This window comes from Nyctereutes procyonoides, unplaced genomic scaffold, assembly GCF_905146905.1.
Source record: "Nyctereutes procyonoides isolate TBG_1078 unplaced genomic scaffold, NYPRO_anot_genome, whole genome shotgun sequence".
NCBI classification, from domain to species: domain Eukaryota; kingdom Metazoa; phylum Chordata; class Mammalia; order Carnivora; family Canidae; genus Nyctereutes; species Nyctereutes procyonoides.
The window spans coordinates 25,606,177-26,727,145 of NW_026575041.1; the positions used below are offsets into that span (position 1 = coordinate 25,606,177).

The 1,120,969-nt window shown below is 36.4% G+C and overlaps 2 protein-coding genes, 1 non-coding gene and 4 pseudogenes across 7 annotated transcripts; 4 read left to right on the top strand and 3 right to left on the bottom strand.

Moving 5' to 3' along the window:
* Positions 1-24,985: 24,985 nt before the first annotated feature.
* Positions 24,986-513,745, top strand: CNTN5 (contactin 5). The gene is made up of 24 exons (XM_055320376.1): positions 24,986-25,047; positions 26,585-26,670; positions 30,104-30,325; positions 47,552-47,675; positions 47,804-47,979; positions 128,572-128,667; positions 176,258-176,461; positions 207,846-207,948; positions 240,754-240,935; positions 251,258-251,394; positions 253,189-253,318; positions 256,037-256,187; positions 381,207-381,334; positions 383,437-383,612; positions 417,713-417,833; positions 445,471-445,629; positions 461,031-461,180; positions 473,363-473,433; positions 475,894-476,128; positions 485,342-485,451; positions 500,216-500,402; positions 500,841-500,953; positions 509,356-509,524; positions 513,642-513,745. Exons 1-24 carry the CDS (start codon positions 24,986-24,988, stop codon positions 513,743-513,745), a joined length of 3,396 nt encoding a protein of 1,131 aa, XP_055176351.1.
* On the bottom strand, positions 162,510-167,085 carry LOC129506570 (V-type proton ATPase subunit D-like; annotated as a pseudogene).
* Positions 217,795-217,901, bottom strand: LOC129506833 (U6 spliceosomal RNA). Its single transcript, XR_008663867.1, has one exon. It is a non-coding gene; the product is annotated as a U6 spliceosomal RNA (small nuclear RNA).
* Positions 243,152-246,222, top strand: LOC129506571 (ADP-ribosylation factor-like protein 2-binding protein; annotated as a pseudogene).
* Positions 513,746-531,672: 17,927 nt separating the features above from the next.
* LOC129506548 (U1 small nuclear ribonucleoprotein C-like) lies at positions 531,673-532,150 on the bottom strand (annotated as a pseudogene).
* Positions 532,151-596,640: 64,490 nt separating this feature from the next.
* LOC129506617 (glyceraldehyde-3-phosphate dehydrogenase-like) lies at positions 596,641-597,641 on the top strand (annotated as a pseudogene).
* Positions 597,642-769,292: 171,651 nt separating this feature from the next.
* ARHGAP42 (Rho GTPase activating protein 42) lies at positions 769,293-1,078,520 on the top strand. 5 transcript variants are annotated; one of them, XM_055320459.1, is made up of 24 exons: positions 769,293-769,506; positions 836,243-836,338; positions 863,125-863,186; positions 923,834-923,905; positions 960,429-960,530; positions 980,817-980,927; positions 993,016-993,120; positions 995,365-995,494; positions 1,002,517-1,002,617; positions 1,004,483-1,004,592; positions 1,006,909-1,006,987; positions 1,008,736-1,008,775; positions 1,034,811-1,034,873; positions 1,035,801-1,035,875; positions 1,036,579-1,036,663; positions 1,037,236-1,037,294; positions 1,041,451-1,041,556; positions 1,047,085-1,047,244; positions 1,048,394-1,048,538; positions 1,049,922-1,050,302; positions 1,050,667-1,050,823; positions 1,052,854-1,052,916; positions 1,072,690-1,072,769; positions 1,073,190-1,078,520. In XM_055320459.1, exons 1-24 carry the CDS (start codon positions 769,353-769,355, stop codon positions 1,073,276-1,073,278), a joined length of 2,625 nt encoding a protein of 874 aa, XP_055176434.1. In that variant the 5' UTR covers positions 769,293-769,352; the 3' UTR covers positions 1,073,279-1,078,520. The 5 variants fall into 5 exon arrangements, with proteins under 5 accessions (XP_055176434.1, XP_055176435.1, XP_055176437.1 ...); XM_055320460.1 differs by having other exon boundaries at positions 1,048,394-1,048,505; XM_055320462.1 differs by lacking the exon at positions 993,016-993,120.
* The last annotated feature ends 42,449 nt before the right edge of the window (positions 1,078,521-1,120,969 follow it).

The following is a 1,120,969-nucleotide window of genomic DNA, read 5'->3' on the forward strand; positions in this document are numbered from 1 at the left end:
TATGTTTGAAGGAGTTAATGAAAATACTTCTATAAGATCTGAAAAACTATAAAGTTTAAATACCCTAACAATGGGTGACAATGCTGAAATTTACCTAAGCTGCTGTGTAGATGTTCAAAAGTTTTAACCACAGCAAGTCTGGTGAACAGACCATTCTTTTTGTGTTTATTTAGTGGGACAACTCAAATCTTAGAAGACAGAAATATCTTCAGCTCAGTCATTGTGCTTCGATTTGTGACAAGATGCAATCTATTTTCCCTTAAGCTTCTTCTTACTTTAATAGCCTTTGGTATTTGTATTGGTAGGAAAATAATAGAAAAATTGCCAGTGAAAAGGCTAATGCTAATCCATGCAAATAATACAAAATCGATGTGTCTATATATGTGGTCATCAATCACACACTGAGAAGGACCTATAAAAAAGTGTAGATAGAGATCTTACTTAGAAAATAACAGTTGAATATAATCATTCTACTGATCTCTATTTCACAAGTTATCTTTAAAAGTCCCATTCTGCAGTTCTCAAGGAGAGCCAACACTTCCTTACTGAGAAAAACAGTAAAGAAACTCAATAAGATAGTTTGATTTTATTCATGGTATTCTTGTCCCTCACATTTTAATAATGACAACCTGAAAAATAAACAAACTCTGAAACCGTTTAGTGCAGACTGTTCCTGTTAACCAACTTTTCTACCCTATAGTTAGTTGCATGCTAGGATCTAGTAAAGTGTTAATAAAAGAGAGAGATGTCATGGTTTTCATACTACAAAACAAAATCTTAAAAAAACTCAAGAGGCTATTGAATTATATGTCCATGAGCTTCTGGCTTTTATTTGTATTATTACACTTTGTGGTAAGTTGTAATGTCAAAATGTCACTTAAAAAAGTAAACAAGGGATCCCTGGGTGGCAGCGGTTTAGCGCCTGCCTTTGGCCCAGGGCGCGATCCTGGAGACCCGGGATCGAATCCCACATCGGGCTCCCGGTGCATGGAGCCTGCTTCTCCCTCTGCCTGTGTCTCTGCCTCTCTCTCTCTCTGTGTGTGACTGTCATAAAAAATAAATAAATAAATAAACATATGTACTAGTAAAGAAAAAAAAAGAACTCTTAATTTCAATAATAAGGAAAAAAATTAAAAATGGGCAAAAGACATGAAAGATACCTCATCATAGAAAATAAAAAGATGACGGGGAGCCCGGGTGGCTCAATGGTTTAGCCCCACCTTCAGCCCAGGGCATGATGCTGGAGACTTGGATGGAGTCCCACATCCAGTTCCCTGCATGGAGCCTGCTTCTCCCTCTGCCTGTGTCTCTGCCTCTCTCTCTGTGTCTCTCATGAATAAATAAGTAAAATCTTAAAAAAAACAAAAAAGAGGAAGAAGAAGATAAAAAGATGGCAAATAAGTATATGAAAACATGGTAAATTAAAGCAAAAAATGAGATATCACCATACAACTTTCAGAATGGTAAAAACCCAAAGCACTTAACCACCATAGTCTGGCTGGGATATAAAGCACCATGGCACCTAATTTATTGCTGCTGGGAACACAAAATACAGTCACTTTGGAAGACAGTTTTGCAGTTTCTCACAAAACTAAACATGTTCCTACCATACAACCCAGCAATTGTAACCCATGCTATTTACCCAAATGAATTGAAAAGGTATATCCATACAAAAGCCTGTCTATGAATGTGTACAGAAGCTTTATTCCTAAGCAACACAACTTTGAAACAACCAAGATGTCCTTCAGGAAGCAAAAAGAGGCAACTTAATTTCAAGCAAGTCTTCAGAAAGAAAAACTAATGCCCATATGGTATTTACCGTGGTGTTAAGTATTACAAGATTAGTAAATTCATGTACAATGTAAGTAATAACATTTATTTTTTCTAAACCATACGTATTTTATAAAATTTAGTGATTAAATTAGTACTGTCCAAGTTTGATATTCAAATAATTATAATTCAGTAATTATATTTCTCTGGAAAGCCTTCTTTCTATTACCATTCATTACTTGTAATTTTAAGTTTATAAGCAAACAAAACAAAAACAAGATCAGGGAATACACAGTTTAATATTTACAAGTCCTTGTAGTCTCTGGATAATCATGTTTTTATTTGTTTCTAATGACCTGAATCAAAGTAGTCACTAGCCTTTCCATTTTTATCTTGCTGAGAAGGGAAATGGCATCATAGCAATTAAAATCTACATGACTTTTTATTAAGCACTGTTGGCATTTCCACTTTATAACAAATAACATCAAATCAATGATTTTGTTTCAACAGAATAGTTTTTTCTATTTTTATTTTTTTCATTATTTTTTCATTATTCAATAATGAATAATTATTCATTATTTTTATTTTTTTTCATTATTTCATTTTTCATATTTTGAACTTACAAAAAAGATGAACACTAATATAAAAACTCCCTTAGGGATCCTTGGGTGGCTCAGCGGTTTAGCGCCTGCCTTTGGCCCAGGGCGCGATCCTGGAGACCCAGGATCGAATCCCACATCGAGCTCCCGGTGCATGGAGCCTGCTTCTCCCTCTGCTTGTGTCTCTGCCTCTCTCTCTCTCTCTGTGTGTGACTATCATAAAAAAAAAAAAAAAAAAAAAAAACCTCCCTTAGATCAGGAGTCTACAGTTCCAGGGGCAATTTAAAGTTGTTAACTGGGATCCCTGGGTGGCGCAGCGGTTTAGCGCCTGCCTTTGGCCCAGGGCGCGATCCTGGAGACTAGGGATCGAATCCCACATCGGGCTCCCGGTGCACGGAGCCTGCTTCTCCCACTGCCTGTGTCTCTGCCCCTCTCTCTATCATAAATAAATAAAAATGTAAAAAAAAAACAAAATAAAGTTGTTAACTGTTTTTAAAAATGAAGTTTTATTGGAACAAAACAATGCATATTTTTTATGTGTTGTGTATGGCTTTTGCACTACAAATATAGTCTTGAGAAGCTGTAGCAGAGACTATATGGGAACAAAGCCTAAAATATATACTATCTGGCCCTTTAGAGAAAAAGCTTGTCAACCTCTGATTTATATGCACTGGTTAGTAACATTTTGCTACATTTGCTGTATTTCTATATCTATAATTTATTTATATTTACTTATGCAGATAAATATAAACATATATACACACATACATACATACATGCATATATACATCTATACTTTTCTCTGAATCATTTGAAAATAAGTGGCTAACGTGACACTTAAGATCAAGGACATTATAATACATAAATATTTAGTAATGGTATAATTATATTACCTAACATACAATTCATATGCAAATATCTTCAACTGTCCCAATTCAGGATTCAGTCAAAGGTTATGTAGTGTTATTTGGTGTCAGATCTCTTGAAACTCCATTCAGCTATAATGCCCCTTGATTTATCTTTCATGGAATTTACATTTTCACAAAATCCAGGAAAACTGCCTTGTGTTTTACAATTTGGGTTTGTATAATGGCTTCCTATTGAATATATTAAATATGCATGACATTATACGGACAATGATGCATTGTCCCATTTCATCATATGAAAGGCTTTATGATGTCAGTTTGTTCTAGGATTGGTGGGTTTGCATTACTTGAGTAAGATGAGATTTTCTCCATTCTAAAGGTATAATTGATAAGTGATGTATGAAATGACATCTTGAAATTGTGTGAATGTACTGATCCACCACAATTTTACATAATAATTTTAGCATACATTGGTGAGCTTGGCTTTAATGAATTATTACATTAGAAAACATGAAGTGAAAATTTTCTAATTTTCAAATTCTATTTTTCCTTCTACATATATGCCCTAGCATTCTTCTGTAAAAGGAGATGTGCATTCCTTTTTACACATTTTTCTTTCTTAAATGTTTTATACATGTATTATATATCTCTATAGAGATATAGAAATATATATAATAGAGTCATGGATTTTTATTCAATATGAAGTAATACTTATAATATATTTTTTGATACTTAAATTATGTCAAATTGTTATTGGAAGCCTCTTCCACAGGCACTTTTGTCCTTTTGTCTCCTCTATTAATTTATTATTTCCTTGAATTCTGAGACAACAGAATATTCTGGCTCAAATTTTCATTAGATTATAATTTACCATTTTGTCTTTCTTTTGGAAAAAATATGGATGCATCTGTGTATTTTCTTTCTCTTATAAAATCAGCATATCATAAATATACTTTCTCTTCTTGCTTTTATCACTTAACACTACATCCTAGAAATAGCTCCATATTAGTTCATAGAAATTTTTTTTTCCAATTGCATAAATCTCTAAAAATGGGTGGACCATAGTCTCTTCAATGAGTTTCCTATGAACCTATATTGAGGTCCTTTCCAATATTTGTTGTTATAGATATTAGTGCAATAATACATTAGTGTGATTCTTTGTCAGATTTATGGAGTTACGTACTTAGGATGAATTCCTAGAAGGAAGTCTACACAGTCAAAAGATAAATGTTTCGTTAGACTTTTGCCAAATTTCCTTCTATATTGTTTAATCATTTCAAAACCTCACATTAATTTATGAAAATACCTATTTCCTCACAACTTCATTATGTTGCTAAATTATTTAATTATTTCTATCTTATAGGTAAGAAATGGCATCTTAGTCTAATAAGTAAACTTTAGCATCTTTTCATATGCTAAAAAACAGTTTTAAAGTTTCTTTTGATAAACAGCATATATATATATATACATATATATGTATCCATGTGATAAGGTGCAAGAATCTCAACTGCACAATTTATTGTATACTAGCATTGTATTTGACAAGCTTGCCAAATTTATTTATTAATTATAATAATTATTTTATATGGTTTAACATTTTCCATAAATCCTAAAATCTGCATAATGAAAGTTTTACTTCTTCACTTACAACTTTTATCATTTTTCGTTGCCCTATGCTGAATAGAGATGGAATGAACAACATGAGATCAGGAAAGAAAAACATTCAGTATTCAGAATTATGTATGATATTAGGATGTAGTAGGGTGTGGTCCATTTTGTTTAACTTTTTTTTTAAATTTAGACTTGCATACTTTGTGACTTAGTTCAAGTGACTTATTTGTTTACATTTAATGAAATGATTAATTCTATCTTGCTATGTTTTCCTTTATTCCTACTTTCCCTCATTGTTTTTGATTAGTCAAATTTTATGTTAGTATCATTCATGGCATTCATTGCACTGATGGAAAAACAACAAGGTATTTAAGGAGCTTTAGACGGTTAGTTTTGAAAAACTTCAGGCTATTTTCTGGTGCTAAAACTAAATATGATTGCTCTTAAAAATGTACTGAATCTGATTTTCCTCCCTTTGTTTCTAAAGGTTTCTATATTTCATGAAATTTTAGAGTTAAAAGATATATATATATATATTTATATATAAAAGATATATATATATATATATATTAGTGATCCTGGCCAAAACCTTCAGCAAATTCTCAGAAGAAGAAATGTATTCTATGTTATAGAAATTAGTTAGAAACAGAATACTTTGTATTCCTCCATGAGAGCTATGAAGGTTTAATTTTCTCCCTAACTAACCCAAAAGGAGCCTGTGGTAGGCAAGTGATCATCTTTTCTGTCCTCTTGCTCCCTGCGTTTAGTTCATTGTTCCGCTCCTCCCTATAACTCTACGTCTTTTGCAATGCCATTTATCTCTATTTGAGGATGTTTCTCAATATAAAAAAAAAACCAACAACTTTATTTTAAAAAATACCAATAAACCAAGTATCTATTTCTTGGTGATTGGCTGCACTTTTAAGAAATTTTATTTGGGGAATATATTTTACAATCACTTGAAAGTTTCACTTTAGCTTGAATCATGTCTATAGACCTGAAATCATGTCTATAGACTATGCTTTGGCACAGTCATCAGAAGGGAATTTTACCAATCTCCTAAATCTTTGCAGATGCTCTGTAGCTAAGTCATTCCAAACTGATGGTTATTATGGCCACACTGAGGGGTTTTACTGTGCCATTGTCATAATGTTTGGCTGTAAAAAGACTTGCCCTTGAATGATAACATTTTGTATTTTCTACTAACATAGTTTCTTATTTCCAATGACATTTGGAAGTAAAATATCTTGTTTTTTTGTAATGTCATATATATATATATATATATATATATATATATATATATATATAGTCTTTTAACAATGAAAAGCCATGGAGAATGATATAAAACTTCTGAGATACAGATTTCCTGGGTCTGGCTAGGTTGGATTATAATTTGTCAGACTATTCAGGATGACTCTTCATGTCATTTTGGAAATGAAGATTAGTATCTAATCTATTTAAAGGAATATAAACATACATAGTGATATAGTGATTAATGTTTTATCTACCTAAGAGTTTTTATCCAACAAAAACAACTTTAAAACACAGATTTAATCTTGAGAGAAAGAAACAAAATAATTATCTTAAAAATAATTTTAAGAATTTTTTAAATTGTCATATTTGATGTACTCATATTTAATAGTAGTTTCCTTTGGGCATATGCATAACTATTATATATGTTGATACATATAGGCATAGATAAACAGATCTGTCAATATGTATGTATATACATAATATTGTATATTCTAAAAGCAGAATATGTATATTCTAAAAGTAGAACATTGAATTTTTGCTTTGAATTATGGTAATTAATAATATTCAGCATTAATGTTTTGAAATGAAGTGTTCATTAAAGGAATATTCTTAATTTTACTAGAGGGATGCCATTTTTTTCATATTCTCTTTTTTTTAATGTCAGGAAGAAAAGGAACAATTCCTTTAAATACTAAATAAAGACAAAATAATCAAGAGTTATCAGAGTATGTGTTGATAATGAATCATACATACTCTCTATGCTAAGGTTAATTTGGAGAAAATTCAAAGGTTCCATCAGTCATTATCTTCATAGAACTTTTATTTTTATCAATACTTTTATGTTCTCGGTAAAAATGTTCTCTTTTCTTAAAATAGCATTTATTTTTGTTAAGCACTGGTTATTTATTCAATACCTATTGTGCAGACGCTCTGTCCAAGCACTGGCCCAATAATGAAGTCTCTCACCGCATAACGGCCACATTCACTGGAGCCCCAGAGCATGCACATAACTGTTAAGAGCAAAAGTAGCCACACCTAAGCATCCTGTGGGTGCACAGAGGAAGAGGAAACTAACTCTCCTATGAGACCCGGAAATGTCAGGGAAAGCTTCATTAGATACAAATATTTAAGGGTTTAAAGTATTAAGTTTAAAAACAAATATCTGCTTTTTACAAGCCATTTAATAGATTTTTAAAAATCTCTCTGAATGTATTTTTCCTTTGTAGTTGTCACATATGTTTTCATTTTCTCAGGTCATTTTTTTTAAAGAAAATAAAGTGACTAGTAATGATTTCTATACAATTTTATACGGAGATTAAAATATATGGTAATATTGTTTTTTAGAAGTAAAATATTATTCTCAGTGTCTTTTCCCTTCCTCTCTCCCCTATTTCTTCTATGACTCTAGTTCTTTTGTTATGATATTCAATAAAGCTTTTGTTCTGCTAACTTTTATTGTTCAAGTTTTGAGAGCCAAGTGGGGCTTGGATAAATATACAGCAGTGCCCTCTACTGGAGAGAAGTCCTTCAACACATGCAGAAATGAGTATAAGGAAGGAAGTGTTATCTTATAGGAAACTCAATGACCAATAAAAAAAATAAAATAAAACAAAAACTGGCTGCTAAAAATAGTAATCATATTATTTTAACTAGATAGACTTGTAGCAAAACTTCTCTGACCTTTTTCCAATGACCAGTAAAGCTCAGGTACTGAACACAGCTGTTTGATAGCTCCAGTATGATGATGAGGTATAAACAGACTTTCTGCTTTCTTCAGGAACTCTGTTTTGGAAATGAGTCTCTCTTTTACTTCTAACTAAAATATCATGTTGAGTTTTTCATTTTGTTTACTTTTTTTAATGTTCTTCTTCATCAGGACAATTACCCTTCTACTTCCCAGGTAGCCAAGTTTTGATGATTATTATTACAACTTTGAAAGTGTTAAATTGAGCAGATTTTTACCACAGTGTTGCATTCACTGTACTATTTATGCTTTTTGACAGTTTTATATTCAAGAAAAGTAAGGTTTATAGTAAGGCAAGAATATATTTTGAAGTTCATCATGTCCTTTAAATAGCACATTTACATACTGCCCATGGATATTTAAATTTTTGCCCATGGTTAGAAATGTTCTGTATCTCTTCTTCACAGACATAAAACCTCTGTTCTCTCATTCAGTTTTTTGCTTTTTTTAGCCGATAGCTGTGAAATTTAATACTAAATGTTTAAGTCTAACAAAATAAATTATGAATATACAAATGCATAATTGAGGAAATAGATGATGCCACAATAAGGTCTCAGCTTCAAAAATGACATATTTGGAATATATAGTGTGCCCCTGATTTTTTCTAGTACTGAACACTGTTTCTTAGAGACTTGATGGCAATTTTTTGCAAGTTCAATAAACAATTGTTAATCCTCAAGAGAAAACACACACAAAAAATGTTCTTGACAGTTTTGTTTTATTAGAGTCGCAAATGTGTGGTTGCCAAGGGTATGTTTCTAAATTGAGAACTTTAAATGCCTCTTTAAATACTGAGGAAACATCAAGAGTAGCAAAGTTGGTTTTTACTGCCAAAACATTTCAAATTGAGTAAGAATAATAGTGTCAATTATACCGTCTCACATCTCTATGACATGATTTTAAAATCTTAAAAAAAAGAAATCAAAGGTGAGAAGTTTTATCAGTGATGAATTTTCAGGAACAGTCTTTGGATATGTCTTGAGTGAATGCACTAAACAAGTTTTTAGATTTTTTTAGCTGAGTCTATTCAACACTAAGAAATATTATCATCCTGATCAACTTGAGCAATGATTAAGTCTATGATTTGAGCAATGATTAGGTCTACAACTGTCGTATTCTAAAACAATAGTTAATTAAGATTTAATTAAACTATTTTATTATTCTGTATACTTTTAAAAAATTTATATTTCTTAGTGTCTAATAGGGTCTCTTTTAAAAACTATTATACATTGGATTAGATGGATAAAAATTTGTATATCTGTGTTCTTGGAATGGCTTGATCTTATTATCCTTCTTCATTTAATTGTGGAGAAAAATAATAGCTCTGTTGAATGCTATATAAATAAATTGGTCTCCTCTTCATATCCCTAGTTACTGTGATTATATGTCAGAGAGAGGCAGCCAAACTAAAGTTCATGACAGGTTAAGAGCATAATTGAGAAAGTAACCTGTTGTTTTATTACATGACCTGAGAACTTCTCCAAGGGCAGATAATAAATTTTAAAAAACAATTAGATTTATTACTATTAGTATTATTACTTTGGTATGGAGTTGAAGAATGATGAGTTCAAAAGCAACTAAAATGATAAAAGTTTCACTATTTTTGAACATCATTGAAATTCATATGAATGGTTTTCTCTGATTAATTTATAAAAGGGTTTGGAAATTATTTTTATTACTTCCTTTTAGCTGAATCTCAAAACATTCTGAATAGGCAGATATGTCATTTTTCTCAATATCCAGATAAACAGAAAAGACTATAAATGGTTTTAAAGATTATTTATTTAATTGAGAGAGAAAGAGAGAGCAGAGGTGAGGAGGGGCAGAGAAAGAGAGAGGAAGAGAGAGTCCTAAGGAGACTTCCCACACTGAATGTGGAGCCAGATTCAGGCAGGGCTCAGTCTCATGACCCTGAGATCACCACTAAGGCCAAAAACAAGACTTAGCCTCTTAACAGGCTGTGCCCTCAGGCTCCCCTATAAATGCGTTTTTTTAAAAAAACAAAGCAAAACTACCATTTCATGCTTCATGACAAAAAGAAAAAAAAAAAAGAAAGAAAATATCCATTGCCTTCCAATCATCTAATCCAACTTCTTTAAGCATTTCATTAATCCATAGTTATTTTAATATTGAATAGTGAATAATCTATAAAAATACACACATTAAGAAAAAAGCTTTTTTATTAATTATTTTTGTATTTTTTAAACTGTAGACTTTAGGCTGACAGAAGAAATGAAATAATTGAGTGTATCACTCTGAGCAAGGTATTCATTTTCTCCATTCAGACTGATTTGGATGTGAGAAACAGAATTTTGGATTGATTTCAGTTGGAATAGTTGTAAGCTAAACTGTTTCATGAATACAACATTAGGACTTCCAAATTCTCCTCCTTGTGGAGCCAAATATACTGGTGATCATTCTTTGACCATATTTACTTAAAATCTGTGTTTCAAAATTTGATTCAGTGTTAACTTTCTAGTAGCCAGGTAAATTCCCAGTTTGCTTTAGAATACTTATGGTAATAGTGGAGATTTATTTCTGGTTCAAGTACTTTACATGTATTATATCTTCAGATTCTTGTAAAGAATAGCATTATAATTCCTACTGTAAGAATGATGAAACTGAGGCATAGAAAGGATAAGTAATTTATCAGAAATCTTACAGCTATGTGTAAACTTTGTCTACTTCACAAAGGAAGATCTTATTACATCAATATGCAGGCAAGAACAAAATCCCTGCACATGGCCATAAAAGCAAAGTATAATCTCTCAGAGGCCATGCAACCCACCATAACTCTTTTTTCTATTGCTCTGTTGATACAGCGGGCACCTCAGCTGTCACTCTTCCTTATCATCAGGACCCCTCACTATATCCTGGAACATGCTTTCATGGCACATGAACCTTATCCTCCTTACAATTAAATTGCTCATAGTTTCTTGAAATATATGTGTGAGAAGGGACAGAGTGTTGGTTGAAGACAGGAGTCTTGACACGGATATTATAGGCACTGCCATGATCCTTAAAAATATTTTGTCAAACATTTCTTCTTTTCCTTGCAGATAAATTACTAATACTTTCTTTTACCATTGTCTTCAAGTCATTTTATTTATATCTTTGATTCCATTTTCAAAGTGATTAATTGTATTTTATATATGCAGTCTCCTTTTCTCTCAACAGAATATATATTAACACTTTCTATATTAGTAAGCATATGAGCAGATGTGTGAAACTGTATGTTATTTTTTAATGCTGAAGAAGTTTAAGGCAGGAGATGAATGTGACTAATAATAAAAGATTTAAAGTGAGTATGATTAGAATTGGACTTAGAGAAGAATGTTGGATTTAGCTGGGTAAAAAGAAAATGCATTGCAAAGGCATTTTATATTATTTTTATAAAGATTTATTTATTTGTTTTAAAGAAAGAGAAATTGGAAGAGCATGGGGTAAGGGGCAGAGGGAGAAGGAAAGAATCTCAAACCCACTGCCTGCTGACCACAGAGCCCAAAGTGGGTCCCCATCTCACAACACTGAGATCATGACCTGAGCCAAAATCAGGAGTCAGACACTTAACTAAGCCACCCAGCACCCTAGCCATGCAGAGATATTTTATTTTATTTTTTTAAAAAAAATATTTATTTATTTATTTTAGATAGAGAGAGCCTGAGTGCAGGGGGGAGGGGCAGAGGGTGAGGGATATAATATCATCAAATATAATCAAATTGCTAAAAATACAAGTTTAACATTATACCTTATAGTGACATTTGTAGACAAATTTGTCTTACATGGCAAAATAAATATAATAGCATAAGTTACAAACTCTTGAACTGATTTTAATTTCATGATTACCATCCTAAAGGAATAAACAATCTCTGATTTTTATTTGATGTAACACAGTCTCTCTTCTTTTGTAAGTGCATTTATAATTGTTCTTCACTCTATGTCTCATTATTTTTCTATATTTCTTCCCTGGCTACAATCATTATCCTTTTAAAATCAATATTCATATGGGTTTTTTAGAGGCAAATGAAAAACTGCTATCATTCCATGACATTTAAAATATATGTGTGAACATATTTGACAATACTACCAAATCAACAGGCACATATTCTTCCATAGACATGTTTTCTGAGAAGAAAGTTATTTAAAAACTGATTTGCCTATCAATTAATATGCAGATTGTTTCTAAATTTTCCAGCATTCTGTATGCAAGTTCTTAACCTGGATCTATCCATAACTTTCAGGGAGAGAACCCTGAGAGCTTTCTAAAATCATCTGTAAATATTATGCATTACATGTATTTGAGGAGAGATGAAACTAGTAGGGCACATAGTAGCTTTTATTAGGGTTATGTTTTATTTTGTTTTGTTAAGTTTTTACTTAAATTCCAGTTAGCATGCAGTATAATATTTTTTCTTTTTTTATTTAAATTCAATTAATCAAGATTTAGTACACAATTAGTTTCAGATGTAGAGTTCAATAATTCATCAGTTGCATATCATACAATATATTAGTTACACGTGCATAATATAGTGATTCAAAACTTCCATTCAACAAATTTTTATATAAGCCAAGGACACACTAACACAGGTATTTAGTATTTTCAGTTGTGTATAGATATGTCATGTTTTTGAATGCTGAAAGTATGCTGATTAGTGGAAACCCATGAAAGTTTATTGTGCATCTCCTGGGTGCCATCTATGAGCTCCGTTCAGTGCTTCAAGTCAATGTGCTTGCAGGATAATGCAAATGGGGACAGAAGAGGGTTAACATGTATATATATTCACTATAATATAAGACAGTGCAAAATACATATATTAAGGACTTGTATAATGACAAGGGGTTAAAGAAGATATTCATAAAGACTGATGCTGACTTCAATAGTGTCACTTGGTATGGGAGGAGATTTTTTTCATTTCTCCTTCTTAAAAAGCTTTTTATTAAGGTACAAATATTACAATTACATCTTAAAACAAATGGTGCATTATGTCAAATATGCAAAAAACTTATGGAAATAATAGTTATTTAAAAAATTTTAAATGCCATCTATTTTTTTAACTTTAATGCCTAGATACATATCTTAAAGCAAAAACCCATTAAAAAGATATAGCTATTGAGCACCAAATCTATGTGAAATCTTGCCCTGAAGACAGTGAAAAGAGATGGCCTCAGGCAATTTACAATCTATTTTATTCCTGAATAATATTTGACAGTTAAACACATTATATAAACTAAAATATCTTCTCAGGAAGAGACAATTATTTCAGGCAAAGATATTTATCTAAGACAAAATTTTGAATTTGCACCTGAAAAAAAAAAAAAGACCACATTATGGCATAGAGTCAACTCTTCTAATTCAGGAATTGTAATTAGTACCAAGCTAAAGGAAAAAAAAGGACGTTTGACAATAATTTGCAATTCCACTTTCTTATGAAGAAGAAAATACATTACCAAGTATAAGTCAAGATAGTGCAGAAATACAAATACATGATTTGTCTCCCACTAACTTTGACCAGAGCCAAGACACAAAACAAAACAAAACAAAACAAAACAAACAAAACAAAACAACAAAAAAGCCAACAACAGATCAGATATGTGGCATATTCAAAGGAATTTCTCCCCAATCTTTGGCCATAATGTGGAGGTAACTAGACCGTATGCAGATCCAATTCCAAGTACTATTTACTTCATACGAATATGATTTCTTGATTATAATGCTGGGGCAGTGAGGTATGGGTGTCTAAATTATACAGCCTTTACCAATATCTTAACTTGGTTAAACTCCTTCTGTGTTCCCAGCTCCTCTCACTTCCATGATCAGAATCTTCCTTAACTCCGTCTTGTTTTCTCTCCCAGGGTCTCTTTTCCAGTTCCTCCAGGCTGTCTTCTATAGCTCTATGATATAGAAGGTTTATATAGTTTCCCCTGGTATAATTTATTTTCAGTTCTCCTAACCTCAGTATATTTCTCTTTGACTTTCTTCTTTAATGAATAATCTCTATCCATCTAGTTTCATTGCATTTTATTATCATAAATAAAGCTTCTTTTAATAACACATAGACATAAATTCATAAGGCTATGGAGGCCATTTCAAAATAGATGTTTAAAAACTGTTTCTGGCAATAAAAGCCAGTAACATTAAGAGAAGTGAACACTTTAAAAGATGTGACTTGCTTGGATATATAAATTCTGGTACAGCTGTAGGAATATTTCTTTAATTTATTGTATAACTCATAGCAGATTATTATTTATATTATTCTCTTTTGTAATGAGAAATTATAGAAAATATCATTCTTTTAACTTTTAGGTTTTCTATTCAACAATACTTATTCACTACTGACCATATACAAGGCATCATAGTAAACCCTGTGGGGGAATAATTCAACTTTTTACATTACTTTAGTACATGAGAAGTCTACCATTTATGCAGATTCTGCTAAGGACTCCTATGAGAAAATGCATATAACTATCACTACAAAACACAGTTATTAAAAATTTTATTCAACCACTTCTTGGCTAGATTAAATTTCTCCTCAATAGGGACAGAAAATAATTTCAATTCTGGCATGTGTATTTTTTTCATCTTTCAGTTCTAAAAAACCTATTCTTTCAGGTGGGGGAACAGTTTTATTAAGGGAACTCATTTCAGATTTATCACTGGAGATCTTTGAATGATATAAATATTAGGTCACTTATTGACCAAAAGATTCAATGTAAAGCTGCCCCCGCCCCCCAATCTAGTGGCTTAATGTTTTCTTCCTGAACCTTTTCTTTAACATTATGATATAAAATCTAACATCTCCCTGAAATAAAGCTAGTTAACCTGAGACTATATCATCCTAAGAAAGCAAAAATATAGGACAAAAATATCAAAAATAATTCCACATTTCTTTGGAAAAACTGTAGATGCATATCACTTTGATTTAATTCCAAGCTGTTATAGTACTATTGGGTTTAATAACAATAGGAAGAATAATGATCATGATACAATTTGTAACTTCCTGTTTTGTAAGGAAGTAAAAATAATGCTTATGAAATAACTTGTAGATTTCCTATTTTGTACAATGTTCTTGACAATTCATACATATCTCAATCTTCAGAGTAGCCATTGTGAAGTCATTAATATTATCCTGATTTAACAGAGGATTAGATTCAGTAATTTACACAATGTCAGGCAGGTAATGAATGACAGGATTTAAACTTCAGGAAAACAGCTTTGGGGAGTTGGAAATTAAGTCATTAAGAAAATTTTTTGATGCAGTAGTGTAAATCAAAAATATAGCACACTGAAAAATGGACTGTCAATAAAGTACGAAGTAATGGGCAATTAGATAATCAATACTTACCATCCTTTGTTTCCAAAAACTTCCAGATTTGAAAAAGTTCTTATCATTTTACTTCATGTTGTATTTTTTTCAGAATTTGAAATATCAAATATTTTTTGAATTGTTATTTTTTAATCTATTGTCTTCCACCTACTAGGTCCAATCATGAGAGTTTCTCAATTACACTGTAGCATGTTTCCTGATCAAATGAGAAACTGAGTAAACTCTTAGCTGGGATTTGAAATCTTTATATTTCAATACAAAAATTTCATAATAGTACACAAGAGAAAACATTTGACTAAAAAAAATAACCAGAAATGCCCCCAAACTATACTGGTCTTTAAAAATGCATTTTATATTTTTAAATGATTTTATTTATTTATTCATGAGAGACACACAGGGAGAGGCAGAGACATAGGCAGAGGGAGAAGCAGGCTCCATGCAGGGAGCCTGATGTAGGACTTGATCCCAGGACTGTAGGATCACGACCTGGGCTGAGGCACATGCTCAACCACTGAGTCACCCAGGTATTCCTAAAAACGCATTTTAAACTCCAAATTCAAACCTACCAAAGCAATTCTCCCAGTTCAATGCTTCATCCAAACACTTATATTACATTAAGACACTTATATTTTCAAGGTGACAATATACTCCTAACAAAGTACACATTTTGATACCTTGATAGATTTAATTTTATGTTTACTTTGGAAAAACTATACCCAAAGTTTTTTTTAAGAGAATAAAGTTCTTTACATCAACACTACAATGGTTATCTAATATATATAAAATCTCCTAATGGAAGATTATTTAATATATTTTAAAAATCATGGGAGCCCTGGGTGGCGCAGAGGTTTGGCGCCTGCCTTTGGCCCAGGGCGCGATCCTGGAGACCCGGGATCGAATCCCACATCGGGCTCCCGGTGCATGGAGCCTGCTTCTCCCTCTGCCTGTGTCTTTGCCTCTCTCTCTCTCTCTCTCTCTCTCTTTCTGTGACTATCATAAATAAATAAAAAAAATCATAATAAAAATAAATTTATATATTAAATGTTTGATTTATATCTTTGAATTGGAATTTTTATAAATTAAGATTAAATGGTTTATAAATCTTTAGTTCTATTAATAGAAGTAATTACTTATATATAAATGGAACACCCCCCACATTACATTTTCATAAAATATTCACTGCTTTCTAATTAACACATAACAAGATTACGGAAATAGTAAGAACTGAAAGGCTGAAAAGGAAATACGGACTGATCGAATTGAGAAACTGTCACTATTCATTATTAATTGCTTAAAATTTAGAGAAAAAAAGATAGGAAGAAGACATTAAATTCATACAAATAGGTAAGAATGGCCTTGTCCCTCAGAAGAAAAGTTTGTTTGACCATAAAGTTTGAAAGGAATGATTGAAGTATTTTGGGCGGACATGTACCATAATCAGATTTCTATGCTATAAATATTACTTTCTTGAAATTGTGGATCATGAACTGGAAGGATCTGGAGAGAATTTAGAAGAGAGAGTTAACTAGGCCAGCGCTTCTGGGTATGGTGAAAGTAGAACTTGGAAAGTATGGGAGGCTGCAAATTTTACCTGTTGGAAAGTCCAAGAGGTGATTTCACCCTGGCAATCAGATGTAAAGACCTGAAGATACTAGGAAAGATCAGAAAGCTGAAACAATCTATAACAAGTCTGTGAATCCCTTAGTTGTACAGAGAAAAACAAATCATAGCTATTGTTTGGCATCATGAAGACAAACCAACTTGTTAATTGAATGGATTTTCATTTTTTGGCTACTTGTTTTGGCAGCCTGTAGACACAGGCTTACAATCACTGCTCATTAGGATATTGGAACTACAGCTACCCACTCTCCAGGGAAGTAGTGTGATTTCATAAACCATAGTAACTGAAAAATGAACACTCTCAATATGATATAATTAAACATTATGGGAAGGAATGGATTTGGGTTCTTTCTGACATTTGGCTAAACGTGCTAGATAGCAAAAATACACAAATGAAGGTCACATTTGCAATTATTATAAAAGTGTCTACATTTTAATTAGGTAGCTGATAAATGTCATTAAGCCTTAGCCGCTGACCAACTGTCATTTAAAAAAAGGAAGAAAAATGTTACCTAAAAAGTCAGAATTTTTTGCATTGTCATGAAATTAAAACTCGTAGCCACAATAAAGTGTGTTCAGCAATAAGATGTTAAATGGGCTTACTGACAATCTCAAATAAAATTTACAAAAGAAATATTTTGACAACCTATGATGTCACTAACAATACAGATTCCCAAGCATTGTTTTAAAAAGCAGATCTGCCTTTACCATTGAACAAATGGAGCCACATTAGTCTTAAAAGGCTCTTTTTAGCAGAAGTTTAGTAGCATTTACTGGTCTGTGGGTTTGGCTTACATGCATTTTTTATTAATTTAGATTAAATATTTACTGACTTTCTCCCTTCCATAGCTAATCATTCCTCTAAACCTTAGGCAATTTTGCACCTAAGAACAAAAGAAACTGGTATAACCTTTTAGATATTCTAAGAATATTTTGAATTTTAAATAGTATTCAAAAAATTTTCCCTTCCTCTGAAAAAATAATAAATAAAATTTACATCAATAAGAGTAATATGACTTTCCATTTAAATTGGAATAATTAAAGTAATTATACATTAAAAAAAGTTCATTGGATACATTAAAAAGAAGTTCATTGGACACATTAAAAGAAGTTCATTGGATACATTAAAAAAGTTCATTGGATACATTAAAAAAAAGTTCATTGGATACATTAAAAAAAAGAAGTTCATTGGATACATAATAAACCACATCTTCTTTATCCAACGAACTTTTTTTTAATTTACTTATAATTACTTTAAGATTCTAGATTTAGAAATATTAGTCATATTCAACCTAAAATAATACATATTTCTATTTTTCTCTGTTGCCACTTTCAAATGCTAATTTAAATGGAAAGTCATATTACTCTTATTGATGTAAATTTTATTTATTATTTTTTCAGAGGAAGGGAAAATTTTTTGATACTATTTAAACTCCTAACTCTGGGAAACGAACTAGGGGTGGTGGGAAGGGAGGAGGGCGTGGGGTGGGGGTGAATGGGTGATGGGCACTGAGGGGGGCACTTGACGGGATGAGCACTGGGTGTTATTCTGTATGTTGGCAAATTGAACACCAATAAAAAATAAATTTATTATTAAAAAAAAAGAAGTTCAAAAATCAATGTAAATAAATAAGAAAGAAAATGATCAATAAATTTACCTACATAAAAACATAAATCTTCTTTCTATAGTATACTATCATCAAATTAAAATCAGCATTGCAGGAAATACAATCATTAATGGTCATACCAAATGATTTTAAGAACCAAGGAACAGAAATCACAATTGAATAGGGAAAAAAAGAAAAACTATTTTATATGTAATTCAATGAGGAAATATGTATATAGAAAATGTATCTGACTAATAATCAAAATGCAAACCTAAGCAATGATGAATTAGGGTTTTGTTATACTTTTAGGATAATTCACATTAGCAACCATCTAATAAAATGGTATACAAGATGTCATGATGAAATGTTAAAAAATTATTGATCCCTTATGATGCTAACAAGAGTATAATTAAATCAAAATTCTTAGAAAAAAATCTATCAAAAGCTACTTTCAGATTTAGAAATTCCACCCCTATGACGCTCATTGAAGGGAATTATTAGCTATAAATACAAAAATTTATGTACAAGGATACTCCTGCATCATCATATACAACATAAAAATTAATCTGATCACAGGAACATGGTTAAATGAATTACAAAACACATCACTGGAATGTTATGTAGCCAATAAAATATATTTGAATAACATTTGGGAAAGGATTAAATAATCACAACATAATATTAAATAAAAATGAGAAAATTGCATCTATAAAGTGGTTCCAGTTTCCTTCAAACAAAACAATAAATCTACATATGTCTCTGTTGGTATATCTGTCTACATATGAAATAGAAAATATCAGAGATTGTTTTATAAAGGTGCTATCTCTGGATTTTAAGTTTAGAGATTATTTTGATTCTAATGTGAGGATATATTAGTTTTATAATCAGAAGGTTTAAAATTAGAATTTATGGGAAATTTAAGGTATCACAATTCCTTTTGAATCTGAACCCCATATTTTACTTCATAAGGGAAAAGATTAAGAGAAAGATCTCTCTGACTCTGAAGAAAAGAACAACATGAATAAAAGGCAGCTGAGCTAAAACACTCCCACAGATTTAGCAAAGTACCAGATGTCTATTCCCTTGAAACTTACATACATAAGTAAGTCTTTGAGTTGGAAACTAGAATTTGTGATCTGTAAGTATCTGAAAAATAACACATTCACAGTTGGGAGTTGCTTTCTGGAAATTGAGTTTGTTAGATATTAAGTACCACAGATGAGGCAGATGTGGAGGCCCTGAGGGTGAGAATGACATTCTAAATCAGGATGCAACATTTTAGCCTGCTTGATGTCTTTATCTTTATTTAGCTAACTAACTGGGCCAAATTAGGTGTCAGTTTAGGCTAGAATACTACAACCACAGTAGATGAGAAAATTTAAATTATTTGCAGGTATTTCTTCTGTTAAATGAGAAATCACCTAACTTTGCTAAAATGTCATTGAAAAAATTATTTTTGATATCTTCTTTGAAGAAATTGCTGTTAGTTGCATAGTTTCTGATTTTTTCTAGTATGTGCCTCGCTAGCATCTAGTTACTTAAGTCAAAGTCATAGGACTGCCTTTGAAGAAAAGTTGCCATTTGAAGAAAACTTTGTCATTTGAGGACTCCAAAAACTAACACTCATTGAACTAATTCTTAAGCAACTTTATGTGCTAAAGTAGCAAAATAAAAAGTCATAAACACATTTTAAATGTTTATTTTTCGTTTCTGAAATATGAACAAAGCTCAATTCAAATTTCATGTCCAATGTTATGTTCTATTTGATTGCTCTCAATCGTTTCTTTCTAGATATTCCCCAGCAAGTTAGAATGTACAATAATTACATTATGCTCCTACTTCATACTCTCTTTGAATAGTGTGGTTTGTGGCCTGGCCATCCCAAAGAGACGTGAATACTGGAACAACCAACAACTAAAGAAAATGAGTGTAGAGATTTCTTTAATGGTGAAATATACAGAAATTGACTTGCTGAGAGCAGCCACACAAAGCAAGAGCCAATACACCCACCCAAGCGAGAAGGTGCCAGGTTGCTTGGAACCTACCACCTTCCTTATAGACACACATCTGCCTAAGATAGTGCCCATGTGGAGTGAGGATTCCAATAGGCCTGAGAGAAACACTTATTTTCTTAATGGGGGGTGGGGGGGGTGGCGGCATTGTACCCTCTTACCTATGCAAGTGTGAAAATAACTTCTCACATATCCCCTATTTGAAAAAAATGCTAAAGGCAGTGAAGATCATTTCTTTAAAACTGTCACTATATATCTTTATTTGAGAGGCTAGCAGTATCAGATTGAGCTGTCTTCAAATTCTATGACTATAAAGTGATTTCCCTGAAGTTAACATTATTCTTTTCTTAGTTTCTAAGTATGTTTTAAGGCAAAAATTTTTGTTTTATTCCTTTTTTGTATTTCCTTGGTTAACTTTCCATTTGGGATACATAATAATTGATCATTTTCTGTATATTGAATGAATGTTAAATCCTGTATTCTTTTATGTATGTCTATGTAGCCCACACACATCAAGATAATTCTTAGATATCTAAAACTTCATTAATGCAATTGGCCATCTTGAATTTTATTTCTAAATTCACAATTGCCTGAGTACGTCTACATTCTACAGATTTATAGATTCTAGTATAGACACTACAGTACTGGAAGCACTGGGCATAATGAAAAAAAATCTGCTTTTTATCTACATATAAGGAAAACATAACTTTCCCAAAAAATATTTCCTATAATTGGGGGGAGAGGGAATGCATTTTATTTAATTATTTTTAATCAAAACCTTTATTGCTAAATAATGTTAACTTTATTTGATTTATTATCAAATACTATCTAATCTGTCTTAAACGCACAGAGACTAAGAAGATAAAAGTTAATATGATCATTGCAGACTTAAAACTTCACTGAAAACTTTAATTATCCAAAACAAGAGGGAATTTTTTAATCACTAAATTAATTTGGTTATATTTCACAACTAGCTCCTGCCCTTACTAATTTCCTCAGTGATTAGAAAACAACAGGCATATTATGAAGGAAATATAAATTTAATGCAGTTGCATTTTAGGTTTTTGATAGTTTAAAGAGATAATATCTAAATATTATAGATTTTTTTAACTTGCAACAATAGTAAAAAGCAACAAATCAGAAAAAAATGTGAGATCTGTCTCTTCTCATTTAATAAAAGCATATAATAATATCCAGACTAAGATGTAGAAACTTTCATGATCTATGTATGCATACAACTAAGCATCTATGATTGAGAAAAGATAAAGTTTTCCAAATCTTAAATCATTATGACTTAAAATATAAATACTGTATCTTAATAGGAGTGGTAGAAATAATTTAGAGCTATGTTTCTTTTTACTCTATGTCTATTTATCAACCTTATACAAAGAACACTAGAAATGCAATGCTGTTATTTTTTTTTTCCTTGTAAGTACTACAGTTTAGATGACTGACTTTGGCATTTTGAAAATGATGAATTTAATCTCCTGAATATCTTTTCTCACTTCTCCAACTAAAACACTATAAAGTTTACACATAATACAGTCCTTGAAGAAAGTGCTGAGCTGTGACATAGAGTAAATCTGACTCGGGCTGTCCCAAACTCTCCTCTGCCATAGGTGCACACTACCAAATTTAAATGAAGCACATTATTTATAAATTATTAACCATTTCTAAATATGCTTCACATGACTGGCTTCACTGAGGTGTTACATCCATCCTTGCAAGCTTCATCAGACAGTAGCAGGCTGAAGTTGCACAGTAAATGCTAATTCTCAACCCGGGAGAGGATGGCCTTAGCAATTACCCTGAAAAAGGTCAGATATCAAATTTCTTTATGCTGACTTTGATGCCAAATTAAGTCACACTGCAGGATTGGATATTGTATGATTCCTGTCTTTTCTGGACATTGGGGCATCAATATATGGTGTCACTATTTTCTCCACTGATGCATGATTAAGCTTTATATTCTTCAGAGCATCACATATCATTTGATTCAAAGTTTATTTATTTATTATTATATGATCTTAAATAAATGTCTAAAATCAAATGAACTATTGGAAAGAAACAATTTCTTCAAAAACTTGTCATTTCATGATTTTTTGGTATGGCTTAGACTTATTTGGCTGTAAATATTAATGCCATTGTGTGGGAATTGACAGGAATGGATTTAAATACAGAATACAATAGTGATGTTTTAATTTATCATCAATATTTTAAGAGCTTTAAAGTTCATTATAAACATGTTTTTCACACTTGGGACAGAGATACAATTCTGAAGTTGACTGACTTGGTATCAGAAAACTCAGGAAATTTCAAATATACTAAGGGATTCTACATTTTAAAATGTATCCTTTCTCATATTGACATTTTTATCCTACTTATTCATAAACATGGTCATAAAAATTCTAGTTTTACCAATTCTAATCCATTATCTCATGAATATTATTTACATTCAATGGCAATAATATCTATAACGTGACTTTTAGGTAATAGGGAAACAATGCTATTAATTCCAAGACTGCAAATGGTGGCAATGTCGTTCTGACTTAATAGACTACAATTTTATTAAATAATATAGGTTCAGTGGTCCCAGGGTCATTTGATTAGGAAATATTTAATGAAGGCATTAATATTTACTCCTACCCAACTTCCAGCTGGAATTTCATGGTGTGAGAGTACCGGGTTAATTGAGTTCTATAACCAGATCTCCAGACCACTTTAGAAATAACTGTAATGCATATTCCCTAAGGTCTGATCTATGAACAGTGAGAAAATAGAAGGAAAAATGATTAACGTATAACTAGATACTGCTGACATCTTCAGCATAAATATTCATTAAAAGTTTGAGCAAGGGGTAGCCCCGGTGGCGCAGCGGTTTAGCGCCGCCTGCAGCCCAGGGCATGATCCTGGAGACCCTGGATCGAGTCCCACGTCAGGCTCCCTGCATGGAGCCTGCTTCTCCCTCTGCCTGTGTCTCTGCCTCTCTCTCTCTCTGTCTCTATGAATAAATAAATAAAATCTTAAAAAAAAAGTTTGAGCAAGTAATGAAGATTTCTCTAACAAAGAATTATGAGTCACTTTTCCTTCCAAACCCTGGACAGGAAGATGGAGACAAGATGCATAGGTCTTGTGTTAGTCGATAGAAATACAACAATATATAGACAACAAATTTTCTATAGATTCATAATTCCTATTAGTGGCTAAAATTTCTTTCTTAAGAATTTACTCATGGGAATACCTCTGTCTGGAAAATAAAATCATAATTATCCCTCTTCCATTTGCCTCTCTTTAAATTCCACAAAGTAAAATGAATATTAAAATTTGGCATTTATATCCCAATCAAATCTGGAAGGCATAAGCCCAATATATTCAATTATGACCACCGGAGGTAATAAGTGCAGATAATAAAAATAATATAGTTATCATTTATTGAGTTTTTACTATGAACCAGCAAATTTCTAACAGCTTTGTGTGTACTACTTTATTTGATCACTACAACAACCTACAAGGCAAATGACACTGTTATCTCCATTCTAAAGACAAGGAACGTGAGGCATAGAGTGATTCATATTTTGTTCAAAGCCACAGATCTGCTCTGAGGTAGAGTACAGATTTAAATACACACAATCTAACTTTGGAGGCTATTTTGCAAACAGGTTTACTGACAAAGCTGCTCTTATCCAAAATTCTCAATTAAATGAGTGGCCAAGATGTAGGAGGAAGATGTACACACCAGAGCCAAGAGAAAACATTTCATTGCCAGGACCTGAGTCATGATGGCAAAAGTAAGAAAGATAGATGTTGGCAGGAATCCCCTCAAGGCACTCTGTTTTTTTTTTCTTTTTTTTTCCTTTTCTTCATTATATATTTATTATATATAATTATATATAATAACTTATTTTATATAGTTTTAGAATAATTTTATTTAATGTTCCTTTGCTAATATTTTACCAATTTATAATCCTCTACTAATGCTCATATTTACTCACATCTGTATCCCCAGTTCCTAGCACATGGTAGAATTTCAATGAAGAGTTGTTGAAAAAAATCAATGAATGTTGAATGAGAAAGGAGAGAATTAGGGAGAAAATGAGGTGTATGTTTAAGTTAGCTGAAAGACACTAAGGGCTTCTGTGTAGTAGGAAGCCAGTTTAGAGCCCCATAGAGTGTCACTTAGTGTTTACATTTCACTGAACCCCTTTAAAATCTGAGGCCCGACCTATGCTCTTATTTCTCCCTTTCTTCTCTTTTTTTATGATCCTACTTCTTAAATGACAGTTCTTGAAGTGATGACTAAAAACTGGTTCTGAATCCTGAATAAGATTTACCAAATTATCTCAGAAGATGCTTTTCATTGACAGAGGTCAAGAAATGTTTAGGAGCTGAGGCAGAAGCACAGAGAGTAAAGAGCTGTTGACTGCAAGTAGAAGTTATAATTAGCATAAGAAAGCACTGGAATATCAAAGACTTGAATCTGGGTCCAAGTAACTGAGACCAGAACAAGGTGGAATTTGTCTGGGATGGAGTCAATGTTCATGAATAAGATCACTAATATAGTTGTGAGTTAACCATAGATGGTTCCTGGCTTCATGGAATTTAGTCTGGGAGTATTGGTAGAGGATTACAAAATGGTGAGGTATTAGGAGAGGAACACTAAATAAACAAAATTATTCTAAAAATTTATAAAACTAAGAACTATGATGCATATAATGAAGAAAAAGGAGAAAAGAGAGTGAGAGAGAGAGAGAGAGAAACCTAGAGTTTCTTGAAAGGAAAATTAAAAGGAAAGGTAAAGAAACTTAAAAAAAAAAAAAACAACTGTTGCCATCACGAGTCAGTTTAAATGGAGAATATATTTTTTTCTAGAATACATCAATATTTAGAAGCTGAAAAGACAAAAAAGAACTAGCAAAAGAGATAAGGAGTAGCTAGTGAAATAGGAATAAAACATGAAATTGTAGTATACTGGAATCACATGAGGAAAATGCTTGAATAAAAAGAATGGTTAATCACATTGAATGCTGCTCATAGGTGAAAACCTACCTTTAGATTTAGCAATGGCCTGGTCATTGTTCACCTGGAAGAGAGTCATTATTGCAGAGTATTATAAGGAAGACTGCTAGCAATAGGCTTAAGGGAGAAGAGGAAATGAACACAGTGACCACTGACAGCTCTCTTTAAATGTCTGGCTAGAAGGGAAAATCAGTGGAAGGACTGGTAAGTTTAAATTGCCTTTTTTTAGAAGGTTAGGTCAATTTTTTTATGGGAATAAAAATGGGAATAATTGAATAGGGACACAAAAATTGGTGCTGAAGGAGAGACAGAGGGAGTTTTCTAGAAAGACATCCCTGAGCCATCAAAATGGGATAGAATGAAAGTCAGTGCACACAAGTAAAGGAGTTGGCTTTTAAGAGATGCACAGACAATTTATTCGCAGCAACTCAGTAAAAGCAAGGTAGAATATATGAATGTAATACAGGTGGGAGTGCATGTGAGGGACCTACTCTTATGATTGCTTGTATATTCTCAATTAAATATGAACACGATAATTAGAAAGGCCAAGAAGGTGTGGAGCTAGGGGACAAAGGATAAGATGTAAATTATTCCATCCAGTGGGATGGAATATTAAACGGACTAGGGAAATGTGGTAGTATTGCTGGGAAATTGAAAAACTCACTCGTAATTAATATCATGAACTGTGACCTTTAGGCATGACTTTGTCCCTCTTCCGGCTGCGCTCATGAACACAGCATGTTGATGGTGGATTTGAAGTAAACAGAGAGTTTAGTCTGTGAAAATGAGAGAAGGTAAGGGTCAGTGTGAGTGAAGGTACAGTGAAGGAAGTAACTAAAGTAACAACTGTAAACTCTAAACTGGATAGGGAGGTGGGAGGTGATTGAGGAGACAAGAGGACTGTAGGGTGGTGAAAGGGTATTAAATCCGTAGTTTGTAAATCTCGAAGAGGTTGAGATCCGAGAAAGAGGTAAACAATAAGATGTGAAGGACAGAAATGCAAATACCTAAATTTAAACTGAGGAAGGTGATGCAGTATTTTTCACCCTCGCCCTGTGTGTGTTAAACCAATTCCTTCCCCCAAAGTTGGAGGTTAAGCAAAGTCTTAGGATGTAAACCTCATTTTCCCATTTATATATAGAAGTGTATCTATTTTCCAGAGCTGAGGATCCCCAGAACTGTGGGCTGAAGACTGGAGAAATTAGAGACGTCAGAAAAGGAGGTGGAACAGCTAGGAGGGCACCAGGTAGAAGAGTTAGAAATGCCCCCAAGAGAAGGAGACTTCACTGAATTGATGGTTATTTACACTCAGACCAAGAGACTATTGTAGGTCACAGGCTAAGGCCACGGTCTATATGTCTAATACAATGGAATTGGCAACGGAGGGGTTCTAGACTCTCTTGCAGAGCTCGGAAGGTTCTCTTCACCTCCTAGATCTGACCACACCTTCACATTCACTGTGCATTGTATGTAGAGCAGTAAGGCAGCCTCGCTGCTATGGGGCACCCCTTCTTGGCTGGGCCAGCCTTCCCATACTGATCTTCAACACTGTCAACTGCTCTTTCATAGACAATGAAAGACTCTTTCCTTCTTTTAGTAACTTCACACTTTCCTGCTTTTCCCCATCGTTTATAGGTTCCACTACCTTGCTGTTCTCTGAAATGCCAGTGCTTCTCAGGGTTCCATTTTCAACACCCTACTTGTATTTCCTTGGCAAGCTAATCTATTCTCAAAGTTTAATAACCATCTATTTGGTTACCATTTAATAATATCTCATTAGCCTGTATCTCCCTTATGATTACAAAATTTTCTAATCAAAATTAATGCCCTAAGAAGTACTTTTCCACTTGCCCCAAACTGAATTCATGAGCTTTCACTTTAAGAACATGCCTTTCCCTGCATCTTTATCCATTGTCTAGTAGCACAGAGTCTCCCTAAATTCTCATTTTCCCTTTCTAGCCTCCAATTTAATCAATCAGTAATCTTAATGAATTTATCCCTACCCATGTTATATCACCTCTTCATTCCTGACTAATCTTTGCCTTTATTACAGCTTTAGGATCATGATATGTCTTTTTTTCCCTTTTGTTTTATTCCAAATGACACTGCAGACAGAGAGATCTTCCTAAAATTTATATTGCTTTCCTTTCAGAATCCTATCATTTTAGTATGGCATACTAGGCATTTCATCATCAGTCTTGCCTTATCTATCCAGCCTTACTTGTCCTCTCACTTCTCTCCCTCACACTCTCGTCTCCTGATTATTTTAATCTAAGAAGCACACCCTGCTGCCTCTCTTTTCTAAGTATTCATATATTGTCTTTCCTTTGTCTAGGGTTTCTTTCCTTCCCTACTTAGAGCTTTGCTAAACTAATCTCTAATGGTCTTTCAGGATTCAGATTAGATAGAATTCATCTTGAAAACATTTTCTGATGGCTTTAGACTAGATGAGAAGAGTCCTTACCCTTCAGAGGAAGCCTCTAATTTCTTGCATTTACTTTTATATTACATTGGATTAAAGTTCTCTTATAGTTCCATCTTTGTCACTGTATCACAAGCTCCTTGACACCTGGTGCAATATCTTGTTCACCTTTGTATCCAGCATTTAGCCCCTACTGAGTTCTCATTGCATGTTTGCTGAATACATGAATGAATGAATAAATTGTCAAATTTCTAGTAATAGCTTTGAGTTCACTTTAATTGCTGAAAAAGGAATCTCCACTGCAACAGATGTAACTGATTATATAACAAATGAAGCCCTGGTATGGAGCACACAGCCAAATTAGCATTTGTCTCATCTCTATTGATATGGAGTGCTATAAACCAGTTACTGTAGCACTTAGTATGTATTTTGTTAATATATATTAGAAAATTATATATATGTAATATACATATGTGATTCACAACCTCAATGATGATCCTGTTTTTTTAAGCCTTATTATGGCCCTTCTAGTTTTCCACTGATCATCCTTTTCTAGCTTTAAAAACCATAAACCACATTCTCATACTCCATTTTAATTTTTAACACTAGCATGGTATTTTTTTTTCTTTCTATATATGAGCAGGGTAGGCAGCTAAAACACAGAGCAACAGATCACACTAAGAAACAAATAGGTTCAGAGATCACAACTACAAATAACCTTAAAAGAAAATTCCTTAAAATTTCAATTCCTTACAATTCTAGTGCCAAAACTTGCATTTAAAGGAGGTTTTAAAGGAGGTTTTATATCTACTCATAATCTGTTCTCATATAGTTTGCCCAGGAGAGGTTAGCTATTTTCAGTTAAAATTGATCCACCTTCACTATACTTGTAGTTGAACACAAGGACTAAAGGACGTGAATCTCTTATCAGCTCCTGACAGGCTTGGATTACACATATTATACTCAATTTAAATGTGGAGAACATTGAAATTGAACATCTAAAAACATACTTTTTCAAGTTTCAGAGAAATCATATTTACAGTTTCACAAAACAGAAAGTGTTATACTTAATTCAATGTTTAACACCTACTAAAGTGTTATTTTCAAATCACAGAAATGATTCTTGCATTCAAAAATATTTCTAAGAGGCAGTATAATGATTCTAAATAATATTAATTATTAGAAAGCTTACTCACAAAGATAAATTATCTTTTGTCAAGTTAGGTTAATATCCATTAAGTTCAAATGCCATATACCCTGAACAAAAATGTGTGATTTAAAAAAATATTTCCAAGCTCAATAAATCATCAAATTCAATTGATATTTGACATAGAAAAGATTTCAATTCCTAGAATTCCTCATAATTAGTTTGTACTTTTGAAAATTTGATCTATACACTAACCTGACCCTCTCCTGAGGACAGAAAAGAGTTCATGTATTCTCCTTTGGGTTTTTATGCATTTTTCCTAATGAAAAACTTCCTATAGAGGAATTAAAAAACAATATGGTCAAGACATTCCTCTATAATAAATGGATGCATAAATTTCATAACAGTGCCACCCTTGACAATATCAAGTTATATAAAAAATATCAAGTTATATAACAAAATCTACAAAACTAATTTTATCCAAAATTGTTTATTTTCCATTGTGAATTTGACTGCTTTTCAAAAACGTGGGAATAACTTACAGTCTAGTCAAAATACATGCTGCATTACTTACATTTCCTACTAAGTAATACATTTTAGTCACGAAGATTCAATCTATAATAAAAAGATGTATTTGAGAATACGAGTATTTTTTTTTTCCTTTTTCCCATTTTTTTAGTAATAAATAAGAAACCAATCTAACGTATGTAAATGGATATTTTAATAAGACAAAAATGTTAATTCCCAAATATTCCTGACAAAGGAAATAAAGATTTTAAATTTGGGGTATCTTTCTTCCTTTTTCCCTTTTTTTGTCTTCCTTTCTCTTTTCTGTTCCTTTCCTTTCTTTTTCTTCTCTTTTTTCTTTCATGACTTTTCTTCTCTTTCTCTTTTCCAGAAACCCAACATTGAAACTAGCAAAATTTCCAGAAAATATTTTTAAGATATAAAAGTAATGTGTTTTATTTTCTTTTATTTTACCACTCTAGTTTGCATTTGGTAGCAACTTTAAGGAAAGTCTTTAATAAATCTTCAGAAAAAATATTTTTTAAAGGAAAAAAAGAAAAGTCTCCTCAGAATTCATTTTTTATTATTGTTTTTCTTTTACAGAATATTCTGGAGCTCTTCCTAATTTCTCTACTTCATTTGCTGCTTTGCTAAGAATTAAAAAGAGTTCATCTTCATCCCTCTTTGGTTCAAAGAACAGACCACGATATAGCAATCCTTCCTTAGGAACACTAAGTGTTTCTTCACCAAGCTGGCGAGGTGCAGCTCAACATTATTATTCCCCTATCAATCTTTATCATTCCTCAGATGCCTTCAAACAAGATGGTAAGTGGCAAAGGAAAACTGAATCTGTTGCACTTTTTTTTAAGACTATTGTAATTGGGGTCAAGACTATTGCAACAGAGGAGAGAAGTTAAAGTCAACTCCCTTAAAACAGCAAATGGCAGAGTTTTTAAAATCTAGAAAAGTGGAGGACATTAAAGGAGAGGTTGGTGAATGTGATGAAGGGATGTAGGGGTGGAAAATTTTTTCCTTTGTTTCCTTCAGATTCTTTGGCTGGCCTAATAATTAAATTGACATAAACACAGATTATCAGGTGAAAAACAATTTCATACATACAGGAAGTGACCAAAGCAGGCAGCTTTTATATCTTTTAGAAAGCAATAAATTTATGAAGAATTAACAATATAAAGGAGTTTGGGCTTGAGGTAGGTAGTAAATTAGTGAAGACATAACATGTTTTGTTTATACAATCTTCTTGGCCTTAAATTCCTTATTTCTGGTGGTAAGTGTGTCTTCTACTCCCCTGGTATGGGATGATGCTTTTTACATGGGAGATTGGTTTCCTGCTTTCAGGAGGACAAAAGAGGGTTGGAGTGTCCTTCTTGCATCAGCTGCTTTTTAAATAACTTTATTTCAAAATCATCAATATATCAAAGTGGCATACCTTTAGGTGGTATGTTCTGCTTTCCTTTAGCCATGTGCATGTATTAATTGATGCTTACTTAAATTAGTCTCTTATCCTCCTATAGAGACTGGGAGATAGGGAGCCTTTCTATCTTAATAATTGCATTTCAAAGGAATGGCTGCCAGGTCCTTGGGAAAGTGTACATTCAGCATTATTTCTGAGTGGAAAATAAATAATGTAAATTTCCAATACTAAGATATCAGTTAAATTAAGGACTACTGAATAGCTATTAATATTTAGGTTTGAACATTTTCTAGATGTTAACTCTCTTCTTGAGTTCATCAACAAAATAATACAAGGTTAGTTAACAGTCAGAGAAAAGCACTAACAACTGATTATCACCAGTATGTCTGTGCCAGGCTCTTTTGTAGAGCTTACCTCAATAATTCTCTCAACAAATATGTGAAAAGGATTCTTACTGTCTTCTCTGTAAATGGAAACTCAGAAGGAGATAAACATCTTTAACAAGGTCATGCTGCTAATAAGCAGGCAATTTTTTTATTCATATATCTACTGATTTTAAGTCCAATACACTGGGCTACATTTTAATTATGATTGATGAAGGATTAAACATTCAAAGTAACATTTTGCAAGAACTAAACTATTTGCAAATATCCCAGAAATGTCATATTATGAGGTTGTTGTGCCAAGCACAGGCAAACTTGTGTCTCCTGATTACACCAGTTGTTGCATTGTGAACATTATCTCATAGAGTTGGTATTTAAATTTTATTTAAGCATAGTATTAGCTCCTTAAAAATGTTTTATTTTTTCGAATGCTTAGTGTAATTTAAAAATTCCCATAATATGTTCTGTGAAAATCATTATCAAGAGAACTGGGGAAAAAGATTTGCTAAAGACACATCTGATAAAGGACTGCTATCAAAATATACAAGGAACTCTTAAAACTTAACACAAGAAAACAAACAACCTAATTTTAAAAATGAGTCAAAGTCCTTAACAGACACTTCACCAAAGAAGATACACACATGACAAATAATCATATGAAAAGATGGACTACATCGGGAAATGAAAATCAAAACAAGATACCAGTACATACCTTTTATAATGGCCAAAATACAGAACACCATCAATACCAAATGCTGGAGAGAATGTGGAACAAGAATGCTCATTGATTGCTGGTAGGAATACAAAATTTTATAGCCACTTTGAAAGGCAGTTTGGTGGTTTCTTACAAAACGAGGCCTACTCTTACCATATGATTCAACTTCAATTGTACTTCTTGGTATTTATCTAAAGGAACTGAAAATGTATGCCTACATAAAAGCCTGCACATAGATGTTTATAGCAGTATTATTCATAATTCCTGAATCTTGGGCATAATCAAGATGTCCTTCAGGAGGTGAATGGACTAAAAAACAAAAATACAAAAAACTATGATATATCCAGACAACATATATTATTCAGCACTAAAAAGAACTGAGTGATTAAGCTATGAAAAGATATCAAAAAACCTTAAATGGGGGATCCCTGGGTGGCGCAGGGGTTTGGCGCCTGCCTTTGGCCCAGGGCGTGATCCTGGAGACCCGGGATCGAATCCCACATCGGGCTCCCGGTGCATGGAGCCTGCTTCTCCCTCTGCCTGTGTCTCTGCCTCTCTCTCTCTCTCTCTCTCTGTGACTATCATAATAAATAAATAAATAAATAAATAAAATTAAACAAAAAAAAAAAAGAAAAACCTTAAATGTTTATTACCACGTGAAAGAAGCCAATCTGAAAAGACACATATTGTATGATCCCAATTATTTAACATTCTGGAAAAAAAATGATGAAGACAGTAAAAAGATCAGGGCCAGTGATGAGGGTTGAGGAAGAGAAGAATAGACAAAGCAGAGAGGATTTTTAGGGCCATGAAAATACATGGAATATCATAATGATGGATATAAGTCATTATACATTTGTTTAAGCCCACAAAATGTATAACACCAAAAGTGGACTCTAATGTAAATAATGGATTTTGAGTATATATGACAAATTATATTTATCTTTAGTTATAAAAAAGTTACCATCCTGGTGAGTGATGTTGCTAATCGGGCAAAATATGCATGTGTGGGGTGAAGTTTTATGAAAAGTCTCTACCTTTCTCTCGATTTTGCTGTAAGTATAAAACTGCTCCTAAAAAAAAAAAAAAAAAAAGCCTTGGGGCACCTGGCTGGCTCAATGAGAAGGGGATTTTACTTTTGATCTTGGGGTCATGAGTGTGAGCCCCACACTGGATGTAGAGATTACTAAATAAAGTTTTTTAAAAATTCCTATTATATTAACTTCAATGGCACAATCATTAGGCAGAGATATATTGGGATTTGCATTCTTTAGGCATCACTATTTATGGGACAACAACTAAGTAGAATATACTGAGTGGTCAGAACTATAGGATACTCTTACATTTTCTATAATTTGGTAACAACTAGTGTTCTACTCCTTTGTTCTTTTGTTTCAAGTATAAATTAACATAACTCACAATACATAAAATACAAATATAAAATATGAATTAAAGCACACAGAAATGATAAAAACATCAAAAATTGTAACATAAAATGAAGCCAGGCTTGAGACTAATTCAAAGTATCTACTGTAAGTGCCTACATACTTGCTGAAAACTAGTCTCCATTTTGGGTAACTGATATCCAAGGAAAAATAAATTCTGGTCAATTACATATTTTCCAGTGTTTCAAAGATTAAAGTGAAATAATTATTCAGTAGAAGCATAGCTATTTCTGACACTAAGATCAGACAAATTTTTTTGGAGGTTCCTCATTAAGAGTTTGTTATTTGATGTAATGGCCGGTGACCTGAACATTATTCTTACTGTATACATCACAAAGTGTTTTATTAGCTCTAATATAGGCAGATGAAACCCAAATATCAACCACAAAATGAGAAGTAATTATCTAAAGCTGTGCTGCCTAGTCTTTAACATACATACAATCACTTGGGAACCTTGTTAAATAGATACCCTTTCAATAAATCAGGAGTAAAGCCAGATAATCTGCATTTTAAAAGCTCCCAGGTGATGTTGATACTGCTGGTTGGTGAACCATACTTTGAGTAGAAATTCTCCAGGCTGGGGGCTGGTTTGATATAATTTAAATCTTTCATTGCTCTAGTTTAATCCATATTTAGAGTATCAGGAAAAATAGAGAATCTGAGTATTTCCCAAGCAATCCTCCATAATTATTGTTTTCTCATCCTAGGATTTAATAGATCTTGGCTAAATGTGGCTTTGACTGTGTTCTCTCTGACAATACCCTGACATATGGCTTTTGTCAGGTAATTCCCTTTAGCCTTAATAGAGAGTAAAGTTGACATTGACATGCTCCTGTGAAAAATGAGAAAACTAACAGAAACTGAATAGAAAGTCATCACACTCCTCCTCAGTGATATCCCAGAAGTACCCCAAGATAGAACCAAGATTTTTCTGAAAAATGTAAAAATCTGATCTGCAGAGAAATTTGGGAAAGCAATTCTATTCTTGTATATACCAGGATAACTCCCCCACATATACACAAGAAAATATAAAAGTATGTTCATTACATTTATATGTGTAATAGCAAAAAATTGGAGGCAATTCAGATATTCTCAGAAGGGAAATGGATACATAAATTGTGATTTTTCATTTATTGAAAAATTAAAATGGTTAAAGTGAGTAAACTATATAATCAAGAAACAAAATGGACATACCTCAAAAGATAATGCTTCACGAACAAGGAAAGTTATAAAACACTGCATATATCACACATGTAAAAATTAAAAAAAATATATACTATCTATGGATATATATACAGTATAATTTATAGTATATATATGTATATATATAGTATATATTGTATAATTTTAAAACCATGAATGTGAGGTATCAAGTTGACTATAATGTTTACCTCTAAGGACAAAGAGAGAATGAGAGCAAAGAAATGGCACCAGGATAGGGAAAGTAGATGACTGCAACTGTGTGATATTTTATTTCTTAAAATAAAAAATCTGAAACTAATATGATGAAGCTTGTAGTAGGTAAAATCTAAAATCATAATGATTCCTGCCTCCTGGTATTTACAGTGCAATCCTTTCTCTTCAACTATGAACCAAAGCTAGTAATCTGCGTCTGGAGAATAGATTATGGCAAAAGTAATGGAATATGGCTTCCAACATTAGGTTTTGAAAAATTCTGGCTTCCATCTAACTCCCATTTCAAAGAAGAATACATAATCAGGATTTGAATAAACAAAGTTTGATGGACTATAGGGATTAGGTGCCCAGAGAAGAATACCATCTGGTAGAGATGAACAGAAGATAACACAGAAAATTAAAATAGATGAATTTTAGGAAGACAATCTTGAAAGTATGATACTGTGCGATTAATACTCTGTAGAAAATGTAGAAGTATGATGAGGACATCAACAAAATGAACAAAGGTTATGTTTGTTATCTTACAGTTTCTGTGAGATAGGAACCCAGATAGAGCTTAAGTGGATTCTGTGTCTTTCACAAAGTGGCACTGTAGTTTCATCCCAACACTCAAATGGTATGGATCCACTTGTAAGCTCACGTATATGTTGCTGGTAGAATTTAATTCCTGAGAATTGTTGGACTGAGTGCTTTAATAATTCATGGACTTTGGGTCAGAGGCCATTCTCAGTGAAACCCTCATAAAGTGGCTCACATCATAGTAACCGACTTTCAACAGCAGGAGCAAGCCAGAGAAAGAAAAGGCAAACAAAAATACTTCAAGAAGAGAATAGTAGTTGGTCACTAACACTGTGACCTTGTAGAAAGGTGAGGAAGTGGAGATAGTTAATGAAATAAAAACTTTTGAAATAAATTCCTGAAACCAAAAAGAGAAATGTAGCTGTACCTGGAAGGGAGAATGTTGCTCATTGTAGTCAAGTGAAGTCCTCAGAAACTATTTTGCTTTCGATTTGATACTATTATTTTGGGTAATGATTATCGTCATTTGAAATTTAATAAGTGCAAATTTTCTACCTAATAAGAGGCATTATCTAGTTTTAAAAGGAACTGAGTTTTGGGGATGCCTGAGCGGCTCAGCGGTTTAGCCCTGCCTTCGGCCCAGGGTGTGATCCTGGAGTCCCGGGATGGAGTCCCACATCGGGCTCCCTGCATGGAGCCTGCTTTTCCCTCCTCCTGTGTCTCTGCCTCTCTCTCTTTCTCTGTCTCTCATGAATAAATAAATAAGATATTTTTTTAAAAAACTGAGTTATTAATTCTTAAATATTAGAGTAATTAATAATTACTCTAAAGTAGTTGTTTAATTGATTTAAAAATTGACTAAGGTTTAAATTGGAAATTCTCATGGTAATATAGTTTAATTGAAAGCCCTTATGAAACAGACCCTCAAACATCTGTAGGATATGCACTGTTTTGGATTTGTGATATGGACAAGGATTATTAACTATTGCTAACACTACATTGTTTCTCTCCTTATAAGTGAACAGCCAATAAATTGGTCTTTGACTTCATTTCTTTGTGTTGTTGTGGCTTTAGTAGAAGTAAACTTAAGTATAGAGAGATTTCATTCTTCTGTTTGTGATTAAAATATTTAGGTTAAAATATTTTATTTTTCTTGAACAGAGAGGCAGTCTGGATTGGGAGTAATGCCTAATGCCCACAAGAAAGTTCAGACTTTTACTAGGGAATCCCACTCCTGAGATAAAGAGACTACAAATGTTATATAAGGTGGAAAAATGCTGATTCTAACAAGCAGCTGAAGTGGATTATTTTTTACTAAGATTAAGCGTATAATTTTGGATGTTTTACATTTTCCCGGTGATATAAACAACCTGTAATTTACATAACACTCTGAGTCTACCCAGACTTTGGAGTTTCTGCTACTAGCTTCTGACATGTGAAAGATTCCTGCAACTTACCAAATTTGTTGCCTCAAATCCTCAGTACCTTGGGCTGAATTTCACTGTTTACATGGATTATTTCAAGATTTGACTTGGCACATGGGCAATGGCATCATAACTCAAAGTAATCTTTGTGTTAACAATTTTCTGTTGTTCCTTCAAAACAACTTTTGCTGATAAATTGTGTTGGAGGACCAGATACAAAATTTGAATGATCTTTTATGAGAATAAGAATCCCGTCTGGAAGGAGAAAAGGTATTTCAGTTGGAAGACATACTTCTGTATAAAATCAGATCACTCCAGTGTCTCTCAGTGTAAAAATAGACAAATATGCCCTAATAAAACCTTATAATTTTATGATCATTCACTGAAACTTTATGACCATATTCTTTATTGTATTGTTAATTTTAGAGCTGCTGTTATTGTTTTACACTAATATGCTATTTTCTCCAATTTAACTATATGTCATTTGAGCAAAGGGCATCTTAAATACTCACTCTTCTTTACCCACTCTCAGCACTAAAAGTAGTACCAACTTTCTAGGAGCTTAACAAATACTGTTGAATAAAGAGGCAGATGAGGAACTTAAAACCTGAATTTAGGTTGAGTTTATATACCATGATAGAATATTTGCCTGAATGTTGTTTATATAAACTTTGTATTCTGGATTACAAATGAAGAGGTAGAAAAGCAATGTTCTTCTTTTGACATGGTAGCCTAGTGGTTTGGTACCTTTGGAAAGTTAAATGGGGTTGGTACACTTGATCGTTTTCACAAGTGATACTATCTCTGAATCATCTGACCTTTCTTTTATAGCTACATTAGAAAATGACAAAAACGTCTATTAGACTCTCAATTTATATTATGTGCACAGCATGATGCCACTTACTCATGAAACATTCATCACAATGCCTTTTAATAAATAATGCTATACAATTCTTAGAAATCCTTGAAACTTTATAATGACAGTTTATACTTGTTTAACTTTTATAAAGAAACAATTTTAAGTTGAAAAGAAATTTAAAGTTAAAGGAAGGTTTGGATATTTTCTTAAGGATTCATTTCAGATGTTCACATCATGTGAAAAATTCTTCTCACATTGTAACTGTGGATGTCATCATAAAATGTAATTTCTAGGGGACACCTGGGGGACTCAGTGGTTGGGTGTCTGCCTCCAGCTCAGGTTGTGATCCCGGGATCCATGATTGAGTCCCACATTGGGCTCCCTGCAGGGAGACTGCTTCTCCCTCTGCCTATGTCTCTGTCTCTCTCTCTCTGTGTATCTCTCATGAATAAATAAATAATATCTTTAAAAAAATGTAATTTCTAATAAAACAATTCAAATTTCTGGAAATTCAGATTTCAACTTCTGGAAATTATCATATAACATTTATGATGATTATTATTTTTTATATTTATGATTATTAAAAGTGAATTTTTCTAATTGTGTTTGATATCATAGGCTGATGTTTCTTCTAGATTATATTACTGATACACTTAGGTCACATTACATGAATAAACTAGACAAGGCCATAAGTTTATGGAGCTAACCAGAAGGTAAAGAGGGTTGAAGTCTGGCATTGGACCTAATCTTTGAGAAAAATGGAACACAGAAACAACTTTCTTTTTTTTATTTTTTTTTAAATTTATTTATGATAGTCACAGAGAGAGAGAGAGAGGCAGAGACACAGGCAGAGGGAGAAGCAGGCTCCATGCACCGGGAGCCCAATGCGGGACTCCATCCCTGGTCTCCAGGATCCCGCCCTGGGCCAAAGGCAGGTGCCAAACCGCTGCGCCACCCAGGGATCCCCAGAAGAAACTTTTTAAAAGAGGATTTCAATCTAAAGGGCAAGTTTAGAATCTAGGGAGACATTATAATGTCCGGTCATGATCCAAGAAACAACTGGAAATCTAATGATCCAACACCAAGAAGCAAGGCTTCCCTAGGAAAACTAGCCATAGAAGTTTCAGATTAGGTGACACTTAACACATCTTGGCAGGAATGAAGTTAGTATCTGTGTGGCCTATCGGTACATAATAGAAGGAGTTAAGACTAGATACCAGCTTGATCCTAAGGCAGAACTCTATAGAGGAAGCCACTGTCTCAATAAACAAAATAACATGCAAATGCTTCAAGAAACTCCACTGGAAGGAAGGCAAATAGACAAAAAAGACATCATTTTGCAGTTGAGTTTTATCTTCCTATTCAGGTATCTTTTGTGGAAGACTACTGCCAACACCATGCTAATCATAGGCAGCCACTCTTTCTAGTCTAATGATTCTAAAACGAGGTGGGAAGAAGTGGGGTAGTTTTGGTTGTCTCAGTAGTTCAATGACTATCCATTAATTAAAGAATTATAAAAAGTGAATCATAAAATATTTGCTATTAAAATAATTTGAAAGCTTGCCTAGAAATGGAAGTATAGCACATTTCCCTCAATTCTGTATACTTTTTTGGGATTGCTGAGACCAGGGTTGATGGGATTGTTACTAAGGCTAAAATATAACAAAAGAGAAAAGGAGAAAGAGGAATATATGTGTATGTGTGTGCGTGCGTGTGTGTGTGTGTGTGTGTATATATATATATATATATATATAATTTTATAATTTACAAATATAATTTAAACTTCTCCTATATGATTGCCACCAAACCTAGACCAGGCTTACCTCCATGTTGGACCCATTATGACCAAACAATTTGGATAATCCAACAGCATATCTAATTTCCCTGAGATAAACTAAGAGAAAGCTATCTAGAGAAATTCAAGAGTTACCTTTTCACATGTATACCTTCTACATTTTAGTTCAGGGTTTGAAGACCTATTGCTTCCATGGGTGCAAATCCATTTGGAGGAATATATGTTCTCCTTACAGAAAACTCCTCAACCAAATGACTGATCCCTAACTTGCTATGTGGTTGCCCTGTAGAGCATAAGATCAATACCCCAACAACCCAAAATTGGTTCAGATGTAGACTGATGATGCTACACACATATCAGAAGGGCAGGGAAAGATTTAACATTCATGTCATGAGACTTGTTGATAAGAACAGAATAGGGTGTCAGGAAATGACTTGAAAAAGGAACAAAAGGGTGGTTTTGGGTTTACTGTGGTGGGGGGTTCTGGTGAAGGTTCCTATGTGGTTTTGTATTGTATAAACTTTCTCATATAAGTCAAGGAAGGCATGCTTTTCAGCTATTCAGTCTGGCTTATCAGCTTTCCCTAAAAAGAGAAATGTTACTGGTGGAGCTTGAAAGCAATGAGTGGTCAAAGATCAGAAATGGAGTTAGATTCTTGATTATATGACTATACAGTAAAAATGAAAATACAAAATAAGAAACACAGCAACCATAAAATAAAAATGTCTGTATCATAGCATTGGACCTTCTAGAAGATTAACAAAATTGGGTTTAGCAATAAAGACATAGGATGAAAATCTGTTTTCAGAATTTGGGTATATGAAAATGGACTAGACCTCAAGGATTAATTAGAAAGCAGTTGTAAAATTTGGAGCACTATAACTGATAAAGCTATATATAAGGTTGACTTATTGAATAGCTCCTGTCTTATGTGCTAGGCTTGGGAATATACTTTAAGTAGGTATTAATCAAGAGGCCTGAACTCGGGAAGAGGAATGCAAGTAGGACCCTGTAACCTAATGATGATATGTAGTTCAGTGAACATCACTTCCTAATCAAACTATAGCCTCTTTAAAAGCTTGAAAATTATTTTTGGTTTTAAATATAATGTTAATCAAGGTAAGTTCTGAATGCTATACCAATTTCTTAACATAATTAATATTTCTTCCTCATTCATATCATATTCCACTGGATTGTTCAATGAATCACTTTCTATATGAAGAGTTTGGGTACCAGATTTGCTCCATCTAATATCTTTGATATTGGGGCCTCACTGGCATCTACTGCTCCTTTACTTCAGCTAGTTGATAGAGAATCAAAAGAATGGTGCATAACGTTTTATGACTAGTCCTGGATTTCACATACATAATTTTAGTCCAGAGGCCCCAAAGAATCATAAGTCTAAAAAAGTCTCCAATGTTCCTAGGAAAAGGAAATGGGATTAGTGAGCATGCAGCCAGTCCCTGTCCATACGAATAAGCAAAATATTACTAAATATATCTTTGCACTAAAAATAGCAAAAAAGTTTCACCAAAGCTGAAGTATAAGAAGGCTCTTAAGACATAAAGCATAAGAAGGCTCTTAAGATATACTTCTTCATTTATTAATTGATAATGGCTAAAATAGTTCAAGGCCAGTTCTATTGGTTATATAAAAACAGCTTAGTTTTAATAAATTAAAGTTGAAAATTAGAAAAAATAATTTTTGGTTAAGTTAATTTCTTATTGTCTACAGTACTGTATCAGGAACATAGATATTTTAATGGAGCTTCATATTCTAATTTTTTTAAAGATTTCATTTATTTATTTGAGAGAGCAAAGAAGATGGGAGAGGGAGAAGCAGGCTTCTCCTTGAGCAGGGAGCCCTATGTGGGGTCTATTCTAATTTTAATGGAAATTTCTGTTAACTAAGAAAGTTATTGATGTGCTAATCAATTCAAGTATAGCAAAATCTCGAGTAAAATATACATATTCTAGAACACAAATCAGTAAGAAGTTATCCTCATCTGGGACACAAACTTACCTTTTATGTCAATATGAACTTTATTTTGAGATAATTACAATAATAAAACAGTAATTTTTAAAGACTTCATTCATTGCTGGAAGTTATAGCAAGCTAAGACTAGATAAATATCCCAGAGATTTTTAGAAAGAATATTTGAAATGAATAGAAAATTACTTTAATTCTAAAAGTGTATAGCTCCAGGATAGCATCCCCCCAAAATTTAAAAAGAATTTTTTTTTTTATTTTCCCAAGAATCATTATTTGTAAATGATACTTTTACCCTGTATTTTTCCTGGAAAGTTCACAGTTCTTATAGTTACTGTTTTTCTTAAATACATTTTCTAGTAAGTAATAGAGGAAGAGAAAAAATAGTTTCTTAATTATCTATTCCTGTGTAAAATATATCTCAAAACTTAGCAACTTAAAATACTTTTTTATTTTCTCACAGAAACTGTGGGTCTGGAAACTGGAAGTGTCTTAGCTAGGTATAAAACTTTCTGGCATAAATTTCAACCAAGCTGTTATTGTAGCTTCATTCTTATTTGAAATCCTGACTGAGGGAATATCTACTTAAAAATTCACTCATAAATATGTTTCATAAACCTCAGTGTCATGTTAGCTGTTGGTCTAACAAGAGACTTCAGTTCCTCAAATGTGAGCCTCACCATAGCCTGAAAAATTTTCAGGGGCAACTGTCTTCCCCCGAAGGGAACGAACTGACAATAACAGTGCTAAGAATAGTTTAAAGAAGAAATAGGCGAAATAAACCTTAAAATGATGACAGAATTTGTTAAGAAGTTACTTTCAGGGCTCAGGAAACAAAAGGAGAGGAAAGTAAAACCATTAAGGAATTAAAAATTTCATTAATGGTAATATAGAGGAAACTGAAAAGATAGGAATGTAGCTATCATATTTGAAAAAGTCAAATGAGAAAAGAATAAATATATAAAAATTGTTACACAGATAAAAATGAAAGCTTTTTAAAAAGCAAAGCTATGCCTAATTGGTATGAGGAGAATTGAGCAAATAAAAGAGGTTTGGGGTCCCTGGGTAGCTCAGTCAGTTTAGCATCTGACTCTTGATTTTGACTCAGGTCATCATCTGAGGGTCATGAGATCAAACCCTCTGAGAGGCTCCACACTTAGTGGAGAGTCTGCTTGAAGTTCTATCTCTCTCTTTGTCCCTCTCACCCTCCCCCCCTAATTCTCTCTAAAATAAATAAATAAACCTAAAGAAAAAAAATGTCTTGAATGTACCAGTTATACAAAATGCTTGACACCAAAACCTATCCAGAAAAGTTCCTGAAATTCAGAATGAGGAAAGAGCTTTATGGACATCCAGGTATAAAATCCAGTCATTTAGGAACAAGGGAAGTCAGGCTGGACTCAGACTTAACCATGGTAATGTTAAATGTGATCAAAGAATGTAAAAATATCTATAGTCCTTAATGAAATCAATACTAATTAATTTGATACCCAGCCAAGTTGTCTTTCAATTGTAAAGACAACAAACAAATATCCTTAACCATGAATCAAAACAGAAAATTTATGGAGTAAACTTGGGGGAAGTGAGAGAAAGTATGTTAATTTCATTATTCTTTGTAGGACAGAATCAACAGATCACTTTTAAATTGAAAAAATTCTTGGGGTGTCCGGGTGGCACAAATGGTTAAGCATCTGCCTTCAGCTCAGGTCATGATCCTAGGGCCCTAGGATTGAGCACTGCATTGGGTTCCCTGCTCAGCGAGGAGTCTACTTATCCCTCTGCCCTTCACTTCACTCATGCTCTTTCTCTCTCTCTCTCTCAAATAATAAATAAATAAATAAACAAATAAATAAATAAATAAATAAATAAATAACTTTAAAAAATAAATAAATTGAAATACTTCTCTTCTGAGGAAGGACTTTCTGGAGGTATGAATCTGATATTTCACAGACAATAACCCCTAGCATTATAGGTTTAGCCAACTACAGATACGCTGTAGTCTATTCATAAAAGAGTCTGATTTTAAGAAAGAAAATCACTCAAAACATTACTTCTGTGAGAAATTAACATTGTGAGTGATGGCATCTGTCTTTCACACAAATATCTCAAAGATTTCTACTTGTTAAATAAAGATTTTGATTTACTGGTTTTAAGATCTTTGTGATGATCATCTTATTTGTTCTGAAGTCCATCTCCACAAGTTATGGATTCCATCAAGCTAAAAATTGCAAAATATAAGGACACTGCTTAAAGTAATTATTCGTCTTCACCAACAGAAGTAGTGCACTACTGCAGGAGAGTGAAGCAAATAATCTGAGTTTACCTATAATAATACATTCTTGGTATGGAACCTTAAAAAACAAATCTATTTAGAGATAGACATCATTGATTATCCTTTGCTTGGGACTGGGAAGCTCTACATACACACATGCTCTATAATCCCTTACAATGAACTTTTTTTATAAGACAAAAATGAGAGAGAGAAAGAGAGAGATATAGATAGATAGAGAGAGAGAGAGAGAGAGAGAGAGAGAGAGAACAATTGCTTCCTAAAATGCTTTTGGAAGTACCAAGTGAACAGAGAGATATCTAACAGAGAGTGAGTAGTCACAACAGAATACATGTTGTTCAGGTCTGTATCTTATTTTTCTCAGTGTATAATTTAGCAAATCTTACCCCTCAGATTTTCCCTAGCCTGACAACCTTTCTTTCCCTTGTCTTATTCTGACGATGTTCAGAACAAAAGATTTAGAACCACAGATCCTTAGTTAAAATGAACTGTTTACTATGTTGCCAATTTTGCAAAAGTCTCCTCTCAGAAACTCAGAGCTTTCATCTTTGAATAAGAAATAATTATAATGCTCAGCTCAGAGAATTAAATAATAATGTGTCAAAGTGCTTTATAAATGTTATGACAATATAATAATAGTAATAGTAGAGGTGGTGGTAATCAGATTCTAGATTCCAACAGCCCTGGATTTGCATCCCAGCTTTGCCATGTATTTGCTATGTACATTTAGTTCATTAATTTCAGCCTGAGTTTTGTCATATAAACATTGGGGGGGATTATTTCTAGTCATATGGATGTACAATGTACATGATACATTGTATATAAATAATTCAGTATAATGTCTACACTGTACTAAATATACTGTAAGTAAATGTTAGCTATTATGTTGTTGTTATTAGTTATAATTTATTGAATACTTGTGATATACTAAGTATTTACAAATGTTGATGTTAATCAATCCTCATAATAATATGGTCAGGAGACACTGTCATACACAGTTAATAAATGAAGTAGCAGAGGATAAAAGTAAAAGTAAAAAAAAGTATAAAAAATAAAACAGCTAGAAAATGATGGTACTAGGATTTGAATCTATATCTGACTCTAAAGCTCAAGTGTTTTGAAATCAATAAAAATATAAAATACGTTTATTAAATGTTAATGTTATACATCATATGTATTTATAATAATGATTTAAATGATCACATTTATAATATGTAAAGACCAGAAGAAAGGTACTTTCATGACTTTGTCATGTAGTTTAAGTGTAACTGAGAATTTGAGGAGGTTTCATGTGCTCTTCCAAATTTACATAAATACATCATGATACAACAACAAATAGAATATTTTGACAATTTTTCTCTAGTATTTTTATTATATTACTTGTTTCACCTTCGTAAAAGTTTTAAGTGATAGCAATGTCATTTGGTTTACAGAAACATACTCTGGTCTCCTTTTTTCCAGTTATTTTCATGTAATGTTTTATTATTTTTAACTTGAAAAGAACCTCAGCTAGATTATCTAGGACTCAAAGAAAATATTTATTAGTGTTCACTCGTGGTGAGTGCTCAGTTTTTTGGATGAATGTTTGGAGTTCCATTAACACTTTTGTTTTTCTTTGCCCAAAAAGGAATAGATATATAACATATTTAAAGAAAACAAATAACTATTCTGAACCCATTATTCTAAATATGGAGGTATTTATCTTTTTCAGTAATACTTTTTAAAGCTTGAGTTTCCTGGGGCATTCATTCTTATATTTCTTTCATAATATTTTCTTGTGGTTATCCACAAAGAATATGAATCTGCAACTGTTTAGTAGAGGCATTGAAAATATGTCTTTCCTAAAATCTTCCCTCTTCGTTTTTCTAAGCAGTGGTTATAAATGAGGACAGTTTTGACCCAGGGGACATTTAAAAATCTCTGGAGACATATTTAATTATATACATTGGGAAGGTGTGCTGCTGACATCTACTCTAGTAGGGGCCACGGATGGCTATAAATATTTTACAGTGTACAGGGCAGTCCTCACTGCAAAGAAAATCGCAAAATATATTGATGCCGGTTGAGAATCTTGATCTGTTACTATGTGACTAAATTCACAATTCAAGATGCTAAGGATCCTACATACACAAATAATTCTGTGAATTCTTGTACTACTACAAACTAATAAGACTAATATTCCCCAAGCATGGGCAGCCCCGGTGGCGCAGCGGTGTAGCGCCGCCTGCAGCCTGGGGTGTGATCCTGGGGACCCGGGATCGAGTCCCACGTCAGGCTTCCTGCCTGGAGCCTGCTTCTCCCTCTTCCTGTGTCTCTGCCTCTCTCTGTCTCTATGAATAAACAAAATTAAAAAAAAAAAAGTCAGACTTAAAAAAAAAACAACAAAAACTCCCCAAGCATATTTACTCATCATTTCTCCAGCAAAAACTATCCTAAAACTCTTCAAGCCCAAGCTGTCATCTGAGGCCAAATTATATTTCTACTTTCTATGAAATTTTCATTAGTTTAAAATTACCTTTATCATGGGATTTCTCTGAATATTAACTAATTAAAAGAGATAAAATCTAGTATCATATAGCAGATACTTAATAGATTTAAATGTTCTTCACTCTTGCCCTCATTTTTATACCTTTTCTTTTCTGGTCTGCTTTTTTTACATTGTTTACCTGCTGATGAATATCTAATTGCATGCATTTGTGATATTTTTATTCAGTTACTTGACTTTTTTTGAGGACATGTCTCATTTATTCTATGAGAATATATTTATTTGCATTACATAATTTATTCTTTATACTCTAGTATTAATAATACTTTCACAGCAGCGTGGCAGGACTGGGCGTGTGTTCGGGGGCTAGGGCCAGGGGGACAGCCCTCTTCCCTCTCTCTTGGGGTCCTCCCCTTTGCCAGGGGCACCTGCCCGCTTGCTTGGATGTGCTGGGAGTCTGCGTGACGTCCTGGCCTAATAAGCCGCTTGCACTTCCGAGGGCAGAGCCCCGGGTCCCCGGAGGGCCACGGAGAAGCCCTGGGCCATGGGCAGGGCAGGTTCACGGTGTCACTCAAAAAAAAAAAAAAGAAAAAGAAAAAGAAAAAGAAAAAAAAAGTCCTAATAGGACTAAATAGTGCTTGATTAAATGAGTGAAGAAATGAATGGAGAGAGGTTATATGAGGACCAATGTTTTCTTATCTGTAGTTCCCAAGTAGTAGCACAATATTAATTCATGACTTTTTGTTTGTGTATTGTTTCTAACATTTTAAAGTTTCAAAAACTTAGCTTTTTAAAAATGTTTTTGTTTAGCATTATTTTCTTTAGCTCTGCTTTTGATACAAAGATATGTATTTAAACATTACAACACAATGTTTGAGACTTTTTAAAATTATATATAGCATATTTTAAAAAGAAATCTTACTCCGGTATCCCGGGTGGCTCAGCAGTTTAGCGCCGCCTTCAGCCCAGGGCATGAACCTGGAGACCCGGGATCGAGTCCCACATCAGGTTCCCTGCATGGAGCCTGCTTCTCCCTCTGCCTGTGTCTCTGCCTCTCTCTCTCTCTCTCTCTCTCTCTCTCTCTCTCTGCCTCTCATAAATAAATAAATATTTTAAAAAATCTTAGTCAATTAGAAAAAATTCTAGTTAAGTCTCTAATTTACTAAAATAACATGACTTTCTTTTGGTAATATGCCCTTTGAGTACAAGAAAAAGCAAAAGTTTTAAATATGAAAATAATGGTGAAAAAGTCTCAGTATTTTTAGAATTTTTACAGTGTGTTCTTTTTGGTCCTTACAGAAAGTGTGGACTATGGACCAGTGTTTGTACAAGAACCAGACGATATAATTTTTCCGACTGATTCTGAAGAAAAGAAAGTAGCACTGAACTGTGAAGCTCATAGCAATCCAGTTCCCAATTACAGGTAGAAGTTCACTATTAATCATTTTTCTTAGGTCTTAAAATCTTCCTTCCATGAGATTCTGGTAGTCCCAGGGTGTATTATAATATCTCAAGTAATTTTTACATATTTGTCTTCTGATATTTCCTAAGATGGCTTCGGAATGGAACAGAAATAGATTTGGAAAGTGATTATCGCTACAGCTTGATAGATGGGACCTTCATTATAAGCAATCCAAGTGAAGCAAAGGATTCTGGTCATTACCAGTGTTTAGCAGTCAACACTCTTGGAAGTATTCTTAGTAGAGAAGCCATACTTCAATTTGCCTGTGAGTAAAGTATATGCTTTTCTTATGTATTTGTATATAGTGTGTATACATGTAATTTTAAAGTTTGCTAGGCAAAAGCTTAATTAAGACTTCAGAATTTAAAATAGTGGTAAAACCCTGGTAAAGATAAAATTATGTAAACAGTGTGTTTCTTTCTAAGATATTTTGAAACTCTCTGAAACATTTGCCCTCTTGAAATAAACCCAACACACTAGTCTGGGAGATTGAAAATACTATTCATGAATTCTTTCCTCTGCCTGTTTTTATTCTTCTACTGTTTATTATAGTCACTATTTACTATAGATTCTTTTGGATGGAAGATCACATAATCTAAAAATTCTGCTTAGGCAATCAAAGAAATGCCTCTGAAATGCTAATGTTTCAAATTCCAACTATAATTTCTCACTCAGATGGCTCAATTTTTGATTAGAAAAAAGACACCACTACATATAATCATATATATGTACTAGAGTATAGACATTTTCTAAGATACATCATTTATCTAATTAACAAGTGTATTGAGGTCTTAAAACTCATGAAATTATTTAACATATGATGAAGGCTTATACCAAATTGAGGATAGGCTACTGAGCAAAAAACAAAACAAAACAACTATCATTTCTTAGTAAATAATCGTACATGAATATAAATTCTTGAGGATTATAATATCTAAAAATAGCGGAGAAATCTTTGTGTTAATAATTTATATATAACTTATATTGGCTATGTAATTTATCACCAGGTGATTTTTAATTTAAAATTACGCCCTGAAGAATGGAATAATTGACTTTTATCTATATAATCTTCCTCACATATTACTTCTAATTAACCCAGAATCCAGATATCCTCTTATAGGAGTATGAAGGAGAAAAGTAAGAATAAAGGAATGATAATGGATTCAGTTTAGAAAACATTGAGCTAAGTCCTAGAAAAATTTATTAAATATTTTTTATTTATTTATTTTTATTTATTTATAACAATCACACAGATAGAGAGAGAGAGGCAGAGACACAGGCAGAGGGAGAAGCAGGCTCCATGCACCGGGAGCCCGACGTGGGACTCGATCCCGGGTCTCCAGGACCGCGCCCTGGGCCAAAGGCAGGCGCCAAACCGCTGCGCCACCCAGGGATCCCGAAAAATTTAAATATAATCTTTTAAAATAAATTTAGCTAAGGAGTTCAGATAGGACTTTACATACACCAAATATACCAAGATAGTAGCCGGAATATACTTTTTTTTAATATACTCTTATTTTAGAAAATATTATATGGTTTAACACAGCCTAATACTTTCCAGCATGCACATTAAAAGAGTAACCTGATAAACAAATAGTTCTTCTTAATTACTCCTCTGTAAATAATCTTTTCAAGACAGATACAGCAAATCCAGATGTGGATTCATACATGATGTATGAATACTGTATTCCTTTCTTTTTTTGTCTATACTGACACAAGTACACCAATTCATAAGAGCTTATATATCAATTGCTCTTCCCCAAATCAACAGTGGAGGCAAAATATGCAAAGTTTTCTGTGTGCTTCAGAGCAGAAATCTACTTACTGGAAAATCCAAGGTGTCTGGATGACTATGACATCCTAGAATTTCTGTGAAGACCAGTCATAGCTATCAGATACTCACCCCTACCTTCAGTGAGCACATCTGCACCACCATTTACAGTTCAATGAGCAGGCAAGAAAAGCCCTATCTATCTTAGTTATTCAGCATCAAGCTGTCCTGAACTTAGTTTAGAGCAATATTTGCTTTACTTTTAACTTAACATATGGGTTAATATACATATGCATTCATTGGTAGCATCTCATGACCCTACATTTCCCCATTCCCACCCCACCTGACTCAACTGTCTTCTGAAGACTGTATGTATACATCAGGGCTCATAATGTGCCTGGTTGAAGCAGTCACATACATAGGGAAGGCCACTTCTACCTCAAAATTACTCCTTCACCTACATGCCATTATATCCATCTGATAATATAAAAAATTAGATCCTTTAGCTTTAGCTCGATCTTTTTTTTTTTTCCAGAAGATCTTTGTAGGGAAAATACAAATATAGGTGGTAGAAAGGAGAATGAAGACACCATCAACTTGCTTTCTAGTATACCTGTATAGAAGCATGAATGTTATGGAATTCTAGGAGTCAAGGTACTTTGTGATTGGGGGAAAATTGAGGTAGGAACTTGGAAAGAAAAAAGAACCTTCTGAAAGGAGTGAAAGGATACATGGGTCAAATAAGATTAAAAACTTGGCGACAACTTTCCTTTACATCATGATTTTCTATGTCTGGCCTCATAGCTAGATAATGTATTCACTACTTATTGTTGATAGAATGTTTAATGTTTAAAGTGTTTTTACAAGTAAAGGAATGTTAATCACTCTTTACACATAAAGCTGGAATCATTAATCATTTATATCTATTACCAATTATTTATGTAAAAATTTAAATATACAACTAGCATGTTAAAAATAATATATTTAGTAAATTTAAATAATTACCAAAAACTATTTAATCAAGTTAAATATTCAAAACTAATACAGGAATCTGTTAAACATTTTAAATGTCATGAAATTAGGCAGAATTTACAAATTATGAAATTGATTACAAAACCTCTTATTAATACTTATAAGTAAACTCTGTCTTGTACTTATTCTTCAGGCACATTTTTATGCTTTACTCACTTTTAAATATTTTTATTATAGAAATACTTTTAACTTTTATACATCAATTTCATCATACATATATAACCCATAATTTCATCAGATATGTTTTCTACACTGTGTAGTGCTATTGTGATCTAAAATACTCCTTTCTAAGGAGCATCATATTACTCAATCTGGAGTTTGTTTCTGAATTATAGTTCAATTGAATTTTGGTTGCTTATTTAAAACGTGAGACCTGCTTAATAGATGTGGCCTCTTATAATTTGAACATTATTTTTGTTATATCAATGACACTTTCACATAGGCTTTACCTTTTGAAATATGACATATTTGCTTATAATGATGTGATTCTAAGACTTACTGAAGAGTGTTAAATAAATACCCCTAATTATATCCATAGAAAAAAATTCTAATCTATATTTTATAAATAGATACATATTTATTTAACCAAAGACTCAAGATATCCATATAGTAACAATCCTATATTCAATAAAGAAAATAAAATTTAAACATCCTATTAGCATCACTTTCCTTTTTGTTTGGAAATTACATATGTATATTATACACATATGCATAATATCAACCTTTCTGATTCTCCGTATTATTAGAATCATATGAGATTTTGCAGATTCAACTTATTTATATACATATACAAACTGTCACAATTTGGCTATTTGGACTCACTTAATGCTAGCTTCTTTGTCCTCTTATTAACCAGAAATATATATATATATATTTATTTATTATTTATATATTTATTTATATTTTATATTATATTATTATTATATTTATATATTATTTATTATAATAAATATAATATATAATATATAATAATAAATAATATATAATATTATAATATATAATATATAATATATAATTTATAATAATAATATAATATATTATAATATGATAATATAATTATGATATAATAATAAATAATATATAATATTTATTATAATAAATAATAATAAATTATTATTATATTTATATATTATTTATATATTTATTTATTTATTATAGATTTATTTATGTATATTTATTAATTATATATATATGTATTTATTTATTTTAGAGAGAGTGTATGATCCAGGGGAGGGGCAAAGGGACAGGGAAAGAAAGAATCCTCAGAAAGACTCCCTGCTGAGCACGGAGCCTGACACAGGGCTTGATCCTAAGACCTTAAGACCTGAGCTGAAATCAAGAGTCAGAAGCTCAACTAATAAGCCACCCAAAGTGCCCCTAACCAGAAATGCACTTTAAAATATTCTAGCTTTCCACTAATAATACTTTGATTCCATACCCACAGGCCAAGTCAATTATAATTTCAGCTAGTTTTCATTGACCATAATGAGTAATGTTATGGGAGACTAAAATCTATATGCTAGAGATACACATAGGACTGTTCCAAACAAGTTCTGATACTGAGTAAGAAGATATTATTACTAAACCAGTTTGGTAAAACAGACTCTTAAAAGAACATCTTTTTCTTATGGCCTCAAGTAACTCAAATTCATTGAACATTTTTCTGTAGCTCCAAGTGTTTTAGAATATATTAACTCATTTCATCCTCATAACCAACATAGGAATGGTTAGGTTATAAAACATAAAGCCAGGGGCGCCTGTGGCTAAACTGGTTATGCATCTGACTCAATTTCAGCTCAGGTCATGATCTCAGGATCCTGGGATGGAATCCTCCATCCAGCAAACCATCCCAGCAAGGCTTCTTGCTCAGTGGGGAGTCTGCTTATCTTCCTCTCCCTCTGTCCCTCCCTCTGCTTGCTCTCTTTCTCTCTCTCTCTCAAATAAATAAATAAAGTATAAATACATTTTAAATGAGATCGGGCACGGTCAGGGTGGTATGGCCATAGACTGTAAATCCATTTTATAGATGATACTTCTTATTTAACTCTAATGGCACTCAATCTTTATTCTAAGATAAATATGTATGGTATTCACTTTGAAAATATTTGATTTTCAATTTCTCTCTCAAACTCATATTGTAATTTCTCAAAAGTCTTTATATCTTGGCTTCATCAACCTCCATTTTATAATCACTTTATTAACAGCTATATGACATAACAAAGATAAATATTAGCAACAAAAATAAGTATATGATCATTCTGCATTTTTTCTCATTGTTTAAATTTAATTAATCAGTCACTTGCTTAATTTTTTTTTCTTACGGAAGTTTAAGAATTACTAGGTCTCTTTCTAGAACTGAAATTTTAGGATGTATACTAGTTTTTTATGTAATTATTTATTTTCATATTAGCTCTTTTGATTAACTTTTTTCCTCTTACTTATCTTTATTTAGTGGATAATCTATGGTTAGTGCCTGGAAAGCTAAATATTTTAAATGAACTTGAGACAGTACAAGTAACAATGGCTAATCAGTATTGATCATGTCCTTTTGAAGGGAATAGTGACAAGGAAGTTGGTATTGACAGCATTACCTGATGTAGCAATTTGTAGAAAAATTAAATGTAAAATAAATTTGGCTTCTTTTAAAGTTTTGTTCCCACTTGTCATCTAAAATATTAAAAATATTAAATAAAAATGTATATTTATATAAAAATTATTTTATTTTGCTAATTTATTTTATCTCAATCTCATTCCAAAGGTCATTTATTTGATTTGCTATATAAAATTACGTACCGGGGGAGGGGCAAGATGGCAAAAGAGTAGGGTCCCCAAGTCACCTGTCCCCACCAACTTATCTAGATAACTTTCAAATCATTCTGAAAACCTATGAATTTGGCCTGAGATTTAAAGACAGAACAGCTAGAATGCTTCCGAGAGAAGAGTTTGCACTTTTAACAGGTTGGAAGATGGAAAAAAATAAATAAAAAAGAATCCAGTGGGGGAGGGGCCCAGTGAGGAGCCAGGCTAAGGCCGGGCAGCAAGAGCCTCCAGGACAGGAAAGCCCAGTCCCAGAAATGCAGGAACTTTAAAAATTTTTCCCAGACGGAAAGGCGCTCCCAGGGAACTCAGGCAGGATCCCAGGAGGGGCAGTGGAGCCCCCAGTTCCGGGGTCACTAACAGAGGAAGTGCACCCCAGGGGAGGGCACACCACACACCAAAGACCGAGCCGGGTAAAGGGCTGGAGCCCGCCCAGCGGGACCTCGGGAGCATCTCAAGCCTCAGCTCCCCGCAGAAGGGGCTGCGTGTTCCCAGGTGTGTAATTCCAGCCGCGCAGGCCCCGGATTTCAGGGTGCCGGGGAACATGGACCAGGATCCTGTGCTCCCCCAGGGACAGGCAAAGGCAGGGAGGGCACAGGACAGTGAGGACACTCCTGCCACCAGGCGCCACTGAGCTGTGCAGATCAGTGCCGCCGCCCCCGAAGCATCCAGGCCACTGTGGACTGGGAGCTGCAGTAGTTACTGCGGGAGCTGACTCCAGGGCTGGAAGGCTGGCCTCTGCCAGTGTGGTTGTTCCTGGTGTCACCCTGTGCCTTGGAGGGTCGGGGCTGCCAGGGAACAGGGGTCTCACAGGATAAACAGCTCCCACTGAGCCATGCACCTGGCAGGGGGGCGGGGCAGCTACCCCAGGTGCACATACCTGAGAATCAGCATAGCAGGCCCCTCCCCCAGAAGACCAGCTGGAAAGACAGGGGAAGAGCAAGTTCTTGACCGAGCAGTGCTGGAAAGTTCCAAGGGAAGTCAAGGGAATTACAGTATATAGAACCAGAGGATACCCCTCCTTGTTTTTTTTTTTTTTTGTTTGTTTGTTTGGTTTTGGTTTTTGTTCTTTGGATTTTTCCCCCTATTTTCTCTTTTTTTTTTTTTTTCCTTCCTTTTTCCAGTACAACTTGTTTTTAGCCACTCTGCCCTGAGCAAAATGACTAGAAAGAAGAACTCACCACAAAAGAAACAATCAGAAATAGTACTCTGCAACAGAGTTACAGAATTTGGATTACAATTCAATGTCAGAAAGCCAATTCAGAAACACAATTGTAAAGCTACTGATGACTGGAAAAAAGCATAAAGGATTCAAGAGACTTCATGACTGCAGATTTATACTAATCAGGCCAAAATTAAAAATCAATTAAATGTGATGCAATCCAAACTGGAGGTCCTAACAGCGAGGGTTAATGAGGTAGAAGAACGAGTGAGTGACATAGAAGACAAATTGATGGCCAGGAAGGAAGCTGAGGAAAAAAGAGAAAAACAAAGGATAACAAGGAAAGATTAAGGGAAATAAATGACAGCTTCAGAAGGAAAAATCTACGTTTAATTGGGCTTCCAGAGGGCGCTGAAATGGACAGAGGACCAGAAAGTGTATTTGAACAAATCATACCTGAGAACTTCCCTACTGTGGGAAGGGAAACAGGCATTCAGAGCCAGGAGATAGGGAGATCCCCCACTAAAATCAATAAAAACTATTCAACACCCCAACATTTATAGTGAAACTTGAAAATTCCAAAGAGAAAGAGAAGATCCTTAAAGCAGCAAGTTACAAGAGATCCCTAACTTTTATGGGGATAAATACTACATTCACAGCAGACCTCTCCACAGAGACCTGGAAGATCAGAAGGGCTGGCAGGATATATTCAGGATCCTAAATGAGAAGAACATGCGGCCAAGAATACTCTATCGAGCAAGGCTCTCATTCAGAATAGAAGGAGAGATAAAGAGATTCCAAGATAGGCAGAAACTGAAAGGATATATGACCACCAAACCAGCTCTGCAAAAATATTAAGAAGGACTCTGTAAAAAAAAAAAAAAAAAAAAAAGAGGAAGTCCAAAGAAACAACCCACAAAGACAGAGACTGAATAGGTGTTATGATGACACTAAATTCATCTCTTTGAATAGTAACTCTGAATGTGAATGGGCTTAATGATCCCATCAAAAGATGCAGGGTTTCAGACTGGATAAAAAAGCAAGACCCATCTATTTGCTGTCTACAAGAGACTCATTTTAGACCTAAGGACACCTGCAGCCTGAAAATAAAAGGTTGGAGAACCGTTTACCATTCAAATGGTCCTCAAAAGAAGGAAGGAGTAGCAATCCTCATATCAGATAAATTACAGTCTACCCCAAAGACTGTAGTAAGAGATGAAGAGGGACCTAACAATCATGAATATTTATGCCCCTAATGTGGGAGATGCCAAGGATATGAATCAATTAATAACCAAAGTAAAGACATACTTAGATAATAATACACTTATACTTTAACACAGCACTTTCTGAAAATGACAGATATTCTAAGCACAACATCTCCAAAGAAACAAGAGCTTTAAATGATACACTGGACCAGATGGATTTCACAGATATTTACAGAACTTTACATCCAAATGCAACTGAATACACATTCTTCTCAAGTGCACATGTAACTTTCTCCAGAATAGACCACATACTGGGTCACAAATCAGGTCTTAACCGATACCAAAAGACCGGGATTGTCCCCTGCATATTCTCAGACCATAATGCTTTGAAACTAGACCTCAATCACAAGAAGAAATTTGGAAGAAACTCAAACACGTGGAGGATAAAGAGCATCCTGCTAAAAGATGAAAGGGTCAACCAGGAAATTAGAGAAGAATTAAAAAGATTCATGGAAACTAATGAGAATGAAGACACAACAGTTCAAAATCTTTGGGATACAGCAAAAGCAGTCCTGGGGGGAAATACATCGCAATACAAGCATCCCTCAAAAAAACTGGAAAAAACTCAAATACAAAAGCTAACCTTGCACCTAAAGGAACTGGAGAAAGAACAGCAAATAAAACCTACACCCAGCAGAAGAAGAGAGTTAATAAAGATTTGAGCAGAACTCAATGAAATAAAGACCAGAAGACCTGTGGAACAGATCAACAAAACCAGGAGTTGGTTCTTTGAAAGAATCAATAAGATAGATAAACCATTAGCCAGTCTTACTAAAAACAAAAGAGAAAAGACTCGAATTAATAAATTCAAGAATGAAAAAGGAGAGATCACCACCAATACCAAGGAAATGCAAACGACTTTAAAAGCATATTATGGGCAGCTATATGCCAATAAATTAGGCAATCTAGAAGAAAGGGAGACATTTCTGGAAAACCACAAACCACCAAACCTGGAACAGGAAGAAATAGAAAACCAGAACAGGCCAACAACCAGGGAGGAAATTGAAGCAGTCATCAAAAACCTCCCAAGACACACAAGTCCAGGGCCAGGTGGCTTCCCAGGGGAATTCTATCAAACGTTTAAAGAAGAAACCATACCTATTCTACTAAAGCTGTTCGGAAAGATAGAAAGAGATGGAGTACTTCCAAGTTCGTTCTATGAGGCCAACATCACCTTTATTCCAAAACCAGACAAAGATCCCACCAAAAAGGAGAATTATAGACCAATATCCCTGAAGGACACAGATGCAAAAATTCTCAACAAGACACTAGCCAATAGGATCCAACAGTACATTAGGAAGACTATTTACCATGACCAAGTGGGATTTATCCCCGGGATGCAATGGTGGTTCAACAGTCATAAAGCAATCAATGTGATAGGTCATATCAACAAGAGAAAAAACAAGAACAATAGGATCCTCACAATAGATGCAGAGAAAGGACTTGACAAGATACAGTATCCATTCCTCATCAAAACTCTTCAGAGTGTAGGGATAGAGGGAACATTCCTCGGCATCTTAAAAGCCATCTATGAAAAGCCCACAGCAAATATCATTCTCAATGGGAAAACACTGAGAGCCTTTCTCCAAAGATCAGGAACATGACAGGGATGTCCACTCTCACCACTGCTATTCAACATAGTACTAGAAGTCCTAGCCTCAGCAATCAGGCAACAAAAAGAAATAAAAGGCATTCAAATTGGCAAAGAAGAAGTCAAACCCTCCCTCTTCGCAGATGACATATAAAACCCAAAAGACTCCAGCCCAAGATTGCTAGAACTCATACAGCAATTCGGCAGTGTGGCAGGACACAAAATCAATGCCCAGAATGTGGTGGCATTTCTATACACTAACAATGAAACTGAAAAAAAAAAAAAAAGAGAAATAATGGAATCAATCCCACTTAAAATTGCACCCAAAAGCATAAGATACCTAGGAATACACCTCACCAAAGAGGGTAAGGATCTATACCCTAAAAAACTACAGAACACTTCTGAAAGAAATTGAGGAAGACACAAAGAGATGGAAAAATATTCCATGCTCATGGATTGGCAGAATTAATATTGTGAAAATGTCAATGTTACCCAGGGCAATTTACACGTTTAATGCAATCCCTATCAAAATACCATGGACTTTCTTCAGAGAGTTGAAACAAATCATCTTAAGATTTGTGTGGAATCAGAAAAGACCCCGAATAGCCAGGGGAATATTGAAAAAGAAAACCAGAGTCGGGGGCATCACAATGCCAGATTTCAGATTGTACTACAAAGCTGTGATCATCAAGAGAGGGCGGTACTGGCACAAAAACAGACACATAGATCAATGGAACAGAATACAGAATCCAGAAATGGGTCCTCAACTCTATGGTCAACTAATATTTGACAAACCAGGAAAGACTATCCACTGGAAAAGACAGTCTCTTCAATAAATGTTGCTGAGAAAATTGGACATCCACGTGCAGAAGAAGGAAACTAGACCAGTCTCTTGCACCAGACACAAAGATAAACTCAAAATGGATGAAAGATCTAAATGTGAGACAAGAATCCATCAAATCGTAGAGGAGAACACAGGAAAACACCCTTTTTGAACTTGGCCACAGCAACTTTTTGCAAGATATATCTATGAAGGGAAGGGAAACAAAAGTAAAAATGAATTATTGGGACTTAATCAAGATAAAAAGCTTCTGCACAGCAAAAGAAATAGTCAACAAAACTAAGACAACCTAGAGAATGGGAGAGGATATTTGCAAATGACCTATCAGATAAGGAGCTAGTTTTCAAGATCTCTAAAGAACTTATTCGAATCAGCAAAGAAACAATCCAATCATGAAATGGGCAAAAGACATGAACAGAAATCTCACAGAGGAAGACATAGACATGGCCAACAAGCACATGAGAAAATGCTCCACATCACTTGCCATCAGGGAAGTATAAATCAAAATCACAGTGAGATACCACTTCACATCAGTGAGGATGGGGAAAATTAACAAGAGAGGAAACCACAAATGTTGGAGAGGATGTGGAGAAGGGGGAACCCCCTTGCACTCTTGGGGGGAATGTGAACTGCTCCAGCCAATCTGGAAAACTGTGTGGAGGTTCCTCAACAATATTACATATAGACATTATGGTCGACACTATCTTTACATTGACAGAGTTAGGTCTGGGAAATGAACAAGGGGTGGTGGAAGGGGAGGTGGTTGGGGAATTGGGGTGACTGGATGATGGGTACTGAGGGGGCACTTGACATGATGAGCACTGGGTGATATGCTTGCTATATGTTGGTAAGTTGAACTCCAACTAAAAAAATAATTAAAAAATAAAATGAAATAGAATAAAAAATAAGTAAATAAAATTATGTACCATAAAAGGTAAATATGTAAATAATTAAATACAGCACCAGGTAAAAATACATTTCATAATAAGAGGTAAAGATAGTGCCAACCATAATGTCTATATATAATATTGTTGTCAAGATAGAAATATTTCCTTGGCACTCCCAGAAGTCATAGCAAAAGGAAAAATACAGACATTTAAAGGACTCTAATTTCTCCTGAATTCCTTGAAAGAAGAAACTTTTCTTGACATTTAATTCTCATTGAAATTTCTCATGAGTCTTTATATAGAGATCTTAACAACATCCCTACATCAGTTCAATAATAGCAAGTTTAATCAGCTTGACATAAATCCAAACCAATTCTTTAAGTGTAACTGGAATTTAATCATGAAGCTATTCACTTCATTCATTTTTATTATTTTATTTAATTTTGATTTGAGCAGCTAATATATTTGAGAAGCTGCTGCAGTCATGCTCATTTTCCTTTTTTAGCTTATCCCTTACATGTCTACTTTGAGGATCTTTTAAGTTCTCCCTAAATGAATATTTATAAATGTGGTTCAAAATAGTAATGTTGATAATATGCTTTAGCATTAATAAATATATACCTCAAAAGGGTATAGTAAAAATTAAGATGTAGAGAAGTCATGTCTGTGAATTGTTTTTTAACTTCAGAAAAACATAAAGACAAATTTGGCTAACTATTGCTAGTACTGATTGTTACTGGTTATCAATAACATTGATAATGATTATTTTTGACTAAGTATACTTTATTCCTGTAACTTATGTTCATCATGAGGATTATTTCCTCACTCAGTGTAGTGATTTCTCTTCAGTGACAAACAAGAATATACCATATAAAAAGTTGGTAACTCTATTAGCTTATTGCCATGCGGATGAGAATTTAGAATTGATAAGGTGACACTACACACTTCGCAAACACCCTTCGGATAACCAAAGCTCATAGCAATCTCTCCGAAATTTGGATTTTTAGAAATAATTCATCCTAGTAAGTCAGACATAAAATGAATCAAGAATAAATAGTAGGTCAAACATAAAACGAATCAAGAATAAATAGTAAGTATAAAATGAATAAAAAAAATCTCATGCTATCTCTGCTTCAAAATATCTTCATATGCCATCTCTGGGAAGTTGATAGTTCAGATCTAAATTCAAACATATTGCTTTTCAGGGCATTTAGATGATTTAGATGCAGAATATTCCATTAGTTTTCCTTGAAGCAGCTGATTAAAATAACCTCCTTAGCTCTTTGAAAGATTATATGATTTTTGTAGACATTGTATTTAAGCCCTTTAATTTAACCTTTCATTTATATATAAAACTGAAAAATTACTTCTCTAGCTTTTCCAAAACTTCTTCACTTAAAGTGAAATTGACCTTAGACTTTAAAACCACATTTAACCAGCATTTGATACCTAATGAAATTATTTGAATAATTGCTAACTCCACAGTATATCCAAAGCTTTATTTTATTAATCTATGAGATTTTGTCCATAATCAAACTTCATTAAATCATTTGACTATCAACCTGAGTGAGTCACATTGACATGGATAATTTTAGTAGTTGTAAAATTATCTCATTTTATTACAAAATAAGTCGATATTACCTTGTAATTTTGTTTTCTATAAACAAAACAACTGTTTTTCTTTTATAAAATCATAACTCAAAGAATATGATTTAAATCTTTTAAAAGTACAAGTCTTTTGATGATCAAAAATTATAGTTATAGTTATAATAGTTATAATAATTGTGGGTGTATGACTCCTTGATAAAGTATGGATTTTTTGAGAACATGGGAAATATTTTTAATTAAAAATTAAGTTTATGCTTTAAAAGAAAATTATAATGAGCAAATCAAAGTTGAAATCTGGGGCAGATTGTCCTCAAATACTTAATTCTGTGATATAACACTTTTATATTTTATTTATTAAAAGTTATCCAAACACATATTTTCATTATTAATGGAAATTATGAGTAACTCTGTCCATACATGACAGATGTCTTCCAGAAAAAAAAAAAAAAAGCTTTGCTTTATCTTTGATCTTACTGCTCTTCTTCTTGTGTTTAAAAATGCAAAAAAAGCAGTTTTTCACTTATATTATGTAAGGCAACCCCCAAAGACCCAGATCAGGAATGTACAAATATTCTGACCCTTGCTGTTCAAGCCTATTTACCTAATCCATTGTTCTCTAATCCTTAGCAGAGTGTCCTTAGAGACTTTTTACCCACACAAAACATTCTAAGATATAAAAGTACAATAAAGTTTTAAATCTCACTTGATTAAATAGCAGCTCCATTTCATGATAATTTATAAAGACACAAATATACAACAAAAAAGTATAAAGGGGAAGATATTGAATATGTTTAATTTCTAAAATTATTTTATTCCACAAAACCCTTTGACAAGTTAGCACAGAACATATATTACCTATCCTAGAGTCCTTCACTTTGATTTCATTTCCATATCAAGTGTTAAATACTGCTACTCTTCATGTGGATAGATAGATGGGTGGATAGATAAATATGAATGTATGGATGTGTATATGTATATGTGTATAGAAATAGATGTGTATATACATATATGTATGTATGTTCATAAATTTAACAATAACAAGAATAAGCAGCAACAGTTACTGAACACTTAGTCAAAAAACTGTTAAGTATATTTAATGCATCATTACCCTCTTTAGTCTTCACATCAGCCTTATTAAGGGAGTTGTAGTATTGATTTAATTTACAAATGAAAAAAAAACAGTAGTCAAGCTCAGAAATGTCAGTTATTTTTCCTAAAGTCACATAGCTAGAAAATAGCATCTCCAACTCAAAACTGATTTTAAACTGCGTTCTTAAAATCTGCCCTTTTCTATCCTATACCATACTTAATCATGTGTTGCATTTTTGTTTTTTTTAGCATCTGTATTTATTTTATTCATAGAATATTTATTCAGTATCTTTTCTCTCTTGGACATTGTTCTAGATTTACAGGGAGCCTATAATAAACAATGCATATTCTCAAAGACCTTAAGGCTAGCAAAATCAGTACAAATCTCTCTTTTCCATATGTATTTCCTGAGTAGATACACTCAATTATCTCCTTTGAACCACCAGAAAAATCGCCTGCCTATATACATTTTCTACCCCTTATCATCTCTTTTCATCCTACCCCACCGCAATAAAATCTTTTCTCTACTGTTTTTTTAAATGATCTATGTAAAATACAATTCTTTTTTTTTAAATTTATTTATGATAGTCACAGAGAGAGAGAGAGAGGCAGAGACACAGGCAGAGGGAGAAGCAGGCTCCATGCACCGGGAGCCCGATGTGGGATTCGATTCCGGGTCTCCAGGATCGCGCCTTGGGCCAAAGGCAGGTGCTAAACTGCTGCGCCACCCAGGGATCCCGTAAAATACAATTCTGACCATGCATAAATCTCTGATGGTTTACCATAATTACAAAGAAATTTGTAATTCACTCTATACACTTATAGAGTGGGTAGAGATAATCAAAGTGCTGCTCGATGAAAATGTATCCAAGTCTATAGTGAAAGTCAAGTTAGAAGGTCATTTCACTAATCTAGGTAAAAGGATTCAAATTCCTGATGTATTGACCATAATAGAATAGGTGTCTGTGGGAGACTCTGAAATAAATAGAATATGCAAATTATTGAATGGGGGGTAGAAACATAATAAATATTGAAAAGTTGGAATGATAGCAAGATTCTGAGCTTTGATCGATTCAACTAAACATAAGACTGTAACATAATAAAGTGATAAAGAGAAGTGGAGATAATTTTATTTCAACTTTCAGGAGAAAATACACAATATCTTAAAATATTGGTTGGTGCTCAGGAAATGCAGCTCCCAAAGGTAGGAACTGGCCACAAAACACAATGACAGACTCAATGAAATCATAAGGATGTTTCACCAAGAGAAATTGTACTAGAAAGAAAAGAAGACTAAGGACCTAACCTTCAGGAATATACACATTTCTCTGGTGGAAAGACAGCGAAAGGTAAAGAAAGGAGTTAGTAAAGGAGACAATAATGGAATAAGCCAAGAGATGCAGAAGAAAGCTAATAAAATAGAGAAATTAAGTACAAATGACATTCAGGTTTTTTTAAAAAAGATTTTATTTATTTATTCATGAGAGGGAGGGGAGAGAGAGAGAGAGAAAGAGAGAGAGAGAGAGAGAGAGAGAGAGAGGGAGAGGCAGGCTGCGTGCAGGGAGCACGATATGGGACTCGATCCTGGGTCTCTAGGGTCAGGCCCTGGGCTGAAGGTGGCGCTAAACTACTGGGCCACCGGGGTTACCCCAGTTTTATATTTTTTAAGTGACATTCAGTTTTAAGATGGGAACTGTCACCCTTGTCGAATACTACAAGTAACACCCCCCAAATTTTTGGACTTTGAGACCTTTAAAAACCAATTTTAGTAATGATAGAGAATTCAGAAACCAAAGCATTTAAGTATATTATAGTGATATTCCGCGGTAGATAGTAGGGAGTCTGTGTAGAAGATTCTAAAAATCAAAAAAAGAGTCTAATTAGTGAAATAAATTTCTCCTTTCCAAGTAAGCTGTAGGTATTCTCTAGATTTTGACCCCGTTCCAGGGAAATATTCTGCTGTGCAGAAGATACTAAGTGCTGTACGATACTATATGAACTAAGATAAAATTTAGAGTTTCAACTCTCACATCTTAACCTTCAAACTTCAATTACGTAAAGGATCACCTTAAAACCATTTGGGGAGCTACACAATTTCCGAAAATATTTTCCCGTTCCTTTCAGCATGAATTTTCATTCCATATCCTCTACAGTCCTGATTTTTTTCAATAAAATACATCTATTATATATATATTAAAGATTTGTTTACTTATTCGTGAGAGACACACAGAGAGAGAGAGGCAGAGACAGAAGGAAAAGGAGAAGCAGGCTCCATGCAGGGATCCCAATGCGGGACTGATCCCGGATCCCAGGATCACCTGAGCCGAAGGCAGGGATGCAACCACTGAGCCACCCAGGTGCCCCAATGCGACAATTATCTTAAGAGGAGTAGAAACCACTTTACTCTCACCATAATTTTATAACACGTCGTGGAAGAATCACATGGTGATTAGGTTTAGCTGATGTTGATGGTAGAGTCACTGTCTCACTCTAAAGAATGGAAAGGAGGGATCCCTGGGTGGCGCAGCGGTTTAGCGCCTGCCTTTGGCCCAGGGCGCGATCCTGGAGACCCGGGATCGAATCCCACGTCGGGCTCCTGGTGCATGGAGCCTGCTTCTCCCTCTGCCTGTGTCTCTGCCTCTCTCTCTCTCTGTGTGTGACTATCATAAAAATTAAAAAAAAAAAAAACTTTAAAGAATGGAAAGGAGAGAAACTAAGAAGATAATCTCTAGTCAAGACCAACTAATTAACTGTACATAGCTCAGAAGGGCCTCAGCACCTGTGAATTCATGGTCCCAGTTTCTACATGAGCTTTCTCCATTTTTTTCATTAAATGAAATAAAGAAAACGTTTTTATTTTTTGTCTTTATTTTGAGTCAGATTTAATACTTTAGGCAAATTCTGGTAGTGCACATGGGGGTTTTCATTATAAATCCTAATAAGTCTACTTATGTATCTGAAATAGGAGCTTTTTAATAAAAGTTCTCTTCAATTTATGGCAATGGAGCCTCGTTCAAACTGTAAATGATGCTGCTTGAGTCTGTGTAGGAGGTTCAGATTAAGATACCCTTATCTCAGTGGATGCGGAGGGATCATTTAATCTCCTTTTCCTCCTACCCAAGAAACACTAATCTGATCAGCCTGTCCTTAAAACATTGAAAGTCTTCAATTCCATTCTAGAATAAAGGGCAAACTTCCACAAATGGCCTCAAGGCGATTTATTATTTAAATTCTGTCTGCTTTTCCAGCTTTCTATTACTCAGGCTATAGTGAAGTATTTGCACTGTCCTAAGAGCAGTTCATTCTTGTCATACGTGACAGTCTACCTGCCTGCTGGGCTATCCTTCAACAACTAACCTCCCCCCAACCCTCTCTGTCTCCCTCCCCTATCTCTCTCTGTATGTATATGTGAGAATACATATTCTCACATATACTTTATATATTTTTTTTCTTGTTACATTGCATTGCAACTATTTATGACAACCACCTTGGCTCCCAAGAGGCATTCTGAACTTGAGCATACTACTGAGTCTATAAGACTGAATTCACTGAAGACAGGTTGTATGTCTCACTTACTTACTTTAGTTTAATAACCCAACTTCTAACATGCAAGTTCATAGCCAATACTCAGTGAAGGTTTGCAGAATGAGTAAGTGAATGAATGAATATCCTACAGCACCATAGTGGCCACTACCCTCAAAAAGAATCCCCTTCTGAGACTTATGAGAAGAATGATTCTTTAAGAGGTATATTCCTAGTCCTCTCTAACAAGTGCAACAGAAAATCAAAATAGGTAATACAATTTATGCGGAAACATTTTAGAAATTATAAAACTCCATACAGAGTAGTTATATAATTAGAAAATGGACATTAACACCTATGTTATATTAATGGATATAATTAATACTGATATCAAAGCAGGTATTAATATCCAGTTTAGAGTTAGTAATATCTTTATACATTATTTTGCATACTATTGGTAATATCTTCCATATTGTAATAGATGTCTGAAACAAACTAAAGGATTCTGAAGAAATATTTAAAAGTCACTTTTTTATAAAAGTAGTTTCAGATATGTCTCTGGCCACAGGTAGAAGAAAGCTCTCTAAATTTACTTTTTAAAAGTGATTCTAGAATTCTAGCAACATCTCTCTATTGATTCTATTAGCAATGCACGTTTCCTATTCATTTTGTAGCCTGGATTTCATTGATTGTAAACTTAGAGTTAGTACAGACATAGAATTTGTCAAACGAAGTGGCGAAACTTGCTCTTAAATTTTTTAAGAATGTATATGTAAATGTTATTGTATTTTAGTTGTCAACATTAGGGTATCCACTGCTACATGTCAAAAGATCCAGAAGTAACATTTGATATAATTAATATTTTTAAAATATTGAAAATTAAAAAGTATTTCCCAATTCTTAATAGGTAGATTAATTTAGAGAATTATCTTCTATAGTCGATCACAAGAAATTAGAGTTTTAAAAGGATCACATCTGTCATGACAAAATAACCAAAAACATGTCTATAAATTGTCAGCAAGAAGATCAAGTGAAGTGATTAATATTAATTCTGTTTTCATAAACATAGCAAATCATCCACCTAAGAAATCATAACTGTAGCAGACATTTAAATTACAGTTTATGGAATTTCATATGCAGTCATGAAATTCACACAGAAAAACAAATAATTGCTGAGATGGAACTAGCATGTTTATTTTAAAAAATTCTAAGTTCCTATGCACTAATATGCAAGCACATCCAGAAGGTTTATATTACAATTATTTTTTAATTCTATTATAAGACCACAAGAACTGAAAAAGTTATCAATGTTTTACTTGTTTTAAAAAAATATTGGCAGACAAAATAGGATTATATTTTTTCCTCTAGAGAACATTTTATGCCAGTTTTTTCTCAACTTGATAATTTTGTATTTTAGAGACTTTTTCTAGTTTTCTCTTAAAACATTATCTAAAAAAATAAAATATTATCTAAATGTTTTTTATGTTAATTGATTCACTTGCTATGAGATCAAAAACAAGACCCTTTGCTTTGAAATAATCATTATGAAAATATTTATAAATTTGCATAATTAATTTGAAACTGTTATTTACTTATATAGTATTTATATTTAATGATATAAGCATTAATAGTATATAATGAAAATGCTAACATTTGCTAAGATTTATTAGGTGATTATTATATGCCAAACACTGAGGTAAGCTTTTTGCATATAATTTTATATTCAATTACAAAGAAAAAATACTATAACTTATGCATTATCCACTCCACATTTAAACATACTGAAAATTAGGAAGCTGAGGGAGAGAGCTCATTTGTCTAATGTAACATAGTTAATAAAATGCAAAAGCGAAATTCAAGTCTTGTTCTATCTGATTCTAGATCCAGATCTCTTGATAAAATTTTTGCGGAGTTTCTGCTTATGATATCCCATTAGTTCACCCAAACAATCCTAAAGTGATACTGAGTGGTCTCAGACTCCCATTTTGAGTTCGGGAAATTGAAATGATGAAGGTCTTGTATTCTACTTGTGGCCACATAGCTTAAAGACTTGAACTTAATCTTTGTGGTATACCTGATACATACATTCTTATTCTTGCTTTTGATTTATACTTCAGTGTATTCACATATGATTACTCGTTGGTTTCTTTTATCCCAGGGGCTCATCTATTCAGATTGATTATGCCGGTACAATGCTACTCAGAGAGCACACATGCCAACTACTTTCACTCTGACGCTATTTTTTTTTTTCAAATAAAGCAAGTGGTGCATAGTTTCATATTATGTCAAGAAGTTCTTATTGGCTTTTAATATTGTGCATGTGGAACTCAAAATAGCCCAAATTATTGGAGGTAAAATAAATAGAATTCATGCAATTTGAGTGTCAATCCTAGGTCATAATGGGTTCAGGAGATACATGGAGACTGTGGTGGTCTCAGTAACGGTGTCTTTTTTTTTTTTTTTTTAATTTATGATAGTCACAGAGAGAGAGAGAGAGAGAGAGAGAGAGGCAGAGACACAGGCTGAGGGAGAAGCAGGCTCCATGCACCGGGAGCCCGACGTGGGATTCGATCCCGGGTCTCCAGGATCGTGCCCTGGGCCAAAGGCAGGCGCCAAACCACTGCGCCACCCAGGGATTCCCACGGTGTCTTTTTCAAAATAAGCTCCATTCAGTCTGTTGCAGTTGTACTTGCTTTAGAATAAGATCTAACCTTAGAAATTAAAGGTACCCAGATAGCCTACTTAATTATCTTCTCTCTCTTGGAAATTTTATTGGTCCTGGGGAAAGGAAGGCAGGCATCCTTACCTCCTGCCTCCTGCCACGGGTGCCACGATCTCTCCCTGCTCCCCTTGCTGCTGATAGAGATGGTTACGTGCTCCGGGGAGGTCGCTAAAGCCTTGAGCTTGGGCCGGGTGCCGAGGTGAGCCACTAGGTCAAGAGCAGGGGCAAGAAGGGCAGGTAGCCCGGGACCAGGATCTGGTGAACAGCAGCAAGTGCAGTAGGTTGTACTCTGTGGAGGAGGACTGACTCTGGGACATGAGGGTCTCAAAAGGCTTCAGGTGCCCAGGTAGTGCCTTCACATACTCAGATAAGAATAAGGTATTTGCCGCGGGGATCCTTGATGCTGCCGTTCGCCATACCCACCAGGGCCACCTCCCACTGGTCTTTTCCGAATAGCCCCAGGTAGAGGCCCCCCGTCGCAGGACAGCATTGCACTGGTGCAGGCTTAGGGTCTCCGCCCTGGAGCTTGGGAAGCTGCCCCTGCAGCCAGGGCCCCTCGGCCACCACCTGCTCCCTCCAGCTCGCCCTGGTCAGCCAGCGGCTCGTGCAGGGCCTCCCGGTCTCCTGGAACAGAAAAGTAGGCGATGCTGCAGGGCAGCGGCCGCGGCGGCCGGGTGGGGGGGGGGCTCCGAGCCCAGCTGGTTCCAGCTGTTTACTTGGTAGCTGCGCCTCCCATCGTGGGCCTGAACCCAAATCAGCTGAGTAGCTAGTGATGGTTTTCTGCTCTCGAAATTAATGGAAGTGAGCTTTAAGTATGGTCCACATTTCCCGCTTTGAGTCTCTATATTTTGGGGCTCTGTATTCAGCCCCACCTAAGGCCGCGGAGCGTAACGGAGCGTCCTCGGGTCGCCGCGCCCGGGGTCCGCAGAGCGCGCGGTGCCCCTGAAGACCCCGCGCCCTCGGGTGAGCAGCTGAGACCAAGAGCCTCTCGCTCACTTCCCTGCCACCCCGAGGCTCGGTGCGCGGGGAGCGCCGCGGCCCGACCCCGAGGGGCCCCGCGGGGACGCGGACGCCCCGGGCCTCGCTCCCCCGAGCCCCGAGGAAAGCCTCGGCCCACCTGGGCCCCGAGGAAAGCCTCGACCCACCTGGGTCCGGGGCAAGGCCCGGGGCGCGCCCCAGATGCTGCGCGTTCGGGCTGCGGCGCCGACGCGGGCGGCCTCGGTGCCTCGGAGGGCGCGTCCCTGACTCCCAGGAGGCCTCAGCTGCAGCAATTTTTTTTGGGGGGGGGATTTAGGGGACATTAGTCTGTCTCGGGATGGGCGGCACTCTTCGTGTGGTGCCCCTAACCCCAAGTCCTCCTCCCTTACTAAGCTCCCTGAGGGCAGCCCTGCCGCAGGGCCGGCCCCGGGCCCCCGGCGATACTCAGGACAGGAACGAGGGGGCGAAGCTGGGAGCAGGGCTGAGATCAGAGCAGGGCGGGCCCAGGTGGGGGCCCAGGTGGGGGCCCAGGTGGGGGCTGCAGGTGGGGCCAACAGCTAAGGCGAGCAGGACCGAGGGCGCCAGGGGGCCCAGGAACAACGCGCCGGCAGCGGGGGCGGGCAGCCGGGCCAGAGACTTAGCGCCACCTTCAGCCCAGGGTGATAGGAACCGTGTGCCTCTTAAATTTTTTTTTAAATTTTTTATTTATTTATGATAGTCACACACACACACAGAGAGAGAGGGAGGCAGAGACACAGGCAGAGGGAGAAGCAGGCTCCATGCACCGGGAGCCCGACGTGGGATTCGATCCCGGGTCTCCAGGATCGCGCCCTGGGCCAAAGGCAGGCGCCAAACCGCTGCGCCACCCAGGGATCCCCAACCGTGTGCCTCTTAACCTAATGATACTCAGTTTATTTTCTCCCGAACATGATCTGGATGGCGTGATAAATATGCATAAGGCTAAATGGTATTTATATATAAAACATAAAAATTAACTGTCAACATAACCTCGTTTACCTGTACAACTTTGGCACCTCTGTGTCATTTCAAATACGAGATTTTCTTGGATGTTGTCAAACACATTTCAGCATTACTAGTTAAGGAAAAATAAAATATTTTAATACATATATTTTACATTGTCTTTTTGAACTAGAAATATTTGTCTTGCTCAGGGTCTACTGAAACTCTTCTGCCACAAATTTTTAACCTTCATCTTTGCTTTAACAGATGTTATTTTCTCCCCCCGCCCCCCCGCGGCCTCTGCCATAGAGACAAATTATCATCTCCCTATAAAGCTATAAAACAGAATTGCTTTTCTTTATTCATAGATTATATAGGCTATCTCATTCTTAAAATTTATAACCTTGCACAGGATGGAAAAAAAGAACAAAAAAAACTCGTACATTTTAACATAATCCTGTGTTAAAATCTAGCTTTAATAATTACCTATTTCTTTCTCACTCATTTGGGGAATATGAATAATAGTGAAGGGGAATATAAGGGAAGGGAGAAGAAATGTGTGGGAGATATCAGAAAGGGACACAGAACATAAAGACTTCTAACTCTGGGAAATGAACTAGGGGTGGTGGAAGGGGAGGAGGGCGGGGGGTGGGGGTGAATGGGTGACGGGCACGGAGGGGGACACTTGACGGGATGAGCACTGGGTGTTATTCTGTATGTTGGTAAATTGAACACCAATAAAAATTAATTTATAAAAAAAAAAAGAAAGAAAAAAATCAGTACACTTCAAGGTAGTCACTAGAAGTTTCTCAAATTGAAATGGAAAGAGAAAGAAATTACCAACAAAAGAATAGGATATCCAAGGAGATCTAACTAAATGGAATACATTCCAAGTTCATGGACTGACAGACTCAATAGTATTAAGATGTCAATTCTTCTCAACTTGATCTATAGATTAAACACAATCCCAATCTTAGCAAACTATATTTTAAATATCAACAGACTGATTTTAAGCCTATCTGGAAAGGCAAGAGGCACAGAATAACCAACACAATTCTGAAGAAGAACAAAGGTGAAGGACACACATGACACTATTCCAAAAGTTATCACAATGCTACATTAATAAAGATAGTGTTAAATTGGAAAAAAATGGACATCTAGAAGAATGAATAGAAAAGAGAGAGCAGAAATATGTTCATGTAAACATAGTTAAGTAATCTTGGGCAAAGGTGCAAAGGCAATAAAATGAAAAAAAATATGGCCTTTCAACAGGCCACTGGAGCATTTGGATATCCATATGCAAAAAAAGAAGAAAGGAAGAAAAGAAAGAAAGAAGAAAGAAGAAAGAAAGAAAGAAAGAAAGAAAGAAAGAAAGAAGAAAGAAAGAAAGAAAGAAAGAAAGAAAGAAAGAAAGAAAGAAGAAAGAAAGAAAGAAAGAAAGAAAGAAAGAAAGAAAGAAAGAAAGACATAGACCCTACAACTTTTCCAAAAATTAACCCCAGTGGATCATAGACCTAAATATAAAACGTTTAGCTATAAAACATCTAGAAGAAAACCTAAGTGGCCTTGGGTTTGGTGATATTTATAAAACAAGAAAACATGATCCATGAAAGAAAAAAATTGATAAATTGGACTTTATCAAAATTAGAATCATCTGCTGTGTGAAATACAATGTTAAGAGAATGAAAAGATAAACCACCAACTGGAAGAAAAAATATTTTCACAACATCAATCTGATAAAGTACTTGTAGCCAAAATATGCAAAGAACTGTTAAAATCAACAATAAGAATATAAACAACCCAATTATAAAATGGACAAAAGATATAAACAGGCACCTCACCAAAAAAAAATATACAAGTGACAAGTATATTAGAGATGCTGTCATTTTTCATTAGGAAATGCAAATTAAAACAACAAACTTATTAGAATGGCTGTTTTTAAAAATAATAAAAATATCAATTTTGGCAAAAAAAAAAAAAAAAAAAAAAAAAAATAATTACCTATTTCTTTTAAAATGAATTTTAAAATATATTTCATTATTAAGTTTAGAACATAATTATTGATTAATTATTAATCATATATAACCTTTCAAATGGTGAATCACTGGTAAATGACAGTAATAGAAAAACACAAGGCCAGACAGATGATTCAAATGATTAGCTTTAAAAGGATCTTAGAGAAAAAAAAAAAAAAAAGAAAAAAAGGATCTTAGAGAACAGCAGCTCACCAGACGTTCTACTCTTCCACAAATATAATAATAGCTTGTTAGAGAAATTTCCACCTCCTAAGACCTAATTTAACAAATGAGCTGGCTTTTCTCAATTGCATACAAAAAGCATATAACCTGGTGATTCAATTTACATTAATGATGATAAATTCTAAAGGTTAATGTGCAGGTGTGTGTGTGTGTTTGGTTAAGTATTTTTCTTACACTAAAAAGACTGAATACTCAATCTAGGCTATAAGGTTCTACTACTTTATTATAAAATTTTAATTCAAATAAAGATTATAAATCAGCATTAGTGGGGACACTCAACAGTGGAGACTCTGCCTTCAGCTCAGGGTGTGATCCCAGGATCCGGGATGGAGTCCCACATCAGGCTCCTAGCAGGAAGCCTGCTTCTGCCTCTGCCTCTCTCTCTCTCTCTCTCTCTCTCTCTCTCTCTCTGTCTCTCATGAATAAATAAGTACAATATTTAAAAAAAAAACAGCATTAGCAAAAACAAAAACAAAACAGTATTAGCATAAGAAAGGAAACTGGAAGTTAGCTTAGCTTGTGTTTGAGGCAATACATCTATCTATGACCTCTCTGTCAGTGAAGGGTAAAGTAGGGAATAGGTTAGTTACTTTTTTTCCCATCAAAGAGTAGCTTAATACAATAAGAGATGAAATAACAGACATTTTTTTCCTTTATTTAGAAGGACTAAATCAATGAGAGCGGTTATAGACTGGGAGATAAAGAAACTGAGTGGTATAAATCATGGAAAACGATGAAGGAGATATTTTCCAGTACAAAGATTTGCCAACCACATCAAATTCAATCAATCTATTTATGGGTAATAAGGATAAAGAAACTGTATTTGTCAATAAAGAGAGCAGTGTTGAATATAATGACAGAATTTCCACTAGAAGAGTGTGGTAGAAGTTAGTATTCAGATATCAAGCATGTGGTAAAAAATTGGAGAAATAAAACATGCTTCTTTAGAAGTTATGCAGTGGATGGATAGTGGGATTTAAATAGTAAGTTAAGAACACCACGATAGTAAACACTGTATTCTATTGGAAAAATAATTTAAAGTTTTTTACTCTTCAACAGTAAAATGCATGGGTGTTCCAGTTTCATCTTCCTCCACATTTTACACTTGATTTTTAACGATATTGAGGTCTCCTGACCATACTTAAATTGAGCAGTTATTCCTGAAATAGTCTTTTAATGTCAGCATTATATAGAATATAGGTCCTTTCATTGAATTATACTCTCACGTAAATGGTAGAATTCACAAAAAAATCACCTTCATCACATTTGAAGTTTATAAGAATCTCTAACCACCCAAAATTGTGTCTTTGCCAAAAGCTACAATAAAAATGTTGGCTTTAATTTGATTTACCTACTGCCTGACAACATTGCCTATCACCCTATCCTGATATTTAATGTGATGCTCAGATATCTTAAAACTACTGATCTAGTAATCAGGATTTCACCTAAATAAGGTTCATCAGTTTAAGAGAATTTACTTTTATGTATCACATTCTTTTAATGTCTTTCCTCCCTGATACTCCACATAATATTTAGTATCTGTTTTGTTTCTGTTGTTAATCCTGTTTTTTACTGTGTATAGGCATTCCCAAGTTTTGGGCAACTTTCTGTCTATCTGTGTCTCTCTCACTCCATCCATCCCTCTCCTCCCCTTAACTCTCTCTCTCATGTCTATAAACTACCTCAGACACTGTCTCATTTTCAACTATTATCTTTATGTAGGATAAATTCATATCTCCTAAATCCATGTCGTTTCTGTCTTTTACTTTTAATAGCTAGTGCCATCCCGTTGAATGTCTCCTTTAGCACCACAATTTCAATTCATCTCCTTGCCATAAAAAATCTGCCAGGCTTCTGAATTTCTCTTTTGTAGGTTGTACTAATGATATCAGGCTAAAAAACTCAGGAACATCACTGATTGCCTGTCTTTGTTACCTCTTATTAGTCTGCCATATGAACCAATTTCCAAATAATTTTCACACATCCATCCTTTCCTTAGCAAAGTGCAACCACCCTAGTTGAAATCCTTAATGTAACTTCTACCTGGACTAATGGGAGAGTTTGATCATCACACCTTGAATGATTTGATCATCACACTTTGTTTTCCTGTACTTCAGTTCTTATCAAGACTTCCTTCTGCTTAAAAACAATCATGTTCCACTGAGTACTAATACAAGTTAAGGAACTGCACATCTGCACTCAACTAAACTTTCCAGCTATCATCTCCACTTTTGATGCACATTTATTATTTACTAGGTGATTTGTAATATCCCTTCTCCTCTTTGCCTCATACAGATATTCTGTCCTAGAGTGACTTCTTAGTTCTATAACTATTGTCATCTCACATCAGCTTTCAAGTTATAAACCACATGTCCTGTTTTCCATAAATTTTTTCTTCATTTTTCTCAGAACGTTGAGACCTTTTTTTGTAATGACAGATTTTTTAAGACTCTGTTTATGTGACTTAAAGCCCTGAAATCTGGGTTCAAATATAATCTCCCACTAGGAAAATTTAGGACAAGTTAAAGATTGCTTTCTCACCGGTGAAATAGGGATACTATTAATATCAATCTCATAATACTTATACAAGAAATACCTGGAGAAAGGTACGTAAGCCTGCTTCTTGACATCCATAAGATCAGGGATCATTATTTTGTTTACTAATATATTCCAAGTGCCTTAAATGGTGCTTGGCATATATTTTTAAGTGTTTAACCTGCAGAATAGTTTAAAAATGTTAATATTTTTAATTTAATATTATTAAGATTTAGGATACTATAGTTATTATATACTTTTGTATATAATGTTTGTTTCCTTTTCCAAAGAAATTTATCCTTCTACTAGATATTTACTGAACACCTACAATGAAATAGATATTATCCTGTCTCCATTATTATTCCTGCTTTTATGCCTTCTCTTCTGGCATAAAATTCTGCTGCTATCTTCCTTGGCAATTAGTACTCTATCTTTAGCCCTCTTCTGTCCTCATTCTGAGTGCTCTTTCTGAATGATATTATTACTCTTGGCTCCCATATGGTACAATGCATCAGCCCTACATTGCCTTTCATTGATGCCACAAAGTCATTTGCCCATAGGGTCTTATTGAGAGCCTAACCAATGGAAATTCTCATTCCCTGGCTCTAAATCTCCCTCTTTCTCTTCATCACACCTCAGTTCTGGTGTCATTTTCTTCAAAAAGACATACCCTAAACTCCCTAATTAATTTTACAATTAGTTATTTTCTTTTTTTAATTTTATTTATTTGACAGAGAGAGAGAGAGAGAGAGAGCACAAGCAGGGGGAGTAGCAGGCAGATGGAGAGGGAGAAGCAGGCTCCTCATGGAGTGGGGAGCCTGATGTGAGACTTGATCCCAGGACCTTGGGATCATGATCTGTCTGAGCTGAAGGCCTATGCTTAACTGACTGAGCCATCCAGGAGCACCCCCCCTTTTTTAAATTTTCTTTTAATGTGCATCATAATGAAACTCTTTGCCTCAGGGTTTTCAGGAATTGGATATCACATCAATATATTAGCAAACCAATGAAAAAGGCAATAGATTCTTTAGTATGTTTATGATATACTGATTCGCATGTAAACATATGAAACTGTATACTCTTTTCTTAAAGGAGTCATACACCACAATTATTGTTTGTCTCCACTAAGGGACATAAATGCTTTAAATATCATGATCATGTTTGTGAATCCTTAAAAATAAATACAATCATTGGCATATAATAAACGTACATTAATTTAATAAGTGAATATCAGTTACTGGAGGAGCAATCAGTTGCTTCTGTCTTAACAACATGAAAAAAAAACCTATTTTATGCCAGGTACTATACTAGGTGGCCTCCATCTCTGTGTGTCTTTGATATCTATGTGTCTTCCATCTCTATGTATTTTGCATCTCTGTGTGTCTAACATCTCCATGTGTCCTCCAACTCTGCACGTCCTCCATCTCTATGTGTCTTCCATCTCTATGTGTCTTTGATCTCTATGTGTCTTGAGAACTTTTATTCATCCATGGTTTGCTTCAAATGTCACTTTTTCTTCTCAATACCCTCTGTGTATCCTTCTCCTCTCCATATATCAGTAGCATATTATACATTGCTCTTTTGTTGCAGTTTTTATATAATCTAAACATTTTATATATCTTCAGTATAAATGCCTGAAAGGTTGGAACAAAATCTTTGAACCCCTAAATAAAGAACTCTCACTGGGACATCATCTATGCGTGTTGGATTAACAAAATAATGCCAGATAACAGGCATCTGAGAGGTGGCTCAGCTGGTTACATTTCTGACTCTTGATTTTGACCCAGATCATGATCTCAAGGTCATGAGATCGAGCCTCACACTGGGCTCCCTGCTGGGTATGGAACTTGCTTGGGATTCTCTCTCTCCCTTGTCTTCTGCCCCCCTTCTCAATGTGCAAATAGTCTCTCTCTCTCTGTCTCAAAGAAAAAAAAAAACAGCCAAATACCAGAAGAACTCAAATAACTTTTCTTTATGTATACATACTATGTATTGGACACACCTACTATGAAAACTATAATAACGTGGCTTCTAATCAAATTATTTCATTTTACCAGGAGAAAATATTTATAGAGAAAATATTTATGACTTATAAGTTTATAGTCTATTTATATATCAGGATGAATATAATCATAGAAAAACAATTTAGAAATAATTTATGAATATAATTTCATATAAGGAATTTAAAAAACATATTTTAAGTAATCTAAATAAGCATTTATAATGAAGCAGAAATAAATAGCACAATTTTTAGATGAAAGTAGCTAAGATAAATTATACTTATCTCATAATTACCAAAAACTTCTTTCTAAAATATAAAATAAAAATTATTTGCCCAAACCACCTGGAAGTCTTTTACAGACCATTAATTAATAGTTATGTGTGATTTGTTTAGTTTATTGCATTTTCCACAACCCATTAAATCTGGGCTTATATGTTGTTGTAGTCTGCTTTGGTTTCACTTGTTTTAATTACTTTTTGATAATTTAAGACAATAACCATATGGATTCAAGGTTTTTTTAAGATTTTATTTACTTATTTGATAGAGAGTGCACATGAGGGAGGTAGAGGGATAGAGGGAGAGTGAGAAGCAGACCTCTTGTGTGGAGTTCGATGTGGCACTCAATCCTGGGACCCTAAGATCATGACCTGAACCAAAGGCAGACACTTAACAGATTGAGCCACCCAGGAACCCTCAAGTTTGTTTTCTCTTTCCCTGCATCACAGCATAGTGGTACCTGTTGCTATTCCTATTTACATATACTTTATTTTTATTTATTTTATTTTTTTAAGATTATTTATTTATTTATTCATTAGAGACAGACAGAGAGAGAGGCAGAGACACAGGCAGAGGGAGAAGCAGGCTCCGTGCAGGGAGCCTGATGTGGGACTCGATCCAGCATCTCCAGAATCAGGCCCTGGGCTGAAGGCAGACGTTTACCTGCTGAGCCACCCAGGCGTCCCTACATATACTTTAAAATGCAACAATCCTTCTTGAGAATGCTACTAGTTTTTTATATTATACTGCCATAGTTTAGAGATTCCACAGGGATATATGAGGGTAGGTACTCTAGCTTCTAGAATATTCTGATAATGTAATTTGTACCAAGAAGTAATGGGATCTCATAGACTAGGTGGTTTCCAAGTGGCTTGTCAAGAGTGCCCTTGCTGTAAAGTGAACTTCTGAATATAGAAAACCAGTAAACAGTCCTTTCCACACACACTCAAAAATTTTAGGGAATGACACAGCTCAACAATTCCTTGGCACATATTATGAGTAGAGAAGTTCTGGTTCCTTATCCTACTTATTAGTATTTCCTTTATTTAAAATAAAAGCTTATCTTTTAATTCCCTATGTTATGCTTGGCATAGTATTAGGTGCTTAAAATAATGCAATTTAAATTCTCAGCCTGGTATTGCAGGAAAATCACATTTATTATAGTTTGCTACTGAAAAAACTGAGGCTCAAAGAAATTAAGATTCTTTCTCATGGTCTCTTTAAAATCTTCCCAAAACAGGATGCCTACCATCCCTGGTAGAGTTAAGTGTCCAAGAGGACACTTGGTACTGATGTATATATACATCTTGTGTCTCCCAGCCATTCAACACCACCATCAGAGCTAAGATTCAGGAACACATGCTAAAATGAGTTGAGTAAATTTCTGCTGTTATGTGAATCAGAGTCAGGACTATTAATTTACTGCTGTGGCCATTTGTGAAGGAAATCTCACAGGGAGCTGGAACCTGCTGGGTTCAGTCTATGAATGTTAATGCCAGGTTGTATTTCAGCTCATTGGGCTCCCATCTCCTGTGGAGATGTCCCTTTCTGAGAGGCACTCTGTAGTGCAGTATTTGTCAACCCCCATTACAACCTCCTGTATCATCTGTATAAAAGAATATGGTTGCTTGCAGAACAGAGATTTATAGGCCACTAGGAATCGTGGAGATATTTGGGGACTTTTATAATTTTGGTGAGCAGAAACTACTTGAATTAGCTGCCACATAGAATATATTAAAAAATGCTCCCATCCCAAAGGGGCATACAGATATTTAGAAGTAAACTTTAGATTCCAACACTGATGTTGGAGATTCTAAAGCTTGTGTCTTTCCAACCCATTCTCTCTTCAAAAGTGCAATAAACAAACATGTTACTTCTTGCAGTCAGGATCACTGTTTTCTACATCCAAGAGCTATAGAAAGAAACTGTCTTTATCACTTTTAATGCTCTTTTTTTGCATGACAAAGAAGCAGTATAACAGTGGTTTCTTAAATAAACATGCTTTTATTGATCAACTACTATGTGCCAGGATCATGCTGGTTGTTATGGTGAATAACTGGTGTATTATTTTTCTTTTGCTGCTGTGACAAATGGCCACACATTTTGTGGCTGAAGTAGTGTATGTTTATATCTTACAGTTCTATTAGATAGTTCAACATTGGTTTCAGTGAAGTAAAATCAAGGGTGAGCAGGGCTTCATTACTTTCTGGAAGTCCTAAGGAACAACCAGTTACCTTGTTTTTTCCAGTTTCTAGAGGCTGCCTGAATTTCTTGTCTTGTGACCCCTCTTTTCCATCTTCAGAGCCAGTAGTATAGTATCTCTCTGCTTCCATCAGCACATCTGATTCTCTTTTTCTGCCTCCCTCTTTTTTTAAGAAAGCTTTGGATTACATTGGGCCCACCTGGATAATCCAGGAAATTCTCCTTATATTATCAGCTCCTTAGCAGCCTTAATTACAGATACAACTTTAATTCCCTTTTTTTCATGTGACCTAACATATTCACAAATTCCAAGACTCAGATATGGACAATGTTGGGAGAATGTTATTCTTTCTATCACACAGAGGAGGAAATCACTCAAGATGTACCAGATGTAGCATACAGGAGATAGCACACAAAAAAATGTACCTGAAACAATCAGAGAACGAAGCATCATGTAGAAAAATATGTAATTATAACAATTATAACCAAAGTCAACATTTATTGAAAATTTATTATGTACCAGGGTATTTTTAATAAAATTATTGTCTAAATTTTCAAAACAACTTTTAAAGGTGAGAAGAACCAACCCTATTTTGATAAACAGGCTTAAGCTTGCCCAGGTTCTCCCAGCTAATAAGTATGGAAATGTCATTTAAACTTAGGTCTTTGATTTCAAAGTCTGTGCTCCAGTTTGTAGAATATTCACATAATGAAACAGAATTTAGAGCAAGATGATTTCAAGTCAGTGCACAGCCTTGGAGATTGCAATTAGTGTATAGTTTGCAGAAAAACAATAAGAAGGTACAAAGGGGATGAAGACAAACTGTTCATCATGGGAGCTGGCAAACAATATAGTGTGAGGCAGGGAAGATCAACTATAATGCAACATGTAAAGGTTTGTGTTGAGGAGGTAGGGAGATAAATATTTACAGTAAAAATGAAAGATTTTGGCTGGTTTATAATCTCTTGAGTCTGTGCTTGAATGGACCAACAGAGGGACACTTGTAGGTTTTTATTTATTTTTTATTTTTTTGTTTTGACCTGTAGGTTTTTAAATAAGTGAGAGAATTGATGAAATTATGTTTTAGAGACATTAGTCTAAGCAAAAGGAAGGGCAATTGGGAAAGAAGAATAGATTAAAACACACAAACAGGCAATTGCAGTCATTTTAACACCAATAAAGGGGAACTTTTACAGCATAAGTGACCAACAATTGACGCACAATATCCTCTTATTGAGCAAGACTTGTTCTGCTTATTTGTATGGCTTCTCAAAATTAATATTCTGAAGACTCCTTTTACCTCATAAAAATAAGTTTCAGGGCAATTTGAGAGGTTAATTTTCTCCATACTTTTTTCTAGGTTTAGGCCTTAAAATGTTAAGTAGTTGTACATACATTTGCAGATCTGGACCTGTACATTCAGTGAGGCATGGTTTTATACACATCACTGAGTGCAAATTGAAACTCTGAAAAAGGGTGATTGTCAAAATTCAGTGATGATTTCAAACCTGAACTTACTGCAAAGACCTTGCCTTTTTTTCCCCATAGATGTTGAAGAGTAGGTAACAATAAATAAAACTCAAAAATTTGTAACATATCTTACATGTAAAAGATCCTGAGTTTTATAACTTTCTTATGAAATTGGCATAATATTAAACTTTCTTTTTTTTTAAAAGATTTTTATTTATTTATTCATGAGAGACACAGAGAAAGAGAGAGAGGTGGAGACACAGGCAGAGGGAGAAGCAGGCTCCATGCAGGGAGCCCGATGGGGAACTTGATCCCTGGGCTAAAGGCGGCACTAAACTGCTGAGCCACCCGGGCTGCCCCAAACTTTAATTCTTTAAATAAGAATGCTAGCAAGCATAAAATTGACCTGTTCAACTATCTACTCCCTGGATCTTCTTTCCATCTGCCAAAATTGCTATCCTATTTCTTTTATAAGAAAAGAAATGGGCAGGCAAGGCAATGATGGAAGCACAAAGCACAAGGTGAATCTCTGACAGGGTGTTATCACCAAGGGAAACCCACAAGAGGGATGAGCTAAAGGAGAGTCCCCCACTTCTAACCTCATTGTTTCTGCCAGCATCAGGCATGAACTGCTAACCCGAGTCCAGCTAAAGTGGTACACGGTGGAAAAGCAGGTGTTTTATTTCAGCAAAGGAAAGCCTGCAAAAGCTTCCAGTCCTCCAGATAGTTCCTGCTACTGCCCTGGCCCAGGACCTCCCCTCGAGGTATTCTCCCTGTAAACTTTCTCCCTTTGGGCTTCTTGCACTACCAGCATCCATTTAATTTACGCACGCAAGTTCAGTCAGTCTTGGAATTTCCACTTCCTGGCCTGTCACTCTGCCCTGTGAACAAGTTCATACCAAAGCAGTGGCTTATGTGCCGAATAGCTGCGGGGGGGTGGGGGGGCGGAATCAGCCAAGTCCCTAGTGCCCACATGTCCTGTGATTCTCACTTCCAATCCAATCCATTTCTAAAATGTATATATATATATATATATATATATATATATATATATATAATATAAAAATATAAATATAAAAATATAAATATAAAAATATAATATAATTATAAATAAATATAAGATTTATTATAAATATAAAGCTGAAATCTACTCATTTCTTTAAACTACATACCAGGAAATAGGATCACCAGCTGCAAGTTTCTGACAAGGCAAAATGTGAAGAATTGATAATATGTAGCCAATTGATCTGGATAGAGCACGATGTAGTGTAGACAGGCTGATTTTCATAGACTTTGTGTATTCAGTTTGCTTCTGTATTCCAGGTATTAAATTTGGATCTACGTGGCAAAGATGATTAGAAAAGGGTAACTACGCCCTTAGGGATCTATTTTAAAATGTTACAATTAAAATTTTCCAGAAAATTTCAAGCAATTTTAGCCTCCTGGCTGATGCACAGTATTGAGCCACACTGTTAGCTTCAGGATGCTATCTGGAAATGAAAATGCTGATTTATCCTTGCCCCCTGCCATGCCCCCTAATTGGAAGGCTCCACTCTCAGCGGTAGATGCACTAATACATGATTTTGCTGGTGGAACTGGGAATAGCATAATAAATGGCTTTGTGATTAGGGATATATATGCTGTGCCTATATTTGGAAGGAGGAAAATGTTTAATTGCTCTCTGATAAATTTGATTGCACAAATGTAACAAGAAGTAGAGAGGTGGGATTTTTTTTTCAACTGATAGCAAAAAGTGTAAGCATTTAACTTCCAGATTTATAATTCACACATAAGAGGCAAACTTGTCCCAGGAAAAAAACAATGATTTTCAAACTACCATGATCACCTCACCCTTCCACTCCTTACCCTTCACCTCCAGCCAGAAACCTCCAATATGTATTTGACAATAATCATAAAATCTAAATAGCAAAGCATAAACTCTTTTATTAGAGGAAGCCAAATTTTGATATTATTAATGTAATAATAATGTAAATCTTAGACATAGTAAATATAGTAAAATATGGCTCATCTTATAAAAGAATAATAGAGGCACCTGGGTGAGCAGTCGGTTCAGTGTCTAACTTGATTTTGGCTCTGCTGGCAATGTCAGGGTCATGAGATTGAGCCCGGGTGGGGCTCTGCGCTCAGCACAGAGCCTGCTTGAGTTTCTCTCTTCCTCTCCCTCTGCCCCCTCCCCCTTGCACGTGTGCTGCTATCTCTCTCTCTCTCTCAAATAAATACATCTTTTAAAAAAAGAATAATATTTATATATAATGGCAAAATCAGAAATATTACTCTGTAAGCAAACTAAACTAATAATTTCAATCACTAAATTTAATCAGAAGTAAATATTAAACCATGAGGAATTAAAACATAGATCTTTGGGTTTGAAAATTGAACTTACATTTCAGATAAGATTTTTCCCCAGATTTTCTTCATAATTACAGACAAATTGAAATCTGCCTGTGGGAGAAAAATAAAAAGCAATGAATCCACCAAAACTCTCCTCATATTTTCCCTCCTTATTAGTATGGAAAGAGGAGCGGCTTATGTGTTAACCTCATATACCCTTAGAAGAAGAAATTCAATAACTCTATTATATTTGGCAATTTTTTATCTGGTTTCTCAAACTTTATACTGTCATAGCAATTATATATAAATTGGAAATTATTCACAATAAAAGCTTAGGTTCTTTATGGCCAGCTTCACTCTCTCTTTCAGGCCTGACCTAATTATAGTTAGAACCAGCTTGGATTGCCTTTAAAACATGGGAACAGAGTATAATATCTAATTTCCTTGTAAGTAGAAATTTACTAATAATAGTAGGATCAAGGCAATCTTAAAATTATTGAATTTAAGAAACAACTAAAGGATTTAACAATTATGTGCCACTAGTATTAAACACTTGAGAACAGGAATAAGGGAAATATACTCTGCAAAATAAATAAGATCAAGTTCTTTGAAGGAAATATGAATACAAAAGAGAATCATTTTCAGTTTATAGAATATTGTCAACCTATTGAATTTGTAATCAGTAGAAGATTTTAAATATCAGAATATTTTAAATATCATTGACAATAATCATGAAATCTAAATAGCAAAGCATAAACTCTTCTATTAGAAAAGTCTACAATTCCTTAATGAGATTGACTAAGGTACAGACCCTGGTTAATATAATCATTATTCAGAATATCTTACCACTAGTTACCTTGTATCTGGGTTACCTATGTTGCAATTAATTGCTGATCTTAATTGCTATTAATTTAGGGGAAAATTTTATTCTTTTTAAATTGATTATCAACTTGGTGCTAAGAGCTAGAATTTGGATCTTGATAACAAGAAATGCAGAAATGTTTCTCTACAGCTACTACTATCCAGCACTGAAAAACATGCTTTATAAGTATTTATGTCTAGAAAACAACAGAAGGAAATATACCTAAGTTGAAGTGAAAGGAAATATGACAAAGAATTTTGTAGATTCATTGCCCCCCCCCTTTTTTTCTGAGATGGCTTTTAATTTGTCCACAAATGTAAAAACAACATCAAAGCCAGAAAAAAAAAATCCAGCTGGAGTTGTTTTTCTCATCAAGAGGTTTATGTCTAAATACATGATGTTTAACTTCTCACTAAACCCAGTGGTTGAAATTATTAGTTTGGTTGGTTTACATAGCAAAAAAAAAAAAAAAGATATATTTATGATGTGGCCATAATGTATAAATACTATTCTTTTTATATTTAAATATAATGTTGCAAGAAAGATGACATATTAATATTACTAAATAATTATTTAATATGTTATTCAATTAACTAAAGAATGATTCATAGTAATTAGAGGCAAATAAAATTGAAACTATGGTTATACACAGTAAAGAAAGATAAAACAAATTTTAAGGGACATAGTCGTGAGTACTGTCTTCTTTTACTTCTCATTAGCCTATCACAAAGTTGCAATAGTTTTAAAATACACCAGAGTACTTTGTTATATCCAGAATCTCCACTCATCTTTATAGTAGTGATTTTAATATTTACTAATAAAACTTGATGATATACAAATATACTATGGAATGAAAACATAACTTAAAACAGCTTCATTTTTTGGATTTAATGCAAATATGTTCAGTGACTAAGTTCATCTATCTGAGTTATTTTTTATTTCCAATAAAATTACTGTAGTATGCATTTGATTTATAAATTTCCATTCTGATTCCAATGGCACAGCTTTTAATGAAAATATATAAAATAAATAGCCATGACCTGTGATATTAAAATGTTAAACACCTACTTGAAAGGAAATTTCTAAATTCATGCCCTAAAGACAGCTGAGTTTGGTAAATAAGTGTAAGTAAAATATATCACATTTCAAGATATTTTACAGAAAAAAATAGTCCTGCCCCTCAGTTCTCTGAAGATGGAATCTGTAAACTATTATCAGTATACATTTTATAGTAACATGTACCAGTTTCTAAAAACATTCAACTTAAAGATTTATCTTTACTTTTATGTCTGTCATTTGGCTCTTAACACTTTCCCCATTTAAAAATTATTGCATATTTGAAATTAAATACTTTCATAAAAATAAAAAAATGAGAGTAATTACTTGTAATAAATGATATACTAATTAAAAGTGTAGCCAAGGTTAAAAGCATATTTACATAATAGGCTATGCCAATTTCATGTTTTATTTTATGATTGAATTTGCAAGACAGACCCCAAAACAACAATATATAATAATCCATTATGATAAGTGAATATTTTTGTAACTATCATCCAGGACAAGAACTAGAACCTTGTCAGTTATTCCAGAAAGTGTGCCTCCTTGCAATTTCAAACCTCTCTCCACACATAAAAAAAAAACATTACCATGAACTTAAATAGTTAATTCCTTGAGTTAATTTAGCCACCCATGTGATCATCCCTATAGTTTGGTTTTGCACATCTTTAAAAAATATGTCTCTTAATTCTCCCTTTATCCCTTTCTTTTCCTTACAATTTATCTGTTGAGAAATCTATGTCATTTGAGCTGTACAGTCTACTACAGACTGGAATTTTCTGGTTGTACATACATGGTACAGTTCAACATGTTGCTGCATCTTCTATATTTTCACAAATTGCCAACTGGATCCAGAGACTGGAAGGTGGACAATGTTTAGTAGTCTTTCTTTTTGTGATGTTAGTAGCTATTGATGGATAATATCTATATCCATTAATATGATGGGTTTGCAAAATGAGAATATTCTAAATCTGTCATTTACATTTAATTTGTTCTTTGGAATGCTTTAATGGACACTGCCTCCTTTTCTGATATTTTCTAGTGGTAAAATTCATACAGAAAAAGCAGGATAAATGCTTCATTCTTTGTTTTTATTTACCAATTTCCAAGTTGACAAATTAGTTATCTTTCATTATTTGAATATAAACAGTTTTTTGATAACAAATGAAATCATGAATCCTAACATATTGGTAGAGTTCAGTCCATTGTCATTATTATCTTATTTGAAATTCAAATGTTCCTATCTTAGCTAGTGCAAGTCCCTTCAAGATGGTTTCTGATATCTTTCAGTATGATCCTATTGATGATCATCTGGTGCGACAGGTCCCAGACTTAGAGTTGATCATTTCTACTAGAACCTCTGATTTTTTTTAACTGGGAAGTGATATATCAAGAACATAGTCATGTTACTTGACTGTGTTCATTGCTACAGTATTTTTAAGAATAAAATAGCTCATGAGTAAATAATATTAAAACTTACAATCTGAATCCAGAAAAATAGTGCTTTTTACTTATCCTTTTGAGAAGAACAGCTATATCTCCTTTCTTCCCCATTAAGAATCCTGGCTCTTACTGCCAAGTATGAGAGAATTAGAATATTTCCTAATTATTCATTTACTTTCTCTCATATTATGTATATGATGCTTAGAATAACAATACTATGGCAAATCACAAATAAGACAATATTTTTTCTTTCCATATACTGGTTTGATTTTTGGTTTGGTTCATAGATTTGTTTGAATCTAGATTTATTCAGATACTGAATGTTGGTTATAAGGGAACTTTCTAAATATGAGTGGAAAAAAGTAGCAAACCATCAATTTTCTTCTATTTGATTATTTCTGAGTAATGGAAAAGTCATACATTTTCCCACAGTAATAAGGAATTAAAAACTAAAAAATGTGGCTAATGTTTGTGTGTTCCTAGTTTAATCTGCACTATATTTTTATAATATAGCTTCAGCCAAGCCTCAGCTTCCTCAGGTATATGTATTTCTCATATCAATCACATTATTTTAGACATTCTCACACTATATCTAGTACTCAACACATTTGTGATAATTCATTCCAAGTCACCACAGACATAGCTTTCCAGAGTACATATTCACTACACACCTGTTGAATGAGTGATTGACTGAATAAATCAAGCGGTTTCCTCATGTTTTAAGTAAATGCTAAAAATATTACTTTAGTTCTATATTTAACAAGCATCATTACACACTTTTGTATATTTCCATATTCAAATATGCAATATTTGTAAAGTGCTTTTTCACCTCAGAAAAACAAAGCACAAAGTGTAACATATTTTTATTTGATTTCAACTAATGTCACTCTGTTCCATTCCTCCAGGTTGGACATTAGTAATGTATCATCCTCACAAAATTATGAAAAGTGAAAGACTCCATATTATCCCTTACTGAAATACAGCTAAGAAGCTTTCACACCTTTCTCTGGTTTTAACATGCATAGTTGTTATTGTCTAGCCTATTTTTTTTCACTTTTTTTCTTTTTTTAGAGACAGTGTGTGCACATAGGTTGGAGGGGGATGCAGTGGGAAAGAGGCAGAGGGAAAGAGAGAGAGAGAGAATCTTAAGAAGGCTCTACACCCAGTGTGGAGCTGGAGGCAAGGCTGAATATCACAACCCTGAGATCATGACCCAAGGGAAATCAAGAGTCCAGCACTTAAACAACTGAGCCACCCAGGTGCTCCTAGCCAATCTTCTACCTCGCACTGAGCTGAACAACCCCTGTGCCATTCAGCCAATATACATAAAAAATCTCCTGGCCCATAAACTGTTCAGGGTCTGCATCAGAAGTCCATTGCATTGGCTTGTTGTGTGCAGGCTTTTCCAGACCTGTTATTGATACCTTCAATTCCTAGCCTCTCACTTATGATTATGTCTTTATACTGGTCTCTGACATCTGATGATTGATTTTGTTCTAATCCTGACTCTAGTCCTCCTCAGTGATTGTTCTTAGTTCACAGACTATGGTCTTCTCCTTCACTCCAATAAACTTGATCTTTATTCAGCTTCATCCTCAAGATCCAACCACATTGTTCTTTAGACTGGGAACCCAGGTGCATTAAGGAGTGTAATGAGGAAATGGTCTCAGTACATATACATTTACTTTGCACTCCACAATAAGCAAGAGATGTTCAAACTACCTTGATCTAGGTACAGATGAATAATTGATCCTCCTTGAAAGACCACAGTATAAGAGTTAAAAATGAAATATTTTATAACTGTAGCATTTTATAAGTTGGCAAACCCTATAATATATATTATTTCAGGGCCTCTGAACCTTGTAGCCCTGAACAAGGAAGATTATTAAGTAATATACAGAATTAATGAGGCTCAGAAACATTAGTAATTTTCCAAGATCACACAGAATTTAAGTGGGAATATAATTGAATCTCATCACCTTATTCCTACACCAAGTAATAAATATAATTATTTCATCACCAACTGTATAATAATGGCCAAACTTCCTAACTTTTACATACCTTAATTTCTTTTATCCTGTTAAATAACTTTCTCTGTCAAAGTGAGATAACTTTGCAAATTGCTTTGAACTCCTAGAGGAAAAAAAAAAACTGTAGGAGTGATAATTAGATGCCATGCTATTATAGAGTGGGAAGTTTCATGGAATAAAATTCTTTCCATATTTTCACTAATATGGATTCTTAATACCCTTTGGAAGTTAACCTAAAAGAGTTTTTCCCCTTTTTATAATGCAAAAGGAATTTTATTCTCATTGATTCTGAAATTATTTACAGCAGAAAATACTCAAATTTCATGAAACCCAAAAGATATACAATTGTTTATATAAATCAACACGCCAGTGGAAATGTCTATCTTTAATTGAACTTCTCCGCCAGACCACAGGAATAAAAATCTAGTGTTTCAAAGCCATTGGAAATTTTGTTTCTGAATTCAGGTCCACTGGATGAACAGACATGTATGTATTCAAGTGGAAACTAGTTCTGCTCATTTATTCTGCCTTTTGAATTTACCAAAACCAAGTTATCTTCTAAATGACACGTAAATTCCTTTCTGTGGATTTTGCAACATTAAAAAAATCTAAATACAAGGTAGTTTTATATTTGCATTTGTAATCAACCTTGCAGAATGAGTTAATTTCTTTTTTATCTTTTAATGATCTTTAATTATTTTTTAATGGGAGACAGCTTTGCTTTACCAACGTATAGATAAAGCATTTTTCACATGGCCAAGTCCTACTTAGCTGCTTAAAATTACATGCCATACTAGTGTACAACTCTGTGCAGCTTTATAATGCACAATATCTGTGTTTGCATTTTGGATTTCAATCCACCTATTTATTAAACTCATCTCAAGACTATATACTCTGTTCATATTGCCTATTGGCTTTATAAATAATGTCAGTATGATATGAATTTATTTCAGCATTTGTCATCAAGAATTTCTAGAATATTCACAAAATTCTTATCTTCCATTTTCTTACTTTGAAGGGTAGCATTCTGTGATACCACATGGTAATGAACTTCATATTGAGCAGTCTACTTCAAAGCAGGCTACCTTAATCATTACTTATTAAGAAATTTCACAGGTTCCACATCAGTAATTTTCTGTTAAATAAATACCATCCATTATATACTGCACCCAAATATGATGGCTTTAGAATTGTAGAGTAGAAAGAAACTTTGAGATGATTTCTTCTAACCTTATTTTTTAGAAGTAAGCAAACTTAGATCTACAAAATTAAGTCTTTTCTAAGATAACAAAGCTGACTGGTGAAACTCCTGAGATTAGAGTGATATCTCTTGGCTCCTATTCTGGTCTACTTTCTTTCTTTCTTTTTTCTTTTATACTGTCTCTCCTATGTGTTTTGTTGTAAAATATAAATGAGCTGATTTTCTTTAATTAAAAGAAAGTTCCAATGACATCGGGGAAAATAATCAAAGGCAGGGTGAATTATTACTACACAACTTGGAATTTTTCAAATTCTAAACAACAATACAGTCTAGTGATGTTTTGTATATAATAAGCAACAGTATGCGTTTAAAAGAACAAAGAAAAATGATTTTAAAAACTCCAACACACTCAAAGAAATACATGTCTGCCTTGAATCAATATTTTTGTTGGAATTATTAGAGAAAATAAATCCAGGAAGTACTGGAGATGATGATTTCCAATAAAACAGTGGGGAAAAAACAGGGCTCTTGCTAAATGAAAGAGCAAGGAAGTTTTCATAAGCAGAAAATTAAAAAAGAAAAGAAAAGAAAAGAACTTGTGTGAAAGCTCTTCTTCCCTGTCATTATGAAATTCAATTTTCCTTGGTACTGATGAAATATATCACCAGACCACATAGTACACATTGGTAGCTTTTAGCAGATGTTTGGAATTTTGGAATTGGACAGGGCAGATAAGTCTAGAGACTTAGATGTTGCAGATTTAAGAAACTTCTATCAGCATTATTTCAACACACAGAGTTGACAGAAACTACTTTTTACTTTTTTTTTTTTTTTAGAACTTGTGGCTCATATACTAAATTTTAAAAATACTACTAGATACCACTTATTGAGTTTATTTATGTGCTAGATATATGTTAAATTCTATGATCACACCATTCCATGTGATGCTCATGACATCTTTACATGAACTGGTAGAAATTGTATATTAGAGTGAATTATATGAATGAAAGAGGTTAAGTAACTAGCCTTTAGTAAGTCTAAGAACTCAGATTTGGTACTCAGTACACCTAGCAGAAGTCTGTGGTCTTATAGACACCACAGTGCTGCAGATGAGCAACAACTACTGGTGCACTTGCTTTCAGGAGAAGCAATATCCATTTGCTTAAATATTTGACTTCCTTAAAGATAAAAAGTAAAACCAAAACTAATTGCAGGATGTTAAAACTTCTCTCAGTATGATTTAGGTTCCCTATCGGCCAGCCACTTTCCCCTTCTTCTCATTATTCTTAAATTAAGTTCATGCACAGTTGAAGAAGTAAATTGTACTTAGTTATATATTACATTTCCCTGCATATGCAGAACATATATTTATTAATATCTCAACTATGATTAGTGAAGTCACTGAAAATATTTTTTCTTTTTTTTTTTTAAGATTTTATGTATTTATCCATGAGAGACAGAAAGAGAGAGAGAGGCAGAGACACAGGCAGAGGGAGAAGCAGGATCCATGCAGGATGTTAATGTGGGACTGCATCCCAGAATTCCAGAATCATGTCCTGGGCCGAAGGCAGATGCTCAACTGCTGAGCCACCCAGGAATCCCTGAAATTTTCAATCATGGAAAACTATTAAAATATAAATGGATGAGATACGGCATCGCTCTATTGGCTCTTTTCCTTCTAGAATAAGTTAGAAATATTTCCAGAAATATATAGCTAACAGTTATTTCTATAAGGCTACTCATGGAATGAGAAAATTAAATGTAAATACTAAGGTGAATCACTCTTTTCCACTTCATTCACATTCTTTTCACTCATAGCCAATAAAACAAAAAACAAAAACACAAGACTGGCACTATAGGTGACATAATATCCATTAAAATAAAGTTCAAAGTCTTTAAGAGTTATGGAATCCTTACTCCATGCCAGAAGCATGTCTGAAGACAAAATTTGAGCTGTTTGCTCAATTTTACAAAAATACTGAAATTGAGGACTTATAAAAATAAACAACATCTTGTATAATATTATGAATTGGTTCTGACCTTTGCAAAATTCTGTTCTCTAGTTCTGACAGATAATCATTTGTTTAAATCACCTTCTCAGTCAAGAATTCCAAGGACATTATTACACAATGTTAGGAATAATAGAATTGTCACTTCTGTTTAAGTACAGAAAATGTTATTTCAGATTGTAAAAAATTACATCTACCATTTCAACCATCTATTTATGAGGGAGTACAGGGAAACTTTATGACTTTCTTTAATATTAAAAGAGAAAAGAAAAAATAGAAAAAGTTTAAAAAATTAAAAAGTGTCACTCCTTGAAACAAAACTTATAAAGTACACTTAAAATTGTCATGCTTCATTAGAAGCTACTCAGTAAGAAAATTAAGGCCAACTATGAAGATATTAATTGATTTTAAGAGTTATAAGCTAGTTTTAAATAAAACCGGCAGTAATTATTTAGCACGCATCTGTGACTTAGCTGAAATTCTGACAGATTGTGCAACAGGATGAATATGGCCATGCCATATTCATGTCATTATGTTGTAGGTATGATGAGTGAGATCTCCTTTGTGCTGAAGGCAGTCCGCAAACAAAAGCTGCCAGAAGACCTGTATTTGACAAATATGCTACTGATGCAATAAAATAAGAGCCATAATACATGAAACTCTGTGTTCCAACAGTTATGATGATTACACAAAACACAATTCTTCCTCCAAATTATTAAAAAAATTATAGCCAGAAGGGAGAATGTTTCTAGGTCTTTATGAAATGATGCATGGGTGTTGCTTATGTTTCTACATGGGGGAAATGTTATTAGGAAAAAAAAAAAAAGAAAAGCTTGACTCCTCAGGTAGGGTACACCGATTACAATGTCATTATTTTTAAAAGAAAATAAAGGGGAAAGCTTGCTTGTTAAGTGGTGTGTATAAACTAAATCTTCCCTGAGGCAATGATTTTTTTACTGGTACAGATGCTGCTGGTGCTAGGTTTTGGGTCATTACTGTGATTTGTAGCAAAGGGAGATTCTCCTTCAGCCATGTGTTGCAAAGTCTGCCATTTATTCAACAGACTACTATCTAAGAGATGCACAGCATTGTCTTCTAACATTCCACAACTCCCCACTAAATCCCTCATATCTCGCATTGTTCATCACAGTAGATCATCATCCTAGGTATTACTGGTGTTTAAATATAGCACTGAATTTGTCACCACTCTGGTGAGCCTGAATAAGGACACATAATCTGACCCAGATAGCACAGTTTAAACCTGAAACTCTAGATGAGTATAGAGTCTGAAACAAGGCTATTAGGAATGGCTTAACCTAGTTTAGCAAAGATGATAGAGGGACTGTGAAACCCCTAAACAAAATGCTAATATTTGTCCATTGCTGAAGATAGTATTAACTGAAAAATGATTTCGTACATAGATCACGACCTTAATGCCCATAACTTATTCTTTAAATATGAATTTTCATCAGTAAGTACTCTAGATACTCCTGAGAAGCTCTCCAATTAAAAGACACTGTACTCTTCAAAAAATACAATTAATGCCGATCTTTCATGAAGTTGGACAAAGCTCTAAAAGTGCACTCTCCAAAGGCATCTCACTCCTCTACAAAAAAAGAAGAAACACTTTGCTAAAAACAAGTCTGTGAACAATGAGCACCCAATAAAAGGAGATCTGGCTTAATGATGAATGCTACCATTAGTAGTACGATCAGACCTCAATTATGACCCAGTAGCAAGACTTCCTGAATAAATCTGAAGACAGCTTTGAGAAAGAAAAACCTGTAGCATTTTTTTCTTGTATAAGGAGAACCTAAAAGGCAATGACTGATCCAGATCCAGCTTCCTTATAAACATGCTCATGGTGTTTACTACCAGAGAGCTAGTGGAGAGTCCCCATCAAACAAAACAAAACAGAAAAGCAAACCAAAAAAATTCCTCTAATCAGTCAGGGTATACCTGGTCTTTCTCGATAACTTATTATAAATAAATAGGAGCTTATGTATTTATCAAGTATACATGGAGATAAAAAGAGCCAATATTTTCTATCCGTGTTATTAAATATAAAACTGGGGAGTCCACAAAATGAATCAACTTCCTTGAAGAACAATGTTTTCACACAGTTTTCAGAGTCACTATCTGTAAATTATAAATCAAATATGTTATCGCAGAAAAAAAGATAATATGATTAAGAAACTATGTTCTGAGAGACTCATGTTTTTTTCAGGAAGAAATGCTAAGTCTCTTTAAGGCATTGCTTGTATCTTTCTAATCATTGCTAAAATTGATACTGGGTGAGATTTACAATCCAAGTGACTTTGCTTTGACCCTTTGTGTTAAAAATACTTAGAAGGGACTGAATTGGCCCTAAGACAGAGCTCCTACTAGTTTCAAACAGAAGCAAATAGAAATTCTCTCTAGAGGAGAGCATCCTGATTCAATCATAGAGGAAAATGTTACAGCAAGTAAAAAATCAAATAGGAAAAAAAATGAAATGTTTACCTTAAAACTTAATATAAGCTTCAGACACAGAATATGAAATAACTATGTATTAAAAGCTTAAAGAAAATTAAAGTGTAATAGAATTTAAACAAGAATCAAGGCACTGTCCAAATTGACCAAAGATTTGAAAAAAAATACTTTAAAAATGAAATATAGTAAGTGAATTGTTTAAAATGTACAATATTCATTTCTAAAACAGGGTAGAATAGAAATAATAATGAAAGAACAAATATTTGAAAATTCAATGGCTGAGAATTTCCAAAAACTCATTAAAATTATGATTTCACAAATACCAGAGTATCAAAGGTGTGATTTACACTGAGCAGCATGAGTAAGGGAGAAATCCACACCCAGACACAGTGCAGTGAAACTGCAGAACACACACTACAAAGATCTTAAAAACAGAAAGAAAAGACAAAGCACTTACAAAAGAATGACAACTAAATTCTTCAACAGCAACAATAGAAACCAGAAAATGGAAAGATAAAATTCTCAAAGTCTGACACAAAAAAATAGCTGTCAACCCAGAACTGTGTGCTCAGAAAAATGATCTGCCCAAAACAGGAATTTTTTTAAAAAAACTTTGCAACTAAACATAACTACCTACTATTTAAGGGTGGGCTGCACCTACTGACTTCCTTCCAAAAAGGACAGCATAGAAAGTGGAGGTAAAAGGAGTATCTTTACAGAGGAAAAACCTGACAAACTACCACGAGGTCAAAGTTGACAACAGTGAAAAGACTTGGTGTGCCGTGGTCAAATGGCAGTTAGATTTGTGATCTCCCTCCTCAAAACCCAAAACTCCAGTCTAATGATGAGAAAAACATCAAGTGCCAGTTGAGGGGCATTCTTAAAATACCTGACCTTTTATCTTTCAATGGACACCGAGGCTCCTTCCACAGTTTGGCTATTGTGGACATTGCTGCTATGAACATCGGGGTGCAGGTGTCCCTGCGTTACACTGCATCTGTATCTTTGGGGTAAATCCGCAGAAGTGCAAACTCTGGGAAACGAACTAGGGGTGGTAGAAAGGGAAGTGGTCGAGGGGGTGGGGGTGACTGGGTGACGGGCACTGAGGGGGGCACTTGATGGGATGAGCACTGGGTGTTATTCTATATGTTGGCAAATTGAACACCAATAAAAAATAAATTTATATAAAAAAATTAAAATACCTGACCAATGTTCCTCAAAATTGTCAAGGTCATCACATAATAAAGCAAGTCAGAAATTCTCAGAGCCAAGCAAATCATAAGGGGACAATAGCAACAATATCCTGGATGGAATCTTAGAACAGAAAAAAACACATTAAGTAAAAAACTAAGAAAATCTGAAAAATATGGATTTTACTTAATAATCATTTATAAATATTAGTTCACCAAGGATGAAAAGCATACCATAATAGAGATACTCATAATAGAGGAAACTAGGTATGGAAACTTTCTTTGTAAGCTTCTCAACTTTTCTGTAAATCTCAAAGTGTTCTAAAATAATTAAAAAATAGTTTATTTAAAAGATATGTAAGTGCTAAATACATGGTATGGGAATTAAGTGCTATGTTCAGAGGAGGACTAGTCTTTCCAGCTGGCAGTCCTGGCAAAATTTATTGTTGCGGACTGAGCTCAGCAATAGAAGTTGGAAGTTAACCACCTCACAGGGATTTCCATTGTAATTACTCTTTCATTTAATAACTCTTGACCATTGGAAGTCCATTAGGCACCACATTTTTATAGTGGCATCTCTAATAGGAGAAAGATGTTAAGGTGCCATTTTTCTATCCTAACTACTTATCAAGACACCCTTATGGCAAATAGAAGTCACTCTTACTTGGGATTACTATAATATGGCAACCTAATAAATAAATGCACAAATAAAATCTTCACTATTTGGACTACATCAAGAAAGATGCTGAAATTAGTTATTTCTCCTCTGACTGAACTTTTTTTTAAGATTTTTATTTATTCATTCATGAGAGAGAAAGAGAGAGAGAGAGGCAGAGACACAGGCAGAGGCAGAAGCAGGCTCCGTGCAGGGAGCCTGTCGTGGGACTTAATCCGGGGTCTCCAGGATCATGCCCTGGGCCGAAGGCAGCTCGACACCCGCTGAGCCACCCAGGCTGCCCTGACTGAACCTTGTTAAGAAAATTTAGCAACAATACTTTCTTCACTTATTGATAAAATCACACTAATATATTGCTTTATTCAACAAATGTTTATTGAGCACCCATACTATTCCTGAAAGGATATAGATGCAGTTAATACAATGATAACTAAGGGATCTCTCACATGCACGAGCTCCAGTATTGTCTACAGTGTGTTTCAGTAAGAATACAATGAGACGTTGACCAACACCCCAGATTATTTCTGGTTCATAATTAGTTTGAATCTGATGATTTGTCTCCACTAAAATGACAAATGCTAGTACTTGCTCTGATAATAAAATTAGCACCATTCTTTTCATTCTTTCATGTTAAGCTGCCCAATATCCCATTGTTTTTACATATCTCTCGGGTATACATTTATTTGTGTGTGGGCATATAAACATATGTATATGTAAAGATTTTCTAATTTAGTTAGCTAGAACAAATATTACATTTTTAGAAAATTATGTCGGGCTTTTACACGGTTTAAACATTTGAGGCCAGGGATCAAGAGACAGAAATACTTTTTTTTTCTCGTGTCTGTGCAGCTGTTGCTATTGCTTTGCCAGGGTTTTTTCTTCCAGCAGGATGCTGCTGGTATTTTTAATGCCAACCAGTAGCACTTTGTTATTAAGCAAGATTTAAACAAAATCTCCTCTTCTTGCTTCTGTTGCTTTAGTGACTGTTGTCCCTACCATTTTCTCCCATTGCCTATTGGGGAGGTTTTGCTAAAGTCTAGTTTTAGTCCTCCTGGTGGCTATTTCACATTTCAAACAGATGCTTCATTTGTCAGTAAACTTTCCAGTATTTACAAGGAAGGTGATATTGTTTATTCTCATTTTCAAAGAAACAAGGCTTTAGATTCAACAGCAAATCTCAGAGTTTAATTTCAATATTGTTAATTTCCATTTAATCTAGAAGCCTATAAAGGTACCAGAGTCATGAATATGATATGAATAGTCTTGGCTGTGTGAAACCTAAAGAAAAATGAAGGATTTTCAAATTTTATAGACCATTTTCTTCACAGTTTGTGTTTATGTGTGTGTGTGTGTGTGTGTATGTATGTGTGTTTACCACCTGAAAAATATATAACTAAAACTTAAGTGGAGAAGAATTCCCAGTATATTATGACAGGTACTGGCAGCAAGCAAAAAATGAATTTACAGCAGTTGGATCAATGATTCTTGAAAATTATACATTTATAAACATACACAGTAGTTGAAAAAGAGTGTATGCTAACTATTCTTTGAAAAGTCTTTTTCACCTTAGTAGTAAAATACCAATGATTATGCGGAAAATCACAATACTGGCTATATAGCTCTAACATCTTAAAAATCTGAAAACCTAATGTCAAAATGTAGAGAAAATTGTATGAAATATAAGCAACATGGGCTGGATTTAGGAACACCTAAATTTTCCCTTAATATAAAGAAGAGTAGTTTTGCTTATTGAAAACAAGAGAGGAAATTATAGTGTCCTTTTCCAAAGGCATAATATTACTATACCAGTATTGCTGTCCAAAATCTTTAGAGTATTTTTCTCTACTTAACCCAAGAGTTTGCAATAATTTGTAGACAGCATCTTCTGTAAAGCTATAGAGTAAAAAACAGAAGTAGGCCTAAAAGAGGCACATTGCTTCTAAATTTTACAATCCTAGTGGATAAAGTCATTATGGTAGAACAGACTAAAATGAACAAGTTTGACATTGGATATTAAGAAGTGTCATTTTTGCTGTTCCCAACCAGTTTATTGTCAGAACTAAGTAATCAAGATAAGAGATCTCACCTTACTTAGTCTAACAGAGCTACTCTAAATTAATGTCTGCCATATTTGGGAACTGGAAAAAATCTTATAAACATTGATTTGTCTTATAGTAAGTAACCTAAGAAGGAGACTCAATCTGCATAATAAGTGAAATGAAAAATTAATGTACCCTATATGCTGGCAAATACAAAGGTGGAGATCTCTCTTCAAGAAAGAAAAGAAAGAAAGAAAGAAAGAAAGAAAGAAAGAAAGAAAGAAAGAAAGAAAGAAAAGAAACATGCATTTAAAGATGAAGAGAAGAAATCAAAACTTAAAATTCAAAACAGTTGAAATTTTGTTCTAAGAAGCTTAATATTTCTTTCTAAAGCTAGTTAATCACAAAGCTTGCTTAAGGGAAGAACAATGTTAAAAAATGTTTAAAGGAGACATATCTAACATAAACCTATAATAACTTAATATTAAAAAATAATTTTGGCTTTAAACCAGATTGTATTAATAATGTTGAGAAGAGGAAATGAGTAGTGGTGATTTAAAAGTCTGCTGAGGCCTTTCTTTTGGATGGATAAGAGTTTAAAAAATTGTCACACCGTTCTTTATTAATAAAAATGTAATAAAATTTTCTTTTTGAAAAACGAGATTTTTAAAAGAAGATAGATAACAATAAAGAAAACTAGTCTGATATATACAAACATATGTATATGTATAAATTATTATATCAAAGTTAAGACAAAGTATTCTATATTAAAAAGAACAGAGAAAAGGAATCAGTATAAAAGCTTAAAATGACAAAAGAAAATCAAATACATCATCTGCGACAAGTGTAAATGCAGTAAATTATCCTATTAGAATTAAAAGAGGGATGCCTGGGTAGCTCAGTGGTTGAGCACCTTTGGCTCAGGGCGTGATCCTGGGATCTGGGATCAATCCCACAACAGGCTCCTTGCATGGAGCCTGCTTCTCCCTCTGCCTAGGTCTTTGCCTCTCTCTCTCTTTCTGTGTCTCTCATGAATACATACATACATACATACATACATACATAAATAAATAAATAAATAAATAAATAAATAAATAAAATCTTCTTAAAAATTAAAGTAATATCAGATTATTAAATTTTTCTATATATGTGAAGTTTAAATTTCCAGTTTATGCATATGCATACACACATATATATTAAAAGAATATCTATCTCATATATAAAAGAATAGGCAAGTGCCACCTGGGTGGTTCAGTTGGTTAAATGTCTGACTCTTGGTTTTGGCTCAGGTCATGATCTCAGGGTGGTGAGATCAAGCCCCACATCGGCTCCCCAGGGAGTCTCTTGAGCTTCTCTCCCTCTCCCTACCCTGCTGTTCCCCCTGCTTGTGCTTTCTATCTAAAATAAATAAAAAAATAAATTAATTAAAATAAAAAATAAAAAAATAATATAAATAAATAATAAATAAAATCCTTTCAAAAATTTTAAAAATAGAATAAAAGAATAAACAAAATATAGTCTAACAAAAATTAATGCAACAGAGATAGTTGAGGGCAGCCTGGGTGGCTCAGCAGTTTAGTGCTGCCTTCAGCCCAGGGCTTGAGTGATCCTGGAGACCCAGGATCAAGTTCCACGTCAGGCTTCCTGCATGGAGCCTGCTTATCCCTCTGCCTGTGTCTCTGCCTGTGTCTCTATGTCTGTCTCTGTCTCTCTGTGTTTCTCATAAATAAATAAATAAAATCTTTAAAAAAAAACAAAACAGAGATGGTTGATAATAGTGTTAGACCAAATACAATCAAAAGGATCAACATTATTCAGTGAGTTCTATGTGTCAAGTATTCTTTTTGATGCATGGGATATAGCACTAAATAACAGATTTGGTATTGCCCTTGTGAAGCTTCTTGAAGGAGTAAAGTATTAAGCAAAGAAAGAATTGTACAACATTGTGTCCATTTAAGACAAAGGAAAGAGTAATATTCAGGGTGTAAGCATGTAATATTGGGAGAGGCTTTGTGTAGAGTCATGGCTAAAGAAGTATTTAAATTAGCACCTAAATATTAAAACTTCAATTCACATATACTAGTATATGTATATGTGCTTGCTGATTTGTGAGTATGTAAGGATAGTTTGGTGAGAAATAGCAGCACTGCAGGCAGAGAAAATAAGAGCAAAGTCCCTAAGCAAGAAAGGGGATAGTAATTTTATATTGATAAAACATATTGTCCAATAATGGAAATATAAAACTTGTGAACTTTATGCATTAATGGTTCAATAAACAAAGTAAACAGTATTGGGAAATCAGTGAGGAATTGGCAAAAGATAGCAGAAGTAAACAAATTTTTCACAATTTCTTTTTATTTCTAGAAATCAAAAAATGACTTAATATTAGGAAGTTTACTTAGCATAGAAATGAATACAATAAAGTTTGATTTTATATAAGATATTGAAATATTAATTGATTAAACTAAATTCTATATTTTTTAAAAACAAGTGAAATATAAACTATTCATGAACTCTCAGTTTTATTTATTCTATCTAATTTAAAACAAATATCATATTTAATAGAGAAACACCTGAGGCATTTCCTTTAAAGAAGCAAAAATGATACAATTTCTCAAAATCTCATTGTGTATCTTAATTTTAATCTTGAAATTATAATCAATTTAGCAAAACAGGGGCACCTAGGGGGCTCAAGTGATTAAGCATCTGCCTTCAGCCCAGATCATGATCCCAGAGACCCAGGATGGAGGCCCGCATTGGACTCCCCAGTCAGTGGAGAGTCTGCTCCTCCTTCTGACTCTCCTCCACTTTCATGCGCCCTCTCTCTCTCTCTCAAGTAAATAAATAAAATCTTTAAAAAATTTAGCAAAACAAGTGACATATGATTGTTGAAAAGTGACAAAAGCAAGCACTATTTGGGAATGTTATGTTTTTATGTCTAGAATATTCATAATGATTAAAAGATAAAAACTTACAAGATTTCAGATGGTAGCTAGACAGAAATTATAAAAGAAAGAGAAATGATGGTATACAAAGAAATACATAAGTCCTAGAAATATTCTTTAAAAACACAATGAAACAAAACAAAATGAAACCAATGAATTTTATTTGAAGGTCAAATACAGTATTTCCATTACCATATATATATTTCAGTGCCTACAAATGCCTCGAATTAGTAGGCATTTAATTTATATTTGCTTACAGAAAATAAGTGAAAAGAATAAATAAGCCTCTTGAAACAGGGTCTGTGTATTATTAGTCTTACATTCTCAGCAAGCTAGTACAACTTAAACATAGTAGGAATTCAATTAAAGTTTATCAAAGTAACTAAAAATTAATTAATAATATAACAAATCAATCTTTAGGGATTTTTTAATATCTTATTACTCATTTTTTCATCACTCTGTTCTCCTGCTAGCCTCATTCATTCACCAATATTTTATGTTGATCATTTTAGGGTGCTCTATAGGATTAAGAACATGGGCTCTGGAAACCTGTTCTGCTTTGAATTTCATTTCCATTGCTTACTACTATATAATGTTGTAATTGTCCATAACTTCTCTGAGCCTCAATTCCTCATTACAAAATAAATAAACATAAATGTACAATAATGAGTACCTAATCAAAAAGATATTTTTGTGAGAACTAAATGAAGAAAATATATGTAAAGCCCTTGATAAGGTGATTGACAGATGTTGAGCAATCAATATATGTTATCTGTTATCATCATCATCATCATCTTACTTCCTTTCTCTGTATCTTTTAAAGATTTGCTCTGAGATTCTATTCGAACTATGAGCTGTGAAGATAATCACAATATTACTGAAAATCATTATTGGTCATATATTCTCTATTCACAAACATAAATGACTTGCTTTTTCCTAAATTTAAACTCAGCTCACCAACGTTTATCCATTAACAACATTTATTAAGTACCTAAAATGTGCCTTACACATAGTAGGCATGCAATGAGTATTTGTTTAATGAAGGAAAACATGAAAGGAATAAAAAAGAAAGAATGAAGGAAAGAAAGAAAAGAAGGAAGGAAAAGAAGAAGAAAGAAAAAAAGAAAGAAAAAGAAAGGAAAGAAAGAAAGAAAGAAAGAAAGAAAGAAAGAAAGATTATTTAGTAAACATGGTGCTAGATGCTAGATAGAAGGAGGCATATGCTCTCTCTTCCCACAAAATTATAACTAATATCCTTAGTGAATTCACTATAAGCTAAGGCCTATTGATGGATAAATAACAAGCATTGTCTCCTAGCAGTAATTTTGAAGTATTTCATTTCTATTATATAGGTAAGAAAGCTGAGGCTTAAGAAGCTTGTCCAAGGTTACATGGGAATAAGTGGAAGAGATAGAACTCAAATTCATGCCTTTCTAATACTAGAGGTTAAGCTCTTCTACTTCGCAAATATCCTACTCTTCTACAACGGCTAGAACAGGCTGAACAGAAAAGTCATTGGCTCTCTAGCAGTTAAATATTATCGATTAAGCCTTTGTATCCCTCGCATTCCAGTGAACTAAATCAGAGGTCGGCAAAATATAGGTCACAGGCTGATTCTGTGCTATTGTGTATAGCCCAGAAGGTAAAGATCTATTTTTACATTTTAAAATTGCTGAGATTCGGGGATCCCTAGGTGGCGCAGCGGTTTAGCGCCTGCCTTTGGCCCAGGGCGCGATCCTGGAGATCCGGGATCAAGTCCCATGTCGGGCTCCCGGTGCATGGAGCCTGCTTCTTCTTCTGCCTGTGTCTCTGCCTCTCTCTCTCTCTGTGTGTGACTATCATAAAAAAAAAATAAAAAATAAAAAAAATAAAAAAATAAAATTGCTGAGATTCAAAAGAAAATAGTGTGTAACATGAAAATCATATGACAGTACCTATATAATATCCTTGATTTTGTCTTTTGTCATGCGAAGCCTCAAATATTTATTATCTGGCCTTTTTCTGAAAATGTCTATCTAGCCTTAAAGTAAAAGATGGGGAATGCCCTCAGGAATGTGGGCATTGTATATACCAGCTGATTTATAAAAAAATGTACCATGAGTAAATAGACCCTCCAAATCGACCTTATGAAATCTCTGGGAACTGTTTTCTTGTACTTCAATGGAAAAGGGCTAGAACAGCTACAGAACAAAAAAAAAATTACAAATATACTGTCCTACAAATTACAGTATATTGAACTGATTCTTAGTGAGTCAATGGATTTCATTCTCTGAAGAATTTCTTCATTTAATTGATGGAAATTTCCACACGAAAGTAATGTGTTTTTAATAAATGATTTGAATGTGTCTTCTGCCATCCAAAACCCTTTTGTCTAGTTCCATAGTGAAAATTCACTTAGGAAGGGTGTTTGAGGTTTACAGAGGTAAGCTCTATAACAACTCCCTTTTTAAATGTGCACTGTCCATTCATTCATTCATTCAACCAATAGTAGGCTAACTAAGCATAAGTGATATGCTGTCAAAAACTTGGTTTCTGATCTGGAATGTCCTTTTTTCCTCGTTGACAAACTGTACAATATGTGAGTTGCTGTACACAATAAACTAACCTTCCCTAAAATTTGAGTATTACCCAAAGACCACTTTACATATTAGTTTATCCTAAATGAAGATCACAAATCAAAACTAGAAAATACTAGAAAAGAAAAAAAAATTGGTACAAGGGCAGAGAGGAGAGATTTACTTTAAAGCAAGACATGAGGTTTTTTAAGCCAAGATCTAGGATAGATTGAAAATTAATCACTAATCGGCTGAGTTATGAAATAAAGCAACTTCCTTAGATTTTTAAAAATTAAACAGGGTATAAATTATTCAGATAGAACTATTGAGGTTACATCTTGTAAAAGAAAAAAATGCAAATTTATGGCACTTGATTTAACTGTACAACAGCAAATGAGTTAAGGGAATCAAGAAAAGAAGCAATTTGCATCTTAAAGCATTGGATCAGAGGGCCAGTACTGTTCTAAGTGCTCTGCAAAATGCACAGCAGTTGAAAACAAATTTGGAAGAGTAACATTCAAAAACATATTAGTTAATTATCAAAAGTATTGATATAACCAAAGTAAAAATCAAAAGAAAATATACAAACATTCTCATGCAATTTGGGACTGGATTGAATTTGGGGGGAGAACCTATTATTTGCTAAAATATATAGTGCTCAGATTCAAAAGTATAATTTTAAATCCAGAGTCAAAGAAATTTCTTTAGAAATCTACTCACCAGTTAATTATATGTTTTTATTAGATATATGGAAAATAAATAATCGTTTTGTCCAGAGAAGCTGTTCTAAGTAGAAGCTAGTGGAGCTAAAGATTGCCTTGGAGGAATAGAAAGATATGCATAGAGGGAAGCTTCTCTAAAACCATGGTAATGTCCCAGAAATTCCAGGTATTAATAGAAATAAATTAGATTTTTAAAATTAGACAGAGCCACCATAAGTTCATGAAAAGTAGAAGAGTCTGTAAACTTAACTTCTGCTATAGTTGTTCAAATGACAAAGAACTATCTGGTGGCTTGGAGGTGTTATGGCATTCTAGTGTTTTCTACATTGTACAAATAAAAAGGAAAATCATTATCCGGTGGACAATCATTTCCCAAAAAGTGTAACCATGGCATAATATCACTTATTTTTATCTCCTACAGAGATCAAAGCTACATGATTATACATTAAAAGTACTATTTTAAAACACATTTTGTCTATTATGTGTTGGACAGTATATAAAAGGCTTTAAAATATAATTACTTGTGGGATGCCTGGTGACTCAGCAATTGAGTGCCTGCCTTTGGTTCAGGGCGTGATAGAGTTCCAGAACCAAGTCCCACATCAGGCTCCCTGCATGGAGCCTGCTTTTCCCTCTGCCTGTGTCTCTGTCTCTCTGTGTCTCTCATGAATAAATAAATAAAATATTTAAAGAATATATAATTCATTGTGACTTGAATATAAAGTATCCTAATGTATAATCAACACATTTTCTCAATTATAATCAGTCATTATTCATCTCAGCAACTTTTTTCCTATGTCCCTTTCCCTTAGATCGATCATCATAAAATGACAGAAAACTATAGCAGTGTAAATAAATCTCATACATTGTTCTGTTGATAACATTGTTTTCCTATTTCAGTTTATCAACTTAATTATCAAAACATAAATAAAAGCATAAAGTCTGTTTCCTTTGTCATTCGTCATTGTAATGGGTATTAGGAATATTTCACACATATTTTACTATGTATATTAATTTTATAATTATGCTTTGCAGATTGAAGTAAGTTCTGAATAATAGGTCATATATAATGACACATTAAAAATAGGTTCTGAATGATAGTGTGAAGTTAGAATCAGACAGTGAGTTAAAATCATCAAGTGTTTTGCATTTTAGAGATTCTTACAAAAACTTTATGAGACAGATTTTTTTTAAAGAATTTATTTATTTTTTTTTTAAAGAAGAAATGCTGAGAAATGCAGAGATGAAGAAACATGAGCAGAAGAAGTAGGCTCCGTGGGGAGCCTGATACAGGACTTGATCCTAGGACCCCAGGATCATGACCTGAGCCAAAGGCAGATGCTCAATCCACTGAGCTACGCAGGTGCCCCTGAGACAGATTTTTAAATCTTCATTTTACCAGTGAGGAAGCTGAGATGCAAGGAGTGAACTAGCTTGTCTGAACTCACCACTGTGCTGCCATTCCCTTCCCCCACCCCCAACATAAACTCAGACCCAACTGCTGAGAGCAGCTCACCCCAACACTGACTGCCAACTTGCTTACTCCAAGTTCCACATGTCCTTACTCTGGCATGACTGTCCTTTTTAGTCATGTCTCCCTCAGTCCTAATGCAATGAGCTACCCCCCACCCTGAAGACCAGCACAAACCATCCTGCATACTATGTCTGAATTTTGGAGCTTTAAACACCAACAGGCTTGGCTGGAATAGAGCCTGGAGTAACTGCACAGCTCCAGGTGAGAAGACAGGCAAACAACCCAGAGACAGACAGCAAATAAAGGGCAATCTAAAAATGCCTGAGATACATGGGGGAGATTATTTGATGTTCTACGAGTGCTTCCCTGAGAGCAACAAGTGCAAAAACCCATCACCAGGGACAAAGGAGCTGGCTGGTGTCATTTCCCTCCCTCACCCCTTAGCATAAACACAGAATCACCTTCAGCAAGCAGCACAGCACCAATACTGGCTACCCAAACTACTTACAATCCTACCACCCTGCCCTTTGCTGGTGCTGCCCTTCTCAGGCAAGTGTGCCTCAGTCCTAGCACAGCAGGCTCCTTACTCAGAAGACCAGCACAAACCCTCACCCACACCACATCTCCCAACCAGAGAGTTTTGAGAAGCTTCAGTTCTAGTGGAAGTAGCATCAGGTCTCATCTAACAAGCAGACTAGAGCACACGTAGTTAAAATTCGCCATGCTCTGGCCAAGATCCAAACACTGCCTACTGCAGGCAGAGAGCCTGTACAGACAATTGGCCTGAAGCAGAGCAGCCAAAACACAGTAGCAGAATGCATGCAGCACACACCAGAAAAACTCCATGAAGTACTAGGCCCTGAACGCTATATGACCTCTTCTTCATAAAACCATTACTCTTAGGAGCACGAAACATAACAGGCTTTTCTAAAATGTAGAAGAATAAAAATACTTATACAATCTGTTAAGACAGAGGAATTCATCACAAATGAAATAACAAGATAAAGTCATGCCAGAGATCTAAGTGAAATGGTCATAAGTAATATGCCTAATGTAGAATTTAAAATAACAATTATAAGGATACTTACTGGGCTTGAGAAAAGAATGGAAGACTTCAGGGAGGCTCCACTGAAGAGTAAAAGAGTTTAAAAAAATCAGAAATGAAAGATGTGATAACTGAGATTCAAAACAGACTGAGTATAATGATCACAGGGATGGAAGAAGCAGAGGAATGGGTAAGTGACATAGAAGATAAAATTATGGAGAAAAAAATGAAGCTGAACAAAAGAAAGAAACTAATTATAGAACATGAAAATAGATGCAGAGAACTCAATAAAACATAACAACATTTGTATCATAGGAGTCCCAGAAGAAAAAGAGAGAGAAAGGAGGCAGAAAATTTGTTTGAGGAAATCATAGCTAAAAACTTTCCTAACCTGGGGAAGGAAACAGACATCCAGAGCCAGGAGGTACAGAGAACTCCCATCAAAATCAACAAAAGTAGGTCAACACCAAGACATATTGTAATTAAATTTGCAAAATATGAGATAAAGAAAAATCCTAAAAGCAATAAGAGAAAAGAAGTCCTTAACTTACAAAGGAAACCCATAAGACTGACAGCTCTCTCCACAGAAACTTGATAAGCCAGAAGAGAGTGGCATAATATATTCAATATACTGAATGGGAAAAATCTGCAACCAAGAATACTCCATCCAGCAAGGATATAATTCAAAATAGAAGGAGTGATAGAGTTTCCCAGACAATCAAAAACTGGAGGAGTTCATGACCACTAACCAGTTCTGCAAGAAATATTAAAAGGCACTCTCTAAATATAAAAACCAAAAGAGATGAAAACAAGAAAGGAAGCAGGAAAATCTCAAGAAACAAAGACAGAACAAGTGACAAAATGGCACTTACATACATATTTATCATATTTATCAATAATTACTCTGAATGTAAATTCAGACTAAATGCTCCAACCAAAAGACAAAGGGTGTCAGAATGGAAAAAAAAAATCCTACAAGATCCATCTATCGGCTTGCCTATGAGACATTAATTCACATGAAGGTTGAAAATGAGAGATGAAGAAATATTTATCATGCAAATAGATGTCAAAATAAAGCCAAAATAGAAATACTTATGTCATACACACTAGATTTTACACCAAAGACCAATCAAGAGATGAAGAAGGGCACTATATCATAATAAAGGGGATCCTACAGCAAGATCAAGTAATTATAAATACATATGCCCCCAACATGGGAGAACTCAAATATATAAAACAATTAATGGAAAATATTTTTAAAAAATCACTGGCAATAATGTAATAATAGCAAGGGATTTTAACACCCCACTTATAGTGATGGACAGATAGATCAACTAAGCAGAAAATCAACAAGGAAGCAATGGCTTTGAATGACAAACTGGACCAGAATATATACGTAACATATATAATCAGAACATTGTATCCTAAAGCAACAGAATACATTCTTTGCCATTGTACATGTGACATTCTCCAGAACAGATTACATATTAGATCACAAATCAGGCCTCAACAAGTACAAAAAGACTAAGATCTTACCATGCATCTTTTCTGACCACAGTGCTATGAAACTTGGAGTCAACTACAAGAAAACCTTTGAAAAGACCATGAATATGTGGAGTTAAACACCATGTTACTAAAGAATGCATGGGTCACCGGGAAATAAAGGAAGAAATTTAAAACAAACAAACAAACAAAAAACATGGAAACAAAGGAAAATGAAAACATATTGGCCCAAAACCATTGAAATGCCTCAAAAATGGTCATAAGAGGAAAAAGTATAACAATAGAGGCCTACCCCAAGAAAGAAGAAAAATCTCCAATAAACGACTTAACTATACACCTAATGGAGCTAGAAAAAGAACAAGAAACAAAAGCTAAACCAGCAGAAGGAGGGAAATATAAAACCTAGAACAGAAATAAATGATGCAGAAACTAAAAAGGAAACCAGAACAGATCATTGAAACCAGAAGCTGGTTCTTTGAAAGAGTTAATAAAATTGATAAAAAGCTAGCCAGACTGATGTAAAAGAAAAGAAAAAGGACCCAAATAAATAAAAGCACAGTTAAGACAGGATAAATAACCAACACCACAGAAATACAAACAATTGTAAGAGAATATTATGAAAAATTATATGCAACAAATTGGACAACCTGGAAGAAACAGTTAAATTCCTAGAAACATATAAACTAGCAAAATTGAAATAGAAAGAAACAGAGAACTTGAACAGATTGATAACCAGCAGAAATTCAATGAGTGATACAAAAATCTCCCAACAAACAAAACTCCAGGGCCAGATGGCTTCACAGTGGAATTCTGTCAAACATTTAAAGAAGAGTTAATATCTATTCTCCTTAAACTATTCCAAAAAATATGAATGGAAGGAAAACTTCCAAACTAATTCTATGAGGCCAGCATTACCTTGATTTCAAAACCAGACAAAGACCTACTAAAAAAAGAGAACTGCAGGCCAATGTCTTTAATGAGTATGGATGCAAAAATTCTCAGTAAAATACTAGCAAATGAAATTCAATAGTACATTAAAATAATCATTCACCAGGATCAAGTGGGATTATTCCTGAGCCACAGGATGTTTCAATATTTGTAAATCAACATGGCACACTATATTAATAAAAGAAAGGATAAGAACCATATATATGATCCTCTCAATAGATGCAGAAAAAGCATTTGACAATGTAAAACATCCATTCATGATAAAAATCCTCAACAAAGTAGAGTTAAAGGGAACATACATTAACATGATAAAGGTCACATACAAAAAACTCACAGCTGGGATATCTGGGTGGCTCAGTGGTTGAGTGGCCTCCTTTGGCTCAGGTTGTGATCTTGGGGTCCTGGGACCCAGTCCTGCATCAGGCTCCCCACATGGATCCTACTTTTCCTCTGTCTATATCTCTGCCTCTCTCTGTGTGTCTCTCATGAATAAATAAATAAAATCTTTTAAAAAAGAAATTGAGGAGGACACAAAGAAATGGAAAAATATCCCATGCTCCTAGATTGGAAAAACAAATATTCTTAAAATGTGCATACAAACCAAAGCAATCTACACACTTAAAGCAATCTCTATCAAAATACCAACAGCATTTTCCACAGAGTAGAATGAACAATCCTCAAATTTGCATGGAAGCACAAAAGATAGCCAAAGCAACTTTGAAAAAAGAAGAGCAAAGCTGAAGGCATCACAGTTCAACTTTAAGTTATATTTCAAAGCTATAGTGATCAAGACAGTATGGTACTGGCACAGAAACATACACATATGTCAATAGAATAGAACAGGAAACCCAGAAATGGACCCACAACTATATGGCAAATTAATATTCTACAAATCAGGAAACGATACCCAGTGGAAAAAAGATAGTCTTTTACAAATGGTGTTGGAAAACTGAACAGAAACATGCAAAAGAATGAAATTAGACCATATTTTTACACTACACACAAAAATAAATTCAAAATGGATTGAAGACCTAAATGTAAGACAGAAAACCATTAAAATACTAGAGGAGAACATAGACAGTAACTTCTTTGATATTAGATTTAACATCACCTTACTAGATATGTCTCCTGAGGCAGAGAAAGAAAAGCAAAAATATACTATTGGGACTTCGTCAAGATAAAAAGCTTCTGCACAGGAAAGGAAACACTCAACAAAACTAAAAGGAAACTTTTGAAATGGGAGAAGATATTTGCAAATGGCATATCCAATAAAGGTTAATCAAAATATATAAAGAACTTATAAAACTCACACTCAAAAAAAAAACAAATAAGCCAGTTAAAAAATAGAAAGAAGACATAAATATACATTTTTCCAAAGAAGACATACAAATGGCTGATGACACATAAAATACACTCAACATCACTCATTATCAAGGAAATACAAATCAAAACTAGAGTGTGATATGACCTCACATCTGTCAGAATGGCTAAAATTAACAACACAAGAAAGAATAGGTGTTGGCAATAATATGGAGAAAGGAGAACACTTACGTTGTTGGGGGGAATGCAAATGGATACAACCATTCTAGAAAACAGTATAGAGGTTCCTCAAAAAGTTAAAAATAGAACTACTCTATGGTTTAGCAATTGCATCACTGTATATTTACCAAATGATACAAAAATACTAATTCAAAGGGATATGCACACTAATGATTATTGCAGTATTATCAACAATAGCCAAATTATGGAAAAAGCCCAAATGTCCATTGACTGATGAATGAATGGAGAAGTATATATTTGAATTTTATTCCATATGTAAAATGGAATATTACTAATCCATCAAAAATAATGAAATCTTTCCAATTTCAAGGACTTGGATTGAAAGTCCAAAGACTTGGAGCTAGAGAATATTATGCTAAGCAAAAAAAATGGAGAAAGATAAATACTATATGATTTAACTCATACGTGAAATTTAAGAAATAAAACAAGGGAACATGAAAGGGGGGGAAAGAGAGGAAACTAAGGAACAGACTCAACTCTAGAGAACAAACTGATAGCTACTGTAGGGAATGTGGGCAGGGAAATGGGTTATATAAGTGATGAGTATTAAGGAGGGCACTTGTGATGAGCACATCATTGGGGAGCAGGTGTCCTGCTGTTTCACTGCATCTGTATCTTTGGGGTAAATCCCCAGCAGTGCAATTTCTGGGTCCTAGGGCAGGTCTATTTTTAACTCTTTGAGGAACCTCCACACAGTTTGCCAGAGTGGCTGCACCAGTTCACATTCCCACCAACAGTGCAGGAGGGTTCCCCTTTCTCCTCCACATCCTCTCCAACATTTGTGGTTTCCTGCCTTGTTAATTTTCCCCATTCTCACTGGTGTGAGGTGGTATCTCACTGTGGTTTGGATTTGTATTTCCCTGATGGCAAGTGATGCGGAGCATTTTCTCATGTGTGTGTTGGCCATGTCTATGTCTTCCTCTGTGAGATTTCTGTTCATCTCTTGCCCATTTCATGATTGGATGGTTTGTTTCTTTGCTGTTGAGTTTAATAAGTTCTTGATAGATCTTGGATACCAGCCCTTTATCTGATACGTCATTTGCAAATATCATCTCCCATTCTGTAGGTTGTCTTTCAGTTTTGTGGACTATTTCTTTTGCTGGGCAGAAGCTTTTTATCCTAAGTCCCAATAGTTCATTTTGCTTTTGATTCCTTTGCCTTTATAGATGTATCTTGCAAGAAGTTGCTGCAGTCAAGTTCAAAAAGTGTGTTGTCTGTGTTCTTCTCTAGGATTTTGATGGATTCTTGTTGCACAATTAGATCTTTCATCCATTTTGAGTTTATCTTTGTGTATGGTGTAAGACAATGGTCTAGTTTCATTCTTCTGCATGTGGATGTCCAATTTTCTCAGCACCATTTATTGAAGAGACTGTCTTTCTTCCAGCGGATCATCTTTCCTGTTTTGTCAAATATTAGTCGACCATAGAGTTGAGGACCCATGTCTGGATTCTCTATTCTGTTCCATTGATCTATGTGTCTGTTTTTGTGCCAGTACCACACTGTCTTGATGACCAAAGCTTTGTAGTACACCCTGAAATCTGGCATTGTGCTGTCCCCAGCTCTGGTTTTCTTTTTCAATATTCCCCTGGCTATTTGAGGTCTTTTCTGATTCCACACAAATCTTAAGATGATTCCTTCCAACCCTCTGAAGAAAGTCCATGGTATTTTGATAGGGATTGCATTAAATGTGTAAACTGCCCTGGGTAACACTGACATTTTCACAATATCAATTCTTCCAATCCATAAGCATGGAATATTTTTCCATCTCTTTGTGTCTTCCTCAATTTCTTTCAGAAATGTTCTGTAGTTTTTGGAGTATAGATCCTTTACCTCTTTGGTTAGGTTTATTCCTAGGAATCTTATGCTTTTGGGTGCAATTGTAAATGGGATTGACTCCTTAATTTCTCTTTCTTCAGTTTCATTGTTAGTGTATACAAATGCCACCGATTTCTGGGCATTGATTTTGTGTCCTGCCACACTGCCAAATTGCTGTATGAGTTCTAGCAATCTTGGGGTGGAGTCTTGTGGGTTTTCTATATACAGTATCATGTCATCTGCAAAGAGGGTGAGTTTGACTTCTTCTTTGCCAATGTGAATGCTTTTTATTTCTTTTTGTTGTCTGATTGCTGAGGCTAGGACTTTTTTTTTTTTCTTATTGGAGTTCAATTAGCCAACATATAGCATAACACTCAAATGTGGAAGAAGAGAAATGAGATGGGGCCATTTGCCTTTTGCTTGGACCCCTGCCTTCAGGGAGCAATCCAGAAGCTAGGTGGCAGGCACAGGGAAGGACTCAGGCAGTAACATGATGCCTGTTCTGGCCACCTGTCTGCATGAAGGCTTGAAGATATGTTTCTCAGCTTCTTCCTCACCACCTACTCGCTAACGGTTGATTTAAGTCATGAAACCAGGCAGTAGTATTCTGCACTTGCCAACCCAGTTCCTTTTGCAAGTTTGTGTTGGCACTCAAGTTAAAAAGACATTCCCTTTTTCCCCCTCCCCTTCTCCCACCAAAAATAAATAAAAAGAGCCTGCAGAAGCATGGCAGGTTTGCTGACATGGAGCTCTGAGCTCTTACCACGAGAACACCAGACCCTAGAGTGGTATGAAGATTATTATTCTATAAATGGAAAATTCTACTCAGTTCGCACAGCCCTGTAGCTTGCATACTTTCAAAGTACCTAGACTTTTCAGCTCTGAGGAGTGGGAGCCACTGTTCTCAGAAAAACTTGTGTAAGGAAGGTTGAGGACTGCCAGCTGCTGTGCCGGCTTCCCCTTGGTCGGGCCAAAGAGAGCATGGCAAGTCAGTGAGACCTTTCCTCTCCCACATCATTTTTAGCCCTTGGGGGGTTTCTTATTTGTTTGGTTTGGTTTACAAGGTGGAATTAAAAAAAAAAGCACCAAGTACCATTTTTTAAAGATTTTATTTATTTATTCATGAGAGACAGAGAGAGAGAGAGAGAGAGAGAGAGAGAGAAAGGCAGAGACAGAGGCAGAGGGAGAAGCAGGCTCCATGCAGGGAGCCTGATGTAGGACTTGATCCCGGGTCTCCAGGATCATGCCCTGGGCTGAAGGTGGCACTAAACCACTGAGCCACTGGGGCTGCCCCAAGGCTAGGACTTCTAATACTATGTTGAATAGCAGTGGTGAGAGTGGAATTCTCTGTAGTGTTTTGATCTTAGAGGGAAAGGCTCCCAGTGCTTCCCCATTGAGAATGGTACTTGCTGTGGGCTTTTCGTTGATGGCTTTTAAGATACTGAGGAATGTGCCCTCTGTCCCTACATTCTGAAGAGTTTTGATCAGGAATGGATGCTGTATTTTGTCAAGTCTTTTCTCTGCATCTATTGAGAGGATCCTATGGTTCTTGTTTTTTCTCTTGTTGATATAACCTATCACATTGATTGCTTTATGAATGTTGAACCATCCTTGCATCCCTGGGATAAATCCCACTTGGTCATGGTAAATAATCTTCCTAAGGTACTGTTGGATCCTATTGGCTAGTAACTTGTTGAGAATTTTTGCATCTGTGTTCATCAGGGATATTGGTCTATAATTCTCCTTTTTGGTGGGGTCTTTAACTGGTTTTGGAATGAAGGTGATGCTGGCCTCATAGAACGAGTTTGGAAGTACTCCATCTCTTTCTATCTTTCCGAACAGCTTTAGTAGAATAGGTATGATTTCTTCTTTAAATGTTTGATAGAATTCCCCTGGGAAGCCACCTGGCCCTGGACTTGTGTGTCTTGGGAGGTTTTTGATGACTGCTTCAATTGCCTCCCTGGTTATTGGGCTGTTCAGGTTTTCTACTTTTTCCTGTTCCAGGTTTGGTGATTTGTGGTTTTCCAGAAATGTGTCCCTTTCTTCTAGATTGCCTAACTTATTTGTGTATAGCTGCCCATAATATGCTTTTAAAGTCATTTGCATTTCCTTGGTATTGGTGGTCATCATCCTGTTTCATTCTTGAATTTATTAAATTCTTTTCTCTTTTGTTTTTAATAAGGCTGGCGAATGGTTTATGTATCTTATTAATTCTTTCAAAGAACCAACTCCTGGTTTTGTTGATCTGTTCCACAGTTCTTCTGGTCTTTATTTCATTGAGTTCTGCTCAAATCTGTATTAACTCTCTTCTTCTGCTGGGTGTAGGTTTTATTTGCTGTTCTTTCTCCAGTTCCTTTAGATGCAAGGTTAGCTTTTGTATTTGAGTTTTTTCCAGTTTTTTGAGGGATGCTTGTATTGTGATGTATTTCCCCCCAGGACTGCTTTTGCTGTATCCCAAAGATTTTGAACTGTTGTGTCTTCATTCTCATTAGTTTCCATGAATCTTTTTAATTCTCTAATTTCCTAGTTGACCCTTTCATCTTTTAGCAGGATGCTCTTTAACCTCCACGTGTTTGAGTTTCTTCCAAATTTCTTCTTGTGTTTGAGGTCTAGTTTCAAAGCATTATGGTCTGAGAATATGCAGGGGACAATCCCGATCTTTTGGTATCGGTTAAGACCTGATTTGTGACCCAGTATGAGGTCTATTCTGGAGAAAGTTCCATGTGCACTTGGGAAGAATGTATATTCAGATCCGTTTAGATGTAAAGTTCTGTAAATATCTGTGAAATCTATCTGGTCCAGTGTATCATTTAAAGCTCTTGTTTCTTTGAAGATGTTGTGCTTAGAAGATCTGTCATTTACAGAAAGTGCTGTGTTAAAGTCTCCCAGGATAAGTGTATTATTATCTAAGTATGTCTTTACTTTGGTTATTTTTTTAATTAATTAATTTATTTATTTATGATAGAGAGAGAGAGAGAGAGGCAGAGACACAGGCAGAGGGAGAAGCAGGCTCCATGCACTGGGAGCCCGATGTGGGATTCGATCCCGGGTCTCCAGGATCGCACCCTGGGCCAAAGGCAGGCGCCAAACTGCTGTGCTACCCAGGGATCCCTACTTTGCTTATTAATCGATTGATACACTTGGCAGCACCCACATTAGGGGCATAAATATTCATGATTGTTAGGTCCCTCTTCATCTCTTACTACAGTCTTTGGGGTAGACTGTAATTTATCTGATATGAAGATGGCTACCCCTGCTTCTTTTGAGGACCATTTGAATGGTAAACTGTTCTCCAACCTTTTATTTTCAGGCTGCAGGTGTCCTTAGGTCTAAAATGAGTCTCTTGTAGACAGCAAATAGATGGGTCTTGCTTTTTTATCCAGTCTGAAACCCTGCATCTTTTGATGGGATCATTAAGCCCATTCACATTCAGAGTTACTATTCAAAGAGATGAATTTAGTGTCATCATAACACTTATTCAGTCCCTTTTTTCGGGGTTGTTTCTTTGGAATTCCTCTTTTTTTTTTTTTTTTTTTTTTTTACAGAGTCCCTCTTAATATTTTTTGCAGAGCCGGTTGGTGGTCACATATTCTTTCAGTTCCTGCCTATCTTGGAAGCTCTTTATCTCTCCTTCTATTCTGAATGAGAGCCTTGCTGGATAGAGTATTCTTGGCTGCATATTCTTCTCATTTAGATTCTGAATATATCCTGCCAGCCCTACTGGTCTGCCAGGTCTCTGTGGAGAGGTCTGCTGTGAATGTAGTATTTCTCCCCATAAAAGTTAGGGATCTCTTGTATCTTGCTGCTTTAAGGATCTTCTCTTTCTATTTGGAATTTTCAAGTTTCTCTATAAAATGTCGGGGTGTTGAATAGTTTTTATTGATTTTAGTGGTGGATCTCTCTATCTCCTGGCTCTGAATCCTTGTTTCCCTTCCCAAGTTAGGGAAGTTCTCTGATATGATTTGTTCACGTACACTTTCTGGTTCTCTGTCCATTTCAGCGCCCTCTGGAAGCCCAATTAAATGTAGATTTTTCCTTCTGAGGCTGTCATTTATTTCCCTTAATCTTTCCTTGTGATCCTTTGTTTTTCTCTTTTTTCCTCAGCTTCCTTCATCAATTTGTCTTCTATGTCACTCACTCATTCTTCTACCTCATTAACCCTCGTCGTTAGGATCTCCAGTTTGGATTGCATCGCATTTAATCGATTTTTAATTTTGACCTGATTAATCTAAATTCTGCAGTCATGAAGTCTCTTGAATCCTTTATGCTTTTTTCCAGAGCCATCAGTAGCTTTACAATTGTGCTTCTAAATTGGATTTCTGACATTGAATTGTAATCCAAATTCTGTAACTCTGTGGCAGAGAGTACTATTTCTGATGGTTTCTTTTGTGGTGAGTTCTTTCTAGTCATTTTGCTCAGTGCAGAGTGACTAAAAACAAAGTACTAGAAAAAGGAGGTAAAAAAAAAAAAAGAGAATAAAAATGGAAAAACAAAACCCAAAGAACAAAAAAACAAAAACAAAAAAATCACGGAGTGGTATCCTCTGGTTCTATATACTATAATTCCCTTGACTTCCCCTGGAGCTTTCCAGCACTGCTCGGTCAAGAACTTGCTCTTCCCATGTCTTTCCAGCTGTTCTTCTGGGGGAGGGGCTGCTGAGCTGATTCTCAGGTGTGTGCACCTGGGTTAGCTGTCCCGCCCCCTGCCAGGTGCATGGCTCAGTGGGAGCTGTTTATCCTGTGAGGCCCCTGTTCCCTGGCAGCCCCGACCCTCCCAGGCACAGGGTGACACCAGGCACAGGAACAACCACACTGGCAGAGGCTTCCAGCCCTGGAGTCAGCTCCCGCAGTAACTACTGCAGCTCCCAGTCCACACTGGCCTGGATGCTCCGGGGGCGGCAGCACTGATCTGCACAGCTCGGGGGTGCCCGGCGGCGGGAGTGTTCTTGCTACTCTGTGCCCTCCCTGCCTTTGCCTGTCCCTGGAAAGTGCAGAATCCTGGGCTGTATCCCCCATTGCCCTGGGATCTGGGGCCTGCGCCGCTGAATATGCACTCCCGGGAATGCACAGCCCCCTCTGCTCTGAGCCGCCGCTTGAGCTGCTCCCAAGGTCCCGCTGGGCTCCAGCCCTTTACCGCGAGCTTGGTCTGAAGTGTGTGGTGTGCCCTCCCCTGGGGTGCACTTCCTCTGTTAGTGACCCCGGAACTGGGGGCTCCACTGTCCCTCCTGGGATCCTGCCAGAGTTCCCTGGGAGCGCCTTTCCCTCCCGGATGATTTTTAAAGTTCCTGCATCTCTGGAACTGGGCTTTCCCGTTCTAGAGGCTCTAGCTGCCCGGCCTTAGCCTGGCTCCTTGCAGGGGCTCCTCCCCCATTGGATTATTTTTATTTTTTATTTTTTTTCCATCTTCCTACCTTGTTAGAAGGGCGAACTCTTCTCTCTGGAGCATTCCAGCTGTTCTCTCTTTAAATCTCAGGCCGAATTCATAGGTTTTCAGGATGATTTGAAAGTTATCTAGGTAAGTTGGTGGGGACAGGTGACTTGGGGACCCTACTCTTTCGACATCTTGCCCCTGATTCTGGTTTTAGTTTTTTAGAAATTCAAACTCAATTTTTAGAAGTTTAAAATTCATAATAAATTATCTGTATTCACAACACCTTTAATGTCATAGAATTAATTGAGAACGCCTACAGCATTAATAGTCTAAAATTTACTAACACTACCTACAGGATGAATTCATATGCAAGTGCAATTTATTTTATTTTATTATTTTATTTTATTTAAAGATTTATTTATTTGCTTGAGAGAGAGAAAGAGAGCTCGTGCAGGGGTTTGAGGGAGAGGGAGAGACAAACCAAGCAGAACCCAGGCCACGTGTGGAGCCGAATGCAGGGCATGATCCCATGACACTGAGATCATGACTGGAATCAAAATCAAGAGTCTGCTGTTCAATGAACTGAGCCACCTGGGCATTCCCTAACAAAGTACAATTTAATATAACTCTGATTCCCATTTCTTCTTCCAAACACACAACTCTCATATACTAAACATTGTCACTTACTCAGAAGAGATTTAAGACTAGGAAATTAAAACTCAGGAGACAGGTGAACTTCAACATTTTATCATAATTGTATAAGATTTATCCTGTTGAATGGTGTTGAGAAAATTGGACAGCCACATGTAGAAGAATGAAAGTAGATAATTTTCTTACACCATAGAAAAAAATAAACTCAAAATGGATAAAATACCTAAATGTGAGACAGGAATCCCACAAAATTCTAGAGGAGAACACAGGTAGCAACTTCTTCAATCTCAGCCACAACTACTTGCTAGACACATCTCTAAAGACAAAGGAAAAAAGGCAAAAATGAGCTATTAGGACTTCACCAAGATAAAAACCTGAACAGGAAGGGAAACTGTTGACAAAACCAAAGACAACCAACAGAATGGGAGAAGATATTTGCAAAAGACATATCAGATAAAGGGCTAGTATCCAAGATCTGTAAAGAGTTTTTAAACTCAACATCCAAAAAACAAATAATTCAGTCAAGAAATGGGCAGAAGACATAAACAAACATTTCTCCAAAGAAGACATACAAATGGCTAACAGACACATGAGAAAATGCACATCACTCATAATAAGGGAAATACAGATCACAACTACACTCAGATACCACCTCACACCAGTGAGAATGGAGAAAATTGACAATTCAGGAAACAACAAATCTTGGTAAGGATGTGGAGAAAAGGGAAGCCTCTTACACTGTTAGTGGGAATGCAAACTGGTGCAGCCACTCTGGAAAACAGTATAGATGTTCCTCAAAAAGTTAAAAATAGAGCTACCTTATGGCCCAGCAGTTGCACTACTGGGCATTTATACAAAGGACACAAACAGTGATCTGAAGGGGCACCTGCACCCCAATGTTTACAGCAGCAGTGTCCACAACAGCCAAACTATGGGAAGAGCCCCAGAAGTTCATCAATAGATGAATGGACAAAGAAGATGATAGAATATATAATAGAATATTACTCAGGAATCCAAAAAAGGAAATCTTACCATTTCCAATGATGTTGATGGAACTAGAGAGTATTATGCTAAGCGAAATAAGTTTATCAGAGAAAGATGCTTATCAATGATTTCACTCCTATGTGGAATTTAAGAAGCAAGACAATTGAACATAGGGGTAGGGAGGGAGTAATAATTTAAGACAAAATCAGAGAGGGAGATAAGCCATAAGAGATTCTTAACCATAAAAAACAAATTGAAGGTTGCTGGAGGGGATGTTGGTAGGGGATGGTATAAACAGGTGATGAGCATTAAGTAGGACACATGATGTAATGAGCACTGGGTGTTTTATGCAGCTGACGAATCACTGAACTCTATCTCTGAAACTAGTAATACACTGTATGTTAATTAATTTAACTTAAATAAAAATTTTAAAAGCATTTATCCTGTTACTTTGACCCTTTTCCCTTATTTCTCCCTGAAACCTAACCAATCTATTGTACTTAACATAAGATCATAAGATAAATGTCCTGAATCCCATAGGTGCTTTCTCTCTCCAACATTTTAAAAATTCACCTTTCTAGGCAATGATTTTTTTAAATGTTTTAGCCTGTGTGTATGTGTGCCCATGTACTATACCTACTTAAGGTGTCTTAGTGGGAGAAAAATCTTGCTAATTTGTTTGCAAATTTGTTCAACCCAACTGTAGCACCCAGTGTGATCTTTATGAAGTCTTTCAGAAGAAATCCCTTTATTTTTTTTTATATAAATTAATTTTTATTGGTGTTCAATTTACCAACATACAGAATAACACCCAGTGCTCATCTCGTCAAGTGTACCCCTCAGTGCCCGTCACCCATTCACCCCCACCCCCCCCTCCTCCCCCTCCACCACCCCTAGTTCATTTCCCAGAGTTAGAAGTCTTTATGTTCTGTCTCCCTTTCTGATATTTCTCACACATTTCTTCTCCCTTCCCTTATATTCCCTTTCGCTATTATTCATATTCCCCAAATGAATGAGAACATACACTGTTTGTCCTTCTCCGGTTACTGTGGCCAAGTTCAAAAAGGGTGTTGCCTGAGTTCTTCTCTGGGATTTTGATGGAATCTTGTCTCACATTTAGATCTTTCATCTATTTTGAGTTTATCTTTGTGTATGGTGCAAGAGAGTGGTCCAGTTTCATTCTTCTGCATGTGGATGTCCAATTTTCCCAGCACCATTTATTGAAGAGACTGTCTTTCTTCCAGTGGATCGTCTTTCCTCCTTTATCGTATATTAGTTGAGCATAAAGTTCAGGGTCCACTTCTGGGTTCTCTGTTCTGTTCCATTGATCTATGTGTCTGTTTTTGTGCCAGTACCACACTGTCTTGATGACCACAGCTTTGTAGTACAACCTGAAATCTGGCATTGTGATGCCCCCAGATATGGTTTTCTTTTTTTAAAATTCCCCTGGCTGTTTGGGGTCTTTTCTGATTCCACACAAATCTTAAAATAATTTGTTCTAAGTCTCTGAAGAAAGTCCATGGTATTTTGATAGGGATTGCATTATACGTGTAAATTGCCCTGGGTAACATTGACATTTTCACAATATTAATTCTGCCAATCCATGAGCATGGAATATTTTTCCATCTCTTTGTGTCTTCCTCAATTTCTTTCAGAAGTGTTCTGTAGTTTTTAGGGTATATTTTGAGAACCATTTGAATGGTAAATGGTTCTCCAACCTTTTATTTTCAGGTTGTAGGTGTCCTTCTGTCTAAAATGAGTCTCTTGTAGACAGCAAATAGATGGGTCCTGTTTTTTTATCCAGTCTGAAACCCTGCGCCTTTTGATGGGGTCATTAAGCCCATTCACGTTCAGAGTTACTTGAACTTCTTCTTAAAGGGGAGTTTTAAGAGTCCCCCTTAAAATTTCTTGCAGAGCTGGTTTGGAGGTCACATATTCTTTCAGTTCCTGCCTGTCTTGGAAGCTCTTTATCTCTCCTTCCATTTTGAATGAGAGCCTTGCTGGATAAAGTATTCTTGGTTGCATGTTCTTCTCATTTAGGACCCTGAATATATCCTGCCAGCCCTTTCTGGCCTGCCAGGTCTCTGTGGAGAGGTCTGCTGTTACCCTAATATTCCTCCCCATGAAAGTCAGGGACTTCTTGTCTCTTGCTGCTTTAAGGATCTTCTCTTTATCTTTGGAATTTGCAAGCTTCACTATTAGATGTCGAGGTGTTGAACGGTTTTTATTGATTTTAGGGGGGGATCTCTCTATTTCCTGGATCTGAATGCCTGTTTCCCTTCCCAGATTGGGAAAGTTTTCAGCTAGGATTTGTTCAAATACATATTCTGGCCCTCTGGCCCTTTCGGCGCCCTCGGGAACCCCAATTAAACGTAGGTTTTTCTTCCTTAGAGTGTCATTTATTTGCCTTAATCTGTCTTCATGGTTCTTTAATTGTTTATCTCTTTTTTCCTCAGTTTCCCTCTTTGCCATTAACTTGTCTTCTATGTCACTCACTCGTTCTTCCACGTCGTTAACCCTCGTCGTTAGGACTTCTAGTTTGGATTGCATCTCATTCAATTGATTTTTAATTTCTGCCTGATTGGATCTAAATTCTGCAGTCATGAAGTCTCGTGAGGCCTTAATGCTTTTTTCTAGAGCCATCAGTAGCTGTATAATAGTGCTTCTGAATTGGCTTTCTGACATTGAAGTGTAATCCAGATTTTGTAACTCTGTGGGAGCGAGGGCTGTTTCTGATTCTTTCTTTTGAGGTGAGGTTTTCCTTCTAGTCATTTTGCTCAGTGCAGAGTGGCCAAAAACAAGTTGTATTGGGAAAAGGAGAGAAAGAGAGAGAAGGAAAGAAAAGAGAAAGAGAAAAAAGAAAAAGAAAAAAAAAAGGAAAAAAGAGAAGAAAAAGAGAAAGAAAATGAAAGAAAGGTGAAAAAAAAAGGGGGGTGGGGGAAGCAATCAGAAATCAAAAAGAAAAGAAAAAAGAAAAACAAACAAAAAAAAAAAAACACGGGGGATTATCTTCTGAATCTGTAGACTTTAAGTCCCTTGACTTCCCCTGGAACTGGTCCGTCCAGCTGGTCTTCTGGGGGAGGGGCCTGCTGTGCTGATTTTCAGGTGTTAGCACCTGGGGGAGCCTCTCTGCCCCCTGCCTGGGCAGGGCTCAGCGGGGTTTGTTTACCCCGTGAGGCCCCAGGAGGAACAACCGCAGTGGCGGGGCCAGCTCTGCAGCCCTGGAGTCAGCTCCCGCAGTAACTCCGGGGCTTCTCCGTCTGCAGGGCCTGGAGGCTCCGGGGCGGGGCCGCTGATCTGCTCAGCTCGGGGCAGGAGCGTCCTCGCTGTCCTGGGCCCTCCCGGCCTCTGCCTGTCCTGGGGGAGGCCGGATCCTGGGCTGTGTCCCAGCGCCCTGTGCTCCGGGGCCTGCGCTGTGGGATTCGCGCTCCCGCCCCGCAGCCCCCTCCGCGGAGCCGCCGCCCGAGCCCCTCCGAGCTGCTCTGGCCCCGCCGTGCGCGCTGCAGCCCTTAGGGAGCTCGGCGCACTCTCCCGGGGCGCAGGTGTCTGTTAGTGTCCCCGGGAGCCCGAGGGCATCCCCGCCCTCCTGGGTCCTGCTCCACCTCCCTGCGAGCCCCTTTCCCCCGGGAAGGTTGGTGCAGCTCCTGCTCCTCCGGGACGGGGCTCTCCTGTCCTGGGGACACTCGCCCCGGCCTCAGCCCGGCTCCTCGCGGGGCCCCTCCCCCTCGGAGGCCTTTTGTTCCTTTATTTCTTTTTCCCCGTCTTCCTGCCTTGATAGAAGCGCGAACTCTTCTCACTGTAGCTGTTCCAGCTGGTCTCTCTTTACATCTCAGGCCGAATTCGTAGATTTTCAGGATGGTTTGAAGGTTATCTAGGTAATTTGGTGGGGACAGGTGATTTGGGGACCCTGCTCTTCCGCCATCTTGCCCCTCCCCCCCAGAAGAAATCCCTTTATAGACCTTACTAACTGTTAACATTCTTCACCTGAGTTACTGAAAAATTTTTATCTTGCCATAACCATGAATGCCAAGACTGAAGATACAGCCTTTTATTTTGGCCCTTTTAAGTGTAAAAGTAAAATTAATGGCCAACTTATAATAATTTATAAAAGTATATGACATATTCTTAAGTGTTAATCTTAAGCTATAGGATTGATACCATACCCATCTTATCTTCACCTGGAATCTGTCACTTGGAATCTTTTGTATTATATACATATAAAATATATATACATATAAAATATATCTTTTTTAAATTATTTTATTTTATTTTTTTAATAATAAATTTATTTTTTATTGGTGTTCAATTTGCCAACATACAGAATAACACCCAGTGCTCATCCCATCAAGTGTCCCCCTCAGTGCTCGTCACCCATTCACCCCCACTCCCCGCCCTCCTCCCCTTCCACCACCCCTAGTTCTTTTCCCAGAGTTAGGAGTCTTCATGTTCTGTCTCCCTTTCTGATATTTCCTACCCATTTCTTCTCCCTTCCCTTCTATTCCCTTTCACTATTTAAAATATATATGTATCTATCTATTATCTATTTATCATCTATCTATCTATCTATTTATCATCTATCTATCATCTATATCAAGCTGTTTCTAATGCAAGGAAGAAAAGGGAAGGGGAAAGTAGGCATACAGAGGAAGGAAGGAGAAAAGGAAGGAAAAAACCCAAAATATATGTGAGTGTGTGTATGTGTAGCGCACATTTAGGAGAATATCATAAAGAACTACATGGTAACTCATAAGTAGGGCTTATGACATAAGCTGAACAAGCTGAAGCTGCGATAATTTTTTGAGCTTATACACTTATTTGGTAGCACAGATTCCTCTCAGCTGGGTCTGTGTACAGTGGGCCCTAGTAGATATGATTAGTTCATATAGCTACATCCTTCCTTTTTTATCTCTTCTGTAACCCCAGGACCTAACATTGTGTTCAGTGTGTGTTTCTCACGGAAGAAATATTTATTAAATTCATGGATGAAATGGTTTGTTTATATCTTATGAATATGCCTTAAATCCTAGATCCTAAATCTATATTCTAACTGTTGTGTAAGCTTCTCAAACACATTATTTATTATATATCTGTTTTTCTTTGCATGGTTCATGTAAGATGAATAGGTGCAATAATTCTGTAAACTGCAATTCTAATTAAAGCTTTACTATCAAACTTTGCATGAGCTTCTGAACTTGGAAGAAGGGTTATAGAAAGGACAAGGCCTAGTGCCCTGTGATTCTTGATCACAGACTTTCCTCGCCAGCCATTACTTATCTATTTGTCTACGTGCTGTTTTATGGGTTCAGAAAGAGGTTTATTTCAGTTCATGACTTGAACTTGAAAGTCCTTATATTAAGACTTTAATTTTTACTCATTTTCCCCTTAAAATTAAAAAAGAATATATCAACATGTACTTTTTATTGTGCCAACAAAATAATCAAAGCTCCATCCATAAAAGTTCTTGTTTTTTTTTATCTTTGATAGATACAATGTGTAATCTATTAAAATAATGTAATAAGCACTCAGAGTATGTTCTCCAGTGAGTACTTCCAAAGAGACTAACTGCTTTTTATTCACAATGAGATAAAAACAACCAGCTGTATTGTCATTAAGATTATTTTGCACAGAGCAGCCCAGGTGGCTCAGTGGTTTAGCACCGCCTTCAGCCCAGGGTGTGATCCTGGAGACCTGGGATGGAGTCCCAGGTCCGGCTCCCTGCATGGAGCCTGCTTCTCCCTCTGCCTGTGTCTCTGCCTCTCTCTCTCTCTCTCTCTGTGTCTCTCATGAATAAATAAATAAAATCTTAAATTAAAAAAAGATTATTTTGCACAATTGCCATCTGCACTCCAACCAAGAATTGTTTTCACATAAATCATTCACATAAATCAAGAATTGTTTTCACATAAATTACAGATCAATCAGAATCTTGCCTGACACAAGGACCACTTTTACACTATAGGTAATTCACTATTTTTTTCCCTTGGAGGAAAGGCTTAAATGAGAAAAGTATACTCTCCATGAAAGGACAGTCTCCTTTTCAGTATATCTTTATATGTCTTATGAAAGAAAGAAATGATGTATTCACAATTGAAAAAAATCACTTATCTTTGTACTGCTGGTGCTATGCTTCCTAGTAAATAATGACACAGAAAGTTTCATGAGAAAATGGTGAATTGTACCTGTATTAACAACTGATACACAACAAAGCAATTACAACTTAGTGTTTTCTTTTAGGTCATTGTGATCTCAAAACACAGTTGGGTCATAATTATTCTATGATTTTCTTTTTTTTAAGATTTTATTTATTCATGAGAGAAGGGGGTGGGGGGAGGGCAGAGACACAGGCAGAGGGAGAAGCAGGTTCCATGCAGGGAGCCTGATGTGGGACTTGATACCGGGTCTCCAGGATCACGCCCTGGGCTGAAGGCGGCGTGAAACCCCTGAGCCACCTGTGTTGCCCCTATGATTTTCTTTCTTTTTCATGTCTAGGCCATGCCTATACTTCAGTTTCTCATATATAGAAATTAATTCAGGACCATTCTTTATTAAAATATTCTTTTTACTATAATAGGTTGATTTGAAATGTCATAATAAACATACCATAAACTTGTAGTAAATGGAATAGAAATTACATATATACTTTTCAGGAAGCATTTAGGAGATTCAGTTATAAACATTGATATCCAAATAGCCTTTCAGAGTTTATAAATTCAGTGAGGATGAGAAAAGGAAAGTGAAACCATAATCCCTGAAGAGATATTAATGCAACCACTGCCTCACCATGTGGCTTCTGCTTCTAGGAGGATAGTCAAAGGAAGTCAAATTAGACATCTTACAATGCTTGTTTTCATATTAAGATCTTTTATTGGATGGGGATCCCTGGGTGGCACAGCGATTTGGCACCTGCCTTTGGCCCAGGGCGCGATCCTGGAGACCCGGGATCGAATCCCACGTCGGGCTCCCAGTGCATGGAGCCTGCTTCTCCCTCTGCCTGTGTCTCTGCCTCTCTCTCTCTCTCTGTGACTATCATAAATAAATTAAAAAAATTAAAAAAAAGATCTTTTATTGGGAAAAAATAAGAGCTTTTATTGGGAAAAAAGGCAGCTTCTATCCCTAAGAATCAATACATAGGAATTTAAGCCATGAGTCACTCATATTTGAAAATGAGTAAACTTGATTTTTATCAGAAGTTAGTGTATATGTTCTTTTTTAATTTTTTTAATAAATTAATTTTTATTGGTGTTCAATTTACCAACATACAGAATAACACCCAGTGCTCATCCCGTCAAGTGTCCCCCCAGTGCCCCTCACCCAGTCACCCCCCCCCCGCCCTCCTCCCCCTCCACCACCCCTAGTTCATTTCCCAGAGTTAGGAGTCTTTATGTTCTGTCTCCCTTTCTGATATTTCCCACACATTTCTTCTCCCTTCCCTTATATTCCCTTTCACTATTATTCATATTCCCCAAATGAATGAGAACATACACTGTTTGTCCTCCGATTGACTTACTTCACTCAGCGTATATGTTCTTAAACTACCAAAAAGAAGAAAAGAAGTTGAAATAAGACAATTCTTTCTTATCTATCTAGCTTGTGAGATGTTTAACTATTTACAATGAAGCATAGAATTATATGTGAAAGTCTAAACACTTTCATCAATAGTGAACAGTTCTCTATTCATTTGACATTATGCTTTCACTTTTAGTAGTTCTTCATGATTTTGAATGTATTTAAGAGGATTTGATTGTACATTGCAGCAAATCAGTAAATTCTTGTGCACACCTCAAAAAAAAGTATAGAATCCCTCTCCAGATATTAAAGTTAGTGATTCATCTCCTTTATATAATTTCAATGTGCTTTCTTGACTGCTTACTCTCTTCATTTGTTAGATTACTAAACATTATATTTATGGTCTACATTGTATTACTGTGAAACAGACTATTTTAATGTGAAGTAATGAGAAGTTTCAAAAAAACCTCTTTTATAGTTGGTGAGTAATGGAGGGAAAGGCAGAGCGTTTTCAAGGTGTATTTTTCACCATGGGAACATGATTTCACAAACTAAGGATTATTTATAAAAATAGTGAACTTCTACGATTTCTAGGAAACTATTCTAAAAATCATATCTTTGATCAACTTAGCCCAAGAAGGGGGAAGGGCCATATATACTGAGCTGTGAATAGATTAATAAACATAATAGAAATACAAATAAAACACTTAGTTTTTTATGCAACTTTATTTTTAAGAATGTATTTTCTAATTGCGTAAATGCAACATTATTTAAGAGAAGACAGTTGAACCTCAATCAATGCTATGATCCTTCATCCATATAGTTGAGTATTTTGATCACTACAATATTCCCAGAGTAATCAAAATGGATGAGTAAATTGATTTGTACAAGCCATTCCAGGCTTCTATAAAATTAAAATAACATGATTTTTTGCTCACATTTATATAAAAAGAATACTTCATTTCCTCATTATATTCTACTAGAGCACACAAGTCTCTCTAATTTGGAAAATTCATGCTTGGTTTTACACACCATTCCTAGCATGACATAATGAGGCACTAGATTGGACACCAGGTGCCTCTAACCACTTTTATTTATCTTCTCACTATGCATGAATTTGTTTTATCAATAGTAAAAAAAAATCAGTATGTTGGAAATATTATAAAGAAATAAAAGGACAATTTAATGTATTATAAAAGTATTGTCTATTTTCTTCTTATACTGGCAACTTATATGAACTATAAATAGAAGCAAAGAGTGTGTAGTGCATGTAATTTGAAAACTGTGGTGTTTAAAATTATATGGTATGGATTTATTTTTGAGGCTCTCATGTCAATGCCTAATAAACTAAAACTTTTTCTGCATAATGAGATCAAAGTAGGTATAAGTTATAAAAGTATTAATTCTTTAAGCTTTTTTTTTTCTTCCCCTTGCATCTAAATGCTGTGTTGTATTGACAGATCTGGGAAATTTTAGTGGACGGACAAGAAGTGCAGTCTCTGTGAGGGAAGGCCAGGGGGTTGTTTTGATCTGCTCTCCTCCGCCTCATTCACCAGGTACAGTAGGATCCCGTTCTATATTGCTGCTGCTCTCTTTGTACTATATGCTCATTCTTTTAAACAGTGTATACATTCGAGGTGAAATATGCATGGGTTTTTGAAATGTGTCAGGGCACTAGTTGAGTAATTAAAGATCATCTATTCTAACTACCACTGGACAGAAGACTGCACTCCTGTGATAAGATCCTGGTATTGCCTTTCTAACTGTTGACTGTTGTGGTTATGTCTCTGCCTGCCACCAGTGAGGAATATGTTGCTCGGAGCGCAAGGAATGTGATAAATGAAAGACTAAAACTTCTCGAAATTTTTTGAAGTGTCAGAGTTGAGGTTACTGAATAACAAAGTGCATCTTGTTTCTGAAGATAAGCTTGAAACTGGGTTGTTTATGGTGTTGTTTCTCAGACTGGAACAAAATATACTAAGAAATAGTTTTTTTGAGTTTCAAACAAAAATATAATTTACTTATTACTTTTTTGGCCACTTGAGCTCTTATCTATAATAATCATAGTCATACTTCATGGATTTGGAGGAACAGAATAATAAGCTGTGCTCAGATTAATTATATTCCCTTTTCCCAACTCAGCTAATTATACTTCTTTTTTTTTTTAGTTCTATAATTTGAGATGAGTACCTCTTTGTATCATAGAATAGTTTTCCTATACTACAATTTAAGAAGGGCCAGTACCAGAGAGAGAGAGAGAGAGAGAGAGAGAGAGAGAGAGAGAGAGAATCAAATGTCTGAGAAATAACAAAGACCTCAGCATTAACAGGAAATAGAATTCAGGGTCTTGGCATCTCAATCAATTTTTCTTCTTTGTTTAGTGTGAGAATCATTTGTTTCTAGGTTATAATTATCAGTGTAGTAATGGGGCCCAATTTTGTTCTGCCATAGATAATTCTTATAAAAAATTATCATAGGACCTCAACCAATTTTTTAAAAATTTCTCAACTTTATCTGATTCCTTTCTAATTTTTTTTAACTGAAAGAAAAGTAAATTATGTTTCAACAAGAAAATATTTTTAAAAAACATTTTGCTTTGAAACTCAAATAATAATTACTATCAGTAATAATTCTGAGTTTTACTCACCTAACTTTTATATGTCAATTTAGTCATTCCAATCCTTTGTGAGTTGTTTGGGGACTTTAAAGTAAACATATTTAGTCTTACGTGCTTGTGGTTTTAGATTTAGATTATTTCAAGGCAACATGTGTTTTAACTTTTTATCGATGGATAAGACAAAACATTTTAGTAGGTTCGAGAGAATCCTGTAGCATCCGTAAATATTATGTCTGATGTTGGGTTATTATATTTGGTTTAAGGACTAATATTAGATGAATAATTGCTAGAGATTTAAAAAAAAAGAAGGAAGAGGAGGAGGCCAGAGGAACCTGCTCTACAAAGGATGAAAGTGTTCACCATCAGATTCAAAGTAGTTAACATGCAAGCAAAATTTTTTGAAACATAATCCATACTGAAAGGCAGTTAGGACATGTGTAGAAAAGGGAAATGTGATAGAATGATACAGGAAGCAAAACTAAAGATGACATAAAGACAAATCATCTGATTGCCAAAGAAAACTATAGAGAAGATTTCTTTTTTCTTTTTTTATAGAGAAGATTTCTAATGGGGAAGAATAGCATAATGAATTGCACACATGATAAGCAAGAAATAAGAATATGTATTAATAACTGATGAAATAAAAATACTATAAAATGTGAGATCAGTAAGAATAATGCCAGATAGTTGCTATTGTATATATGTTTTAAGAAATATTAGGCTGGGGCACTTGGCTGGCTCAGTTGGTGGAATGTGTGACTCTTAACCTTGGGATCTTGAGTTTGAGCCCCACAAACCTGGGTACAGAGATTACTTAAGAAATTTTTAAAAATTTAAAAAAGAAATATTAGAGTGATTGTAAAAGTTAATAGGAGAGGTTGTATACTACTAGGTACTCATTTCGGAGTTTTATATCAAATGATCCACTCAAACATCAGTGTTAGCCCCAGAGTTTTAAGGGATATGTACAGAGCCCAAAATAACAGAAGTAACTCAGCATTCAGACCAATGTCTAACACTTATCAGATGGATAGTTTTCTCCCTATCAGCCAAATCCTATGTATCTTTATGTCCTTTGTTGAACATCCTTTTCCTTTCTTGCTCCAACTGAAACTTGCATATCCCCTGAAGACATGGCTTCCCTGCAGCCCTTTAAAATTACGGCTATTTATTATCTCAAACTGTATGTGCCATTCAGATAACCTTGGAACAGATATCCCCCTTTCTCCACATTACCTATTCTCCCTTCTTTCTCCTCACAGTCCCTTAACCTGTTCACTATAGTTCATCCTTTTTTCTGTCTACTTTAAAAAATCACTAAAATGCATCTTCACCCAGAGATGGTTTGGTCTCTTTTTTGATCATCCCAATAGCATGCAACTATACTACCCTTTCCTTCACTTGAAAACAAAACAAACCAAAGCTCTTTTGACAATGTTGTCTTTCACCTGTTACCTCATTTTTCTGCTCCTTTTCATCACAAAACTCTTCAAAAGTTTTGCCTGTTACATTTTATCTAACTCCCGTATTTCAATTCTATGTCTCTCTGTCCCTCTTTCTCTGCCTCTATGTCTCCCTTTTTAAAAAGTAGATTGATTGAAGTACAATTTATATCCCAGGAAACTCACTCATTTCAAGTATAGTTTATTGAGTTTTAGTAAATTTATGACATTGTGCTACCATTACCAAAATCTAGTGCTAGAACAGTTCCATCATTTCACAAAGGTATTCGCACCCAATTTCCCCACAATTTACTTTTTTTAAAAAAATTTATTTTAATGGAATTGAATCATACAATGTTCAGTCTGTGTGTATATATATGTGGTAAGAGAGAGTGGGTGTGTGTTTGGTTTCTTTTACTTAGTTTAATGTTTCTAAGGTTCATTCATATTGTGGCATTTATCAGTCGTTTGTCACTTTATATTGCTGAATAGTATTCCATTGTATAGATAGAGATCCTTCTGTTTATTACTCAGTTGATGGCATTTGGATTATTTTTAGTCTTCATTCCATAAAATACTTAATTGCTTATCTTTTAAACACTTACAACTGCCAAACATATATTTCCAACCAGGACTCTGGCTTGTATATCTATCTGCCTGTTTGACATTTCCAATCAGAATGGCTAATAGGCATGTCAAGCCTAACCATGTCTAAAACTGGTTATATCTTCCCCAAACCTGCTCCACCTGCAGTCTTTCCAACTCAGACAAAGGCAATTCCATCTCTTACTATTCATTAGGCCTTATGGTCAGTTTTAACTTCTCACTTTCTGACATCCCACAGATAAACCATCAGCAATTTTATTGGTCCTACTCAAAACTTTATCCAAAATTTGATCATTTCTCACACCCTCTACTGTAGCTTTCTAGAATGAACTACTATCATCTCCTACTTGGATTATTCACAACAGTATCTTAACTATTATCCCTTATTTTTTATTTCATCTTTTTTCCAATCTATTCTTTTTTAATATTTTATTTATTTATTCATGAGACACACACAGAGAGAGAGAGAGAGAGAGAGAGAGAGAGAGAGAGGCAGCACAGGCAGAGGGAGAAGCAGGCCCCATGCAGGGAGGCCGACGTGGGACTCGATCCTGGGGCTCCAGGATCATGCCCTGGGCTGAAGGCAGGCGCTAAACCGCTGAGCCATCCAGGGATCCCCCAATCTATTCATAACATAATAGCTGGAGTGATTCTTTAAAATTATGTTGTATCATGTCACCCCTGCTTTGTGCAAAACACCCCAAAATTCCCCATCTACTAAGGACTGAATTGAGTTACACCAAAATGCATATGTTGTGTGATGGTATACTGATATGGGGACTTTGGAAGGTAATTAAAATTAGATAAGGTCATGAGGCTATGGCCTTCAGGATAGAATTAGTGTCCTTATAAGCAAAGACACTAGAACTTGCTCTATCTCTCCCTTGTATATGAATATAGTACAAAGGCAGTGTGTGCGAGTCAAAAAGAGATCTCACCAGAAACCAACAATGCTGGCATCCTGAACCCAGACTTCTAGCCTCCAGTACCATGGGGAAAATAAATTTCTATTGTTCAAGCCACCTATTCTATAGCATTTTGTTATGATACCCTAAGCAAACTATTACACTGTCTCATTCAGAATCAAAGCCAAAGTCCTCAATGTCTTGAAAAACCCTCACCATGTAGTAAGAGATCTTTTTTTACTATTTACTTTTTTTCATAATGCTATTGCAAATGAACATAATTATAAAATACATAAGTAAAATGTGATTCTCATACTAATAAAGAAAAAATATGATATTTTGTATTTTTGCCAAAGGAAAAGACTGAAAGTTAAAGGATTGGAATTATTCATTGAAAGCACAATGATACTGAGAAACAGTGATTTAATTCTAATGCCTTGGTTGGTCAATTAAAAGAACTCTGAAAATGTCTCAGGAAAGTAAAGTAAAAAAATATTGCTGAAGAGGAGAGGTAAAGTGTAGACAGAATAAGCCAGGGCCATTCAATGAAAGAGGCCTAGGGCTTGAGTCCTTGCTCTGATGCCTATTATGACCTCAACAACTGTCTTCTTTTTGGTGGAATGAGATCATATATTGTGAAATGAGTCTATAACCTGGTACATACCAGGACTCTCAGACCCAAATTTCTGTCTCATCCACACAGTCATTTGGACCATCATAGCATACCTATTTAACTGATAGTTAATTCTGGTTTGTTCCTTATTCTTGTTTTACTTTCTTCTTTCAAATTATAATTAACTTATTACTTTATCAGAATTTTATTTTTTTCAAGTTTTTATTTAAATTCCAGTTAGTTAACATATAGTGTAATATTAGTTTCAGGAACAGAATTTAGTGATTCATCACTTATATACAACACCCAGTGCTCATCACAACAAATGCCCTCCTTAATCCCTATCACCCATTTAACCTATCCTCCATGCACCTCCCCTCCAGCAACCCTGTTTGTTCTGTATAATTAAATAACATGGTTCTCTAAGACACCACAGAGAACATGGTTCACATTTCTTTTTTTCCTTTGTTCATCTATTTCATTTCTTAAATTCCATATGAGTGAAATCATATGTTGTTTGTCTTTCTCTGACTAACTTATTTTGCTTAGCATAGTACCTTCTAGCTTCATCCATGTTATTGCAAATGGAAGGATTTCATTCTTTTTTATGGCTGAGTAGTATTCCATTGTATTCCATTCCAATATATACACTTCTTTTTTTTAACTTTTATTTAAAATAAATTAATTAACATATAGTATATTATTAGTTTCAGAGGTAGAGTTTAGTGATTCATTAGTTGCATCTAACACTGAGTACTCATTACATCAAGTTCTCTCCTTAATTCCATCACCCACTTATCCCTTCCCCCACCACTCACCTCCCCTCTAGCAACCCTCAGTCTGTTTTCTATAGTTAAGAGTTTCTTGTGGTTTGTCTCCCTCTTATGGTTTGTCTCCCTCTCTCATTTCATCTTATTTTATTTGGGTGATCCTAAGTTTGGGCATAGATGTTTATAATTCTTAGGTCTTCTTTCATATAGACTCCTTTATTATGATATGATTATAATGACTAGGCATAAAGACTACAATGATGGAAGAAGCAGGGGAATAAATGAGTGTCAGAAGATAAAATTATGGGAAAAAATGATGCTGAAAGAAAAGGAAAAGAAACATATTGGATTACAAATGTAGACATATCATAATAAAGGCCCCATCTTCACCTCTTGTTATAGTCTTTGGTTTAAAAATCTAGTTTGTATAATCTAAGTATGGCTACTCTGGCCTTCCATTAGTATGATGAATGTTTTTCTATCCCCTCACTCTCAATCTGCAGGTGTCTTTGAGTCTAAAATGAGTCTCTTGTAAGCAACATATGGATAGGTCTTGGTATTTTTATCCATTCTGATACACAGTGTTTTTTGATTAGAGCATTTAGTCCATTTACACTCAGAATTATCCTTGATAGATATGAATTTAATGCCATTGTATTAGTTAAGTCATTGTTTTCTGTATTCCTTTATAGTCAGTCTTTTTCACATTTGATTTTCTATCCCAGAGTCCCCTTTATTTTTTTATATTATTTATTTATGATAGTCACAGAGAGAGAGAGAGAGAGAGAGAGAGAGGCAGAGACACAGGCAGAGGGAGAAGCAGGCTCCATGCACCAGGAGCCTGACGTGGGATTCGATCCCGGGTCTCCAGGATCGCGCCCTGGGCCAAAAGCAGGCGCCAAATCACTGCGCCACCCAGGGATCCCCCCAGAGTCCCCTTTAATATTTCTTGTAGGACTGGTTTAGTGGTCACAAACTGTTTTCTTTTTTGTTTGTCTGGGAAACTCTTTTATCTCTCTTTCTATTCTGAATGATAAGCTTGCTAGATAGAGTATTCTTGGCTGCAGGTTTTTCCCACTTAGCACGTTGAATACATCATGCCCCATTCTTCTGGCCTGTCTGGATTCTGTGAAGAGATCTGCAGCTAACTTTAAGTTAAGGACCTCTTTTCTCTTGCTACTTTTAGGATTTGTTTCCTTTATCTCTATGTTTGCAAATTTAACTAGAATATGTGTTGTGTTAGCCCGCTTTTGTTGATTTTGATGGGAGTTCTCTATGCTTCATGGATTTGGATGTCTGTTTCCTTCTCCAGATCAGGGGAAGCTTTGAGTTACAATTTCCTCCAATAAACCTCCTTCCCCCTTTTCTCTCTCTTCTTCTTCTGAGATTCCTATGATACAAATGCTATTATGCTTTATGGAGTTGCTGAGTTCCCTAAGTCTACATTTTTTATCCAGTATGTTTCTTTTCCTTTCCTTTCAGCTTCATTTTTCCCATAATTTTATCTTCTATGACACTCATTTATTCCTCTGCTTCTTCCATCATTGTAGTCATTATACCTAGTCAGTTTTACATCTTAGTTATAGCATTTAAATTTTTTTTTAGCATGACTAATTCCTAGGTTTTTATCCCTGTGGTAAGGGACTCCCTAGTGTCTGCTATGCTTTTCTCAAATCCAGTTAGTATCTTTATGATCGTTGCTTTAATTTCTGGATCAAGCATATTGCTTATATCTGTTTCTATTTGGTCCCTAGCTATGGTGTTTACTTGATCTTTCTTTTGGAATTAATTCTTCCATCTTTGAATTTTTGTCTAGGTTTCTCTCTTCTGTGTGGTAAGAAGCCTGTTATGTTTCATGCTCCAAAGATTAATGGCTTTATGAAGAAGAAGTGACAGACTGCCCAGGGTCTGGAACTTCATGGAGTATCTCTGGTATATGCTATGTGCACTCTGCTACTGTGTTTTGGCTACTCTTTCTCTTAGGTCAGGCCTCTGCAGAGTTTCTCTTTGCCTGCAGTGGGGAGTATTTGGACCTTGACCAGAGTGTGGTGAGTTCTAATCAGGTGTACTCTGGTCTGCTTGTTGAAAGAGACCCATCCAGTACTATTCCCACTAGAACTAAAACTGCAGAACTCTGTGGTCAGTCAGGTCTTCTGGAAGAAAGGCTTGCTTCTCTGGTTCTTCAGCACACCTGCCCTAGAAAAGCAGCACCTGCAGAGTGCAGGGGGTTGGGTCCTGGTGTAAGGGGTTTAGGCTGTCAGTATTCACACTATACTGCTCACTGAAGCCAGCTTATGCTGAGGGGTTGTAGAGACAACTGATACCAGCCCCTCTCTTATCCTAGAGAGAAAAGTTTGTAACCACTATGGCCTAGGAAGCCCTCCCAGAAAACTGGACAATCTTGTGTGTCCTGGGCTTCCTCAGATATCTGCCTTTACCCTGACTATATCTAGGCTATCTGACCACCTCGCTGTGCAGTGCAGGTTGGCTGAGTTTTTGAAACTCCAAACTTTAGGAACCTAGCATGGTGGGAACACATGCTGGTCCTCTGGGGTAGGGTCTTGCCATTTTGGAACAGATGCAAGCACAAAGAGATAGATTCTGGAGTACCACACAGCCCCCCTGCGGTTTTGTCCCTGGAAAGGCAATGCCACATCTCTTAGGTGCACTCCAAGGAGGAAGGAACCATTTCTCATAGTGTATCCCAGGGGATCCTCAGATCATTCCATCAGCTACTGAGCTATCTGTCCTCCTCCACAGGAGCACTGCAGCACCCCAGCTCCACACTGGCCATGACTCAGACCTCTAAAACTCTAGTGTACAGGCACTACTGTTCATAAAATATCACAAAAATCAACCCCTCTTGTTTTACTAGTCAATGTCTTTGGAGGAAATGTTTTCCTTGTGTGATCTCCCATGTGCTCCTTTCTTTTTCTTACTCCTCTCTGTGACCAACATTGCTTCCCCTCTGTAGCACCCACAATCATTTTCTCCCCTAAATCATGTTTCCACATTTCTTACCTTCCATGATGTGGTCTTGTCTCTCCCTCAAGTTGTGCATCTTGTTCTGTTAGTCCTCAGATAAATTTCTTGGGTATCCAGAATAGCTTGATAGTTATCCAGCTGTGTGTAAGGGATGAGACAAGCCCAGGGTCCTCCTACTAATCTGCCATCTTACCTCCCAAAAATTTTATCAGAATTTTATTATGTGAAATAAGTGTTGGAAGTAAAAGTTTACTAAGAATTTTCTCTAACCTAGTAGAGTCTATGTCCTTTAAAGGTACAAAATTTATTACACCTAACAGTATGTATATATTAAATTCATTCTAAATAACTGAATAAATGTGCTCATTCTATTAGTTGAGTTTTGTAGGGCTTTAGACAGTTCCTACCAACTTTCTGTTATTAGTTTATCATAACCTATATCTATTAAAGATATTTGGGTCATTCAATATCCCATTCAAATTCAAATATTACAAGACGCCTGGGTGGCTCAGTGGTTGAACACCTGCCTTCAGCCCAGGACATGATCCTAGAGTCTGGGGATCAAGTCCCACATCAGGACCCTGCATGGAGCCTGCTTCTCTCTCTGCCTGTGTTTCTGCCTCTCTCTCTCTGCCTGTGTTTCTGCCTCTCTCTCTGTGTCTCTCATGAATAAATAAATAAAATCTTTTTAAAAATACTCAAATTTACTATTTCAAAGTATAGCAGCTTCTATAATACAGTAGTACTACATAGAATTGTAAAAAGTTATATATCACAGAATATTAAATAATATTCAGAAATAGCACAAATATCCATTTTCTTACTACCTCAAATGGATGTACAGTGCATTTTTTTGTGAATAGAAGTAAAAGCTAGGATTGACTTTTTTCAAAATAGCATTGTTTAATTCCCAAGAGAACAATATTAACTACTGTCAGTAGCATCTGTGAATGAAAATATCTTGATTGGATACTGAAATAGTTCTTCATCTATGAGAAAACATATTTTTCTAGACTGTTATGCATATCTACTTAAAATTATGTTGGTTGCCAAAATTTAAAAAAAGACAGTAAAACCTTTGACACTCTAGTAATTTTGAAATTTAGGGTTATAATGTAAAATGAGTCTATCTAATGAAATAAGCCTCATAAAACCTAGAACCATACGTAGACATATTTTATGGTTTAGAAGTTATCATCATAGACACTTTTAAATAAGGAACACAGTAATTAGTGCTTTACTTTATATATGTTTTGTTCAGAGATGCCTGGGTGGCTCAGTGGTTCAGCATCTGCCTTTGGCTCAAGTCATGATCTTGGGGCCTAGGATTGAGTACCACAGGTCCCCACAGGGAGCATTTCTCCCTCTGCCTGTGTCTCTGCCTCTCTCTCTCTCTCTCTGTCTCTCATGAATAAAAAATAAAATCATAAATAAATAAATAAATACATACATTTTGTTCATATTATGTGCATTAAGTTATCTCAGAAGTTTACACTGAAATGGGACTTCTTGTATGAAGTATTAGGCTATCGTCAAAAATATATGAGTATACCACTCAGCAATACAATAACCATATTTTCATATTTACTGTAGTATGTAATCCCTGCAAAGTGTCTGATAGAGATTATTGTCATTCCTATTGTATTGATGTGGAATCTAAGCTTCAGAAAGATTAAGTGAAATACTTAAGCTCCTATACTTCATAAATGATGGAACCAGGATTTCAATCTTTGATACATTTTGTACCATATAATGTACATTTAGTTAAAGCTATACTAAAGCCTTCACAGCATGAACACAGACAAGACTTTTTTAACAATGGAATTATCAATGTCTCAAAAATAATCCTTATTATATCAAGATTGAATTTTTTTTCATTCAACACATATTTATTCAGCTTATTTATGCTTGTTTTTATCATCTTATTTTATACTGGTTACCCTGCCTTTTCTGTTTCATTTGCCCTATTTTTACCTTCACTGTCTTTTTATTTTAAAGACGTAGAGGAATTTGAAGAAGAAAATGAATTCAAGTTTATGGCTCTATAACTATTTCCTATCAACTAGAAAATAAAGTTGGTTTGATAGAATACGATTAGTTGAGTTCTGGATATATCAACTCTTAGTTACTTACAGGTACAACAGAAATGGGATATGAATCTGAAGTCTAGGAAAGAGATTTAAGCAGGAGACTATAATATTAATAATAACCAGTAGAGTTAACTCAGGAGTAATCAAAAGGTTGTTTGGGTTCTCTCAGGGAGAATGTTTACAATGTGAACATCATATATTACTCTTTCTGCTGAAAAGAGAAAACCTCTTGTTCTGCTTTTGTGGTACGAACCAGTTTAAATAGCCACCAATCATATTTATGTGTTATAGTTTAAGCAGCTTTTGGGTATACATTAAAATTATTAACATGTACAGTTAGTACATTTGTTTAGCTCCAACTATTTGTAAGGATTACGTTAACTGCTTAGATGCAAAAGAATCATTGACTATTTAAGGATTATATTGCTGTGGTTCTCAAACATACAAGACCTAGAAGGCCCAAAATTTAGTGCATATTCTAGATGCCCAGGAACACCAGGGGCTTTAGGGTTGTGAAATAGAGGAATTTATCCTCAAGAGAAGATAGGCAGAATCATTATTTGTCATCTCTATTATTTGCAGAGAATTCTAATAGGTCCTGAGACAGGTATAAAAAGAGCATAAAAGTTGCAAGCCTTGTTTCAATACCCTCCACGTTCAATAGGAGAAACACCATAGTACATAAAACCACTGATAGCCATAGATAAAGCAAAATATAAGAAGATAAAGCCAGAGATAAAGCGAAATACAAGAATCAAATTTTAAAAGCTTTGATCATTATTTCTATTATACTGCCTAGACCCTTAGCTTATTCTCTATTCTACTAGCTTAGTATCATGATATTTTGGTGATTTTGTTAAGTTATGTGGGACTGAGTCCCAGGCAAAACAAATCCTCAATATTTAATATATCTGGCTTTCTCAATATTCAAAACCATGGACACAGGTTCAGCTTTCTCAATGCCAACAAGTCCCTCTGCCATTACTCCTTCAATCATATGTTCCTCATGGGGAATACTAATGCTGAACTGAGTCTCAAAGTAAAGGAGAATAAAACTATAATAATTGATTATATAAGGAGTACCAAGGAAAGTGAATTAAGGTATTATGCAAAGACTTACAGATTAAAAGTATTTCGTTTCTGCGTACTCTGTGTTTTGAACCATCATAGAATATAGCTGAATTTAGAAAATAAATGAACTGTAGAAAAGCCTATGTCTGCGCATGCAGCAAACACAGGAGCATAATATCCTTGGTCATCACTTTCACATTTTCTGATTTTAAACTCTAGTAACATAATTTCTTCAATTTGGAAAAATACTCAAACATCAATGAACACTGAAGGATTCAGGGCCTTGGTCCTGTCCCAGATGCTAAGCCTTAGAAACCCCTCAATTCTCGTAGGCCTGAGACTCCTCCTCTGAGAACTATCCATAGGATAGAGCTAAGGAAGCCTTCTAATTTCCAGTCTAAGCTGCTAACATTTCAGGTGAGGCATTTTTCTATTACAGAAAAAATAAATAATGTTTGTTTTCTATAAGTTGGATATATTTTTACCTCACCCTCATTTAAAACAGGTAGACAAGTTTACAAGCCTCAAATCCATTATAGAATTAGATGTATGAATAATCAAATTTAAAGAATAAATAGATGTCCCCTTAAAGAGTGTGACGAAGGAATACTGGATAGCTTTTGCTTCCAAATAGTATACTAACCATAATATTTCAACTGGTATTTGAACAGCCAGGGATTCCCATCCTAGTTCTGATATTTACTATTACCTTTGTTTTTTTTTTTTTTTATGTATGATAGTCACAGAGAGAGAGAGAGAGGCAGAGACATAGGCAGAGGGAGAAGCAGTTTCCATGCACCGGGAGCCCGACGTGGGACTCGATCCTGGATCTCCAGGATCGCGCCCTGGGCCAAAGGCAGGCACTAAACCCGGTGTGCCACCCAGTGATCCCTTACCTTTGTTTTTTAAATGAAACCTTATCTTTTTAAATTAAAGATACTCATTCATTCATTCATTCATTCATTCATTCATTTTAGAGAGATTGAGAAAGAGCAGGGGAAAAGGCAGAGAAGGGGCAGATGGGGAGGGAGAGAGAATCTCAAGCAGACCATGCTGAGTATGGAGCCCAATGCAGGGCTTAATCTCATGACCCTCAGATCACAACCTGAGCTAAAACCAAGAGTTAGACTCTTAATCAACTGAGCCATCCAAATGTCCCAAATGAAGGCTTATTTTACTTGTAAAAAGGAATAATAAAAGCTACTTCACAGGATTGTTGAGAGAATTAAGAGATAGTTTATGTAAGGCAATTAACTCAATGGTTAGAGGATAATGAGCATTAAATTTAATTTTGTCTTGAAGACCTGTCTTAAAGAATACTCCTTAAAATGCAAATTATGTGAGAGAACTGACACCTTAAATCACTATCTGCTCACACTAATGTCCAGTTGGCAGGGATTTGCTGACATCAAACTGACAAAAGACAACTAACTGTAGAATGAGTGGCACTTGGAAATGTGAATCTGAGGTTTTGAAGTGGAGAAAATATCAACTAAAGGAAAAATGAACTCTGACAATAAAGTAAAAGGCTACCAGGAATCACTGCCATCTTCAGGTGATCTCTTAAGATTGTTGGTATCATAAATTATTCTCTATATAAAATGGGAACAAAAAATTAGCAAAGGTGAAACTAAAATATTTTGGTTGATATCTTTTCTTTAAAAATTATATTTTACATTATAAAATCTGTCTCATAACTTTGAGATTCTATAATAATGGCAGCCACTCAAGAAGTGTTTTGGAACTCTTTTTCCAAGATCACAAAAAGTAATTTTTAAAAGGATTGGCTCAGGAAGTAGGACATAAGATGGCAGAAAGGTAGGGGTCCTTGAATCATCTGGTCCCACAAACTTACCTAGGTAACTTTCAAAACATCCTGGACACCTACAACTTTGACCTAAGATGTAAAGAGAGAACAGCTGGAATGTTACAGAGAGAAAAGTGTTCACTTCTGACAAAGTAGGAAGGCAAAGGAAAAAAAAAAAAAAAACAGGAGGGAAACCAAACAAGCTGGGCAAAAGAAGAGCCACAACAAACCTGGCCTGAGAGCCCAGCTGCAGAAAGCCCCGGCTTGAAGGCCAAGCCCTGGACAAGTGGGAAATTTAAAAATCCTCACTTGAATCTTCCCTGACTAAAAAAGTGCACAGCAGGGAAATAGAGCAGAATCACAGGAGGAGCAGTGAAGCCTCGATATTTCCAGAGACACAGCAAGAGTAGAGGCACCTGGAGAGAGCTCACCACAAATCGTGGTCAGATGTTGGTAAAGGGCAAGAGTGCCACAGCCCTCTGGGGCATTTGGGAGAAGCCTGACAATTGTGCAAGCTGGGACTGGAGCTCCTTTTATCCTAGAGCATTGCAATGGATGGAGGTGGCTGTGCTCCATTCCCTTCAGGAGAAGTGGACCCCAGAAGGGCACAGGAAAGAAAGAATTCTCCTGACACTGGGAACCCTTCAATTTGTGCAGATCAGTGCACCTGCAACTGCCTCCAGGAGCATCTAGGCCAGTTTGGACTGGGAGTGCAGTGTGACTTGAGTGCAGTTCGGCACCCATGGGGAACTCTCAGCTCCAGAGCTGGAAATCTGACTAGTGTAATTTTTTTTTTCCACCTTTCACCTGGAAGAGGCAGGGCCTCTAGGAAACAAAGTCCTCACAGGATAAATGGTTCAAACTGAGCCAGACACCAGGCAAGGGGCAGGCACAGACACCTGAGAATCATTGCAGGAGACCCCTTCCCAAGAACTACTGGAAGAACAAGGGAAGAGCAACTTTACTAAACAAGCAGCACTGGAAAGTTCCAGGCCTGAGGGAAAATAGTACATAGAACTAGAGGGGGATTTTTTTTCATTACGATTTGTTTTTATTTCAGGTTAAAAATTGCCAATATTTTTTTCTCTTTTCCTGCCTTAACTACAATATTTTACCATCTATTCATTTTTAAGCTTTTTCCTTTTTGACTTTCATATTTCTATAATTACATCTTAGATATATTCCTTATTATTGGATTCCCTTCAACATATTCAATTTAATTTAGGTAGATATATGAGTTATGGGTTTTGTTGTTGTTGTTGTTCTTTTCTGTCCCATCTTGTTTTATAATGGTGGAAGTTAGTACCTTCTAACATAGGAACGAAAATACACCTTGAACTAAGTGGAACACCGTGTTGGTTCATTCTGTGAGATTACATTTTCTTTTCCTTCCCATTCTGCCCACCTCTTTTAACTTGTTTATGTTTCTGTGGTTGATATTGGGTCTCTCTATAAGTTTGGCTGGTTTATATACATTTGGAATAGAGAATCTTCTAACATACAGAACAAAATACGACCAGAACCAAGAGGATAACCCCTAGATTCCCTCAGGGAGACTATATTCTCTCTCCACCACCACTTCTTCACTAACCCCCCTTTTTTCCTTGTTTGTTTTTGTTTTTATATTTTTAAAATATGTTTTTCACCCTAGTGGTCCTTTTGTTTTATTTTGTTCTGCTCTTCTTTTTCTTTTATTTTCTGGTATCTGACTTCTTCAGAATCATCTAGGGTGTATTTTACTTAGGTTGTGGTTGATACCTTTAACTCACTTACTCATAGGTAAGGACACTGAATAGGTATTATAAGCCACTCTGCACTTAACAAAATGGCTAGAAGAAATAAATACTACAAAAGAAAGACTCAGAAGAGGGATCCCTGGGTGGTGCAGCGGTTTGGTGCCTGCCTTTGGCCCAGGGCGCGATCCTGGAGACCCGGGATCAAATCCCACGTCGGGCTCCCGGTGCATGGAGCCTGCTTCTCCCTCTGTGTCTCTGCCTCTCTCTCTCTCTCTCTCTCTCTCTCGCTCTCTGTGTGTGTGTGTGTGTGTGTGTGACTAAAATAAATAAATAAATGACTCAGAAGAAATACCTCTGCCACAGAATTGCTGAACATGGGTTTAAATACGATGTCAGAATTCAATTCAGAAGTACAATCATAAAATTACTGGTAGCACTGGAAAAAAGCAAAAAGGACCCTAGAGATTCTCTTACTGCAGAACTGAGATCTAACAAGCCTAAATTAAAAATACATTAACTGAGATGCAGTCTAAACTGGATGCTCTAACGCTAAGGTTAATGAGGTAGAAGAGAGAGTAAGCAACATAGAAGACAAGTTGATGGAATGGAAGGAACCTGAGGGAAAAAAAGAGAAAAACAATTAAGAACTCACAACGAAAGACTTAGGGAAATAAATGGTAGCTTGAGGAGGAAGAATATTTGCCTTATTGGGATTCCTGAAGAGGCTGAGAGAGAGAGAGGACCACAAAGTATATTTGAACAAGTCATATCTGAGAACTTCCCTAATCTGGGGAAGGAAACAGGCATTCAGATCCAAGAGATAGAGAGGTTCCCCACCCCCCAAATCAATAAATACTGTTCAACACCTCGACATTTAAGAGTGAAACTTGCAAATTCCAAAGAGAAAGAGAAAATCCTTAAAGCAGCAAGAGACAAGAGATTCTTAGCTTATATGGGGAGAAATATCAGATTAACAGCAGACCTCTCCACAGAGACCTGGCAGGCCAGAAAGGGCTGGCAGGATATATTCAGGGTCCTAAATGAGAAGAACATGCAGCCAAGAATACTCTATCCAGCAAGGCTCTCATTCAGAATAGAAGGAGAGATAAAGAGCTTCCAAGACAGGCAGGAACTGAAAGAATATGTGAGCACCAAACCAGCTCTGCAAGAAATATTATGAGGGGACCTGTAAAAGAAAGAGGAGCCCAAAGAAATAATACACAAAAACAAGGACTGAATAGATATTATAATGACACTAAATTCCTATCTTTCAATAGTTACTCTGAAATGGGCTAAATGATCCCATCAACAAAAATGCAAGATTTTGGACTGGATAAAGAAGCATGACTCATCTATTTGCTGTCTACAAGAGACTCATTTTAGACCTAAGGACACCTGCAGCCTGAAAATTTACTATTTACTATTTACTAAAATTTACCATTTACTATTCAAATGGTCCTCAAAAGAAGTTGGGGTAGTAATCCTCATATCAGATAAATTAAAGTTTATCCCAAAGACTGTAGTAAGAGATGAAGAGGGACACTATATCATACTTAAAGAGTCCATCCAACAAGAAGACCTAACATGAATATTTATGACCCTAATGTGGGAGCTGCCAAGTATATCAATTAATTAATAACCAAAGTAAAGAGATACATAGATAATATGCTAATAGTAGGAGACTTCAACGGCCTACTATTCAACATTGAACTATTCAACGGCCGTTCAACATGGCACTTTCAGCAAAAGACAGATCTTCTAAGCAAACATAACCAAAGATACAGGGCCTTGAATGATACACTGGACCAGATGGATTTCACAGATATATACAGAATTTTCCATCCTAATGCAACTGAATACACATTCTTAAAAGGTGCACCTGGAACTTCCTCCAGAAAAAAAAACACATACTGGGTCACAAATCAGGCCTTAACTCATATCAAAAAAACTGGGATTGTCTCCTGCATATTTTCAGACCACATTGCTTTGAAACTAGAACTCAATCACAAGAATATTTGAAAGAAATTCAAATACATTGGGATACAGCAAAAGTGGTCCTAAGAGGAAATACATCACAATACATCGCAATACAACCATCCCTTAAAAAATTGGAAAAAAACCTCAAATACACAAGCTAACCTCACACCTAAAAGAATTGGAGAAAGAAAGGCAAGTAAAACCTACACCCAGCAGAAGAGAGAAAATAAAAAACAGCAAATAGATCCTACACCCAGCAGAAGAAGAGAGTTAATAAAGATTTGAGCAGAACTCAATGAAGAGACCAGAAGAACTGTAGAACAGATCAATAAAACCAGGAGCTGGTTCTTTGAAAGAATTATTAAGATAGATAAACCATTAGCCAGCCTTATTTTAAAAAGACAATAAAATAATGAATGAAAGAGGGGAGATCACATCCAATACCAAGGAAATACAAACAATTTTAAAAACGTATTATGAGCAGCTATATGCCAACAAATTAGACAATCTAGAAGACATCAATGCATTTCTGGGAAAATCACAAATTACCAAAACTGAAACAGGAAGAAATAGAAAACCTGAACAAGCCAATAACCAGGGAGGAAATTGAAGCAAACACATAGATCAATGGAATAGAATAAAGAACCCAGAAATGGAGCCTCAACTCTATGGCCAACTAATATTTGACAAAGCAGGAAAGACTGGAAATGGAAAAATGACAGTCTCGTCAATAAATGGTGCTGGGAAAATTGGACATCCGCATGCAGAAGAATGAAACTGGACCATTCTCTTACACCATCACAAAGATAAACTCAAAATGGATGAAAGATCTAAATGTGAGACAAAAATCCATCAAAATCCTAGATGAGAACACAGACAACACCCTTTTTCAACTTGGCCAAAGTAACTTGCAAGATATATCTATGAAGGCAAAGGAAAATAAAAAAATCAAAAATGAACTATTGGGACTTCATCAAGATAAAAAGCTTCTGCACAGGAAAAGAAACAGTCAACAAATCTAAAAGCAACCTACAGAATGGGAGAAAATATTTGCAAATGACGTATCAGTTAAAGGGCTAGTACTCAAGATCTATAAAGAACTTATTAAACTCTTCTTGGATGTTATAAAAGAAACAATCCAATCATGAAATGGGCAAAAGACATGAACAGAAATTTCACCAAAGAAGACCTACACATGGCCAAAAAGCACATGAGAAATGCTCCACATCACTTGCCATCAGGGAAATACAAATCAAAACCACAATGGGATACCATTTTACACCAGTAAGAATGGCTAAAATGAACAAAACAGGAAACAACAAATATTGGAGAGGATGTGGAGAAAGGGGAATCCTCTTGCACTATTGGTGGAAATGTGAACTGGTACAGCCACTCTGGAAAACTGTGTGGAGGTTCCTCAAAGAGTTAAAAATAGACCTGCCCTACGACCCAGCAATTGCACTGCTGGGGATTTACCCCAAAGATTCAGATGCAGTGAAACAGTAGGACACCTGCACCTCCATGTTTCTAGCAGCAATGTCCACAATAGCCAAACTGTGGAAGGAGCCTTGGCGTCCATCGACAGATGAATGGATAAAGAAGATGTGGCCTATATATACAATGGAATATTACTCAGCCATCAGAAAGGATGAATACCTACCATTTGCTTCAACGTGGATGGAACTGGAGAGTATTATTTTGATTGAAGTAAGGTTTTCCTCATATGTAACTTTTTGTTTCTCTTTTGCTGCTTTTGAGATTCTTTCTTTCTTTATTTTTAATCTTTGAGATTTTAATTATGTGCTGCCATATGGACTTCCTTGGGTTCCTCTTGTTTAGAACTTTCTGCTCTTGGACATGGATGTCTATTTCCATTGTTAGGTTAGGGAAGTTTTCAGTTATTATTTCTTCAAATACATCAGCTACACCTTTCTCTCTCTTCATCTTCTTCTGGGACCTCAGCAATGCAAAAATTTGTTCATTTGATGTTGCCAAGAGATTGCTTAATCTATCTTCCTTTTTAAAACTTCTTTTCTCTTTTTGTTGTTCAGCTAGTGTGATTTCCATTAGATTGTCTTCCAGATCACTGATACATTCTTGTGCATCTCCTAATTTTCTGTTGGTTCCCTCTAGTGTATTTTTACTTCAGGATTATATTCTTCAGTTCTGATTGGTGCTTTTAAATACTTTCTATCTCTTCATTAAAAGTCTCTCTCAGTTCCTCCATTCTTTTCTCCATCCCAATGAATATCTTATGATCATGACTTTAAATTGTTTGTCAGCTATATTGTTTATCTCTGTTTCATTTAATTCATTCACTGTGTGTTTTTTCCTTGTCCTTTCTTTTGGAGCATATTCCTCTGTCTCTCCATTTTGCTCAATTTTCTGTGTTCATTAGGCAGAATGACTACTTCTAACATTGGAGTGGTCCTATGTATGGTGCCCCCTATGCAGTCTGTATGTGCTTGGTGACTTTTGCTGGCTGGTTAGAACAATGGCTCTATATGCTAGTATCTTTTAAACTGTGGCTTTTCACAGGCAGAATAAAAAAGATAATAATAATATAATAAACTAAAAAGAAGAAAAAAGGAGAAAACAGAAAAAAAGAGCAAGAAGGAAAATAAAACCAAAAAGAAAAAAAAACATTTTAAATCACAAATTTTACAAAGTAAAATGAATGAAGTAAAACAGTAAAAATTTTAAAAACAAACAACATAAAATGCTGGCTGGTTTTCCATGCCCCAGCACCATGGCTGGCTGCTGTGGGTCTGTGGACCCTGGCTTCTCTGAGGTCATAAGCTCCATGTGATGAACAGACCCACCAGTAATGGCATGGGGATCCTCCAAGGATGAAGTACAAACCTGCTCCATATGGCTGCCAGACCCTGCTCTAATCTGGGCTCATGAGATGGAGAGAGGGAGCACTCCTGCAGTTCCTTGGCCTTGTTAAACATGCCTTTTCATCTGTGCCCTGATGTTGGCTGGTGTTGGCTTTAGGACCCTGCTCTTGCTGAGGTCTCAATCTCTCCATAAGGAACAGACCCACTGGTTATGGACTCTGAACCTGTCCTATAAAGCCAGACTCTGCTGCCTTGACTTATGTCTTTGACATGGAATCTGGGCCCTTGACATGTAGTATGAGAAAGAATTCTGCAGTTCTCCAGCCCTGGCAAGCCATAGCTTTTTTCTTTGCCCTACTGTGGCAAAAGGTAGTGTGAACCTGTAGACCATAAATGTGCTGAAGTCACAAGAAGTCAAGAAGACCAGACCTGCCTGGCATGCTGTCTGGTTTCTGCTCTGGCCCAGGCTTCCAAGGCGGGGTGGGAATATAAACCATGTTACCCAAAAAGGAGAAAACCATGTTACCCAAGCTGTTCTCCAGTCCCTGTCACCTAGAGAGCTCTCCTGCAGCTCCTTCTATATTGACTCTGGAAGATATAGAATAATAAATCAATAACAGCCTTATAGTCTTTGGATTCTATAAAAAATATTACCTGGGCATAGTGTATTAAGGCTAGCCTTTTTCAATAAGAATTCTATACACAAATTAAGCCTTGTTTTCTCAGTTCTTTCAAGAATGATACATAGGTAACACTGTTCTAAATGAATAGAAAAGAGGTTAATTCATTATATACAACACATGCTTTATGGCATTAGGGATTAGATTTTTTTCAGTAAGAAATATACTGGAATCATTGCATGCCATAATTAAACTCCAATATTATTTTAATGATGGCATAGTATTCCAGAAAAGTAATATAATTTATTAACTTTGACCTTGATGTTGATATCTGAGTATTGAAGAGATTTATTGTTGTGAATAGTTTTGCAATGAACATTAACAGATATCTGTGTATATTCTAAATTATTTCTTTATTCTAAATTCCTGGAGGTGGAATTTCCTTGTAAAAGAATCAGCAGTCATGGCCTTGATAAGTATTGTCAAAATGCTCTCCAAAAAGAGTACAACAATGTAAGTCAGCCTCATCTAGTCATCCGTGCACTAGTTGTGAAGCTCTATTCTTAGTCCACTTGTGACCTGTTTGGTATTACCCTTAGCTGAACCTCTGAACTCCAAAATGGGGACCTTGTTTGTACTCTGTAGTGGAGGTTGTGTGTGGAGCAGGAAGAACAGTTGTATTCCCTGGCTCCTCTTTCATCCTACCTCCCTGCAATCCCTCACATTCATTCTGCCTGCTGTTCTCTAGGTTCGTTTTGTCCTTCCATCAAGAATTAAGATTCCTGTTCCTCTATCAAACCTACTTCAAGAAGATACTTTGCAAAGTAGAAGGGTTCAGCCTCTTTTCGGCATGCAGAAGGCTAGTCATTATTTTTGCCTCTTGCTGAAGACATAGGCAGAAGTGGAAGAAAATCTTTACCAAGGATGATAAAGAGCAGGGGATGCAGGAATAAACATCTGTCTCCCCATTGGCTGATTCACTAAAAATGCCAATCAGCATGTTACCCAAGCAAATATCCAGTGAGTTTTCTTTTAGATCTTTCAATTTAGTAAACTTCTAAAACTATATATAGTTTTTCTTTAGTTTTTTTCTTCAGAGAGTAGTAATAGGAACTACGATAGCATTATCCAATTAATCCTCTAAATGGCTGCACAGTTTTCTTTTCTGCAAAAGGACACTGCCTGCTGTTAAGTGTTTAGCTGCAAATAGCATTTTTGGACCAGATGAGAAGAAATCCAGACTCTCCCATAGAGTTATATGTGAACCTTATTAAAAAGCCCAAATAATATCAAATATCGTAGCCTTATCTCTCTCTAGCCTGCTAATCTATTGGCATCCCAGTGAAGGTCAAGGCACATGAAGGATAATAGTCTCTAGGGATCAAGTGGCCAGATGTGACTAAGAAAGTGGAAGAAAGTTAAATCTAAAGCACTACCATCATCTTTGTCTCACCATATAAATTAAAATAGCCTTGCAGAGAATGGAAGTCTGTTGTTTTAAGTGTGGGCTTCTCTTTAAACATAGCACTGGCGAAGAATGGAAATGTTATAGAAAATTAATCTTTCATCAATAAACAAACAATAGAAAACATGTATATGGGATCCCTGGGTGGCGCAGCGGTTTGGCGCTTGCCTTTGGCCCAGGGCGCGATCCTGGAGACCCGGGATCGAATCCCACGTCGGGCTCCCGGTGCATGGAGCCTGCTTCTCCCTCTGCCTGTGTCTCTGCCTCTCTCTCTCTCACTGTGTGACTATCATAAATAAATAAAAATTAAAAAAAAAAAAAAAAACCATAATCTCCTTTAAAAAAAAAAAAAAAAAAAAAAAAAAAAAAAAAAAAAAAAAGAAAACATGTATATAATGCTTATATAAGAAGCACAGGACTAAGATCAAGCATAGATTAATCAAGTTAATACAATACATATAAAATAAGTCTTCATATTATTTTTTATTTGTAGATGAAAACACTGAAGGAAAAGGGGAAAAAGATTCTTTACTTATTCTATGATCTTTCAAAGTTTGTGTATTTAGGAATGATCTTTCGATTTTTTTAACATCTTGTTAAGCAAAATTCCTTTAGACCCATAAAAATGTTATAAGCCATGTGAACCTAATTAGAATATGCCCATGTTTGATGAAGAGAAGACAAGTCAGCTGCTAGGCGCTGCAGGCCCAAGATTGCTCTGCAAAGCCAGTCTGGAGGTTAGTGATATAAATGCTTTTTCTCTTATGCTGTTCTTACATATTGCAAAGAGGCATTAAGCTAACAAGCATCGAAAACGAGTGCCCTTAGACATGGCAGATCATTCATTGGAACTGTGCTTCCCCTCAGGGAAAATGCAAGTCTGGAGAGACAGAACTGGCTGACCTCGTCCAATTAACACAGTAGCAATGCAGGCAAGAACGGCCAGCAGTGACAGGACTGAGCTTCAGGGATGTGCGCTCCCAGGCTGTGGTCCAGGTCACGTCAACAAGGATCATCTGGGTGCCATTTCAGCAGTTCTATATTGGACACAAGAGAAAGACAGAAGGGGAGAAGAGAAGGGAAAACTATAGACTATTTTTGTTAAATGTGCTTAAGAACTTTGCTTTTCCCCTAGGACATGAGCCCTTTCTGAGCCTGTGTGCTGCTGCATCCTGCAGCTCGCTGAACAGGTCAGGGAGATGGGAAAACACTGCCACAGCAGCCCTGCTTTCCCGAGGAAACTGACGCTCCTAAATGTTACAACACTTCAGTCTGAAATTTAACTAATGGAAAGGTTTTGATCTAGAAATTGAACCAGGCAGCAGAAAACTGTAGAAGGTTTCAACCTGCATTGAAAATTCACATCATTATATTTTGTACCTTCCCTCATGTTTAATAAAGAAAATGAAAATTTCCAAAAACTTATTGTTAAAGATGTAGTATCCTGCCTTCTGCTTTGGGATAATGTTTGTATCATGCAAGTGGGTTCTGAAGCTTTTTTTTTTTTCCTTTTTAAAGATTCCATCCATTTATTCATGAGAGACACACACACACAGAGGCAGAGACACAGGCAGAGGGAGAAGCAGGCTCCATGCAGGGAGCCCGATGCAGGACTCGATCCCTGGACTCCAGGATCACGCCCTGGGCTGAAGGCGGCGCTAAACCATTGAGCCACCCGGGCTGCCCCGTTCTGAAGCTTTTAAAATAAATATTGTCAAAAAATAAAATATAAAATAAAATAAAATAAAATAAATAAAATAAAATAAATAAAATAAAATAAAAATTGTCTTTTCTCTAAGAATGAGACCCAACAAAATAAATAAAGAACCCAAAACCATTTTGAATGGTTTTATGGAGAAGGTGGTGTGATACGTGCTGATACAGTTTCTGTGCTAATACTTAAGGATTTCCAAATCTACAGTTACATAGGTCAAGTAGCACCCTGAGTCAGGGAAGTATTCACAGTGGTAATTACTCCCTGAGATTCTGATTGCAATCAGAGAGGGACAGATATTCGTGTCCCTCTCTCTATCTTGTACAGAAAAAGTTCTACTTAATTTTAGCAATCCTTGGTTTTAATTCTGTGAAATTGAAATGACTACTAGTATTATTAGAAATAATAGAGAATGGTTAGCAAAACATCTGGCACATAGTGAGTGCTTACTATATTTAAAGGTACTAAAACACTATGTGATGTGTAAAAGAGAATTTCATTCTTTGGAACAATCAGATTTTACATCTCCTTTGGGAATCAAGGCATATGATAGGAAGTGAAAAAAACTAGTAGTAGCCCTGAATTATTTTAAGTCAAGTCAGATGGGAGAAAATGGTTATTAATTCAATGCCAATTGAGCTGGGATAACTTTGAATTTATATACTCATATATAGATTGGTCTTGCCTCAAAAATCTTTACCTAGAGATAATCTAAATTAATAACATAATTTCACATAATTTAATTTGGTGAATGCTTTCTAGGCATCAAGCATCAAGCCATGTACCTCACTTAAGTCATTTCTATTTAATCTTTATATAATATGAAGGAAAACCTATCTCCATTTTCAAACAATGCAACAAAGAATGAGGAACATTCAATACCTTGTTTAAGGTTACATAGAGAATAAGTGGTGAAGGCAAGGTTTAAAAAATTAACAACTAGAATTCTAGCTGAAAGAAATTATCTGCCTTGTATCTGAATTAATAAATATATGATCTGACCCATTTCTAGATTGTGAGTTCTTACTATTTACTACTTTGAATAAACACTAACATTTGTTTAGCTTTGCCCAACTAGAGTATATCTAATGAACTGATTTACCAATCATCTAGTCTAAAAAGCTGTAAAAAAAAATATAGTCTTGTAAGTCATGCTAGTAAAATGCTTTAAGACAGTGTTATAATAATCTGGAAATTTCTCTAACAATATAAGAAACCAATTTAGTTATCCTCTATTTAGCTCAGGTCTTATGTGCTTTAATATTTTCTAAAATTGTTTCCTACTCCTTTGTCAACAGTAAATTTGCGTTTTGCTCCTATTATTTTAATTTATAGGGACTTCATTTTTAATATAATTGAGTTCAGGAAATGCATATTTCATTATTTAAAAATAGGTGGGACCTTAAATGATTGAGTAAAGGAAGTAAATTAAATACATTGTTTCAGATTTCATACAGACCTTACAGGTCTACATGTTTGCAAGGTAAATTAATTATGCAGAATCAAACAACTGTAAAATTCATGTAACTGAAATTTTTTCTACTTCTACACCCATACACACTTTTATATGAAGAGAAAAATGACAATTTGATAGTGTCCATGTGGTGTCATTGTCTCAATATGTATTCAACCCAATATTTGACACATTTTTTATTTTGTCAGTTAATTTGGAAAATGGTCTGAAACATTATCAAAATATTAAGATGCATTTGATTCATTAAATCAAACTAAATAATGTTCCTTATAGTTCTGTGCTGATTATGTTCTAATTCTAATTCAATTCAGCAAAACTTACTGAATACCTCCTCTATACATGCATATTGTAGGACTAAAATCATGAAGGGGGTGTATTACTCTGGCCTTAAAAATAAAATGAAAACTGAAATTAAAGCAGTTAGTTTTCACCTACCTATCATCTATCTATCACCTACCTATCATATATTTATCTATCACCTATGCATCATCTACCTATCTATCTCTATCCATTTATCTATCATCTATCTATCTATCTATCTATCTATCTATCTATCTATCTATCATCATCTATCGTTTATGAAATAAATAGAAAGAAATACAGTAATCATCAAATAACTAAAAGTTATAACCAGGATATATCACTTCTAGATTTATCTAGACCAGTAAACCTCAAAGAGGAATGAGTCTTATCTTCAGGGAGCATTTGATAACATCTAAAGATATTTTTGATTATTACAACTGGTAAAGGGCAAGAAAGGGGTTACAGGATGTTATTGGTATGCACTAGGTAGAGAGGGTAGAGGCTAGGGATGCTGGTAAACACCCTACAATGTACAGTAACTGTCTTTCATAACAATTATCTGGCCCTAAATGTTAATAGTGCTGAAATTCAGAAACTGTCATCTTTTTTAAAAAAAGATTATATTTATTTATCTAAGACAGACACACAGAGAGAGGCAGAGAGATAGGCACAGGGAGCCCAATGTGGGACTTGATCCCAGGACCCTGGGATCAGTACCTGAGCCAAAGGCAGAAGCTCAACCACTGAGCCACCCAGGTGCCCCCAGAAACTGTGATCTAGATTAAAGGAAGCTTACTGCATTCAGATGATATTTTATATAAGCAATGATTTATATAATATGTACAGTTTAGTTATTTAGATCCTCAAAATATTAGTATTACTGGTGACTACTCTCAGAAATAAAGATACTGAAAAATTAATGTGCTACTATTTGACAAAAGTAAAATTGGAAAGGGAAGTTATAGGAGATGAGCAAAGAAGAGTATGCTCTTTTAAAGTCATTAAAATTGGAATGGCCCCATATGGGCCAACACCCTAGAGTTCTCATAAAGATACTACTTCACTAATCATAAGGTATTTATTTAGGCATAGTATTACGACAATGTCAACACTATTAAGATCTCCTTAGTCACCTTATATGCATATGCACTTTCATGTTTTCCCTGATGCAATCATTGGTAGAAATACTGGTGTAGGAGAATGGTTGCCCATTCATAAAGCACAGCTATCATATTGTGTTTTAAAAAAATAAAAAAAAATTTAAAATTGTAATCCTGGGATCCCTGGGTGGCGCAGCGGTTTGGCGCCTGCCTTTGGCCCAGGGCGTGATCCTGGAGACCCGGGATCGAATCCCACGTCGGGCTCCCGGTGCATGGAGCCTGGTTCTCCCTCTGCCTGTGTCTCTGCCTCTCTCTCCCTATGTGACTATCATAAAAAAAAAATAAAAAATAAAAAATAAAAATTTAAAATTGTAATCCTGGGATCCCTGGGTGGCGCAGCGGTTTGGCGCCTGCCTTTGGCCCAGGGCGTGATCCTGGAGACCCCGGATCAAATCCCACGTCGGGCTCCCGGTGCATGGAGCCTGCTTCTCCCTCTGCCTGTGTCTCTGCCTCTCTCTCCCTATGTGACTATCATAAATAAAAATTAAAAAAAAAATTGTAATCCTATCTGAAGACTTCGTTAGAGAGTTATTAAAATCGATGTGTTGTTGTCATTCTATAGTAAAGATCCACCACTGGAAAGTCTGTGCTCTTTTCCCCAGGTAGATTTAAGCATTCATTTTGACAGCATTTCTTATAATTAAAATAAAAGCTCAGGCTAAGTTATAAGGTAATAAAGCAACAACTGTATAAAGAGGCAAAACCCCAAAATGGTTGTCTGACAGCAAAAGAACTATAAATAAATAGATAACAAACAAACAAACAAACAAACAAGGATGATGTCTATTTATTAGCAAGACTTTACCACAAAATCTGAATCAATAGTCTGCAGTAAAATAAACAAAAAGAAAGAACTGTTTTTATAGGTTCTCCTAATTCTTCATTTAAAATAGTTTCATTCATTTCCTCTCCCACTTCCAACATTTTTGAAAGAAACTAATATTTATATTATTACTTCTATAAATTCTATTTACTTTATATCAATATAACTGGCTCTAATTGGTATTTGCTAAAGTATCATGATTTGTGACATTATCATCTATTTTTCTATTTATATATCTATCATCTATAATAAAAATGTATATATTCCCAAGTCTTCTGAAAAAAACTTCCTTATAAATCACTTGAATTATTTTATCTATTACCTTCTAAAGGGGAAAACTGTACCCAATAAATGAATTTACAAGAGATTTATGTTATGACACATAGTAGGAAACTTTCACTAATGCATTCATTCTCTTTTCACTCAACAATTAGTTAATTGTGTGCCAGTAACTTTGCACAATACTGAAGAGTATGGTGGTAAACAAAGTAGGTAAGGTCCCTTCCCTAAGTAAACTCACATTATGGTACAGAGACAACCAATAAGATATACAGTGGAGATAGAGAGAGAGGCAGAGAGAGAGAGAGAGAGAGAGAGAGAGAGAGAGAGAGAGAAATTATTTGATAAAGCTGGTTTAGGTAAGCTGGTCAGGGATGACTGCCCAAAGGGAGTTGTTATTTGGACAGGGACATGAAAGAAGTAATGATCCACACAAGTATCTGGGAAGAGTCTTTTAAACTAAAGTAAAAATTAATGCTCATGTCTTAAGTTGAAAATTGACATCAAGGCTCAGGTGGCTAGGAAGAGTAGATGAAAAGAAAGATGGTGCTAAGGTTGAAGAGACAGTAAGGTCATATGCATGTAGAGCCTTATAGAATTTATAAATCTCTGTTACCAAAGGTTGAAGAAATACTATAAGAAAATCTGATTTCACTAATGATGAAATAACAAAACACTGCATTCATCATCAGGAAGAGATTTATAAATTGCTTGCTGACACTAGTGAGTTGGAAACTGTTTTAGATGACTAGACCAATGATGTGTCATAATACTTTGGGGCAATATATTCCCAACTATCTTTAATGGAAATATGACACACTTCTTAAAGTTTCTAAATACAAATTAAGTTAAACATTTTTACTTCTATTTATTTATTTATTTATTTATTTATTTATTTATTTAATTTTATTTTTTTATTTTTACTTCTTAAATAGATACCATATTTGTACAATAATCATATGACATAGCCCCTGCTCTAGATGAATATATAATCTGGCAGGCAAGATGATATATACACAGAAAACAGAAAACAATGAGAGGACATCAGTCAGTACTGATACAGGGGGAATGTGTTGTGTGGATAATTAAAGAGTAGGGAGACCATATAATTTATTTAATAATCAAACTGGAACATTACTGTGAATGACAGAGGGAATAATTAATAATCTTGCTGGAGAAAATGGTACAAATTTCACTGTTCCAAGTAAATTAGGACACAAATTAGTGATATGTCCATAAAAATTTTAGAAAAGGAGAAGTAATTGTAAATTCAAATGGCTCCTGAAGTCTTCTTCAAGAAAAGACAACTGAACTTGGCTGTGTCTAGGCATGTAACTGGGGAGAAGGAAGTTGAAAATAAATTCTAGTCCAGGAAAATAACATTATAATCAATATATTGATTTAAGAATCACCCTAAGATGAAGTGGATGATTGTGAAGAGTTAAAGACAATGTTGGATGGTTAAGAAGCAGATGGGTTGAGGTATGAGTGGAACAGACTAATAGACTTGAAATCTCATGGAAAAAGTCTCATACAAGAGAGAGTCACTTATGATCTATTGGTAAGCATATGACATAAATAGAGTAAAACTCCTCCTAAACTTCAGTTTGATGTTAGATGGGATTATTGCAGAACAGCATAATGTATAAAATGTACAGATATTTTAACTTTGCTTTATATGTTGCATGATAGATTGGAAGAATAGTATATGGGTATATTACTGACATGCGAAGTCAAGCCCCACTTTTATGCAGAAGTATATTTTTAAGTAAGAGTAAATGTTTTATTAGATTTTTAGAGTGACTGCTATACTGATTCTGCAAAGGGGGAAATTATATATATGTATATGTATATATGGTAGCATTTTATATAATAATAACCACTTAGGAACTCTTCTTACATTCCTAAAATTATGTTAGCACTTTTTATGAAATTTCTTTCCACATTTTCTAAGCTAGGTGTTGCAATTGTTTTATAGATGAATAAACAGAACAGAAGTCAGGTAATTAGTGAAGGCTGCACAGCTGCTTCGGTGATGGTGAAAATATTCAAACACATTTTTGCATTGGTATGAAGTCCGTGGCTTTTCTGTGGTGCCACATTACCTTACATATGCCTACTGAATTAAGTCTCTTGTGGCTCGGTTCTTGCACAGAGGTCCCAGTTGAAATAGGAAGCTGGGTACTTACTAACGCATCTTATTTCATTCTACCATGATAATGACTGCTGTTAGTACCACAAATATTTTAAGCTTTTCCTTCCACTAAAAATAAGGAATGAGTACTAGAATTTTAAAAAATGTATCTTCCTTCTCTGCCCATTCTCTATTATGATTATCCTGATATTTATTTTTTAAGTTTTTATTTAAATTCCAGTTAACTAATGTACAGTGTAATATTAGTTTCAGATGTACGATATAGTGATTTAACACTTTCAGGATGCCTGGGTGGCTCAGTAGTTAAGCATCTGCCTTTGGCTCAGGGCATGATCCTGGAGTCCCAGGATCGAATCCCACATCAGGCCTGCTTCTCCTTCTGCCTCTCTCTGTGTCTTTCATGAATAAATAAATAAAATCTTAAACACACACACACACACACACACACACACACACACACACTTCCATGATGACCCAGTGGTCATCAGAGCAAGTGGACTTCTTAATTCCTATCACCTATTTTACCCGTCCCTCCAACCCCAATAACCATCAGTTTGTTCTCTGTAGTTTAAAGACTTTTTCTTGATTTATCTCTCTCTCTCTTTCTCCTTTGCTCATTTGTTTTGTTTCTTAAATTCCACATATGAGTGTAATCATTGCTATTTGTCTTTCTCTGACTTATTTTTCTTAGCATAATAGTCTCTAGCTCCATCCATGTCATTGCAAATGGCAATAGTTCATTCTTTTTAATGTGGCTGAGTAGTATTCCATTGCCTGTATGTGTGTGTGTGTGTGTGCGTGTGTGTGTGTGTGTATATGTATAAAACATTGGACTATCTGAAAGGAAAGCCTCCCCAAAGAGGTTCCATTAACTTGAGCCACAGTCAACAGCCAAATGAGACAACCAACTTTTAACACCATAGAAGGCTGATCATATCCTGTCTTTAACCAAATTCATTATTTAGACTGCCCCATGTATATGCTGGTCACTAAAACTGTAGAGATAGAACTTGCCCCTATTATCCCCGACCCCACTGTCATAGGCCAGTTTTATAAATATATGTCATGTTTTTGAGTGTATTTATTTATTTGACTCTAAAGAACTCTGCTAATTTGAATGTGTCTTTGTTCTATATGCAGAGCTGTGCAATCTGTGGGCAATCCTAACTCCTCTGGGGCTGGGGCTGGGTTTCAGGGGGAGCAGATATATATATATATATATAATATATAAAATATACACAGACACTACTTCTACTTTATCCATTCTTCAGTCATTTGAACCCCAATTGAGCAGTTTCCATAATTTGGCTATTGTAGATGCTACTGCTATAAACATCCAGATACATGTATCCCTTTGAATTAGTGGTTTCATATTCTTTGGGTAAATACTAAGTAGTGCAATCGCTGAATTATAGGTTAGTTCTATTTTTAACCTCTTAAATAACCTCTATACTGTTTTCCAGAGTGGCTACACCAGTTTGCATTCCCACCAACAGTGCAAGAGAGTTCCCCTTTCTCCACATCCTCACCAGCTCCTGTTGTTTCTTGTGTTTTTGATTCTAGCCGTTATTACAGGTGTGAGGTGATATCTCATTGTAGTTTTGGCTTGATATCCCCTGATGATGAATGATATTGAGTGTCTTTTCCTGCATCAGTTGGTCAGCTGTATATCTTTGGAAAAATGTCTATTCATGTCTTCTGCCCATTTTTTAGCTGGATTGTTTGGTTTTTGGGTGCTGAGTTTTATAAGTTCTTTATATATTTTGGATACTAACCTTTTATCAGATATGTCATTTATAAATATCTTCTCGCATTCCATAGGATGTCTTTTAGTTTTGTTGATTGTTTCCTTCACTGTGCAGAAGCTCTTTATCTTGCTGAAATTCCAATGGTTTATTTTTGCTTTTGTTTCCCTTGCCTCTCGAGACATATCTAGAAAAATATTGCTAAAGTCAATGTCAGAGAAATTACTACCTGTGTTCTCCTCCAGAATTTTATTGGTTTCCTGTCTCACACCATAGGTCTGCAAACCATTTTGAATTTATTTTTTTGTGTAGTTTAAAAACATGGTTGAGTTTCATTCTTTTGCGTGTTGTTGTCAAGTTTTCCCAGTGTCATTTGTTGAGGGGACTGTCTTTTCCCCATTGGATATTCTTTCCTGCTTTGTCAAACATTAATTGACCATAGAGTTGTGGGTCCATTGTGATGCTTCCAGCTTTGGTTTTATTTTCAAAATTGCTTTGGCTACTTGGGATCTTTTATGGTTCCATACAAATTTTAGGATTTTTTGTTCTACTTGTGTGAAAAATGCTGCTAGTATTTTTTAAAGATATTTATTTATTTATTTATTTATTTATTTATTTATTTATTTATTTTTGGCATGAAGAGAGAGAGAGAGCTCAAGCAGGGAGGAAGGGCAGAGGGAGAAACAGATGGCCTGCTGAGCAGGGAGCCTGATACAGGACTCAATCCCAGGACCCTGGGTTCATGACCTGAGCCAAAGGCACACACTTACTAACTGAGCCACCCAGATGTCCTACTGTTGATATTTTGATAGGGATTGCTTTAAATGTGTAGATACACATTTTAACAATATGTATTCTTACAATCCATGAGTGTAGGATGTTTTTCATTTCTTTGTATCCTCTTCAATTTCTTTCATAAGTATTTTCTAGGTTTCATAGTACAGATCTTTCAACTCTTTGGTTAGGGTTATTCTTAGGCATCTTATGGTTTTTGGTGTAGTTGTAAATGGGATTGATCCCTTGATTTCTTTCTGCTTCATTATTGGTGTATAGAAATGCAATAAGCTTCTGTACATGAGTTTGTATCCTGTGACCTTACTGAATTCATGTATCAGTTCTAGCAGTTTTTGGTAGACTCTTTGGGGTTTTCTACATAGAGCATCATATCATCTGAAAATAGTGAAAGCTTAACTTCTTCCTTGTCAATTTGGATGCCTTTTATATCTTTCTGTTATCTGATTGCTGGGACTAGGATTTCCAGTATGATGCTAAATAACAGTGGTGAGAGTGGATATTCCTCTCTTGTTCTCCATCATAGAGGAAAAGCTCACAGTTTGTCCCCATGGAGGATGATATTAGCTGTGAATTTTTCACCATTGACCTTTATTTTGTTGAGGAATATTCACTTTAAACTTACTTTGTTGAGGGTTTTCATCATGAGTGGATGTTGTACTTTGTCAAATGCTTTCTCTGCATCTATTGAGAAGGTCATATAGTTCTTATCCTTTCTTGATTAATGTGGAATATCATATTGATGAACTTGCGAATATTGAACCACCTTTACAACTCACAAATAAGTCTCACTTTATCATGGCAAATTATTTTTTAACGTACTGTTGGATTTGGTTTGATAGTATTTTATTGAAGATATTTCTTGAATTCCATTTAAGTAATTTGTGTGCAGCCACACATTTCTTCACGTGATCCCTAGAAATCAGACTCTCTTATTTTTACCTTTTACAGTAAATTCCTAAATCACATTAAAATTGGCAGATCTCCCATGACAGAAAGGACTGATATCCGTCATTCAAGGAAAACTAGGAAAGGTTTCATAGAGTTTGGGAGAAGTACTACGGTAACACAAGGATGGCTGCAGCAATCTCACATGACAGTGCCAATGTGTTGGAGCAGGTAGGAACAAATGGTGCTACAGGGGCAGTTGGCTTAAGACCACTGATGTTTCCTAAGAGGAATTTTCTAATATGCTTGGTAAGCAGATCACTTGTAACAGATGTAAATGGAGTAGGGTACCATTTCTGCAAGTTCCTGGGCAGGGTCTACAAATCTCATGTGATAAATGGTTACTGAATTATGATTTTGCAAAGACAATCCCATGACCAAGATCCAGGGAAATTCTACCACCAGTGAAATTCTTAGGCCAAAAATAAATAGTTACACATACAAAAACTACACATTGTGAATTAAAATGGTGTCATATTAGGGTTTATGAAAGAGCCAGACCAGAAAAGATTTTCAAACAGAAGATCCTCATCCTTCTCTTCAAACAAAAATTAGGATGTTCCATCACCTCTCCAGCTGCCTTGCATTTCTCCAAGTCCTTCTCAGAGTTTTCCTTGAAAATCTTCTCCAGTGCACTGGGTGGCTCAGTGGTTGAGCATTTGCGTTTGGTTCAGGTTGTGATCCCAGGGCCTGGGATTGAGTCCCACATCAGTCTCCCCACAGGGAGCCTGCTTCTCCCTCTGCCTATGTCTCTGCCTCTCTTTCACTGTGTCTTTCATGAATGAATAAATAGAATCTTAAAAAAAAAGAAAATCTTCTCATTCTCCTGTATTTTCTTTAACCAATAGAACTCTACTCACCCTCTCTCATCCAGCTCTGTGATGATATAAACAAGAATATGCTGAATCTCAGGAATGATGGCATATTCCACGTTACACAGCTATTGGTTATCTTAATAGCTTCATCCAAAGTAACAAAGGAAGTCTGAAGGGAAGCTAGTTCCACCAGGAATTCCACTGCTTTAACATAATTCCTGTTTAATTTATCCAATTGTTCCCCACTTCTGGCTAACCCAGTCAGTTCATAACTATCAGTTCCTTCATGGTAATGTTCAAACACTAGGAAAGTAACACCTGCTATATTATCTTTCTTAGCTAGAATCTTCACTGGAGCTTTATTTACATTTTGGGTAACTGTGGTGTTGAAGTTTCCTGCTGTGAACTTGGCCTCAGTAAGTGAAAAGGCAGCTTTTCTCATCACTTCACCCATCAGCACTCTAGTCTTGATTATCTTCTTTAGGATCTGTTGAAATTGAAGAGCTAAGGAATCAGATTTTTTCTTGAGGAGGCTTCAACCTGTCTGTACTCCTTTTAATAGACTTTCATGATGGTTTCATGCACGAGGGAAAAATTTTAATTTGGTCTTTGATCTAACATTCAGCCCGGGAAATGTGGCTGCAACCATCTCCAGCCACAGGGTCCTCCTCTATGCGGTCAGCTCGTTCTCAAGATTATAGTATTTTTATTTTAGCTATTATAGTTCCTCCTAATCCTATGATTTTGGAAAATATCACTGAGTCTATTACCAGAATTATTAATTAACCAACAAAGTAAAACAGGTTTAGAAGGGAAAAAGTATTATAGAGCCCACACTTGTGGAAAATGTAATCTATGTTAAACAAAGAAGTCTGAACAAGTGGTGTGTTAATAAGTAAATCCCTTCTATATCCAGGAACTAGAATTGTTATAGTTTAAGGTGGTGGGGCACTGACTGACCAAAGAATAGCTACTTTAGAAAACTGGTAAACTTTTGGACAAATAAGTAAATCAGAAAAGGGAAAATATGGAAAAGGAATTAAATCAGGGATAACCAATATATTTTTCCCATTCAATTTTTTTATGTCCAAAGCATATGCACACCATCTATCTCTGAATATCTAACATTTGTATCTAACATGCATATTAGGCTCATAATGATAACAATTTTTTTTCTTTTAAAGATTTTATTTACTTATCCATGAGAGACAGAGAGAGAGAGAGAGAGAGAGGCAGAGACACAGGCAGAGGGAGGAGCAGGCTCCATACTGGGAGCCCAATGTGGGACTCGATCTTGGGACCCCAGGATGATGCCCTGGGCTGAAGGCAGGCACTAAACCGCTGAGCCACCCAAGGATCCCCAATTAATTAGTTTAATAATATTAATTTTTAAAAGGCATATTCATTTCTTAAAATGTGTTCTTTGATTCTTCAAAACTCCCTGTTATTCAAACTGGACTTTAAAAAAATATTTTATTTCTTTATTCATGAGAGACACAGAGAGAGGCAGAGACACAGGCAGAGGGAGAAGCAGTCTCCATGCAGAGACCCCGATGTGGGACTCGATCCTGGGACTCCAGGACCACGCCCTGGGCCAAAGGCAGATGTTCAACTGCTGAGCCACCCAGGTGTCCCAAAACTGGACCTTATCATAACATCTAGTTCACAAGTAGACTTTGATGATAATTTGAAGAGATTAACTACTCTAAGGCTAATATTATATAAATATATACCAATATGTTTATGAAACTCAAAAACCACCTGATTATTGCAGAAAATCTCTTAAAGAATTAAAAAGACCATAAATGTTAAGTACTTCTTATACCATTTATATTAGTATAAATCATACCAACATTCCTATTTTTTCAAAGAAATCAACTAAAAAATGTCTAGCCAGAAGTTTCATGCTACATGAATTCACGCAAATAGAAATTTGAAGATTTATTACAGTGATTATATGTCAACAGAGATAAATATGTATTACATGATTAGGATTATTTTTTTCTCAAACAGGTGAGCCATAGAGACAAGCCTCCAGAGCAGAAAATAAACCATTTCAGTGCCTTTTGATAGACAATATCCACTATTTCTATATGGTGCAGGAGAATGTGACAAATAAACTACCTTCATTAAAGATTTGCATGAAGGATTAATGAGCATTAGTTAAGCCGTAGAAGCACAACGAAGGTTTATGAAAAATTACATTGAGTATAAGAGGTTTAGTGGGAGAGAATCTTATAATAGTTTATCTTACTTGAAGATTCTCTACTGTACCTATATGATAAATGTAACTCAAAAACAACCAAAGTTCCACATTTAACATGCAAAATTTTGGCAAATCACAACTCTAGAGAGGGTTTTGTCCTCTGTGATTTGCCTACTAAAAAGGGAGTAAATTATAAAACTCATATTTGTTTCTGTTAGTGTTTATCCTGCAATAAGTCTTCAAATTTGCACCATAAAATTTGCATAGCATGAAGTTGAAAGAAGTAAAGATATCTTAAAAATTCTCCATCAATAAAAAGTATTGAGTGTTTTGAATACCTATGAATTTTCTTTTGCTTTCAATACATAGACTAAATTAAAATTTATTTTAGTTGTATACAAATGACAAATAACTTTTGGATAGAAGATAACATTTCGCTGAATAACAGAAAAATGAGAAAACTTTTTTAAATTGTTTTTTTAAATCAAGGTTGCCATTTTTCTCCCTTTGGACTGTTACCCAAGATTAATGCTCTCTGCTCATCAGGCACTGCCATCTTGTGGACTCCTGTTAATTCTAGAAAATTCTGGTTAATATAAAAACCATAATGTATGGGACTTTGGGGAGGCTAAGTATTTGGAAGATTCTGTAAATCCTAATGTTAGAGGAGATCAGGAATAAATATCCATATTTGTAATCATGTAATGATATTGCTTTTACCCCATGGACATCTGCCTTTAAGGCACATTCTGATGCTATTTTATAGCAGATTTCTTTTTTTTAAATAAATTTATTTTTTACTGGTGTTCAATTTACCAACATACAGAATAACACCCAGTGCTCATCCCGTCAAGTGCCCCCCTCAGTGCCCATCACCCAGTCACCCCCACCCCCCGCCCTCCTCCCCTTCCACCACCCCTAGTTCGTTTCCCAGAGTTGAGTCTTCATGTTCTGTGTCCTTTTCTGATATCTCCCACACATTTCTTCTCCCTTCCCTTCTATTCCCTTTCACTATTATTTATATTCCCCAGATGAATGAGACCATATAATGCTTGTCCTTCTCTGATTGACTTACTTCACTCAGCATAATACCCTCCAGTTCCATCCACGTTGAAGCAAATGGTGGGTATTTGTCGTTTCTAATGGCTGAGTAATATTCCATTGTATACATAAACCACAGCTTCTTTATCCATTCATCTTTCGATGGACACCGAGGCTCCTTCCACAATTTGGCTATTGTGGCCATTGCTGCTATAAACATTGGGGTGCAGCAGATTTCTATGCTAGCAAGACACATCCCTACCATTTCACATAGTTAAGACTTCTGTTGCTCTCTGACAGTTTAATCAGATTGTGACTAAATGATTAATAGAAATATCCAGAAACCTGCTTTTATCTGGTGAGTGGAATTTAGACACTGCTCTGATTAGTTATTACAAAGCATCAAAGTTTCAATTGGAAAAATCAGGCCCCATATCATATATAACTCAACCTAATAAGTACCTGAAACCCCTATTAATGAGGTTTTCTTTTTTTTTTTAATTTTATTTTTATTTTATGATAGTCACAGAGAGAGAGAGAGAGAGGCAGAGACACAGGCAGAGGGAGAAGCAGGCTCCATGCACCGGGAGCCCGGGATTCGATCCCGGGTCTCCAGGATCGCGCCCTGGGCCAAAGGCAGGCGCCAAACCGCTGCGCCATCCAGGGATCCCTGGTTTTCTTTTTTTCAAATAAAACTTTCTACTCAATAAGAATTCTGGCCAGGTTTTGATTTCTGTACCTTAGTTTCCCCATCATAAGTTGAGTTACCTATCCTCATAAGGATTACATAAATTAATATATACATAGAACACACAGTGCCTGCTACATAGTGAGTGCTATACAAGCTTACTGGATGCTATAGGTGCCAACCCAGATCTCCTCTACCTGGTTCATGTGCCTATCTGTCAGCTGCTGCATCTCCAGAGAATTTCCCTCATCTATGTAATTGTGCTCCTTGCCCTCCTGGCACCTCATCTGTCCCAGCTAGCAGCCAATACCCAACTGATGTGGGAGAGGAGGATACAAAAGACTGACTCTCTTTACCTTCCACTGCCACACTCACCAATTCTGCAGTTGAATGCGTGTTCCAGAGTGACAAGTGGGATTAGTGTGAAACTAATCTCTGGCAGGAACCACGTCCTTGCTTGGCTTCTTTTTTTCCCCCCTTCTTACTGTTTCCTGCCTTTAAATTCCTTCTCCTGGGAACACCTCATCAATAAATCATATTCAAAGAATGTCCTTCTGAGATTCCTTTTCTACAAAAGTGACCTTCACTATTGTTTCTATTACTATTAAGCGATCTAAGGTTCTGATTTAATGATAAATGAATTTAAATTACCTTGGTTATGCCTCATAACCAAGGATGGCTCATGCAGTCTTCCTGTAATTCTTCATGCATGTCTTTTCTTTAAGGTAAACCTTTTATACTTTTGATAAGCGCATCAAGGTGGTCTTCCCTAACAAAATTCTAGAGTATGTATATCTTGTTGTTGATTAAGAGCTGTGATCACTGGGCTTTGACAATGAATTGTGGGAAGTCCAGGGTAAGTGCTTTTTAATGCAAAGTTCCAGGCCTAAGTTGAACTCCTGCCACTCACTAGCACACTGATGAGTAAATGCTCGTCCCTGACCTGATGGAGTTTACAATTCAATAAAAATAATTTAAAAACCCCTTAGCAAAGCAAGAGATTTTGGTTGCCTTTTGAAAAGAGTTAGCAATGACCTTTATATGTAGACAGGGCTCTTGGGATTTAAAAACAAAAAGTCATCTCTTGCGGGAAGCATTCCACACAGAAAGTAAAAATAGCTTACTATCACTAAGGTGAATCACTTGAACTCTATGACTTGGAATTCACTTATTCAGATTCATGTGAGTCATGGATCATGAGAATACCAGTTTACTACTGTTTCTATTGTAAATATTCTTTTATTTATCTTTTATTTTGCTAAAGGTGTTTTGAGTCATATGCATATAAAATTTTATTTTGTCTTGGTGATATAATTTTGAAGTAGAACTCTGCTGCTTCTGACTCTAAGATTATAAACTAATGAAAATATATGTCTCAAAAACTTTTCCTGAGAAAAGAGGAATTAGTACTTTGTTTTGTTCAAACAAGATAATTGAAATTTAAAGTAATAACACAGCCTAACTTTGTATTGAAGCAATTTCATTTTTTAAGCATGACAAATGTTCTCTCTTATATTCTTGACAACACTTTTTAAAACATCTTGATTCCTAAGGCACTAACCAAGTGTCAGTTAGATAGCTTTATTCTATTGTTGTTATCAGGATCCCTGCCTCTGGCTATGTTTTAAAGGTGCTACTCTTAACACTTGTAGAAATTAAATCAAAAGGTACAAGGTTAAAGGTGAATCTGCATTCTTTCACATCCTGTATTAAACTAGGTCATGTATACTGACCTAACAGCTATTCTTACTGAGTAATTATGTTGAATACTCTCATATAATCCTCAGCACAACATAATATACAAATTTTGCTATCCCGTTTTATGGATACTGAAACTGAGGTTCAGAAAGATTAGACTGTAACAATTTAAGCAGTATGATATAATGATAAGAAATAGGCTTGGAGTGAGTCAGACAAATTTGAATTTTCCCACTGATATGTAATTAGCTGTAATTTTCTACTGTTTTCTTTACCTGTTTGAGCTTCAGAATTATTTTAATGAAGATGATTATAACAACAATAATAACCAACTGAACCTAGTTCTGTAGAACTAACCTTTCTTGTACTATCTCATTTAACCTACAATCTCCTCCATTTTACAGATGAGAAGACTAAGACTTTAGTAAAATTAAATCAGCAGATCACACAGGCATCTCTGAAACTCTGATCTTTGTGATGGCAAAGCCCATGGTCTTATTCACTCATAATTCTGCCTTCTAACAGGGGGTGGGGGTAGGGTGATGGGATTGGAAAACTGTATAAAGTATGTGACTCATAATAAAATCTCAAGTTATTCCTTTCCTGGTCCCACTATATATCTCCATACTATCCTAAGTAGTGTTTTGCATATAATAATTTATCACTACTTAATTGTTGACACTTCCAGTTATCTTGATCTCAGTCCTCATCCTAGAGCTAGCAGCCAAAATAATTTTTTATATATGATCCATTTAATAACTTCAGCTGCTGCATCAGCTTCCTCAACAAAGTGTCAGTGAACATGTTCAAGCACAGGAAATATGACTGACTATCATGGAAGCTTTTACCTGATAGAAAGTTGGGCCACCTCAAAATTTAATGCAGCTTCAACTTTTGTCCCATTTACCTGGCAGAATAAATCATATAAACACTTCATAGTTACTTTGCTAACATGACCCTTTCTCTTTTGTTCACAGAGAGTACATTCCAGACTGTTAAAACTGCCTACATTATTTCCCAGGGTCTGTATTTAGCCCTGCTTCAAACACCATTTTTGACTCATATTCTCAAGGCCAAATTGGTTTATATAAAAAAGTCCTAGAGGACGCCTGGGTGGCTCAGCAGTTGGGCGTCTGCCTTAGGCTCAGAGTATGACCCCAGAGTCCTGGGATTGAGTCCTGCATCAGGCTCCTTGTGAGAAGCCTGTTTCTCCCTCTGCCTATGTCTCTGCCTCTTTCTCTCTCTGTCTCTCATGAATAAATTAAATAAAATCTTTAAAGATAAAAAGTCCTAGGAAGCTTCCTGTGACCTTTAAAATTGTAAAAAAAAAAAAATTAACTCTTGTTCCTAAAACTTAGAGACTTATAAAAATACGTAAATAGGTATTTTTTATCAAGACCATGTATTCATCAAATGTTATTAATTTTTTTTAAAGATTTTACTTATTTATTCATGAGAGACACACAGAGAGAGAGGCAGAGACACAGGCAGAGGGAGAAGCAGGCATGTCAGGCATCCTGTTGGGTTCTAACAATATAATGGTGAAAAAAGGAGATTAAGTCTCTGCCCTGCTAAGAGTAATTCATGTGGCAAATAGTAACATTTTCTATCACAATGAAGGCATAAATCAGCAATGTAAAAAAGATATTTCCTATTAATTTCAGGTTGTATCCCTTTATGCTTAGTAGTAGATAATTAATAGGACAATTCTCTACAATTTCCTTCACGCTGTCATTAATACCAAAAGCCAAAATGCTGCAAGCTCTCTATAAACAAAATCATTGAGGTGCCAATTTTTAAAGCCATATTGTTTTTGCCAGTAACTTACAAAGTTCTCCTATCCAAATATCTTCACATCAATTAATTCATAGAAAGAGAAAGAAAGAAGAGAAAGAAAGAAGAAAGAAAGAAAAGAAAGAAAGAAAGAAAAAAAGAGAAAGAAAGAAAGAAAGAAAGAAAGAAAGAAAGAAAGAAAGAAAGAAAGAAAGAAAGAAAGAAAGAAAGAAAGAAAGAAAGAAGAGGAGTCATCATAGTGGATGATGGCATTGTAAAAACAAAAATAATTACAAGGCAATTAGTAAAATTGCGTATGACACATACTCTACTAAGAATTATCCAGTAAAAATTAATGGAAAAATACTTTAAAGTACAAAACAATTTTTAAAAACTAAAAATTATAATTTTGTAATAAGAATGAATTATAATTATAGTTCTTTGACAGATATAACATTAAATCTCACATTACAGGAATAATTACAAAAGCGTAAGATTGGGGATTTTGGTAAATAGAGCCCATCACTTGGAAAATTTTATCTTAAATCATAAAACTGAATGTATCATAAAAATGAAACTTCTGATTTTTAGGTTTTCCTTTTTATAGTTGACAAGGATAAAATAAATAGGCTCCCTAGGAGAGTTGCTTTATTTAATTGAGTCAGTAAACTACTCAGATGCTATGTCAGTTGTGTTCTTTCCAAATCCTTTGACGTAGAGCTTCTGATGTGTACATACATATTAGGAAGAAGAATGGTTATTTTCTAACTTGTAGTTATATTAAAGAATATTGAAATGAATCATGTGTGATTACACATTGAAACTGTTTTCAAGGACTTTCAGAGTCCAGTATGCAATTTCATTCCCCTTTCTCACACTTTTTTCATTAATGGCACTGCATCTATGACAAATGAGCATTGTTGCTCATATGGGTACTCCCATATGTTTTAATACTCTGTATATGTGGAAATATATCATTTAACTAATTGTCAGAGGAGTAAAGACAAGATAGTCTGTTTTGTGACACTTAATCAGTTACAACAATTGTGTTGAAACTCTGCAAATCATAAAGCCATGAAACCTGGACTTTCAATTAGGACAACAGACAGATAAAGCCCACCTAGAAATTTTCCTAATACCAAAATTTTATAACTGATAAATAAAATAAAGGCAATTTCAATATGCAGTTAAGCTCCCAAGAAAGAAGTGGAAATCTCCATGTGTCAAAAAGAAATAAGAACTAAAACAGAGGGCTAAAATCCTGGCTAAAATCTACAAATACCGATAATCCTGAGGATATCTTGGAACCAAGGTGGATTCTTTGTGTCATGGACCCTAAAGTCTAGGAGCTTGAGGATAAACATTAATACTGGAATAGAATACAAGTTTTGGGGTCTGCTTGACAGGAGAAATTAGAATAACATCTGCACCAAGGCAGGCCTGCAATTGGCTTTGACTTCAGTGAACTAGAATCACTCTCTGACTCAGGGAGAAAAAAAAATCTTACATGAGAACCCAAACCCTCAAGCTGTCATAATACTTGCATTTGTAGACCAAATATATACTACCACATAGTATCAAAAATGCACTAGTTAAAATTAACATAAAAGGCAAACCCAAGTAGATATATCCCAAATGCAACTTTTGGTAGAAGCATCCTTGAGGGAGACTCTCACAAGCTAGTATGCACAAGATATCTGAAAAAGTAGTCATTGTTTATTAAAATACTGAAATATTCACTGAAGAATTATATGAAGAACTTCTAAAACATTTTCAGTTGTCTTAAACATATCATTAAAGAGAACCTTTTAAAAATGAGAAAATCACAATTGATCAGACTAGTATCAATATTCTGAAATGAACAATAATATTAAAATTTTAATAGTTAATAAATTGACTTGGATTAAATTTTTTTAAGGGCAAAGCACAGTTTCTATGAAATTAAGTGGTATATGAAACTAAAAACTATGACACCAAATCCAACTATGTTTTACTAGATTCCTGAATTTTGTAATCCTCAGGTTCTGATATCTTACTAGAAATATAATTAATGCTTATTTTTTAAGATAGTAAAGAGAAGTTTGAAAGAGATATTAAATAAATGCAAATATAGAATGAAACCTTATAGGAGAAAGTAAGTAGCCATATTAAAAGTTTTAACCTAGTTCAATATTTCCATTTTTGGCACAGTGCAATAATTCAATCCAAATTCAGACTGTCAACTTTTCTATTATATAACATTTCTACGTAATCCTTCTTGGAATTATGAAATGCTTTGCTATGCAAAATTGAAAAATATTTTAAAAACTAAATAAACATGTTAATCCACAATGCCCATTTATCTGTAATTTTGAGAAAATGTCAATTTTGTATACTTTCTTCCTTTTGTAAAAATATTTTATAAAACACTGGCTCAATAAGCCCTATAAGTATAACAGAAATAGTATTTCAAGGAATAATAGTTTTAAATTTTTCACTGCTTTCTTTTCCCCCAAATTTCAAGTAATATAAGCCAAAAATTGAGCTAACTCCAGTAAAATTTAATTTAAAATAAATTGCAAAAATATCAGAATATGTGAGTTATGTGTGAACAACAAATGAAACTCTTATTATAACAATTAGAAGAATTCATATGGTTAATGTGAAAAGTCCTTGAATTTAGAGTCTAGTTAAGAAGTGCAAGGACATAATGAAGTATTTCAAAAATACTCTGGATTTTCTTTGAATAAAGCCACATGGAAACCATTAATATTCTTAGTAAAATATCAACTGGACTAAAGACAATCAAGTGGGTAACTTTAGCTATAAAAAAAGAGTTTTTATTGTAAAACACTTGTTAAAATATCTGAAAGTTTTGATATTGCATATGTGTAGTATACATTAATGCATTATAACTTCAGAATTCTCAAGCATCTGTTACAACTGTATTGTATGCCTTAGAAGTAATAAATATTAGCTAAATCTTGCTTAGAATTAGCATCAAACATTATTGAAATTTTCTATGGAAAACAGACTAATATTTAAACACTGATAATTCCTTCAGTGTTATCTTAGATCCTCTTTGCTGTTTTCCTTATATTTAAGTTAAATACATAGAAAAAGCTCCTCACCTAATAATTTTTGAGGGAAGGAGATAATGGAAATGTTAATTTTCATATTTTATAAGTACTTATTGTGTATTAAGTTTTTGGTTAAATTATCTTATTTGAAAACTTATGAGGAAAGTAATACTATTCCCATTTTTTAATGAGAAAACTCAACCTCAGAGAGTTACTTGAATATTTGGTTAATTTAAACCATCTATAAACGGGGTGTCTGGGTGGCTCATTCTTTTAGACATCTACCTTTGGTTCAGATCATGATCCCAGAACCCTGCATCAGGCTCCTTGCTCAGCAGGGAGTCTGCTTCTCTATCTATCCTTCCACCTATTTATGCTGGCTTGCAAGCACACATGCTCTGTCCTCAAATAAATAAATAATATTTAAACCATCTGTAAATAGCCAACTCAGGACTTGGGCACATTGTCTCTGGAAGTTCTAATCAATTGAACTAAGTGAAGAAAATACACGGGAGGAGAGGAGAATTTAGAAGTAGAAGAAATACCACGTTTAATTTATCAGTTGTTTGTATAGAATACACCTGCCTAAGATGTTTATGAAATGTTTCTGACTTTTCACAGAAGCTAGTCTATGATACCACCTATCTTAACCATGTATTCACAAAAATTAATGATTTATCTTTACTGTACATTTTATACTGGTTCAGTTAAGATAAAAAAAAATAGTAATAAATTAGGAAGGTATTCAGAGCTAATTGATCAATGTATAAATTTGAAATTAGTTCCACTGACTTCCAGTATGGATGGGTAAGCTTCAAGTCTCTGCTTGAGTATCCCGGAAGACTGACTAAATGCCAGACTTTCCACTGGAAACTATATAGGGCCAGACCAATGAATTTACTTTCAACCACTCATGGCAGGTAGGTAAGAGAAAAGGCTCCTTGGAATCTGCTCTTTCAATGGTAACATAGGTAATTCTAACACTTATTGAGATTTGAATGCTACCGGCCCATATACAATGCCTCTAATTCCTCAATTGCAGTCTGATTTTGATCCCCACTCATTTATAGAAGTTGCCATTCAGTGATATCCCAAATGCCAATCTTAAGTAACATTTTCTTTATTTTATTGAGCCTTTTTTCCTTGTTTGATATTATTTAATCTTGTGGATTAAATGGCTAAATCTTGTGATTAAGTCATTGGCACCTATAACACTGCATTTTCTTTATTCCTTTTGAATCTTTTCGGCAGTTTCTTCTTTCTTACCTTTATTTAGATGTTTGTGTTTCCCAGAGTATCTTCTCACCATATCTGCTCTTCCTAATTTATCTCACCCATTTACTTGGATTCAATTATACCTGACAATTATACTGACAACTCTCAAATTTAACCTTCACCTCAGATTTCCTTTCCTGGACTTTGAACACCTACTTGCCAACTGCTAGAGCTCCTTACACAGATTTTCTTCACAGACTTCCAACTCAACATGTCCTGAAAATGAACCAATAATCTTTCTCCTTAAATTAGTTTGACTTGGTATATTTCCAATTTCTTTTACCATTTTCTTTCCAGTCACTCAAGAAAGACATGAGAGTATTCCTGGACTATTTGTCTCTTTCTTTTACTTACCTCTGGTATATTTCTTGGACCAACATCTTCTTGTTGTTATAATGATTCTGATTCAGACTTCCTCAGCCTTCACTTTTGGTATGTAATATTATCTTATTATCTTTCCTGCAATAAAATCCAACGTTTGCAGAATCACCAGAAAATCTACTAATGTATGTATCTATGTCAACCCTTCCTTGAAAAACATCCAGTGGTACCACATCCCATACAAGATTGAGCACAAGCTCTTTAATATAACATACATACACCATGTTAATCTTTGTTTAGTAGTTTGAATTTACCTGTACTCTCCAACCTCTTCTCTTACCACTCTCTTCCTCGAAATTTTCACTCCAATAACACAAAACTAGTTATTGTTGTAGTCCATTCACACCATCTAGTCCTTGTGTGAATGAACTTTCTCATTTGTCTCCTCTGACAGCATGCCATCCACTCTTCACCTGGCTAGCTCAGATTAATCTTTTAAGACTTCCAAATTTATAACACCAACACAAATTCCTCTCTTGGTTCCCTTATTCATGTTTGACTGCCTTACCATTTTCTCTAACTGGATACCAGGTGTATACAAAATTGACATTTTCTCAAATTTTACAGATAAATGGGCATTGTGGATTAACATGTTTATTTAGTTTTTAAAATAATTTTCAATTTTGCATAGCAAAGCATTTCATAATTCCAAGAAGGATAAAAAAAAATAGAACACTGCTTGGTCTATTGGACCCTCAAGCAATACTGGTTGAATAAATGAATAAATGAATGTAGCTTATGTGTTTTTTATCTCAGGAAGCTTTCCCTGATCAACATGATTGCTTAAGTACCCCTCTCTCATGCCTTCTTTGCAATAGAATATATATCTCCATTTCTTTATTCCATATTGATTAATAGGTTTGGGTAAATCTCTCATTAAATTGATCTTTGAGAATCGGAAACTGTTTCTCTCATCTTTTTAGTTTTAGTGCTATCAAAGTCCTAATCATCTAATTCACATTCAACACACACTGAAATGAATGGATGAATGAATGGATGATGGATGGATGGATGGGTGGATGGTTGGATAAATGCTAAGTATCCTTAAGAAATACTTCAGATCTTCCTGTAATCCTTAAGAACAAAAGTCCTTTGAACAAAAAATACTAAATCATATAGGTATCTGGATACTTACATACATACATACATACATACATACAAATATGTATGGCCTTGCAGTAGATCAAACACTTAGTAAAGGAGTTCTTGTTTGAGCTTTAACTGTTAGTAAAATAATCTTATCTTTCAAAAATCAAATTTTGTGTATTTACAGAGATCATCTATAGCTGGGTATTTAACGAGTTCCCTTCCTTTGTGGTGGAGGACAGCCGACGGTTCATTTCCCAGGAGACAGGCAACCTTTATATTTCTAAAGTCCAAACATCAGATGTTGGCAGCTATATTTGCCTGGTGAAAAACACAGTGACAAACGCTCGAGTACTTAGTCCTCCAACACCACTCACTCTACGCAATGATGGTAAGTTGCATGGTCTGGATTAAAATGGTCAGCCACCTCACCTGTGAAAAATAAGGATGTATTTCAAAACACATAAGCCTAATACAAATATTTTTTAATTTTCATATTTAGAAATTTTACACTTTTAGTCTGAATTATGCATACCCAAAATAAAAATTTTGGCATATGAAAGTGATGACCTTTGAATGAGATGTATTAACCATAATGCTATCCTAATGCCAAAGAGAGATAAAGCATCTGAAAAGATGAACTGTAAAAAAGACTACAGTTTTTTTCTTTGCTCTTTAGTGCCTTTATATAACATATGCGTATGAATTGCAAGCATTTTATAGGTTCACTTTTCATTACTTTTTTATTTTGCTACCTTCAATTGAATGTTCGGCTTTTAATACTTCATGGTATAGTTATAATTGTTATTATTACTTTTCCAATAATAGAACTTTGACTTTTAAGTGCAATTCAGGCAGAAATTATGATTCTGTAATTATAGGTATTTCCATCTATCTAAAGTATCTTCAAATTTAAACACCTCATTTGTAGTTATAGACATTTACAGTTAAGCATTGTATTAAAGGAGTCAAGTGCTGCATTACCAGTTGATATATGATATGTGGCTTGCTCTGTCATGCAATAAAAAATCCATGAAGGCATTATTAAGAAGTGAGCTTGAGAATCCTGATTGATTGTCAAGCTTAAAAAATAATCTATTTCAACATTACTCTTTTATATCCTTAGTTTTAGAATATATGCTGCTGCAGTGGAGGCCCAGAGTTTCATCAAAAGATTTTCACCTACTACTCATTTTCTCATTTTATGTATTTCACACACACACACACACACACACACACACACACACACTATCTGGTAGAGAGTACAAATACAATATCCAGGTTAGAGATGAAGAAGCCAATATTGGGGACATGAAGGGACTGCCAAAGGGCCAAAGATCACATAGCTAGGAAATGGCATGGAGGGATAGCTGGGAAAGAACAGAAGTTAGGAAACCAATTCGGACTAATGAAAATCACCAGCTGAGAGGTAATGAAAGACAGAATGAAAGCAGTGGTAATGGCATTGGAGAGCAGGAAATATGCAGGATATTAAATGGGTAGAATTACTAAGATTTAATAATAAATTAAATATGAGGCTCTAGAGTAAGAACACAGTTCATTGAATGTGTGACAATTCTCTTCAAAAGAAGAGATAACACAGATTGAGGAGTTTGTAAATATGAGGAATTCAGTTTTAATATAATGAGATGAAATATTCTTGGGAAATCCATATGCAGTAGGTATTTAGATATACATGCCTAATATGCATAAAAGAGGGCTAGGGTGGAGAAAGATATTTAAAATTCAGCATTGGGTATTCCCTCACTGTAGTTAAAGCTGTGATTGTGAATATATTGTGTCAACTTCAAGATTATATGAAAATAATCTTTATTGTTCTCTTAACTGTCCACAGGGTGAAAAGAAAAAAGAAATAAATATTATTTTAAAAATTTATTTAGTTAAAAGTTTAGAATTAAATGATTTTCTATACCTCATTTCCATGTTTCCAAGCATTTTCTCAACTCCTTAAGAATTTAAAACATCTTTGCCTGAAAATTGTAAAAATTTGCTGACTAGTCAATAAAGAGCTCCATTAAGGTTATTCATTTATGTAATACTAATATATACTTGGAGAGTGGCTGAGGTTGACAGTAGCTGTCTTATTTTTATATAATTGACCTAAATATTGCACTGACTGACCATCATGAGAGAAAGTAGCACATGTATAAATCAGAATCCAAAAACAGATACTGGTTTCACTAGTACAGAACCAATTTCACTATTTCAGTGCCCATGTTCAACAGTTGTTTGTATTCCTTTTATTATTTCATGGTACAGATATATCACTTAACTTGATCTTTTATCTGCCATGGTCAAACATTTCAAGAATAATTAAAATATTTTTTATTGCTATTTTAGCTCTCTTGCCCCTGTCTTCTATTGCTATTGCTTGGCAAAATCCCAAGTCCCAATGAATTCAACTTTGCTCTTAATCTGTGACTACCTTGAGAATCTGAAAACTGCTAGGAAATTACACCCGTCATTGATTCATGACAATATTGACTCAGGCCTTCGGGAGTGCTTCTCAATCCTACTAAATTTCTGTGGATGGCTAATTTTTAACTCTCCCACAGAATCTTCTCTGCTTTCTTTAAACTGCACTGCTTATCAGCACTTCACAAAAACAAGATGCTAATAAATTAATCTTCCTACTAATAAAATTAAATCTACTTCTCCATCCCTACTATTTAGCCCTTAATCTATTTCAATAGAATTCCTATACTGTTCCTCCTCCTATTAGCACCAATTCCCCCACTCTTAGCTGTTTTCTTGGCCTTTACAGAACAATACACTGATTCATATATAACCAGTACTATGCTATCAACAGTATAATAAAAAGGTACTACTAGTAGTACTTTACAGTACTAGTGGTACTATCAAAATAGTACTACCATGAAAACTAATATTTTTTTCATACTAACTGAATTTACTGATGCAGTTGATATTGTTGACTACTTTTTAAATGGATATTTGCATTTGAAAAATCATTTGAGCAGTACTATATAAAAGGCTTAACAAAGCCGATAAAAAGCAAAATGAACTGTTACATTAAGGTTAGTATTTAAATTAAAAAGAGACAGCTGCGCAGCCCTGGTGGCTCAGCGGTTTAGCACAGCCTACAGCCCAGGGTATGATCCTGGGGACTCTGGATCGAGTCGCACGTCGGGCTCCCTGCATGGAGCCTGCTTCTCCCTCTGCCTGGGTCTCTGCCTCTCTCTCTGTGTGTATCTCTCATGAATAAATAAATAAAATCCTTGAAAAAGAGAGAGAGAGAGACAGCTGAGGGACTCCTGGGTGGCTTGGTAGTTGAGCGTCTGTCTACCTTTGGCTCAGGGCATGATCCCGGAGTTCCGGAATTGAGTCCCACATCGGGCTTCCTGAATGGAATCTGCTTCTCCCTCTGCCTGTGTCTCCGCCTCTCTCTCTCTGCCACTCATGAATAAATAAATAAAATCTTAAAAAAAAAAAAAAACAGGTGGAAAATATTTTCAAAATTTATATCATTCAATGACAGTTTCATTTAAGATTTTATGAGTTCAAAAATGCATATTTCTTCTTTATATGAATTATCTAAGGTTGTTTCCTTAGTTGTCATTTATCTACTGTTTAATTTTTATTATAATAAAACACTTATATCAAATAAGTGTAGTGGTTTATAAGTGCTGATGGAGGGGAAGAAAACGCACACCACCTTCCCATCAATCCTACTTCTTAGAGCTAACTTTTTAAATTCTTTTTTCTTTCATGAAAAAATATATTTTCTAGCATTAAAAATTGTTTCTTATTTAGGCAATTTTAGACAGTAATTATTGACTCCCTTGTACATATCGGTATATATACATATATATCTTCTATTCTCCTTTAATTTATATTTATATAATAGTTTTCCATTGCTTACTTTTAAACTTTGATAATGTATTCAAATCTTTACTGTTCTCTTAACTCCTGAAAAATAATTCTTGACTTCTTATACATATCACAGAGATATTTTTATCTCTACTTTTTCCTTCAGCCTTCCTACACTACATTTATGTCCTTTTGTCTGCTGCTTTTACTGTTACACTTTTACAAGTGTTCTAAACTTCCCCATAGACTAACTGTAAAAGCTGAAAAGCAAATTTACAAATTATTACTATATAATTATCATTCAATATCAATATCAATATCATTGCAGGTTTTAAAGCTATTTTAGATGTGTACACTGTACTGAATATGTTTTTAATAAATGAAACTGAATATAACAAGGAAAGTAGGCTACTAACATTAATAAGATCTTGAAACACTTTGATGTAGTTTTCCTTTTTTATTAAAATTGAATGTAGTTTGTCTTAACATTCTAAAACACAATTAATTGTTTTAATAATAGTGTTGAAATATAAACATGAGTCATCAAGAAGGAACTGGTAAATGAAACCATTACTAAGGTTAAGAAAGTCCATGAAAGTAGTATGAAATGAAGAGATGTGAGTTTCGGACTAAGACTTGCATAATCCAAACTGCAAAGAGTAAAGAATAAAAATCCTACAAAAGATAATGGAAAGAAGTCAGAGAAGTAATAGGAAAAACAGAAGTGTAGTATCAAAAAATCCAATGGAAATGAGTATTTTTTAAAAGATTTTATTTATTTATTCATGTGAGACACACAGAGAGAGGCAGAGACACAGGCAGAGGGAGAAGCAGGCTCCATGAAGGGAGCCCAACGTGGGACTCAATCCTAGGACCCCAGGATCATGTTCTGGGCTGAAGGCAGATGTATAACCACTGAGCCACCCAGGCACCCCTGGAAATGAATATTTGAACAAGATGTGAGCATACAGCTCAGAATGGTGAACTAGGTGCACGTATTTGTTACCTGTCCCCTTTCTGACACCCTACAAGAAGAAATTCATATCATTAATAAGAATGCTGAAGGAGAGGAAGTATTTCATTAATCAGTGAGACATTTTGTTAGATTTCTGGGAGAATAAGGGAGGATGTGAATTAAAACCTAAATGGAGAAAACTAAAACCTAGAATAAAGTTTAAAGGATCTAATGAAGGGGCTAAGGACCATGTACCTTCTGGAAGCCTAGAGAAGCTTTGAAATCAGTTAGTTGTGAAAGGGGGCATAAGCCTGAACAAAGAGGGATTGAAGGTATGTTTGAACTGTTTCAGTGAAATATTGGAATCTCACTCCTTCTCTCTACCTACATGCAAAAAAGAGCAAAGGGCAGATCTCTTAATAATATAAATGAATTTTTCATGGAAGACTAAAGTACTTAATGTGATGGTAATGCACAATATAAAAGCTTCTCATTCTGATATTTGGGTGTCTGCAGCCTGAAAGCCAGTTTGTTTCAGAACTCACATCAAAGCAGAGCTGTCAATACACTTCACCTAGATAACCTCCACCCTTATCTCAGAAGGGAACCAATTCTATAGTCAACCCACACCAACTTCCAAACTTCTCAGACTTAACATCTATATGCAATCTAAGTGAACAGTTTTTATTAAAAATTACTGAACTTACTGGATGGTTATAAAATTCATGCCAGGATAATGTGTGAAAAACAGGAAACTTTTAATATTACCCAAGAAAAGCACAGATTTTTTAATTCAAAGCTTTCATTTCACTATTTGATCTCTCTTCAAAAAGAAAATAATTGAAAAGTTTATTCATAAGAAGGATATATTCCTGAATGTTTTCCCAAGTAGGTGGCATATATTAAACACTTAGTCTGAAAATAAAAATAGAATACAATTGTGGATGAATCCATTTATTGTAGCATGGTCAGCTGCAATTCCTGCTGGGTTTTACAAATCTCTCACGGCAGAGACAAGCATTGTAATGGATATTTCTGCAAACTTGGCAAACACCTTTGCAGCAGTTTGAATATAAAGCATGTTTAATCTGCTGTGACCATATACTTAGCTATGAAAATCACTTCAAGAACATTGCATCTTTACATTTCTCTGGAAAAAAAAAGTAGACCTTTCTAAAACTAATTGAAGCTATATACATATGCACATTATTTCCTTTCAAGTACAAACAAAATTTTACTTTATAAAATGTGTTACTGTAGAATGTATTGTCTTAGCTTGGGTTTTGCTAAAGCAAAGCTTGGAACAAAATTTGTTTGTAGGTAGTTAATTGGAATTTATCCCAGAGAGCTGGAATGAGGGATTGGGTGGATTGGAGGCATGAAACAGTGTAAAGGGAGGTTGCATTATGGAGATGACTGCTTCTACAGGCCACCGCAGCTTGATCCCACAGGAACAGAACTTTATGAAATGCACTCAGAGAAGTCTCCTTGGTAGACATATCACTGACTTTCCATCTCCCAATCCTTGAAGGTGGCACCATAAGCGGTTAACTCTGCACTTGCACTATGTCTCAAGGGGCAACTCGTTGCTCCTGCATAGACCTGGTTGCAGGGGCAGTTGAGGGAATAAAAAATCTGGCCAAGATTTGAACTGGCATGTAAGAGGTATCTAAAACATAGAAGGTGAAGCTTTAGAAGATCTGAATACATAAGTGACAAGATTAGATTTCCCCCGCTGACGGTGTGAAATTACCCTCACACATTCACAAATGTGTATCCCATACCTACTATATGTTAGATAGTCTGTGAAGTACTAAGGATATAATGCAGAACAAAACAAATAGTTACAACCATCTTCATATAGTTACAAGGGAGGATATTACCCTAAAGACTGAATATAACTTGCATCCTAGGATCTGCTTGTTCTCACTGAGTGTCCCATGAGGCCAATCTCACGTATCATCTCATTAAACCAAAACAAATAAATCCAGCCTTAAAAGCATTTATGAATAATACCGATTTTTGCTAATGGTTTAGAGGGTAATTAGTGAAGTTATGGCATTCCACATAACACAGTAAAATGTATTGAATGCTCCCCTTTAACCACATCTTTCTTTTGCCAGATTTTCATTCCCACATCTCTCCTTCAAAGCATTCCTACCTCTCCCATAGCACTCTTGTCGGTAGTCTCCCTTCAGGGTCTCACTGTCTCCCTTTTAATTATGGCAATTTCATACTTTTATTTCTCCTCTAATCTGTGTTCCCAGCCCAATTCTGAATATTGTTTTTAGCTAATTTTATTTTTGTGTAATCAATATTTATGTTTAATTACTACATGTACGGCATTGTTCTAAAAACTTTACAAGTGTTAAAATGAAAGAATGGAAAATATGTAAAAGCAAATATTAATTTAAAAAAAGAAGTTGAGGGATCCCTGGGTGGCGCAGCGGTTTGGCGCCTGCCTTTGGCCCAGGGCGCGATCCTGAAGACTCAGGATCGAATCCCACATCGGGCTCCCGGTGCATGGAGCCTGCTTCTCCCTCTGCCTGTGTCTCTGCCTCTCTCTCTCTCTCTGTGACTATCATAAATAAATAAAAATTAAAAAAAAAAAAAAGAAGTTGAACTAGTTCTATTGATAACATATTAAACACATTTCTAGGGATAAAGAGAATCACCATGTTCCAATAATAGATTTAAATCTTCAAGAAGATATAGCAAAGCATCTTTTTACATTCCACTATGTACAGGACTACTCATACTTCTTCCAGTCCAGATGGGATCTTTTCCTACAAGACTCCCCTCCTTCTTAAGGCAGCATAATCTCAGCCCCATTCCCTAGTGCTATAATAGCTCTCTGGTGGTACAGAGAGGATAGAAAGAAAGAAAGAAAGAAAGAAAGAAAGAAAGAAAGAAAGAAAGAAAGAAAGATGAAAGAAAGAAAGAAAGAAAGAAAGAAAGAAAGAAAGAAAAAAAAGAAAGAAAGAAAGAAAGAAAAGAAAGAAAGAAGAAAGACAAAAGAAAGAAAGAAAAAAGAAAAAGAAAGAAAGAAAGAAAGAAAGAAAGAAAGAAAGAAAGAAAGAAAGAAAGAAAGGAAAGAAAGAAAGAAGAAAGGGAGAAAGAAATTGGTCCATGGTCCTTTTCCCAACCTCAGAGTTGGAGAGTACAGTAAAGAGAATCATTGAAGAACTAAATTGAAAAAGTGAGTGGGAATAGATTGAGAATGCATGCAGAAATATTGTCCTTTGTTAGAGAATTCATCAGTTGTCACAGTGAGAAGAAAAGTAAAAAGATTGTAGATGCAGGTAACCTATTTGGTGGTGAAAAATCTGATGACATTTTTAATTGAAGTATAATTAATATATAGCATTCTAGGGGGATCCCTGGGGGGCTGAGCGGTTTGGCGCCTGCCTTTGGCCCAGGGCCTGATCCTGGAGTCCCTGGATTGAGTCCTGCGTCGGGCTCCCTGCATGGAGCCTGCTTCTCACTCCTCCTGTGTCTCTGCCTCTCTCTCTCTCTCTCTCTCTCTCTCTCTCTCTCTCTCTCTCTCATGAATAAATAAAAAAAACATATAGCATTCTATGTTTCAGGTTATAATATGATTAAACAATTCTAAACATTTCTCACTGTTCATCAAAATAAGTGTGTTCAATCTTTTTTTCACCTATTCCTACATTTTCTTTCTTTCTTTTTTTAAAAATGAGTCACAGGCAAAGTCATCAGCTGAGAATTTATGTGTGGACAACAGGTTTATTTTTTAAGACAAGAGTAGTGTCAACAAGGAAATTATACACGGCTCCATTAAAGACTTCTGAATAATTCAGATCCTATGAGCAATGGAAGGGTAAAAAAAAATGAAGACTCCAGTAGGCTGAATAATGGCCCCCAATTCCAATTCCTAGAAACTTTAAATGGTACTTTTATGGTAAAAGAACTTTGCAGATGTGACTAAATTAAGGATCTGATTTTGGAGACATTACCCTTGATTAACCTAGATTCCTCTAGACATATAGCGCTTGCCCTAAATGTAGTCACCAATGTCCTTGTAAAGAGAGAGGTAGGGGGAGATTTGAATACAGAGGAGGTAAAGGCAATGTGGTGATGGAAGCAGAGCTAGTGATGTGCTTTGAAGATCAGGAAAGGCCAGAAGCTATGCAAAGAATATTCCTCTAGAAGCTGGAAAAGGCAAAGAAATAGATTTTTTCTAGAATCTCCAGAGGGAATGTAGTCCTGCTTTCAAGGGAGGCTACCTTTATTTAGGCCAAAGGAAATTTTAATCATCAGGTTTTAAACGTCTTTCTTTCAGAATTTAAGAGAATAAATGTGCTAACTTTAAACTACCAAGTATTTTTTTTTGCAATGACCATAGAAAACTAATACAAAGACCAAACACAAATCTAGAGAAAAGTATTTTTACTTGTCCTGTGGAATATTTGTAGTTCTTGAAGTAGTGTGTGAGAGCTGTCTTGCTCCTGTTTGCCAGAGTTGATTGTGTACCTTTCTTCACTTCTTGGTAGCTTGATATTTTTGTTCAGGATTTTCAACTTATGGATGGTTCCTAGGGGACTTGGAAAGCTTGTGACAAGAACACTCCTACTCATGTATATTTATCTATGTAAAGGAAGCTGAATATATTAAGACTTTATGTCAAATTCTGCAGGAATATAGAAATTTATTTGGCTTTTATTAATCTTTTATTTATTTTGCTATGTGTCTCTTTGGAAAGATTATCATCTTGATATTATACAAATGAACTAAAAACTCAAGAAATCATTGGATAATTTCTGAATAAAAAGAATATATAAGGGCAGTCTGGGTGGCTCAGCAGTTTAACGCCCCCTTCAGCCCAGGGCGTGATCCTGGAGACCTGGGATGGAGTTCCACATCAGGTTCCCGGCGTGGAGCCTGCTTCTCCCTCTGCCTGTGTCTCTGCCTCTCTCTGTTTCTCATGAATAAATAAAGTCTTTAAAAAAAGAATATGTAGTTTGCTCAAATGTCCCTGACAATCAGTCATTGTACAATTCAATTTCTCCTTAAGCAGACTTATAAAAGCAATTTGAACTTTTACCTATAGAAATAGGATTTTTATCAAGAAAAACAATGTTTATCATTTCATTAACTCTCTTAATATATATAGACTTTGAAGAAATATTTAATAAGTACTGATAAAATTAGTACTTATATGATAAAATTAGATTATGTATCTAACAGGGTTTTTACTTATTTCCTTGTTATTGTAATTTAGGAAATCTCAAAAGTTGTAAACTTTTGATAGCTAGTATTGCAACAGTGAATATATCATTCATGATATAAGGAAAGAAGGTGGACTTTGAGTTATTTTTTGTAAGAATGGAAGATATACGTTCAGTTCATCCTATTGTCAGACTATTCTACAACGTCTCCATTGCTACACTATCTTTATTTATTTAATAACCTGAAATCTGGCATTGAGTCTCACCACATCACTCAACATGTTTTCTCACAACTGGTCATCTATATGTTAATCAAATATATTAGTGTTTTCTCAGCCTTTGTCTTTCTTGACCTCTTTGTGGTTTATGTTTAAACCTGAAAATATTTTCTTTTCTTGACTTACCTGGCAGTAGACCATCCCAAAGAGTTTCATCTGCACCTTTATTTTTTTTTAAAGATTTTATCTTTATTTCACACCCTGGGCCAAAGGCAGATGCTAAAACGCTGAGCCACCCATAGATCCCCTCAGCTGCACCTTTAATGGTCTCTTCTCTATCTACTCCCTAAATCAATCACTGCGTTTAACTCTATGTCTACCTATCTCCATTCACCCTTTTGTCTGCCTTCTTTACAGTTGGTGTTGTTTTAGAAGGGATTTAGGAGCATTAATTTGTAAATATAGATATTCTTCCAGGATTCTACTCTCAAGCTCCCTTTGTATTTCTACGGCGGTTTTTTTTTTTTTCTTTAATGAGCACTTCTTTTTCTCTCTTTTCAATTTAAAATCTACCCACAAACTAACTTCTTCAATTGTGTTGTTAGTAAGATCACCTTTCTCCTAAATATCTAATATAAACATATCTGGGTCAATTAAAATCTCCAAACCTCATGACCACATATATAAGTTCCATGGGTTTGGCAAGCTTGGTGTATTCTATACCTGTGATTTTTTTTTTCACCTATCTCTTTCTTTCAACTACTAATTATAATACTCTTTACTTCTTGCATAGATTAGTGGCTTTCAACCACCTTTCCCAGAATTCACATAAGATAAATAGTATTTCTATCCACAACTCAAAAGCATTGCCACAGTCTAGACTATAGAAGAAAAGAGAGGGTGCAGGTGCAATGCCAGTAAACTACCTGTTATACTACCTCCTTTATCATCAGTCAAAAAAGCTTATAGCAAGCAAGCTCATGAGAGTAGCATCATTTCAGAGATATAAACTGGAATCTGTTTTGATTAATTTTCTTTGAAGTAAATCAGTCAGCAAGTTGGTTTTCATTTACCACCTTATCCTTGGACACCTTATCCTTGGACAAGAGACTTAACCTGTCTGCACTTCTGTTTATTCTTCTAAACATGGGAATAGCATGAATACTTATCTCACAGGGTTATTGTCAGGACTAGTGCATTAATATGTGTGAAGCAAAAGCAATCAGAAAGGTGGCTGTTATTATTTTTGACAAAATATCCGCTGTATTTCACTAGTGCATGGGTCATTGCAGATAGACTCTCCTTCCCTAGTTCCCTTACTGTAGTGTTTGTTTCTGCTGTTGTCCTTTCCTGTGCTTATTGAGACTCCTCTGTGTAGAACTGATGTTTTAATAGAGCTTTTTGTGGGGGAGGGGGTAACATTGAGAAGAGTTTTATATTTTATTATTTGCTTTCAATTAGTTTTCATTTAAAATCTACTCCAGAATTTTCTGACTCCATCCCCTTTGTTCACTTTTTCTCTTCTTAAGATGCACTATATATACACAATGGAATATTACCCAGCCATAAAAAATAATGAAGCCTTGCCATTCACAACAACATGGTTGGATTTGGAGGGTATTATTGCTATGTAAAATTAGTCAGCCAGAGAAGGCCAAATACCATACACTTATATCTGGAATCTAAAAAATAAATAAAACAACAGAAGCAGATTCATAAATACAGAGAACAATCTGATGGTTGCCAGAGGGGAGGATAAGAAAAATAAGTGAAGGGATTAAGAGGTAAAACTTCTGATTATATAGTAAGTGTGTCACAAGGATGAAAAGTACAGTATAAGAAATATAGTTAATAATATTGCAATAACTTTGGCAACAAAGTTATTGTTGAATAGTAACTGTTGAATCACTATGTTGTAAAGCTGAAACTAACATAAATTTTGTGACAAGTATACATCAGTTAAAAATAAAATTAATAATAAAATAACATTCAATAATAAAACTTCTGAAGACCTTTTGGAAATCTATAAACTTGTATCTAATAGGCCAACATAGTGTGATCCACAAACACTTGCAAGAGAATATTCTAGGTCCTAGTAAAAAACTGAAATGTTAGGCATACCCAAGATCTATCCAATCAGAATTTCTGAAGTGGTCCTAGAAATCAATATTTTTATTTCCAGAGATACATGGTGAACAAATTACCAATAAACACTTCTTTGTTGAGACACAAGAAGTGTTTCTGCTCTTATTCCTCCCCAGATGATCCCAGCAGCCTTCTCCCAACTGCAAGCACTAAGAAGAATTAAACCCAAATGATCTTTCTCCCTGAACTGGAAGAGCACTGTTTTTTCAAGGTCCAGTGAGTTAGCTGACCCATCCCAAATCATATCAGCTAGCAGGCTATGCAGGCGCTTTAAAGATGTTTACTGGCCTCTAAAGGCTGATCCTTCAGGAATCTTTCAAAAAAATAAAATAAAATAAAGTCCTAGACCTACTCTTTACTGGCAGTTCTAAGGATAACCTAGGTCTTCAAATGCACCACTTGGATTCCACTAGTGGGAATCATTCTGTTCCAGGTATTCCTTCAAAAAAGATTGGAAGAAAGAGTTTAATATCTGTGTGCAAGTTTTCCTCACCCTGTAATTCCCAGGAATCTGCATTTTCTATAGCACTTCCCAGATATTCCATATTCTTGCAATTGGCAACCACTGCCCACTGCGCTAAATCATTACTTGCCAACCATTTTTTGAATTTTACATACTTCTTCATATTTTTAAAATTCTTTTTTATACTGGACAGAATTTCCAAACAAACCTGGATGAAAAAATACATAGAATCATGTCGGCAGAATTCTGCTAAAAATTCAGATTCCTGGGTCCTGCCCTTCGATGCTCTGATTTAGTAGGCCAGGAGTGAAAGCTAGAGATATTTAGTTTTGACTACATCACTAGGAATTTTTATGTTCAATTAGGTTAGAGAATGTCTGACATTTTATTCTATTTCAATAAGCTACTGTGACCTTAAAGTGATCATCAAACTGTCATAGTATTTTTTTGATTGGTTGATTGCCTCTGGAATATTTTTAAATGTATTTAATTAATAGTTGCAGATCATCTTTAAGATAATCATTGAAATTTAGATTAATATGATGTTTTTGTAGGAATGTTCTCATAATTTAGCTGCCATAGGTGCCATTGGTCTTTTCACTTTATTTAGACAATCTTTCTATTATTAAAAAGCTGCCCATTTTCCAATGGCTGCCAGTTTTCCTCATTTTGCTTGCACTACTATTCTTAATATAATCTATGTGGTTTTTCCTTGAGTATCCAATAAGTCATTTAAAAATAACCTTAAGTTTCTTTGTAAATCATTTTAAATTATGTCCTTCCATTTTTTTCTCCTGAATTAATTCTAACATTTTGTCTCAGTTACTTTGTCTAAAATTAAGTAATTCTACGGTAGATATTTTAAGGTTTCTCTTCTCCTGCAAGGATATTGAATATATATCCTTATTTATACCCTTCTTTATTGAATTATATTTTTATTTTGTGATCATTTTTATCATCCAGTGCTAGGAATCACACCCAGGATATTGAGGGTTGTAAAACTACTTCTGGAAAGCAATTAGTAATATTTAGCAGTGTTTCTTTCACAGCTCGCCCCAATGAGATATTTTGCAAATTTATCATAAAATATTAAGACTTTTTTTTAAACAAATGTACTGAAACTCATATATTCGAATGAATGCTGTGTTCTTCAACATAGAAATACTGGGAGGCAATTTATTTTTATCAATATAATCTCACCATTATTCAAAAGATTTTAAAACTCAGTGATTCATCTCACTATTTTATAACCCCTGTATTTCAGTGCTCTGAAGGGAAGATAGCAGCTGCATAAGTGGAAGGCTTGATAATGCTTAATGTTTTTCCTATGCACCAGGCAATCTATGCTGAAAGCTTTTCATACATTCTCTTATTGAGTCCTCACAACAAAACAGCATTTTGAGTTTATCTTTCTTTTATAGGTAAAGAATCTGCCATTTGGACAGGTAAGGGTCCTCTTACCTATGTTTGTATGACTCTAAAAAATATCCTGCTAAATTTTATGCTTTATTGCTCAGTTGCCAGCCAGTTAAGGGACTTGCTGAGGAGCTGGTGGGACATGTAGAACTAGACTAACTCACATTGTGTTTCTCTTGTATCATTATGCTTCACTTATGACATCATTGCCAAATTGGGGGCTTGAGTTACTTTATCAATATTACCTATCAAATTTAAAGGGTATGCTTAAAGATGGTTCTCAATATGGGAGGATTTTTTTTCTCAATTTAACAAGAAAGAGAATCTGTCAAATTTATTAGAGTATAATAAGTAACCCGTATAAGTAAAATTGGGGTTATGCTGATCTTTGGGTATGATACAATTCATCTATAGAGAATGTAAGGTTGACCACTATATAGTGTGTTAATTATCTTCCAAAATATCTGTCAAGAGAATACATAACCTAATTTTCTTAATAATTAGTAGGTTACTTAATATTATAGCACATTTTTTTCTTTAAATGTAGGTTTTCTTTCAAAATGTCAGAGTACTAAAATAATTAATTATGAAGAAGAGGAAATGAAGGATATGCCAAATTCAGAATCCTAAAGAATATTTCTATCACTCACTCATTTAACACATAAATTAAAGTTAACATAAAGAAATGTTTTGCTGTCATCCTGATATCTAGATGATCAAATACAAAATACACATGGTACAAATCTTACAGATACCCAACTTAGAAATGATTCATATGTATGAATAGCTATCCTGCCACAAGTTGGTCATTACCACAGGCCCTTCCAATTTTGCCTTTATTTGAACAAAAGATGCACCCCCAAGAAGCTTTTAGAGAATTTGAAAATCAGAAGTGAGTGAAAATAGAGAACAAGTTTTAAAAAGAAGAGACCAGGAGAACAATTTAGAGACTCTAACCACAGAAATGGGCTGTCAGGCAGATCTGGCTAAATGCAGTAGACCCACTATCTACAGCCTCTTCCTCCCCTATGGCATAATACTTAAATCACTCAGGCTCAAATTCCACCAACTAAATAGTCATTTAGATGAATAAGAATTACTCTTAAAAAAATAAAATTCCACAGAGACAATTAGAGATCAATAATTTTTACTTTAGAGCACATATGAGATAAATCTTATCTTTTTACTTTTAACAACTTATTGAGACAATATCCCAGAGGCAAAGGGATATATGGGTTACAACGGAAGAGAGTTGATAAGACTGTGAAGAATAATAAAAAGGAATTCAGTATCACCTTAAATATATAAATATAATCAGGTAGAGAGCTTTTGAGGCAGAGTTAATTATTTTGTAATCCCAGTACTACCTCATTTTAATTATGTGACCCACCCTTTCAAACCTTGGTTTCTTGATTCATATATCAGGGATTATAACTGCCTTAAGATTGTCGTAAAAATTAAAATAATTATTCATATAAAGAATCTGGCATAGTTTCAACAGGTTTTTTTTTTCTGTTCTTGGGATTCCAGATGAATAACACACCCTTTGATCCTCGAAGAACTCATCATTTAATAGGGAAGATAGACAAGGTAATAGCTCTGTTAAGTAACATCACAATGTGTGAAGAGTAAAACAAAGAGGTATCATATGTGGGAGGTGCAAAGAGGGTAGGAACCAGCTCATCATGAGCACTGGCAGAACAGAGTTGACATTTTAGTGCAGTGCTGAGAAAGAAAAGGAATTTGTCAGTTGCCCCAATTCTGAGCTGGCATTATAGACAGAGGGAAAAGCATATGCAAAGGATCTAGAGAAGAAAGGTAAATAAAAAATTGAATATGAAAAAAAACTTTGTATTTCAAGTGTTTGTCTGAGGACGGCTCCACCTTTGGGAAGGAAGCATATGTAGAGAGAAGTGATTTATTTTCTCTTCTCTCTTAACCATAAGAATCCTTGCGTCTAGGACCCAGAATCCAAAAAGCTATGTTTGTACTATACATCACTTATTATGAACTAAGCAGTATTTTGTAAGTTAAATAGCAACCAAACCATCACTTATAATTTTCTATGGAATGTTGTGTTGGCTCCAAAGCACCTATTTACCATAGAGCACATGGAATACAATTCATTCATTATATAGCATTGTGGAAAAGAGCATGGGCTCTGGAACCAGACTTCCTGAATTCAAATTCCCCCTCTCCAAGATTTTGGACAATTTTTAAAAAGATTTTATGTATTTATTTGACAGGGAGAGAGAAGGAGCACAGGCAGGGGGAGCAGCAGGCAGAGGGAGAGGGGGAAGTAGCCTTCTTGCTGAATGGGGAGCATGACTTGGGGCTGGGTATCTGGACCCTTGGGATCATGACCTGAGCTGAAGGCAGACCACCAATTGAGCCACCCAGGTGCACTGTGGACCATTTTTATCCTTTCCAATTTAGTTTCCTCAGAGGTGAAATTAGGAAATTACTTAACCAATTCAAAAAGTTGTAAGAAAAAAAAAGTTGTAAGAATTACAGTTGACATATCTAAAGGACTTGGAGAGGACCTGGTATATAGTAAACTCCATAGAGGAATTGAGTATTACTTTCATTACTGTATTATACTTATACATCTAACAGTGATTAGTGAATGAGCTGAAATATCAGTCAGTCTCTAATTGTATTTTAGATTTTAATTCATCTTTACAATTTTAGAAATCCTACAAAAAGGAAAATAAATAAAGGGGAGAGTAGGGTATAAACTACAAAAATTATTCACAAATCCAACTACAGTAACATAACCAAATCATAATATAACTAAAAGTAAGAAACAAGACCTTACAATGGTATTTGCATTCATTAAATAGCTTATTTCCCTGAATCATGATTTCACTAAACTGATTTAAGCCTGCAAAACAAGATTTGTTGAGCTAGAATGAGGTGATGTGTAATTTTTTAAAAAAGATTTTATTTATTTATCCATGAGAGACACACAGAGAGAGGCAGAAACATAGGCAGAGGGAGAAACAGGCCCCTGCAAGGACCTGGATGCAGGACTTGATCCCAGGATTCTGGGATCACATCCTGAGCCAAAGGCAGATGCTCAGCTACTGAGCCACGCAGGTGTTCCTATTTTTTTTAAGTATCCATCAATAGATGATTCGATAAAGAAGATGTGATATAGACCTATATAGATAGATCTATCTATATATCTATATCTATATCTATATCTATATAGATCTATAGGAATATTATTCAGCCATAAAAAAGAATGAATCTTGCCATTTGCCACAACATTAATAGAGGTAGAGAGTATAATGTTAAGCAAAATAAGTCAGAGAAAGATAAATACCATATAATCTCATTCATATGTGGAAGTTAAGAAACAAAACAAATGGAGTGCCTGAGTGGCTCAGTCAGTTAAGTGTCTAACTCTTGGTCTTGGCTCAGGTCATGATCTCGTGGGTCATGAGATCTAGTCTCTTATTAGGCTCTGCCTTCAGCAGGGAGTCTGCTTGAAGATTCTCTCCCTCTCTACTCCTCCTCCTACTCATGCTCTTTCTCTTTCTCATAAATAAATAAATAAATAAATAAATAAATAAATAAATAAATAAATAAATCTATCTTAAAACAAACAAACAAAAACTAAACAAAACAAATGAGCAAAGGAAAAAGAGAGAGAGAGACAAACCAAGGAACAGATTCTTAACTATAGAGAACAAACTGATGGTTTGATGTGTGTGGGGATATGGGTGAAATAAATGATGGGTGTTAAAGAGAACACTTACGATGAAAAATAAAATAAAATAAAGATATCACAGAAACATTTTTTAAAAACAGATTTCCAAAGGCTTTTCAGTGTTGGAAATTCAGCATTTGTATAGCTAACATGTTTGAAGTGAACACTTACTATTATAGCTCTGCTTCTGGTTCTCTTCAGAAAGTATTTACTCACACCCAAGCTGAACTAGGACAATTTGCAAAAGAGGGCACCTTTTCCATTATGAATTCTATTCTGACTTTCTTCTTTTTCAAAGAAAGGAAAAGTGTATCTTTTATAGTCATTTAAATACCAGTTCCTAGTTGCTGTTACCCTTTAATGTGAATAGTTATATTCAATATTTATTTTGTGGTTAAATTCTTATTATCCTTTATTTTGGCTTAATACTGGATAATAGGGATAATAGGGATGTCTGAGTGGCTCAGTGGTTGAGCATCTGCCTTCCACTCCGGTCGTGATCCTGGAGTCCTGGGATTGAGTCCTGCATTAGGCCTGCATGCAGTCCTCCTCCAGGGAGCCTGCTTCTCCATCTGCCTATGTCTCTGCCTCTCTCTCTGGGTCTCTCATGAGTAAATAAATAAAATCTTTTAAAATATACTGGATAATATATTCAACAAATAAAAATAATAAGGAAACTTACTAATATAGTCCTGATAGTCTATATTGCCAAGACAGTTTGTGTGTGTGTGTGTGTGTGTGTGTGTGTGTGTATAAAAAGAAAGACATGAAAACTAAAATACAATGTAGTTTATTCATCAGCATTAACAGGCTTAAGATAGAATCTCCATTTCATCAGTATTAATGCCCTAAGATAAATCTTTTTAATGACCAAGAATAGATGGTACTACAATATATTAATGGGTTAATAATTTTTTAAATATTAGATCTTTTTGTTGTATGCACATGTGTATATCTATATAGAATAAAACTGACAAATTCTTTTTCTTCTCCTCATATGATATTAAAATCTGAAATTACCTATAAGGATTTTGGGGAAAATTCTGGAAGCTTTATGGTGTTTTCCCAGTCCTGAGTAATGAAAAATTCTTAAATGAATTTGAAGATTAGTTGTTATTTCTATGTTGTGCATATAATCGGTACTCAATAGCTAGCCCTCATCATTTGGCTTGTACTAAATTAGGACTATCCATGTACATGAATCTACCATGATCGGATCCTCTATGAGCCAAAATTAAATGTAAGGTATGGCATGGCTCTAGCTACCAATAAATTACCTATCTCATTAGAAAAACAAGACATTTAAACACTAAATATTAAATAAAACATGACTAAATAGAGATGAGAAATGTAAATAGTAAGTGCTATAAGAATTTATAGGATGGATCCATCATTATGGGGTACTGTGGTTATAGAAAGTAGTCCTGAGGGGGAAGGTAAAAACAACTTAATCCGGCCTTCTTCCTAGAGAGTATTTGAATGGATATATAGGTTGAGATTTTTTTTTTAAGATTTTATTTATTTATTCATGAAAGACATAGGGTGGGGGGGCAGAGTAGGCAGAGACACAGGCAGAGGGAGAAACAGGCTTCATGCAGGGAGCCTGACATGGGACTTGATCCCGAGCCTCCAGGATCAAGCCCTGGGCTGAAGGCGGCGCTAAACCCCTGAGCCCCCCGGGCTGCCCGGATATATAGGTTGATAACTTCAATATAACACAGCAAAGAATAAGTGTGAGTTCATTATAATCAAGTGGAAACTAAATTTGAAAAATTAGATTTGGAGCAGATTTTTAAGACTTTACATGCCATCATAAGGAGAAATTGAGTTGTAACAATTAGGCGATGAGGAATCACTATTTTTTTGAGAAAGGAAAATAAATGATGATAATATTATTTTACAAAGATTAAGTTGAAGTCATGTACAGAATGCAGGGGCCAAGTATACCAGAAATTGAAGTCAAAGGTTTGAATTAAATTATGTCTGTGGAAAGAAATCAGAAAGGACATGTACAAGAAATCCTAGAAAGATTATAAGGAAATTCCTTGTATTGCTCCTGAAACACTCTCAAACTTCAGATGAAGAATAAAGAAAATGTTTGTAAGAACCACTCTAAGACAGGACTATGGGACTCAGGCTCACCCGAAGAGTGACATGTAGCCAGATGGAAGTCAATCAATTCATATATTGGCATGGCAGGTACAAAGAATAAGCTTTATTTCTTCATTGCTATAAACCACAATACAGTAAGTTATTTTTTTTAATTTTTATTTATTTATGATAGTCACATAGAATGAGAGAGAGAGAGGCAGAGACACAGGCAGAGGGAGAAGCAGGCTCCATGCACCGGGAGCCCGATGTGGGATTCGATCCCGGGTCTCCAGGATCGCGCCCTGGGCCAAAAGCAGGCGCCAAACCGCTGCGCCACCCAGGGATCCCCTAGTAAGTTATATAGAGAAGTAAACATCATTAAAATTCAATGAGATATTCACTAAAACAATGTCTTGAACTGTGCACTGTGAGAAAACAAGCAGAGTAAAATTAATTCTTCCAAAGAGTAGATAAAATTTGAGTATGATTTTAAAACCTGAATGCAAGTTTATCAACTAAAGGAAAAGGTTAAATGAATTACAGAGAAAGACAAAAGCATGTGGTTGTACAGTGGCATCATTACTTTGAAAAGTAGAGAAAAGTACAATTTGGCTACAGAGACAGATTTGTCGGAAGAGTCACTAAATATGAGAATAACCAGAGAGGAAAGGTCCAAATTGGGAAGATCTTTGAATGCAAATCTAGAGGGTTCTGATTTTATTTTAAATCACACTTGAGTAAGCAGGGAATTAGCATTATATATATTTTGGTTGTTGTTGTTATTTTTGTTTGTTCTTTGTTTATTTACTTGTTTTCAGGACAATAACTTTTGTAGTGTTAGTAGTAGGAAAGACAGACCAGTGAATTCAAATGTTGATCTGGAATTTTGAATGGCTTTTTGTAGAAAAGAAGGGATTGACAGGATATCACATCTCTATTCGATTAAGTAATGAAAGCCAAGTGAATGTTATATGGGAAAATTCAGGTCACTTTTTGATGAGCAGATAAAATAAGGTGTTAAAATAGTTGTACAAAAAGATAAGTTTGTATACAACAACCTGGGAGTTCAGAGGCAAAGTCACAAAGATAATTAGATATCAACCCGTAAGATAATTAGAATAGTGTATGTAAATAACTATAATGCAAGGTACAGCATAATTAGTATCAAAAGAAATAAGACACCATGGTAGTCCAGAAATAGGGAACAATATTTCTTGCTGGGAAAATTACAGAAATTTGTTTTTCACTAGGAGGGGGCATGTTTTTGTATGCTTTCTCTTTTTTCTCTTCTTCTCCTCCTCTTCCTTTGTCTTTTTTCTCTTTCTCCTCTCCCTTCTTCTCCACTTTTTCTTCCTCTTCCCCTTCCCCCTTTTCTTCTTCTTCATCATTGTTGCTGTCATTGTCATCTTCTGAGATGGAATGTGAAGTTTATTGATAACTAAACTTTAGTGTCCATGGGATGATATTAAGGTATTGTTAAATAAGGGAAATTATCATACGGTTTCACTTATATGTGGAATATAAGAAACAGTGCAGTGGGTCATAGGGTAAGGGGAGGAAAACTGAAAGGCAAGTCATCAGAGAGAGAGAAAAACCATGAGACACTCTTAACTATAGGAAATAAACTGAGGGTTAAAGGAGGGGAGGTCCGTGGGAGGATAGGGTAATTCGGTAATGCATTAAGGAGGGCACATGATGTGATGAACCCTGGGTGTTACATGCAACTGATGAATCATGGAACACTAAACCTGATATTGTTTGTACTTTATGTTGGTGAATTGCATTTAAATTAAAAAAATTAAGTACTTCAGAATTAAAAAAAAAAAAAGACAAATAGCATGTGGGAGGCTCATAACCAGTTAAGAATAAAGTATATTTTGAAAATAGAGGGTCATTTCGTCAGTTAAGTGTCTGTCTTCGGCTCAGGTCATGATCTCAGAGTCATGGGATGGAGCCCCATATCTGGCTCCCCGCTCAACAGGGAGTCTGCTTCCTCCTCTCCCTCTGCCTCTGCTCATGTGCTCTCTCTCTCTCTCTCTCTCAAATAAATAAAATCTTTAAAACAACTAGCAAGCATATCTGTTACATAGAATAGTGGATGCATGAAAAGGAAGAGTAAGAGGTAAATTTGAAAAGATAACTTAGGACTAGAACATTTGAGTGAGAAACTACAAATGAAAACATCAGTAAATAAAGAGAAGGGATCCATGTCATACTTTCAGCAGTCACAATCAACTCTATTGCAGTAATGTTTAATCCTCCTAGTTCAGTCTTCTTCATTTACAGATGTTACTCCGCCTGGGTAACAGTGATCCATTCAACATCCTGACCTCTGTTTTTTAACCTCCTCGCCTTCCTTAAACTTGCACTCCATCTCACCTTAGCCACCCAATGCAAACGTCATAGCCTGGATTTTGCCATTACCAATGATTTTGCCTTTATCAAAATCTCAACTTTTAGTTACAACTCTGCCCACAGCCTCTTTTCTGTCTGTTTAGCACTTTCTACTCAAATAAATCTTCAACCTCTCGGCTCTGCAATCCTTTGATCAATTCACTATATTTCCATCCATCATATCCTCATGTCCTCAAGCACCTTTCCTTTCTATCATCTGACATAGTCACTCATTATAAACACTTTTCCTTAAACACACTCCATTCTATGTACCTCCCCAATCTCTCCCTTATATTCCACTCACTTGACACATCTCTAACTCCAACTGCAGCCTTTGTCCCATTCACTTCATGGTTGTCAATGTGAAACTGACTGTGGATGTAAAAAGATACATAACTTTGAATACAGAATTTGTCTTAAATTTGTAATCTTATGTATTTTTCCAATAATAAACATAACATCTTGCCTGTATCTGTATCCATTCATGCTTACCCTACCTCTTAGTACAACTAATGAGCTGTTGTTGGCATTTCTGTGCACTGGATCCATACACTCTTACCTAGTTCAAGGAGTTTCTGCAGTTACCCCCTCTCTCTCCTGTAAGGATCATTTGTTTCATCCATATGGAATCATTCTTATCAGTAAACATAGTACTATCTTAAAAGAAAAATTTTCTTGGTTCAACACCCTCCACTCCAGCTCCCATCTTATTTTCTCTATTCTCCTTTATAGCAAGACTTCTTCCAAGAGTTGTCTAAACTCTGTCTCACATATCTTCTATTTTCTCTTATATATAATCCTGTGATGCCTTGACAACCAGTCATGCCACTAAGTATCTCCACATTGCCAGAGGGAATAAATTGGATGTAAGGGAATTCAAATTGAAGTAATGACAATCAAAATGGAAAGAAAGAAATTGATAGGAAATGTTATAGAAACTAAACTAATAGAACTTGGCAATTGATCATGGAGAAATGGAGAAACTATCATTTTATTCATTCACAAGATACTTTTTATTCTTCTATGAACATTCAATAATTTTTAAAAGTATAGATTTTATTATTCCAGATAAAAAATTACCTTGAATTTCCTTCAAAATGGAAAGATCATAAGCATTGAAATACCTAAAAATAAAATTTCTCAGGGCACCTGGGTGGCTTAGTTGGTTAAGCCTGACTCTTGGTTTTGGCCCAGGTCATGATCTCAGGGTCCTGTAAGGTTCTGCGCTCAGTGTAGAGTCTACTTGAGACTTTTTCTCTCTCCTCCTCTGCTCTTCTCTCTGCTCATGCACGTTCTCTCTCTCTCTTTCCCTCTTTTTCTCTCAAATACATAAATAAATAAAGTATAAAAAATAAAATAAATTAAAAAATATTCTCAGCTCTTATGGTACCTGTCATACATTTTCTACATAATTAATGAGAATTAGATTCTTTAATTGAGGTATTAAGTATTCTGGAGCACTGACTTTCTACCAGGCATTGTTTGAGGTTACAAAGGGACCAAACAAAGTGATCTCTGTCCTGTCTGATCTTATAGATTAGAAGAGAAACAGAAATTGAGCAAAGGAATACAAGTGCAATGAGATTGAACAATCAGTTATAATTGTGATTAGTTTTACAAAAAAGAAAGAGTATTATAATATATATTATACACACATACATAGAAACAGAGATTCATATATATATATATATAGAAACAGATTATATAGAAAAAACATATAGAAAAATTATAGTACCCTTTCTTTAATATATACCTATATATGTATATGTGTATATATATTTACATGTGTATGTGTGCATATAAATGTGTATATATATATATAAAGAGAGAGAGAGAGAGCGTGCGCAAGAGAGAAACGACAAAGAAAAGAGATTAACCTGTTTGGGTGGGGAGTGACAGGGGGTAGCGAGTCAGGAAAATACTTCTTTTTGAAGTAAAACTTAGTTGTCTACAAAACTGGAAATGACTAAATAATTCTACTTTGCAAACAGTGGGAACTTTTCCTGGGGAGGAACATAGAATATGAGAGGAAGACGGTTTTTGGAATTAATATAGTCCAAGATTTGAAGACCTTACTTGCCATTTAATAGCTCACTGATGTTGAGCAAGTTATTTAGCCTTTCAAATACTCACTTTCCTCTTAATTAAAATAGAGATAATCGTATCTACCTTGTGTTTAAAAGATTTAAATGACAATTTAGTTAGTTGCACTTACAGCACCAGGCTTATAGCAAGTGTTCAAAATGTTTATTCTCTCTTTACATCTAGACTTTTTAATGCATACAAAGCCCCGTGATGAGGTTGTGATAACTGACATTTCCCCTCTGGAAATATTTATCTTTTGAATGATATCATTCATAGATCTTTCAAAATCAGTAAGAGTTTATAAAATAAAATACGTGGTGAACTGTTTACAGAGTAAATCAGGGCCTGGTATGCTTAGTACCTCAAATCTGAGCGCTAACAGCAGGAATGCTGGCATTCTCAATAACAAGACTAAAGGGAGAAAACAATCTGTGCAGATTGAAGTGTAAAAATAAACTCTTAACAATAGTTAAAACAACCCATTTGTCACGTTTTCTCCCAGAGTTATGTAACCAGACAGTTGATCAAATGAGCTAACAGAACTAATTCCTCCAAGATATTTTAAGTCCCATGACTTCTTGGTGATTACTGTATGAATAAATAGACAGCTTTGGGTAAGAAACTTTTCTGGAAAGACCACTTTCTCTAAGAATGTTGAAAATCTAGAACTAAACGGTAATGTGGGTTTCTAGGTAGTTGCAAGTTACAGAAGTACACTTCAGTGAACTTAAGTAAGAGACTTGTGTTTTCAGAAAATACATAATATGAAAAGAGAAAAGATATTTTAAAAATCCAAGATTAGGGTCTGTAATATGACCTGACTTCATAGGAACTGAGACTGGAAGGTAGCTAAATCCAAATGGTCCTATAAATCTTAGTAACAGGAGTGTATGGTTATTTCCTTTATATCTTTCCCAATGATGCATTTCAGCTCTTATACATAACTTTTTTACTCTCCAATGGCTTATCTTAACTTCTGATTTGAATAGACCCTCCTTACCTTATAGAAGCGTGTCCAAACTGCTTCCACATAGCTTAGCCTTACCTTTATCTTTGTATCTTACTGCTTTTAGTTTCTTATAGAAAGGACTATGGATATAGCAATTTATGATTAACGTGCTTAATGCAGTGAATAAAGTCCACTATATTTCTGAGGCATTTCTTTATCTTTGTAAGGGAAAAAATATTCTGGTAAAAATAAATATTTTAATGAATCACACAGAAATTATAGTTTCTACTTAAAATCACAATGGAAAAGAACCAACTCTGATTAAGGTGGGAGACCTCCACAGAACTATTTAGAGATCTTCAAAGCATTTAATTATTGAATTGGATATTAATATGTCATTTGGAATCATTATATTTTTAGTTTTATTTAGTTTCCTTTCAAGTCAGCATAGTAGTTGCCCATTATTAATGGGACCAGTCAAACTAGCTTTCAGAAAAGGGTCCTTGGCTTTAGAATGAGGACCCAAGTTCATTCAAAAGCTAATATGTTATTATACTCATAGGTTTTGGTGGCATCTCATAAAAATCAAATTACCAACATTTTTAGCAGGTACCAAAATTTTTTCATATTTGAAACACAGACAGATATACAGACATATACACACAATGCATAAAGTCTTAGTAAGAAAACTTACTAAGAAAACTTAGTAAGAAAATCACCCATAAAAGTTTTAAATTATAGACTTATTACAAAACTATATATGCTTTTGGTTATGTCAATATAGAGAAGTTTCTGTAATTTATTTGTGAATAGAAATTTTCTTTTAAAAAGCAAACATATTTAATTTCTTAAAAATACAAACCTTTCTTTAAAAGAAGGAAAACCTGGGATCTCTGAGTGGCTCAGTGGTTTAGTGCCTGCCTTCGGCCCAGGGCATGATCCTGGGGTCCCAAGATTGAGTCCCGCATTGGGTTCCCTGAGTGGAGCCTGCTTCTCCCTCTGCCTGTGTCGCTGCCTCTCTCTCTCTCCTCTGCGTGTGTGTGTGTGTGTGTGTGTGTGTGTGTCCCTCATGAATAAATTTAAATAAATGAATAATAAGGAAAACTTTTTAACATAGTTCTCAAAGTGAATATTCAACCCTTTGTTAGATTTTTTGTATTTACTTTAATAGCTTATTGTTTTAATGCTAGAGAGCTTATAGTTTTGTTCAGAAAACAACATATAGCTGACTTTACTTTTATTTTTTCCAAGTTATTGAGGCACATGGGCTGAGCCTTCAGATTATGGTGGAGAGAGATGAATATATTTCCCTAAATCACAGTGTTAAGAACAGGAGAAGAAAATTGTCTTAAAATTCAGTAATCAGAAGAAAGTAATTACAGTCTAAGGCAGTGCCTTGATCAATTTTTTTCTTGATGTTTGGGAAAGGGGAAAAAATATTGGTTTCTCTGATTTTCAGAATATATATATTAGTGATGAAAAACATCTTTTAACAATAAACCCCTCTAGTTCTTCTCAACCTCCTTAGATAAATACTATTCATAAAGGTACATTTATCTGAAGATAACACAAGTTATTTATTTTTTCTTGTCAGGAGATCATTCAATTTCTTTATTTACATAACAATGACTCATCTTGAGAAACTATGAGTCAGAGTAATATACACCTTTTGAGGTGAGAAAACATGTAGTCTATCTGGACTTGTGAAATTGTTTCTTATCAGGTCCTTATTTTGGGATTGAAAAGAAGGCATCTGGACACTTTTCTAAATGATTAACATTTCCAAAGATCATAACTTGCAATTTATTTGTAAATAAGAAGAATATATTAATGTGCAATATTTAGATTTCTAAGCTCTCCATAATATATTAGCATTCTCATTGTACATGATAAAATGCATCCAGAGCAGTTCTGTGATTCCTTCACCGTTTCAATAGAGGCAGGGCTGGAGCTAGGATTTGCATCACTTATCTACAAATCACAAGTTGATATCCAATATGTCCCAAAAAGACAAGTGTAGTGATATATCTCACACATAGCACAATGTTAAGGGGCATAGTGTGAACTATTTATTCATTTACTTTCTTCCTTCTCTCATCTTTGTCATTATCGTTATTGTTGTTGTTATTACTGTTTATTATTGTTGTTGATGATGTTATTTATTTGGGCTTTTATTTCCTTAACAGAGGGCTTACATAGTGCAATGATTATATATTTATATTCAGATTGCTAAAGACAGTAAAAAATTAATTACAAATGAAACATCTATTAACACTCAAGTACCATTAAAATACAGACGGTGTAGATCCATCTTCAATGAGTATTTATCACTAGCCTCGAGTTGAATCCTGCAGACTGACATTTTTGTAAGTTTTCCAGATTTTTTGGATGTCATTGTCTCTCTATTCTGCAATCCACTTGGAGAAACAGATCTCTAAATTACATTCTACTTAGGAAAAAGCACCCTGTTTGTAAGTAATTTGAATAAATAAGAAAATCAATGACCATGAAGACATAGGAGGAGAATAATGTTCTTTCAGCTGGAGAACTTCTGTTTATTAGGAGTTAGGGTAATTTGGGGTCATCTTCTATTGGCATCCAATTCCAATATAGGGCAGCCTACTATCCCAGGAAAGACAGGTTTGGGGAAAGAGATGAAGACACAATGCAGTGTCTCCTGGGAGACAAAAATAAATAATTGAAATAAAAATGAACTATCTTCACTAAAGAGATAAGCCTCACAACTGTGTGCCTTATAAGACTGTTTCTCTTTCCTTTTATCATCAGACCCTACCCAATAAAAGAAATTACAAGCTTAGACACATGTAACTTGAACTATTAACGATTGCAGCTGAAATAAACCAAGTATTCATGGCAGACAGTCAGTGATTTTTGTAGTATGTGTGGAATACCTGGTCTGTTATACTCTATGATTGAAATTCCTCAAACAGAGTGAAGTCAAGAAAATAGCTGTTAGTGACCCAAGATCAGAAAATTCCTATTTTTGCCTCATTTCCACCAACAGCATTCCATAGGACCTTGTGCCAGTTTTGACTTTTAACTCTTTGACTTTTAACTCTCTCATCTTAAAAAGAAAAGGGGGGGGATTATATTACCTAAGGTGGACTTTAGTCAGAACGTAATTATCCCACAAAATATAGAGCAATGTAGATTGCTGACTATTTCAATTGTTAAGGAACAAGACATATCTAAAGAGCTTTCTCATCTGTTCGTAATGCATCACTATCAAGGTAAAATGTAAAAGAACCAATTATTTCTTACAATGCAGCTCAAATTAGATAATATCATTTGAAGCCTCTTACTCAAATATTTTAATTTTATTTTTAATATCTAGTTGAAATACTAGCAAACTGGTTGGGTCCTGGAGTAAGGCTTAACAATGTCTTTGGATGTATAGGAATAATTTGAGAAACACTAGAAGGCCCTACCTGGCCAAAATCACCTCCCAAATACTCCCAGGAATGCTTATCCTTTGAGTCATTGTTAAGTATGAAAACTGTAAAAGAACTAGTTTGCAGCTCACAAATACTATGTGAAAGAGAAGAGAGACAATACATGGGTTTAACTTTTCTTAGCCAATAATATCAGTAATACTTTGGTATTATTAAGAGACGGATCCAGATATTGAAGGGCTGTATTATTTTCCTTTAAAAAAATACATAAATGTTAGTATAAAAGTGGATTCTAAAGGAAATTTTCATTTATGAGATGAGAAGAAACTAAAACAGGTTATTGAAGCTTTGGAGATTCAGGTTGCTTTTTTTCTGAACTTTTTAAAACAATTTACTAAAATTACTATATAGAAATATTTTCTAAATTCAGCCTTAATTTTGCTGCCTCTACAACGTTCTACAGTGCTCAGCAATTTCTAGCACTCACAGGAAACTATGCTAGTAAGGGTTTTAAGTTTAATAAGGACCATGATAAATCATGTATTACTAAATCATCAGATTAACAGACATAGAATAAGAATAGTACTGAATCAATGTTAAGTGTGGATAGGGAGATCAACAAAGCTAAATTTAGGGACTTCTTCAGGTGGACAAATCAAAGGTAGACACTGAACAAGATGAGTCCTCATAAGAGGGCTTACAAGCAAGAAGTTTTTGAAGATAAACTTCTCATCTTTGAATACACTCAACCAGATATCACTAGCAGGCCAAATCCTGCTATTAGGGGAAAACACAGGAAAAAAAGAAAATGTGAGGAAATAAAAGAAGTTGGAAAGTATGAAGGACGATATAAAAGAAGTAGAAGAGGAAAATAGATTAGAAAAATGCAAAACAGAAGTCACTGACTTATCTGAAAAGAACAGTCTAAATCATTAGCAGAACCATGTCCAGAATCTCAATCTCTCTGATGCAAATATCAGCGATATTTTGTCTAGATTGTTTTGCAAAACAAAAACAAAAACAAAAACAAAAAAACAAATATAATCTTCCTGTTCTCCGTGAACTTAAACACTTTCCACCTAAAGTTGGCCACATTCATTCCTCAAGGCGCATATCAAATTAATAGTAGATAGGTAGGTGGGGAGGTAGGTAGGTAGATAGATAACAAATGAACACATAAAGGTTTTCTTTGCCAGAGGTCACCTTTCCTCCCTTTGAATATCCAGTGCATCTTTCCTTTACATCTTATATCATTTTACTAACTGTATCTAGATTTCTTCCCCTGCTCTCCTTTCTCATCTCACACACATATATAAGAAGGTCATATATGTGGATTACGCACAGACCTTATCTAAACATGCACATACGCCCATAAGCATAGACATCCCCAAACACACACAAGCTGCTCAGAGAAACATCTGTGCTAAATTACATCCGTGTCCTCTGTGGTACTTTATACACAGCAATCTCCTAACATTTAGGGGAGGAAATTAGCTCCTGGCAACCTAGTGAGGGAACTAGCATTGGAATTCACCAGGCCTCGGCTAAGTCTTTTGATAGGTGAAAGCCCTATCCAATCTCATAGCTTCAGCTGCCACCTCTAAATGAGGACACAGTCTATCAGCTGTGCAGAAAGCATTTAGAGCTTCATCATCTCATTGTGCTTTCTGGTCAGATTCTTTCTCTGGTTATCTTATAGATATCAAACTCAGTACTCCTAAAATGAAAGTCATCAGCTTTTCTACTGTAGATGTGTTCTTTTTCCCTTCGTTCACATCACCCAGCACCCAGAGCTAGAAACCTTCACATCATTATTGAAGAGGCCCATACCCTTGTCCCCAGAACCCCCCATTGTATGCCAATTTCAAATATTCCTTGTTTTCTTTTCCTTTTTTAAAAAATCTAGTACCTTTTCTTCTCTTTTACCACCATAATTCAAATCTGGGCTTTTATTCCTTCTACTTTGCATTATTGAAAAAATGTAATTGATTTACTGGTCTCTGCTTCAATTTCAATATATACATCTCAGGAAAATACTAGTCCCCTGTTCAAAACTTCAGTGTTCCAAATTATTTACAGATTAAAGTCTGAATGTCTTACTCTTATAATCAAGTCCCTCTGTTTTTTGTACGCCATTTATATTTCCAAACTTGCCTAGTATTATTTCTCTTCACATACCCATATGACAGAAAAGTTGATATTCCTATTTCTAATGGTTTCCTCTCATTTTGTCTTTATTCTTACAGCTTCATTTACTTTTTCTCTTTTTTTCCTCCTTATTCAAATCCTCACTATTTCTGTAAGTGCCTCAAATGTACAGAATACTTTAGGAATATCTTGTTCATGGCGCTCATCACTTCCTATCTTCATTTACAATTTTGAGCATATGTTGTTTCTTTCTCTAAGAACACATTTGCTGAGTGCTTGAGAGCACAGTTAATGGGTGATTTATCCTTATAACTCCCATAATGCCCAACAAAATGTTTGAATATTATAGATATTTAATAAATGTATCTTGACTTATGAATAAATATTAATTCATATGACAATGATACAGAAAGTTTTTACTTCTTTAGAAAGAAAACACAATTATTTACCATGGGAAATGTTCATATTTATTTGTTTCCCCTGGGATATAATCTGTAATGAAACTAGCAGTGTTGACTAACATTTTCAGTAATTATTATTTAAAATGGTACTGAACATACATGCAATCTAATCCTTAAAGGAAGGCTAGATTTCAGATTGAGTCTAAGTATACTTACTTTAGTGCATCAAAAACTTAGCAGTCATCAAATAGACATTAACTACCAAACCACAATGTGTCATTTCCAGGATTGGAAGAAAACCGTGACATTCATTCTATGCTTAAAGAATGTTCTTTATTTCCCAGGTGTGATGGGAGAGTATGAGCCGAAAATCGAGGTCCATTTTCCTTTCACGGTTACAGCTGCTAAGGGAACAACTGTTAAGATGGAATGCTTTGCACTTGGCAAGTAAGTGCATATTCTTCCATAATTAGATACAAATGTTTATTAAAATATGGCATATATTATTTTTGGATTACCTGCTTTGCTTGATTTCATTTTCCCTGAAGCTCCTTGGTGGCTATTCATTAAAAAACTAGAGGGTGGTCAAATGGGAACTGACGGAGTAACCAATTATAATAATCTTTGTAGTGATTTCTATGAATAATAATGTATATAGTTTTACCATTTTAACATAAAGGAAAGTTCTTTAAATAAGAGTTTTACATATTTGCCAACCTGTCTTAAATTTCCAATGTCATTATTACATTTCATTCAGCAATGATATAAATAAAAAGTGGATAAAAAGATAGGGTGCTAGCTGCTCCTCATGCAAAGCGTATAGATTCTGATAAGATATAGTGAGACAACAGTATTAAAATCATAAAGATAATAGTTGCAGTGAACCAACTGATTACTTTAAAATCCCCTAAAAGAATGCTAACATGATAGCACCAGCTGTCGATATGTACAGCATGTAATCATTCCCCAAATCAGAGAGATGATTTATATCACACTATAATGACTGCTATACTTAATGATTCTATTTCTGAGGGCTTAAATTCTATGATATATAATCACTTGTCAATGATGTTTATGAGTATTGAGTGTAGATGCAGGAGTGAGATTTTGATTATATTTGATTAGAGTATTATGATTTAAACAGGGTGTTGTTGTTTTGTTTTGAGGGTGATAAGACCTCAGGGTCCTTTCTAGACTCTATAATTATAATTTGCATAAATGCATCTCTATCAAAGTTACTAATCATTTAACTTCAGTTGTAGTGAGCTAGCTCCCACAACCTAGCTATAAAGCACTTGGAGATAAAACATGCTATATAAATATGCTTAAAGTAAGTTTCGCTTACAGGTAAGGAAAATATTAGTAAATATGAAAAATTCAGCAAGTAAGAATAGGCTTAGGGCATAAACATATTTAAACAGCATTTTTTTTTAAATCTCAAAACTGCTTGGAATAACATGCATGTGCAAATCTATTTAAACCTAAGTAAACGTGGAGTGCCTGGATTAAGCAGTGTTACTTCCAACTCTTGGTTTCTGCTTAGGTTGTGATCTCAGGGTAGTGAGATTGAGGCCTGCATTGGGCTTCACACTCAGCATGGAGTGTGCTTGAGATTGTCTCTCTCTCTGCCTCTCCTGCTCATGCTCTTTCTCTAAAATAAATAAATAAATCTTAAAAAGAACAATCTAAGTAGAAGCATGATCATAATAGACTAAAAACAAAATAGTCATGTAGTCCATTTTTAAGCAAAATATGCCTATAAGATATATATTTTAAGAACTTAAAATTCATCTAGGAGGTACTTGAGTTAATATTGAGGAAGCCTTCTAAACCCAAAGATATTAAGTGCACATGATTAAATCATAACTTAAAAGTCTTATTTTTCACCATTTTCCCATATTGTGGTGTCAAATATGTCTGAAAATGTCCTGAGTAATCAGCTAAAAGTTCTGATAAATACAAAAATAATGTGTTTTGGCTTGATGCCAAGGTCTTCTTCTATCCTGCAGTTAAATAATTCTTAAATGCCAGAATTTGCACTAACATGGAGAATGAGTTACTAGCAGAAGTAGTGGAGGCTCTTCCCCTATACTTATCTAAGGATATAATATCCAATAAGCTAGATGTAATGTGTCCTGAAAAGGGAGAAACGGTCCAGGTCAGGGTTGGAAATGAAAATTGTAGACATCCTCTTTTACTGACCATTCAACTACCTTCTCAGGATAAATATTAAGAGTAGAAGCTAGGCAGCCTTAAATAGCTTCCTTTTGTCAACTACATTATTATATAACATTTTAAAGTGGTATATGCAGGAAATAGAAATGAAGAGCCTTTTCTTTTCTTGTTCAGCATTCAGCCCAGAGACTTTAGTTAGGGGAGAAGAGATGTCTGATGTTTACCAGATCTGCTTTAAACACTGAACACAATACTCTTGAAAGAAAATGAGAGATAAGACTATCTGTCAAAGGGAAATTCAAGTAAGGGATCCCTTAGGGCCCTAGAAAATATTTCATTTCAAAGACCTTCTCTAAATGTAATTGAAAGTTGATAATATTTTCAACTGTTTGTGCTCAGTTCTTAAGTCCACTTTATTTAACTTATTAACTAGGTAATATGGAGTAAAATGAGAACTTTAAAGTTTGGAGAGTTAGTAACTTAGAAAGCAGCTATTATCTTTAGGGCTCTGGGGAAAAACAAGAAAAGCTGGAATTACTTAAAATTGGAAGCTCAGAGGTTCCCATCTGGTGTTCCTCATCAGCCCTTACAACACAAAACAGAGTAAGAAGGGTGGAACTGACACAGGTTCCACTTTACATTTTCCAACTTATGTCTACCTCTTTTTTTTTCAACACTTTTATTTATTTATTTAGAGGGAGAAAGAAAGAGAGAGGGAATGAGAAAGTATGAGTAAGGGAGGGGCAGAGGGTGAGGGAGAAGCAGACGCCCCGCTGAGCAGAGAGCTTGATGGGAGGTTTGATCCCAGTACTGGAAGATCGTAGCCTAAGCTAAAGGCAGACGCTTAACTGACTGAACCACCCAGGTGCCCCCAAACTTACCTCAATCTTTTAACCACACTTCTTTCTATACCTCATCCACAGGTATTTTTCTACTTCTCTGGCCCTGTGACTCAGTTCTGTCAGTCTAAAATATCCTGCCCTCACAATCCTAGTTAGTCTTCACATTTTAGGGCAAAAGCCACTTCTCTGCTAAGTCCTGCCTTCTCTACTTGAGATCTTTTACCTTTGGAACTATATGACCACTCATGTTTCACTGGTCAGAGTGCCCCCTTGGGTCAGCTGTGTATATCTGTCCTCTTTTACTTCTTTACAATTTTTTGATCCCTAGAGTATTTTTACATGCAGTAGGTGCTACTATATTTAATGAATTTAATTCAGGTATGAGAATGGCCAATCTTTTGTAATAGGAAGTATGTTACTGCCTTAATTTGGTAAGACAGAAGTCTCTAGACGCCTTTCACATGTCTTGGCCCTGAAAATTCTGACCATATCACATTAGCTATGGTTTTCTGACTGATTTCATTTTACCATGTGACCTTTTGCAGACCCCAAAAAGATCACTAGATATGTCACATGGCTACCAACAATAAAGGAGCAAAACTTGGTCATTGATGCTTAAATGACCCTGGGTACAACGGCAAACAGCGGTTATTCTGTAATGAAAAAGCCATATGCCATAAAGCAAATTTAGTTTATCTGCTATGACAATCCTACAAGCTAATAGTGTCATAGGCAGATATTTTAGTTTTTTTTACTTTACATGTTCCTTATCTTGCTTTTGTAGCCATTAACACACAATTAGATCAACTGTGCTCAAAACTGTGCCTTGAACCAGTTACTGTAATAATTACGTGGGTGACCTTTCCAAGCTCATCTGAAACCTGGTGCCGAAGTGGGAGGGAAGAATGCATTCAATTTCCCCATTCAGATAGCATTTACAAACGATCTTTTGTTACACTCCATCAAATATTTATTAAGAAACCAGAACATTAAGTAGTTTTTCTCTTTTTTGCATGTTTATTGCATTTAAGAAAGCACCAGTTATCAATCCATAAAGTTCTTTTTGCTGTAGTTTATGTTTCCTTTTTCTTAGTCATTAGCCAAGTTGTCTCAAATGGCTGCTCTTGTGTCCCACTGTAACTGTGAGAATCACAAATATTCCTCTGAGACTTCCCATGGTCTGCAACTGGTAAATGTTCCTGAAAGAATCTACTCTTCAGTTACAGGTTGATGATTTATTAATGCTGTTTATTTAGAACTGCCAGTCACTAGGGGGTTTAGGAATTAAAAATAAATTGGAGCTGTTGGTATTTGCCTATCAAACTCAAATCAAATTACTTAATCATTAGCTTAATAGAAAATCTAAGGATGAGAATTAGTCCTGGGTCTAGGAATCAATAAATATTTAGATATCACAGGGAAGTGGTACATTATGGGGTGAAGAAAATCACCTTTCTGAGCTATTGATTGCTTCCATATTGTTGAGACCAAGGATACATCCTCATTTCAGAAAGTACCCAAATGAATAGGTCATACAGCCCAATATGAATTTGTAAATGGAAAACTGAGACTCCACAGGAAAGGGCTTGACCAGCAAAGCCAAGCTAATGCTTTGTGCTTCTTCACTTGGTGCTCTTTTTTTTTTTAAATTTTTTTAAATTTATTTATGATAGTCACACACAGAGAGAGAGAGAGAGAGGCAGAGACATAGGCAGAGGGAGAAACAGGCTCCATGCACCGGGAGTCCGACGTGGGATTCGATCCCAGGTCTCCAGGATCGCGCCCTGGGCCAAAGGCAGGCGCCAAATCGCTGTGCCACCCAGGGATCCCTGGTGCTCTTCATATTTCCAATGCCCTTCCATAATGTCAACTATGTATTTTACTTACTTATTTGCTTACTTATTTGCTTTTGCATTCAAAGATGTCCACTAAACAGGACCAATAATTTGCAGAATTATTCACATTTGGAGTCAGAGTTAGGTAGCATCATAAGTTCTACCTTTTCCAGGAAGAAGGTAGGACCAATTTGCCTCACCAGAGAAAGCTACATATTTGTGCAGGGCCTCACATAGCAAGCAAGAGAGGCAGAACCAGCTTCTGAAACTAAATACTCTTCTAAATTTACCATGCCAATTTTCAGTTGGTATAAATAATTCTGGCGTTACCATAGCAAATTAAGTATTTCAATGCTCAAGAGTAAAGAACATTAGTATGCAGGACAAGCCACCAATGGCATAAAGCAGAAGACAATCCCAAAATGACTGAGATTTTTACTTGCATTAGTTTAGAGTTATCCAACAGCTTAATTTTGAGTGAATCTCCCTGGAGTTTTCATAGAATAACTTCTTCTACTGAATGTTGATTGTGGGATTAATAAACTGTTTGGATGATAACATTCATAAAGAGACTATAAAGAATTGGTATATCCATCAGAGGTTAGCAACTCCTATCCCACACCCCACAAAATTCACCAGATACATAATCTTGATATCTGAGAGAGCCTTTAGTGTAGCAAAAGCAGAAAAAAAAATTAAAAAGTTACCCCAAATCTCAGTATACTCAAAACTGACATTCTACCTCATACTAGATGATTTGATATCTCAGTTAAATTTTAACTACATCTCTGGCATGTCTCCTCAATGGATTAAAAACAGTAGTAAATTTAGGCAAATTCTTTATTCTTCTGACTTCAGTGTCCTTATTTTGAACTCATCTAGTGTGGATTTCTATAAATTTTATGTAATCAATCACCTACAAATTCCCACTGAATATTCTACTAGAAATTTAAATTTTTTGTCCAATGATTATCTCTTCAAATAATAATTTAACACCCATATTACTGATTTTAAAGTGTATTTATATAAGAGCAAATGTGCTGGAATCTCCTTTTTTGAGGTCTCATTCTGGTTGATATGTTTCATGAGAATCTTAATTTTTAAAGGTAGCCAATATATAGATTCTAAAAAAGGGGCATGTGTCTTACCTATTCATTGTACTATGTATGAACTAAGCCTATCTGGTATATGTTTATTCTTGCCATATTGGAATTGTTTGACCAAGAGCAGCATCAAAATTTGTCCAGTAGGTAAAGATGAATTTAGAATATAAAGATGTTTTCAAATGCAAAGCTCAGAATGATTTGATACTAAGTTGGAAATTCAGATACCAGGCATTGCTAAAAGCATGCCATTAGTATTTAAGTTTTTAAATTTTGCATTTTTCATTTCAGTAACTGAAAATTTGAATACATCATAAACATGTATTATTTTTCTAATATGATATTCCTTCCTTGACACTTTCCTCTCCCTAACATTAGTAGCCAAGTATTCCCCCTTAAGCATCATCATTGTCCTCTCTCAAACCTTCTATCCCAAACTCTCAGCCACTTAAAAATCTTTCAAGGGACACTGGGTGGCTCCATGGTTGAGCGTCTGCCTTCGGCTCAGGTTGTGATCCCGGGGTTCTGGGATGGAGTCCTGCATCAGGCTCCCTGCATGGAGCCTGCTTCTCCCTCTGCCTATGTCTCTGCCTCTCTCTGTGTGTCTGTCATGAATAAATAAAATCTTAAAAAAATAAAAAAACAAAATAAAAATCCCCCAAGTTCATTTCTTCCCTACAAATTAGACTAGAGATGTCCTTGAAAAAAATTACTGTATTGATGTTTCACCAGTCTTGAGAATTTCTCCAAGTTCTGCTTTTTATCAAGCTCTGATATAGGCATTTTATAATTCTGTTTCCTACAGTTCCCAGGACTTTACTCCTTAGTTTTCATATCACTCTCTATCTCATTCAGCCTAAAACTTCTTTTGGACTTTTATTTTGGTTCTTGATTCCAACTTCAACTCTTAGTTTATTCCATTTAAAGATTCTTCAGTCCCTTGTTCCACAATGTGTTGGTTCAGACCATGTTCCTAGAACCCCAACTCTTATACAGCTACCACACCCATCCCTCATCTACCTACATAAGTAGTTTTCATTGTCATTAGAGGTGACCTCTGAGGCAGTTACTCAAAGTATAAACTCTTAAATTTTCTTTAACTTTTTCTTCCTTTTCATCATCATATGTTAATCACAAATGTCTTAAATCCATTCCCATTTAGTTGGTACAAAGTGAACATTCATTGAATTAAATCATTCAGGAAGAGTAGGAGTCCTCAACTCACCTGCCCCCACCAACTTACCTAAATAACTTTCAAAACATCCTGAATCCCTACGAACAGTCGGAACACTACAGAGAGAAAAGTTTTTGCTTCTAGCAAGAATCATCTAGGGGGAAATTTACATAGGTCGTGGTTGATATTCTTTACTCAGCCTGCTCATACAGCCACTCTACACTGAACAAAATGACTAGAAGGAAGAACTCACCACAACAGAAAGAAGCAGAAACAGTACTCTCTGCCACAGGGTTACAGAATTTGGATTTCAATTCAATGTCAGAAATTCAATTCAGAAGCACAATTATAAAGCTACTGGTGGCTCTGGCAACAAGCATAAAGGACTCTAGAGACTTTGTTACTGCAGAATTTAGATCTAATCAGGCTGGAATTAAAAATCAATTAAATGAGATGCAATCCAAACTAGATGTCCTAACTGCTAGGGTTAATGAGGTGGAAGAAAGAGTGAGTGACATAGAAGACAAGTTGATGGCAAGGAATTAAATCATTCATCGATATAATAGGTATGCATATAAGCTCATGGGGAAGGAGAAATGAAGTAACATATTAAAGAATTCTGAGCCTGAGATCACTTATGCATAGGCACTTAGATTGTAAAACTAAAAACAAAAGTGGTCCTATTTAGCTGCACACCAGAGGATGACTTCACCTTGATGAAGTCTGATGCAGTAGTGTATGTTCCTCTATGTCCAAATTTCAGAAATACAATTTTTACATTTGATAAATGGGTCCTAGATGATTGGTTTCCCACCAAAGTCACTATGATAAATCAGAAAAGAAACTGTGATAATTAACTAGTAACCAGGTCTAGTTATTTATAGAAATAAACAATGCCCTCAATAGAAACATGACTACAAAGTTGATGGCCTCTAAGCAGAGTTAGAACAAAGAGAATGAACTTCTCAAAGGACCATAACTATTAAGCCACTATAAACTGAAGGATTGTCTTTTTCTTCTCAAAATATATCTGTATATATGCACCTGCCAATATGATTAAAAACATCTCTGGATAGTGTTAAGGAGAAACTAATTTTCTTATTACTCATATTACTATCTAGTTTTCTGATATGCTTTACCAATTAAAAAATAAAAAGCTTTTATAACACAAAAGCTATTAGTATTAACAACCTCATAACAATGTATAACAATTTCTAGGCAAAATTTTTAATTTATTAATTACATATTTAAATTGGTGGTTTCCTTTGGGTTTTTAGGAAAGGACCTTAGCCTCAGTAATCTCATTTCCAGAAATTACTTTCTACAGTGTGGTGTCAAGAAATATGTCTATGAATATCTAATCCCATCAATTCTTGTATGTCTTATTCTTCTCAGTTCAGAATTAACTCTGAAGTTTGGAGGGTGCATCGTATCTCTATGTCTTTAGTCTTTGTCTAATATTTGATATAGGAAAAAACTTTCCCTTGTATTTTTGATTTCCATGACACCAAGACACAGAAGCCCCATTTTAAAGCTCATTTGTTCACACTAATGTTCTTACCAAATAACTAACCAGAGACATAATTCCTTAGAATATCTCTCTCAGGGCACAATAAAACTTGGAAACAGATGCCATTAAGATAAGATAGGTGAGGACAACTAATTGGCTCAGTTATACATCTGACTTTTTTTTTTTTCACATCTGACTTTTGATTTTGGCTCAGATCATGATTTCAGGGTCATGGGATTGAGTCCATGTTGAGTTCTACACTTAGCGTGGAGTCTACTTGAGATTCTCTCTTTCCCTTTCCTTCTGCCTGTCCCCCTGCTTATAATCAATCAATCAATCAATCAATCTTAAGAAAATAAAAAAGATAAGAGGGTGGATGGTGAAGTCATAGGGATAAGGATGTTAATTGAACCATCTCAAAACCATCTTCTATGCCTTTACTTACAGTTAACATTAGCTAGCTTTTATTTATCCCTGAAATAACATTTATTGTAAAACAACTTACTGTGAAGTTAAAGCATTACAATTTCACATTCTTCACTTCTATGTTCTGAATCTAAAGAACTTTTTAAAATATGCAATTAAATGAAAGGTATCTGCACATATAATGTATAATCAGAATTGTCTTATATCTCATGCATTGTTGCCTTAGATAAATCATTTTATGATTCTTCATTCTATATAAACATTTTCTATTTCATATGACAGGGAAGTAAAGGGTTTCGTTTTATTTTTTATTTTTTTTGTTTGATGCTTTTTGCATTAATTGTTCTTAGCTGTGTGCTTGATTTTCAGTGGTAGATTCATTTGTAAATGTTAACATTTAGTGTAATTAAGTTCAATGTTTTTCTGTACAAGTGAAATGTGTGCATGTATGTGAATAAAGTATTAAGTCCACAGAAAGGATATCTCAAGAAAGAAAATGTTAAGACATAAATTAAACACTTGCCATCTTGTTTTTTCTTTATTTTTTATTCATTTGCAATATAGCAACACCTTACCTTCTTCTGTCATTGTTTTTATTGGTGGCTATATAGTGCAGAACGGTTTCATGTCAAGTCTTTATAATAATATTTTTAGTGTGAAGAATAATTTAGCTGATACCCTGATATCCAATAGCTACAAAAGTGATAGTCAATGGTGATATGTGTCAGCTGCTGTTATAGTACAAAAGGCAAATAATAAGTACTTTTGGTCATTTCTGTTACCTTATTTTCTTTTGGGGATTGAATCAATATGGTTACAACTTTTAGAATGTCTTATTTATGGCCATTTTCTTAAAGGAAGGCACATTATGAATCAGGTCATTTATTTTATACATTCCTACAGAGAAATGTAGCCCTTTCAACATTTCTGAAAGAAAAACACATATCAGTGTTTCTTACACAGATACATAGGGGAAGAATATCTTCTAATCTCCACCTTCGTGTAATTCCATTACACTTAGCCACACTCTACTGAGAGAAAGTATAAATATACACCCCAAAGCATACAATTTTTAAAAGAATCTATGTAATCCAGATTTATATTACAATTGTTGATATGTTGTAGTTTAATTGGCAATGTTTTCTTTCTTAGCAATTCTTTTTTTTTAATAAATTTATTTTTTATTGGTGTTCAATTTACCAACATACAGAATAACACCCAATGCTCAAAAAATATGGAACGCTTCACGAATTTGCGTGTCATCCTTGCGCAGGGGCCATGCTAATCTTCTCTGTATCGTTCCAATTTTAGTATATGTGCTGCCAAAGCAAGCACTTTCTAGCAATTCTTAAAATAATGTCGCCTCTTATAATCAGAGATAGCTTAGATTTGATGAATTAGAGTGAATTAAAGCTAAAGTAGCATAGGTTCAACCTTAACATAATGATCAAGTCAATGACATGTTCCTCTTCCATTTATATGCAGTTTAATTTTTAAAATCTGATTTAATAAATACAATATATCCCCTATAGCATTCAAAAGCTATTAGAAAGATGGTTGTTGACTGCATATTTTATTGCATTAAATCAACACATTTTTTGTAGCATCAACAGTCTCTGTTACTTCCAGCCATGTCATCTGTGAGATTCCACACATAAACATCTTTTAAAATTGGGGATTGAAATGTAAAAGAGTCCAGAATAATCCCTCTGCCCATTCTCTTAATCATTTCTGGAGTCTCTGGCCCCATTTTGTTGAATGTATGTCATAAATAAGAGAAAATAGAGGAAACATAAAAAGTAGTATCTAAAGAGATTAAGCATAAAGTAGATACCACCTTAGTTTTTTTGTTTTGTTTTCATTTTTGAGTTAGGGGAGTATAATGGAAAAAATACATATTCTTTATTTTTTTCAACAAGAACATTTTTTACTTGAAGCATACTTAAGAATTCATATTCTAACACACTTTCAGTGATTTAAATGTGTAGATAAAATAAAATATATTAAGTCAGAAACCCAATTAGGTAAATTAAATGTACTTCCCAAGCATTTCTTCAGACTGCTTCTTAAAAGCTTGATTAAGGATATAACTGGCATGTGACAAAATGTTTAAAGTATGCAATGTGATACATTTTAACATGTATATGTCCATGAACCTTCACATAGCCATAATATGAACATACCTATAGTAATTTCTGCATGTACATTTGTACTATTTCCCTTCTTCCTATCTATGCTTTCCTAACCCCAGGAAACCACTGATCTGATTTGTGTTCTGTTGCTATAGATTAGTTTGCATCTTTCTAAAGTCCTGTTTAACCAATAACACAATATACACTTTCTTTTTCTGACTTATTTTACTTAGAATAATCATTATGAGTTTCACACAAGTTGTTAGGTATGTCAGTAGTTCACTCCTTGATATTGCTGAGTGGTATTCTATTTTATGACTGCATCAAAATGTGTTCATGTATTCATCTGTTGATAGACATTTCAGTTGCTCCCAAGTTTCATCTATTACCAGTTAAACTTTCTGAACATTTGTTTACAAATTTTTGTATGCACACAAGCTTTTATTTCTCCCTAAATAGCATATTTTCTCTAAGTACTTGAATATATGTATCCTAATTGAAATAATTGCTTAATGTTCTGGTTTAATAATTCTATTGTATGTATTCTTTTTGTGTTCATTTCAGTTCATTGATTTTGTTCCTATTATGAGTTATAAGTTTTTATTTTTTTTGCATATCTGGAATTTTTTATTGGTGCCAGATATTTGAATTTTACATTGTTGGATGTTGTATATTTTTATATTCTTGATCTTTGTTCTGAGATGTGATCAACCAACTTGGAAACTATATGATTCACTCAGGATTTTCTTTTGTGCTTTTTTAAAGACCTGAGCAGCAATTAGTTTAGGGGTACTTTTTTCTCCCCCACCACTAAGGCAAGACTTCTTAGTGCACTAGAAAATGGCTCCTAAATTATGACATTGTCCACTCTGGCTATCAGGGTAGAAACTATTCATATTCTGGGCATATTCTGGACACTGTTTCTTCCAATCCTTTTAGGATGCCCTTTTCCATCTGTAAGTAGTTTCCTCATATACATATGCTGATAAGTACTAAACAATACCCATGGAAGGTCTTCTGTGGATCCCTAACATTTTCTCTGTGAAGCTCTCCTCTCCAAAGTCTATGAATTCTAGCTGCCTTAGCTTCCCCAGACTTCCAGACCCATGTCCTCAGCTCGAGAAGGCAGTTGAGTTTTGCATGAGTCTTCCCAATTTTGCCCAGAGAGCAAATGGAGTCAGTTAGTTATATGCTCCAAGTGCTTATTTAACTTATTTCAGGGATCATTATCTTTTACAGCCTGATATCCAATATTTTGAGATCCATTTTTGTCACATATATTTGTCAATTTTTAGCTGTTTCCTTCTCAGGCATTTGTAGTTACTCAAAAGTAAGACTACCTTAACTATCTTCATAAAACTGAGAAGTTAGAAATAAAACAATCTCCATATGGAATGTAGTATGCTTTACCTTTATTAGAAAAAAGTTATGGCCAAACCCTAGCAAGAAAAAGATAATAGAACATTCCTTTGACCAAATCCTTCCTCCAAGAGAATTTAAAACAGAAAAGGTAAAAAAGTAGTTATCTAATTTCCTACAATTCTAAACACACACACAGATTAAATTCATAAGAACCTATAAATCTTCTATAGTTGAAGCAGATTTTTTTCAGTGCCAAGTGGCAGGACAAAACAACAGCTTTGGAGTTTGAGATACTTAATTTCAAATATCAATTCAATTATTTAGTGGCTATATGATATCAGATGAGTTACCCAATTTGTTTTATTTTTTTAATGATAAATTTATTTTTTATTGGTGTTCAATTTGGCAACATACAGAATAACACCCAGTGCTCATCCTGTCAAGTGCCCCCCTCAGTGCCCGTCACTTTGAATCTCATTTTCAAAATCTATAAACTAGAAATAACAATATCTACCATATAAAGTTACTATTAGGTTTCATTAAGAGATTCAACATGTAAAATCCTGCCAATTACATGTTAAGTCTTCTTTTACCCTAGCTCTCTGAAATTTTTGTGAAGCATTGTATATTTTAATTCAATTGTCTATTATCCAATATTTTGATTCTTTATGAATTACCCACCAAGATACAGTCCATTTCTGAAGCTTTTCCTAAACCAGGAATGTTAGCATTCTATATACTTCACTCTCACTGATACCATTTAGCTTGTCATAGTTTTAACTAAAAATGGATTATAGAAAATTCACTCTCTGGATTTCTACTAATAATATATATTGCCATGAGACTTACCAGTCCAAAGAAACTCTGAATCTATAACAACATTTCTATTGATGTGAAATATGGGATTTTTTGTCAGTTTTATCATTCTGAAATATGCTTCCAGATTAAAATCTTCCTTTTTTCCTCATGAGTTTAAAGACTATTTTCTAGAAATAATATTCCATAAATGAAGAGTAACATTTTTACTTTGGTTGATAATATTTAAATAATTTATATCATCATTTCTGCATCAGATTTGATATACCAATTAAGAGAATAACAAGAGGCCAAAATCTTAAGTACCAAGAGTCACATATTTAGGAAAATACATACAAATAGATAAATACTACTTCACCATTAGTTTTAATAGCTTCATAACTATTGCCATAAGAGCTATAATGATCTGGGTATAAGGAAACAATGGTCAAACAAAAAAGGCTTGTGCCATATTCTGGTTTTAATTACAATATGGGCTGGATTCTTCTTGACTAAAAAGATCCTCAGTGACTTTAGAGTCGATAGGTAATACAATATTTTTAAAAATGCAACTGAAATGTAGGTACATATGTGGTACAATTTTTTTTTTAAAAAAAAAGGGACACTGAAAGGCAAATTTGAAACTGCTTCTCCATAACTGAGGTAGACTATGGAGTAATCTACCCTTTATATGATTCATTGACTATTTGTGCCTCTTTGCTTTTGTGAACTAAAAAATGTTCTAATAAATCATGTAAATTTTAAACATGTAAAGATTGGAAATAAATATCCACAGCCCTTTCATTATATCTTTACAACAAAATAATGACTAATATTGTATGTTAAATAATTGTTCAATATCTGCTTATGTCGCCTACTTAAAAAAAATAGAGTAGGGATGCCTGGGTGACTCAGCAGTTGAGCATCTGCCTTTGCTCAGGGCATGACCCTGGGGTCCAGGATTGAGTTCCACACCAGGCTTCTCTACTACTTCTGGGAGCCTACTTCTCCTTCTGCCTATGTCTCTGCCTCTCTCTCTCTGTGTCTCTCATGAATAAATAAATAAAATCTTTAAGAAATAGAGTATTAAGGCTTATTCTATACTTTAATTCAAAACATCGTGCTCCTAATTATTAATTGAATAAGTGTAAACCCTCACTAATTGTTCTGGTCTTGCTTTGAACTTTAATAGAGGTTATGGTAAGGAGAAATATAATTAATTTGTACTAATAAAATCAATCATATAATCAATAATATGTGTTTTCATGTTTGGTGCACTTTTGCACTACCCATTTAAAAAGAATATGGCTGTAGTAGAGAACAGAATTTACTATCCTAAGAGTACATGAAAGCCATAATCTTCTCACTAACATGTTATCTCATCAGCATGGTATTTTAACCATCTGAGAGATTAAATTATGACACAGATTCATATAATTTACTGTGAAATACAAAAATGCCATGTGTTCCATAAATCTCATTTGTCCACTTCTCTCCATCTCTTCTTTATAAATATCCTAAAGAGCCAGAGATAATATACATAAATATGTATATTTGAAATGCACAAAAATAATGGCTTTAGAGTTATCTTTCTTTCCTTTGCTGATAGAGGATTGCTTAATTTCTCTTTTTTTATATTGTCAAGTTTTTATTTAAATTCCAGTTAGTTAACCTACAGTGTAATATTAGTTTCAGGAGTAGAATTTAATGATTTATCATTTATATGTAATATCCAGTGCTTATCACAAGTGCCATCCTTAATACCATCATCTATTTAACCCATCCCCCCCACCTCCCCTCTAGCAATCCTCAGTTTGTTCTCTATAGTTAAGAATCTGTTTATGGTTTTCTGCTCTCTTTTTTCCCCTTATGTCATTTGTTTTGTTTCTTAAATTCTACATCTGAGTGAAATCATATGGTATTTGTCTTTCTCTGACTGACATTTCATTTGGCATAATACTTTCTAGCTGCATCCACATCATTGTAAATGGCAAATGGCAATTCTCTTTTATGACTAATATTCCATTGTGTATGTGTGTGTGTGTGTGTGTGTGTGTGTGTGTATCACATCTTCATAATCCCTTTATCAGTTGATGGACACTTGGGCTCTTTCCACATTTGGCTATGTTAATAATACTGCTATAAATATCTGGGTGTACATATCCCTTTGAATCAGTATTTTTGTATCCTTTGAGTAAAAACATAGTAGTCAATTACTCAATCATAAGGTACTTCTATTTTTAACTTTTTGAGAAACCTCCACACTTTTCCAGAGTGGCTGTACCAGTTTGCATTTCCACTAACAGTGTAAAAGTGTTCTCCTTTCTCTGTCAGTTTTCTTACTCATAAAATATACAAAATTAAACGTACATCTTAGGCTTCTGTGAAAATTAAACAAGATACCAAATAAAAATTTGCAAACAAAGTCAAAGCTCAGTTAATAATAGCTCTATAATTGTTATAGTCCAAGAATCATAGATGAATCAAGAACTGGAAAAGCCTCATTTCCCAAATACAATCATTCAATAAATTAAGACCTAGGTAGAAATTAAACAACTGCCAAGAATCTCCCATAAAATCACAAAACTAGGTCTAGGATCCCCAATGCATTGCTATTTATCTATTATACTTTCCACTCCACCAGTGTATAGACAGTAGGTTTACATAAAATTCTGGTGGCTGCTAAGATCAATGTTATTGTATTTCCAACTAATTGATGGAGAGATACACAAGAAAGCAGAGATTTTACTTGAAACAATGGTTCAGGAACTTGGGGAATGAAGATTCTGAGAAGACAGTCATTCTAAGAATGTTATTGTAGGATGATTAGTTACAGAAAATCAGGTTATCTATTTGAGTGCATTAAATGCTATTTTTTTCTGCAATGGAACTTAGTTATTATATTAATTTGAATTTAGTTTTTTAAATATATTAAGCAATTATATTTTATTTTACCTTGAACTATTTTAAGTATTATTATAAACTTTAGTCTAATCCCTTAACACTAGCCAAAATGGGAAATTATTCAAAATGACAAGGTTACAAACAAAAACAACTAGAAATGTTCTAGAGAGAAAATGTATCTTTCTTATCCTTTTCTAAATTTAATTAGGAAATAAAACGTATTAAGTAGCTTTAGGTTTCCTCTTAGCAATGTATTGTTTGTAATAACTATTACTGAGAATTTATCACAAGAGTATGGATTTATTATGATTACATATTTATCCAAATTGAGAGTTTAAAGAGATACAGCACTTATAAATATATATGCACCCAGTATCAGGGCATTTAAATACAAAAAGCAAACTTGAAAGGAGAAATAAGCAACAATACAATAATAATAGAAAACTTTAAGGGGCACCTGGATGTCTCAGTTGGTTGAGTGTTCAATTCTTGATTTACATTCAGGTCATGATCTCAGGATTGTGAGATCAAGCCCCACATCAGGTTCCAAGTTCAGTGAGGAATCTGCTTGAGATTCTCTTTCTCCATCTGTCCATCCCCCACCCCTCTTTTTCTCTCTTTCTTTCTTTATTTCTTTTTCTTTTTTAAGATTTATTTATTTATTTATTCATGGAAGACAGAGAGAGAGAGAGAGAGAGAGAGAGAGAGAGAGGCAGAGGGAGAAGCAGGCTCCATGCAGGGAGCCCGACGTGGGACTCGATCCGGGACTCTAGGATCACACCCTGGGCTGAAGGCGGTGCCAAACCGCTGAGCCACCCGGGCTGCCCCTCTTTCTTTCTAATAGAAAGAATAAATCTTAAAAAAGATAGGAAACTTCAGTACTCCACTATCAATAACGAACATCCAGACAGAAAACCAAAAAGAAAACCCCAGATATGAACAATATAATAGACCACATGGCCATTTGGTCCTATACGTATATACATTCTACCCAACAGCAGGAGAATATACATTCTTACCAAGCACACATGGAACCGTCTTCAGGATAGCAGGTTTTTTTACTATTATTAATTTCTGATAGTCAGAGAGAGAGAGAGAGAGAGAGAGAGGCAGAGACAGAAGCAGGCTCCATGCACCCCATGCACCGGGAACCCGACGTGGGATCCGATCCCGGGTCTCCAGGATCACGCCCTGGGTCAAAGGCAGGCGCCAAACCGCTGCGCCACCCAGGGATCCTCCAGTCTTCAGGATAGATCACATAGTAGGCCACAAGCCAATGCTTAAAAATCTTAAGACTGAAATGATACCTAGTATCATCTCCACCACAGTGGAATAAAACTAGCAATAACAGAAGGGAAAACTGGAAAAATCACAAATAAATGGAAAATAAACAACACACCAAACAATCAATTGGTCAAAGAAAATATTCAAAATAAACCTTAGAAAATGTCTTGAGATAAATAAAAACAAAATACAACATATGAACACACTTATGAGATGCAGAAAAGGAGTACTAGGAGGGAAGTTTATGATAAGAAATACATTACAAACCAAAAAAAAAAAAAAAAGTGAAGTAACCAACCTAATTTCACAGCTCAAAAACTTGAAGAAGTATGAACTAAACCCAAAATTAACAGAAGGAAGGAAAGACCTTGGGATCATGACCTGAGCCAAAGGCAGATGCTTGACCAACTGAACCACCCAGGTGCCCCCATTATTATTTTTAATGCTAGGAAAATAAGTAAATTTTATAAAACAATGGTAAAAACATAAAGTCCATACCAGCCGATATCTCAAAAAGACTACCAAGTTTTTTTTTTTTTACCTGAATTTGATTCTTTGTCTAAGGTAATTAAAAATGATGGGATAACATATTCTGAGCTGTGACTCTTAGATCCTAAGCAGAAATCATACCATGGGAAGGCTATGAGTCAAGAATCTTGACGTTGGTCAAGAATATAAAGCAGAGGGATCTAGAGCTTATACTTAGTTAAATGCAGTTAATTTCTTCTCCAAAGGAAAAAAAAATAATCAGTCTGATTATTTGGTGGCTGAGACGGGGGGGGGGGGGGGGGGTCTCAAAAAAGAACCAGGCATCATTTTCTCTGATTCGACTTTTACAAAGAAAACTTTTACCTTCAAACATTTTGCATATTATGATTACCCACATTAGTGATTGATTTTGTTCTTTCTTTCTCTCTATTTTTTTTTTTTTTTTTGCAGGGGGGATATGAGATCACAAAAGAAAAATACCTTTCAATAGCTTTTTTATGATTTTTTTTAAATGTGCTTTCTTAGAGAAAAGTTATAAAACTTAGTTCTTTCAGTTTCTAGAAAAGATATACAATGTTTCCTTCTTTTATTGTGCAAATCACAAAGGAGCCATAACTGTATATATTTTCACATCAGATGTAAAATTCATGTGTCACTTGTGACTTATGCAAGGAAAATGGGAAGCTCCACTACACAGACCTACAATTTGTCTATAGATGGTGATTTGCAGTTGGGGAGTACTTTCCTTTGAAATCATTAAATCCTTACAGCTAAGTATTCCTTCTGCCTTGACAGACTCTACATATTATCTTATCCTATAAATAAAAATGATTTTTAAAAAATACCGTTAACGACTGCAACAATGGCCAAAGTTCATCCAACACTTTCCTTACTTTCTAGAACTACATTTGGAGGCCCCTTTTATCCTGTCACTTCAATAGCACATAACAAAAAGCTTGTGTCAGAATTTCAATGCAGCTTCACATCATCTTTTACTGTTATTAACAGATATTTTTGAGCCAAATGAATAATGCCATTCTCAGTATAACGTTAGCTAGAAAAAAGCCCCTTTATCTTCTTTAAGTCACATTGCTTATTCTACATGAAAGTCAAATGTATAGTAGAACAAATATAATTTCAAATAGGGAAAAATGTAACTGTGGTCTGGCTTACCATCAAAGCTGACATCTCTACTCATCCTTTCAGTATAGCTAAAATCAATCCTCTTTTTAAGCAACAATCTCACATTCATGTTATTATTGAAAAGAAAGTTGCTTTCAATAATATGAAACATTAAAATCTTACTATATGAATAATTTTTCAAATCCCAAATGCCTACAGAAAACTAATGAATTTTTCTTGATTTCAAATAAATTATTTGAAAGGAGCAAAAATATTTGATTTCCCCTACATCATCATGGACAAAGTAAATGACCATGGGGCATCCAAAATGCCTGTAAAAAAGTGAGGGACTTCCGGGTGACTCAGTGGCTGAGCATCTGCCTTCGGCTCAGGTCGTGACCCCAGGATCCAGGATCGAGTCTCACATCGGCCCTGAAGAGAGCCTGCTTCTCCCTCTGCTTCTGTCTCTACCAATCTCTCTGTCTCTCATTAATAAATAAATAAATCTTTTTTTTTTTAAGTGAGCACTGCCAGTAGGCTCATGATTACTATTTCATTTAATAATAGCATATGTATATTATTGTGTTCAGAAATCTTTCCAAATAGACTTTCAGTTACTCCATCAATACTTTTCAAAATGTTCACATTCCAAAGCTTCTAACAACTTAGAGGCAAATATTTTATGATACTAATCTTAAGAGTATGAGAAAGACAAAAATGGAAATAAACAGCATTAATTTGAAGATATCTTTATTTTTGAAGGGAAAATGTGCACTTTCCATAAGCTTGCCAGTGCTTTCCTGAATACATCATGCAATGTAGCATACCAAGTTTTGTGAAGTTCCACCAATCTGCCACGCTATCTCATAGTTTCTGTATTCATGTGCATGGATTTTACTGCCAAGAATATACTTTTGCTGACTGGCTGAATTTTCCTTAATCTTCAAGGCTCACCTCATGTGTCATCCCTTTGGGCTGCATTCCCATACCTCCCAGTCTAATATAAATAGTATTTTTTACTGTGTTCTCTTAACACTGTATCCTTCTGTATTTGAATCATTTTGTTCATCTTTTTTTGTCTTTCAAATTAAGATATGGATTTCTTAAGGCATTAGGTCATTCATTTTATTTGTCTTTATTTTGAATACAGGTCTAGCATAAAGTTCTCTTGATTTTTTTTTCCATGTTAGATCTCCTTTTTTCTTCTGCCATCAAAGCACATTTTTGTCTCCCTAGTACCAGAAGTGTTTTCTCATGCCCTTTGCAATCATATCTTAGATGTACTCATTCCTTTCTCACAGACTTGCCTTCAAATACTATTTTGTTTCTATTCATATTGGGTTTCTTTCCTTGGTAGATTAAATCAGGGGATGCATAGGAATTGAGATTTTATTACAGTTAAGTAAATAAAGTAACTTAAAATGGTTCAAGCAGGAGTCAGAAAGTCAATGGAATACCACTCAAAATTAAGACATGAAAAACAAGAAAATGAAGACTAGCATTTTAAATTGGTTGTGAGTATTTTTAGTAGTATATTCTTAGGTAAATAATTAAAAGGCAGCTATAATTCTATTTACTAAGCCCCCAACACAAACTAAGGTAGAAGTGATATAAAGATTAGAGACACAAGAAAAAGACACTATGCAAAATAAGTGTTTAGTAATTTTGTATTTCACTGAGAAAATATAGAAATTTACATACAAGAAAGGAATATTAAAAAGTGATTATTCTCATATGAAAAATTTACCTAAGTGATTATTCTCATATGAAAAATTTACCTGGTAGGCTTAATATCATAGAAGAAAAGATGAATGAACTTGAAGATAGAACAAAAATAAACTATACAAAATATAGTATGTAGAAAGCAAAAAACTTAATTGTGCTAAGAGATCTGTGAAACAATAATTAAATTATCTAATATACACAAAAGTTTAGTTTCAGAAAATAAGGATAGACAAAAAAAAAATTGAAGATTGTGGCCAAAAGTTGTCAAATGATGGAAAAATATGACTTCACAGATCCCCAAAGTTCAATGAAACCAAAGTAACATAAAGACAAAGACAAAGAAAAATGTTTCTAGACACACCATAATCTAATTACAAAAGACAGTGATTAAAAAATCTTTTAAATTAGTCAAAGTTAAAAAAAAATAAAATAAAATAGTCAAAGTTATTTATCTAGTGAAAATATTCTTCAAACTGAAAGCAAAATAATGATATTGTCAAACAAAAACAAAACTTTGAATAATTTGATGTACTAGCACTATAGGAATGCTAAGGAAAGTTCTCTAAGGCTAATGGAAAACTAATACTATTTGGAAACTAATCCCCACAAAGGAAAGAAGAACAACAACAAAAAAATGCTTATATGTATGCATGTGTGTTTGTGTGTGTAAATATAAAATGTATTTAATCTTTTTAGTTTCTCAAGTTTCTAATTCCACTTTTTTGTCTAAAGTAAAAATAATAACAATGTGTTGGAAGGTTTACAAAGTATGTAGAAATAATGACCATGATTAAGTATAGCACAAAGGAGAGAGACATGTTAGCATAATGTTCTCAAGTAAATATTGCAAACCTTAGAGCAACCATGCACACATTTAAAAAAAGAGCTGTACTTAATAAGACAATAGAGGACTTTAGTGAAATACTAAAAAAAAAAGATTAATAGAAAATAAGGCAAGAAAAGAAGGCAAAAGGAAACACTTTATGGGATAGACAAAAAATTCATAATGTTAGATTTAAACCCCAATACAGATATGAAATGTAAACTCACTGAAACACACCAAAAGCAGACTAGATGACAAAGCAAAACCCTATTATATACTATCTGCAAGAATTCTACTTTATTTTTTTTTTATAAATTAATTTTTATTGGTGTTCAATTTACCAACATACAGAATAACACCCAGTGCTCATCCCGTCAAGTGTACCCCTCAGTGCCCGTCACCCATTCACCCCCACCCCCCACCCTCCTCCCCCTCTACCACCCCCAGTTCATTTCCCAGAGTTAGGAGTCTCTATGTTCTGTCTCCCTTTCTGATATTTCTCACACATTTCTTCTCCCTTCCCTTATATTCCCTTTCGCTATTATTCATATTCCCCAAATGAATGAGAACATACACTGTTTGTCCTTCTCCGGTTACTGTGGCCAAGTTAAAAAAGGGTGTTGCCTGAGTTCTTCTCTGGGATTTTGATGGAATCTTGTCTCACATTTAGATCTTTCATCTATTTTGAGTTTATCTTTGTGCATGGTGCAAGAGAGTGGTCCAGTTTCATTCTTCTGCATGTGGATGTCCAATTTTCCCAGCACCATTTATTGAAGAGACTGTCTTTCTTCTAGTGGATCGTCTTTCCTCCTTTACTGTATATTAGTTGAGCATAAAGTTCAGGCTCCACTTCTGGGTTCTCTGTTCTGTTCCATTGATCTATATGTCTGTTTTTGTGCCAGTACCACACTGTCTTGGTGACCACAGCTTTGTAGTACAACCTGAAATCTGGCATTGTGATGCCCCCAGATATGGTTTTCTTTTTTTAAAATTCCCCTGGCTGTTTGGGGTCTTTTCTGATTCCACACAAATCTTCAAATAATTTGTTCTAAGTCTCTGAAGAAAGTCCATGGTATTTTGATAGGGATTGCATTATACGTGTAAATTGCCCTGGGTAACATTGACATTTTCACAATATTAATTCTGCCAATCCATGAGCATGGAATATTTTTCCAACTCTGTGTCTTCCTCAATTTCTTTCAGAAGTGTTCTGTAGTTTTTAGGGTATATTTTGAGAACCATTTGAATGGTAAATGGTTCTCCAACCTTTTATTTTCAGGTTGTAGGTGTCCTTCTGTCTAAAATGAGTCTCTTGTAGACAGCAAATAGATGGGTCCTGTTTTTTTATCCAGTCTGAAACTCTGCGCCTTTTGATGGGGTCATTAAGCCCATTCATGTTCAGAGTTACTTGAACTTCTTCTTAAAGGGGAGTTTTAAGAGTCCCCCTTAAAATTTCTTGCAGAGCTGGTTTGGAGGTCACATATTCTTTCAGTTCCTGCCTGTCTTGGAAGCTCTTTATCTCTCCTTCCATTTTGAATGAGAGCCTTGCTGGATAAAGTATTCTTGGTTGCATGTTCTTCTCATTTAGGACCCTGAATATATCCTGCCAGCCCTTTCTGGCCTGCCAGGTCTCTGTGGAGAGGTCTGCTGTTACCCTAATATTCCTCCCCATGAAAGTCAGGGACTTCTTGTCTCTTGCTGCTTTAAGGATCTTCTCTTTATCTTTGGAATTTGCAAGCTTCACTATTAGATGTCGAGGTGTTGAACGGTTTTTATTGATTTTAGGGGGGGATCTCTCTATTTCCTGGATCTGAATGCCTGTTTCCCTTCCCAGATTGGGAAAGTTTTCAGCTAGGATTTGTTCAAATACATATTCTGGCCCTCTGGCCCTTTCGGCGCCCTCGGGAACCCCAATTAAACGTAGGTTTTTCTTCCTTAGAGTGTCATTTATTTGCCTTAATCTGTCTTCATGGTTCTTTAATTGTTTATCTCTTTTTTCCTCAGTTTCCCTCTTTGCCATTAACTTGTCTTCTATGTCACTCACTCGTTCTTCCACGTCGTTAACCCTCGTCGTTAGGACTTCTAGTTTGGATTGCATCTCATTCAATTGATTTTTAATTTCTGCCTGATTGGATCTAAATTCTGCAGTCATGAAGTCTCGTGAGGCCTTAATGCTTTTTTCTAGAGCCACCAGTAGCTGTATAATGGTGCTTCTGAATTGGCTTTCTGACATTGAAGTGTAATCCAGATTTTGTAACTCTGTGGGAGAGAGGGCTGTTTCTGATTCTTTCTTTTGAAGTGAGGTTTTCCTTCTAGTCATTTTGCTCAGTGCAGAGTGGCCAAAAACAAGTTGTATTGGAACACGGGGGAGTATCACTGGTCCCTCTAGCTGGTCTTCTGGGGGAGGGGCCTGTTGCGCTGATTCTCAGGTGTTAGCACTTGGGGGAGCTGCTCTGCCCCTGCCTGCTGCAGGGCTCAGCGGGGGTTGTTTACCTCAGGAGGAACAGTTGCAGTTGCTATGGCAAGTCTGGAAGCCTGGATTCAGCCTCCGCAGGAACTACGGGGCTCGGGGCTCTCGGCTCTCCGTCCGCAGGGCCTGGAGGCTCCGGGGCGGGGCCGCTGATCTGCTCAGCTCCGGGCAGGAGCGTCCTTGCTGTCCTGGGCCCTCCCGGCCTCTGCCTGTCCCGGGGGGAGGCCGGATCCTGGGCTGTGTCCCGGCGCCCTGTGCTCCGGGGCCTGCGCTGTGGGATTCGCGCTCCCGCCCCGCAGCTCCCTCCCTGGAGCCGCTCCCGAGCCCCTCCGAACTGCTCCGGTGCGTGCTGCAGCCCTTAGGGAGCTCGGCGCACTCTCCTGCGCTCGCAGGTGTCTGTTAGTGTCCCAGGGAGCCCGAGGGCATCCCCGCTCTCCTGGGTCCTGCTCCAACTCCCTGCGAGCCCCTTTCCGCCCGCCCGGGAAGGTTGGTGCAGCTCCTGCTCCTCCGGGACGGGGCTCTTCTGTCCTGGGGACACTCGCCCCGGCCTCAGCCCGGCTCCTCGCGGGGCCCCTCCCCCTCGGAGGCCTTTTGTTTCTTTATTTCTTTTTCCCCGTCTTCCTACCTTGATAGAAGCGCGGACTTTTCTCACTGTAGCATTCCAGCTGGTCTCTCTTTACATCTCAGGCCGAATTCGTAAATTTTCAGGATGGTTTGAAGGTTATCTAGGTAATTTGGTGGGGACAGGTGATTTGGGGACCCTGCTCTTCCGCCATCTTGCCCCTCCCCCAAGAATTCTACTTTAAATCATACCTGTGTGTGTATTTGATATCAAACCCCAAGTTCAACTACTTGTTGGTGGAAAAGCCGATACTCAAGAGGCAAATTTTGACTAGAAAGGAATTTGAACTTTATTCAGGAGTCCCACCAACTGGGGAGAGGTTGGATGATTGTCCAAAAGCCAACTTCAAGGTTTCTGCCTGATCCAGGGACTTTTAAGGGGGGCCTATGGTAGTCAGTCAATAATGGGAGTGCAGTGGTCTGCAACACTTCTTGATTATGTACAAAATTGATGCTGTTAGATAACAAATGTTATCTTGGTGTTTGGGAATTGTGTGTGGGGGAAGATGTCTAGTTCTTTATTTCATGATGTGCAGAAGTTCTCTGTTCTTTCTGCAAGAGAGGGTAAGTTCCACAGATACACAAAGGGAGGTTATTAAAATCATTTGTGCGACCTGGAGGGAAAAAAAATTTTTGCTGAAAAAACGTTGCTAGGCTAATCAGAAAGCCAAGGCAGCTTCAAACAGACTTGCTAGTTGCTGTGGCCTGGGAAAGTTTTGGACCTTCACTCCTCAAGGCCCTGTTTGCTACTTATCCAGGGATTTAGGTAAGTGAGTAAGGAGTGTGTTATCCCACACTTAAGCAAGTTAACCCTTAAGACTGGTTGAAGTGCCCTTTATGTGTGTGTATAAATATAGATACAAGTTTTTGCTAATCTGTTATGTATGAAATGGAATTTCATTGTGGTCTAAATTTACATCTTTCTAATCACTAATTTCATGTTTCTTGATCATTTATGCTGTTTGGCTATTGCTCATTATTAAAAGTTGTTTTTCTTATAGACTTGTTGGAGGTCTTTATTTAATCTATTAATCTTTGTCAGTTATTTGTGTGGCAATTAAGTTTTCCCAGGTTGTATCCTTTAATGAAAGTAAATTTTTAATATTAATGCAGTTAAATCCATCAATATTTTTGAAGGATAACAATGTTTTAAATATTGTTAGAAAAAAATCTCTCTTCTCCTATTAGTATATAAAAACATTTTCCTCTTTATTTTTCTCCAATAGTTACCATGAATTGGGGAAAAAGTGAAACTGAGGGATCATGTGGAGGTTTTGGTACCTATGTGATGGTTGGTACATTGTTCTTTATTTATTCTATTGGCCCAAACTCAATCACATGCCCCTGACTAAGGGATACTAGAAAATAAAGTCTAATTACATTCCCAGGAAAAAAAGGAAATCTGTGTTTTGAACACTTAGCCAGTCTATTCTTACAAAGAATTCAACTGAATTCTTCCCACTCATTGAATGTATTCACCCCTTCCCCAAGGGAGGCAAATCAAATTACATCTGGTCTCTGCATCCACTTGAATCCAAGATTTCCAGGTCTCCATCAGGTCCAGATATAGATTACTCTGATTCTGTAACATAAGTATTTAAAGAAAAATTGTGCCCTTCCATAGTGGTGGAACAAGAATTGATTATCCACAGAAAAAATATTCCATTTAGAAAAGAGAAAAATGAGAGAACCAAGCTAGTCACGGGTCCATTACAAATTTAAATTATCTTGTAAAATCATTCATTTTAAAGCCCCTCTTGCTTGGGCATGGGGTGAATGTAAGGAAGTCCTTAATTCGACACCAATATCACTCTTTGGAAGAAATTGTCTTGTTTACCATTCAGGGTATCTTGGTTCTACTCCCTGACATTTTCCTTTTCATTTTTCTCCATAGCCATGATTGAAATGTGTATTGAGGAATATTCCCTCCTGTGGGGTCAAATTGTGTAGCTCAAAGTCCTGTTGGTCTACATTTGGTAAACTAAAATTTGTTTTAAGACTCAAATACTCAAAGCTTTGTTGTTTTAAGTTCAGACTCCTGATGTCTTTGGCAATGCAGTTATCTCAATATGTAATTGGCTTCTGACCTATTTGCTTCCACTCAATTCCATGTATTAGTAACTCCATTTAAGGTTATTCCCTAGAAATAATTCAGTCCCCATGCCTTATTTTCTCAATATACTGGCAGCTATCTTGAAGCCAAGCTATCAGGCTTGGTCGGGAAGACCAAAAACCCTTAACTTGTCATGGGATTGATTTTTAATGGCCCCCTGGTACTCTATGTCTTTTTATTCTTATTTCTTACTGTCTAAGATCTATAAAAAAGTGAGATTTTCTAATATAATTTCAATCAGTTATGCATTGCCACAGCAATGCTGCATAACAAAACGCCCCAAAACTTATAAGGTTAAATGAATAACCATTTATTATTTATAACAAAAGAGAATGGGCTGTGTGGTTCTGCTGATAACAATTGAACTAGTTCATAAATATGTCAGTGTGGGACCCAGGAAATCTAACAAAAATCCCCTACCCCTGGACAAGCAGAGCAGGACTAACTCCATTTTGTGCTACACCCACCATCTCATGTAAACCGCCCCCCCCACCCCACACACGACCTGCCTATTGTTTAAGGCATTCCCTCACCCTAGTTTAGCTATTAAGCACACCCTTATCAGAAACCAGCACACTTAGGAATTGGCCACCTGCGTGTGGACCGACATGACTGTGCAACTTTCTATGTATGTTACAATCTCATTGGCCACGGACCCCTATAACACTACTATGCTTCTTAGTCTCAGGGTCCAAGTCTCTGCTCTGCTGTGTCGGGTATACTTGGACCCAAGATCAAGCTTGTGATTAAACCCTCATGTGATTACATCAGTGTCGGCTCCTTGGTGGTTTCTCGGATTTACAATCTTGGGCACAACATCAGCTCTAGGGTTTATTGGAAGCTGGTTGGCCTTAAATGTCCTTTGTCTAGACAATGTGGCCCTGCTCCATGTGCTCTCTCATTCTCCTGCAGGCTAACTTAAATTGTTCTCATGGCAAAGGCAAGGGTCCAAGAGATAGAGCAAAAGCACACAAATCTTTGTAAAGCTACATTCTAATAACCAAAGTAAGTCATAAGGCAACCCAGACTCAAAGTATTGGTTAACAGGCTCGATCTTAAAATGATAAAACCTGCAAAGTTACATGGTAAAAGATGTGGATATAGAGAGTGATTGAGACTTCAGGCCATTTTTGCACTTAATCTGCTTTACTGACCAAGGTCCCACATTGTACAGTCTTTCTACTTGCATTAATTCTGCTGACAGTCCATCCAGTATTATACCGACCTCATCTCTTTTTTCTAATACTTTGATGAATAAAGCTAGTAACAATCCACACACACTTTTAATATTCTATTTTCTAACTCCTTCACTAGCCTATGTAAGCATTTGGTTGACCTTTCCAAGTTATCAAAGATGAAGTTTTACCAGATTGTTTTGCCACTACATAACAAGGTGTTCATTTTCTCATTCCCCAGTATCAGATCCTTATCTTTTTCATCCTGGCTGTTCCAAATATTTTATGTCTTGTTATGACAGTTATCTATTTTTATGACAATTTCTATATTAGCAAAATAATGCTGAGTATAACAAACAAGCTTTTAAGTATTATGGTCTTAGCAAGATAAACATTTATATATTATTCACACAGAATACAGAGAGTTATTGATTCGCACTGGTGAGGTAGTAGCTTGACACTTTCCTCTACACAGTTATTTAAAGACCTAGTCTCTGCTACCTTCAACTCCTGACTTCCAAAATTGTCCTGGGCATCAATACCCACATAGGCAAAGAGAAAGATAGAATAGAGACTTTTGGTGGAACAGCTCCAATAGATTTCAGGGTCAGAAAGCAGCAACTTGGTCATGCCTATTTGCCTAGTAAAAAGGCAAACACATGTCCAGGAGAAAAAAAATTGGATTTGGGGAAGAGCTAAGCTTTCTGCTCTGTGCTGTACACTATATTTTTTTGGAAAATTATAGTCCTTTAGTTAACCTATTAATTTTACCATGCACTTTTTTTACCATGCATTTTTTTTACCACTCATTCTTAAAGTCTAGAGTTAATATCTTATCTGTCCTCCCCAAAGGAAAAGAACTTTAGAACATACTACCTCTCTACTCTTTTTTAATTACATGTTCTTTCTGATCAATATAAAATTCCACAGAAGGTTTATTTTGACAAAAGTTAGTTAAAAAAATGGAAAACACTAAAATAATTGAATTACACAATTTAATTAAAAATGCATAAAAGCTAGTTTTTAACTTTTACCATAAATAAAATATAACTTTTTATAGACATGTAACTTACAATAATTCATCCTATATTTAGCTACAAAGATTGCCTCAACAGTTTCAAAAAACAGAAATGGTACAAGTCACTCTTTTTACATATCAAAACATGGCATATGGCTATGTCTGATATCAAAGGAAAAGGCAGTTTCATATGCTTTTATTATTAACCATAAATAATAACTATATTGATTATTCAGCTCAAGAAGTTAGAAGTACAATATAAATGTGCTGATCAAGAAAGAGCAATAAGTAAATAAAAAAGTGGAAACTCCTGAATTCAAGCAAAAAGTTAAAAAACTCAAAATCCTTATTTTAAAGACCAATAAAATAAACGAACTTTGAAAAAGCTAATTATTTAAAATCATTATATCTAACATTTATTGGGTGCTTACTATTTGCAACATATTTGCTAAGTAATTTACAAGAGCATAGCTCACTTAATGCTCAAAATAATATTATGACAATCATTATTTCATAAACATCTATTTAGTACTATGTGCCCAGCACTCTATGAGACACTGTAAACATAATGATGAACAAGAGAAATAATGCCACTGCCCTCAAGATCTTTGCATTCTGAAGGAGCAAATAAATATGTCGATTTTACAGATGGAGAAATTAGATTCATTAACTTAGATAACTTTCCAAAGATCACATAGCATCTTTGTGTTCCAATTGTATTTTAATCTAAATTGCATTCCCCAAATTCCATGCTCCTAATCAACACACAAAGCTGAAAGACCTGCCGGTAGGGGTGAGGGTGAGGGGTGGGGAGTAAACAGGTACTACTAAAATTATGAAGGTGATCCAAGCATCATCATAAAATTGCAAATATGCTTTTTGCCTGCTTGCTCTGAGCCAAATACTTTATTTTTTATTTTTTTAATAATAAATTTATTTTTATTGGTGTTCATTTTGCCAACATACAGAATAACGCCCAGTTGAGCCAAGTACTTTAAACAATGTTCACAAATACTTTGAAATAGGTCATATTATTTCCACCATATTTTACATTTGAGGGAACTAAAGAAATAAGATATTAAATAACATGTAGTTGCAGAGCTTTTTTATCTCCAAGAAGTCTGCCACTCATGACTGAGGAATTTTTAATAATTTTAAAAATTAATTATTCAGCTTACTGCTAAAATACTGAAATTATGAGTGAAATACTTGATTTCCTAGGAAAACATGATTGCTTAAATTGACACAAGCAGAACAAAATTAAGGAAAACTAGGAGAAACTAAAAACATTATCAAAAAAACTGTCACTAGGGCTCCTGGGTGGCTCAGTGGTTGAGCATCTGCATTGGGCTGCGGGTGGCAATCCCAGGGTCCTGGGTTGGAGTCCCACCTCAGGCTCCCCACCAGAAGCCTGCATCTCCTTCTGCCTGTCTCTGCATCTCTCTATGTGTCTCTCATGAATGAATGAATGAATGAATGAATGAATGAATGAATGAATGAATAATAAATAAATAAATAAATAAATAAATAATAAATAAATAAAAGAAATCTTTACAAAAAGAAAACAAGCTGCCACTAATGATTGCAGACCCAGGTGATTTTTTTTGAAAATCCTATCAGTATCCTAAGGAACATATAATCTGCCTATTATTTAAGCTACAGAAAGAGAGGAATACTTTTGGCATGTTCACTAAGCTATCATCCATCATTATGATACCAAATCTGTCAGAAATAGCTAGTAAACAAACCAACCACTAACTCACTAATGAGAAAGCACACACAAACCAATAAACCCAATAAACTGGAAATAATCTCACCATTGAATGTAGATGCAAAAAATCCTAATTAAAATCACATATTAATTTTAATACATATTAAAAGAATGATATGCCATTCCAATGCAAATATTCCAAAATGCAAGGTTCAATCCTCTTGGATGTTGGATATATGTATCTACCTAAACAAACAGGAAGAGCTATCAACTCTAATCCAGAAATTTCAATTCTATGCTTTATTGCTAAGGAACAATAAACAAATTTTTCAAAATACACAAGATATTTATCGTTGTTTATAATAGTGAATATTGCTATCCCTTCTATAAGAAAAAAATAGTGTAAAAAAATCTTACACTTAGCAATTATTATCCATGGTAAAATGTTATGAGATGTGTTATAAAAAAATATACAAAGCACTTTGTTATTTAAAAAGAAAAGAAAAATCCCTGCAGACTACACAAATAAGGAAGGACTTTGCTAAAGAGTAGGCATTAACGATGGGCCTCAAAGGATTAGTAGGATTTGAACAGATATAATTGGAAACACAGAGAGATGTGTTCTGGGTCAGGAGATACAAAAGGAAGTAGTGAGAAATCAAACTGAGAAAGTAGACTGGGTCTAAGTCATAAAGTACATTAAATATAAACAGTAATAAATAAATCAGTGGAACAGAATTGAGAAGCCTGAAACAAATTCAAGTGCATGAGATCAATTATATGACAGACAAGATACCAAATGTTGTAAAGAAAAAGCAAAAAAACAAAGAAAACTAACAAAATATGGCCAGAAATAATGTGAACAATATGAACACAAATTTAGGTTTACAGATAATTTTTTAAACAAACAAAAATTTAGAAGTTGTGAAGGAAACTATAGATATATTTGTTTCTCCCAAAAATGTTCATAAAAATATATCAGAGAGGGGATCCCTGGGTGGCTCAGCGGTTTAGCACCTGCCTTTGGCCCAGGGCGCGATCCTGGAGTCCCGGGATCGAGTCCCACGTTGGGCTCCCTGCATGGAGCCTGCTTCTCCCTCCGCCTGTGTCTCTCTCTGTCTCTCTCTGTCTCTCTCTCTCTCTCTCTCCCTCTCTCTCTCTGTCTATCATGAATAAATAAATAAAATATTATATATATATATATATATATATATCAGAGAGGCCATCATCAACTAAGAATACACTAAGGGAGAATTTTTCTGAGAAGCAAAGTCTTGATGGCTCTAATATACAAAGAACTCTAAAAAATACATTTTTAAAATTACAAATAGACAAATAGAAAAATTAAGGAAAAAAATAGGAAAATAATTTAAGCAAACAGTTCAAAGAAAAGCAGTGTAAATAGCCAGTAAAAGTCTAAAAAAAGTTCAATCTTCTTTGAGTTCAGAGAAATATTAATTAAAGTAGCCACAAAATGTCATTTTTACTTTTCAGTATTGACAAAAATTAAACAGATTGAGCACGTAAAATGGTTGCAAGGATATGGGGAAACAGATTCATTTATTACTGGTAGATATGAAAACTGCTACTATATTATTGAAATACAATCTGGCAATACTTATTAAAATGAAAAATATTCATGCCCTTTGATCCATCAATTTCACTTTTGTGGATGTCTGCTGCAGGAAATAAAAGCAATAGTAAGTGATGTATGTGCAAGGTTCTTTATAGCAATATCATTTCTTAGTGGTAAAAAAAGTAAAGAAAAAATAAAAAACCTGGTACTACACTTAATGCCTAACTATAGGGGATGGTTGATTAAATTCTGATACATCTATATAATGGAATGTTATGCAGCTATTAGCTAGAATAACTCAGGATCTTGAATTTGATTTTTTAGTTATAAAATATCAAGTATACAACTTATGTTTTTTAAACAAAACAAAAATAACAAAAATATATGGGCACATATACATCATAAAGACAGTGTGAGTTTACATGCAATCTATATTTGTTGTTGCAAAAAGAACATATTTGTGGAGGTGGGGATAAAAAGGGTTCTTAGTTCATTTATTTAGTTCATGAGTCTTTTGTGTAATGTCCTGGAATAATTATACATTACTTTTGTAATTTCACCAAATTACTTTGCCATTCATGCAATTTAAAAAGTTTTTAAAATAAAGTGTGATGTATTAAAATGTACAAAATATTGTCTCTGAATTGCTTTACTGATATATGAAAGAAAAGGAAACTATTTTCCCTGAATGTAACTACTTACCAGACAATTCACATGGAAAGTGAAGTATATCAACCAGCACGTGGTCCCTAATTGTGATTACACTTTATTGTGCTCAGCCTATTAAGTGCTTAAATTACCAGATAATAGAATCTATGTTCCTAATAGCAGAAAGCGTATTAACGGTATTTTTGCTCCTTATTGTAGCCCAGTTCCAACAATCACATGGATGAAGGTTAATGGTTATATTCCTAGTAAGGCACGTCTGCGGAAATCTCAGGCAGTGCTGGAAATCCCGAACGTGCAACTGGATGATGCAGGCCTGTATGAGTGCAGAGCTGAAAACTCACGTGGAAAAAATTCCTTTCGTGGACAATTACAAGTATACAGTAAGTGTTCTCAGCAAAGCATAATGCCCTAGTCCCGAGTCAAACTGAAAATGCAAATTAATTTGAACTGAATATTGTTTCTAAGTAGTACATAAAAACCAAGTAATAATTTATAATCATACTTCTTTTGCATAGTAAAACATCATGTAAAATTATCCTATACACAGAAATGCTTTAAATTAAAAATGAATGGGGAATTATCAGGTTCTTTGTACAGCAGAGAGTTGATATACTTAAAAATGAGATGTTTTCCTGGAATGAAAGCCATTCTCTGATAAGTCAAATATCTTGTAACCTTCATTAATTTATTCTCACCTTTGGCCTGAGTCAGGAGTTACATGAACCAAATCCTGCCCAGCAGTCACTTTTTTTGTAAATAAAATTTATTGGAACACAGCCACACCCACTTTTTTACATATTGCCTATGCCAGCTACTGCACTGAAATGCAGAATGAAGTAGCTGAGACAGAATTAAGTGGATGATTTGCAAAGCCTGAAATATTTGCTATTTGGTCCTTTATAGAAAAAAAATTGCTGACCCCTGGCCTAAATTAATACATCTATATGATAAATAACCTCTACAGCACACAAACATTTATGTTGTCCAAAATTCCAAGGAGCCAAAAAAATTGTGTGTAAGAATTGGGAAAATCTACTTGGGAAAATATCTACTATCTCATCTTTACTTCTAAGGATCATAAATTGTATCTACTTTTCACATTTGTTTATAAGATATATATTAGGCATAATAGGCAAGTGATAGCATTCTTATTTCCTAGATGGGGATACTCAAAAAAAGAAGAAGAAGAAGAAGAAGAGAAATACTATGATCAGAGCATTCATATAAGAAAATTCAGATTCTTTCAATATCAAGTTATCCAAATTGCATATTTGGTTAAATCCACCAACAACTACAACTGTCACTGTATCTCAAGATCAGCTCTCCTAAAAAGCCTAACATCCTTCAAAGGAACCCTTAAAGCATAGTTTGAAATATTAATATCTGAATTCAGCTTGTTTTTTCTTTCCTTATCTCTAATAACTCCTTTAGGATTTCAGCCATCCAGCCTTACTGAATATACCATGCACATTTCATTCATGCATTTATTCAATTAATGTGTATTAAGTGCCTATTATTGCTCTATATAATAGCAGTAGAGCTTTCAAGGAAGTCCTGGTCCATTGGATTAGATGACAAACCCCACCTTAGAGTAGAGCATGCTGTCTGCTGCGATAAAAGAATGTGCAAAAGATTATGGGAACATAGTCTATTGCATTCTACTGGGATGATTCAGGGAAAGCTTTCCAAAGGATTTCCTCAAACCTTTCTCTAAAGGCTACACAGGGGAAAATATTCTGAGAAAAAGACTCAAAGTCGTTTAGAAGTTTGTAAGATTGAAATACTACACTGGTTTGTTTATTTTAGGCCATGGGTATTATAGTTTGATGAAACTCACAAACTGTTCATGATTTCTTATTATCATTAACCCATAGGAAAAAATCATTGCTTCTGCACCCCAGTGAACAACAATTAACATTCAGATCATATGTTTGATTTGACTTGAATCATATCGGTAACATTCCTATCATATCCGTTTATCCTCAAAAGTCTGAAATGATACTAGTTTCTCTATAGATAAAAAGCTGATACTGAAAGACAAATGTTCCACCAGAACAAAAAAAAAAAAAAAAAAAAAAAAACAACAGAAGGACTGCCTGTTACTTGTAAGGCTATTTGGGAAAAGTTCCAAATCTTTCTGTGAGGTGAAAAATGGCCCACCCCTAAATTATAATTAGATTTATAGTTTGAGACAGAAGCTCCTATATGACACTACTCTACTTTTACTTCTCCCCATTCCAGCTACATGATTCATAGCAGTAATGATTATTTCCAAGAAAATAGGGAAAAAAAACTGATATCACTCAATATTACTGATTTACTTTAAGAGAGTATGCTACTAAGAAGTAAGTGTGGGATCTCCTTGTCACACACAATTAGATGTACACAGTAGGCCAACCAGGAAGGACAAACCTGCCCAAAGCATGCATCATTTTGGATATAAAATAATCAAGATTGTAGACTAGAAAAAGAAACTGCCAGCTTGCCACTCTGCTATATATTTCGGACAATTCGGGAAAGTATCTGAAAGAATTTGGCCTTTCATTACAGCCCATTTTTTAGGGTAGTTTTCTACTCTGCTCCTGATCTTGCCTGGATGGTCCCAGTTTATGTCTTTAGCACTGAGACAATTACAACAAGACCTATTTCACTTCCAGAAGTATCTTGATTATTACAAATCTACCCAATTTGTACTTTTAAACCTGTTGCCTTTGACATGATGGCCTTTCTCCTTACCCATCAAACTCTGTAGAAAGTAGAAAGAATCTTGGCTAGCATTTCCACTTGGCAGTTAATAAAGAGCATAATGCATGAATATTGTACTGTATACACAGTTTGTATTTGGAATGTTCTCCTTTCAGAAGAATGGATTTCTGTTGGATGATCTATAGCCTGAGCTCCACATATTGGTATAAGTAGAGGCTGACACTTTTTACTCAAATGATCAATATTCACAGAGTACTGAAAACATAAGGTTTTTCCTGTGGCTCACATTCTTCTGTAAAGAGTAATTATGGGAATATTTTACATGTTCAGTTAGATGTTAGATTCAATGGATGAACCAAGGATCTAAGGCAACCTTTCTAGTCTCATATTTTTTTTTGTCAAATCATTACAAAGTATGTAGTAATATAGGTGGTAGGCATAAATTTAAACCACATATTTTATTATTTATAATTCAGAATCTACATTATAAACATAACACAACAAAGAACACAACATAAAGCAGTCCATGGTAGTAAAATAATAAAAATTAAGATAAACTTATATATCTCATTTAACCAATACATTTAAATAACAATATTCATAAAAAAGAAAAAAAATTTAAACCAAAAGTAATTTTAGGGGCACCTGGGTGGCTCAGTTGGTTAAAACTCCAACTCTTGATTTCAGCTCAGATCGTGATCTCAGGATCCAGAGATTGAGCCCCAAGATATGGGGCTCCACACTCAGGAGGATGTCTGCTTCTCTCTCTCTCTCTCTTTCCCTTCCTCTGCCCCTCACCCTCATGTGGCTGGTTCACATGTTCTCTTGTTCTCACTTAAATAAATAATAAATAATAAATAATAAATAAATAAATAAATAATTTTTTTAAAAACTCTGAATTTTATTAATAATTGAAACTTTAAAAAGTTTTAAAAACTTTTTAAAAACTGCATATTTATTCTATTAAGTAAATAGTCTTTTGTTTATAATATATGGTAGTTTTATAGATGAAATAATTTCTTTGATTATTTCTGTCCCTTCTAGTTTCTGATGATTAATCAAAGACTTCATTTTATCTAGCCACACAAAATTTTTAGTCTGTATATTTCCAATATAAATGAAAAGAAAGACTAAAAAAATATAAGGAATAAAGAAATAAGGAAGAAAGAAGGAAAAAAGAAAGGAATGAAGATCACACAATTTTAAGCAATTTTATATATAAGGACCTCTCAAGAAGGTACTTTGTGTACAGAAAAATATTACATAAAGCTGTGTTATCTATGAGTTTAAATATATGTCATATGCCACACCAACTAAAATTTGTTATCCTGTAGAGTAAGAATACTGTCACTCTGATCACTGAAATATTTATATTGACAATGTAGATGAGAAATATATCAGTATTAAAATATAGCAGCCATGTCCACAATAGCCAAACTGTGGAAGGAGCCTCGGTGTCCATCGAAAGATGAATGGATAAAGAAGCTGTGGTCTATGTATACAATGGAATATTCCTCCATTAGAGGAATATTAGCCATTAGAAATGACAAATACCCACCATTTGCTTCGACGTGGATGGAACTGGAGGGTATTATGCTGAGTGAAATGAGTCAATCGGAGAAGGACAAACATTACATGTTCTCATTCATTTGGGGGAATATAAATAATAGTGAAAGGGAATAGAAGGGAAGGGAGAAGAAATGGGTAGGAAATATCAGAAAGGGAGACAGAACATAAAGACTCCTAACTCTGGAAAACGAACTAGGGGTGGTGGAAGGGGAGGAGGGCAGGGGGTGGGGGTGAATGGGTGACGGGCACTGAGGGGGGCACTTGACGGGATGAGCACTGGGTGTTATTCTGTATGTTGGCAAATTGAACACCAATAAAAAATAAATTTATTATTTAAAAAAAATAAAAAATACCTATAACCAAGATGCTTAAAAGAAATTAACGTTGCATTATACTAAATATCCAATAAGGAACATAGTTTTATTTTCATTGCAATGTAGTGTTATAGATATTCTTATTTTTGTAAAATCTCTGGTGATTACCCTCACAAATTTTAATGCCTTCCAATGTCTGCAATTTGATTATAAATGCTTTTAATTGATTATAATAGCTTTTCCAAGACAAAGACTATTTTCTTTCCTATTTTTTCCATAACTAAGCATTATGTTTAGCACACAGTGGATAATTTTTATAATTGTCTGCTATAAGGATTAATGCTTAGATAGACACACCATTCTTCAAGGAACACAGTAAAGATTATATGTAAGTCAGGTAACCCACAGCACACTCTGTGATGCCAGCAGCACACAAGAGACACTGGGCCCCGCAAGCCTTTGGCCACCTCCAGGGAGTCTGAAGCCCCAGCCTCATGACAGATGCTACTCTGCTGGACTGACTGTTTTCTGTAGAGCTACTAGGAGGCTGGCCCTGGGCCATGGGTGGAATAAGAGAAGACAGGCCTGCTTCCCTGTGGGTGAATACAGAGGCCCTTGGCTGAAGAAAGCCTCATGCTGTCCTTGTCCACCTCTGACCCAGAATGTAATACTGTGCTTGGATATGTAGAGGACATTATCATGGATGACAGATGAGTTCTAATTATTTCAAATTTCATGAACAAGTACTACCAGGAGTTTAAAGACACAGGAAAGAATAAAATCACCTAAGTGCCCATTTTCAAAGAATCTATTTCTTTGGTAGAAAGGTATCTTGAAGAACAACTACTGAAGCAGATTCTTGGATTTCAAATGGTGGCTTTCACAACTTTACAGCACCATAAAATGAAGTGGCTACATGCCACTCACATTTATGGATTTTCTGGCTTTTAAAGAAATGTTTCAGGACTATAGAACCTTAAAAGAAGGAAAGGAATTGGGTTTAAGCAACTGTTTAGTGGTGGCTTTGTTTTGTAAATCATCTTCTACAATAGTTTCTCAGAAAGATCTTCAGCACTAGGTCCAACCTCCAGGCAATGAGATCTTGCTTGGGGTTGACCAAAGACTGGCAGAAGTTTTGGCTAATGTGATAGAAGAATTACATCTTGGAAAGTCTGACTTTATTCTGCAACTCTTGCTTAATGTTAAGTATTGATGGGTCAAAAGATAATCACTTGACCCTCCTGAGACCGAGTGTTTCTCCTGAAGCACTTTCTGTGTTCAGAAACTTATAGCCTCTTCCCTGAGTAGACCCCTTTCTTAGACACCTGTGAGTCAGGCTCCTCTGGAACAACCCCAAATCCAGCATTCCATCCAGGCCCCTTCCCCAGCATAAAATGCTGATATGTCAGCATTTGGAAGAACCCACTATCTCCAACTGTCTTTGGCCAGCAAGCTCTGCATATCCCACCTGGCTTTTTGTGCACTCACAGCTTTCAGTTTCAGGCTTGTGGTCTCAAAGAAATTTTTGACTATTTGGGAGTATTTATCTAGGGTGTTACTTAAGCCAGCTGCCCCTGGTGAGATTTCTGAAGCATCTTCTATCACAGCTAGTCTTGGCTCTAGGAGTCAACTGAGAGAGCTGTCCTTTACCTAAAGCTAGTTGAGTGAAAATAAACTCTTAGTCTTACATTTGTAGTCCTTGAATTACTGTGTCTGCTGGTTTCATTGTTTCTAGAATTCTCTTTTAAGAAACTTGGAGGATACTTGGGGGGCTCAGTTGGTTAAGCAACGGATTCTTGATTTCAGTTCAGGTCATGATCTTAGGGGTGAGATCAAGTCCTGTGTTGAGTTCCTCCTTGAGAGTGGAGTCTGCTTAAGATTCTCCATCTGCCCCTCCTCACTCATACTCTCCTTCTCTCAAAAACATGAATTAATTTAAAAAAAGAATTTTTGGAAAAAAAATATTTTTATAGATGAATAATCAGGCTAACCTAGTAAATATAATATTGGAATTTCCACAATTACTGACTTAAAGATTACAGTATTATGTGCTTTGTGCTTTTTAGCTGTTAGTACTTTGAAAGCAAAAATGCTTTCTATGTTGGTGTTCCTATTTCACTGGGACTCATGAATGTATGTGTATGCTGCACTAAAAGCATAGTCCAGGATAAAATCTTTTCCTTTCTTATGTTGCATTTCCACAGGTTTGTTAAAACCCTTTCTGTATAAGTCAGTTCACTAGGTTTTCTGTTGGGTAAGGGTTCTGCAGTTCCTTCATCTGTCAAAATCTTCCTTCCACTAGTCTAGCTCAGCACTAGTAGGAAAGAACACACAGCTTTACTATTCATCTGTCTACTTTGATTTAGTACAATGTTTGATAGAACATTACTGACCAGAAAACATGGTTGTCACGTGTCTAAAAAAAAAAGAAAAAAAGTAATAGTTCAATTCCCAATGTATAACATATATATACACATACATAATTACATATATACTTATATATATGTAAAATAAGCCTCTGTACTGACTTTTCACTTGACTCTTATAGTTTTAAAGAATGAGCTATAGTCTAAGTGTGTTTCTGTGCTGATGTGCTTATTAGATACATTTCCACCATGAAAAATAAATAAAGAAATGAAAGAGAGGAGAGATTAAAGGACTAATGGACTAATGAATAGGCAACAAATAGTTGCCAAGAACTTGTTTTAGATGCTACTGTAACTACTAGGGACTTTACATGCATTAACTTATAATAACCCGGGATACCCGGGTGGCTCAGCAGTTGAACATCTGTCTTTGGCTCAGGGCATGATCCCGGGACTCCAGGATCTGGGACTCATCAGGCTTCCTGCATGGAGCCTGCTTCTCCCTCTGCCTATGTCTCTGCCTCTCTCTCTCTCTCTCTCTCTCTCTCTCTCTCTCTCTCATGAATAAATAAATTAAATCTTAAAAAAAATAATAACCCTTAGAAATTAATATTTCTGCTTGACAGATGGGGAAACCAAGGTCTAGAAAGGTCAAGGAGCTTATTGCTATATATCCCATTAATAATAAGCTATAAAAGCAGATTACAAATTAGAACTGCAATGACACCAGAATTTGACCCTCAACTATAAGGAGGTCACTGATACTATCTCTCAGTGAGATATTGAGGAGCTGAGCTAAGGCATGGGTTGGATGGAGAATAGTTAGTTGCTGTTAACTCATCTATATTGATATTAGAAAAAAAAATCCTCACCATTAGTTCTCATTCTTTTTTTCTTTTCTTTTTACCCCTTATAATGGTGGCCTAACAAAAAGATAAAGAAGTTACTAGGGTTTTTTGTTGCTGTTATTTGTTTAATTCCAGGGGCAGTATAATAGGACATTTTTATTTGTAGAATTGTTGGTATAGTGAATTTAAGTATTTTAATTACATATCTATCTCATCTATTAGATTTTGAGCTGACAACAAACAGACACTGTAACACACTGAAGAAGACAAGAAAGCAGAAATTATTTCTTCTTAATTTCATTCATCACTTGTTGGTTCCTATGACAAATTCATGTTGGAATCAGGACTCTAAATTAGGGAAATTTTATAGAATTACCCAAATTATGTTTGAAGAATTATTATTTTTATTTCTAATTTTTTCCCAAATGACACAATCTGTTTTTATTTTAATAATTCTTTTATTCCTAATTTTTTTTATTTTAGTAACTTTTTAAGACCTCTTTTCAACTCCCATAAGCTGCACCTACCAGCATGAGTTGTAGCACATTGAGAGACATATCAAATATAGTTACCCTAAAATAATAATATAATTAACCAGTATCCTTTAATTAATTTTATATGTGGAACAGTGTTATGTTCTAAAATGAATGTACATGTCATGTCAACTTTGCTCCTCATGATGTTCCTATCTACATGAGCATCTCAAATCATAAACAACTGAAAAATCCAATAGCAGTTTAAGTCAGCAACAGGAGTAACAAGCTACAATAAGATTATTTTCCAAGAGACTAAGAAGTAAACATGTCCAAAGAAGGTGCCGATGACTTCCTTTGGAGTTTAGGGTTAATAAACCTTACATAATTTAGACTAAACTTTAAATTATCAGTAGAATTAAAAGAGACAAGAGAAGTAGAACATTCTGCATGGATTTAAAACTTTGAAGGAAAAATAAAACTTTGAAGAAGATAGATGAAGGGTGTGATTGGGAAACAGCACACTTGTATACTTGGATTACAAGGATCATGAGAAATATGAAGTAGACTGGCAAAGTAAAACAGGAGAGCATGCAGAAAGTCCTAATAATAGAGTTTAATATTGCTTTTGTATCTTACCATTCCTATCAGTATTTTTAGTATATATGACAGATAATATAGATAACTATAAAGGAATGATTTTAGAAGCCAGGCACAAAAGTCAGAATTAATATTTGAAGCTCACCGTGGTAAGATTTTTGCTTGACAGCTCATAGGCTTAAAGTTGAATCTCAGAGTGTGTTCAAAGGCCTACAGATTCTGACTACACCAAACTAAGGCTCCTTAAAGACCAGACTATATTGCCTAGAAGACCAATGAGCTACTGAAAACAAAATTCCCATTTAGAGACCAGTAGAAGCCAAAACACAGTAGGAATGCAACAAATGCTTCCAACTCATTTTTTAATATGCCCAAGTGGAATAAGAGAATTATATGCTGCCTGGAGTCAGAAATACCTGACTTTGAACATGATTACTATCCCTTATTAATTGTATAACGTTGGGTAAATTTTTTTAACCTCTCTGAGCCAAAGTTTCCCGATTCATAAAATTAAATATATTTGTTCTCATCAATGTTATAAGAATTAATTGATAATGTAGTTCAGTGTCTAAGACTAGCATTTAATAAATGAGAATTCTTTTTCTCTTGCTCCTTCTCCTTGCTTCTAAACTGGTTAAGTTTTGGACATCCATTGTGCCTTTAGACCCACTTTATAGTGTTCGTATGCAGGTTCGTTCAGTACATCTTCTTTCTTGTGCTATCATATCCTATGGCACTGACTATATTTCCTCTACCACAGTATAAAGAAAAAAATGTAAGTCATAGATGCTCCTATATCCCTGATAACCTCTAAGACTAAGAAAGGATTAAGTAGTATGAGGTGAATGAATCAATGATCAAAGTCCTCACTATCACAAAATAAAATGTTATTGTTTTTTTTTTTTAGGTTTTTATTTTATTTGTTCATAAGAGACACAAAGAAAGAGGCACAGACACAGGCAGAGGGAGAAGCAGGCTCCATGTGGGAACCCTGATGCAGGATTCCATCTTAGGACCTGGGGATCATGACCTGATCCAAAGGCAGATACTCAACTACTAAGCCGATCAGGTGTCCCTAAAATGTTATAGATTGCTAAAGAGAAACAATTATTCAGTTCAACATTTTTTCATAGTTATTGTTCCAGTTGTTATAAACAGAGTATTTGTGGACAAATAGTCACTTGTTTTTAGTATTTTTATTTTAAAAGTTAGCCAATAAAGACACTATTCTGTATCGTATAGATTTTAAACAATTATATCTTTCTTGATAAAGTAATTTTTCTGTTGTAATTTTGAGAACTTTTTTAAAGTTTTTGAAAAATGCTAGTAAATATAGAAAAATTTTACACCAAGTGAAACTTGAATTTACAAATTATTTTCCCTGTACCATTCAAGTTCTTTTAGGAAAAACAAAAATAAAAAAACAAAACAACTATTCAGTAAATAGACATGTTGTATTATTTCAACTTGTGCAAATTCTGCCCCAATACCTGGGAAAAAATGATATCTCTAAGTACCTGATTTCCTACTGTACACGTTCTGATTACTTAGGGATACTATAGACACTTGCTGTAAATTTGATAAAACAGTAAGATATACTGACCTAGCTTACAAAAAGTGTTTTAAATTGTCAAGAATTCTCATTGCTTTATCTTTTTCACAGGAAATAGAGTTCTTTGTGAAATGCAATGCTATGCTTCTTCCAAATACAATTATGAAAATTGATAATTTATTTTTAATGCAAGGAATACTTCCATATAAATTTTGAATTTGGTAGAGTGTTTGAAAAATGAAATCACCTTTCTTTAATGCTTAAACTCTTATAGCTTATCCACACTGGGTGGAAAAACTGAATGACACTCAGTTGGACAGTGGGAGCCCTCTTCAGTGGGAATGTAAAGCTACTGGAAAACCCCGACCCACATACCGTTGGCTAAAGAATGGAGTGCCTCTCCTGCCTCAGGTACTGTTGGTAGCTGCTAATCTGTTCTTGTGTAATTTTAACCAGATTTCACACAGGACAAACTATCCTCTTTTTGTCTTATGGGAAGTCATTTCTCATTTATGCCTTCTAGTATATTTGAAGTAAGAACTATAACAGATACATAAAATTCTTAATTACCTCATTACTTTTTTGAGTAACGTTTCTTTAAATTTTATTCAATCTTAAAAACTCATAGAAAAATATCAATTATTATCATAGATTCATTTGCTATTTCCAGCTGACTTTTCAATATCATTTAGCTGGTCACTGTCATCTTGCAGATGGCCCAAGTAGTAAGGTGACTTGCCATTTCTAGTGAGAGATGAGACCATAATAGAATCCTAGCCTTCTGGATTAGGCTAGGAAATCTTAGACACGTTTTTCTTTGACAACCTACTTAACAGGATTTAGAAGACTTAAATATATTTTTAGTAAATCTACTGCATGTTTTTGAAATCAATTACTATTTCATTTTAGAATAATGGTAATAATTTTAGCTAATTCCCTTGTTGTGGCCTTTGCAGGAAGGAGAGAAAAGAGAGAATGGTTCACTATTTATGGCCAAAATGGAGGGATGTTATATAAAGTTAAAATTTTAAACACGAGGTCCTGCCACTACCCAAAGGTCTCTTATCTGCCATTTACCTTCTTGGCCTTCACTTTGCTCCTTTGTAAAAGAAGAGATTGGATCAGATTATCCCTATAATCCCATCTAGCTCCAACATTCCCTTATTACAAAACCAGACAAGTCAAACCATACACAAATACACAAAAGAAATACACACATACAAAGAACTATAGAGACATTAAAGAAAATTGAGGGTGTGAGACTCCTGAGACATTGATTCATTGTCCCTTTCCCTCTAATTTCCTAGGAATATCTTGAGAAAGGAATACACTGGCCATATTTTCTACTTCCCACATCCAATTAAATTCTACTGGCAGATAATACTTCTGCAAATTGAATAGGCTTATTTTGAAAATTATGTAAAATTACTTGGCATCTCTGTTGATAGATAAAGCACCGCTCACTAAAATTAAAAGAATGATTGCTTGGCATTAAGTAGACAAGGCATCTGGTTGTTTAATAACATTTTAAATTTCAAATTTGTTTTTGAAATGTGCTCTTGGCTTCACTTGACCTCAATTTGCACATGCATACTTTTTTTGACTTCTGTATTAAATTTTATCCAAAAATGAAGTAAATATGTTTGATAATTAATATCAAACATAGTTAATAATTTTATACAGATTCTAGTTAGTGGCAGTTTTTTCTAAATTTGTTGGGAGGTAAGAAAAAGGCAAACTTCTGACCAGATTAATATAGTAATGGGATTCTTGTTTTGAGTTGGGTTATTTTTAACTTTGATCCCACTTGTCTACAGTCACAATTATTACCAAATGCCACATGTGAACCTCCTCTTCTTCTGTAAAATGAATTCAAATAAAAGTTTCATCTGCTGATTATACTTCACAAACTGAACAAGCATACCATACAAAAGCTTCTCAGTATAAAAACAAAACTAAAACTAAAACTCATAAGAATAACTACAGGAAAATATAGTTGTAATATCTTTTCTGACCAAGAAATAATTATAATTTACAAAAGGTATTTTATCATAAAATAATGAACAGTAAATTTGTATTGCTAAGTTGTCAAATAATGCTCAACTGCATTCATTGGAGGCTTTTGGCCCTTGGTCTAGGAGAGAATAACTGCAAAATCTGTATGATTTATTCACTTTCTATACCTACTTTTTTATTTTATTACAGAATAGGATTGAGATGGTTAATGGAGTATTGATGATCCACAATGTGAATCAATCAGATGCTGGAATGTATCAGTGTTTGGCCGAGAATAAATATGGAGCCATTTATGCCAGTGCTGAGCTGAAGATTCTAGGTATACAATTTCTAAGCAGTTAAATAGGAAGAATGTGTAGCTTCTTTTCATGCTATAATTCTTACTATACTAAAGCTTTATGATGTGATTATAATAACCTATTTTATGACTTGAAATACTGTGTTTTGCTGATACATGTTTTTTAAGCTTAAGGGGACAAGTTTACATTGTATACAGTTTGTCCCTTAACTTTTCCTTATAAGGTCTTTCTAACTTTAGTTTTAATAGGCTTATTCTTTTCTATGATATGTAAAAATCACCTAAGCATTATATGTTAAGTTTCAAAAAAGAATATGTTGAGGGCAGGGGATCATAATGTACATTTCCAGCAGCCCTTCCATGTTCCCATAACAATGCTTAATATTTACTCATGAAGCTCCTACCTAAGAGTAGGCAAAACAACACTCCAAGGTAAAGACAACAATCCAAGGTAAAGCACTTTCTCATCATAGGATATCAACCATTATCATCATCCTTATAAGAAAAGAACAGCTTTTCTGAGGCTAAATCCAGCTGTCTTGGAGGGTTGCAGCTTTGATAAGGCACTAGCACTTCACTATTTAAGTACTACAGGAAAGATTCCATGCAGTGGAATAGGCTTCCCAAATTGAGCATGTTTGGGCCACTGAATGGATTTCACTTTTTCACATTCTAGTTTCCTCAGCTTTGGTCTGGGATGTTTCTAATACAAAGAGAGAGACTTAAGTGATCATAACTCATTGTTTCCCAAAGTCAGCAGGAACTCACTACTTGCTCTGCACTACAATTCCCAAAGCACAGTATTAACAGAAATACTCAAAAGCTTCAGAATTGGGGAACTTACCATTTACACATTAGCTAAATGTAACACACTATAAATCAGCTTACTGAATTATGAGTGTTTGCACTTGAAATTTCTCCGCATTATAATAAACCCATCTAAGATAGATACATGAGTGAGCATTACCACTTCCTACAGCCTAAACAATCAAATATGAATGTATTTTCATGTCAGCTCACACTCCAGTATTTCTGAATTAAAAAGCTAATTCAGGGGTGCCTGGGTGGCTCAGTAGGTTAACCATCTGACTTCCAATTCAGGTCATGAGCTCAGAGTCCTGGATCGAGCCCCATGTCAGGCTCCCTGCTCAGTATGGAGTATGTTTGTCTCCTTCCCTTTTCGATTTGTATTCTCGTTCTCAAATAAATAAATAAATAAATAAAATATTTTAAAGCGAAAGCTAATTCAGGCTTCACCTAGCTGGTAGTTTACCCAGAAATACTCTCAAATATGTCCTTTTCTCATTCACTAGACATATTTTCAAAATTACCTCTTATAAGGTCTGTTCCTAGTAAGCAAGCAAAATCATTACCTGCAGTCACAAAAAGTTCCTTCACTTTTCTTTCAATCCTCAACCCATCTTAATCACATACCTATCTTTTTTGTATATTTTTTCTTATTTCTTTGAGTTTTCTTATTTATTTGAGAGAGAGAGAGAGAGCAAGGGAGAGAGAGAGCACAAAGGGGGTAGAGGGAAAGGGAGGAACAGACTCCCCAACTAAGCAGGGAACCTGATGCAGGGCTCAATCCCAGGACCCTGGGACCATGACCCGAGCCAAAGGCAGACACTTAGCCAGCTGAGCCACGGAGATGCTCCAACATGTCTTTTAATATTTTTGTGCCACGCATTATACTAATCTATAATAGACATAAAATACTAATGAAATATCCATTAAGTTATCAAAATTGACTTAAATAAATGTCTCAGATACAATAGACTTTTAGACATATCTCTCAGGTTTCTGTAAGTCTGAGAAGTATCTTTGTGTGTGTGTGTGTTGGTCTCTGTGTCACATGTTCTTTTAGTTCAGTGTCCTCAGCCCACAGCTGCCCACCAGAATTACATTGTGAACTTTAATTAAAAGTAACATCATGTAAATCTAATGAAAACAATATTAATATTAATGATCAGACCTAGTTGAATAATTGCAAACAGTGAAATAAAGTTTTTAATTGAAATTTAATTCAATTTTTAAAAAACATTTAATTTTGTATAATATTAAAGTAAAATATGCATTAAGAGTCATAGATAGGAAATGGGTTACACATGATTATCTTCTTCACATGTGGCCTCCATTTTCCAAAGGAAAGCTCCAAATAGGGGATCCCTGGGTGGCTCAGCAGTTTGGCACCTGCCTTTGGCCCAGGGCACAATCCTGGAGTCCCGGGATCGAGTCCCACATCGGGCTCCTGACATGGAGCCTGCTTCTCCCTCCTCCTGTGTCTCTGCCTCTCTCTCTCTCTCTATGTCTATCATAAATAAATAAATAAATAAATAAATAAATAAATAAATAAATAAACAAAATAAATAAATAAATCTTTAAAAAAAAAAAAAAAGGAAAGCCCCAAATAGATGTTTTTGACCAGCCCTTTTATCTTCTGCTCAAGGTGCTCGTTAGTCTTTCACAAGTAAAATTGATAATCATAATTACATTATGTGATTTTTGAAACAAACTTTGTCTATGGGCCCCACAGCATAGAAACCATTACCTGCTAATTAATGCAGCCAATAAGATATCAATTAATTAGTTTCAAATTTTGAGTTAGTGCCTTTTACATGTGTAGATTCCTGTGATTTTATTAGAAATGTATCCTACAAGAGTGCAAAATCTTGATGAATCATCTATTAAAGGTTATTGCCATTGCTTCTGGTAGAATTAACATTTTTGTTTTCATAGCTTCAGCTCCTACTTTTGCACTGAATCAACTGAAGAAAACAATAATTGTTACCAAAGGCCAAGAAGTCGTCATAGAGTGCAAACCTCAAGGCTCTCCAAAACCAACCATCTCTTGGAAGAAGGGAGATAAAGCAGTGAGAGAGAATAAAAGGTTAGAGGTCTATTTCATAATTCAAACTCATAAAATCAAACTTTTTGAAGTTGCAGATGATACAGAGTATACAAGAAAGAGTTTGCAGTATTTTGAATATTTCATGAACAGATTAAAATATGATTTTGTCTATCTAGTGATTGAAAAGAACCCAAAGTTCTATCTCAATCAATATGGTCAGACTTCTTTGCCTCCATGGTGTTTTAGCACCAAGGGGAATTTCACCAGGTTATGAAGAAAAAAACACATTCATTAAGCTAGTTATTTTTTATTTCATCTTGAATCTGCTGATTTGGAAATTCACAAGTTATCTATAAGTTTTAAAGTTTCTGTTATTATTTTAAGGTTAATATTTTAAAATGATATAAGCATGGATCTTTTGGATAATGACTTTATGGCAGAGTACTTTCAAGTGAGATTTGTGTCTGGGTTTGCTGGGGTTTTTTCAGTCTTGTTTAGGCAAAATAATATAGAGTTACTTTAGTTGCCATATGCAAATTAGAAATATGCAGAGGAATATTTAATGTGTAAAGATTTGTTTTTAGTAAACAAAGCCAAAGGACATCATAGGAGTACAAATGGGGAAAAATTATGAGAGAATCAAATCATCATAGGACTATGTATGCCAAATTCAAAAGCCCAAGCTCTACTAATCATTAACATATTGGCATTGCAAATGGTGATTCAACTTTGACAAAATAATATCTTCTATCATGTTGAAATAATAAGGTTGCATAGGTCATTTTAAAAGTTTGTCTTTCATTTGCTATAAGCATAAAGAGTTTATGTCTTATTTTATGTCTGTCTGGATCTAAGTTATCATACAGTATAAGATAATATAAACCAGGAGTCCATTTGAATAATTCTTTAAGTAATTTGGGAATATTTTGAAATATTTGAAAATTTTCTTTAGAAATTTTTTTTCTTTCCCATTCTAACCTGAGAAACACTGACTTAAATAACCCATTTCAGATGAAATGACTTACAGACTGATTGGGTTTAGTTCAGGCACAAGGATCTATTATGCCTGGAAAAGGTGACCACCTGGGATTGAAGTGGGTTATGTTGGGTATTTTGTTTTGAAAGAAAATATCTTTGTTCCTTGGGGCAGGGGTCAGGGCAAAACCACAAACTGTGAGATCAATATTATCATATGATTGAATTGTATTTGGTTGAATTGCATATAGTAGAATTGAAATTTTTTTTATATTGATGCTCATAGAAATTTAAACAAACAAATAAAAACAAAACCTGGCACAACATTCTTAAAGCTGAAGAGAATATTTTTGTATAATAAGGTCAAATAATTTAAATTGATTATCATTTATTCTGAATGCACTAAAAATTTTGATATCATCAAAATATATTTGTCATATTGGTACAAGCCACTACATCTGAAATGTGTTACTTTGTGTTGTTTGTAGGTGCCATTTGAGTCTTGTCCTATTTATTTCAGTTCACCATAGAATGTTCCTCAAAAAGTATTCATAGACATCATATGATGAGCCTTAAAAATTAGGGAGCATCTCATTTGTCAAAGCAAATATATTGGGATCCCTGGGTGGCACAGCGGTTTGGCGCCTGCCTTTGGCCCAGGGCGCGATCCTGGAGACCCGGGATCGAGTCCCACATCGGGCTCCCGGTGCTTGGAGCCTGCTTCTCCCTCTGCCTGTGTCTCTGCCTCTCTCTCTCTCTCATTCTGACTATCATAAATAAATAAAAATTAAAAAATATATTTAAAAAAAGCAAATATATTGAGAGAGGAACAGGATTATGAATTTTCTGTTACAATAAATATAAACATACTAAACTTTTTTTTCCATAAGTTGAAAAACAGTTTGTAAATTTTCCAGTTTTCTTTATTCCTTTTCTCCTCACTTCTGTCCCCTTCAGACTAGTGAGACAAATATACTAGCTTCAAACTCAGATCACTCTATTTTCCAAAAGTCAAATTCTTCTGGTCAAAGTGCCATTCAGGAAGGAGGCTAAAATGTGAAATATTTGTATTTTTTTAAGAGTTTATTTTTATTCATGAGAGACACACAGAGAGAAAGGCAGAGACACAGGCAGAGGGAGAAGCAGGCTCCATGCAGGGAGCCTGACGTGGGACTCCTGGGTCTCCAGATTCACGCCCTGAGCCAAAGGCAGTGCTAAACCACTGGGCCACCAGGGTTGCCCCAATATTTGTATTTTTATTTTTCAAGTAAAAGCAAGACTGGACCACATATAATCAGCATTTTGCCTACTCCAATCTGTATATTTTTTGTAAACTCTGATCTATATGTTAATGCTTGTAAACTGATTCAATTTAATAATTCCAGAGGAATCTTTACACTTAAGATCGACAGACACACTTGCAAAATATTGTTTCAAAATACTGTTTTTACCAATATACAATTTGTTACTTTATTGTGTAGTGCCCGGTTTTATGAATAATAAACTCTATTTAGATATATAAATATTAAACATCCAAATATTAAAATAAGAGACTAAGATTTAAACAATAGACAAATTCCATCAAGCAGTGTGAGAAGGCATATGTAGATAAATGAAAAATCATGCATTATAAAAATATGAGTGGAAATTTGAAAATTAAAATTTAAAATGTACACATACATTTTTAAAAATAGAATACCAGTTACTTATGACACTTTATTTTTTTATAGAAATTTTTGTTCACTTCTCTCTGTTACAAAGCACACCAACTGATAAGAGTTGTGAACATAAATTTAAGTGGAAAAGGAAGTACTAAAAAACTGTTAAGGTTTTGAAAAGTTTGTGTCATGTATATTTCACATTAGGAATACAAATTCAAATCATGGTTTATTTTCATGGAATACAAGTATATTTATCATTCATGTGACCTATATCAATTAGGTTTTCCACTCATCAACCTATAATAATTGAAAAAATGTTAAATGAATTGGTCTTGTCTTTCATTCACAATTTTCAATTATTTTGAATTCATTTCAAATTAAAGAGTGAAACAGCAAATGGCAATTTCCTATGTGGGCTATAGAGACTAGTATTATATTGGAAGAAAGGAGAAAAAATAACAACGTATTATAAAAGAAACATTCAAAGTGAAAAATACAGCACTTTAAAAAGCATAAAATTATGTGCAGAGCAATAACACATTGTAATGAAAGATGTTAATTGCAGAAGTATGACATTTTATTATTTGAAAGCATGTCAGAAACTCAAATTAAAAAGTAGAATTTAGGGCAGCCCAGGTGGCTCAGCAGTTTAGTGTCGCCTTCAGCCCAGGGCATGATCCTGGAGACCCGGGATTGAGTCCCATGTCAGGCTCCCTGCATGGAGCCTGCTTCTCTTTCTGCCTGTGTCTCTGCCTCTCTCTCTCTCTCTCTCTCTCTCTCTCTCTCTCTCTCTCTGTGTGTGTGTGTGTTTCTCATGAATAAATAAATAAAATCTTTAAAAATAAATAAATAAATAAAATAAAAATAAAAAGTAGAATTTAAACCTATGTTTAACTGCAATTTAACTCTAAACTGTAAATGCAATGTTATAACAACAATATTATAACAACTAAAGGTTAACAATTGATTATTTGTTTTATCAACAGAATACCAAAGGTCATATTGATTTCTCTTTTTCTGCCAAATTTTTATTGAATCTTTCAAATTTTTTGTTTGTTTGTTTTGGAAGGGGATCTTCTTTGTCTTTTTTTTCTTTTTTATATGTATCTGCTCTACTAAAGAAATACATAAATCATTATCTTAAAATTTAAAATTTGATGAGTAGTAACTAGAACATGATATGAATTTTAGAAGAACTCTGATTAACAAAGAAGTTGCCAAAAAAACACCAAAGAAGTTACCTACTTATATATTACAAAATATTTCATTCATTTTGTTTTGAATGATGCAAATAAAGTATATATGAAAATAGGTTATATTAGAATTTGAGTTGTGTAGTTATTTCTTGTTTATATCACAGAATGTTCAATATGAACTGCTTCTCAAATCATATTAGTATTGATAATGATGATAACTGCTAATAAATCCATAGCGCTTATAATTTATGAAGCACTCTAACATTGTGGGTGACAGTATAACTCAATGTATAAAGCAAGACTCAGTTGCCCTGATTATCCTGTAGACTATGAGGTTTTCTTACTTATAAAATTATTTCCTTATTTATAAAATTTGAATTCAAAAGAATAACCACATTGAATTGTGAGACTTGAAATAAATTTTGTAAAGTTCCCTGTCTGATGTAATAAATGCTCAATGAATGTTATTTGTGATGATATTGATGTGCTGTTGCTGATGGTAGTGGTGGTGGTGATGATGATGGTATCATTCAAACTTTTGATTCTTTGAATACTAATGTATATTTCTGTTATCAGAAAGTTTTACCACTCCCCTTTCTTTCTCCAGTAATTAAGGGAATGGATTCTAAAGATTTGAGTTATTATCTGGGATTAAAGGAGTCTTTCCAGTCCTCCATGTGATAAATATGTTATTCCTTAATCTATGTCTTTAAATTGACATTATTTGTCCATCAGAGCCTCAAATCTACACATCATCATTCCTGGCATGGCCATTCTCATCAGCCTTTCCTACTCCTAGTCCTGTATCTCTCAGATAGTTTCTGATAGCAGACTGAACATTCAGTTGTTCCATAGTCTGCATTATAGGCCATGTGCAAATAGGTGAATATATGTGGAGAGTTAATGAAAACAGAGAAGCCTTTTAAAGATTTTATTTTACTCTTTGTCTTTGTCTTTTATTTTTTTCTTTTAAGGAAACTCCAGGTTTTGCCTTATCACTTTTAGAGATCATCAGCACACATCCATTTAGATTTATCAATCATGTCCTTTTTCATACTAAACTAATAAGCTCCAGGAGTACTAAGATGTGAAATGTTCCATGGAGATTTTTTCCTCTAGTATACTTTCATTCAAAATGTTCTGCTCATCAAACTCATATTGGATTTTCACTTCAGCTCATTATTTCCATTACTTGGCCATTAACTTTTGTTAAAACATAATCACCCAGAAGCACTCCAGCAGTGCACAAATATTAAGCCTTCATTATTACATGTTCATTTTCCTGTACTTTTTGTGGACAATCTTGGCTAAAATAAAGAATACATAGTTTTTGGTAAAGACGCAGGTTTTTTGTTTTGTTTTATATCCCTTCCATCTGCACATATATAAATTATTATGAAACGCCATGGAATATGCCATACATGTTTAAAAATTACTTACAATTCTTGAAATACCAAACTGGTTTAAGAACCAGTTTTCATTTCTAGGCAGAGGGGGGTACCAATTATAGAGATAATGGACTATAATTCAAATGTCTCCTAAAGAAATCCTGCATCCAAAAAATAAAAAAATAAAAAGTATCCTATGGAGGGACACTATTATGGTGTAATTTTTCTTTTATGGGACTGTCCAAAGTCCTTTGTAATATCCCCATCCTCACCAAAGGAGCTTCAGAACAGTGAAATTTTCAACTTACTCATTTAACACATGCAGAAAATTGTCCTTGAAGTACCCATTAGTTGACTTCAAGTGAGAATTCATGTTGTGTTTATTTGGCAAAAATGATCAGGCTTACATACTGATTCACAGATATATGGAAAAATTTATATGTAGTGCATGCCCTAAAGGATATGGTTACTGAGGGGGAAATAGGGTATTATTTTTCTAAAGAAGAGGAATTCATAGGGATAATTCAGGTCTTTTTTCTGTCCTTTTGCTTCCATCTATGTGCTGTGTTTGCTAATGAACAAGCTGTTTTCTTGTTTCCTCTGTGACAATATCTTTTGCATGTTAAGAACATAGAACAATGTAGGCCCCAGATAACTTGTTTTGAGGTTTGTTTTTGCTTTGTTTTGTTTTGGGTTTTTCTTTTTTCTTTTTTTTTTTTTTTGGTGTCTAAGAAATTGTATAATGAAAGAAAATAAGCATTCATATATCGATAATATGTCACTTCACTTCCTTTGTAAATTAAAATCTATGCTTTCAAAGGAAATAAAATGATCAAGATGACATTATTTATCTAAAGGAAGAGAAGATTGATAACTGACCTCACAATATTTAATATCTATGAACTGCTTACAATATACAATGTGTTATCACTCAAGGATGATGACTTGCTGTTCCCTAGCTCCATCAAGTTTAAGGAGATGACGGAAAAGAAGAAAATGACCTCACATTCATTGTGGATGAAGTTAGGATGCTGACTTCTGGTTTCAATGAAAACTAATGGCAGAAAGCTTTGCCTGATTAACCTTCACCACCTTCCCTTTAAAATGCTAGTAAAAATACAAAAAGGGGGAAATGCAGTCTAGCAGCACTAGAAATTATGAATATAGATAAATTATTGGCATCTGAGAGGGATCAGTCCTTCGAGTAAAAATGGGCTCAATTCAGAAATGATCAATAACTTGTTCAAGTCTAGACCTCTGAAATTCAGAAAAATCAATAAGAGCCAGTAGAGGGAATCTTTCACTAACCTCCACTTTATTTCCCTCTGCTAAATTCAGTAATTGAGCCTCACTACCAAGCTTGGCTTGAAAACCTGCATTGCACAGAAACCGTTTTTAAGGTGGCAAGACATTACTCTCCCTATTCTACTCTATCAACGTTAAATTCAAAATAAATTTGGAGATTATGAATCCAGCATGGTGTGAGAGAAGACATAAGTCGTAGGATTTATGTGATTCATAAATAAACAATGATGTCAATAAGCAGTGATATAGTTGAAGAATACTGAATATAGATGAAGAATATTGAAATTCATGGATTCTGGAAATCGTATAATTATATATACTGCTTTTAGCCAAAGAAGGATTACACACTGCTTCAAAATTTTCAGTAGTCACATTACCTCTACATAAGATGTGAGAAGATGAGAAGGAACATTTTGCTTTAGTCTAGTTCAATTGCATTAGAGCTCTACTAACCTCTGAACATTTGATATGGGTTTGTTCAACTGACTAGTGCCAAGATTTATGTCCAAGGAAGAGACTCTGGGGCAATGACAGAAATAGCAAAGGGACATAAGGAAAACCAAAAACCATTTCCAACAAATAAAACCAGGTTGGTAAACATGGGGGCACAAAAGAGTATAAAGCACAGAGACTGTAAATATAAGTTGTTTACAAGTTATCTCGAAGAAATGGATTATGTTCAATTGTAATTTTGTGCTTTTCTGTATTTCACAAGTTGTATATAATTATTGTATGTCATTGTACATATACAGTAGTATGTACAATGCAAATTATTATACTAATTATTTATATTAATTAGTATAAATACTAATTATTTATACCCTGTGCTTATAATCTGTAAGGAAAGTTAAGGTAAACATTAAAATTTGTAGAAGAAACTTTCTTAAGTTAAAATCACATATATTTCTAATCATAAAATTCAAATAATTTAGTTTTGATCTGAACATATGAAAAGATAAAAATGCTAATCCATCCTGCTACATTTTTTCCATCTTCAAAGAGAGAAATTACTTGATTTTGAAAACATCTCAAACTCCTTGGCCTAGTCTTGTAGAGGTGTATTACAGAAGAATTGATGTAATTTGCCCTAGAGATTCCATTTTAATTTCATTCGAATATATCCTTCTCTTATTCTATCATTCTTTCAAACAAACAATTGACAAACCTTCACTCAGACAATTGACAAACCTTTACTCAACAGAAAATTAGATTTTCAAACTAATTGAAGTATATGGTTAACCATTCACCCTGGGTTTCTCTCTTTTCCTTCCTTCCTTCCTTCCTTCCTTACTCCTTCCTTCCTTCCTTCCTTCCTTCCTTCCTTCCTTCCTTCCTCCCTTCTTATTCTTTTAAACAATGCTGAATTTTAGGTCTTTAAAAAATCTCAAATAGCAAACATCCTAAATTATGCTTTTCATTCTCCTCCTTCTCCCTCCCTACATAAACCATGCCTTGCCATAAAACCAGAAGAATCTTTCCAAAGCACAGCTTCGACTATTTTATCCTCCTGCTGAAACTACTGATCTGAATCTTTTATTGAATACATCCATAATCCATGAGTATACTTGAGGCTCTCCATATTTTTCCACATTTATTCATTAATTATCTAAGGTTGAAATGTGAATTATATGCCATTTTTTGTCTGTTAAAAATGAGTGAAAAACAAGAATTTCAAATGATTCTACCTAATATTTTAAGGACCTACATGTCATAATGCTTGGTGTAGGAATGGAGTTATGAATAAAACACACAAAGTATTACCAGCATGGATTTATTAACTATTCAGCTGTCTTTCTCTCTGCATGTGTCTGTCTCTACCCAATTCTGTCCTCTCCACAAAAAATCCTAAAATATTGTAACTTCAAACTACATGGATACTCACAATTCCTCAAAACAGATTCTTCATTTTCTTACTTGATAACCTATACTGAAACTTCCACCCTTTCTCTCCTCACTTCCACGTAGCTTGCTGGCCCCTCAATAACATTTGAAATCCTAACTCAAAGGATTTCCTTTGAAATCCTAACTCAAAGGAAAACTTTTCCTTTAAGTTTTCTCACCACTGGAAATGCTCAAGCTGACATAATTACCAAGATGCTGCAGTTAGTGGGAAGTTAGATAAATGATTTAAGTCAAATTCTGACTTTTAATTTAGTTTCAGTATGTTCCAGTTCACAACCCTCTTATTTAGATATTGTCATCTCTGACATATACATTTTGAAATTTAAACTCAAAGGGATAAAGTGACTTCTTCAAAGTCATCTATCACAAGTTTTATAACTAAGCTTGCTGTTAGTCAATGATTCTGTGATGATACTAACAATCAATTGTTTAGCAATGATGCTGCATTTCAATCTACTTGGAGAATAGTGATAGAATTCCTTCTCAGAGTGATAAGGATTCAGCTTCCCAGTCTATACTCAGAAGCTGTATGATCAACTTCATAAGGTGTTTTCACACACACATATTCCTCACAAAAGTCCAAAAAATCATCCAAATAAAGAATCTAATTTAAATATAATTTTACTTACAGTTAAGAGACATAGTGCCCAACTGAAAACTAACACACAGTGGCCAAATTTTCATTTTACCTTTATTTTTCTCTTTCCACATTTTACTTTTTGATAAGCTAGACTAATCTGGTATTGATTGGCAACCCAATTTAAGAAATATTTATTGTATTTTTTTCAATGATACATTGATCAATTGATGAAATATTATAGGCAAAATAATTCTAAGATGGGATTATTATGATGTTTTTGCTCTGTGCTTTTATAATTTTCCCATGATAGATCTACACTGTTTTGAGAGGTATTCAATGTTTCTAAAGTTGATCTTCTTCAGACAATAAATAACCCCACATAATTCAAATTTACTGAGTAACAATGTGCTTTGAATGGGAATGGAAAAGCAAAAGAACTCTCACATTTTCAAAAGATTCAAATGAGATCAAGTAGAATAATTTGATCTCAAATCTTCAGATTAATGACATCTATTTGAATACAGAAGACATGCATGTAAGAAAGCCTCAAATTATTTGTTGATAATATTTCCCAAATTTAAGGTTACAGAAAATCTAAAAGTTCCTTTTCAACCTTTTTTTCCTGATTTTACCACCAGTTTTTGTTTCCACTTTAAACAAAAAAGTTAAATATAACAAAACAAGCCTTAAATCCCAATGGAGATAACACTGAAGAAGTCAGTTAATTTAAACTGTAAATGACAACAAGAAAATCCTGGCTCTGTTGTGCTATGAACACCTCCAGTTTGTAGCATTAGATCGCTAGCTAATTACCAATTTGGCAAACAGTTAATAAATTCCGCTTCTAACAATGGTTCATTTACCCCAGTTACTATAAATTGCTGCGTAAGTTGCCTGGTTATGCTCTCCACATAGGCACAAGTTGAACAATTCATTAATTGCTTAAAGGCTTTTCTTTTCCAAAAGCCCCCCAGACTACAACTTTCAGCTTAATTTGTCCTTATAACAAACAACATCTAAAATACTTGCGAACACAAGCACCTATATATGCTACTGACTGATCCTACCTCCCCAAGTGACTCTTCATTGAGTATACAGTAGTGAAAGAGATAAGATTCTGAGAATGTTTAGAAGAAAGTATTTTATAATGGAGGTTTTTAGCTTCCTTGAGAGTTACATAGTCACTTGTTTTCAGGTTTTGCATAAATCACGATCTAATTAAACTATGGTTGATTTATAATGGAAATTAGAATGATTACCTTGATGATAATAAAAAGCAGCCTGCAGATCATTTTCATAAAAATAACCTAAACAGATTTTATTGTTAACATGCTTATTTTGTTTTGCTTGAGTAACAGAATTGTTTATGAATTGATAGATAAATACATAGATACAAAGATAGATAGATATAAAAATATAAAATAACCGCTATGTTTTTAGTTGTATATGGAGGTTTCAGGGTACTGATTTGTTTTTTTCTCTCTTTCTAATTGTAAATGGTAGCTCTCCTCTTTTCCATAATATCATGTTATCTAGACACTCTTCTATTCAATTCTATTTATTTCAGTGTAAACAAAATTTTATTCAAAATGAATTGAATGTAAGACACTATACCAGTCATGCCAAGACAAATAAGAGAGACTTCCATTTCCAAAGGAGGCCTGCCTAATAGGCAATAAAACTAATGCATAGATAACTATAACACAAGATATTTAAGGTAATAATAACATAGGCTTATTAGCACAGGATACTTAATAGGTAATATTTAGGTATTATTAACAGGATATTTAAGATAATGATAAAATAACTACCCTTTATGGAGAGCTGGCTATTTTATGTATGCACTGCTTTATTTCAATCTTCACAATAAACTAATATTGTAAGGAAATATAATCATTCCTGTTTTATTTATTCTTATTTATTTATTCATGAAAGACACAGAGATAGAGGCAGAGACATAGGCAGAGGGCGAAGCAGGCTCCCTACAAGGACCCCGATGTGGGGCTCCATCCTGGATCCCAGGATCACAACCTGAGCCAAAGGCAGACACTCAACCACTGAGCCACCCAGGCATCCCTCATTCCTCTTTTAAATAAAATAATTGAGTCACAAAGAAATTTCCTAAGGTAACACACATAAGAAATTGGAGAATCGGAAAGAGAGCTTAATTATCTTTGGATTCAAAATCAATTCTGGTCTATTCCATTGTACAAAAAACTTTGAGAGTTAAGAAAAAAGAAAAGAAAATCTTATTGGAAGATGAGAGAAAACATGAATGAACTGCCATTTAAAATGGTCTTGAATTTTGGATTTTGACACATAGAGGTGCAATGTATTTTATTTCTTTTTAAAAATGTATTAAGTTTTATTTGAGAGAGAGAGAGCCTGTATGAGTTGGGGGAATGTAGGGCAGAGGGAGAAGGAGAAAGAATCCTCAAGCTGACTCCCTGCTGAGTGTGTAGTCTGATATGGAGCTTTATCATCATAACCCTAAGATCATGACTTGAGCCAGAAAGAAAGAGTCAGATGCTTAACCGACTGAGACAACCAGGTGCCCCAGAGGTAGAATGTGTTTGAGAAAGACAGTTCAGAATTTGCAAAAGAAGTCATGAGTCCAGGACAGTTTTATGAAAAGTAAATACTATTATTTGGCCCAGGTATAGATTATGTGTAGAAATGGAAATAAGCTGGAAAGACTGAATAGCTGAAGACAAATTGAGGAGAACTGGAAAGAAAGATTGAATTTATATTTAATTTAATAGCCAAAGGATAGTCTTTACAAGACTCAATTCAACATCTATTTTGGGACATTTACTTTTATTATATAATTTTAAAAACTGTAATTAAGTTTTATATAACAGAAAACTGCACCAAATGTCCTAAAAGAAAAATATGTATTAAATGACGACTTAATATAAAATAAATAAACATGTTACTTGAATGTCTTGATTTTATCAATGAGCTCACAATAAAGTCAGGAGGAAATGTTAAAGCCAGGATCTGAACTTATTCTGATGATGAAACCTGTGTGGAAGTTGATTTTCATACCCAGGGAATTTGCTGATACTGAGCATTGGTTGGTGGGCTGAGAAGAAGAAAGACAAGCTCAGGGCATAAAACTGAAATTTGTGTAAATGAATCCACTCAGAAAACCATAAGAACAATTCATGATCTCATGTCTTAGTTCTGAATGCAGAGGGGAAATCTTCCCCTTAGGTGTTTAAGGGCCAGGAGCCCTAATATACTATGTAGCTCAATGTAGGACTTGAGTTAAGGTCATCCCACACAGGACATGAACCCAGGCATTTGAGGTACAACAATGAACAAAAAGCAAAGGAAGTATCGATATGTAGGTAAAGGTAAACAAAAGTTGTCATATAAAACAATAATATCTTTAATTTCAAAGCCTAGGGGGAAAATCAAAGACTTGATTACATGATATATATGTAAAATTTTTATACTAATATCTATACTAATATTTTAATGATTAACGAAGCTTTTACTAAATTATTTCATGTTTCATTTGAGGGACAGAGAACATAAAACAATTTAGTAAAAGTATCCTTAATCATTAAGATATTAGTATAAGTATTGAGCTAAAATAAAAATCTAACAGTCGTATGTTTAAAGCATATGAAAATAAGAAAGTTAGAAGTTAAATATTTATTGGTTAAATACAAGCACCCCAAAAAATGTATTTAGCTGCATCAATACCAGAAAAATAGATTATACAAGAAGCACAGAGATAGTCACTATAAAACATATATGTAGAGTGACCAAACAACAATTTTCAATCTGTACCTATCTCATAACATTGCCTCACAATATGAAAAATAAAAATTAACAGTTCTATAAGAAGAAATAAGAGAATCTACTATTCTAGATAATTTAACATATCACTTTTGTATTCCAGAACTTAGAGGAAAATTTATGGCTTTATGTAATTATATTAGAAAGGTAGAAAACTGAAATTAAAGAACTAAGCATCTAAAAAAGTTAGGAAAAGAACATAAAATTAAACTAACAGAGAGTAAACAAGAAAATAATAAAAATAAAACTTAATTAAATTATAAACAAATATCAAGCACAACGGTAAGAATTGATAAAGCCAAATATTGGTCCTTTCAAAAGACTAAAAAAAGTCCCATATTTCTAGAAAATGAGGGAAAATATTTTAAAAATTAAGAGAAAAAATTAAGAGAAACAAGCACAGATTCTGCAAATTGAAAAGGTAATAAAAGAATGTAAGGAATAAGTGAGTGTCAAACAAAGTTGAATACTTATATAAAATGGATAAATAAAACATAATTTCCCAAACTGACTCTAAAGAATAGGAAAATCCCAATAGTCTATTATGTTAAAAGTTAAAAAACATTTATATACACGCACTCAAAAACCTGCAGGCCTAGACACTTTTACTGGAAAGTCCTACCAAAGAATAAATGATTCTAATTTTACACAGTTATTTCATAGTATAGAAAAGAGACCTTACTAACTAAATCTGTCAAGGAGAGTAGGAGAAATAAAAATACAAATCAATCACTTTCATGAGCATAGACATAAAAGTTCTAAATGAAACATTTGCAATTAGAAAGCAGCAGAATCTGAAAAAAAGATACTGTGTAACAAAGTTGAGCTTCATAGGAAACCAAGTTGGTTTAATATGGGAAAACCAATTAATATAATTTACCATATTAAAGATTCAATAGAAAAATGATGTTTGTCTCAATAGAATAGAAAAAATATTCAATCAAATACGTTTATTTATGATTTTAAAAAATCTCATAGCATCTAAATGGGATAAAAGGAAATCTCTAAAGGTATCTTTTAATAGATGATAAAGAGATGACAGATGATAGATTGATGATAGGTAGATAGATAGATACGTAGATAGACAAAGTTAGAATAGTAAGATAGAAGCATTCCTTTTGAGAATGGGAAATAGACAAGAGTTCCTGCTATAGCAGTCCCCACCAGCTCAGGAAGACAAAGAAATGTATGAGAATTGGAAAGCAAAAACAAAACTTTTTTATTGGTAAAATATTTAACTTGATGCATTGAAATTTCAAAATAATCTATAGAAAAACTACTTGAATTGTTTAGAGACCTTAAATAAGTTTCTAAATACAGAATCAAAAAAATTTCCATTTCTATACAGCAAAACAAAGAGTGAGAAATTGACAAGGACACCAAGGAAGTTACTTCTGAACAGGAGGCCTTGGAATAGTTTTGGGAGGGACAAATAACATACCTCTGGGATTAGTTAATGTTCTAATTTAAAAATCTATATATTTAATTAAAATATGCAGTTGAATATACTCATGAATAACTTTTCCTAAACTATATTACACTCAAGGCCCCATATTCTAAAAGTTACTTGCTTTATTCCCTCTTTTCTGATGCCAGAAGAGCATCCTTCCGTACAAAGCAATTATAGAGACAAGTAGTTTGTGCTTGGGATTTTCTCAAAACAATGCAGAGAATTTGCAGTCTCCCTCACTGTGCACAGAGGCAATGTCACTGGGTTGAGATAACTAATAATAATGACAGACAATAGTAATAGTAAACAACACCCATTGTGTGCCAAGGAGTATAACTTAGTAATGTAAGGAGGGAAAAGTTCTTCCTTTAGCCTTCTAGGCCTTCCAGCTGGACTAAGAACAGGAGACAGGTTAATGGGAGGAAAAAACTGGAGTCTTATGTGCACACTGTGGCCCAATAATGAAATTGATACCTAAAGAAATAATCAAAGTGGATAATTTTATACATTTTGGACAAAGACACAATAACTTTGTGAGGAATTGGCAGGATAAAGAAAACAGCTGTTTGAGAGTTTTAATCAGTAAGGAATTCTAAGCAGAATTTAGGCTGAGGTAGTAGATGTGGGACCCAGGAAATTGAACAAAAGCCCCTCCCCCTGGACGAGCGGAGCAGGACTGACTCTCTTCGGGGCTGCCCCCGCCTTGGGCCGAGCTGCTGATTACTTAGGGCCCCGCCCGCCCTAGTCAAGCCCAGGGCACGCCCCAAGCAGGGAAACGCGGCTCAGAGGACCCGCATGACTGCGCGACTTTCCGCGCGTCCCACGGGCCACGGGCCCCTGTAAAGCTGCTGCCTCTTAGCCTCGGGTCCAAGTCCCTGCTCCGCTGCGTCTGTGTCGGGTGCACTCGGACCCAGGCTCGAGCTTGTAATAACCCCTCGGGTGTTTGCATTGGGGTCGGCTCCGCGGTGGTTTCTCGGATTCGCGATCTTGGGCACAACAGTAGATTAGAAAAATATAATAAGGTTTGTTTCTATAGCTTTCTTAGCTTTCAAGTTCTAATTTCTAGTGATAAGGATGTCTTTTCACTATAGTGTAGGGTGCATATTTTTCATATTATTTTCTGCTTTCAGAGGGACAGAGGAGAATCAATATCCTTGCACCAGTTGTTTCTCCAATCACTTTTATTTAAAATAATTAATATGCTGAAGTGGCACATTTTGGGGTGGCCTGCCCTTGGCCTCTATAGTGCTTCATAGATGTTATTTCTTTTGAAGGTGCTTTCAATGTATTGTGGGATGTGTGGGTTCATGTGCATACAAGTGAGTAGAAATGCAAAAAGGGCAGACAGTGTGAGAATGTTAGTATAGATCTGACTATGGTATTGTTTGTGCTTTTCTAGAAAAATATATAGAATGTTTATGGTTTATCTATAATTTTGTTTTCTGTGCTTCTTGTTTTTCTGTTGGAAAGATCATTTTATATATGTATATTTTGAGGGTTTTCTTTTAAATCTATTTTAAGATTCCGGCTGACATTTTAAAGTTGACTGAAAGAAGGAAATGAAGAAAGTTGAAATAATATTTAGAGAATTTGGGGCCTCTCATTTCATGATAGTTATTGGTAAATACATCAACTTGAAAAGAATTGCTTGTTTATTTGTAAGATGTTTAATTGGACCTCAATTTCTTTTTCTTTTCTTTTTTTTTTTAAAGATTTATTTATTTATTCATGACAGACAGACAGAGAGAGGCAGAGACAGAGGCAGACGGAGAAGCAGGCTCCATGCAGGAAGGCTGAGGTGGGACTCGAGCCCGGGTCTCCAGGATCACACCCCACGCTGAAGGTGGTGCTAAACCGCTGGGCCGCCGGGGCTGCCCTGGACCCCAATTTCTTAATTTTCATTATTTGTTGATACCACTTTTGAAAATTAAAAAAAAAAAAACTGAATAGAAGTGAACATCATTTTTTACTAGCTGTGTGATTTGAGCAATAACAACAACAACAAAAATAATCAATAGAATTTTTTACAGGTTTACAGCAGGCCAGGAATGTCTGAATTACACATATTAGCTCATTCACTCCCACAAGGTTGGTTTTTGGCTCATTGTCATTTTACAAAAAAAGAAATCAAGCTATGGAGATGTGAAATAATTTGACCACAGTCATACAGTAGAGGATGGTGACAGGCTTTGTATCTTGGATATATAGTCAAGGCCTATGCTCTTAAACAAACAATACTGTATCTCGTATACAAAGCTGATCTCTCTCTCTTTCTGAATCTCAGGTTCCTAAATTGTAAGGTGACACTAGTGATAACTAACTCAGAAGATTTTTGTGAGACTACCCACATAATCCACAGGGTGTTTTCCCGTGTATTGTCTTCGGTAGCCTCCAAACAGGCCTCTCTTTACCTGACCTTGTCCCTGTGTTATATTCTGTACCTAGCAACCAGAGTTTTCATTTAAAACATAATCTGAATCATGCCAGTTTACTTTTTGAACTTCTCCAATGATTCCCTCCTTTATTTAGGATAAAATTAAAACTTCATATTATGACCATGAGATCCTATGAGCTACTGCTGCATTTTTTTCTCATCTCATTACTCGTCTCATCTTATTGGTTTTACTCATGGAGGTCCACGCCCACCTTCCTACTATGTATGGTGTGTACCTAATAGACTCATCACTGTCTTAGGGCAATCTACCTCCTATTTCCTAGCTTCAAACGCTGTTTTCCCATAGCACTATTATCTTCTTCTAAATATCTAGGTCTTGGGTCAAATCTTATCTTCTCAGAGGCATTCCTGGTTTTCCAATAATAGAAACTCCAACACAATTACCCTTCTCACATCACTTTATCTTATGTTCTTACAACACTCTGATATGTTCTGGTTTGTCTGTTTACTCATTCATTATTTATCTTTTTCCCTAGAATATAATTTCTGTGAGGCAGGGACCTTGTTTGTTTTTTAGTCAGCAACCCCAGAGCTTAGAATGATGCTCCGTACATGATAGAAACTAATAAATACTTACAAATGAATTTGTTGGAAGAACACATGTACCCAAATCCTCCACTGGTCTGTTACCTTCTATGTCCAGGTGACTCAGCCTCCCGAATATGAGAGACAATGGTAATAGTTCAAAATAACATTTTAAGGATATTATGAGGATTAGAGGAGAAAGCACCATATGCTGCTCTGACTTTCTTTGAAGAAAAATGTTGTAATAAAGGAAGTGATAGTGTTATGACTATTTTAGTATTATTCACATAAAGATTTGGGGCTTCTCTCTTATATTATTAAATTAAAATAGCATGGAGTTCAATCAAAAGTCATGAGAAGAAGTAAGATCAATTCTCTTTGTTTATTTAATTTAAGAAAATTAACTAAATGGAGTTGTATTTCCAGGATAGCTTCTTTCATGCTAATTTAAAATCTGATTTTCTGGTCAACCCAGTTTGCAGGTCTGTCACTAAATTAAAAGTAGCAGCCATGAGAGGTGTGAGCTTCCTCATCTCTACCTCATTTATTCAGTGAAGCATCTGCAAAGCCTCTGTGGGTGGTTTAAATGCTAATACTCAGAAAAACAGTCTTGGAAGCAAACACCCAGCTGTATTTAAGGCCCGCATTTTCCTGGTAAATGTGTCTCTAGGGGTGTACCTTTCCGGTGCCCAGACTTTTTAAGCACCATCCATATTAAACACAAATCAGAACACTTTTCACAAACCACTTAATGCTGTTTAAAACCCACAAGTAAATCATTTTAACTAAACCCTTTGATATAACTTTGCTCTCCAAACTGTCCCTGTCTGGTTTTAAACACTTTTATAAAATTGTTTTAAAAATTTAGAGGGTGGCAGACCACATTAGTGCTGTTATATTTGTATAAATCATGTGTATGCAATAGGACTGTGTTCCTCCCCCATACTGAGATCAACATTTAAAATTTTATGTGATTGTCCTCTGTGTGTGTATGTGTGTTCTGGGAGGAGGGGACAGACGGGGGCCAGTGTGCACACATGCACCTGTGTATCACATTTTACTAGAGTGATTTCCAACTCTCTTTCTCTCGGAGTTGTTTAGGGGCTCTGATGTTTAAAATGAAATTAAAACAAGATGTATTCCTTAACACGTAAGTTGTAAATAGAATTATTTCTGCTTTTCTCAGAACTCTCCCTTACCCAGTTTCTTCCACCAGGCAAAGTTCTTGGGGTACACAGTTATGTTTGAAGGAAAAAGGGAATTCATATCCCCCTGCTTCGTTGCAGGGGTCATTTATAATGTATATGGGCCTCTTCAGCTTTGATATACGTCCGGTATCTGCCTCCTTCTCTCCCAATGACCATCATTGACTTGAGTCCCTGATTAGCCATATATATTTTGCAGCACTACAGGGTTTACCCAAAGCCTGTGGTGATTCATAGGGAAACGGGAATGGCTCTTTTCCTCTCCTACTTTAGACCTCACAGACTTGATCTAGCTAATGGGTGCCTTATCTTCCCTGAGGTACACTCCATCCTATAGCTTGCATTTGTTGATTACTTCCAAAAGATGCAAGTTTTTAAATGCACTCCTCTCTTTAGTTGATGCTTTTTATGAAAGTAAAAATAATAAAGCAAGTCTGGATTTCCCAATCCTTTCTACAGCCTGTGCAACCATAACTTGACTTTCGGGCACAATCATGATCTCATGATCATTACTCAACAATATTTCCCAAAGTGGTCATTATCCATGGATCTTATTAGGAATATAGAGAAACAGAGCACTTCCTTTGGAAATTCTGATGCAGCAGAACTAGGATGGGTCTAAATTTTGTTAAGTATATGAAGATTCTCAAGAGCAGGCAGGTTTAAGGAACAGTTGTTCAAGATTAGCATTTCCCCTCAAACAGGGTGAACTGGACAGTTTCACTCTCCTGCTGTGTGTCAATTAATTCCAACTATGCAGCTTATTCATAATTTATATCAAGTTGTCTTGTTTACAATAAAACCAGACTTTTAAGACTTTCACAAATAATAGAGGCTACTTATATGGTTACACCTGACAATGACAGAGGCTGGCATCTCTCAGGAAAAAAGAAAAAAAAGCAAAAACAAAACATGTTGGGAAACCAGACCTTCAAGAGACTGAATTGGACAGTTATTCTGAATCAAGCAGATCCAGAAACTTTATCAGTTCTGGTCCATGGATCTAACTTAAGAGTGCTCCCACCTTTAATTAGAAATTCTCCTTTCTCTGTTTGTGCAGATCATTTTGTGTCTTCTTGTTTCTCCACCTGATCCCAACTGGATCATTACTTATACTCCACTCATACTGAGCTTAATCCAATCTATCTGCCCACCCCCCACATCTGCGGCATAAATAGTTATTTAACTTAAAAAGGATCTTCAAATATTTGTTAATTTTCACTATCTTTGATTTTTGAAGAGTCAGTCTATTTCTAAACACTTTAAAACTTAAATTTAAGTTCTATGAAATGTTTAAATCATGTAGTTATTCTTCTAATCACTAGAGTAAAGATCTGTGGACCGCTGGGTAGAGGAAAAGGCGATGTAGTGTTGCAGGTTCCAACACATCTTTCTTCTAAGTGGTATCCCTCACCTCCAGCCTCCCCAGGACCCACATCAAAGAAGGAGACAGAGAGAGAAAAAGAAAGAGAGAGAACAGAAAGAAGGAAGGGAGGGAGGAAAGAAGAAAGGAAAGAGGGCAAGAAAAACCATCATTTGGCTTCATGTTTGTTTGAAAACATACCTTTTATGAGAGTGCATTGCTCACTTTGCATAAATAGAAACACTAATGTAAGTCAAGACATATTTGGAAACCAATATTTTCTTGGAAATCCCTTTTGGCAAGTCGGCAAAAAATTACTGAAGGTAATTTAAAAAGTTCCATTCAATGATCTGAACATTTTAGCATTATTGTATTTAGCAATATTTTTTTTTATGATAGTCATACAGAGAGAGAGAGAGAGGCAGAGACATAGGCAGAGGGAGAATCAGGCTCCATGCACCGGGAGCCTGACGTGGGATTCGATCCTGGGTCTCCAGGATCGCGCCCTGGGTCAAAAGCAGGAGCCAAACTGCTGTGCCACCCAGGGATCCCTAGCAATATTTATTGTAACATGATTCCTCCACTTTGGTTATTAGATGAGTATATTTCACAAAGAACCAATAAACTAAAAAGGTATAAAATAAAAAAGGAAGATTCCAATATAAAGAATGGATGTATACTATCAAATGTTTCTTTCTGAAATTATAAAATGCCTTAGTTAACAAAAACCTAGAAAATGTTTTTGGGTGGAAGAGTCTAAAAGTCTTGCTATATTTGTTCTTTTTTATTAAGAATTGCTATTTTTGGAACCATCTATTGCATGCCTGCATTTAGTTTCCGGCTGACTAGAATTGCGTGGCTAAAGACAACATCATGCACATTATAGTTGATGTTTATTCTATGTATGCAAATACCTCTATAATATGCATGGGTGCATTCTGCATAGTTAATTTCAAATTTGTCTTTTTTAAAAAAAAATGATTTTTTTTTTTTAAATTTATGATAGTCACACAGAGAGAGAGAGAGAGAGAGAGAGAGAGAGAGGCAGAGACACAGGCAGAGGGAGAAGTAGGCTCCATGCACCGGGAGCGGGACGTGGGATTCGATCCCGGGTCTCCAGGATCACGCCCTGGGCTAAAGTCAGGCGCTAAACCGCTGCGCCACCCAGGGATCCCAAAGAAAATGATCTTAATTAAGAGGCTCAATTTGAAAATTACAGGGAAAGGTGATTGCTGAGTGATTTTACAAATGTGAAGTTACTTTTTCAGCACACATTCACTCCAATCAATAATTTGGTCTCAAATTTAGGTTCAAAACAGGCCATTGAAACATTTCAACACGTATTTGTCTAATTTTTTGACCAAGAACTGTTATCAACAACTGTATTTCCAGTCTTAATAACAATTTTAAATTTCTATCAAAATAGTTTTGCTCCCCATTCAATAGGACCCAGGATATGTGACAGGTTAAAAGTACCTGAGCCCCAACAGGCCTGGGATTAGTAATCAATAAACAGGCTGGCTTCATGGGCATTCCACTTGTGCAATTGCATAGATCAACACACTTAGAAGGGTTCTGTGCTTGATTTAAGTGCTTTACTGTCACCAAATTTAATTTTTTTAAGATATATTTATTTATTCATGAGAGAGAGAGGCAGAGATACAGGCAGAGGGAGAAGCAGGCTCCTTGCAGGGAGCCCAATGTGGGACTTGATCCTGGATCCTGGAATCAAGACCTGAGCTGAAGGCAGGCCCCCAACCCCTGAACCACCCAGGCATCCCACCAAACTGAAATTTGTAATAATTTTTTGAAAGGCCTCATGTTTTTATTTTCCACTAGATTCCACAAATTATGTAGCCAATACTGTTGCTAGGCTATGTGCTTCCTGTATGGTCCCAAGTAAGTTATCAAATTTTTGAAAACCTTATTTTGTGCATTTATAAGGAGAGGATAATTATATATATTTCATAGTTTTTGTAAGAATTAAAAGAGATGATACTTTCAATATGTTTAATATAGCACATGGCTCTATTCAATACCCTCTATTCATATGTTGACTGATAGACATCTACATTCTGGGATGATCTTTTTCAATGGGAGCTTCTGTGATTGCCTAATATGTAGACATCTCCCACATATTATCTTTTGAGATATGATGACCCTCAAACCTGAAGCTTTGTCACTATTGCCACCATTCTTCTTTTATCCACAGACTTAAAATAATAGTCTTCTTTGACTGCTTGCTCTCCTAGGCCTCACTGGTCACCAAAATCTATGAATCCTGATTACAACAACATCACTCTTGAAACATTTAAACCTATTAACTTAAATCTAGTTTGCAAGTCCACCTATACTAAAATGTAAGCTACATAACCTATCATATAAAATTAATCTAGCTATAACATCATTTTCAGTATATTAGTCTGCTCCAAAACGTTTGCTGGTCTCTCAGGGCAGTAATCCCCTGTCATTTGCCATGTAACCACATGGTGCAAGAAGAGAAAAAGTTCCCTGCTATTTGAAGGCAATTGATAGGAGAAGCTTTTTCAAACTGCTGAAGTAAACCAGTGGCAAGGAAGGAACAGAATGTCCAGAATGCAGTTCCCCAGCACACAGGTTTTCCCCAGAAACCCAGCTCTCCCTGAGCTTTGTTCTTCCTTTCATTCATTTCCAATACCATGCTGCATTCTTTAAGGAAATAGGGGTCAACAAACTTTAACTGGAAAAAAAAAATATTGGTAGATTATTTTCCCTTCACCATTGAGATTTTATAGAAATTCATTTTTTCCTAAGCCACTCTAGGGCCAGAAGTACCCGTACAATTCTAATGTATTGTTATCTCCTCAGTTCCTTCCATAATACTGAAGAAACATATGTTTTTCAAGTGGAAGGAATCTTAGATATCATTCAGTCCAAGTTCCTCATTTTACAGGTAATAAAAATAAGGTTCAGAGAAGTAAAATAGTTTTCCCAAATTCATGGTCCTGCATCTTCTAAATTTCAGCCAAATGTCTTTCCCAGAATTCCATTCTGCCCTAATATAATGAAAATCAGGTTTATTTTCCATGAGAATAAAAGAGGTTAGAGTTTAAAAGAAGAGATTTTCTGGATGCTGAATGTCTTTATGCTTATGCAGAGGAATGTTAGCAAAAATTCAGGGTGGGGGGAACCCACAGAATAAAAGAAGTTATTCTTGGCAATTGACTGAAATGAGAAGAAATCATAAAAAGCTTGAATGACAGGCAAATGAATAATGTGATGAGATAAATCAAATTTTGGTACTACTGAGATTGAAAGGAAGAGTATAAGAAATGAAGGATGTCTAGATTTAACATTCATTGGAAATTATTGAGAATCTTGAGATACAAACTTCTAAAATAATTAAATGCAGTGTTACTTAAAATTTTAGGAACTGAGAGATTCATGCGTTGTCACAGGATACTACTAAAATAACTCTTCATTTTTCATGTAATGAGACAGAATGTACATTCCATATTGGAGGGAAGATTATACTCTCAGTTATTCCCATGTATTTTACTTCAATAGCAGGTCAATTTAACTTGTGAGTGACTATCAAAGGACACAGTAGAGTCCGTAGAATAAATTTAATTGGGGAGGATTTAAATATTTTTATTTATTTATTTATGATAGTCACAGAGAGAGAGAGAGACAGAGACATACAGAGACACAGGCAGAGGGAGAAGCAGGCTCCATGCACCGGGAGCCTGACGTGGGATTCGATCCCGGGTCTCCAGGATCGCGCCCTGGGCCAAAGGCAGGCGCCAAACCGCTGCACCACCCAGGGATCCCCTAATTGGGGAGGATTTAAAAAAATTTTTCATTTATTCCGTTGTCACAATTGTGAACATTCTATAAGACGAGCAAGGGGATCCCTGGGTGGCAGCGGTTTGGCGCCCGCCTTTGGCCCAGGGCGCGATCCTGGAGACCCGGGATCGAATCCCACGTCAGGCTCCCGGTGCATGGAGCCTGCTTCTCCCTCGGCCTGTGTCTCTGTATGTCTCTGTCTCTCTCTCTCTCTCTGTGACTATCATAAATAAATAAAAAAAAATTTAAAAAAAAGACGAGCAAACTGATAGGTTAGCTCTATGAGCTAAAAGTCATCTTCTATAAATGGGCTTCATATTTTTTCTGGTCCATTACTATTAATGATTATTTAAGTAACAGACAGACTATTGCAGGATTTTAAAACTTGTGTCCAATTACCCAGGAACATCCCAGCATGAATTATGGTTATTATAAGCAAAGAGATTATGAGTCATCAGACTATGAAGTGGGTACAATATTATTCTTCTTTTATTATATTCAAAGATAACCAAACATAGTGATTATTTGTATTATATAGGTACAAATTTCTATCATTACCTCTGACTTGCAGTATACTTACAAAACATAATAATATTAGGATGCCAAGAAGGTGATATTTTCATATAAGGGAGCCATCTTCTGATTAGGATTCCCATATCCTCAACTATATTTTGTGTTGTGTTTCTCTATTTCTTTGTGTTTTAGATTTACTCTATTGAGTAAGAAACTTTCATCCCCACCCTTATCCCTACAGTTTTTCTTGTTGGAAGACCATCCATTAGCATCTGAAGATCCTATTAGTGTACTTTGGCACCCCCTTTACCTTGAATTTGCAAATAATCTTTTAGACCTATCTATTGTGCAACAAATTATCCCTAAATGCAGTTGTTTCAAATGATAGGCATTTATTATCACCCAGCAGGTTTTTGGGGGTCACCAGGGTAGTTACTCTGCTGGGTTCCATCATTTTTATGCAATCAGCTGTATTTGGGTCAGAAGGTTTCTTGATCTTAGTTTTCTATAAATCTCTCATCACATCTGTATTACCTATTTAGCACAACTGGCCCACATATTCTGTCATTTTCTAGCAGATTAAGGTTCCAAGAGAATGACTAGAAATCTTGCAAGTTCTCTTAAAGTCTAGCCTCAGAACAAGCTCAGTGTCACTTCTGCTACTTTTTATTGGTCAAAGCAAATCATAGAACTAGCCCAGATTCAGAGTGGGGAATAGGTAAGTACGAGGAAGTACAGAGTCATATTGCAAAAGGTAATGGATAAAAAGAGGGAAATATTTGCAAACAGTTTTGTAAATAATTTCTCATAGACCTGGAAGAGTTTCTACAGAAAAATTATTTTAATTACTTTGATTTTAGCTAAAATAAGCAAACAAATAAGCAAACAAAAAACAGTGAGGCCTAGAGAGGTCGAGTGACTATGACAAGTTGATAGCAGAGTTAAGATGGCCAACCACCTTATTTTGCCTGGGATTATGTCAGTTGTAGGACTGAAAATCCATCTCCTCCCCCCTTTGCCCCCACTCGAAGAACTGAAAATCTCACACACACCTGGATACCCTAGAGAAGGACTAGGATTTCTGGATTCCTAGTCCTGTATTCTTTTCAGTATGCTAAAATTGGCCTTAACACTTGATCAATGTGACTATGTAGCTATTAGCATAAGATCAGCCTACCCTCCTACCTACATCCTCCACTAGTATACTTGCTTATATTTAGTTTGTTTGATTCATATCTTGCTTTGTTCCAAAAGGGTTTAAAGCACTGTATAAAGCACTGCATATCACAACATGATAACTATACAAGCCTACATTACCATTCTTTAACTATTCCCTGTACTTTAATGTTTCTGAATGTTTATTCTTTCTGGTTTGTACTTACTCTACCTCTCTGTCTAGAATGGCCTTCACTTTTTTCTCTGTGCTAAAATCATTCACAGTTCTCAATTACCTTCTCTGTGATATGTCCTCTCCTGCAGAATTAATCACTACCTCTTCTGTGTTCCCAGGATACTTGGCCCATATTTTGTTCACAGTACTTATCATACTGTTTCTAATACATTAACTAATTACTTTACTCTATTGTGTTTTTCACCTTTTATCTCCTTTACTTAACATAATCCTCCACATCCAGGTGGCACTCAGTAATGTCTTTTGTTATTGCTTTTGTTGAATAAATGAATGAGCAAACTATTTCTTGGGGCCTATTGCAATGTGAGAATTTTCTCTTTTGTCACTTTAAAGGCCTTGTTTGGGTTACTTTTTTTTCAGCTCCAGCTGTGTATTTTATACATTTTTATCTTTTATCTCAGAATAATTGCTGCCTCAAACAACACAGCTTCACTTTCCAATTTGCTGATTTTTAATTGGCTCTGGGTTCCCAAAGTAGGAAACTAGTTTCATTAATATGTTTCTAATTCAACCCAATACAAAGTCTGCACAGAGATCAGAAATGTTTTTGTTTGAGGTCTTATGTTTTTGTGTTTACACTTGGCAATACCAATTCTGGCTTATAGTCTTCTCAATGTCCATACTGAGCACAGAATAGGATTCTTCTTGGAACTCATCCTCTGCTTTTCTTGACCAAGCCCATCCCATTTTTGTTGATGCTCTGTACACTTCTGCCATAGCCCTATCTTTTTGTATTATCAGCAAATCCTTAATTATGTATATTTTCCTCTGCTATTCTGTAAATTCTTTGAGATCACTATCCGTAGACTATTTGCCTTTGCCGTATCTAGTTCATAGTGAATACCCAAACATTCTTTGTTTACTTCATGGACGAGTTAATCAAATTAATGAGATAAAGCCAAAAATAGTTTCTTAGGAAAACATTACTTAAAGAAAAAGAATACTTCAGACTTCCTCTTGGCTTATGGAATAACTTTTGCATATTTAGAGCAGCCTATGTCTTTTCCAGAACTTAGCAGGCATGTGTAATTACAAGACTTGGAAAGTGAGAAGAAGAAAAGCCCAGCTCTTGGTTTGCTAATTTCTCTAATTTGCTTTACCTAAATTTGTAATTTACATTTTGACAACTTCCCTATGGAAGGGGAGTCTAACTTAAGAGTAAAATGAAATCCACACTTTGCTTATATCAACACTGATAAGACATCTACAAGTCATCAGAAAGATGTCACATAAGATGTGAGACTTCAGCCATTCCTGGAGTGAGAAGTATGACCTGGTTTAGCAGACAAAACAAAAACAAAAAACAAAAACAAAAACAAAACAAAAACAAAAACAAAACATATTTCAGATAAAGGAAATAAAATAATCTAATGTATGAAATGGAAATAACATAGGGTATTTCTGTAACAGTGTGGACCTTCACATGAGTAAACTATAGGATAAGGATAGGTAGGTTTGACTAGACCTAATTAAACAAAGCTGAAAGATATAAGCTTGTAATGTTTGTATTTATGAGTAGAAGAGGAGCGTGCAAAATATATGTAAATATTAATGGGAAATACCAATGACAGAGAAACAGCCTGGGATCTTTCACTGTTAAACATGGTATTCTGGCAATGAGAATGAGGATAAAGGCACAAACCCAAAAAGACATATGAGATTAAAGTGAGTTTATATTTCTGAAGTAAGGAAAAATTCACTTTTCTAGGCTTACCATTAACCATCAAGCTATGTCATTTATGTTCCAAACACTCTAAATTTCTATGTTCCTTGAATTTATTATATGCCTTTGATTCAAATTGTCTTTGCTCATGTGGCTTTTTCACTTGATCCTTACCCATTTCTCCTGAGAAATTCCTACTTATCCTTCAAGATCCAAATTCTCCTTGCCTTCTCCAAGCTGCTAAAAGGACCATCACTATATCTCTTTTTTTTTCTGTAATTAGGACCAAATACAAAACTGCTACTCACCTACTGCCAGCTGTATACCAATAATAATAATGAAAAAGTGAGAGAATCAAATAGATGAATTCTCTTCTTTACAGAGAGGGAACACAATTGGAAGTAATTGTTTTGGAAAATATGATGAGTGATTTGGGATATGTTGGAGATAGGTTAGGAGCAAAAGTTCTGTCTTAAAATATCTGGTCGCAAAGTACTGATTCAAAACAGAACCTTTGGTAAAAGACAGAAACTTGAACATAGTTGCCTTATACATGATGAAATGCATAGACTACAAAGCATAGAGAAAGGTTTGGAGAAAAGCGTGCATTTGGGGGAAGAAGGGAAGATGAGGAAACAAATAAAACAGAGACTGTGGAATAAGGGAGGTAGGTAAAAGTCCTAAAAATGTAGTTTTCCAGAGATAAAAAAAAAAAAAGTTTCAAGAAGAAAAGAGATAAAAGTTACAAATGTAGTAAAGAAGCCAAAACTGAAAAAAGTAAAAATTTAAAATTTATCAAGAATCTGATCATTGATAGGAAATATTTAAAAGAAGAATTTTAGGAAAAGATAGTATTAAAATGTGTGTTGTTATATATTATATATATTTTAAGGGATAAAAAAGTTTACTCAGAAAAAAAAAAAAGATGTTTAATTAGTGGTAGCGATCCTTGATTGTGGTATGATTTTTCTCCCTTCTGTATTACCAGTAATCTCAACATTAGCACCAGACATAATGTGATTAATTAAGATACATGGATTCTATCTCTAGCTGTGTGATGTTTGAACAAAACATAGAACAATAGAATCTTTAAGTTTAAAGGTCATTTTACCCTCACCCAATATATGAATTTCCCCTACAACTTCCTTGACAATTAATTTGCTTCACCTTTCTATATGCTTGTCCTCTTACCTCTAAAAAAAATATGTACTTGAACTTCCAGCTCTAATGCCTCATTAAATGAATGAGAAGATAAAGTCACTGAATCAGATACCTTCAACTCACAATTTAGCAAATACACTATACAATATTTTTATCTCTTTTGTTTTTAGTGTAAAATCTTTTTAAAATGTTCATAAATGCTTAAAATCAATAAAAGTAATTAGCATGAGTACATTCTTATCACCCTTTAGACTTTATTTCAACTTCATAGAAAATTCTTTTAAAAGACAGTAATATTTTTATTGACACTTCAGTAGTTGCAAATGAGTCTTTACCAGCTTTCCTCCTGATTCCAGCATTTTGCCTAATTCTGATTTCATGCTTCAGTAAATTCTGAACAATCCCTGTCTTGGAGTGCATCATGTACTAATTTTGCTCTGACAACCTTGTAATGGGAATTTGAATACTTATTACATTTTTCTTGTTAAAACAAAACAAAAAAAAAGTATTCTAAGTATTTACAGCTCTCTAACCTTGCTTCAATGAGGTAAAGTTTGATGTAGCTATTTCCTTTTAGTTTGAAATCTCATTTTTAATAACATTATTCCACACAGAGCTACAGGTTTCATCTGTGAACTCACCTTTGGAAGGAGAACCACAATCCCATAAATCCAACCTTGCTTCAGTCAGTGGGATATTGAAGAGTACAGATTATTTTAATTACTTACATTCTCCTTAGTAGAGCTTTCAGATGCTACAGGGACCTGGAAGCTATTATTAGATCACCTTCTTCAGTTTTGGGGAAATTTCTACTAGAAAGGAAGCCATGAAGAATCCTTGACTCAAACTTAGCAACTACCATAGGCTAATGAGGACTTTCTCTAACATACCTACAAGAGATTACAGATATCTTTGACGAGTAGTAGAGGAGTATAATGATTGAAATTATGGAGTGAATAGAACTTTGAATCTCTTTACCAAGTCACATAATTTCTTTCATATTTTATTTTGCCAAACAAAACTGGAAATCATTAAGACATCTGTTTCTCATATGTTACTTTAAAACAAGACAAACAAACATAAAACAAGACAAGGTAGGCAATGCCATGTTTTAAATGAGTAGTTGGGCGGGGCAAGACGGTGGAAGAGTAGGGTCCCCAATCACCTGTCCCCACCAAATTACTTGGATAACTTTCAAATCATCCAGAAAACCTACCAATTTGGTTTGAGATTTAAAGAAAGAACAGCTGGAAAGCTACAGTGAGAAGAGTTCGGCTTCTATCAAGGTAAAAGACGGGGGGCGGGGGAGGAATTAAAGAAACAAAAGGCCTCCAAGGGGGAGGGGCCCCGCGAGGAGCCGGGCTGAGGCCGGGGCGAGTGTCCCCAGGACAGGAGAGCCCCGTCCCGGAGGAGCAGGAGCTGCACCAACCTTCCCGGGCGGAAAGGGGCTCGCAGGGAGTTAGAGCAGGATCCAGGAGGGCAGGGATGCCCTCGGGCTCCCGGGGACACTAACAGACACCTGCACCCCGGGGACAGGCAGAGGCCGGGAGGGCCCAGGACAGCAAGGACGCTCCCGCCCGGAGCTGCGCACATCAGCGGCCCCGCCCCGGAGCCTCCAGGCCCTGCAGACGGAAAGCTCCGGAGCTACTGCGGGGGCTGACTCCAGGGCTGCAGAGCTGGCCCCGCCACTGCGGTTGTTCCTTCTGGGGCCTCACGGGGTAAACAGCCCCCACTGAGTCCTGCACCAGGAAGGGGTCAGAGAAGCTCCCCCAAGTGCTCACACCTCAGAATCAGCACAGCAGGCCCCTCCCCCAGACACCAGCTAGACGGACAGGGGAAAAACAAATTATTGACCAAGCATCACTGGAAAGTTCCAGGGGAAGTTGAGGGATTAACAGTATACAGAATCAGAGGATACTCACCCTTGGTTTTTTTGTTTTGTTTTGTTTTTTGATTTCTGTTTGCTTCCCCTTCCCTATTTTTTCTTTTCTTCTCTTCTTCTTCTTCTTCTTCTTCTTCTTCTTCTTCTTCTTCTTCTTCTTCTTTCGTTTTCTTTCCTTCTTTCTATTCTCTCTTTTTCTCCTTTTCCCAATACAATTTGTTTTTGGCCACTCTGCACTGAGCAAAATGACTAGAAGGAAAACCTCACCTCAAAAGAAAGAATCAGAAACAGCCCTCTCTCCCACAGAGTTACAAAATCTAGATTACAATTCAGTGCCAGAAAGCCAATTCAGAAGCACTATTATACAGCTACTGGTGGCTCTAGAAAAAAGCATAAAGGATTCAACACACTTCATGACTGCAGAATTTAGATCTAATCAGGCAGAAATTAAAAATCAATTGAATGAGATGCAATCCAAACTAGAGGTCCTAATGACGAGGGTTAACGAAGTGGAAGAATGAGTGAGTGACATAGAAGACAAGTTGATGGCAAAGAGGGAAACTGAGGAAAAAAGAGACAAACAAAAGACCATGAGGATAGATTAAGGGAAATAAATGACAGCCTGAGGAAGAAAAACCTCCGTTTAATTGGGGTTCCTGAGGGCGTCGAAAGGGACAGAGGGCCAGAATATGTATTTGAACAAATCCTAGCTGAAAACTTTCCCAGTCTGGGAAGGGAAACAGGCATTCAGATGCAGGAAATAGAGAGATCCGCCCCTAAAATCAATAAAAACCGTTCAACTCCTCCAACTTAATAGTGAAGCTTGCAAATTCCAAAGATAAAGAGAAGATCCTTAAAGCAGCAAGAGATAAAAAAAATCTCTAAATTTTATGGGGAGAAATATTAGATTAAGAGCAGACCTCTCCACAGAGACCTGGTAGGCCAGAAAGGGCTGGCAGGATATATTCAGGGTCCTAAATGAGAACCTGGAGCCAAGAATACATCCAGCAAGGCTCTCATTCAGAATAGAAGGAGAGATAAAGAGCTTCCAAGACAGGCAGGAACTGAAAGAATATGTGACCACCAAACCAGCTCTGCAAAAAATTTTAAGGGGGACTCTTAAAATTCCCCTTTAAGAAGAAATCCAATGGAACAATCCACAAAAACAGGGACCTAATAGGTATCATGATGACACAAAACTCATATCTTTCAATAGTAACTCTGAATATGAATGGGCTTAATGACCCCATCAAAAGGTGAAGGGTGTCAGACGGGATAAAAAAGCAGGACCCATCTATTTGCTGTCTACAAGAGACTCATCTTAGACAGAAGGACACCTACAGCCTGAAAATAAAAGGTTGGAGAACCATTTACCATTCAAATGGTCCTCAAAAGAAAGCAGGGGTAGCCATCCTTATACCAGATAAACTAAAATTTATCCCAAAGACTGTAATGAGAGATGAAGAGGGACACTATATCATACTTAAAGGATGTATCCAACAAGAGGACTTAACAATCATCAATATATATGCCCCGAATGTGGACGCTGCCAAATACATCAATTAATAACCAAAATTAAGACATATGTAGGTAATAATACACATACTTGGTGACTTCAATCTAGCGCTTTCTACACTCGATAGGTCTTCTAAGCACAACATCTCCAAGGAAACAAGAACTTTAAATTACACACTGAACCAGATGGATTTCACAGGTATCTACAGAACTTTACATCCAAACGCAACTGAATACACATTCTTCTCAAGTGCACATCGAACTTTCTCCAGAATAGACCACATACTGGGTCCCAAATCAGGTCTGAACCTATACGAAAAGATTGGGATCATCCCCTGCATATTCCGAGACCATAATGCCTTGAAATTAGAACTAAATCACAATAAGAAGTTTGGAAGGACTTCAGACACGTGGAGGTTAAGGACCATCCTGCTAAAAGATGAAAGGGTCAACCAGGAAATTAAGGAAGAATTAAAAAGATTCATGGAAACAAATGAGAATGAAGATAAAACCGTTCAAAATACTTGGGATACAGCAAAAGCAGTCTTGAGGGGGAAATACCTCGCAATACAAGCATCCATCCAAAAACTGGAAAGAACTCAAATACAAAAGCTAACCTTACATCGGAAGGAGCTATAGAAAAAAAACAGCAAATAGATTCTACACCCAGCAGAAGAAGAGAGTTAATAAAGATTTGAGCGGAACTCAATGAAATTGAGACCAGAAGAACTGTGGAGTAGACCAACAAAACCAGGAGTTGGTTCTCTGAAAGAATTAATAAGAGAGATAAACCATTAGCCAGCCTTATTAAAAAGAAGAGAGAGAAGACTCAAATTAATGAAATCATGAATGAGAAAGGAGAGATCACTACCAACACCAAGGAAATACAAACGATTTTAAAAACATATTATGAACAGCTCTACGCCAATAAATTAGGCAATCTAGAAGAAATGGATACATTTCTGGAAAGCCACAAACTACCAGAACTGGAAGAAATAGAAAACCTGAACATGTCAATAACCAGGGAGGAAATTGAAGCAGTCATCAAAAACCTCCCAAGACACACAAGTCCAGGGCCAGATGGCTTCCCTGGGGAATTCTATCAAACGTTTAAAGAAGAAACCATAACTATTCTACTAAAGCTGTTCGGAACGATAGAAAGAGATGGAGTACTTCCAAATTCATTCTATGAGGCCAGCATCACCTTAATTCCAAAACCAGACAAAGAACCCACCAAAAAGGAGAATTACAGACCAATATCCCTGATGAACGTGGATGCAAAAATTCTCAACAAGATACTGGCCAATAGGATCCAACAATACATTAAGAAAATTATTCACCATGACCAAGTAGGATTTATTCCCAGGACGCAAGGCTGGTTCAACACTCGTAAAACAATCAATGTGATTCATTATATCAGCAAGAGAAAAATCAAGAACCATAGGATCCTCTCATTAGATGCAGAGAAAGCATTTGACAAAATACAGCATCCATTCCTGATCAAAACTCTTCAGAGTGTAGGGATAGAGGGAACTTTCCTCGACATCTTAAAATCCATCTTTGAAAATCCCACAGCAAATATCATTCTCAATGGGGAAGCACTGGAAGCCTTTCCCCTAAGATCAGGAACAAGACAAGGATGTACATTCTGCTATTCAACATAATACTAGAACTCCTAGCCTCAGCAATCAGACAACAAAAAGAAATAAGAGGCATTCAAATTGGCAAGGAAGAAGTCAAACTCTCCCTCTTTGCCGATGACATGATACTCTACATAGAAAACCCAAAAGCCTCCACCCCAAGATTGCTAGAACTCATACAGCAATTTGGTAGCGTGGCAGAATACAAAATCAATGCCCAGAAATCAATGGCTTTCCTATATACTAACAATGAGTCTGAAGAAAGAGAAATTAAGGAGTCAATCCCATTTACAATTGCACCCAAAAGCATAAGATACCTAGGAATAAACCTAACCAAAGAGGTAAAGGATCTATACCCCAAAAACTACAGAACACTTCTGAAAGAAATTGAAGAAGACCCAAAGAGATGGAAAAACATTCCATGCTCATGGATTGGCAGAATTAATATTGTGAAAATGTCAATGTTACCCAGGGCAATTTACACGTTTAATGCAATCCCTATCAAAATACCATGGACTTTCTTCAGAGAGTTGGAACAAATTATTTTTAGTTTTGTGTAGAATCAGAAAAGACCCTGAATAACCAGGGGAATTTTGAAAAAGAAAACCATATCTGGGGGCATCACAATGCCAGATTTCAGGTTGTACTACAAAGCTGTGGTCATCAAGACAGTGTGGTACTGGCACAAAAACAGACACATAGATCAATGGGACAGAATAGAGAACCCAGAAGTGGACCTTGAACTCTATGGTCAACTAATATTTGATAAAGGAGGAAATACGATCCATTGGAAGAAAGACAGTCTCTTCAGTAAATGGTGCTGGGAAAATTGGACATCCACATGCAGAAGAATGAAACTAGACCACTCTCTTGCACCAGACACAAAGATAAACTCAAAATGGATGAAAGATCTAAGTGTGAGACAAGATTCCATCAAAATCCTAGGGGAGAACACAGGCAACACCCTTTTTGAACTCGGGCACTGAGGTGGCACTTGACGGGATGAGCACTGGGTGTTATTCTCTATGTTGACAAATTGAACACCAATAAAAAATAAATTTATTTAAAAAATGAGTAGTTTTCAGACATCATAGTACAGTCAGATATAGGAAATTCCAAAACAAATAGTCACATATAATATCTTGAGGACTCAGTAGAAACCGAGTACTGTTCTAGACTCTGTATTATTTAGTTTAATCTTGACTTCATTGAGGAATATTAGGAAAGTTTATAACTATTTTACAGATATGAAATCGGAGATAAGGTTATATAACTAGAACTAAGTGGCAAGACTAGTAGCAAAACTCAAATTCAATGCTATGTTACCTGAAAAACCTATGCACTTTTGAGAGCATCGTATTGCCTCCTTTGAGTAGGGATTCACCAGACAAACCAGGGAAATACTCCATTTCAGGTGAAAATTGAAACAGAAGTTGCCAAGGCAAAGAAGCTTGAGGAAGGCTGGAGAATAGGATATGATGGGGCAAGTTTGGAGAGAGGAGATCTAAGGTTTGAGAGATGAATGGGAACTGTTTTGAAGGTATCTAAATGTCATGTCAAGGAGTATGGACTTCATTTTGATGGCAAAAGTAAAACTCTGGAAAGTATTTATCCTAAACACGTAGAAGTTTATAATTAAAAAATAAATCACCAATATTCTCGGGGATAAAGCAAGTAAAGTTTAAACATTGTCACTCCCTGTCATCTCAAACACAATTATGCCTGATAGTTTTACCTATTTTTCTAACATAGGTAAACCTGGCCTCAAAGAAATTTCTTCATAATATAAGTTCATATGAAAGACACCAAATAAGAAACTATACATATAAATATATAAAAACATATATATTTATATCTATAAACAATATATATAAAATTTAACATACATATGAAAGAAAACTATATATATAAAATTTAATGTACATATGAAGGGAAAGACAGCAAAAAAATTTGGTGTTTCTTTTTACTTATTTTTATTTTTATTTATTTATTTATTTATTTATTTATTTATTTATTTATTTATTTATTTTTAATGGAGATCAATTCACCAACATATAGCATAACACCCAGTGCTCATCCCATCAAGTACCCCCCGTCACCCAGTCACCCCCACCCCCACCCACCTCCCTTTCCACTACCCCTTGTTCGTTTCCCAGACTTGGGCATCTCTCATGTTCTGTGTCCCTCTCTGATATTTCCCACTCATTTTCTCTGCTTTCCCCTTTATTCCCTTGCACTATTTTTATATTCCCCAAATGAATGGGACCATGTAATGCATATAATGTTTGTCCTTCTCTGATTCATTCATTTCACTCAGCAAAATACCCTCCAGTTCCATCCACATTGAAGCAAATGGTGGGTATTTGTCATTTCTAATGGCTGAGTAATATTCCATTGTATACATAAACCACATCTTCTTTATCCATTCATCTTTCGATGGACACCGAGGCTCCTTCCACAGTTTGGCTATTGTGGACATGGCTGCTAGAAACATCGGGGTGCAGGTGTCCCGGCATTTCATTGCATCTGAATCTTTGCGGTAAATCCCCAACAGTGCAATTGCTGGGTCGTAGGGCAGGTCTATTTTTAACTCTTTGAGGAACCTCCACACAGTTTTCCAGAGTGGCTGCACCAGTTCACATTCCCACCAACAGTGTAAGAGTGTTCCCTTTTCTCTGCATCCTCTCCAACATTTGTTGTTTCCTGCCTTGTTAATGTTCCCCATTCTCACTGGTGTGAGGTGGTATCTCATTATGGTTTTTACTTGTATTTCCCTGATGGCCAAGGTGCGGAGCATTTTCTCATGTGCTTGTTGGCCATGTCTACGTCTTCCTCTGTGAGATCTCTGTACCTGTCTTTGGCCCATTTCATGATTGGATTGTTTGTTTCTTTGCTGTTGAGTTTAAGAAGTTCTTTACAGATCTAGGAAACTAGCCCTTTATCTGATACGTCATTTGCAAATATCTTCTCCCATTCTGTAGGTTGTCTTTTAGTTTTGTTGACTGTGTCCTTTGCTGTGCAAAAGCTTCTTATCTTGATGAAGTCCCAATAGTTCATTTTTGCTTTTGTTTCTTTTGCCTTCGTGGATGTATCTTGCCAGAGGTTACTGTGGACGAGTTCAAAAAGGGTGTTGCCTGTGTTCTCCCTAGGATTTTGATGGACTCTTGTCTCACATTTAGATCTTTCATCCATTTTGAGTTTATCTTTGTGTCTGGTGCAAGAGAATGGTCTAGTTTCATTCTTCTGCATGTGGATGTTCAATTTTCCCAGCACCATTTATTGAAGAGACTGTCTTTCTTCCAGTGGATCGTATTTCCTGCGTTGTCGAATATTAGTTCACCATAAACTTGAGGGTCCACTTCTGGATTCTCTATTCTGTTCCATTGATCTATGTGTCTGTTTTTGTGCCAGTACCACACTGTCTTGATGACCGCAGCTTTGTAGTACAACCTGAAATCTGGCATTGTGATGCCCCCAGATACGGTTTTCTTTTTCAAAATTCCCCTGGTTATTCAGGGTCTTTTCTGATTCTACACAAAACTAAAAATAATTTGTTCAAACTCTCTGAAGAAAGTCCATGGTATTTTGATAGGGATTGCATTAAACGTGTAAATTGCCCTGGGTAACATTGACATTTTCACAATATTAATTCTGCCAATCCATGAGCATGGAATATTTTTCCATCTCTTTGTGTCTTCCTCAATTTCTTTCAGAAGTGTTCTGTAGTTTTTAGGGTATAGATCCTTTACCTCTTTGGATAGGTGTATTCCTAGGGATCTTATGCTTTTGGGTGCAATTGTAAATGGGATTAACTCCTTAATTTCTCTTTCTTCAGTCTCATTGTTAGTGTATAGAAATGCCACTGACTTCTGGGCATTGATTTTGTATCCTGCCACGCTACCAAATTGCTGTATGAGTTCTAGCAATCTTGGGGTGGAGGCTTTTGGGTTTTCTATGTAGAGTATCATGTCATCGGCGAAGAGGGAGAGTTTGACTTCTTCTTTGCCCACTTGAATGCCTTTAATGTCTTTTTGTTGCCTGATTGCTGAGGCTAGGACTTCCAATACTATGTTGAATAGCAGTGGTGAGAGTGGACATCCGTGTCATGTTCTTGATCTTAGGGGAAAGGTCCCATTTTTTTCCCCATTGAGAATGATATTTGCTGTGGGCTTTTCGTAGATGGCTTTTAAGATGTTGAGGAAAGTTCCCTCTATCCCTACACTCTGAAGAGTTTTGATCAGGAATGGATGCTGTATTTTGTCAAATGCTTTTCTGCATCTATTGAGAGGATCATATGGTTCTTGTTTTTTCTCTTGCTGATATGATCAATCACATTGATTGCTATACGAGTGTTGAACCATCCTTGCATCCCGGGGATAAATCCCACTTGGTCATGGTAAATAATCTTCTTAATCTACTGTCGTATCCTATTGGCTAGTATCTTGTTGAGAATTTTTGCATCCATGTTCATCAGGGATATTGGTCTGTAATTCTCCTTTTTGGTGGGGTCTTTGGTTTTAGAATTAAGGTGATGCTGGCCTCATAGAACGAATTTGGAAGTACTCCATCCCTTTCTATCTTTCCGAACAGCTTTAGTAGAACAGGTATGGTTTGTTCTTTAAACGTTTGATAGAATTCCCCTGGGAAGCCATCTGGCCCTGGACTCTTGTGTCTTGAGAGTTTTTTTTATGACTGCTTCTATTTCCTCCCTGGTTATTGGCCTGTTCAGGTTTTCTATTTCTTCCAGTTCCTTTTTTTGGTAATTTGTGGTTTTCCAGAAATGTGTCCATCTCTTCTAGATTGCCTGATTTATGGCATATAGCTGCTCATATTAAGTTATTAAGATCGTTTGTATTTCCTTGGTATTGGTGGTGATCTCTCCTTTCTCATTCATGATTTTATTAATTTGACTCTTTCCTCTCTTCTTTTTATAAGGCTGGCTAATGGTTTATCTATCTTTATCTATCTTATTAATTCTTTCAAAGAACCAACTCCTCATTTTGTTGATCTGTTCCACAGTTCTTCTGGTCTCGATTTCGTTCAGTTCTGCTCAAATCTTTATTAACTCTCTTCTTCTGCTGGGTGTAGGACCTATTTGCTGTTTTTTGTTGTTGTTGTTGTTTGTTGTTTTTTTTTTCTAGCTCCTTTAGGTGTAAGGTTAGCTTTTGTATTTTAATTCTTTCCAGTTTTCGGATGGATGCTTGTATTGCAATGTATTTCCCTCTCAGGACTGCTTTTGATGTATCCCAAAGATTTTGAATGGTTTTATCTTCATTCTCATTTGTTTCCATGAATCTTTTTAATTCTTCCTTAATTTCCTGGTTGACCCTTTCATCTTTTAGCAGGATGGTCCTTAACCTCCATGTGTTTGAAATCCTTGCAAACTTCTTGTTGTGATTTCGTTCTAATTTCAAGGCATTATGGTCTGAGAATATGCAGGGGACAATCCCAATCTTTTGATATCGGTTCAGACCTGATTTGTGACGCAGTATGTGGTCTATTCTGGAGAAAGTTCGATGTGCACTTGAGAAGAATGTGTATTCAGTTGTTTGGATGTATGATATAGTGTCCCTCTTCATCTCTTACTACATTCTTTGGGATAAACTTGGATTTATCTGATATAAGGATGGCTACCCCTGCTTTCTTTTGAGAACCATTTGAATGGTAAATCGTTCTCCAACCTTTTATTTTCAGGTTGTAGGTGTCCTTATGTCTAAAATGAGTCTCTTGTAGACAGCAAATAGATGGGTCTTGATTTTTTATCCAGTCTGAAACCTGCGCTTTTTGATGGGGTCATTAAGCCCATTCACGTTCAGAGTTACTATTGCAAGATAAGAATTTAGTGTCATAATGATACCTATTCAGTCCCTGTTTTAGTGGATTGTTCCCGTTGACCTCCTCTTTCTATTCCAGAGTCTCCCTTAATATTTCTTGCAGAGCTGGTTTGAAGTTCACTTATTCTTTCAGTTCTGCCTATCTTGGAAGCTATTTATCTCTCATATTCTGAATAAGAGCCTTGCTGGATAATGTCTTCTTGGCTGCAAGTTCTTCTGATTTAGGACCCTGAATATATCCTGCCCACCCTTTCTGGTCTGGCAGGTCGCTGTGGAGAGGGCTGCTGTTAATCTAATATTTCTCCCCATAAAATTTAGAGATTTCTTATTTCTTGCTGCTTTAAGGATCTTCTCTTTATCTTTGGAATTTGCAAGCTTCACTATTAAGTGTCGAGGTGTTGAACGGTTTTTATTGATTTTAGGGGGGGATCTCTCTATTTCCTGCATCTGAATGCCTGTTTCCCTTCCCAGATTAGGAAAGTTTTCAGCTACGATTTGTTCAAATACATATTCTGGACCTCTGTCCCTTTCGGCGCCCTTGGGAACCCCAATTAAACGGAGGTTTTTCCTTCTGAGGCTGTCATTTATTTCCCCTAACCTATCCTCATGATCTTTTAATTGTTTGTCTCTTTTTTCTTCAGTTTCCCTCTTTGCCATCAACTTGTCTTCTATGTCAGTCACTCGTTCTTCTACGTCATTAACCCTCGCCATTAGGACCTCCAGTTTGGATTGCATCTCATTCAATTGATTTTTAATTTCTGCCTGATTAGATCTAAATTCTGCAGTCATGAAGTGTGTTGAATCCTTTATGCTTTTTTCTAGAGCCACCAGTAGCTTTATAGTAGTGCTTCTGAATTGGCTTTCTGGCACTGAATTGTAATCCAAATTTTGTAACTCTGTGGGAGAGAGGACTGTTTTTGATTCCTTCTTTTGAGGTTAATTTTTCCTTCTAGTTATTTTGCTCAATGCAGAGTGGTTAAAAACAAGTTGTACTGGAAACGAGAAAAAGAGAGAAGAGGAAAAAAAGAAGAAAAGAGAAGAAGAAGAATAAGAAGAGGAGGAGGAGGAGGAGGAGGAAGAGGAGGAGGAAGAAAAGAATAAAACGGTGGGGGGGGGCAAACAGAAAATAAAAAACAAGGGGGATTGTCCTTTGATTTTATATACTGTAAATTCCTTGACTTCCCCTGGAATTTTCCAGTGCTGCTTGGTCAATAGTTTGCTTTTCTCCTGTCCTTCTAGCTGGTCTTCTGGGGGAGGTGCTTGCTGTGCTGATTCTGAGGTGTGTGCCCCTGGGAGAGCTGCTCAGCCCCCTGCCTGGTGCTCGCCTCAGTGGGAGTTGTTTATCCTGTTTATCCGGTGAGGCCCCTATGAGGCTCAGTGGGGGCTGTTTACCCCGTGAGGCCCCAGGAGGAACAACCGCAGTGGCGGGGCCAGCCCTGGAGCCCTAGAGTCAGCTCCTGCAGTAGCTCCGGAGCTCTCCGTCTGCAGGGCCTGGAGGCTCCGGGGCGGGGCCGCTGATGTGCTCAGCTCCCGGCAGGAGCGTCCTTGCTGTCCTGGGCCCTCCCGGCCTCTGCCTGTCCCCCGGGGCGCAGGTGTCTGTTAGTGTCCCCGGGAGCCCGAGGGCATCCCCGCCCTCCTGGGTCCTGCTCCACCTCCCTGCGAACCCCTTTCCGCCCGCCCGGGAAGGTTGGTGCAGCTCCTGCTCCTCCGGGACGGGGCTCTCCTGTCCTGGGGACACTCGCCCCGGCCTCAGCCCGGCTCCTCGCGGGGCCCCTCCCCCTCGGAGGCCTTTTGTTCCTTTATTTCTTTTTCCCCGTCTTCCTACCTTGATAGAAGCGCGGACTCTTCTCACTGTAGCGTTCCAGCTGGTCTCTCTTTAAATCTCAGGCCGAATGTGTAGATTTTCAGGGTGATTTGAAGGTTATCTAGGTAATTTGGTGGGGACAGGTGACTTGGGGAACCTACTCTTCTGCCATCTTGCCCCCTCCGGCCTGTTTTTATTTTGAAGATAGCAAAGTATTAACAAAAGTGAGCCTTAGGTGTAGATTCAGTTGCCTCTAGATACATAGGTAAGATAGATGAGATGATTGGAAAGATTAGGAAGACAAATAGAAAATAGCCTCAGGTGTTTTCCTTTGAGAAGAATGAGCAGGCCGTAGCATCTATCAGGATAGTTTGATCCCTCCATTGTTCCATCTTACCTCTCAACTAGTTTTGCACCTGAGTCTGGTAGTATTGCTGTCTTTCTAATTAAGAGATATATGGTATCCTACAAACGTATCTTATGTTCCTCTAGGTATTTTGCCATATACAAATGTTTTTCAGCATATATTTTCATGTTATATTTCACATGGACTAGAAATAGAGTATCTTGCACTAAGTTAAACAGATTATCTTCATCACAACTAGAAAGGCAGGTTTTACAATATTTACTTTGCAACTGAGGAAACTAATGATAACGAGGAGTTAATTTATCTAAAAAAGTTATGTATAAAGAATTTCGTAAGCTTGCTCAGGGTTACTCCACTGCTAGGAGAGAGAGAGAAGATTGCAACTCAGGGATTATATGACCTCAAACTCTTACTACTTTTATCACATCCTTGTCATGACGAACATTCCAAGCAGCAGAATTTTAGGTTTTAGGTTTTAGCCCGTGTTCCTAAGAGAGATGCATGAACTGAAAGTGCAAGCAGAGAATATATTGCACCTGTGTGATGAGAGACACAGTGCTTTGCTTGAAAGAAGGAGGCAAATGCTGACTTCTGTGACATTTACAGCAAATCAAAGAATCCTTTGGATGTCTATTTTTTTTCACTTAGTATAATGCCCTCAAGTTTTGTCCATGTTGTCACGACTAGATTTCTTTCTTTTTTAAAGGTATTCCATTGTGTGTGTATGTGTGTGTGTGTTTTCTTCAGATAAATACCCAGAAGTGGAATTGCTGGATCATATGGTTGTTCTATATTAAGATTTTGAGGAACCTTCATACTCTTTTCCATATTCTAATTAACATTCCCTCCAGTAGTGCACAGAGGTTCCCTTTTCTCCACATCTGTGCCAACACTTGTAATTTCTTGTCCTTTTGGATAATAGCCATTCTAATAGAAATGAGGTGATATCCCATTGTAGTTTTGATTTGCATTTCCCTGATGACTAGTGATGTTGAGCCCCTTTTCATATACTTGTTGGCCATCTGAATGTCTTCTTTAGAAAAATGTCTATTCAGTTCCTCTGCCTTTTTTTTAGTTGTATTTCTTGTTTTTTGCTATTGAGTTGTATGAGTTCTTTATGTATTTTGGATATTAACTGCTTATCAGATGTATGATTTGCAGATATTTTTCCCCATAGCCAGGCCTTCATGTGTCCAGGCAGTGCCCAAGGATCCACAAAACCATAAATCTTTGTGTTTAAAGACAAATCTTAAAACATGCAAATTCTTCAAAAGGAAAAATCTCTGTCAAATAATCCTTTCTCTCACAACATTGCCCACCTTTTATAGAAGAACTTTGGTGCTCAAGTATGCTAAGAAAGTAATTATTTAATGGAACACTAGTTGCATAAGAGGTTAGCCCTCAAATCACAAGGCGCTTACTATAAATAAAGATGATTTCAACTCATAGAAAATTCAAACCAGTGTTGCTATGATAAGAATATGGCTCTCCTGCAAATGGGGACTCAGGGACTCAGGCCCTTTGTAAGGCGTGTCACAATCATCTTTACATCAAACTGAAAAAAAAAAAAAAAAAACCTGACACAACATGGGAAGTTTGAATAGATTGTGCCTGGAATGGCAGCTGTCACATCCATTCAGATGCCACTAGCAACACCTAACTGCGAGGAAATAAGAAAATGTAAGCCACCAAGTGACACAGCAATGTATATATGTATTCATAGCCAGAATGTGCCATCTAATTGGAGTCCAAAAAAAGAAGGGTTTGGAAAAGATAGACTGTGCAATGCGAAATTTTGTCTCTTTCTAAAGCATTACCAAAGACCCTTTCCTTAGGTTTGGGACATCTAGAAAGAAATAGGAAGGAGAGGTTAAAAAAAAAAAGAGAGAGAGAGAAAAGAAAAAGAAGATGAAGAAAACCTTTCATTGTTAAAACCATGGCACACATGCTAGAATCCCTTTATAAAGTAAACCTGTAGTTTAACTTGTACCATATGTGAGTAAAATCATCATAGAACACAATGAACATGGAGTCTTTCACTGCCTTGAAAATGTAAAAATAAATATATTTGTTTGGGAAATGATAAGACTCTCCAGATTTGACACTAAGAATTTGTCTATTTGCCTATGAGATTACCTATAATTGTTTCTGGGGACTACAGAAAGTAATAATGGCCTTTGCTCTCTAATAGAGAACATGATAAGGGTGTTATGGTATTTATATAAAATCAGTGACCCCACTCAAGACAACGTGAAGGCAAAGAGCCTACTATTGTCAGAGTCATGTGAAATATTCTGCATAATATCTTACTTTTAAGAGAGTTTTCTGATCACTTGCAGAGGTTGTTCAACTCTGAAAGTAATTTGTTTTGGTGATTTGAAGACATAGTGACTACTGTCATATTTATTTATGCCTAAGTCTAAAAATGCAAAAGATAGATAAATTCATCCAGATTTAGTCGATTTAGATTCACTAGTTTCTGACCATAGCTAACACATTAATAAAATATACTAATAATAAACTTAGACTAATAAAAATATCCCCAAGACCACTTTTCCCTCACTTCTACATTGCTTACACTTGTCAATAAATTAAAGTTTTATTTCCTTCATGCCAGATATCCTGCAGATTTTGAGAAAAATAAAGGCCCGTTGTGTAAAATACAAGAGTTTTTGACAACTAATAAACTCTTGTTTATTAAAAATAATTTCTTTCTTAGCATGAGGTCAAAAGACTTAATGAAAAAATTTCATGGTATAAACAATATTAAAATATAATAATTATGACAATTCCAACAAATCCCAGAGTTGCAGTAGATTATAAAATAAAAAGCTTGTTCCAGATGCTGCAACTATCTCAGTAATTGCTAAAATCAGGCCAAAGTACAATAGAATCAAATGTTTGAAAACCACGCTGACAACCATTTTTGAGGACTGAATTAAAGGCTAACTGAAACAAACAAGATAGTACTTTATTATATAGATAGGTTGAAGTATGATTGCATCATCATATAATTGATAATTATACTTTTATTCCCTATTACCACAAATTAATCAATTAACAAATTCTTATGAAAAACATGTATAAAACCATGAAGTTTATAAAAGTAAAAAAAATCTTCATTTTCAATGACCTCTATTTATAATATATAGATGTATGTTATTATTAATGATATCAATCTATATGTTACATGTAACATTTTAATATATAAGCAAATGTACTATGCATATGTATACATGTATATATGTGTGTATATGTACTTTTAATATCAAACTCTCCCAAAAAAGTAACATTACATAGTTTATAGGAATCAAAGTTTGTTTTGGGTGAAAACTGGAAAGCTGAGTAGGATTATTTAAACCAAGAATAGTGGAGGGAACTTTCCTTGTAAAGAAAAGGCCTAAATAAAGTTAGTATAGGAATAAAGCAATGGAAAGATTAGAAAAAAGAGGTTGAGATCATGTAGGGGAACCAGGCTGAGGACTACATTTGATCTTACAGAGAACAGGGAGCTATCATAGGTTTTTCAACATTATCTAACAAATATCAATGAGCTTAGATAGAAATCAATGGTATTAGTACTATGTAGCAAAATAATACATAAAACATACTGCTTTATATGAAAAGTAGATGACCCTGCTCCCAAAACAAAAATGCCATAAAAGTGCAGACCATGTACGTTTTCTCACCATTGTGTCCAATGCACATTAAAGTTCAATATTTTTTAAAATCAATGATCCATTGCAATGTGGAGGATCGGAGTCATTTGGCAGCATATTGGTTCTATGCTTTTCCATAAATTTATCATAGTCCTATCTGGCTCTGGAATAAATGCAAAATCACGATGGAGAAAAACTCCTTTCCCTTATGTAATGTAATGATATTTCAACATCTTTCAGTAAATTTTTGTCTTCCAGCATCCAGTACTTTCATGCCACTATGGTCTTCTGTCATCACTAAAGAGCATATAAAATTAAATCATGTATAATACTAGGATTACTTGCTTTTTAAAGATACCCAAAGATACTAGATCATTACACGGTGGTATTTGGGGCATCCTCGAAGCATACACTCCTGAAATCCACTCCCCCAAGCATCTACTTCTAGCATGAACACCTCTGAAAATAAGTATGACATTTTAAGTGCAATTATAAGAAATTCTATCCAAATTGATATTTTTCAATAATATAGAACTGCTGTCTTTCCTATTACATGCTTAAACTGTTTTCTTGATTTTTAAAAAGCAAAATGTATGCTAGTTTATAATTAAAATGTGAGCTTATATATGAATTTTCTCCCTAGATATTATAAAATGTATTAGAGGAATAAAAACATAGAACAATGTATTTATAAGTCATATAATGTACGACAAAGTGCTCAAAATCTAATTTTGCAATCCATAATAGGGACCATAATTTTCTACAAGAGAAAAATGACTTATATTTGTTTGTAAATAGACCTTGTAGGGCTCTGTATTTAATTAAGTGTCCAATGACAAATCTGATTTTCCTGATTGCATCTTCAGAATCAAAGATTGATAGAAGGCACAGGGTCAGGGGAACCATTTACCATGGTAATAGTGAAATGTGGGATTAATGTGACTTCAACCTGGGATGTTTTATCTAAAAATGTTTCGTTTCTGTAGCATCAACGATGCCATTTTATTTTCTGTCAGCATTTGTGAATATGCTCCTGAAAATGCAGTAGCCCGTTGAGTGTCAAATTAAAAGGGGAATCTCAAACTGTATCCTTCACTAGAATATAATTCTTCCCAAAGCACCAATGTGAGAAATGTATGCCTAAGTAAATTTGTAACCCTAAACTTCTTCGTAACAGAACATGGTTACATAGATGTACCAAGGGAGAGAGAGAGAAATACATTAGATTTAAACGTAAGACCTGTCAATATCAAGACCGGTTATAAATGACACCCAAGGTCATATATCTGAGAGGTGGAAAGGGGGAAGGTTAGACCAATCTTTTTCCATGTACCTGACTTTTGTTGAACCAGGCAGATACTGTTTAAAAACTGGTGCCATTTTCAGTTTTAGTTAAATTATCCAATTAGCAATTCACTTTAGAAAGTGAGAAAAATTACAAGGACAGAAAAACTGAATGAAAGAGACGGATGAAGCAACATTTTATAAAGACAGGAAAGAAAGGATGAAAGCCATCTATCAGACAACCAACTTATCTTTGTGATCCAGAGGCAGAGCAAAGAGATATGTGTCCAGGAAGTAACCTTCAGAATGAGAAGTTCGGTTCATAGTTCAAGAGAGTTTAACAGCCTCAGCTTCCTTCTATTATTCATTATCTTACCAACAGAAAAGACAATAGTGGTATTTCTTTTACCTCCTGCAATATTATTTTGTTATCTTTTTCTTTCTGGCAGTGTCTTTTATTTAGGAATTTTGATTTTTACCTTATCACTTTCTATCATTTTTATACAAAATTGCATGGAGAAATATCTCCCAAAGTGCTCCATTTCCCTTTTGTAGTAGTAATTGTTCATAAATATACTGACTCATTCTCAGCACACGGTGGGAATACACCTCCATACTGCCTTGAAATTAGTTATGGCCATGTGACTTGCTTCGGCCAATTATATGTGGGTAGAAGGTGCTTGTGTCACTTCTTGAGAGGAGTTTTAATAGCCAGAGACTGTTTTCCCATGTTCTCATCCTCTCTGCCACCAAAATAGACAGGGGCAACTCCTACAGCTTAGGTAATAAGTTTGAAAATAATGAACAACAGAGCTTTAAGCTAACCTTCAACCAGTTTATTCAGAAGTAAGAGAGAAAGGCCTTTTGTAGTGTTTAGATACTGAGATTTAGCATGTTCTTGTTACTACAGCCTGGTGCATATTACCCATGATAAATACATTGATGTAATGGATATAAGAGATATACGTTCATTAATAGTTGAGAAATTCTATTTCAAAACAAAATTGATGATTTATATTACTAGACACAAATGCATCAAGCATTGATTGCTTCATTGTCTTAGTTTCTCCTAAGTTAGCCCAGTGTTAGAACTGAAAATTTTTGATATCTGCTTAGAGATATAGCAGGATATTTGTTGCAATTAATATTTTTGTATAGTGTTATGAAACTTTGGCAATTACATTTTCTTATTCCTCCTGACTAGGGTATTAAAAACAAAAGGAGATAGAAAATAGGTGAAGCATATCTTTCTTTACTCGAAGCCATTCTACTCATTTTGAATGGCATAATTAAGTCTAAAGATAAGAAAACATGAAAGTTTCAAATTTATGGTTATGATGTAATGTTAAGCTAAATACAAAATAATACAATGGAGGGGGGAGAAAGAATGAATGGCCTATGATAAGTAATTTACTAACACCTCCACTTAATGATACTTTGAAAAGTTAAAAGCACCATAATGCTATAATGCTATAATGATATATGTGATATGTGAGTGTGTGTGTGTGTATATATATATGTATATATATAAAATCTCAAAAAGACAATCAAGCAACATTATAACAGAAGTTCCATGTTGGTCATCAGAGAATAACATATAGAATTTCCTTGTTTAATCTGATTTTGGTCTTTTATTATTGCAGTCAAATCTGATCCTCTCTGTGGTATGATTCAATAGATCTTTCTGTGATTAGAGTGATATTCTGCACCTGCGCTGTCCAATACTGTAGCTACTATTAAGCACTTGGAATGTGGCTACTGCTACTGAAGAATTAAATTTTTAGTTTTCTTTAATTTTAATTAATTTATATATAGCTAGTGGTAACCAAGTCAGCAGTATAGCCTGTTTCAGTTTCCATACAACCAGAAACTAGAGTTGAGTCTTCAAGATCACAAATGAAAGTGTGGAAGATACCTGCACCAAAATCTTGGTATTCAGAGCCTCAGCACTGCCTAAAGTTTATTAAAGGAGGTGAGAGGTGCAATTAAAGAAGGCATTGACATTAGAGAAGTACTATATTGTAAGTAACAATACCGAATGTCTTTTGACTCCTGCAGTTGTTGGGTACAGAATTTAAATTGAGTATAATTTTTCCCAATTCTTTTTAATACAGATAAGCCATGTTCCAATCAAGAAATAGGCCCCCATAGACCTTACTACATTTTTTTTTGCAAACATGACAACATTATAAATGTTTCAAATTACTTTAACTTTTACTTCAAATAAAAATTGTATTGTTTCCCCAGATTTTTCTACCCAAGTTTGAAAGTCCTAATTTATGTAAAATTTGGAGGATTTTAAGGTGTTTTTTTTTAATTTTTAGCATGTGCTAAAAAAATTATGTCACATGTTAAATTTTTATTTTATCTCTCTCTTTTTTTTAAGATTTTATTTATTCAGGAAGGAGGCTAAAATGTGAAATATTTGTATTTTTTTAAGACTTTATTTTTATTCATGAGAGACACAGAGAGAGAGAGGCAGAGACACAGGCAGAGGGAGAAGCAGCCTCCATGAAAGGAGCCGGAGGTGGGACTGTATCCTGGGACTCCAGGATCGCGCCCTGGGCAGAAGGCAGAGCTAAACCTCTGAGCCACCCGAGCTGCCCTATTTTATCTCTTTTTTATAGAATTTTGATTTAATAAATTATCACGTTAACTGGAAACCATCAGCAGCTCCCCTCTTGCCCATTTTGTTATAACTACTTTGTGTAATTTTAAAAAGTTCTTCATACCTGAGACTAATCTTATTTTCCAGCCCCTTATTACAATAGGTCCTTCCTTCAGCCCAGAATTTACCTATCAGTCTTGAGATTTTTTTTGTTTCAACTGTCTAGAGAACTATACTTCTTTCCCCATTTAGCAAATTCTCTCTCATCTTTCAAGACCAAGTTCATATGTCATCTTATTCATTCACCAAATAGATAATAAATATTTGCTGTGTGTCAAGTACTATCCTTAGTGCCTTATAAGTTAATTTACTTAATCCTCACAACCTCATGAAGCAGATGATCATGTTATGACTTTACAAACAAGGACGGGTGAGCGCTGGCCATCCTGCTCTCCCAGCTTCCAAGAACCTCCACCCGCCCACCCACCATTCTTACTGACTGGAGGAGATCCACTGATGTTGTATGTCTGTTAAGGGATGATGCTTACATCATCAGGTCCTCTTTTCTTCTCCAGCAGTCAAATTTCAAACTAGGACCAAGTGAATATTGTAGACTACTATAGATTTACAGTAGGAAAGAAAACTCTGATTAATATGACACAAACCTGTTTTCATCCTGAAAACCCCAGTTGGAGTTCAGGTCACTTTATTAGCAAAATAGTTTGGGTTACTGCTGTGTTTTTCCTATACAGCAAGTACAAGCTGCCGTGTTTTTTATCTCAATCAACTGTTAGGGATAATTAAGGAGTAGGATATTATTCATACTTTGCTCATATCACAATCAGTGACATTAAGCTTTTATTGACTACTATATGTGCAATAACATCTGCAATTATATGTATATTATAATCATATACATATATACACATATATATACATATATATATATATATGTGTGTGTGTAATGTGATCAAATAACAAGAAATCAGAAGCCTAGAGAGTACTGTTTTGGGAAAAGTTGAGACGTATGTTTTGAGACATGTTATTTCTGGAGTGTTACAGCAGATCTAACAAATGATGTTGTTCAGCAGATTTAACTACACAAATTAATGACCTAATTAATTGTTTTTTTTTTTTAAAAAAAAAAAACAGAAATAGTGGGGCCAGAGAAGTAGAATTCTGTCTTGTTTCTTTTCCCCCCAAATGCCAAGAACTTGTAAAAAGTCACCCTTATACCAATGATGTTTTGGTAAAAGACCAATATTTAAAAATTATAATATAATTTTAAAATCATATAATTTTAGTGAAACATGAGAGATTTTCCTCTTTCTTTAAAACTGGACGTTGTCTTAAAATGATATTGTAAAGAACTTCTTTTTCTTTTTGAAACACAGAGGTCAAGAAATCTATTCAAGTGTGAACCAGTGAAATTTGGATGGAGAAAAATCTGGTTCTACATTCTACATTCACATATTACTTTAAGCCATTCATATGAAAAATTCAGGCCAATGGCTGCAAGAGAGATACAGGAGAGAATGTGTTGGGTGGGTCTGTCTGAAGCCATTACCACTTTTAAAAAAGAGCAACCTGTGCCTGATCTTCTTCTATTCTACTAGTACCCGAAGATGGCCCCTCAGCCAGTATAACAATAAAACCTCTTGGCATTTGGACCAACCTGGGACTCCAGGCATGCATTGTTTTTATATTAAAAAAATCATGTATGGGATCCGTCAGTACCAACAAGCAGAGGAAACAATGTAAAAGCATTAATCCCCTTCCCTAATGTATCAGCAAATTCATCCATAATTCATTCAACGAACAACAGTTTATATAAAAGAAAAAACTCATTCTACATTTTTCCTTTCTGGGAGAGAAACTGAAGAAATCAATGAATCATTTAAACAAAAAGAAGTCACCCCTATATGTATGATACATAATTACAATTACAACTTGTAAAACACCCCATGAAATATGGGAGATTTTCTATTAAATAAAAACATAAGTTTAATGGTTATAAATTAGACTTGGAGGAGTGCAAACATACATAAATATTCAGGTAATTGGTTACAAGTTCGAAGTTCAGAGTGAATTTAAAAATATATATATGAATTAGGTTATCTGAGAATAAAAAGAATAACCTTTTTTTCTGGGCATGGACAAAAATAACCTCTTGGAGGCAAGTAGAATATACAGTTGCCTATTACAAATTTACTTTTCTCTTTATAATATCAACATCATATATTTATTTACATTATTCATCATTTTTTATGAATCTCATCATTAGAAGGCAAGTCCTACATTATTTTTTTTAATTTTTATTTATTTATGATAGTCACAGAGAGAGAGAGAGAGAAGCAGAGACACAGGCAGAGGCAGAAGCAGGCTCCATGCACCGGGAGCCCGACGTGGGATTCGATCCCAGGTCTCCAGGATCGCGCCCTGGGCCAAAGGCAGGCGCTAAACCCCTGCGCCACCCAGGGATCCCCCTACATTATTTTATATGTGGATTTTGCACATTTCTTCTGGCAAGTCTGAATGGTTGATAGGAAGTGAAGTGTAAGACTTAAGGTAACTTTAAAGAGAAACATTGGTATATAGCAAAGCAAATGAAATACTGGGTAGCAGCTTCCAAGAAACTCTAGGGATAATAGAACAAATTGAACTGTCTGCCTTGAACGCACATCATTGGTGGCAGGTGAGGAAATTCCAGTTTCCTTGACTTTTTTCCAGCCAGTAAATGTGTCCATCAAAGTCACACAATCACAACAGTGCTTGCTGGGTTGGGCTTATATTCAGGAAAAAAGTAAGAGGGTCCTGAGGTAAGCATGTACTTGGTTTCTCTTGGCAGAGGAACTGCTGTCTTATTTTTTTCTGGATTGAAAAAAGGCAAAGACATAGTATGCCTGTTAGGATTACTGTGCATTAGTGCCTCAAGCATTTTGGAGTGAGAAGCCAGAACCTGGGTCCTGGTAGGTTTTGATCCATTATAAGGCCCATTTGCCTTGTGATCTTGAATGAGTGACTTTCTTGAACTCCATTACCTGCCCTGCAAAATGTGGAGATAAATAATGCTATTTCCAACTGTCAAGTGTTATGATTCCACTGTCTTATTTATATCATACAGTTGTCCTATGAGAAGAAAAACACTGAATACAAAACCTACAAAGTTCTCTGACCTAATACTGTCTATTGCAAAACAATGTTTCTGTCAGTATTACATGAAAAGGTATGTCTAAAACATATAGCACGTAGTATATGCTCAACAAATATTAATCTCTTTTCCCCAGTATCTTACTCTAGTAAAATCTTCTCTATCATCTGAAAATATCTTTGGTCATAATATCCACCACTATGATTACTAAGATTGACATAATAGGATTTATAAGTACCCAGAATCTATAATTATTTTTGAAAACACAGTTCACTAACTTTTGCAGGAACATTTTTGTTAAGAATGGTATTCTATTGCATCACACTATTATACTGCATCTGTATTTTACTTAACACATCTATTAATTATTCAAAAAGTGAATATTTTTTGGTTGGAGAAGTGAATGAATGAGTTGATTGAATAGAGTGTCTTTCCATGCAAACATTAATATATAATGTATCTCATGCTGTGGGTTTCATTAGACTATATTTGAGAACCTGATTCGTGTTACTGGAACAAAGTGGGTCCACTCCTTGGTGAGATATAGATGGATACTATACGGGGTGCAGTTGTCTCACAAAGGCATCTTTACTCGTACAAATAAGGAGATCACAGGGAATAATTTCCAAAGCTGGGACTCCACGAACAGTGGTAAGCAGGATCCTTTTATTACGACTTGGGATGAATATTCAGAGGGGCTTTCTAAAATCATAATGAATCTGAGGTCACTGTCAGGCACTTATCTGTCAGGCACTTATCACTGTCAGGCATTTATCTCCACAGGCTTCATTGTCAATTTTTTTTTTCTGTTCCAGCAATTCCTTAGTTAGCTTCTAAAAAATGAACTTCACAGGCAGAAGCTTCTAAAAGTTTCCTGAGTTCAGGAGATCAGTCCTGAGTTCAGGGGATCAGGAGTCTTTCTGGTGTCACTGTCTCTGTGCTCTTGGCTAGGACTATGTAACAAAATCCTATTGTGGATTCAATATGAACTGGAAAATACCTGAACCTAGTAAACTAGGTTCTAGTTGAACCTCAGAGGTTTGTTGTTTGTTTGTTTGTTTTTACTCATCCATGTAATGGTCATAAAAATACTTTATAGAGGTTTGTCAAAGTTGAAGATAATGTCTAACTTGCCAAAGCTAACATAAAATAATATGGTAACTACTCTTAAGTTTCATATTACTTTTGAGGATATCATGTGCCATGTGCTTTTCAAAATAACTGCTTTAAATGTACTTATGTAATAATATTTCTGAATGTAAGTTTTTGGGGAATTATAGGTGATTCCCTCACTACCATTGGACTAGACTGCTACTCACTACAGCAGAATGAAAGTAGGTGACCTCTATCTGCTATGATTCTGAATTTCTTGTAATCAATACAAAACAAAGATGGGAAAGGCTGTAAAAGCACCTATAAAGACAGCACTGCTTAGACTATAATATCTTCTAACCATGCCTATCTATTATTTGGTGATAGACATATGGAAATGCTATTGATATAATATGCAAATAACTCTTTTGAGTCAATAATAAATTATTGGGTACAAACTATTCAATAACAGGGAATTGATTTGAAACCAGGCAGCATTTTAGACTTATCTATTCTTTTCAGCTGTGCTAATTAATGGGGATTTGTAATTGCTTTGAATTTTAACTAATACATCTTTTTCATTTGGATATTGATTTAATAATAGTGTCATATTTTGTAGTTTGCAAAATTACCTGACCATTCAAAGGTTGGCAGAATTGACCATAATCAAAGGCTTTGGAATACAATACATCATTTTAATGGGTAGAATGTGTTTTTTTCTTCAAGAATATTCATATTGTCTTTAAATGTTTCTTATGTATAATTGTTAAGAACTTTTATTTTAAAGTTGTAAAATTCACATGGTAATAGCTTTTAGTAGCTAAAAAAACATTATCCATATATACTATTTATATTTCTTCTAATTACATTGTTTGCCGTGGTAGAAGTTGAAAACCTCTGGCTAGCATTCTAAATTTCTATGGTTCTGCATTAACCATATCAATATGTCAGTTTTTGATTTCCTTTTAAAAAGACTAGTTAAAAAAAAAAAGATTCCATATATTCTCTGAGTTTCCCTCACCAAGTAACAGGGTAATCTTTTATGAAAAACAAGAGGCACAAGAACATCCTCTAAAGAGATAACTAAACTGTGATGTGGCTTGCTTTGAAACTGTCCAGTAGCATAAATGCTGTGTTCCTCAATTCTCAGCTGAGAACAGGTTAAGTTAGAAACACATATTACTACAGGAAAAAAAAAAAAGACTGACTTGTCCATGGTTATTCATTTACATTTCTCCTTGGGGGTCCTTAAGGAGCAAATAATATGCAAACAGCTGCAAGATATTGTCATGCTCTTATTGCTATTTGATGATTACCATTTGCATGTAAATTACTATTGGAACACTACACCTTCTCTTTACCTGTAACCAGACAACCAAACAGTTCTTACCAAGCTGTCCAAGATTTATTACTCAAAAATACTTCCTAAAGGAATCATTTTTTAGAGAATTTTTTACTTTTGTATTTCCTACAAAAAACTATTTTGAAGTGAATACAATAAAAGAACAACCTCATTCTGATTCTGAGGCAGTGTCTATAAATAAACAATTTTAAAAGAATATGTGGAAAAATATGTAAGAGCAAAGTTCTTGCTGTGAGAACTAATTTTACAATATGCAAAGGAAAAAAATCATGAAGCTAGAGAAGACACTTGAGAAGAGGTCAAAGATGAAATTTATTTATTTCTAAACTTTATTTCTGGGTCAATTTAGATAAAATCCCTCCACACCTTTAAAGTGCTTATAACTGAAGATTATCATAAGTGTAGCCATCATTAAACTGCCATGAATTAGACAAATATAATCATAGATATATTATATATATAATTTACATATATAGCATATATGTAATATATATTATTTGTAAGCATCTTTATTTAAAGATATGAATATTGATATATTTATAACTGGAGCATAGTCTATTTCCGTTTTGTATGTTTTACACAGCATTATATCAAGGGCTATTTTCCATATTAATTTACATAAAAACAAGAAAATTTTAATGACTATATTATGTCTCCTTTCATGCTTGTACTGTTACTTATTTAACCAGTCATCTTTAAAATATGCATTATTTTTCATTTACTCCCCTAGAATTAGAACTTCTGCATCAAACTATATATATATATATATATATGATTGAGGATTTTTATAGATATTGACAAATTGCTCTGCAGAGAAATTGATCAAATTTATACCACCATAAGTATAAGAGAATATCGGTTAGTTCATTTGATTCCATTTAAGCTGATCAAAGTGTTAATAGTCTATTTAAATAATGACTCTTTTCTTTCTCCAATTCATGTTTCAGAGGATTTTAATCAATCCAAAGGAGTTCAGGCCACATTAGTATACTCAAGAGGGAAGTGGAAGCAGATGATTCCATAGAAGAACATGACCCATTTAATCCAGGGATCAATCTGTCTTTTCAATACTTTCATACCTGTGATTTTAAAGCATAGATTTGGAGGAAGAGAAAAATCTGAATATAAAAACACTTAAATGTAAAAGTGAAAGTTTATTTTACAGGTTTTATAGGCTGGACTAATTTGCTACTGCTTTGGGTATGGAAAATCTGAATATAAAAACACTTAAATGTAAAAGTGAAAGTTTATTTTACAGGTTTTATAGGCTGGACTAATTTGCTACTGGTTTGGGTACGGAGTGGGAGACAAAAAAAGGGCATTTTTCAAAACTATAAATTTGATTCCAAGGTAATAGTTTAAGGATCAAAACATGACATAGGCAGCTTACCAGAAGTATGTTCTTAAATGTTTTTGATTCTAATAGTAACTTAAAAATTTTTATATTTTTGAAATGGAATATCTCCTCCCACCCATCCTATCCTGAGCATCCTACGACAAAATACGATATTGCTTAAAAGAGACTTAAAAGATATTGCTTAAAAGATATTGCTTAAAAAAAGATATAAAAAAATATATTTTAAAAAAAAGATATTGCTTAAAAGAGACTGTTGCTTCAGTAGCCCTTTTTTCCCACCACACCCGACCCTGATATTAGACAAAGAATGAGTTAGAGATGTAGTCATAGCTTGTGGTTCTATGCTTTCCCTTCCTTTCTTTACCTATTTGCCCAACTTTCTGGTGCTGAGTTGTCTGTGACAAAGGATTGTTGCAGAGAGACAAGAAACTATTTCACAAGGCAGCCCCGATGGCTCAGCGGTTTAGCGCCGCCTTCAGCCCAGGGCATGGTCCTGGACTCCCAGGATCTAGTCCCACGTCGGTTCCCTGCATGGAGCCTGCTTCTCCCTCTGCCTGTGTCTGTGCCTCTCTCTCCCTCTCTCTCTGTCCCCCATGCATAAATAAATACAATCTAAAAAAACAAAAGAGAAATAAACTATTTCACTGAGCAAATCTGAGAGTCAAAAGAAGGGAGGTATCCCACAGTACAGCATGTATAGTGCTACATATAGTATACGAAAAGTACATACAGTGTCTGAATTTTTATGTAAATATTGTCAACAGATACTTTCTGAGGAGCACATATTTTTCTCTACTTGGTCACTTTTTAAAGTTAATGTACTCTTGTTACTCGATACAAAACCAGTTAATACACTCCTGGATAGCCAAGGGTTTACTGTAGTATTTGTGAATATCTTTTACAAGAGCCATTACTTAATTTAGCCTCTAGCATAGTTGAAAACTAAAAGTAAAATGTCCAACTCTTGCCCTGGGTTGTTTCTCTTGAGAATGTACTCATCTTTGCCTCATATTTCAGAATTTTGACAGAAATAACTACTAGGCTTTAGAGTTTGTGAAATAGTATAAATAAATCAGTCCATCATAATTTCTACCCTTTAAAAATGAAATGTTTGCCACGAGGTTTTCTGTTACTGTTAGATGAAAATTAGAACTTCTCTTTACATCTATCTATATCTAGCCTTAATATTTCATGCAGAAAGAAGAATCAAATTCATAAATAATACATCTTAACCACTGAGGTGGAATAAATATGAATATAGTAACTTGTGATGCTAATAACAAATGTAAAAGACTTTAATGTCAAACATCTTGGATGCCATTTAACTGTAAAAGTGCCAATAGTTCATTTAAATATTGAAATTAATCATCATTGCCAATTTAAAATTTCTTTTCTAAACTTTTATTTTAATATTAGCCAGCCAAATTCCTAAGGCAAATGGAACTAGTTCTTGTACTTTAATCCAGAATGGATAATCAAAATAAATCATGTGACTCAAGATTTGAGAAGCCAGAAAAGATAATAGAGAAAGACATCTTTAAAGGTATTAATGCTCAGAGTTAACAACAATGAGGGATTAAAATGCAATTAAAAGATTCATTGATTGTAAACTGATTAGAAAAGTATCTCTAAGAAAAATTGAGCTAATCAATATTTACTAGCACTCACTAGCATTAAGGTAGTGTTTAAACTGTTTGTTACAATGACATAGGACAGAAAAAAATTAAGTTTGGAAAAAAATTAAGTATGACATCACCAGGTTGATTTATTTTTTTATAAATGTTTTTATTTTTTTATTTTTTAATAAACTTATTTTTTATTGGTGTTCAATTTGCTAACATACAGAATAACACCCAGTGCTCATCCCGTCAAGTGCCCCCCCAGTGCCTGTCACCCATTCACCCCCACCCTCTGCCCTCCTCCCCTTCCACTACCCCTAGTTCGTTTCCCAGAGTTAGGAGTCTTTATGTTCCGTCTCCCTTTCTGATATTTCCCACACATTTCTTCTCCCTTCCCTTCTATTCCCTTTCACTATTATTTATATTCCTCAAATGAATGAGAACATACACTGTTTGTCCTTCTCCGACTGACTTACTTCACTCAGCATAATACCCTCCAGTTCCATCCACGTTGAAGCAAATAGTGGGTATTTGTCGTTTCTAATGGCTGAGGAATATTCCATTGTATACATAGACCACATCTTTATCCATTCATCTTTCGATGGACACCAAGGCTCCTTCCACAGTTTGGCTATTGTGGACATTGCTGCTATAAACATTGGGGGGCAGGTCTTGGTTTTTCACTGCATCTGTATCTCTGGGGTAAATCCCCAGCAGTGCAATTGCTGGGTCATAGGGCAGGTCTATTTTTAACTTTTGAGGAACCTCCACACAGTTTTCCAGAGTGGCTGCACCAGTTCACATTCCCACCAACAGTGCAGGAGGGTTCCCCTTTCTCCACATCGTCTCCAACATTTGTGGTTTCCTGCCTTGTTAATTTTCCCCATTCTCACTGGTGTGAGGTGGGATCTCATTGTGGTTTTGATTTGTATTTCCCTGATGGCAAGTGATGCAGAGCATTTTCTCATGTGCGTGTTGGCCATGTCTATGTCTTCCTCTGTGAGATTTCTTTTCATTTCTTTTGCCCATTTCAGGATTGGATTGTTTGTTTCTTTGATGTTGAGTTTAATAAGTTCTTTGTAGATCTTGGAAACTAGCCCTTTATCTGATACGTCATTTGCAAATATCTTCTCCCATCCTGTAGGTTGTCTTTGAGTTCTGTTGACTGTATCCTTTGCTGTGCAAAAGCCTCTTATCTTGAAGTCCCAAAGTTCATTTTTGCTTTTGTTTCTTTTGCCTTCGTGGATGTATCTTGCAAGAAGTTACTGTGGCTGAGTTCAAAAAGGGTGTTGCCTGTGTTCTCCTCTAGGATTTTGATGGAATCTTGTCTCACATTCAGATCTTTCATCCATTTTGAGTTTTTCTTTGTGGATGGTATAAGAGAATGGTTCAGTTTCATTCTTCTGCATGTGGATGGCCAATTTTCCGAGCACCATTTATTGAAGAGACTGCCCTTTTTCCAGTGGTTATTCTTTCCTCCTTTGTAGAATATTAGTTTACCATAGAGTTGCGGGGCCATCTCTGGTACTCTATTCTGTTCCATTGATCTATGTGTCTGTTTTTGTGCCAGTACCACACTGTCTAGATGATCACAGCTTTGTAGTACAACCTGAAATCTGGCATTGTGATGCCCCCTGCTCTGATTTTCTTTTTCAATATTCCCCTGGCTATTGGGGTCTTTTCTGATTCCACAAAAATCTTAACATCTTTGTTCCAATTCTCTAAAGAAAGTCCTTGGTATTTTGATAGGAATTGCATTGAATGTGTAAATTGCCCTGGGTAGCATTGACATTTTCACAATATTAATTCTTCCAATCATGAGCATGGAGTATTTTTTCCATCTCTTTGCATCTTCCTCAATTTCTTTCAGTAGTATTCTGTAGTTTTTAGGGTATAGATCCTTTACCTCTTTTGTTAGGTTTATTCCTAGGTATCTTATGCTTTGGGTGCAATTGTAAATGGGATTGACTCCTTAATTTCTCTTTCTTCAGTCTCATTGTTAGTGTATAGAAATGCCACTGACTTCTGGGCATTGATTTGTAACCTGCCACGCTACCAAATTGCTGTATGAGTTCTAGCAGTCTTAGGGTGGAGGCTTTTGGGTTTTCTATATACAGTATCACATCATCTGCAAAGAGGGAGAGTTTGACTTTTTCTTCGCCAATTTGAATGCCTCTTATTTGCTTTTGTTGTCTGATTGCTGAGGCTAGGACTTCTAGTACTATGTTGAATAGTAGTGGTGAGAGTGGACATCCCTGTCGTGTTCCTGATCTTAGGGGAAAGGCTTCCAGTGTTTCCCCATAGAAAATGATATGGCTTTTAAGATGCTTTTAAGATGCTGAGGAATGTTCCCTCTATCCCTACACTCTGAAGAGTTTTGATCAGGAATGGATGTTGTATCTTTCTCTGCATCTAATGAGAGGATCATATGGTTCTTGTTTTTTCTCTTGTTGATATGATCTATCACATTGATTGCTTTACGAGTGTTGAACCAGCCTTGTATCTGGGGATAAATCCCACTTGGTCATGGTGAATAATCTTCTTAACTGTTGGATCCTATAGGCTAGGATCTTGTTGAGAATTTTTGCATCTGTGTCCATCAGGGATATTGTTCTATAATTCCCCTTTTTGGTGGGGTCTTTGTGTGGTTTGGGAATTAAGGTGATGCTGGCATCATAAAACAAGTTTGGAAGTATTCCATCCCTTTCTATCTTTTGGAACAGCTTTAGTAGAATAGGTTTTGTGTCTTCTTTAAACCTTTGATAGAATTCCCCTGGGAAGCCATCTGGCCCTGACTTTTGTGTCTTGGGAGGTTTTTGAAATCTGCTTCAATTTCCTCCCTGGTTCTTGTTTGCTCAGGTTTTCTATTTCTTCCTGTTTCAGTTTTGAGTGTGTGTGGTTTTCCAGATATGCATCCATTTCTTCTAGATTGCCATATTATTGGCTTATAGCTGCTCATAACATGTTTTTAAAATCGTTTATATTTCCTAGGTATTGGTTGTGATCTCTACTTTTTCATTCAATATTTTATTAATTTGAATCTTTTATCTTTTGTTTTTAATAAGGCTCACTAATGGTTTATCTATCTTATTAATTCTTTCAAAGAACCAACACCTGGTTTTGTTGATGTGTTCCACAGTTCTTCTGGTCTCTATTTCATTGAGTTCTGCTTAAATCGTTATTAACTCTTCTGCTGGGTGTAGCTTTTATTTGCTGTTCTTTCCCCAGTTCCTTTAGGTGCAAGGTTAGCTTTTGTATTTGAGTTTTTTCCAATTTTTTGAGGGATGCCTGTATTGCAATGTATCTCCCTCTCAGGACTTCTTTTGCTGTATCCCAACAATTTTGAATGGTTGTGTCTTCATTTTCATTAGTTTCCATGGATATTTTTAATTCTTCTCTAATTTATTGGTTGACCCTTTCATCTTTCATCAAGGTGCTCTTTTACCTCCACATATTTGAGTTTCTTCCAAATTTCTTCTTGTGACTGAGTTGAAGTTTCAAAGCATTATGGTCTGAGAATATGCAGGGGACAATCCCAATCTTTTGGTATTCGTTTAGACCTGATTTCTTACCCCGTATGTGGTTTATTCTGGAGAAAGTACATGTTCATTTGAGAAGAATGTGTATTCAGTTGCATTTGGATGTAAAGTTCTGTAAATATCTGTGAAATCCATCTGGTCCAGGGTATCATTTAGCGCCCTTGTTTCTTTGGAGATGTTGTGTTTAGAATATCTGTCATTTGCAGAAACTGCGATGTTGAAGTTTCCCAGTATTAGTGTATTATTTTCTAAGTATGTCTTACTTTGGTTATTAATTGATTAATATACTTGGCAGCTCCCACATTAAGGGCATAAATATTCATGATTGTTAGGTCCCTCTTCATCTCTTACTACAGTCTTTGGGTTACACTTTAATTTATCTGATATGAGGATTGCTACCCTTGCTTTCTTTTGAGGACCATTTGAATGGTAAATGGTCTCCATCCTTTCATTTTCAGGCTGGAGGTGTCCATACGTCTCATATGAGTCTCTCGTACACAGCAAATAGATGGGTCTTGCTTTTTTATCCAGTCTGAAACCCTGCATCTTTTGATGGGATCATTTAGCCCATTCACGTTCAGAGTTATAATTGAAAGATATGAATTTAGTGTCATTATAATACCTATTCAGTCCCTGTTTCTGTGGATTATTACTTTGGGCTTCCTCTTTCTTTTACAGAGTCTCCCTTAATATTTCTTGCAGAGCTGGTTTGGTGGTCACATATTCTTTCATTTTCTGCCTATCCTGGAAGCTCTTTATCTCTCCTTTATTCTGAATGAGAGCCTTGCTGGAGAAAGTATTCTTGGCTACATGTTCTTCTCATTTAGGACCCTGAATATATCCTGCCAGACCTTTCTGGCCTGCCAGGTCTCTGTGGAGAGAGGTCTGCTGTTTATCTTTCTCCCCATATACGTTAGGGATCTCTTGTCTCTTACTGCTTTAAGGATTTTCTCTTTATCTTTGGAATTTGCAAGTTTCACTATTAAATATCAAGGTGTTGAACAGTTCTTATTGATTTGGGGGAGGAGGCCTCTTTATCTCCTGGATCTGAATGCCTCTTTCCCTCCCCAAGTTAGGGAAGTTCTCTGCTATGATTTTTTTCTTATATGTTTTTGCCCTCTGTCCCTCTCAGCGCCCCCTGGAATCCCAATTATACATAGATTTTTCCTTCTGAGGCTGTCATTTATTTCCCTTAACCTTTTCTCATGGTCTTTTAATTGTTTTTCTCTTTTTTTCCTCAACTTCCTTCCTTGCCATCAACTTGTCTTCTATGTCACTCATTATTTCTTCTACCTCATTAACCCTCATCATTAGGACCTCCAGTTTGGATTGCATCTCATTTAACTGATATTTAGTTTTGGCCTGATTAGATCTAAATTCTGCAGTCATGAAGTCTCTTGAATCCTTTATGCTTTTTTCTAGAGCCACCAGTAGCTTTATAATTATGTTTCTGAATTGGCTTTCTGACATGGAATTGTAACCCAAATTCTGTAACTCTGTGACTGAGAGGACTGTTTCTGATTCTTTCTTTTGTGGTGAGTTCTTCTTTCTAGTCATTTTGCTCAGTGCAGAGTGGCTGTATGAGCAGGCTCAGTCAAGAATATCAACCAAGACCTAAGTAAATTTTACCCTAGGTGATTCTGCCGAGGTCAGAGATCAGAAATTGAAAACAAAGATCATAATGAAATCAAACAAAAGGACCACTAAAGTGAAAAACAAATTTTAAAACAAAGTAGTAAAGGATAAAAGGCCAGGAAATCTAAAGAAGAAGAGAAAAAAAGAAAAGAAAAAAAGGAGGAAAAAAAGGGGGGAACTGGGAGATGTTGGTGGTGAAAAAGTTGTAGTGGAGGCTACCTGAGGGGTTCTAGAGGGTGATCCTCTTGTTGCTGAGTATATTAAGTTCTGTATGTTAGAAGATGCTCAGTCCCAAATCTATGTAAACCAGAAATACTTGTAGACAACACCAACATTGACCACCAAAACATAAATGAGATAACAGAGGGGGGCAGAATGGGAATGAAGAATATCACAGAATGAACCATCATGGTATACTACTTGGTTCTGGGTGCATAATGGTCATATTTAGAAGGTATTAACTTCTGCCATTGTAGAACAAAATGAGGCAGAGAAAACAAAAAACACAAAGCAAAAAAACATATCTTGTATATCTCCCAAAATTAAATTGAGTATGTTGAAGGGAATCTAGACATGGAAAATATATCTAGGACTTGTAGAACTATGAAAGTCAAAAAGGAATCTTAAAAATGAAGAGGTGGTAAAATATTGTAGTTAGTGTGGGAAAAGAGAAAAAAATTAAAAATTTACAAGTCAGATATAAAAACAAGTTATAGTGGAAAAAGGAAAAAAAAAAGAGGGGTACCCTCTAGTTCTAAATACTTTAAATCCCTCAACCCTCCCTGGAGCTTTTCAGTGCTGCTTGGTAAAGAACCTCCTCTTCCCCTGTCCTTCCAGCGGGTCTTCTGGGGGAGTGGCCTGCTGTGCTGACTCTCAGGTGCGTGCCCTTGGGGGAGATGCCTCTCCCCTGCTGGGTGCAGGGCTCAGTGGGAGCTGTTTATCCTGTGAGGTCCCTGTTCCCTGGCAGCCCTACTGCGTTCCAGGCACCAGGTGACACAAAGAGGAACAACAACACTGGCAGCGGCCAGATCTCCAGCGCTAGAGTCAGCTCCCTGCAGTAACTCCCGCAGTCTCCCAGTCCACACTGGCCAAGATGCTCCCGGGTGTGGGGGGCACTGATCTGCACAGCTTGGGGGCACCCAGCAACAGGAGAGCCCTCATTGCCGGGGGCCTTCCCTGCCTCCACTGTCCCGGGGGAACACAGGATCCTGGTCTATGTACGCTCAGTGCCCTGGGATCCGGGGCCTGTGCTGCTGGAATCGTGCTCCCGGGCCGCAGCTCCCCAAGGCAGCAAGGCACAGCCTCCTGGGTCTGGAGCTGCCACCTGATCTCCTGAGGCCCCGCGGGGTGCGCGCTCCAGCCCTTCACCGAGATCGGCCTGCGATGTGCAGCATGCTTTCCCCTGGGTGCACGTCCTCTATTAGTGACTCCAGGAAACTGGAGGCTCCACTGCCCCTCCTGCGATCCTGCCAGATTTCCCTGCTAAGCACGTTTCCATACAGAGAGAATCCGGTGCAGATTTTTAAAGTTCCTGCTTCTCCGGGGCTGAGCTTTCCTGTCCTGGAGGCTGTCACTGCCTGGCCTTAGCCCGGCTCCTCGTGGGGGCCCGTCCCCATTTGATCCTTTTTTTTATTTTATTTTTCAGCCTTCATACCTTGTTAGAAGCGAAAACCCTTCTCTCTGTAGCATTCCAGCTGTTCTCTCAGGTCGAATTCATAGGTTTTTAGGATGATTTGAAAGTTACCTAAGTAAGTTAGTGGGGACAGGTGACTTGGGAATCCTACTCCTCCACCATCTTGCCCTGCCCCCATATCCATTTTGTCCTATAGCTAAGAACCGTGTTACATAAACTAAATACAAAGGCAAAGGCTTGTAACTATATGTCAGGAAATTATTCTAGATCCTGGCAGAGAAGTCAGGAAACAGAAAAAGGTAAACAGCATGAAATTAAAAGGTATAAAAGAAATAAAGATAAGAGGCAAGTGTAGAGTACCAGAACATTTTTTTAAGGAAATATCTGACAAAAGGCAGGTCAGAAAGACTGCTGACTCCAAGGCCTGGGAGGAAAAGCAATTATTTTGGGTTCATTAGTACGATATATTGTATTGTGGCTTATAGTCTGACTATAACGATAGTACTTGTAATACTAGCTAGAAAAGACCGATAATCTTCACTCTTCAATAGTCCTGAAAGAGATAGTAATAAATTTAAGAATGAGATCAAAGCAGCATGAGATCATGTTAAAAAAAAAAATCCATCTCTATAGGACCCAGACTAGAGATGTGTCAAGGTTAAGAAATGACACCGTTCCAATAACCTGCTCACTTGAATACAGTTTATAAATCAAGATTCTTCACATGCTAATAAATTAGCTCTTATATTATAAATCAATGGTTGTCAAACTTCAGTGTGCACAGGAATCACTTGAAGGGCTTGTCAAAATACAGATTTCTGGGCCCCACCTCCAGAGTTTCTGATTCTGCAGGTCAGAGGAGGGGTTCAAAAATTCGCATTTCTAAAAGATTTCTAGATGATTACTAATGCTGCTGGTCTGGGAAAGCACTGCTCTGTAAATGGCTAATTAAGAATTGAATTAATTCAATTAATTGATGTGCTGCTGAGAATTGAAAATAAGACATGATAGAGAATACAATGGGAAATGCTTACAGTCCTTCCTTGAAAGCACTCATAATTCTCTGCTTGCCAATCCCCTGGTTTTCATCATAATTATTCTATGGAAGGTGAAGTTGCCGTCCTTTCATGAGAGGTTAGTCATATGATTGCATAGCAGGACAGATCTGTGTTAGCTGTGGCTGATGTTTCACTCGCTGGAAAAACTCCCTGGAAGTTATTAAGGTCAAGTTAGATAATGATTTTTCTAAAATATTTTACCTCAGCTTCTACCTAGGGTTGAAAAAGTGGAAAACTAAATGAATCTTAATGGTTCACAGACTTTATTAGGATAGGAATAATGGCCACACTCAGTCTTAGATTTTCTACTCATGTCTTCTCTGCTTTTGATGTGTATTGCATCAATCATCATCTTTGCATCAGTCATTCAAAATTTGCATCTCCAATCTAAACATGTACTCTGAGCTCTAGACCTATATATCCAATTTCCTGTTCAACATCTCCATGTGGCTGGCTGCCTCATTTTAACAAACCCAAACCTAAACTCATAGCATCAACTTAATTCCTAGACTGACTCTTATATTCTTGCCTTTTTAGTAAACAAAAGCACCATATTCCCATCTGCTTAAACCAAAAACTTAAAAGTCAGTCTTTACACTCTCATCCTTATCTTTTACCACATCTAATCAATCAGTACTAAGTCTAGTTCATTCTTCTTCCTATAGATTTTTCCTGATAGTGGTAAGCAGGAAAATGGCCCTTCAAAGATAACTGGGTCCTAATCTTTGGAATCTGTATCTATTGTACCCTACACGGCAAAAGGTTGCAGATGAGAATAAGATTCCTATTCATCTGACCTCACATTAGGACAAATTTTCTTGGATTAACTCTGTGGGACCCAATATAATTACATGTCCTTAAAAATAGAAGAGAGAGGCAGAATAGGAGAGTAAGAGGATGGAATGACTTTAGAAAAAAAGTCACAGAGAGATAATTTTGCTGGCATTCAAAATAGAGGGAGGGATCCTGAGGCCAAGGAATATAGGTAGTCTTTAGAAGCTTGAAAAGGCAAGGAAACTCTAATGGTGTTATGTTTTTCTTAGCTTGGAGAGATGCTTTTTGTGCTTTCCCCTCTTTCTGGAATACTATCTCTCCACTACTACTCCTATTCCACCTTCATTTACTTAGCTAACTCCTTTTGGCTACCAGATCTCATGTAAAATATTACTTGCCCATGGAAAAATTATCCAAATTTACATTCAGGTTGGCTACCCCTTCTCAGTGTGCACTTCAACGAGAATGCCTAGTTATCCATTATACCACTTGCAACAATTTTAATTAATTGTTATTTGTCGAATAATTTGTTTAAGACTTACATTTTCTCCAGTAGACTATGAGCACCAGGGAATCTGAGGCAAGTAAATATGTCTTCCTTGTTTATTAGTAGCATGCATAGTTACTAATTCAGAATAGGTTCTCATAACACATATGTGAATGAGCAAATAGCTAAATAAATGTATGTATATATGGCGTGGATAGGTGGGTGGATGGATGGAGATACAAAATATGTTAATGGAGAGTCATCCCCTTATATAAAGTGGCTAAATGGCTGTGGAGTGGCTTCTTTTCTATTCATAGCTAGAAATTTACCCAAACTTGCAAGATATGTTTTCAATGTAGAATTTTCTTAATCCCAACCAAGGGACCTGTTAAAATCCCAGTACATGCGAGTCTTTTGCCATTCTGTGACCATTTTTCTATGCTTCCATTTTTATACTTACACACAGGCATTCATTAAATCAAAGTTCCTTTGAAGATTGAGAAGAGAGATTGCAATCACAGATAAAACTACAGTTGCTTAGAAGTGTTACTAAGGCACATTTTCATCAGGTCTCCCAAAGAGTGACATAAATATATAGCTGTCTGAGCATGAATATTTTCTGACTTTCATGGGATCTACAGAAGTTCTTTTGATCCCTCTGTAAGCACTTAACTTTATCAATGAAAAAGACTTAACCAAAAATAAACATTTAAAGACCATGAAGCTGCAAATCACAGACTATTATATTACTGAAGAAAGTACTACAATTCAGATCCATACTCTTCTCTCATTATTACATATGACACCTTCAATAAGGGTATAAAAAAGCAAATCTTAAATTCCCCCTCTAAAATTTAAATATATATATATATATATATACAATTTATATATTTATATAGTCTATATTTAATACTAGAAAAACTGATTAGTACAACTTTCCAAAACAAGAATCCAGAATGAAAATCATGAATTGAAAATATATTCTAATTTTCACAGATATAATCCTATTAGTTCAGACCAGGGTAAAAGATAAAAAATATATGTAAATTAACTTTTCTTCCTCCTCTATTTTCTTCTCATCCTCCTCCTCTCTATATCATTGTTGTTTTTGTTGTCTCCTTGCTCTTCTTCCTTTTCTTCTTCTTCAAACTGAGAAGAGGACAACCTAAGGGGATGTGAACACTAAAATTCAAATGTAATATGTTAAATAACTTTTCTTTTTTTCCCTAAAGATTTTATTTATTTATTCATAAGACACACACACACAGAGATAGAGAGAGAGGCAGAGACACAGACAGAGGCTCCACGCAGAGAGCCCAATGCGGGACTCGATCCTGGATCTCCAGGACCATGCCCTGGGCCAAAGGCAGGCGCCAAACCACTGATCCCACCCAGGGATCCCCAACTTTCCTTTTATCCTATGAACAATAGTGAAGAAATTAAACACAAGAGTCACCTGATCTTATGTAGAGTTCAAGAACTTTACCCAGGCTGTGTAGAATGAGTTGGGAAGAAACAAGAGTGGATACAGAATCACTAATCAAAGGGCTACATTAGTACTTCAGGAAACTAAAGCTCATGTTGTGGACTAGAGTGCTTATGGTGGAAAAGGAATAAAATGAAGAGTTGACGTTTACCTTGGGGATAAACACAGCATGGGTTGATACAGATTTGACATGAACTGTGAGGGATTGAACAATAAATAGGGTAGAAAGTGTTCCCTTTGCAAAGATGTGTTGTCCATGAGAGGAAGAATGACTCTGGGATGAGGAAGATCAATCTTTAAGTTTTAGCCATGTTAAGGATAAGATATCTGTGATTTATCCAAATGGCTATGGTAGTGAGTAACCAAAACAAAGATGGGGCTGGGCCCTGGCATATAGATAGCAGTTGAAGCAAAGCAGATAGAAGAGATTGTCTTAAGAGAGTATAGATGAAAAGACCACAAAACCAAAGCTCAAATAATGAAACAGACAAAGAATGATCAAAGAAATTAGAGGGGAGAACAACAACAAGAAAACCATGTTAGAAAGAAATACAACAAAGTCATCTGGGAAACTAGTGGAGTAGGAGGACTCTAATCTCACCTTGTCCCACAGATATAACTAGATAACACTCACATCAGAATAAATAACCCATAAAACAACCTGAAGACTGGCAGAACAAACTCCACAACTAAAGGTAAAGAAGAGGCCATATTGAAGAAGGTACAAAGGGCTAAGATGTGGTCTGGGAGCAAAAAGGAACATGGCTTTCCATGGTGAGGAGGGACCCGTTCAGAGAAGAGCAAAAACAGATTTTCATACTGGGGAGCCCAAGAACAAGAAAAACAAATGTCCATAACATTTGCCTTTGAAAGCAAGAGGGGCTGAATTCCATGAGTTCTTACAACTAGCAGAACATAAAGCCTGGAATTTAAAAAATTGGCAGGTTCAGCTAAGGGGGAAGGTTAAGAAACAGAGTCCCCACCTTTACAGACAGCACAACAAACAAATGCAGATAGAACATAGTACAGATGGCCTGAAAAACCCTGGGGGCAAACAGTAGGGATAAAGATTTACTCATCTCAGATCAACCCAGGGATCAGAAGAAGTCCCCTCCAGGAACAAAGGAGCTGGCAGCACCACCACCTCCCCTACCCCCGTGCATAAATAACAGGCACCTGCAGGAACCAATACAGCACTGACACTTGCTGCCTAACTGGCTTGTACCAAGTTCTGCCCCCTCACACATCAATGTGTCCACTCTTCCCAGTCACTCTTACCTTAGGTCCTGTACTACAAGCCCCCTCTCATAGAAGACCAGCACAAACCCTATCAATATCACATCTCCTGGTTCATACATTTTGCAGGACTCCAAATCCATTGGTGGCTTGAAAAGATCTTGTTTTGCAAGCAGACCACAACACAACACCCTTTTAAAATGCACCCCACCCTGCTGAGGACCCAACACTTCCCATAACAGGCAAAGAGAACCTATGCAGACAACTGGACTGCAGGTAAAATAAGCCAAGATTCAACAGCAGAGAACATGCAATAGACACAGGAGACACTCTCAAAAGCTCCAGGCTCTGAGGAAGAGGAGACTGCACTGAAGGGCACTACAGAACCTTTGCTTTATAAGGCTATTACCATTAACAGCAAGAGAAGTAGTTGACTTTCCTAACACAGAAACAGACACAGAAAGTCAGACCAAATGAAAAGACAGAGGAATATCATCCAAATAAAAGAACAGGACCAAACCACACCAAGAGACCAAAGTGAAATATAAGTAAATATACCTAATATAATATAAGTATAATATAATTAATATAATATAAGTATAATATAATTATAAGTATAATATATAAATAATATAATATAATATAAGTAATATACCTAACAGAGAATTTAAAGTAATGATCATAAAGATACTCACTGGATTCCAGGAAAGAATGGAGGACATCAGTGAGAACCTTAAGAGAGAGATAAAAAAGAGTGAGTCAGAGATCAAGAATACAAAAATTGAAATTAAAGTATACTTGATGGAATAAAGAGCAGACTAGATGAAACAGAGGAATAAATTAACAGTCTGGAAGACAGAGTAATGGAAAGTAAAAAGCTGAGCAAAGAAGAGGTAAGAAAATTGTGCAAATTGGGATCCCTGGGTGGCACAGCGGTTTAGTGCCTGCCTTTGGCCCAGGGCGCGATCCTGGAGACCTGGGATCGAATCCCATGTCAGGCTCCCGGTGCATGGAGCCTGCTTCTCCCTCTGCCTGTGTCTCTGCCTCTCTATCTCTTTCTCTGTGACTATCATAAATTTAAAAAAAAATTGTGCAAATTAAGAATAGTCTTAGGGAACTCAGTGACTGCATCAAACATAATAACATTCATATTATAAGGATCTCTGAAGAAGAGAGAGAAAGAGGGCAGAAAATTGATTTGAAGAAATAATAGTTGAAAAATTTTCTAAACTGAGGAAGAAAACAGATATCCAGTTTCGGGAGGCACAGATACCCCATCCTAAAAAAATAAAAAATAAAAAAAAATCAACCCAAGGAAGCCCACATAGAGACACACAGAAATTGAAATGGCAAAAAAGGTAGTAATAAAGTAAAAAATCAAAAGCGGAAAGACAATTGAAGAAATTTACATACAAGGGAAACCCCATAAAGCTATTAGCAGATTTTTCAGCAGAAACTTTGTCAGCCAGAAGACAGTGGCAGGATATATTTGAAGTATTGAAAAGGAAAAATCTACAGGCCAGGATACTATATCCATCAAGGCTACCATTCAGAATAAAATGAATGATGAAGAGTTTCTCAGAAAAACAAAAACTAAAGGAGATTATGACATAGGGTGACAGAGTGGATTAAAAAGCAAGACTCATCAATATGCTGCCTACAGGAGACTCCTTTTAGATCTAAAGACACCTGAAGATTGGGAACAAAGGTATAGCAAAACATCTATCATGCAAATGGATATCAAAGAAAATCCAGTATACTAATACTTATACTGAACAAAATAGACTTTAAAACAAAGACTGTAATGAGACAATTAGGGACACCATATAATAATAAAGGGGACAGTCCAAAAAGAGCATACAACTGTTGTAAATATTTATGCATCAGTATGGGAGCACCCAAATACAGAAAACAGTTAATAACAAACATAAGGAACTAATTGATAATAATACAATGATAGTAAGGGACTATGACACCCCATTTACATCAATGGAGAGATCATTCAAACAGAAAAATCAGCAAGGAAATTGTTGCTGTGAATGACACACTGGACCAGATGGATTTAATGGATATATTCAGAACATTCTATCCTAAAACATCAGGATGCACACTATTTTCAAGTATACATGGAATGTTCTCCAGAATAGATCATGTTAGGCTCCAAAGCAAATCTCAACAAATTTAAAAAGAAAGAAAAAAAGAAAAGAAAAGAAAAGAAAAGAAGAAAAGAAAGAAAAGAAAAGAAAAGAAAAGAAAGAAAGAAAGAAAGAAAGAAAGAAAAAAGAAAGAAAGAAAGAAAGAAAGAAAGAAAGAAAGAAAGAAAGAAAGAAGAAAGAAAGAAAGAAAGAAAGGTAAGTTGAGGTCACACCAGGCATCTTTCATCACCACAACACTATGAAACTAGAAGTCAACCACAGGAAAAAATATGGAAAGACCATGAATATATGGAGGTTAAATAACATATTACTAAACAATGAATGGGTCAACCAAGAAATGAAATAAGAAATCAAAAATTACATGGAATCAAATGAAAATGAAAACACAGTAGTCCAAAATCTTTGGCATTCAGAAAAGTTGACAGCAATACAGAACCACCACAAGAAGCAAGAAAAATCTCAAATAAAAAAAAACCTAACCTCACAAAAGGAAGGGAACAATAAAGATTAGAGCAGAAATAAATTATATAGAAACTAAAAAACAATTGCAAAGATAAATGAAACAAGATGCTGGTTCTTTGAACAGATCAGCAAAATTGATAGAACTCTAGCAATACTCATTAAAGGAGAGGGAAAGAGAGGAAGAGAGGGGACCCACATAAACAAAATCGCTAATGAAAGGGAGGAGAAATAACAACCAACACCACAGAAATACAAATAATGACAGCAGACTACTATAGAAACCTGTATGCCAACAAATTGGACAATTTAAAAGAAAGAGGTAAATTCCAAGAAATATATAACCTACAAAAACTAAAGCAGGAAGAAATAGAAAAATTTGAACAGACCAATTACCAGCAAGGAGATTGGATCAGAAACCAAAAAAATTCCAACAAACAAAAGTTCAAAACTAGATGGTTTCCCAGGAGAATTCTATCAAACATTTAAAGAAGAGTTAATACTTATTCTTCTCAAACTATTCCAAAAATTAGAAGAGGAAAGAAAAATTCCAAATTCATTCAATGAGGCCAGTATTACCCTGATACCAAAAGCAAATAACATACAACAGAGAAAGAGAGAGAGAGAGAGAGAGAGAGAGAACTACAGTCCAATATCTCTGATTAACATAGATGCAAAACTCATCAACCAAATACTAGCAAATAAAATCCAACAGTACATTAAAAGAATAATTCACCACAAACAAGTGAGATTTATTCTTGAATTAAAGGGTGGCTTAATGTTCACAAATCAGTCAACATGATACACCACATTGATCAACAAAAAGGAATATACAATCGTTTCAGTAGATGCAGAAAACACATTTGACAAAGTACAACATCCATTCATGATAAATACCTTCAAAAAAGTAGGTTTAGAGGAAACATAGTTCAACCCAATAAAGCCATCTATGAAGAACCCATAGCTGCCATCATCCTCAATGGGGAAAAACTGAGAGCATTCCCCCTAAGTTCAAGGGAAAGAGTGGACATCTCACCACTTTCATTCAGCATAGTACTGCAATTAGATAACAAAAAGAATTAAAGGTCATCCAGATTGGTATGGAAAAAGTAAAACTTTCACTATTGCAGATCATATGATACTCTATATGGAAATCCCTAAAGAATCCTCCAAAATCTATTAGAACTGATAAATGAATTCAGTAAAGTTGCAGGATAAAATGGACAGAAATCCACTGCATTCCTGTACACTAATAGTGAAAGAGCAGAAAGTGAAATTAAGAAAATAACACCAGGGATCCCTGGGTGGTGCAGCGGTTTGGCGCCTGCCTTTGGCCCAGGGCGTGATCCTGGAGACCCGGGATCGAATCCCACATCGGGCTCCCGGTGCATGGAGCCTGCTTCTCCCTCTGCCTGTGTCTCTGCCTCTCTCTCTCTCTCTGTGCGTGACTATCATAAATAAATAAAAAATTTAAAAAATCTTAAAAAAAAAAGAAAATAATACCATTTGCAATTGCACCAAAAACAATAAAATATCTAGGAATAAACTTAACCAAAGAGATGAAAGAACTGTACTCTGAAAAATATAAAACAATGATGAAAGAAATTCAAAACTACACAAAGAAATGGAAAGACATTCTATTCTCATGGGTTGGAAGAACAATTATTGTTAAAATGTCTATACTACCCAAAGCAATCTGTACATCTAATGCAATCCCTATTAAAAGCAACAGCATTTTTCATAGATTTCGAACAAAAAGTCCTAACATTCATATGAAACCAAAAAAGACCCCCAAATAGCCAAAGCAAACTGATAAAGAAAAGGCAAAACTAAATGTATCACAGTTCCAGATTTCAAGTTATATCACAAAGCACTAGTAATCAAAACAGTATGGTACCAGCACAAAATTAGACACATAGATCAATGGAACAGAATAGAACATGGGTGTTTTCTGGAACACCCAGAAATAAAGCCATATTTATATGGTCAATTAATCTTCAACAAAGTAGGAGGGAATATCCAATGGGAAAAAGACAGTCTCTTCAACAAATGGTGCTGGTAAAAGTGCACAGCTACCTGCAAAATAATGAAACTTAGTCACTTTCACAATACACAAAAATAAACTCAAAATGGATTAAAGACCTAAATGTGAGACCTGAAACAATAAAACTAGAAAAGAGCTCATGCAGTAATTTCTCTCCTGCTGACTATAGCAACATTTTTCTAGCTATGTCTCCTGAGGAAAGGAAAATAAAAAGAAAAATATACTATTGGGACTGTATCGAAATGAAAAGCTTCTGCACAGGGAGGGAAAAAAAATCAACAAAACCAAAAAGCAGCCTACAGAATGGGAGAAATATTTTCAAGAGGCATAAATGATAAGTGGTTAATATCCAAAATACATAAAGCACTTACACACCTCAACACCAAAAAAAACCAAATAGTCTAATTGAAAATGGACAGAAGACATGAACAGACATTTCTCCAGAGAAGACATCCAGATGGCCAACAGACACATGGAAAGATGCTCAGCATCACTCATCATCAGGGAAATGCAAGTCAAAACTAAAATGCGATATTACCTCATACCAGTCAGAATGGCTAAAATCAAAAGGACAAGAAACAACAGGTATTGGCAAGGATGTGAAGAAAAAAGAACCCTGAAGCATTGTTAGTGCGAATGTAAACTAGTGAAGCCACTCTGAAAAACAGTATGGAATTTCCTCAGAAATTTAAAGATAGAACTACACTGCAATCCAGTAATCATACTACTAAGTATTTACCCAAAGAATACAAAAACACTAACTCAGAAGGACACGTACATCCCTATGTTTGTAGAAACATCATTTATAATAGTCAAATTATGGAAGCAATCCAAGTGTCCAACGATAGATGAATGGCTAAAGAAGCTGTAGTATATACATACGATGAAGTCTTAGCCATAAAAAAGAATGAAATCTTGCCATTTGCAACAATGTGGATGAAACTGGAGTGTATACTACTAAGTGAAGTAAGTTATAGAAAGACAAATACCATATGATGTCCTTCATATGTGGGATTAAAGAAACAAAACAAATGAGCAAAGGAAAAAACAGACTCTTAACTATAGGGAACAAACTGATGATTACCAATGGGGAATTGGGTGGAGAGGTGGGCAAAATAGAGAATGAGAAAAAAAGAAGGAAAGATAGCCAACAAATGAGAATGTTTCGGTATGTAAACACGCTGTAACAGTATGTTAGCAAATGGGGATCTAAAAATCTAAAATTTATATTCCTGCTTTACAATCCAGATGGGTGAGGTTGAGGAAAGGGAGACACAGACAGAAATTATTCCAACACAACAGTGATAAATGTCATAATAGAAGTCATACAGAATATTCTCGTAACTGTATAAGGAGCATTTAATTCAGCATGGAAAGGGAGTTAGGTAGAGAGAAAGTGGAAGGGATTCCAAGCAGAAGGATTAGGATGCACACAGTGAGTTTAGAGAGATGACAGACATAGCTCAGCTTCATTTCTGAGACATGGCCTTGATACAGGAAGAACATTGAACATCTGAAGTTATTAAAGAAAGAAAAAGCCAAATCATGTATATTTGTCCTCCATCAAAGTCCTAGTTGAGCCTAAATAACTTCACTCTTTAGACTGAGAGCTTTTGGAGGGCCAAGATCAAAGCACACTCAACTTTCTAAAAACTCTGTAACCATGAACTATCTACCACTTGAACCTGTTTCCTCACTTTTAAAAATAGCACACATTGCCATGGACTTACAATTTGCGTCCCCCCAAAATTCATAGCTTGAAAACATAATTCCCTAGGTGATGGTATTAGGCGAAACCTTTAGGAAGTGATTAGGTAATAAACTGGAGCCCTCATCCATGGGATGAGTATCCTCTTATTTATTTTTTTAAAGATTTTATTTATTTATTTATTCATGAGAGACACAGAGAGAGGCAGGGACACAGGCAGAGGGAGAAGCAGGCTCCACGCGGGGAGCCCGCTGTGGGACTTGATCCTGGGATTCTGGGATCATGACCTGAGCTGAAGGCCAATGCTCAACCACTGAGCCACCCAGGCATCCCAGAAATTTGTACCCTTTTAAAAGGCTAGCTCACCCCTTTTGCATGTGAGAATAAAAAAGCCAGTAGTCTGCACCTGGAAGAAAGCTCTCACTAATACCTGATCATGCTGGCACCTTGATCTTGGAATTCTAGCCTCCAGAACTGTAAGCAATAAATCTCTATTTATAAGCCACTCAGGGTATAGTATTTTGTTATAGCAGCTTAAATTTACTAAGATACCCACTTAACGGAATAATTGTGTGAAATGAATAGAAATTGGTAATAGATGAACACATCTCGTACAGAGCCTGCCTGGCACATAGTAAAAGTGCAGCATGTGGCAAGTGCTGATAGTGATGGGGAATGCATTAGTAGTGGGGCAATAGGAGTAGTAATTGTACCAACAGTCGAGGAAATAGAATGAACTGCCTATTTAATGTTTTCTCAGAAATTTTGGAGTTAAGATATATTTTTTGACATTCACAGTTCATTTTTATAGAGAGATTTCATGGATTGATCCATTATGCACATTCTTATAATAAACTTGCTAGTGAAGATATTTTGGCAATTTGGATGAATCATATTTATCTTTTGAGAATACTGTGCAACATCATGCTTAAATTTGGAGTAACTAAGCAATAAAATCCCCAAATGTTTCATATGCACTTTTTACAACTGAAATCAAATGATGCAGTATTGTCAACACACCAAAACTTCAGTTTCTAAAACAAGACCATTTTTAAAAGATAGTGTTACCCTTGAAAAAACCCACCTGTCTTGATAAACCTAATATTTATGAATACTCCAATTTTTATTTTCAATATGCAGAAAAATTAGAGCTTTTTGATTTGTGCTTTGCAAATACAGAAGCAACTAATATTTTCTTGTTTTTAGCTTTAATTTCTCTACAGGAGTATATAGATTTTAATGATGTACTGTAAGTTACTTAATCACCTTTATGAAATAAAAGAAGGGTATTTTATTATTAATTTGAATTATGTTACAAAATGGACAACATGAATGACAGAAATTGGGAAATCCTTCAGTAATTTCCTCAAAGGTGACTACATAGATTAAAAGAAATTATACACACTGAGGTTTATTTTCAGTCACTGGCAATAACTTTGATGATGAATAGCAACTCACATATTCAGCTAATGGCCAGTTCAACTTCTGTCATCCCTTCACACGGGCTGTCTGCTTTTAGATATTCCCCGTTCAGAATGTACTGTCACCAACAGATATGGGAAGAATTGCCAGGAGCAGAGGATTAACTGTTCTATTTAGGAGATCCAGCTGGCTAATGGGATTCACTTTGGTTTGCTGTCAGATTCAGCCTACCATACTTATTTTTTTTCTCCTAAAAATATAGGTTTTTTTTTTTTTTGTAGAGATTCTGCTCACATAATGACAAGGAAAAGTTTAAAAATCCAGACTTCTTGTTTATCTCTGGCAACACAGAGATCTACAAAGGTAACACAATCATACTTTTGCATAGGGAATGTATTTATAAGAACTTATGGGATCCACAATTGATAATTTGACCTTGATGTAATTCAACAAGAACGATGTAAAGTTCTAAATGTGATCACAATGCCTCCCCTTTACTCATTCCCTCAGTACATATTTATTAAGCAACTCTGTGTTCTTAGAAACAGTGAGCTTGACTTCCTTTACCATGTAATCTGGGAGAGGACAGATGACTTGGCCCTTTGTTACCAATATTAGTTCCATTGGAAAGTTACAAAGGGCACATAATCAGCTATTTGCCGGTTACTGGAGTTAAAAATTGAAAAATACTATTTTGTATCTAATTTCAAAGATGGTTCTCCCTCAAATTCAATTTATATTGTCATTTTATTTCGATTAGTTTCTAATGATATCAAAGATGGACTTATAGGTAGGAATAACAGCAAAAGCAAAAATTGGTTCAGTAGGTGAAATGTCAGAAAATAACAAAGGATTGCGAGGATAGAAATCAGAAAGCCTAAATAGAAAAACGAGATAAAAGCCACTAAAGATACAAGTAATAGATATTTTTAAACTCCCTAAATATATCAACAAAAAAGATAAAGTGTCTTTTCACAGTTGATAGAGAAGTAGGGCTAACTTCTTCTGCTACCAGCAATTCACTTACATGAAAAATGAACTTAAGTGAGCATGACTTTTGCCTTTAAACTGTTTTTACCAAAGTAAGTGAAATATTAACTTGGAGGGCAGGCTATAAACCCTCCATAATCTGTTTAGAGAATCTCTTTTTCTTCTGTGTTCACCTTAAATAGTGGTATGGCCTGATAAAATTCAGCCCCCACATTCTATTGGCTATGTGTCCTCAAGCAAATTAAATTTTTCAAGCAGCAATTTCACAAATTATGAAGTGGAGATTTAAATGAGGTAATGGATATAAGGTACCTATGCCTAGCATACAGCTAAATCTAATAAATGATAGATTGTAGTTTGTTATTTTATTAAAAGTATCTGTTTACCAGTCAATTGACTTCACTGGACTAGAAATTCCTTCATGTCAGAGACCATCTATTATTATCTTTGTATCTTTAACTCATCTATTAGCCTGAAATGCCCTTCCTAACACCTGCTGATTTCCGTAACTTTGACTTCACTTTCAAGATTCAGCTTAAATGATCATTCCCCAAAAAAGCTTTCCTATGTCCTTGAGTCTACTACCTACTCAACACAAGCAAAGAAAGTTACCCATCTGCACTGTATTTCAAGAGTATTATCTTACACAGCTTCAAATATGAAGATAATGCAAATATTTGTTTATATTTCTCTTCTAACCTCCTCATCCCTTCATAGTTAGTATTTATACAGCATCTGAAACGTAGAAAATTCTCAATATGTACCAATTTAATTAATCGTTAATTGATTCAGTTTTTACATTTATTGTAAAAAATAATTACTATATTTTCTCTAGGGATACTAAAGACATAAAGAGACAACATGGTTCGATTGTAATGAGAAATATTTATGTTCCCATGATAAACATAAGTTCTTGTGTTACATTGGATATGAGATTAAATAGAATTGTATTTAAATCTCCCAGATAAAACAAATGCGCTTCTTACTAAAAGCTGTGAAGACTAGGCTTCATCATTTTTCTAATTCTCTTTTATTACTAATCTTTTTTTTTTAAATTTTTTTTTTTTTTTTTTTTTTTTTAACTTTTATTTATTTATGATAGTCACAGAGAGAGAGAGAGAGAGGCAGAGACACAGGCAGAGGGAGAAGCAGGCTCCATGCACCGGGGGCCCGACGTGGGATTCGATCCCGGGTTTCCAGGATCGTGCCCTGGGCCAAAGGCAGGCGCCAAACCGCTGCGCCACCCAGGGATCCCTACTAATCTTTTTATTAAACAAGTAATATACTTATTAAACATCTCCTACTTGCCCAGCACAGGAAAATATGGCTCAGATCTTACAGGAAGAATAAAATCACCCATGAATATTGCGTTTTGTACTGCTCTGTAACATTGGATACAATTTCACCAGGCTCTTTTCTGACTAATAAATATGGCTGTTGTCACGCTTGCAATTGATGGTATTCATAATTTTTCATCTCATCTGAGTTTATAATCTCTTGTTTCCATTTAGTTTCAGTCAGAACTTATAGGCTGGTTCTAAATAATAGTTCATCATCTGCTTCATTAGCTCTATCTCTGCTATTCTTTGAGTCAAGTAAGGCCTCATCTCTGTTCATAATTTGTTGAATACTGGTATATGCCATCATTTGTCACCATCATCTAGAATTTCAGTGCTATGTTCAGGGCATATAAAAACAATACTCTCAACCTACAGATCATTCAGCATTATTTTAACTTTAGAATAATGTTTTGTTGAAATAGGACAACAAATGTGGCTAAATCATCCACAGCTCCATAAAGATGAGATTAAACTCAGGATTGTCAAAGTAAAGGTTCAAGATAACAGCCATCATGGTAATACTGGTTTTGAGAATTTGAGATACCTTGCCCTTGAATATGGTATTCAAAACATGCCATTTCAATTCTTCTATTCAATATAAATGGAAATAAATTTTATTCATATATCATTCTTTATGTATGTGGCATTTTCCCATCTTTTTTAAAGATCACATATGCATTTGTATTTGGATTCAGAGGATGGAAAAAGTCTAATTTATAGGACTTCTTTTGCTTTTTTCCTAATGTACTTTGAAAAAATAAAATGAACTCTGTTCTAATTCTATTGAGATTTGTATCTTCAATTCTGGAGGAAAAATAACTTAGATGTGCAGTCATCTTTTAATTTTTTCCAGTTTTTATGATTATCATTAACCTAATGAGAGATTATTTTAAAAATATCATATAAATTGATACTTTATACTACCTGGAAAGTCATAGGTAAATCCTTCTAAACAAAGATAACAGATGATTACTTATTTAAGCAAACAAAATACGTGTTTTGTTTTTTAAGCCGGGAGAGATTTATATGGATACCTTTCAGTTTTAAAGGGCAGGAAGATAAACATGTACCTAGTTTCCCAAACTTAAAAAAATAGGACAACACACAAGAAACCAAACAATTAGGAAAAAAAAGAAAAACAATATATTTTTCACCTTTCCATTCTTATTTAGGTTGCATGCAAAGAAGAGCCTATGGTGATGGCTCTCCATGTCTATACCTTTAAGGAAATGTGAGGAAATTATAAATAAGTCCAAATATTTTGATCAAATTAACATTTTTACTAAAATATATACATTTACTTAAACATGTTTAATATGTTTATAGCATATACATAAATGTATATTACATAGATCTGTATTTGCAATGACATAGAAATATGTGGTACATAAAAGACTTGGAGTGGAAGAACTTTATATCTGACTAAAAGTTTCCCCTATTCTTCATTTTTGTTTTATACATAAAGCACTATCTCAACACATTTGCGTAACAGAGAAGTTATATAAAATAAAAATTAAATTTCCAGTTGACTATTCAGACTGCTTTGCCTATATACAGAAGCTTATAATATGAAATTCCCAGTGTGAACAAGTAAATTCACAGAGTTTCAATGTGAATTTTATTTCTAACTGGAAACATTTCAGAAACTACTCACTTATTTATTCATTCATTTAAAAAATATACTCATTGAACACTATGTGTCAAGTACTAGTCTAAGTACTGGAACTCTCGTGGAGGAGAAAATGAATAATTACACTATAAATAATTGTAATCTGAAATATCCAGGTGATTATATTAAAAGGTGAAGTTTTTTTTTTCTGGTTAGATAGCTATGTCAGGTTATCCATTCTATGCTACTTAAATAAAATTGTAGTCATGAGAAAAATATATTTATATAAATGAAGAGTCCAGGAGCAAAAATCACAAACCTGGAATCTAGTCATTTACTGGGAACTTAAGGAAGTCACTTCACCAATTTGAACTTCAGTTCCATTGGTGAATTACAGTGCATTAGCAGGTTAATTGGAAAACAGAATCCAGAAACAACTAATTGATATATACTGTGACAAGTACCTTAATGAAAGTATGCAAAGCATTATATGGGAGTCAAGAGAACAGAGCAGTATCTGTGTATGTAATCATCATTCTGCCAACATTAAGAAGGATGGATTTGAGAGAGTTGGGAAGAAGCCAGGGATTCCAGTCAAAAAGGTATTAAAATATCTTTTTTAAAAAATATTTTTTTATTTATTCACGAGAGACACACACAGAGAGAGAGGCAGAGACATAGGCAGAGGGAGAAGCAGGCACCATGCCGGGAGCCTGATGTGGGACTCGATCCTGGGTCTCCAGGATCAGGCCCTGGGCTGAAGGTGGCGCTAAACCGCTGAGCCACCTGGGCTGCCCCAGTATTTTAAATATCTAAGTGAAAAATAATGGGTCCCTAAACATTGACACCAGCGGTGAACTTGATAAATAAAAGACTGACTTGAGAGATATTGAAGAGGTAGAATTAACAGAACTTGATTGATAAACTGGATAATGTAAAGTGAGATTCAGGAAGAGAGAATCATCCAGGTTTAGATTGGTTTGGGATACCATTAACTAACAGAGAAATAGGAAAGAGAATAAAATAAGAGAGAAAAGAAAAAGAGTAGGCTAGGAAGGGATTTGATTTATGGGTGCCTTTGGAATATCCACCTGTAAAAATTCTCTAGGCAATTGTATACATAAGTTGACACTAAGGAGAAAGAATGGTGTTGTTGATAAACTTTTTTGGGTTATTATTCATTTATTCAGTAAATGTTTATGAAGTACTTACTATCAGACAGGCATGTTCCTTGGTGTCGGAGACTCAGCAGTGAGCAAAGTCCCTGCATCAAAAAATTTACATTTCATAGGAGTATGTAATTCATCAGATTGTGTTAAGTAAAATCTTAAGACATGCATGTAAACATCAGAGAAACAACTTCCACATCAGAGGGATGCAAAAGAAGTAGTGTCAGAAGGGGAGAACCAGGTTTTCAGTGGAGTAAAATGGGGAACAAGAAATTGAGATGGAAGGCATAGAAGAGAATGCTGATGATCAGCTGTTCATTTCTATACCGCACAGGTAAAGATGTTAGAAATTGGAGAAGGGTGGAACTGAACGTCAGAAAGGGCAAGATAGAGAGCCATGTGGGGATTAGCATTTAGGGAGCTTTGATCCCTATTAAAAGAGGTTTGCAAAGGAAGTTGCATTGAGCACAGTCTCTAGGATAGAATAATTATTTACCTTTATCTAGCCTTTAAAGCACTTTGTCCTAATTGTGTGCCTGTTGTCTCAGAGTGAAACACCTTGAGAACAAGCAGTATCTATCAATTCTGTATCCCAGTGCTTGCCAAAGTGCCTGGCACAGAGTATCTGCTAAATCAACATTTATTGTAAAATGAATACAATAGTAAATAACATTGGCAACCTGACAGTGTTATTTAAATAATTGTTATATAGTGTATGTGTTTTTGGTAAACTGAAAATTATTACATTTGTACACTGCCACGTTATATGTGAATGATTCTACTTTAGTTCTATGTTTTCCCTAGTTATGCTTGAAAATGGGTCTAACATTGAGGCATGCCTCCTTGGAAACATTTGTAAGAAAACATTATCCTTCTACTCCTCATTTTCTGAGAGTGAAATATCTCTGAACAGTATTCTGATGATTAGAGCTAGTTGAAGTCTGAAAATTCTCAATACAAGTCTCCGAGTAAAACACTGGGTCTTCCTTCCAGCTAACTTTAAGGCACTGATAAATATGAACTAAACAGAAAAAATGGAACGTACGGGGTAAAATCTAGTTGTGCAAGGAAAAAGAAAATGTTTCATTTTATCTTGGATTAGAAATTAAATACTCCATCTGTGCAGGTCTGCAGTAGTCATGCTCAGACAGAGTGACAATGTGCAACTGGACCAGTTCCTAGAACAAGCCCTCTCCAATTCTAAAAGAAGAAGAGGGTGATGTCAATTAACCTCAAAGTTCAAGCTGTATTCTATACCAGATTGTCAGAGATCTGGTATACATTCTTTTAATGTGTTTCCTTTTTGTATTTTAAATATATGTATTTTTAATATGAGCCTGTTTCTACTGGGGCAGAAAGAATCAAGGGAAGTCATGTTTGTCCCTTCATAAGCCAGTCTATTCAAGAAATATGGAATCAGTGAAGGCAGAATGGTACTAGCAAGGGAAAGTCAAATGGTATGACTTTAGAATTTTTTTCCTCAGCAAGGCATTATCTCAACCTGTAAATTGTCCAAAGGGTTTTATAATCAAGCTTATTTGCATTACTATACTTATACGTCTGATTTTATCTTGGCGAGAAAGTTACCATTTCTATACATCATTCTCTCTAATGATTCTCTATAAATATTTTTTCCTAAAGCTTAAAAACAATGTATTTCTAAATGGTTAATTCATGTTCAATTATTAATAAATATAGAATTTTATTAAATACTATTTTGGCATCTGCTTAGATCAGTGTTTCATAAACCCACTCCTCAGAATATTACTATATGTTCTTGATAAAAATGAATTTTCTAGTTAAATAAGTTTAATAACACTGTGTTAAACCATTAAATCAACTTTTTTATGTTAGAACTCCTTGGAACATTTAATATATGCATTTGTTCTATGATTCTCAAAAGGGAAGTATAGCATGGATTTCTAATGCTTATTTAATTCCAGAAACTCCTTTCTTGGAATACTTATTAACAATCTAGATGTAATTCATAAAATACAATTGAGAAATGCTGATCTAGTGATTGTGTATTTTTTTCCTTTTTAGCCTATTGAAGTGAGGAATTTTAAAGTTATCTTATTTGGTATTTCATAATGGAGCACTCCACTTGGATTTGATGTTTAAAAACTTGATTACTCTAGAGAACTCAATTTTCTGGTAACCTCTGTCTGTCTCTGTGTATATATCTATCTCTCTATCACCTATCTAGATATTATCAACCATCTATGTATCTGTCACTTATCTAATTAACTAAATAACTAAAATTGGTCCATGTCTTCTTCTTTCTTGCTCTTTTTATCAAGTTTGGGTGTCAAGATAATGCTGCTGTCAATATCAAATAAAGAGTTAGAGATTTTCCCATTTGAAGCATCATTTTAAAGTACCTTTTTTTTTTTACCAACATTTAGTCCTTTGACCTAACTAGCTGTGTAATCATTATTTTGATGTCTCATTTTTGACATATGCAAAAATGGGGATAATAATACCTATTACATAGAGTTCTTATGAAGATTAAATAAAATTATGCCTATAAGGCACTTAATAAATAATATGGCATAGTAGCTACTTTCATTGTTACCATTTGGGGTAATGTGAGGCTGGTTTCTGTCACCAGTCATCAATCATATATGTTCTTACAGAAGAAAGTCACGTTTTTGGTGTGCACTTTCAAACTTTGCATTTTCAAACTTCTGGTGCATTTGTTCATTGACCATTAATCTCTTGGCTCAACAAATGCTGATAGATGTAAGCTTCTGAAGAGTCACTCTTATCCTGGGAACTGTTTGTCTGACTGGTGAGCAACATGTGTGAAGGTTTGTATTTAGATGGAAAGCATGACTTGACAGGAGTCTCAAAGGAGTCATCATTGCCTAATAGGTTTCCTTAATCATCAGTTTATTAAGAACTTGTACTTGCAAAATGCTTTGCCATCATTGTTTTTCGTTCAATTCTATGAGCCATTACTATCATCTTACTGATGAAACAGAGACAGAAAATCGTATTGACTTGCTTTTGGCTACATAGTTTGAAATTCCAGGCACTCTTGGGACTTGGGTCTCAAGAATCCTACTGTTCTAAGCAAACAGGGCTAGGTTTTCTCAGGAGATGCTCTCAAGAGACAATGGGACTAAATCAAGCCTGATCAGGGCTTTTGGTCTGTAAAACAGTTCTGTAATTGTTCCCAAATTACTCCATTAATAACCTTTCTTTAACAGTCATGATTTGTTTATTAAATTATTGACCAGTATCAGAATCAGACCCTATAGAGTAGAATAATTTTATTTTAATACATGAGATATTCTAGCACAAGCAGCATAAAATCTAATCTTTAGGTAAAAAGGAAAAAAAATTCATTTAGCTTCTTTGTAAACATGGTAAATATAGAAGTCCAGATAGAGAGAAAAATAGACATTTTTATAGCCCACAAAAGGATTTTGGGTTCCTTGTGGAGGAAATAGCTATCAATAATGCTTAAAGGTATTGAATTTGAGGCTTGGTTAATGGTGACTCTATTATAATTTTTCTCATATAAATATCTTTCATTAAAAACTGGAAGAAAATAGCCCAAAACATAGATAGTAGTTATATTTTATATAATTCATGGGGAATTATATGTTTATTTTCTTCTACGTACAGTTTAAGTTTCATATATATTATAATGAATATCCATTATTGCTAAATTTTTTGAGTGGGAATATGCATATACACACAATTTTAAATTAAACTTATGTTTTATCCATTATTTTATTATGAGGAGGGCCGAAATTATAATTATAGGAACAGTCTGCTAACTTCTCTTAGAAAATATTTTCTCATCATTTGAATATTTGTTCTTTACTCTTGGATCACAAATTGTTAGTGACAAGTGAAATAAGATTTATGTCAATGTGTTACAAATTTTTCAGTTCTAAATAAACACGTCACAGAATGTGTAATAATGATCCTCAGTACGTAGGTCATATTCAATGTTGAAAATACTGTGATATACTTAGAAAAAAATACCTAGCCATTTTACATGCATAATAAATTCATTTTTTCCTAATATATTTTTCCTTTAAGCTTATATAAAGGGATATTAATGATTAGGCAAGTTTAGTTATACTTGCCATGGACAATATATGAAAATATGTTAATAAAAATTTATCAAATGCCATCTTTATACAAGGCACTACACTAAACAATGTGCAAAATAAAATATAAGATATAGTCCATTCTCACCACAGCCTATAATCTAGATTTTCCTCATCTTTTGCCTAGGCTTTCATTAACTCCTTAAATGATATCTCTGGTAAAATACTGTTAAAATGTTAAATGTTAAAATGTAAAAGTGATCACATCTTATAAGTCTTCTCAGAATGACTTCAGCATCATGCTAGCATGAGATATTCCTTTTTCTTCTCTCCCTCTCCCCTTTATTGACAACTAATAAGAAATCCATAATAAGAAAAAAAAAGTGTGCCTCTACACAGCACACCAGGATACCCATCTGTGAACCAGAAAGGAGGTAGCAGAGCAAGCACAGTGGCAGTGGGACAGGTAGTGGCAGAGGCAGTGATGGAAGGCAGAAGCCAGCTGATAGTGGATCAGCACACCCTTTCTGGCAGAGGAGGTAAAGGGTAAAGGGAGTCTACCTGGCCACATGGTCTGAAGGTAGAATCCTCTTGTTTTGGTGGGGAGGTCTCATGGACTGTCTTCTCACCTCCTGGAGCAGATAGCAGAAGACAATTCCCACAGTTCTCTTTGTATGCTTATTTCCCTTTTTTTCCCCCCTCTCCTCCTAGTCATTGAGGTCTCCCTTTAGAGATCTCTTGGTGCAGCACATGTGATAAATAATCATCAGAATTAGAATATGGTATTAGAATAGTATATTAAATGCTTAATTATTGCATAGAGATGAAAGGAAAAGAGCTTTAAAATAACTATAGCTACCATTACTTAGTAACATATTACAGCATAAAAAGGAATAACTTATGATATTAAAAAATGCAAAGGGATGAGTAAAAGGATGGAATCTTTATAGGAAATGAAGATAAACTACTATCAACAGACAATTTTCTCTATGCAATGTTTTATGTAAACCTCATGGTAACTGCAAAGCAAAAATCTAGAGCAGAGATATGAAACAAAAAAGGGGGCATTGAGCAAATCACCATGAGAAACTACCAACTTACTAAATAAGACAGAAACAGAAGGAAAAGGAAACAACGGAGAAACAACATAACCAGAAGACAAAAGATAAAATGGCAATAGTAAATACTTACAATAAATAATCACCTTAAATATAGATGGATTGAACTCACAATTAAAAGGCACTGAGTGGCTAGATGATTAAAAACAAACACACAAAAACAAAACCCAACTATATGTTGTCTACCCAAGAGTCATTTCAACTCTAAAGACATATATGGCTGAAAGTGAAAGAATAGATGATATTCCAAGCAAATGGAAATGATAAAGTGAGCATAGGCACACTTACATGAGATAAAATAGACTTCAAGGCACAAAAGGGTAATAAGAGACAAAGAAGGTCATTTTATAATAATAAAGGGGTCAGTACATTAAGACACATAATCATAAATATATATGCTCCCAATACCCAAGCGCCAAAATATATTAGTAATTAACAACAGATCTTTAGGGAGAAAAAGACAATAAAACAATAATTGTGTGCTACTTCAGTATCCTACTATCAGCAATGGATAGGCCATCCAAATAGAAAGTCAACAAGGAAATATTGCTATTGAACCATTATTTAAAACAAATGGACTTGATAGAAGTATACAGAACATTCCATCCAATAGCAGTAGCATATACATTTTTCTAAGTGCACCTGGCATATTCTTCAGGGTAGATCATAACTTAGCAAATCACAAATCTTAGCAAATTTAAGATTAAAATCATACATGGAGTGCCTGGATGACTCAGTCAGTTTGGCATACAACTCTTGATTTTAGCTCAGGTGATGATCTCAGGGTTGTGAGATCCAGCCCCGAGTTTGGCTCCACACTGGGCAGGGAGCCTTCCTATGATTCCCTTTCTCCCTCTTCTCTCTCTCTCTCAAAAAAAAAAAAATTAAAATCATGCAACTATCTTCTCTGACCAATATGGTATAAAAATGAAATCAACAAAAGAAGAAAAGAAGGCAGAGAAACTCAAGCAGTCTCTGCCCCCAGGTTTGGCAGTGAAGGAGCTGAAATGAACCTGGCCCATTGATTTGAACTGTGTTAAAATTTTAAAAATTCTTAAAAGAAAAAAAAAGAAGAAGAAAAGGAGAACATACACAAATATGTAGAATCGAAATAAGTTTCTAAACAACCATTGGGTCAGAGAAGAAATCAAAAGAGAATAAAATACCTTGAAACAAATGAAAATAAAAACATATCAAATATTGTAGAATGCTGCAAAAGCAGTTCTGAGAGGAAAATATATAGTAATAAACATATATATTAAGAAATTAAAAAGATCTCAAATAAACAACCTAACTTTACTCCTCCTCAAACTAGGAAAAAAAAAGAACAGATTAAACTCAAACTTAGAAGGAAGGAAATAAAGACCAGGGCAGAAATAAATTAAATAGACTACAAAACCAATAGAAAGAATCAACAAAACTAAGATCTAAAAAAGATAAAATTGACAAATCTTTACCTAAACTAAGAAAACAAAAGAGAGCAGACTCAAATAAATAAAATTAGAAATAAAAGAGCAGACATTACAACTGATACGACAGAGTACAGCTGAATAATAACTACCAGAAACAAGTATACACCAACAAATTACATAACATAGAAGAAATGGATACATTTCTAGAAACATACAAACTATGAAGACCGAATCAGGAAGAAATAGAAAATCTGAACAGACCAATAATAGGTAAAAAGTTTCAACCAGTAATTAAAAATAAATAAATAAATACATAAATAAATAAGTAAGTAAGTAAGTAAGTAAGTAAACCTCCCAACACAGAAAACTCCTGGATGAGGAGGCTTCACTGGAGAATTCTACCAAACATGTAAAGTAGAATTAACATCAATCCTCCTTAACTCTTCTAAAATATGAAAGAGGAGGTAGCACCTCCAAATGCATTCAACAAGAGAAGAATTACTTTGATACCAAACCCAGGTAATGTTACCACAAGAAAAGAAAACTACAGATCAATATCCCTGGTAAATATATATGTAAAAATTCTCAATATAATATTAGCAAATAAAATTCAAGAACACATTAAAAGGATTATAACAGTAAGGTGCCTGGGTGGCTCAGTCAACTGGGCTGAAGACTCGATTTTGGCTCAGGCCATGATCTCAGGGTCATGAGATCAAGCCTCATGTGGGGGTGCATGCTAGGTACGGAGCCTGCTTAGACTTCTCTCATTCCTTGTCCCTCTGCTCCTTCCCCTTCTCCCCACTCATGGATGCACTCTCTGTTTCTCTGTCTCTCTTTTTCTCAAAAAAAGAAAAGAAAAGAATTACACACCATGGCCAAGTATGATTTATCTGTGGTTTATTTTTGTATCTATGATACAAACATGGTTCATCATACACAAATTACTAAGTATAATACATCACATCAATAAAATCAAAAATAAAAATCACATGAACATTTCAATGAATACAGGAAAAGCATTTGACAAAACACAACATTCTTTCATGATAAAAACTCTTAACAGGGATCCCTGGGTGGCGCAGCGGTTTAGCGCCTGCCTTTGGCCCAGGGCGCAATTCTGGAGACCCCGGATCGAATCCCACGTCGGGCTCCCGGTGCATGGAGCCTGCTTCTCCCTCTGCCTATGTCTCTGCCTCTCTCTCTCTCTCTCTCTCTCTCTCTCTCTCTCTCTCTGACTATCATAAAATAAATAAAAATTTAAAAAAATTTAAAAACTCTTAACAGACTGAGTATACAAAGAACATGCCTCAGCATAATAAAGGCGACTTGACAAACCCACAACTAGCATCATATTCAGTGGAGAGAGATTGTTTCCCCTAAAATCATTCAAAGAAAGAATGCCCACTCTCATCACTCCTATTTATTTATTTTTAAAAATATTTTATATGTTTGAGAAAGAGCACGAGTAGTAGAGAGGAGCAGAGAGAGAGGGAGAAGCAGGCTCCCCCTGATTATAGAGCCCCAAGTGGAGCTCAACACCAGGACCCTGAGATCATGACTTGAACTGAGGGCAGACACTTAACCAACTGAACCACTCAGGTGCCCCTCTCATCACTACTATTTAATATTGCACTGGTAGTCCTAGCTGGAGTGATTAGGCAAGAAAGAAAGAAAAGACATCCACACTGGAAAGAAAGAAATCAAATCGCCATTATTTAATGATATGATCCTATACATAGAAAATCCCAAAGAGTAAGACAAAAAAACTATTAAAATTAACCAATAATTTCAGTAAAATTGTAGGATACAAAATCAACATGGAGAAATTAATTGCACTCCTTTATACTAATGATAAAATATCTGAAAAGGAAATAAAGAAAACCATCCCATTCACAAGAGCATCAAAACCAATAAAATACTTAGTAGTAAATTTAACCAAGAAGCAAAATATCTGTAATTGAAAATTACAGAACTTTGCTGAAAGAAATCAAAGAAGATGCAAACAAATGGAAAGACATCCCAGGTTCATGGGTTGGAAGAATTACTGTAAAAATGACCATACTATCCAAAGCCATCTGTCTACAGATTAAATGCAATCTCCATTAAAACACCAAAGATGTTTATCACAGAAATAGAAGAAACAATCCTAAAATTTGTGTGGAACAATTCTAAAATGTAAGATGCTGAATAGCCAAAGTCATCCTGAGAAAAAAAGAACAAAGTTGGAGGGATCATGCTTCCAATTTCAAATTATACTACAAAGTCATAGTAATAAAAACAGTATAGAAATGGTACAAAAATAGATACATCAACTAGTGCAACAGAATAGAGGGCCCGAAACTGAACCTGGCATATATTTTTAACTGATATTGAACAAGGGAGCCAAGAATGCCCAATGGGGAAAAGATAGTTTCTTCAACCAATGGTGCTGGGAAAATGGGAGAAACACATACAGAACAATGAAATTAGGCCCCCTTGTAAACTAGTGAAAAACTTAACATGAAATAGATCAAAGACCTAAACATAAAATCTGATACCATAAAACCCTAGAAAACATAGGGAAGAAGCTCATTAATACTGGTCTTGGCAATAACTTTTTAGGCATGATGGCAAAAGCACATACTACAAAAGAAAAAAAAAATCAACAAGTGAGACTACATCAAATTCAACGGCTTCTGTAAAGCAAAAGAAACAATTAACAAAATGAAAAAAACCAACCGACAGAATGGAAGAAAATTTTTGCAAGCCACGTATCAGATAAGAGGTTAATATCCAGAATATATAAATAACTCAGTCAACTCAATAAAAACAAAGATCTAACTTAAAATAGGCAGAAGAACTAAATAGACATTTCTCCAAAGAAGATTCAAAATGGCCAAGAGACACATGGAAAGATGTTCATCATCACTAATCATCAGGGGAAATAGCCCGTCACACCTGTTGGAATGTCATCATCAAGGACAAGAACAGGTTCTGGCAAGGATGTGGTGAAAGGGAGCCCTTATTGACTGTTGGTAGGAATGTAAATTGGTCCAACCACTATGGAAAACAATATAGAGCTTTCTAAGAAAATTAAAAATAGATCTGCTATGTAATTTAGCAATTCACTTCCAGGCATTTACCCAAAGGAAATGAAAACAGGATTTCAATGTATTATCTGCACTCCCATATATTATTCACAATGGCCAAAATGTGGAAACAACCCAAATGCCCTTAATTGGATGAATGAACAAAAAGGATGTGGCAACATATACATGATGGAATTATTATTTGGTCATGAGAAATAAATATATCTTCCCATTTGTGACAACACGGATAGGCTCTGATGGAACACATTATGCTCAGCAAGATAAGACGAGACAAGCACTGTATCATATCACTTATACGGGGAATCTAAAAAGTTAAATTTGTGAAAAACTAAAGTAAAATGGTGTTTAGCAGGGATGGAGTGGACAAGAGCATTAGTGGTTAAGGGTGCAAACTTGTGGGACGCCTGGGTGGCTTGGGGATTGAGCATCTGCCTTTGGCTCAGGTTGTGATCCCATGGTCCTGGGATCAAGTCCCACATCCGGCTCCCTGCATGGCACCTGCTTCTCCCTGTGCCCGTGTCTCTGCCTCTCTCTGTGTGTCTCTCATGATTAAGTAAATAAAATCTTCCATAGAGATCTAATGAACAGTATAATGAACATAGAAAACAATATTGTACTATACTTGTGTAATGCAATATTGTTTATTGGCAATCATATTACAATCTATATTTCAAAATAATATTTGTACACTTATCTGTACATAATATTACACATTAAATCTATTAATACAATTTTTTTAAAGATTTATTTATTTATTTATGATAGGCACAGAGAGAGAGCAGCAGAGACACAGGCAGAGGGAGAAGCAGGCTCCATGCAGGGAGGCCGACGCGGGACTCGATCCCGGGACCCCGGGAATCACACCCTGAGCCAAAGGCAGGCGCCAAACCGCCGAGCCACCCAGGTGTCCCTGATTTACTTATTGAGAGAGAGAGAGAGAGAGAGAGAGAGAGAGAGAGAGAGAGAGAGAGCAAGCATGCACACGAGCTCTCGGAGAGGGGCCGTGGGAAAGAGAATCCTCTTTTTTTTCCTTACTCATTCAGATCGTTAATTAAGAGCGAAAGCCGGGCCGTCCCATCCGTGTGATATTGCAACATGAAAAATCACATACATGCTAAGGAGACCCCACAGGCCTGAGAGCCTTTCAACAGTGCGGAGCCGTAGATCACAAAATTAAAATACAAATGATCCCCCGAATTTGGCAGGAAACAATACAGTATGAGGAGGCCTGGAATGGAAGGGCGCTTGCTTTTTGATAAGGCAGTTACAAAATGGAAAACAAACCCACACCCCAAGAACATTCTGATGGGCATAACGGATAGCAGACACGTGACAGCGGGGTCCCGTACAACCTTCCGTTACTGACGCCTGGGTGGCTCAGTGACTGAGCATCTGCCTTTGGCTCAGGCTGTGATTCCCGGGGTCCTGGGATCGAGTCCCGCATCGGGCTCCCCGCATGGAGCCTGCTTCTCCCTCTGCCTGTGTCTCTGCCTCTCTCTCTGTGTGTCTCTCATGAATAAACAAAGAAAATCTTTTAAAAAATAAATAAATCATATGCTCACTTAAACAGCACATATTTATTTTAGTAAATAAATAAATCTTTAAAAAAAAAGAAATAAAGGATATGAGGAGCGGCTTATCTGAGTATTGATATTCATGAAAGCCAGACATGCACCGGTCACTGTTCATATGTGACTTCTCATGTCTCATGGTATTTGCCTCAATTCTGCACCCGCAGGGTTAATGAGTTAGAGATCTATACCCTACACTTAAATGTGAAACCTGAATCAGCTGGATCAGCCTCTAATTCCATCAGTTCTGTTGGAAATCCTGCTTTGTGCTTACATTTCCCACCATATTCTCCAATCCAGCTTTGCTAAGGAGCATTATATTTTTTGAGAAAAAAATTATGTTATGTTACAGTATTAGTATTCTGTGACCCCTTTTACCCTGTTCTTTACCTTCATACTCTTTACCTGAACCCAAGAGAAAATGAGGAATAGAATTTGGGTGCCAAACCTCACTCTGAATTTGTAAAGATCTGTCATTCTCCAGGGAGTAGTAACTTTAATTGTGGTAGTAAGTAGGAAGCCTTGCCATGATTATAATCAGGCTTTCTAGAAAAAAAGAGCTGATTGTTGACACTTAGGTCTTCATTTGGCTCCTAGTGCATATTTGTCAATTGCTTAAACCTGGATGGAAGATGGTATGTGGTATCCTAGAAACGTTCCACTAAGCCTTTAAAAATCAACTTCCTATAAAGAAAGCCTTTCCAAATTATAATTTTTTGAAACCTTCATCTCATTCCTTCTTTCTTCTGGAAAATAGCAATTCTAGTAACTTTTTAACTCATCCATAGGCTCTGGTATTTCTTATTTTAACAATGCTTTATCCATAAACACATGATCTTTTTTTCTGCAAAAAACTTTATTGTTTCATTTGGCCCACTACTTGAAGGGCCCTAGGATGGTTAAAATGCTGCCTAGTAGCTACAGGGAAAGGCTCAGGCAAAAGCCCTGACACCCGGGGGTATGTGAGAGAGGCCCCTCAAAGGCTGCTGGGCTCTGGAGGCTCCTAATCATGCTTAAAGGTAAACCTTCCAAAGAGATACTCAACCAGTATAGTCTAGGGGCCAGTCAACCTGGGGGAATGGTTAGTCAGGTGTTGGCTATCTTCTTTTTTTTAAGTTTTTATTTAAATTCCAGTTAGTTAACATATAATTTAATATTAATTTCAGGTATGCAATATAGTGATTCATCACTTCCATACAACACCCAGTGCTCATCATTAATACACTCCATAATCCCCATCTCCTATTTAATCCATCCCCCCCACCAACCTCTGCTCTAGTACCTATCATTTTTTTTCTGTAATTAAGTCTGTTTCTTGGTTTGCCTCTTTTTTTCCCCTTTGCTCTTTGTTTTGTTTTTTAAATTCTACATATGAGTGAGATAATATGGTATTTGTCTTTCTCTGATTGACTTTGCTTAGGATAATACTCTCTAGCTCCATTCATGTTATTGCAAATGACAGGACTTTATTCTTTTTATGGCTAATATTCCAGTGTGTGTGAGTATATATATATATATATATATATATATATAAATATATATAATTTGGCTATCATAGGTAATGCTGCTAATAAATATCAAACTGCATGAATCCATTTGAATTACTATTTTTTTTCTAATTCTTTGGGTAATACCCAGTAGTGAAACTGCTGGATCATAAGGTGGGTCTATTTTTAACTTTTTGAGGAACCTCCATACTGTTTTCCAGAATGGCTGTACCAGTTTGCATTCCCATGAACAATGCATGAGGGTTCCCCTTTCTCCACATCCTCTCTAACACCTGTTGTTTCTCATGTTGTTGATTTTAGCCATTCTGATAGGTGTGGGATGATACCTCATTGTAGCTTTGATTTGTATTTCCCTAATGATCAATAATGTTGAGCATCTTTTTCATGTGTCTGTTGATCACCTGTATGTGTTTGTTGGAAAAATGTGTATTCTGGTTTTCTGCTCTTTTTAAATCAGATCATTTAGTTTTTGTTGTTGTTTTTTGGTGCTGAGTTGTATTATTTACATATTTTGAATATTAACATCTTATTAGACACATAATTTGCAAATATCTTTTTACATTTAGTAGGTTACCTTTTTTGTTTTGTTGGTGGTTTACTGTGCAAAAGCTTTTTATTTTGGTATAGTTCCAACAGTTCAGTTTTGCCTTTGTTTCCTTTGCCTGAGGAAACATGTAAAAAATGTTTCTATGGTTGGTATCAAATAAATTACTTCCTATGTTTTCTTGAAGTTTTGTGGTTTCAGGTCTCACATTGAGGTCCTTAACCCATTTTGAGTTTGTTTTGTATATAGTGAAGGAAAATGGTCCAGTTTTATTCTTTTGAATGTAGCAGTCCAGTTTCCCCAGCACTATTTGTTGAAGAGACTCATTGTGGTTTTGATTTGCATTTTCCTAAAGATTAGTATTGTTGAGCATCTTTTCATGTGCCTTTTTGTTATCTCTATGTCTTCTTTGGTGAAATGTCTATTTATAGGTCTTCTGCCCATTTTTAAAATTGGATTGCTTTTTTTTATATATATCAACTTGTGTGAGTTCTTTATATATTATGGATTTGAACCACTTATCAGTTATATCATTTGCAAATATCTTCTCCCATTCAGTAGGTTGCCTTTTTATTTTGTTGATAGTGTCCTTTGCTGTGCAAAAGCTTTTTGCTTTGATAAAGTTTCATATATTTGTTTGTGGGTTTTGGGGGGGGGTTGCTTTTGTTCTTGCCTGAGGAGACAGATCCAAAAAAATATTGCTCAGACTGTTGTCCAAAAGCCTACTGCCTATGTTTTCTTCTAAGAATTTTATAGCTTTTGGTTTTACATTTAAACCATTAATCCATTTTGAGTTTGCATTTGTGTACCATACAAGAAAGTGGTCCACTTTTATTCTTTTGCATTTAGTTGTCAAGTTTTTCCAGCACCATTTGTTGAAGGGATTGGCTTTTCCCCATTGTATGTTCTTCTGCTTATGTTATTTTTAAATTCCATAAAATCAATACTAAGATTTATTATTAGTTTAGATTTTTCCTTAATGTATATGGCTGAATGCTATAACTGATTTTTGAAAGAATTTTATTTTTGAAAATGTCTTTTAAGTAGAACTATTTTATAGGTCCACCAATATAAAAAAATGAGACAAACTATATATATTTCAAAAATTATGTAATTTTAATTATTTTTGTGCTTTTCTTCTCTTTCAAAACTGTCCTAATTTGGATTATAAATTTTATGATCAGTCTTCATATACATGGAATACTCAACAAATCAGTAGAATGTGATGAACACAAGCAGAACCGTTAACAAAATAATTTAATTACCTGGCCGCACTTGGTAAGGCTTTTCAGCTAAACTTTGTAAGAAAAGACAGACATTTTAATGGAATTGTATTGTTATGAACTGAATGTTTGTAAATCCATATATTGAAGGCCTAACTTGCAACGTTATGGTATTTGGAGGTGGCCTTTGGGAGGCAATCAAGTTTAAATGAGGTCATGAGGAAGGAGCCTCCATGAGAGGAATAGTGTCCTTATAAAACGAGGAAGAAAAGCCAGAGGTGACTCTCTACCATGTGAGGATACAATAACAGAACAGATATCTGCAAGCCAGGAAAAGTGCCCTAAGAACCAACTCTGCCAGCACCTTGATCTTGGATATCCCAGCTCTAAAACTGTAAGGAGTAATGTCTACTGTTTAAGCCACCTAGTCTATGATAATTTGTTATAGCACTCTGAGTTGACTTAGGCATGCATTTTATAACAAATAGAGTTGCATGTGATTATACCTGCATATATAAATGAACATTATTCACATTCAATAGTGTAAGTGAAGTTCTTGATAAATGTGTTGTATATACTGTGTTCCAGATACTGTCTTAGGCACTGGAAAAATAGCAATGAGTGAGAGACAAAAGTCCTCATCCTCACTGAGTTTGTATTCTAGTCTGTGTATGAAGGAGTTGAAAGAGGCAGATAATAGGCATCGCAAAATTAAATATGCTGCATAGTTTATTATAAGTGCTAAGGAAATAAAATAGAGAAGGATAGAAAAGCCTGAGTAGAAGGTATTTAGATGCATTAATTGGCCAAGGAAAGTATTACTGAGAATGTTCTGAAGGCAGTAGTAGGAAAGACACTTCTGTGGTAATCCAAAGAATATGGGGATTTGGGGATCCCTGGGTGGCGCAGCGGTTTAGCGCCTGCCTTTGGCCCAGGGCATGATCCTGGAGACCCGGGATCGAATCCCACGTCGCGCTCCCGGTGCATGGAGCCTGCTTCCCCCTCTGCCTGTGTCTCTGCCTCTCTCTCTCTCTCTCTCTCTCTCTCTCTCTCTCTATCATAAAAAAGAGAATATGGGGATTTGGTTTATGCTATAGCAGAATAAGTAAAGAGAAGTCATCTTCTCTTTAAATTACTTCTCTCTAAATTACTGACTTATTTTAAAATGCACAACCAAAAAAATAAAAAATAAAAAAATGCATAACCAGTCAGTAGAATTTGCTTATGGATTTTAACGTGAGATAAAAGAGAAGAAAGGAGTTCATGTCCCCTTTAGTTGAGGTAGTAGAAGAATGGTATTGACATTTTATTGAAATGAGCAAGATATCAGGGGGAATAGGCTTCAGAAAGAATCAGCCCAAATGTGGGATATCCATCAGCATCTGAGTGAAGAGGTCTACCATTGTAGACAGATGAACATATGAAACTAAACTTCAGAGGAGAGGTCCAGTCTGGATATACAAATCTGGGATTTATCTTTAAATTGATCTATAGGATCAAGAAAGAGTTGTCTAGACTGTAGAGCAATGAAATTGTAAAAGAAGAATGTAGATAGAAAAGAGATATCTAAGAACTAAGCCCTGGGGAATCCCAAAATTTAGAGTCTAGGGAGATGAGGAGAAACAAGTAAAGAAGATGGAACTAGGTACACAAAAAAGTAGGAAGAAAACTGAGCATACGTCATGTTCTGGAAGCATAGTCAACAACGTGTGTCAAAGATCAAGGAGTAATCACTGTGCAAAATCATGACACAGCAAATAGGATGAAGAAGGATTTAATAACATGAAATTCACCAGTGACCTTTTTGGTAGCAGTTTTAGTGTCATATTTAGAGGAAAGACAGCCCCTAAAGTTAACAAGAAGGAGACGAAAGAAAAGGTGATGGAAAGCATAGAACACTAATTTGAGGAGTTTTGCTGCAGAGAGGCAGAAAAGTAGGACAATTAGAAAAGGAACCTGTAGAATTGAAAATTGAAAAGGTTTTTTGTTTGTTTGTTAAATAGGAGAGATAACAATGTTTACTGACTGATAAGGAAGAACCAGTAGAGAGCAGGAAACTGATAGTACAAGAGAGAGGAGTATTGCCAGAGTACTGTCCTTGACTTGGTGAGGAGGGATGAAGTGAAGGGATTGGGATCTGTGTTCTTGGTCAAGAGCAGGGGCAGTGAAGACACAGTAACAGAAAAGAAGGCAGAACTTCAGATCTAGAAGCAAGGGAATATATGAAATAAGTGATTACATCAGGTGAGCGTAGGGCTACAGAATGACATTTGGGAATTTTGAGGGGAAAGGTTTTGAAATAATAATTTAGGAAGGCAAGGTAGCTCTAAGGACTCACTTAAGATGGGGCATTACGGATTTAAGGTGACAGCAGTTGTCAGGTTTGTGTGTTTTACTCCAGTTATGTTCAATTGGGGGACAATGGCAAAGATTAATGGTTAACTGGATTTAACTAGAAATGATATTGTGTATAGATTATAACAAAATGAAAGAGAGGACAAAGCTGTGTTCATAAAAAAGTGATTGTGATGAATATATCTAAAGTGGAAGAGAAAGAATGCGAAGAGTAGTAAGAAGGTGGTAGGGTTGCAGTTGAAAGAGTGTGGGTATTTTAGAGGAATTGAGCTAGGATAAATGGCGCTCCTAGGGTTATTTGCTTGAAATTAAAATTTGGAAATTGAAAGATGCTAGATGGTTATTGTAGTGAAGCTTTCTGATCCCAAAGTGCAAGCTAGCTAATGAGTATCCCCTTGGGACAATGCTGCTTATCTTGATTTACTCCTGATGGGGCAAGCTGCCTGGTACAAATATTTTGTATGATTCTCAGTGGTTTCCCAACATTAATTCAAGAGGATGTTACCAACTTAGTTTCTTCATTTTTGTTCTCACACCGGGTCCTTAAATCTGATTCAGTTATGTCTGCTACCCAGATATTATTATATAGTCTGAACAATTTGGAAAGAAATGTTTTTTTACCAACCTAAAGCAAATGACTATATTTTTTTTCCAGAAGAGATTAACTGCTACTTAAATTTTTTTATATACCTGAAGTATTTTGAAATATCTTCCACCACATTTTTATAATAGGTTTGGGTGTCTTAGCTTCTTGGGTATATGTCTCTATTTCTATGTGAAAAGTTCTTGGCAGATGGTTAAAACCAGTCCTGTGGCCTCGGCTCCTATTTAATAATATCTTTCAGTCAGAATTCTCTTTTGATCCTGTCTGCTGGTTTTTCTGAAACTCTTAATCCCTCTAACCACATCTTCTTTAGCCATTATTTTATTCCTTGAGGAAATGAGTGATCTTTAGCTTTGACCCTCTGAGTGAAATCACCAGTCAGGCTTCTACCACCCTCTGCTCTGGCTGTGACTTAGTTGCCTGCCTGAATTGTTGTGAGTTCTATACCTTCTCATTTGTCTCCTTTCTCTTCCTTAACCCGAAAGATTTCTTTAGAGCTGATGCTGGTTTTTTTAGGTGATACTCTTGCAAAAAGGCTCATATTCTGTGAAGTTAACAGGGTAGCATTATTAGAAGCAGAGATACAGATGCCTTGAAGTGATCTGCTTAGAGCTGGAAGGCTAATTACTGGCAGAGGCTAACCTGAAATTCAGGTTTCCTAACAACCTGTTCCAAGCATTTTTTAATTCAATTACTGCCAAAAAACAAAACAAATAACACGCAGAAACTCACCATATAAAAAGCACTCTATCTCTAGACACAGAAAAAAGTGAACCTAATCTCAGTGTGCTCCAGGGTGGTCTAATTAGGCTGATGGAGCACTCACTGATGGAAGGTACCTACTCTATGATCAATAATAATCTATTGGCTGAAAAGAATTGACTCATTTCCTGTGATTTTTCTTCAGCTAAAACTGCATTTTTAGTCCCTTTCCCTAAATACATCTGAATATCTTCAGTATTACAAATAGCTGTCAGAAGTTTTTGCACTGTGTTTTCAATGTCCATTGGCTCTTATTATTAATGACTATTTTTGAATCACTATTCTATATGAATAACGTCATCTAGTATAAAAGCTTTTATTTTACTTTATCTTCTTTTTTGTTTTTTATTTTATTTATTTATTTATTATTTATTTATTTATTTATTTATTTATTTATGTATTTATTTATTTATGTATTTATTTATTTATTTTTAGAGAGAGGATAGGGGATGAGTAGAGAGAGAGAGTCTTAAGCAGGCTCCAGGCCCAGCCCAGGGCCCAACACAGGGCTCAATCTCAGGGTTCTGAGATCATGACCTGAGCCGAAATTGAGTTGGACATTTAATGACTGAGCCACCCTGGCGCCCCTTTAAAGTAGCTTATAACATTCCTATTTTACAGCTGAGGAAACTAAAATTCAGAAAGGTTGATTTGCCAAAGGTGAAAAACTAAGGCTTTATTACATCCTCCTACATGTCCACGTCCTTCCCAAAGAACAAGATTGCTATCATGAAGAAGACATAGATTGTTTCTATTCATAGTGTATTAATTTTAATAGCTTATCCACAAAATAATTCTCATAAAAAATAAGCACAGAAATAAGTAATAAAAATGTAATTTTCCACTCCATCTAATTTATAAGAAACAATTACGGATCAGAGTAACTGAACAAACATTCTAAAATTAGAATCCAATTAGAATTTCAAATAATTGAACTCTAATCAGCAAAGTCATTTGCATTGATATTTAGAATGTTGCCAGTTTCTGTTGTCAGAGGTTTGCAGCATTAACATTATTAAATAATGTGCACAACCAGTTAAAAATCATTTAGTCAAAAATGCAGACTAAGTTAAATACTACTTATGACTTCCTGGATAATAATGATGTTTTCCTGGATTACAAGTATTTTAAAAAGTATTCATTTTTAAACAAAAGGTTATGTGACATCTTTGATGATGATCTATTTATTTAAAATTTTCAAAATGCCATTTACTTAGTCAAATATAAAGAAAAGCTGCTATTTATTATCTTATCCCCAAATTGGCCAAATGGATGAAATAAGTGATGGAGATTAAGGAGTGCACTTGTGATGAGCTCTGGGTGTCGTATGGAAGTGTTGAATATTGTCCACCTGAAACTAATATTACATTGTATGTTAACTAACTGGAATTTAAATAAAAAATAAAAGATCATATAGGAGAATATCTTCATGGCTTTGGAATAGGAAAGAATTTCCTTAAAATAAGATAAAAAGGGAAAATCAAGCATTGAAAAAGATTGATTTTTAAAAGTTTGTATTAAAATTACAAAATTTTGTTCTTCAAAATAAAGCTTAAAGAGAATGTCAAGACAAACGTTGGAGTGGGACAAGACTCAGAAGAACATGTGACACTTGATTTTGGGATCATGAGTTCAAGCCCTATGTTGAGTGTAAAGATTATCCTATATATATATATATTTTTTAAAAGATCTAGTATTCAGATATATGATCAAAACCAAAACAAAACAAAATAAAACCAGTAAAAAGAAAAAGTTGTAATAGTCTTGAATACTTTTCCCAATAGAGGTACTGCAATGGGAAAAGGTATTCAACTCAATTAGTATTAAAGAAATGCAAATTTAAACAAATAGTATGGTATCCTTACAAGGCCTCCAAATTTTGGGAAAAATTAATAATCTGAAAATACCAAGGTATAATGAAGCAAAGGGGAATCTTGTATCTACTCAAATATTGTATATTTTCACAACCACACTGGAAGCAATTTGGCATTATACAGCAAAGATGTTTATACCCAAGAATTTCACTATTCTACTATGTAAATACCTAGCTAATCTCTTACACATGTGCAGCAGGATATGCACACAACAATGTTCACAGCAGCATTGTTGGTAATAGCAAAAGCTGAAAATGACCCAAATGTCTGTCAACAATAAAGTGATAAATTATACTGTATTGAGATAACGGGATGCTATTCAGCGACATAAATTAATGAACTACAGCTACATCCTACCCAATAGATGAATCACATAAACAGGAATGAATGGAAAGAGCAAGGCACAAGATTCATAAAGTTCAAAAATGGGAAAAACTGTACCATATTGTTGAGAAATTCATATATAGATGTTAAAACTAAATAAAAGACAGAGAATGATCCATCACCAAAACCAAAATCAGTGGGTAAGGTTGTGACTATAGTGGGCTGTACAGTAGTAGAATTTTGGAAGTTCTGGCAATAGTCTAGCTCCTGACCAACATAATGGTTATGTAAACATTGATGTCATAATTTTTCTTTAACACATTTACAAATGGTTTATGCACCTTTCTCTTTGACATATTGTAACTAGATTTTTACTTATTCTTTAAAAAAAAAACTATACCAAAAACACTCTTTTACTGCTAAATCACCAAGGTTGTAGATTACTCACATAAGTATGTTTTTTTACACTTCTGCCATTTAGGTTTTTTCCCCTCAAATTTTTTTTGTTTTGTTTTGTTATTGCAGAAGGAATCTATGTGACAAAGGTCATTAGTGTTTGTTTGTTTGTTTTCCTAAAGTAATAGGATAAAAAGAAATGGGTTATTTTTTGTAGTTCCTAGTAGGAAAAAAAAATAATGAATTGACCCTTTAGCACATACCAGTTATTGCTTATTCCACTGAATTTACTCATTATTTGTAGTATTTCTTGGATTCAAAAGACATCCCAAATAGATAACCAGTGGGCACTAGTACTTCAGGCAGTGTTTTTTAAGTACTTGGCAATGCACTCACTTTATTACAACATGCATATTCCTAAGAAAGATAATTGTTTAACACTTCCAGTTGAAATGTAGTTTCACCTGAAAGAAACAGGAGAGAGAGAGAGAGAGAGAGAGAGAGAGAGAGAGAGAAAGAGAGAGATAGAGACAGAGACATAGGGAGAAACATAGCCTTATCATCACCCCCCTAAGAAGGACAATCACAATCAGAAACATCAGATACGTGTCAGAAACAAATCAGAGAACTGAAGAGTGCAAACATGTTATTTCATTTATTGTTTACTAATGGAACAAGTGTCTTTTCATCTTAGTATTAATAGTAATAAGATCTTTGAATAATGCATGCCTCTTGGAAACTGCCTTTTTTCTCTAGTTGCTAAGTAATATTTCACCTTTCATCATAAGGAAAAGATAGTACTTAACTTGCTTTGCAAATTATCTTACCAAATAACTCACTTTCTTTCTAGAATGCTAAATGAGGTTTTATTCTCACTCAAAACAGATTAGGGACTATAAATAAGACACTTGTTCATTATTGCCTTAGTGCCTCCAACAGCCTTAGAAATGTGCTAGTGTGAGAGGTTTTAAAACAAAATTATTTGTACAGCATTTGGCAAAAATTATCTTCCAAAATTTCTATACCAAGTTTTGATATTTTGACAAGCTGAAACAAAACAGAAAATAGATTTCAAGCTTAAAGTTTAATAGACAAATTCTTTGTTAAAATTAAAGAATTAAGACTGAGATACAAAAAAATAAAAATTAAAAATTAAAATTAAAAATTAAAATTAAAAAATTAAAAAAATAAAAAAACAAAAAAAATTAAAAAAGAAAAAGAAAAAAAGACTGAGATACAATAGCCAATAAAAAGAAGAAACTGAAATATAAATCAAGTCTCATTATGAAGATTATACATTATTACATTTGTGATTGTTTATGTTGTTGAATACTTGAAATTGTTTATAATTTTTATATTGTGTCACTCATCCTGGTGCACTCTCATTGCAATGTTAGTGGATTAAAGGAATGTTTTATATAACAAAGCAATATATTAATGATATAGATGATCTAGATAGTTAAAGGTATAGATATATATGAAAATATTTCTTGGAGGAAAAATTTTCCTGGACATCGTTACAACCAATGTTTATCAAGCAACTATTGCCCTAACCTCAATAAACATGGTGCACTCTTCCTGCATTAGTGCCTTAGAAGTTACTTTAAATACCAGAGATCTTGAAATCAATCTCCTAGCCTACTGCCTATCCCACACTTCTTATTTACTCTGGCTTAGTTTCTTTACCCAAGGTAATTTACTTACTTTCTAACCACAGAATCTCCTCTCCAGGTCAGTAATTATTTCATTTTCTCTGATTTAGTTTTTACTTGGAATAGTTTGCCTCCCTAGGACCTTCCAATTTCCCAAAGGAAATTTTCTAAATGAAAACAGCCATTATAATTGCTATTTATTATCATGTACCATATACTAGAAATGCAATTAGCATTTCATATGTTTTATGTCATTTATAATCCAAAATAAAAGGAAAGTTGTCAGTGTCAATTTTTTTTCTGATAAGACAATTGAGAATTAAATAAGTTGCATAAGTCACTCAAGGTCAAAATTCTGTCTAACTCAACTCCACACTCCTAACCACAAGACTAAGTTTGGAAGATCCTCTGGGGCTAGAACTACCCTCTTCCTGTTCACCTACCCTTATAGATTGCTGTACTCATTTTTGTGAATATGCAGAGATCCTTATTATATTTTAATCATGAGCCTGAAAGATTAAGTTTGTGAGTTCCCTCTGTCCAACACTTGGCATTAATGACACACATAATCAAAGCTAAAAATTTACTGATAACAACAGAATGAAGAGAAGAATAGGGCAAAGTATCTAATTGATAATGTATTTTTTAAAAAAAATTATTTGAGAGAGAGAGAGAACAGGGGTAGGACAGAGGGAGATAGAGAGAGAGAATCTCAAGCCGACTCCCTGCTGATCATGGTGCCCAAGGCAGGACTAGATCCCACAACCCTGAGATTGTGACCTGAGTTGAAACCAAGTCAGACAGGTTAACTGACTGAGCTATCTAGGCAACCTGATAATGTATATTTTTAATATGATTCCATATTTCTAAGTTCTTTGACTCTTATTTTGTCTTTAGATTGTTATTTGCTGTATTTATTATTTACTATTATCTGATCTAAATTAAAATATAGTCTTATTGAAAGTGGTAGCTATATCTTATTTATTCCTCCTAGCACATTTGGCTCATTAATAAAAATAAAATTAAATGGAAAAATCTATACTTATAACTAGATGTACTGCAGAAAACAGGGAAACCATAGTATAAATAAGAAATTGGAACAAGATTCCCGAATAAAAGCCAAAAATATCAAATACCCTATCTTATTTTCTATATGGTTTATTATATATTATCCATAAGTATTACAGATTTGTTTGAATCATGAAAATACTTGGAAGGAAATGATAATGCTGTTGATAAAAATAAAAATTGTATAATTAAGTAATCAAAGTCAATATGATTTTTGTAGAAATGTATCAAAAAACTAATAGGTAATAATGTCAGGAACATAGAAGTTAGCCAGAATATTCTGGTGGGTTTTTAATAATCTAATTACTTGCTTGCAGAAGTCACTTAATTTTTCCAACTATTATTTTAAGAAATTGGATAATTCTTTAAAATATCATATTTTTAAGAATCAACTGAGATAGCATACATGAAATTAAGTAATAAAACCATAAAATATTATATAAATGTACAATTATATTTTATAAATCTTCAAGCAATCTACAGGCAATGTTAATGTTTAGCTGATAGTTTTCAACTAAAGAGTAGCCTAATAAAAGCAGAATTGAAGGAAGATGAATGGGACATGGAATGAAAGATGAAGTGATAAGGGTCAGGACTAGACAGCAAGAATAGAAGAAATTTAAAGAAGCAGTGAGAGCCAAATGAAAAAGCCACACACTGTGATCTCAACTACATGACATTCTGGAAAAGGCAAAATTACAGAGATAGGAAAAAAAATTAGTGGTTGCTAGAATTTAGGGGACAGGACAGGATGAATATGGCAGAGCATGGAAGATTTTTATGGCAATACAACTAATCTGTCGAGTACTACAATGGTGGATACCTGTAATCATACATTTGTCAAAATTACAAATGTACAAAACCCAAAATGAACCCTACTGTACACAGTGGAATCTGGGTGATGGTGAAACGTCAATGTAGGTAACAAATGTACCACTCTGATGGGGGATTTTGGTAGTGAAGAAAGTGACGTATTTGTGGAGACAGGGTGTATTTGAGAATCCTCTATTTTCTATGCCTTTTTACTATGAACCTAAAACTTCTCTTAAAAATAAAGTTTATTAATTAAGAAAAAGATAGGCATTGTGAGAGACAATATGAAGGAATCTGAGACTCAGATTCTCATCTACCAGAAATAAATAATCGATGTCACAAGTACTTTGGTAGTAGTACTCTGAAGTAAGATCTGAAGATCTTGGTGCCAGGTCTGCCACTACTGCATTAAAGTGGGTATCAGTCTTTATGACTTGTCCCTCATATCTGTTCTGGGGCCATTATTCCCTAGCACCTAGATAGATGCCTGGCACATAGGAGGTACTCAATAGATATTTAGGGAATGAATCAATGAATGAATTTAGTGAGTAAATGAATGGACCATACTTCCCTTAGAGGATTACTGTATCTAATAAGATAAGGTATCATAAGTGCCATATAAGCTACAAAGAAATAGATATACGAGAACATTGTTAACAATTGGAAGTTCAATTTAGCCTTCTTCTAAAAGTTCCAACAAAGCTATTCAACAATTAAATGGATTACTTTCAAAATAGTGAATTCTCTGTCCTTAAAGTGGTTAAATATTGAAGTTGAATGATCTATCAGATAAGCAATAAAACTAATTCTTGCTGTGAGCATAAGATATGGGAGACAACTTAAGATGCCATATTTTTTTATGAATGATAGCCGACATTTATTGTTTATTGGGTGTCAGGCACAGTGCTAATTACTGTACATTCCCTCACAATCCTCTGAGATACATGAGACTAGTACACCCACAAAACAGAGGCTCAGAGAAGTTAAAGAACTTGTCTGCTTCCCAGGGTAGGAAGTAACTACGGAAAGACTTGAACCTAGATTCATCTAGTTCCTGGGCCTTTGCTTGAAAGTCTGTATCACTACCTTACACAGCCTTAAAAAAGCATCAGTAGCTCCTTGACTCATTACTGTGGCTGTCACTAACTCTTGAATCTTTTTCTAATTTATCTGCTAGAAGACTGTTAGTAGCTGCTTGGTGATTCAAGTCTATTTTATCAGTCTTAGCAAGTCAAAAATAACATTTCTGATTTCATTAATGCCCCTACTACAAAATGATATATGATACAGGAAAAAAAAAGCAAAAATTTATAACATCATTCTTTTTTAGTAGCAAAAAATAACTTTTTTTTAATACAGTGTCACTGAGAATTCATATTTAAGCAACATCACTGAAGACTGAAACCAGTTAGAAGATCAGGTTTCATCTGACCAGACATTATTAAAAACTTTATAATAACAATATTTTAGGAGATGATTGCTGACCTGGGCATATGAAAATGTTCCAAGCAAACATCTAATTACCAATCCTAAATTTTAAAGATGCATATTCCTCTAAAAGGTACTTTGCGCTTCAGGATAGTGCAGAAATAATTCCGCTGCTCATTCCACATTGCTCAAAGTAGGTGTTGTTCATCCTGACAGTATCTGGAATTGGTTCCAGCTCAGGCTGTTACTCACTGATCCTTGAGAATTATACCATGAACACTTTTTTAATTAACTCATGCTTTCCTAAATATTCGTTTAAACCAAAACATAAGGATGATTTGGAATGAGTGAAAAATAGCTTTGTCCTTCTTCCTTTTAGTTGAGTTTGTCACCATATCTAATACAGACCAGGTAGTAAAGGGGAGTAGTCATTATACCTTTGTGTGAATGAACTAAAGTTGTGTACACTTGCCTAATATCTTTAAAAATTGGCTTACCGAATACATTCTATATTTGGTCAGATAACTGCCCAAATTAAAAACAAAGATCTTTCTCCCTGGGTTTCCTGAATGAGTTTTCTTAGTTGTAGAATTAAATGATGCCCAGAACTGAGGCATCTACACTAACTCCCTCATTTTATACGTCAAAGAAATGGCCTCCAAGTCAAATGACTTACTTATAGGCACATAACCAATGGGCGGAAGATGACTTAGATGCTAAGTGCCTTACTTCCTGGCTTTTTGCCTATTCCATGTGTCATAGAAGAATTCCTAATTGTACTATAGAGCAAATTCATGTCATTTTCAACCTTTTTAAAGTGGTGTTGTCTGCCCCAATTTCCAATCCCTGCCTCTAAATCCCAATCAAAGCAGTATACCAAAGTATTCATGAAAATGAATGAAGAGGAAATAATATTATATTGATAATGTACTTAATCTTTATTGTGCTCTCGGAGTGTGATTAAGACATATTCTATATATTTGTAAAGACAGATGTTATTTACAAACAAGCCTTTAAGTTTTCATTTTTAATAGTAGCAGACACAAAAATTGAAGTGACTGATACATTTAAAACAAGGCAAAATATTTTCTTAAGAAAATTCACTCATCCATGCATTGATTCACTCAGCACTGTTGGTGGCACTTGATCTGAGCCAGTTTGTATGTCAGATACGTAAAGGATACAGGATGAACATAAATAGGCTTGGAATTGCCCTCATGGAGCTTATATCATAAGGTGGAAAGAAACCTCAGATAAGTAATCACACTAATTTATAGTAACAAATTGGGTTGAGGAATTTCCTTTCTTCCCAAAGGATAGAAATCTGATTCTGTTCATCTCTATAACAAAAGAACCAGACCTAGACAAGGGCTGAGGGCAGTCAGAGAGGACTTCTCAGAGTAGGTGACATTTAAACTGAGAACTGAACAATTGGTATAAGTTAATTAGCCAAATGGAAGGTGGAATGAGGGAGTATTCCAGACCCAAAGCCTTGTGACTGACATTAGTGTGCTACATTTTTGCATTCAAGGAACACAAAGAAATCCATGGAGAACTTTATATTGGAAAAAATAATTTTACTCCTTTGTGGAAAATAAAATGTGAAACAATGGCAAATGTTCAACCAATATTTAAGTGAAATAAAAGTGCTTGTTAGTATAAGACTATGAGAATCAATAGGTACCAGAACTTTCTCTGAGTCCTGAGGTGTCAAGAGTGCCCTAGGAACAGCAAGGAAAAGTGAACTGCCTTGTTTAAAGATGCCATAGATAATGATGTGATTTTAAATGACCATCCTTCAACTAAAACACCTGGCCAAGACTATGAAAAATTTTTTGAATGATTCACATTATTTCAGATAATTTTATGATGCTATATAAACATTATTACTTTTTTAAAGTAAACATTAAAACATTATTACTTTTTAAAATTTATGTTTTTGAGAGAGTGAGTGGGATAGGGAAGGGCAGAAGGAGAAAATCTTTCAAGCAGAGTCCCCTTTGAGCATGAAGCCTGACTCAGGGCTTGATCCCATGACCCATGAGATCATGACCTGAGCTGAAACAGAGTTGGGCACTTAATCACCTGAGCCACCCCAAACATTATTAAGATATGAATGATCTCCTCTGCCTCCCAGCTAAAGTGACTATCATTTAAGTAATTAGATCTGTATTCACAATTCAGATTATTCTCATCCAAAAAAAAAAAAATACATTTTTCCATGGTAGTTAAACTGTCTGACCAATCTACTTAAATGTTTCTAATACCATAAATATTTATCACAGTTGTCTTCACCCAGTGCACCCCACTCACACTGGCCTCTTTATCCCTAGGCACAAACTCATTTTGGTGTCAGGGCCTTTGAGCCTATTATTCCCTCTGACAGATTCTGCTTGGCTGTCCTCCTCTCATCACTTAGATCTTAGCTTAATGTCATTCTATAAAAAGATCTCCCCAGCTTTCCTAGGTAAGAAAACAGGGCACTGTGCCTAGCTTATAGTAGGCACTGCACAAATGATAGCTATTATTACTTTTAATGTTAAATAACAAATTCCAACTGAATGCTTTTTACTAGCCTCAACACAGTGAAAAGCATTTTATGCATTTTTAATTCTTACTACTACCAAATAACTATCATCGTCTCCCATTTTCAAATGAATTTTTCAGAAAGATTAAATTGCTTAGCCAAAGTCACTGAGGCCATAGGGGCAGAGCATTTGTCTAAAATAAAAATTAAAAAAAAAACCTAAAGCTGTAATTTTTTTTTTACAACATATACATTTTGATTAAAAGAAACCAAATGGAGGGGAGGAGGGGCAAGACGGCGGAAGAGCAGGGTCCCCAAAACACCTGTCCCCAACAAATTACCTAGATAACCTTCAAATCATCCTGAAAATCTACGAATTCGGCCTGAGATGTAAAGAGAGACCAGCTGGAATGCTACAGTGAGAGGAGTTCACGCTTCTATCAAGGTAGGAAGACGGGGAAAAAGAAATAAAGACACAAAAGGCCTCCGAGGGGGAGGGGCCCCGCGAGGAGCCGGGCTGAGGCCGGGGCGAGTGTCCCCAGGACAGGAGAGCCCCGTCCCGGAGGAGCAGGAGCTGCACCAACCTTCCCGGGCGGAAAGGGGCCCGCAGGGAGCTGGAGCAGGACCCAGGAGGGCGGGGATGCCCTCGGGCTCCCGGGGACACTAACAGGCACCTGCGCCCCGGGAGAGTGCGCCGAGCTCCCTAAGGGCTGCAGCGCGCACGGCGGGGCCGGAGCAGCTCGGAGGGGCTCGGGCGGCGGCTCCGCGGAGGGAGCTGCGGGGCGGGAGCGCGAATCCACCAGCGCAGGCCCCGGAGCACAGGGACCCGGGACACAGCCCAGGATCCGGCCTCCCCCGGGACAGGCAGAGGCCGGGAGGGCCCAGGACAGCGAGGACGCTCCTGCCCCGAGCTGAGCAGATCAGCGGCCCCGCCCCGGAGCCTCCAGGCCCTGCAGACGGAGAGCCCCGGAGTTACTGCGAGAGCTGACTCCAGGGCTGCAGAGCTGGCCCCGCCACTGCGGTTGTTCCTCCTGGGGCCTCACGGGGTAAACAACCCCCCACTGAGCCCTGCACCAGGCAGGGGGCAGAGAGGCTCCCCCAGGTGCTAACACCTGAAAATCAGCACAGCAGGCCCCTCTCCCAGAAGACCAGCTGGACGGACCAGTTCCAGGGGAAGTCAAGGGACTTAAAGTCTACAGATTCAGAAGATAATCCCCCGTGTTTTTTTTGGTTGTTTGTTTTTTTTTCTTTTTTCTTTTCTTTTTGATTTCTGATTGCTTCCCCCACCCCCCTTTTTTTTTCACCTGTCTTTCATTTTCTTTCTCTTTTTCTTCTCTTTTTTCCTATTTTTTTCTTCTTTTTCTTTTTTCTCTTTCTGTTTTCTTTCCTTCTCTCTCTTTCTCTCCTTTTCCCAATACAACTTGTTTTTGGCCACTCTGCACTGAGCAAAATGACTAGAAGGAAAACCTCACCTCAAAAGAAAGAATCAGAAACAGCCCTCGCTCCCACAGAGTTACAAAATCTGGATTACACTTCAATGTCAGAAAGCCAATTCAGAAGCACTATTATACAGCTACTGATGGCTCTAGAAAAAAGCATTAAGGACTCACGAGACTTCATGACTGCAGAATTTAGATCCAATCAGGCAGAAATTAAAAATCAATTGAATGAGATGCAATCCAAACTAGAAGTCCTAACGACGAGGGTTAACGACGTGGAAGAACGAGTGAGTGACATAGAAGACAAGTTGATGGCAAAGAGGAAGACTGAGGAAAAAAGAGACAATCAATTAAGGGACCATGAAGACAGATTAAGGGAAATAAATGACAACCTAAGGAAGAAAAACCTACGCTTAATTGGGGTTCCCAAGGGCGCCGAAAGGGACAGAGGGCCAGAATATGTATTTGAACAAATCCTAGCTGAAAACTTTCCCAATCTGGGAAGGGAAACAGGCATTCAGATCCAGGAAATAGAGAGATCCCCCCCCCCTAAAATCAATAAAAACCGTTCAACACCTCGACATTTAATAGTGAAGCTTGCAAATTCCAAAGATAAAGAGAAGATCCTCAAAGCAGCAAGAGACAAGAAGTCCCTGACTTTCATGGGGAGGAATATTAGGGTAACAGCAGACCTCTCCACAGAGACCTGGCAGGCCAGAAAGGGCTGGCAGGATATATTCAGGGTCCTAAATGAGAAGAACATGCAACCAAGAATACTTTATCCAGCAAGGCTCTCATTCAAAATGGAAGGAGAGATAAAGAGCTTCCAAGACAGGCAGGAACTGAAAGAATATGTGACCTCCAAACCAGCTCTGCAAGAAATTTTAAGGGGGACTCTTAAAATTCCCCTTTAAGAAGAAGTTCAGTGGAACAATCCACAAAAACAAGGACTAAATAGATATCATGATGACACTAAACTCATATCTGTCAATAGTAACTCTGAACGTGAACGGGCTTAATGACCCCATCAAAAGATGCAGGGTTTCAGACTGGATAAAAAAGCAGGACCCATCTATTTGCTGTCTACAAGAGACTCATTTTAGACAGAAGGACACCTACAACCTGAAAATAAAAGGTTGGAGAACCATTTACCATTCAAATGGTTCTCAAAATATACCCTAAAAACTATAGAACACTTCTGAAAGAAATTGAGGAAGACACAAAGAGATGGAAAAATATTCCATGTTCATGGATTGGCAGAATTAATATTGTGAAAATGTCAATGTTACCCTGGGCAATTTACACGTATAATGCAATCCCTATCAAAATATCATGGACTTTCTTCAGAGACTTAGAACAAATTATTTTAAGATTTGTGTGGAATCAGAAAAGACCCCGAACAGCCAGGGGAATTTTAAAAAAGAAAACCATATCTGGGGGCATCACAATGCCAGATTTCAGGTTGTACTACAAAACTGTGGTCATCAAGACAGTGTGGTACTGGCACAAAAACAGACAAATAGACCAATGGAACAGAATAGAGAACCCAGAAGTAGACCCTGAACTTTATGGTCAACTAATATTCGATAAAGGAGGAAAGACGATCCACTGGAAGAAAGACAGTCTCTTCAATAAATGGTGCTGGGAAAATTGGACATCCACATGCAGAAGAATGAAACTGGACCACTCTCTTGCACCATACACAAAGATAAACTCAAAATGGATGAAAGATCTAAATGTGAGACAAGATTCCATCAAAATCCTAGAGGAGAACTCAGGCAACACCCTTTTGGAACTTGGCCACAGTAACCGGAGAAGGACAAACAGTGTATGTTCTCATTCATTTGGGGAATATGAATAATAGTGAAAGGGAATATAAGGGAAGGGAGAAGAAATGTGTGAGAAATATCAGAAAGGGAGACAGAACATGAAGACTCCTAACTCTGGGAAATGAACTAGGGGTGGTGGAGGGGGAGGAGGGCAGGGGGTGGGGGTAAATGGGTGACGGGCACTGAGGGGGACACTTGACGGGATGAGCACTGGGTGTTATTCTGTATGTTGGTAAATTGAACACCAATAAAAATTAATTTATAAAAAAAAAAGAAACCAAATGCACAAATGATGCAGTTATATTGGACTTACATCTGAAAAATTAAGATGGTTGGGTAACATACTTTTTCTGATTGGATTACTCTGATAATAGCTTCACATTTCTCCAATTTATGGCATTTGCTTATATTCCAAACACAACTGAATTCAACTGAAAATTTAAGTTATGCTTGATTTCCTTATATTTGCTAGTCAGTACTGATGTAAAATTCCTCTAATACTTAGAGATATTTCCTACTACTCAAATTAGCTCTTGAGTCCTGTTAATAGCCAGATTGTTTCACATAGGTGAAAAAAAGAATCTGTGAGTATCAAAAGGACACTAAGCAATGCTTTATATTATTGTATGTCATCCCCAGAAGATGATAGTAACCTGCATGTCTATGGCTGGGTGGAAATCAGAAGCTGAAAACTGGGAACTTATCTTATTCTGAGGCAGATCTTGGTGAGAAAGAAACTTCAAGCAGCCTCCAGAAAAAGGAATGCAGACAGATTTTCTGGGTTCACGGTAAGATAGGAAAAAAAAGATCATGGGATGCAACTTGAGACTGAGAAAAAACCTTGGAGTTATGGGTAAATAAGTGAGAAATGTCTTAAAAATCTAGTCCACATTGTTTATTTTATTTTATTCTTGAAGATTTTATTTATTTATTCATGAGAGACACACAGAGAGAGGCAGAGACACGGGCAGAGAGAGAAGCAGGCTCCATGCGGGAAGCCCAATGTCGGACTTGATCCCAGGGCCCCAGGATCATGCCCTGGGCCGAAGGGAGGCTCTCAACCACTGAGCCACCCAGGTATCCCACACATTGTTTATTTTAAAGATGAAGGAAAGGAGGCATAGAATTAAAATAAAGGTCAATTAACAAGTATCAGAATGGGGTTTTGTACTGACTTCCCAATACACTTTAGCTTACTCTGCATTGCCATCATAAAAATCAATGAACTGGTGTTGATTTGATTCCAATCAGAAAATAACTTGAGCTAAATAGTGGAAGACCTGCTCTCCAGGAGAGAACTAAGACAAAAAATTTAAAAAATGCATTATTTTAATATTAATAAGCTTGGCTGCAGTCAAGATTTCTAATTAGGTCAGCATAAATTAAAATTGACCAAAAACTAGCCCAGGTGGGGATATCAAAAATTCATAATTTTGCTCCGGATGCTATCTCTGTGACCTTGGAGGTGTCAGAAGAGCAATAATTTATCCCCAGTTCCCATGAAATTTAGGTATTTATACAAGCAACAGATTGAAAAGAAAATGCAAAAACTCACAGAAATGTAAGCAGTAAAAAATTTTTCAACTCTTTATTAATACCTGCCCTTCTCCTTTATAGTCCACATTAAGAAATACTGATGGATTGCATGTCCAGGTTAATGTGCAATGACAGATGATTCAATTCAAAACACTGTGAAAAGCTACTGGGTAAATGATTCAATGCCACATCAACTATGTTGTTGTCGTTGTTTCAGCTATGTTTTTACTTAAAAAATTCTCTGTTTGTGTCTGTATCCAATGCCACAGCACTTTTCAGTTTTAGAAACATCTAACTGGAAAAGTTTAGAATCCAGTTCGCAGTCACTCCAAAAGCATTTACCTAGCTTTATTGTGTTTGATTTTAATTTCTCTTTCTTTGTAAAATCAATTTCTCATTAGTGCTAAACCAAATGTTTCCAGAGGAAAATGAAGAAATGCATTTAGTTGACACAGATTTTTACCAAACAACTATTCAAGAACTTATAAAGAAGAAATAACTTTAATATAAAATAGGGAGAAATGTTATAAATACATACAAGTTTATATCTGGTTAGTAAATAGTGCTTTTCAAAGTATGGTTCAAAGGAAAAATATCCATTAAGTTTTTACTAGCTTAGTATTACTAATAAGGAAAAACTGACACATTCATGCTAATAGACACACAATAACACCATAAAATGTAACCTTAAACCAGTGAAAATAATGAAAAATATTTTAAGAGTGAAAATAAAGACACAAATTTCAATCCTATCAATGAAATTAACTCAAAATCCCTTCTACAATTTGACTCTTTGCCTCTCTCCTATGGTTAAATAGAGCTGTCATCATGGACCTTCATGAAAAAAAAGTGGTCTGATAAGTTAATTTACTTTAAAATGTGGTCATGAATCAGACATTCTGATGAGGCATTTAAGCACCATTTAACCATTTGTTGGCTTGTTGTGTTATTATGATGCTGAGTTCCTTCCTTGAGCAAAAACTTTTATAGCATAATATGCTGAGATCTGGGGTATGGAAAATGTTCTAGAGGTATAAGAAGAAGGGGATTCATGATGAATGGGTAGGAAACTACTAACTGAACATCATGCCAATGGAATCTGAGCAATAACAACAACAAAAAGTTAGAGAATGATAAGTAATTTACCAGACAGATAGGAGACTGGGAAACAGGAAAGGTCCCATCCATATAGAGGAAAACTATTTGCAAAGACCTCACTAAACATAAATTCTTCGGAGAATGACAACTATTTCATTACAAATGCAAGTTAGGATGGGTGTAGATGTGAGAATGCAGCTAGAAGTCTGAGATGAGATGAGAAAAGCAGAAAGAAATTAAGATTATGAAAGAAGTCATTTGTCATGCTAGAGAGTTTGGATTTTATCCTGGATGCAGTATGGAGACATGGATGTGCATTAAGTCAGTTGGCAATATTATCATGTAACACATTGTGAAGGCAGTGGGATTGCTATGTAAGAAGTAGCCTGTTACTGATAGCAAAGGTAGCAGAATTACAGTAATAGAGATGAATTCTGATGAGAGATGCTCAAAGGTTGTGATAGTAAGAGAAAATGGTAATGATATATTAAGCTTGGGCCCAAAGATGAAAACAAAGCTACACTGGGCAACGAGTATTCTGGGGGTTTGTCTTTTGCTTTTTTAAAAGATTTTATTTATTTATTTCAAAGAGAGAGAGAACATGGGAAAGGGCAGATAAAGGGAGGAGCAGAACTCAGCTGAACAGGGAGCCCAATTCAGGGCTCCACCCTAGGACCCTGAGATCATGACCTAAGCTGAAAGCAGCTGCTTAATCAACTGAGCCACCCAGGTGCCCCAGGTACTCAATATTCTGAAGAGACTCTTAAAAAATTGGGAACAGGCAAGAACCACCAGAGAAAAGGTGGTGGAGGGCACCCATCCTGGGGTGGAGACCAAAGAGCTGCAGCAACAATTCCAGGCCAGGGATCCCACCAGGGATAGGAGTATTGTACTGAGCCAGGTGGTGGAGGGGGAACAGGGAGATGAAGTAGAAGATTGAGGCTAGCAGAGGATAAGTCAGTTGGATAAGTAAGGGACACTGTGTCCCAAAAACTTCAGTGAACAAAGCAGCATGTTTCTGGAACAAAATTAGACACATAGATCAATGGAACAGAATAGAACACCCAGAAATAAATCCACATTTATATGGTCAATTAATCTTCAACAAAGCAGGAAGGAATATCCAATGGGAAAAAACATTCTTCAACAATGGTGTTGATAAAACTGCACAGCTACCTGCAAAATGATGAAACTTGATCACTTTCTTTCACAATACACACACAAAAAAACCTCAAAATGGATTAAAGACCTAAATGTGAGACCTGAAACCATAAGACTCCTAGAAGAGAGCACAGGCAGTAATTTCTCTGCAGCTGACTATAGCAATATTTTTCTAGATATGTCTCCTGAGGAAAGGAAAATAAAAGAAAAAATACGCTATTGGGACTATATCAAAATACAAATCTTCTGGACAAGGAAGGAAACAATCAGCACAACTGAAAAGAATTGGATACGGGAAAAGATATTTGCAAATGACATATTCAGTAAAGGCTTAGGATTCAAATATATAAAGAACTATTATAACTCAACCCCCCAAAAAGCAAAATAATCCAATTGAAAATGGGCAGAAGACCTGAACAGACATTTCTCCAAAAAAGACATACAGATGGCCAACAGACACATGAAAAGATGCTCAACTTCATTTATTATCAGAGAAATGTAAATCAAAACTATGAGGTATCACCTCATACCAGTCAGAATGGCTAAAATAAAAAACACACACGTAAAAAAACAGGTATTGCCAAAGATGGAGGGCCCTCATGCACTGTTTGTGGGAATGCAAACTGGTACAGCTACTCTGGAAAACAGTATGGAGATTCCTCAAAAAATTAAAAATAGAACTACCCTACAATCCAGTTATCAGACACCTAGACATTTACCAAAAGAATACAGAAACAGTAATTCAACCCCTATGTTTATGATACATGCAACCCCTATGTTTATGGCAGCATCATTAATAATAGCCAAATTATGGAAGCAACCCACATGTACATCAATTGATGAATGGTAAAAAAAAAAGTGGCACGTGTGTGTGTGTATGTGTGTGTATGTGTGTGTGTATATATACACACATACACACACACATATATATAGGGTTGAGTTATAATAGTTCTTTATATATTTGGATCCTAAGCCTTTACTGAATATGTCATTTGCTATATATATATATATATATATATATATATATATATATATATATGCTGGATAATATATGAATATTTTCCAGCCATAACAAAGAATATTATTTTGCCATTTGCAAGGCCATATATGGAGTTTGAGAGTATAATGCTAAGGAAAATAAGCCAGCAAGAGAAAGACAAATACTATATGATTTCACTCATATGTTAAATTCAAGAAACAAAATGAGCAAAGCAAAACAAGGCAAAGCAAAGACAGAGGGAGACAAGCTAAGGAACAGACTCTTAACTATTGAGAAGAAACTTTTGATTACTAGAGGGGAATTGGGTAGAGGGATGGACGAAATAGTTGATGAGGATTAAGGGACTGCACTAGTTGTGATGAGCACTGGGTGATGCATAGAATTCTTGAATCATTATATAGTACACCTGAAACTACTATAACACCATATGTTAACTATACTGGAATTAAAATTAAATTAATTTTTTGATGATGAAATAATCAGGAGAAAAAGTTAGATTCATACCGCATAGCGTAAAGAAAAAGTAACTCAAAAATGAATCATAGACACAAACATAAAACCTAAAACTGTAACATTTCTAGAAGAAAATGAGAACTTTTTGTGACCTTAAGTTAAGTAAAGATTTCCAAGTACAACCACGGAAACCCAAAGCATAAAATAAAATTGATATATTGTACCTCATCAGCTTCAAGAACTTCTGTCGTTGGAAAAATGTTAAGACATGCCATAACCTGGTAGAAAATATTTGCAATTTTCCTATCTGAAAAAAGAGTTATATCTAGAATATTTTTTAAAAACTGTCAAACCTAAATAAGAAGACAATTTCATAAATAATTGGGTAAAATATTTGATCACTTCACCAAAGAAGATATATAGATGGGAAATAAGTACCTGAAAGATGTTCAACATCATTAGTCATGAAGGAAATGCAGCTTAAAACCACAATGAGATTCTACTACCTAATTATTATAAGAGCTAAAATTAAAAGACTGACCATTTCAAGTGTTGCAAGCATTTTCAGGCAATGCTTCTAGGAATGTAAAGTGTCATATAACTGCTTGGAAACAGTACAGAATCTCCTTTAAAAATTAAACATTAAACACAAAGCATAAAGCAGATGATCCAGTGATTAGACCTAAGTACCTACCCAAAAGAAATAAAAGCAAGATAATCAAAAACACTTGCTACCCAAATGTTGATAGCAGCCTTATCTATAATAGCACCAAGTTAAAAATGGCCCAAACATTCACCAGAGGTGAATGGATAAATAAGTAGTGGTTTATACACACAATGGAATACTATTCAGTAATAAAAATGATTAGATTATTGGTCATCACAACAGCACACATGAATCTCAATTTTATCTTAACTGAATAATGCTGAGTGAAATAAGATAAAAAGGAATATATGATGTTATGATTTTATGTATATAAAATTAGGTAAAAGTTCAGACTTACTAAAGGGACAGAAAGCAAATCAATAGTTGCCTGGTGACAGTAGGTGTATGATAAGAAGAGGTTGGAGGGAGAGCATACAAAAGATCACAGAGATACTTTGAGGTGATGTATGTGTTGACTATCTTGATTGTGGTAATGGTTTTGTTTCTGCATCCATTTATGAGAACTTTTCAAAGTCTGTATTTTGAACATGTGAGCTTATGATATGACTACCCACCACAATAAAGCCGTTTTTTAAAAGAATGGCAGCTTCCCATTTCCCTTAAAATAAAGACCAAATGTTTCCCATACTATACCAAATTCTATATGATCTTTCCTCCATCTACTTCTCCAGTTTCACTTTGGGCCATTTCCACCCCCATTTTATATGCTTCCATCATAATTAACCATTTGATTCTTCAAGGGTGTAGTTTTTCTCACCTCAAGGCCTTTGCAAATGCTATTCCTTTTCCTTTCCCCACACTTAACTCCTACTTAACTTCCTGTCATCCTCCAGTTCTCAGCTCAAATATTCGTCCCAAGAAAAGACTTACTGAACAGCCTAAACTACTTGAGTTTTACAACTCTCTACTTTTTCCTTTTTAAAATTTGTCACAAATTTTGTTTTTGAGTACATTTTCCATTAATGGCTATCAACATGACTAAAGCACAATAATTTACATATATCATTTAGTTAATACTTTTGAAGAAAGATATAATTACAACATTTCATATATAAGGAAAGAGATTAAATGCTTGAAATCATACACATAGGGACGACTGGTCGCTCAGTGGTTGAGCATCTGTCTTTGGCTCAGATTGTGATCCCAGGGTCCTGCTTCTCCCTCTGCCTGTGTCTCTGCCTCTCTCTGTGTCTTTCTCATGAATAAATAAATAAAATTTATTTTTAAAAAATCACACACATACTAGCCAATGGCAGGAATTTGAGCTCTACCCTCTCTGACTTTAAAGCATATCATTTTAATTAATGATTCTACAATAATATATGATATGCTACCAAAAATAAATATAATCTGGAAGTCAGCATGATCTCTAAAATTAAAGCAGGTAAGTAGGTAGTATCTGAGTATCTGCAGGCAAGCAGTATACTTGGAATAACCTAACTAACTTGTGAGGTATCTTGATAGGTAAGCCAAAAATGGAAATAGAAGTTCCAGAAAATGGCCTTGAAATTTGGAAATCAAAATGGCATCAAGAAGTTAGCAATAAACCCTTGCAAAATAGGGTTAAGCATGGTGCTATCCTAAATAGACTGTGGTATTGGGCAGATTAACACAGCAGAGATCCAGTATTTTGGTGCAAAATGGAAACCAAGACCTTTTGAGGGCTAGGCAGAAACTCATGGAGAAGTTTAGAGATAGGAATATAGTAAGCATGACTTAGTACCTAATCTAGAATGCTGGTTTGCATTTCATCTCTTCCTACCCCCAACAGACCTTTACTTCACCAGTGCTTTACCATTCTACTCCAATTTCAAGGACTTCTCAACAGAATTAATCCCCAAATTTGAAAACTTCAAATTTAAGAGTCACATGCTAATAGAAGAGTTTTTTTTAAGGGCCAAAAACATGCTAGAAGTTTATTTAAGAGTTGTTATTATAAATGGCTTTGAACTAGTAACATTGAAAATGCGGCTTTCTTAGCAGAAAAAAAGATCTAGATTTTTAAAAAGATTTTTTTTTTACACATTGGGCAAGTATGTTATTTTTACTAAACAGCATAATTTCTCACTACCTCCATGATTCAGTATAAAAAAAATGTCATTGTCCATTAAGACTTTAAAGAATTAGCATGAGGATTAAACTCTAGATTCATTTACCTTCTTACTTTACAAGCACTAGGTAAAGGAATCTAACATGTTGCCAAAGAACACAATCCTGAGCCTTAACCACAAAAGTTGATGAAGCACCTCTGATCAGACGCCTCCACCCTGAAACAAATCTGTGTCCAGAAGAATGTTAATATACTATTAAAGATTAAATATTTACACCATTCTAGAGCATGTTAAGCTGTATTACAGTGCTATAATTTCTCCTTTTAAGGAAAAATAAATTGAGTTTCTTTTCCGTGTTCTGAAAGGAAATGAGATTATTTTTAAATAACTAGTGGTTTGCTTATTTTTCCCCATATTTTTAAATTCCAACAAAGCTTTACTTTGCAAAAGGTCCTTCAGTACAAATTCAGTGTCTCTGTTTTGATCTCTTTGTAAAAAAACTCTGCTCATTCGTTCTTTTCACCTGAGAATGTAAAATCAAGCTAAAAAAGTCCTCATCTGGTACTGTTGGTCCCTTTGTAGTGGCAGGTGGTGAAGCACATCTTTGATCATCTAATCTGGACTCTTGACATTTTACAAGGATGTCAAAGAAGTCTTCATCAGGCTCTTTGTTGTCATTAGTCATCAGGTGGCCAAGTACAGACTTATTGTTGTTTTGTGTCAGACGAAGACCTGGCAAATTACTGAAACTGGCCCTTTGGTCATCAAGACGGCGACTCTGTGAGCTGCAAGGTCTAAAAACTCATCCATGTTCGGGGACACCATGAAAACAGATGATGTTTTAAGCATCACTCTAGGGGGAGTGGAAGACGCTGCAGTTGAAGCTGGCCCACAGCTCTATTCTTATAAGCAGCACCTCTGATCATCCATCCTATTGTTCTGAAATTGGCTTACCAGGTCAAAGAACCCTTCATCTCCAATAGAATCTGTACTGACTTTCCCCTGAGAATTTGGAATTCGGTGATTCCAATTACTGGCATCTTGGAGAACTTTAGTGGAGGAATTAGTTTTGCATTTTTTCCCCTTTAATCTGTTGACAAAGAGCAACTTTGCCTAAGAAGATAGATAAAGAGGTTGGAAGTTGCAAGAAAATATTAATTCAATATTTAGTTTATCTAAATAATTATATTCATAATAGCCAGCCATTATAATGTAAGTCACATTCACTGTTTAATCTATTTTTTTCTTTTCTACATTAAAAAAAATATATGAGCTTATCCAATAAAGATCTGTAATTTGAACCAGCAGAAAGGCTTTTGGTTAAAAGACACTGTTACTTGACAGATAAAAAAACACCATAATATTCAAAATCCTTCATCCCCCAAGTGGCCCAAAGTACAGAGGTGTTCATAAACTATCTTTAAAAGGAGTATATGATATATTGGCTCCTGTCAGTGAGAAAGGACTTACCTTAAATCAGGAGCTGAAATACTGCCAATGTCTTTTTTTTTTCTTGCCAATGTCTTAAGATACATTTATTTCTTTAAAGGAAGTGAATATTAAGCCACATTTCTTACCTGCTAGCTTAGAATTTATGCCAATCGATAAAGTGCAGATATTTTTAAAACATTAGTAAAAATTATAATAATTTAGCTACATTTCAATAAAGTATATAACTCAATAAAGTTATAATTATAATGAAAAAGCCTATTTGCTTACAAAAAACATAATTTTTACTTTCAAATATATCCTGTGATAGTATGTGTATCTTTGGAATTTAAACAGAATACATTTATTTCATTTTTATACAAAATCAGCACTCTCTTAATAATAATCAGAATTTTGCATTGACCATCTTACATGGATTATACAACTTTTAAGGGCACTGTATTTTCCAAATGTCTGAAGTTAGTATCTCTCCTAGACATAAATTAGTTTGGCTTGCTTCTAAGCTTGTCTTCCTTCTTATAAGTTGTAAAGCAGTTTTCATGTATATTGAAAAGAGTACGATGTTTTTAAACTGGTATCTTTACTGATGACAATGTGTAAATATCAATTTATAAGCAGTGTCAGCAACCTAGAATCTAATCCAACTATAACAAGGCTCAACACTTTCAGCAACTCTGTTCTGGGTGATGGGAAAGATGGAATACATATTTTAAAATAACATGAAGGATGTTGACTAAACATATTTAACCCATATTTTTCTTTCATAAATGGTATGATATTAGCATATTACCATGGAATAAACTATTCTTTTCAGAACTAGGAAAATCCAATTTTAGGATTTTAAGTTCAGTAGGACCACTGGTTCTTACCAAACACCTGTTACTCCTCCCCTAAAAGTCAGTCCTCACTCTAATGGCATATCAAATAAAACCACAATAGCCACTTATTTTGTTTCAGGTTGCTAGAGGAGGTTGATGCATCAGTTTAAAAAAAATGATTTCTATTTTAGGAGTATAGAAGGGAGAAAAAGACACAAGTACTAATTAACTTTAAAATCCATATATTTTTGCGATGATGAATACACAGGATAATACGGTAATCCCAAATGTCAACCTAATTTTCACTGAACTTGGGTATCAAAAAACCCAAATGGAAACTCAGGTACCGTGTTTTTATATTTAAAAGTGCAGTGCCAGCAGCCGAGGTACCAGGTATCAGGTCTTGTCTTCAAGCCCTTGCTGTGGCACTGTAGAGAAGCCACCATAAATCATCTCTTGGCTGTATACAATTAATTTTATGTTCTGCACTTTTCCTTCTCTATGTCTCTATGCTGTTTCTTTTTATATTTGATTTTTGAGGTCACTCTGGGTTTGACGTAAAACACTCAAGCTTCATATTAAAATATCACTGGGTGATATTATAGTATAAGTTTTAATAACCAAATTCAGGGTCACCTTTTCCCACGAGTTTTAAAATTAACTGTCAAAAAGTATCAAGAGAAAAATTATCGGTGACTCTCTAACCCTTTTAAATATGAGAAGTTATTAAGTGGGTTTATTGCACAATTTCTTGAAGGGTAAAGCATTTCTACTGTCACTGCATATTTTCACAGTGATCTCTTTATCTTATTTATTATTACCATGGTGGTGGTTTCAAACGTCTTCAGAATTTTTTACCACTTAGCTGATCTGCAGTAAAAGAGGAAAAAACCTTTTTTAATAATTTTCAGAATAGCTAATCTTCCGGACGGAAGTCTACGGATCCTAAATGCTTCTAAATCAGATGAGGGAAAGTACGTTTGCCAAGGGGAAAATGTCTTTGGTTCTTCTGAAATCATAGCTTCAGTATATGTAAAAGGTAAGAAAATGTGGCTAACTGTGTTATAAACATAGTTTCATAGCTTTGTGAGAAAGTGAATAAATATAATATGCATGTAAATGTGTTTGCACGTCTGTGTGTGCATGATCCTATTGATAAGATACATTGCACACATAGAACTAAAACAGCCAAGCTGTCCTTTTTCATTATTTAGGAAACCATAAAGGATGGCATACCTTGTTGGTGGAAACTTAAATATTTTGCTTTGAACAAAGTATGTGAGGATATAAAGAAAGCATTCTGAAGTTTTAATGTCTCAAAATTTAAAAGCATTCCAAAAGTATAAAAATATTTTTCCTCCATCAAGATTAATTTTAGCATCAATCAGTAATATTCTTTTGTTAACACTACTACTGGGGATCTGGGGCAGAAGGAGGGCATGAATGTATGCTGTCAAGAGTGTGTATCAGTTCAATGCTTGCATGAGCTGCTCTTTGGTGTTTGCATCAATGGAATTTTTTATGTGCTGTCATTTTTTAGTGTTATAAATATTGCCACTTAAATGTTTCTATTAGTTTTCTATTTCTGTCATGAACTAGAATTTGGCCTATAGGACATTTTTTGAGACTACATACTGTTTATTACTAAGAAAATCCCATATGTTAGACAGAAAATCACATCAATTGACAAAGAAAGATTTTTCACAACTGAACTGTATTGTCAATCAACTTTTTCCATGTGGGCATGTATTATATAGTGAATCATATTTGGTTACAAAAACATAGAAACATTGAGTTTTTTCTTTAAAAATAAAAATGTCATTAAAATAGCCAGCACTCTTATATTTTAGAAAAGAAGCAAACATTAACAGAAGAAAAGAAGATAATTTAAAAGATGACTTAATTTATAGCATACATTATGGGAATCCATCTCTGTCTGCTAGTCTGTGTCTTATTGTACTAAACAATCATTGTCATATTAAGCAATGCTGGATTCACAGACATCTTTAAATAATAACAAAAAAGTTTTCTGTTAATCAAGAGTTAAATGAAATATTTAGTTACTCAGAACATTCCAATTCTCACAAAGTTAAACTACAATATGCTGTAATTATCTGTCTTCTCTGATGAAGCCAAAACTTAGAAAGCCACAAGGAATATCTGCTTCATCAGACTATTCTATTGCCAAAAACAGAGAATAAATAGAAAAATTAACCTGACTTTCAATCATTTGTTTCAGTCTTTTTGAGGTACCTATAATCAGGAATCTAATTAGGAAAAAATACTAAATCAAAATCCTATCTCTATCACCTCCCTATTTTATGAAAAAAAAGTCAATTATTTGATCAATAGCTAAATAACCCTTAGATGTACAGCAGTATTAGCCTTTATTGTTTCAAAGCTGTCCTGACACAATAAAAATGTATCTATTTTTAAAAATTTAATTGAATCATTAAGTAATCAAGCACCCAAATTTCTTCTCAAAAAATTCTTCCCTTCAATAATTTGCCTTTTTTTTTTCTGGATCTCAACTAAAGCATCCACAATTTATCAAAAGTGATTATTTTATAATCAGCTAGCAGTGCTTTTTTTCTATTCATAAAATGGTTTTGTAGAGTATATAGCCAATATAAGTCAGTATAATAACAGTATTATATTTTTATCTCTGTTAAAATAGTAATTTGAGGGCAGGTGCTTCCTATAACCTGTAAAGAAGTGAACTCACCTGAATTTTTCCTCCTTAGATATGGAACATTTTTTTATGATAAAAATCCTTTTATTTATATGTGTTGATCCTTGAAGGTAGACAGGGAGGCTATGGCTTCTCTTTTCTAATTTTCTCTCTTCAGGAATGCCAAATGCTGCTTATACTTATGTATTTTCTTATCTTTTTCGTCCAAGTTTACTTCTTAATGGAATAGTAATTTTTAAATCATCAGTCCCCTGCACAAGCATAGTAAAATGTCCTAGCACACACAAAAAAGTAGTATTTCAAGTAATAATAGTTTACTTAAAGATGTGCATCTAGAGCAACTGCATTGCCTAGATTCCTTGCTTAAATTTTTCTCTTTTATTGAAAGTATAAATACAGGGAAATACTATGTGTTGATTATGTTAATTAATGTGTTTTTATTTCTATAGAACCTACAAGAATAGAACTTACTCCTAAAAGAACAGAGTTAACAGTGGGAGAAAGCATTGTCCTTAATTGCAAAGCAATTCATGATGCTAGTTTGGATATCACTTTCTACTGGACACTAAAAGGACAGCCTATTGATTTCGAGAAAGAAGGTGGACATTTTGAAAGCATCAGGGCCGTAAGTTAATACACTTTTATTTGTTGAGTACTAATGATTTTTTAAATTTACACTTAAATGTAAATCTTTCTTATCTATGAAATGTTAAGGAAAAATAGGAAAAAAATCAATTTGATTCAATTATTTTCTTTCATTATTTTATGTTACATCAAGTTGAAAGTATTTTTTTATTTTTTATTTTTTTGAAAGTATTTTTTAAAAACCCAATAAGAAATTGGAAATTCTTCATTATGCAAATCTGTTTTTCCCACTTTAATTTACTTGATTAATATTATCAATATATTTAGACATTATTTCTTAAAAGTTATATTGTTACATAATACTGTTATTTAAAGCAGGGTTAACAGTAATTATGACTCAATAAATAAATGAAATAAGCCTGCTTGTCCTATTCCTCAAGAAATAGTAATTTTGGATATTCTTTAATTCCTCACAAGAATTAAACATGAGCTTAGAGCATAAACATGCAACATGTCAGCCTTAGATAAACATTTACAGATATATTTATTTCTTGTCTACCAAGTTCTTTCTTTGTAATATCTACGTGGCAGTCAACTAAATAAAGTGGAGATCTTTTGAACCAAATCCTATAGAACACCACAGTGCTGTCAATAGAGAAGTGAAAAAAGACCTCCTTACCCCACACTCTTAACATAAAATAGTGACATAATGACAAATGAGAAGGATGATGGAACTAAGGTTCCAGAGAGATATTTTGGCTGAAATACTCCTTTTATATGGATCCAAATGCAATTTATGCCTCCAAATCCAACTGAAAATGCTTCTCTATTATTATCTATTTATTCTTCTCTAGACACTTTGGGAAACACTAGAAAACCACAGCTGTAGTAAGACCAAACATATGTAAAGCTCAGTTTAGATTGAATTTTATTTTACAGGTGATATGACACAGGGAAAAAAATCCTAGACCCAAAGTCAGGAATTTTCTGGGTCAAGTCCCAGCGCAGTCCCTAATTAGCTTTGTAACAAAAAGCCAGTCACTTGGCTTTCCTGGGCATTTAACTCATAGAGGAGTAAAGTGAATGAGTTGCAGTTGGAAAATTTCTAAGGTCCCTTCTCACTTTAGAATTGGATAAATTTCAATTAGTAGAAGAATAATGATGAGCTATCTTTATTGCATTTGCCAAAGTAATCAAAATTAAACATGTTCTTCTACATTTTTCTTTTCACCCTGATTTATTTTTTGAAATTAATGGGAGAGACTATATATATAAGAAATAATTACCAATTACATTATCTAACCAGATGAATTAATTTTAATTATTAGTGATTATGTTATATGTAAAATATTTAGATCATGCTAAATTACGCTCATTTTCCTTTCCTTCACGTGTGGTCAACATTTCCTTCATGATTGTGAACCAAAGAAGCAGAACGAGAAAAATGTGATACAAAAATATCACATTTGAAACAGAAAATATATCAGACAATATATATCTTCCTAGGATTATCTGTAAACATTCATTTTGAGTGATCAGATATAGAAAGTAAAAAATATCTAAAATGAATATTGGTGGGTTTTTTCCAAGTAAACAGGTCCCTTCTCTATTTTAAAATACCAACAGAGAAATTAATTGTCCTGGTAAAATTATGTTTCCTTGTTTCTGCCTCTTAAACATTATCACTCTGGTTTGGTATCATTCATTTATAGCAATATATACCTTTTATATATTTCTTAAGGTTGGGAGTTAATAACACCTGCTGTTCCCCTCTTTTTATATATATATGCTGTTCTTGCCCTTAAGTAGCACAAAATTGACTCCTTAATCCATGCCAACCCATATGGTTACGAGTCATATTAAAATTAGGCTCTGGATGACATAAGGGATAAGAAACTATAGAATATAAGAAAAAACAAAGCAAATTATCTTACTGAGAAGTGAGAAAAATATTTAGCTTTAATATAATTTAGCATTCATCATTCTAGTATACTTAGAATAATTAAGAGAAATATGTATGTACTTAAAAATATTTGGAAGCTTCAAAACTGCAAGGTGTAAAAGAAATCATCCTCCTCTTTCAATTATCTTGAACATTGATTGGGCCCTGTCTGGCTTCAGGATACACTGGATAAAATTCCATTTTATGACATTGAAAAGGCAGAGAGAAAAAAGAAAAAGACATTCTATCCCCCAAATAATATGTTTTAGGAGAAGAAGTAAAAGTATTACAAAAGCTTTAGGGAGTTTTGAGAAGGCCTCTGGACTTGTAGGCAACTTTCTGTTGAGATGCCAGCTGAAGATTCTGGAAATAAGAGGGACAGGACAGAGCTCAGAGAGAAGGCGATCTATGGCCTGCTCTAAGTTTCAGAGGAGAGCCATTGAAGGGACCTCAGGGGTCTAGGCTGGCACAACAGAGCAAGGAAGCCACACAGACTCAGGGAGTCAAGCAGGAACAGGAATCAAGTATGCCTCTGATTTGATTTAACTGCCCCAGGACCTCACCCACCAGTGGGTGAATGAATACGGTAAATCGGAAAAGAAATAGAGGTGTAATTTTAAGCACATTAACACTGCATAGTGTCAAGTGAATCAACCAACTCTCGGCCGGGGCGTGGGGGGGGGGTGTGGGGTACCAATGCTGTTCATATTTATCATCTTGTAGGTGGCAAAATACCGCTTCATGAACTTCTTTACTTTTCAGCTAAGTGTACTGCTATCTTTTATACACAGCCATTGTTTGCTTTTTAAAGATTTTATTTATTTATTCATGAAAGACAGAGAGAGAGAGAGAGGCAGAGACACAGGCAGAGGGAGAAGCAGGCTCCATGCAGGGAGCCCGACGTGGGACTCGATCCCAGGACTCTAGGATCACGCCCTGGGCTGAAGGCAAGCGCTAAACCGCTGAGCCACCCAGCCTGCCCCACAGTCATTGCTTTTTAGGTAAAGCTGTAGACAAATGTTTATGTATAGCTATCATAACATCTATATACAATGCTATTATATACACTGCTGTTTTAAATAAAATAGCTTTCACACCGCATTATGAGAGAGTAGATAAACATATAATCACATCCAGTTAAAAAAATAGCTATTCCTTTGAAATTTAAATTAAAACATCTATAATGGAAATGTTTCTATTTCCCTTGCCCCTTTTTACTTACTCCATGTTTCACAAATCCAATAATTTGACTGATTTGAAGTGAATACAAATTACTAAAACCACTGTTAAAAGAGTCCAAGCAATCCAATTAATACATACATAAACATTTAATCCAATTCACCCAAGTCATTTTTTGACAATAATATGAATTAACTAAATTGGCAAATTAGTGAAGCTATTCTTAAGATATTAATTTCAGTTCAGTTTTACAAACTAAGTACTAAGTACTGTGGAGGATCAAAGTAAAAGACCCAGGCCTTGACTCCTAATAGAACACAGTTTAAGGGATACAGTGCAGGATGGGCTAGTGACCTGCTGTAGGAGTGTTATCGCCAGAGAACCGTGTGGGTATGGCTGGCAGAAGGAGTTGGAATTTGAACCTGACCTGGAGAGGTAGGATCCTGCCAGATGGTGAGGAGAATAAACTGTATCTCAGAGCAAGCAGGTAGAGCAAAGACAGAGAGGCAGAAGAGTTTACAACATGTTTCAGGAGCAGTGAGGAACCACTGGCCTTGACACCACAGTGAGGGCACATAGTACACAATAAGTCAATATTTTTGAATAGTTTTTTTTTTAAAGCAGCAGAGACCTTACTATTAAAGACTGATTTTCAAGCCGTGGAACTGAGGTTGTATTTGGAATGTAGCAGAGCCCATGTGATTCAGATTTGTTTTTTAGGAAGATAATTTAAACAGCTTATGTTCATTCTAGACTGCTTTAGCAATGAAGGCTTGACCATTAAAAGCTTTGGTGTTAAATAACCATCTTATTATCAAATAAGGCATTTGCAATTGTGTTTGACATATTGTTTATAATGGTCAGAAGTCTGCAAGAACCTCTTAATCCTTTAGGATGTCTGGACAGCACCTGAACATGGTCAGGTAGCCCCAAAGCTACAGTCTTCAAAGGAAAACTGTAGTGATGCATTGTTTTTCAGAGATTTGAAATTCCTAATTATTCATTACACATGTAAGCTATTTTTAATCATTATGATATGTAAAGAACAGTTACACTCAATATTATGGCAGCCTGCAATCTGCTCTGTTTTTTGGAAGAGTAAAAACTTAAACATTTGTAATCAGGATGGTCTGCTAAAGAAGAATTGCCCTTTCCACTGCAAATTTGCCAAACATTCTAAGTTGTAACTAATGGGCAACCAAGTAAAAGTGCATTATTTGAATGGTCCTTTATATGTCTGGTTATAACGATGTACCCAGGAAGGCATGGTAGGGATATTTGACCCCATTTAAAAAATTTTTTTAAGATTTTATTTATTTATTTATTCATGAGAGACAGAGAGAGAGAGAGAGAGAGAGAGAGAGACAGAGAGAGAAAGAGGCAGAGACACAGGCAGAGGGAGGAACAGGCTCCATGCAGGGAATCTGGTGTGGGACTCGATCCCAGGACTCCAGGATCACGGCCCTGGGCTGAAGGCAGGTGCTAAACCGCTGAGCCACCCAGGGATCCCTGACCCCATATTTTTAATGAGGAAACTGAAGTATAAGACTTTTCCAGGCCACGTGAATAATACATTAGGGTGACAAGATTAAATACAGTGTGATTTGTAAACAGCATTGGTTCTTCTTTATAAAACTTACCTTTTCCATATTCATTGACCATATGTATTCATCCCTTGTTGATAAACTGTGGGAAACAAAAATAAAAGGATGATTTGGTTCTAATATTTAAGAAATATAAAAATACCATAGAATATTAAGTAATTCAAGAAAAATATGACTGTAAAAATGATTACTATTTATTATTATAGCCAAATATTGTTGGAGGCCAGAAAAGAAACAGACTAATGTGAATTTTTATCACTTTGGGGGAAGGCAAGTAATTAATTTAGTACCTCTTATATGCCAAGTACTCAGCTAATAGATACACACACACATAATATGTGCTATATATATTATATATATTATAAATATGTGTTTTATATATATATACACACAATAGCTTATCAATTCCTCATAACAACTATATGAAGTAATATTATTTGAGGAGAAGATGCTACTTGACCTAAACCTCATTAGAATAGGAAAAGAAGAAAGCAAAAGGCAACCTAAGATGGGAAAAGATATTTATCTCAGAGTTGTGAGGGATATTGGAGATTATAGAGTTTGTCTTAAGTTGATACTCCATCAGCATATATTAGAGTCTGCTGGAACATTATTAGTGATGAGGAACTCACTCCTATGAAATAGTTCACTCCATTACCAACCAGATCTGAATACCTGAGTGTTAGAAACTAGGAAAAACTATGATAACTTGTAAATCAAACACGGGAATCATAAGACAACATGCATGATTCATATCCATGGCTTTTGTGAAGTATCAGATGCATAAAAAGAAACCAGAATACAAATTTCTTAGTGTCGTAAGGATTTTACATTAGCTGAAAGGTTCTAGCCTATGTCAGTCTTCCTATTATAGTTACTTCTGTTCCTAGCTTATCTTCTTAGGAATTAACATCTATTTCCTAAGCATTGTAAAAGTCTCAGAATAGAAGACAGTAAGTGCTCACCTGATACCAATTTCTCTCCTGATGAATCAATGTTGATGTAAAAATTAATGAAATCATCAGACACACTGCCAGAGTTTACTAAGGCACAGAGTTCTGAGGACCTCTCAAGCGCTGGCTGTGTCCCCTTCATCATATTAGCAGATATAATCTCAGGCACTTAGTAACTAATCAGGAAGTGTATGAAACAGCAAAGGATCAGTAACTGTATCAAAGGCACACAATTTCTTCGGCTCATTCTACTCACTAGTAATATTTGTACTTTCTAATATGTTCTCTTAGACTCTGAGCCCACCTTCTCCCTGCCTGATAAAGGAAAGGGCTTGTCCTTCCTTATCACTTGGTTACTTGCCTCCTGGATCTTTATCTTTCTGTGACAAAGATCCAAGCATCTTGGTAATCCACCAACTTGCTGTTCTCTGCATAGAATAGAAAGTTTTGACTGGCTCATATTTGATTTATAGCCTCTTTCCCAGTCTTTCAACTAATTTAACAAAAGAAGCTACTTTGCCATTTTAATAGGACAGAATAATCACCAATCAAATCTTGGTCTCTAAGAAGGAGAGAGATTATCCTCAAAGGCTTTAGAATTTTCAGACTGTTCTAGGAAAATGTACTACATCCATTCTCCCTGTTTGTGTTAGAGAAAATTCTTCCACCCACTCACTAACTTCTCAGAGTAGTAGTTCCCATAGCAACAAGGAAAGCCCATTTTTTAGTAGATATATATGTTTCATGTAGTCCTATGAACATGAACAAAATATGCCATTAAAATCTATTATTCTATAATATTTTATATATTCATGAAATAAGCTAACTGGACTCCCTAAAAGCAGAAGCTAATATGCTGTAACATGTGGTTTTATTTTTTATTACTTTGTACTATAGATGTTCACAGAATAGCCACTCGGGCGATCTTTGCTGAATGAAAAAATAATTTGATGTAAAGTATTTTCTCAGCTTAGCCAACTATTTGATTCAGAGATTTTAATATAGTTAAAAACTGCATAAAATGCTGTTAAATCCTGTTATTAAAATAGAATGGTTTATTTCCTTGCTCTTCACTTTTGACACAAGATTGGATGTGCACTTAAGCAAAATTAGAAGTGAATGAAAGAGGACTTGCTTAGGTGACCTCTAAAACAGTTGATTTTTGGAAAACCCTCCTTAATTCTTGAAGATGTCATGTGAGTAATCTGTGTGTAGTAATACCAGTAGGATCACAACTGAGTAATAACACCATGTTGATTATCCAACTCTGTTTACTTTTTAGCCATCCAAATCCACAGGCCTCATTTTGTTCATTTAAATATAGTCCACAAAAACAAACTTTCTGAGTGCAGTATTATGATGAAGATACAGAGCTTTTTTGTTCATTTAAAGGTCCATTTTTGACACCTGTTTTGACACCTGTTTCATCATAAAGATACATGTATGTAGCTAGCATATGGGTGATATGAAAATTTACTAGTTTCTCCTCAATGTTTTTTAGTGAACTACAAGTTTACTTTTTGTTATTGTTTTTCTGAGAGAGAGAGGACAGAAAAAAAGAAAGGCAATTTTAGTGTAGGCTATGCCAGGAAAAATCTGATCAACAGCCTGTGTTCTGTGATCTGAGGGGATAAAATACTATACTTTCTAGAGATTCTCATCAGAGCTTTGGGATGTTTCAGGTTGTTGGACTGGGAAAGAGGAGAATGAGAATTAGAAAACACTCCTTACCTCTTACTAGAATTTGCTTTCCTGGATTGTAAATCTCAGAAATTAAATATGCTATTAGTTTACTGTCTTCAGAGGTTAAGAAATTAAGAAGTGCTTACCTGTCTAGGACTCCATAATTTTTTCCTCTTGGAAGTTTTGTTTTTCTCCAAAATTATTTTTCCATCCCATGTAAACGTGGGTTAGTTGTTTTTAATCCAACTAAAGCATCAATTTAATCTGGAATAAAGTACCTGTTTCTTTGGAAATGTGACCATTGATAGACCCCAATTGGTTTTTAAAACTATGTCATCGATTTTAACTTTGATCATTGTCTAATTTATTTCAGTGATGATTATTATAATGGATTCTCACCTAATTCTATTTTCAATAATAAATTACTTAGACTTACTAGTTTTCTAATATGCTTAACAAGCCTCTAATGTAAATTTTCACACAAAATTAAACAAATATTTTGAGTTTCATTTCAGAATTTCCATTGTATCTATTCATTATTACTCTAAATTTCTATCAGTTGTCCTGCAACTGTACATTGATGAGTAATCAATAGATACTGACTCTAAAACTATTCCCTGTCCCAATCTAATAACGACTTATTTCATAACACAGCAAATACCTTTATAAATTATATATGTATGAAACAAATAAGTAAATAAAAATATCTTTAAATCATAAAGCTGTAAAACTTTCTATATATATCATATGTTCATCAAGTTACTGAAATGAGTACCTATATTATCATCAAAGCCTATTACTCTTCTTTTTTCTCAATACTCCAATTTTGCATACAGTGTTTGCTTTTATTTATTTAAAAGGTTATTATTCAAATATTGACAATTTCTTAAAATACCTCTGTCTTCCTCTTGTTTTCTTTTCTTGTGTTTCTCTCTCATTAATCATACTGATTTGTGGGCGCTCAAATGAGTTGCACTAGGAAGGGTAACTAATTGTGTCCCTTTTAACTAAAGATACCATAAGGCCATTGTGGCAGATATCATGGTCTATTGCCCAGAGTCTTCTTTCAAAATTTAGGTACTCCTTTTCTAAGCCATTGAAACTATTGGTAGTTACTAGCTCTCACCTGAGTTCCTCTCTGGGAACTGCCCTGAGCCAAAAAGAGTGTTTTGACCCAAGTTATGCTCCAGCTCTCTAGTCCATGCCCAAGTGTAGGGATGATGAATACTTAGGGATGGTTGTAAAAGAAAAACTGAAACCTTTGCTATGAATGAATTATTGTTAAACACCCGCTACTTTCTTCATTTTTTGCACAATTTTTTTAAAGATTTTATGTATTTACTTGAGAGAGAGAGAGCAAGCACAAGTGAGTGGAGGGTCAGAGGCAGAGGGAGAAGTAGACTCTCCATTGAGCAGGGAGCCCAACCAGAGGCTCCATTCTGGGACCCAGCAACCATGTTAACTGAGCCACCCAGAAGCCCCCCTTTTTTTCTTTTTCTTTTTTAAGTGCTATACAGATTCAAGGGAAGGATGTTGATGATGGGGATGATTTTGTACTTTAATTTGGACATATCTGTCATTCGGATGTTAAGTTCCTAGAAGAGTGTTGCTTGTTTGTTACCAAACAACTTTTTTTCTTTTGTAAGATTTTTCTTTTTTTCTTTTTTTTCTTTTGTAAGATTTTTCTTTATTTACCTGGGATAGAGTGAGCAAGAGAGAAAATGAGTTAAGGAAGAGGAAGAAGGAGAAGAAGCAGTCTCTCCACTGAGCAGGGAGCCCACATGACGCTGGATCCCAGGACTCCTTAATGGAGTCTCCATCTGTTTTTCTGAAACTTGACACAGCTAATGGCAAAGGCCACCACTGGGAAAGCACTTGGGCACAGAGATTAATAATAATAACAATTATAATGTCTTTCATCCACTGAATGCCTACAAGACACCTGGCAACATGCTAAAATTTTCAAATGTTATTTCATTTACTTCTCACAAATACCCTATGATGTAGGAACTGGTTTTGTTTTTATTTTTTTATTTTTATTTTTTTATTTTTTAATAATAAATTTATTTTTTATTGGTGTTCAATTTGCCAACATACAGAATAACACCCAGTGCTCATCCCGTCAAATGCCCCCTTCAGTGCCCGCCACCCAGTCACCCCCACTCCCCGCCCTCCTCCCCTTCCACCACCCCTAGTTCGTTTCCCAGAGTTAGGAGTCTTTATGTTCTGTCTCCCTTTCTGATATTTCCTACCCATTTCTTTTCCCTTCCCTTCTATTCCCTTTCACTATTATTTATATTCCCCAAATGAATGAGACCATATAATGTTTGTCCTTCTCCGACTGACTTATTTCACTCAGCATAATACCCTCCAGTTCCATCCACGTTGAAGCAAATGGTGGGTATTTGTGGTTTCTAATGGCTGAGGAATATTCCATTGTATACATAAACCACATCTTCTTTATCCATCATCTTTCGATGGGCACCGAGGCTCCTTCCACAGTTTGGCTATTGTGGACATTGCTGCTATAAACAAACACCAGGGTGTTTTTTTTTTTAATTTTTATTATTTATTTATGATAGTCAGAGAGAGAGAGAGAGAGAGGCAGAGACACAGGCAGAGGGAGAAGCAGGCTCCATGCACTGGGAGCCTGATGTGGGATTCGATCCCGGGTCTCCAGGATCGCGCCCTGGGCCAAAGGCAGGCGCTAAACCGCTGCGCCACCCAGGGATCCCCACCAGGGTGTTTTTATTTGTGTTTCTGTTTTTCACAAAAGAAAAGAGAGATAATATTTTAAATTTCCTATTTTTTCAGTAAGTTTACTATTAAATTATCATAAATATCCATTCGATTTAAAATTTGTGAGTCAACTATTCTCATTGCTGGGAAGATTTTCATATATTCATCTAAAATCACTCACTCCTATAAAGTTTATACTATGGTTATGTGGTTACATTTATACTATACAAGTTTTTTTTTCTAGTATTTGTAAACTTTACTATCATGAGCCATCTCCGGTCACTTTGTGAAAAATACGTTTCTGTTGGGTATATTTTTAAAGGTAAACCTATAAAACAGATTTTTCAATGTTAATTAATCATTTTAGAATAAAATTGAAACAGTTTTTTATCCAATTAAGACCTAGGCTAAAATATGTAATAGACTTTTACATCATGAAGAGGACTTTTACCCTTCTTCTTTTATATGTATTATTTCATTCAATTCACAGAACAGCATTGTGAATCAGGCAAGAGGTGTATGAATAAGGCCGTTGAGCCCCAGGAAGGAAGAAAGATGAAGGGCCTCACTACTGAGGTTCTGGGCAACATAGGCACATTTATGACACAGCCATCATTATTATTCAAGCTTCTTTGAGTTTAAAACTTTATTGCCATGAATGCTGTTTCAAATATGGTTTGATGTTTCGAAACAAAGATATGAAGAATAGGGCAGCCCAGGTGGCTCAGAGTTTAGTGCCACCTTCAGCCCAGGGCCTGATCCTGGAGACCTAGGATCGAGTCTCACATAGGGCTCCCTGCATGGAGCCTGCTTCTCCCTCTGCCTGTGTCTCTGCCTCTCTATCTCTGTGCCTCATGAATAAGTAAATAAAATCTTAAAAAAAAAAAAAAAACAAAGATATGAAGAATGAAAACTATCTGTAATTCTTGACTATGGCATTTTGAAAATTGAAGACATAAAGAAATTATTTATTCTCTAAAGTTTTACCACTTTAGCTGGGCAACTCAGCCTATTTCTACCTTACTTATTTGATCACTATTAAAACATTAAAATCATATGTTCTGTAGATCAAACCTCCAAATTGAAAAAAAAAATCCTCTCACAATGTTACTGAGATTGAATTTTAAAACATCTTGAAATACCCTCCCTTACTGCCTCTTCAGATGTTCTGTGGGTGTGTTTTCCCATTAATTAAAGCTTACTCTTCTGGCTTCTGTAATTGAATCATTTTATTGTGCATGAATTCATTTTTATCAATTTCTCTTTTTAATCCTTTGAACATTCTCTCAAAATGGATATGAGATGAATTATGTTCCATTGCTTTTACTGCTGAAGATGAGGTAAAGAATGAGAATACAAGGGTTACAGCCATTGTTCTGCAGAAAATATCTTAGATACTGTATAAATATTTGTAGAGTTTCTAAAGGAATTGGCAAAGGTAGGAGTAGATGAACTAAAAAACCAGCCATTGAGAGTAGGCCACTTAGAAACAGATGTCAACCATACTATTTAAATACTATCTAAATCTAAATCCTTTTTATTTTTGTTAACAGAGGAAAGTTTCTTTTATTTTTTTTAAGATTTTATTTATTTATTCGTGAGAGACACAGAGAGCGACAGAGAGAGAGAGAGAGAGAGAGAGAGAGAGAGAGAGAGGCAGAGACACAGGCAGAGGGAGAAGCAAGCTCCATGCAGGGAGCCTGATGTGGTACTTGATCTGGGGTCTCCAGGATCATGCCCTGAACCAAAGACAGACGCTCAACCACTGAGCCACCCAGGCATCCAAACAGAGTAAAGTTTCTAACTTCTATTAACGTTATAACGAATATCAGTGATCAATGGTTTTATACATTTTGCTTCACATGAAAATTTAAATATTTTTGATACTGTGCTAAAAGTAATTGTTATTATTATTATTATTTGAAATAATAGCCACAGCAGTTGGTAATGAAGGAGAAATACACAATGGATTCTAGTTATCGAGTTGAAGCAATGATGATATATTTTATAAGTTTGTTGTTATTTTTAAAAATTACCCTACATGTATATATGTATCCAAGGGATAGAATTTAACCTGCATAGTGATGAAGTGCATAGTATAATAAGGCCCTTGATATTAGAATTTTTAGCTTGTAGGAATAATATATAACACAAGATTATTGTTTTTAGTTTTTGAAAGCCTTAGTAAATAAAAGACTGCAAAATGAAGGTAGAATTTCAACGATGTCTTGAAAATAATAGGCCTCTGAAAAACTAACTCTTTGAAAATAACTTTGAGAAATAATATGAATCGGTCTAAAACATAATACTTACATATCAATAGTGTTTCAAAGTGCAAACTGAACCATGTTTGCTTATTAAAAAATCCTAAACTTTATGTGGTATTAAAGAATAAAGACAGTTTCCCTTTCTGCATCATTTTGTATTAAATTCTAAAGCATACTTAAGTATTATGATGTGTTTAGCTTTTAGCTTTTCAAAATCCTCTAGATTCTTTCATGGACTATTTTTATCATATTACAATACAAAAGTGAACCTTACAAGTCTAGAATTAATAACTCAGTAGGTAGCTTCTCAAATATTTTTTTCTATCTTGTAAAAGGAAGAAGAAGAAATTTTGAGATAACTATTGGGCTATTACTATTCACTACCTTTCTTTGTCTGGTATTCCTCACATAAAAGAAATGGAAAAGATCAACTTAGAGAATTTGGAAATCACAACACCTTTATCTCTAACAAAGAATTAATGATTTTATAGAGTATTTTATGAGTCACTGTTTGGAGGAATAAGACTTTTAATATAAAATCTTTGACAGCCCTTCCTGCCCAGTTATCAGTCCTTTTTCTACAGTGGATTCCACAGAGGCAAGAATTTGGGCAGACATCCTCAGATGGGAAGGAGGAGGGAAGAAGCCGTATCAAGATCTCTAACAGTAGATAAATTTTGAATTTATCTTAATCCCATAAAGACTTATTAAGCACCTCTACACTAGGCTCCTGTCCAGGAACTGAGGGCTCAGTAGTAATCGATAACAAAGATATAGAACAATATGAATACAGCTGAGATAGAGCACTGCCTTTGTGGAGAATAGAGTCTTAACAGAGGAGCAGGCATATAAACTGACATATGGCAAGAGCAATGGAAGAAGTATGTTTAGGGAATTCAATCCAAGTTACACATCGTCCAACCTGTGGAAGCAAAGGAGACTTTTCAAACTAAATAAAACCTGAGCCTAGTCTTTTTTTTGAAGATTTTATTTATTTATTTCAGAGACAGAGAGAGAGAGAGAGAGAGAGAGAGAGAGAGAACACAGTAGAAGGGGGAGGAGCCGAGGGAAAAGGAGAAGGAGAAGCAGGCTCCCTGCTGATCAGGGAGCCCCACCTAGTCTTACAGGAGAATAAGTATTGCAAGTGATGCCTGGAAAAGAAACAGAAGGGAAGGAGGCATTCCGTGTAGGGACTGAGCGTGAGGAAAATATGAAAGATACTGAGATTCTGTATACAAATTCCAATAACGAATGGTGATCTTATAGTTAAAGCAAACCTCATCTAATATATTACTATAGAAATCGCATTGTAAAGAAAGCTGCTCATATCACCTTTGAGAGTTATGTAAATGGCCATAATCATTCTTGGTTCAATTAAAGCAAGTTACATTCCTAGTAAAAAAATTTTTTTAAAAAAGCCATATTTTTCCAAATTAAATCCAGGGATAAATTGTATGTTTCTTAGCATAAGTATGTGTGTTTTACATAAATTTACATATTGCATGAAGCTTTTTATGGAGTATATGAAAAAGAAATTAATTATTGCAATGTTGAGATTCAATATTCAGGGTCATTGAAATAATTCCTGAGAAGCAGATGTGATTCTTTAAGGAGGCTGCTTGTTATTTTAGAGGCAATTATAAAAGTATGAAACAGTTAAGGAAAAAAGCTAAAATCAGAATTTCTGCTTCCACTCACATCTATTCCTTTACTAAATCATATATATTTGTAAGGACAGGAATCACATCTATTTTGCTAACCATTTTGAGCACCTGGTATCATGCCTGAGATTATTTGCTAAATAAAGTATTTGTTAATTAGTTATTATATAAACAAATATAATTTTATATTCATAATGACTTTCTCATTCCCCTGCTCATCTGTTAAACTACCATACCAAAGATAAAAGGAATATACCAGTACCAGCACAAATTTTAGTAAATTTTTTTCACCTTACAAAAATGTAATGGTTACGGGCAATATGTATAGCACTACATTAGGGCAGGAAACATATGGTTGAGTAAAGTGTGATCTTTTTCTTCTAGAACTCTTAGTCAAGACAGATTTTTAAATAACTATTTAATGTGATAAGTGTTGTAGACTAGGACATTGTACTGTTGGGAGAAGTAAACTCTAAAAGGGAAATTTGAATTAATAGCCAAGTATATCATTGGCAGAAAGACTTAGTTAATGTCCAATTGAATTTATTACTAAGTTCATTACTAAAGGTCATTCAATCAACTAGTATAAGGTAAGGTAATATCTAACTGGTAATTTTTAAATTATCTAAAATCAAACTTTTTCTCATCAGATAGTTTATACATCTGCAAAACCAAAGAAGTCTTTTTTTTTTAGATTTTTTAAATTTATTTATTCATTCATGAGAGACAGAGAGAGAGAGAGGGAGAGAGAGAGAGAGAGAGAGAGAGGCAGAGACACAGGCAGTGGGAGAAGCAGGCTCCACGCACGGAGTCCAACGTGGGACTCGATCTCGACACTCCAGGATCACGCCCTGGGCCGAAGGCAGGGGCTAAATCGCCAAGCCACCCAGGGATCCCCAAGAATTAACAGTCTTGAAGCAAAATTAGCTAAAATCATTTGCAAAGCATTAACATGTGAAGATATAACATTGTACTAAAGAATTCAAGTATTTCATATTAAGAAGTCTAACTGAAACTATAAAATACCATTTATCCTTTTTAACTACTAATAGTCCCCCAAATAAAACACACAAATTTGTTTTAAAATACTTATTAAATATAGTGATAGTATTTTACACAAGTATTTCTGAAATCTGCAGTCTAATTGTCATTATCCATCATTTAAGTAATAAGGAATACTGAAGTAAGAGAACTGTAACATGCTTTGCTCATTGTCCACATCTGCAATGATTCTGAATAGGCTACTGCAATGTCTTTAGTGTTTAAAATAAGTTTAGCTAGAGTTAGAGATAAAAGCATTTCAATAAGATGATTCTATTTGTCTTTAAAAATAACCAGGTAAGGGATGCCTGGGTGGCTCAGCGGTTGGGCGCCTGCCGTTGGTTAAGATCGTGATCTTGGCATCAAGTCCCACATCCGGCTTCCTGCGAGAAGCCTGCTTCTCCCTCTGCCTGTGTCTCTGTCTCTCTCTCAGTCTGTGTCTCTCATATAAATAAATTTAAAAAAAAAGAATAACCAGATAAAATATATCAAAAATCACTTTTTCTTAGCCAACATTTTTTTGGGGAGTGGGAGTTGGGGGGAGGCATTTCCCTGATTGCTGTTTCCAGCCCCATGTAGTCTCATACCAAAATTCTGACTAGAATAATCCGTTGATCTGTTTATTGTTATATTTTAGATGTTGAGATGTTGAGATCTTTAGAAAATATTTCACAGTTTAAAAATCAGTGAATACTTTTTGTACACATGTCTTTTTGTTTCCTACGAATGACTAGAGGGAAGTAATTAAGGAGTAATTATCCTAAGGAGTAATTATCCTATATCCTAATATATAGATGTGAGCATTAAATAAATATAGTTTGTATTAGTTTTTGCTGCAAAACAAAACTTAGTGGCTTCAAACCATCATTTATTTAGCTCATGATTTTTAGATTAGAAATTTGGGGTGAGCTTCTGGTCTCAGTAAGACTGATTCATGTACCTGTAGTCAGCTGCTAGTCAATTTTGCAGCACTAATGTTAATGAGTTAGCCAGGGTAACAGGGACAAATGGGCCTCATGTTTCTTATCCAACAAGCTAGGCTAGGCTCATCACATAGAGGTTCCAAGATCAAGAGCAGGAGCATCATGATCCCTTAGGCCTAGGCTCAGGATTTGTTCAATGTCACTTCCGTCACATTCTGTTATAAGGCCATACCAGATTCAACGGTAAGGAAGTAGACCCCTGCTGGGAAGAACCGCAGAGTATTACAGGCATTTTTGCGATCTACCACAATCTGTCCTCTGGCCACGATTTTTTTACATTTCCTCAACTTGCAAACTTTTTCCCAGGATCCACAAAAGTCTCATTCTATTACAGTTCCAATTTCTGTTTTGTTAGCTTTTGCTGTAAAATTTGTGACCCAATTCTATGGATCAGTAATTTGAGCTGGGCTTGGTTGTTTGTTCTCCTGTTCTCACTTGGGCTTATATATGGATCTGCAGGCAGCTATCAGATTAACTAAGAGTTGCTTGGGGGGAAGGCAGCTAGGATGGCATGTCTATGCTCCAAGTGGTCTCAGGTTGGAGACCTGGTTAGCAGGCCAGCTCAGGTTATGCCACATGGTTGTTACAGATTCCAAAATAGAAAACTCCAATGCACATACACATTGAAAGCATCTGTTTTTTCCATGTTTGCTAATGTCTCTTGACTAATGCAAGTCACTGGACAAGGGACAGTGAGTATGGGAGGGGGTTGCCCAGGGGTCTGGATCCAAGAAGACATGAAACACTTTGGGGCCATTACTGCAACAGTCTACCACACGGTCTACACAATTATCAGGGCCAAATGCTCCTTAACTTCAACTTACGGTATCCTTTTCAAGAGAAAACTAGAAGCTAGATTATACATGTAGTGTTATATAGGGGAAAAAATTGAGCATTAGGAAATATAATCATTTACACAATACTAAAATAACATATGCTGTCACTACCAATACAAACAATATCAACTGCTCTGACTATGTAGTCAATATCTGAATTGATCCTTTTTACTGAATTAAGCCAAAGTGCTTGATCTGGTTATACAAAGTCATTTTCTATTTTATATGGCTTATGTTCTCTTTTTTAAAATATTAAGAAATTTTAACACCTTACTTGTTAATAGAAAATTGGCAACAGTTAGTAAAAAAAAAATTAACAGAGAAATGTTGTTTAATTAAAAATGAATTAATTGGTATTTCAGAAAAATAGCATATTCTGAAGATAATTATATTTGCTACCTTATCTATCCTAAAATAATCTATGTTAAATGTCTCTTCCAAAAATTTGTTGTAGTGACTTTTGTGCTTTAGTAATATTTTGATAAGAACAAAAGCAGATGTTATTAATGAATGCTGAAAAGATTATGAATATGTCTAAAAAGAGGAACATGCTGAATATTCCATACCCAAAATAAATTCACAGGCCATTTTAGCCAACATTTCCAGTTGCTTCCCATTAATGAATGGTTGGTATCATAGTTTTTGTTATCACTGATTTTGCTACAGCTTAAACTGTTGAAGAGAATGAAAATATTTATAAAACTGCTCACAATCTAGAATTAAATGAAGAGCTTATCCTATAAAGCTGTGATAACAGTAGACTAAGAAAAACAGTAGAAGTGAAAAAATTAACTAGTTAAATTTCATATCACTTTCAAATTCTACATTCAATGATTGTTTCACATGAAATATATCCACATGGAACTTCCAAAATATATTTGAAGATAAAAACAAAGATGACTAAGGAATATTAATATGTGCAAAATTTGACAAAGTTTATAATTAGTATAGTGCACATTAGGCAGTTTTGTTGAAGTTTGGACTCAAACTACGTCCATCTATGAACATAATGGCAGAAAATTAATTTTCCATGAGGTTGATTTTTATCTGGTAACACCAAAGAATACCACAAATACCATCAAAGTTCTTCAGAAAATCCTCCAAAAATGTCTTATTTGGTAATGATTATAATCTAAATATATGAAATCAAAAGGACTTGAAGAATCAATTTAACTGGATGACTTAATATACTAGAAGATAATTCAAAAATTGTTTATGTATGAGTCTGTATAAAAATCCAATGTGTAACAAAAATAAATTTAAAGAAATACAACTAAATATTTCTAGGTGGTTGACACATAGTAAACGTTCTTGACCAAACCAAAAATAAAGATTAACTCTAGCAGACTAGAACACCCCAGTGACATCAAGCTCTAGTCAAATCTGAAGATCTGAAAAACAGTTATAAAATAACCAGACATTGAGGTCTCATCTAGCATCATAAGTTTTACATTTATTATGTCATCGATGTTACTCACCAGTAGTTCTTAATGTTAAAAAGCAAGGTAACATGCTTTTGAGGTTTGAGTGCAGTTGCCAGCATTTACACAATTATGCTAGATTGAGTGGCATGGAAAGAAGATAATAGAAAACAACATTAAAGCAGGTTCCCCAAGATTAACTAAAATATGAACTTTTCAAAAACACTTTAAAAGAGTATATGGAGAACGATTTATCACATGAAGACAAACATAATGCATCTATAGATGTTAACATACAACCAAAGTGTAGAGCAGCCTGACATTTAACAAAGTAAAATATGAAGACTCTGTTAACAAATACTTCAAGAAGATCATTTCAAAGAAGCAAAATCATAAAGAGACTAAGTTCTAAATGACCACCTGTAGTTATAAACAGAAAGATGCTCTTCATTTGGACATAGTGTAGGAATTGCTATGTTCATGCATGGATCATTTTAGCCACACAAGCTAATTAGTTTATAATATCTGCAATTGATAAAACACTTAGCTTGGCGCTTCTCCATGGTAACCATATCTTCCAGCTCTAAATCAAAGTCAGTTTTTCATATTTTCACCAAAATGAAGATAGATTTTTCCACTTATGTATAAAACACAAGCTTCTTATAGATCATATGAACACAGTGAAACTAGGAAAAAGAATAAAAATACCTGGAAATCACACTACCTTAAGATAATCACCATTAATTTTTGTGATCATGTTTTCATTCATGTCTTCAAGCATACATAGACACATGTGTTACACAAGTGAGATCATATCATACATACTGCTTTTATGATACATGTATATTCCCCCCTACTTTTCTCCTCCCATAAGCAGCATTTACCATACCTAGTTAAGCTTGCTGATATCCTAATATTATACTTTTTCTATTTTCCTCTGTCCTACTGTAATCTTATAAATATCATATATGTATAAGTATATTTTTATATTTTTAAGTTGAAACATATTTTAAATACTTTTTTTGTGTCTCATTACTCTTATTAAAAAATGTTGAAAATTCTTCATGTTACTGATATATTTCTAACTCATTCTTTTCAATAGACATATAATAGTCCATGGTATGACTATACTTCAATTTATTTAAGTATTTCCCTATTAAAAAATACTAACTTTGTTTTCTACTTTGAGACAATTAAGAAGCATGGTATAGAAAACATCTCTAAACCTCTGTATCTATGTGTATTAACAATTTCCTTTCTTCGGCATAGATTTCCAGGAATGGGTTGCAGAGTAAAGGAATAAATTATTTTTATTTTAAATAGATACTGCCAGATAGAGTATCAAATTATGCTACTTACTGACATCATTATACGATAAGAGATTAGATCAGGTTGGGAGAGGGGGTCACGAGTTTTTGATGTGCGTCGAGCTCTGTCTCTATTTAGCTGCATTATGTTGGGTGAGACATGTCGCCTTTCTGAGTCCTCATCTTCAAAATGAAAAGGTTAGAGTCAATGACTCCTAATGTTCTCTGTAATTTTAAAATTCTGTGATTTTCAAAGGCTAAAATCAAAAAAACTCTCCAGATATGGAATCCAGTAACAATTAAATCATTTTTAAAATGTAAATGAACACTAACCATTTTTTCAGGAGGGAACATTATAGCTCCACATTTTTTCTCTATTAAATATTGCATACCTGCTTGATTAATGAAAGATAACTCAAAGTCTCTTGATGTACTTAGAATTAGAAAATTCTCTATGCTGAAGAAGTTCCAAACTGGAAAAATAGTCTTAAATCAGAATTCTTCCCTATGGCTAAGAATATATTTATATACATAATACCTTGATAAATACTAAAAGTTTCTTTTAAAACTAAATAAAAATTTCCTCTAATAGCAACAATAAGCTTAGAAAATGGAATAATGTCCTTTTTTTCTGGGGAAGAGATCTGCATGCTTTATTTTTATAGCCAGCATAAACACAACAGACAGACACACACATGAATTCCACATATGATGAAAAAGTCAAGCCCTACTAATGTGAAATCTTAGGACAAAATACATATGCATATATGATTATTGGTGTTACCATCAATTCAAAGATGTGCAGCTTTGAAGAGTCCTGTAAATAGTCCTTGAAATAATCAGAGGCTGTATTACATAGTTAAAGAAGAGTGATACGTAGTAGAATATGATTATTTCTAAGATTTTGAGTAAACTCTGATTTTTTATTCGTTAAAGAATTGGTTAATTATCATTCATAAAATTGCAAAGCCTTGTTATTTAATGAGTTTTCTGTGATCAAATGTCTTGACTAGCTTTCAAAATCTCAGTTGAATTTGACTAAGAGTCCTTGACCTTGAACTTTTCATAGTTGGCTTTTGATTGACACATTTATTCAATTTGACCTTTTGTTTTAATGAACTATTCTTCTGTTTGAATCTTCATTGGAAGTTTGTTGTTGCAGCTCACAATCTAAGCAATAGTTTGAATAGTTAGTCTTTTCTGACATTGATGTGTTTGAATTCCCTAAATTCTAAGTATTTTTTTGTGTTGATAAGAATCTTGATGACTGTGAAAGACAGTGCTTAAATGGATGCTGTGACCCAAATTGCCTTATTGTACAGTGAAGTACTTTTTCAATCAGAAACTTGTTCCTAAACATTAGTAACTATCAAATTAGGATGGGAAAATAATAGTATTTGTTCATGAAGCCAACAGTTGAAATAATACAGATACTTGTCGAAGATTGTATATGTTAAAATATTTACTAATATTGCAAATAAAATGTGAATACCTGAAAAACTTGAATTTTGAAAGAAAACATGAAACAGTTATATATAACTGGCAAATTCATCTTTAGAAATTCTTATATAGGGGCACCTGGGCGGCCCAGTGGTTGAGGTCCTAGGATTGAGTCTTGTGTCGGGGTCCCAGTAGAGAACCTGCTTCTCCCTCTGCCTATGTCTCTGCCACTCTCTGTGTCTCCCATGAATAAATAAATAATTTTTTTAAAAAAGAAATTCTTACATAAAATTAATTATTCCATTTGGAACATTTATGTTTTTGCCAAAAGTTTAGGTAGACAAGTTTCTCTGCTATTCTTGCTCATTTTTCTTTCAAACTGTCAACACATTCCGTAGCAATGATTCTATAGCAGACCATATTTTTTCCATTTATGTGAAGACGCTTCGATGTAGCAGACACTGTGATAGACGCTGGGTATGATAGTGAACTGAATATCATCGTTATTTATCATCTTTATTTATAAAAATAAATTCCAATTATGATTGATACTCACAAGACCAAAATATAGTTAAAAATGCCTTTAAGTGATATACTCAGTGGATATAAAGGACTTTTCTTGTTTTCGGTCCATTTATAGCTCAAGAAGATGAAATGAGAAATAAGTTTATTTTTCAACCCAGCAAGTTCTTATTTCCTCTAAGTTCTCCCTGAGAATGAAGGTCTTTATTTTAGTTCAAGTCACTTCTCTCATACATTGCCACAGAATAACTAAAAGAAGCTAGTCAGTCAACACTTTCAATATTCATTTTCCTCTAAATCTCCTTAATTAGAACCATAATTTCATTAGGAACATTTTTGTATCTTCCACATTACTCAGGCAAGAGTTTTGTTAATTTTTCTGCCAGTTCATAACTCAGGTACTTTTGTTCCAGCCTCCAGCTATAATCTCATAAATGTGTTCCCAGCCTCCATTAAGTTTCTTTGGGTTCTTCCCTGTCTTGGACTGAGGATTTGGTCATTGTGGAAAAATAATCTGGTATAAACAAAGGGCCTTATACCCACATACTTGGGATATTTACCCTGGGACATACTTTATTTGGTAACAGGCTGGATTGATGCTTGCCAAGGCCATTTCTTGCTTTGCAAGTCCCTTACCATTTGATGAGACTGGAGATAAGAAGTTGTTTTGTTTTTGAACCTAGAGTCATGGCTCTTTCAGATTCCCTCAATATTCTGCTTCAAAAACGAGTGATTCTCTCTTTGAGGTCATTTTTCCTGTATTCACACCTTATCTTATATAGCTAAAAGAAACCTGTTGGTACTTTTAATTTCCTTCCTAAAAATATCTCCTTAAGCAAATTCAGCTTGTTCACTGTGAATAATGTGTTGTTCACATTATCTCAGGTAACAATGTTGCCAGACTTTTCCAATATTGCATGAAGGGCCATCTTTTCTTCAGTTATCCATTAAGTTTCCTCACTGTTTTTCAAATCTTTAAAACTAGTCTTCAAGATCCCTCTAGCTATTATTAATGCAGTCCTCCTGGCCTTTTCAGCCTCTGAAAACAACCCCAAACCCAATACCATATGTTGAGGCTTGAGTTATAGCAGCACCCACTTCTAGGCACCAAATTATTTTATGGTTATGTATTGCTATACAATAAGGCATGCCAAAACTTAGTGTTATAAAACAACAATTATTTTACATTGCTCACAATTTTGTGGGTCAGGATATCAGGCAAATAACCTCAAGGATGTCCTGAAACCCAGGGATGACTTGAATCTGTCTCACAATGGCTGAACCGTCAGCTAGGGTAGCCAAATGACTGGAGATGGCCTGCATTGGTCAGTAAGTACTATGTGCTTTAAGCCTCCATTCTGGCTGTTGGATGGATTTCCAGTTCTTTGTCATGCTTCTGCCAGGGCTAGAATGCCCAAGATGATTTTTTTTTTTTTTTTTCTCACAAGTCTGGTGGCTGGACTAGAATGTTAAAACTTGGAATTTCTGGACTTCTCTCTTTCTCATGAAGTATCTCCACATAAATAGCTTAGCCTTATTTTATAGAATGACAGCTTTAGGAGAGTTTGACTTTCTAAATGACAATTGGCTTCCACCAGAAAAAAATGTTTCAGGGGGCCTAGGAAGAAGTTTTGAGTCTTCTTATGATGTAGGCACAGAATTTCTAAGACACCAATTCTGTCGTATTCTATTAATCAAAAGTCACTGAGACCAGTCTGGATTCAGAGACTTGGAAATTCGACTTAACCTCTCAACAGAACACCAATTAAAAATAAATTTATTATTAAAAAAAAGAACAAGTAGAAAAATCTATGTAAACATCTTTAATATATCACAGCAAACAAGAGGCTAAGTCCTAAGCCTAATAAGCTCTTTGAACAACATTATGTACAAGCGGTGTCACCATAAAGCATAGAAACCAATGTAGTATAAAATAGATTGTGGAAGATTTGGCACAGTGGTATTACGATTAGCCATAATAAAATTGACTAGGTCTCACCATTGACTTGGGGCAAATTTTAAATACCTCTTAGTACAATGTCTTGCTGAAAGGGAAAAAATAAGAAAGAATAAACACTAGTAGTGTAGAAGTGCAGAGAATCTCAAGATACTAAGTTTAATTCATATATGGAACATTAAACTTCATTCTAATTATTGACAGATAGTCTACTGTAGAGAGAGGTTGAGGATCAAAAGGCAGGGGTAGAATCCATGCCCCAGAAGGAGCAGGAGTTAAGATCATAAACAAAAGGGTGACTAACCAATGGTAGGGAAAAGAGAGAAGCAGAAGCAGTAGATTAGAGCAGATAGATCCCTCTGGTTTAGTCTTCTAGACAGCAGTCTTCTAGACTCCCTCGCCTCCCCCATCATTTCAGAGACCCACGATGACAAATTGTATAACTGACCCAATTAAAACAAAGGTATACAAACAAAGTGGCTTCATTCTAGACTCATTCCTAAAATTCTGTGTGAAAATCAATGAAACACATAGTGGTCTACCATATTCCCAACACATTAGGACTTTATAGCAATACCAGATCAATACTACTACTAACGGATGAGTGAGATGAGAGCTACTATATTCTGTATGCCTGGGCTTTGCTGATTTTAGGGAAGACATAGAAATCCCACAGACAGCTGTTTGATCACTCTTCCCATAGCCATAATGGGACTAGACTTACATGCAGATACTGACTATGCTTAATGTAATATCAGTAGTGGAATAAAATTCAGTTTATTCTGGAAACCTGATTGTGGTGTAATGAAATAAGGTTGACTTTAAAAAATAAATTGAAAATATTGTAAGACTAGAAAAAAAAGGATAATAGAAACATTGATATATCAGTACAGTATTGGTCCATCTAAATTATGCACTTAGGTTAGGAAGTCAATTCTCCTTCAACTAAAGATGTGTCAACTAAAGATGTATCACTATAAACTGCCAATGGCCTTTTTAAAAAAAGCCATTTGTAAAAAAAAAAAAGTCATTTGTGGGTCACATATAGAAGATTCTCTTGATGCTGGATTAACAGTCACAGAAAAGGTGAATAATGCCATGAACAAATGAGGTTAATAGGTTATGATATTTTGAGAATCATCTTTCTGATATTTCAAAAGGAGATGTAGTATTTCATGTCTAGATATGGCAGATGAAAAGCATTCATAAAAGCATGAGCTCTCAGAATAATTCTGTCGTTTACTTAGAAAACTAATTTCTAATAATTTCATGGTTATTACTACACAATGAAACCATTTTATTTTTATACACTTGCCAAATTTTGCTTTAATACTGGTGAATCAAACTATCTACAAATCTAAGCAGAATAAGGATTAGTTTTGCAGACATAATAGTAGACTAGAAAGAACTCTTGATAAGAGTCAGATGCCTACAGTTCTTCTCTCTGTATTTAACTTGCCCTTGAACAAGTCACCTATACCTTTTAGCCCTGTTTTGTCAACTTCTGTAGGAATTGGTTAACTGATGATTTTTTAATTGTCTTTCCATGCTAAAATTGATATTTTATGCAATGATTTTTTAAAAGATTGTATTTATTTACTTGAGAGAGAAAGAGAGAGAGCAGGGGGAGAAGCAGACTCCATGCTGAATGTCTAGCCTGACACAGGGTTAAATCCCATGACCCTAAGTTCATGACCTGAGCCAAAATCAAGAGTCAGACACTCACCCAACTGAGCCACCCAAATGTCAAATGCCCTGCAATGATTTTTTATACTATTTACTACTTTAACATATCACATTGTATTATAGCTAGTTGTATACTTCTCACATTGCATTGTGACTTTACTAAAGGTATAATTTCTCTCTTATCTTGTAGCCTGTGCAGCTCAGATATGATAGCTTTTATCTCTTGTACCAACTTTAATCTCTTGTACCGATTTCGAGTCAACTGAAGCTCTGTGTTGAGCAAAAAGCACAGGTTGGGTCAAAGTTCAGGCATATTTACTATGAGTAAAAAGGAGAAGGCATGACTTTAAAGATGCCAAGTATTTACAATTTCTTGTTTAGACTAAATAGATACTCTAACAAATGACGAGTGAATGAATGAATAATTTTATAATGGCACTTGTGCCATGACTCTCGTAAAATAAAATATGTAGCTATTATAAAGTTTTATTATTCTGGAGCTTTCCTAGTTGTCATGCCATTAATAGCTGTTTACAAAACACATACTAATGTGTAAGTGAACAAAAATTTTCCTGACCATCTGTATGTAACATCAGTGAGAGGGAATTCCAGAAGCATATGCTTAGTGAAAGATAGTTAATATTATTCCATTATTAAACAATGATGTAATCTACTCCAAAGAAAAACATTTATTCTCTATCTTGACTATTAACATCATTTTACATAATTGTATTTTTAACACAAGAATTAGGAAGATGTAATATCTTATATTTCTATTTTTTTAAAAGATTTTACTTATTTATTCATGACAGACACAGAAAGAGAGAGGCAGAGACATAGCAGAGGGAGAAGCAGGCTCTATGAAGGGAGCCCGATGTGGGACTTGATCCCAGAACTCCAGGATCACGCCCTGAGCCGAAAGGCAGATGCTCAACCGCTGAGTCACCCATCCCATTATTTATTTATTTATTTATTTATTTATTTATTTATTTATTTATTTGAGAGTGAAAGTGTGCATGAGTGAGGGAAGGATTAGTGGGGAGGGAGAAGGAGAGAGAGAATCCCAAGCAGACTCCACACTCATTTCAATCTCATGACTTTGAGATCATGACTCAAGCCAAAACCAACAGTTGGACACAACCAGCTGAGACACCTTGGTGCCCTAGAGTTTACTTAAAAAAGAAATATACAGACATTAAGGTAGAAAAAAATAGATATTTTACAATTTACAAAGAGATGCATGTCAATTCCTTGGTATTTATTCCAAAGAGCACCATTTCCTAGAATACACACGTCCCAGGAGATCACAGATAATATCAAAGTGGCTTGGAGGGTTCAGCACACAGGGCCCCACACTGAGAAGTGTCCTGTGCTTGGTGTACTGCTTCACAGTACCATTTTGAAATTCTGAATAATTTTTGGACAAGGGGATCTGTATTTTTATTTTAGAATGGGACTCACAAATTATGTAATCAATCCCAGTGGTCAATTAACTCTTTCTAAAAAAAGATGACTTAAACAAGTCCTTAACATATGAAGCAGAATTTGGAGACTGAGGGACTACTTGAGGAAATGTGTAGAGAGTACATTTTCCATTATAGTGGGAGACAAGGTAGGTTGAGTCCAGCCTTAAGTACTCATTAAGAAGTTGGGCCAACTTGTAGACAGTTAAGTAAAGATAGCCAGTGAAGATTTTGCAATTGTAAATAAAAATCAGTTTTAAAGAAGGACAAATCTAGCAATGGCATGTCAGATGGAAAAGGGTGAAAGACATAGAGGATATAAGAAGCTGATTTGAAAATTACTATTAGAAATTGAAATTTAGAAGCCAATGTTCATAGAATGATTGTTACAACTATATGAAGCACACAGAAAGAGAAAATATCTTTCTTTGGATCCTGAGTAGTGTGTTTATCAGATGACACACCCATTTCTCTAATTCTGTTTATTCCAAGCCTAGTTGCAGATATGAGGAAAGCTACTCCATACTCTCTTATGTTTTTTCAATAAAGATATATATATATATATATATATATATATATATATAGAGAGAGAGAGAGAGAGAGAGAGACCCAAAGTTTAGCATAGCCCATAGAAATAAATATCTTTTGAATGAGTGATAATTGCATAAACAATAAAAGAATACATCTGATATTCTTAGCAGGTGTGTAAGATAAACTTTAGCAACAGTTAGGAAGTAGTTCAGAGTAAGTTGAAGAAAGTATAGACTGATAAACTGTGTGACCTTGTCTATTTCACCCCTCTCTTAACTCAAAGGCATTAGATTAGTATAGAAATGACAGTCTAGGCATTTAGAGCTTGTCTTAATCCATCAAGACTGTGATAACACAATACCATAGAGCGGGTGGCTTATACACAGCAGAAATGTGTTTCTCACAGCTCTGGAGGCTAGGAAGTCCAAAATCAAGGCACTAGGGGATTCAGTGTCTGGTGACAGATGACCATCTTCTCACTGTGTCTTCACATGATAGAAGAAGTAATAGAACTCTCTGGAGTTTCTTTTATAAAGGCACTACTCCTATTCATACAATACTTCACAAACACCTCACTTCCAAATGCCATCACATTGGGGATTAGATTTCAATATGTGAATTGGGTGTGTGGGGGGTGGGGTACACATACAGTCTATAGCAGAGCCCTTTTTCCTTGGTCATTTATGTCAATCTTAAATAAAGGAATGCCCATTTACGTCACCACTAGGGAAAAGAAAGTCAATGCACATATGTTCAGATAAAAGACATTTTTTTTTAAGAATCTGGGAACATGCATACCACCAAAGTCTGACATCCACTAACATGTTAAATGCCACATTCTCTAATCCTACATGTCTACTTGGGAAAGGAGGAACATTAATGTGATACACAAGGCATTTTGTCATTCATTCATTATTCTTTGTATATCCAATTTTGCCATTGAGGAAATAAATATGATTTAACATTTTTATTTTTAAATTGTTATACTAAAATTTAATTGTAACTTGTCCTGTATATTCTTGCTAGGAGCTGCTTCCTAATATCTAATCTTCATTTTAACCAAGATAGTGGACTGGTCCCATGAATTCATGACTTTGTACTTATAGTACTAAGTGATCCAGCTTGGATAGCTGGTTATTTTGAGTTCATCAAATAGTTATCAACTCGTTCCTCTTTAATCTATGTCACCAAGGAAAGCTGCTTCTGCATTTTCCTTAGTATTTAAAAGTATATTATTAGAATATGTGTTGGAACTGAAATACCAAGGTCTTGGTAACGGTATGTGAGAGACATTTTTGCCTATTTTTAGTCTTCAGTTGGATGCACTTACTATTTCATCATTATAGACATAAATGTTTTTGTCAAATAGTACTTTGTCTAGCATTTTTACAGTAGCAGCAATTAATGTTTCTGTTTCAGAGAATATTTCCAATTACTTAGACATGCAAGTTAATATCATCTTTTTTAAAAAATATTTTAAACTTGATGGGATGATCGCTGGGTGTTACACTATATGTTGGCAAACCGAACATCAATAAAAAATTAAAAAATTAAAATATTTTAAAACCCATGTCATCATGAATGCAAATTGTATTATATAAAGGTTTAAGGGAACAAATAGTTATAAAAAGAAAAATAATGTTATGTATACGATTTCCTTATAATGATAGGATACTTTAAACAAATCATCCTATGGGAAAAATAAATACTGTACCGGGGAAATCTTTTAAGTATTCAAGAGTTTATGTCAATAACATTAATCATATCTAATAATCCATGTCTCATAGCTGATACCCAGGGTTTTTATGTTAAAAATATTTTTAAAATCACATCTCACAGAATTTATATGCTATTACTTTTACTTTGTATAGAAGAATGGTTTGTAGGTGTGTCAGGACCCAGGGACACTGGAAATGCCTTATATGAGCCTCTTGAGAAAGCTGAATAAACCCTAAATGAGGGCACAGAAACTGCCATCCCCTGCAGGCTCTGACTGAGACATTCAGCATGAGTCTTATTTACAAAAATACTCAATTTAATTTATCTTATTATTTAGATGATTCATTCTCCAAACATTCTCAGAGTGCTTAGTATGTGCACAACACTCTGCTAAAACCTGATGAAAAAATTGCTTTAAGAATATTTTAGATTATGAAGTATTTCCCAAATAGTTCATGTATTGTACTTTGTTTCACTTGATTTCCCTCATGAAAGAGACAATGCAGTTGTCATTATCCCAATAAAGTGAACTTCCCAGAGTTTCAGGGCTAGGAATATGCTAAAAACTAAGGCTAGAATTCAGGTCTTCTTATTCTGAGTCCAGAAGTTTCCCTATAAGAGAGGAAGATTATATATATATATATATATATATATATATATATATATATATATATATATAACTATATATATATAACTATATATATAGTTAAGTATCAGAAAACTTACTATATCTATGGAAAACATTGATAGATATTTGTTGAAGGAGTGAATACCAATTGAAGAAAGATTTGTCTTGGCTAAGAGTGCAATTATAGTGTGCTTGAACAGATAACATTTATCAAACACTTACTATAGCCAGACATTGCTATGGGATTTACTTGTACTATCGCACTGCAACTGTGAGAGAGTTCTGCATGATAGAGTAATTTTCCCAAGTTAAAAATTTAGTAAGTGGTAGAGCTGGTATTCACACAATTCTGTCTTTCTAAAACCTGTATATACTCTAAGTACCTTTTTTCCACTGTTCTATGGTCTTTTCTTATTTCCCATCCTAACTTCTTTGAAAGAAAAAAAAAGGTGGTGGGGAGGAGGAGGTATGCAGGCACAGAGAAGACGGAAGAAGTCATTCATGCATTCATCAGCTCATCCAATGATCATTGGCTAAATTAGCACCTAGCTCAGCTCTGGGACTACCCCATAGTAGGCCTTGGCAGTGCCTCCCAAGAATATCAGGTGCTACTTGAGAGACATGAGTAAAACACTATTGAAGCATAACTAAACAGTGGCAGAAGTAATGAAGCCTCACCCAAAAGTTCCAGACAGACTTTACCAAGGAGAAGGCATTTGAGCTGTCTAAAAGAAAGGAGAAAGAGTATTTGCAACAGAACAATAGGCAGAATTAGGAGAAGTTTTCCGTTGGATGGGAAATGTGAGATAAGACTGTACAAGCACAGGATTCTGTCGTAGGAGGTAGCATCATGTTCTAAGTAAAGAGCCTTCTGTGTGGAAGTGAAGAGATTGGACTTTAACCTCAAGGTAATAGGAGCCAGCAGACACTTTGAAGAGCAAAATAATATGTGTTTCCATTTTTAGGAAGTCTTAACTAGAAGTCCTATGTTGGATCAGCAGGATATTTAGTCAAAGTGAAAGCAAATAAAGACTTGGACTTGAGTGGAAGGATGATGGTTCCTGTATTATTTCAAAGCCATAAATAAAAATAGTGATAATCTGGCAACTGCTCTAGTAAGACTATGTGATCCAGAAATGTAAATGATTTAGTCATGTTGCTGCTCTCACAGAGAGTAAACATACAGTACCTTTCTTGATCCTTTTTTTAATTGAAGTGTAGCTGACAAACAATATTACATTAGATTTAGGCATACAATGTAGTCATTCTGCCAGTCTATGCTTTATGCTATGCTCACCACAAGCATAACAGCCTTTCTTAGAGAGCCTTCATACATTCAACCTCTCAACAAATATTTATTGAGCTCCTACCATGTGGCATGTGCAATGCTAGGTGCACAATGCTGGGAGCATTATGTTAAATACTGGTTGTGGGGAAGTTCATGTGAAATAAAATATAACAAAATTTATTCATAAAGACAGGATATAAAGCAAGTGTCAAACAAAACAAGAAAAGAAAGAGTAACTCCTAAGAGAGAAAATGTGAATATGAGGTTTAAGCTTAAGAAAGCAAGCATCTGCCGTAAGTAATCATTTCATTAAAAGTGCACTAAATTGTGGAGGTTCTCTCTCAGGAACTGCATAGTGTGGACTGAGTGAGATTAAGTATAATGGGTTCTCACATGAATTCTTCTCATTACTTCTCTTAAAAGATCAGTAAATCTAAGAAAGGGTAATTTAGATTTAGTGTTCACAATCCATTCATTTTACTTTAATCTTTCCAGTTTAGAATTGTAAAAATATAACACAGGTATGATCCAAAAAAGAAGGGATGAGCCCAAAATGAGACTATTTTAACTCCTCAGATAGTCTTGACATTGACAGAAATGCAATAGGCTATAGACTTTTGATTCCTGATAGTTGGTGATGGAGCTTCAACCAGTTAATAAAGCATTGCACATTATTAATTGCAGGCACCGAGTAAAGGACAGCATAGGAAAGATAATCTATACCTCACCCTCCTGAATCCTTTGAACCTTTATGTGATTTTCAGTGAAGCCTCATCATGATTCCATTAAGCTTTTCTTTTACTATAATTCAACAGAAAGGACAAAGGTTTGAGGACTTTTATCCAGGACAAAAAGAAATCAATAATTCGGGAAGAAAAAGTTCTGGAAGATTAGACAATCAATCATTTAACCACAAGATGTGATTTTATAAAATAATTTTTCAAAAATATGAGCCTAAGACTTCTAATCATTCCTTTTCTGCTATTAAGCTACCACCAATCAGTTTGTGATATTAAAAAATAAGCTAATAAAAAAAAACCAAGAAAACAGAAAATACCAAGCACGGTCTTTCAGAAGCATTATTGCTGGAAATAATAAATAATTATTCTTGATTTTCTGGACTTTTCCTTAGCTTTTCCATTAGACATAGGTCTCATTCCAGGTTCATAGCGTGCATGTTGATTCCTGATTAATTTAAGTGCCCTATTCAGAGAGCTTCTTTGAAATCCAAGGGGGAAAAAGAAATTTTCACACCTAAGATGGACCCATACTACATAAAGTGATAAAAATATCACTTTATTTAAAGTGATACAAATATCATATTATTTATATGTATTAAATTACATTGATTTGAGAATGGATTATGCCTTATAATGTTTACAATTTGCTTTTGTTTACCCATATTAAATCAAAGAGTTTTTTTTTCTTTTTTTTTATAAATTAATTTTTATTTGTGTTCAATTTACCAACATACAGAATAACACCCAGTGCTCATCCCGTCAAGTGTACCCCTCAGTGCCCGTCACCCATTCACCCCCACCCCCCACCCTCCTCCCCCTCCACCACCCCTAGTTCATTTCCCAGAGTTAGAAGTCTTTATGTTCTGTCTCCCTTTCTGATATTTCTCACACATTTCTTCTCCCTTCCCTTATTAAATCAAAGAGTTTTAAAATACAAAGTTCCTTTTCAGATTTGAAAAAAGTAAAAAGTCCAGTATAGAAGAGAAAACGAAATTTAAGAGAACCAATTTATCCTAAGAAAATTAGCAGCATAAGCCGTTCTCTGGACAAATATCACACTCTTTGGAATAATTGTTATGACACTTTAATGCATTCTCACCATGAAGCATTTCCTTGTAAATCACTAAACCAGACTATGTCTTAACAATTATTTTGAGAGAAAACTTCAATACTCTTAGAAGTTCCTATCATAAGACTAATAAAAAGGGGGAAAAAACAGAAATGAAATACCAGAAAGAAATTGTTTAAAACATAGTGTACAGTTAAGCATTTAATTTAAACACATATAATATGAGAGGTAAAAACTTCCAATAACTTCACACACTTTCAATGAATGCTAAGGAAAGAGAAAAAAATCAAAGGAATTTCTAGAAATTCTTCCCACTTTTATGGTTTTTATGTAGCCCATTGGTCTGTATCAAAATAAAGGCAAGCAACTAAACTCAAATAATTATTGGGAAACTGCCCTCTAAGGACAAATACATCACTTTGTTAAGGTGACTTACCTATTCCATCAAAAAATAATCTGAAGTACTCCTCTTTGGCTTGCCTCAGACATTCTTTCATATGCTCAACTACTGTTAAAGAGAATGTTGAGTGCTTTGAAAATGTTATTTCAAGCTATGTACATCTACGCTCATTCTAACTGAGTGTTTTTTATTGCAACATGAAACTTGAAGCAAGTTTTGGAGTTTTGCCATGCTGTTATAAAAAAAATGCCTTATGACTTGTGAATTCCAGATCTTTTGAAGTTTGCAAAAAAAGAAATCTGTCTTTCCTGCTAGAGTAAATGAAAGCCAGAATTAAGTAATGAAAAGTCTGTACCTGTCACTCTAACGTGTAGGCTCATCACTAATCCCATGAACTGGCATGTCTACAAGATATTCCCCCTCATACTCCTTAACTGCAATTCTTTGAATGTGTCCTAATCATCTCACTCCCAAAAAGAACCAAGTGTTTGGGACCTCCTTTGTGTTTCATGACTACAGTGATTAACAGAAATTCAGGCTGACCCTATTCTCTGATAGTGGTGATTACAGGAAGAATATATCTTTCTTAAGTAAAGACACATGGCTTTGGGACCAGCAATCTTTTACCTAAGGACTCTCGTTCTGTTGCAATCATTCAATGAAATTGCACAAGATCATCTTTTGACTGCTATCTTCTCATAGTTAGTTTCCACAAATTGCTAAACCTTTCAAAACTATTGTCTTGCCACAAAACAGGCCTGTCTCTGAATGTCAAAGCAATAATTTTGCCTCACTGATTATTTGTCCAATACTTTTAAATATATGAAAGTTTGTGCACATTTAAATATTTCTTAAATATTGTAGCTGCTAAATCATTAAATGAAATATTAAATGTTCAAACTCTTTATTCCATAATTTCTATGTGTTCCTTAAAATAGGGCATGTTTAATTTCTGTATTGTTGTCATATAATTGTAAGGAAAAAAATGGGCCCTTTGACCTAATGTGCTAAATTCCCCTTAGAGCACCTTGAACTAGGCAGATTTGCAACATTTTAAACTGGCACTTCATCCCTCTTTCAGCAAGCATCCTCTGCAGATTTAATGATCAGGAACATCCTTCTGATGCATGCTGGGAGATATGGCTGCAGGGTACAGACCACAGCAGACAGTGTGTCAGATGAGGCAGAGCTTCTTGTTAGGGGTGAGTATGCTCACAGTGCAGTCTCAAGACATGATCACCATGGATTATCATACACAGGAATTCAAATGCATGGACTTTGAGCACATTACTGCTGTGCATTTTACTTTCAGTTTTACAATATATGTCATTTTTGCTTAACCTTTTGCCTTGGAAAACTGCTTCTTAGTAACAGACAAAACCTGTAGATCCAAGTTCACGATCTAAAACACCTTTAGCAGTTAAGTGGTCACTCAGTGTCTCACCAACCTGATGCCAGATAGAAACTGTAAACAGTTGAGTCACAGATACTTGGACTACAGAAATAAAATTTGTTTGTGTGTGGATGTGTTTTTGAATACAAAGCCAATGAAACCCTTAGGCATTTTTTTTCCTCCACTGACTTCTAAATTCTGTTTCCCAAAATAGGAAGACTGCATGCCCTATATGGTGGCACTTAGAATTGTTCAGTTACAAGGATTTTTTCTAAGTCTGAAAATGTTAGTCTGTGCAGAAATGGCAGTTAAGTGGTTTCTACTATGAACCAGGCTGCCAAAATCTGCAATCCTATAAAGTTACATCTAAAGTCAATGACTGCAGCACCAATTTCTTTTAGCACAGTATTCCCCAGTATGGGATATGAAGCTCCTAGCATGCATATTTTCTCTCTCTTTTCTTTTTTTTCTTCCTTCATTCCTTCCTCTCTCGCTTCCTACCTTCCTTTCTCTTTTTTCTTCCTTCTTTTCTTTTCGCTTGAGATATAATATACCTACAGAAAATTCCACAAATTATTGTGTACAGGTGTATGACTCAATGAAAAACCAAATGTGAGTACACCATGAAACTAAGTTCAAAGAAAGAACTAGAACATTACCAGAATCTCACCTAGTACCTCTCCTTTTTTTTTTATTTTAAACAATTACATTTTGAGTGATGTGAGTATTGCATGCTAAGACCCTTTGCATGATCTCTGCAAATAAAATGCACAATCCATAGCAAAAAGTTATATTTTCAATTAACTTGTCTTTTATCTACTTGGAGTGTTTTCCAATCATATTTTTTAAGAATTCATATATGATATTATATAAAAACCTTGAGTAGGAAACATAAGGCATATAGTATGCTTCATCATCTCTTTGTTTTAGTTGTATGTATTATCAAAAGTTTGTTGATTTTTGGTAGTGCATCCATCATTAATTGAATATTATTTTGAAACAAATATGTATCTGAGTGGCATTTTTTCATTTTTTAGTGCATATGCATTTCTGTTCAAAAGATGATTTGAACCTTTCTCCAAATTCATATCAAGAATGTGTATCTGCATTACCCTTTTATAAAACATCAATATATTAAAGTTCTCATCCTCTCATGATATTCCATTTAGCTAAAAATGTTTCTTTTATGCCTTTTGAAGTTCAAGGCTCATGGAATTGCAAGCCCTCTACTGCAGTCAAATTTATGGAAAATAGCTTTCTTCTCTCTCTGTAGTCTGTTTTAGATTATATGTATTTATTGTGTAGCACTTGCCTAGTTATTTAGAATGATGCTCTTAAAATTGGAGATTTCTAAATGAATAACACAATTTAGAGACTGATAACAAGAAATTAGGTATTTTTACAGGGTTGTGAGGGACAAATTTAAATGAACAGTCGGCTCCGTAAGTAAAATTAAACTCAACAGGGTTTAGAACATAATTCAGGTTCAGCTTTTTTATGTTCTGCTCTTTTAGCCTTTGGCTTTATGCCTAGGAGAAGATAAAATGCATAAATGTTGAAATTACACTCAAAAGAAATTTCAAACCAGTTGCTATTGTCTGAATATTCATGTAACATTCAGCTCAAGCTTTCATTCAAAGTGAGTTTGATCAAGTCTATTCTATTATATAGAATGTTCTATTATATATTTGCATTACTTTTCTAAAATTAGTAAAAAATAGTTTGCCTCTTCTTCCTGGTTGGTCTTAGATAGATTTAAAAACTTAACTAGGTGTTTGGGTTCTTCTTTTTTAATTTTTTATTATTTTTGTTAAATTATCAGCTCCTGGTAATTGAAGGAACTTGGATGCTTGGCTATTGCTGTTTCTCATTTTGGCTTGTGAAATAAACCTCATACCTTGCCATTATGTCTCCCATTCCCATTCATTGGTTCATAAATTTGGGGAATTCAAATAGTACAGGCCACAGGACCAAAGCTGAGCATTCTAAATGGAGTTCTTCTAATGATGGCTACAGTTCCAGCAACAGAATTCTTAAAGTGCATTTTTTTCAAGTATGTGTCACATAAAAATGGGCACAGCAAAGACAATTCCATCATACATCTTCCTATAGAATACCATCATTGGATTGTCTCAACAGTTCATTTTACTCAGTGTTGAGCCTGAGGAACATTCTTGGGTGGCAAGGGATAAATTTCTATAACCCTGTACTTCTATTGTATTGGGGCTAGGGAATTAAAAAACTATATCCCTCAAGATTGATGGAAGCTACTTTTTTGTCATCTCTTTCCCTTAAATATAGCCTATGAAATTCTTTTGTTCATCTTACCAAGTCCTGAAATTCTACTCTGGACCTCATAAGTACATTAAATTGGAGCTCAGAGTATAGCCCTAAAACTAAGACATTGCCTGCTTATAATCTGAGTTTCTGACTAGTAATACCTCCTGCTTCTCTTCTCATTCACTATTTTAAAGCTATATTTCCCCCAAATGCTTATTTCCACTGTTGCTTCATTTTGCTTGTCAATTAACCTCTTTTCCACTATTTTTATCTCCAAAAATTGAATTTTCCCATAAATAATCATCTGAAGCATAAAATCACTTGCTCTTGCATACTTAATATTCAGTGAACTAGCCTTATTGTAGCTCCACAAATAATTTGGAGAGCCACAATAGAAGTAATGAATATGTTAAATTATTTTTATTAAATACAAAATAAGTTAAAGCCACCCTTGGACATCTGTGCACAACTTAGGTCACTTATTCAAGTGTGATACAGCAACAAAATAGAAAGTAAAGCTAGACAATGCTATGGAGAACCTCTTTACAGTTAGATAGAACTGTATTATATTACCCAGGGCAAAGGAGATTGAACATTAAGAGATAATACATAAGGATACATGATTTGTAAAGAACTGGTGCTCCCAAGTAATATGAGAGATGACCAAACACAATATTAAAGACTTCAGAGAAAAGAGAGTGAATCTTTTGTTGTTTTATTTTACAAAGATGAATGTTAAAAATATGTTTCCCCAAGCCCATATAAGAGTATGAAGCTGTTATGGTTTAAAGAATAGAAAAAAATATGTTTAGCTGAGCTGTGGGAACTGGGAACCAGATCTTGAGTTCTGTTTATTCCACCCAGAGGCAGAAGAAAGAGTTTAAAAATTCACTTTGTGCAAATTTTATATTCACATTACTGTTTATTAATACAAAACAGTAGGTCAAGAACTCTTGGAATAGTCAAAGAATAATTAATAATCCTTTTGCTTCTCCTGAATGCATACCCTTTATGTATGTGTTCCTTTCTCAAAATTTAGACAACAATTTTCATTTCCTGGGTTACAACTTACAGGATGAATCTGATGTTCATTAAGTTGAATTAAAGAAGAAAGACTCAACCTTAGGATATAACTTGTTGAGAGATATCGCACTATTTTTAACCACTCATCTCTTCTTATTCAATTTGGGGTTCAACCTGTCTTTCAATTGTATTTGCTTTAAATTGTCCATCAATTCAATTCCATCTATTCTTTTCAAAGAAAATATTTTTCCTTGAGTATTTTCTCTTTATCTCTCCCAAAACACCTAGCCAATTTTCACTGAAAATCTAAAACTATATAAAGTTTGACTGTTTTGTCAATTAAATAAGTCAACAGGTATATATTGATAATTTGGTATTCGTTTACTCAGCCATTCATTCAGCACCTGCTCTGTATCAAGCGCCGAGCAGGTACATGCATAGGAAGATGAAGGCACCAAAGTCTCAGCCCTCTGTTTGGCTCTATGGCCACTAATCCACTAGTATGAGAGGCATCTTTGGGAATGGCATGAGAAACACTAAAAAAGTAAAGCTCCCTGGATAATGTTCAGTCTTTTAGGGGAAATAATGAAATACTAGGAGACAACATGGTCATAGCTACAGGACGACATAATTTGTGGGAACCAGTGAAAACTAAAAACACAGAGATCCTTGATCAAAACTTCAAAAGAATTTCAAGACAATGATAACAGAGAATTCATCCAAGTATGGTGACCTTCTAAGGTAGGCACCCTGAGTGCACAGGTAGCACAACCACGAAGCCAGCTTGCTGTAGCTACTAAATTATGCATTATTCTATAAGAATACAAGGACTTTAGCAAAGGATACTAAAATATCTTTTTTTTTCCATTTATAACAAAGTTGTCTAAATCTGTGTTCTTGTCTATAAAATTAGCACATTAGAACCTCTTTAGAGGTTTTACCAGTTTTTTATGCCAAATATCTTTTAATTATTCTACTCCATCTGGGAATATTTTATTGTATTAAAATAATCATTGATTCATATTTCTATGAAATTCCCACCAAAACCTCTTATCATTATGTGGTACAACATTAACCAAACTAGGTGATTTAAATCAATCCAAATACAGAGGCTTTACAATTTAGCTACTTGTGAAGTGCTGCGTGTTTTATTTTGTTTTGTTTTCAAATAGTGGAAAATAACTTAAAGGTATCAATTACTGTCTGATAGAAACCACTTTGTAATCTTTGAATAAATTCTGTTCAAACCATAAAATTTTCAGTGATCTTCCCAAGCAAAAGAGGAAAGTTTGAGAATCCTCTGCCTTTTGCCCTTGGAAGGATGCCAGTACAATAACTTTCCCAGTACAAAGGCAAATTCAAGCTAGGTGAAAACCTTGAACATATTTATATTTTGAGAATCTTATTTGAGAATTAAGCAGTATTAATGTGTTAATGTGATCTATCTTTATATCTCTCATAGAACTACCTTTGTGAAACATGTAGATTCCTAACTAATATGAATGCTTATCTTAGCCCTGGCCAAGTTTAGCACTGGCCACTTCTGAAAGTTTCAAGCTTTAAAATGTACAAGTATTTAACATCTTTTGGAAGATGGAGTTTGCCATGTACTTGGAGATTGCAAAACCCTTCATGTGATGGAGTAATTTGTTTGACTCAAAAGATTTTCTATTTAAAAAAATAAAAAAGGAGTTTCTAGTGGAAAGAAAAAGAGCCAGTAATCACAAAAGCAAAGCTGAGTTTGCCAACATTTGGGGATCACAGGACAATGATGAATGCTTTCAGGGTAATTTAAATCTTAAGTAATAGCAACAGTAAATGTTTTAGAGGAGAATGGAAGTTATGTAGTTAATATATTTGCTTTTTTAACATTAAAAAATCTTTAAAATAGATATATAAAATATCTTTCTTCTTGAAGAAAATCTAATCTTATTCATGCAGTGTCTTATTGAACTACCCTACATCACTGGAAATTTTAGATCACTGCTATCACTAGTTTTGGATAAGATTATTTAAATAACTTACACTAATGACTTATTTTCCTAGCTTAGACTTTTTATACATTAACTAGTTTGACATTAACATTTTTATTGGTTAATCATGTGTTTGGATTCTGTGCACCACATTTAGTTAGTTCATTAAAGGGACATGATTGATGGAAATGATTGAAACAAAATGAACAAATAACTTGTTATTGTATACAGACAACCAATTAATGGAGATTAAGTTGTGTATTTTATCCACTCAACAAATACTGAGAACTGCTGGAAGCCAAGTTTTCCTGTAGGCACTGAAAATTTCAGTCAATTGACTTAGAGTTTTATAGGTTTCTTTACAGGAACATTTTGCTATTTTGAAACAAGTACTCTGACTTCACTTATAGTTTGAGAAAAACTCAATCAGCTGGATTTTATATCATACATATTTTTGAGTCACAAACTGTAAGGTAATAACATTTCACTATGTATTTTGTCCCACAGACTAAGCTATTTTTCTTATATATCCATTTTAATATAAAAACGACATTTACTATCATCTCACAGTTATATAAACCTGTCGAGATAAGTTCTTGGTGTATGGATTATGTTTTAAGATTTTATTCATTGTTTAGGGAGGGCCTACTAAATGCCAGGACAGTTCTAGTATGTAAGAGGGAGAAGTGGTTAGGTGGGATTGGGTATAAGTACCTTCTAGTGCCATGGGAGAGAGCTTAACATTTATGCTGAAAGTTATGAAGAACTATCAAAGGACCAAAGCAGGAAGGAGCCATGAGTAGATATACACTTGCAGAAATTCATTCTGAGAACGCAGAGAGTATTTTAGAGGAGAATGAGACCAATGGTTACTAATAGACCAACTAGGAAGCTGTAGCAGTAATCTTTACAAGTAATAAGAAAGGTCTGTAAAAAGGCAATGACAATGGAGATTTAAAGAATGTACATATTCAAAAAATAGGAAGGAGACAAAATCTATAGAGGTAGCTCACTGTCTATGAAAAATGTGAAAGAAAAGCCAAGAATGAATGCCAGTTGTGATGCTTCATTGAGAGGTCAATCAACAAGACCATATATTCTGGTTAGACCAAGATAGTTCCAAGTTAAACTAGGAGTGGCAGAGTAGTTATTAATGAAACCCCTTAACTCTCAAAATTATCCTGGTTTAGATAACTTATGTGGCCACCTTAATGGATGATCATGCTTTTCCTGTAGTCTGGAAGGTAAGGAGAGAAGTGGATTGGTAATAAAAGAACAGCATTTAAGAAAAGGCTCTCCAAAGGGAAATACTCTGTAAGCAAATAGATTTGTGTCTGTGGAACTAGGAGAGAAACCCTGAAGTTGAGATGTAGATTTGAGTACAAATGGAAATGAAAGTACAGAAATAGCATATACAGAAAGAGAAGAGAAAATCACTTGACATAATTTAAAAAAACACTAATGTTGAAGAGGAGAGGAATCTACAGAGATTAGAAAGACACCAAGCTATTAGGAAGAAAACCAAGGAAATCAGGTCATAGGGACAAAGAGAAAAGAGTTTTCAGGGAGGACAAAGTAGGCAACAGTGACAAATTAAGTAAGCGCCAATATCTACCATTAGATTGGGCAATGTGAAAGTAGTTGATTACCTTGGCAAGGGCAAATTGGGTGGTATGATAAGTGTAATAACCAAATTATAGTAGATGGAGAGAGGCAAGCAATAATGTATAAAAGGAAAGCATGGGCTTTAAAGTCAGACAGACCATTTCACATCCCCTTAGGCCTTAGTGGTCTGTAACTTTAGGCAGTTTGCTTAACTTAAACCTTGCTCACCTTTCGTTCATTCATTCAACACTGATTCATCAAACATTTAGAGAGCACATAATACGTAGCAGTCACTATGCCCAAAACCAGCTAGCCATGAACAACTTGTGTCCCTGATGTGGAGGAACATGTCTTTTTACAATATAGTATAAAGAGTGTTGTTACAGATGTTTGAGAAACACATTTTACTCTCTGATCCATAAATAATAAAAAGCAACTAACATTTATTACATTTTTCCTACATGCCAGGCACTGTGCTAAAGGCCCTATATGAATTATTTCACTTTACCTATTTAGCATAATATATAAAAATAATGAGAGGAATATTTTTTAGTTCCAATTCTGAAATAAGTAAACTAAGGCCTAGGGAGGCTTAGGACTTGTTGAATGTCACCCTAATAAGTGGAATAGTGAGTAGAGTCTAGGCAGACTAATTTCAAAGTGAGCATTTTAAAGTACTATACTGCCTTCCATGAATTGCCAGATTGTTTTAATTTTATTCATTATTATATCCCCTGGACCTCTTTAGTTCCTGACACATTATAGTTCCTGATAAATATTTATATTTGTGGAAGGAAGGTGGAAAGAGAAGGAAAGGTCAAAACAGGGAGGTAGAAAAGAGGGGAAAAGGGAGGAAGAAAGGAATAAGGAAAGAGAGGAAAGAAAAGAGTCCTATAAGAAGGGATGGAGTGACGAGTTCTGTGTAGGAGTCAAAGAATTTTTATACATGAACTGGATTAAAGTCATTTGTTAAGGCAAGAAAGAGAACAGAAGACAAGCTAGATCATCTTGCAAATAAGCACTTTTTTCACTCTTACCTGCCTCTAAGGGTAGGCCTCATGCTTTAATCCTCTAAAGTTTCTAATCTTTGACCACATGACCAGGATGCTCAATATTACTGATCACCACGTTTTGTCTTATATTTTGGTCTAAATGATCACTGAGCTTGCTGAGAAGTCTGAACATCCTCTACTCTCATGTCTTGCCAATCATATAAGATATCAAATTCTAATGACTATTTTATCAGGACATCTCATGGGACTTCTTATCTAGACACTCTTGGTTTTGATTGAAAAGAATCACTTCTGGACAAAATATCACCAGGAATACTAAGCAATAATAATAATTAAAAAAAGACTTATTTCTGCATGATTTCTTCTCATTCTCTAATTTTAATTTTTTTTTATGATTGCCACAATTATGAGGGAAAAACTCCCAACTACTTTAAAAAGCACCTGACCTTCATTTTGATTGTTGCTGCGGGTCTTTCAAACCTTCAACTTTCATTGTTTCTTTCCTACTCATGGGTACATTTTGCCAAAAGTCATGAAAACAAAACAACACAAAACAAAAAATGGTGTTTGGTGTTCAAAAGGTTGTCCTGAAACTCATCAATATTACTTGGGCGAAATATTGGAAGTACATTTTACTTGTGTTCATTTGTTTGAATTATTTGGAAAAATTTACTTTGTCACTTTTCAGGGTTTTTAAAGATACAGCCTAAAGCAACCAGCAATTCTAAGACGCAGCCTTTAAAATTTCCTGAATGCATTTGTTTTCTGTGACTGCTATCTAGATTGTTTTTAGCATGTCTTTCCAGTATTGGGTAGTAATTTGTTTTCACATAAAGCCAAGAACACAGTTTCACAGGGCATATAGATGTTATATGGCCCTTCATTTACAACCCATATGTGGTTACCAAGAACCCAAGTTCCAGCAAAAGATCTGTGGAATGTCAACCCAATGACTGGTCACACCTTCAAAACAATGGAAGATTGGTAAGTTTACTTTAGTCTGTATCCTAAAATCTTGTTTTATTTCAACCTATGTTCCAAAATACTCAATTCTTAATTATTCTCTTGATTTTGTCTAACATCATACAACATGTAGCCTGATCTCTGAATGATTCTTCATTGAACAACACAAAATCCATGAATATTGAACAGAGAGAGGACTAGCACTGATTGAAATAAACTTCTGTGCTGACTTTTACTGAAGATTAGATTTTGTCCTCCTAAACACCTGGCAAAGGTAATGTCTCCGTTTCACTAAGGACTCCTTGATTTGGAATTACAAAGGCAATTAGTTCTCTAATGGTTTAGAGCAACCGAGGTGAAAGAGCAGGTAGGGAAGAAACTGAACAGCAAATGATGTCTGCTAATGCCAAGGAAAAAAAATGAATCAGTGAATCACTCTTGGTAAGAATCTTTCTTAAAAATGTTTCTCCTACTTTTTTTTTCATTTTTCAAAACTAGAGTGTGTCTAACTTTATTGCTTAGTATGTATGAGAAATATCTAATTTGGCACATTATATGTAAAGATTGGCAGTCATGAGCACATGGGTCTCTACTTTATGCTGACTCAGTATATCAGTAGATTTTACCTTCAGAAACTTCTGGATCATTTGCTGAGGTACCTAAAAACTGAGGGGGTGGGGAAGGAAAAAGATAGCTCCCAGATTTATAAAAAGAGTTCATTAAAATAGAAAATAACCTCTACAAGATTTAAAGTGGCCAGGCGTTGAAAAGCTGAGATATAAAAGTGACAGCTGCAAGGTTATTTATTGCAGTGAGAACATAAAATTACATAAACTTAAGGTGTATAAAAAGTAGTAAAGAAAGGTCTGTTGTCCTTGCATTTCATTGAGAAAAGCAATATCTTTGGGCAACCTGAACACTTAGCACTAGACCTAGTTTATAGTTGATACTCAGTAAATGCTAGTTGAATCTCAATAGCCTGATTTTAAAATGACTTAAGTTGTTTACAATGGCTGTGGTAGGAACCAGTTTATACAGCCAATACAGTGTAGCATTATAAAAATAACCCAGGCTTAGATTTCAATCACACTCTGACACTAGCTGAATAACCTTAGGCAAGTCATTTTACCTCTTTTGGATTCTTCATTTGTAAAATAGGCATATAATAATTAATTTGCAGATTTAATAGGAGAATGAAATGAGATTTCAAATGGTAGAATGTTTCTCAGTAAATGTAGATATTTCTGTTGATATTCTTAACTAGAGAAAGAATTTTTATTTCCCTAATATTTAAGATTAAGGAAATGAATCATTGTTCTTCATGATATATATGGGCAGGAAAATGGTATTTGATTATTCATTGACTAAAATATCCAATAATACTCTGATTATTTTGTTCATCTTGTTCACTTGCACCTGATAACACATTCTAAAGATGATTGGAAACATTCTGACTGCCTCTCCTTCCTGGGGTCAAATTGGCATGTTGATAGATTTGACGTAATTGCGTTCTCTGCTGGTTCGTTGTTATTAGGATAAACTGAAACTCCATTAGGGTCATCTCAGTATATTCAGTAAACTGAAGCAATGAAGTCTTGCACCACTTTCCTGGAGCAGATTGTTTATAATAGCACATATTTACATGCATCAAAGATTCCATTGTGATGGCTTCCATCCTTCAGCAAAATGCAATAGCTATCTTAGTGTACAAAGGAATATCCCAAATGTAGAACAAATACTGAAGGGCTTCAAATATAGTTATACAAAAGAATTTTTTTTTAAAAAAAGACAGAGTTTTAAAAAATTAAATACACAAATTATATTTCATTCCAGAAAAGATGTGTAGATGAGCCCATAATAGATACTTCTAAGGTATTTTTTCTCATATCAGTAACTATCATCAATATCTGCATATCTAATAGCCGTCAACTTGATATCACACAAAATGAGCACAAAGTACATATAAAATTGATTTAGATCACAGTATGCAATATTTTTAAAACCTAAATATTCATTCTGTGAATGTTTATACAGGACTTTGCCATACCTTCAGTTTAGATGACAATAAAGTAATGCAAAAATTAAAATAAAAGATACAAAGTTGTTATAAACCACCAAAGATACTAAAGGATTTAGAAGTACTTGTAGGGGCAGCCCGGATGGCTCCGTGGTTTAGCACAACCTTCAGCCCAGGGCGTGATCCTGGAGACCCGGAATCGAGTCCCATGTTGGACTCCCTGCATGGAGCATGCTTCTCCCTCTGTCTGTGTCTCTGCCTCTCTCTCTTTCTGTGTCTCTAATGAATAAATAAATAAAATCTTAAAAAAAAGTACTTGTAAAATAAATACTTAAATTTTAAAAAATTGAAACCAAATAGTATGAATGATTTTTAAATTTCTCTGAAATTATGTCTTAGATTTTAAAATATTCTAGGTCAGAAGTATAAAATTTCCAGCAAAGTAAATATTTTTTAAACCACACAAGTTAATCATCTATACCAAAGCATTAGCATTCTCATTTGTTAGCATTCTGATTTGGCTAATTTAAGTATTCATTCATCACAGAGAACTATGGCATAAAAACAAGTCTTTTGAAATTATATGTTTTGTTCAGGAGGTTATTGGTTCATATAATTATTTCTTCTGTGGCAACTCAAGAAGAACTGTTATTAGTAAACTTTATTTGAAATACCTAATCACTGTTTCAAAGACACTTTATCACCTAATCTATATGTATCAGTAAATCAAAGCTCATATATCTGCCTCACAACCTCAGCTCACAGAATGTTAAGCCAAGCTAATAAGCATACCCCAGTGGATGAGGTAGTATGCATTACAGACACTGTCCCTATAATCCATCCATTATGTGGAATATCTGTTACAAATTATTTCAACCTCCAGGACTGCTCTATTTAAGTGTTCTGCAAGAGCTCACTATCTCCCTTTCTCTAAGTGAGTTAGTGATGGCATCAAGATTATACCAAGTTCACTGTCATCATTTGACAGCAGTCATCTTTCATTCTGTGCCAAGCTCTTAATGGTACATTCCATAATGGTAGATGTCTTCTTACAGTTGTATAGCAAAAAATTCTCAGAGTATAAAACAGCAGCCATCAAGATACTTCTAAGACAGTTCTTTCTCCACTATTTCTCAGCCATTATGAGATAAGTTAACAATTTAAGGGGTAATATTCATTCTTTTTTTAAGTCCTTAGTGACCTACTGATTTGTTCAGTTAGTTAAAATATGAAATTAATGACCCTAGATACATGGTTGTCAACTTTTGTTCATTTCCATGACCATGAAACATGTCCCTAGTCTCAATGGGTATCTTGTAGAAAATGCTGTTGGTATGGAAAATCATGAAAAAAAAACCAACTAAATAAATGAGAGTAAATACAGATGTATACTTCAGGAAAAAAAATAACAGAAAGTTTCCTACTTACCGTCTAATCATAGTATTGTCAAAGATGCACCTGTCTTAAAAAGAATGGACTATAAATGTATTTCCTAATGTGTCATTGGAAATAATAATTTCAAATTCACTTCATGGTATAGTTGAGGGCATAGGGCATAAGCCTCAAGGGTATCTATAAATTATTCATAAATGAATAGGAAGAGTGAACAAATTTAAAAGTCCACGCATTATTTTCTTGATATTAATTTGCATTGCAGAGTTGTAATGAGTCATATACAACAAACCCCATATTGGATTTAATGAAAGCTTTGCAGAGACATGGCACTTTGCATATTTTAGCACCTCATATGGTATTTTCCTATAGAATTTCTTAAACTCATTTTTTCTTAGAATGTATGTAATATTTAGCTTATTAAATTAATTTCAGGATAGTATCTGGGTTGCTTGAGGTTTTTTATAAGCAAGATGATTATTTTAGTTTGTTCTTGTAATTTGTACAATAGATCCTCAAATATCTGTTTTCCATTTCAGAAAATCACCTTCGAAGGATGGACAGCATTATTTTTCTATTGGAATATACACAGTGTGCACAAGCTCTACTCATGTAAAACTACATTAAATATTTATGCCTGCTTAACTACCTGGAATTGTTGGCTAATTTACCTTTCATCTGAATTTTGTGATAATTGCCTGAGAAGTGTTTATGTTTTTCTAAAAAGAAGCACAGAATTCTTTAAACATCTTAAACAGAGTGATGTGGAGAGTCTCACATTGGTAATTAAATGCTTCTGCCAAAACTGGCACAAGTCATTTAAGCTCACAAGTCACTGGTCTGAACCAATCACATAGCCCCATCTAACTCAAAGGAGTCAGAGTTCCAATGACAAACACATTTTCACAAATTATTCCTACCAGAATAAATTTCATGAAATTTCAATTTTATAAGACTAGTGTAGGCAAAGGATAGTGTTGTTTTGCTTACAACATAAGTAGAAAAATCACCACACGCTCAGTAAGATTATAAGAAACTGGTATGCAAAACGTCCTCAGTGATTACCACCATCATTGAAACTACACTGACAATTTTAACTAAGCAACAGTAGTACAATAAAACAACATTAGAATAGTGATTTACTGAACCATTGTAATTTACATTTGCTACTAAAATGTTATTGCAAAGGTTTGGCAATTTTAGCATTGAAGTTAATCACTAACATTTTCAATTACTGAAATCAATTTTCCCCAGTATCTTCCTATAGTCTCTGAGGGCTTCCAATCCACTTTTGCCCTGATTTTCAATGGCTTCTTTCCTTTTACTTTTCTCATTATTATCCAGAGTGGCTTCTCCTCACACTCAGATAAAATCTGCATTCTTTACCATTGCCCTCAAATCCCTCTGTTATCTGGCTCCTACAGATCTTTCCAACATTACCAGCTACTCTATCTTCTTTCTTCACTTTGCTTCTACCACATCAGAGTCTCTTCTGTTCCACCAATGCACCAAACTCATCAACACTGATGAATGTGCCCATAATATGATGTGGCTGCTGGCTCCTTCTTATTTATTTTTCAACTTCTTATCTAATGTTTCCTATCTCTCTTCCATTTGATCTTCAGCCTACTTTATTTTCCTCATTGCATTTATTACTATCTAAATGATCTCATTCATTTGTTCAGTGGCCTTCTTCCCCTCCCTAGAAAGTAATCACTCTCCCTAGAGTGTTGCACACAAGAGATATTTCCTCAATATTATTAAGCAAATTATTAAATGTATGAATGAATAACTATTTTTCTTTAAATAATTAAATTTTTAAAATCAGATAAATAGAGAAGAATGGACAGTGTATGGAGTAGTAATTGAATAAACAATAATCTTTCGCATTTAATATTAGATATATTGCCATATCATATGACATGTCAATAAGCAGACAATGAAATAGGAGAAAAAATTATATAGGAATGATATGGTAAGATAGGGTTTTCAGAAGTTCCCTATAGCACAATCATAAAACAGTTCTTTGAAGCTGTTATATAATAATAATAATAATAATAATAATAATAATAATAATGTCATCTCTTCCATCTTAAGTACTAACCCAGAGGAACAGTCTTCTCGGAGTCTTCACTAAAAAAAAAAAAAAAAAAAAAAAAAAAAAAAAATCCTTCCAGCCTCAGTATCTAAAGAACTTTCTGTGATATGGAGATATGATGTATATTCCTAAGTCATTTTGGCTGGAAAATGCCAAGGGCTGCATGAGAACTAGGTCTTGTGTTACCCAGTCAGCCTTCATTTTTCAAAGCCATCAAGTTTAGCTTTTCAGTTTTGTTCAAACATGGTAACATCCCCAAACCTTTCAGCCTTCTCCTTTTCATTTTCCTTTTTTTAAGTCACTGTAGTATTGAGAAACACAGAATATTTAATTATGGGTTTATAAAGTGAGGTTTCTCATGTTTGCTTAAAATTCTTTGATTTTTAATACTCTGTTGAACTTTATTGTCCTAGGAATACATTGGCTAAAATAGTACATCTTTAATAAGCCCCAAGTCTGTATCCAAAAGTGATCTTTCCATTATCCTATAGGTAAATTTTTAAATCACTTTAATAATTCCATTATGTTATGTATTTACCTATCTGGCTGTTTGCTTCTAGTTGGCCAGCTGTTCTGTCAGTTTTCCCAATTGCCTTGTTTTTTTTGTTGTTGTTGTTGTTGTTGTTGTTTTTGTTTTTTTATAATTAGATATTGTTGAAGATATTTTTCAGGTTATTTATGTTAATATAACCAATATTTGCATAGGTAAGGAATTATTCCAGTGTTAATCTTTCACAAACCAAGGGAGTTTCAGTTATTCTTTGTCTCTTAGGGTGCTTCAAGTTGCAAATAGTAAAACTAACTCAAATTGGCTGAAACAATAAGGAAATACATTGGCTTTCATGAAAGGCAGCTAAAGTAGATTTTTTAATTCATTGATCCAGTGTCTCAAGTTTTTTTCCAAAGACCCAGATTGATTCCATCTCTACAATGTTGGCCTTACTCTAAAGCTCATTGTGATTGTAGGTTGACTGCCAAGAATAATATAGGCTAAGTGCTTTCTTATTGCCATACTACAGGGGAAACTAGCACATATCTGCAAGTGTCTATCCCTTCATCTGGTTTTGCCAGTCTAGACCATGAATCAGCATCCAATAGAAGATTGCCATGACCTGATTGGCTTAGATCTAGCTTCCTGAACCAATCATGACAGGGGCAGGTGAGATTGCAAAAATAGACATAGACTAATTAAGGCCACCCATAGAATGTGGGTTAATTCCCTACACCACATTGTGACAGGTGGCATAAATGTTAGGGAGTGGGCCACAAAATTCACTTCATTTCTATCACACATTTCTACCTCTATTTTCATTTTCAATCAATCAAAAAAAAATGGCCTCTGCTCATAATTATTTTTAATGCTCCAAAATTTACATTTTCTATGTCCGTGCGGAATTATGTGAAGTAGTGTTGAGTAGTAATAAATAGGACAAAGTTAAATCTGATACATATGAAATTAAGAATCAGAATTGAACCCCAGATCCGTTATCGGGGTGTTGTGTGACCTCGAATGAGTCACCTGAACTTTCTGAGGCACAGTCGTCTCATTTGTGGAAAGGAGGTATTAATACCTGATTTTCTGTAGGGATTAGAAAGTACATAACATTTAGCACAGTGCCTTCTACTTGGTCGGTAGGCATTGAGTCATCATCTCAGCATTCCCCCCCCCCCCATTTTCCATTATAAGCTCACCAGAAGATATTGCTTGATGAATTTTCCAATAAGAGTACATTTTTTTCTTTTTCAAAATATTTTCATATCTTTCTTTTTATCTTGATAGAACCAAATATGGTGCATAGGTTATGATTTTCATTGGTAAAAAATTAAACAGTGAGATACGATGTTGTCAAAGTTATCAAGCTATTGAGCTTGATTGAGAAGCCCAACCAGTGCAAGTATAGTTATTTACAAAGTAATTTTTACTTACATTTACCCTATGTAATTCTCACAATAATAAGATTGATATTACCATCCTTTTTGTAAAGTGTAAAGACATTGAGGCTTAATGAGGCTCAGAAATTTGCCCAAGTTTCAGAAACTATACAGAACTTTTACATAAAGATTCAGAACTGGAATAAGATTCTTCAGACTGTTTATACAAATATCTTTTCTTTAGATCAGTTTTTCTTGAAATATATGGTGCATTAAAATTTCCTATACATTTTATACGAAATGCAATTCTGAGGCTCTAGGTCACAGAAATTGAAATTTAGTAGCTATCAAGTAAAGAAAGTAAAACTTAAGCAGAGATTTGAAATTTGAAGTCTAAATAGATGTTAAATGCTCAAAATGAGGAGAGAGAATTTCATGCTGAGGGACCTGTTGTTACACAGATGACAGATAATAATGATAATAATAATTATAATAAAGATGATGATAGAAATGGTGAGTTTTACCAAATTAATTGAAAACAAAATTGTTTTTGAAAAAAAATAATTAGAATTGTTTATCACTCATTTCCTTCCTTATGCAACCCCAATTAAAAAAAAAGAGTTTGTTATTCTCATAGGATTGAGAACAGTTCTTACTGTTAAGGGTCACTTAAATTAGGTTAATAAATATTAAAGAAATCTAAGAATACCCTCTAGATGTCATGAAGAACATAATTGTAGTAGGAAAGTATCTGAGAAAAAAGTAAAGAAGGAAAGATGTAATACTATATGACGTTGGATGCTGCCAACCCAGTATGTCAAGAGCATGTCAGGACACATTTTCCTGTATAAAAATCTATTATCAATAAAATCATACTTCCTAAAAAAGGCATGCCATAAGTCTTCACAATTATTCTAAAGATGAGAACCTCAGCAACCAGTTATAATAGATATGAAAGTGTGATTGTGCTACAGAAAATCTACTCACATTATTGACTATTACTTTAATTTTTTAAAATTATTTTTATGGACTATACTTGAAATACAATATTATGTTAGTTACAAATGTAAAACAGACTGATTCAATAAGTTTAAATGTTATGTTATGGTCACCAGAAGTATAGCTACATCTGTCATCACATAATACTATTACAACACCAATGACTATATTTCCTATGCTATATCTTTTATACCCATTATTTATTCATTCAATAACTGTAAGCCTGTATCTCCACTCTTCTTCACCTGTTTTGACCATGCCCCCACTTTCTCCTTCAACCATCAGTTCTCTGTATTTATAGGGCTTATTCTCCTTTTTGTTTGTTTATTCATTTGTTTTTGTTTTTATATTCCACATATAGGTACTTGACTTCCCTGTCTGACTTATTTCACTTAGCATAATACCCTTCTAGGCCCATACATACTGTAGCAAATGGCAAGATCTCATCTTTCTTATGGCTGAGTAATATTCCTATGTGTGTATCACATATTCTTTATCCATTCATCTATTGACAACCATATCTTGGCTATTATAAATAATGCTGCAATAAACATAGGGGTACGATATCCTTTTGAACTAGTGTCACCATTTTATTCGAGTAAATACCCAACAGTGGAATTGTATGAACAATGGTATTTCTATTTTTAATTTTTTGAGGAATCTCCATACTGTTTTCGACAATGGCTGCACCAATCTGCACTGAAATGTATTCCCATTAACAGTGCAAGAGGGTTCCTATTTATCAACATCATCACCAACACTTTTTTCTTATATTTTCGGTTTTAGCCATTCTAATAAGTGTAAGGTGATTTGCATTTCCCTGATGATTAGTGATGGTGAGCATCTTTTCATGAGTCTGTGGCTATTTGTATGTCTTCTTGGAAAAATGTCTATTCAGGGCCTCAGTTGATTTTTAATCAGGTTATTATTTGGGGAGTTTTGACTTGTGTAAGTTCTTTATATATTTTGGATATTAACCCCTTTTTGAATATATAATTTGCAAGAATTTTCTCCCATGCAGTAGGCTGCCTTTTTATCTTGTTGATAATTTCCTTTGCTGTGCAAAAGGTTTTTTTTTAATTTTGATGTCTCTTTTTTTTCCCTTGCCTTGGGAGACATACCTAGAAACACGTTGCTATGGTTGATATTAAAGAAATTACTTCCTATGTTTTCTTCCAGGAGTTTTACGGTTTCAAGTCTTACATTGAGGTCTTTAATTCATTTTGAGTTTATTTTTGTATATAGTGTAAGAAAGTTGCGTAGTTTCATATATGTGTGTGTGTGTGTGTTAATCCATATATTATATGGGCAATGCTAATCTTTTCTGTATCATTTTAGTTTTAGTATATATGCTGCAAAAGAGAACACCAGTTTCATTATTTTTCATACAGTTGTCCAGTTTTCACAATACCATTTATTGAAAAGACTGTCTTTTCTCCATTGTATATTCTTGTTATGGATTAGTTGGCCATATAGGCATGGATTTGTTTCTGGACTCCCTATTCTCTTTCAGTGATCTATGTAGCTGGTTTTGTGCCAATACCATACTCTTTTGATTACTACAGCATTGTACTATATCAAAATCTAAGAATGTGATATCTCTAGCTTTGTTCTTCTTTCTCAAGATTGCTTTTGCTATTTAAAGTCTTTGGGTTTTATACAAATTTTAGTATTATCCATTCCAGTTCTGTGAAAAATGCTATTGGTATTTTGATAGAGATTATATTGAATATGTAGATTGCTTTGAGTAGTTTGGACATTTTAACATTCTTTCAATCCATGAGCATGACATATCTTTCCATCTATCTTTGTTGTCTTCAATTTCTTTTTTTTTTTAAGATTTTATTTATTTATTCATGAGAGACACACACAGAGAGAGAGAGAGAGAGAGAGAGAGAGAGAGGCAGAGACACTAGGCAGAGGGAGAAGCAGGCTCCATGCAGGGAGCCCGACGTGGGACTTGATCCTAGGTCTCCAGGATCACGCCCTGGACTGACGGTGGCACTAAACCACTGAGCCACCTGGGCTGCCCCTTCAATTTTTTTCTTCAATGTCTTATAGCTTTCAGAGTATAGGTCATTCATCTCCTTGGTTAACTTTATTCCTATGTATTTTATTCCTAGGGCTGCAATGCACATATGATTGTTTTCTTATTTTCTCTTTCTGCTACTTCATTATTAGTGTATAGAAATTCAACAGATTTCTGGGTATAATTATGTATCTTGTAACTTTACTGAATTTATTTATTACTTCTAATAGCTTTTTGGTGGAATCTTTAGAGTTTTATGAATAGTATTATGTCATCCACAAGTAGTTTAATTTCTTCCTGTCAAATATGATGTATTTTATTTCTTTTTGTTGTCTGATTGCTGCAGCTTGGACTTTTAGTACTATGTTGAATAAAAGTGATGAGACTGGACATCCTTATCTTGTTCCTAATCTTAGGGACAAAGCTTTTGCTTTTCACCATTGAGTATGGTGTTAGCTGTGGGTTTTTCAGATACTGCTTTTGTTATGTTGAAGTATGTTCCCTCTATACCCATTTTGTTAAGAGGATTTAACTATTACTTTTTAATAAAAAGTTTTGTTGTCACTTATATATGGGCTTTGAAATTGGGGCTATACAAAATGGTCCTTTGTACTGAATGGTTCATTACATGTAATTAAACTACATTATAAAAATTGAAAATACCCCAGGGGCACCTGGGTAGATCAGTTAATTAAGCATCAGACTCTTGATTTTGACTCCAGTCATGGTCTCTGGGTCCTGAGATCAAGCCCTACATCATCATCTGTGCTCAGTGGGGATCTGCTTTAGATTCCCTCTGCCTCTCCCCACTCTCTCTAAAATAAATAAATAAATCTTTAAAAAAATTCAAAATACTCTTTGTGGCCTGAGTTACAGATTTTCTCTCCATCTCATCTTTTAGACAGTAGCTAAATCTCATCTTTACTTGGTTAGAAAGGCATGTTCAGGACTTTGTTTCCATGAGTGATTGTCTTTTTGAAACATAATCCTACATATATTTAGAAGTAAGAGGCATTTGTCCCCAAGCAGTATTTATAGAATTAAAAATAAAACCAGGCACGCCTGGGTGGCTCAGCCATTAAGTGTCTGACTTTGGCTCAGGGCGTCATCCCAGCGTCCTGGGATCCAGTCCCTCATTGGGATCCCTTCAGGGAGCCTGCTTCTCCCTCTGCCTATGTCTCTGCCTCTCTCTTTCTGTGTCTCTCATGAATAAATAAAAATAAAATCTTAAGAAAAAAGAATTTAAACAATAAATAATAAAAAATAGAACCAATTTAAGATACTGTGGCATATTTGGTATCAATTTTTTTTTACAATGTTTGCCTTACAAACAATGTAAGGCAAAGATCTGCTTGATGTTTCAAATCCCAACAAGTTTAATTTTTCACTTAAAACCTCTGTATGAAAAAAATCAAATAAAGTAAAACATTGTGACTCTTCTGAAAATGTAAAAAATAACATGTAACAATAGGGATATTTGTTGAATCAATAGGTGTCAGATTCAGGCAGAAATAGTGATGTTATCTGAGTGGGAAAGGGCCAGGAGAGTTGCTTGGCAAGAGGAGTCAGCTACAGTATTAGGAGGAATTTTTAAGAATTTTTCTTCAAGAAGACTTGGACAATCACACAACAACAATTGGCTGCCTCTACCAATTGTTGTCTATAAGGAGAATGGGTAATGATTCACAAAAAATCAGTATACAATTTTCCTATTTATTACCACATTAGTTTGTCAAATTTGCTTTAAACAGGAGATATCATTCCATTGGTTGTCAAGACTAAAAGCTGAACTCTGTTTCAACACTTTTCCCCCAAAAGCAGGAGGACTCTTTGGTGTTTTTGTTTGTTTTTTGTTTTGTTTTGTTTTTTAGGGATTTTCCTGTTTCAAATACTCCTTTCTTATCTGAAAAATAACACGATTGAACTAGGTAATTGCAGTTCATTTAAAAATTTCAAGGCTCTAAAACATTGTTTAACTATCACATATAGTCTTAGATCCTTGTTTCATGTCCTTAGCCTAACAATAACGGCTTTAGAGGTCACAAGGAGATATCTACTTTATTTGCTTTTCAGGGTTTTTTTTTTATATTTTTTTTATTGGAGTTCGATTTGCCAACATATAACACCCAGTGCTCATCCCCTCAAGTGCCCCCCTCAGTGCCCATCACCCAGTCACCCCATCACCCCACCCACCTCCCTTTCTACTACCCCTTGTTCATTTCCCAGAGTTAGGAGTCTCTCATGTTTTGTCTCCCTCTCTAATTTTTCCCACTCAATTCCCTTCTTTTCCCTTACAATCGCTTTAACTATTTCTTATGTTCCCTATATGAGTGAAACCATATGATGATTGTCCTTCTCTGACTGACTTATTTCATTCAGCGTAATACCTTCCAGTTCCATCCATGTCCCATGTCGAAGCAAATGGTGGGCATTTGTCGTTTCTAATGGCTGAGGAATATTCCATTGTATACATAGACCACATCTTCTTTATCCATCATCTGTCAAAGGACATCGAGGCTCCTTCTACAGTTTGGCTATTGTGGACATTGCTGCTATAAGCATTGGGGTGCAGGTGTCCTGGCTTTCACTGCATCTGTATCTTTTGGGTAAATCCCCAATAGTGCAATTGCTGGGTCGTAGGGTAGCTCTGTTTTTAACTCTTTGAGGAACTGCCACATAGTTTTCCAGAGTGGCTGTACCAATTCATACTCCCATCATCAGGGCAAGAGGGTTCCTTTTCAGCTTTAAAAGTCAATGTCTTCTCAAGAGAAATTTTCTAACTGAACATTAGGTCAAAAAAATGAGTTGCTCTGATAGCAATCTAATAGCAATCCTAGGGGCCCTTGATGGAGAATAAATTAAATTCACAAGAACATGGTTTCTGTCCGGGGCCTTGGTTCTTTGTCATTTGCTCAGCAGTCCTCACCAAAAAGGAATGAAGAGATTGTGTTCATTTTTCTAAATCACCTATTTTCAAATAAAATATGTATTTTACTGATTCTATACAATAGCACTGTTATGGAGTGAGGGGGAGTGAGGAGAACTTTCCAGATTCCATCACAACTGATACTGAGTCATTACAGCAACTATAAAGTTAATATGGATTTCTGCTAAATGAGAGATATCTGTATAATATTCAGACACTAGCTACTATCACATATTTGTCATCTGTGAGATATTTATTTCTTATTAATCTATTTTCAAAGATGTCGAATGTAAATTAGATATAGCCTTTAAAGAGATAATTTACTTCTTGATTTTTAAAAAAAGTCAAAAAATGGCAAAAATATGTCCATCATTAACAGGACTTAAAAATAAGGGTATTGATTATATTAATGTAATTAATATAATTAATATAATTAATGTAATTCACTCCTAAATATAAACAGAAAGCTATACGGCCAGCATTCAGTATACAATGTGTGAAAATGTATATTTCTTTATAATAGAGTATTAACAAGCCAATACTAATATAACAACCATAAATTTCATTTCCACTTTTATTATGGTTGAAAATTAAATTTAATTTACCTTAAAAGGTAAAACGCGTAATTAATTTTTCAGACTATTTTTACAATATATTCATAAAAAATCTTTAGATTTATAAAGATTTAGAAAAGTATCTGTACATAGGATTTAATAATTTATTAAATCATACAAAAAAACTTATTTGCCTCATTCATGGAGCTATTCTGCCAATTTCATTACCATCCTACTCAACTTGACTGAAAAAAAAAAAGGTGTTAACTCAAATATATATGTTTTCAAATATATTTTATTTTAACAAGAAAAGAAGCTACTATACTGGAACCATATCTTATATGATAATTACTTTATTTTAAAACATTCTTATATTTGTTAATTCCAAACTAAAACAACTCCTCGGTCCTTTCTTATCTTCTCTTTTCCTTCTTCTCCCTTCTTTCTCATGTCTCCTTCTACAAATATTTATTGAGGGCCTAATATATTCCAAGTACTATGTTGGATATTCAGACAAGTGGAAATTTTAGAAAAATAATTATAGGCAACATAACAAGAGCTATTATGAGATGTAAAATATACTTCTCAAACACTTGAATATAGCATTATCATTATCTCGAATTTGCTTGTTGTAAAAGATCTGTCTCTATCACAAGATTTTAATACATCTAGAGTTGGAACCCTATTTTGTTCTCCTGTAAATCATTCCCCTACTCATCTCTCACCACTCACACATTGCTTTATACATAATGGACCTCCAGTAAATGTTTGGTTAAATAGTACTTACAATAGTGCATACATACCATATGGAGGCTTTCCTTAAAATAATGACTTTAAATGACTTTAAAAAATAATTTTAGATCCTTATTACGCAGAATTGGAAAATATAAACAAGAATAAAATTTTTATCATCTATATTGTCATTTCCAAGCAATATTAACTACCATGTATACTTTAATGCATTTATTTCTGGTCTTTTCCTTTATGTATTTGGGAAATAACCATACATTTATATTTACATAATTTTTCATTTTAATTTTTCCCTTATTATATTGTGAACATTTCCCACATAGCAAATAATCCTAAATATTAGTTTAATGGCTGGCTAATATTTTATCATAAAATTTTATTATTTAAACCTTACATGATTAGTGGACAATTACTTATTTACAATGGTTTATAATTATAAATAATTGCACAGCCATAGTCAGTGTCCTGGGTACATAAATCTTGTTTTTACTCTCACTTATTATTTTGCTAAGGACTATACTTGAGAAAATAGCCACATACGGAGAAAAATACTTGGGAATTTATTAATTATGTTGTAAATTCCTTTTTTGTTCTAGCTAAAGTTTTTAAAAACTTTTTAGAGTAGTAATTACCTATTATTAAAAGTAATACACCTTTATTTAAGAAAACTAATTTAAACATTTTGTAGACCATTAATACTCAGAAAGGCAAATTATTTTAAGTTAACAAAGAGTTATTTCCCACAATATTTTCTATCATATCTCACACAGAGTTGGTTGTTCATGCTTTTCGAAGAGGTGAATAAAAGGAAGAGATGGAATGGAACAGAACAAAAGGAACAATATAAAAGAGCTTAATAAATGAATTATGTTGGTAACTATTCCTATTGGAAAGCATTAGCAAAATTTTTATTTTATGAAAAAATGCTTTTTTTCATAGCATTTTGAAGATCCTCCTGACCAATTCTCAATCTATGAACAAACTTTCAAATCAAACTGTTTTGAAGTCTGTTCCAGTTATCTGTTGCTGCTCCAAAACTTAGTGGCTTCAAATATCAATGTATTATTTGCCCTCATGATTTTGGCAGATGACAGGCAGTCAAGTACTTGAGATCTCTCATGCATATGAATCCCATGGTGGTTGGAGGTGGGGTTATTTGAAGGCTTCATCAGTCACATGTTTGGTGCATGTGTAGGCTGGGACGCCTAGAATAGCTGAGAGCAAGTTGGATTAAGCTTTCTCCACAAGGTTCTCCAACATGATAGCTTGGACTTTCTTACAGAATGGTAGCCTTAGGTTAATTAGATTTCTAAGGAGACATAAGTATTGATAAGCATTCAAGAGGCCTGGATTGATAGCCGCAAAGCTTCTTATAGCCTCTCCTCAAAAGTCATGCAGTGTCACCTCTACCATTGTCTTTTGAGTCAGATAGTGACAAGCCAGCCCACATACAAGGAAGTGAAAGAACAGGCTCCACCTTTCAATGAGGTAATGGCCTGCAAGTACAGGGAGGAAAGAGTAATGGTGTCCACCTTATACACAGGCTGCCACAAAGTCCTAACTGCTTCCCTCAAATGCCATCTTTGTCTCTACCACATAATTGAATCATGCCTTTCCTTAACACATACTTTTTCTTTCATTTCTTTATTTAAAACTACTTTCCAAATTAGCAGTGAAAGCAGGACAGATCTGTGTACTTCTTGCTTCTTTGGACAAATCAGGTTTTATAACCAGATCCAAATTCAAATATTAGCTGTGCCATTCACCAACAGAATGACTTGAGCAAAAATATATCTCCTCATAAGAATGGATTCTCTGATACCTACTGTCTCCATAATACCTAACATATAATAAAGTTATTGACTAAGAAATTTATTTATTATTTACTGACTAACCAATCTCTGAGATTTCTTTTATGTCTTCTATGAAATAGGGAGAATAATGTCAACCCTACAGTGACACAGAAATAAATGAACAGGTTAATGTTTGCAAAATATGTAATACAAAGCCTTAATTTAGTAAAGTGAGGATATGGTAGCTATCAGTAATTACAGTTAATATTCTCATCATTATTTATGTTATCATCATTATAGTTTCTCTTTAAATTTATGCCTCCACAGTCTAACAACTTGTTAGACATCTTCAGCACCTGGATCTCATTTATTTACCTCAGCTCATCCTTAGCCACTGTTTTAATGCTTTGAATATTCACACTGATGACACATCAAACATATTCTTCCATAAATCCTTGACCTTGTCAACCCTAATATATTCCCCACTTCACTCCAAATAAGCACAAAGTCTCATTCAAAAGTACCCTACACTTAAATCACAAACTCTGCAATTTTCTCTTCACAAGTTCCATTTCTTATGTCTTCCATCATGCTTTCCTGATTCCTTTCTTTTATTCTACTGTATAAACACCTTTCTGGTTCTACTTGACTCCTTAGGCAATCTTGACACCATGGCCATTCACACTATTGGCATCTTTGATGATAAGCCAAACCAAATTCAAAAATTCTTATATCTGAATGGACTCAGTTGATTAAAATGTTCAGTTCTCATTTCCTAAAAATGTCATTTGCTTCATGAAGCTTTTAAAATGCTTTTACCATCTCCTTGCTCCTTCCTTCTTGAAATTGTCTACCCAAGAGGTCTTTACTAACTGCCTCCATTTCTCCAGCACTCCACCATTTCTTAGCTACTTATAGTCTAGCTCAGCCCCTCCTGATCAGACTTTGTAATCAAATCTGACTCAGCAAGGTTAGACTAGAAAGCCAAGACCAGAGCCAGAGAAATTAAGTAGTTAACTTAGTCCATTCAGATTTGAGAACTTATAAATGTGGTTTAGTTTGTCACCAAAGATGCAAATAGTGTAAATGACAATGGCATTAAGGTGGACTAGGGAGTCAAATGAAGCCAGAATGGTACTGGTAGGACTAATTCAGAAAATAACCCAAAATACTTAAAAGGTTTTTTTGTTTGCTGTCATTGAAAATAAAAGAATCCTTGCAGCCTGAATTGTCCATATTAAAGAACAGAAGAATGTCAATAAGAACATCGGCATGCTTTCCAACTACTAAAATGTAAACACTCTACATATTTTTAAATGCTATTAGATATCACTATTTTAAGAAGTGATAATACAAAGGTATATTTCTCCATCAGACCACAGTTGTTTCTTGAAGGTAGAGTCTACATGCTCATAGATTGATTATCACTATTCTATACCAATTTTTCATAAGCATAAGGAAAATAATCTTCTCTGATGAACTACTCTCCCATCCCCATCACAAATCATCACCATTATCATCATCATTATCATCATCATCCATCAAAATCACACCTTCCTTTTAAATCCCCACAAAATTTGTCCATGCCTTACTTCTAAAATATATCCTTTGGCCTGAACTATCATTATTTCAGAGCTCTTGATATTTCCCCTGTTAAAGTTTAAGCTACTTGATAGTCACATCACAGTATTTGTACACTTGCAGGTTTCTTGAACCTAAAAATTAGGCCCATACACCTATAATATTTTGTTAACTATGGGATCTTTTTTGTTACTGATACCATTGCCAATCACTCTCTATAAGCTGTGTATATAGCTTCTTTAAGCTGTGGTTGATGTCCATAGTCATAGTTAATATTGACATTCATATTCTTGTGTGTATCTAATTGTTTTTTTTTCTTTTCCTATAAAATATAATGGTAATTGGTAGTTGCCTCCAAGCAAAGTGTTAGGAAAAAAAATCAAATATATAATTAAGTTCCCAGCAGAAATCATGGTACCCACTTTGGATCCCATCTTTCTACTGTCAATTTTCATTACTAAATATGTGTTTCATTTAGACAGTTAGATAGTTTGATTGGATCTTTATTGGAAATACAATTTCTCATAGCTCTTCATCATGGCTTGTATTTAACTTTATTCATTCCCTTTTGCCTATAGGTCCCCCAGGCCCACCAGGGGTAGTGATTGTTGAGGAAATCACCGAAAGCACAGCCACACTCTCCTGGAGTCCTGCAGCTGACAACCACAGCCCAATCTCCTCCTACAACCTGCAGGCTCGCAGCCCATTCTCCCTGGGCTGGCAAACAGTAAAAACAAGTAAGAGGCTCTAACGCAACATCAGAGGCAACCAGAATAGCTTCTTCTGTCATGAGCTATATTTGCTAGCAGTCTTAGTGGGATCATTTTGAATTCTGGAAATTTTGTTATTAATTACAATATTAACCATTGTTTGCCTCTTTCTATAAAGCTATCTTGCTTTCCAGGTGCCTGGGTGGCTCAAGCAGTTCAGTGTCCAACTCTTGATTTCAGGCTCAAGTCATGATCTCAGGGTTGTAATAGGTGGCTCTGTGCTGGGCAAGGAGACTGCCTTAGATTCTCTCTCCTTATCACAGCCGCCCCCCCACCCCCAGCCAGGCCCCACCCCAACACATCCGGGTGCTATTTTTTTTTTTTTTTTGGAAGTCACCACATGTCACAACTCTGTTTATTTATCTTTTTTTTTTAATTCATTTATGAGCAATACACAGAGAGAGAGAGAGAGAGAGAGAGAAGCAGAGACACAGGCAGAGGGAGAAGCAGGCCCCATGCAGGGAGCCCGACGCGGGACTCGATCTTGGGTCTCCAGGGTCATACCCTGGGCCAAACGCAGAGCCAAACATCTGCGCCACCAGGGCTGCCCCCCTGTGCTCTGTATTAAAAAAAAAAAAAGAAAAAGAAAAAGCTATCTTGCTTTCTTCTCTCAATTCCTAAGAGAGGACCACATCATTTATATTTGTTTATTGAAATAACTTTAGGCTCAATGTGAAAGTTGCCAAAATAGTACAAAGATTTTCTATGGTCCATTCCTCAGCTCTCCCTAATGATAATATTTTACATAACCATGGTACAATTATCAAATCAGAAAATTGACATTGATACAATGCTATTAACTGATCTATATACTATATACTATATTCAGATTTCACAAATTTTTATATACAATTTTTAATGTGTGGTTCCATAAAATTTTATGAGATTTTGTTGTGTAGCCTCAAGTAACCACCAAGAAAATTGGGTACAGAACTTTTCCATTACTCCAGTTCCTTGTACTACCTCTTTAGAGTCACACATCTTTTTACTTAGAAAAAGATAATCTAACATAAGTTACATGGTTTAAAACAAGGCAGAATTTTAATGTCTACTTGTAAGACATTTGTGTAATAGTCGCACTATTCTTAAAGTCATTTTCTTCCCTGATAGTTTGCTTTCCATGTTGTAACCAAATTCTCATTTCTCCAAGTGTAGCTGTCTATAGGAATATGTGAAGTTATGATCACTTGATGGTTATTAGACACTTATGTAGCATGTTGGTATTTAAAAGTATGCAATATCTATAAAATGTAATCTTCAGAAGCAGTTGTCCATTCTGAGTAAGAATTTGTAATTTTATTTTCTAAGTATAAAATTGATTTATTTGTTTATAAGTGAAATATAAATCAGTATGCAATACTGAATGCAATAACCATGAAACTCAATTAACCATAATGCTATAGAAGTGGAGTGGTCCATTTTGCTGCTTAAATAATAAATTATTTAAACAGAAAATTTGTTTTGCGTAAAATTTTACAATTTGGGAGAGAGGAATTATATTTGCATACAAAATACAATTCACTTTTTTTAAGTATTAGGTTCCTATATTAATTTATAGAATTGTTTTTGCTTATCAACATAGTGTACTCTATGTATATAGATATTAATTTGTAATACATATAATTGTGTGTATTAGGCTCATTTCTGGCTCCACACTAATCCTGTGATACCTCTGTAGATCCAAGAAATTGGGGGATCTCTACACTCAATAGATAATTCTGGAGAGATCATAAAGTCAAGCCACACAAACAGGTTTATTCAAGAATACTTCTAACCTTTGCCCCAGTGCTTTTATTTTTTCATTTGTGTGACAGCCTAAACCTTTAGCTTTGCAGCCATAAAATGGGTTCATCTTATATCTGGTGTTGTGCACTCACAGATAAGCTATATGCCCACTTTTGCCACACTTCCCTTACTTCTTGGGACATTTTCTTGTGGGCACATTGCAATATATACATATGTTTCCTCATTCATTCCATCCACATGTTCTTATCCTTCCTACCTTAACAGATGTCATGGCAATCCAGTACATCTAATCTTCTTCCTATTACAACCATAGGTTCCTAGTTACTCTCATATCTTGATTTCTCACAAATCTTGGTTCACCTATTTCTACTTTTTGTTGTTTGATAGATAGAAATATAAATATGTATGTGTGTGTATACACATATATATGTAGATTTTTGGCACAAGAAAAAATGAAAGAGATTGTGTGTGTGTGTGTGTGTGTGTGTGTGTGTGTGTGTAGGTCTTGGCATTTAGACTAATGTTAATTTGGGGGTTTATTTGTTTTAGAAGTCCCTACTATAAAGTTGCATTCTCATCTTTCTAAAATAATTTGAAGGCTGGAATATTTTTAAGTTAAGCGTTCTTTTTTAAATTTAGCTCAGCAGTTACTTATTAAGAAATCTATGCTTTATTGTATTAATAAGAAAATATATATTTCTCAAAAATATATTTCTGCAGGTGATCAATTTTATTTGCCCTTCATAGTATCTAATGAGGTCACTCACTTCTCAAAGTCTAGCATGCCATCCTCTAAGCAAGCATGCCAAGGAGCAGTACTCAACTTTTGCCTGCTCTAAAGTAATAGTTTTCAATGGTTTTAGTCCCTAGCTAAATCTGACCACTACTTTTTTCATGCCTGTGATAGGTAAAGAAGTCCCTCTAGAGCCACAGCAGCTTCCTTGGAGCAGTGGGTCTTTTGTTTTCATAGTTGTTCTTCATCAAAATAAATTTCAATAGAGATAAACTCTTATGAAGAAATATCTGTTAGAAGAAAAAAATTAGTTTGCGGTTTGGACTCTGTGATAAAGTTAATGCAATTCATAGTATTTAAAAATTACTTAAGATTCCTTTATATGCCACCATAATTACAAAAAAAATTAGTGAACTACTTATTTTTGACAAATAAGATAAAGATTTGCATCTGGACCTTCTAGCTGATGAAACATGAAATTAACTTATCAGTATTGCCCATTCAAAAATCAGATTAAAATTGGGTGGCTAAGAATGTGACTAAATTATTCATTTTGAAGAAAGTGTGAAAATAGCCATAAGAAGTAGATAATTTCACTAGCAGATCCCTTTTCTGTTCAAATTGCTTTTGATTTGGAAATCTAACTTTATTCATCATTATTATTGAATTATTAACTGACTTGGTATTTTATTGTGTCTATTTAAGAATAACCAATCACCTATAATCATAGAATTAATTGGTCATTGTTTACTTAATTCAAACATGTTTCTTAACTATTCTTTCAGTGGATATATTTCTATCTGTGGATATATTTTCCATTGATTGATTGGTTGATTAAATTTGTCAACAAGATAGGCTTCTTTAGTTTACGTTTAACTATTTAATTAAATTCTAGGTTGCAATTCTTCTACAAGGAAAGGCATTCTAACAGGGTTCTCTCCCTGAATAAATATGGTATCCTCCACTATTTTTAGTTATGGGATGTTTCACTGAAGCTGAATGTTTTCTTTGAAACTAACTTGTCTCCATACTTCCAGAAAAACAGATCCTTATAAAAAGATACCTCCAAGACTTTTAAAATAATTATTTTAGTATACAATCTCAACTGTCTTTAACCTCCCTGATATTGCATTTGAAATCAAATCTCAATTTTATTTTAACAAATTTGTTTTTAATTTATTTCATACTGAATGTCATTTAATCAAAAATATTAATACCTTCAACATATACATTTTATAATTGTTTTATAGTGCATACAAGTAGCAAGGAACTTAGACTTTATAAATGTTTTTATTTTTAAAGAGATATTAGATTTAAGAATGGGGAGAGGATATAGGGTGAGGGACAAAGCCTTTAAAACCTATAGTTATTGATAAGAAGATATAAACACATGTATCTTCGGGAGGAAGAATTTTTTATTTCATATTTTCTTTTTTAATGTAAAGCCTGAAATAATTACTTCACATTTAAAACAGAAATTAACTGTACCAATTTTTATCATACCTGACAATTTGAACTCCTTTTTCATTCATTCAATATAAATTTGTTGAACACCTTCCAGGTAGTATTACAGGCATTTAGGATATATGAGTGAACAAATCAAAATAAAAATCTCTACCCCTCTGGAGATTATGTTCCACAGTGAGAACAAACAATAAACAGATAACATAATAAACAAACAAATTATATAGTATCTTAGAAGTTACTGAATGAAAGATTAAAGAAATATTGTAAGGAGATTCAAAAGTATTATGGTAGGGGCAGTGTATTAGTCTGCTCAGACTGCCATTACAAAATACTATAAATTTGGTGGCTTATTTGGTGGCTTAAATAAGAGAAATTCTTCTCATAGTTCTAAAGGCTGGGATTCCAAGATCTAGGTGACAGCCAATTTGATTTAATTTCTGGTGAGAACTCTTCTCCTGGCTTGTAGCAGCAGCCTTCTTACTGTGTCCTCACATGGGAGAAATAAGTGAATGCTCTGGTATCCTTTCCTATAAGAATACTAATTCTATCATAGAAGAGCCCCACCCCTATTACCTCATTAAATGTTAATTACTTCCTATTTTCAACATAGTTTGAACTAACGCATTAAAAGATAAAACATAACATCAATCTTCCAGTACTCTCCATTTCTCTCAGGATGAAAGCCCAAGTCCTATATGACTTATCCTATCAATCTCTATCCAAACTCATCTTCTACCATTCTAACTAATGCTTACTTTGCTCCTGATTCACTGATCTTCTAATGCTCCTACATATAATGTTTCTAATTTGCACTAGTTATTCCTCTTATCTGGCATGGTTCCTCTTGTTGGCATAACTAAATACACATCTCCTTTAAAACCCCACTCAAATGAGCCTCCTTAATGAGACTTATCCTGACCATTTTATTTAAAATTGCAACCTGCCTGATATGGACTGAATTGTGCCCCCCTCCAGAGTTTATAAGATGAAGCCCTAACTCCTGGTGTGAATATTTGGAGATGGGGCCCCTAATGACAACAGATAGGCAATAGCATATATGAGGATAGAGTTTAAGAGAGAGGTTTAGAATAGAGTTGTAAATTGGAATGTTACTGGAATAAATTTCACTTAAAATCATAAGACTGCATGTCATCTCCAAGGATATGAACAGAGAAGAGTATGAAAATTGAGCCCTAGAGCATTTCAATAGTAAGAAATTGTGGAGAAGAGGAAAAAAAGCAAAGGATACAGTGAAAAACTAGTCATTTAGTTAAAAAAGAAAACCAAGATAATGTAATATCCTGGAAAAAAAAAGAAAAAAAAATCATCACGGAAAAAGAAGTAATTAACTATGCCAAATGCTACTGACATGTGAAGTATAATGAGGATTAAGAATTAATCCTTGATTTTAGCAACATAGAGATCATTGGTTACTTTGACAATAGTAGTTTTAGTAAAATAACTAAGCTTTCACAAGAATGAGTTCAAAACAGAACAGGAAGTCATTCACCAGGATGAAGTGGAATTTATTCTAGGGATACAAAGTAGTTCATATTTGCAAATCAAGCACTATGATACATATATCATTAACAAGTGAAAGGATAAAAATCCTATTATCTCAATAGATGCAGAAAAAGCATTTGACAAAGTATAATATCCATTTGTGATAAAAACACAGCAAAGTAGGTATAGAAAGAATACATCTCAAAATAATAAAGCCCATGTATGAAAAACTCACAGCTAACATCATACTTAGTGATGAAAACTCAGAGTCTCTCATCTAAGATCAGGAACAAGACAAAGATGTCCACTTTCACCACTTTTATTTTTCATAATACTGGAATTCCTAGTCATAGCAATCAGACAAGAAAAATTAATAACAGGCAATCAAATTGTTAAGAAAGAAGTAAAACTCACTATTTGCAGATGACATGATACTATATAGAAAAAAATCTGAAGGACTCTATAAAAATAAATTTAGAACTCAAATTAATTCAGTGAAGTCACAAGATACAAAATTAATATACAGAAATCTGTTGCATTTCTGTATTACAGTAATGAAGTAGCAGAAAAAGAAATTAAGAAAACAGTTCCATTTATAGTTACACCAAAAATAATAAAACACCTAGGAATAAGGTTATCCTAGGAGGTGAAAGACCTATACTTTGAAAACTATAAAACACTGATGAAAGAAATTAAAATCAACACAAATAAATGAAAAGATATTTCATGCTCATGGACTGGAATAACAAATATTGTTCAAATATCCATAGTATCCAAAGCAATCCACAGATTATCCACAGTAATCCTTATCAAAATAACTGTAGCATTTTTCACAGAAATATAACAAATAATACTAAGTTTTTAAGTATTGAGAAAAGATCCTGATAATCCCAAAACAATCTTGAGAAAAAAGAACAAAGCTGAACGTATCACATTCCCAGATTTCAAGATACACTACATAGCTATAGTAATAAAAACAGTATGGTACTGGCACATAAATAAACACATAAATCAATCAAACAGAATACAAAGCCCCCATATAAACCCACATATATGTAGTCAATTAATCTACAACAAAGGAGACAAGAATATATATATATATATATATATATATATATATATATAATGGGGAAAAGACAGTCTCTTCAATAAGTGGTGCCAGGAAATCTAGGCAGCTACATGCAAAAGAATAAAACTGGACCACTTTCTTACATCATACACAAAAATAAACTCAAAATGGATTAAAGGCCTAAACGTGAGACCTGAAGCCATAAAATTCCTAAAAGAAGACATAAGGAGCAATTAATTCCTTTGACATCAGCCACAGCAACATTTTTCTAAATATGTTTCCTAAGACAAGAGAAACAATAGCAAAATTAAACTGTTGGGATTAGACCAAAATAAAAAGCTTTTTCACAGTGAAGGAAACATTAACAAAATAAAACAAAACAAAAAACAACCTACTAAGTTGTAGAGGATATTTGTAAATGATATATCTGGAAAGCAGTCAATATCCAAAATATATAAAGAAAAACTCAACACCAAAAAACAAAAAAACAAAAACAAAACAAAACAAGGGATCCCTGGGTGGCGCAGCGGTTGGGCGCCTGCCTTTGGCCCAGGGCGCTATCCTGGAGACCCGGGATCGAACTCCAGTCGGGCTCCTGGTGCATGGAGCCTGCTTCTCCCTCTGCCTATGTCTCTGCCTCTCTCATTCAGTGTGACTATCATAAATAAATAAAAATTAAAAAAAATTAAAAAAAATAAATAAAACAAAACACACACACAAAAAAATAAAAAAATGTAAATAAAAAACTAAAAAAAAATCTGATTTAAAAATGGACAGAGGAAGGGAGGGGCAAGACGGCGGAAGAGTAGGGTCCCCAAGTCCCCTGTCCCCACCAAATCACCTAGATAACCTTCAAATCATCCTGAAAATCTACGAATTCGGCCTGAGATGTAAAGAGAGACCAGCTGGAACGCTACAGCGAGAAGAGTTCGCGCTTCTATCAAGGTAGGAAGACGGGGAAAAAGAAATAAAGGAACAAAAGGCCTCCGAGGGGGAGGGGCCCGCGAGGAGCCGGGCTGAGGCCGGGGCGAGTGTCCCCAGGACAGGAGAGCCCCGTCCCGGAGCTGCACCAACCTTCCCGGGGGGAAAGGGGCCCGCAGGGAGGTGGAGCAGGACCCAGGAGGGCGGGGATGCCCTCGGGCTCCCGGGGACACTCACAGACACCTGCGCCCCGGGAGAGCGCCCCGAGCTCCCTAAGGGCTGCAGCGCGCACGGCGGGACCCGGAGCAGCTCGGAGGGGCTCGGGCGGCGGCTCCGCGGAGGGGGCTGCGGGGCGGGAGCGCGAATCCACCAGCGCAGGCCCCGGAGCACAGGGCGCCGGGACACAGCCCAGGATCCGGCCTCCCCCGGGACAGGCAGAGGCCGGGAGGGCCCAGGACAGCGAGGACGCTCCTGCCCCGAGCTGAGCAGATCAGCGGCCCCGCCCCGGAGCCTCCAGGCCCTGCAGACGGAGAGCTCCGGAGTTACTGCGGGAGCTGACTCCAGGGCTGCAGAGCTGGCCGCGCCACTGCGGTTGTTCCTCCTGGGGCCTCACGGGGTAAACAGCCCCCACTGAGCCCTGCACCAGGCGGGGGCAGAGCAGCTCCCCCAAGAGCTAACACCTGAAAATCAGCACAACAGGCCCCTCCCCCAGAGACCAGCTAGACCAAGAAGGGGGAAAAAAATAATTGACCAAGCAGCACTGGCAAGTTCCAGGGGAAGTCAAGGGATTTACAGTCTACAGAATCACAGGATACTCCCCCTTGTTTTTTTTTTTTTGTTGTTGTTGTTCTTTTTTTCTGTTTGCTTCCCCCCTCCTTTTTTTTTTCCTTTTTCTTCTTTTTTTCTCTCTCTTTTTTTCTTTTTTCTTTTTTTTTTCTTTCCTTCTTTCTCCTCTCTCTTTTTTTCTCCTTTTCCCAATACAACTTGTTTTTGGCCACTCTGCACTGAGCAAAATGACTAGAAGGAAAACTTCACCTCAAAAGAAAGAATCAGAAACAGCCCTCTCTCCCACAGAGTTACAAAATGTGGATTACAATGAATGTCAGAAAGCCAATTCAGAAGCACTATTATACAGCTACTGGTGGCTCTAGAAAAAAGCATAAAGGACTCAAGAGACTTCATGACTGCAGAATTTAGATCCAATCAGGCAGAAATTAAAAATCAATTGAATGAGATGCAATCCAAACTAGAAGTCCTAACGACGAGGGTTAACGAGGTGGAAGAACGAGTGAGTGACATAGAAGACAAGTTAATGGCAAAGAGGGAAACTGAGGAAAAAAGATACAATTAAAAGATCATGAGGATAGATTAAGGGAAATAAGTGACAGCCTGACAAAGAAAAACCTACGTTTAATTGGGGTTCCCGAGGGTGCCGAAAGGGCCAGAGGGCCAGAATATGTATTTGAACAAATCCTAGCTGAAAACTTTCCTAATCTGGGAAGGGAAACAGGCATTCAGATCCAGGAAATAGAGAGATCCCCCCCTCAATCAATAAAAGCCGCTCAACACCTTGACACTTAATAGTGAAGCTTGCAAATTCCAAAGATAAAGAGAAGATCCTTAAAGCAGCAAGAGACAAGAAATCCCTGACTTTTATGGAGAGGAGTATTAGGGTAACAGCAGACCTCTCCACAGAGACCTGGCAGGCCAGAAAGGGCTGGCAGGATATATTCAGGGTCCTAAATGAGAAGAACATGCAACCAAGAATACTTTATCCAGCAAGGCTCTCATTCAGAATAGAGGACAGATAAAGAGCTTCCAAGATAGGCAGAAACTGAAAGAATATGTGACCACGAAGCCAGCTCTGCAAGAAATTTTAAGGGGGACTCTCAAAATTCCCCTTTTAGAAGAAGTCCAATGGAACAATCCACAAAAACAGGGACTAAATAGATATCATGATGACACTAAACTCATATCTTTCGATAGTAACTCTGAACGTGAATGGGCTAATGACCCCATCAAACGGTGCAGGGTGTCAGACTGGATAAAAAATCAGGACCCATCTATTTGCTGTCTACAAGAGACTCATGTTAGACTGAAGGACGTCTACAGCCTGAAAATAAAAGGTTGGGGAACCATTTACCATTCAAATGGTCCTCAAAAGAAAGCAGGGGTAGCCATCCTTATATCAGATAAACTAAAATTTACCCGAAGACTGTAGTGAGAGACGAAGAGGGACACTATATCATACTTAAAGGATCTATCCAGCAAGAGGACTTAACAATCCTCAATATATATGCCACGAATGTGGGAGCTGCCAAATACATCAATCAATTAATAACCAAAGTTAACACATACTTAGATAATAATACACTTATACTTGGTGACTTCAATCTAGCGCTTTCTACACTCGATAGGTCTTCTAAGCACAACATCTCCAAAGAAACGAGAGCTTTAAATGATACACTGGACCAGATAGATTTCACAGATAGCTACAGAACTTTACATCCAAACTCAACTGAATACACATTCTTCTCAAGTGCACATGGAACTTTCTCCAGAATAGACCACATACTGGGTCACGAATCAGGTCTGAACCGATACCAAAAGATTGGGATCGTCTCCTGCATAGTCTCAGACCATAACACCTTGAAATTAGAACTAAATCACAAGAAGAAGTTTGGAAGGACCTCAAACACGTGGAGGTTAAGGACCATCCTGCTAAAAGATGAAAGGGTCAACTAGGAAATTAAGGAAGAATTAAAAAGATTCATGGACACTAATGAGAATGAAGATGCAACTGTTCAAAACCTTTGGGATGCAGCAAAAGCAGTCCTGAGGGGGAAATACATCACAATACAAGCATCCATCCAAAAACTGAAAAGAACTCAAATACAAAACCTAACTTTACACCTAAAGGAGCTGGAGAAAAAACAGCAAATAGATCCTACACCCAGCAGAAGAAGAGAGTTAATAAAGATTCAAGCGGAACTCAACGAAATCATGACCAGAAGAACTGTGGAACACATCAACAAACCCAGGAGTTGGTTCTCTGAAAGAATTAATAAGATAGATAAACCATTAGCCAGCCTTATTAAAAAGAAGAGAGAGAAGACTCAAATTAATAAAATCATGAATGAGAAAGGAGAGATCACCATCAACACCAAGGAAATACAAACGATTTTAAAAACATATTATGAGCAGCTATATGCTGATAAATTAGGCAATCTGGAAGAAATGGACACATTTCTGGAAAACCACAAACTATCAAAACTGGAACAGAAAGAAGTAGAAAACCTGAACAGGCCAATAACCAGGGAGGAAATTGAAGAAGTCATCAAAAACCTCCCAAGACACAAAAGTCCAGGGCCAGATGGCTTCCCAGGGGAATTCTGTAAACGTTTAAAGAAGAAACCATACCTATTCTACTAAAGCTGTTCGGAAAGATAGAAAGAGATGGAGTACTTCCAAATTCATTGTATGAGGCCAGCATCAGCTTAATTCCAAGACCAGACAAAGACCGCACCAAAAAGGAGAAATACAGACCAATATCCCTGATGAACATGGATGCAAAAATTCTCAACAAGATACTAGCCAATAGGATCCAACAACACATTAAGAAAATTATTCACCATGACCAAGTAGGATTTATCCCCGGGACACAAGGCTGGTTCAACACTCGTAAAACAATCAATGTGATTCATCATATCAGCAAGAGAAAAAACAAGAACCATAGGATCCTCTCAATAGATGCAGAGAAAGCATTTGACAAAATACAGCATCCATTCCTGATCAAAACTCTTCAGAGTGTAGGGATAGAGGGAACATTCCTCTGCATCTTAAAAGCCATCTACGAAAAGCCCACAGCAAATACCATTCTCAATGAGGAAGCACTGGGAGCCTTTCCTCTAAGATCAGGAACAAGACAGGAATGTCCACTCTCACCACTGCTATTCAACATAGTACTGGAAGTCCTAGCCTCAGCAGTCAGACAACAAAAAGACATTAAAGGCATTCAAATTGGCAAAGAAGAAGTCAAACTCTCCCTTTTCGCCAATGACATGATACTCTACATAGAAAACCCAAAAGACTCCACCCCAAGATTGCTAGAACTCATACAGCAATTTGGCAGTGTGGCAGGATACAAAATCAACCCCAGAAGTCAGTGGCATTTCTCTACACTAACAATGAGACTGAAGAAAGATAAATTAAGGAGTCAATCCCATTGACAATTGCACCCAAAAGCATAAGATACCTAGGAATAAACCTAACCAGAGAGGTAAAGGATCTATACCCTAAACACTATAGAACACTTCTGAAAGAAATTGAGGAAGACACAAAGAGATGGAAAAATATTCCATGCTCATGGATTGGCAGAATTAATATTGTGAAAATGTCAATGTTACCCAGGGCAATTTACACGTTTAATGCAATCCCTATCAAAATACCATGGACTTTCTTCAGAGAGTTAGAACAAATTATTTTAAAGTTTGTGTGGAATCAGAAAAGACCCCGAATAACCAGGGGAATTTTAAAAAATAAAACCATATCTGGGGGCATCACAATGCCAGATTTCAGGTTGTACTACAAAGCTGTGGTCATCAAGACAGTGTGGTACTGGCACAAAAACAGACACATAGATCAATGGAACAGAATAGAGAACCCAGAAGTGGACCCTGAACTTTATGGTCAACTAATATTCGATAAAGGAGGAAAGACGATCCACTGGAAGAAAGACAGTCTCTTCAATAAATGGTGCTGGGAAAATTGGACATTCACGTGCAGAAGAATGAAACTAGACCACTCTCTTTCACCATACACAAAGATAAACTCAAAATGGATGAAAGATCTAAATGTGAGACAAGATTCCATCAAAATCCTAGAGGAGAACACAGGCAACACCCTTTTTGAATTCGGCCACAGTAACTTCTTGCAAGATACATCCACGAAAGCAAAAGAAACAAAAGCAAAAATGCACTATTGGGACTTCTTCAAGATAAGAAGCTTTTGCACAGCAAAGGATACAGTCAACAAAACTCAAAGACAACCTACAGAATGGGAGGAGATATTTGCAAATGTCGTATCAGATAAAGGGCTAGTATCCAAGATCTATAAAGAACTTCTTAAACTCAACAGCAAAGAAACGAACAATCCAATCATGAAATGGGCAAAAGACATGAACAGAAATCTCACAGAGGAAGACATAGACATGGCCAACATGCACATGAGAAAATGCTCTGCATCACTTGCCATCAGGGAAATACAAATCAAAACCACAATGAGATCCCACCTCACACCAGTGAGAATGGGGAAAATTAACAAGGCAGGAAACAACAAATGTTGGAGAGGATGCGGAGAAAAGGGAACCTTCTTACACTGTTGGTGGGAATGTGAACTGGTGCAGCCAATCTGGAAAATTGTTGAGGTTCCTCAAAGAGTTAAAAGTAGACCTGCCCTATGACCCAGCAATTGCCCTGCTAGGGATATATCCCAAAGATACAGATGCAATGAAACGCCAGGACACCTGGACCCCGATGTTTCTAGCAGTAATGTCCACAATAGCCAAACTGTGGAAGGGGCCTCAGTGTCCATTGAAAGATGAGTGGATTAAGAAGATGTGGTCTATGTATACAATGGAATGTTACTCAGCGATTAGAAATGACAAATACCCACCATTTGCTTTGACGTGGTTGGAACTGGAGGGTATTATGCTGAGTGAAATAAGTCAATCGGAGAAGGACAAACATTATATGGTCTCATTCATTTGGAGAATATAAATAATATATATCTTATATATCTTATATATAAATATAAATAATAGTGAAAGGGAATAGAGGGGAAGGGAGAAGAAATGGGTAGGAAATAGCAGAAAGGGGGACAGAACATGGAAGATTCCTAACTCTGGGAAACGAACTAGGGGGGTGGAAGGCGAGGAGGGCGGGGGGGGGGGTGACTGGGTGACGGGCACTGAAGGGGGCACTTGGCGGGATGAGCCCTGGGTGTTATTCTGTTTGTTGGCAAATTCAACACCAATAAAAAATAAATTTATTATTAAAAAAATAAAAATAAAAAAATTGACAGAAGACTTGAATAGACATTTTTCCAAAGAAGACATCCAAAGGGTCAACAGACATATAAAAAGATTCTCAATATCACTAATCATCAGGGAAATACCAATCAGAACCACGATGAAGGGATCCCTGGGTGGCACAGCGGTTTGGCGCCTGCCTTTGGCCCAGGGCGCGATCCTGGAGACCCGGGATCGAGTCCCATATCGGGCTCCCGGTGCATGGAGCCTGCTTCTCCCTCTGCCTGTGTCTCTGCCTCTCTCTCTCTCTGTGACTATCATAAATAAATAAATTTTTAAAAAATTTAAAAAAAAACCACAATGAAATATATACTTGTCAGAATGGTTAGTATCAAGAAGACAAAGCAATAACAAGTGCTGGCAATGATGTAGAGGAAGAGGAAGCTTCATACATTGTTGGTAGGAATGCAAATTGATGCAGTCATTGTGGAAAACAGTATGAAGGTTCCTCAAAAAAATTAAAAATAGAATTACCATATGAATGAGTAATTCCACTACTTGCTATCTACCCAAAGTAAAAGAAAACATATTTTGAAAAGATAGATTTACCCCTATATTCATTGCAGCTTTATTTATAATAGTGAAGATAGGGAAGGAATGCAAGTGTCCATTGATAGAAGAGTGGAGAAAAGAAGATATGCTACATATATACAAAAGCCACAAGAAAGAATGAGAAATTGTTATTTGCGACAACATGGATGGACCTAGAGATTATAATGCTAAGTGAAGTATATTAGTCACAAAAAGACAAATACCATGATTTCACTTATATGTGGAATTTAAGAAACAAAACAAACATAAAAAAAGAGACAAACAACAACAACAACAACAACAAAAAAAACAAAAAACAGACTCTTAAATACCAAGAACATTCTGGTGGTTGCTAGAAGGGAAGTAAGTAGGGCGAAGGGTAAAAAGATCAAGGAAATCAAGAGTACACTTATCCTGATGAGCACTGAGTAATGAATAAAATTTTGAATCATTATTTGTACAACTGAAACTAACATATCACAGTATATTAATTCAATTTAAAAAAAAGGAAAAAAGGAGAGAAGGAAAATATAGGTAACTCTTTTAAGAAGTTTTGCTGCAAAAAGAAGTGATGAGATCATATTTTGATGTAAGCAATGTTAAAATTTGCTTAATTTGCATTTGGGAAGTTCTCCCTTTTCTCTATTAGCACCCCTGTAACAAATGTTCTTGCAGAAATATTTCCTAGACAGCAGAGATGAATGAACAGGAAAATCAGTCCCAAATAGAGCATGTATACTATGTAAAAAAGCATTTCACTCTGTGACAATTGTATTGACAACTTTATGCTTTAATAAAATCAAAATATAGTACAAAAGTTACTCCAAGAAGAGCTTTTGCTTCGATCCCACAAACTGGAGGTTTTTAATTAAAGAGGTATATTCTTAATCTGCTGCTTTGAACTGCCAAGTGGCTAAGCATGTTTGCCAGAACTGCAAGAGGCAAACTGCTCAAGAAAATTCAGAACTATTTGCTCAAATAGCACTAGTTGCCCTCTTATTTGAGGCTGAGGGATCGACAAAATGATTTTTAGTATACATAATGGCAAGTTATGTTATAGCAATGTATGTATAAAGATGAGACAAAAGATTTCTAATTAGCTAAAACAATCTTTGATGTGTGCAAGTGCTTACTCCCTGAAGATTAGTTTTCACTTTACTAATGAGACCAGAGGTGACACCATGACCATGGTGTAATAAGGAATTATGCATCAGTCTGCTGATTCTGGTAGTACCCATGATATCCTGGATTGCCATTTATAACTATTTCTGGGTCTTCCTAATGCCACAAAATCTCTTTCCTCTCTGTAGTCCCAGAAATTATAACAGGGGACCTAGAGTCAGCCATGGCAGTGGACCTTAACCCCTGGGTGGAATATGAATTTAGAGTGGTGGCCACCAATCCAATTGGGACTGGAGATCCAAGCACCCCATCTCGAATGATCCGCACAAATGAAGCAGGTAAGAAATTTTGGAGAGTCTGAATTCTGATTCAATTTGGCAGGCCTCTAACTACTTTGAAAACAAGTTGAATTAGCCATGGTTGCTTGCTTTATTTAGTATAATTTTTCCTGATTCATTTACCTAAGACATCATGAAATTATTACCTTTAAAAAATTCTTCCATTTTGTTTTCAGATCTTTTTCCTCTTGTTTCCACAAAAGCATCTAGATGCTTCAATTTCCTCCCAACCCTAGCATTCATCTTCAGGTTACCATGAAATTGAACCAGTTAGTTTCTTTTTCTAATTATATACTCATTCGATATAGTAACCCCATAAAATTCATCATAGATAGACCCACCCTCTTTCTCTCCAGTGTTACAAATTAGCTGTAATTGCTAATTGTGTACTTCCTTACTACCCTTTATGTTGCCCTTCACCAACGGACCTAGCATAAATTATACTCTGCAAAGGCAAACATCATCTTAACTTTCCTAGTGCTTGATATCTATGAGTACAATAAATATTCATATGCTTCCTGTCTTGGAAAACACAGCATCCTTCTGGTCTTTTGGAAGGAAGTGTCTTGAAAATATTTCTAGTAGTCACATAGGGGAATTAGCAGCTTTATTTAAAAACAAATTTTAAAATATCTTGCCTGGCATCTGGAAAGAGAAAAATAAATTTAAAATTTTAGTAAAATTTTGACTATTTTGAACAAAGTTGTATTGAGATTCATCTCTCATGTCTGTAAAATTGTATATTAAAAAGTGTGTAGTAGGTCACTAGCTTAGTCAAACATAAATGTCAATACTATTGATGAAAACAATCTGAGAACAGAGGAAATGGAGTAGATTGCAAATACAGGGAGGGAAAAAACAAATTTTAACATTTTTACACTCAATGATAACATCTGAATCTCAATAATCTTAGAGTATAAGTGCACTGAGAATAAGGATTTGTGTCTAATTTTTTAGTGTTCTATCATCAGCACCTAGAACGGTGTCTGGCACTGGTACTGTGTATGTTTTTGTAGAAAGATTAAAAGGGAATATTTCTTTTATTTCCTTCATATGCTCCTATCCACACTCGTACCTAGGTAAGAATTACATATACATAGAAGACTAACTGTCCGTTGGACCAAAAAATGTGATTTGTGACTTTTTGTAAATTGAACAAAGCTTATAATAATTAAAATAAATTACAAAAGAATCCTTTCTCTAAAACACCAGGTCTGACCCTTTAAAAAAGAGAGAGAGAGAGAGAAAAAAAATGGTTAATTAATTGCACTAAGTAGGAATAACTGTACAAAAAATGTTCAAATTATTTCTATATAAAAATTAAGCAAGCAAGAAAATAAAAAGATAAAGTAGCCTAAATATGTTGGAAAAGATTCATTCACAGAAAATCCAACTTTTCTGCTTTTGTGATTTGTCTAGTACAAGTTGTTTTTTCTGCTACTTTTTCAATAGTGTGAATTTTAAACTGAACATTAATTACCTGGTTAGATTTTCATGCATTCATAAATCAGTCATGCTTTCATTGTGTACAGGTATTCACTAATTAAGAGTATAACAGGTGAGTTATTCCTCATTTCATGTACTCACTTTGCATATATTGACATGACTGCCAGTATTAGTACTTATGCTCACATATTTTCTAAAAAGAACTGCTTTATTTTGCATATTACTAATTGTGTTTAAACAAAGGCAAAGATTACTGCCTAATACAGAGGCTCTCTATAAATATTCATTTTGAAAATAAATAATCCGTTTGGGATGAATAATCCTTTTAGACTTTTTAAAGTATGAATCCCCTTGCACTACTGAAAAAGATTATAGCAAAAGCACTGTTACTTTTCATGCTAAGTTGCATTCAGATGATACATTCTGAAAGACTCTTCCCCCTCATCTCATCTCTTCCAGCAGTTACCTCAATCATATAGTTCCTGCCTCTCCATTTTATTATGAGTTCTATATACATGGCATACTTTAGTCCATTGAAATCTCATGGAAGAGAAAAGAAATAGCATGAAAAATGCACGAAATACTCTCCTTTAAAAGTTAATGAGGAGGCTTGTAGTGCCTACTTTATGTTTCTTGTGTTTTGGTACCATACAGGGCTAGAGCTACTAATAGCATTGAAGCAAGTGTTGACATTTGTGGCTGTTTTATCAGGCAGCACAGATTAAAAGGGACACATATCCAGATATGTCCTCTCAAATTGCAAACTCTGCCTCTTTAAGTACATGTCCTGTATTTTAAAGATGATGCTATTCTAATTGACCAAGTAATCTCTGAAAATCAACAGAGATACTAAGAGAAAAGGTGTCACATTCAAGGTACTGAGTTGAAAATTTTATGTTCTTTTAAAATTCTCCTATATACCAGAATATTCTAAATTCCAAGGCAGGTTTAGTAAAGCATTTTTACTTTGGAATTCTTTCTTTCCCACACACCAGACAAGGTTAATTTTTCTTTGCAATTTCCTCTAGGATATATTTTGAAATTTACTCAAAGGTACATTTTTAATTTTACAGTCCTCAAAATACCCCTAGCAGTCGGTAAATATAAGAAATATTGGTTCAGTCTTATTTCTTATTAGTAGAATATCAAAATAATAATATACATATATGTTTTACTTTAGCATACATCCATATTTACTTATTTATAGTACAATTCTCTTACAAGCTTTAATTAGATGATAGACATAGATAGATGATAGATAAATGTAACCTTCTGTTTAATTTTGGAAATGTGTTGCCATCATCAAACCAGTATATGATTTTGGGTTGTGTAGTAGCAATGCTTTCTCCATTATTTAAAATGAGGACACTCGGGACTCCTAGTTGGCTCAGCAGTTGAACCCTGCCTTCAGCTCAGGGTGTGATCCCAGAGTCCCAAGATCGAATCCCAAATAAGGCTCCTTATAGGGAGCCTGCATCTCCCTCTGCCTGTGTCTCTGCCTCTCTCTCTATGTTTCTCATGAATAAATAAAATCTTTTAAAAATAAAATTAAATAAAAAATAAATAAAATAAAATGAGGACATTCAACTAAAAAAAATCACATCTCAGGAAATGAATTTGAAATATACACTATAATAGAAATGGAAAAATGTGTAAAAATGAATACAACAGCAATTCTATCATTTAATTGAAATTTTACATTCCATAAGTTTTGTATTTATTTTTTAAAGATTTTATTTATTTATTTTATTTGAAAGAAAGAGAGAGACATCATGCTTGTGGGTGCATGTGCATGCAAGCAGGAGGAAGGGCAGAAAGAGAAAGAATCCCAAGCAGACTCCCATGCAGAGCATGGAGCCCAACTCAGAGCTCATGACCCTGAAATAATGACCTGAGCCAAAATCAAGAGTCAGACGTTTAACTAACTAAGCCACCCAAACATCCTATAAGTTATATATATATTTATTTATATAAGTTTATATGTAAAAGTTTATATATATATAAGTTTATATGTATATATATAATAACAATTTTTGAAAGGAGATAAGATAGAGTTAACTATGCAACCTATTATTTAGAAAGGTTTGGTCTTCTCTACAATATAAAAATGTCTATTATTAGCAAAGCCCTTGGTATAAATCTCAATATGTGCAGTTCTTTATTTCAAATTATGATGAAATAGAGAGAGATTGGAGCGAAAAAAAGAGAGAAAAGATGATTCTATTTTCTACCTGTAATTAGGAGTTTAAGTTTTGGAATTAGGCAGATCTGGATCCATGTTTCCCATTGTTTACTGCCAGTGAACATAGTTAAGATATATATATTGCTCAAGGCTTGATTTTCTCACTTTATAAAATGGAGACAGAATCACAACCTACTACTCTATTAGCTCACTCTATTAAATAATATAATGTATTCAAAGAGCTTAACATAGTGCCTGGCACATGGTAAATGCTTTATATTAACCATTTATCATCATCATCATCATCATCATGAATTTAAGGAGTTATTTCTTTGTTCAATGGAATGTCTTTTTGTTGATATAGTAAGAGTCACCCAGTCTCTTGGCCTGCATCTGGCTCCTCCAAGATGCCCTCTGTTGAGAAGTCTCTGCTGCAGACTATGTACCAGCAAGTCTGGCCACTCAGTTCACCTGACGCTTGGGAGTCAAGGAAGCCTTTCAGAAGGTGGTGCACAGTACAGAGCATGCCTGTCCTCTAAATCTGTCTCCACTTCTGTTTAACTTTACCATGCTATTTTTGTTATCTACCCAGATATCAGTCTATAAGAGAATTGTGATATTGTCCCAACATGTGGCCATTTTCTTTGCTTCTTATAGCATAGAAAAGACAGAAGGAGCAGAAAAAAAAATGTGTTCAATGAAAGAACTTGCTTAAAAATTATGTTCCACATTCATATAGCTTTCTAGTTGTTTAACACATTGCATTCTGACCTGCCATTCTTTTTTGACTCTGAAATGGAAAATACACACATATTTCAGCCCACACAAAGCAAAATAATTTGTCTACATTTAAAAATTAATGCTCAACCAGATAAATATGAGTATCAAGTAGATAATCAGATGAAAATCTTTCCTAGCCTTAGCATTCTCTGCACTAAATCAGTTATGTAGTTTACTATACAGACTGAACTCTGTAGAATTTAAACAGACAATAGTTTTATTCTTTTCCCTCCATTGCTCTCCATTATGCTTCATCTGACCTTAGCCTTAACTATATATATATATATATATATATATATATATATAAAAGTGCTATATATAGCACTTTTAGGTATTAGGGCAGTCTCATTTTCAAGTATTAAAAATCTCCATTTTAATTTAAATAAGAACTTTAATTTCACATCCAGTTCCATGCTTTCTCTTCCTCTATCTCAAGGGCTTGACCCAAGGGCTATGATTTGTCTTTTTTCTTCTTTTCACTTCCCTCACCTTCCAGCTGCTGCCCCAGGCACTTTCTAGGCCAGATAAGAAGAATAAATCTACTTAGCTAATACAATCTGTAATACTCACATGGGGTGTTGTGTGCAGTATGTGACAGCGTTTGTCCCCATGCTGCTTCTTTCTGTTACAGGATACTTTGGGTTCTTTGGAGATTATCCTATCCCCTACCAGGCAGCTTAATTGAGTGTGATCCCAACAAGCCTATTTAAACTTGTCTTCCACAGTGTCCATTTGACCCACGGTAATCACATTCTTTACCTACCAAATCTGTGTTCTCAAAGATGTCCTCAAGATACATTTTGGTCTCCACTCTGGTAGTATAGCATGGGACTGGGTCATATTGCAAAATTCTGAAGCTCAAGAGCATTCAGCCAGGATGTAAGCATAAGCATCTGTACCCTCTGCAGCAGTGTTTTTCTCCTCTTCTCACGTAGCTTTAGAGGAAAATGACAGTATCATTTCTCTTCTATTAACAGCTAAGGTTGGAGGGAGATGCCAGAGTGCATTTATCTACTAAGCTGACAGTCTTCTTCCAAAATCTTCCTTATGCTAAAATCCTATACATGTGAGCTAGAAGGGGGTAATGGAAAAGGATCATAAAATTTGGTTTCTGTGATTCTTAAGCAATTCTGTGGTTTGGTTTAGCCAACCTCACTTTAGCAATTGAGGTTACATCTGACTTATCTCAAGTCCAGAAGTCTTATTTAATTTCCTATTATAGTTTTTTGCACTATACATTTTCTTCCTACTTCTGAAAGGATCTTGCTTTGTTCCATTTGTATCTTCACAGCTCTTGTCCATAATTACTTAGAATATTTCAGTGAGTTTAAAAATTATGGAAGGAACACAATAAAATACTATAAGATGGAGTTGAATTAGTTCTCTCTGGGATTATGCATATTGGCCTTACAAATGGCATTTAATGGGACTTTGAAGGCCAGACCAAATGGAACTCAGGCAGAATTACTTTTAGGGGGCAATTAGAAAATCCACTGTTGTCAGGCACTGATGTGTGCAGAGAAAAGACAGATATCTATAGTGTTTTTAAAGGTCTCTCCAGTATATATTTCTGAGAAAATACTATATTAAAAAATTAAGCCTTCAGCTGAAATAATTTTAAAAATCCAAAAGAAAATACTATTAAGTGAAGCAGATAGTATTTTTGAATCATAAAATCACTTTGATCCAGGCAAGTCTTTTCTACAAAATAAATTCAAAAAAATAAGTCTCCATTTTCAGAGGCATTTTGCAAGCAGAGGTGGTAATTTTAACAAAAGCCTTTGTAAAAGAAGTCTGGCTTTTTTCTTTTAGTCTGGCTAATTTTTAGGCATGTCCTTTTCTTATTAATAGTGAAGTGATGGAAGAGCAGTAGAAGACTTGAGCATGCAAGATAAAGGGTGATGAAAAGTTATCAACCCAGGAGTAAATGTGAGACACTCAAGTATGACTTTCATATCTTCCTATCTCCATTATACCATAAACCAGTGATAAATCATGAACCATATTCCAGGCTCTAATTCTAAGTACCTGCCCTTTATTATATCATTTAATTGTCACATAAACCCTCTAAAGCAAGAAGTGTTTATCCTCATTTTACAGATGAGAAAACAGAATTAGAAAGTTTTAAAAATGTGCACAAGGTCTCCAGTTAAGAAGTAAAGCTAGAGATCTATAACCTTCCACCAAAGACAGTGATTTTAAATTATGTGCCTTCCCTGCTACCTTCTTCCTCTTGCCTTTTCCTTCTCCTCTTTTTACCACATGCATCAACAAATCTCATTTGAAGATTTTTTTTTACCCATCTTCTGCTTATACTTCCTTGTGAATCCATAAAAATAAAGCTGGGAATATTAGTTGAGGTAAACACCATTTATTGCATATATTAACGTCCTGTGCAAAAGCTGTCAAAAGACTGTTACCATTTATAAGAAAATTCATAAATCAGAGAAATATTACATTTTCTAAAATACTCTTTTTGTAAATTAAAAAAATGGTATATTGCCTAGATTTCCAAATTAAAACAAGCTGAGCCAAAACTGAAAGTATAATTCCATACCATCTGAACAATATTATCCAGATTTCCAAAAGAATAATCTCCTTCAAGATTACATATGCATAGACTCAATGCTGAACTTTTACTGTTTATCACAGAAGACTTCACCAGTTTCTTTGTTTGAAATCTAAGCAGATGATAACATTAGGTAATATTTATAAATTATAGTTCCAAGCACCAATTTTGAAAATAACTTTAAAAAGTAGGTAACTGTTACCCCTATGAAGCAACTGAAGGACAACAAAGTTAAGAAATATTTGCAGCTAACCAGCTAGAATGGTAAGACTGAGATCCAAGCCCAGCTCTTTCTCACTCCACAAAAACACACTCCAGTTTGGGCATATCACCTTATCTATCCTATTGATAGGAGTAAAAGCATTATTTGAACTCTTTAGGAAACACCATTGCTACTTTTTGTTTTGGAAATTCTTTAAACTTCTTTTTTTAATTAATTTATTTATCCATGAGTGACACATACAGAGAGAGGCAGAGACCTAAGCAGAAGGAGAAGTAGGCTCCATGCAAGGAGCCCAATGTGGGACCTCGGGATCGCTGGGATCCCGGGATCTCGCCTGAGCTGAATGCAAATACTCAACCGCTGAGCCACCCAGGCATCCCAGGAAACTCTTTAAACTTAACTAATATATGAAGTAAACTTAAATGATAATGAGTTAACTGAAATATTTATGTGTTACATACCTCAATTCAGGTAGGAAAAAAACTGTGTTCTTGTGTGTTTTTTTTTTTTATTTTCCTCTTGACTCCCACCATTACTGTATAAACAACCTGTCTTTCTTCTTCCTACGCTTTAGCATCTTTTCAAGCCAGTTGCTGGATTACCATTAAACTTTTAAATGACATGTCATCTCCCTCATCTCTAATAAAGCTGTATCATTTAATAAACTGTGTAAATTATCTACTATAAAAGATATTAGAAGTTTTTCAGGGAAAAAAAAGAGATTGGTAAATAATTTCATCCTGTCTTCTTTTGTTTAATCCAAATTAGAGCATGTTGTTAGCGTGATTGGCTTTGTTCAAACTATTACACTTAGAAGGAGTTCTTTGAAATTCATGCTTAAAGTCATGTATGCTTAAACTAAGATACTATATAGTTTGGTCACTCTGACTGTTTACAGTATTTCCAATGTACAAGGTGGAAAAAGTCAATAGTCTACATTGCAATGTGCCAAATAAGGCACTAAAATAGCAAAACACTTGCAGCTTGTGAGAAGAGTACTAATGACATTATCTATTTATGGAACAGCACTGCCGAGAAAGAAATTCAGAAGAATCAGAGTTTAACCTGTTAGCCATGCATGTAAACTTGATTCTGTAAGCTAATAAGCACATGACATTTATTAGTAGCCAACCAAAGGAAAAAATCATCTAACTGCTTAATTCTAAATCAGGTTTTCATTAATTATATTGAAAATATATCTGGTTTTTCAACAAATGTGTTTTTCTCTGAACTCAATGAAATCATTTATTAGATGTTTGATTATATTACTTTTATGGTTCTAACAAGAATTATAGAACTTTCAAACCACAAGGGCTCTGAAAGATTAAGTCAAATTTCTACATACCGTGAATATGTTGTTTTATAAATAAAAGGATATAATTAAAATCAGTGGACTCCAAAGGGTTGACTGCAGAGATAACTGTGTCCCACTAACTTGACAAGGAAATGAATATGATCATAGGTTCCACTAATTATCTGCATGTAATTAGGAAATTTAAGCAAATTAGGAGTACTCAGTGCAAACATTGTGATCCTGATAACCAACCACAGTACCTGATGCCTAGCTATTAAAGCCTTAATATTTCTTTTTTGTTTGTTTGTTTTTCTAGCTTTATTGAGATATTATTGGCATATAACACTATATTAGCTTAAGGAGATACAACATAATGATTTTACAGTATATGTATATACTGTAAGGATTCCACGGTAAATTTATTTAACATTCATCACCTCATATAGTTGTAAGTTTTTCCTTATGATAAGAATTTTTAAGATCTATTCTTTTAGCAACTTTCAAATATATAATACAGTATTGTTAACTACAGTCACCATACCATATACCCAGAACTTATCTTAAATTGGAAGTTTTACCTTTTGACTACCTTCACCCATTTCCCCCACCCACCATCTGCCAACTCTGGCAACCACCAATCTATTTCATTTCTAGTGGCTCCATTTTCTTAGATCCCACATAAAAGTGGGATCATATAGTATGTGTCTTTCTCTGGCTTGTTTCACTTAGCATAATGCTTTCACTTATGGCTAAATATAATATTCTAGCCTGTATATTTTCTTTATCCATTCATCCATAGCCATCTATGGATGGAACAGCACAAGTTGTTCTTATGGCTTTAAAGCCTTAAGTTTTCTATTTGTAGTCTCTATTATATCTAATGAGCATTTTTAAATTTAAGAATAGTTGATGTTTATTTTTTTAAAGATTTTATTTATTTATTCATGAGAGACAGAGAGAGAGGCAGAGACATAAGCAGAGGGAGAAGCAGGTTCCCTGCAGGGACCCTGGGATCACGACCTGAGCCAAAGGCAGATGCTCAAACATTGAACCACCCAGATGCCCCAATAGTTGCTGTTTATAGACATATACTATTAAAACACACTACCTTGGGGCACCTGGGCCTCAGTTGGTTTAGCATCTGCCTTCAGCTTAGGTCATGATCCCAGTGTCCTGGGATAGAGCTCCATGTGGGGCTCCCTGCTTGGTGGGGAATCTGCTTCTCTCTCTTCCTCTGCTCCTCCTCCCCCACTTGTTTTCTCTGTCTCCCCTCTCTCCTATTCAAATAAATAAATACAATATTTTAAAAAATCAAACAAAAAGAGTAAACTAATGCTTTTTTGTGTAATTTGTTGTACATTAAAGTTGAAGGTAGGGTGACAAAAAGAGGATCTTAGTCTTTGCATTAAGTTGATATGGGCTATCTTCTCTTGAAAAATAATTTAGCAGCAATAGGAAACTTCAAAGACTGCTTTCAAATAGTAAAACAAATTTTCTAATCTGGGTCATTATGGATACTTCAATGATGAAATTATCCACAGAAAAACAAATAACATCATAGAAAGTATTATTTTGTTTTCTTGTTTCCTAAAAGTAGAAATTTTCACCAAATTGTTTACTAGTGTCTATTCCTTTTTTCCTTAAAAAGCTAAAAATCTTGAAAAATCTAAATACATTTTCTAAAAAATAAGAAGCATTAATGGACTGTGGAACAATATTGCCAAAACTTCAAAAGCAAAGATCGGCTTCAAATATCACTTGTATTTTATTCTACTCATAATTTTTAAATGACAAGAGATATTCACTAGAGAGCCACAACCTACTCTCCAACTCTAAGTTAAAGGTTCTGAACATCCTCTTTTTGGATGATGTTTGATAGCTGAATAAAATAGATAAGGATCTTCAGTGAGAGAAAGATCTTTTCTTCATCTTCAGTGAAGAAAAGATCTTCAATCTTTGTTGTCTTTCCACAACATCTATGATAATAGGGCAAGTATCCTCAAAGAAGAAGATTCAAAATCCTAATTTTAGGGACTAAACTTAGTGATTCCAATGTAATAGATGAAATGGGTGGCTCTGGTAGATATTGTGCATATTATTTAACTGTTAGTTGTCAGTGATGAATACGAAGTGCATGTGTGTGTGTTCCTTTTTTTTTTTTTTTTTACAAACAAGTGGTACTATGAGAAGCCATAGTCACATCATATCAACAAATTAACTTTCTTGACCATGTATTGATGATCACAACATTCAAAACTCCAGATAAACCATGGAGGGGCTATTTGGAATCTTAGATCACTGTTATTTTATGCATATAGTTAAACCAGCTCCACTGCCGTGTCTTACTTATGCCATGGATCAGAAAATAAATTTAGAACTAGAACTATATAACTATATATGGTGTCAAAACAAACTCATATGTTGTTATATTTAGCAATAACTAAGGCTACTGATAAAAAAAACTGAAGTTAAAAAATGATTCGCTTGCTCTTTACAAATTATATGTTCACAGTTATTGTTCTAATATCATCATTTTTTCTCAGTTGAATTTCTTGTGATTTCTTAAATGAGAGACAAAAGGGTATCCAATTCCATCTAAGTCTGAGAAAATTCATGAGAGTGAACTCCACATACGAGTAATCTTTAGTATATGTAACTGTAAAAGAAAGTTTGGTAACTGCTGCTGTGTATATCCTTCTACATGTGCATAAGCAAGACAAGAGCTCATGTTCATGGAGAAAAATGCCCAAAGACACTGAAATTTGGACCCTGATAAATAAAGGTCTTTATTTCAGTGGGGTCAATTATATATTCACAGACTTTTCTTTCCCATCTCCCTGGTGGAAAGAGATTTTTTTTTTCCTTTCTGGTGAAATATAAATTCCACTTCAGTTTTTCTGGTACATAAATGCTGCATGACTATCTACCAGTAATTAACAGCTTTTCATCCAAGTAGGTAATATATGGGAATGAATTTATTGTTTATGAGTATATTGATATCATTTAGAAACTATATGCAAGGATATAAAGGCAACACTGAAATGTAAAATTGCTAATGCAGCCTCATAGCCTGGAAAATGATTTCTTTTAATAGTTTTCTTCATTTAACAGTTCTTCATTTGAAATTGTTTCCTTTTCAACTGCAGATTTTGTGGTTTGGTGCAGTGAAGGAGAAATTTATTCCTTTGAGACATTTATTCTTTTTATAGTTCTTCATTTGAAAAAGTTTCACTGGGTGTTTATATGTATTTTGTAGTTGGCAAAGATATCCGTGATAGTTTTTTTTTTTAATGTTTATTTAACTAGGTTCTCACTCTATGGAACTGTTGCCAAGTTTCTTTAAATGGAGATTCCTGGGGGTTTTTGGTAAACAGTAATAAGTCAACCTGTGGATTTTCTAGGAGCTCTGCACGCCCTGAGACCACAGAAGAGTCACATCATTAAAAAGGAGAAAATTTGTAGAATCAAATTTAACATTTAACTCTCCCACATAGATTTGAAAGCAGAGTACCTGTTGCAAACATTTTGTTTTAATTAATTTTGAATATGGACACTCTAATTTCAAATAAATTCCGATTTTTTTGTTTGGGGATTTTACAGAACCCAAGTGGGGTCATAATGTGTTCTTACAGGGACTCTTAAATTAAATATCTACTTGTCCTGATTCTGGCCCATTTTTAATCCACAGTTCCAAAGACAGCACCTACCAATGTAAGTGGAAGAAGTGGAAGAAGGCATGAGTTAGTCATAGCCTGGGAGGTAAGAAAGTCTGTACTCAGATGTCAGAATTTATGAATTCCTTAGTAAATAAGGCTGCATATATAGGATCTACAGTTGGTATGGAGAGGCAGTAATTTCTGTTTAAACGAGATTAAGAAACACTTGATCATATATTACTCAGATGAGTATTGCCAACATGAACCTGTCTCATTTCATACCCAGCCCCAGCTGACTTTTCTCCAATCTAAAGTACGTCCTCTTGTCACATAGGCTATCTCAGAATAAAGTTTGAATAATTAAAATACGACAAATACCCACTATTTGCTTCAACGTGGATAGAACTGGAGGGTATTATGCTGAGTGAAGTAAGTCAATCAGAGAGGGACAAACATTATATGGTCTCATTCACTTGGGAAATATAAAAAAAATAGTTAAAGGGAATAAAGGGAAAAGGAGAGAAAATGAGTGGGAAATATCAGTGAGGGTGACAGAGCATGAGAGACTCCTGACTCTGGGAAACAAACAAGAGGTAGTGGAAAGGGAGGTGGGTGGGGGGATGGGGTGACTGGGTGACAGGCACTGAGGAGGGCATTTGATGGGATGAGCACTGGGTGTTATGCTATATATTGGCAAATTGAACTCACTCCAATAAAAACATATACAAAAAAATTAAAAATAAAACACATCCTCTCACAAACTACTTCCCATGTTTGTTTGGCTTAGTTTGATATTTAATTATTTCACAATTAAATAGTAGCTTTACTAAAACCATTGGGGAGAAAGGAAATGACCACCACTGAATTTGTGGCACAGTGCCTGTGTTATCTCACTTAACTCATAAACCAACCCTATTCGTAAGGAATAATTTTTCCTCATTTTAAAAATTATGAAACTAAGGCACAGTTTAAGTACTCTTTCTAATTAGCAGTAGAATTGGGACTTTGTGTTCTCTTGTCTCTCTCACAATGTGCCCTCTGAAGTTTCCTCTATGAAGGAGGCAGGAGAGAAGTGTGTGAGAGGTACATTTATTTCCCATGAAGCCACTTTCTTTTTATTGATGTTAGATTACCTTATTATCATATGTAACTATGTAACTCACAGAACTATGCCCTGAATATGAAAATGTAAAGGAGATGGAATGTCTACTGGAGCAAGTGAACAAATCCTTGAGAGTCTCTAAAACAATGATCAAATGTACAGAAAAACATTTTCCAGTAAGAAATCTTCCATGAGCATATTCTCTGTTCTGTTATTCTGTCCATCCTCCTCTTTCCAATAAAAATTTATTTCTTAATTTTGATTTCTGCAGAGGGATTAACTTCCCAATACCTCAACTTCACTGAGGTCAAACTCTCTAAATAGAACTTCCTTCTCTATCAGCTTCACATCTTAGCCCCAGTTGCTAAAACAAGAATATCATAGACTTATAACTGGCAGGAATTTATTTCTCATGGATCTGGAGCCTGAAAATTTTAGATCAAGTCCCCAGCAGATTCCAGTCTGGTGAGAACCTGCTCTCCAGTCAGCTGATGGCCATTTTCTCACTGTACCCTCACATGGCAGAGAGACCAGAGGGGCACTACTCCCAATCATAAGCACGCTGTACTCATAATCTAATAACCTACAAAAGTCCTCCCTTATTAGTACCATCACACTGGAGGTTAGGATTTCAATATATGAATTTTGAGGAGATATAAACATTCAGTATATAGAATTTTGATATAATAGGCTTTGTCTCCCTTCTGCTACTCAGTGTTTCCTCAAATCAAAACTCAAAAGAAAAAAACATGTTTCAACAAGTATTTAATGGGTATCTATGTGTTAAGCATTATCCTAGGCAGTGCCTGGTGACTGCTCCTTTGACTAATCAATCACAATTACTCCTTTGTATGGTGTACAGTTTGTGTCTGTTTAACAAATTTAATGTAAGCATACAGTATAACATTTACTTGAACAAATATTTTTTAATTTTTTCACATTAGTAAAGTGCAAAAGCAAATGAGAAATGGAACACTATTAAAAAAATTTTACATTAATATTTCCTGTTTTTTTCTGCACAAAAGGCTCTGCAGAGCATTTCCAGCAACCAGATTTTTCTGACCACCAGACCATATGACAGGTTTTCCCAATCTGCTGCAGTCTAATGTGGAATGTTCATTTCATATACATGACTAACTGGTTTAAATTTGTTTCACTTCAAGAGTTTTCAGCACCTTTGATAATCTTCTTAAATACTAACTGATATTACTTTAGTTTTTATCTTTTGCCTTTAACCCTTTTTAAATCTCCAAAGACTACTAAGTGACTGTGCTATAGTGGCTTCCAGTGTAGCATTACAAATTTGAAAGTCTCATGTTCTCTGGTTATCCATGATTTAAAATAAATAAATAAATAAATAAATAAATAAATAAATAAATAAATAAATAAATAAAGTTTGGAAGAAGTGGCTTTTTTAATCAGTTATTTTGCTGATAATTAATTGCATTTTTTCTTCTTTAGCCAGTATCTGAGGAGTTTCAGAATGGGGAGGGCTTTGGCTATATTGTGGCTTTCAGGCCTAATGGAACACGTGGCTGGAAGGAAAAAATGGTGACATCCTCTGAAGCTTCAAAATTCATTTACCGAGATGAAAGTGTTCCTCCTCTTACTCCCTTTGAAGTGAAGGTTGGCGTTTATAACAATAAAGGAGATGGACCTTTCAGTCAGATTGTGGTTATCTGCTCAGCTGAAGGAGGTCAGTTTCTCTTTAACCCTATTATTTACATTCTACATTTTATAATGGATGTTATGTGGATTTTACATAGATGAGACATTACTGTACATATATTAGAAAATACAGATACACCAAAAGAAAATAAAACCCATATTGTCATTATACTTTTTAGATATATTTTTCCAAATAATTCTTTATTTTAAAAAATTGAGCATTCCATATGTGTTGCTTTATGTTCTTTATGTTCTTCACTCTTTAACAATATATGGCAAATATATTTTCATGATAATAACAATATTAATAACATCTATAGTGTATTATTTCCTCTGGATGGACATTTAACCAATCATTCTTGCTTTTTAAATTTAGATAATATTATATTTGAACCCACTAAATTTAAATGAAATAAATGTAAATAAATACTCCCATTTATGTGACCAATAAATATTTATTACTAAACTCCTACACAAAACACCATACGAATAAAGTAGCAGACAGGGCTTTCAGTTGGAAATTTTTCACATATGACATCATGAAATCCTCATGAAAATCTTGTCTAATAGTCATTGTCTCTATTATAAAGAAAGAAATTGAAGCTGAAACGTTAATAAACTTGCTAAAGGTTACATACCCTATAACTGAGAATTAAACCCATTTGTCTAATAATCAAATCTTTGATTTTTTCTAACATGCATTTTCACATGCATGACCATTTAATTCTAAAGATAAAACTATACTATATGTTGTCAAATTGAATTTAAATTAAAAAAAAAGAAGGGCAGCCCGGGTGGCACCGTGGTTTAACTCCGCCTTCAGCCCACAGCATGATCCTGGAAAACCGGAATCGAGCCCTGTGTGGGGCTTCCTGCATGGAGCCTGTTTCTCCCTCTGCCTGTGTCTCTGCCTCTCTCTCTGTGTGTGTCTCTCATGAATAAATAAATAAGATCTTTAAAAAAAATTTTTTAAAGACTACAAAATTTTTGTTTGGCTTAAAGAATATATAGTTAATTGATACATGTGCAAGGTGTGTGGAAGTCTTGGTAGGCAAATATCTCTCCTTTCAGCATTATCTAGAGTCATTCAGGGTAATTTCTCTTTTAAAAAAAAGATTTTATTTATTTATTCATGAGAGAGAGAGAGAGAGAGAGGCAGAGACATAGGCAGAGGGAAAAGCAGGCTCCCTATGGGGAGCCTGATGTGGAACTCCATCTCAGGACTCCTGGGATCAGGCCTTGAGCCAAAGGCAGACGCTCAATTGCTGAGCCACCCAGGTCCCCTCAGGGGAAATTCTGTTGTAGAAATCTTGAAAAGTCTCCAAAGCTCAAGAGCACTAGGAGAAGAACCATTCGGAGCTTCTCTGACAGTATTCTAGGGCCACAGTCTACTTCAGAGTCACAAGAGTCAAGGTCATTTTCCAAGCAATTTATCAAGTATAAATATTATAAATGATGAGCACTTTTACTAAAATATCACATTCAAAATTTTCTATGTATTTACTATAATTTACTATAACAATGCACGTCTCACTTATTACACTTGACTTTAAGAGGATAGGAAAAGGATGGAACTATGAGAACACTTATAGAAGTATGCTCTGGATGCTCAGCAGTCTGCTTTTCCCTCTCCCTCTGCCCTTCCTCCTGCCTGTGCTCCTTCCCTCCCTCTCCTCTCTTTCAAATAAATAATTTTTAAAAATTTGAAAAACAAAAAAGAAAAAATCAGACTATCTAGATTTAATTTGCCTGGTATCATTCAAATGTCAGTCTACCAAAATAAATAAAGTGTTGCTATGAATTATGTCACAGAAACAATTTCAGTGCCTTTAAAAGAAGATAGGCATATTTCCTATCTAGTTTGAAGGAGTAATCTCCAAAGGCAAGCTATTTCAAGTTTAAGGAAACACAGTGTAAACAACTCATGGTGGTTCCCATAATTTAATTTCAAAGCAAAGGTTGTTGACAAGGAATGTACAAACCTTAATTTCTTAAAGTCATCACTGGTATTACTGTACACAGCATGTTCACTATACAAACCTTTCCAATTTATCTCATGTGACCTTTGGGGTTATGTGCTTGCTAATTAGGTCAAAGAAATGTTAAAGCAACAAGAAGATGCATTTCCTGACTAAAACATGTACTTCAAAATAGATTTTTGCAGTAACAAGTAATATAAAAATATATATAATAGAGTAAAATAACAAAATATTATTATGTATAACATTCCTGATGAGAGAGTACATGATGGTCGTGGTTAAAAACATGAGCTTTGGAGACAAAAGATGTGGGTTCAAATTCCAGCTCTGTCACTTACCATAGTTACTTAAAACTTTCTTACTGATGTGAAGTTGACTGTGCTACTTACTTCTCTGAGCCACAACTTCCTGAAAAGTAGATTGGGCCTTGAGATTCCTACCTCATATTTGGTTGGAAGAGTTAAATTAAATATATAAGTAATACAGTAACTCATCTGTATTTGGAAACACATCCAGAACCTGAGATGCTAAGTGCATAAGCATCTCATTGGAACACTTATGATCCCTTGTTATTATTTGATTCTTCACTTTCCTGGTCATTATTATACTAGGATAAACTTTCTGTTTCTGTTTCAGAATTTGGCTCCATAAAAAAACAAAAACAAAAACAAAACACAACCTCAGAGCAACTTGTATTGAAAAACTGCACCTTACATAAATCAGACACTATCTTTGTGCTTCAATATTCTAATGATCTTATTTATTTCCTCCCCGCACCACTCTCCCCACCCTGTAGCTCACAGTACCAAAAAGATAATTCTCTTGAACTATATAAATAAGTCACACAAGTGGGTACAAAGAAAGTATCAAAGGTCAGTTTATCTTGATAATGTTTTTTAGATCAAAAGAGTGCTGCCATTGGTAGAACATTTTCTCAATCATTTGTCAAATTTAGGGAATACAAGGCATTGTTTTTGCTAGCAGGGCCAGTTGAAATTCTGGACTTGAATAGAAGAAAGACTAAGGGAAAAAACTCACCTTAGGGGGTTAGATCTATCATATTCTCTCTTTCGGAAAAACTGCATTTTTGTATTAAAACTTGAAAAAGCCAAGAATTTTGATGTAGGAAGCTGAGTTCACGCTTCAGCACCACCAACTGACTGTAACCATAAATAAGTCACAGTTTTACAGTTTACTCATTTGTAAAATGGGTATACTGCTTAGTATGCCCCGCCTACCTAGTAGTTTTATCTTTAGATTTAAACGGTTATGCATGTGAAAATGCATGTTAGAAAAAAATCAAAGATTTGATAATTAGACAAATGGGTTTAATTCTCAGTTATAAGGTGTGTAACCTTTAGCAAGTTTGTTAACGTTTCAGCTTCAATTTCTTTCTTTATAATAGAGACAACGACTATTAGACAAGATTTTCATGAGGATTTCATGATGTCATATGTGAAAAATTTCCAACTGAAAGCCCTGTCTGCTACTTTATTAGTATGGTATTTTGTGTAGGAGTTTAGTAATAAATATTTATTGGTCACATAAATGGGAGTATTTATTTACATTTATTTCATTTAAATTTAGTGGGTTCAAATACAATATTATCTAAATTTAAAAAGCAAGAATGATTGGTTAAATGTCCATCCAGAGGAAATAATACACTATAGATGTTATTAATATTGTTATTATCATGAAAATATATTTGCCATATATTGTTAAAGAGTGAAGAACATAAAGAACATAAAGCAACACATATGGAATGCTCAATAAAACATATAGTATAACACCCAGTGCTCATCCCATCACGTGCCCTCCGTAATGCATGTCACCCAGTTACCCCAACCTGCCACTCATCCCCCCTTCCACAACCCTTTGTTTCCCAGAGTTAGGAGTCTCTCATGGTTTGTCTTCCTATTTTTTCCCCACTCAGTTTCCTTCCTTTCTCTTATAACCCCTTTCGCTATATCTTATATTCCATGTATGAGTGAAACCATATGATAATTGACTTTCTCCAACTGACTTATTTCACTCAACATAATACCCTCCTTTTCCAACCACGTCTGTATAAATGGTAGGTATTCGTCCTTTCTGATGGCTGAGTAATATTCCATTGTATACATAGACCACATCTTCTTATCCATTCATCTGTCGAAGTACATCGAGGCTCCTTCCACAGTTTGGCTATCGTGGTCATTGCTGTTGTGAACACTGCGGGGCAGGTGTCCCATCGTTTCACTACATCTGTATCTTTGGGGTAAATCTCCAGCAGTGCAATTGCTGGGTCGTAGGGCAGGTCTATTTTTAACTCTTTGAGGAACCTCCACACAGTTTTCCAGAGTGGCTGCACCAGCTCCCATTCCCACCAACAGTACAAGAGAGTTCCCCTTTCTCCACATCCTCTCCAACATTTGTTGTTTCCTGTTTTGTTCATTTTAGCCATTCTTACTGGTGTAAAATGGTATCTCATTGTGGTTTTGATTTGCATTTGCCTGATGACAAGCAATGTGCAATGTTTTTTCATGTGTTTGTTGGCCATGTGTAGGTCTTCTTTGGAGACAGGTCTGTTCATGTCTCCTGGCCATTTCTTGACTGGATTATTTGTTTTATAGGTCTTGATTACTAGCCCTTTATCTGATGTGCCATTTGCAAATATCATCTCCCATTCTGCAGGTTGCCTTTTAGTTTTGATGACTCTTTCTTTTGCTGTACAGAAGCCTTTTATCTTGACGAAGTCCCAGTAGTTCATAATTGCTTTTGTTTCCCTTGCCTTCATAGATGTATCTTGCAAGAAGTTGCTGTGGGCAAGGTCAAAAAGGGTGTTGCCTGTGTTCTCCTTTAGGATTTTGATGGATTCTTGTATCACATTTAGATCTTTCAACCATTTTGAGTTTATCTTTGTGTATGGTGAAAGAGAGGGGTCTAGTTTCATTCTTCTGCATGTGGATGTCCAATTTTCCTAGCACCATTTACTGAAGACACTTTCTTTCAGTGGATAGTCTTTCCTCCCTTGTCGAATATTAGTTGACCTTAAAGTTGAGGGTCCACTTCCGGGTTCTCTATTCTGTTCCATTGATCTATGTGTCTGTTTTTGTGCCAGTACCACACTGTCTTGATCACAGCTTTGTAATACAGCTTGAAATCTGGCATTGTGTTACCCTCAGCCTTGGTTTTCTTTTTCAACATTCCTCTGGCTATTCAGGGTCTTTTCTGGCTCCACACAAACCTTAGGATTATTTGTTCTGTGAAGAAAGTCCATGGTATTTTGGTAGGGATTGCATTGAATGTGTAAATTGCTCTGGATAGCATAGACATTTTCACAATATTTATTCTTCCAAACCATGAGTGTGGAATGTTTTCCCATTTCTTTGTGTCTTCCTCAAGGAATTATGTACATTCTAATCTTGGTTTGACTGCAAATCTTTAGGACATCCTATACAATACTGTCATTCTGGAAACAATTCTAATTTTTTAAAATAATAGCAAAATTGCAACATAGTGATTTATAATGCATGGTAGACTTTTTTTCCATATGAAAAATCCAATTAGCTTTCACTTCTATATATCTAGAAATAATTATTGGTCAAACTTTTACCCATTTCCCATAGTTCTTGTTACTATGGTTTTGAAAGGAAAAGAACCTAAGCATTCAATTACATCTAATAGAAAAATAGAGGGAAATTCAACATAGATTGATTATAGTTTGAAAGTTTTGTTTATTTGTGATAAACTTTAGCTTTCTCTAGCTTATTTGGTTTTTGCCTGGTATGTAAAAATTATGCTGCTTTTTACAGCTCAAATTAAAACCCAACATTCATGAGGTATTATTCTCTAGATCAGTTCCTAGCTGAAACTGAACTCAGTGAGATTTATGAGAACTTGAAAAATAATAAATTGGCATATTAGTTGTAAAATACAAGGAATAATTTCCTGTCTTTGCCAGATGATCCATTTGGATTAGTGCTTGTAAAAGTTCAACTACAGCTGTCTTCACTGAATTTTTAAATAATGAAATCATAACCCTTCTCACAAGAAGTTTATTAAACACTTCTTTGATTAATGTTATTGCTCACCCCTCCTGGGAAGTCAGATGCATAATCAATATTACAAGTTCCACCCCCCCCCCGTATTACTTGGAGAACTCCAGCTGCTAAATTACTTAATAGAAATGTATCGTCTAAATTCATGAACATGGTAATGCGGTTCAAAGTTTTTAATCTGACAGAAACTGAAATCTATCAATCAGCTTGTCCACCACTTTGTATACCAAGATTGGAGTGAAAGAGTTATTCATGGTCTAATTAATATCACCATAAGTAACAGAAAAAAAAGAGATCTTTTTAAGTCTTTGAATCTATTGGACATAACACTACTACAGTCTCTGAAATAAGTCCCTGAATTTTCATCAAATTACCTGAGTATAATAGAAGTGAGAGTGGCAGGAACACCCTATGGCTTACAGATCGGGAGAGTTTTATAAATGCCTGAATATGACAGGATCTGTGAGAAGCAGTGCAGCTATGGTTCAACATTATCAAAAATTCCATGAAATAGGAATAAAAAGGAGCTGATAGTAAGCCTGCAGTGGAGTTAAACAAGATATAACAGGGAGGTTTAGGTGGCTTCTGGCAAAACATAGAGTATAGAAATAAAGTAGAGACCCCAACATCAATAGTCTTGAGAGAAGTTAGGTGTGGTAGGGCAAGGAGAAAAGAAACCAACAGCACAAGGAAAGGTATTAGGTGTGTAAACATAGATATATACACAGAAGTGGAACAGCATAGTATTTAGGACGTGATATCCTTATTGAAATCCTCTCTCCACCTTCTAGCAGCCATGTGCCTTTGGGCAAGTTGCTTGACTCTCTGCCCCTCAATTTCTTTATTGACAAAAATAGTGATAGTGATAATAGAGTTCTTGGAAGAATTAATGAATTCATGTAAAGAATTTTATTTTATTTTTTTAAGAATTTTAAATAAGGGTAGGCACATATCAAATTCTCAATAAATGGTGATTTATATTACCTTTGGTTATTGCCCTCTTCTATTTGTTGTTGTTGTTTTACTTGTATTTGTAGTTCATCTGTTCCTCTGTCAGTTATTTGGAAGTAACTGAGCAGTAAGAAAATGAACTATATGTTCCCTCTACAATCTCTTCTGTGCCTCCAAACTGACTCTAAGAAACACAAAATAAGCTAGGTGCTGCCTTGGTACCAATTTAAAAGCAAAAGAGGAAAGAATACTTGAGACCTGAATTCTAGTTCAGGTTCTTTCACAGCCCGAAGCAGAGTTTGAATAAATCAACCTGTGTACATGTTACATTTTCATCTGCAAAATAAAGACATGGATCTAAAACATAGGTCCATAACTCAAAAGTCTATAGAGATCCAGTCAGAGATATAAATAAGTGTATAGTTCCAGTGTGAGATAACAGGTGGTAGTAGGGACTCTGGCAAACTGAAAAGGCTATTCCCTGATTAATGGGACCAACTGCCAATTCTCATCTAGCAACAACCATGAATTCACGTTTAGCGTCACCAATTTTTTTCTCTAAAGAAGCCAAAAATTCTTATTTTTATATGAAATGTTGAAATAAATTAATATATTATTAGGGCATACAAAACAACTAAAGACCTATCAGCCATCCATTTATCCATCCATTTGGACATTTTGATCCAAGTGACTTTCTAAAATTCTTTCTAGTTACCTTCCATTATTCAATTACAATGGGATACTCAAACAGAACAGCAGTTCCAATCCAAACCACACATTCTGTGGTCTAGTCAGTTACTCTTGCTTACAGAAAACATTTTTAATCCACGGCTATAATAATACATACTGAAACTTCTGCAAGTAAACTGACTGAGATCCCTTTTCTTACAGGATGAAATTTCTAATTGAAATCATCATGGGTTTACCTCTGATACTATTTACATCTAGAAGGTGAAACAAATAAAAAATGACTCTTCCGTTCTTGTTTGGTTCACCTACCTTCATTTATTTAGATGTAATTATAATATTTAGCCCCTAAAAAATACATCTGTGAAACATCAGCTTGGGTCTGATCCTGATTTAAAATCCTAGAGCAGGGCAGCCAGAGTGGCTTAGTGGTTTAGCGCCGCCTTCAGCCCAGGGCGTCAAGTCCCACGTCAGGCTCCCTGCACGGAGCCTGCTTCTCCATCTGCCTGTGTCTCTGTTCTCTCTCTGTGTCTCTCATAAATAAATAAATAAATAAATAAATAAATAAATAAATAAAGTCTTAAAAAAAAACTGACTTTGTACAGAATTGTTTGAACTAAAGTATGGTCTTTATTCTACCGTTTCATTTAACATGTGTTTATGACATAGTATTTATGATTCAGCAATATCCAAGCTGACACTATTTTGTTCCTCACATACAGTGCAGCAACAAATAAAGTGCACCTCTTGATGGATGCCAGTCAGACATGGTATATTTGAAGAAAAAAAAAACAGTGAGAAAGGTCACTAAATGTAGGAACAAATTAAAACATACTTTTGAGCAATAGGCCCTTCAGGGACTTTCCTTTTCAGTCCATATTTGTCTTAAAAGTCAATGCACACCTTTTAAATATCATGATTCACATCAAATTCTTTATACAATCATGGAAATGTAGTTTTGTGGTTGGAACAACAACAAAAAAACTAGAAATTTTAACTCTATTTGTTCTTGCAAGGGTAAAAATAAAATAATAACTGATATTTTGTGAATGAATGTTTTAAGTACCAAGCACTATGCTAAATATATCTATCATTCCAATTAAAACTAACATTAAAAACCTCTGAGATAAGTACTTTTATTATGCTCATATTAAAGATGAGGAAACTGGAGCATAGGAAAAGGCAAAGCAACTTGCCTAACAGTAAATAAAAATTTTTGAAGGCTAAAACCAACTGCACCAAAATAGCCAAGTGTGATTCCCTAGTCCATGCTTTTGATTACTATGTTAGACTGGCAGACAAATTAAGTCAGACAACTTAACTTCTCCAGAAATTTCCTGGTTAATCCAAGGATAAAGATCTTCTTTGCTTTCTCGCTAGATTTGTGATTTGAGTAGGCAAAGTATTGAAGAGACTTGACCAAAATATAGAAATCCAAAAAGAACATCTTTTTATCTTGTGTTGTGCATAGCTACCATAGTACATCATTTCAAAAATAAGGTAGAAGGAAGTAACACCTGACAAATTCAGGTGCAATGCTTGCATAGACATCACTGTTTATTATTTCCCCTTTCCTTTGTACAGAACCCAGTGCTGCTCCCACAGATGTCAAGGCTACAAGTGTGTCTGTGTCAGAGATTCTTGTTGCATGGAAACATATTAAAGAGAGTCTAGGAAGACCACAGGGATTTGAGGTATGAATACAATTATTGAAAATAAGCCTTGTTATTTCCACTGCCACTGCATTCTCCTAAAGAAATGGTTTGGTGACACTCCAAAAGAATTATATTCTTTTGAAATTTTTGTTCTGTGGCAAAGAAAGTGAGAAATATACTATTTTACTGACCTGTTCATTAGCTGGCTTATTTTTTAGTGTAGTAGTTTCCATATTACCATGTAAATAATTTTTTTAAGGAGATGAAAATAGACCTTCAGATAAAAATCAGGAGCTACAGGTGGATATTTATTGATATCCAACTTGTTGGTGGTTAAAAATGTTTTGTTTTTTGTTTTGTTTTGTTTTTTTTTTTTTGTAAAAGAAATGTTTTTTGTGTATTTCCTCCTAATACTTTAATGTATAAAACAAGCTTTCCTATTATACTGTCTGGGCAGATCTTACCTCTTATGCTGACTTCTCTAAATTTACTTGGACTTGGTGATCTATATCTATTTATTCAAATCACTTTTTGTCCTTTAAATTTTGATATTTGCAAACACAGTTATGCCAGCCTTATAATGGTAAAAATTTCATAACATTGCAATGACTTCAATGAAATTTTGGCCTCCACATGACCTAGAGCCTTATAGGTAGTCTATGAACTTGAATAGTCCATAAATTCTGATCCCTACTTTGTGTTTTAGCCAGTAAGGGATACGATTTAGGGGGATAATTTCTAAAAGACAAAAAATAATTAGCATCCAACCCAAGATATTAGTTCCCTTTAAACTTAAATAGTGACCAAATATAGGATTTGTACACCAGCATGGTTTCAGACTGAAAACACATTTTTTAATTCTACTTGAGGCTTTAAATAATGCTTGGAAAATATTTGATTAATATGCTGCTAACATTAGATAATGGTTTCTATGATAAAGAATTCACACAATCATTCTTAAAAGTTACAGGAAGGACCATTTTTGAAACTTTTATCTATGCAATGTCATGAATTTATTTTTTATAATGCTTCAATGTATTATTTGGGAGTCATAATTCAGTATCTTATCATGACTGGATATTTATTTAATTAATATCTCCTTGTTTCCCTATCCATGCTACAGGACCGTATCTATTCACCAATGAATCTCAGCAACCAGTAGTACTTGGCCCATGACAGCTACAATAAATATTTGTTGAATGAATGAATATCTATGCTTCACAATCAGCCCCTTTTAATATCACTATGGAAGACATTGGGGTAGCCTACCCTGCTCTCCTTCAGTGGGCCAGTTCACATCCCCCCAGCTTCTGCAAGTGTTGGCTGCTAGTGGTTTCAGTTTCTCCTTTGGAGAATTGCCCTTCACTGAGGGGTGCTGCTTTACCTGAAAAATTTCCTTCCCACAAGTAGGCAATCCAAAGCCAATGACTGACTGACACTGGTCCCTTGACTAAAAGAGAAAACAACTTTATGGTGCATTTTACAATGCAGAGCCTTTGCTGTGTGCATCAGACCAAGGCTGGATTGATTACCTGAGACCAGGTAATTAATCCAGATAATCAATTGCTCAGCTCCCTCTCTTTCCTCATCCTCCTCTCCTCCTTTCTTTAAAGGTTTGCCTGCAAGCACTTTCAAAATAAATCTTATGCACTCAAGTCTCTGTCTCAATCTCTGTTTCTGGAGAGCCCAACCTAAAACAACTACATAAGTATAGACTAACCTAGACTTCTGAATCAAAACATCTGGTGTGCATACTTTTAGAAGGGCACAAAGTGTATCTTTGGTGAACAAAGGAGCAAGGGATCCAGGTTTCCACAATTCAGAGTGGTATTTCTCTCACACAGCCAGTCACTCTCTCTTTTTTTTTTTTTCTACATGACATCCACATTCCCACTGTAACTCACAGTATAATAATAGCTCTCTTGGAGGTCCTGCAAACATCACATAAGATTTAAATTTGTGCACAATTATTCTCTTTCTAAATATAAATCATTCATTCATTAACAAATATTTTTTGAGGAATCACTAAGTATCTTTCAAACTTTAAACTAGATGCTAGGGATAAAACAATGAGCAAAATGATGTCTGTCCTCATGAAGCTCATATTGAAGTAGGAAAGGCAAATAATAGACAAATCAACAAATAAATGTGTCATATGATTTCAATTATAATAAATACTATGTAGAAAAATAAAATTGAATAAGAAGGTAGAGAGTGGAAGTGTGCTATTTATAAAGATTTGAAAAGTCACCCTTTCTGAGATTGTGACATTTGAATTGCAATGTAACCAAATGACAGTGAAAGAGGTAGAGACAAGGCAAACTCAAAGTCTCTAAAGTAACAGTATTCTGGCCTGTTCAAAGAACAGGAAGGCAGTGATTTGCATGAGATAGCAGTGAAGAACAGGGAGGGGATAGCAAAATGTTAGAAAGAGCACCAAGACAAGGACCAGATTATATGGAGTATTGTGAATCACAGAAAGGAGTCTGGATTTTATCCCAAGTATAAGGAGAAGGAATTAAAAGATTTTTGAACAGGAAGAGTCAAGTCAGTATCTGATATATTTTAAAAGTCTCTCTTAGTCTAGGGGGTAGAGAATAGACTCTAAACAAGATATCAGGGAGAACAGAGAAAGGTAGTTGTTCCAACCTAGGTGACAATGAAATTGCTTTTAAAAAAAATAATAATTTATTTATTTTAGAGAGAGGGAGAGGGAGAGAATGGGGGCGGGGATAGAGGCAGAGGGAGAGGGAGAGAAACTCAAGTAGACTCCTTGCAGAGTACAGAGCCTGATGCAGGGCTCAATCTCACAATCCATGAGATCACAACCTGAATTGAAATCACAAGTTGGATACTTAACCAACTGAGCCACCCAAGCACCCCAAACAATGAAGTTGCTTTTGACTGGAACAGTCACAATGAAACTGAAGGGAAGTGGACTTTTTAAAATATATTTTATATAGATGTATATTTTATATACATTAAAATATATTTTATATAGGTGTATATTTTATATAGATGAATTCATTGAAAATGAATTCAGTATGAACTAAGAAAAGGAAAGGAATAAAAAATATTTCCAGAGTTTTTGACCCAAGAAACTGAGTGAATAGCATGTCATTCACATAAGATGACAGAGAAAGAAGAGTGGGTGTTAGTGAAAAACAAATCTTGGATTCTGGTTTAAGTGTGTTTTAATTCTATGAGACTTTTATTTCACAAAAAACTTATCAAGTAGATCTAATGCCAAGAGAAAAGGTAGAGATGGAGATTTAACTACAAGGAATCATCAGTATATAAATGGTTTTTACGTATATATTGGCTGAGATCACTGATGTTGATAAAGAAGATGTTTCAGAATTGATGCCTGACCATTTGGAACTCAATAAAGAAAGACAGCCTGCTCAACAAAACTAAGGGAGAATTTCTGAAGAAATTCAGAAGCTAGGAGAAAAATTGTTCTACTGAGTGAAATGCTGCAGAAAAATTCAGAAAGATAAGGCTTGTGATTGCAAAATGGATATGGGAATGCACAGTACCTAGTGACTTTGGTGAGAGTTTTATGGAATGCTATGACCAAGGCTTGACTAGAGATCAAAAGCAAGACCATTAAGAAGTAATATTCAAAAGTATGAGAGCACAACATTTTTGCCAAATATATGTCATTTAAAGTGGATATGTATCCAAAAAATGGGAATATCCCTAAGAATAGAATGTTAATAGGAACCAAATTCTGGAATAATCATCACAATGACTGCATTTTAAATTCACGTAAATTAACAAAAATCCTGACAACTATTTTTACTTAGAAACACAAAATCCAAGACACAGCAACATTTATATTATTTTATAGTGCCTTATAAATTGTTTTTAAGAATATGGCATCTTGTCAAATCAAAACACCTACAATAGATAAGCAAAAAATAGAAATCTAAGCATAACACTAAAAAACCCTATCAAACCACAAACAAAGAAAGGAACAGAGAAGAACTGCATAAACAACCAGAAAACATATAACAAAGTAACAATAGGTACATACCTCTCAATAGTTACTTTAAATGTGAATGGCAGATGGAAAAGTAGGGTGTATAGTAAAAAAAGTACTAGGCTAAAATTCTATATTCCTTACTGTTATGATTTCTAATTTCATCATCTACCATCTACCATTTACCATCCTACTATATGCTGTCCAGGCTGGTTAAAAATACATAATCTTTAAAAAAAAAAAACTGAAATTTTGGGATGCCTGAGTGGCTCAGAGGTTGGGCATCTGCCTTTGGCTCAGGGCGTGATCCAGGGGTCTAGGATCAAGTCCCCTATCAGGCTCCCTGCATGGAGCCTGCTTCTCCATCTGCCTGTGCCCCTGCCTCTTTCTCTGTGTCTCTCATGAATAAATAGAGTCTTAAAAAAAAAAGGTGAATGGACTAAATGCTCCAGTGAAAAGGATTGAAAAAAGTAAGAACCATCTATACACTACCTACAACAGATTCACTTCAGACCTAAGGATACATGCAGATTAAAAGAGAAGGGCTAAAAAACTAAATACTATGCAAATTGGAGCAAAAAGAAAAATGGGGTAGCAGAGCTTCTATCAGACAAGATAGACTTTAAAACAAGAGACAAAAAAGAACACTACATAATGATAAAGGGAACAATCTAACAAAAGAATATAACAATTGTAAATATTTATGCACCCAACACAGAAGGACTTAAATACATAAAGCAGCAATTAACAGACATAAAAGAAAAAAGTGACAGTAATAATAGTAGGGGACTTTAACAGCCCATGTACATCAATGGATAGATCATCTCCATAGGAAATCAATAAGGAAACAGCAACTCTAAATGACACATTGTGCCAAATGGATCTAACAAAAATATTCAGAACATTCCATCCCAAAACAGAAGAGATGCATATTATCAAGTATACATGGAGCATTTTCTAGAATATATCATGTTAAGCCACAATAGAAGTCTCAATAAGTTCAAAAACATTGAAATTATGTCATGCATCTTTTCTGACCACAACACAAGAAATCACAAGAAAAAATCTGGAAAGAACTCAAATACATGGAGGTTAAATTACATGCAACTAAATAATGAATTGGTCAGCCAAGAAATCAACATGGAAATCAAAAAATACATGGAGACAAATAAAAATAAACACACAGGGAATCAAAATCTTTGGGATGCAGCAAAAACTGTTCTAAGAGGGAAGATTATAGCAATACAGGCCTACCTCACAAAACAAGAGAATTCTCCAACAACCTAAACTTACACGCAAAAGAGCAAGAAAAAGAACAAAGCCCCAAGGCAGTATAGAAAGGAAATAATAAAAATTAAGGGAAAACGTCATCTTGTGTGTGTGTGTATATATATATATATATATATATATATATATATATATATATATTCTCACATACATACATACACACACGTATATAATTAAATGTATACTTTTTTATAATCAGAAAAAGAAAACTTTATATAATTCAGTGGCCAAAGGCAACATTAACAATTATTTCAAGTAATATATGGTCAGCAAAAACTATTTTATATTTATACTATTTCTTAACTGGATAGTTGAATGTAGTTTTATTTATTTTTTTTTTTTTTATAAATTAATTTTTATTGGTGTTCAATTTACCAACATACAGAATAACACCCAGTGCTCATCCCGTCAAGTGTCCCCCTCAGTGCCCGTCACCCATTCACCCCCACCCCCCGCCCTCCTCCCCTTCCACCACCCCTAGTTCGTTTCCCAGAGTTAGGAGTCTTTATGTTCTGTCTCCCTTTCTGATATTTCCCACACATTTCTTCTCCCTTCCCTTATATTCCCTTTCACTATTATTCATATTCCCCAAAAGAATGAGAACATACACTGTTTGTCCTTCTCCGATTGACTTACTTCACTCAGCATAATACCCTCCAGTTCCATCCACGTTGAAGCAAATGGTGGGTATTTGTCGTTTCTAATGGCTGAGGAATATTCCATTGTATACATAGACCACATCTTCTTTATCCATTCATCGTTCGATGGGCACCGAGGCTCCTTCCACAGTTTGGCTATTGTGGACATGGCTGCTAGAAACATCGGGGTGCAGGTGTCCCGGCATTTCATTGCATCTGAATCTTTGGGGTAAATCCCTAACAGTGCAATTGCTGGGTCGTAGGGCAGGTCTATTTTTAACTCTTTGAGGAACCTCCACACAGTTTTCCAGAGTGGCTGCACCAGTTCACATTCCCACCAACAGTGCAGAAGGGTTCCTTTTCTCCGCATCCTCCCCAAAATTTGTGGTTTCCTGCCTTGTTAATTTTCCCCATTCTCACTGGTGTGAGGTGGTATCTCATTGTGGTTTTGATTTGTATTTCCCTGATGGCAAGTGATGCGGAGCATTTTCTCATGTGCATGTTGGCCATGTCTATGTCTTCCTCTGTGAGATTTCTCTTCATGTCTTTTGCCCATTTCATGATTGGATTGTTTGTTTCTTTGGTGTTGAGTTTAATAAGTTCTTTATAGATCTTGGACACTAACCCTTTATCTGATATGTTATTTGCAAATATCTTCTCCCATTCTGTAGGTTGTCTTTGAGTTTTGTTGACTGTATCCTTTGTTGTGCAAAAGCTTCTTATCTTGATGAAGTCCAAATAGTTCATTTTTGCTTTTGTTTCTCTTGCCTTCGTGGATGTATCTTGCAAGAAGTTACTGTGGCCGAGTTCAGAAAGGGTGTTGCCTGTGTTCTCCTCTAGGATTTTGATGGAATCTTGTCTCACATTTAGATCTTTCATCCATTTTGAGTTTATCTTTGTGTATGGTGAAAGAGAGTGGTCTAGTTTCATTCTTCTGCATGTGGATGTCCAATTTTCCCAGCACCATATATTGAAGAGACTGTCTTTCTTCCAGTGGATCGTCTTTCCTCCTTTATCGAATATTAGTTGACCATAAAGTTCAGGGTCCACTTCTGGGTTCTCTATTCTGTTCCATTGATCTATGTGTCTGTTTTTGTGCCAGTACCACACTGTCTTGATGACCACAGCTTTGTAGTACAACCTGAAATCTGGCATTGTGATGCCTCCAGCTATGGTTTTCTTTTTTAAAATTCCCCTGGCTATTCGGGGTCTTTTCTGATTCCACACAAATCTTAAAATAATTTGTTCTAACTCACTGAAGAAAGTCCATGGTATTTTGATAGGGATTGCATTAAACGTGTAAATTGCCCTGGGTAACATTGACATTTTCACAATATTAATTCTGCCAATCCATGAGCATGGAATATTTTTCCATCTCCTTGTGTCTTCCTCAATTTCTTTCAGAAGTGTTCTGTAGTTTTGAGGGTATAGATCCTTTACCTCTTTGGTTAGGTGTATTCCTAGGTATCTTATGCTTTTGGGTGCAATTGTAAATGGGATTGACTCCTTAATTTCTCTTTCTTCAGTCTCATTGTTAGTGTATAGGAATGCCATTGATTTCTGGGCATTGATTTTGTATCCTGCCCCGCTACCAAATTGCTGTATGAGTTCTAGCAATCTTGGGGTGGAGGCTTTTGGGTTTTCTATGTAGAGTATCATGTCATCACCAAAGAGGGAGACTTTGACTTCTTCTTTGCCAATTTGAATGCCTTTAATGTCTTTTTGTTGTCTGATTGCTGAGGCTAGGACTTCCAGTACTATGTCGAATAGCAGTGGTGAGAGTGGACATCCCTGTCTTGTTCTTGATCTTAGGGGAAAGGCTCCCAGTGCTTCCCCATTGAGAATGATATTTGCTGTGGGCTTTTTGTAGATGGCTTTTAAGATGTTGAGAAATGTTCCCTCTATCCCTACACTCTGAGGAGTTTTGATCAGGAATGGATGCTGTATTTTGTCAAATGCTTTTTCTGCATCTATTGAGAGGATCATATGGTTCTTGGTTTTTCTCTTGCTGATATGATGAATCACATTGATTGTTTTACGAGTGTTGAACCAGCCTTGTGTCCCGGGGATAAATCCTACTTGGTCATGGTGAATAATTTTCTTAATGTGTTGTTGGATCCTATTGGCTAGTATCTTGTTGAGAATGTTTGCATCCATGTTCATCAGGGATATTGGCCTGTAATTCTCCTTTTTGGTGGGGTCTTTGTCTGGTTTTGGAATCAAGGTGATGCTGGCCTCATAGAACAAATTTGGAAATACTCCGTCTCTTTCTATCTTTCCAAACAGCTTTAGTAGAATAGGTATGATTTCTTCTTTAAACGTTTGATAGAATTCCCCAGGGAAGCCATCTGGCCCTGGACTTTTGTGTCTTGGGAGGTTTTTGATGACTGCTTGAATTTCCTCCCTGGTTACTGGCCTGTTCAAGTTCTGTATTTCTTCCTGTTCCAGTTTTGGTAGTTTGTGGCTTTCCAGAAATGTGTCCATTTCTTCTAGATTGCCTAATTTATTGGCGTAGAGCTGTTCATAATATGTTTTTAAAATCGTTTGTATTTCCTTGGTGTTGGTAGTGATCTCTCCTTTCTCATTCATGATTTTATTAATTTGAGTCTTCTCTCTCTTCTTTTTAATAAGGCTGGCTAATGGTTTATCTATCTTATTAATTCTTTCAAAGAACCAACTCCTGTTTTTTTTGACATGTTCCACAGTTCTTCTGGTCTCGATTTCCTTGAGTTCTGCTCGAATCTTTAACTCTCTTCTTCTGATGGGTGTAGGATCTATTTGCTGTTTTTTCTCTAGCTCCTTTATGTGTAAGGTTAGCTTTTGTATTTGAGTTCTTTCCAGTTTTTGAATGGATGCTTGTATTGCAATGTATTTCCCCCTTAGGACTGCCTTTGCTGCATCCCAAAGATTTTACATGGTTATATCTTCATTCTCCTTAGTTCCCATGAATCTTTTTAATTCTTCCTTAATTTCCTGATTGACCCTTTCATCTTTTAGCAGGATGGTCCTTAACCTCCACTTGTTTGAGGTCCCTCCAAACTTCTTGCCAATATTCTTTAGTATATTTTCTTTAGATAGTGGTGACAGCTTCTAGGAAAAATAAATACAGATTTATTTAGTAAATTGTATCCAATGTTATGTTCTTGCTGCATTTTAAAACTTCTCACCTCATAGCCTTTAAATACTATTGAACTGCTTCATAAATATTCAAAAGTGTAACTAAGCATTGTTTATCTTATTTGATTCATGGAATTGCATTCTTTATAGTAAAATTACTGCTGGGCACAAAGGAACTAATATGCATGTAATCTAATAATACTGACTGCCAGCGTATATGAATATTGATTGTGAATAGCCTATTTAATAACTATATCATCTAATGCTAAACTCAGGAGATTAGGAAGCCGGAGATCAAGTAAATTGAGGCAAGAGAGACATTCTTGACTGAAACAGATTTATTTTCTGGGAAATGTTTTCCTTATTTATAAGATTTTGAAGCTCTCAGTAGAAGGACATGGCTACGATTAGGTGTTACATCAGAAAAGAGGAATATAAAAGGCAAGTTAAGCATTATTAGGGAAAATGTCATAGTGTTTCAAAGTTTATCTGAAGGTGAGGAATTACTAGAGAAAGCAGGCTCGAAATGAAATGTCTACGTCCTAATCCTCAGTGTACATTAGTTACAACTTTTGAATTTAAGAATGGCAGTGAATTGAATGGAAGCACATAAAACTAGCTTTTCTTGATTTCTCTTAAAGTAACCATGAAACCATAAGAGAAGAGAAAACCCTTACTGCAATTGCAATGAGGGGTATAAAACAAAATTATTTAGCAGCATTTTCTAGTTTTTTCTTTACTTTCATCTTTGTGCAATGACCCAGCCTCAAAATTCCATTTTCTAGGTTCAAGTAAGCAATGAAATAGCCTCTGGCCTCCTTCCCTTTTATCTTTTTCTTCAGTGAAACAAACTAGAGTCACTTACTTGAAGCTTTGTCTCTCAGAGCAGGCCTGAGTAGATTTATGTGTGTTGCTTGGAGAATATGAATGGAGGTTTGTACTAACAACCGATAATCTAGCATCTACCTGCACAGCATAGGCCAATGGTCTGGAATATGCATACTGTTAGAGAGGGATGTCTTCCCATTCAAACAAACTTTAACACCCTTTTAGAATACCATTAAAGATCAGTTAGGATTAGCCTAATCATCCAAGGATGATTAAACAGAATAAAATTCTCTGAAAGAAAAAAACAAATGATAAGGCTCAGTATGAATTCCTTTCCATATCAAAGATTTTCTTGTAAATCAGAAGAAAAAATTAAAACATATGATTCTAGATAGTGATAAGAAAAAGGAGAACATTTCTTATGTATTTAAGGAGCTATCCAGAATATGAAGAGAATGCACAAAACAAAAAAAGTAATTAAATTAAAATATTCATTAGAAGCAATAAAATGCAAGTTTGATACTACTAAATATTTGAACTAGTGCTTCAGAGTACAAACTTAAGAAGTAACCCCAAAATGAAAACTTAATGAATAAGGAAATTTAAGGTGAGAGAGAAAATGGCAGATGTGAAGGACAAGAAAAATTTGGTCCATAAGCAATAGGTAACCTGTCAAGAAGATTAAATAAATAGAGCAAAAGCAGTAACAACAACAAAGAAAAAAATCCAATGTAAACAAACAGTCCCAAATCAAAATAACCAAAATATATACCACAGAGTTTCAGGAAATATTAAAGTCTTACCAACTCTGTCTTTGAAGTGCCCATAACTAATCACCGTAACCCTAGTTCAAGCCATCTTCATTCCCTACCCAGTCTCTGGCAACACCTTCTAACTGCTCTCCTGCATCTACTCTAGCCCCTTTCCAATCTCCTCTCCATACTGCAACCATTGCCAAATAAAATAAACAAACAGATAAATTAAGATAGTTTCATATAGTGTCATGATTACAAGTGATAATAACAAAACTCAGAATGACATAAAAGAGAGATGGTTTCTTTAGAGAAGTGGTCAAGGGAGACTTCTCAGGTAAACTGAACCATTGGTGAAAAGAGAGCCATTTAGAGAAAAAAGATCTATGAAAGAACTTCCAGGGAGATGGCACCAGAAATTCAATTAGGAATGTGAGTGAATGTCTGAGGATGTAAAATGAGATTGGAGAAGGACATGGAGACCGTATCAGGTAGGGCCTTGGAAACCATGATAAGGAGTTTGGAATTTATTCTAAGTGCAATATGGAAGGTTTTTAACAAGGAAACAATCTGATTTATGTATGTTTAAAAAAACAATAAAAACAACAACAAAAGAACAAACTTTGGACTGTTGAGTGTATATTTTCAAAAAACAAATTTGATCATGTTGAACTCCCACCTTCATCCCTGCTTAAAATCCTTCAATGTGTTATCATTGTTCCTAACTTCTTTTTTAAAAGATTTTATTTATTTATTCATCAGAGACACACAGAGAGAGAGAGAGGCAGAGACATAGGCAGAAGGAGAAGCAGGCTCCCTACGGGGGGACCCTGATGCAGGACTGAATCTCAAGACCAAGGATCATGACCTTAGCCAAAGGCAGACACTCATCCACTAGCCACCCAGTTGCCCCTGTTCTTAACTCCTAAACACAGAAAAGCCCCAAGATATAGCCCCATCTTTTGTCTCTAGGACTAAAATAAACCACAGTTACCCTCAACTTCCACATCAGCCTAGCCGGACTTTTTTCAGCCCTATAGATAATTTGTTCTCCTCTCCAGACTGCACACACTATTCCTCTGCCTCCCCTCCCTCTTTGCCTGCTTAACTCCTACCCTTCTTTCTACCAATGCTCAACTGCCTCTCTTAGTAAAGCCTTCCCTGACTAGCCTCTCTCTACTGAGACCTAGTTCATATCATACATCTCTAACAGGTAGCTTGTCAGAACCACAATTTTACATTTGTGTGGTTATTCATTCAATGGCAATTTTAACTATTATTTTTTAATCAATAAACTTTTTTTAAAGCAGTTTTAGGTCTATAGCAAATTTGAGCAGAATATAAAGAGAATTCCCACATACTCCTATCCCCACACACCTACCACCTCCCTCACTACATTTATTAAATTCAAGGACTACAATATTGAATGAACAGTGATCACTGAGTGTAGTTAAAGATGTAGAAATAAGTGACTGCAGAAACTAAGAAAAAAGCTGTATTTTTTAAAATCTAACAGGTAGCGAAAATCCGGAGAAGATAAAATATTAGGGAGACTCCTTCACTGATTGTATATATATATAACTATTTGAAAACTGAGAAGTAGGAAAAAGTTCACAACTCAACCACTAACCATTTATTGCAACTGGCAAAAATCATGGTTTTCAGATCCTGCAATTTCATGTAAAAGAACTAGGTTGTGCGTGACATGAATATCCTAGAACCATCACACCAGAAAATCAACTATACTATCTGCATAGTGATACTTATAATTATCCTGGAGAGTCAACTTTGGAAAAAAATGGATATTTAATAAGAAGAGCCATCCTGTAAATTTAGGTTCAAATCTATACTCTTATCTCAATATCTTACAGATATTAGCTGACTCAAGTCATGCTTCCTGTCTGCCACTAATCATATCATATGTCATTATAAATTTAAATAAAGTTTTTAAGAGACAAAATTGGACAATCAAAACAATATGAAGGATATCAAAACCAAGATACTAATTGATTTACAAATAAGAATAATCAGAAATATTAAAACATTAATAAAAAATAATTCAAGTAGTTTAGTGATAATAAGTAGTAGTTTAGTGATAATTCAAGTAGTTTAAAAATGATTCATAAAACTGAGGTAAGTATTTTGCCTATTTTATAAACAAGGATATAGAAATTCAGTGGTTAAGTAATTTGTTCAATTATATACAGATTACAGATTAAAAAAAAAAAGGTAAGTTTCAAATATAGGCTTTCTGGCCCCCAACCCATGATTGACCTAGAGTTTGCAATAGTTTGATATATCCTAAACTCATAAACTATTTTTGGAAATGAAAATTTGTACAAAGTATTTGAAAACTAATGTGACATTTTTTTATAACAAAAAGCCTAACAGTTTTTGTCATTTTAGACCCCATAATCTTCTGTGTGGTGTTCTATCCTGGAGAACTAATCCAATATGTAGAAAACAATACAGGTGAAGATATTTATGGCAACATTTTAATTAAAAAAGCATTAGTTGGAAAATACCCAAATGTTCCACAATAGGACACTGGTTAAATAATATTTGATATACCGACATATAATAGAATATTACTTTGAAAAATGAGAAAATATTTATATGTAACTATAATGTTAGAGAATAAAAGTAGGACATAAATTATAGGTACATAATTATATTAAATATATGTAATGAAAATATAAGAAGAGATACACAGACACAATTATCTGTGATAAAATAGTAGGTTATCTATGCTTCCAGTTTTAGATATTTATATATTTTTTAATGTTTTTAACCTAATTTCAAGTGATTTCATATAGAGCTCAAAGTGTATGGGTTGATTAAATATATCATCAGGATGGAAATTGAATCATTGGAGAAAAAAATTGAATGAAGAAGTCTCAACCTTAAGGTGTGTGTGACTTCTGACTACTGTTGTTACCTCAACTCTGATTTAAGAAGTATCAAAGAAGCACAATGTTAAACTCCAAATATTTTGTTTTTGTTTTTGTTTTTCTTCTTTCCCATCAGGGGAAAAAATGAGGGGGCAAATAATCCATTTCACTGTGAAAGTAACAACTCCTTTAAAAAAAAAAACAAAAAAAAACAAAAAGAGAATGTGTGGAATTTTTTTTTTTTTTAGATTTTTCTGCAGGTTTTATTTTTTAATTCCTTTTAGATAAGCTTTTTATTTTAATTCCAGTAAAATTAACAGACTGACTTCTTATGGCTATGCTGGAAATGGCAGTCATGCCTAAGACTAAGAATATTTCTATAAAAAACAAAAACCCCTCACTGCCCACAATGTATAGCAGCAACCTTAGGTGAAAGCCTCTGGAAAATGTGGTGTTTGGCTTTCTAGCTTCTACTGTAGACAAAGTACTTGAAGAAGGATGAAAGTGATCTACTTCTTTCACCAAGTAATTAATTGGGGGGAGGAGGAGACAATGTTCCATTGTTTTTACTACAATAAGTAAGTAGAAGAATAAAAACTACTCTTTATCCACTTAAATATAGTAACATTCTAATGTCGGACATAGTGTTAAACTTTAGGTATACAAAGACAATTATTTACATTTACAAAGCGTTCAAATTTGGGATAGGAGCAGCTACCATGAGCTTATATCAGGAAAGATCATCTCAATGCATAAACTGTGCTTTGATAGAAAAGTTCCTTTCTGTCTCCCTCCCATATCCTAGCCATGTGATATGTCTACATTTAGAGCACTCCCAGGCATGGCGAGTGGTCTCTGACACCTCTTCTCTATTAAACCCATATAGCTTGTGTTATTCACCTTTATGAGGGCCCAGAAGGAAATATTATTCATGTCTCTTTCTCAAATAATGCATTCAAAGCTCCATGGCTTTGAAAGGTAAAAGGTTCTGACAACCAATGAGAAAAGAGTGCCTCAATTTCTTTGAATGATCCTTCCTTAATGTCAGGATATATTTTTGGCTCTTTCCAAGCAACTCATGCTACCAGGTTAGAAGGGAGCACCTTTTGTCGCCCTGCTGAGTACTGCTATGACGCACACAGATGCAAATCAGGCAGTGACTAAGACTGATTTTTGCCTCATTAGTAGTACCTGTTAATTGAATAATACAAGAATGATTTCTTAGGGCTTTAGGAAAACATCAAACAATCTACAAGTATAGAAGAAACTTCAAAATTAATCTGTCATTTAATAATTTGTTGACAGGTTGGTTATTGGAAAGACATGGAACAAGAAGATGCAGCAGAAACAGTCAAAACTAGAGCGAATGAGTCATCTGTCATTCTGACAGGATTAGAAGGAAATACTTTGTACCACTTCACAGTGAGAGCTTATAATGGAGCTGGATATGGGCCACCTAGCCCTGAAGTGCGTGCAACCACCAAGAAATCTCGTAAGTGACCTGGGCTTTTTGTTTGTTTCAGACAAAAGGGAAACATCTTTTAAGATGTTTGAAAGTCATGTGAGGTACATAATATAAGGAGAGTTGAAGGGGAGTTTTGATTCACAGTCTTGCTTGAATGCTTAGATCTGAATTCCAAAACTAGCTCAGAAAATTTTGCATTCACAACAGATAAAAGTTATCTTCCTGTGAAACAAGGCCAAGCAATTTCGACACAGAAGAAAGATAAAAGAATTCTGGTTCAAAAGCTCAGTAGATGAGCTATTAAAATGACACTGGAGCAAAAACACTCCTTATCTGATTCCGCCTGGAAAGAAGCCTATGGTGCCACCAACCACTAACCACAAGAAAACACTGAAATACAAAGATTTAAGTGAAGACATGTAATCAAGACTCTTTGTCAGTTCACTTTCACTTTTTATTTTGCAGCCCCTAGTCAAGCACCCAGCAACCTCAGGTGGGAACAGCAAGGCTCCCAGCTTTCTCTGGGCTGGGAACCAGTCAGACCATTAACCAATGAATCTGATGTCATGGGCTACAAGGTCAGTATAGTTTCTTCACTCTTTTGTATACATAGTCACCTTGAAAACCGTTATTATGAGGATGTACAATTCATAAGGCATAAAAAAGCCATTAGCGTACCTGTTTTTCCCCAGTCATCTTCTACCTAAAACTTAGAAGAAAGCCTCCCTGTAATGGGGAAGCCAAGGCAGTCAAAAACAGTTTTAACTGTGCAAAGCATGGAAAGGGAATGAGTGGGGAAAGCAGTAACAATTTGAATACAGGATGAAGTTGGCTCTCTGAACCAGTGTCAGGACAAGCAGAGCTTATGCAGAGAGTCCTGGCATCCCCTCCCAGAAGACAAACTTTTTCTGGCAGATGACAAAGACTAGATGACTTCATATGAGTGTAGAGACTATTAGTAAAAGAAGAAGAAATGCTAGGGCTGGTACACTGGGTTAAGTCCATGGAGAGACAGCAAGCTACAAAATAGGCACAGCCCTTCACGTACAGTCATCCTGAAATGTGCCAGCAAGAGAGCTGGAAGTATGAAAGCATTTGGTTTGTTTTTGAAAAACAACTTTATCGGGATGCCTGGGTAGCTCAGCGGTTAAGCATCTGCCTTTCAGCTCAGGGCATGATCCCATATCCGGCTCCCTGCAGGGAGTCTGCTTCTCCCCCCTGCCTATGTCTCTGCCTCTGTGTCTCTCATGAATAAATAAGAAAATAAATTTTTTTTTAAAAAAAGAAAGACAACTTTATTTCTAATTTTTAAATATATGTGGCCTACATACGGATTTGGTTGAATTTCAATTATTTTTCATCAGGTTCCATTATTGTCTTAAACTTCATACAGAACCATATGTTGAATATTATTTATATCAGAAATTTTAAGCATTTTAGTAATATTTAGACTGAAAATCATCATTTATGTGGTTTTTCAATCATCAGAAATGGCAACAGTATTTTGTACATAAAGTGCTAAAATTGTGAAGCTAAAAACTGAAGAAGTTATAAATGAAATATATTTTTAAGGTAAATAATTCCCATTAATCATATTTTAAGACACAAATTATGTTATTACTTACAGACTATAATTAGCATGGTTGGCAGACACCCTCATTACTCAAACATACACTACTGAAATCTGTTCTAATCCTCAGTGATATTGAATATGATCTTTCGAGGGAGGGCAGGTGAGCCATTTTTCATACCCTTCTCTTAGTGCTCTTCCTATACTCTTACCCCAAATAACCATGTCTTTACAACTTTCCTCTAAGGCAAATAAACCCTTGATAATTAGAGATAGCAGTATGGTCAGAAATGGTGATAGACCTTCCGAGAGCCAATCTAACATCATTAGACATGGTAAGCAAACTCCCAAACTAGAGAGGCATGGTAGAAAACAAGGAAAAGTGACATGAAAGCATATGTCAGAACCAATAAGCATAAGGCACCTCTCAGGTACTAATACTTGAAGAATATGTGAGGTTGAACATAGGGTTCCCAGGCAAGGTGATCCTTCTTTTGCTCACAATTACCCCATCTATCTCTGTCACTGTTCTTCCTCTTTATATGCGGCTGTTTCGCCAACTAGATTATATATATAATTGAAGGCAAAAACTCTTTCTCATCACTTTATCCCCAATGCTTCTAGAATGGATGAATAAATTAACTAAATTAACCCAGCTGGAAGTATATCATGCAATTACTCATATGTGTGTATTATCAGATGTGTGCTTTTCCAGTATGATCTTCCCATTTGTTAGGTGTAGCTGGAAAAGAGCACTAGCTTCTGAATCAGACTTTCATTCAAATCCTAGTTATGTAACTCTGAGCAAGTTGCTTAATCTTTCTGCGTCTCATTTTCTTAATTTCAAAAGGGCACAAATAACAATAAAATAATATCTACCATACAACATTATTTTAAGGATTAAGATAATTTATGTAAAATAGCATATAGCTGTTAGCGTATAGAAAGTGCTCATTTCAAAATAGCTACTATTTATTCTAATTGTTTTGGGAAAAGGATATCTGATTAGGTGAAATTTTAACCAAAGGAACTTATCTTTGAAAGTTGCATGCCAGCTCTGTCTTAAAGAAGACGGCACAGGTTAACCTTGGAATACCTTCTTGCTGGCGGAAGAATCATTAGCATATTCCATTTTAGTTGTATAAGTTAATAATAAGTAGGTACACATTGATAGAGGACTTTTTTTCTTTTATTTCCTTGAAATGGTTATACTTTCTTATGTCCTGGAGAAGAAAGAGTTCATTCCTAAAAAAGGAATCTGCTGATAATAAATGGAGTGAGACCTCAAAGCCTGTTCTTTTGCAACTAAATCTTGTTTTTTTTTTCCTAAAGATTTTATGTCTTTTTTCATGAAACACACACACACACACAGAGGCAGAGACATAGGCAGAGGGAGAGTCATGCTCCATGCAGGGAGTCCGATGTGGGACTCGATCCGAGAACTCCAGGATCACGCCTTGGGCCAAAGGCAGGTGCTCAACCGCTGAGCCACCCAGGCATCCCTGCAACTAAATCATATTAGAGCATCTGATGGACAGGATAATCCTCAGTGAGAGTCCTATTGGCAGAAATGTCACAAAGGGCCTGAGAGAAAGAGGACTTTAGGCAGATTAATGACTGAAGCTTAATGCAGAGCCTAGATTCTACTGGGCAAGTCTGATTTTCACAAAGCAGGTGGCTAAGGATGAAAGATCCTGCTAACACAGGTACAGTGACTGGGAATGTGATTAGAAACAATAGCTGCAATTTTTTTAAAAAAGATTTTATTTATTTATTCATGAGAGATACACACAGAGAGAGAGGCAGAGACACAAGCAGAGGGAGAGGCAGAGGGAGAAGTAGGCTCCAGACAGGGAGCCCTATGTGGGACTCGGTCCCGGGACCCCAGGGTCACACCCTGGGCCGAGGGCAGGCGCCAAACAACTGAGCCACCCAGAGATCCCCGTAGCTGCAAATTTAAACTACAGAGATATAACCCAGGGAACACAAACTTGTAGCCCCCTTTTCTTAGCATGACTTTGAGGAAAACTCCTCCAGCGTAGGCAAGGATCTACACTGCATATAAAGAGCTGTACCATCTGGCTGGAGGTTCACACAAGTATGGAGTGAACTCAGCCTCGGCTGAGCATGACCTCTTTAAGTTCTACCACAGCCCCTAAATTACTACCAGACCAAGAGTAACCTAATCATTGAATCAAGAATACCAGCATATATACCATACATACACACATGTACATGTATACACATACATCTTAAGCACAGTGACATAGAGCAGTCACAAAAGATTAACAAAAATAGGAACACTCAGCATACTCTTTCTCCATCCATGAGGTAATTTGAGGTAGAGGACTTCCTGCTAAACAGAGTACAAGAAAGCTTCCACAATTAATTGTAATATTAAAAGAAAAGTAAATTTATTTTTACTCTTTGTCTTTGCCAAGTTACTTTACTTTTAAAAGCAAAAGAGATCAGTAGAAATGAACATGGTGTGTAGGTTTGAGGCTGGGAAACTTTGAGTCCATACCTGAGGTTTAAAATGCAAGGACTGTGTATTCCATGTTTTGTATTAAGTCCAAAGTAGATGAATTCAGAAAACTCTTCATCTAGAAGTTTTCCAGAATGTGAAAATGATTGAAAAGTGATAAATATGGAGGAAAAAGAGATTTGTTCTCCAGACCTGATCCATAAATAATACACTCAATTTTTTTCTTATTCTTAGGATACTAAATACAGAATTGAACTCATTCTTTAAAAATAAACCTCAAAAAGAGCATAATAAAGTAATGATAATAAGATAAACCAGTGGAATTTGACATTCAATCAATCCATTTTCTTAGAAGCGTGGACCTTACTTCTTTACTTGTTTCAGAGATTTAAGTATCAACATATATAAAAACAAGATGTTAACAGAGAAAGATATGATGAGAAATTATGTGCAACGTGTTAAGAAGATAAACAGGTCTCTTCATCATAAATCAGGGACCTCAAAAATGACCCAGAATACAGTGGAAGAAGGATGGAATCAAGCCGTATATGGCTGTGTCAGAGAAGACACTCTAAAATGAAATCCATTCAGATAAATGTTAACTATTACCTAGTTGTAAAATTTCTTACTGCTTTTGAGATCATCCAAGAGATCTTAAGCATCTTGAGATTTCAGCAAGTCCATATTTGATAGCAATAATTTCAAGATATCACAGCTTTCCTTATAAAGTAAGAGAAATAGAAGCTTGAAAAACCAGAATAATATTAGGAAAAGACTGTCTCGCGAAGATATGGCTACAAACTATTCTCACTCAAATAGAATAACTCCCCATTTTAAAAGTTAAATCTAATTTGGGAGTTTACTTAGTGTATTTATAACTTCTTCAGTTCACTATTATGCCTTTTTTTCTTACATTTCCCAAGTTGAAAACAGCCACCTTTATTATTAATATATAATTTATAAGTGATTGTGAAAATGGAGCAAAAATTTCAAATAAATTTTTTCTAATTTAATGTTTTTTTCCCAAATAAACACTTTTAATGAAGAAAATGTAATTTTTATAATTCCTCTCATGTGGGGTCTGTATCTAGCGTCTTTAACTAATTTTGGCACATCTACTGCTGGCTTTCCTAAAGGAATACCAATAACAAAGCTGTGGAATAAAGCATATTCAGCCTTAATTCTCTTTAATAATCTTGAGAATGGAGGAATGTTTTCCTTATACTATGAAAGAAGTTTACCAATATAATAAAGTAAAACAACCATCTTATCTTCATCTTATTCTCATATAGATTTAAGCCCAAGTGAAAGGGAAAATAAATATTAAATGCCCAGGAGCTATAGTTAGTGGTCACTTGTGCAAACATCACATTCCCCACTAAGAGAAACTTCTGTCTATTCAGAAAACAAAACAAAACAAAGCAGTCAGAAGGAATTTGGGACAAGGACCTCAGGCTACATACCAAAGAAATGTTTTCTAGGCTACATCAGACAGTATCGTTTCCTAGATATATAACCCTTTCTCTATGTTTCCTCCCCCCTCACGTCTACTTTCTGCCTATTTACAGAGCCAGGCAGAGTAGGGAAATATCAGGCTCAAAGTTTACTGGTTATTATGTGTTCCATCAATATAGACAGAAGTCTTTATTTATTCAACTTAAATATCAGGGCCTTCCAGACTCTTGAGATGCATGTACACTTGGATTGATATTTGATTCCACATCCTACAGAACTCTGAAGACCACCTCTATATTTATCCAACTTCTCCAGGGAGCTTAATGTCTTTGTCCATTCTAGTCTCACTGACTTCCTGTATCTTGAAGCTGGTCCTTCATCTGATACTCACTCCACATATGGGATTCAGTCTCTTTCTTGTGATACCCACAAATTAAAAAGACTCCTATATAATGGCTTATACTATCCTCTTACATGTGATTATGCTTGAAGTTTTTTATAATAAAGTATTTTTAAAAATAAAACAGAAATGGCTTATATAACATCAAATATATATATATATATATATATATATATATATATATATATTTAGAAAGTAGACTTGATAGAAATGTTGGCAGCAGTGGGTCAAGCGAAAAGCATACCATACAAGCCAATATCTGAACAGTGCCAGTTCCCTTGCCCATAGGAAGTCTCGTTCTTAAAAGTGCTTTTGGCCGTCGTCCAGTCAGTGGTTTCTCACTGCTGCTTGTGGCCCTCCGACTTCTCTTCATCCTGCTACTATCATCTTGCTGACTTCTCCGCACCCTCCCATTGCCCCTGGGAGATCCCTCATCCTCTGTAATGAAGAGCACCTGTCCCCTTGACTATTCCCAAGATGCTCAGCTGCTGAACAGGCCTCCCGTTTAATAGGATACAGTTTTCTCAAGGGTACTTTTGGGTAAAACCAGTAAAAATTTACTGCTTTATCTTTAAGCCTACTCACAACATTATTGTGTCACCATCAGACATATAGACTAACCGTTTCCAGATTATGTGTTTCAGAATAGCAGTACCACATTAATTTTTGTTCAGAATCACTTCTTTAGATAATTCACCCCTCCCAGCTTGTTAAGTAGAATTTGAGAATAAATTTGAAAATACAATTTCCTTTATGCTGAAAGATAGCTGTCATCACAACTGCCATTCTGTAAATGTCCAAATTCTGAAAGTACTCCTTGGATTCCTTATTGCAATAACTATTTTTGACATGTCTTGATAACTCCTTAACCTTCTCATATTTCTCATTCTCATTTGTTTTGCTAAATCAGGATTTTAAAATAAGCTGAGATTCTCTCAAGCACCTAAGACTAACCATTAATTTAATATATGTTTTCACTGAGTATACCTACTTACTGACTCATAGCATCACATCTCCCTGGATGTACTGGTAAAAGCCACATTTAATCTCAAACTCCTTTTGCTACCATTGACTGATATTATTCCTGCTTTTACTTTTTGTTTCTAAATCTCAACTGATCCACAAATTTTTCTTCAACTCTGGATTTTATAGCAACATTAGATATGCATTACTAACTGCATTTTTCTTTGTCATAAGAGTTGTAATTTATTGAACCATAATAACTATGTCCTCTAAAATAGTCACTCCCCTGCCAATCCTCACCAATTTACATACTTTCCCATTGCCATAAATTTACTTTCTAATTACCTCATGTGGATGATCAGAATTCTAATTCATTATACTGCTATAGTCAAAATGAGAAGCATAAATTCTGATATAATTGTTATTTTTTTAAGCTGCTATGGGCATGCTCTAAGAAATGTTTCTGATTCCTCAAATCTTGACAAAGTACCACTTTGTGCATTGCTATATCACCAAATACATTTTCTATTGCAATATATATCACACTTCAATGCATTGGTATCTGTCTCACTATTATACTGTAAGTGCCATGAGAGCAGAAACCATGTGGTCTTTTCTGTTACAAGTCTCCAATATATAGCACTGTGCCTGACCCACATGATATGCCTGATAAATATTTGATGATACTCTTATCACTTTGCAACTACATTGAGGCTATGGCTTCCTTCCCTATGAGTATTTTAGTACATACAATTATTGCATATGCTAAATACTTTCAGGGGGAAGTTACTTCTCTCCTGAGACCCTGAAGTAAATTGAAATCTGTGAAAGATAAAGGAAGCGAAATGGAGGGACCATTCATTACCAGAATGCAAAAGGAAGGATCAAGTACAGGAAAGCTTCAATATATTACAATATTGTTCTACTAAAGGTTTTTTTCCCCCTCTGTGTAAGTTAGTTCAAGCTCAAAACACATTTTTATAAGAAAAAATTACAAATTTTTATCTAGCTTTCTAAGGCAGTCCATTATTTATGATGCAATTGAAATACTGACCATTGACAATAAACAATAATGGCAATGAAAGAGCTTTCTCTTCTAAGTTTACTATGTACCAGGTCTTATAGTGGGACCAAATTTGCCCAGAAAGAAATACAGCGATTGCAGTTTATTTTGTTTGTAGGAGATTATTTTGAATCCAAATCTGTAAGTAGAAACAATTAATATAGTTCTGAAGCAGCTCTGAACTTAAATCAAAATACTAAACTTCTAAGGCAATTTCTTCCCTAACTAGCCACATGGTCTTGTATAAATTGCATAATTTCTATGATCTTTACTTTCTGATATATAAAATAGGATAATTTTATGCCCTAATTTATAAATCTGAAATCATTTTCTGTGATACATGTTCCATTCTAGTACCATGGACAAGTGTCAAAAAGGCCTTAACTTTACTACCCAAGGTTTCCAAATGCCACTTCACAGAAAAGCAAACAACCAGAGAAGTAAATAAAAACACTAAAATTTTAATTTTTTAGCAATTTTCTACATTGTTAAATATTTATTGTTGATATATTTAACAAATTACCTTTTCGTCCTTTGAATTTGAAGATGAGAGCTATGAGTACTCACTCCCTCATGATACTATTCATTTCACTAAGCAAGAATAAAAGACTTTTAGTGATATGCTTCCTCACTACCTACTGCTCCAATCTCGTATCACTATCCTCATATGTCTTCTGTTTATGCCATACCCTCATGCTATAGTTCCTTATTGCCTAGATGTATTTTTTTCATTTTCTCTTATCTTTTCCTAGAATTCACATCCCTTTCTCTAACTGGTGAACTCTACTCATCTTCAGATACTTAGCTCAAACATCACTTCCTTTGAAAAGCCATTTCTAATGCACAGACAGAATTAAACTCTCTTCAGTATTTCCAAGTACCTTATGCACACTCCATTGCTGCATATAGCACATACATTTGATTACATATCTGTCAAAGCTGTAAGCTCCCTTAGCTCAAAATGTGACATATAGTAGTCAGTCAATAAACATTTGGAATCCTCAACTGAATATCAAATGTTTAAACCTCTGTTATTATTTCCAGGTTTTTTATAGACAAGAGGGGCACAGCAACAGTCAAGTTATTGAAACACAGAAACCTCAAGCAATAGTACCACTCCCCGATGCTGGAGTCTATGTTATTGAAGTTCGAGCATACAGTGAAGGAGGGGATGGGACAGCTAGTTCCCAAATCAGAGTACCATCCTATTCAGGTAAGTTTTGACATAATAGGCTTAATTTGATGACCACTAACAATGTTAAATAGTGTAAACCTCACCAAAATTAATATGATGGATTGCATGGTTAAAAACTTTGGAAGTCCTTACTATGTTTAGGCATGATCATAAGTCTTATTGGTCATAAGTCTTTTACATCATTTTATTTAGTCTTAGTAATAATTGTATGAAAGAGATATTGTTCATATTTTAGGGAAAATTTAAGTAACTTGCCTAAGATCATACTAAGTTGAAGAACCAAGATTTAGACCCAAGTATGCTCGTCTCCAGGGCCACATATCTTCACCACTACCATAATTATTAACCAGAATGGGATTAAAGGAAGAGAAATTTTACAAATTTAGAAATGAGCAACCAGGGACGCCTGGGTGGCTCAGCGGTTTAGCGCCTGCCTTTGGCCCAGGGCATGATCCTGAAGTCCCTGATTCAAGTCCCACATTGGGCTCCCTCCATGGAGCCTGCTTCTCCTTCTGCTTATGTCTCTGCCTCTCTTTGTGTGTCTCTCATGAATAAATAAAATATTTTTAAAAAGAAATGAGCAACCATTCCACTGAGGTAATAAGAAAAGGAAACCAAAGATTTAATAAAGTATGCAAATCTCTCATTAAGAAAATATTAGGCAATTTTCCCTAAAACCCTTGAATAAAAAATATGTGATGTGCATTTAATTCTGGGTAATTATGAACATTATTTATTGAGTAATCATTGTCAAACAGAATTGTCAGCCAAAAGGAAAGTATCCAGTGACATCTTGTAGGACTCTGCATGTGGCTTTGTTGTATTCAACATATTCATTCATCAATTTGGATTAAAACCAAAAGCATTGCATATGATTTTTTTTTGATGCCACAAAGTGAGATAGAAGAAGGGAAATACAAAGAAGAAAATAATTAGACTGAAACATTGAGGAAAAGCTATTGACATAATATTTGATAAATAAATTCTTACCTAAAAATATCAGATGAGATAAGTAAATTCTTATATAAAAATACAGGATATTGTTAGAACAGTTGATAAAATTTGAATAATGTCTATACGTTAGATAACATATATCAATGTCTCTCTTTTAAAAAAAATTGTACTGTAACTATATAAGAAACTTATTTTTAGGAACTATACATTAAGGTATTTAAGGATAGGGCAGCCTGGGTGGCTCAGAGGTTTAGCGCGGCCTTCAGCCCAGGGCCTGATCCTGGAGACCGGGGATCGAGTCCCACGTCGGACTCCCTGCATGGAGCCTGCTCCTCCCTCTGCCTATGTCTCTGCCTCTCTCTCTGTCTCCTCTCTATGTATTCTCATGAATAAATAAATAAAATATTTTAAAAAATAAGTTTAAAGTATTTAAGGGTAAATGTACATCATGTCTGCAACTTACTTTCAAATGGCTCAGAAAAAATGTATGTTTTTATAGAGAGAATAGCAATGCAGCAATGATGAAACAAACATTTAAGGAATCTGGATGAATTCTTTGTTCTATTTTTACAACTTTTGGGTGCATCTAAAATTATTTCAAAGTGAAAAGTTATAATTAAAAAAACACAAGACATAGGAAATCTGACATTTTTCAGAAATTCAGATGAAAAGACCTAATAATTTAAATACATTGTGGCCACACTCAAACTTAATACACTTTATGATTCATTTATAAAGGTATAGCTACAAGAGCAAAAGACATAATAATGTCTATACATTGATTAGTACAAATGAACTGTTTAAATGTGGGTGTTACATTTTCAACAGCACCTTGACAGACTAAAGATTATTTTTGATAAGTGAAAAAGATGACAACTCTCTGCTTGCATCAGAAGTCTCAAATTTCTAAAAACAATGATAACAATGAGTATTTACTGAACCCTGGTCATGTTCTTAGCCTTACACTAGGTGTTTTCCTTTTTTTTTTTTTAGGATTTTATTTATTTATTCATGAGAGACACAGAGAGAAGGCAGAGACAGAGGCAGAGGAAGAAGCAGGCTCCTTGCAGGGGGTCCAATGTAGGACTTGATCCAGACATTCAGGGATCATGCCCTGAACCAAAGGCAGACACTCAACCACTGAGCAACCCAGGGGTCCTTCGGTGTTTTTTATATAATGTATTATCTTATTTTATCCTTCTAGCAAACTTCTGAGTATTCTATTATTCTCTGACTCCCCAATGTTCTTTTCAACTCTAAGACAACCAGATTGTAAAATATCACTTGGGCAATATCAGCCCCAAGTTTGAAAGTACTCATAAAAACATTGATTCTTCCATTGTATTGTAATTTCTATTCCATGAAAAACAAATTGTCAACTTTTATGTTTTAGTTTAAAAAATATGGCTAGGGCAACCCATTTTCTGAGTTTTAATAAAGTAAAAATTCATAATATTGTCTATCTCAGATCCAACAATTGGTTTCATTCTTATCATTTTCCAGAAACCAAAAGTCCTAAGAAGTTCAAGGACTCACTTAATAGCTAGTTGGTTTTGCAACTGGGACTAGAGCTTACTCCAGTGTTGTTGCTGTTTGTGTTTTGTTTTGATTTTTTATACAAAATAATCTTTTTGCTTTGTGGATTCTTTGTGAAATTTGAGATATAGCCCCTACTTAGCATTCTGAAGGTGAGATGTTTATGTAAAAGTGTCACGTTAGTCAATTTAACAAGGACTCTGCCACTCTCAAATAAACAGAAAAGTTGTTTTCACAGTTTTTTTTATGCTTATTTATGCATGCTTACATGCACATACCACTCCAGGGAAGCTTTGTCATCATGCCTTTCTTATAGTTCACATATGGCCATGCACTTCACAATAATCCCCTTTGTACAAGGTGAAATACATGTTACATTCTACAATGTGTTGATTAATAGTTCTATTAGTGCTTTAACTATAAAAATGTTCAAAGGAAAGATTTGCTGCTGCTGTGTGTGTGTGTGTGCGTGCGTGTGTGTGTGTGTGTGTGTGTGTGTGTTTTACCAAGCAAATGATCCCTCAGCTCTTAAATAAACATCTGGATTAAAAATTTGGACACTATTTCCATAACAAAAATCAAAATCAGGTCCATTAACGGTCAACTCTGGCCAGAGAAGATTTCTTGACAGAAGGATAATTTTAAAAATTAGTTGGTACATTTATTTTATGATTAATCTATCATTAAAGTTTTAATCAAGGCCAATCATAAGAGCATCTGTTTCCACTAATCCCAGATGAATGACTTTAAGCAAGTTCTGTTATCTAAGCTTCAGCTCCTTCATTGGCAATAGAGGGATAACAACAATATTTACTGCATAGAAATGTTGTGAGGATTGAATCAGATGATATGTATAAGGGCTCAGTACAGTGCATTGCATATAGTAAGCACCCATTAAATACTGATCATGTTGCTGATACTTCAGACTGCTGGCTTGAGGAAGTTAGGTCTAAGGGTAGTATTTAGTTTGTGTGGAGCTTAATTATGTGGAGCTATCAAAACTACCTTAAACTAATCTGTTCAGATCAGCGTGTTTAATCAAACAGCTACTCTAGTACATTAACTGCATACAATGTTTTGTTCCCAAGAGGGAAGAATTTCTCCTGGGCATAGGTAAAAGTAATGAAAGATGGCCCTCCTTCCTTTGCCAAGTTTGGTATGAGAATCTAGAATTTAAGCCTGCTCAACTGAAACAATCAAATCAGTGGCGAATCCATAAGTAACTTAAATAATTTTATTATTATTAAGTTCAAAAATTGACTGAAGTAATTGAATTATGAATTCTTATTGCCACAAACTTTTGCTAATTATTCTTGCTCCCTCTCCTGTATACACTATAGAAATCATCTTATCATTCATACCTGGAATTTGAGAAGTCACTGCATGATTGGTGAAAATTACACTAAATCTCCTGAGTAGATGTGGTTTTTAGAGGTGATATAGCCTTTTAACACAGTATTCCATATATAATTTTGCTTTTCATATAGTTTTTGGAAGCCTCATGCAATGTCTTGTTTTATAAGTACACTCATCAGAGACAAATGCATGTTACACTCCTTTGTCTTACGTATCTAAAAACAACTCTTTCCTAGATCAAGCAAAATCAAAATAATTTGTTTCACTTAATGCTTCTCTATTTTCACAGGTGGAAAAATCACTAGTGCCCAGTCGACCCTCCACACAGTCTCTCCATCTTCATTATCAATAACATTGCTCTTGGCATTGGTGATTCCCTCAACCTCTTGGTGAAAACTGCAGACTTACTTTGTTTTGCTTTATCTTGAAAATAGCAGTGAATAGAGTGTAGTGTAAGTGAAGACCCAGGACCCTGGGATGAGCTTTAAAAACTTGGGACTACACCCAGTGCACTTACAGGAGGTTGGGGGGAATATTACTTATCCATCAGGTTTCTCTTTGGTTTTGTAAATGGAGAGGGCAGTTTTTGTTCCAATAAAATATGCAGATTGTATGTAATGAATTTTTTGCAAGCAAAGGTAATTTCTGTCAAATGTATTCTTTACTTTTTTAATATGTTGGAATTTGATTTTATAACTGATGACCATGAGTGTGTGCCACCCATTTGTTAAGTAAGTGGTCTCTAGCAGATCTGTTTCACATGGAAATACAAAACTGAGAATGAAAAGTTTGCTAAAGACTCTGAGTCTACTGTTTTTCCTTTTCCCTTTGGATTACTATCCCAATTGACAAACTAGTAAGAGATATGAGAAAATACATCAGTTGTGTGATCCATTATAGCATAAATACACAAAAATTTTTTGAAAAATATTGTGTTACTGCATAGTGAAATAGCAAAATTTGTCAATATGCTTATTCTATATGCAAGTTCTGTTAGGGTAGGGAATAAGCCATTTACATTAGTGCAAAGTAAATAAAAAGTGAGTCCAAATGAATTTAAGTGCTATTGTTTTTCATTAATTACTGTTATCTAGCTACAAATATAATAAATGTTTATTTTTAATAACAAAAGATTAAAGTAAAAAAATATATGGTCACTAAAAACTGCAGTCACTGGTATGATTCCAAGGGTGCTAATTTGAGAACAAAATAAATACAGGAAAGAGCTTTCCCATTTCCCCACCTACTGACAAAATAGATGTTGCTTAATAGATTATTAAAGTCCAAGGTTTTCTTCTAATTGCCAATGATTTTAAGGACAATGAAAATTTGTTGTTCAAATAATGATCCATACATATAGTTTGTGAATTAAAAAATGTTTTAAGCAAAACAAATAAATTTTGATTTTTTAAACACTTCCATGCATCACATACCACTTATAAAATGTTACCAACTATTAAAAAAAGGCCTTTTGAATAAATTAATTTTTTTATTAAGCTGTGGAAACATGACCTCAGTACTGGGCCTCAGCTAGTCTAACTAGCCATAGACTGCTTGGGAAATGTTCCCCATTTGCTACTTTGAGGGGTCACCATGGACTACAGTGACTCTAGATAGTTGGAAATTCAAGTGAAAGCTTTCTACCTGATGATATATAGAAGTTCCAACTGCCACAGTTCACATCCACCCCAAAAAATGCCTGAAGGGATAGTTACTGTAAAGTCGAATGCCAAAAAGGAGCTTGGAGGAACTAGTTTTACAGATGATGTTAATATGAAAGCAAAAATAGTTTCTTTTCTTTTATAAAACCTAAGCCCATTAGTTCTTTTTGTAACATCCTTAACAGTAAGCAAAATGAAATGATATTTAGCTTGCACTCCTGCCTTTAGAGGTTAATCCTTATAGAATCAGGATATATTGGAATTTCTGTTCTGAACATCATAAAAGATTGGTTTCAGAGCCATAGCACAACCATCTAAGTTGGTTACTCATTCTGTTTGGGAGGAATTAATTCCAAGACACCTCTAAAACAAGAAGTGATTTAAAAGCTATTTTTAGTTAACAGATTATTATAGTAAATTACTACAGTTGTTGAATAGTGAAACCTGTGAATAATAACAACCAAGTGACCTTCTTTGAGTGGAAGAAGACTTTCTTTGACCCTCCTTTGGAGTGGGAGAGGCTGGACTTTGCAGATAGAGGAATGCAAACTACTTAGCAAGCAAAATATGAACTCTCATGAGTACAGTGTAGCTTGCCAAAGCAAATTGTGCATCTGGAAAAAAAAGATATAGCAAGAATATTAAAGAATGGGCAAGAATTTTACTTCATATTTGCTTAATCAATTCATTTTCTTTATTTTCCATGATGCTTTATACTAGATTTAGTGAAGGACTTTAAGAATTAAGTTATTACTGAAACTCTCATAAAACAAAGCCCAATAAAATATGTCAACATATGGCAAATGCAAATTAACCAAGATTCCCAACTAACTGGTGGATGGTACACATCTGATAGAATATTTCATGTAGAATGTTTGATTTATTCTTGCAGGAATCAGAGATTAGGGATGTTTTTATTCAACCTGCACAGAATATGTATTTTGCATCCTAAACCTTAAAAAAAGGTTTAAATGTTTATGTACTTATGTATTACATACTTGTTACTTTGTAGAAAGCAGAACAGTATTCCTTATCAAGGTACCTTATTTTTCAGCTGCAGTACTGAGTGAGCTTTTTCTTGGATGGTATGGTAACTGCACAGTCTTAAATCATTAAAGAGACTGTATTTTTGTATAATGTCAATTGAGCTATGAAGGAAAAACCACTCCTCATATTAAATTAAAAATTTCATGAAAAGTGAATGTTTTGCATATCCAAACAAAGGAACTATGGACTCCATGTCAAATCATTAAATATATTGTATACAATCTGTATATATACTCTATATAATGGTATATATCATGTGGAAGGCACAGTCAGATAATAGTTCTGTGTACTGTTCTTGTAACATTAGATCTTTTTAATAAACAATTCTCTTTTTATTGACTTTTATCTTCTCTCCTGTCAGCTACATGAGTGACTTTATTTATTTCATGCATACCACAGTATGATCATGATTATGGTAGTGTTTTCATGCTGAAAATACCACAATGTCAGTACTTTGCATGCCATTATGATTTTAGGTTCAAAAAATTCCATAGATGTCCATGTTAGTTTCAATTCAAAAAGTAGAGGCCATGTCAAAAAGTAAACCGAATAAGAAAAAACAAATGGGATAAATTTAGGGTTAGACTCATGCTTTATTTCTTCTCAGGAAAGGACACTTCATCAAGTGAGTTTTGTAAAGAGTTTGTTAAATGCATAATTATGCTTTAATTAGAAATTGTCTATCCTAATCTACCCTAGGTATAATTCTTATAGAGTTATTTATTTTTTTGTGCTTCCTTAGCACCATGTGTAATTTCTGTTATACCAGCAATCATATGATTTACAATGATTTGTTTATGAATGCTTCCCCTCCACTCTCTAGGCTATTGATCCTCTAAGGGAGACTATACTATATTCATCTTAAGATTTCTTTCATCATTACATAAACAGTACCTAGCACATATCAACTGAACAATTAATTGGATTTAATTTAATGTTGGCCCTAAAATTTTCCTATAGAACAGGCTCCCTATACCTCAGTGATCATCTAAATCACCTAGGAACCCAAATATCAGAGTTCTGATTTGGTAGGCCAAAGACAAAGGAACTTTATTTTCAAAACCTCCTCAAATAAAAAAATGATACAACAATACTAAAGGGAACTGGGAAATAACTAGTAAAATTTTGCATGGATTTACTCTTTGACCTAGCAATCATATGTCTAGGTATCTATCCCTAATATAGACTAGCAAAAATATGTAATATTAAGGGAATAAACAAGGTTCAAAACAATGAATATATGCTTTCTTTGACGTAAGAAGTGGAAAAATATATTTATTTGCTAGTACTCTCTAAAAGAAAAGGGAAGAATAAACTTCAGACTAATAAAAATTGTTGCCTATTAAGGAGGGAGAGAATGGGATGTAGGAACAAATATACAAGTAAGGTCTTCTCCTGTGTACTTATTTCATAGTTTTGACTTTAGAACTATATAAATGTTTTACATTAATTTAAAAATTAAATTAAAAAAAACAAAGCAATCTCCACAAAATAATATAAACAGAAAATAATGAAACTAACTGTATGTCAACCAAATGGTTGATAAGTTAAAATTTCTCTTTGTGAGAATTATAACCATGTAGATAAGTATTTCAAGTCAGTATTTTGAGAGTATACTCCTAATAATACATACATACCAAAGACCACACACACACACACACACACACACACACACCAAAAAGACAAACAGTGTATGTTCTCATTCATTTGGGGAATATGAATAATAGTGAAAGGGAATATAAGGGAAGGGAGAAGAAATGTGTGGGAAATATCAGAAAGGGACACAGAACATAAAGACTCCTAACTCTGGGAAACGAACTAGGGGTGGTGGAAGGGGAGGAGGGCGGGGGGTGGGGGTGAATGGGTGACGGGCACTGAGGGGGACACTTGACGGGATGAGCACTGGGTGTTATTCTGTATGTTGGTAAATTGAACACCAATAAAAATTAATTTATTAAAAAAAAAAGAAATCTTGACCTACATTCATTATCTTGTGAATAGCATAACTATTATAATTATTTTTTAATTAGCCAATATATGAATATAAATGTTAAAGTATTAGAAGAATGGATTTTCAAGATAAAAGAGATACACATCTGTAAAATTTAAGTTAAATAAAACCTGTAAACTTTGATTTAGAACTATCAGTATGGATTCATAGTTCATTTAACCTTATTCTTAAAAATAATATATTTTTAGCTTTGTTCTACAAAAGTCTAGAAGAGCAGTGAACATCCTAAATGGAAAAATAATACAAATAAATAAATAATACACAAAATGTGATGTCCAATTTTCGTTTTATACCAAAGGAAATTTCTTGGAGCAATGGCTGATTTAAGGTCTCAGATAGGAAATGTATGAGATGAACCTGGGACTTTTTACTTACTTATAAAGACTATCATTTATGTGGAGACTTAAATACCTCCCACCAGCAAAGATGGGATAACTTGAGCTCAAACAATGACAGCAATGGTAGAAATACATATATCTACATATCTATGATTTCATCCTAATATATACACAAATCATTGGTCATCTCTGTTAGATGCAAGATTATTATTCTGAGAATTGTTATAAAAATATAAAAAGGGCAAGAATTGAATATTCTGCCTTTCCTGTAAGAACTGTGTCTCAGGTTAATCAAGTAGCTAATGAAGAGTAGCTCTACTTTGTAGAAGAATCACAGCTGGGACTTCTGGGTGGCTCAGCGGTTAAGCGCCTGCCTTTGGCTCAGGGCATGATCTTGGAGTCCCAGGATCGAGTCCCGCATCAGGCTCCCTGCATGGAGCCTGCTTCTCCCTCTGCCTGTGTCTCTACCTCTCTGTCTCTCTGTGTCTTTCATGAATAAATAAATAACATTTTTTAAAAATCGTTTAAAAAAAAGAATCACAGCTAATAAATGCAAAAGGAACGATAGAACTAAAAAAATTACTCAGACAATGATTCTTGATAAATGTTAAAATCATTAGTTAAAATGCTGGTGAAGAACCCTGCAATAAAAATTTCAGGCTGAACCTACTGATTTTAACATCACTAAAAAGAAGACCCAGAGACATTAATAAGATAGAATAGAAGGTAAGCAGCACTACCTCCTTAATATTCTTGCCAAAAAAAATTCATCATGAACTTGAGTTTATGAAAACCTTAGCTCTAAAACTAATATTACACTGTGAATTTAAGTAAAAATAAATAAGATTTTATTTATTTATTCATGAGAGACACACACAGAGAGAAAGGCAGAGACCAGGCAGAAAGAGAAAGATGCAGGCTCCATGCAGGGAGCCCGATGCAGGACTCCATCCCAGGACTCCAGGATCACGCCCTGGGCCAAAGGCAGGTGCCAAACCACTGAGCCACCCAGGGATCCCTAAGTAAAAATTTTTTAAAAACCAAAACCAAACAAACACCTGTAGGCCTAACTGCTGGTTAGCAGGAAATACTGGAAAATTAATGAACCCAAATAATACCACAGGAAGAAATCATCTAAATCCTGAGTGTGGTATATTCCCCAGGACAAAAGATTTAGGTATTCCAAAATAAATAGCATGAAGTTTTAAAGTAATAAAAGGAACTGTTAACACATTTAAAATAGCCTGAGAAGCAATATCAGCAGAATGAAATTGTTTAGACCTTATTGGGATCCTGATTCAAAAATAAAACAATCATAAAAAAAAAAAAAACAGCTTTAAGACCATGTGGAAAGTTTGAATTTGGTCTGGGTACTAGAATAAGAAGAGGAAATAATAATGTTACTGACAGTTACTTTTTTAAAAAGGCTTTATCAAAGGTACATACACAGTATGTACAGATAAAATTGATATGATATCTGGTATTTGCCTTAAAATATTCAATATCTGGAATTTCCTTCAGGTCCCTTCAGTTTCAGTGCAAGGGATCAACCAATACCTTGACCTGGAGCACTGGGTACTACCCTTTAGCTACAACTTGCAAAGCCAGGCGAACCAGGCATACCTCTAGGGCCCTGGTGCTTCTCACAAATTTGTATGTAGATCAAATGTCACAATTCAGGGCATAGGATCTAGCTTCTTAACTAAATCTTAAAATACTGGATGATGTAGAATAAAAGTGCAAAAAGTTAATCCTCAGAGGGTCAACTCTAATCAGTGGGAAATTAGAAACAGATGAAGCCAAACAGATCGATGGACTCCTCTCTTTGCTCTCCTATGGGTATCCCCCAAAATCATTTCTTCATACAGCCTATTTGAAGACATCTCACGTGGCCATCAAAGCTTAGCACAAAGCAATAAACTGAGTATATACATCATTTTAACCTTGCTTTGCCTTCTTTCCTGACTTTTTTTTTTTTGAGATTTTATTTATTTATTCATGAGAGACACAGAGAGAGGCAGAGAGATGCAGAGGGAGAAGCAGGCCCCTTGCAGGGAGCCTGATGCAAGACTCAATCCCAGGACCCAGGGTTCACGCCCCAGCCAAAGGCAAATGTTCAACTGCTGAGCCACCCAAGCATCCCTCCTGCCTGACTTTCTGTTGACTTTACTCATGTTCCCTGAGATTGCACCAAAATCTACTTACTAGGGAATCTGACCTAGACAGTCCCTATTCATTAAAGGAAAAAACCATGGCTTCCTGAAGAAATAGTTCATTTGAGGCCTAGGGCAAGAATTATACAAGATAAGCCTGTATCATATAATAGTGCCAGAAAGCAAGGAACTTAAAAAGACAAATGGTGTCATGTTAAATGGACATAGGATCCACCTTGAAAATGTTCCCAGTGGAAGATGAAGAATAAATAAGATTTGGAATTCACCACTTGAATCTACGGATTAATTTAAGCATCACTAAAAGTGAGACATCATATGCTGTTGACCACCTCATATGTAATATGAAATATATAATGCTATTAGAAAGCATTCTTTATTTTAAAAAAATCCTGAATCCTGAATTTAGTCACCTTCTATATTTATCAGTTGCAGAAATTATAGGAATTAGAAAAAAATCTTAAAAAAAAAATCTTTTTATGAGACTATAAAGAAGTAATTGGCCAAATCTGGAATGTGGGATACTCTTCAGGATAATGAAACATTTTATTTCATAAATCAATATCACTAAAAAATAAGGGAGGAATGGGGGTTTCCCTTTAAATGAAACTTAAGAAATTTAGTAAATTACAATGACCATGTTCAAATTCTGATTCAAATTAGTATTTATAATAAATTATATTTGTGAAATAGCCAAGGGAAATGGGATATGGACCAAATAAAACATTATACACTAATTTTGTTAGAAATGATGGTGTATTGTCATTATTTTAGGTAATTTTTCTAGAAAGAGATGAAATGATATGATGGCAGGGATTTACTTTAAAACATTGCAGAATTAAAGAAGTATGAAGGAAAGGAGGGAAGAAGGAAGGAAGGAAATTGAAAAATATATATATGAGGAAGAGGGACACCTGGGTGGCTCAGTGGTTGAGTGTCTGCCCTTGGCTCAGGTCATGATCTTCTTATTGTTTTTTAAAGATTTTATTTATTTATTCATGAGAGACACAGAGAGAGAGGCAGAGACATAGGCAGAGGGAGAAGCAGAACTCAATCCCGGAACCAGGATCACACCCTGAGCCGAAGGCAGAAGCTCAATCACTGAGACACTCAGGTTTCCCTACTAAACTATTAGGAAGAAATTTTACCAATTCTCTACAATCTCTTCCAGAGGATAGACACTAAGGAAATACTTCCAAACTCATTCTATGAGGCTAGCATTACTCTAATTCAAAATCAGACAAAAATATTACCAGAAAAATAGAGACCATATCACTTATGAACACAGATGCAAAAATCTTCAACAAAATATTAACAAATGAAATACAACAATATACTAAAAGAATTATATACCATGATAAGTGGGATTTACCCTAGGTATGTAAGACTGGCTCAACATTCAATAATCAATTAATGGGGGATCTCTGGGTGGCTCAGCAGTTTAGCGTCTGCCTTTGGCCCAGGGCGTGATCCCGGAGTTCCCGGGATCGAGCCCCACATCGAGCCCCACATCAAGTCCCACATCAGGCTCCCTGCATGGAGCCTGCTTCTCCCTCTGCCCGTGTCTCTGCCTCTCTCTCTCTCTGTCTCTCATGAATAAATAAAGTCTTAAAAAAATCAATTAATGTAATTCATCATATTAAGAAACTGGAAAAGAAAAATCATATGATCTTATCAATGGATACAGAAATAGCATTTGACAAAATCCAAAACCTATTCATTATACAAACTCTCAGTGAAATAAGAAATAGAATAACTTCTTCAACTTGATAAAGAATATCTACCAAAAAATCAACAGTTAACATCATATTTAATAATTAGACACTAGAAGATTTCCCTGAAGATTGAGAGAACAAGGCAAGGATGTTTCTTCTCACCACTCCTTTTCAACATTGTACTGGAAGTCAAGAAAAGAAAATAAAAGTATACATATTAAGAAAGGAAAAATTGTCTTGATTCATACATGACATTATTGTCTATGTAAAAATCTGAAATAACCAATGAAAAAACTCCTGGGGGACCCCTGGGTGGCTCAGCAGTTTAGTGCCTGCCTTCGGCCCAGAGCATGATCCTGGAGTCCTGGGATCGAGTCCCACATTGGGCTCCCTGCATGGAGCCTGCTTCTCCCTCTGCCTGTGTCCCTGCCTCTCTCTCTGTGTCTCTCATGAATAAATAAATAAATAAATAAATAAATAAATAAATAAATAAATAAATACAAACATTATATGTTCTCATTCATTTGGGGAATATAAATAATAGTGAAAGGGAATAGAAGGGAAGGGAGAAGAAATGTGTGGGAAATATCAGAAAGGGACACAGAACATAAAGACTCCTAACTGTGGGAAACGAACTAGGGGTGGTGGAAGGGGAAGAGGGCGGGCGGTGAGGGTGAATGGGTGGCGGCCACTGAGGGGGGCACTTGACGGGATGAGCACTGGGTGTTATTCTGTATGTTGGTAAATTGAACACCAATAAAAAATAAATTTATTAAAAAAAGAAATAAAGAAATAAATAAAACACTCCTGGAACTAATAAGCTATTATAGTAAGTTTGCAGGATATGAGGTTATCACACAATGTTAATTAATTCTCTGTATATCAACAATAAACAAGTGGAATTTATAATTCAGAGCACAATAACCATTTATAGTAGCACCCCCAAAAATGAAATATATAGGTATAAATCTAACAAATATAGATATATATTATATATATGAGGAAAACTACAAAAACTTGATGAACAAAATCAAAGAACTAAATGATTAGACAGCTATGACAGGAAGACTCAATATTGTCAAGATGTCAGGTCATCTCAACTTGATTTATAGATTCAATACAATCGCAATCATAATTCCAGTGAACTATTTCATAGATATTGACAAACTGATTCTGAAGTTTATATGGTGAGACAAAAGACCTAGAATCACCAATACAATCATATATCTATATATAAAAATTATAAATCAATAATTCTGGGATAATGATGATAATAATAATAAAGTTAAAAATCTTCATCCTTAGTTGGGGCCTTTAGTAAATGAGAAGTCTATGGCTCAAGAAGATTATCACAGTTTCTCTCCTCTTAAGTTTAAAATCTCTCCTCTCTTCCATTTTTTACAACCTATTCTTCTAATCCTATCATGTTCGAAGAGATGGGACTGGAAAGGAAAAAGCAAGAAAACTTCTTACTGAACCAGCACTAATGTAAAATGACTTTCTGTTCTCTGAGCTTAGCAGTTTTAAGGCTCATTCTCTACCTCACTGACACTTCTATGGGTTCAGAGAACACTCTAGGTTTATTTGACTCCAATTTCTGTATTGTGAGAGGCATATTTTCCTCTGGCTAGTTATTTCCCCCTCAATCTCATCATTGCCCATTGTAATGTTATTAGGAAGAATTTAAAATAGCTTAAGGACAGCCCTCTCTTCTATATGGCCTACTTCTGGTGTATGTGAAACACACACAAATCCTTTGCTGCATTGAATTCTGCATGTATAGACCAAACTCAAGGCAGTGAGCTTAACTCCAGAATCAGCAGCTCAGCTACCGACTCCAGCCCTTTAAATTTCTCAGCTGGGAGTTTAAAGCAAAACAAAGTAAAACAAAACAAACCAACAAAAAACCAACTCCATAGTTTCAGTCTGTAGGCATCACAAATTAAGGTCTCTGAATAGTCTCATTGAAGTACCCTCATTAGATAATTGGAGGTAGGGCACTCATAGCCTAGTTCTCTTGATGCCTCTTCAAAAATCCTCTTCATCAGTCTGTTTCTTGTCTCAAATTTTTACATTTGATGTAGGTAATGTATATTAGAATCATGTAACTGCTTTTGGCTATTTTGAAATATCTAAAGGTTCTCTGCCATCCAAATCCCTTTGCTATCCGATGGCTATTGACCCAGTCAAAACACTTCTTTTAACATCCTGTTATAAAAAGTTTGAAAAAATGAGTGAAACAGAACTATGCTTTTAAGGAATTACTTTGGTTGTTCTATAAAAAATAAATCGTAGAGGGTGGAGGCAAATATGGAAGTACAGAAAGGCTTTTAAAGTAGTCTAAATTAGAAGTAATGCTGAGACAGACTAGAGTTGGGAAAAGAAGTCACATGCCAGATATATTTTCAAGTTAGAGCCAATAAGGCTCACGATTCTGTAAAATGTGTGAGGAAAGAGAGGAGTCAAGGATAACTACCAGATTTTCATCCTGAGGAACTATACGAAGAGTATGCCATTAACTAGATAAAGACTGGAACAATATGTTGTTTAGAGAAGTAAAGAATTAAGAGTTTAATTCTAGACATGCTAAGTTGCAAATGACTATTAAATATCCAAGTAGGAATGTCAAAGGAACTCTTAGATATAAAGTCTAGTGCTCAAGAGAGATCTAGGAATTAGGGCTAATATCACGTATTTATAGATTATCAACATTTAAGAAATATTAAAAATTATAAGATACCTTGGATATTGAGAGTAGCTAAAGGAGAAAAGAGAGTAAAAGATTTAGTAGTCTTCAGGCACTTCAAAATTCAGATGTTAGAAAGATGAGGAAGAACCACCAAATAAGACTCAGAAGGGATATCCACCCCCAGGGTCTCTGAAAGGGGAAGCAAAATATTAAAGAGTGGTCATTAGGCAAAATGTTAAAGGCATAATCTCCATTTCCACATGTTAAAAACTTAAGAATTGAGGGAAGAGGCACATACAATTGTTGGTTCAAAGTAAAAAATTTCATGCCCTATAAGATAGCAGCTAGCACACCCACAATGTTTCCTCATCGGTGATATTTAAGCTGAGACTTGTAAAGCACCATCGAAGATTTTATAAAGCTGGCAAAAAATCCCTTATTACTTTGTCATTAAGCATATAGCAGTGTTATCCTATTATTGAAAGAAACAGTGAGCACTATAATTATAAAAATTCCTTAGCATGCCTTTAACTATGGGTCCCTGAGTCAGTCCTAGGTGATGAGTCTCATTAAAAAACAATAACAATAATAAATTGAATTAAAAAAATAAGGTAAGTGTCCCAGGTTTACCAGAAATAGAAAGAGGAAAGTATGTAATTTTCCTTTACTATCTGCATTCATCTGTTTGCTCTACATAGAACAACATCTGATGGACAATGTTCATTTTTAAAGCTGAGTTACCAGATTCAAGCTTTAATGTGCTCCCCCAATTAACTCTAACAGTGCTTTCAAAAGATGGACTTTGACTTTGCCCATTTAATGAACAAATCCAATCAGCCACCCTATTAGTGAAAATGGAAAAGAGACGTCTTTGAGAATGATAAATAACTAACTGCAAAGGGAACTTGCAAAGCATACTACTATAGAAGAGATTTTCTATTCAACCGCACAATTGATTTTTTTGAAATGGATTGATAATAGTTTTTCTTTACCTATGACAAGGCTCCACCTCAAACTCTGAGGAAAGAACCCATCATACAGGAATTCTGTTGCCTCTCAGCTAAACTCATGGAATCAGATTCATGAGAAAATAATGCCCATTGTTCAAACTTCCTTCCTTTGATGGGAAGCTGAGGCATCACTCACCTATAAAAGTTATAGGCATGAATTTCTTGTGTAAAATGGTATTGAGGTACAGATTACTATGTAACTAGGGAAATTTGCCTGAGAAACTCCTCATCACCTCTCAGTTTCTAGTTCACATTTCAACTTCTTCATGAACTTTTAAAAATTCCCCATTCCTAGTCTCTCCTCTGCTTGCACAGATTCACATCACATTGATAGCACCTATTCACATTTTCTTGTAATTATCTACTTATAAGTCTATTGTTCACTGTCTGTAAACTTAATCATTACTCTATTCCCAGAGTACAGGTTAGTCCCACAACATAATGGGTTTCCCTAATCACCTCTGGAATGAATGACTGAATGAACATGGCCCTGTGATGAGGTATAAAGAACCATGCTGTGCAGGCAGCATTCAGTTTTCAGCCCCTGGTTAACCTTCAGCTCTACCAAGGAAGCACGTATGCCTGTCGTTCTTACTGAAGTGGATACTGTTTGGTGTCTTTTTCATAACACTCAAACCCCAACCCCAGGTGCTGTATTAGTTGAAAACAACTCACAGCTAATATCTTCACCAGTAAAGGAAATTCCCCTGGCTCCCCAATGCAGACCTCACTTATTGCTGGGAACGAAGAGAAAGCAAGGAGATACAAAAGACGAGTCCCCTTAACCCAAGGTGGGACAAACACCTGTGGTACAAATTCTGTGGCATAATAGGTGTGCCAGAGCTTTCCTGAGGGATAAGAATAAAGCCAGTCTCCAGCTAACACCGCATTTTTCTTAGTTTTCCTCCTGCCTAATCCTATTTTTGCTTACTTACCTCCTCCTACAGTGAATCATTTGAAAAAGGATCTTCATGTCAGGTCCTACGTCAAGGTATTTTACTCACCATAACTGGTATTTGAAGTGGTTCTAAGAAGCAGACAATGGCTGGGATTCTGGAGTGGTTCATTCACTGGCTGAATGACCATGAGGACTTATCACTGATGATAAGTGTTGTATTTATAGTTCATGGCATGCTATAAAGGTGCAACTGCTAAGACTTTCATCTTTTGTGGACTGCAAAGGGACACAGGCAAAAGGGACGCATTAGCTGGTACTATGTTTTGGGTCTGAGAGGTCAAGGAGACAAAGCAATTATAAGGACTATGAAATTTGGTGGTTATTCCTAAGTGCCAGCAACTCATTGAAGAAAGAACATGACAGGCTCAAGTCTTTTAAACAACAATTTAAAGCAAAATGTGAGTGTCTGAGGGCAGCATTTAGAAAGATGCTCATCTCCTGCAGCCAGAGGACAGACATAGAAAATCAGTCATAGGACTTAATCAAAAGAGAAGAAGAGCTTCAGGAAAGTTGGATTCCCAGTCAAGTCTCTTATGCCAAAGCAAAAGCCATCATAGGGAAGGAATAGGATTGTAAGGTCTGTGATGGAGATGTTTGGACAAATGAAAATCATAAGGTTATTTCAAGAATTAAATGTCAGCATCCATAGAAATCATTTTACCATGTCTGGGACATGGGATATACTTGTGGCTAGTAGAATTTTTTACTTAAGCAAATAAGGTATGGTTTTCTTTTAAATCTGCCCTCTTTGGGCAGAATTGATTTGGAAAAATGACATGAGTGGGCAATTATCTTAATCTAAATCTTTTATAGAAGATATCTCTAGACTACACAGTCCAATACAGTAGACTGGAACCATGTGTGGTTATTTAAATTAAATTCTAATTAAACTTTAGAATAAATTCTAAATTAAATTTTAATTAATTAGAATTTAATTTAAAAATCAGTTGTTCAGTTGCACTAGCTACATTTCAATGGCCATGTTTGGCTCAATAACATGTGGCTCATGGCTATGGTGAGAGATGTGCAGATAGAGGATATTTTCATTATCACAGAAAAGTCCACCAGATAGCACAGCTTCAAGTTGTGCAAACTTTGCAAGGTAATAGCATGTTCTTCTTTGAGAGTGATTTATAAGTATAGTAGCTAATGGCATTTACACCTACATGAGGGCATGTTGTCCTTAATTGTCTCACCTTCTTATTCCTCACAGGCTAAAATTTAAATGAAACAATCCTCACAGAACTTTGATCTTGTTGAGTGTGTCAAGAAGTGTTAGTCTACATGGTAGCATCGCTAATGAGAATATCACAAGATCTCAATAGTCATTTAAAAAATTTACATTATACTGAGTTTGCTAATTTCCATTGGGATTTTCCCCAATTATAGGAATACAGTCCTTCAGATATAACTTGAATATAGTGACAGTGCAGAGGCCAACTTAGATCTTTTATTCATTTATTTTGTAATATCATATTAATCCTTTTCCCATTTAACACTTCCTACCATTAATTTTGAATCTTGCTGGCAACTTCATATATATATATAGTTTGCTGTATTTATGCCTTTTGCAGATGATCACATTGCTTCCATATAAATGATCTTATCTCAGATTTAATTTTATCAAGAAGAAAATATGCCTTTCCTAATTCATTTGCACTTACCCACAGCATCTTGAACAATTGATAGTCAATTGTTATTATTGGTTAGAGTATGGACTTATTTACTAATAGATAGGCTCTGTGTTTAGCAATATTATAAACTACAGAAGCGATGCAAAAATTTGCTTTTTTATGTTTGAAAGTGATAAGACTAACCTTATCTCTATTCTTTTATTTAACCAATCTAACTATAAGAGCTGTTTTGTATCAGCATTGTTTATTAAATGTGCAAATTTATATTAAATAACTATAATATACTATTAGTAGGACAATAATATTCAAACTTCCAAAATCAGAACTTTTTTCTAAAAATTGCTCAATGCTAAATTTCATTTGACTACATTTTTCATTTTCTAGCAGTTACTTTGGTGTAACAATGGCAGAGACACAGCACATAGTAGATGTGATCCTTCCCTTTGATCAGTAATAGGTCATAGACAAAAACTAATCTACAGCATAAATATCACAAATTTACATATTGCACAGTAGGACAGAAAAAAACAAAAAATAATTTCAAAAAATTAAATGAAGTAGAAAAATATTAGATATTCATTCACATTATGGTTTATTGTTTTGATGGATTGGGAGTAGCCATGCATACCCTTGGTGTACCAAATCTCAGAAACAATGAATTGAACAACTTTATATGGAGTTCCCCTTCAAACACACAAACTCTGAACAAGTATACACTTAACAGAGGAACTTGACTTGTTGAGTAAATAATTGCTTACACAGTATGGTTTAACAAGTACTGGTCAGTGAGGCCAGGCTATGTTTTGCTACAATAACAAATAACCCAATAATCTTAGTGATTTATAACACACGTGTATATTATATCAATCAGGGGTCAGCCACTGCTCTGCTACACATAATTTTCACTCTATGACCCAGGTTTATGGAGCAGCCTCTATATGGAATATTGCTTGTCATGGTGGCAGAGAAAAGAGAAATATGGCAAACCCACATGGGCTTTTAAAGATTCTATGCCACTTCCTCCTGTATTTCATTGTCAACACCAGCTGTGTGCTCATTTTTAAGTTTAGAAGGACAGAGACATATAAAACTCCCTCAGAGAGGGTACAACAGGGAAAGAAAATAAAATATTTGCTGACAGTACAAGCTATCACAAGTACCAAGTGGCCAATTCATTCCAAAACACGCATATACATCCCTTGCTGCCCCTCCTGATTTTTTTCATTCATTGTATTATCTTTAGCTGATTTCCATTAAAATTTAAATACGCCACTTTTCACCTTCTGAATCTGAAAAGAATTTGCAATCCAGCTGTGCTGCAACAGAGCTTTCCAATCCAAGTTTAAATATCAGTAATAATGTATCAGTAATAAAACTGATACTTCAAATTGCTCCTAACTTCCATGTCTATTTCCTCTTTCTTATATGAACTAGAACATGGGAAGAACAGAGTGACTGAGGATAGCCTCAGGCTCCAACATCTACCAGACCATTTCATTCATAGTGTCTTGGATCAGAGAATACTTTTCTCTGGAAAGGAAGGGCATGCAAAAAATATTTCACATGCTTTATCCCATTAAATACTTATAGGAACCCTGTCCAATAAGCATTATAATTGTTATTTAACACATGATGAAATAGACTCAGATAACCTAAGTCAGTGCAGAGATTTAAACCTATGTCCTGTCAGCTACCTCACCTTATGTCTTCCCTTTAGTGCCAAAGTGTAAGCATCATTTAAGACCCAAATATGATATCATATTCTCATGAAAATCTGCCTCATTGTCCAATCTCCAAGCTGAGTTAAGCACCTGCCCTCCTTCTATTGTGTGATTATCTTCCCCATCAGACTGTGACCCTCTTTAGAGCAAGAAAGTTATTTGCGTTTATATTCTCAGGGCTAACCACAATGTTGTCATTGGCTTCACCATTAATATTAATATTAGTATTAATAAAAATAATAAATGACTGAACTGTACAGGTAGCTTGGTCAAAAAAGAAAAATACCCAAATCAATGTATTAAATCAGATATGAGGGCAGCCCCAGTGGCTCAGCAGTTTAGCGCCACCTTCAGCCCAGGGTGTGATCCTGGAGACCTGGGATCGAATCCCAAGTCAGGCTCCCTGCATGGATCCTGCTTCTCCCTCTGCCTGTGCGCCTCTGCCTCTCTCCCTTTCTCTCTGTGTCTCTCATGAATAAACAAATAAAATATTTAACAAATAAATAAATTATATATGATACAAATACAGTTGGATCTGGATAGAATTGAAAAATTTAAAGATAACTAATTGGATTCACTTGACCTGCTTCTTAATTGTGGCTCAACCACGATATACTATTGTCATCTTGGGGCATTAGCTTTCCAGCTATTAAATAAGGGGGTAGGAACAGATGATTATTAAAGGCCATCAGCTCTGAAATTCTTTGGTCCTAAGAGGAAACTCCATTCTTTTATCACCAAAAGCAACTCTGAAAGTCATCTACCTGTGGATGCCTTTGCTATATCAGTTAATGTCAGGACCAACCCGTCAAATCAATCTTTCTCAAGTACCTCTTCATGATGTTACTTCCCTATTATAATATACCCATTAGCTAGGCCTTCAAAATGTCTTCCATTAGCTGGCCTGACTTTATCAATTCAATTCTATCTCTCATTTCTCATGAGAACACAAATAGCAAAATCATTTAAGGCAACAAGCCAAAAACTTGACTGAGAACCTAAAATGAATGCAGGATCAAGGCAGAAAAGAGATATTAGAGTAGGACTAGGAGAAATATAGAAATTAGGAAACAAGATGTCAGGGGGGAGGGGACATAAAAATTGAGGCAAGACACGCTTTAGGCAGGAAATCTTAACTAAAACAGTTGACAATTTTTTATTTTCACATTTCACAATACAAATGAAAGTTGTCTCTTTTTTTTTGTCCCACTACTCCCCTACAAAAACTATTCTCTCTTTGATAGGAAGGGGAGGCAAGTCTTCCTTGTCATGCTGTTATAAAACACCCAGAGTCACAGCACCATGATCTCCTGGTGAAGTAGAACAAGTAATATAAAACTAATATAAAGAGGTTCCTGTCTCTCCTTATCTGTCTGGTCCAGTCATTCCTGGCCGAGTAGGCACCATCATGGGACAAGCAAGAGGTCTCATCACTGGGGGCCCAGGCATCATTGGCATGTGGCCTCCCATAGGTGGCCTCATTCCGGGAGCAGGTCCCACTGGCATCAACCCAGGAGGAGGAGGGCCCATCATTGGCATCATGGGAGGGCCCCCATATGGAGGGCTGGCTTCATACCAGGGTGAGGAGGACCCGGGAGACTGGGGGGAGGTGGGATCATTCCCCTGCAGGAGGAGGAGCAGAGAAGGGAGTAGGAGGTATCTTTCCTTGTTGAAATGCAGCGGTTGTTTTGTCCATCAGGCTCTGAGCCTGCTCTTCTATCCATTTCTGATAGTAGTCTTTCACATTCTCTTTATGTTTCCTCCCACTGCAGTGTGTCTTTCTCACAGATGGAGAGTCATGGGTGAGGTATGTGCCACAGTAGTCACAATAAAACTTAGGCATGTTTTATTGCAGGCCATTGGCCATTCCGTCCCGGTAGGCAGGAAATCTTAAATATACCTCCTACTGAGATAGAAGTGTCAGTACAGTGAACTAGTCAACTCAACAAGTATTATTGTGTACTTATTATATGCCAGGCACTTTCCTGGATACTAAAGACTCAAGGAGGCAGAAAAGACAGGAGGGAAAAAAAGAAAATAAATAATTAAAATACAACATATATGCTAAAATAAGGATACAAACAAAGGACTTTGGCACCAAAAACAGGATGTAATTAAAGCTTTCTGAGGAACCAGGAAAGCTTTCACAGAAATTGAAACATATGAGCTTAGTTTTCGAGAATTATTAGGAGCATTTTAGGTATGGAATGTTTTTTCCCAGAGAGGAAACAACACATGAAATGAAACAAAGAATGAAGGGCCATATGTTTTGATGCAGTGCCAAGAGTTTTTAAGGTCACTGGAGAGTAAGACAAAATGGACATTAGGAAGAAGACACTGGAGAGACCACATGGTGAAAGATTTCCTTTGCTACCCTGGTAACATTGAGAAATTTGTAAGGAGGCAGTTTCAAAAAAAATAAAAAAAATAAAAAAGGAGGCAGTTTCACCTGTAGAACTGAACAATTGCCACTCCTTCAGCTCCAGGTTTTAGAAACTTCCCTCTGACCTTTTTCCAGTCTTTCCTTCCCTATAAGACAAGAAATCTGTGTGGGAAATTAGACATTCTCATGTGGAGCCTTCCCAATGCCTTTGGCCCACCTTCTTACTCTCCCAATGTCCACAATCCCCGTCTGCTCTTCCATTCTAAAAAATACTTTGGGTATTCTGAGCCCTAAACCCTCTTACCCAAATGCCCTAAAGTCTATATCCAGGGCCTGCACATTTCCTTCTGCGGCTACATGCCCTCAAGCACAGACCACATTACTGGGATGTGCCCCTTGGTGCATGGGCCAGAAGGTGGGGGGCACTGTTAGCTGAAGGTAGGACTGTGGATAAAACTCAGACATCCAAGTGTGAAGCAGAGCCAGGGTAGGGTAGTGAGTCATAGGTCATAGAAACGGCTTCTATTTGTACCTTTACCCATGCAAATGTTAGGGCAGGGTTATAGGCAGTTCTCAACTTTTAACCATTTCACCTAATTGTATTAACTGTAAGAGTAATTTGACTTCTACATATGAATTTGTCATAGATATTTGCATTAAAATTAAATCTGATTTTTTTTACTAATCCCCATGCTGATTTAGATTAATTGCCTCCCTGCACTATCAAAAAAGTAGTCTTTCAGTCTTTAAAATTTTATAAGCCTTCCTAGACTTCCAATATGTCAAGAAATTCACTCATCTTGAAGAGGTGTGGCCTTGGGTCTTCAGAAGATGCCTCATCATAACAGCACAAGTAACACATGTAAAGTGAACAAATATTTCCTACCTCCCTGGCAGATTTTAATCTGGCTTTCTTTTAGAACTCAAATTCTTGACCTTGGCTCTGATGCACTGAACTAATACCTTGTTGCAGCTGCCTCTTGACTCTGCTTTAATTTGGGATGCTAGACTGGCATACTACAGAAACCTTAATTCCTGCCATTCTCCCCCATTATCCAACTCAAACTCTACCTCTTTTTCTCAGTTTTATTATTACCCTGTTGTCATTGGCAGCTGTTGGTGCCTTGTCCTTCTAAGCCTCCTAACATAGGACTGATCCATCATTGCCAATAGCAAACATCAGTAATATAAGAAATTAAGTTTTTCAGGGATCCCCGGGTGGATCAGCAGTTTAGCGCCGCCTTCAGCCCAGGGCGTGATCCTGGAGTCCAGGGATGCAGTCCCACATCAGGCTCCCTGCATGGAGCCTGTTTCTCCCTCTGCCTGTGTCTCTGTCTCTCTTTCTCTCTCTCTTTCACTCTCTCTCTCTCTCATAAATAAATATTTTTTAAAAATAAGTTTTTGTAAAATTTGATAACTTCAGCGATTTCTCTATTATTAAATATATTCCTTCTGCCCAGTTTCAAAAAAACAAGGAAAGCTTTTATTTTTCTCCTTCATTTTTAAAGGACTAATTCTCTCATTTGGAAGACAAGAACAGGACATCCCTTTCCAAGGCAGCAAATACACAGTTTACAGTAACTGGAGAAAAGTAGTAGCTGGAGATTTACTAGGAAGGCACAGATGGGCTCTGTGAAAGTTTTATTTGCTTTAACATCCTCTGTGTCACTGTCTCAAATTCCTTCAAAAAATCAGTTGTTGGAAATGTAGTTTATGATTCAACTAAAAGTATTCACTGAAGCATACATTCTTAGTTGTTAATAGTTATTTCAGAAAAAAAAAGATGTGTTTATTCATTCTTAAAATACTTTGCATTTGATTGTGGTTGTAATTGTTGACTGCACAATCCATTCGATGGGAAAACAAGACAGATAGCAAAGATGTCTGTTTTTTATGACTTCCTGTTTATTCACAGGTTCCTAATTTCTTTTTTGCCTACATAGTTACTGAGGGGAATTAAGGCTTCTGCTCAATCTGGCATGCAAGGATAACTTCTTCAAATAGGTTTTGCTTTGTGATACTGAAAATGCATCACTGGTGTAACTTTTTAATCAAAACTTATTTCCAAAGTCATTTTAAGGCACAAATTAAACCAGTCTAGATATGGGCCAATTTTAACATTAGATTGTCTTTCAGAGACCCAGTGAAATGAAATGGAATGGTGCATCTTAGCCCTTAAAACATCATTGGTTAAATGAAGCAGGACCAGACAATGGGGAGGTGAGTATAGTATTTCACAGTAGGGTGAGTTGGGGAATTCTGTCCTCAGAGCTTCCAATCCAATTTTTAAAATCAATTTAAAGTAAATTCCATGTCAGAGACTTAGGAAACCTACTGATACTCATTAAAACTACTTCCTAAGGAGAATAGGGTGTCTGGTTTAGTTCTTTAAATAAAGAACATGAACCTTTGAGGGAAAAGCCAAAATTTGACTTTTAGTTTTGAAATCAGCTTTATTGAGACCTACTGAGTTGATTTTTACTTGCTAATGAGGTGTCAGACTTTAAAAGCTCCTGAGTGGTCAAGGTGAGTGCCTACATTTATCTCAACTCCAGGCACATGCCCAGCTTCCCATTCTCTGTATTAAAGAGAAAATAATCTTTCTAAGCTTAAAGCCTACAATGACAACAGCTCTGTCTTTGCTACAAAGCCAAACTGCTGAGCAGAATATTAAGTGATAAGGGCTAATACCACCCTAAGGTGATGACTCTGAGTTCATACTGAATTCAATTAGGCCAGCTTAATTTTCATCATTGAATTATTTTGATGGGAGTCCTACAGCTGCTAAGGGAAGATCTAGCCTTCAATATAATTCACACAGGAAATGTCCTTGTTTAGTAAGTCAAGGAATAAGTGGAGTTAGAAGGAACCTCTAGGGGATCCCGGGGTGGCTCAGCGGTTAAGCATCTGCCTTCAGCCCAGGGCGTCATCCTGGAGTCCCAGGATCAAGTCCCATGTCGGGCTCCCTCTGTGGAGCCTGCTTCTCCCTCTGCCTCTCCCTCTCTGTGTCTCTCATGAATGAATATATAAATAAAATCTTTAAAAAAAAAAAAAGAAGGAACTTCTAGCATAACATCTCATCTATTGCTTGCCATCCCTACCACCACATTTTGGTGAAGTGGATTTCATTATTCCTAAATCATGCTTGACAAATTGACATCAAATCTCTCCTAGAGTGTGTCAAATGACAATTCACTATTGCAAGGGTATTAAGAAAGCTTGCATAAAATCGAGATGAAGGGATACTCCATGGCCATTATTGTAATAGACAACTGACCTCCAAGAAGTTGAAACATATTGATGTCTAGCCCAGATGAGTTATTTAAAAACCACTGAAATTTCCCTGTATGCTGGACACCTCACCATATCCAGGAATTCGTGCTCTTTATGAATTTAATGTATATCCACTGAAACCATGTGAACATGGCTTTTTCTGTAACTTATATAATAAAAGACAAAATAAACATGACCCTCACTCATAGCCAACATCAAGAAAAATGTGCAAAGTAGTTTATGACATATCAAAGGAAATAGTACTCTCAAATTCTCTGTGGAATCAGGTGAAGTAATACAAATTAAAAATGGTCATATATACATATATACACAGCCTGGTTAAATATACCCATACATACACAGCCCCCTCTTTTAAAATATGTCTAACATTTACTATGTCCTTGCTATTTTAGTAAGAATACTTGGATATAATATTTCTCATAATTCTCTCATCAACCTTGTAAGGTATTTACTCATATTACTTCACAAATGAAAGGGATAAATGATTTATTCAAAGCCACATGGCTAGAAAGTGATAAAACTAGGATCAACCATTCATCTCCTGCTTTCAGATTTCATGCTTTCCTCCCTTAATCCTATGAATTAAGTTAGGATATTCTACTTAATTAAAATTAACCATTTATGGGTCACCAATTTTCCAAGGATTTAGAAAAATATACTTAATAATAAAGCCTGTGATAATTGAAAATACAACCTCTCTGATGATCTGGCTCTTTTGGAGCTTAGTGTTACATTTGAAATACGGTTCATCCTGATGCAAGCCTGTAAATGTAGGCAGTACAGAATACTTAACCAAATGTGTTCAGTCCCAACACATTCCCTAATAATTTAATTGCATATTTCTTTATTTTGAAAAAATTCCAAATGTCCATATTTATCTACCATTGGCAGAAAAAATCAGGGAGTATAGAGAGTCCAATTATTCAAATGTTTCCATTACTCAAATGCTAGACAAATAGAAATGTAGGCAACTTGAGGCTAAGGATCTTGTCTTATTCTTTTCCCCTTGTGCCTAGCACAGTCTTAGCTTATAAAAAATGTTAAATTAGTATTTTTGAATAAATAAATATGGAATCAGTAGTGTAAAGTCCTAGTTGGAACCTCTTGAGAGTCTGTGAATGAACAAACATTACACGCAAAGAAAACTCTATAGTCCCCTAGCACTTGAACATAATTAAAGCTCATTGCAAAATTAATAGCAAATATTTACATTAAGTGTTTTATTTGCCAGGCACTTTTTAAAAGTCTTTTAAATATATCCATTCATTTACTCTCTGAAATATTCTTATGAGGTATATATTTTAATTATGTAAATGTATGTCTATCCTTTCTTCTCCTAGATATTAGGCTGCTTTAAAGGAACTAGATCTTATTTCTCTTTTAAGTCAAGTCTCTGCCAACCTGCTTACCACACAGTATATGTTGAATAAGTAAATAAATTCATGAGTAAATTGTTTTTCTCTGTGGGGCAGGTAATGTAAAGATCAGGTCATAGCCATGAGTGCCCTCTACACTATGCCCAGAAGATAACTATTTGAATTGCAGCTACCACTACAATACTCACTTATTTTTGCAACTCCACGATTTATTCAAGGACGGAGCCATTCAGAATTATTCCTAATCCTACCATCATGGCAAGTCCTTGGAATCTATACTCTATTGGATCAAAGAGTATTATCTGCCTGTAAGACCTGCAACTTGTACTTTCATAGGATAAAACTAGAGTTAATAGTTAATGATAAGACATGAAAGCAGGAGCTGTGCAGAAATTCTTAGGTGTTTCAGAGAGTCAGAAAGTTGAAAGATTAAGCTGTTCTTGGGCATGTGGCCAGAGTTTGGTTGTTGGGAAGATAAATAAATATATATCAATGTTTGAGTTGACAAATATTAAGACAGAAAATTCCTGGGTTTGTTTGAAGTCAAAACTGAAGAAATACAACTATATGATGAGATCATGAAATTAAACATAAGTAGATTTGAGAGGGAAGCAAGATGGCTGAAGAATAGGGAATCTCATCTCATCCAGTCCCCTGAATGTAGGTACATAACTATCAAATCATTCTGAACACCGATGAATTAAACCTGAGATGTAAGAAAAGAATTACTGGAATTCTACAAATAGAAAAGCAACCACTTTTTGCAAAGTAGGAGTACAGAAAAGTGAATCTGAGGGGATATATAAGAAAATAATCAGTGGAGGGGAGGGATCCTCCATAAGCTGGCTACCACAAAGTGATATAGGCCCATAGCTCAAAATCAGAACCTTTAGAAATCTGCTCCACTGAGAGACATCCCTGCCTGAAAGGTGTTCAGGTGGTGAAGCAGGGCAGAATCCCAGGTGGGACAGTGTGGTTTCAGGATCCTCAGGGTCACAGAAAGAACTGGGGTACCCAAGGCATCAGAATTCTCAAGCATTAGAGTAGGAAACCAGCAAAGGTCAGTGAGTCCAGGAGAGGGTTCTCAGCACAGTTCACCATAAACAGCAAACTGAAGAATGATTGGGCAAGATCACTTCTGTGGGGGCCCTGAAGAAAAAAGAAAAAGAGCAGCTCTCTGCCTTCCACAGGAGGGGTGGAGCAGGAGCATGCCAGGTGACTACTTTCTGGCAGGGGACCTGCAAAGAACAGAAACACAGGACCCTCCACCTCCCTGGGGAGGATCTGTGTGGACGCACACTGCAGGAGACTACAAAGTTTGGCACACACCTAAGTGAAGACTATTTATCCCTGAAAATTCACTGAAGAAAGGGAATCATGATCTTTCAGCTCTGGGGCTGGAGATGGGGCTCTACCATTTTTATTTTCATCCCCTAAAGAGACACAGAAAGCCTTCAAGGAACAAAAGCCACATAGAGCAACCAGAAGTGGCCCATGCTGAGCCAAGTCCCCTGGCAAGGGGTGGTGCAACTCTGCCCAAGCAGACACCTGAGAATCAGTGCAGCAACCCCTCTCCTGGAATACTAGCTGAAACAATAGGCAAACACCAAGTTTGCAGAGCACACAGGACTGCAAAACACCAGGGCTAGGGGAAGATAATATATAGAATTCTAGGTTTTTTTCTCATGATTTGTTCATCTTTCAGTTTAAAATATTATTTTTCTTTTTTCTTTCTCAGCTAGTTATTTATCAACTCTTTGTTTTTAAGACTTTTTAACTTTCATTTTTTACATTTACTTTTTATAGATATATTCTTCATTTTTGGCTTCCTTTCATTCAAGTTTATTTCTGTATGTATATAAGTTTTGCTTTCTTTACAATTTTGGAATTTAGTGTCTTCTAACAAACAGATGAAAATCCCAGGGCCAGGTGGATCACCCTGTTTTGTCCACCTGGAAGATTATATTCTCTCCCCACTGCCTTGGCTTTTTTTCTTTATTGTTCTTTTCTTTTTCCATTTCTGACCTCTTTGGATTTGTCTAGTGTGCATTTTGCTTGGGTTGTCATTGATTTTTTTTTATTTTATTTTGTTCATTCATTCATCCATCCATTCTTCACTGGGCAAAATGACTAGAAGGAGAAATTTACAACAAAAGAACCAGAGGTAGTAGTCTGCCACAGATCTAATTGAGGTAGATATAAGTAAAATGTCAGAGCTGGAATTCAGGATAGCAATTATAAAATTACTAGCTGGGTTTGAAAAAAAAAAGCATTAAGGACACTAGGGAATATGTTGGTGCAGAAATAAAATCTAATCAGGCATAACTTTAAAATACTCTTGAGATGCAGTCTCAAGTGGTTGCTCTAAAAGCTAGGCTAAATGAGGCAGAAGAGATAGTAAATGACATAGAAGACAAATTCATGGAAAGGAAGAAATATAAGGAAAAGGGAAATAAGCAATTAATGGACCATGAAGGAAGGCTTTGAAAAATAAGTAATATCATAAAGCGAAACAATATTAGAATTATTGGGGTCCTAGAGGGAGAAAAAGAGCGGGGCGGGGGGGAGACAGCAGGTATATTTGAGCAAATCATAGCTCAGAGCATCCCTAATCTGGGGAAGGAAAAAGGCATTCTAGTCTAAGAAGTAGAGAGGACCCTACCCAAAATCAATAAAAGTAGATGAACAGCTCAATATATCATATTGAAGCTTGCAAATTTCAGAAATAAAGAGAAAATCCTGAAAGCAGCTTGAGAGAAGAGGTTTTTAACGTACAATGGTAGAAACATTAGACTGGCAACAGACCTATCTACAAAGATCTGGAAGGCCAGAAAGGGCTGGCATGATATATTCAGGGTGCTAAATAAGAAAAACATGCAGCCAAGAATATTTATCCAGCAAGGCTGTCACTCAGAATGAAAGGAGAGATCAAGAGCTTCCAGGACAGACAGAAACTAAAAGAATTTGTGATCACTATGACAGAGCCCTGAAAGAAATATTAAGGGGAATCCTGTAAGTGAAGAGAGACCCCAAAAGGAACACAGACCAGAAAGAAACAGAGACAATCTACAGAAACAGACACTCTACAGGTAATACAATGGCACTAAATTCATATCTTTCAAAAGTTACTCTGACTGTAAATGTGCTAAATGTTCCAATTAAAAGACACAGGGTATCGGACTGGATAAAAAAGCAAGACCCATCCATATGCTGTATATGAGAGACTCATTTTAGACCCAAAGACACTTCCAGATTGAAAATGAGAGAGTGAAGAACAATTGATCATGCTAATGGACCTCAAAAGAAAGCTGGGGTAGCAATCCTCATATCAGACAAATTAGATGTTCATCCGTTAAGGGATGAAGAGGGACACTATATTATACATAAAGGTCTATCCAACAAAAAGATCTGATCATTATAAATATTCATGCTCCTAACTTGGGAACAGCCAAATATATAAACCAATTAATAACCAAATTGAAGAAACACATAGATAATAATACAATAATAGGGGATTTTAACAGCCCACTCACAGCAATGGACAGATCATTTAAGCAGAAGATCACCAAAGAAACAAGGGCTTTGAATGACACAGAGGACAAGATGGATTTCACAGATATATACAGAGCATTCCATCGTAAATCCACAAAATACACATTCTTCTCAAGTGCACATGGAACATTCTCCAAATAGATCATATACTGACTGGGTCACAAATAGGTCTCAAATGATACCAAAAGATTGGGATTATTCCCTGCATATTTTCAGACCACCAATGCTTTGAAACTTGAACTCAAGCACAAAAGAGAATTTGGAAGGAATTCAAAAACTTGCAGATTAAAGAGCATTTACTAAAGAATGAATGGGCTAACCAAGAAAAATTCATGGAAACAAATGAAAATGAAAACACAACTGTTCAAAACCTTTGGGATACAGCAGAGGGAAGTATATAGCAATACAAAGTTTTCTCAAATACACAAGCCAACTTTACACCTACAGAAGCTAGAGAACAGCAAATAAAGCCTAAACCAAGCAAGAAAAGAGAAATAATAGAAATTAGAGCTCAATGAAATATAAACCAGAAGTCAGTGAAATATAAACCAGAAGAACAGCAGAACAGATCAATGAAATTAGAAGCTGGTTCTTTGAAAGAGTTAATAAGATTGATAAACCCCAGCCAGACTTATCAAAAAGAAAAGAGAAAGGACCCAAGTTAATAAAATCATGAATGAAAGAGGGGAGATCATGGCTAACACCAAGGAAATACAAATAGTTTTAGGAACATATTATAAGCAACAATATGTCAACAAATTAGGCAATTTGCAAGAAATGGAAACATTCCTAGAAACTTATAAACTACCAAAAACTGAAACAGGAAGAAATGGAAAACCTGAACAGACCCATAACCAGCAAGGAAATTGAAACAGTAATCAAAAATTTCCCAACAAATAGGAGTCCAGGGCCAGATGGCTTTCCAGGGGAATTCTACCAAACATTTAAAGAAAACTAACACCTATTTCTGAAAACGTTTCAACAAATAAAAGTGGAAAGAAAGCCTCCAAACTCATTCTATGAGACTAATATTACCTTGATCCCCAAACAAGATAAAGACTCCATTAAAGAGAATTGCAGATCGATATCCATGATGACAATGAGTGTCAAAATTTTCACCAAGATACTAGCCAATAGGATCCAACAGTACCTTAAAAGGATTATTTACCACAACCAAATGGGATTTATTCCTGGGCTCCAAGGGTGATTCAACATTCACAAATCAATCAACATGATATACCACATTAATATAAGAAAGGACAAAAACCATATAACCCTCTCAATGGATGCAAAAAAAAAAAAAGCATTTGTTTAAAACTCTCCACAGTGTAGGGATAAAGGCAACATACCTCAATATCATAAAATCTATATGTGAAAAGCCCAGAGCAAATATCATTCATGATGGGGAGAAACTGAGAGCTCTTCCCCTAAGGTAAGAACATGAAAAGGATGTTCATTCTCACCACTGTTATTCAACATAGTACTAGAAGTCCTAGCCTCAGCAATCAGACAATAAAAAGAAATAAAAGGCATTCAAATTAGCAAAGAAGAATTCAAACTCTCACTTTTTGAGGATGACATGATGCTTTATGTGGAAAACCCAAAAGACTCCACCCCAAGATTGCTAGAACTCATACAGCAATTCAGTGGCATGGCAGGATACAAAATCAATGCACAGAAGTCAGATGCATTTCTAAACACTAACAATGAGACTGAAGAAAGATAAATTAAGGAATCAATCCCATTTACAACTGCATGAAAAACCATAAGATCCCTAGGAATAAATTTAACCAAAAAGGTAAAGCATCTGTACTCTAAAAACTATAGAACACTTATGAAAGAAATTGAGGAAGACACAAGGAAATGGAAAAACATTCCATGCTCATGGATTGGAAGAATAAATATTATTAAAATGTCTATGCTACCCAGAGCAATTTATACATCCAGTGCAATTTCTATCAAAATGCCATCCACATTTTTCACAGAGTTGGAAAAAATAATCCTAAAATTTGTATGGAACCAGAAAGGCCTGAATAGCCATTGGAATATTGAAAAAGGGAACCAAAGCTATGGCATCATAATGCCTGAGTTAAAATTCTATTACAAAGCTGTAATCACCAAGTACAACATGGTACTGGCACAAAAACAGACACATTGATCAATGGAATGGAATAGAGAACCCAGAAACGGACCCTCAACAGTATGGTCAACCCATCATTGACAAAGGAGGAAAGACTATCAAATGGAAAAGTCTGTTCAATAAATGGTCTGGGGCAATTGAACAGTCACATACAGAAGAATGAAACTAGACCATTTCCTCACATCATACATAAAGATGAACTCAAAATGAATGAAAGACTTAAATGTGAAACAGGAATCAATCAAAATCCTAGAGGAGATCTCGCACAGACAGCAACCTTTTTTACCTCAGCTGCAGCAACTTCTTGCTAGCCACGTCTCCAAAGGCAAGGGAAATAAAAACAATAACAAACTATTAAGACTTCATCAAGAAAAAGGCATCTGCACAGCAAAGGAAACAGTCAACAAAACTAAAAGACAACCTACAGAATGGGAGAAGGTATTTGCAAATGACATGTCAGATATAGTGCTAGTATCCAAGATCTATAAAGAAACTATCAAACTCAATACCCGAAAAACAAATAATCCAGTCGACATGAATCAACATGTCTCCAAAGAAGATCTACAAATGGCTAGCAGACACACGAAAAAATGTTCAACATCACTTGGCATCAAAGAAATACAAATCAAAACAACAATGAGATAGCAGCACCTCACGCCAATCAGAATGGCTAAAATTAACAAGATAGGAAACAACAAATTCTGGCAAGGATGCAGAGAAAGGGGAACCCATTTACACTGTTGGTGGGAATGCAAGCTGGTGCAGCCACTCTGGAAGAGTACGGAGGTTTCTCAAGAAGTTAAAAATAGAGCTACCCTATGACCCAGCAATTGCACTACTGGGGATTTACCCCAAAGATAGAAATGTAGTGAAAAGCCGAGACATCTGCACCCCAATATTCATAGCAGCAATGTCCACAATAGCCAAACTGTGGGACTGTGGAAGGAGCCTCGATATCCTTTGACAGATGAATGGATAAAGAAGATGTGGTCTGTATATACAATGGAATATTACCCAGCCATCAGAAAGAATGAATGCTTACCATTTGCATCGATGTGGATAGAACTTGAGCGTATTATGCTGAGTGAAATAAGTTAATCAGAGAATGAATTATCATATTATTTCACTCACATGTTGAATATAGGAAACTGTGCAGAGGATCACAGGGAAAGGAATAAAAAACTGAATGGGAAGTTGTCAAAGAAGGAGAAAACCCATGAAAGACTCTTAACTGTAGGAAACAGACTGAGGGTTGCTGGAAGGGAGGTGGGTGGGGGGATGGGGTGAGTGGGTGATGGGCATTAAGGAGGGCACATGATGTAATGGGCACTGTGTGTTATGAACAACTGATAAGTTGTTGAACAGTACATCTGAGACTAATGATATGGTATATGTTGGCTAGTTGAATTTAAATTAAAAAAAATAAAACAAATAAATAAACATGATTAGATTTGGATAATTTCTTTAGGAAGGAGGACTTGTGCCAGGATTTAATGGCAGAAAAAACTCTAATTGGAAGCAGAGCCATACCAACTAATAGGCTGTTTATAGAGATACTATAGATATGATGAGATGAAGAATAGACAAATGAAAGAAGAATAGTCAGGCTTTGGTGAATGAATGAAAATAAACTGGTAAGGTAAATGAAGACTCAAGGTTGATTCCAGTAAAACTGTAAGGAATTTCAAGTCGTAGTGATGGAGAGGAGTGGCAAAAATGGAAAACTCTGGAAGAATTGCTAGTTTAGGGGAAAGTTGGTTAAGTCCCTATGTAATTATATTGTGTGTGTGATGATCCATCCAAAAGCATATAGAAGAGAAAATCAGAAAGCGCAGCATTATCTTTTGGAGTCCACAGGAAAATGAAAATATTTTAATGTCATCTCAGTCAAGGGGTAGAACCTTCAAAGAATTTCCCAATTGTCAGATGAATATTTTCAGACCAATAAATTTTTGAGATGTCTAGACAGAGACTACTAGTATTTCTACTTTAGGGGAAATTGGTGGACCTCTATGAAGCCTGACCACTCTAATTTTCCACCTTGCCTCTAATGGAATATAAAAATCCTGGAGTAAATAAATAAATAAATAAATAAATAAATAAATAAATAAAGTAAAAATAAAAATCCTGGAGTCAGTGTCATTTCTTTCTCTCCATTATATCCCTAATATATAGAATATCACCTGGGACATTGTAGAACCTCTAGAAATATCTGTTAAATCGAAAGGAAGAACAGGGTGAAATATGAAGGCAGGGAGGGAGGAAGATGATCACGGGGGATACTACAAAATGCTACAGATTTGCAGCAGACCATAAGATAGAAAAAATTAGAATTGCTTCTATACAGTTATGCTTTAAAGATCTCCTTATAGGATAAAAGCATCTCTAGCAACATCACACAAAAGATAAAATAATACTGATTGATTTAGAAACAGAAACACATGTGTTTTCCATACTTTTTTCCACCAACACACATTACCCTCAGAGGTCTGCTATTGAAAACTCAAAAAAAAGTGAAAAATAATGGTCAGGAACTTAAACCATTTAGAAAAACCTTCCTTATTTCCTCTTTCCTCATATAATGCATACATGTACAAATACTGATTCTGAAGACATTTCATCCCTCAGCTATTTCATTGTACAATGGGGACAACTTAAGGGGACTTAAAGGTGAAAAATGAATTTTATACTCTCATAAAAAATTAAAAATCAGCCCATCCATGGCTAAGGTGATATAACTATAGGCAGTGAATATTCTTTTTATTAATCCATTTAAGTGATCTAGAGAGGAAACTGTCCCACAATAATCTTACCTTTGTTCATTGGACTTTAGGATTGCTTCTTTTGGCCACTAGTCATCAAAGTAAATACAGGATCTATGTCATCTTTATCACAAGGAAAATTATCTAATATGAGGACAAAGGGTTATAGAAAACAGTAGTTACTTCCTTCATCTAAAAACTCTGAAGAATTACAAGTTCCAAATTCCTTTTTAAATGAAATGCGTTTTTTTTTAACAAAACACTTCTTTTTCTTTTTTTAAAGATTTTATTTATTTATTTATGAGAGACAGAGAGAGAGGTAGAGACATAGGCAGAGGGAGAAGAAGGCTCCCCACGGGGATCCTGATGTGGGACTCAATCCCTGGTCCGGGGATCATGCCCTGAGCCAAAGGCAGACACCCAACCGCTGAGCTACCCAGGCATCCCTTAATGAATTGTTTAAAACTCAGTTTCAGCTAATGTCTTTTTGTTAAGTGAAGGTTGTGCTCACAATTTTTGAAACATGCTAACTTTCCTGCAGTAAAATCTTCCTTTATGAGAATTTAGCAATCAGGGATCCTCAAAGTTACAGGAAATTTTATTCACTCTCAAATTCCATACTAAAGAAGCATATAGAAACAAATTACTTAGAATTTTAGTGACCAAGGCTCTACCTGGGGGAATAGCAGAAGGAATTTAAAGAAAAACAGCAAAGAGATTAAGGTAAAAGCTGTTCAAAAGGCATAGGGAACAATCCACCTAGACCAGAGAACTGAGGGTTTGTTTCAGAAAGAAAAGTAAATTGAAACTGATTGAGGATCAGTAGACTTTGGAAAAATATACCATGAAGCACCCAAAAGATGAGAAGAACTAGTAATGGATACAAAGAAAACTATGCAAAAGAATAATTCAGGAAATTAGTTTAACCTTCAGAGAAAGGAAACATAATCATAGTAATACTCAACAGTGAATAAGATTTGTATAAGCATAGTATAAACACTTAACAACTAATTATTATTTTGCCAATAATTGTAACAAAACTATATTAAAAGCAAGTTTTTATTCTAACAGAAAATCAATAGATAATGTGGAAAAGTGATGAGTCAAAAAAAAAATACATACCCATAGGCATCAAATCCTAACATTAAAAAAAAATCCATCGTGAAGAAAATGGAAGGAGAAATGTATGTTGGGAAATAGGTGTGAGCAAAATATTGGTGCTAGGAAAATGCAAGCCATGATTAAAAAAAAATTGTGGGAAATGAGGCAGTCATTCTGTGGATTGTTTTGTATGCTAGAATACAAGGAGTTGGAATATCGTCCTTTAGGCCACAGAGAGCTTGAACTTCCAACTTCTTTAGTGGAAAAGAGAACCCGCAGGTGGGGGGGGGGGCAACCAGACCTCAGCATTGTGAATTGCTTTGTGGAAGCCACCACACACTACCAGATCCCATGGGGATTGCAGGAGACTCTGTGGGACTCAATCACCGGAAATCTGACTACCATAGAGAATTGGGGAAAGGCTGTGAAAACCAGGATATGAATCTTATCAGACTGCATTCATACCTACTATGCCCAACTAGTAATCCCAAACAATAGTTTTGCTCATCTGAGGACCATTTTGGAGGCACTCTCTGACAAGGAACTTGGCAGATGCAGATCTCCTCAATTAAGATTCATAAACAAGTAGTTTTTCCAGCCTTAGGGCCCAGTTTACCCACACCTAGGCAAGGAGTTAAGTCACAGCCCCACCAGCTATGAAAAGTGTCTACTGGCTATATCTGACCAGAGGGGATGGTGGGAACATCTGGAAGCCATGTAACTCAGCAATGCTCAAGCTGAAAGGTGCGTGGGTAAAGCCAATCACCCAGTACCAGATGTGGAGGATTTCCATGATATGCACAGTACGAGGCATGAATTCATTTCCAAGACTATGGGTAGCTCCCAGCCCTTCCCCACAACTGAAGAGCTATTTGGAACATTGGGAGTTACCAACCTCTCCCCTTCAAACTTAGGCAAGGATGCTGAGATACAACCTCACCCACTCAGTGTGGCTCCCAGGCCCATATGACCACAGGGTTGGCAAGAACACCCTGGAAGCTGTGGGGCCCAGTGGTGCTCTAACCAAGTGAAGAGCAGGAAAAGCTGATAGTTTGTAGAGCAAAGCCAGTGAACCTGTTCAGGCAGAGAACTTGGGGCACAAGTTAGCTTGAATTAAGATAATGAACAAAGAGCTTTAATTTATCAGCTTTAGAGTTGCTTATCCTTTTTTGGGGCATGGAGGTCCTTATTGATAAGTAGGTTACAATGAAATAAATAGAGTGATGGTTTTTTGGGGGAATAAAACTCAAGCAGAATCGCAGTCTCTCTTCACCCCAGCTCTAATTTTCAGTTTCTGCCTTCTTACTGGTCAATTTGTATGATGAAACTTTGGTGGGCATGGCAGGCTTTTTCAGGTGCTTGGAGGCCTCTGTCTTCCTGGACAGGGATTCAGGCATGGTCTTAGACCCACTGCCCCTAGGAGAAACAGAGGCCTTTGCTTGGGCAAGACCTCTTTAGGTACATTGGTTTCCTTCTTTTTGTCTGGAGAAGTAGCACCATTCTTGCCTTTGGGGATCATGGATTTTAAACTCTCCCTCCCAGCTTTTCTTTTCCTATGGGCCTCACCATCTTGGGTGCTTCTTATGACTTTGACCTTTGACTTCCCACTGGAGACAGTGGCACTGTGAATGGCCTGTGTCACCTTGTCTGGCTGTTGGGAGCCTTCCCAGCTTCACTTGATCTTGACTCTTAGTCTTTGGTCTTGTCATCTTTCTTTGGAGCATTTTCCTTGGCTAAACCTGGTTTGGGAGGAAATGCCCTTGCTTCTCCTGGCTTCTTGGGTCCTCTTTTCACCTGGTCTGTGTTGGGAGGGTCCCTCTTTGCCTCCTTTCGTTTCTTGGGGTTAATGTACAGCCCATCTGATTACTAAATACCACCTCCAACCCGCCCAACCATGGAACCTAATTAGAATGCATGGTTACAGCCTTGTTTGAAGGCACTTAAACAAAGATCACAGCCTATGGCTTTCCCCATCCGCAGAGCAAAACCGGTAGTCCAGGGAATTTAGTGCACAGTCTTGCCTGATTTAGGTCACCAAACAATGAGCTATACAGGCCCTGGCTCCATCCCGCTGTCCTCCTGCCAGGCCTGACTGGAGAATCCAGGCTACCATCAAACCCATCGTATACCTCACTTGGGTGGAGAACCAAGCCAGAAGTCCTATACAACTGTTCTCAGCTAATGATACACCTTCCCCATCCCCATCCTCAGATCTCAAACAGTTGCCTCACCTAAAAATAGACCATAAGAGCAGGCCCTACCTGCCCAAGGACATTACCAGAAGATATGCCCAGAAACCGAACTGGGCTGGCTGGTGAAGATTCATCTCTGCCAAAGCAGTGTAAAGTCTGGAAGAGGAACCCAATTACTCGAATGCACAGATACTAATGTAAGGAATGAGGTACCATTAAAAGCCAGGTAAATATAATACCACCAAAGTAAATTAATAAAGTCTAATAACTGATCTTAAAGAAATGGAGATCTATGAAGTATCAAACAAAGAATTCAAAGTAATCCTCTTAAAGTTTAATGAACTATAAGAACACACAGACAACCAAATTAAATTAGAAAAACAATGCATGAACAAAATGAGAAATTCTAGAAAGCCATGGAGACCATCAAAAAACACCAAACAGAAATCTTACAGGTGAAAAATACAATAACTGAACTGAAAAATTCAATAGAGTTTTAAAAACAAACTTGACCATGCAGAAGAAAGAATCAATGACCTGGAGAATAGAACATTAGAAATTATACAGATAGAGGAAGAAAAAGAAAAAAAGAATAAAAAAGAGTGAAGAAAGCCTATTAGACTTACAGGACACAATAAAAAGAAACAATATTTACATTATGGTCATTTCAGAAGGAGAAAGAGAAAGGGGCAGAAAGTATATTTAAAGCAAAATGGCTTCAGCTTCTGAGTTGTCTCCCAGGGAGAGAAATGGGCATTCAGCTCCTTAAGTCCCAAAAGACTTCGAATAGTTTAAATCTGTATAGGGCTACACTGAGACACATTATAATCAGTCCAAAGTCAAACACTGAGAAATAATTGTAAGAATAGCAGGGGAAAAAGAGAAGTTATCTATAAAACTATTGGTGGATTTCTCAACAAATATTTCAGGTCAGGAGAGAATGGGATGATATTTCCTTCATATTGAAAGAAAAAAAAAAAACGCCATCCAAGAATACTATTCCCAATGAAGCTGTCCTTTAAAAATGAATCAGGAAATAAGATTTTCCCAAACAAAGCTGAGGTAGTTCACGAGGAGTTCACTAGATTTGCCTTATAAGACATGATAAAGGGGTTTCTTTGAGTGGAAGTGAAAGAATACTAATTAAGATCACAGTGACACAAAAAGGTAAAGTAAAACTCACTGATAACAGTAAATATATAGTCAAAATTGAATTCTGTAATTTGGTACTGATGGTATATAATTCATTTACAACTCTAGTTTAAAAGTTTAAAAATGAGCATAGCAAAAATAGCCATATTATAATAATCTATTATTAGTTATGCAGTATAAAAATATATAAATTATAACAGTAATAATAAAAAAACTGTGAGAAGGGAAAGAAGTATAAAATTTTGGAATTCTATTGAAGTTAAATTGTTAACAGTTTAAAATAAATGTTACAAGTTTAAGATATTTTATGTAAGCCTCATGGTAGCCACAAGAAAAAAACCCGTAGCAATTGTACAAAAGAATATGATAAAAAAAAAAATCAAGGCATACTGATAACCAGACATTAAAACACACACACACACAAAAAAAAAAACAGCAAAGTAAGAAACAAGGAAAAATGGATCTACAAAACAACTAGAAAGCAATTAACAAAATGGCAATTATTAAGCCTTACCTATCAATAATTACTTTAAATATAAACAGATTATCTAATCAAAAGACATAGAATGGGGGATACCTGGGCAGCTCAGCAGTTGAGTGTGTGCCTTCAGCCCAGGGCATGATCCTGGAGTCCCAGGATAGAGTCCCACATCTGGTTCCCTGCGTGGAGCCTGATTCTCCCTCTGCCTGTCTCTCTGCCTCTCTCTCTCTCTCTCTCTCTCTCTCTCTCTCTCATGAGTAAATAAATAAAACCTTCATTTATAAAGTGGAAAGATATGCACTAGTGCTAAATATACAAACTATTTTGAAATGTTGATGTAATTAGAATTATGATTAAAAAAATTAATAACTCTAACAGGAGAGAAATAGAATAGAGGTCTGTTCCTTCTCATTTTAAATCCTTCCACAGTATTTAATGTTCTAATCATGTGCAGGTTTTATTTTGACATAAGTAAAAATTTTTATTTAAACAGTGATTCCAGAGCCCCATTGGAGATGTATGATGGAGGGAGGAATAAAATTAAACCAAACTGATAAAGTTGAGATATTCTGACCCAGAAATTCTACTTCTAGTAATATTCCCTATGGAAACATTCAGAAATGAAGACAAAGATTTATGTACAAGAATGTTTGCTACAGCATTAATTAAAATAGTAAAAAGCCAGAAACTACCTACATAATAAATATTTGGAGATTATTTAAATAAATCATAGCTTATCCATAAAATAGAATATTAAATAGTCACTTTATCATTTTTGAGATTATTTGGGAACATATATAATGTTTGTATCACATTATTACCCTAAGTAAAAATGTGGGATTAAAAACTGTGTGTGCACATACACATACATAGCATTGGATACCCAGCAAATATATGGTTCAAGAACAAGAACTGACATTTTTGTATAAAACTGAGAATTTTACCACCAAAATCATCCTTAAAGAAACTTTTTAAATGTGCAAAGAAAGAACATTCTAGAAAGGTGGTCAAAGAAGAGGAATGGTAAAGAAAGAAAAATGTTAAATGTGTGGATAAGTCTAATGAATAAGTCTAATGAATATTGATAATAAACGTTAAAAAAGGAACTAAAGTCTTAGGGGAGAAAAATGTACAATTTAGTTAAGCAAGATGAGTTAAAATGCCCTAAGCTGTTTTAAGATGAAGGTAAAATTCTTTCAACATTTCAGCTTAGGCTAAAAAGTCTAGGCTACCTGTTGAGAAAATACATAGAGTTTATTGCTTCTAACTATATAGAGGACAAGGTAGAAACTACTTAATTGAGAAATAGGCAAAAGAAAATAAAAATTAAAAATTAGGGGAAAAATCAGAACTAAATAGAAAGCGAAAACTAAAATAGTAAAAACGGGCATAATTATATAGTAATCATTTATTGTGATTTATTATATAAATGTACTAGACTGAACAGTTAAAACACAAAATTGTGGAACTGGTATGTGTTTTTTTTTTTATTCATGATAGTCACAGAGAGAGAGACAGAGAGGCAGAGACACAGGCAGAGGGAGAAGCAGGCTCCATGCAGAGAGCCCGATGTGGGATTCGATCCCGGGTCTCCAGGATCGTGCCCTGGGCCAAAGGCAGGCGCCAAACCGCTGCGCCACCCAGGGATCCCCGGAACTGGTATGTTTAACATCTATCTAAAACTCCTTTATTAGAAACAACCATAGTACTCCCACTCTAACAGAAATCCATGAGAGTGATTTGAATCCCCAGGCCTTTGCAAATCAACTGTGGTGCTGTCTACAACAGCTCTCAAAACTATTCACTTTTCCTGATGCACAATTACCTAGGTAGATGACTAAATACCTTTGGGAAAACCTGGGAGAGTTTGCTATGATGTTTCAGGGTCTTTCCTCAAGGGATATGATCACTCATTTTAATTCTGAGTATGAAAACTGGCTCATGTCTGGAAATTGGCCAAGGAGTCATAGATTTACCTTTGGGAAGGCTCAACACACAGGCTCACCTCAGCTGTCTTTATCCCTTCTTGATTATTAGATACATTAAGCAGTACCCTTGTTGACTGCCCATCTATCTTGCTTCTAGGAAAACCATGTTTCTCTAAGTCATCTTTATGTATCCCTTGAGTCAAAACTCCCTGCCATTCTAACCTTGCTGTCCATTTTGGTAATTAGATCCACCTTGGTTATGAAAATGAAGTATTGCTACTGTCCTCTATTGCTCTAAGTTCCTATCACCCCCCGCAACCTGTTATTACTTAGGACGTCCCTGCATAATAGCATCTCCAACCATATGAACCATTCCTGAGCTCTTCAACTGTTGGTCCCCTCACCAGTACATTCCTTACCAGCTTGGAAAATGGAATAATCTTTGGGCCCTCCCAAGGAAAACTGTCAGCCAAATGGGCCCAATTGAGCTTGTTCTGAGACTTTTGATTGCTTCCTTCACAGTTATCCATAGCGGTTTTGGCATGTTTATTTCATTTATGAGAATTATCGCTTTTTCCGAGCATTCAAGAGCCATCTCAGCAACATGTTAAAGCAGAGTGCCCAAGATTGACACTGTGATCTTAACCAGCTTTCTAGTTGCCCCCAGCATCCAGTAACCTCAGGGTTAACTCTTCTTCTTGCCTTTTTATGTTAATCAGGTACTAACTCCTTTAGTGTATAATTTCTCATTCTTAGCAGTTCTAACATTTCCCTAGTTAGTTTATGCTAAGATTTTATGTTATTGCTAGTATGGTAGTCAAAAGAAGGGAGGTCAGTTCCTGAGGAGGAGAAATTTTTACAAGGCATTGGCCTCTGGAAGACTTTGCAGAGCCTTCAAGCAAGGAGTGGAGGGTGTATCTTCCAAAGGGATGAATGGGCTAATTTTGTAGGCCACAAGGATTCAGGAGAATTTAGGAATTCAAGATGTCAAGTACATCTGCTCAGATATCCTAAGTGTCGGGTTCCACTTTTGCCCTCTCAGGGTGCTAATTTTGACAACAGTTTTCTCTGAAGTTCTGTAACTTTGCACATTTACAACTTTTAGAAGAAAATGTAGATCATCTCTATAATTTTGGAATAGATATGGGTATCTTAAACAAGATACACACACGAAAAAAAACCTCAAGGAACTCAAAGAAAATTAACTTCAATGAAGAAAAAAGGGATCTTATAAAAGCAAAAGTAACAAATCTAGAAGAAGATTAGGAAGTCAGACTCACATAGGTAGGAGTCTGTTGTTTTTTTCTTTCATTCCATTCCTCTCTGTGGTCCAATCCCAACCCACAGGGAGACAATGCCTGGCGATAATGAACAAAAGCAGAGCATGGAAGCAGTGGGTGTGTTACCTAACTGAAATCAAATTCATGTGTCTGATGCACAGTAAGCCAGTCTCAAAGTCACCAGGTTTGAAGCAGAGAAAGTTTTATAATCAGAAGAGCAGCTCAACAAGAAAACAGGGGAGCATTCCCAAATCTACCCCCCTCACTGAGGTTAGAACAAGTTTTTTATAAACATAGGGCTTGAGATTACATACATATTGATAGAAAAGGTCTGGGAAACTTACATCTATTCATGAGAAAAGATGGAGCATACACATTAAGCAAACATATATGTAACATATATGCCATGTTCACTTTGAGGAGGAACCTTAATGTCAGAACAAAGCAAAATTTAGTCTCTGACATCAGGAGGTTGCCTTAGGGTAAAAGGGGCTATGGGCATAAAATAGATAGGGTTTTGGGCTCTTATCTTGGATAAGGAATGCAGGGTCTTGTTTGTTCATAGGCCAGAACTCTACCAGTTGACCTGGATTCCAGGCTTGTGCAGAGACAGCTAATGGGTTTATTAATGGAGTCTTAGAAGAAACAATAGCTGATTAGGGAGAAACAGGTCTCTAAAAAACAAGCCTTAAATTTTCTACTAGTTTGAATGTCATTAACCCTATAAGGCATGACTTCAGGCAGAAGACTTCATTCTGCAGCTCTCAGGATGACACCACTACATTCTACTCTGGACATCCTTGTCCAGATAAGCTCTGCAGCCCAAAGAGCACATGCCTAATGCACAACTTCACTTCTCCTACTGAACATAAGGCTTCACATTTTAACACATTTAAGAACCTGAGTGTGAGTCTGCTGCTTACAGTATTTGAGAGTTTTACTGCTTGGCAGATGACAGAGAACTTTGCACTTAAGATTTAAACCTGAACAGACATTTTAGTTCATAGAAAAATGATTGCTTTAAGTGAGGTAATCAGTGGATGAACATCAGCAAGTTTGGGACCCCAGTCTAGCATTTACTGACAGGTGAGATGTCTGAGATTGACTAGGAAAAGAATGCATATGAAAGTGGGGGTGATAATGCAAAGAGTTTGGAGTAGGTTATCACAGATGGCAAAGAAGTTACCAGCCTTCCCAGTAAATGGGTATGTCCTTGCTATCACCCTCATGGCCACACTTCCTGCTGCTACTTTGAAAGCAAACAAAACTAAAGCAGGATATTAAAGAATATAGAAAAATAATACTAAAAAAATAAAGAGTGGATTACAAAATTAGGAAGGATTAAAACTGAATTGAGTATGCGCTAGGAGAAAATGAGAAATCAGAAATGAAGAATGAGCACATGAATGCAAATAAAGATAAGAGATTAGGAGTCATTAAATAATAGGATGAGGGGGATCCCTGGGTCGCTCAGTGGTTTGGCGCCTGCCTTTGGCCCAGGGCGTGATCCTGGAGTCCCGGGATCAAGTCCCACGTCAGGCTTCCTGCATGGAGCCTGCTTTTCCCTCTGCCTGTGTCTCTGCCTCTCTCTCTCTCTCTCTCTCTCTGTGTGTGTCTCTCATGAATATAAATAAAATCTTTAAAAAAATAGGATGAAATAGGTGAAATTAAAGATAAATATCAATAGGATTAGTGGATCAAAAGCCATAAAAGTGAAGGACAGAAAAGGTTATTGTTTAAAGATAAAATCTATTAAATAAAAAATAAGATGTAACAGGGAATTAAAGACTAAAAAATTTGAATTATGACAAAAATAAAACTAAGAATAAGAAAGACTATAGAAATGTTTGAGATAAATACATGCAAAATGCTTGAAGATTAGATGAATAGATGAGAAAATAATATAAAGGGATGAAGACGGAGAGAAATCATAAGCGGAGCATCTCCTTCATTGTGCTAATTCATCCCTCTTTGTGTTTGCTGTTCCTGCCATGAGATATACCTTTCTATCTTCTATATCTGGCTAATGACTCTGTATCTTTCAAAACTCAAGTATAATTTTCTTCAGGAGACAACACACACACACACACACACACACACACCTTTCTACCCAAGCTGGGTTAAATACTTCTTTATGACCTAACAGAATCCTGCATATACTTTGGATTAATATTTCTATCTCTTACCTTGTCCTCCTCAGAATCTTACTTTGCATACTTTGCATACAAAGAAGTAATATTACAAAAATAAAATTAACATAAGAAGTTTTATAAACTCCTGGAGGGTTTTTTTGAACTACATCCAATCAGCAAGTTTTTCCTAAATACTCACTCTGTGCCATTTTCTGTGCTAGCGTCTGTGAATACAGAGGTCAGTAAGACTCAACACCTGTCCTTGTAGAATTAATAATTTGAGTTAGGGAGATAGCTTAGTAAGCAAAAATTACAGCAGAATTGACCCTGAAAAACATACTTTCTATGTTTCAAAATGAGTTCATTTCGACAGCACTTCCAACAACATCAAGTTGCTCTACATTAGCAAAAACCTCTATTCTCTATTTCCAGAGCTACATACTAAATGGAATTTTGAGTGTGCTTCAGTACAGATTTTACAACACAGTAACAGAAAAAGCAGTCTGAAAAAAAAAAAAAGAAGAAAAAGCAGTCTGTTTGAGCCATCCTTAGGAAAACAGTGTAAAACAAAACATTGATTTGGTCAACCACCTTTTTTTGCCAGGGTGATGCACTGTTGGGCTATTTGATGGAGGTGCTCAGGGCAGGAAGTCTGTAAATCTTTATTAATAATTTTAAGGTACCTTTGCCTCTGAGTACAAGCATAAGAGGCAAAACCCCACAGTGTATCTACATACATAAATTCTGTTTTAATGAGATAGTGTTTAGACTCATTTTGTGGTTAGAGGAAAAATCAATAATATAAATTCCAAAAATTAGTTCTTTTAAGAAAAATAAAACTTTTCCTCCCTTCAGACTGAAGAGTTTACCAAACACCATGTTTTATGTTGTCTTTCAGGAGGTTCATTTTCCATAATAAAAATAAAGTCCTCCTTCCTATGATGGCTTTAATGGGATGGGAATTACTATAGCTTTCTAGTATAGGAATATACTTGGGATCATTACTGGGAAAATATTTCAAATTTCATTTCAAGGTACATAGTATACCACAACCTTCTTAAGTTTTAGGTAATTGGCACTTATCAACAGTTATACTTTTTTTAAAAGAGATAATTGAGAATGTAATACACAACCCAGGGCCTGGAGTCATAAAGCTACGGGATTCCAGATTCTGTGTTGTCATGGCTTAATTAGACAAATTACCCAACTGGCCCAGCCCTCAGCCCCTTCATCTGAAAAGTAAAGATCCATTTAGTAAGGGTCACATGTAGTTACACACATGAAACTCTGTAAACAGAGTTTACAAATACAAGGAGGAATCATCTGAGATATATGTTCAAAAACACAGTGCATTTTCCTAATCAGAGCTAACCTTACTTACTGGCACAATAAGACATTGAAAAAGTCCCTTTTCCTCCAAAATAATCAACAAATTGCTGGTTACTAATGATATATGTATGATTCTTTATTTTTAAAAAATAAGATTAAAAAGCCTTTATTCTATAATTAAATATTCAAAATTAAAGTATTTTGGTAATAAAGTTGAATCCAGGACACCTGGAAAAGACAAGGCAAGTGTAATTAAATTCAAGAAGCACTGAACTAATAAAGCAAGATAAAATTATCTCAGAACAAGAGAAACTTTGCTTGGACAAAAGGAAGGATTCATTTATTGTAACCATAATAGCAATGATGGAGGGCCATCCCACGGCATAAGGAGAAGGTATAAGTAAATTTAGGCTAAGAACAAGTCTGACAAGTTTGGAAAGTATAAGGAATGTGATTTATCCTCACTCATATGTGCCAAGCATCATTCCAATGTCTTACTCTATATTAATTCATTTAACCTGTACAACTTGAAGGAGGATTATTATTATTCACACCATTTACAGATAAGAAAATTGAGATTCAAAAGCTAAAATAACTTTCTAAAGAATTTTGTCATGATCTCTTTGAAACAGCAGGTATTAAGCAGTGTTCCCTATATATTATTTTAAGTCATTGAATTAGGGATTGCCCAGATATTAATTTAAGATTTGTTTCAAGAGCTGAATTAATAGTTCAGCCAGTCAAGAGTGAGTCTAAATTTCTAATGCCTGGGCTACCAAAGTAAGTGAAGGCAAGGAATTTTTCCTTCACCTACAATGAATTAACCTTGGTCATGATGGACTAGCAAGAAGCATGCTTCTGCTTTTGGAAGGAGGAAAAGAAAAAAGACTACATAAAAATAGTCATAAGACAGACTCCAGAGATGCAATGTTTTGTTCTAATGACAGAATTCTTTCTGGATGATGCCTTGAACCTAACCTCACTTCCCTCAGCTCCAGCTAATGTCAAGCACTGATTTAGCTCAGAAGGAGCCAATACCAACTGCATGTTCTGAAAGTCCTATTATTATCATGGGTGATTCAGTATATTCACATTTGGAGGATGGGAGTAAGTTAGAGTGAGAAAGCAAATAGGCCTCTACTATTCTTGAAATTTATATCTTCCTATATTCTTAAGATTCTAGTTCTCAGTCTTGCACTTTCAGCTAAGAGATGATATTCCACGGAAGCCAACAAAGTTCCAATCCAGAGTACTAAAAACTAAGACTGCATGTTTTTAGAATTAATATTTTTTCACATATTAGGAACATAATTTATGCTTTTATTGTAATTATATAACATTCCCACCGGGTCTAGGGAGTTCCATGATCAAACACATTATCTTTGCAGCAAAGTTTATACATATTCTAGCAAGGTGGAATGATAAAAACTATAAATAGTATCGTATCAGAATAAAATAGTTTTGACATAAAACAAACTTGCTACACACTTAAGAAAAAACTTTTGGTTTTTGTATTTGAATTTTAGAACTTTTCCATTATTCTGAGGCTAGAGCCAAAGAAAATGATCTGTTAGAAAGTTACAAACTCCAGGAGACCAGTATTAGAATATAAAGCTTCCTAAATAAGGCCAGTTACTAGAAAGAGTGGCCTCTGGCCTTTGTTATTTCCTTCCTTCTGATAACTTTGGGCTTAAGTGTGTTCTTACTCTCTAGTTCCTTGAGACATTAAAGGTAGGTTATTGGGGATTTTTGAGATTTTTCTTTCTTTTGAATGTATGCTTCTATAGCTGTGAACTTTCTTAGAACTGCTTCTGCAACACCCCGTAAGTTTGGAATTTTGTATTTCCATTTTTATTTGTTTCAAGGTATTTTTGATTTCCCTTTTTATTTCCTCTTTGACCCACTTGTTCAGGAATTTATTGTTCAATTTCCACATATTTGTGAATTTTTCAGCATTCCTCCTGCTCTTGATTCTGGTTTCATACCACTAGAAAAGTCGCTGGAAAAAGAACAGGCACTGTTTATTATGCTTGCAGTACATACATCAGTTAACAAAACAATAATGCCTTCTTTAGTGAGATGAGATGAACATTTTAAGTCTACAAACCTCCTAACAGAATTGAGGGATCTGCTAGAAGTATTCTGCCTAGAGAATCTGTATTATTCCCCATGGCTCTCAAATGAGTGTTGTTTCTATAAAACTTCAAAAGTTCTCTTTTCTATAAACTGCAAGTGACCTTGGAGTCAGAAATTGCTTTGCCTGTGTAAATAGACAATTATTTTACTCAACACTACAGGGTCTCTAAGTCAACTGAGACAGTCAAGTAGCAGTAGGGTATCAATCTAAAGACTCTTGCCCTTGCAGGCATTTCTTCATTTGAATGCATAGCTGTAACTACTATTACGACGGCAAAATCTTAATTGCACTCAATCAACAACAAAGATATTTCTATTTATGATCTGTCCAAGCTCATTTATTTTTACTGTAAGTTTCAAAAAAAATGAAAAGATTTCTAAGTCTTTGGATATATACATATACCAAACAAAAGATATATTTCCTTGATCCAATAATCTACATAATTGGATTTTAAACAGAGAGAAAGAAATGTTAACAGCAGCATAAAGGTCACAGGAGCAAAAGATTTTCTCTAAAGAGGGAATTGAAACCATATACTATAATTATTTCACTTTTCTTCTACATTTTAAGCCATATTTAGAAAAAGTATACTAATAAGCAGAGCTTTGAAAAAGTAGATCTTAAAAATTTAATGAGATCATAGTTTACAACAAAGTAACCAGTCTGAAAAATTGAAGGAAGTATGTGAAGTACATGCCTAGATATTGGTAATATTGTCTGTTTTCTTTCTCTTGCTTTCTAATTCAACATGTATTTATTGAATATTTATTATATGCCAGGCATTGTGCTAGGAACTGAAAACAAAAAATCAAGAAGACAGTGTCCCTATCCCATTAAATAGTTTCAATATTGAAAAAGATATAATTAAATAGAAAGTTTTATTTAAATGTTCATGTTTTCCCCTAAACTTAAAATTTTAATGGCAAAAATATAAAAAAAAACTGATATTTTCTTCTATTGTTGAAGGGAATATAAATTGATCGAGGTAACTTTTTTTAGAGTATATTTTTGTGACAATTATCAAAAGACTTCAATATATGCTTACTCAAGCAAATCCACTTCTGGGAACTATCCTAAAATAAATGACCATGAAGCTGCACAAGGATTTATCAAAAAGAAATTTCATTACACAATTTTTTATAATGTTACAAGATTGGCAACTGTTTAAAAGGCAACAATAGAGAATCTGGCCAAATTATTTAACACTTATGAAATAGTGCATGGCCACTTAAAATAATGTTATCAATGACATGAGGAAATGTCAGCTATGTTGTCAAGTGTTCTATTTTTCTTAGACTACAAAGCAACACGTTCAATCTAATGCTATTTTTGCAAAAACAGTCTTATATGCAATAGGATGAATTGGCAAGAATCACCTCTCATTGTCTCCATCAGTGGGAAGCCAATAATCAAAATAATTTAATCATAGTTGGTACCATTCCTCCTAGTGCCAAAAAGAACAGCCATTGAAAACTAGCATGGCTTTTCTTGTGATTCAGCCAGTTTCTGGTCTGGTGATAAAGGGCAAAATGCTTTTCAGCATAATAATGGGGTCATCTGTTGTTCACAAAGGACAAAATACAAGAAATCCAAGGAGAAAGACCCTTTCCTTATTACCAGACCAGCCTGTGTTTTCTCAGAGGAAAATTAATCCTTGTCTTTGTGAGAAGGATATACTCTACAGGTCACTTAGTTAAGAGAACCTGCTTTCAAAGGTGAACCTGCTTTCAAAGGTGCAAGTACTTGCTAAAGAGGACATTGTGCAGCACTCTTCCCTTTGATTCTCTGCAAAACTACTAGGCAAGCCTACAAAGATACAAATTATTTTCTGTTCCTAGCTTTTTTGCCTCCAGGTATTACCTTCACCAAAATTTCCCCATAAGGAGCTCTTTCTACCTTTCAGAAAACTCCATTCTGGAAGGATTTATCCTACTCCAGAATCCATTCCTTGTCCCCTTCCCCTCAACCCTGCAGAACTCTTCTCCAAATCTTTTGAATGAAGGCTATAATAATGTGGGGGTCAGGGAGTAGTGGAGGGACTTTCAACAAGATGATTGATGATGCCTATGACATCTCAGGTCATACAGAAAATAGTGAATGGCTTTGGAAATCCAAGTTTCAAATCAAATCATAAGCCCTCTGCTAGGAACTGAATATTTATGTCCCCAGAAAATTCATATGGTAAAGCCTTAATCCCTAATGTGATGACACTTGGAAGTTGGGCCTTTGGAAGGTAATTAGGCTTAGATGAAGTCATGAGAGTGGGATTAGTGTCTTTATAAGAAAAGGTAAAGAGAACAAGGCTCTCTCTCTCCATCATGTGAAGATTCAGTGAGAAGTCAGGAAAATGCTCTTGTCAAGAACTGAAATATTTGGCATCTTGGGATCTTCAGCTTCCAAGCCTCCAGAACTCTGAGGATTAAATGTTTTTAAGCTACCCAATCTATGGTATTTTGTTATGGTTCCCAAGCTGATAAAGGCACTCTCCAAATAAGGTCACATATTCAAACTTTGTTAATGAACTGCATATATATGTGTTTAATCTGAGCAATCATTTCCAGTGGGTAACTATTAGACCAAGCACTACATACTAACACAGTCATACACATACACACTCACATGTACTCAAACAATACACCTGCATGTACCTTGTCAAAAACTATAAAGTAGCAAGATGAGCACTGGGTATTATGTTATATGTTGGCAAATTGAACTCCAATAAAAATTTTTTTAAAAAAACCTATAAAGTATTTGTTAAAGTTGTTTGCATTATTGCTATGTAACTTCCTTTTCCATCTCTTCTATGAAAACTTTATCAAAGTCTATAATAAGCTCATTAAAGTCTATAAGTCATGGTAAATGAATTCTTTTGTAGAAAGACCAAAAAGGTATGATATTTCATGTGGATCAATATGGTAAGGTAAACATTATGCATTTGCTTAACTAGAATGTTGTTCAGCCAGAAAGCAACAGTATTAGGCTTCTGGGATAAAAGTAGCAATATTAGGCCTCTGAGATATTTGCAGAAATCCAGAGGGAAGACTTTAGGCTACCACAAAATGCAGAATACGAATCCAAACCAACTATAAACTGATCTTTGTTGACCAGGAAGATAATAATTACAACTTGAACATGTAAGTTCTAATTTTGTAACAGTTATGATGTTCTAGTTGTGTTATGGACTGAATGGGATCCTCTCAAAATTCATATTCTGAAGTTCTAACCCTCAATGTAATTATATTAGGAGGTGGAGTCTTTAGAAGATAATTTTGTTCTGAAGGTCATGAGAATGAAATTTCCATGATGAGTTTAGTGCTTTCATGAGAAGATATAAGGGGAAGATCTCTCTCTCTCTTTCTCCATCTTTCTGTCTCCTTCTCCCTCTCCCTATCCCTCCCGGCCTCTCCACCCCTCCCTCTCTTTCTTTCCCCCCTCCCTCTTCCTCTCTTTCTTTCTCTCCCTCTTCTTCTCCATTTTCATGTGCATATATACTGAATAAAGGCCATGTGAACACATCATATGAAAGTGGTATCTGCAAGCCAGGAGGAAGGCTCACACCAGAACCCAACCATGTTGGTATCCTGATCTCAGGCTTCCAGTCTCCAGAAAAATATATGTCTGTTGTCCAAGTCACCAGTCTATGTTATTTTGTTATAGCAGCCCAAGCAAAGACAGAAATTAGTTTTGAGAAGTGATACCTACAAATGTAGAAGTGGCTTTGGGTGAAACTAGAGGTTTTGAGAGACAGACTAGAAGAAGTAGAGATGCCTGTGTGAAAAGATTGTTAAGAGTAATTCTGGTGAGAACTCAGAAAGAAAAGAGGAGAGCTATACAGAAAATTTCCATATTCTTAGAGAATACACAAATAAGAATGAACAGAATGTTGGGAGGAATATGGATAGTGAAAGCCATTCTGGTAAGGTCTTGGATGAAAATGAGGAACATATTACAGGACAATGGAAAAAAGGTGATCCTTGTTATAAAGTAGTGAACAACTTGGCTGAATTGTGTTCATGTTCAAGTGTTTTGTTGAAGGTAGAACTTTTGAGTGATAAAATTATATATTTAGTGGAGGTAATTTCTAAGCAAAGTGTTGAAGGATTTGCTTGTTTCTTCCTGACTTCTTATAATAAATTTCAAAAAGAAAGAAATTGATTTAAGAAGGAATTATTAAGCAAAAAGAAGCCAGAACTTAAAGATTTGGAAAATTCTCAGCTTATCCATATTTCAGAGAACACCAAGAGTATGGCTGAACAACCATGTGATAAGACTAACATAGGTCTGGGCAGCCTGGGTGGCTTGGCAGTTTAGCGCCACCTTCAGCCCAGGGCCTGATCCTGGAGACCCGGGATAGAGTCCTGCGTTGGTCTCCCTGTGTGGAGCCTGCTTCTCCCTCTGCCTGTGTCTCTGCCTCTCTCTCTCTCTCTCTCTCTCTCTCTCTCTCTCTCTCTCTGTGTGTGTGTGTGTGTGTGTGTGTGTCTCATGAATAAATAAATAAAATCTTAAAAAAAAAATTAGCATAGGTCAAAATAACAGGCCTAAACAGTCACGTCAGTGGAAACACTGCCAGTTTGAACTGAAAGGGAAATAAATGAAACAAAATGAGATTGCTAGTCAGTTTGGGCTACTAGAACAGAATACCATAGTCTGGGTGTCTTATAAACAATACAAATTTGTTTCTTAGTTCTGGAGGGTGGGAAGTCTAAGATTAAGTAACCTACAGATTTAGTGTCTAGTGAGGGCCTGCTTCATAGACATCGGTCTTTTCATTTTAACCTCACATGGTAAAAGGGGAGAAAGGGTTCTTTGTGGGTCTCTTTCATAAGGATACTAATTTCAACATGAGGACTCCACAGTCACAATCACTTCTCAAAGACCCCTACTTCCATAGCTGCCAGAAGGCAACTACTCTGTCGCTGTGGGGACTTGGCTGCCAGAAGCTGTGAAGGTACTGAACCAAGCCCAGCAGAATCTTAGAGGCTTGACCCCCACCAGGAAGAGATGCAGGAGCAAGACTGCCACTTCAATAGGTCCTGAAGGAAGAGCACTAAACAAAAGAGGATTGTTCTCCAGCCTTAAGATCTAACAAATATTTGCATTGCTAGGTTTGGGACTTGCTTCAGACCTGTCATTCCTTTATTCCTTCTGATTTCTCCCTTTGAAGTCATAATGACTATCTTAGCCCTGTCCCATCATTGTATTTGAGAAGTGTATAATTTGTTTGGTCTCACAGGTTAATTGCTGAAGAAGAATTTTCCCTCAGAATGAATCATTTAAAAATTAAATAAATTATTTTAAACTAGGATCCACACCCAACGTGGGGCTCAAACTCATGATCCTGAGATCTAGAGTTGCATGCTCTATCAGCTGAGTCATCTAGGCTCCTCAGAGTTGCAGTCATTTCTAAGTCAGATATATTTAGGTAAAACTAGACTTTGGACTTTAAAGTTGTTGCTGGAGGGAAGCCTGGGTGGCTCAGCAGTTGAGCATCTGCCTCCGGCTCAGGGTGTGATCCCAGGTCTGTGGATTGAGTCCTGCATTGGACTCCCTGCAAGGAGCATGCTTCTCCCTCTGTTTATGTCTCTGCCTCTGTGTGTGTGTGTGTCTCTTATGAATAAATAAATAAAATCTTAAATAAAAAATAATAAATAAATAAATAAGCTAGAACAAGTAGAGATTTTTAGGGCTATTAACATGGATTCAATGTATTTTGTATGTGAGAAGAACAGGAATTGGGGGAGCCAAAAACAGAATGTGGTGGACTGAATTTGCTCCTACAAAATTTATATTAAAGCCCTAAACTCCAATGCAATACTATTAGGAGGTGGGGCCTTTGGGAAGTATTTAGATTTAGATAAAGTCATGAAAATTGGACCCCCTTTGACAGGATTATCACCCTTAAAAGAAAAAGAAGAGACACCAGATCTTCCTCTGCCAGCATGTGAGGATACAGTAAGAAGGCAGCCATCTACTAGACAAAAAGAGACCCTCTTCTTGAGAATTGAGTCTACTAGCATTTTAATCTCGGACTTCCCAGATTTTCCATAACTATGAGAAATAAATAATCTGTTGTTTAAGCCACCTATTCTGTGGTGTTTTGTTTTACAACCCAAGCTAAGAAGCTACAAATATAGCATGTAGTATCACCTCAAACTGGTTAAAACAATTACAATATTGATTATCTACATTAGTGGAAGTAACAGAGGTGAGGTACTATTTGTCCAGTTCAATCAAGCAGATCAGTGATATTATCAAAGATACAGGTTCTATCTCCCTCTACTCAACTGTCATCAGTGTCAGCTTCATCCTGAGTTCTCTCTCATGACTCTAATTTGACTATCTTTGACCATTAGAACTTCATATCGTTATGTTCATATTAATCAAGAAAAAGAAAGTCCTCTCCCATACTTGGGGAATACGAATCCCTTTCTACAACCTGAACATCAAAACAAATCATATATTAACTCTTGATCTGCTAGTAGTCTTCAGAGGAAGGTCGTATACTAAATAGTTTAAAATAATGAGAACTTTCCTTCCCTGAAATAGAGTAAGCTTTCCCTGTAATGGAAGAACGAGGTGGATATTCAAACTAAGGTTCCATTAGAAGAAGGAAAACAGAATAAATAAATGTCAGGTGAGCAACAACATTAGCCATTGCACAGTTGTATACATAACTCTTATTACAACCCAGTTTTATCTGTGATTTCACATTCTGGGATTCACTATATACTCTATACTCTATATACACCATATACATTTTACAGACAATATTGAATAATATACCAAAAGAAAATAACTGCTGAAAAAGTTTGCATATATTCATAAGTCAATAAAAAGAGCCATCAGATATCATGTCACACCACAAAGTGTAATTGCATCCTCACAGAGGTGACTTCTAGTTCCAAAATAATTTTTAAAAACTAAAGCTAAAAGTCAAAAAAAGTACTAAGCTAAAAATCAAAAGAAGTCTACAGTTTTAATAGGCAATTACTCAGTTTTTAATACTTTGACCATAGTCTTTCGGTTAATTTTCTCCAGGTTATCCCAAAGTCAGTACACTTTTTTTCCTATCTTTGTCAGAACAATCTAATCTTGATTGTATCCAACAATAATGAATATTAAAAAAAACATTATTAATGGACTCTCAAAATCCTAATCTCAACTCAGAAAATGGGGCATATTATTTATGAGTACTCCAATAATCACTGATGACCTCAGTCAGAACTTGAACTCAGTAAAAGAGTGGGTCTTTAGTATATAGCACATTTCCACAATATAAATCAAAAGGTTAAAAATAACCCAGGCAAACTAGGTTAAAATATAATGAGAGTCATTTAGCACTGACCATTTACATTGAACTACTGAGGTTTCTACTCATAGCAATTACAATCACTTTGCTAATCTTCTTTTTTTTTTTCACCTTTGTGTTTATATAAGTTCTTATAATTATGAGCTGGTACACCTTTCTCTTAATTCATTATAATATTTAAATTTAATTGAACAAGTAATATCTTTACAATTTATAAATGGTCTTTTGACAGTACTTCACTAGAGTATAGCAATTTCCTGACTTTCATTAGTGACCAGACTGATATCTTTTTAAAACTGAACAATGGATCTATTAAAATTACTATTCACCAACTGGGTCTCCTTGAAAGCTTATTTGATGCCAAGCTATTATTTCTATAGAAGAAAAGAAAACGGACCAAGTGTTTCAATAGGCCTATAACATACTTATAATATTTTTCTCAGGGCATGAACTTGATTAGCCTCTAGCAGCCAAAATATAAGAAATAGAGATAAATAGCAATTTAAAGATAGGTTATAGGAACAAAGAGAGGAGGAAGATGATACAGTCTATCTGAAAAGTAAACAAATGGCCAACCATATCGGACACATCTGTTTATAACTAATTTTAGGGATACCTGGGTGGCTCAGCAGTTGAGCGTCTGCCTTTGGCCCAGGGCATGATCCCAGGATCTGGGACCGAGTCCCACATCAGGCTTTTGCAGGAAGCCTGCTTCTCCTGCAGCCTATGTCTCTGCCTCTCTCTCTCACAGTGTCTCATGAATAAATAAATAAATAAATAAATAAATAAATAAATAAATAAACAAACATCTTTTTTTAAAAAAGGTAATGTTAAGTCATCAAACAACCAGTATTTTGAATACACCCAGTCACTGAGGGATTGTGTGACATCAAGTAATTATTTGTCCAAAGAATTGTGAAAGCAGTCTATAGAAAGTTGCTTGTTCTTCAAGACAGGGATGTCCACTCTCACCACTGCTATTCAACATAGTACTGGAAGTCCTAGCCTCAGCAATCAGACAACAAAAAGACATTAAAGGCATTCAAATTGGCAAAAAAGAAGTCAAACTCTCCCTCTTCGCCGATGACATGACACTCTACATAGAAAACCCAAAAGCCTCCACCCCAAGATTGCTAGAACTCATACAGCAATTTGGCAGTGTGGCAGGATACAAAATCAATGCCCAGAAATCAATGGCATTTCTATACACTAACAATGAGACTGAACAAAGAGAAATTAAGGAGTCAATCCCATTTACAATTGCACCCAAAAGCATAAGATACCTAGGAATACACCTAACCAAAGAGGTAAAGGATCTATACCCTAAAAACTATAGAACACTTCTGAAAGAAATTGAGGAAGACACAAAGAGATGGAAAAATATTCCATGCTCATGGATTGGCAGAATTAATATTGTGAAAATGTCAATGTTACCCAGGGCAATTTACACGTTTAATGCAATCCCTATCAAAATACCATGGACTTTCTTCAGTGAGTTAGAACAAATTATTTTAAGATTTGTGTGGAATCAGAAAAGACCCCGAATAGCCAGGGGAATTTTAAAAAAGAAAACCATATCTGGGGGCATCACAATGCCAGATTTCAGGTTGTACTACAAAGCTGTGGTCATCAAGACAGTGTGGTACTGGCACAAAATCAGACACATAGATCAATGGAACAGAATAGAGAACCCAGAAGTGGACCCTGAACTTTATGGTCAACTAATATTCGATAAAGGAGGAAAGATGATCCACTGGAAGAAAGACAGTCTCTTCAATAAATGGTGCTGGGAAAATTGGACATCCACATGCAGAAGAATGAAACTAGACCACTCTCTTGCACCATACACAAAGATAAACTCAAAATGGATGAAAGATCTAAATGTGAGACAAGATTCCATCAAAATCCTAGAGGAGAACTCAGGCAACACCCTTTTTGAACTTGGCCACAGTAACTTCTTGCAAGATACATCCACGAAAGCAAAAGAAACAAAAGCAAAAATGAACTATTGGGACTTCATCAAGATAAGAAGCTTTTGCACAGCAAAGGATACAGTCAACAAAACTAAAAGACAACCTACAGGATGGGAGAAGATATTTGCAAATGACATATCAGATAAAGGGCTAGTTTCCAAAATCTAGAAAGAACTTATTGAACTCAACAGCAAAGAAACAAACAATCCAATCATGAAATGGGCAAAAGACATGAAGAGAAATCTCACAGAGGAAGACATAGACATGGCCAACAAGCACATGAGGAAATGCTCGGCATCACTTGCCATCAGGGAAATACAAATCAAAACCACAATGAGATCCCACCTCACACCAGTGAGAATGGGGAAAATTAACAAGGCAGGAAACCACAAATGTTGGAGAGGATGCGGAGAAAAGGGAACCCTCTTATACTGTTGGTGGGAATGTGAACTGGTGCAGCCACTCTGGAAAACTGTGTGGAGGTTCCTCAAAGAGCTAAAAATAGACCTGCCCTACGACCCAGCAATTGCACTGTTGGGGATTTACCCCAAAGATTCAGATGCAATAAAACGCCAGGACACCTGCACGCCGATGTTTCTAGCAGCAATGTCCACAGTAGCCAAACTGTGGAAGGAGCCTCGGTGTCCATAGAAAGATGAATGGATAAAGAAGATGTGGTCTATGTATACGATGGAATATTCCTCAGCCATTAGAAACGACAAATACCCACCATTTGCTTCAACGTGGATGGAACTGGAGGGTATTATGCTGAGTGAAGTAAGTCAATCGGAGAAGGACAAAGATTATACGGTCTCATTCATTTGGGGAATATGAATAATAGTGAAAGGGAATATAAGGGAAGGGAGAAGAAATGTGTGGGAAATATCAGAAAGGGAGACAGAACATAAAGACTCCTAACTCTGAGAAACGAACTAGGGGTGGGGGAAGGGGAGGAGGGCGGGGGTGGGGGTGAATGGGTGGCGGGCACTGAGGGGGACACTTGACGGGATGAGTAGTGGGTGTTATTCTGTATGTTGGTAAATTGAACACCAATAAAAATTAATTTATTAAAAAAATTCATGTCTTTTAAATCTGTAATATACACCAAACTGTGCATCCCACAAGTCCCCCCAAAACGCCTTCAGGTTTGTTACAGGACGTTATGGGGTATAAAAAAAAAAAAAAGAAAGAAAGAAAGTTGCTTGTTCTTGAGTTCTAACTCCAAATCTTAATAACTGTGTAACTCTGAGCAAGTCACCTGACTTCTCTACGTTTCATGTTCCTGACCTGCAAAATAAGGATGATAATAATTATAATACATTATTTTTGGTCATTCATAAATATTTTAACAGGTGATATATATATATCATATGTATATATCATATATCACAATATACATACATATATATATTGTGAGCCCTTTCTACATATTACCTATTATAATCAATCTGCAGAAAGAGAAAAATCAATTATATATTAAATGAAATTATTTTCAAATTATCTTTATTAGCAATAGAAATAATGAGTAAAGCATATAGTAGAGAGAGTGATACATGATATATATAAAAATAAAATGGGAAGGAAGATAGGGAGAGTAGGGGAAAAGGTAGAAGTTGTTTAAAGTAGGGTAGTCAGAGGAGGTCTCATTAAACAGGCGAATTTTGAGCAAAGACTTGATGAAGGTTAGGGAGAAATCAATAAGAATATCTGGAAGAAGGGAGTTTCAGGTAGACGGAATAATTGGTGCAGTCATGTCAGTTCTGGGAGCAACAAAGAGACCAGTTTGAGTGGATGGGAATAAAGATCAGGAAATAAAGTAAGAGGAGAAATGGAGACCATACCATAGAGCCTGGTAGATCACAAGAACTTGACTTTTTCCCTGAGTGAGATGGAAAGCCACTGAATGGTTTTGACCAGAGGAATAATATGATCAGACTGACATTTTAAAAAGATTGCTCTGGCCACTTTGTTAAAAATAGACATATAGGGATGCAAAGATAGAAGTAGGGAAATTAGGCTTTTGTTGTATTTCAAGACAAAGATCACAGTTGCTCACATTACAGTAACAGCAAAAATAGTAAGAAATGAAAGAATCATACAGATTTCCTGATGGATCAGATTTGGGTTTGAGATAAAGAGAGATATCAAGTATGACTTCAAGGTTTTTTGTCCTTAGCAACTATGAAGGTAAAGTTATCAGCTCGAATGAAGAAGGTCATAGAGTAGGTTTTCCAGACTGGAGGAGAAATCAGCTTTTCAGTTTTAGCCATACTAAATCCAATGTATCTACTAGATATCAAAAGTGGAGATACATAATTTGGCTAGACAGTTTGATATATGATTCTGATATGTTTAGGAAAAAAGTACAGACTTGAGATATAAATTTGGTAGTCATCAGATGTAGTAGCTGAAGCCAGAGAGTGAATGTAGATGAAAGATGACCAAGGATTGAGCCCTGGAGTACTCCAATGTTAATAGAGAAGGTAGAAGAAGCAAGCAAAGGAGACTAAGAAGGAATAATAGTGAGGTAGGGTAAAAACATGAAAATGTGGTTCTTAGAACAATGTAAAGAAGTTTTGAAGAGGAAGCAAAGCAATTATATAAGTTCAAGTAAGATGAAGACTGAATCCTGACCATTAGATTCAGCAATATGGTTGGTCCTATGTGACCCCAAGAAGAGGAGTTTTCATCGTGTAATGAGGACACATTGGGGACCAATACAAATTTAAGAAAGAATTAGAGAAAAGGAATTGAAGGCAGAACCTGTAGACAAATATTTCCAGGAATTTAATCATTAATCATAAACCTTCTCGATAACTCTGGAAGGTTAAGTATGTGTGTATTCATTTTACAGATTAAAAAACTGAGGCTGAGAGAGAATAAAGATTCAGCCCAAAATGAAAAAAAAAAAAACTATCAAAAGGAACCTAAACACAGATGTCTAACTTCAAAGATAGAATTCTCACTTGTTCCATGCATTCAGCAAACATGAGTGCTTACTGTGTGCATATACTACATGATACATAGTACCGATAAATGTTTATCTGAGCAATCATCTAGACAGTGTTTCTCAGAATAGTACAAATATGACATGCATCAGAATTAGCAAGTAGCATCTTAAACATTTAGATTCCTGAACTTTATCCCAAAGTTTAAGAGTTGCTTATCTGGTGAAATTTATTTTTTGTCCCTAAGAATGCATTAAAAATATGTATAATTTTAAAAATTTCTCCACCTTGTATCCTTTCTATATACCTCATTTACAGCAATGAAAATGCATTTGGTAACTCATCCCAACAAATGTTCAATGTTCTGTTTCATAACGTTTTTCATAGCTAAATTTTATTGGAATAATAAATACTTTTTTCCTATTCAAACCTCTCAATAGAAGTTTTCAGAATTTTGGACAATCTCACATATTGTATTTTCTCTTTAATGTGGGGTTTTACTTGATGGCAAGTTAATTAGGAAAAAATCTGCTCTTTAAACCAAATTGCTGTGTTTAACAAAGGATATGAACTTGGGTTTTCAACTCCAAATTCCATTAAAAAGTATCTTTAATGAAGGGGAAAATGCACCTATCCATTGTATGTGTCAGGTCATTCATTGCTCATGCTATTGATTGAGACAGTAGTTTCACTGGAGTTTCAGAAAATCACCCTATTGTAAGCACTTGATCTCTATTTTCTAATACTTCAAGAACATTGTTTTGCTGCATCTATTCAGAGGAGGCTTTATTTTGTACCAGTTCTTTGCCTTCTATCCAGAAACATCTGCTCCATCTTCTGTGACACAGGATGCAATAAAATGGAGTGAATGGAGTAGAGTATTTTGATAGATTAATCACTGCAGGGTGTGCAGCATTCACAGCATTCATGGTGAAAGTGAAGAGATTATACCAGAATGACATCTGTTTTCTCCTATGTAAATTGCTAGACTTTGAATCTGCTGTTATTTAGCAGATGTGTAGATTTAATTATTAGGATTGTATAACCACTGGAGAAAGCACAGATTTTATTGATAGCTTTCAACCTATGGTAATTGCAGAATAAATAAGCTGCTTTTGTCTCCTTTTTGGAATAAAACTAAAAAAGTTAAACCCATAGGGTATGTGTTATTTCTCTTCTTAAGGTACATCGGAACTTCTTGTGTTGATATCTATGTATAAATAAAATTCCAACAAATGGGTATAACTGTTTGACAGTTATTTTTCTCATAGGCCCACTGTCTGTAAAATACTTCAGAGAAGCTTATCGGTCCATTATCTGCAAGGTTGAAGATCTTTTTCTGAACTGCTAAGATTTTCATAAGATTATCTACAGTTCAGCTTAAAGAAACTTTGGAGACTATTTGCTCCTCTCATTCGTTTGGCACTTGAGGAAACTAAGAAGGAAGGAAATACAATATCTACTAAGCAGGTATGAACTCAATCCCCAATTTGCTGACTTTCATCCCAGTGCTCAAAACAGAGTTTGTTAGGAGAGGGGCTCAAATCTGTTGATAGGATCTCCACAGAATGCCCTGAGACTGGGCCTTCTTAACCTCTGTGGTTTCGTCCTCCTGTGGTCATAGAAATAGTTTAAAGATACGGTTTAGAAGGTTGTCGGGAGGACATGACCTTTGGTTGACCCATTAAATGACCTTGGTAATCAGAAGCTCCTCATCTCATCTACTGTCCTTGGAATATATGTTCCCCTCACTTTCCCATAGTGGGAACTATTTTCAAGGATGCAGCCTTCAGAGAACAATATGTTCTTGAAACCACCTGGATTGTATGCATAAATGAACACAGTTAAAGCCTCTGTGTCAAATTTAAAGTTTCCAACAGGTAGGTGCAGAGATCTACCTGTCCTGTGGGTACTCAAGACTGTCTCTTAAATTCCTTTTCCTTATTAAACCTGCAACCTACCAATTTGGAGTGGTCTGCTTCTTTCTCCAGTCTCTCCTTGCCTTTCATGTCAGGGGCCAGTTCAAATTTCACCAGGGAAATTCCCAAGGTTGCAAATCAACGGGCAAATGAAAAATATTTGACAAAGCTTTAGAGAGATTATTGCTCTAGATATTAAAGAAACACAAAATTCAAGATTCCAAGCCTCCAGAATCTGGTCCTATGTGTGCCACTACATGATTTGTGGCCTTGATCACATCTGTTTCCTCATTTGTTCAATCAGTGATTAACCTGAGAAACTACTGCCCTGCACCATTGAGGTTAAAATCCATTCCACTGACTCTCCTACTATCTAATGCTCTTTCTTCTTTTCCTCAAATGGTTTTGAACTTGAGATATAAAGCAAAGGTGTTAATTGATTAACTTCACTGGTCCAGAAAATGTGGTTCCTCATGATCAACTCTTTCAGAATTCCTATGTTGATCCATTTGCACAAATTTATATAAATTGAAGAGATTTAATCATATCCAAGAATTAAGTTCATACAGGATCTACATCTTTGTTCCTTTACAAAATGGTGATTTAATATCTACAGAATATTGGGCATATATAATTTTAACCTAAACAGGCAAAGGCAGATTTTTAAAATATCAAGCACAACTAAATCAAAAGTAATAGTTACACAAACGAGTTGTCCAAAATAATGAAACCAAAAAAAAAAACAAAAAACAAAAAAAAAACAAAATAATGAAACCTTCTGAATATTTCAAAGCCACCTGAATAATTAGTTGAAGTTTTCTGTTTCAATTCAGAAATTTTGATATTATGTGGATAATTGAAGCAGAGATATGGAACTTATCTAATTGGTTATGGGGTGCCCACTATATGGCATTAAACAGAGTTCACAGAGAGTGGCCCACAGAGTCATGCATCCTACAGATGCCACAGTGCATATTCTGTGTCCATTCCACCATTACCACAACTGAACCAGGAATCCAGGGAGCTATGCCTTGCCTAGCAAGGTACCATTTTCCATCTTCCCCACCCTCATTGTTTTAAATCTTCAGGAAACATCACACTCAGCCCTGAGCACTCTTTATTTGATGTCCCATTACCTGGGCTCCTATTTGCATGGATCTGTATATCTCCTTAATCTGACTGAAGGTTCTACCACTCACTGACCTCTCTGACCATCTACTATACTGTCAAAGACTCTCTACCTGTCATTGACAAAACACCTTTTATCCTTAACTTCTCCAAATATTCCCTCCAATCCTAACAGAAATCTGCTGTCCTCTAAGGATGTTTTTGGTATGTAGCCAACTCAAGTGGCATCTTTTCTCTCCCATACCACTTGTTTCACTGGGTCTAGAGGTGGTGAGGCTATCTACTTTATTCCCCATTGCCACTCAAGGACTCTTATCTCTGCCTTCTCCCTAAAATACTTTAGGTATTTTAAAGTTCAAAGCTATTAAATCATACCATCTTTGTCCTTCCTTGTTGCATTCATATTCACACCTCCAACTCATTCCTCTTATTCCTTGAAGAATTTAGCAACTACTTACTGTGTCCTTCTAAATAAATATTCTTGCAAAAAAATTAGTATATTTTGCTCCTTTTTCTAATGCCATCCTGGTTGGAGGATTTTCAAAATATTTAACAAGTATAGAACTGGAAGCAAACATCACTAAAAAACTGGTAGACTACTCCTATGTATACTAGTTTTCAGTCCCTCTCAGTTGTCAAATCTACATCTTGTTGCTCATTTTATATGTCCCTTTACCAGAGAGGTCTTCTCTGATTAGTCCATATAAATTAATACCACCTTCCTACAAATTGTTACCTTCTAATTGTTTCCCTTTTCCAAAGCACACACGCCATGTAATATGTTTATGAGTTTACTAATGTATCATCTTTCTCTTTTCAATAATTAATTTATTTAGTTGAGAGAGAGAAAGAGCACAAGTAGGGGGAGGAACAGAGGAACAAGCAGACCCTCCACTGAGCATGGAGCCCTACACAGGGCTTGATCTCAGGACCCAGAGATCACAACGTGAGCTAAAGTCAGATGCTTAACCACCTGAGCCACCCACGCACCCATAATGTATTGTCTTCCTCTTTTTTTATTTTTTTTATTTTTTATTTTTGTCTTTCTCTTTTAAATAGAATATAAGCTACATGAGAACATGGACTTTGTTCCTTCCACAGTCATCAACCCAGTGCCTAGAGAAGTGCCTGACACACAACTGGCCCTCAGTAAATCTTTGTTGAAAAATAATTTTGAACCAAAATAGGAGTTTTAGAGATGGAATTACCAGACTTCCACTTTGTGCTAGTCTTTGAATGTGAATATCAGTCCCTCAATATTTGAGATAATTTTATATGAATTAGAAAATAACACAATTCCACTTTGTGCACAAAATTCACAGCAACTACCAATACCCAGGTCTACTTAAAATACAAGCACACTCAATCTTATGGCATAAAGTGGCTCATGAAACATCAGAGGTGATATTTTGGGTCATCATACAGACAAACTTGTAGAAATAACATCATTTCAACTGAGGATGGTAGGCATATATAAATGAAAAATAGGATTCAGTTAGTGAAAGCAACACTAAATTTCTGCCTCTGCCATACATACATTTCATGTCTTCCAGAAAATAGCATTAGGAGAAGCACAATTCATTTATTCATTTGGGGATTTGCCATATAAAATAGAATATATGGCGTGAATTGCAGTAAGGGGGCACATTATTCTAAAATTTTCTAACAAGCAAGCCAAGTTTGCCAGGTTTTAAATTAGCATTTAGTCATTTGTCCTATGAGGAAAATGCAAAATTATTTATTTATACCTCTTACAATTTTGCTTGGTTAAAATTGTATCTGCATAATAGGCAATGTGCTAGAAAGGGAAGGAAATATGCTTATGGCATCTGCCATAAAAAGAAGCTATTAAAATGACAATGTTACTGATTTCTTGAATGTTGAAAATAAATACTCCATGAAAACATCATTCCACAATAAAAGGCTAAACTAGAGACTTTTATTAACAGAACCCTCACAGTTATTATTCCCTGGACCAGAAAACAGTTTATATCTGACAAATGGGTTGTTATCTCTTATAACTATGGCCCCAAGAAGTGGCCATGCTTGATGTATATAAGCTGAGAGCACAGTCAAGCTGAGATGAGGGAGCAAGGAATTACCATAACATTTCAACAAGTTCTCATTAAAAAGAGAAAAATAAAAAATTCCAAACTAATTGCAAAGCTTGGAATTATTTTTTTGTAATCGATTCATATTCAACAAGTCAAGGGTACCAACAATATATGTTATTAAAAGAGATTAGATAAAAATATGATCCACAAAAGCACCTTTAAAAAACATTTTTATACATTGTTGTTTATACTTTTTGCCAAATTTTGCTCTATACTCTATTTTCTTCATGATGTTTTTTATTATTATTACTTTCCTGGTCTTGGAGAGCCAAATCTCTCCTCAAGTCTGAGACTGAATGAAATCACATCTCTGCAGTATTGAACCATTTACTAGCCAAGCACTAAGATTTGACCTCTTAAACCAATCAGGTCAGCGTCTGGAGTTAGGGCAAAGTCCACTTCCTTCAAAGCACTGGGCTTTGTGGAGCCAGGATAAATACCTGGACAAAATGGAGTATCCATGAGAAATAGAGAAGAACAAAAAGCTATTCTCACTATAGTAACCTAATCTAAAGAACCAAAGTCAAAATTTGAAAGCTGTTTTCAAAACACAACTCTTTATGACTTATACTTTATTTTTAAAAATTACACTTATTGCCACATGATGTTAAAATTGAAATTTAACAATTGAAATTTTTGAGGGTGCCTGGGTGGCTCAGTTGGTTAAGTATCTGCCTTTAGCTCAGGTCATGATCCTGGGGTCCTGGGATAGACCTTCACATTGGGCTTCCTCCTGAGCCAGGAGCCTGCTTCTACCTCTTCCTCCACCACTTCCCCTGCTTGTGCTCTCTTTCATGCTTTCTCTCTCTCAAATAAATAAAATATTTTTAAAAATAAATAAATAACTATTTTTTTAAGTATTCAAATCATTTAGTCAAACTGAAAGAAAGACTTAACTTTCTCATCATTTACCTTCTACACTGACATCATGAAAGTCAAGTTGGTATAGTGGGACTTGGCATCAAACAAATTACATCAAATCCCAGCCCTGACATTACTCTCTGTATAACCTTGGTCAAGTCACTTAATTTCTCCAAGTTTTCATGATTATCAGATATAAATGTTCATGATATTGTCAACTGCCAAGAGTAGTTTGAAGCTTGAAGGAGATAAATATAGGATTCTAAAACATTCTTCAGAACATTATCTAGTTTTAGTTTGAGTATAATAAATGCTCAATAAATATTATTGAATATATAACTTAAAATATACATACATATTGGATATGTAATTCAAGTAAAGAGAGTGAGAAGATAGTGGGGAAACCCAAAACCAAGTACTAGCATGATAGGCTTGGAGGTTCTAATGGGATGGGTGCCCCTAGACTTTTAATACTGTATTAAAGCAGCTCCATAATTAATAACAATTAATATTTACTAATCCTTTGCCAGAGCCAAGCCAATACCTCACATGCACTATCATATTTAATTCTCCCAACAAACTTATTTAAAAATGAGGGAACATCATGAAATGGGCAGAAGACAGGAACAGAAATTTCACCAAAGAAGACCTACACATGGCCAACAAGCACATGAGAAAATGCTCCACATCACTTGCCATCAGGGAAGTACAAATCAAAACCACAACATCACACCAGTGAGAATGGCAAAAATTAACAAGACAGGAAACAACAAATGTTGGAGAGGCTGTGGAGAAAGAGGAACCCTCTTGCACTGTTGGTGGGAATGCAAACTGTTACAGCCACTCTGGAAAACAGTGAGGAGGTTCCTCAAAGAGTTAAAAATGGAGCTACCCTATGACCCGCAACTGCACTACTGGGGATTTACCCAAATAGGAATGTAGTGAAATGCCAGGACGCCTGCACCCCAATGTTTATAGCAGCATTGTCCACAATAACAGTTTTGTGGAAGGAGCCTCGGTTTCCATCGACAGAGAATGGATACAGAAGATGTGTTCTGTATATATAGTGGAATATTAGCCATCAGAAAGGACAAATACCCATCATTTGCTTCAATGTGGATAGAACATGAGGGTATTATGCTGAGTGAAGTAAGTCAGTTGGGGAAGGACAATCATCATATGGCTTCACTCATACAGGGAATATAAGAAATAGTGAAAGGGATCATAGGGGAAAGGAGGGGGACTGAGTAGGAAAAATTAGAGACGGAAACAAACCATGAGAGACTCCTGACTCTGGGAAATGAACCAAGGGTAGTAGAAGGGGAGGTGGGCGGGGGGTTGGAGTAACTGGGTGACAGGAACTGAGGAGGGCACTTGATGGGATGAGCATGTATGTAAATTTTTAAAATGTAAATTAAATTTGTCAACATGTATATTAAAAGTCAGCAGGTTTGTCTAGGATAAAGCCCACAAGGCACTATGCTGCTTCAGGGATCTAAGCAACCCAGCAGTAGGCAGTGTGCAAACAAAAATCTGAAAAACAACTGAGATGAACAAGGGAAAATTATTTGCTCTCCCAGGAGTGGCAAGCAGCAAGCCCTGAAAGCAGCAAGCACTGAGTCCCCTGTCCAGGGACAAAGGAGCTGGCTAGTGTCATTTCCTGCTCCTATCCCTCAACATAAACCAACTTCAGTAAATAGCACAGCACCAACACTGGCTGCCTAACCTGATTTCACCAAGTCTTGCCCCCTATGCTTTGCTGGTACTGCTTTTTTCCAGAAAGTGTGCCTAACAGTGTAGCAAGCCCCTTCCCCAGAAGACCAACAGAAACTTCTACATGCACCACATCCACCAAGGCTTCTATAAGGCTTCAGTTCCAGTGGAGGTAGCATCAGGCCTCATATAATAAGCAGACCAAAGCACAATTCAGAGTTAAAACTCACCACACTCTGCCAAAGTCCAGACATTGCCCACTGCAAGCAATTAGAAACTCTGCAGATGACTAAACCTGAATGCACACAGCACATACCAGAGATAATCCTTGAAGTCCCAGGCCCTGGACACTATATATCCTATTCTTCATAAAGCCATTACTTAGGAGACATAACAGGCTTTTACAACACAGAGAAGACAAACACGTAGACAAAATGCCAAGATGGAGGAATTCATCCCAAAAGAAAACAAGAAAAGGTCATGGCCAGTGATCTAAATGAAACATATATAAGTAATATGCCTGATGGAGAATTCAAAACAATTATAAGGATACTCAATGGGCTTTAGAAAAGCATGGAAGACATCAGGAAGACCCTTACCACAGAGATAAATGTTAAAAAAACAATTAGCAGAAATGAGAAATGCAGTATCTGAGATTAGAAACTGACTGGATGCAATGACCACAAGGATGGAAGAAGAAGCAGAACAAATAAGTGATATAGAAGGTAGAATAATGGAAAATAATGAAGCTGAGCAAAAGAGAGAAAGAAAAATTATGAATCACAAGAGTAGACTTAGGGAACTCAGTGACTCCATCAAACATGATAACATTCCTACCATAGGAGTCCCAGAAGAAGAGAAGTGGGACAGAAGGTTGATTTGAGGAAATAATAGCTGAAAACTCCCTTAATCTGGGGAAGGAAGCAGACATCCAAATCAAGGAGGCATGGAGACCTCCTATCAAAATCAACAAAAGCAGGTCAACACCAAGACATATAGTTAAATTTGCAAAATATCATGAAAAAAGAAAAAATCCTGAAATTAGCAAGACAAAGAAGACCCTAACTTAGAAGTGAAGACCCAGAAGAGTAACAGCAGATCTCTCCATAAAAACCTGGCAAGCCAAGAGGGAATAGCATGATAGTCGACATGCTGAATGGGAAGAATCTTCAGTCAAAAATACCCTATCCAGCAAGGCTGTCATTCAGAACAGAAGGAGAGTTTCCCAGGCAAAAACTAGAGCTTGTGACCACTAAATCAGTCCTGTAAGAAATATTAGGAGGGGAGGAAAGACCAAAAGTGACAAAGTCTAAGACAAAGAGGGAATCTTCAGAAATGACAGAACTAGTAATAAAATGGCACTAAATTGATATCTATCAATAATTACTCTGAATCTAAAAGGACTAAGGACTCTGATCAAAAGACACAAGTTGTCAGAATGGATAAAAAAGACTCATCTAGATGCTGCCTGCAAGAGACCAATTTTAGACCTAAAGACACCTATAGATTGAAAGTGAGGGGATGAGGGCACCTGGGTGCCTCAGTCAGTTAACTGTCTGCCTTCAGTTTAGGTCATGATCCCAGGGTCCTGGGATTGAGCTCTGTGTTGGGCTCTCTACTCAGTGAGGAGCCTGTCTCTCTTTCCCTCTGCCTGCCATTCTGCCTACCTGTGTTCTTTCTCTATATCTTTGATAAATAAATAAATAAATAAATAAATAAATAAATAAATAAATAAATAAATAAATAAATAAATAAATAAATATCTTTTTTTAAAAAGTGAGGGCATGGAGAAATATTTATCATGCAAATGGATGTCAAAAGAAAAAGCTGGATTAGCAATATTTAGACAAACTAAGATTTAAACCAAGCTCTGTTATAAGAAATGAAGAAGGGCATGATATCATAATAAAGGGGACTATCCAACAAAAAAGGTATAACAATTGCAAGCATTTATTCTCCAAACTTGGGAGCACCCAAATACATAAAGCAATTAATAGCAAACCTAAAGGAATTCATTGATAATAATACAATCTACACTTGGGGACTTTAACATCCCACTTACAGCAATAGACAGACAACCTAAGCAGAAAATCAACAAGAAAACAATGGTTTTGAATGACACATCAGACCAGATGGACCTAACAGATATATTCAAAATATTTCATCCTAAAGGAGCAGCATACACTTTATTTTAAAGTGCACAGGGGCGGAAAGGGGCTCGCAGGGAGTTGGAGCAGGACCCAGGAGGGCGGGGATGCCCTCGGGCTCCCTGGGACACTAACAGACACCTGCGAGCGCAGGGGAGTGCTCCGAGCTCCCTAAGGGCTGCAGCACGCACGGCGGGGACCGACCGGAGCAGCTCGGAGGGGCTCGGGAGCGGCTCCGCGGAGGGGGCTGCGGGGCGGGAGCGCGAATCCCACAGCGCAGGCCCCGGAGCACAGGGCGCCGGGACACAGCCCAGGATCCGGCCTCCCCCGGGACAGGCAGAGGCCGGGAGGGCCCAGGACAGCGAGGACGCTCCTGCCCCGAGCTGAGCAGATCAGCGGCCCCGCCCCGGAGCCTCCAGGCCCTGCAGACGGAGAACCGAGAGCCCCGAGCCCGGTAGTTCCTGCGGAGGCTGAATCCAGGCTTCCAGAGTTGCCGTAGCAACTGCTGCTGTTCCTCCTGGGGCCTGGCGGGGTAAACAACCCCCGCTGAGCCCGGCAGCAGGCAGGGGCAGAGTAGCTCCCCCAAGTGCTAACACCTGAAAATCAGCACAGCAGGCCCCTCCCCCAGAAGACCAGCTGGACGGACCAGTGATACTCCCCCGTGTTCCAATACAACTTGTTTTTGGCCACTCTGCACTGAGCAAAATGACTAGAAGGAAAACCTCACTTCAAAAGAAAGAATCAGAAACAGCCCTCTCTCCCACAGAGTTACAAAATCTGGATTACACTTCAATGTCAGAAAGCCAATTCAGAAGCACTATTCTACAGCTACTGGTGGCTCTAGAAAAAAGCATTAAGGCCTCACGAGACTTCATGACTGCAGAATTTAGATCCAATCAGGCAGAAATTAAAAATCAACTGAATGAGATGCAATCCAAACTAGAAGTCCTAACGACGAGGGTTAACGAGGTGGAAGAACGAGTGAGTGACATAGAAGACAAGTTAATGGCAAAGAGGGAAACTGAGGAAAAAAGAGATAAACAATTAAAGAACCACGAAGACAGATTAAGGCAAATAAATGACACTCTAAGGAAGAAAAACCTACGTTTAATTGGGGTTCCCGAGGGCGCCGAAAGGGACAGAGGGCCAGAATATGTATTTGAACAAATCCTAGCTGAAAACTTTCCCAATCTGGGAAGGGAAACAGGCATTCAGATCCAGGAAATAGAGAGATCCCCCCCTAAAATCAATAAAAACCGTTCAACACCTCGACATCTAATAGTGAAGCTTGCAAATTCCAAAGATAAAGAGAAGATCCTTAAAGCAGCAAGAGACAAGAAGTCCCTGACTTTCATGGGGAGGAATATTAGGGTAACAGCAGACCTCTCCACAGAGACGTGGCAGGCCAGAAAGGGCTGGCAGGATATATTCAGGGTCCTAAATGAGAAGAACATGCAGCCAAGAATACTTTATCCAGCAAGGCTCTCATTCAAAATGGAAGGAGAGATAAAGAGCTTCCAAGACAGGCAGGAACTGAAAGAATATGTGACCTCCAAACCAGCTCTGCAAGAAATTTTAAGGGGGACTCTTAAAACTCCCCTTTAAGAAGAAGGTCAGTGGAACAATCCACAAAAACAAGGACTAAATAGATATCATGATGACACTAAACTCATATCTGTCAATAGTAACTCTGAACGTGAATGGGCTTAATGACCCCATCAAAAGGCGCAGAGTACCATGGACTTTCTTCAGAGACTTAGAACAAATTATTTTAAGATTCGTGTGGAATCAGAAAAGACCCCAAACAGCCAGGGGAATTTTAAAAAAAGAAAACCATATCTGGGGGCATCACAATGCCAGATTTCAGGTTGTACTACAAAGCTGTGTTCATCAAGACAGTGTGGTACTGGCACAAAAACAGACATATAGATCAATGGAACAGAACAGAGAACCCAGAAGTGGACCCTGAACTTTATGCTCAACTAATATACGATAAAGGAGGAAAGACGACCCACTAGAAGAAAGACAGTCTCTTCAATAAATGGTGCTGGGAAAATTGGACATCCACATGTGCACATGGGACACTCTCCAGAATAGATTACATATTAGGTCACAAATCAGGCCTCATAAAATACAAAAAGATTGAAATCATACCATACATCTTTTCTGACCACAGCACTTGAAACTTGAAGTCAGCCACAACAAAAAAAAAAAAAAATGTAGAAAGACCACAAATACATGGAAATTAAAGAATGTCCTACTAAAGGGGATCCCCAGGTGGCTCAGTGGTTTAGCACTTGCCTTTGGCCCAGGGCATGACCCTGGAGTCCCAGGATTGAGTCCCGCATCAGTAGCTTGCTTCTCCCTCTGCCTGTGTCTCTGCCTCTCTCTCTCTCTCTCTCTCTCTCTCTCTCTCATGAATAAATAAATAAAATCTTTAAAAAAGACATCTTACTAAAGAATGAATAGGTCAACCAGAAAATTAAAAACGAATTAAAAATACATGGAAACAAATGAAAACGAAAACACAACAGTCCAAGACCTTTGGGATGCAGCAAAAGCAGTTTTAAGAGGGAAGTATATAGCAATAAAGGTCTACCTCAAGAGACAAGAAAAATCTCAAATAATCTAACATTACACCTGCAGTAGCTAGAAAAAGAAGAACAGATGAAGGCTAAAGTCAGCAGAATAAGGGAAATAATAAAGATTAGAGCAGAAATAGATGAATCAGAAACCAAGAAAACAGTAGATCAATAAAACCGGGAGCTGGCTTTAGAAAAAAATAATAAAATTGATAACCCCCTAGCCAGATTTATCAAAAAGAAAAGAGAAATGTCCCAAATAAAGAAAATCATAAGAGGAGAAATAACAACCAATACCACAGAAATACAAATAATTATAAGAGAATATTACAAAAAAAATTATATGCCAACAAACTATGCGATCTGGAAGAAATGGTAAATTCCTAGAAACATATAAACTACCAAAACTGAAACAGGAAGAAATAGAAAACTTGAACAGATCAATAACCAGTAGAGAAATTGAATTAGTAATCAAAAATCTCCCAACAAACAAAAGCCTAGGGCCAAATGGCTTCCTAGGAGAATTCTATCAAACATTTAAAAAAAAAAGGTAATATCTATTCTCAAACTACTTCAAAAAAATTAAAATAGAAAGAAAACTTCCAAACTCGTTCTATGAGGCAAACATTACCCTGATTCTAAAACCAGTAAAAAAAGAGAACTGTAGGACAATATCCTTGATAAACATGGATACAAAAACTCTCCACAGAATACCAGGAGATCACTTCTAACTATACATTAAAAGAGTCATCCCCCATGATCAAGTGGATTTAGTCCTGGGCTGTAAGGATGGTTCAATATTCACAAATTAATCAACATGATGCACCACATTAATAAAAGAAAGGATAAGAACCATATGACCCTCTTAATAGATCAAGAAAAAGTATTTGACAAAGTACAGTATCCATTCTTGGTAAAAACCCTCAACAAAGTAGAGATAGAGGGAACATACCTCAACATCATTTAGAAAAAAAAAAAATCCACAGCTAATATCATTCTCAGTGGGAAAAACTGAGATGTTTTCCTCTACAGTCAGGAATAAGACAGGGATGTCCACTTTCACCACTGTTATTCAACATAGTACTAGAAGTCCTAGCCTCAGCAATCAGAAAATAAAAAGAAATAAAAGGCATCCAAATTGGTAAGGAAGAAGTTTAAAAAGTTAAAGATAGATGATCCAGCAATTGAACTACTAGATATTTACCCAAATAATACCAAAATACTAATCCAAAGGAACCCATGCACCCTGATGTTTATAGCAGCATTATCAACAAAAGCCAAACTGTAGAAACAGCCCAAACATAGAATAGATCAATAAAACCAGATAGAATAGATAAAGAAGTTGTAGTATACACAATGGATTATTAGTCATAAAAAAAGAATGAACTCTTGCCATTTGCAATGTCATGGATGGAGCTAGAGGGTATTATGCTAAGTGAAATAAGTCAGAGAAAGACAAATACCATATGATTTCAATCATATGTGGAATTTAAGAAACAAAACATATGAAAAAAAAAAAGAAGGGGTGGCAACCAAGAAACAGCCTCTTAACCATAAAGAACTGAGGGTTAATAGAGAGGAGTTGGGCAGAGAATGGGTTAAATGGCTGATGGGTTAAGGAGGGCACTAGTAGTAATGAGCAGCAGGTGTTATACATAAGTGATAAATCACTAACCTTCACTACTGAAACTAATATTACACTGTATGCTAATCAGCTGGAATTTAAATAAAAAACTAAAAAAATCTTACTTTTTCTTTGAAGACAGAGAGGATTTAATCTTCAAAAGTTCTTAGAAGAGAAAAAATATTTTATTTTTTAAAGACTTTATCTTTTTATTTATTCATGAGAAACACAGAGAGAGGCAGAGACATAGGCAGAGGAAGAAGCAGGCTCCATGCAGGGAGCCCGATGTGGGACTCAACCCCAGGACCCTCGGATCATGACCTGAGCCAAAGGCAGACAATCACTGAGCCACCCAGATGCCCTGAAAAAATATTTTCATTCCATTATTTTGGAAGATGTGGTTGTCATTCTCCTTTCAATGGTTTGGAAGACTTTGTCCTTCCAATGTAGAAGAAAAGAAAATAATCCAGTAGTTAAGTTTCCGTATTGAAATAGACTGACCTTTCATTTCCCATTGTACTGCATTTGAAGTGCTCTTCTATCTTATCCTGCTTCACATCTCCCCATTCCACTCCCCATTTAATTCCATTAATTAAACTTTCTCCTCCTTAAACTTGGCAATTTCTTGACTTCAGTGACGACAGACCTATCCTGGAAGTGTACTATTATCTCTAGGCTATTTTTCAGTATCCTTTACAGGCAATTTTTTTTCTATCTTTTAAACATTAGGGTCTCTTGGGACTCCATTCTGCTCCTACTTCTCTTTTAACTCTACACCCTTCCCCTGGGTAATCTTATCTATTATTTTGATAACACCTTAATGTGTATATGCAGCCCAGTCTTTTCCTGAGCTACTGATGAGCATATCCAACTACCTATGAACTTCTCCACTTGGATGCACCTAGACAACTAAAATTCAATTGTGTCCAAACCTAAAGTCAGTGTATCTCTATTCAGCTTCGGTCCTATCTCCAGAAATAGCACAGTCAATTCAGTTGCTCAAGCCTCTCTCCTGAACATAGTACTTATCCCTTCACCTTGCCCAGGCCTCCAAATCCCAATGAAAAACCAATCCCTTCCCTTCATGCCACCCTTACCAAGTTTAGGTCCCCCCTTTTTTGGGTTAACACTGCAGTCTCCCTATCTATCTCCCTACCTCCTATCTAAATCACCCTCCCAGAGGACATTTTGTGATCTTTCTAAAATGCATGTCTGATCTATCATTCTCCTGCTTGAAGGGATGAATCCTCCTTTTGTCTTCACTACTCTTAGGACTCAGGTCCCAAACTTACAAAATCCTTCACAATTTGATCCCAACCTACCATTTTATTGGACCACGGTTAGCCCGAATGGTACTTTGGTGCAGATTAGAGAAAACATTCATTGCTCAGGATAGATTCAGCCTTGTGTGAAAGCGAGAGGCTTGGAGAGAAGAATGTTGTCTGGATTTCTACATCTGCCCCCACCTGACATTTCTGGACAGAGTCCAGCGTCCATAATCTCATGTGGTGGCCTAGCCACCCAATCTTTTAGATCTGTTGCATCAATACACCACTGTTTCCTCTGCATTCCCCTGCACCACAAATACCCCTCTTCCTGCAACTAAATCCTTCTCACCTTCAATTCAGAATCCTCTTTCTCTAGGCTGTGACTTTCACTGTCACATGCCATATCGCAATGTGTCAATATGAATTGTATGTCTTATTTTTATTAAATTAGAAATTCTGGGAGGGCAAGGGCCATACCTGTCGCATTCACTCTTTTATTCCCAGTTCTAATCCATTGCCTGGCACCTAGTAGATAATAAATGTTAGACAGATGGATCTAAATCACATCTTCCAGAACTCCTCCAAAAATTATTTCCAAAATTTATTTTTATTCACTCTGACTTTAAATTATAGGTCATAAAGACCTTAAAGAGAGATTGTGGCTAAAACAAAACATTAGTGGAGAACCAGATCCCACAGAAGGATGAAATCATGGTAAAAGACAGGAATATCATAAGGGTGATAAAGTTGACAGAAATATAAGCTATTACTTAAAAAACTAGGGTTCTGGGATCCCTGGGTGGCGCAGCGTTTGGCGCCTGCCTTTGGCCCAGGGCGCGATCCTGGAAACCCGGGATCGAATCCCACATCGGGCTCCCGGTGCATGGAGCCTGCTTCTCCCTCTGCCTGTGTCTCTGCCCCTCTCTCTCTCTGTGACTATCATAAATAAATAAATAAATAAAATAAAAAAATTTTAAAAAAAAGCATTTAAAAAAACTAGGGTTCTGACTGCCAAGGCCTATATCTCTATTTGTTTATCATTTCTTTCCTGAAAGCTAAGATTTAGTTTGTTTTAATGTTTTGCCTTGAAACCAAATGCTATCTCTATAATGTTATTTTTAAAAATATTTAATTTGTTTATTTGAAAGAGAGAGAGAGCGAAAGAGAGCACAAGTGGGAGGGAGAAGCAGGTTCCTCACTGAGCAGGGAGCCCGATGAGGGGTTCGATCCCAGGATCACAACCCCAGCTGAAGGCAGACACCCAACTGACTGAGTCACCCAGGCACCCCATCTGTATAATTTTAAATGAGATTATTAATCTGATCAAACTGGACTGTATCCTGCCCTTTCTGAAGCATGTCGAAAAATGGTTCAATGTCTGTATGTCTTATCTGCTCAGAAAACAGGCATGACAGCTTAACTTTTAAAAAATTTGTGTATGTTCCTCCTGAGTTTTCAGGTCCCTCTGGCCAGACTGGGTTCATTTGTAATGGAGATTTTGTACAGACTATGTAAGCTTTGCTAACCCCTCTGCAAGAAAAATAAATTTGGGGCATTCAGGTTGACAAGTAGAGTTGCTACGAATGTTGTCAGTGTTCCTAAGAGCTGGTTTAAGAAACCATGAACTATAGCAGTGAATTCTACAGTTGGAATTATTTTCCTAGGAAAATTCACTATAAAAGTGACAGTAGCACTATCTCCACAGGATAGGGTGTGGGTGTTTTCAATGAAATACAAGACACAAAAGGCCATGAGAAAGTAGTGGTCACAAAATTAACTCAGAAATGGGTTAAAAAGTTAAATATATGACCTGAAACCATGAAACTCCTAGAAGAAAACAGGGGGGCAAACTCTATAAGATGGGTCTTAGCAATAATTTTTGGATATGACACCTAAAGTACAAACAAAATAAAAAACAAACAATTAAGGCTACAACAAAATGAAAAGTCCCATGCAGGAAAAAAATCAACAAAATGAAAAGACAACTGCAAAATCTGAAAAAAATATATATTTGTATGTCATATGTCTGATAAGGGGTTAATATCTGAAATATATAAAGAACTCATACAGTTAATAGTAAAAAATAATAATGATAATCTAATTTTAAAATAGGCAAAAGACCTGAGTGGACATTCTTCCAAAAAAAGACATTCAAATGGCCAATAGGTATATGAAAAGATGCTCAACATCACTAGTCATTACAGACTTTCAAGTTAAAACCACAATGATACATCACCTCAACCTGTTAGAGTAGCTAAACATCATCAAAAAGATAAAGATAAAAATGCTAGTGAAAATGTGGAGAGAGGAGAATCCTTGCGCAGTGTTGGAAGGAATGAAAACTGGCACAGCCACTGTGGAAGACAGTATGGAAGATGCTCAAAAGATTAAAATAGAATTGCCAAATGATCCAGTAATTCCACTTCTGGGAATATATCGAAAAGAAACAAAACCAAAAGACATCTGCACCCTGATGTTCATAGTAGCATCATTTACAATAGCCAAGACATGGAAATAATCTAAACATCTAGCAATGGATTGATGGATAAGTTGTGGTATATATACATAACAGAATGTTCTTTGGCCATTAAAAAAAGGAAATTCTGGCATTTATGATAACAAGGATGATACATGAAGGCAATATATTAAGTAAAAGAGAATAATAATAAGACAGAAAAAGCTAAATACTGCATGATCTCACTTATGTGTAGAATCTTTTTTAAAAAATCTCATAGAAAAATAGATCGGTGCAGCCCAGGTGGCTCAGGGGTTTAGCGCCGCCTTCAGACCAGGGCGTGATCCCGGAGACCCAGGATGGAGTCCCACGTCGGGCTCCCTGCATGGAGCCTGCTTCTCCCTCTGCCTGTGTCTCTGCCTCTCTCTCTCTCTGTGTCTCTCATGAATAAATAAATAAAATCTTTAAAAAAAGAAAAGAAAAAAGAAAAATAGAACAGATCTATAGTAATTAGAAGTAGAGTAGGAGGAGGGGGAATTGGGGGAAGGTGGTTAAAAGGCACAACTTTCCAGTTATTGGGTAAATAAGTACTAGGGATATAATATACGTTATGATAACCATAGTTAGTACTGCTATATGATATATATGAAAGTTGTTCTGAGAGCAAATCCTAAGAGTTCTTATTACAAGGAAAAAATGGCTTTTTTTCTTTGTATTGTATCTGTGTGAGATGATAGATGTTAACTAAAGTTATCGCAGTAATCATTTCACAATATATGTAAGTCAAACCATTATGCTCTATACCTCAGACTTACACAGTGATGCATGTCAATTATATTTCAATAAAAGTGGAAAAAAGAGAGAGTGGTAGCCATTCATTTATCTATTCACTCAAATACCTTTTAATGTTTAGAGTGTGCCAGGCAGTATGCTTGATGCTGACCATAATGACAGGTCCCTGACCTAATGGATGTTTATACTCTATTAAGCAAGGAATAAGTCCCACTGTTGATGGGATATTTCTTGTGATCAGATTTTTCATTCATATCCTACTAGTATGAAGAAAATACTAGAAGATCATGTCTCTGAACTCCTTATTCTCAGTTCTTTTCATCCCCCTGTAGTCCTATTTCACTGGTACATGTTCTAATTGTTGATTCTAATTCAGTTCTCTCTAGTTGGGATGGGCAGGTATTTTTCTCATTAGAACTCAAGTCTAATGTTGGAATCTTACAGGTAGTGACACTTGACAAAGTGGCTTCTTATCTCATGAGCCAATGGTGCAAAGATGAGCTGTTACCTATCTCTTGGGGTCAGAATAGCCAGCATTTTCATCCTCTGCCTTCCCAGTCTTCATCCCTCAGCTCCATCACTGCATTCCACATAGCCCATAGCCCACAGAAGACTGAGATTGGGGAAGCCTATGCAATTCTATCAAGGGGCTTCAACATAGCCCAAAGCTTTAGCCACAACAAATCACTGCAAGCCTGAGTGCATCTTATCACAGGAGAGATATGTAGCCAGTCTTGAAACTTAGGAGTAGAGTTAAGGAGGAAGAGAATAAACATCTCCATTTCCCAGAACTTCTGCAGATTCTTAAATCTTCAATTAGGTGGACTTCAGACACTCATTTCAGAAAAATTGTTTTATTGAAAATAATAGCGTATAATACTGCTATGAATTAATCAATTATCCTTCAGAAATTAGAATTGCTTACTGTTCTGCCACTAAGTGATTACAGCAATATCAAACATCTCCCTGTGCTCATTTCCTCCTTGTATAATGAGGAGATTGGAGTATAAGACCACTAACATCTGCTTTAAGATTCCATAGAGTGATCCTGTAGCTTTAGCTGGTTATAATACCTTAGAATCTGATCCCAAGCTTCTTTTCTGGCTGTGTCTTCTCACTTTGAGTGACCCTCTACTGCAGCTAAACTGACAAATGCTAACTCTACTTCACAAAATTTGCACACCTATTCCCTTTTTTGGAATTCTTTTCTCTCTCCTATTTTTGGGGACTATACACTGTCAGGAAAAGCAGTCCTCCACAGGCCCGGAGAGTCCATGCAGTTATTGCTGAATGTGACAAACCTCAAGCACAATGCAACTTACCACATGCGTAGGATCCATCTGGGCTCATTGTCTCTCTCCATGGCACTTGAAGGGAGAAAAACAGAATGTGTCTTTCTTGTGCTGTGAGATTTAAAGTGTCTTGCTCTTATCCATTGTCTAATCATTTATGTAGCGCTGGCAGTTTTACTCCTTACCAACATATATGAGGTTGGAGTATTTCCTTTACATGTAAACTCAAAAAGACCAAAGGAAAATTCTATCTCCACCACAAACACCCAAATATCCAAAGACTTCTCCATCATCCTCTGAACATCTATATGTTAAAGTTACAAAAAGTTGCACTACAAGGAAGTCAGGGAAATGGGGAGGTTACCATGGCTAGAGTTCTGAACCTAGCTTTGAAAGTGCAGTACATTTATTACAATCCTGTTATAAAGTTGATTAGGTGAAGGGAAAATGACTCCAGTAAATCAAATTCACAACTAAGTATAAACAGGGATGCAATTCGTTCATTTTCAGTAAGAAACGTAACTGCTATGTTCATCTAAAATGTATCAACAGATGTTGGTATGACAAAGCATTCTCTCACCACAGGCAGATCTATTTGAGAAACTAACTTATAGTCACCTGATTCCTTGGTGAGCATGGAATTGGAGCCAAGGCAGGTTAAGTGAGGTCTATATATATGAGTAGAATCAGAGCAGAAGTGCTTGTGAACCCTTATCTCTTTACAGATTTACCCACCACAGAAAAGGACAAATTAAACTCTTGGTGTAGAACAACTTTCTCCAGAAAGCACTTTTCTTTTGTTTACATTCCATTGCTGCTCATTCATCTACTTCCACATGGATGCTTCCTCTTTACTGAAACTTTAGAAATCAGGCTTTAAATGTAGTGGAGGGACAGACTTGATATTTATTGTCTTAAAACATCAGGAGCTTCCCAGGTAGAATCTGAAACTGGTCCCCATAAAACAGAGGGCAAAGAGAGACAGAAACAAGCCAAACCAGATTGATAGGTTTCAGGTTTAATAAGCAATGGGGCTTGAGGCTCCCAAAGATATCTCCACACCCACCAGTCAAATCTTAAAAGTTTCTATAGAGACCTTAACTGGGTTCAGTCTTAGGTATATCCAGGTAACCTCCTTACTCTCCCAGCTGCATCCTTGAAAATGGACTCCTATTTCTTCTACCTAATCTGTCTGCGTATAAGATTAATTCCAATCAGAGCCATGAAAGGGGAAGAAGGATACAGAGACCTACTGATATACCACAATTTAAGAAATTACAATTATTTTTATCTTAAAAAGCTTCTGTACAGCAAAAGAAACAGTCAACAAAACTAAAAGACAACCTACAGAATGGGAGAAGGTATTTGCAAATGACATATCAGATAAAAGGCTAGTACCCAAGATCTATAAAGAGCTTACTAAACTCAACACCCAAGAAACAAACAATCCAATCATGAAATGGGCAAAAGACATGAACAGAAATCTCACAGAGGAAGACATAGACATGGCCAACACGCACATGAGAAAATGCTCCGCATCACTGGCCATCAGGGAAATACAAATCAAAACCACAATGAGATACCACCTCACACCAGTGAGAAAGGGGACAATTGGGATCCCTGGGTGGTGCAGCGGTTTGGCGCCTGCCTTTGGCCCAGGGCGCGATCCTGGAGACCCGGGATCGAATCCCACATCGGGCTCCCGGTGCATGGAGCCTGCTTCTCCCTCTGCCTGTGTCTCTGCCTCTCTCACTCTCTCACTGTGTGCCTATCATAAATAAATAAATAAAAATTAAAAAAAAAGAAAGGGGACAATTAATAAGGCAGGAAACCACAAATGTTGGAGAGGATGTGGAGAAAAGGGAACCCTCCTGCACTTTTGTTGGCAATGTGAACTGGTGCAGCCACTCTGGAAAACTGTGTGGAGGTTCCTCAAAGAGTTAAAAGTAGAGCTGCCCTATGACCCAGCAATTGCACTGCTGGGGATTTACCCCAAAGATACAGATGCAGTGAAACTCCAGGACACCTGCACCCCTATGTTTCTAGCAGCAATGTCCACAATAGCCCAACTGTGGAAGGAGCCTCGATGTCCATTGACAGATGAGTGGATAAAGAAGATGTGGTCTATATATACAATGGAATATTACTCAGTCATCAGAAAGGATGAATACCCACCATTTGCTTCCAGCAGATGGAACTGGAGGGTATTATGCTGAGTGAAGTAAGCTAATCAGAGAAGGACAATCATCATATGGTTTCACTCATCAAGGAATATAAGAAATAGTGAAAGGGATTATAGGGGAAAGGAGAGAAAATGAGTAGGAAAAATTAGAGAGAGACAAACCATGAGAGACTCCTAACTCTGAGAAATGAACAAGGGGTAGTGGAAGAGGAAGTGGGCAGAGAGATGGGGTGACTGGGTTACAGGCACTGAGAGGGGCACTTGACAGGGTGAGCACTGGGTGCTATACTATATGTTGGCAGATCGAACTTCAATAAAAAATATTTTTTTCATATGTATATGAAATCACAATTATTTTTATCTTATTTTTTTAAGATTTTATTTAATTTATTCATGAGAGACACAGAGAGAGAGGCAGAGACATAGAGGGAAAAGCAGGCTCATCACAGGGAACCCTATGTGGAACTGGATCCCTGGACCCTGGAATCATGACCTGAGCCAAAGGCAGATGCTCAACCTCTGAGCCACCCAGGCATCCCTACAACTAATTTTGAAGTATGTGCCAACTTTTATACCTCCAGTATTCTGTTAAATTGAGCCAGAGACCTAAGAGCAAGCACGAGAAGCCTACCAATTGGGATCCTTTTGCAGTATGCAGAAGGTGGGGGTATATCGGGGAGAGTGCTTTCCTGATGCTTATGCCCAGATACCAGAATTATTCATTACACCCTTGTCTCAGTTTATGGAGGTGCTTTCTGTGTCCTCTGTCAAAATTTTTATTAATAACTAACTTAGCACTTTCTGTCTAATGATAATTACCTTTTTAAATGTTTTACTTTTTCTGTAATGAGGAGAAATAAGGCCAACAGAACACTGGCATGGGTAAGAGGCAAAATGGATGTGAAAATTCATGGGATAAGAAGGTGGTACCTGGAACAGATAAGGAAAGCCCACAGGAAGGCTGACAGTTTGTTCTCTCTGGAATCAGAGACAAGGAATCAGAAGACAAATGATACGAGAAAGGACAGATGAAGGAGGCACCAAAACCTTCAGAGAACCAGGACCATTGCCATGGGGTCTCCAGTCAGAATATCTCCCCTAAGAAACACAGCCACTGGAAAACAGAGAAACTAAATCCCAACCTTCTCCTGATTCCCTTAGCTTCAAGTTGTCCCCTCATTAAAATAGGAGGACTGGAACACTGTAAAAAAAATGTTCAGGAGTCACTAACCCAAGAAATGATCCAGCTCCAGGAATTAGTGCCACAAAAGCATCCTGCACACACACACCGACTCTGGCATCCCAGGCACAGACAGCCTAATTGCCTTTTCAGTGTCTAAGTATGATCTTCCTAAGGCCTGAGACCAGGTGTCACTCACTTTACAGAGAAGGCTTTATCTCCAAGTGAACCCCATCTAATAGGTCTACTCTCTCCAGCACCACCCCACCACTTGCTCCATATCTCTACTCATATCCTTCATTTTCTTCATAGCACTCACCACAGCTCAAAAATACATATTCCTTTTTCTCTTTTTACTGTCTTCCTAATAAGGTTGAAAGCTCTCTGTGTACAATAACTATATTTAGTTGCCATGCTTACTAATGTAATCAAGGACGTTACCAAGCAAAAATAATACAGACTTCATAAACACTTGTGGAATAAATGAATGAATATTGATTAGCTGATGGCATGGTAGGAAGTGTGGGAGGTGACAGCCTTTTAATTTAAGATAGAAGCTTATCTTCAAAAGCCATGTCTGAGCTTGGCAGTGGGAGTAAATAGGAGCTGGAGTACTGTTGTTTCCTGATGCTGAAAGGATAAGTGGGATATGGAGTAGTTAAAGGGACTGAGTAGGATTTGGTGATTAGAAATGGAATAGAAGAAATGACAGACAAAAAGAGCTTTTAGAGTAATTCTCTTTCATTCAATTTTTACCTCAGAATGCTTTAGAGTTTTCCTTATGTATCCTGTTTCCAGTTCCTCATTTTTAAATGCATAATTTACACAGCTTCAAAAAACAATTGGCAACATATGAATATGCATGTGTGTCTATTTATGATATTGCATCTATCAGCACAATATTACCTTTCCTCCTCACTTTAAAACGTATACCTTTACACCCTAGAATAAGGAGTCAAACAAATGGCTCTACCATTATTTTTTTTTCCTTTTGTAGTCGTTTATGCCAAGAACAAAGACCATTTTCTTTAAAGGTTGTTTTTATAGAATGTTTCCTCAGGTAATACAAAAAAAAGAAGAATTTGCTTCTGAATAGTATTGAACATATTAGGTTAATCTTTTGAGGGAATACTGTCAACAATAAAACAATACTTTTAATGTATTCTGTTCAAGTCCTTAAGTCTGAGTTTCTCAGATTGACCTGTTAACCACTCTGAGACTTTTGACCCTATAAATCAAAGCTAGTCCTCCTATATCATCATGCCAGTCCTCTGAGTCTCCATTACACTAAATTCATTTGCTAATTTTTTTTCTGTTTACTTCTGTTTATCACCTCACTCTTATCTGATTCTATCCTTTGTGCTTTCAATATACCCAGGTCGCTCCTCCCACAATTAATGTGGATTGAGAATGTACATGCTTAATATACATAGTCTTATTAATCCTTACAGCAACCCAATGAAGAAGTACTGCATCAGTTACAGTTCCCAGGTTGCCAGCAATGGAGACCAGCTCTGATTAAAATAAGCAGCAGGGCTCTCTGCTCCTCACCATTCGACAGACAGCTGCATCTTCCGGTGCAGTGCCAGCCACATCCCTGAGACATGATGGTGAAGGTCAGAGTGAACGGATTTGGCCCTACTGGGCGCCTGGTCACCAGGGCTGCTTTTAACTCTGACAAAGCAAATATTGTCGCCATCAATGACCCCTCCATTGACCTCAACTCCATGGTGTACATGTTCCAGTATGATTCTACCCACGACAAATTACACAGCACGGTCAAGGCTGAGAACTGGAAACTTGTCATCAATGGGAAGTCCATCTCCATCTTCTAGGAGCAAGATCCCGCCAACATCAAACGGGGTGATGCTGGTGCTAAGTATGTGGTGGAGTCCACTGGGGTCTTCACCACCATGGAGAAAGCTGGGGCTCACTTGAAGGGCAGGGCCAAGAGGGTCATCATCTCTGCTCCTTCTGCTGATGCCCCCATGTTTGTGATGGGCATGAACCACGAGAAGTATGACAACTCCCTCAAGATTGTCAGAAATGTCTCCTGCACCACCAAAGGCTTGGCTCCTCTGGCCAAAGTCATCCATGACAACTTTGGCATCATGGAGGGCCTCATGACCACTGTCCGCACCATCAAAGCCACCTAGAAGACCATGGATGGCCCCTCTGGGAAGCTGTGGCGAGCCGGCTGAGGGGCTGCCCAGAACATCATCCCTGCTTCCACTGGCACCACCAGGCTATGGGCAAGGTCATCCCTAAGCTGAATGGGAAGCTCACTGGCATGTTCTTCTGTGTCCCCACCCACAATGTGTCAGTTGTGGATCTGACCTTCTGCCTGGAGAAAGCCGCCAAATATGACAACATCAAAAAGGTGGTGAAGCAGGCATCAGAGGGCCCCCTGAAGGGCATTCTGGGCTACACTGAGGACCATGTTGTCTCCTGCAACTTCAACAGTGACACCCACTCTTCCACCTTCAACACCAGGCCTGGCATTGTCCTCAATGACCACTTCGTCAAGCTCATTTCCTGGTATGACAATGAATTCGGCCACTGCAACAAAGTGGTAGACCTCATGGTCCATATGGCCTCCAAGGAGTAAGAGCCTCCTGGACCATCAGCCCCAGTGAGAACAAGAGGAAGAGATAGGCCCTCAGCTGCTGGGGAGTCCCTGCCCCAACTCAATACCCCAACACACTGAGAATCTCCTGACCTCCAATTTACATCCCAGACCCCCTGGGGAAGGGGAGGGCCTTGGGAAGCCCTACTTTGTCATGTACCATCAATAAAGTATACTTAAATAAAGCACTTATTTATACTTAGACTTAATTAAAGTACTTATTTATATACTGTATTTAAGTATACTTTATTGATGGTACATCAATAAAAAATAAATAAATAAGCAACAGAAGTTTAGGGGAGCATTGAAGTTCTCGGCATCAATGGAAAGAGCAGAAAAACAAGCTCAGAAATGAACAGAAGCTAAAGTATCTCTAGAAAGTTAGGAACCAGAAACCACAGCAATAATTTGTGGTCAAATTACCACTACTACCAAAATAAATGAGTAAATGCTCACATGGATGTGTTGTTAACTATGTACTAAATGCCATTATTTTACATAACACATATGCAAATATTACAATTTATAATAAATATTCATTTTTCTGTTTGGTATTTATCTCTCTCAAAGTTTAAAAGCTCCACAAAGTCAGAAACAATGTGTGTTTTATTCATTGATGCATACCTAATGCCAAGCACAATAGCTGGCACTGGATGAAATAGGTACTATTATCATTATCATTATATACATGAGGAAACTGAGGCATAGGCAGGCTAAATATATCCCAAAGCCACACAGTAGGTGATAGAGTCAAGATTCAAATATAAATGACCTGTGTCTAAATTCTGTGCCCTTAACCACCATCATATAGATTCCATCCTTTTTAGTCTTTTTATTCCTGTGGTCAAGATTAGACTTACAAAGGACCCATACAATTGATATTCATTGAATCGCATATATATGCCCATCAACAAAGGAAGAGTGGGCCCATGATTACCAAGCCACTAAACTCAATTTATTAAGGAAGCAATAATTCCTCCAGAAGAAATCAAAGTATTACAAAGAAAATAAAATGGGAAGCCAAAGAACAACAAACATCTCTCACAATGACCTTCAAGGATTATTATTTTCTGCATTTTAAAGATGAGGAAACTGAGACATGAGTATATATTATAACGCTTTATTTTTATAATGAATAAAGTGTACCAAGTTAAATTGAATCTCTCCAAAATTCATATGTACCCAGAATCTGTGAATGTGGTTTATTTAAAATAAGTTCTTTGCAGAAATAATCAGATTAAGATGAGATCACACTGGATTAGGGTGGGCTCTGACCCAATAATTATGGGTATAAGGGTGCCCTTATAAGGAGGAAGAAATTTGGATTCAGGCACATAGAAAGGGAGTCTGCCATGTGATGGTGGAGGCAGTGATTGATGCGTCTACAAGTCAAGGAATGCCAAAGATTGTTGGAAACCACCTGGAGCTAAGTAAAAATAAGGACAGGTCCTCCTTAGAGCCTTCAGAGAGAGCACAGTCCTGCCCACATCTTGATTTCAGATTTCTGGTCTCCAGAATTGCAAGAGCATAACTTCCCTTGCTTTAAGTCACCCAGTTTGTGATTTTGTTATGGCAGCTCTTGGAAATTGGCAGCTCAAAAAAATTAAGTTATCCTAAATAACAGAACTCATAAGAAGAATATACTATATAATATATTGCTTTTTCTCTTTTTCTTTTCTTCCAGTCCTCATGCCCTCACTCTATCTTTAATCCTTAGCTACAAATTCTCCCCCAGATTGCCTAATCTATCCCTCACTCCCACTAACTGCAATATCATTTTAAGACTTGTTCCTTCAATAATCCTGACTGTTCATTTCCTTCTGGCCAAAGTAAATCCTAGCAGTATTTCATTTCCCAAAGCCTACTCAACTTTGTGTCAATAAGATAAACTGGTATACTAATTCTGAAATAGTTAAAGCACAATAATATAACATTTCCATTTAAAGCAGCTGTATGAAGGCCCTGGCACCATGATCACAGAGGAGGAAAGATGTGGGATATCTAAAACATTCTATTCTTTGGTTCACACTCATATGTCTAACAACTCTTTTCCCTTTTTCTAAAAGTATTGTCATTTGGCCTCTTACACACTTTGAATCACTATTCCTTCTTTTAAAACTCTAATCTCTTGAGGCATCTGAGTGGCTCAGTTGGTTGGCATTGGACTCTTGATTTACAGTCAGGTCCTGATCTCAGGGTCATGAGATCAAGCCCTGCATTGAGCCCTGTGTGGAGCCCTGCACTGGGTGTGGAGCCTGCTTCAGACTCTATCTCTCTCCTTCTCTCCTTCTGCCCCTACCCTGTGCTCTCTAAAAAAAAAAAAAAAAAAGAAAGAAAGAAAGAAAAGAAAAGAAAAGAAAAGAAAAGAAAAGAAAAGAAATGAAAAGAAAAGAAAAGAGGGATCCCTGGGTGGCGCAGCGGTTTGGCGCCTGCCTTTGGCCCAGGGCGCGATCCTGGAGACTCGGGATCGAATCCCACGTCGGGCTCCCGGTGCATGGAGCCTGCTTCTCCCTCTGCCTGTGTCTCTGCCTCTCTCTCTCTCTGTATGACTATCGTAAATAAATAAAAAAAAAAAAAAATTTAAAAAAAAAAAAAAGAAAAGAAAAGAAAAGAATACAAGAACCCTATCTCCTGGGTTGGGGTGGGAGTGGGGCTTTAACCTTCTGAAACTAGCCACTTTGGTTTATCTCCTTTCTTATAACCTGTGACTTTCATCATGCAAAAACTTGACTTTCATCAAGACAAAAACATCTGTTTTCTGTTGCTCTTTTAACAGTAGGAAATTAGTGGTCTTCAAAGAAGCAGAAAACCCATCCTACAAATAGGATGCTATTCAATATTTAGCAAAAGAGAAGGAAGTGGGAATAGTTGTTGATTCAATCAACTAGTAATGTCTGTCCTTTGCCTCTATGTGGCAGACACACTTCTAAGCTCTTTATATTAGCTCAGTTAATGTTCATAAAAACCCCTAGGTGACAAATATTGTTATCACTATCACTTTATATATGAGGAAACTGAGGCACAGGTAAGTTAATAAAAGACTGATGTATTAATTTTCAAGGGCTGCCATAACAAAGCACCACAGCAAGATGGCTTAACAGAAATATAATGTCTTGCAATTCTGGAGGCTAAAAGTCTGAGATCACAGTGTCTGAAGAATTGGCTCCTTCTGAAGGCTGTGAGGAAGAATCGGATCCAGGCCTCTCTCTCAACTTCTGGTCATTTACTGGCAGTCTTTGGTTTTCCTTGGCTTGTAGATGCATTCCCCCAAAGTCTGCACTCATCTTCACATTATTTTGTTTTTGTTCATGTTTAAGTATTGTACTTGTCTTGGAGCTATGAATGCTGATGTGGTTGGTGTAATCAGAAGCATTCTAATAAACAATGTGGAAAAAGTATGTGAATAAAATTAACCTATGTGAAAAGTAGGGAAAGAAAGAGAAAAGATTATAAATGGTGTACAGCCTCAGTCCCTTAGAAGTGTTTTGAACATAGATGAAGGAATATTTTATTTTTTTTAAAGATTTTATCTATTTATTCATGAGAGACAGAGAGAGAGAGAGAGAGAGAAGCAGAGACAGAGGCAGAGGGAGAAGCAGGCACCATGCAGGGAGCCCGACGTGGGACTCGATCCCAGGTCTCCAGGATCACGCCCTGGACTGAAGGCAGCACTAAACTGCTGAGCCACCGGGGCTGCCCGATAAAGGAATATTTTAAATAACATTTCAGTCTTATTTTGACAGCATACAATTAATTGTATGATTAATGTTTACCGTTTCTTGTTTCAATTGTACAGTTTGGAAAAGTTCATGCCCTTTTGAACCACAGCATTACCTCTGCCTTCTCTCATATCATACTTGCAATAAACTACATCTTCCACTTTCAGTGAAGAACATAAAGGAAAGGACTCACTTAGAAAAAAAATTAAATGTGATGACCATTTGGTAAAATTACTGAAATGAAAATAATAGGCTTCCATTTCCAAAGTAATAAAATCAATTTTCTTAGACTACCCATTTGTCCCATGGTAGATATTAGAAATAATAAAAGGTTGTCAGTCCTTAGAAATAAAAAGTGATAATTCACTTCTAACAAGTAGACTCACCACACTTTCTTTACATCATCTGACTGTCTTGACTGCATCAAGGATCTCTGAAGTAATAATTATCTATGAAACAGTGGACAAGCTACTAGGTTAAGTAAATGCATAACTTAACCTTTAGCAAAAGAAGAAATATATCAGAACAAAGTTGATTGGTAGACTTTTTCCCAATATTATTAAATTGACCTGATAACTAAATTTATTTTAAAAAACCATTACAACTAGAATTAACCTAGAAACCTAACCTGGGGGATGTGAAGAAAAAGCCATCATGTTAGTTTTCACTTTATTGATGTATACCAAGTAAGTAGAATTTTTTTTTTTGATTGCATAACACATGACAAAGTAAGGGCACAGGGACCACTAGATGGAATGGATCGTTCATTATTTTATGTCAATACCCCTCTTATGTTATTCAAATAATGAAGATTAATCCAGGTTTAGATTGGTATGTAGGGAAACCAAGTCAGGAGACAAATGTGAGAGGCAGACTTCTTGATGGTCACATCCTTAACTTAGCATAAGTTTTAATTTCTTGCAAAAGATGCCTGTCAGGCTTGCCCCCATAAAATTTATCAGAATCACAGTGGAAGAATACAGTTTAGACTCAAAATAAGAACATCTGTACCAGATGTATCCTCTACAGTGGCTTGAAATAGAAGACATGCTGAGCTTAAGAGACAACCTTTGCTTGCTATGAGACAGTTCTAGGGTAAATTAGCCTTCAGTCATTATAACCTGCAACTAGAGTAGCTCAGAGGGAATAATAGCACAAAGCTTTATAGGTAAATCTATAGAAACAGAGGACATGTAGGTGGTTGCCTAAGGCTGGGGTAAGAATAGGGATTAACTGTTAAATGGAGGAGGGGTCTTATTGAAGTGATGAAAATGTTCTAAAACTGCATCATGATGATGGCTCAACAACTCAGTAAAATTACTAAAAATAATTTAATTGTATCCTTAAAATGAGTGAATTTTATGGCATACAGATTACACGTCAATAGAGTTGTTTAAGAAAAAAAAAGGAAGACTTTAAGATAAAACCATGGCACTACTGGGCCTACCTCAAACTTCTGCACAGCTGGGTGTGCAGGAAGCCTCCGGAATAAACTCTGGGAGTATTATGAGAATATTCTCCTCCTCCAGTATTCAGGAAACAAGCAGGAGAATAATTAATAACAAACTCAAGTCACTAACATTCCATCAGTACCTGAAATTGCTAAAATCTCTTCTTCCTTGTACTGCTAGACAGTTTTAATAAGAATATGCAATCAATAAACAACATAAATTATCATTTCTCTATAAAAATTCTCATTTGGATTCTAAACATTATGATGCTAGCAACCCAAATTTGTTTTCTCATACAATTTCAAAGAGAAATTGGTTTATCTTATCAAGCCAGGTCCATCATTCCCAGTGCAGTTGGAGGCAGTGCACACCAACAATAGTCCCTGATTCAGAAGGACTTTACATGCCAGTTCAGGAACTAGCAATCATGACAGAACTGTGTGGGGAGCTCGTTTCACATATGTTCACCATCTCTAACCTAGGCTTGAGCTGTGAACCTATTGGAAAATTTGCCTTGATTTCTAAACAGCTAAATATAAAGCCTATTTGTGTTTTTCTTTTCTTTGAGCCGTTTCATCACTATATGCCTGTCATAGGCTGAATTGTGCCCCTTTATGTTGTAGACTAAGTGTCCTCTCAAGACTCATATGTTGAAGCCCTAACACCCAATGTGGCTATATATCTACAGATGGGGTCTCTAATGAAGTAATTAAGGTTAAATGAGGCCATAAGAGATGATCCCTAGGGCAGCCTCGGTGGCTCAGCCGTTTAGCACCGCCTTCGGCCCAGGCCCTAATCCTGGAGACCTGGGATCGAGTCCTGTGTCGGGCTCCCTTCATGGAGTCTGCTTCTCCCTCCACCTGTGTCTCTGCCTCTTTCTCTCTCTTTGTGTATCTCATGGATAAATAAATAAAATCTTTAAAAAAAAGATGATCCCTAAAGTGATAGGATTAGTGTCCTTATAAGAAGAGACCAAGAGAGTACTCACACTTTCTTCTTCCTCCACCCCTGCCCCAACAATGTGAGGACACGGTGAAAAGGTGGCCATCTACAAGCAGGAAGAGAGCTCACTACAAATCTACCTTGGTCACACCTTGATCTTGGGTTTCCCAGCCTCCGGAACTATGAGAAATAAAAGTTTGTTTTCAAGTCACCCAATCTATGGTATTTGTTACAATAGCTCTGGAAAACCAAACAGTGCCCTCCTTGGTTTTCTTGGGTTCCTTTTTCTATCTCAGGTAAGAGGGAAGGTTTCAAACAAGGAGATATAAAATATAAGATAAAATCCAAATCAGACACTGAATTTTCCTTTCTGACCACAGTCTCAAGACACGTTTTTGTGAGAATACCTCAGTGTCTCTAAATCCTCCTTCACCTTCTGCCAGCAATCCTCTTCTGTGCCTGTCATAGTGTGGGCTGCTATAAAAAAATACAGAGTGGCTTATAAAAAACACAAATTTATTTCTTACAGTTCTGGAGGCCAGAAGTTTGAGATCAGAGTATACCAGTATGGTCAGATTCTAATGAGAGCCCTCTCCCAGGTTGCAGACTGCTGACTTCTCATTATACCCTCAGATGGTGGGAAGAAGACAAGGGAGTTCTTTGGAATCCTTTTTTATATAAAGGCACTAACCTCATTCATGAAGGCTCCATCCTCATGACCCAATTGCCTCCCAAAGACTTCATGTCCTAATGCCATCACACTGGGGTTAGGATTTCAACATATAAATTTTGCTGGTACACAAGCACTCAATCCATTACAGTGTCCTATTGTGACTTACTTCTTTACCTCCTCCTCAGCTTATTATTTTTCGAAGTTTTTCTAAATCTACTTGCCTCCCTATCCAACTAAATCTCAGGGTCTATTATTTCCACCATGCATGCACTGTAATCACAGTTTTTCCTCTCCTCTTCCTTGATATTCTGTCTACCCTCAATTTCAGTTTTTCCCAAACTCCAATTGCCCTGGATGCCCCAGTTACCAAGGGTGCTGCTTAAAACTGCAGATTGGCTGTTGCAATCCAGATCTCCTGATCTTAAAGTATCCTTCTTCTAAGCTGTGTCTTATTTTTACACTAATTCCCTTGCTCACAGCAGGAAGCTTTGCATGTTACTAAGAAAGTATAGGCCAGCAGCTTTCAATTGTGGCTGCACATTCAACTCACCTTGGGAGTGTTTAAAAATACTGGGATCTGGGTTCCAACCCTGAGAGCCTGTGATTTAATTGGCCTAACATGGAATCTACATATCACTATATTTTCTAAAACTCCCCAAGTGATTCTAATGTGCCACCACTGATCTAGGCCATTTGATACCAATTATCTCAGTTTCCAACAACGCCCCCTCCCCTAGGCTCTACATACATTCACACACACACAGCCTTCAACATTTTTCCTAACCTAACTGATACTCCCTCCTTTTCACAGAAGACATACCTATTCATTTTCAAGACTCCTTCAGGAACTTGCTTCATACTTTTTCCCACTCTTTTCTATCTTCAGTCATATATATGCAATTTCTCCACTGGAGAGAATCAGTCTCACTCATATAGATATAGATTATAGATATAGATAGATATAGATATAGATAGATATAAAAATATATGCAATTTCTCCACTGGTTTCAAACATATATGAATCTCCTCCATCTAATAAAAGTTCTACTACCACTAACAACACAACAAAGACAGCAACATTACATTTTCTTCATCCACTTGAAGTTAAATTTCTCTAATAAGATCATTTGTGACCATTTCCTGAATTCTTTCTCTGGATCCTCTAACCTACAACTTCAGTCACGTCCCACCCCACTCCAACCTAAATACAACCAACAGATTAACTTTCCAAGTGTATATCTGACTATGTCACCGCTTTGTTTAAAAAATCCCAATGAGGATCCCTGGGTGGCGCAGCGGTTTGGCGCCTGCCTTTGGCCCAGGGCGCGATCCTGGAGACCCAGGATCGAATCCCACGTCGGGCTCCCGGTGCATGGAGCCTGCTTCTCCCTCTGCCTATGTCTCTGCGCCTCTCTCTCTCCCTCTGTGACTATCATAAATAAATAAAAAAATTTAAAAAAAATCCCAATGAATGTGTACTACTTTCATTCAACAGCAAACATTTATTAGGCAGAATACAGGGCACTGGAGATACAGATATACAAAGTAAATAAGATTATATCCTCAAAGGGATCCCTGGGTGGCGCAGCGGTTTGGCGCCTGCCTTTGGCCCAGGGCACGATCCTGGAGACCCGGGATCGAATCCCACGTCGGGCTCCCGGTGCATGGAGCCTGCTTCTCCCTCTGCCTGTGTCTCTGCCTCTCTCTCTGTGTGTGTGACTATCATAAATAAATTTTAAAAAAAAGATTATATCCTCAAAGAGCTCAGAGTGGTAAGAAAATTTGTACTTTGGTAACCATAAAATTAATTCTACTTGAAAACTAAAGTTTTTAGTCTTTATTTGGGCGTTTGGGACAACTAGTATTGGATCTATCCCACCAACTTGATGATAATAAGGCACTTACTATAAGTATCAGTGGGATGATTAGAACAGGCATTTGAATCTAAAACTGATTCCAAAGTCTTGCCACTTAGTACAAAGGAAAGAAAGTAATTAGCAACAATTCCGAGGCTCCTTTCCAGGTTGACTTGAAGGACAGTGAGGCATAAGACACTCCACAAAATCAAGGCTGCTTTGAAAAGACAAAATAGATCAAATCCTTAGAACATGTGAAAAAGGAGGGATGAACAAAGAATCTGCAGAAATGGGAAGGTCCAGGACCTAGGTTAGTGGGAGGCCTAGTAAAAGTTCTTTAAAAACTAGGAAGTGGATTTATGTACCTGAAGGATGTTTCTGATTACTCAAGAAGAAGCAATTTCCTTCCCAGTGCTAAATAACTGAAGATTGATGAGAAGTTTCATTCTCTAGTTTTGAATGGATTTTGGATGGAATGTAGCTAACAGACTTAAAATATTTTTTTCATCATTTACATTTTTGAAGGAAAAATTCATATGTTGCAAGGACCATGAAACAAGGGAGAGAAAAACAACTCTACAAACAAGAAGTTACTTTCAATACCTATTTATTGGCTGCATATTTCAATTTTGTTCTATCTTCTCAAATACATTTTACGGGGCTGTGATGTTATGTGTGAATGGTGCTATAACTTCAGAGAAGGAAATACATTCCTTTTTTTAAAGATTTTATTTATTTATTCATGAGACACACACACACACAGCGGCAGAGACACAGACAGAGGGAGAAGCAGGCTCCATGCAGGGAGCCTGACGTGGGACTCGATCCCGGGTCTCCAGGATCAGGCCCTGGGAAACACATTCTTATTATGTTTTATTTTACATAATTGAACCATCTACAATAGCATTGTTTCAGAAATAAAGACAAATCGTTTAACTTTTTAATTAAGCTTTAAAACCCTAATTAAATACCTAAATTGCAAAGAGTCATTTCAGTCTAAATTGTCTTTAGATTGCTGTGTGTGTGGATTTTCCTATTGCTTGGCCACTGACAGAGAAAGTAACAAAGAGCTATAAATCAAATTCACACTTTTTAATTGGTACTGTTAATGCATCTTTCATTATCTAGCAAGACAAGAACAGAGAGCATATAATGCTTCAGGTAAAACACAAACTCACTCATATTGGCTGCAAGTGCCTTTTCTTAGGCTTGAAACTTTGGGAGTCTACACTGGGCAACATGTACCTATGTAACTAGGGCCTGAAACACTTATTAGGACATGACCAAATGGTGGCTTAGGTCTACCTGGGTCTGGGTGTATTTTAGAGTATCTGAAGGTGGTGTTTTTAAAAGATGGAATTTTGAGAACAGAATTAGCTGAGAAAACTAATGAGCACACACATTTATTAAGTATCTGTTATATACCAGACATTATATAGTCCTTTACATAATTATCACATTTAACTGCATATCAGTCCCATGAGAGAATATTTTGTCCATTTGAGAAAACTGAAGTTTTGAGAGATTGGCTAACCTATTGAAGGTGACTCAACTAGAAAGTGGAAGAACAGGGATTCAGAGTCAGATTCCCAAACCTAACTGTGCATTAAAATATCATCAGCTGAAGGAAAAATGCAAATTAAAACCATAGTGAGACGCCACTATATAGCTATTAGAATTGAAAAAATTAAAATAGGAACTCTACCAAGTGATGGCAAGGACAAAGGACAGCTAAAACTCTCATGCATGCTGGGGCCAGGGGAAGGGTGCAAAGTGGTATACCTATTTCAAAAATAGTTGGGTATATTTTTTTAGAAAGTTAAATCTATATTTACCATATGACCCAGTAGTTCTATCCCTAGGTGTTTACTCAAGTAGATAAAAATTTATGTTCACACCAAATCCCATGCACAAATACTGATAGCACCTTTACCCACAATTACCAAAACCTGAAAAAGTTTTTCAGGAACCAGGCAAGGTTGGATTGTGTCCACACTTTATTTATTCATATAAATAATAAACCGTGGCATATCCATACAATAGAATACAACACAGCAGTAAAGAATGAACTACTAATACATGTAACAAAATGGGTAAGTCTCAAATGCAGTATGTTGAGAAAGAAACCAGGCTCAAAAGGCTATGTGTTTGTTTATTTATTTTATGACATTCTGGAAGAAGCAAAACTATAGGGACAGACAATAAATCAATGGCTGCCAGAGTTTGGGTATGTGGGGAGGACTTGACTATAAAAGGACATGGGAAAACTTGAGGGTGAAAGAACTATTCTATATCTTGATTTTATGGGAAAGGAGAAAATACTGAGTCTGTTTAAGCATTCCAAATGATTCTAATGCAGAGCCAAATTTGGAATGTTTGCACTAAGGCAATAGTTTTCAGCAGCATTGTTTCCTCACTTTGGTATATCATGATCGGGTGTATACTATGTCACAATTATTGTGTTTCTAATAACAACATAAGAAGTTTATAGTTGACATTTTTATATTTAAATTAAGATAACTCAAATGTAGTTCAAGAATAATGTTTTTTTATTTCTTCCTTTTTTTCTTACTTCCCTATAACAAGCTATTTTCAGTGGAAAAGAAAAAAAAAAGGTAGAGCACCCATAACCCAAGAAATCTGGATTTAATGTTCATTCCAGTAACCACTATGCTATGCAGAGTTGCCCATCCAAAAGAAGGATCAGAAGCACTCACATGAGATGAACAATAAAATATGTTTACAATGGTGTCCAAAGGTCATGTTAACTCTTCTAGTCTCTGCTATAATGTGGTTCAAAGTGTCCTGGTTCATTTGAACATTCCACAGAACATTTAATTGATATATTACATTCATGGGATTGTGGTAATCAGACCAGATGAGCAAGAGCTGGCAAGTACAATAGGGGTCTTGGTAAGAAGTATGCACTCCAGGATAAAACAGATAAATTCTATGAAGGTTTAGGGACCCACATCTGGAATCTGGGAGGATGGGGAGATCCAGTGGTCTGGGTCATGCTGGCAACATTGTCTCAAGAATGAAGGAAAAAGGGATGCCTGGGTGGCTCAGTGGTTGAGCCTTTGGCTCAGAGCGTGATCCCAGAGTCCAGGGATCAAGTCCCACATTGGGCTCCCTACATGGAGCTTGCTTCTCTCTCTGCCTATGTCTCTGCCTCTCTCTTTCTGTGTCTCTCATGAATAAATAAATAAATCTTTTCAAAAAAAAATGGAATAAAGGAAGAATCGTTACACCTCCGAAATCTCATCACCAGGCAGGAAACTCAGTCATCTGGCTGGCTTTTGCATGTTCTAGATACAGGATATTCCACACTTAGAAATGCTGTTTTAATCAATTTTCAAGTCCTACAGAGGTGTACAGCTTTGAAGTGGGCTCAGAGCAAGAAACAGTTCTGCATCAAGTCCAGGCTGTCATGGAAATGGTTCTGCTACTCAGGCCTTGGCAGTTCCTATGGGTCGAGAGGCTTCTATAGTGGGAAAAGATGCTTTGTGAAGCTAATGGAAATCTCCAATAGGACAATCACAATATAGGTTTTCTAGGGATCTGGTACAAGGATTTCAGCAAAAAAACTATACATCTTTCAAAACATCTGGTATGTTGCTGAATTCTAGGGAAAATGAAATCTCTGATCTTGGAAGATCAAAAGACCATTAACCTAGAGCTGCCCATCATAAGTCCCCTACAGTCATATATACCAAGTCATAAGTAGACATAATAGCTATATATGATAAGATGAGACAATAAGTCCATGGGTAAGGCCAGAAGGTGAAAGTAAGTACATAAGCATAGTCCAGAATTCCATGTCATCCATCAATACTATATTTGTGACTCTCTAACAGCTCACACCTATGACTATGGAGGAAAGGTGGGAAAGGTGCCTTTATTAACCAGCTGATGAAGGAAAAAGCTGAGCCTGGTTAACAAATAGGTCTGCTCAATATGTATGTGCAAACTGAAGGTGGATGGCTGCTGCATTTAAACTTCACTGAAGAGTAACCTGAAAGATAGCAGTGAGGAAAATCCTTTCAAAGGATACGAGTCTGAGTATGTGCCTAGTCACCCACTTTGTTGGAATGCAAGTGGTAAGAATATACATGAACTTATGGGCAGTGGTGAATGGCTTGACTGGTTGGTGAGGAGACTCAGAGGACAAAGATTTGAGAATCAGAGATACAAAGTATAGGAAACAGCTTGTGGAAAAATCTAGAAGAGTGGGCACAAAAATGTGATAATAATTGTATTGCATTGTAACACCTACTGAAGAGCAACCACTTTTAAAAAGACAACAAACAAATAGACCAAACGACTCAACCAGTTAGCATCGGATTCTATCAGCATTCACCCCATTGTCATTGTTAAAGAGATGGAAACTGTGAGCCCAGCAACACAATTTCCCTCCCAATAAGGCTGATGTGGCTATAGCCACTACTGAATGTTCAACCTGTGGGAACCAGAGAGGCATACTGAGGCCCTGATAGAGCACAATAGTCTACAGAGACCAGCCAGCCACTTGATGTTAAGTGGATTACATTTCCTCCTGGTGTGAGTTTGCCGATCTTGCCAGGAGACCTGAGCCAGCACTGCTATCTTCAGGCATATAAAGTGTTGGAACCACCAGAACATTCCACTGCAAAATATTGCTTCAGGTTAAGGGACCCACTTTAAAGCAAACATGTGTAGCAGTGGGCACATAATGTCTAAGAACCAGTCTACTGGTTCTTCCACTTGTCACACTACTCAATAGCTTTCAGTATGAGATAGTGGAAGGACCTTTTGAAGTTGTAGCTGCAGCCATAATTGCCCTTGATCTTCAGGAAAAGGTAGGGCTACTATTACACAGTGGGGGGAAAGAAGAATTATTTGGCAGCTAAGTGATCTATCAGGACACCTACTGGTACTTCACATCCTAATTTTGCTAGTAAATGGACAAGTAGAGCAATCACAGCCTGAGAAGAATATAGTGACCAGAGACTTGGACCCCTCAGGGATGAGAGTCTGAGTCACACCACCAAGTAATCCCTCTAGACCAACAGAGATGCTAGCCAAGATGATGGGAATCTAGAACAGAAGGTTGAGGAGGGAGATAATGAGTGTTTGCTGTAGTTTCAATAGCTGAGGCTATAATTCATCTCACTAACCTTCTTCTTAGGAATTTCCCCAGAAAACAGACCACCCAGAACCCCAGGGAAAGTTTTACCATATGGGAGGAACTTACTAGAAAACACAAATATATCTGACAAGTGCAAGGGATAAACTATAGTGGTTGCTGAGGACTGAGGCACTCATGCTTCCAGAAGCCAGGAGTGCTGGCTACTGATGTGGATGATTACAATAGTCCTTAGCTACAGGAAATTGCTTCACTCCAAGTTGGACTCCCTCCCCAGCCTATTGAATTTTGAAAATGTTCAGTAATTGTTCAATGCAAAATACAGAGACCTAGTCCCTTTGTCTTAGTTCCCAGCAAATTTAAAAGGCCCTACCTCCAAACTTCCCTATAAGATTACCTAAGATTTCTGTTACTATCCCCAATTCTGCACCCCTCATTATCTTACAAGTGCTGTATCTCATAGCAATCCCCAGTAAATAATCTTTGTTTCAGAGTCTGTTTTCTGGGGAATCTGGCTTAAGACACCGACGACTATAAATTTCTGGCCAAACTTCCAAAATTAGGATCAAGAAATCTATAATTTCAATTAGCACCCCAAGAGATTCAGGTACAGTTGGACCAAGGACTGTACTTTGAGAAACTGGATTCAGAAAGTAGGGAAAAGGAAGAATTATTTGGCAGCCAAATGATCCATCAGGACACCTGCTGGTACTTCATGTCATAATTTCGCTAGTAAATGGACAAGTACAACAATCACAGCCTGAGTGATTGGCTGTGGACTAGCTATAATCTAATATTATAAAAGGAAAGTTTCTTGCATCCTGTTACCAGAATCCATGAGGTTTCCTCCCTACCCTTACATTCAATCTCCAGAAGACAGGACAGTGAAGTTCCAGCTGTAGCACCCAAATTAAGCCATCACTTTGCTATAAGATGGTGGCCTACTTGACCATCAGTCTAGTCCCCTATCTTATTTTGATTTCTATAACCGTGTTTCTTCTGACTCTATAATAAAGCTACCTTCTCAAATAGAGAAATTCCAGTATCAAAATTTGCACACTGTTATTTATTATTGGTCTTTCCTATATTCATTCACAAGCTAGTGTGATTAGAGCTTAAGGTATGCCAGCTAAGTCCAAGATATAAAAACAGAGCTGTGATTATATATCCCCACCTTTCATTTTTCCAATTCACTTTCCTCAGAACACCTAAGAGTCTCTAGTTCCAGCCCACATGATAATTACTACTACTTATCTTTCCCATTATTACTACCAAGGCACTGAAATATCAGGATCTACTGATCTTAATTTGGGTCTATTAATATTATTGTCTTTTCTTAGGATTCATTCTCAGAGTAACTATTCTTCCCATGTCTCCTTCCTAGGACTCTGACCTTATATGTTTTGTCAAAATTGAAATAATCTCCATTCCTTTTCACAAAATCTTAGTAGTTCAATTTATTCATACGTTCCTGAGTGAAAAGGTGGAGAAAAATGGGGTCCATCTTTAATTTCTGGATTCAGAGTTTCTTCAGAGCTATATCTTCCTAACATTTCATCCATCATGACAGATTTGTCTATTTAAAACAGAAAGTGAGTAATTATGGGTAAGTTATTAGTGATTCCTTAAATATTCATTCCAATCCAAGAAGAGTAATGAAGTGAATAAGAAAAGTCACTCAAACCACAGTTCTCATTCAAGTCATCTTTCAAAGGGATGATCAGTCTGGATTGGAAGCATCCTTTTTACATAACTTCATTTATTACTCACTTTTCCAATCTCTTGCTTACTTTAGGCAATGACCAGAGTGATACATTCCAATTGATCTATTCAACTCTTGCTTTCTCTGGCTATAGTCTTTATGGAAACAGCACAATGATTAAAAGTACAGGTTTGCAAACCAACCAAATTCAAATCTCAATTGTGCCATCTTAGACAAGTTAATTAGTTCTATTTTCCTCTTTCTAAAATGGAAATACTAATACCCATTTCATGGAGTTGTCAGGAAAAATAAATAAAGTAATGCACACAATATGTGTATACTGGCATCTAGAATATGGGTGTTTAATAAATAATAGCTGCTATTTTTGCTACCTTTACAGCATTGTCACCAGGAAAACACTGTCAAAATTTCACAAAGGAATAAATGAAAATCACCTGTAAAGAAATTGGGATGGGATCCCTGAAGTCATTTTTTAAATGTTACCAAAAACACTTGTTTGTAGTCTGTAGAGAGGGTACAGCTTGCCAAAAAAGTCCCAGATCCAATTCTTTTTTATTTTTAATAGTTCTATCTTGACAGTGCTTTTCTGTCTCAATTTTACATTCCTATAAGAATTTTTTAAACTGCCATCGTCAAAGATATGCCCTCATCATATTTTGGCTTTTAGTTTTGTTGAGAAGACTAAAAGCTTTAATTATTCATTTAAGCATGTATTTAAGGTAAGATGCATTTAATAAGAAACCATCTGAATCAGAGTGTCCACATACTAACATTTTTTTAGTAAGATTTCATCTCTTGTGCATTGAAAATTAACACAAATTCAACCAAGAAAATTTAAGGCACAATTTATCTAGACATCATGAATACATTTGATTCAGTATCGCCCCAAACAGAATCTGCAAGACCAGCAACAGTATTTGGCTATAAACTACTTCAGTGAGTAACACACTCTAATGAAGGATGAAGATGAATTACCTTGGTTAGTGGTAATGCTTCAGCATGGAGAGCAGGAACAAGTACCGCTACAAATGACTCTTAGGCTTACTTTCTTTCCCCACTTTAAGGGACTGGAGAAAATAAATATTTAATAAAAGAAGAAAATGGGGCACTATAAAACCAAACTGGAAAGCTAGCAGAGCTTTATTGAGAAAAAGTATTGGATTCTAAGATCAAATACAAGCCAAAGCAATTCACACACCGGAGAAGAGGGGCCTAGTGTTTTCACTATATTTGCAATAAGGCAAAGTTCCATAGGCATCCATTAAATCATGGACACTGAAATTGGAAGAATCATCTGGTGTGGTATTTCTAAACTTTAATCATTCTACAGCAACTTTTGTCACATCTACAAATAGTTTACTTAATATTTTACTACCAATTGTCCTTAATTTTTGCATTTAAAAGTTTATATTCAAGGGGCACTCAAGTGGCTCAGTCCGTTAAGTGTCTGACTCTTGACTTCTGATCAGGTCATGATCTCAGGGTTGTGGGATCAAGCCCCATGTTGGGCTCTACGCTGAGCTTAAGATTCTCTCTCCCTCTCCTTCTGTCGCTCCCCCTCCATGCTCACTTGTGCATTCTCTCTCTGTCTCTCTCTCTCTCTCTTTCTCTCAAAAATAAATAAATAAATAAATACAAATAGGATTTTTTTAAAGCTTATGTGCAAGAGAAAACTTACATTTTTGCTTTGAGTACATTATCACATATAATATGTTAAAGTACTAGTTATTTTGTCCTAATACACATTAAAGCAAACATCTAACATTTAAGATTTATTCATTGACAATCCACCTCAAATTATTTTGTATGCCACAAATGGTACTTGTAATAGACATTGGAAAACATTAAACTAGTTTAACCTTCTATACGTGAGAACTGTATCAGACAAATTTTCTATACCTCCCCCAGGGTCCCTGGGAGATATGTCTCCCAGGTCCTCAGCTGCTCTGTCTACCTCAGGCATCACCGCTGTGTCCACAGGATTCTTCCATCTGAGACCAACAGGCCACATGATCAGGAGTCCTAGGTGCGGAGGGAGGGGCAAGATGGCGGAAGAGCAGGGTCCCCAAATCACCTGTCCCCACCAAATTACCTAGATAACCTTCAAACCATCCTGAAAATTTACGAATTCGGCCTGAGATGTAAAGAGAGACCAGCTGGAACGCTACAGTGAGAAGAGTCCGCGCTTCTATCAAGGTAGGAAGACGGGGAAAAAGAAATAAAGGAACAAAAGGCCTCCGAGGGGGAGGGGCCCCGCGAGGAGCCGGGCTGAGGCCGGGGCGAGTGTCCCCAGGACAGGAGAGCCCCGTCCCGGAGGAGCAGGAGCTGCACCAACCTTCCCGGGCGGGCGGAAAGGGGCTCGCAGGGAGTTGGAGCAGGACCCAGGAGGGCGGGGATGCCCTCGGGCTCCCGGGGACACTAACAGACACCTGCGCCCCGGGAGAGTGCTCCGAGCTCCCTAAGGGCTGCAGCGCGCACGGCGGGACCGACCGGAGCAGCTCGGAGGGGCTCGGGCAGCGGCTCCGCGGAGGGGGCTGCGGGGCGGGAGCGCGAATCCCACAGCGCAGGCCCCGGAGCACAGGGCGCCGGGACACAGCCCAGGATCCGGCCTCCCCCGGGACAGGCAGAGGCCGGGAGGGCCCAGGACAGCGAGGACGCTCCTGCCCCGAGCTGAGCAGATCAGCGGCCCCGCCCCGGAGCCTCCAGGCCCTGCGGACGGAGAGACCGAGAGCCCGAGCCCCGTAGTTCCTGCGGAGGCTGAATCCAGGCTTCCAGAGTTGCCATAGCAACTGCTGCTGTTCCTCCCTGGGTCCCACGGGGTAAACAACCCCCGCTGAGCCCTGCAGCAGGCAGGGGCAGAGCAGCTCCCCCAAGTGCTAACACCTGAAAACCAGCACAGCAGGCCCCTCCCCCAGAAGACCAGCTAGACGGACCAGTGATACTCCCCCGTGTTCCAATACAACTTGTTTTTGGCCACTCTGCACTGAGCAAAATGACTAGAAGGAAAACCTCACCTCAAAAGAAAGAATCAGAAACAGCCCTCTTTCCCACAGAGTTACAAAATCTGGATTACACTTCAATGTCAGAAAGCCAATTCAGAAGCACTATTATACAGCTACTGGTGGCTCTAGAAAAAAGCATTAAGGCCTCACGAGACTTCATGACTGCAGAATTTAGATCCAATCAGGCAGAAATTAAAAATCAATTGAATGAGATGCAATCCAAACTAGAAGTCCTAACGACGAGGGTTAACGAGGTGGAAGAACGAGTGAGTGACATAGAAGACAAGTTAATGGCAAAGAGGGAAACTGAGGAAAAAAGAGATAAACAATTAAAGAACCATGAAGACAGATTAAGGCAAATGAACGACACTCTGAGGAAGAAAAACCTACGTTTAATTGGGGTTCCCGAGGGCACCGAAAGGGACAGAGGGCCAGAATATGTATTTGAACAAATCCTAGCTGAAAACTTTCCCAATCTGGGAAGGGAAACAGGCATTCAGATCCAGGAAATAGAGAGATCCCCCCCTAAAATCAATAAAAACCGTTCAACACCTCGACATCTAATAGTGAAGCTTGCAAATTCCAAAGATAAAGAGAAGATCCTTAAAGCAGCAAGAGACAAGAAGTCCCTGACTTTCATGGGGAGGAATATTAGGGTAACAGCAGACCTCTCCACAGAGACCTGGCAGGCCAGAAAGGGCTGGCAGGATATATTCAGGGTCCTAAATGAGAAGAACATGCAACCAAGAATACTTTATCCAGCAAGGCTCTCATTCAAAATGGAAGGAGAGATAAAGAGCTTCCAAGACAGGCAGGAACTGAAAGAATATGTGACCTCCAAACCAGCTCTGCAAGAAATTTTAAGGGGGACTCTTAAAACTCCCCTTTAAGAAGAAGTTCAAGTAACTCTGAACGTGAATGGGCTTAATGACCCCATCAAAAGGCGCAGAGTTTCAGACTGGATAAAAAAACAGGACCCATCTATTTGCTGTCTACAAGAGACTCATTTTAGACAGAAGGACACCTACAACCTGAAAATAAAAGGTTGGAGAACCATTTACCATTCAAATGGTTCTCAAAATATACCCTAAAAACTACAGAATACTTCTGAAAGAAATTGAGGAAGACACAAAGAGATGGAAAAATATTCCATGCTCATGGATTGGCAGAATTAATATTGTGAAAATGTCAATGTTACCCAGGGCAATTTACACGTATAATGCAATCCCTATCAAAATACCATGGACTTTCTTCAGAGACTTAGAACAAATTATTTTAAGATTTGTGTGGAATCAGAAAAGACCCCAAACAGCCAGGGGAATTTTAAAAAAAGAAAACCGTATCTGGGGGCATCACAATGCCAGATTTCAGGTTGTACTACAAAGCTGTGTTCATCAAGACAGTGTGGTACTGGCACAAAAACAGACACATAGATCAATGGAACAGAACAGAGAACCCAGAAGTGGACCCTGAACTTTATGCTCAACTAATATACGATAAAGGAGGAAAGACGATCCACTAGAAGAAAGACAGTCTCTTCAATAAATGGTGCTGGGAAAATTGGACATCCACATGCAGAAGAATGAAACTGGACCACTCTCTTGCACCATACACAAAGATAAACTCAAAATAGATGAAAGATCTAAATGTGAGACAAGATTCCATCAAAATCCCAGAGAAGAACTCAGGCAACACCCTTTTTGAACTTGGCCACAGTAACCGGAGAAGGACAAACAGTGTATGTTCTCATTCATTTGGGGAATATGAATAATAGCGAAAGGGAATATAAGGGAAGGGAGAAGAAATGTGTGAGAAATATCAGAAAGGGAGACAGAACATAAAGACTTCTAACTCTGGGAAATGAACTAGGGGTGGTGGAGGGGGAGGAGGGTGGGGGGTGGGGGTGAATGGGTGACGGGCACTGAGGGGTACACTTGACGGGATGAGCACTGGGTGTTATTCTGTATGTTGGTAAATTGAACACCAATAAAAATTAATTTATAAAAAAAAAAAAAAAAAAAAAAGGAGTCCTAGGTGCCTCCCACCTTTGGCTACCTCAAAGCAACATGGCTGACCAACCCCACATGGAGTTACTGGCTGTTTTCACCAATTCCAGATTTAGACAGACATCACACACGGCATAGATCTGACACAGAGCAACTTTCAGTAGTGCTGGATGATAAAATCCAGAACTGCAGGGGAGTTAACCCACAGAATAAATTTTGGCTTTTAATTCCTGTATTTGTTTTGCTCCCACAAACTGATCTAGGCACAGTTTCTCTTTAAATCCATCCCCAAAATTCCCTTATACACAAAAAAGATGGACTATGAAGCACCCTACTGTGTCCCTCTGAGGCCTCTGAGGCCTCTTATAAAATGGAAGCTGACTTCTCATCGCTTCACAGCTCCCCTTGCTTCACATGCCCTCTTCTTCACTCTGTGCCCTACTTTAGTGTCCCTCAAATAAAACATCAACACTTTAACACTTTCCTCAAGATCTATTTTTTAGATTAAGAGCAGATTTCTTAAAAAAAAAAATTTAAAGAATAAAAAAAATTTAAAAAAAAAAAAAGATCAGATTTCTTTTAAATGCCTTTTCAGTTCTTCCCGGCAAGTCATTCAAGTCAGTCTGCTTGACGATCTCTAATGATGTACAACTTATTGACACACAAGTGATCCTTTCTGATTTCACACAGCTCTTATTAGTAGAATACTCCTATAGTGAAGTGTAATCTGTTACAATCTCACTGAGTGCCTTCTCTGAGTCCAGTACTGGTGAGCCCTGGCAAGGAAGAATGAGAAGAATTTGCTGTGGTACTAGTCCTCACAAGCATGTAGGAAGGCACAGTGTGTTTATATAAAATCACTAAAGAAACATATTTATCTGGTACCAATCTGTAACAGCTTGTCCCATGGTGCCCAGAAAATGAGAAAAATAAGCTGTGGAGAAATTTTATAAAATTAACTTTATTCATTTATAGAACTGTCTGTTATTCTGAGATTATACCCTTCCTGCCTTTTTGGTATTTGGAATGTCCCTTCTTTTATTAAATGATGATGATAATAGATAGAAATAGCTTACATGTTCCTCCTTGACTGTATAAAAAAATGACAATTTTGTAATAGTCTCCACATTTGTTTTTAAAATTAAAGGTCTTGGGCAGCCCTGGTGGCTCAGCAGTTTAGCACCACCTTTGGCCCAGGGTGTGATTCTGGAGACCCGGGATCGAGTCTCACATCGGGTTCCCTGCATGGAGCCTGCTTCTCCCTCTGCCTGTGTCTCTGCCTCTCTCTCTCTCTCTCTCTCTCTCTCTCTCTCTCTCTCCCTGTCTGTGCCTCTCATGAATAAATAAATAAAATCTTAAAAAAAATAAATAAATAAATTAAAGGTCTTAATGACTGAATTGACAACTAAATAAATAAGATTAAAAGTTAAACAGAGATGAAAGTTGAGATATCAGATAAACCCAAAAGGGTGAGCTATTATTATTATTAATATTAATTATTAATATTTAAACACTGCCCATGACTAAGAGATTAGGTTACATGTTCTAGTCTATGTTGTAGAAAGTCTTAGTTGATATTTTCCAATCTAGATCCTTAAGTACTTATCAGGATGAGAAATATTTGATCATATGTCACAGTTTTATGAGTAAACTTCATTCTTCCATTGCTACTTATACTGGCATCTCAGCTTTTTTTTCAGGTTCATTTGTACCATGTGAAACAACTATCATATCAGATTGTCAATAGTAAATTTGCTATCAACCTGGTAATCATTTTCATTACTCCCCAAATTGCTATTGTGTCCTTCCATGAAATGATTGATATGCTGTGTCTGTTTTGACATATCGCACTAATGAAGAAGGGAAACAGTGAAGAAAAAAATTTTAATGATGTATTCTAGATGATGGAAATGTGGTTGTAGGGCAATGGGAGGTGATTACTAGCAATATCTCCTTTAGTTTAAACTCCGGGGACATAGGCAGGTCAGAACTTCCTCCAAAATAGATTCTCCTGATGCCAGACACCAAGGCAGTTTTTTGAGACTGATGACCTTAGTGATCTTATCTAAAAGCACTGTAACTACAGGGAACCCGACTCCAAAGACAGCATAGTGACTTCCCAAAGAGATGGTCCAACTGCACCCATATAACAATACTAGAAGTCATAATAAATAATGATAACAATAATTTATGGAGCACTTATTATGCTACCAGGCCATGTAGTAAGTACTTTACATGCATTATACCACTCATCCCATTGTATATTGTCTATCTTCCTCACAACAATGTAAGCTCCAAGGTACAAAGAGCTGGCTTACCTTGTTCAGCATGTATCATAGTTTCCTACAATAGCACCTGACACACAGGATATTCTCAATAAATATTCATTCAAAAAAGGAATGAATGCATGCATGAATGAATGACCATCTCCTTCTTTGAACTTGGTATTCAGGATCTTCAGATAAAACTAGATAATTCTAAAGAGAAATCTGGAAAACTCTGAAGAAGCTGAAAACACAGATAGGTTATGAACTATGTTTTTTAAAAGCCTGTAAAGGTGTAAGAGTTCTTCATCAACTATAAATCTGAATCAAGGGGGAACCCCGGGTAGCACAGCGGTTTAGTGCCTGCCTTTGACCCAGGGCCTGATCCTGGAGACCCAGGATCGAATCCCACGTCGGGCTCCCGGTACATGGAGTCTGCTTCTCCCTCTGCCTATGTCTCTGCCTCTCTCTCTGTGTGACTATCATAAATAAATAAAAATTAAAAAAAAACCATTATAAATCTGAATCAATAGTGAATTTACATTTCAACTAACTGAAAAATATTTTATTGTTCTTTATCATATGCTCCTATATGAGTTCAAGGAGAGTTTTTAAACAAAGATAATCAATGATCTAATGAGAAATCAGGATCATGTAACAACAGAGGACAAAAGAACTACATTTAAACATGCAATTTTCCTGAAGTTGATTGAAGAATTAGGGCAGTCCATATGCCCTAATTCTTGTGAATAAGTCGCTCAATATATGGGTGTCAAACAGCCTGCCTATCTCCCAAACTTCTCTGTAAATACAGTACAACCAAAGCTGCCAGTTTATAGACATTTCAGAACTAAGAAGCTACATTCACAGTGTCATTGGGAGTATCTGTGATACTCACATTTTGCACAGATACGCAAAATGAAATATTCATAGATGATTTTAATGATAAGAAAACCAGTTAGTGGCAAACTTAACCTTACCTGTTTTCAAGATTTCCCTCAAGATCATCTCATGGTTACTAAGGTGGAAGCATTGTCACACAATGGGGTGGTATTCTCTAATTATTGGGACATCAGTTTAACTGCTTCTGTTGAACATTTGCTGTCCCTGCCCACCTGATTCCCTTAGGCCCAAGGGGCCACACTTGCAGTACAGACATCTTGTCTCAAAATTGCTCTTAGTTCTATCAGCCAAAATGCATCCTGTGACCATTCCTTCTCCAGTCTTGCCACCTCCATAAGCAGAAGCAGATCCGTCACCTCAGTAAAACTATCATAACTGTAACGCTGACCAACATCTTGACTGCCATCTCACAAAGAAGTTGGAGCCAGAACCACTTAGCTAAATTCTTCTGATCTCTTTCTTTCACTAAAAGGGGAATTTCTTTTCAATTCAGGGAAAATTCTTTCTTTTCCTTTTTTTTTTAAATAGCAAGCTATTATTCCCATACATCCTACTCCTTTGTTAAGGGAACTCTGCAAATTCCGCCCAATTCTCCTAAACCTCCTGCTTTTGAAAGCCAATAAAATGTGTTGGCTATGTCTACCCTCTCTTTGCTCCATAGAACATAGCAAAACCGACTTGATGGTTTCTGACTTGGTCAAATTTCTATTAATATAGGTACATGTAGCTAAGTTCTGCCGATTCTTAATATTTCTAATTCCTTCCTTACTTTTCAGTTTATTACTATCATGTCCATTGAGGACTATATCATTTCGTATCTGAAGTACTACAAAAACCACCTTGGCCTCCTTGGTCTAACTTTATCATGGTTATCAGTGTGGGCTTTCTAACACAAAAATGAAATTACACCATATTCACTAGCCTGTTTAAATAATAACCACTAGCAAGTGGTTCAGGGCCCCTAGATCACTTTGAAGAATTAATCCAAATAAGAGACCCTTCATGATCTGGTCTCTGCCTCTCCAGCCTTATCCCCAAAGCTGTAACCAGGTAAGAATACGTTGTTCTATTCCAAGTCTTCCTGTCTGTATCCATGTGATTCCCTCTTTCTGAAGCTCTGTTCCTTCCAATATTCTTATGTTGAACTAAATTATTCTTTCAGGCTTGCTTTTTTTGGAGAGGGAAAGTGGAGCAGGGAGGGGCAGTGGGAGAGAATCTTAAGCAGGCTCAACAACAGGGACAAAGCCAGTATGGGGTACTATCTCATGACCCCCAAGATATTGACTGCAGCCAAGATCAAGAATCAGATACTTAATTGACTAAACCATTTGGGCACCCTTACATAACACTGTTTAAATGCCATTGTGCACTGTATATTTTACTAGATGCAATACCATGTGATTATAGAATGATCACTATTTGGTTATTTATTTCAGGTAACATATTAGGTAAGCTAAACAAAGAATTTCAAATGTAAGTCTTGAAACATTATCAAAATGATATTTAATTTAATTTAAAAGTTAATTTGATCTATTTTTATAATTTTTTATCCTTGTTCATTTAAGCCCTTAAATTCATTATCCTTGGATTAGCTGTCAGATATTCCTAATTAAAATTATCCCTAAGTATAATGCAGGTATAATTTTCAACGCATGATATAATAAAAGGAGTATGGTTTGCGTTATACATATCTCAGTTCCCTGTTAAGTATACACAACAAATATTCAACATTATTTTGGGGGTCAGAAAGCATCTGCCATTAGACAGAGGATGACATTTGTGTATAATTATCTGGCATGATTAATAAAAAAAGGAGATCAAAGTTTCATGCATTTTTAATTTTATGCACTGGGCTTGATGGGCTTTTTTAAAAAAAAATGGAAGCTTTTATTAGTGAAACAAGTCAATTTATTTTATTTCCAACAAGGCCTTTTCCCCTAGAAATGAGACAAACTACTTTATATTACTTTACAACAACATAACTTAGTTTTTTGATGTTTTCAGAAAAGGAACAATTTCTCTGGGAATTAGTAAAGTAAATATTTTGGGAAGAACAACTACAGTAAGTTACTTTTCAATTAACAAGTCTTGTCCACCAGGCTTGTAACTCCAGAATTGTTCCTCTTAACAAATCTGTCAAGTACCAGCCAAACAATTTTTAATTTTATGCACTGGGCTTGATGTGCAAAGGATTTGTACTGGGTAATAAAGGAGTATGGCTTCATTCTAATAAGCATGACAAATAAATTTTTTAAATGAGTCTGACTCATTAGGTGTCAATAAACCTGTGTAGCCCTTAGTACTCTGGCAGAATTTGGGGATAATCTTAATGCCTAATTACTAGTTGTGTGACAATATTTCAACAAACTAGTTCCTTTATGAAAGGCAAACACTCAAGAACTATTCATGCTGGGGTATGACAGAAACCAAATGCTTATAAAGAAAAGCATCTTGACTTCAAAAGCTAAATCATATTAAGAGCAATCTTTCACAAGGCTACATTTTTAATGTCTACTGTGGGCCTCTGTAGACACTTGGACAAGAATGACGTTTTGGCAGAACTAACAAACCAGGGGAAGAATATGTGCTCTAGCCCTGACATGAGTGCTATTGAAATAAAAACACAGACAACATTGGATGCTGTGTTCAGCTACAAATTGCATTTCTGAGGTGCTGATTCAACTTTCTCTCAAAGTCCATATTATAACAAGCTGCCCTGGTGCCTCTAGAGAATAGTATGGAAGTTCAGTAGCTTAAATTAAGATGAAGTTCATTTTGTCTTTTAAATAATATCTGACACGTACCACAGTATTGTGGTAATAAGAAGAGAAAATTAAAAAAAAAAGAAATACAGTATGAAATTCTAAGTAATAGAATATGGAGTTAGGAGCAAATAGGAAACAACCTCTGGAATTTTTTCTGCGAATGATTACTTGACACTTTCTTAAAATAAGTTCCTTTTTTTTCTTTTTTTTTTAAATTTTTTAATTTTTATTTATTTATGATAATCACAGAGAGAGAGAGAGAGAGAGAGAGAGAGAGGCAGAGACACAGGCAGAGGGAGAAGCAGGCTCCATGCACCGGGAGCCCGACGTGGGATTCGATCCTGGGTCTCCAGGATCGCGCCCTGGGCCAAAGGCAGGCGCCAAACTGCTGCGCCACCCGGGGATCCCATCCTTTTTTTTTTTCTTTTAAGGCAACTCATTTTTAACATCTTTTTCAAGTGAAATCATGATGGAAGCAGGAACTCAGTGATCAGTAAGATTGTCAACATGTTCCAGATCATACTTGACAAAAGTGATTGTTTTTTAGTTTCATTTTGCAGCAAACATACCTTGGGCACTTACACTGTGCTAAGTGCGAAAGGAGTAACATATGAACACAGGCTTCATCTTCAAGGAGCTCAAAAATTGGTCAGGGAAAAAGAAGCACAAACAAGTATAATGCAGGGCAGTCATGCATAAATGCTATGGGAAAGGAAACAGCCAAGTGCTGTGAGAATCCAAGAACACAAAGGAATTAGCACTTAATTCCCAGGCTTAGCAAAGAGAAGGTTTTGGAGAAGACCTCAGGAAAACTATGAATTCATTCATTCATTTATGGAATATTTATTAAGTATTACTGAGCCAGGCCTCTATTAGGCACTGACTGTATGCAGGTGAATAAAATATAATTCCTGAACTTAGATATCTCACATCTTCACTTCCATTCTAAATGAATATTTTTGCTTGGCCTTAAAGAATGTCATGACAAGACAATCAGGAATGCAGACCATGGAGTTTACAATCTAGAAGGATATATTGACAAGTAGGAAACTCATGACACTATGAGATAATAATAACAACTAACAAATGTTAGTCCTGAGTGTCTCAGTCCATTAAGCACTTGACTTTTGATTTTGGCATGGGTTATGATGTTAGGGTCTTGAGACTACATAGTCCTGATCTGCGAGTCAGGCTCATGCTGAGCATGGAGTCTGTTTAGGATTCTCTCTCTCTCTCCCTTTACTCTCCAACCCCCAACCCCACTCTCTCTAATAATAATAATAATATTATTATTATTATTATTATTTAAATATATATTTAAATAAATATATATTATTTAAATAATATTATTTAGCATTTATTTTGTGCTTAAATGAATTAGCCATTTTTTTTTTGAATTAGCCATTTAATACTCAATACTGACTACCTGAGACAGGCACTATTTAAAGTCCCATTTTAGAAAGGGAAAAACAAGGAGAGAGAGGACATGTAAGCTACTCAAAATCAAATATCTAGGAAATGGCAAGAGATAAATTTCAATCTACGCAATGTGGTGGCAGGGCCTTTGCTCTAACCATGATGTCACTTCTCCAAGTTCTACGGTGGGGGAAGTACTGGGTGCAGTGGTGCAGAGAGATATCAAATCTAGGAGTGAATAGGGTGCTAAAGACTAGCTGGAAGATGCAACATCCATGTTGAAACTTGTTAATAATAGTGACAAATGTTTTTCTTTTTTTTATGTATTTATTTATTCATGAGAGACAGAGAGAGAGAAAGGCACAGACACAGGCAGAGGGAGAAGCAGGCTCCATGCAGGGAGCCTGACACGGGACTTGATTCCAGGTCTCCAGGATCACACCTTAGGCCGAAGGCGGCGCTAAACCGTTGAGCCACATGGGCTGCCGGACAAATGTTTTTCAAGAGAAAAGCACAAGAAACTAGTATCTGATTACTACTGCATTTGAGGCAAGGCTATAAAGAATGAGTGGAAATTGGACAGGCAGGAAAAGAGAAGAGCATTTAAACTGAAGGAGCATAAGAAAATGAGGAAAACTGACTTGACCAGTTTTTCCCCCTTGGAAAAGTTCTTATACTTGCTATCAAATTGCAAAATAATTGAAACGAATTGTCTAATTTAAAAAATCCCCCAAAAATAAAAAAATAAAATAAAAAATCCTGTGAGGTCAGATCTTCCTTAAGAAAACTGAAGCCTATGTAAATGAAATGTTTGATTTTTAAACACCTCAATCCACCAGGATTCCAAAATTCCTTTAGGACTATCTATTGTAACATTTTTCCACTGCAAAAAACTCTAAACCAAAAAATTTGGCTTTTTAGATGTAAAATAAAATAATATCTAATATTTATTAAGCAGTCCTATGTGAATGGATCATACTTCATCATTTAATTGTGTGGTTTAAGTGAGATATGTACTGTCTTACTGTCATCTTCTGCTTTTTATGAATGAGGAAACTACAACTTGGAAAGATTAGATAATTTGCCAAAGTCACAGAGATGAAAGAGCTGGAACAGAGACAAGGTCAGATATTATTAACCCATGTTCTTAACCATTATGGTATATGTAACTGAGTTCCACAAATCTTTTACCAAAACTTTAAGTTGACCCTGATGAGTGAAAACTGCTTTACTTTTTTTTTAATAGTGCAGTGGAGAGGAAAGAGAAAAAGGAAAACTTGATTTGAATCCCAGCTCTACAACTTTCTGCTGTGACCTTGGACAATCATATCACAACTCCTAGCCTCAGTAGCTCATCTTGAAATTGAAGGTATATGACTACATTATGTCTAAGGTCCCTTCTAGCTACAAAGATCTATAATATCAGTGGGTCTTTAAAAAAAAAAAAGAACTGTAAAAATCATCAGCTATTCCCACGTTTTAAAAAAGAATTTTAGAAATAGGCAAGATATGTTGAAATCTTAAAGAATTAAAATTTAATAATTTTTTTGTAAATGCAGGCTAAAAGCATCTGACATAACATTTCCAATATGCTGAATTATTTGCTGCACCTATGTGAGGCTGAACATCCACTCATAACTCTGAGGGTTAGTGACACAGTTCATTTCCTCATTTCAAAAAGATTGATCTCATCCCTGAGAAAAGGTGCACATGAGCTGGAAAAAAATGAATGTTTATGGGAACTAGGAGCATCCATTCTCACTCTATTAAAGCATCAACTTATGTTCCACTTAAGCCTTGCTTACTAAATGCAGGGTTGCTCAGTCTTTAGTCTAGGGTACCACATGTTTAAGGACAGAAACAAGCTGTCTCTTTTAATCCAAATGTTCAGATTCTTCAAGTGTCAATTTGAATTTTAGTGCCCATGATCTTAAGGTGGTTGGATTCTGTCCATTCAGGGCTCTGCCTCTGAGAGCTCCCAGTACCCCTGAGTCTACAGTCATAGTAACGCCAAATAAACCAGAAAAATGGTTCCCACAAGGTGACTCTTCAGCTCAAGAATCACTTCCAGGTTCACTTCCCACCAAACTCTACAGACCTGCTTTCTTGTCAGGATTCTGTTTCACAACCTCAAATTCCCTTTCAATGGGTTTCATGAACTGAAAATCAGATCAAGCCCTTTCCTGAGATGCAGCTTTTAACAGCTGCTTTGACACCATGAATTGCAAGCTAGAGCCATCACCTGCTCAATCTTGCCCCATGCAGGCTCTCAAGAAGTAAGTAGAAAGAAAGCAAATATAAAGCAAAGTATGATAAGAAAAGAAATCAAGGGAATTTCTTTCAAAACATGTGAAACAAAATATAATAATCTTACACTTATGAGTTGCTTTCCCAAACATGAGCATTTCAGATTATCAGAATCAGTCAGCAAGTGCTATTAGCCTAATTTTTAAATGAGAAAGTTGACTTTCAAAGAAGTAGTATAAGTTCCTGTTGTTTTGTGGAGGCTATTTAATTCCTGAGGCTGCAGATCAATGTCTCAGGCACAGCTTTGAGCAATACAACCAAAAGGATTTAAGATCTCCTATCCTAAAGTTCATATCAGAATTGATGCAACTTCATTCTTATATCAAAGATCATTTAATCTTGTTCAGTTACCAAATATCTCTCAGCCACCTACTTTCTCAGCCTCAGAGAATACAGGCCAAGTCTAGCTTTCTGTCTATCTCATCTATATTTATAAATTAGTGAAAGCTCAATGATGATGAATAATTGCACCTCCACTAGCCCAAAAGTAGACTTTGTAGAAATTGATATAAACATTTTTTCAATACAGTTTGTGATATCTGCAGATTATCATAATGACACTCCCAATATGACCACAATATAAAGGGTTCCCCCTGGAGTTACATAAGATCCAGTCTGCAAAACAGTACAGGACAGCTTTGGCTCAGAGATTTTACAGCTCAGAGAAGAAACCTAAGAAGAAGGTACCTGTTCCATAGACAGATGAAGAGGGAAAGTGTGAAAGAATAATCACAACCCAGCTGAGGCCAGTGCACAAGTGCACACAGTCTACTCACAACTTGAGTAGGGCAGCCAATACTACAAATAATAGTATAATAATAAATGTTATTTATTGAGTATTGAATGCATGCCAAGACCTAAACTTTCCATGTATTGATGTATTTAATCCTCAAAACAGTCTAATGATAAAATCAATTATTATGAAAGAGGAAACGAAGTCACATGGGGAGCTTTAGTAGCAGGGACATGTAGAGGGTGTCACTGACTTCAGCTGCTTTGTAATCTATATGTACAGTTATTAATAAAAAAAGAACTACTGAACTAGATCTGCTCAGTCATCTGTGGGGAATAAATAATGGACACAACAACTCATTTGTAATTTTTCAAAATTATATTCTTTATCAACATTCATCACATTGGGAAATTAAACAGAATATCTATTTCAACAGGCTCATATGAGCAGACTACAAATTACTTTCCTTTAGTGATAATTTTAGGTGACACATCTTAAAATAATTAATCTTCAACAAAAATTATTTCCTTCATACATTATATGAATTCAGTCAAGCATCGTGAAACAGGTATTTTTTTAGTTTCATTATTGAGAGTTATAAGTTACAGATTGCTTCAGTTATTAACTTTTTATAAAAGTCCTACACCAAAACCTGGATGATCCCATTAACATATATGACTCAATAGGGAGGTAAGTTTTATATTGTTTAATAGATTGAGAAAGCTTTTGATAAATTTTAAGCCTTTTTAAAACTTATTTTTAAGTTAGAAAGCAGGGCAAGGCAATATGATTTTTGAAGTTTCTGCACTGAACAGGGCAGTGCTCCCTTAAAGCCACGGTAGTGGTACTAGTTAGTTTAAGATTACAATACCAATTCCTACAGACACTTCAAATTCTAAGCCTTCCTCTTCCCTAATACCCCTTTTAACTTGGAAAAATTATCACTTTGGAAATCTCTCTCTCAAAACCCAGTTTCAGAGACAGCACATAAGTACCTAAGAATTTAGCTTAACTTACGGTGTTCATACCATGTCATTAGTTCTAGGAAACTGTAATGGGATAAAAGAATTTCCTGTATGTATCTACTTAGAAATGTATATAAGTGTGTTGCAGTGCTACTTTAAGGGATCAAATGGTCAGAAATAGTAGGGTAGACTTAATGTAAATATCTGACACAGAATTTTTGCCTTTAAGCAGCTGGAGTACCCTTCTATTTTATAAAAATGGAGGTTTTAATGCACTTTAAAAAAGGATTCAATTGACTGTCTAGACATCCAGTATCTATTAAAAATCAAGATTTTAATCACTTAAGGTAAATGAACCTCATTTTTATTGACTTTATTATTCTGTGAGGGCCAATAAGGTTAAAATTTAAGATAAAATATTTTTGTGATTTATTAATCCGCAAAAGCTACTTGATAAGCACAGATACTTGGCAGTGGGTTCACTAACCACCGGGAATCATAGGAGGTCCTGTATCTGAAGACGGAGCTTCACAGCAGCCTCTGTGCTATACACCTAAAACATCAGTGGCAAGTACTTATGCTTCCAAATGTCATGTCTCCTTAGGAGTTCCTAGTTATAGAAACTATAGATTAGCTCAGAGACAATTTCTTATAAACTACTTGTTGACTCCTCCTTACTGCCTTCCACCCCTACAGATCTCTAGTACAGAAAAGAGTCATATTAACCATTCAGAAGCTCACTCTCCTCCATATACATACTGCATGCAATGACACCAACCCATGACCCAGAGCAACCAAGGCTTTCAGCTTTAGGTCAGGCTTACCGTACCACTCTAGCCTCTGGTCTTCAGCCCAAGCTCCACATTCCTGTCATCTGCCTTAATTTCTTGGAATACTTCTCAATCTCTGTTGCTGGATCTTCTTGGGTTGCCTATTTTTATTTTTTTTTTAAGATTTTATTTATTTATTCATGAGAGACACAGGGAGAGAGAGAGAGAGAGAGAGAGAGGCAGAGACACAGAGGAGAAGCAGGCTCCATGCAGGAAGCCTGATGTGGGACTCGATCCCGGGACTCCAGGATCACACCCTGAGCCAAAGGCAGGCGTCAAACCGCTGAGCCACCCAGGGATCCCTGGGTTGCCTATTTTTCATGTGGACCTTAATCTGGGATTCATCTTTGTGCAGACTAAAATAACATAATTATTGGCCCTTATATGATCTGTGTCATCTTTAGCCTATGTTTCCATAGCTCCTCTGGCCATCTGCCCAGGGCAAATCTGTTATAATTTGGCATTCCAAGGTTCAAGGCCCTAGGGCAAGTATCTTTATAAGTGATCCCTAAGTGTGTTCCTATATTTAGACTTCTAACACCACCTTCCAGCACTGGTTTTCCAAGTCCAATGGGTCTTAGACTTCTAACACCACCTTCCAGCACTGGTTTTCCAAGTCCAATGGGTCTCACTATATGAGTCTCTGATTATGGTAGCATGAGGAGAGCTAGGCTTGTCTGGAATCTATGTGACCAGATAAATTTTCCAAGAAGTAGTCAGGAATTGATGGAGCCCCATCCCCTGGACATTTTTGCAAGAAAGAAGAAGTCACAGTTGAACATTCTGGAACAGAGGCAGACAGAAACCTGGTGGGAAAATGTTATTAAGGAAAACAGACTAAGTTACATATTCATAGGGCTGGAGTATAAAAAGAGAGTAGACCTCTATCCATGCGCTATTCCATTTTTAGTAGGAATGTATTTTTCTCTTTTCTCCTTCTCAAGCCTAGAGATACTCTAAGGGCAAGACCATTGTTTGGCCTCTTTGAGAGACTCCTTTGCTTTTTTTTTTTTTTTTTTCTTTCTTTCTTTTTTTCTTTCTTTCTTTCTTTCTTTCTTTCTTTCTTTCTTTCTTTCTTTCTTTCTCCTGTTCATGATATTGTATTAGTAACATTATTAAAGTATTTGTATTACAGACTACAAATTCCAAGAGTATCTGCTCAAGCATATTTTTGGGAGGTAAGAGTGGAGCATGGTTAGTAAGGAGGACCATGGGTATGAGGGCAAAGAGAGGAAATAAAGAAACAGAATTCACAGCCTTGTTAATGGTGGCTTCTAGTGGTCAGGGAGATAACTTTAGTGGACATCAAGCTGGAAAATCTTGATATACTCAGAATAGTATCATCCAGTTACAAGTGTTAGGGTGAATTTTAAAAGACTTTGAAATGGGCAAAAGAACACTGAATATCCTTATAGTGAAAACATACTCCCTGGTGTGGCCTAGCAAATCCTTTGGAGATATCTGGTTCTATAAGGTTCTTCATTTTTTTATTGTCTTTGGCAAGACCATTTAATAATTCTTTATATTGTATGAAATTCATGGTAATGCATATGATTCTTGCCCTTGAAATGCAATTATATTTTGTCTGGTAGGGATAGAATGAATATCCACCCTATAGAAAAGATGGCTTCAAACATTACCTCAGTGCCCATAGGACATTGAGTTTTGCATCTGTTCACAAATCCATTCCATCATTCCAGATTGTTTAGAGAGGTTTCGTTCTTCAGATTTTCCTTTGAATGAATTATAGCATTTTAATGAACCCCTCATTAATTACCAAGTTTAATAAAAATCTTGGCATGTGTTCATTTTATATTTGTAGAAGTAGCATGAGTTTTTATATTTTGAATACTGTAGTTCAACAAAAATATGACTACAGAATTACTATACTGTATGGGGAAGTGAAGGAGTTGAATTAAAGAAGGGAACTGTTAGTTCTACTGGATTTTTATTACATAAAAAATTAATCAGAGAATTGAGTATCTATTCATGTCAAAAATCCAGATACCAGTCTATTTTAGCAGTATCCTGCTATCCCTCTAATCAGCTACTACCACTCTTTCTTACTATCTTGTGAAGAATGTTCAACTAGAGAATATTAGAAACTCTGTTCCAACTAAAGCTGGGAGGAGAGTGGCCAGCTGTTTTTCCACTAAACTTTATTATTATAACCAATATTCTTTGCACATGCTGATTCTTAAGCAAAAGACCTTGATACCAACAAGATTCTTGTAGAAACACATTACTCTGGTGACAGCCAAGAAAGATAAAAATCAGAAAAGGAAGGCTAAGTAGACAGATGAGTTATAGTCCATATAATGGCAATTGCCAAGGCAATTGTCAACGGTTGGAAAATACCACCTTGCAACATAGAAGATAACATTGCATAGGGTCTCTCTGAATGTAGTTGAGTTATCATTGCACTGCTTGCCCTTAATGAAAACATCTTCTGGCAGCCCAGGTGGCTCAGCACTTTAGCGCTGCCTTCAGCCCAGGGCGTGATCCTGGAGACCCGGGATGGAGTCCCACTTCGGGCTCCCTGCATGGAGCCTGCTTTCTCCCTCTGCCTGTGTCTCTGCCTCACTCTCTGTGTCTCTCATGAATAAATAAATAAAATATTTTTTAAAAAAAGAAAATATCTTCATTTGGCTTTAGCCAAAATAGACATCAGATATAATCACAGAAGATGTTAAAGTGTATTGGACATTAATGATTAAGTAATAACAAACTGTAATCAACCATCTTATTAATTATTATATGTAATAATGTGCACAAGATAATTAGAAAGGGAAACAACAAAGGGATTAGAATGCTAAACAACTTAAGTCAATATAATTCCTAATATACATCTTTATCAGTGGACTTTTAGTGGGTTATTGTGCACTTTGTTTAATTGAATTAACAGAGAAACATGCACCACAAATGGTTACAACCCGTCTTACTGCTTGTTTCAGACTTTGCAATGGGAGCCAATTCATTTTTGAAAAGGAAGCCTTTGTTTTTAGAACTTCCATTTCAATACAACACATGGATTTAACTTGTTCTACTTCTCTAAAATTAAAAGAAATAAATCACATTTCTAAATTCTGTAACCAATTCACCAACATGTTCAACTGGACAAGATTAGAAGAAAGAATGGCATGTTTCAAGATAACTGGAATCAAATAAAAATCTATTAAAAGTCATTATAAAATAAATAAAATTTTCAAATTAGCTAACTGCTCTTTACGATCATATCTACTTAAAGTGTTTTTAAAGTGCTCTTTTATCAATTTATATATCACCAAGAAGTGGCTAATAAAAGTACAAGACTAATCTGAACATTTTAGCATCAAGAAATACAAACTTCTGTATCTCAAGGTGTAAGCTTTTTAAAAGGTTGACACTTTTATTCTCCCAGCTCTGAGATTGTCTGATTAAGACAGAAAAGGGAGGAGAGGGAACAGTGTAGAACCCTAGGGAAAATAAATAGCAGGCAATTATGGTACCCTGCAAGAATTATGCTTGTAGTGATAAGTCATAATTTGAATAGCACTTTTTTAAACTGAAATGTGCTTTCACTTTTATTATCTTGTTTTGTGCCTCACAAGTAGGTAAATCAGGCATATTATTCTTCCCATTATAGAGATTTTAAAAATCAAGCAAACAAAAAACTCTGGGAAGATTCAATTAATGGAGAAGTGGAGAAGTCAGAATTTGAACTGCACTCATCAGGGTCCAGGTTTTTTTCTGCTACACCTTCTGCTCCCCCCATCCTGTAACCCCTTTTAGAATAAATTGCCATTTCGGTAAATGATAAAAACTTGGTAGCAACTTGAACTACACTTGGCACTCTGATAAATGACCTAGGCACTTAATTGGGATGCTTGCCAAGGAATAGAGTTAGTACAGTGCATTTCCAATGGCTCTAAACAGCAGATGAATTGCACATCAATTTATTTAAATAGCAAGACTGTGAACCTATTCATGGCCATTACCAGGTGCAGATTGATGCCTGCTAGCACAGATTTCCCACTGTGAAGCCCTTTAGTCACTCCATGCGGCTTCCCCACTCCATTATGCCTGTTAAATGAATCAATCTTACCTTAATATCATTCTTAAATATTTAATGCCAAGTTACAATGCCGACTTTTAAAATCAGTTGGTAAAATAAAAGCAAAGATTGTTCAGCAGGATGCACCCCACCTCTGCAGCCTCCACTCTTCCACATGATTACTTGCTGGGGTGAGCTGTTTGCCCTGGAGGTGGGCCAATTAAAAGGATTTATTTGCTTGTGTTACAATCTAAACAGCAGAAAAAGGAACTGTGGTTACTAAAATAGAGTAAGCAATTTAAGGCTTACTTTTCTTATTGAATCCATATTTGCTGTAATGCAGAGCTTGACCCAGAAAATCACTTCCAACACTTTCTCAATGTGTATTCCTTTGTGAGTATCATACTGGACCTTGTGTGGGAGAAAGAGAGAGATTCCTCTCTGAAAAAACTTTCAGCCCTGCTTCGGGGCGATGCTCGATATTCAAATGACTAAATCCTGGACTTCTAGACAACCCATACACTCAAGCCAAATAATTGAAATCAAGTAGGTTTTCTCCTAGGAGTTGATCTGTGATTTCATTCTGGGACATGGAGCTCCGTGTTCTTTCCGTCTTTCTGCTTTAGATCAGGCATTATTGAAATATGCTTTTCAAAGTCTTTTGCCTCTTTGTGTACATTTGCTCCTGAGATTAACAGAGAAATGTTCTAGTTCATAACTTTGCCTATGTCTTTCAAATTTTCTTTCTCATTGTTCTCATTTCAGTATTTTTCCTTTTGTTTATGTGTTAATGTTCATGTAGAAGGACACCTAGTTATAAAATATTGGGATTTTTCAGCTGTGTGGTTTGCCAAAGATCTCTTGTATGTGATTGTAGTACATAGCTTCCATTCTCAAACTTTTTTTCCTATGCTTCTTATTAACTAAGGCATTCAGAAATAATCAAGCACCTTTTGGCTAAGGAAAATATAAAAACTCAATACTACCTTTCAAGAAAAAAAAAGTTATTGAAGTAAAATTCTCCAAAGATTAAAATTTGGAGCATAAGCAGTAAATTAGATACCTTTAAAATCTACATATACTGAGACTTAGTGATGCTAAGTATTGAGGATGTCACAAGGGAAAAAAGCATAATATAAAATATTTGGCAAAAAGAAACAGTAAATCTAGTTTTTAGTCCTGGTTCTGATGATGTTTTCGAATATAGGTGAGGTCCAGAGCCTAAGATAAAGAAAGAACCCTTGAGACGTCTTTGGTGCAAAATGCTGGTTTTATTAAAGCACAATTACAGGACCTGTGGGCAGGAAGAGCTGCTGCCCCAGGCCTGTGAGGGTGGCTGACTATATACCTGGGAGTTGGGAGGGCTTTGAGGGTAGGACACTCTAAGGAATTTTGGAAGCAAGGTTTCCAGGACCTTGAGGGGCCTGGCTATTGTTGGGAAAAGGTCACTTGCTACCGTCTAATAAAACCTGAGTCATGAGACCCTTCAGATGTCTATCAGTGGGCCATGTGCTTGGAGGATGATTGCCAATAGTATCTTGGGGGATAGAGATAAAGGAAATTTCTAGAGGAATTTTTATATGTTAAAGTAGACTTACAGGCTCCTGGGGGATGGGCTAAGATTGCCTTCTGCCCTTAGCAAAGTATGAACATCGAGGCCGTTGAGGCCGTAGAGAAATGTCCCTTTGCCTGTTTCAAGAACTTGTCAATGTGCTGCCCTGGGCTTCTGCTTTGTCCTCAGCTAGTCCTCTGTTCCCCCATCAGTTCTGTTGCCAACTATCTACCTGCTTCTAAGCAATCCTTAAACAGCTAAACAGGGGTTAAGCTAGACCATTGTTAGTGCAAGTGTGGTCAGCCTGGAAACTGCTAGAAGTACCAAATAACCTTGGACCTCACATAAACCTATTGTATAGAATCTGCTTATTAACAAGATCCAAAGTGATTCATATAGCTAATTATTTTTTAAAGATCTTATGATTTATTCATGAGACACACAGAGAGAGATGCAGAGACACAGGCAGAGGGTGAAGCAAGCTTTACGCAGGAAGCCTGATGCAGGACTCGATCCTGGACCCGAGAATCATGACCTGAACCAAAGGCAGACGCTCAACCACTGAGCAACCCAAGAGCCCCAAATAGCTATTCTAAATCTAAAATTCCAGTTGTTAAAATAAAATAAAATAAAATTCCAGTTGTTTTTTTTTTCTCATTTTAAACCAGTATCTTAAACATTGTTGATGTTTCCAAAACCAATTGCTTTTTCTTTGGAACCATTCCCATGAAATGCCAAAATATGGTTCCAATTAGCCTGTGTGGACCTGTGCAGGTTAAAAGCTTCTGTTCTGTGGGCGGTGCTTCTCTGTTCAGATTCATGAAACTTCCCATGGGAATACTGATTCATTACTGCTTCCCAATTCAACAGAGCTGCCTTAGATTTGGAGACATGAAGATAGCATGAGAGTCACCATCTGCGTCAACTGCTGACTTGTACAAAATGTTGCCCCTATGCAGCTTTGGTCCAGGGAGGGCTCTGGGCTTTGGTCCAGGCTAAAGAAGCTCCCTTCTGCGGCTTCTACTATTGTTGAGTACCACAGGGAAAATGGGCTTCCCCTGACACCTAAGGAAGACAGGCAGAATCATTCTTCAACTGCAAAAGTTCAAGGGGTCATTTCAAATACCTTTCAATAAATCAGGATGGCAGAGCTCAAGGGAAAAAGAGGATGGAAGTTCAAAAATACACATACAGAGAGAGATTGCAGATTTATTATCCAGAGGTATAACTAAGGAAACATAACAAAGAGAAGCAATCAAATCTAAAATTCAAGATAGAATTATTTTGATTGACATGGTAGGAAGGTCAACCTGACTTTCCAGAACGTGACAGTTGTAAAAGAAAATTGTGAATTTTTCAATTTGTAAGAAATTGATAACTTAAAAATGGAATTTGCTCCTTAGAAAATATTTTTGTACATTCTTTCCTACCAGCTCCAAGTTTAAGAATGCATCCAAAAAGGTTGTGTTGAGATATCATAGTGGGATAATTTCAACTTGTTTTTGCTCCTTTTTAGGCAGACTTTGTCATTTGCTTATTCAGGCATTGTACAAGCAGTTTCTTCTGTTATTTTGATAGAATCCAGTGTTCCTCACGTTTCAGAACTTGCCAATGCAAAGCATGCTCTTTGTCTTTGCCACCTTCTTAATTCAAATGCTGTGGCTTTATGCTGTTATCTAGTGAATCTCTTGATTATGATTCTGCTTATGTATGGTCCCTTAAATTTCACTGGGATCCGTTTTCTGTACCTTGAGATTAGAAGTATCTGGGAAGTATCTGTATCAGGGTGTGCTTCTTTTTTCTGGGTGAACAGAAAATAATTAATTTTTTCCCTGCATTCTCAGCTGGCACAGAGCTCTTATTAAATAGTGCTCACAGACCCAGGCCAGCAGCCTGTATTGAGGGGGTTTCCACTGCTCAGAGATCGGTTTGTGTGTTATAAAGAGAGGGAGTTACTTTCTGAAACACAACCTTCAATTGTTATCCTATAAATCATAAATAAAAATTATTGTTAGTCATATTGTATTTGTAATAGTTTTGGGGAATGAGAATATCTCAAAGCTGATGAGTTCCTTCTATTTGCAGATTATCTAACTGAATTCACCCTGAAAAATAATAGTAATAAATAAAATGTTATAGCATTAAAACTGAACCTCACTAAAGTAATTTGGCAACCATAGAGGTTTGGAACCTCAGATGTCCTCTATTCCAATTATCTGCTTTTACAGATATGGAAATAAATCCATAATAAGCAATTTAGGCTAAGTCACAGAAATAGCTTTCATCTGTTTTGGTACATTACTTTCTCTAGTTTCTGAACAAATACTATATCTGTTATCCGTAACTCTAGAATTCAATTACAGATAAAGCTTTGTGACACTTTTTGTTTATGAATGTGCTGAGCAGGCTCTAAAGTACACCAGCCTCCCCTGCCCCCAAGCCCCACAGCTGTGATCCCCACTTCCTAGAACCCAGGCCCCAGTACTTCCCTCCTCTTAAATAAGAGCAGGACCCATAACTTGTTTCTCACCAGTGGAATGTGGCAAAGATAACATAATATCATTTTGTGATTTCATTACATAAGATTGTAATTTCTGTTCTGCTAGCAGACACTCCTTATTGATTCTTTCATACCAGCTTTGATGAAATAAGCGTAGAGGAGGGGAAAAAAAATCCCTCCACCCCCTAGATTTTCCAGCTGGAGTCCTATAAATTACACTGACAAAAGACAGATTAATAAGAGAAAAACAAATATAACTTTATTAACGAGTGTATTGTGCCTTCACAGGGAAGCAACAGTGATAAGTAACTCAAAGGAGTGGCTAAAATTTGGGCTCAGATAGCATTTTAACAAAAGAATAATAAATTTTTAGAGAAATGACAAGACAGAGGAAGAGGAATCTGTTTCTAGAGGTGGCAGATTATGAGAAGGCAAATACATAAGGGAACTACTGGAAGATGAGGGCTAGTTAGTAGATTTGTTATGTAGGTTCCCCTGATGCCACCTTTGATTTGACAAAGGTCTAGAGTTCTTTCGGGTAAGTTACTTCTAGCATTCCTGGTAGAAAGGAGAAAGGAGGGCAACTTTGCGAATTTATGGCCTTCCTTGGACAAATGAGGGAGAAGGGAAAACTTTTCTTGCATCTCCTTCTTCACAGTTGCCCTCAGCTCAGAATAACTCTTCTGCTAAAATGGCATGGGATGGGTGGGGGATGTGCGCATATTTTGCCATCCTTCATTAGCCATGAGGTGGAGAGGACAATGTGACAAGGAACTGAAGGCAACCTCCAACCAACATCTGGAAGGGAGATGAGTTCCTCAGTCTGACGGTTCACAAGTAACTGAATTCTGCTAACAACCACATGAGTTTAGAACCAGATACTCCGGGATCCCTGGGTGGCTCAGAGGTTTAACGCCACCTTCAGCCCAGGGCCTGATCCCAGAGACCCAGGATCGAGTCCCATATCAGGCTCCCTGCATGGAGCCTGCTTCTCCCTCCGCCTGTGTCTCTGCCTCTCTCTCTCTATGTCTATCATGAATAAGTAAATAAAATCTTAAAAAAAAAAGAAAAAAAAGAACCAGATACTCCTCATTCAAACCTCAGGTGAGACCCTTGGATAAGATTTTGATTGTAGCTTCATGAAAGACCTTAAAGCTGAGAATTCAGGTAAGCCATGTGCAGGTTCCTAACCCACAGAATGTGTACAGTGATGTGGGGTCTCGAGCAAACTGTGAAGAAAGAATTCTTGAGACATTTTCAGTGCAAAAAGGTGTTTTTATTATAAGCAAAAGGGGAGGGGATGTGCAGGGAGTATTAGATCATAAATGTTTGCTTTGAATTTCTACTCAAAACCATACGTTTACAAGGTTTCTCTGGTGCTTATCATTCAGCTCAACGTTAACTATCAGTGAGATGCACAGGGAATCATGAGACCCTTTAAGAATATAACAACCAACACATACTTGATCCTTATGGAGACAATGCAGGCTATAGGTCAGCCTTCTGGGCTAGAGGCTTTTTTCTGCTTCTATTCCTTCATTCCTATTAAATGTGTTTTAAGTTGGTAAATTTATGGTAGTGTGATAAGTAACAAGAGATAAACAATAATCACAGGATGATTAGTTTTATCTAATTAATCTTTTCAGGAAGACAGCACTGTATAGCATTTTTTTTTATTTATTTATGATAGTCACAGAGAGAGAGAGAGAGGCAGAGACACAGGCAGAGGGAGAAGCAGGCTCCATGCACCGGGAGCCCGACGTGGGATTCGATCATGGGTCTCCAGGATCGCGCCCGGGGCCAAAGGCAGGCGCCAAACCGCTGCGCCACCCAGGGATCCCATTGTATAGCATTTCTAAGTCAAAACATGTGATTAGAATAATTAGGCTCAAGATCTTGGATGCTTCACTCTTTAAAGCACTCTCTTATATTACAAGGCCCTTGTGGGTAAACTTCTATATGATACTTCTTTGATCCCCAAGTACTTAGCAATGTCTTCTCAGAACATGGCAGCTACTAAAGGAATATTTTCTTGACAAATTAACTTTTTATCAACCAGAGTAATGGAAGTTACAGACTGAATACTCTTGAATTACCTGTTGTAAGGCAGATTACATTAAATAAAAAGAAATACATGTAATATAGTAAAGAAAAATTGGAGACATCCTGAATATCCATCAATGAATTAGAAAAAGAGTGGAATGTCATGTCATCATTTCAAAGAATGAGAGAGCTTTTTATCTGCCAACAAGATATATTCTTGAATTTGGGAAAAAGACACAGTATATTTTGTATAAATTATCTAATTTTTTAAAGCACCATTTCACATATATGTATATGCACACAAAGTGAGTAGAAAGACACACCAAACTGCTGACAGTGTTAGTGGGGAAGACAGGGGAGGAGGGAATTACCATTTAATTGCATAAAGTTAAAAATACTCAAATTTTTAAATATACCTATGTTACAATTGTAATTTTAAAAAATCAGCAAAAACTAAAAAAAAAACCAAAGCTTTGTCCTCTTCTTGGCTGCTTCCATTCAGTCCCTTTCAAACTATAGAATAAGGGATAATAGACTGTTTCCCTACCACTTTGGATGAAACTCTTGAAAAGAAATGAGAAAGAGCTACATTCTGTGGAGTAGGAGATATAAAAATGAAAAATGTTGCAAGCTATTATAAGCTATTCTTAATTACATTTGTGTTCCACATTTAACTAATGTAAATGCAATAATTAACTAATGTAAAAATATTTTTTTAGAAAATGTTTGTAAACTGAGAATTAGATAGTTGAAATAAATGGTTTATAATAGCTATTTTTAAGATGGTATGATTGATTATATACTTTCTGGTTTAAATATAATACCTAAAGCTCTTATTTAAAAGTTACATACTATTGGCTTGACCCAGTGGAAGTCCTCTAGCAATAAAGCAAGATCTGATTGTGAAGTAGCTGAAATCTTACCATTTCTAAAAAAAAAAAAAAAAAAAAAAAAAAAAAAAAAAAAAACAGTAAAAAATACATACATACAATTCTCTTGATTGAAAATTAACCAACTTGACTTACTGTTAACAATGAATGCATTTCAGTGGCTATTCTGCAATGAGCTATAAGGTATCAAATCGTTCACATAAAACTTGGAATAAAAAACCCAGAGTTGGACTAGAAGACCTAAAAGTCTTCAGCTGGGGACCTTCTGTGTTTTCTTGATTCCACAGTTCTGTCTCTATGGTGATGTTGTTATAACATAGATTATGACTCCCCTTAGGTGCTCCTGCACTTTTGACATAAACAACCTCCAGCTCCCAAGTTAGCATTGCTACTAGTCCCTCATCTATAGGACAGTCTACTAATATCCTAAAACATTTAGGTTTGTTATGTGATTAAGTAAGAGGGAATAAAGTTTAGGGATTATCATGTGATAAGAAAACTCTAGACTCCTCTGCAGGTCAATCATTTTCTTGATAACAGTAGTATAAAACAGCATCTTTATGCAACTGTTGATTCAAATACCATCATAAACAAACCAACTTAACCATGCACACAAGGACTTCATGAAATGCAAAATCCTCGACTGCTTTTAAAAGTAAACATGGTAAGTAGATGGTCAATTTATCTTTCGGAAGAAAGAATACATGACAGAACAAATCGGAGATTTGTATTTTCATTGGTATAAATTGGGTACAGATGAGTTGATATTAATAAATGAGAGTTAATACAGCTATTTAAAGTCATCGCCACTGGAAAAGGGAGTTATTTTTAAAATATCCAGCTAGAATTTTGCAATATAATAAATATTTCCTATGATATTTACAGCTTAAACAAATCATTTAAATATGGGAAAGAGAGTAAAATCTAAGTTAACATAGTTGCTGAGTTAAGTTGAGATACCAGAAAAGGCACTCTTAAATTTTAGACACAATGATTTCATTAAAAATATTACATCTCTATATTTAATCACAAGTAAACCTTAGCACACTTTTTTGTGAATTGTGGTGAACAATTAATGGCCGCCAGTAATCACTGCCTCACTCATGCCCATATTTAATCCTCTCCCAATGACTATGAGTGGGACCTGTGACTTGTTTCATGGGCATCCTTCATGATTTTGTCACATAAGATTCCAACTTCTGTCTAGCTAAAGCAAACTAGCAAAAAATGAAAATGGATATACCGCTCACACTTGTCCTATATGCAGGAAATCATCAGCTATTGTGGTAATAAAAATCCTTGGGAAATGTTAGTCATTATTATTCTGCTTTGCAATGTAACTTAAATTAAGAAAGTGAAAACAGATTAAGGTTAGAAATATTATCAGGGTAACACTGTGTCAAAATCTACAAAAAAAGCATTATTAAAATACATTTTGGTGTTCATGTAAAAAATTAAAATAGGAACAGACTTTTAAACTCACAAACATGATGAAATATAATCTATTCGGGGAATTTTATGTAAGGAAAACTTAAAATCAGTTTTATGAGTCCATAAGAATAGAGAAAAATAATTTCTTATTAGAAAGGCTCATTTTTGTGTGATTCCCTGAGACAACACCATCTGCCAATGTCTGTCCTTGAAGATGATATTACAGCCCCAGGAATAAATTAACTTCATCTGGTATTTTTTTCAGTGGACTTTGGCATAAGTTATAACAATTTTTTTTACCTATAAGCCATCTTTATTTTAAAGTTAAATGTCAAACCCCTGAATTGTGAGATACTTAGGTTTAAATTGTAATGAAGCAACTGATACTTCTGAATGGAACTGAAAGTGACCTGGAGATTGCCTGGTGACCTGGTGACTCGCATCCTAGGAATTTATGAGCCTACTTTGTGGAGGATATTTGAGTTTTTTCAGCTCAACCTACTATTGCTGTTCTGTGATCAAGCATTGAACCAGGAGAAATGAACTTTGCACATTTAAACTTCTGACTCTTAAAAGTTAATTGGGAATAAGAAGCTCTTAAATGTTACAATCAGAAAATTTTAGAACTGAAAAGGACTTTGGAAAATAAACAGAGAAATTTAATTGTTGCAACACATGTGATTCATTATACCTTAGAGAAAAATATGACCAGAGAAGTTAAGTGATTGGTTCAAGGTTGCAAAGCTTAGTATGTCAGAAAGCTGCGATTCCAGATTAAACCTGTCTGACTCTAAAATTCTTTTCCCATGACACCATTTGCCTTTCAGAAAAATCATCAGAAGCAAGAATATGGCTTATAGGGATCCAAGAAGAGGGCTCTCTAAGAGAGGGAATAAAAGACCATGTGTCAAAAATCTAACTCATTAATGATGGAGCCAGAAGGATGGGGAAGGTGGTTGAAAGAACACTTGAGGAACAGAGGCTTACAGAATTATTCAGTAAAGGAGTGATGAAACATGTCTGATAAATTAGATATTTGAAAACTGATGTCCTAGAGGGCAATAAAACTATAATCTCTGGGTGGTTGTTTTTTTTTCTACCTGAAAGAATGCATTAGATATCTACTGGTAAAAATCATTTGTAATCTATCAGTCTTTTCTAACTGTACAGAGTTCAGGCTCTAATTAATAGCAAATTGTAAATCAAAGATCTATTTCTCTAGAGAATTAGATAATTCTTCAATAAGCCTGTTAGATAACATTCCAGAATGATAATGAAATGTCATATAGTCAACCTGTTGCTTTACTTCCAAGTTTTTATAACTTTTCTTAGCAGGCTTCTTTGCCGGGGGACCAGAGACTGCTATAGAGGGAAATTACGGCCTATCTATGGACCACAAAAAACAGCCTGAAAACAAAAACAAAAACAAAACAGCCTGGGTCCTAACCCCAGAGAGAAGTGTAAGTACTTAGAGTTTGAGATGATATCAACTCAATGTTCTTGTGCCAGAATATGCTTGGTTCAGTATCTCTTTCCTCACATGGCAAAAAGGATTGAGGCATAGGGCCTGAATCAATCAAACTAACCAGTTATTAACTTTTAGTCAGAAAGAATACATGTGATCTGATTATGCCAACATGCACACTACACAACCAGCACCCTAAGGAAAACAGTTAATTCAATAAAAGCAGTTCTACAGGAAGCCAGTGATAATGGTCCAGGAAACTACTATATGATACAAAGATAATGTACAAAAGGATTTTAAGTGTCTACATATATGCATAGCATATCCTTCTGGTACTCTTCAGAGGTTTTGGTAGCTATCTGGCTACTGTGTGTTTTTAAGGTTATACTACTTGACCAGAACTTGAGGTGGAATTATTTTTTATGCCACGTAGGTACAGAGCAAATTATACTAATAATTAACTGTGTTGGGGGTGGAGTTGACCTCAGAAAAGCGGAGGAGCTAAAGAAGGATATGCACAGGAATCCCTGGGTGGCGCAGCGGTTTGGCGCCTGCCTCTGGCTCAGGGCGCGATCCTGGAGACCCGGGATCGAATCCCACGTCGGGCTCCCGGTGCATGGAGCCTGCTTCTCCCTCTGCCTGTGTCTCTGCCTCTCTCTCTCTGTGTGTGTGACTATCATAAATTAAAAAAATAAAAATAAATAAAGAAAGAAAGAAAGAAAGAAAGATATGCACACAAAAAGAAAAGACCATTCTATCTCCTCCCAAAAATAATCCACAGAAGCAACCCCATGCTAGGCCATAAATCTACTCAAAAAGTAATTTTGCACACAATGGAACCCAGTCAGTTGGACTTTAGCACCTAATAAAAAGGAGTTCTGGGCATCCCAACACTATTTTTAGGAAAATTGGTCTTTTTATTTAAGTTCCATCTTGCTTCTTGCCTTAAAATCTGTTTTTGCACTTAACAATCTAATCTCTGAGCTTTTCTCTTTATCTCTGATTCCTAAATGAGGCCCTTAAATCTACTATCAGATTTGACCTACACTGTTTAAAATCATAAAGTTAAAGGAATGGGAAGTCATCCTTTCCTTTTACCTCAGCTGAGACAAGGTTGGAACATTTTAAATGGAACATAAACTGTTAAGTAAAGGAAAATCCAGAAAACTATACCAAAGATTGTTTATAAAGCATAGTCAATTTCTGATATGGCTTTAATTAACTTAATCTACAAATAATATTGCTTATAGGAATTAAAGTCCCTTTCCCTTTTCTCAGATTTACCTGAGGAACCTTGTTTAAAAAAAAATAAATAAATAAAACAGCTTTTCTCCATCTTTATTCTTCTCCCTTCTTCACTCCTTTTCCTACATCCTATCCCTTTGCCCAGGCATGGGGTTTCAAAGAGGCTCTAGTGACCATTCAACTCTCTTGTCTCCATTTTATAGCTAATAAATTCAAAGTCACTAGATTCATTACTCTTTATTAATGTCTTGGAGGAAAAACAGAAGTAAATGCAAATTCCACAGACATATAACTGTGTATTCGACTGCTATTCTAAAATTAGCGTAATTCTCTATAGGACCAGTACAATTGGACCCAGTAAAGGTAATTTGATGTAGGAAAGATGCTATGGTTCAAAGTCAAGAGCCAAGAAATCATTTTTGAGATATCTTTGGTACAAAAAGGTGGTTTTATTAAAGCACAGGGACAGGACCCATGGGCGGAAAGATGCACGAAGAGTGGCCGATTATATACTTTCAAGTTGGGAGGGGCTTAGGGGGAACATAGTCTTTAAGAAATTTTGGAAACAAGGTTTCCAGGACCTTGAGGGGGCTAGCTATTGTTGGGAAAAGTCATTTATTGCTTTCTAATAAAACCTTACTCATGTATTTCTCCAAAGAAGACATATAAATGGCCAAAAGACACATGAAAAAATGTTCAACATCACTGGGCATCAGGGAAATACAAATCAAAACTTCAGTGAGATACCACTTCACTCCAGTTAGAATGGCTGAAATTAGCAAGGCAGGAAATGACAGATAGTTGGTGAGGATGTGGAGAAAGGGGAACCCTTGTACACTGTTGGTGGGAATGCAAGCTGGTGCAGCCACTCTGGAAAACATTGTGAAGAATCCTCAAAGAGTTGAAAATAGAGATACCCTCTGACCCAGAAATTGCACTACTGGGGATTTACCTCAAAGACACAAATGTAGTGATCCCAAGAGGCACCTGTACCCCAATGTTCATAGCAGCAAAGTCCACAAGAGTCAAACTATGGAAAGACTCCAGAAGTCCACTGATAGATGAATAGAAAAAGAATGGATATACAATGGAATACTATTCAGCCATCAAAAAATGAAATCTTGCCATTTGCATCAATGTGGATGGAACTAGCAAGTGCTATGCTAAGCAAAATAAGTCAGTCAGAGAAAGAAAATTATCAGATGATCTTATTCATACGTGGAATTTAAAAAACAAAACAGAAGACCATAGAGTAAGGGAGGAAAAAATAAAATGACGGAATCAGGGAGGAAGACAAAACATAAGAGAGTCTTAATCATAGGGAATAAACAGAGTTGTTAGAGAGGAGGGGGTTGGGGGATGGGGTAATGGGGTAATGGGCATGAAGGAGGGCACATGATGTGATGAGCACTGAGTGTTATATAAGACTGATGAATCACTGAACTCTACTTCTGAAACTATGTTAATTAGTTGAATTTAAATTTTAAAATATTAAAAAAAAAACTTTAGTCATAAGACCCTTCAGATGTATGTATACCAGTGAGTCATATGCTTGGGGGGTGGTTGCCAACATGTATCTTGGGGTGTAGAAATAAAGGAAGTTTCCAAAGGAATTTTTGTATGTTGAAGTAGACTTATAGGACCTGGGGGTTGGGCTAAGACTGCCTTTTGCCCTTAGCAAAGTATCAACATCTGAGGCAGCTAAGTCCCTAGAGGAAGGTCACTCAGCCTGTTTCCAGGACCTGCCAATGGGCTACAAGTCATGAGGAAATTTAATAATTTTTCTTTTGCCTTTATTTCCCACATAGATTGACATTAAGAAGTCTATTTAAGCTTCTTGATGACTCCTTATTGCCTATGAGTGTGCTGTCTTCTATGCCAACTAGAAAAGATGCATAACCATTTCTAAAAGTATACAATATAATGGATGAGGATTTGAAGAGTTGAGATCACTGATCAAGATACATTAGTGCGGGGACCCCTGGGTGGCGCAGCGGTTTGGCGCCTGCCTTTGGCCCAGGGCCCGGTCCTGGAGACCCGGGATTGAGTCCCACGTCGGGCTCCCGGTGCGTGGAGCCTGCTTCTCCCTCTGCCTGTGTCTCTGCCTCTCTCTCTTTCTCTCTCTGTGACTATCATAAATAAGTAAAAAAAAAAAAAAAAAAAAAAAAAAGATACATTAGTGCCCTAGTAAACTTTAAATATTTATTGGCAGTAAATAGAGTAGCAAGCTTAAAACTTGATAGGATGGGACACAGACCAAGCACAGTCAGTCATATAAATCTTGAATTTAGGGGCACCTGGGTGGCTAAGTTGGTTGAGTGTCTGCCTTCGGCTCGGGTCATGATTCCAGAGTCCTGGGATTCAGTCTTTAGGTTCATGCCCATCCACAAAATGTAAAAGAGTCCACATATGGTTCCTTTACCCGTGGAAATTTTTGTGTGTATCTTAGGAGAAAATGGACTCACCCTAGAGATTTAATGCATCTAATTTCATCTGCCATAAATATTAGTTTAATTCAAAGTGGTCTCCCTGTTTATTTAACAAAATTAAGTGAATAGTATCACAAGTCATCTAAGAAAAGCTGATATATTTACAAGATTTTCCTTCTGAAGTGGCAATTATTAAGTAATTTTTAATGAGCTTTTAAATTTTAATAAAAAGCATGTACATTATTTTAAGGAAATGGCCTCTTCCTCTATTCATGCTTAATTTTGAATATTTGCGAAATACAGAAAGGTCAAAAAAATCTTTTTTGAGGAAGCAAGTCTCAATCTTGTCTTTTTCTTGCTATATTGACCACTGCCCTGCCTCTTCTTTGACATTTCATCCAATAAATTTTATTCCACATTGGAGGTTTTTCCAGCTGGAGAATCCTCAGAGAGTTTCTAATATAGGGTTACTGTTTGGTTCTTCCAAGACCAAAATCCTTAGTGAGTCCTAGATAATACACTCTCCCCAAAAATTTTTTCTTTTTTCTGTTTGAAATATTTCCAAGTTCTGAATAACATTTACTAAATTAATGAAATTGCCAAGTCCTCAATTTCTAATTTTTTTTTCCTTTGGCAGCAAGATCTAATTTTCTTTTTAATGGCATTCTATTTTTCTGTAAGTTCCTCCTGCTCATGCAGTTGCAAATGAAGGTTTTTGTCTTTGTTTTTTTTTTTTTTTATTTCAACTTGCCCCTTTGAGAGCAACACTTTTACTAGATCTGAGTGTCTTCCTGTTTTTCTTCATCACCCCTGTAATTCTTATGTATACTGCTTAAGGTTTTCTTGGTATCAAACACCAAAAAAAAAAAGACTCCTAACTTAAATAGAAGGAAGGTTTTATTAAAAGGTTGCTGAGGTGTTTCAGAGAATTGAAGAAACAATTGAAATTGTCATGTTTCAGATCAAATAGAAAAACAAGTCACTCTACAACTGAAAAAAAATGTATTGATAAGAGGAAAAAAACAAGCTAAAACCTGGAATATACAATGATCTGAGTTTTGGAAAAGAAATAAAAGGGATAGTGTCACCTTAAGTGAACAGCATATAGAATGATATTCCTTCATAACATTTATCTGTTCTCAAAATAACATGTATTTTTGCGTGATCTTAGAAATTGGGAAGTAAAACATCTCTCCACTGTGGAACTATGAATAAATGACTTACTGAACACATAGGTCATCGTAACCATCCATGAGTGTTTGTTATCTTGGCTCGTGACCCGATATTCTCCTAGACGAGAGGAAAACACCCGCTGTCTGCTCCTCTGCGATGCATTCACTCTCCACAGCTTTTGTGTTGTCTTGAATTTGAATAAACCTCACTATCCTAGGAAATCCCAAGTCTCTATTCTCTGCCCCTTTCCTTCTGCAGAAAAAAAAAAATGGAATCTTTTAGCATTCTATTTCCTTTCCATTGTTCTGTTACACTTTCTATGCAGTTTTCGCAGGAACTCAGTTCTAGAGGACCCCATTTCTTTAACATCATTTTGTTGGATCTTTAATGGGTGTTACTGCCTTCCATATGACAGGAAAGGAAATTAGGACTGCTTTAAAAGGAAAACAAAATCTTGCAGTGGGTAATAGAGAATGGCATGAAGAAGAAACAGCACTCAATTTTGAAGGCAATTTAAATGATGCCAGGGATACATATTATCAGTCCATTTATGAGAAAAAGCACAATATAAATATTATATACAAGATGATTCTATTTGTGAAAATATGTATTATTATTTTTAATCTGGGTCACCATATTTTTTTATTTTTTTCTGATCAGTATTTCCTGGTTTATATATTTTTTCTTTTCCTTAAGTAAACCTGTTATTTGTGTTATTATAAACATTAAAAAGGTAAAATGAAGATTGCAGGTGGATTATATATTGGCAGGAAGAAACCACATGCATATAAACACCCTGCTGTATTTTCCCAAGTTACCAGCCAAGAATTCTGAAATAGTGGAAGTGAGATAACTGCATAGAAGGGAACAGATGCAGCAGACCTTGGCCTGGCTTTTCCCTACTCCTAGGTTCCCTATAGGGTATGCAGCTGCCCTGCAACATTTGCTGGCCAGATAGAATCCTAACAGAACTGCAGAAAAAAATAAAAAGTTAAATTCTTGCTGTGACACTACCACACTAGATGTAATTCTGATCATTAGTTTGGTCCTAGGATGTGGTTGACAAAGCCATTTCTTCCCATAACCCTGAAACGGAGTCTAACAGTTCCCTAGAGTTCATTATGGTCATTTATAATATACATAAAATCTTAATATATTTAATTTATATCTTAACTAATATCTTAATTCCTATCTTAATTAATATCTCAAAACTACCATCAATTTAGCCAGTCAAAGTATTCTGTTAATCTTGGAGTATGTACACAAGTCTATGCTAGGTAGGATGATGACTTTGCCATGCACCTCTCCAAAAATTTGTTCTTTCCTCAGTTTTAGGGGCTTTGGGGCTTTGACTAATTCCAATTACATGCAGGGAAACATGGGGATTCCCTTTATCTACCAAATACCTGACTCTTTTTTTTCCAGTATTCTGTTCCCCTTAGTGTTCTATCCATTTAGAGGCCCCAGTTGGGTTTTAAAACATCAGCATGACTCTGGAAGACAGAGTAGTCTTTTCTTTACTATATACAGAGCTAATATGCCTTGTGTCAAATAACGATAAATGAATGGTAGTGATTAGTTTTGGGGACAAGAAGTGAAAATGTGTCCACCTGTCCAATTCAGAAAAGAAAAGAAAGTCTTGAAAAGAAAAATCTAATTAATGGGGGCAGGGGAACACAACTGCAGTAATAGTGCACCTCGAAAATGATGCCATCAACTTGTTGTTAGTAGCTCCTCACTTTGGAAAAATCTAAAAGTCAACAGCATGATCTGCCATATATAAATATCTATGCTTTTGCGTGACAAGATAGTGAATAATTATTACCCTTTTGCCTGCATTTTCTATTTTTTTCTTAATAAACCCATATTCCTCCTGCAATTTTGAATATCCAGAAGGTTAAATCATACTTTCAAAAGTGTACTTGATATCAACCCTGCTATTAACTAACACTGGTTATTGCTAAATAACCTTATTAAATATATATCTATCTTCACAGTGCTTAGAAAGTGTGTTGTACTTCAGAAAATGTTCAGTACCCTCCATACCAATAGCTGTGGGGACTAGGGCAAAAAATGAACTATAACCCTTTGCTATCTACTCATATAAAATACCTCGCTGTCTTCATTTTTTAAAATTCACATGACTTCAGTGACTTTTACTAAACAGAAAGCCTTGCTCCCCTCTTATTTTTCTTTCCTAATGCAGCAAGATCTAATTCCCACCTCCCTTTCAAGTATTCAGTCCTCTCTGATGTTCTTCTACAGCTCCTTGCAGTTATAGCTGGGAGTTGTTTTCTTCTAGTTTCCACATGCCCCTGTAGGTGGTCCCATACTTTCTCATGCAGAACCAATGCTCTTTATTGGATTCTGAAGGCCCATGGAATGGTAGTAATAGACCAATGGCATGAAGGGAAAGTGTGCCTGCCTATTCTATCCAGAAAAATGTCTTAATTCAATTAGCTGAGGTTGCAACTGACAGTTAAGTAGAGACATCACCAAATTAATAGTGTACTTCCCCAAAACTATGCTACTGAAAACATATCCACAGATTAGTAATATGGGAAAAACCAGGACACTGATAGTAAAAATTTATCATCCGATTTTATAAAAAAAATACTTTCACACTTCTTCAAGAAAAGAGATCTATAAATGAATTTGTTATCATTTTGATTATTGACATTTTAAATTATTTTCAGATGAGTAAGTACTATGGATGGTTTTAGATTTTTTACAGTGAAATATTACCTCTGAAACAGAGCATATTGCATCTGGTTAAAGTTATAATCACAAATAAATTGTCTGTTGAATGAGTTACCACCACCAACAAACATCCATTAACCTCAAGGTGCTGGCAAGACCTGGATGCCTGATTGTTATGGCAGTGAGGCTTGGGAATTCCACACCATAAGCTCCTCTAGACTATCCTTTTCTTAACTTTCAAATTTTCCAAGCTTCAAGTAAACGCAACTACTACCATAGTGAAACTCCTGACTTCCTTTTACTATCTCTTTTCATCCTATAACAAAACAAGACTCTTTTCCTGGTTTCCCATTTTCTCTTTGAGTTTCCCTTTACTATTTCCAGACAATCTACACTTATTTCTAAATGTCAGCATGTTCTGTTAGGGAAGACCCAGCCCTGTCAGCCTCACATAAGGCTAGCACTGTTTGACCCTAGGATAAAATAAATGGAAGTGTCTGCTTTGAACTAGAAGGGGAATTGTTCCCCTATTTTTGCCTCCAGGGGAAAAGGGGGGGGGGGTTATGTGATTAAATTGGTTACAACAAAACATAAAGAAAAAATAGCACTATAATAAGTAGATAATTCTGACCAAATACCTCTAAAATATATTCACAGCTCATTAATTAGAGAGAAAAGCAGAACACAAATTGTATTATATGATTTCATGTTTGTAAAAAGAAATATCAATAATGCTATCTGAGCTATGTGATTTATATGGAAATACATTAAATTCTTTTTTTATGCCCATCTCTGTTTCTTAAATTCCTCAAGTCAACCTGTGTTATAATTTTTAGTATTTTTTTTGAAAGAAGAGGACCTTTTTTTTTTAAGATTTATTTACTTATTCATGGGAGACACTGAAAGAGAGAGAGAGGCAGAGACACAGGCAGAGGGAGAAGCAGGCTCCTTGTGGCGAGCCCGATGTGGGACTCGATCCTGGGACTCCAGGACCATGCCCTGAGCTGAAGGCAGGCGCTAAACCACTGAGCCACCCAGGGATCCCAAATATTTAGTATTTTAAAGTAAAGAATATCACCAGCAGCATTGTAGGTTGCCATATGTGGGAGGAGGTCACATACTGTCCTATGCTTATTATATGCTCACTTTTATTTAGCCAATGATACAAACTTAACAAAACCACACAGAGCTGGGGAAAAATGCAATAATTCTTGGCTTGGGTTTTTCCTCATGCCTAGCTTCTTTGTGTACTGTTGGTCACTCTGATCAGTTTGGAAAAAATAGCCAATTCCTATTATCAAAAAGACAAGAGATAATAAGTATTGGCAAGGATCCTGGTGGAGGATGAGAACCCAGAGGAAAAGAAATCTCATAAAAAGCATGTCCTAAATATCCTCAGTTCCTACTCCACACTTAGTTCCATCTGTGGGACAAGTAAGAGTATATTAGCATTAATAAGTAAACATTTTTAAATTTATATCCCCTACCTGCTCACATGAGATCCCTAAAGTTACCCTGGCTAGTCCTGCAAGCCCTGAAAGACAGGGCTAGGCTCGTATTTGTTCAGGAATTAGTCCGTTTGTGTTTTCTCTGTCTAGATTTCCCCACTGCCCATAAGACACTTGACCCCAAGTACTCTGTCCATAAGATACTTGACACCCATGTACCTCACTACTGCATATGCCCTGGTGTCCTCTGAGGAAACTCAGGCTTTTAAAAATGTGTTCTTTGGATCAATTTTGTGAAAATTTAATTTCTAAAACTACCCTGAGGAAGATTTAATATTTGAGGAAATTTCATAGTGTATCTTTTGTAAACCAAAAAAAAATGTGATTTTTATATTAGGTAATACTCCAATCTGTAAATGTACTGATTTATTCAAGCTGAATTGTATAGGAGTTTTCTCAAAGTAGAGTTCATCCAGGGATGAAACAGCAAAAGGGCAATTACAGAGAGCTATGTAAACCTGTACATGATAATATTGTAGAAGTGTACTGAAACATGAATAGAGGATGAAGAATAAATAAGTGATTTGAGTGATGCTCTTTGGATGTGTCCCTTTAGAATATAATCCACATCTGCCAAGTAGCAGTTTTAACGTGTGCATTTAGTATTTATGCATGTTAATCCATTTGCAGGAGAAAGCAATGAAATCTATAAATTCATTTCTCTCCATCTTACTCTTTCACAACATAAAAATGTAATCCCAAAATGACATTTTCCCAAACAGATTTATCTTATAGACATCCAGTAACTTGCACATATATGCTCAATCCCCAATGTAAATTGTTTCCTCTCTGTGGCATTTTATTTCCTTATTCCTCTAGAAAGTCTTACAGATGTTTTCTTCTGAAAAATAAAATGCACTTCCAACCTAAAAGTTCAAATCTTCAAGAACATACAACCTTTTTAACATAAAAATAAAATTCAAGGAAATTAAAGGACTTTCTAGGCTGTATTGTTTAGAATAGCAAATCACACAAGTTTTTCAATATTTTAGACACTAAAAAGCAACTCTAAAACTGATGTGAGTCTGGATGTAAACTAATTACATAAGCATGTGCCTATCATTATCAAAAATAACTAGAAGTTGTATCTTGATCACACCACATAAAGTGTTGGTGCAAGACCACCAAACTATGAATGCAACAAAACATTAAAGACTGGTCAAGAACCAGTTTTACAGCCCTTAACTAACTACTCACCTCCATCCTGTAAAAGGAGTTGGAAGCATTTGGCCAAGAGATTTTGTGAGAACCTTCACAACCCATGGGAGGAGTCAGGTACTTCTTTCCCTGCAGCCCATGAAGAATGACTTCTAGAACTAAATGTGTCCTTGAGTTTGGTAGACATGGTGTATTGATATCCTCTTCATGACAGACAAATGTAAACATGAGATGCTGATTGGATTTACCTGTAGCAGTGCAGTCTCTGGAAGCATTTTGGGAAAAGTGAACTCTGATTTACAAAGGGCCAAAGTTGCAGATTCATTAAGGACCATGTGAGAGAGTAAGAGAGAGCAGTTATAATTTATGATTGTATCTGACAATCTCTGCTATTTCAGCATGCTAGGTGATATATATATATATATCCCTCCAATCTCCAGGTCTTTTCTGAGACCCCTTTCCTTTTGGAATCGTTCACAAATAATTCAGACTTCACTTTTCCTCTAATCCCTGCCTGGTTAAATGGCTCTCTGCCGCTGAATTGAATATATAGGATTGGATTGGAAGACATTACCTCCATTATCTCTTTCCACTGGTTCTTGCTACCCTAAACCAGAAGAATGAGCATTGCCCAACAATTCCAAAATCATGTTTTTCTCTATGTATTTCTGCACCTCAAACTGAATCCAATCCTTTCTCATCTCCTTACAGTGCAGCAGTGGGCCATCTCCTGCTCTTTGCCTAGAGGTAAGCTATGGCACTATTTGTTCTGTTTAGGGAATCTGTCTCAAATCAAGAACTATTTCTCTTAGATACTTTCCCAGCCTGTTGCTTCAGAGATAAAATATGTTTCTTCAGCCATTTGAGTTCTCCAGACTTTAAGACATCTTTTCAATGAAACACTTTTCTGTTTCTAATATTTTTCCCTCCTGTAGCAAGAACTGACTCCCCTATGGTGTTCATTTCCTATGGATGTTCTTTTAACATTTTCTCAGTTTTAGGTGTGTTTTGTTTTTTATGCCTACTTGACTCATTAGGTAATTCCATCCCTTTTCTAACAAATATGAATTTACTAACCCTTTGCTGGAGGGATGTGTCCTCTCATCTTCCCCATTGTTTAATTAAGACTTATTTGCTACAAGCTTACAGTCTTCTTTATATTTTAAGAGAAAAGGAGTATTATATAAGGAGGTTACAGCTATTCCACTATTCCATATGAATGCATTACCCAATCAGTATATTAAATACATTAATATATTTTGTTGAATAAAATATTTATTAAATAAATCTATATATATCAGGAACACAATACGCCAAGAGTAGTGGCTGTCCCTCTGTATTGATAAATTGTTTGTTTTCTTCTTTATACATCTGTCACAAATTTCCTCTAATGAATAAATGTTCCTTTTTTATAGTTATAAAAAAGTAGAAAAACATTTTTGTCCATTTTTTTTAACTTCTTAAACTTGCCAGATAACCTAGAGTCAATACAATTTCAAGAAGGAAGAAGGAAACTATCATTTATGGAGTTACAAAGAAGTATCAAAAACTATGCCAAGGATTTTACCTGTTTTTCCCTTGGTCAAACCAGCCAGAGCATTAGAAAGGAATCTAAACAGAACACTGCTTCGATAGGACTCTTTCAAAATATACTGCTTAAGATGGTGGCTCTCAAATTTAAGTGTCTATACCAGTCACTTGTGAACCTGGTTAAAATGAAGATTCCAATTCAAAAGATCTGGGTGGAGGGGCAAGATGGCGGAAGAGCAGGGTCCCCGAGTCACCTGTCCCCACCAAATTACCTAGATAACCTTCAAACCATCCTGAAAATCTACGAATTCGGCCTGAGATGTAAAGAGAGACCAGCTGGAACGCTACAGTGAGAAGAGTTCGCGCTTCTATCAAGGTAGGAAGACGGGGAAAGAGAGATAAAGGAACAAAAGGCCTCCGAGGGGGAGGGGCCCCGCGAGGAGCCGGGCTGAGGCCGGGGCGAGTGTCCCCAGGACAGGAGAGCCCCGTCCCCGTCCCGGAGGAGCAGGAGCTGCACCAACCTTCCCGGGCGGAAAGGGGCTCACAGGGAGTTGGAGCAGGACCCAGGAGGGCGGGGATGCCCTCGGGCTCCCGGGGACACTAACAGACACCTGCGCCCCGGGAGAGTGCTCCGAGCTCCCTAAGGGCTGCAGCGCGCACGGCGGGACCCGGAGCAGCTCGGCGGGGCTCGGGGGGCGGCTCCGCGGAGGGGGCTGCGGGGCGGGAGCGCGAATCCACCAGCGCAGGCCCCGGAGCACAGGGCGCCGGGACACAGCCCAGGATCCGGCCTCCCCCGGGACAGGCAGAGGCCGGGAGGGCCCAGGACAGCGAGGACGCTCCTGCCCCGAGCTGAGCAGATCAGCGGCCCCGCCCCGGAGCCTCCAGGCCCTGCGGACGGAGAACCGAGAGCCCCGAGCCCCGTAGTTCCTGCGGAGGCTGAATCCAGGCTTCCAGAGCTGCCATAGCAACTGCGGCTGTTCCTCCTGGGGCCCCACGGGGTAAACAACCCCCGCTGAGCCCTGCAGCAGGCAGGGGCAGAGCAGCTCCCCCAAGTGCTAACACCTGAAAATCAGCGCAACAGGCCCCTCCCCCAGAAGACCAGCTGGACGGACCAGTGATACGCCCCCGTGTTCCAATACAACTTGTTTTTGGCCACTCTGCACTGAGCAAAATGACTAGAAGGAAAACCTCACCTCAAAAGAAAGAATCAGAAACAGCCCTCTCTCCCACAGAGGTACAAAATCTGGATTACACTTCAATGTCAGAAAGCCAATTCAGAAGCACCATTATACAGCTACTGGTGGCTCTAGAAAAAAGCATTAAGGCCTCACGAGACTTCATGACTGCAGAATTTAGATCCAATCAGGCAGAAATTAAAAATCAATTGAATGAGATGCAATCCAAACTAGAAGTCCTAACGACGAGGGTTAACGAGGTGGAAGAACGAGTGAGTGACATAGAAGACAAGTTAATGGCAAAGAGGGAAACTGAGGAAAAAAGAGATAAACAATTAAAGAACCATGAAGACAGATTAAGGGAAATAAATGACACTCTAAGGAAGAAAAACCTACGTTTAATTGGGGTTCCCGAGGGCGCCGAAAGGGACAGAGGGCCAGAATATGTATTTGAACAAATCCTAGCTGAAAACTTTCCCAATCTGGGAAGGGAAACAGGCATTCAGATCCAGGAAATAGAGAGATCCCCCCCTAAAATCAATAAAAACCGTTCAACACCTCGACATCTAATAGTGAAGCTTGCAAATTCCAAAGATAAAGAGAAGATCCTTAAAGCAGCAAGAGACAAGGAGTCCCTGACTTTCATGGGGAGGAATATTAGGGTAACAGCAGACCTCTCCACAGAGACGTGGCAGGCCAGAAAGGGCTGGCAAGATATATTCAGGGTCCTAAATGAGAAGAACATGCAACCAAGAATACTTTATCCAGCAAGGCTCTCATTCAAAATGGAAGGAGAGATAAAGAGCTTCCAAGACAGGCAGGAACTGAAAGAATATGTGACCTCCAAACCAGCTCTGCAAGAAATTTTAAGGGGGACTCTTAAAACTCCCCTTTAAGAAGAAGTTCAGTGGAACAATCCACAAAAACAAGGACTAAATAGATATCATGATGACACTAAACTCATATCTGTCAATAGTAACTCTGAACGTGAATGGGCTTAATGACCCCTTAAAAGGCGCAGGGTTTCAGACTGGATAAAAAAACAGGACCCATCTATTTGCTGTCTACAAGAGACTCATTTTAGACAAAAGGACACCTACAGCCTGAAAATAAAAGGTTGGAGAACCATTTACCATTCAAATGGTTCTCAAAATATACCCTAAAAACTATAGAACACTTCTGAAAGAAATTGAGGAAGACACAAAGAGATGGAAAAATATTCCATGCTCATGGATTGGCAGCATTAATATTGTGAAAATGTCAATGTTACCCAGGGCAATTTACACGTATAATGCAATCCCTATCAAAATACCATGGACTTTCTTCAGAGACTTAGAACAAGTTATTTTAAGATTTGTGTGGAATCAGAAAAGACCCCGAACAGCCAGGGGAATTTTAAAAAAGAAAACCATATCTGGGGGCATCACAATGCCAGATTTCAGGTTGTACTACAAAGCTGTGTTCATCAAGACAGTGTGGTACTGGCACAAAAACAGACATATAGATCAATGGAACAGAACAGAGAACCCAGAAGTGGACCCTGAACTTTATGGTCAACTAATATACGATAAAGGAGGAAAGACGATCCACTGGAAGAAAGACAGTCTCTTCAATAAATGGTGCTGGGAAAATTGGACATCCACATGCAGAAGAATGAAGGTAGAGCACTCTCTTGCACCATACACAAAGATAAACTCAAAATAGATGAAAGATCTAAATGTGAGACAAGATTCCATCAAAATCCCAGAGGAGAACTCAGGCAACACCCTTTTTGAACTTGGCCACAGTAACCAGAGAAGGACAAACAGTGTATGTTCTCATTCATTTGGGGAATATGAATAATAGTGAAAGGGAATATAAGGGAAGGGAGAAGAAATGTGTGAGAAATATCAGAAAGGGAGACAAAACATAAAGACTTCTAACTCTGGGAAATGAACTAGGGGTGGTGGAGGGGGAGGAGGGCGGGGGGTGGGGGTGAATGGGTGACGGGCACTGAGGGGGACACTTGATGGGATGAGCACTGGGTGTTATTCTGTATGTTGGTAAATTGAACACCAATAAAAATTAATTTATATATAAAAAAAAAAAAAGATCTGGGTGGGGCAGCCCCGGTGGCACAGCGGTTTAGCGCCGCCTGCAGCCCAGGTCGTGATCCTGGAGACCGGGGATCGAGTCCCACGTCAGGCTCCCGCATGGAGCCTGCTTCTCCCTCTGCCTCTGTCTCTGCCTCTCTCTCTGTGTCTATCATGAATAAATAAATAAAATATGTTTTAAATAAAAGATCTGGGTGGAGCTTGGAATTCTACATTTCAAACAAGCTCCCAGGTTTTTTGGAGGCTGCTGACCTGCAGACTACACTTTTGAGTAGCAAAGATTTGCTGCAACATGACCCTACCTGCTTCTAGCACAACTTGGAGTCACCACCTGCAGATAGGACCCTGAACTTCAGAGTGGCCAACGGATCAATTTACCCTATTGAAATGATTAACAATATTGTATTATTTATTGTACTTAGTGTCCTCATTTTAACATTTAGAAATTATATATAAATATATATGTTATCTAACAAAAAGATGTAGTTCTTAAAGCCCTTGAAACATCTTCATACTGACTGGTATAAATTGACTGCTCTAGATGACTGAGAATGCTGCACTTCATTGTCCCAGCCTGGTTAGGTCTTTCACAGCATTTAGGTTGGGTGCCTGGTGGCACAGTTAGTTAGGTGACCCAATTATGTTTCAGCTCAGGTCATGATCACAGGATCCTGGGATCCAGCCCTAGTTGGTCTGGCTGAGCACAAATACTACTTGAGACATTCTCTCCCTCTCCCTCTGCTCCTCCCTCACCCCCTATAAAATAAATAAACAAATCTTTAAAAAAAAAAAAAGATTTGTATTGAAAAAGATAATCCTGGCTTTTATGGGATTAGGAGTCTTTCCCATCCAGAGATGGTGCCAATGGAACACTTGGTTTCTAGTCTTAGCCCATTTAGGGGCAGTATTATTTTGGGCAAGTCATTTCAGCCTTCAAGTATTGAGAGCCATTTGTAAAGTGTAGCTGATGAGCCAGTGGTGAGAATATTTGGGCCACATCAAAAGCTGACTCCATTAACTGGGCTACAGATGTCTGAGCACTTTATCCTCATATCCCTGGGGAGTTACTGAAGACTTAGAGATACCATAATACAAGGCTACAAGGCAGGACTAAAACAGAAGAGGACAAAAGAAATCCCACAGTTTGCCTAACAATTAGCTAAATGATGTTTAACTCTCTGCAGCTGCCTGATTTAAGACAAATTGCAGCTACTGTTGCCACCAGAAGAAAATCATTCCAAAAAGCAAAGCCAAACCTCTGTTTTCAAGCAAATAGTTTAGCAAACAAAATCTTCATTAGAGGCCATCGTGGAATATCAGTTATTACAGATGTTTAAATTTTGATAGATATGCTTGAATTTTATTATATAAAAGCCAAACTCGGGCCTTTTATATGCGAAGACTGGTAATCAAGCATAAAATCTGATTCTAATTAACACTTCCTCTTGAAATTAATGGTAACTACTATTTTTTTAAAGATCTTATGTATTTATTCATGAGAGACACACAGAGAGAGAGAGAGGCAGAGACAGAGGCAGAGGGAGAAGCAGGCTCCATGCAGGGAGCCTGAGTGGGACTCCATGTCAGGACTCCAGGATCACAGCCTGAGCCAAAGGCATACACTAAACCACTGGCCACCCAGGGATCCCCTACTATTTTTTAAGTAAGCTCTTTTGTGCTAGGTGCTTTACATGCATTGTCTTGATTTACTCTCAAAGCAACTACAGTGAGATAGATATTACTATCCTCATTTTATAAATTAAAAAAAACAGGCTTAATTAACTTGCCAGAGGTTATACAGGCGGCTAAGCTGGATTTGGAACTCTGCTCTGAATGACTTTTGTCTCTTACTCTCAAACTCACTTAAAGCAAAAACAAGGCAGAGATGAATTTGCCAGTTGTTCATCACTAAGAAACCACTCAATATTCACCCTATAACTATCACACATGCACATTAAATATACAAACTCAATCTGTAACCATCCATGAATATGTCATATACTTGATGAGAAGAGTGTGACATGCCATGTACTTTTAGTGTATTTGCCTAAAAATGAATAATCTTGAATACAGCCATATGTATACACACACACACACACACACATTTTAGATTATCAGTTTTATACTTCCCTTTGGATGAATATAATTAAGATTCTAATATATATCCAAATCCAAACAAATAGGTTTGCTTTCATACATATGTAGTAGATATTAGATATCTATAAATTCACTGATCTCCTATGTGTGCTTCATTTCAGGATCATGTGCCTATGTATAGATCTTTTTTTTATTGTTTTAAAAAAATAAGGTCACAGACAGATAAATACATCTATGACTATATTTCATAGGTACCAGAGCGACATCTTGTGGGAAAAGCATGTTGAATTGCATCTGTATATTTCTAAGCATTTCAAAACTACTTTCTCTATTTACAAAGTGGAAACTGTCATCAGACACAGTTTGAGTGTTGACCACTTAAAGATAGTTTGGTTCTATACAAATTTAAGATAGCAGGGTTGGTGTCAATCTCCAATATGTTGAAAAATAATAAATATTTCTGAATTACAAGTAGTCTAAATTGATAGAGTTGTGAGAAGTGATCCTGAATGCAATATTGCAAGACTCTTAAACCACTAGACTTTTAAAATATTATTGTTTCTGTTTTTAGAATATGAATGAAACCATTTCCTCTGGAAATGATATTAGAATAATTTAATTAGAAAGCAGATAAATAATATTAATTTCTTCCATGATAGAAATTCATATTTCCCCAGGATTTCATGAAGCTGAAGGTTGATTTTATTCACATGAGGTTGAGTTTTCTTATTCTGTTTCTTGGGAAGTAGTATGATCATGGAAAGACAAATGGCCTTTTTCTTTACACACAGCTTGAACTCACGACCCTGAACTCACGACCTTGAGACCTGAGCAGAAATGAAGAGTTGGAAGCTTATAGTGAAAGGGAATATAAGGGAAGGGAGAAGAAGTGTGTGGGAAATATCAGAAAGGGAGACAGAACATAAAGACTCCTAACTCTGAGAAACGAACTAGGGGTGGTGGAAGGGGAGGAGGGCGGGGGGTGGGGGTGAATGGTGACGGGCACTGAGGGGGACACATGACGGGATGAGCACTGGGCGTTATTCTGTATGTTGGTAAATTGAACACCAATAAAAATTAATTTATTAAAAAAAAAAAAGAGTTGGAAGCTTAACTGACTGACCCACCTAGCCCCCCAGACAATGGCCTTTTGAATCAAAAACTAAGTGCTTTTCTTTTCTACTTCCATATCTCTGTTACCTTTTCTATTTCTTAAGCCAGATCTCAGGTTCACATAACATTTGTTTAATTATTCCCTATGCTTTATTCATTTACTTATAAATGTGTTTGTAGGTCTATATTCTTTTACTATTGTATTTATACTGAGACATTTTAAAGGGACGTTAAATTTAAAAGGAAAGATAAATATTCCCTATTTTTATTATATTTTACTTATATAATAATCAGAACAGATGTGATTACTGATTGTGAAAAAGCCACTAACGGATAAATCCTTTTTTCCCCCTTATTTTATTATTTACTTACTTTTATCACCACTAGAGGGCATCTGAAGACTGAGCTAAGTAAGAAGCAATGCTGTGAGTGAAATAAACCTCTGCTAAAATAAGAGTACATCTTCCATCAAAAAGCTAATTGTGTTTTGTGCTATAGATATTCAAAAACTACTTGATGATTGTTTTATAATGAAGTTAGTAAATATGCATACACCTCTTATTAAAATGCTAAATTAAAACACTTTCTTTTCTATACAATGCAATAGCCAATTCTGTAGTTAGAATTAAATTTGCAAATGCCAAGTATAATAATGGCAATTATGCATCACATTGTATTTTCAACTACACCTGCCTACACTTTAAAACTTGGTATGCAATTACAACAAAACTATTGAATATCTGAAAAAAAATGCAAAATTAGCTGGCAAACTGGTCTTTATTATAAAACCCCAGTATGTCATCATGTTTAGCATTTGTCACCCAACAACAATGTATAAAGTACCTACTATGTGTCAGGCATCATCAGTGTTCTGGATCCACTGTTGAGGAGTTCCAGTCTAGTAGAACAGATAGAGAAGAAGCAGGTGAGATGGACTGTAATAATAATGTACTGAGAGGACATGTGCAACACAAACTGGGAGTCAGAAGAAGGAGAGAGAGCTCCAGAGTCTCCAGATACTTTTCTTATTCTGATAGGTGCCTGTCTCTGACTATCAAGATCTAGGCTAAGTACTGAAATGCAAATGTGGTTTCTGATACTGTTCCATACTCCTACTAATTCTATGACCTAAGGCAAATTTTTTAGTCTCTCTAAGCTTTGATTTCCCCTCAATAAACCCGTAGCAATAATAATACAGGCTACCAGAGAGGATTACTGGGAGGACCAAAGATAATGCCTTAATATGCTTGGTACAACACGGGGCACTTAGTGTATGTGAACTATCATTACTACCATTACTACTTTCATGCTATCACCAATAGACCTGGAATAGATTCCATGAACTCAAGGTAGAGGCAACCAAGTTGTACAGAAATTGTTTGCTTTAATTGTGTCATAGTAGATAAGATCTGATGGAGGAGAATGTGATGGTCTTCTGAGAGAAGAGAATTGATGGTTACCCCAAGAACTTGGCTCCACTCTTGGCCATGCTAACCAATACATTTTTGTGTTTTTTCTCATTGCTGGATTTCTTTCTGTCTTTTTTCTTTCTTGCTATCAGTGTCATTGTTACGACAGAATATCAGGGTGGGTCAAACAATCAGTTTCCCCTGTTGAACATGGCATTCAAGAATTAAACGTTCATTTCATGTCCAGTTTGGGTATTTAAAATGTGTCTAGTGTAATATCATACTCAGTCTTGCTTTCCTAAAATATCTATTTATTTAGAGGGTTGGAAAGGATGAGATTCTCAAATCATATTGTGTTTTTATTTTCTTAATCATCTTTTTTATTACATTTGCTCAGAACTGGAAAGGCAACCACAAAACCAAAACCAGATGGTAAAAAGTAAGCCAAATCCTGATTACTGACAACAATTTAGATCATATTTTATCAATCTGTGATTCAATCATAATGAGCACATTTTTGATGAGTACAGTATCTCAGACCAAGCTTCTCTCTGTAATGTCATAGATATTTGTATCATGATAGAGGATGAAATAATCCAGAAAATTGATGGGCAGAGTTTATAGCTATTTTCTTCCCAGCTTTAAAATTGTCTACTTTGGTAGATCAGTATCATGTGCCCCTAACTATGTATAGAATCATAAAACAGGTTTCTCCCTCAAAATCTCCTAGAGGGAAAGGACCTGTAGGAAGGTATGACCCTCTTTTATCTTAAACTGACATATCATGGCTGTAGTTGGGAAGCAGCAAAAAAACAAAAAAAAAAACAAAACAAAAAACAAAAAAAAAAACAAAACAAAAAACAAAATCTGGAGTGATTTTTAGCCTTCAGCTGGTGTGGGGATCAGGGTCTGACCTTGTCTTAAATGGAACCCATCAATATTACGATGTCTTTCTTCTGTCCCCATGATAAACATCATCCTAGCTCCCAATTTTTCAAATTAAAGATGAAGGGTTCCTGACACTCCTCTTTTGATCAAATAGATTTGTTTTCAGCTGACATATTCCAAGTTTATCAAACAGTTTCTTTGGTAAAATAAACTGTGCACAAAGAGATTGTGAGTTGAGCACAAAAGGGAAGGAAATCTGGGTCAGGAAGAAAGAAGAAGAGAGTGTTATTTGATGATTTCTTCTATTGTTGATTTTTTTTCCTGTAAATATAATTGTAGCTAAAGCTATCTCTCTGTCTTAATGCATAAACTAGCTTCTCACAGGCAGTTTTATTTTAGTCATCTACTTCATTTCATTTCTAGCAAGAGTTGGGCACCCCAGCTCCAGTTGAGACAGGCTGCAGAGAAAGCAGGCCAAAGCTTCCTACTACAACAGTGGCTGAACTGAAACTCTGGGCTGAAATGTCCCACCAAAGCAGCATGTTTTCCGCTCCTTCTGGGGATGCAGGAGAGGATCAAGGAATGGAAGACTGTCTAGGAGGGAATAGTGCAGGCAGTGACACTTCTGGGACCACTGCTTTGGGAGCCATGTCTCACTGTATAAAAGCACAAAGAGGCCAACTGTCAACTAGACAGCACTGAGGACAGTACTCCTCACACGGCACCTTTGTGGTTTCCTCTGTAGGTATTTGTTTTACCCACAACACTCTTTAGAAGTTTCTTTGGTTTCTGAGATTATCCAATCTTTTCCTACAATCCGCAGTGTTCAACTTCAGAAATTTAGGAATCCTTTCCTTAACCAAAGAATGCATCTTTTCAGTCTTTCTAGTCACTTGGCTGAGATCTAAGAGAAAACAATTGGTAAACTTCAATCTGTAATTACCCAGCCTTTGTTCCAACAGCCCTCACCTCACCTCAGCACTCACCTAACAACCTACTGCCCAAGACTCCGGCCTTATTCCCCTTTTTAAAAAAAAGATTTTATTTATTCATGAAAGACACAGAGAGAGAGGCAGAGACGCAGGCAGAGGGAGAAGCAGGCTCCATGCAGGGAGCCCGACGTGGGACTCGATCCCGGATCCTGGGACCACGCCCTGAGCCGAAAGCAGATGCTCAACCACTGAGCTACCCAGGTGCCCCTCCTGCCTTCTTCCTTATGCATCCTTAATTAAAATGGCATGTCTTTCTTGCAGTGTAGCTTATCAAACAGGACTGAATGGGTTTTATTTTATGTCAGGCAAAGATTGTAAAAACAGTCCCAAATGATAAATGGCATTTTGTACTGAGTGTCCATTTAATAGAATGAGAAAAATTAATTTGAGACCCTAAGGATGAGATTCAAAGGGGTGAATAGAACCAGAAGGCATGAATCTCCTAAAATTGTGTGTGAGTGTGTGTGCACATGAGTGTATACAAGCATTTTCCCAGGGGGAGAGCCTCCATCTTTCATAGGGCATAGGAAAAGATTACCATGATGTACCAGATATGTTCTCTGCCCTTTGTAATGTAAAGAAAGGAACCAGCACAGTGATGAGTAGGAGACAGGGCACAGTCAAGGAGATGGAATTCAGTGTTTGGTAGAGCTGTTATGTAAATACGTAGTATCACACTAATACTTGATTTATTTCTTTCCTTTTCTTCTCCCCATTATTTGCTCAGTGCTGTCTCAAAAGTTAGAAAAAAAAATAAGAAAAGCATCTGACAAAAACAAAATTCCATTTTATATAAAAATATTTTAAAGGCATGTAATTAAAAACAGATATTATCCTTATGTTTTGTTATACGTACACCTGGCAGCTTTAAAAACTGTTTCATATTGTGGTTATGGCTTAACCTATTTCTGAAAATTGCACTCCCCAACAAATGAGCTCTTCCTCCTCCTTTAAACACCTTGAATACTTGTGGCAAAATGAATGATACATATAGCAGTACACCTATAAATAATCTAAAATCATATAATGTCTCCATTATATCAGATTTAGAACAGATATAAATATTCATTTAAACCTTAGTTGCTTCAGGGAAAAGGGTGAACCAAGGCCTACCTTCATTCTGAGGATGTTTTTCAAGTTTCATTTCAAGTGGTGAAGTTGGTTGATAACATGCTTTTTTCTTTTGAGTCAAAATTGTGTTTTTGTTGGACTGGCCTGGAGACAAAAGGCTGCACTCTGAGAGTTTCACTAGGTTTGCGTGTGGCAATGTTCCCAGTGCTATATGGAGTTCTGGCCTGACCCGCTGACTGTGATTCACGAGCCTTCTGTCCACAACACTTCCTTAAAGGTAAAGCTGAGATGACACAGAGCTACCTCCCAATCAAGCAATTGTGTCTTTTTTTTTTTCTTTTTTTTTTTTTTTTTTTTTTGCCTGGTCTCCTTCCTAACAAAATGTTTGCTTAATACCTGTAGGTGTCAGAGAAGGCATCCTGGGGAACTTGAAGCATCAGCAGACCACTGATGTTGGCAAATTGCATTTAAATTTTATAAATAAATAAATAAATAAATAAATAAATAAATAAATAAATAAATAGATGATGATGATGATAGATAGATAGATAGATAGATAGATAGATGATAGATAGATAGATAGATGATAAAAGACCAGTGAACAGCATTGCCCCTAAAGCTGATTTTTCCTCATCTTCACCATTTCCAGCTCTACACCTTAGGACAACCCTGAGTCCATGGCCAGCCTCCCTTCACCAACTGCAGCTCAGTCTTCACCCCCCTGGGATATGAAGCCCTGTTGATCTCAGGGATTCCTCCCATTCCTGAAATTGTAGAACCCCTATAACTCTACCTAAAATATAAACTTTTTTGGATCATCTCTTCTCTCCTGTAATTACCCTGTGCTTCCTCTCTCCTGAATTGTCGCTACTGCCCTTCAATCCCCTCAAAGCCTTTCTCTTGTATTTACAGAATCATTTCATCTTAAATAAAATCTCCTAAACCCCTTCTAACACTGCACAAAATTTTGTCTTCTCCCGCTTGATTTTTTGACAATTCTGATGACACCTAGTTCACTTCTGGTCCCACTCTACCTTGGAGGTCTCAAGAGCTTCACTTCCATCCCTTGTTATCCCAGTCCTATGGTCTGTCTTTCAAACATTCTTACAATGCTCCCTCCCTCCAAGCCACATCACTTCTGCACTAAGGCTACTCTGTGATATTCCCAGTCCTGGATCAACTCAGCTGTCTATCTTGTCTGCTTTTATATCTGCTAAATATGTCTGGAGAAAATCGTTCAGGTTAAAGCCATTAGAAAACCAAGATCTTCAACCGGTTTCACCAAACTTCAAACTTAACCACTTTTCTTAAGCTCCCTTCTCTTAGATTAATTTGACCTCCTATTACACAAGAAAAATAAAAACTATGTGGTCTATATGCCCTCAATTATTTGTATCCAGATTGCCATATGTTAGAATCAGACCTCACACTCATCTCTGCCCCTACAAGCTCCAAGAAAGGGGTAGTCTTGTGTTTGAAGCTAACCCATTTCCCTGTCCTCTGATCTTCTCTCCTCCTACCTCCTCAGAGACTCTTCCATTACTTATCTCCTCTCTCTTCCTGTAACTATAAACACTCTCTCTCAACTGGTTCTGTTGTGTCAACTCATGAATATATTCTCTTTTTCAGTTCTGTGAGGAAAGCATTACAATTTTTATTAATTCTACATGGTTCTCCCTCTAGTTGCAATCATTGTCATATGTAAATGATAAATATATGGTCTTAATTTTGACAACCATTCAAATGCTTACAACAGTTAACATTATATTTCCAGAATCGAAGAGCTCTTCCTTTTCTTTCATTGGCAAATGTAATGTTGACATTTCTTGTAAAAATATGAATTTCTAATCTCTGAACTTTTTCATATCAAAGATTTCAATATGTTGACATTCTCATCTGAAGTATTTGCAGTATCGCAGGTAGTCTGGATACTACACTGACCACAAACTGACAAACCTACTGATTGCATGTGAAGTCAAAGATGTAGGACCACAACCTGCAGAGCACTGGCCCTGCTTGGACTTCCTATCACCCTCCCATCTTCCATCTCACTCGACTAGCCATACACAGGTCTTCCTAGGTACCTGAACAATCAATTCCCCCAGGAACACCATGGTTGGCCATTTCCATTCTGAGAAAGAAAAAGGCAGAAGTAGGTGTTGAGGTGGTACATTATATCCTTGACTATATTTTGAGATTTGTAGCAATGAAAGTGACAGAAGACCCTCATCATGTTAGTCAACATCAAGGACCACAACATAAACTATTAGAAACAGTATGCCCAAGCATTCCACTGAATAGCTATGACATCTGTGGGTGATCTTCCCAAGGACTCTGGACTCTGCCACTCCCAATCAGCTACCTAAATTTGAAGAGATTGCCACCTCATGGAACACAGCACCATGTTACATGAAGAACATGCTGGATTCTGTCTTTAGTCCTCTTTACACCATATATATTCTTCTAGAAAAAGGATGTTTGTTTCAATGACCACAAAAGTCTCCCATATTTCAATAATCCCCTCAGGTATATGTCTGTTTCAGAACTATAGACCTGTATCTGGATGTTTGCGTTTGCATGGTCCATATACCTGGGATGACCACAATCGAACTTACTTACTAACTTCTACTTCTACCTTTTTACTAAATTATCCCTTACAGTAAATAGCACCATCATTGACTCAGTTACAGAAACCCAAGGGTTACTTTTTGCCTTTCTCTGTCCCTTATCTACATTTACTCAGTAATCAAGTCTTATAAGTTTGACCTCAAATTTATATATAGTTATATATATAACTCCCCAGTTTGGAATCTTTAATGATTCCCCAGGCCTATGCTATAAAGTCCAAGTTCCTTAGCATGAAATACAAAACCCATTTGGAGCTGACCATTAAATCATCTCTCTTCCTCATCTTCACTACCATTTCCTCATACTCTACAATAAACTGTGGTTTCTTAAACAAGCCCTACTAACTTATCTCCATGTCCTGGCCCCTGGTGATACCTCTGGCAAGAATACCCTTCTCTTTCCCTCTCCATTTCCTTACTGGAATGACTCGTAACTGTCTTTCCAGATGCAAATCAGCAGCCCCTTCCTCTGGGAAACATTCCCTGATCATTTAAATCTCAGTTGCCTTTGCTCGAAGCACCCTTGATACTCTGTCCTATCACAGAACTTATTATATCATCTGCTTTCTTAAATGTACTAAGGAAAATTATAAAAATATACACACGTGGCACTTAGTTTTTATCACCAAGATCCAACAGTATAGTGTTTGGCCCAGACATCTGGGTGTTAGAGACAATAATAGGAAACTCCTGAACACAAGCATGAGGATAGCTTTATTTAAGAACTGTATGCTCAGGGCAAGCATAAGAAAAACTGGAGCTGCCACTTCTGCAAAACCAGGAGGTGAATCAGCTTCATGTTCTGGTATTATTCACCCAGATTTTTTTTAAAGATTCTATTTATGTCAGAGGGTTGGGGGCAGGCGGCACACAAGCATGAGCAGAGGAAGAAACAGATTCTTGTTAAGCAGAGAGCCCAATGGTGCATTCAATCCCAGGATTTTGGGATCTCGACCTGAGCCGAAGGCCGACACTTAACTGACTGAGCCACCCAGGTGCCCCTCTTCATCCGGATTATCCCTTCACTACCTGCCATGTGCTAACCCCTAAATTAGGTCACTGCCCATACCCCAAGTCAGTCCTTACAACTCTTAGCTATGGCCCTAAACAAAAGTCACTTTCTTATGAGTGAGATCTGTGATATGGTCCAAGGAGTTTATGCTTCCTAGAAGCTTCTGGGGTCAGTTGAGGACATGTAGTCATCATAATCTTGACACCTATCTTATCCAAGGGATTGTAACTATGACCATTCCCTGCCTGTGCTTGGCCAGACATCACCAGAAAGCACTTCCACTACATGGAATTTCACTTGACCAATCTCACTTTACCATTTAAGCTCAGCTTCAGTGCTTTTCGTTGGTTAACCAAAGTAGTATTCAATAAATGCTTAGGAGGTATGTGAGTCCTTTGACTAGACAAGGTTGGGGATAGGCTTTGAGCTAGAAAAAAATCTTTGAGCTAGAAAAGATAGGAATAAAAAGTATATTTGGTTGCAGAAATGATACCTGTTCATAGCACTGAGGATTTGCAGTGCCTCTATGACTGCCACACCAGCAAAGAGCCTAACCATAAGCCCAGAGAGGTGACACCAAGGAAGGCTGACATTTCTAAGGTAACTGTTGTAGAATCTCCCTGAATAATAACCACTTTATCTACTGAGAACTTTAATCACAAATTAAAGAAAAATCTACAATTGGAGTTTTATTTTACAATTTTTTACACTTTTATATACTACAATTTTATAACCACTGCATACTCACAGTCCTCTAAATAGGAAACAAAATGTAAATTGTCCAAAATTTTGGCTTGATTTGATGCTGATATCACATGACTTCAACATTCAGGGTAAAGGGGAAGGAATGGAGTGCAAGGCTGCTTTATAACAATTTCAATAAATAGATCAAAAGACTTTTTTGAGCATTAATCTATTGTTTCAAGACAATAATTTGATGACTTAAGAATAAGTAAATCTTAAGCATATGGATTAAATTTTCCTTGAAGTACACTTGAGTTCCAATGTAGGGAAAAAGACATTTGGCAAAATCAAATCTGCCTTTGCCAAACCAAAAGTGTCTGAATAATAATATGAGAGATTTTGCCAAACCCCAAATGCCACTGTGTTCTTCCATCCCACCAAGTTCTCCAAAAGTGCAAAGCTAATACATCTACTCAGCATTCCAAATTTGGTGGGAAACCAAACTGCTTCATTTAGAGCCTCCAAAGAGATTCCTTAACATTTTTAGAAAAAAAAAGTCTTCTGATTGAATGTTTTTTTTTTCTTCCCATCTCTTCTCTGATCTCTAAATCTCCATCTCAGATTTTTTTAAAAAATTGTTCACTGGGTGTGCAGTGAAATTATTTTGAGTCTTGAGCAGAAATATTACTTTTAAATAAACTCTCCCAAAATGCAGTAATGTCTTCCTATTGGAATATTGTCTCTGTGTGTGTTTTCTTCTATATTTTTTCATAGTGCTGACAACCTGAACAATTAGTTTTTATTTAAATCATCTCTGAATTAAAATTAAACTTGCAATCAGATTTGCCAGCAGGCAATCTTCAGAGGCCTGAGTCAGGTCACAATTGAACCAGTAAACAAAATCTTTGTGAAATCAATAGCATGTTTTGGAATGTGGGTGGCACAGACGATCTTTTCACCCTGCAAAATGACTCCTTATTTTTGAAGAGTAACCTCAGCCATGTTGAATTTTTTCCATGTAAGGGGTGTTTTTTTCTGGGAGATTGCCAGTAAATATTTGTCTAGTATACTTTGCATTTGCAAAACGACATTCCATCACCTAACAGCTAGGCATCAATGCAGCACATCTCAGAGGCACGCAGGGCTTTTAGTTGCCAGGGAAACTATTCACAGGCTTTTTATTCTGGGATAAAGCATTTGATTTTCTCTTTGTTCTCTTGCATTTTATTTTTAATTGTAAATTAAGTTCTTGGGTACTTTATGGGTACTTTATATTATCTTGTCTCAAATATTTACCATTGTTTGAAATTTAGACAAGAAACTCCAGGAACATCTTGATTATTCAGACATATCTCATGAGGTTTTGAATTATTTTGGTTAAAATAATTTATTTACCACATAATATAGTATTGTTTAGAACACATTTTATTCAAGAAAATAGCATATTTCTACTTTCTTTAAACTCAGCTATTAAACAAGTATTCATCTTGGACTAATAACCTGAAGCTCTCCAAGAATGGCTTGCTTTTTATGGGTTACCTTGCTATAAGAATAGTTCTTGAGTTAAGGATAGATCAATGCTGGGGCACCTGGGTAGCTTAGTTGGTTAAGCTTCTGACTTTGGCTCAGGTCATGATCCCCAGGTCTATCCCCCTGAGATAGAGCCCCATGTTAGGTTCCGTGCTCAGTGGGGAGTCTGCTTCTCCCTCTCCTTCTCCCTGACTCTCCCTGCCACCCCATTCATGCTCTCTTTCTCTCAAATAAATAAATAAAATCTTAAGAAAAAAATAAAGAACAGATCCATGTATGTTATTCAATCTTGTGTTGCAAGAACTAGCTGTTCTAAGCCTATAACAGGGCCAAACAATGAGGGAGTTGAGAGGACTCTCTGGGTGAAGGGGGCTAGAAAGCACTAGAGTTTACATTTCCCCTCACCTTGAGGCACCGTAGTGGGCCAACCCCCTCAGTAAGCTCTAGACCCTTAGCCCACACCTGCCCAAGCTTTCCCTCCAAGTCCTCTCACCAAGGCAGCCTCAGCATGGCGCACACTGGGACATCCCTGGTTTGGTCAACACTTAATACAACTAGGTGTCTTGCCAAGGTGACACAGGTGCAAATCACCCCAGTACACCCCAGCCCACTCCACTTTGGCTTTAGCTGACCCACCATGGTGCTCCACTGCACAAGGTACCCCAGAAACTCCAGACCCTTGTCCCACCTTCAGCCACCCTTCTGGGTGCCCCTGGCATAGAGAAAGCCCTAGGACCCCCAGCCTGTGTCATTCTGGATTCCAGCTGCCCTAGTGGGGCACCCTCTGCATGAAGCAGCCTGGGACCTCTGGCTTGCCCTCACTTCAGCTTCATCTGTCCAGCTAGGGCATGAGGACTTTGCATGAGAGCCCTAGGACTCCCCTGGCCCAAAACTACTTAACCTTCAACCATTCCACCAGGACAATGAGTACATATCTTTCATAATTAGGGATCATTTGGTTGCAAGGAAGAAAAAGCATTCAAAATAGTTCAAATAAATTAGAGCGATTGGAAGAATACAGTGGAATCTCACAGAACCCAAATAGAGAAAATCTAGTGGGTCCTCCTGAAAACTAAGTTCTTCATGTAGGTACTCCCCTCACTACCACCACCAGGGAGGAAAATAATCATTCCAATTCTTTATGCTCTTGCTTGTCTTCACAGACTTTTTCATGTTGGTTTGTTACAATTAAATATAGTCAGGGGTTCTGAAACTAGATGATGGTTCTAGAGCTTACTGCCATCAGAATACTAGTCTCTAGAGGCCAGACTCTCAATGATCATGGAGCAGAGCAGATGAGAAAATGCTTGGAAAGGTCCCAGTGGCCTACAGAGCCCTTAAACTGGGATGTATGTTGTCATCTCCCATTGTGTATAGTGTTCTTATTATACTGGATCCACGTGATTTGCAACATACTACCCAGAGGGTAAATAGAGTCATATTTTTATTTCATCTAATTTTGTTAAAACAAGCCTGAGATTTCTAAGATTTCATATTTGGATTTGCAGATACATTATCTACTTATTGCTGTACAACAAAGTACTCTAAAATTTAGTGTTTACCAAAACTATAAACGTTTGTTACTTCATAGTGTTTCTGTGTCAGGAATTTAAGAGTTGTTTAGCTGCATGATTCTGCCTCTGGACCTCTCCTGAGGTTGTAGTCAGGATGTTGGTCAGAACTGCAATCATTTGAAGGCTTGAGTAGAACTAAAGGGTCTACTTCCAAGCCAAGGTGGCTTATTCATGTGGCTGTTTGCAGGATGCCTCAGTTCAGTTCCTTGCTGACAACTGGTAGCTAGGTTTAGTTTATTGCCACATGGACCTTTCTGTCAGGCTGTTTAAGTATTCTCATGACTCAAGAACTAGTGATTCATGAGAGAGAATAAGGAGAAGGCCACAATGTCTATTATGATACAGTCCCAAAATTCACACAGCATCGCTTCCATCATGTTTTATTGACAAGAAGCAAATTACTAAGGACAGCCCACACCCAAGATGAGGGAAATTAAGTTCCATCTTTTGCATGGAGTAGTGTCAGAGAATTTATTGACATATTTTTAAACTATCATATCAGAAGATCCATTTTTATCCTATTGTGCCTGCCCTAAAGTCCCCACACATCACATAGTACCCCAAAAGGACTCATTACAATGCAAACATGAAGTCTAGTAAAGTTTTATTCCAAATTAGAACTCTGGCACCTCCCTGGTTACTGTGATGGTTATCTCTGCTCTTCAAGGCTTTGCAAAACCATGGTCAGATATTAGACTGGAAACACTGGACCAAGCACAGCATCATCTCATTGCTTCCAGGTTTTATCTTCACCAGAAGTGACTTTGTCACAATTCCACTCCTTCTATGTTAATTACGATTCAACAGGCTCCTTATAAGGTTCTCCATCTTCTTTGTTCCTCATATAATGTTTTCCCTCAAAGGCTCCACGATGCTCATGCTCAGATTCTTCAGATTTCACAGGTGCCCTCTGCTCTCCCCTTGGAACTCTCAACCATTACCTATTTTCTAAGCTCTTGGAATTTCTAGGAGAAAATAAGATTCATTTTCCATACTAGTGTGTATGGAGTCCCACACAAGCCAAATATCTAAGAATTTAAAAGGGGAGAAGGGATTTTACACTTTGCTGAACTAGGTAATAATTTGTTCTTTGGGTAAAGATAACGAATCTTCCTTTGTTTAATTGATCAGTCGTTGAGATTATGAACTTGTGCTTTTGGAAAGTTCCACACAGATAAGAGAGAACACTAAGATGAGGACCTAAAACTTTTTTAGCCAGGCAGGAGTTAGATGAAAAACCTCATGGTTTCAGAGATTCTGTTGTAAGCCATAGATTGAATCAAGACATCCTCTCATTGCAGGGGTACAGCTGTAGTACTTGCATTAAAATATACTAACTAGCCTCAGCCCACCAGGTTTTAGGATGATTTTTATAGCTGCTACTCAAAAACTTAAATCACAAGATTAATTTGGGGCTGAGAAAGAATTTAGGAATCATCTGTTTTAATTATTTCATATTAAAGGTGATACCAACTGCACTGGTTATTAAGCTGTTGCTATCCAATGTGCACATTAGTTCATAACTCTACAATGTGCATAGACTTTATATTGTGACTAATGTGTAGAATGATCAATTGTCCTGGTTTGCCCAGGACTAGGGGATTTCCTAAGTTATGGGACTTTTAGTACTAAACCCAGAACAAATATTAGGGGAAAAACAAAATGATTTAGTCACTCTGCTAACATATTTTTTTTATCAATAGATACATAAAAATTACCCCAAGACTTAGCGGCTTAAAGCAACAAATATTTATTTATCTCTCACCATTTCAAAGGATTAGGAATTCAGGAGCTGTTTACCTGTGTGGTTCTGGCTTAGGGTTTCTTGTGATATTGCTGTCAAGCTCATGGCCAGTGCTGCAGCCATCTGAAAGCTCAACTGGAGCTGAGTCATTCTGAAGATGGCTCATCAATATGGCTGTTGGCTGGAGGCCACAGCTCCTCACTACATGGATCTCTTTTCACAATGTGATACTAAGTATTATCAGAAATTACATTGTCTCAAAATACCTCTCCAAAAGTTTTTAATTATAGGGCAGGGATGGGGAAAGAAGTAACTTTACAGTAGAAAAGCCTGGCAGAAATTATCTTGGTGAAGTTATGAGCACTGACATCACCAATAATGGGACAAATTAGAATCATGTGCCATCTGATAAAACACAAATGTTAAGAATTTGACATTGTTTCTGTGATAGTCCTGTCAATCTAATCCAATCTTAATCATGAAAAACATCTTATATATCCAGATTGGAGGATATTATACCAATTCCCACCCCTACAGAAAAAACAACAATAACAAACAAACAAGACTGACCTGTAAATCTTTGGAAGTATCAAGATTATAGAAATCAAGGAAAGACTGAAAAGCTGATCCAGATTAAAGCTTACTAAGGAACCATGATGACTAAATGTAACCTTGTGATTCTGGACCACATCATTTTCTGTAAAGGACACTACTGGATAAGTGGTGAAACTTGAATGAGGCCTAAGGATTAAAAAGTAATCCAAATTCATTTTCTAGTTCTCTCTATTATGTCATGTTGGAAAATGCCCCCCTTTTTTGAAATACACAATAAAGTATTTGGAGGTGATAAGCCATCTTGTCGGGAAGTTATTCTTGAGTAAATCAGTCCATAAAAGTTCTTTATATTGTTCTCAAAACACTTCCCAAAATTAAAATAAGTTCTTTTTAAAAAGTATGATATTTCCACCAAATCATCTTGCTTCATCTCTATTACAACTAATTTATTTAGTATCATGCTGATACATCTTACCAATTTTTGATATTCTTAGGCTGTTTGGGGGTATACGTATTTATTTGTTCATATGTTAAGCAATTATTGGTCTCCAATTATATCCCAAGTAACTTGCTGGGCACTGAAAATTTAACTATGAACAATATCCAACATAAAGATCTAATGAGATTTATAATAATAACCCTTGGACTACAGACAAACAGGTAATCATCATATTTAATGGGATATGGGATATGTTTAAGGAAATACCAGGTAGTATGGGAGAACAGAGGAGAGGCAACTTAGGTTGTGTTCAGGAAATACTTTCTGCAGTGAGGTATGTCAAAGCGAGATCTAAAGGAAATCTAGGAATTACCCAGGAGGAAAAGTTCAGCAGGTGTATTTGGGCAGACGAAAACATGCAGAGAGGAGCTGGAGGTAAAATCAGGAGCATGGTCTACTGTACATAATGCAGATAGCCGAGAATATGTAAAAGGAAGTGTCAGAACATGAGCCTATGGAGCAGAGAGCCTAGCAGGTGACATTTCAGAGGCACCTAAAGCACCATCAGTGCCTGCTACACCTATATTACCAAGTTATTACTACCAGCTCCAGTAATCTGGTCACAGAGCTTGTTGAACCCACATTTCTATCCATACACATTCCAGGCAAGTGGCTCTGAGGGGTTTAGTCAGCTCAGGACTGTTTGCTATTAACAAAGAGAAGCACATCATTTGCAACAACTCCCTTGACAATGTTAAGTTTCTTAACCAAGTTTAGACAAGTGTTTGTTGAAAAGAGTTATTGGCATACTTGTTTGCATATAATATTTCATCCCTGGATAGAACTATATTTACAAACGATGTCTGGCAAAATAGAATTGGATATTTTTTACTCTCCCTAAAATACTTGCTCTATTCTAAACAGCCCATCACAGTGCATTTCTCCTTGGCAACTTTGTGATTCCCTAAATACACACATCCAATTACCCCAGTGGTTTCTATTGTACTGTGGTCTGTTTTCAATTTGGGTGGCAGGCCTTAGTTCTCTGCTGCTCTCCCAACAAGACGTTCACTAATGCCAGAACTCCTGGGCAAAGAATTCTTCCAGATTAACCATGAACTTTATTTTTAGTGTAAAAGATGTTTGCTTAATAGAAAGATTACTTCATGTACTTAGAGTCATTAGTAATGAGAAAGAGACAATACTTGGTGAGTTTATCCCTCCGTCTGGTTAGGGGAGGATTATTCCCTGTGACAGATTGGCTACTGTCAACCATACAAACTGAGTTAAATGAAGCTCAGACCAGCTGTGCATGAAGACATTTTTGAATGGTTAGTGTAGACCCCTGGATAAACACTAGCCCTGAGCAGCGAGCACCTGATATCCTTATGGTACATCCATCCAGCAGCTGTGGTCAGTTGCTTACTGGATCCAAGTCCAGATTATAAACAGAATGTCTTGGGTTTCTTCCACGTGAGAAACCTCTCTTCACTATTTAAGTCATATAGTGTATATTTGGGTCTTTGCAACTCTGTTACTTAAGTTTTAAGATAAAAGTACAGAAGATAAAGCAAATAACAATAGCTGCTCTTTATTGAGTATTTACTCTATGCCAAGCTTTTTGTTAATTGATTATACCATTTCTAATCTTCCTGGCAAGTCTGCAAAATAGTTATCATCCCCATTTTATAATCAAGGAACTGTAAGATCAGAGAGATTATGTAGCTAGTCTAAGATCACACAGCTAGTAGTGTGAATACAAACTATGATTTAAATTCAAGGTTGTGTAACTTTGGACTCATTATTTTTTTACCATGCCATTTCCTCTCAAAGATGGTTATCATTTGGCAGCACTCCATGGTTTATTTTGTATTTTTAATCAAACATTATGGAGCATTTACTATATGACAGTCTCTAGTCTAAGATACAAAGAAATTTCAAATATGGTTGATATGCCCAAAGACCACAAAAGTAAAAGAGAATAGTAAACATAAAAATAACCAATAAAATAACATAAAACATGATGAAGTCCATAAAAGTTGTGCATGTTACCAGAGAGAAATGAGAGAGATCTTTTCCAGGTGCAGTAACTAGAGAAGGCTTCTAAGAGGAAGCATCTTTTTTTTTTTATAAATTTATTTTTTATTGGTGTTCAATTTGCCAACATATAGAATAACACCCAGTGCTCATCCCGTCAAGTGCCCACTTCAGTGCCCGTCACCCAGTCACCCCTACCCCCCACCCATCTCCCCTTCCACCACCCCTAGTTCGTTTCCCAGAGTTAGGAGTCTTTCATGTTCTGTCTCCCTTTCTGATATTTCCCACACATTTTTTCTCCTTTCCCCCCCATTCCCTTTCACTATTTTTATATTTCCCAAATGAATGAGACCATATAATGTTTGTCCTTCTCCGATTGACTTACTTCACTCAGCATAATACCCTCCAGGTCCATCCACGTTGAAGCAAATGGTGGGTATTTGTCATTTCTAATGGCTGAGGAATATTCCATTGTATACACAGACCACATCTCCTTTATCCATTCATCTTGCGATGGACACCGAGGCTCCTTCCACAGTGTGGCTATTGTGGACATTGCTGCTAGAAACATTGGGGTGCAGGTGTCCCAGCGTTTCATTGCATCTGAATCTTTGGGGTAAATCCCCAACAGCGCAATTGCTGGGTCATTGGGAAGGTCTATTTTTACCTCTTTGAGGAACCTGCACACAGTTTTCCAGAGTGGCTGCACCAGTTCACATTCCCACCAACAGTGCAGGAGGGCTCCCCTTTCTCCGCATCCTCTCCAACATTTGTGGTTTCCTGCCTTGTTAATTTTCCCCATTCTCACTGGTGTGAGGTGGTGTCTCATTGTGGTTTAGATTTGTATTTCCCTGATTACAAGTGATGTGGAGCATTTCGTCATGTGCTTGTTGGCCATGTCTATGTCTTCAAAGAGGGAGCATCTGAGAGTTATCTTAACTATTGTATATTCAAATGATAAAAGGAAGGAAATTTTGGTAGAGGCATAAGCAAAGGTGCAGAGCAATTTCTGTCTAGGGAACAGCAATTCCAATCAGAAAACAGCAGCCACCAATGTGGATGGGATGTAGAAGATTCCTTATCTGGTAGTGTTCTGGCTCAGGTACTACTTCTCAGCTTCTCCATTTCTTTCACAGATACACATTAATGGTCAGCACTGTGTCTGCCGGTAGCATACATAGCTAGTGATATGCTTGAAAAAGACATTATGTAGAATGGATGCAGGGCATAAGAAATGGGAAGTAACAAGAGTACTGTTAGATCCCTTTCTTAATCTTGCCCTAGTCTTTCTTTAGAGGCTCTATCAGCATCTGAATCCTGAAAAGGGTTTTTGAAATTGTGTTAAACAATCTTGCATGAATTCATGCTAGCTTATAAAATGAGCCTTTGTGCATGCTTCATGTTGAGTGACAGCATCATATCTCCACAACTCCTAGACCAAAGCATTCCTATGAGCATCTCCTTAGGAGATGGACACTGTTCACATTAACTGCTCCACCTTAGAACTCCTCTGAGTCACACTCTTCCCATATAAAATTCCTTTCATTCTTCTCACATGATCTTTTCCTTCCTTCTTGCCTTAGAGAAAAGGATTCACTCATACTCATTGTTCCCAAAACTAAACTCACCAATTTTTTTTTTTATCATATCCATTTCTTCCTGTCTCTTCTGGGCCCTTGTTTCTTTAATTGTTCTGATTTTTCTTAGATCTCCAATCTCTCTCTTTACTTCCACTCAGTCTACAAAGATGCTTTGATCTCATTTATATATTTTTAAGATTTTATTTATTTATTTGAGAAAGAGAGAAGGAGAGTATGAAGTGGGGAGGGGCAGAGGGAGAGGGAAATGGAAAACCAGGCTCCCCACTCAGTGCAAAGTCCAATGCAGGGCTCAATTCCAGGATCCTGAGATCATGACCTAAGTTGAAGTCAGACACTTAGCCAACTGAGCCACCCAGGCACCCCTCATTTATAATTTTTTAAAATTAATTATAATACTTCTTTTTATCCTGTTACTCCTTCCATTAGTCTTCATGTTTTGCCATGCTCTCTCTGCCAAAAGTCTAAAAGTAAAACTGGTCTAAGACAAAATTTTCCATTTCCTTACTCCACTCACTCCTTAAAGCCCTTATAATTTAGTTTACATTCCTCCCTCACTTCACTGAGGTCACTATCTTGAAATTCTCTAGTGGCCATCTTAATCCAGCAGCCTTACCTCATCATTTTCATTAACTGCCCTTCTGAAAATCTGGCAATGCTGAATCAGGTGGGGTTCTTTCACTAGTTTTTTATCCTCTAAGTTGCAGCAGTACTTTCTCAGTTGCTAAGACAGAAACTGAGTATCGCTCACTCCTTGTACTCCTGGAACCATAATTCTCTTGAATCTTTCCATTCTCAATGACACTGCAATTGCTCAAAACTCATTATTTCTTATTTAGATTATTGAAACAGTCTCCTAACTGTACTCTCTGCTTCTTGTCTTAGCCTCTAATAATCCACTACCATAATGGCTACTGCAGTGCTCTTTGGAATATACATGTAGGATAATATCACATCTCTCCATTGAATCCTTTACAGATTCCCCATAGCCTTCAGGAACTCTTGAACATGGCATATCAGGAACTTTATGTTCTGGCGAATGACATTCAGTTCAGTCCAACCTCATTTAGACTCCCCTCTCCCCTACTTCATATACCCCACTTTATATCTGAAATTACAGTTCTCTGAAAGTGCTATGCTCTCTCATACTTCTAAGCCTTCACACATTCTATTCTCTGCCTGATTTGTTACCTGCAATCTCTTTCAACCGAGTGATTTACAAGTTTTTTAATTGTCAATTCACACATTATCTGCTCTAAAATGTCTAACTTGATCCCCATCCCACTCTGTCCCAGAGCCTCTGAGGGGAAGTGTCAGTTCTATGTAGTCTCATGGATTTCACTGGATATCACTATTCTAGCAGTCATCACCCTGAATTCTGATCATCTGTAAAGACTGGCAGTCAATGGCATGAATAATTGGTAAAAATACCAAAAATTAATTTCAAAAGAGATTTGGAGAGTGATAGCTTTGAAATAATGGACTGTAACTGGTACTAGATGAAAAATTAAAGTATTCCATCTACCCAATCCAAGCTCTCTCAAGGGTGTAGCAGAGCAGGCGAAGAGATTATCCATACCCATGATTATCTTCTCATGTGGAACGAAAAATGCTAATAGACCCAATCTAAGATCTAGACTCTACTGTGAAATGAGTACATAGTTCACGTAATGTAATTAATTATTTTGATTTGTGTTTTCTTGTTATTATACTTTATGTCCTTTTTCAAAGTGCTGAAATTTTTGCAACAGATTTTTCCTACAAATTAGGCACCTAACTCATAAACCCTACTACACGGAAATTGTGTTATATCTATGCACGTGGTAACTAGTTACTAAACAAGCTAATGTTGGTACTTTTTATACTGGCAGACAAGGAAATTGGTGAGACCACTTGGGTGTGTGATCTTCTGTGCTTGTTTGCAGTAATTTGATGGTTCTTATGTGTTCCCCATTTTTGCTAACATAGTAATGAGCTTATGGAGAGGCTTGGTGTTTGATTGATTTCAAGTACCACCTGAAGTGAGAAATGTGTTTTGTCAGCAGATTATACTCTGAATGGAAATGAGAAGATGAAATCACACTGGCACTGAAGTTTCAAACCTGAGTCACCATGAGAAGGAAGTTGAAAAGCATAGAAATATCAGATATAGGAGTCATCTTTTCAGGCATGCAAATGATGAGTTTAGGCTATAAAAATATGTATTTGTTGGTACTAATAGTAGTGATAGGATGTTCAGGTAAAGATGTCAGAGATAAAGAAAACTATTTTTCTACTCACAACATATCAACACCAAATGTGTGGGGTTTTCACACCAAGAAACTCTCCATTTCCCTGTAGACACCAGTTGGATGTTCTATAATGTAATCCATTCTGAAACGAACTAGCTGGAGTTACCGCAGATCCCACAGGCTAAGGGATCAGTCCCACAAGACTGCCCCCTACTTTAAATGAAAATCTCTAAGTACTGAATCCACCACAAATTAGAGGTTCCCATAAATTCCTTTCAGGCTTGATAATTTATTATAATAACTCACAGAACTCAAGAAAACATTACTTATTACCAGTCTATTTACTATTATTGGTTTATTATAAAAGATACAAATGAACAGCCAGATGAAAAGGTGCATAGGGCAAGGTCCAGAGGAGCCTTGAGTATAGGAGCTTCTGTCCTCACAGAATTTGGGGTACATCACCCTCCTGGCATGTGGGAGCTCTCTGAATTCCTTTGTTTAGGGTATTAATGGAAATTCTATTATGTGGGCATGAATGGTTAAATCACTGGCTATTGAAATTAACTCAGGGGATGGGGCTGAAAGTTCTAACCTTCTAGTCACTTTGTTGGTAACTTTGGCAACCAATTTCCTTCCTTCAATAATCTCGTCACTAGCATAAACTGAAGTATGGTTAAAAGAGGCTTATTGTGAATAAGGAAAGATGTTCCTTCCACTCCTATCATTCAGAAAATCTTTAAGATTTAAGAGTTCTGTGCCAGAAAGTAGGGACAAAGACCAACTATCTATTTTTTTTTATTATATTAAATATCACAGGTGGCATTTGCTAAAAGATGACATACAAGGTCCTAGGTATGGATGAGAATCAGAAAGCAGAAATATTTCTGGAAGGAAGAATTCAAATTTTTCAAAAGGGGAACATATGTATGTATACATTTTCTATGAAAATGTTTGTTTAAAACTATTCAAAAATATAGTTTTTTTAGGAGTAATACAAAACTGTACCCCCCAAAAAGTCCATATACAGAAGATATTCCCAAGTTAGAAAAGCTTGTTGAATTATTGAAAATCTCAAGCTTGAGGAAGACAAAAACTGATGGAAAACAGACTTAAACAGAAATCAACTAATTCTGGTAAGGTGACTGATGAACATACATATATGATAAATGTATCAAATAAGTTAACACAGATAACACATTGAACAAAGAAAATAACAATAACATTTTACACATGATCACTTATGAGCAATGGAAACAACAAATTAATTTTTAATTATAATCCTGTTGTTACCAGAAAATTTCATAAACTTTTCCCCCAGAATATCAATAAAATATTTATAAGTTAGCTGCATTTTGTAGCAAATAGTATGACTAAAAGGTATTTTTCTTTTCTGGCTATCCATGCAAATATCTACTGCCTATCTAATATGTGCTTATTTATTACTGCTTCTGCAGTATTCGCTTTTCAAAGTAATCCCTTATATAAGTAAATTATACTTCATTTACAAGGGATGTGAAATTCTCAAGGCTGTAGAAAGGTGTACCGACATAAAAGTAATACACTGGAATTTCAACCAGGAAGACTTTTTAGAAAAGATTGCTGCCACCCTTATAGGTGTAGTGCTAGTCATTGATCAACCACGATTTATCAATAAGAATGATAATATTTAGCAGATTGAATTGAATTCTTCTCCAAAACTATAAAATGAGAACTATAAAAATGTTCATAGGTCAATACTTGAATTTTGGATTTATATCAATAGAAATAGCACAGCACTCAGTTTTGAGTTCTACAAATTCATAAGAAAATATACCTTCAAAGAGCACATTGGTTCAAAAAAATCGCAGCTTTATCACATAGTCAGAAATTCCAGTTCAGTCTAAAAATTCATAAACTTCGTCCCAAAATTTAATGAAAATTGCCTCTTCTTGATGAACAGAGTTCTCCTTCAACTCTCAGATTTTCCTGAAAGTAAGTTATGATGTCTGAAAAGATATATGGTAACTCAGGAACATCCAGAGGATTACAAAACAATCTAAGAATATCTTTTATTCTTCAAAATTTGTGAATAACTTCTGATATTGTAATATTAAAATCATCAAATAATTTTACATTAGTTCAAAATCTGTTTCTTCCCAAGACTTATCAGATAAAAACTAAGTATAGTTTCTGCTATTTGTTCAAACGTATCTGATCAATGTGTGTTTGAATATGTGCACTCCGCAAGTGAACTATCAGTGTTCTTTTTTTTCAAAATGAACATATGAAGATTATTGCGTCAGGATGCTTTTGGTTGCTATATAAGAAAACTCAAATCACAGTAACTTAAACAATATGGGGAATTTACTATTATTATGTCACACATTGTTTATTATATAACAAGGCTCCAGAGTTGGTAAATTCTAGACTTTATAGCATGTTAGGGACTTGAATTCTTCCTATTTTCTACTTTGTGTTTCTCAGAGAATTGACTTTGTCCTCATGAAGCTCAAACAAAATAACTGCACAATTTCTAGGAGTTGAAAAGCCTGGTTCTTCCTAAGGGCATTTATTAAATGAGGAAAGCATTTACAAAACAATTAAATTAAAAATAAAATTCCTTTTTATATTTTACTGGCCAAGATTATATCACATGCCCATCGCTAAGACAAATGTTGGCAAGGTATTAGTTTAGATTAATTATGATTTATTCCTGAGTTAGGAATAAGATCACTTTCCCTCAGCAAGAATCTTGATTTAATTAATAAAAACAAAAAGTGAAGAAAGGATATATGTCATGTTAGCCTCAAGTGCCTTGACACATTTCAGCCGATCAATATCTAACAAGTTGAGACTCTCAAAGCAGCTTGCTTAATATCCTTGACATTATTTATTCATGACTGTTCACTGAATGCTTACTTTGTACCCTACTCTATACTTGCCATTGGACCTAACACTTTGATGTATTAAAATAAAGCCGATTCTTATATTCTGATTCAGCTGCCTTCCAGTTATGCCATTAACTCCCTGTGGCTGCATGTACAAATAAATGGGAACATTACAATCATGATTCCTTCCTTCTTGCATCAGGTGATAAGTCTCACACACAGAAATCATGATAAAGGCTGTGGGAATAATGCTAAGAAAATTAGAAACAGTTCTTCTCTGAAAAAAAATAAAGAAAAAAACACCAATAACAAAACAAAACAAAAAATCTCTTGAAACATCTTTTTGTTTCTTTGCAATTTTCTTGTCTGCGGGAAGTTAACTGTTGTTTTTGTTTTTGTGTTGTATGTTTTAACCAAAAGCTTCCTATTTCTTAACATCAGGTGGTTGGGTGGGACTACTTCATGAGGGCTTACAAATATTATAAAACATTTTTTGCCAAAAATATCAAGCAATTCACAGTATTGGTTTAGATGGAGTACACTTGACCGTAGACTCCATGATACAGGCCCTTGAAACAGGGAAGAGAGATGTATTAGGGCAGGTTCTATGAAAAGCATATCTTTACCAGAATTTTTCTACAAATAGAGAACATCCAAAAGCTTCTTTCATAGCTGTTTCTTACAATTAAAAACACTAAACACTTCTGTAACTTTCATAATTAGACTTGGCATCTTTCTTTTTCTTCTAAGATGTCAGAATCATGGAATCCCTGAGATCATCTAGAAAACACAATATACAAAAAAGAAAATGACAAATGTTCTTTATCTTAAGAATAAGCATATTACATATAAACAATTCTAAAAAGAAAAACAGAAGCTGGCTCCAAGTTTCCCCAAACATCTGACAGTTTAACTGAGAATGAACACTGATAGATTATGTACTATAAAATTTTCTTTTATAAAAGAAAACTAATAGTCCTGAGAAAATTCACAGTTTATCAACACAGTTCAGAAAATACCATTAAAATGCTGTCTTTTAAACATACAATAGAAATCTATGAAACTATAAAAGAGAACAAGAAAGCTCTTTATGTCCTTGACATGAAAAGATCTCTAAAATATATAGCTAAATGGGGAGGGTGGGGGGAGGATCAGTACAGTGCATGTCCTAAGCCATCTTTTATGCAAAAAAGAGGAGTAAAATCATCTTTACCTTTTTCTTACATATGAATAAAGAAACACTGAAAAGAAGCTGTGGATGAAAGCAGGGTAGAAATAGGGCAGAAGATGAACTAGAAAGAAATAGAGCCCTTTTCACTATGTTATTTGCTATACGTTGATGGGGTTTGTACCATGTCAATGTACTTTGCACTCAAAAACTGAATTAGAAATTTTTTAGACTTCAGCTTCCACAAAAATGAAGTACATATATATTTCACTATTCTTCCCACTGAGTACAACTACAAATTCTGGATATTATATCTAAAAGGCATTTAAGAAGACCCTGGAAGATCGAGATAAGAAAGCACACCAATTACGATGGTGACAATCAGTGTGGGGAGTCTGTCTTCTACACCCACCCAGAGGAAGCAAGGCACCTCTTCCCCTCTTATTGGAGCAATGTCAAAGGGTTCTAATGGAGACTCAGGACTTTCACTACCCATCAGTAGTCACAAGGCCATGTCTCTCTACCCAGTAAAAAGTATCCAATCTGAATAAGAGAAAAAATGAATGAAACCAAATGAACAGGGACCTGTGGGAAAAAAACAAAGGATCTAACATATAAACAATTTAAGTCCTAGACTCACAGGAGAGAAAATGGCAGAGAGAAATATTTGAAGAACTAATAGCTTTGAAATTTTCAAATTTGGTAAATGACATATATTTATAAATTCAGGAACTTCAGTGAACCCCCCAAGTAAAATGGATACAAAGAAAACCATATGCTTACTATTGAAACTTTTTAAAAAATCAAAACTAAAGAGAATCTCATGAAACTATCTAGAGAAAAATATTATAGGTTACATTTACAGGACAATAATTTGAATACCTACTAATTTCTCATCAGAAACAATAGAGGCCACGGCGCCTTGGTGGCTCAGTTGGTTAAGCATCTGACTTCGGCTCAGGTCATGATTCCAGGGTCCTGGGATCGAGCCCCAACATTGGGTGTCCTGCCCTATAGGGAGCCTGCCTCTCTCCCCTGCTTGTGCTCTCTTCCCTGCTCTCTCTCTCCAATAAATAAATAAATGAATAAATAAATGAATAAATAAATAAAATCTTAAAAGAGAAAAGAAACAATAGAGGCTTTATGACAGAACAAGATCAAGTGCAGAAAAATCCTTGCAAAATGTTTTTTGTAGTTAGCTGAGGAAAACCAAACAATTCCATTATGAACACACTATCACCCATATATGAAAACAGTGGGTTTTTTTTAATTTCTTTTCACAAGTTTCCAAATCTCATTACAGAGATGTAAAAGTGACTTCAGTATACTTGGAACACAGGCAAATTTGTAGAATTTCTCCACAACAATCTCCACTGCTTAGGCTTTAGCCTCTAAATAGCATGTGTTCTTGTTATTGTCACCACTAAAGTTTAATATTTACATAAGACTTTAACAGCTTGCCAGATCATTTCTAGACATTTTGTACTCAATTTCCCAGCAGTATAACTACAATAATTATGTTGAATATTCCTTACTTAAAGGTTGTTTATCTTATCCCTCCTTTCATTCTTAGTACTTTATCTAATTCCTATATGAAGAAATTAAGGAAGAGGGACACCTGGGTGGCTCAGTGGTTGAGCGTCTGCCTTTGGCTCAGGTCATGATCCCAGAGTCCATAGGGCTCCCTCTATGGAGCATGCTTCTCCCTCTGCCTGTGTCTCTTCCTCTCTCTGTGTGTCTCTCATGATTAAGTAAATAAAATCTTTAAAAAAAATTAAGGAAGAAAAATATAAATTTATTTAGCTTTATCCACTTATTCATTCTATAAGTTAATAAACATTTGTAATAAATTTCAGATGGATGGGAAAAACTGCATAGAGCAATTAGAACTAAGAAGTGTGATAAGGAACATAGCGTTTATAAGAGAGACCCTGCTAGAAGCTCAGATTGAGGGGTATGGGCACAGGGATACAGTTTATGCTACAGGAATAGATATGATTACCCAGAGAGTGTGTCTATATTGAAATTGTGGTGGAAATCAACATTTAAAAAGATGTAGAAGAAACATCCAGTAAGTTAGAGAAAATTTTGAGGAGAATGGTGTATTGGAAACCAAAGGAGAATGCTTCAAAATAGAATTAAAAAAACAAAAACAAAACAGAACCCCTCTATAATTCTGAACACCCTATAATTCCCAGATTACAATCTCCAAAAAACTAAAAAATAAAAATAAAAGCTTCTTGGGTAAATGGCTGATCCTGGGCTCAGACACGATATGCACAACATGGACCTAAAAGGTTTGTCACACTGGAAAACAACTACTAATGATTACCAGGGTTGTACCAGCAGGATAAGAGTCTAATTTGAAGCATTTCCTCCTAGCCAAGAATGGAATACTTTGAACATTAAAAAGAATAATAACTTCAGTAGATTAAAACATAAGTTTTAGATCCATGAGTTCATGATCATACTAAAAGCAACCTCACTGCTCACTTTTGGAGGATGACAAGGAATCACCTAATTATTCTGTACACTGTCAAATAAAAGGAAAGGATCAGGACCTTGAAAGAGAAGGACAGATATCTACTGAGAGTATGGAGGAGATGTGGTGGAAGAGGAGACCCAAGGAGACTCTATACAATTAGAAAAATGGGCTTGGGGAACTTAGGAAATGTGAGATGAGCTTAGCAGAGAAAAATAGGACAACATATGGGGCTCACTACCTTTACTCTGCAAAGGTTTTCGTTGTTTTGCTTCACTTGACAGACATGTACAAGAGCTAAGCAAATATGCAATGAGCTTTTGCAGAGCAGGTGTTCCAGAGAAAGGCGAGAAAGCAAGGACTTCTCAATGGAATGATGATTGAAGTTTTCTCCTATTTCAAAAAACCCCTGATCTTCCCTTATCCTTCTTTTTTGACATCTTATCAAGTAGATATTGCCCCCATTTCATAGGCTCACCCCTCTTGTGGCTGATCTGGTCCTTTTACCCTGCCCCAGACCACAGCTCCCTCTATTACTCCCTTTTTCATTTCCATCTTCCAGTCAGCTTACTCCCGTAGTACTTTTCTTTGGGTTTATAAGGGCGCACCATTTTTCTTCATCCCAGGGAAAACAAAAAGCCTTTAACCTGCTGCTTTCTCTATCTACCATCTTTTCTCACCTTTCTTTTACTGCCAAGTTTCTCAGATGAATACACACCCGTTGCTTCCCCCTTGATCCCCTGTTCCTCTTACAACCTGATTTTTCCCTAATTATTCTATCCCTAATTATCATTGAATCCAATGGCTTCTTTTCTTTGTCTTACTTCAATTTGAGATGGGGACCAGCCCTCAGTATTTGCTCTTTCTCCTTTAAGTCCTCTTTGCCTTGGAATTTGATATAATGATATAAAGCCCCATCTCTACTACTTACTAATTTTGTGACTCTTGTCAATAAAATAATAATACTAATAATATATATGCAATGCTTACTAAAGACTTTAATAAACAGTTTAGACATTGTATTTCAATTTTTAACAAGTCTTTAAGAGTAATATTATTATCTTTATTTCACCCAGAAGTGATAACACATGACTTTTTTTTCCTTTTTGCCTTTTATAACACACACACACACAAAACAAAAAACAAAAAACCCTTGTTTAAACGTGTTTAATCCTATTCAATGATATCACAATACTAATTCTTTAACATTTTTTATTGCTTCTCTAGTTGCTTCACTGGGTCTTCCTCTTTCTGCTGCCACTGAATGTGATTATCCTCTGAAGTCTATTCTTGAATCTATTCTAGTGCCTCAATGTCAGTGAAATCAGTGTACTAAGGCAAGTGTTCTCAAAGAGTGGTCCCCAGACTAGCAGTGTCACCATTTGCTTGTTAGAATGATAGATTACCTGGCCCCGCAATTTGTACATCAGAAACCTTGGGGGTGAGGCCCAGCAGTCCATGCCTAAACCAGCCTTCCAGGTAATTCTGATACATGTTAAAGTTCGAGAACCACCATCCTAAATTATGGAGCATAGACTACTTACATCAACATTTTAGGGGTGCTAATGGATTTTTTTTTTTTTTTTTTTTTTGCTAATGGATTTTTAGGCCCCATCCTAAACCCACTGAATCAGAATCTCTGAGATCACGGTCAGCAATTCTAAAATATTCTTGTTCCCACTAAAGTCTGAGAATCTGTACTCTATACCTTCTCTCTTACAGATCTACGAAGAAGGCTTCAGTTATAATTTCTGCACAAGTGGCACCTAAACCTGCAACCTACAGACTTTATTTTCAATTTCCTATCAGATCTCAAAAAATGTTTGCTACCACCTCAAAGTCATATACTCTATTGCTATGCTCATTACTCTGCTCTTACTTCCCTCAGATGATTTCAGACTTTTTTGTGTTCCCAGTCATTCTTGCCTGAGTCTAATTTTTTTCTAAAGATTTTATTTATTTTATTTGAGATAGAGATAGAGAGTGAGAGAGAGCACAGGGAGGAGCAGAGAGGGAGGGAGAAGGAGAAGCAGACTCACTGCTGAGCAGGGAGCCCAACTTGGGCAGAGCAAGATCCCAGGACCTGAGGTGAAGGCAGATCCTGGTAACTGACAGTCACCCAGGTGCCCCTGAATCTAACTTTAACCAGTAGTTATATTTGTCAAGTATAACTCCCTTGATCACAAATCCTATTATTATATGAAGTTTTGCTTAATAAGTTTCTAAAATGCATTTTGCTTTTCATGAATCTGCTATTACTCAATTTCTTGATAGAAATTACAACACATTTTGTTTCAAGAACATTTTCTGGGAAGACAGTAAATGTAATGCTAAGATTTTGAGTCAATTGGACTCATTTGGACTTGAGTACTGACTATGAATTGTTGAATCCAAGACTAAAACCCAGGTTTCAGTTTCCAAATTTCAGTTTTCTTTGCAGTAATACATGCCTTGCTAAATGTTAGATTTTGCGATAACTACTTTTGACTCATTATTTTATGTAGAACAGAATGTGGTATAGGGTAAATCTCTCTTTGACTCTGTCCATGGGGATTTAGTAATTGCAAGATCAGTTAGATCTCAGACTATTCTTCCATAAGTACAGTTAGCATATGTCACTAGTGGCCAGAGCATTCTTAAATCTGAATATAGTAGTGCATATGATTAAAGAATAAAAAGGGTAAATTGCTACATGACAGTTTTGTAGGTGATGGGAAGGAAAAACACTCATAAAAATATAAGAAAACTTATTCTTCCTTCAGCCCAGGGTGTGATCCTGGAGATCCAGGATCGAGTCCCATGTCGGGCTCCCTGCATGGAGCCTGTTTTTCCCTCTGCCTGTGTCTCTGCCTCTCTCTGTGTGTCTCTCATGAATAAATAAATGAAATCTTTTTTTAAAAAAAGAAAACATTCTTGTGGAGAGTTCTACAGCATTCATGATATCACTGTAATATTATCACAAAAGCACATCATGCTTTGGGGGAGTTTTCCCTTAATCCATCTCTCTCACTACTGTTATTACAATAATTACATTCCATGTTTGTCAGAGACACAAATACCAGAGTTGAAGAGTACCACAGAGATCATCTATTTCCTCCTCTACAACGTAGTGATGAAGAAAACTTAGAGTAAGAAAGGTAAAAGGGCTTGCCCAAAGTTATGCAGCTGGTTAGTTACAGAGCTGAAATTATAAAAACCCAACTCTCAATTGTCAGCATTCTGTTTTATTGGTCTTTGTGAGCAGGCAGGAAACATGACAAACAGAGGGCAGAAAGGCATGAGAAAGAGGTCAGCAGGAAAAGCTGTGAGGCAGAGTGAAGGACTGGATAATTAGAGCAAAGAAGAAAGGAAATGGTGTTGCTTAGGTCATCAAGTAGAAGAATAGAGTTTGAAGAATACCTAAATCTTCAACAGCTCTGCATTCAATTTCACAAAGTAAATAGATAAGACAACAAATCTCAATCACATGCCTTTTTTAAATTGAAAAGCTTTATATGCAATATTTAAACCTCACCCTTAAATGCCAAGACATTTACTCGCAGCATGTGACTGCACATTTGACAACAGAGATGACTACCTCTAACTCTCATCTCTGTACTGTGACCAACAAACCAAAATTAGATCAATAATTTGACCTTCCACAGATGGCCTCAAAGAGGCTATTACAGATAGTTCAGGAAATAATGTATTTCATTGAAAGTTTATAATTATAGGATTCCTTATAAATAATATGTACTTTTTAAAGTCTGAAATTATACCTAGAATAATACAATATAATCACTAGATACTTCAATTTCCTCATGTGTACATACACAGATTTTTGTTTTTCAATGTTCTTCAGATTCACAAATTAAATCTCAAAGGCAACTAACTATATATTTCTCTCTCTGCTTTCTATGAACTCTTTCAGGACACAGAGATACACAGGAGACTGTTTACTCCCTGCTCCTCTCCAAATACTGTAAACAGCAAACAGGTTCAGATGTTCAATATCTGTATATTCAATGTCAAACACACATACACACATGAACACACACACACACATTTACCAATGAACATATTTGCCAAGACTCCCCAAAACCAAAAATCTTTTAAGACAATAATAAGCCTGGACATCCTTCTGAAGGCAGATGTCTTCAGTGATACTGCTATGCATCCTCTGCCATATCCACTGTGTAATGGTAGACCTAGAAACCATTTCTCTTTCCACAGTTTATTACAGGCTGCTTGAGAACTAATAATTTCTACCAATTATATTGTAAAAAAAAGTTCAAAGGCAAGAAATTTGAAGAAATATTGTTTCTTTACTGGTCTACAACCACCTACAATCCACCTTCAATTTTGCTACTGAGGTTGGCTGCCTAAAATACAGATCTAATTAACTATATTGTTTCCATGCTCAAAAACTTTCAATAACTCCACTACTTACAGGGTAAAGTTCCACCTCCCAACACATCATTTTAGGTCCTCCTAGCCTACCCTGAGTATTTGTCTCATGAAATCCCTACCAGCTTCCTGTTCTCCCATTCCTGTGTGAGGTGAGGCTGCCCACACCTCCCACATACTCTCTCCCTTCCTTCTCATTTTTATCCGTGAGCTTGGTAGCTGAGATGCTTCTTCTTTTATGAAACTATCCCACAAGTATCATCCTTATATGTAACCCCACAACTTTTCTAAGAGTTTCCCTTCTTATACACCAATGTGTGCGTATAAGCCTGGGGTGCCCAGGGGGAAATATGCAGGCTTCATATCTGGTTAGCAAGAGTATATGCAATTTGATCATATGGTTGTGTTATGGGGTAAAAGTAAAGTGGTAAAGGCATAGACTTTGGGGTCCATCAGACTTCCTTGGTTCCTCCACTTAACTAGCTGTGTAACATTGTGGGACTCTCTAAGCTCTAGTTTATCTGTAAAATTAAGATAATCATATTTACCTCATAAAATTTTTGAATATTTAAGGAGATAATATATGCAGAGTCTTTACCTGTAACATCAATAAATGATAGTGTTATTGTATGTAGATTATATTTTTATATGATTGTTATTCCTTCTCTCTCTCTCATACACACATACACACACACACACACACACACACACACACAATACCTGAAATAAGATTGACCAAGAAATTTAACAAGTATTGTCATCTCTGGGAAATGGGATTTCAGGGTTATTTTCAGTTTATTTGTTTTTGCATAACTATATTTTCTGTTTTTTATGATAAACTATTTTAATTATTTACAAAAATAAATCATTAAAATAAAATAAAAATCATTATACTCAGAGACTATTATGATTATTAAGGTATGGGGTTATGAGTTTGAACTAGGGCTGTGGCAATGGGAATGGAAAATAAGGGTAAAATGTGAAAGACTTACTTAGAAGTGAGTGTGAAAGGAAGGAACAATGATTCCAAAAAAAGTGGAAAAATTGAGTTGGGAAACTGGAGACTGATTTGAGAATGGTGAAAATATTAGCTTTGGTTATGGATATACTAGTTTCATTGGATGACAGAGAACTAAAACGAAGTGTATACAGCATGATTTGCCTGAGCATTAGAAGTGGTGTCACACTGGAGATACAGACTCATAAATTTACAAACATGTGTATATGTTGTACAAATATATATGTATATTATATGTACGTGTATATATATATATTTTATTATATCTCATAGTAGAGACCCACAGGGGAGATAACTTGAGCTTTGTGCCCAAATTTTGAGACTGAACCCAAATGTATAGGAAGAAGAATCAATGAAGGATGAAGAAAGAATAGCAATTCTCAAATTGGTAACCCAAAGGGAGAAAAGAGTTCTGTACTCAAATAAGTTGGGTGAAAACTTAACATTTGAATGTACAAAATGATGTAGATTTTTTCTAATGTTTTTAATAATCTTCTCTTAACCAAGTACTGGAGAGGAACAGGAATGAAAAGAACATTATGTTTGCTACTTGCTGGATGTAACTAAGTCTCTCCAGATAAATGTTTTTCAGGCTTTTATTTCCTCTTAATCCCTTCTTAATTTGGCATCCAAGTATAGATTATGCATGAGAGTGGGATTTATATGAAGTCTGAGACAGTTATACACATATTTTCCCAACTCTGTGTTCAGTGATTCTCTGATCTCCTCAGAGATGTCTCTCACCTGCCTGGTCACCAGTAGCCTGCTAATAGCCACTGATGTCTATAGTTGGTTAACACTAGCCATGGCCTCTTGCTTTAGTCAAGACTTAGGAGTCTTTCTTTGCTGATTCAGTCTCACCTCACTCTAATTAGTAAGTAGAGATAACTCTGAAACCATTTATGTGTTTTTTGTTTGACTCTTGCTAACTACTATCCTCCCATGGCCTCTGAGGTAGATCACTAGGTATCATGGCTTGCTTCACTCATCTTCAGTAGCCTATGGGCCCTATCCAGCTATTGTTTATCTTCTCCAATAGGATGTATAAAAACATCTGGGACATTTCTATGTCATTTGAGAACTAAAAGAGGTTCAAACTTGCTAACTTAGACTCCATACCTGCTCCATACCACTGTTTTTACTCTAATGCCACCCCTCCAGTAAGTGCAGTTAGTATAGTGATGTTATCTAAGATTTGTGACCCACAAAGTGTAAACAAGACCCTTTATTTTGCCTTTTCCTTTCCCCAGATTTACCTAGCAATTCTCTGCCACAAGATCTTAGCCTAAAGGTGAAGCCATTGCACACATGTTCCTCTTTCCTTCAACTCTCTTCTTCCCACACTACCCATTCAGGATACTCAGGCTTTTTTTCTTAAGGAAAAAAAAAACTACTTCACATCATTTTTTAGACTTTCTACCTGTGGCATTTAGTAATCTCAACCTTCAATAAAGCTGGAAATAAGTAATATGCCTGATAGAAAATTTAAAGCAATGGTCATAAAGATACTCACTGGACTTGAGAAGAGTAAAAGACTATAGTGAGGCTCTCAACAAAGACTTAGAAAGTATTGAAAAGAACCAACCAGAAATAATAACTCAATAACCAAAATTAAAAATACACTAGATAAAATAAAGAGTAGACAGGGGAAGCAGAAGAATGGATCAGTGATCTGGAGGATAGAGAAATGGAAAGCAATCAAGTTTAACAAGAGAAAGAAAATAATAATAATAAGTGAAAATAGATTTAGGGAACTCAGCAACATGAAAAAGCATAATAACATTTGTATTATAGCGATCCCAGAAGGAGAAGAGAGACAAAAGAGGCAGAAACTGTATTTGAAAAAATAATGGCTAAAAATTATCCAAATCTGTGGAAGGAAACAGATACCCAGATTCAGGAGCCACAGAAAGCCTCCAACAAAATCAACCCAAGGAGGTCCTCACCAAGATACATAGTAATTAAAATGACAAAAGGTAATGATTAAGAGAGAATTTTAAAAACAGCAAAAGAATACAGTTATATTCAAGGGAAACCCCATAAGGCTACCAGCTGATTTTTCAACAGAAACTTTAAAGGCCAGAAGAAAGTGGCATGATATATCAAAGTGCTAAAAGAAAAAAAAAAAAAAACACTGCAACCAAGGATATTCTATCTAGCAAGTTTCCCATTTAGAATAAAAGGAGAGATAAAGAGTTCCCAAGATGACCAAAAGTTAAAGGAATTCATGCCTATTAAGCAGTCTTCAAGAAATGTTAAAGGAAACTTTTTGATTAGAAAGGAAAGGGCATAAGGAGTAATAAGAAAAGTAGGCTGCACAAAAGCAGTACAATTAAGTATATCTATATAAATCAACCAAGAAATTCAAAAAATAAATGTAAACTATGACATCATATACATTAAAATGTGGTAGGGAAGAGGAGTAAAGAATGGGTTCACACTTAAGTAATCATCAACTTAATATAAACTGCTATATGTAGAAGATGTTATATACAAACCAAATGGTAACCACAAACCAAAATCCAGTAATAGAAATGGAAAAAAACAAAGAGAAAGTAATCCAAGTATATTACTAAAGAAAGTCAGCAAACCAGGAGAGAAAAGAGCAAGAGAAGGAGCAGAGAAGAATTACAAAAAATCATAAAACCAGTAACAAAATAATAATAATAATAATAACAAAATAATAATAAGTCCATATCTATCAATAATTACTCTGAATGTAAATGAACTAAATGCCCCAATCAAAAAACAAATTGTGATAGAATGGATAGAAAACCAAGACTAATGTAAGTACTACCCACAAGAGACTTGTTTCAGAAGTAAAAATGCATCTTAAAAGTGAAGTAGTGGAAAATATTTATCATGTAATTTGAAGTGAAAAGAAAGCCAGAGTAGCCATACTTACCTCAGACAAAAATAGACTTGAAAACATAGACTGTAACAACAGAAAGAGAAGGACAAGGGAAAAATCCAACAAGAAGATATAACAATGTTTATGTAAATGTGTACGCACCCATCCTGACAGCACCTAAGTACATAAAACAGCTAATAACAAACATAAATAATCAATAGTAATACGAGAATAGTAGGGGACATTAACAATCCACTTGCAGCAATGGATAAATCATGATGAAAATAGAAAGCTATTCCTGTAAGATTAGGAATAAGACAAGGATGTCTGCTCTTACCACTTTTATTCAACATAGTAGTGGAAGTCCTAGCCACAGCAATCTGACAAAAAGAAATAGTATTATGTCATATAGAAAAACCCTAAATATGGAAAACCCTAAATACTCCACCATAAAACTGCTACAACTGATAAGTGAATTCAGTAGATTTATATGATTAAAAATCAATATATAGGGATCCCTGGGTGGCACAGCAGTTTAGCGCCTGCCTTTGGCCCAGGGCGCAATCCTGGAGACCCGGGATTGAATCCCACGTCGGGCTCCAGTGCATGGAGCCTGCTTCTCCCTCTGCCTGTGTCTCTGCCTCTCTTTCTCTGTGTGACTATCATAAATAATTTCAAAAATCAATATATAGAGATATTTTGCATTTCTATACATTAAATAATACAGTAGCAGAAAGAAAAATTAAGAAATCAATCCCATTTATAATTGCATCAAAAATAATAAAATATCTAAGAAAAACTTAATCAAGGAAGTGAAAGATCTGTACTCTGAAAACCATAAAACATTGATGAAAGAAATTGAAGATGACACAAACAGAAAGATATTATATGCTCATGTATTGGGGCGATAAATATTGTTAGAGTCTCCATACTACCCCAAGCAATCTACATAGATGAAATCCCTGTGAAATCTCTAATTCAGTCCCTATGAAAATATCAACAGAGTTTTTCAAACACAAAAGACCCCAAATAGTCAAAGCAATCTTGAAATGAAAAAACGAGGGGTCACAATCCCAGACTTCAAGATATACTACAAAGGTGTAGTAATCAAAACATGAGCATGGTACTGGAACAAAAACAGACACATACGTCAATCAAACAGGACAGAGGGCCCAGAAATAAACCCACAGTTTTACAGCCAACTAATCTTTGACAAAAGAGTTAACAATATGCAATGGGAAAAAGACAGTTTCTTCAATAAATAGTGCTAAGAAAACTGGACAGCTGCATGCAAAAGAATGAAACTGGACCACTTTCTTATACTCTGCATGAAATAAACTCAAAATGGATTAAGGACCTAAGTGTGACACCTACAACCATAAAAATCTTAGAAGAGAGTTCTGACATTAGATGTAGTAACATTTTTCTAGATATGTCTCCAGAGGCAATGTAAATAAAAGCAAAAATAAACTATACTTCATCAAAATAGAAAGCTTCTGCGCAATGAAGGAAATAATAAACAAAACTAAAAGGCAACCTACTGAATGGGAGAGGATATTTGTAAATGACATATTTGATAAGAGGTTAGTGTCCAAAATATATAAGGAACTTATACAAGTTCACCATCTCAAAAACAAATAATCCAATTAAAAATGGACAGAAGACATAAACAGACATTTCTCTGAAGAAGACACACAGATGGCCAACAGACACATGAAAAGATGTCCAACATCACTGATCATCAGGGAAATGCAAATCAAAACCATGATGAAATATCATGTCAGGATGGCTAAAAGCAAAAACACAAGAAACAATGTGTCAGCAAGGGTGTGGAGAAAAAGGAATTCTCATGTGCTGTTGGTAGGAATACAAACTGGTTCAGTCACTATGGACATTATAGAGGTTTCCCAAAAAATTAAAAATAGAATTATCCTATGATCCAGTCATTCCACTACCGGGTTATAAAAACACTAATGCAAACAGATATATCACCCCTGTGTTTATTACAGCATTATTTACAATAGCCAAATTATGGAAGCAACCTATCAATAAATGAATGAATATGGAAGATACACACACACACACACACACACACACACACTGGAATGTTACTCAGAATGAAATCTTGCCATAAGGGAGGAGCATGGGGAATGAGTGAAACAGGTGATAGGGATTAAAGAGTGCATTTACCAAGATGAGCACTGAGTCATGTACAGAATTGTGAATCACTATATTGTACGCTTGAAGCTAATATAACACTGTATGTTGATTATACTGGAATTGAAATTAAAAATAAAAGATCACCTTTTAGAACAAAATTTCTATTTTGTTCTATGGAACAAATTTTTGGAAACACTGAATTACTCAGGAGAACCAAACTAAAATCCAAATAAAGAAGGGAGAATTCTCTAGAAGGAAAATATAGCTTGTTCTTGGTGGCCTCCATTTGTATCCTTTGTCTCAAAAAAGCAAAGTTATTTAGAAAAGATTAGCTGACATTGATTAACTGATCCTCTAAGCAAATATAGTTAGATGATAGATAGATGGAGAGATAAATAATAGATAGATGATACTGATTAAACAGATCCTCTAAGTAGATAGATAACATATATATATATTCATATGTATATATGTAGATAACATATCTATATGTAGATAACATATATATGTATGTATAGATAACATATATGTTATCTATTACAATGTTGTTTTTTAATAGCTTCATTACTGCTTTTTTCTGCCACAACAACTTAACGGTTTATTTTTTTTTAACAGTTTAGAACATTATTCCTAAAAGCATTAACAGTAACTTCACAGATAGACTATGTTATTATAAATTTTAAAATGCTTAGTTTAATCCTATTGAGTAATTTATGCAATGGAAAACTCTGGAAGAAGTCAGCTTTATGAGGGATGGACTAAGCTCTCTATTGGCTTGGATTATTTCCTGAGCCAAGATCACTGTTTTGCATTCATCTTCTTTGACTTTCTCACAGAAAGTATCCACAACCCAGTAGGCATTAGAATGGGAGGTATTACATTGCTATTATAGCAGACTTTCATTTTAGTAACTGGGACTATTCTATTATCCTGCTGGCATTGAAATTAATCTACACAACTCCAAAAAGTGGTCAAACATGGTAAGCCTGGGGGTACCTAGAGTCACTGGTTTGGTAGAGTGGTCATGATGTCCCCATAGCCAAAGTCAGGGTGATGCTTTCACTGAAATCCCAACATTGCTATTCCACTGGGTTTCCCATTCATTTCAAGGAGTGGCATCAGAGCCATGGCACCTGCTTTCCTGAGACCTCTGAATGTATCAGAGTTAACTGACATGGTGCAGCTGCTTATCACCCAGCGCGTTCCCAGAGGGTTGCCCTGAACAGATTATTCTATTGGCCCAGCCTCACTCAAAAAGACATTTGACACAGGATTGCACAGCTTCCCAGGGACAAAGGGAAACCTTTTAACATGCAATGAATTCTTTCCACAAAATATTAATTTGTTTTTAGAGTCTTCTCGTACTCTATTGCTAGAGATTCAAAAATGTGAACACAGTTTACTTTTAATGCATCCATTGGCCATATGAAAAACACGAACTTTTACTAACATTTCAGTCACATGATTTTTACACAAATAACACAAATAGGACATAATACATATTATATATAATATAGCATAAAAATTTATAAATATAGTATTTGTATTTCTCTATTTCCCTTAGCATAATACACTCTACTTCGATCCATATTGTTGCAAATGGCAAGGTTTTATTATTTTATTTTATTATTTTTAAAATTGAAGTTCAATTTGCCAACATATAGTATAACACCCAGTGCTCATGCCATCAAGTGCCCCCCTCAGTTCCTGTCACTTGGTTACCCCAACTCCCCACCCACCTCCCCTTCTGCAGCCCTTTGTTTGTCTCAGAGCTAGAAGTGTCTCGTGGTCTGTCCCCTCTCTAATTTTTCCCACTCAGTTTCCCCCCCTTTCCCTTATAATCCCTTTCACTATTTGTTATATTCCCCATATGAGTGAAACCATATGACCATGGAAGTGAACGGTGAGTATTCGTCCTTTCTGGCTGAGTAATATTCCCTTGTATATATATATAGACCACATCTTCTTTATCCATATGTCTGTGAAGGATATCTTGGCTATTCCACACTTTGGCTATTGTGGACATTGCTACTGTGAATATTGGGGTGCAGATGTCCTGCCTTTTCACTACATGTGTATCCTTTGGGTCAATATCCACTAGTGCAATTTGAGTCACAGGATAGCTCTATTTTTAACTCTTTGAAAAACCTCCATACAATTTACCAGAGTGGCTGCACCAGCTTGCATTCCCACCAACAGTGCAAGAGGGTTCCCTTTTCTCCGCATCCTCTCCAACATTTGTTGTTTCCTGTCTTGTTAATTTTCACCATTCTCACTGGTGTGAGGTGGGATCTCATTGTGGTTTTGATTTGTATTTCCCTGATGGCAAGTGATGCAGAGCATTTTCTCATGTGCATGTTGGCCATGTCTATGTCTTCCTCTGTGAGATTTCTCTTCATGTCTTTTGCCCATTTCATGATTGGATTGTTTGTTTCTTGGATGTTGAGTTTAATACATTCTTTATAGAACTTGGATACTAGCCCTTTATCTGATATGTTATTTGCAAATATCTTCCCCATTCTGCAGGTTGTCTTTGAGTTTTGTTGACTGTTTCTTTTGCTGTGCAGAAGATTTTATCTTAAGTCCCAATAGTTCATTTTTTATTTGTATCCCTTGCCTTCATAGATGTATCTTGCAAGTTGCTGTGGCCAAGTTCAAAAAGGGTGTGATGTTCTCCTCCAGGTTTTGATGGATTCCTGTCTCACATTTAGATCTTTTAACTATTTCGAGTTTATCTTTGTGTAATGGTATAGAGAATGGTCAGTTTCATTCTTCTGCACGTGGCTGTCCAATTTTCCCAACACCATTTATTGGGAAGAGACTGTCCATTTTCCAGTAGATACTCTTTCCTGCTTTGTCAAATATTAGTTGACCATAGAGTTGAAGGCCCATTTCTGGGTTCTCTATTCTGTTCCATTGACCGAAGTGTCTGTTTTTGTGTCAGTACCACACTATCTTGATGATCACAGCTTTGTAATGCAGCTTGAAGTCAGGCATTCTGATGCCCCTGGCTCTGGTTTTCTTTTTCAATATTCCCCTGGCTATTCGGGATCTTTTCTGATTCCACACAAACCTTAAGATGATTTGTTCCAACTCTGTGAAGTGAGTACATGGTATTTTGATAGGGATTGCATTGAAAATATAAATTGGCCTGGGTAACATAAACATCTTCACAGTATTAATTCTTCCAATCCACGAACATGGAATGTTTTTCCATCTCTTTCTGTCTTCCTGAATTTCTTTCAGAAGTGTTCTGTAGTTTTTAGGGTATAGATCCTTTACCTCTTTGGTGAGGTTTATTCCTTGGTATCTTATGCTTTTGGGTGCAACTGTAAATGGGATTGACTCCTTAATTTCTCTTTCTTCAGTCTCATTGTTAGTGTATAGATATGCCACTGATTTCTGGGTGTTGATTTTGTATCCTGCCACATTGCCGAATTGCTATATGAGTTCCAGCAATCTTGGGATGGAGTCTTTTGGGGTTTTTATGTACAGTATCATGCCAACTGCAAAGAGGGAGAGTTTGGCTTCTTCTTTGCCAATTTGAATGTCTTTTATTTCTTTTTGTTGTCTGATTGCTGAGGCTAGGACTTCCAGTACTATGTTGAATAGCAGTGGTGAAAGTGGACATCCCTGTCTTGTTCCTGATCTTAGGGGAAAGGCTCTGAGTTTTCTCCATTGAGAATGATATTTGCTGTGGGCTTTTTGTAGATGGCATTAAGATGCTGAGGAATGTTCCCTCTATCCCTACACCCTGAAGAGTTTTGATCAGGAATGGATGCTGTATTTTGTCAAATGCTTTCTCTGCACCTATTGAGAGGATCATATGGTTCTTGTCTTTTCTCTTGTTGATGTGATCTATCACGTTGATTGTGTTACAAGTGTTGAACCATCCTTGCATCCCCGGGATAAATCCCACTTGGTCATGGTGAATAATCTTCCTAATGATCAGGGGTATTGGTCTATAATTCTCCTTTTTGGTGGTGTCTTTCACCAGTTTTGGAATCAAGATGATGCTGACCTCATAAAATGTGTTTCAAAGTATTCCACCCTTTTCTATTCTTCAGCACAGCTTTAGTAGAATAGGTATGGTTTCTTCTTTAAACGTTTGATAGAATTCCCCTGGGGAGCCATCTGGCCCTGGACTTTTGTGTCTTGGAAGGTTTTTGATGACTGCTTCAATTTCCTCACTGGTTATTGGCCTGTTCAGGTTTTCTATTTCTTCCTGACCAGCTTTGGTAATTTGTGGTTTTCCAGAAATGCATCCATTTTTTTCTAGGTTGTCTAATTTGTTGCCATATAGATACTCATAATACATTTTTAAAATCGTTTGTATTTCCTTGATATTGATTGTGATCTCTCCTCTTCATTCATGATTTTATTAATTTGAGTCTCTTTTCATTTTAATAAGGCTGGCTAGTGGTTTATCTATCTTATTAATTCTTTCAAAGAACCAGCTTCTAGTTTTGTTGATCTATTCTACAGTTCTTCTGGTCTCTATTTCATTGAGTTATGCTTGAATATTTATTATCTCTCTTTCTCTGCTTGGTGTAGGTTTTACTTGCTGTTCTTTCTCCAGTTGTTTTAGGTGTGAGATTAACTTTTGTTTTTGAGTTTTTTCCAATTTTTTGAGGGAGGCTTGTATTGCGATGTATTTCCCTCTTAGAGCTGCTTTTGCTGTATCCCAAAGATTTTGAATGGTTGTATCTTCATTCTCATTAGTTTCCATGAATCTTTTTAATTTTTCCCTAATTTCCTGGTTGACCCATTCATCTTTTAGTAGCATGCTCTTTAAACTCCACGTGTTTTAGTTTCTTCGAAATTTCTTCTTGGGATTGAGTTCTAGTTTCAAAGCATTGGGGTCTGAAAATATGCAGGGGACAATTCCAATCTTTTGGTATCAGTTGAGACCTGATTCGTGACCCAGTATGTGGTCTATTCTGGAGAAAGTTCCATGTGCACTTGAGAAGAATGTGTATTCAACTGCATTCAGATGGAAAGTTCTATATATATATCTGTGAAACCCATCTGATCCAGTGTATCATTTAAAGCCCTTGTTTCCTTGGTGATGTTCTGCTTAGAAGATCTGTCATTGGCAGAAAGTGCCATGTTGAAGTCTCCTCCTATTAGTATATTATTATCTAAGTATGTCTTTACTTTGGTTATTCATTGATTAATATGCTTGGCAGCTCCCACATTAGGGGTATAAATATTCATGATTGTTAACTCTTCTTGTTGGCTAGGTACCCTTTAAGTATAATATAGTGTCCCTCTTCATCTCTTACTAGAGTCTTTGGGTTAAACTTTAATTTATCTGATATGAGGATTGCTACCCCTGCTTTCTTTTGAGGACCATTTGAATGGTAAATTGTTCTTCACCTTTTCATTTTCAGGCTGGAGGTGTCCTTAGGTCTAAAATAAGTCTCTTGTAGACAGCAAATAATGGGTCTTGCTTTTTTATCCAGTCTGAAACCCTGCATCTTTTGATGGCATCATTTAGCCCATTCACGTTCAGAACTATTGAAAGATATGAATTTAGTGTCATCATAATACCTATTCAGTCCCAGTTTTTGTGGATTATTTATTTGGGCTTCCTCTTTCTTCTACAGGTTCCCCTTTAATATTTCTTGTAGAGCTGGTTTGGAGGTCACATATTCTTTCAGTTTCTGCCTATCTTGGAAGCTCTTTATCTCTCATTCTATTCTGAATGAGAGCTTTGCTGGACAAAGTATTCTTGGCTGCGTGTTCTTCTCATTTAGTGCCCTGATATATATCCTGCCAGCTCTTTCTGGCCTGCCAGGTGTCTTCTGTTATTCTAATATTTCTCCCCATATAAGTTAAGAATCTCTTGTCTCTCACTACTTTAAGGATCTTCTCTTTCTCTTTGGAATTTGCAAGTTTCACTTTTAAATGTCGAGGTGTTGAACGGGTTTTATTGATTTTGGGAGGCGACCTCTATCTTCTGGATCTGAATGCCTGTTTCCCTCTCCATATTAGGGCAGTTCTCAGCTATGATTTGTTCAAATACACTGCCTGGCCCTCTGTCCCTCTCAGCATTTTCTGGAACCCAATTATAAGTAGATTCTTCCTTCTGAGGCTATCGTTTTTTCCCTTAACCTTTTCTCATGGTCTCTTAATTGTTTTTCTCTTTTTTCCTCAGCTTCCTTCCTTGCCATCACCTTGTCTTCTATGTCACTCACTCTCTTCCACCTCATTAACTCTAGCTGTTAGGACTTCCAGTTTGGATTGCATCTCATTTAATTTATTTTTAAATTTCAGCCTGATTAGATCTCAATTCTGCAGTCATGAAGTCTCTAGAGTCCTTTATGCATTTTTTTCAGAGCCACCAATAGCTTTACAATTGTGCTTCTGAAATGGCTTTCTGATATCAAATTGTAATCTATATTCTGTAAGTGTGTGGCAGAGAGCACTGTTTCTGATTTTGTGTGTGTGTGTGTGTGTGTGTGTGTGTGTGGTGAATTCTTCCTTGTAGTCATTTTATCCAGCGCAGAGTGGCTGTATGAGCAGGCTGAGTCAAGATATCAACCACGACCTATGTAAATTCCACCCTAGACGATTCTGACCAGGTCAGAGACCAGAAATTGAAAACAAAGATCATAACAAAATAAAACAAAAGGAACACTAAATTGAAAAACAAAGATAAAAGAGGGCAGCAGAATGGGAATGAAGAGAAAATATAATGTCACAGAATGAACCAGCACAGTATTCCACTTGGTTCTGGGTGCATGCTGGGCATGTTTTAGAAGGTATTAACTTCTGCCATTGTAGAACAAAATGAGGCAGAGAAATCAAAAACACAAAACAAAATCCATGTCTCTATATATCCCAAAATTAAATTGAGTGTGTTGAAGGGAATCCAGAAGTCATAAATTTATCTAAGACATGTAACTGTAGAAATATGAATGTCAAAGAGGAAGAAGCTCAAAAATGAAGAGCTGTTAAAATATTGTATTTAAGGTGGGAAAGGAGAAAAAATATTGAAAAGTTTTAGTCTGATATAAAAGTGAGTCGTGATGGAAAAAGAAAAGAAAAGAAAAAAGATAAGAAAAGAAAAGAAAAAGGACCCTCTAGTTGTATATACTATATTCCCTCAATTTCCCCTTGTCCCTGGAGCTTTCCAGCACCGCTGGTTCAAGAAGAGCAAGTTCTTCCCCGTGCTCTTCCCCTGTCCTTCCAGCTGGTCTTCTGGGGGAGGGGCCTGCTGTGCTGATTCTCAGGTGTGTGTACCTGGGGGAGATGCCCTGCCCCCTGCCAGGTGCTGGGCTCAGTAGGAATTGTTGACCCCCATGAGGCCTCTGTCCCCTCGCAGTCCTCCCTTCCCAGGCACGGTGACACCAGGAGGAACACCACACTGGCGGCAGCCAGGTGTCCAGGTCTGGAGTCAGCTCCCCTTGTAACCACCCATAGTCTCCCAGTCTGCACTGGCCTAGATGCTCCCGGGATGGCAGGAGGCACTGACCTGCACAGCTTGGTGGTGCCTGGTGGCAGGACCGTCCTCGCTGCCCTGTGCCCTCCCCACCTTTGCCTGTCCCAGGGGGACCACCGGATCGTGGGCTGTGTCCCTCGGCGCCCCGGGATCCAGGGCCTGCGCTGCTGGAATTGCGCTCCCGAGGCGTGCAGCTCCCGAAGGCCGCAGGGCGCAGCCCCCTCCCCCCGGAGCCCCCATCTTACCGATCGGCTCCCCCCGGAGGCCCCACCAGGCGGGCGCTGCAGCCCTTTAGGGAGATGGGCCCACGGTGTGCAGTGCACTCTCCCTGGGCACCCCTCCTCTACTAGTGACGCCGGGAGACCAGAGGCTCCGCTGCCTTTTCTGCGGTTTTGCCCAATTTCCCTGCGGAGCACTTTCCATCTGAGAAGAATCCGGTGCGGATTTTTAAAGTTCCCGCTTCTCGGGTGCTGGGCCCTCCTGTTCCTGAGGCCCCGGCTGCGCACCTTAGCCCAGCTGGTCACCGGGCCCCTCCCCGACTTGATTCTTTTTTATTTTTTTCCTCCTTCCTATCTTGCTAGAAGCAAAAAACCTTCCCCCTGTAGCGTTCCAGCCATTCTCTCTTTACATCTCCGGTCAAATTCATAGGTGTTCAGGATGGGTTGAAGGTTCTCTAGGTAAATTGGGGGAACCAGGTGCGTTGAGGACCCTACTCCTCCGCCGTCTTGCCTCTCAAGATTTCTCTATTTTTTTTTTACGACTGAGTATACCCCCCCCACACACACACACCACATATACATATATACCCTTCTTTAGCCATTCATTAGTCAATGGACATGTGGGCTCTTTCCATCATTTGGCCATCATTGATAATGCTGCTAAAATCATCAGGGTGCATGTACCCCTTCAAATCAGTATTTTTGTATTCTTTGGGTAAATACCTAATAGTGAAATTGCAGGGTCATACGATAGTTCTACTTTTAACTTTTTAAGGAACCTCCACACTATCTTCTACAGTGGCTGCACCACTTTGCATTCCCGCCAACTGGTATAAGAGGGTTTCCTTTTCTCCACATCTTCACTGACATCTGTTGCTTCCTGTGTTGTTAATTTTAGCCATTCTGACAGCTTTAAAGTGTTATCTCTTTTTTTTTAAGTGTTATCTCATTGTAGTTTTGATTTGTATTTCTCTGATGAGTGATGTTGAGCATCTTTTCATGTGTCTATCATACATCTGGATGTTTTCTTTGAAAAAATATCTATTCGTATCTTCTGACCATTTTTTAAATGGCTTATTTGTTTCTCAGGTGTTGGGTTTGATAAGTTCTTTATAGATTTTGGATACTAGCCCTTTATCAGATATGTCATTTGCAAATATCTTCTCCCATTCCTTTTTTTTTATTAAGTTTTGTTGGTTGTTTCCTTTACTGTGCAGTTTTTTATTTTGATGAAGTCTCAATACTTTATTTTTCCTTTGTTTTCCTTGCCTCCAGAGACATGTCTAGTAAAAAGTTACCACAACTGATGTCAAAAGGGTTAGTGCCTGTGTCTTCATCTAGGATTTTGATGATTTCCTGCCTCATATTTAGGTCTTTCATCCATTTTGAATTTGTTTTTGTGTACAGTATAAAAAGTGGTCCAATTTCATTCTTTTGCATATTGCTGTCCAGTTTCCCCGACACCATTTGTTGAAGAGATTGTCTTTTTCTCATTGACTATTCTTTCCTGTTTTGTTGAAGATTAGCTGACCATATTGTTGTGGGTCTGTTTCTGGGTTTTCTATTCTGTTCCATTGATCTAGATGCCTATTTTTGTGTCAGTACCATACTCTCTTGATGATCACAGCTTTGTAAGATAGCTTGAAGTCCAGAATTGTGATGCCTCCAGCTTTGCTTTTCTTATTCAAGATTGCTTTGGCTATTTGGGGTCTCTCTTGATTCCACATAAATTTTAGGATTGTTTGCTCTAGCTCTGTGAAAAATGTTGATGGTATTTTGACAGGGATACCATATGATTTCACTCATATGTGGAATTTAAGAAATAAAACAGATGAACATGCGGGAAAAGAGAGAGAGAGGCAAACCATGAAATAGACTCTTAAGTATAGAGAAAAAACTGAGAGTTGCTGACGGGAAGGTAGGCCAGGGGATGCGCTAAATGAGTGATAGGTATTAAGGAAGGAACTTTTGATGAGCCCTGGGTATTACATATAAATGATGAATCACTAAATTCTACTCCTGAAATTAATATTATACTCTGTGTTAATTAACTAGAATTTAAATAGAAACTTCATACAAAAAAGCAAACAAAAAATTTGTTGAAACATGCATGGCTATGCAATGCTATATAGATATATGTATTTAAATGCTTGTCTAGTTCTTTAGAATTTAAAAATGTCTGGCTCAATGACATTACATTCCATTGAAAAGAAGTAAACTAGTCAATCCAGAACACACAGAGGACCCCGAGAATCGATGTTGCCAAACAAAACGCAACGTAGGCAAGGTATTCTGTTCTATATGTGCTACTATTTTTTAAAAATATGGGTAATATTTTTTGTCAGGATGGTAAAATCATCCTGACAAGAAAGTAAAAGTTTATTTAAAAGTATTATTGATATCAAGTAGTTTGTATTCATTATGTATTTTTCAGTCAAGATACATAAAATACAACTCTTGTGAAGAATTCATAGTTTTTACATAAGGAGTCTTACAAAATGAAATCAAAGATGATTTCAATTTTCTTTTTTTCACTTGTCTTTATTTTCTAATTATTCTAAAATAAGCATGTGATACTTTTGTTATAAGGAGAGAATTTTTTTACTTACAAAATTGGAACCCGGAGGCGGGGCAAGATGGCGGAAGAGCAGGGTCCCCAAATCGCCTGTCCCCACCAAATTACCTAGATAACCTTCAAATCATCCTGAAAATCTACGAATTCGGCCTGAGATGTAAAGAGAGACCAGCTGGAACGCTACAGTGAGAAGAGTTCGCGCTTCTATCAAGGTAGGAAGACGGGGAAAAAGAAATAAAGAAACAAAAGGCCTCCGAGGGGGAGGGGCCCCGCGAGGAGCCGGGCTGAGGCCGGGGCGAGTGTCCCCAGGACAGGAGAGCCCCGTCCCGGAGGAGCAGGAGCTGCACCAACCTTCCCGGGGGAAAGGGGCTCGCAGGGAGGTGGAGCAGGACCCAGGAGGGCGGGGATGCCCTCGGGCTCCCGGGGACACTAACAGACACCTGCGCCCCGGGAGAGTGCGCCGAGCTCCCTAAGGGCTGCAGCGCGCACGGCGGGGCCGGAGCAGCTCGGAGGGGCTCGGGCGGCGGCTCCGCGGAGGGGGCTGCGGGGCGGGAGCGCGAATCCACCAGCGCAGGCCCCGGAGCACAGGGCGCCGGGACACAGCCCAGGATCCGGCCTCCCCGGGACAGGAAGAGGCCGGGAGGGCCCAGGACAGCGAGGACGCTCCTGCCACCGGTCGGCCCCAAACTGTGCAAATCGGTGCCCCCGTCCCCGGAGCATCCAGGCCCCTGTGTACTGGGAGCTGCAGTAGTTACTGCAGAACCTAATTCCAGAGTTAGAGAGCTGGCCGCTCCCACTGTTGTTCCTCCTGGTGTCACCTTGACTTGGGACTGAGCAGGAGCCTCACAGGATAAACAGCTCTCACTGAGATTTGCACCTGGCAAGGGGCTGGGCAGCTCCCCCAGGTGCACACACCTCAGAATCAGCACAGCAGGCCCTCCCCCAGAAGACCAGCAAAAAGACAGGGGAAAAGCAAGTTATTGACCAAGCAGCACTGGAAAGTTTCAAGGGAAGTTGAGGGATTTACAGTATATAGAATCAGAGGATACTCTCCCTTGTTTTTTGTTTTCTGTTTGTCCCACCCCCCCTTTTTTTCTCTCTCTTTTTCTCCTTTTTCCAGTATAACTTGTTTTGGCCACTCTGAACTGAGCAAAATGACTAGAAGGAAAACCTCACCTCAAAAGAAAGAATCAGAAACAGTCCTCTCTCCCACAGAGTTACAAAATCTGGATTACAATTCAATGTCAGAAAGCCAGTTCAGAAGCACTATTATACAGCTACTGGTGGCTCTAGAAAAAAGCATAAAGGATTCAAGAGATTTCATGACCACAGAATTTAGATCTAATCAGGCAGAAATTAAAAATCAATTAAATGAGATGCAATCCAAACTGGAGGTCCTAACGACGACGGTTAACCGAGTAGAAGAACGAGTGAGTGACATAGAAGACAAATTGATGGCAAGGAAGAAAAATGAGGGGAAAAAAACAATTAAAAGATCACGAGAATAGGTTAAGGGAAATAAATGACAGCCTCAGAAGGAAAAATCTACGTTTAATTGGGGTTCCCGAGGGCACCAAAGGGACAGAGGTCCAGAAACTGTATTTGAACAAATCATAGCTGAGAATTTCCCTAACTTGGGAAGGGCAACAGGCATTCAGATCCAGGAAATAGAGAGACCCCCCCCTAAAATCAATAAAAACTTCTCAACATTTAATAGTGAAACTTGCAAATTCCAAAGATAAAGAGAAGATCCTTAAAGCAGCAAGAGACAAGCAATCCATAACCTTTATGGGGAGAAGTATTAGGATAACAACAGACCTCTCCACAGAGACCTGGCAGGCCAGAAAGAGCTGGCAGGATATACCCAGGGTCCTAAATGAGAAGAACATGCAGCCAAGAATACTTTATCCAGCAAGGCTCTCATTCAAAATGGAAGGAGAGATAAAGAGCTTCCAAGACAGGCAGGAACTGAAAGAATATGTGACCACCAAACCAGCTCTGCAAGGGATATTAAGGGGGAATCCTGTAAAAGAAAGAGGAGGTCCAAGGAAACAATCCACAAAAACAGAGACTGAATAGGTATCATGATGACACTAAATTCATATCTTTCAATAGTAACTCTGAACGTGAATGGGCTTAATGATCCCATCAAAAGACGCAGAGTTTCAGACTGGGTAAAAAAGCAGGACCCATCTATTTGCTGTCTACAAGAGATCATTTTAGACATAAGGACACCTCCAGCCTGAAAATAAAAGGTTAGAGAACCATGTACCATTCAAATGGTCCTCAAAAGAAAGCAGGGGTAGCAATCCTCATATCAGATAAATTAAAATTTATCCCAAAGACTGTAGTAAGAGATGAAGAGGGACACTATATCATACTTAAAGGATCTATCTGACAAGAGGACCTAATAATCATGAATATTTATGCCCCGAATGTGGGAGCTGCCAAGTATATCAATCAATTAATAACCAAAGTTAAGACATACTTAATAATAATACACTTATACTTGGTGACTTGAATTTACCACGTTCTACAATTGACAGGTTTTCTAAGCACAACATCTCCAAAGAAACAAGAGCTTTAAATGATACACTGGACCAGATGGATTTCACAGATATTTACAGAACTTTACATCCAAATGCAACTGAATACACATTCTTCTCAAGTGCACATGGAACTTTCTCCAGAATAGACCACATACTGGGTCACAAATCAGGTCTTAACCAATACCAAAAGATTGGGATTGTCCCCTGCATATTCTCAGACCATAATGCTTTGAAATTAGAACTAAATCACAAGAAGAAGTTTGGAAGGACTTCAAACACATGGACCATTCTGCTAAAAGATGAAAGGGTCAACCAGGAAATTAAGGAAGAATAAAAAAGATTCATGGAAACTGATGAGAATGAAGATACAACCGTTCAAAATCTTTGGGATTCAGCAAAAGCAGTCCTGAGGGGGAAATACATTGCAATACAAGCATCCATCCAAAAAGTGGAAAGAACTCAAATACAAAAGCTAACCTTACACCTAAAGGAGCTAGAGAAAAAACAGCAAATAGATCCTACACTCAGGAGAAGAAGAGAATTAATAAAGATTAAAGCAGAACTCAATGAAATAGAGATCAGAAGAACTGTGGAACAGGTTAACAAAACCAGGAGTTGGTTCTTTGAAAGAATTAATAGGATAGATAAACCATTAGCCAGCCTTATTAAAAAGAAGAGAGAAAAGACTCAAATTAATAAAAACTGAATGAAAAAGGAGAGATCACCACCAATACCAAGAAAATACAAATGATTTTTAAAACATATTATGAACAGCTCTACGCCAATAAATTAGGCAATCTAGAAGAAATGGACACATTTCTGGAAAACCACAAACTACCAAAACTGGAACTGGAAGAAATAGAAAATCTGAACAGGTTGATAACCCAGAGGAAATTGAAGCAGTCATCAAAAACCTCCCAAGACACAAAAGTCCAGGGCCAGATGGCTTCCTTGGGGAATTCTATGAAACGTTTAAAGAAGAAACCATACCTATTCTACTAAAGCTGTTTGGAAAGATAGAAAGAGATGGAGTACTTCCAAATTCGTTCTATGAGGCCAGCATCACCTTAATTCCAAAACCAGACAAAGACCCCACCAAAAAGGAGAATTATAGACCAATATCCCTGATGAACATGGATGCAAAAATTCTCAACAAGATACTAGCCAATAGGATCCAACAGTACCTTAGGAAGATTATTTACCATGACCAAGTGGGATTTATCCCGAGGATGCAAGGATGGTTCAACACTCGTAAAACAATCAATGTGATTGATCATATCAGCAAGAGAAAAAACAAGAACCATATGATCCTCTCAATAGGTGCAGAGAAAGCATTTGACAAAATACAGCATCCATTCCTGATCAAAACTCTTCAGAGTGTAGGGATAGAGGGAACATTCCTCAGCATCTTAATGCCATCTACAAAAAGCCCACAGCAAATATCATTCTCAATGGAGAAAACTCAGAGCCTTTCCCCTAAGAACAGGAACAAGACAGGGATGTCCACTCTCACCACTGCTATTCAACATAGTACTAGAATTCCTAGCCTCAGCAATCAGGCAACAAAAAGAAATAAAAGACATTCAAATTGGCAAAGAAGAAGTCAAACTCTCCCTCTTTACAGGTGACATGATACTGTACATAGAAAACCCAAAAGACTCCACCTCAAGATTGCTAGAACTCATACAGCAATTCGTCAGTGTGGCAGGACGCAAAGTCAATGCCCAGAAGTCAGTGGCATTTCTATACACGAACAATGAGACTGAAGAAAGAGAAATTAAGGGGTCAATCCCATTTACAATTTCACCCAAAAGTATAAGATACCTAGGAATAAACCTCACCCAAGAAGTAAAGGATCTATACCCTAAAAATGACACAACATCTCTGAAAGAAATTGAGGAAGACACAAAGAGATGGAGAAATATCCCATGCTCATGGATTGGCAGAATTAATATTGTGAAAATGTCAATGTTACCCAGGGCAATTTACACATTTAATGCAATCCCTATCAAAATACCATGGACTCTCTTCAGAGAGTTGGAACAAAGTATCTTAAGATTTGTGTGGAATCAGAAAAGACCCCGAATATTAATAGGGAATATAAAAAAAAGTAAACCATATCTGGGGGCATCAGAATGCCAGATTTCAGGTTGTACTACAAAGCTGTGGTCATCAAGACAGTGTGGTACTGGCACAAAAACAGACACATAGATCAATGGAACAGAATAGAGAACCCAGAAGTGGACCCTGAACTTTATGGTCAACGAATATTCGATAAAGGAGGAAAGACTATCCACTGGAAGAAAGACAGTCTCTTCAGTAAATGGTGCTGGGAAAATTGGACATCCACATGCAGAAGAATGAAACTAGACCACTCTCTTGCACCAGACACAAAGATAAACTCAAAATGGATGAAAGATCTAAATGTGAGACAAGATTCCATCAAAATCCTAGAGGAGAACAGAAGCAACACCCTTTTTAAACTTGGCCACAGCAACTTCTTGCAAGATACATCCATGAAGGCAAGAGAATCAAAAGCAAAAATGAATTATTGTGACTTCATCAAGATAAGAAGCTTCTGGGATCCCTGGGTGGCGCAGCAGTTTGTCACCTGCCTTTGGCCCAGGGCGCGATCCTGGAGACCCGGGATTGAATCCCACATTGGGCTCCTGGTGCATGGAGCCTGTTTCTCCCTCTGCCTATGTCTCTGCCTCTCTCTCTCTCTCTCTGTGTGTGAGTATCATAAATAAATAAAAAATTAAAAAGAAGGATAAGAAGCTTCTGCACAGCAAAAGAAACAGTCGAGAAAACTAAAAGACAACCTACAGAATGGGAGAAGATATTTGCAAATGACCTATCAGATAAAGGGCTAGTTTCCAAGATCTATAAAGAACTTACTAAACTCAACACCAAAGAAACAAACAATCCAATCATGAAATGGACAGAAGACATGAACAGAAATTTCTCCAAAGATGACTTATACCTGGCCAACAAGCACATGAGAAAATGCTCCGCATCACTTGGCATCAGGGAAATACAAATTAAACCACAATGAGATACCACCTCACACCAGTGAGAATGGGGAAAATTAACAAGGCAGGAAACAACAAATGTTGGAGAGGATGTGGAGAAAAGGAAACCCTCTTACACTGTTGGTGGGAATGTGAACTGGTGCAGCCACTCTGGAAAACTGTGTGGAGGTTCCTCAAAGAGTTAAAAATAGACCTGCCCTACGACCCAGCAATTGCACTGTTAGGGATTTACCCCAAAGATACAGATGCAATGAAACGCTGGGACACCTGCACCCCGATGTTTCTAGCAGCCATGTCCACAATAGCCAAACTGTGGAAGGAGCCTCGGTGTCCATCGAAAGATGAATGGATAAAGAAGATGTGGTCTATGTATACAATGGGATATTACTCAGCCATTAGAAACGACAAATACCCACTATTTGCTTCAGCGTGGATGGAACTGGAGGGTATTATGCTGAGTGAAGTAAGTCAATCGGAAAAGGATGAACATTATATGGTCTCATCCATTTGGGGAATATAAAAATTAGTGAAAGGGAATAAAGGAAAAGGAGTAAAAATAAGTGAAGATATCAGTGAGGGTGACAAAACATGAGAGACACCTAACTCTGGGAAATGAACAAGGTGAAGGGGAACTGGGCAGGGGGTTAGGGTGACTGGGTGATAGGCAATGAGGGGGGCAGTTGGCGGGATGAACACTGTGTGTTATGAAATATGTTGGCAAACTGAACTCCAATAAAAAATTTTTAAAAAATTGGAACCCAATGCAATAGGTGTCAGGATGTAAATAATGGAGCACATGAGGTGCAAAGACTGTTTGGCTTGAAAGTTTTTGGAGCAGAAGTTCCAGCCTAGAAATAGATCAGGGAGATTCAGGGAGGTAGTACAGCTTGAGAGGAACTTTGATGGGAGGGGAATACTAAGCTACTGGAGTAGTGAGAAGAGAATATTTTCTGTAGATGAAAAAGGGTGAGCAATGACAAGGAGACGGTGTGTTGCCTGGCAGTCCAAGGGATCGCTGTGGAAATTGGCAGCACACCTGTGTTTCCATAGGAAGAAAAATATCCACAGATTAGAAATGATCAGATGCAGTCACCGTGAAAACATATTGAACAAAGCCTTTAAGGAATGGAGGGTTGCTAGAGGGATCACCAAATGGTGACATATATGCTAATTAGAAAGCCAATGGGATAATAAACGACCAAAAAGAGAGAGAGAGAACAGCTCTAGTTAAGCTGCTGTTTCTCATAGGTGACGGATGAGGCAGATAATAACTGGTCAACTTTGGGTTAAATTATAGAGCCTCTTGTTCTGCTTTAAGACTTTCACTGACTTGCCCCAACTAAGCTCCAATCCCTTCACATCTCCAGGGTGCCTGACTCCACTCACCTCAGCACTAAAATAAACACTCCTGAGCATTGCCCAGGACCCTCCTTTTCCTGTAATGCCCCTGCAGGCATTTTCACCTTCCTGGAGCAACATAATTCCAAGAGCTCTCTGAAGAGTGGGATGAGTAGTCTGGAGACCAGAAGCCAGGAAGGTGTTCTAAGCGGGTGGTGTAACCTGGAAAACAGATCAAAAGAGAAAGAGGATATGACTGTGTCTCAGACAATAAACTTTGAGCAGATACTCTGAAAGAAAGCCAACTTTTCATTAGTGGTGGAGATAGAGGTGAATCTGGGGGTTGGGGTAGGAATAATGTGAATCATTTAAAACCAGCTGTCGCCATTAAACCACCAAATAAAGTTAAGTGATATGAATTTCGTATTACTTCCTTTTTTGTCTTTATTCTTTTATTCATTTATGCAATCAGAGGGCTTTTTTTGACTATTGAGTGTCCCCTACAGAACACAAACTACTAGCTAGCCAAGGAAAGGTAATTAGAGAAATAGTATTCCTAAGTGACTTTATCTGTTAATGCTTATTCCTTTCTCTACAATGGCAGCCTAAATAAATTGCAAAAATATTTGTTAGGTTCTCTCATATACCAAAAGACTGCATCTCTATTTGGATGCATAAAGGGTGTAATTAATGAACATTAAAAAAATAAAATGTGCCTCCACAGATTGGCCACAGAGTGATGAAGTTGTGCACCAGTCAGGTTTACAGTCCCACGCAAATTACATTCTGTGTGATAGAGTTAGGAAGTGCACAGCCTGCAGGATAAACCATGGGGGAATTTTCTGCAAGAGAAAGTGGATATCTTAATGAATGAAGAAGGATTCAAGGTAAAGTTAAAAAAAAAAAGAACAAAGTACTGGACTCTATACTTCTTTATGAAAGGGAACAAATATTTTTTTTATTTGCATAAGTGACTTGCATGTGGTAGGTCTTTGGATATTGGTTAAATAAACCAAAGAAGCCAAATACCAAATGCATTTCATTACATAAGTCCCAAGGAAGTTAGGTGCAAGCAAAGGCAAAGTTTCTGCTATTAGAGAGAATGGTGTTTGCAATAAAAAGTAAAGTTGAATTTCTTGCCTCCTGGTATTTGGGAATGAGATTGGTAACTGTTACAACATATTCACATATATTCTTTCATTCACTCTTTAAAGTAACCCTGTGAGGGAATTATGACAGATATCATTACTACAGAAGGAATAACTGAGATTGAAGGATTCAAATCTAGAATTTCTGCCCATTTTTCTTCTAGTTATTTCCTGTTTTTGTCTTATTCTTGTCATCTGCTTCCTTTAGGAGCCCAGCCTTCAGGGCATAGTTTTCCTTTGGAATGTATGATTTTTTTTCTCCCCCAGAGTAGCCCAAGTTCTGTTTCATCTTGTGGATCTCTGAAAAAAGGAAGGTGTTCGGTTTTGTTTACTTTGATTTGACTTGGCTCCAAGAGTTGCCCTGTAGTAAGTAGGAAGGCTTGACTATGAAACATTTTGAAATGTCAATGTCATGGCTCAAAGGAAGTCAGAAAGGACCAAAACTAGATATGCAATGAGCCTAATTATAGGGTACAAAGGGACATAAGGAGCTTGTCTTTTATTCTGTCTGCTATCCATATCCACGGGATTTATTCTGGGGACAATGCCACAGCAACAGATATCTCTAGGCAGTGGACCAGCTGAAGTCATACAGGCTGCAGCACCAGAATTTAAGAGATGTGTTTGTTGGAAGTAAGACCCCAGCCAGAACCAGGGAATAGACGGAGTAGGGTCTAGCCATGCAAATAGGAGAACTGCTTTGAACTTAGTATCCTGCCAAGTTCCCAGACAAGTGAGTTGACACTCAGGACAATGCTGTAGTCCAAGAGGGATAAAGTACTCAGCAAGGAACCAAGACTAGATCCTCACACTGGGCACCTGGGGCTAAGTGTTACTGACACATGACACTGGTCTCCTAACAGCAGAATTCAAATTTCAAAATGAAAAAGAGTGGCCAAAACACACAGAAAACAAAACACAAACACTAATGATACGATGGGGATCAAAAGTGGGAAGAGTAGAAGAGCCAAATCCTTATTTACCATAACAGGAAATAATTAAATATTATCAAAAAGCGATAAATCAAGAATTAGAAGTATAAATATTTATAAACACAGAAGGGCACCTGGATAGCTCAGTGGTTGAGCATCTGCCTTCGGCTCAGGTAGGTCCTGGGGCCCTGGGATTGAATCCCGCATTGGGCTCCCCACAGGGAGCCTGCTTCTCTCTCTGCCTATGTCTCTGCCTCTCTATTTGTCTTTCATTAATAAACAAAATAAAATCTTAAAAAAAAAGCACAGAAATACAGAGGTGAAAACCAGAAAAAAAAAAGAGTAACAAATGGTTAAAACTGGAAGATGGGAAGATACATGGAGTTGGAAGTTTTTATTATATGCATTACCGTACTATTTTTTATTCATGGTAAAATCTATATAACATAACATTTACCACTTTTAATGGTACAATTCAGTAATATTAAGTACATTCAAAATGTTGTGCAATCCTCACCACTATTCATTTCTGAAACTTTTTCATCATCCCAACCATAATCTCTGTTATTATCTCTAAATGATAACTCCATATCTGCCTTCCCTCAGCATCTGGTAACTTCTATTCTACTTTCTATCTGTATGAATTTGCTTGTTCTAGGAACCTCATATTATTGGATTCATACAATGTGGCTGGCAGCATACATCAGAATTTCATTGCTTTTAATGGCTAAATAATATCCTATTATAGTCTACATTTTGTTTATTCATTTGTTGATGGACATTTGGATTGCTTCCACCTTTTGACTAATGTGAATAAAGCTGGTTAACAAATATCTATTTGACTATCCGCATTCACTATATTTTTTAACATATAGCCAAGCATTTTCATTTAAATTTTTTTCAAAGAATAGTTAAGGAAGAAAAGAAAGAAAGAAGGGAGAAAGGAACTACGGGAAAAAAACAATAAAAGAACAAAGAAAGAAAAGGGCTGAATCTGGGAGTGAAGGATCTAGATTATTAGGTCAGAGTGTGTTGGGGAGAGGAGGCAATGATGACCCACTCTCCTTATAGCCCCAGTCCCTTAACTCCACCCAAAACAGTCACTAATATCAGAAGATAGGCTACCTCAGTTTTTTTTTTTTAGATTTTATTTATTTATTCATGAGAGATACAGAGAGAGAGAGAGAGAGAGAGAGAGGCAGAGGGAGAAGCAGGCTCCATGCAGGGAGCCTGATGTGGGACTTGATCCCAGGACTCCAGGATTACGCTGTGGGCCGAAGGCAGATGCTAAACCACTGAGCCACCCAGGATTCCCTGGCTATCTGTTTTAAATCTATATAGTACCTATGGAAATACAGGCAAGTTACTTAACCTCTGTCATACTCACTTTCTTCATTGGGTAAAATGTTTAAATATCTTTTTTGAGGGGGGCAAGCCTGTATTCAGCCCTCTCTTATATTTCTTATGTTAAATATCAAGAAACATTAAGAAACTCTTTGTTCCTTTACTATGACTAGGCTAGAGATAAGGAAATGAACAAATAAGGTCCATGCTGTCATAGAGCTTGGGGAAAGATTCTTGCACAGGTGTTGGGTTTAAAAGACACATTGCTCATGGATAATCAAATCTATTCTGGACTGACATGTGTTACACTGAACATCAGGTTGTTTCCATCCATTCCATTGTCTGTTCTGACTGATTAATGCACATGCTGTACTGGCTGTTAAGTTCAGTATTTTAACTATCACCAACTTCACCAGTGCATTATTGAGAAAGATATCAGACAAGGAACACTTGAGCAGAGTATTTAAAGCTAAGCGTCATTTGCAAGACAGGGAGAAAGTCTAGGAGGATACCCTCCAGGCATAGAGCGTGGTAGCATTCTGTACAGTTGGAACACATGGTCAAGGGACAAAGCTCACCAAAAGAAGAGTCTGGAGAGAGGAGTAAGGACCAAGTATCCATCATGAACCATCTCATAAGCCAGGTTAAGTCTTGAATATTCTCCCAGAAAGTACAGAGGAGCCTCGGAAGTCTTTGTGAGTTACAGAATGTCTGATAAAGTGGAGGCCAACTGATCTCTGCTCTTTAGCAGTCCAGATAATATGTCAAACTTCTTGAAATTTCTGTCCTGAGCTTCCTTACAAGGGAAAATAATAACATGTATGTTTATTTTCTCACTCAGATCTACCAAGTTCAGTGCAAGTCCTTAAACAGAAGTGGCTACAAGTCATTCTAGACTTTAAAATATGAATTTGATATTTCTTTTCTGATATGCTACTTAGTAAAATTGCTCTAATGGAGTCTGTACAAGCTCAAAGGAACATAAAATAAATTATGCAAGTTGGCCCGTCTGGAAAAGCTTTCAGAGGAGCTGAGATGTGAAAAATGAATTAGCCATTTGTAGCAGAGGCAACATCAGGTCAAAGAAATAGAGGTTGAAACAATAATAATAATTCCTAATAATAATAATTTCTAAGTGTCAGCCATGTTGACTACCATGGGAGGTCAGTAATATTTTATCACTCTTATTTTACAGATGGGGAAATTGAGGGACAAAAGTATTTTGCAACTGGCTCAAAATCACATATGCAATTTTTAGAATCTGAAATTCAATTCCAAGCAATGAGAGTCCACATGCCAAATAACAATGCAATGCTTCTTCCTGCTGAAAGAACATGATGAGATTTAAAAATGACGGATTCCCAAGGGGCTAGAATATCAAGCATAAGAAAAGTAAAGTGGGGAGATGAAACTGTATAGGACGTTTACCTTTTGTCTTTGGGATTTTGTTATTTATGGATTTCTTATATTTTTCCTTGTGAACTTCTCAATTGTTTCAGAAAAAAGAAAAGGACTCCGTTCAGGATTGTCACCTAATGCTAGCATGGGCAAACGTTTCCCCCAAGGTGAGACAAAGCAGAAACCTACATGGTTTGTGACTGGAGTTAGAGGATAATGGCTGGACTGGGAGTTAGAGGAGCCAATACTAAAGCACAGAGCAAGCTTTATGTCCACAGATCTCTTAACTCTGGCCTGCAGTTTCCTCACAAAAAAAAAAAAAAAAAAAAAAAAGTAAGAGTTGGATCTGTACCCTAAAAACTATAGAACACTTCTGAAAGAAATTGAGGAAGACACAAAGAGATGGAGAAATATCCCATGCTCATGGATTGGCAGAATTAATATTGTGAAAATGTCAGTGTTACCCAGGGCAATTTACACGTTTAATGCAATCCCTATCAAAATGCCATGGACTTTCTTCAGAGAGTTGGAACAAATTATGTTAAGATTTGTGTGGAATCAGAAAGGACCCCGAATATTAATAGGGAATATTAAAAAAGTAAACCATAGCTGGGGGCCTCACAATGCCAGATTTCAGGTTGTACTACAAAGCTGTGGTCATCAAGACAGTGTGGTACTGGCACAAAATCAGACACATAGATCAATGGAACAGAATAGAGAACCCAGAAGTGGACCCTGAACTTTATGGACAACTAATATTCGATAAAGGAGGAAAGATAATCCACTGGAAGAAAGACAGTCTCTTCAATAAATGGTGCTGGGAAAATTGGTCATCCACATGCAGAAGAATGAAACTAGACCACTCTCTTGCACCATACACAAAGATAAACTCAAAATGGATGAAAGATCTAAATGTGAGACAAGAGTCCATCAAAATCCTAGAGGAGAGCACAGGCAACACCCTTTTTGAACTCAGCCACAGCAACTTCTTGCAAGATACATCCACGAAAGCAAAAGAAACAAAAGCAAAAATGAACTATTGGGACTTCATCAAGATAAGAAGCTTTTGCACAGCAAAGGATACAGTCAACAAAACTAAAAGACAACCTACAGGATGGGAGAAGATATTTGCAAATAACATATCAGATAAAGGGCTAGTTTCCAAGATCTATAAAGAACTTATTAAACTCAACACCAAAGAAACAAACAATCCAATCATGAAATGGGCAAAATCATGAAGAGAAATGTCACAGAGGAAGACATAGACATGGCCAACATGCACATGAGAAAATGCTCCGCATCACTGGCCATCAGGGAAATACAAATCAAAACCACAATGAGATACCACCTCACACCAGTGAGAATGGGGAACATTAACAAGGCAGGAAACAACAAATGTTGGAGAGGATGTGGAGAAAAGGAAACCCTCTTACACTGTTGGTGGGAATGTGAACTGGTGCAGCCACTCTGGAAAACTGTGTGGAGGTTCCTCAAAGAGTTAAAAATAGACCTGCCCTACGACCCAGCAATTGCGCTGTTGGGGATTTACCCCAAAGATTCAGATGCAACAAAACGCCGGGACACCTGCACCCCGATGTTTCTAGCAGCCATGTCCACAGTAGCCAAACTGTGGAAGGAGCCTCGGTGTCCATCAAAAGATGAATGGATAAAGATGTGGTCTATGTATACAATGGAATATTCCTCAGCCATTAGAAATGACAAATAGGGGGATCCCTGGGTGGCTCAGTGGTTTAGCACCTGCCTTTGGCCCAGGGCGCGATCCTGGAGTCCCGGGATCGAGTCCCACATCGGACTCCCGGCATGGAGCCTGCTTCTCCCTCCTCCTGTGTCTCTGCCTCTCTCTCTCTCTCTCTGTCTCTGTTTATCATAAATAAATCTTAGAAAAGAAAAAAAGAAAAGAAAAGAAAAGAAAAGAAAAGAAAAGAAAAGAAAAGAAAAGAAAAGAAACGACAAATACCCACCATTTGCTTCAACGTGGATGGAACTGAAGGGTATTATGCTGAGTGAAGTAAGTCAATCGGAGAAGGACAAACAGTGTATGTTCTCATTCATTTGGGGAATATGAATAATAGTGAAAGGGAATATAAGGGAAGGGAGAAGAAATGTGTGGGAAATATCAGAAAGGGAGACAGAACATAAAGACTCCTAACTCTGGGAAACGAACTAGGGGTGGTGGAAGGGGAGGAGGGTGGGGGGTGGGGGTGAATGGGTGACGGGCACTGAGGGGAACACTTGACGGGATGAGCACTGGGTGTTATTCTGTATGTTGGCAAATTGAACACCAATAAAAATAAATTTATTATTTTAATAAAATAACTCAATGGTATCTTAAATCCCTTCAAGTTCCATGTCCTTAATTGAAACTGATATAGAAATGTAAAAAATGGATAGAAATTAAGATGGACACACCAATGTTTCAGCAAGGCCTGACTTAAAACCGAACAAATTTTTCTCTTCCTCATTCTTGAAGCCTCCCACTCCTTTTCACTTGTTTTTCTGTAGAATCCTTTGTTCCAGGAACTCATCTATGTTGATACTTAGAGACTTGGATGGCCGGCGACAGTGCTAATCATGAGACAACCTTGAAGGCATGACCAACACAGCTGGCAGCACATTCCAGACTCCCACTGAAACTGCCCAGATCCTGTTTTTTTCTATAAAGCCTCTCAGCTTTTACCCTGGGTGGGCTTATAGTCTTGGAGGCATTAGCTTGCTGCAGTCTCTTTTACCTGGAAAAGTAATGAACTACCTTCCTTCTTTGGACTCAAAGTCTGTCTTTGTGTTACATATTTCAACTCCAGAGCACAGAGGTCAGTTTTTGAGACACTATCTCCTCCTACCAGCTTGCACATGGACCTCTTTGCCTGCCTGCTGCCAGCTGAGTTTCCCATGTTTGTTCTTTCCTATTCTCCTTTCCCTCTGCTTTATCCCATCTGCTATCTCCCACTGTTCTGGAACCATCTGTTATTTTCATATGTCCTGATAGCTCAAGACTGTGATTTTACATGGGAAGTTTCTCCTATATGGGATTAGGCTCTTCATAGGAAAGATACTGTATTAATTAAAAAATTATAAATATATTCTTCCATCATGGTCATTTTCTGTCCTTCAACTTCAATTTTTCTTCTTTATAGTGTTTACAGTATTAGAAATAAATACATGTACTGACTTAGAAATTATACATAAGCAAAAACAAATTGCATATACCTTTCTAGATTTGTATACATTGTTAAGTATTTTTTGTTTTCAAATTCCAATTCCTTGTTAAAACTCCAGTGTTAATTACAACAGGAGTTGCTTCTGAGAAAATACAAGAATTTTTAAAAAAAGCAAACAGGTAGAAGAAATGCACAAAATCTTGAGTAAAATTTTTCCAAAGAGAATGCATCAAATTTCCGTCAATATCCATCTTAGAAATTCATGCCTTACTTTCTTCCATATTTCTTTTAGTCTTGTAAAAAACTAAAACTGTGCAGTAATTATGCGTGAATATTTTGTACCACTTCCAAGAAATGCAAAGTACAGTATAGATATGATCTCTTTATCTTTCATCATAGCCTCATGGAGCCTGTTTATGATTGCTGTTCTGCCCACTTTACAAGTATGTTACTAAGCTAGTAGTCACCAAACCTGTTCATAGCCTAACATTTTATACAATTTGGAATTAGAAAGAATCTAAAATTCTGTTCTATTATTAACTACCTACATGTACGCTCTTTTGAGGGAAACCAATTCATGGGAACTGTAAGACAGGGAAGAGATCACAGAAACATTCCAATTTTATTTCTGTCTTGTGGAACACAAGCAAACTATGAATGTAAATGCCAGTAAAACATTCCTGGGTCCTTGGAAGAGAGGTGTTAAATAAACACATTTTTAACTGAGCCTGAAAAATGTGTTTACTTATAAACTGTCTATACAATTCTGACTGCTTTCCAGGAAGCAGGCTCCCTTCATCACCACAAGCCTTTCTCCAGAGCCTGTCTGCTCTTGTTTTTCAGCTTCCTTGACATGAAACCAACTCTTTGAAAAGGTTGTTTGTTTATGCTATGATGCATCATTAATTTTCCCACTGCAGAGGCTGCCTATGCTCTCATGTGAATCAGAGATTGTTGAGCTGCCCCTGACCCAGAAGTCTACACATTGCCTCTGCCCCAACTTCTCACTAATAGAACATTTGCCCTTTTGTTTTCTTTGACTTTCTGCCTTTCCTTCTCCCCCTGTGCTCTTTCTTTAGTTCCAAACTTCTCAACAGCTTCTGTCTCAGCTTTATACACCTTTAATCATATCAAGAGACCACCCTTCTTCTTACCTGTTAAAAGAAGCAAAGTTCAAGTCTCCCCAGACTCTTATACTTGTCTTACCTTTCCACCCTCTCCTAACTTCCCAAGCAAAAAGAAAAAGAAAGAAACAAAATAATTGTAAAAAGCCCCTGGGGGCAGAAACAATGAATAAGACCTTATTCAGCTTGACATCCCAGAAACTCAGCACAGTGACTTGCAAGCAGTAATTTATGCTTAATTAGCTCTTGGATTGAATTTGGAGGCATTGGTTTGGCCAAACAATAAAGTTCACAGTAAACATCAAAGTATAGATTATAATCTGGTCTCCATAGTTTTACTCTTCCCTTAATTATAATCATCATTTGCATGCAATGTGCCATTTTCTGGGCTTCTTTGTTGAAAGTAAACATTTATGTACTAAGAAGTAAAAAGATGTAATGTTCATTTAGAGGACCAAAATCTCCTAACAGTTGAATGCTCACATTTCTTTAACATTTGAAAAGTATGCAATCCCCACATATCCACAATATGAAGACATACCTTTCACAATTTCTAAAACTGTGATGAATTTTATAAATGATGTATACATTTAATGTGGTTGTGCTAATTTTTCTCCTCAAGCATTAATGATATTTCTTACAACCAGTGGAGTTTTAGAACAAAAAAAAAAAAAAACCCATAAAATTTAGATTTCAGTGCTTCAAAAGAGTATTTTTAAAAGCATGCTACTTTTTAAATTTTTTTCACTCCAACCCATGAATATTTTTCTTAGCAATAAGATCATTAATTTCAGTCCTTAAGTTACCCAAAAGTATGAAAATAAATGTCACTGTATCATAAAATTACCCATAACATCTCTATTTACTGACACCAATTGTTTTCTGCATTTTCTAACTTTCCAAGGAGTGTTAGGAACTAATATATATTGTTAGGACACTTAGCATATGGAGTTCCTTCCAACGCTACATTTAATATCTTATTTAATTTAGAGGTTGAGCAAATGCCAGCAGCTGCATGCTGTGACTACCTGAAACACCGAAACTAATTTAGCTAGAATCAATATCTTTAGCTTTTCATTTCTCCAAGATTTATCAAAATTACGGTAATTTATTTTAAAATTAAACTAAGGTATTAAGGCCCTGCTGTAGCCCTAGCTGATATGAAATAGATATCATGGTTCCCATAATATTAAATTGTTACATTTAATATTAAAAATTGTATAAGTACTTTTTAAAGACATTTTTATATTTAGAAATGCTCATATTGAAAGACAGTTATTATTATCTTACCCAATAAGGAAATATACAAATCATTAAGGGAATTATGAATACTTTTTAAGAGAAAATAATGAAAGACAGGACAAATAACTTACCAAAAAAAAATATAACTGACCAACACATATTGAAAAAGAAAAATACAATATCACTATTAATTGGAAATGAATTAACACAGTTACCATTTTTTTCCTTCATTGGCCAAGTTTTCCAGTAATTTTTTTTAAATAATAGCTTTATTGAAATAAAAGTCACTATGTTAAAGTGCACAATTCAGCAATTTCAGGATAGTCACAGAGTTGTATAACCATCACCACTGTCAAATCAAATTGTAATACATTTTCATTGTCCCCTAAAGAAATCATGGGCACACTAGCCATCACCCTCCATTCCTCAGTCCCTCCAGCTCCTGGCAATCACTAATCTACTTCTGTCTCCATGGATTTATCTATTTTGGGCATCTCATGTAATGGAATCATACAACATATGTTCTTTTGTGATTGATTTCTTTCATTTAGTAGTGCTTCACAGTTCATCCAGGTTGTAGCAGTACCTATACGTTAACCTTTTAAATAATAAACAAAACTAAAAGGCAAGCTCCTGAATGGAAGAAGATATTTGCAAATGGCATATCCACTCAAGGATTAGTATCCAAAATATAAAAAGAAATTATACAACTCAGCACCCATAAAGCAAATAATCCAATTAAAAATGGACAGGGACATGAATAGACATTTCTCCAAAGAAGATACATGGCCAACAGACTAAATATACTCATCGTTACTTACCATCAGAGAAATGCAAGTCAAAAGTACAATGAGATATCACCTCACACCTATCAGAAGGGCTAAAATCAACAATACAAAAAACAACAAAAGTTGGCAAAAGATGTGGAGAAAAAGGAACACTCATGCACTATTAGTGACAATGCAAACTGGTACAGCCACTGTGGAAAACAGTATGGAGGTTCCTCAAAAAGTTAAAAATAGAACTACCCTATGATTCAGCAATCATACTACTAGGTATTTACCTGCAAAATATGAAAACACTAATTCAAGGGATACATGCACTCCTATGTTTATAGCAGCATTATTTACAATAGTCAAGATATGGAAGCAGCCCAGGTATCCATCAATTGATGAATGGATAAAGGAGAATACACACAAAAATATGTACACACACACATATATATAATGTCAGCCATAAAATGAATGAAATATTGCCATTTGCATAGACAGAGCTAGAGATTATCATGCTAAGTGAAATAAGTCATTCAGAGAGAAACAAATACCATATGATTTCACTAATATGTGAAATTTAAAAAACAAAACAAATGGGCAAATCTAAAGACAGAGAAATAAATCAAGAAATAACTCTTAATTATAAATAACAAATTGATGGTTACCAGAAGGGATGTGGGTGGGGGAATGGGTTGGATAGGTGATGGGGATTAAGAAGTGCATTTGACATGATGAACACTAGGTGATATACAGAATTCTTGAATCACTATATAGTAGACCTGACTCTAATATAACACTGTAAGTTAACTAACTAGAATTAAGGTAAAAATTATTAAAAATTAAAAGAATAAACAGAAAAATAAAACAAATTTTTTCATTTGTATTGACGAAAATACAATGAACAAAGTATCTTCTGAAAAAAAAAAACCTTCATCCTTTTTATTATTCCAGTAAACTTTTGACAATGGTCTGGTAAAATTAAACTCCCAACATCATTGTTGGGACAATATACTGATTTTTTAAATACCCTTTCTGGGAGACAATTTGGCAATCCTTATTTTTAAACCTTTAAAATACATATAACTTTTCATCCAAGAATTCAGCTTTCAGTAAATTACTCCAAAGAAACAACCATGGTTGTATTCATAAATCAGCCTTCGAGGATGTTGTTTGCCTTCATTTTACTTGATAAAGAAACACATGGAACATGATGGTCAAACCATAGTGGATAAATCATGATGTGGCAATGTTGTGAGATACTCCGCAGCATTTGAAATGACATTGGGCAATGTGCTCTAGAAGCTATGGGAACATCATCTTGTGGACTACAGACTTTTAAAATTTTTATCAGTTTACTTATTTTTTTTCAAAATTTAATTTAAAATCTCACTAAATAATAGATTAAAAGGTTACACAGCTTTAAAAAAATTAGTTTGAAAACAAATCTAGATAAATATTTAATTTTTTTTTAATTTTTATTTATTTATGATAGTCACAGAGAGAGAGAGAGAGAGAGAGAGAGAGAGAGAGAGAGAGAGGCGCAGAGACATAGGCAGAGGGAGAAGCAGGCTCCATGCACCGGGAGCCCGATGTGGGATTCCATCCCGGGTCTCCAGGATCGCACCCTGGGCCAAAAGCAGGCGCCAAACCGCTGCACCACCCAGGGATCCCTAGATAAATATTTAAAATCATAGAAAAACAGTGATATAAGGTTGAATGACAAGAGCCATTTAATGCACACCATGTATATAGTTGGATCCTATTTTTTGAGAAAATATGAGTGTATCTGTGTGTTTGTTTGTAAAGATATATGATACATATGCATTTTTTTACTTTTTACTTATGTTTTCTGTAACATTTATGGTTACTTATATGATAAGAAAAATTCAAATTGTTAACTCTGTAATTCAAATATATAGCACACTATCCTTCTTTTTTTTAAGTATCTTTTTTTGTCCACCTTAAAGAAGTTTCTTCGTTTATTGCTCTTAGGAACTACAGCATCCTTAAGTCATCTGGCTGCATTCAGGATTCTCCTTCATGTTTTGGCTAGTCATAAAGCTTTATTCAGTGGGAATTATGGATAAAAGAAGATTTCTCTCTTTAATTCCATAAAATAGTTTGTAACACACCCTAAAGGAAACTTTGGCCCCCAGAACACTGGTCTGTGCTTTGACATTGCCAGGGGTTTTTTAGTCTCTTTAAAACGACAAAAAGCTAAACCTGACTCCAAAGCCATCATTATTTTGATATAATGCAAATTCAGACAGCTGTTAGTCTATGTGGATAGGCAGACTACTATAAAAATGTGGAACATTTTTTTTTTCAGTAATGAAAAATTCACTCATATCTTACCAAATACCTTGATGTTTGGATATTTGAACTCCAGCCATACTTCTTTTCTCTTTTGTAAATTATGGGCATATATACACACTTTCACTATTCATCCTCAACAAAACGTATTAAAAAATTAACTTTTTAGGAACAAGTTGGCGGTACCTAGAGGGAATGTGGATGGGGGGATGGGTGAAATAGGTGGAGAGGATTAAAAATACACTTTGATGAACATTGAGTAATGTATAGAATTGTTGAATCAGGGGATCCCTGGGTGGCGCAGCGGTTTGGCACCTGCCTTTGGCCCAGGGCGTGATCCTGGAGACCCAGGATCGAGTCCTGCATCGGTCTCCCGGCATGGAGCCTGCTCTCCCTCCTCCTGTGTCTCTGCCTCTCTCTCTCTCTCTCATAAATAAATAAATCTTTTTTAAAAAAAAGAATTGTTGAATCACTATATTATACACCCGAAACTAATATAACTGTATGTTAACTAACTAGAATTATTATTTTTTAATTCTAGAAAAAAATTAACTCTTTACTCCTTCAACCCAGGCAATACATATCATTACTTAAATTGCAAGTTAATGAGGGGTGACTGCTGGTTCATTCAGAAGAGCACTGGACTCTTGATCTTGAGGTTGTGAATCTGAGCTCCACGTGGGGTGTATAAATTACTAAAAAAAAACTAAATAAACTTTAAAGAATAAATAAGTTATACGTTAATGAAAGAGTATTTCAAATTCTAAAGCAGCAAAATGACTATGTCTCCTTCCAGAGGTCCCTATCGATGCTCAAAGATTCTCCAGCTGACCTTTAGTAGACCAAACTACAGGCACAACAATCAAAGCCAGATAATGTCTGCCGTTGGTAATGAGAGTCAGACTTGATAAGAAGGGGTAGCCAATAAGTACTGGCAGGTAATTTCTAAAAACATTTAAATCTAGTGTCTTTATTCGTGGGAAAGGTTCCTTTCTTTTTCTAACTTCATTCATTTAAAAATATGGATCCTGGTTTACTTTCCATTATGAATTTTTATAATTCTCACTGTTTGTATATTCTGCCACTAATGGCATCAGATCATTCTTTAAAAAGAATTCTTGGGCAGCCTGGGTGGCTCAGTGGTTTAGCACCGCCTTTGACCCAGGGTGTGATCCTGGAGCCCCGGGATCGAGTCCCACGTCGGGCTTCCTGCATGGAGCCTGCTTCTCCCTCCGCCAGTGTCTCTGCCTCTCTCTGTGTCTCTCTGTGTGTCTCTCATAAATAAAATAAGTAAAGTCTTTTAAAAAATAAAAATTAAAATAAAAAGAATTCTTCATGCAGTTTGAGTTTTGTCAATTTACATATGTAGAATGTCAGTATGTGTCTCAACACAAAAATTATTTAAAAGAGATACTGTCTATGATTTATAAGGTTTTCTCTATAAGATTATATCTTTTTTATTGTAGATTCCTTATTAGAGTTCATAATATATTTTACTTATTTAATAAGTTACCAAAAGCAGATGCACCATTATATAATTTATAAAAGATTGTGTAAAAGAATTCAATAGCATTCAAAGAAATTATTTTCACAAACTGTATTTTATTTACATTTGTTTTTCTGGTATGATACAGAGAACTTAGCAGAATTACTGGCAAATAGTAAATACCCAACATTAATGCTATTATTATGACTATTGTTAGACTATTATTTACTGAATGCTATGAGTTAAACACTTTGTGCAGTCACAAAGGTAAGCAATAATTTTTGCTTTCATAGAATTTACTGTTTATCAAGGAGATGGATGTCCATCCAAACTCACAAAAACAAATCTAAATTTACCACAGTAGCAAATTCTATGAAGGAAAGGCACACAATCCTGTAAGAATGTAAAATAAGGAACCTGAGCTATTCTGGGAGGTCAGGGAAGGCTGCCTAGAACAGGTAGTGTTAGAGCTGAGATCAGAAGAAAGAATAGGGGTCAGAAGACCAAGAAAGTAAGAAAAGGGGGTCCAGCCCAGAAATTAGCATATGTGGGGCAATGGAGGTCAGTGAGACTGGATCAAAAACTGTATACAATTTACAAAAATGTCTCCAAATGGTTTAAAAACATAAAACGTAAGATCTGAAACTATAAAACTCCAAGAAGAAAACAGAGGGGGAAACATTCAGGACATTGGATTTGGCAATGAGTTCTTGAATATGACATCAAAATTGCAGAGAACCTGAGAAAAAAATAGACAAGTGGGACTACATCAACTTAAAAACTTCTACACACCAAAGGAAGCAATCAACAGAATGAAAATCCAACATATGGAATGGGAGAAAATATTTTCAAGTGTATATCTGATAATGGTTAATATCCAGAATATATAAGGAACTCCTATAACTCAACAACAATAAAAGGTCCAATTTTAGAATAAGCAAAAGACTTGAATAATAGATAATTTTCCAAAGAGGGCATATATATTGCCAAGAAGTATATCAAAAGATGTTCAATATCCCTAATTCTAAGAAAACAATAAATCAAAACCACAATGAAATATCACCTCACTTCTGTTAGGAAGGTCACTATCACAAGAACAGGAAATAAAAAGTGCTGATGAAGATATAAGAATCTGAAACTCTTATGCACTGCTGTTAAAGTGTAAAATTGTGCCACTGTTAAAGAAAATAGTATGGAAGTTCCTGAAAAAATCAAAATTATGATACAGTCTATCACCCTCATTTCTGGGGATATATCTGAAACAGTTCAAAGCATGATCTTGAAGAGACATTCGCACACTCATGTTCATTGAGGCATTATTCACAGCCAAGAGGTGGAGGCAACCAAATGTTTATCAGTGGATGACTAGATAAAGAAAATATGGTACCTACATACTATGCAGCCTTAAAAAAGAATGAAATCCTTTCACATGATAAAACATAGATGATCTTCAAGGACCATATGCTAAGTGAAACAAGCCAGTAACAAAAGAACGAATGGTGTATGATTCCATTTATATGAAGTATCTAAATAGTCAAAATAATAGAAACAGAAAGTAGAAAAGTAGTCACAGATGGCTAAAATGAAAGAGGAACAGGAATTAGTGTTCAATGGGTATGGAGTTTTAGTTTTGCGAAATGAAAAGTTCTATAGATTTGTTGTGCAACAATGTAAATATATTTGACATTTTAAATTGTACACTTAAAATGGTTGATGGTAAATTTTATACTATATTATTTTATCCCAATAAAAACAGTAACTGATATATAGTCTTCAAAAAGATCAACATGGGAGGAGGGGCAAGATGGCGGAAGAGTAGGGCCCCCAAATCACCTGTCCCCACCAAATTCCCTAGATAACCTTCAAATCATCGAAATCACGAATTCGGCCTGAGATTTAAAGAGAGACCAGCTGGAATGCTACAGTGAGGAGAGTTCGCGCTTCTATCAAGGCAGGAAGGCGGGGAAAAAAGAAATAAAGACACAAAAGGCCTCCGAGGGGGAGGGGCCCCGCGAGGAGCCGGGCTGAGGCCGGGGCGAGTGTCCCCAGGACAGGAGATTCAGATCCAGGAAATAGAGAGATCCCCCCCTAAAATCAATAAAAACCGTTCAACACCTCGACATTTAATAGTGAAGCTTGCAAATTCCAAAGATAAAGAGAAGATCCTTAAAGCAGCAAGAGACAAGAAGTCCCTGACTTTCATGGGGAGGAATATTAGGGTAACAGCAGACCTCTCCACAGAGACCTGGCAGGCCAGAAAGGGCTGGCAGGATATATTCAGGGTCCTAAATGAGAAGAACATGCAACCAAGAATACTTTATCCAGCAAGGCTCTCATTCAAAATGGAAGGAGAGATAAAGAGCTTCCAAGACAGGCAGGAACTGAAAGAATATGTGACCTCCAAACCAGCTCTGCAAGAAATTTTAAGGGGGACTCTTAAAACTCCCCTTTAAGAAGAAGTTCAGTGGAACAATCCACAAAAACAAGGACTAAATAGATATCATGATGACCCTAAACTCATATCTGTCAATAGTAACTCTGAACGTGAACGGGCTCAATGACCCCATCAAAAGGCGCAGGGTTTCAGACTGGATAAAAAAACAGGACCCATCTATTTGCTGTCTACAAGAGACTCATTTTAGACAGAAGGACACCTACAACCTGAAAATAAAAGGTTGGAGAACCATTTACCATTCAAATGGTTCTCAAAATATACCCTAAAAACTATAGAACACTTCTGAAAGAAATTGAGGAAGACACAAAGAGATGGAAAAATATTCCATGCTCATGGATTGGAAGAATTAATATTGTGAAAATGTCAATGTTACCCAGGGCAATTTACACGTATAATGCAATCCCTATCAAAATACCATGGACTTTCTTCAGAGACTTAGAACAAATTATTTTAAGATTTGTGTGGAATCAGAAAAGACCCCGAATAGCCAGGGGAATTTTAAAAAAGAAAACCATAGCTGGGGGCATCACAATGCCAGATTTCAGGTTGTACTACAAAGCTGTGGTCACCAAGACAGTGTGGTACTGGCACAAAAACAGACACATAGATCAATGGAACAGAATAGAGAACCCAGAAGTGGACCCTGAACTTTATGGTCAACTAATATTCGATAAAGGAGGAAAGACGATCCACTGGAAGAAAGACAGTCTCTTCAATAAATGGTGCTGGGAAAATTGGACATCCACATGCAGAAGAATGAAGGTAGACCACTCTCTTGCACCATACACAAAGATAAACTCAAAATGGATGAAAGATCTAAATGTGAGACAAGATTCCATCAAAATCCTAGAGGAGAACACAGGCAACACCCTTTTTGAACTTGGCCACAGTAACTTCTTGCAAGATACATCCACGAAAGCAAAAGAAACAAAAGCAAAAATGAACTATTGGGACTTCATCAAGATAAGAAGCTTTTGCACAGCAAAGGATACAGTCAACAAAACTCAAAGACAACCTACAGAATGGGAGAAGAGATTTGCAAATAACATATCAGATAAAGGGCTAGTTTCCAAGATCTATAAAGAACTTATTAAACTCAACACCAAAGAAACAAACAATCCAATCATGAAATGGGCAAAAGACATGAAGAGAAATCTCACAGAGGAAGACATAGACATGGCCAACATGCGCATGAGAAAATGCTCCGCATCACTGGCCATCAGGGAAATACAAATCAAAACCATAATGAGATACCACCTCACACCAGTGAGAATGGGGAAAATTAACAAGGCAGGAAACCACAAATGTTGGAGAGGATGCGGAGAAAAGGGAACCCTCTTACACTGTTGGTGGGAATGTGAACTGGTGCAGCCACTCTGGAAAACTGTGTGGAGGTTCCTCAAAGAGTTAAAAGTAGACCTGCCCTACGACCCAGCAATTGCACTGTTGGGGATTTACCCCAAAGATACAGATGCAATGGAACGCTGGGACACCTGCACCCCGATGTTTCTAGCAGCCATGTCCACAATAGCCAAACTGTGGAAGGAGCCTCGGTGTCCATCGAAAGATGAATGGATAAAGAAGATGTGGTCTATGTATACAATGGAATATTCCTCAGCCATTAGAAACGACAAATACCCACCATTTGCTTCGACGTGGATGGAACTGGAGGGTATTATGCTGAGTGAAGTAAGTCAATCGGAGAAGGACAAACAGTGTATGTTCTCATTCATTTGGGGAATATGAATAATAGTGAAAGGGAATATAAGGGAAGGGAGAAGAAATGTGTGGGAAATATCAGAAAGGGACACAGAACATAAAGACTCCTAACTCTGGGAAATGAACTAGGGGTGGTGGAGGGGGAGGAGGGCGGGGGGTGGGGGTGAATGGGTGACGGGCACTGAGGGGGACACTTGACAGGATGAGCACTGGGTGTTATTCTGTATGTTGGTAAATTGAACACCAATAAAAATTAATTTATTAAAAAAATAATAAAGATTTAAAAAAAAAGATCAACATTATGAAATATACAGAAAGACTCAGAAGTATTCTAGATTAAATGAGACTAAAGAAAAATGACAAGATAATATATGATCTTTGATTTTCTTTTTGTAAAGATATTTTATTGAGATCTTAGAGGAAATGTGAATTAGGTCTCTGAATTAGATAAAAAATATCATGTCAATGGTAATTTTTTTATTCCACTATTGTACTGGTTTGATATTAAAACATTCTTTGATTTTAGGATTTAATGACTGGGGTATTTAGGAGTGAATCAGCAGCCAAGCATACAACTTACTTTTTAAAAATATAGGAAAAAATAATGTGTACGTGTGTATATGTGCATGTGTGTGTATAGTAAAAGAGCAAATGTTGTAAACTGTTAACATTTGGGGAATGTCAGTAGTAGTTATAGAGGAATTTTTCATAGTATTTCTAATATTAGGCCTGTCCAGCCAAGTGTCGTTCACTGATTTGGAGTGCACTGTGTAAAAGATTTCCATTCTTTCCCCACCTGAAAGCATTGGTGCTGGTTCTTTCTATAGCACCTTTGCTGCTGACTTGGTGTATTTGAGGACCCTCACCTTCTGTAAAGGGAGAGAATGAATCAAACAAACAATACCATTTCTCTTGGCAATCACAGTGCTTTCTCAAATGGATACACTAATCTGCAGGCTTCAGCTGGCTTGCATGCTTTAATTTGGCTTTCAGGTGGCTCACTGTTGCTGTTTATCAGTGAGTTAGGCAATGTCATGATCTTGAATTCCATCTGATGCCGTGCAACTCACCCCATTACAAGTGAATTCAGTAAGATCTATCTGCCTATACCTTATCTACAGTCATATTCTGTGTGACTGTATGATAATGTATCCCTCCTGCATCCCACTGTCAATCTAGGCACCCTTTTCTACTTCTGCAGGGGCTAGATATAAAGTGTCTTTCTACCTCTAATCTTGATCCAATTCTATCAGAGGACCCTATGCCCTTTCTCTGCCAATGCAAATCCTTATTCCTGTTTTTAAAACCCTTTCTGGAGATCAGAGGATAATTCTAGAATACAGATAAAATTTTGAGCAATGCCAACTTGATAGTTTATAATTGAAGTCTTTGTTTTGGATGAATTTAGCTAAGAAAAGAGAAGACTAGAGGGCCTTGAGGATTTCCTAATTTTTCAACATATTAAATATTTAATGACTTATTGAATTATAGACATCATATGTATTTTAATATTGAGATGGAGATCTTCTTTAGGGCATTTACAGTCTCTTCCAGCCTAGAGATTATATGATTTCATGAGTTACTTTCAGATTACCTGAAAATTACTTTCATCCTGAGGGGAAATAATTGACCAAATGAATCAAAGTAATCAGTTAGTTGACTTAATGACTTTTCTTGATTACTATACAGTTGACAATTGATGTAAATCTCAATGATGTAAATCACAAAGTACAGTTGTGATGTGATAGTGGCAACATTAAAAACGATTAGGGGACAGGGACAATTTCATTTTTTCTTATACAAAAATTCTTATTGGAGAGGAAATCAGAAGTGCAGAATATTATAAAAGAGAAAATAAGAATAGTTCACAATTTCACTGCCAGGAATAATCTCCATACTATTAGGCATTACTTTTTAATTATTTATCCTAAATCATTAAATGAGTATTATGCCAATACTCATACTCCTGCAAAAATATGTGTATATGATATATACAGATATATGTGTTTATTATAGTATCATCATTGTGAAAAATTGAAAATTACCCCATTTGTAGGGAATTGGTTAAACAAAGCATGTACCATCTAGATAAAGGATATTATGTTAGAAAGTGTGCAACATTTGCCTGAGTTAGAAGATAACTTAATTGTGATGGCCCTTGGCACTACATGCCATGGATTATTAGTGTTCCCTTTCTCACTGGCAGTGAACTTAGTATGGCATTCAAGGCCAAGGACAAGACTAGTCAATCCCCAGATTCCATCTTTGTGAAGTTTTTGGGGTGACCACATTTGGTATTAAGTACAGAATCATGCAAAACAAAAACCACAGTATTTCAACCAGGAGATTTTATTTATAGAGGAATTGATTAAACAGTTATTGGAGAATCAAACACATGAAAAGAGGACACTGAGGTAAAATCCATTAGCAATTTCAGGAAGCCCTATCACCTCAATAGCAAGGGCTACAAAGAGAAAAGGTAAGGGTAGTTGGTATATAATGCTTGGAAGAGAGGAGCCACAGAGCTGGAACTCAGGTCTCTGAGAAGAGCTGGTGGTGGTAACTCAGGAGCTTAAAGGAGGCTTCTATGAAGTGGGACAATAACGTTTCTTATTTTATATGGTTCTTGTATGGGTTAAACTAGATTATACATGTGAACCTCTTAGCTATTATTATTAGTGGGTGGTAATGTAGGCCAGTACTTAAGAGCAAGAATCTTAAATTTGATTGCCTGGGTTTAAATCTCAATTCTAAGAATTATTAGTTGTTTGTTTAGAAAGTCTCTTTGCTTTCCTGTTATCGTAATGACTATAAAATTTGCTGGAATTTGCTAAATCTTACTAGCATATCAAACAGGACTATTTGTAATAAAACAACCCTAAAATGTAATTAGTATTCTTTTTCTCATTTCACAGATTAGAAAACTGAAGTATAATAAGGTCAAATAATTTTCCCAAGGCTATGTAGCTCAGAAGTAGTAGAACTTGTATTAAATCAGGATTCTTTACAATATTTATAAAATCTAATACATTATATATATTTACTTATTTATCTCCCCTGCCCAGCAGAATATATGTTCCATGAGAATAAAAATTATTTGTCGATTTGTTTGTAAATTGCTACTTTCCCAGCCCTTTGACCAGAGCATGGCGCATTATGCACATTGAATAAATATTCGATGAATGGATATGAACCAAGCAGGGAGACTCTAATAAAAAGGACAACTATGTACAGTTTCACTTTATAATGGCCACAATGTTGAGAAATAGTAGGATAGGTATTATTTTGCCTGCATTGTATATAGAAAACAATTTTTAAGTGAAATTCATTCCTTCCAAGTCACATAATTGCAAGCCCTTGGCCTCTTGATTACCAGCCCACAGTTCTACTCTATACTTTTAATTTGGAATAGAAGGAAAAGAAAGAGAATCAGAGAACATGTGGAAAGGAGCTAAGCTCATGATGAAATTTTTGTCATATAAGTGTACTCTGTGGGCCACACTTTGAAGTCTCAAAGGCGGACTGCTGTAGAAAAAGCCATAGCAGGAATAATGAGGTATATACTATTATAGTTGCAGGTGACTGAAAACGCCAATATCACTTTCTCCCAGATCTGAATACTCTTAAAGATGTAGTTTCAATGCAAAGCCAACATTACTTAGTTGAAAGAACCAGAGGTTCTTTCCAGAAATAAACTTTGGAAACTCTGAAAACCATGGGAACAAGATAAAAATGAGTCTACTTCAAGTTTCCCACATGGCAACATGAGTTATAATCACTGGTTAAATACTCAAAGACTTCAAAGCAGCATTTAGAGAATTAAGTGGTTAAACACAACCTGGCCATTGTACTTGAAACTTCACAGGATTTTGTAAATCTCAATTAATGAGTGTTTATAAGCCATCATGAGATCATTGGATAAATAGTAGATAGTAATAATTAAGCAGTATTACATGAAATGCATTATTACCTTTAAACTTTCATGAAAATTGTTAAAATAAAAGAGAATGCCAAATGGCAAAACCCATAATGCTAATTTTAAAATGTGTATAACTTATTTAGTCTGAGCCCTGTAAAAGTTTCAGAATTGGTTAACTGCCATGAAAAGCTGAAGCATTTTTATAGATGGTAAAAATGGAAGCACAAAGAGATACACAAGACATCTAGAAACAAAGCGTCATTTTCCTCAAACTCAATCTCTATGTCGATCTGGAACAGAGACTACAGAATCATAATTGAGGCAAGACCTGCTTACCAAACAAGATAAAGATATAAGTTTGTAACTGTTGGATCTAGTTGATAGCAATAAACATACATTTTCTTTGCAAACACTAGTGGGCTCTTGGTCTTAAAATAGATTCTATTGCAAAAGAAGTCAGAGTTGTGAATTTTCACTTAAATTTTGGTCTTAGTTGTAAACAGATGCCAGTGTCAACTGTTTGTGAGCTGTAAGTCTGAAAGTTTTCTAGTTTTGTAAAATTGAATGCAATCTTCTCATTGTAGTTCTAAGATGGTTTTTAGAGTGAATAGAGATGGCAAGGCTGCCACACAGGTTTCTCAAGTAATCCTTATTGCACACAAACTCTTCTCCCTGAATCCCTTAGAAAATAGAGCTCTTCAGTTTTCAAACAGATGAAATAAAAACAAGCCTATGAGAGTCTATTTTTTGTTAATCCATAGTGAATTATACCACTAATGGCCAATTCTGTATTCCAGTAGGGATCAGCAATCTTTTTGTCCTATCTGAAAACCAGTGAGTTGAAAATTTATAGAGAAAAACACTGAGCAGCAGGTGAGCCTACTCGTCAGGATCCCTCTGCCAATGCTTTTCACTTAGACCCTTTCCAGGTATGCCCTGCTCTATTGTCAGCCAGTACCTCGGTGCCTGACTGAGCACAGTGGCTTTAGGCAGCAGAGAACTATCTGGCTGTAATAGAATGCAAGCAAAAATCTAAGGATGAGATTGAGATGATAAACATTTTTAAACATCTGGCACTACTGTTTTTTTTCTCTTCTGATTTTGAAAACAGAAATTGTTCTGATTCACACAAGAAGAGTTGGCATAGACTACCATCAGCTTCTAGAAAGTAAGATATTTCAGAAATATTTTAGAAAGATTGATAAACAGAAGATAAAATAACCATGATTCATGCAAAATATCCATTTTATATTTAAAGTTAAGTTATATATTTTTTAAAAGATTTTGTCTATTTATTCATGAGAGACAGAGAGAGGCAGAGACACAGGCAGAGGGAGAAGCAGGCTCTACGCAGGGAGCCCAATGTGGGACTGGATCCCAGAACCCCAGAATCACATCCTGAGTCAAAGGCAGACGCTCAACCGCTGAGCCACCCAAGTACCCCTAAGTTAAGTTATATTCATAGAGATTTTGAAAATATTTAAACCAACACATCTGTTATTTATTGATGAATTTCAACTTATAGACATTATCAAATCTTTACAGACAACATGGGATCAGTGTACTTTTTCCCAAATTGATTTTGAAAGTACTATGTATATTTTTGTGTTTTTTTTAATTTGAATTCATCCAACATATAAATAAGTACATCATTAGTTTCAGATGTAGAATTCAATAAGCCATCAGTTGCGCATAACACCCAGTGCTCATCACATCACATGTCCTCCTTCATGCCCATCACCCAGTTACCTCATCCCCCCTCCCAACCTCCCCTCCAGCAACCCTCAGTTTGTTTCCTAGAGTTAAGAGTCTATCATGGTTTGTCTCCCTCTCTGATGACCTCTCATTCAGTTTTCCCTCGTATGTACTTTCAACATGTGTTGCATTTTTAAATTTTCACATGCCCATTTTCCTTAACACCAAAAACATTGTCCCTTCTACACAGTAAAAAGCCATAAAACTATTTTAAGTACTAGGCCATCTTTTTAGAAGCCTTTTAATCATGTGATTAAAATGCTTTTGTTGCTTATGGAGTATTTCTAAGTTATTGTTATTTTTTTAAAAGATTTTATTTATTCACAAGAGACAGAGAGAGGGGCAGAGACAAAGGCAGAGGGAGAAGCAGGCTCCATGCAGGAGCCCGATGCGGGACTCGATGCCAGGACCCTGGGATCACGACTTGAGCAAAAGGCAGACACTCAACTGCTGAGCCACCCAGGCGTCCCTATGGCCATTTTTTTTCTCTGTCAGATCTAAAGATATACGACACATGAATTTGCTTCCCTAAAACTATGTGTTTACAATTTCTCCTGGTTTGTTTTTTTTTAATAAGGTTTTCCATAAAGTCTAACTCATTTTTCTTTACAAATAACATTGTACCCACTTCAGGGAGTTGCATTTTTTTCAATTCAATCTAAAACTGGTGTTCTTACCTGTTATTTCTTCACAAAACTTCTTCCAATGACTTTTTCAGATTTCATTTTTAACTTTAATTTCTTCAGGCTATATCTTGATGCTTCTGAAGCTTATTGGGAAATTTTATAAAGCAAGAAAAGTTAATGATGAAATTATGCAATAATGTGTTATATTTGAATAGTTAAATATTTCTTGATAATTAGGATTTGGAGGGTCTAGGATTTAGGGAAGAACAAGCCACTGGGTTCCTTCTTAAGTCCAGAAACAGACAGTCTAGGTCAGGTGTGTACACTTAGCTTTATGACAAGACTCTGCTTGACCTCTATTATTGCCTTTGATCTGAATCTAGGTCTCCACTGTCACCAGACCTTCATGAAGCTACCTTTTAACAAAAAAAGCTGCTTTCTTTATTTGATTCTGCCCTTTGCCCTGTGTCATTTTGACCCAACTCCCTCTGCTACCCCCCTCAGATATCCCAGAAGTTGTGAGAAAATGAGATCAGTACAACAGTGTTTTTAAAATTACACTGTAGGGCGCCTGGGTGGCTCAGTTGGTTAAATGTCTGGCTTTGGCTCAGGTCATGATCCCAGAGTCGCAGGATCTAGTACTTCATGGGACTCCTCACTCAGTGTGGACACTGCTTCTCCCTCTTCCCTTCCCCCCTGTTCATGATATCACTCTCTTTTAATTCAAAGAAATAAGTAAAATCTTTAATAAATAAATAAAAGTGCACTGTATTATTTTTTTTAAGGGGCTTTACTTTTTTTTCTGGTGGTGGTGTTGGCTCAGTCAGTTAAGCATCAAGTCTTGATTTTCCCTCAGGTCATGATCTCAAGGTTGTGAAATTGAGCCCCACATGGGCTTTGCACTGTGTGTGGAGACTGCTTAAGGTTCTCTCCCGCTCCCTCTGCACGCCACCCGCCCCCAAGTATTCAAGCACTCTCTCTCTAAAAAAAAAAAAAAAAAAAAAAAAAAAAAAAAATACCAACAGTAAAACTTGAAATTATCATTATTTCTTTGCAAGATGTTATTTCCAATAAATAAAAAAGTTGAGGAAAATTTTTTACAATGATGTCCTATATTTAAAATGACCTTTTGTTATTTGCAACCACTTGCTAAATAGTCCCAATTTCTTCCTAGTTTATAAACTGCACCAAATTACTCTTTCACTTTGAGATGATAATTTCATGTGCCCATTTACATGTCCCTTCCATGGAGAAGAAAGTTTTTAAGTGGTAAATATGTTCTTTTATCTAAAGATCAGTGAAAGGTACAAAATAGATTAGAATGTTTAGTTTAGCTACTTAGTAGCTGTGTGAATTTTGTCAAATCAATCTCTCATAGTGTTCACGGTAACAAAATGGACATCTATTGTCAAATTCTCAGTGTTCCCTTTTCCCTCAGGGAACAGCAACTCACTGCCCCATGTAGTTCTGATACAATGGTTAATTCTGAGAGGCCCACCAGTTTCCAGAGCACAAGGTTTAGCAAGTATCAGCAATCTGACCAATCAGAATATCCCAACCCTCTCTCTACTGTGATGGGTCCAGAGATGGGCACATGACACAAGAGCTAATTGGAAGTTCTTCTGTGAGCTTTGCTCTGTGAACACACAGAGATTCACTCCTATAAGATGGCAAACACTAAGAAACATATGAGGTCGAAAAGCTAATTGACTGAGTTATCAGAGAGTAAAGCTGAGCTGAAAGTTATAGAGTGACAGACATAAAAATCACCTTAATATTCCCATTTTTAGTCAGATCTACCCTTGAGGTTTTCAATCAAGCCCTTACCTCCAAAAGGATTTCCCTTTAATGCTTGCACTAGTTCAAACTGGTTTTCATCACTAGCAATTGAAATGATTCTAATACAGAGGGTTATATGAGACAAAGTATGTGGAGTATAAAGACCTGTAGAAACATTAAGGTATAGCTATCACTCAGAGAATACTATGTTGCCCCCAAAATTATCATGAGTAGAAATTTGTGTTAGAGAAATACAGTCCTGACTGTACCATGTCAATCACTTGATAAATATAAATATACTTATTACATGACCTCCAGTATATCTCATAACCAAAAATAAGAGAGGAACTTTCTCCTGAAAGTGCTCTGAATTTCTGGCAATAACATATGGATAAATAACAATATAAAGTGAGCTCTGATGAACCACACAACATAAAGTTCCGAAAGCTACCTTAAGAAAAGCAGTCATTTAGATATATTGTCTACCACAGAATTGCTTCTATTCCCTTAAATAATATTGTATAAACATTATTTTAGTTGCCAATGTGAATATTCAAAGAACATAGACTACTTTGATATTTGGTTTTTTGTTTCTTCTGAGACTATGATAACTTACCCCCAGCCCAAGTATTATATTGTGTTGTTACCATAAAAGGCAAAAATTAGTGACTTTATTTATCCCTGTTGAAATCGGTAATAAACAAACAGCTGTGGTTAGCGCGTAGGCATTTAAGATGTTCTGAATGCAGACTGTGGTTTAGATATTCATCTCAAAAATGGGATTCCAAGGATAGAACCCCATTTAGAAATGTACACAGTCTACAGGTAGAGAGCAAAGGCATCAATGAAAATAAAGTCTAAAAGAGTATCTCAATGTTGTACAGTAAAATATAATGATGTTAAATAACCCTTCTTCTCTGACATGTGGATGGAACAATTTTCTGACACATCAGAAAACAAACAGGGCAAATCTGTTTTCAGTCTGTGTGTTTTCCTCTTTACCAAGTGAAAAGGAGTCTGTAATTTTGCACTAAGGCCCTGTGTGTGAATCACAGAAGACAGTATTGGTCCAATAACAAGAATGCCATATTTAATTTAACTCAACATAATGAATACTTTGAACACGCACTCACAGTGTAACAGAAACTGATGACAGAGTGGACATACAACTCTATTCCCAAAGAGAAAAGTCAGCTATAGAAGACTAATCTGTAAAATGTACAAAAGAGAAATTTCTCTACATGGCCATATGGAGAAAGAAACCACATCTCTTTCCACTGTAATATGGATTTAAGATTCTACATGTCCACATTTTTCAGCTCCCCTGTTGGCATCAAGTAAACAAATAGAATGTTGTACACTAAGTACATCTATGAAGCCTGTTCAAGATGTAAGCTAGCCCATGGGAAAGACTGAATAACTCTCCCTGGGGATGGCTGGGAAGTTTTAGAAAAAAGTAATATCTGGGCAGTGACTTCTTTTTAAGTTTTTTGTTTGTTTTGTTTTGTTTTTTAGGGATGGTGCCTTGGTAGCTCAGTTGGTTAAGCATATGACTCTTAGTTTCAGCTCAGGTCATGATCTCATCGGTCATGAGATGGAGCCTCAAGACAGGCTCTGCACTCAGCCGGGACTCTGCTTGAAGATTTTCTCCCTCTGCCTTTCCCCCACCATCTCTCTCTCTCTCTCAAATAATAAATAAATAAATATTTAAAGGTTATTTTTTCTTGCATAGCATATTAGGTTTCTCCAGAGAAAGAAAACCAGTAAGATATATATGGAGATTTAGTACAGGAATTGGCTCACATGATTAGGAGGCTGGGAAGTCCATAATCTACCATCTGCAAGCTGGAAAACCAGGGGAGTTGGCGATATAATTCAGTCTAAGTCCCAAGGCCTGAGAAGAAAGGAAAGGACGAAAAGAGGGGAAGGTGGAAGGGGGCAATTGTGTAAGTATTAACTGAGTTTGAAGGCCCAAGAACCTGGAATGTCAAAGAGTGAGGGCAATGAAATGAGTGCCCAGAGACAGCAAGTTCACCCTTCCTCCAAAATTTTGTTCTGCTCAGGCCCTCCATGGCCATCTGCTCCCTCAGTTCACTAATTCAAATGCTAATCTCTTCCAGAAATACCCTCACAGATGCACCCAGAAACAACATTTTACCCACTATCTGGGTGTCCCTTGGCACACCAAGTTAACATAAAATTAACTATCACACATGGGGATGAGCATTCCAGGAAGAGAAAAAGAAAACCAAGATGAGGGGCAGCTGGCTGCCTCAGTCAGCAAAGTATGTGACTCTTGACCACAAGGTTGTGAGTTCAAGCCCACAGGTTGGGCATGGAACCTACTCTAAAAAAGAGAGAGAATCAGATGAGTTTGGAGCATAGTTTGATACTGCTAGACAGTAAAATAGATAACTGAAAGAATTAAAAGAAAAATCACCTTCTTGGCTTGTTTATTCTAAGTGCATTAATGTTCAGTTGAAGTCATAAATGAATCAATTTCCTCCAAAACTATTGAGCTGTACAAGTTTCTATGGTTTCTAGGGTCAAAAGAATTTTATTCTGATAATAAAATGGTATCAGCCATGCACATAAAATAAAAATCTAGTTCTGTACTGTGCCCATCCAACTTTGCCCCATCCAAGACTTTCTCTCAAACAGTATTTGCATAGCACTTCAGTCATGATTGTATATCAGGGACAGAACTGGATGTAACACATTTTAGGTCTCATTTCCTCATCCCAACCTGAACCTTAATACCAACCCCACAATGTCCAATATCCTGGTCACTTCAAAGAAAATTTTATTAGGATGTGAATCTCTTTCTATATATTGGGCAGCAAATCAGTCTTGTTATCAAATAAACCAAATGTATTTTAGACTTTGTCATTTTCTTAGAGACAAACCGAACTTCACTCCCTCTTTTAGCTCCAGTGAAGGTGCTAACCAAAATTGGATGGCAAAACCAAACCAGGGGTAAGTCAGGGTCAGGAGACTCCATAAGCTACAGAATTTATCCTGAATAATTGAAAGCTGGAAACCACAATTCCAGCTCACCCATGTTTAACCATACTTTGGCTAGAGGTTTGAGATTTTTCAATCTTTCCATCCTATTTTTAGTTCTGATGATGCATCAACCAAAATGTAATCTCAATGTTCTTTTCACATTGTTTGAAAACTGTCTAAGCTTTAACTTCAACAAGCAGACCTTTGGAAAATTAGTAATTAGTAAAAATACAGACTTTTCAGCAGATTCTCTAGAAGACAAGTAAAGCTTTGGAATGACCATATTGAAGTTAAATTACATGTAGAAGAATTAGTTTATAGCGTTAATTTTTTTCCAACCACAAATGTGAATACATGGTATATCAAGGTACTCTTTCTGTCTAGGAAGGAGCAAGCCATATTTTACATCTATTCATGCATTCAGAGCATGTATGAGCAAGTATGTTATGCTAAGCACTGAACAAATACAAAGAAGACAAAGAAGAGAAAGGCCTTTGTCACTGGGATAGAAGATACAGCGTACAAAGTTAGCAAATACACACAGTCAAATGTGCAACAAAGTGTTATATAGATCTTATGAAAGAAATTAGTATAAAGCACAATTGTAGTATTAAGTTGACTATGAGTCTCTGAAAAGGAGCCATAGGGAAAAGTAATTATTTGCTAAGTGGACTTGGCAAAGTGGCAAAGTTGGCAAGGGATTAGGGAAAGGTACTCCAGGCAGAAATGACAATAGAAGCAAAAGCAAAAAGGCATGACTTGGCTTAGTTCAGGGTTTCTCAAACATAAGTATTTAGACCTCTTATAAAATAATAAATTTTTTTGGTATGCTCAAATCAACTTAAATTATTTTCTTAACTATGTAGAAATATAACACTAAGTATAAACCATAATGTCTATAGCTATTCTATAATTATAAAACCAAACATGTGGACAAACTAATTATAAAGAAAAACACAAAACTAATATTATTCCAAATAACAATATGAATTTAATGGTATGAGTGATATTTCTTGCTGAAACAATATTGTCTCTATTGCGATGAATCTTCTTAGATTGACATGCCTATACTACCTTAGGCTAAATGATGATTTAATTTTTTCATCTTCTTCTTTTACTAGAATCATTGCCAGATCTTTATTCATTCAGCAAGCTGTGACATTATTTGATTTTCATTTGTAATGAATGTATAATTTAAAATATTGAGGCTAAAATAAACATATGGGCGTACACCAACTTAAAAACTTTTGCATAACAAAGAAAACCATCAATAAAACAAAAAGGCAACCTTCTCCTTGAATGGGAGAAGATATTTACAAATCATACATTTGATAAGGAGTTAATATACAAAATATATAAAGGACTTCTCCAACTTAGTACCAAAAAAGCCCCAACCCAATTAAAAAATGGATAAAGGACTTGAATAGACATTTGTCTAAATAAGACATACAGATGGCCAACAGGCACATGAAAAGATGCTCAACATTACTCATTACCAGGGAAATGCAAATCTAAACCATAATGAGATATCACTTGACACTGGTCAGATTGGCTGTTATCAAAAAGACAAAAAATAACAAGTGTTGGCAAGGATATCGAGAAACCTTTGTGCACTGTTGGTGGAAATGTAAATTGGTGCAGCCAGTATGGTAAACAGTATGGAAGTTCTTCAGGAATTACAGATAGAAATACCATATGATCCAGCAATTCCATTTCTGGCTATCTATCTAAAGAAAACAAAGATACCAATTTGAAAAGATATATGCACCTCTATGTTCATTGCAACATTGTTTACAATAGCCAAGATATGGGAGCAACCTAAGTGTCTATCAATAGATGAATGGATAAAGAAGATGTGGTATATACTCAGCCATTTAAAAAAAGAAAGAAATCTCACCAATTTGAGACAACATGGATGGACAATGAGGTCATTATTCAAAGTGAAATAAGTCAGAGAAAGATAAATGCTATATGATTTTCCTTATAAGAGGAATCTAAAAAAAAAAAAAAAACAAATAAACATACAAAAGAGAAACAGTCTCATAGATATGGGAAACAAATTGTTGGTTACCAGAGGGGATAGAGGGTTGAAAGGCAGGCAATATAGGTGAGGAGGATTAAAAGGTACAAACTTCCAGTCATAAAATAAAAAAGTCATGGAAATGCAATGTACAGCATGAAAAATCATGGAATGGAATGTATAGCATAATCAATAAAATTGTAATAACTTTGTGTGGTGACATGATAACTAGACTTACTCTGATGATCATTTTTTTAAATCTTTTTTTTTTAATTTTTTATTTATTTATGATAGTCACACACAGAGAGAGAGAGAGAGAGGCAGAGACACAGGCAGAGGGAGAAGCAGGCCCCATGCACCGGGAGCCCGATGTGGGATTCGATCCCGGGTCTCCAGGATCGCGCCCTGGGCCAAAGGCAGGCGCCAAACCGCTGCGCCACCCAGGGATCCCTGATGATCATTTTTTAATGTATAAAAACATTGAATCACGGTGGTGCACACCTGAAAGCAATAGAATATTGTAAATCAAATATAGGTCAATAAAAAAGACAGATAATATGAAATCACTATTTGAAACCAAGAAGATATTATATATCAAATATACTTCAATAAAAGACAATTATACTTCAATAAAAATATACTTCAAATTAATACATACATATATAAAATAAAAAATATTAAGTCTGCTTCTTTTTTCATTTATGTCATTGTCAAAGACAATGAGAAAATTTTGTGGTACTACTCAATTGGAAAGTGATCATTTAGACCCTTATTACACGAAATGAAGTCCACAGAGCAGGACCATTGCTATCTCATCAATAAGCTTGTTAGATAGAAGTGCCTTGAGCCACACAGTATTTACTAACCCTAACCATAACCTTAACCCTAACCCTAACCCTAACCCACAGCACTTACCAAACAGATCTTTACAAGATCTCCAGGTGATTCCTAAACATACTAAAGTTTGAAAAACACTGATTTAGATTATTCAAATATGTTTATATTATTTTTAAAGATAATCACTAAATTAAAACAAAAAATAGAAACCTTCTCAAGAGACTTCTTGAACTCCTGATGAGCCCTTTCACTAGCTCACTGAGAGAATTTAAAGTAAGTCAGTTTGACTGGAGCATAATTTCAGGGGCAATCAATAAGTTTAGAGAGATAAGAGACCAGTTTGGTAAACTAAGAAGTTTGGACTCTATCCATTAATTATTGGGGAGGTACTGTAGGATTTTAAGTCCTGGAAAGAGTGATGAGATTTGCTTTTTTAAAAAGATTGTTCTGGCAGCAGTCATGAATTGGAGAAAGGCTGACTGGAGCCATGGAGATGAGCTAAGGGCTTATTTAAATTGCTCAGACAATGAGGGCAACCTAGTGCTGAAGCTGGAGTTAGACAGGAGGGAGTAAACATAAGAGTTATCAAGGAGGTGGCTTCATGATTGATTGCATGTCAAGTTTCTTACTCAGCCAACTAAAGCAGGAAATGCAATGTAGATTTGGGAGTAGTGAAAACAAGTGTGAGGGGCGCTTGGGTGGCTCAGCAGTTGAGCGTCTGCCTTTGGCTCCGGGCGTGATCCTGGAGTCCCCGGATCAAGTCCCATGTCGGGCTCCCTGCATGGAGCCTGCTTCTCCCTCTGTCTCTGCCTCTCTCTCTCTCTCTCTGTCTGTCTCTAATGAATAAATGAATAAAATCTTAAAAAAAAAAAAAAAAGAAAACAAGTGTGAGAAGAATCATCAAGGAATAATTTGTGGAGAAAAGCCTAAATTTTAAATTATTGCCTTACCTTCCCAAATAATCTACACATTTATTTGTTGATCTTTTTCTTTAAAAGGTTTTATTTAGTTATTTGAGAGAGAGAGAGAATGCCATCATGAACAGGGGAGGGGCAGAGAGAAAGAGGGACAAGCAGACAGCTTGCTGAGGCCAGAGTCCTACATGGGGCTCAATGCTAGGCTTGGTCCCAGGACCCTGAGATTATGACCAGAACCAAAGTCAGACACTTAACCAACTGGGCCACCCCAGCACCTCTAATCTACACATTTAAATGTACTCTTGGAGTTTATGAAATACTTACTTCTGTTTTATACTCTTGGCCAACATTATATGATACTTTTCATACTGTCATAGTTAAGAGTCCTGTCTCCTATTTTTTTTTTTTTTTACTTGACAGGAAAATATGTTAATGCTGGATAACAATGTGTCCTGCTTTAGAGAAGGCTCATAAATAGCAATATCCTTTGTATGTAAGTAAGCCACTACTTACTATCTGGAAGAGCAGAAAGAAACTATGATCAGAAAGAAAATCCCCCCACCAGATCATTAGCAATGTAATGGATTCTAAGAATGATGCAAAATGTCTTTTTACTTTTCATCAGTTTCTTGACTACACCTAAGGTAAAGGCATAGCCTGGAAATCCCTCTCCTCTGTTCCTCCTCTCCTCGTCAAAAGTGCTTTCAATATGCTGATCCCCATTTTTTTTTTCCTCTTCAACTGTCTCCATCCCCTGCGTGAAAGGGAAGCAAGGTCATTCAAGCCCTGAGTCCTTCTGTCTTCTGAGTGAAGCACCAATAGGGCAACATCTCAACTTGCCTGTTTCATGCTGATACTGACATTAAAACCTAACACCAGGGATCCCTGGGTGGCGCAGCGGTTTGGCGCCTGCCTTTGGCCCAGGGCGCGATCCTGGAGAACCAGGATCGAATCCCACATCAGGCTCCCGGTGCATGGAGCCTGCTTCTCCCTCTGCCTCTCTCTCTCTCTCTCTCTCTCTCTCTCTCTCTCTCTCTGTGTGTGTGACTATCATAAATAAAAATTTAAAAAACAAAAACAAATAAAAAAAAAAAACCTAACACCAGGGAGTCACTGTTATAACAAAGTTTCTTCCTTTCTTGTCCTACTTAAATTTCCTTCCCAAAGGAAGAGATTGGGTCAAAAAAAGAAACCCAATTACTTCTATCATTCCTATATAATCCCAGTCCCACCTCTCTGCCTTCCTGGCTTCTCCTCCAGAAAAAATGGAACCCAACTGGATGGCATGACTGATGCATTAGTGGTCAAAAGTTCATCAATAGCTTTCTGATTCCTGACACAATGGGTTGGAGGGTGCCCCTGTCTTTAGGGAACAATGTAGGCCACCTTAAGTGATACATCAAATGACTCTACTCCTGACCCAAAACAGTTCACCTTTCTCCAACCCTTCTCTGCAATTAGAGAACTGCCTTGTATTGAGGAAGCTGGATACACCGTATCACTGTTGCTCATTCCATTTCCCAAGATTTCACCTGACTTCTGCCAACCCCATCTAAACTGATTTTTGGGGGATGAGCTGATTACTCTTCCAGAATGAGTACTCACACTAAGCACAATTTCCAAAACTGACACCTCTCAGTGCAGACATAACATAAAATAGACAATGCAGACATAACAAGAAATTAGATACAGATGCATGCTAGTAAAATAGTTTCCTGAATTATGATTGCAAATCAAACTAGCTTACATAAGATAGCTAAATTCAATCAAATTCATTTTTAAAAACAGTATTCCTAAGAGTTGTAGACCCCCCAAAAATAAGAAAATACAAGATCCTATTAAGTTAATTTTTCCATTTACATATCTTTAACAAAATCTATCTCAGTAGGTCGGACTGCCATAATAAAATACTATAGATTCAGTGGCTTAAACAAGAGAAATTTATTTTCTCACAGTACTGGAAGCTAAAAAGTCCAAAATCAAAGTTTCAACAGACTTGAGTTTCCGGTGAGAGCTCTCTTCCTAGTTTACAGACAGCACTTTGCTGTATCCTCATATGGTGGTGAGAGAAAGATCCTGGTGTCTCTTCCTTTTTTATAAGGACACCAGTTCCATAGGATTGAGGGTCCATGCCTATGACTTTATTTAACCTTCATCACTTCCTTAAAAGCTTTTTATTAAATACAGTCATGGGTGGGATGGTTAGGGCTTCCACATCTGAATTCTGAGATGACACAACTCAGTCCATAGAGAGTCCTAAAATGCAAATTCCATTACATAATCACACTGGAAGGCTTCTTTGAATGGACAGAAAGACGAAGTGTTATGAAGCCTTTCACAAATGGAAATTGCTTATTAAGGTACCATGAAATCTATTTTATGGGTTGGAACCAGCATTTGTGTGTGTGTATGTATCTGCATCGTGTGAAATGCATTCATTTCCTTCTATATGAGTTGAGTCAAAAGTTTGGAAATACATTGATATAGTATGTATCATTTGAATTTGGGTTCATGGCTTATGACTACCTACTTGAGCAATGGAATGATAACTGAGTGACTGAAAAAGATTATTCAGTATGTCCCATTCTGGTTACAAACAAGCAATCGTCACCATCATGGCTAACCTAATAAGTGTAAATAACCTCAGACAACTGAGATGGTAATAGTGTTCCTCAAGTGGTAAATCTATCTTTTAACCCCAGGAGGATTTAGAACTTGGCACATCCAGGTGCATCTGGGTGGCTCAGTCAGTTGAGCATCCAACTCTTGATTTTAGCTCAGGCTCAGGTTTAGAACTCACAATCGTGAGTTGGGCTCCACTTTGGGCATTGAGCCTACTTAAAAAAAAAAAAGATTTTGGCACATCCAGAAAAATTTTTAAAAATCAAAACTATAGCATTAAATTTCCTAGTTAAATTTTTTTCCAAATAAAAAGTAATTTATTTGATAGTTTATATTTATTATGTTTTTAATAGTTTGACTTTTAAAAAAATAACTCAAATTTAGAAACTTTAATTATTTGACTCAAAGAGTTAAATTGAAATTTTAAAAAATTTATGAAACTAGCTTTACAATAGGCTATATAAGTTTCTTACTAAATTGATAAGATTATTTATTATTTAGAAAGATTTTGCCTAAGTAGAAGATTGAAGAGCTAAAAAAAGAAAAAAGTAAATATTAAATGTTTAAACACTGGTCCATTAAATTGGTGCCATTGGGAAGGATGTTAAATTTGTAAATGAAACCAAACATTATTCAAGGTTCCTTTAAGAACAATTGCTAACATTTGCTATATTTTATATATGGAACAATACCATTTGTGAGTTGAATCCAGAGGCTTATGACAAAATGAGTTAAAAAAAAAAAAACTAAAGTTTTTAAACTAAAATGTTAGTATTTAAAATTTTAAATAAAAGATTCTGATAATCTTTTCTGTTGATTAAAAACTGTCCTCAAGTGCGCCAAAAAACACACATCAACACTGAGAGTGAGAACATCATTTGACACAAATAATTACAATATAATTGAAGGGCATCTTCTTTATTGTCGCCTCCCAATAGAGGTCCTGGTTACAGGCCGCCTCTCCTGCACTCGTAGATAGCTAAGTATGGCATTGCTATCTACTTATCATTCCACTTACCTTTTCTCCCCTTGCCTGATTATAACACTATATCCTCCATTCTCTTTTCTAAGACCCTCTTCTATCATGACACCTACCAGAAATTGTTATAGATCAGCCGTTCTCAAACAATAGCAAGCCTCAGGTTGGTCATTGGATTATCAGCAGTACCTTGTTAAAACACAGATGCTGGGCAAAAGTCTGGAATTTTTTATTTCATAAGTAGAAGATGTAACCCAACAATTGGCATTTGTATTCAGTTCCCAAGTGATGCTAATGCTGTTTGTCCTTAGGTTCCTAATATTTCAGTCATTAATTTAGCCAAAAAATATTTACTGAACACACACTGTATGTCAGAGCATTTACTCTCCCCTAGGGCAGTCCTCACCTAGAAGCCATCAAGAACAAATTTGTGTGCTGAGGGACTTTGGAATGGTTCTACTCTGGACGATCTTCTTCCACTAATTCTATTAGCAAACATACTTCAAGACAGTGCCAAGGAAAACCTCTAATCTAAACTAAATCTACACTTCTAAACATACTAATCTAGGCTCAATTATTTATAATCTGAATTAGTGGAGTTATGATTAATGAGTTTTTTTGCTCTCCAAAATTGTATTTTGCACTTACATAGGACATTGATTAAAAATGAGTTTGGAGCTTTGGTTAGATTCCATTTTGCTTTTTTTTTTTTTTTAAGATGTAGAGAATATTTTTGGAATATTTGATGATATTAATTTTCTTCAAGTTTTAGTTATCTTGGAGAAATTTCTTTTTCTTTGGTGACATATGTTCAAATATGAAGGGATGATATGTCAAAATGTCTATTTTTACCTTAAATTTTAACAAAATGTCTAATTTTTACTTTAAGCGTTTCAAATTACCTTAAATTTTACATATATATGCATATATATATGAGATATCAGCAAATACGGCAATATATTTACATTTGTTGAATTCAGGTGAAGAGTATGCAAGTATTGATTGTTTTTTTTTTTTTTTACTTTTCTGTGTGCTTGAAAATCTTTATAATATAAATTATGAGGAAAAAGAAGTTTGGAGGACTTACAATAACTCATCAAATATTCATCTTCCATGCCAACAAGATTTTCATTACCTGGTAAATGTTGTTCTACTTGACACCATGACATAACAGAGCTCAGACAGCTTCACAAATCTTTGAAGCATTCTTTGAAAGATCACAGAGGAAAGGATTAGAAGGGTAAGTGTGCTATAGTACTGAGTGGAATCAAGACTACTTACACTCTTTTATTTATCTGGTAAACTAAAGTTTAATCTCAGTAATTTACCTCTGTCTCACAATAAAACCTTAATAAATTGGCAGCTGGAGAAAAAAAGAATTCACTAATAAATATAAAAATAAAAACTACACTTTCTGAAAAAAATAAATGCCATTATTGTACACAATTTTGTAAAAATTTCTAATTCCATTATCAGAATTACACTGACAGAATGTAACTTAATGTACATTTTAGGGGATAATATGCATTTTATTTTATTTCTCATAAAGAAAGCTGCCACTGTGACTGTTGCAGATTCTCTTTCAGATTTGGTCTTTTTTTCCATCTAAAATGCTCAAACCATAGAGACTGTGGGTCTGTTCTTTTTCAATTATTCTCCTTATCACATTCATTAGCGTGCTTCACTCTGATTGAGTTATTACTTTTTCTTGCTCGTTATGGGTCATTTATTTGAGTTAGTTTCCTTAAGCTCCTTCTGGGCTTCTTATTTTCCTCATTACATTTTTCATTGCCTTTGCCAAGACCTGTTACAGCATGCTGAATGGCAGCAGTTCTAACACAGATTTAGTCAAGGCCTAGAAGCACAGATATAAAGCTCCACTCTACCTTTCATATTCAGTCACATGTAGAAAAACCTCCATGCCAAATGAAAGAATCCTTTCTCTGCTCTCCTACCAATCTGTTTAGTCTCCTCTCCCAGAGAAGCCAAGAAACAATTTTTAGAGGCTTATAAGGCATTCATATATTCAAAATATTTCTTAGGTATCTTCTGTGGGTTGATAGTATAAAACGTACAAAAAATACAGAGAAGAATAAGATAAGACATGGTCTTATTCATGGTCTTAAAGTCTAATATCAGAGGGAAAAAGAGTTCTATATAAAAATATGTTATAAATTTGTTTAAGTGTTTTAACAAAGACATTCACTGTATGAGATTTTAGAGTGTGAGACAATTCTTTTTACCCTGGAGGGTTGGTTTATTTGTTGTGGGGTTTCTGCCCTCATCTTCATAAAGTGAAGAGTAGAAGTGAGAGTGAAGAGTAGTAGACTTCGTAGTTGCTAAGTAAAAGCTTGCCTCCTTCCTGTGTGCCCAGTGGTTGCTATGGAATCTGGCAGAAGCCACCCTTACAATGGCTTCAGTGAGAGGTAAGGAGGTACAAAATTTCCTCTCCAAACATAGCTGCAAGTCTCCAAGCATACATGAGTCAAGTGTCAAAAACACCACTACTGATTCTTGTTGTCCCTGGAAGAGATTCCTCATCTTCACCTTAAGTCATAAGAAGCATAGCCATATCTCAGGTATGGAGTAGAAAGGCACCTAAATGAAATTATGAATGAAAAGGGAGTAAGTCAGAAAGTCTGGGAAGATGGTGGAGTAGGAGGACACTAAGCTCACCCCACCCCACGTTTACAACAGGTATTACTCACATCCAAATAAGTAACCTGGAGAGTGGTCTGTGGACTGGCAAAACAGACCCCACAACCTCATGCAGAGGAGCCACTTCAGAGAGGGTTAGGCAGAAACAGTGGTAGGTAGCTGCCCCCAGGAGGGAGGGTGCTGAGAGAGGAAAGCATCACAGAGCCCACAGGAGGAGAAGGAATCCCCATGACGTCTGGCCTTGAAAGCCAGAGGAGCTGGGTTCTTGCCCTTAAAGAGATGTCTGCCTGAGAATCAGCAACATGGAAGCAACAGTTTGCATAACACCTGGGGCAAACCAGAGGGAGACCTATTTATACTGATTTAGGAGCATGTTGGGGGACTTCTCCTGGAGCAAAGGAACTGGCAGTTCCCATCTTCCTTCCCCACCCCTCAGCCCAAACACAGAGCCGCCTTCAGGAGCTGGTGCCTACAGACACTCGCTACCTAACCTGCTAGCTGTGCACCTGTCCACGAGTTCTCCTGAGGACTGGCCTGCTCCAAACTTGCTGGCCTTGGCCCAGTACAGATTTTGTTAATGAAGTATGTGCCCCACCCAGCTGCCACACACTGACATCACCCACCCCCCAGCCACTGCTGCATGCTGCACCCAGCTGCTCCAGGCAAAGATGCCACTTGACCATGGTCCCCCCCATTGTGTGGTGCCATGCCCTGGATCACCATCACTTTTCTGGAGGTCTGGCCTAGGACTAGTGGCTCAGTGTAATTTTGCTAACACCATGGGCACATCTTGCCCAGTCTCCACACACAGATGCCTCACATGCCCAGCTGCTGTCACTGCAGATGCAAGCCATGGCCTTGATACCACCATGCTCTGGGGGATCTGGCGTAGGAGTAGTGGCTCAGTGCAAATTTTGCCAATACCACCACCCTGCCCACAGCCCTCCTGCAGTTATACCCTCTTAGAGAATGCCTGCCAGGGTCTCACTAACACCACAGAGAGCAAGCACAGCCAACAAGAGGTAGACAGTCAGTGCAGATGTTTGGACTTAAAGGAAAAGTTACTCAGACACAACAGCAGGACACAAACAACACACATAAGAGATTCCCCTAAAGTACCAGGTTCTGGTGATGAGGGGACTCTGTACTTCAGGGCACTACAGGACCTCTTCTTCATGCAGCCACTTCTTCAAGAGCGGAAGACATAGCTGGCTTTCCTAACACACAGAAACAGACACAGATAGGTAGACAAAATGAGGAGACAGAGAAACATATCCCAGATGAAAGAACAGGACAAAATCACAGCAGAAGAGCTAAGCAAAACAGAAATAAGTAATATACCCAATAGGTAATTTAAAGTAATGATCATAAAGATACTCACTGGACTTCAGGAAAGGATGGAGGACACGACTAGGGCACTTGACAAAGAGATAAAAAACAACAGTAACAAAGAGGAAGAACTCAATAATGAAATTAAAAGATAAAAGATGGGTTAAGCAGTAAGCTACAGGAAGCAGAGGAATCTATAAGTGACCTGGAAGATTTGGTAATGGAAAGCAATCAAGCTGAACAGGTAAGAGATAAGCAAATACTGCATAATGAGAACAGACTTAGAGAACTCATTGATTCTGTCTAGCATGATAACATTCACATTATAAGGATCTCAGAATGAGAAGAGAGGGAAAGAGAGGCAGAAAATGAATTTGAAGAAGTAATAGCTGAAAACTTCCTGAATCTAGGGAGGGAAACATTCAAGAGGCACAGAGATCCCCCAACAAATTCAACCCAAGGAGGTCCACACTAAGACACATAGTAATTGAAATGGCAAAAAATAGTGATAAAGAAAGAATTTTAAAGGTTGCAAGAGAAAAGAAGACATTTACATGCAAAGGAAATCACATAAGGCTATTGGTGGAATTTTCAGCAGAAAAATTGGAGACCAAAAGAGAATGGTATGATATAGTCAAAGTGTTGAAAATGAAAAATAAATAAAATCTTAAAAAGAAAAAATTCAATGGTGGTTCAATATTCACTAATCAAAGTGATATGTCACATCAATTAGAGAAAGCATAAAAAACCATGTGATCATTTCAATAAGCATAGAAAATGCATTTGACAAAGTTCAACATCCACTTATGATGAAAGCCCTCAACAAGGTAAATTTAGAGGAAACATACCTCAACATAATAAGGGCCATATATGAAAACCCCACTGTAAATATCATGCTCAATGGGGAAAAGAATTCACTAGGGAAAAGAGCTTTCCCTGTATGGGTAGGAACAAGCAAGGATGTCTACTCTCATCACTTTTATTCAACATAGTAATGGAAATTCTAGCCCAGACAACAAAAAGAAATAAAAGGCACCCAAATCAGTAAGGAAGAAGTAAAACTTTCACTAATCATGATGACATATTAGGTGCTTTTGTTGTTGTTGTTTTTAATTTTTTTTTAATTTAAATTTGATTTGCCAACATATAGTATAACACCCAGTGCTCATCCCATCAAGTGCCCTCCTCAACCCCAACCCCCCGCCCGCCTCCCCTTCCACAACCCTTTGTTCATTTCCCAGAGTCAGGAGTCTCTCATGGTTTGTCTCCTTCTCTAATTTTTCCCACTCAGTTCCCCTCCTTTCCCTTATAATCCCTTTCAGTATTTCTTATATTTCCCGTATGAGTGAAACCATCTGATGATTGTCCTTCTCGGATTGACTTACTTCACTCAGCATAATACCCTCCAGTTCCATCCATGCTGAAGCAAATGGTGGGTTATTCGTCCTTTCTGATGGCTGAGGAATATTCCATTGTATACATAGACCACATCTTCTTTATCCGTCAACTGTCGATGGACACCGAGGCTCCTTCCACAGTTTGGCTATTGTGGACATTGCTGCAGTGAACACTGGGGTGCAGGTGTACTGGCGTTTCGCTGCATCTGTATCTTTGGGGTAAATCCCTAGCAGTGTAATTGTTGGGTCGTAGGGTAGCTCTATTTTTAACTTCTTGAGGAAACTCCACACTGTTTTCGTGACATGATATTGTATAGAGAAAACCCCAAAGACTCCACCAAAAAGCTACTAGAACTAATAAATGAATTCAGCAAGGTCACAGAAAATAAAATCAATGTATAGAACTCCATTGTGTTTCTATATACCAATATAATGAATCAGCAGAAAGAGAAATTAAGAAAGCAAATCCACTATCATTATCACTATCATCCTTGATTTATATCCTGGGAAGCCAGAATGCCTGAAAGGTAAATCTCCCTAAATCACCTCGCTAAGAAATGGCCTTTTTGTTACCATTTGAGTAATGTCTCTACTATAACTCATGAGACTGAAAATTTAATTAGAAAAGAAATGAGGTAAGTTTTTGCTTACACTTGTGTTCTCAGCATATATAACAGCACAAGTATATAATGGATACCTATAAATATTCGTTCAATACTTTTCTTTTTAAAAAAAACAAACAATTTAGTTAGATAGACCTGGATTAAAATTCCAATACCAGTATCTTCTAGCTATGTAAACTTAGACAAATTAACCACTTTGAGTCATAATTTTCCCACTTATTGAAAATGGGGCTAATGGTACTTAACTCTTCACAGGGGTGTGGAGAAGCTTAGATGAGGCAAGAAAAAGAAAAAGTTAAGTATATCTGTAAAAATCAGTCAAGAAAAGCACAAAATAAAGGGGTGTAAAAATATGATAATAAATATCTGAAATGTGGAGGGAGAGGAGTAAAGAACAAATTAAAAATTAAGGGACCATCAGCATAATATAGACTGTTATATGCAGATGTTATATATAAACCAAATGGTAACCACAAAAAACAAACAAACAAACAGACAAACAAACAAACAGTAATAGGTAATCAAAATTAAAGAAGAAGAAATCCAAGTATTTCTCTAAAGAAAATCAGTAAACCATGAAAGAAAAAAAAGAGAAGAAAGGATCAGAGTAGAATTACAAAAACGACCACGAAACAAGTAACAAAATGGCAATACAGATCTATAAATAATTACTTTGAATGTTAATGAACTAAATGCTCCAATCAAAAGTCAGTGTAACAGAGTGGATAAAAAAATAAGACTCATCTATGTGCTGCCTATAAAAGATTCATTTCAGATCTAAAGATATCTATAGTTTGAAAGTAAAGGGATGGAGAAATATTTATAGTGCAAATGGGTATCAAAAGAAACCTGGAGTAGCCATACTTGTATTACACAGAATAGACTTTAAAACAAATTCTATAAAAAGGAACAAAGCAGGATGGTATATAATAATAAAGGGAACAATCCAATAAGAATATGTACAACTGTAAACATTTATGCACCCAACATGGAAGCACTCAAACAGATAAAACAATTAATAACAAACATAAAGGAACTAATTGATAATTATACAAGAATAGTAGGTAACTCTATTTTTTAAAGATTTGTTTATTTATTTTATATATAGAGAGAATACACACACACAGTGGGGAGGGGCGGAGGTAGAGGGAGAGAGAGAATCTCCAGCAGACTCCCTGCTGAACACAGAGCCTGAAGCAGGGCCCCATCTCATGACCCTGGCATCATGATCTGAGCCAAAATCAAGAATCAGATGCTTAATTGATTGAGCCACACAGGTGTCCCAGTAATAAGTAGGGAACTTTAACTTATCATGATGGATAGATTTCCACACAGAAAATCAAAAGGAAACAGAGACTTTGACCTTTTTTTTTTTTTATGATAGTCACACACACACAGAGAGAGAGAGAGAGAGAGAGAGAGAGAGAGGCAGAGACACAGGCAGAGGGAGAAGCAGGCTCCATGCACCGGGAGCCTGATGTGGGATTCGATCCCGGGTCTCCAGGATCGCGCCCTGGGCCAAAGGCAGGTGCTAAACCACTGCGCCACCCAGGGATCCCGGAAACAGAGACTTTGAAGGACACACTGGACCAGATGGATCTAACAGATATATTCAGAACATTCCATCCTTGGGACACCTGGGTAGCTCAGTGGTTAAGCGCCTGCCTTTGGCTCAAGGAGTGATCCCGGGATCCAGGATTGAGTCCCGCATTGGGCTCCCTGTGGGGAGCCTGCTTCCCCCTCTGCCTATGTCTCTGCCTCTCTCTGTGTGCCTCTCATGAATAAATAAATAAAACCTTTAAAAAGAGAGAGAGAGAGAGAGAGAGAGAGAGAGAGCATTCCATCCTAAAACAGCAGAATACACATTCTTTTCAAGTGCACATAGACATTATCCAGAATAGATCACATATTAGGCCACAAAACAGTCCTCGACAAGTTAAAAAAAGATGGAACTCATACCAGGCATCTTCTCTGACTACAGAACTATGAAACTAGAAATCAACCACAAGAAAACATCTGGAAAGAGCACAAATACATGGAGGTTAAATAACATGTTACTAACCAATGAATGGGTCAACCAGGAAATCAAAAAGTACATGGAAACAAACAAAAATGAAAACACAATGGTCCAAAACCTTTGGGATGCAGCAAAAGGTGTTCTAAGAGGGAAGATTATAGCAATAGAGGCCTACCTCAAGAAAAAAGAAAAATCTCAACCTAACCTCACACCTAAAGAAGCTAGAAAAATAACAACAAACAAAATCAAAAGCCAGCAGAAGGAAGGGAATAATAAAGATTAGAGCAGAAATAAATGAAATATAAACTAAAAACAACCAATATCATATCAAGGAAACCAACAGCTGGTTCTTTGAAAAGAGCAACAATATTGATGAGGCAAGCACTCTCACCCTGCCCTGCACAGAAGGTGCTCATTACATTTTAGTCTCCGTATCTTTTGCTGTCTGCTCTATAGTTTTGTCAGTTAGCAAACATCATGGTTTGCCACAAGAGGGCAATACTATATGGAAACAGAAACCTATGCCAAAAAAAAAAAAAAAAGAAAAAAGAAAAAAAGAAAAGAAAGAAAGAAAAAAAAGAAAAAAGAAAAAAGAAAAGACCAAATAAACAACAGACCCCCCCCCAATATCCCACAACAAAACGAAAACCAAAATCAAACTTTCCAAAATTACAATAATTTCTTCCTCCTTACCTTTCTATCCTTCTTTTCTACCCCATGAATATAATTTGTTGATTAGGGTTTCATGTGTAGAATTCTGTTCTTTTCCTCCATTGTGTTCTTTTTTTAAAATTATTTTTATTTATTTATTAATGAGAGATACAGAGAGAGAGGCAGAGGGAGCCTGACGTGGGACTGGATCCCTGGTCTCCAGGATCAGCCCCTGAGCTAAAGGCAGGTGCTAAACCACTAAGCCACCAGGGCTGCCCCATTGTGCTCTTTAGTAATCATGGACTTTAAAAATCATACGGTCACAAGGAACAAATTCCATTCTCTGCAATTGTTCCTGCTCCCTTAGTTGGTGAATTGACTTCTATTCTTCTTTCCTCCAGACAGCACCCTTGGTCACATAAAGTTTACCTCAAACTCAGCATGGAAAACTAAGCTTATCCACGTTTATTCTAAAAAGATAATGCTTCTGTATTATATAAGCTCAAATCCTATTAATTATACTAGTTTGCTGCCTCATCCATGCAATCATAATATGTGTTTCCTTTCTTTATTTAGTCTGCTTATTGCCTATCTCTTCCTTATTCTCATGTCTACCTACATGGTCCAAATCTCCTCTTCTCATTTACCTTTTAGTCTTCCAACCATTTCTCATTAGTCCATTTATTGAATAATAAGTGTTTGGAATCAATACGCTTACACAAAGTGGTCTATGTCCTGTGCTCTTCCAAAGAAAGACTCCCATTTCTTTCCCTGGGACTAAATGTTTCTTTTCAATCCAGTTTACATTTAACACTTGTCTGTTTCATGACAAAACTGGAAAGGACAACAGGAGCATTATATCTGAGAGGAATTCTGCAATTTATGAAACCATTTTTTAGTTGCAAAATGACAATGTTTGCAGGTCACATAGGCCTCTGTCATTAACAATATGTACACTTGCCCATCAGATAATGCAAGGTCATACACCAACCAATCTGACAAGAAACAATAATGTTGGGAGCATTGTGGGGCCAAAGACAAAAATAAAACTTCTAATTAGGAACACCTGGGTGGCTCAGTGGTTAAGCATCAGCCTTTGGCTCAAGACGTGATCCTGGAGTCCCAGGATCGAGTCCCACATCGGGCTCCCTGCATGGAACCTGCTTCTCCCTCTGTCTGTGTCTCTGCCTTCTCTCTCTGTATGTGTCTCTCATGAATAAATAAATAAATAAAATCTTAAAAAAAAAACCCTTCTAATCATTACAATAAACAATATCTGCTAGGGTGCTATGGATGGGCTCAATCTGAACTTTCTTCTGCTAGCAGATTATCTAAGAAACTCTCTTGACTCAAAAATTTATCTAGTGTAAAATAGTATTGAAAACAAATCTGATTCTTCAGTCTTCTTTGTTTCTTTTATTAACAACTGGAACAGCTAAATGAAATATTCCAGGCACAAAAGACAAATATTTCATGATTCCACTTACATGAGGTACCTGGAGTAGTCAAATTTGTAGAGACAGAAAGTAGAATGCTGGCTACCTAGGCTTGGGTGGTGGTGGTGGTAAATTGTTCTTTAACAGGTGTACAGCTTTAGTGGGGGAACATGAAAAAGTTCTGGAGATGGATGGTGGTGGTGGTGATGACAGCACAACATTGTGAATGCACTTAAATACCATTGAATTGTATGCTTAAAAGTGGTTAAAGTGGTAAATTTTATATATATATATATATATATATATATATATATATATACATATTTTACACAACAGATATACCCTAAAACAAATTTGAACTAGGTGTTTTGTTCATTTGGATTCAATATTATTTTTCTAGATATGGTGTGAAATTCAACTAGAATTGTACTAAACCCAATTTCATAGAAGATGTTTTGGGAAAAGATAACACATAGGTAGAAATGGAGGCAGTGACAGTGTCCCTACCTTCTCACTGTAGGAAAGGCCAAAGAGGAAGGTTAGTCTTTTCAGGTACATTCACCTTCAATTTAGTAACATTTTACCAGGCCTGAATTTGGCTTCAAAATATCTGAGTCTCAGAAAGGCCTATGTCTATAAAACAAATAAAAAAATATTGCATTTCCCCTCTTATCCCTGGGGATACATTCTATGACCCCCAGTGAATTCCTAAAACTGTGACAGTACACCGCGGTTTTTTTCCTATACCTACATACCTATGATAAATGTTAATTTATAAGTTAAATACAGTAAGAGATTAACAAAAACAATGATAACACAGAAAAACTGTTACACTATAATAAAAGTTCTGTGAACATGGTCTCTGTCTCTCTCCCATTTTTTTTTTAAATTTATTTATTTGAGAGAGTGAGAGAGAAAGAGAGCACAAGCAGGAGGAATGGCAGGCAGAGGGATAAGCAGACTCCTCAGAGCAGGGAGCCTGACTTGAGGCTCCATCCCAGAACGCAGGGGTCATGAACTGAGCCAAAGGCAGAAACTTAACAGACTAAGCCACCCAGGCATCCTGTCCCCCAATTTCATATTGTGCTATATTCACCCTTCTTCTTCTTGTCATGATGTGAAATGATAAAATGCCTACCTGATGAAATGAGGGGAGGTGAATGACGCAGGCATCATGACATAGCATTAGGTTATGATATGTCAGAAGAAGGATCATCTGCTTCTGTACTGCTGTTGACCACGAGTAACTGAAAGCATGGAAAGTTAAAGTACAAGTAAGAGGGGACTACTGTAATACTTACCCAACAATAACACTTATTGAATACATATTAAACACTGGGCTTGAGTGAGAGACAGAGGATTGAGGTCAATAAAAAAGTTTTAGGCAGATCTACAAATATGTTAGCTTACTATCCCCATCTCACTATTTTGTTCTTTAAGACAAAGCCCCACACATCCCATTTATTTCAGAATTAGAAGACAAACAGAGACACACCTCTGTGCCGGTAACCATGCCAAAGAGTGTGTCAGCCAATGGCACGTATGAAACTCACCATGCCGCTGACAGGCCTGCGTATTATGAAGTGGAAATGTTTGGAGAGGGTACATTTCAACCTTATAAAATTTTCTATGAAGAAACGCTTGCAGGTTTAGATGCTCTTTTACTTAGAAAGCCTATTCTCTTAGAAAGACTCTGGTTTGATTATAATGGTGGGGAAAATAATACATAATAACAACAGTTCAAAACTGACAGCAAATTCACCTCAAAGCAAAACCATTTCTTTGCTTGGTTCATGTGGCATAAGAGAAAGCCTGACTGGCAGGTATAATTAAAGTATGAATCACAGAGATAAGTCATGAGTAACCCTGAGGTTACTCACCTATAGGAAAAGGAAAGGAAAAAAAGTCCATTATAACAAACTTCAGAGACTAAAGGAAAAATCCTAAATCCATGTAAATGCAATTATGGGCCTGACTAGAAACATTGATAAAGGCATTGGTGCATTATTGGTCCAGCATCTGTATGAAGCTCTGTAACGTAGCATATTCTGCTCATTCTTGATGTTTTCTATTCTGAGAATTGTTGGAGGTCACGTACTATGCTTTGCTTTGTTTATCTTTCCATATAAATTACTTTTCTATGCGGATGCTAATAATGTAGACAGTAGGCATAAAACATGCAATTACACACTTGAATGGGTAAATGATAACCCATATTTTAGAGCCTAGAATAAATCTGTCCCGACATAAAGGATTTTTTTTTAAATGAAAATTGACATCTAACATATTAAATGCTACTTATTAAAGACGACTGATACATTTTTAAAGAATTAATCACAGGATTTTCATTTAATGAAAAACGGGAAAAGATTGTTTTACTTTCTCCTATTTCATATCTGAGCAGTTCACATTGGATTTAGTTGCTTGGAACAGCAATATGGCAAATGCTGAAAGGAAACTGTTTGGCCTGACTTGTTTTTTGTCTTTCGGTCTGTGTGATGAATAGATATGAAATCACCTCAGGTGAAAAACAGCCCCACTGCCACTTGGGTCACTCCCTTGACTGACAAACAGCGTTACTGCCCCCCCCCCCCATCTCACCCCACCTATCCAAATGAGGAGTATTTCACTGACAGGTTAAACACAGAGTTAAAAATGACTCTAATGATGATTGGAGATTCTGCCAATTTGTAGAGGTATAATGATACAAATATGGATGGAAGGTTTTTAAGTCCAATTTCCTTGGCTCAGAAGAATTTAAATCAAAGCCATCAAACATACCGTGTACATCATCTTAATTTAAGGTTCATGTTGTATTTTTAATATTCATGTGTAGTTCTTTAAAAAATCTTTTTGAAATTGAAAGTCTTGACAGTCTCTGAAACTTAATTGGGAAAAATGTACAGCACATTAATGGAATTTTTTCCCATGATCTGTAGAAGACTTTTTTTTTTCAACAGATGGTTCAAATGGACAAAGTAATGAAAACACAGAAATTAAAAGCAGATCCTTAAGAAAAATAACTGAGTTCTCAGAAATACTATATTTTAGTATATGTGCTGCTGAAGTGAGCACTCAGAAATACTATAGATGGTGGCAGGAATAGATGTAGGGCAGCGCTTTCTTTTGCTGTCAAGGCTTGGAAAGAACAGAAATTTATTAGGTGACCCTCTATCAGAGGAGGGGTAACTGACCCTCGCTAGGAGTTAACTATTCATCTGGAACTCTAGCCAACTTCAACGGTTTGGAAATCCTTATGCTTGTTGGATAATTCTATCCAGGTGCCAATCAAATGTACAGTCTTGCGATCTAAGTATTCTTCTGAGTAGGAACACCCAAGTCCCAGGTGTGTATTTAGGGGGATGGGGATGACTTGAAATTTTCCTACTGTCCCTGCAATTTGGAAAAACAACAAACATCCCAAGGCCTGTGAAAGCTTTTCTTTTTAAAAAGATTTTATTTACTCATGAGAGACACACACACAGAGAGAGAGAGAGAGAGAGAGAGAGGCAGAGAGAGGCAGAGGGAGAAGCTCCCCACGGGGATGTGGGGCTCAATCCCGGGTCTCCAGGATCGCGCCCTGGGCCAAAGGCAGGCGCTTAACCGCTGGGCCACCCAGGAGTCCCAAAGCTCTTCCTTTTCGGTAGAGAAAGTGTGACTTTGTTGGATGAAGGAAGTGAGCGGTGGGAACGAAGCAGCAACACTTTTCAATCTGGAACTTACATGCATTCAGTGGAAACGTGAACTAAAATCTAAACTAACGCTAGAAAGTAGCTCTGAAATACGTCTGGAGCTTTGCGCGAAGTTCACGCAGGTTTCCGCTCCGGACGGTCGCGGGGCGCGGGCGGGGCGCGGGCGGGGCGGGGCGCGGGCGGGCACAGGAGGCGCGGGGGGAGCGGGAGACCCCGGTGGGGCTCGGAGGGCCCCAAGCGGGGCCGAGGGCTAGTCGGGGCCGGGTGTGCGGGGCAGACGGCGCTGCCGCCTCGGGTGGAGCAGGAGCCCGGCGCAGGCGGGAGGGTGCCTCGGGGAAGGGATCGGGGTGCAGGCAGAGGGAGGGCCCCTGGGACAAGGGGCGGGGCGCAGGCGGGAGCTGGCGGTGCCTGCAGGAGGAGGGTCCCCGGGAGGCTGCGCGGGGTGCGGGCGGGGAGGAGGGTGTCTGCGGGACAGGGCGAGGCGCAGGCGGCGGGGGGCGCCTGGGGCGGGGGGCGCGGGGCGCGGGGCGAGGAGGGCGCCTGGGCCGGGGGGCGGGGCGCGGCGCGCGGCGCGGCGCAGGGGAGGGTCCCCGGGCCAGCCGGGTCCGCCGCGCGAGCTCCCGGAGAAGGGCCCGCCCAGGGGGAGGGCTTCCCCGGCCCGGCCCGGCCCGGCCGAGCGGCTCGGCGCGCCGACTACCGTCCCGGGGCGGAGGTGGAGGTGCCGGAAGCGTCGGCGCGGGACTGCGCTGTGCTGCGGCCGAGCCGGACCCGGAGCCCCGCCGCCTCGGGGGCGGCGACCATGCGCCCTGCGGCCCGCGGCCCGAGCGGACCCGCGCCCCGGCCCCCCGCCGCGGGAGCGCGGGACTGAGCGCCGCGCCCGGCCCCCCGCGCCCCCGGCCCCCGGGCCCCGCCGCCCCCCCGCGCCCCCGGCCCCCGGGCCCCGCCGCCCCTCCGCCCCTCCGCCCCTCCGCCCCTCCGCCCCTCGGCGCCCCGCCGGCCGCCGCTCGCGCCGGGGCCATGGGGCTGCCGACCCTGGAGTTCAGCGACTCCTACCTGGACAGCCCGGACTTCAGGGAGCGCCTGCAGTGTCACGAGATCGAGCTGGAGCGGACCAACAAGTTCATCAAAGAGCTCATTAAGGACGGCTCCCTGCTCATCGGGGCGCTGAGGAGTGAGTGCCGGGGGGGCGTCCGGGGGGGCGTCCGGGGGGAGGGCTGGGGGCGCGGGGCCGGGACGCTGCGGGAGGGCGCGGGCGCGGGCGCGGGCGCGGGTGCGGGGGAAGACTCGGGCCTCTTTTGTTTGAGCGGCTCGGGGACGGCGGCGGAAGAGCTCCCCTGCTGGCGGCGGGCGCGGCGCGGGCCCCGGCCCCGGCCCCGGCCCCGGCCCCGGCCCCGGCCCCGGCCCCCGGCCCCGGCCCCCGCCCCGGCCCCCGCCCCCGCCCCCGCCGCGGCAGCGCCCGCCGAGGAGGGGAAGCCCCGGCCGGACGCGGCGGAGCATCCCGACCCTCGCGCTCCGCCGTCTTTCCTCCTAGCGCTCCCGAAAAATGCGGGAGACCGTCGGTCCTTTTTGGCTGGTTTGTGTGTGACTTTATTGTGCCCACTTGCAACACTTTTTTAAAGAAGTCCGTGAGGGGGGAGTCAGGAGTTTGGCTTAAGGATAAAGTAAAGCAGGTTTCTTTAGTGACACCCAGAGGAAACGGTCAAGACCGCGTGTGTTCGGCGGATCGTCACGTCGGAGCTTCAGAAACGCAGGTTCGCGGTTTTGCCGTCGGCTGAGATGATCGGAGACAGCCCGGCACCAGCCCGGCACCAGCCCGGCACCAGCCCGGCACCAGCGGCTTTGACCCCTTCACGAGTCTTTTCGTGCGCCTGCACTTTCGGTGCGCCCTGTGAATGCGGTGTCGGCCGCCACCGGGTCCGAGGGTTCAGGGGCTAAAGGCCCACATTAAGGAAGGGCCGCCCTGGGGATGCTTCCCGCTTCCTTTCCGGAGTCGATTTTCTTTACTCCCCCCTGAATCTGCTGGATCCTCACTCTCGATTACTAAGACCTAGGGAGAGAGGCTTAGTGATAAAAGAAACGCGAGTTTCTCTTTAAAAAAAAAAAAAAAAAAAAACGGAGTGACTGAACTGATGAGGCTGAACTTGTTACCTTTCCCATGACCTGTTTGCAACCTAACGGAGGCCTCTGCAGGTTTCGGCTACTGCAATGAAGCCCCGGACTCTGGGCTCTGATGGCTGCGTGATGCAGCCGTTTTCAGTAGTTGGAGAGCCTTTGAGCATCTAGAAATCCCCAGGGCAAGTGTAGGACGGCCACATGGAGTGCATCAGTTGGAAGGTCAGTAACAGCATGCTGGGGATGTATGTGCCGGAAACCGAGACATTATCATCTGACCTGTATTTTGAAGTGTGTATTAATGGTAAGGATGGAGCTTATCAAAATGTCTTGAAATTAAGTGTGCTGTGCTCCCAGATCCTTTTTTAAGCATCTCCAATGCTAAGACATTTAATTCTTACTTTTGTTACTTAACCAGGATGAAGAAAATGTTTTACATTCACTTAATTTCTGAATTTGAGGTTAGCGCTTTACTGTTTTTTTTGAAAATTCATTTATTTATTCATGAGAAACACACACACACAGAGAGAGAGAGAGAGAGAGAGAGAGAGAGAGAGAGAGGCAGAGACACAGGCAGAGGGAGAAGCAGGCTCCACGCGGGGAGCCTGACGTGGGACTCGATCCCGGGTCTTCAGGACCACGACCTGGGCCGAAGGCGGCGCTAAACCGCTGAACCACCCAGGCTGCCCCTACTTTACGGACTTGTGAAAAAAATGATTTATATATAGTTCTTTCCATTCTGTGCATACACAAATGTGAACTCTCCTTCTTTCCGGTTTGTAAATCCTGGTTGAGGTCTCAGGACTGGGCTCTTTGGATCTTAGCCTCTTCCAAAAGCGTTTCCCCATCTCTGAGGGCTAAATGCCAAGCTGTGTCTTGTGGAGCTGCCAGGTGGTCTACAAGTGACATTTTCTCCTCACTCTGCTGGGGAGATCAATTTTACTGTTTCAGAAGTTGAAAACACTTCCGTAAGCTGTGTTAAATCTCTAAAATGCATCTGATTTAACTAGTGAGATGATGTACTTTATTATTATTTTTGAATCTAGCCTTGCAAAAATCAAGTGATTCCCATCCTGATAAGTTTGTTTTCCTGTATATAAAATGAAGAAATCTTGAGAGTGTAAGTTCCTTGAACATCCAGGGCTTGTCTCAATAATTTAGTCTTATGCTCTTAAATATACAACCTGACGTCTTGCTAGGATTCTTACGTTTGTGATGAGAGTGCATTATTTTAACTGATGATTGATTATTATCTACCTCATTATGGAAGGAAAACGTATTATTCTTTGTTGAAAGAATTCCAGCATCAGCTGCCAAATAAAGATTTGGAGCAGAGGAACTCTTGAAGTCACATGATGGCACTGGTGTTTTCCCACCCAAGCCACCTTCTTTCCCTTGGGGAGGATGCAGTGAGGCTAAGCTGCAAATGGTTAAGTGCCGGCTCTCTGACGTTGCTTAGCTAGGATAAGAGTGTGCCTAAAGGACTCTGAAGCCTGCTCTGAGTTCTATCCCAGATCCACCAGGAAGCCTCTGTTTCCCCAGTCCTGTCCCTTGTTACTCTTTTCTGCCTAACGAAGCATTCACCTTCCCTAACTTTAAGCTATGCCTTTCCATTCTCTGTACTTACTGTTTCAGTAAGTGTATTCATTATCCAGTTTAGTTTTATTTTTAGCACTTTGCTGTTATTTTCATTAATAATGAATGGTTTCTTAATATAGCCTTCCTAAGCTGACAGTCATCATGCATTTCTAAGCATCTTGTATTATTTCCATCCTAGTTCATGGCTTTTCTGGTGAGAATTTTGGCATGCATTCTTGGCTAATACATGCGTAACTGTTTCAATAGGGTCACATGTAATCTTTGATTTTTGCTTCAGGATGTAGGTATTGTGAGAATTAATAAAGGGAAACCACACTGATGGAGGGCTAGGCATTTTAGGAGAGGCTGGTGGTACCACTCAATGTCAATTACAGGAAGTATTGTCGGTCGGAGACCTCTCAGAAGGATCTCAACAGGAGACAGTCATCAAATACAGACCCCAAAGGGAAAGACGTGCATTGCATTTCCTAGGAGAAATCAGTTACCCCTGCAACTCATCTAAGGAGAAACCGTCATCATTCTGAACTCTTGCTTTTCTCTAGTGGACTTATTCAAAACAACCCCTCTCAACTTCCTCTTCCTTCTCCATAAAATAACACTGCTCTTTATTTTTTGCACTTACCTATGGTTTTGTGGTAGCTTGCTTGTCCAGGTTTGCAATTCCCTGTTATTCCTGAATAAACCCATTTTTGCTGGTAAAATAACCAGCAGTTCTATTTTTAAAGTTAATAGTTTCTTCTTAGTAGAGTATTTGGAAGGGTCCTTATAAACGAAAGCCTTGACTAGATGATTTCAATTTTAAATGACATATATAAGATACGTAACATTTTTTTTAAATGAATTATTGCACATCCAGTCTGAGAAAACGGATGACAGTTCATTAAGTGGATTGACATAGACCTGAATTTAAATTCTGGTGCTGTCAAATGCTGTGTGATAATTGGAAAATATCTTAATCTCTCTGGGTCCTATCTTTTCTTTAAAATGAGAGAAGATCTATAAAAATCTTACCACGAGGATTATTTTTTCGTCTTGTTATGTGCTGTGTAGACATTTGGTGAGTGGTATTGGAGAATATTTGATAACTGGAGAATTGGGTTTTTAGTTCATGCTATGACTCAAAATCTTCCCCCCTTTTCATCAAATGTTATTCTTTGAAGTTTATTACTTTAGCGGGTGCCCTTAAAATTTGAGTTGTGAAGTCATATGCTGTTTTTGCTTATTGATTTTCTTTTCTTACAGATCATATTCAAAGAAACACCTCAAAATGGCTTTCTCATATAATTCTCCCTTTACTTTATAATTTTGAATATTTAAATAAAGCTTTGTTCTCCCAAGGATTAGACTTCCCTGGGTGGCTCCGTGGGTGGCTCATTCCATTAAGCATCTGTTGTCTGCCTTTGCTGGGGTCCTGGGATAGAGCCCCGCTCGGGGCTCCCTGCTCATGCTTCTCCCTCTCCCTCCGCTTGTCTGCCTGCTATCTTTCTCAAATAAATAAGTAAAATCTTAAAAAAAAAAAAAAAAAGGAATAGACTTCCCTCCTCCCAAGAAACAGAAAAGAGAAAAAAGGAATAGAAATAAATTACAATTATTTAATTTAATTATTAGGTAGGGAGAGCATATCAACATTTTTTTCTTCCACCGTGCCTGTGGCATCTTGGGGTCTTTCTTTCTTTCTTTTGGTTTTTAATTTTGATTCAAGTATAGTTAACATACGGTGTTAGCTTCAGGTGTACAATGTAGCGATTCAGTAATTCTGTACGTGACTCAGTGCTCATCATGATAAGTGCAGTGATTAATCCTCATCACCGTTTCACCCATTCTTCCCACTCATCTTTCCCCTGGTAACCATCATTTTGTTCTCTACAGAGTCTGTTTCCTGGTTTGTCTCTTGTTCTATCTCTTTTTCTCGGGGTGGGAGGGAGGTGTGGATATGGTGTATATACACAATGGAATATTATTTAGCCATAAAAAAGAAAGAAAAAGAATGAAGTCTTGCCATTTGCAAGAACATGGATGGAGCTACAGCATATTATGCTGAGTGAAATAGATCAGTCAGAAAAAGACAAATATATAATTTCACTTATGTGGAATTTAAGAAACAAAACAAATAATTTAAGAAACAAAACAAACTTCTTACTAGTGCTTTCTCTCATTGCCTTAAGGTGGAATTGGCCCATTATCTTTGCATTTAGGATAATGTTTCTCAAACTTGTATGTCTAGGCTTCTTCTAGAGGGGAAAAAAGTGGACTCTAATATAGATTGAATTATTTATTGTAGTAGTTAAATCTATATAAGTATGAACTACAATCTTAAAAACAAATCAATTTATGAATTAAATACAAATAATACTGTAAAGCCAATAAAAAACTTGTCAACTATATTTAGTTAATCTAATGGACGATGATGATTTTACTGAAAGGAAATTTCCTCTCATATAAAGACTGCTGAATCATATCTTGTGTGTGGATGATTCATTTTCTCTTTGCTTTTCCCAGTTGAAACAGCAGTTCTTCAAAACTGCCTGCCCAGAAGATGGCCTTCCCTTTATCACAGGTTATTTATTTATTTATTTATTTATTTATTTATTGGTCATATTGCCTCTGGACTAGTGACCCATGACACAAATAAGAAGGGTACCTATTTGAGTGGTAGAGGTTGGTTGTTCCAGATAGTTAAGAATTTAGGACATTCAGCAAGAGGGAAGCACACTGTTTCTTGTGTCTGCTACCCTCAGCGTTCCCAGGCATCAGTTCGAACTACACTGCCATGGTAAACTTGTGATTTGGTGATTAAGTAGTTGTTTATATAGAGTCAGAGAAACCCTGAAATGCAAAGGCTACATTGAGATATTGTAAACAGGATGAGGGATCCCTGCCTTCCGTTTGCTGTGTTTCTTAAATGCACTTTAGCCTGGTTTCACTCGTTTTTCCACTTTAAGCCAGTCTGTATTTCGTGTGTATGTTCTAGGCCCATTTTACTGCTGAAGTTTTCGGTGATGCAGGAAGGAATTAAATAAAAGGAAAAAGACAAGTTTAAGAAGCTTGACATTTTCTGTAGTTACTGTGCTATTTGGCCATTCTTCAGCTTGTAGTGAAAATTACGATTGTTTTAGGCCATTTTTGGTATTTAAATTTGCATCTAGGTTTTATTTAGTTTAGATGGAACTCGTTGCAGATTCTTAGATTTGCCTTGCAAGAGCTACTTCCCTGCTTCTTGTTCCACTAAGGTTGTTTGGCGTGTTTAGCTGGGCATTCTAATCAAAGGTATGGATGTGTAATTACTTCAACCACTCATTTGGTTCTTAAGTCATTAGAAGTAGAGTTAAATGAGCAGAAGTAACTGCCATCTTTCAAATGAACTGTAATAAATTTTAGGAACTGGTAGGTTAGGATTGCGGCTTTCAGGTTCTGCTTCAGAGATGGTGCAAGCAAAAGCAGTTACACTTTAAATGGCAGCCTTGGCACTTATCGAAATGGAAGTAATATGGGCTCGCTGATTACTTCCATTTACTTCTCTTCTGATTCCCCACATGAGCTTAATGGGTACCCTTTTACACTGTCTTTATTTCCATTGGATTTCCTTTTTCAGCTGGTAGTAATTGAGGGGCTGTCCTGTTAGAGGCCAGGGAATGAGTTAGCAATAACCACTTTTTTACGCTGCTGTCTTTGACGGTTACGATCAAGGTACTCTGACAGTGAAGAAAACTCAGGTGACTACTAAGGTTTTAAGTAACTGAAAAGTTGCTTTAACAAACATCCTTTGAATTATTAGAGTACAGTGTTCATTGTGTTGATGATGTGTAAGCATTACTCAAACTATAAGGAAAAATAGGACAGCTTACATTCAGTATTACTTTGGTGTGAGCGCAATTTTGATGTATACCTAGAGAATGGCAAATCTCTTATTTAGATTTATAAAGAGAAATATTAGTTTAAAAAATTCATATCATTAAGCCACACTTGGTATATATGCAATAGTAAGAAGGGTGAAGGAAAGGGGATTTCTTTTGTCTTGAATCTTTTTCATGAACATTGTTTCTTGCCCGAGCTGTGATTGCCACCTCTTCTGGCCCCAGCCATCCGTGCTGTGTAGTTTTCACTCATGTCACCCTCCTAGGCAGTTGCCAGCCCCTCCGTAGCTCCACCTGCCACCCACCAGTTTCAGCTGGCATTTCTGTCAGCCGTCCCTTGTCTGCCAGCCTGCTGAACCTGTGCCCGCATCTAATAATCCTTATAGTGTATTCCTAGTGGATATGGCCTCGTCCACCAAGGACTTGCTACCTGCTTCTTGCTGACCTTCATCCTGAAAATTAAAACCATTTGCTAAGCACTTGGCTGTCTAATGCAGGAATCTGTGCTTCTTCTTGTGTAGCTGCCTTAGTCTGTGTTCTTAAGGCTGAGTTTTGTATAAGTGTAGACATTATCCAGTATTTGTTAGCCTTGATAGCCTTTGAAAGCAAAGAAAAAGGGGCAGGATGAAAACAGAACAGCCATCACAGATGTAATTACATTAATAGTTCTGTCTTTGGCCAGGTGAACTTAAACTTTGGGCTGGATATTTCTGATAATGTGGGTCCTTCTCTGTATGATTACATCTAACTGGGGTGTTTGGTTAATCAGAATATGTCATAGTTCATATCTGCGGTATTCCTATTTTATCACCACCGAGAAACTAGTTATAGCACTGAAGAAAGTGTTCCGGCAAAACACATGCGTTTATTACCCTGCGAGGACTGTGATTTGCTTCAGAAAAAAGTGAACAGTGGAGGAGTAAGGTCACTACAGTAGTTATAATCTGCCAGTTTTTTCAGCCTTTTCCCTTTCTTACAGAGGTACGCATGCATAAAGGAGAAAAATAAGTGCTAATTTTCCTAGGATTTTTAATCTTCCATTTGAGGGTAATTCTTTTAATTGTAATTTTTGCATGGAACCTGGTGGGAAAAAGCTAAAATAAGACTATTGAAGTCTTTCTAGATTATTTTATATTAATTATTAGAGACCTTTCAGTTCCAATTTTTAAGTTCTGTGATAAAAGTTTCCATTCCTAATAGCATTTTTAAAATGCCCAAACATGACATTTTGTATGTTGTTGGTATATCTGATTTGGGTGAATATTAGGTATAGTGGGGAATGTTTTGTGTTTTGTGAAGGATGGGAAATCATCCTGGGTTGGTTCTCAGTATCAGATGGTATGAAAAAAAAATTGGGAAAGATGCTGCATGTCTGTAACCTTGCTATGTTAATAGTACTCTCTGAACCTTGGCTTTACACTGGGAAAAAGTGTGTAGACACATTATGAGCCATTTCTTTTGGAAGTCAGACACACTTCTCAGTGGTAGAACTTCGGTAACCCTTATGCAACTCTGAGAAGCCGTAATGCCTGCTAGTTTATGAAAGCCATGCCAAATAGTATTCCCTTGTGCGTAAATATGTATTGAAGCTTACCCGGATGAAAGACCCAGCTTCAGTTTTCTCGGTAGTACACAGTAAAAATGGTGACTTAATTTAGAAAACTGGTATGTGTTTATGTGTGGAGGAGAGTGATAAGCTGCTAATAGAAATGAGTAGTATGTATATTATCCCTTTCCAAATGGAAGCTGTGTAAATAGATTTTACTTGGGCTTGGTGAGAATTTTTTCTTCTTCATTTATTTAATTTCCTTATTCCTCACAATGTCTGAATGGAAGATGTGGCCCAAAAATGGGGATTGTGGGGGAATGGTGATGGTGGTGATGAGAGAGGTAAACAAGGAGAAACAACTTAAAATTGGTTGGGAAAAGTATTTAAATATTGTGGTTTTGGAATTTGTGTCAGGCTTTGTGTATTTTCTATGAAAAAGTTTTTTTTTTTAAATTTTTTTTAATTCTTTTTGTTTTATTTATTTATGATAGGCACACAGTGAGAGAGAGAGAGGCAGAGACACAGGCAGAGGGAGAAGCAGGCTCCATACACCAGGAGCCCGACGTGGGACTCAATCCCGGGTCTCCAGGATCGCGCCCTGGGCCAAAGGCAGGCGCTAAACTGCTGCGCCACCCAGGGATCCCTTTTCTATGAAAAAGTTATTGTGTGACACTAGACAATCAAAGAATAAGAAACTAGCCTTCCAACTGTTATAAAAGTTGGTCGTGGAAAATTAGAGGGAGATGGTTGCCATTAAAAAGTGTCAACATAAGAGATAATAGGGGGTGGCTTTTTAGGGGCTCACTATTTGGAGGAAAGCTGCAGATGTAGGAAAGCTGTGTACTTGTGAAAAAATGATGTCAACATGGGAGGTGAAAGGAGGACTTTTAGATGCTTGTGTTGACTGCTTGTCAATCCTGATTTTCCTTAGGTTGACCCTTTCTAACCATTGTTCCTTCTGCAGCTCCATAATTGCACATTTTTTCATACTATGTGATGTCGCTGAATTCCTCTTCCTTTTTCAGTTGATTTCCTCTGTCCTTCTCTTAAATGTTGATAGTACACAAAGATTCCTTCTTAGCCCTTTTACTGTTTGCTTTCCATGTGCAGTGACATGTCTTCCCAGACTCCAGCCCTCACCGCATTTTCCTGAGCTCTGGATCTGATTGTCAGCAGCTTATCACCACGTGGATGTGCTTCGGGCACCTCACACTGGGTGTCAAAACCGAGTGCTTCCTTCTCCTTGTGTTCTTACTTATAGCCTCATCCACCTGATTGTCTCCTAAAGGGACATCTGAGTCCTCCTAACTCTTCCTGTTTCCTTCTCCAGTTTTTAAACTCTAGTTTTTCATTCTACTCAGGTTAGGAAATTTGGTTAGTCCTGTGATTTCATATCCCAAGATATCCTAAATTAGATTTTTTTCTGGCAGTATTTTTAGAATAACATTTTTTTTTTTTTTTCTTAGCTTAAACTAACAGACATTGATTCTCTCATAGTCTGGAGGCCGGAAGTCCAAAATCAAGGTGTCAGTAGGGCTGTACTCTTTGATGGCTCTAATGGAGGATTTTTCCGGCCTTCTCTGGCTTCTGGTGTTGCCAATCCAAAATCTTCACTGGCTTGTAGCTGTGTCGCTCCAGTTCATGGCTCACAGTCACATGGTATATTCCCTGTTTGTCTCTATGACACTGTACTTACTCTTTCAGATATAAACGTCTGGGTGCCAAGGATCTCTATATTCTGTTCAGTTCTGACTACACTGTGGATGCTCGGTAATTGCTAAACATCAACCAGTATACTAAGAAGAGTATTTGGAGGAGATTTTTGAATATTAGGGTGAATGAGCCATTGAATGAGGACTGCAAACTTGATTTTTAATATTGTTTCCCACAGACTTCATTGTAACTGCTCAGGCCTGGGCATATTGATTTTTAGGACTGGGTCATCCAGGGGGCAATCGACAGCAACAGGAGTTAGAACTTTATTCTAGTCCTGGTGCTGCTACTAACGGCATTGGTACAAGCCACTTTACTCAAAACCTATTTTTTTCATCAAAAATGGAAATAACGTCCGCTCTATATTTCTTATAGGATTTTTTTTTAGGAGGAGGTAACAGAGGGAGAAGGAGAGAATCTTAAGCAGGCTCTATACGTAACTTGGAGCCCAACATGGGGCTCAGTCTCACAACCCTGAGATCATGACCTGAGCTGAAATCAAAAGTAGACCCTTAACCAACTTTAAGCCACCGAGGCACCCCAATTTCTTGTAGGATTTTTGTGTGGGCCATAGAAAGAGTGCATGATATAAAAATGTAACATTATTTTCATTTGCTTTAGGCAGGATCATTTTGATCCTCATAATTTAAGTTTTTTTTCTAAAACTACATTTGACATGTTCTTGTCAACATTACTATCATATTCTGTAAGAATGAGATTTTTTTTTTTAACTTTTATTTATTTATGATAGTCACAGAGAGAGAGAGAGGCAGAGACACAGGCAGAGGGAGAAGCAGGCTCCATGCACCGGGAGCCCGACGTGGGATTCGATCCAGGGTCTCCAGGATCGCGCCCTGGGCCAAAGGCAGGCGCTAATCCGCTGCGCCACCCAGGGATCCCAAGAATGAGATTTTTAAAGTAGAAATGCTTTAATTGAATGTTAAAGCATGAACTTGTTTGTCTCACCAATGAAATCTATTTGGTAGAAAATTATAAGATGTGGCATGGTTTTGGCTTAGCTTTTTTCTTTTAAACAAATATTTACTATGATCTGGCAATCAAGAAAGTGTTAGGTTGGCATTCAGGGATTACGAACAGGCAATACAGATGTTGAGACTTTATGGAGGTTTCTACTGGTGCTTTATTTATGATGGCTTAGGTCAGTGGTCTATAGAAGTTATTTAAATGATGGTCACAATTTGCACTTCTCAGAAATAGATAGCTAGGCGATTTCACAAAATAAAACAGGCTGATTCATATGACAGATTTTTTTTTTTTCCACATTGGTTTCTGTATGGAAGACAGGTAGTGGCTTAGAAAAACATTTTCCTAGGTGTTTCTTATGCTGCAAAGATGTTTTATAATTGTAATTATGTTTGAGATAAGATCATCCTAGTGGTTATTGGTGAGAAAAGAAAATGATGAGATTGGTAGGGCATTGCTGGAGGGTCGTGGAGCAGGGAATTATGGGAAAGACTTATTTCATTAAGAATTGAAGAGGAAGATTCAGTTGGCCCGGTGAGAAAATTGAATTGAGCCTGTTAGCTAGTTGATTAAGGAAAGGTGGTATTATTCAACTGGTGTCAGAGTCACCAGGAGAGGATATTTGGATGGTGCCACAAGGACAAAACACATCATTTAAAAGAACAGCCAAAAAAGATGTTTCTTACTGGATCTATGACTTTAAGGGGAGCTCCGCCCTGAAGCTGGGGGAAGTAGGGAGCAAGGAATAGGAAGTCTAGACTTTGGGACAGCTTGCAAAGTGCAGCAAGGGCTGGAAAAAAACAACCTCAGGGGCTAAAGAAAATATAGATTCTTAATAATCCTGAACAAGGACTAGCAGCTAGTGAGTGAGAATAGCATCCTTTAGGTTTGCCAGGTTTAATTAAACTCTGTTGGGTGCATGTCCTTTTCCTCCCATTATTTCCTTGATTCCTCAGACAGCTCTGATGGAAATTAGAGCTCTATGAATATTCACAGCTGGTAGAGTGTGATATTTTGTGACACCCACTGATGAGAGGGGCTGAAAGAAGAAGAAACAAGGATTTAGAGCCAGGATATTGGTTGCAAGATACTCTTCCTTCTTTAAGTCCTAAGATTGCATCTAGACTTACTATTTTCTTTTCTGAGACTGTGTTCTGCACTTCTGTCAGAATGTATGTTAACTCAAGCTGATAGCAATTTATGCAAATAATCTGAACATTAAATCTGGCTAAAAGAAACAGGGGTTTTTTCTTGAGTTTAGCTTAGTGTCATCATTCATGCATGTACAGTGCTAATAATGTTTAATCTTTAATATTAGAATATTTTAATGTTAAGTAGGTTCATTGAAGATTTAACAGTAACAGCAGTCAATTTCGTATAGTAGAGAGACTGGGCTTTAGAATCTGAGCAATGCTTTTCAGTCCTAGTTCGGACACTTATTAGCTATATGGCTGTAAGCAAGTTACTTGGCTTCTTTTGTGGTTTTCCTTGTCTGTAATATGGGAGTAATACTTATTTCATATGCATTTTCAGGATTAAATAAGATAATGTACAAAGTGTCTAGCATAGTATGTGGTACTTGGTATTAAATGTTAATTTTCTCATCTTATTCCTTGCTAATGTTGAGACGAGGTAGTGAAATTAAACCATTGTTATAAACAACAACCATCACCACATCTTATTCAAAAAAAGGATGTGAGGTGGCTTTTCTAAGCAACATCTTTACATTAATTGGACAGATGCACCAGTATTTAATGCTGGTACAAGACCTCTAGACCGTGTATCATTGCTTGTTATCTTGAATATGGCTTGCAGAGAGAGTGAGCCATTGTTTCTGTGGAATAGCTTAGTTAGCTTTTTAGGGATGTTTCCATATCTGAGATTTTCCAATTTTGTAAAAAAAAACATGATGTTCAACACTTTTTATTGTAATATTTGCCTGTTTTTCTCCCTAGAAAGTTAGCTTCATAAGAGTTGCTATCAAATCTTTGGGATTCTGGAGCTGGACACATGATACATTTTTCCTCAGTCCATTAAGTGACCAGACTTTTAGGAAGTTGTGTCAAACTAATGTTTGGAAATGTATAAATCCAAAAGTTGTCACTAACTACTTAATATTGGAACCAATTCTGAAACTTTGTATGTGAAGACAAGTATTTTAGGGAAAAAGCGTTTGCATGTTATGTAGATTACCAGAATGAGATTGACTAGAACAGGTTTATTCAAGGAGTTGATGTTTGTATTAAAGAATGAAGTTTCTCTAAAGTAGTGACAATAATATGTAGTATCTCAAATACAGCACATTGCTAAAAAAGTGCAAATGTACAAATGACTTATGCTGTTTCTGTTTGTAACAAAGTATTGCATATGTTACTTTGTGGTGCCATTTCAAAGTGTTGATTTTAATTGTGTAGGAATGACTTTTTAAAAAATGCCTTTAATTATTGAGGTATATTATACATTTGTTATATAATATTTATTATATATAATTATTCATTTTTGAGGTATAGTTTATTGCCATAAAGTTCATCCTTTTAAAAGTTTAATTCAGTGTTTTTTTTCATGTGCTGAGTTGTGTAACCACTGTCACTAATTATGTTAAAACATTTTTTTTCTACTGTAGTGGATATACTTGACAAGTGAAATTGGGAGATACTAAAAAATGTATCATAGTGATTTCATATCTGTATACATCGTGAATGGATTCCAGCCAGCTAGTTAGTGAACACATCAGTCCATCGCCTCACATACTTATCACATATTTATCATTTTTTGGTGAGAACATTTGAGTTCGAGTCTCTTAGCAGAGTTCAACTGTACAATACATTATTATTGACTGTAGTCACTGTTTTGAGTGAGATCCTTTTGCCTAATTCATCTTATAGCTGGAAGTTTGTTATCCTTACCAACCTCTCCCTGTTTCTCCTACTCCCAGACCCTGGAAGCTACTAATCTTCTCTTTCTATGCTTTGCTTTTTATTTTTTTGATTCTACATACAAGTGATACCATATAGTATTTATCTCTCTCTCTCTGGCTTATTCTTGGCATAATGCCCTCACAGTCCATCCATGTTGTCCTAAATGACAAAATTTCCTTCTTTCTCATAGCTGAATAATATTCCATTGTGTGTGTGTGTGTGTGTGTGTGTGTGTGTGTGTATATATATATATATATATATATACTACATCTTTTTTATTCATTTATTTTTTGGTGGACGCTTAGCTTGTTTCCATATCTTGGCTATTATGAGTGGATATGCTAGTATAGATATCTCTTCAATATTCTATTTTTATTTTCTTTGGATATATATCCAGAGATGGGACTGCTGGATCATAGAGTAGTTCTATTTTTAATTTTTTGAGGAACCTCCGTACTGTTTTCCATAATGGCTGAACTAATTTATATTCCTACCAACAGTGAAGAAGGGTTCCATTTTCTCCATATCTTTGCCGACACTTGTCTCTTGTCTTTTTGATGACAGCCATTTTAATAGATGTGAGGTGATATACCTCATCGTGGTTTTGATTTGCATTTCCCTGATGATAAGATGTTGAGCACCTTTTCAGTGTCTGTTGGCCATCTGTATGTCTTCTTTGGAAAAATGTCTGTTCAGGTCCCTTGCCCATTTTTTAATGAGATAGTTTGTTGTCAGCTATTAAGTTATATGAATCCTTTATGTGTTTGGAATCACTAAATTTAGAATAGTGAAACTATTCTAAAATTAGTCTTAAAAGAAATCTCTTACTCCATTCTCTTTCTTCCTTAGTTCCTGGCCGCTATTATTAATTCACTTTCTATAGATTTGCCCTTTCTGAACCTTTTTTGTGTAAATAGAATCACGCAATCTGTGGCCTTTTGTGAGTGACTTATTTCACTTAGCATGTTTCTAAGGTTCATCCATGTTTTAGTATGTATTGGGACTTTATTCCTTTTTATTGCCAAACATTCAATTGTATGGATATACCACACCTTTTGTTTATCTGTTTATTTGTGGAAGGACATTTTGGTATTTCCATATTATTATTATTATTGTTATTATGAATAAGCTACAAACATTCATGTGCCTGTCTTCTGTGGACATATGTTTTCATTCTCCTGGATATATCCCTAGGCATGGAATTGTTGAGTCATAAGATAATTCTGTGTTGGAACTCACCTTAATAAATAGAAACTTAGTAGGTTTATAGGCATTTGAATTACATTCCTTATAATAGCAGTTTGAAAGTGAAATGGAGGGATCCCTGGGTGGCGCAGCGGTTTGGCACCTGCCTTTGGCCCAGGGCGCGATCCTGGAGACCTGGGATCGAATCCCATATCGGGCTCCCGGTGCATGGAGCCTGCTTCTCCCTCTGCCTGTGTCTCTGTCTCTCTCTCTCTCTCTCTCTCTCTCTGTGACTATCATAAATAAATAAATTAAAAAAATTAAAAAAAAATAAAAATCTCATAATGTAAATCTAGGGCAAAAGCAGTTTTTTACATATGTGCAAAGAGTAGCAAGATAAGTGGAGAGGAGAAAATCAGGAGAGAATGCAAGGTACGCAGTATGATGGGCCAGGAGAGATGTGAAGAAGAAAGAAAGAATGGAACATTGACTTATGTATTCACTCCATATTAATAGCACTTGATATATGTCAGGTACTGTTAGTAGGCCTTGGAAGTACAGAACAGAGGTCTAGCTCATCTGAGTTTGCATTTATTGAGGGCATGCTGCTGATACCGGGTGGTGTGTGTGTTGTTACTGCTTGGTGCTAAGACTTAATACGTACCATGTGAACCTTTTATTTTTTATTTATTTTTTTAAAAGATTTTATTTATTTATTCATGAGAGATAGAGAGGCAGAGACACAGACAGAGGGAGAAGCAGGCTCCATGCAGGGAGCCCGACATGGGACTTGATCCTGGGACTCCAGGATCACGCCCGGGGCCAAAGGCGGATGCTCAACCACTGAGCCACCCAGGCGTCCCCCATGTGGACCTTTTATTTTCTCAGATAACCTTTCTCTGTTACCCAGGTTAACTTGTGCATATCTCCATTATAGCAGTCAACACAGCATAGGGATCTCATATGGGAGTGTGAATATCCGTTCTTCACTGATTCAGATCTATTCAGGAAACATTTCATGATCGCCCACTGCACCTCAGGCGCACACACACACACACACACACACACACTCTCTCTCTCTCTCTCTCTCTCTCTCTCTCCCTCTCTCTAAGTGGCCCCAGTTAGTCACTATCTTTCTTTAACTCTGGTTTCCTCATTTTTACAGTGGGGATAATATAATAATAATAATAATAATAATAATAATAATACCTACTTTTCATGAGGGTTTCACACTTCTTGTAAGCTGTACATAGCATTTTACCTGGGGCGTACAAATCAGCAAATGGTTGCTATTAAGATCACAGTGTATTTTTTAACAGATAAAATGTGAAGGAACTCAATATTAAAAATATTAAAAATTGGAAACATTCTCTATGCCTTTCATGATGATAAACTTGATTTTATTTTTATTTGACCTTTCATGTCTACATGAATACACTTAAAAATATAAACACAATCATAATACATATACTATTTTTATGTAAATGTATACCAGTCTTTCAATTATTTTTCTTGTTTAATCTTTTTACTGTTACCATATTTATGACTAAAAATGCTCTGGTTGAAGGTGATACCTTATGTGTAAGTAATTTAAGGTAGTCTACATGTGAAATGTAAGTAAAGCCAGAGTGGGTTCCATTTTTAGTAAAGAAACATCTGCACTTTACTACAGTTCACCAAAAGGAAAATGGATCATGTACCAACTATGTGATCTAATAAGACTCATCTTTTAAAGAAATTTCCCTGCCTAAAATCTACATTCATCTGTTATTCTGAAATGAAGCCTGTAGCATATATGGTGTGACATGGAGTTTGGTGAATCTCAACATACTTTGGCAGCTGCTGCATCTGTTGGAATTTAATGGGAAGTTGAAACAACTATTTTTGAAACATCTTCAGGCTTGTGCATTTTAGATTGTTTCTTTTTCTTAGCGAGGACAGTTTATTAGTTCTTCCATGTTTTTTTTTTTTTTTCAGGTCCCAATTATTAGTCCTTTGGCATTACAATCTCTTCATATTTTATAAGCATTGTATTTTTAATTTTTTAAAAAGATTTTATTTATTCATGAAACACACAGAGAGAGAAGAGAGACACAGGCAGAGGGAGAAGCAGGCTCCATGCCAGGAGCCCGACGTGGGATTTGATCCCAGGTCTCTAGGATCGCGCCCTGGGCCAAAGGCAGGCACCAAACCGCTGCGCCACCCAGGGATCCCCCAACCAATATTTTTTAAGGGAATTACTTACTTAGTTAGCCTGAGAGGAAAGACTAGCCCCTTCGGATTTTGGGGGGGCTCTTTCTGACCAGTTGTTCTGTTACCTCCCTTGCACCAGCCCTCTTGAGTTATACGGGAGCACACACTCGTATCCCCGGTTCCCCTGAACTGTGGTCTGTGTCTCTCTCTTTATGTTTAGTACTCTTGTCAGGCACACATTTATAGACAGGTAACTGTTAAATACATGGTGTGTTGACTTTGTGAAAATTGAACCCTGAGATACTCTAAAATTTAAGATAGTTTGGTCATCTTTTTACTGGACTGTTACCCTTGCTTCTTGAAGCTTCTCCCTGGGCATTTGTGCAGCCATATATATTTTCTTACCATTCTTTTCATCAACTTTCCAACTCTTTCTTCCACAGTTCCTTCACTTCATCCTTCCTCTTGAGTGTAGGTGTTGATATTGTGCAATGAGAACCTTTTCTCAATGGATATATATTGGTGATGAATATTCATAACCTAGGGGCTAGTATTTGTAAGATAAATGGGAGAAGAAGACAGTTAGGACGTCATTAGATAAGTGAACACTAGACACAGGACAGTTGAATAGCCAAGGGTAAATACAGCTGTTAACCTCTACCAGGAGTCAGAGAAATGTAAATGAATATAGAGTAAGGTATCTATTTTTATCTATTAACTTAACCTAAAAGATTTTTTTTTTTTAATGCCTCTTGCTAATTAGGGTGTACTAAGACTCTTTCATTATGCTGCTGATAGAATTGCAAATTGGTGATAAGTCGAGGACCTTAAAGGGTTCATACCCACTGATACAGCAATCCCAATCATGGTACTTTTTCCATAGCAGGTAATATGGTTTCCTATCCAGCATCTGTGCCCTTTCATTCCTTCTATAACCATGTGGAGTTTGTTCAGCAACACAAACCTCCCTGCAGGTCAGGGGTAAATCCTAATTAGTTGAGTAACACATTGTAACCCATTTCCCCTGACAGCGATGGCAGGCATTTCAATGTTTAAATAACCAACAGCACCTCTATGAGTTTGTTGTGGTATTGCGTTCAGTTTGGAAATAGGTCCTGACCTATGCAAATAATTAAAATTTACTTATAATAGAAAATAATTAGAAATAACTAGTAGATTTTAACGGTGACTACTTATCTAGTCAATTAAACATAAGTCTTATGATAGAAATCTAAATTACAGAAAAGCAAGAGACAGAATTGTATATGTGCTTTTGTCATTATATGAGGAAAAAACGTGCCTGTGGAAAATCTACCAAAAAGAAATACTGTGTGTAAATGCACTAGGGTGGTGATATTAGAGACACCCCCCCCCCCCCGCCAGCCCCAATCCTGTAGTGGAGTAAAGGAAATTAATGAGAACTCAGAGGGAGATGTGGGAGAGGGGTCCTACTCGTTGCCCCCTAGCAGAGCTTTGACAGCGGTGATTCCAGAGGTACTCACTATTTTCCAGCCTGGGGTGTTGGGGGGCAGGGAGAGTAGGGTGTGAGGCCATATGCTCTCAAATTCCAGCCAGTTACTGAGAGTTGGTGAGGTACAAACTCAGATAAATATGTTCTTTGTAGTCCACTCTTTCAACTATACTTCCTTCAAACCCATTTATAACAATTCTCTGTAAATAATTTCAGAGTGGTTTTCTTAATTTATAGCCTTCATATCTTTTTCTGACTTGCTTTCCTATTTTCCAGTTTCTGGCTATTTAATTTGCTCTCTCTTTTATCCAGGTATCTTTGAACACATTTCTCTTTTCATTCTTTTAAAAATAGCATATTGAGGCTGTCATAAAATATACATAACCAGGTTTGGGCTGTTTTGTTTGCTTGTGATAAACACACTGTTTTCATGGACAAATTAATCATACCTGCCATTTTGTTAAAATATAACTGGTATTAATAACTATAAGGGTTCTCCTGGACAACAGTTTTAGGTTTTAAGGATGTTGAGAACATGTTTCTGGTAAGGGTTTTAGCACAGAACCTATGGTGAGCTTGATTTCTCTTGTAATGTTTTGTAAACTATTAGATGAAAGTGAATGTCCTGTGAAAATAGGATCTTACGAAAATGCAGTCTTTGAGGTAACAAATATTGATTGTGGCAGGTAAATGAGCCTTAAAAGGAGAAAGCTTGAGACTCAGAGATCATGAAATGAGAATTACTATCTGGTGAGACTGGGGATCAGTTAAACCAACCTGGGGCATGGATCCTGACCATTGAGTGAGCCCTTAGCTTTCTTTGAGGCTGTTTTCTCTACTTTAAATTGGGGATCACCATCTTTGTCACCCTTATTTATTATGGTAATGAAATCTATTCATTTATTAGATCAAGGTAGGAACATTCTAAAGTGAAAGGTCCAAAAAAATGATAATATGATTTCTCTTTAATTTCTGCTAAAAAATACTTGAAAATTGTAAAGCATGTAGTTGAGAGGAATTTGGTATAATAAAATGTCAGCTGTTTATTGGCTATACTTTAGGGAATCTGCAAAAATATGTTCCTTTGGAAGTATTACTCTAAGTGGTCTGCCTGTATTCATTGCCTTTCCATGCCAAACTTAAATGTGAGCAAATTTGTTGCATTTTGTTTATTTTGGTAACCCATGAGTTTGTATTTTTAACATGGCTTTTTATTTTATTTATTAGCCATCCTTTCTAACAAAATTGTCATGTCACAGGTATCTTATCTATTTTTTTTAATGAAGAAGAAAGGATAATTTATGACAAGAAATTTGGCTAATGGGCTCTGTCTGGCTCCTCCGAATAGATCGGGTTTTGTAATATGGTATCAGTATTCTGTGTTTTCTGTTATTTAAATCATAGGTGACCCTAATGGGCAGAGTAATACAAACATTTCTGAAGTCTCGTTTTTATGTTAATAGGCAGAATCTTTTTAGCAGAGCTTTTAAATGATCTAGCAAGTGAAATGATTTGCTTAAGATTAAACCTGTACAGTCAGTTCTTAAATGCTATAGTGTGAAAGGTTTTCATCAATGACATTTTGTATTCTTAAATGTGCTAAGCTTTATAAAAACATCTCAAATGATGAACAGTGAATTGGATTCTATGTCCACTTATACATAAAATTTAAAAATTATTATGTGTTGTTGCGTGTGTGTGATATTTGACATAATCTACTGCCATTTGAAGCACCCATTTCCACTAACCTCTACTTCCAAAGTAGAGGTTATCCTTTATTTTTCTTCCACTACCAGGGTGAAAGGAATTTTGGTTAGTAGATGGAACAGCCACCCCTCTGAGACGTCTGGAGATGGTTCTTGGGCCTGAAGAAGAGGTAGTAAACATCTGTCAAAGAAGACAAGATACCTTGCTAGACTTCTCAGATTATTTTTCCTGGTCAATTTGAACTATATAGCAGAGGCCAAAAGCTTTTGACTTTGGATCCCAAATTAATTATACCCTTGTGCAATCTTGTTGACTCTTGTCTCCAATTGGAGAATAGGAGAACTAACTTTTCTCTTTCTGTCCTTAAATGTATGGGACTGAGATAAGACTGAAAACATGTGCAAGTACTAATATGCCTTTGAGGGTATTCTGTCTCACCATTCCATTTCCTGTTCTACATAGCTTGCTGTTTTGGAACATGTTTATCTGAAGATGGTAACAAGAATGAGCAGTGTATTTCCTATGGCTCTAGGTATACGTTTATTCTGATTTATTAGCTAACCCCTTTTTCCATTTTCACTACTACTGGCCTTTTTTTAAAGATTATATTTCTTTTTTTTTTTAAGATTTATTTATTTATGTCATAAATCATGACATAAATCATGTCTCTAATTCATGAGAGACAGAGAGGCAGAGACACAGGCAAAGGGAGAAGAGGCTCCATGCAGGGAGCCCGACGGGGACTTGATCCTGCAGGATCAGGCCCTGGGCTGAAGGTGGCGCTAAACTGCTGAGCCACCCGGGCTGCCCACTACTGGCCATTTTTAAAGGTTTCTTCTCTTTTTTAAATTAAAGCCATAATTGAAAGGGACAGCAAAATACCAACACAACAAAAGCTAAATGTCAGTAGGATTTACTTAACATCTACTAGGAAAAATACAACCTCCGTACCAGTGTCAGGAAGCAGTGATTCGTGTTCTCAAAAAGCTTACAAACTAAATGGAATACAAATATGTGAAAAGAACTAAAGTGGATGGTTTTAAATGGGAGAAAGGTCACTAGAGGAAGTGCAGGTGGCATGTCTTGGAGGATGATGTCCACAGACTGGATGAGTATGGGAAGAGAATCTAGTGGTGCAGGACAGCGTGGGCAGAGCTGTTGATGCAGACATGAATTCCCCTGTGACAGGGGCGACAACTTGATGTCTTTTATTAAATGAATCAGTTAACAAGAAATGAGAAGGGAACTGGGAAATGAGTACTGTGAATGGCTTTAAAGGCTAACCTATTAACAGAGTACGTCTACTAGATGTAGGCTTCCTAGGTTTCTGTAGCTATCCTGTGTTTTAATTTACTGTGGTTTCTTTTGAATTATGCTGGGTCTGTGGGTGGTGTAGCATCATTATATGTTGAGTATGGGCCATGATCAGCAATGCGGCACATACCAGCATGTGTATTTTAGTTAAGACCTGTTTGTGGTTTGTTGCAAAGGATGTTTGCAAGCTTAGATAATTACAACACCAGAATTTAATTACAAATAAGTAAATGGCAAAAGTTAGTGGCTCCTGGGATAAAGAAATGGTCTCGGTTATTAATGAAGATGATGATATTGAGTACATTACTCAAGAAATAAGCCAATAGAAGTGTTCCAGCCAGTGGACTTAATAATTGTTGATTTCTGAAGTATCAGGGTTTTTTTCCCTACTTACTCTCAGGTCTATTACATGAAATAGAACTGTATTCTTATGGTTCTATGTCTTTTAGGGTTAAAGCATGTTTTGTTAGGGGGAAGATGAAGAAGCTAGAATGTGAAGATGGAGTCACTAGAAAGTAACTTGATTTTCATCATAAAAATGCACCAAAAACATAGGAATTTAGCAAAACGTATTATTTTCTTGGAGATAGAGCAACAAAAAAGAAGGACGTTATTTCAATTTTTAAAAAAAATTTTTTTTTGTAAAATAAGTCTTGTGAGAAATTTCAGGAAAGATAAGAATGTCCTCCTCCCCTGACCTTTTCTTTTTTTTTTTAAAGCCATCTCAAGGTTATTTGGGGAATGTGTTGACAGAAGCAAAATTAAAATATTAAATAATTAAAGAGAGAAAGACAGTGGGTATCATCCCAGGATGAGCTCTTGAGGACTGCAGAGCTACTGAATTAAGTATTTATTCAGGGATTTCAGCAGCTTAGACATCTCTGAATAACAAATATCATTAAACATTTATCATCTGAGAATGATTCAGGATTATGTAGAGGACAGGTTCAAAAAAAGAAACCATGGAGTACTCTTGGTTTTGTTTCATACATATAGAGAAGGAAAAATAATTTGAGCTTGATGTGGATTTAGTGTTTACTCTTCTTGTGAACTGCCTTGAATGTTATCCTGCCACTCAAGTTCACTGATGTAGAGTATTATATATTCCAATGATTATCATACTGTGGGTGGTGATTTGCAGGGGTTCCTAAGATCGAGAATTTCATGAGTTATACTTGTATTAGGAAAAAAAGAGAAGAAACAAAATAGCACAATGCATTCAGTGTTTCAAAGGAAGATACTGCTTTTAATGAACTTTTTTTCTGTTTTATTAGTACACATGGAAGAGCAAATAATGTTGGATTGTAAAATGTAGTTCTTACTATAAGTCATGGTCAAAAATGTAAAAGAAAAATCACAGTGTTTTTACAAAAAGTGTAAAAAAAGGAAAAGATACAGTATTTTAATGAGTTAAGTTGTGGTGAAGCCTGATTAAGTTTTCTTTGGGGACATAAGTGGACAGACACATTGAGGAAGAGCCACAGAGACATTTTGAGGTTGCACTCAGAGTTTTTGGCAAGTTGCACATCCCATAGGTCCTGTGAAGCTCTTCAAAACAGATCCTGGTCAACTCCGTCATTAATAGTGCTTGAAAGTGGTCACAGTCACTTATTGAATACAGTGGTTACTTAATAGACTGAAAGCACTATACATCCTCCAAAGAAAACTGATATTACTGGAAAAGTATTTGAAAGACACTTGCACCAATTGAAAAACTGATAAGTATCTGGTGCTATATAAAATTTAAAAAATCTTTAAAAGTGTCAGGGCACAGCTACATGAACTCAGATTTTTTGCTTCCTGACCTAGTTCTCTTTTTACCACTAGATATTGTCCTTTTCTTTTTGGTGAAATACTGACCATATTGAATATTACCGGAAAACGATAGAGTATTTGGTGATAGTTTCAAGTTAGGTATGGATTTCATTGCAGGTTAAGAATGTGACTGCAGGATGTATTCACTTTGAGCTTGGCCATTGGCCAAGTTTTGGCCATGATGATTTTTCATACCGGTCTCCATGGAGAAATCGTCTAGGCAAGCAAACAGATGGATTCAGAAGAACTTTAGCACACCTTAGCAGGCTGGAGGTCAGATCTGTACCACAAACAGCCATTTGCTTTTGGGTTCTGGTATATGTTCACAGGAGCCTTACTCACAAGTCAGCCTCCCTCTCTCCTGTCCTCCTTTGTCCTCATTCAGTCTGTGTGTGTGTGTGTGTGTGTGTGTGTGTGTGTGTGTGTGTATGTGTATATGTATACGCTTAGAATGACAGATGGTGAAGCTGGGAGTAGAGGGATACTGGTGGCTCGGGCAGCTCTGCCTGCCTTTTGGGTACTGTCCATCCGAAGTCTGTTAGCTGACAAAGGAGGAAACTGAAGCTGTCTCTGATATTCACAGAGACAGGAGCTTGAAAAGAGAAAGAGAAGCAGAGAGGTGTATCCACAAAACTGTTTATTATTTCTGTATCCCAGTGCTCTTCCAGGCTGTCATGTCACTCCCAGCCTTGCCTCCTGTAATGAATTTGGTTGATGCGATTCCTGCTGTTGGCAGAGTCATTATGCCCCAGTTGGCCTGGCCCTGTAGAGAGCATTTATTGCCTTAGAACCGTGTTTGCTTTGGAGCAGGATCATTGTTCCTCATCTGTTTCTTTTGGGGTCTCCATGCTGTGGTTATGATGGGCTGTACGTCATGGTTTTCCTAAATTGGATATCTGCTGGTGCAGGGGTATACCCCAGAGGTCACACCATGGTTGCTTTCCCTGTAGTAGGATGAACTGGGAAATCCATACAAGTCACTTCTTAATTGAGTTCAGTCTTCCACTGAGTGCCTAGGGACTAGGTGATCTGACAAAATTGAATACATCATATTGCTTAAAACCTAACGTGAATGGAGGATTTAGGTTGGCCTTAGGGACTCCACGTTTAAATTGTTTCTGTGTATTGTTAATAATATTGGAAAAAAATTGGGAGATAATCATACAGTGACTGTTCTGATGGTGGGAATATATTTTTGTTTTTTTCTCACATTCTCTAATTTTAAAATATTGTTTACGTAAGAAAAATAATTTTTAATAACAACAGAACTAGTTTTGTTCTTATGGGGAAAAAATAGCCCAAGATGAAAATTTCAGATTTATAAAGATAAAAACATGCCTAGATTCTTGATCTTGAAGAATCTGACTGCAAAACAAACAAAAAACCCCAAAAAACTTAAAATGAGTTTTTGTGTTAATTTTTTCTAACTATACTGTTTGAGACAACTTGTTTTGAAAAGCCTAATACTGATATGTAATATTCATTGAATACGTATTGGCTATAACTATTTTTTATTTTATTTTTGAAGATATAATTGACTTGGTTAAACATTGAGTGACATCCCACCTAGCAAGTAGAGGGGAGCTCCCTGCTTTTAATAATTAAAAATATAAATCTGAATGGTCTTCTAACTAGGATTTTATTTTATTAAAAATTTTTACTAATTTTACTGTAAAAATTTCAAGTATATGCAAAAATAGAATATTATAATCAGCCACCATATACTTATCATTCAGATTCTATTCAGAGTTTTAAAAAAGCTATTAAAGAAAGTTGAGCGTCTAATAGTTTCCATATTATTCCCCTTTCCTTGATATAAACAATTTCCCCTAATTAACATCTTATATTAGTGTGATACAATTGTTAGAGTGAATGAACCACTACTGATATAATTATTACCTAAAGTCCTTTGTTTACATTAGAGCTTACTCTTTATGTTGACTGATTCTAAGGGTTATAAAAAGTGCATAATGTCATTTATCTATCATTACATTTTTAGACAGAATAGTTTCACAGCCCTGTCATGTACCCTGTGCATCACCTAATGACCCCTCTTTCCTTTTATCCTACACCCCTGGAAACCACTGATATGTTTACTGCCTCTGTAGTTGTGCCTTTACCAAAATGTTACATATAGCCTTTTCACATTGGCTTCTTTCACTTTGCAATTATGCATTTAAGCTTCTTTCATTTTTTTTTGGGGGGGTGGTTTAATAGTTCATTTCTTTTCATTGCTGAATAATAAATCATTTTTTGAATGTACTGCGGTTTGCTTTTATCCATTCACCTACATTTTGGTTGCTCCCAAGTTTTAGCAGTTATGAATAAAGTTGATCTAAACATGTGTGCAGGTTTTTGTGTTGACATACATTTTCAACTCCTTGGGATAATACCAAAGAATGTGACATGATAAGAAAATGTTCAGTTAGGTAAGAAACTGCAAAACTGCCTCTCAAAGTGACTATAGCATTTTGCATTCACACCAGTAATGAATAAGTATTCCTGTGGTTTCACAACGTTTTGGATTTTGACCATTCTAATAGGTGTGTAGTGGTGTCTCATTGCTTTAATTTATAATTTTCTAATGTGTTTATTTTCCATCTATATATTTGGGGTTTATTTGCAATCTGTATATTTGGTGAACTATCTGTAAGGTCTTTGGCCCATTTTTTAACTGAGTTGCTTTCTCTTGTGAGTTTTAAGAATTCTTTGCATATTTTAAATAGACATCCTTTCTCCCAGTCTGTGTGTTATCTTTTCACACTCCTTTTTTTTTTTTTTTTTATTTATGATAGTTACAGAGAGAGAGAGAGAGATGCAGAGACATAGGCAGAGGGAGAAGCAGGCTCCATGCACCAGGAGCCCGATGTGGGATTCGATCCCAGGTCTCCAGGATCGCGCCCTGGGCCAAAGGCAGGCGCCAAACCGCTGCACCACCCAGGGATCCCTCTTTTCACACTCCTAATAGTGACTTTCAGAGCAGAGTTTTTAATTTTAATGAAGCTCAACATATCTTTTTTTTTTTTTTTTCATGGACTGTGCTGTAGGTGTTGGATCTAAAGCATCATTGCTAAAGCCAAGGTCATCTACATTTTCTACATTATATTCTAGGAGTTTTATAGTTTTACATTTGCCATTTTAGGTCTGTAGTACATTTTGAGTTAATTTTTGCAAAGATCTATGTGTAGATTCTTTTTTTTTCAAATGCAAATTCATTTGCATTTGAATTACCTGGTTGTTTGAGCATCATTTGTTTAAAAGGAACAGTTTCTCCATTGAATTACTATTTCTCCTTTGTCAATATTATTTGAGTTATTTGAGTAGGTCTGTTCTGAGCTTTTAATTGTTTCATTGACCTGTTTGTCTTTTGCAAATACAACAGTTTTAATTATTTCATCTTTATACTGTCTTGAAGTTGAGTAGTATTACTTTTCTGACTTTGTTGTTCTCTTTCAATATTCTATTGGTTATTGTGGGTCTGTTGCCTTTCCATATAAATCTTAGAATCAGTTTTTTAGTATCCACAAAATAACTTGCTGAGATTTTGATTAGTATTGCATTGAAAGTATAGATTAAGTTAGGAACATCTTGACAGTATTGAGTCTTCTTATCCATGAACATGGAATATCTCTCCATTTAAGATCTTCATCAGAGTTTTGTTTTCTCCATTTAAATCTAGTACATATTTAAAAATCCAGCATTTCATCCTTTTGGTGCTAATCTAAGTGCTATTATGTTTTTTTTAAAAAATATTTTATTTATTCATGTATGAGGGACACACAGAGAGAGGCAGAGACATAGGCAGAGGGAGAAGCAGGCTCTGCAGGGAGCCCGATGAGGGACTCTCTTCCAGGACCCGAGGATTGCTCGCTGAGCCACACAGGCATCCCAGTGCTATTATGTTTTTAATTTCAAGTTCCAGTTGTTCATTGCTGACACACAAGGTAACAGTTGATTTTTATCTATTAACCTTATACCCTGCAATCTTGTTATAATTTTTTTTTTTTTTTTGTTTAGCCCTAGGAGTCTTTGTTGAATCTTTGCGGACACTGTACATAGACAATCCTGTCATTTGTGAACAAAGACATTTTTGTTTCTTCTTTCTGAATCTGTATGTTTTTTATTTCCTTTCCTGATCTTATTGCATTAGCTAGGGTTTTCAGTATGGTATTGAAAAGTGGTGAGAGAGGAGACATCCTTGCTATTTCTCAGTCTTAGGGGTGAAATATTTAGTTTCTCACCACTAAATATGATGTTAACTATAGGTTTTTTTATAGATGTTCTTTATAAAGTTGAGGAAGTCCCCTCTATTCCTAGCATATTGATTTTTTATTATGAATATATGTTGGACTTTGTGCCATGCTTTCTCTGCACCTATTGATATGATCATATGATTTTTCTGTAGAATGTTGATGTGATCATATATCACACTAATTGATTTTTGAATGTTGAACTTGTCTTACATCCCTAAGATAAATCCCAAGTAGGTATCTATAATTGTTGGATTTGATTTTCTAATATTTTGTTGAGGACTTTTGCCTCTGTATTCATGAAGACCTTGTTTGTAGTTTTCCTTTCTCATGTCTCTGTCTGGTTTTGGTTTTAGGGTAGTGTTGGCCTCATGAAATGACTTAGGAAGTATTCTCTCAGCCTCTTTTCTCTGGAAGAACATGTAGAGAATTGTTATCATTTCTTCCTTAAATATTTGGTAGAATCCACCAGTGAACTGCTTTTTTTTCTTTGGGTAGATTTTTAAGTATTGATTTAATATTTTTAGTATATATTGATCTATTCAGATTATCTCTCTCCTTGTGTGACTTTTGGTAGTTTGTGTCTTTCAGGAATTAATGGACCTCATGTAAAGTATCAAATTGTGGACCTAGAGTTGTTTATGATTATATAACTAGAAATATAATGTTCCAATTCATTATCGTTTTAATGTCAATGTTAATAGTACTGATGGCCCTTCTTTATTTATGTTAAGGTAAATTATGCCCTCTCTCTCTCTCTCTCTCTCATCCTAGCTACAGATTTAGTAGTTTTATTGATCCTCTTGAAAAATCAGCTTTTGGTTTTATTGATTTTTCTTTATTGATTTCCTGCTTTAATTTTACTGATTTATATTGTAATTATACCTTATCTTCTGCTTGGTTTGGGTTTATATTGTTTTTTCTCTTATTTCCAGAGGTGAAAACTTAGGTTATTGATTTCAGACCCTTCTTCTTATCGAATATTTGCATTAGATGCTATAAATTTCCCTGCAAGCATTGTTTTTATTTCAGTTTTTAATAAGTGGTCTTTTCATTGTCATTGAGTTAAAAATATTTTTAAATTTCTCTTGTAACTTCTATGACCCATGTTATTTACAAATCAATCTCCAGATTATTTTTTTTTTGAGCCCATTTTTTTCTCCTCTCTTAAATAACTTATATATATTTCTAGGGTTTTTTAAATGGCTGCTCTGGAATTTGCAATATACATTTATAACTAATCTAAGTCCACTTTCAAATAGCACCATACTGCATTATGACAAGGTACTTTTTTTATATCTGAGTATTCTCAATTCCTCCTTCCTATCTTTTATAATAGGAAATTCAGGCATTCATTTCACTTATCAGCATGCTTTAACCACCCAATATATTATTGCTGTTTTTACTTAGAACAAATCATTGTTTTCACTATTAAATGAATTAAGAAAAAGAAGAATAAAATTTTTACGTTTATTTCTTCCATTTATCTTTCTTCCTTTTGGTAGGACTAAAAAAACGTTGAACATATCTTGCAAGGCAGATCTGAGGACAGAATGCCTCAGTTTTTGAGAAAAACTTTATAACTATTTCTTTTTCGAAAGATAATTTCACTGGTACTTTTTCTTTCAACACCTTAATATTTTACTCCATTCTCTTGCTTGCATTGTTCCTAAATAGATACGTGATAAAATTCTTATTCTTGTTTCTCTGTAAGTAAGAAGTAATATTCCTCTGGCTTCTTTCAAAATTTTCTCTCTTTTAAAAAATATTTTTGCAGTTTGAATATGGTATGCTTAGGTGTAGATTTTGGATTATCCTTGGTGTTCTTTGAGCTTTCTGGATCTGTGGTTTGATGTCTGACATTAAATTTAAAAAAAAATGATTAGCTATAGGCCAACAAATTAGGCAATCTAGAAGAAATGGATGCATTTCTGGAAAACCACAAACTACCAAAACTGGAACTGGAAGAAATAGAAACCTGAACAGGCCAATAACCAGGGAGGAAATTGAAGCAGTCATCAAAAACCTCCCAAGACACAAAAGGCCCAGGCCGGATGGCTTCCCTGGGGAATTCTATCAAACGTTTAAAGAAGAAGCCGTACCTATTCTACTAAAGCTGTTCGGAAAGATAGAAAGAGATGGAATACTTCCAAACTCGTTCTATGATGCCAGCATCACCTTAATTCCAAAACCAGACAAAACCCCCACCAAAAAAGGGAATTATAGACCAATATCCCTGATGAACACAGATGCAAAAAATTCTCAACAAGATACTAGCCAATAGGATCCAACAATACATTAGGAAGATTATACATCATGACCAAGTGGGATTTATCCCTGGGATGCAAGGATGGTTCAACACTCATAAAACAATCAATGTGTTTGATCATATCAGCAAGAGAAAAAACAAGAACCATATGATCCTCTCAATAGATGCAGAGAAAGCATTTGACAAAATACAGCATCCATTCCTGATCAAAACTCTTCAGAGTGTAGGGATGGAGGGAACATTCCTCAGCATCTTAAAAGCCATCTACGAAAAGCCCACAGCAAATATCATTCTCAATGGGGAAGCACTGGGAGCCTTTCCCCTAGGATCAGGAACAAGACAGGGATGTCCACTCTCACCACTGCTATTCAACATAGTACTAGAAGTCCTAACCTCAGCAATCAGACAACAAAAAGAAATAAAAGGCATTCAAATTGGCAGAGAAGAAGCCAAACTCTCCCTCTTCGCAGATGACATGATACTCTACTTAGAAAATCCAAAAGCCTCCACCCCAAGATTGCTAGAACTCATACAGCAATTTGGTAGTGTGGCAGGATACAAAATCAATGCCCAGAAATCAGTGGCATTTCTATACACTAACAACGAGACTGAAGAAAGAGAAATTAAGGAGTCAATCCCATTTACAATTGCACCCAAAAGCATATGATACCTAGGAATAAACCTAACCAAAGAGATAAAGTATCTATACCCTAAAAACTACAGAACATTTCTGAAAGAAATTGAGGAGACACAAAGAGATGGAAAAACATTCCATGCTCATGGATTGGAAGGATTAATATTTTGAAAATGTCAATGCTATCTAGGGCAATCTACACGTTTAATGCAATCCCTATCAAAATACCATGAACTTTTTTCAGAGAGTTGAACAAATTATTTTAAGATTTGTGTGGAATCAGAAAAGACCCCGAATAGCCAGGGGAATTTTAAAAAAGAAAACCATAGATTGGGGCATCACAATGCCAGATTTCAGGTTGTACTACAAAGCTGTGGTCATCAAGACAGTGTGGTACTAGCACAAAAACAGACACATAGATCAATGGAACAGAATAGAGAATCCAGAAGTGGACCCTGAACTTTATGGTCAACTAATATTCGATAAAGGAGGAAAGACTATCCACTGGAAGAAAGACAGTCTCTTCAATATATGGTGCTGAGAAAATTGGACATCCACATGCAGAAGAATGAAACTAGACCACTCTCTTGCACCATACACAAAGATAAATTCAAAATAGATGAAAGATCTAAATGTGAGACAAGAGTCCATCAAAATCCTAGAGGAGAACACAGGCAACACCCTTTTTGAACTTGGCCACAGTAACTTCTTGCAAGATACATCCACGAAAGCAAAAGAAACAAAAGCAAAAATGAACTATTGGGACTTCATCAAGATAAGAAGCTTTTGCACAGCAAAGGATACAGTCAACAAAACTCAAAGACAACCTACAGAATGGGAGAAGATATTTGCAAATAACATATCAGATAAAGGGCTAGTATCCAAGTTCTATAGACTTATTAAACTCAACAGCAAAGAAACAAACAATCCAATCATGAAATGGGCAAAAGACCTGAACAGAAATCTCACAGGGGGGGGGAGGGGCAAGATGGCGGAAGAGCAGGGTCCCCAAATCACCTGTCCCCACCAAATTACCTAGATAACCTTCAAACCATCCTGAAAATCTACGAATTCGGCCTGAGATGTAAAGAGAGACCAGCTGGAACGCTACAGTGAGAAGAGTCCGCGCTTCTATCAAGGTAGGAAGACGGGGAAAAAGAAATAAAGAAACAAAAGGCCTCCGAGGGGGAGGGGCCCCGCGAGGAGCCGGGCTGAGGCCGGGGCGAGTGTCCCCAGGACAGGAGAGCCCGTCCCCGTCCCGGAGGAGCAGGAGCTGCACCAACCTTCCTGGGCGGAAAGGGGCTCGCAGGGAATTAGAGCAGGACCCAGGAGGGCGGGGATGCCCTCGGGCTCCCGGGGACACTAACAGACACCTGCGCCCCGGGAGAGTGCTCCGAGCTCCCTAAGGGCTGCAGCGCGCACGGAGGGACCGACCGGAGCAGCTCGAAGGGGCTCGGGAGCGGCTCCGCGGAGGGGGCTGCGGGGCGGGAGCGCGAATCCAACAGCGCAGGCCCAGGAGCACAGGGCGCCGGGACACAGCCCAGGATCCGGCCTCCCCCGGGACAGGCAGAGGCCGGGAGGGCCCAGGACAGCGAGGACGCTCCTGCCCGGAGCTGAGCAGATCAGCGGCCCCGCCCCGGAGCCTCCAGGCCCTGCGGACAGAGAACCGAGAGCCCGAGCCCCGTAGTTCCTGCGGAGGCTGAATCCAGGCTTCCAGAGTTGCCATAGCAACTGCTGCTGTTCCTCCTGGGGCCCCACGGGGTAAACAACCCCCGCTGAGCCCTGCAGCAGGCAGGGGCAGAGCAGCTCCCCCAAGTGCTAACACCTGAAAATCAGCGCAGCAGGCCCCTCCCCCAGAAGACCAGCTAGACGGACCAGTGATACTCCCCCGTGTTCCAATACAACTTGTTTTTGGCCACTCTGCACTGAGCAAAATGACTAGAAGGAAAACCTCACCTCAAAAGAGAGAATCAGAAACAGCCCTCTCTCCCACAGAGTTACAAAATCTGGATTACAATTCAATGTCAGAAAGCCAATTCAGAAGCACCATTATACAGCTACTGGTGGCTCTAGAAAAAAGCATTAAGGACTCACGAGACTTCATGACTGCAGAATTTAGATCCAATCAGGCAGAAATCAAAAATCAATTGAATGAGATGCAATCCAAAGTAGAAGTCCTAACGACGAGGGTTAACGAGGTGGAAGAACGAGTGAGTGACATAGAAGACAAGTTAATGGCAAAGAGGGAAACAGGAAAAAAGAGACAATCAATTAAGGGACCATGAAGACAGATTAAGGCAAATAAATGACAATCTAAGGAAGAAAAACCTACGCTTAATTGGGGTTCCCGAGGGCGCCGAAAGGGCCAGAGGGCCAGAATATGTATTTGAACAAATCCTAGCTGAAAACTTTCCCAATCTGGGAAGGGAAACAGGCATTCAGATCCAGGAAATAGAGAGATCCCCCCCTAAAATCAATAAAAACCGTTCAACACCTCGACATCTAATAGTGAAGCTTGCAAATTCCAAAGATAAAGAGAAGATCCTTAAAGCAGCAAGAGACAAGAAGTCCCTGACTTTCATGGGGAGGAATATTAGGGTAACAGCAGACCTCTCCACAGAGACGTGGCAGGCCAGAAAGGGCTGGCAGGATATATTCAGGGTCCTAAATGAGAAGAACATGCAACCAAGAATACTCTATCCAGCAAGGCTCTCATTCAAAATGGAAGGAGAGATAAAGAGCTTCCAAGACAGGCAGGAACTGAAAGAATATGTGACCTCCAAACCAGCTCTGCAAGAAATTTTAAGGGGGACTCTTAAAACTCCCCTTTAAGAAGAAGTTCAGTGGAACAATCCACAAAAACAAAGACTAAATAGATATCATGATGACACTAAACTCATATCTGTCAATAGTAACTCTGAACGTGAACGGGCTCAATGACCCCATCAAAAGACGCAGGGTTTCAGACTGGATAAAAAAGCAGGACCCATCTATTTGCTGTCTACAAGAGACTCATTTTAGACAGAAGGACACCTACAACCTGAAAATAAAAGGTTGGAGAACCATTTACCATTCAAATGGTTCTCAAAATATACCCTAAAAACTATAGAACACTTCTGAAAGAAATTGAGGAAGACACAAAGAGATGGAAAAATATTCCATGCTCATGGATTGGAAGAATTAATATTGTGAAAATGTCAATGTTACCCAGGGCAATTTACACGTTTAATGCAATCCCTATCAAAATACCATGGACTTTCTTCAGAGACTTAGAACAAATTATTTTAAGATTTGTGTGGAATCAGAAAAGACCCCAAACAGCCAGGGGAATTTTAAAAAGAAAACCATATCTGGGGGCATCACAATGCCAGATTTCAGGTTGTACTACAAAGCGGTGGTCATCAAGACAGTGTGGTACTGGCACAAAAACAGACACATAGATCAATGGAACAGAACAGAGAACCCAGAAGTGGACCCTGAACTTTATGGTCAACTAATATACGATAAAGGAGGAAAGACGATCCACTGGAGGAAAGACAGTCTCTTCAATAAATGGTGCTGGGAAAATTGGACATCCACATGCAGAAGAATGAAACTGGACCACTCTCTTGCACCATACACAAAGATAAATTCAAAATAGATGAAAGATCTAAATGTGAGACAAGATTCCATCAAAATCCCAGAGGAGAACTCAGGCAACACCCTTTTTGAACTTGGCCACAGTAACCGGAGAAGGACAAACGTGTATGTTCTCATTCATTTGGGGAATATGAATAATAGTGAAAGGGAATATAAGGGAAGGGAGAAGAAATGTGTGAGAAATATCAGAAAGGGAGACAGAACATAAAGACTTCTAACTCTGGGAAATGAACTAGGGGTGGTGGAGGGGGAGGAGGGTGGGGGGTGGGGGTGAATGGGTGACGGGCACTGAGGGGTACACTTGACGGGATGAGCACTGGGTGTTATTCTGTATGTTGGTAAATTGAACACCAATAAAAATTAATTTATAAAATAAAAAATTAAAAAAAAAAAAAGAAATCTCACAGAGGAAGACATAGACATGGCCAACAAGCACATGAGAAAATGCTCTGCATCACTTGCCATCAAGGAAATACAAATGAAAACCACAATGAGATACCACCTCACACCAGTGAGAATGGGGAAAATTAACAAGGCAGGAAACAACAAATGTTGGAGAGGATGTGGAGAAAGGGGAACCCTCTTGCACTGTTGGTGGGAATGGGAACTGGTGCAGCCACTCTGGAAAACTGTGTGGAGGTTTCAAAGAGTTAAAAATCGATCTGCCCTATGACCCAGCAATTGCACTGCTGGGGATTTACCCCAAAGATTCAGATGCAGTGAAACGCCGGGACACCTGCACCCCGATGTTTCTAGCAGCCATGTCCACAGTAGCCAAACTGTGGAAGGAGCCTCGGTGTCCATCGAAAGATGAATGGATAAAGGAGCTGTGGTCTATGTATACAATGGAATATTCCTCAGCCATTAGAAACGACAAATACCCACCATTTGCTTCGACGTGGATGGAACTGGAGGGTATTATGGTGAGTGAAATAAGTCAATCAGAGAAGGACAAACGTTATATGGTTTCATTCATTTGGGGAATATAAAAAAATAGTGAAAGTGAATAGGGGGGAAAGGAGAAAAAAATGAGTGGGAAATATCAGAAAGGGAGACAGAGTATGAGAGACTCCTAACTCTGAAAACGAACTAGGGGTGGTAGAAATGGAGGTGGGCAGGGGTATGGGGTGACTGGGTGACAGGCACTGAGGTGGGCACTTGACGGAATGAGCACTGGGTGTTATTCTGTATGTTGGCAAATTGAACACCAATAAAAAATAAATTTATAAAAAAAACTGATCAGCCATTATTACATCACATATTTCATTGGCTTCTTTCTTTCTTAAGATCTTTCTGGAATGCCAGTAACAAGTATATTACACTTTTTATGATTATCCTACAGTTTATATTCTGTTTTTAAAATTATTTTCCCTTTTTTCATTTCCAATTGGAAATTTCTATTGACATATCTTCAGTTTCACTCATTCTTTGTATGATCATGTCTAGGCTACTGATGAGTCTGAGTCCATGAAATGCATTCTTTTTCTTTTTCTTTTCATTTTTTTAAAAGATTTTATTTATTTATTTATTCATGAGAGACACAGAAAGAGAGAGGAAGAGATATAGGCAGAGGGAGAAGCAGGCTCCATGTAGGGAGCCCGATGTGGGACTGGATCCCAGAACTCCAGGATCAGGTCGTGAGCCAAAGGCAGATGCTCAACCACTGAGCCACCACACATTCCAAAATGAATTCCTTTTCATATCTGCTATAGTGTTTTGGATTTGGGGCATTTCCTTTTGATTTTCTCTTTCATCTTTCATCAAGAACTACCTATTTGTTCTTGAATGATGTCGGCTTTTTCCATTAGTGCTTTTAACACTTAATCATAGTTATTTTAAGTCTCTTTCCTGATAATTGCAAAATTTGTGCCACATCTGAGTCTGGATCTGATTCTTGCTTTATCTCTTTAGACTGGGTTTCTTCGTATCTTTTGGTATGTTTCATAATTTTTTTTGAAAGGTTAACATGATGTATCAGTTAATAGGAACTGTGGTAAGTAGGCTTTTACTAGATTTTATGCTAATTGGACTAGGGTCCAAGATGTGTTTAATGTTTGCTGTAGCTGTAGAAGCCAGAAACTTCAAATTTCTGCAGTGTTTTTGTTTTTATCTCTCCTTGTTGTCTTTGGGATTCAGTATGAACATTTTTAGGCCTTGATGGAATATTAAATAACTTTTTCATTCAGATAATTTTGCAGATAACAACCACTAAGTATATGCATACAATAGGATAATACCTTGGGTTTTAAATAAATAATAATTAGCTAGGTAGAGAGTGTTATATTTTTGTCAGCATGACGTGCATGAGTGCTTAATTGGCTGTTTCTTATTTTTATTTGTAGATGAAATCTTGCCTATATATTGTTTATACTGCCGTTCTTAAACATAACAATGTAGTATCTAAATACAAGTAATAGAAATATGGTAAAAATGTGACCTCTTCTTGTACATTACTTCCTTTACCCTGAGTGCTATTCAGAGGGACCACATGGTGAAATGCAATCTTTCAATATGCCCAGGATTTTGCTAGTTAAAAAACTTTTTTTGGAAATGTTTGTAAATACATATGTACTGCTTTTTTATTATATATTACAGTGGATATTATAGATTTACATAATTCTCTTTAAACTATTTTATGCTGGTCTCATTTTTCAAAATAATGTGAAAGTATATCATTGAATCCTGCATTATAAAGTGTAAGCAGAACCATAATACATAAATGAGTAGGAGGCACCAGAGATTTGACTGCAAGCTGCATGTTGTGTTATGAAATCAACTGAAGTAAAAATGAGAAGTTAAGGTAAGTTGAGTAAGCATAAATCAGGAAAATAAGGGATACTATTGTCTAGGGTATTAACTGATGCATTAGAGAGGTAGTAGGAGCTATGATTGAGGAGGTGCATAGATCACTTTGGGGTCCTGAAGAGGATTGTGAAGGCAGGCAACAGAACTGGTTTCTTCAGCCACATCTGAGAGGCCCTAGGTCAAGGAAACTGACTCATACAGTTTTGGAATATAGCTGAGGTCTGATGGTGTAAGGGCCGGAGATGATGGCCAAGAAAGAATTCTTGAGATGTCTTTGGTGCAAATGCAAAATGGTGGTTTTATTAAAGCACAGGAACAGGACCTGTGGGCAGAAAGAGCTGCTGCACCGGGGTTGTGAGGTGTGACTGATTATGTACTTGGGAGTGTAGGGTAAGAAAAAGGGAGGTTTTCAAAAGAATTCTTGAATGCTATAGAGAACTTACAAGATATTGAAGGCCTTGCCATTATCAAGTTAACGTTTTTCCTTCTTCTTTTTTTTTTTCATTGTTTTTCCTTCTAATAAAACATTAACATTAAGACAGTTGGGAGTTTCCTTCTGGAAGTTAGGTTATTGATAAGATGCTTTTTTTTTCTTGTAAATCACTAAGACATTTGTAAACTGAGGGAGACTCATGCCTCTCTGGACTGTAATCTCTCTAAGTTAACCATTTATTTTTTCCTTCCCTTAGCTTTATTTAGGGCCACCAGGAGTGCTTGAGAAATGTCACACATATCCCACTTGGAAGTTGGGGAGGGTGGGTTGCAAGGTGTCAGCTTGTGCTTTGTCCTCAGCTTGCCTTCTGCTCCCTCATCAGACCACTGTGTCCAAGGTCCTACACTTAGAACCCAGAGTGCTGACAACCGACAGACTTACTGTCTTCAAGTTTTCTAAACAATTTGTTCAAGTTCTTGACTAAAAGATTAATTATTAACCATTTAACAGACTATACAGTTAACTGTAAGTTGAGTTAAGGTGTAAAGAGAAAAGATTCTTATAGATCAAAGTGATATATTCTGGAGGAAAGAGGAGATCATTGAGTATTTGAGCAAGCTTTCTGCTTCTGCCCACTTGAGAAAGTATCCCCCAAACCTAACAGGCAAGGAAATTGGACAAGGTTAAGGCAAGGAAATACAACCCATCTAAGTTTGGATCCTGGTTGTCTCTGTTAAATGTGGAGACACTGATGATGCTGATAGGTTAAGATGATTAAGTGAATGGTGGAGTTAAAGTAATTAAGTCGGTGTTTGTCACATAGCAAGTACTCATTAAACGATCATTACTATTCAGTAACAGTAATAAAACCCCAGTTCAGTTGTGTGCCACATAATTGTTAGGGATAAAAGATATCTTTTTTTTCTGTATTTTTAATGAATGTAAGCTAATAATGGCAGCTCTACTATCTTGTTTAGAACCACTGTATAATACAAATGGAAAAGGATCAAAACATTTTTTAATCTTAAGGAAAATGGAGTTTATTTGCAAAAGAAAGCGATATCATTTGGAGAGCTGTAGTTCTATATCTATAATCTTCATGGAACTCTATCAAAAAAGTCATAGAACCTCACCAGGGAAGCCCTATATTTTTCAGCTCCTTCAGTGGATGCTTGAGCTGCAGCCATCTGTGTTATGGAGATGACTAGAATCACTTTGTTTTAACTGCTGAATTCAGCTGGGTGAACTCTGTAATCCTTTTGTTTAGGATTTTATGTTTCAGCTCCTTCATTTGGCATTCATGTGACCTTGCTCAAAATCATCATTCCAGTGGGAGGTGAGGTGATCCTGGGCGCTGAAAGTTGAGGATGCTACAGAACTGTTTTGTTGATTTATGGAATGATTTAAGTCCATGTTGGTTATAATTCCTCAGCTCCTCATAGGAATCAATGAGAATGAGTTCCTGTTTGCTCTTCTGTGTTGGAAGAGCCATAGAAGAAAGAAAGGAAGGCTATGAGGAAATTATTGTTTTATTCTGAAAAGTTTTTCTTTCTGTTTTTCTAATTGATAGTTTTGTAAGCAGTTTTTTGTAACAAACCTGGAAACTCATTAACATTTATTGTGCTAGTTAATATATGCTGATAAATTGTGTTTCCTTTCAAGAAGAAAGACATAGCATGCATTGATACCTCTCTCAACAGACCTATTAGGATTAAAGTTGCTTAACTATACAATTGGTGGTTGAATAGAAAAGACTGAACCTTCACTGACATCTGCATTAGGGTTGTGGGTGGAACAACTGGTACTGAATGGGGATTGGGCAGAGAAGTCGATATTCATGAAAAAAGTTTGAGAGGTTTGAGGTTTACCCATGGATTTGGCAAGTAGAAGTGCTTACTTGAGAGGGAAAGGGTGACTTAGGAGAGAGACAGTGATGTTGAGGAATACAGAGTGGCCATCCAAAGTTCAGGACTTCTGGGCCTTCTGATTGTCTCTCTCAGTAATGCTTAATCTTCTTTCCTCTCTGTGGAGTAGTTGTCTGTTGTGGTATTTACACAGTGCATTACAATTGCTTGTATTTCTGTTTTCCTCACTGTAAACTCCATGGGAATAGAAAACAATCTTTAGCATAAAGCAGTATGTTTGGTACACAATGGGTCTAAATAATTTTGAATAAATAAAATTATATGAGCAACTTTCTTTGCTCTGTGTATCTTTCTACTTCCAGTAATGGAGTCAGAAAATAAAGTATCAGGGTTTTTCTTAGGCCATTTAATTGTACAGTAACCTTTTTTTTTAAACATTAATTTATTTATTAGAGAGAGAGAGAGAGCACTTGGGTGAGTATGAGTGGGAAGAGGGGCAGAGGGAGAGAGAGAGGTAGACTCACCATTGATTGTAGAACATGGTGTGGGGCTCCATCCCACGACCCTGAGGTCATGATCTGAGCCAGACACTTAACTGACTCAGCCACGTAGGTGCTCCAATTGTACAGTAACCTTAACAAAAAAATACATTTATTTAATTAATATAGTAGCCAAAGAATGGCCACTTTTAGATGATTTGATAAATGTTCTGAGTAGGTATAAATCCTGAATCTTGGCATTCAAAAAATGTTAATCAGTAATCATTAACACGTGAGATTTCTTGTGGCAAAAGGAAACTTGTGCATCAAAAAAGTCGAAAATTAAAATATAAGAAAATCATAGATACTACCAGTTGAGATTGTACTCCCATTGTGATTTGGGCTGGTTTTATTTATTTATTTATTTTAAAAAATATTTTATTTATTTATTCATGAGAGACATAGAGAGAGAGGCAGAGACATAGGCTGAGGGAGAAGCAGGCTCCCTACAGGGAGCCCAATGCGGGACTCTGATCCTAGGATCCAAGGATCACCCCCTGAGCCAAAGGCAGATGCTCAACCACGGAGCAATCCAGGTGTTCTGATTTGGCCTGATTTTAAAGAATATGCCAAATGCTCATGTAGTAAGGGGAATGATTAGACTGAAGAGTTACATTTCCAGTCTAAGAAGATATTTTGCCATGTTTTGTCATTATCATCTAGATATGCAGGTTTCATATTAGTGCATTCATAATTAGGAAACAAGGTGTCCATGTACCAAAGTTTCATAGGTAAATGAGGCTAACTTTCAAAAAGCAATTTTAAAAACATTTCTGAAATGGATTACTTGCATTAGTGTTATCTAAAGCAGAGTCTACTGATAGAATCTCTTTTATCAGTAACTGGTGTGAGCATCATGAACATGAACTGACAATATTATACTGCTATGCAACAGAGGTCTCAGGAGGCACTTTACTAGGGACCCTTGGCCCCGAGTTTCAGAGCCCAATGTGTCTAATTACTTATTTTTTCCTTTTGTTCTGGAGTCCTTTTTCTTGCCAGGTGTGCCTTGGGCTGACCCTCTCAACAGTGGGGGGGAAAAAGGTGCAGTTTTTATTCTTTATTGACTAATAATCCAGAGGTAAAGGGATATTTTACAGAGTCAGGAATTGCCTTGAATGGCATTTTATTGAGGTTTGCTTTCCCCTCTCCTCTCATGTATTGTTCTTTTTGCTTTAAATATTTCTCTCCTCAATCCCTGTCACTTTGGTTGTATGTACTGAAAGAAATGTTCAGAAGGTGGTTGTCCCTACATTCTTTAAAAATAAAAAAAAAGGAAATAATGCAGCATGATATCAACTTGGTGCCAGTGGAAAGTATTGTTTCCTAGGAGCCTTGCTACTCCAGTGTGGTCCATGGGCCATCAGCATCTGCATCACCTGGTAGCTTTCATTTTAGCTCATCAGGAATTGCTGCAGGTTTACTGAATTAGGATCTGCATTTAACAAGATCCCCAGGTGATTGAAATGCAAATTAAAGTTTTAGAAGCACTTAGGCTACATAAGAGAACAGAGACAGGGCAGTAAGTAGTTCTTAAGCAGATATGTACCAAAGGGTAGTGTGATTTTTGCATACTTTTGATGGATCTTTGAAACATGGATAGCCTATAATTTGTTTTTCTCACAGGCTATTTCTGCATAATGAAACGGCACACAAAAATATCAGGACTTACTGGGAATAAAAAGGGTTAAAGGCAAAAAATTAACAACCTCTGTAACTTGAACTAGAAAATCAAGAAAAACAATTCTGATTAAAAATGCCAAAAGTTCATCGGCATTGGTGCCCAGTGGATCCAACACCTTAAACTGTGGAATTCTTGCTTCCCTCAGGAAAACCTGCTCTGTGATGTTGTCTTTTTAATTTTTAAAAAATATTTATTTATTTATTTTTAGAAAGAGAGAGTGAGTGAGCAAGTCGGGGAAGGGGCAGAAGGAGAAGCAGAGAATCTCAGGTAGACTTCCCGCTGACTGTGGAGCCTGACATGGGGATTGATGTCAAGACCCTGAGATTATGACCTGAGCTGAAACCAAGAGTATGCAACTCAATTAACTGAGCCACTAAAGCAGCCCTAATACCACTTTTTAAAATATAAACACTCAGATCTCAGATAAGCTATTACCAAATAGCTTGATGCTATGGAAATTATGGTGGATATTGAATCCACTAAGTCAACCCCTTTGCTAACAGAAAGCTCTTCTGCAGGATTTTTAACTTTTCTCTTGAAGTCTTCATATAGGCAAGATATTATGAAAAATATTTTCTCTAAGGACTTCAAGATGTGTCCATGTGTGGAATTTCTGGGAAAGATGGAGGACTAGGAGGATCCGAGATTCATCTCATCCCACATATAAACCTAGACAGCTCCCACATTAGTGTAAATAACCCAGAAAACAATCTGAGAACTCTCAGAGTAGGCTCTCCACAGTTCATTGTAGAGAGGGAGGCCACACTGAGGATGGAAGAACGAGTGGAGCTATGGTTGGGAACCAAACTGACCATGAGACTGTGAGAAGTAGGCACAGAAAGAGGAGAGGAGTGGATCCTATGCTAAACACTCCAGGCATGGGAGGCCTGCACTAGAAAGATGAATTCTCATAAGATTGGGAATTGAAACATTTGACTTTGAAAACTACAGGGGCTTGAGTTCATGAGTTTATACAATCAATGGGGATTAAAACTGGGAACTTTATTTTTTATTTTTTTAATAAATTTATTTTTTATTGGTGTTCAATTTGCCAACATACAGAATAACACCCAGTGCTCATCCCGTCAAGTGCCCCCCTCAGTGCCCATCACCCATTCACCCCCACCTCCCACCCACCTCCCCTTCCACCACTCCTAGTTCATTTCAAAACTGGTAACTTTAAACATTAGAGGGCAATAGGAAACTGAGTCCCTGCTCTTAAAGAGACAGCATGACAAATTTGCCAAGTTTGGGAGGCACCTGGAGTATATGGGAAAGGACTTTATTTGCTGGTCTTAAGCATGTGTAGGAGGGGCAGGGATCTTTGGGAGACTTCTCTAAGAGTAGGGAATGTGATAAACCCACAGCTAACATCATACCCAATGGTGAAAACTGGAGAGCTTTTCCTGTAAGATCAAGAACAAGACAAGGATGTCCACTCTCACCACTTTTATTCAACATAGTACTGGAAAATCCTAGCTACAGCAATCAGAAAACAACAGCAACAACAACAAAATAAGAGGCATCCAGATTGGGTAAGGAAGAAATAAAACGTAAACTATTTGCAAATGACATGATACCATATAGATAAAATTATGAGAACTGGTAAGTGAATTCCATAAAATCTGAGAATACAAAATCAATATACAGAAATCCATTGCATTTCTATATACCAATAGTGAAGCAGCAGAAAGAGAAATTGAGAAAACAACCATTTACAATTGTGCCAAAAATAATAAGATATCTAGGAATATACTTAACCAAGGAAGTGAAAGACCTATACTCTGACCACTATAAAACATTGGTGAAAGAAATTGAAGATGACACAAATGGAAAGATATACCATGCTGGGACATGGTCCCATGGTATCGGGACAACAAATATTGTTAACATGTTCATACTATCTAAAGCAATCTGCAGATTCAGTGCAATCCCTATCAAGATACCGATGCCATTTTTCACATATCTAGAATAAATAATCCTGAAATTTGCATGAAATCACAAAAGACCCCAAAAAGCCAAAGCAATTTTGAGAAAAGAGGAACAAATTGGAGGTGTGATAATCCCAGACTTCAAGATATACTACAAAGCTCTAGTAATTAAAACAGTGTGGTATTAGCCTAGAAATAGACATGGATCAATGGAGCAGAATAGAGAGCCCATAAAGAAACTGACATTTTTATGTTGAATTAATCTTTGACAAATGAAGCAAGAATATCCAATGGGAAAGACACTCTTTTCAACAAATGGTGTTGGTAAAACTGGATAACTACATGCAAAAAAAATGAAACTGGACCACTTTCTTATACCATACACAAAAATAAACTGAAAATGGGTTAATGACCTAAATGTGAGACTTGAAACCGTGAAATTCTTAGAAGAAAACATTGGCAATAATTTATTTAACATTAGCCATAGAAACATTTTTCTGGATTTGTCTCTTGAGTGAAGGGAAGGAAAAGCAAAATTAAAGTACTGGGACACAACAAAATGAAAAATGATGGTTAAGAAACCATCTATGATCTATGAAAAAAAAATCAGCCCATCGAATGGGAGAAGTATTTGGAAATGGTTTATCTGATATAGATTTAATACCCAAAATATATAAAGATCTTATACAACTTAGTGTTCATAAAACAAATAATACAATAAAAATGGTCAGAGAATATGGATGGCCAGAAGACTCATGAAAAGATGTTCAACATCACTCATCATCAGGGAAATGCAAATCAAAAGTACAATAAGATATCACCTCACACTTATTAGAATGACTATAATCAAAAACACAATAAATGTTAGGATATGGAAAAAAAAAAGAAAAGAAAAACCCTTGTACACTGTTGGTGGGAATACAAACTGGTGCTATCACTGTGGAAAATAGTATTGAGATTCCTCACAAAGTTAAAAATAGAACTACCCAGTACTCCCGTAATTCTACTGCCAATTCTTATTTAAACGAAATAAAAACACTAATTTGTAAAGATATATGCATGCCCTATGTTTAGTGCAGCATTATTTACAGTAGCCAATATATGGAAACAACCCAAATACCCATTGGCAAATGAATGGATAAAGAAGATGTGGTGTATATATACAATGGAATATTATTCAGCCATAAAGAATGAAATCTTGCCATTTCAACAACTTGGATCGATCTAGAGGGTATAGCGCTAAGTGAAATAAATTAGAGAAAGACAAATATCATATGATGTCAGTCAGGTGAATTTAACAAATAAATGAAAAAAAAAAAAAGGGGACGACCCCCCCCCCTTAAGTATAGGGAATAAACCTGGTGGTTGCCAGAGTGGAGGTGGGTAGGGGGATCAATTTTATAGGTGAAGGGGATTAAGAGTACAGTAATGAGCACTGAGTAATGGATAGACTTGTTGAAACAGTATATTGTACGTCTGAAACTAATATAGCACTTATATTGGGATTAGTAAAACGACAACAAAATGTCAGGCTTTTTTGGGGAAAATTATACTTCAACACATGAGTTTAATGTCATATCCTGTCTGCTAACCATCAATGAGAAGCTACATGAGAGAAAGAAACGATAATAGAATAGATGGAAATTTTCAAGTTCCTAAGCTCCCCTGTGCGCTCTGAAAGCAAAGATAGAAACTGTATTTAATGTCTTGAGGTCCTCCAAGTTAAGAGGCTCACAGCCATGAAAGAAAGGAGTAAAATTGAAATGCACGTCAAAGACAGTGGGAAGTAGCTTTAAAAGAAGTCGCTGAATGTGAAACTTTATTCCTGGCCCTTCAGCCTTCATATTCTCACTTTGAGGAGTTAGATCTGACAAAACGATCTCTAATTTCCCATCTTACTCTGACTTTCTCTTACAAGTATTTTTTATGGTTCCTTTTTGTTGATATGTTGTGATTCGGTGCTAAGCCAGTGCCAGAGCAAACGAATTCCGACTCCTCCTACTTTGGGCTCTCTTTGTGAGTGGAATCCCCCTTTTTGTCTCTGGCATCTTTCTTAGGAGGCTTGCTAAACTTGGGAGAAGGAAATGCCAAAAATGACTCTCCTAGCAAAGTCATTTTACATCATTTTCTCTTTCATTGCTTATTAGGGGAGTAAGCTTCATGAATTCCAGTCTTTCAGAGGGCTTTTAGGAGTCAGAAAGATGAAAGCACTAGGTAAAGTTAAAGAATGGGTAAAGGGAAGTGATACGACAGTATTTCTCTTATGTCATTGAAGAGTTTCCTATGCTGAGTGACTGTCCTCATTTATATAGATTATGTGGAAAGGCCATACATAAAGCTTTCAGAAATGAAAGTAAAGGAAAACAGTACAAAGGTTTGTTTTCAGAACTGGGACATATATTTTTAGTCATGGCCTGTTAGTACTGGGAGTTATCTATATAGTAGGAGTAGGAGAAGATGACATACTCTAGTAACTTCAGGTGTTTTTTGGTTTTTGGGTTTTTTTTTTTTGTTTGTTTGTTTTGTTTTGAACTCTGAATCCTCAGTTAATTAGGGTTTGGAGGAATAAAGAGAACTCCTTACCATTTTGTGGAGTACTGTGAGTTTTTTCATCTTCCCCATTTATAATTCCTTGTGGATCTGTGCCAGAGGCTTCCTGATTATCACTTGAGGATGGCACTGGTGAGAAAGAAGAGTTGGTGGAAATCCCCGTGAGTTGCTTTCCTGGAATAAAGCTGGGTTGAGAAATCCTGGGGCCCTGGGCACATAGATAATGTCTGGTATCTAATGGTTAAGTTAGTGGAGTTACCTCTTAGCAAATGTGATAAACTGGAACTAGATTGTAGAGACAGGGTTGCAGCTGGGGAAAATGTCTTTGTGCGTGCATTGGTATATATGTGTGTGTGGTCTTTTTTTCTCTGAAGACTCTTTTCTTTCTCTCTCGCTTGATTCGTATAAAAACAGACACACTCCCTGGTAGCACCTTTGTGGGGACTAGAGTGATTTATAGACACTTAAATCTGGAGAACACCGGGAAATTTCTCTAAGAGGATCTTGATGTTTTATTGTTATAATCAGCTAAGCAATTAGACACTTCTCAATAAAAGTATTATATCAATTTGGCATATAAATGACATTTTCTTATGTCAGAAAAGGAAAAAGAGACAGGGCAAACATCCTTTTTTAAAGATTTTATTTATTTATTTGACTTAAAACAAAGGTAACTCAGTCCTTCCAGTGGATATATTTCTTTTGTCATCTTGTAATCAGAACATTGCTTTTCAGGGTCGGTTTTTATGTAAGGAGACTATGATTTTTATTAGTGAGAATGATGTGTGCGAAGCTCACAATTTATTACCCTATATAAAGTGATAAAGTATATTGTAGAATTACTGCTACTCCTAATTAGTAATCCTTAAAGATAGGTAAAAGTAGAAATGTTATGCTACAAATAAAGTGGAACATGTGGAAATCTGTTACTACTTTTCAAGTTTGAATGTTTTCTTTTTCTTTAAGAAGCAGCACCGGGTAAATTATGCCCATTGCATTCCAAGCTAAGGTCAGTTTTCCATATTTTGTTTGACTGTTTAATAACACTCAAGCATAGAGGCAGTTAGGAGGCCACTCTCACTGATAAATCCATAGTTAAAAGGAAAGCATGTACTTCAGAACTTAAGCTGTTAAGCCTAGCCTTGTTTGACATCTTTTTGAAAGGTGCTTATAATTTTCCAGAATACCAGGATTAAGACAAAGAAACACAGAATAGTTAATGCATAGATTTGCGAATGGCGTTTCTTTTTTTTTTTTTTTTCTTCCTTCCTCTTAGGTTGATTATCTTAGAGCATTTTTTCAAAAGGTAGTTCATAAGAAAAAAAAAAAGAGAGGGTGGTGGGGGCAGCAAACCAGAAAACAGACTCTTAACTATAGGGAACAAACTGGTAATGTCTTGTCTGTGAATTTTAACAGAGTGATCAGAAAAATGAGGAACCTGTTTGGTACATATAATGCTCTTAGATTTTACATCAAGTCCATGATAAATTCACCAAATTCTCAAACTATCTTGTTTTAATTGTTTTAACTCTAGATTTGAAAATTTGAACTCCTGAGAAATATTTTTTTCTGTGACGCTGAAAAATAACTTCAACTTGCTTTTTTTTCCCCCGAGGATAAAGTAGATGTACCATAATTGTTTTAATTGAGTTTCATTTGTGTGATTGACTTTAATAAAAATATGCTAACCTAACAATTCATTACAGCAGTATAGATTACTTTGAAATATGCTATCTTTTAAACTATTTCTAGAGTTTTTAAGTAAGTTTTAAAAATGTAAGCAATACATAATTTGTGTATGTCTTCCTGCCCCCCCATCATCTAATAAGCTCCCCCTTCCTTGTTCCCTTTTGTAAACATGAGTTGCTTATGGCTTGTGTACTGAAAATGCTGCCAGGAAGTGGGGTGAGCAGAAGTTCTTTTCCCATGACCCTCACTCTAATGTTGTTCCAAGGGTTCTCTATTTGGAAATGCTTTGATAACCACATTCATTCCTGACACACCCCACCCCCAACACATACAAAACTACTTCGTGCCATCTGACCTTTGTCCAGCTGCAGCTTTTTAAAACACTAGTGGTGGACGTTTTTACCTAACACAGTGAATATCTGAGAAGATTTTGTGTGTGATATATTGCATGTATATAGAAAAAAATTTTTTAAAGACTCAGTTGGTGTTGTGCTGCAAGCTAAAAGATGATTAGCATATGTTTGTTTTTCTCTAATTTCAGAGTCACTAAAAGTGTGTGTGTGTGTGTGTGTGTGTGTGAATATGTCCATCCATACTTTTTTATACAATTTCTAGAATTTTTCCTGCTGACAGGGAAATCTAAAGTGGTAAAATACTTTAGATTCTCTTGTCCTCTAACTTTTATTGTGCATATAAGTTTTTTAAAGATGAGGTTATGCTCTATCCCCTAATTCTTATATGATGCACTGAATTCTTCCTTTGGAATAGAAAAGAAAGAAAGCTATTTATTTAATAAATTCTAGGGCTCTGAGTTTCTCTGATCTTCCCACCAACACTGAACTAAGCAGTAGTATTTTTTTTTTTTTTTGGTTTAGAAAATGAGACTGAAAGAAGAGGTTAAGTAATTTATTCAAGGTAACAAAAGGCTCTCAGTTATGGAGCTAGGATTTTAACCTGTCTGATACCAAAGCATTATTCTTTCCTGTTTGATAATATTGTTCAAACTGAGAACACTATCTAGGAGTTTTATGTTCCAAGGGTAAGAGAATGGAGAGGAAGGATGCATAGAAGGCAAAGTTTTCTATGGACTGGTTCCTGAACGTGAAGAAGGCTGGGACCAGAAACCATAAGATAGAGTTGGTCAGGTAAAGTGTTAGTAGGTGCTGTAGTCCAGCATCATCAGCCTGCCACAGTCCTCAACTGCTGTAGTTTGACACAGGGTTGAGTGACGCTGGATTATTTAAATACATATATATGTAGAATAAAGGGGACACCTGTGGCTATACTTTGTTTTCGCTGTCTTAAGGAGACACAAGCTGAAGCATAATTATTCTTGGAGCAAGGAGATTCGTTCCAATCCGATGATGGACTTGGGTGGAAAAGCAGACAGATTTATTTGACAGGCTACAAGGCCACTTTGCAGAGTACACATTATGAGAGACGGTAGAAGGAGCCTTGTTCCTATATACTGTGCTGTGATGCCTCTTCAAAGCAGTGACATGTGAAGGTTGAGTGTGTGGGATAAAGGGAACTCCACTTGCAGACTGTTTCCTGTCAGGGCATGTCCACCATGTAACTGACCTTTATGTGACTCTCTCTGCAGGCCCTGGCCTAGACTGAAGAGCCTTGAAGGCTTGAGTTGCCTTGTCCAGTTTCAGTTACTTAGAATTTGAATTATGGCACACAAGTTAACTGCTTCAAGCCTAATGAAAGTGTAAGAGGACTCATGTTACTGTTATGCTGCCTAGAAAGCAGATTTCTCTGTGGGAAGACTTTTTACCCATGGTGTTCCATTGTGAAAGTAGAGATTAATTATGGTGAAGTAATTTAGTGTGTGAAGTACTTATTTTAATCTGAAAATTGTTGTGTTGTTCTTAACTAAGTATAGAGCAAGCATCACTTTGCATTTGCTCCAGTGACTGCAGTGTGCTGTTCTGGTTGCCCAGGCTTACAGAGAAATCCGTAGGTGCTCTGCTTTAACCTGGCACTTCTAATATTCTATTTTTCTTTTTTTGTTTTTGTTTTTTCTGGATTAAAAAAAAAAAAAACCTTTAGAGGAAATCTTAGTGATGTCTTCAGGAAACAAAAAGCAAAGGGCAGCTATTCTGAACAAAACTATAGGTAAATTTATTTCCCTAGATTAGCTCCTACTCATGCTTACAGTAAATTAGTGCCAGTGGAATGGGGCCTGCAACCCTTTGCTTCAGACTTTCTGTCCGGTTACATGTGATAATCCAAAGTCTGCATATTTTTTTTTTCAAAGTCTGCATATTTTGAAGTCCCATGAGGCACAGATGTTTATGTTAGGTGAGCATTTTAATTCTGAAGTTTTGATTTAATTGCCTTTAGAACTACTTAAAACCACATGATAAAATGGGTATAAGTGAAATTCCAAAGGGTCAATTTGGGACAGTGAAAAATTTTCTCACCCAATTGGTAAGATTCCTGGCACATTAACCACAGTAATTAAATCTATATGTATAAATATAGGTCTTTACTAGTCACTGTGAACAAGGGCACTGGTAGATCGTGGGGGAACATTAAAGAACTCTTTATCAATTTGGAATGAAACTAGAAATCAGACATGTTTAAGATTATTAGTGGGTGAAAGAAAGAACTAAATAAAAGATCTTTCCCATAACAAATGCTAATTTTGATTTTAAAAAAGGTGCACTATTGAGGATAGACATATTTCATTTCAGAAACCAACTGGTACTTTAAGGAACTTTGAATTCAGGCCATGTCTGTCTTTTTTTTTTTTTTTTTTTTTTTTTTTTAAAGCATACAGCTTTTACTAGTTTCAGGTGTATGCTATAGTGATTCAACACTTCTGTATATCACGCAGTGCTCATCAGAACAGGTGTACTCCTTCATCCCCATCACCTATGTCACCCAGTTGTCCACCCACCTCCATTCTGGAGCCATCAGTTCTCTCTAATTCAGAGTCTGTTTCTTGATTTGTCTTTGTCTTTTTCTTTTTTCCTGCTTTATTCATTTGTTTTGTTCATTAAATTCCACATATGAGTGACATCATATGGTGTATTTGTCTTTCTGTGACTGATTTCACTCAGCATCATACTCTGTAGCTCCATCCGTAGTCTTCCCAGTGGAGACCCTGTCTATCTTTATGTCGATTCTTCACTAGCTCTTTCTCCCTGGTTTAGTTCCAATTCCATACTTGTAGGAACTTAACTGTGAAGAATTAAGTCTTAGATTACTTGATTCATGTTCAGTCTAAGGAAAATTGCTTAACAGTAGAATACAAAATTGGGAATCATTTCTTTTCAGGGCTATTAAAAGATATTATCATTTCTGTTGGTGATGTTTTAGTTTCAGCATATTACTTTCCATACATTCCTACAACATTATTACTAAAATGAAAGGAGAGAAAACATATACCCAATTCTAAACACCTCTGCCTCTTTCCTTATATAACTAATCAAAGTATTAATTCCATCCTGCCTATCACAAAGGCAAAATTTAAGTATTGTTCATTTACTTTATTCCATAATATTCTATAACATATTTGTTTTAATAAAAAACAATAATAAAAAAGTATAGTGCTTATCCTGTGTTACTCCACTATAAGGATATATATATCCTGTTTTAAGAAGGCTGTTATTAAAGGATCTTAGTATATTCTTTTAGCCCCATTCATCTGTTTATGCAAAACTAAGTGCTTTTTATATATCAGGTCCAGATCTGTTTGTTAAACAGTGAACTAAATAGGCAAAAATGTGTACTTTCTTTGAAACTATAATTGGAGGAGACAAATTAATGACTACATTATGTCATAGATCAGATGGTAGTAAATGCTCCTGAGGAAAATAAACCCTGAGCGGTTATGTCTAAGAGTGTGTGTATGTGCGCCAGTTCTTTAGGGGCTGCTGTGCTTTAGAATGGTTGTCAGGGAAGGCCTCACGGGGAAGGTCACATGTGAAGAACTGACGGGAGTGTAAGGACTGAGGCTACGTATGGGTAATTAATGTACCAATTTCTTCTTGACGGGAAAACATTTATTTTTCAGTAATGTCTCAGTTTAGTGCTTTTGAACTAGTTGGTATACTATTACTCATTTTGTACTACCTTTGAATAATCTGGAGGTGATTCTAAATTTAGTTGGTTTGATAAGTTGACAAACATTCCTCAGATCTGTTTGTGGTTAAAGAAGTTCCGTGTTCAATGTCTTTTAAAATGTCTGACATTTTAAATTCACTCTGGTTCTTAACTTACCAAAGTGATAGGAAATCTTCAAGATGTAGAAATTGCATAGATAAAGGAGTTAATAATACCTTTTGATTAATTAAATGAACCTTATATGGGAAAGTTTTGATAAAAAACTACTTTGTTAACTTTTTCATCTCTTGGGGACACCTGGGTGGCTCAGCGGTTTAGCTCCTGCCTTTGGCCCAGGGTGTGATCCCAGAGTCCCGGGATCGTGTCCCACTCAGGCTCCCTGCATGGAGCCTGCTTCTACCTCTGCCTGTGTCTCTGCCTCTCTCTCTCTCTCTCTCTCTGTCTCTCATGAATAAATAAATAAAATCTTAAAAAAAAACTTTTTCATCTCTTGAATCATAACATTATGTGTAAAAAAACTCTTCAGTGTATACCTATTTTAGGATTTATTGCATTTGCAAGTGATTCAGGGTTAAACTTTACCCTTACTTAAGCAAAGGATTTCTCCACAGATGGTGTAAACCCATAGCTCAAGGGTTGTTTGCAGGATAATAAGATATTTAGAGAAAATATTTTTTAAGCCCTTTAACAACCCCTTTACATGTAAATGATATGCTGATTATATATCAGGTTTACTACTCAATAGAGCGAAAACCCCAAGGACTTCTACTCGGTCAATACTGTTTATTACCTTGGTTTGGGGGGATATGACTAAAGATAAAATTTAACTTCATTGAAATCTAGTTATTTAGATGATAAGTTAGCCTGATACTCATTGTAATTTTTTGTGATGCTGCTATGATAGCAGAGATGTTAGTCACTCACAGCCATGATTTCCAGGGACTCTCAGAGTAGTCTGTATATACCCTTCACTGTTCTGATGTCATTTAAGTTACTACAGTAATTAGCTGAAGACAGTACTTACCCCTGCCCCACCCCTACCACAGACCTTGGCAACAAGTGCACAAACTTCATTTATTCTAAAAGGTGCTGACCTTGAATCTTAATGATCTGGCTCCCTATGCTGCACAGTGTTGGAACTGAATTCGAATCTTAAGTTATAGAGGATTTTCTATATTCCAAAAATTGTGGTCAGGGAGCATGTGGAACAAACAGTAATACAAAATTTCTTTTCATAGTTGTATAACTTTTAAGAATTTTCATCCTGAAAATAGAGAGACTACAGTACCTGATTATCTTGTTTGTTACCCAAAGAGCCCTCATTAAAATATTGCTTGTAATCCCGCTGTTTCAGTATTTCTAGAAATGTCAGGTGGCTCACACACAGCTGCTGGTAGCACCTTCAGCTCTTACATGAGCCTCGGAGTCTCTGCCAGAAACAAGCCCAAGGGACTGGGTGGCATGAAAGCTTCAGGCTCTTTAAATGAGCAAGGAATGAGAAGTAAAGCTAGAGAGAATGGATGGATTTATTTCCCCCCTCTCATAGCAGTTAGGGACAACACAGATTGAATACATCTATAACAGACTTTTAATGGAGCTAGGTTTCCATCGTATTTAGAGATAGGGGAAGGCAATTGAAGTAGTGTAGTGCCTTGTGTGCTATTTATTTTCTTATGTTATTAGCTTTTTAAGATTAAGGATAATGCCTTTTCATCTAGCAGTTCAAATGCTCTGAAAGATGGTATTGTTCATTATGACTGAGCAAAGTATAAAATATAAAGATACATGGTGACTCATGGAATCAAAGTTGTAGTTTTTATACTTTAATATATCTAAAATTGGGGGGGGCTTCTAATTTAGCCTCTTTTTTTAGGTTCTTTTTTTTTAACAGTTTAGCATCTTAGGATCTTATGGACTGTGCTATATGAAAATGACTTTAAAATTTTAGTACATGTTTGAGGAAACAATATTGGTAAGTTTTGAAGTAAGAAGACAAAAATAATCAGGTCAAAGGAGCTGAAAACCACATATATATTTAAGTTTTTGAATTGAATGATGTAATCACAGTCTGGCTATGTGCTGCCTAATAGAAACCTGGCATAAATTCTGTGTGTCATTTGTATGAGAAGTCCCTTTTATTTGCAGCAATGAAAGAATTAGAGACAGAGTGTGGGAAGCTATAAACCCAGATGTAGTTGCACAAGTTGACACAGTTGGAATTCCTCAGTTCTGATTGCTAAATAAGTCTTAGCTCTTCGGAATCACACCAGGCAGTTACTAACCATGTGGCTCATTATGTGTATGCATGTTGGCAATTCGAACAGCATGGCATTTATGTGAATGAGTTTTCTTTTGAAATAAAAGATTTGAGATTCATCTTTATGCTTTCTGATGAGTGTAATCAATCACATGAAAATAGAACAGTAGTTTAAATATGGTGTATATGTTCTTCAAAGCCACTTAGGCATTTTTTAAAATGACCATACCATGTGAATACACAGTGCACCAGCAGTTGTAAAGGTGCATCGTGGGATCTACGATGTAAAATGTAGTTGTCTTGAAATAGTCTGAAAAAAAAAACTGCTCTGGTGTTTCAAAATGGGGTAGGACAGCTGAAAAATGGTCTGTAAACGTGTAGGATAACAAGTGTTTTGAAAGCAACTTACAAAAACATTGTGTCATTGTGTGCACAGAGAATAATGATCTTTGTGTCTTTCATTCTGTGGCACCCCAAACTCCACCCTCTTTTACAGAGTTGTTCTTTTCTGTTTGTTTTTGGAGGAGCAAAGCATCATGCCAGCATACTTCCACATGTAGTCTAAGACTGAGGCTGGTGTATTTGCCTTTCAATTACTATTCATAATCAAATACTTCCAATATTTAAGAGGATATTAGTCATGTAGCTATATGAAAAGAATTTCTTCCAATAACCATGTTGTTTATGTATAGCCATGATATTACATGATACTGTACACTTTTGTTTGGATAAAGAAAATCAATAAAAAATACAGTACTGAAAAACCCAAATGCGCTGTCACATAGTTAGCTACTGATTTAAGCTATGCACACATTCTAACTTGTTACTCTTTTTGAATTGTGCTTAAAAATTTTTAGAAGGTTCATGTACATTTGCTTATTTCTTTGCTTGGTTAAACAGATTTCATTATTCAGTCTAGGAATGTTTCAAGGAATGCTGGAATGTGCAGAAATCTGTTAACCACTGAGACAATACTTTGACGTTTTAATCATCTGTCATTGAGGGAATATGAGTGTTCTTATAACTTTTTCTGATGTATATGGTGCTAAGTGGCTGATGGGAAAAATGCATGTAAGTAAATGGTAAATTCATCTTTTGGGATAGAGACAATTTGATTATAACGTGATTATAATGTGATTTGTTGTTGTCACATTAGTGTTTCCTTGGTTGGCAGATACTTTGGCTACATTAAATTTGCTGCCATCATATAATGGTGAGTTATCTGAAATCCTGAGAGGTGAGCTTACGGTAGATTTAGTAATCAAGAACCAAGTGTAATGTGTTAGTCTAGTCGGTGGTTTCCTCCTGAAAAATTACCTATCATAATTATAACTACTATTATCAAGCTCATACTGTGTGCTATGCCAAGCCCTTTACATGCATAATTTCATTTGGTTATTATAACAATCCTATGAAGTGGGTATTTCATTATCCTCATTTTACTGATAGGTAAATTGAAACTTGAAGAGCTTAGGTTCACACCTCTCCACAAAACAAGACTGAGTGTTTAACTAGTGGATTTCCCAACATCAGAATCCTTGGTATTGATTTTTTTAATTGGACTTCTTTGTGTTAGAAGATGATACAAGAAAAAAGTCTGCACCAGCTTTCTCTCTAATGATTTAAGTTTGTGGAACTCCTAATTTTTTTTTTTTTTTGACTGAATGTTCTCATCAAGCTTGATTAGAGTTGGATTTCTTCTAAGGCAATGGTGAAATTTTAGATTAATACCTAAAATATCTGGACTGCTTTTGTCAGCTTCCACTGCTTTGCTTTTGGCCCAGCTTGCCAAAAGATCTTAAATGAAAGAAAATTCTAGCTCTGTGGCTCCTCAGACCTCATGTAATTGATTTGATGTCCAGATAATTAGATATGTTGTTTTGCTGGGACTCTGGTTTTTCTCAATTCCTCTTAGTCCCTTTTATAGCTAGAGGCAAGTCTGTGACTAAGTCAGTTCTTATCTGGAATTGATTTTCACCAGTCCTGGAAAAGCCTTAGTTTGCTTTTCCATAAATACTCTGATTTCTCGCATTCTATTGGTTTATGACAAGCTTCCTATTTTCAAGACCCTCTACTGGATGCAATAAACACTACCCTCCATGGGCTTACTCTTTGGTGAGGGTTATGGGCCTTAGACACAAATATGTGTAATAATAGAATGAATAATGGTGGGGTATGTCAGTAGAGGTGTATTGCCGTAATGTAGCACTTCTCAAAATTTTCTGTTAGAGGAAGCACAGTACACTATCAGTCTGAGGACATGGCCGAAACTGGTTGGTTTGATGGAAGTAAGAAGATATAAGTCAAGTCATATGACTCTTGCTTTACTCACAATATGTGCTTTTTAAAAAAAATGTGAAACAGGATAAAACTATTGAACTTGCATCTCCCCAATTTTCTAATAAAAGTTGTAGCACCAGTTAGATTCACTAAAATTATCCATGGGTTTGTGAACTCTTAACATACTACCGTCAGGTATGTCAGTATTTGGTATCTGTAAGAGAGCAGATGTGTTGCTCCGGTTGGATTATTTAGGGTGGCTTTTAGATTAATCTATAGGGGCAGGTATTAAAGGTGCTTCAAAAGGTCTCTGGGAAGCTATGTGCTGCATCAAGTGTAGCCAGCTGCTCTTTGGAGGTATGATAAAGCTTCACAGTGCAGCTGTGAGTATCTTATTGAAGATATTTGAAGGTCCTAACAGAAAGCAAAGGGTATTTTCAACATGGGGAATGACTTCATCAATGTTGAGAGAGTGCAAGTTTAGAGTTGTTTGTTCAGCAGGTGTATGGAGGATGCAAAGAAGTTTGAGGAAAAAGATGGCTTGAAAAACCTAAAGGAAAGATGATACGCTTGACTTGTGTAGTAGACAGCAACTTAGTGTAGTGCTTTAAGAAGGAAATTTAACTAGTCCAAAGATAATTTAACCACAAATGTGTTTAGTATATGATACCAAGAAGGGGCTGATTGAAAAAGGAAGTTTTAAGAGTTAGTAACGGGTTCCTGTGGTGATATGAAAGGGAAGGTAACACCAGATACTCTTCCTGAATCATTACCTTGGGCAGATAGATACTTCAGGTAGTCAAAAGAAAAGTGGGCTTGAAAGTGAGGGTAGAACAATAAAATACTTCATATTACTGCGTCTGTTGATAAGACTGTAAGTTGTAGATGCCTGGCAAGTAGTGGGAAATGAGTGGTTGGACTAGGGAGAGGTCACAGGTGGGAAAGTAGACCAGGAAGCCCAGGAAGATGTGCCAGCCCGCCCTGTGTTGCTGGGAAGCTTAGGAATGCTCCAAGGTTCTCTATCTTGGGTAATTCAGGGTTTCTTACTTAAATCCAAAAAGGCAAGAGGGATATTTTATTCAATTTTGCTTGCAAGTCCAGCATTCAGACTTAATATCATCATGTAGGAGTTGCCTGTATGTAAATATACAGCACTTTTTAAAAGATAACAAGTATTGAGGTAAAGACAAACCCTCCTGAAGGAAAGATCGGGAGGAGGAAACTCCGAGGCATGAAAGGAGTGCTTACTGAGGAAGAGTCCTGAGAAACCGCAGGGTGCCATTGTCTGCTCACTCTTCCTTCTTCAAGCCTTTTCCCCCAGGGTAGAAAAATGGATAGTTTACTTCATCCTTTGAACTTTCTATTTTTAACTTCAGTTCTAGCAGCAGTGAAGTGTTTGTGGGTTTTCATTTTTTAATTTTTATGGAATTTGTAGCTTTATTGAAACTGTGGATAAAATTTTCCCAACTGTTGGTTCCTGTTTATTTTTAGGTTGGAAACTTTGAGAACTACTTGCCAGACACATATCATTTATGGGATTACAAACTGTTTGGTTTTAGAGGCTAGCACCACTATTTATTTTCAGTGAAGCTGTCCTGAAGATAGTAATTTAGTTCACAGACTAAATATGTTGTGCTTTTAATGAAAATATTTCATATTCTGCGTTTGCCATCTTAATAGCGGTTTAATAGTTAGCATTTGTTGAGAACCTGTATTTCAAGTTTGTCCTGTTCTGTACCAGACGCTGTGCTAAGCCAGTTTCATGTAATATTCATGACAGTCTTGCAAGGGTTTAGTGTCTTTTTTTTTTGTACATGTGGAACCTGAGATTCAGAGAGGCTAAGTGCTTGCTATAAGACATATTGTAGTAGGTGGAGGTCGTTGGGTTGGCGACCATGTCTGTTAGACTCTGTACACACTTCATTCATGACACGAAAGGATGATTGATTCTGATGAAGGACTTCTCCCCAGATCTGAGCACATTCATCACATAAGACTTTATTATTATTATTATTATTATTATTATTATTAATTATTATTATTATTATTTATCACATGTCTTATGTGTGATAGTTTATTGCTGAAAACAGATGTTTTGACTTACACTGCCTGCCACAAGAGTACATGTATCGAAAATAGGATGCAGAAGTAATACCCTGAATACACATCTGGTATAGAGATGAATGGGCCATCTAAAGGCCAGCTTTACAGTGCCAAACTTCACAGTGCCAAAACAATGTTGTTCCATCCTCAAACATAGCAAGTTAATTTAGTGGCCTGGAGTAGTCTGTTCTTTTTGCATTTCCGGAGGGATGAAGAACAGCATCAGTGCCCCATTGCCCTTTGGTGATTTTTGCTTCCAGTGACCGCCTGTGAACATGGCTACTGCTACTTGGCAGCATTTCTCAAGGCCTACAAGGAAAGACCCTTGATCCCATTACTGCAAGTCACTCAATTTCACTTTAGCTCAACATACGTTTATTGAGCAATTACTAGTACTAAGCTTTGTCCTGGGCCTCTGTATGAAGAATTTTCTCTAATTGTTAATATTGGACAACCAGCATTTTCTACCCATTAATGTAAACCGGAAAATAACAAAGTGGGCATTTTAAAACTTTTTCAAATAAGGGCCATAGAAGTGATTTTTATTAACAACTTCTTGTGTTTTTATAATGCTTTCCCATACTTAGTGTTCTTTTACTCTTACTTTTTTCCACCTAGCAGTCTGACATTTGTAGTTCTCTGAGAGAACGCTAAAAACCTAACACCGTTGTTAAAAACCCAGGCTTATTTGATAATACTTTGACACATTCTGCTGTATAATGTTCAGTATGATTTTTCGTAAATTGATGCTTCCAGTTATCCTTGTGTGTTCCCAGTACCACAAGCTTTTTAGTAGTAGATCTATAGTGGATTCTTCTATCTATCTTTCTTTCTTTCTTTTTTTTTTTCCAAGAATGGAGGAAGGGATAGGGGCAAGAGGAGAGGGAGAAGAAGAGAGAATTTTAAGCAGGCCCCTTGTCCAGTGTGGAGTCCAATGCGGGGCTTAATCTCACAACCCTACAACCCTGAGATCATGACTTGAACTAAGATCATGACCTGAGCTGAAATCAAGAATCTGATGTTTAACCAATAGAACCAACCAGGCACCTGTACAGTGAATTCTTATATTAATGCATTGGTGTACATTTCTGTCTTTCTGTTCCCTCTGGTCTTATTTGTGTCTGCTATCTATTGGGCACTAAGGGCACTATGAGATGAAGAATAGATACCTACTGTCAAGAAGCTCCTGGAATATTATCCAGTTACTTCGTAGCATTAGAATGTATAAGAATATGTGCATTTCCTTTGGCTTCTACATGGTGTTTCATAATGACCATCTTTTAAAAAAAAGATCTCATTTATTTATTCATGAAAGACAGAGAGAGAGAGAGAGGCAGAGACACAGGCAGAGGGAGAAGCAGGCTCCATGCAGGGAGCCTGACATGGGACTTGATCCCAGGTGTCCAGGATCAGGCCCTGGGCTGAAGGTGGCGCTAAACAGCTGAGCCACCCGGGCTGCCCTCATAACGACCATCTAATGTAGGTTATTCCATGCTAATAAGCATAGCTAGCCCTAATAAATAGTTCAATACATGGAGACTTACTATCTTAGAATTTATATAGCTGGTAAGGGATTAGTGAGATGTTGTTAAAGGCATACCCCTCCCTAATTATAATGCTTGTTAATCATTGGGGATTAGCTATGGATGCAGCAGAAAGAACTTCAAATTTGGGGAGAAGACCTGTCCAGAAGGGTGTTTACCTCTTGGACTTTAGGCAAATTAAGTTATTTCTTAAATTTTCAGAGCATCAGCCCTCATAGCTCTGTGTGAAGATGAGGAAAAAATATGTAAGAACTTTGAAATAGTAAAACATCAACACTATTGCTATCACTATTGTGATTGTATATTGAAACTTCTTGCTTGTAATTAGTAAAACATTTTATTATTTATTGTTTTTTTTTGGAGAATTGACAACTCATGTTTTACCAGTGGTTGAAAAATCCACATTAGGGGATTACAGGGGTGGGAAGAAGAGAAGATGAAAGGTACCTGGAAAGTTGGAGTATTTACTTGCCTTACAGAAATTTATGCTTTCAAAAATTGAGCTCTTGTATATAAAATATGGTGCTGGATACTTGTATAGTAATCACAGATGGTAAAACTTCCTACCTTTATTACACTATTTAAAATAGGGTGGATTGGGGCACCTGGGTGGCTCAACGGTTGAGCATCTGCCTTCGGCTCAGGGCGTGATCCTGGAGTCTTGGGATAGAGTCCCACATCGGGCTCCCTGCATGGAGCCTGCTCCTCTCTCTGCTCATGTCTCTGCCTCTCTCTCTCTCTGTGTCTCTTGTAAATAAATAAATACAATATTAAAGAAATAAAATAAAATAGAATTGATAGACTAGGTTTATGGATAACAGAGTAAAGGTAAAATAGAGAAAGCACAGCAAGTGAGTCACAACATATAGTGGAAAGTGTAAAAGAGGAGATAATACCAAATTGGAAGGGATCAGGAAGGGCTTTTTGGAGGAAATGGGGGCTTGAGAGATATATTGAAAGAGACCATGGAGAAGAGTATTATCTCTAGAAATAGGAATAACAACATAAAAAGAGGTAAAGAGACTGGATGTTTGTTTGTAGTAATAACCAGTACGCCAGCTTGGTGTGAGTCTTGATAGGTGAGGTTGGACATATAGGTAGAAAATGCCTTTTGGAAGATTCTGTACATTTTGTTACCTTGATCATTCTCGGTATGTTGTTGCGTCTCTCAAGTCTCTGTTTTCATTGATTATTCTGAGAAGCCTTCCCCCATGCACTCAAGCAGAATTGATTGTGCCTTCTTATTTGCTACCTTTATGTGCAGAACAGTATGGCAGTGTGATGAAGTGGGGATTCTGGAGCTAGGCTCCCTGGGTTGAAAATCTGGCTCTGTTATTTACTAGCTTGTATGAACTTGGGAACGTCACTTAACTTACCTGTGCTTGGTTTCTCCCATCTGTAAAATGGGAGTGATGATACCTGCTTTGTGTGGCTGTTGTAAGAATTAATGGTTTAATTTATGTTAAGTGTTTGGAAAAGTATTGGGCACATAGTAAATACTACCTGAGGGATGGCGTTATTAACCTCTGCAGGAGACTTTATCAATTGGCCTATGATAGGATTTATTTATATGTCTGATGCTCCTACTGGACTGTGCCCTTTTGGAGGCAAGGAGATATATATATATATATATATATATATATATATATATATATATATATTTTACTTTTGTATTTCCATTGCTTTGTACTCTCTGGCTTCTGCGTGGTAGTGTGAAGATAATTATACAGCATATATATATCTGGATATATTGCTCCTGTGAGTCTTTAATCTCAGAGCAACTGGGTTTCTTATACCAGTGGACTGTCTAGTTTACTTGCTCTGACATAAATATAGCTCATTTCCATACCTAACATTATAAAAATAATTCCATTGTCACTTCTAAGGTAAAAGGTAGCTCTTAATGTATAAGAAGAATTACAATTATTTACTAAGCATGTTTTATTTCTCTAATGAAATGAAGTTTTAGTGTTTCATTAGGATCATCTAATCATGGGTGCTACAGGTTAACTCTTTGATATAAAAACATTGCTGACTAATTAAAGCCCAGTGTAATTTCTTTCAACTTAATGTGAATATATGAGAAGATATCCTTGCTTAACTTGCAGGTTAGGCAAAAAAAAAAAAAAAAAAAAAAAAAAAGGAAAAGATGTGGTACAGGTGGTACTTGTGCCATCTTTACTGTGTACAACCTCGCTTGCTAGTAAATGTTATTCCTCTGCCTTCACCTTAGAATGTGGCCAGGTGACTCTGATCTAATAGTTGGGTAGAAATAGGGAGAGAGAGACAGCCTTGCCTAAACTAGAACTCTCCGCTTGCTGTGTTTTATATGCTTGACCTTTCTTTTTGTATGTAAGAGAAAATGTAGATATTTATCATTACACATTTTGATACTTTAAAATTCAACAATAGAATTTTACAAATTGGGTTTTAAATTCTATATAATCAGATGTGAATCAGTTTTATTTAAAGATTTTAGAACCAGTATTTCGGTACCATGCATCTGTCCATCGTTGAGAAACTTTAGACAATTAGGAAATAGTGTGTTTCATGTGGTTTCAAGTCAGTTAAAGGTGTTGTGCTTTCTAGTTTCAGAGGGAGATGGAGCCTAGATAAAGAGAGTGAATGGATTCCTCATTTTGAAGATTGATCAATATTACTGGCAGAAAAATCCTAAGTTTTTTACCTTGATAATATTTTTGACCTGATATTTTGACCAAATTACTTTCGTTTTTAGAAAATGAGAATAAAAGGAAAGTCAAGAACCCAGACACTTGAAGTTAAAAATAAGTCATATCGCCAATGTCTCTTTAGTTTTGGAATTATCATCTGAATTACTTGAGAACCAAGTTTTTACATTGTAATCCTGTCTCCTTATGCTTCTGAAAGGACCAGGAAGAGATCATTCCTACATTGTTCATTCCAGGGTTGAAATAGACACTTATCTCTTACACAGAAATACTGAATAATCAGGTTGTCTTTGTCATGGCCTGATTGCAGTACACCAAGAGAGAACTTGAAACTGCCATCAACAGATGGTTTTCTTGGGCATTTTCCAAGGTTATCTAAGGTCTAACAGCTGCCACCTTCATTCCTGATTTTTTTTTTCTTTTCTAAGATGGTTAAAATGGAAATAGCCAACATGTTTTAGGCTGTGTGCCAGAACACTGTTCTAAGATCTTCGTTTATATTTAATTCATTTACTTCTCAGAGTACGCTGAGAAACAGGTTCTGTTCCACTTAACAGATGATGATCCTGAGGTACAGAGAAGTTAAGGAACTTGCCCACAGTCGTGTTACTGATTGGTAGAGGCCAGAAGTTAACCCAGGTACTCTGCCACTAGAACTCACATTCTCAATTACTTGGCTATCTTGACAAGAATAGCTTATAAAGTGGGCTTCTGTGGTCTTGTTTGGGAACAGGAATTTGTTATAGTGCATCCACTGTGATGTCTGCAAAAGGAGAAAACAGCTTACCTTTTTTTTCTTTACGATTTTATTTATTTATTCATGAGAGACACAGAGAGAGAAGCAGAGACACAGGCAGAGGGAGAAGCAGGCTCCCTGCAGGGAGCCAGATGTGGGACTCCATCCCAGGTCTCCAGGATCATGCCCTGAGCCAAAGGCAAGTGCTCAACCACTGAGGTTACCTTTCTTTTAATCAAGGAGCAAAGTATCTTTTAGAAAGAAATGGTCAATTATGGGATATTGTGTCAGCTCCCTAGGACAAAGCTGCCAGGGATGGCTCATTGAGTTTGTTTGAAGGGAAACTCTGAGGAACCAGTGGTGAGGAGGGGAGAGAAGGCTGAAAATCTCTTACAGAATTCTTTTTTTTTTTTTTTAAAGATTTTATTTATTTATTCATGAGAGACACAGAGGGAGAGAGGCAGAGACACAGGCAGAGGGAGAAGCAGGCTCCATGCAGGGAGCCCAATGTGGGACTCGATCCTGGGTCTCCAGGATCACACCCTGGGCTGAAGGCGGCACTAAACTGCTGAGCCACCCGGGCTGCCCCTCTTACAGAATTCTTAAGCACGCTGATTCATCCATATACACTATTCCCCATCTCAACTTCTGTAGGAATTGCATCACTGATTTCAAATCCATTTTACCGTAAACATTTATATAATACATAGAAAAACAAAGGGACATTAATTTCCATCTCAGGGAAAGTACCCATAAACAGCTTGGCTTAAAATTATCCCAAGAGTCTACTTTCTTTTTCTTCTCATAACATTTGAATAGGTGTCATGATTTCTCTGCCCTTAGCAGAGCTGTGCACTGTCAGGTAAATGCACACTTTGGTACAGTGTCCTTCTCTCTGGAAGGCCAGTCAACTTTCCCACCTTTATGAGTTGGACTTGAATGATAATAATTGACACCATTTATTGAATTGCCTAGTATGTACCAGGCACATACTTCATTTAGTCCTTAGAACAACCTGTGAGATCAATGTTAATTCTCTGTTGTAAAGATAAGAAAAATAGTTTGGGGGAAGGTGGATGATTGTCTAAGAGCTCAAAGGTAATTGGTGAAGTCTAGTTCTTTTTTTTTTTTTTTTAAATGTAAGGTAAATTTAATTGAGTGGTGAATATAAAATTAACATAGAAAATTACAGAGAAAAACACAAATATTTTATGTCAGTTAATGACTTAGCATTAGCTAAGAGATTTCATTTTACCTATGTTTCAATTAACAATATAGCTATGTTTGCAGTTCAGAAATTGCTTCTCTTATGTTGTTATTTTTTTTTAATAAATTAATTTTTTATTGGTGTTCGATTTACCAACATACAGAATAACACCCAGTGCTCATCCAAGTTCTAATGTAGCCTTTGTTTTCTCATTAAAAAGCCTCTCTTTATCTTTCTGAAAGCCCAATGCAGAGCCATTCTTAAGGTGATAGAAAGTAAATTGAAAGTACTTCTCAAGTAGAATGTGCAGTTGGACAAAAGTTTTAGCCGTCTTGTGGGAAAAGGTATAATCTATGAGTAGCTTCATCTTTCCAGAGAATAATTTCTTTTTTCAAAAAAATCTGTCTTTTGTGTGTATTTTGATTTTTTTTTTTTAAGTCTGTCTGAAGCTTGAGGCCTGTCGTCTTCAGAATTGTCTTTGTTCAGGGTATTGGTGAGTTCTTTGGGTCACAGCGACACAAAAAAGTGACCTTAATGTTTGAAGACCTATTCATTCTTGAGTACTTACTTTTTTGGATGAGTGCTGGGGTTTCCTGAATGGTAGGTTACCACAGTAGGTTCTGTGTCTAGGCATAGGACCTCAACTGTTCTTGTAAGGAGAAAATTATTCTGATCCCAGTTAAAATGTTACACTTGATCTTAGCCAAAAGGCCGAGAAGCAATACACTAGTTAAATGTTAAGGAGTACTTTATTCAAGATTGCCAAAGGTGTCAAGATTATCACAATAGGGGAGAGAGATCATACTCAACTCTGAATTTAAAAAGAACAAGTAGTGATTTATAGCTAAGGAGCAGGCTTGGGATTGTGTTAGGGGATACTGGATTGGTATGAAAAATTACTGGTAGGAGACACCAAAGGAAAGGGGATTCTTGGTGAAGGCAGGCCAAGGAAAAAGGTAGAGGATGAAGATTTTGATCCCATGTTCAGAGTGGGGAATTCTCTCTAAACTGACTTGGCAAGATTCTTGCTAAAACTGGATTTTGTAGAGCCCGTGACGACTGGAGCCAAAGTAGAGGCCTGGTCAAGATAAAGGTTCAGAGCCTGGATAACCTTTGGTTAAGGAGAAAGTCTTCTGTTAGGTTCTATTGCCTGAATTAAATAGAAGAGTTCAGGTATTGGACTTGAACCCCTGGGAGACACCACTAAATGAAGTAATAGGGTGAATTCCAGAAAACTATGTTTTCCTACTGGCACAGATTTCTGTGGAAAGGTTGTGGATGATCAGAGTAGTTATGAGAGGTGGGTTCTTTAAAGCCTCTATTATGCTGCACCGTCAGACTGATTTATAATTTTCCTTAAAAAACTTATACAGTGTTTATTAAGTGCCAGGCTTGGTTCCAAACTCTTTGCAAATATTAATTTACTCAATCCTTAAAGCAACTGGTGTGAGGTGGTTATGCAATTGTTATTCTCCCTTCACAGATGAGGAAACAATGGCCCAGAGGAGTTAAATAATTTGCCCAAGGTCAGGTAGCAAGTACTTGGTGGGACTTGGGTTTCCACCTAGGCAGACTGGCTCCAGAGTACATTCTTAATCACTCTGTTAGGATGCATCCCTGGGCTTTACTTCTCATTATATTATGGGTTTTTCTTTATTCTCTCCAGGAATAAAGAATTCTTCTGGATTTAGTCATACTCTGGACTTTTTTCAGACTGAAGCCTGAATTGAAGAATATATTTAGCTTGAGGTCCCCTATAAATCACAAGGTTATTTGTAAACACCCTTTTAGGTGGCCTTTCACATTAGGGGATCAAAACACATTCCTCACCTGCTCTGTACTCTGTACATTGGTGACTCTTCCTTATCAAAAATTGGCTGTTTTCTCCACCCTTTCTCTCTGCTCCACTGGCAAACTTGGTGGCTGGCTAGCTTTCCTTTGTTCGTTTGTTCTTTTTTTTTTTTTTTTTTTAATAAATGTTCCATTTATAGGGAGTGAATGGTAGTTCTTTGATAAAGGATTTGGGAATTGGCTTCAGATGGTATACAACTAACACCAAAAATAAGGGGCAAATTCCCTGTGGGCAGAGCAGATCCAGTTCCTAAAATATTTCTTTAGCAGTCTCTTAAAATCTGCTTAAATTTGTCAAGCTAGTATTTTAAAATATATGGCATATTACCATATAAAATATGGTAAATATAATATTAAAACTGAAGTCAGACAATAACATGTATGGAAGCTCTTGTATTCCATGATACCTTCAACTTATGGTTTGTTTGTTTGTTTGTTTGTTTTGACTTTTTAATTACAGATCTGTCTATGGCCGTACAGAAATTTTCCCAGTCACTGCAAGATTTCCAATTTGAATGTATTGGTGATGCTGAAACAGATGATGAAATTAGTATTGGTGAGTACTGTTCTTTAATATTCCAAATAATTTTAAAATTCCTACTTTGGATACTGATTTCTTTGAATTCTAACAGATTCTGGGACGCCTGGGTGGTTTAGTGGTTGAGCGTCTGCCTTCCGACCAGGGCATAATCCTGAAATGCTGGGATCGAGTCCTCACATTGGGCTCCCTGCATGGAGCCTACTTCTCCATCTGCTTGTGTCTCTGCCTTTCTCTCTGTGTCTCTCATGAATAAATAAATAAATAAAATCTTTAAAAAATAAAAATAAAAAAAGTTAAAAAAAGAGAAACCAAACAGATTCATATACATAAATGCTAAACATGTAAAATATTCTGATTTGATAAAAGTTTAAGGGTAATTTTTGGTTATTGTAGAGGACAGTATTATAAATTGTCTAAAATCAAACTTGTTTTTTTTTTCCATAAGGAAATTACTTATTAATCATCCTATAATTTAGCTCAGCCCTTTGAGAAGAGGTAGACAACAATCTTTGTCTCTGCCTCAAAGTGAATCATTCATTCAAAGATATATTGGGCATCTACTATTAAATACAAGGTACTGGTTTTAAGAATTATTTTAATTTAAAAAAATTTAATACTGATTTCTCTCTTAAGATGAGTATTTGTTTATAAGGGAAAAATTGACCCTCCTGATTCAGACTGTTTAATTTCCCATAAAATGAAGAAGTCAGGTTATGTGATCCCTGGAGTTTTATCTGTATCTGAATTTTTATTGTTTGAAGGTTACATTTTAACAATCACTATTAATAGGTTTTTGACAGTGGGTCCATTTGTAGACTGAGTTAGCGACATGTCACATAATCAAAGACTAAAGAATATGTACATTCGTGAGGATAATACTAAGTGTGCTCCTCTTCCAGATATAAAAATAGAATATTACAAGTGTTTTGAACAGTGACCCTTGGGCCCCTGGATGGCTGAGTGGTTGTGTCTTGCCTTCGGCTCAGGTTGTGATCCCGGGGTCCTGGGATTGAGTCCTGCATCAGGCTCCCTGCATGGAGGCTGCTTCTCCCTCTGCTTATGTCTCTGCCTCTCTGTGTGTCTCTCATGAATAAATAAATAAAATCTTAAAAAAAAAGAACAGTGACCCTCAAAGTTTAATGTGTATATGAAACAGCTGGAGATCTTATGAAATGCAGATTCTGATACAGAAGGTGTCAGGTGGAGTGTGTGATTCTGCATTTCAGACAAACTTGAAGGAGATATGACACTCCTGGTGCATGGACCACACTTTGAGTAGTAAGGACTTGTAATCCTAGACATGCCCCTCCACAATCACATTTCTTTTTCTTATATGGTTTTATCAGTTATATATGTATTCCTAAACAGTATGGTTTATTTTTGAAAACCTAAGGAGCAAGCCCAAACCTAGCTGTGAAAGGAAAGGGCAGTGTTATCCCCACCAAAAACGGCTCTCAGGAGGAAATAAGCTGACTTTGATTCATTGTGTGACTTTAGCTTGCTCACATTGACAAAAGTTCCTTCTGGATAAATAACTGGTAGAATTCAGAGTTCTTAGACAAGCTCTCCTTGCAGATGGGATTTGCATTATGCATATATCAGTATGGCCAAGGTGGCAGTCTTTCAGAGGCCATGTACCAGGTGGTCACTTTATTGGTTGCTCCTCTAGGAGCGTTAGTTACTGAGGGGGAGGTAGAGGTAGCTGGTCTATTGAAATCAAAAATGACTCCTCCACCTTCAGTGTTGTGATGAAAAGTAGCTGAGCCATGTAGGATGAGGACTGCCACATGGGCCTCAACAACATTACTTTTTTCTCTTTGAAAATGAGAGGGTGAATGAGAAATTACTTTTTTCTCTTTGAAAATGAGGGTGAATGAGAAAGGGCACCTTCAGCGATCACACACCACTGGCACTTGGAACAATAGTTGTCATCTTTGTGTGCCACTTCTTGACATTTGTGTCATAAATGTCTAGTCCCCAATCTAGACTTTGAAACACACACCTGGCAAAAAAGCTTTGATTATATTACTAAAATACTAATGTATAAGCATTATTATTTAGAAAAAATAAAACGAAGTACTTATATAATAGCATTTATTTTTACTTAGTAATGTAATTGTAATCATAACTCCAAGAAGGAAGAGGCCAGATTTTTTGAATTTTATTTTTAAATTTTGTTTTAGAGGGCAGCCCCGGTGGCGCAGCAGATTAGCGCCGTCTGCAGCCCAGGGTGTGATCCTGGGGACCCGGGATCAAGTCCCACGTCGGGCTCCCTGCATGGAGCCTGCTTCTCCCTCAGCCTGTGTCTCTGCCTCTCTCTCTGTCTCTCTCATGAATAAATAAAATCTTTAAAAAAAAATTTTTTTTTTTTTTTTTTTAGAGAGATTGCAATAGAGTGGGGGAGGTCAGGAGAGGGAGAAGAGAATCTTTTTTTTTTTTTTTAAAGATTTTATTTATTTATTTGACACAGAGGGAGAGACCACACAAAGTAGGCAGAGAGGCAGGCAGAAAGAGAGGGGGAAGCAGGCTCCCTGCTCAGCAGAGAGTCTGTTGTAGGGCTTTAATCCCAGGACCCTGTGATCATGACCTGAACCTAAATGAAGAGTCAGTCACTTAACCAACTGAGCTACTCAGGCATCCCTGTCTTGTCTTTCTTTTTTTTTTTTTTTGTCTTTCTTTTTTAAAAAAATATTTTTATTTATTCATGAGAGACATAGAGAGAGAGAGAGAGGCAGAGACATAGGCAGAGGGAGAAGCAGGTTGAGCCCAATATGGGACTTGATCCCAGGACCCTGGGATCACGACCTGAGCCAAAGGCAGATGCTCAGCCACTGAGCCACCCAGGTGCCCCTATCTTTTCTTTTTTAAAACCACTTTAGCTTTAGCACCTAACCTAGGGCCTGACTCATGATAGACCCTCAGTTAAATTGTTGAATAAATGACATGGTTTTCTTATAAATTTTAATTTTTTCACTTATGTGTTTATTTTTCTAATCATTATATATGTATATAATTTGTAATGCATATTTGTATGTATATTTAATAAAAATATATATAATTTGTTTTCTTTTAAAGAGGATTATGGCAAATACTTTGGATTTTTTTAACAATTTCATAACTTTAAAATGTTTCATCAGTGTAAATACATAAACTAAAGAAATACAATCCATGGGACATTCAGGTTGATTCTAGTTGAGAATCTCTCCAGAGAGAGGCAGCGACACAGGCAGAGGGAGAGGCAGACTCCCTGCGGGGAGCCTGATTCAGGACTTGATCAGAGGACCCCCAGATCACGAGCCTGAGCCAAAGGAAGATGCTCAACCACTGAGCCACCCAGGTGCCCCAGATTCTAGTTGATCTTGTTAAAAAGTATAATAAACATATTTCTGCGTATTTCTCTTAATCTCCTTTAAACTTACTTAAAATACCTTCTTGAAGTCACATGTAACTGAAGAGGCAAGGTTTTTAAATTTACGCTCTGCAGCCTTTCAGGCAGATGTTAGGTGATTTCCCCAGGTTGTGGTGAATTCGATCTTCAGCATTGGTCTCTAGTCTCTTTCCACTGTGGTTTAAATGGATGCTGTTGTGGCTCTTGTAGATTAGATTTGAAAGCTGTGACTTGATCAGGAGGTGGTTTATTGTAGACAATGAATACTAGACTAAATTCTGAAGCCTGAGGGCTTCAAGGAGTTAGATCAAAGAGGAGCAAAAGATGAATGCTATGTAAGTATAGATGTAATGGTCCTTGATGCTTTTAGATCAGGAGACTTATGTATCTCCTATTACTGGGAATCTGATTTAAACATTAATACTTTATTTGGAACCTAATCTAGAGCAAAAAGTAGTCTAAAATATTATTTCTGAAAAAAAAGTAAAAAATAGGTATGCTCCTATATTCTCACCATCCGACAATTTTTATCCTTGTACTGAGTCCTCAAGTGCATTCTAAACATTTGAAAATATAACATAAAGAGAAGACTATAACCATTTCTAACATGGAAGAATTACGAGTACATTGCAAGCTGCTTTTGCAAGGATAGTGACCTAGGAATATATCCCTGAGACTGTTGTGTAGGGCTGGAGTGCATGTGCAAGGAACTATCCTTACCCTCCTTCATCAGTCTTATTTATTTTTATCATCAGTTTTAATTCTACATGGGAAGATACGTAGTTCCAACTTTGTTTAAAATAGCTTGTGGAAGCCCCAGTTTCAGACTCTTTATTCCTCTGATTTAACCAAAGAGGAATGAAGTAGGGACAGCTGTGGCTCTTAGCATTGAGTAACAGCCGCAACATTCTCAGCCAGAGTGGTTTTGAGACTTACCAATGATGGAACCATTAGAAATGATGACATACAAAAACTCATCTTTTATAAGCAAGTAATGTCAATGAAAAATAATGTATAAAATCAAGACATTTGCTGTCTTTTTGTATGTGAGCTGTGGTAGGAATGAGTAGGGAGGTGGTAGGAAGATGAGTAAGATGTCTACTTTTAATGTGCTTATGGTGGAATAGGGTGAAAAACAGATTTTGAGCAATGTAAGGAAAAGATTCTGTTTCCATATCAGTAAATTACCTAATTTGTGGAAGCTGTTCCGATTGTTTTATAAGTGGGTAGGCATGTAACTGGCCTGTAAATCAGTCCTACTCTTCATCTGTCCCCTTCTTCTTCCATCCTTTTGGACTTGTTTTGGGGTTTTTTTGTTTGTTTGTTTTAGCGCTAGTGAAACATTGCTGACTTGGAAGGAAGCAAAATATAATTAGTTGCCTGTGACCCAGTGTGGAATTTCTCTGGCTCAGAGAACAGGTCAGTTGTTTCCAGAATTGAAGTCCCAAACAGGACAGCATTCTTGTGCTTTCCCTTTAGCACCCTCCTTTCCATTCAAAAGCAGCAAGAGGTCTTTTCTCCTCCCTTTTTACAGGGATAAATGAACTGCATGCGAACTTTCCACAGCTCCATTTTATCTGTCAATTGTAGGGCTAGCCTAGTGGGAAGCAGCCTATTGAATCCATCCAAATTAACTTCTCACAGCTGCTCTAATTACCTACTTATATTTCTTTAGTTTTTGAACTGAGTAAAGATCTTTAGTTAGGAGTAAGTCAGGAGTTCAGTAGCTGGACACTTGGAGCTTAGAAATTGGTGAGGGAGAGTACAGATTGATTACAAACTGCTTATAAGATTCAATCCTCCTTTAATAATGATATGGGTAACATTTGAATGTACCATCGCTTAACTATATTTACACAGTAAGAAACATGTATGTAAATGCAAAAAAAATCAGTGCCCACTGCACCAGTTCTGGTGCATGTACACATGTACATGCATGGGAAGTGATAACTTCCAAAGTCATGTGCTGAGCCTTAAAACCTTACTAGTAGGAGATAAAAGGCTATCTCTACAGAAAATGAAATAGTGCCCTTTTAAAACCCCTGTTTACACTGGATCATTCAAACAATAGAAGCTCACAGTTATTACTGTGAATCTACCTATGAGATAGGTTGTTTTGCTAGGTTAATTTAGCATCTGAGAGTATAGGATAATAAAAGGCTGTAAATCATAGTGTATCACTTCAAAATCCATATCCATACCAAGATTGGGACATGCAATTTATTTTGTTTCTGTATTTGGTGCCTACAATTTGAAATCACTTTTAACCGAAGTCTTAAAAGTCTAGATTAAAAATCAGATATTATTAGGCTGAGCTGGTGCCAATAAAAATATTAGTCATTAAAATGCGGCAAATCTTGTTCATTCTGTGTAATCTTGGAAACCATCGGAAAGTCCAGTTGCAATTGTGCATAAACAACTTGGTTAGCAGTGTTGTAGATAGCCTTTGGTAATTCTCAGGAAAGCTTTACACAACATGAACCAAGGATTAAACATTTACCAAGAAGGAGAGTCAGTTTGCTAATAAATATTTTAGGTGGGGACTTCATTCCCTTAGACACACCTAAACAGAAAATTCCTGTGGTGAAGACAGACAACACAAAACCACTTGTCGACTAAGGTTATGGCTCCCAGCTCTGAGTGCAGAAATGAGGGGCCATCAATTAGGTAATTCAGATCAAATATATTCATAATAATTGCACAGATATTTCTGACATAGCTAATATATTCCTGTTCATGTATTTATTGTTTTCAGTGCAGATACGCAGACAGCAATAACGATGGCTAGTGCTTAATAGTTTTTAAAATAAAGACCTGTTACAACTTAAAACAAAACAAAACAAAAAAAAAACAGAAAACCTTTTTTCTTTTTAAAGATTTTATTTATTCATTCATGAGAGACAGAGAGAGAGAGAGAGAGAGAGAGAGAGGCAGAGACACAGAAGGAAAAGCAGGATCCATGCAGGGAGCCCGACGTTGGACTCGATCCCGGGTCTCCAGGATCACGCTCTGGGCTGAAGGCGGCGCTAAACCGCTAAGCCACCCAGACTGCCCAAAAAACCCCTTTTATAGGCAAATCTAGATAGATTATATCTACAGATTATGTGTACAGTTTAATGAATGTTAACTTAAACTGAACCAAGTTTTGTATATTCTGTTGTCTGTGGTGTACTTTACATTTTGGATTCTTTCCTGTTCCTTCTTTAGGAGAACATTGCAAAAGGTGAGACTATAGGACACAAATTTAAAATAGTGACTTTTCAAGTCACAGGGCTTTATTGTGTTTTCCTGAGCCAGCAGCACTTTGCTCAGCTGCAAATACTTATTGTTGGATTACCGCTCAGAAGCACACTTCTGTGATCTTGGTAAAGTGACTTAACTGTGAGCCTGAGTCACCTTGGTATATAGATAGGAGCCTATGAAGGACCACTGTTGCCTGTTCAAAGGGTGTGAAGTAGAAGAAATTTTTTAAAGGAGTGGTTGAAAATTTTTTTTTCATTTTCCTTGTTAAAGAAAGTACTATGGGGAAAATGCATTAATTTTTTGCCAAATAAATCCATCCACTTTGCGAATGCATCTGTTAGGTCCAGTGGAAAGGTACTATGTGATCTAGTTTTGCAAGTGATAAATAAGAATATGGGGTGGGAGGCATGCCAAATGGTTTGCTTTGTGTGTTTTGAAGGGGTTCCTATATAGTTTAAAAACACTTGAGGTAGTAACCTGTATTTCAGGTTAAAAATAATAATTGGTATATTTATAAACCCAAGAAATGTGCTTAAAAGATCATAAGTGATTATTAGCTTACAAAGAACCTGTTTTCTTCAACTTAAACTAATAAAATTCAACTTTTAAAGTATTAAATTATGAAATGTTTCTGGAAAGATTTTCTTTAGAACTTGATGAGCTTTAAATACCCACCCGTATTGATTATTACTAATATTTGAAGGTGGAGTGTAGCCATAAAACTCGTTTTGAGTGTTTCTTAGGCAAAATTTCCAAACCAGAGACAATATCATTACTAACTACAACTGAACTCTTCAAAAAGAGACCTTTGATTTTACTAAATTCTAGGAAATGATTACCTTCTCATTTGCTGAATCAAAAGAGAATCTATGACTTATTATAAACCCTCATTATAACCCACTTAAATGTGGTTATATAAATCAGGAAGTCCTCTATTAAAGTGGAACATTTTTAAATGCCTAAATTGTTTATACAAATAACATTTTCTTTTGAACTCTGTAGAGGAAGCATATTTTACCTCTTAATGGCTCTCAGTTGGACAATTGAATTATTGTTTTCCATTTCTTTTAACCACATTATTTTTGCACCCACACAGAAACCACCCACAATTAAGGATTGAAACAGCTGGGAAAATTGCATATTTCAGGTGGAGTTCCTATCATTAAAAATCATGCCACTTGAGAGAGAGGTTTTTATCATGTTAGCTCTGTGTTTTAAAGAATGTAATTTGATTTATTTGAAATTGAATTGCTTAGATTTTTATATTTCAGGCTCTGAAAAACAACCTGAATCTTATGTCACAAATCACATGTCTAAAAGAAAAAAAAGTTGTGTTAATTTACTGATCTACATTAATCCCCAGAAACTCCTTTTTTTCCTTAGTGATCTGCTAAACAAAAAGTAGTTTAGTATGTTTCATAGAGACTTTTTTTTTTATCAATTCCAGCAAACTCTACACTGTTGGAGGTTATAGAGTTTTACTCACATTTCTGTTCCTGGATGGTACTAGTACTTAAGTGCTTTATTTGTAGCAGAGGCTTAGTATTTGTTAATGTGAATAGTCCTCCTGTAGGTCCTAGCAAACCTTTATAGAAATGAATCATTCTAGAGTACATAAATAGAATATATTAAATAAAATATATATGTATTTGGATATTTCTAGCATGATTCTTTTCAATATAGTAATAAACCAAATTTTATACAAACACACCTAACTTTTCCTTGGACTTGGGAATCATTTAGAACCAATTTCTTAGTATTTCTAAATATTTCAAACCAGAGCTGAAGATTTTTGTATTCTTTAATTTCTTTAGTGTTTAATGGACTGTCAAGTTACATTGTGCCAATCCCTGGGGACCTGGTGGTAAAGCGAATTAATAGCTCTTGTCCTCTTGGAATGCTCTGACTTAGAGGCTAAGATGATAGCAAATATTCTTTTTAGGACAACATAACTTAAGGAAGGCTGATTTCAAGGTGAGAGTGGATAGAGAGGGAAAACTCTTTAGTCTATGGTTAGTGACTTTGAATAGCTCAAATCTCAACAAAATGACTAGACACTGAAATAAATACTGTAGCTCTATATGATTTGGGATGCAGGAATATGTCGTTTAACCTCATTACTCACCAATTCTGTATTTATAAATATGCCTACTCTACAATAGTTTGGTATCCCTGAAGTCAACACTCCTGGCACTTTTGTGTTTGTGCATTGAGGCAGAAGAGTTGAGATTCCTGTCTTGAGAATCTGCTGTGTAAAGTGAGGTGCCATAAGGCAGCCATGGCTATTCAATGACTAGCAGGGTTGTTTTTTGCTCTTCTATAAGAGCAATAATCCAAATTGGGTTGAATAAAATTTACTGAGTAAATTTTAAAGATCTAATTGGGTTTACCCAGTGATTCATGAATCAGGAAGCATCACATCTAGTGGATAGAAACAGGAGCTTTGAAGAGCTATACAAGGCAAGAGATCTTTAGGCCAAAGTGAGCAAGAACAAGGAAATTATACTGAGAGTTTACTGAGTGGCTAAAGCAGGGTTACTTTCCTGATGGAGCTGAGGAAGGTTTTGGGTTTGGGTTAGGTAACCTGCTGAGCAAGCAAGCAGTGATTGGTTGACTTAGGCCTTCTTCTGAGAAAGTAAGTACAGAAACTTTCCTGATGTGGGGTTTAGCATGAGTGACTCCATTGGGCCTAACCTGGTTACTTTAACAAGTAAAAGGACCAGAAATTAGAGTCAGGAACCTGCTTTGGTACCTTTCTTCCCCTCTTTTTAACCCGCCTCTGCCTATATTTCCGGCCAGTAAAACTCATTTATTCTATAAGTACCCAAGTGCCAACTAAGTGGAAGGCACTATCAATGGCTTAAGTGATTTGTATTTTCATTGGGTGACCAACATTAAACAACCAGCCACAGTTAAACTACAATTGTGTTGAATGCTATAAAAGCAAAGTATATTATGCTGAGAGATCATACATACTGGAGATAAACCAGGCTTAATTGGGTGGCTGAGTAAGTGATGTTTAAATTAGTCATGGAGAAATAGTAGGTGAAAGGGGAGTAGGGAGCAGATTGCAGATCTAGGGAAGGGATGAGTAAAGGCTTTGGGGAGCAAAGGAGACATCCAATGGGAAAAATGGCATGTGTCAAGGTTGTGGTCAGGTAAACAAGACCTAATAAGCCATTTAGGGGATGTGGAATTTTACCTAAAGTAATAAGAAGCATTGGGTGTTAATCAGAGAAATGATATATTTGCATTTTAGAAAGGTTACTGCCTTGTGGAAGATTTAAGAAAGCTGCTCCAGATGAGCTTTTTTTAAAATGTTTTACTTGGCTGTATCTCTGGGCTTGTGACCAGGAGAAAATGGGGAATGGTAGCCCAACTTTAATAATGTGACTTATGGATATGATACCTACGTTTTTTTAATACACTTGCATTGACCCACAGAACCATAGTTAGAATGCATCTCTTTTATTTTCCGTATGAATAGAATGGTCTTAGTAAAATTGGAATCATGGTTGGCTTGTAATTGTAAGCCTGAACCATGACCTGTTCATGAAGACTTTTTTTTTCATATTTTTTTGTGTAATAACAGAAATATGTTTTATTACCTGTTGGTAAACATCAGGTACCATAAAGGTATATGGTGGCCTGTGTGGTGTGTAGTTTACAGTTTTGTTAGTAATTTCCTAGTTTACTTACTGGACTTTATCTGCTCATGTTGGATATAGTCTGTTTTGAAAACGGCTTTTCAGTTGTTTTAGTGTGGAGTAGTTTATGTCTTTCTGTCCAGAAGCTGCATTTCTTTAGTACTAGGATGACTGTCACACCATTTCATGTACATGTGGAGATGGGAGGGTGGGAAGTTGTACAGCCTATTGTTATTGTTTGTTTGAATTATCAGAAAGTGTTACTTCTGACTTACGTTAGTTTTTTAGAATCCCGAGTTTATTATCTTAGAATAGAAAGAGACCTTGGAGAACACAGAAGCTAACTGTATCATTTTGCTTTAGAAACAGGTGGAATGATTTGTTCAAGTTGCACCAGTATTAGAACCCTGATTGCCTGACTCCTAGGTCAGGAACTTTGACTCTTGAATTTATTTGTTCGTTCATTCATGCATCCATTATTCAAAAAAGCATTTTCAAGCACCTGTGATTTGTCAGACTGTTTGAGTGCTAAAGACACATCTTTGTGCAAAGCAGAAAAATAATCCCCACAGTCATGGGGATTTTTCAGAGGAGTTAGGTGCTAAGATGTATAAGTTTATTGTAGAACTTAGACTGATAAGTGCTATAGAGATTTAATAAAAGAGATTATTTAAAAAATATAAAAAGGATTATTTAAAATTTTTCTTAAGGAATTTTAATTATTTTCAGGGATTGGTAACTGTACATTTATTCATTTCTTAGCAAAGCATGTACTTAACTGTGTTGCCTTCTTGGTTCCCAGTGATAACTCAAATGGCATTTTATAAAACAGAAAATCAAATAAGGGTCTTAATACATAGAAGTGCAGCAAAAACATCAAAAAATGATAATGCTAAAAGTGACATTTGAATTCAATGTAAATGGAGTTTTTCTAAAAGAAATCAATGACCATGGGAATATAGATACTGCCACTATTCCAGAGACTAGATATACAGGTTCAGGAATTTAATGAAGATTAAATTAATCTACATAAATGAGGAAAGTGATCATGTCAAAAAATATGGAGATGTCTTAGAAGAAGTAATGCCGTAGAAAAATTCACATTAACAGAACTCTCAATATTCCACACATTGAAAATACAAAGGATGAGGTGTTGGAAGCTGATCCAAACTTACAAATGAGCATAATGATTTGCTGAAAAATGGTGCCCCCCATCATAAGTTATAAGAAAGAGAATTAGAAGGTAAACAATGATCAAAGTCCCTCCATAACTTTTATAAAGAAATACAATTTTTTTATATTTCAATGTTTCTAATATTTTAAATTACAGTGAGATAAAATATATTAATTTTGCTGTTTTAAAAATTTGCTACATATTTATAATTGATCATAGGGAATTTAAAATTTTTTTAACAATCTTTTGAAAGGTTATAGGACTATTATAAATTTCCCCACTGAAATATCAGAGAGGGTGACAGAACATGAGAGTCTCCTAACTCTGGGAAACGAACAAGGGGTAGTGGAAGGGGAGGTGGGTGGGGCGATGGGGTGACTGGGTGACGGGCACTGAGGGGGGCACTTGATGAGGACTGGGTGTTATACTTTATGTTGGCAAATCGAACTCCAAAAAAAAATATACAAAAAAAAATTCCCTACTGATTGCTAAGTTTGCTTTGTTTGCTTTGCATCGTTTCAGCTTGCAGCCATTTTTATCATCCTGCGCTGTTGTGCAGTATGCATTGCCTATTCAACACAAATTTTATTTTATTTTTTTAAATTTAAATTCATGTATTATTGATTTCAAGGTAGAGTTCAGTGATTCATCAGTTTTATATAACACCCAGTGCTCATAACATCATGTGCCCTCCTTCATGCCCATCACCCAGGTACCCCATCCCCCAGACCCCCTCCACTCCAGCAACCCTCAGTTTGTTTCCTATGATTAAAAGCCTCTTATAGTTTGTCTCCCTCTCTGATTTCATCTTGTTTTATTTTTTCCTCCCTTCCCCCATGCTCCTCTGTTTTGTTTTTAAGTTCTGCATATGAATGAAATCATATAATTGTCTTTCTCTGATTAACTTATTTCGCGTAAGTAATTTTAATGCAGAGGCACGTAATTTTAAGATAATGGTATTACTGCAAACTGCTTATAAGATGAACCTGTTTTATCTTCCTTTCTCTGCGTAATCAATCAAATTTACATGACCATGAAAACACTAACCCACTGCCAGATTTCAAACCTTGATGTCAAAGTCATAAAGGTAGGTAGTAAATACTACTGAGGTTTGCTAGCTCTAAGCACTAATTTTTTTTTTTTTCCTGGAGCATTTAGAATGTAAAAGCATTTTTTCCAGTGCATCCTTCTGCTCTAGACTGTTAGACTTCTTTCCTTGCTTGGGCATCTTTAGTCTGTGTACTTGAACATTCATTGTCTTGATATATACAATCTTGAAGAAAATGAAGGTGTAACGTCCTTTTAGCTGGAATACAAGGATTGAGAGCCAGAGAATATCTTAGAGGGTTTTTGCCGTATTGTCTAAAGTTTCATTTGCATGTTCTCAAGAGACACATAAAGCCTTTGATAGAAGTTGCCCTTTAGGAGGTTTATTCTGGCATCTGTATATGTGATAAATTATAGCATGAAAGCATTTGCCAGAGTGAGTCAAAGATTGCCTTCCTCAGCAAATCTCTTGTGGACCAAGAGAGAACATTTATAATAATAAATACAGTTTTTATTATGTATTATACATAATAAAAGTACATTTTCAGTATTGACATAAAATGTTTGTACTAGAAAAGCAATAGTTCTAAGGACTGTGTTTGAGATAAGTGAGTTAGGAGGCAAGATATGAACACCCAAAGATTACTGGAAAGCTCATTGGCAAAAGGCAAGAACAAACATATGAGTACTGAAGAGAGACTTGGTGCCTGTGGGAAGAAAAAGAATATAGAGGGAGAAGTTAGAAAGCAAGAAGAAAAGAGTTGGATAGGGACACCTAGGTGTCTCAGTGGTTGAGCATCTGCCTTTAGCCCAGGTCATGATCTTAGGGTCCTGGGATCGAGTCCCACATCGGGCTCCCCTTAGGGAGCCTGCTTCGCCCTCTGCCTGTCTCTGCCTTTGTCTCATGAATAAATAAATAAAACAATAAAAAAAAAAGAGTTGGATAATGGGCTTAAAAGAAGAAGAAGAAGAAAGTTTGCCCTATGTACTAATCTAGGAATATGTGGCTGGACAAAAAGGCTAATTCTGAGTAATTTCTCTGACATAAATAGTTGCTGAGTCATGACTCACAGTGCTGTGGAGAGAAGAGCATTCAGGTCATGCTTCATTTTTTGTACTCAAAGATAATATCTTATATCCTCTACAATCACAGATTCTTGGTGTCTGATACTAGTCTGTGGAAAACCACTACTCTCAACAATAGATTGGTGTTTATACTGAGGAGGGGCTCAATTGGAGAAGGTACTAATAAAACAGGGAAAAAGTCTATTTTAGAGTTTGTGCTTTTTGGATCATCATATCTCTGATGCCTAGCATGTTCCCAGTGGAGCCATTAAAGCTGTAGAAGACACATGTTTATAGGGAAACCTGGTCATTTATTGCCACATTGTCCTTCACAGTCTGCAAAAAGATTTTGGTTTATGCAAATCAAACAAGTGTGTAACCTTAGAATGAGAGATGACATTCATGGGCCAAGTGTTCCAGAGATGAAAATAAAATCAACTTTTCAAATTCAAATCACAAAATGTGACTTATGAAGAGACTTTGGATCCTCTAGAATTTCCTATCAGTAATGAATATCTGTGCAAAGAAGCTTATGGGCAATTTAGTACATGCAAACATGAATAAAATCTTCCTGTGGCCTTATAAATAGAAGAAGGTAAAAGTAAAAAGGTTTATGATATAATCACTATAATACTAAGGAGAATGTGCTGAGTTCTTTAAGGGTAGTGAAAACGAAACTGCTGTGAGAGCGTCAGAGGTGGAGAAAAGGCATCAGAAGATGCTTGAATAGAGAGGTTTTTTGAGTTGGGTCCTAGTGGGTTAGGTCAAGGAAAGGCATGGAAATGGGAAACTACAGGAACGTCTAGGAGTTCAAAGTGCTAAGTTAGAGATTAGAAATAGTAGCATTTCAGGCTATGAGACTTGTAAAGTACCTATGGTCACATACTGGAGGTACCACATTGCTTGCGATGTGGACTTTATCCAATCAATGACCTTAAATGGGTAAATAGGGGCATAATCCAAGGTGCTCTTTAGGAATTTTATTCTGACCGTTAGTACATACGATGAATTAGAGTCTTAGAAGCTGGGAAACTAGTAATTAGGCTGCTTGTATTATCACAGCCGAGATGCAGTGGTATCTTCTGTGGGTATGGAAGAAGGGTAGAGGAGACAGATGAGCTGTACTTGGTGACTGGGTACCTGGAAGGGAGGACTGGGGTTGATCTATCACTTGAGTTACTAGCAGAATGATGTTATGAGCCCATTACGTGTGGCAGAGTACCTGAGTGTAGAGTGGAATTATGGGTCAAGTTTTTTTCTTTTAAGATTCTATTTATCCATTCATGAGAGGCACAGAGAGAGAGAGAGAGAGAGAGAGAGAGAGAGAGAGAGGCAGAAGCAGAGGGAGAAGCAGGCTCCATGCAGGGAGCCCATCATGGGACTCGATCCCGGGTCTCCAGGATCACGCCCTGGGCTGAAGGCAGTGCTAAACCTCTGAGCCACCGGGGCTGCCCATGAATCAAGTTCTAATAAGTGTTAAGTTCTGAGATGCAGATAGACTCTCTATTAGAAATTCCTGGGAGGTAACTGGATTTCTCAATTTCATGACCATACTTAGAGTAGTGGGAAAGTAGATACAGTTCATGTGATCCAAGTGGGTTCAAAGTTTCACTCTGGAAATTGTTAGCTGTGCGATCTTGCATGTTATTTAGCCTCTATATTCCAGTTTCATTATGTGAAGAATGCAATGGTGAGAGAAGATTTGGGTGTTTTACTGTGACCATCTTGTGGAGTATTGAGGATTAAAGAACTGTGTTCAGTGCTAGTGCAACTGTCAAATAAATCTCCTCCTCCTTCCCTAACTCTTCCTACTTCACAAGGATAGGAGTACATGGGAGTAACTTCATAGACTTGGGAGGAGGAGAAAGAGCTGTGTGGAGAGAAGAGTGATGATGGAAATGACAGAAACCTAGCTAGAGATGGGGAAGGGGGAAGTTGGAAGCTTCATGGGAGTTGTTAGCTTCTAGGAGAAAGGGGGCCACTTTTCTGAGACAGGCAAGTTGAAGAGAATGAATAAATACAGTGTTAATCAGAGGGTCTTGAACTTCTCTCAGAGAAGCAGGAGGTTAGGCCATCTGGTACCAGTGAGTGAAGGAAAGTTGGGACTTGAGAAAGAAAATTCCACTGTGGGAAATAGGATTAGGAGTAAACCAGAGTTTAATAAAGGGATTGGAAAAAGTAAAGGGGTCAGATAGCTTGAACTCTTAGTGTCCTTGTGGGTGTCTGAATGACAGCAAAGGAAGGTCACAGGAGGCTGAGAAGCTGTGGAAAAGAGAAGCTGGATGTTGGACAAGGAAGCAGATGTGGAAGTTCAGTAGGGTGGTAGCAGAGGAGTATGAATGGGGTGCCTCCATTTTTGTGGAGTGTGAAGGAATGCTGGGAGGTGGTAAGGATTGTCAGGCTTTGGAGTAAGTGGCTGTCAGCAGCAAATTACTGATTGTTCTCTTTGGGGCAGGATCTTTGGGTCCTGATTATCTCTTGAGCACAAACAGCTTTGAGACTGTTTCCTTTTAAAGATAATAAGCCTGTTCTTTGCTATAATGTAGCTGGCATTCCCTTCCCTGCCCTGCTCCTTCCTGCTCCCTCCTCCTTGTTTGGCAATAATGGTTTGCTGGAATAGAATAGATTTGGGAATCAAACAATCAAAATTAAAACCTGCTTCTCCACTTAAGAGCTTTGAGATCATGGGGCAAGTTACTCCAGGTGATTGATCCTCTTTTTCTCATCTGGAAAATAAAGATAAAACCTACTCAGTACCTCATACCATTTTGTGAACATTACATGAGATGGTATGTGTGACATCTCTGCCTCTTAGTAGAGGTTGCTCCAAAGTGTGAGTGGTCTACATACTGGGGGAAAATGGTTTCTGAATTGGAGATTGTTTTGGCTTTGGGAAACAGGCCAAATGCCACTAAAATAAAACCAAACTAAAACAAGGCAACATCAGATCTCTTTTTAAAAGCTGGGGCACCTGGGTGGCTCAGTTAAGCATCCAACTTTTGATTTCAGCTCAGGTCATTATCTCAGGGTCCTGAGATTGGGTCCCTCATCCAGCTCTGCATTAAACAGGGAATCTGCTGAGACTCTCTCTACCTTCTCCCTGTCCACTTTCCCCTGCTTGCACATGCTCTCTCTCTTTCTCTCAAATAAATAAATCTTTAAAAAACAAAACAAGGCAAATCAGAATAGCACAGGTTTTCTAAAACATATGCTTCAAAAGAAAACAAAAATATTTGACTTACAGACTGCTATGCACAATTCTTATTATATTAACAAAATCTCAGAATGAAAAATCTTTGGGATTCAGAAGAAATTCATTTGAAGCAATGAGATGGTGTGAAGTCTTCAAAGAAATCAGCTAGAATGAAGTTTTGAAATTGTGTGAAGTTGAAAAGCAGTCTTTGTATATTTGTATGTATTCATTTGCCAAAATTTGACCTTAAAACATATATGCCCTGCATGTGTGTGTATGTGTATACTAGGACACACAAGCTACTTGGTAGTTTGGCAGGTTCAAAGCAGATATTATTACAAGGCCCTGTCTCCCGTCAGAGAGAATCTGGGAAGGAAAAACCGTTAGATAGTGTAGAATTAGGTCAGCGCTTCCGTTGTGACTTTGCATCTTGGAATCCTGGTTCTCCACTCCACTCTGCAGTGGTTGTAGTAGCTTCCTTTTACAGGTGAAGCCCCTGGTTGATAGAAGATGTAAAGTCTTTGAGTCCCATTGTTATGCCAGTGAGGACAAGAGAAACCAGACTGAAAATCACCTTAGACCAGAAAAGAGTTGAAAGATGGACAATCGCCCCCAATGGTGAATCTCAGCCCAAATGGGCAGTGGCGGGCAGTGGTTATAGACTGAGGTATAGGACCCATGCAATGGCAGAAGCCTGGTTGGGAGGGAGGCATGAAGAACAGGAGTTGGGAATTTAAAAGGAGACTAGATTACTGGCCGGAACCCATATAGAGAGTCTGGGTACTATTTAGAGGATAAACAGGAGAGTGGAGGTAGAAAGAAATGGGTGGATATAGTGGATTCCAAAGTGAGGATTTCTATCCCTTTGTCTTATATAGTCTGGATTGGCAGCTGTGTCCTGGGTGGAACAAACAGCACAGTTGATGGTAACGGACAAGCGATGAAGCCGAGATGGGGCAGTTCTTAAACAATTCTATGCAGAGTCCATGGTCAACTTGATAAAAGTTTAATTTTATGACTTTTCTTTTGTAGGCTGTGCATTTCTTATTGTTCTTTAATGCTTAATTAGCAAACTGTGCTATAATATCAAATTTTTATTACTAAAATAACATCTAATATATTCTTCTAACTTGGTATATCTCATATTGCTGAAACCTAATACACCTGCATGCAGTGCTATACAAAGATGCACTGATAGGATAGGAAAGAACAGTTTTGTCTCTTTATCTTTTATTTAAATTCAATTAATTAACATATGGTGTATAATTAGTTTCAGAGGTAAAGTTAAGTGATTCATCAGTTGTGTATAACACCCAGTGCTCATTACATCATATGCCCTCCTTAATGCCTGTCATCCCGTTACTCCATCCACCCCATGACCCATCCAGCAACCCTCAATGTGTTTCTTATGATTAAGAGTCTCATATAGTTTGTCTTCCTCTCGATTTCCTGTTTTATTTTTCCCTCCCTTCCCCTATGCTCCTCTGTTTTATTTCTTAAATTCCACATATGAGTGAAATTATGTGATAATTGTCTTTCTCTGATTGACTTATTTCACTTAGGATAATACCCTCTAGTTCCATCTATGTCGTTGCAAATGGCAAGATTTCATTTTTTTGGAATGGCTAAAATTAACACATCAGGAAAGAAGAATTTAAATACAAGTTTATAGAGATTTTTTTCAATATTAATCTTTTTGATTTATGTTTGGAAATTAAAAAAAAAAAAAACAAAGCTAAACACCATAAGGACATTATGGAGAACTTGGTTTAGTTACCTTAAAGATAAACTAGAATTTTTATGTGTTTTCATGAGACCTTGGATTCTAAGGGGCTGTGAAATATTACAAGAAAGATGAGTGCCTTTGAGTGTGTGCCTACAGTGACCTGCCAACATTTATCTGTAGGCCTGTGGTTTTGTTTTTGGTTTTTTTTTTCTGTTGGTTTAGGAAGCAATTTATTGGCTTTGCAACTAGGGATCCATGGTGCTTGAAGCCACAAATAGAGTAGAACAACCTTATTTGATGTTATGGCTCCCAAAAAATAACAAGTGTTTGTGGTTGCAAATAATGTCCAGGATTGCAGACAGAATCGAAAGCCCATCAGGTGAGAGTGTTAATTTTTACAAAGACACACAGTATCTAGTTGATATTGTATGGAGAATTGGTGTCACTTTTTTATACCTTGTTGTCTGTTTTGTAGACAGTATTACTTTTTCAGGCATTACTAATCTGCTCCTTAGTTTATGGGTTAAATTGTTCCTGAACCAAAGCTTGCTGTTCAGGTACTGTGCTATCTGTGATCTTCTAAATGTTCAAAGAGTTAAAGCTTCCTTACTGAGAGTTCCAGGCATGAACTGCTGATGTGATACCTGTTAGATCATTGCATGCTTCATAGTGTGCTGCTGAGTATTATTTGGCTATGTGTATTGATTCACTTTTATTTTTTTCTACGTGGTCAGATCTAGAAGCGTATGATGAATTCACTTGCTCTGGCTCATATCCTCCGTTAAGTGTTAGCATCATACTGCTTTTCTCCTAAGAAAGACTTTGGTAGCCTACATCGTACACCCAGATAGAATAGTAAAGTGACTGTTAGAAGATTATCGGGACTTTTAAAATGATTGCATTGGTTCAGTCTGGCTTTTATAGACTTTTAGAGGTTTTTATGTTTTCCTTGAGATTTAACCAAATCTAAATCCTACTGCTAACTCAGTTCTCCCCTATTCATCAGCAAATCTGAATGTCATAGGTGATTTGCTCACTTAATAAGTACAAAATGTGCTACTCACATAATTGTATGTCACTGATTTTGTGATCTGTACTTCTGCTTGGGTATGTATTTGAGAAAAAAGACTCCTAGGAGAAATATTTAGCACATCATTATGTGATTGTGATATAAATGTTGGTTGGAGGTGAGAGAGACATGCTTTCTCAGTTTTCCTAGTTGTGAAATCTTTAAAGTTCAAGCAGATCAATTGTTTAAACATTTAATAATATAATGCTTAGTACTCATAATATTGGAGTCATGCCAACAGTGAACAGGAAGTAATTTTCTTTTTTCTTTCTCCTTTTTATTTCTAGGCACTGACCAGGTTTTCCACAGCCAAAAAATGGTCAGGTGAACTTAAAATCCTGCTGAAAAGATTGAGTTAGGAAATAGATATTTTAGAGAGTTCAGGAATGTTTTATAATTTATGATATTTGTAAATATAGGAGCTATTATCATACTTCCTTACCATGTGGACATATTTCAACTGTTGTCTTTATGAATGTTGTTACTCTTGGGACCTGTCATAAATACACCTGAATGATAAATTTCTATTGTTCCAAAAGTGTGTTTCCAATATCATGTTGTAGAGATGAAAATAGAACCTATAGCAATATTCTTAACCTCAATAATTTGTTGGAGGGTTGACATCTGTATTTGAAACTATATTTTGATTGCTCTCTAGTAATCTCATAGTTCAGATGGATAGGAAGGGGAAAGATTATTACTGGCGAATATAGCCAGGAAAGTTTCATGCAGGTGGCAAGAATGCAGATAGCCAACATAATTTTCCACAAAGTGTTGCTTATCCTTTTCAAAATATTTTATGAAGCCTAGAATATGAGTTGGTATGTTTCTCCACATATAGTAAATAGGTTGTGGAAATTTATTATTAAACTCACTAATTCATTTATTTTTTTAAATAATAAATTTATTTTTTATTGGTGTTCAGTTTGCCAACATACAGAATAACACCCAGTGCTCATCCCGTCAAGTGCCCCCCTCAGTGCCCGTCACTCATTCACCCCCACCCCCCGCCCTCCTCCCCTTCCACCACCCCTAGTTCGTTTCCCAGAGTTAGGAGTCTTCATGTTCTGTCTCCCTTTCTGATATTTCCACGTATTTCTTCTCCCTTCCCTTCTATTCCCTTTCACTATTATTTATATTCCCCAAATGAATGAGACCATATAATGCTTGTCCTTCTCCGATTGACTCATTTCACTCAGCATAATACCCTCCAGTTCCATCCACGTTGAAGCAAATGGTGGGTATTTGTCGTTTCTAATGGCTGAGGAATATTCCATTGTATACATAGACCACATCTTCTTTATCCATTCATCTTTCGATGGACACCGAGGCTCCTTCCACAGTTTGGCTATTGTGGACATTGCTGCTAGAAACATCGGGGTGCAGGTGTCCCGGCATTTCATTGCATCTGTATCTTTGGGGTAAATCCCCAACAGTGCAATTGCTGGGTCGTAGGGCAGGTCTATTTTTAATTCTTTGAGGAACCTCCACACAGTTTTCCAGAGTGGCTGCACCAGTTCACATTCCCACCAACAGTGTTAAGAGGGTTCCCCTTTCTCTGCATCCTCTCCAACATTTGTGGTTTCCTGCCTTGTTAATTTTCCCCATTCTCACTGGTGTGAGGTGGTATCTCATTGTGGTTTTGATTTGTATTTCCCTGATGGCAAGTGATGCAGAGCATTTTCTCATGCGCATGTTGGCCATGTCTACGTCTTCCTCTGTGAGATTTCTGTTCATGTCTTGCCCATTTCATGATTGGATTGTTTGTTTCTTTGGTGTTGAGTTTAATAAGTTCTTTATAGATCTTGGATACTAGCCCTTTATCTGATATGTTATTTGCAAATCTCTTCTCCCATTCTGTAGGTTGTCTTTGAGTTTTGTTGACTGTATCCTTTGTTGTGCAAAAGCTTCTTATCTTGATGAAGTCCCAATAGTTCATTTTTGCTTTTGTTTCTTTTGTTTTCGTGGATGTATCTTGCAAGAAGTTACTGTGGCAGAGTTCAGAAAGGGTGTTGCCTGTGTTCTCCTCTAGGATTTTGATGGAATCTTGTCTCACATTTAGATCTTTCATCCATTTTGAGTTTCTCTTTGTGTATGGTGCAAGAGAGTGCTCTACCTTCATTCTTCTGCATGTGGATGTCCAATTTTCCCAACCCCATTGACTGAAGGGACTTTCTTCCAGTGGATAGTCTTTCCTCCTTTATTGAATATTAGTTGACCATAAAGTTGAGGGTCCACTTCTGGATTCTCTATTCTGTTCCATTGATCTATGTGTCTGTTTTTGTGCCAGTACCACACTGTCTTGATGACCACAGCTTTGTAGTACAACCTGAAATCTGGCATTGTGATGCCCCCAGATACGGTTTTCTTTTTTAAAATTCCGCTGGCTATTCGGGGTCTTTTCTGATTCCACATAAATCTTTATATATATGTATATAATTTTATTTATGATAGTCACACACACACACACAGAGGGAGAGGCAGAGACACAGGCAGAGGGAGAAGCAGGCTCCATGCACCGGGAGCCCGACGTGGGATTCGATCCCGGGTCTCCAGGATCAGGCTCTGGGCCAAAGGCAGGCGCTAAACTGCTGCGCCACCCAGGGATCCCAATTCCACACAAATCTTAAAATAATTTGTTCTAACTCTCTGAAGAAAGTCCCTGGTATTTTGATAGGGATTGCATTAAACATGTACATTGCCCTGGGTAACATTGACATTTTCACAATATTAATTCTGCCAGTCGACGAGCATGGAATATTTTTCCATCTCCTTGTGTCTTCCTCAATTTCTTTCAGAAGTGTTCTGTAGTTTTTAGGGTATAGATCCTTTACCTCTTTGGTTAGGTGTATTCCTAGGTATCGTGTGCTTTTGGGTGCAATTGTAAATGGGATTGACTCCTTAATTTCTCTTTCTTCAGTCTCATTGTTAGTGTATTAAACCCACTAATTCATTTAATGATCATCTATTGAAAGCCAGCTGTGTATTAAGTACTGTTTTGGGGATATTTTTGTCACTTAATCAAGTTCCTGTTATACCAATTAGGTATGAGCAGAATCAGTGATTGCAAGACCAGCTGTTAAATCTGATGTTAGTCTGGATTCCCAAAATCAGATAATGAAATGGTTATTTATGTAAATATTAACACTGATAAAATATGGAACATCACATATAATGCTTATAAAAGAAAGTATTTAGATATTAGAATTTGCATGAAATAAAAATACTTTTAGATTTTGCTTAAGTAAAGTCTTAAAAGAAATTGCTCATGCAGTCAACATTACCATGTTGGGTACTGGCGAATCATTTGGTATGTTTTGTGCTCAAAGTCTGGTGGTGAATAGACTCCCTACCTTGTTCGTCCTGGGCACCAGAGATTCTCATACTGGTTTCTTATCTCTGAGGAGTTGCTGGAGTATACAGGGCAGCTTGGATCTACCTGACTTGTGTCAGGGGTTCCTTTAGATTTTGAGCATGGCCCAGGCTAGGAAGTAACTGGCTCTGCATCAGCCCTTTGTCTTAAAACCCAGCTTATACAGTAATACTTTGAATTATTTTATACTTACTTTATAGGATTGTTAACTCCTGTTTTCTTTCTGTGTTATATTGTGCTTTGTAAATTATTACTTTGACATAAATAAAAACACGGGAAAGCATTAGGTATGGGTTGAAAAAGTTAATGCGTTGCTGTTACTAATTGATGAAATGATGTTCCTGGGTGTTTCCATGTAGGCCAAATGTCAAACATGAATATCTTCATTTGGACTAAGAAACATGTACCTTTATGAAACTGAGACTATACTATATAAAGGATATATTTAGTTTTTTGAAGTCATTTATCTGAAAAATCAACAAAAGAAAAAGAAGAAACAAAAATTGTCAAACTAAGGCAGACACAGAAAACTGCTGGAAGGAGAGTAGTTTTTGTTGTGAGGATCCAGACATGCAATTGCTTTTGCGTGTTCAAGTTTTTCTCCTCAGACATTCTCATTATAATAACTATTATTGTACTGAGTCTATAGATAGTATTTATATGGGAACACACCAGAAAATTGTTCAAGTTAGGCAAGAAACAGCATCTAATTTTTAGACAAAGAGAGAACAACAATCTCAAAATGAGAACCTGAGTTTCCTTACTTAAAACCAAAATCTGACTTAAGGCAACTACATGATTAAAAAAAAAAAAAGGGGGACTACATGATTTACTCTTGAAGTAGTAGTTACCTGGAGATACCTGTGGACTTCCAAGTTGTTACAGGATGATGCTCCTGGGTCTAGTAGGACATTACTCTATGATACAGTGGTTGCTTTCTGGATTGACCAAGTGGAAGGTTCTAGTGTACCCCTGACAGTCTAAACCAAGCTATGAATTCATTTACTCCAAAAATACCTGTTGTCAAAAAAAAAAAAAATACCTGTTGTCAAAAAAGCAAAACAAAACAAAACAAAAACCTTGTTGTTAGGCTCCTATGTGCTAGATATTTACTTAACTCTGAGAAAGTTATTACATGAATTTAGCCTCCTAAAATTAAGGCCAGTAGGAAAATAAAGCATTTATAGTATGTTTTATTTTTCATTATTTAAAAAAAGGTAAATATTTTTATTAGGCTTAATAAAAACTAACAACCTCACATCTTACAAGTCCTTACCACTTAACTACTCACAAATACCCCTTTGAACTTTTAACCATTTCTTGTATTTCTTTCAAGACCATAATTATCTTTCTAAGACTTGATTTCCCCCCAGTTTTATTTATTTATTTTTAAAGATTTTATTTATTTATTCATGAGAGACACACAGAGAGAGAAGCGGAGACAACAGGCAGAGGGAGAAGCAGGTTCCATGCAAGGAGCCCGATGTGGGACTTGATCTTTGGTCTCCAGGATCACACCCCGGGCAGAAGGCGGTGCTAAATCCCTGAGCCACCCAGTCTGCCCTCCCCCCAGTTTTAGATACCCTCTTTTCAACTGTTTTGTTTATATCATAGTGACTTTGTACATATTACAACTGAGTTATTTCATTTATTTTGATGGTGTTACTTAAATAACCCCTTTCCCAGGAGTTAATAATTACCTTTGAATTTTCTTTTAAAAGAGTATAAATTCCCTTTCATTACATTCAGATACCTCAGGATATTGATCAGTTCAATTTTTCTCTGGAGACATTTCCTGGAGCCTGTAACCTATGGCTCCAGGCTAGATAAAATTGCTTCTATCCTATATTGCATCTCCTACTTCTAGATCCCATCTCCTTTTTTCTTGGCTTATTCCCGTGTTTTGTGAGAATGCCTTATCCAATAACTTTCCATAAAAGAAACATATGAGGGTAGTTGGGGTTTTTTTGCCTGTTTGTTTTGTTTTTAATTTAAAAGCTTGGGGGTGTTGAGTTTGAAATCTGGGGTTATAGTGCTTCTTATACAGACTTTCAGCTTACTATCAACTTTTTTTCACTTCTTATTTTCTCAGCTTCAGGAGTACCTGCTGTCTCCAATTCCTGTAGCCCAAACTGATTGGCCTCTTGGTTTCTTTCTCTGTAGGCATGTCAACATAATGTCTTCTGTCATTCAAAAGTTCATTCATTTTTTTTTTCAGGCTTGCCTGTAGAGGTCTTTAGTGACAATAGACAGTTGCCAGGATGGTAGAATGCTTTCTTTATCCAAAGTACAAAAATAGAGTATCCTATTATATGCTCCTGATAAAAATCTTTATATGTTTGTAAAATGTTTTTCTGTTCAACTTAACTGTTGTCACAACTGTGTTGTATTGTAGCACTGATACTGTTATTTTAATGGGAATTAATCTCATTTTTCTAAATTAAAAAAAGTTCTATTTACTCTAAGACCATTAATGTGTTTATCAGATTAATCTTAGTCTCCCAGGTAACCCTTTGATTTCTCTTGGCAGCTGTGAATAAAATCCAACATGAAGTAATCATAGGGATAGCATTTTAAACCAGGTTAGTTAGTGTAAGCCTAGTAATTTTAAAAAGAGTGGAGGGAAAAACCACAGATTGTGATTTTAAATTCTCTAATAGAAAACATTCTTTTTCTTAGTAAGTTCTGTTATAAGACTCTTGATTTATTTTCCTCACTTACTTGCTTTTATTGTAGGATTTATTCCAGGCTTATTAGACTTCTGGTCTTACAGAATGTTTTCAATATTAGTATGGGTGAAAGAAATGGTAGGGAGCCTAAAGAATAAAGACTTAGACGTGAAAGTTCAAAGCCTAAATAGAAATAATTTTTGCATTCAGGTTTGTTTTGTTTTATAATCAAAACATTCTAACTTTAGTTATAGTAATTATAAGATATAGAAATTAATGTGGATGAATTATGGTTTTACAACTGCCATTTGGGACTAGGCATGTTTAAAGAATACGCTATCGTAACTTCCTGTTTGTTTCTTGATTTATTCTCCCAGCGTCTCTGAGTATTCAATATTTCATTCGATACTTTTCCCAAGCCGGAGAGATTTGAGTTCAGATAGCTTTAGAAAGCTAAAGCTTTCTGAACTTGTAACGAGCACCAAAGGTTGTATGTAAGTGTTGAATCACTAAATTGTTCACCTGAAACTAATAATGCACTGTATGTTAATTGGAATTTAAATAAAAACTTAAAAAAAATAAAGCGGTGTGTCTCAACTTTAATATACAAATGGATTACCTGAAGATCTTATTAAAGTGCAGATTCTAAGGTGAGGCCTGAATCTACATTTCTAACAAACTCCCCAAATACAAATGCTAAGAGTCCTTTTGGCCATGACCCAAGTACTACCTTGATATTAGAGTAACACAGAATATATAATCTGGCTTAAATATCTATAGCTGTTGAGCTTCTAGAAAGAAGTCAGCGGGAGATGTTGCATTACTCAGCTACTAAGTATACCAGAATAGTATTGGATTTATTGCTTCTTAGAGATTTAATATATTCATTATTTGTAGTATTCTGTTTAGAATGTGCAATTTCAACAATAAACTTTTATTTATTAATTTAAGTTTTAGACATTACATGCATAACTGTATTTCCCTTGTGTCTTTGAAGAAAACTTTTATCTGCAGTGCAGAAATATCTGTTATCTATAGTTTTAGTCATTGAGATCCTATTGTGTATACTGTTCTATGCTTATAGAAACCTCAAACCGCAGAATATATACATATTTATAACTAGCTTCATTGTATTTATTCCTGTGCAATTAGTTATTAGCAATGAAAGGAGGTTAATGCTTTTTTTTTTTTTTAATCTTCTAAATAGCTCAGTCACTAAAAGAATTTGCAAGATTACTCATTGCAGTAGAAGAAGAAAGGAGGAGACTGGTAAGTCCTTTCCCAATTTTTTAAAGAATAAAGCTTTCTTTGGACATACTAGAAGAAAGATGAGACCTTCTGAATTAGACTGATCTATACCAGACCTTATAATCTGATACGTGTACTAAATGTTACAGAAGATATTTCTGAGTATGATTATCAGTTACTGCTAATGAGATACACTATTTCTGTTTATCTCATTTGCTCATCACATGTAAATCATCTTCACTTTGCTTTCCATTTCTTTCAAAGATACTGAATTTTTAATTTACTCTAATTGAGTAAACTTCTAAAAAGCTTCAGTGTTATAATAAAGATACATTTTAAGTATTATTATTTTTTTATTGAAGTTCGATTTGCCAACATATAGTATAACACCCCGTGCATCCTATCAAGTGCCCTCCTTATTGCCCATCACCCAGACAGACCTTCTAAGTATTAAAGACAATTCATGGAAGGAGCAAATAATTTTGCCAGCATGTTGGCAGGAGACTCTCTTTCTTTCTTTTCTTCTTTCTTTCTTTCTTTCTTTCTTTCTTTCTTTCTTTCTTTCTCCTTCCTTCCTTCCTTCCTTCCTTCCTTCCTTCCTTCCTTCCTTCCTTCCTTCCTTCCTTCCTTTTTTTCCTTAAGTGTTGAGGAAACTTTCTTCAAAAGGTATATTTCAGTTGGATTTTAAGGGCTGAGAGAATTTTGCTTGGTTTGGAAGAATGGGGAAAGCATTGTAGGTTGATGTATTAATTTATGTGACAGCATCAGAGCATAGTTGTTCATAATAAATTTATTCATTTACCAATATAATTTGTACCCATTTTGTTTAAGTATCTTTGAAGGCCTCTGTGACCCTGGCTTTCCATTTGTATATGGGAAAAATAGTAGTACATATCCAGTAGGATCGTCATAAAGCATTTGTAGCGGTTAGATACATATAAGCCATTGTGGGAGACTGACCCATTCTGGGTAAGTCACAGAAAGCTTTTTTAATGGAGGTAAATTTGATTGGAGTCTTAAGACTAAAAAGTACGCTTTCAAGTACTTTATGCATAATCCTCACTCCAGTTCTATGAACTATGCAATAGAAGTCTAAGTTTGATGGGGAGATGTAAGTAGGAGGTGTCTTATGGCCCAGAGAGGAGCTGGTAATGAGAATGGGAAAAAGTGGTTAGGAAGATGTGAAAATAAAGTTGTTGATGGTGTGGAGGCCAGAGGAATATATAATCAGGTTGAGTGAGGTGGTTTTTCAAATCCTATGCAAGTAGTTCAGGAGAATGATAGGCCAACTAGCATGGGCTATAATTTTAGAAAATGTATTTAAAGAATATGGGAAAGTATGTTGTAGTTTACAAGAGTAAAAAGAGCTAAAGAAATGTTCCTATAGCATTGAAGAAACCTGTTAGATAGCAGGGGAAAGGCCCTTCCTCTGAGATGGGAGGGAAGAAAGAGCATCAGGTGAAATGTGGAACTTTGGGTAGTAAGTTGTTTGGACAGGGGGCAATAGTGTCAGAAGGCGTGCTCATCTGCTGTAAGAGGAGTTCATAGAAATAGTTTAGAAAGCCAAGAAGGAGCAGGTATATAAGAGAAAAGGGGCTATGGGTTCATGATAATGAGCCATTAAGGTGAACATCATAAATATGTCAAGGGAAGACTAATTACCATGCTTTCCTGGATTTTTCAAGCAGTACCCAGAGCCATGGACTGAGCAGTAAAAAGAGCTGAGAGGCCAGATTTAAGTGGTGGGCACAGAGGATATGCTCGATTATAGGCACATGGGTTTGTGTAATATGAAAATGGGTCTTGATTGATTATAGTGATAGCTGAGGCAGGAGATGCCCTTAGAAAGCAGAGAGGGCAAGCACAGCTACTATGCTATGTTGACAGTTCACAGGCAAGCAATAAAAGACATTCTGGGACAGGGAAGTTGTAATCAGGAGTGATAGTTGAAACATGCTGAATTTGGCAGTGGAGTTGGTCCAGTTAGTGATAAAGTTAAGATGTGGCTAAGCAGGAAAACAGGCTTAGGAGTCGAGAAGTTATGAGCAGAATTTTGAGGTCATCCCAGATGATGACTGAACAAAAAACAAAGACCAATGAGAAGAAATGGCTGGGGAATGTGGCAGAGTGTCTTATAGGCAGTGGAAATGGAGATTGAAATGCTAGCCCTTAGTCTTCCAGAGATCTTCTTTTCTGTCTTCAGCCATGTTTCTTATGTTAGAGCAAGGAGGAAATTCTGCATTCACGAGTGAAGTCATATTGTAGGTTTTGATTTCTTTACCTGTTGTTTCAAAGAAGGTCTGAAATAAAGAATGCAAAATAATGAAGAAAAACCTATAGATAAAAGCTTAATGGATTGCATATCCACAAAGATTATGTAAAAGTAATTATTAAACACACAATCTAAGTACTGGCGTGAGAAATCTTTTCCAGTCACATGATGTCAGTAGTGAAGGTATAGCCAGTAGCAGATTTTGTGCAAAGATGTGCTGAAGAATTTTTCTTTTAAAAATTAGTATTTCATTTAGGAAGTAGAATATTTTAAGTGTACTAAGAGTATAAAAGAGTTCTGTAATTGATAGTCATTCAATTATGTTTTTTTCAGTGATAAGTCCTGATTTATTATATATTATTTGAAGTTGACCAAAATATAAGTATGTTAGAACAGCGACTACATAGACACCTAACAGTTTAATCAAATTCTCTTGTTCCCAGTGATTTACCATACGTAGTAAGATGAATACATCATATAGATAACCTAAAAGTTGTTTGCAGAAAAAAAAAGCGCAAAGAAATATTGTTTTTTGAAGAAATGGTACCTCTTTATAGCTTCTCACTAACTTGAAGTATTGAGTTAAAAAATTCCGGGGATCCCTGGGTGGCTCAGTGGTTTAGCGCCTGCCTTCGGCCCAGGGCATGATCCTAGAGTCCCGGGATTGAGTCCCATCTCCTCCCATTCTGTAGGTTGTCTTTGAGTTTTGTTGACTGTATCCTTTGCTGTGCAAAAGCTTCTTATCTTGATGAAGTCCCAATAGTTCATTTTTGCTTTTGTTTCTTTTGCTTTCGTGGATGTATCTTGCAAGAAGTTACTGTGGCCGAGTTCAGAAAGGGTGTTGCCTGTGTTCTCCTCTAGGATTTTGATGGAATTTTGTCTCACATTTAGATCTTTCATCCATTTTGAGTTTCTCTTTGTGTATGGTGCAAGAGAGTGCTCTACCTTCATTCTTCTGCATGTGGATGTCCAATTTTCCCAGCACCATTTATTGAAGAGACTTTCTTCCAGTGGATCATCTTTCCTCCTTTATTGAATATTAGTTGACCATAAAGTTCAGGGTCCACTTCTGGGTTCTCTATTCTGTTCCATTGATCTATGTGTCTGTTTTTGTGCCAGTACCACACTGTCTTGATGACCACAGCTTTGTAGTACAACCTGAAATCTGGCATTGTGATGCCCCCAGATATGGTTTTCTTTTTTAAAATTCCCCTGGTTATTCGGGGTCTTTTCTGATTCCACACAAATCTTAAAATAATTTGTTCTAAGTCTCTGAAGAAAGTCCATGGTATTTTGATAGGGATTGCATTGAACGTGTAAATTGCCCTGGGTAACATTGACATTTTCACAATATTAATTCTGCCAATCCATGAGCATGGAATATTTTTCCATCTCTGTGTCTTCCTCAATTTCTTTCAGAAGTGTTCTATAGTTTTTAGGGTATAGATCCTTTACCTCTTTGGTTAGGTTTATTCCTAGGTATCTTATGCTTTTGGGTGCAATTGTCAATGGGATTGACTCCTTAATTTCTCTTTCTTCAGTCTCATTGTTAGTGTATAGGAATGCCATTGATTTCTGGGCATTGATTTTGTATCCTGTCACGCTACCAAATTGCTGTATGAGTTCTAGCAATCTTGGGGTGGAGTCTTTTGGGTTTCCTATGTAGAGTATCATGTCATTGGCGAAGAGGGAGAGTTTGACTTTTTCTTTGCCAATTTGAATGCCTTTTATTTCTTTTTGTTACCTGATTGCTGAGGCTAGGACTTCCAGTACTATGTTGAATAGCAGTGGTGAGAGTAGACATCCCTGGTGTGTTCCTGATCTTAGGGGAAAGGCTCCCAGTGCTTCCCCATTGAGAATGATATTTGCTGTGGGCTTTTCGTTGATGGCTTTTAAGATGTCGAGGAAAGTTCCCTCTATCCCTACACTCTGAAGAGTTTTTATCAGGAATGGATCCATTTTTTTGTTTGTTTGTTTGTTTGTTTTCTTTAAAGAAAACAAGTTTTATTTTTATAATCAGAACGTTCTAATAAAAATATTATTATAATATTAGCTACCTTTAACTTCTGGGCCTTGACTCTCTACCAGGTGTGCCGTGAAGTGCTTGCCCACCTCAGTCAGCCCCTGAGACCCCCCACTTCCCTGAGGTAGGTCCAAAGGAATACCCCCAGTGCCCCCCCACTCTGCGGCCCGCCCCTCCCGAATCCCTCTGCCAATCTGGCCCTCGGCTCGCTCCCCTCCTCCGCTGAGCGGGGCCCCCCGATGGCCTCCGGAATATCTCACCTCCACCCAGGACTGAGTCCCCAGGGGAGGGGAGGGTGTCTCAGCTCAGCCACACCGCCCAGGCTGGTATGCAGCAGGGGACACCACACGGGGGCAGGGCAGGTGCGGCCGTGTGGTTCTGCACTCGGGGACCCTGTCACTGGCCATGGATCAGGATCCATTTTGTCAAATGCTTTCTCTGCATCTAATGAGAGGATCATATGGTTCTTGGTTTTTCTCTTGCTGATATGATGAATCACATTGATTGTTTTACGAGGGTTAAACCATCCTTGCATCCTCGGGATAAATCCCACTTGGTCATGGTAAATAATCTTCCTCTTGTACTATTGGATCCTATTGGCTAGTATCTTGTTGAGAATTTTTGCATCCATGTTCATCAGGGATATTGGTCTGTAATTCTCCTTTTTGGTGGGGTCTTTGTCTGGTTTTGGAATTAAGGTGATGCTGGCCTCATAGAATGAATTTGGAAGTACTCCATCTCTTTCTATCTTTCCAAACAGCTTTAGTAGAATAGGTATGATTTCTTCTTTAAACGTTTGATAGAATTCCCCTGGGAAGCCATCTGGCCCTGGACTCTTGTGTCTTGGGAGGTTTTTGATGACTTCTTCAATTTCCTCCCTGGTTATTGGCCTGTTCAGGTTTTCTATTTCTTCCTGCTCCAGTTTTGGTAGTTTGTGGCTTTCCAGGAATGCGTCCATTTCTTCTAGATTGCCTAATTTATTGGCGTAGAGCTGTTCATAATATGTTTTTAAAATCGTTTGTATTTCCTTGGTGTTGGTAGTGATCTCTCCTTTCTCATTCATGATTTTATTAATTTGAGTCTTCTCTCTCTTCTTTTTAATAAGGTTGGCTAATGGTTTATCTATCTTATTAATTCTTTCAAAGAACCAACTCCTGGTTCTATTGATCTGTTCCACAGTTCTTCTGGTCTCAATTTCGTTGAGTTCTGCTCGAATTTTAATTAACTCTCTTCTTCTGCTGGGCGTCGGGTCGATTTGCTGCTTCTTCTCTAGCTCCTTTATGTGTAAGGTTAGCTTTTGTATTTGAGTTCTTTCCAGTTTTTGAATGGATGCTTGTATTGCGATGGATTTCCCCCTCAGGACTGCTTTTGCTGCATCCCAAAGATTTTGAACAGTTGTATCTTCATTCTCATTAGTTTCCATGAATCTTTTTAATTCTTCCTTAATTTCCTGGTTGACCCTTTTATCTTTTAGCAGGATGGTCCTTAACCTCCACGTGTTTGAGGTCCTTCCAAACTTCTTCTTCTGATTGAGTTCTAATTTCAAGGCGTTATGGTCTGAGAATATGCAGGGGACGATCCCAATCTTTTGGTATCGGTTCAGACCCGATTTGTGACCCAGTATGTGGTCTATTCTGGAAAAAGTTCCATGTGCACTTGAGAAGAATGTGTATTCAGTTGAGTTTGGATGTAAAGTTCTGTAGATATCTGTGAAATCAATCTGGTCCAGTGTATCATTTAAAGCTCTCGTTTCTTTGGAGATGTTGTGTTTAGAAGACCTATCAAGGGTAGAGAGAGCTAGATTGAAGTCACCAAGTATAAGTGTATTATTATCTAAGTATTTCTTTACTTTGGTTAATAATTCGTTTAAGTATTTGGCAGCTCCCACATTCGGGGCATATATATTGAGGATTGTTAAGTCCTCTTGTTGGATAGATCCTTTAAGTATGATATAGTGTCCCTCTTCGTCTCTCACTACTGTCTTCGGAGTGAATTTTAGTTTATCTGATATAAGGATGGCTACCCCTGCTTTCTTTTGAGAACCATTTGAATGGTAAATGGTTCTCCAACCTTTTATTTTCAGGCTGTAGGTGTCCTTCTGTCTAAAATGAGTCTCTTGTAGACAGCAAATAGATGGGTCCTGCTTTTTTATCCAGTCTGAAACCCTGCGCCTTTTGATGGGGTCATTAAGCCCGTTCACGTTCAGAGTTATTATTGACAGATATGAGTTTAGTGTCATCATGATATCTATTTAGTCCTTGTTTTTGTGGATTGTTCCACTGAACTTCTTCTTAAAGGGCATTTTAAGAGTCCCCCTTAAAATTTCTTGCAGAGCTGGTTTGGAGGTCACATATTCTTTCAGTTCCTGCCTGTCTTGGAAGCTCTTTATCTCTCCTTCCATTTTGAATGAGAGCCTTGCTGGATAAAGTATTCTTGGTTGCATGTTCTTCTCATTTAGGACCCTGAATATATCCTGCCAGCCCTTTCTGGCCTGCCACGTCTCTGCGGAGAGGTCTGCTGTTACCCTAATATTCCTCCCCATGAAAGTCAGGGACTTCTTGTCTCTTGCTGCTTTAAGGATCTTCTCTTTATCTTTGGAATTTGCAAGCTTCACTATTAAATGTCGAGGTGTTGAACGGTTTTTATTGATTTTAGGGGGGGATCTCTCTATTTCCTGGATCTGAATGCCTGTTTCCCTTCCCAGATTGGGAAAGTTTTCAGCTAGGATTTGTTCAAATACATATTCTGGCCCTCTGGCCCTTTCGGCGCCCTCGGGAACCCCAATTAAACGTAGGTTTTTCTTCCTTAGACTGTCATTTATTTCCCTTAATCTGTCTTCATGGTCCTTTAATTGTTTGTCTCTTTTTTCCTCAGTTTCCCTCTTTGCCATTAACTTGTCTTCTATGTCACTCACTCGTTCTTCCACCTCGTTAACCCTCGTCGTTAGGACTTCTAGTTTGGATTGCATCTCATTCAGTTGATTTTTAATTTCTGCCTGATTGGATCTAAATTCTGCAGTCATGAAGTCTCGTGAGTCCTTAATGCTTTTTTCTAGAGCCACCAGTAGCTGTATAATAGTGCTTCTGAATTGGCTTTCTGACATTGAATTGTAATCCAGATTTTGTAGCTCTGTGGGAGAGAGGTCTGTTTCTGATTCTTTCTTTTGAGGTGAGGTTTTCCTTCTAGTCATTTTGCTCAGTGCGGAGTGGCCAAAAACAAGTTGTATTGGGAAAAGGAGAGAAAGAGAGAGAAGGAAAGAAAAGAGAAAAAGAAAAAAGAAAAAGAAAAGAAAAAGGAAAGAAGAGAAGAAAAAGGGAAAGAAAAAGAAAGAAAGGTGAAAAAAAAAAGGGGGTGGGGGAAGCAATCAGAAATCAAAAAGAAAAGAAAAAAGAAAAGAAAAAAAAAAACACGGGGGAGTATTTCTGTAGACTTTAAGTCCCTTGACTTCCCCTGGAACTGGTCAGTCCAGCTGGTCTTCTGGGGGAGGGGCCTGTTGCGCTGATTTTCAGGTGTTAGCACTTGGGGGAGCTGCTCTGCCCCTGCCTGCTGCAGGGCTCAGCGGGGGTTGTTTACCCGGTGAGGCCCCAGGAGGAGCAGCCGCAGTTGCTATGGCAACTCTGGAAGCCTGGATTCAGCCTCCGCAGGAACTACGGGGCTCGGGGCTCTCGGCTTTCCATCTGCAGGGCCTGGAGGCTCCGGGGCGGGGCCGCTGATCTGCTCAGTTCGGGGCAGGAGCGTCCTCGCTGTCCTGGGCCCTCCCGGCCTCCGCCTGTCCCGGGGGGAGGCCGGATCCTGGGCTGTGTCCCGGCGCCCTGTGCTCCTGGGCCTGCGCTGGTGGATTCGCGCTCCCGCCCCGCAGCTCCCTCCCTGGAGCCGCTCCGGAGCCCCTCCGAGCTGCTCCGGTCCCGCCGTGCGCGCTGCAGCCCTTAGGGAGCTCGGCGCACTCTCCCGGGGCGCAGGTGTCTGTTAGTGTCCCCGGGAGCCCGAGGGCATCCCCGCCCTCCTGGGTCCTGCTCCAACTCCGTGCGAGCCCCTTTCCGCCTGTCCGGGAAGGTTGGTGCAGCTCCTGCTCCTCCGGGACGGGGCTTTCCTGTCCTGGGGACACTCGCCCCGGCCTCACCCCGGCTCCTCGCGGGGCCCCTCCCCCTCGGAGGCCTTTTGTTCCTTTATTTCTTTTTCCCGTCTTCCTACCTTGATAGAAGCGTGAACTCCTCTCACTGTAGCATTCCAGCTGGTCTCTCTTTACATCTCAGGCCGAATTCGTAGATTTTCAGGATGGTTTGAATGTTATCTAGGTAATTTGTTGGGGATAGGTGATTTGGGGACCCTACTCTTCCGCCATCTTGCCCCTCCTCGAGAGGGCTGTTTCTGATTCTTTCTTTTTAGGTGAGGTTTTCCTTCTAGTCATTTTGCTCAGTGCAGAGTGGCCAAAAACAAGTTGTATTGGGAAAAGGAGAAAAAGAGAGAGAAGGAAAGAGAAAGAGAAAAAGAAAAAAGAAAAAGAAGAAAAGAAAGAAAAAAGAGAAGAAAAAGAAAGAAAAAGAAAGAAAGGTGAAGAAAAAGGGGGGGGGGAAGCAATCAGAAATCAAAAAGAAAAAAAAAAGAAAAAAAAAAAAACAAAAAACCACGGGGGAGTATCTTCTGATTCTGTAGACTTTAAGTCCCTTGACTTCCCCTGGAACTGGTCCGTCCAGCTGGTCTTCCGGGGGAGGGGCCTGTTGTGCTGATTTTCAGGTGTGAGCACTTGGGGGAGCTGCTCTGCCCCCTGCCTGCTGCAGGGCTCAGTGGGGGTTGTTACCCCGTGAGGCCCCAGGAGGAACAACCGCAGTCGCGGGGCCAGCTCTGCAGCCCTGGAGTCAGCCCCCGCAGTAACTCCGGGGCTCTCCGTCTGCAGGGCCTGGAGGCTCCGGGGCGGGGCCGCTGATCTGCTCAGCTGGGGCAGGAGCGTCCTCGCTGTCCTGGGCCCTCCCGGCCCCTGCCTGTCCCGGGGAGGCCGGATCCTGGGCTGTGTCCCGGCGCCCTGTGCTCCGGGGCCTGCGCTGTGGGATTCGCGCTCCCGCCCCGCAGCCCCCTCCGCGGAGCCGCCGCCCGAGCCCCTCCGAGCTGCTCTAGCCCCGCCGTGCGCGCTGCAGCCCTTAGGGAGCTCGGGGCGCTCTCCCGGGGCGCAGGTGTCTGTTAGTGTCCCCGGGAGCCCGAGGGCATCCCCGCCCTCCTGGGTCCTGCTCCAGCTCCCTGCGGGCCCCTTTCCGCCCGCCCGGGAAGGTTGGTGCAGCTCCTGCTCCTCCGGGACGGGGCTCTCCTGTCCTGGGGACACTCGCCCCGGCCTCAGCCCGGCTCCTCGCGGGGCCCCTCCCCCTCGGAGGCCTTTTGTTCCTTTATTTCTTTTTCCCCGTCTTCCTACCTTGATAGAAGCGCGGACTCTTCTCACTGTAGCGTTCCAGCTGGTCTCTCTTTACATCTCAGGCCGAATTCGTAGATTTTCAGGATGATTTGAAGGTTATCTAGGGAATTTGGTGGGGACAGGTGACTTGGGGACCCTACTCTTCCGCCATCTTGCCCTTCCCTCCTTTAAGTGCATCTTTAATTGAAATGTTAGAATTATTCCCCATAGAATACATTTAATCTTAAATGATTAGAGATGCCCTAGGTCAGATGTCCTGTTATAAAGACTCAGTCTGTTCCCAGTACATGGAGGGCATTTGAGCCATACAAGTTTCAGTTTCTCGACCGTTAGAAGAACTGCTCTGTACTTTGCATCAACAGTAACTTAGCTGTGCACACACTACCATTTTAGTCCAGGGTATTCAAAATTAATTTGAATAAATACTAACATACAAGGAGAACATCCTAGGGAGCTATGGAATCCTCATTTGAGGCCTTCCAAAAGAGATCGTGGTAACCTCTCTTTTGTTATTTGTATTGAAACACTGAATTTGACTCTTCAGGCCTTTGGATTTGACATTCCCTCTCGCTGAGACCCTGGAACCACACTCTACCCATCATCTTTCCTTCTCAATACTCACCGTCTCGTTCCCTTGTTCTCTTTCCCCAGTGGCTTTCTTTCTACTCCCCTAAATGTGTTGCTACAATCTTCTTTTGGACTTAAACCTTTGCACTTGTCCTTTCTCTGCCTTGTCCTGTTCCATATCCTCTCAAGACTGGTTCCATCTTGTCATTCAGACTTGAGCTCATATACTCCACTGGGCGTCTGCATTTTCCATATAGCCTAAGTTAGTGCCCTTTAATCCTTGTGTATTGTGACAGAAATAGCTGCTCTCATGCAGCTTGCATTCTACTGGGCAAACATTAAACAAATGATTTCTGTTGGTGTTGAGTGCTAAAAAGAAAAATAATGCAGCTGGTAGAGGATCCTGACACTTACTGAGGTGAAGGAAGAGATAGGGAAAAATAGTTATGATTTTGAATCAATTTAGGTGCCTCTTGGCTATCTAAGTCACCTTGTCTAGGGAGCAGCTGGATATATGAATCTGGAGTTCAGGGGAACACGTACATTTTGCAGTTGCTGACATGTACAGGGGATTTTTTTTTTAATTTTTTTTTAATGTACAGGGGATTTAAAGCTATGGGAATGTATGAGATTATCCAGTCTTGAGTGTGTCGACAGAAGAGAAGAGGTGGGAGGATTGAGTCCTGGGGTGCCTTGAGTCCAGACTTTGGTCAGATGAGATAGAATCAACAAGGAGATTTAGATCAATAGGAGAACCAGGAGAAAGCTTTTGGACTGCTTGCTCAAAGTCTCATATTTTCACTTGGCTATACTGAGATGTAGGATGATATTGAAGGGAAAGGTATAGCATGTAGACCCAGAGACTGCAGGGTGCTTCAGATCGGAGGGTCCAGATCTGACCTGTCCTATACTGCTCCTCTCTCCCTTCCCCGCCTCTTGACACATGTGGACTGTGTGTATAGCAGTGTAGACATTTTTTTCTTAATTGTATCTTTGTCACCAATTGAGGAAGCCTCCGTTTCAGAATATTTTAGCTCTTGTTTATCTTGAAGAATTTGTACAGATGAACTTATTTCGTATAGTTTCCATTTTGATTAACATAAGAAACTAATTACTTATTTTAACCATTACTACCCACAACATTCACATTTGACCTCTGTCAATTATAAATTTTGCTTTAGGTTTCCCAGGATTTATATTCTTTCTATTCACTGCTCAGATCAGTCTTTTTTTATACTCATATAGTGGTAATACTTTCCTGAACTGGGCTAGGTGTCTGGGTATTACTTTGGAACAAAAACATTCTTGAGGGACTGGGAGGGGAAATTTACAACCTTAGCAGTTGTTTCTTTTATAAGAATATTAAAATCTCTATTTTCTTTTCTTACATTTTTCTAAAGTACAAGCAATCCAACATAAGGATTAATAAAGGATAAAGTCAAACGTGTCCTTTCGTTCTTTAGGTTCCAACAAAATTAGATTTTAAAAAAATTTAAAAAAGAAAAATATGCTAGAAATGTGAATTACTTGGTGGTTATTGACACAAGATTTTGAGTTGTTATGAGTCTCAGATATTTAAAAAATATGTGATACCTAATACGTTAGACACTTGTCATATGTGTCTACTGAGCACCTGAAGTGTGTTAGTTTTTATGTAGTTTGTATCATATTTCTGTTGGGAGGCTGTAGGTCGTAACTGACCTGGGGCCTTTTCAAGGTACCAGGCACTGCTATGGTTGCTTCATATTTTTAACTGATCTGTTTTCAGCAACCCTCTGAGGTGTATGCTGTTAATATGCCCAATTTAAAGAAGAGCAAACTCAAAGACGCATAGCTAATAATTGGTATTGTGAGGGTTTAAAACCAGGCTTTCGGTTATAGAGCCTTTGTATAATCCACAATATTACAAACTAAGGCTCTGTTTTAATTAAAAATTGGATAATAACAATAGTAAACATGTGTTGTTAATATAGTATGTGAGATGCTCTGGTGAGTGTTTTAGGTATATTATTTTAATATCTTACAAAAATTAGGGACGAGCACAGGCATTATGCATTTTGAAATTAGATTAATTTTCAAATTTTTCATCATATTTAAACAGGCATATATTTAATCAAAAACTCAATCCATCACCCAATTGACATTTTCCACATCAAATTTTGGCATGTGGGACCCCAAAATATGCACTAAACCTATTTAAGTTCCCTCCCCCACCCCTTACCTGCTCCCCTACCCCTATCACAATCTTCAAATCAAGGATTCACAGAATTGGAGAATGTTTTAAATGTCAAAAATTTCATGTCCTTATTTTTCTTGATTAAATGTGATTTCCCTCCTTTTGCCATTAATGTTTGCATTGCTCATAACCCATCAGTAGGTAAGGTCAATTAATCCTTGAGTTTCTGTCATTGGTACTGTTATATACTAAATCCAATGGTCTGTGAAGTAATCCAGTTACTTTTATTATCTCAGATAAATGAAGCATAGTATGCTAACATTCTACATGCATGACTATTGATTATATTTCTGGTATATTGTAGGTTAACTTTTATTGGAAACAAACTTTGGGTGTTCTGCGCTATACACCAGTATTTTTATACTGTGATTTCACTTGAATTAAAAAAAAAGCCATTTCAATGTTCTCCATGTACAAAGTTCTGATTTTCACATTTATTGAATTGCAGACATTCCCTGTGATTTCCATTATTTGGTGAAGTACTAAGGTAGACTTGAGAAGTGGCTGATAACACACAATTCAGCATGACTGCAGCACTAGTAGATTTAATTTTTTGTTGATCAACAGTTCTAATACTCATTTGTATTTTTTAAAGTGTGCAAAGTCCTTTTTTTTAAAGATTTTGTTTATTTATTCATGAGAGACACAGAGGAAGAGAAGGGGAGAGAGAGAGAGAGAGAGAAGAGAGAGGCAGAGATGTAGACAGAAGGAGAAGCAGGCTCCATGCAGGGAGCCCAATGTGGGACTTGATCCCAGGATTCCAGGATCACCCCCTGGGCCGAAGGCAGGCGCTAAACCAGTGGGCCACTCAGGAATCCCCAAAGTACTTTTTTATACACTTTTATTTTATCTTTACCGCAACCTGAAACTGAGCTCAGACTGTAAATGAGTTATTCTAGATAGTACATACCAGTAGTAAAGGACAGAGCTGAAGATATTGATTGACCAGAATTTAGTAGTGTTTAACACATACAGAAAAAGAAAAGGTGGTTGTTCAGAGTTATCACAGCTTCTTATTTATCATTTCTCAGATTAAGTTCATTATGGACTAGTATAAGAGAAACTTTCTTTGAGTAAAATTCATTAATTCAGTATGAAGGACTTGAATAGGGTAATTCCTAGGATTTCAGAAAATACTTCAAAGTGTTCATACTTGGGAATTATGTCTTTTGATTTTAAATTAAAAAAGACTTAGGACACTTAGGGGGAAATGTTTGTCAAAATTTTTCTTAAATCTTTTTAGAGATTTTTCTTTTATTTATTCATGAGAGACACAGAGAGAGAGGCAGAGACACAGGCAGAGGGAGAAGCAGGCTCCCTCCATGGAACCTGATGCGAGACTTGAATCCAGGACCCCAGGATCATGACCTGAGCCAAAGGCAGATGCTCACACTGAGCCATGCAGGCATCCCTGTCAAAATTCTAAAATTTTCTTTTAATAGGCATGATATAGTAGTCAGACAGTGAAGCCTACCCTGGCAGGCTGCTTTTTAGTTATTTTGTTGCTCATTGATATTTCTTTCCCAGAGTCCAGAGTATAAGAAAGAGGGATAAAATAGATAAATCTGAGACTCGATGATCTTGTTCCTTATTAGCTCTTGAAAAAGAATACTTAGAAAGAAGATTGTGGGGCAAGCCCGGGTGGCGCAGCGGTTTAGCGCCGCCTGCAGCCTGGGGTGTGATCCTGGAGACCCGGAATCGGGTCCCACGTTGGGCTCCTTGCATGGGGCCTGCTTCTCCCTCTGACTGTGTCTCTGCCTCTCTCTCTCTCTCTGTGTCTCTCATGAATAAATAAATAAAACATTTTTTTTTTTTAAGAAGGTTGTGTTTTCCTTAGTAAAATTAAGGTTTACCTGCTTTTAGAAGTACTGCTGTCATGGCTAGCCATCAGCCAAGGGAAATTAGCTGGTGCAAATTTAAAAATCTATGTGTATTTGGAATATCAGTTTCACAAATATCTGGGTATGATTTTTGTGTACGTGTGTGTGATTGATGCCATTCTCACAGCTGGCATTTCTTGGGTATATGTCAAATTCCTAGATTTAAAGATTCATAAATGAATATCTGATAGTAGGCATCCAGTCTTTGTTTTTTTCTGTTACACAAGATCCCTCTATTTTTTTTTTTTTAAGATCAACCTTGACTGTATGGAAGGAATTAAAGGGAACTTTTCTATCAGATAGTTCTATTTTAAAAGCAATTAATTTAAAATAGGATACTTGGATAAAAAAAAAAAAACTTTCACATGGTTTTTCAGCCAAGATACAAACTGGAATTGAAGATTTCCTTTTTTGTCTGGTTACTATGGCATGATTCTTTAGATGTGAAGTTTTCTGTTGCTTAGGGCTGTCACTATTCAGATAAGCTACAATAGCCTGCTGCTGGACACAGCGCCTGTGCTGCCCATCTCTTTCCTCCCATCTCTAGTTCTTGCATCTTCCTGTCTCTGTCATTTATCTCAGCTGTATAGGCTGCTTTACTTTGTTATCTTCTAATATCACATCATGTTGAAATCTTTCTATTTTTACTTTGTACTTTCAAAAATACCTTTACTCTGATGTTGGCCATCATTTCTCATTGATATACTTGGAGATGTGCTAGTTTTTCCTACATTTATAAACCATGTTCTGATTTTTTTTGATAGGATGTACAAAGATACTTTAATATTATAAAGGATGAGTATATAGAATGTCATTGTGTAATAATCCCCCAAAAGTTTTTTAAGACCTGGATGGTGCATTTAATTTTATAGGGCAGAGAAAATAAACCTAAGTAGAAGTAAAGTAGACTAGAAAAACATTGGTAAAAGAGATCATGAAGGGAAATCTTAAATCATGTAACAAAGTTATGAATGGTTGGGAAATATCAGCTGACAGACTAACCAGATAGTCAAAAATAAGAGGTTGAAGTATTCTTCATTGAGCAGAATGTTTTGTCTTTATTTGTAAAATTAAACCATAGTCACAGTGTTTATGTACTACCAAAGAGGTCGCAAGTTTAATTACCATCAGGATAAAAGAGAATGAGGCTTTTAAAAAAAAAACTGAGATAATCATAAATTCACACACGATTATAAAGAATAATACAGAAATTGGGTGTATTGTTTATCCAATTTCTCTTAATGTTAACATTTTGTAAAATCAAAGTATAATAGCTTATTATATTTTACATAAATTATAATATTAATTAAAAGTAACAGATTATTAAGAAACTTGTCATTTGTCTTAGAATTCATAATTGAAATACAAAATCTGTTAGTGGATTCTTATCAAGATGCCTTGTGTTATTTCACATTGAGATTTGTTATTTGTGTGTCAACCAGGCTACTCATTTGCAAGGCAAATAGAAAATTGGTGGTAAAGACACTGTGGGTATTTCATTTATTCTTGGGAAACACCATGTTGCATGTGAGATTCTGGAGCAACTAGAATCATAGACTCGGATGCCTCTAAGAGGCTTTTTGTCTCTTTCATTTGCTTGTCAGCTTCATTCTTAGACGGCTTCCTCCACAAGATGAGTCATAAACACTGCCACTGTACCTTGCAGAAGTTCTTTCTGGAGGGGCCTGTCTAGTTCCCCTTGGTAAATTCAAAAAACAAAAACAAAAACCAACTTTAAAATGAACTCTTCTGATTGGCTCAGTCCAGGTCACTTAAAGACCCTTGACCGGGAGGCCTGGGTGGCTCAGCGGTTGAGCATCTGCCTTTGGCCCAGGGCGTGATCCTGGAGTACCAGGATCGAGTCCCATGTCGGGCTCCCTGCATGGAGCCTGCTTCTCCCTCTGCCTGTGTCTCTGCCTCTCTCTCTCTCTCTCTCTCTCTCTCTCTCTCTCTCTGTGTGTGTGTGTCTCTCATGAATAAATAAATAAGAATATTAAAAAAAAAAAAGACCCTTGACCAATCACTCAGGACCAAGGGGACAGAGTATGTTGCATGTGTTCCTTTGAATATTAGGACTATTTTCAGACACAAGGGAATTATTGTGATTTGGAAATTACCCAACTCTTGGATATTACAGCATAGTAATGGCCTTAAAAAAGTTTCCAGTTAACATTGTCATGTGAACAGAATAGTATGATAGTGCATTGTGTCTGAAATTTTACAGGACTTGGAAAACACTATGTCCATTCATCCAAACAGTAGAAACATTCACTTTAAAAATCAGGAAACAGACAAGGATGTACACTATTCATGCTTAAATTCTATATTGTTTTGGAAGGCCCAAGTCTGTGGAGTAAAATAAAACCAATGGCATAAAAAGTGTAAGACTTAATTTAGTTTATTTCATTGTGTCATTTCTTGATATGATTATCTCACATAGAAAATTCTAAATCTATACAGAATTTGTTAGAAATAAGAGTCTAGCCAGGTTGATAGTCATAAATTACACTGTGGTACACGACTTCAACTTGCAACAAAAGAATGACTTAAGAATAACTCAGCCAAGGATATGCAGGACTTTTGTGTGTGAAATCATAAAGCTTTATTTTAAGATATTAAAGGAAAACTAAACAGAAAAAGTTCATAGTGAATCAGAAAAGGAATGATTTTAGCCAGCTGTACTATATAAGAGACAAGAGAATTTACTGTAACAATCTAACTTACAGAAATTTGATTAACTTGTCACTAAACCACAGGCTGCTCCTAAAGATAGTATATTAACTTTTTTCATTTGGGATGTGGTTACTCTATGAGAACCTCACTTTAACCATATTTCCAGACATCTGCCAAACTTTTGGATCTTTCAGACAATTTCAACAGTAGAAACACTGAAAAACGGGTGTACTCTTCATTTCTATAACCATATCTAGCTATACGGCAGAAAAGTGCTCTGCATAGTAATTGCTGTATTTCTGTTAAAGTCTCTCATGGCAAAATAAAATATCCCCACTGATCTGGGATTTTTCATTCTGTTCACTGTATATTCCATCCACAGTGTAATTTCTGGGCACCACATAGAATACTACTGAAGTGATACAAACAAAATGCATTTTTGTTGTCAACATGAAACCAGAATGCAAAGTTGAGAAAGTCTCAATTCCAGTGAATTGATGACATCAAGTAAAGCCCTAAGATCCTTAGGATTTTTTCTTTTTTCTTTCTTTTATAAAGACTGTTCTGCTTTTCCCAAAGTGTAGAACAGAAACCACCAGCAATATGTTAGATATTAAGTATTATATGAATGGACATTTTATATTTTAGTAGTTCCATATTTATTTTAATGTGGATTTAATACAAATTATTGCTTTGGAGGAAACTTAGTAGAAGAAGTGAATCAGTTTATAAAATGTGGGACATGGATATGGCCAAAATCATGGATATGGCATGTGAATGAGTGACATCTGGGAATCCATGGAGTAGATGGAATATATATGCTTTAAGTGCCTTTCATTTTGATTGTCTTCTGTGACTGTATACAGAACATTGACAACAACTACTTCCAAGTTTACTACCTCATTTGTGGAGCTTATATCAAAACAACAACTTCACCAAAACCCAGAACTATCTCATTTCTTTTTAGTTTCTTCTGAAAGAATAAGCATTCATATAGTGAACACATTAATGATAGGTTCATTCAGATACTACTTATATCTTATGCTGAAAGATCGAAGCTCTAAGTTGTAGAATTTACGTACCTTTATAGGAAAGCAGCTGTAGACCAGTATGCATAGCATAGTTTAATTTTTATTTACAAAACAATAATTCTATAACTTTATACATTACTATCTTTCCCAACTATTTCAACAATTTATTCAAATATATTTTGATCTCCAGGAGCTGAGTACAGAGCTGTGGGCAAAAAGTTTCTGTCTTCTAGTTGACAGAGATAGACATACCAAATAAGTGAGTCAGTGTGTGTTACCAGATAGTAATAGGTACTCTGGAAAAATAAAGGTAAACGAGGATAGGAGGTGAGGCCTGTTTTAATGGTGTAGGTGTGTAATTGGAGGGTTATAAGTGTGTTTTAATATAGGGTAGTCAGAGAAGACTTCAGTGATTATGGTCACTGAAGCAGAGACCAGACAAAAGAAAGAGCAGTTAGTCCTGCAAGTCTCTGAAGGGAGTGCTTTTAGAGGAGCTCACAGAACTCAGTATCAAGTGCAAAGACCCTGAGGCTGGAGAGTATTTGGGGTATTTAAGGAACAGCTTAGAAGAAGCCAATACAGCTAAAGGAGCAAATGTGAAAGTGAGAAGAAGTGAGGTGGGATGGAGTGGAGTGATGGGGGGATGTGAAGAGTATGGAGGGTCCTGCAAGGAGCTGGACATTTGTTCTATGGAAGGGTCTTTCAGCAGAAGAATGGCAGGAACTGATCAAGAATTTTAAGGGATTACCCTGACTGTTAGGTTGACTACAGACGATAGAGAATAAGACTGAATACTTACCTCTTAACTGGGGATACCACTCAGGAGGCTACTTGGGTTATTCCATTAGGTAAAAGACTATGGTGACTTGCATCCGGATGAAAGTGGTAGAAGTGATCAGATTCTGGCTTATGTGTAGATAATACCAGTAGGATTTGGTGATTGATCAACTATGGATTGTGGGAGAGATGAGACCACTATGTTTCATAGGAGTGGTTTCTCTACCTAGTACTATTGACATTTTGGACCAGATAAATATTTGTGAGGGACTTCTGTCCTGTGCATTGTATCATGTTTAGAGACTTCTCTGGCCTCTACACTCTTCATGTATTCCTAACCCCACACCACCGCCCCCACTGCCAAGTTACAGCAACCAAAAATGTCTTCAGACATTTTGCCCCTTAGGGGGCAAAGCCAACCTGCTGAAAACCACTTATCTCAGTTTTTTATCCTGATAGGGATCCTTAGGTGGAATGATCATGGTGGGGAACAGGTATGTATAGTGGGTATTCTCCAGAATTTCATTTCAGACATATTTAAGTATTAGCCAGTCAGCTGGACCTGTTGAGTAAGGAGTCAGGAGAAGTCAGGGCTATAAAAGAAATTTGGCAATCATCAATATATAAGTGGTATTTAAATTCACTGGAGGTTCGATGAGATTATACTGAGAATGAGAGTATTAAGTAAAGTGGTGAAGTTTAATTGACAAAATTGTAAATATATAATGAATATAGTGGTCCCATGAAAAGAATACCTAAGAGTGACATTAATATTAACAACTTTGAAAAAAATATATTAACAACTTTCTGTTTTTCAAAAATTATGGTAAAATATACGTTATTTAGTTTACCATCTTACCCATTTTTTAAGTGTGCAGTTTAGTAGTAAGTATATTCATTATTGTGTAGCCAGTCTGCAGAACTTTATCATCTTGCAAACCTGAAACTCTGTGCCCATTAAACAACTCCCCAGTTCCCCTTCCCTCAACTCCCGACTGCCATCATTCTACTTTTCTATTTCTATGAGTTTAACTACTTTAAACTGCATGTAAGTGGAATCATACAATATTTGCTTTTTGTGACTGGCTTCTTTCACTTCATGTAATGCCCTGAAGGTTTGTCCATATTGTAGTATGTGTTGGAATTTATTTCCTTTTTTAAGACTGAAGAGTAATCCTATGTGTGTGTATATTTCACATTTTGTTTATCCATCTGTTGGTGGATACTTGGATTGTTTGCACCTTCTGCCTATGGTGAATAATGCTGGTATGCATGTGGGTGTGTAAAATATCTTTTCGAGACCCTTCTTTCGTCCCTGTTAATTTTTTGAGGAGCCATCACATGTTACCCACAGAAGCAGGCCCATTTTACAATCCAACCACCAGTGCACAAGCTTCCAATTTCTCTATATCCTACTTAACATCTCCCCTAACACTTGGCTGTTTCCTGATTTGTTGATAGAAGCCATCCTAATGGGTGTGACAACTTTGGGGTTTGGGGCGGGCAAGTATGTATGCTTTATATCCATGAATTTAAAAGGTCAATGAATGTTTTAAAGTAACAGGAAACCGTATTTCAGAAGACACTGAGGAAGAACATACATTATGGTAGGGCAGAAAATGCCAAACATCACCTTTTTTTTTTTTTTTCTCTACGTGTTTTAAGTTGTTAAATGATCAAGAATGATGATTGTTTTGGCAACAAGCGTATAATCTAAGGTATGTTTATACACTGGATAATTCAGTCATATGAAGGTTCATTATTTTAATTGGTAACAGTTAGGTAACAGTAATCTTCTTTACCTTTTGTTCTTTTTCAGGCAAAAGTTTAAAAGGTTTTACTGCCAGATCCAGAAAATGAGAATAGTTTAATATTTTCATGTAGACTTCTCTTTATTTTATAACTGGAGCTTGAAAGGAGGTGAGATGAGCCACAGTGGATGGATGATAAAACTGAGAGTTTAGGTAGCTTCATAGAGTTTCATCATTGCCTTGTTAAGCAATCTGATAGCATGCAGAGGGCTAGGCCTAGAACAAAAGAAAGATAAAGTTCAGCATCTCTGTCCTCTACGCACTAAATACTGATAAGAGACTTCTGACCCAATGCCCCCAGCTCAGATGAGCCAAAATGTCTCCAGACATTGCCAGATATCCCCAGTTGAAAACCCCTGGATTAGTGTGTTTACTGGGGACCCATTTCTAGTGTATTTTGTAGGATGTTCCTTGATGTTTTCTGATTTATAGTTAATTCAGGGTGCTTACTGGTCTTCTAGATGTAATAAGCTCTCAAGATAGGGGTGGTTTCTTGTCTTTATTCTCTTTAATGCCTAAATGTTATTTTTTGGCAATAAGTTGAAGCTCAGGAAATTGTTGCTGAATTGAATTCAAATGAAGTATATTTGTATAATTAATATTGCTTAACCTCTTCTGATGTCAGACACTCTTGCATATTCTTATTTAATCCTTGCATCCACTGTTTGGGCTAAGTTCTATTATCCTACTTTTATAAATGGAAAATTGAGGCCTATGTACTGATGTTTATAAGTAGCAGAACTGAAAAACCAACCTGTATGCAGAAGTGCAGCTCTAAAGCACACAACAGACTGCTTGCTTCTCTAGCTGTTTTCATCCTCAACAATTTGCAGGGCCTTGAATGAGGTCTTTGGTTAGTGAGTACTGATACAGTTCATAGAACCAAAGCAGTATTATAATCATCTGTCTATAGGAATGTCATCAGAATTCCAGCTTGGCATATCATTTATTGCTTTCATGAAGTAATTTCATAAGTTACAAACCATTCATACTGGCTTCACTAGACTAAGAATGGGTCTAACATGGGGAGACCATAAGCAAAGGGAATTATATTGGCTGAAAAAGGCTAGGTATGCCTGCTGATTTTACCCCTGGCTGCATGTCTGCCTGTTTCTGCCACCCTCCTTCTTCTAGAGTTATCTGATTCCCTTTAATTTTGTTAGCTTCTTGGCCAAGCCAGGACTAGCTTGTGTAAATGCAGTCACCTATTAACCCATTACTCACCCATTATCCTTGTCATCTGATGGCCTCTGTGCTATAATGAATATTGTAGGGAATGAGTAAGAGAAGTGTCCTCTCCCCAGGTACTGTTATTGGTGGAGATGTATGTAAGTAGCATCAGTGATGCACCAACTGATGAAAGCAAGAAGAGCTGCACAGGTAAAGTGTTAGGGAACTCAGAGGAGGGAGAAACTACTTTTAATTGAAAGGTTTTAGAAAGGCTTTGTGGAAGAGACTAGCATTTGTACCAGGTCTTAAATGACATATGCCAGCAACAGCAGGTGGAGAAGAAGAGGAGAGGAGGAAAGCTAATGTCCAGTGACAGATGTGAAGTATAGAGAGAAAAGGACTGTTCAGCTGGGCTACCTGTTCCTGGAGTGAGTATTGGAGAATGTATTCCTCAAAAGGATAAAATTTAATTGTGCTTTTGTAAATTAGAACTTGTTTGTAAACAGGAAAATACAAGACAGACCGATAAGTCCTGTGTGTCCTGGTTCAAGCTCAAGGTGGTATGGTTCTTTGGTTTGTGGAAAGTTTTGTCTGGTTGGGACTATCTGAGAAAGCTGATCCTTGACAGTTGGTTAAAATTTCAGCCACATGACCGTATACAGGTGGCAGAAAAAGCACTTTGATAGGAAAGCGAACATGAGCACATATTAGGGGATGTGACAACATGAGTTGCTTTAGAGGGAAAAAACTTGGTTTGAGTGATAAGGGTAGAATTAAAAAAAAAAAAATCCATGTTATAGAAAACCTAGAAGTTAGGTAAAGAGTTTGGACATAGTTCAGAAGACAACAGTAGAACTTCAGTGAGTGTTTGTAAGTTACGTCATTAGAGGTGGAGGACTTGGTATGTTACTCCCTCAAAAGCAGGGCTTTGATTCATTTTTGCATTAATAACATTACCAAGGGACCTGGATTAATAAATGCATACTGAATAAACCTATTTTATTGGTAGTGATATAAGGCTTTTGTATTAATACTGAGAGGAAATGAGGTCCTAAATGATAGGTCTACTATCATTATAGTTGGAGAGAGTGAGGTGGAAGCAAAGAATGCGTGGAAATAGAATGGAAGAGGCACCTGATTGTGTGGGAGTGAAGGGCATCAGAGACAAAAGAGATGGATGTGGCAGTAAGTTACTCTGAGAATGGCAGTGTAGGTGGAGGTAAGGCTGAATGGGGGAGAGTGGGGAAATGTGTTGAGTTTTGCTTGGGATATTTTAGGAGAGGCAGCATAACATAATGGTTAAAAACATAGAATATGAAATCAGTGGATCTGCCCGTCATTAGCTGTGTATGACCTTGGGCACATGACTGTAACGTGTATGTTTCAGTTTCCTCGTTAATAATAGTATAACAACCTTCCCACTGTAGAATAATTATGGGAATTAACTGAATTAGTATTTGTAAAACTCTTAGAACAGTACAGGCTACATTAAGTCTGTATAATTATTTTTTAAATAAAATCAAATTACTATGGAGCTTTTCAAATCTATATCGAAATGCAGAATAATGAAGGGGTTTAAGGTTAGAACATGAATAGCTTTATTTTTAAGCCCAGGAACTACTTTATCCCCTCTTGATATTCAGGAATTCTTGATTTAAGAATATTAAGAGTATTCCTCTTGAGTTTTAGTACTGCTTTTCCATCCCTGACATTTGCCATTTTTTGAATACAGACCCCATATTGACTCCTACTTCTGGGTTATTAGGTATTCCAAGGTCGAGTTAGAACAGGGTAAGCCAGAAACAGATGAAGACCAAAGTCACTACGTGATGTCCTTGATATGTTTCAAGGCTGCAAAGGCCAGTATTTGCCCAGTTGTTAAATGATGTCACTTGGTGTTCTCATCTGCAGAGGGTCTCTTGAATGTGCTTTGCCGCCATTTGTAATGTTACCAAGAGAATAAGAAAGCATCCATTTACATTTCTTTGGAAAGTTTTAAAGAGACTTTAATGGGTGCCTGGGTGGCTCAGTTGGTCAAGTCCAACTCTTGATTTCGGCCCAGGTCATGATCTCAGAGTCCTCAGATTGAGCCTGGAGCCACACTCCACAATGGGCTGTGGAGCCTGCTGAAGATTTTTTCTCTCTCTCTCCATCTGTCCCTCCCCCCATCTAAAAAATGATAAAAATAAGTAAACTTTAAAAAGATAAAACTTGAATCAAATCATTCTTTAAGAAGACTCTCCATTTTAAGAAGGCAAACAAATTGTTAAATCATTATTATAGCTAATGAATCAGTTTGTGCTGTTATATTTATGATATTGCATAGTAATATTTTGGTTTTATTTGAAAGAAAGAATGAAAGAAAGAATGAAAGAAAGAAAAGAAAAAAAAAAGAAAGAAAAGAAAAAGAAGAAAAGAAAAAGGAGAGTTCCGTAATAGTAGACTGGAACCATGAGCACAGTTTCACATTTTTTTAGTAGGTAGAGGCATGGAATGGTTACTTTATTACTTTTGTAATATATTATTACAAAATAATATATTATTTTATTTTGAAGGGTGCATCTTCATCTTGAAATATCAATGTAGTTGTTAATTTCAGTATTGGTTTAGTGCATAAAGGTTCACTTTATGATCCAGGAATATGTGTGTAACAAATGTACCCAAGTCTGTTCTGGAACAGAAGTATTCAGTCATTAGGTTTTTGTTTGTTTTAAATTAAATGGTTTTTTTTTTTCCAGCTCTCTGGAGAGATGTGAGAAAAGGATCTGACTTAGCCTTGGGGTAAGGCTTACTGCCAACTTATATAGAAAAGCCCAGTGTAAACATGAAGCATTTAGAAAACACTGATTTGTTGAACTGTGATGTTAAGTACAAAGGGGAATCTTAGAGGTTGAAAGAGATGGGTATAGAATGAAATACTCAGACCTTGTGGTGACCAGGACTGGGTGGATTTTGGTTTGGAGAAAACAGGTAGATTCTAGGCTCTTTCAGGTTGGAGGAGCCAAGGCCCTGAGTAAGCAGGGAACCTGTTGATATATATAAATAGTAAAGAGGTTTGTCTCATGGAGCAAAGTGTAGGCAAGGGAAAGAAATGGGAAATATGACTAGAGCAAGGCTTTGTTTTGTAGTTTGGAAATGCTATCTCTTAGTTTCCAGAAAATCAAATTTCAAGTGCTGGTGAGCTGTTGAGCGAAGGGAGAAGTAGCCTGACTTTTGGCAGCCTGTTTAAAATGAGGAAGAATCTTCCCATTGTTCTATCAGTAGGAGTAAAATGTGGCTTTAAATTAGCGTTTGTGTGTCTAGGCAAGTTATATTCCTTCCCTACCCCCTCAAAAAAAAAAAAAATCAAGTAAAAGAAAACCAAAGAGGGATCCCTGGGTGGCACAGCGGTTTGGCGCCTGCCTTTGGCCCGGGGCACGATTCTGGAGACCCAGGATCGAATCCCACGTCAGGCTCCCGGTGCATGGAGCCTGCTTCTCCCTCTGCCTGTGTCTCTGCCTCTCTTTCTCTCTCTGTGTGACTATCATAAATAAATAAAAAAAAAAAAAAAAGAAAAAAGAAAACCAAAGAAACAGCAGACATCTTTTCTCCTTTTATTGCCTTTAAAAAAGTTCAACTTAGTTGTCTTTTTCACTAACTTACGTTTCGCCTTGATAGTCTCTTCCTACATATTTGTGTTTCCTTTCAATGTACTTGAAGCAATAGTTTATTATAACTGAACATCTTGAGCAGTGTGTATGTGTATTCATTCTAATTTTACTGTAATCAAAACCAAATTCATGAGTGGTAAATGATGGTTTTATTTCTAGTGACTCTAGATTTAAATCACTTTCAGAGCAAAATTGTATTTTTCTCCTGATTTATTAATCTAGATAGGAGATGCTACCCATGTGAATATCCAGTGACTATCCTTGAGGCAGAGAAATGTATGAGTAAAACAGTCATTAGTGTGAAGTTGCCTTACCATTTGCCCAGAGGTAATCCTTCCACAGGACTCAGGGTCAAAAACCCTGTCTAGAGTGTGGCATTTGATCTTCTTGGAGTTGAGGACACAATTCACTACTTACACAGAACACAAAAGCTTTCAGTAATTTGGCTCTGCAATAAAAACTTGGAATTTCCTTAAAGTACAACCTTAATTCAGTTTGAGTTCATTTGCAAAGTTTAGGGTGTATCTTTAGACTTAGGAATTTCTGATGGTTGAATATTTCTCCGTATTTTTTCACATTTTATTTCTAACATCAATGCCTAGATACATTTCTGTTGAATCACTGGTGGATTGTAGGGGCGGGTGGTGGGGTAAGTACATCACGTTTTTGGTCACCTTTTATAATGGTAATAAATAAAACTGATTACTATTAATTTTGGTGTCATTTTCCACAAGCTGTTTTTCATGTTATAACAGAACAAAACATTAGTTAATTGAATCTTCCAAATTTCCTTCTGAAAACTCTTCATCCTTCAATTTCCTCAGCCATGGTGGAAATGATTAAATTATATCTACACTGTGAACTGTGGTGATTTAATCTGAAGACTTCCAGATGTTTTCAGAAGAATCATCTTCTATCATTATGAAATGCTTTGCTCTGTGCCCATGTGGATTGTGTGGTCTCATTCTACATTGTGTACAGTTTTCTTTTTTCAAACAGAGCAGAAAATTTTGCAGTTCACAAATGGGATTATTTATGACCAAAGGGTGGGACATCTTCAGACAATTTAGTAGCAACAGAAACTAACCTCCAAGAATGAATTAACACCTTTATCTGTGCATACCAGTCTATGATACAAAAACTATGAATCTTTTTGGTTAGCCAAAAGTGAGTGAGGGTGAAAGATGATTTCAGAAGTGGAGCGCTTGCTAGTCCTCTCATTTGATAGAGGAGCAGTCTGGCATCCAGAGAGGTGACAGGCACACAGCTGGTGGGAGTTATAGCCATGACTGGAGCCACCAGTTTTCCAACTCTGATGCTTAGTCTGGTTTTCTCCCCACAGTACCATACTGTTTCAAAGCTCTTTTCTTCCCAGCAAACGATAGCAAATTAAATTTAAATCCTAAGCTTGGAAGCCCAGACAGTAAGTAGGTTCACACCAAAATCTTTTTGATGAAGAAAGAATTAGAAACCAACATATTTCTTTTACATCAAGGACTGCAGTTTGCTCATTTCATTTCATTTTTACATAAACTCTGAAAGACAATTCGCAGAGTTGTTTCTTTTGTTCTACCTTTTCCTCAGGCTTCTCTGAGTTGATGGTGAACAACCTCTTTCTCCAGGGGCTTTTCTGGAAAAGGACTTTTTGGAGCTCTCTTAGTAACTAGAGTTAGTGTAGACAGTATGATAATAGATTTTCTTCCTTAGCTGGCTTCCCTTCACCAAATTTATGTGATTGAGAAACTAACACCACATATGGTTCAGCTTTATATCACAGAGGCTGTGTCTGGTTAAGGCTTGCAATTCTCTAGTCTCTTAATTGGCCCAAACCCCCAAATCACTATTTTAATCCAAGTATTACTAGAGAGAATATTTTCTTTGGAGTGCTGCAAGCCCTTGAACTAAGCAACAGCCAGTGAAGTCTGAGGTATTTTTCTAACAGGAAAAACCTCTGTTTTATTAACTCTTAATTTTTTAATCTTGCAGACTGTCAATATAAAATATTGATATTATTGCATTATAGAATATACACCATTATGTATCTTCATAAGTACTGTTTTCCTTTGGGAAGCTCTACATTTCCTTCTATGATGATGTCATTGGTCAAAACAAGGAATCGCTTCTAGCAATATTTTTTCCCGAATCACACCCACATTTAAAGTTATAAATGTCATTTTTGAGGGTATTTGAAATGAATGTGCTATTCTGATGACAACTTCAAAAGCAAAATTCTAAAACAAAGATTTTCAAGAAGTCAAGCATTGCTGGAAAACAATAAGAGTATAATTTGGCCAAGAATTTAACCACTGGTTCATTAGAGCTGGTTGTAATTAAGACAATATTTGTGCTTTTAACACACTAAGTATATCTGCAGACGGATAGGGAGTGTTGTCGCTGTTGCAGCCTTTGGAAGAAAAGCCATAGAAATGGTGAGAAATTTCGCAGGATACATAGTTTTTATTTACTTTGTATTTCATGGTATCATTTCTGCATGGGCTTTCATAGATTGTGTCTCTACCCCTAGCCCTTTTTTTCCAAGTTAAAGTTTAATAGTGCTTACTTGAGGTTTGCCCTCATGTTTTTTCATTCATAGGCTAATAATGACTTAAGTCCTTTTCACTAGAAAGGGATGATAAGAAAGATTAAAGGACATAGCTTAGAAATGAGAAGGAGGGACACCTGGGTGGCTCAGCTGTTGAGCATCTGCCTTTGGCTCAGAGCATGATCCCGGGGTCCTGGGATCGAGTCCCACATCGTGCTCCCTGCATGGAGCCTGCTTCACCCTCTGCCTGTGTCTCTGCCTCTCTCTCTGTGTCTCTCATGAATAAACAAATAAAATCTTAAAAAAAAAAAAAGAAATGAGAAGGAAAGGACAGAGTCATTAAAATTTCAGAGGATTGGAGCATAGAGAATATTGCACTGGCTGCTATACTGGAATCCTGAATGCAAATCTAGAAAGCACATGAATTCAGTAACTAGTGTCTGATAGTAATTCTTTGTCAGATCTTCATGAACTGTGAAATCCATCTTACTGTAGAGAAGAGACTATGGACTTACATTATTGTAGCTGAGATTGTGCCGCTGATCAATGATATAACTGTCAGTGGCAGATTTTTAACTTTGGAGTCCAGGCTCTAATACTCGGATTTTTTCTCCCTACTCCATGAGTTATGTATAACCTCAAATGTCTGTGAAAACCTTTTGAAATATGAGAAGTTTTGAATAATTTGTACCCCTATTGCACATTTGCCTTGTTCTTATTTGTTTCCCATTCTAAACTATAGGCTGCTTGAGGCTGTATTACCTGTTTCCGAAGCCTTCGCACAGAGCACAGCTGGGCTTAATCACTATTATGAGTGGATGTGTGTATAAAGAACTAATAGAGAAACAAAGGAAAACAGTTAATAGGGTTGGGAGTATTGCACAGTAATCATGAGAAAGAATATTAGTAACGGAAGTGCTTTTGGATAAACTTTGGAGCATTGTTTTCATAAAATTAAGAATGAATTGCTCCGAGAAAGTTGAAATACTTCATAATTAATCAACTGGTATAGACTAGCTCCTCACTTTTAATAATTGTTAAATATTGTAGAACTGGTTTCAAATGATATTTTGTGTTCATATTAGGTTTTGTGTTTATTTCTCATATGATACCTTGTTTCTAACCAGTTGGATGTTAATTCTCTTAACCTTTAATAATATAAGGGGTTGACACAACTGTAATTTAACTTAATATGGCAATTGAAAATTTCCTTTTAGTATTTGGAAAATGTAAGCTAAAACCATTAGATGTAATGGCATTAAAGTGTTTTGCTTAGGTCAGCTATCCAAATAAAAACAGCAAAATTTTTATTCAGGAAAAGCACATTTCCTAGTCCATTAATACTTAATTTGTATGTAAAAAATGTTTGGATCTTGGCATCTGGCTTGTGTTATCTAAGGACAGGAAAAAATATGAATGGGTGCTGCCGCTTCTCTCATATTGTATTTGCTGCATATGCAGATCTTTCTACTTGGGTGAAAGGAAGATGTGTATCTATTATTCAGCATGGTCCTTAAATCTGTTTGGAAATGCCACTCCCAGATTTTTTCTTTCTTTTGTTGTGGTCTTTCTAAGTCCAGCGTGTGTGGGCATATGTACACATTCAGTGTGCGTGTGTTTATGGCTTCAATTTAGGCAGCTATTTTTGAAAACCTAGTCTTCATTTATTTATTTATTTATTTGTTTGTTTTGAAATGCTCAACATTGCTAGAGAGCTCTGTGCATAATAGGATGAGGGAAACCATGTGGTGGGCTTGGGTTGTGGTCAAATGTTTTACTTTGCTAGTATTTGAACTCTACCTTAGAGGCTTAGGAGTCCCAAGTCTAAGTGATGGAGTCATTGTATATTCTAGCTGGCAAAACGCTGGTGTCCCCCCTACTCTGTCTCCCCCTCTCTTCCTTCCTCTGTCCTCTGTCTCTTACTGTCTCTCTTTGTATGTATACTTGAGAGTGTGATATTAAGGAATTCATCTAACCTTTATGCCAGGGTCTCAATGATTCTGTGCAAAGAATTTTAAGGAAATATCTTTGTGGCATGGTGTGGGATACATCATATAAGTTCCTGTTAGGGAAACACATGAATCAGGTGGTTAGTGAATAGGTATGTCATGCATTTCGTGGCCTTTGTGTAATTTGATTTTGAAATCATAGACTGATCATCCTGCAACTCAGAGTACTTCTTAGTACATTTACTCCCTCCCTACTCATCTACCTCCCAACTTGGACAGATATACTCTGGATATCTAAATTAACTTTAATGTTGTCTTAGGGACAATGTCATTAGAAAATGGTTGATAATTATCTGAATTACTTAGTTTCAATATCCAATAGATAAAGCTTAGGGTAATTTGTAGCCTTCATTGATTTGCATAATTGAGAATTTATTATTGTTCTGTTTCAGCAAATTGAATTTATATAGCTCTTCCCAGACTTTGAGCATTAATGAAATTGTATCAACAGTAATAGTTCATCTTTTACTGGCTGAGTATCCCAATCCTCAGATTATATGATATCCAGACCCCTAAAGTCACTGTTCATACCTGGTAATTTTCAGGAATCCTTAGGGACGCCTTCATACATTCATAGGGAAATCCCTTCTGCTAATACTACCACTACCTCTTTGGGGCATGTAGTTCTTTCTGCTGCTCAGCTGAGATAATTATTTTGCCATTGCTGCCCTATCCAGAGGGAAGACAAAAGACCAAGCTACAGATTGTGTTTTTTTTTTTCAAGCTATGGATTTTCAAAGAAAATTTGGAGAACTGAATTATATAATTCTTATATTCTACATGAATTAAAAAAAAAGGGTGGCTGTGGAAAGAAGATTTTGTGAGAAGGATTCTTTGAGTGAGTTACACTGTGAGTCTTACATCTTTAAATGGAGTGATGGAGCTGTCAGTGGGAGCAGTATGATTTTAGAGCAGTTTTGGGGAGAATAGTGGCCAGATGCCCAACTCATACTTCAGGAGTTTGATGTGGCCTGCAAAACATGGCACCAATGGCTGAGCATCTAGGGAAGTGAATGACTACATTTCTAAGTGATGGCATGTCAGAAGGCATGTATACCAAGGACCTACTGAGGAACTTGAGGGAAATGTTTACCTGGGGTCATCCTAAAAGAAGATGATGCTAAGAAGGTAGGGTACGTCCATCAGTAAGAGGCTGTGGCATCTGGAAGCTGAGGAGGGGTGAGGAGTTTGTAGCTGAAGGAGAAAACAGTGGCTGCATGAGTGAAGCCACAGGGAGAGGGGCTTTTGGGGACTGTGTCTAAGAACCCGAGAGAACATGCTCAAGAGAGAGTTGGTGTTAGCCGTTCCCATGGCCAGAGAAGAAGGATCCTTTGTTGTTTAGCGTCAAGTAAGAACTTCCCTTCCCAGTACTCCACAATCATCCTGGAAGTGCTCAGTAACAGAAATAAATTAGAAACAAGGTGTATGGCAAAGAAAAGAAGCCAGGTAGAATGTGTCCTTTATAGGACTCAGATTCTTCCTACATCATCTGGGAGTGGGTGAGCAGGAGATACATTTCCTGAATGTCCAGAAAAGTCGTGGGATGGCCTGCAGTCTCCTATTGTGAGCTGGTGAAGGACTGTTCCTCTTAAGCACATTTAGAGGAACAATGAGAGGTCAAAGTAAACTGCCTCATCATGACATTCCAGGAGTCCTGCTTACCAAATACTTGTTGTATTTGATACTGCCAATTATACGTATGTATGTGTGTGTGTGTACACACACACATACATATAATATATATGTATATGCACACATATACATACACATACACATACACATATACACATATAGTATATACATACATATACATACACACACATACACACACACATAGTATATAACATTTCCCAGACTTGACCAGCATTATAGTGAATGCACTTTGGAAAACACAGTCCATCAGGCAGCAACAAATTCAGGGAGGCAGTATCTAAAATACCAATTTGATAACAGCAGTTTAGAAAAAGATACCATGCCAGACACCTGGGTGGCTCAGTGGCTGAGTGTCGGCCTTTGGCCCAGGTCATGATCCCAGGGTCCTGGGATCAAGTCCCACATCCAGCTCCTCGTGAGGAGCTTGCTTCTCCCTCTGCCTATGTCTCTGCCTCTCTCTGTGTGTCTCTCATGAATAAATAAATAAAATCTTTAAAAAAGCCACCATGACATTTAACATTAAAATTGGCAACTGCAGCTGTAATTTGAGTGTTTCATTTGCTGCTGTAATTTGAAGAGCACACAGTTTTCTTACTCTTCTATGAACGGAATGATTGCTCTGTAGAAGTGTGAAGCAGTAGTATCGGAGTCAACAGATCACTTGTTAGAAATACTCAAGGAACCCCAGGTGTTCCTTGTGTATTTTAAAGTCTGAGAAGCCTTGATCTGGAGAATGATATATCATCTCTGATACTAACATTTTTCTCAAATTGTTAAATGGATAGAATTTTAGCTTTTGGTGAACAGAGAATGAGCCAATTATCTACTTAGCTAACTATAATAATGTCATTCAGTGAACTGTTCTCTGGCAATATTGGGAAGGAGAGTCCAGGTGGGCAGTTTGTTAGCTCTGGCAAGGTCAATACCATGCTTAGAGCAACCTCAGTGGGCACCACAGATTACTATTTCAGAACCAAAGGAAAAAAAGTAGAGGTTTGGAAATATTTTTCTTTGAATAGAATTTTATTTTCCTGTTTCAAAATTCCTCAAGTATTATATGGGACAAGAGAAATATGGGTGATAAGTCTCAATTTTAAGTTTTTTTAAGAGATAATTTGACCTAGCTAAATATAAAGTGTTTGCAAAATCTATTACCTGGAATTTTGTGTGTTTGCGTTTTGGAGTCATACCTGCTATGGTGGAATCCTTTTTCTACTATATTCTAATCATATGAACGTGGGCACATTACCAAAGTGAACAAAGCCTGAGTTTTCATGTGTGTGAACTGAGGTCAGTTAATACCTGTCTTACAAGGTAGTCATGAGGAGTCAGTGGAGGAATGTAATGTACTCCATAAAAGTACTCTGTTTACTATCATCAGTTTTCTCAAGAAAATCATTAGGTTATTAAGAGAAGTTTTTTTTTTATGATTTTATTTATTTATTCATGAGAGACACACAGAGGGAGAGAGAGGCAGAGACACAGGCAGAGGGAGAAGCAGGCTCCCTGCAGGGAGCCTGATGTGGGACTTGATCCCAGGACCCCAGGTTCACTTGATGAGCCAAAGGCAGACGCTTAACCCCTGATCCACCCAGGCATCTCTAAAAGAAGTTTTAATTACAGTGTGGATTTCTGAGTTCCTGAACGTAGCACAACTGTTCAAGAAGAATGTACATAAGAACATTAAACACAGAACTAAATTTCAAACAAATCGTTATAAGGTATTTTATTGTACTAGAAAAACTGGTTAATAGGATCTTTTATTTTGAGTCAAGAAAATATCAGATAAAATATTTTTATGTAAATGACTCATGGGTCTTCCATAAACACAAATGGCCTTTAGGAAGCTCACACTCCTGCCATCTGAGCTGCTGTGACCATGAAGATTTTATTCCTCCTGTGTTTGCTGTTCTTACTGACAGTTGCTTGTGGAGAAGTCCTCGTTTTTATTGCCTTGGTGCTAGGGCATGATAACCCATAGGTGAATCTCTGTTTTGTTTCTGATCCTCTGGGAAAGGAGGGAAAGAGGCATTCCCAGCTTGAATACCTCAACTATATAATGTTTAAATGTACCAAGAACTAATTTGGTCACATGACAGATATACTACTAAATTGGGATTTTATGTCTCCTATGCCCTAATCACATTTTAAGATCAGAACTGACATAAGGGGTCAACTTTTAGACAAAATCCACTTGGAAACTGAGGAATTTTTTTTTTCCTAACTGATCAAATAGACCATTTGATACAGATTTGGTGGACAGATTTGAATTTGAGTGCACTTGGAAGTTGATCTCTTGTCTGTATTAAAACGATTTCTGCTTGTGCTGCAACTCTAGCTGTAAGTGAATCGTGGTCATCTGGCTTTCTTGCCACATATGGCTTTGTGAGCACATGTCCAGGCACTCAGCATGTGGCAATTCCCTGTTAGGTACATGGCCTTGGTGGCATTGTTGGGCAAATGGTAATGGGTTTGGGTTTGAATTAAACCAAGGCAGAGGCATTTTCTTCACTGTGCCAGACTGAATGAAGAAGGACAGTCTTCTAATGGCTCTCCAACTGGCACCTGTGGGATGAAGTTGACATTCTGGACAGAGGAGCATAGAGACTGAATGAACCTGGATCTTCTATCCCTATTTTTCCTGTGATGTGAACTGATAAGTTTCTGTGCATTTAAACCACTTTGAGTTGGGTTTTCTACTCTTTGGCATTAAATCCTGATACCAGAATTGGGATAAATTCCTCCTCACACATGGACAAACTCTTTAGGATCTTTGTAACATATGACTTATGAATTCTTTTATGAATGGTAAGTTTAGTTAAGAGTTTTGTTAGAATGTGTGACAAACTTTTATTGAATATTACAGATACGGGCAGCCCCGGTGGCTCAGCAATTTGGCGCCTCCTGCAGCCTGGGGTGTGATCCTGGAGACCCGGGATCGAGTCCCACGTCGGGCTTCCTGCATGGAGCCTGCTTCTCCCTCTGCCTGTGTCTTTTGCCTTTCTTTCTCTCTCTCTCTCTCTCTCTGAATAAATAAATAAATCTTTAAAAAATATTTTAAAAAATATTACAGATACATCTTCCATATGATTTTTCACAGGTCATTGATTATATTTGTTTACTTATAAAGATTATATCCTCTTATTGGTAAAATTCCTTCTTCCCCACTGTCTGGGAAAAAGTTAGCTTGACCAGATGTGGTACCTTTTTGGTCACTTCAGGGGCACAAGATATGCACTAGAAGGAAGCAGACCTTTTGGGAATTAATTCCTTTCACTAAAAAAAAAGACCAAACCTGAGTCCAAGTAATTTAATTGATTCTGACATATGATGTGGAAGGATTCTGAACTGGTATGATAAGCTGTAAGCTGGGTTCCTTTTCAGTTTACCAGGAGAGAAGTGTGCATCCCAGCCAACTAGAATCTTGGTTTTATATCCAGTAAATGCATGCTGCTGACAAAAGTCTAATGGCATGTTTTTGCATATTCATACATGCTACCTTGTTTGAATATCTACTCTTTTTTTTTTCCAAAGGTCATTCTGACTCTTAATGTTTTTTAAATAATAAATTTATTTTTTATTGGTGTTCAATTTGCCAACACACAGAATAACACCCAGTGCTCATTCATCCCATCAAGTGCCCCCCTCAGTGCCCGTCACCCATTCACCCCCACCCCCCACCCTCCTCCCCTTCCACCACCCCTAGTTCGTTTCCCAGAGTTAGGAGTCTTTATGTTCTGTCTCCCTTTCTGATATTTCCCACACATTTCTTCTCCCGTCCCTTATATTCCCTTTCACTATTATTCATATTCCCCGAATGAATGAGAACATACACTGTTTGTCCTTCTCCGATTGACTTACTTCACTCAGCATAATACCCTCCAGTTCCATCCACATTGAAGCAAATGGTGGGTATTTGTCGTTTCTAATGGCTGAGGAATATTCCATTGTATACATAGACCACATCTTCTTTATCCATTCATCTTTCGATGGACACCGAGGTTCCTTCCACAGTTTGGCTATTGTGGACATGGCTGCTAGAAACATCGGGGTGCAGGTGTCCCAGCGTTTCACTGCATCTGAATCTCTGGGGTAAATTCCCAGCAGTGCAATTGCTTGGTCGTAGGGCAGGTCTATTTTTAACTCTTTGAGGAACCTCCACACAGTTTTCCAGAGTGGCTGCACCAGTTCACATTCCCACCAACAGTGTAAGAGGGTTCCCTTTTCTCCGCATCCTCCCCAACATTTGTGGTTTCCTGCCTTGTTAATTTTTCCCATTCTCACTGGTGTGAGGTGGTATCTCATTGTGGTTTTGATTTGTATTTCCCTGATGGCAAGTGATGCAGAGCATTTTCTCATGTGCTTGTTGGCCATGTCTATGTCTTCCTCTGTGAGATTTCTGTTCATGTCTTTTGCCCCTTTCATGATTGGATTGTTTGTTTCTTTGCTGTTGAGTTTAATAAGGTCTTTGTAGATCTTGGATACTAGCCCTTTATCTGATACGTCATTTGCAAATATCTTCTCCCATTCTGTAGGTTGTCTTTGAGTTTTGTTGACTGTATCCTTTGCTGTGCAAAAGCTTCTTATCTTGATGAAGTCCCAATAGTTCATTTTTGCTTTTGTTTCTTTTGCCTTCCTGGATGTATCTTGCAAGAAGTTACTGTGGCCAAGTTCAAAAAGGGTGTTGCCTGTGTTCTCCTCTAGGATTCTGATGGAATCTTGTCTCACATTTAGATCTTTCATCCATTTTGAGTTTATCTTTGTGTATGGTGCAAGAGAGTGGTCTAGTTTCATTCTTCTGCATGTGGATGTCCAATTTTCCCAGCACCATCTATTGAAGAGACTGTCTTTCTTCCAGTGGATCATCTTTCCTCCTTTATCGAATATTAGTTGACCATAAAGTTCAGGGTCCACTTCTGGATTCTCTATTCTGTTCCATTGATCTATGTGTCTGTTTTTGTGCCAGTACCACACTGTCTTGATGACCACAGCTTTGTAGTACAACCTGAAATCTGGCATTGTGATGCCCCCAGATATGGTTTTCTTTTTTAAAATTCCCCTGGCTATTTGGGGTCCTTTTTGGTTCCACACAAATCTTAAAATAATTTGTTCTCACTCTCTGAAGAAAATCCATGGTGTTTTGATAGGGATTGCATTAAACGTGTAGATTGCACTGGGTAGCTTTGACATTTTCACAATATTAATTCTGCCAATCCATGAGCATGGAATATTTTTCCATCTCTGTGTCTTCCTCAATTTCTTTCAGAAGTGTTCTATAGTTTTTAGGGTATAGATCCTTTACCTCTTTGGTTAGGTTTATTCTAGGTATCTTATGCTTTTGGATGCAACTGTAAATGGGATTGACTCCTTAATTTCTCTTTCTTCAGTCTTAATGTTTTTATCTCTGCTGTAAAATTCAACATTAAAATAAAGTTATAATCAAGAAAGGAAATCGAGGTTTGTACATTCTGATTGAAACAAAGATGACTAGCCTATTGCTAAAAGTTCTCAGCTTTGAATCTCAACATTTTACAGAATGTTACTTTGTTCTATTAAGTGTATTGTAATTGTGCTATCCAGTATTTTAAGAAGGTAAGGATAAAATAATCTGAATTTCAATTTTTTTTAACAAACCAACCCAAATATTAGGAGCTTGAGATAAAGCCATTTATTTTGCTTGTGAATCTGAAATATGAGCGGGGTTTCTCTGGGACAGCTTATCACTTTTGCACTTGGTGTAATCTGGGGTGCCTTGAAGGCTGGGGACTGCAATCATGAAGGCCCCTTCATGTGTCTTCTAGTTGATGCTGGAAAAGAGTGAAACAATAGGAGGCTGGCATTGGGTTCCTTGACTACTTCTTTCTCTGTGTGATCTCTTCAGCATGTTGCTTTAGGGGTAGACTTCTTTTCAGGCAGAATCAGTACTTTCAAAGTTCACGTCCCAAGTGAAGAGAACCAGGCAGAAGCAGTTGTCTTATCCTTAGTCCCTAGGTCACATATGGCACCACTACTATTTTAAACACAGTAGAAGCTAGTCACTTAGAATAGCTCATATTCAAAAGGTCGGGAATTGGGCTTAGCCTCTTTTTTTTTTTAAAGCTTCTGTTTTTTGTTTGTTTGTTTTTTTAATTTGAAATGTTAAGATTCCATTATACTTTAAGTTTGTTGAGTATGGGACTGTGTCACAGTATTTTAGCTGGGCTCTGAATGCAGTAGGAGTAGAATAAGCCTTGTTTTTTGATGGCCTATGCACTGTAGCCTTTTTTGTCCCTTACAACTTTACTGAGGTATAATTTATATACCATAAAATTCACTCATTTTAACTAAACAACTGTTTTTAGTGAATTTACACAGTTGTGCTGGCATCAGCACAGTCCAGATTTAGAACATTTCATCACCACAGTAAAATTTCTCATGCCTATTTATACTTAATCTCCAACCCCAGGCAACTAATAATCTAGTTTCTGTTTTTCTAGATTTGCTTTTTTTGTTTTTTGACTATTTAATATAAATGGAATTATGTATTATGTGTTGTTTTGTTTTGGGCTTTTTTCACATAGCATAATGTTTTTGAAGCTCATGTTGTTGTATCATACCAGTACTCCATTCCTTTTTATTACTGAATACTATTTCATTGTGTGGACATACTGTCAGAGAATGGAGTTGTCTCTCTTTCCTTCCACTTTATTTTCTTTTCCTTTCATGTTTCATCAGTCTTATGAAAGCAGCCACACATATTGATATTGACTTGATAATTTGTATACATTGTGAAATGATCACCACAGTAAATCTAGTTAACATCCTTCCCCTCACATTTACATTTTTTCTTTTGATAAGAACTTTTAAGATCTACTCCCTTAGCAACCTTCAAATATACAGTACAGCATTATGAACTATAGTTGCCCTGGTGTACTTTATTATCCCCATGACTTCCTTTATAACTGAAAGTTTGTACCTTTGACCTCCATCATGCATTTCACCCATTCCCTTCCTCTGGCAACCATCCATCTCTTCTCTTTTTTTAAAAAAGAAAAGAAAAAGAACTGATACAGAGATTCCACTTAAGTGAGATCATCTAGTATTTGTTTTTCTGCCTGACTTAATTCATTTAGCATAATGCCTTCTGGGTTTATCTACTGTGTCACAAATGGCAGGATTTCCTTCTTTTCTAATGGCCGAGTAATATTCCATTATGCCTATATATGTGTATACGGTGTATGTATTTGTGTGTTATATGTTTTGTCTCTATCCATACCACATTTCTCTTTGTCCATTCACTGGTCAGTGGATACTTAAGTTGTTTCCATATGTTGGCTATTGTAAATAATGCTCCAGTGAATATGAGAGTACAGATATCTTTTGGTATTAGTGCTTTAGATAATTACCCAGATGTGAGATGGCCTGATCTTATGGTATTTCTATTTTTAATTTTTTGAGAGAAGCCTCCATACTGTTATCCATAATGGCCTTATCAATTTACATTCCCACCAATACTGCACAAGGGTTGCCTTTTCCCCACATCCTTGTCAACACTTGTTATTTCTTGTCTTTTTGATACTAGCCATTCTGACCAGTGCGAGGTAATATCTCATTGTAGTTTTGATTTGCATTTCTCTGATGATGAGTGATGTTGTGCACTTTTGGATGTGCCTGTTGGCCACCTGTATTCTTGATTATAATACCTTACTGAGATCTGAGGTGATCTTCACTTTATGCAGTATTGTACTTTTCCATGAATTTTGGGTGATGGTGAGGACTGTTGCCTTAAATTCACTTTTCTCTGTAGCAAGGCTTATTTCATAGAAGACTTGAACTGATTAATGAGATTTTCAAGCACAACAGAGACTTGAGTGAGAAACTTGTGATAACACTACCTATCACAAGTCTGATGTTTCCTTATAAATTCAGTTTGTGCATTTGCAGGAATTAAGGCTCCTCATGTCACTTTGTCTCATTACTGTTGCTGTAAATGTTGATGTTTTAATTATCATGGCGATTGCCACATTTTACTCTATTATGAAGTTACCTTTTCTATTGCTGGAATTAGTAAGTGAAGTTCTGTGTGAGGGAAGACTACATAGTAGACATCCTCTTATCTACCTTTCACCTGCCGATTGAATGTTAGTGATTCTAACAAGCAGTGTTTTTCATGCCTCTCAGTTAATTTACAAAAAGAAATATTGAAGAGATATGCTCAATGGAAGAAACATTTAATGATTTTCAGGTCATCTTTTTGGGTAATACAAAGGTGGTAAACATTGAACAATAGCTTATGCCACACAAAATCAAAGGTTAGACTTTGATACTCTGCTACACACTGACTGCTGCCCTTGTTCAGAGCCAGGGTTCTTGACCTTCTCAAGTTCTCTTGCATGACCTCGGGCACACATTTTGCACACTCATTTTACATGTCCCTTTCTCTCTCCCTATCTTTATTCTCCTTTGCTTTATTTTTAACCTCATTTTAAATTTACCTTATTGTGCTATATGGTATCTTTATAAGAAGTTTGAAGATCGTTTTTAGAACATGATAGTATAAGAGAAAAAAAAGAGAAAGCTTTACATTTAGCCTTTTTATAGGGCATATAAGCCTTTGTTCTTGAGGATCAACTGATGAGGCACAGAAATGAAATATGTTAAGTAATGGCCCAGCTCAATTCCTGGGAAGCCATCCCAATTTCCACCTCCTTTTTATTTAGTCTTGCACTAATATTTATTGTTTTGAAACTTTTTTGTGGTTTTCCTAGTGTCCCCATGAAATTATAATCTTGTTTAGGACAAGGCCCTTCCACGTGTTGTATACTACTTCCAGGTATTATGTGTGTGTGTGTGTGTGTGTGTGTGTGTATAAAATCTGTAGAGCACAACTATAATATAGTAGCCTTACATCCTAAGTCTCATGTAAGGTGTGTAAGCATGTAGTAAGTACTAACTCAGTTCTTGCCCGATTAAATGGAGAGTAAACTCTAGGCAGGCCATAGTCACACTTGTGTTCCGGCAGGGTAGCATCTCAGCAGATCCTAAGTCATTGAGATTTGATGATCATTCAGATAAATCATTAATGTTAGATAAGTTTCCTTTTTCTTAAGAAGTCAGAGTGACTTGAACTTTCTCTGTAGTCAGTAAAGAGGATTATGAATGACTGAACACAGTGGTTCTGAAGTTCTCATTCTCTGGTTAATTAAACTAAGCATGCTGTAACTTCCACTTGCCAGCTAATCAGAAACACTCTTGACAGGATCTACTATGAAGAAAATGGAAAGGAGTAACTTGAAGATCTTTGGAATAAGATCTGGAGGTAGTGCAGAGCAGAAGTACCTTTGCCCAAGAACAAAGTTGACACCATGCTGACCACTACCAGTAAAGAGTGACTGTAATTAGGCAATGTGTTCAGTTTTATGTCAAACGATTGGTGATTCTTAAGCTATAAAGAGAAACCAAGGGCTAGAATGATTTTCTAGATTTTAACTATAAAGGTAATATGCCAGACATCTTGTCAACTTTTATATTTGTGATGTGGCCTTACTTTTTACTCTGTAGACTACAAGCTAAGTCAAAAGTAAAAATATGAACTAGTCTTTAAATTATATTGTTAAGTTATGAAGTAACAATGTCAGGAGGGAGGGAAAAACTTCTGAAAGCAGGTATATAATGAGCAGTATGCTCATTTTAATGCTCTCTGTAATCTCTCAAAATAGTTAAGTGTTTCTTGCATTTCTTACAAAGTAGACATGCATCCTTTGCAAGGGAGTATCACAAAGTAGTTGTCCCTCTATTCTTTGTCTCAGCTTATCTGCCCTGCTTTACTTCTATCAATATCTTTCTATTGCAGGTATTTTTAAAGAGGATCAAGTTGGAAAAGTTTCTTCTATTCTTGAGCATTTTCGTTCATGAGGGGCTCAAGACACTCCTTAAGACTTCCCACTTTTGAGCACTAATAACCTAAGAGCCTTGATATTCACTAAAGAAAGTATATAAATAGGAGTTATTTATCTTCATAATGCTAATAATAAACATTGAGTATTTAATACTGTTTTTTTAACTTTTAAACTTGAATTTAGAACATATCAAGAAGAAAAATATGACCAGGATCATCTCTCTCTCTTTCTCTCTCTCTCTTCATGCTTCCACTTGGAAGGGTTTAAAAAGGAAGGGGGGATTTGTTTTAAAGCAAGGTGACTGAGGAGTTCATCTTTTAGGATTCTGTTATTTTTATGGTAGAATTTGTGTAGAGCTATCTCTGACGTACCTAAATACAATACTTCCTGATATTGTAGAAGAGTGTTAAAACAAAATTTGTGTTAAATTGTTAATAGTCATGGAGTAAGGAGAAACATGAGCTCATTTCAATTCAATAAGGCACTGTGTTAATGTTGGGTCTGCTATAAACTTTGCAATTTTAACCTCTTTGGGCTTCTATCTTTTAATTCTACAAGGGACAATATTAGGTATGATTACTCACAGCTTCCCAGTAGCTTTACATTATTTTCTATCTAGCTTAACCCTGATATTTGAAAAAATAGATTCAATTTGTAGATATACCATGAAGTACAGTCTCTTGACAAGTCAAGACATATACATTTTTGTGTATACATTTGCTTTCTAATTAGATGACACTGAGTATGATAAATGGGTGTCATCATTCAGGTTAATTCTGATTACAGAAATCCTTTATTTCCCCCACCCTAGAAAGCAGTTGCTTTAACTTTGTAAACTTATCCATGTAGAGTCATAGATAAAAGCTATGAGTATTTGGGTATATTTGACGGGAAGTTCTTGGCAGTTAATACTAAAGGGTTTTTCCATAGTTCTTTTTATTGTTGATTTTTGGTTTGTGCAGGAGTTGAGTTCAATTTAGGGGCAGAACTTCCTTCAACTCTGTGGATTTCATTCTTTGTAGTGGCAGTAGCTCTTTAAAAACCTTAGGAGGTACAACACTTTTATAATTAGTAATGGCAAATAGTACAAATTTGAAGTCTATTTAGAATAAAATTTTCATTCTTCTGTCATTACAACCATATTCTGTATTTCTGTGATAGCGAACGTAGAATAAAATCTAAATTTCATACTGTGGTTTTGAAGGCCTACCTGCCTCTGCTTGGATCTCAAACCATTCCGTGTGCTTTACTCATGCCAGGTTTCTCTTCTGTCCATCAGCATGTCAAGCATACTTCTGTCTTAGGATGTTTATACTTTATGTTCTTTCTGCCTGAAACTCTTCTAGATCTTTGAGTAGGGATCAGGGGGTGAGGAGTTACTATAATTCATGTTTCATTTCAAGGTCCTTCTCTTCATTGAGCTCTTTGTTTACCACCAGTTTAAATTAGTATCCCCATTGCCATTATTTTCTCTCACATCAACTTGTTTTGTTTTCTTTGTGACTTCTGTCACCTGGTATTACCTTTTTAATTTATTTTTATTTTGTGATTATTCGACTTTATGGATTATAAAATAGTACATCCTTTGTATTCCACAGTAAATATTTGCTTGAAAACCATTTGAGCTATAGGTATCAACTCAAGAATTACACCTTAATGGCTGAACCATTTCCAACTAAATCATTGGAAACATCTAATTTCGGTTTATAAGCAATTGATATGAGATTGATTTTAAATTATCACCTGAAAAGTTATGAAGACATAGACATTATGAAGTTATAGACAACACTATTTATATGTTGTTTCTGGCTGAACAATATATAAATATTGGGTATATACCTATCAGTTCTTCATTCACTATCATCTATATATGTAAACCAAAAAAGGTAGCATTTTTACCATGTTATTTTGATATGAGCCTGGTCTCTAATAAAGTTGTCATTTATGAGGAGAACTTATTCACATTTTGCCACACGTGTAGCTATAGCAGGCAACTGTTTTTGCACCAACTTAATTATTGCTCTTATTGGACCATACATGGTACCAAAATCCCCACCACTGGATCACCTTACTGTATTAAGTGTCCCCAGGGCAAATAGCTCTCAGTGTACAAAAAGCAGATTAGCATTTGTCAGTAAATCAGATTTACTAATTGTTGGGAAGCATGGAGAAAGGTCTTGATGAAAGAAGCCATAGAAGTCATTAAGATTTTATTGAATATGATAATGGTAATGGTAATTTAGAATTCAGGTTTCCTGGGAACAAAGTCCTTGGTAAGGAGCTCCAATGGAAGAGAAAAGGGATGATGGTGCATAGCCTGAATAAACACACTAGAATAAAGGCTGAACAAAGCTGAATTAGTGTCAACTGAAAAGGTAGAAGTTTTCTGAAAACAAATTTTACCTTCACAATTTGACCTAGGCTTGCCCTTGCTTTGCCATTTGGCCTAAATGCTCTTATTGTAACAGTACAATTACAGTAAAGTGATTTAGCCCCTGAGTAATGTACATAGTATGCTGTCTGGCTCTTAAGCTCATAGACCAGTAGAAGCTATGCTTTTCATTACTCATTCTTTTCATCAAGGATGTTGATGAGCCTCATTGAAGTTTTGGCACAGGGTAGCAAGCCAGCTTCCAGTGATAAGATAGCAGGCTTATTCATCCCTAATAAATATTGAAGGATATGCTGTTTTGCCCAATAGCATTTAGCTTTCCTATTTTTTCCTCCCTGTCCCCAAGTGCCTAGTCAAGTTTCATTTCCAAATTGGTATCTAGCATTGGTTAAACAGTTGGAGAATTTAATCTCATTCATTCTCCTTTTAAAAGCAGAGATGAAAATTTAATATTGGGTTTAAGCTTTTGTTTGCCTGTATAGTGAAAATCCATAACCTGGCGTGCCCTAGCAGAAGGTAATCTATATCCATTATCTGTTAAAATTCTCAGTTTTCCTAAAAGAAACCAGGGTGTGTGTCTGTGTGTGTGTGTGTGTGTGTGTGTGTGTCTTAATTCTAGAATCTATATACTTCAGTTTTTCTCTTTCTCAGTGGTTTCAAAATATTTTCACAGTCAATAATATATGAGTGTATGGAATATTGTTTGAGACTGAGGCCAGTATATGAATAGAAAAATGGCATTTAGTTTGTATAAAGGCAAAGTCCAGCATTATGCATCTTATTTTAGTTTAACTTTGGCATTTTCTGTTCTCTAACTTTTCTTCAACTTTTTCCCCCATGTCGTTCCCCACCCTTGTTTCAGCTAATACGCTTGTATCAAAAAATGTTTTTTGGCCCATATCTGTATGCCTCAGATACTGCTCCAGGCCCTTGGGGATACAAAAATAAAAAATGAGAAGAAAGCTGGAGCCATAGAAATTTCCTTAGAAATAGTCCTAATTTCATTGAGAAGTCATACTGGCACGATGTGGCTTACAGAATTCTGTGATCAGTCGTCACAGTGATAAAATCACAATCCTGTGGCTTACACTGGGAATATTAAGGAAAGCTCACCAAGGATGTGACACTTGGGCTGAGACATAAGGGATAAGAGACATTTGTTTGGATAGGGATGAATAAGTGAACCAGGGAAGGAAAACTATGGAAAAGGTCACCATGTGAGCTAGGCTTTATAAATTGTGTTATATGTTGGAAGAGGAGACTTGCCATATGGAAGAGGCAGCAGGAGAGTTGTGAGGAGCTAGTGAGGGGCCTCTTCATAGGAATAATGGGAAACTGGGCTAAGGAAAGGTCTTTTATATTGAAAGTTGTGGAGAGATGCTAAAAGTTGGGAAGTAACATACTCTTAAAGACCATTCTGGCAGCCATGTAGAAAATTAGATTTGGGTGGGTTGTGAGAAATTGGAGAAGGCTGGGACGTACTTTGAGGGTGTATTTTTTAGGTGCTTCTGGGGATGGGACAAACATATGGTTTACAGACAGCAGAAATATCTGGGCTGCAGATAAGATTTGTAAGCCATTGATCACTCTGTGTGATGTTTGAAGCATGAAACTACATTATGTTGTCCATGGATAGATTAGGTGTAGACTTTTATCTTGAAATGTAAGATTAAGGTAAGTTGATTGAGCTTGTCTTTGCCCCCTTTACTCTGCAAGAATTCTCTTGGAGGCAAAGACACTCAATCAGGTCAAAAGGCCATTGAAGAAGACAACATACGATACACCTGAATGGTCTCAGGACAGTATGCTTAGCAGGAGTGAGGTAGAAGCTTCATGAGCTTTCCGTCTTTATGTTATGTGCAAAGTTTTTTTTTCTTTTGTTATTGTAGCATACAGTCCAGCTTTATTATATTCTTGAATTATCTGAAAAGGTGAATTTTCTCATCTAGTGTTTTCAGATTAATTAATTTTTAGATTAATTTAGATTAATTAAAATGTTTTAGCTTTGGTCATATTCTAGATTACATTAGGAGTTCCTAAAAGCCCAAAGTTGGGAATAAGATGTGATTGTTGGCAGCCAAAGTGATGGGAGTTGCTTGTCACAGTTCTGTTTAGGGACCTGGGTAATGTTGAAATAAGAACTAGGGTTTTACTAGCATTAACACTCTTATTGCTTATGTAAACTGGGCATCACAGGAGCTGAGTTTCCTTCTCCACTAAATACATCATCTTTCAGTTTTTAAAGAGGAAGCAAAAAAAGAGAGAGGAGAGGGATTGTTTCTCCAGAACTTTTCATAATTTCATGTAGGATGACTTAGGTGTCCCTTAGCATAGCATTGCTGTTTTGCATTATATCAGGTTGTGCACATCATCATGAATGCACTGGAGTCTGAATGTCTCTGACTGTCTACTGCTATCAGGAAGGAAAATCATTTCCAAGCTTCTAAGCTTTATTTTCTGGAGAAGAATCATAAACATTTTTTTAGCTAGTTCTATGAATTGAAAGTAATACATGGCCTGAGGGTAAGACCAAAAGAGGTCAGATGTTAATGATTTATTAAATGATTGTGTTTTCTGTTGGGACATACTTTTCACAGATAAGGAAAAGTCTATATTTTGTAATGCTTTTCATCATGTGTTGTAAAGAGAAATTTCTCTAGTATTGACACATCACTCTTACAGCACATGATAGGAGACTACACATAAAGGGCTGAAAGAGGTTCTTTAGTTCATTGGGGAAGAAAAATTTTTGACAGCTATACAGTGTAGAAACTGTATAAACTGAACCATGGTTTATGATCAGATCTGGTTTTGGAAAAAAGCAGGGGCAAGATTTAGAACATATGGAATTTATTTGAGAAGTAATTCTCAGCTATGACTAAGAGCCTGTGCTCAAATGCCTGGGTAATTTTAAAAGAAAATGTTTGCAAAATAAATCATACAACTTGTTTGCTAAATTGTAGGACTTAAATAAGGTACTCACAGACCTTTATCATTATGTACTAAAGTTTTGAAGCTTTCTTTTTTAATTAATTTCTCTTGGTTTTGGGACACCTGGGTGGCTCAGCAGTTGAGCATCTGCCTTCGGCTCAGGTTGTGATCCCGGGGTTCTGGGATCAAGTCCTGCATCAGGCTCCCTGCGAGGAACCTGCTTCTCTCTCTGCCTGTGTCTCTGCCTTAAAAAATCCTTAAAATTTTTTTTTCTCTTGGTTTTATTTTAATGCTGTGATTCAATTTGTGAGTTTATTCAATTAAGGAATTTATTTCAAAAGGTTTTCTCTTCCCCTTAACCCCCAGAGATCCTGAAAACATTCACATTCAAACAGTCACTCCAGGGTTAGTTTATAAGAAAGATACCCTGCATGTGTGTGTATTAGCTTCTGGTGTTGTTTTTTTCTTAATTGTACAAGTTACAATTACAATGTTTACTGTGTTTGTTTATATCAAGATAGTACATGACATAAACATCCCAAGTAAGTGTTGTACCACGGAAAGTGATGTAGGAAAAGGCAATACTACTATGGTTATATTTCTGAAAGAAATACCCATTTTTGTCATTTCCCAAATTTTTACTGGTGGAATTATGTTGAAGAGATGCTTCTATTTTACATTAATTGTTCCTAATCTCCACTGCGTCCATCCTGTTTCTCACGTCACCATTACGTTATTACAACTAAGCGTTTCATAAGCCAAGAAAGATCATTATTACTCAACTCAGCTTCTTTTTATCACACACATAAATATGACACTAGCACAATAGTGAAATTGGGGGTGCAATAAAAAGTCCATATCATTTTTCAAAGAAGATGAATAATAGAGAAAATAATATATCTACATATATGGGTTTAGAAATTAGGAAATAGGAAAATAATCTCGTCACTAACTCTGCAGCTTATTTTTTTTTTCATTGGGCTTTACCTTATGATAGCCATACTCACAAGTATGGTTTGTGGGATAAGTCTTATTTTTGGTCCTGCAGTATATTTTTTATTATGTAAGATTGGTATATGAGGTTTGACAGAGTAGTTAGGAATACGGACTGTAGAGTCAGAATGCTGGGTTCATGCTGTAGCTCTGCTGCCAGGTATTTGTGTGTGACCTTGGACACATTACTTAGCCTCTTTGGGTCTCAATTTCCTTATCTATGAAATGGGAATAATAATAGCACCTTTTTCATATATCTATTTTAAGAATTGAAGGAGAATTCTCAGCCCACAGTAAGTGTTCAGTAATTATTGTTATATGTATGCTCTAGAATCCATTACTGCATTTATCTGATGGGAATGACCTGTTCACTGTTCTCTTCATGCTGTTAGGCTTGTTATCCATCCTACAACATACTCCCCTACCTCAGACGCCTTTCCTGGTTCCCAGCTACTATCTAGTAGAGCCATGTTTTTCTTTTTTTAGTTTTCAGCTCAGCACAGCAGTGAAATCAACCTTAAGGAGGAAGGAGTATGGAGAATTGGGAGGGTGCTTTGCATCTCTTGTTTTTGAAGAGTTACTGCTCTTTCTCTTTTGGCCCACTATGGCCATTTGTATAGCAGTCTGCCCTCCAGAGTTTTGACTTGAAGTGCAATAGTGCATACTTTCTTTTCCCCTGCAAAACCAATTTCTAAGTAAAGAACCTTGTGTGAAAAAAATCATCATAAATTACTAATTGTTTTTGTGTGTGTGTGACTGAGTCTTTTTCTAAAGATATAAATGAGTTTAGTTTCCCATTGCTACCTACGTAGATATTGATTGCTACTTATGTTATATACCATATATCACTACATATTATAGAAATACTAATGATCAAAAATATTTAGTTTGTTGCCATCCTCAATAGTAGTATGAGGAACAGTATTTCCTATAGTAGCTTATTGCAAGTACCTATTATGGCTGTCAGAAATAACTTTATCAATTTAACAATGGTTGTGTTGAGTTTCCACTGTGGCAAGAGATTTTCCTAGACAGTGATTGTTAAAGAACCAGTAGGACGTTATCTCCACCTTTATAGGAATGGAAAGCTAACTGTAATAATATAGACAGTGTGAATACTGTCACTCGTGTTAGTAAGAGATGTTTATAACTGACATCTGTGATCATTCCTTCAGTGTAGAGCCTCAGCCTCAGCATCCTCCTCAACCTGGCACCACAGAAACCTGCTATCACTGAGATTGACTTGTGAAGCTAATACTGTATATCGTTCAGTGCTCTTGTAGAAGTATCTTTTGGGTGTTGGGAAAGACATACTGAACTGGAAATGTTATAAGCCCACAATGTTACATGTTTGAAAGAGATGCTTTAAAAGGTAAATAAAAGGAGTCTTGTATAGTTACCACTCTTTCCCATTGTGTGTAATATTGATGTCTTCCAAATAGGTATTTAGTTCTAAGCATTGATGTGCTGGAAAAGATCGACTGCCGGCACTTAGGTATTTGTGTATGTGCGTGCATGTGTACGTGCATGTAACCCTGATTTGTAATGCTTGCTGATTTCCATGGTGTAAATATTCCCACCTTAGCTAACTTCAACCCAAGACCATTGAATTAATATAGACTGAGAAGCAATGTACAGTGGCTTCCCTAGAGCCACTGTGAGCCTTCCCCTACCCACCGTGAGCCCCCGATCTCTCTTCCTCTACTTTCTCTGTCACCCCTATATTAATTAGGTAACTCTCTGCTTTGCTTATATGCTTTTCTATCTTGCCTAATGCCTTCCTCTCTTGTCCTCTTCTTCCCTTCCATTCTTTCCCCATTATTGCAAAATTGGAATAAGCAATTTAAGAAATTACATATACACTGGGATATCTTAATTCTTTCTTAAGGTTTTAACAATCTGCCGTTATGGAAATACTGAGCAATTGTGATTAAAATACATTAACATTTAGCTACTAAGATGTAAACTGTGACTCTGGGAATTTATTTAATGAATTTTCACTTTTTTTTTTTTTTTTTTTTTTTTTTTACAAATCACGAAGACTATTAGAAGTTTGCTTAATTCACAAATTAAGAATTTAAAACAAACGAATGATTTTAATTTCTCTCTCCAAAGGTATTTTTACTGGTAAATACTGAGAAGGGTAGCGAAATGTTAAGAGAAGCAGTAGCATTAAATGCAGATGCAGAGGAGGTAATCATTGGATTATATAAATTATCAATTTGTTGAAGCTCCCCTCCACATAAAGCCACATTGACTAGGGAATAAGACATGGGGAAAAATAAAGTCCTGAAGCCACAATTGATTCAGCTCAAGATATACAGTATTTCTGATATTTGACTTGGGGAGAACAGGGAAGGTACGTTTTCTTCTTTTTTTTTAACTTCTAAAAAATTTTGTTTAAATTAAATTAATTAACATATATAATGTATTATTGGTTTCAGAGGTAGAGTTCAGTGATTCATTGGTCTTGTATAACACCCAGTGCTCATCACATCATGTGCCCTCCTTCATGCCCATCACCCAGTTACCTCATCCCCCCAATCCCCTCCTCTCTAGCAACCCTCACTTTGTTTCCTATAATTAGGAGTCACTTATGGTTTGTCTCCTTCTCTGATTTCGTCTTGTTTTATTTTTTCCTTCCTTCCCCTATGATCCTGTGTTTTGTTTCTTTTTTTTAAATATTTATTTATTTATTTATTTATTTATTTATTTATTTATTTATTTATGATAGTCACACACAGAGAGAGAGAGAGAGAGAGGCAGAGACACAGGCAGAAGGAGAAGCAGGCTCCATGCACCAGGACCCCGACATGGGATTCGATCCCAGGTCTCCAGGATCGCGTCCTGGGCCAAAGGCAGGCGCCAAACCGCTGCGCCACCCAGGGATCCCTGTGTTTTGTTTCTTAAATTCCACATATGAGTGAGACCATACGATAGATAACTGTCCTTTTCTGATTGACTTATTTTACTCAGCATAGTATCCTCTAGTTCCATCCACGTCATTGCAAATGGCAAGATCCCATTTTCTTTCTGATGGGTGAATAGTATCCCATTGTATGTATATCATATCTTCTTTATCCATTCATCTGTCAGTGGACATCTGGGCTCTTTCCATAGTTTGACTCTTGTGGACATTGCTGCTATGAACATTGGGGTGCAGGTGCCCCTTCAGATCACTACATTTGTGTCTTTGGGGTAAATACCCAGTAGTGCAATTGCTGGGTCATAGGGTAGCTCTATTTCCAACTTTTTGAGGAACCTCCACACTGTTTTCCAGAGTGGATATACCAGCTTGCATTCCCACCAACAGTGTAACAGGTTCCCCTTTCTCCACATCCTTGTCAACATCTGTCATTTCCTGCCTTGTTCATTTTAGCCATTCTGGCTTGTGGTTTCATTTGTATTTCCCTGATGCCAAGTGATGTATAGCATTTTTCTTCATGTGTCTGCTGGCCATATGTATGTCTTGTTTGGTGAATTTTCTGTTCATGTCTTCTGCCCACTTCTTGACTGGATTATTTGGTTTTTGGATGTTGTGTTTGTGAAGTTCTTTATAGATTTTGGATAAGAGCCCTTTATCTGATATGTCATGTGCAAATATCTTCTCCCATTCTGTAGGCTGTCTTTGGTTCTGTTGACAGTTTCCTTCACTGTGCAGAAATTTTTTATCTTGATGAAGTCCCAATAATTCATTTTTGCCTTTTTTCCCCCTTGCCTTTGGAGATGTGTCTAGCAAGAAGTTGCGTGGCTGAGGTCACAGAGGTTGCTGCCTGTGTACTCCTTTAGGATTTTGATGGATTCATGTCTCACATTTAGATCTTTCCACCATTTTGAGTTTATCTGGTATAAGAGAATGGTCCAGCTTCATTCTTCTGCATGTAGTTGTCCAATTTTCCCAACACCATTTGTTGAAGAGACGTCCTTTTTCCAGTGGATATTCTTTATGCTTTGTTGAGTGTTAGTTGACCATAGAGTTGAGGACACATTTCTAGGTTCTCTAAATAGTTCCATTGATCTTCGTATCTGTTTTTGTGCCAGTACCATACTGTCTTGATGATTACAGCTTTGTAAGAGAGCTTAAAGTCAGGCCTTGTGATGCCCCAGCCTTGGTTTTCTTTTTCAACATTCCTCTGTCTATTCAGGGTCTTTTTGATTCCATACAAGTTGTAGGATTATTTGTTCCAACTTTGTGAAATAAGTTGATGGTAGTTTGATAGGGATTGCATGAAATGTGTAGATTGCTCTGTGTAGCATAGACATTTTTAACAGTATTTATTCTTCCAATCCAAGAGCATGGAACATTTTAACATTTCTTTGTGTCGTCTTCAATTTCTTTCATGAGTGTTCTGTAGTTTTCTGAGTACAGATCCTTTACCTTGGTTAGCTTTATTCCTAGGTATTTTATGGTTTTTGGTATAATTGTAAATGGGATTGACTCTTTAATTTCTCTTTCTTCTGTCTCATTGTTAGTGTATAGAAATGCATCTGATTTCTGTGCATTGATTTTATCTTCTGCCACTTTAGTGAATGCCTGTATGAGTTCTAGGAGAAGGTATATTTTTATCGGCATGAGGACATTAATGTGTTACAGGAAAAGCTGTGTTACAGGAAAATCATTGGCCATCTCCTGCAGTGTTAACAAACTTGGATACATCACTGGATGCTATTGGCAGTACCACAGACATATACAAGTTCAGTAGATCCCAGGATTTCCTGAGAATTCCAAAGGCAGAAGACTGTCTGGAGTAACCTACCAGTAATTTTGGAGAATGTTTTTACCCAGTGAAATTCAGGAGTGATTATTTAACCCCTTGAAAAACTGAGGTTGCAGCATTTCTTACATTACTTGTGTTCTTATAGGTAGATTAAACTTCAGTATCTGACTAAAGGTCATGCAGCCATATATTCTCAAAAAAGTGTTTTCCTAAATGCATTCTTTCTAGTCAAAATCAAAAGAAAAGTATTTGTTATGATGAATGTATGTGTAGGATGTTTGGAGCACTTAAGTAGCTTGTAAGATGTCAGTTCTACTTTGACTTTCACATACCTACTTTTTTATAGCCGAAAAGTAGTTTGACCTAATTTTTTTGCTGTTTTTTTTTAGCCACCTTTATTTTAGAATTATATATGTTCAAGTAGTAATTAGGATGATAATATGTAGATACAGGTGTTGAGGAGGCAATATGTTATGGTTATATCTGGTATTTAAAGACATTTTCCACAATGCTTGAATGCTTTAAAATATTCTTAGCATAACCTCCTGTTAAGAGATTGCTGCGAAAGAGGGAATAAAGCAAAAGTAGCTTAAAAGCAACAAAAACCCAAGATAAATAACTTCAATTTCTTGTTTAAATAACTCAATATTCAGAGAATTTCATTTTGTACAACCTAGAGATGATATTATTAGATCGCAGTGGATTATACGAAATTTTGCAATGTACTCCTCTCTTTCACTATCTTAACTAAATTCTATGAAAATGGCCAATTCTTTCTTGAATGAATGCTTTTCTCCTTTCTCATGAGTGTAGATGGCTTTATTAAAAAATAACAAACTTTAATTTGAGTTAATTGGAATAGTTATAAATTCTAGAAGCAGAGAGGATTCTTTGCCATTTGCCATAATAAACACTGTTCCATTTAAGAAGTCTTGACATTCAGTATATGCTGATGAGATTTCACTCTTATACTAGACCTCCAGTAGCAACTTCCGATCTTATTAAAGAAAAAAATATATATATAGCTATATATATATATATATATACACACACACACACACACATACACACATACACCTTTTAATTGGCTTACATGAAAGAATGAATTTAAGAGGGAGCAAGTACAACTTTATCCTAATCAACTTAAGACCATTATACATATAAAATTTATTTTTGTAAATAAGCATATTATCATCCTTTTTAAAAAGGATTTTATTTGAGAGGAGAGAGAAAGAGAGCACAAGCACGGAGAGTGGTAGAGGAGAGAAAGAAGCAGGCTCTCTGCTGAGCAGGGAGACCAATGAAGGGCTCAATCCCAGGACCCCAGGGCCATGACCTGAGCTGAAAGCAGATGCTTAACTGACTGAGCCACCCAGGTGCCCAGCATATTATCATCCTTAAACAAAGGGAAACAAAACTGGAGAGTTTGAATAACTTGACCAAGATTACACAGTTGTCAGGGTTATAAACCAAGAATGAAATACAAACTAGTTCACTCTCCTGAAGAGGGAGAAATAAGGGAGGATTCCTAAAGCATCATTCTCCAAAAACTTAAATTTCTTTACCTAGCATATTTCAGTAAGAAAAGTATCACTACTGGTAAAAGTAAAGAAAATATGAAAGTAATATTAAATTTAAGTGAGTGTTGGATCTAAATAGGTGATGTCCAGTGGGGTGGAGTTCATAATGAGACACTGGCTTAATAAGTACAATAAACAACATTCAATATTGAAATAGTAAGTGACATTCAAGTTGAAATTAAATGTATTACAGTGGTATTCAGCTAAACTTACATAGCAGTTTTTTTCTTTTTAGCTGAAGACTTGGTTTTTCAAGAGTAATTTGCTTACGTGCTTACATTAAAGGATATAAAGTAAAAAAGTTTTGGTCTTTGACTTTGTATTGCTTATTATATGAAGGTCTTGTTCATATATCCATACTTTATGTGAGTTTAGCTTTTGAGTTCTATTTTAGAAGAGCTTGGGCTTTTTGACCCAAGAGAAGGACTGCCTATTGTGTAGATATGAAGAGGAACTTGACCAGGATGGAGGACTGAGCCTTAGGCTAGCTCTGGACCAGTGGCCAGAACTTCATCCTGAGAAGCTGTTTGGGAGAAGGGAACAGGACAGAAGTTGGAAGAAGGCAGATCATTTGCCTGTAATCCCAAGTGATCTAATTTTCCCAGTTCCAAATACTAATGGGAAAATAATCCATTTTTATTTCAGACTGCTTATAGGTATCTTCTGAATTAACTGTGTTCAGTCTGCTCATGAAATATCTTTATGGTCTTTCCACTGTGTGTGGATTGACTCTGTAGGTATCTCGACAGGAAATTATTTTTGCAATGAGCTATACCATCTAGGTTTTATTTCTGTAAATAGCATCGTCTGTTGTAGCCTTCTCAAGCAGTTGCTTTAGCTAGTACCACAGAATATTATTAAAAAATTTTTTTCAAAACTTTGAGTCTTTTAGTACTTTGAAAGTTTGTGGTAGAAAATTGCAGTCTTCTATCATGGTATTATTGAGTAGGTTGAGGATAATGGAACACTATAATCACCGATTAGTGATGGGCTGTGATTGGTATCAACAAAGCTGGATTTTAACAAAAACCTGAAAAGGGGAAAATAAGTAAAAGTCAAAGAATGACCTTTTGGATTTGTTTTATTCCATTGCTGTTCATTTCATTTGACACACGAGTTGTAAGGTTTTCAACAGTGAAGCATTAAAAAGAGGAATTAAAAAAGATTTAGTTATTTATTTGAGAGAGAGAGAAAACATGCACCCATGCAAGCAGGGAAAGAGGCAGAGGGAGAGAGAAGCAGACTGCCCAGTGAGCGCAGAGCCTGATGTGGGGCTTGATCCCAGCACCCTGAGATCATGACCCCTGTTGAAATCAAGAGTCTGATGCTTAACCAACTGAGACACCCAGGGGCCCCCAAAATAGGAATTGTTAATAGAAATAGGATAGCACTTGAAAATCTATGATCTGTAGAAAATTATAATTTGTGTGTAGTTAGACACACACACACACACAACGCAAATGTGTTTGGAGAATTGTTCATCTAATCACATAAGAACTTTCTTTTTGTGGGTGATTTATGAGCACTTCCTGGTGGCTACATATTAGAACCACTTGAAACAGCAAAAGAAAAGGTAAGTAAAAACTTAATTGCCTGGCTTTATATAAGTTACACACTGCACCCACAGTTCAAGTGTGTTTACTCAGTAAATGCAGTATCATAAAGTATTGTCCAATATCAGATTTGCTTCTCTGCTACAGAAAATAAGTGAAATAGCAGATAATTTGATTTTTTAAATGGACCAATATCTATAAAAATAAATTACTTTTATCCAAAGTTTAGAATTATAAATGGTTAAGAATTGTAAGATATTTAAATTGTAAGATAATAAAATTGTAAGATAATGTAAAATCTTAAAAAGGTCTTACTTCAGAAAATAAAATACAATCAACTTACTAAGACCTTTTTAAGATTTTACATTATCAATATCTAGGGAGAATATTAAAATTGGTTTTGTATTTTTCCTAAAGCCTTTTAGTAAGTTCATGCAAAGTAACACATTCCACAAATATTATGGGATCTTGAATCTCCTGAACTCTGTGACTTCACACACACACACACCCCTCCCCCCGCCCCGGCCTGGAATTACCTTCTGGAAGAAGTTTCATCAAGACTCTTACTGAAAAATCTGGGGAGAAAGAGTTGAAGTGAGCCAGAATTTCATTTCTCTAGATGTTTTTTCAGACCTTATGAAAGTGAAGTCACCAGAATTGTATCCTGATTCACATTTTTAATTATAGTTTTCTACACTTTTATATCTCATTTTCCTTTATTATGCTGTAGCAAAAATAGGTGTTGTAAACCTACCAAAAAGTAAGCACCTTCTTTAATATGTACTTGGATGATTTCAGAATTGAAGAATTTTGTCCATGTGATTGACCAGTTTGTGCGGATGAAAGGCATGCCTCCCCTGGGTGATGTACAAAGATAAGGGTCAGAAGAAGCCAAATTGGGTTGTAAATCCACTTTGTGTCCTTTGGAAAATGATGTTGGCATTTCCATTTTGATGTCTTGAGTTTAGAATCAGCTGTGGTGAACAGCGGTTTGTTGTACACCAAAAAAACATAATATTTCAAATGTAAAACCACACATATGTTATACTGGCTTAAGAAAAAAATAGGTTCTTGGCTATCTACTATAGATTAGTATTGTTTTGTTAAATTAATTTCAATTCAGTTCCTACCTTTGAATAACTACACTTCAAGTCATGGGAAATTCTAAGACTGAACACATAGTAGACATTGTAAATTCTGTGAAGAAGGAACCATTTTTCGAAAGGCTGCCATATCTCAAATCTATGCTTGTTTTTCAAAAATATGTATATTTCTCCTTTCATTTTTATAAAAACCTTAAGAGGTACGGGGGTTAAGACCCTGAGACTTAGCCGTTTTGATGCTGAAGTTAAAATGGAACTGGGTCTAGTTTTTAATATTCATGTGTTTAAAACATTACAGATGATTTTTAGATTTTGAACTTCATTACTCATATAAAATCAGTTTTAATCTTGATTTTTAATAAATATTATATCTTCTATATCTCCTATATTTCTTCATTTTTTTTTGTTTTTGGATTTGCTCATTTTTTTCCTCTTTCTTTCTCCTACTCATTCTATTAATGTGAAACTGAAAGAATAAATAAATTTCAGACGTACTAAACAGAAAAAATGAGAAAGAGGAGAAAAAACATCTAATATAAACAACAATAGATACGATTTGTTGAGTGTTTACTATGTGGAAAGTACTATGTTAAATTCATCATAAAATCAAGAACATATATATATCTTTTTTCTGCACTGCACGCTTTTCCTACATATCAGACTTAGTCTTACCCCCTTGCCTTTATTTATGGTGTTCCTTGTTTCTAGAATATTTTTGTCTCTTCAGTGTATCCAGTTCACATTCACCCTCCAAATACTTCCTTGACTCATTTAGTTCTCAAGGATCTTTACTGTTGCTAAAATTCTGATGTATTTATTTATGAGTAGTTCTCAGTATCATGTAAAACTAATTGATTTTGTCTTTCAATTTTTCGAAAAATTTTAGCAGTGTTTTAAGAGCATCAAATATTTGTTGAATGAATAAAATTTTCCTCTCTTCTCAAGTAGACATTAAATTTCTGGAAGGTTTAGTTCATGTCTTAGTTTTTTCCTTTTCTCATAGATTTCCACAATGTGCTTGACATATACATAAATACCTAGTGATTGATTGGACATGGGAGAGTCCAGGCTGTCTTCCTTTCAGGACTTTTATGGTAAAATACCTTCTCATAATGTGCATATAGATACACTTTAACTGAAGGGTAATACTGTAGATTCAGATACAGAAATGTATCAGTAGGTAAATACAGAATGAGATTATCTCTGTCAGTTTGGAGATATTAAAAGGTATAAATTTTGAGCGCTTAACTATATGTAAGTCACTGAACTAAGTGTTTTGCATTCATTATCTTAGTCCTTAGAACAAGTTAAGTTGCGGAGGCAGTGGTACAGCTGGCACTCAGAATGATTAAACAGCAGCTTGTAGCAAAAGGCTCCAGTTTAAACCCAGGTATTCTTGGTTTTAAATATATGTACTTGTGTTGTATATTGCATATCATCTTACTCAGCGTCATTGTTGGAGTTTTCCATTTGAGAAATATTTTTAAATTCACTAAATTTAAATATATTAGATGGTGCTTATTTCCAGCATAACATAAACATTCAATAAATGTTAGCCTTTATTGTTACCATTTTTCCAAATTACACATAAGTGTTCATGACACTGTCTTCCTCCTTGGGTAAACTTTAGTGTAAAGGCAGAATCAGGTATTTATTACCTCTGTAAACTCTGGATGTGAGTGTGTTTATGTATTTGGAATTTCATGAGAGCAAAGATTTAGTGTGTGAGAATTAAAAGTGAACTACTTTGCTACTTTCCACTCATCTCTCTCTAGAAAGATGCCTACATAGTACATCAGGAGAGATGCCTGTCTGAGCTCACAAAGGGAATCAGTGATGGATGTCAGAGGTATCTAAAGTTGATTGTTGATGTCTTAGAAGAGATTTTGAGTATTGATCTACTTTATATGTCTTTATACAAAGATTTTAAGTTTTCTTTTCAAGATCCGTCATATTTTTCTGGGAATTAGAGAATGATAATCATGGAAGGCACTAACACTCTAGTTTTCATTTTTGGGTTTACTATCTTTGTACACTTAGATATGGAATTTGAGAAATAAAACTTAACTAGCCTTTAGAAACGACAAATACCCACCATTTGCTTCAACGTGGATGGGACTGGAGGGTGTTATACTGAGTGAAATGAGTCAATTGGAGAAGGACAAACATTATATGCTCTCATTCATTTGGGGAATATAAATAATAGTGAAAGGGAATAGAAGGGAAGGGAGAAGAAATGGGTAGGAAATATCAGAAAGGGAGACAGAACATAAAGACTCCTAATTCTGGGAAATGAACTAGGGGTGGTGGAAGGGGAGGAGGGCGAGGGGTGGGGGTGAATGGGTGACGGGCACTCAGGGGGGGCACTTGATGGGATGAGCACTGGGTGTTATTCTGTATGTTGGCAAATTGAACACCAATAAAAAATTATTATTAAAAAAAACTTAACTAGAGAACAATAAGTTCAGTGAAACTAAGTGAAAGTAAAACATTTTTATTGAAATTTTAGAATTTTGATATAATTTTAGACTTATGGCAAAGTCAGAAGATGATATAAGAAACTCATATACTCTTTAACCTATTTTAAAGTAGTTATATATTTTAAAAATAGAGTTTTCATCTTAGCATTTGCTAATTATATAATGGATCATATTATCACAGTAGTAAATTATAAATTTTGTTTGTTAACTATAAATATCCATTCATCTTTATTGAGATATCATGGACATATAATACTGTGTTAAGTTTAAAGTGTGTGGGTTGACTTGACACACATATGTATTTCCAAATGATTACCATCATGGCCTTAGCTAACACTTCTATCCTGTCACATAATTACTATTTTTTTTGTGTGTGAGAACATTAAGAGTCTGTGTTTAATATGAATGCTTTCTAAAGGTTTCTTCTGTTGAAGATTACCTCCCACCATATTGTTTTTCTTAGAAATGTCTGTTTCTTGCATTTAGTCTCTGGCTCCCACACCGAAAACTCCTTCTTCACAATATTCTTACAGATCCAGAGAAAAATATTTATCTGTTTTAAAGTGTAAGTAAATCCCAGTTTGGAGTTTGGAGCTAATATGCTGTTCACTGAAATGAAATCAGGTACTATTTTAGTAGGTTTGGAAATATATGAACATTCAGGCAAATTCCAAGTGTAAGAAATCTAATTAAATAGAAAAAATGAGCCTTATTGTATTTTGCAGCTGTAGAATAACATTCTAGTGGCAAATAGAAGACCTTTATATGGGATCCCTGGGTGGCGCAGCGGTTTGGCGCCTGCCTTTGGCCCAGGGCGCGATCCTGGAGACCCGGGATTGAATCCCATGTTGGGCTCCCGGTGCATGGAGCCTGCTTCTCCCTCTGCCTGTCTCTCTCTCTCTCTGTGTGACTATCATAAATAAATAAAAAAATAAATTAAAAAAAATTCTAAAAAAAAAAAAAAGAAGACCTTTATATTGTTCAATTTTAAACCGATGCTTAAACTGACTGCATTAAACCAATATAATTAAAGGTATTTGTAAATTTAATATCTGTGCTATTTCTTAGTTGAACCTTAGAATATGAAAGTAAATATTCAGATGAGGATCTCAATATATGTATTTGTTTTTTATTATTCACATTATTGTTGGGAATAAGTGAAATAATTTGTGAAAACAACTTTACAACGTAGAAAATACTATACAACATATAAGATATTTTTATTTCATTTATAGAAGCTATCAAGAGAACAAAAACTGTTTAAGTAAGTTGAATAAAGGAGCTGTTTTTTTTAATATTGCATGAAATTATACAGAAATTAATGTATTTGCATTTTTAATTTCAGATTCAAAACGCAAATGATGTATTAATTGCTCCACTTGAGAAATTTCGCAAAGAACAGATAGGTGCAGCAAAAGTAAGTGTTACATTTTATTATTCAGATATTCTCCTGATAATTAAAGATGGCATACTTTCAGATGTTACATTTTTGAAATTAGAGTGACCTTTTAAAAACTTTTTTACATCATTCTTAACTTTTGGACAGAGCCTGTTATAAAGACTGGAATTCTTTTATAAACACAAAGGATATTCTTCTACTGCATAGAGAAAGTCAGCATTTATAAGTGAGTTCCTTCCATACCAACAGTTGTAGGAATTTAACTATTTTAAACAGAATGAACTTAAGGTAAAATTGAGGAGCTTTGTTCCTAACCATATAAAATAAAAATTAGGTATAGGGTATACTTAAAACTCAGGCACTAATTTTAAAAAAACTTTTATTATTTTTTGTATTTTTTCATTATTCATAAAAATGTGTTTGTGAGGGGCACCTGGGTGGTGCTGTTGGTTAAGCATTCCACTCTTGGTTTCAGCTCAGGTTGTGATTTCAGGGTCCTGAGATCAAACCCTGGATTGGGCTCCGTGCTCAGCATGGAGTCTGTTTGGGAATCTCTCTCCCTCTCCCTTTGCGCCTCCCACTCATGCTCCCTCTCTTCAAATAAATAAATAAATCTTTAAAAAAAAATGTGTTCGCGAAAAAACTTTTGACATGTTTCTCAAGCCTTTGCATTAATGCTTAATTGATTACAGACCAATTAAAATTTCCCTGAGCCTAACAATTTCTGAAATTTACTTGCATCTTCTCTCTTGGGTCTATACTTTACCTGCTCAACATTATATAAGGACATAAAATTTAGAGTTTCCAAAACAGAAATCACCGTCTCCCATCCTTCCTCCATCTTTTTTTGGTTTTGGTTTTCCATTTAGTCAATGGCATACCCCTTCCCCATTGGAGCAATGTTGTCTGTTCTACTGCAGAATTATTTTTTCTCCTTTCCTCCTTCCCTTCCCCTGAAATAATGAAATAGCTTACTAGTTAGTTTCCACACCTTCATCCTAATTTGTTAACATATTTTTGCTGTCTTCATCATTCTTCAGTGATGAAATTTTCAGTGGTTCTCCTTGAGAGACAGTTTAATTCTAGTAATGAAAGCTTTCCACAGTGTGCCCATTTGCTGTATTTCAATATCTCTCCCTCCTCAGGCACAATTGTCTACCAATCTATATATACCCTGACTGTGTCTGTGGCTTTGCCCAAATTTGTCTCTCCCTAGAATATTTTTTACCCTTTGCTTTGTTGAAGTCATGTTAACCCTCCATGGCTTCATTCATATCCCAGCATCAGAAAGAAGCTTTCTTTATATGGGCTTTTCCTCATCTTATGTGTTCCCCTTCCAGAATTGGTTATCTTTCTTACAGAATCAAGTAATTTTTTTGCTTATTTACTATAAAAAGCTACCACAGTCTGTCTTGAATTAGTTTTATGTACATATCTCTACAAATTATAAGCTATTATCAAGTTAGAAAGTAAACCAGAACCATTTTTATGTTAATTATTTAAACAAACATTTATCAATATCATAGTTGGCCCACTTTTGGTAACCATAGTGTTCGATAAGATTAAGGGATACAATTGTAAACAAGACAGACTTGCCTGCTGCCATTGTGTCCCTTATTATCTTTTGTGGAAAGCAGACACCAGAGTAATTACAAATGCACTGAGGATTGTGATGCACGAGTAAAGAGTGCTTTGTGAGAGTATAATTAATAAAATTGACTTTGTCCAGAGACCCAGGAAATGCATTCTGGAGGAAGTATTGGTTAAACAGAGAACTAAATGATAAATAGCTAGAAATGGGACTTTAGGGGCAGGAAGGGAAGAACTTTTCGTATTCCCAAAGAGGGAACAGAGGGGTATGAATAAAGGCCATAAAGGAGGAAAGAGCCTAGCATTTTAGAAGTAGAAGGTCCACGATGTTAGGAGTAAAGAGGATGATAGAGACAGAGGGCATGTACAGTTTTATTAATGGTCCCTAGTATTTTGCTTCTTATTCTAAGGGTACTGACAATCCAAAGAAAAGTCGTAGCTGGAGGAGTGATAATTGTATTTTATTTTATTTTGTTTTGTTTTTTATATTTGCATTTTAAAAGTTGCAGGCCATGCAAGAATCCGAGGGGATAAGACTACTGTGGGAAAACCAGTTTGAGGGCTACTGGATAATGACTTTAGATTCAGAAAGTGATAGTGACTATGGAAACAAAGGGATATATTTTAGAGGTAAAATGGGAAAGGTAGGAAATGGGTTATATACTGTGAAGTGAGGGACAGGACAATTCAAGGATTACTCTTAAGATTCTAGGTTGGGTAACTGGGTGAGTTTCGGAGCCACTTACTGAGATACACAACTTTACAGTTAAAGGCAAAAATGATGAGTTTGGCTTTTAGACATAATGGATTTGAGTTTCCTCTAAGACATCCAAGTGGAGATACTGAGTTGGCATGTGTATCAGATCTGAATTAGAAATACACATTTGGGAGTTTTTGTACTCTAGGTGATAATTAAAATCATGGGGTAAGATTAGATTCTTTCTGGGAAAGAATAGAATGAGAGGAGGACCGAGGTCTAAATAATCTGAGAACTTAACATTTGATGTTTTGGGAGAGAAAAATAGGACAAGTAAAGAGGTTGAGAAGGGCAGAAGAAGGAAGAAAATAAGAATGTTTAGTGTGCTCAGAGCAAGGATGGGTTTGTTTAAAGGATAATAGTAGCTAATCCTCATTTACATGGATATTGTAGGGATTTTCACTGAACTACTACATCTGTGAATTAACTAAGTTCTCACAGGCAACACGTGAGGTGACTGTAGGTGTTTACCTGCTCTTAACAGTGATTCACCTCATTGTATTGATGAGGTGACCTCAACAGATCACAGAGCTAGGAAGTCAAACTATGTATCTGAAATTAAGCCATTCCACTTTAGAGCCTCAATTTATAATGTTTCACTTCAGTGATATTTTTGTAAAATTAAAGAGCTTTGCAGGGCGCCTGGGTGGCTCAGTTGGTTAAGCGTCCAACTCTTGGCTGCGGCTCATGTCATTTTCTCAAGGTCCTGGGATTGAGCTCTGCCTGGGGGCCCCATGCTCAGTTGGAAGTCAGCTTCAGGATTCTTTGTCCGTCTGGACCCCTCCTCCTGCTCCCTGCTTATGCTCTCTCTCTTTCTCTTTCTCTCTCAAATAAATAAAAATCTTTTAAAAAAATCAAAGAGCTCTGTGAAAAATTCTTTAGTACAGAATATTGCAAATTTCCGGTCCAACTAAAAATATAATAGATTTCAGTTGTGTATGAATTATTCTTTCTTAAAGATTTATATTAGCTGTAATTAAAATAACATGAATAATTGCACCCATTTTATTTTGTTATTTTTTATTTTTATTTAATTATTATTATTTTATTTTTTAAATATCTCAGTTGCTGGGCCTGTCAGCTGAGAGCACACACAGTATACGGTTATGCCTTTGCCTAGTCATTGGGAGAGGTATTTTAAACTTGCTGTTAAATGAGTTCAAATGAAATATTGAACCTAAACACCATTGCACTTGCCTTTTAGTTGGGGTGATTCTGTGTACTGACACTCTTAGTACTAAATTGTTTGTAAGCTGCTAAGTAATCCTTGTTCAGTAGTCTCTAAAAACCAGGCATTTTTTCCTGAAATATATGTGGAGGTCAGTTTTACTTTGGTATTGCAGAAATGTCATTAGAAATAAAAATATTTGAAGGTGTTTATTTTTTCTGTTGCTTTATTCCCTGTTCTACCAATGAATATTCTTGGTAAATAGAGTTAAGTCTACAAATGACACTCTGCTGCTTTTTACAATCTGTACAGTAGAGGTTTCCAGCAAGTGTGTTTAGGCTGATGACCATGGAAGGCAGGAGTGTCAGTAGACTCTGCAGTCAGTGATCACCTCAGCTTGGGCCCAGTGGAAAATAACTTCACCTCACAACCTATTTAACTGAAGTGGACAGTCAATGGACCACAAACATTTCTCTTGTGGTTTGCTCTATGGACATTGAGACACCTGATACTTTGCTGTGTAAGGTACAGTTGTGGGGAACAAGCACCACTGAGACCCATTAGAAAAGATTAGTGATGTGGGTTGCTGAGCTGAAGGATAGAGAAGACGGTTCCTATTTTTTGAATAGCTAAAATTATCTATATACAGTTGCAAAAGTGTATTTATTTAGAGGTTCTTAGTGTGCTGGTAGATACAGAATGGGATTGTTTGCGGGTTTGACATATAACACATGTCAGAGTATAGAACTGAATGTTTGGTTTCTTTAATTTGTATCCTGTTACAGGGACACCTGGGTGGCTCAGTGGTTGAGCATATGCCTTTGGCTCAGGTCATGATCCCAGGGTCCTGGGATTGACTCCCCCATTTGGGCTCCCCACAGGGAGCCTGCTTCTCCCTCTGCCTATGTCTCTGTCTCTCTCTCTGTATCTCTTATGAATAAATTTAAAAAATAAAAATAAAAAATTTGTATCCTGTTACACTGTTGGCTTCAATTCTAGAAATGAGCAGAGCATAGGTATCCAGAATGATTAATGCAAACTAAAATTTTCACATTAGAAATATATCCAGAGCAGCATTATAATAGAGCAAAATGGATTATAACTTGTTTTTTACACTTCTTGTATAAATTGACAACTATATTTGATTGCATTCAAAATCTCTCCTTGCCCCTGGAGAGAATCCATTTTAAGTCCTATCTATACCTATTATGACAAACTGGCTAACTCTAAAATATAAGTAGAACTCTGAGTTCTTACTCAAAGACAAATACATTAGGAGAAATAATGTAAACATACATACATACCAGCCTCTTACATATTTTAAGAGAAGGAATTAACTTTCAGGAGACCAAGGACCCATTTTCCACGTATAAACAGACTGAGCAGCTAGTTATTGGTACAGTGAGGATTAGAACTTAATTCCTCGGACCAATATTTTTTTGAGTCCTCCACTACTGTTCTTTAAAATACTCATTTGTGTAATATTTTATTTTCCTTACCTTTAGCAAACAAATGATTCCATGTGAAATGTATATTGATTATAAAAATGTTTCAAGTATGCCCACTTTGTTTATGTTTCAGACTTGCCCACTTTGAATCAAGCCTAGTTAAATGTTATTTTGTTTGATTTTTTTTTATTTTGTTTGATTTTTAATTTTCCTCAGCACACAGTAGGCACTTAATACACACTTAGTTCAATAGAGATAAGAGACTTGAGAAATACTGGCCATAAAAGACATTTCCATTTCTATGGGAAATATCTTTCAAGACTAGTTTTCAGTTTTCAGTAGACCTTAATAGAGATCATATGAATATTGTTCTATGGTTTTGATAGAAAAATAAACAAGATAATATTAGTCATTTCATAATAGGATTTGATTTTCCTTATATTGTTTTCATGTTGAAGACTGTAATGGAACCTGATGATTCTTTTTCTTTGTTTTCTCCATAGTAAAGTTTGGTTCTGTCTCTGGGCATTTATTATTTTTAAACCTGTCTTACACATGTAATTAATTTTAGCATATAGTGTCTAAAATCTTTGGAGAATTGTAATTAATTTGTTATAGTCTTGGATTTCTATCATGTGAAAAATAGCTTTAATCTAATTTGTTGTCTAAAATATACAAATGTCATAGGGAATCTACAAGGATTACAGATGCTTTACTTATTCCAAATTATAAAGTTTTTTCCACTTGACTGAGTAATCTAATTTAATGGGTAATAGTTTGAACTCATAATAGGAACAATCTAAAAAAAATGTGATTTATAGCATCTGAGTGTAGATTTATAGATTACCTTACTTTTCCTCCAGTTATCAACAAGTTCTCCAGAGGATTGTCAGGATTGGTTTTTCATGTGCTGCTGATGGTTGCTGAGCTGAGTCTGTTTCCTAAACAGATATCCTCTGGGGCTGAATTTTCAGGGCAAATTATAAACCATTTGGTAGTTGTTTTAAAATTACTTGTAAAAATAAAATAAAATAAAATAAAACTACTTGTAATTCTCTTGATTGTACTTTCTGTCATTAGAACCTATTATATGGAGTTTGAGAATTGTTTATTTTTGTTATTTGGTCATCTTGTTTTTTAAATGACAAAAATAATAATTGCCCTTCATACTAGGTAACCAAGTACTACTTTACTTGAAACTCATTTAATCCTCACATCCAGCACATTAGATAGGAAAACTGTTACACACATTTTATAAATGAATAAGCTGAGATGCAGAGAAGATAAGCAAATGGGCTGAGGTCTTGTACCTAGTAAGGAGTACATTCATTTTTTAAATAGAAATGATATAAAAACTATTCAGTTCTTTAGTAGCACCACTACATATTTGGTACTAAAGAAATATAAACTAATTCTTTTATTCTTAAGGAAGGAAAATTGGCTGGTTAGCTCTTTTGGAGAGCAGGCTAGTGTCTTATAGTCTACCAGCAAGTTCTACAGAGTCATATAAACTTGAGATCAAAACCTGACACATAATACTCATAGGAACTGTGAACTTGGGTAAGTTAATTACCTTTTTTGCCTTTCCCCATCTGAAAAAAAAAAAAAACAATCATAAGACCACCTTCATAGGATTAATGTGATAACATAATTTGACATTTCACATAAATTTCTTCACATAATTTCTTTTACATAGTAAGTGCTGAGATGTTAATTCTTCTTATAGTTATTAATTAGTATTCATGTTATATACTTTCTGTTAGTATTAAAGTACTGCAGTAAAAAGATCATTCTTCATGTAGTTTAATTTGTCTTATTTTGTTTTATAGGCAGAGACAAATCAGTATTGATATGTTGACTATTAAATGCGGTTCACAAGGTTACTAAGCAAGAGGGCCTTATCTGGACATTACTTATAATTAATAACATTGTAAAATTTGTGAAGCACTATTACTTACAACAGCCCTACAAAGTAGGAAGTTAGGAAGTATCGTTTTCCATAGGACTAACCTGATATCCAGAAAGATCAAGTAGGATTGCCAACAACCCAGAGGGTACGCATGGACTTTAGCTGGGGACTCAAGTCTAAGCTTTCTGCTATCTAATTCAATAATTTGGGCAACATACGATATCTGCCTTTATCATGGGGATGGAAATACATTTTTTCAGTAGGTTATAGTGTGTTTTCATCATCATTACAACATCTTGTGTGGTATTAGCTCTAATTGACCCCACTGCCACCAACTAGAAAAACAAACCAGATCACATCCTGTGGAGATGGGTGAGTCAGTAGTTGTCTCTTTACTTGACAAGTGATGCCATTTAGTGTCTGTACACGTTTCAGAAACTCTTGCAGCATCATGCATTTCAGAGCTTGCTGGTCTACTATAAAAGCTGAGCCTCCCATAATAAGAATTGTGCATATAGGGACATAACCTAAAGGCTGTAAAACTCAATCAATATATATTTATTACATCATTATATGTTAAATGTATATGTGTTTACATACATACAAAGACCATTATAACTTCATTAAGTAGCTGTCAGTATGCTCAGACAGGAGGATAAACTCTCATGTTATAATTTAATTATAATAAATTGAAGATAAGATTATCACTTTTTTTCCTCCTGATTATCCTTACGTTCATTCCTAAAGACTGATACCTAGGAAACGTCTTAAGCATCCTCCCTAATTGAATTTTTACAAAAGATCCGTATCCTAATTTTTATTTTATTTTATTTATTTATTTATGATAGTCACAGAGAGAGAGAGAGAGAGAGAGAGAGAGAGAGAGAGAGAGGCAGAGACACAGGCAGAGGGAGAAGCAGGCTCCATGCACCGGGAGCCCGATGTGGGATTCGATCCTGGGTCTCCAGGATCGCGCCCTGGGCCAAAGGCAGGCTCCAAACCGCTGCGCCACCCAGGGGTCCCCGTATCCTAATTTTTAAAAGATTGATTGTTTCATTGACTTGAGAGAGTGAGCAAGCATGGGAGGGGTGCAGAAGGAGAAGAGAGAGGAAAAGAATATCAAGTGGACTCCCTGGTGAGTGTGGAGCCCAATGCAGTGCTGGATCTCAGGACCCTGAGACCATGCCCTGAACTGAAATCAAGAGCCAGATGCTTAAACAACTGAGCCACCCAGGTGTGCTCCCCACCCCGCCTTTACGCAAATTTTTTAGGTCAGATATATAGCTTATTAAATTTTAACACAATTTACAAGAGCCTTACATTAACAGTAATTGATGAAATGCAGTAGAGCCTCCCGATATCATTGTTTTTTTTAATTTTTTTTAAATTTATTTATGATAGTCACACACACAGAGAGAGAGAGAGAGGCAGAGACACAGGCAGAGGGAGAAGCAGGCCCCATGCACTGGGAGCCTGACGTGGGACTCGATCCCGGGTCTCCAGGATCGCGCCCTGGGCCAAAGGCAGGTCCAAACCGCTGCGCCACCCAGGGATCCCCCAATATCATTGTTAAAACTGACACTGAGAGTTCTAGAGAGTGAAACCTTGTTATTCAATAGAACTTTTTTCAACCTTCTTGGGTAAGAATCAAGCCTGTTTCTATGTAATGAAGTCTTCTCTGTAGCAAATCCAATTACTTAAATTTAACCTGGTAGATGGAAAAACTCCAAATAATAAAATTTTTCTTTTTTTAAAAGATTTATTTATTCATTCATTCATGAGAGAGAGAGAGGGGGGGGGGGCAGAGACACAAGCAGAGGGAGAAGCAGGCTCCATGCAGGGAGCCTGATGTGGGACTCGATCCTGGGTCTCCAGGTTCACGCCCTGGGCTGAAGACAGGTGCGAAACCGCCGAGCCACTGGGGCTGCCCTAATAAAAATTTTCTAGGCCTCGTGCTTTCAATAGAGACAACAGTGGGGTTGAGAAGCTCCAGTTGGAGCATCTCCCTGAGGAAATGTCCCCTGTGTACTTTACATCTTCTCTAGAAAACAAGGTGGTTTCTTGGGTTCAGTTTAGTCAGAATTTTTATCTATAGATACATTCTTTTCCTCTACCACATCTATTGGCTGCCCTATTCCAGAAGAATTTGCTCCATGAGATTTTATGTTTCTAATTGCTAACACATTGTTATTTTTACTTACACCTTTGTTCATGATCCTTGCCATTCCAGTTGTCCTTGAGGTGGTTGGGAAATTATCAGTGATTTTTTTTCCCCAAATTTAAATGGTCAGAAATATTCTGAAACATTTAGGTATTTTCATACTGATTTCTGTGGAAAACAACACAATCAAATTGCAAAACATTTTATTTCACACTTGTATTTTAGAATTCAAAGCAAGTTGTCAAATACCAACAAGAGTATGTTTTAAGCATCAGGAATAGATGGGTTTGTAGTACACATCATTTGATATTTACTGGGGACCTCTGATAAAATGACTACCCTCTGTGAGAAATACCATCCTTTGTTTAATTTTATACTATAACATTTGCTTATTGAGAAAATACACCCAAGTGTCAAAGCTTATTTTTGGGGTGATCTAGGAAAGAAGAAAGAGGAAGGATTTTTCAAATAATTTTTATAGAATACTGATTTTTGTACCTTATAATCTATACTTTAGAGTTGTTGCAAATAAATTATGTCAGCATTTGAATTTTAATGGTGTCTTATTGGGCTATTTTTATTGCCCTCACCTATATTTTATGTGCATCAAATTGGAATTAAAACTTTAAAATACACATTGAAGTAATTGGAAACCCTCTAAGGACTGTAAACCAGTGACTTGGTATTTAGGAGATTTTGATAGAATTAAAATTATGATGAACTTAAGACTACTTTCCCTACAAAATTAATTAAACCTTTTGTTTTATATGAAGTACAGAAAATTTTCATATCTAGTCCTGCAAAAAACAACAAAACAAAACAATCAACAAAACATGTACTTAGTATCCATTGTCAAAATTGCCAGACTCAGTATTAGGAAGCATCTGCATTTGCTGAACATTCCTGTTATATATAGTTATTCGTAATAGAACATTGTTTCAATTTACCAAACTCTTGTTTTCTGTAAACAGCTTCAGTCTTTAAGTATTCTTGTTAAAATTTAGCAGTGAAAACTGAACTTGAAGCCCCAAAGGGTGTCTGGTTACCACCACATTTAAAAACATACATATCAGTAGTGACCTATAAAATTATTTACCTTTGCATTGTTCACATTCAGATCAAAATAAAATCGCAGCAGCAATGATTCCATACTTGCTTAGTAAACTGTGGGCTTGATGGGAGACTTTTGCTATGTATCAGTTACTTCATTCCAAAGTAATGAGATATTTTGGTGTCTATATTCTATCATATGATAACAGGTTCTCCTCTACTACTTAATCCTCCTTGCCTGTCTCTGAGTCATTAGGAAGTTGATTGGCATGCCATCATCCATCTTGAGTCATTGATACAAAAACATTCAACTAGACAGTGTTAATCTGCTTTGTGAAGCATGGTGTGAAGTCTAGGGACACAAAAATAAAATATGATACTTGCCTTCATGGAGCTAACAGTACAGTGAAAGAAACCACAGAGAAACATATAATTATGATGAAATGGAATTAATGTTATATCTGAAATACACGCATAGTATTTACAAGCACAGTAGAAGGAATGGGTCACTCTTTTAACCGACCAGAGGTTGGCAAAAACTTTTGTGATATTCTGGCATCAGCAGGTGCAGTGTAATGGCTAAAAGAAACTTTCCAGTTAGTGCAAAGGATAAGCAGCATCTCAGACAGAAAAAGTCATAATGGTGTAAAAAAATTGTGATGTGGCTTAAAAACTTCATATATTCCAGTGTGATTAGAGCTGTTGCTTTTAGCCACTCTCCCCCCAACATGAACCACATTAAGAAATGTATTTTACATTATGATTCAATGAATACATGTGCTAACATACTTCTGTTACCACATAAGATATAATCTGGTATTTTCATTTGTATTCTACTCTATTTCATTCAAACAAGTGTTGTACGTAACTCATGAAACTGGTTGTAAAACCTATGAGTGTCGTAACTCATGATACCAATAAACATTGGGCCATAGCTTAGCCTGCAAATATAAATGGAAGGTGAAGGCGAATTAGTGAAAAATGAGGCAGAAAATATTCAGTTGAGGAAGAATAATGGAGAGTTTTGTGCTGCCACTAAGAAGCATTTTGTTTTTTTGTTTTGGGTTTTTTTTTTTTTTTTTTTTTTGGTTATATTGATCATACACATCAGATGTATTCTTGGCAGCTCACATATATTTATTTCATCTTTACAACAACTCTATGAGGTTGGGGCTACTATTTTCATCCTCTTCTTACCAATGTTATTTGTTAAGAATTAGACAGCTGGTAAATGACAAAGCGCAAGGATTTAACCCTGGCAATCTGTGTCTAAGACACATGCTCCTAACCTTGATACTTTACTCATATGGCAGATATAATACTCATGTGGGCAGAGTCTTTGTATTTTAAGATGACTTAGGAGCACTGTGAAAGGCTAGTCTGAGAAACCAGCAATCAGCCAATAATTCATCAATATTTGCATTAGAATGTTTTTGAAATGTTTTCTACCAGCAGGAGATCCAGCCATTTCTGTGTACCTGCCAGCCACACAGGTGTGGTAACCAGAAAACCACACCAGCAGGATGCAAACTTCAGGCCTGTGTTGTATAAAGCACCTTTACTCTAAACTCCCACCCACTCCCTCCAGCAAACCACAAACCTCTAGAATAATCTTCCTCACTTCCCAAGCAGTTCAAAAATAAGACTCTTTGTTAAGCCCTGCAGTTTCCTTAGGCCACTGCTTTTTTTAAAAAAAAAAGATTTTATTTATTGGCTGATAGAGCGAGCACACTCACAAGTTGCAGGAGGAACAGAGGGAGAGGGAGAAAGAATCTCAAGCAAACTCTGTGCTGGGTGGGAGCCCAAAGTAGGGCTGGATCTCATGACCCTACCATCATGACCTGAGCCTGAGCCAAAATCTAGAGTTGGATGCCTAACCAAGGGAGCCACCCAGGTGCCCCTAGGCCACTGCTTTTCTTATTCTCTGCTTTGATACAGCAGCTCCTGCCATTGTAATGCTTTTCTTCTCAGTCAGTATATTTCTTCAGTCTACCACTTTAGACTTTAAAACTTTAAAACTTATTTCTGTCCTTTGCTTTGGGTATGAGAGGCTGATGTTCCCATCTGTGAATTCAGCTGTTACCAAATTCCCAGAGGAATCATGGCACAGGAGAGAGTGAGTCCGCCATCCTGTGTGATGTTTTTAGCAGTTACTGTGTACCAGCACCAGTGCAGAGGAACTGTCTCATTAAGGGACCCAGGTGACTCCATTTTCTTTTACCTCAGGATGAGTTTTCCACTCTGAAGAGTTTAAGGTTGTCCTTTGTTTCCTTTTCTGAATTGAAAATGTAAATTTCTGTTTTAAGGCCCAAGATTAGCAAATTATATGCCAAATTTGACTTGCCACCTGTTTTTGTGTGGCCCTTGAACTATGAATATGGGTGTTTTTTACATTTTAAAGTTCAAAAAAATAAAAGAACAGCATTTTATGACATGAAAATTATGTGAAATCAGATATCAGTGCCCATAAATGAAGTTTTATTAGAAGACAGCATTGCCCATTTGTAGTTCTATGATGGTTCTCACTCTGCAGCCACAGAATTGAGTAGCATGAGGCCCACAAAGCATAAAATACTACTATCTGGCCCCTTACAGGAGAAATTTTGCAATGCCTAGTCTAAGTCCTGAAACAAATTTCCCTTTTAACTCTCCAGTCTTTTAGGTCTTCTTGCAGATGTGGGCCTTCCCTGGTTTCAGACTTAACAAAGTGAGTTTGATGACTTGCCTTCCTAGATTAGAAAACCACAGAATCTATTGTAAGATAAAACTGGGTGTGACTTTGAACAGATTAGTGACTAAAAGTCATAAACACCAAGATTTTTTATTTCAAGCATATATATCTTCCTGGGAATCTTTTATCTTTGATGCCAAATAAATATGCCCAGTTTAGAGCTATGGTTTTTTGCATATAGCAATTGAGGAAAAGATGAAGAATCCTTTTTACCTCTGAATCAATATATTTAGTTAAGAGATGGCTAAGTAAAAACCCTTTTACAATTGCTTGCTTTGTTGAGATTTCAAATCACAACTGAAACTGCTAAATACATGGACTGTCCTCCTCCCAGCAGTGTTATTTTAAATAAGAAGGTGGTAGATCTCATCATAGATTTAAATCTCTTTTGTTTGTGTGCACCATTTTTACAACTATACAAAAGCAGCCATTAATAATGGGAAAAAAATTTATTTTGGTGTTTTGGGATTGTACCATAAGGTGACTCTTGGTAACCAAAATTGTTGAAAATTGTGAATATGTTTGTCAAGACTCAGCACTAGATAACAAGTATGTTTGCAACTGGACGCATACAGTGCGAGAAATAAGGTAAGGTCTACCATTTTTATTCAAACTATTAAGCAGCTTACATTGACTTTATCAATAGGTTTTGCTTAATACAGACAGCTTCTTTTTCTTCTGCTTTTAGAGTAGATTTTGTGCCTTTCTCTACTGTACCCAGTCAGTAGAAATATGAAGCCAAACTGAATGCTCTCCAGAGACCATGCAGCCCACACTTGCCTTGAGAGCCTGCTGATTTACTGACTCCAAGTTGGAGGGATGACCTCTACAATTACTGTAGAAACCCAGTGAGAAGTGAAGTGAGCTCACTGTAGAAAGATTTCAAGCATTGAAAAAACTTGCCTTATTTGGTAAATGTGGTTAACTGGTCCCAGCTGGTAATGCTGGTGAGCTCATTGTGAGAGGCATTGTCTCTTTAAGCCAAATTCTTTATTTTTTTAAATCCATTAGAATTAGAGTGCTAAGTAGTATTTGTTTAATTTTTCTTGATGTACAGTGGACTAAAATCTGAAAGAACAGTATTACCTTTTGAAAATTAAGCTCAAGTGCATTGATACTTTGAACATTTTCTGTATGTATTTTCTGATCCATTATGTTGTTTACTTAGCCTTTGGGAAATTTTAGTTTTAATTTATTTCTGAAAGAATAATACTCCTTTGGGAAATAAATTCATATGTACTGTGGGGCTTTACTATGCTTTAATATTGATATAAGACTATTCTATATACTAGAATTTTAGGATGGAATCTCTTACTTACATTTTCTTTAATTACCAAGTAGCATTTAATGTTTGGAAAAGAAAGACTGTAGCTTCTCATGGCTTCTCCTTAAAGTTCCTCGTTCAGGTTTGTTTGTACTCTGAGTTTGACTTTTCAGCAAGTACTTTGTTTTGGAGTAAAAAGCACAAATTTTGAATCAAAGAGACCTTGATTTCGACTCCTGGCTGTGTCATGTGTGAACTTGATGACTTCAGGACAGTTACTTAACTTTCATGCCAGTTAAAGGTGATACCTATTCTTCCCAGGGTTTGTAAGAGTTAATATATGTGTGGAGGTGCCTAGTACAAAATTGATGCTTAAAAACTTGAATTCCCATTCATTCTAATTCTACAGTGGACTAATTGCAGCTTTTCCTTAGCCTCATTTTTAAACTCTTTTGGATAATATTTATAGAACCTGGCTGAGATTCTCTGCCCTGTCATCAATTTTCCATGTGCTAGCAAGAGAAACAGTGTTCTCCATATCCTTATCATTCCAAATGTAATTTAGCCACACGAACTAGGATTTTTTTATTAGAAATGCAGAATCTTCGGTCCCACTCTAGACTTAACTAAATTACTATCTTCATTTTCACAAGATCTCTAGTTGATTCAAGTGTGCAGTGAAGCTTGAAAAGCACTTCTCTGTATCACGTCATTGGGCTCTTCAGCTCTAAAGTGTGGCCTTCTCTATGTTGGAGATTATCCCTGGGTATGAAATATTTGAATGACTTCAGAGAGAAGTGACCCAGGAGAGGAATGTGAAAGAAATAATACTTCCCCCTTCCGTGCTTACCTGTCAATTCTGTGCATTATATGAGCTTCTCTCACTGTACCACCATCCACTCTCACTAGATTATAATTGTAAAATTCTTCAGAGAAAGATATATTTTTTTCTTTTACCTTTTGGGTAAAGATAGTGCTCATTGGCGTTGCTGTGGGTTTCTTCTTGGGGCACAAGATCACAGGCTAGTATCACCATTCCTTGTTGGCCGATCCCCATCTTCCATTCCTCATTTCGTATATACTTTGCCACATATATGTAACAGGCTTTGAACTAGTGAATTCTGGTTGGTTTTAACTCCTTTCCTCCTACTGGCTATACTATAATAGGCTCTTCTTTCCTTCCTTTCTAAACTGTTGATAATGATCCCTCCCTCCTTTCTTCCGACTTCTTTATACATCCTTCAGATCTCCTTCATCATTTACAATTTCCTTTTTGTCTTCATTTGGGTTTTGGGGTTAAAAGTCTTTGGCAGAAAGATTAAATCTACAACAAAAATTTGGGGGGCTCAGATTACAAGATCTGTTAGCCTGGGATCTGTGGGTTTTAGCAGTCAATGAACCCTTGTTCTGCTCAGGATACAGCCTTTGAACTTGGCTCTGATTTATCTTTCTACATGTCTATCTTCATCTCTCGACTGAGCTCTTAGAAAGATTCTGTATTCATTTTGATATCCCCAGTACCTGGCACAGAGTAACCCAGTATAAATATTGGTATCGATATATCATGTCTGTTTGCTCATTGATAGCAAAATTCCAAAGACTGAAGTTGGATGCTTGATTTAGGAAACTGCATAAAGAAGACTATTAATAAAAACAGACCAGAAAAAGGGACAGGTTTAATAATTGGGGTCTAGAAGAACTGTGGTAGGAGTCTTTGTGAGGTGCTTGAATAGCCCCCAGACATGAGTATGGTTCTCAGGCTGCCATATATTTTTTAGAGATAATATCTGGGATAGTTTATCATGTCTGGACAATTTTGATGCTAGTAATAATACATATGACAACAATCTGTGCAGTTAGTTTCTCACCCTTAAAGTTCATTTTATGAGCAATGCTAACCTTAAGCATAATTAGAATGAGAATTCAGAGAGTGGATATTTCTCCTACTTTGATCTCATTCATTTGTACCATGTGATCATGCCATGTATGTGGTCTTCCCCATATATCCTCTTTATAGAATATAATGTACAGTTGTTTAGTATCTTAATCATAACATAAAACCTACCAATCTGTATCATTTGGTTTTCTTTAGTTACTGTAAATTGTTCAAGTTGTCATTTCAGCAAAATTTATTACAGTAGTAATTAAAACTTCTTTTAAAAGCAGTAAAGTTTATGTTGTTGATGGTGGTGGTCTGACATAAGCCACATCAGTCCTTTTGCTCTATTGTCCCAAAATCCAATCCAAGGTCTTGGGTAGCATTCTTTGAATCTGTTGTATTTATTTTCAAGTTCAGCTTCATTTAATAGCTAGGAAGTTATTTTTGTAAATAATCTTATAAGCCTAATAAACTTAAAAGATGTTGAAAGGAATCATTTGCTACTAGCTAGCAGATTGGTCCAAATATGTCACATAGAAGCCAAAATGGAATCATTTAATGATGAAGTCACAAAAATGAAAATGTCATTGGTGAAACAAAACAGAGCTATAGCACTTTGCCCACTACTTAATTCAGATTCTGTCTCCTTTCCTACCTCTCTCAGTTTCTTGTCTATTATGACTTTACTATAGGGAAATTTATCATTCATATTTCAGGATATTTCTAAATCCTTTCTAGGCATACTCCACTGGCCAGAACTAATAACCAGACAAAAGAATTTCTGGATTCAGGAGATATGTGGAGTTTTCTTAGGGTACAAAGAGAGCTGAATTCTACTAGAAGGCCACACCCTAGTAGGAATGCTAAAAGCAGTGAATCTTGGAAATGCTAAAGTGGGTAGAGAGCCTGGGTGACTGTACAGCAGTGGAAAATTGGAAATCTTTGGATTGCATGTTATTTGGGTAAGTGTCCTTGTAGGTTCAAGTCCAGCTCCCTGTGTGGTCCTACTGACCATGAGCCTGAGATATAGTGCACGGTGGCTTGTCTTAGAAAATACTTCCTTCTTCCCTGGGTATGTGGCAGATGCCTGGTTGCCATATTAGATCTGGCAGCCCCCAAAGATGACCTCATCTATATATGAGGTAGAATTTATTAAATAATGGAGTTGGGATATTCACCCTGATTGACTCCAAAGACTCCCTCCTCTTCTGTTATGCCCTGTGCTACTAGCTTGAGGAAAATAACCATTTTCCCTTCATGCTTGACAGGGCATAAACAGTCCAGAGATTTAGTCCTCTGATTGCATCAACTCAGTGGCAGCCAGAGACTTTAGGGAACCAAATGTCTTGATTATGTTACATTGAATTGATTTCCTGTAGAGTCTTATAGAATCTTTAATGACAAGAAATCAGGTAGTTGATTCCTCTGAGGCATGTGAAATAAATGAAAACAGATAGTACTCTAGTGACATGTATTTTTTTACACATCACCAAGCAGTTAATTCTGATACTACCTGGAGAATAGTGTGAGATCCTATAAGCTAAACATTTAGTCCCCATCCCTCCACTTCCTACTTTCAGATGCCAGTCACAAGTCCCACCTATACTTATGACCTACTGGCTATAGATTGGAGCTGCTCATGACTCCTACTTTGGGTTTGACTAATGAGCAGGTCACAGAACTTAGAAAAACAGTTTACTTACTAGACCACCAGTCTATTATAAAAAGATTTAACTCAGGAGGAGCTGAATGGAAGAGAGATATTGGGCAAGAAATGTGGGAAGGGGTGTGGAGCTTCCATACTCTTCCAGCACCTGCATGTCTTCACCAGTATGGAAGCTCTCCAAACTTCATCTTTGGGTGGTTTTTTGGAGGCTTCATTACTTAGGCATAATTGATTAAATCATTGGCCGTTGGTGATTTTATTTAGTCTCCAGGCCCTTTCTTCTCCCTGTAGGTTATGGTAGGACAAGGGGTAGGACTGAAAATTTCAATCCTATAATCACATGGATGGCTCCACTGGCAACCAGCTCTCATCCTTAGGGGCTTTGCAAAAGTTGCCTTATTAATGTAAATTCAGGTATGGCTGAAGTGGTCTTATTATAAATATCAAGACATATTTAGCATTTTTAAGAAATTTCGGAATAGTTTTAGGAGCTCTGTGCCAGAAAGGGAGATGGGAGACCAAATATGGAAGTCAGTATCACTACTCTCAACCCCCACAAAAGGAAGCATTATCAAAAACATGGCTTAATTGTAATTCCAAGAAAATGTTTCTTTTTTTTAAAGATTTTATTTATTTATTCATGAGACACACAGAGAGAGAGAGGCCGAGACACAGGCAGAGGGAGAAGCAGGCTCCATGCAGGGAGCCCGATGTGGGACTTGATCCCGGACTGGTGATCACACCCTGAGCCAAAGGTAGATGCTCGACCGCTGAGCCACCCAGGCATCCCCAAGAAGGTATTTCATAGGGCATTTATTCACAGATGAATCAGGAACAAAAGTCTGTGTAGCCCATAGCAAGTTTATTTTATTTTACTGTCCTTCTCATTCCTCGCTCTCCTCTCTCAGTTGCTACTATTTATATATAGTCTCCAGATCATTAGGTCTAAAAACATTTATTAACCTTGTACATAGCAGGTATACATTTTTCTTAGACCTATTTAGTACAAAGATGAGTAAGCCATAGGAAATAATCCAAAGTCAGCAACTATTGATGGATAAAATAGAGATTTTTATGTATATGCCATCATAAATACTGAGAGCTATCTGTAGATACAAAGTTCATTTAGAACACAAAAGGGCATTTGATCTAATGTGGAAGTCCAGTCTCTGAGAAGTTGATGGTGGAGGTGTCTTGATGGATGAGTGAGAGTTAGCCAGAGGAAGAAGTGTCTTTCTGGCAGAACAAAGAGTGTAGGCAAAGCAGGCAAGAGATTTTAATGGTATGTAGGAAGAAGTTCAGGAATGTTGGTATTACTAGAGCATGAGATTGGAAGTTGGAAGTGTTGGAGATAAGACCAAAGACAGATGGAAGTGCTGCATCCTGAAAGGCCTGTTTACTTGGCTAAGAGGTTTGAACTTTGTTCTTTGGCTTTGGGGAACCATTTACAAAGGGGCACGTTATAGAAGGAATTGTGTTTTCTTTTAATTATTCTAACGAAAATATAGGTAACAGAGGAAGCACCAGTACCTGTAGGAAGACCAGGTAGGTATTAATTAGTTTAACTGGGAGACATTAAAGTCCTAAATTATTGCAATAATTTTGAAATGTATTCTAAACCTTCTTCTACTTCTGCATTTTAGAGCCATAAATCATAGGTAGGACCTATGGAGGTAGATGTTTAAGGAAAAGGAGGAGTATGATCTCAGTTCATGAAATAACCATAAAAATGTCCTGATTTTTTTGTAGCTAGAAACCTCTGTCATTTTTTTGTACCTCACATCACTCCTCGTGTCCATATAGCCACCAAGTCATGAAAGATTCATTGAATTGGTACTTTTTTATTTTTTTCCTGTACATCCCCAGTTGTTTCTTACCTGTATTTCCCCTCTCAAATGCTTCCTTTATTTTGGTACCAGAGGAATCTCCCTTAAAATAAATCTGATTCTTCTCTGTCCCTCAACCTCCATCCCAGTAAAGATATCTCTGAATAATGTAAACATAAAGTGTCTAGGCTCTAAAACATTTTAGGATGTACAGAAGTGTTGGCAGCCATAATTTATCTCCCAAATTGCTTTTTTGGTTTTAGCCCATGTCTTGATTTATGTTGATTGTGAGCTGGTCACTAGTGCCTGACCAATGTGTTTGATTATTTTTGTCCTGTTTCAGTTCTTCCCTACACTAGACTATGAGGGACTCCAGAATAGGCAGTATATCTTGTTCATGTGTGGGCCTTCGTAGCCTGAGTACTTAGTATCATTGAATAAATCAGGATGTTTGGGGGGAAGGGTAGCCTTTCTTAGATGATCCCCAGGGGAAAGCCCTAAAAGGAAAAATATATAGTTAAATGTCCTGAACTGAAAGCCCTATGTAATATGGACAGAGACACTGGACAAGTTGCAACCATGTTAGTACCTTGAAAGATAAGCATTTTACTTTATGTATTTTGGAACTAGCACTGTTGGGGAAGGCTAGCTATGCCCTGTGAGTAGAACATTCTAAAAACAGAAGCTTTGACAGGGTAGCTCCTTGTCTGTATCAGACTATAACCAATAGCAGTCTGCTTCTTGAATATTATATTTGCTAATTGATCAGTTATACTGATCCAATTTCAAAAGAAAAAAATAGTGCTGTAGGCTTCTCTCAAATTCCCACTGCAGAATCTGGTATTTAGGCCTATATTTAAAAAGCATAATAAAAAAAGAAGCTGTCTTTGTAACTACAAATGGAACTATGTATGATATCTGCCTAGAACCAAATGAAGAGTGTGACATTCATGAAGACGACCTTACAGCAGCCTCTAGAAAAGTGTTAAAGTGTCAGGTTTCACTCAGTCATCATAATTCTCAGGTATTGTCAGCTTGGCTATTGATTTCTGTCTGCTTTTAGAAGCACATTTTATTTCTGGGTTTCCATTTATAGTCTGTAACTGAGGTCTCAGGAAGTTCTCTGGCTTACTTGGTTTCACTTGTTATTACCTCATGTCTACCAGCATAGTCAGGTATACTAAGTAGTTTGAGAATTCATCCTTATGATTAACCTAAATGTCTCAGACTCAGTCCATTTCCTTCTACTTCCTCAACTGGAGATGGAGAACAGATGGTCACCATGTGGCACGCTTGCATTTTAAAAGCAATTCAAAGAACTTTGTTATTTTCTTCACCTTGGGTTTTCCTCCTGGTGCTCATCATATGTTCCCCACAATGCCAGGAACATTTGAATAATATGATTTCTATGGAGAGTTGGGAGATCATTTTATGATAAATGACAGAATCCTTATTCAACCACACTGCTCTTTAGAGAAACATTTTGTGTGTGTGTGTGTGTGTATTTGTGTTTAAGGGATTGAATTAGACCTTTGAGTGTTTGGGTTTTAAATTTAATCTTTTATTATTGTGAATTAATTTCATTCAGATGTTCCTAGTCTGTGATTGACGTTGGGCTACATGATATGGAGCGACAATATTTGGACTGTAGGAAAGAACAAATAACTTCTATTCTTAGCCTTTGCATTAAAATGGACTTTCCAATTAACTTTAGAGTATTGTTAATGATATACAAAGTAGATTAAGTTAGGTTAAAGTTTTCCTTTTCACTTACTTGAAAATAGACCACAGTGAATGACCAAAGGCCATAGATAAGGTGAGGAAAATCTTCGAATCACAAATAATTGACAGATAGTACAGATGATTGCTCTATTCAATTTAGTTAACTGAAAGAAAGCTAATATATCCTTTAATAGAAAATTTATTTTCCATGGAGAGATCAACGTCTTTGGAGATTTATTTAAATCTATGAAAATCACAGAACCTAAGTATTTTTTTATTTTAGTAATAAATTTATTTTTTATTGGTGTTCAATTTGCCAACATACAGAATAACACCAGTGCTCATCCCGTCAAGTGCACCCCTCAGTGCCCGTCACCCATTCACTCCCACCCTCTGCCCTCCTCACCTTCCACCCCCCTAGTTCGTTTCCCAGAGTTAGGAGTCTTCATGCTCTGTCTCCCTTTCTGATATTTCCCACACATTTCTTCTCCCTTCCCTTCTATTCCCTTTCACTATTATATTCCCCAAATGAGTGAGAACATATAATGTTTGTCCTTCTCCGATTGACTTACTTCACTCAGCATAATACCCTCCAGTTCCATCCACGTTGAAGCAGATGGTGGGTATTTGTCGTTTCTAATGGCTGAGGAATATTCCATTGTATATATAGACCACATCTTCTTTATCCATTCATCTTTCGATGGACACCGAGGCTCCTTCCACAGTTTGGCTATTGTGGACATTGCTGCTGGAAACATCGGGGTGCAGGTGTCCCGGCGTTTCATTGCATCTGTATCTTTGGGGTAAATCCCCAACAGTGCAATTGGTGGGTCGTAGGGCAGGTCTATTTTTAACTCTTTGAGGAACCTCCACACAGTTTTCCAGAGTGGCTGCACCAGTTCACATTCCCCCCAACAGTGCAGGAGGGTTCCCTTTTCTCCGCATCCTCCCCAACATTTGTGGTTTCCTGCCTTGTTAATTTTCCCCATTCTCACTGGTGTGAGGTGGTATCTCATTGTGGTTTTGATTTGTATTTCCCTGATGGCAAGTGACGCAGAGCATTTTCTCATGGGCATGTTGGCCATGTCTATGTCTTCCTCTGTGAGATTTCTGTTCATGTCTTTTGCCCATTTCATGATTGGATTGTTTGTTTCTTTGCTGTTGAGTTTAATAAGTTCTTTATAGATCTTGGAAACTAGCCCTTTATCTGATATGTTATTTGCAAATATCTTCTCCCATTCTGTAGGTTGTCTTTGAGTTTTGTGGACTGTATCCTTTGCTGTGCAAAAGCTTCTTATCTTGATGAAGTCCTAACAGTTCATTTTTGCTTTTGTTTCTTTTGCCTTCCTGGATGTATCTTGCAAGAAGTTACTGTGGCCAAGTTCAAAAAGGGTGTTGCCTGTGTTCTCCTCTAGGATTTTGATGGAATCTTGTCTCACATTTAGATCTTTCATCCATTTTGAGTTTATCTTTGTGTCTGGTGCAAGAGAGTGGTCCAGTTTCATTATTCTGCACGTGGATGTCCAATTTTCCCAGCACCATCTATTGAAGAGACTGTCTTTCTTCCAGTGGATCATCTTTCCTCCTTTATCGAATATTAGTTGACCATAAAGTTCTGGGTCCACTTCTGGGTTCTCTATTCTGTTCCATTGATCTATGTGTCTGTTTTTGTGCCAGTACCACACTGTCTTGATGACCACCGCTTTGTAGTACAACCTGAAATCTGGCATTGTGATGCTCCCAGATATGGTTTTCTTTTTTAAAATTCCCCTGGCTATTCGGGGTCCTTTCTGATTCCACACAAATCTTAACATAATTTGTTCTAACTCTCTGAAGAACGTCCATGGTATTTTGATAGGGATTTTTTTTAATAAATTAATTTTTATTGGTGTTCAGTTTACCAACATACAGAATAACACCCAGTGCTCATCCTGTCAAGTGTCCCCCTCAGTGCCCGTCACCCATTCACCCCCACCCCCCGCCCTCCTCCCCTTCCACCACCCCTAGTTCGTTTCCCAGAGTTAGGAGTCTTTATGTTCTGTGTCCCTTTCTGATATTTCCCACACATTTCTTCTCCCTTCCCTTATATTAATAGGGATTGCATTAAACGTGTAAATTGCCCTGGGTAACATTGACATTTTCACAATATTAATTCTGCCAATCCATGAGCATGGAACATTTTTACATCTCTTTGTGTCTTCCTCAATTTCTTTCAGAAGTGTTCTATAGTTTTTAGGGTATAGATCCTAAGTATTTATTTATATTGTTTGGTTTCTTAATAGTTGGAAGAAGGAATCAAACAGATTATTGGTAATAATTAATTTTGCATTGTTTGTGACTACAGAACTAAGCTTTTGAGAATTACTTTTCCTGGAGTGCTGGAGTGGCTTTAGTGAGTTAAGCATCTGACTCTTGATTTCAGCTCAGGTCATGTTCTCAGGGTGGTGAGATAGAGCCCTATCCCGCTGGATGTATAGCCTACGTCAGATTCTGTCTCTCTCTCTGCCCTCTCCCCCAATAATTACTTTTACTAATTCTACCTGGTAAATCTCCTAGTAAAGAAAAACCATATTTCTTAAATCAAGCACTATGCATAGGTGATGGAAAAATTTATTTCAGCTTTTCTATATATATATTGTTCATTTTCACACCTTGATTGTTTTGAGTCTTAAAAATGGATTAAGATTGTCATTAAAAACACTTGTTAAGTATTTCTTGGGAAATAAGGAATCATTTTGTGATGAGTTAAGCATACTTTTTTTTTTTTTATTTTTTTAAGCATACTTTTTATTAACCAAAGTCTGTCCCCCCCGCCCCCGGTTTTGTTGATAATTTAAGAAAGAATTAAGCATTGTTTGAAAGTGACAGTTTTTGAATTTTAGAATGGTCATATTTCAGTGAAAATAAAGACTTTTCAGTCACATTTCTACTTTTACATTTTGAAGAAATGTCTAAATGTATTCTACCAAAAGTCTTTCAGTATATTTCAGTTTAATAGAGTTAGGTATGACCAGCCCTCGCGTCTTTGGCATAATTACTAATATAGTTTAGACTTTAGTGAGCTGTAGGAATGGTAATGTTGGTAACTTCACATGACACAAGATAGTGACTCTAGACTACACAGACTGCATTTCTTAAGTATTCTTATTATGTTTTATATGACAAAGGGAATTCTTGATTATAAAGAAACAGTGATGTAGGTAATTAAACTTAAGACACAGTTACTGAATGCTGAAATTTTACAGTAAAATATTTTTAAAATGTATATTTTGTGAATGAAAATTGTGCTTTTTTTCTTACGTTTGTGGTTTAAGCCATGAGACTTGAAAGTCACCAAGTGGTGCCATTACCACCCAGCCTCCACATTTCACTATCATGACAATTTTCAGAAGTAACAGCCTTCAGGGAATTCTCTCTTTCCTTTAAGCTTTTGACTATTCTCATCAGCTAATGTGACATTTTGAGAAAGGGATTTTGCCAATAGAGTTGAAAACCCCAAACTTCATAAGACTGATGAGCAGCTAAAATGGTATTGACTGAAAGTGCCAGAGTAGATATTTTTTACAACCTCCACCTTCCTAACTATTAATATTTATATTGTTGCAGCAGAGATTGTTTGCTAGTGGGTAGGGTCATACCACTAGTGACCAGCCTTCTAAAGTGTTTCTCATGGTGACTGTGTTGGGAAAGGCTTAGGTACAGCAACTCCAGAGAAACAGCCATGTTTGTGCTTTGAGTAAGAAACTACTTCTTTATGCTGTACTTGCTTCCAGGATGCTTCACCTGAAGTTGTGGAATCCAGCTCTTTTATATATGACAGATAAGATAACTAAGACCTCAGAATTTAACCATTCTGTGTCCAGGGTACTACAACTGGTAATAAAACCAGGAGGATAGCTAGACTGACAGTGTTTGCAGAATTGAATAAGTCATTCATTTGGCACTTAGACAGTGGACTTTTTTTATAGCCTAGTCTAAGACTCTTCAGCCTAAAACACAGTTAATATGTTGAGTGAATCAGTCAATCAATCAAAACCAATGTCTGTTTGTCTCTGTCTCTATGTCTTTGTCTCTCTCTCATCTTTATACTGGGGAGCCCTTCAGTCTAGTTATGCAAATTAGACCTTATACAGAAATATCTGCAATAATAAGTTTTCTCCTGGAACTGTTCTTTTAAAAGCACACTGTTGGGGTACCTGGATGGGTCAGTTAACCGACTGAGCCTCTGCCTTTGGCTCAGGTCATGATCCCAGGGTCCTGAGATCAAGTCTTGAGTGGGGCTCCTTGCCTCTCCCTCTCCCTCTGCCCCACTCTCTTTACCCCTCTTCCCCTCTTGTGCTCTCTCTCACTCTGTCTCTCAGAAAAATAAATAAAATATTTGAAAATAAAAGCACAACTCTTTTTTTTTTTTCTTAGAAGAAGTGATCCCAAGGTTAAAAGTCAAGGAAGAAGAGCAGAGGAAGTGAGCAGAGATGTCATTTTACAGTGCAAGTTTGAGCATGTTCTTCCCCTGGGGGAGGAAAGGTTGAAGGAAGAGAAGCACTGGGTAGTTTTGGAAGTGTTCTGGAAGCTGCCATGGAATGCTTATGGTCACATTCATTGACAAAAACTTAGTCATGTGGACACACGTCACTGCAAAAGAGACTAGGAAATATACTCTTCACTCTTGGCACCTGTGTGCCCTGCTACAATTTAGAGGTTCTGTTACTATAGAAAAAGAATGGGGCTCTGTCAAAAGGGGCTTCTGATGAAAACAGTAGAAATTAAGAATTCCATGAACTGATACTCAGGAAAGGGCAGTTTTTAGCTTTGGCTCCTATAGCTATCTATGACAATGACCTAGGCACTTGAGGTTTGGGCAGGAAGTAGGGGTTGTTTTTTTTTAAATCTGGAAACTAAGCAGTTGTGCTGTGATGCTCATTTTGAGAAAGCTCTATGATAGGTAAATATACAAAATTGGCTCAAGAGAGCAAGGTCATCAGTGAGTCTGCAAATGCCTTGAAAATGTTGTATTCTCATTACCAAAAAATCATGAAGATAGTATACTCAATAGAGGGATTATCTTTTATCTATATCTCAGGAGTGTGTTTATTGGTTTTGGGCACAGTTTGAGCCCTTCCCAGGCCCGTAGAGCTTGCTCAGTTGATAACCCTGGTCTAGGATTGTCACCTCTGCCCCTCACACCTGGTCAGGGCCTGGCTCCAGCCCCACATGCCCATTACCTCACTGCAGTGGGAGTTGCCACAGCTCTGGTGCACAGGCTCAATAGCTCTTCTCACCACATCTAGATTAGATGGAGTGAGGCTGTGGGTCCTGGGTCCTAGCCTCTCCCATAACTGCTGGAGGGACCGACCAGGTGATAGTCTGAAGTGCAGGAGAGTTCCTACCATAGTGGAATACATTTTGGCCAAGTATGGGAGGGAACTAGCAGATAAATCTTGCTTAGGAATGTCCTGAGGTGTGTTGGTTTTGTAAAGCCTGAATAGAGGTGTACCGTATTACCTAAGCCCCTGACTGTTTCTTCCTGCTTCTGTGATTAGTTCAGTAATAAACACTTGGATTTTTCTTCCTTCGGTCCATTCCATTCTTTCTTTTTTCATTATTCTTGCTCACTAAGGATTGCATGCAACCTTATAACAGGCAAGCTCTGCCCCACGCTCTATTTTTTTTTGTCATACCAGACACTATCCACCTTCTTGATTCCAATCTTCCCTGTCTTCCCACGGTCAGAGAAGATCGACAATTGAAAACCATCAAAAACTTCTCTCTCTTCAAAAGTCTAAAGTAACTTAAGTGCATCCTCCACTTCCTCATCATCTTGTCTTTCATCCTGTTTCTTCTCTTTGTCCCTGTTTCATCCATTTGTTCCCTTTACTATCTCGCAGTGCTATAAATTTCCCTCTAATCACTGCCATTGTTGCATCCCACAGGGCTCAGTAAGTTGTGTTTTTATTTAGTTCAAATTATTTTAAAATCTCTTTTGAGATTTCTTTTAGCCATAAGTCATTTAGGAGTGTGTTGTTTAATCTCTAAGTATTTTGTGATTTTTTTTTCCCTTTAGCTATCTTTTCGTCATTGATTCCTAGTTTAATTCCATTATGGTCTGAGAATAGATATTTTATGATTTCTATTTTTTTTAAATTTACCAAGATGTGTTTTATAGCCCAGAATGTAGCCTGTCTTGAGGAATGTTCCATGTGAGCTTGAAAAGAATGTGGAGTCTGCTGTTGTTGAAGGAAGTGGTCTATAGATGTCCATTATATCCAGTTGATTGGTCATATTGTTTCACTGCAGTCTCACTGATTTTCTAATAGATGGGTGTTGAAGTCTCCAAATATGATGGTGGATTCACCTATTTTCCTTGAAGTTCTATTCGTTTCTGCCTCCCATATTTTGATGCTTTGCTATTAAGTGCATACATATTAAGAATTGTTACATCCTTTGGAAGAACGGACTTCTTTATCATTGTGTAATGTTCCTCTTTATCCCATATATATATATATATATATATATATATATATATATATATATATTTTTTTTTTTTTTTTTGCTTTGCTTCAAAGCAAATTTCTGCTCTGTCTGAAATTAACATAGCTACTCCTATTATCTTCTGATTAGTGTTAGCAGGGTATATCTTTCTCTATTCCTATACTTTTAATATATATGTCTTTATATTTAAAGTTGGCTTCTTATAAACAACTTATAATTGAGTCTCCTTCTTTTGATCCACTATGACAATCTATGTTTTAATCTGTGTGTTTAACACATTGATGATCAAAGTGATTATTGATATATATGGATTAATAGCTACCATATTTGTTATCTTCTATTTGTTGCTATTGTTCTTTGTTTCTATTTTTGTCTTCCATTCTTTTTCTTCCTTTTCTGGTTTTAATTGAGTATTTTATATGATTTCATTTTCTTTCCTTTCCTTTTCTTTTCTTTTTTAGCGTTTGCTTTAGAATTTTCAATATACATTTACAACTATTCCAAATCCACTTTCAAATAATGCTATATTGCTTCATAGGTAGTGCAAATACCTGATCATAACAAAATTCTTCTGATTCCTCCATCCTGTGCCTATACCATTGCTGCCCTTCATTTCACACACAAGCAAGGATTTACATAAGCATACTGAATTGAATACATTCTTGATGCTATTATTATTTTTTTAAAGATTTTATTTATTCGTGAGAGACACAGAAAGAGAGAGAGAGAGAGAGAGGCAAAGACACAGGCAGAGGGACAAGCAGGCTCCATGCAGGGAGCCCGACGTGGGACTCGATCCCAGGTCTCCAGGATCACACCTTGAGCCAAAGGCAGTGCTAAACTGCTGAACCACCCAGGCTGCCCGATGAATATTATTTTGAAGAAGCTGTTATTATGTTAGCTCAGCTAAGAATAAGAAAAGTAAGTTTTTATTTCACCCTCACCTATTCCTTCCTTGATTCTCTTTTCTTTCTTTATGTATATTCCAGTTTCTGACTATATAATTTTCTTTGTCCTTTAAGAAATTTTAACATTCCTTACAAGGTATTCACTACTGGCAACAAATTTTCCTCAGTTTTTGTTTAGGTGAAAAAGTCTTTATTTTGTCTGGACTTTTTGAAGGAGAATTTCACAGAATGCAGAAAACTAGATTGCTTGGCATGTTTTCCTCCTGCACTTTAAATATTTCATTCTATTTTGGTTGGTTGGTTGGTTTTTGCTTACGTACTTTCCATGGAGAAGCTGGTTGAAATTCCCATCTCTGTTCCTCTATAGTAAGGTGTTCTTCCTCTCGTTTCTTTCGAATTTTGTCTTTATCTTTGATTTTCTGCAGCTTAAATGTATTATGTGTAGGTATAGTTTTTCAGGGCATTTTGCCTACTTGGTACTGAACTTTCTAGATCTGTAGTTTTTTGTTGTTGTTGTTTTTGGGGTTTTTTTAAGATTTTATTTATTTATTCATGAGAGACAGAGAGAAAGGAAGAGACAGGCAGAGGGAGAAGCAAGCTCCCTGCAGAGAGCTCGATGTGGGACTCTATCCCAGGACTCCAGGATCATGCCCTGGCCTGAAGGCAGATGCTTAACCGCTGAGCCACCCAGGTGTCCCAGATCTGTAGTTTGGTGTCTGATAGTAATTCCGAAAAATTCTCAAGTCACTACTGCTTCAGCTATTGCTTATTTTTTCTGTTGGTTCCTTTTCTACTTCTCCCACAATTCTTAAATGTTCTGGTTTTTGTTTGTATGTGTATTCTTAGCCTTTTTTTGTTTTCTTTCTGTTTTTCAGTTTGGGAAGTTTCTATTGATAAACATTTAAGCTTCTTTGCTTAGCCATATCCGGTTTACTAATGAGACTCTCAAAGGAGAGTCTCCTCCTCTTCATTTCTTTAAGTGTTTTTTATCTCAAGCATTTGTCATTCCTTATTAGCACTTCCATCTCCACTTAATTACTCCTCTATTCTTGCATGTTATCTACTTTTCCTTTTGAGCCCTTAGTATATTAATCATAATTTTAAAAATATTTTCCTCCGACAAATGTTAACATTTCTGCTATATCTGACTGATGCTGATACTGGTTTTGCCTCTTAGTATGTCTTTAACTTTTTCTTGATAACTGGGCATGCTATATGTGGTAAAAGGAACTAGGCCTTAGTTAGTAGTGAGGTGTCTGAGGGCCTATATCTGGTGAACCTGTGCTCCTTAACTGTGTACTTTGCCTCTCAGTTTGCCTCCCCACTCTTTTTTTCTCCCCTTTAGATGAGACAGAAGGGCCAGATGGGGTTGGAGTTAGGCATTTGCCTTCCCCCAGTTCTCTTAGGCTCTAATTGAAAACACCAATATGGGGGCATCTGGGTGGCTCAGTCAGTTAAGCCTCTGCCTTCTGCTCATGTCATGATCTCATAACCCTGGGATCGAGCCCCACATCGGGCTCCCTGCTCACTGGGGAGTCTGCTTCTCCCTCTCACTTTGTGCCTCCCCCTGCTCTTGCTCTTTCATTCTCTTTGTGTCAAATAAATAAATAAAATCTTAAATTTCCTTCTTTCATCTGTTGTCCTTTAGTTCACAGCCCTCTCTTGTTATATTCATTTACTCATACCTCATTCTCATTTTCTTCCTTACACAACAGCCTTTTTTAAGAGTTAATATGTATATCTTTGTTTCTTTTGTTCTTGTAAAATTGTCACCATTTTGTATGCATGGCTTTTTAATTTACATGAATGATTTAGTGTTACTTGCCTGTTTTGTGTTTTTTAACTCAGAGTTGTGTTTTAATCTGTCAGCACTTAATATTTCCTTCTACCTTCTGCCTAGCACTCCATGGTCTGCATCAAGTTTGTTTTATGTCCACTAAGGAATACACTGGGGATGCCTGGGTTGCTCAGTGGTTGAGCACCTGCCTTCGGCTCACGGCATGATCATGGGGTCCTAGGGTCGAGTCCCGCATCGGGCTCCCCATAGGGAGCCTGCTTCTGCTTCTTCCTGTGTCTCTGCCTCTCTCTCTGTGTCTCTCATGAGTAAATAAATAAAATCTTTTTAAAAAAATGAATACACTGGCTATCTTCCCGTCCCCACAGATACATATCTTCATTTGAGTTTCCTTATGGACATTTCTGTGTTCTTAGGGCCACTTACTACTGCAACATCTCTCTTTAAAGAGGCTGCACCCCCGTCCTCCTCACCAATAATATCTAAGTGTATCTCCACACTCCTCAACAAGTACCTTAATGCAGCCTTCTAACTCTTGGCCAATATCTGACATAATGTGATGTTCCAATATTTTAATTTACTTTTTTCTTAATTACTAACAAGTTTTAACAACTCTTCAGGGCAGCCCCGGTGGCTCAGCGGTTTAGCGCCGCCTGCAGCCCAGGGCATGATCCTGGAGACCCTGCATCGAGTCCCACGTCAGGCTCTCTGCATGGAGCCTGCTTCTCCCTCTGCCTGTGTCTCTGCCTCTCTCTCTCTCTCTCTGCATTCCTATGAATAAATAAATAAAATCTTTAAAAAAAAAAAAAAACAAAAAACTCTTCAGATGCTTGTTACCCTTTGGACTTTCCTCTTCTATGTCTTATACCTTCATTTTTCTCATTTCTATTTCTGTTTGTTTTTTTTAATCATTCCAGGTTGTAGAAGTTCTTCATAAAGGCAAATATGAAACCCTTGGTCCTTATGAATCTGATCACCTGGTGGTGGCAGTGGTGGGGTAATTGGAAATGAGGGAGATGTGGGTGAATTATACTGTTACAGCTACTCAGAAAGGAGACCCTTGGGAATGCCTATGTTTCAGCAGATTGAGGAGAAAAGACTGGGTGGGCAGTGGTTGGGGAGACTGGGAATGATTGGGTACAGTCACCACAGGAGAGACATTGCTGTGTAAGCTATACTAAGATTCTCAACAACCTGGGTTTCTGGATACCAGGAATCCTGTGGGCCTCAGGAAGCTCCTACACAGCATATAGTTGGAATTTCCTAGCACTCCTAGGACTTAAGAGATGGTGATGTCACCCTGGTCTGCCATTCTAATCAGTGGGTAAATCCAATCCTAAGAAGAAGTCTAGCCATGATTGGTGGTCAAAGCTGTAACTTATCCTCTCAGTGCCTTTAGCTCAAGGCAGGATCCCGGGGTCCTAGAATTGAGTCCTGCATCGGGCTTCCCGCAGGGAGCCTGCTTCTCCCTCTGCCTGTGTCTCTGCCTCTTTCTCTCTCTGTCTCTCATGAATAAATAAATAAAATCTTTTTAAAAAAATTTAGCTATTCATTTTAATCATTATTCTTCATATTATTTTTTCTACTGCTATTCATTAACTTGAAGAATTTTTTTCAAAATATACACAAACTGCTTATTAGGTAATGGCTATAATACTAACACAAGAATGTAAATAGTTGGATGGGAAATTTCAAAGTATTTTGGTTTGTAAGTATAATGTTGAAATAGTCTTAAAATCTGATGTATAAGTCCTAAATGTCTTTTTTTTTTTTTTTTTGAGAGAGAGAGAGAAAGAGCAGAGTGGAGAGAGACAATCTTAAGCAGGCTCCATGACCAGCATAGAGGCTGACTTAGGGCTTGATCTCAGAACCCTGAGATCGTGACCTAAACTGAAATCAAGAGTCAGATGCTTAACTGATGGAGCCACCCAGGTGCCCCATGTGCTACATTAAAAAAAAAAAAAAAAAAAACAAATATAGAAAGCATTTTTTCACTCTTTAAATTTTTAATCATTTATATCATGGCAACATTAAAATAAAAGTTGCTGACAGTTGTTTAAACAAAACTTGCAGTAGTTCTATGGAAAAAAAATACAATTTACAATTAGGTAACCTTTTGAGGATTTCTATTTGTGATTTTCTAAACGTTGTGGTAGAATCTGTTCTTCATCTTCTTCATCTTTGGTACTCTCTTATAGTCAGTGGAAGGGATTGATTTGGCCTTCTTTTAACAATTATGTTTGATTTCATGTTTTTTATCTGCTTGGTTGACCTATAGTTTTTATAAATATTTGACTCTTTTTGTTTGTTTGTTGTTATTTGCTATATATATAAATTTGGAGTAAAATTGACACTTGGAGTTTCCCTGCCGTTCCTTACTTTGCTATATAAAGTGAAGGTGTGCACAACCACACCTGCTAATATCCTAGAAGCTAAGATATCATATGAGCACTGTGCTTTCAGTAAAGGTGGTGTCATCTGGAAAGTGAACTGATTGCAGACCAGAACTTCTCTTACACTTTTGCTGGCCAAAATTGGATTTGGGGACTAATTTGCTATTTTGCATGATCTACTTTAAAAATTTTAATATATATACACACACACATATATAAATAAATATATATATGCATGTATATATACATACAGACATCACACGTGTATACATATGTATATATGACATATATTTATATATATACATACACACAGACATAACACACACACACATATGACTTCATTTTAAATGGTTACCTAGTTCAAATGCACTTAACTGGATTTACAGAAAATGTAACACTGTAACGTAGTCTCCTTTTTTTGGGTCATCCTGTGACAATAAGACAGGAAGCACATACAGCATTTAATAAAGATTCATGGGTTATTTTTCCCTTCCAGCATGTGTTTCAGAGCAGATTCTTAACTTGATGTCCAGAACATGTAACACAAAAATAAGAAGTAGCTATATGCTGCTAAGTTAGTTACTAAGTCCAAATGAGACGGCTTACATTAGGAGTGCCTGTCATGGCTTTTCGGACAGATGTGAATTTCAAGGAGAAATGCTCTTTATTTTCAAGAACATGTTTCCCCACATTATAGTTGTCCTTCATGTGGCCTACTCAGTTCTTTAATTTTATGCTAGATCTGAGTATGTGTCTGTTGTCGACATCACTGGAATCTTTGAGTAGATCTTTTTTTTCTGGCCTGGTCACGTGAAGCACTAGGGTTTGAATAAGAGTCCCAGAAGTGCTCTGGGAATGATTTTTGTATTGCCAGGAATGCTGATATGTTGGCACTGAATTAATGTCTCCAAAAATGCCATTAAATGCTAACTGAAAACAAAGTTACTAGTGTTGTCGCCACAGCTGTGTTCTCTTCACCAGTTTCTTCTATGCACAGCAAGAAATTTTAAGTCCCGTAGCATAAGATGAAAGTGAGTCAGTCTTGTGTACTATATTATAATGCAGCTGGTTGCCCACCGCCTCCCTCCACCCCAGTGATTCTGCATGTTGGGATTGAATTTAGCTATTGTGTAGAATTCTGCCTGCATCGTGGATATTGTGGGTTTTTTTTTTTTTTTAAACAAATGGAGTACCTGTGAGGGACTGGGGTGCCCAGTGTAATACGGAAGAATTTCACTTGTTCATTAAGTATTTATTGAGCACTCTCTCAAATACTCAGTTTTTAAAGAGCATAGGGTATATATATGAATTTCTCTGCTACAGTGTGAAATATGAACACCATAGGAAACCCAAGTATAAGGTCTGTGAGCACCCAAAAGTGAGAGAGAGTTGATGGAAGGGACTTGTGAATGAGGCCTATATGAACTGGATGCTAAAAGTGGTTGTAATTTGAATATGTGGAAATTGGAAAAAAAAAAAGAGCACTTATATCAAAGGAGAGATGGCCTGGAGAGAAAAAAGAAAAGGAGCTCAAAAGTGCTAGTGAGTTAGGCTTTTTGAAAGATGGAGTGGGCAGGTCAACTGTGGGCATGAAATGCCAGATTGAAAAGTGAGCTCCACTGAGCAAATGGTAAAATGGTCATCTAGGTTATCTTGTTCCAACAGTAGAGAGGATAAACTCCTCCCGTCCTGAACCTTGGACCTCTCTGCTTGCTTTTGGGTCTGCTACTCCATATTTTGTGATATGAGTTTCTCAGTAGACCTTTTTTGAGTGTGAATGCCATTCTTGATTTTCCACTCTTGATTTTTGTATTGTGTTTCTCCTAGTAGGACCACATTTTCTCCTTAGGGAATAAAAATCCTTTGGAAATTTTGACCTTTCTCATTTATAGGTCTAATACTTAATTTACAAACATAATAGTACTTAAATGGTCTAAAAGTGACTTGAACTTTTACAGTACAATCCTACTTGCTCTTCCCATTCAGTGTAATTTTATCAGCTAACTTTCTAAAGTTCCATATTTGGAACGAGATCATGGTGAGTTAAAAACATTAGAGGTGCCAGTGGATCAAAGTAGAATTACGTGGATCTATTAATTGGAATCTGACAACCTCAGATAGTGGGAAAGACAGGCCAGAGGCCTGCCTGTCTTCTCCCTTTCTCCTTTTCTTTCCTCCTCTTCCTCCTACCCATCTATACAGTTATCCATCTATTTTCTTAAAATTTTTGTATTGGTGTATAGCAATGTTACATTAGTTTCAGGTATGCAGCATAGTGATTTGACAGCTGTATGCATTACACCCTGCTTGCCACAAGTTAGCTACCATCTGTCACCATACAACAGTGTTACAGTACCATTGGCTATATACCTATGCTGTACCTTTCATCCCGCTGACTTAGCTCAGTCCATAACTAGAAGCCTTTATCTCCTACTTCCCCAAAGTATAGCATACTTCATGAATTTGCATGTCAACATCCTGCTAGTCTTCTTTGTATTGTGCCAATTTTAGTATGTGCTGCTGTGAAATAGGCACATATCCATTATTTTTTATTAAACTCTTTTGAATACTTAAGCAAATAATGAAGTAAAGCATTATGCATAATATTTATAGAACTTGTTTAAAATAATAATTCCTGAATCTTTGGATGGGGGAAGTAGGGATTTACATTTTGAGTAGGCTTAAAAATACTTGATTCTCATTACAGTGGTCCAGGTATTACACTTCCAGAAACACTGAAATAAAAGCAAGGAAGAGTACTTCTTTGGCCAATAAAATTTATGAGTGTGATTGCCTAATATTTATTTCATATGGACTCAAATGGAAAAAAAAAAAAACTTACCTGGTGTGGAGTGCCTGGATGGTGCAGTCAGTTGAGCATCCAACTCTTGATTTTTGGCTCAAATCATGATCTCAGGGATCGTGATCTCAGGGGTCATGAGATCAAGCCCCACGTCAGGCTCCACGCTCAGAACAGAGTCTGCTTGAAATTCTCTCTCCCTCTGCCCCTCCCACTTTTGTGCTCTCTCACTCTCTCACTCTCAGATAGATAAATAAATCTTATAAAAAATAACCTAGTGGATAACGTATTTATAGTTGGAGAAAATTATATGCATGAATAAGAGTGTGCCACAAGATGGAAGGTAAAGTTGTCCTCCTTCTCCACAAAAGGCCAGCTTGGTTATAGTTTTCCCTACAAAACAATGCAATTTTAGGATAAATAAAGATCAGCTATTAGGTTTATGACAAGTGTATGATAAAGTTGTTGTTAATCTTTTTGGTTTGACTTTGAACCATCTTTTAATTATTTCATGTTACCTGTTTTCCCCCCATCAAGAATAAACTGTTTGAAATATCTTTCTGTAGCTGGGAAATAATGATGCCCTGAAAAAAATCTGTGTGAGTGGTTCTCTAAAGTAATTATATATTAACTCATCAACACCACCAAAGAGCATAAAATGAGACATTTTCTCTTGGTCCTATCTCAGACGTTATAGATCAGAATCTCCTGGTGAGAATTCCAAAGTTCTCAGAGGGATTCTACTGTAGCCAGCCTGCCTCCCTCCATGCTGTAGCTTCATGAACTTTTTTGAGAATATCTGAATACATTTGAATACATATTCAAATGACTTGTTTCACATCCTTTTTCTTACACTGTCAAGTTTTATACATTGTTGGAGCTCACTAAGTTTTTATAAAATACTTATATTGGATATTTGATGGGAATGTTAAGAATTCAGTTTTATTCTTGAATTAGAATGTTTTGTTGTTATTGTTACCCCTAGGATGGAAAGAAGAAGTTTGACAAGGAGAGTGAAAAGTACTATTCTATTCTTGATAAACATTTAAATTTGTCTGCAAAGAAAAAGGAATCTCATTTGCAAGAGGTAAGCTTTTCCACTCAAAATGTGAAAAGAACATTAGCATTAAGTTATGTGAAGTCCATATTTCCAAAGGTGATAGTATCTCAGAATCTGCTGCTCTTTATAAAATGATGACATTAAGAGTTAATTGAGCACTTACAGTGGACAGACCCTGTGTTGAGCATTTCACATGCTTTATGACCCTTAATATTAATAGTTCCAAGTAAAAGACTAGTTATTTCATACAATGTTGAGAAAGAATGAAATAAGATTTTTTTTCTTTTCTTCTTATTGGGCAATTTTTCGACAGCAGGACCTATCAAACTGATGAAATAGCTTTTTAAAAAATATCTCCTTTTAAGATACTGTTTTTGCATTAAGGGGAAAATATATACACAATTACACATTTTAAAATCTCTATTTTATATCAGTTTTCTTAAAAAACAAGTCAACAGATATTTTCACATCTTTGCATTTAAGCAGCCCATTTCTTCTTTTTTTCTGAAATATTTATTCGCATTGGTAGTTTTTAACTGTAGTAAAACAGAGTAATCCTCTTACCAAGGTATAATACAGTTCCAGTTCCCGTGATGAGATATACTTAAAAAAATTGGACCCTCTTGCCATTATCATCTTAGCAGCATCTTAGCAAGCAGCATCTTAGCAGCAATAAAATCTTGAAGCACAGCATACACTAAACCCCCTGAGGTGTCTGAGCTATGAGTTGGGAGTCATTGAGCTAGTTCACCAGAGGCTCCTTACTGTTCTCCAGACCTTTGCAGGGAATCTTATAGTGTGCTGAGTCTCCTCCAGTCTCTTCTTTCTCTTCTGTCTCTACTTCTAGGTATCACAGTCAAGAACCTCTTTCAATTCCTCCTTCTAATCTTTTTAGCAAAGCCATCTACCTTACTGCATTGCTTATCAAAATCAATCTGGTTCTCTGCTCCCCTATTCCTTTTCTTATTTGCCTCACCTCCATGTTTACCTACCAGGCACGCTTGACCAGTTGGTGTTTGAATGCAGTGAACTACAGTCAAAAGGCTTGGGAGGGTTACTTTTACTTCTGTTTCCTTTTTTCTGTCCTCTTGTATTCTCATTGAAGGAACTGAATTTCTTCATTTAAAAACTTTTTTAAAATAAAGTTTAATATTGGGAATATATGATATTTAAACATATGTTCATCATAACAAGTACCTTATTATTAACACTTGTTATTAAAATAGGATACATTGGGATCCCTGGGTGGCGCAGCGGTTTGGCACCTGCCTTTGGCCCAGGGCGCGATCCTGGAGACCCGGGATCGAATCCCATGTCGGGCTACCGGTGCATGGAGCCTGCTTCTCCCTCTGCGCCTCTCTCTCTCTCTCTCTCTCTCTCTCTCTCATTCTCTCTCTCTCTGTGACTATCATAAATAAAGAAAAAAAATTAAAAAAAATAAAAAAATAAAATAGGATACATTAATATACAATTTGTGCTGAGGGAAATATTTTTCTGGTAAATTGAAAAAGTGAAAAAATTGTCATTAAGAAAAATCATATTTTGAATTTTTATAGACATATCTACTCTTATGAAATACTGTATTGTAACTTAATATTATGTTCACATGTTCCAAACTTCTTTAATGCTCATGTACCTCTTTGGGCATTACACTACAAGAAACCTAGGAGAGATGATGTAGATGTTAGTCATGTGAAGAAAGGCTCCCCTAATTATCACCAGTACACTACCATCTGCCATATCAAGGGCTATGGCCAGGTGCCATTTTAAAAATATACTGCCTTTAAATCAGCAGTGTTTTTTAGGGTCTCTAAAGGCTTATATGTTCTTCAGATTCTGGGTGATGTGAGAGGCCACACTTAGACATTGCTTAAACCATCAAAGACATGCTAACTGTATCTTAATTTTAAAATTCTCTATAGGATATGCTTCAATTTTCCCTGACAATCTAATTCTGTATTGGCTTGTTAGTGACCCTAAATTGCTTAGGCTATGGTAGAAAAGAATATATCTGTTCTGGTTCTATATTTAGTTGAGCCTGGAAAAAACTATATGATTAGTAGCATCCTCTACTTGCCCCATTACACACATGCACACAGGCACATACTTCTTTTCCAGAAGTCATAGCCCACAGGAGAACACAAATTGTGCCAGAGCAGCTCCTCAGAAGACATAATGTAGACAAGAAAAAAATGTGCCTTGTTTTTTTTCCCTCTACCCTTCCAGGAATCAAACCTGTTGTAGCGAGATGCTGCCATACATGTGTTTAATTCTGTAACCTCCGTCCTTTTCCAGAGTAACTCTGGTACTTCTGTCAGTACCCAGCTTATTGTTTTCAGAAAGACTGCTCTGTGCCTTCTCACTTGCACAGCTGACTCCTTGTTGATTTGTTCATGGGAAATAAGTGGTTCCCCATTTTCAGGACTGAATTTGGGATTACCTTGTGCTGGTAAAGCTACAAGACCATCAATTTGATAGATCATTAGAGTATAAGCATAATTAGAAACAGACTTATTAAAATTATAGACTTTATAGTAAATGAAAAGAATATTTGATGTATAATTGGATAATTTCTTTCAAAATATGAAATAAGAGGAAGAGATCATAAAGGAAATGTAGAAAGACTAGAATGCATCAAAATAATTTTAATTCAAAAAATATTAAATCAAATCAAAAGGCTAAGTGCTTGGGAATTTGTACAACATGTGACACAGGATTACCATCACTTTTATACAAGTTGCATTTGCAAATCGGTGTGAAAAAGTCTTCTGTGGAAAAATACGGAAGTGAGAATTTGAAAGGGCAGAGAATGGAAGGAAAGATGGTGGCAGAATAGGAGGATCTTAGGCTTGCCTCATCCCACAAATTAACTAGATAGCTATTAAATCATGCTAAACACACCAGAAATTGATCCAAAGACTTGTGGAACAAACTCCACAATTAAAAGTAGAGAAGAGGCCACATCAAAAAAGGCAGGAAGTACAGAGACACAGTTTGGGAAAGAATGGATTGTGGCCATTGCAGTCAGGACAAGGGGAGCCATGGTTGTGGAGAAGGGCAAGAGACAGACTAACACTTGGGGGAAACACACTGGGAAAATGAATTCCTGTAGCAGTGGACTTGGAAAGTGAGAGGAGCCAAATTTCTAATTTTTTGAGTTCCAGTAACTAGTGGGGCTTACAGCTTGGAGTTTTAAAGGTCAGCAGGCTTGGCTCCTGGAGAGCCCGGAGGCAATGGGACTGCTCTTATAGAGGTGGAGCAAAGAGCCTGTGGACATACAGTGACCTGAAGAGCACCTGAGGCACCCAGTGGAGAGGTTATTTGCTCATCTTGGAGCATGTTCCAGAGATACAGCTTCACAAAGAGACGCCTCTAGGAACAAAGGACCTGACAGACACCATTTCCCTCCCCCACCCTTCAGCATAGTCTCAGAGCCACCTGTGGGAACCACTGTGGGGCAGACACTACCTACATTGCTTACCCAAGCTCTGCCACCCCATGCTCTAGTGGAACTGCCCTTCCAGTTGTGCTTGCCTTGGTCCCAGAACAGCAGGACGCCACCTGCAGAAGATTAGCCAAAATCTTTGCCAACACTGCATCCCCAACGGCAGGAGTTTTCTGGAGCTAGGTTCTGGCAGCAGTAACAGTATATCTCATTTCACAAGCAGACTAGAACATATCTAGTTAAAACACACCACATTCAGACGGGGACCAAACACTGCCCACAACAGGCAAAGAAACCTCTGTAGATGACTGGCCTGAAGGATAAAGCAGCCAGGACACAACAGCAGAGCATGTACAGCACACATTGGAGATACTCCCAGAAGTTCCAGGCCTTGGGGAACAGGGGACACTACATAGAGCACTGCAGGACCTCGTCTTTATAAGGCCATTACCCTCAAAAACAAGAGATGTAGCTGACTTTCCTAAAATGAGAAGACAGAAAAATTTGTCCCAAATGAAAGAACAGGACAAGGCCATGGCCAGAGATCTAAATGAAACATGTAAGTAACAAGGCTGATAGAGAATTTAAAGTAATGAACATAAAGATACCTATTGGACTTGAGAAAATGACTGGAGGATATGAGTGAGACCCTTAACACAGAGATAAGGGATAACATAGCGGAGATAAAGGACTCAATAAATGAAGTAAAAAAGCATGTTTGGTGGAATGAATAGCATGATGGAAGAAGCAGAGGAACAAATTAATGACCTAGAGGTCAAAGTAATGGAAAGTAATCAAGCTGAACAACAGCAACAACAACAAAAAAAAAAAGAGTTATGCAAAATGAGAATAGACTGAGGGAACGCAGTGACTCCATTAAACATGATAACATTACTATGGAAGTCGCAGTAGAAGACAGAGAAAAGGGGGCAGAAAACTAATTCAACATAATAATAGCTAAAAACTTCCCTAATCTGGTAAGGAAACAGATACCCAGACCCAAGAATCACAGAGAACTACCAACAAAATCAACAGAAGCAGATCCACACCAGGACATACTGTGATAAAAATGGCAAATACAGTGATAAAAATAAACGGATTTTTCAACAGAAACTTTCCAAGCCAAAAGGGAGTGGCATGATACATTCACAGTGTGCATGGGAAAAATGTGCAGCCAAGAATACTCTAGCTAGCTAGGCTATCATTCAATTCAATTAGAAGGAGAATAAAGAGTTTCTCAGACAAATAAAAGCTAGAAGAGTTTATTATCAGTAAACCAGCCCTGCAAGAAATACTGAAGGGAGCTCTTTGTTGGAAAGGAAAGACCATAAATAAGTGGGAGTATGAAGGAAGGGAACAAAAAATAAAGCAGTAAAAATGAATATTTTTTATAAAGTCTCAGTCAAGGACCCACAAAATAAATGCTGTGAAACAAGATACCATCTACCTAAAACATGGGGAGGAGGGGAGTAAGAATGGATTCATCTTAATACAGATTCCTATATGCAGATGTTATATACAAGGCTAATGGTAAACACAAATCAATGGAGCACCTGGATGGCTCAGTAGTTGAGCTTCTGCCTTTGGCTCAGGTCATGAGATCAAGTCCTGCATCGGGCTCCCTCCCCACAGAGAGCCTGCCGCTACCTCTGCCTGTGTCACTGCCTCTCTCTGTGTGTCTCTTATGAATAAATAAAATCTTTTAAAAAACCACACATCAAAAACCATTAATACATATGCAAGGAATAAAGAGAAAGAAATCCAAATATATCACTAAAGAAAACCAGCAAACCATGAAAGAGAGAAAGACAGAGGATCAGATAAATCTTGAGAAACAACCACAAAACAGGTAATAGAATGGCGATAAGTACATATTTACAAATAATTACTTTGAATGTAAATATATGAAATACACACTATCAAAAGGCAATATGACAGAATGGATGAACAAGCGAGACCCATCAATATACTGTCTACAAGAGACTCATTTTAGACCAAAAGACTCCTGCAGATTAAAATGAGTAGCAGGAGTGGAGTAGCAATACTTATATCAGACAAAGAAAACTTCAAAAAACAAATAGTGTGACAAGAGACAAAGAAAGACACTATATAATAATAATAAAAGGGACAGTCCATCAAGAAGATATAACAATTGTAAATACTCATGCACCCAACATGTGAGCACCCCAATAAACAAAATGATTAATAACAAACATAAAGGAACAAATTGATGGTGATAGAATGCTACAACAATACTTACCTAAATTCACAAGTCATCTAAACAGAAATTCAGGAAGGAAACAATGGCTTTGAATGACACACTGGCCCAGATGGATTTCACAGATACATTCAGAACATTCCATCCTGAAATAGCAGAATACACAGTCTTTTCAAGTGCACATGGAACGTTCTCCAGGATAGATCACATATTAGCCCACAAAACAAACCTCAACAAATTAAAAAAGATCTAATTCATACCATGAATGTTTTCTGATCACAACACTATGAAGCTAGAGGTCAACCACAAGAAAATATTTGGAAAGACCACCCATGCGTGGGGGGTAAGTAACATGCTACCAAACGATGAATGAATCCAGCAAGAAATCAAAGAAGAAATTAAAAAGCACACATAAACAAGATGAAAACGCAATAGTTCAAAACCTTTCAGATGCAGCAAAAGCAGTTCTAAGAGGAAAGTTTACAGCAATACAGATCTACCTGAAGAAGCAAGAAGTCTCAAACAACCTAACATTACAACTAGAAAAAGAACATGAGACAGAACCCAAAACCAGCAGAAAGAAGGGAATATTAAAGCTTAGAGCAGAAATAAATGATATAGAAACTTTAAAAAAGCAATAAGAACAAATACTTGAAACCAGGAGCTAGTTCTTTAAAAAAACATCAATAAAATTGATAAACCTTTAGCCAGACTTCTCAAGAAGAAAGAGAAAGTACTAAACAGAATCACAAATGAGAGAGGGGAGATAACAACTGACACTACAGAAATACTAACAATAATAAGAGAATATTATGAAAAACTATATGCTAACAAATTGGACAACCTGGAAGAAATGTATAAATTCCTAGCAACATATAACCTACCAAAACTGAACCACGAAGAAATGGGAAATTTGCACAGATTAATAACCAGAAAACAAATTGAATAAGTAATCAAAAAATTCCCAAAGCTAAAATCCAGTATCAGATAACTTCACAGGAAAGTTCTACCAAACATTAAAGAATAGTTAATATCTATTTTTCTCAAAGTATTCCAAAAAAAAATAGAAAAGGAAGGAAAACGTCCAAGTTTATTCTAGGAGGACGGCATTACCCTGATACCAAAACCAGATAACAACACCACACTCAGAAAACGAGTACTACAGGCCAATATCTCTGATAAACATAGATACAAAAATCCTCAACAAAATACTAGCAAACAGAAGTCAACAATACATTAAAAAATCATTACCACAACTGAGTGGGATTTATTCCTGGGATGCAAGGCTGGTTCAGTATTCACAAATCAATCAACATCATATATTATGTCAGTAAGAACCATATGATCATTTTAATGGAAGCAGAAAAATCGTTTGACATAGTACAACATCCATTTGTGATAAAAACCTTCAGCAAAATAGGTTTAGAGGGAATACATACGTAAATATAATAAAGGCCATCTAGGAAAAATCCACAGCAAATATTATCCTTAATGGGGAAAAACTGAGAACTTTTTCCCTAAGATCAAGAACAAGACAATGATGTCCACTCTCACCACTTTAATTCAGCAGAGTCTGGAAGTCCTAGTCACAGCAATTAGACAATAAAAAGAAATAAAAGGCATCCAAATTGGTAAGGAAGAAGTAAAACTTTCACTATTTGCACATGACCCAGTACTCTATATAGAAAACCAGAAAGACTCCATTAAAAACTACTAGAACTGATAAACAAATTCAATAAAGTCACATGATACAAAAAATAATGCACAGAAACCTATTGCATTTTTATACAATAATTAAGAGGCAAAAAGAGAAATTAAGAAAAAAATCTTGGTACATCTGGGCTCAGGTGGTTAAGCGTCTGCCTTCAGCTCGGGTCTTGATCTCAGGGTACTGGGATTGAGTCCTGCATCAGGCTCCCTGTTTGGCAAGGAGTGTGCTTCTCCCTTTACTCCTCCTCCCTGCTTATGCTCTCTCTCTCTCTAATGCGCTCTCTCTCTGTCAAATAAATAAATAAAATCTTTAAAAAAATCTCATTTACAATTGCACCAAAAATAAGATACCTGGAATCAACCTAACCAGAGATGAAACCTGTACTCTAAAAACTAAAAACACTGCTAAAAGAAATTGAAGATGACAGAAATGCAAAGACAGTCTATGCTCATGGATTGGAAGAACAAATATTGTTAACATGTGTATACTACTCAAAGCAATCTACAAATTCAATGAAATCCCCATCAAGATACAGCATTTTTCACAGGAAATAATAGTGCAAATAATCATAAAATTTGTATGGAACCATGAAAGACCCCGAATAGACAAAGTAATCTTGAAAAAGAAAGCAAAACCTTGGAAGTATCACAATTCCAGGCCTTAAGTTGTACTAAAGAGCTGTAGTCCTCAAGACAGTATGGTACTGGCACAGAAACAGATCAATGGAACAGGATTAGAGAACCCAGAAATAAACCCATAATTATATAGCCAGTTAATCTTTGACATAGGAGGAGAGAATGCCCAATAGAAAAAAGGTGGTGGCTAAACAAATAGTGTTGGGAAAACGGGACAGCAACATGCCAAGAATGAAACAGGACCACTTTCTTACACCATACACAAAAATACATTCAAAATGGATTAAAGACCTAAATATGAGACCTGAAACCGTAAAAATCCTAGAAGAAAGCACAAGTAGTAATTTCTCCAACTTTGGCTATAACAACATTTTTCTGGATATTTCCTGAGGCAAGAACACTACTTGGATTACATCAAATATAAAAAGTTTCTTCACAGCAAAGTAAACAACCAACAAAAACTAAAAGGCAACCTACAAAATGGGAGATGTTTGCAAACACCATATCTGATAAAGGGTTAGTATCCAAAATATATAGAGAACTTGTAAAACTCAGCACCCAAAAGCCAAATAATCCAGTTAAAAAATGAACAGGAAACATGAACAAACATTTTTCCAAAGAAACATACAGATGGCCAACAGACACATGAAAAGATGCACATCATTACTTATCATCGGGAAAATGCAAATCAAAACTGCAACTCAACCCTGTCAGAGTGGCTAAAATAAAAAATACAAAAAAGTGTTGGTGAGGATGTGGAGAAAAACGAACTCTCTCGTATTGTTGGTAAGAATGCAAACTGGTGTAGCCATTGTGGAAACATTATGGAGGTTCTTCAAAAAGTCAAAAATAGAACTACCATATAATCCAGTAATCAGGCTACTGGGTATATAACCAAAGGATACAAAAACACGAATTTAAAGGGATACATACCTCCTTCTGTATATCGCAGAACTATTTACAATAGCCAAACTATGAAAGCTGCCCAGTGTCCATCTGTAGATGAATGATAAAGAAGTGGGATGTGTATATATACCTACACATATCTGTACATAAACATATATAACGGAATACTATTATATATATGTTATACCGTTATGTATTAATACTATTATATATAATGGATTATTACTCAGTCATAAAAAATAATGAAATATTGCCATGTGTACTAGTGTGGATGAAAGTAGGGAGTATAGTAAGTGAAATAATTCAGTCAGAGAAAAACACATACCATATAATTTCACACATATTTTAAGGCACAAAACCTGTATGGAAGTGTTGAATTGCTATGTTGTGCACCTGAAAGTATCACACTGTGTGAACTGGAAATACATGAAAACCTTAAAAAAAAAAAAAGTGGGCGCTAGCAGCAAGGTGGCGGAGAATAAGGTTTCCCCCCAGTCACCCGTCCCCACCAACTTCCCTAGAGAAGTTTCAGATCATCCTGAAAACTTAACGAATTTGACCTGAGATTTAGAGAGAACAGCTGGAATGCTACAGAGAAGAGAGTTTGCGCTTCTAGCAAGGTAGGAAGGAGGAAAAAAAATAAAAAAGAATCCAGTGGGGGAGGGGCCCCGCGAGGAGCCGGGCTAAGGCCCTGGGGCCAGAGCCTCCGGGACAGGAGAGCCCAGGCCTGGAGAAGCAGGGACTCTAAAAATCGGCACCGGATTCTTCCTGGACAGAAAGGCACTGGCAGGGAAACCGGGCAGAACCGCAGGAGGGGCGGTGGGGCCTCCAAGGCACTAACAGGGAGGTGTGCCCGGGGAAGAGCCTGCACACACCGGGACAAGCTCGGGAAAGGGCTGGAGCGCTCCCGGAGGGGCCTCGGGAGAAGCTCAGGCAGCGGCTCCTGCCGGAGGGCTCTGTGCCCTGCTGCCTTTAAGAGCTGTGGCCCAGCACGCAATGCCAGCAGCGCAAGGGATCCCAGGGCACCGAGCGACACAGCGCAGGATCCTGAACTCACCCCGGGATTGACAGAGGTGGGGAGGGCACAGGACAGCGAGGACTCTCCTGCCAGCGCTGGGCGCCCCCAAGCTGTGCAGGTCAGCACCACCCCTAGGCCAGTGTGGACTGGGAGCTGCGGTAGTTACTGCGGGAGCTGACTCTAGGGCTGGAGAGCTGGCCACTGCCAGTGTGGTTGTTCCTCCTGGTGTCATCCTGTGCCTGGGACAAAGCGGGGGCCCCCAGGGAACAAAGGCCTCTCAGGATAAACAGCTCCCACTGAGCCTGCACCTGGTGGGGGGCGGGGCATCTCCCCCAAGGACACACACAGGAGAATCAACACAGCAGGTCCGTCCCCCCAGAAGACCAGCTGGAAGGTAAGGGGAAGAACAAGTTCTTGGCCGAGCATTGCTGGAAAGCTCCAGGGGAGGTTGAGGGATTTACAGTATATAGAACCAGAGGATACTCCTCCTTGCTTTTGTTTTGGTTTGGTTTGGTTTCTTTTCTTTTTTTTTTTCTTCCTTTTTCCAATACAACTCGTTTTTAGCCCTCTGCACTGAGCAAAATGACTAGAAAGAAGAACTCACCACAAAAGAAAGAATCTAATCTTCCCTAACTTGCGGAGGGAAATAAGCATTCAGATCCAGGAGACACAGAGATCCCCCCTAAAATCAATAAAAAAACGTTCAAAACCTTGACATCTAATAGTGATACTTACAAATTCCAAAGATAAAGAGAAAATCCTTAAAGCAGCAAGAGACAAGAGATCTTTAACTTAAATGGGGAGGAGTATTAGGGTAACAGCAGACCTCTCCACAGAGACCTGGTAGGCCAGAAAGGGCTGGCAGGATGTATTCAGGGTCCTAAGTGAGAAGAACATACAGCCAAGAATACTTTATCCAGCAAGGCTCTCATTCAGAATAGAAGGAGAGATAAAGAGCTTTCAAGATAGGCAGAAACTGAAAAAATATGTGACCTCCAAACCAGCTCTGCAAGAAATATTAAAGGGGAAGAAAGAGGAAGAAAGAGGAAGCCCAAAGAAATAATCCACAAAACCAGGGACTGAATAGGTATCATGATGACACTAAATTCATATCTTTCAATAGTAACTCTGAACGTGAATGGGCTTAATGACCCCATCAAAAGGCGCAGGGTTTCAGACTGGGTAAAAAAGCAAGACCCATCTACTTGCTGTCTACAAGAGACTCATTTTAGACCTAAGGACACCTCCAGCCTGAGAATGAAATGTTGGAGAACCATTTACCATTCAAATGGTCCTCAAAAGAAAGCAGGGGTAGCCATCCTCATATCAGATAAATTAAAGTTTGTCCCAAGGACTCTCGTAAGAGATGAAGAGGGACACTATATCATACTTAAAGGATATATCCAACAAGAGGACCTAACAATTATGAATATTTAGGCCCCTAATGTGGGAGCTGCCAAGTATATCAAACAATTAATAACCAAAGTAAAGACACACTTAGATAATAATACATAATACTGGGAGACTTGAACATGGCACTTTCTGCAAATGACTGATTTTTCTAAGCACAACATCTCCAAAGAAACAAGAGCTTTAAATGATACACTGGAACAGATGGATTTCACAAATATTTACAGAACTTTACATCCAAACGCAACTGAATACACATTCTTCTCAAGTACACATGGAACTTTCTCCAGAATAGACCACATACTGGGTCAAAAATCAGGTCTTAACCGATATCAAAAGATTGGGATTGTCCCCTGCATATTTTCAGACCACAATGCTCTGAAAATTGAACTCAATCACGAGAAGAAATTTGGAAGAAATTCAAACACGTGGGGACTAAAGACCATCCTCTAAAAGATGAAAGGGTCAACCAGGAAATTAGAGAAGAATTAAAAAGATTCATGGAAACTAATGAAAATGAAGATATAACTGTTCAAAATCTTTGGGATACAGCAAAAGCAGTCCCGAAAGGGAAATACAACGCAATACAGACATCCCTCAAAAAATTGGAAAAAACTCAAATACACAAGCTAACCCTTCCACCTAAAGGAACTGGAGAAAGAACAACAAATAAAACCTACACCAAGAAGAAGTAGAGAGTTAATAAAGATTCAAGCAGAACTCCGTGAAATAGAGACCCAAAGAACTGTAGAACAGATTAACAAAACCAGGAGTTGGTTCTTTGAAAGAATTAATAAGATAGATAAACCATTAGCCAACCTTATTAAAAAGAAGAGAGAGAAGACTCTGATTAATAAAATCACAAATGAAAAAGGAGAGATCACAATCAAACCCAGGAAATACAAACAATTTTAAAAACATATTATGAGCAGTTATATTCCAATAAATTAGACAATCTAGAAGAAATGGGTACATTTTTGGAAAACCACAAACTACCGAAACTGGAACAGGAAGAAATAGAAAACCTGAACAAGCCAATAACCAGCGAGGAAATTGAAATAGTCATCAAAAACCTCCCAAGACACAAAAGTCCAGCTGGCTTCCAGGGAAATTCTATCAAACATGTATGTATTCTACTAAAGCTGTTCCGAAAGATAGAAAGGGATGGAATACTTCCAAAACTCATTCTATGAGGCCAGCATCACCTTAATTCCAAAACCAGACAAAGCCCCACCAAAAAGGAGAATTATAGACCATTATCTCTGATGAACACAGATGCAGAAATTCTCAACAAGATACTAGCCAATAGGATCCAACAGTACATTAAGAAAATTATTCACCATGACCAAGTGGGATTTATCCCGGGATGCAAGGCTGGTTTGTTGATTACTTCACTTGTAAAGCAATCAGCATGAAAGATCATATCACCAAAAGAAAAACCAAGAACCATATAACCCTCTCAATAGATGCAGAGAAAGCATTTGACAAAATACAGCATCCATTCCTGATCAAAACTCTTCAGAGTGTAGGGATAGAGGGAACATTCCTCAGCATCTTAAAAGCCATCTACGAAAAGCCCACAGCAAATATCATTCCCAATGTGGAAATGCTGGGAGCCTTTCCCCTAAAATCAGGAACAAGACAGGGATGTCCACTCTCACCACTGGTATTCAACATAGTATTGGAAGTCCTAGCCTCAGCAATCAGACAACAAAGAGAAATAAAAGGCATTCAAATTGGCAAAGAAGAAGTCAAAGTCTCCATCTTTGCAGATGACATGATACTGTATGTAGAAAACCCAAAAAACTCCGCCAAGTTCAAGATTGCTAGAACTCATACAGCAATTTGGCAGTGTGGCAGGATACAAAGTCAATGCCCAGAAATCAGTGGCATTTCTATACACTAACAATGAGAGTGATGAAAGTGAAATTAAGGAGTGAATTCCATTTACAATTGCACCGAAAAACATGAGATCCCTAGGAATCAACCTCACCAAAGAGGTAAAGGGTCTATACCTTAAAAACTACAGAACACTCCTGAAAGAAATTGAGGAAGACACAAAGAGATGGAAAAACATTCCATGCTCATGGATTGGCAGAATTAATATTGTGAAAATGTCAATGTTACCCAGGGCAATTTACACATTTAATGCAATCCCTATCAAAATGCCATGGACTTTCTTCAGAGAGTTGGACCAAGTAATCTTAAGATTTGTGTAGAGTCAGAAAAGACCCCGAATAGCCAGGGGAATATTGAAAGAGAAAACTAGAGCCAGGGGCATCACAATGCCGGATTTCAGGTTGTACCACAAAGCTGTGATAATCAAGACAGTGTGGTAATGGCACAAAAACAGACACATAGATCAATGGAACAGAATAGAGGATTCAGAAATGGGCCCTCAACTCTATGGTCAACTAACAAAGCAGGAAAGACTATCCACTGGAAGAAAGACAGTCTCTTCAATAAATGGTGCTGGGAAAATTGGACAGCCACGTGCAAAGGAATGAAACTAGACCAATCTTTTACACCATACATAAAGATAAACTCAAAATAAATGAAAGATCTAAATGTGAGAGAAGAATCCATCAAAAAAAAAAATCCATCAAAAACCTAAAGGAGAACACAGGCAACACCCTTTTTGAACTTGGCCACAGCAACTTCTTGCAAGATACATCTATGAAGGCAAGAGAAACAAAAGCAAAAATGAACTGTTGGGACTTCATCAAGATAAGAAGCTTTTGCACAGCAAAGGATACAGTCAACAAAACTCAAAGACAACCTACAGAATGGGAGAAGATATTTGCAAATGACGTATCAGATAAAGGGCTAGTTTCCAAGATCTTTAAAGAACTTATTCAACTCAACAGCAAAGAAACAAACAATCCAATCATGAAATGGGCAAAAGACATGAAGAGAAATCTCACAGAGGAAGACATAGACATGGCCAACACGCACATGAGAAAATGCTCCGCATCACTGGCCATCAGGGAAATAGAAATCAAAACCACAATGAGATACCACCTTACACCAGAGAGAATGGGGAAAATTAATAAGGCAGGAAACCACAAATGTTGGAGAGGATGCGGAGAAAAGGGAACCTTCCTGCACTGTTGGTGGGAATGTGAACTGGTGCAGCCACTCTGGAAAACTGTGTGGAGGTTCCTCAAAGAGTTAAAAATAGACCTGCCGTACGACCCAGCAATTGCACTGTTGGGGATTTACCCCAAAGATACAGATGCAATGAAACGCCGGGACACCTGCACCCCGATGTTTCTAGCAGCCATGTCCACAATAGCCAAACTGTGGAAGGAGCCTCAGTGTCCATCGAAAGATGAATGGATAAAGAAGATGTGGTCTATGTATACAATGGAATATTACTCAGCCAAATACGCACCATTTGCTTCAACGTGGATGGAACTGGAGGGTATTATCCTGAGTGAAATAAGTCAATCGGAGAAGGACAAACATTATAGGGTCTCATACATTTGGGGAATATAAAAAATAGTGAACAGGATTCAATGGGAAAGGAGAGAAAATGAGTGGGAAATATCAGTGAGGGTGACAAAGCATGAGACACACCTAACTCTGGGAAAGGAACAAGGGGTAGTTGAAGGGGTTGTGGGGGGGGATGGGGTGACTGGGTGACGGGCACCGAGGGGGGCACTTGACGGGATGAGCACTGGGTATTATGCTATATGCTGGCAAATCAAACTCTAATAAAAAATATATACAAAAAATTAATTAAATAAAATAAAGAAAAAGCAAAGGTGAAAAAGACACACACACACGAATCAAACTCTTAACTACAGAGAAGAGACTGACTGCTACCACGGGAGAAGTAAGCGGGAGGGTGAGTGATAATAGGTTATAGGAATCGAGGAGTGCGCTTGTTTGATGAGCCCTGGGTGATGTATGGAATTGTTGAATCACTGTATTGTATACCTGTATGTTAATTGAAATTAATTAAAATTTTTTTTTGTTTTTTATAGATTTTATTTATTCATGAGAGGGAAAGAGAGAGAGAGAGAGAGAGGCAGAGACACAGGCAGAGAGAGAAGCAGGCTCCATGCAGGGAGCCTGACATGTTACTTGATTCTGGGTCTTCAGGATCAAGCCCTGGATTGAAGGTGGTGCTAAACTGCTGAGCCCTCCAGGCTGCCCTAAGAAGTTTCTTTTTTGTTTTTTTGTTTTTGTTTTTTTGTTTTTTTTAATTTAAGAAGTTTTTAAGGGATCCCTGGGTGGTGCAGCGGTTTGGCGCCTGCCTTCGGCCCAGGGTGCGATCCTGGAGACCCGCGATCGAATCCCACGTCGGGCTCCCGGTGCATGGAGCCTGCTTCTCCCTCTGCCTGTGTCTCTGCCTCTCTCTCTCCCTGTGTGACTATCATAAATAAATAAAAATTTAAAAAAAAAAGTTTTTAAAGGAATATAAAAGGGCATTTCATCAAAGAAGAAATATAAACCATTATAAGCATTTTAAGTGTCTTTTTTTTTGTATAAGCGTTTTAAGTTTCAATGTCATATGTCCTAAGAAAATGATGCAATTTAGTAATTGCAGCAGGATAGTATTGTGACTTATGAGAAGATAGCATACATAGTTAGTGAAAGTATAAGAAACTAAGTATACTTTTGCTTTTCTGGTGAGAACATAAACTCTTTCAGTCAGTCCTGAGGTATATTTGGCTACTTTTTCAACAAAGTTTAAATGAGCAAGATAATTGAAATGATTTATATTGGTCAGAATTTACTTAAGAGGAATGATCAGTCATGAGTAAAAAACCAAATTGTATAAATATGTTGATGTGAGAGTTATTCACAGTGTAAAAATTCAGAAACATCAGAAGTGGCACAAATGAATGATTGGAGTAAATATACCAATATAGCTTCATGAAAATGGAATGTAATATGATTGTAAAAAGTTTATTTGCAAATTACGTAAAGACATTGAAAAATATTCATTAGATTAAATTGGGGAAAAAATTAGAGTTTAAAGCAGAATATACAGTATTTTTCAGGTTTAAGTTTGTGTGTTACATATCAAGATATTAACATTTGGAGTATAATTCATATTTTTAGATTTATGTTATGATAATGCATAATAAGTAAGCTTACAACAATGAACAGTTCTTCTATAATCCAGAAAAGAAACGATAAAAAGAGTTTCTTGTAGAAAGTCAGATTTTGGTTTTCCATGTTCAAAAGTCTTTGAACAGGTTCCTCTTATCCCCACTTCCTAAATGAAGATAATCCCTTCAATTCTACCTTCATGCCTCTGTTATTATAGTCTCTGTGTCCTGAAATCTCTTCTTCTGTACCCTCTGTAACATCTTAATGGATGTCTCCTGGGTCATGATTTCATCACACCTGGCCAGCTGCACTGCCTGCTGCTGGTTCCCAGGACTTCAGAGTATCACTTCTTAATGAATGTGTGAAATTTCACATCATGATTTTCGCAGATTTGCTCCTACTTCTCATTGCTTTAATTCTCTGATAATGCTGACATTATTTCTTGTGATCAAAATTATCTTTAGCTTTTTCTCACCCCTTGCTTCTCACACCCACATCTTTCAACTTCCTTTTCTTACTGGGATTTATAAACACCTTTACCCTTATCAAATAAGTGCTGTTTTATCATTAAATCACCCAGCCCTGCCTTTTAATCAATATATCCAACACTATCCCTACTTTAATCTTCTTGAAATGCTGCTTTGACAAATCAATGTCTTCTCAAGTTTCTGTCCTATCTATATGATGAAGTTTGTGCTCATTCTATCTTATGTGATAATTCTCAGTTCTTATCATTCTAAACCTTGCAATCTACTGAAACATAACTTTCCTTGACTCTATTCCCTCTCTCAAATTCCTCTCCTTTTATCTCCACCTGCTTTAAATCTCTTCATTTTTCAGAGTCCAGCTTAAATTCTTTCTCCTTTGCAGGTGATTTGACAAATATCACATGAAGCTTTTTCTTAAGTTTATCTTAAGTTGATGTAGGTAGCTTATTGTGGTTGGGGAGGAATTTAAGTATCTGCAGAACTATATGATTTTCTTAAGAAATTAACTTGGTTTTTGAGCAGGATGACTTTACAGTTCCCTTTGTCTTGTAAAGAACAGTTTATACATATTTTTTCTGGCATAAATATTCCTAACGTTCCCTCTCAGTTTTAAAAATTGGGACAATAAATTACATGGTTATCCTACTTATCCACTACAAAATAAAATGCATAGCAACACTTGCTGGTGGATATATGAGCAAGTGGCTTCTAGTGAACCGTACACTATGAGCATAAATACTAAAGAGAGCCACCTGAAGTGAAAGAATGTCTTTCTAAATCTTGATCTGGAAAGAAATTAAACTGTAGTATTCTGTAACCTGTGTACATTCTGGATGACTTTTCAAAGCAGATTTGGTATATTGAATATAGTTGTCTAGATTGGAGTTGATGGAAAATATCTATTGATATTTGTTGACTACAGTTGATGGAAAACTGTAAGAGCAGTTATTTTCTTTTATCCTTCTTTGTGCCCCCACTCCCCATCTTTTGATGACATGGGATTGTGCATGGCCAATAAGTTTCTGAGGAAATGACTTAATACTCTTAGGTCAGGGGCCCCCAAGAGCACTCCTAGGTTTAGTGATTTGCTAAGAGGACTCACTGCTCTGATATATTAGTGAAAAGATACAAAGAAAAATCAGCAAAGCATGTAGAATGAAGTCTGGGGGAAAGCAGGCACAAGCTTCCAAGAGTCCTCTCCCAGTGGGAGAACATGCTTAAGTCTCCCAGCCCAAAGTTGTGACAGCACATGTAAAACGTTGTCTGTTAGAAACTCATTATAGATTGAATGTTCATAGTCTGTAGGGGGCTGGTCACATAAGTAGTCTCTATTTATCATATCCTTAAATTCCAGACTCCCAAAAAGAAAGCAGGTGTTTAAAGTAAATCTTGTTACTGGCACAATTTAGATAACTGTGATCTACTCTTAGGTGGAAGGTGCCTTGCTGAATTCCACATTCCCAGAAGCCAGCAGGAACCAGCCTTATAAGCAGGTCTTTCAGGCGAGAGCACTCAGGCCACCTTGCTCTTTTCCTCACAGCTTTGTTAACCACAAACAGCCATCTTATGCTGTAAAGGTGTTTCAACATTTTGGTTTGTTCCCATGTGCTAGTCTATACAATCAATGTCATTATTTCCTAAAGAAAACCTTCAGAAGTAACTTGTGGCATAGAATGTTATCTCTGATATTGGAAATATTTTTACATCCTTTATATCCAGTGTTGTACTGGAGCTTTCTTTTGGAGAGCTGATGTTCTTATCTCTAACTTCCACATTCAGTGATGTTAGGTTTGTGATTTGGAACTGGCTGTTTTGGGAATATTTACACCACAGAAACTGGCATAGACAGAGACATCAGGCATCCCCACCAGAGACCCAGTTGTTGAACATCGATTAGCATACCACCACCTATACCTGCTTACCATTCATTCTGTAAATACTGTGATAAGAAAATATAATAATTTATATAGAATGCCAGTTTTGTTGATATATATATATATATATATATATATATATATATATATGTTAGGAAGCTCAAATTTCCCACCTGACTTATATGTTCTTTTTGTATATTAGATGGAAACTTAGAATTCTCGACCTTAAAAATCTCTAATAAGTTGCTCATAATACTGGGTTACTTTATTTCTATAAATAAAGTTATTGTAAATAATTATTAAGGGTATTTCAAATGAAACTAATATGCTATGATACCCAAGCCAGCAAACCTAACTTTTATCGTTTTTAAAAAACTTTTATATCTGAAATTACCATTGTAAAATGTCTCCAAAGCATTTTCTGTTCCCAAATTATTGTTGGTGGATACTTAGTACTCCAGAGAGCCCATTCCTTTCTTTTCATCTGCTTTTAGTAACTCAGCTGGCAGTGTACAGTACAAAACTGGGAAAGAAAAGCCTTTTAAAAAGGACATCAGATGATAATGGGCATGGAGGGGAGGCAACATAAAAAAAAGAGGAGGAAATTATCTCGATAACATTTCCCTCTCTTTATCAATAGAACTTCTTGTAGTTATGCATAATAAATGTGCAAACAGTATTAGAGCATGATTCACTGGGTTAGGACCATTGAAATTTTTTTGGTTCTGCTACCAGTATTCTAAGAGTTAATCTAATGATGTGACTCTACTGAATATTCTCAAATGATTCTCCCTCAGTTAAAATCCAAATTTGTTATAAAATATCCAAGATTTTTTAAAGTTGTGATGCCAACCTTACTTTAACCTTCTGTCCTCTACTTTTTTCCTCTGTAGCCAAACTCAGTCTCTTTCATGCCTCTTTTTTTTTTTTAATTTTTATTTATTTATTTATTTATGATAGTCACACAGAATGAGAGAGAGAGGCAGAGACATAGGCAGAGGGAGAAGCAGGCTCCATGCACCGGGAGCCTGACGTGGGATTCGATCCCGGGTCTCCAGGATCGCGCCCTGGGCCAAAGGCAGGCGCCAAACCGCTGCGCCACTCAGGGATCCCTCTTTCATGCCTCTTTACTTCCTCATGAGTTGACTATTTTATTTTTCACTATTCACTGCCACTGCCAGTTGTTCATCTTAAGATTCAACTCATACCACCACCATCTTCCTGAATTTAGTTTCTTTTTCTATGATCCCATCGATTTCCATATATATTTGTATGCCTTTTTTATATTTTTTATGGTGACTGTTGTATGCTTACTTTCCCCAACTTCACACTCCATATCATATAAGCTCTGGTGTGCAAGGACTGTGTTTTCCTTGTCTCAGTATGTTCAAAACATAATAATAATTGCTATATTAAAACTTTTTTGTAGAGCTTAATTTTTAATAAAGATTTTGGAGAACAGAATTTGAATCATTTTCTACATAGAACCATGAATATTTACACTGTGTGTCATGATTTGCCCTTTTTTTTTTTTTACTCTTTAGGCAGATATACAGGTTGACCGAGAACATCAAAATTTTTATGAAGCATCACTAGAATATGTCTTTAAAATTCAAGAGGTTCAAGAAAAAAAGAAGTTTGAATTTGTTGAACCGGTAAGCTTCAGTTTCCCTACAAAATAGTAGTTCTAACACATCCTATAAAAACAAAATTCGTAATGTTTTTCTGTTGAAAATTGTGATTTTTTTAAAGACAAAAAGGAAGGGAAATGTAGAGGAGGCTCAATAGGTAGAGTACAGGGCACAGTTAGGGCAGTGGAACTATCCTATATGATACTATGATAGTGGATGCATGTCATTACACATTCGTGAAAACCTACAAAATGTGCAATGAAAAGGGTAAACCCTAATGTAAAATATAGAGGTTAGTTAATGATAATGTATCACTATTGGGTTATCATTTGTGACAAATGTACCACATTAATGCAAGATGTTAATAATGGGGGAAACTATGTGGGGTGGAGGTTGAATGAATATATGAGAGCTCTTTATATTTTCTACTCAATTTTTATATAAACCTAAAACTGCTCTTAAAAACTTATTAATGGAAAAATTAAAAATTTAAAAGGATTTACATTATACATACCTGAGTAAATCTAGCTCACCACTGAAGTGACCCATTTACTCAACCTTTAGGTGAAAGGAGAAAACATAAGGTTATATTTCTCCCGTTGTTCCACTCCACCTTCTCACAAGGATAGGATCTGCCTGACTTCCCTATGAAGTCATTTATTTTCCTAAGTCAGTGTAAAAAGTAATGGATTCTCTGCTGTAAATTGCATTACAGGAAAAAACAGGTGGCTGGGCTTTTTAAGCTTACTTCATTTTCTTAGCATTTTTTCCCCAAGTACTAGCATAATATGTTACAATATTGCCTGAGTAAAGCATCATCTGTAATGAATCCAGGTAAGTGCTAGAAGTCAAGATAATCTTCTGTTAATATATAATGCTCAATTCCTGTTAAATGAAAGGATAATAATATTTAAATACATAGGTAATCTAAAAGATGATTTAATCCATTTATTTGTTTCTATGTCAATTGTCAAAAAAATCTGTTTATAGGGGCACCCAGGTGGCTCAGCAGTTGAGTGTCTGCCTTTGGCTCGGGTCATGATCCCGGGCCCTGGGATGGAGCCCCATGTGTCTCCTCCTCAGCGGGGAGTCTTCCTCTCTCTCTTCCTCCTCCTCCTCTGCTTGTGCTCTTGCTCATACACTCCCTCTCAATAAATAAATAAAACATCTTTTTAAAAAATCTGTTTATAATAAATAAAGTACCTATTCCTATTTAAGTGGAGATGATGGAGAGAAGGAAAAAGAAAATACATTTTAAAACACATTTGATAAAATTAACTTCTTGTTGGAAACCCATCACTGATTCCCTAAGGATAATGGGAAACAGGCAGAGCAGAGGCTGGGGGAGAGTTTAGTCTGGCTCCCAGCCACTTCTGCTTCACTTTTCTTCCTTTAGCTGAAGCAACCTGACTCTCTCCCATAAATTGGGCATTTGACAAGTGTATAAGACTAATGCTTCAATTAGACAAATTTAAGGAACTAAAGACCACAATGCAGGCTCAGGGATTTAATTTTTACCTTTTATCTGGGATAACAGTCTTAACTACAAGTTCTGTTTGCTAAACAGCTAAGTCCTTAAATTCCTGAAAATGAGTTAGTAATCTTTCATTTAGATGTTGGGGCGGGGTGGGGGGAATCTCATTAAATTTTGTATGAGTTAGGGGGTCTGCTGAAGTTATCTGTGGCTCATTGAGAATGAGGCAGCCTAACAACTCACGGTCTAGGAAGATGACCAATACTTAAAATTCCTGTTCTCTGAATCCCACTTATGGCTCTTTGAAACCACTCTCCTTTGCTGACAAACAGCTATTTCTTGGGATTTCTGAATTTTAGTTCTTCTTGACACTAAACTTTTAGTGTATGCTCATTATTTCTGATGGTATTTCTTCATGCTTGTTCCTTACCTGCTCCCATTCTTTTCAGATACTATGCTCATCTGCTTTGTTGTTTTTCTTCCTTGCAGCTGGAATGACTCTTTGACACCTGTAAAACTCCCCTCTCTCTCCCCTGGAGAAAGACATGTCTGGAGAGAGACATGTGGGTAGCCTATTACCCTGCTAAAGCCTTTTTTATACCATATACTATCTGGGAACAGTGAACTAGACCATTCCGTCAGATGACATCATACATATAAGAAGACTATAAAAGTGTTAGCTCACAGGTGACTGATGGAAAGATAAGAATTTGTAAATCCTTTTGTAATACATGTAGAGAGGTGGAAACTGTGCTTCAGTTGAAATGTATTTTATTGGGCAGCCCGGGTGGCTCAGTGGTTTAGCGCCCCTTCAGTCCAGGGCCTGATGCTGGAGACCCGGGATCCAGTCCCACAGTAGGCTCCCTGCATGGAGCCTGCTTCTCCCTCTGCCTGTGTCTCTGCCTCTCTCTCTCTCTCTCTCTGTCTCTCATGAGTAAATAAATAAAATCTTAAAAAAAAAAAAAAGAAAGGTGTTTTATTCCTTCCCTTTACTATATCCCAAATGGGAATGAATGGTCTGCTAAATCTTCTGTAGTGCATGCCTTTTTTTTGTGACACCACAATCAAAATCAATGTTAGATTTGTACTTCTTCCAAAATATTTTCTTGGCTGCTATATTTTTCTTATTGGAATGTCTGGCCAAACTGAAATAGTGCTATCAGTTTAGTTTTGTTCTCATTTCTAGCCATACAGCTTCATCCATGGAGTTCTATTTAATTTCCCTTGCAGTAATGAGAAAAATGGAAATGGGAGCAATAAAACATGGACATGCTGCTCTTTAGGTTATGTATTTACAAAATAATTTTGCAGAAATTATCTTTTAATTTCAAAAACAAAGAAAGAAAACTTTTAATTTTTTTTTGTTCTACAGAAAATTCAATTCCTGTTGCATCATTGTTTCATTTTCAGAAGTCTGATAGTCTACTCTAGTTTTATCCCATATTTATTTAACAAGTAAACATTAGACTAAAGGAAAATGCCCAAGGTTGGGATCTGTCTTCTGCAGATTATAAGACATAGAGTAGAATAGAAACTATAAGTAGGGAATGATAGTTGGCACTAAATATCATAAAGTAAGAATTTTGATCTATTTGAGATAATTTTACATTGTGTAAATTAGTGTCAAGATCTTACTACTTGGGGCAACCCCAGTGGCCCAGCGGTTTGGCGCTGCATTCAGCCCAGGGTGTGATCCTGGAGATCCAGGACTGAGTCCCACATCAGGCTCCCTGTATGGAGCCTGCTTCTCCTTCTGCCTGTGTCTCTGCCTCTCTCTCTCTCTTTGTGTCTCTCATGAATAAATAAATAAAATCTTAAAAAAAAATCTTAGTACTTGACATAAAAAAATCTCTACAGAATATTCAAGAGGTGCCATAGTACCCACCTCTTATCCACAGGTATATATTCCAAGACCCCCAGTGGATGCCTGAAATCAAGAGTGGTACTACCCTATATATACTGTGTTTTTTTCCTGCACATGCATATGTAACTATGATAAAAGTTTAATTTATCAATAGGCACAGTAAAAGATTAACAATAATAATTAATAATAGAACAATTATAACAATATACTGTAATAAAAGATATGTGAATGTGGTCTCTCTCTCAAAATATCTTACTGTACTCACCCTTCTCGTGGTGAAGTAAGATGATAAAATACCTCTATGATGAGATGAAATGAGGTGAGGAATGTGGGTGTTGTTAATATATTGTTATTGTTAGGCTACTGTTGACCTGATGATATGTCAAAAGGAAGATTATCTGCTTTCACACTGTGGTGGACTGTAGGTGACTGAACCACAGAAAGGAAAACCTTGGGTAAAAGGATATTACTATATTAGAAATAAATATTCCTACAGTGCCATTATTTCGAGGAAAGGCCAGTTCTAATACATAGAATAATAGGGGACATTTATATACTTTTTATAAATCTTTGTAATTTTTTAAAGGATACAAAATAAGCTTTTAAACTCAGTTCTCCATTAGATACATAGTTTTAATTATCACATATATAGTTTAGTTTATCATATCTTATATAGAAAGTGATTTAAGTTAACTGATCTCTAGATCTACACTATGCAGTATGGTAGCAACCACCCAGGTATGGCTATTGAGCACTTGAAATGATAGTCTAGATTGAGATGGGCTGTAAATGTAAAACACATACTAGGTTGTAAAGGTTTGATACAAAATGTATGTAAAATATCTCAAAACCTCTTTTATATTGCTTAACTATTGAAATAATATTTTGGATAAATCATATTAATTAAGGAAAATATTAAATTTCACTTGATTTAAGATTTTTTATGTGGCTACTAGAAAATTTAATATTTCACATTAGTTTATTCACATTATATTTCTGTTAAACAGTGCTAAACTTCATCCTTTCAGATTTGCCTACAAGATATATAAGTTCAGGTCTAAAATGAGGGGAAAAGATTAGAGAGGGAAAAACATGATCTCCTGACTCTTGATCTAAAGTCCTTCTTAATTCTCTGAATTGCTTGGAGCTTATGAGAATTTTGAGAAATTAGGAGAAAAAGCTTCTGAAGTATGCTGAACATGAACATCTTACCTAAGAGACTTGAACCCTAGTGTATTTGAAATATATTATGGTACATGAAAGTTTGTGACTCAGAAACCCAGAGAATCTTTTTATGACTTAACTCCCTTATGGTTCATTCAGCTGCAGTTGGTGTGTTTTGATTATATTCTTTAGCATACTTAGCTGAAACTAATGTTTTGCGAGCAACTACTATGTGTCATGTGTGTTCTCTGTGTTATCTCACATGGCCCATACAGCAGCTTTATTATTAGGCAGTTGTTATCATAGAAGAGGAAGTTAAGTCACAGAAAGATTGTTAGTTGCGTGAGATCACAAACTTCAAGAGAGGGAGACCCAGGAATTCAGAATGTAAAGCTGAGGTCATGTTGTAGCATTCACTGTCTCAGTGGATACCTGATTATAATGATTATTGCTTCCTTAACACTTGCTCTGACCAAGTAAAATGGATGACTCTAGAAAATTGTATTGTAAAGTTATTTTAATTACTTAAAATTAGAAGAAAATACAGGGTCGACTTTTACTTTGGCAAAGGTGCTTGAATCAGTGCACATATCTATTCATTTATTCCTTCTTCCATTCTTTTTGTTTTTTCATCCTTTTTAAAAAGTGGTCCCCTCCCTGCCCAGGCTGCAGTTGACACACAACTTTTCCTGTAGCGACAGACAAGTATAATGCCTGTGAGGAAGCAAGATAGAATTTAGCTCCAGTCTTAACAGCTGTGCAAATCTGCTTGTTTTTCAAACTCTGTGTGCCTTAGGTTTTTATCTGTAAATTGGGAATAAAAATTGTAGTTCCCAGTATTGTGGTGAAGCAGCTCAAGGCAAGTAACTGGATCATTAACATTAGTATTAGCTAGTATTGAGCTCTCACACTGTTAGCACTACATATGACAATACTGATGAATTGTTTTTGTGTGGTTTCAAAGCCAGATATAACTGCTTCAAAAACACTTTTTTTAAATTTTAACATGCATTAAAATATACACCTAAAAGCTGTAAGAGGGCAGCCTGGGTGGCTCAGCAGTTTAGCGCTGCCTTCAGCCCAGGGCATGATCCTGGAGACCCAGGATCGAGTCCAACGTCAGGCCTCCCTGCATGGAGACTGCTTCTCCCTCTCCCTGTGTCTCTGCCTCTCCTTCTGTTTCTCATGAATGAATGAATGAATAAATGAATAAATAAATAAATAAATGTTGTAAGACCATGTTTTTAATATTCTTTTTAGACTTCATTTTAGTCTTTTGCATTATGTTTAAGATTAATGTGAAAAATGAAAATAAGCCATTAATGTAAACTAGAACATATTGTTTTTGACACTCTGCCTTTAATCTGTTAATTTAATTTTAAATCTCTTGCTAAAGAAAATTTCACTTAATCTGCTTAATATGCTTTAGCTTTTTAATTTATTATATCATGAAGTATACTATAAAATATTTTTGGGGTTGTCAAAAGTTTGAATAATTTTGAGACTCAATAACAGCCACTTGCTAAGTTAAAGTCAAATAGTGTATAGACCTACAGGTCTTGAAAGTTAAACTTTTTTGTGTTCTTTTTCAGTATGGTTCATTAGCTTTAATATAGAAAATTTAACTATAATTTTCAGGTGGCTTAGGCGGTAAAGCATCTGCCTTCAGCTCAGGTCATAATCCAAGGGTCCTGGGATGGAGGCCTGTATGAGGCTCCTTGCTCAGCAGGGGTCTGCTTCTCCCTCTCCTTCTGCTGCCCTCCCTTACTTGCTCTCTCTCTCTCTCTCTCTCTGTCAGATAAATAAGGTATTTTTTAAAAAAGAAAATTCAACTTAAGATAAATTAAAGTGAGCAAACAAGACAATGTCTTTTTTTTTTCCCAAAAAACTTTGGGACTACAGGTAAATTTCTAACCTACTGAAAACTTAAATAAGGTCATTTTATAAAAATGAAACAATAAAGCTGTCCTCAGATCATACATCTTAAAATCTGTATTGGTTCTTGGACTTAGTTCTAGCTAGTGTTATTTTGAAATTTGCAAAAGCAATTAAGATAGTGAATAGAATTTTGGAAAAGTAAGAAAAAATGCATTGCCTTGGATTTATTGACTCATCCGCTTATATGTTGTTTTAGAAATCAGCCATGTAAAGACCTTATCTAAATGTAGCTTCTGCTGGGCTTAATTTTTTTTCTTTATTTTCTGTAGTTTCAAGGCTTTATTTAAATTGTAGTTAGTCAACATACAGTGTAATACTAGTCTCAGTGCAGAACTCATTGATCCCTCACCCATACACAATACCCAGTGCCTACTACCACAGATGTCCCCCAATACCCATCACCCATCCAACCCATCCCCCATCCCCAGCAACTCTGTTCTGTGTAGTTAAGACTCTGCTTAATGGTTTGCCTCTTTTTTCACCCTATGTTTTGTTTCTTAAATTCCACATATGAGTGAAATCATATTTCTCTAACTTCTTTTGCTTAGCAAAATCCACAAGTGCCAGCTCCATTCACATCATTGCAAATGGCAAGAGTTCATTCTTTTTGATGACTGTATCTATATATGTATGTATGTATGTATAGAATGTATATATATTTCTCATATATATGAATATACACACATGTATATATATATATATATATAATTTCAGTTTGTGATTCTTTATGCACTTATCAGTCAATGGACATATGGACATTTGGACTTTTTCTGTTAAGTTGGCCATTGTTCATAATGCTGCTGTAAACATTAGAGTGCACGTATCCCTTCGAATCAGTATTTTTGTATACTTTGCGAAATACAATTTTTGGGTCATAGGGTAGCTCTATTTTTAACTTTTTGAGGAACCTTCATACTGTTTTCCACAGTGGCTGTACCAGTTCACATTCCCACCAACAGTGTAAGAGGGGGTCCCCTTTCTCTTCATCCTCGCCAACACTGGTTGTTTCATTTGTTGTTAATGTTGGCCATTCTGACAGGTGTGAGGTGATAGCTAATTGTAGTTTTGATTTTTATTTCCCTGAGGATGAGTGATGTTGAGCATCTTTTCATTTGTATGTCTCCTTTAATTACCTTGTTGGCTACAGCCCTTTGTTGTTTCTGTTTTTTACCACACCAGTTTACTACCTCCAGCCACTTCATCTGAATTCCATTCCCTTGAAATCTTGGAAATTTGCCTTTAGGAACTCCATAGATTCTTGACTGCTGATGCAATATATAGCCATGATTTCAAAAAGTTTTACCTTTTTTTATTAATTGAATGTATGCACATGTCAGTCAATTCTTTCATTTGTTCTTCTGTCCTTCTTTTATCATCCTCTTTAAAAATTTTCTCCCCAGGCTTCAGTTGACCAGCTGCTTTTCATCTTTGGACCTCTTTTCTTCAGTTTTCCCATTTATTTGATAATATTTTTATACTCTTTCATTTCCATTCAAAAAATTCCTCTGAATATTCCTCTGAATATTAAACTTAAAACACTCAGTAGTTATTTTAGGGTATCATCTAATGTATCCTTAAGTTTCTTCCAAGTAAGGAGTAGCAAAGAGTACAGGTTTAACTCACAGGCTAGACACTTGTCCTGGGTGACATTGATGCCTTGCCTCTGCCCTGTGGTTCCAATCTTCTTAAAGCTTCCAGTGACCAAATGTGGAGGTCTTAGAGATTTGGACTTCTTTCTATGCATTATAGTACTCTGTGTATGTGAAGTGTATTTTATTTTTTTTAAAGCAGTCTTATGAGGATGTGATTCATATCATACAATTCAGTCATCTTTAGTTAATTTTTGTCTATGGTATGAAGTAGTGTTGACTTCATTCTTTTGTGGTTAGTTATCCAGTGGTCCAAGAACCATTTGCTGAGTAGACTATTCCTTACCCATTGTATGGTCTTGGTGCCCTTGTGAAAATAAGTTGACCATCGATGTGTGGGCTTACTTCTAGAGTCTCAGTTCTTAGACATTGGTTTAATGTCTATACTTGTGCCAGTATCATGCTGTGTTGATTACCATTGCTTTGTATTATGTTTTGAAATTGAAAACTGTGAGTCTAAATATTTAGTTCCACTTTTGTAAGATTGTTTTGGTGGTCTGGATCCCTTGCAATTCCATATGAATTTTAGCATCAGCATTGTCAGTTATTATAAAGAAGTTGCTGGGCTTCTCACAGGGATTGCATTGAATCTGTACATGATTTTGAGGAAATATTGCCATCCTAACAGTATTAAGTCTTCTAATTCATGAACATGAAGTATTTTCCTTTTATTCAAACTTTCTTTAATTCCTTAAACGGTGTTTTATACATTTCAAAGTTAACAAATTTTGCACTTAAGAATTATTCCTTAGTATTTCATTCTTTTGAAACTATTATAAATGGAATTAATTTCATTTTCAGATTGTTCATTCCAAATATATAGAAATTGAGTTGACATTTGTATATTGATTTTGTATCATGCAACATTGCTGAACTTGTTTATCAGTTCTAGTAGTCTAGATAGTGGATTCCCTAAGATTTTCAGTTATTAATTTCTTTGGGAACAAGGAATGAATCACATCATTATAAAAGCCTTTATATCCCAGTTCTTCTGCTTAGTTTGAGGAGCAGTTCTGGAATTACTGCGTCATTGCTTCAGAGTTCTTCCCTCGCCCCCATGCTAGGCCCTAGCCCCTTTTCTTACTTTTCTCTGTCATTCATTGTATCACTGGAAACTTTGGGCCTTAAGACTTGAAACTCCGTGATTAATGGGCTGGGGAATTATGAATATGGTTTTCCTTTGCTGTGTTGTAGTGGTTTTGCTAAATGATTATCTATAAATGCAGTATCAATGTTTATATTTGGTTGGGTTATTGGAGTGACAAATAGTAATTTGATTCTAAAACTGTTGGGAATGATAAAGTGCTATATAAGCTATTACTGATGATAAAAATGAAATAATATTTTTGGGGTGCCTGGGTGGCTCAGTTGGTTAAGTGTCTATCTCTGGCTCAGGTCATAATCTTGGGGTCTTTATTTATTTGCTTGAGAGAGAAAATGCAAGCACATGAGCAGGGGGAGGGGGAGAGGAAGAAACAGATTCCTGGCTGAGCAGGGAGCTTGAGGTGGGGTTCCTTCACAGGACCCCAGGATCAAGACCTGAACTGAATGAGCCCCCCAGGTACCCCAAAAGTGATTTAATATTAAAACTTAATTTGGAAAAAAAAAACTTAATTTGTCTCTGCAGTAGTTTTTAGTTGGTTGTTATTATTTTAAAGGTCAGGTTTACCTTGTGGTTAAGCTGAGACAGTAGTCTTTCCCACACTGCTCCACTCACGCAGGTTGAACAAAGAAAATTACATCTAGGAAATGCAATTCTTAAAGATTTTCAGGCTGTCCTATTAAGTTACCTTAATTTAGCATCTTGAAATTTGTTGAGGATAAAATGAGCTAGTATAGATTCAAACCTAAAAAAGTTTTACTTTACTGCCATCTAGAGGCAGCTATTTCATACACGCTGTCCTTTTTAAACAACAAAAGTTGCTTCCAAACTGGATGTAGAACAAAAGGAAAAGGTGGAAGGTTCTTTATAGGTAACTTCTCTGTACTTTCCTCAAAATTGTCCTTTCTCTAGTTAGGTGCTCAGCATGCATTGTCTGCTACTGAGTGAACCTAAATTCTGTTAGAAAATACCAATAGATTTATTTATTTAGACAGATCTTGGGGGAATTTGGTGTTTTACAAGAAGACTTCAGATATTCTTACTGCATCTTCTTTATAAGTTTAATTAAAAATAAAATCCTGTATACTTAGGATGATAGCACCCTCCTTATAGGACATCCAGTTAATAACAAGACAATTTAACTGGGGACCAGTTACAGACATTAAAACATCAAATAGGGATCCCTGGGTGGCGCAGCGGTTTGGCGCCTGCCTTTGGCCCAGGGCGCGATCCTGGAGACCCAGGATTGAATCCCACGTCGGGCTCCCGGTGCATGGAGCCTGCTTCTCCCTCTGCCTCTCTCTCTCTCTCTCTCTCTCTCTCTCTCTCTCTCTCTCTCTCTCTCTCTCTGTGTGACTATCATAAATAAATAAAAATTAAAAAAAAATTAAAAAATAAATAAATAAAACATCAAATAATGCTCCTTCAGACAACTTTATGAACTATCATCTGGATCTTTCAAAGACTAGTGTTGTCTGTATACATCAAAAGTGTATCTCTGAAAACTTCTAAATCTGTATATCCAAATATCAATTAATTAAATGCTATAGTTCTTTTTAATGAGGCCACAATATATGCAGACTATGTATTTTAAATTATTGGATAATTCAACAAATATAGCATCATTTTAGTAAAGAATAATATATTGAGTATTTAGTTTTGATAATAATTATCAATTGATATAAAATTGACAGTGTACACTAATTCTAAAATTGGAAAACAATATATTTTGACATATCAGGAATTGTTGAATGAGAAGAGGAGAGTCTTTAAAATATACAACTTAAAACCAATTTGATAGTATATGCTTTCTGGCATGAGCATAACTTTGTAAGAATTATTTATATAAGAAGATTTCTTATATAAGAAGACTTGCTATAGAAGAAAAGCATTAGGTAATTGTTTTCAGATAGAATGAGTATTTATCTGTTGGAAAACATAACACACATACCAGTTGGTGCTTAGCTAAATCCCTGTTTCCCCAGACAGAGGAAACTGTGGGATGTTTATTCACTTAGGAAAATTTCAAATTGTGTTTCTTCTTTAGTTTGAAATAATAGCTTACAGACATAATGTGGTATTTGAGTTAGAAAAACATTAGCCATTTCTGAAAAATATTTTCTAACTTTATGGCAGGAAGAGATCAAATTGGTGGACAAGTTTGTAATAAAAATCCCAGTGAATTAGGTTGAAAAAATGTAATTGTTTTTTCAGTTATAACTTACATAAATGACTGTGTCCTATAAGCCCATGGAGATCTATTCTTTCTTTATGAATAAGACCATAATAAATAAGCACATGTGAGTTTAGGATTAGAAGGTTAATAGACATTGTGGTTTCCTAAAGAAGATTTTATTCCAACTCTTTATATGAAAAATCTGTATCCAGTTCCAAGTTTTTGATCAACTCTTTCTACTGTTCTCAGTTCTTCCCACTACTTGCCAAACTCTTGTCTATTTAACACCTGGATCCGTACTGCCACCTTGTGCTATTCCTCTTGTCTGGTCAAATTCTTACTTCTTCCCTTGGGTACTCCTTATCTCTAATTTACTGGTTAGTCTTCCTCACATCTGTTCATGTTTTATCTTTGTATTTGAATTAGAACCTCTTCCAGGGTAGGACCTATGTTCACATTGGTCTTTGTTCCTATTAATAGTCTCTTCTGAATATTTCTTCAATGCATTTAAAGAGTAGAATAGTTAATATAACAACTGTCCCTGTCACTGTTTACCAAAAAGGAAGTAAAAATTAACTTTAGTCATTGATTTCACATTCATAACTCAAGTGTCTGCTTTGCCACATAAAGGAGTTGAAATGCTTGAGGATTTAGAATGAAATATAATTTCCCACTTTATTATGTTTGATGATTATCTTTTTTAAAACACATTTCATGGTTTCTTTCATTTCTCTATTTTTTGCAGCTTTTGTCATTCCTTCAGGGTTTATTTACTTTTTACCATGAGGGATATGAACTCGCCCAGGAATTTGCACCATATAAGCAACAGCTTCAGTTCAACTTGCAGAATGTAAGACAATACTTATTCTCACTGCCTCTCCTTTTTTTTTTTTTTAAGATTTTATTTATTCATGAGACACACACAGAGAGAGAGAGAGAGAGAGAGAGGCAGAGACACAGGCAGAGGGAGAAGCAGGCTCCATGCAGGGAGCCCGATGCGGGACTCGATCCCGGATCTCCAGGATCATGCCCTGGGCTGAAGGTGGCGCTAAACCGCTGAGCCACCTGGGCTGCCCTCTCAATGCCTCTCCTTAGTGAATCAGATGCTGACGAGAAACTAACTATAACCAAACCAAACCTTGGAGTGTTTAAAAAAACTTATCTAATTTAGGAAAGTCATCTAATAAATATATTAAAATGGGTTTTTTTTCCCTAGCTGCTGGTTTGAAAGTATACCAGTAAAGAACTATTCTTCGTATGTTATAAAAATTTAGGAACTTTCACAAAAATAAATATTACTGAGGTATAGATAATAGGTACTTGGAAGGTTGGAAACTTGCCTTTATCTAATGTTCTCATTATTTTACTGGGTGACCTTAGGCAAGTCTTTTTTTCTGAAAGGGTAACATTTTTATATTTGTGAAATGAAAAGGTTGTACATGAGCACTGAAGGAATATCTTTTTCCTCTCTGAAATTGCATGTAATATATATGCTATTTTAATTTCCTAAGAGTGAATTTAAATGGTTTTTAAGCAGTCGTAGCAACTGCTTTAAAGTTTAATTGAGATTTATAAACATCCTATCTATTTCTGTTAGGGTTTATGTTGTAAAGTTGTCTGATCCTTTTCATATCTGATTTCATAGTTATGCAAATTCAAATTTGCAGATGCTAAGCATCACTTACATTTAAAAAACAAAACAGAAGAAATGCCTGTATTATCAAACCTGACAAATAGGAAAGTCTATTTGTTGAGAATTTTTGTCAGTAAATGGAACTATGGGGTTGGAGTGTCCCATGAGAAATAGTAATTGGATTTATTTATTACTTGTGTTTGGCGTTTTAGCTTTTTTTATTTCTTCTAGATTTTCTAACAGAATTGGTTTCACATGTAAGTCATTACATTGTTTTTCAATATGGAATGAGTTTGGACTTTTTTAGTGAATATTAAAAGGAAAGATTGTTAAGGTCACAATATTTTATTACTTATTTCCATGTGTATTATAATTATATTAAGATTCCTACAGTTCAAGAACAAAAGAGGAATGTAAGGAATTGGAAAATTTCTGATCTTTATGTTTAAAAGAATTTGAAAAAAAAAACTTAAGAAGTAGCAAAAGTGGCAGTTAAGAAAATTTTCCTAACTTACTTTGGGATTCAGTTCTTTTATATGGGCCATAACAAATTTTAGAGTTGAGTGGTGCTGATATTTATACTTCTAAACATATTGCTTGCTTCTAAATAAACTATTGAGATAATATGGCCTGAATGCAAAAGAGATCAAGAAAAGCCTTATGCTTTTTATATCTTTTTTTTTTAAGATTTTATTTATTCATGAGAGACAGAAAGAGAGAGAGAGAGAGAGAGGCAGAGACACAGGCAGAGGGAGAAGCAGGCTCCATGCAGGGAGCCTGCTGTGGGACTCAATCCCGGATCTCCAGGAACATGGCCCAGGGCCGAAGGTGGCGCTAAACCGCTGAGCCACCTGGGCTGCCCTGCTTTTTATATCTCACTTTAAGTAAATTTGCTGTAATGTGGGTGAACTATTTTTTGTAATAGAAGTTAGAATTAATAAACATTCATTTTTATGAGTTAATTTATATACTAACCTCATGTAACTATTTCTGGAAAACAAGCTAAGTGATATTTCTTATTAAAAGTTTTAAGAATATGGGTGATGAATTTTTTTTTTTTTGCTAAGTGCCACATAAAGTTATGGAATTTATTTTGTCTTTATTCTCCAAAAGAAAATATAAGTCCCTATTCATCTGCTTTTTTTTTAACCTTAGATGTTAGTGAATATAAAACTGTTTCTTAAATATTACATTTTTAAATGCTCTGATTTGTCCCTAAGTAATAATGTTACAATAGGAAATAAGAATAAAATATACACATGCAGAAGGTCATTCAGAAGAGTTGAAAGCAAATCAAAATCAGACCATAGGTCTCAGTATATAGGGTCATGGGATGTGGTGTGTAGTGCTGAGAGAACAAGGTTATCCTTTGAACCACTTGTGGTTTTGAAACTTGAGACTGGAAGTTCCTCGAAACTGATAGGAAACAATAAATGAAATTGTTGTTTCTATTTACTTAAGACAAGGAATAATTTTGAAAGTACTCGACAAGAGGTAGAGCGGTTGATGCAAAGAATGAAATCTGCCAACCAGGATTACAGACCACCCAGCCAGTGGACAATGGAAGGCTACCTTTATGTCCAGGAGAAACGTGAGTCACAAAGACATACCCTAATGACTCTTAAGATTAATATTTTGTTTCTTTAAGATTTGACTTGGTTAGTGTTTTTCCTTCAAATAGGAAGACTGCAATTCCTTACAGCTTTATCATATTTAGTCTGCTCTCCCACTACCACCATCAAAGTGAGGAAGTTTATCCACATTTCGCCATCAGGATCTCCAAGTTGGCATATTATTGAACTTGGAACTTACAACCTTCACAGATGATACGGTAACATGAGTTCAGTTTTAGAATTTCATTGTAATAGCTAATCTCAATTTAAACTTTCATGGAAAATTGAAATTCAAAGCCTTTGTCAGTATGAATCATCCTAGTGACTATAATAAAACTTTTCTCTCTTCCTACAGTATTATTTCTTTTAATTCTATGCTCTATCAGTTTTCAGGAATAAAACTGGCAATTATGTAATGTCAAAATGGCACTCTTGACTTCCTGAGGTCAGGAAATAAGCATCAGACACAATAGGGCACTATAATAATTGCCTCACACTGAGAAAGTTTTTCTTACAAAAATTAATAAAAAGCCTTTAAATTTTGTATAAATAGGGTTCTTTCTGCACGATACTTGCATTGAGTGGAACCAATCTGACTAAATTAACTATTTCAAACCAGATATGCTCTAATGTATTAGTCTCATCCTGTTTGTGGTAAAGGAACAGTTGTTTTTATTTCCAATCCATGATGGACCTATGTCTTTGTAAAACAAAATCATATGCTTGGATTTTGCAGTAATGCCAAATCATTGTAAAAGTTTTGAAATGCCTATTTTTACTTTCTGTACTATTCTCATATATTGGGACACAAAAAACACATGGAGAGAGAGCACTGCTCTGAGGTCTCTGTATCAGTAGATGATACATTAATGAAGTTGTTTTGGTTAGTTAGTAAGATATAACTATAATATAAAACGTTAACTCTTTCAACTACAAGGATCAAGATGGGAAAGCTGGAGATACTGGGTTAGCTGTGAAAGTTTTTGACATAATGCAATGTAATTATTAAAATGCCAGCATATTTTATATTTACCATGGTCAGGTGATGCTCATTTATTGGATAGCAGTATACAAGCAAATAATGATTTGATCTAACAGACTCAGCAAATATTTATTACTCGTTGGATTAGATGATAGAGGGCTCCTGGTTCAGGAAATCTGGGTTTGAGGATTTTCTCTTAATCAGTATTGACTATGACCAGTCTGCTGTTTTTGGATGTTAAAATAAATCTAATGACCTGCCTAGCTATTCTGTAATTAGATCATAATAAACCACTTTCATTATAATTTCATGAAAAAAAAACTAATTCATTGGTCATTTATATACAAGGTATATAAATTTAACTCAAAACACTAAGGAAATTTTTAAATACTTGTTTTGAATGAGTGTTTCAGGTTTGAAAACCTCAGTGTGAGGGTATATTGAGAGGAGCTTACATCTTACATCAATAAAATATTTTGCTGAGCAGAAAAATGAGTTGATAAAGAGGCTTATTCAAACATGCATGTGGCAAAGGAGGTACTATCCTCTTTCTTAGAGCTTTTTTTAATATTAAGACTCAGTAATATTTATTATTTATTTTATTTTATTTTTATTTTATTTTATTTTATTTTATTTTATTTATTTATGAGAGACACAGAAAGAGAGAGGCAGAGACACAGGCAGAGAGAGAAGCAGGCTCCATGCAGGAGGCCCAATGCGGGACTGGATCCCAGGACTCTCAGGATCACACCCTGAGCAAAAGGCAGACACTCAACCGCTGAGCCATCCAGGCATCCCAGTAATATTTTATTTCTTGAGTTTGTTGGTTATTTTTTGTCCCTCAATGTTACATAGTTGCTAAAATCCTTGTGCGTATGTGATATTTTGTTCCAAAGAAAAAAGCTTTGGATTACCTAGCAAAATTATTTTGTATCAATGTATATCCTGTTTATTTGGTACTTGGGAGTCCATCCATTGGACAGTGTTGTAGTTTATTTATTCTATAGCTATTGGACATTTGGTTCAAACTATAAGCATAGGCCCTTTAATAACTTGGGAACCGCATGGGTACACAAAATGCAGTGTTTTATGCACCCATCTGATGTTGGCATCTTGTGTTTTAAGATATGTGACTTCCTCTGGGTCAGTCTGAGCTAATTTTTTTTTGGCAGGGGAGGGGATCTGAGCTAATTTTAAAGCCCTTTGTGCAATGACCTTTCCTCCGAAATTTGCTATCCTTCTAAGTGATACCACCCACCGTTCTAGGCTAAAAACTGGAGGTGTATCATTTACTCCAGTGTATCTCCTGTAACCTGGGGCCAACTCTGTCCATTTTATCTCCTTGATAACTTTTGAACGTCTACCTTCTCTCATCTCCACAGTCTTTCTTTGGCCTCATAATTGCTCTCGTTCTGCCTCTACGCTTGCCTGTCTAGTAATCCATCCTCCACAGAGCTTCTGGCACATCCCTCTAGATGCTGGCTTGTTGTGCCCCTCTTCTGACGGCCCCTTCATGTTGTGTGGCCTTTGAGGCTTGAACAGTTGGACTCTCCCTCTCTCTTTAGCATCCTCTCCTTGATGTTGACCTCCTACTCCTAAGATTATTTCATCTCAATTTTTTTTCTATATCTACCTGTGTTGTTTTTAGAGCTTTAGTGATGTACATTTGGCATACAATGAATTGCAAATATCTAAAACATATAATTTGTTAAGTTTTGTCATTATATACACACCTGTGAAACCATCACCACTGTGAATACATTCATCACCTTCAAAAATGCTCTGATGCCCTATTATAATCCCATCCTCCTTTCTTTTCCTATTCACCATCTCCTCACTTGTATTGTCTAGGGATTGGAAAAGAGAAATGGATGGATTTATACCCCTTTGGAATTATTTTTATATGAGGGACAAATATCCAAAGCCCCTTTCCACTTGGTATCTTTGAAAGTGTTTATAAGAAAATCAGACCAGTTCACTAAAACATATTGATTATGCTGTTGCCATCACCAAATGAGTAAGTTCTATGGGGAATAGAAGATGAGACAAAGAATTTGGCTCCAGGGTTTTTATTCTGTAGTGGAAGGCATAAAACAAACTCATGCAATTAGTAATCAGTGATCAATAATAAATATCAGAGCTGTAAATTGAGTGATAAACAGAGATGGATGTGATGGGGTGGTGGTAGCAGATCATTGCAGTTTGGACATAGAGCTCCACTTTATCAGGATATGTGGTTTTTACGCACTTCTAGGCATACATTACATTGCGTTCTAATAGACTTCATTGTATTTATTTATTTATTTATTTACTTATTTTTAATTTAAATTTTAGTTAAAACACACTACAATATTGGTTTCTGGAGTAGAATTCAGTGATTCATCACTTACATACCGCACCCAGTGCTAATCACAAGTGCACTCCTTAATACCCATCACCATCTAGCCCCTCCTCCACCTACCTCCCTCAGTTTGTTCTCTATTGTTAAGAATCTCATGGTTTGTTTCTCTCTCTCTCCTTTTCCCCCCTTCCCATATGTCTATTTTCTTTCTTAAATTCCACATAAGTGAGAGCATATGGTATTTGTTTTTCTCTGACTGACTTATTTCACTTAGCATAATATACTCTAGCTTCAACCACGTCATTGCAAATGGCAAGATTTCATTCTTGGCTGAATAATATTCCATTGTTTATATAGAGTACATCTTCTTAACAAATTCATCAGTTGATGGATACTTGAGCTCTCTCCATAGTTTGGCTATTGTTCATAATGCTGTTGTAAATATTGGGGTGCATGTACCCCTTTGAATCTGTATTTTTGTATGTTTTGAGTAAATACCTAGTAGTGCAATTACTGGATTGTAGAGTAGTTAATAGACTTCATTTTAAATAGGAAGAATGTGGTTCCAAAGTTAGACCTATATTGGAATTCCATGCCTGTCATCTGTTATTGGGTGATTCTGGACAATTTTTTAGCTCAGTATCTTTGTTTATTATTTTTTTCAGTATCTTTGTTTATAAAAGAAAGCTATTCATACCTATGTAGTAATGATGTTATAAGAATAGAGGTGATATATGTAAAATGTCTCTATTCTCTATAGAGAATAATACTTACCATGAACATTTACTGTTCCATGCAATTTATATTTATCTCATTAGATTCTTTAAACAACTATTGAGAACTTATTCTTCCTCTAAAGAGAACAGATAAATCACATGCCCTATTGATGGATAAAGTAGTTTCATCTCCAGCTCTTAGGCTACATTTTCTTTTCTTTTTTTTTTTAAGATTTTATTTATTCATCCATAAGAGACACACACAGAGAGAGAGGCAGAGAATCAGGTAGAGGGGAGAAGCAGGCTCCATGCAGGGAACCCAACGTGGTACTCGATCCCGGGTCTCCAGGATGACTCCCCGGGCTGAAGGCAGGGCTAAACCGCTGAGCCAGCAGGGCTGCCCTAGGCTACATTTTCTTAAACAAGAAATGCTCTTTATAATGTCTGAGTTAACCTGCCTTCTCATCACAGTTGAGAAGTGCATGATTCTCATATGATGTCTGACTTAAAAACTTTCTAGATAAAATATGGGCGCTTAGTAGATATTTAGTGAATGTTATGGGAAGAGTCCCATTCCACAAGTATCATCTCAGCAACCTCAGATGATTACTGGGTAAGATAATTAAACTTGTTTTATTTTATTTATTTTTTTAAAGATCTCTTTATTTTAGAGAGAGGGAGAGCGTGCAGGGGGAAGGGGATGGGCAAAGGAAGAGGCGAGAGAGAATTCAAGCAGATTCCATCATATTGAGTGTGGAGCCTGATGCAGGCTCAATCCCAGGACATTGAAGTCACTACCTAAGCCGACCAAGAGTTGGATGCTTAACCAACTACACCACCCAGGTGCCCCTAAACTTGTTTTATCTTGCAGCTTTAGATATATAATAAAGTTTTATTTTCCCACCCTTTTTTTAAGGACTTAGGAATTTCTTATCTGAGAACATCTGCTCTGGCCTAGTGACAAGCAACTTTAAAGGAAGTAGCATGTGTGCATAGGAAACTTGAAGATTAAATGCATGATGTTCTGAACTTAAGGTGTAGACAAGAAAAAAACAACTTGGTCTAAAATGTCATCAGAGCCTTGCACAGCTTTATTTAAAAATTACTGCTGATATTGCTTTGTAAATTGCTTCCTAAGTAATAAAGTCACTATAAGAATTTTCATCCAGTCACTTTCCACTAATCAGCTCTAAGCCTTTAAGTATTTTTACTTGTGACAGAATTATCAACAAGTATGCTTAGGTACTATAGTTGAAATGGCCCTAAAACAAAATTGAAGTTTATTATAATAATCCTTTGTGATTGCAAAGTATATAGCTGTATCTGTAATTTTGAGATCTGGGGTTAAGTATTTTAAAGCTAAATATGACATGAAGGGCACTGTTATTACAGAAAAAAATTCAAATGCCTAAGGACACACTTTTCTCAAGTAGTGCATTTTTACAATTTCTTACTTTTAAATATATGGTTATGAAACCACACCAGCAATAATATTGTATGTAATTGTTGCTAGAAAGATGCTAGTGTTAGGCAGGATGGGACCCTAGATGGAGAACTTGTATAGAAAACAAACTCCATTTTCAACCCTCTCAGCCCACTGCGGTGTTTGGATGCAGGATAAATGGCTTCCCTGTGGGAAAACTGACAGTCTTCTACCTTGGTCATGGAAAAATTGAACTCACCATGCATCCCTATTCCCTGGTGAAGCAGCAGCATCTAGTTCCTTAAGGAGAATACAGGAGAGTAATGTGGTATGCTATAGGAAAGAGTTGCACAGTATTTACAGGGGGAAAAAGAAGCATTATACATATGTAACTTTCTTTTAAAATGAAAAGTAAAAGTTATTTTCACTTTAAGGAGTTATTTGAGTTTGCTTTTTTTTCCCAGATAGGTGGTAAGAGGACATAATTCCAAGGTTAAGTTAAGTCTTCCTTCATTCATTTGTCAAGAATTTATTGAGCAATAGCTAATGTCTGGCCCTGTTCTAAGGATTAAGAATGTACTACTAAACAGAACAACACATGTTCCTGCTCTCATACAGCCTAAGAGTCCAGTGGCAGAAACAGACCATAAATAGAATAAATTTGTAAAAAATTTGTAAAATAAAATTGTAAAATTTGTAAAATGTATCCTATTTTAGACAGTAATAACTGCTAGGAAGAAAACAAAGCAAGAAAGAGATAAGAAGTACTGAGGTGAGAGTGATGCCGTGTTAGCTATCTCTTCAGGAAGAGCCGCATTATAAAGATGTCATTTAGGAAGAGACCTGGAGGAAGTGACAATGCAAGCCTAACAGATGTCTGGAGCAAAAGTAGTCCAGGTCAGGAGAACAAAATGTCCACATGTGTGGGGCAGCAGTGCATCCCCGGTGTTCACAGACCAGCAAGGCGGCAGTGCGGTGTTGCTAGAGCAGAGGACATGAGGCAGAAGGTAATACGATGTGTAGTGAGATCTGTAATGAGGGGCCAGATCATGTGAGGCTCTGCGTATAATAAATAGGCTCTTTAGTGTTCACCTGGAGTGAAATGGGAAGCCACTGGAGGGTTTGGAGCAAAGTGGATGAAATGAACTGGCTAGATTTTTAGTAGAGTATGTCTTACAGTTTTAAAAATAAAGGACAAGGATTAGAAGTAAGGAGATCAGTTATTGTAACTAAGGCTAATTTCTCTTTCTTGCTACTTCTTTGGAAAGTAAGGTATGCCACTTTTACTGAGGAGATAACTGAAATTCAGATCTAAAGTGACTCTTGAGTTACAAGGCAGTATCATCGTTGCAAACAAGTAAAGCCAACTTTGATTCCCAGACATTCAATTCCATACAACTCTCTCCCTCTACACTGGCCTTTCTCACCGTATTGCATGGCCTGTGGAGATGGTCAGTTGTGTATCATAGCATCAAAAACTGTACAAACATAGTCCCAAATCATTTGTTTACAACCTAATGTTTGCTTCCTTACAACAGGACCACTTGGTTTTACATGGATTAAACATTATTGTACATACGATAAGGGAAGTAAAACATTTACAATGAGTGTTTCAGAAATGAAATCCAGTGGGAAAATGGTGAGTTTTCCTTTTTTTTTTAAACTGAGCTCATTAGTAAAGTAATGGAAGTTAAAAAAAAAAGTCATATTTGCTTGCTTTTCTAATTAACATGTAAACAAATTTTAAAAATTGCAAAGTCAATAAGTTTTCTCTAACTTCAGTGATCTTGATGACTTAAAAAGAGAGGCAAGCATCTTCCTTTGCCTTACCATGGAATATTTTTAATACTCAGTTGAGTTAAATGTAGGGAACTTTTGGTGGACCACAGAGGTGACTTCTCACATCCCTGGCGGAGTTGTTTTGCTGCTACTTGGCTGGCAGCTCAGTAGAGACTCCTAACGACTGAACCAGGCTTAAGGACTCTGCATCTTTCTCCAAGTCACCTCTGTGGGAGGCTGCCTTTTGCCCCTGCTTGCCACTTCCTCTTCTATACTGTGTATTGTTTACTGAAGTGCTGACCAGCAAAGTTTCTCAGAAGAAATCAGTTGATGCCCATTTACTCCAAAAGTAAATTGGTCACTGAATGTCTTGCATGGCTAGTGAACAGTATAGAATAAAGTGTACTTGATATAAGGAATTGCTACAGAGTACACCTTTATTGTTCATAGTGTGTAATCTTTTTGTGAATTATGATGTGAATATGGCAAATGAACTTAAAAATCAGGTAATTGGGACCATCATCTAAGAATCCTAGAGCTGAGAGTTATCCTAAAGATTATTTAGTCCAGCCTTATTTTAGCAGATTAGAAAATCAAGGTGGTTGAAAGTAAGTGACTCATCCAGCTAATTTGTGTCATAGATCATAGCAGAGGTAAGTGCTGATCTAACTTAGATATGTGCTCAAATACATCAGCTGAAACTTATTGTGCTTGGGCATTCAATAGAGCCTAATAATTAAAGTGGAAAGACATAATACAAAGGAGAACATACAAGAGTAAAAGAAACCTTCAATTCCTACCATCATGAGAAGTTAAGTGCTATAATCATGCCTAGTGTGTGCTTTAAAAGTTTCATAAGACAAGATGTTGCCTGAAAGTCAGGTATGTGGCAGTCAGTGAGCTGTTAGCAAACAGACCCAAGCCAAAGTTCTGTCAATAAATCTATGATCTTCGTAACCAAAGATAGTATAATTAACCAGACCATAGGTAAATATTCCCCTTAAGGTGACTGGTATCTCGGATATAGAAGAGAATTCTTATGACTTGAGCTTATGTTGGATCCTATCCAAATAGTTATAGTTTTAATTGCAGGGTAGCAGTTGGTTACCAGCAAAGCAGTCATGCAGTGTGTATGATAGCAACATATTTACAATAAGTAAATACTAGAAATGTATTATTTTTGTAGCTCTCCTGAGACTTTGGGCCAGTTATCATTTAGTACTATAAGGCTCTAATGCACAAACACACACTGTGTGTGCACACATACTTGCGCACAAAGAACAGTTCTAATCTCTTAGCAATTTAGAGCGTTTTGATGCCAAAGCCACAGTGTTGTATACTGACAGGCATTCTGTATATCTAACTGTGACATTATGGTAACTGTGATTTCATACTTTTTCTAAATCTGAAGTCCTACAGAATGTACATTGTGGTGCAATTTAACGTAAGTAAATATGTTAAGACTACTAGACAGGCATGTCACAGAATTCTTCTATTAAAACGTGTATACGTTATTAATTTACTAATTGTATTGTAATTGTATTATAATTGGGCAGTTAACATTAGACAAAAAGTCTGTATTCAGAGGTAAAGATTTGATTATGACCCTTATACATAACCTGTACTCAAAGTTAACATTTAATGCAGCAACCTTAGTTGACATATTTAATATTTTCCAGTTGCCCTTGTCATCGTGTCAATAATATGATCTCCTTCTTGTTTCAGAATGGCCTCGTTACTGGTTCACCAGAAATGTTTAAATTGAAATCTTGTATCCGACGAAAGACAGATTCAATTGACAAACGATTCTGCTTTGACATAGAAGTAGTTGAAAGGTTTGAGGTTTTCTTTTCACTTTATATTTTTTAATAAACTGAAGTATTTGTTTCTATGTTTAGATATAAATATGAAACAACACACAAGTACTTGTTTTTCAATCTTTAAAGCCAGTGTACATATTTATTTCATTCTTTTATGTATTTATTGAACAAGTACATGTTGGATGATGCTTTCAAAAGTAAATCAGACAATGAATGCTAGCAAAAAGCAACATCACTCAGAGAATATGGGGAATCGACATAAATGACTAGATTAGGGGCTGTGTGCTGGACTTGAGTTCTGTCACTGTGTATGACCCTGACAATACTGTTCACCACTCCTGGATAAGCCTTGTTGTACACTTTGGAAGTCTGGTGCCCTTGCTTCCAAGTAGGATTAAGACACAGCTGAGAGTGCCATAAGTTTCCTTCAGCCAGTGAAATTCAGTTCCTGCTCTGTGCGGAGCACCATTCTGGACATTCTTAGCCACAGGTTATTGGGAGAGACATAAATGTTGTGCATGCGAGTTTATAATCTAGTGGGGGATTTTAGCTCTACTTTTTTTTCTTGTATCTATACAAGAAGAACAGAAACTAAATAAGAATGGGTATACTTCTTGATCTCTGTTGTATTCCATGATCTATTTTTCTTCCCCTGCATTACAACCATACTTTTCTGAATACTCTAGCTTTGTGTGTGTGCACTATATTAAATGCATACTACATATACTCATATATACTAACATTTACATATATGTAGCTTGTAACTACTTAGTAGGGCAAGACCCCTGTTTTTTATGCTTCTTTAAAATCGTGTTAAATATTTTGGCACTGTGTTCTTAGATTTTATGGATCTACTTACTAAATTTCCCTTATTTTCCAAAAAAATCCTTTGGGATTTTTGACTGGAGTGGCATTAAAGTTATTAATTAATTGATGGAAAGTTGAACTCTCTTTGAAGATTTTACTTTTTTAAGATTTATTCTTGAGTGTCTTTATTGCAATTTTGAATAGAATTCATTAATATATATATTTTTCTAAATGGGTTGAGACTCGTATCAAAAGGCTATTGATCTTCTTAATATATCATTCTATATCTAGCATAGTTGTTGAGCTTCTTATTGATTTTAATAGTTATGGTAGTAATTTCTGGATTTTCTATGTAGACAGATGCCAACATGCTCATATTTTTTTTTTAATTTCAGCACTTTTTAGTTCTTTACCCCGGGGGCACATTGTTAAATTGTGCTTTGGTTGTCTCACCCATAAAATAAGGATAATAAGTACCCACCTCAAAGGGTTCCCGCAAGGATTAAATGAGATTAAAAAAATGGAAACACACTTATAACATAGTGCCTCGTAATAATAAACAGCTAACAAATATTGTTATTTTATTATTTTTTGTTGATACTCGCCTAGATTCTCTAAGACTGAATGATCTTGATCTTCATATATGATTTTCCTTTTCCTGTCATCTGTTTTCCTGTTTACACAAGAGATGATATGCCTTCGTTGCAGTTATAAGTCATGCCAGTTTTCAATCATACAATATTTAACTGAAATCTCCTCCTCAATGTACCTCTTCACAGAGTCTTCTAATTTCCTGTTTAAATTTATTTTCTCGACAATCTGCATAGTTAACTAAGTTAATTTAACTGTTTCTGCATTTGGGGTTTTTTCTATCTTATAATGCTTTCCTCCTTCCCTCTGCTTGCTCTGTCTCTCCTGAAGTACGTCCTTAAGTAACTATTTCAGAATGGGTACATGGGAAAGATTGGTTTTTAAGTGAATTAATTTTAATATTGTGATCATGGTGTAGATGAACACTATGGTTTTAGTGTCTTCTTAATTAATCATGGTATGAAAGTTTTGTATTAGTACATTCTTATTGTAATTATTTTTGTGACCAGATGGTACCATATTGGGGTCATAAGTTTAATCATTCTCCTGTTGTAGAATATTTAGGTGGTTCTGAGCTTTGGTGAATGTAAGTTTGTCATCTTTTTTGGTCATTTCAGAGGAAATAGTTTGAAACTAGCCTTCTTAAGGCAGTCATACCTAAATCAATGATTTTACTACCTGCAAACCATTAAAATTAAAAAAAATATTTGTTTGTGTGTGTGTATATGTGTATATGTCCCACAGGGATTTTTCTAAAAGGTAACTATAAATCAGTCTTTTCCTTTTCATTTTATAAATTCTTTTTTTTCTTCTCTTTTCTCTTCAGTTTTTTCTTTCCTGCTTTTTCTTCAAATTTTATCTTTAAGAATACAAAAAAATGTGTAAAGATATAACAGGAATACACTGAATATATAAAATATTTGTTTTTAATAGGCATGGAATCATCACATTGCAGGCATTCTCAGAAGCTAATCGGAAACTCTGGCTTGAAGCCATGGATGGGAAAGAACCGGTAAGAATGTGGCACATTCTATAATTTAGGTTTATCATTCTAATTACAAAGTACATCTGAAATTTTGTATGTCTGTAGTATATTTGAAGATATTAAGATTGTAAATCAGAGGAGTAGAAACTGTTTTTCTAGTGTTGTCTCACTCACTAGCACATAACACTAATTTGTTTCAAATTTCTAATTTGTTTCTCAGGGGGACTTCCAGGACTGATTTAAAATCCTAAAATTATTTTTTAACAAATTACTTATTGCTAACTTGGCTTTGCTGATCGCATTATTTTATTCATGTAATAGTTGAGTCCCCACTTTTTGCATGGCCTGTGCTAGGCTTCATGATCAGTCTGATGAGCAAAGGTTCAGGGTAAGAACTAATCCTGTGCTCTATATCATTGTTTGAAAGTCTCATTAGATGGGGTGCCTGGGTGGCTCAGTCATTTAAGTGTCCAACTCTTGATTTCAGCTTACGTCTTGAGATAGAGCTCCACGTGGGCTCCGTGCTCAGCAGGGAGTCAGCTTGTGATTCTCTCTCTCCCTCTCCCTCTGACCCTTCCCCCCAAATAAATAAATAAATCTTTTTTAAGAAGTCTCATTTGGAAAATGGCCTCCTAGCTTGACATTTTCCCCTCCATCTATATCTCCACTGTTTTAATAATTATTTCAATGTGGGCATGAAAATTTACTTAAAATTATTAGGGAGGCTTATGTAAAAAAGGGAATAAATCATCGATTACTGTCTGTTCTTTGTGAAGAACACTGCACTGAACAGTTGGAGGTATGAACACATAAGGAAATGAGAAGACCCTATTCTGTCCTTTGAAACTATCCTTTAGTTGTTAAAGAATCTATGAAAAACCTTGTGCAAAGTACCTATGCAAAACACAGCTGGACTTTGAGGCCACCTCTCAAATTGTTACCAGTCCACAATAAAATGAGTACAGAAATTATGATCAAGTATCTGGAAAAATTTACAGCAATTTGGAGAAGTCACTTTATATCTATTGAGTTTAATAATACAAAAATTGGATTTTGCATCTATTCCTTATAATGTTTATTATGTTTTTATTTTATTATAGCTTACAAAAATATCAGCCACTTACAAATTAAAAATTAAAACAAAGGATCCCTGGGTGGCGCAGTGGTTTGGCGCCTGCCTTTGGCCCAGGGCACGATCCTAGAGACCCGGGATCGAGTCCCACGTCGGGCTCCCAGTGCATGGAGCCTGCTTCTCCCTCTGCCTGTGTCTCTGCCTCTCTCTCTCTCTCTCTCTCTCTCTCTCTCTGTGACTATCATAAATAAATTAATTAATTAATTAATTAATTTAAAAAATTAAAGCAAAATGACTCTTTGCCACTAAGTTGTGAGGTAAGCCCTCACCTAGAGCAAATTTAGATGATATGATAGCTCAGAAAGAAGTTAGGGTTGTAGATGTTGAGAACAAAACACTAAGGAATTAATTTGTAGAAGGAGTAATCTGGCAAAATCCATCCTCAGATCCTTCCTGAAAAAGAGATATATATATACTGTGCATCAGTCCGGTAATAGAATGAGATACATAAATCATGTGGAAGGGGGACAGCCATGATGGAAAGAAGTGGGAAGCAAGGTAGGTTGACAGGATTGGGAGTTGGCCCTATGGACGCACCAGTTGTAGGACCCTGAAATCAAGATACTCCCTCTGTGTATCATTGTCCAACATCACCCTGCTTCTGTGCAAGGTCATTGACTGATTAGATTTCTTTGTTTTTTAGATTTACACCCTGCCTGCCATTATTAGCAAGAAAGAAGAAAGTAAGTTGTTTTAATAATTATTTAAAATTTTATCACTTTTTTTTAATCACTAAGGCATTATGTGATATTAAGAGTTAATTCTGGGAAAATAGTAGTAACATATCATTGATCTGACAGTTCAGCAAGTTTAAAATTTTCATTCAAAGAAGTTTCTCAGGTCAAAGCCACTAACTATTGGTGTGATACTAACTAAAATTAATTTTTATTTATTTGGTGTTTATTTACTCATAGATATGTACCTGGCTTTATCCCAGGAAGAAATTTGAAGCAGTTGATATTTAGTTTGTTTTTTTTTAAATATTTTTAATGGCAGTAGAGAGCTGCTTTATTTTAGTTTCCCTATTCCAGTGACAAGACTGAAGACCTGAATAATTTGTGCTGGTTTTAGGAGATTGTACTTAAAAGTGTGATGTATAAAGGCATTGTCATAACACATGGGATATATAAGAAAACCTGTTGTCTCACTGTAGAATCACTGAATCTTTAGTATTAAAATATTCTTAATAAACACATTTTATGTGTTTTCCATCAATTTCTAAACCTTTAATCATCAGCCACCTTTTTGTCACCTTTTACCTTTAGGATATTTTCTTTTTTATGTACTCTGTGTGATCAGATTATTTGACATTTAAAAATTAGTTTGTGTATTTGTTCCTAAGGTTATGTGTATATCTTCTAAAGCAATTTCAAGCTTTATTTAAGTCAATTGATTTTGTCTTATGATCTCTAAATTTATTTTTAAAATAGGCTTAATTGTAACCCTGATTTTTAAATTGCTAACAAAATGCAACTTAAAATGGAGTAAAGATAAAAACTAGGAAGGTGCTCCTTTGAAAGTCATAGATATTGAGTATATGAAAAAGTCTATTATTTTAACTGAATGAAATGCTCTCTAGTAATATTTCAGAGATTATCAAAAGAAAAAATATGATTTAAAATACTCTTAATGTTAAAGACTTAAAAAACTATTTCCACTTTTTATTCTTGGATTTATTTATTCCAAATCAAGGAAAGTGATTAGTATAAAATATGTATCTAATCACAGAATATTAACCAACAGGTAAGTACCAAATGTTCATTCTAAACAATTACCTAAAGAACAATATGTTGAATATTTTGCATTTGTGTACAGTTTGAAATGTGTTTTCTAATACTGGTTTCATCTTTCATATATAGTATAAAGATAGTTCGTTCTTTCAACTTCAAATGAACCTACTCAAAAATGAATCCTTAGAAAACAATTGAAACTATATATGGTATTGAATTAGGCTTTAAATGGGAGCATGGTGATGTCAGCGAAAATATATTTGATCTTTAACGCACTTCTGGGAATAGAGTTTCTATCATAACTAGGAAATTTGAATAAGAAAGTTACCACATGTAGTCATACTGTAATGGAGGGGGAATCTGATTCTTTTTGCCTTAAAGACTCTTCCAGAAATCCGCTTTCCGGTAGCCACTTGACACATAACTGTGCCACCATTTGTAATTATAAAATGGTGTGTTTTTCAGAAAAATAGCTATCCTAGAATCTATGTGTGTAGTCACTTCTCACATTTTTCCTTTTGATACAGTGTTTTAGTATCCTACTTAGTTCTCTGAGTAACTTGTGACCGAACAGAACTCTTGTCCCCTTCTTCTTAGTACTCAGTATAGGCCTTCCATGAGGTACGTGTGCTCATCACACATTTGCTCTTATTGTTGTTCTTAGTGCCAGTAGGCTTTTATTTCTCAAGGGGAGATTTTGATCATAGAACAGAATATTATGTTTGCTTTATTAATATGTAGTGCTTAAAGTTATAGATCTTAACCTTAGTTTTAAGATTTATTTTTATTATTTTATCTTAAGCTATATTTTTCCTTTCAGCCTATTTTTATGTACAGATCTTATTTTATGTATAAGTGTCCCAAGTTTTTTAAATGTCATTTTCACTTTATGTTTTTTCATAAACTTGGTAGAATTTCCCCATTTTTACATTTAGTTAATGAAGCTTTTTTTTTTTTTTTTTTTTTTTAGACATATCAAGATATAACTACAAAGCTAGTAAATCTTATTCTCCCAAATGCAGTACCCTAATAAGACGAGTTCCTGATTCTGGCTAATATAATCTTTCTAAACCCAGTGGTATCTTCTGTAATCTAGTAAATTGGCTTATAAATGCTGACATTAGTATCTTTTTTAAGCATTCTAAACATTTTAAATAAATTAGAAGTAAAATTGTGTAGTGATTTCAAAAAGTCTTACTATGTGGGCATAAAGTCAACTTATCCAAATTCCACTTATTTCTGATTGTTTTTCCACATTCTTGGAAACTCAAATCTGTTTACCCAAGGAGAATCACAGCTCTACTGAAAAGATAAGATTATGCGTAGCATGGGCCATCAATAAAAAGAAACTCTAACTAATGGAGGCACAGGATTGAATGTAAGCTCCCTTAAGCAGTGGGGTGGACATTTTGGTGTTGCCAATTTATATGAGTAAGGTTTTCTAAATATTCCTCAATCTAACATTTACTGAAGTCCTTTTCATTACCTGTCTCAGACTAGTCGATGGGCTTTCCAGGTCCTCAGAATTTAATATTTTTGCATGTAATTTTAAACGTTTTATTACATCAAGGCCTAAAATGTATTAGTGGGGGAAGCCTGGGTGGCTCAGTGGTTTAGCGCCTGCCCTCAGCCCAGGGCATGATCTTGGAGACCTGGGATCAAGTCCCATGTCCGGCTCCCTGCATGGAGCCTACTTTTCTCTCTGCCTGTGTCTCTGCCTCTCTCTCTGTCTCTCATGAATAAATAAAATCTTTAAAAAAATAAAAAATAGGATAGAGGAGGGGCAAGATGGCGGAGGAGTAGGGTCCCCAAATCACCTGTCCCCAACAAATTACCTAGATAACCTTCAAACCATCCTGAAAATCTACGAATTCGGCCTGAGATTTAAAGAGAGACCAGCTGGAATGCTACAGTGAGAGGAGTTCACGCTTCTATCAAGGTAGGAAGACGGGGAAAAGAAATAAAGAAACAAAAGGCCTCCGAGGGGGAGGGGCCCCGGAGGAGCCGGGCTGAGGCCGGGGCGAGTGTCCCCAGGACAGGAGAGCCCCGTCCCGGAGGAGCAGGAGCTGCACCAACCTTCCGGGCGGGCGGAAAGGGGCTCGCAGGGAGTTGGAGCAGGACCCAGGAGGGCGGGGATGCCCTCGGGCTCCCGGGGACACTAACAGGCACCTGCAAGCGCAGGAGAGTGCCCGAGCTCCCTAAGGGCTGCAGCACGCACCGGAGCAGTTCGGAGGGGCTCGGGAGCGGCTCCAGGGAGGGAGCTGCGGGGCGGGAGCGCAAATCCAACAACACAGGCCCGGGAGCACAGGGCGCCGGGACACAGCCCAGGATCCGGCCTCCCCCCGGGACAGGCAGAGGCCGGGAGGGCCCAGGACAGCAAGGACGCTCCTGCCCCGAGCTGAGCAGATCAGCGGCCCCGCCCCGGAGCCTCCAGGCCCTGCGGACGGAGAGCCGAGAGCCCCGAGCCCCGTAGTTCCTGCGGAGACTGAATCCAGGCTTCCAGAGTTGCCATAGCAACTGCCACTGATCCTCCTGAGACCTCACGGGGTAAACAACCCCCGCTGAGCCCTGCAGCAGGCAGGGGCAGAGCAGCTCCCCCAAGTGCTAACACCTGAAAATCAGCGCAACAGGCCCCTCCCCCAGAAGACCAGCTGGACGGACCAGTTCCAGGGGAAGTCAAGGGACTTAAACTCTACAGAAATACTCCCCCGTGTTTTTTTTTTTCTTTTCTTTTTTCTTTTCTTTTTGATTTCTGATTGCTTCCCCCACCCCCTTTTTTTTTCACCTTTCTTTCTTTTTCTTTCCCTTTTTCTTCTCTTCTTTCCTTTTTCTTTTCTTTTTCTTTTTTCTTTTTCTCTTTTCTTTCCTTCTCTCTCTTTCTCTCATTCTCCCAATACAACTTGTTTTTGGCCACTCCGCACTGAGCAAAATGACTAGAAGGAAAACCTCACCTCAAAAGAAAGAATCAGAAACAGCCCTCTCTCCCACAGAGCTACAAAATCTGGATTACAATTCAATGTCAGAAAGCCAATTCAGAAGCACTATTATACAGCTACTGGTGGCTCTAGAAAAAAGCATTAAGGACTCACGAGACTTCATGACTGCAGAATTTAGATCCAATCAGGCAGAAATTAAAAATCAACTGAATGAGATGCAATCCAAACTAGAAGTCCTAACGACGAGGGTTAACGAGGTGGAAGAACGAGTGAGTGACATAGAAGACAAGTTAATGGCAAAGAGGGAAACTGAGGAAAAAAGAGATAAACAATTAAAGAACCATGAAGACAGATTAAGGGAAATAAATGACACTCTAAGGAAGAAAAATCTACGTTTAATTGGGGTTCCCGAGGGCGCCGAAAGGGACAGAGGGCCAGAATATGTATTTGAACAAATCCTAGCTGAAAACTTTCCCAATCTGGGAAGGGAAACAGGCATTCAGATCCAGGAAATAGAGAGATCCCCCCCTAAAATCAATAAAAACCGTTCAACACCTCGACATCTAATAGTGAAGCTTGCAAATTCCAAAGATAAAGAGAAGATCCTTAAAGCAGCAAGAGACAAGAAGTCCCTGACTTTCATGGGGAGGAATATTAGGGTAACAGCAGACCTCTCCACAGAGACCTGGCAGGCCAGAAAGGGCTGGCAGGATATATTCAGGGTCCTAAATGAGAAGAACATGCAACCAAGAATACTTTATCCAGCAAGGCTCTCATTCAAAATGGAAGGAGAGATAAAGAGCTTCCAAGACAGGCAGGAACTGAAAGAATATGTGACCTCCAAACCAGCTCTGCAAGAAATTTTAAGGGGGACTCTTAAAATTCCCCTTTAAGAAGAAGTTCAGTGGAACAATCCACAAAAACAAGGACTAAATAGATATCATGATGACACTAAACTCATATCTGTCAATAGTAACTCTGAACGTGAACGGGCTTAATGACCCCATCAAAAGGCGCAGGGTTTCAGACTGGATAAAAAAGCAGGACCCATCTATTTGCTGTCTACAAGAGACTCATTTTAGACAGAAGGACACCTACAACCTGAAAATAAAAGGTTGGAGAACCATTTACCATTCAAATGGTTCGCAAAAGAAAGCAGGGGTAGCCATCCTTATATCAGATAAACTAAAATTCACTCCGAAGACAGTAGTGAGAGACGAAGAGGGACACTATATCATACTTAAAGGATCTATCCAACAAGAGGACTTAACAATCCTCAATATATATGCCCCGAATGTGGGAGCTGCCAAATACTTAAACGAATTATTAACCAAAGTAAAGAAATACTTAGATAATAATACACTTATACTTGGTGACTTCAATCTAGCTCTCTCTACCCTTGATAGGTCTTCTAAACACAACATCTCCAAAGAAACGAGAGCTTTAAATGATACACTGGACCAGATAGATTTCACAGATATCTACAGAACTTTACATCCAAACTCAACTGAATACACATTCTTCTCAAGTGCACATGGAACTTTTTCCAGAATAGACCACATACTGGGTCACAAATCGGGTCTGAACCGATACCAAAAGATTGGGATCGTCCCCTGCATATTCTCAGACCATAACGCCTTGAAATTAGAACTCAATCACAAGAAGAAGTTTGGAAGGACCTCAAACACGTGGAGGTTAAGGACCATCCTGCTAAAAGATAAAAGGGTCAACCAGGAAATTAAGGAAGAATTAAAAAGATTCATGGAAACTAATGAGAATGAAGATACAACTGTTCAAAATCTTTGGGATGCAGCAAAAGCAGTCCTGAGGGGGAAATACATCGCAATACAAGCATCCATTCAAAAACTGGAAAGAACTCAAATACAAAAGCTAACCTTACACATAAAGGAGCTAGAGAAGAAGCAGCAAATCGACCCGACGCCCAGCAGAAGAAGAGAGTTAATTAAAATTCGAGCAGAACTCAACGAAATTGAGACCAGAAGAACTGTGGAACAGATCAATAGAACCAGGAGTTGGTTCTTTGAAAGAATTAATAAGATAGATAAACCATTAGCCAACCTTATTAAAAAGAAGAGAGAGAAGACTCAAATTAATAAAATCATGAATGAGAAAGGAGAGATCACTACCAACACCAAGGAAATACAAACGATTTTAAAAACATATTATGAACAGCTCTACGCCAATAAATTAGGCAATCTAGAAGAAATGGACGCATTCCTGGAAAGCCACAAACTACCAAAACTGGAGCAGGAAGAAATAGAAAACCTGAACAGGCCAATAACCAGGGAGGAAATTGAAGCAGTCATCAAAAACCTCCCAAGACACAAGAGTCCAGGGCCAGATGGCTTCCCAGGGGAATTCTATCAAACGTTTAAAGAAGAAATCATACCTATTCTACTAAAGCTGTTTGGAAAGATAGAAAGAGATGGAGTACTTCCAAACTCATTCTATGAGGCCAGCATCACCTTAATTCCAAAACCAGACAAAGACCCCACCAAAAAGGAGAATTACAGACCAATATCCCTGATGAACATGGATGCAAAAATTCTCAACAAGATACTAGCCAATAGGATCCAACAACACATTAAGAAAATTATTCACCATGACCAAGTAGGATTTATCCCCGGGATGCAAGGCTGGTTCAACACTCGTAAAACAATCAATGTGATTCATCATATCAGCAAGAGAAAAACCAAGAACCATATGATCCTCTCATTAGATGCAGAGAAAGCATTTGACAAAATACAGCATCCATTCCTGATTAAAACTCTTCAGAGTGTAGGGATAGAGGGAACTTTCCTCGACATCTTAAAAGCCATCTACGAAAAGCCCACAGCAAATATCATTCTCAATGGGGAAGCACTGGGAGCCTTTCCCCTAAGATCAGGAACCAGACAGGGATGTCCACTCTCACCACTGCTATTCAACATAGTATTGGAAGTCCTAGCCTCAGCAATCAGACAACAAAAAGACATTAAAGGCATTCAAATTGGCAAAGAAGAAGTCAAACTCTCCCTCTTCGCCGATGACATGATACTCTACATAGAAAACCCAAAAGCCTCCACCCCAAGATTGCTAGAACTCATACAGCAATTTGGTAGCGTGGCAGGATACAAAATCAATGCCCAGAAATCAATGGCATTCCTATACACTAACAATGAGACTGAAGAAAGAGAAATTAAGGAGTCAATCCCATTTACAATTGCACCCAAAAGCATAAGATACCTAGGAATAAACCTAACCAAAGAGGTAAAGGATCTATACCCTAAAAACTATAGAACACTTCTGAAAGAAATTGAGGAAGACACAAAGAGATGGAAAAATATTCCATGCTCATGGATTGGCAGAATTAATATTGTGAAAATGTCAATGCTACCCAGGGCAATTTACACGTTCAATGCAATCCCTATCAAAATACCATGGACTTTTTTCAGAGACTTAGAACAAATTATTTTAAGATTTGTGTGGAATCAGAAAAGACCCCGAATAGCCAGGGGAATTTTAAAAAAGAAAACCATAGCTGGGGGCATCACAATGCCAGATTTCAGGTTGTACTACAAAGCTGTGGTCATCAAGACAGTGTGGTACTGGCACAAAAACAGACACATAGACCAATGGAACAGAATAGAGAATCCAGAAATGGACCCTGAACTTTATGGTCAACTAATATTCGACAAAGGAGGAAAGACGATCCACTGGAAGAAAGACAGTCTCTTCAATAAATGGTGCTGGGAAAATTGGTCATCCACATGCAGAAGAATGAAACTAGACCACTCTCTTGCACCATACACAAAGATAAACTCAAAATGGATGAAAGATCTAAATGTGAGACAAGACTCCATCAAAATCCTAGAGGAGAACACAGGCAACACCCTTTTTGAACTTGGCCACAGTAACTTCTTGCAAGATACATCCACGAAAACAAAAGAAACAAAAGCAAAAATGAACTATTGGGACTTCATCAAGATAAGAAGCTTTTGCACAGCAAAGGATACAGTCAACAAAACTCAAAGACAACCTACAGAATGGGAGAAGATATTTGCAAATAACATATCAGATAAAGGGCTAGTTTCCAAAATCTATAAAGAACTTATTAAACTCAACAGCAAAGAAACAAACAATCCAATCATGAAATGGGCAAAAGACATGAACAGAAATCTCACAGAGGAAGACATAGACATGGCCAACATGCACATGAGAAAATGCTCTGCATCACTTGCCATCAGGGAAATACAAATCAAAACCACAATGAGATACCACCTCACACCAGTGAGAATGGGGAAAATTAACAAGGCAGGAAACAACAAATGTTGGAGAGGATGCGGAGAAAAGGGAACCCTCTTACACTGTTGGTGGGAATGTGAACTGGTGCAGCCACTCTGGAAAACTGTGTGGAGGTTCCTCAAAGAATTAAAAATAGACCTGCCCTACGACCCAGCAATTGCACTGTTAGGGATTTACCCCGAAGATTCAGATGCAATGAAACGCCGGGGCACCTGCACCCCGATGTTTCTAGCAGCCATGTCCACAATAGCCAAACTGTGGAAGGAGCCTCGGTGCCCATCGAAAGATGAATGGATAAAGAAGATGTGGTTTATGTATACAATGGAATATTACTCAGCCATTAGAAACAACAAATACCCACCATTTGCTTCAACGTGGATGGAACTGGAGGGTATTATGCTGAGTGAAGTAAGTCAATCGGAGAAGGACAAACAGTGTATGTTCTCACTTATTTGGGGAATATGAATAATAGTGAAGGGGAATATAAGGGAAGGGAGAAGAAATGTGTGGGAGATATCAGAAAGGGACACAGAACATAAAGACTTCTAACTCTGGGAAATGAACTAGGGTTGGTGGAAGGGGAGGAGGGCGGGGGGTGGGGGTGAATGGGTGACGGGCACGGAGGGGGACACTTGACGGGATGAGCACTGGGTGTTATTCTGTATGTTGGTAAATTGAACACCAATAAAAATTAATTTATAAAAAAAAAAATAAAAATAAAAAATAAAAAATAAAATAAAATAAAATATGTTAGTGGAACTTTGAATCTCTTGCTCAGACTGTAATCTTACCTCTTATCTCTTTTATCATGTCTTATCAACATAACACTATTTTACTAGTGATTTAATGACTTCTAGGATATACATGAACACTTACCAGTATTCTAGACTCAAGCATATGGTTCACCTGAGAACAGCATCATGTTTTCTGCCTAGTGACATGTCTGAAATTTTATTTGTTTCAATTCAAAATTATATTCCAGTGATGGCAAAGTTTAGACCTCTTTTTTAAGTCTTGAGTTAATCATATAAGCTCATCATGTTAGGCGTGCAGAACAGCTTTTATCTTTATGTTTATCCCTTCTACCATTTTCCTACATATCATTGTGGTTTTTTTAGATCTCTGTGTTCCTTTTTGACATTTGAGTCCTCTCAAAAGTGGAATCAATTTCCATCTGTAACTTCTCTCTCAATTGGTATTTGAAACCAGTATTAGTCTTGATTCATTTGCCACTTTGGGAAGGGCATCTTTATAGCCTTGGTAATTCAGGTGGATTCTGTTTATCTAGCTGTTCTTTGGAAACTCAGTTTTGCATAGGATGTGTTTGCATTTTTGAACTGATGAAGCTAATAATGAAGCATATGATGGTAAAATATAAAACTCAGGTAAAAATTTGTTTTGACTGTCAACCATTAAAAGTGCTCATAATATTTGTGCTTTCACTAAAGAGCCTAAGAGTTAATAAAAACTAGCATCCTAAAATAAGGCAGTACTCTGAATATGCAGAGAATATATGCCATGAAATGAAGAGTAAAACTATTCTGTGACTGTAGTTCTGAGATTATCTTTATAAACCTAACATGAAAAAGTCTCAGTACTTTGTGGTTACTTTACTGTTTTCAGAGTATAGATGCTGCAAATGAGATTAGCATGTAATTCAATAAAGAAGGAAAGTTTGACACTTCTTAATGAAAAAAAGCACTAAGTACAAAAACTAAAGAATTAGTTGACAAATGCTTTTCTGGTTGTAAAATATGCTTGCTAGAGTATTCTTTTCTTGAAATTTTAAGACTTTGGAAATTCATTCATTTTAAGAATAACAGTATCTACCATCAATATTAAATAAATATTATTCAGGTAAGAGTAGAACTAAACTATTTCTCAAGCTGTACCTTTAGAGATATTTTGCTAAAGAATAACATATCAATAGTGCTCCATAATTGGGCCCATCTTAAAGAAAAAAGTTTTCTTTTTTCTTTTTTGTTTATTAAGTTTTTTATTTTAATCCTAGTATAGTTCATATACAGTGTTATATTAACTTCAGGTGTACAACATAGTGATTCAACAGTTCTATACTCAGTACTCATTATGGTAAGTGTCTCCTTAATCCCCATTACCTATTTTACCCATTTCCCCCAGCTCCCTTCTGGTAATCAGCAGTTTGCTCTCTGGTAGTTAAGACTTTCTTGATTTGACTTTCTTTATTTCCTCTGTTTGTTTTTTTTCCTAAATTCCACATGTGAGTGAAATCATATGGTATTTGTCTTTCTCTATTTTGCTTAGCATTATACTCTCTAGTTCTATCCATATCATTGCAAATGGCAAGATTTCATTTTTTTATGGCTGAGTTATTACTTCCATCATATATATGTATATCTCACATCTTTATTCTTTCATCTACTGATGGACACTTGGGCTGCTTCTATAACTTGGTTATTGTAAATAATGCTGTAGTAAATATAGGGTACATGTATCCCTTTGAATTAGTGTTTTTATATTTTTTCAGTAAATATCCAGTAGTGTGATTACTGGATTGTAGGGTAGTTGTATTTTTTTTTCTTTTTTGGGGGGGGAGGGTGGGTAGTTATATACATATTTTTTAATATTAATTCCAGTTTAGTTAACATACACTGTTATAGTGGCTTCGAGTGTATAATATAGTGATTCAATAAATCCAGTAAATCCATACATCATCCAGTGCTCATTACCACAAGTGCACTCTTAATAGCTGTCACCTATTTCACGGATTCCCCCTCACAAGTGTCTTCTGGTAACCTTTAGTTTGTTCTCTATAGTTAAGAGTCTGTTTCTTGGTTTCTCTCTTTCTCTCTCTTTTTCCCTTTGCTACTTTGTTTTGTTTCTTAGATTCCGCAAATGAATTCAATCATATGATATTTGTCTTTCTCTGACTGACTTATTTCACTTAGCATTATACTCTCTAATTCCATCCAAGTCATTAAAAATGTCAGGATCTCATTCTCTCTTATGATTTAGCAGTATTTCATTGTGTATATGTACCACTACTTCTTTATCTATTCATCTATCGATGGACACTTGGGCTACAGTAGCCATAGTTTGGCTACTGTAAATAATGCTCCAGTAATCATGAGGGCGGGTACATGTATCCTTTCGAATGAATGTTTTTGTATTTTTTTGGGGGGGGGTAAATGTTCAGTAGTGCAATTCCTGGATGACAGGGTAGTTCTATTTTTAATTATCTGAGGAACCTCCATACCATCTTCCACAGTGGCTGCACCAGTTTGCATTCCCACCAACAGTGCACAAGGGTTCCTTTTTCTCCACATCCTCGCCAACAGGTGTTGTTTCTTGTATTTTCGATGTTAGCATTCTGACAGGGATGAGGCGATATCTCATTGTGGTTTTGATTTGCATCTCCCTGATGATGAGTGCTGTTGAGTATCTTTTCATGTGTCTGTTGGCGACCTGTATGTCTTCTTTGGAGGTATGTCTGTCCATGTCTTCCAGCTATTTTTTAGTTGGATTATTTGTTTTTTTGGGTGCTGAGTTGCATCAGTTCTTATATATTTTGGATACTTACCCTTTATCAGATATGTCATTAGCAGATATCACCTCCCATTCAGTAGGTTGCCCTTTAGTTTTGTCGGCTATTGTCTTTTGCACTGCAGTAACTTTTTTATTTTGATGTAGTCCTAGTAGTTTATTTTTACTTTTATTTCCCTTGCCTCAGAAGACATATCCAAAAAAATGTTGTCACAGCCGATGCTGGAGACATTACTACCTGTGCTCTCCTCTAGGATTTTTGTGGTTTCAACCTCACATTTAGGTTCTTAATCAATTTTGAGTTTGTGTGTATGGTGTAAGGAAGTGGTCCAGTTTGATTCTTTAGTATGTTGCTATCCAGTTTTCCCAACACCATTTGTTGAGGAGACATTTTCCCATTGCATGTTCTTCCCTCCTTTTTCAAATAGTAATTGACCATATAGTTATGGGTTTTTTTCTGGGCTTTCTGTTCTGTTCTGCTGACCTATGTGTCTGTTTTTGAGTCAGTACCACGCTGTTTAAAACAGATTATCTTTTCTGACATACCTTTTGTGTCCCAAAACCTCCCTCTTGGGACTAGTTGTTAACAGGGACAGAGGTAGTTCTCATTTTTCCTAAGTTTGCTTATTCTGGCATTCTTTGTTGGTGCCCTGAGCCTCGTCCCCACTCAAACATGTTTTGTGTAGCGGTTTTCCAGCTGGTCCTTCTACCCTAGGTTGGAGGAAGTGAGAATTGAGAAAGAAAAGACACTATATTCTCATTCTCTCATACAGTTCAGTTCAACAGTATTCCATCCTATACCTACTTTATTCCAGGAATTGTAAATGGAAAAAAAAAAAAGTCCGTTCAAATGATATTTTTGCTAATGAAAGTCATGATTTTCCCACATCATCACAATCACTCAGCCTTCAGCTGTCATGTACATGTCCACATGTCCTCATGCCTGGACCAGAAGATACTTTGAAAATTTTCCCCAAATTCTTAATTTTTGCTCAATTTCTTCTGTGACTTTCCTCTTGTGTGCTTAGGGGAAAAATATTCTTCCCATCAATAAAGTAAAGAAAAATTAAGCTCATTCTTCTTATCGTAGACAATTGCCATCTGTCACGAATTTTTTTGAGCCTCACACTGCTTTTTAGATAGTTTAATTCTGAAAGTTATCAGACGTCCCTATATTACATCCTCCTCTCCCTTACCACATCCTTCGCCATGCCTATGATCAAATAATTTTGTTTCCATCTTCAGACCTAGGAAGAGGATTATAGCTCAAGTGCTTTTCATGGGCAGAGCAAGAAGAAGGAATAGCTTGGAGCAGGGCTGTAGAGAGTTAACTGTTCATCCTTTAGGGAAAAGAGAAATGGTCCTGAGTATCACAAACAGCAATAAATGCACTCATTTCTTTTTTCTGTTTCTTTCAAGCCATGGATAGTATAATATTACTTATCGGTGATAAGCAGCCTTTTAATCTGAAATGACAGATTAGAAAAGTGAATTACAAATTAAAAACAAATGTTGCTTTGTCTTGTCAACCCTGAGAAGGTACTGTTAGGCCAAGTAGATTACATCTGTGAGGACATACTGGGTTTTTAATTACTAGGAAATTGAAGGTACAAGGACTTTTGCTTTGTTAGCTGTATAGAGGACTATTCTTTTTCTTTTCCCCATGGTTGTTTGAATTCTCTTGAGATTAATAGCTATTATGCTGTTAAACTGCCTTGTGGAAACTTTATTTGGATTTCAATAAAAGCTTTAGCCCTGAATAGTTTCCAGAGGAAAAAATAATATTTACACTTAACTTTTGACTGAATATATAAAGTTCTTTAAGTTAACTTATTTTACCGCCTGAAAGCCAAGTACAGGGTTTTAATTCCTAGGAATTTGGTTGCAGTTGTATTCTGCCTATCTGGCCCTTTCTTTAGCAGGGAGACATGGGGCTGAGTGGGGCATGTGGGGAGGAGATGACAAAAGTTTGCTTCTGCTAGATAAGCCCTAACCCTTCTAGAAGCAGGGGTACTTGCATAACCCACTTACAAACCAATAACTAGGAAACCATTAATCAATAAACACGTATTGGCTGCCTGCTCTGAACCAGGCATTGAGCTCTGATTAAGTAATCTGTATTTCTCATGTGTAGGATGGGTATGCTCTACTCTACTTTTGAAGCAGGAGTACCTTGACCTCTACTAAAGAAGAGTTATGATAAATTATGATAAATTATCAGCCTTTAATGAAAGATATGACTTGTTTTTGTAAGGACCCTTTCCACTTATTATTTTGGTGGAACACTAAGTTTTAAAAAAAAGCTATAAAGAGCCTATTTTTGTTAATTTCTCATTAGCACTGACATCAAATGTAGTAACCTCTTCATGGTTTGGGGAAGTTGCTTGTTTTCCATTACAGAAGGAGTTTTCCCCAGCGTCCTTCAGAAACACTCCTCCTTGTGACTGCCTCCTATACCTGACACTGGGAGACAAAGCATGTGGTAGCCTGTTTAATCCATGTTGCCCTCTTCTCCCCAGACCTCAGCAGAATTGGCAGAATCATATTGACTCTTAGTGTCTGCTGGATGATGGCATTTGTCACTTACATTCATATTTCATTGGCTAGTGTCTATCATATGGCCAGGCCTGTCTTTATGGGAGCTGAGAGATGTGATTATCCTGTAGGAAGGGTCAACACATGTGAATGAACAGTAATCCTAGCCTATTGCAGTCTCTTCAGTTCCAGTGAGAAGATATGTTTGTCCATTGTGATTTACTGAAATATGATCAAAGTATACAGACACTTTGTAATATGTGACTTATCTTTTCAGTGGCCAGATAGGTTACAGGGCCTGAGTTATACCGATTTACATTTGTTTCAAGAAATAGATTCTTGTTCTGGCTCCCAATATCTAAAAAGTAACATATTATGCTTTTTTGAAAAATAACCCTCTAGGCAGACAGTTTCTCAAGCCCCACTGACTTTAGTCATGCCTAGTGGTGCCTTGTTCATGTAATTTATATATGTAGATATTTATATTTTCCACCAGCTGCTGCTGCTGATGATGATGATGGTCACCAGCACTTCTGTGGCAGTTACTATATTGCAAACACTATCCTAGGAGCTTTGCCTATGTTAACGTATTTCATTTGTGAACAGTCCTGTGAAGAAGATATTTCTATTATTCTTACTGTATAGAAAAGGAAACTGAGGCACAGAGATTAAAACTATGCCCAGTAAGATAACAAGTAAGTGAGAGAGTAACTACTGTCTTTTAAATCTGGTTAGAACTAATAGCTGAATGTGGCATCTGGGTGGTTCAGTCGGTTGAGCATTCGACCCCTAATTTCAGCTCAGGTCATGATCTCTGGGTCCTGGGGTCTCCTGCCCATAACACATCAGGCTCTGTGCTCAGCAGGGAGTCTGCTTGAGGTTTCTCCTTCTGTTTCTGCCCCTACTCCCACTTGTATGCTCTCTCTCTCTCTCTAAAATAATTCTTTATTCAAAAAAAGAACTAATAACTGACTTATTTTATCATTTCTTCTGTTTTTCTTCATATAGCAGTGATGTATGGATAGGAGCACAAGGAGAAAGAAAGTAGCATTCAATTAGGTTTGTTCCATTGTTTGATGTTTTCCAATGCTTCCCATGGCTTGGTCTTCATTTTACTACAACACTTTAACATATGTGTTATCATTTCTCTCATTTTATAAATGAAAGAACCAGAGTTCACAAACATCAATATACATAGCAGTAAATACTAGACCTGAGATGTAACCCCATATTCATTGTGGCTGCTATCTCTGCTCTGAGCACCTTCTCTATACTCTTTCAGGCGATTCTAAAGGGTGTTCAGAGGAAACAAAATAAAAATGCATGATTATTTTCTGCCAGCAGAGTATATTCTTCCATGATATTGATTAATAGTGTCCTATTTACTCACGTCCTATGAAAAGAGCTAAAGAGCTTGACAAGATCATGGGATACATCAGTACTGTGGCAGCCATGGAGTGACGTGATATTCACGCTGAATGTCTATAAGATTTTACTCATTGTGGAGCCTGTGATACTGGCTTATTAGAATAGACTAGGGTAATGCTGCCAGATATCCCTTTATACCATCAATATAGCCTGACTATTGCATGTTCTTCTCCAAGTGGATACTTAAGCGAATTCTGTTTACATCTGCAATCAATTGATGGGTCAATCGATAGATATAGATACATGTAGATAACATGGTTAACTTCATCATTTTGCCAAGGACAAGTTTTATTGACATTTTTTAATAAATGATTTTCTTTTTCTTAATCTTTATTGAAAAGTTGAACAATGTGACCTCAAGAACCAAACAAATATCTGGAAATTACAGTTAAAATTGATGAATAAAATGCTAGTGTATCCCTTTTACCTAAAGCTATATCTTTTAGCTCAGTTTTTGTTGTTGAAGATAATTGATTCCTTACCTTTCCATTTACCTGTTTTCTTATGTTCAATAAATATTTTAGGATACCAGAATGTATAATATTATGATTGGCCTTTGGGTTATTGGGAGCAAAAAATCCCTATTTGCTGTCTAAAAGAAGCTTTACTCTCATGTAGGTAATATACTCTAATGTTTATATAATGACTATTCATTCTTGTATTGAGTTTACCCAAAGCATTCCTGAATTCTGTTCACTTGATGTAGGGCTCTGGGACACAGAAATAAATGATCTGTTCTTATGGGTAACATTATGTATTTTAAAATGGACATTTTAAATGTTTCAATCGATTAATTTTTTTTTTAAAGTTCAAAAGAACTGGGGCACCTGGGTGATTCAATCAGTTAAGCGTCTGCCTTTGGCTCAGGTCATGATCCTAGGGTCCTGGTGTCGAGCCCCACATCGAGCCCCACATCGGGCTCCCTACCCAGCAGGGTGCCTTCTTTTCCCTCTTTCTCTCTGCCTGCTGCTCCCCCTGCTTGTGCTCTCTCTCTCTGTCTGAAAGAAAGAAAGAAAGAAAGAAAGAAAGAAAGAAAGAAAGAAAGAAAGTTTTAAAGAACTGTATTTTAAAAAAATTGGTAACTTTTGAAGTCCAGTGAATAAAAATGACAATTTCTACCTTCTGTATTCTTTCTTACTTGCAATTTGCATAGATCTTCCTAAAGTTTTTTTCCCAGGAAAATAGAAACAGTCATACCCTCAAATATTGCAAGTTAAGGAATTGGGTCATACTATCCTGTTGGTTACTTTTTTTCTTTAATCTAATATCACATAATAAGTCTCTTGTTAGTTCACTACTTCTACTTTTTTGGTGGTTTTCTATGTCTAGGATTTCCTAAAAATTTTTTGTGTATTGTTAGAACAATTTTTTGATACATATTTTTAGCTCTGAATTGGTGTTGAATTACATGAATGTAGAGTCCTCCATCTTTTTTATTTTTATTTTTTATCTTTTCATTTTATTATTATGTATTAAATTTTAATTCTAGTGTAGTTAACATCCAGTGTTATATTAGTCAGATATACAATACAGTGATTCAACTGCTCCATATTTACTCAATGCTCATCAAGATAAGTGTACTCTTAATCCCCATCACCTATTTCCCCCATCTTCCCACCCATCCTCCCTTCAGTAGCCATCAATTTGCTCTCTATAGTGAACAGTTTCTTGGTTTACTCTCTTTCATTTCTTTTACCTTTGCTCCTTTATTTCACTTCTTTTTATTTATTTATTTTATTTTATTTAAATTTTTAAATTATTTTTAATTGGAGTTCAGTATGCCAACATATAGCCCCTCCCGTCAAGTGCCCCCCTCAGTGCCCATCACCCATTAACCCCCACCCCCCCGCCCTCCTCCCTTTCTACTACCCCTTGTTCGTTTCCCAGAGTTAGGTGTCTCTCATGCTCTGTCACCTTCCCTGATATTTCCCACTCATTTTCTCTCCTTTCCCCTTTATTCCCTTTCTCTATTTTTTATATTTCCCAAATATAAAACCATATAATGTTTGTCCTTCTCCGATTGACTTACTTCACTAGCATAATACCCTCCAGTTCCATCCACGTTGAAGCAAATGGTGGGTATTTGTCATTTCTAATGGCTGAAGGAATATTCCATTGTATACATAGACCACAGCTTCTTTATCCATTCATCTTTCTTTTTTTTTTTTTTATAAATTAATTTTTATTGGTGTTCAATTTACCAACATACAGAATAACACCCAGTGCTCATCCCGTCAAGTGTACCCCTCAGTGCCCGTCACCCATTCACCCCCACCCCCCACCCTCCTCCCCCTCCACCACCCCTAGTTCATTTCCCAGAGTTAGAAGTCTTTATGTTCTGTCTCCCTTTCTGATATTTCTCACACATTTCTTCTCCCTTCCCTTATATTCCCTTTCGCTATTATTCATATTCCCCAAATGAATGAGAACATACACTGTTTGTCCTTCTCCGGTTACTGTGGCCAAGTTCAAAAAGGGTGTTGCCTGAGTTCTTCTCTGGGATTTTGATGGAATCTTGTCTCACATTTAGATCTTTCATCTATTTTGAGTTTATCTTTGTGTATGGTGCAAGAGAGTGGTCCAGTTTCATTCTTCTGCATGTGGATGTCCAATTTTCCCAGCACCATTTATTGAAGAGACTGTCTTTCTTCTAGTGGATCGTCTTTCCTCCTTTATCGTATATTAGTTGAGCATAAAGTTCAGGGTCCACTTCTGGGTTCTCTGTTCTGTTCCATTGATCTATATGTCTGTTTTTGTGCCAGTACCACACTGTCTTGATGAACACAGCTTTGTAGTACAACCTGAAATCTGGCATTGTGATGCCCCCAGATATGGTTTTCTTTTTTTAAAAATTCCCCTGGCTGTTTGGGGTCTTTTCTGATTCCACACAAATCTTAAAATAATTTGTTCTAAGTCTCTGAAGAAAGTCCATGGTATTTTGATAGGGATTGCATTGAACGTGTAAATTGCCCTGGGTAACATTGACATTTTCACAATATTAATTCTGCTAATCCATGAGCATGGAATATTTTTCCATCTCTTTGTGTCTTCCTCAATTTCTTTCAGAAGTGTTCTGTAGTTTTTAGGGTATATTTTGAGAACCATTTGAATGGTAAATGGTTCTCCAACCTTTTATTTTCAGGTTGTAGGTGTCCTTCTGTCTAAAATGAGTCTCTTGTAGACAGCAAATAGATGGGTCCTGTTTTTTTATCCAGTCTGAAACTCTGCGCCTTTTGATGGGGTCATTAAGCCCATTCACGTTCAGAGTTACTTGAACTTCTTCTTAAAGGGGAGTTTTAAGAGTCCCCCTTAAAATTTCTTGCAGAGCTGGTTTGGAGGTCACATATTCTTTCAGTTCCTGCCTGTCTTGGAAGCTCTTTATCTCTCCTTCCATTTTGAATGAGAGCCTTGCTGGATAGAGTATTCTTGGTTGCATGTTCTTCTCATTTAGGACCCTGAATATATCCTGCCAGCCCTTTCTGGCCTGCCACGTCTCTGTGGAGAGGTCTGCTGTTACCCTAATATTCCTCCCCATGAAAGTCAGGGACTTCTTGTCTCTTGCTGCTTTAAGGATCTTCTCTTTATCTTTGGAATTTGCAAGCTTCACTATTAGATGTCGAGGTGTTGAACGGTTTTTATTGATTTTAGGGGGGGATCTCTCTATTTCCTGGATCTGAATGCCTGTTTCCCTTCCCAGATTGGGAAAGTTTTCAGCTAGGATTTGTTCAAATACATATTCTGGCCCTCTGTCCCTTTCGGCGCCCTCGGGAACCCCAATTAAACGTAGGTTTTTCTTCCTTAGAGTGTCATTTATTTGCCTTAATCTGTCTTCATGGTCCCTTAATTGATTGTCTCTTTTTTCCTCAGTTTCCCTCTTTGCCATTAACTTGTCTTCTATGTCACTCACTCGTTCTTCCACCTCGTTAACCCTCGTCGTTAGGACTTCTAGTTTGGATTGCATCTCATTCAATTGATTTTTAATTTCTGCCTGATTGGATCTAAATTCTGCAGTCATGAAGTCTCGTGAGGCCTTAATGCTTTTTTCTAGAGCCACCAGTAGCTGTAGAATGGTGCTTCTGAATTGGCTTTCTGACATTGAATTGTAATCCAGATTTTGTAACTCTGTGGGAAAGAGGGCTGTTTCTGATTCTTTTGAAGTGAGGTTTTCCTTCTAGTCATTTTGCTCAGTGCAGAGTGGCCAAAAACAAGTTGTATTGGAACACGGGGGAGTATCACTGGTCCGTCCAGCTGGTCTTCTGGGGGAGGGGCCTGCTGTGCTGATTTTCAGGTGTTAGCACTCGGGGGAGCTGCTCTGCCCCTGCCTGCTGCAGGGCTCAGCGGGGGTTGTTTACCCCGTGGGGCCCCAGGAGGAACAGCCGCAGTTGCTATGGCAACTCTGGAAGCCTGGATTCAGCCCCCGCAGGAACTACGGGGCTCGGGGCTCTCGGCTCTCCGTCTGCAGGGCCTGGAGGCTCCGGGGCGGGGCCGCTGATCTGCTCAGCTCGGGGCAGGAGCGTCCTCGCTGTCCTGGGCCCTCCCGGCCTCTGCCTGTCCCGGGGGAGGCCGGGTCCTGGGCTGTGTCCCGGCGCCCTGTGCTCCGGGGCCTGCGCTGTGGGATTCGCGCTCCCGCCCCGCAGCCCCCTCCGCGGAGCCGCCGCCCGAGCCCCTCCGAGCTGCTCCGGCCCCGCCGTGCGCGCTGCAGCCCTTAGGGAGCTCGGCGCACTCTCCCGGGGCGCAGGTGTCTGTTAGTGTCCCCGGGAGCCCGAGGGCATCCCCGCCCTCCTGGGTCCTGCTCCAACTCCCTGCGAGCCCCTTTCCGCCCGGGAAGGTTGGTGCAGCTCCTGCTCCTCCGGGACGGGGCTCTCCTGTCCTGGGGACACTCGCCCCGGCCTCAGCCCGGCTCCTCGCGGGGCCCCTCCCCCTCGGAGGCCTTTTGTTCCTTTATTTCTTTTTCCCCGTCTTCCTACCTTGATAGAAGCGCGGACTCTTCTCACTGTAGCGTTCCAGCTGGTCTCTCTTTACATCTCAGGCCGAATTCGTAAATTTTCAGGATGGTTTGAAGGTTATCTAGGTAATTTGGTGGGGACAGGTGACTCGGGGACCCTGCTCTTCCGCCATCTTGCCCCTCCCCTATCCATTCATCTTTCGATGGACACCGAGGCTCCTTCCACAGTTTGGCTATTGTGGACATTACTGCTATAAACACTGGGGTGCAGGTGTCCCGGCGTTTCACTGCATCTGTATCTTTGGGGTAAATCCCCAGCAGTGCAATTGCTGGGTCGTAGGGCAGGTCTATTTTTAACTCTTTGAGGAACCTCCACACAGTTTTCCAGAGTGGCTGCATCAGTTCACATTCCCACCAACAGTGCAAGTAGCATGTTACTTAACCTCCATGTATTTGTGCTCTTTCCAGATTTTTTTCTTTTGGTTGATCTTTTATTTCATAGCATTGTGGTCAGAAAAGATGCCTGGTATGACTTCGATCTCTTTGAGTTTGTTGAGGTTAGTTTTGTGGCCTAATAAATGATGTATTCTAAAATGCATCCCATGTGTACTTGAAAAGAATGTCTATTCTGCTATTTTAGGTTGGAATGTTCTGAATGTGTGGGAAATCCATCTAGTCTAGTGTGTCATGCAAAGCCATTGTTTTCTTATTGATTTTCTGTTAATGTGATCTGTCCATTGATATAAGTAGGGTATTAAAATCCTCTATTATTAATGTATCACTATCAATTAGTTCCTTTATGTTTGTTATTAACTGTTTTAAATGTATTTGGGTGCTCCTATGTTGGGTGTATAAATATTTAGAATTGTTATATCCTCATTGGATTGTTCTTTTTATTATCAGTGTCATTATTCTCTTCTTATAGTCTTTGTTTTAAAGTCTAATTCATCTGATATAAGTATAGCTATTCTGGTTTTGTTCTGACATCCTTCTGCATGTTAGATATTCTGCATGATGAATATTTCTCTAACCCCTCACTTTCAATCTGCATGTATCTTTAATTCTGAAAGGAATATCATATAGGCAGCATACAGATTGGCTTATTTTTTTACACATTCCATCACCCTATATCTTTTGATTGGAGCCTTTTTTTCATTTACTTTCAAAGTAATTACTGATACATATGTATTTATTGCCGTTTTGTTACGTTTTTGTGGTCATTTGTGTAGTTTTCTTTTTTCTCTTGCTCTCTTTAACAGTTTGGTGACTACTTTAGTGTTAAACCTGGATTCCTTTCTGTTTATTCTTGTATATCTGGTACCATGTTTTGATTTGAGGTTCCATTAGGTTTGTGTAGAACATCTCTTCTGCATATAGCAGTCTATATTCAGTTGATGGTTGCTTAAATTAGAACCCATTCTTTCCTCTTACCCTTTCCCCTATATTTCAGGTATATGTTATCCTATCTCACATCCTATTATTTTCTGAATTCTTCCACTGATTTTTACAGAAAGACTTATTTGTGTGTGTGTGTGTGTGTGTGTGTGTGTGTGTGTGTGTGTCTCCTCCTTTTCATACTCTCTTACTTACGGTCTTTCCTTTCCACTCCAAGTGTTTCCTTAATATTTCTTGTAGAGCTGGTTTAGTGGTCATGAATTACTTCAACTCTTGTTTGTCTGAGAAACTGTCTCTCCCATTCTGAATGGTAATATTACTAAATCAACCATTTTTGGCTGATATTATTTCCTGTTAGCACTTTGAATATATCATGCCACTTTCTTTTGACCTCTAAAGTTTCTGCTGAAAAATCCACTCACAGCCTTGTGACAGTTCCCTTATATGTAACTATCTTCTTTTCTCTTGCTCTTAAAATTCTTTATCACTACTTTTTGCCATTTTAATTACTATGTGTCTTGACATTGACTTCCTTGGGTTGATTTTTGGGGGGATCTCTGCCTCCTGGATCTGGATATCTATTTTCTTTTCCAGATTTGGAAATTTTTAGCTATTATTTCTTCACATAAATTTTCTGACCCCTTTTATTTTTATTCTGGAATCCTTTAATGCAAATGTTATTACATTTGATGAAGTCACTGAGTTCCCTGAGTCTGTTGTCATTTTGTATAATTTTTTTTCTTTCAAGTTGCTCATTCATTCCTCTGCTTCCTCTAGCCTACTGTTCATTCCATCTAGTGAATTTTTAATTTCATTTCATTTGTTCATTTCTGATTTGTTCATTTTTATCTCTTTGTTAAGGGCCTCATTTATATTCTCCATTCTTTTCTCAAGTGCAGTGAGTGTCTTTATGATCATTACTTTAAATTCTCTGTCAGGAAATACCCACCATTTACTTCGACATGGTTGGAACTGGAGGGTATTATACTAAGTGAAATAAGTCAATCAGAGAAGGACAAACATTATATGGTCTCATTCATTTGGGGAATATAAAAAATAGTGAAAGGGAATAAAGGGGAAAGGAGAAAAAAAATGAGTGGGAAACATCAGAAAGGGAGACAGACCATGAGAGACTCCTAACTCTGGGAAACGAACAAGAGGTGGTAGAAAGGGAGGTGGGTGGGGGGTGGGGGTGACTGGGTGAAGGGCACTGAGTGAGGGGGGCACTTGATGGGATGAGCACTGGGTGATACGCTATATGTTGGCAAATTGAACTCCAATAAAAAATAAATAAACAAAAAAAATCTCTGTCAGGCATATTATTTTTATGCATTTCTCTTAGGTCTCTTACTGTCGTTTTTGCATTGTTTTTTCCATTTGGGATATATTCCCCTGTCTCCCCATTTTGCCTAATTCTTGTGTCTGTTTCTCTATGTCAGGGAAGTGAGCTATGTCTCCTGTTCTTTAATGTAGTGGCCTTATGAAGAAGAGGTCCTGCAGTGCCCTGTGGTGCAGTTTTCCCTGTTCCCTTAGAACCTGATGCCACAAGTGGTGTCTCCTATGTGTGTTACGTGTACTCTGCTGTTTCGTTCTGGCTCCTTTTCCCCTCAGTCCAGTTGTCTGCAGAGGCTCTTTTTGCTTATTGTCTGCAGTGTTTTTCCCTGGCTGGGGTGTGGTATGCAGTTTTAACAGAGTATGCTCTGCTTATGAAATGAAACCCATAGTTTCCAGTACCCAGCCTTGCAAGTGGTTGTGCAGTTTTAACAAGGTGCTCTGCAAACTTCCACAGGGCCTGCAGCCATTACTGCCAGAACTACAGTCTTGCAAAATGCATGGGTGGGAAGATGCAGTGTCTTTGCACTGAATTTCTGAGAGGGGCAGCCTGCAGTGCTGGGGCTGATGTTAGCATGAGTGGAAAGGGTGGATGTGCCAAAGCACTGGGGTGTGGGACTTGGTATAAAGAAATCAAGTAGTAGTGAAGGGGAATATAAGGGAAGGGAGAAGAAATGTGTGGGAGATATCAGAAAGGGACACAGAACATAAAGACTTCTAACTCTGGGAAATGAACTAGGGGTGGTGGAAGGGGAGGAGGGCGGGGGGTGGGGGTGAATGGGTGACGGGCACGGAGGGGGACACTTGATGGGATGAGCACTGGGTGTTATTCTGTATGTTGGTAAATTGAACACCAATAAAAATTAATTTATTAAAAAAAAAAAGAAATCAAGTAGTGAATTTCCTGCTGGTTTCTGCAGGTGATCATGTGTATATGCTAAGGGATGGGGGGTGGGGGCAGGGGCACCTGCCAGCTCCTTTGTTCTTGGAGGAGTTTTCCTTTGGACATGCTCTGAGATGATTAAATAACTTACTGTATGCCTCAAGTGTTTTTCAAGGTGCTGATTCTACCCTGTATCTGGAGGGTAGATACACACATAGTCCCTTTAAGGAACGTCTTCCTATTGCCCTCAGGGCTCTTCCAAAACGGAGCCCGCTGATTTTTAAGATTCCAGGTTTTAAGTCCCTCTTATTTGTAAGAAGTCTATAAATTCAGCTCCTCTTGGGATGCCTGAGTGGCTCAATGGTTGAGCATCCGCCTTTGGCTCAGAGCATGATCCTAGAGACCTGGGATCAAGTCCCACATCAGGCTCCCTGCATGGAGCTTGCTTCTCCCTTTGCTTATGTCTCTGCCTCTGTCTCTGCATCTCTCATGAATAAATAAATAAAATATTTTTAAAAAATAAACTCCTCTTGCTTTCAGTGCCAAATGTTATGAGGATTCATCTCTTTTCATGCAAGCTTCCTGGTGTGTGAATCTGTTTCTCATCCTTCTCCGTGCCTGTGGCTCCCTCTTGACCACAGATGGCCACTCTGCTCCCCACTATGTCCCCACCCTTTGTATCCTCTTCAATATGGACTATTCTCTGCCTTTAGTTATGGAGTTTGTTTTCCCAGTCTTCATTTTCTGAGTTTTTACACTGATATGAGTGTTATCCAGTTGTGTCCATGAGATGAGGTGAGTTTAGGGTCTTCTTACTCCACCATCTTCCAACTTCTTTCTAATCCACTATCTTTATTGGAATCCACTTTTAATTTTTTATTGATTTGGATTATTTTCATATATTATTTGAGAATATTAAGAAATATCTCCACCACATATAATGAAAATTTTCATTATAGTACCAAGAAAATATTTGAATTTTTCCTCAGGGTATTACTTGGTATTTTTAAATTAAATCCTTTTTCAAAAAAAGAAGTAATCTCATTTGTTCTGGGCTCAAAATGTTAAGAAAATTAGAACAGATTTAAAATCTAGGAAAAGCAATGAAAATAAATTGCTATTTCATAATGTAGGATCTTTGGGGGATTTTTGGTGGTCTATTTTGAATTCTTTGCATATAATAAAAAATGCAGTAGAAAGAATACTGGGCTAGATTCAGGAGATCTGTGTTAGAATCCTGGTTCTCAAGCGTAAAACAACGAAAATGAAGTTTTTAGCAACCCAGTGAGCCATCTGAAGATTATAAAGCTTTCTCTCTACCTCATATGTTTTGAGAATTCCATGAAAAAGAACATGTGAATAGCTTTGTAATATAGTTATTGATGCACAATAAAGGTTTTATTCTTACTACATTTGCTTCTATCATCTGGAAAAACATGAAATGAAGGATAATGCCAATTTTAGAAAAAAATAGATGGGATCAGAGTAACATATTTACACAGATTCTTTCAATGAAGGATCTATGTATTCTAAGGAAGCAAGTGTTTATAGTAACTTTAGTGGATGTGAACCTCTCTACTTCTACATCAAAATAAAAATTCAGACTCTAACTAAAACTGTGCCATTAAGTCCCAAAACAATAGAGCCAACTAAGAGATAATGGAAATTGAGCATAAACTCTTACTGTGATTTTTCTTTTATCTTCAGTGTACTTAAATGAAGCAGGGTTCAACTTTGTAAGAAAATGCATTCAAGCTGTGGAAACAAGAGGTAAGATGCCGGACAGGGACTATGTTACTGTAATATAGTTCATTCTTATATAGAAACCTCTCAGAAGATGAGGGTGTGTTTCATCATTAACAAGAAATTAACTTTAAGAACTATATAAATGTGTAAATTATCTATATACACAAATAACTATAGTTTGAACTTTACCAAAAATCATACTGTATTTCTTTTTCATGATTTTTCCTAATGAAGGCTTGCTTTATTTCTTATTGATAGACTTTGTGTTGTTTATTACTGTAAGCACCTCTTTGATTTTTTTCAAGCTTTAGAGTGGTAAGATTCTGAAGGAGCTGGTCTTCTTCCTTATATTATATCCCTCAGTGATTTCAGTCATGGTCACAATTCTAACACCTTTCCTCTCTCTAGTCACAATCTCTCACCTGAACCCTATTCTAGGTGCCTATTACACTCTTTCAATTCCAGGAAAACTTGTCTAAAGCAAAACTCATATTGGGCTGTGAAATCCTGTGAACTTAGGCTCAGATTTTGGTACTGCCACTTAGAAGTTTTGAGAAGTTAAGTATATTTCTTAAATTCTCTAAATCTGTTTTCTCATCTTCAAAATGAAGATGTAAGTACCTTCCAGCTCTTCAAAATGCAGGATACCATGACTGAGGAAATAGAGGGTGAGAAATACTCATTATTATTTCCTATCTTTGATGCTTTTTTGTATTCAAAAGGTGGTGAATGAACAGGGGTACTTTGCTACTTTGAAGATCTTCGAAAGACTTTTGGACACTGTTCAATGTCTGCTCTGAGAAATATATGTGTGATAGGTGATCCAGGGTAGATTTGCTGAAGTTGGATTGCTTTTAAATTCTGTACAGATATTTGCTTGAGGTTTATAACATTCTGTTCTTGTGCTGCTGTGTCTCAAGCTATTCTCTTGTGATTTTTCCTTCTCATTAGGCATCACTGTTTTAGGACTCTACCGGATAGGAGGAGTAAACTCCAAAGTTCAGAAACTCATGAACACAACATTTTGTAAGTTTTGCTTGAAGCTGGCTACTTAATTTTAGTATTATAAATAATCCAAACCATAGTTTTCTTTGATAACTATACTGTTGCTTATCTTTGAATATTTTCAAGTAATATTTAAAATTAATATTGGCATTCAGTTTTTAATGTTCAGTTATAATAGATGAACATTCATAATTTGAGAGGGGTCCTTTTTATAATGCTGGACTTTTTCTCAAATATCCTTTGATTACCTAGAAGTGAAATGAGATTTATGGATACTGGATTCAGATTGCCTCACTTGGAACTCTAACTCGCCACTTAAAAGTTTTGTGACCTTGGGTAACCTCTTTGTGCCTCAACCTTCTCATGCATAAAATGGGAATAATATAGTGGCTGCCTTATTGAGAAGTATGAAGACTGAATGCGTTAATCCATATAAAGTACTTGGAAACATGCCTGGCAGATGGTAAATACTCTTACCATCTGTGGTGTTAGCAATTAACAATAATTTGATTTGGAACACTTATTCTACAAGAAATCTTTAAGGTTTATAAAGTGTCAGAGGGAGATTTACACCACTCCACACAAACAGCAGTCCTACAGTTAAATCTGTTGGCACCCTAAGAAATAAATGTCTCTCTCTTTGACCTCTTTGACCTTTCTTTATCTTCTTTATGGTGTGAGTGATATTTTGAATTGCACAGTTTAAACATTTTTACTCTTTCAGCTCCAAAATCCCCTCCTGATATTGACATTGATATTGAATTGTGGGATAATAAGACGATAACAAGTGGGCTGAAAAACTACCTCAGGTAAGGAGGGTTTAGCTCCTCCTCTGCATGTGATGACCCCTTACATCCTGGGCAGGTGCCATATGACTCCTTGAAGCTCCTGTGTACAAGCTTCACTGCTTAGAGCAATTCCTTCACTTCAGCTGAAATAGCATAAGGTAGTAGTGTTTATGTGTAGTGTTTTGGAACTTATACTTGCTTTTTCAAATAATAAACTTAAGAGGCTGCAGTATTTTATGAATACTAATACTTGTTTCATATTAAATTTGAATGTGTTTTCATGTATTTTTTAAAGAATAAGTTGAAATTAAAAGTTTTTTGTTTTGTTTTTGTTTTTTATTTAACTGTTGTCCCCATATCTGAGAGAGATTTTGCTGTTGTGGTCCAGTAGTTCTTAAAAATTGAAAGCCTCCCCTTTTAATACAATTGTACCTAGAAGGGCCTTGGTTTCTTGAGGGACTGCCTGGAATGGCCCTAGGACATTAATTATACTTCCTAATCAGCCAGTTCTTAAAGAAGTACTGAAAGTTCCGGGGAAATAAAATAAAAATAAGAAATAAGAAGATAATGCCATTCTCATGCCTCCATTGCAGGTGCCTTGCAGAACCACTGATGACTTACAAATTACACAAAGATTTTATTGTTGCAGTGAGTAAGTACACTTACATTGGATGCATTATAATTGATGCAAGTTTATTTTGTATCACTTAGAGGTGTAAATTTAAACCAACTAGCTGAGATTTTCCTACATATTGCTTAAGAAACTGTCAGTCTGATACTTAATAGCTGAGAGTGTGGTTTGTAAACCAGTAAGAAATTGCAAATGGTTTATTAAAGACATAAACGTGAGATCTAAAGGCATAAAACTAGAAGATATAGGCAGTAGTTCTTTGACATTGACCAGAGAAACATTTTTCTAGGTATGTCTTCTCTGATAAGGGAAACAAAAAGCAAAATTAAACAATTCGGACTACGCCAAAATAAAAAAGTATGTGCTATGAAGGAAACCATCAACAAAACATAAAGGCACCCTACTGAATGGGAGAAAATATTTGCAAATGATATATCCAATAAGGGGTTAATACCCAAAATATATAAAGAACTTAGCGCAACTCAACACTAGAAAAAAAATTTAATTTAAAAAGAGGCAGAGGACATTTTTCCAAAACAGACATACAGATGGCTAGCAGACAACATGAAAAGACACTCAACATCACTCATCATCAGGGAAATGCAAGTCAAAACTACAATGACGTGTCACCTCACACCTATCAGATGACTAAAAATAATAACACAGGAAACAGCAGGTGAGGATGTGAAGAAGGGGGAACCATCTTGCCTGTTGGTGAGAATGCAAACTGGTGCAGCCACTCTGGAAAACGTATGGAGGTTCCTCAAAATATTAAAAATTACCATATGATCCTGTAATTCCACTACTTTGGGTATTTACCCAAAGAAAATGAAAACACCAATTCAGAGAGATATATGCACCCTTATATTTATTGCAGCATTATTTACAGTAGCTAAGGCATGGCAGCAACAATAGTGTCCATCAATAGATGAATGGAAAAATAAGATGTGGTATATATGCACAGTGGAATATTACTAAACCATAAGAATGAATCTTGACATTTGCAACATGGATGGACCTAAAGAGTATACTACTAATGAAATATGTCAGGGAAACACCAATACAGTATGATTTAACTCATGTGGAATTTCAGAAACCAAACAAAGAAAAAGACAAAAAGAAATACTCTTAAATACAGAGAACAAATTCGTGGTTGCCAGAGGAGAGGTGGGTAGGGGTTAGGGGAAATAAATAAAAGGAATCAAGAATATACCTACCTTGGTTTAAAAAAAAAATGCAGAATGAATTAGAATATTTGGCTACTTAGCAGTATTTATACCTAGAACACCTATCACCCCACTTCACTGGGTGATGAGTGTGCTAGGAGAAATTATTTTAGTTACATTTTACTCAATTGATGAATGTCAGTTTCTTAAGAGAGCAACTTCTGGTTAAATAGACAAGACTACAAATATGTACAGTCAGTTATGCTACCTATTTATACTTATATGCTATATTTCTAAATCTGGAGAGAAGAGTCAGGTATTTTTGGCAGGTAACAGGTACTTCCATCAATCCCTTTTCCCTATTTATTGATAATAATCACATATCTATGTCATTTATTTGGATCTATGATTGCTGTAATGGAATATGTATAGATAGACTTCATTCAAAAATTGTGAGGAGGGGCTCGATGAAAAACATATAAGCTGAGAAATTAGAGATATGTACTTTTAAAATATTGAGACCAAAATGCTGGGTTGCCGTCTGAACCCATCACAACAGTTTGTAACAATTAGGAATTAGCATTTCTTCATTGTTAAGATGAACAAGGTGTGACTGCACCAAGTATTTTTCACAGTCTGAAGAAAGAAAGCAGTTATATTAATTTATTACTGCACATTGTAATGCCACAGGAAATGTCTGCTGATAAGTGTCAGATAACATTGAATGACCTTGGTTTTCAATCCAGCATACATGACTGACCACATGATCTCATAAACACCTATACCACTTAACTTTCTTCTGAAAGCTCTCTACTCTAGATTCTCTTCATCAAACTCTATCCTTATTAGATTAACGAAACCTTAAAAAAAAATGTATAATCTGACCTCTCATTTTATTGACTGAGTCCCAGACTGGGCATGTCACTTTGTCCAAGGACACTAACGAGTTGATGGCAAAATCAGGGCTAGAAGCCATTTTTTTTTTCAAAATACTAATATATTTGTTTTTTTTAATAATAAATTTATTTTTTATTGGTGTTCAATTTGCCAACATACAGAATAACACCCAGTGCTCATCCCATCAAGTGCCCCCCCTAAGTGCCCGCCACCCAGTCACACCCACCCCCCACCCTCGTCCCCTTCCACCACCCCTAGTTCGTTTCCCAGAGTTAGGAGTCTCTATGTTCTGTCTCCCTTTCTGATATTTCCCACACATTTCTTCTCCCTTCCCTTCTATTCCCTTTCACTATTATTTATATTCCCCAAATGAATGAGAACATACACTGTTTGTCCTTCTCCGATTGACTTACTTCACTCAGCATAATACCCTCCAGTTCCATCCACGTTGAAGCAAATGGTGGGTATTTGTCGTTTCTAATGGCTGAGGAATATTCCATTGTGTACATAGACCACATCTTCTTTATCCATTCATCTTTCGCTGGACACTGAGGCTCCTCCCACAGTTTGGCTATCGTAGAAGCCTTTTTTTTTTTTTTTCTCTTAACCTAGAACTCTTTCTTGCCAAAATTTTGTGTTATAACATATGGCATTTGAGCCACTTAGCTAAGTAGCTAAATGAGCTGCTTGTTTTAATAGAAACATTTGTTTGTAAGATATTTTTCTCTACTTCCATAGCAAATAATAATCATACTATTCACTACCATAATGATTAAAATCTATTCTTATCTATAAGAATTCATCTTTTGTCTGAGGCAAGTGCCAGATTATAAGATAATAAAATTAGGTTTTATTTGGAAATTCAGCTCTATAAAAAGGGGAAGTTATTCAGAAAGTACAAGGAGTCTTACAGAATTCCTTGACAAAGTATGGATCAGGCCTTCCACAGGCCTGCAGCTAGGAACTGCAAAATGGAGAATTGATGTTTCTCTCCCCAGCCTTTTAAGAGGTTCTCTCCTTTCTGTTCTTTGCTGTCTACCTCATTTGTATCTCCCTTTCCAGTCAGATTTTCTTGGCTTTGGAGCACATTTGGTCATATCAACGCTTATCTTACACAATATGTCTTTTCACATATCTAAGCAGACAAATAAGAGTTCTGGTGTCTCCACTCTAATCCCTGGGATTAGACCTTGTGTATGACCCAGCTTGAGCCAGGCCCTTTTCCTAACCTCATGTTGAGTACTTTAAAGAGAAAGGGCTTGGCAAGGTGGGTAGTCACCCTAGAATTTGTTTATTGTAGTTAAGAGCATGTTAATAGGTTCTTCATTCTGAAATGTTAGATGTTTCTCTAGGCAACTCTCTAAGCAACTCTGATTTGTCTGCTTAGATATGTGAAAAGACATATTGTGTAAGATAAGCGTTGATATGACCAAATGTGCTCCAAAGCCAAGAAAATCTGACTGAAAAGGGAGATACAAATGAGGTAGACAGCAAAGAACAGGTTTTGCAGCATGTTGGCTTTTACCTGACAGACTAGACTTGCTTTAAGCGGTTTCCTTTTCAGATTTGCCGTTGTCAACATGGGCTTAAAATCTATTAGGCCTCTGTTTGCATAGTAATCCTGACACCTCAGAAAAGTAATTCACTGTTGTCTTTAAATCTATAAAATTTGGAAAGGAAGGCCTTTTTCCTTTGTCTGATGGAGTCACTAGGAAGTTTCTGTGTGATTAAGTGTACTATATTGCCTGACACATTAGGCTATCTGTAACAATTTCTGTGATGACTCACATTGCTAAAGTTTTGATTCTGTCCTTGTGTAGCAAAACCAAAGCAGATGATGAGTTACGGTTGTATGGAAGTGCAGTGGCTATGAGCACAAGTTTGAATTAGATAGAACTGGGTTAGTTTGGCTTCCTTACTTAACTAACTTCATGACCATGGTCAAGTTATTCAACCTCTCTAAGCCTTAGAGAATGATAGAGATAATGCTTACTGCATGAAGCAATGTTTATAAGGCATGAGGGTGTGAGTGTTTGTACTGTTTAGATTACTAATGTTTATTTACACATTTGAATGCAATTAAAACTTGACCATTTGCAACCTTTATGTTATAGAATCCGATGACCAAAACTACCGGGTGGAAGCTGTACATGCATTGGTGCACAAATTGCCAGAAAAAAACAGAGAGATGCTGGACATCTTAATAAAGCACCTCGTAAAGTAATTCTCTGATTTATGTTGTTCACTCAACAACTTGTTCAACTGTTAAAGTTAGACTTGTTCATGTCTTTCTAAAGTGTATGATGTTGCTATGACATTGTTATTATAATCAGTCTATCAAATATACTTTTAAAAATGATATGACAACAGCTTATTTTTAGGATCTGTGTGTGTATGTACTGTTTATGTTTACACTATGCAGATGATTAATATCCTTCACAACTGGTAAACTAATGACAAAAACCTTACATGTTAACTTAAAAATATATGAAAGAGTATATTTTTCTCCCAGTTCTTTTAGATGCATTATAAACCCTGAGTTTGAAGAACAGTTCTCTATAGGACTAGGATCAACAGGTTTTGCCAGGTCAAAGTGCCGCTCTACTGTTAGTTTCTTTCTCTGAATTCATAACATCAACGTGGTCTCTGAAGATTTTCTGACTCTGCTCTTAGTTCATCTATGTATTTAAGAATCTGGATAGATAGATATTGTTATTAATCAAGTTTCTCCAGAAAAACAGAACCAATAGACTCTGTGATATATATAGACATAATGTGTGTGTTGTATGTATGTATGAGAAAGAGACTGATTGCATGGAACTGACCTGCACTACTGTGAAGGCTAAGTCTGACGTCTGCAGGGCAGCTGGTAATCTAGAGACTCAGGCAAGAGTTGACCTTGCAACTCGAATCCAAGGCAATCAGGAAGCAGAATTACCTCTTACACAGAAACTCAGTCTTTTTAAGACTTTCAACTGACTGAATGAGGCCTACTGACATGGAGGGTAATCTGCTTTACTCTAAGTTGGCCGATTGATATGTTAATATTATGCAAATAAATACCTTCACAGAATCATCTAGAATTATGTTTGATCAAATATCCAGGTACTATGGCCTCATAAATCTGTCTAAAGATTCTCTCTCTCCCTCTCTCTCTTTCACATACACACATGCCATGCTGCTTGTAAACAAAAGTCCAAATTCAGTTTTTTTATATATATATTTTTTTTATTGAAGTTCAATTTGCCAACATATAGCATAACACCCAGTGCTCATCCCAAGTGCCCCCCTCAGTGCCTGTCACCCAGTCACCCCAACCCCCCACCCACCACCCTTTCTACTACCCCTTGTTCGTTTTCCAGAGTTAGGTGTCTCTCATGTTTTGTCACCCTCACTGGTATTTTCGTTTTCTCTCCTTTCCCCTTTATTCCCTTTCACTATTTTTTATATTCCCCGAATGAATGAGAACATACACTGTTTGTCCTTCTCCGATTGACTTACTTCACTCAGCATAATACCCTCCAGTTCCATCCACGTCGAAGCAAATGGTGGGTATTTGTGGTTTCTAATGGCTGAGGAATATTCCATTGTATACATAGACCACATCTTCTTTATCCATTCATCTTTCGATGGACACCAAGGCTCCTTCCACAGTTTGGCTATTGTGGACATTGCTGCTATAAACATTGGGGTGCAGGTGTCCCGGCGTTTCACTGCATCTGTATCTTTGAGGTAAATTCCCAGCAGTGCAATCCCTTGGTTCGTAGGGCAGGTCTATTTTTAACTCTTTGAGGAACCTCCACACAGTTTTCCAGAGTGGCTGCACCAGTTCACATTCCCACCAACAGTGCAGGAGGGTTCCCCTTTCTCCGCATCCTCTCCAAAATTCGTGGTTTCCTGCCTTGTTAATTTTCCCCATTCTCACTAGTGTGAGGTGGTATCTCATTGTGGTTTGGATTTGTATTTCCCTGATGGCCAGTGATGTGGAGCATTTTCTCATGTGCTTGTCGGCCATGTCTGTGTCTTCCTCTGTGAAATTTCTGTTCATGTCTTTTGCCCATTTCATGATTGGATTGTTTGTTTCTTTGCTGTTGAGTTTAATAAGTTCTTTATAAATCTTGGATACTAGCCCTTTATCTGATATGTCATTTGCAAATATCTTCTCCCATTCTCGTACACCATACACAAAGATAAACTCAAAATGGATGAAAGATCCAAATGTGAGACAAGAATCCATCAAAATCCTAAAGGAGAACACAGGCAACCTCCTTTTTGAACTTGGCCACAGCAACTTCTTGCAAGATACATCCATGAAGGCAAGGGAAACAAAAGCAAAAATGAATTATTGGGACGTAATCAAGATAAAAAGCTTCTGCACAGCCAAAGAAACAGATTTTATTTTTTAAAGATTTATTTAAGAGAGGTAAATTGAATGCAAGGAGTGGGGTAGAGGGAGAAGAGAAAGAGAATCTCCAGCAGTCTGCCCACTAAGCACAGAGCCTGACACAGGGCTTCATCTCATGATCCTAAGATCATGACCTGAGCCAAAACCAAGAGTCAGACGCTTACCAGACTGAGCCACACAGGTGCCCCCAAATTCAGGTTTTAAACTTAAGAAATCCATTACAGGATCATATATAAAAAAAGGATATTTTCCATCTAAGTGAGTATACTATGATTCACGATTAAATGATTAAATTAAATGAGATGCTTAGTACAAGTAGTAAGCTACTTGCCAATTTGAGCCATGCATGTTTGAAATAGTGCTACATAACATGTTAACAAGTCTCATCTTCACCTGCAGATGAGTTCATATGAATTGTCTTCCTGCCCCTTGAAATAAGAGGGAAATTCGCTAGGAACTGCATCATTTCAAGTTCATTATTAATTGTTGCATATGACAATACCTCTTTTAGTTAACAAACAAGGATTCTTGGTCATTTAGCCTTGAATTATATTTTAAAATGCATGACCTCTTCATGAACTTTGACCACACTGTATGTATTGAGCATTCTCTTGATTTATTCAAACTAATCAGCAAAGCCTTTTTAAACTGCTTTTAAAAGCTACATGAGTGTTACATAAATTTTTTTGTCTAATTATCCAGAATGTTAGACGAACTCAAACTTCCACCTTATAGTGAATGTGCATGGCCTGTTACAGGGAATAGAAGAAGATAGTATCTGGCCACAGAAGAATGCTTAAAATCCTTTTGCCCATCCTTTACCACCATTGCTGGCTATGTTCCTAAACCTATAAAAAGTCAATCCCCATTGACTGAACAGTATTATTGGAATTTGTGTCCACATCAGCAGTGACTTAAATAAACTACAAACAGCTAATAACACTCTTGGTCCCTGGCAACCTTAATATATCTGAAGAAAAGAGAATTTAAGACCAGTGATCTGGATTGGTCACTATCTAAAGGACCAGTGACTAAAAGAGTGATTCCAAATCTCCATTAATTAGCTCTGAGACGTGGCACAAACCATTACTTCTTTTCTGAGAATCCTTTCCTTTGTCTTTAAAACAAAGTCCATCTGTTGTCTTTTCTTTGGCCCTAACTTTTAATATTTAAAAGGGCGATTGGGTTTGTTCCTTACAACACTTTGAGGGAATGAAGTGCAGAAATAGCTGAAATGTGGGGTGATAAGTGTCTATATTGAGTTAGCTCAGCAAAAGGGAAATTCAGTGAAGAGAAAATTGCTCATCAGAATAACTTCTGAGCAAGATAGTCATAAACTCTCCTTTTCAAAACCATTTTTTTAAGATTTCCAAATTTTTTTTCCCTGTGAGCTTAATATTAATCTTACTCCAGTTTACTCACACTACTAGGAACTCTTACATTTGAGCAAGAGTGTCTAAGGCCAATTTAATTACAAGGAAGAATAATGTTTTGAGATCATGTTTCCTGTAACATTATTTAATTTTACCAATCCTATAAGGGTCTTTCCTAATTATTTATAGATGAAGAAACTGAAGCCTAAAGATATAAAATAACTTGGCTGATTGCACCTAGCTTCCAAGTTGGATGGATCCTAGCCTTAAATCCAGACAGGCTCACTACTTTTACATACTACTTTCTTAGTAGATTCTCTGATACACACTAAGCAACTAATATATATATAATATTTGGTTATATAAAAAGAAAATATGGAATGAAACTTCTTCTGTTCTGACCAAGAGCTTCTTAGCTAGTGCTCTCTCAGTGAGACAGTCAGCTCTTCCTGTCCTGTGCTAGGAATATTCAAAATCCTGGATTTCCCATAAAATTTTACTTTTGCTTCTGGAATGTCATTAGTGATACTTAGGTAGAAACATAATCTTATATTGTGCTTCTTTCTAAAACTTCATATTTTGCCAACACTTCTGGAAATAAGAGAAAAGATAGTGGTTAACCTAGAAGATTGGTCAAATGAATGAGGTTTCTCCTTAAGAATATATCCAGTTGGGGCACCTGGATGTCTCCGTTAGTTAAGTGTCTGACTCTTGATTTTGGCTCAGGCTATGATCTCAAGGTTCTGAAAGCAAGCCCCATGAGGGCTCCCCACTCAGCAAGGAATCTACTTGAGAGTCTTTCCCCCTGCTTATCCCCCAACTCATGCATGTTCTATCAAAGAAATAAATAAACCTTTTAAAAAAGAATATATCTAACTTTTAAATGAATTAGTCAATTCATAGTTTGATAGTTACTGAGCTAAGGTAACTTTTGCCAAGGTCAGTAATACCAGAGGTTATTTTCTTTCATTTCCATTTTCAAGCCAGCACTGATGCTACCATATCTCCTCTTATTCTTGGCCTAGTATAGTGCTCAGCACTAGGGAGGCACACAGAGAAGTTTTGAATGGATGAGAAGATGGATGGGTGAATGGATGGAAGAGAAAAAGGAAGGATAGAAACATTCATTGGCCAGTTGTCTTATGTAGAGAGCTTAAGAAAACCGCCCTCTGTCCCTAATTTGATGTTATGTAGATTATATCATTTTTACCTTAGGAGTTTTGTGCTTTAAAAAAAAAAGATTTACTTATTTATTTGAGAGAGAGAGAGAGAGAGAGGTGGATGGGAGGGGCAGACGGGGAAGGAGAAGGACGAGAAGACTCCTGTGGAACTCAGATCCCAACGTGGGGCTTGATCCCAGGATCCTGAGATCTTAACCTGTATAATAGGAAAAACTGACTTCTTCGGGGATTAATGCAATAATATCTATGAAATGCCTAGCACTAGGTTCTCAATAATATGTTTAGTGTATTCAAATATAATTCCAACCAATCTAATTTTAACCATCTGTTATAAGAATTATAGTACTCTAGAGAATCCCTAAGAACTCATAATCTCTTTAGGGTGATTGTATTTGATTTTGGATATCAAGATTTATTCCTTTAATTAAGCTTTGTAATTATGCCTGTCCGGGTCCCAGACCCAGGCGGACAGACGCCAACTCGCCCAAGAGTTTACCAGGTGCTGAGCTCGCGGCCCCGCAAGTGTGGAGGCGAGGAGCCCGCGGGCCCCCCCAGAAAAAAAAAAAAAAAGCTTTGTAATTATTTTTAATTAGCTAATGTTAACTTTTTACATCTTTTTAGGCTATATACCATACATGCCAATTGGGAGTGGCTGAACCTGACTACTTGGGAAAATTAACCTATCGTGGCATATTTTACATTTTATTTATGCCACAAATTTGATAAATGAGAACATTTCCTAATTATTAAATATTTAACATATATTATTTTCATTGCTCTTATTTGCAGAGTATCTCTACACAGCCAACAAAATCTCATGACTGTCTCAAACCTTGGTGTCATATTTGGCCCAACTCTAATGAGAGCTCAAGAAGAAACTGTGGCTGCCATGATGAATATTAAATTTCAGAATATTGTAGTTGAAATTCTGATTGAGCACTATGAAAAGGTAGGCTGAATTTTCATGTTGAAGTATCAAATCTTGTACCTTGCTTTTAAAAAGGAATTTTCCATTTGTATGATCTTTGAGTTCATTGTAATCTCAGGTTCTTATAAAATATCAATCTTGTACATTTTATATAAATTGCTTCTTCATGAGGACTGTGATTGCTTTTTTTCTGTTTAGTTTTTAAGTGCTTCTCAGAATCCTCCAGGTAAATGGTTTCTTCTCCTTTTATATCAGTTACTTTTCAAGATTTTCTTCCTTAGTATTTATATAGTGAGTTTTTTGCTCATATTCAGAGAATTTGTTAGACTCACTTGGTGATTAAGTCTATTTTTAATCTTTTTATCTCTGGAATTAGACTTACAGCAGCAATAATATTCTCAATAAAACAAAAGAATTCCAGGGACACACTTGAAGCCCTCTCTAGTCTTTAAACAGTTTCTTTGAAAGATTGAGATCTTAGAATAACTATGGAAATGGGAAATTGAGAATGTCAAAATGATTAGATGATTAAAAAATCCAGCCATTGGAAGTCAAAACATTTGTGATCCATTTATGCCTGGTCTACTTCTTATAAGGAAAGACTCCTTCCCTGGGCTCCTTGTTGGTGCCTGTGGAAAAATATCCCTCATTTATCGAAGGTTACAAGCACTTACAATGCAAGACCACATGGCTGTATCCTGTAGCTGTGCTCAGACTTCTCCCTGTAGCTTGTCATGTTCCAAGACAGCTCAGGAACTGCATGACAGCACCTTCTCCCGAGAAGCAAAGAACTGTTTGGAAGACTGAGCCTCTTCCCTTCAGGTTATATTCAGCATGATGTGAGAAAGGAAGTATCACAATAGTAAGACTCAGTATGTTTTGACACACATTTGTTCATATTTGAATTATTGGAAAGTCTTTGAAATTCATTGTTGGGAAATTGGGGAAGATAAAAAAGAAAACCCAGAAAATAGACGTTACTCAGTGTAAGTGGAAAAGAAAGTTATGATTCTAGGATATTTTTTTGTATCAAGTGTTCTTTTGCCATGAAACTGATTAAATAGCATATAGATCTAAGATTATTTAGTAACTCACAGATACCATTTTATGGTGAAAATGGCAATTCCCCCACTTTTTTGACCTCAGTCCATTTTGTTTTTTTGTATGTAGATTTTTCATACTGCCCCAGACCCAAGTATTCCTCTTCCTCAGCCTCAGTCTCGATCTGGATCCCGAAGGACTCGCGCAATCTGCCTCTCCACAGGTTCCCGGAAGCCCAGAGGCAGGTATACACCGTGCTTGGCAGAGCCTGATAGTAAGTGCGCCTACAGTCAGGAGATGCTTTCTTTCTTCATTCTTTGGTTTAGCCTTACCTCACCTTACCAACCTTAGGGTAGAAATACAGAGATGATTTTACTGATGCTGTCTATCCAGCACTCCCCCCACCACTTACATATTCTTTGTTACAAGGTACTTTGAACCAACAAATTCATTACTGCTACAAAGGGAAAAAATAATTCACTCAGTGCCCTTTTTTCCTGCAACTGCTATTAAGTACATTGGGTACTACTTTATAGCAGGTTTTGTCCTATTGTCAAAGTGGTAGAGAAGAAAACAAGAAAAAGTCTGGCTAAAGCAGTCATTTTCTTCCTTCTTTTCACATTATGTCCTTAAAGCATCATCGCCTGGGTATCAGAGTGTCCGAAAGAGAGAGAGAGAAGAAATAAAAAGAGAAACCACACTACACATTATTCCTAACTTACTGTTCTGAATGAAGCCCCACAGTGAAGTGAGTGGCAGCTTGAGTACACAGTGGATGTTAAACTTGTTTTATTTAACTTTATACTCCCAACCCCCCTAATTTTTTCTCAAAGTCAGTATTTAACAGAAAACAATAATTTTTAATTTAGATATGTTTGAATAGTTCATTATGGTTTTTCTGATATTTTTTCTTAAACCTTACTTTTAGGAACATTAAAAAATAATTCAGTTACATAGCCAGTTTCTTATGTTGCTATATTTTTGGCAGAAAAAGGAAAAAGTCCTTTCTTTTAAAAATATGAGCCGCTTCTAATTTGCAGCTGACATGACTGGTGCCTTTGAATGCAGGAGGACTCAGATACATTGAAACTCAGAACCAGCTAAGGTCAAGAAAGTTAAAAAAGACAGAAGCACGTCTTTAATATCCTTTCTTCCATTGATCTCTTATAATATCATCAAAGAATCTTAATTCTATTACTTGTGAATTCTTTTTCAGAAGCAATTTTTTCTTAAGTAGGCTTTCACACCCAGCATGGAGCCCAGTGCAGGGCCCAAACTCATGACCCTGAGATCAAGATCTGAGCTGAGATCAAGAGTTGGACACTTAACTAACTGAGCCACCCACCCAGGTGCCTCTAGAGGCAAATCTTGTCTGAATTCAAGTGGCCCACTAATCCTTTAAGAAGTAACATTATTTCATAGGGTCAGGGTACATATACAGTCTCCCTTGAATAGTATTGTAAAATACTTTCACTAAGTTGAAACGCATATTTTAAAGCCTTTCTTCAGAACTGAGGACAGTTCTCCATACTTGATAAAGGCCTGTCACTTCTGTGGACTCAGGGGGCCCCCGAGCACATACGAGTTGGAGAGCGGAAGGGTTTGGGTTGTGTTGTTCTCAATAGAGAGCCACTGTTGTTTTCTTGCACCCACTCAGGTGACTCTTACAGCAGCAGCCCAGACAGCACACCCATGGGGAGCATTGAGTCTCTGTCCTCTCACTCCTCTGAACAAAACAGCACAACCAAGTCTGCCTCCTGCCAGCCCAGGGAGAAATCTGGAGGGATTCCTTGGATCGTATCCCCATCACCTTCCAATGGACAGAAAAGTCTCGGAATTTGGGCAACTAGTCCTGAATCAAGTTCTAAAGAAGATGCGACCAAAACGGATGCAGAATCAGATTGCCAGAGTGTTGCCTCCATCACCAGCCCAGGGGATGTTTACCCACCCATAGACCTGGTCATGAAAGGGCCTTATGGGCTCTCAGGACTGAAAAGAGCCTCAGCATCCTCTCTTAGGTCCATCTCTGCGGCTGAAGGTAAACCAGTTTTGAGCTCAAGTAAAATGCCATTGTCTCTGTATCACCTGCTGGATTATTCAGCATGATTAAGCAGAGAAAAGTTAATGGTGAAGGGGCTAACAATGCTGTTCCTGAGCTGGGATTTTTAAAACTGTGCACTGTGACTTTTTTCCTCGATCTTTCCATCGCTGTGAGGTGATGTCTTTGTAATTACTGTACATTGTGATCTCCCTGCGTGATGGGCTGCTGTGCTCAAAGAACATTCTGTACCTTCTCAGTTGGGTTTAGAGAAAAATGCTTCCTCTTGTTATGCACATGGACTGTGTTACTGCTATTATTTTGTCTGATAGCTCCTTGCCTGTTTTCTTGGGTTTTCTTTTAGGAAATAAGAGCTACGGTGGATCCATTCAAAGCTTAACTTCTGTAGGTTTCAAAGAGATGCCCAAAGCGCCATCAAACCCAGACTTGCCTCCAAAAATGTGCAGGAGGTTAAGGCTAGACACTGCCTCAAGCAATGGCTACCAGCGACCTGGCTCTGTGTAAGTGAGAGAGAGTTTGCATTTGTTGTATCTTCTCGGGATACACAGTAGTTGAGTATGTCCAAGAGAACCCTTAGGAGTCCCACAGCTGAATGCCTCATTTATAGCATGGGAACATTCAACCTCTATAGGACCCTACCCTCTTCTACAAAGGATGTACAAATTTAGAGTATGCTTAAGATATATATTTTATGTATCTTATGTAATGTGATATGTATTATATTATTCATTACTATATATTATATATATTATATGTTATATATTATATATCATAATATATTTTATAATATATTATATATATATATATTCCACACACATAGGATTTTAGGCATCTGCCTTACGAGCAGAACTATGTCCCAATTTAAAGTTATGAGAATATATGTATAATATAATAGTTTTGGGCTTTGAAACTAGACATTCTGTAAAAGCTAGACATCTACCTCTCAGCAGAGCAAACTGCCCATATCCCAGCTCCCCCACCTCTTTGTTAGAAGTACAGCTGCCATTTAGATTGTGAGGGTTTGTTTTCTCTCCTTTCCATCACAAGTCTCCCCTACCTGAGTATTCACTGGAGCTCATGGAGAACAAGGAGGGTGAAAGGCAAAGGAGAGTACTTTTAATCAAAAGACCCAGAAATTTAAAGGCAGATAGGTTAGAGTACATGTATGTAAATAGGAAGAGGACAAAGAAGAGAAAATGGGAACTTGGATAAATGAGGAAGCAAAATCTAAAAAGGAAAGTTTTTATCCCTTTCATTTTATTTTCCTGACTTTAACTGAGCTTTCCAAATGCTATGTGAGCTATTACTGGGCATCTCTACGTATGTTATCTCTTAATGTCCTTTGCATCCCTCCACAGTAAGTAGTAGAAACCTCATTTTAGAGATAATAAGAACTAATACTTGGAAAATTAGGGAACCAGTTTAATTACTCATTGAAAGTCTAGTAAGACATTTCGCTAAGCCTGCTTCTGTTGGAACAGTATCTTAAATTCATTAGTTCATCACCTTCTTTGACAAGAACTTTATGATTTTAGAGTGTGTTTGACATACATTATCTCTCTTGGTCAGAAATCCAAGTACCACTATATAGACAAATACTATATTTGTAAATCTGTCTACTGCCCGGTATGTATAGTTCTAGCCATTATGCAACATTAAATTTTAAGCCAATATATAAAGGGAGATAGCAGAATATAAACCCCATCCTTTGTGAGGGAAAGAAAAGATTTGCTTCTGTTTTGTAATTGTACTGACAAAGTAGAAATTAAAATATATATTCTGTATTAGGTGTAAAATGACCTTTCAAATTATCAACTGCCTAGGCTCTGAGAGAAAGGTTTATCAATTAAAGAAATACAACACACTTTAAAAATCTAATTTAAAACATCATTCATGGAATTTGATACTGTCTTCTAATAAGTATAGAAACTCTTCTCATTACCCCAGTGTTCCCCAGTACCCCAGTGTTTTAATGTAGTCTCACTTTCTCAAATAGACCTGCCCTGCCTCCCATGATTTGAAATAAGATTTGAACCCACAAATGTATTTATTGGCCACATATTCAGAGTTCCCTCATTTCACTTTAGGAACTATGTTCAAATATTTAAAAAATATGAAACATTTTAGAATTACTTTGTCTTAGCTATCAGAATGAACAACCATTTTTTTGTCTTGATGATTTGATTCTTCCCTATGGCTCCACAGGAGTCAATATCACTGCTAGAAGCTGCGTGGGAGAAAATGTCTTTTTTACTGCTCCCACAGTTTTCTGAACTAGAAAAGATGAGAATGGTAAGATCCCCGGGGGAGGTACCTATAGGTTTATAACATCTGGTCTGAGCTGGAAAATAGATCTAAAAATTTCTTCCACATTAAAGCCTAAAACAAATAAAATTCAGCTCAAATTTTGGAGATAGTTCATAATTAATTATTTTTGGTTTATGTTAACTGATAACCCTGAATTATACTTTGAACTCAGTGATTTTCTGATAGATTTTAATGAAACTTGCATTTTAAAATTATCTTTCAGTGTGGCAGCAAAAGCCCAACTGTTTGAAAATGCTGGTTCACTTAAGCTGATTTCTTCTGGGCGGTAAGTTCTCAAAACCCTTAATGCAATATGCAAATAAATAAAATAGTGGCGACATCAGTTTATTGACATGTTGAGTCATCTTTGACCGCTCTGACCTTCAGGTCTGCAGATGGTCAAATCCATACCCACTGTCTCCTCAGAGGGGGGAAAAAAAAAAGCCTGTCTGTAAACAGCATTTAGCCCCTCAGACTGTTATAATGATGCCTCACGTACTTAAATCTTCATGAAGGAAGGGTTTCAAACAAGTTTTCAAAAAGATACAAGTTGCCATAACCCTTGGCATAGCAAAGACTCCTTTGATGAAAATTTGTGAAATTTTCAAAAGTATATTCTTTTTTTTTAATAATAAATTTATTTTTTATTGGTGTTCAATTTCCCAACATACAGAATAACACCCAGTGCTCATCCGTCAAGTGCCCCCTCTGCCCGTCACCCATTCACCCCCACCCCCCGCCCTCCTCCCCTTCCACCACCCCTAGTTCGTTTCCCAGAGTTAGGAGGCTTCCATGTTCTGTCTCCCTTTCTGATATTTCCCACACATTTCTTCTCCTTTCCCCTTTATTCCCTTTCACTATTATTTATATTCCCCAAATGAATGAGAACATATAATGTTTGTCCTTCTCCATTTGGCTCATGTCACTCAGCGTAATACCCTCCAGTTCCATCCACGTTGAAGCAAATGGTGGGTATTTGTCATTTCTAATGGCTGAGGAATATTCCATTGTATACATAAACCACATCTTTATCCATTCATCTTTCGATGGACACCGAGGTACCTTCCACAGTTTGGCTATTGTGGCCATTGCTGCTAGAAACATCGGGGTGCAGATGTCTCAGCATTTCATTGCATCTGTATCTTGGGGGTAAATCCCCAGCAGTGCAATTGCTGCTGTAGGGCAGGTCTATTTTTAACTCTTTGAGGAACCTCCACACAGTTTTCCAGAGTGGATGCACCAGTTCACATTCCCACCAACAGTGCAAGAGGGTTCCCTTTTCTCCGAATCCTCTCCAACATTTGTGGTTTCCTGCCTTCTTAATCTGCCCCATTCTCACTGGTGTGAGGTGGGATCTCATTGTGGTTTGGATTTGTATTTCCCTGATGGCAAGTGATGCGGAGCATTTGCTCATGTGCATGTTGGCCATGTCTATGTCTTCCTCTGTGAGATTTCTCTTCATGTCTTTTGCCCATTTCATGATTGGATTGTTTGTTTCTTTGGTGCTGAGTTTAATAAGTTCTTTATAGATTTTGGAAACTAGCTCTTTATCTGATATGTTATTTGCAATTATCTTCTCCCATTCTGTAGGTTGTCTTTGAGTTTTGTTGACTGTATCCTTTGCTGTGCAAAAACTTCTTATCTTGATGAAGTCCCAGTAGTTGATTTTTGCTTTTCTTTCTCTTGCCTTCGTGGATGTGTCTTGCAAGAAGTTACTGTGGCCAAGTTCAAAAAGGGTGTTGCCTGTGCTCTCCTCTTGGATTTTGATGGAATCTTGTCTCACATTTAGATCTTTCATCCATTTTGAGTTTATCTTTGTGTATGGTGCAAGAGAGTGGTCTAGTTTCATTCTTCTGCATGTGGATGTCCAATTTTCCCAGCACCATTTACTGAAGAGACTGTCTTTCTTCCAGTGGATCGTCTTTCCTCCTTTGTCGAATATTAGTTGACCATAAAGTTCAGGGTCCACTTCTGGGTTCTGTATTCTGTTCCATTGATCTATGTGTCTGTTTTTGTGCCAGTACCACACTGTCTTGATGACCACAGCTTTGTAGTACAACCTGAAATCTGGCATTGTGATGCCCCCAGACATGGTTTTCTTTTTTAAAATTCCCCTGGCTATTCGGGGTCTTTTCTGATTCCACACAAATCTTAAAATAATTTGTTCTAACTCTCTGAAGAAAGTCCATGGTATTTTGACAGGGATTGCATTAAACGTGTAGATTGCCCTGGATAGCATTGACATTTTCACAATATTAATTCTGCCAATCCATGAGCTTGGTATATTTCTCCATCTCTTTGTGTCTTCCTCAATTTCTTTCAGAAGTGTTCTATAGTCTTTAGGGTATAGATCCTTTACCTCTTTGGTTAGGTTTATTCCTAGGTATCTTATGCTTTTGGGTGCAATTGTCAATGGGATTGACTCCTTAATTTCTCTTTCTTCAGTCTCATTGTCAGTGTATAGAAATGCCACTGACTTCTGGACATTATTTTGTATCCTGCCACATTGCCAAATTGCTGTATGAGTTCTAGCAATCTTGGGGTGGAGGCTTCTGGGTTTTCTATGTAGAGTATCATGTCATCGGCGAAGAGGGAGAGTTTGACTTCTTCTTTGCCAATTTGAATGCCTTTAATGTCTTTTTGTTGTCTGATTGCTGAGGCTAGGACTTCCAGTACTATGTTGAATAGCAGTGGTGAGAGTGGACATCCCTGTCTTGTTCCTGATCTTAGGGGAAAGGCTCCCAGTGCTTCCCCATTGAGAATGATATTTGCTGTGGGCTTTTCGTAGATGGCTTTTAAAATGTCGAGGAAAGTTCCCTCTATCCCTACACTCTGAAGAGTTTTGATCAGGAATGGATGCTGTATTTTGTCAAATGCTTTCGCTGCATCTAATGAGAGGATCATATGGTTCTTGGTTTTTCTCTTGCTGATATGATGAATCACATTGATTGTTTTACGAGTGTTGAACCAGCCTTGTGTCCCGGGGATAAATCCTACTTGGTCATGGTGAATAATTTTCTTAATGTGTTGTTGGATCCTATTGGCTAGTATCTTGTTGAGAATTTTTGCATCCATGTTCATCAGGGATATTGGTCTGTATTTCTCCTTTTTGGTGCGGTCTTTGTCTGGTCTTGGAATTAAGCTGATGCTGGCCTCATACAATGAATTTGGAAGTACTCCATCTCTTTCTATCTTTCCAAACAGCTTTAGTAGAATAGGTATGATTTCTTCTTTAAGCGTTTGATAGAATTCCCCTGGGAAGCCATCTGGCCCTGGACTCTTATGTCTTGGGAGGTTTTTGATGACTTCTTCAATTTCCTCCCTGGTTATTGGCCTGTTCAGGTTTTCTATTTCTTCCTGTTCCAGTTTTGGTAGTTTGTGGCTTTCCAGGAATGCATCCATTTCTTCTAGATTGCCTAATTTATTGGCGTAGAGCTGTTCATAATATGTTTTTAAAATCGTTTGTATTTCCTTGGTGTTGGTAGTGATCTCTCCTTTCTCATTCATGATTTTATTAATTTGAGTCTTCTCTCTCTTCTTTTTAATAAGGTTGGCTAATGGTTTATCTATCTTATTAATTCTTTCAAAGAACCAACTCCTGGTTCTATTGATCTGTTCCACAGTTCTTCTGGTCTCAATTTCGTTGAGTTCTGCTCGAATTTTAATTAACTCTCTTCTTCTGCTGGGCGTCGGGTCGAAATGCTGCTTCTTCTCTAGCTCCTTTATGTGTAAGGTTAGCTTTTGTATTTGAGTTCTTTCAGTTTTTGAATGGATGCTTGTATTGCGAGGTATTTGCCCCTCAGGACTGCTCTTGCTGCATCCCAAAGGTTTTGAACGGTTGTATCTTCATTCTCATTAGTCTCCATGAATCTTTTTAATTGTTCTTTAATTTCCTGGTTGACCCTTTCATCTTTGGCAGGATGGTCCTTAACCTCCACGTGTTTGAAGTCCTTCCAAACTTCTTCTTGTGATTTAGTTCTAATTTCAAGGCATTATGGTCTGGGAATATGCAAGGGACGATCCCAATCTTTTGCTATCAGTTCAGACCTGATTTGTGACCCAGTATGTGGCCTGTTCTGGAGAAAGTTGCATGTGCGCTTGAGAAGAATGTGTATTCAGTTGAGTTTGGATGTAAAGTTCTGTAGATATCTGTGAAATGCGTCTGGTCCAGTGTATCATTTAAAGCTCTCGTTTCTTTGGAGATGTTGTGCTTAGAAGACCTATCGAGGGTAGAAAGAGCTAGATTGAAGTCACCAAGTATAAGTGTATTATTATCTAAGTATATCTTAACTTTGGTTATTAATTGATATATTTGGCAGCTCCCACATTTGGGGCATATATATTGAGAATTGTTAAGTCCTCTTGTTGGATAGATCCTTTAAGTATGATATAGTATCCCTCTTCATCTCTCACTACAGCCTTCGGGGTAAATTTTAGTTTATCTGGTATAAGGATGGCTACCCCTGCTTTCTTTTGAGGACCATTCGAATGGTAAATGGTTCTCCAACCTTTTATTTTCAGGCTGTAGGTGTCCTTCTGTCTAAAATGAGTCTCTTGTAGACAGCAAATAGATGGGTCCTGCTTTTTTATCCAGTCTGAAACCCTGCGCCGTTTGATGGGGTCATTAAGCCGTTCATGTTCAGAGTTACTACTGAAAGGTATGAGTTTAGTGTCATCATGATATCTATTCAGTCTTGTTTTTGTGGATTGGTCCACTGGACTTCTTAAAGGGGAATTTTAAGAGTCCCCCTTAAAATTTCTTGCAGAGCTGGTTTGGAGGTCACATGTTCTTTCAGTTCCTGCCTGTCTTGGAAGCTCTTTATCTCTTCTTCCATTCTGAATGAGAGCCTTGCTGGATAAAGTATTCTTGGTTGCATGTTCTTCTCATTTAGGACCCTGAATATATCCTTCCAGCCCTTTCTGGCCTGCCAGGTCTCTGTGGAGAGGTCTGCTGTTACCCTAATACTCCTCCCCATAAAAGTCAGAGATTTCTTGTCTCTGGCTGCTTTAAGGATCTTCTCTTTGTCTTTGGAATTTGCAAGTTTCACTATTAAATGTCAAGGTGTTGAACGGTTTTTATTGATTTTAGGGGGGGATCTCTCTATTTCCTGGATCTGAATGCCTGTTTCCCTTCCCAGATTGGGAAAGTTTTCAGCTATGATTTGTTCAAATACATATTCTGGCCCTCTGGCCCTTTCGGCGCCCTCGGGAGCCCCAATTAAAGGTAGGTTTTTCTTCCTCAGGCCGTCACTTATTTCCCTTAATCTATCCTCATGGTCTTTTAATTGTTTGTCTCTTTTTTCCTCAGTTTCCCTCTTTGCCATCAACTTGTCTTCTATGTCACTCACTCGTTCTTCCACCTCGTTAACCCTCGTCGTTAGGACTTCTAGTTTGGATTGCATCTCATTCAATTGATTTTTAATTTCTGCCTGATTGGATCTAAATTCTGCAGTCATGAAGTCTCATGAGTCCTTAATGCTTTTTTCTAGAGCCACCAGTAGCTGTATAATAGTGCTTCTGAATTGGCTTTCTGACATTGAATTGTAATCCAGATTTTGTAACTCTGTGGGAGAGAGGGCTGTTTCTGATTCTTCCTTTTGAGGTGAGGTTTTCCTTCTAGTCATTTTGCTCAGTGCAGAGTGGCCAAAAACAAGTTGTATTGGGAAAAGGAGAGAAAGAGAGAGAAGGAAAGAAAAGAGAAAAAGAAAAAAGGAAGAAAAAAGAAAAAAAAATAGAAGAAAAAGAGAAAGAAAAAAAGGGTTGGGGAAGCAAACAGAAATCAAAAATTAAACAACAGCAACAAAAAAAGAAACCAGGGGGAAGTATCTTCTGAATCTGTAGACTTTAAGTCCCTTGACTTCCCCTGGAACTGGTCCGTCCAGCTGGTCTTCTGGGGGAGGGGCCTGTTGCGCTGATTTTCAGGTGTTAGCACTTGGGGGAGCTGCTCTGCCCCTGCCTGCTGCAGGGCTCAGTGAGGGTTGTTCACCCCGTGAGGCCCCAGGAGGAACAACCGCAGTGGCGGGGCCAGCTCTGCAGCCCTGGAGTCAGCTCCCGCAGTAACTCCGGGGCTCTCCGTCCGCAGGGCCTGGAGGCTCCGGGGCGGGCCGCTGATCTGCTCAGCTCGGGGCAGGAGCGTCCTCGCTGTCCCGGGCCCTCCCGGCCTCTGCCTGTCCCGGGGGAGGCCGGATCCTGGGCTGTGTCCCGGCGCACTGTGCTCCGGGGCCTGCGCTGTGGGATTCGCGCTCCCGCCCCGCAGCCCCCTCCGCGGAGCCGCCGCCCGAGCCCCTCGAGCTGCTCCGGCCCCGCCGTGCGCGCTGCAGCCCTTAGGGAGCTCGGCGTACTCCCCCGGGGCGCAGGTGTCTGTGAGTGTCCCCGGGAGCCCGAGGGCATCCCCGCCCTCCTGGGTCCTGCTCCACCTCCCTGCGAGCCCCTTTCCGCCCGGGAAGGTTGGTGCAGCTCCTGCTCCTCCGGGACGGGGCTCTCCTGTCCTGGGGACACTCGCCCCGGCCTCAGCCCGGCTCCTCGCGGGGCCCCTCCCCCTTGGATGCCTTTTGTGTCTTTATCTCTTTTTCCCCGTCTTCCTGCCTTGATAGAAGCGCGGACTCTTCTCACTGTAGCGTTCCAGCTGGTCTCTCTTTAAATCTCAGGCCGAATTCGTAGATTTTCAGGATGATTTGAAGGTTATCTAGGGAATTTGTTCGCGACAGGTGATTTGGGGACCCTACTCTTCCGCCGTCTTGCCTCCCCTCTGATCAAAAGTATATTCTTTTTTTAAAAAAAATGTTTAAAGCTTTATTTGAGAGTACATGCACACAAATGGAGGGAGGGACAGAGGGAGAGAGAATCTCAGGCGGACCCCCTACTGAGCTCTAAGCCTGACATGGGGCTCATCTCATAACCCTAAGATTACAACCTGAGACGAAACCAAGAGTTGGATGCTCACCGATTAAGCCACTCAGTGCTCCTCAAAAGTATATTCTTGACTTTAAAAGTGATAAAACTTTTTCTGGAAGAAGCTTTATGCTTTGAAAAGTATGCTTATTAAAAAATAGAGAAAGAAAAGCACGCTTATTCTTATTCACAGTGTTGCTGTAGAGCTGATTGGCCCAAGTAGCTCTTTTTTTGAGTACAGTTCTTCATTCAGATTTCCCATATTTTACCTTCAGATTGTGACATCTTGCTGCTGATAATCTGCTTGCTTCTATGATTTTATTTTCATCTCCTCCTGTTCCAAATTGATCTTCTCATCCACAGTGGGCTTTTTTTTTTTAATTTGAGTATGTATGAAATAATGGAATTTTTTAGTATTCTCATTTGCCTGTTTTTGTTTTGTTTTACCATTAGCATCAGGTCCAAGTCATTCAATAAATAAATGCTTGCTATTGAAAGAGCATATGAGAGCCCTTGAAAAACAAACTTTGATTTTTCCTTTGAATGTACAAAGACAATTTTGATCATCCCAATTTGGATAATTAAGGCTATCAAGTAAGGGAATCACAGCTAATTGAAGTATCATTGTATAGTTATTTTAAAATTTACTCAACCACCATATTATACACCTGAAACTAATATAGCACTGTATATTACTATACTGGAATTAAAATTTTTAGAAAGTTATTCAACCATAGAATTTTTATTGCCTAGGGGATCCCTGAGTGCCTCAGTGGTTTAGCACCTGCCTTTGGCCCGGGGTACAATCCTGGAGTCCCAGGATCGAGTCTGACGTCAGGCTCCCGGTATGGAGTCTGCTTCTCCCTCCTCCTGTGTCTCTGCCTCTCCTCTCTCTCTCTCTCTATCATAAATAAATAAATAAGTAAATAAATAAGTAAATAAATAAGTAAATAAATAAATAAGTAAATAAATCTTTAAAAAGAAAATGATTTTTATTGACTATTTAAAGTATGTTGACTTTATTGACAAGTGTTTATTAAATACCTACACAGTGTTGGCTTGTGGGAGTTACTAGAGATAACACTGTCTTTTTTTTTCCCCAAGGCCTAGCAAGGGTCTTTGTGTATTAATGTTTTTAACTTCACAGAGTAGAGCCACTTTGGTATCCTCTTGGGATGTTGGTTAATGCATTGAACTTATGTAACAAATCCCAGCGTACTTGCGTTTAACTCCATCCATAATATCCTCACCATCTTCCCTTGGTGAAAACTAGGTACTGTGTATGTCAGAGCAAACATCATTTCTCTGAACCCTTCATCATTTCTAGGCCCTAATTAATTTAAGGGATTTAACTTTGCTACTTCTGTATTGCCGTGTAGTTGAATTGCTCCACTAGGTGGAGTCCTTTTATTTTGAAGCTCTAAATCTGTTAACTCAAGTTCTGTGATCAGAGATAATCCTTTAAAAGCTTTAAGTAAACAAGCTATTAATGAAGTTAATCAGAGCACTATCATATACTCAAATGTTCAACAATCAGCCTATGCATTTTTAATATGCTTTTAAGGCTGTCGTAAACTTAGAGCTCACCAGAACGTTGAAGGTTGAAGTCTACTTGTCAGCAATCCCGTAGCATTTGACAGTGTCATAACTTTTCACCAAGAGACAGGCACAGTGGAGCACAACTGACATTGGGGGAAATAGACCCATGTTTAAATTCTTGGTCTACCACTTCGTAGTTGTAGTAACTTTGGAGTTACATATTTAGGAAATCTATTTTCTTTATCTACAAAATGAAAGCCATAATTCTGCATTTGACAAATTATTGTAATGTACACTGTAATGTATTTGAAGTACTTGGTAAATTCTCTGTAGATGGTGTCCAATAGTAACTATTATTGTTATTATTTAAAGTGCTTGCCTGAGATATTCAGGCCTCTAATTAATAAACTAGTGGTACTTAATCAGTTATCTGATACTCTCTTGTACCATTAAAAAGAAGTGAACAACACATAGAAGTTGAGGGCATCTCTCTTATTAACCTCCTACAATGCCTGTTTTGCATTCTTTCTAGGGAGCTCAGGGTTACCCTTGAGTTGGATCTTAAAGAATGATAGAACCAGTAGTGGGTAGTAGGTTGACTAGCCATGTTTGGGAAAGAGACCAGGTGGGAGATTTCAGTGGATGGCTTTGAATAACAGGAAAGTAACACCTCTAGGAGTTACTGAAGACTCCAAGTCATTGAGCAAATGGGTAATCTAATCATTTAGTCATTAGAACAAATCTAATCTAATCAATGAACAGATCATTTAAGTAGTTTTTCTAGGAGGTTGTGAAAAGGAGAGAACAGTTAACCATTTAAGGTGAAATTGGTAAGATTTAAAACACCTTAATTAGGGCAATAACAAAAGCATGAAAAACTATAAGGAGAGTTTATGAATCAGAGCAGTATTGGACAACTGCTTTGATACTTTGGGAATGAAAGACATGTAAAAAAAAAAACAAACTCCAAGTCTTTGAGACTGTCAAAAAGAGTGGTAATTTAGTTTCTGATCTTGGCTTATGAGTGCATAGGAGGGAAAGGAAAATTTTAACCATAATGTTTGAGGAGCCTGAGGAACATTGAGAGGCATATTGTGTAACTGGAACCAGGAGATAACATGGAGTTTGGTGCCATTTGAGAAATTTCCACACAGTGGTTATGATGACGTTTCAGAATATAGGTGAGGTCTGGAGCCGACAACCAAGAAAGAATTCTTGAGATGTCTTTGGTGCAAAATGCTGGTTTTATTAAAGCCCAAGGACAGGACACTTGGGCAGGAAGAGCTACTGCCTGGGCCTATGAGGGGTGATTGATTATATACCTGGGAGTTGGAAGGGGTCTGGAGATAGCATAAAATTAGAGATAAGGAATTTTGGAAGCAAGGTTTCCAGGACCTTGAGGGGCCTGGCTATTGTTGGGAAAAAGTCACTTGTTACCGTCTAATAAAACCTGAGTCATGAGACCCTTCAGATGTCTATCGGTGGGCCATGTGCTTGGGGGATGATTGCCAATAGTATCTTGGGGGATAGAGATAAAGGAAATTTCTAAAGGAATTTTTATATGTTAAAGTAGACTTACAGGCTCCTGGGGGATGGGCTAAGATTGCCTTCTGCCCTTAGCAAAGTATGAACATCAAGGCAGTTGGGTCCGTAGAGGAATGTCCCTCTGCCTGTTTCAAGGACTTGTCAATGTACTGCTCTGGGCTTGTGCTTTGTCCTCAGCTAGTCCTCTGTTCCCTCATCAGTTACACTGCATAAATAATGGTGAGGGTACTCCAGGATGGAGCATACTGAATAAAAAAGGAAAAATGGCTGAGGTGAATGATTTAAATGATTTAAAGGTCAAACAAAGAAAATGTGAAGGAATGATCAGAAGTAATGGTCAATGTGGTAGAAGCAAAAATGTCAAGGAGATCATTAGGGGACACTGGTTTTAATCTCTAAAGTATCACTGGAAATCTTTAAGAAATCAGGTTCAGTGGAATGGAAGGGGCCACTCTTCAAGGGAGCTTGACCTGTAAGACTTGTTCATGTGAAGATTCCTGAGTTGCTACAGACTCTGAAGCCAGAATATCTGAGACTGAGGCCTGGAGAATATGAATTTTTGACAACTTCCCCAAATGATTCTTATGTAGCACAAAAAAAAAAAAAAGAGTTTGAGAACCATTTGAATACAGAAAAATGTCATAGTACCTAGAATATCTCTGAGCAGACATTAGTTATTTACAATTGTTCTCCTTAATCTGGAAAATGCCTTCAAGAGCTAAATGTCACTAGACTCTGTTTTACCATTATAAAACCATGTGGAAAATGATATCTATAAAGCCTTTACCCCAATGTTAGTTATACTTGGGCAGAAGGAAAGATCCGCTTTAAAGTAATATAATTTAGGCAAGCTATACAAGTATCTTCCGAAGGTTGAATGGAGAATTATGTGCTTGAGAATTAAGAAAATTCGGAGCTTCTGGTTCATTATGAGCAATCACATATTTCTGTTATCATAATTTCAAACCAGAGTTTTGTTTATAATTACACAGCACCAAAGCAAAGCTCAACACATTCTTCTTGTCCAGTAAGTTTGAGATTTAAGAAGGCTGTCACTAGTTTATAGCACAGTGACACATGTAAGATACACATAAGATAAATCAATGTGCTACCTTAAGAAACGCAAAAGAATCCATGATTTTTAAGAATAATATTTTTTTCTTCTTTTAGAGAATGTGGAGAATATTAATCGACTAAAAAAAGTGAAGGGAAACCACCTCTGATTTCATCACCTGAAGATAACCACTGTTAGCATTTGGTTCACAACCACCTAATCTCATCTAGGACCATGGTTCTCAAACTTTTTAGTCTCAGAACACTTAAAAAAAAACTCATTGACAACCCCCAAAGAGCTTTTATTTATTTGGATCATATCTATCTATATTTGCTGTAGTAGAATTTTAAACAATTTTTTTAATTTATGAATTTATTAAAAATGTAAATAAGCTCATGTAACTAAAGGCTGATAGAGTAATTCTTTTTGTTAGAAGACAGAATTGTGATTATTCACTGTTATTAACAATCAACAATTATCAAAAATAGAAATGATTTTTTTCAGTGGTATTAAGAGACTTCACAGATAATATCCAAATAGTCACCAGAAATATTCTAGATCAGCAATCAGGAGATGTAGACTCTAGCCTGATTCTGCCATACATAACCTTAATTCCTTAGACTTCACTTCTACATATAGAAGATGAACCAAGGAAATGACCTGTTTCTTTTCAAAATCCAAATTCCTATCAGCCAAGTCACCTGATGACCACAAGTCCTCCAGCATTTGGGGGTGACTCTTTTCTGTGAAAGTCAGGTAAATAATGTGCCTACTTCCGGATCATAGCAGGGTCTAGCTTCTTTACCTCTTTCAAATGCCATGTTCTTAATGTGTTTAAAACAACAGAAGTTGTTTCATATCCACCACTAACCCAGGCCACATGGAAGCCCACTCCTCTTTTGTGGCCATATACTGAACATGCTGTAATCAGCTTCCATTCCTTAATGATGTTGACTGCTGAGAGCTCAGGAACTGACACCTCTTCCTTAATTCCACCAAAGCACCACTAATACAATAACAAACATTTTTAAAAGGCCATTACATATTAGTATAAATAAAATAAATTTTATGAAAAATATTTTCTAATATAAAGAGTAACATTATCTTACATTTTTTACAGACCTCTTTAATATATGGCATAATAGGAAATAAATGGATTCTCATATACACTTCATTTGCTGTCAGAGCAGTTATCCTCTCAGGGTCCCATCTACCCATCCACCCAGGTTCTCCTTGACTGTACTTTATGAACCACTCACTCCTCCGTGATAAACACGGAAAAGGAACCATGAAGGTTGTATTGACTGTATTGTTCCAACATAGTGCCCAATGCAGAAAAGATGCTCAACAAAATTGTCAGATAAATGAATAAAATACACATTTTTTAACTTAAAAAGCCTTCATTAGTTACTAGGGCACATGGATGGTTCAGTTGGTGAAGCATCAGATTCTTGATTTCAGCTCAGGTCATGATCTCAGGGTCGTGAGGTCAAGCCCTGTGTCATGCTGAGCATGGAGCCTGCTTGAGTTTCTCTCTCCCCCTCTTCCTCTGCCCCTCCCTTGCCTGTTCACACAAGTGTGGACATTCTCTCTCTCTCTCTCTCTCTCTCTCTCTCTCTCTAAAAAAAAATAATAATAATTTATTACTCACATTTTCACTTCATTTTCAGTGGAGTTGCAATACACATGCCTTTGATACAAGCAGCTTTAACTCTGTAAGGTCCCATGGAAGTTCTATAGCATTGAGGTGTTCAATATTCAGACAGATATCCAAGCCAGAAACGGCCAGTATTTGTTGAGAGAAAACTAAGAAAGGAACATGTAACTAATTTAAGAAATCTCCAACCAGTGACCAAGAAGCAAATGCAGAATTGATTGTAAATAGTCATGTGCAATTTAGAGGTCTTGCAAGGACAAAATTTTTGTAAAACATTTGCTTTACGTGCTAGCACTGTTTCATGTCATGTGTTTTTCTACTTTATTATTTGTAATAGCTGCCTAATGCTTTACTGGATTGGCGTGTGTTAATTCATTAAATCTTCTGATGAAGGGACGCCTGGGTGGCTCGACGTGATTCTGGAGTCCCAGGGTCGAATCCCACATCAGGCTCCTTGCATGGAACCTGCTTCTCCTATCTCTGCCTCTCTCTGTTTCTCTCATGAATAAATAAAATCTAAAAAAAAAAAAAAAATCTTCTGATGAAGATTTAGGTAGTGATTTGTTTTTAGCCTTTGTATATGTTATTACTTTAGCAACTTTTTAACTATATCTGTGTGCATTTCTCCTTCCTTCATACTAAAAGTGTGTGTGTGTGTGTGTGTGTGTGTGTGTGTGATTAAGTGGCCCTCCAGAAAACATTGTATCAATTTTGATTAGGTGACATTTTAAAATGTTGCTTATATTAAGATAATCATTGTGAATTTTGCACACTCACCCTATCAAACCTTTGTAAGTCTACTCATCAGTAATAGCATTTAGAATTAGGAGTGGGTCTTGTGAACAGATCATCCTCTGGATTATAAGGAAAGAAATGGCTTTCAGGTTGCTGAGTGCCGTTACCTTACTCTACCATGCAATAAGAAGCAAGATTTTCAAAATCCTTTTCAAAGGATATTAGGATCTCTTGAAGAGAGACTCAAAAGGTGACAGAATTATTTCATATCTTCCTCAATATACCAAGGCAGTAAAAGAGGAAGCATTAGCACCTAGAGAGAAAACTTCACTGTCACAAACATCTACATTAAATCATCAAAGCTCTGTGCTGAGTTCACACCTGTAGTTACAGATCTCAGCAGAGGAAAATTATACCTGTCTGTCATATGCACAGATAATTGAAAAGTCATGACAGATAATATTTTGTGCTAGGTATTTTTGACACATTTAACAATACCCATTTATTTAGAGACATAATTACATGCCTCCCCCATGCTATCCAATCCCATAAAATACTATAGAGAGAACATTCATGTCTGAAATATTAACAAAAATCGTTTGGTTGCATTTAGTTATAATTTCAAAAACTGTATCATTATAAGGATTATAATATCTTCTTAACGATTTGTATAACTGAAAATTGTTTCTTAATGCATTGACTAATGATTCAAGGTAGTAAGACTTACTATTAGAGGAAATTTTTGCTGTTAGAAGATTTGAGTTTTTGGGAAGCCTGGGTGGCTTAGTGGTTGAGTGTCTGCTTTTGGCTCAGGTGGTGATCCCGGGGTTCTGGGATCAAGTCCCTGCAGGGAGCCTGCTTCTGCCTCTGCCTATGTCTCTGCCTCTCTCTCTCTCTCTCTCCCTCCCTCTCTCTATGTCTCTCATGAATAAATTAATAAAATCTTTAAAAAAAGAGATTTGAGGGATCCCTGGGTGGCGCAGCAGTTTGGCGCCTGCCTTTGGCCCAGGGCGCGATCCTGGAGACCCGGGATCGAATCCCACGTCGGGCTCCCGGTGCATGGAGCCTGCGTCTCCCTCTGCCTATGTCTCTGCCTCTCTCTCTCTGTGTGACTATCATAAATAAATAAAAATTAAAAAAAAAAGAGAGAGATTTGAGTTTTTGAAAAATCCTTATATACTTTTAGAGAAATGGCTGGAGCCTTCAATTACATCAGATACAAGATTATAATATCAGATCAAATTATACCAAATTAGATTAAATTATTATAATTGACTGGAAGATTATAGAAAAAACTAATATTCTTTCTATTTAAGATTACCATGGTCTGGTTCTTAGAAGTCTTCATAACTTGGTAGTATCCTCTTCCCCCACCCCACCCACATGTCAGCAACACTCCCATGCACACACATTCATGTACTTGCATGCACATATACACACGTACACAGGGCTCTACTCTGGGTACCTGTGCTTCCTCAGTTCTTCCTTGGACCAAGTTGAGTTGGGCTAGTAGCCATTCCTAAATCTGTCTGCTGCAGGCTGGCCTCACAAACTTTCTGGAAGTACAGCCTGAGACTCACCTCATGAAATAGACTCTGGGGGTAGGAACATATTTTTTCTCTAATTTTTAACTTCCTAATTTTCAGATATCTGTTTGACAACTCCATTATAAATGAGCTACTCTCGTTCTGAAAGGGTAGGGAATAAGACCCAGCATCTAGTTCCAACAGGGAAATTAAATAATAATGTTACACTGCTCTTTGAGAAAGCTGTAGATAGCAAATACTGCTTGCTGATGCTTCTTTGCAGGGAATAAGTACTGAGACCTCAGGGAGGAAAGACAGGGCACCTTCAGTCTTAAAAGTCCTCATCATGTAGAAAACAGACCGCAGAGCATCTTACCTTTTTTTCCATTCATTGATTCAGCAAATACTTACTGAGTTACTAAGCATCAAGCATCATTCATGGAGCTCACATTCTAATTGGGGAGAGAGAATTATAGAAATAGAAATATCAATAGTAACAACAGAATACCAGCTACTAAATACCATTCAGACTTAAAACAGGTGAGTATGATACTTGCCTCGGCACCTATTTTGGATGTGTGGTCAGGAAGACCAAACCTTTAGCAAAGCTTAGGAAATTTAAGGTGAACTAGAAGTACACAGCCATGTGAAGATAAAGAGGAAAACATCTCGGGGCAAAGCTCTGATAGTCCTGAGGTAGGATTGAGTTTGGCATGTTTGAAGAGGTTAAAGCAGGCCAGTGTGGCTGGAGTATAGTAGGTGAGCAGAGGCAGGTACAGATACTGACAGGTACCTGTTTGTGCGTAGTGTGGAGGCTAGAATTGGAAACGAGGTGAAAGGTTGCGTTTGAAATTGAGACCAGAAGAACTGTGGAACAGATCAATAGAACCAGGAGTTGGTTCTTTGAAAGAATTAATAAGATAGATAAACCATTAGCCAACCTTATTAAAAAGAAGAGAGAGAAGACTCAAATTAATAAAATCATGAATGAGAAAGGAGAGATCACTACCAACACCAAGGAAATACAAACGATTTTAAAAACATATTATGAACAGCTCTACGCCAATAAATTAGGCAATCTAGAAGAAATGGACGCATTCCTGGAAAGCCACAAACTACCAAAACTGGAGCAGGAAGAAATAGAAAACCTGAACAGGCCAATAACCAGGGAGGAAATTGAAGCAGTCATCAAAAACCTCCCAAGACACAAGAGTCCAGGGCCAGATGGCTTCCCAGGGGAATTCTATCAAACGTTTAAAGAAGAAATCATACCTATTCTACTAAAGCTGTTTGGAAAGATAGAAAGAGATGGAGTACTTCCAAACTCATTCTATGAGGCCAGCATCACCTTAATTCCAAAACCAGACAAAGACCCCACCAAAAAGGAGAATTACAGACCAATATCCCTGATGAACATGGATGCAAAAATTCTCAACAAGATACTAGCCAATAGGATCCAACAACACATTAAGAAAATTATTCACCATGACCAAGTAGGATTTATCCCCGGGATGCAAGGCTGGTTCAACACTCGTAAAACAATCAATGTGATTCATCATATCAGCAAGAGAAAAACCAAGAACCATATGATCCTCTCATTAGATGCAGAGAAAGCATTTGACAAAATACAGCATCCATTCCTGATCAAAACTCTTCAGAGTGTAGGGATAGAGGGAACTTTCCTCGACATCTTAAAAGCCATCTACGAAAAGCCCACAGCAAATATCATTCTCAATGGGGAAGCACTGGGAGCCTTTCCCCTAAGATCAGGAACCAGACAGGGATGTCCACTCTCACCACTGCTATTCAACATAGTATTGGAAGTCCTAGCCTCAGCAATCAGACAACAAAAAGACATTAAAGGCATTCAAATTGGCAAAGAAGAAGTCAAACTCTCCCTCTTCGCCGATGACATGATACTCTACATAGAAAACCCAAAAGCCTCCACCCCAAGATTGCTAGAACTCATACAGCAATTTGGTAGCGTGGCAGGATACAAAATCAATGCCCAGAAATCAATGGCATTCCTATACACTAACAATGAGACTGAAGAAAGAGAAATTAAGGAGTCAATCCCATTTACAATTGCACCCAAAAGCATAAGATACCTAGGAATAAACCTAACCAAAGAGGTAAAGGATCTATACCCTAAAAACTATAGAACACTTCTGAAAGAAATTGAGGAAGACACAAAGAGATGGAAAAATATTCCATGCTCATGGATTGGCAGAATTAATATTGTGAAAATGTCAATGCTACCCAGGGCAATTTACACGTTCAATGCAATCCCTATCAAAATACCATGGACTTTTTTCAGAGACTTAGAACAAATTATTTTAAGATTTGTGTGGAATCAGAAAAGACCCCGAATAGCCAGGGGAATTTTAAAAAAGAAAACCATAGCTGGGGGCATCACAATGCCAGATTTCAGGTTGTACTACAAAGCTGTGGTCATCAAGACAGTGTGGTACTGGCACAAAAACAGACACATAGACCAATGGAACAGAATAGAGAATCCAGAAATGGACCCTGAACTTTATGGTCAACTAATATTCGACAAAGGAGGAAAGACGATCCACTGGAAGAAAGACAGTCTCTTCAATAAATGGTGCTGGGAAAATTGGTCATCCACATGCAGAAGAATGAAACTAGACCACTCTCTTGCACCATACACAAAGATAAACTCAAAATGGATGAAAGATTTAAATGTGAGACAAGACTCCATCAAAATCCTAGAGGAGAACACAGGCAACACCCTTTTTGAACTTGGCCACAGTAACTTCTTGCAAGATACATCCACGAAAACAAAAGAAACAAAAGCAAAAATGAACTATTGGGACTTCATCAAGATAAGAAGCTTTTGCACAGCAAAGGATACAGTCAACAAAACTCAAAGACAACCTACAGAATGGGAGAAGATATTTGCAAATAACATATCAGATAAAGGGCTAGTTTCCAAAATCTATAAAGAACTTATTAAACTCAACACCAAAGAAACAAACAATCCAATCATGAAATGGGCAAAAGACATGAAGAGAAATCTCACAGAGGAAGACATAGACATGGCCAACATGCACATGAGAAAATGCTCTGCATCACTTGCCATCAGGGAAATACAAATCAAAACCACAATGAGATACCACCTCACACCAGTGAGAATGGGGAAAATTAATAAGGCAGGAAACAACAAATGTTGGAGAGGATGCGGAGAAAAGGGAACCCTCTTACACTGTTGGTGGGAATGTGAACTGGTGCAGCCACTCTGGAAAACTGTGTGGAGGTTCCTCAAAGAATTAAAAATAGACCTGCCCTATGACCCAGCAATTGCACTGTTAGGGATTTACCCCGAAGATTCAGATGCAATGAAACGCCGGGGCACCTGCACCCCGATGTTTCTAGCAGCCATGTCCACAATAGCCAAACTGTGGAAGGAGCCTCGGTGCCCATCGAAAGATGAATGGATAAAGAAGATGTGGTTTATGTATACAATGGAATATTACTCAGCCATTAGAAACAACAAATACCCACCATTTGCTTCAACGTGGATGGAACTGGAGGGTATTATGCTGAGTGAAGTAAGTCAATCGGAGAAGGACAAACAGTGTATGTTCTCACTCATTTGGGGAATATGAATAATAGTGAAGGGGAATATAAGGGAAGGGAGAAGAAATGTGTGGGAGATATCAGAAAGGGACACAGAACATAAAGACTTCTAACTCTGGGAAATGAACTAGGGGTGGTGGAAGGGGAGGAGGGCGGGGGTGGGGGTGAATGGGTGACGGGCACGGAGGGGGACACTTGACGGGATGAGCACTGGGTGTTATTCTGTATGTTGGTAAATTGAACACCAATAAAAATTAATTTATAAAAAAAAAAAAAAGTAATTAACTATAAGCAATTAAAGTCATTACCTCACTTAGAGGTAAGTGTTAAGGAGTTGAGTAGTAAATGCATAGAGTGTTACAGTACAAAAGTGTTTGTTGAACTTGCCTATAACCTCAACCAAAACAAATTCCTGACATAGCAGTAGTATGCCTTAAGAAAATAAATTTATTTTCCAGTGAAAAAAAAAAAAAAAAAAAAAAAAAAAAAGAAAGGTTGCGTTTGAAGAAATAATGTGGTTGTCACATGATCATCAGAACCTTTTTCAAACTGCCCCAGAGCTTCTCTGTGTAGAATGTATTGTGAGGAAACAAAATAGGAAGCCTAGAGGAATTAGAAAGCTGGGAAGCCATTCTGTGAGCCACACTAGAAATGATTTTAGCTTGGACTCTGGTTGTGATAGAGATGGTGAGAAGTAGGTGAAGTCAGGATAACTTGTACATTGTATCAAGGTAATTGGATGTTGAAGAATAAAGGTGACTCTTCAGTGACTTGATGAGTTGATGGCTTTTTAGTGTAGGCTCAAATATTTTAAAATAGATCTCTTATAAATCTCTGAAATTCTGGCTTCTCTTAAGAAACTATAGTATCTGGTTACATGGAGTCTGAATTTTCATATGGCAAGAGATGGTGGGACCTGAGTGTTGGCTTCCCACTTTAGGAAATGTTATAGGCTCTGTTTTGCAAAGCCTCCATCTGTCCTCATCATCTCCCTGACAATGAGGCTATTGTTGGTTGTCATTTATCATCAATTTATCCTAGCATTTTTTCATGTATCATGGCCACTTAATTTATTTACTGTACTCTGTAGACCTTAAATTTTGTGGTCTCACCTCTGATAATCTGGAAAGAAGTAGAAAAAAAAGCTTTAGGGTACGTATGAACTTCTGTATAAGTGTAAAAATGGCCTGTTTGCCAGCGTACTGTTCTATAATAGTATTTAAAACCAATTTGTGCTGTTATAAGCCAGGTTAATTATCCATGGGGACATTTCCTGAAAGTACAAGAAGAGTTTTTGGTGTGCTCTTAATATTTGATTTCTTGATTAGGTGACACAAGTGTATTCAGTTTGTGGAAAATGCTCTTATGTATGCTTACATATGTGTTTTATGTATATTATACTCCAATATCATACAACTAAAAACTAATATCATTTTAAAAATAATTTGAAGTATAAATGTACTTGAGTTGAGTGTTATGGATTTTATAAATTGCTTTTTCCCCTTTCAGCCAAGCCAAAGCCATGTACTCATGTAAAGCAGAGCACAGCCATGAGCTTTCCTTCCCACAAGGGGCGATATTTTCTAATGGTAAGTATTCCCCTTCACTAAAGTTCATTATCTTGGGGAAGATGAAGGAATAGTGTAGGGATAAGAAGCTAAAATAGAAGCCAGGAGACTCAGAATCTAGTCCCAGCTCTGCCTCTCATAACCTGTACAGGTGAATGCATCAACTTCCTCTGCAGCCCAGTTTGCTCCTGTATATATGAGAGAGGCAGAAGGAAGAAGGGATGGGGGGATAGGAAAGATGGAAGGATAGGAGGGATTGGGGAGGACGAGAGATTGGTTACATGAATGGAAAAGGACATTTCCAGCCTTAAAGATGCTATGACACTGTTTTGACAACTTGAGTGTATATATGCAATCTGATGTGGATTTTTACCCATTTGTGTACATAATTATTTGAGGCTAATGTTGAATGAATGACATTTGTTTTTTATTTTTTGTCAGTGTACCCATCAGTGGAACCAGGATGGTTGAAAGCAACTTATGAAGGCAAAACAGGACTAGTTCCAGAAAATTATGTTGTCTTCCTCTAATACTGTTTAGTGGATGGCAGTATCTTCATGGTATCCATGGTAACAATAATAAGTGCTATGATTTTATCTGACACAGATATGGGAATCAGCCCGCTAAATGAAAACTAAATTTCTATCAGGTTTCTACACCAGCAGACTATGTAGCTCCCTATACATGGAAAAGAAAAAAAAATGCTTAAATTGCTTGCCAGCCATTCTTTTTATTTTTTACTTCTTGACTGGTTTCTTATTTTAAAATCTTTCCTCCCCTGTTTTTTCTGATAAGTAAATCTGTACATTGTCTCTTCTATAATAATCATAGAATCTCAAACACTATATGAAGTACTATATCCCAGAAATTGGGAAACTAGAAATTTGCTATAAGGATTTTTAGATCTGTCCTTTACTGTCTGGCATTTTCTGAGGAACCTTGAAATCATGACTTAAAAATGTGATTTAATTTGTTCATTTATTATTTTTTCTTAAGAATTTACGTCTTTTATATAAGATTGTTTGGTCCTAAACATTTCAAACAATAAGTTTTTTTCACACAACTTTATTTTTATTTGTTTACCAAGTAGATGATGATATTCAGAAGGAATAATGTATATGATGTCTATAAATGAAGCCAAATTGAGTCATACACTGATTTCAATATAAACACTCCATTCAGTATTCCAGATGCCTTCTCTGGGCATAGCAGGAATCAGCAGATTATTTCTGTCAAAGCCTGACAATGAATATGTGGGTATTTTGCGTTCCCCTAAAGATCTTCACCACGATACCCAACACTACCTTTACAGCAGAAAGTACCCATAGACCATGAATAAGCAAATTAACATGGCTTAGTGCCAATACAACTTATTTATGGATCCTATAATTTGAAAATCAAAAGTCTATGTGTCCCAGCATGTCATCCTTCTGTAAATTATTAAAATCAATTTTAAAATAAAAATATTTTAGCGGATGGGCAAACCTGGCAAGCAAGATTTAATTCCTGGGTCTTGGTTTGCTGACGCCTGGTTTAGGGAATGTGTAAAACTATCTTTATTATTTTGGGATTTTATGAAATTTTACTACATTAACATATAAATACTGATAAGTCATATGCACATATCATCTGCTAGTGGGATTATAGTGGCATCACAAAATACAACTACAATAATAGGAAAACAGTGTAAAAAATGCAGTTTTAAGGCATGCAGCCTGAATTCTACTTGTAACACTGTAAAGTGTTAACATATTTTATTGATACCTAATTTTGGCTTTTGAGAAATTCTTGTACAAATGATAAAGTTGTTTTTTAAAGACACAAGTGGAGAAGCCATGCCTTTTAACTTCTATGCTTGTGATAGAAACCAAACATAAAGAAGATACAGGATTCTTAAATTTTAAACCACAGATTTTAAAATTGTTTAACCATCTTTAGCAGGAATAAAATCTGTACATGATTTTCTTTTATACCTTTCAATTTACAGCCTTTATTAAGAATTTCACTGAACTTATAGAGCATAGAAATAAGTATTCACTATCCATTTAAATATATCATCAACATCTGGTCATGCATCAACCATTATTTATATTCCAATTATTCTAATATAGTATTTCGATAAATACCTGCATGTGGCAAAGAGTCTTTCTTCTCAAGATTCCAAAAAGCTGGTTACTCTGCCACCATACTGGTCCACTAGGCCATGATATTTTACTTGTTACTTCAGAGTTCTTCACTGTACGGATACTCAGGTACTGACTTGCACAAACCTCTTGTTATGTGATAATATAATCTGTAGTTTCAATCTCTTCCACTTTAAATGAATGTTTCTAGAGTTCACAGGTTAAATTATATGTGCATGCATATACACACAACTGTGCCTTGCCTTTTAGATTTGCTTTTAAAATTAAAAATGGAATACTGGATTAGAACTTAAAAAGAATAACAGTAGATAGAGTCAAACCAGAAATAAATACCAGTGCATTGAAATAAAGGAATGAAAAATATTTAACGTTGTAAAAATTAGTAATAAAATGAAAAAAATCTGAGAAATTTTATTTTTTTACCTTCTGATATTGAACTTTGTATACTTTATAATCAGGTGTTGCTAGAGCTTTTTGGTCTCTAGATCTTTGGTAGCCCTTACTAGTAATAATAGCATTGCTGACACCCTGACTACCCTCTGCTGGAACAGAAGGTCATTTTTCCAGTGTACCAGTCCCTTAGTTTATATGACACCATCTTTTAAACACCCTTGCCATCATCTGGCATTCTACTAGATTAGAACCTCTTAATGGCAAATTGATTTTCTTCCAAAGACCAACTTGACTCCAAAGAAAGATTCAGAATTCTACTTCAGGAGCTGCATAGAGAAATTTCAACCTTCATTTTATTTTCACACAGCCCAGAGTGTTCCTTCCTCTAAGTTATCTGAGAGCTAATTCCATTGTGATCAGTGAGGAGTTAAAGGTTTTACTGTATAAGACGTGGATGTGAAGCCCTCATTTCTCATAGTGAGGCACTTATTGTGGTATTACTTAGTATGGTCCTTTTTCTGAAACAAAAGTATAAGTGCTTGTTTGAATTGTACTTCCTTTTGCAATTTTAACATTTATGGGAATGGTCCTTTTTCTTCATATTGATTACATGTGTAAGCAAGTTATGGCCATAAACTGCAGACAGACTAAAGCTGCTTTTCCTTAGAAATAAGTTTCCTACAGATAAGGTAGTTATGAGCATTGAGAAAATCAAGACGTGCTCTAAATTACATGGTACATAAATTACACTAGATAATGGCAGTCATTGAAACAAGATCACATTAAAAATTGTAACCACATTTCAATAATGAAACCTTAGCTTTTCAGGGGCAATATGAAGATATGTTACATCCACACCTTCAGAATGCACAGTGTGGACACTCTAAATACTACTTATGGTATACTCAGTATGAGGGAGAGATTGATAAATCTAAGCTAGTCATCCTGTGTACTATGTGAAAATATCCCTAAGTACAGTACACTTACATATTTAAAAGGTGCCTCTTTTGTTATGCCATAACTCTACCAAGTTTATAGAAACTAGTCAGTTAACTGAAGGTTTTTCTTGTGCTATGTGTAAATGTCTGAAAAGTAAAACAATCTTTGTATTCCTGTGAAGACCATGAAGTATGAGGAAGTGCCATTTCTTCTTATTTGATTTGAGTGGTTTGGGTAGTTGTATTGGCTCTCTGTGCTTTGTAATGTGAATGAGTGCAACCAAATTTCTCAACAATGGCTTCTTAGCTAGCTCTTTCAGGGGTGGTGGAGAAAAAGATATATACTTTATAATCTCAAACTATCCAAGTTCCCAAGTAGGAAAAATAAAGATAGATAATGGCTTATTCCTATTCTATAATAATTGGTTTTACATATTATGGCACACCCTTTAAAAACCCACCAGTTTAAAAAAAAAATCCACTAGGTTGTAAGGAAAAAAAGTCTAGCAACGTAATCCTATGGTGATAACCTCATTCACCCTATTATTCCCAGCCTCATTCTTCAGGTCTATGTCTATTTCTGATATGAGAAGGATATCACTTATAGATGCTGGTGTAGAAGAGTTTTTTCAAACAACTGTATTTGTAGTATACCCCTCAGTTATGTATTCAGGATGTCTTAATTAGCATTTAGAACTCCAACTTGAATTAAACTTTTTTGACTTACTGAGTCAAGTAAGTCGGTAAGACCATTTACAGTCAGATTTTGTTCTTTGTTTTTACAATACCTTTGTAATTTGCAGCCGTTACTATGTATGACCTAATAACATCACTGAGTAGAGCTCCAAATCTTGGTAAAAAGAAAAAAACAAGAGACTTTACTATTGTCCAGAAGTTATTCTGCACCTGACTAAAGGTTTCCCGTTATGGTAGAAATCGCTATTTACTTTTGGTTCCAGTCTTTTTTGGTTACCTTCCAAAATCAAAACATGTTTTACAAAGTAAGTTAAACTTCCTGAATAGTCTATATCCCACCTGTCTCCTGTTGATCTATAAACTTACTGCCAGGTATTTATCAACTAGTCTTAGTTGATATATTCACTGTATCCTTCTGTTGCCACCAAAATCTCCTTGCTTCAAATGTGCAAGTTCTACTTGGTAGTAATCTTAGGTGAACTCTGGCTAATAAGTGACATGTACTTGTAAAGGGTCAAATCAATAAATAAGATTTTTCATTTTTTTATGGCAGCTACATCCACTACTTTAAATAAGGAATTTCAAATAAGAATGTTGACAGTGCTCACAGTGAACCATTGGCAGAAGACTGATCTGAGTATGCTAGATCAGTGTTTAGAAGCTGTTGTATTGGTTAGGGAGCCCGATAGGTCATCCCTTCCTCTCTGACCCTCAAGACAGATGCCAGGTTCAGAGGTTGAACATTTCTTGGTGCTAGAGGGAGAAATGGGGTCTCTGTGTTTACTCAGGAGCCCCAAAAGGCAGGGGTCACTTATAGTTATTACAAACATAAATATCCTTCAACATCCAAGATGTTTATGTACAGGGCTATGATAGGAATTTAAGTGATGGAGGGAGGTGGAGACCAAAAGTGCTGATACCACCTCATTAGATGATCATTTTCTCCCCTTTGTACCATCTACCATCTCTTAGCAGTGTTTCCTTTGGTCTTTACCCTTCCAGGGTTGAGAGTAGCCTAATTTTGCCTTGAATCCATTCAGTTTCTTAGATTAAAAGTGTTCATTGTTTTATACGTGGTAGCATGTTAGAACTTTTATATATGGCTTTGCATCTTCATTTACCTTTTTACAGAGAATACTGCCTGCACATGATTTATGCTTAAAATCTGAGATATCACCACATTGAGGGCTGTGACTTCGAGAAGAGCTGAAGCCTTTACAACTAAATAGGGAGTTTGGCAGGGAAGATGACTTTTTTTTAAAAAATTCAGAATCCTATTTATATACTGTTAAAATTTGAAGTACTATAGTTTATGTTAAAATTGAATATTTAGATACTATATTTCAGTACTAGAAATTTTTTGTAGCCACTAACATGACAGATTAATAAATATGGTGAAAATGATTGTCAGTAAATTATCATATTGAATTGTTTGTAGTGTTTCTGTATTTGTCTTCACTTTGTGTATATATACACACATATATAAAACATGTAAATAACCTTATGTTATTCCTAATCTCAATTGCCACAATATCTTTAATGTATGTTGACACTGTATTTGAAATTACTTAAAAAAAATAAACGATGTAGACACATTTTAATTTAGTTTTTGTACTTCAAGAGCCACTGTGTTGGAGGGCAGCCATCTTGGATTCGTATGGAGAAAAAACAAACTTTCAAGTACTATGAATGGTCATTTTGAATGTGGCTGAGTGGAAAATTATAGCAGAATTAGTAACCTTTTCCTGCCAGTTGGACCTTTTCCTGAGAAATTGGCATTATGATAGATTCAGGAAGATGTTAATGTTGGTATCTACCTATTAATGATGCAGATGTCTACAAGAGAGAAGTAAATGAGCCATAAACAAAATATCAAATATAACAGGTATGTACACTTACCTGAAAATACAACTTTGCAAAAGTTTACAAATGTGCTATGGAAGAAGTTTCAACATGCAAATATACCCTTAGATTTTTATTAGTTATGACCCTTTTGATCATTATTTGACTTCTACCTAAAATTTTGTTTTTCTGTATCAGAAAAAAGAGAATCATGTATTTATTTTGTGCTGTTAAGTGGATTATTGGAGTGCAACAATCACTGCAAAACTAAGCCTGACAGGTTAAAAATAGGGCCACTGAGCATAAACTTGATTTGTTCAACTGGACTGTAGCTTTCCTCAGTATCAAAAGAGAAGCAATAAAATCATAACACAAGACTATTGAGATTAAAAGACTAGCGTGAGTGAGTAATTACTCACTAAATTACTCACTAATGTGAATAAATTCCAATGAGTTACCCAGGAAAGGACTACTAGAACAGTTATGAGAAATCATCATGGATCACCTACTGTTTGAGAATGTTAGATTGGAAGAAATTAACCTAGGATGGATTTTCTTATAACTGATATTTTAGAAATAACAAAAACTAACCCCCAATGCCAAAGCTAGATAGGTTGAGCAACAAAAAATGTTATCAGATTATTGGATTATGACTCAAATTATAAAATATCCATGAATATACACTGATACAAAGGACAGTAAGTTTTGTTCATAGGGAAGAATTCCAAATAATTGTATTACTTTTTCCACTAGGCAATTAGAGTTTAACTTTTCACTCCTTGAGGATGTGTTGTTAGACCTAGTGACTACTTTCCAAAAATTAAGAGTATGGAAAACTATTGTAACTTGACAGAGAAGCCTGTCAGACACTATCCTAACCAAGTGATAAAGTTAACATCACTTTAACTTGTGGTCATCTTGTAATCCATATGATGTTATGAGAAAAGCCTATCACCTCTGTGCTATTCTTTCCCCAAATCCATATCTCCAGTCTAATCATAAGAAAAACACCAGACACATCTAGATGGGGGCCATTCTGCAAGATAACAGTTCTTCTCCAGTCTGTGGAGGTCATGATGAAAGGTCATAGATAAAAGAAGAATTGGGAGAGCAGAATGCAATGCAGACCCCTGGACTGCATCCTGGAAAAGAAAGAAGACATAATGGAAAAACTGGTGATATCCAAATAAAGTATAAAGTTTAGTTAATAGTGAAAAAAAAAAAAAAAACCAGTAACAAAGTCAGCCACAAGATTGTGACATGAACTGGGGCCACCTTATCTCCTTTTTGGAATTTAAGTTGCTTTTACTCAGGACTTAAATACTTTCACATTTTTCTCTGCTAAATTGGGATCTGTGTGTGGGACATATCACTAGTTCATTGCTGAGTCCCAGCAAGATTTTTCCAGGTTTTTTATACAATGGTTCTTCTTCTTAAAAATGTAGATGAGAACATTTGAAACCTCTTTATACAGGATACCCTTGGGAAACACAGATCCCCAAAATAATAAAATTAAATGCTTGTGAATGCTGTTTCTGGGTGTTAGGGTAAATGAGTCAAGCATGGCATTCAGTAGGATTCTGCCTGTTGATAGAGATTAGTTATCTGAAACATTCTACCTCCATATTGCCAGAAGCCAGTCTACTGAAAAAGCTTTTCAGGGTCAGCCTGGGCTAGAGAAAGAAAAATAAGAGCCTATCTCCCAATCTTCATCATGGTTTCTGATATTCAATAAATCACCTAATTACAGAAAGATTTTCCACAGAATGAATGAGTCATAAGTTGCCTTAACAAATATACAGTTCAAATGCTTTTCAAACATTTTCAAAGTAACAATTATTTCTTCAAATAAATCTTAAATGAAACAATATGTTAAACAAATATGATCCAACCTTACTAGAGTGTGTGCTTTCAAGTGTGTTAAAAGAATGCCTTCCCTTCCTCCATCCAGGCCCACAGCCTCTTTGGCATATCCAAAGAACCCTTAGGGCCCTTCAGAACAGGTATGGAAATGACTTAGTCTATGGGACTCCTGGGTGGCTCAGCTGGGCCTCTGCTTTCAGCTCAGGGCATGATCCCGGAGTCCCGGAATCAAGTCCCATGTCAGTCTCCCTTCATGGAGCCTGCTTCTCCCTCTGCCTATGTCTCTGCCTCTCTCTCTCTCTCTCTCTCTCTCTCTCTCTCTCTGTCTATCATGAATAAATAAATATAGTCTTTAAAAAAAAAATGAAATGACTTAGTCTAAATTTCTGCTAATTTGGAAACTGAGGGGGCCCTATCAGCACCTTTATAGCAGAATCATGACTCCTCTGTCTGCTGTGATCTGACCACTAGCTTTTTGAATGTGTGGGGAGGGCTGCTTCCATGCTTTGATCTTTGTAAAGTCTAACCTTACCTGAAAAGGATATCCTCTGATGAATATCTTCTCTAATGGGTGCACAGGGAGCAGGAAAGGGAAAAAAGTAACATTCAACCAGACTTGGTTATTTAAGGAGAAAAACTTTTTTTTTTGTTAATTTTTGGTGTGTGAAAATTTCTGAAAATAGGTATAAAATACATAGCCCAATGCCTCCTACCTACTAGGTATTACTGGGTAGCTACATTAAAGACTTGAGGGATTTGATAGTTGAGCTTGCAACTTTCTGATGTAAATGGCAAAAGAATCAGTAGACATTAAACTGTAGCAATAAAAGTTAAATCATGGCTCCCAAATCTATGGTCAACAGCCACAAAGCAAACATTCTCCCTTGCACTGTTCTATGATCTTCTGATCCTCTTAACTACTAGACACAACCACTGGGTGTCCCTCCCCCCCCCCACTTTTATTTTGAAAGAAAACAGATGGGAAAGTTAATTTCTCTGACTCAGTGTCACATAGTTGGTAGTGGCAAGCCCAGATGTCCTTCGTTGAAACTCCGTACTCTTTACAATGAACCACCTTTTTACTACATCAAGTGGAGTATGGTAAAGTTTTATGTATCACAACACTTGAACAAGTTTTTTGGCAAACGAGTTTATCCAGAAGAAGTTGGTGAGGATACTAGAAACCTGATCCTCTGAAAAATGTTTTAGGCCAGAGTGAGGCTACTCCCAAGTGTGACCTTTGAACACCTTAAGAGTTGCTTACAAATGCAGAACCTGAATCAGAATCTGCATTTTAACAAGATTGCAAGATAATTTAGATAAACAATGCAGTTTGAAAAGCATAGGCTTAACAGAATTTTGAATGAAGCCTTTGGGTATATCTGAGGGCAAAAAAAAAAAAGTAGACTCCTGTCTTATTATTATTACAAAGGCCAAAGATAGAACCTTGGAAAAAGTCACAAAGATTGAGATTAAGGTTTTAAAAAGGTAATTTTATCATCAAGTGTTCTAAAGAACTCAAGAAACAGCTTTCCATTATAGGAAGTGTTCAAGTGCATCTGGATGACTGACCATTTGTCAAAATTTCACAGAGAAAACAAAAATCAATGAATATTTGAACCAGTCTGAAAAGGCAATTACTGAGCACCAAGACCTGTGCAAGTCATTGGAAATCTTGAGTAAATTAGGTATTACCCTTCCTTTCAAGAGGACCATGGTTTATTTGGGTAACAGGTAAGTAAAAGTCAATGAGATGTTATATGATGAAATGCTAAAAAGAGTAAGTGTTGGAGTGCAGAGAAAAGGCACTATTCTGAACCCAGAAGATGGCAGAAATGATGAAAAAGAAGATTGGTTGGATATAGATAAAGAATAAGTGTGAATTGATTGTAAGTTGGTGGATGATGTCATCATCCAACAAAGTTTTGGCTGAGGTGAGAAGCTGAAAGGAGTGGAGCTCTCTGCAAGGCACCAGCATTCCAGTTGCACAAAGGAAGAGGCAAACAGGATTTGGGGGAGAAGAGAGGAATAGAGTGGATGATAGGGAAGCACTGAGATAAGCTCTATTTATTCTTTTTTTATGCCTTCATCCTTTAAACTAACAGTGCCAAACTGGTGCCAAGCATTCAAAAAAGAATTAGGCATGGTCTTTTGTTCTTAAGGAGTTCACAGCTCAATGAAGGAGACAGACATGAATTAAAGTAAGTGTGATATAGGCACAAAGTGTGAAAGGAGAACACAATAACCCCAAAAATTAGAGGGGAAAAGAAGGCAGAGAGGATTAGAAGAAGTTTTATACCCAGAAGGAAACATCCTAAGTAAATCCTAAAAGGATAGAATATGACAGAGAATGAAGACCTAGAGACTTAAAGTTGAACGAAGCTTCTGATGGATTAGAGCTAGTTCTAAGTCACTGTAAAGTTGAGCGCTTGTACTGGCACACAGACATGATTGTGGAAGGATAGAATGAGGTAAAAAAAAAATGCATAAAAAGCAAGATTGATTGAATGTAGGCCAATCTGAGGAGGGTAGGGAGGGTTTAGAGAGGAGAACGGCATACTCAGATTTTAGTTTTAGGAAGACTGGAATGGAGGGGTGAGTTTACATGAATGTTGTGTCCAGCACTGCAGGAATGTGGCTGGAAAGACAGTGTTTCATAAACTCTAGAAAAGATGAACAAGGCCAGAACAGGGAAATGACTCATTTCGGAGGTCAAAGTGACATGACATGACTATTTTGAATGAGTAATTTAGAGGATTCATATGGGCTTAGATGTCTGTAGGTTGCTGAAGAAGGAATCAGGAATAAAGACATTGAGCAAAGTTATCAAGGCTGAAAACAGCTGCCAAAAGTACATGACAGAGTGAGTGGCTGGAATTGGTTAGTAAATTTGGTGATGTGGACTCAGCTTGAGCTGTTCCTCTTTTTGGGAACCCTGTAGGCACCGGCAGCAAGGCCTAGAGATTGATTGCTTAATGTGTCTCATAAAATCCAGGGGCTTTAACTTGAGTTCCAAGGATGGACATAGGTGGTGGGGATGGGAAGTGTGAATTCCCTAAGTTGTATAGTAAATGTGTTGTGCCTATATATGCACATTTTACCCCCAGGAAGAGGGGCCATAAATATGATCAAATTCAAATATATTAACTCCACGTTTGACCTACGTCCTCTCCAACACAAAGAATACCAAATGGCGGCTGTGTACAAAGTAGCTAAAAGTTGTGGCTGGAATGTCTGTCTGAACCCAGAGTTAACACTATGGAAGATGGGAGTAGAGTTTAACTTGGGACCACCTTGATCTCTTCCATATCAGGCTGGGAAAGGACTGATACTCACTAGACTAAGCTTAAAAGCACAGGCCAGCCTAATGATTTGTGCTTATTCTTTGATGAGGGAATGCTTATAGAGACCACAGCAGGTATTAGGGGAAATTAATGAGGAGGGACCACTGAATACTACAGAACTTTTAGGCTGCAATCTTCTTTCAGTATGTTGCCTGGGGCTGGGATATGACCTAAAAGCTGAGGAGATACCTTTTCTTCTGCTTTGTGAACTCAGGAGATCCATGTGCCAGAAAGAATTTTTCACTTGCAGAGCAAAAAATGGCCCTGTCATTCTTCCCCCATGACCTTTGAAGAATCCAGGAGCAAACCAGTTCTTGCACTACTTTAAGGATTGTTATGGGTGTGAAGGACAAAGCTCTGCAGTTGTAAAGTGAATGAAGCCTCAAAAAGTGGCAGAGATTGGCTTTGCCCAGGCTTTCATGCTGCTTGTGTCAAGGCTTACCTGCTGCAGAACCGATCCTGGATGGTGGGTTGTTTGTTTTTGTCTGTTTTTTGCTTGGCAGCCAGTGCTAAAATAACTCTAAAATAGAGGAGTTATGTCCTAATTAGGAGTTATCCTAAAATAGAGGCGTTATGTCCTAATGTCTTAAAGAAGGACCTAATGTCCTTCTTAGGTATTTAAACATAGTATATCAGTATGTTTCCAGTCAGAAAACAGAAAAACCCCTAGTAATTAGAACAAGTTAAAATTAATATAAAGATTTGTTAACTGTAGAAGGTGCCTATTAAAGAACTTAATATCGAACTCTAAGGACTACAGAGATAGCACATGGTGACAGCAGCTAGTACCTATAGGGCAAAGGGAGAGTACAAAGGAATTAAGAATTAAGAGCCCATTTGAACCTGAGATACAGACCTTATTGGAAAGAATATGGCTACTACAGGATATGCAATAGAGCAGTTGTTAGGAACTTGCTAGTGAGTATGGGCTGGAGCTGGCCTACAGGAACCTAACCATTTGTGGCAGAGAAACTAGCTGGCAGGTGCCAACTGGTGAACAAGGATGGAGAAGTTGAGTGCCACTAGGCTGCCCTACCTGTTCTGCTTAGTGTCCCTCTACCTCTCAATTGATAAAGCCTAACGTTGCACCGAGTACCAAAGGAGAAATGTTTTCAAGGTCTACCCCCAGTGTCATAAAGTAGGGAGAATGTCTTTGGAGCTGAAGGCAATGAAGTGGTAATTGACACACTTGTAAACACTGTTTACCTTAGATCAACAGCAAAACGTTGGAGTCTTTTTCTATTTAATTAGAAAACAGGCAAGATTTCTACTTTAATGATTAATCAACATCGTGTGGGAAGTTTTGCAAATTTGGTAAGGTAAAATGAAATAATTGGCATATGTCTTTCATAAAAGCAGATAAAAAGATAAAGGTTTTTTTTTTTCCAGAAAATATGATTATGTACTTAAAAAACCAAGACATTCTACCACAAAATAGACAAAATAATCTATTGGAATTGATTAAAGGATTTGGTAAAGTGTATAAATATAAAGTAACACATAGAAATTAAGAAATTAAGAGATCTTTCCCCTTATTTAGTAATAACCAATTAAAACTAGGAGAAATCACATTTATGATAGCAAAAAAGAATAAAATGATAAGAATACTTATATCAAGAAAGTTGGGACTTATATGATGAGGAAATCCAACATCTTATGAAAAGACTTAAAATAAGACCCATCTTCTAGAATAGAAGATTTTTTTTGAAATAACAAATGATTTGAGGCTCATAAAAAATGTGTTCAAACATAGTTTTGACAGAAAAGAATGAGAGCAATACTTATGCTATAAGTTATTAATACAATTTTAAATTATAGAAATTTCAATTGCACAGTATTAGCAATAGATTAAGCAAGTATTTAGTTAAAAAACAAAGCATACTCAAGCATTTGGGGAAACAATGTATGATAAAACTAAAATTTTATAAGAGGTTAATTTAATAATTGGCTATCAAAAGGGAAGGAAACAAAATTAGACCTCCTTCACACTTTATTCAAAGCAGATTTATAGAAGAATGTATAAAATCCTTACAGTTAAATTAAAAAGAAATAGAAGAAATACCAGGAGTTTCTGTAGGGGAGACCATTTCAAAGCAAGAAATTACAAAATCTCAAAGGAAAAGACAATGAAATAGATTTTTTTAATTTTATATAGTAAAAAAATTATAAAGTTGAAAGATGCTTTTTAGACTGGAAAAATATTTGTAACACAAAAGATAGAGATTATATCCTTAATTTCCAAAACACTCCTATGATTTAACTGGGGAAAAAATAATAGGAAATAGGGTCAAGGGACACTATGAGGCAATTTAAAGGAGAGGAAATGCACATAAACATTTGCAAAGATTATTTTTAAAAAATGCATATTAAACTGACAAGATACAATTTTTCACCCAGATGACTGGCAAAACTATGGACATCATAGCTAGTTCTGTGGAGGCTGCAGGAAAATGAGAACACTTATCTGTGAATTATCTGTGAAGTACTCCAACACTTTGATCCAAAATATTTAGCAAGATTTGATAAACAAAATAAAATACACATATATTATGACCCCTGTAATTGGACTCCAGTAATCCAATTTTGGGAAATGCGTATTACAAAAATTTAAGAACCAGGATGTGTAACATGATATTTCATAGTTTCAACAGCTTATCAACAGTGGGCATAAAAAGACACAATATTCTTAGTTTCTAAAACTAACTTTAAATTCAAACTTTAAGACTCCAACCTGCTTTCTAGGAGACAACTTGATTTAGATGCTTCCAGATAAATTCAGTTCAATAAGCAATTTTTAAAAAGCATTAATATAATTTCCTGGTCTGTAGTCTCGGATGGTGAGATTTTCGTTGAACTTTGTTGGGAAGGCCAACGTAAGAGGTAAGTGCGTGCATTACATGCGTGTGTGTGTGTGTGTGTGTGTGTGTGTGTGTGTGTGTGAGAGAGAGAGAGAGATAGAGAGAGTTGGTTGAGTAAACAAGAGGGACACATCTGAATGGAATAACAATAATGATCTTGAACTGAAGATGAAATTGAAACTAATATTATCCCAGCTGGCCAAGATAATTTTCCACTTCTCAACTGGTTTTGAATTGCTGCAGTATTACTTTTCTGAATGCATTATTGGCAGGCAAGATTAGCCCCTGCTTCCTGTGATATGCATAATGTCCCCAATGAACGTGGGTGCCTTCCAGGAATCTTTTTTTTCCAAGTGGATGGTGTCCTATTTCCATCCTGCCTGAGACTAGGAAAGAGAAGATAAGTCTTTATTTAGGAGTCCTTAAATTTCTATAATGTTTTGACTTTCAAAAATTGAACCTCATATGAATTCACCTTTAAAATTCTCCAAATTTTGCAAATTAGGAAATATAATCATCTCATAGGTATAGCAATTAAGGCTTATGGAGGTTTAATGATTGTATTTGGTAGAACTAGGTCTTGCACTAAATATTTTCAAACCAACTTTCATGATCTTCTCCCTTAAACCAGTGTTTCCCAATTTCAGATGTCTTGTATCACCTATAGAATTTTTCCTATGTCCAACTATAAACTTAATATTATTTATTTAAGACAACAACTCAAATCTAGGACTACGAATATTTTTTATTTTTGGTCTTGTCATAGCAGGACAAACCATATTTATGAAATATGGTTTTGATGTATTAGCTATTTTTCCCTAATATATATTAAAAACAAATACATAGCTTTAAATCCTGTGTAGGTAAGAAATATTGCCTTAAACAAAACAAATGCCTCTCAATAATAGAAGCTTTAAATAAGTTGCCATTATTACTAATTATGAGACTTAACTAATGAAAACATCAGGGAATTCCTTAAGGACCAACTATTCTCTACTTCAGTGGGTAGAGATGGACAAGGCAGGAAGAATCAAAATTCTAAATTATGCTTGTTGAGTGTGGTTGGTATTCTTCAAGAAGTAGCAGTCTTCTCCATCAATTCCTTCTTTCTCTATATGTGCATGCCTCTCCACACATCAAAAATTGGATTTATTAATCCTCCCCCTGAATCTGGGCTGGCCTTATGACATGCCTTGACTAACAGAATGTGGTAGAAGTGCTATGGCAGCTCTTGGCCTAACTTCATTTTGGCAGCTTGGGGAAGCCAACCACTATGCTGTAATGTAGTTTGGACGAGTCTAATCAATTACTTGACACCATGTGAAGCAAAGAGAGAGGTCACATAGAAGAGCACCAAAGTATTAAACATGAGTGACACCATCTTGGACCTTCTAACACAGCCCAGAGGCCAGCTTTGTGTAATCCCAGACAACTTCTGTGGGACAGGAGAATGGGCCTCCCCAAATTCTGACACATAAAATTATGGCAAATAATAAATTGCTTTAAGCCACTAGATATTGGCATATTTTGGTCTGTAGCAATAGATAATTGAAATAATAATTATAGGACCATAGCTTTGGAAATACCTGAGCTCTTCTGCTTCATAGTTGAGTATGGTAAAGACTATTGGTTGTTTCCCATTGATTGTTTTTAATGTTTTTTCTTTCTCTCACAGTAATAGAAACCCCAACTTTTAGCTAGGGAAATAGCAGTTGAAAAATAAACATTTCCTAGCCTTCTTTGGTATTATTTGTGGCTATGTGACTAAGTTTCAATTGATGCAGTAAGAGAATAAATGCATACAATTTCCTTGTTGGTTCTTAAAGATAGGAGACAAGCTCTTCCTTTCCCCAATTCCTTCATCCTACTGCTTGGAAGATAGGTGATTTTATACCACGCGGATAGGTACACTCTCTAGATTTGATGAGGCAACAAGATAGAAGTCTGGGTCCTTGCATGATTTCATAGAGCAGAACTACCATCCTTATAAACCATTTGCTTATTATATATAAGAGAAATTTCCATTTTGTTTAAAATTTCTGTTCTCTGTTACATGTGGCTGAATTTTTATGTTAACTAATTAACTTGGTTTCTGCAGACCTACAGATCTTGGAAACACTGATGCTCTCGAGAAGGAATATAAGGCAGTGTGCCCAAGAGCTGCCCTAGTAGCCTTCCATGAGGCCAAAAGCTGCCAAGGGAGTAACTTGGAAGTAGATGTAATTGGCTACTTACAAGTATAATCCTCACAGGTAAAGAGAGTTGTGTCCTCCAGCTGAGTATATGTATGGCTTCAGGATGTGCTAAATTCAGGAAATAGATTCTGGATTTTATCCCCTGCCTAGTATCCTGTATTATAATTTCACTGAGACAAATAGTGCCTGGGTTGCATCTGACCATTACCTATTTGTGGTCCACTACACTGTGAGCTCCATGAAACCATAAGCTATGGGCCCAGGGAAAGAGCTTTCCGTAAGTTGCCTATCCAAAGTCTGATCTCTGTCCTTCCTTGATAAAAGCTTGAATTTTAAAAGCTCTATAGTGGAAAAAGTCTATATCTCAGACTCCTTTGTAATATGAAGTCTATCTGATACAGTTTCTGCCACTGAGATAAATAGAAGTCATAAATGGGAAGTTTCTCGGAAAGTTTTGTTTTTGTAATAAGTGCTCCCGCTACTCCCTTCTTCCTTGTGATTTTCCTCTTATTCTTCCTGCCTTGAAAATGGATGGGAGGCTGGAAGTGGAGCAATCATTTTGTGGCTATAAAAATAAAAGCAAGTAGGAGCCTGGGACAGTTATATCATCATGGAACCTGGATTAACTCCAAATTGATGTTTTATGAGAAAAAAAACCATTATTTAGTTAAGTATTGTAATAGAATTTCTTTCACAGTCCAATGAAATACCTTGCCTCCTCATCATTTTTTTTTGTTTTTTTTTTGTTTTTTTTCTCATCATTTTATTAAGCCTAACCATTTTCAGAACTAAATCAATCATATGTGAAAGGCCACACTGCACATACACAGTGACTAAGTACTACTAATTTAATCTGTGTGTTTCAAGGAACCAGAAAATCTAATATAGTAGGGTCTGTGTTTGTGAGATATGACTTAACATATATATGTGTGGTATATAAATGTATACATTTAAACCTTTACTGAATCATGTTTCTTCCTATTTATATGTTCAGTGCCTGAAATCACCAATCCAATTATGTATTATAGAGTTGTAAGCTTTAACCTTAAAAATGAATGTTTTGTTCATAATAAATTTTGTTTATAATTCCATAAGAATACAATGGATCTGTTTAAAAAGTTACTCATTGCAGTAAATAGCTCAGAGCAACATAGTTCAACTAGAAACAGTGCATTCTATACAGTAAACGCTTTCTTTGTACCCACCTCTTCTCACTTTTCTAGAGGGCTGCTCTATTTCAGATGGACAAGATAGTTGTGGACAGAAAGATCAAGGAAAAGGTAAAAAAGAACATTTAAGGGGTAGTGCACTAACAGAGATGAGGGTCTCTGTAGAAGGCCTCTGAGCATGGAATGTCACCACTTATGGCCAGAGACTATTATAAAATGTTGAACACTTGAACTGAAGACTTTTTCGAGTGACAACATGAATGAGTGTTATGGATGGGTCTGAAACCCTACATCCTAGACTCCAAACCAATGTTGCTCTGTGCAATTGTGCAGAGTCTCAATTCCCTCATTATCAAGGAAGACATATATATCTCATTAGCTTTATATAACATTTTGACTAATGATGAGTGTAAATTGTATTTCAGTATGTGTGCTTACATTTGTGGACATTTTGTTCTTACAGCTTCACTGGCCCACAGGAATTGTAGTTTAATGGAAATAGGGTTGGGCCTGGGAGTCAAAAAACCTGGTTGGCATCTTGGTTAAGCAGTAGATCTAGGTTGTATAATTTTGTGCATCTGTAAGCCTCCGTTTCCCCATCAGAAAATAGAAATAATACACATCTTACAGTGTGTTATGAAGCTTTTATAAAATAGCATAGTTGTCCCACAGGACTCCCCAGCATAATTGAAGAGATGAAAGACAGAAGCATCAGACAGTAGTGTGACCAAAATGATATGGGTTAGCAGGGGTCTCAGGCTTGAATACATACTAATTCATGCAGGTTAATAAAATGGTGTGAAGTAGGCAAGTAAAGCTATGGTGATTTTACAGCGTACTGACCCTGAGGGTCACAAACCTTTGAAGCTCCAACTGATTGTTGCTATGCAAAAACATAGGCTTAGATTTTCTGATTTTTAAAGAGATGCCAGGAACGTGGGTGTTCATGTGTAAAACCTTGTTTTCAAAATGATGGCAAATATTCAGAATGTTAAAATATTATCAAAGCAAACAACGTAACCATGGATGTAGCTAGTGGGTACTGGTTTCTGATCTGTGGGTTTCAGTGAATTTTAAGGGAAGGTTTTAATTTTTCTTTTCTTCTGGCTGAAGTATAAGTCCTGTTGGCTGAAAAAACTCTTAACAATTATCTGAGGTTCTTATCTTCAACACAACTTCCTCATTTATCTTACAAGTAAACAGGATCCACTGGGGAAAAAAAATCTGGCAGAGTTTTGAGTGCAGACAGCTGCTAACAAACAGGAGAGCTCAGCCCAACCTAAAGGTGTTGAGAGAAAGTTGCATTATTTCATCTGGAACAATGAGTGGACCAAGGAGATATTGGCTGTGTGTGTGAAGTAAGGATGATTGTGACCAGAAAGTGGCAAAGAAATTTTATTTATTTATTTATTTATTTTAAGATTTTATTTATTCACTCATGACAGACATGGAGAGAAAGAGAGGCAGAGACACAGGCAGAGGGAGAAGCAGGCTCCATGCAGGGAGCCAGACTTGGGACTCGATCCTGGAACTCCAGGATCACGCCCTGGGCCAAAGGTGGCACTGAACTGCTGGGCCACTGGGGCTGCCTGAAAATGAACATTTAAAATAAGTCATCTAGAATAGGCTTTCTGGGGCAGCATCAGAAAAAAACCTTCTTCTTCTTCTTTTTTTTTTTTTTTTAACCTACTGTCCAGCGTCTTTTAGTTTGAAATCCTCAGGTATTGGCTCAGCGGTTTAGCGCCTGCCTTTGGCTCAGGGCATGATCCTGGACTCTCAGGATCAAATCCCACATTAGGCTCCCTGCATGGAGCCTGCTTCTCCCTCTGCCCCTGTCTCTGCCTCTCTCTCTGTGTGTGTGTGTCTCTCATGGATAAATAAATAAAATCTTAAAAAAAAATAAATAAAAATTTTAAAAATGCTTGTTAAAAAAAGAAAAAGAAAGAAATCCTCAGGTATAGGATCAATCATAGTCAGTATTGTCAGGTCCTTGTGAATATGAAGCACTTCATTGAAATCTTATTGTCAGAACATTTTGGTCCTGATCTCTATTTTTTGTTTTAGTTTTTGGAGCATCATCTCCAGGGAGGAGTTTTCTCTGCTTTTGCTTCATCCTAGTGAGAGAAGCCACATACTTATGCTGAGGTGGGATTTGTCAAACATTTCTTGAAACATAAGTTAAATCTGTTAGAATTAACTATTAGAAAATTCAAATTTCCCATAGTGTGGAGTTATTTATTACAGAGGAGATTGGAGCAATTATGTGGTGGGAAGTGCAATTGCCAAAAAAAGAAAAAAAAAAAAGAAATCAGACCTGTTGCATTCTGACTTTGTTCTAGGCTTTATGCTAATTGATCTCTTGTGGTAATTTCATTCAGGTATGTAGATTTCTGGGCCCTTTCCAATTCAACAGAAGAAACTCTCTGTGTAAGCTGCTTATTTCTTTCCTCATAAATTATAGGTGAAGGGCTCAATAAAAAAGAAAAAAGAAACTTTCTGTTGTCTGGATAAATAATTTATATTATATATCTATATATTATATATCACATTATATATCCATATATATTATGTATCTATATATCTATCATATCTATATTTATCTGTATTATCTATGTATTACTATGTTTTCTATATATTACTATGTATATCTGTGTATATCTATTATATTTTACATCATACATTTATATATTTATAGATAGATACTGCATCTCTATCTGTATCTTTACATTTTCATTGAATTCTCCCACTTGGGTTTTTTTTTCCTCTTGCAAAAGCTCTTTGTATTGATGGTTTTACTCTATATTAGGGTTCAGATAGAGTAGTGGTTAAACTCTGAAGTTGAACTTTCTGGATTTAAATCCTGTTTTTCTAAACCTCAGCATCCTGACCTATAAAATGGGGATAACTAATAAGATACCTCATAGATTATTAGTATTACACTAAATAGTACTTAATATAATAGTAACTATTGTTATTATTAAACTAGGTATTGCCTAAATTTTACAGATATGGAAGGCAGCTGTGCTCACCACTATACAACTAATGTTAAATTTTACAGATGTGGAAATAAGGAACTATAATAACAAAGTACTACAGTCTTAAAAGACTTTTAATTTTTCTTCAGAAGCAGTACCTCTCATGGGAACTTATAGATTCTTGTTCTTTTACTCCTAGTTAAGGAATAGAATTTCCACCAAGAACAGATAATGTTCCTGTTCATCATGATGCCAGAACTAGGCTAATGGAGCCCTGGGTTTCTTGGTTATATCATGTGATTTGGCTAAAAAATGCATTATAAAATATAGATGTAATAAGTGCACATTCTCAGGTGCAGAATCAAAATTCCAAAGAGAATCTTTCATGTTGCTAGGACTGCTGGGCAAGACAATAGGATGAAAATCACAGTTTAGGGCAGCCTGGGTGGCTCAGTGGTTTAGCGCCACCTTCAGCCCAGGGCGCGATCCTGGAGACCCGAAATCGAGTCCCAAGTCTGGCTCCCTGCATGGAGCCTGCTTCTTCCTCTGCCTGTGTCTCTGCCTCTCTGTCTCTGTCTCTGTCTCTCATGAGTAAATAAATAAAATCTTAAAAAAAAAAAAAAGAAAGAAAATCATAGTTTCAAGTACCAGGCTTTCAAACCGTATTTAATGGTGGACAAAAACAACACTACTAGGCATACCTGTTTCAAATGTTTTCATTTGGAAAAAAAAAAAAAATTCTAGAAAATGCTTTCACAGGGGTTAACATCTCTGCAAGTAGACAGCCTGACTGGCAGCCAGTATCTCTCCAACATTTCAGAATAGAATTATTATTTTCCAAACTGACCCACCTTTAAAAAGAAACAGCTTATAACCTCTAAGCAAACATGGAGCTAAAAGAGGAGAGGGAACTGGACCAGGAGAAAAGTCAAGATCACATTTCCTTCTTCAGCTCAACTAGTTGTCCTGTGATGAAGTGTAATATCTCTTTGAGCTTCATTTTCTGTGCTTCCTTTGAATATAATCATATTAAAATGCTTGCTTTCCATCTCAGTTGCTTTTCCAGATGTGATCATGTACATGAGATAGTGATTGTAGAAGCTTAGTAAATGGTAGAATTAATAAAAATATAAAGAATTTTTAATATTTCAGCCACAGCTTGGAAAAAATGAAATAAAGGCTTGCTAGGTTAAATTATTATTCTAATTGCATAAGATTCTATAGACATTATTAAGGGGCATAAACTGAATTACTATTTCTATTTCATTAAAAAAAATTAATACCTATTTTATTTTTATTTCTGATGCTTTAAACCTCAAACGTATTTGAGCTTTATTATGAGTGAAATAGTATTCCTTTTTTTGTATTTTATTTTATTTTTTATTTTTTTATTTTTTATAAATATATTTTTTATTGGTGTTCAATTTGCCAACATATAGAATAACACCCAGTGCTCATCCCATCAAGTGCCCCCCTCAATGCCTGTCACCCAGTCACCCCCACCCCCCCACCCACCTCCCTTTCTACCACCCCTAGTTCGTTTCCCAGAGTTAGGAGTCTCTCATGTTCTGTCTCCCTTTCTGATATTTCCCACTCATTTTTTCTCCTTTCCCCTTTATTCCGTTTCACTATTTTTTATATTCCCCAAATGAATGAGACCATATAATGTTTGTCCTTCTCCAATTGACTTATTTCACTCAGCATAATGCCCTCCAGTTCCATCCACGTCGAAGCAAATGGTGGGTATTTGCAGTGAAACAGTATTCCTATAGGAAATATAATGTTAATAGATAAGTAAAAGAAATAGTATGAAATAGGAAGAAATAACTTCAAACATTGAGACTTTAAATTTCCTTAAATTTTAAAAATTCTTACTAAGCTAAGAATCTTATTTTACTAAAAGCTCCCCATAGAGCTTAATAGATATTTCATGTGATAGTTCAATAAAGACTTGATGTCGTTCAGGAGAAGCAGAATTAAAGAATGTTTGCACCTATAGTTTTCAGCAGTCTCTCCGCGTTCCTTAGTATTTTGTGTCAACTTTCTGTGGCTGCCACATTTTAAAAGGTCTTCTGAAGGCAAAATTATTTCTACTAAGAAGATTAGGAAAATGATCATGAGAAAGGAGATTTTGGTTTTTTTGTTTTGTTTTGTTTTGTTTTGTTTTTGAGAAAGGAGATTTTGATTAAATCCTTAAAAGATGAAAAAATCTGAGAGATGAATAGCATATCAGAGGAGGACACACTAAGTGCCAATCATAAAGTATAGATAACTTAAGTATTCTGACACTCATAGGAGATTTCTATCATTGATTGCATTGTTCTTACCTGTCTTTATCTGTCTTAAACTTAAGAATTATGTATAATTCAGTATGTCTTATTGTTGCCTGGTCACATGGGCATTTGACATGTACTAAAATTTTCTTTTATGTAACAGAATGCAAATATTATCTGAATTAAGATACTTTTAAAAATCATATTTCTAATTGAGACATCTTTTTCATCTTTAAGAAAAATGAAAAAAACAAACAAACAAACAAAACTCAGAGTCCACAAAAGCTCCAGGAATAGGTAAAGTAGATGGTAGGCCCATGGTCCTCTCAGCTGAATACTAATTCACTCTGGACTATATTAGGCCTTCCAAAACCCAACTCATTACACTCATAATCCTCTCAAGGGTAAAAGTCAAGGTTTGGTTTTGAGTCCTTTGAAACTTCTTAAAATGTTCTTTACTCAAAGCGCCAAGCAGAATGGTCCCAGCCCTGTCCTTCCCTAAAGCCTGTTATTTGTAGGATACTTGGACATTTCCTACAATACATATGAGGTTTGGACTCTCAGATAGATTTACTGCCTCATTTATCTTTCCAGAACTCAAACAGATCCCAAAAGAATAAATACAAATTTATGTAGAAGTGTTATCAGGGTCCACTTGTAGATCCGGATGCATTGATGTGTACAATTTCTTGAGTCTCACTGGAAGATGTTTGTATATTCTTTCATAGCTTCATAAATGACCCTTCTTTCATAAATGACCCATTCAAAAATACCTTTTGATCTTATCTTCTAAGATAAAATCAAGATCTTATCTTCCAAAAACCTCTCCCCAAAAGACCTGTGCCTGAGAACAGAAATTACACCATTTCCTATGGGTAAGGCATGCTTCCCTTTAACAAACAGATGTCACAGTAAGTTGTATTCTGTGTATTTACTTCTTAGAATTTTTACTTCTGTTATTGATTGATCAGTTGCCTTCTGATTAGGCAATTCCCCAAGAATGGATTTGTGTGGAGTGAGCATAGACAGGTACAGGTATGCAGCAAACAGCTGGCGTGGGGCAAGGCTAGTGCTGTATGGGGCTAAGTAAATTCAGGAGTACCTGGCAGACATGTGGAAGATAACCTAAGAAAGAATGACAGAAAACTAAGAGCAATTTTCAGTATGTAAAAGATAAATCTCTACTTTTAAAACTCTCTGGGATTACTGAGTCTTTGGATGCCATTTATAAATGTTTTTTAATACTTTAAAAATAGTGTGGAGTTAGCTAGCTTTTGGTTGTATTTACAAGAACAACCTAAAAAGCCCAGTTAACCCAAAGCCACTTCCTTTGCTAAAGTTCACATTGTACTTTTCATATAAGTATGCAGAGATTCATGGGAATGCTCATTTACCTTCAGAGCTAGAACATAGAGGAGTTGTACATAGGAAACTGAAAACCTTTGTTATCCTAATTGAGAAGCTGATTTGTTACATTTTCTTTCAATTGCAGTTCCTGGCAGTGAATGACCTTATAAGGGACCACAATCTGCTGTGGGACTGCCCTCCTCCTCCCACACCATAAATGCATGCTCTCTGGGGCTCTCAAGCACTCAGGTGTTCTGGTTTTCTCTCTCTCTCTCTCTCTCTTTGTAGGCTGCCCCCATAAAGTCAGTTGCTGCTATGTTGATGTATGTTGCTGTCATGTTTGAGTACCTTGGGATATGGACATCTTTATTTGGAAAAGAAACATAAGTCATAAAAGCAGCAACAGAATTTGGGGAAAGAATTAGCTATTAAATAATTCCCAAATGAAATACTCTTTCTTGGGGGGAGGGGCAAGATGGCGGAAGAGCAGGGTCCCCAAATCACCTGTCCCCACCAAGTTACCTAGATAACCTTCAAACCATCCTGAAAATCTACGAATTCGGCCTGAGATGTAAAGAGAGACCAGCTGGAACGCTACAGTGAGAAGAGTTCGCGCTTCTATCAAGGTAGGAAGACGGGGAAAAAGAAATAAAGGAACAAAAGGCCTCCGAGGGGGAGGGGTCCCGCGAGGAGCTGGGCTAGGGCTGGGGCGAGTGTCCCCAGGACAGGAGAGCCCCGTCCCCGTCCCGGAGGAGCAGGAGCTGCACCAACCTTCCCGGGCGGAAAGGGGCCCGCAGGGAGTTAGAGCAGGACCCAGGAGGGCGGGGATGCCCTCGGGCTCCCGGGGACACTAACAGACACCTGCGAGCCCGGGAGAGTGCGCCGAGCTCCCTAAGGGCTGCAGCGCGCACGGCGGGACCGACCGGAACAGCTCGGAGGGGCTCGGGAGCGGCTCCGCGGAGGGGGCTGCGGGGCGGGAGCGCGAATCCCACAGCGCAGGCCCCGGAGCACAGGGCGCCGGGACACAGCCCAGGATCCGGCCTCCCCCGGGACAGGCAGAGGCCGGGAGGGCCCAGGACAGCAAGGACGCTCCTGCCCGGAGCTGAGCAGATCAGCGGCCCCGCCTCGGAGCCTCCAGGCCCTGCAGACGGAGAGCCGAGAGCCCGAGCCCGTAGTTCCTGCGGAGGCTGAATCCAGGCTTCCAGAGTTGCCATAGCAACTGCTGCTGTTCCTCCTGGGGCCTCACGGGGTAAACAACCCCCGCTGAGCCCTGCAGCAGGCAGGGGCTGAGCAGCTCCCCCAAGTGCTGACACCTGAAAATCAGCACAGCAGGCCCCTCCCCCAGCAGGCCAGCTGGACGGACCAGTGATACTCCCCCGTGTTCCAATACAACTTGTTTTTGGCCACTCTGCACTGAGCAAAATGACTAGAAGGAAAACCTCACCTCAAAAGAAAGAATCAGAAACAGTCCTCTCTCCCACAGAGTTACAAAATCTGGATTACACTTCAATGTCAGAAAGCCAATTCAGAAGCACTATTCTACAGCTACTGGTGGCTCTAGAAAAAAGCATTAAGGACTCACGAGACTTCATGACTGCAGAATTTAGATCCAATCAGGCAGAAATTAAAAATCAATTGAATGAGATGCAATCCAAACTAGAAGTCCTAACGACGAGGGTTAACGACGTGGAAGAACGAGTGAGTGACATAGAAGACAAGTTAATGGCAAAGAGGGAAACTGAGGAAAAAAGAGACAAACAATTAAAGGACCATGAAGACAGATTAAGGCAAATAAATGACAGTCTAAGGAAGAAAAACCTACGTTTAATTGGGGTTCCCGAGGGCGCCGAAAGGGCCAGAGGGCCAGAATATGTATTTGAACAAATCCTAGCTGAAAACTTTCCCAATCTGGGAAGGGAAACAGGCATTCAGATCCAGGAAATAGAGAGATCCCCCCCTAAAATCAATAAAAACCGTTCAACACCTCGACATCTAATAGTGAAGCTTGCAAATTCCAAAGATAAAGAGAAGATCCTTAAAGCAGCAAGAGACAAGAAGTCCCTGACTTTCATGGGGAGGAATATTAGGGTAACAGCAGACCTCTCCACAGAGACGTGGCAGGCCAGAAAGGGCTGGCAGGATATATTCAGGGTCCTAAATGAGAAGAACATGCAACCAAGAATACTTTATCCAGCAAGGCTCTCATTCAAAATGGAAGGAGAGATAAAGAGCTTCCAAGACAGGCAGGAACTGAAAGAATATGTGACCTCCAAACCAGCTCTGCAAGAAATTTTAAGGGGGACTCTTAAAACTCCCCTTTAAGAAGAAGTTCAAGTAACTCTGAACGTGAATGGGCTTAATGACCCCATCAAAAGGCGCAGAGTTTCAGACTGGATAAAAAAACAGGACCCATCTATTTGCTGTCTACAAGAGACTCATTTTAGACAGAAGGACACCTACAACCTGAAAATAAAAGGTTGGAGAACCATTTACCATTCAAATGGTTCTCAAAATATACCCTAAAAACTACAGAACACTTCTGAAAGAAATTGAGGAAGACACAAAGAGATGGAAAAATATTCCATGCTCATGGATTGGCAGAATTAATATTGTGAAAATGTCAATGTTACCCAGGGCAATTTACACGTATAATGCAATCCCTATCAAAATACCATGGACTTTCTTCAGAGACTTAGAACAAATTATTTTAAGATTTGTGTGGAATCAGAAAAGACCCCAAACAGCCAGGGGAATTTTAAAAAAAGAAAACCATATCTGGGGGCATCACAATGCCAGATTTCAGGTTGTACTACAAAGCTGTGGTCACCAAGACAGTGTGGTACTGGCACAAAAACAGACATATAGATCAATGGAACAGAACAGAGAACCCAGAAGTGGAGCCTGAACTTTATGCTCAACTAATATACAGTAAAGGAGGAAAGACGATCCACTAGAAGAAAGACAGTCTCTTCAATAAATGGTGCTGGGAAAATTGGACATCCACATGCAGAAGAATGAAACTGGACCACTCTCTTGCACCATACACAAAGATAAACTCAAAATGGATGAAAGATCTAAATGTGAGACAAGATTCCATCAAAATCCCAGAGAAGAACTCAGGCAACACCCTTTTTGAACTTGGCCACAGTAACCGGAGAAGGACAAACAGTGTATGTTCTCATTCATTTGGGGAATATGAATAATAGTGAAAGGGAATATAAGGGAAGGGAGAAGAAATGTGTGAGAAATATCAGAAAGGGAGACAGAACATAAAGACTTCTAACTCTGGGAAATGAACTAGGGGTGGTGGAGGGGGAGGAGGGTGGGGGGTGGGGGTGAATGGGTGACGGGCACTGAGGGGTACACTTGACGGGATGAGCACTGGGTGTTATTCTGTATGTTGGTAAATTGAACACCAATAAAAATTAATTCATAAAAAAAAAGAAATACTCTTTCTTTTTTCTTTTTTTTTTAATTTTTATTTATTTATGATAGTCACAGAGAGAGAGAGAGAGAGAGAGAGAGAGAGAGAGAGAGGCAGAGACATAGGCAGAGGGAGAAGCAGGCTCCATGCACCGGGAGCCCGACATGGGACTCGATCCAGGGTCTCCAGGATCGCGCCCTGGGCCAAAGGCAGGCGCTAAACCGCTGTGCCACCCAGGGATCCCTGAAATACTCTTTCTAATGATGACAAATTTATTTATTTACTGTGGCATTTTTATTTATTTATTTTTTAATAAATTTATTTTTTATTGGTGTTCAATTTGTCAACATACAGAATAACACCCAATGCTCATCCTGTCAAATGCCCCCTTCAGTGCCCGCCACCCGGTCACCCCCACTCCCTGCCCTCCTCCCCTTCTACCACCCCTAGTTCGTTTCCCAGAGTTAGGAGTCTCTCATGTTCTGTCTCCCTTTCTGATATTTCCCACTCATTTCTTCTCCCTTCCCTTCTATTCCCTTTCACTATTATTTATATTCCCCAAGTGAATGAGACCATATAATGCTTGTCCTTCTCCGATTGACTCATTTCACTCAGCATAATACCCTCCAGTTCCATCCACGTTGAAGCAAATGGTGGGTATTTGTCATTTCTAATGGCTGAGGAATATTCCATTGTATACATAGGCCACATCTTCTTTATCCATTCATCTTTTGATGGACACTACTGTGGCATTTTTAATGTGATACTACATGTTTAATATTTTTTCAAGTTCTAGGTTTTCTTTTTTCATTCAATAGTCTTTCCTAACTTTCTTATTTATTTAACATCTTCTAATGAAATGGTCAAATGATGGTAGTTATCTTACTTAAGGGAAATATCTTAAGCCCATTCCTTCTGGCTAAATTAACTTCACTGTAGTTTTTATGAGTTTCTCAAATAGAAACTTAAGCATGTTTTCTGTTTTCATTGATTTTTTTCATTGCCTTTGTTCTCCAAAGACTTTGAAGAAAGTTTGCAACTATGAGAATTTCATGCGCTAACTTTGTGTTTTGTTTTGTTTTGTTTTGTTTTGTCATGCAGTAACTTTGACCTGATATTTTCTTTTTAGTCAACCTGTCCAACTACAAAAGACCCCTCCACACAAGATCCCTTTGACAGTCTCCAGACAGACACTAGCCTGTCTCTGTTCTGAACTCTTAACACTGGAATTGAATGAAGCCTGTGATTTAAGACTTATTTATAATATGGCTTAATTTTCCTTGACTTTTTCTCATGTATACAATATTCTTCATTTGTAATAAGACCATGATTGAAATGTGAGTAGATATTACCTCCTAGTTAGATACCCTTTTAAATTCTTAAATGACACATAAAGGAGCTCAGTACATATTGGTTAATGCCCGAGGCAACAGGAAGGAACATTCCTTCCTGATATTTTCAGGTTCTTATTTATTCTGAAGAAATGTTTTTTATTTCATTCCCTCCTAATTATTTTAAGTCAATTTAGTCTTTATTCATTAAAATAGAATTCTATTTTAATGATTATTGACAGAATCAAGCATTTAGATGATAACCTAAATCTTTTTTTTTTTTTCCCTCCATCATGGTCACTTTTGGAAGACAATGAAGTTTCATTCTGCTTCCAAGCCTACTAAATCATGCTTTGAAATATTTCAAAACAAAATGTATATTATAGAGCTCATTTTTCTATTCATCCCACTAAGTTTTGTACAAATTAGTGATGAGAGATGTAGGTAAGATGTAAAATTCCAAAACTGATAAACCATTTATTAAACTTTGTTCTGACTTTTGTTTTTTTTTAAAGATTTTTACTTATTTATTCATGAGAAACAACACAGAGAGAGAGAGACAGAGACAGACACAGAGACACAGGCAGAGGGAGAAGCAGGCTCCACACAGGGAGCCTGACGTGGGACTCGATCCCAGGTCTCCAGGATCACGCCCTGGGCCAAAGGCAGGCGCTAAACCACTGAGCCACCCAGGCTACCCTGTTCTGACTTTTGTTTCTGTTTTTTCCTCCCCTTTACCTCAGAGAGTAAAAAAGGATTCCACATCTTTACCAGTGAGTAGGCTAAAGGTAATTACTAATGGAGCAGAAATGCCTACTTCTATCATTTTTTAATTAAGTTTGATTTTAATCCCAGTGTAGTTAATATACCGTATTACAAGTGTACAATATAGTGATTCAACACTTCCATACAACATCCAGTGCTCATCAGGACAAGTGACCTCTTTAATCCTCATCCACTTAGTTCATCCATCCCTCCCATCCCCTCTGGTAACCATCAGTTTGTTCTGGATAGTTAAGAGTCTGTTTGTTGGTTTGTCTCTCCCTCTTTTGTCCCCCTTTGCTCATTTGTTTCTTAAATTCCACGCATGAGTAAAATCATATGGTGTTTGTCTTTCTCTGACTGACTTATTTCACTTAGCATCATACTGTTTCCATATCTTAACTATTGTAAATAATGCTGCTATAAACATGGGAGTGCACGCATCCCTTTGAATTAGTGTTTTTGGGGACACCTGGGTGGCTCAGTGGTTGAGCATCTGCCTTTTGCTCAGAGTGTGATCCCAGAGTCCCGGGATCGAGTCCCACATTGGGCTCTCTGCATAGAGCCTGCTTCTCCTTCTGCCTGTGTCTCTGCCTCTCTCTCTGTGTGTCTCTCACGAATAAATAAATCTTTAAAAAAATGAATTAGTGTTTTTATATTTTGGAAGAAAGTCATTTGCAAATGACATATCTGATAAAGGGTTAGTATCCAAAGTATAGAGAAAGTGTATACAACTCAACACCCAAAAACAAATAATCCAATTAAAAAATAGGCAGAAGACAAGAACAGACATTTCTCCAAAGAGGACATCCAGATGGCCAACAGATACATGAAAAGTTACTCAATATCACTCATTATCAGACAAATGCAAATCAAAGCTACAATGAGATGTCACCTAACACCACCTTCAGAATAGCTAAAATAAAAAACACAAGAAACAGCAAGTGTTGGCAAGGATGTCAAGAAACAAGAATCCTTGTGCGCTGTTGGTGGGAATGCAAACTTGGTACAGTCACTCTGGAAAACAGTATGGAGGTTCCTCAAAAAGTTAAAAATTGTACTATCATTTATTTTGAGAAAAAAGATGAGAAGAAGCTAATTGTGCCCCAAACAACTCTCTATCTTCAGAAATATGAGAAATTCATTTCAATTTTTTCATAAATCCATATCTTAAGCCATAAAATAGGTAACAAATTATAATTACATTATAGTTATAGCATAATAACATCATAGTACTAACTGCAGTGGAAGGTTAAATTCACTACGTCAATTCCACGTGAATACCCACAATTTACCAACTTCTCTGTCAGCTGAAAACCCACATCTGTTGGAGGCTCTACCAAACAGTAATGTTCTGTGGTTGACGACAAATCATTGCCTGGCTGCAACTCCTACATTAATGTCCTCTATGACGTTGGAGGAGGCATACACTCTCTTAAATCTCAGATTATCTATTTGCACAATGAGATGGTGGAACTAATTTGTTTGTTCACATGGTTATCATTGCTGACCCCTCTGAGAAGTTAATGAAAGCGATGGGAAAATCATGTACACACAGACACTAAAGTATACACATCTGTTGAAATTTAAGCTCCCTCAAATCTTGTCCTTGGACCACAGATAAAGAAGCCATGGACCAAATTATTTTTAGAGGCCTGTGTAACTCTAACATCCTATGACTCTCTGCTCTATTTTTGTTTTAAATAGTCTTAAACAGTATACTGAGAGAGAAAAAAGGAATAAGTGTATAACATAAGCAACAAATCTGGGTATTAACTATGAATTTCAATACTAGATTATTAGCTTGGAATGTTGTGATAAGCAATTTGATATGCAGAAATAAAATGTATCAGTAATGATACCACATTTTAATAGCAATATTTTAAGTGATAAATTGCTATTTATTACAAGATGAATTTATTTATACATCTTCTAGAGGTACATATTCTTCTCATTTCATTTAAAAATTCCATATAGAAAAATAAACTGATTCAAGGAACAGACTGAAACATGACTTCCAAATTATTACAAAAGACACTATTAATTTAACACACATATTTTGAAGATGATTTTTAAGTGAGTAATTTTTATATTTAGCATACATATTGTTAAAATATTCAGTTGAAAAATATTCAGTTGAAATTATTTTACAATTAAGTTTGATTTAATCAATAAAATAAACTTCTATATTTTTTTTAATTTTTTTTTATTCATGATAATCACACACACACAGAGAGGGAGAGGCAGAGACATAGGCAGAGGGAGAAGCAGGCTCCATGCACCGGGAGCCCGACGTGGGACTCGATCCCGGATCTCCAGGATCGCGCCCTGAGCCAAAGACAGGCGCTAAACCGCTGCGCGACCCAGGGATCCCAACTTCCATATTTTTGTTTGAACAGTTTATCCTTGAAGTATGATTTGAAGCAATTTACTTATTATTTTGAGCAGTCAAAACAATGGGTCTGAATATAGCTAAAAAGAATTAAAATGCAAATTAACATTTTGAATTGTCATGTCAAATTCAATCATAAGAAAGTATAATGGAAAAGATACTTTGCTTTTCAGAACCAGGGTTTTATTAAAAGGAAATGGTATAGAGGAGATGGAAAGGACAAAAGAAAAACTATATTTGCATATTGAACAAAAACTGCTTTTTAAAAGATAGTTAAAATTTACTGAAAATAGAGTACAGAAAATGATAAGGAAATATACATTAGATTTTGTAAGTATCACAAATCAAAGTATCACTATTTTAAGATTCATTAGTATTAATTTCTATTGCTATCTAATTTTATAATTAAATGAGTAAAATTAGGGTTGTCATTTTGTGAAATTTTTGTAAATACCATAAATTACTTTAGATTACTAACAGATGTATAGGAAATAAAAAGAGACTAAATGTTTCTTGCATTTTTCAGAAATTAAGTGGAAATATATAAGTTAAAGAGGTCAAAGAAAGACAATACTAAGAATTTACTGAATAAATTCAATAAAAATCTATTAAAAGTTAGATTAAATCACTGTTGTCCAGACTTCCAAAATTTCTGAGATACATGTATATCCTGTTCTCTCATCTTTTAGGTAAGGAAAATGAAGTTCAGAGAGGTTAGGTAACTCCAGCTCAGTAAGAAGTATTAGAGTACAGTTTAGAACTGAAATTTTTTCCTTTAATCATCTAGTATCTTTCTCCTAAATTTTAGCCTTCATTGATAACTTTTATTGTTTTTTGTAAAAGTTACTTAGGTACATTTTTTCTAGATTGTTTATGTACATGAGTTTGCCCTCATGCATGCATGCTTGTACACAGAATTAAGAGTAGACATTTCCTAATCCCAGGATAATTTCAATGTAAGCCCTGCTTACTTAGAGATAACGTGGGATAGCAATAAGTTAAAGAAAGCTCCATGATGTATGTAATTTAACTCTATGCAAAAAGGTTTTTAAAAATATAAAAATTATGTGAATAGCTTCCAAATATAAGTTCAATATTTTCTTAGTTCTTAGAAGAAAGAAAGTGAGCAGACTTAAGGTCCACAGAGGACTGGAGGATCCCCTTCTCCAGAAAGGATTCCACATAAACTGCCTTAGTGTCTTTTGGTTATTACAAATTATATATATATACATATATATATATATATACATATATATATACACACACATATATATACATATATATATATTTGCTTAGTGACCAAGATGAATTTATTAATGTTATATACCTTCATTGTAAAATATATGCTGTAACTTTTAATGATTTTAGACTGTTCTTACCATTACTTAGAATTCTTACCATTACTTTTTTATAATTGTATAGTGTTTTATAACGTGTAAAGGAATTTTATAGACATTATCTCATTTAAACATGAAAACTTTTGTTGAAATATTCTTTGCTTAATAGGTGAAGACACTGAGGTCCAGAATTGAAAATAGATTACAAAGATCACAAAGCATTATTTTAGAGAAGTGACACACCTATTCTTTAAAATTGAGTGGAGTAATGCTGTTTATTTTACTACCTGTATTTGAGTGCTATTAACAACCATCTGAAATTGATGGTCAGGCTATTACTGTTTGAGTGATTCACAGGTATGTATGCTTTGGTTTACTAGCTATATATTCTTACCTGTATATCTTAACCTTCTATCAACCAGGTTATTATTTTTAGTTTTCTAGAAATTCTTAGTGATGGATGGCTCAGTCAGTTAAGGTCTGACTTCAGCTCAAGTCATGATCTCAGGGTCCTAGGATAGAGCCCCACGTTGGGCTCTCTGCTCAGCAAGAAGTTTGCTTCTCCTTCTCCCTCTGCCCCTCCCTCCTGCTTGTGCTCGCATGGATGCACTCTCTATCTCTCTCCCAAATAAATAAATAAAATCTTTAAAATAAAAAGAAATTATTCCACCAAAATCAGAGATTTGACCAAGCTAAATGTAAATACTCTTTGGCTAAATTGATATGAATATCGCATAATAGTTTCCTCCCTCAGTTTGAATTTTGTTGCATAACTTATAGATTTTTTACCTTAGATATTCTATATTTTCTCAAGTTTTCTGGGAATTTAGATGACATGCTTAATATCCATAATTTCAATGACTAAAATATCACTTAGGAACTTAAATAACTTTATAATAATGTTTGGTTTGTAAATCACAACATTTTTACAAAAAAATTCCACCCATTTGTTGACATTGAGAAGTTCTTAAAAATTTTATTTTCTTTGATAAATTCTTCATAACTCTGTAATGCTTCAGTATGAATACCGCATCTTTGAATCACTGTGATCATTAGGAAATGTGAAAGATTTGTGAAGATCTAAATAAATCTGCCAAGTAAAAACATTTCCTCTGTTCTATATCATCCAGGCTCTCTGATTTAAATCTTATTTAAAGGAAACATTTCTACTGTGCTGTTCTAAAACTTTTTATAAATCATTAATTTCAAAATTTAAATATGAATTCTATGAATAATTCAATTTACCACTGAATTTTTTCTTTTTGTCCAACACATAACCCAACTTTAAGTTTTTTTAATGGAAACACTTGTGTCTATACCTACCTGTCCTATCTTTAAGTAAGGTTTAGATGGTTATTTATCTTTTTTTTTTTTTTTTTAAGAAAGCTCCATACCCTTGGGCATGGAGCCCAAGATGGTTATTTATTTTAACCTCTGGCACATATGGATTAAAACATGAAGATAAAGTATAGAAGCATTGGAAGGCATTAAGATGCCATTTTTATCAGGACTTTTTAGTAAATATAATAATGGAAATATCAAGAATATGAATTTATCCTCAAAATCATAACCATTAAAAAACATTCCTTGCCAAGTCATATACTTTAAAGCCACAGGTCAAATCAGAGAATCTTTGACTATGATATATTCATCATACTTTATATAACTCCTTAATTTCATTTGAGTAGTACTTTAAGGTGTATTTTTTAAGCTGTGTATATATTTCAAAAAACACTATTATGATCATTTTTATAGACCTGTCAGTTAACCTTTTATCCAAAGTGATATCCTTGTCAATGAAGAGAACATTTCTCCAACTGCCCAGACCATGTAATTAATTGTAATTACTTGTATGAATATATTCATTAATTGTAATTACTTATATGAAAATATTCTCTCTCTATTATATATTATTATCTAATACATCTACATATTATATAATATATAGACAGATAATATATAGATAATATCTATATTATCTAATATATATATATATACATCCAGTAATTAAATGAGATTCAAATCTTTATACATTTAATGTGAGGAATTTCCTTTTGATCTTTGATTAATTCCTTAGTAGAGGGCAGCCCCGGTGGCTCAGCGGCTTAGTGCCACCTTCAGTCTAGGGCATGATTCTGGGGTCCCAGGATCGAGTCCCACGTCGCGCTCCCTGCATGGAGCCTGCTTCTCCCTCTGCCTGTGTCTCTGCCTCTCTCTCTCTCTCCCTCTCTCCCTCTTTCTCTCATGAATAAATAAAATCTTAAAAAAAAATTCCTTAGTAGAGGCTCTGATGCTGGGAAATAGTGGTATTTATATTTTTGCTTTCCCATATAATTGTCTTTTTTCTCCCAAAAGCTTTCTATATTTTTATTAAGTATTCCAAAGATGAGGGATTTGGGGGAACATGGAGAACCCTAAACTCACCTCATCCCATGGATTCAACTAGTTAACACTCACATCAGTGCAAATAACCCAGAAAATGACCTGAAGACTGAGAGAATAAACTTCACAACTAAATGTAGAGAGGAGGCCACATCGAAGAGGGTAGGAAGGGCAGAAAAATAAAGTGGTAGGGTGCTAAACCCCATGGGTCTGGCCATTAGAGGAAGGGAGCACGGATGTGGAGGGGGATGAGAAACGTACTATCACATTAGGGAGCCTTCAATGAGAAGATGAATCCACATAGCATCTGGCTTAGAAAATCAGGGAAAGAATTTCGTGAGTTCTTACAATCATTGGGACCTAAAGTGTGGAATTTTATAAATCAGGATGCTAGACTCTGGGAGAGCCCAGAGGGTGAGAGAGAGCTGAGTCCCTGCCCTTAATGACACAGCACAACAAACAGCCCTCAGAGATACAGCTTAGAAGCAGCTATTTGAAAAATGTCTGGGTCACAAGAAAGGAGAATTATTCACTATCTCAGAGTTCATTGAGGGACTTTTTCCAGGAACAAAGGAGCTAGAAGATGTCATTTCCTCCCCCACCCCCAATATAATCACACAGCCACCTAATGGAGTCAGTGCAGCCTTTCTTACACCGCACCCTGCACCCTCCAACTGGGCTTGCCTTAATACTGGCACTGCAAGATATAAACCTTACCAAAACTGCATCTCCTGATCTCCTGCAGAGGAACTGTACACCTTGTTAGAATTGAACTCCCAGCCACCCATATGCTTTGTGGATTGGCCCTGGCATGCCCTGGACTCTGCAGCAGATGTGTGTCCACAATGGCAGAGGAATGGTGCATACATCTTGTGGCATTGCATGCATGTCTTCATGCACTTTGTGGAGTTGCCTAGGCCCACCAGTTCTGGGTGGCTGCATCCCCTGTAGAAGAGGACCAGCACAACAACCTTGTTAATATTGCATGCCCCACCCAGTAGTTTCAAGAGCAAGAGACAGCTGACTTTTTAGCATACAGAAACTGATGTATAGAGTTGGATAAAATGAGGAAACAGAAGAATATGTCTCAAATGAAAGAACAGGACAAAGTTCCAGCAAGAGAACTGAGGGACACAGAGATAATATGTGTGAAAGAGAATTTAAAGTAATGATAAGGGGGATCCCTGGCTGGCTCAGCGGTTTAACACCTGCCTTTGGCCCAGGGCGCAATCCTGGAGTCCTGGGATCAAGTCCCATTTCAGGCTCCCGGCATGGAGCCTGCTTCTCCCTCCTCCTGTGTCTCTGCCTGTCTCTCTCTCTCTCTCTATCAAAAATAAATAAATTTTTTAAAAAATGTAAAATAAAAAAATAATTATAAAAAAGATACTGACTGGACTTGAAAAAGAGTGGAGGACATCAAAGAGACTCTTAACAGAATAAAAAAGAACAAATCAGAGATGAGGAATACAATAATGAAAATTAAAAATACACTAGATGTAATAAGTAAAAGGCTAGATGAAGCAGAGGAATTAATTAGTGATCTGGAAGACAGAGTAATGGAAAGTAATCAAGCAGAGCAAGTAAGAGAAAAAAATTATGCAAAAAAGGAACTGATTAGGGAACTCAGTGATTCTATCAAGCACAATAATATTCACTTTATAGGGATAGTAGAAGGAAAAAAGAGGGGAAAGGGGGAAGAAAACCTATGCGGAAAAAATAGTAGCTGAAAACTTCCCTAATCTGGGGAAGGAAACAGATATCCAGATCCAGCGGCACAGAGATACCCAACAAAATCAACCCAAGGAGGTCTACAACAAGACACATAGTAATTAAATTGATAAAAGTAGTGACAAAGAAAAAAATTTTTAAAGCAGCAATACAAAGGAAGACAGTTACATACAAGAGAAAGTCCCTAAGGCTATTAGTGGATTTTTCAACATAAATTTTGCAGGCCAAGGATGCCTGGGTGGCTCAGTGGTTGGGCAGCTGTCTTCAGCTCAGGTCTGGATCCCAGGATCTGGGGTCCAGTCCCACACCAGGCTGCTGCGAAGAGCCTGCTTCTCCATCTGCCTATGTCTCTGCCTCTCTCTCTCCCTCTCTCTCTCTGTGTGTCTCTCATGAATAAATAAAAATCTTATTTTTTTAAAGATTTTTTTTTTTTTTTTTTTTTTTACATTACAGCTACAGAGAGAGAGGCAGAGACACAGGCAGAGGGAGAAGCAGGCTCCATGCAGGAAGCCTGACTTGGGGCTCAATTCCAGTCTCCAGGATCAGTCCCTGGGTGGAAGGTGGCACTAAACCGCTCGCTAAGCCACCCAGGCTACCTTAAATAAAATCTTAAATAAAAAAGAAAAAGAGAAAGTGAGGGGTAGAGAAATAACTATCATGCAAATCAATTTCAAAAAAGAGCTAGAGTTATATAGTGATATTGAACAAAACAGACTTTAAATAATGACTGTAACATGAGACAAAAAAAGACACTATATACTAATAAAGGGACAATCCATCAAAAGGATGTAACAATTGTAAATATTTATGTCCCCAACATGGGAGCACTCAAATACATAAGACATTTAAAAATGGACATAAAGGAACTAATTGATAGTAATATAATAATAATAGGGGACATTCACATCCCACTTAAATTAATGGATATATCATCCAAATAGAAAATAAACAAGGAGACAGTGGCTTTGAATGACACATTGGACCAGATAGATTTAACAAATATATTCATAACATGCTATCCTACAACAGCAGAATGCATCTTCTTTTCAAGAGCACATTCTCCAGAATAGATCACATATTTGGCCATAAACAAGTCTCAACAAATTCAAAAAGATCAAAGTCTTACCATGCATCTTTTCTGTCCACTTTAAAACTAAAAACTAGAAGCCAACCACAAGAAAAAATCCAGAAAGAACACAAATACCTGGAAGTTAAAAAACATACCACTAAACAAAGAGATCACCCAAGAAATCAAAGGATAAATTAAAAATTACATAGAAACAAATAAATGAAAACAGAATAGTCCAAAATCTTTGGGATGTGGCAAAAGAAATTCTAAGAGGGAATTTTATTGCAATATATGCCTACTTCCAGAAGCAAGAAAATTTTCAAATAAAAACCAATCTTACTACTAAAGGATCTACAAGAAAACAAATCCTAAAACAAGAAGGGAGGAAATATAAAGGCTAAACCAGAAATAAATAATATAAACACTAAAAAAAAAGTAGTATTTCAATGAAACCAGGAGCTAGTTCTTCATAAAGATCAACAGAATCGATAAACCTCTAGTCAGACTCAACAAGAGAGAGAACCCAAATAAAGAAAATCACAAATGAAAGAAAAGAAATAATGACTAACACCACAGGAATACGAATAATTGTAAGAGAATATTATGAGAATATTATGAGAAATTATATTCCAACAAGTTGGATAACCTAGAAGAAACGGATAAGCTCATAGAAACATATAACTTACCAAAATTGAATCAGGAAGAAATAAAAATTTCAACAAATCAATTACTAGTAAGGAAGTTGAATCAGTAACCAAAAAACTGTCAACAAACAAAAGTCCAGGACCAGATGACTTCCCAGGTGAATTCTACAAAACAACCAAACATTTAAAGAGCTAACACCTGTTCTTCTCAAATTACCCCCCAAAATAAGTAGAGACAAGAAAATGTCCAAATTCATTCTATGATGCTAGCATTACCCTGACATCAAAACCAGATAAGAATGCCACACAAAAAGAGAATATCAACCAATATTGCCGATGAACATAGATGTAAAAGACCTCAAAGCAAAGTGAATCCAACGATACATAAAAAAAATAATTTAACACAATTAGGTAGGATTTATTCCCTAGATCCAACTGTGGTTCAATATTCGCAAATCAATCAATGAAATACATCACATCAATAAGAGAAAAGATAAAAACATATGGTCACTTCAATAGATGCAGAAAAAGCATTTGATAAAGTACAATATCCATTTGTGATAAAAAAAAAAAAACCCTCAACAAAGCAGGGTTAGGGAGAACACACCTCAGTGTAATAATGGCCATTTATTTAAAAATCCACGGCACACATCACCTTAATGAAGAAACACTGAGAATCTTTTCTGTAAGGTTAGGAACAAGATAATGATGTCCACTCTCATCACTTTTATTCAACATAGGACTAGAGGTCCTTACCACAGCCATTAGACAACAACAACAACAACAAAAATAAAAGGCATCCAAATTGTATGGAAGAGGTAAAATTTTTACTATTTACAAGTGACATTATACTATGTATAGAAAATCCTAAAAATTCCACCAAAAAACTAGAACTGATAAATGAATTCAGTAAGTTGTAAAATACAAAATCAATGTACAGAAATCTGTTGCATTTCTATACACCAATTATGGTGCAGCAGAAAGAGAAGTCAAGAAAACAAGTCCATTTACAATTTCACCAAAAATAATAAGATACTTAGGAATAAACTTAACCAAAGAGGTTAAAGACCTATACTCTGAACACTGTAAAACACTGATGAAAGAAATTGAAGATATAAAGAAATGGAAAGGCGTACCGTGGCCTTGGATTGGAAGAACCTAAAATGCCTACATTACCCAAAGCAATCTACACATTTAATGCAGTCTCTATCAAAATACTAACAGAATTTTTCACAGAACTAGAACAATCATAAAATTTTTATGGATCTACAAAATACCCAGAAAGGCCAAAGCAGTCTTGAAAAGCAAAGCAAACTTGGAGACATCACAATTCCAGAACTCAAGTCATATTACAAAGCTATAGTAATCAAAACAGTATGGTCCTGGCACAAAAATAGACACATAGATCAATGGAACAGAATAGAAAATCCAGAAATAAACCCACAATTATATGATCAATTAATCTTCAACAAAGCAGGAAAGAATATTCAATGGGGAAAAGACACTCTCTTCAACAAATGGTGTTGGGAAAACTGGACAGCAACATGCAGAAGAAAGAAACAACCACTTTCTTACGTAGTGTAAGAAAAAAAACCCAAAATGGGTCAAAGTCCTAAATGTGAAACCTGAAACCATAAGAATCCTAGGAGAGAGCATACGCAGTAATTTTTCTGATATCAGCCATAACATCTTTCTAGATAATGTTTCCTGAGCCATGATAACCAAAAAGGAAAAATAAACAAGACTTCCTCAAAAAAGAGAAAAAAAGAGTTTCTGCACATCAAAGGAAACAACTAACAAAGCTAAAAGACAACCTATGGAATGGGAGAAGATATTTATAAATGACATATCTGATAAAGCGTTAATATGTTAAATATATAAAGAACTTATGCAATTAAACACCAAAAAACCAAATAATCCAATTTAAATATGGGCAGAAGACATGAACAGACACTTTTCCAAGGAAGACAACCAGATGGCCCACAGACATATGAAAATATGCTCAATATCACTTTTTAGAGAAGTGCAAATCAAAACCACACTGAATTAGTTTTTGTGTATTCTTTGGGTAAGTAAATACCTAGTAGTAATTGCTGGATCATAGGGTAGTTCTATTTTTAACTTTTTGAGGAAACTCCATCTGTTTTCCAGAGGGGTTGTACCGGTTTGCATTCCCACCAAGTATAAGAGTGTTCCCCTTTCTCCACATCCTTCCCCCAGTACCCGTTTGTTCCTTGTATTGTTGATTTTAGCCATTCTGACAGGTGTAAGGTGTTTACAGCAGCATTATCTGCAATAACCAAACTGTGGAAATAGACCAAGTATCCATCAACTGATGAATGGATAAAGAAGAGATGGTATATATACAATGGAATGTTACTTGGTCATAAAAAAGAATGAAATCTTGTCATTTGCAGGAATGTGGGTGGAAGTGACTAAGTCAGAGGAAGACAAAAAAGATAGCTTCATTCATCTGTGGAATTTAAGAACTAAAACAAAGGAACATAGGAAAACAACAAAGAGAGGCAAACCAAGAAACAGACTCTTAACTGTGGATAATAAACTGACATTAGAAGAAGGAGGTGGGGGGATGGGTTAAATAGGTGATGGGGATTAAAGAGTACGTTTATCATGATGAGTAGTGAGTAATGTATAGAACTGTTGAATCACTATTGTACACCTGAAACTAATATAACACTCTCTGTTAACTATAATGGCTTTAAAATAAAAACTTAAAAAAAATTAAAAAGATGATTCATCTTGAGGTTTAAACAAGCAGCACATTTATTAAGTTTCTTCATTTGTCAAATAAAAACCATTACAGAAGATTCAATATGTATGCCAGGAAAAATAATTTAATTAAAAATATGACAGAAACTTCTTTTCCTTTTGCAAAACCAATGGAGCAAGAAATCGTTTTTGAAATTTAATGAAGTATTCTGAACCTCTATTTCCTCTTCTGTAAAATGGAATTCACAATACTTAGCTTGCAAAGAGTACAATAAGAGCTAGAGATAATGTATGTAGAACTCCTCCCTATTACAAGATTGGTGCATAGTAGCTACTCGAATAAGTGACAACTAAAATAAATGGTAGTACTCATTGAATGCATGTTGGTTATTGGTCTATAATAATTGAAATAGATCACTTAGAAGATAAAATTTGACTTCATTTGATTAGGTAAAGTTAACATCCTACCATTTAAATAAAATGTTACTTTTTAAAAGTAGGTAGAATGATATATGTACTCTTTAGTTTGTTATAGTAACTCTGACACAGGGAATAGTCTCTCATTGCATTGACAGCCAGGACCATTTACTATATTTTCTCTTCATTCATTGAATAGTTCAATGTAAAATTAGGAAAACACCAACTATCAAAATCAGATATTGACAAAAAACAGCATTATTTTTATACACAAATATGAAGCTTCTCATTTAAGTTTATAAATCTGAACATGGAAACATATTTAATTTAAAAACAGTAAATACAGTGTTAAACAAGAACAAATGAAGTGATGTTTTTAATATTAAAGGAACATTTTCATGCCCAAGTAATCCAATAAAACTTTCTGGTTTCAGCTACATTTCAAATGAAGCTGATTGAATAAAAAAGAAGTATTGTTTAAGTTTCAAATAACATCTGACCTCTTATCACCTGGATCTTAAAAGCAGGAAATCTGTTTAACTTTATTTTTGTGTCTCCAAAGGCCTATCACAATTCCTTATACCCTCTAGGCCCTTATTTTATTCACTACACAAGTACATTTATATATTCCCAATATTAAATTTATATTCCTGGTAGTGAAACCAATGCCTGATACTAGTCTGAAATACTTTGTTACTAACAATTAGGTTACATACTTTTTAGTTTAGTGCATTACATTTCAAATGAAAATTGTTAATATTTTTATAAAAATATCAAACTTTTTACTTTGTCAATGTAAGCAACCAAAATAGTGCATTATCATTTCTACTAGATACCAGTTGAGTGTATATTTTGACATCATGAACAACTAGTTTGTCTATCAGTCACTCCTTGCTTCATCAAAATGTACACACAGTCATGGATATTGTCTACATATGCCAAACCATCCACATTTGTAGCTCACCTTATGCCATGCATACTGTTGAAAAAACTGAAATGATTACAAATTTAAGGTGACCAATAAAGAAGAATGTACTGATGATTCTTATGTACTTTGTACTGTATTGAGGTTTTGTGTGTTCTAATTCATCAATAAAGAGATATATGTACGTGAGTTATTCTTTATTATCACAGAGAATAGAATAATAAAATTAGTTGTAAGTTGTCTTTAAGAAAACATATTCAAAGATGATTCATTTCAAACTACCAGCCAATTTAATGTAAGACACTTGTCAGGTGTCTGTTTTCTCATGTGAATCACAAACATATTTCCTTCAAAATCCACCTTTAGCTCAAAAACAGACATTAGATTGAAAACAAATATACATCGATGATACCTGCTATCACCTAATTTTTATAACTTTTCATTTACCACCTGACCATTGCCTGGGTACCAGTACCAGACACACATAGATGAAGAGAGTCTTACTTTCTTAGCAAAAACCTCAGATGAACTTCCAATGTACTCTGAAATACCCTCCTCCCCAGTGTGAAACCTGACACAAGAAGTATATAGAAGCTAAATATGCTTAAAAGCATGAGTCTAGTGTGTGTACTTAGTACTCTATTTACTCAAAATAGACTAGTAACAATGGAACTAAAAGTGGTGTGAATCATGAGAGAGGGAAATGGTGATTCTCTTGCATCTCTTGCCAAATATTACACTAGTTTTACCAACAAGGAACAAAATGGATAACTGAACATTTCATCAATTTCAACATAACAAAATATAAAAATCTGTGTGCAAAGAAGTCTGCTAAATATTTCAGGTAGATTCTAAAGTATTAGATTGAAAATAAGTATGTGATGTTGCTTTTATGAGTCCACCATCACACACATTACAGCTATGCATTTGTCACCAGCCAGTGCCAGAACTTTTAGGAATAACCAGATGGAGGGTCAGTCTCACCTTCTCGACAGAAAATCTCATATGAATTTCCAAAGCACATCAGAAGTATATATTTATTGAAATACATGTTTTTTTTTTTCTTTTTGGCATCTGATATGTTTCCTGGTCAGTTGGAAGCAGCCAAGTTGCTCCAGGAATTAGGATCATTACAGCAGAAATGCTTTACAAAAGTCAATGTTGAACTTCTGATTCATACAATTGTTCTTTGAAATGCAGAGCAAGTCTGGAGAATTGGGTTTTCCTACCCAAGAGAATTGGGTTTTCTAAATCTCAAAGGTATCCTAAAGAGGTAGACTCAAACAGAACATTACTAGAAATAGGGGAAGAGAACTCCATTGAAGACCCATGGGAAGCCTCAAATATATAGGTAGAGGAAGTGAGAGGCTTATGTAATTCAGATGAATGAAGAGGTAAGATGACAGTGTCTTAGTTTTGAAGGAGTTGGGATAAGGAAAAGAACATTCAGATAAGTAAAGTGAAGTCCAAGAAAACCATGAATTTTGTGCATGTCTATAAAGTCTACAAGCATCTCAGAGAAGCCTGGATTGGGCATAGGGCCAGCTGGGTTGGGGCTGAGCAGAGAGTAGTGGGCCATGACTCTTCTGAAGGTACAAGGTAACTGCATACAGAGGCCACATGGGGAAAGCAGCTGGGCCTAAGAATATGTGGAACCAGCAAGAAATAGAAGGTTTCAAGTCAGATAAGTCACAGGGCCCAGTAGTACTGAGAAGAGAGAACAGATGATACTATGAGACATAGACTTGAATATAAGGTAATAGCAGGGATCCCTGGGTGGCGCAGAGGTTTGGCGCCTGCCTTTGGCCCAGGGCGCGATCCTGGAGACCCGGGATCGAGTCTCACGTCGGGCTCCCGGTGCATGGAGCCTGCTTCTCCCTCTGCCTGTGTCTCTGCCTCTCTCTCTCTCTCTCTCTCTGTGACTATCATAAGTAAATAAAAAAAAATTTTAAGGTAATAGCAGTGGGTCCTATGACCAGGCATGTCAAGGGACTAGTGAGGCTACTGAGGACCAAGAGAAACAAAATGCCTTTCCCACCACCACTGTTCTAACATAATAAGCTGCTTCTTCTTTCTAGCTGCTGTTGGTTAGTGGAAGTAAAAAGAAAGAATAGCCCTTGATGGAAATTGAATGAGGTAAATCCAAATAAGGCTCTTTCAAATTAAGAGATGGATACATTCTTCACTGCCAGGTTTGCTCCACATTGTATCACAAACCAGACTTCATTCCTTAACTCCCCACACTTGGTTGAAGAAGTCATGAAAAAGTCTTCATGAAGATATCAAGACCCCTTACAGAGAATTAAGCCCTCATTATGGGTGCCATTGTGTAATTATACTATATAATGGCATCTAAAGGAGGATCCATACAAATGATGTGTTATTTACTAGTTTAACACAGCTCAGTTTCCTTTCCTATTTGCTGATTCTTGAGCTGTTTTTGTCTTACCTTTGTGCACAGACCAGGTGATCTTGAGGTTCAATAGGCAGGAAAAGGTAGGGGTCCTAGTAGAGGGATAGAGATGTTTGGATAGATAGGATTCTGGAATTTTGTAAACGAAGTTTTCTAATTTCTATTGTTTTTGATGAAAAATTGGAAAGTTTCAGCACAACATAGTAAACAGACATCTGACCTTGTGTTTAACAATTTATAAAGTGTATTTCACCTACTTTTCCAAGTTCTGTCAAAGTTATGTTTCTTTGAAATATCTGGAAAATTAGGGAAGAGGTAATGATAAACTCTTCTTGTTTATGACCATTTTTCACCAAAATACTGTGACTTCCTCAAAAATATTCTCTCTGCCTCCAGGATTAGCCATCTCCAACTCTACTCTCCAGATTTTGGTGAGAGTGAGTTGTCTTACCCACCTGAATTATGCTTAAAACAGAATCAAGACTACATAATACCATGTATAAGACCACGGATTTCTAGACCTGTTTTCTTCGTTAGCCTCCTCATCAGCCCCACCTCACACTCTCTCTCACCATCAGGTCTATCAGCTAATTCTTAAACCACTTTTAGATTATGGCTCAGAACTTTTTTTTCAAGACACCTTTGCTCACTCTTAAATCAAATTTGGTGCCTCTAATAGATGCTCCAATAGCTCCCCTTATCTCCTCATCACTGCACTTATCATACAATGTTATAACTCTTTACCTGTTTCTAGTCTCCATCCAACTGTAAGCTCAGAGAAGATATTCATACCTGTTTAATGTATTCACTGGTTATCCACAGTCTGGCAGAATGACTGGCACACACAAAATAAATGCTTCATAACCAGTTGTTGAAGAACAAAATGATGCCTAAAGCAAGACTTTTCAACTTAAAAAAAACAAACAAACAGGTGGTGGTGGTGGTGGTGGTACAAATAGTCATGTTGTTTCAGGGCCTATTTTTGTTCTATTAACATAAATAACCTAGAGTTGGATACTTTATGTTGATGTAAACTATTAACAGGAAATCTTTAGTTTGAGTTGAAAGGGGTAATTTGGTCCTAGTCTTTTCCATTTCTTTCTCTCTTCCTTCCTTCATTTTCCTCCCACCCCCATTCCCACCACGTTCTTTCTAAGTGTTAATACATCCAGTTAAGAACTAAACAGAGTTAGAGATCAGTATTCTTTTTCTAAACCATGTAGCCTCATTAGAAATTGAAGATCTTAAAAAGCAAAAAGCCAGTTTATGAGTATATTTATGTTTTATAGCTTGGATAGTGAATGATAATTTCTCTAACATTTAGATTGTTATCCCTTAACATGATCACCCATGTTTTTTACGATTAATATGATTGCCTGCTCAATAAAGGAAAACATTTAAGATACTATTTAGAGGAACTCTCCAGTTCACTTTTGCATCATATTTATTCCTTCCAAAGTAAAAAATTTTATATTTTTTCTTCCATTTTTTCCAAATTACAATGAAAAGCTTCTTAAAGAAAACTCTTTGCTCTGATTTTTCTCATGAATATGCACATATCAGAAAAGTTACAATGCGCAGAACACTCAGGTCGTAAGTAGATACTTTATTGGTAAAAGTGGTAAGTTCTAAAAGACTGCCATGTGAAAATTTCTTTCTAGTCTTAGTTACGTTAAATACAGGGCTTACCACTTTAAATAAATCTGATTAGTGTTTTTACCCTATGGAGAACATACCACTGTTTTATTTTCTTCATGTTGCAGAGCTGCATATCTCTGTTTTGACAAGAATATGTATGGTATGCTTGTAGTAAGTTTCCATATATGCCTTGCTCATGAATTTTGAAGCCCTCAGATTTATTTTTGTATAATGTATATCACGTCAAATCTCTCATTCTTAAGGTAGTTTAGGAAAGCTATGATAAGTATCCATTGATTATTTTGCCATTATAATTTTTTTTATATTTACCAAGTTAAAACTGCATCAAATCACTGACATAATTGTTATGCTGCTCAGCAGCTCATATTTATATGGCTTTGAATAATAAAACATAAAGAAAACCAACTATTTCTTAACTGGCATATTTTTATAGAGAGGTTGTAGGCAATAAAAGGTATCTTTAGTGGCAAAAATTTTAAAACCACTCCCTACTATAAATCATTAAAAAAAACCCTCAAAGAAAAAGAGATGTTAAATTTTATATATAATTGACTAGGGAAAAACATTAAAGTGGGCTTCATTTAAAGTAACTTATGTTTATTAAATTGTATACATCAGCATTTGATGATGTATTAAGAGAAATTTCAAAAGATTATAAAAATAGGCTTGAACAACTATTTACAATACCATTTAAATATTTTGCTCATATCTATCTGAATATTGACCTTGATGTTGATGTCACATTTCAGAAGTCATACCATACATTTTCTTTAAAGAATTGCATGTTGTATGCTTTAAAAAAAAAACAAAACCAGTAAAATGGAATGGGTATACTTTCTTAGCTGCTTAGTTCAGATTTCTTTGAAAGTGCTTTGTCAGTTAAAGCTTTCAAGCAGCTTAAAAGTAATGCTTTCCCTATTTTTCCATCAGTGGAAAGAGAGCAAACAAACGCATGTTTCACAGTAAGGTCA

Bases quoted from the DNA above. Each gene is read 5' to 3' on its own strand.
- ARHGAP42 (XM_055320459.1), top strand. From the start codon at position 769,353: ATGGGGCTGCCGACCCTGGAGTTCAGCGACTCCTACCTGGACAGCCCG. The intron at 1,035,876-1,036,578 runs GTAAGTTTTGCT...TTACTCTTTCAG, and splicing joins ACTCATGAACACAACATTTT to CTCCAAAATCCCCTCCTGAT. The intron at 1,047,245-1,048,393 runs GTAGGCTGAATT...TTTTGTATGTAG, and splicing joins TGATTGAGCACTATGAAAAG to ATTTTTCATACTGCCCCAGA.
- CNTN5 (XM_055320376.1), top strand. From the start codon at position 24,986: ATGGTTCCTGGCTTCATGGAATTTAGTCTGGGAGTATTGGTAGAGGAT. The intron at 176,462-207,845 runs GTAAGTTGCATG...TTTATTTCCCAG, and splicing joins ACTCACTCTACGCAATGATG to GTGTGATGGGAGAGTATGAG. The intron at 381,335-383,436 runs GTAAGAAAATGT...TTATTTCTATAG, and splicing joins AGCTTCAGTATATGTAAAAG to AACCTACAAGAATAGAACTT.